Source organism: Canis aureus, chromosome 23, assembly GCF_053574225.1.
Source record: "Canis aureus isolate CA01 chromosome 23, VMU_Caureus_v.1.0, whole genome shotgun sequence".
Classification (NCBI taxonomy): domain Eukaryota; kingdom Metazoa; phylum Chordata; class Mammalia; order Carnivora; family Canidae; genus Canis; species Canis aureus.
In genome coordinates, this window is record NC_135633.1 from 24,733,995 (window position 1) to 25,741,162 (window position 1,007,168).

Here is a 1,007,168-nt window from a genome sequence, read left to right on the forward strand (position 1 = left end):
TGGCCTCAGCACTTTCCCATGATGGATGATTGCCTGGGATATTGAGACAAAGTGAGATTTCTACATAACACTTTTTTTTAGATTTATTTTAGAGACAGTGTGTACAAGCAAGTGAGCAGGTGGGGAGGCAGAGGAGAGAGAGAATCTCAAGTGGACTCCCTGCTGAGCACAAAGCTTGACTTAGGGCTCTATCCCAGGATCATGAGATCATGACCTAGGCAAAATCAAGAGCTGTATGCTTAATCAACTGATGCACACAGACATCACTCTACATTACACCTTTAAATCTGGAGCTTAAATTGGCTAAGCACAGCAAGACTGAAGCAATACAGACTGTATGGAGAGAAATTGACCAAAACCCTAATGTGGCAAAAGTTAGTGTTAGGCAAATTATAGATAAGACAGCTTTGGATTGAGAGAAGGCTAATGATGGAACAAGACACACTGTTGAGTTAGACATGTCATGCTTATAAGAAACAGGACTCTAGAGCCATGGCCAGGGAGGCTGAGATAACATACTTAATGGAGAAGACTATAGTTTACAGTCAGAACACCCAGATAAGAGCCAGATAAAGTAGGCACGATGTGAAGGAGCAAAGTATCTAACTTTGCTTGACTCTGCCCTGCAGGGATAAAAAGCACATGTTGTGCGGAATGACCATAGCTTAGATAACTATTTTAAAAGTAACTGGTAGATTACTAGAATGCTTCAACTCGATTCCATTTGCTTTTCAGTCTTTTGTGCAGTCCATATTCATTTATATTTATTCACATATTTAGTTTTTCTGATGTACTTCAATCCTTCCTACAATTCTGTGTTTTCTATCTGGCTCATTTTCCTTCATCCTGAAGAACTACTTTTAGTTTTGCTTTCAGTGCAGGCCTAATATTGACACATTCCATCAGTTTTTGTTAGCAAGACTCATTCTTTCATCTTTATTGTTGAAGGATATTTTCATTAGCACTAGAATTCTAGAGTGCTAATTCTTTTACCCATTTCAAGATATAACTTGCTGTTTGTGACTAATTCTGGTGGTTCTGACATTAGATGTATTACCTGGCTGTGGGATCTTTATAATATTGGACTTATGATGGAAATAAAACCATTCACTCCTCACTAGGGATAGTTATGATCTCTATAGGCTGGTGACATTCCTTGTGTAAGTCATCAGGAAGATCAGAAGCCCTCTGTTTTGGAAATAGCTTCTTTTGAGGTATGCTACTCTGTTTGTGTTGTTCATATTTGCTGTTTTTAAGCTTTCCACGTGTCTCACCTATGCTCACAAGAAACAAGAGGTTTTTAATCATACAGGAACTAAAAGTAGAATATCACTTCTGTGTGTGTGTGTGTGTGTGTGTGTGTGTATGTTTTGGTATCAGAGGGAATTATAAAAGCAGAGATCAGAAACAAGCATAGGACTCTGGGTTCTTGCTATAGCTTCCCTTCTTTGAAATTTCCAGCTTTCCATACCCCCCCTGGCACTGGCCCAGATTCTTTCAAAGCTAAATAATATGTAGAGACAGAGACAGAAATGGAGTCAGAATAAGATAGAGATATAATTTCTAAACAGTAGTCTGAGGAAATAAGGGAATCACAAAATAAAAGAATGCATTTGTGGAAGATGGTATATGAGGGTTTGTGTGACCACATGAATTCTACTTGTCAGGATTAACATTAAGGGAATTTTCTAGAATGTAACTTTGTATTGGACAGAAGAAAAGAAAGTACAGGTCAATATGCCTATTTCCCATCTGCTTTGCCTATCTATTTCTTTTATGACACTGGGCCTTGGGATAGGCAGGTCAGAGGTCACAACCTATTGTGTTTAGCATTTCCTTCTTTGTCTTAGGACTTAAGTGTAACATGCCCACCCTAACAAAATATGTATTCCCAGAACCTAGCACAGATTTGGTACTCCATGTTTTGGGACTGGATTATTAAGTAAATGAAAAATTCACATTCTTGGTGGAAAATGAGCAAAGAAAGAGTTGCATGATGTATAATGAAATGTCAGAGGACATGTTCTACCAAAGTTTTTAATGAGAGGGATTGGCCATGAGAATATAGAGGTCAAAATAAGTCAACTGAAGAAATAAATTTTAACATGCAAGACTGATTCGGAACCTGTAGTTCTAGAAGATCATGAACTCTCCTAAACTAGTAGTGTTTAGCTAGATACTAGACATCAGTTCCCAAACTGTATAGGTACTGTTGCCTCAGGCGAAATTTTGGTCCTTCCCAAGTCCTGACCCCAATGACTCTGGATAGAAACATTCTCACAGTCTTAGTAAATGAACTTGAAATCATCTTTGTTTCTTTAGATGACCTTACCAAGAGGAGGGTGTGTCAAGCCTTTGTCAAACTTCTTGATAGAGTAGGCTCTTTGAAGAAGACAGCAAAGTCAGCAGTTTGAATCCAAAGGCTACCAAAGGACATAGCCCCATCAATTCTGATCAGACTGGTGACTGAGTTTCAGGATATCATTTAGTTTTTTCATTATACCAGGAAATCATTTAGTTATTTTCATTATACATGGAAACTCTGTCATCCATCCATTTCCTCTCATAACCCTGACCCTACTCCAGAATTCAATCTGTCCCGTTCTTTCTCCACCTTTCCCTCACTCTCCACTTATGCATCCTTTCTTTGGAATAGTCCTAAGACCCGCTCACGAATCTGCTTGGTCTTGACACCATAGATGATGGGATTGATCATGGGCGGGAAGAGCAGATAGAAATTAGCAAAAAGTATGTGGACATGAGGGGCAGCCCGGCGAGCCACACGATGCATGACTGAGGAGATGACCACAGGTGTGTAAAAGGCTAAGATGGCACCTATGTGAGATACACATGTCCCAAAGGCCTTGTAGCGGGCCTCTTGAGAGGCAAGCTGTAAAACTGCCCGAAGGATGAAGATGTAAGACAAGATAACAAACAGCAGGTCCAACACCACTATAAACATGGCCACAGCAATGCCATAGATATTGTTGAAGCGAGTATCTCCACAGGCCAGCCTCACCACAGCCATATGCTCACAGTAGCAGTGGGCAATCATGGTGCCTCGGCAGTAGTGGAAGCGTCTGAGCAGAAAGGGGAGTGGAGTCATTAATGTCACAGCCCGAGCCACAGCTGCCATGCCAATCTTGGTGATCAGGGGCCTAGTCAGGACTGTGGTGTAGTGCAATGGCTTGCAGATGGCCACATAGCGGTCAAAGGCCATGGCCAGCAGCACTGCTGACTCCATGATAGAGAAGGAGTGGAGAAAGAACATCTGGACCAGACAGCCATAGAAGCTGATCTCCCGATCTCTGAACCAAAAAATAGCCAGCATTTTGGGAAGTGTTGTAGAAGAGAGGACCAGGTCAATGGCTGCCAACATGGCCAGAAAGAAGTACATGGGCTCATGGAGGGCTGCATCAGCCTGAATAATGAAGAGAAGGGTGCAGTTGCCTAGCAGGGCCAGAGTATAGGCAAAGCAGAAGGGAATGGAGATCCAGTTATGCAGGTGCTCCAGGCCTGGGATCCCCATCAACATGAAGAGTGCCGGATAGGTTGAGCTGATATTGGAGGCTGACATGGCCATTGGAAATTCTCCCTCTATTGTCTATTTCCACAAGGTTCTTCCAGAGAGTATTCAGTGTCAGAATTATGGCACTCAAGTTGAAACTCTGAACATTCGTGTTGAGGGATTAGCACTTGATCTTCTTTCTAAACCTTAAATTAGAAAATAATCCTAATATACACTTGAAATACACATGATCTCTGCCCTCAAGGAGCTTAAAAATCATTAGGTGATCAGAACATTAAATACCAATTGAGCTAGTATCACAGGGAAATTTTCATTGAGGAATTGAGTGGAAAAAGAGCTTTCTGTGGTCTGTGCGGCCAAGGACCACTTTGTAAAAGATGTAGATCCCTTTTATGTTCAAACCTTACCCAAAACATTCACTGTCTTCCTGTTGCCTCCAAACTCAAGCTGCATCTCTAATTATGAAAGGAGTGTCTCTCTTCTTTAGATGTATAGCTTGGCTGTATGAAAAATAATTAAGCTTAGCATCTTCTAATAATTGACTTTCCTCTGAGTTCTATAAATTTTTCTCTAACATGGATTCCATGGGTCTTTATTTGATACTCAGTAATCTCACCAACTAAAGCCCTACTTCCAGCCAACTTGAGAATATGAAAAGACCTATCATTGTTTTCCTTAACTTTAACTTCCATTTTTACAAGCTTCTACCTTCACCCACTTTCCTTTCTAGCATCCAGACCATTCAGAGGAAGAGATGCTCCATTCTCACCTTTTTGCAAGACTGACCCCTGAGAGACAGAACATGAGAGACTCCTAACTCTGGGAAATGAACAGGGGGTGGTGGAAAGGGAGGTGGGCGGGAGGTGGGGGTGCCTGGGTGACGGGCACTGAGGGGGGCACTTGATGGGATGAGCACTGGGTGTTATGCTATATGTTGCCAAATTGAACTCCAATAAAAAAAATTAAAAATTAAAAATTAAAAAAAAATAAAGACAACTTGGGCAGAAAAAAAAAAAAGACTGACCCCTGAATTTCACATCATTCTTTTTCCTTCTAGGACCCCTTATTTTTTCTATTTCCTTTTTATACCTTTCATCATTCTCTTTGAGAAAACTTAAGCATCTGTTTTCCAGAATTTTTATCAGTGTTTCTTTCTTTTTTCTCAGTTTATATATTAGTTTCTTCTGGGAATTTAGATGTTGTAAAACAATTAGCATAATGGATGAATGGATAAAGAAAATGTGATCCACACAGCAATATTATCCAGCCATACAGAAGGAAATCTTACCATTTGCAGCGGGATAGATGGAATTTGGGAGCATTATGTGAACAAGAGAAATAAGTCAGATAAAAATACTGTATGATCTCACTTTTAAATATAACCTTTAAAAAATGAACTGATAAAAAAAAGGAACCCTCATGTACTGTTGGTAGGAATGCAAACCGGTGCAGCCACTCTGGAAAACAGCATGGAAGATCATCAAAAAATTAAAAATAGAACTACCCTATGATCATGTTAATCACACTATATAAAGAATACAAAAACATTAATTCAAAGGGATACATGCACCTGTTTATTGCACATTATTTATAATAGCTAAATTAGGGAAGCTGCCCATGTGTCCATATAGACAAATGGATAAAGAATATGTGTATATATACAATAGAATATTATTCAACCATAAAAAAGAATGAAATCTTGCCATTTGCAAAACCATGAATGGGTCTAGGCAGTATAATGGTAACTGAAAAAAGCCAATCACAGAAAGACAAACACCAAACAACTTCATTCATTTGTAGAATTTAAGAAACAAAACAAATGAATAAAGGAGAAAAAAGGCAAACCAAAAAAGACTCTTAACTATAGAGCTCAAATGGTTATGGGGACAGAGGAGGTGGAGGATGAACGAAATAAATGAAGGGGATTAGAATTATCTTAGGAGAGCGGGGGGGTGGGGGTGACTGGCAGGCACTGAGGGGGGCACTTGACGGGATGAGCACTGGGTGTTATTCTGTATGTTGGCAAATTGAACACCAATAAAAAATAAATTTATTATTAAAAAATGAACACTGAGTAATATATGAAATTGTTGAATCACTATATTGTATACCTGAAACTAATATAACACTGTGTTAGCTACACAGAAACAAAACAGATTTGTGGCTGCTAGGGGTAGGAAAAATAGGTGAAAGTAGTCAAAAGGTACAAACTTCCAGTTATAAGTTCTTGGGATGTTCTATACAGCATGGTGACTATAGTTAACAACATTAGAGCATATATTTGAAAGTTGCAAAGAAGGCAGCTCTTCAAAGTTCTCATCACCAGAAAAATATTGCAGCCATGTGAGGTGATGAATTGCTAGCTATATTTATTGTGATAACCATTCTGCAATATACATATCAAATCATTATTGAACACTTCAAAAGAATACAATGCTATGTCAATTCCATTTCAAAACTAGAAAAATTAATTTTAAAAATAAAAACCATTAGCACAAATCTAGAATATAAAAATGTGCTCAGTAATTATGAGATAACTAAAGGTTAAGTTACTTACTGACAATCATATTTTTGGAAAATGTTAAATATTAAACTTGAAGTTAGAATTCTGGTTTTCTGCCTTCAAATCTAATGTCTTAAATCACTATATTCTTATGCCTCCCCTCGTTGTTTTACAGACACTTCAATTCCAGCATGTTAGAGTTAAAGAAATAAAACCTTAAATTCTCACTGTGGTTTTAGAATCCAATAACTTGGACTCAGGTAATGATTGTGCCATCAGTCTACCAGCAGAAACTAACATTAACCTCCATTTGCAAAGTTTTAGCTTCTCAACCTATAACTGAAGGCAATAACCATACTTCCCATGACCATCTCATCAAGTTTTATTGTGAGGAAATATGAAATAATATGAGAATAGACCTCATAAACAGTGAAGCATTCTGCACATGCTATTTATCATTACTTTTTGCCCCCCTTTCTACAATGTTTATCTTGATTAACATCAGCGCCATCACATATTCTTTGGCTTTATCTCTTCATCTAAGAGCCCCTTCACTTGATTTCCCTTTGCAGCACAACTTGTTTAAGAACTTGACTGTATTTGATCTCTACTTCCTCATCTCTCATTTAATTCCCAGTCCTTTCCAAGCCAGCTTCTATCTGTACTCCTTCTCTTATACTGATATGGTCATTACTTCTTTCCCCGCACTCTCTCCTTCTCCTTTTCTCTCTTTTATTTCTCCTTTTATTTTCATATTACCTTACTAGATGCTCCCTTTTATTCCTCTTTGATTTTTTTAACCATCTAGGTTTGAGGGATTGCCAAATGTATACCTTCTACTGAGTTCCAGACACTTATATCTACTGTCTATTGGGCCTCTCCACTTAGATATTCCATGCTCATCTCAAACAATATAGCCAAAATAGAAATCTTGTTATTGCTCCACAAACTATTTCCTCCCCATGCATTGTCCATCTCAGCAAAAATTCTGGCCATCTATCCTATAACAAGGTCAGAAACCCAGGGATAATCCTTGATTTATCCCTTCGCCCTTCCTTGGCATCGAATTCATTAGCAAATCCTATCAATCTACAAAATGTATTTCATTCCTTTTTTCTTTTTCCCCTGACAACATTCTCTTTTTAATTTACCATCTTTCTACAGATGCAGTGAAAAAACAGAGACACCTGCACCCCCAATGTTTATAGCAGCAATGTCCACAATAGCCAAACTGGGGAAGGAGCCTTGGCATCCATTGAAAGATGAATGGATAAAGAAGATGTGGTCTATATATACAGTGGAATATTACTCAGCCATCAGAAATAACTAATACCTACCATTTGCTTCAATATGAATGGAACTGGAGGGTATTATGATGAATAAAGTAAGTCAGTCAGAGAAGGACAAACATTATATGGTTTCATTCATTCGGGGAATATAAAAAATAGTGAAAGGGGTTAAAGGGGAAAGGAGAGAAAATGAGTGAGAAAAATCAGAGAGAATGACAGAACATGAGAGACTCCTAACTCTGGGAAATGAACAAGAGGTAAAGGAAGGGGAGGTGGGCGGGGGGTTGGGGTGACTGGGTGACAGGCACTGAGGGGGACACTTGACAGGATGAGCACTGGGTGTTATACTATATGTTGGCAAATTGAACTCCAATAAAATATATACCAAAAAATAATAATGATTTACCATCTTTCATATAGACCACAAGCATCATAACTGGTCTATGTGGTCTGAATCTTGGGCTCTCTATACTCCATTTTCTATTATTTTTTTAATAAATTCATTTTTTATTGGTGTTCAATTTACCAACATACAGAATAACACCCAGTGCTCATCCCATCAAGTGCCCCCCTCAGGGTCCGTCACCCATTCACCCCCACACCCCGCCCTCCTCCCCTTCCACCACCCCTAGTTCATTTCCCAGAGTTAGGAGTCTTTATGTTCTGTCTCCCTTTCTGATATTTCCCACACATTTCTTATCCCTTCCCTTATATTCCCTTTCACTATTATTTATATTCCCCAAATGAATGAGAACATATAATGTTTGTCCTTCTCCGATTGACTTACTTCACTCAGCATAATACCCTCCAGTTCCATCCACATTGAAGCAAATGGTGGGTATTTGTCATTTCTAATGGCTGAGTAATATTCCATTGTATACATAAACCACATCTTCTTTATCCATTCATCTTTCGATGGACACCGAGGCTCCTTCCACAGTTTGGCTATTGTTCCATTTTCTATTCTGTAGCCAAATAATCCATTTAAAAGGCAAATTATACTATGCCAAGGCTTGTCTCAAGACCTCATGGAATTATCATTTGATGAGGATAAAAGCCACACTCCTAATGCTGGTTTACAAGTTCCTGCATGGTCTGGCCCCTACTCACTATTCATCTTTATCCCTTCCCACCTCTCCCCTCATTATGCTCCAGTCACAGAGACTTCTACCAGATGCCAAAGCTTCTAGGAATTTCAGTCAGTGATACTCCCCCACCTTGATCCAGCCCCTAAATTGTCTCTCATGCTGCTTTTCTTCTTTCTATGCCTTTTGTCTTCCCAAATTCACATCATCTCTGGCCTGTATCACTATAATGACCTCCCCTTCAAAGATATTGAAATGACACAAACAGAAAGATATTCTATGCTCATGGATTAGAAGGTGAATTAATTAAAATGTACATACTATCCAAAGCAATCTATAGATTCAATGCAATTGAGGTATCACAATCCTAGATTTCAAGATATATTACAGAGCTGTAGTAATAAAACAGTGTGGTATTGGCACAAAAATAGACACATAGATCAATAGAATAGAATACAATCCAGAAATAAACTCACACTTTTATGGTCAATTAATCTATGACAAAGGAGACAAGAATATGCAATGGGAAAAAGTCTCTTCAACAGGTGGTATTGGAGGGACACCTGGGTGGCTCAGTGGTTGAGCATCTGCCTTTGGCTCAGGGCATGATTCTGGAGTCCCAGGCTTGAGTCCCATATCAGGCTCCCTGTGGGAAGCCTGCTTCTCCCTCTGCCTATGTCTCTGCCTCTCTTTCTGTGTCTCTCATGAATAAAGAGATAAAATCTTTTTTTTAAAAAAATGGTATTGGAAAAACTAGACTACTTTCTTCACCATATGCAAAAATAAACTCAAAATTCATTTGGGGAATATAAATAATAGTGAAAGGGAAAATAAGGGAAGGGAGAAGAAATGTGTGGGAAATATCAGAAAGGGAGACAGAACATAAAGACTGCTAACTCTGGGAAACGAACTAGGGGTGGTAGAAGGGGAGGAGGGCGGGGGGTGGGAGTGAATGGGTGACGGGCACTGGGTGTTATTCTGTATGTTAGTAAATTGAACACCAATAAAAAAAAAAAAAAAAAAAAAAAAAACAAAAGATGAATGGAAAAAAAAAAAAATGGATTACGACCTAAACGTGAGACCTGAAAACATAAAATTCCTAAAAGAAAACAAAGGCAATAATTTAACATCAGCCATAGAAACCTCTTTTTAGACCTGTCTCCTCTGGTAAGGGAAACAAAACCAAAATTAAACTATTGGGACCACACCAAAATGAAAGGCTTTTGTAGTAAAGGAAACTATCAACAAAACAAAAAGGCAACCTACTGAATGGGAGAACATATTTGCAAATGATGTATCCATAAAGGGCTAATATCTAAATGATATATAAAGTATTTATTCAACATCAAAAAAGCAATCTGGTTTAAAAAATGGATAAAGGACCTGAATAGACATTTTTCCAAAGAAGACCTATAAATGATCAACGGACACATGATTAGTGATGTTCAACATCTTTTCACCAGAAGAATCCAAATAAAAACCTCAATGAGATATCATTTTATACCTGTCACCAAAATGTTGGTGAGGATGTGGGAAAAAAGGAAGCCTTGTGCACTGTTGTTGGGAATGCAAATTGGTGCAGGCACTGTGGAAAATTGTATGTAAGTTTCTCAAAAAATTAAAAGTAGAATTACTGTATGACCCAGTAAATCCACTATTAGTTATTCACCCAAAGAAAATGAAAACGTTGGCAAATCAAACTCTAATAAAAATATATATATATACAAAAAAGTAAATAAAATCTTAAAATATAAAAAAAGAAAATGAAAACACTAATTCAAACAGATATACACCCCAATGTTTATTGCAGGATTATTTCAGTAACCAAGACATAGAAGCAACCCAACTGTCCATCATAGATGAATAGACAAAGTGTGATATGTATACACACCACACAGTATGGAATATTACTTAGCCATAAAAAGAATGTGATCTTGCCATTTGCAACACATGGATGGACCTAGAAAGCATAATCCCAAGTGAAATAAATCAGAGAAAGACAAATACCATGTGATTTCACTTATCTGTGGAATTTCAGAAACAAAACAAAAAAAATCTAGAGTCCTAAATGCAGAGAAAAATTGGTGGTTGCTAGAAGGGAGGTGGATGGGAAGATGGGAGAAATAACGGAATTAAGTGTATGTGCATCATGATGAGCACTGAGTAATATATAGAATTGTTGAATCATTCTGTTGTAGACCTGAAACTAACATCAAACTATGTTAATTATATCTGAATAAAAAAACCTCCTCTTTAGTCTTCTACCGCTATTCAACGTACCACTACAATGTGACCAACTACATGTTCTATCCCTACTGAAAACCACTTATGAGACCTTCCTGCTACCAGGAAAATTCAAAACTACTCAACATACTTACAGACTTGTTTCTGCTTAAATTATTAGCCTCACTTCTTACCCATTCCCTTGAACATTCATCCTGGTTTTAGCCACACTGGATTATCTGTCACTTCGTGAAAGGCATGCTTATAGCTTTACTGTTTATCTGGAATGCTTTTCTCAGTGTTGTCAATAAGGACTCATAATGCACTGAATTAAATAACACAAGTAGAGTATGATCCATGTTGCCAGTGCATGTGTCTGTCTGTTCACCAGACTGAGTACTTCTAATATAAGGCCTGTGACTGCCTTCTATATTCACAGACTCTACTAAACATTATTGACGCTCAATAAGTGCCTTTTAAATAAGTATATGAATGATTCTCTGAAGAAATTCTCTCCTCTCCTGCTGGTGTATATTACCATCTAATTCAAACTGAAGCTTACTATCTCCTAATGTTAGGCACATTCACAGATGAAAATTCTATGAAATGAAATTCTTCATCAATTTTAGTTACATAGGGGCATCTGGGTTGCTCAGGTGGTTAAGCCTTTGCCTTTGGCTCAGGTCATGATTTCAGGGTCTTGGAATCGAGCCTCACATTGGGCTCCCTGATCAGTAGGGAGTCTGCTCCTCTCTCTTCCTCTACCTGATGCTCCTCCTGCTTGTTCTCTCTCTGTGTGTCAAATAAAATCTTTCAAACAATTTTAGTTGTGTAGATCAGAGTGAAAGTCCTCTTATTAGAAACTTTTCCAAGTCCAATGTGTATCTGCATTTCCTCTAAAACAGCACTGGGATGGACAGTGTGGAAGCCCAAGACAAAACAGAACTGTGGGGTTTTAAAATATTTACTCCCACTGTCTTTATGGAATTCAGAAAACCATTCCTTCTCAGAATTTGGACACTCAGAGAGGGAGGAAAGGAACTTGCCAAATATTTCCTAAATGAATGAAATAATACCCTCCTTTCTGAGAAAAATGAGTAGGAAATATCAGAAAGGGAAACAGAACACGAGAGACTCCTAACTGTGGGAAATGAACTAGGGGTGGTGGAAGGGGAGGTGGGCGGGGGGTGGGGGTGACTGGGTGACGGGCACTGAGGGGGGCACTTGATGGGATGAGCACTGGGTGTTATTCTATATGTTGGCAAATTGAACACCAGTAAAAAATAAATTTATATAAAAAAAGAATATCCTCCTTTCCATGTTGCTACCCTTATCCTAAGTGAATATGCTTTTCCAATTCCAAACATATCTCTCCTCTTCCCTGAGTGCCTACCTAGAGTATTCAGTCAGTATTATAAACTCCCTGGTAGGCTATACATTTTAACTTTAGAGGGCTTTAGAAAGGTGTAATTGGGAAACTGAGTCCCCAAATGATCATGGAGGAAGTAACTAGCAGAGCTGGGACTAAATTCACAACTTCTGACTCCCCTTCAGGGTTCTGTTTACAGGACCATAATGCAAAGATACAGCTAGTTGTTGCTAAAACCTTTAATAAGCAAGTGTAATTAAACTGTCCCTTATATCTCCCGATTTCAGATTTTTCCTTTTTTTCCTAGGACTATTATAGTAGTTATGACTATGGTGAGGCCAGAATGTGAAGTAGAAGGAAAGCAAGTGGCATCAATAAGGGATTAACTAACCTGGTCTGGGTTACTTAGTTAAGGCTTTCTTGAAGTGGTTCCCAATGCACAACACAGGAGCACAGGCCTGGGAAGCAGAAAAGGGTTTCTTCTAATGGTGGCATGGAAGGATATAAAATTTGTAGAATATAATGCCTTTAGGAGGATAGAAAGCAGGTCCTTTGTTCAATAAACAGACATACAGGTTGAGAAAGCTAGAAGACAAAAGAATCAGGAGGTAAGAAATAATGCCTGAGACAAGGATAAATTGAGCATGAAAGGTACTGAGGAAGGGACACTGCCCATGCCCTCCTGGGCTCACCTCCACACACATACTGTAGCCTATTCCTCTCAAACATTACACACTCTTCTCCTAGTGGCTCTCCACTCAGCCTTCAGGTATTCCCTCTAATCATTACCATTTTCAGTCTGATTTCTCCCATTTTCCTGGCTATTCTAGTTTTGTGAGCCCATAAGTTCCCCACTCTGGTCTTCTTTCCTCTCACCCCATTCGTGCCACGTCCCTGACTGTGCCCTGTGTACGTCTGGTCTTCCCTACCATCATGAGCCTGATGTGTTCTCACCCCCCCAGCCAGAGGCTCAATTCATTTTCTTTTGGTTTTAGGAAAAACTGATGCGGTTTTCCTCTTAGTGAGAGAAGGCTGGGAAAGAGAAAGATGGAAAGGAGAGGTCTGGCTATATCCTCATAATTACCCACTCTTTTCCCAAAAGAAAAAGAAACAGCCAGCCTATCCCTGAGGAACATTCTGAAAGTGACCCAAGATGGGCATGATGCCTTCTCTGGAGGTCACTCTAGAGACCTTTGTCCCACTCTCTGGTCTTCTGGGGTTCCTGCTCCTGGCTTCTTACAGACCATACTCCGCCATTCTGTGGCATTCAGTGCCTCTCTTGAGGCAGAATGTAATCCAGTTTTGGCAATCACTAAGCTTCTTTCCACCCTCACCTTCCTTCCCTGTAGTGCCTGCCTACTGAGAAATAAAGCCTCCTCAGAATGTGAAAATGGATGCCTACTGTGTGTGCTTGGATTGTGACTTAGAAAGCTGAAGTTCAGTGACAATTAGGTCAAAGTCATCTGTTTATTTGGTTTGAAGTTTTGATGTTTTGCTTCATTTTGTAGACAGAGCTGTGAGTTAAAGTTTTATGAGTGGTAGTGGTAGTTAGGTTTAAATCCCAGTTTGTGACCTTGATGAGGCACTTAATCTGTTTCTTGGACTGTTTCCTTATCTCTCATGTGGGGACACTTATCCCAGCCCTGCCTACCTCTCACAATCTGGAGAGGATCCAGTGAGATCATTGAGCTATAATTATCCATGTTATTACTCAATAACTATCAACTGTTAATAACAATGTCAAAAGGAATGCTTTCCTCCTATGACTGGTCTCAGCATCTGCTACTTGTCATAGTCCTGAGAGGGGAAGTTGGTTTTCACAAGGGCTGCTTTGGGGTTGTTTAATCTGAATTAATTCTCCATGATACATCCCAACAGCTCCTACTGAGACTATATACTTCTGGCTTTTCTCTCCTCCCACAGAAACATCAGATTCTGTATTAGAGGTGCTAAGTCTTGTCTTTCAGGAACACTCAGCTCTCTTACTCTTTTCACCTGGGGTCTCCAGAACACATTGGGTTAGATGAGACTTTTACACAAGGCTTATGGTGTTGAAATCTGAGTTAGACTGAGGAGACAGAGACTATGTGGAAGTGGTGATCCTGACTTGAGGTTCACAAGCTGATGCTGGGAGCAGTCAGAAAGGAAGATACCCAGGTTGAATTAGGGAAAGATCATGGTAATTCTACTTTAATTTTTTGTGTGTGTGAGGAACTGCCATACACTTTTCCACACCAGTTGTACCATTTTGCTTTCCCATCAAACAAGGTGCAGGATTCCTGCTTCAACACCTCCTTAACACTTAGTATTGTCTGGCTTGTTGTTTGTGTTTTTTTTTAAATAATAGCCATCCTAGTGGATGGTAGCTCACTATTTTTATTTGCTTTCCCCTAAAGATTAGTGATGAGCATCTTTTCTTGAGCTAATTGGCCATTTGTATATCTTCTTTGGAAAAATGTCTATTGACATCCTTTGCCCATTTTGAATTGCATTGTTTTTTTGTTGAGTTGTAGGAATTCTTTATATATTCTAGATATCAATCCCTTATCAGATATGACTTGTAAACACCTTCTCCCATTCTCTCTTGAGAGTGTCATTTGAACAAAAGGTTCTAATTTTCATGAAGTTCAATTTATTTTCTTGCTTGTTTTTAGATATTCTATTCAAGAAATCATTGCCAAATCCAATGTCATGAATTGGATTTTACCTCTGCTTTATTCTGTGAGTTTACAATTTTTTATAATTTCTTAGATATCTAGTTTTTCCAGCATCACATATTGAAAACACCAATAATCAATGTTCTATCTTTATTGAGGTGTAATTGGCAAAAATTGTATGTTTAAGGTGTACAATTTGATGTTTTGATATACATCAACACTGTGAAATAATCTTCACAATCTAGCAACATTGTTACCTTTTTTATGAAAAAACACAAGAGCTACCATTTAGCAAATTTCAAGGATAGAACACAGTATTATAATAATCAGTAATCATTTTTTTTACAATTGACAATTTTTTTATTCTTCTGACACATAATATTTTATGGTAATAACTGGAATTACTACTGGTAACATTATACTAAGACATATTCGATTACTAGGAACTTCATATAATTTGTAGAATACCTATACAAAATGAATAAGGCTTAATATTACTTTTTGACAGTGCTCCCCATGTAATTTAGTGTATCAAATAAGCCTAATTATTATAATATCCCTTTTAATGAGAAAAAAAATCTTTTTTGTGTGATTTTCTAGGAACCTTTTAGAATATCCTGTTACTAGGGCGGCTGGGTAGCTAAGTGGTTGAGCATCTGCCTTTCGGCTCAGGTTGTGAGCCCAGGGTCCTGGGACTGAGTCCTGCACCAGGCTTACTGCAGGGAGCCTGCTTCTCCCTCTGTCTACATCTCTGCTTCTTTCTGTGTGCCTCTCATGAATAAATAAATAAAATCTTTTTTAAAAAAAGAAAATCCTGAGAGGAGGGACAAGATGGCAGAAGAGTAGGGTCCCCAAATCACCTGTCCCCACCAAATTACCTAGATAACCTTCAAATCATCCTGAAAATCTACGAATTTGGCCTGAGATTTAAAGACAGAACAGCTGGAATGCTACAGTGAGAAGAGTTCGTGCTTCTATCAAGGTAGGAAGATGGGGAAAAAAATAAAGAAACAAAAGGCATCCAAGGGGGAAGGGCCCCGCGAGGAGCCAGGCTAAGGCCGAAGCGAGTGTCCCCAGGACAGGAGAGCCCCGTCCTGGAGAAGCAGGAGCTGCACCAACATTCCCTGGTGGAAAGGGGCCCGCAGGGAGTTAGAGCAGGACCCAGGAGGGCGGAGATGCCCTCAGGCTCCCTGGGACACTAACAGACACCTGCGCGCCCAGGAGAGTGCACCGAGCTCCCTAAAGGGCTGCAGCGCACACCGCTGGACCCGGAGCAGCTCGGAGGGGCTCGGACGGCGGCACAACAGAGAGGGCTGCGCGGCTGGGAGCAGCTGGGAGGGGCTCGGGCAAAGGAAGAGGCTCCGCGGGGAGGGGGCTGCAGCTGCAGGAGCAGCTAAGAGGGGCTCGGGCGGCGGCTCCACGGAGGGGGCTGCAGGGCGGGAGAGCGAATCCAACAGCGCAGGCTCCAGAGCACTGGGCGCCGGGACACAGCACAGGATCCGGCCTCCCCCGGGACAGGCAGAGGCCGGGAGGGTCCAGGACAGCAAGGACGCTCCTGCCCCGAGCTGAGCAGATCAGCGGCCCCGCCCGGGAGCCACCAGGCCCTGCAGACGGAGACCTCCGGAGTTGCTGTGGGAGCTGAATCCAGGGCTCCAGAGCTGCAGCAGCCACGGGGGTTGTTCCTCCTGAGGCCTCACAGGGTAAACAACCCCCACTGAGCCCTGCACCAGGCAGGGGCACAGCAGCTCCCCCAATTGCTAACACCTGAAAATCAGCACAACAGGCCCCTCCCGCAGAAGACCAGCTAGACCGACAAGTTCCAGGGGAAGTCAAGGGACTTAAAGTATACAGAAACAGAAGATACTCCCCCGTGTTTTATTTTTTTCTTTTTGATTTCTGCTTGCTTCCCCAACTTTTTTTTTCCTTTCTTTCTTATTCCTTCTCTTTTTCTTCTTTTTTTCTTTTTTCTTTTTTCTTTTTCCATTTTCTTTCCTTCTTTCTCTCCTCTCTTTTTCTCCTTTTCCCATTACAACTTGCTTTTGGCCACTCTGCACTGAGCAAAATGACTAGAAGAAAAACCTCACCTCAAGAGAAAGAATCAGAAACAGTCCTCTCACCCACAGAGTTACAAAATCTGGATAACAATTCAATGTCAGAAAGCCAATTCAGAAGCACTATTAAACAGCTACTGGTGGCTCTAGAAAAAAGCACAAAGGACTCAAGAGACTTCATGACTTCAATCAGGCAGAAATTAAAAATCAATTGAATGAGATGCAATCCAAACTAGAAGTCCTAACGACGAGGGTTAACGAGGTGAAACAACGAGTGAGTGACATAGAAGACAAGTTGACAGCAAAGAGGGAAACTGAGGAAAAAAGAGACAATAAAAAACCATGGAGACAGATTAAGGGAAATAAAAGACGGCCTGAGGAAGAAAAACCTACGTTTAGAAGATAACACAGGCACCACCCTTTTGAATTTGGCCACAGCAACTTCTTGCAAGATACATCTATGAAGGCAAGGGAAACAAAAGCAAAAATGAACTATTGGGACTTCATCAAGATAAGAAGCTTTTGCACAGCAAAGGATACAGTCAACAAAACTCAAAGACAACCTACAGAATGGGAGAAGATATTTGCAAATGACCTATCAGGTAAAGGGCTAGTTTCCAAGATCTACAAAGAACTTCTTAAACTCAACAGCAAAGAAACAAACAATCCAATCATGAAATGGGCAAAAGACATGAAGAGAAATCTCACAGAGGAAGACATAGACATGGCCAACATGCACATGAGAAAATGCTCTGCATCACTTGCCATCAGGGAAATACAAATCAAAACCACAATGAGATACCACCTCACACCAGGGAGAATGGGGAAAGTTAACAAGGCAGGAAACCACAAATGTTGGAGAGGATGTGGAGAAAAGGGAACCCTCTTACACTGTTCGTGGGAATGTGAACTGGTGCAGCCACTCTGGAAAACTGTGTGGAGGTTCCTCAAAGAGTTAAAAATAGACCTGCCCTACAACCCAGCAATTGCACTGTTGGGGATTTACTCCAAACATTCAGATGCAATGAAACGCTGGGACATCTGCACCCCGATGTTTATAGCAGCAATGTCCACAATAGCCAAACTGTGGAAGGAGCCTCGGTGTCCATCGAAAGATGAATGGATAAAGAAGATGTGGTTTATGTATACAATGGAATATTACTCAGCCATTAGAAATGACAAATACCCACCATTTGCTTCAATGTGGATGGAACTGGAGGGTATTATGCTGAGTGAAGTAAGTCAATCAGAGAAGGACAGTGTATGTTCTCATTCATTTGGGGAATATAAATAATAGTGAAAGGGAATATAAGGGAAGGGAGAAGAAATGTGTGAGAAATATCAGAAAGGGAGACAGAACATAAAGACTCCTAACTCTGGGAATCGAACTAGGGGTGGTAGAAGGGGAGGAGGGTGGGGGTGGGGGTGAGTGGGTGCCGGGCACTGAGGGGGACACATGACAGGATGAGCACTGGGTGTTATTCTGTATGTTGGTAAATTGAACACCAATAAAAAATTAATTTATTAAAAAAAAGAATTTGATTGGAAAAATTTGTAAAAAAAAAATCAGAAAGGTTTTAAAGCACTTGGTCAAATAGAATCATAGATCATTGTGAAAACAGTACTCCATTTCTCAATTTAGCCAAGTGAAAATTAGAAGCTTCATAAGGTAAGGACCAAAAATTATATAGTTATTTTTTTTTGTTTTTTTTTATTTATTTTTTATTGGTGTTCAATTTACCAACATACAGAATAACACCCAGTGCCTGTCACCCATTCACTCCCACCCCCCGCCCTCCTCCCCTTCTACCACCCCTAGTTCGTTTCCCAGAGTTAGCAGTCTTTACGTTCTGTCTCCCTTTCTGATATTTCCCACACATTTCTTCTCCCTTCCCTTATATTCCCTTTCACTATTATTTATATTCCCCAAATGAATGAGAACATATAATGCTTGTCCTTCTCCGACTGGCTTACTTCACTCAGCATAATACCCTCCAGTTCCATCCACGTTGAAGCAAATGGTGGGTATTTGTCATTTCTAATAGCTGAGTAATATTCCATTGTATACATAAACCACATCTTCTTTATCCATTCATCTTTCGTTGGACACCGAGGCTCTTTCCACAGTTTGGCTATCGTGGCCATTGCTGCTATAAACATCGGGGTGCAGGTGTCCCGGCGTTTCACTGCATTTGTATCTTTGGGGTAAATCCCCAACAGTGCAATTGCTGGGTCGTAGGGCAGGTCTATTTTTAACTCTTTGAGGAACCTCCACACAGTTTTCCGTGAACTGGTGCAGCCACTATAGTTATGTTTTTTGAAAAAAACTTGGCTTTTAGTAGAAAATTGGCTTCAAGTAATCAAATACCTGATGAAATCAGTGTGAAGCACAGATGGGAAGACGCAAAATCTTTGTTTGCTAATTAGATCACATAAAATAAAAAGCAAAATTTTATTTTCTTTTTTTTACATTTTTTTATTGGAGTTCAATTAGCCAAGATATAACACCCAGTGGTCACCCTGCCAAGTGCCCCCCTCAGTGCCCATCACCCAGTCACTCCGACCCCTTGCCCACCTCCCCTTCCACTACCCCTTGTTCATTTCCCAGAGCTAGGTGTCTCTCATGTTTTCTCACCCTCACTGATATTTTCACTCATTTTCTCTCCCTTTAATCCCTTTCAATAATATTTATATTCCCCAAATGAAAGAGACAATATAATGTTTGTCCTTCTCTGATTGACTTATTTCACTCAACATAATACCCTCCAGGTCCCTCCACATCGAAGCAAATGGTGGGTATTTGTCGTTTCTAATGGCTCAGTAATATTCCATTGTATACATAGACAACAGCTTCTTTATCCATTCATCTTTTGATGGACACCAAGGCTCCTTCCACAATTTGACTATTGTGGACATTGCTGCTATAAACATTGGGTCTAGGTGTCCCGGTATTTCATTGCATCTGTAACTTTGGGGTAAATCCCCAGAAGTGCAATTGCCACATTATAGGGCAGATCTATTTTTCACTCTTTGAGGAACCTCCACACAATTATCCAGAGTGGCTGCACCAGTTCACATTCCCGCCAACAGTGCAGGAGGGTTCCCCTTTCTCCACATCCTCTCCAACATTTGTGGTTTCCTGCCTTGTTAATTTTCCCCATTCTCACTGGTGTGAGGTGGTATCTCATTGTGGTTTTGATTTGTATTTCCCTGATGGCCAGTGATGCGGAGCATTTTCTCATGTGCATGTTGGCCATGTCTATGTCTTCCTCTGTGAGATTTCTCTTCATGTCTTTTGCCCATTTCATGATTGGATTGTTTGTTTGTTTCTTTGCTGTTGAGTTTAAGAAGGTCTTTGTAGATCTTGGAAACTAGCCCTTTACCTGATAGGTCATTTGCAAATATCTTCTCCCATTCTGTAGGTTGTCTTTTAGTTTTGTTGACTGCTTCTTTGGCTGTGCAGAAGCTTTTTATCTTGATGAAGTCCAAAAAATTCATTTTTTCTTTTGTTTCTCTTGCCTTCATGGATGTATCTTGCAAGAAGTTGCTGTGGCCAAGTTCAAAAAGGGTGTTGCCTGTGTTCTCCTCTAGGATTTTGATGGAATCTTGTCTCACATTTAGATATTTCATCCATTTTGAGTTTGTCTTTGTGTATGGTGAAAGAGAGTGGTCTAGTTTCATTCTTCTGTATGTGGCTGTCCAATTCTCCCAGCACTATTTATTGAAGAGACTGTCTTTTCTGATTCCACACAATCTTAAGATGATTTGTTCCAACTCTCTGAAGACAGTACATGGTATTTTGATAGGGATTGCATGAGATGTGTAAATTGCCCTGGGTAACATTGACATTTTCACAATATTAATTCTTCCAATCCATGAGCATGGGATATTTTTCCATCTCTTTGTGTCTTCCTCAATTTCTTTCAGAAGTGTTCTGTAGTTTTTAGGGTATAGATCCTTTACTTCTTTGGTTAGGTTTATTCCTAGGTATCTTATGCTTTTGGGTACAATTGCAAATGGGATTGACTCCTTAATTTCTCTTTGTTCATTCTCATTGTTAGTGTATAGCAATGCCACTGATTTCTGGGCATTGATTTTGTATCCTGTCACACTGCCGAATTGCTGTATGAGTTCTGATCAAGAATGGATGCTGTATTTTGTCAAATGCTTTTTCTGCATCTATTGAGAGGATCATATGGTTCTTGTTTTTCTCTTGCTGATATAATCAATCACATTGATTGCTTTGCGAGTGTTGAACCAGCCTTGCATCCCGGGGATAAATCCCACTTGGTTATGGTGAATAATCTTCTTAATGTATTGTGGATCCTATTGGCTAGTATCTTGTTGAGAATTTTTGCATCCATATTCATCAGTGATATTGGTCTACAATTCTTTTTGGTGGGTTCATTGTCTGGTTTTGGAATTAAGGTGATGCTAGCCTCATAGAAAGAGTTTGGAGGTACCCCTCTCTTTCTATCTTTCCAAGCAGCTTTAGTAGAATAGGTATGATTTCTTCTTTAAACATTTTATAGAATTCCCCTGGGAAGCCATCTGGCCCTGGACTTTTGTGTCTTGGGAGGTTTTTGATGACTGCTTCAATTTCTCCCTTGTTATTGGCCTTTTGGGTGTTCTATTTCTTCCTGTTCCAGTTTTGGTAGTTTGTGGTTTTCCAGAAATATGTCCATTTCTTCTAGTTTGCCTAATTTATTGGCATATAGCTGCTCATAAGTTTTTGAAATCTTTTGTATTTCCTTGGTATTGGTGGTGGTCTCTCCTTTTTAATTTGTGATTTTATTAATTTGAGTCTTTTCTCTCTTTCTAATAAGGCAAATAGATGGGGTTGCTTTTTTATCCAGTCTGAAACCTGTGCCTTTTGATGGGGTCATTAAGCCCATTCACGTTCAGAGTTACTATTGCAAATATGAATTTAGTGTCATCATAATACCTATTCAGCCCCTGTTTTTGTGGATTGTTTCCTTGGACTTCATCTTTCTTTTACAGAGTCCCCCTTAATAGTTCTTGCAGAGCTGGTTTGGTGGTCACATATTCTTTCAGTTTCTGCCTACCTTGGATGCTCTTTGTCTCTCTTTCTATTCTGAATGAGAGCCTTGCTGGATAAAGTATTCTGGGCTGCAGGTTCTTCTCATTTAGGACCCTGAATATATCCTGCCAGCCCTTTCTGCCCTTCCAGGTCTCTGTGGAGAGGTCTGATGTTAACCTGATACCTCTCCCCATAAAGTTTAGGCATTTCTTGTCTCTTGCTGCTTTAAGGATGTTCTCTTTATCTTGGAATTTGCAAGCTTAACTATAAAATCTCGGGGTGTTGAACGGTTTTTATTGATTTTAGGGGGAGGAATCTCTCTATTTCGTGGATATGAATGCCTGTTTCCCTTCCCAAGTTAAGGAAGTTTTCGGCTATGATTTGTTCAAATACACTTTCTGGTCCTCTGTCCCTTTCAGCGCCCTTGGCAACCCCAATTAAATGTAGGTTTTTCTTCCTCAGGCTGTCATTATATCCCTTAACCTATCCCTATGATCTTTTAATTGTTTTTCTCTTTTTTCCTCTGTGTCCCTCCTTGTCATCAACTTGTCTTCTATGTCACTCACTCATTCTTCTACCTCGTTAACCCTCGTCGTTAGGACCTCCAGTTGGATTGCATCTCATTTAATGGATGTTTAATTTTGACCTGATTAGATCTAAATTCTGCAGTCGTGAAGTCTCTTGCATCCTTTATGCTTTTTTCTAGAGCCACCAGCAGCTTTATAATTGTGCTTCTGAATTGGCTTTCTGACATTGAATTGTAATCCAAATTTTGTAACTCTGTGGGAGGGAGGACTGTTTCTGATTCTTTCTTTTGTGGCGAGTTTTTCCTTCTAGTCATTTTGCTCAGTGCAGAGTGGCCAAAAACAAGTTGTCCTCGATCGAAGCGCAAACTCTTCTCACTGGAGCATTCCAGCTGTTCTTTCTTTAAATCTCAGACCAAATTCATAGATTTCCAAGAGGATTGGAAAGTTATCTAGGGAAGTTGGTGGGGACAGGTGACTTGGGGACCCTACTCTTCCACCATCTTGCCTCTAACTCACACCAATAAAATTTAAAAGACAGTGTCACACAAATAGCATTTGATAAAATGTCATATGGATGAGAGAGAGGATACTCAGCTGTGGCTCAGAGTATCTCTTAAGATTTTATTTATTTATTTGAGAGAGAGAGAGCAATCAAGAGAGAGAGTGAGAGGGGAAAAGAGAATACAAGCAGGGGGAGGAGCAAAAGGAAAGGAGGAAGCAGATTCTTTACAGAGCAGGGAACCTGATGCAAGGCTAGATCCCAGGACCCTGGTATCACAATCTGATCTAAAGGCATATGCTTACTGACTGAGCCACCCAAGTGACCCTCAGAGTATCTTTGATTTGCATTTCCCTAATTAGTGATAGGAGCACATTTCCATGTATCTGGCCATCTATATTTCTTCTTTGAAAAATGCCTATTCAGGTTCTCTGCCCATTTTTAATTGGATTTTTTTCTGTGTTGAGTTGTATAAGTTCTTCATGTATTTTAGATATTAACCCCTTATTGGATATATCATTTGTAGATTTCTTCTATTCAGTAGGTTGTTGTTTGTTTTAGTAATTTCTCTCACAGTACAAAATATTTTTATTTTGTTGTAGTCTCAATGTATTATTTTCGCCTTTGTTTCTCTTGCCTTAGGAGAAATGCTTATAAAAATGTTTCTATAGTCAATGTCAAATTATTGCCTTTGTTCTTTTCTAGGATTTTAATGGTTTCAGGTCTCACATTTAGGTCTTTAATTCATTTTGAGTGTAGTTTTGTGTCTAGAGCTAGAAAGTGGTATAGTTTCATTCTTTTGCATGTAGCTGTCCAGTTTTCTCAGCACCACATATTGAAGAGACTCTCTTTTCTCCATTGTATATTCTTATCTCCTTTGTAGATGTATTATGTAAGCATGAGTTTATTTCTGGACTCTGTTCTTTTGGGTTAGGGGGAGAGGGTAGGCAAAATGGGTGAAGAGAGGGGGAGATTCAGGCTTGAATAAGTTACTATAGTCTCCTATGTTCTGCTTTATACCTGTATTGTAATAGTGTTGTATGGTGACAGATTGTAGCTACACTTGTGGTGAGCATGCCATAATGTATAGAGATGTTGAATCACTATATTGTACACTTGAAATTAATGCAACATTGTGTGTCAACAATAGTCAAATTTTTTAAAATGTTAAATGTCAACTTTGAACTGGGCTTCAATGGTTGCCAAAAAATACCCATTATCCCTTATCTGCTACATTTTACACCTGTTGTATTCTCTCCTTCATGTGTCCCTTCCTCCAACCCTACATTCTATTTCTGAATCTTTGACCAAGTTTTACAGCACTAACTGCTTCTCTGCCAAATGATCCTGTGTCTTTTTTATATCTATAAGTCTTTTATTGAATTATAACTAATTTTTATGTACGCACATCCCAAACCAGACTATGAGCAAAGGTGTGACCCTTCAACTCTATGCCCTAACATCTAGCATAGTTCTTTGAGTATAGTAGATGCTCAGCCAATGATCATTGAATTAGACAAAAATAATAAAAACTTTTTACCAAGTGCTTGGCACATACCAGGCAAAATAATAAATGTCTTACATATATCATCTCATTTAATATTCATTGCTTTCCCATTTACAAGGGGGAAGTTTAAAGGCTAACATTCAGAGAAGCTAAGTAGTTTAACCAAAAGAAACATTGAGAAACATATTTGGGACACATAGAAAGGGCCAGGAGAAAACGCAAAATCAGTACTATTTTCTAAACTGTGTTCTTATGCCAGAAAACCTTTAAGATTATTTGTGTGCAGGGGTCTATCCACCTACCCTTTTCCTATCCACTCTGAGCTCTCAGGGTAGGTCTTCTCTATTATCCTGTTCTTCCCCCCTACCTTACCCAATCAAGGCCCAAATATCATAGCTTCAATTTTCTGCCTCTTTCCAGAATCCCAGAGGTCTTTTTAAATGCCTTCATCCCCAGGGAGTTTTTAGATTAGGGCCTTAATAATAGGATAAATATTCCAGCCTTTTTGCTCCACACACCAATCCCTGCAGGACCTGACGCTTTACTACTGCTCTCTGCCCCAGACCTGGTAAGTCTGTCTGTGCATTCAGCCCTACAATAAGCACACTGCTAACAGACTAGAGATATGGCTGCACTAAGATCATTTTCTCTACTTCAGATAAAAAAGACTTACAAATAAATCATACTTTTTGATCACTGCTATATACCATGTAGTGCTCTTCAGATGAATGACTCCCATAAGAATTCCTTACAGTAGCTTCTGAAGTAGGAATCAACCTCTCCAGCTCACAGATGAAGCAGGTTGACAGAGGTTAGGTGACTTGACTGAGATCACACAGTTGGTGAGGTCATAGAGCTGAGATTTGAAATTGGCTGCTCTTATTCATCCAATAACAAAAGTTGAATCCTTGGTGGGTAGCTTCCCAGATGTTCATGAGCACTTCCAGCAATTGACAACTTATTCCTTTCCTCATGAGATAGCTTTGTTCCTCTACTTGAGCTCCTGTTCTAACACATCTTAGGGCATTTTTTATGCCAAATGCTAACATAATTCAGAACAAAGAGAGGAGAAATAAAGTAGAGTTATTCTGGGTAAGTCATATGGAAAAGGCTGAGAGACTCTCCTTGCCATATCTCTGGAGGTAGATGAATCAGAAGAAAATAACAGTATAGCAGAAGATCATTTACAGGTAGAGAAAAAAGCTGTGAGAGTCTCTAGCCATTCATCTCCACCATGGAGAAGGTTCTGCAGCCATGACATTCATTTCCCAGCCCACAGCCTAGAGATCATTTCATCAAAAAGTGGCAAGAGCTTCTTTGAATGCAGACAATGATAATCCATCTCCTGTCTTGCATTACTTCCCAGTGACCTACAATCTTCTACTACTGGACATTTTTCATGAAATCTAATTCAAATATTTTCAAGGGCAGAAAATGATGATCCCAAAGCCTTCACCTTGATCTCTCTTAGAATCTGGGCATACTATGATCAACATAAGCTTTTCCAACTTTATTTTCTCTATCTGTGCAAATGGGGCTGAGGCAAGGGGAACATGCAGTCATTGTGCTATGTAACTACAAAGATAGAGTGAACATACTTTGAGAGGCAACTCAGAGGCTAAGGAAATTTGATTCAATTATTAAGAGCCTCAGTGGAAGAAAAAAAAGGAAGCAAGGTTGTCCCATTAATGTCTGGATTCTTCCACTCTCAATTTTCTGCACACCAAATAAAGAGCATTGAAGTATGCCCCAAAACAATGTTTTAACTAAATGTATGCACCTGTGTCTTCTGAGTATGGTCTTGTTCATGCATTTTATACAGCAACATATATACATGCTGAACTAAGCACATAGAGTTCCCATTCATAGAAAGAACCATTTTACATATACCATTTTACAAGAACCCAACATCCAGATTTTTCTGCCTCTGACTCTTCAGCCACCACCAATACTGAAATATCCCCCTGGATATACTTGGTCCCAAGCTGAAAAGTAGAAATCCAGGGAGGGGAAACAGCACAAAAGAAAAAAATAAGAAACACATGGAAGAAGGGATGATGAAACATAAAGAAACAAAGATGATTGTCTCAATATCACAGTGACAGCCACAGCTGGCACTGAGATAGTATCCAGTCTGGTGTTTCTTCACCCAGACCACATTAGAAGACCTTACCCTTTCTTTTCTTGCCTCTTTTTTTTTCTGGGTATGGATAGCTGATGCAAGGGATTATAAGGATATTGCAACTTATGTTTAGGGATATAAATGGGCTATCTCCAGAGGGTTAAACTAGTTCCACACTCTGTCCCAGCTAGCAACCAGAGCACAGTCACAGCCCATTATATATTATTATTAGAAATCAGTGTGAGAATGGCACTCTTATCTCTCCTATGTGTATTCCTGGTTTTTGTTCTCAACTTTTCTTTTCATCCTCTTCTCCCTCTCCTGTCCCCTTCCTGACTTTTTTACTTAATCAAATTCTTTCTCAAACTCTCAATTAATAGCTGGCTAGTAGATAAGAGAGTAATGATAAGGTACATGTAGGTAAGGGAAGATCAGAAGATATAGAAAGTGTAAATAATAGACAAATAGGTGCAGTAGATATTGTTAACTTTTGCTTACAGTTAACAGTTGCATTCCTAGTGATTAAAAGTCCATTCTCATACCATCTTTATGTACCTTTGATTTTTATAAGACTATGTTTTCATCCCTCAAGAACTTTATCAGATCACATATTATAGCCAAATTAGCCTGACCTCTACAATTGATTAATTCTGCATGATCCCACTTGTTTCTACCAGTATCCATACAGACACCTACAACAAGCGCAGGATCCTAGTATTAACATAAGGCAGGCAATATAGCCTGCTAAAGCCCTAGAGACTCAGATTCTCACCATATGGTGGTGGTTCTGAGTCAAAAGCCAGGTTCTGAGCCTCATCTATGAGTAATCATGGGTTTTATGGCCTGAAAAACCTATCGAATATCCCCCCACTTTCCTTTCTCTTCTCAGTCCTGATCTTCCCCTCTTGAAAAGTAACCACATTTGAGTCCTCCATCCAATCGTCCTGACCTTTAATCATTACATTACCCCTTTATTGTCATATAGGCAGATGGGTCAGAAAGAAATGAGAGTATAGATGGGATAGAATTCACAGGCAGAGGGAAGACTGGTAAGAGTCTCTAGTCACTTACATTCACCATAAAGAGAGCTCCATAGCCATGCCATTCACCCTACAACCTCAGCCTAGACATCACGGATTCAGACACAAGTGGAAAGGGCTCCTTTTATCCCTGGTAATGATAACTTCACCTCCTGCCTTGCATCACTTCCCAATGCTCTACAACCTTCTTATCCTGGATGTTTCTTATGAGAACTAACTCACATATTTTCTGTTGCCCCATTCTGTTTCAGCCACAGCAAAATAATGAATCCCAATGGTTTCATCTCTCAAGGCTTCCTAGAGTTCATAGCAGGGCAGTAAGGTCTTATCTACCCACCCTACCTGGACCTAACCATGCAGTTCACAAACTACAGCCAGCAGAACCCAAACTCTTTTCTGCTCATGGGAATTCCTGGCCTGGAGGCATCTCACTTTTGGATTGCATTTCCCTTCTGCTCCATGTATGCACTAGCAGTGTTTGGCAACATGGCAGTGCTGCTGGTGGTGCGATCGGAGCCTGCCCTGCACCAGCCCATGTACCTATTCCTATGTATGCTGTCCATCATTGACCTGGTACTCTGCACTTCTACTGTGCCCAAGCTCCTTGCACTTTTTTGGACAAATGATACTGAGATCAACTTTGGGGCCTGTGCTACCCAGATGTTTTTTATCCATGGCTTTTCAGCTGTTGAATCTGGTATCCTGCTAGCAATGGCCTTTGACCGCTACTTGGCCATCTGCCAGCCACTCCACTATGGGTCATTGTTGCCTCCAGAGGCTGTGGGCAAGCTGGCAGCTGCTGCTGTGTTTCGTGGCTTGGGGCTCATGACCCCACTCACCTGCTTACTGGCAAGACTGAGCTACTGTAGCCGAGTGGTGGCCCATTCCTACTGTGAGCATATGGCTGTGGTAAAGCTGGCATGTGGGGGCACACGGCCAAACAACATCTATGGCATCACTGCTGCCACACTAGTTGTGGGCACAGACTCAATTTGCATCGCTGTCTCCTATGCGCTCATCCTCCGGGCTGTGTTAGGCCTCTCCTCCAAAGAAGCAAGGGCTAAGACATTTGGTACTTGTGGCTCCCACCTGGGTGTCATTCTTCTCTTCTATACACCAGGACTCTTCTCATTCTACACACAACGCTTTGGCCAGCATGTTCCCCGGCACATCCACATCCTCCTGGCTGACCTCTACCTTGTTGTACCACCCATGCTCAACCCTATCATCTATGGCATGAAGACCAAACAGATCCGGGTTGGAGCCCTTCGACTGCTGAAGCGGGGCATTGTTCAGTCTTAAGTCTTCAACCCCACCCTGGAGCCCTATCTTCTTCCCTGAGGCTTTGGGCAATTGTTGGAATAGGCCATTGAGAGGATGTGACCATCAGTTAACCTGTGAACTGGTTTGGGGGAATTGGAGGTTGTTATCCCCTCCCCTATCCCTAGGATATACATTCTGCCCATCATTCCCACAGTGAGCACTGTTCCAAATACACAACCTTGAGAGAGTAAGGTGATGTTGAGCCCATCTGGACAGTATACATGACTGAACCCAGTTAAGGCCTCTATATAAACTTTTAATATTTGGCAGGTGAGTACCTGTCCTGTGGCCACCAAAGCAAATCTCATAAGTTCCCTTGCTTTTTAAACCTGCCACCTACCTGTCTGGAGTGGCCTGCCTCTTTCCTTGGTCTCTTCTTTCTGTCTGTGTATGGGCGCTAATTTGTGAACCAATGGTAATATTTAAGAGACCAACATTTCCCATCATGGTGGAAAGAGAGAAACCCGCACTCAATGGTATCCTTACTTTGATAAGGAGATATAGCACAAGTCTGATGGGTTAAGAACCATCAAATATTTCCCACTTGTGATGTAGATATGGTTCCAAAGCCTAGGGATCCCCTGTCTATTGGGAAACATGGCAATCAAGCTGATGATTGCCTCCCAGGGAATTCCACACTGCCTTTCTGACATGGCTGCAACCTTCTAGGAGACCTTGATAAAATGAGAAAGATATGCCTGATGATCCGACAAGGAAAAATAACCCTCATCTACAGTCAGGTGTTCCTACTCTGATACAGACACATGAATACCTCCTCAGTGAACTTCAAGTCTGACAGGAGAAACACCTACACAGAGAAGAGAAGCCAAAAGTTGGAGATGGAGCACTCAGCAATGGGCCACAAGGACAAATGTGTCCATTGTACAGAGGAATAAGCAACAAGGTGTAATGTCAATCTAGGAAGGTTCTCTGAAAAGCGAGAATTTTTGTCTTTTCACTGAGTTTGCACTATGCTAAAATCTAGGGATATGGACTTGATTAGGTAAAAAGTCCTTATGAAGACTGCTCACTTAGAGAACTACAAATATGGAGAAAACAGTGAAACCAAATTAGTGTAATTAGCCAAATTAAGCAAATGTGAATAGGATAAGCATGGGGACCACACTTGCTCAGGAAAAAGAAGTCCCTCGTCCCATTCCACCTCTATATGGGTAAGAAAACCTGCTTTCTTAGAAGACTTCAACTATGCCTAGGTGTAATGTGTGGGGAAAAAGCCTCAGGCTAGATGATATCAAGTCTTCTGTTCCCTGGAAGTGGCCATATGGAGCTCCACCAAGCCTCAAAGCTCCAGAGAAAAGATCAAACCCCTTCTTTGGAGAGAAAATTAGAGAAAGCAGTCTCATTTAACCTTCTGAGCAGGTTTTAAAAATGAAAGTAGTAGCTGTGATTAGAAGACCCATTAGGATCCAGAAGTTCTCAGAGTCTCTGACATCCCTGCTCAGAATCTGCATGCAGATTAGGAGGGAGTTAATAAGTATTTGGCTCAGGCAAAATATTCTAATAATTTAGGGAAGAGCTTGCACAGGAGAAGGCCACTAGCAACTCAGGAAGACCTAGGTCATCAGAACTTTTGGTTACAGCAGTGGATTAGCTTAACGCTGCAGTGCCTCATGAGGATGTGCATTACCTTCTTGTAGTCTTATAACCATCTGATGAGGAGCATATAATTATCCCCACTTTAAGAGCCAGAGGCAGAATATTAGGAAGGTAATGACTTGTCCAAGAAATCAAGTAAATATCAGAGACAGAATTCAGATCTTGTTAACTTTAAATTCTGTGTTGTTTACCCCTTACCAGGTGAGTTCCTATAAATCTATTAGTTGGAACCAAAAATCTAATAAAATTTAATCTAGGAATGAGGAGATAATTATTTTCCTAATATCATTGACATTTCTGAGAATTTGCAACATGCCAAACACCGTTCTAGGGTTTGGAAATTTAATGGTGATTCAGGAAGATCTATCCCTGGTGACAACTTGAATAGGAGACCTCAGCAAACCTCCGCCCCTCACCCATGTACTCTGTGACTCCTGTCTTACCATAATAATTCTTCCTTCACACTAAGGCTCAAAATTAGTATTTTTAATTTGCCCACAAATAGCCTAGGTTGCTAGGTAACTAGAGACCACATATTGGTCAATAAATTCTAGTCCCCAGAATATTCAAATTATGGTAGAAATCAAGAATACCGGCTATACTCTATTTGGGATCATTGGTTACAGTTGGATTTATTTTTCCAAAACTATTTTTAATGAGGTATAATTTACCTAAAATAAAATGCATTTGTTAAATATATAGTTAGATGAGATCTGACAAATGTGTGGATCAGTATAACCACCATCTTAAGATACAGAATATTTTTATAATTCCAGAAAGTTCCCAATGCTCTTTCTAGGTAATACTCTTAGAGGACCCCATGCAGAAAACCACTGTTTGATTTTTGATCACCTTGGATCAAACTTACTGTTCTAGAAGTTCCTTTCCACCCGGGAAGGTCTAATTGGAATGATACAATATATATTTTATGTGTCCAACTTCCTTGGTCCAACATGTTTTTGAGATTCATTTGTATCATTTTGTGCATCAGCTGTTGATTCTTTTTTATTTGCTAATATTTCATTGCATGAATATGCCACACTTTAACTATTTTGGAACACTTGAGTTACTTCCGTTTTTTATTTGGCTATTATAAATAAAGCTGCTATGAATATTTCTTAAACTAAAAGTAGAATTTCTGGGTTCTAAGGTACGTTTACTAGAACCTGCCAAATGGTTTTCCAAAGTAATTGTACCATTTTATACTCTTGCCAGTGATATGACACTTCTGAGTTGTTCTGCATCCTGATCAACACTTGAAACTATTTTTTTTATTTTAACTATTCCAATATGTGTAAAATGGTAATTTGTGGGTTTAATTTGCATTTTCTGATGACTGACAGTAAGCAACCTTTTATGTTTACTGTTCATGCATACATTCTATGAAATGTCTGATAATGTCTTTTGTCCATTTTTAATTGAATTCCTCGCTTATTGATTTGTACTAGCCATTTATATACTCTGAATACAAGTCATTTGTTATATAAAAATAATGAAAATACTGGCTAATTTTGTGACTTGCCTTTTGATTTCTTCTAGGTGTCTTGATAAAAAGAAAATTTTAATTATGATAAACTCAATTAGCAATCCTATTCATAGTTAGTGTTTTGTTTTACAGATTTAACTTTTAATTTTAGCTCTGTGATCCAATGCAAAAAAAATACCCACCATTTGCTTCGACGTGGATAGAACTGGAGGGTATTATGCTGAGTGAAATAAGTCAATCGGAGAAGGACAAACATTATATGGTTTCATTAATTTGGGGAATATATACATATATATATATATATATATATATATATATATATATATATAATGTTGGCAAATTGAACACCAATAAAAAATAAATTTATAAAAAAAATGAGAGACTCCTAACTCTGGGAAACGAACTAGGGGTAGTGGAAGGGGAAGTGGGTGGGAGTGTGGGGGTGACGGGCACTGAGGGGGGCACTTGACGGGATGAGCACTGGGTGTTATTCTGTATGTTGACAAATTGAACACCAATAAAAAATAAATTTATAAAATAAAAAAAGTCAATTAGTACACTCTAACAATAGAATGAAGGAGAAAAATCATGATTACCTAAGTATATAGAAAAAATTATGACCAAATTCAACACCATCTGGATAACTTTCAATCCTGGTAAAGGATACCTATGAAATACCTACAGGCACCCCAAAAACTTTCCTCCTAAGTATCATATTAACTGTAGGTATATATTCCCCAAATGAATGAGACCATATAATGTTTGTCCTTCTCCAATTGACTTATTTCACTCAGCATAATACCCTCCAGTTCCATCCACGTCAAAGCAAATGGTGGGTATTTGTCGTTTCTTTTTTTAAATAAATTTATTTTTTATTGGTGTTCAATTTGACAACATACAAAGTAACACCCAGTGCTCCTCCCATTAAGTGCCCACCTCAGTGCCGCCACCCAGTCACCCCCAGCCCCCGCCCACGTCCCCTTTCACCACCCCTCATTCGTTTCCCAGAGTTAGGAGTCTTTCATGTTCTGTCTCCCTTTCTGATATTTCCGACTCATTTTTTCTCCTTTCCCCTTTATTCCCTTTCACTATTTTTTATATTCCCCAAATGAATGAGACCATATAATGTTTGTCCTTCTCCGATTGACTTATTTCACTCAGCATTATACCCTCCAGTTCCTTCCACGTTGAAGCAAATGGTGGGTATTTGTCGTTTCTAATGGCTGAGGAATATTCCATTGTATACATAAACCACATCTTCTTTATCCATTCATCTTTCGATGGACACCAAGGCTCCTTCCACAGTTTGGCTATTGTGGACATTGCTGCTAGAAACATCAGGGTGCAGGTGTCCCAGTGTTTCATTGCTTCTGTATCTTTGGGGTAAATCCCCAGCAGTGCAATTGCTGGGTCGTAGGGCAGTTCTATTTTTAACTCTTTGAGGAACCTTCACACAGTTTTCCAGAGTGGCTGCACAGGTTCACATTCCCACCAACAGTGCAGGAGGGTTCCCCTTTCTCCACATCCTCTCCAACATTTGTGGTTGCCTTCCTTGTTAATTTTCCCCATTCTCACTGGTATGAGGCGGTATCTCATTGTGGTTTTGATTTGTATTTCCCTGATGGCAAGTGATGCAGAGCATTTTCTCATGTGCATGTTGGCCATGTCTATGTCTTCCTCTGTGAGATTTCTGTTCATGTCTTTTGCCCATTTCATGATTGGATTGTTTGTTTCTTTGGTGTTGAGTTTAAGAAGTTCTTTATAGATCTTGGAAACTAGCCCTTTATCTGATACGCTAATTGAATTTTAAATGTTAAACTCCCCTAATATTCCTGGAATAAGCCCCACTTGGTTATGATATACTATCAAATTTGCATATTGCTGAAATCAGTTTGCTAAGATTTTGATAGGAATCACTGTGTCGATGTTTATGACACATACTGATCTTGTAATATTCCTTCTTATAGTTTCCTTGTCAAGGTCTTATCAGAGTTTTGTTTACCTCCTAAAATGAATTAAAGTATTCCCTATTGCTCTATTTTCTGAAAATGTTCAAATAATATTTATTCCTAAAATATTTGATAGAATTACACAGGAAAGAAATCTGAGTCTGAATTTTCCTTTGTTTTTTATTTTACATTTAATTTTTAATGAATCTAGCTCTATTCAAATTTTCTTTTTTCTTAGAATAACAATTGTCATAATTACCAACATATGTATAAAATCATTCATATATCCCCTTATTACCCTTTAATTTCTGTAGGACATGTCATCTCTTATTATACTGGCTACTCATATTTACTTTGTCCTGTTTTGTCATACTGTAGGGGAGAGAGGTGTGTCAGTTTTATTAATTTTTAGAACCAGACTGTAGCTTTGATTTTTCTGTTTTTCTTTAACTTCTTCTCTTTATTGCCACTCTTCTATTTAGTTTGGGTTTAATTTGCTTTTCTATTTATAGCTTCTTAATGTGGAAACTTAGACCTTTTATTTTTAAACCTTTTTTTCCTAATAAAAAATTCACATGTATAAGCTTCTCTCTCTGTGTTGCTTTAGCTGAGTCCACAAATTTTGATATGTTGTGTTAAAATATTTTGTACTAGTGTTTGATTTTTGTGACCAATTGGTTAAGTGTGTTGTTTGCTCTTCAAGTACTTGGTAAATTTCAATATATATTATCACTATTAACTTATAATTTAATTCCATTATGATTGGAAAACATATACTGTATTTCAGCCCTTCATAATGTGTTCAGACTTGTTTTATGGCACTGATATATTCTATTTGGGTGAATATTCCATGTGCATTTCAAATTAATATCTCTTCATGTTTGAAGTATATTTTATGATTATCACTTAGTCAAAGGTCAGCTATACCATATCTTTAAATCATTTGTATCTGGTTCTTCTATCAGTACCTGACAGGACTGTTAAAATTTCCAATTACAATTGTGGGTTTCTCTAATTTTCCTTTTATTTCTATCCATTTTGTTTTGTGTATTTTGAATATCTGTTATTGGGTGTATACACAATTATAATTTTTATATATTCCTTTTTTAATGTTTTATTTAAGTTAAATTTAACATACACTATATTATTGGTTTCAGGAGTAGAATTTAGTGATTCATTAATTTCATATAATACCCACAGCTCATTACAGCAAGTGCCCTCCTTAATGCCCATCACCCAATTACCCTATCCCCCCCACATCCCCTCTAGCAATCCTGTTTGGTTTTGGTTTTGTTTTGTTGAAATGGTACAAATAGAAAATGGCTTTATTTTCCTTTTTTGTATATTTTTTATTGGAGGTTTGATTTGCCAACATATAGTATAACATGCAGTGCTCATCCTGTCAGGTGCCCCCTCAGTGCCCAGCACCCAGTCACCCCAACCCCCCGCCCACCTCCCTTTCCACCACCCCTTGTTCGTTTCCCAGAGTTAGGAGTCTCTCATATTCTGTCTCCCTCTCTTATCTTTCCCACACATTTTCCCCGTTAATCCCTTTCATTATTTCTTTTTTTTTTTAAGATTTATTTATTTATTTATTTATTTATTTATTTATTTATTTATTTATGATAGACATAGAGAGAGAGGGAGGGAAAGACAGAGAGAGAGAGAGAGAGAGAGAGAGAGGCAGGCAGAGACACAGGCAGAGGGAGAAGCAGGCTCTATGCCCAGAGCCCGACGCGGAACTCGACCCCGGGACTCCAGGATCGCGCCCTGGGCCAAAGGTAGGCGCCAAACCGCTGAGCCACCCAGGGATACCCTCTTTCACTATTTCTTATATTCTCCTGAATGAATGAAACCATATGTTTGTCCTTCTCCAATTGACTTACTTCACTCGGCTTAATACCCTCCAGTTCCATCCACGTTGAAGCAAATGGTGGGTATTTGTCCTTTCTTTTTTATATATATATAATTTTTTTTATTGGTGTTCAATTTGCCAACATATAGAATAACACCCAGTGCTCATCCCGTCAAGTGCCCACTTCAGTGCCCATCACCCAGTCACCCCCTCCCTCCGTCCACCTCCCCTTCCACCACCCCTAGTTCATTTCCCAGAGTTAGGAGTCTTTCATGTTCTGTCTCCCTTTCTGATATTTCCCACTCATTTTTTCTCCTTCCTCTTTATTCCCTTTCACTATTTTTTATATTCCCCAAATGAATGAGACCATATGTTTGTCCTTCTCCTATTGACTTATTTCACTCAGAATAATACCCTCCAGGTCCATCCACATCGAAGTCTAATGGCTGAGTAATATTCCATTGTATACATAGAACACATCTTTATCCATTCATCTTTCGATGGACACCAAGGCTCCTTCCACAGTTTCCGAGAGTTGTCTCTTATGGTTTGCCTCCCTCCCTGTTTTCATCTTATTTGAATTGACACTTTTAGTATTATAAAATGATCCTCTTTATCTTGAGGAGTAATCTGCTTTTTTAAAAAAAGATTTTATTTATTCATGAGAGACAGAGAGAGAGAGGCAGAGACACAGGCAGAGGGAGAAGCAAGCTCCATGCAGGGAGCATGATGGACTCGATCCCAGGACTCCAGGATCATGCCCTGGGCAGAAGGCAGCACTAACCCGCTGAGCCACCCAGGGATCCCCGAGTAATCTGCTTTTAAGTTAATTTTGCCTGATATTATACAATCAACTTTCTTCTTTATAGTACATCATTTTGCATCTTTTTACATTGAAACTATCAATGGGGGATCCCTGGGTGGCGCAGCGGTTTGGCACCTGCCTTTGGCCCAGGGCGCGATCCTGGAGACCCGGGATCGAATCCCACGTTGGGCTCCCGGTGCATGGAGCCTGCTTCTCCCTCTGCCTGTGTCTCTGCCTCTCTCTCTCTCTCTCTCTCTGTGTGTGACTGTCATAAATAAATAAAAAATATATATATATATATATATAAAAAAAAAAGAAACTATCAATGGCTTTACATTTAGTTACCTGTAAAGACCAAAACGTTGAGCCTTACTTAAGTATCTAGTCTGACAAATTCTGTTTAACTGGAATATGTAGTGTGTTTACATTTAAGATTATAATATACTTGGGTTTAAGTCTATCATACTGTTTGTTTTGTATTTGCCTTCTTTGTTCCTTTATTTCTCCTGTATCAAATTTTGGGGGATGGGGTTAATTGGACATACTTTGAAATACTATTCTATTCCTTCTACTTATGTTTAAAATACTTCATGTTCATGTGGGGGAAATATCGGAAAGGGAGACAGAACATAAAGACTCCTAACTCTGGGAAACGAACTAGGGGTGATGGAAGGGGAGGAGGGCGGAGGGTGGGGGTGAATGGGTGATGGGCGCTGAGGGGGGCACTTGACAGGATGAGCACTGGGTGTTATTCTGTATGTTGGTAAATTGAACACCAATAAAAAATAAATTTATTATTAAAAAATAAAAATAAAATAAAATACTTCATGTTCATATAAGTACCTCTAGGATTATATATCCCTAATTTATCACAATCTTTCTTGAATTAATGTTATAATATTCTTCTGTTTTACATCAAGTGACATAACAGTTCAGTTCCATTTACTGTCCTTCATGCTATTTTTACATGTATTTTATTAAAATACATGTACATGTATTTTGTGTGGTTTTTGGGGGGGTTGTGTTTTTTTTATTGGAGTTCAATTTGCCAACATATAGCTTATCACCCAGTGCTCATCCCATCACATTACCCCCTCAGTGCCCATCACCCAGTCACCCCAACCCCCTGCCCACCTCCCTTTCTACCACCCCTTGTTCATTTCCCAGAGTTAGGAGTCTCTCATGTTCTGTCACCCTCACTGATATTTCCCACTCATTTTCTCTCCTTTCCCCTTTACTCCCTTTCACTATTTTTTTATATTCCTCAAAGATACAGATTCAGTGAAAGGCTGGAACACCTGCACCCAATGTTTATAGCAGCAATGTCCACAATAGCCAAACTGGGAGGAGCCTCGGTGTCCATCGAAAGATGAATGGATAAAGAAGCTGTGGTCTATATATACAATGGAATATTACTCAGCCATTAGAAACAACAAATACCCACCATTTGCTTCGAGGTGGATGGAACTGAAGGGTATTATGCTGAGTGAAGTAAGTCAATCCGAGAAGGACAAACATTATATGGTCTCATTCACTTACATATATTTTGTATGCATTATATACTTTGAAAACTATTTTAATTAAACTACTTTATAGAAAAAAAACTAAAGAATTTAATAAAAGAAAACTATTTAATGCACACATTTACTATTTTCAGTGCTCTTCTTTCCTACCTGTAGATCTAAATTTTCATATAATATTTCTCTTCAACATGAAGAGCTTCCTTTAGCATTTTTGTAGTATAAATTTGTTGGAAAGAAATTTTCTCAGCTTTTATCTGAAAATATTCTTACTTAAAATGTATTTTTGATTAAAAAAATTTTGCTAGCTATAGAATTCTAGATTGACAGTATTATTTTTCCTTTTAGCACTTTAAATATATTGACCTTTTATTTTTTGACCCTATTTTTTATGAAAATCAGTCATCATTATTACCATATATGTATCTTTTTCCAGAAACTTTGGTTACATTTATTTCTTTATATTTAGTTTCCATCAGTTTGACTTTGTGTCAATGTATAATTTTCTTTGTATTGATTTTGCTTGTGACTCTGAATATCCTGGGTCTGTGGGTTAATTTTATAATTTTGTGATAAAATTTCAAAAATGTTTTTAATTATTTCACCAAGTATTTTTCTTTCCCATTCTTCTCCTTCTGGGACTTCAATCACCTAAGTGTAAGACTACTTGATAGAGACCCAAATATCATTCCTTTTTTTTTTCATTCCATTTTTTTAAACCCTTTTTTCTCTGTTTCTATTAACTGGTTAATAGAATACTGGATAATTTTTATTGATTTGATCTTCAAGTTCTTGATCCTTCCTTTTGCATTGTCCAGTCTGATGTTATTCCCAACAATGATTTTACTTCAGCTATATTTTCAGATCTAGAATTTAATTCTTTTATGCAATTACTAAATTTCCCCTTAAATCCCCATATCCTCACGAGGTAATCAGGAGAACCACTGGATCTGGGCAATCAGGGGCTCCTCACCTCCTCCCTTGTCCTTGAGATGTATGTTCTGCCTGCCATTCTCAAACTGGGAGCTGTTCCAAGGACATACCCTTGATATGTACAATAATTTTCCAGTGTATAAGTAGACATTGTAAATGATATATTGAAAAATCTCTGGCCCTGTTATCTTGCTTTGAGGAGTTCTTAGTTTTTGTTGAGCAGGTATAGTTAACTTATTGATGGGTCGACCATTTTAAGAGGTTTAACTTTAGGCTTTCAGATTTTATTATTTCATTTTTTCTCTTGTTCCAAGAACAAAGCCCTTAGAATGTGGATGTACTATTAAGGCACAGATTTTCTGAAGGTTTAAAGTCTCAGGTGTTACCAATTGTTCTCAACCTAGGAAGACAGAGTTTGATATTTTAGTTTCACTAACAACAGGAAATTGCTGATATCAGGGATGCTATCCTATTTAACCTATTGTACAGTTACTTTCTTAGTTGCAGTCTCTCTGACCTTGTAATACAGGAAAAATTATACCTGGTGACCAGGATCACTACACACACTCTTCCTTCATTCTTGTCCAGCTGGTTCATCATAACATGTACTGCTCTATTGTCTCATCTTCTCCTTAGGGCCACCTGTCCTCCTCACTCAAGGGTTTACTTTAGTGTGTTTTAGTTTCTTTGTCCTTTCTGATATCCACTATTTAAGCATTCTCCCAGAAGGGTTAGAGGTCCAAGCCTTTCTAATGACACTGCTTTTCTCTATTTTATAACTCCAGTAGGCCTGGGGGCCAACATTCTACCCTATTCAGATGACTGATTATATGGGATTAAGCAAGTTATTGCTATTAAAATGCTTTGAAGCAATGAATAGATGTAAAATAATTGCCTGGACCATCTGAAGAGTCTGAATACATAAAAAAAAAGTCTGAAGACAGACACTAAATGCTTGGTGGCTAGAAACAGGAGAATGTCTATGTGAAGTGGGTCAGGACAATCCATTAAGTTTTTCTAAGAAATAGAGACAGTTGTTGGTCTTAAGATTGGTATGCAGAGCCCGAGCCACCCTAGAATACAAGTCAGAAGAGGAAAAGACAGCAAAGAAGGGAAGCAACTGATGAACTAAGAATCCGTAATTTTATTATGTTAATACAGTATCTCTCAACTGGAACTCAGACTTCCGGGATTCTTGGTAGGGGAAATAAGAGATACACCACATTTATACCTTCTACAATTTTCTTTGCATGTAAGTTATCTCCTTCTAGAAGCAAATATTATATTTCTCCACCTACATTGTTCTAAGGTATACCCTGGTTTGGAAGTGCTGAAATAGATCTTGAAGAGAGCTAGAAACTTCTTGCAAAGCACCAGCATCAAATAAGGTCACATCATGATTCCCAGGAAGAGAAACCGTCCTTTTCTTGCTAGGGGAAAAGAAGTGCTTCTGCCAGCCTGGAAAGTTAAGAAAATATTGAAGATACAGTAGTTTCAGGTTCATTCACTGAAATGCCTCTTTTTGGCTCGTAAGGTCCAATACTTTTTGTATTAGGAAATTTACCTTGGTGTAGATGACTTATTGAAACTCTACATTCAGTCATCTTTATATTTCTGCCAGCCTTAAAATCCAATCCTGGGTCTTATTTTCAGTAGTCTGTATTCTGGCTGCAGGAAATTAGAGTCCCTTTTAAAGCTACCATAGAGGACCTCTGCCTTTTACTGGTCTAGGCCAGAAATAAGATTTTTTTTAACTCCAATTTTCTGCATAGGTGGGACATAGTCTTCTTAGCCTAAAGATTAGGAGCAGGAGCTTTAGATACATGTACAAAGACTTTTTTAAAACTAATGACAAAATCTAAAAACATGTGTGTGTATGTATATATATATATATATATATATATATATATATATATATAAATCTGATAATCTAAACTGGGCAAACTAGTAGCGAAGCTTTCTAGAAGTCACCTTAGGACTCCACCTGTGTCAGGCTCAGATATTTCAGTAGTTACCAGGTCTGCAGAGCAGAGGAAAACATTACTGGTGGAACATGCTGGGATGTCTGTATCCTGAAGGTAAAATAGTAGAGACACAGACTACCCCAGATCTCTTCTAGCTCTTAATGTCAGTGGAGCCATGGAATGTAAAAATGGTTGTGCATAGTGAAAGCAAAAAAAATGAAAGAAGTTTCCAAGTTCAGCATTGCTGTTGAGAAAAGGTAAAAATGACAAAGCCAAGGGACCCCTACAATCATAGATTGGATGTCTAATATCCAAGCTTAATTCTGCTAACCCTCTGAATAGGACTTTTCCAGCTTTGAGGCCTGTATACAACATTTTTTGCTTTAACTGCTTGTGATCCTGAACACTCATGTCAGCTGAGGGTTTCTAATAGAGGGTTTCTTTTTTTTTTTTGAGGGTTTCTTTTTTTAAGATTTTATTTATTTATTCATGAGAGACACACACGGCGGGGGGTGCAGAGACACAGGCAGAGGGAGAAGCAGGCTCCATGCAGGGAGCCCAACGCAGGACTTGATCCCGGGACCCCAGGATCACGCCCTGGGCCAAAGGCAGGCGCTAAACCGCTGAGCCACCCAGGGATCCCCTAATAGAGAGTTTCTAATAGAGATCAGAACCTTCCTATTATTGTTTTAGAGGGTACAAAGGGCAGAGGGGCCTGGATAAGAGTTCTTCAATACAAGATTTGCAGACCTGATGAGAAACTTTGTCATGTAGCACAAGCTATCTTTTTAAACGACCTCTTCTTCAAAAGTAGCCTGTCAAACTAGACTTACTGAAGCCTTTGGTAGCTACTACTAGACACAATATTCCAAAATGATAACTAAACTTGTCGTTTGTTATCCTTGTTTCTTGACCTCTGTGGGCAGGATCTGTGACCTTCAGACATACAGGGTTGGTAGTGGCCTCCTCCTAGTTACTGATAAGCACAGGGAGCTGAGTTCCTTAGAATCTATGCTACAGTGGCCACATAAATACATCTAATAGGGGAAATGACCTTCCAGCTGGAACTGCATGTATTGGTTTCACAGCTCCGCACCCTGCCTCCTGCCTCTGAGTTCCTCATTCTCTCTTAGTTCATGAAAATAATACATAGAAATGACGACAATCATTAAATTACCAATTATCTGAATGGCTATGGATAGAAGCAAGAAGTTCCAAATAGCTCTATTATGGCTTTTTCCATTAAATTTGAGTGGTGGTTTTCCACCAGGAATATCCCTATTTCAGTTCTCCATGAAATGTTTGGTTATTTTAGAGCTGAACAGGCCAAGGGCAATGCTAGTGCTGAAGTGGGACACCCTTCAGTTTATGGGTAAAATTTCTTCTGGAAATTTGCAAACAGCTTTGGGAAAATCTCCACAAAAAACTTAAGCTCCTCTCTGAGCAGTATTCTTGGAAACAACCTTCTTGATCATGGGATATAGAGTCAGACCTTATCTCCAAGGCCTCTGACATCCATCCTCACCTCATTCCATCACAGTTTACTAACTGCTCATTATCCCCCAGAGGCCTGAGACATTCAGATCTTTTAGTCTTTTCTTTTCCTGAGGATTAGCCATCAATTTCTTTTGTCATTTGTCTTCCCTACTCATTTATTCAACAATATATATTAATCATCTATTATATGGTAGGCACTGCTCTTGGACCTAGGGATACATCAGTGAAAAGAATAGTCCCCAAACTTCTGGCTTCATGGAATTTATAATCTAGCAGATCCACCTACCTTGGAAGTGATTGGGCTATTCCACTTTTATGATTTTTGGGGGGTTTTTTTTGTTTGTTTAAATTCAATGAGCCAACATGTAGTACATACTTAGTTTCCTATGTAGTATTCAATAATTCATCAGTTGCTTATAATACCCAGTGTTCATCACGTCACATGCCACCTTTACCATTGGTGCTTGAGAAACCAGTGCTATCCAGAAGTTCTACTGAGCAGCTTTCCTAGGTTTAACAGTACCAAAATTCAAGCTCAAAGCAGAGACAAAAAAAAAAAAAAAAAGCAGAGACGCACCTGAAGAAAATTAAGAGGAAACTATAGCTCCCCAGGCAGCACATTAGTGCTAGATAAATCAGCATATGCAGTATCATCCTGTGTGTTTCCCACTATCCACCCCCACCCTTTGTCTATTTCTTGATTTGTGAGCTGGTTAATATTGATTTTGGGAGAAAGCCAGTGTTAGGGTGAATATAGTTTACTTCTACCTAACAATATATATAATAGGAATATAGTTCTTCCATTTGCTTCAACGTGGATGAAACTGGAGGGTATTATGCTGAGTGAAATAAGTCAATTGGAGAAGGACAAAGATTATATGTTCTCATTCATTTGGGGAATATAAATAATAGTGAAAGGGAATAGAAGGGAAGGGAGAAGAAATGTGTAGGAAATATCAGAAAGGGAGACAGAACATAAAGACTCCTAACTCTGGGAAATGAACTAGGGGTGGTGGAAGGGGAGGAGGGCGAGGCTGGGGTGAGTGGGTGCCGGGCACTGAGGGGGACACATGACGGGATGAGCACTGGGTGATATTATGTATGTTGGCAAATTGAACACCAATAAAAAAATTTATTATTAAAAAATAAAGAATATAGTTCTGCTGTAGGCTTAAAATGAAATGGGGAGAAGGGAATCCAGTGGGGAAAAGGAGAGAGGTGCCTGCACAAATGGGTACACACACATATCCTCTCAGTTGCTATGGCTAAGTCCCCAAAAAGGAGATATCACTGTATTTAAGTCTGAAATAGTTTGGCTCTAATCAGACAGAGCAATAAGTGTTTTATTTATTTATTTTATTTATTTATGATAGTCACAGAGAGAGAGAGAGAGGCAGAGACATAGGCAGAGGGAGAAGCAGGCTCCATGCACCGGGAGCCCGACGTGGGATTCCATCCCAGGTCTCCAGGATCGCGCCCTGGGCCAAAGGCAGGCGCCAAACCTCTGCGCCACCCAAGGATCCCCTATTTTTTGAGATTTTTTTAATAGAATAATTTTTTTATTCATGTTCAATTTACCAACATACAGAATAACACCCAGTGCTCATCCCGTCATGTGTCCCCCTCAGTGCCCGGCACCCACTCACCCCCACCCCCGCCCTCCACCCCTTCCACCACCCCTAGTTCGTTTCCCAGAGTTAGGAGTCTTTATGTTCTGTCTCCTTTTCTGATATTTCCCACACATTTCTTCTCCCTTCCCTTATATTCCCTTTCACTATTATTTCTATTTCCCAAATGAATGAGAACATACACTGTCCTTCTCCGATTGACTTACTTCACTCAGCATAATACTCTCCAGTTCCATCCACGTTGAAGCAAATGGTGGGTATTTCTCGTTTCTAATGGGTGAGTAATATTCCATTGTACACATAAACCACATCTTATTTATCCATTCATCTTTCCATGGACAACGGGGCTCCTTCCACAGTTTGGCTATTGTGGACATTGCTGCTAGAAACATCGGGGTGCAGGTGTCCTGGCGTTTCATTGCATCTGCATCTTTGGGGTAAATCCCCAACAGTGCAATTGCTGGGTCATAGGGCAGGTCTATTTTTAACTCTTTGAGGAACCTCCACACAGTTTTTCAGAGTGGCTGCACCAGTTCACATTCCCACCAACAGTGTAAGAGGGTTCCCTTTTCTCTGCATCCTCTCCAACATTTGTGGTTTCCTGCCTTGTTAATTTTCCCCATTCTCCCTGGTGTGAGGTGGTATCTCATTGTGGTTTTGATTTGTATTTCCCTGATGGCAAGTGATGCAGAGCATTTTCTCATGTGTGTGTTGGCCATGTCTATGTCTTCCTCTGTGAGATTTCTCTTCATGTCTTTTGCCCATTTCATGATTGGATTGTTTGTTTCTTTGGTGTTGAGTTTAAGAAGTTCTTTATAGATCTTGGAAACTAGCCCTTTATCTGATACGTCATCTGCAAATATTTTCTCCCATTCTGTAGGTTGTCTTTTAGTTTTGATGACTGTATCCTTTGCTGTGCAAAAGCTTCTTATCTTGATGAAGTCCCAATAGTTCATTTTTGCTTTTGTTTCTTTTGCCTTCGTGGATGTATCTTGCAAGAAGTTACTATGGCCAAGTTCAAAAAGGGTGTTGCCTGTGTTCTCCTCTAGGATTTTGATGGAATCTTGTCTCACATTTAGATCTTTCATCGATTTTGAGTTTATCTTTGTGTAGGTGCAAGAGAGAGGTCTAGTTTCATTCTTCTGCATGTGGATGTCCAATTTTCCCAGCACCATTTATTGAAGAGACTGTCTTTCTTCCAATGGATAGTCTTTCCTCTTTTATAGAATATTAGTTGACCATAAAGTTCAGGGTCCACTTCTGGGTTCTCTATTCTGTTCCATTGATCTATGTGTCTGCTTTTGTGCCAGTACCACACTGTCTTGATGACCACAGCTTTGTAGTACAACCTGAAATCTGGCATTGTGATGCCCCCAGATATGGTTTTCTTTTGTAAAATTCCCCTGGCTATTCGGGGTCTTTTCTGATTCCACACAAATCTTAAAATAATTTGTTCTAATTCTCTGAAGAAAGTCCATGGTATTTTGTTAGGGATTGCATTAAACGTGTAAACTGCCGTGGGTAACATTGACATTTTCACAATATTAATTCTGCCAATCCATGAGCATGGGATATTGTTCCATCTCTTTGTGTCTTCCTCGATTTCCTTCAGAAGTGTTCTATAGTTTTTAGGGTATAGATCCTTTACCTCTTTGGTTAGGTTTATTCCTAGGTATCTTATGCTTTTGGTGCAATTGTAAATGGGATTGACTCCTTAATTTCTCTTTCTTCAGTCTCAGTGTATAGAAATGCCATTGATTTCTTGGCATTGATTTTGTATCCTGCCACACTACCAAATTGCTGCATGAGTTCTAGCAATCTTGGGGTGGAGGCTTTTGGGTTTTCTATGTAGAGTATCATGTCATCGGCAAAGAGGGAGAGTTTGACTTCTTCTTTGCCAATTTGAATGCCTATAATGTCTTTTTGTTGTATGATTGCTGAGGACTTCCAATACTATGTTGAATAGCAGTGGTGAGTGTGCACTTACCTGTCTTGTTCCTGATCTTAGGGGAAAGGCTCCCAGTGCTTCCCCATTGAGAATGATATTTGCTGTGGGCTTTTCGTAGATGGCTTTTAAGATGTCGAGGAATGTTCCCTCTATCCCTACACTCTGAAGAGTTTTGATCAGGGATGGATGCTGTATTTTGTCAAATGCTTTCTCTACATCTAATGAGAGGATCATATGGTTCTTGGTTTTTCTCTTGCTGATATGATGAATCACATTGATTGTTTTACGAGTGTTGAACCAGCCTTGTGTCCCGGGGATAAATCCTACTTGTCATGGTGAATAATTTTCTTAATTTGCTGTGGGACCCTATTGGCTAGTATCTTGTTGAGAATTTTTGCATCAATGTTCATCAGGGATATTGGTCTGTAATTCTCCCTTTTGGTGGGGTCTTTGTCTGGTTTTGGAATTAAGGTGATGCTGGCCTCATAGAACGAATTTGGAAGTACTCCATCTCTTTCTATCTTTTCAAACAGCTTTAGTAGTATAGGTATGATTTCTTCTTTAAACGTTTGATAAAATTCCCCTGGGAAGCCATCTGGCCCTGGACTCTTGTGTCTTGGGAGGTTTTTGATGGCTGCTTCAATTTCCTCCCTGATTATTGGCCTGTTCAGGTTTTCTATTTCTTCCTGTTCCAGTTTTGGTAGTTTGTGGCTTTCCAGGAATGTGTCCATTTCTTCTAGATTGCCTAATTTATTGGCGTATAGCTGTTCATAATATGTTTTTTAAATCCTTTGTATTTCCTTGGTGTTGGTAGTGATCTCTCCTTTCTTATTCATGATTTTATTAATTTGAGTCTCCTCTCTCTTTTTTTAATAAGGTTGGCTAATGATTTATCTATCTTATTAATTCTTTCAAAGAACCAACTCCTGGTTCTGTTGATCTGTTCCACAGTTCTTCTGGTCTCCATTTCGTTGAGTTCTGCTCGAATTTTAATTAACTCTCTTCTTCTGCTGGGTGTGGGGTCCATCTGCTGTTTTTCTCTAGCTCGTTTATGTGTAAGGTTAGCTTTTGTATTTGAGTTCTTTCCAGTTTTTGAATGGATGCTTGTATTGCAATGTATTTCCCTCTTAGGACTGCTTTTGTGGATCCCAAAGATTTTGAACGGTTGTATCTTCATTCTCATTAGTTTCTGTGAATCTTTTTAATTCTTCCTTAATTTCCTGGTTGACCCTTTCATCTTTTAGCAGGATGGTCCTTAACCTCCACGTGTTTGAGGTCCTTCCAAACTTCTTGTTGTGATTTAGTTCTAATTTCAAGGCATTATTGTCTGAGAATATGCAGGGGATGATCCCAATCTTTTGGTATCGGTTCAGTCCCGATTTGTGACCCAGTATGTGGTCTATTCTGGAGAAAGTTCCTTGTGCACTTGAGAAGAATGTGTATTCAGTTGAGTTTGGATGTAAAGTTCTGTAGATATCTGTGAAATCCATCTGGTCCAGTGTATCATTTAAAGCTCTCGTTTCTTTGGAGATGTTGTGCTTAGAAGACCTATCGAGGGTAGAAAGAGCTAGATTGAAGTCAGCAAGTATAAGTGTATTATTATCTAAGTATTTCTTCACTTTGGTTATTAATTGGTTTAAATATTTGGCAGCTCCCAAATTCGGGGCATATATATTGAGGATTATTAAGTCCTCCTGTTGGATAGATCCTTTAAGTATGGGATAGTGTCCCTCTTCATCTATCACTACAGTCTTTGGGGTAAATTTTAGTTTATCTGATATAAGGATGGCTACCCCTGCTTTCTTTTGAGGACCATTTGAATGGTAAATGGTTCTCCAACCTTTTATTTTCAGGCTGTAGGTGTCCTTCTGTCTAAAATGAGTCTCTTGTAGACAGCAAATAGAGGGGTCCTGCTTTTTTATCCAGTCTGAAACCCTGCACCTTTTGATGGTGTCATTAAGCCCATTCACGTTCAGAGTTACTATTGACAGATATGAGTTTAGTGTCATCATGATATCTATTCAGTCCTTGTTTTTGTGGATTGTTCCACTGAACTTCTTCTTAAAGGGGAATTTTAAGAGTCCTCCTTAAAATTTCTTGCAGAGCTGGTTTGGAGGTCACATATTCTTTCAGTTCCTGCCAGTCTTGGAAGCTCTTTATCTCTCCTTCCATTTTGAATGAGAGCCTTGCTGGATAAAGTATTCTTGGTTGCATGTTCTTCTCATTTAGGACTCTGAATATATCCTGCCAGCCCTTTCTGGCCTGCCAGGTCTCTGTGGAGAGGTCTGCTGTTACCCTAATATTCCTCCCCATAAAAGTCAGGGATTTCTTGTCTCTTGCTGCTTTAAGAATCTTGTCTTTATCTTTGGAATTTGCAAGCTTCACAAGCTTCACTATTAAATGTCGTGGTGTTGAACGGTTTTTATTGATTTTAGGTTGGATCTCTCTATTTCCTGGATCTGAATGCCTGTTTCCCTTCCCAGATTAGGAAAGTTTTCAGCTAGGATTTGTTCAAATACATATTCTGGCCCTCTGTCCCTTTCGGCGTCCTTGGGAACCCCAATTAAACGTAGGTTTTTTCTTCCTCAGGCTGTGTTTATTTCCTTTAATCTGTCTTCATGGTCTTTTAATTGTCTGTCTCTTTTTTCCTCAGTTTCCCTCTTTGCCGTCAACTTGTCTTCTATGTCACTCACTCGTTCTTTCACCTAGTTAACCCTCGTCGTTAGGACTTCTAGTTTGGATTGCATCTCATTCAATTGATTTTTAATTTCTGCCTGATTGGATCTAAATTCTGCAGTCATGAAGTCTCTTGAGTCCTTTATGCTTTTTTCTAGAGCCACCAGTAGCTGTATAATAGTGCTTCTGAATTGGCTTTCTGACATTGAATTGTAATCCAGATTTTGTAACTCTGTGGGAGAGAGGACTGTTTCTGATTCTTTCTTTTGAGGTGAGGTTTTCCTTCTAGTCATTTTGCTCAGTGCAGAGTGGCCAAAAACAAGTTGTATTGGGAAAAGGAGAAAAAGAAAGAGAGAGAAGGAAAGAAAGGAGAAAAAGAAAAAAGAAAAAAGGAAGAAAAAAGGTAAAAAGAGAAATAAAAAGAAAGAACGGTGAAAGAAAGGGTGGGGGAAGCAATCAGAAATCAAAAAGAAAAAAAAAAACATGGGGGAGTATCTTCTGATTCTGTATACTTTAAGTCCCTTGACTTCCCCTGGACCTTGTCCGTCTAGCTGGTCTTCTGGGGGAGGGGCCTGTTGTGCTGATTTTCAGGTGTCAGCACTTGGGGGAGCTGCTCTGCCCGCTGCCTGGTGCAGGGCTCAGTGGGGGTTGTTTACCCCCTGAGGCCCCAGGAGGAACCACCGCAGTGGCGGGGCCAGCTCTGGAGCCCTGGAGTCAGCTCCCGCAGTAACTCCAGAGCTCTCCGTCTGCAGTGCCTGGAGGCTCCGGGGCGGGGCCGCTGATCTGCTCAGCTCGGGGCAGGAGCGTCCTTGCTGTCCTGGGCCCTCCAGGCCTCTGCCTGTCCCGGGGGAGGCCGGATCCTGGGCTGTGTCCCGGCGCCCTGTGCTCCGGGGCCTGCGCTGTTGGATTCGTGCTCCCGCCCCGCAGCCCCCTCCGCGGAGCCGCCCCCGAGCCCTCCGAGCTGCTCCGGGTCCCGCCGTGCGCGCTGCAGCCCTTATGGAGCTCCGCACTCTCCTGCCTGAGCCGCAAGTGTCTGTTAGTGTCCCCGGGAGCCCGAGGGCATCCCCGCCCTCCTGGGTCCTGCTCCACCTCCCTGGAGCCCCTTTCCGCCCGGGAAGGTCGGTGCAGCTCCTGCTTCCCCGGGACGGGGCTCTCCTGTCCTGGGGACACTCGCCCCGGCCTCAGCCCGGCTCCTCACGGCCCCTCCCCCTTGGAGGCCTTTTGTTTCTTTATTTCTTTTTTTCCGGTCTTCCTACCTTTATAGAAGCGCGAACTCTTCTCACTGTAGCATTCCAGCTGTTCTCTCTTTAAATCTCAGGCCGAATTTGTAGATTTTCAGGATGATTTGAAGGTTATCTAGGTAATTTGGTGGGGACAGGTGATTTGGGGACCCTACTCTTCCGCCATCTTGTCCCCCCTCTGCAATGAGTGTTTTTTAAGGTGATACTTAAATATACTTTTCAATGGTCTCAATTCCTCAAAATTATAATTATAGAAGCTGATGGTGCCTCACAAAGGCTCAACAGTAAAACCTGAATCATTCAAACCTTAAGAATTAACTCTCCATCACTAATTCTCCCCAGCTCCAAGAACCAGATTGCCCCCAGAGAAGTCTTTTGCCTCTGGATCCTTCTCTTCTTCTAGGAGACGTCAACCCTCTTCCGTTTGAAGCGCTTTAGGAGGCCCTGACGTATCTGTTTAGACTTGATGCAGTAAACAATAGGGTTCATGAAAGGTGGGACCAAGAAGTGCAGGTTGGCCATGAGCACTGCCAGAGCAGGGTAGTTGTGCTTCTCTACCCGGTGCAACACAGATAGCCCTAGTTTGGGCAAATAAAAGATGAGAACAATGCAGAGATGTGAGACACACGTGTTAAGTGCCTTGAGCCTTTCCCCAGGTGATGCAATGCTCACCACTGTTCGTAGGATCAGGGCATATGAGAGCACAATGAGGAAGGAGTCAAGGCCTAGTGAGAAGAGAATGGAGACTAGGCCAACCAAGCTGTTTATCTGGGTGTCTGAGCAGGCCAGTCCCACAAGGTCACAGTGCAGGCAGTAGCAGTGAGAGAGTACGCTGATCTGGGGAAAAAGCAGACGTCGCAAGAGGATGGGTCCTGGGAGATTGAGCAAGACAGCCCTCACAAGGATGGTAGCCCCCATTCTGGCCATGGCTGAGTGAGTCAGAATTGTGGCATAGTGCAGAGGTTCCCGGATGGCAACAAAACGATCAAAGGCCATAGCCAGTAGCACACCAGATTCCACATAGGTGAAGGCATGGATGAAGAACATTTGTGCTGCACAGATATCAAAGGGAAGCTCACGAGCATTCAGCCAGAAGAGCCACATCATCGTGGGAAAGGTAGAGGCACTGAGTCCCAGATCAGAGGCTGCCAACATAGATAGGAAAAAATACATGGGTTCATGTAAGGCTGGATCTGTACGAATCAGGAGAAGGATGATACTGTTACCCAGGATGGAAACCACACAGGTGAGGTTGACAGGGATGGAAACCCAATGATGAGAGGCTTCCAGGCCTGGAAAGCCAGTGAGGAGAAACGTAGAGTGACCAGAAGTGCTGGTGTTGCAGGAGAACATAGTGATTCCAGGAGGGAGTTGTCCACTCTGCATGTAAGAGAATAGGCAATCCATTCATTTGATCATCACTTATAAAGTCCCTACTAAGTGTGGGATGGAAAGGAAGGCCTGCCCTACAATCCTTTCTTAGGCCATTAAAGAAACCTCATTCCCCTTAGAAGCCCCAATCCCTTCATGGCTAATTTAGGTGACAATGAATACATTTTAAGAGTTGATCTCTGCTTACTACTTTAGCCACTCAGTATCTTTTCTTGGGCCTAAACAACTGTCTTTATTCACTTAACCTATACCCAAAGGCCTATCTCCTGGGTGCCTTCTCAGATTAAATAATGAAGTAAAGAGAATAATTTTCTGTCAAAATTTAGGGTGGTATTATGAATAAGCACTTACAACTCCATTTTTATTTATTCTTAGAGACAAGTTTTCCACAGCCTGGCCTATTAACAAATACACTAGATAGTACATATTCAAACAAAGGATGTATTTTCAAAAACTTCATCTGAGGAAGCAGATTGGTTTTTCTTCTACTGCTGTTATCAAATCAACATTTTCTGTATTTCTTCTCAGGAAATGCCTTTGGGGCCCCAAATAGGTTCTTTTGAATATATGCAATAGTGACAAATTTCTCTCCTGTTGAAGATGGGTTGGCTTAGAGGAAATATCCAAGAGTTCTTCAAGCTAAGTTTGATAAACAAGATGGGAACTCAGATTATCCACTTTTGTTAAATTGCCATCTTCCCCAGCCCCATTTCCATCTCTCTTGCTGCTTGAAGCTTGTACATATTCTTCTGACTCTGCCCTTGAGACGGTCCTGTGGACATGGACTCAATGGGAAGACACTGTGCTCTGAAATATCTTTTTCAGCCCTCCTACCACAAAAAAATATTCTGACAGCCCCAAGTACTTTGAAGTTCTTAGTGTAGACAGAAGGGTGAGGCTGACCTGCCTGACGGTAACCTCCTGGAGTTAGGGCAGCTGAGCTTCCAGAGCCCCAGGATTAATAATGTTAAGCAGGGGCCCAGAGTGTGCTGTGTAAGTTCCTCTAATCCCATAACTTCACATTGTACCTTCAGGCTCTCCAGTTTCCCCAGCTTCTCTCCTCAGCAATAACTCTGCATCTCCATGGGTCTATAAACTACGTTCACAATGGTTTGCATTATAAATTGAGTCTCCCACAGAACATTAAACTGTAATTCTCCTACTTTATCCCCAAAATTCACCCTCTAATATTGTCAGACATTCCTCCCATTCCAGTTATCCATGAAATCGCCAGGAAAAAATAAAACAAAAAACCTAGTACACCTTTTCACCCCATATCCTATTCCCAAAATCAATTTTATTTGACACTCCCCACTTCCAGTGAAACTACAAATTGTCATCATTTCTATAGATATTATAACAACAGCCTCCTATTTTTTTCAGTCTTTCTGTATTGATACATTATCCAAACCTCCATTACAATTCTCAGATACTTAAGAAAAGGCAAGTATGGACATTTAAAGGAATACATACATAGGGAAGAAATGCAACTATCAGTTTTTTATAAGAGGATGTCTCCTATCATAACTTCCTTTAATGATCTCCTAGCCCCTGACTCTGCAGGATCATAAGTAAGATCTTTATACTGGGTGCAGAAGCGGAGAGATTTTGTCCATCCTGCATCTGGAGTTTATTCAATCACCTCTCCCCTAACCATTATAAACACCATTCATAAGACATCTTCCTATTCAGAAAATTTACTATATTAGATCATTCTTAGAATCTTTTTCGTTGAAATATAAAATACACAAGAAAAGGCTACATATCATAAGATTTAATAATTGAATAATTCATAAAGATTGATGAATTTCCTCGAAGTGAACACACCTGTGTAGCAAGCACCCAGATCAAGAAATAGAACAATTGTCAGCGCCCCCCAAGAACCCTCTGGGACCCTTATGGTCACCCCATTCTCTCAATGATAACCACCTTTCTGACTTCTAATACCACAGAATATTTTGCCTGTTAGAACAGAATGTACACGGCATGATTCTATCTGCCTGCCTTCCTTCAATTTTGTCTATTTGTTGAAGGTATGAATAGATTATTTTTCTTACAAGCACTATCTTACTAAATTGGCTTTCTGTTCTATGCCAATCACTGTGCTAGGAAGTGGCCTATAGCAATGAACGCTCACATAAGGCAGACATATCCTAAAGGAATGTGCTTTTTTGTTCCAGTATGAGTGTATACAAATCCACCCATCAGTTTCTGATGATAATAAGAATAGTTGCTATTATTTATTGGCCATGTACCAGACACTGAGTAAGGATGTTCCCTACAATCATCATCATAAGATGAGTCTCAGGTTGACTAACTTGCTGCAAGACAAACAGGAATGTTGTAAAGGAATGATCCTGATCTCAGCTCAGCACTGATTCTCAAGGCCACCTGCTGGTAGATAGCTTATAAAACTCTTCCCAAACTGTAAGGTAAGACATGCATTATCTAAGGACCAGAGCCCAAATGGAAGGGCTTTTCTCTGTAAACAACTTGGTCTCTTCAGCAAAATAGCAGCTTAGAGCCTACCCAAAGCAATGTTTTCACTGGCTGTCTTTCCACATAGTGTTATTCTGTATGAACCTTCTGTACCTAACAGTGAAATGACAACCACATGCCCACAACCACACCTGAAGAAAGGTCAGCATCTGACATCTCAGGTGCTTAGAAGCTTGGACATATCCTTTCTCTGATTCCTAGAAATCCCTACATTAGTGTACTAGAGTTACATCCACTTTGCTCTACCCCATCTTTCCTTTTTTGGCAATGCTCCTTGCTTTCTTCTTTCTCCTTTCTTCATCTTTGGGGTTCTAAGTTTTTCCTTACAATATAATAGTAAAGCCCTATGACCCAGCAATTGCACTGCTGGGGATTTACCCCAAAGATACAGATGCAATGAAATGCCAGGACACTTGCACCCCGATGTTTATAGCAGCAATGTCCACAATAGCCAAACTGTGGAAGGAGCCTCAGTGTCCATCAAAAGGTGAATGGATAAAGAAGATGTGGTCTATGTATACAATGGAATATTACTCAGCCATTAGAAATGACAAATACCCACCATTTGATTCGACGTGGATGGAACTGGAGGGTATTATGCTGAGTGAAATAACTCAATCAGAGAAGGACAAACATTATATGGTCTCATTCATTTTGGGAATATAAAAAATAGTGAAAGGGAATAAAAGGGAAAGGAGAGAAAATGAGTGGGAAATATTAGAGAGGGTGACAGAACATAAAGACTCCTAACTCTGGGAAATGAACAAGGGGTAGTGGAAAGAGAGGTGGGCGGGGGGTTGGGGTGACTGGGTGACGGGCACTGAGGAGGGCACTTGATGGGATGAGCACTGGGTGTTATGCTATATGTTGGCAAATTGAATTCCAATAAAAAGAAATTTTAAAAAATAATAGTATAATATATACAATTATACTATAATATATAATATTATAATAACATAATATAATAGTAAAAGTCAGAAATAATACATTTGCTTTTTATAAATGCTCTATATACATATTGCTTTCTTAATCCTCCAACCCTATGGAATATTTTTCCATTTTCTGATTTAAAAAAAAACTGGGGCTCAGAGAGGCTAGGTGCTTTACCAAGGCCATGAAACTAGGTAGATCTCAGATTTAAATACAAGCTGGAGGGCGGGGGGTGTGGGTGAGTGGGTGACGGGCACTGAGGGGGACACTTGACGGGATGAGCACTGGGTGTTATTCTGTATGTTGGTAAATTGAACACCAATAAAAAATAAATTTATTTAAAAAAATAATAAAAATAAAAAATAAATAAATCCAAGCTGGTCCAAAGACAAAGGCTGTTTGCTTAATTGCTTTATACAAGAAAGAACGGTTCTGGCACTTTATGGTTATTAGATCTTTGGCCCTCGAGACAATTTAAAGGCCAATCTTTCTGTCCCCTTTTTCCAACCACACTTCCTCAAAAGCAGATACAGAAGTGGGAGACTGGAGTGAGATCATCTACTAGAAGTGGTCCTCAGATCAATCTAGCCAGGCATCAATCCATGCTCCAATCCTGCCTAGTTTTTCCATCCTTTCCACAAGGATGGTCCCTGCATCCAGAGATGAGGAGTCACAAAGTCACCTTCCACAGTCCACATGCACCCAAGACCCAAGAATGCTGCAGCATCTGATACAGAGAGTCTACTCCCTCATCCCCCACTCCCATGCTGCAGGGGTGACAAGGAGTTCTCCAAAAAGTTATATTCTTGTCATAGGCAAAGGACAATAATGCCTCACAAAGTGTGAACACATGGTAGGCATTTATTAAAATGTAGTAACAAGCAGATTTCATATTTTATCTCATAAAGTCTCCTAGTGGCATCATCCCCCTTCTGGAGATGGAGAAATTGAGCCTGAAAGGTAAGGAAACTTGTCAAGGACCACATGAAGAGTCAGCAGAAGAGAAGACCAGCTTCAAGTTCCATCCATTTGACTCCAAAGCTCATGCAGCTGTCCATTCCTCAGAATCCTCACCTCTGAAATCTTTGACAGTAATATTTATCCCTTTATATCATTATAAAATAAGAGTACATGCAAAACATTTAGGACACTGCCTGGCACCTAATAAACACTTAAAAATAATAATGGATAATATTTGAGTATTTACCGCTTTGTGGGGTGAGTATAATCATCGTTCCCACTTTGCATATGTGAAAAATGAGCCACCAAAGTGGTTGGAAAACTTACTTAAGATCATGAAGTAAGAAAGTGGATGAGCCTAGATTCAAATCTAAGCAATATGACTCCAGAACCCATATTCTTAAGCACAGCGTTATGCTACTACTTTGTGCTAGCTACGGTGATTATTTGTGCCACAAATGTTCATCCCCAAAGATGAAATAGGACTACAGAAGTATGAGATCTCCTCGTTTACCACCCCTGCATCCTCTCTGACCACTTATAATGTGCATCAATCCTTGAACTTCCCCATAGAAAAGTTCTAAGTTTATAAGGGGCCAATTTTTTTTTTATTTTAACTATCCTATCCCTGTTTTGCATAGTGCATGGGTTTAATTATAGGCTCATGGTTTAGGAAGAGGACTTTTCAAAGTATTAATCTCCTGAGAAAGCAAAGGAGAAACATGATAAAACTATATCTGGAAATAAAAAAACAGGGAGATAAAAAGAGGGAAACAATGCAGAAGAGAACCTTCTGAGGATGGGGGAGGGGCAGAATTAAAGTACACTTTTTGTTCCTTTACAATCTTACTCATTCAGGTTCCAGAAGGCCATGAATAGTACAAAGACTTTGGCTACAGGCCATTTGGGAACAGACTTCCCTGATTAGAGAAAGACAAACTATGAGCCACTGAAAAATAAATGATCAGCTTAGAGAAGGTTAGAGACCCTTTTCCCCCAATCCAAAAGATTTCTATGGCAACCAGGTATCAATCCCCAGCACTCAAGGGGATGTAAGGCCTTAAGCCTCTGGATTTGCCAGTTTTGCCCTGGGACTGAAGAAACCCCCTCCTGGGACCAAGAGGAAGGTAATGGAAAAATGGGCTTTAGTACTGCTGGACCCAAGTTTTCCCCAAGCCCATGATGCTGTTATGCTTCAGCCAAGATTAACTCTGTCCCTGCTCTGCTCAGAAATAAGCTTAGCATAAACCTGCCTGGACCACACACATTACATAGCAGTCACAGACTTTCTGCAGGGTCTCCAGCTCCCCAGAAATAACTCAGGCTCCTTCTGCCTCCAGTTGCTTTCTAGCTGTTTGAAGCTGCTATTCTGATCTATGAATGAATGGGAGATGTATGAGGAGATTTCCTACCCTCCATACATCATTCCTCCTCATACCACATATAAACAGAGATTCTGAGTTAACAGCTTTAATATAGGACTTAGATCCTGAAAGCTGCCAACAAAATTGCAGTGAAATCTGAGTGAAGGAAAAAATTGAAATTCCTCAAAAGGCTTTCATTTATATGTAGATTTAGGATCCATAGAGTAAAAAAAAATCCCTATTAAGTAAATCTGATTCTATCAGTATTAAAAAATATTTAAAGTGATTAAAAAAACAGATCCCCTTCAAATTTAACTACATGTATTGCCTCATTCTGAAAGTTGGCCATCAGAATCCTTGAATAGATTTGACTGATGAAGCCTGGTTATTTACAATGAGATGCCAAGGTCTGGAATGGTGTGGGAGGATCTCTAGTATTAATTTAAATTTTAATGGTATTAAATTTAAAATGATAGAACCATCCTGGTGTATAGGCCTGTTTGTATAAATCAGCACCCATGAATCTGTTAAAACCCAACCTTCTGTGATCTTCCCTCTAGAATCACTACATAAAGCTTAGAAATGTCTGCAAAAGTGATCTCTCCAACTTCCCTGAATGTCTTTACTAGAATAAATAATGTACATTCTATTAAAATCATATATCTCCTCACATTACCATTTCAGAGTTTGGGACAGGCTGGCATCTTACATGTATCTTATCTTGGAAGGGCAGTATGGAGTAGAAGTATATGCAATAGACCAGACTGCCTGGGTTTGACTCTTGTCTTTATACTACTGATTAGCCACATGACTATGGGCAAATGTCTTAACCTCTCTGTCCTAATGTTCTGACCTATAAAACATAATAAAAGTACTACTCTCATTGACTTTTTGGCGAGGTTAAATAAATTCATCAGGAAATCATAATCTTTTCAATGTTAATTTTGATCATCTGTTACATAGCTGACTGCCTTCCTGACTTAGAATGAGATGGAAATTGACCCCTCCATACTGGCTCAAACTAGTCAGAATATGCTGTTTCAAGGGAGGTTTGGTCACACACCTGAACCCCAGGCTGAGGCAGAGTCCATCCCCTGTGCCTGTCTTTGCCCCAAAATCAAAGCTGCACACTAGGATGCAGGAAATCAGTCCAATTCAGCCTGTCCTACCAAGAAGCCTGTGCAGGTGAACCTGGGGATTTACCTATAGTTCATTTTGCCCAGATTTTGGCCAGTTAATTGAACGTTGAGAAGGAGCAAGATTTCCTGTATCATGAGGTAACCATGTTGCTTAGCCCAGAACAGTAAGAAATGATCTAGCTCAAAAGATGGCATTGACTGATGTAAAAGGAACTCATTACAGATGCCCACCCAAGCCTATTATAAGAAAAGGAATCAGCAAAGGCCTTGAAGTAACACTCACCTCTCAGGATTTGGAAAGACCAGAGGGTTGTTGCCTGCCCTAAACGGAGACTGTTCAGTGCCACCCAAAGGCAGAAATGCTGATACAGGCTGACACCACAAGGTTCTGTACTCCACCTCCTCACTCTGGACCCCAGCTTTGACCCTCCAGTGCCAGGACTCACCATTGCTCCAGAGTGTGTGTCTCTTCTCATCTGTTTCTCTGTTTGTAAAAAGCATTTTTTTTTGGCTGTTTCAATAAAGACCAATATTTTTATAATCTTCATGGTAGAAATAGGGGAATAACTGGTCTTCTGGGATCCAAGTGCAAATCCAAGGTATTTTCATAGTTGAACTTTCTGAACCCCTTGAGTGCTGCCAGGCAGCTCTGGGACTTGGAAGGAAACATCAAGCAGTACATCCTGATGATTTTTCTTGGGGGGATCAGAAGAATACTAAGTTGCCCCATACAGAGCACCTGCCATTCCCAAAGAGCCATCCCCATGAATAGCCTGGTGACAGATGGAAGCAAGTGGGGATTAAGAGGATAGTTAGAGACCAGGACACACAACTGTCCTGCTGTAGCACCAGGGACCATGAGGAATGTCTATCTCTGGACAGAATAAGCATGAGTTCTTTCCAAATCCTGCCAAAGAGAAGCCAGATAGTGTAGCCAAAAAGATGTGCATGACTGCTTTATACGTGAGGAGCGTGCTAGAGAGGAAAAAAGTTCTCTAACTTTTTGCCTGTACCTAGGGAATGAAGGTGGTTGAAAATGAAGCTGTAATGATGAAGCGATGTCTTTCCTCATAATACCTTTAGTGGTCATATATCAAGCATGATGTAGCAGAAAAGCTGAGATCTATTTCAAGTATCAATTGTGTGATAATAAGCAAATTAACCCCTTGAGCCTTTTATGCTTCACTTATAAACAAGGAAAAATAGTTATTTTGTGAGATTGTTAGAATTAGGCTAGCCTATAAAGGCACTCAGAAAAGGACTTGGCATATCATATAAGCTCCATATGAGCTCCTTTCCCTTCCAGTAGGAAATCGAGAAGAGGTTTCAGTAATGTCTGGACTCCCTTACCTTGCCCATTTACAGATCACATCTCTCCTACAACTTTGGGTGGGGTGGGGGGGGCAGTTCAAATAAACTTTTTATTTGGGGATACATTTAGATTTACAGAAGATTTACAAAGATAGTGTAGTTTCTATATATCTTTCCCTTAGCTTCCTTAATGTTAACAACTCACATAAACATGGTACATTTGTCAGAACTAAGGAATTAATAATGGTACATTGCTATTAACTAAAGTCTAGATTTTATTTGGATTTTGACAGCTTTTCTATTAGTATCTATTTTTTGGTCCTGCATCCAGTGCAGGGACCCACACTGCAATTAGTCATCCTGTCTCCTTAGTTTCTTCTGGTCTGTGCAGTTTCTCAGTTTTTTTTTCTCTTGGTTTTCATGACCTTGATATTCTTGAAAAATGAGTTATTTTGGTAAAAGTCAGAGGATTTAATTCACTAACTTCAGCCATCACCTCTTCCTTTCTCTCCAGCATGGAGAAGACAATGTAGAGGTAACAGGTTATGCTGCAGGATGTCCTGATTCATCTTTATTCCATTCCAGGTTCCTGCATATTTGAAAACAGGACATTTCAAGGTTGTGTCTGAAGCCATTAGCGGTTCCTAAGGTTTTTCTGATGGGTTTTCCAATTCGGAGGTCAAAATCTGTCCTCCATGGGCTGCACCCCAATACAACGCTTTCCCATACATATCACCCAACTCCTTTTATTCATCCAATGAAATTTTAGAAAATTTTCAAGTTCTTGTGTTTCAGGCTCTAAAAGGCAAAGAGATAATTTTTAATGGATTAACTATGTTGACATATGGACGTCTTTCTGATGAAACTATTTCTTTAGCTTTTCTAGCTTTGCATTCCAGGATGTGTTCTTTGCCTTAAAACTAGAAAATGCCAGATTCTCTCTCAAATCCGGGATGGGAGGGAAGATGATAAATGGAAGTAGATGGATGAAACCTAAGACAAATTCCACCTCTTCGTGAGAGACTGCTACCTGTTCTATCCATTCTAAAATCTACATTATTCCCCAAATGAATGAGACCATATAATGTTTGTCCTTCTCCAGTTGATTTATTTCACTCAGCAGAATACCCTCCAGTTCCATCCACGTCAAAGCAAATGGTGGGTATTTGTCGTTTCTAATGGCTCAGTAATATTCCATTGTATACATAGACCACATCTTTATCCATTCATCTTTCGATGGACACCGAGGCTCCTTCCACAGTTTGGCTATTGTGGACATTGCTGCTAGAAACATCGGGGTGCAGGTGTCCTGCTGTTTCACTGCATCTGTATCTTTGGGGTTAATCCCCAGCAGTGCAATTGCTGGGTCATAGGGCAGGTCTATTTTTAACTCTTCGAGGAACCTCCATACAGTTTTCCAGAGTGGCTGCACCAGTTCACATTCCCACCAACAGTGCAGGAGGGTTCCCCTTTCTCCGCATCCTCTCCAACATTTGTGGTTTCCTGCCTTGTTAATTTTCCCCATTCTCACTGGTGTGAGGTGGTATCTCATTGTGGTTTTGATTTGTATTTCCTGGTCTCATTCATTTGGGGAATATAAAAAACAGTGAAAGGGAATAAGGGGGAAAGGAGAAAAAATGAGTGGGAAATATCAGAAAGGAAGACAGAATATGAAAGACTCCTAACTCTGGGAAACGAACTAGGGGTGGTGGAAGGGGAGGTGGGCGGGGGTGGGGGTGACTGGGTGACGGGCACTGAGGGGGGCACTTGATGGGATGAGCACTGGGTGTTATTCTATATGTTGGCAAATTGAACACCAATAAAAAATAAATTTATAAAAATAAAATAAAATCTACATTACCCAATTGTCTTTAAAATAATTCACAATATTGTGGTTCCTCTATTCACTGTGCTTTACCTAGAGAGTAATCAGACACCAATCGTATTCTGTAGCAATTTATGCCTCTGAAAGAAAGTAAAGCACATGTAAAAACTAAAATGGACTCTAACAAACAAGAGAGGACTAGAAAAGTCTTTATGTAAAGAAGATGGCATTTGAGTTGAGACTAAGAAGAGTTGGCCTTATTTATGTAGAAATAAAGGCTTGCCAGAACTATGGTTAAGATCACTTTATATGGTAACAAACAGGGCTTAAACCCCTTATGACTAAACTAGATACCCTGTGCCAGGTACCTAGACTCTAAATGCATCAATTGTAATTAGTAATAATCCAGGTAAACAAGATGACCCAGCCTGTGGATATTGATCAGTCTCTGCCCCAGTGACCTGTTGCCATTCAGTGGGCTCCCGTACAAAAGTCCATATCAGGAGAAGTACCCTTACTCAGGTAGAGCCTCTACCCCTGCTGCTCTGGACAGATACATAAAAGGCCAACTCTGAGCCTGATTTTTCACTATTTCTAGGAGAATCTAGACAGTCTTCTAGTGGCACATTAGTTGTCTTGAACCAACAGCAGTTTGTCCTCACAAAACATCTGGTAATATTCCAAAGACAGATTCACTTTCCTACACTGCTTCTGCCAGCACCACCATTTCTAGACTTACAACATCAGGACATCCCAACAACATCACCTGCAACCGAGGAACTGATTTTGCAATCAAAGAATTCTGATAATGCGATTGTCCTATGGAATGCATAGATCTCATACTGTATACCATCAGCCAGAAAAAGCCCAATAAGACTATGAAATGCCCTGCTGAAGACACAGGTATGATACCAGTTTGGAAACCCCATCCTATGAGATAGGAAGGTTATCCCACAAATTCTGGTAAGAGATTAAAATGAACTAATATATGGTGGCTTTTTTTTTTTTCATATCCACTATATATACACACACTTCAGAGAATCTAGGGCAGGGAGGTAGAAGTGGCCCCTATCACCATCAGACTAGGAACTCCTTTACAGAACACTTTCTTTCCAACCCTTAACATATGGCTCAGCCCTAAGGTCTGGGAGAAGACCTTCTACCAGAGTAGGTAGCAAACCTGGTTCTAATAAATTGGAATTTACAACTATCCCCCGGCTCCGTGGGGCTTCTGCAGCCACTGATGAAATAGGCAGAGGATGGGGTTTCTATACTGACTGGAGTGACCTATTCCTATTACCAAGGAGAATTTAAGTGGCTGGTACATAATGGGGCAATAACAACTATGCCTAAAACCCAAAATATACATTGGAGATATTCCTAGTAATGACTGCCTGATGACAATGGCTAGTGAATTAAAGACAGGGACATTGATACTGATCCTTCAAGAATGATTTGGATGACTCATCAGGAAAAGAACACTGAAGTACTAACCTACTGGCAGTGAATGAAGGGAATTTGGAATGAGTGGTACCTTTGGTTTCATGGCCAATACCAAGGTGGGAACTGTTGAGCATGGATGTGTTATATTAATCGATTTTGTATGTATATTATTAAACACGTACCAAAGCAACCCTGTGGTGTGTGTATTAATATCTTTAATAGATAAGTAAACTGAAGCTCAGAGAGATGGCATGTGACTGGTAAATAGCAGGGTTAGCCCTGAATCCATGTCTGCCCTATCATGAGGTCTATGTTCTTTTCTACCACACCCACCAGCTGGCTTACTCAGTGCCTATAGGAATGAGCGAGGGCAGTGATGTGAAGCAGACTCATTTTCTGAGTGTCTGCAAATTCATATATAGGTCTCTTCTTCCTTTGATTTTTTTTTTGTACTGTTTCCACTTTGCTTTCTGGGACTATGTTCCTGGAATCAAATCAGTACAGTGATACAATTTGAATATTAGAGGTCACTTGATAACCACCCACTTACAAATTCTCTTAAAAACAGAACTGGAAATTTGAAAGAAAGATGAAGTATCTTTAGGTTTCCTAAATCTATAGAAAACATTAAGCAAAGTTCAACTGATGTTTTTATCTTAAGGTATACAGGGACAAAAATAAATATGTCTGAGTCGGAAGGAATTGAGAATTCTAGTCTCCTCACCCTTCCTTGTTTCTCCTTCCTCCTCACAGTCTCTGCTTGAGTTGACAGGGCAGCCTGTTATCTCTGGGCTGTCACTAAAATGACAGTCTTCCCTGGACCTTTAACTCTCATGCACCTCTTACTATGTCTCAAGTCATTTTACTCCATTCAGACTCAATGCCCTCTCCTGGAATGTGAGTTTAACATCTCCTAAATCACTAAATCGTTATGTGGCTTAAATATGTAACCTGACACAGTAACAGTATTCACAAGAGTCAAAAGATGGAAGTCACCCAAGTGTCCATTCACAGATGAGTGGATAAACAAAATGCATATACAAACACTGGAACATTATCCAGCCTTTAAAAGGAAGGAAACCCTGTCACATGCTTGTACAACATGGATGAACCTTGAGGACCTTTTAAGTGAAATAAGTCACAAAACAACAAATACTATATGATTCCACTTACGTTGGGGGCACCTAAAGAAGTCAAATTCGTAGAGACAGAAAATTGAATGATAGCTGCTGGGTGCTGAGGGAACATACTGTTTAACAGGCAACAGAATTTCAGTTTGGCAAGATGAAACAAGTCGTATGAGTGGTGCGGATGGGGATACAATGATGTGAATGCATTTAATGCCACTGAACTATATACTTAAAAATTGTTACAATGGTAAATTTTGTTACATATGTTTTACCATAATTTAAAAAAAAAAAAAAACCTCAGAAAATCCCTAGCTCAGTGACAAGTACACCGTTGGTGCCTAATAAATGTCAATTCTCTTCTTACCATTCACTGGTATGACACCTGCCTTGGGATCGTGCTGTACATAAATCCCTCACCAGCTGATGTTAAAAGACTATCAAGCCTTTCCTGAAAAGGACTTGTTTCTGGAAGCAGAAGGTGACACGTAAGGGAGAGCCCCAGGCACGTTGTCCCCATCCCACCCTCCCTAACTCCCTGAGAGCAGCTCCCACTCGTGGGCGTCGCCCAGCACGTAGGTGTGGAGCGAGACGACCAGTGTCCGAGGAGGCAGCGTGACCCCTCCACCGTGGATGCGGTATTTTCTTGTTTGACCCCGAGGACCTGGGAGGGGACGCGAAGCAAGGACTTGACCCTGCGGAGCTCGGACTTCCCGCCGCCTGGGGCTCCCGAGCTGCCCCGCCTGCTCCCCCGCCCCTCGCGCCTCCCTCTCCTCCCACTCCCCGCCCCTCGGCCCACCCCCTTCGGACACGCCTCGACGGGAAATCGAAAGTGAAATAGGGAGCCTGCCGCCGGCTGCCGAAAGCCCTGAAAAGGTGAGAGACTCGCCCCGACCCGAGTGCCCCCGCCCTGGCTGGGGGACCTCTCTCCCCTGCCCCATCTAGTCCTCGCCCCTGGGGCCTGCAGACCCGGTTCCCCCAGGGCTAGCCCAGCCCCAGCCCCAGCCCCAACCCCAGCAGTTCCTCCCGGGCTGGCAGCCTGCCTGGGACGGGGCCCCAAATGTGAACGTGACACCCAAGCCCCCGGGGGCGCTGCCCTAAGCGGGGGGCACCGGGGCAGAAACCTAGCCCAGCCCGGAGTGTAGTCCGGGCACTCCCCTCGACACTTCTCCTCTGGGGGTGAGAGGGGGCAGGACAGTTTCAGACGCTAGAAACCTGTGGGTCTGTGCCCCAGAGGCAATGAAGCCAGCTACCAGGTTCCCAGAAGGGAGAGGAGAGCCCAGGGAGTGCTCAAGCACTGTTCATGTGTGCATATAAACATATACAGGTACCCATATGCACACATATACCTGCAGGTATATATACATACAGACAGATATGTAGAAATATATTCTTATGTGTATAATCACAGATATAGAAGTAACTCCTGTGATTATTGTGCAGATAATGAAGATATTTCCAAAGCAGGTAGCACCTTCTCTGGCTTATGGAGTGTACAGAGTACATGGTCCCTGTCATACAGATGAGCTGCTCAGCAGCGGACTGGTGACCTGAGAGGGCAGAGAGTGGACAGGAAAAGCCTGGGACAGAGGATGAAGCAGAGAGGGCCATGATGAAAATAGAGTTATAAACAGCTTTATCTCTGAAGTTCTCAACAACATTCAGTTTCTTTGGGGGACTCAGTTTCCCCTTCTGTCTGACTAGGTAAGTGGATGAGACTAGAGAGGAGAAGCTCTTATTATTCAAGTTAATGTTCTGGTGTTGTTTTCACCCCTTCCACTTCACTGTTCCTTGTGTTTTCCTTTGGATTGTTTTTCTTCTCACACAACCCTTCTCTTCTGCTCATTTCCCTCTCTCCTCTCCCCACCAGGGTACCCCAGGATCTCCACAGTGCTGCTTACTAAGAACATCACCCCTATGGCTGCAGCAATGCCCTTGGCAATGATGTGGGAGGAGGTCACATGCCCTATCTGCCTGGATCCTGTAGTGGAGCCTATGAGCATTGACTGTGGCCACAGCTTCTGCCACAAATGCATCTCTGAGGTGGGGAAAGATGGTGGCGGCGTCTGTCCTGTGTGTCAGCACACCTTCTTGCTCCGAAACCTCCGGCCCAATTGGCCACTGGCTAACGTGGTGGACAACCTTAAACAAATTGGCCAGAATGCCAATGAAGTCACACAGAGGGAATGGTGTCAGGTACATGGAGAGAGACTGCACCTGTTCTGTGAGGAAGATGGGAAGATCCTCTGCTGGGTATGTTCCCAGTCCCAGAACCACCGTAACCACAAAACGGTCCCTGTCGAGGAGGCTGCTCAGGAATACCAGGTAAGGACTTAGCACAGAGGCCTGACCAAGTAGAAGGGAGCTGGGTCCGTGCTTGGGGTTTTGTTCTCCAGAGTGAGGGAGGCAAAGTCACCTGTGGAGTTTCAGGGTTGGGAAAAGGAAGGGGTTTCCCACCTTCCAGGTCTAATTGAAGCAGAGAACTGCAAGCTCAGGACAGCTTTCTCATTCCCCAGGACCAGGGAGTACGCTTGGGAAAACGCTGCAAGGATCACACTTCCTTGTGGCCTTCTGGTTAATTAGGAATGAGGAATGCTCCAACTCCACACCACCACCTCCAACAGCGTGGCTGTGTTTTGAAAGAAACCTCAGGCTCTTGCCAAAGTCTTCCCATCCCCAGAATCTCTATCCCAATCAGACTGTAGTCTTCCCTCTTTCTCTGCACTCAAGTTTTTCAAAGAACCAGCATGTCTTCATGGCGCCTCACCCTACTTCTTGGACTGGTCGGGCGCTAACCTACCTTTCTCTGCAGGAGAAGCTTAAGGTGGCATTAAGGAAACTGAGAAAAGAACAAAAGTTGGCTGAGGAGTTGGAAGTGAATACTGCAATGAAGAGAGCAGCCTGGAAGGCAAGTGTTGTGCTCCAAAGGGAATCTCAGGTCAGAAGCCAGGGCAGAGTCCAGGGCCCCAGACTCAAACCCTAAGCAGAGCTATGCCCATCTGAGGAGTGATAATATATCTCACTCACCATGAACCAGCTGTCCTCTAGGTCTCTTGATAGAGGTGAATAAAAAGGAGAGAGCTCAGATCAGATAGCAAAATCAAGAGTCTTAGGAGAAGGTGCCATACCCTTCGGAGAGGTACAAGCCATACCCTAAAGCTCCTGCTCCTTAAGCCTAGTCTTAAAACATGACGGCACCTTTGCCTCCATGTCTGGTCAGTGGTCTCTCAGGAGAGATGCCCAATGGCTAGGCCTGTCAGGAGGTACAGACTTAAGGGAACAATTCAGGTCAGACATAGGCAACTATCTGGTCATGCTGGTTTTTCTGACTGTGTTCAGATCACTGGTCCAAAGTAGGATGGAGAATAAAGCTTGTTCTGTATCTATAAGGGCATGGAGGGAACTCATGGCCAATAGAGCCCAGAAAGGAAGATTTGGGATCAGAGAAGGGTGAGTCAGGCTGTGGTGGCAAAAGGACTCATCCTGTGCCATCGGTGACCTTCCAGTCACTAACAGAAGAGCAGCCAAGATTATCCCCAAAACTCCTTTTCCTCAGGCCTGGGGAACAGTGTTATGAGCCTGTGTTTGGATGGTTGTTGGGGTGGGGACAGGTGTTACTCTCTCAGGAACTCACTAAGATATGAAGACAGATTTGGGCACATCGAGGTGCAGACTGGGTTTTGAAAGAGGCTGTAGAAAGTCGATAACATAGGTCAATGCAGCTGTGGTTGTAGGACAGCCCCAGTGTGCCCCACCATAATCCCATTTCACTCTTAGCCCAGAAGCCTCACCCACTTCCTGCCCTAGCAAAATAGTGTATGTTTGCTCTCAGACCCAGAGTGGTGAGTCTATGGGGAATAGAAATGGAAATGACCACCTCTGTTCCCCAGGCTTAGGGGATTTTGACAAAATCATCCTCTCTTTCCATGGACACCAAAGAGTCAGGTTGAGAGACACAAACGGAGGATTCACGCAGAATTTGTACAGCAGATAAACTTCCTGGCTGCGGAGGAACAGAGGCAAATGCAGAGGCTAGACATGGAGGAGAGGGAGCAGCTGAGAATCCTAGGGGAGACAGAGGCCATGCTGGCCCAGAAGACCCAAGCCCTGCAGGAGCTGGTTGTGGAGCTGGAGAGGAGGAGCAAGGGCTCACCCCTAGAGCTGCTGCAGGTGAGCCACCCTCTTCTCTGAGGCTCCTGGAGGAACTGAAAAATGGCTAGAGCTCCCTGATGCTGCCAACAGCAAGTAGAAACCCTGTCCCTGGAATTCAGACCCATGAGTAGTTTACATTCAAGCCACAGAATGGTGCAGATTTAGGAGGAAATATTCCTTGCAGCAATTGAAAAGAACGGCATCCCCAGCAAGAACCTGCTCTAACACATACTAGGCCCACAACCTTGAGAAAGTTCCTAACCTTTCGGAGTCAAATTTCTTATATGTTAAATGGATATTAGTACATCTCTCAAAGGATTTTTGTGAGGATTAAATGAGAGAAACCACAAAACCTTCTACGTGAGCCTTTGGCCATGGGAACGTTCTCATACATGTAACTGAAAATACAGCACTAGAAATTAAAAGACAGTAGCCCAGCCCCAGCCCTGCCACCAATCCTTTCCATAATTTTAGGTCAAGTTTGTTCCTTTTCCTAGACCTACTTTCTCCATTTGTGAAACAAGGGGGAGGGAGTGGACTGAATAACAAGGATTCCCCAGACATTAGTCACTGATATATCATCTTCACACTTTCTGCCACTTCTGTGCACTACCCAAATCCTGTTAGCATGTTTTTGTTTTTTTTTTTTTTAAGATTTTATTTATTTATTCATGAGACACAGAGAGAGGTAGAGAGATAGGCAGAGGGAGAAGCAGGCTCCCCGCAGGGAGCCCCATGCGGGACTCCATCCCAGGACCCCAGATCACAACCTGAGCCAAAGGCAGACACTTAACCACTGAATCACCCAGGTGCCCCAGAATGTTGTTTTCTTGACATTGCCTTACACCTTCATTGGAAGAAATTTAGCTTAAAAGGAAATTTGTCCTAAGCAACAGTAGCCAAGAAATCATGTGTTGATATGTTGCTGATTTTTTTTCTATTTTCATGACAACGGCTCTTTCTTAAATAGCACATATGACATGCCTCGGTCTATTCGATCTGTCACAACAATGCAGTGAGATGGGTGCTGTTATCCTCATCTCATAGATGAGAAAACAGAGGGGCAGAGAGGTTGAGAAACTTAGAGACTAAAGCTGAATAACTTGACCAGGTTCACCCAAATAGTAAGAGACAGAGCTAAAATTAAAATAAGCACATAATTATTTTTTAAAAACTCATCGATGTGTGTTCTACTTAAAATTATCTTGCATCCCCTAATATGTTTGCCTTGTTGTGGCAAACTGTTGACCAGAGGGTCTCAAAAGTCCCTTCTGCTTTAACCTTGTACAGTTTTTCTCTTTCAAACCTTTTTGGTGTCTGTGTCGGATGTGGTCATGAAGCCATTGTTTTGTTTTTGTTTTTGCCCTTCTCATTCTCTAAATCTTGCTTCTGCCCAACACTGAGCCATGCTTTCTAACACACTTTTGACTGGGCCTAGGACTCTGCCAGTTCCCAGGTAAGGTCTCCCAAGCCCTACAACAGCATATGCTCAAATGATTTAATTTCACATACATGAGAAAGCAGCATTAACTCCAGCATAAAACAGCCCTTCCTTCCCAAACAACACAAGCCTGTAAATGAGATAGAGCAGTTCCTGTCCATCTTGACTTGGCCATTCTTGCCCTGTGACTATCTCTGGACCTCAGCCAGGCTGGGCTGCTTGTTCCTTTCCACTCTCTTCCCCCTCCTCTACCCATAAAGTCTGAGCTTTCTAATATGTCTTCTGAATCAGAGTCCTTAAACTAGTCATCCTTTCCCTGGCTGTAGGTCACACCCATGCTGGTTACTCTTGTTATTCCACAAACATCCACATTCCTTCTCCTCCAAGCTGGGAGAAATAGTTCAGGTAATGGCCTAGAGGAATAGAGTAGAACAATGTCCCATGGGCCTCAGGGGGAGCATCACCTCACCCACAGAACTGAGATCTCAACGGTAAACCAGTGATCCAGAATTTACACTCTGTTTTTTTCTCTCCTCAGGAGGTGAAAAGTGTCCTGGGAAGGTAAGGAGAGGTTTTCTTTGTAAGAAGAGGGGGAAGCAGGAAGCATATATACCTGTGGAAAAGGTTGTTGCATTAGAAAGACATGCACTGATATTTTCCCCATTCTCCCTATTCTCAAAGACCCAATAGCCCATAAAATATTTTCTGGTCTGAGGCTAATTAGTGAAAACATCAGTTGGTGAGTTATCCAAAGTAATTGGACCATAACAGCTTTATGAAGTGAAGCCCCAACAAAAGGGGAAATTCTGTTCAATCTTGAGTCTGCAGCCTGCTAGGACTCTTTCTTTAAAAAGAATCTAGCTGGTTACAAATCTCCCAGGAAGAGCCATGTGAGACCAGCTGCATGGACAAGACTCCTTGGGGTTCCTTACAGAAGTAATTCCATCTGTATCAGGTGCCTAACCTGTAAAATGAAACAGAATGTGCTTGCTTGCGTCAGGGGGCTTCAGGGGGCCCATGTAACCAGGAGGGCCTGGATAGGAACTATGTCCTATATCTTCTTGCCTCCCACCCCCAAGGATCCTAACACAGGTGCTTATAAATTTGCATTAAATTGTTACCTACAAAGGAGGTTATAGTGTCAGGGCTCAGGAGGGTGGGGCAGGAGATGGAGACAAGGTCTGTAACTGTTTGCCCCAGGACTGAGGCTTGGAACCTGAAGGAGCTGGACATTACCTCCCCGGGTCTGAGGAGTGTGTGCCTCGTGCCAGGGCTAAAGACGATGCTGAGGACGTATGGAGGTGAGACTAGCCCCAGGAGTGTGGGACTGGGGAATGAAGTGGGTGATGAGGGTGGAGAGTGAGTCCCTGGCAGGTCAGGGTAGGTGAGGCAGGGACAGAGAGGTGGTTCCCTCAAAGGTCAGGCCTGAAGGTTATTTTCTCCCACAGTGCAGCTCATGGTCACCCTCATCCTTACCCCCACCACAGGCCCAGGGCTCCTGCTTCCCCTTCCTCTCCCAGCCTGACCGTGGGCTTCTCTCTGCAGTACACATCACCCTGGATCCACACACAGCCAATCCATGGCTCATCCTTTCAGAGGATCGGAGACAAGTGAGGCTTGGAGACAGCCAGCAGGAAGTGCCTGAAAATGAAAGCAGATTTGACATGTATCCCATGGTCCTGGGAGCCCAGTGCTTTGACTCTGGAAAGGCTTACTGGGAGGTGGATGTGAGAGGAAAAGAGGCCTGGGACCTGGGTGTTTGTACAGATTCTGCACAGAGGAAGGGGCACTTTTTGCTCAGCCCTGGGAACGGCTTCTGGACAATTTGGCTGTGGAACAAACAAAAATATGAGGCTGGCACCTGTCCCCAGACTCCCCTCCACCTTCAGGTGCCTCCATGCCAAGTTGGGATCTTCTTGGACTGTGAGGCCCACACAGTCTCCTTCTACAACATCACTGACCATGGCTCCCTCATCTATACCTTCTCTGAATGTGCCTTTGCTGGACCTCTGCGGCCTTTCTTTGGTACTGGTTTTAATGATGCAGGAAGAAACGCAGCACCTCTTGTGCTCTGTCCGCTGGAGGTGGGATCGTAGGGATCCATGGAGCAGTGGTAGCACTCTCTGAACACTGACTGTTGGTGTCTTTCTCAGCCATTGACTCTGCCCCATTTCCCCAGGAACTCTGAACCACTTTGTTTCTGTAGAGGTGTCGGGATACCAGCAAGCAGATTATGGCAGGGAATTCACTGGAAATCTACATAAAATGATTTTCAACATCAGTATTGAATGATTACTGCCCTAGATTACTGCCCTACATTACTTTGACTCCCTCCATGAAACAAACTACTTATGTTGGGCCCAAATCACCTGGATCAACCAAAACATGTCTCTGCCATCTTTATGTGACCCAAGTCTTGTTTTCTCCTCTCCATCTCTAGGCCTTTGGTAAGATCTCTTATACACCTTGCATGGCTTGCAAAGGGGATTCCTAAATGTATTGGGTCTTGATCTATCACATTCAATCCTTGTTCTTGTATACATTTAGGATTACTGTTCCAACATAAACATATCAGAGCATAAGTAGCTCCATACCTATTAAAAAAAAAAAAGAAAGCAGCCATCCTTTAAAAATAAAGCCTGAATGATGCATGCCTTAGATTTCCACATTACATTTCCAGCCCCTGTGCTCCCCCATCCCTACCATGCTCTCCCAACCACGTCCTGTAGATAATGGAGTTGGCCAAAAGGTGTATCAATCTAAATGGAAGGCAGGATGGATTTTTTTATGTCAGTTTGGCTAGGCCATAAGCCCCCAGTTTTTCAATGTTTCTGTGAAGGTATTTTGTAGATGTCATTAAAGTCCATAATTGTTTGATTTTAAGGGAGACTCTCCTGGATAAGGTGGGTAGGCCTAATCCAATCAAGTGAAAGACCTTAAGAGCAGAACTAAAAGTTCACTGAAGATGACCCTCCTACCAATAGCAGCTTCAGCTCCTGCCACAGTTACAGCCTGCCCTTCCTGTTGCCTGGCCCTGTGGATTTAGGACCTGCCTTGCCAAACGCCACAAGTGCATAAGTGAATTCCTTACAATAAATCTCTTCATATTTATCTCCTACCAGTTCTGCTTCTTTGGCGAGCTGATTGGTGTGAATGTCAGAACTGCAGTAACAGTATCACCTGTTGATAGCAAACACTCTTGTGTTTAAGCTTTTACAGTTGGAAGAAGTGCTATACACAGCCCTGAGAGTACAGCTATCCTTCCAGCAACCAGAGTGTCTAAAATAGAATCTCAGGTGAAGAAGCTGGGAAGATGGCAGAGGAGGAAGACCCTAAGCTCACCTCATCCCATGGATACAACTAGATAACACCCACATCAGTGTAAATAACCCAGAAAATGACCCGAAGACTGGCAGAACAAACCACAAGTAAAGATAGAAAAGAGGCCACATTGACAAGGGTAGGGAAGGGTGGAAATATGTCCAGGAGCTAGATGGACCATGGACCACCTGCAGGAGTAAGGGATCTGCGGGAGCAGAGAAGGGCAAGAAGCAAACTATCACACCAGGGAACCTGCACAGGGAAGATCAATCCGCATAACCTTTGACTTCAATAACTAGAAGGGCTGAATTTTGTCAGTTCTTACAACCAGTGGGACTTAAAGCCTAGAATTTTAAAATTCAGGTGACCTGGCCTTGGGAGAGCCCTGAGGTGACAGGAAGCTGAGTGCCAGACCTTACAGAGCCCCACAAACAGCCCTTGGAGATATAGCATAGAAAAAGCCACTTGAAAAACACCTAGGTGAGAGTCTCAGAGCAGGCCACCTCCAGAAGACGACTTTTTAAAGTGCATACCCTGCCCATCACTTTGCAGATCTGCTTTGGCTGGCCTGGTCCCTGCCACTGCAGTGGTGGCAGGTCTCATTTCACAAGCAGACCAGCTTGCACCCTTTTAACACCATATACTCCACGTGGGCTGGCCTGGTCCCAGAAGTGGTGGTAGGTCCCATCTTGCTTGCACACTTTGCAAGCATAGTACACTCCACCTCCTCCAATACACTCTTGGCCAGAGCCTGTTCAAACCAGGGCCATGAGCCTGGCAGTGTACAAATAGCCCCAACAAAAGCCAGCACCATTTCAAAGTGACCCTGCCTTCAGGTGAGGGTAAGATAACCACACATATCAGTCAGATGATCAGTCCCAGCAGCAGGCTATAGGCAGACAGTCAGTCTAATTGCTGGCCCCACCATCTCAGGGCATACCACCAAGAAAGCACAATTTGTAGTTTGGTGCTACTAAATCTCGATTAAATGCATGACCTAACTAAATCGAGGCCCAAGGAGACCCTAGACTGGTTCACTAACACCATAGGGGCCAAACTTTGTCCACAACAGGCAAACAGAGCCATTGCAGGGAACTGGACTGAAAGAAAAAGTGGCCAAGACACAGCAGCAGAGCACACATTTACACAGGAAACACCTCTGAAGTGTCCCAGATTCTAGTAAATGGGACAATGCACTGCAGGGTACTACAGGACCTCTTCTTCATAAGGCCATTACTTTCAGGAGCAGGAGACCTATTTGATGTGCCTAACAGAGAAAGAAGAAAAGGATGATAAAAGGACAAAAAAAAACAAACCATGAAACAAGTAACAAAATGGCAATAAATATGTACCTATCAATAATTAGAATGTAAATAACTAAGTGCTCCAATAAAATGACATAGGGTGACAGAATGGATGAAAAAATAAGACCCACCTATGTGTTGCCTACAAAGGACTCATTTCAGACCTAAGAACACATGCAAATTGAAAATGAGGAGAGGAGATGGAGAAACATCATGCAAATGGATATGAAAAGAAAGCCAGGGTAGCAATACTTACACAAAATAGACTTTAAAACAAAGACTAACAAAAGACAAAGGCATGATATGATAAATGGGATGCTTCAACAAGAAGACAGAACAATTGTAAATATATAGTCACCCAACGTGGGAGTACCCATAAACAGTCCATAAACAGTTAATAACAAACATAAAGAGCTAATCAATCATAATACAATAATAGTTGGGGACTTTAACACTCCACTTACATCAAGGGACATATCACCAAACAAAACAAGGAGACAGTGGCTTTTTTTTAATAATAAATTTATTTTTTTATTGGTGTTCAATTTGCCAATTTGTTCAACTGGAATAACACCCAGTGCTCATCCCATCAAGTGCCCCCGTCAGTGCCCGCCACCCACTCACCCCCACCCCCCGCCCTTCTCCCCTTCCACCACCCCTAGTTCGTTTCCCAGAGTTAGGGGTCTTCCATGTTCCGTCTCCCTTTCTGATATTTCTTACCCATTTCTTCTCCCTTCCCCTCTATTCCCTTTCACTATTATTTATATTCCCCAAATGAATGAGACCATATAATGTTTGTCCTCCGATTGACTTCTTTCACTCAGCATAATACCCTCCAGTTCCATCCACGGGAGACAGTGGCTTTGAATGACATACTAGATTAGATGGATTTAACAGATATATTCAGAACATTCCATCCTAAAATAGAATATATATTCTTTTCAAGAATACATATTGACACATGGACATTCTCCAAAATAGATCACATAGTAGACCATAAAACAAGTCTCAACAAATTAAGATCAAGGTCACACCATGTATCTTCTCTGACCACAACACTATGAAACTAGAAGGCAACCACAAAAAAAAAAAAAAAGTAATTGAACATATACATGAAGGTTAAAGAGCATGCTATTAAACAATGAATGGTCAACCAAAAAATCAAAAAATAAAAAGGTGGATAGAAATGAAAATAAAAGCCTCTCAAAACCTCTAGGATATAGCAAAAGTGGGCTAAGAGGAAAACTTATAGCAATAGAGGCCTATCTCAATAAGCAAGAAAAATCCCAAAAAAGCAACCTAACATTACACCTAAAGGATATAGAAAGAAAAGAGCAGGGATCCCTGGGTGGCGCAGCGGTTTGGCGCCTGCCTTTGGCCCAGGGCGTGATCCTGGAGACCCGGGATCGAATCCCACGTCGGGCTCCCTGCATGAAGCCTGCTTCTCCCTCTGCCTGTGTCTCTGCCTCTCTCTCTCTCTCTCTCTCTCTCTCTGTGACTATGGTAAATAAATAAAGATTTAAAAAAAAAAAGAAAAGAAAGAAAAGAGCAAACAAGAAAACCCAAAACCAGCAGAAGAAAGGAAATGATAAATGATATAGAAACTAAAACAATAAAGGATCAATGAAATCAGGAGGCTGTTGTTGTAAAGATCAACAAAATTAATAAACCTCTAGCCACACTCATTTTAAAAAATGAAGACAGAGGACTCAATCACAAATGAAAGAGGAGAAATAACTGACACCACAGCAATAAAGCATTGCAAGAGAATATTATAAAATGTGCTCACAAATTGGACAACCTAGAAGAAATGGATAAATTGCTGGAAACATATAACCTATCAAAATAGAAGTGGGAAGAAACATAAAATTTGAACAGACTGATTACCAGCAGAAACTGAATCAGTACTCCAAAGACTCCCAACAAAAGCCCAGGTTCAGAAGTCTTCATAGGTGACTTCTACCAAATATTTAAGAACAGTTAATACTGGAGGAAGAGGTATGGTGGCAGAAGAGTAGGGGTCCTTATTTCACCTACTCCTCTGAATTTAGCTAGATAATTATCAAATCATTCTGAACACCTATGAATTCAACTTGAGATGTAAGAAAAGAATGACTGAAATTCTACAAATAGAAAAGTGACCACTTTTTTTGCAAGGTAGGAGTACAGAAAAGAGAAATAGCAGATGGTGGGGTGGGGGGCAGGGCAGGGGGAGGGAACCTACTTTATCCAACTACCAGAAAGTGATTTAGCCCTGGAGCACAAAATCAGGACCTTTAGAAATCCACTCCAGTAAGAGACTTCCCTACCTGAAGGGTTCTCAGGTAAAGTGGGGTAGAATCCTGGACCGGACAGTGGAGTCTCAAGATCTCTGGAGTCACAAAAACAAGCAAACCGGAGTGCCTAAGCCAGCAGAGTTTCCAAGCATTGGAGCGGGGAAACCCATTTAGGTTAGCAAGCCCAGGATGGGGCTGTCAGCCTGGTTTGCCATAAATCCTGAACTGGCTATTCTGGTGACCACCCTCCATGTAGGGTCCCTGCAAAGGAGGAGCAGAGCAGGTGCATACATGACCCAGCCAATACTCTCCCTGCCAGGGCCCTGTAAAGGAGAGAAACAGAACCCTCTATTTCCTCCAAGAGGGACAGGTGGGTGCAAGCACAATCGGGTGAGCACTCTCCCTGCCAGGGCCCTGCAAAGTGCACCTCCTGGTGTATAAATCAGTGTCCTTCTGCCTTCCCCCCAGGGAGGATCAGAGTGGAGGTGTGCACCATAGGAGTCTGATCTTTCAGCTCTGGGGCAGGAGATTGGGGCATGGCCATTTTTATTTTCACCCTCTGAAGAGGCACAGAAAGCCTTCCGGGAACAAAAGCCACACACAGCAAACAGCTTACACTGAGCCTGGCCCCTGGGAAGGGGTGGTACAACTCCACCCAGGCACAGACACCTGACAACCAGTGCAGCAGGCCCCTCCCCTGGAAGGTCAGCTCGAAGAACAGGTGAACCACAAGTTTACTGACCAGTTTCCAAATTCATTTTATAAGCTGGCATTACCCTGATACCAAAACCAGATAAAGACACCACAAGGGGCAGCCCCAGTGGCTGGGCGGTTTAGCACCGCCTTCAGCGCAGGGCCTGATCCTGGAGACCCAGGATTGAGTCCCATGTCGGGCTCCCTGCATGGAGCCTGCTTCTCCCTCTGCCTGTGTCTCTGCCTCTCTCTCTCTCTCTCTCTCTCTCTCTCTCATGAATAAATAAATAAAATCTAAAAAAAAAAAAAGACACCACAAAAGAAGACAACTGCAGGCCAATATCCCTGATTAACATAGATGCAAAACCTCAACAAATTATTACGAAACCAAATCCAACAATACATTTTAAAAAATCACTCAGCATAATCAAGTGGGATTTATTCCCTAGATGCAAGGATAGTTCAGTATTCTCACATTAATCAGCATGATACATCACATCAACAAAAGAAAGGGTAAAAACCAAATGATCATTTCAGCAGATGTCCACTGACCACTTTATTCAGCACAGTACTGGAAGTCTTGTCCAGAACAATCAAATAACAAAAAGAAATAAAAGGCACTCAAATTGATTAGAATTAAAATTTTCACTATTGCAGATGACATGATACTCTATACAGAAAACTCTAAAGACTCTACCAAGAAACGACTGGAACTGATTAATGAATTCAGTGAGGTTAAAGGATACAAAATTGATGTACAGAAATCTGTGCATTTCTATACACCAATAGTGAAGCAGTAGAAAGAAACTAAGGAAACAATCCCATTTACAACAAAAATAAAACATCTAGTAATAAAGAGGTGAAAGACCTGTACTCTGAAAACTATAAAACACTGATGAAAGAAATTGGAGATGACACAAAGAGATTCCATGCCTATGGATTGAAAAAACAAATACTGTTAAAATGTCTGTACTACTCAAAGCAATCTACATATTTAATGTAATCCCTGTCAAAACACAAACAGCATTTTTCATAGAACTATAAGAATCTTAAAATCTATATGGAATAAAAGACCCCAAATAGACAAAGCAATATAAAAAAAGAAAAAACTGGAGGCATCACAATTCCAGACTTCAAGTTATACTACAAAGCTGTGGTGTTCAAAACAGTATAGTACTGGCACAAAAACAGACACATAGATCAGTGGAATAGAATAGAAAGCCCTGAAATAAACCCACAACTATATGGTCAATTAATCTTTGACAAAGTCGGCAAGAATATGCAAGGGGAAAAGGACGATCTCTTCAACAAATGGTGGTGGGAAAACCAGACAGCTACATGCAAAAGAATGAAACATGACCACTTTCTTTCACCATACACAAAACTCAAAATAAATTATTTAAATGTGAGACCTAAAAATGTGATATCATACAAATCCTAGAGGAGAACACAGGCAATAAAGGGATAGTATTCAAAATATATTTTAAATTGGGGTGCATGGGTGGCTCAGTTGGTTAAGCATCTAACTCTTGATTTTTGCTCAGGTCATAATCTCAGAGTTGTGAGACCAAGCTCCACATTGGGCTGGATGCTGAGTGTGGAGCCTGCTTAAAATTCTCTCTCCCTCTGCCTCTGCCCCTCGCAGCCCTGCTTTCACATTCTCTCTCTCTCAAAAAAATATCATATATATAACTTCTACAATTCAACACACACATAAAAAATCTAAAATGGACATAACATATGAACAGATATTTTTCCAAATGTCAGATGCCCAATAGACACAAGAAAATTTCGGGGGGGGAGGAGCAAGATGGCGGAGGAGTAGGGTCTCCAAATCACCTGTCTCCACCAAATTACCTAGAAAACCTTCCAAACATCCTGAAAATCTATGAATTCGGCCTGAGAATTAAAGAGAGAACACCTGGAATGCAACAGTGAGAAGAGTTCGTGCTTCTATCAAGGTAGGAAGACGGGGAAAAAGAAGTAAAGAAACAAAGGCCTCCAAGGGGGAGGGGCCTGCGAGGAGCCGGGCTGAGGCCGGGGCGAGTGTCCCCAGGACAGGAGAGCCCCGTCCCGGAGGAGCAGGAGCTGCACCGACCTTCCCGGGCGGAAAGGGGCTCGCGGGGAGGTGGAGCAGGACCCAGGAGGGCGGGGATGCCCTCGGGTTCCCTGGGACAGTAACAGCAACTGCGCGCCCAGGAGAGTGCGCCGAGCTCCCTAAGGGCTGCAGCGCGCACGGGGGACACGGCGGGACCCGGAGCAGCTCGGAGGGGCTCGGGCGGAGGAAGAGGCTCCACGGAGGGGGCTGCGCGGTTCCAGGAGCAGCTGGGGGGGCTCGGGCGGCGGCTCCGCGGAGGGGGCTGCGGCCCGGGAGCGCGAATCCACCAGCGCAGGCTCCGGACGGAGCACGGGGCGCCGGGACACAGCCCAGGATCCCGCCTCCCCCGGGACAGGCAGAGGCCGGGAGGGCCCAGGACAGCAAGGACGCTCCTGCCCCAGCTGAGCAGATCAGCGGCCCCGCCCCGGAGCCTCCAGGCCCTGCAGACGGAGAGCTCCAGAGTTCCTGCCGGAGCTGAATCCAGGGCTCCAGAGCTGCCCCGCCACTGGGGCTGTTCCTCCTGCGGCCTCACGGGGTAAACAACCCCCACAGAGCCCTGCACCAGGCAGGGGCACAGCAGCTCCCCCAACTGCTAACACCTGAAAACCAGCACAACAGGCCCCTCCCCCAGAAGACCAGCTGGACTGACAACTTCCAGGAGAAGCCAAGGGACTTAAAGTACACAGAATCAGAAGATACTCCCCGGTGGTTCTTTTTTTTTTTTTTTTTTTTGTTTGTTTGTTTGTTTTTTTTTTGTTTTGTTTTGCTTTTTGATTTGTTTCCTTCCCCCACCCCCTTTTTTTTCTCCTTTCTTTTTCTTTCTCTTTTTCTTCTTTTTTTTTTCTTTCCGTTTTTTTTTTTTTCTTCCCCTTTCTTTTCTCTTTCTCTTTTCTTTCCTTCTTTCTCTCCTCTCTTTTTCTCTTTTTCCCAATACAACTTGCTTTTGGCCACTCTGCACTGAGCAAAATGACTAGAAGGAAAACCTCACCTCAAAAGAAAGAATCAGAAACAGTCCTCTCTCCCACAGAGTTACAAAATCTGGATTACAATTCAATGTCAGAAAGCCAATTCAGAAGCACTATTATACAGCTACTGGTGGCTCTAGAAAAAAGTATAAAGGACTCAAGAGACTTCATGACTGCAGAATTTAGAGCTAATCAGGCAGAAATTAAAAATCAATTGAATGAGATGCAATCCAAACTAGAAGTCCTAACGACGAGGGTTAACGAGGTGGAAGAACGAGTGAGTGACATAGAAGACAAGTTGATAGCAAAGAGGGAAACTGAGGAAAAAAAGAGACAAACAATTAAAAGACCATGAAGATAGATTAAGGGAAATAAACGACAGCCTGAGGAAGAAAAACCTACGTTTAATTGGGGTTCCCGGGGGCGCCGAAAGGGACAGAGGGCCAGAATATGTATTTGAACAAATTCTAGCTGAAAACTTTCCTAATCTGGGAAGGGAAACAGGCATTCAGATCCAGGAAATAGAGAGAACCCCCCCTAAAATCAATAAAAACCGTTCAACACCTCGACATTTAATAGTGAAGCTTGCAAATTCCAAAGATAAAGAGAAGATCCTTAAAGCAGCAAGAGACAAGAAATCCCTGACTTTTATGGGGAGGAGTATTAGGGTAACAGCAGACCTCTCCACAGAGACCTGGCAGGCCAGAAAGGGCTGGCAGGATATATTCAGGGTCCTAAAGGAGAAGAACATGCAACCAGGAATACTTTAGCCAGCAAGGCTCTCATTCAAAATGGAAGGAGAGATAAAGAGCTTCCAAGACAGGCAGCAACTAAAAGAATATGTGACCTCCAAACCAGCTCTGCAAGAAATTTTAAGGGGGACTTTAAAATTCCCCTTTAAGAAGAAGTTCAGTGGAACAGTCCACAAAAACAAGGACTGAATAGATATCATGATGACACTAAACTCATATCTCTCAATAGTAACTCTGAATGTGAACGGGCTTAATGACCCCATCAAAAGGCGCAGGGTTTCAGACTGGATAAAAAAGCAGGACCCATCTATTTGCTGTCTACAAGAGACTCATTTTAGACAGAAGGACACCTACAGCCTGAAAATAAAAGGTTGGAGAACCATTTACCATTCAAATGGTCCTCAAAAGAAAGCAGGGGTAGCCATCCTTATATCAGATAAACTAAAATTTACCCCAAAGACTGTAGTGAGAGATGAAGAGGGACACTATATCATACTTAAAGGATCTATCCAACAAGAGGACTTAACAATCCTCAATATATATGCCCCGAATGTGGGAGCTGCCAAATATATCAATCAATTATTAACCAAAGTGAAGAAATACTTAGATAATAATACACTTATACTTGGTGACTTCAATCTAGCTCTTTCTATACTCGATAGGTCTTCTAAGCACAACATCTCCAAAGAAACGAGAGCTTTAAATGATACACTGGACCAGATGGATTTCACAGATATCTACAGAACTTTACATCCAAACTCAACTGAATACACATTCTTCTCAAGCGCACATGGAACTTTCTCCAGAATAGACCACATATTGGGTCACAAATCGGGTCTGAACCGATACCAAAAGATTGGGATTGTCCCCTGCATATTCTCGGACCATAATGCCTTGAAATTAGAACTAAATCACAACAAGAAGTTTGGAAGGACCTCAAACACGTGGAGGTTAAGGACCATCCTGCTAAAAGATAAAAGGGTCAACCAGGAAATTAAGGAAGAATTAAAAAGATTCATGGAAACTAATGAGAATGAAGATACAACCGTTCAAAATCTTTGGGATGCTGCAAAAGCAGTCCTAAGAGGGAAATACATCGCAATACAAGCATCCATTCAAAAACTGGAAAGAACTCAAATACAAAAGCTAACCTTACACATAAAGGAGCTAGAGAAAAAACAGCAAATAGATCCTACACCCAAGAGAAGAAGGGAGTTAATAAAGATTCGAGCAGAACTCAACGAAATCGAGACCAGAAGAACTGTGGAACAGATCAACAGAACCAGGAGTTGGTTCTTTGAAAGAATTAATAAGATAGATAAACCATTAGCCAGCCTTATTAAAAAGAAGAGAGAGAAGACTCAAATTAATAAAATCATGAATGAGAAAGGAGAGATCACTACCAACACCAAGGAAATACAAACGATTTTAAAAACATATTATGAACAGCTATACGCCAATAAATTAGGCAACCTAGGAGAAATGGACGCATTCCTGGAAAGCCACAAACTACCAAAACTGGAACAGGAAGAAATAGAAAACCTGAACAGGCCAATAACCAGGGAGGAAATTGAAGCAGTCATCAAAAACCTCCCAAGACACAAGAGTCCAGGGCCAGATGGCTTCCCAGGGGAATTTTATCAAACGTTTAAAGAAGAAACCATACCTATTCTCCTAAAGCTGTTTGGAAAGATAGAAAGAGATGGAGTACTTCCAAATTCGTTCTATGAGGCCAGCATCACCTTAATTCCAAAACCAGACAAAGACCCCACCAAAAAGGAGAATTACAGACCAATATCCCTGATGAACATGGATGCAAAAATTCTCAACAAGATACTGGCCAATAGGATCCAACAGTACATTAAAAAAATTATTCACCATGACCAAGTAGGATTTATCCCCACACATGGGGATACCTTTTGCTGCCTCCCAAAGATTTTGAACAGTTGTATCTTCATTCTCATTAGTCTTCATGAATCTTTTTAATTCTTCCTTAATTTCCTGGTTGACCCTTTCATCTTTTAGCAGGATGGTCCTTAACCTCCACGTGTTTGGGGTCCTTCCAAACTTCTTGTTGTGATTTAGTTCTAATTTCAAGCCATTACGGTCTGAAAATATGCAGGGGATGATCCCAATCATTTGGTATCGGTTCAGACCCGATTTGTGACCCAGTATGTGGTCTATTCTGGAGAAAGCTCCATGTGCACTTGAGAAGAATGTGTATTCAGTTGAGTTTGGATGTAAAGTTCTTTAGATATCTGTGAAATCCATCCGGTCCAGTGTATCATTTAAAGCTCTCGTTTCTTTGGAGATGTTGTGCTTATAAGACCTATCGAGGATAGAAAGAGCTAGATTGAAGTCACCAAGTATAAGTGTATTATTATCTAAGTATTTCTTCACTTTGGTTATTAATTGGTTTAAATATTTGGCAGCTCCCACATTCGGGGCATATATATTGAGGACTGTTAAGTCCTCTTGTTGGATAGATCCTTTAAGTATGAGATAGTGTCCCTCCTCATCTCTCACTACAGTCTTTGGGGTAAATTTTAGTTTATCTGATATAAGGATGGCTACCCCTGCTTTCTTTTGAGGACTATTTGAATGATAAATGGTTCTCCAAACTTTTATTTTCAGGCTGTAGGTGTCCTTCTGTCTAAAATGAGTCTCTTGTAGACAGCAAATAGATGGGTCCTGCTTTTTTATCCAGTCTGAAACCCTGCGCCTTTTGATGGGGTCATTAAGCCCGTTCACGTTCAGAGTTACTATTGACAGATATGAGTTTAGTGTCATCATGATATCTGTTCAGTCCTTGTTTTTATGGATTGTTCCACTTAACTTCTTCTTAAAGGGGAATTTTAAAGTCCCCCTTAAAATTTCTTGCAGAGATGGTTTGGAGGTCACATATTCTTTCAGTTCCTGCCAGTCTTGGAAGCTCTTTATCTTTCCTTCCATTTTGAATAGAGCCTTGGTGGATAAAGTATTCCTGGTTGCATGTTCTTCTCATTTAGGACCCTGAATATATCCTGCCAGCCCTTTCTGGCCTGCCAGGTCTCTGTGGAGAGGTCTGCTGTTACCCTAATACTCCTCCCCATAAAAGTCAGGGATTTCTTATCTCTTGCTGCTTTAAGGATCTTCTCTTTATCTTTGGAATTTGCAAGCTTCACTATTAAATGTCGTGGTGTTGAACGGTTTTTATTGATTTTAGAAGGGGGGGAATCTATTTCCTGGATCTGAATGCCTGTTTCCCGTCCCAGATTAGGAAAGTTTTCAGCTAGGATTTCTTCAAATACATATTCTGGCCCTCTGGCCCTTTCAGCGCCCTCGGGAACCCCAATTAAAGGTAGGTTTTTCTTCCTCAGGCCGCCGTTTATTTCTCTTAATCTGTCTTCATGGTCTTTTAATTGTCTCTTTTTTCCTCAGTTTCCCTCTTTGCTGTCAACTTGTCTTCTATGTCACTCACTCGTTCTTCCACCTCGTTAACCCTCGTCGTTAGGACTTCTAGTTTGGATTGCATCTCATTCAATTGATTTTTAATTTCTGCCTGATTGGATCTAAATTCTGCAGTCATGAAGTCTCTTGAGTCCTTTATGCTTTTTTCTAGAGCCACCAGTAGCTGTTTAATAGTGCTTCTGAATTGGCTTTCTGACATTGAATTGTAATCCAGATTTTTGTAACTCTGTGGGAGAGAGGACTGTTTCTGATTCTTTCTTTTGAGGTGAGGTTTTCCTTCTAGTCATTTTGCTCAGTGCCGAGTGGCCAAAAACAAGTTGTATTGGGAAAAGGAGAAAAAGAGAGAGAAAGAAGGAAAGAAAAGAGAAAAAGAAAAAAGGAAGAAAAAAGGAAAAAAGAGAAGAAAAAGAGAAAGAAAAAGAAAGAAAGGTGAAAAAAAGGGTGGGGGAAGGAATCAGAAATCAAAAAGAAAAAAAAAAAACACGGGGGAGTATCTTCTGATTCTATATACTTTAAGTCCCTTGACTTACCCTGGAACTTGTCCGTCTAGCTGGTCTTCTGGGGGAGGGGCCTGCTGTGCTGATTTTCAGGTGTTATCACTTGGGGGAGCTGCTCTGCCCCCTGCCTGGTGCAGGGCTCAGTGGGGGTTGTTTACCCCGTGAAGCCCCAGGAGGAACAACCCCCGTGGCTGCCACAGCTCTGGAAACCTGGGTCAGCTCCCGCAGTAACTCCGGAGCTCTCCGTCTGCAGGGCCTGGAGGCTCTGGGCGGGGCCACTGATCTGCTCAGCTCCGGGCAGGAGCGTCCTTGCTGTCCTGGGCCCTCCCGGCCTCTGCCTGTCCCGGGGGAGGCCGGATCCTGGGCTGTGTCCCGGTGCCCAGTGCTCGGGGGCCTGCGCTGTTGGATTCGCGCTCCCGCCCCGCAGCCCCCTCCGCGGAGCCGCAGCTGGAGCCCCCGGAGCTGCTCCGGGTCCCGCCGTGCGCGCAGCAGCCCTTAGGGAGCTCGGCGCACTCTCCTAGGCGCGCAGGTGTCTGTTAGTGTCCCAGGGAGCTCGAGGCACCCCCGCCCTCCTGGGGTCCTGCTCTAACTCCCTGCGGGCACCTTTCCGCCCGGGAAGGTTGGTGCAGCTCCTGCTTCTCCGGGACGGGGCTCTCCTGTCCTGGGGACACTCGCCCCGGCCTCAGCCCAGCTCCTCGCTGGGCCCCTTCCCCTCGGATGCCTTTTGTTTCTTTATGTCTTTTTCCCCGTCTTCCTACCTTGATAGAAGCACGAACTCTTCTCACTGTAGCATTTCAGCTGTTCTCTCTTTAAATCTCAGGCCGAATTTGTAGATTTTCAGGATGATTTGAAGGTTATCTAGGTAATTTGGTGGGGACAGGTGATTTGGTAACCATACTCTTCCGCCATCTTGCCCCTCCCCTATCTCTATGTTTATTGCAGCATTATTTACAGTAGCCAATTTATGGAAGCAGCCCAAGTGTCATCACTATGTGAATGGATAAAGATGTAGGTAAATACATACACAAAAAAATATTATTCATGCATTAAAAAGAATGAAATCTTGGCATTTCCAATAACATGGATGGATCTAGAAAGTATAATGCTTAGTGAAATAAATTAGTCAGGGAAAGACAAATGCTATGTTATTTCATTCATATGGGGAATTTAAGAAACAAACTAAAGAACAAAAGAGAGAGAGAGAGAGAAGCCAAAGAACAGACTCTTAACCACAGAGAACAAACATGGTTACCATAGTGAAGGTGGGTTGGGGCATGGGTAAAATAGATGAACGGGATTAAGAATACACTCATTGTGGAGCACCTTGGTGGCTCAATTGGTTGAGCCTCTGACTCTTGATCTCAGAATTGCGAGTTCAGGCCCCATGTTGGGCTCCACACTGGGCATGGAGCCTACTTTAAAAACTTATAAAAGAAAAATAGACCTGCCCTATGACCCAGCAATTGCACTGTTGAGGATTTACCCCAAAGATACAGATGCAATGAAACACCAGGACACCTGCACCCCGATGTTTCTAGCAACAATGTCCACAATAGCCAAACTGTGGAAGGAGCCTCGGTGTCCATCGAAAGATGAATGGATAAAGAAGATGTGGTTTATGTATACAGTGGAATATTACTCAGCCATTAGAAATGACAAATACCCACCATTTACTTCAATGTGGATGGAATTGGAGGGTATTATGCTGAGTGAAACAAGTCAATCAGAGAAGGACAAACATTATATGTTCTCATTCATTTGGGGAATATAAATAATAGTGAAAGGAAATAGAAGGGAAGGGAGAAGAAATGGTAGGAAATATCAGAAAAGGAGACAGAACATAAAGACTCCTAACTCTGGGAAACGAACTAGGGGTGGTGGAAGGGGAGGAGGGCGGGGAGTGGGGGTGAATGGGTGACAGGCACTGATGGGGGCACTTGATGGGATGAGCACTGGGTGTTATTCTGTATGTTGGCAAATTGAACACCAATAAAAAATAAATTTATATTAAAATAAATAAATAAATAAAAACTTAAAAAAGGGGGTGCCAGGGCAAGATGGCAGAGGAGTAGGATCCCCAAGTCACCTGTCCCCACCAACTTACCTAGATAAATTTCAAATCATCCTGAAAACATACAAATTCAACATGACATTTAAATAGAGAACAGCTGGAACACAACAGAGAGAAGAGTTTGCACTTCTAACAAGTACAACTCGTTTTTACACACTCTGCAATGAGCAAAATGACTAGAAAGAACTCACAACAAAAGAAAGAATCAGGAGGCAGGGTAAGATGGCGGAGGAGTAGGGTCCCCAAGTCACCTGTCCACCAAATTACCTAGATAACTTTCAAATCATCCTGAAAACCTATGAATTCAGCTTGAGATTTAAAGAGAGACCAGCTGGAAGGCTACAGTGAGAAGAGTTAGCGCTTCTATCAAGGTAGGAAGACGGGGAAAAAGACATAAAGAAATAAAAGGCATCCAAGGGGGAGGGGCCCCGCGAGGAGCCGGGCTAAGGCCTGGGCGAGTGTCCCCAGGACAGGAGAGCCCCGTCTCGGAGAAGCAGGAGCTTCACCAATCTTCCCGGGAAGAAAGGCCCTCGCAGGGAGCTCGGGCAGGATCCCAGGAGGGCGGGGATGCCCTCAGGCTCCCAGGGACACTAACAGACACCTGCGCCCCCGGGAGAGCGCCACATCCCGCGGCCGAGCTCTCTAAAGGGCTGCAGCGCATGTCCGGAAAGGCCCCAGGAACAGCTCGGCGGTGGCTCCAGCAGAGGCGCCAAGCAGAGGGGGCTGCGCGGCCCCGGAGTGCGATTCCAGCGGGGCAGGCCGGGAAGCCCAGGGCCCAGGTGACACAGCCCAGGACCCAGCACTCCCCCTGGGACAGGCAGAGGCCGGGAGGACACAGGACAGCGAGGAGGCTCCTGCAGCCTGACCGCCCGAGCTGTGCAGATCGCCCCCCACCACACCGTGCCCCAGGAGCATCCAGGTCCCTGCGGACTGGGAGCTGTGATAGTTACTGTGCGAGCTGACTCCAGGGCTGGAGAGCTGGCCACCGCCACTCTTGTTGTTCCTCCTGGGGCCTCAAAGGATAAACAACTCACACTGAGCCATGCACCAGAGAGGGCGGAGCAACTCACCCAAGTGCTGACACCTGAGAATCAGCACAGCAGGCCCACCCCCACCCCCACCCCCACCCCCCCCCGGAAGACCAGCTAGACGGACAGGGGAAAAACAAATTATTGACCAAGCAGCAACGGAAAGCTCCAGGGGAAGTTGAGGGATTTACAATATATAGAATCAGAGGATTCTCCTTCTTGTTTTTTGTTTTCTGTTTGCTTCCTCCCCCCCCCCCACCTTTTTTCTTTTCTACTCTTATCTCTCTTTTTTGTCCTTCTTTTTTTTTCCTTTTTCTTTTCTTCTTTCTCTTCTCTCTTTTTCTCCTTTTTCCAATACAACTTGTTTTTGGCCACTCTGCACTGAGCAAAATGACTAGAAGGAAAACTTCACCTCAAAAGAAAGAATCAGACACAGTCCTCTCTCCCACAGAGTTACAAATTTTGGATTACAATTCAATGACAGAAAGCCAATTCACAAGCACAATTATAAAGCTACTGGTGTCTCTAGAAAAAAGCATAAAGGACTCAAGAGACTTCATGACTGCAGAATTTACATCTAATCAGGCAGAAGTTAAAAATCAATTAAATGAGATGCAATCCAAACTAGAGGTCCTAACGACAACTAGGGTTAACGAGGTAGAAGAATGAGTGAGTTACGAAGAACACAAGTTGATAGCAAAGAGGGAAACTGAGGAAAAAAGAAAAAAACAATTAAAAGATCATGAGGATAGATTAAAGAAAATAAATGACAGCCTCAGGAAGAAAAATCTACGTTTAATTGTAGTTCCCGAGGGAGCTGAAAGGGACAGAGGACCAGAAAGTATATTTGAACAAATCATAGCTGAAAACTTTCCTAATCTGGGACGGGAAACAGGCATTCAGATCCAGGAAATAGACAGATTCCCCCCTAAAATCAATAAAAACTGCTTAACACCTCGACATTTAATAGTGAAGCTTGCAAATTCCAAAGATAAAGAGAAGATCCTTAAAGCAGCAAGAGACAAGAAATCTCTAAATTTTATGGGGAGAAATATTAGATTAACAGCAGACCTATCCACAGAGACCTGGCAGAGCAGAAAGGGCTGGCAGGATATATTCAGGGTCCTAAATGAAAAGAACCTGCAGCCAAGAATACTTTATCCAGCAAGGCTCTCATTCAGAATGGAAGGAGAGATAAAGAACTTCCAAGATAGGCAGAAACTGAAAGAATATGTGACCACCAAACCAGTTCTCCAAGAAATATTAAGGGGAACTCTATAAAAGAATGAGAAAGTCCAATGGAACAATCCACAAAAATAAGGACTGAATAGGTATCATGATGAAACTAAATTCATATATTTCAATATGAACTCTGAACTTTATTGGACTTAATGAACCCATCAAAAAGTGAGGGTTTCAGACTGCATAAAATGCAAGACTCATCTATTGGCTGTATACAAGAGACTCGTTTTAGACAGAAGGACACCTACAGCCTGAAAATAAAAGGTTGGAGAACCATTTACCATTCAAATGGTCCTCAAAAGAAAGCAGGGGTAGCCATCCTTATATCAGATAAACTAAACTAAATGAAACTAAAATTTACCCCAAAGACTGTAGTGAGAGATAAAGAGGGACACTATATCATACTTAAAGGATCTATCCAACAAGAGGATGTAACAATCCTCAATACATATGCCCCGAATGTGGGAGCTGCCAAGTATATCAATCAATAAATAACCAAAGTTAAGACATACTTAGATAATAATACACTTATACTTGGTGACTTCAATGTCGTGCTTTCTACAATCGACAGGTCTTCTAAGCACAACATATCCAAAGAAACGGGAGCTTTAAATGATACACTGGACCAGATGGATTTCACAGATATTTACAGAACTTTACATCCAAACTCAACTGAATACACATTCTTCTCAAGTGCACATGGAACATTTTCCAGAATAGACCACATACTGGGTCACAAATCAGGTCTGAACCGATACCCAAAGATTGGGATCGTCCCCTGCGTATTTTCAGACCATAATGCTTTGAAATTAGAACTAAATCACAAGAAGACGTTTGGAAGGATTTCAAACATGTGGAAGTTAAGGACCATCCTGCTAAAAGATGAAAGGGTCAAGCAGGAAATTAGAGAAGAATTAAAAAAGATTCATGGAAACTAATGAGAAGGAAGATACATTGTTCAAAATCTTTGGGATACAGCAAAAGCAGTCCTGAGGGGGAAATACATCGCAATAAAGCATCCATCCAAAAACTGTAAAGAAATCAAATACAAAAGCCAACCTTGGACCTAAAGGAGCTGGAGAAAAAACAGCAAATAGATCCTACACCCAGCAGAAGAAGAGTTAATAAGATTCAAGCAGAACTCAATAAAATAGAGACCAGAAGAACTGTGGAACACATCCACAAAACCAGGAGTTGGTTCTTTATAAGAATTAATAAGATAGATAAACCATTAGCCAGCATTATTAAAAAGAAAAGAGAGGATACTCAAATTAATAAATCATGAATGAGAAAGGAGAGATCACCATCAACACTACGGAAATACAAACGATTTTAAAAACATTATGAACAGCTATATGCCAATAAATTAGGCAATCTGGAAGAAATGGACACATTTCTGGAAAACCACAAACTACCAAAACTGGAACAGGAAAAAAATAGAGAACCTAAACAGGCCAAAAACCAGGGAGGAAATTGAAGCAGTCATCAAAAACCTCCCAAGACACAAAAGTTCAGAGCCAGATGGCTTCCCAGGGGAATTCTATCAAATGTTTAAAGAAGAAACCATACCTATTCTCCTAAAGCTGTTTGGAAAGATAGAAAGAGATGGAGTACTTCCAAATTCGTTCCAGCATCACCTAAATTCCAAAACCAGACAAAGACCCCAAAAAGGAGAATTACAGACCAATATCCCTGATGAACATGAATGCAAAAATTCTCAATAAGATACTAGCCAACAGGATCCAACAGTACATTAAGAAAATTATTCACCATGACCAAGTAGGATTTATCCCTGGGACACAAGGCTGGTTCAACACTCGTAAAACAATCAATGTGATTCATCATATCAGCAAGAGAAAAACCAAGAACTATATGATCCTCTCATTAGATGCAGAGAAAGCATTTGACAAAATACAACATCCATTCCTGATCAAAACTCTTCAGAGGGATCCCTGGGTGGCGCAGCGGTTTGGCGCCTGCCTTTGGCCCAGGGCGCGATCCTGGAGACCCAGGATCGAATCCCACATCGGGCTCCCAGTGCATGGAGCCTGCTTCTCCCTCTGCCTGTGTCTCTGCATCTCTCTCTCTCTCTGTGACTATCATAAATAAATAAAAATTAAAAAAAAAACTCTTCAGAGTGTAGGGATAGAGGGAACATTCCTCAACATCTTAAAAGCCATCTACGAAACGCCCACAGCAAATATCATTCTCAATGGGGAAGCAATAGGAGCCTTTCCCCTAAGATCAGGAACAAGACAGGGATGTCCACTCTCACCACTGCTATTCAACATAGTACTGGAAGTCCTAGCCTCAGCAATCAGACCACAAAAAGACATTAAAGGCATTCAAATTGGCAAAGAAGAAGTCAAACTCTCCCTCTTCGCCGATGACATGAGACTCTACATAGAAAACCCAAAAGCCTCCACCCCAAGATTGCTAGAACTCATACAGCAATTTGGTAGCATGGCAGGATACAAAATCAATGCCCAGAAGTCAGTGGCATTTCTATACACTAACAATGAGACTGAAGAAAGAGAAATTAAGGAGTCAATCCCATTTACAATTGCACCCAAAAGCATAAGATACCTAGGAATAAACCTCACCAAAGAGGTAAAGGATCTATACCTTAAAAACTATAGAACACTTCTGAAAGAAATTGAGGAAGACACAAAGAGATGGAAAAATATTCCATGCTCATGGATTGGCAGAATTAATATTGTGAAAATGTCAATGTTACCCAGGGCAATTTACATGTTTAATGCAATCCCTATCAAAATACCATGGACTTTCTTCAGAGAGTTGGAACAAATTATTTTAAGATTTGTGTGGAATCAGAAAAGACCCTGAATAGCCAGGGGAATTTTAAAAAAGAAAACCATATCTGGGGGCATCACAATGCCAGATTTCAGGTTGTTCTACAAAGCTGTGGTCATCAAGACAGTGTGGTACTGGCACAAAAACAGACACATAGATCAATGGAACAGAATAGAGAACCCAGAAGTGGACCCTGGACTTTATGTTCAACTAGTATTCTATAAAGGAGGAAAGACTATCCATTGGAAGAACGACAGACTCTTCAATAAATGGTGCTGGGAAAATTGGACATCCACATGTAGAAGAATGAAACTAGACCACTCTCTTGCACCAAACACAAAGATAAACTCGGATGAAAGATCTAAATGTGAGACAAGATTCCATCAAAATCCTAGAGGAGAACACAGGCAACACCCTTTTTGAACTTGGCCACAGTAACTTCTTGCAAGATACATCCATGAAGGCAAAAGAAACAAAAGCAAAAATGAACTATTGGGACTTCATCAAGATAAGAAGCTTTTGCACAGGGGAGGAGCAAGATGGCGGAGGAGTAGGGTCTCCAAATCACCTGTCTCCACCAAATTACCTAGAAAACCTTCAAATTATCCTGAAAATCTATGAATTCGGCCTGAGATTTAAAGAGAGACCAGCCGGAATGCAACAGTGAGAAGAGTTCGCGCTTCTATCAAGGTAGGAAGACGGGGAAAAAGAAATAAAGGAACAAAGGCCTCCAAGGGGGAGGGCACCGCGAGGAGCCGGGCTGAGGCCGGGGCGAGTGTCCCCAGGACAGGAGAGCCCCGTCCCGGAGGAGCAGGAGCTGCACCGACCTTCCCGGGCGGAAAAGGGCTCGCAGGGAGGTGGAGCAGGACCCAGGAGGGCGGGGATGCCCTCGGGCTCCCGGGGACACTAACAGACACCTGCGCCCCGGGAGAGCCCCACACCCCGCGGCCGAGCTCCCTAAGGGCTGCAGCGAGCACGGCGGGACCCGGAGCAGCTCGGAGGGGCTCGGGCGGCGGCTCCGCGGAGGGGGCTGCGCGGCCCCGGGAGCAGCTCGGCCGGGCTCGGGCAGAGGAAGAGGCTCCGTGCGGAGGGGCCTGCGCGGTTCCAGGAGCAGCTCGGAGGGGCTTGGGCGGCAGCTCCGCGGAAGGGGCTGCGCGGCCCGGGAGCGCGAATCCACCAGCGCAGGCCCCGGAGCACAGGGCGCCGGGACACAGCCCAGGATCCGGCCTCCCCCGGGACAGGCAGAGGCCGGGAGGGCCCAGGACAGCGAGGACGCTCCTGCCCCAGCTGAGCAGATCAGCTGCCCCGCCCGGAGCCTCCAGGCCCTGCAGACGGAGTTCCTGCCGGAGCTGAATCCAGGTTTCCAGAGCTGCCCCGCCACTGGGGCTGTTCCTCCTGCGGCCTCACGGGGTAAACAACCCCCACCGAGCCCTGCACCAGGCAGGAGCACAGCAGCTCCCCCAACTGCTAACACCTGAAAATCAGCACAACAGGCCCCTCCCCCAGAACACCAGCTAGACTGACAACCTCCAGGAGAAGCCAAGGGACTTAAAGAACACAGAATCAGAAGATACTCCCCTGTGGTTCTTTTTTTTTTTTTTTTTTTGGGTTTTTTTTTTTTGTTGTTGTTGTTTTGTTTTGTTTTGTTTTGTTTGTTTTGTTTTGTTTTGCTTTTTGATTTGTTTCCTTCCCCCACCCCCCCTTTTTTTTTCTCCTTTCTTTTTCTTTCTCTTTTTCTTCTTTTTTTTTTCTTTCGTTTTTTTTCTCTTCCCCTTTTTTTTCTCTTTCTCTTTTCTTTCCTTCTTTCTCTCCTCTCTTTTTCTCTTTTTCCCAATACAACTTGCTTTTGGCCACTCTGCACTGAGCAAAATGACTAGAAGGAAAACCTCACCTCAAAAGAAAGAATCAGAAACAGTCCTCTCTCCCACAGAGTTACAAAATCTGGATTACAATTCAATGTCAGAAAGCCAATTCAGAAGCACTATTATACAGCTACTGGTGGCTCTAGAAAAAAGTATAAAGGACTCAAGAGACTTCATGACTGCAGAATTTAGAGCTAATCAGGCAGAAATTAAAAATCAATTGAATGAGATGCAATCCAAACTAGAAGTCCTAACGACGAGGGTTAACGAGGTGGAAGAACGAGTGAGTGACATAGAAGACAAGTTGATAGCAAAGAGGGAAACTGAGGAAAAAAGAGAAAAACAATTAAAAGACCATGAAGATAGATTAAGGGAAATAAACGACAGCCTGAGGAAGAAAAACCTACGTTTAATTGGGGTTCCCGAGGGCGCCGAAAGGGACAGAGGGCCAGAATATGTATTTGAACAAATTCTAGCTGAAAACTTTCCTAATCTGGGAAGGGAAACAGGCATTCAGATCCAGGAAATAGAGAGATCCCCCCCTAAAATCAATAAAAACCGTTCAACACCTCGACATTTAATTGTGAAGCTTGCAAATTCCAAAGATAAGGAGAAGATCCTTAAAGCAGCAAGAGACAAGAAATCCCTGACTTTTATGGGGAGGAGTATTAGGGTAACAGCAGACCTCTCCACAGAGACCTGGCAGGCCAGAAAGGGCTGGCAGGATATATTCAGGGTCCTAAATGAAAAGAACATGCAACCAAGAATACTTTATCCAGCAAGGCTCTCATTCAAAATGGAAGGAGAGATAAAGAGCTTCCAAGACAGGCAGCAACTAAAAGAATATGTGACCTCCAAACCAGCTCTGCAAGAAATTTTAAGGGGGACTCTTAAAATTCCCCTTTAAGAAGAAGTTCAGTGGAACAGTCCACAAAAACAAAGACTGAATAGATATCATGATGACACTAAACTCATATCTCTCAATAGTAACTCTGAATGTGAACGGGCTTAATGACCCCATCAAAAGGCGCAGGGTTTCAGACTGGATAAAAAAGCAGGACCCATCTATTTGCTGTCTACAAGAGACTCATTTTAGACAGAAGGACACCTACAGCCTGAAAATAAAAGGTTGGAGAACCATTTACCATTCGAATGGTCCTCAAAAGAAAGCAGGGGTAGCCATCCTTATATCAGATAAACTAAAATTTACCCCAAAGACTGTAGTGAGAGATGAAGAGGGACACTATATCATACTTAAAGGATCTATTCAACAAGAGGACTTAACAATCCTCAATATATATGCTCCGAATGTGGGAGCTGCCAAATATATAAATCAATTATTAACCAAAGTGAAGAAATACTTAGATAATAATACACTTATACTTGGTGACTTCAATCTAGCTCTTTCTATACTCGATAGGTCTTCTAAGCACAACATCTCCAAAGAAACGAGAGCTTTAAATGATACACTGGACCGGATGGATTTCACAGATATCTACAGAACTTTACATCCAAACTCAACTGAATACACATTCTTCTCAAGCGCACATGGAACTTTCTCCAGAATAGACCACATATTGGGACACAAATCGGGTCTGAACCGATACCAAAAGATTGGGATTGTCCCCTGCATATTCTCGGACCATAATGCCTTGAAATTAGAACTAAATCACAACAAGAAGTTTGGAAGGACCTCAAACACGTGGAGGTTAAGGACCATCCTGCTAAAAGATAAAAGGGTCAACCAGGAAATTAAGGAAGAATTAAAAAGATTCATGGAAACTAATGAGAATGAAGATACAACCGTTCAAAATCTTTGGGATGCAGCAAAAGCAGTCCTAAGGGGGAAATACATCGCAATACAAGCATCCATTCAAAAACTGGAAAGAACTCAAATACAAAAGCTAACCTTACACATAAAGGAGCTAGAGAAAAAACAGCAAATAGATCCTACACCCAAGAGAAGAAGGGAGTTAATAAAGATTCGAGCAGAACTCAACGAAATCGAGACCAGAAGAACTGTGGAACAGATCAACAGAACCAGGAGTTGGTTCTTTGAAAGAATTAATAAGATAGATAAACCATTAGCCAGCCTTATTAAAAAGAAGAGAGAGAAGACTCAAATTAATAAAATCATGAATGAGAAAGGAGAGATCACTACCAACACCAAGGAAATACAAACGATTTTAAAAACATATTATGAACAGCTATACGCCAATAAATTAGGCAATCTAGAAGAAATGGACGCATTCCTGGAAAGCCACAAACTACCAAAACTGGAACAGGAAGAAATAGAAAACCTGAACAGGCCAATAACCAGGGAGGAAATTGAAGCAGTCATCAAAAACCTCCCAAGACACAAGAGTCCAGGGCCAGATGGCTTCCCAGGGGAATTTTATCAAACGTTTAAAGAAGAAACCATACCTATTCTCCTAAAGCTGTTTGGAAAGATAGAAAGAGATGGAGTACTTCCAAATTCGTTCTATGAAGCCAGCATCACCTTAATTCCAAAACCAGACAAAGACCCCACCAAAAAGGAGAATTACAGACCAATATCCCTGATGAACATGGATGCAAAAATTCTCAACAAGATACTGGCCAATAGGATCCAAGAGTACATTAAGAAAATTATTCACCATGACCAAGTAGGATTTATCCCTGGGACACAAGGCTGGTTCAACACCCGTAAAACAATCAATGTGATTCATCATATCAGCAAGAGAAAAACCAAGAACCATATGATCCTCTCATTGGATGCAGAGAAAGCATTTGACAAAATACAGCATCCATTCCTGATCAAAACTCTTCAGAGTGTAGGAATAGAGGGAACATTCCTCGACATCTTAAAAGCCATCTATGAAAAGCCCACAGCAAATATCATTCTCAATGGGGAAGCACTGGGAGCCTTTCCCCTAAGATCAGGAACAAGACAGGGATGTCCACTCTCACCACTGCTGTTCAACATAGTACTGGAAGTCCTAGCCTCAGCAATCAGACAACAAAAAGACATTAAAGGCATTCAAATTGGCAAAGAAGAAGTCAAACTCTCCCTCTTTGCCGATGACATGATACTCTACATAGAAAACCCAAAAGTCTCCACCCCAAGATTGCTAGAACTCATACAACAATTCGGTAGCGTGGCAGGATACAAAATCAATGCCCAGAAGTCAGTGGCATTTCTATACACTAACAATGAGACTGAAGAAAGAGAAATTAAGGAGTCAATCCCATTTACAATTGCACCCAAAAGCATAAGATACCTAGGAATAAACCTAACCAAAGATGTAAAGGATCTATACCCTCAAAACTATAGAACACTTCTGAAAGAAATTGAGGAAGACACAAAGAGATGGAAAAATATTCCATGCTCATGGATTGGCAGAATTAATATTGTGAAAATGTCAATGTTACCGAGGGCAATATACACGTTTAATGCAATCCCTATCAAAATACCATGGACTTTCTTCAGAGAGTTAGAACAAATTATTTTAAGATTTGTGTGGAATCAGAAAAGACCCCGAATAGCCAGGGGAATTTTAAAAAAGAAAACCATATCTGGGGGCATCACAATGCCAGATTTCAGGTTGTACTACAAAGCTGTGGTCATCAAGACAGTGTGGTACTGGCACAAAAACAGACACATAGATCAGTGGAACAGAATAGAGAATCCAGAAGTGAACCCTGAACTTTATGGGCAACTAATATTCGATAAAGGAGGAAAGACTATCCATTGGAAGAAAGACAGTCTCTTCAATAAATGGTGCTGGGAAAATTGGACATCCACATGCAGAAGAATGAAACTAGACCACTCTCTTTCACCATACACAAAGATAAACTCAAAATGGATGAAAGATCTAAATGTGAGACAAGATTCCATCAAAATCCTAGAGGAGAACACAGGCAACACCCTTTTTGAACTCGGCCATAGTAACTTCTTGCAAGATACATCCACGAAGACAAAAGAGACAAAAGCAAAAATGAACTATTGGGACTTCATCAAGATAAGAAGCTTTTGCACAGCAAAGGATACAGTCAACAAAACTCAAAGACAACCTACAGAATGGGAGAAGATATTTGCAAATGACATATCAGATAAAGGGCTAGTTTCCAAGATCTATAAAGAACTTATTAAACTCAACACCAAAGAAACAAACAATCCAATCATGAAATGGGCAAAAGACATGAACAGAAATCTCACAGAGGAAGACATAGACATGGCCAACATGCATATGAGAAAATGCTCTGCATCACTTGCCATCAGGGAAATACAAATCAAAACTACAATGAGATACCACCTCACACCAGTGAGAATGGGGAAAATTAACAAGGCAGGAAACAACAAATGTTGGAGAGGATGCGGAGAAAAGGGAACCCTCTTACACTGTTGGTGGGAATGTGAACTAGTGCAGCCACTCTGGAAAACTGTGTGGAGGTTCCTCAAACAGTTAAAAATATACCTGCCCTATGACCCAGCAATTGCACTGTTGGGGATTTACCCCAAAGATACAAATGCAATGAAACGCTGGGACACCTGCACCCCGATGTTTATAGCAGCAATGGCCACGATAGCCAAACTGTGGAAGGAGCCTCGGTGTCCAACGAAAGATGAATGGATAAAGAAGATGTGGTTTATGTATACAATGGAATATTACTCAGCTATTAGAAATGACAAATACCCACCATTTGCTTCAACGTGGATGGAACTGGAGGGTATTATGCTGAGTGAAGTAAGTCAGTCGGAGAAGGACAAACATTATATGTTCTCATTCATTTGGGGAATATAAATAATAGTGAAAGGGAATATAAGGGAAGGGAGAAGAAATGTGTGGGAAATATCAGAAAGGGAGACAGAACGTAAAGACTGCTAACTCTGGGAAACGAACTAGGGGTGGTAGAAGGGGAGGAGGGCGGGGGGTGGGAGTGAATGGGTGATGGGCACTGGGTGTTATTCTGTATGTTAGTAAATTGAACACCAATAAAAAATAAATTAAAAAAAAATAAAATAAAAAAAAAAGAAGCTTTTGCACAGCAAAGGATACAGTCAACAAAACTAAAAGACAACCTACAGAATGGGAGAAGATATTTGGAAATGACGTATCAGATAAAGGGCTAGTTTCCAAGATCTATAAAGAACTTCTTAAACTCAACACCAAAGAAACAAACAATCCAATTATGAAATGGGCAAAGACATGAACAGAAATCTCACAGAGAAAGACATAGACATGGCCAACATGCACATGAGAAAATGCTCCGCATCACTGGCCATCAGGGAAATACAAATCAAAACCACAATGAGATACCACCTCACACCAGTGAGAATGGGGAAAATTAACAAGGCATGAGACCACAAATGTTGGAGAGGATGTGGAGAAAAGGGAACCCTCTTACACTGTTGGTGGGTTGTGAACTGGTGCAGCCACTCTGGAAAACTGTGTGGAGGTTCCTCAAAGATTAAAAATAGACCTGCCTTACGACCCAGCATTTGCACTGTTGTGGATTTATCCCAAAGATACAGATACAATGTAACGCCGGGACACCTGCACTCCAATGTTTCTAGCAGCAATGTCCACAATAGCCAAACTGTGGAAGGAGCCTCCGTGTCCATCGAAAGATGAATGGATGAAGAAGATGTGGTTTATGTATACAATGGAATATTACTCAGCCATTAGAAACAAGAAATACCCACCATTTGCTTCAACGTGGATGGAACTGGAGGGTATTATGCTGAGTGCAGTAAGTCAATCGGAGAAGCTCGAACATTATATGTTCTCATTCATTTGGGGAATATAAATAATAGTGAAAGGTAATATAAGGGAAGGGAGAAGAAATGTGTGGGAAATATCAGAAAGGGAGACAGAACATAAAGACTCCTAACTCTGGGACACGAACTAGGGGTGGTGGAAGGGGAGGAGGGCGGGGGGCGGGGGTGAATTGGTGACGGGCACTTGACGTGATGAGCACTGGGTGTTATTTTGTATGCTGGTAAATTGAACACCAATAAAAATTATTTTATTAAAAAAAAAAAAGAAACAGCAAGTACCCACCATTTTCTTCCACCTGGAGGGACCTGGAAGGTATTACGCTGAGTGAAGTAAGTCAATTGGAGAAGGACAAACATTATATGGTCTCATTCATTTGGGGAATATAAAAAATAGTGAAAGGGAATAAAGGGGAAATGAGAGAAAAATAAGTTGGAAATATCTTGAGGGTGACAGAACATGAGAGACACCTACATCTGGGAAACAAACAAGGGGTGGTGGAAAGGAAGGTGGACGGCGGTTGGGGTGACTGTATCGGGCACTGAAAGGGGTACTTGACTGAATGAGCACCAGGTGTTATGGTATATTTGCCAATTCGAACTCCAGTTTAAAACATATATACAAAAAAAATAAGTGGGAAATATCAGAAAGGGAGACAGAAAATGAAAGACTCCTAACTCTAGGAAACAATCTAGGGGTGGTGGAAGGGGAGGTGGGTGGGGGGTGGGGTGACTGGGTGGTGGGCACTGAGGTGGGCACTTGACAGGATGAGCACTGGGTGTTATTCTGTATTTTGCAAATTGAACACCAATAAAAAATAAATTTATTATGAAAAAAATAAAATAGAAATAAAAATAAAATATATACAAAAAACATATAAATAAATAAAAATTAAATAAATAAATAAAAACCTTTTCAAAAGTACTCTTATCTTGATGAGCACTTAATACTAATAGATGGGTCTGTTGGATCACTTTATTATATTCCTGCAACTAATATCCCATCGTATGTTAACTACAGTGGAATTAAAAAAGAGAATCTCAGATTGCTCTCAGTACCTCTGGTAAGTATTCATTTCATGAAATTTAGATACTGTACAAAGATCTCAGTGACCTTGAAGTTTATTGATAGAATTATTTTTAAGAATAAATATAGGTCTTTCTTAACACTGGACAGAAGAAGTTACTTTGAAGGAAGGATAAAAAGAACAGAATCCTCAGTAAAGATGACAATATTACAGAGATAAATCAATGTAACTTGGCTAAGTCAATGATGTCTTAGTTGATAAAATGAAGGAAGAAAAGGAGCACTCAGTCCTACGTGAATAGGGGTGTACTGGGGAATGGCATGATTCTGTATGTCAAGTTCACAGAAAAATTTTTTAAGGGTAAATTATAAAATCCACTTTTCTGCTTCTAGGTCTCTGACTTGACCAGTATAAAGATGGTTTGTTCCCTTTATCTATATACTGGTAGGAGAAAACTACCATAATGATATGTACTTAAATATTCTCATTTCTCAAAATCGAAATACTTTGTCATATCAGATTACCACAGTACTTGGAGATGTCCACTACAGAATGACATACTTCCCTCCCCTTAGGCCCCATTGAAAGGAATTAAATAGTAGAGATTTCACACCAAATATTTAAAGATAAAGAAGCTAAGGCAGAAGTTAAAAACTTATCTGCTGTTTACTATCATACATATTCAAGATTCTGTTTATATTTTTTAGTTCTATCACAGCCATATGATAAAGGTATAATCAAGGAATTTAGAAATTATTGTACCCCTCCCTTTTTACAAAACTACATATTCTAAATTTTTTCCAGCATCATTGTAGTGCAATTGACAGAAAAACTGTGTACACCTAAGGTTTACAATATATATGTACATTTTGTGAAATGATTACCACATTCAGCCTGATTGACAGATTCTCACATAGTTATCTTTTGTGTATGTGTAGTGAGAACACTTAATATCAATTCTCAGCAAGTATACAATAATGAATTAACTATAGTCATCATATTGTACATTAGATCTCCGAATTCATAACTGAAAGTGTGTAATCTTCAGCCAACACCTATCCCCTCCCCACCCCAGTCCCTTTGCCCCTGGCAAACCACCATTCTACTCTCTGCTTTCTGTAAGTCTGTCTTTTTTACATTACACATATAAATGATCATATAGTATTTCTTTTTCTGTGTCTGTCTTATTTCATTTAGTATAACATCCTTTAGGTTCATCCTTGTTACAAATGACAGAATTTTCTCCTTTTTATTAGGTTAATAATATTCCACTGTATATATGTACCATTTTTTCCAGCTTTATTAAGATATAATTGATATACAACATTTTATAAGTTTAAGGTATACAACATAATGATTTAATACATCTATATTGCAAAATGATTACCACAGTTAAGGTTAGTTAACTCATGCACCACTTTACATAGTTAAATATTTCTGCATGTGTTAAGAACTTTAAGATCTACTCTCTTAGAGGCCTTCAAACATACAATACATTATTGACTATAGTAGTCACCATGCATGTACATTACATTCCCAGAACTTATTTCTCTTACACCTGGAAGTTGTACACTTTTACTTCCTTCACCAATTTCTCCCATACCCCACTACTCACCTCTAGAAAACATCAATCTGTTCTATGAGTTTGGTTTACTTTTAGATTCCATATATAAGTGAGATCATACAATATTTGTCTTTTTCTGACTTATTTTACTCAACAAAATGCCCTCAAGATTCATCCATGTTGTCACAAATGTTACAAATTTCCTTTTGTGACTGAATAGTATTCCATTGTGTGTGTGTGTGTGTGTGTGTATCACATTTTCTTTATCATTTTCTTTGTGGACAAATAGGTTGTTTCCATGTCTTGGCTATAGTAAATAATGCTCTGATGAACATGAGGGAGTGCAATTATCTCTTTGAGATAGTGATTTCATTTCCTTCATATATATTCCATGCAGAAGTGGAATTTCTGGGTTATATAGCAGTTCTAGTTTTCATTTCTTGAGGAACCCCATGATGTTTTCCTTAATGGCTCTACCAATTTACGTTCTCACAAACAGTGGACAGGGTTCCTTTTCTCCACATCCTTACTCACCAACACATGTTATCTCTTGTCTTTTTTATAGCAGCCATGCTAAAAGGCATGGGGTGATCTCAGTGTGATTTTAATTTGCATTTCTCTGATAATTAGTGATGTTGAGAATTTTTTCATGTACCTATTGGCCATTTGTATGTCTTCTATGGAAAAAAATGTCTTTTCAGGTCATTTGCCCATATTTTAATTGGGTTATTCTTTTGCCATTGAGTTTTGTTATTGAGTTGTGTGGGTTCCTTATATATTCTGAATATTAATCACTTGTCAGATGCATGATTTACAAATATTTTCTCCCATTCCATATGTTGTCTGCTTGTTTCGTTGATTGCTTCCTCTGGTGTGCAGAAGCTTTTTAGTTTGATGTAGTCCCACGTGTATATTTGTTTTTATTGCTTATACTTTTGGTGTTATATTCAAAAAAGCTCATGCTCTTTTCCAAACACTACCCTTCTTAAGGCAACATAGCAATCTATCTTTTAAAGTCATAATATATCACTTTGTTCACAGTCCGTAGAACCCTTAGTTCAAAAGATTTACAAAAGCAGGGAAATAAAATGTGAAACCCTATAATGGTAAACATACCACCTTATCAGTCACACAGACTCAGCATGGTTCCACTGTGAAAAGTACTGACCACACGCTCTCGAATCTGTTTGGTCTTGACCCCATAAATGATAGGGTTCAGCATGGGAGGAGCTAACATGCAGATATTGGCCAGCAGAATGTGAGTGTGGAGGGGAACATGTTGCCCAAACCGCTGGGTAATTATTGTAAAAATGCCAGGCAAGTAGAACATGGAAATGACCCCAAGGTGGCAGCCACAGGTGCCCAGGGCCTTTTGCCGGGCTTCTCGGGAAGGGAGGTGGAAGACTGCATTGAGGATGAGGGTGTAGGAAACCAAGATGAGCAAGGCATCTACCACTACAGTAGAGAGGAGAACAGACAAGCCGTACCAGACATTGACACGAGTATCAGCACAAGCAAACTTGGCAACAGCCATGTGCTCGCAGTAGGTATGTGGTAGCACATTGCTATGGCAGAAAGACAGTCTCTTCACCAGGAACACATCTGGGAGTATCACAGAGAAGCTTCTCAGAACCACAGCCAAGCCAACCCTTATGATTACTGTATGACTGAGCACCATAGTATAGCGCAATGGGTCACAGATGGCCACATAGCGGTCAAATGCCATGGCCAGCAGAATCCCTGATTCAGCAATGAATGTGGCATGGATGAAAAAAATTTGAGTAACACAGCCATCAAGAGAGATCTCCCCTGCATGGAACCAGAATATGGCCAGTGCTTTGGGCACAGTGGTAGTGGACAGGATGAGGTCGGCCACAGCTAGCATGCAGAGGAAGAAGTACATAGGTTCATGGAGACTGCGTTCAGTGATGATGATGAAGACAAGGAGGATATTCCCAAGGACAGCAACCAGGTAGGAAATAAAGAAAGGAAGAGAAATCCATGTGTGCTGGTCTTCCAGGCCAGGGATGCCCAGCAGAATGAAGAATGAGTGGCTGATAATAGTGTGGTTGAGGGTTGCCATTCCCAGGACAAGTCACTGGGTGTTGGTGTATAAGATTTGCAGGGCACCGGGGTAGCTTAGTGGTTAAGCCTCTGCCTTTGGCTCAGGTTATGATCCCGGGGTCCTAGGATCAAGTCCACATCAGGCTCCCTTGCTGGAAGCCTGCATCTCCCTCTGCCTATGTCTCTGCCTTTCTCCCTCTGTCTCTCATAAATAGATTAATAATCTTTTAAAGATTTTATCTAATTAAAAAAAAGATTTGCAGTCACCTCTTCTCTTTTGCCAAAAAAGGTGAATAGAGTTGAAGTAGGGGAGATAGGAATAGATCATTTTTCACTGGATGAGCAGTGCAAAAAATCCTAGACAGAAAGTCAGGGAACATGGGTTAAGATTTTGACATTTTATTCACTATGTGATCTCAGTAAAATTATTGCCCTGCTATGGGTCTCTCTTTATTGCTTTAAATATAATGTTGCAAAGAAGTTGGATTAGCTGGCCTTTAAGAGAATTATTCCAGTTCTAGAATGCCATAGATCTTAATCTCAGATTGTTATAAACAGTTAAGAGCTGTGAAAAACAAATCCTGCAATTTCCACTTTGACCATCAGAATGTGATATGCATCTCAAAAAGAAACTGGTCACTGAATTGACTATAATTTATCAAGTCTCACTGAGCACCTACCATGGCTCCTGGAGGACCTACTTGGGGAAGACAATTAAGTAAAATACCTAAACGATATGGATAATGTAAAGGAAATATTAAACACAAGGAGCTGTGAAAACATGGAGAGCTTCCCAGGAGTTTGGAAAAGGTTTTATAAAGATGCGACCCTAAGTGGAATCTTGAAGACGTAATGTTTTTTCAAAGTCATCTGAGGAGGGAATAACATGAACAAAGTCACAGAGATCCCAAAGAACATAAGAGTCTAGAAGGAAATTACAATGATTCGCAATTACCGTAGCAAAGAAGGCATGGTACCAAATACAAGAAAATAATGTCATGCAGTGAGGTGGGGGCCAAATCACCGAGGACTTTGAGTGCCAGTATAAGGAAGTTAGAATTTATGTTGAAGCAGTAAAAGCCACTGAAGGATTTGTCATGAATGGCATGATGAAGTTAGTATTTTAGGTAGCTCTCTCCAGCAGCATTGTATAAAGTGGGTGCAAAGGAAGGAGACAGGTTGGAAAATGGAGGCGGATCAATTAGGAGGGTCTGTGTGCTAAAGGCTGCATGTATGTTATCTCACACTGTGGTGATTAAGATAACTACAGCCATTTCTCCCATTTTACTGATAGGGGAGCAAATAGAGCTTAGAGAGTTTCAATAGTGCCACCACCCAAGGCCACTGGCTAGTAAATGGTAGAGCTAGAATGTGGCTACCCATAGCATCCTTAGGATCACTTCATATCTGCCCTACTCCACCTTGGTCCCCCTTCATCAGATGATTATGTTTTCCTGACTCCTGGTTCAAGGAGAAAAGCAATAAAAACATCTATTTTTTTCATTCCTTTAACTTTCCCACCCTCAGTCTGCCGTCCACAAATTTATTTATATTTGAATCACCTTTTCCTCCTATTCAGAGCTCAGCTGTCCATCTGTACACTGGACCACAACCTTCTCTTTAAGTACTTCTCCCCACAAATCTGTCACTCCAGTAACTTCAAATTCTCCCTTTCTGTTGGCTCCTCTCCTTCATATGAAAATATGTTCAACTGTCTCTTCCCCCTTCGCCTCAGTTTCACAGAAAAAAGCATGTGCTCTCTCTTTCTATTCTCTTAACACCCCCTAATCTTTGCCAAAGCCACTTTACTTATCACCCTAATATGCTGCTAAGGCTGCCTTCTCTAAAATATCTATTACCTAAACGGTTGCCAAATCTAAAGTTACTTTTAATTTGTTGTTATTATTAGGAATCTCCAATTTCTGTTAATATTTTTATGTGATAATAGCAATCATAAAATACCTACTGCTAGATATATTATTTCTACTCATCACAGCAAACCTATGAAACTGAATGTATCACCAGTTCATGCATGAAGAAATTGACTCTCAGACAAGAAATTGTCCAAAATCAAACAACTTGTTAGTAGATAAGCTGATATTTGAATCCAAGATTGGAATCAAAGCTTCCATTAGCTTTTAAAACTTCCATTTTGTTGTTTTGACTACCTAAGCCACTTTTCTTTGGCTTCCTCTCCAGTCTCTTCTAATTCTCCTACTTATTCCATAATATCTAAGATATGCATGACAATGTGATAAAGAAAAAATAATAGGGGTTTAGAGCCAGACCTACTTGGGTTCAATTCCAGTTCTGAAAAAAAAAATCCAGTTCTGCCTGCTACAAATCCACATACAGACACACAATCTTCCATTCAGGTGCATTTTAACATACACATTTATTTATACAGCCACCACACACATATTCACTTATACAAATTTTGATGAAGATTAACACACTAACACACATTTTCACTAGTCATACAAATAGGTTTTCACTGTGAATACATTCACACAGACACACTTTTAAACTTTTCTTCACGTATATACTCACCCAATTCACACACCATTATTAACCAAACATACTCATTCACAGAAATAAGTTATGACTTATCTATGTCATAAATTTGCCAATCTTCATTCAGTACACTGATTCTCCTCTCATCAAATAAGTTTCTTCAAGGAGGTGGAGCTTCCAGAGGCTACTCCATCCTTACCCCTGTCTCCAGGCTTATAGTCCCCTTACCACTGCCAGAAGACAGGACTTTCATAGAAATGCAACTCATAGGAAAACACTCCTGCTTCACCAATTCCACTCTTGATTTACCCAAATGGGAGTCAGAGATATAAAACATCAATTCTGGTTGGCACTTTATACCAGAGGTCATCAAATTGCAGCCTGTGGGCCAAATCTTGCCCACCACCTATTTTTGTAAATAAGATTTTATTGACATACAGCCATTCCCCACATTTACATATTGTCTAGGGCTGCTTTTATGGGACAGAGTAGTTGTGATGGAGACCATGTTTGAAGGTTAAGACTTTTACTCTTGCTCTTTACAAAAAAGATTTACCAACCTCTGCTTTAGAATCATCCTCTCATAGAACGTTTTACCAAGGGCACAGAAGGAAAGGCAATTTTCCCAAGTTCACAGAGGAAATGAGTCAAGAGGTCTCTTGCCTCTCCTTCCACTAGCATTTCCGCTATGCCACAGGGTGTCTAGAGAAACATTTCGGTCTGTCCTCTCTGCCTCTGCTCTCAGGGGATGGAGAATTCCAAATACAGCCTCTAAAGTGTTACCAAATAGTGAAAACAATCCATCATAATTCCTACGTCTCTCATCAATAAACTGTGTTTTTCACCTCCTGTATCCCCATACTCAGTCAGACCCCACCATTGATGCCCATGAACAGAAGGGCCTAGAGAGGAACCAGGCTATCATGAATCAATACCAACCTACATCTCTCCTCACTCCAAACAGTCCATCACAGCCATCAGGAACAACATACTGGAGCTATGTCCTTGCCTGGATGGCAGAATGTTCCCACAACCAGCAGACTGTGTGCAGTGGCCAAGGGACCAAGCTGGAAGAGGAACTTCAAGGCAAATTATTCTTTCTCTGAGCATCTTTGGAGACCATAGACTTATTCATGTGACTTTCTTCTCCCCTAGGATCTCCTCTACTGCCAGTGACAGTGACAATAAGCTCTTAACCTTTCCTTGTCTGAATGCCAGAAGCCCTCTGTGAAAAGTATCCCTGAGAGGCTATATGAACTTGGGAGAAGAAAAGAGGTGGGTGAGAGGTTTTAGAGGGGAGACAGCAGGGCAGAGACTAGGATTGTGGTTAGGGAACTTCAAGGCCTCACACCTCACTCCAGCTCATCCTCTTCAGCTTTGACTTCCAGAGGTCACACAAGCATATCAGGAGCTAGAATCCTGTAGATTCTTTCAACCATTCATTTATTGCTTCACCATCTATTCAACAAACATATGTTAAGTGCTGTGTTGCCCACACCATGATTAAAGGTTAATAAATAAAATCCACTGAAAATTTATTTATATTATTTTGTATATACAACTAATGCTTTGAGTCCATCATCCAAGGATTTTCAATGGAACATGTTCATTGAAGACCCTCTAAGATTTTTCTTTATTCATGGATTTATATAAGATAAAACTATACACGTGGCACACTTTAATTTCCTAATGTAGGAATTTTCAATTAACAATTGGTAATAAATATTCCCAGTTTTAACAAATGTCCTGTATACCATATAGCTCCTTTAATTCAGCTGCATGTGTCTCTAGTCTGAGGCAGTGCCACATAGTAGTCTATAAATATTTCCTGAAAAATTTGAGTGACTAAATATTCCACCTTGGTGACATACTATAATACTTTTAACCATTTCAATATTATTAATATTTATAAAGCTGCTGTTTTTCTCTGTTAAAAATATTCTGTAATGAACATGTTTATATATAAATTTGCATTTGTGTCCTGAATTTTATTTAAATATTGTTATGGCAATGTTTCTAGTCCCATGTAGTATTTATTATTGATAGAAATTTTTCTTTAATAATTTTGTTCCAGACTAATGTTCATTCACTTTAGTGTAGGATCTAACACTGCTTTGAGACTCAAGTTATCTACCTTTCCTATTCCTCAAGACTGAAGATCCTCTGGATTCTCTCATAAACAAATGCATGCAAATTCTGCACTCATATCAGAGGGACTTCAACGTCCATCTAGAAAACCAATTCTTCACCTTATGCTCTTGAAATCATTTCCTCCTCTGATCTCAATTGCATTTCCCTTCACTCTACTTTAGTTGTGCACTCCTACAATCACATCCTTTCTCAACTTCCAAGTTTACCAATTCAAACATCCCACTGCCTAGCCACAATTACTTGCCCAACCGTATGTGGACTGTATTTGTGTACTAATTTCCCCCAAACTGCTAATCTACTAATACCACAATTGCCCTTCTAAACCTCCACTCTATGATTTTCTTTCTTAATTAACTTTATATTCTATTGCCCTTCATTAATATACATTTCTTTTAAGTATGCTCAAATCCTTCAAATCTTTTTCTCCATTCTATCTGGTCCATCTCAACATTATTATAAAACAAAACAAAAGCCATATTTGGGTGATCACCTGGAGAGCAAAATGGTGCCACTAAAATAATTACCAACCTAGACTGTTAGCAGAGCCCAGCAACTTTACACATTTGCTCAAGTCAGCTCACTCTTTCACTCTACCTAATTAACACTTCATATGTACACCCTATCCAAACTTCCAGCCTTGATTCCAGAATCTAGTTACTTACTTTGGGCAGAAAACCTTGCCTACTAAATCAGAATCAATCAGTTGGAAACTCATACAAATTCAAGACACTGAATATAAAAACATATCTGTATCTGCTCCCACCCACTCCTCCATCCTCCTTATTGGAGGAATTGTCTCCCCTATCAAAGAATAATCCCCCTATTTTTTCTCTGGACACCCAAGGAAGATTACCCTGAATATTCATACCATGGTCCTAGGCCTAAATTTTCAGTACATGCATGCACGGTCTAGGAACACACAATATGAGAAATCTGATATGGAGAATCATCGACATGGCAAATAAATATATGAGAAGATAATCAACACCTTCTACCTCCTCACAAAGTGCAGAAGCAATAACAGCTAGTTAAACATAAAGCATTGTCTCCTCCAACCTAATGCAAGGATCAATTCTTTCTCTATGAATCAAATTACATGTATATTACATTACTTTTACTTTTGGTAATTAGAAATAAAAAGTACCCTGATGATTTCCAGCTATAAGGAAAGTCATTCTAGTCATCTAAAATTGCATGCTGAATTTCAAGGTTAAAGTTTTACCTATTCTCCAGATTCTCTGCTTTAGGCTTGAAGTCTGTAATGGTAAAGGGGCATGGCTGACCTTTTTATATCCCTACCTTGGGCTTCACCTCTAGCATTGGAGCAAGAGGAGGCAAAAGAAGTACAAGACAGGAAAATCCCATTATACTTGGGGAAAAGGCAGGAAATTACTCTGGTAGCAGGGAAAACACCTGGACAAAGGAAATCCCCAAAGCCTAGATGACCAAGACAATGCATCAACCATGGTTGGGTGTGTGTCAACATCTGTCTCATTTTGTTGGATAAATATTGCAATTAACAGACAGGCACTCTGAGACAGGCCAGCTGTAAATCCCCAAACATAAACATGAATCACCAAATGTTAAATATTAACAACTTGAAATTAAGATATTAAACTGAAAAAACAAATAGCTTACAACTGAGAAAAACAGTTGAAGATCACCAGACAAGAATTTAGTAATAAGTAAAACTGACATACTCAGAAATTAGTACATAACATATCTTTTTAAAATAATCAATCAAAGATCTTGGAATTCAGCATATTGATTTTTAAGATTAAAAAGTATAGATGTACTGATTAGGAGAATGGATAGCACTGTAGAGAGAATCACTAAGTGGACGATGAAACTGAAACACAGACTGTAGCCCAGAGGAATCTACTAGAATTCCTTACAAATAACTTTGTTCTTTGCTTTTTCTACCTATTGTTTTGATTTTTAACAATAAAAACATAAATTATATAGAACAAACTGATAGTCACCAGAGGAGAGGTGAATGTGAGGATGGGTAAATGGTGAAAGGGACTAAGAGTACATCTGTCAAGTGAGTAATGTATAGAATTGTTGAATCACTATATTGTACACCAGAAACTAGTATAACACTGTATGTTAATTATGCTGTAAGTAACATTTAAAAATAAAAAATAAAAGTTGATGGAACTGGAGGGTATTATGCTGAGTGAAATAAGTCAATAGGAGAAGGACAAACATTATATGGTCTCATTCATTTGGGGAATATAAATAATAGTGAAAGGGAATGGAGGGGATGGGAGAATAAATGGGTAGGAAATATCAGAAAGGGTGACAGAACATGAGAGACTCCTAACTCTGGGAAACGAACTAGGAGTGGTGGAAGGGGAGGAGGGCGGGGGGTGGGGGTGACTGGGTGGCAGGCACTTAGGGGGGCACTTGATGGGATGAGCACTGGGTGTTATTCTGTATGTTGGCAAATTGAACACCAATAAAAATAAATTTATTATTAAAAATAAATAAATAAATGTTTAAAAAATAATGAAAATATACATACTTTGTGTAATTAAAAATAAAGATAATTTATAACTTAAAAGTAAAAAATAAACAATGTATGCTCATTATAGCATATTTTGGAAATGCAGAAAAGCTAAAAGATTCAGAATATTTTCTAAGAAATTAAAGCCAATAATCATTAAATAAATAAATAAAATTAAAATTAATATTAAAACAACGAGATACCACTATGCCCCTACTAGAATGGCTAAAATTAAACACACTGACAACATCAAATGCTGTTGAGGACCAAGATTCATTCATTGCTGGTGGGAATGCAAAATGGTACAGCCACTTTGGAAAAGAGTTTGGCAGTTCATTACAAAGCTAAGCATACCATATGATCCAGTAATCACACTCATTATTTACCCAAAGGAGTTGAAAACTTATGTCCAGACAAAAACTTGCACACAGATGTTATAGAAGCTTTATAGAAGCGTTTTTATTCATAGTTGCCAAAACTTGGAAGCAACCCAAATATCTCTGAACAGGTGAATTAATAAACTCTAGTACATCCATACAATGGGATGTTACTCAGCAATAAAAGAAATAACCTATCAAGACTCCCCCAAAAATGAAGGAACCTTAAGTACATAACACTAAGTGAAAGAAGGCAGCACGTAAAGGTTACACAGTGTATTATTCCAACCTTATGACATTCTGGAAAAGGCAAAACTATGGAGATAGTTAAAAAAATATTATGCTGAGTGGAATAAGTCAATCGGAGAAGGACAAACAGTGGTCTCATTCATTTGGGGAATATAAAAAATAGTGAAAGGGAATAAAGGGGAAAGGAGAAAAAATGAGTGGGAAATATCAGAAAGGGAGACAGAACATGAAACACTCCTAATTCTGGGAAGCGAACTAGGGATGGTGGAAGGGGAGGTGGCGGGGGTGGGGGTGACTGGGTGACGGGCACTGAGGTGGGCACTTGATGGGATGAGCACTGGGTGTTATTCTATATGTTGGCAAATTGAATACCAATATAAAATAAATTTATAAAAAATATCAGTTGTTTTCAGGAGTTCAAGGAGAGCAAGAGAAGGACAAATAGGGGATGCATAGATACTTTTAGGGCATTAAAAACTGTATGATACTATAACAGTGGATATATGTCATACATTTGTCAAAACCCATTAGAATTGTACAATATGAAGAATATATGCTAAATTAAACTATGAGCTTTTATTAATAATGTATCAGTATTGGTTATTAATTGTAACAAATGTACCACACAAATGCAAGATGCCAATAATAGGAGAAGCTCTCTAAGTAACTGAGGAGAGAAGTATGTATATGGGCACTCTTGACTTTCAATTTTTCTATAAACCTAAAACTGCTCTAAAAAATACTTAATTTTTAATGCAACTCCTGAAATTTAAAAAGAAAAATAAAATCAGTGGGGGCACCCAGGTGGCTCAAGTTGGTTAAGCATCTGCCTTAAGCTTAGGTTATGGTCCCAGGGTATTGGGATCAGGCTCCCTGCTCTGTGGGGAGTCTGGTTCTCCCTCTGCCTCTTCCACTTCCCCTGCTTGTGCTCTCTTGCTTTTTCTCTCTCCTCGCCTCTTTCAAATAAATAAAAATCTTTTTTAAAAAACCTCAATGGATTGGTTAAATAACTTGTTAAATAGAGCTCAAAAGATCGTTAGAAACTTAGAGATAGAAATAGAGACACAAAAGGACAGTCTAAACACTTTGCAGGATAGACACAAATATCATCTTTTAAAAACATTAAACATTATCTTAAACTCATAAGCTATATAACTAAGAGATGCTGAACTCTAGGAAACAAACTGAGGGTTGCTAGAGGGGAGGAGGGTAGGGGGAAAGGATAATTGGGTGATGGGCATTAAGGAGGGCACTTGATGTAATGAGCGCTGGGTGTTATATGCAACTGATCACTAAATTCCACCTTTAAAACTAATTTTAAAAAATCTGAAATAAACTATATCTGGACCATACTTAGCAGTTAAAATTCAAATATTATCAGATATTATAGAAACAAGAAATCCAATTTTACATGGTTTAAAGGACATCAACCTAAATCATGAACACAAAATTCTTGGCAGTAAATGATATAAATTGTTCACTAGAAGAACACCAGTAGAAAAGTTATGCAGCTATAATCATAACCCATTGAACAGTACTAACGATCTCAAGGTTGTGTCTGAAAGATCAGCTGTTTCAGAGAAAAAAAATATAATAATTACAAGAAGCAGGCAAATAATTGCTGTAAGGAATTTAAATCTTTTCCTCAATAATTGTTGAATCATTTTTTAATTGGCATATATGTAGAAGGCTTAAACAGTACGGTTAGCTTATTTTACCTGTTATTTAACTCATAAAACATTAAATTTGAACCACTTTTTATGAGTGACATACATTACAGAAAAAAATTATCATATATGTAGAAAGACAATCATAAAAACTGAAAAATATACTAAAACTTGACAAATATGCTCCAGTTTTCTTATTATAGAACATTGGAGTTTGTTTTCTTTCCTTTGATTAAATATGAAAAAGTATAACATAAAAAACTAGAAGAAATAAGAATAATCATCAAATCATAGGTTGAAGAAAATAAAACAAGAAGACCCACAAAGAAAAAAAATGATGGATTTGAAAATATTTTATATGCTTTCTTTAGGTAAAACAAAAGCCAATCACCAACCAAATAAAATTACAAAATGTATAATTTAAACAACTTGAGAAAATACTTTCAATAAATATTAATACCTTAGGAAAGTTATATATCCTCACTGAGCTTCAAATTACATCTGTAAAGTGAGTAAAATAAAAGCAATAACAAGTTTGATGTAAACATCCAATAAGGTATGAAATAAGCTTTCACAGGTTCAATAAATGATTACTATTACTTCACAAAAAATATACTATCCCATGAACAATTATTCAATGTATCTATTAACTAAATAAATTCAAATTAAAGAATAATGACAAATGGTTTTACTCTGTCATATGGCAGATTTTTAAAAATAGACTTACTTATCAAGTGTTAGTAGGGGATGTAGTAAATTTTGGCACTTTCATGTGTTTCTGATGAATGAAAATTAATAATTTCTCTAGATGCTTTTTTTGAACATGCCAAAGGAGCCTAAAATTTTCCTACCCCTAACCTACAGTTTATTTTTTAAGGCTAGAAACATGCAAAGCTTAGTGCACAAAAAATAGATAAATCTTATGCACAAAAATACCTCCAGCACATCATTTATATTGTTACTGATGAGAAAAACATAAGTATTCAAAAAATAAAAGGATGAACACTACCTTAGCTAGTGTAAAAAATAATTTTTATATAAATTTATTTTTTAATGATAAATTTATTTTTTATTGGTGTTCAATTTCCAACATTGAATAACACCCAGTGCTCATCCCGTCAAGTGCCCCCCTCAGTGCCTGTCACCCATTCACCCCCACCCCCTGCCCTCCTCGCCTTCCACCACCCCTAGTTAGTTTCCAAGAGTTAGGAGTCTTCATGCTCTGTCTCTCTTTCTGATATTTCCTATCCATTTCTTCTCCCTTCCCTTCTATTCCCTACACTATTATTTATATTCCCCAAATGAATGAGACCTCATAATGTTTGTCCTTCTCCGATTGACTTATTTCATTCAGCATAATAACCTCCACTTCCACCACATTGAAGCAAATGGTGGGTATTTGTGTTTCTAATGGCAGAGTAATATTCCATTTATACATAAACCACATCTTCTTTATCCATTCATCTTTTGATGGACACCGAGGCTCCTTCCACAGTTTGGCTATTGTGGACATTGCTGCTAGAAACATCGGGGTGCAGGTGTCCCAGCGTTTCATTGCATCTGCATCTTTGGGGTAAATCCTCAGCAGCTTTTATTGGTGTTCAATTTGTCGACATACATAATAACACCTAGTGATCAACCAGTCAAGTGCCCACCTCAGTGCCCGTCATCCCCACGCCCCGCCCAAATCCCCTTCCACAACCCCTAGTTCATTTCCCAGAGTTAGAAGTCTCTCATATTCTGTATCCCTTTCTGATATTTCCCACTTGTTTTTTCTCCTTTCCCCTTTATTCCCTTTCACTATCTTTTATATTCCCCAAATGAATGAGACCACATGTTTGTCCTTCTCCAATTGACTTATTTTACTCAGCATAATACCCTCCAGTTTCATCCATTCCATTTACAATTGCACCCAAAAGCATAAGATACCTAGGAATAAACCTCACCAAAGAGGTAAAGGATATATACCCTAAAAACTATAGAACACTTCTGAAAGAAATTGACGAAGACACAGAGATGGAAAAATATCCCATGCTCATGGATTGGAAGAACTAATATTGTGAAAATGGCAATGTTACCCAGGGCAATTTACATGTTTAATGCAATCTCTATCAAAATACCATGGACTTCCTTCAGAGAGTTAGAACAAATTATTTTAAGATTTCTGTGGAATAAGAAAAGACCCTGAATAGCAAGGAAAATTTTAAAAAAGAAAACCATATCTGGGGGCATCACAATGCCAGATTTCAGGTTGTACTACAAAGCTGTGGTCATCAAGACAGTGTGGTACTGGCACAAAAACAGACACATAGATCAATGGAACAGAATAGAGAACCCAGAAGTGGACCCTCAACTTTATGGTCAACTAATATTCGATCAAGGAGGAAAGAGTATCCACTGGAAAAAAGACACTCTCTTCAATAAATGGTGCTGCGAAAATTGGACATCCACATGCAGAAGAATGAAACTAGACCACTCTATTGCATCATACACAAAGATAAACTCAAAATGGATGAAAGATCTAAATGTGAGACAAGATTCCATCCAAATCCTAGAGAAGAACACAGGCAACACCCTTTTTGAACTCGGCCATAGTAACTTCTTGCAAGATACATCCACGAAGGCAAAAGAAACAAAAGCAAAAATGAATTATTGGGACTTCATCAAGATAAGAAGCTTTTGCACAGCAAAGGATACAGTCAACAAAACTCAAAGACAACCTACAGAATGGGAGAAGATATTTGCAAATGACATATCAGATAAAAGGCTAGTTTCCAAGATCTATAAAGAACTTCTTAAACTCAACACCAAAGAAAAAAACAATCCAATCATGAAATGGGCAAAAGACATGAACAGAAATCTCACAGAGGAAGACATAGACATGGCCAACATGCATATGAGAAAATGCTCTGCATCACTGGCCATCAGGGAAATACAAATCAAAACCACAATGAGATACCACCTCATACCAGTGAGAATGGGGAAAATTAACAAGGCAGGAAACAACAAATGTTGGAGAGGATGCGGAGAAAAGGGAACCCTCTTACACTGTTGGTGGGAATGTGAACTGGTGCAGCCACTCTGGAAAACTGTGTGGAGGTTCTTCAAACAGTTAAAAAATAGACCTGCCCTACGACCCAGCAATTGCACTGCTGGGGATTTACCCCAAAAATACAGATGCAATGAAACGCCAGGACACCTGCACCCCGATGTTTATAGCAGCAATGGCCACGATAGCCAAACTGTGGAAGGAGCCTCGGTGTCCAACGAAAGATGAATGGATAAAGAAGATGTGGTTTATGTATACAATGGAATATTACTCAGCTATTAGAAATGACAAATACCCACCATTTACTTCAACGTGGATGGAACTGGAGGGTATTATGCTGAGTGAAGTAAGTCAGTCGGTGAAGGACAAACATTATATGTTCTCATTCATTTGGGGAATATAAATAATAGTGAAAGGGAATATAAGGGAAGGGAGAAGAAATGTGTGGGAAATATCAGAAAGGGAGACAGAACGTAAAGACTGCTAACTTTGGGAAACGAACTAGGGGTGGTGGAAGGGGAGAAGGGCGGGGGGTTGGAGTGAATGGGTGACGGGCACTGGGTGTTATTCTGTATGTTAGTAAATTGAACACCAATAAAAAATAAATTGAAAGAAAGAAAAAAAAAGAACTTATTCAACTCAACAGCAAAGAAACAAACAATCCAATCATGAAATGGGCAAAAGACATGAACAGAAATCTCACAGAGGAAGACATAGACATGGCCAACAAGCACATGAGAAAATGCTCTGCATCACTTGCCATCAGGGAAATACAAATCAAAACCACAATGAGATACTGCCTCACACCAGTGAGAATGGGGAAAGTTAACAAGGCAGGAAACCACAAATGTTGGAGAGGATGTGGAGAAAGGGGAAGCCTCCTGCACTGTTGGTGGGAATGTGAACTGGTGCAGCCACTCTGGAAAACTGTGTGGAGGTTTCTCAAAGAGTTAAAAATAGAACTGCCCTACGACCCAGCAATTGCACTGCTGGGGATTTACCCCAAAGATAAAGATGCAATGAAACGCTGGGACACCTGCACCCCGATGTATATAGCAGCAATGTCCACAATCGCCAAACTGTGGAAGGAGCCTCGGTGTCCATGGAAAGATGAATGGATAAAGAAGATGTGTTTTATGTATATGATGAAATATTACTCAGCCATTAGAAAGGACAAATACCCACCATTTGCTTCAACGTGGATGGAACTGGAGGATATTATGCTGAGTGAAATAAGTCAATCAGAGAAGGACAAAAATTTTATGGTCTCATTCATTTGGGGAATATAAAAAATAGTGAAATGGGATAAAGGGAAAAGGAGAAAAAATAAGTGTGAAATATCAGAAAGGGAGACAGAACATGAGAGATTCCTAACTCTGGGAAATGAACTAGGAGTGGTGGAAGGGGAGGTAGGTGGGGGTGGGTGTGATGGAGTGACAGGCACTGAGGAGGGCACTTGACGGGATGAGCACTGTGTGTTATTCTGTATGTTGACAAATTGAACACCAATAAAAAATAAATTTATTAAAAAAAGAAGATTTGTGTGGAATCAGAAAATACCCAAATAGCCAGGGGAATATTAAAAAAGAAAACCATAGCTGGGGTCATCACCATGCCAGATTTCAGGTTGTACTACAAAGCTGTGGTCATCAAGACAGCGTGGTACTGGCACAAAAAACAGACACATAGATCAATGGAACAGAATATAAAATCCAGAATTGGACCCTCAACTCTATGGTCAATTAATATCCGACAAAGCGGAAAGTCTATCCACTGGAAAAAGACAGTCTCTCCAATAAATGGTGCTGGGAAAATTGGACAGCCACATGCAGAAGAATTTAACTAGAGCATTCTCTTACACCATACACAAAGAGAAACTCAAAATGGATGAAAGATCTAAATGTGAGACAAGAATCCATCAAAATCCTAGAGGAGAACACAGGCAACACCCTTTTTCAACTTGGCCACAGGAACTTCTTGCAAGATACATCTATGAAGGCAAGGGAAACAAAAGAAAAAATGAATTAATGGGACTTCATCAAATAAGAAGCTTCTGCACAGCCAAAGAAACAGTCAACAATACTAAAAGACAATCTACAGAATGGGAAAAGATATTTGCAAATGACATATCAGAGAAAGGGGAAGATCTACAAATAACTTATTAAACTCAACACCAAAGAAAAAAACAATCCAATCATGAAATGGGCAAAAGACATGAAAAGAAATCTCACAGAGGAAGACATAGACATGGCCAACAAGCACATGAGAAAATGCTACACATCACTTGCCATCAGGGAAATACAAATCAAAACCACAATGAGATACCACCTCACACCAGTGAGAATGGGGAAAGTTAACAAGGCAGGAAGCCACACATGTTGGAGAGGATGCGGAGAAAGGGGAACCCTCTTGCACTGTCGGTGGGAATGTGAACTGGCGCAGCCACTCTGGAAAACTGTGTGGAGGTTCCTCAAAGAGTGAAAAATAGATCTGCCCTACTACCCAGCAATTGCACTACTGGGGATTTACCCCGAAGATACAGATGTAGTGAAATGTCGGGACACCTGCACCTCCATGTTTCTAGCAGCAATGTCCACAATAGCCAAACTGTGGAAGGAGCCTCGTGTCCATCAAAAGATGAATGGATAAAGATGTGGTTTATGTATATGATGGAATATTACTCAGCCATTAGAAACAACAAATACCCACCATTTGCTTCGATGTGGAGGGACCTGGAGGGTATTATGCTGAGTGAAATAAGTCAATCGGAAAAGGACAAACAGTATATGGTCTCATTCATTTGGGGAATATAAAAATTAGTGAAAGGGAATAAAGGGAAAGGAGAGTAAATGAGTGAAAATATCAGTGAGGGTGACAGAACATGAGAGACACCTAACTCTGGGAAATGAACTAGGGGTGGTAGAAAGGGAGGTGGTAGGGGGGTGAGGGGTGAACTGAGTGACAGGCACTGAGGGGGGCACTTGATGGGATAAGCACTGGGTGTTATTCTATATGTTGGTAAATTGAGCACCAATATAAAATAAATTTATAAAAAAAATAAATGTATAAAAAAGAAAAAAAAGCCATGAGAATCAACCTGAAAGCCAGACAGGTTTTTCACAATGCACCTCACATCCTTTTCTGCCCTCGTGATTTTATTGGTCCCAGGATAGAAGGTGCTCACAATGACACACATGGCACTACATCTACCCGTTAAGAAATCTAGGGCAATGTGACTGTCCATCACTATTCATGCCAATAGGATTTGATGGACTCCCATATTCCATGTAGGATATACATTGTATCATCAGTAATATATGACCAATTACCAAAAGTGAAAGTCATGTTATACAGGCTTTCTGATTTGTGCAATTTCCAGCCATTGGAACAGTTTTCTAATATTTGGAGTAAATTGTAAATCCTCCAAGTACTGTGCCCAAACAACAAAAATGTCCTATTTGGGAACTCACATATAAGTTGGAAATTCCAGCTTTGGTGATTCATTTCATTGGATGAAATCCACTTTTCCCAGAGGGATTTACCATGAGCTTCAGTGATGGATGGCATATCCAGCAGTCAGAAAGACAGGGAGCCATGGAACCTGTTTCGCTATGTTCTGACCTAACAATGATTACAATTAGTATAAAAAGTATAGAAGAAGAAAAGAGGTGAGAGGGGTCATTCTGGGTGAAGAACTACAAGAGTTCTGTGGAAAGCAGGAAGAATTGTTTTTACTGAGTGGATAGAAAATGGAGAAAGATTTAGAGGAGAATCTTGGCCCATTATCTTGAGTGGTAGTTGCACACTATCTATCATCATTTGCCTGTTTTGAAAGAACTAAATCAACTGCCTTTTCCTAAGACTGACTGCTTGCAGAATATCTCTGAGGAGCCTGTTTGAGAGCCTTTTTATTTTGTCCAATTCTGAATTTTTAAAAAATATAATTAAATGTTGAACTTCCTAGAGAAAAAAAAAAACAAGGGGTAGTGGAAAGGGAGGTGGGTGGGGCTTGGGGTGACTGGGTGATGGGCACTGAGGGGGACACTTGATGGGATGAGCACTGGGTGTTATGCTATATGTTGGCAAATTGATCTCCAATTTTTAAAATATTAATTAATTAATTAAATGTCCTGCACAGAAGAGATCATTCCAGGCAAGTAAATCACTTGTACATGTACCAAGGCAGCACAACTGAACATGAAGAAATTAGAGATAATTTCTTGAGACTGAAGCGCAGATTGCATGAAAGTAATATGGAAACTGTTGCTGGAAAGGAAGTATAAATTTACTCTGTACCACTTTGAGGGGAATGATTTTTGAGAAACAGATCCCAAAATGTCAAAAGCCAGGAGTACAGTTCCCTTAAGTCCTCTCAATGCCCATAATTTGAGAAAGCATATGAAGAAATGAAGGTTTTACATAGGTGCTCAGGCACATGGTAAGAGTCTCAGGGTATGACATAGCTCAAGACAGAAAACTCTCACTTCATATAAATGAGACTTAATACTATATTGTATATTCCCAAAGTTGAGTTGAAAATTACAGAGTTAGACATTACAACTAAAGGGAAACCTGTCCCTTCTCCAAATAATGAGCTGTAAGTATCTCAGTCAACCCACAGGCCCTGTTTTCAGATTGATTGAGGTGCAAGTCTCACAGTCTCAGGTAAGTGCTCCAGGGGCCCATAACTCAATGAGCCATTTTTGCTAGGGACTCATTTCTTGTTCTCTGGCTCACTCCTGCAAAAGCACATCTCACAAAGGATCAAAGTTTCTGAGAAAACAGTCTCTGCCATCCTCACCGTCATTTCTGCTTTGGAAACAACACATAAATCACTTGGTCTCGTATCTGTTTTGTTTTGACCCCATAAATGATGGGGTTCAGCATAGGTGGAGCAAGCATGCTGACATTGGCCAACAGGATGTGGACATGTAGCGGGATATGATGGCCAAAGCGCTGAGTGAGAACCGAGAAGATCCCAGGCCCATAAAAAAGAATGATGACACAGACATGGGAACCGCAGGTGTTGAGAGCTTTGTGGCGAGCATCTCGTGAAGGGAAAAGGAAGACAGCATGGAGGATCAGAGCATAGGAAACAAAAATGAGGACAATATCTAGAATCACTGTTGACATTAGGACAAAAAATCCATACCAGATGTTTACTCGGATATCATCACAGGCATACTTGGCCAAGCCAATGTGTTCACAGAATGTATGTGGTAGGATGTTATTTCTGCAAAAAGTCAGCCTCTTCAATAGGAATATCATAGGAAAAATTGTACAATGTGCTCTCAAGAAAACAGCCACACCAATTTTCCCTATCAGAGAGTGAGTGAGTATCATGGTGTACCTTAGTGGGTAACATATTGCAATGTAGCGGTCAAATGCCATAATCAGCAAGATGCCTGACTCAGTAATAAAGGAGGAATGCTGGAAGTAGAGCTGGGCAATGCAGCTATTAAGAGAGATCTTCCTACTATTACACCAGAAAATGGCCAATGCCTTGGGTTCTGTGGTTGTGGCAAAGACAATGTCAACTCCAGCCAGCATGCAGAGAAAAAGATACATAGGTTCATGGAGGCTGCTCTTGGTGAGGATAATGAAGATAAGCAAACCATTTCCAAGGAGGGCAAAGATATAGGAGATGAGGAAGGGAATGGAAATCCATATGTGTAGGTCTTCTCGGCCTGGAATGCCCAGCAGGTAGAAGACTACATGGTTAACACCAGTGTGATTGAAGCTAGCCATATCTGAGGCAGGCCACTGTGGACTTTAATTTCACCTAATAGAGATAAAGAGAAATACTGATTATACACAACTGTTTTGAGTTTTCTGATTAAATATATCTAATTAAATGCCTATATTTACCACTGTTTCTTCCTAAAACCCTATCAAAACATCAGTAAAAATCATCACAAATGTACAAAACAGAAGAGATAGCAGAAGGGACATTTTGAAATCAGATGACTAAGCAAATGGATAAAACTAACAGGTTTGAGTAAAAAACAAAAATCAAGATAACTTTCACTGCAGAACCCAGGTAGTCTCAAAAATTAGAGATATCAGGAACTTTTCTTAATAGGGATAAGGATAGGCTTTTTAAAGAACACCATTGGTGGAAAATCTGAAAGAAGCTAAACTTCTGGGTCCTCTTTCCCAACCTGTCCATCCAGGTACCACTTTCTGTACCCAGCAGAAAACTGGAGGATTATTTTCTGGCGGAGTTAAGACTAAAGACTCTAGACATGGCTGGGGTAGGGATAGTATGCTAAGAGCAGAGGATAAAATTAAAGACTACATACTTTAATTTAAAATGAAACTCCATGAACTTCTGTTTATTTATGCCTGAGTGCTAGCTTACATAAACATATACCCAGAACTTCTAATTCATTTTTATTTAAGAATGAGGCACAAAAAAGTGAATCGAGGTGCTATGTGTAGGTATGAGATTTATTTAAGGAGAGACTTCCTGCCAAATTACTCCATTCCAGAACTTTACACCAAAGTAAATACAAAATTTGTAAGAATAAAAAGCTCTTTAAATTTTTCAAAGATCTCAAAAGACTAACCTCCTTTCACAGGAAGCTACTGGAGGAAAAGAACCATCAGAGTGAAGGAATCAACCAAAAATAGAGAAACATGGGCTCCAAATAGTTGCTAAAACAAAGTGCCACAATGCCAGGGAGGGCATAGGCTATGAGAAAATGAGGGACACCCTCAAATAATGGTGAAGGTCAGCCACTATCGGGATTCCTGGAGTATCATGAGTCTGGATTGAATCAAGGGAGTAGAAACACCTAAAAAAAGTCTCAAAGGGAAAAAGGAAAAACTTATTTTGAAATGTAATTTATATTCCTAGTGGAAAGTAAGCCATGTAAAAATTAAGCAAACAAAAAAACAGACATTTACTCCTGGGAAGAAAATATTTTTGTACAAGAAATGTGACCATATGTCATGTATAATTCAGTTATGTATTTATGTTTACATTATTGTAATTAAGTATAATCTTAAAAATCATGATATACCTCTTAATAAAAGTCAAGAAAGGGAGATTAACGTGAGCCTGAATATGTATGTAGGCATTTGGCTGGGGGGCAGGGATTACATGTAGGAAAGCTAAATGCCCATCTTCCATATACAAAAGTCAGTAGATGACATAAAAATTTTAAAATAGGGGTCAAGAAATATATATATATACTGTTAATATATGGAGGTAAATGATAAATAGTTATGTGTTAAAGTGATTTTCTGAGGAGCAACAGAGGTGAGATGGGATAAGGAAACTAGTTTATTGTAAAGACTCAGAGAACTTTTAGAGGCTTTAAACTAAGTATATGTATAATATTCACAAAAATAAAATTAAAAACAAGTTATCTTAATAAAGTACCCAATTCTTCACCTAAAATAAATTTGTAAGTCATAACAGAAAGTTCTCCTCTCTCTCTCTCCCTCATTCTCTCTTTCTCCCCTCATTTTAATTTCTGAAGCTAAAATATTCCCCTTCTCCTTGGATACCAGATTTACCCTCCCAGAGAACATAGATTGGCTCAACTGAACTGATGAAGCTCTGTCCTGAGAGAAGAGTCTAAGGAAGCTGGCATTTGAGGAGGCAAAGACAGTCTGATGGAGAGGTTGCCTGCAATAGACAATTGCCTTCTGCAAATTGCATGGTCATACAAACGCTGTAAGAAAATACACTTTCCAAGAAATGCCACATTCCTAGGGGAAATAGAAAAGTGATACCCAAAACAATTAGAACTGCATAGAAAATGAGTGGGAAATATCAGAGAGGGTGACAGAACATGAGAGACTCCTAACTCTGGGAAATGAACAAGGGGTAATGGAAGGGGAGGTGGGTGGGGGGATGGGGTGACTGGGTGACAGGCACTGAGGGGAGCATTTGACAGGATGAGCACTGGGTGTTATACTATATGTTGGCAAATCGAAATATAATAAAAAATATACCAAAAAAACTGCATAGACCTAATGAGAAAGAACAGAGCTGGAGATCAAACACAATAAGAAGTTGGGACAGAGAAGTTCTTTCAGAAGCTGATGAAATCTTTGAGAAAAGGAACCACTAAGGGGATTTATTTTGTTTAGAGCCACAGAGAAAAGGCAAGGGGTTGCAGAATGGCCTTTCGAACAGCTACTAGTCCAATTCCAAATTATCTTAAATACTCTTCCTCATGTTTCCTTCTTTTTTTTTTTTACACGTCTTTTAGATGTTTTTAATCTGTGTGACAAAATGTGAAGTGTACAAAAAGCACTGCTACATGGCAAAGTATAAAGGTTGTCTTGAGGGTAAGCATTTTAATTAAATCACTATTTAATTCATGAGTTTTGAACTAGCCCCCTTTTTAACAGAACATTATTTTTACTTGAAAGAATAACTGACAGACAACTGTGGTTATTCAGACTCAGGTTTAGGGCAGACATTCCCTAAAACAGTGAGCCTAAGCACTTTAAGGGAAACAACTGACCATATCTGTTGCCAATGATAAAACTTAGGCTTCCAAGAAAATTAGAATCTCATGTCTCCTTCCAAAAGAAGATTCTCTGAGCCTGCCCCAGGCAAAGCACCCCACTTTGTACTGCTGAGTGCTTTCCCTGTCCTTCTCCCCTGAAATTTCTTAGAATCTGCCAAAGGTAGCAGTGCTTTGCCTACATGATCCATCTCCCCTAAGTCACAATTTTCTAAATATTAGAAAACATATCTCATTAATCAAAAATGGCTTTCTTATCTATCAAGCATCTCTAACAACCTTTGGATTCCTTGATGGATTGGGCATATCCTTTTATTAATGTACCTAAAGCATAGCACAGAAGGAAAGGCAAATAGAACAGTAGGAGAAAAGGAAGACCAGGTAAGAGACAAGATTTCAGATAAGTGACCAAAGCGAGGGTTTCCTTTGAGGACTCAGGTTCTTGAATCCAAACAAGACTTAAAAAGTCCTTTGAGAATCTACCATCTATTTCTGCCCTATCGGCCCAAGTGCTGGCCATTGGTTTCCTCTACAATCTGTTCAAAAGACTCCAAAGATCCTGACATTCCAACATTCCAAATAAGTTCCATTATGTTGGGCCTATAAGGACTTCTAGTATCTACCTCTACTCTCCCCTACTCCTAGAATCTCACCTCACATATGACAAAAATCAGTCATCAGCTTCAGACCAAGTTTTTCAAAGCAGAAATGGAATCAGTAACTGGAGAAAATTTAATGAGTTGCAGATTAGACTACAGAGTGATTATCTTTGTGAAACTCAGGTCACTTTTATTTGAAGATCCAATGCCTTTGGGTTCTGACTCCAACAAAATGACAGTCCCATATGGGCCAAGTCATTATGCTTACTTCCTAGCACCTTTTTCTCTTGACACCTGGTCCTCTGGCACCTTCCCTGTTATTTGATCTCTATCCTCAAATTTTCTGCATACATCTTTGTGGCTTTCCATATTCAGACACTCTCACTCTCAACAATATTTCCAAGAAATCCCTGTACCTCTCTTTCAAGAAACAAACATTACATTCACTATAATCAACACTCTCCATGTTTTTAAATAAGCATCTGGTTAAGAGGCATCTCCTCCCAGAAAATATTTCTTCATAATTAGGACAAAATTCAAAGTTTAATTTATCCAGTGCCATGACAAAATTTGTATTTTAGAATCTTTAATTAAAGGAATATATATGACAGGCAGGACTGTTTGTAGCAACGTATGAATTATAATTGTTATGGAAGCACTATTTCCTTTGGCTGACTAGATCCGCAAAAGCCATTTGATATTTAACATAAAGTAGGCTATCACAAAGATTGATCATTTATAGTCACTTTTCTGCATGTTATTTTCTTCATTTGTTTTTATCATGATTATAAATGTTTGATTATAGAAATACATAAGCATTGTAAAAGAAAAAGCAAGTAACTCAGAACAACATGCAACAGTAAATATTATAATACAAGCTTTTCTTCATATACTGAGTTTCCCTACTTCCATGCCCTCTGTGTGTATTAAATTTGATATCCTCATCTCCACTCTCAGGACAGGAGCTTGGTGCAGAACTCAGGTAGTGGGAAGTTTAGGGATCCAAGATATAGTAAGGTTCACAAACAACCATCAGCATCTCTTCATTCACTCAGTGTCTGACTCAAAACTGAGCACATAGTGAGTATGTGTAAATATAGTCATCTCCCCCTCTGAGTTCTACTCTCCTCATCTCTGCATTTTATTTCTGTAGTAGGAAAATCCCCTCCTCCTTTTATTCCTGTATAACTTTAAGTCATGGTACAACAACTGAAAATAATCCTCATGAAAGAAGTGGCTTTCATGAGAGTAGAGGCTTACACTGGAAAACTGTGTGGAGGTTCCTCAAAGAGTTAAAAATATATCTGCCCTACAACCCAGCAATTGCACTGCTGGGGATTTACCCCAAAGATACAGATGCAATGAAACGCTGGGACACCTGCACCCCGATGTTTCTAGCAGCAATGTCCACAATAGCCAAACTGTGGAAGGAGCCTCGGTGTCCATCGAAAGATGAATGGATAAAGAAGATGTGGCCTATGTATACAATGGAATATTACTCAGCCATTAGAAATGACAAATACCCACAATTTGCTTCGACGTGAATGGAACTGGAGGGTATTATGCTGAGTGAAATAAGTCAACTGGAGAAGGACAAACATTATATGTTCTCATTCATTTGGGGAATATAAAAAAATAGTGAAAGGGAATAAAGGGGAAAGGAGAAAAATGAGTGGGAAATATCAGAAAGGGAGACAGAACATGAAAGTCTCCTAATTCTGGGAAACAAACGAGGGGTGGTGGAAGGGGAGGTGGGCAGGGGTGGGGGTGACTGGGTGACGGGCACTGAGGGGGGCACTTGATGGGATGAGCACTGGGTGTTATTCTATATGTTGGCAAATTGAACGCCAATAAAAAATAAATTTATAAAAATAAAAAAAGAGAGTAGAGGCTTGTAAGGACCTGCCTACTGAGGACAGCTAACAGCAAGTCATTCTGTGGCCACACAACTTTGAGGCCACACAACTTTGAGAAAAACTATCCTCCTGGAGGAGTTAGAAGGGCTAGAACTAGATATGATAATACTTCTGAGGTTCAGTGTCCAGCTGTTTATTCAATGCTCATGAAACAACAGTAGAGAGAGATGAATATGAAGCAAAATAGGATCCTGAAGAGGACCAGCTTACAGACCATGTTACTTTCACTCTAAAAGTATTCAATAAGTACGAGTTTTTCTACTGTAGGAAAGTAGAAGCTAAGAGGCTCAGGAATTGGCATCTGGTGTACAGGTGAAGTTGTATATACTAGAGCAATTGATTATCTACCCCAGGATTGCTCTAGATAATTCACAAATTGCCTCATGAGTCCTTCAGTAGCTCTGATCCAGGTGCTTCCACAATCCTTGACAATTCACAACTGGCTCCCTACTTTTATGCTAGCAGCATATGCAAGTGCTTTTCTTCCTCAATCTTGCCAACAGGGTCTGTTAAGCCCTTGAACATTTGTCAGTCAATGGTTTGTCAAATGTGGTTGACACTCTGCAAGAATGGCTTCCAATAATCCTTTCCTTGGCTACACATACAAGTCAATTCCCCCCATCATGAGATACAATCTATCACATATCCCTTTGAATCTGGGATGGCCTTCTGACTTGCTTTGACTAATAGAATAAAGTGATGTTGTGTGAATTCCAGGAAATCTGGACCTTGCAACTTCTATTAGGCTTTCTTGGAGGCTACTAACTATTTAAGAAGCTTAGGATAAGTTGGTACAGAAACTGTTGAAAAAGGTATGGAGGTTCCTCCAAAAATTAAAAATAAAAGTACTAAATAATCCAGTAATTCTGCTACTCAGTATTCACCCAAAGAAGATAAAAACATTAACTCAAAAAGATACAGGCATCCCTATGTTTATTGCAGCATTACTTACAATAGCAAAATATGGAAGCAATCCAAGTATCCATCAGTAGATGAATGGATTTTAAAAAGATGTGATAGATCAGTCTATCATCTACCTATCTTGAGGAGAATTTATAAGTTTGTGTTCTTCATGAAAAGAATCATGTTGAAGTTTTTTCTAAGTTTCAAATTTCAGAGTCATGAACAATGATGTTTAATTCTGCTAAGGCTATGCAAATGAATATACCTACCAATTAGAAGAAGGCATGTGAGTCTTGATTACCTTAGATATATTTTTAATTTCACTTCCCTGCATCCTTTGGTTGTCTTTCTCTTAATTTTCAGTTTGATTATGATGCATCAAGGCATAGCTTTCTATGAGATCCACTGATATTTCTGAATCTATTATGATTTTTACCTAATTTGTAAAATTTCAGTAATTCTTCTAAAGTTTTTTTCTATCCCATTTCTCTCACTTCATTTTAGGATGCAACTACGGGTTAGAAATTTTGGCATTCTTAGAAACGACAAATACCCACCATTTGCTTCGACGTGGATGGAACTGGAGGGTATTATGCTGAGTGAAATAAGTCAATCGAAGAAGGACAAACATTATATGGTCTCATTCATTTGGGGAATATAAAAATAGTGAAAAGGAATAAAGGGGAAATGAGAAAAAATGAGTGGGAAATATCAGAAAGGGAGACAGAACATGAAAGACTCCTAACTCTGGGAAATGAACTAGGGGTGGTGGAAGGGGAGGTGGGTGGGGGGTGGGGGTGACTGGGTAACAGGCACTGAAGTGGGCACTTGACGGGATGAGCACTGGGTGTTATTCTATATGTTGGGAAATTGAACACCAATAAAAAATAAATTTACAAAATCCTAAAACATCAGACTTAAAAATAAATTAATTAATTAAATAAATAAATAAATAAATAATAAAATAATAAATAAAATAAAATAAAATAAATTTTGGCATTTTTCCAGCAATACCTGAGGATCTCTTATTTTTTCTATTCTTTTACTCTCTCTTCATTTAGATAATTCTATTGATAAATCTTATGGTTAATTAGTAAACTGTATTTACCCTTTGACCGCTGTAGCTACATTTGTATAAGACAGGATCTTATTTTTTTTATAGATGAGTAATATTCCATCGTTTGTGTGTGAAACTTATGAAAACTTCCACAGGCTCATTTTCATTAAAAACACAAGCTTATAAATTATTGTTACATATTAGAAGTATTTATATTCCTGTTGAAAATGAGTTAACATTCATTAAAATAGGCCTCTAGCAAGGCTATATTAGGTGGAAAAGACTTTCCTATCAGAACATCTTGAGAAAAGAAGAGAGAAGAGGATCCGAAGGAAGGGAGGGAGATGGTAAATGGTTTTATTTTTTTTTAATTCTTTTTTACTGGAGTTCAATTTGCCAACATATAGTATAGTATATAGTGTTAACCCAGTGCTCACCCCAGTGGTTTTAGAGACCCAGCCCATTTGGGAAGAAGGCGAGGCTGGTAGAAACTGGCTCTGTCCCTGGAGCCCCAGTGTAAGTGCTCCCTCCAGGGTTCCACAAAAGAGGACAAACAGCCCAACTCCTGACCCACAAAGCTGAATTTTATTACAGTCTCATCATCTGTTCCTGGACACTCAGCCTAAAACTGGTGAGTGAATTAGATATCTGTGGGTTGGGAGGTTTCCAGGTCAAAGTAAGGACTGGGCTAGTGTTCTGTTCTTGACAGGCCAGAAGTGACAGGACCTTTAAAGTCTGTTGATACATGTGGACAAAGAGTGGTAAAGATTAGTCACATAAGTCTGATTGATTCTAGCAGATGTGGAAAGTGAGGTCTGGGAGGGGAGCTGAGGATGCATGGGCCAGATGGAAGCTCCTGAAGAGTGGTAAATTAAGAATCCTATCAAATGGCAGATGCCCTAAATAATTAAACTAGAGAAAACAGAAAATGCATTTACTTCAACTATGGACCCCTCCTGGAAAGCCACGAAAGGAGCCATAAGAATGGCATCAAACTAATCACCTACCCCAAACCAGATGTTGGAGGGGACTCTGGGTAAGGAGCCAGGGCATCTTTGCAGGTGTGAGAACTAGGAACCAAATTTTCCTCCCAAGAAAGAAAAAAAAAATCAAGCCACCAAGAGAGGGAGCTGGACTGGAAGAAATAATGTTAGCAAATGTAAGATTTATCTTAGCTTCTGAGCTAGATATTTTAAGGTACTCCTTCATCTAATATCTCCTTAAACCCCATAAAGAAGGTATTTTATTATTAGCTCCATTTCTTCTTCATTCTGGTGAAAACAGGATTAGACATGACTGTCTTCTCAGGGGGTACCCTCTGAGCCCATTATACCTGGAATATTTTACTGAACCCATCTGTTTCTACACTCATCATTCTCTCCAGTCCATTAGTCTAGTTAGGACAGATACATGAAAAATAGCTCCAAATAGGTATGTTGGATGATTAAGTTAATAAATAAAGGAAAGTATGCTAGGAAGCAAATAGTAAAATTATATGTTAGTTTCTCTCAGAATATTGCACCCTCTTCCCAGAAATAATACCTTTCTTTTTCCACCTTCAATCATTTTTTAAGATTTATTTATTCATTTGAGAGAGAGAGAGAGAGAGAGAGAATGAACATGTGCAAGAACAGGCAAGAGGAGAGGCAGAGAGAGAGAATCCTCAAGCAGACTCCCAACAGAGCTAGGAGCCCAACACAGTCTGGTCTCACAACCCTGAGACCAGGACCTGAGCTGAAACCAAGAGTCAGAGTCAACCAATTGAGCCACTCAGGTACCCGTTAGTCATTTCTAAGCTTAGCTCCCCAAGGTGTGAATATTGAAACACATAAGCCCTGACTATTACCTCTTAAAATTCTCTTGATCATATTCAAAAGTGAGCAAATTGAATGTGGTGAAGTCAAATTTCAAACTCATTTCCATCAATTATTGATTGGGAAATTTGGGAAATGATTCATATTCTCTGAGTCTTTATTTATGGGTGAAATGCAGATAATATCCACTTCCTAGAGTGGATGTCTGCTTCCTACATGAAGAGTATACAAAATTCCATATGCAGTGTGCATACTGCAATCCCTGGCATAAAACAATGCTTAGCAAATATTAATTTAATTCATCTGTGAGTGTTTTATGTTCAGATCCATTCTATTCATGGAACAAAATGTAACTTATAACATCTAGTCTCTTCAATCAATTACTATTGTAATAAACCCTCATAGGTGATCATTCTAAACTAATAGCTTCAAGACATGTGATGGCTGCCCCATGTGTGAAGTTGTGATCAAGGCTATTAATTGCCTATGCACCCCTCCCTGCCTCTCAAGCACTCCTTATGCACCTGTCACCCTAGGTTGAAAATTTTTTATGAACATACTGTGCAGTGATCAGTATATTCACCTTTTATTATGCTGCCTCTCTTCTCTCTTCAGTCTTTATGATAAACTAGTCAATGTCAACGTCAAGTTCAAATATCATCTTGTTACAGCCTCCCAGGGAATGCATAATGATTTTCTCTATAGTCATAATCCTCTGTTTGAAAATGAAATACACACTAATAACTCTTAGATTAGTTGAAAAAGGAGATAAGTATAATTGGCTGTCACTCATTAGGGCTCAGACCATATTCTTCATCTTTGCAAATTTCCTATTTGTATGTTCAGAGAAGATGGAAAGTGTGATTTATGCCAAAAGCTCAGGTGACTTCACAAAGAATGTTAATATATTAATATAAATCCTCTTAACAATATATTAAAAGGTCCCTATCAAAATATCATGGACTTTCTTCAGAGAGTTGGAACAAATAAATAATCTTAAGATTTGTGTGGAATCAGAAAAAGACCCCACATAGCCAGGGGAATATTAAAAAAGAAAACCAGAGGCAGGGGCATCATAATGCCAGATTTCAGGTTGTACTACAAAGCAGTGATCGCCAAGACAGTGGGGTACTGGCACAATTTAAAAAGACATATAGATCAATGGAAAAGAAGAGAGAATCCAGAAATGGCCCCTCAACTCTATGGTTCACTAATATTTGACAAAGCAGAAAAGACTATCCACTGGAAAAAGGACAGTCTCTTCAATAAATGGTGCTGGGAAAATTGGACATCCACATGCAGAAGAATGAAACTAGACCAATCTCTTACACCATGCACAAAGATAAACTCAAAATGGATGAAAGATCTAAATGTGAAACAAGAATGATCAAAATCCAAGAGGAGAATACAGGCAACAACCTTTTTGAACTTGACCGCAGCAACTTCTTGCAAGATACATCTATGAAGGCAAGAGAAACAAAAGCAAAAATGAATTATTGGGACTTCATCAAGATAAGAAGCTCTGCACAGCAAAAGAAAGTCAACAAAACTGAAAGACAACCTACAGAATTGGAGAAGATATTTGCAAAAGACATATCAGAGAAAGAGCTAGTATCCAAGATCTACAAAGAACTTATTAAATTCAACAGCAAAGAAACAAACAATCCAATCATGAAATGGGCAAAAGACATGAAAAGAAATCTCACAGAGGAAGGCATAGACATGGCAACAAGCACATGAGAAAATGCTCTGCATCACTGGCCATCAAGGAAATACAAATCAAAACCACAATGAGATACCACCTCACACCAGTGAGAATGGGGAAAATTAACAAGGTAGGAAACAACAAATGTTGGAGAGGATGCGGAGAAAGGGGAACCCTCCTGCACTGTTGGTGGGAATGTGAACTGGTGCAGCCACTCTGGAAAACTGTGAGGAGGTTCCTCAAAGAGTGAAAAATAGATCTTCCCTATGACCCAGCAATTGCACTGCTGGGGATTTATCCCAAAGATACAGATCCAGTGAAACGCCGGAACACCTGCACCCTGATGTATATAGCAGCAATGTCCACAATAGCCAAACTGTGGAAGGAGCCTTGGTGTCCATCGAAAGATGAATGGATAAAGAAGACGTGGTTTATGTATACAATGGAATATTACTCAGCCATTAGAAACGACAAATACCCACCATTTGCTTTGATGTGGATGGAACTGGAGGGTATTATGCTGAGTGAAATAAGTCAATCAGAGAAGTACAAACATTATATGGTCTCATTCACTTGGGGAATATAAAAAAAATAGTGAAAGGGAATAAAGGGGAAAGGAGAAAAATGAGTGGGAAATATCAGAAAGGGAGACAGAACATGAGAGACTCCTAACTCTGGGAAACGAACAAGGGGTGGTGGAAAGGGAGGTAGGCGGGGGGTGGGGGTGACTGGGTGACGGGCACTGATGGGGGCATTTGATGGGATGAGCACTGGGTGTTATTCTATATGTTGGCAAATTGAACACCAATAAAAAATAAATTTATAAATAAAATAAAATAAAAATATATATGTACACAAAAATAATGAAAATAAACAAAAAATAAAATTTAAATTTAAAAAGAATATATGAAAAGGAATATGTCTTTTCTTCTATGTGACTAGGAGGTGAAGCCCTGAAAGGTCTCCCTAGGTATGACTGCCTTAAACCACACTGCTGTTAGCCACACGGTCTTCCACTTGCTGGGTATCCCTGGGCTAGAAGACCAGCACATGTGGATTTCCATTCCCTTCTTCATTTCCTACGTCATCGCCCTGCTTGGGAACAGCCTGCTCATCTGCATTATCCTCACGAAGCGCAGCCTCCATGAACCCATGTACCTCTTCCTCTGCATGCTGGCTGGAGCAGACATTGTCCTCTCCACCTGCACAGTACCACAGGCCTTGGCCATCTTCTGGTTCCATGCTGGGGAGATCTCCTTGGATCGCTGCATTACTCAGCTCTTCTTCATCCATACAACCTTCATCTCTGAGTCAGGGATCTTGCTGGTGATGGCCTTTGACCGCTACATTGCCATATGCTACCCACTGAGATACACCACTATTCTTACAGGTGCACTGATTGGGAAAATCGGTGTGACCATCTTCCTGAGAAGTTATGGTACAATTTTCCCCATAATATTTCTTTTGAAAAGATTGACCTTCTGCCAAAATAATATTATTCCACATACCTACTGTGAACACATTGGTTTGGCCAAATATGCTTGTAATGACATTTATGCTAACATCTGGTACGGATTTTCCATCCTAATGTTAACAGTAGTTTTAGATGTTGTGCTAATTTTTGTTTCCTATGTGATGATTCTCCGTGCTGTCTTCTGCATCCCTTCTCGAGATGCTCGCCATAAAGCTCTCAACACTTGTGGCTCCCATGTCTGCATTATCATCCTCTTTTATGGGCCTGGAATCTTCACAATCCTTACTCAACGTTTTGGACGCCACATTCCACCTCATACCCACATCTTGTTGGCTAATGTTTGCATGCTTGCCCCACCTATGCTCAATCCCATCATTTATGGGATCAAGACCAAGCAAATCCGGGAGCAGGTGGTTCATGTATTGTTTACAAGGCAGAAATCACTTTGGTTTAGGAACTGAGTTTTCAGACTCCTTAGCCATCTTATGAAGTGGTTGGTGGGAGACAGCTCAATGAGTTCTGTCTCTGGAGCAAGTTCACCAGGGAGATTTCAGGACTTACTCCTTCATCATCAAAACAACCTGAGCACAGCGCCTTGTTGTACTGAGCAAGTCTGCTCCCACAAAGACCCTGGGACAGGATGCATTGATTTTCAGAGATCATATATCCTTAATGACTCTAGCATGGTAGAAATAGATGGACAAAATCTCAGGCCAGAGCACTGATCTCACTTCATCTATTCCTCACTAAGTTCCTCAAGCTCTGAGACGTCTTGTGATGTCTCTCAACAACTATATGCAAAACTCTATTCTTTAATGTCCTTCATTCTGGCTAATGACATTCTTAGAATCAGAGATTCCTACATTTTGCAGTTATTCCTATTATTTATATTCCTATTATTTATATTTATTGTATTATATATTTATATTATTTACATTATTTATATATGCATGTCTGTAACATGAGAATGTAGATGAATGTAACTGAATTATTTGTTTTGTATTTGCAGAACAATCCCTGAGGAAACTGAGGGGACTGAGACTGGTCTCTCCTGTGCTAGGGGGATGCTCAGGAGGAGGATCCCTCCAATCTCAATGTCAGATCATGTTCTTCGGTGATCCCCTCCTCAGTGAGGCATACAAGGCCTTTAATGACCTGACTCCTGACCTCCTTTCCTGCAACACTGCACATGTCACTTCCAAGTGACCTGAACATCAGACTTACCAGGCTATTAATGTTTCATCTTTTCCAGGTCATGCCACACTCTCCATGCCCCTGCTCCACTTCAGTATACACCCTTCATCTGTATCCACTTCTCATCTCATCTCCTCTGTGACACTTTCTCCAACCACAGCTCCTTCCCAGTGTGCTGTTTAGTTTATACTTCCTCTCTAAGATAGTATGTTGTCCATGTTTCTTTTTTAAATATGTGTTTTATTAAAAGTCTATGTTCCATGTAAAAAACATTATAAGTTACGAAAAAAGATAAATTTGACATGGAACTCATAAATCCATAAACTTACAGCTCCCAAGCAATGATATTGTTAAAATTTTATCTCCTGTGGCAATATATCCATATACTTATATATGTACATCTACATCTGTATCCAAATCTGTATTTTTATCGCCATCTGTATCTATAGCTTGACCTACTCCTTTATCTACCTGGAAAATATCATATGATACATATTTTCTGGAAGTACATTATTAACTTTGTTTCTAATATATATGAATTTATATGATCAGTTACTATGCCTGTATACTATTTTACTGCAGGGCTTGCTATAATTTATTTAGCCAAGCACTCTCTTTTAAGCCCTTGTTGCATGGCATTAAGACTATATTTACAAATTAAGGCTCTATTTTAGTTACTGCTTAAGTAAACAGCCAAGATATGTTTACATAAATTATCTGTAAGCATTGTCTTAATATAAGATGTAAATACTCAGTGGGCTATTATGAATAAGGCTGCTACGAACATTCACGTACAGATGTTTGTGTAAATGTAAGTTATTGTTTCTCTGAGATAAATGCTCAAGCGTGCAATTCTCCTTAAATGCCTATTTTAATTTTATAAGAAACCACCAGACTGTTTTCCTGAGTGGCTGTATCATTTTACATTCCCACCAGTATGTATGAGTGATCCAATTTCTCTATAACCTCAAAAACACTTCATTTCAAACATTTGACAGCTACATTTCTCTATGGTTCTATTTATTTTTTTGCACATATAAATAGTCATTTATTCACAAATATCAAGTGCCTTGTGTGTGGCAGGTACCACGCAAGTCACTGGTAAACAAAAAGAGATCTGTTCCCTGAATCCAAGGAGCCTGTGAGCTTTGCAGGGAGACGAACCACATACATAGCTTCTAATTATTCTGGTTGGGGTAGAAAAGGCACGGGCATTTTGAAAACAGAACCAACTTACAGATGTGTATATGTAATATAGCCAGCATTTCACCATGGTATCTAAAGAGAACACATGCACTATGCACTACCAAGTGCTGGGAAGTAGGAGAATACTTAGAGTACCTGCCTTGTGATGAATTGAAGTGTATCTATCTTCTACAAAAAGGCTCTAGGGAGAATTTTAAGAAATTCAATATAGTTATGGAAAGTCATACACCAGAAGACAAATGTGAGACAATGCAAAACCACAGCAAAAGGACTGGGACAAACAGCATCCATTCCTGCCAATTCAAAACTGAGATTGACTAAGCCAAGATCAAGTACAAGTTCTTGAGCAAATAACCATTCTTCCAAGAGCCTGCACTTTTCCCTTTCTGTGCTATGTTTGTGTCTGACAAATAATAATAAACCTCCTGAGATAAGAAATTTCTCATAATTGGGACCAGGCTTAAAAGATTCTGACATTGTAGGATGTCCTTCCACGATTATATTGAGTATGAAGCATTTTGGCAAGAAGACCATGGCAGTGAAGTTATGCCCTTCTTGGTCTCACATTGGGACGTACATGACATAGACATGGCTTATCATTGGGGAGTTTTAACTCTGATCTCTTGGTTGAGGTAGTATGTGAAATTGATGACTCTCATTGCTTTACTGATTTTTGGTACGGAAGTGTAAAAGAAATGAGCATATAATGTCAGAGTCCTTATTTTTTCATTGGAGTTCAATTTGCCAACATATAGCATAACACCCAGTGTGGTTTTAATTTGCATTTCTCTAAATGTTAATGATGTTGTGCATTTTACATGTGCTTCTCATCTGAATATTCTTCTTTAGTGCAGTTTACGTATTTTACCTGTTTTCTGATTGGATTTTTTGTGTGCATTTTTGTTTAGTTGGCTTTTGTTTCTTTTTTACTTTTAACACAAGGCCTTTATCAGGTGTGTGGTTTGCAAATAAGTTTTCCGAGGCTGTAGCTTGTCTTTTCATCTTCTTAATGGGATCTCTCAGAGCAAAGTTTAATTTTTTTCTAACATTTCAAAGTTCAAGTAAATAAGAAGTCAAATTTATCAATTTTTCCTTTTGTGAGTCATGCTGCTTCATTCCTTGGATCTCTGAACTTTTCACTACCTGCATTCTACACCAAGCTCATCTCCTGCAAGTAGATGTAAAGTTCAACAACCAGCCAGAGAGGTTAGGACTTCTTTATGCTTTGTAGGGGGTTGGGGCAATTAGTCCTCTGGCACTAAACCACCTGCTTCTAGAATCTGAAGCAGTTCAACTTTTTTTCTATCTTGTCTACAGACCCTTAGAATTTGGGCCCAATTGTCCTCTTTCCATATTAGCACCTGGCTCTTCATGCCTTGGACAACACTGCCATTTCTTAACTTCTCAGCCCTCAGCTGTCCTGGATGCAATGTACACAATGTTTTTACAGAACTATATAGAATCTTTACAGGTCTTTACAGAAGTTTACCATTGTTGCCTTAAAAGACACTAACGAGGAAGCAAATATCAAAAATGCTAGCGTTTCGACTGTAAAGAATTACAAAACTTTTGTAGAATCGTTTATAATACCAATCTGTGGTGAGGGGATAGAGCATAGCAATCGCTTCAGTGGCTGCCTTTGACTCCTCCCTCAATCCTTCCTACTCCCCCTAAGTCCAGCTAGAAGATCTTGTCAAGTTCATTAATTCAGAAAGGTCTTTCTTTTAACCCATTTTATTTCAAATTTCTATGCAGTTAATTTCAAACCGCATAGTTAGTTAGGAAAGATTCTAATTCCAGCTCCATTCTTTAGGGTGTGAAAAGATTCTTTACCCTCAGTTTATATTTTGGAATAATATTCTGGAATCATACTTACTGCCCTGTGTTGTTTCATCAATGACATCTTTGTATCAATGCCTCATATTGAAAAGATAATTTTTAAAGGTTGCTTTATTGATCCTATTTTACAACAACAAACATCAATCATCAATTTTTCTTACCAGAGAAATGACACAACTGTTTTTGATGGATTCCAGTGCAGTGTTTGCTATGTTTTCCCTTCCTGTCTGTCCTCCATTGAGCTATAGAATATAGCCAAAAGGCTTTCCACTTCCTAATATTTCTCCTGAAAAGTCAGGTTTTATAGATGTAACATCCTGCCATATATGTTGTGAATACATTGCTTTACCTAATTTTTCTGTGATGGTATCCAAGAAAATATCCGATATGGTATCATCCTAATGTCAATGCTCATCTTAGATATTGTGATAACTTATTTCCTGTCTAATTATATGTACTGTCCTCTGCATCCCTTCCGAAGATGCTCACCGCAAAGCTCTCAATATTGTGGACCCCATATCTGTGTCATCATCCTATTTTCTGAGTTTGGGATCTCCACAATCATTACTCAGTAGTTTGGGGTTACATCTCCCCTCACATCCACATCCTGCTTGCCAGTGTCTGTATTTTGGCTCCACCTAGGCTAAATCACATTTTTATGGTGTCAAGACCAAACATCTGTGACCAGGTGGTCACCATGTTCTTTATAAGACAGAAAGGACTGTTGTGATGGAAACGAATATGCTACATTTCTCAGAAAAATTGATCCATGCTTGACATGAGCTTAAGCATCAGTATGTGAAAAGAAACAAATGATAAAAACAGTCAAAAAAGAGTCCATGTGTTTCTAGAGCAATTGCATCAGGTAGGTTTTGGTGAATGTTTCTTCATTCACTTAAGCATTAGATGTTAGTATATTTGAGGGCTTAGTTACCTTCCTTAACCAGAATTGAAAATTTGACTAGTTTACCTCTATAAGTCTCTTATCTAAATAATCCTAAACTAGAGAATTGAATGAGATGGACCTGACACTGGCCTTTTCGGGTAATTGTGGGAACATTATGTTTAAGTGTACTTTATACTTTGAACTGCTTCGATTTTCTTTCAAATTAGAACATTTGTCCAGCCATTCTTCCCTATGTCCTCTGTATCAACTTTTTTCTCCTTACCAGATAATTCTCCTATATACATCACATTTCTGCAGTGTAAAAAAAGAACATTTTAAAATAACCCCTGAATTCACATTTTACTTATATGTATATACTACCTCAGTTGTCTTTTCCATCTGAGGAAATCATCTTGAATTATTTGTCCCCTTGTAGGCTTGAATCATTTTTTAAAATTTTTTATTTAAATTAGTCAAAATAACTCTCTGAAGAAAGTCCATGGTATTTTGATAGGGATTGCATTAAACGTGTATATTGCCCTGGGTAACATTGACATTTTCACAATATTAATTCTGCCAATCCATGAGCATGGAATATTTTTCCATCTCTTTGTGTCTTCCTCAATTTCTTTCAGAAGTGTTCTAGTTTTGAGAGTATAGATCCTTTACATCTTTGGTGAGGTTTATTCCTAGGTATCTTATGCTTTTGGGTGCAATTGTAAATGGGATTGACTCCTTAATTTCTCTTTCTTCAGTCTCATTGTTAGTGTATAGAAATGCCACTGATTTCTGGGCATTGATTTTGTATCCTGCCATGCTACCAAATTGCTGTATGAGTTCTAGCAATCTTGGGGTGGAGGCTTTTGGGTTTTCTATGTAGAGTATCATGTCATCGGCGAAGAGGGAGAGTTTGACTTCTTCTTTGCCAATTTGAATGCCTTTAATGTCTTTTTGTTGTCTGATTGCTGAGGCTAGGACTTCCAGTACTATGTTGAATAGCAGTGGTGAGAGTGGACATCCCTGTCTTGTTCCTGATTTTAGGGGAAAGGCTCCCAGTGCTTCCCCGTTGAGAATGATATTTGCTGTGGGCTTTTCATAGATGGCTTTTAAGATGTCGAGGAATGTTCCCTCTATCCCTACACTCTGAAGAGTTTTGATCAGGAATGGATGCTGTATTTTGTCAAATGCTTTCTCTGCATCTAATGAGAGGATCATATGGTTCTTGGTTTTTCCCTTGCTGATATGATGAATCACATTGATTGTTTTATGGGTGTTGAACCAGCCTTGTGTCCCAGGGATAAATCCTACTTGGTCATGGTGAATAATTTTCTTAATGTACTGTTGGATCCTATTGGCTAGTATCTTGTTGAGAATTTTTGCATCCATGTTCATCAGGGATATTGGTCTGTAATTCTCCTTTTTGGTGGGGTCTTTGTCTGGTTTTGGAATTAAGGTGATGCTGGCCTCATAGAACGAATTTGGAAGTACTCCATCTCTTTCTATCTTTCCAAACAGCTTTAGGAGAATAGGTATGGTTTCTTCTTTAAACGTTTGATAAAATTCCCCTGGGAAGCCATCTGGCCCTGGACTCTTGTGTCTTGGGAGGTTTTTGATGACTTCTTCAATTTCCTCCCTGGTTATTGGCCTGTTCAGGTTTTCTATTTCTTCCTGTTCCAGTTTTGGTAGTTTGTGGCTTTCCAGGAATGCGTCCATTTCTTCTAGATTGCCTAATTTATTGGCGTATAGCTGTTCATAATATGTTTTTAAAATCGTTTGTATTTCCTTGGTGTTGGTAGTGATCTCTCCTTTCTCATTCATGATTTTATTAATTTGAGTCTTCTCTCTCTTCTTTCTAATAAGGCTGGCTAATGGTTTATCTATCTTATTAATTCTTTCAAAGAACCAACTCCTGGTTCTGTTGATCTGTTCCACAGTTCTTCTGGTCTCGATTTCGTTGAGTTCTGCTCGAATCTTTATTAATTCCCTTCTTCTCTTGGGTGTAGGATCTATTTGCTGTTTTTTCTCTAGCTCCTTTATGTGTAAGGTTAGCTTTTGTATTTGAGTTCTTTCCAGTTTTTGAATGGATGCTTGTATTGCTGCTAACTCTGGGAAACGAACTAGGGGTGGTAGAAGGGGAGGAGGGTGGGGGGTGGGAGTGAATGGGTGACGGGCACTGGGGGTTATTCTGTATGTTAGTAAATTGAACACCAATAAAAAATTAAAAAAAATAAATTAGTCAAAATATTGTATAACAGCCAGTCTTCATCCCATCAAGTGGCCTTCTCAGTGCCCATCACCCAGTTACTCCTCCTCATTTCCTCTTGATCCCATTCCACTTGGACTTTTACCCTCATTCATCTCACTTGTCAAGGTCATAATAGTCTCCACACTGCTAAATCAGTAGTCAAAATCCATCCTCACTTTATTTAATGTATTGGCAGCATTTTGAAACATTCGACCATACTTCCTCCCTTGAAAATCTTTAACCATTCCAATTTCTTTGTGTTCTTTTTTTTTTTAAGATTTATTTATTTTTATTTTTTTAATCTTTTTTAAATTTATTTTATGATAGTCACAGAGAGAGAGAGAGAGGCAGAGACATAGGCAGAGGAGAAGCAGGCTCCATGCACTGGGAGCCCGACGTGGGATTCGATCTCGGGTCTCCAGGATCACACCCTGGACCAAAGGCAGGCGCTAAACCGCTGCGCCATCCAGGGATCCCTCTTTGTGTTCTTATAATATTCCTGGCTATACTTGAGAATCTGATGGATTTCTTCATCTTATAGTGTTGTAAATAAGAATTGTCCATATTACCCATTTCATGATTGGATTGTTTGTTTCTTTGCTGTTGAGTTGAATAAGTTCTTTATAGATCTTGGAAACTAGCCCTTTATCTGATACATCATTTGCAAATATCTTCTCCCAACCTGTAGGTTGTCTTTTAGTTTTGTTGATGGTATATTTTGCTGTGCAAAAGCTTCTTATCTTGATGAAGTCCCAATAATTCATTTTTGCTTTTGTTTCTTTTGCCTTCGTGGATGTATCTTGCAAGAAGTTACTGTGGCCGAGTTCAAAAAGGGTGTTGCCTGTGTTCTCCTCTAGGATTTTGATGGAATCTTGTCTCACATTTAGATCTTTCATCCATTTTGAGTTTATCTTTGTGTATGGTGCAAGAGAGTGGTCTAGTTTCATTCTTCTGCATGTGGATGTCCAATTTTCCCAGCACCATTTATTGAAGAGTCTGTCTTTCTTCCAATGGATAGTCTTTCCTCCTTTATAGAATACTAGTTGAACATAAAGTCCAGGGTCCACTTCTGGGTTCTCTATTCTGTTCCATTGATCTATATGTCTGCTTTTGTGCCAGTACCACACTGTCTTGATGACCACAGCTTTGTAGTACAACCTGAAATCTGGCATTGTGATGCCCCCAGATATGGTTTTCTTTTTTAAAATTCCCCTGGCTATTTGGGGTCTTTTCTGATTCCACATAAATCTTAAAATAATTTGTTCTCACTCTCTGAAGATAGTCCATGGTATTTTGATAGAGATTGCATTAAACATGTAAATTGCCCTGGGTAACATTGACATTTTCACAATATTAATTCTGCCAATCCATGAGCATGAAATATTTTTCCATCTCTTTGCATCTTCCTCAATTTCTTTCAGAAGTGTTCTGTAGTTTTAAGGGTAGAGATCCTTTACCTCTTTGGTTAGGTTTATTCCTAGGTATCTTATCCTTTGGGTGCAATTGTAAATGGGATTGATTCCTTAATTTCTCTTTCTTCAGTATTATTGTTAGTTTATAGAAATGCCACTGACTTCTGGGCATGAACAGAAATCTCACAGAGGATGACATATACATGGCCAACAAGCACATGAGAAAATGCTCCACATCACTTGCCATCAGGGAAATACAAATCAAAACCACAATGAGATACCACCTCACACCAGTGAGAATGGGGAAAATTAACAAGGCAGGAAACCACAAATGTTGGAGAGGATGCGGAGAAAAGGGAACCCTCTTGTACTGGGAATGTGAACTGGTGCAGCCACTCTGGAAAACTGTGTGGAGGTTCCTCAAAGAGTTAAAAATAGACCCTACGACCCAGCAATTGCACTGTTGGGGATTTACCCCAAAGATACAGATGCAATGAAATGCCAGGACACCTGCACCTGCACGATGTTTATAGCAGCAATGTCCACAATAGCCACATTGTCCATCGAAAGATGAATGGATAAAGAAGATGTGGTATGTATACAATGGAATATTACTCAGCCATTAGAAATGACAAATACCCACGATTTGCTTCAACGTAGATAGAACTGGAGGGTATTATGCTGAGTGAAGTAAGTCAATTGGAGAAGGACAAACATTATATGTTCTCATTCATTTGGGGAATAGAAATAATGGTGAAAGGGAATATATGGGAAGGGAGAAGAAATGTGTGGGAAATATCAGAAAGGGAGATGAACATGAAGACTCCTAACTCTGGGAAACAAACTAGGAGTGGTGGAAGGGGAGGAGGGCGGGGGGTGGCGGTGAATGGGTGACGGGCACTGGGGGGGGCACTGAGGGGATGAGCACTGGGTGTTATTCTGTATGTTGGTAAATTGAACACCAATAAAATAAATTTATTATTTAAAAAATTGTCCATATTTAAGGTATACAGAGTAAAATACGGTATACAATTTAATACATATAATGAAATTATTATGACAGTCAAGTTAGTAACATATCTCCTCCCATAGTTACCTTCTCATGTGTATGTGTGATGAGAGAACCTGAAATCTACCCTTTTAGCAAATTTCCAGTGTTCAATACAACCTAACTATAGTCATGTTGTACATTAGACACTCAAACTCTTTCTATAACTGCAATTTTATACCCTTTGGCCAACATCTCCTATTTACCATACTTCCTGAGCCCTGGTAGCAACAAGTTCTATTCTCTTCTATGTATTCATCTTTTTTAGATTCCACACATAAGTGAAATCAGAGGGTTTGTTTTCTGTTTTTCCTGTGTCTGGCTTATTTCACTTAGCATAATGTCCTCTAGATTCATCCATGGCAAATAGGATCTCCTTTTAAGGCTGAATTCTATATATTTATATTAGCAGCATCCTCTCCACTTCTAGTTGGGTGACACGAGTTTTCATCTGGCTTCCACAGTTGAATTGTTTTCAAACTCCCATTCTTCTTGCTGGAAGTGGGGTTGTTGGACCTGGTGATTTTATTCCTCTTCATCTACCTTTCACCAGGAGCTGGACTCTTTAATTTCCTCAGGACTGATTGGCTGGCACATTATCTCCACCTTTGTGCTTTCTCTGGAAGAAGACCCGTGTAATCTTTGTAAAGATTTTGGGGAGTAAGGATGTTAAACCAACTCCCACCTTCCTTTTTTTTTTCCTTAAAAAAGGAAAAAGCTAGCACACAGCACACAATTTGAAGCCAGGCATTTTTAGGTCAGAAATGTCGGGAGCGATGCCTATTCAAGGGGTTCCCTCAGAAGAGCCCCCCGGTGTTTGAAAAATGGAAGTATGGAACTGCTTTGCCAGGAGTAGCTCCTCTAACTTCTCTCTTGATGAATTTCTTAAGGCTTAAGACTTTTTTTTTCGGGAGGTAGAGCTCTTTATTGGGCGGCGGGGGCGTCAGCAGTACAGGTAGTCCGCCTGGATGTTGGCGGCAACCTCGGCCCCCCACTTGTCCCCGTTGCTGAGCAGCTTCTCCTTGTTGTACAGCAGCTCCTCGTGCGTCTCGGTGGAGAACTCGAAGTTGGGGCCCTCGACGATGGCGTCCACAGGGCAGGCCTCCTGGCAGAAGCCGCAGTAGATGCACTTCGTCATGTAGATGTCGTAGCGGGTGGTCCGGCGGCTGCCATCGGCCCGCGGCTCGGCCTGGATGGTGATGGCCTGGGCAGGGCAGACAGCTTCATGGAGCTTACAGGCGATGCAGCGCTCCTCCCCTGATGGATAGCGGCGCAGAGCATGCTCCCCCCGAAAGCGAGGGCTCAGAGGGCCCTTCTCGAATGGGTAGTTGATGGTGGCAGGCTCCCGGAACAGGTAGCTCAGGGTCATGCCCAGGCCTCGGATGAGTTCAGTCCACAGCAGGGTCTGAGCTGCCCTATCCGTCACCGACTTCATGTCCATCGAGGGCTCCCGCATGTTCACAAACTTGTAGGTTGCTGCCACTGTGCTGCTGTGGAGGCTCCGGGCAGTGGGGTGCCCTGCTGGTGCAGCCTGGGCCAGGGTCTGGAGCAGAGTGGGCATAGTCAGGCAGCGCATCTTGAAGCACTGCCGCTCCTTCCCTTGCCGAGGGGTAATTTCCAAAACCAGTTGCTGCCTAAGAGTGGTTGCCACTGACGAAAGCTTGAAATAACCTGTATTCACAGTGGGGTATTGGCATTGCTGCATGTCATAATTAGGACCTCTTGCAACAACTCAACAAGGAACAAGGCAGCCCACAAATGCAGAAAATGTGATTCATGAAACATAACTAGCAGGCTGTTCTCTGTATCGTTGCATTATTTGATCATGCATAAACTTCACAAATGCATCATATTGTTCTGCAAGTTTTGTGTTCAATATTTCTTCATACTCTTCTCGAACTTTCTCTTCACGTTCTTTCAACAAACGTTCACAGATCATCCCAACCTGTCGTAGAGTAAATAAGGGTTGTTCTTTTTTTAATGGTGAGGATGTTGCAGATGAAGTCCCTGGTGAAGCTGGTCCACTGAGGAGAAATGCATGTGGTTGTGCCTCAGAAGTACAACATGGATCTGTCTGTTGGAAACTAGTTTCTAAATGTCTTCTCTTCTGCATGCGTTTATACTCTTGTTTTATGTTGTACAGAAGTTGTTCTGATTCAGAGTTGGTATCGCTGTCGGTGTCCAACTCCCGTTCCCTCTTGTGCCTGTTGTTCTGGGCTTCCATGATGCCACTGTGAACCCTCCCTGATGAAGCTTTTCAAGCAAATGAGATTGTACCTACATTTCCCCAACACTCTTTTTTATTATTATTACTTAAGTGTGCTTAAAGATTAAATGAGGTTATCTATGTGAAGCACTTAATGTAGCGCTATTATATATATATATAATTTTATATATAACACATTATATATCACAATTTATCCATTCACCCATTGTCACACATTTAGTCTCAAGATATGGAAACCTATAACAAATAATGCTACAATATTCATAGGAGTGCATATATCTTTTTGATATCCTTCTTTTGTTTCCATAGGGTATATATACAGATATGGTATTACATCTACTAACACTACTAACAAACGAGGTTCTTTATCAAGAAAATAATTTTTTCAGGGTACCTGAGTGGCTGTGATTGAGGGTCTGCCTTTGGCTCAGGTAATGATCCCAGGATCCTGGGATCCAGTTCTGCATCAGACTCCTTGCAGGAAGCCTGCTTCTCCTGCCTGTGTCTCTGCCTCTCTCATGAATAAATGAATAAAATCTTTTAAAAATAATTAGCACAACTTGAAATCTGGCATTGTGATGCCCCTGGCTCTGTTTTCTTTTTCAATATTCGCCTGGCTATTTGAGTCTTTTCTGACTCCACACAAATCTTAAGATGATTTCTTCCACCACTGGAAGATAGACAGTCTCTTCAATTAATGGTGCTGGGAAAATTGGACATCTACATGCAGAAGAATGAAACTAGACCACTCTCTTGCACCATACACAAAGATAAACTCAAAATGGATGAAAGATCTAAATGTGAGACAAGATTCCATCAAAATCCTAGAGGAGAACACAGGCAACACCCTTTTTGAACTCGGCCACAGCAACTTCTTACAAGTTACATCCACGAAAGCAAAAGAAACAAAAGCAAAAATGAACTATTGGGACTTCATCAAGATAAAAAGCTTTTGCACAGCAAAGGATACAGTCAACAAAACTAAAAGACAACCTACAGAATGGGAGAAGATATTTGCAAATGACCTATCAGATAAAGGGCTAATTTCCAAGATCTACAAAGAACTTATTCAACTCAACAGCAAAGAAACAAACAATCCAATCATGAAATGGGCAAAAGACATGAACAGAAATCTCACAGAGGAAGACATAGACATGGACAACACGCACATGAGAAAATGCTCTGCATCACTTGCCATCAGGGAAATACAAATCCAAACCACAATGATATACCACCTCACACCAGTGAGAATGGGGAAAATTAACAAGGCAGGAAACCACAAATGTTGGAGAGGATGCGGAGAAAAGGGAACCCTCTTACACTGTTGGTGGGTTGTGAACTGGTGCAGCCGCTCTGGAAAACTCTGTGGAGGTTCCTCAAAGAGTTAAAAATAGACCTGCCCTATGACCCAGCAATTGCACTGTTGGGGATTTACCCCAAAGATACAGATGCAATGAAACGCCAGGACACCTGCACCCTGATGTTTCTAGCAACAATGTCCATAATAGCCAAACTGTGGAAGGAGCCTCGGTGTCCATCGAAAGATAAAGAATGGATAAAGAAGATGTGGTTTATGTATAAATGGAATATTACTCAGCCATTAGAAATGACAAATACCCACCATTTGCTTCAACGTGGATGGAACTGGAGGGTATTATGCTGAGTGAAATAAGTCGATCGGAGAAGGACAAACATTATATGTTCTCATTCATTTGGGGAATATAAATAATAGTGAAAGGGAATATAAGGGAAGGGAGAAGAAATGTGTGGGAAATATCAGAAAGGGAGACAGAACATAAAGACTCCTAACTCTGGGAAACGAACTAGGGGTGGTGGAAGGGGAGGAGAGCGGGGGGTGGGGGTGAATGGGTGACAGGCACTGAGGGGGGCACTTGACGGGATGAGCACTGGGTGTTATTCTGTATGTTGGCAAATTGAACACCAATAAAAAATTAATTTATTATAAAAAATAATAATAAAATAAAAATATGAGAAGAGGAAAAAAAAAACAGGATCTGCAATAGGACCAGGCATCTGTGCAAGCAGTCCTGCCATTGGGGCCATATGGTCCAGCAAATCGAATGGTGCTTGAAATATCTGTAGCAGCTAGGGATGCTGATTGGGGCATTTGGCAGGCACCTATATGTGAGCTGTAGTGCAGGGCCTCAGGATTTTAGAGCAAAGCCCTGCTATCTTCTGTGACTAACTACTCTCCATTTAAGAAACAGCTCTTAGTCTACTATTGAGCCTTAGTAGAAACTGAATGCTTGGCCTACCATGTGACTGGAGAGGCTCATCATTACCTGACCCACCAAGCCATAGGGTAGAGCTAGAACGGCAGCACTCCAACAAATACAAGTGGTATATATATATATGATCAGGCCCAAGAAGTCCTGGAAGATACAAGTTACATGAAGTGGTCCAAATAACCATGGTCCCCCACCCTTCCTAGCCCTTCTTATACTATGCCCTTCATGGAGAATTCATGAGAAGAGACTTAGGTCCGATATAAAGATGGTTGTATACTATATGCAGGTGCCATCTCAAAGTAGGGATTATAGTGCTTGAAGCAGTCTTTCTGGGACATTCCTGAAGGACAGAGGTCAAGGGAAATCCCCACAGTGGTCAGAACTTTAAGCACTTAGATTTCTTTTTATTGGAAGGAGAAGGGGCCAGAGGCACAATTATATAATGGTTCATGGGCTGTGGACAATGGCTTGGCCGGATGGTCAGGGACTTGAAGAGACAGAACTAGAATAATTTGTAATAAGGAAATATGGGGATGATAGACATTTCTGACTGGGGAAAACAAACAACAACAAACCAAGGTATTTGTGTCCCATGTGAATGTTCACCAAAGGGTGAAATCAGCAAAGGATGATTAAATAATCATGTTCTATGGACATCAGCAAGCCCCTTTTCCCAGCCACCCCCATCATTGCCTAATGGGCTTATGAACAAATTAGCCATGGTGGCAGGAATGCACAGCCTCAGCAATATGGACTTCCATTTGTCAATGCCAACCTGACTGATCACTGCTGAATTCCACATCCTCTAGTAGCAAAGACTAACACTGAGTCCCTAATGTGGCATCATTCTCTGAGGTGACCAGCCAACTACCTGGTAACATTGATTATCCTGGACTGCTTCTATCATGGAAGTAGAGGTTTTTTCTTATTGGAATAAACACTTGAAATCTTTAAAAAGTTAATTATTGGAGAGAGAGAACACAAGCAGAAGGGTTGGACAGAGGGAGAAGTCTCCCTGCTGGGTAGGGAAGCAGACCTGGGGCTTGATCCTACAACCCTGGGATCATGACCTGAGCCAAAGACGGATGCTTAATCGACTGAGCCACACATGTGCCCTTGAAATTGACACTTAACTTTTCATATGGTTTTGCCTTCTGTCCACACAATACTTCCACCAAACTATTATATGTGGACTTAGAATACCTCATTCCCAATCATCGTGATCCACCCAGTATTGCTTCTGATAGGAACTCCATTCATAGCAAATGAAATGTGGCAATAGACCCATTGTTATGAAACCCACTGGTATTGCCATGTTTCCCATTATCCTGAAGCAGCTGGCTTGATAAGCTAGAGGAATGGCTTTTTGAAGACTTAGTTACAGCACCAGCTAAGGGCAATCATTGTAGGGTTGCAAAAAGTTCTCCAGAAGGCTACATGTGCTCTAAAGCAGCATCCAATAGATGGTACTATTTCTCCCCTAGCCACTATTCACAAGGCTAGGAATTAAGAGGTAGAAATGGGAGTGGTACCACTATATCACTAAATGACCCATTAGTTATGATTTCTGTTTCTACAACCATAGGCCCTGATAACCTAGAGGTCTTAGTTCTAAAGAACGGAATGCTTCTACCTGGAGACAATGATTCCATTGAACTGAAAGTTAAGTCTTCCACCTGGCCACGTTGAACTCCTCATGTGTGAATCCAAAGGCAAAGAAGGGAGTTACTGTGTGGGCTGGAGTGATGGAGCATTACTACCAAGGGGGAAATTGTACTTTCTCCAAAATGGAGGTAAGAAAGAATATGTTTGGATATACAGAAGAGTCCTTATGGCATCTCTTGGTACTACCATGCACAATGATTAGAGTCAGTGGAAAGCTAGAATAGCTGAGGCAAGATTATAAAGGACAAAGATCCTTCAGGAGTGTAGGTTTGGGTCACCAGGACTAGCTGACAGGAAGGCAAAGATAATACAGAATCAATTATGGAAGATGGTAGTTGTAAGTTACCTACTTTAACCACACCAAGAAGGTAATCAGAGTAGGGAAGGGCAAAACCAAGGAACTACTGAAACCAGGGGGTATGTAAAGGGATGGTCTCATTTTTGTAGATCAGTATCAGCTTCCTAAAGAACCTTTTCTAAAAGGATTATGAATATCTAGTTTGGGTATTTCAACATTAGCTTTAAACGCTGCAGAGTGAAGAACATGTCTGGGTTGATATAGGACCTATAACTCACTACTGATCAGATGGCTGTACTTGATCCAGATATACTGGAGGTTATTTCTGAGGGGGATAGCCAACCTGGTGGGCTGGATAAAGACCACCATAAAGTGTTTATCCTGAGAAGGAGGACTATGAAACTCCCCCTGTAAATGCCAAGTGAAACACTCGGATGAAGCAACCTATATGCTTCTTATGTAGGCCATCTGGAATTGGCTTTATGAGACTGGGATATTCCCCTTCCTGAATATGCCTGTTACCCAGGATATGGTAAGTTCTGTATTTAAGGTTCCCCCTGCCTTTACATGGGTATCCAATGCGATTCATGGCTACAAAATTGAACGATAACTGCAGAAGCCTTATCTGATTTGCTCTCAGCCTCCCTGTATAGGTCTAATTCCAAGAAAATTAAAGTACTTAAGAAAGAGGGAAGAGCCAAAGGGAAGAGTCAAGGGACCCTACTCAGCAGAGTAGAAGTTTAGATGGTTGAGAAATGGGATGAGTAATGTATTCAATGATGGAATTGTAATAAATGTGTTGATGCGCACTTCTAAGTAGTACAACACATTGATGGGTATCAGATTTCTGGTTTATAACTTCAGTCTATCTTGGGTCCTTGGTATCCTCATACTGGCAGCATGGTCTCTTCACACCATCAATTGACCTATGTGGGAAGCCAGGTTATAATAAGACAGGGTTCCTTGGATGAAGACAAAGCCAAGTCAGCATATTCATGTGAAGGATTAAGATATTTAACAATATCAACCTTGAGGTTTTCTTTTCTGTTGTGGAACCCAGACTGTGATGGTATCTCATCCTTGGGCCAGAATGCTCTCTCCTGGGCAGTACTAAAATGAGCAGGGACCATGTTTATTTCTTTTTTTATATATAAATTTATTTTTTTTGGTGTTCAATTAGCCAACATATAGAATAACACCCAGTGCTCATCCCGTCAAGTGCCCACCTCAGTGCCCACCACCCAGTCACCCCCACTCCCGCCCACCTCCCCTTCCACCACCCCTAGTTCGTTTCCCAGAGTTAGAAGTCTCTCATGTTCTGTCTCCCTTTCTGATATTTCCTACCCATTTCTTCTCCCTTCCCCTCTATTCCCTTTCACTATTATTTATATTCCCCAAATGAATGAGAACATATAATGTTTGTCCTTCTCCGATTGACTTATTTCACTCAGCATAATACCCTCCAGTTCCATCCACGCCAAAACAAATGGTGGGTATTTGTCGTTTCTTTTTTTTTTAATAATAAATTTATTTTTTATCGGTGTTCAATTTGCCAACATACAGAATAACACCCAGTGCTCATCCTATCAAGTGCCCCCCTCAGTGCCCGTCACCCAGTCACTCCCCTTCCACCACCCCTAGTTCGTTTCCCAGAATTAGGAGTCTCTCATGTTCTGTCTCCCTTTCTGATATTTCCTACCCATTTCTTCTCCCTTCCCTTATATTCCCTTTCACTATTATTTATATTCCCCAAATGAATGAGACCATATAATGTTTGTCCTTCTCCGATTGACTTATTTCACTCAGCATAATACCCTCCAATTCCATCCACGTTGAAGCAAATGGTGGGTATTTGTCGTTTCTAATGGCTGAGTAATATTCCATTGTATACATAAACCACATCTTCTTTATCCATTCATCTTTCGATGGACACCGAGGCTCTTTCCACAGTTTGGCTATTGTGGACATTGCTGCTAGAAACATCGGGGTGCAGGTGTCCTGGCGTTTCCCTGCATCTGTATCTTTGGGATAAATCCCCAACAGTGCAACTGCTGGGTCATAGGGAAGATCTATTTTTAACTCTTTGAGGAACCTCCACCGTTTTCCAGAGTGGCTGCACCAGTTCACATTCCCACCAACAGTGCAGGAGGGTTCGCCTTTCTCCACATCCTCTCCAACATTTGTTGTTTCCTGCCTTGTTATTTTTCCCCATTCTCACTGGTGTGAGGTGGTATCTCATTGTGGCTTTGATTTATATTTCCCTGATGGCCAGTGATGCAGAACATTTTTTCATGTGCTTGTTGGCCATGTCTATGTCTTCCTCTGTGAGATTTCTGTTCATGTCTTTGGCCCATTTCATGATTGGATTGTTTGTAAAACTTTAAGCTTAAAGGCAGAGTTCAATTGGAAGTGGCATTTACTGAACCAAGTTTCCAGATATGGATCCCTGTGGAATGACATTCCTACTACTTGACAGAGGGCATTACATATGTACAGGCACAAGAGCAAGAAATAACTCTGCAGAGTGCAGCAAGGACAAGTAGTTTTACACAGAATCTCAAGTTAAGGTTGGGGACCAGAGAGTAAACTTCTAGAGGTTCCTAGCTTTTCGTGATGTGCTGGAAAATAGAGTACTCTGAAACAGGAATAGGAGTAAAAATGAGAGCCTTACTGTATTGATTTTACTGCATTAGCCACTATCCTTACCATATTGGTTCCTGGTCTAAAGGAGACAATTGGGAGATCTCCCAGGCTAATGAGAGATAAGGCTTCCCAAAGACACAAAATAGCAGTAACAGTGATAACAACGCAGTTTATGAAGTACCTGACATGTTTCTTACAAGCCCCTTTCTATACAGTATCTCAATTATGAGGACTACCCAGAGAGCATTATTCCTACTTTACACGTGGAAAAAAAGAAATCTTATTCGAGGTCATACAGTGGGAACATGGATAGACTGGCTTGCAAAAATCATGCCTTTGGAGCCTGCAAGGCCATGTCTTGCCCCATGTTCTAAATCATGTTGCCCAACAATCCATGAGCATCCATTTGGATACACCAAGAGAAACCACTTTCTCAATTTGGCTTCTCTTTTCTGAGGAATGGGATACTAGGTTGAAAAGGTTAGGTTCAGAAAGATATAAAGGAGATGCACTGCTCTACCTACAAGTCCATGGGATCTACTACTCACAATATAAACCAGAGTGGGGAGAAAAACCTCTACAGTTTAATTTTTTGGGAATAGCCATTGTCTTAAGTCAGATTTGTAGTGGATGATAGTGTCTCAAACTAAGAATATCAAACTTCATTAGAGATTTACAGCAGGCTGATCTCTAATTCCAAGGAGATTCTTCATCCCTTCTCTAGAAAGGCCTGATTTCTATTTGGTGTCTTTAGAATACCTGCAGACTCCAGGGAAGTCAACTACAACCAACAAGAGGAGGACTTGAGCCAAAGGGATCAAGACTCAAAGTGTTCTCCCTAGACCTCCTTGGATCAACCCTGACATAGTAGGCATAGCTGTGTTTAAGTTATGTTTTGTATTCCTCTGGGACAAAGCCTGCTATTTTCCTTCTCCACTGAGGGAAGTGGGAAGGTTAACAAGTCCAGATGGAATTCCCCCGACCCCTGAACAGAATGCTTATAAGTACCAGGCCTTATAGATATTTGCAGAGCCCCAGGCTCTTACTCTGACACTACCCAGCCCAGGTAAGAGCATCTTATAAAGAGGAATCTAGACGATTAACAGAGGTCATTAGGAAGGGTTCCAAGCCTTTTAGGATGAATACCCTTAGGACCCTTGGGCATCCTACTTCTGATTGTACTCCTGTAGAAATCTTCAAGACAAGACTCCACGGGAAGGAATTCTCTGAAGGGGACTTGAAGGGTAGGATCCACACAAAGCCACACTCAAAGAGTCTGAAGTGATGTCTAGTTCACTAGTGCCAAAAACCTCTGAAACACCTCCAGGCAATAGGTTATTCTCACTCGACATAGCCAGGCACTGTGCTAGCACAGGGATTACACTAGAAAATAAGTTAGGCTTGCTCCTTACACTTATGAAACAGGTTCTGTTTGGGGAATCATGTATGAGAGCAGGCAGTTCAGAGCACTGTGTGTACAGTATAAAGACAGGCACGGGGCACAGACTGAGGGTTAGAGTAGGTTTAAGGGGATATCTAAGTCATGGCAAGGTGCATATGTAAGGATTAGCTAGGTAAGGAAGAGTACACCATCCCAGCATCAGGAAAGAACATTGGGTAATGCTCAGAGGCAAAAAGAACATGACAGTTGGGAAGCGGAAAAATTCAGTCTTGTTGGAAGGTATGGTAGGAAGGGTGAAGAATAGTAAAAAGCTGTGGTTGGTGTTGGCAGATGTATTTGTATAGAATTCAGGGGTCCATTTGAAATGTTGTGATACCTCATATCCTCACAGCCATTCCAAGCACAAGCTTCAGTAGCCTCCTTCTGTTGTATTTAAAGTGTGAAGATTGCTTCTGACTAGGGAGGCATAAGTTAAGGAAGGTCAGGCTCTTAGGGAAAGGATGGAGGCTGTCAAAGTCAACCAAGGCTCAGCCCAATCCCATTTCATAGTGGAAGTGTAGCTCTCCAGTCATGGATACTCTCTTCGGTCTTATGAGGTGTTCCTGGAGATTGATAGGAAGAGTAAGACATGGAGAGGAAGCTGCCATTTGGAAAATAGCTCTGTATGTTGTCAGGTATAGGAGAGGAAAAAGAAGGGGTAAGAGTCAAATCCACCTCTTCAAGGCATGAGGCCAATCCAGAGGAATGAAGATATGTGGCTTCTCTCTAAGAAGGTCTGTGATATAGCAGAACCCTACTAGCTTTCAAAAGAAACTACTTCTAGTTTCTAGAATTCCCTAGCTATCTTTAACCTTGCATATACCTTGAGCTGTAAAATCCTCCTACAATAGGATTTCTTTGCCCAAATATGGAAGGGAACAGCTGCCCCAAGGTGACTCAGTAGTGATGGAACTCAAATGGCATCAAAAGCAAAGAGACTGTTGAAATCGCTTCACTAACACAGGAGGAGGGTAACTGCTATGAGGGGGAAGAACATGGGAATAGAAGACATTGACTTGGCAAGTCCTGATAATTTTTCCATGCAAGTACTCTTCCTTTTCTAGAACAAACAAGATTATTCTCCACATGATTTGCCTTTGGTTAATATAACATCAGGTTATGAAGGCCAGTTAAGTCTAGAAGTAAAGGTCAATTAACCCTTGACTACCAGGAGATTATCATTCTTTTGACTTTAGAACTCATTCAGTGAAGCTGTCAACTTTCAGATTATGTGTCCTTTTGAGGAAGCAGACAGCTTTACAAGGACAATACTGAGTGAAGATTGTACACTATTGGTATCTGGTCTGACCCATCCAAACCAGTGGCCTGTGAATGGGGCAATTGAAGTGACTATCTGCAGAGGCTTGGGATGGGTTAAGGAAACTGACAAGGGGATCATGAAGCCCCAGGACCAAACTTGCACAGAATTACCTAACTCAGGCCTGACCACAAAAGGGAAGATGCTATTGCCAGAAAACAGGAGGGGGTCACTCTTCAGGAACTGGTACTTTGGTAGAACACCATGGCTATGCCATATGTGCCTGGCAGGAAGGGAACTAGGGAACAAATTCCTAATCTCTAGTCTCACTTTCTTATCTCCTGCTGGTACCTCATATTGGCTGAGCCCACCTAGAAACCACAAGAGAAGGGAATCTGGATGATGCATCCCATGAATGTCAGCTTCTAGGGACCTAAGAGCTCCAGAGGGTAAAATGGAGAATAACTAGCACATGGTGAAAAAACCAGGACAGGTTCCCCTTTACTGAGCTCCCCTGGTCACTTCAATCACAGGCTGGTACCTGTATGCTCTGGTCTTGCCCCAGCCCCACTGATTCAGCCCTCTTATCATCCCTTTTCACTGCAATTTCCAGTACTCTGTTCTCATTTGTAATAATCTAGGAGAACCTTGAGGTAGAGGGGAAATCCAGCTCATGGAGAGGAATTTTATGGGATAAAGTCACTACTGATTGTCATTATCGTAGTACCATGGCTACCTACAGAGATAGGCATTCCAAAGTTTTTTTGAACTTTAGTGGATGTATTTTTAGGTTTGAACATTATTTTCAACAACTAAAAAGAGATAATGCTTAGAGTTAATGTGTGTCAGACATTGCATTCTCCTTTAATCCTTATGCCTCCTCTAGGCCACATGTGTTAAAGTTTGTTGTGAAACGAAGTCATTTGTGTAATTTATAGGATAACTTCATTTGCCTCAGCAACTATGGCCACAATCTGAAGCCAGATCTGGAAAAATCCAAAGGCCAGATTACTAATTACCCTACTATATTCAACCCAACAAGGCATAAAATGTAGAAAACAAAGCTTCCGTGCTTTTTCCACATCCCTTGACATTTCCCTAATACAGATCCACATTCTGGTATGATCCTTTAGATCCTGGAAAAAAAAACACTGTTCCTATGTCTTTTTCAAAATACAAATATCCCTTTTTAATGACTAAGTAAGGCATTTCTTCTCTAGCCAATACTCATCCTCTAGGTTCTTGCCACTCAGAACTGAATGTGTCTTCTTCCTTCCTGGGGATAACCCTCTTTGTCTCTCTTATCTTTTTTTTTATTTGAGTTCAATTTGCCAACATTTAGCATAACACCCAGTGCTCATCCCGTCAAGTGCACCCCTCAGTGCCCATCACCCAGTCACCAAACCCCCTGCCCACCTCCCTTTCCACTACCCCTTGTTCATTTCCCAGAGTTAGGTGTCTCTCATGTTTTGTCACCCTCACTGATATTTTCACTCATTTTCTCTCCTTTCCCTTTATTACCTTTCACTAATTTTCACATTCCCCAAATGAATGAGACCATATAATGTTTGTCTTTCTCCGATTGACTTATTTCACTCAGCATAATACCCTCCAGGTCCCTCCACAAATGGTGAGTATTTGTCATTTCTAATGGCTGAGTAATATTCCATTGTTTACATAGACCACATCTTCTTTATCCATTCATCTTTCAATGGACACCAAGGCTCCTTCCACAGTTTGGCTATTGTGGACATTGCTGCTATAAGCATTGGAGTGCAGGTGTCCCGGCATTTCACTGCATCTGTATCTTTGGGGTAAATCCCCAGTAGTGCAATTGCTGGGTGGTAGGGTCTATTTTTCACTCTTTGAGGAACCTCACACAGTTTTCCGGAGTGGCTGTACCAGTTCACATTCCCACCAACAGTGCAAGAGGGTTCCTCTTTCTCCACATCCTCTCCAACATTTGTTGTTTCCTGCCTTGTTAATTTTCCCCATTCTCACTGGTGTGAGGTGGTATCTCATTGTGGCTTTGATTTGTATTTCCCTGATGGCCAGTGATGCAGAGCATTTTCTCATGTGCTTGTTGGCCATGTCTATGCCTTCCTCTGTGAGATTTCTGTTCATGTCTTTTGCCCATTTCGTGATTGGATTGTTTCTCCAATCTTATCTTCTATTGAGTCTCCATAAAGGAAGAAGGCCCTTGCAAGGACCTGCCTCTGGGCAGACAAAAAAAAAAAAGGAGCTATATTCAGCAGCTTTCATCTTTCAAGAATCCCTTTGTTTCCATCTTCCAAAGTGCTCCTTCTTCACTGGCCCATGTCTCTACTTTGGCCTGTAGATTAAATATTTCAGCTCATCTATTAGCAAATGCTGGCCTCCAGTTTAAACCTTGATTTACCATAGAACCTAGACAGTCTCAGGACTCTATCATTCTAGCTTTCAGCATCAACATGTCGCTTTCGAAGGAGCTCTCATTTTGAGACATTCTAATATAATCCTGGGAGATATTACATAGCCTACCTGCAGAGTTAAATGATTAAATAGGTACCAGTCTGCCTCAGGTCATTTCATTTATGGACACAAGAACATTACTCTGAGTCCTATTACAAAGAGATACTCTTACATTCATTCAAATATGTAGTTAGCATGTGCCTGGCAAATTTTTTCAATACCATGAAAGTAATAACATGACATTTATACTATGACTTTGTTCCATAATTTCCTCTAAGAAACTTTATAGCATCAATGAGCCTATTCCTTATTATAGAACTTAATATTCTTGTTTTTTATTTCTAGAAAAAGTTTCTACTACATTTTGGGGCACAAGTGAGAAGGTTCATTTATGAATCATGCTCACTTCTCATAATGTCTGTTCAGTACCCAGCTCCTTCCAGCTCACTGGCATCCCAGGGCTGGAGTCCCTACATATCTGGCTTTCCATCCCCTTTGGCTCCATGTACCTAGTTGCTGTGGTGGGGAATGTCACCATTCTGGCTGTGGTAAAGGTGGAGCATAGCCTGCATCAGCCCATGTATTTCTTCCTGTGTATGTTGGCTGTCATCGACCTGGTTCTGTCTACTTCTACTATGCCCAAACTGCTGGGAATCTTCTGGTTTGGCGCTGGAGACATTGGCCTGGATGCCTGCCTAGCTCAAATGTTCCTCATCCACTGCTTTGCCACAGTTGAGTCCGGGATCTTCCTTGCCATGGCTTTTGACCGCTATGTAGCCATCTGCAACCCACTCCATCACACTACAGTGCTCACTCATACTGTGGTAGGACGTTTGGGGCTGGCTGCCCTCCTCCGGGGTGTACTCTACATCGGACCCCTGCCTTTGATGATCCGCCTGCGGCTGCCCCTTTACAAATCTCGTGTCATCTCCCACTCCTACTGTGAGCACATGGCTGTGGTCACCTTGACCTGTGGTGACAGCAGGGTCAACAATGTCTATGGGCTGAGCATTGGCTTTCTGGTCCTGATCCTGGACTCAACAGCCATTGCTGCCTCTTATGTGATGATTTTCCGGGCTGTGATGGGGCTGGCCACACCGGAGGCCAGGCTTAAAACCCTGGGAACATGTGGTTCTCACATCTGTGCCATTCTGATCTTTTATGTTCCTATTGCTGTTTCTTCTCTCATTCATCGATTTGGTCACCAGGTGCCTCCTCCAATCCACACTCTACTGGCCAACTTCTACCTCCTCATTCCTCCAATCCTCAATCCCATTGTCTATGCTGTCCGCACCAAGCAGATCCGAGAGCGGCTTCTCCAAATCCTCAAGATAGAAACCAAGATCAAATGACTTAACTTTCTTCTCAAACAAGCACACAGAGAAGGGATTGAAATACGCTGGGCATCTTACGAGATGGGAACTTCAAGCAGTCTGAGATGTTGGGCCCAGTGTTCTCCAGGTTTGTGATTCCAAAGGAATGCTAAAAATGGACAACTCTAAATTCTAAGGGTAGTTTGAGTCTTTTTTTTATGACTAAAGGGTATTTGACCTGTCAAATACTATTTGTATTGCTATAGTAATACAAATAGCAATTTGTGTTCAATCAGCTCTCATGTAATTCTTACAGATGTCCTAACATCTTATGAGGTTGGTAGTATTGTTCACATTTTACACATTATAAAAGGTATTTTGTCCTATTTCCAAACTGCATATAAGGTCTCTAAGGCATGTAGCTCAAATGCTTTAGCATTTATAACATATTGTGTTATAAGATACACAGAAAAGATGCTGAGTAAAATGTATGTGTTAAGTAAATCCTAGAAAACTGGATTTCATTAAAACAGCCTTAGCAATAAGCAAAGCATTTTTTATTTAAACCTTTAAAAAAAGATGTTGCTAAAAAGTACTTGTGCTAAGAAAGCATGGAGTGTTCTAGGAGAACATAGCCTGGAAAAAAATGTCAGCTTAATGAGGCAAGACAACCAGGTCTCAACATGACCCTGTACCTCCCCTGTAGACCCACTCCCATCAGGTAGCTTGAAGCATGTGACAACTCCATGAAGAGAACCTTCCCTTCCCACAGGAGCTCTCCCTGGGCCTAGCTGTAAGACCCCTGATCATGAGGTGTGGTCTTTTGAATAAATCACAGGATAGAACTCATAACTTCACCCTATTAAGTCTAGAAACATTGACTTTTCTTTCCAAATTAAGTATTAGTTAAGTATTTAGAAGTATAAAGCACTTTGCTACTTAAGTATCTGTTGAAATTAATAATTACCAATGTAATTATTATAACCACACTGTATAGGTAGGCATTATTATCCCTGCTTGGAAGATGAGAAAGACTGACATTCCCAGAAGTGATAGAATTGTCCAAGTGACTCAGTTTACAAGAGGTAAAATCAGGAATTCAGCAGTTTAAACCTCCAAAACCGCTAGTCCTTCTGGCCCTCATTTTAGTCAGCCATGGAAAAGCCAGAAAGCCTCTTCCCCAAAGTCTGAATGGTTGTGTATTTCATATTCCTTGTAAAGCAGACACTATACTTCCTTATTCCCACCTGGGAATCCACAGATCAGTCTCCTGTCCCAAGTGTAGAGCTGGATTCAGTCTGAGTTCAATTACAAATCCTTAATTATAACTAGACAGGAAGATATTGAGTCTACTAAGCTTCAGGTGTACAACAAATGATCACAGAGCTTAGCATGAAGAGAAATAGTCAAGTACAAGGGAAAGATCACTACATGACAACCAGAAAAAAAGGAATTATCAATTTGCTTTGTCTATTCCAGTTAATTGCCTCACTTTTGGGATATTTAGGATGTGGGATCATTTCGGGTTCTGATTATATTCATATTTCTTCTAATATCTAACCTCTAATATCTTCTAATATCTTCTAATATCTAATATCTAACCTCTATCCCATTCTAACCCTCCATCATGGTGCTTAGTTTCATTTTCCTGAACATTATGTCTAAATCAAGTATTCTCCATATGAATGGAAAAAGCAATCATAAGCAAAGTCCTATTTTGCCCATCCCCACCATGAATGGGAAGCAAGGGAAGAGGTTTAGAGTTAGTGCTAAGTATGTGCTCACTAGCTCTCAGGGCCATCTTGTTTAAGAGTCCAAGAAAGTTCTAGGTCTTTGGGCTTTGCCCTATCGCTGAAGCTCTAGTATTTAACCACCAGGTTAAAAATTGGAGAATAAACCAGATTTCTAACATTTCTTCAGTGTAGAACATTTAGTTTTCTGAAGGAAAATATGCTCAAGGGAGTTGGACATAAACTTGGACCCAATTTATGGCACCTAACCTTCAGAATTCAGCCTAGCACATGAATTTGCCTTTATACTCCAAAGACCGAATTCAGTCAGACTGGCTATGGAATATTAGAGTCTCTCCCTCAATTCTAAGGTCTTACATATTCAAGATTTTATTTATGGAGAGAGACAGCACACATGTGAGCAGGGAGAGAGGGAGAGAATCTTGAGTAAATTCATTGCTGATCACAGATCCCAATGCAAAGCTCAATCTCATGGCCCTGAAATCATGGCCTGGGGGAGGGTGGGGGGTGGTGGGAATCAAGAGTGGGACACTTAACCTACTGAGCCACCCAGGTGCCTCTGAAATCCTATGTATCTTAATATCATCAAGTCTGGATGTAGCCAAGAAGCATTCAGTTGGCAACCTAACCAGAAAGATTAAGTGGTTTAGACAATATACACAAACCATGGAGATTGTTGTGGCAACTTCTAAATATGCCTCTAACTAGATCTCCCATGGTAGGAGTATGATCAACTGACAGCCTTAGATCTTGCCATCTAAAAATCTAAAATCCATCACCGTATTCTGCCAAAGTCACATTTCCTCACAACCAGCTCCTAGCCAATGACTAGGCATTACAGGGTTGTAAGGTAGACCTATTCCTGCAAGACGCAACCCTTATGACAGGTAGCTATGGTTCCAGGGCTCCTCATTCACCTTGCTGGTGCTTTTATAAATTACAGTGAAGTCTGAGTCCTTTCCTTCCTTAGCCTCCTGCAGTCTTTTACAGAGATCAGACTGGCCTTGTGATCTGATTGCTTGCCCAGCATTTGGCTCCCTCTGCATTTCCCTCATAGGCATAGCTTCTTTTTTTTTTAATTTTTATTTATTTATGATAGTCACACAGAGAGAGAGAGAGATGCAGAGACACAGGCAGAGGGAGAAGCAGGCTCCATGCACTGGGAGCCCGACGTGGGATTCGATCCCGGGTCTCCAGGATCGCGCCCTGGGCCAAAGGCAGGCGCCAAACCGCTGCGCCACCCAGGGATCCCATAGGCATAGCTTCTAATAAATCTCACATGTCTAATCCCATCCCTTAGTTTGCTTCTTGGAGGACCATAAGTGGTCAGAGAAAGCAGTAGGTAAAATGGGGATCTGACTGGCTCACTGACTGCCTTGGTTGAGGATGCCACTCTACTTAGTATGTAGGGTATAGGTAGTCCTATCACACAAGATAGTGGCTCAATTGCTAAATATTTCACTGGTGGCAAATTAAGAAAACATCCCAGTAGAGGGAAACACTGTTGTAGGTATGATGACAAGCATTTGAAAAACATGGTGGTACAGCCTACAAAGACCCTGGTATGTGGTTTTTCTAACTTGCACTGATACCTTGCAAAAGACTAGTAGGATTGAGTGCTGTTAACAAGCAGTTAATAGTTAAGTGTGAGTGCCAGAGTGGCAAATTATGAAGAGATCCATATATCCTGCAATTACATACAGCTGACAGGCAAATCAGAGACCATTGCTAGAGGCACAGAGCACCAGAAGCATTTGAATGCTCAAACAAGATCAGGGTTCTATTTTGGAAAACCTGGGACACCAAAACATGGTATGGAGACATCTGGATGCCTGCCCTTGAAGATATAGGCACTGTAGATACCCCTAAATTCTTCAGCTTTCAGAGGTTATGCACTTTCCCTAGTAAGGGATAACATCTGTGAGGCAACAGGTGTTCCCCTCAGGAGCCACCCCCACCTCTCCTTCTGGCTGCTAATGCTTATAACTACAGTTAAGTAAGCATACCATTTCTGGGGATAGGCAGGGCACATACCTACTTACAAGAGACAAGAATACCCTGGGAATGGTTTGGGGAGAATCAAGGGGTATATAATGGAATCTTAAGACTAGATTTTAGAAAAAGAAAAACTTGGTTTGCACTTTCTTGGGATGTGGGATTATTTATGCTTGCAAGGACCCTAGGAGTTAGTGTAAACTCACTGCTAGAGTGGCTCCTTTAAGCCTGAAAAGATAACTAACAATCAGCAAAGTGAAAAATGCTTAAGGTGCCCTGGAAGAAGGTCAAAATACAGGGAAGTAGTCCTCTTTTAACAGATTCTTATTGTATGGACAGAAGATCAGAAAATTATATTCAGTTGGAGGACACAAAACACAATATTCAAAGCCATTATAACCTGGTGAAATGGGCACCAGCACCACTGAGAAGTTCAATGCTGGTTCTCTGTATACCAGGTCTGATGGCAGCAAAGGTAGTTCCAGGTGTGGGCTTATTAAGATCTATGAGGATAAGGCAGAAAGAGGCCAAGTGAAAACATTGGACCACATGTCAGAAGACTGAAATTACTCTAAGAACTGGTCAATTCGAGGGGGTTTGGCCCCCAGGAAGTTGTAGAACTATCTGAATGTATTGTACCCTAAGGGCCAAAACAGATGGGCAGCCAGCAAGGCTCTGCTTACCATTTAAAGAAAGAAGTAAAATGGATAGAAGGCTGGGGATGGTGACTGCAATAGTCAATCTCTTGTTCAGTTCCCTGTGCCAATTTCTGATCTAGAACTCATTAACCCAAGAGGTACCTAGATCCCTAAGGGGAAGGACTCTGAAAAACCATGATTCTATTCCATGATGCCCTGAGATCTTCCCTAGAGGTAACTATGGCCATTTGTTTAGGCTATTTTGTACGGGGAAGAGAATACCTAGACATTGAAGATTATTAAACAGTTTGACTTGACATTGGTACTGAGAAACTGAAAGCATAATCATGGTCCCTCAATTAGAACTGGGGCTCTACTCTAGGTAGTAGAGTCCCGTTAGTAAGGGGACCTGGTGAAAGTCCAGTTCTCCGTATGTCCTGGTTCCACAAACCCACTTGGTAGTCATTTCTTCAGCCACTTAAGTGACTGATTACAACTACCATACTAGAGTTAGAATAACCACATGTACCTGGCCTGTGAGATAAGAGCAAGCAGAGGGTAAGTCCAAATGAAAATCTCCAAAATTTCTCTCCAAAATTGTTTTTAAAAAATGCTTCCAGGTCCATAGTAGAGAATTCAACAAGTTGGCAGATGTACGGTTTTTCATTCCAGTGATAGGAAAAGATGGAAAACAGTTTCCATTCACATGTGATAGACAATACTCCTGGGTTTCCCTGAGGAGTACGTTAACTCTTCCTTTCTGTACCATAATACAGTCCTAAGAGGACTAGCTATCCATAGAACATCCAATGATCCAACAATGAGGTGTTGATTAGGCAAAAAAAAAAAGAGATGGACAGTGAAAGCCTTAGTAAAACACATGCTCTAGAGGAAGAGACAAACACTAAGAATATTCAGAAACATAGCACTTCAATGAATGTTTTCAGGGGTCCAATGTTAAAGAGTGTTACTAAAGCAAAGATCTTCATCCTACAAATTCTACCACAAAGAGAAAATAATGCATGGTAGGCCATATTGAATTCTGGAGATAATGTATTCCTCACTTAGGAATCCTGCTTAGTCTCATGTACCAGAAGATGTGGAAGGCTTCCCACTTTGAGTGGGCCCAGAGCAGGAAAAGGCTCCATTGCAGGTTCAGGCTGTGGTGCTCACATCACTGCCACTTAGGCCTTAGGACCTGGAAGACTCAGATGTTAAAAGGTATCAGTAATGGGAAGAGAAACAGCATGAAGCTTATAGAATGACTACACATGCCCATAGTATTTGGGTCAGGCCATGTCACCACACAAAGTTAACTTTCAATAATTAACTCCTGCCATTTTACTACACCCTGGTAGAGACAGAGCATTTGGCCATGGGAAAATTGATCATGCATCCAGAACTGCCCATTGTGAGTTGGGTCTGTCAGACCCACCAAGTCAAACTTGGACAGACCAGAGGACATAAGTTGCATAAGCAGGTATCCGAGACTCAGGTCTTCCATGGAATTTGCAACAGTCCTTCTCCTCCAGATCACATCAATGACCTTATGAAGAGGTCTGTTAAGCCAACTGAGAGAGGAAAAAGCCAGAGATTGGTTTATATTATGGTTTGGGAAGGCATGGATTCCACACGAAAGATTTTAATAGCTGTGTTTTGGCTTAGAAAAGGAAAGAAAACTAATTATAGGAACCTACACATAGATCAAGGCAATAGTAGGCAATAAATGAGAATAAGGCAAAGTTACAACAAATCAGATACTTACAATAGCCAACCTCATTAACTGGGGAAGCCCCATGGAAACAGCCAGGCTGGAGTCCTGATTAAGAGTCCTGGGCAGAGAGAGAATCCTCCCCTCAGGAGAGACTTTCAACAGACCATCCCCAAAAGGGCCAGATTTATAGGACAAATAGGTGAACAAATGTTTCATTTCAAACCCTATGTGTAGTTTGGAGCAGCCTGTTAATACCACATTAGCATGTTTCTATATTTTCGAGGAGCCTGGGCTATGTGTGTCTGCCTCCCTTCCCAGATTCCATTCTGGGGTCCCAACACAGCCTGGAGAAGAGGATATAAGACAATATTTATACCTCTTGCCATCAAGAACAAAAGAGCCAGTCCTGACCTGGAGGCCAGATAATATATTTTAAACAATTAGGCTCCAGAAGTTATCCATACAGTATGAGTCTCACAACATTCCTTAGCCTGCATGTGTACATGCAGGTCTGGGAGGTCAGTTATGAAGTACAAATCACAAAAGTATCTATCCATACAGAACAGCATAGCCTGAAATGGATGGCAGAATGTCCCTGAGGCTTTGAAGGAGTAGAGAATCAAAGCCTTCCCAATTGGCACAACTTCAAATGGTACAACTGGTCATTCGTACTCTGTAAAAGGTCAAATGGTCCAAGAGGAGAATCTAAATCTTTAGGCAGGGACTTAGAGATTAAAAGACAGGAGATTTAAGGCAAAGAGGTCTGGGAGGCATAAAGATGGGCATATGGGAGTTGGGCCCAAATTGAAGACTTATCTGTATAAAGCACACACAAGAAGAGGCTCTAAACAACTAAGCCATTGATTTGCCAGTTAGCATTCATCAGTGGTCAGCTCAGAACTGGTATGATGGGTTATTAGAGTGGCAGCAATAACAGCAAAGGAGACTGTGTGGGCCCAACCAAGTAGAGGCCCACTGACCAAGGTTGACTAGATACTGCTGCCTCTGAAGGTCAGCAATAGAGATCAATGCTGAAACCCAGACATACAACTATTATTCCTCAAGGAGGCCATTTAACAGGAAGTCAACTACACTGAAGGTCTGTACTGCTTATGAGATGTACTTATAGGTGTGGCTTTGCCTTTCTTGTCCACAGAGCCTTGGTCAGCACTATTTTGAGGGCTTCATGAATGCCTGATTTACAGGCAGGCAATCCTACAGGACATAGTAACAAGAGTGGACATTCTTCACTGTAGGATATGCAGGAAAGGACTCATGGCCATGGGTACCCAATGGAAGAATTAACATTACTTTACCAACCAGGAACAGGTAGCCTCAGAATCCTGGAGCAGTCTTCTAAAGATAGCTAGAAAAGCAGCTCAGAGGCAACACTTCACAAAAGTAGACTACCATCCTTTAAGATGCCATATTTGCAGGAAGTCATATCTGTCTGGTGCTAAGTCCCCAGCAGCATACAGGAGTCCAGGAACAAGAGGGAGAATGAGGAATATTCTATAGCCTTCGATCTACTAGAGGACTTTCACTTCCTGTCCCAGGAATTCTTGGTTCTGCTGTATTGGAAATCCTGATCCTCCGAAGTTTACAGCAAGAGTTCTATTGAACTATAAGTTACCGTTGTCATCACTCTGTGTTGGACTCTAGTGCTTAGGGACCAACAGGTAAGAAGAGGAATTCCCATACTGACAAGAATAACTGATCTAATTGATAAAGGCAGCTGCATTATGTAATGCATACAGGAGGAAACTAAATGAGAAGCCAGGGGATTCATTTGGGTATTTTCTAGTACCCATGCCATATTATAAGCAGGAATGTACATATGCAATGATCCCCAAATGAGAAGAGTATGATTACCAAGGGTTTAGCCTCCTCAGGGATGAAGAATTGTGTTCTTTCATCAGGTAAGCCAAGATTTGCAGTGGTGAAAGCTGAGGGTAAAAGGAATTCCAAATAGACTGGGAGAAGATGAGGGACAGTTGTGGTTCAGATAGGTTTAGAGACTGGAGCTGCAGTTCTCCCACCAACCTTCTTGTTCTAATTTACCCTCAGCAAGGGCTCATGGGAACAATGGAGGTGTTGCTCTCAAAATCTGAAGGGCAGCTGTACAGTACAAGAATGGATTATGGTGGCCATGAAAATGTGCTGCTCGTATCTGACTGCAGAGAGTTTGACTGAAAGCCTCTATCACTATGCTCAGAAATCCATGGTACTGCCTAGGTTCCACTTTCAGTGGTGGCTTCCAGCCAATGAATGGGCATAGCACTAAAAGGCAGACCCACTCTTGAAAGACACTGGACTCCTCTTATGGATGCCGTTGGCACAAGAATTCGTTGTAGCCTTGCCAAAATGTTCTTAGAAATGCATGAAATCTAAAACCTTCTTACCTCCCTCCCTCCCAGAGATCAGACCTGCACTGTAATCTCATGGTTCAAGTCTCACGATGCCTTTGTATTTTCCTTCACAGGCATTTCCCCCTGAATGAAGCAACCTCTGACACATCTCGTTCCACCTTGGCATCTGTTCTTTGGAGAACCTATTCTAATTCAACTATGGGGAATCTCACTGAAAAATCTTCAATTCATGTTCCCCAGTCAAGTCAGTCCTGTGGGAAGAGTTAATACCTCTAAAGAATTTAAACCCTTCTGTGAAGACTGATTTTCCAAAGACTGCTCAGACATTTGAAAATGAAAGCCACATACCTTTATGATCCTCAGTATGCAGCTCAGCAATGCCTTTCTTTCTCATTATAGAACAGAAGACATGGGGGACCGACTATCTAGTGCATCTATGTAAATCTGAAAGACCTAGCGTCAGATGGGTCTTATACCAACTGAGTTCAAAGTGCAGCCTAAAGGCAGAACCACTCTCTTGATGTTAACATAGGCACTCCTCACAAATCAGTGACGTTTTATGGGAAGGGAGACAGCACAAGCTTAAGACTAGCTTAAGACTGCTCTAGACTAAAGACATGGTTACAACCCAGTTTTCCCAATTTCTCTGTAGCAGCTTGCTTTTATGTGAAGTCTGGTTATGGACAGAGAATTTAGGTTTCTACTCTAAGCTACTTCTCTCTCCCTCCCTCTCAACTCCTGGAATCAGAATAGAAGAGAATATAAGGGATATATTACCAACTGCCTAGCCCTTGCAAGGATAAAATTCTGAACAGCTTTGGGTTCTAAGAGTAAGGATAAAAAGCAATTTTCCTGGAAGAATGGTAGCCACTCAGCTAAGTGTTCATTGTGTGAACCTGAGTTGTTAGGATCTCTTGTGTGGAGGTTCCATTCTCCATCTCTGTTCCCCGAGGCTGTTCTCCCCTCAGTTCTTCTCTAAACTCACTCTTAAAGAATGGCTATTATTTGTTACCTAAAGGGACATTCTCAGACCCAAACCAAGGATTTACTTTTAGAACATTCATAGCTAAGTTTTTCCACAGCCTTTGTGACACACAGTGAGATTTCTGTTTCAAATACAATACAAAATAGCTTCCTACTCAGACTCTACCTCTATCCACAGAGTGCTATTGAAAGCTTTATGTTAAGGTTTCAGCGTGGTTGTAGGTAAATATATACACAAGTGAAAATATTTTTCAAAGTTCTGCAACACAGTATCACATACAAGGACCTCCAACATGAAGTCCTAGAAAAGCCTGTTAGTATCACAAGGGTAATTGTGAAAGACTGTTGAAGATTGAGCCCTGAGCATCTTTAAAGGTCTTTCCAGATGTGAGGCCAACATCGCTCTTAAACTCAAATGGTAGGCAAGTATAACTGCCAGCTGCCTTCCTCAAGATCAATCTCAAAGGTATCCTCTATGGGTACTCAAAGATAGAGATTGAAACTCTGGAGAACATTGGGATGGTAAGTGACCAAAAAGTTTGTGGGGCAGTAGCTTTGGCCTGAGACAGAAAACAGACATCCATGCACTGCTGTGGGAAATGCAATAGATAATGGACTGTAAGATCTTGGGTCTTATTCCTGCCCTGAATTGCCTTGGAATAAGCAGTGCTAGTTAACACTTGTTTGTGTGGACTCAGTTATCCTCAAGCCCCATCACAGTAGCAGAGAAGCTCTATGCTGATGAAATAGGGTACAACTAACCTCAAGTAACAGTATCTCCACCGTCTGACATTCTTAAAACTGTCATGTGACCCAAGGAGATTTCTTCCTAAATTTAAGTCTTCTTCCCAGGGAACAGAGGTCTTAATTTTTGTGGGGAAGGGAAAGACTATATTTGGGCTCTTATTCTGGGTTAGATAGTCCTACAAACAGAAGGCTGATTTCCATAAATAAAGCTAGTTGATCAAGTAGTTCAAGAAAACCCATTTTTTTGTTCAGGCATCCTCTATTTGGAGTATTTCACCTTGTGTGTTAATAATCCATTAGTTTGAAATCCTGGGTAGGGAATCTCATTTTCTTGGCTCTAAAGACCATCCATACTCTTAGGTATTTTTCTGTCAGGCTCAGTTGTTCATTTAATAAACATTTACTGAGCATTTACTAATAAAGAAGTATGCTCAGGTTTGAAAATACAATAAAGGGAAAGCTAAGGTCTCAGGCTTCATGAAGCTTTCATTCCAGAAGTATAAATAGACATTTCACAAGTAAAAAAAAAACACTGAGATAATCAGACTCTGATAAATGTACCACAGACAAGAAGAAAGGTGATTGGATACCATAGAAGACGATTTCATAGATGAATAAAGAACTCTGTCTGGAAAAACATTTCTCAACAATGAAAAGGACTCCTCTGTAAGAAAAGCTGTTTGGAATGAGAGACTCCTAACTCTGGGAAATGAACTAGGGGTGGTAGAAAGGGAGGTGGGTGGGGGGTGGGGGTGACTGGGTGATAGGCACTGAGGGGGGCACTCGATGGGATAAGCACTGGGTATTGTTCTATATGTTGGCAAATTGAACACCAATAAAAAATAAATTTATTTTTAAAAAAAGAAAAGCTGTTTGGAGAACATTTTAGGCTAAGGGAACAGTCTGTACAAAATTTCAGCAGCCAGAGAGGATGAGAATTTCCCAATATGGCTACTGGGTTGCAAAGATCTACTTTGCTGACTCTTTCTCTTCCATTTCACAACCTTGAAAATTTACTAAACCTTTCTAGCTTCAGCATCTCTATCTTCATTGCAGGATATGATTTTTAATAGTGTTATGTAAATTAGACAAAACACCTAGCAGGGTCTCTAGCAAGTAACAAGTGTTTACTAAATGATCACTCATTGTAATAATCATCGCCATTATTAAAAATTAAAAATCTAAAAATAAAATATGGAAGGAAAATAGGTTCTTTCCTTGCCACAAAAGGGTCATCGGTAGCCTGAAATATCTATGACTTAATGCCATTTCAAGAGGCAAGAAACCATACTCTAATTTTCACCCTAAAAGTTTCTTGTTTTAGGATTCCTCCAATGGATTCAAAAACAAGATAGGAGATGGAAAATTCTCTAGGAGATTGCAAACCAAATGCTCATCCCAAGGGTTTGGGTATTGCTCTGCCAGCTCCTAAGGCGAAGAGGTTTGCTGCCCATCAAAAAACCTGCTCAAAATGACTTTGGGTACCTCACTAGGGGAAAAAAATCACCAGTAAGCAAGCATAAGCCTGCTGAATCTTCAGGTAAAATGAATACCACTAGGACATAAAGCAAATCCTGAAGGAATGCCAGGAGCATGCCTGAAGAGAATAAGGGACAGCAATGGAATTTCTGCTACAAAATTATCCGGTATGGTTAATTTTGCCAATGGACACAAATTGAAGCCTAGGTCAGAGACTGGATAAAAAGCTCTGGGACAAAATGAGGTGGGGAGCCAGAGATGGCTGGTTTCTGAAGGCAAGAGAGGCCAGGAGTAGTCACTTCTCACCTAACCCTAACCATGGTCCTGCCATTAGCCCCCCTGAAACACCATCTGCCTGTGGCTGTTTGTCCACTTGAGCTGAGGATATGGGAAAGGAGCAGGAAATGGCTAGTTTATGGATATAGAAGGGTGGGCCTTCTATAGACCAAGGAGTCAATTACTTTGAGAATTGAATTGGGCAGAGTCCATATTTAGTCCTCTTTGAGGAGCTTTGTAAGGCTCTATATTGACAAGATGGCAGAAGAGTAGGGTCCCCAAGTCACCTGTCCCCACCAACTTACATAACTTTCAAATCATCCTGAAAACCTACAAATTTGGCCTGAGACTTAAAGAGAACAGCTGGAACACTACAGAGAGAAGAGTGTGCTTCTAACAAGGTAGGAAGACAGAAAATAAATAAATAAAAAAATAATCCAGTGGGGGAGGGGCCCCTGCGAGAAGCTGGGAGAACCTCCAGGACAGGAAAGCCCAGTCCTGGAGAAGCAAGAACTTTCAAAATCTTCCCGGATGGAAAGGCGCTCGCAGGAAACTCGGGCAGGATCCCAGGAGGGGCAGTGGAGACCCCAGGTTCCCGGGGTCACTAACAGAGGAAGTGCACCCCAGGGGAGAGCGCCCCACACACCATAGGCCGAGGGCTGGAGCACGCGCCCAGCTGGGTCTCGGGAGCAGCTCAGGTGGCGGCTCCGCGCAAAGAGGGCTGCACCATCCGGCTGCAATTCCAGCAGTGCAGGCCCCGGATCCCAGGGCACCGGGGGACACAGTCCAGGATCCTGCTCTCGCCTTGGGACAGGCAGAGGCCAGGAGGGCCCAGGACAGCGAGGACGCTCCTGCCGCCGGGCGCCCCTGAGCTGTGCAAGTCAGCGCCACCCCCACCCCCACCCCCAGAGCATCCAGGCCAGTGCAGCCTGGGAGACTGCGGTAGTTACTGCGGGAGCTGATTCCAGGGCTGGCCGCTGCCACTGTTGTTGTTCCTCCAGGTGTCACCCTGTGCCTGGGAGGGTGGAGCCGCCAGGGAACGAGTCCCCACAGGATAAAACAGCTCCCACAGAGCTGTGCACCTGGCAGGGGGCGGAGCATCTCCCCAGGTGCACATACCTGAGAATCAGCACAGCAGACCCCTCCCCCAGAACCAGCTGGAAGGACAGTGGAAGAGCAAGTTCTTCCAAGCAACACTGGAAAGCTTCAGGGGAAGTCTAGGGATTTACAGTATATAGAACCAGAAGATACCCCTCCTTGTTTGTTTTTTGTTGTTTTTTCTTTGTGGTTTTTTGTTTGCTTCTTCATTTTTTCTTCCCTTTTCCCTTGCAACTTTTTAGCCACTCTGCACTGAGCAAAATGACTAGAAAGAACTCACCACAAACGAAAGAATCAGAAATAGTACTCTCTCCCACAATTACAAAATTGGATTACAATTCAATGTCAGAAAGCCAATTCAGAAAGAAAATTATAAAGCTACTCGTGGCTCTAGAAAAAAGCATAAAGGACTCAAGAGACTTCATGACTGCAGAATTTAGATCTAATCAGGCCGAAATTAAAATTCAATTAAATGAGATGCAATCCAAACTGGAGGTCTAATGACAAGGGTTAATGAGGTAGAAGAACAAGGGAGTGACATAGAAGACAAGTTGATGGCTAGGAAAGAAGCTGAGGAAAAAAAAGAAAAACAATTAAAAGACCATGAGGAAAAGTTAAGGGAAATAAATGACAGCCTTAGAAGGAAAAAAAAATCAACGTATAATTGGGGTTCCAGAAGGTGCCGAAAGGGACAGAGGTCCAGAGTGTGTTTGAATAAATCATAGCTGAGAACCTTCCTAACATGCGGAGGGAAACACTCAGATCCAGGAGATAGAGAGCCCCCCTAAAATAAAAACTGTTCAACACCCCGACATTTAACCGTGAAATTAGCAAATTCCAAAGATAAAGAGAAGATCCTAAAAGCAGCAAGAGACAAGACATCCCTAACTTATACGGGGAAAAGTATTAGATTAACAACACACCTCTCCACAGAGACCTGGCAGGTCAGAATGGCCTGGAAGGATATAATCAGGGTCTTAAATGAGAAGAACATGCAGCCAAGAATAATCTATCCAACAAGGCTCTCATTAATAAATCTTGAATACAAGAGAGTCAACTCCATAGTGGTCTCTTCTTGATTTTGACTTGGTAATTTTTTACTAATTTGTCAGTTCTTTAAATTTTTTTTAACCCATTGATGCTTTTAAGATTTGTAAAATATTTCATTCAACATGATATCCTTGGTGAAAGACTTGGTCTGAAGTATCTAGCTTGCCAAAAATGGAAGCAGAAATTATCAAATTATGTTTTATTTAGAAGTTTGTTTTGATGATTGAAATTATCGATGGTGTATTTTCTAGTTGCATGTGATGTTTACTGAGGTGGGCACTTGACGGGATGAGCACTGGGTGTTATTCTGCATGTTGACAAATTGAACACCAATAAAAAACAAATTTATTAAAATAAAAAACAGAATAGAAGGAGAGATAAAAAGCTTCCAAGATAGGCAGACACTGAAAGGATATGTGACCACCAAACCAGCTCTGCAAGAAATATTAAGGGGGACTCTCTAAAACAAAGAGGAAGTCCAAGAAAACAATCCACAAAAACAGGTACTGATTAGGTATTATGATGACACTAAATTCATATCTTTCAATAGTAACTCTAAATGTGAATGGGCTTAATGATCCCATCAAAAGGCAGAGGGTTTCAGATTGGATAAAAAAGCAAGACCCATCTATTTGCTGTCTACAAGAGACTCATTTAGGACTAAGGACACCTACAGCCTGAAAATAAAAGCTTGGAGAACATTTACCATTCAAATGGCCCTCAAAAGAAAGCAGGGGTAGCCATCTTTATATCAGATAAATAAAAGTTTATCCCAAAGACTGTAGTGAGAGATGAAGAGGGACACTATATCATACTTAAAGGATCTATCCAATAAGAGGATTTAACAATCATGAATATTTATGCCCCGAATGTGGGAGCTGCCAAGTATATCAATCAATTAATAACCAAAGTTAAGACATATTTAGATAATAATACACTTATACTGGGAGACTTCAGCATGGTACTTTCTGTAAATGACAGATCTTCTAAGCACAACATCTCCAAAGAAAAAAGAGTTGTAAATGATACACTGAACCAGAGAGATTTCACAGATATTTACAAAACTTTACATCCAAATGCAACTGAATACACATTCTTCTCAAGTGCACATGGAATTTTCTCCAGAATAGACCACATACTGGGTCACAAATCAGGTCTGAACTGATACCAAAAGATTGGGATTGTTGCCTGCATATTTTCAGACCATAATGCTTTGAAACTAGAACTAAATCACAAGAAGATTGGAAGGATTTCAAACACGTGGAGGTTAAGGACCATCCTGCTAAAAGATGAAAGGGTCAACCAGGAAATTAAAAAGATTCATGGAAACTAATTAGAATGAAGATACAACCATTCAAAAATCTTTGGGATCCAGCAAAAGCAGTCCTAAGGGGGAAATACGTTGCAATACAAGCATCCATTCAAAAACTGGAAAGAACTCAAATACAAAGCTAACCTTGCACCTAAAGGAGCTGGAGAAAAAACAGCAAATAGATCCTACACCCATCAGAAGAAGAGAATTAATAAGGATTTGAGCAGAACTCAATTAAATAGAGACCAGAAGAACTGTGGAACAGATCAACAAAACCAGGAATTTGTTCTTTGAAAGACTTAATAAGATAGATAAACCATTAACGAGCCTTATTAAAGACAACAAAGATTCAAATTAATAATATCACGAATGAAAAAGGAGAGATCACCAATACCAAGGAAATACAAACGATTTTAAAAACATACCATGAGCAGCTAAACACCAATAAATTATGCAATCTAGAAGAAATGGACGCATATCTGGAAAACCACAAACTACCAAAACTGGAACTGGAAGAAATAGAAAACCTGAACAGGCCAATAACCAGTGAGGAAATTGAAGCAGTCATCAAAAAGCTCCCAAGACACAAAAGAACAGAGCCAGATGGCTTCCCAGGGGAATTCTATCTAACGTTTAAAGAAAGAACCACACCTATTATACTAAAGCTGTTCTGCAGGATAGAAAGGGGCAGAATACTTCCAAACTCATTTTATGGGGGCAGCACAACCTTAATTTTAAAACCACACGAAGACCCCGTCAAAAACAAAAATGATACACCAATATCCCTGATGAACATGGATGCAAAAATTCTCAACAAGATACTAGCCAATAGGATACAACAATACATTAAGAAGAATTACTCACCATGACCAATTGGGTTTATCCCCGGGACACAAGGCTGGTTCAACACTAGTAAAATAATCAATGTGATTCATGATATCAGCAAGAGAAAAAACAAGAACCATATGATCCTCTCAATAGATGCAGAGAAAGCATTTGACAAAATACAGCATCCATTCCTGATCAAAACTCCTCGGAGTGTAGGAATAGAGGGAACATTCCTCATCATCTTAAAAGGCATCTATAAAAAGCCCACAGCAAATATCATTCTCAACAGGAAAAAACTGAGGGCTTTTCCCCCAAGCTCAGCAACATGACAGGGATGTCCACTCTCACCACTGCTATTCAACATAGTACTAGAAGTCCTAGCCTCAGCAATCAGACAACAAAAAGAAATAAAAGGCATTCAAATTGGCAAAGTAGTAGTCAAACTCTCCCTCTTCGCCGATGACATGATACTGTGCATAGAAAACCCAAAAGCTTCCACCCCAAGATTGCTAGAACTCATACAGCAATTTGGTAGCGTGGCAGGATACAAAATCAATGCCCAGAAGTCAGTGGCATTTCTATACACTAACAATGAGACTGAAGAAAGAGAAATTAAGGAGTCAATCCCATTTACAATTGCACCCAAGAGCATAAGATACCTAGGAATAAACCTAACCAAAGAGGTAAAGGATCTCTATCCTAAAAACTACAGAACACATCTGAAAGAAATTCAGGAAGACACAAAGAGATGGAAAAATATTCCATGCTCATGGATTGGCAGAATTAATATTGGGAAGATGTCAATGCTACCCAGGGCAATTTACACATTTAATGTAATCCCTATCAAAATACCATGGACTTTCTTCCAAGAGTTGAAACAAATCATCTTAAGATTCATGTGGAATCAGGCAGCCCGGGTGGCTCAGCGGTTTAGGTCTGACTTTGACCCAGGGCGTGATCCTGGAGACCCAGGATGGAGTCCCACATCAGGCTCCCTGCATGGAGCCTGCTTCTCCCTCTGCCTCTGTCTCTGCCTTTCTCACTGTCTCCCTCTCTCTGTCTCCCTCTCTCTGTCTCCCTCTCATGAATAAATTTTTAAAAAAAAAAGATATCTTAAAGATTTGTGTGGAATCAGAAAAAAACTGAATAGCCAGGGGAATACTAAAAAAGAAACCATAGCTGGTGGTATCACAATGCCAGATTTCAGGTTGTACTACAAAGCTGTGATCATCAAGACAGTGTGGTACTAGCAAAACAGACACATAGATTAATGGAACAGAATAGAGAACCCAGAAGTGGACCCTCAACTCTATGATCAACTAATACTTGACAAAGCACGAGAGACTATCCACTGGAGAAAGGACAATCTCTTTAATAAATGGTGCTGGGAAGATTGGATAGCCATGTGAAGAATGAACCTAGACCATTCTCTTGCACCATACATAAATATAAACTCAAAGTGGATAAAAGATCTAAATGTGAAACAAGATTCCATCAAAACCCTAAAGGAGAACACAGGCAACATCCATTTTGAACTTGGCCACAGCAACTTCTTGCAAGATACATCCATAAAGGCAAGGGAAACAAAAGCAAGAATGAACTTTTGGGACTTCATCAAGGTAAGAAGCTTTTGCACAGCAAAAGAAACAGTCAAAATGAAAATATAACATACAGAATGGGAGAGATATTTGCAAATGACCTATCAGAGAAAGGGCTAGTATCCAAGATCTATAAAGAACTTATTAAACTCAACAGCAAAGAAACAAACAATCCAATCCTGAAATGGCAAAAGACATGAACAGAATTTTCACCAAAGAGGACATACATATGGCCAAGAATCACATGAGAAAATTCTCTGCATCACTGGCCATCAGAGAAATACAAATCAAAACCACAATGAGATACCACCTCACACCAGTGAAAGGGCTAGTTTCCAAGATCTATAAAGAACTTATTAAACTCAACACCAAGGAAACAAACAATCCAATCATGAAATGGACAAAAGACATGAAGAGAAATCTCACAGAGGAAGACATAGACATGGCCAACATGCACATGAGAAAATGCTCCACATCACTTGCCATCAGGGAAATACAAATCAAACCACAATGATATACCACCTCACAGCAGTGAAAATGAGGAACATTAACCAGGCAGGAAACCACAAATGTTGGAGAGGATGCGCAGAAAAGGGAACCCTCCTGCACTATTGGTGGGAATGTGAACTGGTGCAGCCACTCTGGAAAACTGTGTGGAGGTTCCTCAAAGAGTTGAAAATAGACCTGCCCTACGACCCAGCAATTGCACTGTTGGGGATTTACCCCAAAGATACAGATGCAATGAAACGCCGGGACACCTGCACCCCGATGTTTCTAGCAGCAATGTCCACAATAGCCAAACTGTGGAAGGAGCCTCGGTGTCCATCGAAAGATGAATGGATAAAGAAGATGCGGTCTATGTATACAATGGAATATTCCTCAGCCATTAGAAATGACAAATACCCACCATTTGCTTCAACGTGGATGGAACTGGAGGGTATTATGCTGAGTGAAGTAAGTCAATCGGAGAAGGACAAACAGTGTATGTTTTCATTCATTTGGAGAATATAAATAATAGTGAAAGGGAATATAAGGGAAGGGAGAAGAAATGGGTAGGAAATATCAGAAAGGGAGACAGAACATAAAGACTGCTAACTCTGGGAAACGAACTAGGGGTGGTGGAAGGGGAGGAGGGCGGGGGGTGAGGGTGAGTGGGTGACAGGCACTGAGGGGGACACTTGACAGGATGAGCAATGGGTGTTATTCTGTATGTTGGTAAACTGAACACCAATAAAAAATTATTTTATTTAAAAAAAGTTAAAATTAGAAATCGTCTTTAATGTACAAAGTTATATACAAATATACTTTAACTGCATAAAAGCCACACATAATTATCACTCCTTCATGAGGATTTGAAATTTTTCATGTAATCCTTTTCTTATCTTCATAAATTTATGTTAAAGATCCTTTCTATGTGCCTATAGTTGTCTGTAATTTTCTTTAAAAATTGTAATTATCTGGGATCCCTGGGTGGCTCAGCAGTTTGGCGCCTGCCTTCAGCCCAAGGCATGATCCCTGAGTCTCGAGATCGGGTCCCGTGTAGGGCTCCCTGCATGGAGCCTGCTTCTCCCTCTGCCTGTGTCTCTGTCTCTGTCTCTCTCTCTCTCTCTCTCTCTCCCCTTGTATCTCTCTCTTTTTTTTGTCTTTTCTACATAATTTTATTTTTTTTATTTTTTTTATAATAAATTTATTTTTTATTGGTGTTCAATTTGCCAACTTACAGAATAACACCCAGTGCTCATCCCATCAAGTGCCCCCCTCAGTGCCCGTCACCCATTCACCCCCACTCCCCGCCCTCCTCCCCTTCCACCACCCCTAGTTCGTTTCCCAGAGTTAGGAGTCTTTATGTTATGTCTCCCTTTCTAATATTTCCCACACCTTGAATAAATTTTAAAAATCTTTTAAAAAATTGTAATTATCAAATTTTTGGGCATTTACTATTAGGCATGGTACGAAATAAAAGTAAGATTTTGTTTGTTCTTTTTAAAAAAAAAAGTTCCTTATATATTTTGGATACTGACCCTTTATCAGCAGGCCCCATGCAGGGAGCCCAACGTGGGACTCAGTGGGACTCCAGGATCATGCCTTGGCCCAAGGCAGGCACTAAACCGCTGAGCCACCCAGGGATCCTTGACAAGGATTTTAAATTCCTCCCTTTCTCTCTTCCCTTCAAGTCTTATCATTTTGACTCCAACATCCTCTCTGACCTGTCCTGTGTTCCACCTATCCACAGCCATCACCGTCCCCAAGCTCCAGTCTTCTCAGATCCACCCGTGCTCCATTCTGCCTACACTCCATGTAAAGGGATTGTTATTGACTAAAATCTACTTTAAAATGTAGCATGTTAACTAATTCAACTATGTTCAACTACCTCTGCTCAGTTATACTCCTAAATCATATGCGGCTTAGTGCCACTGTTAATATTACACTTTTCTTTTTTTTTAAGATTTTAAAAATTATTTGAGAGGTAAAGTAAGAGAGAGAAGGAGAGAGAATACACCAGAGGAGAGGCAAAGGGAAAAGCAAAAGCAGAATCCCTATTGATCAGGAAGCCCAACGTGGGGTTTAATTCCAGGACTCCAGGATCATGAATTGAGCCAAAGGCAGACACTTAAGCAGCTGAACCACCCAAGCACCCCTACCTGGAAGGCTTTTTAAAACACAGACCCTACCCAGAGGATTAAATAATTTTACATATACTACATTTCAGTATGGGAATGCTCAAACAAGCTGTACTTGAAGGAATAAAAAGCAGGCAGAAGCTGACATCAATTCCTGATTTTCCTTGAGAATCATGATTATCAGACTATTAAATGTGGAAAACCCTGTGTTGTAATTCCTAATATACTCTCAGCAGGGATATCGTCCAGAATGTGATTTATTTGCATTGGCAAATGACTTTCTGAATTGTGGGGCAATTCCTATGAAGGTATTCCTATGATTTACACAATTGCATTTCTAGAAAATCCAAATGTATATTAATGGGCAAGGATACTTTTATGTAATTACGGGTAGAATTGAATTACATGTAAGTTCAAAATCTCAAAACAGATTTTCCACCCATATTCATGACCAGGTGTCACTGCACAGCACTGACATGCTTCCAGTCAGCCTGGCTGACCCGCTCACTGTCAGCCTCAGCCCTCATCACCATGTAGGCCAATCCAACCAACTGCAGGTTTCACATCACTGCTATGGGCGGCCACACTCTTATTGAGATTGAGTGGTTTAGTGGATGGAATCACCTCACCATTATCGTGATTAGGTTGTTGGTCTCAGGATCCAATGACACTCCACCCACTGGGCATTCATGGAGGTCCCTGTTTTATTGCAATTTCAATCCTAAGGATCAGGAGAGGGGACAAAAGGAATAAAGGAGCACGGCAAAGAGTTAATTCAGAGATGTGTCATCCACCCAACCCAGTGACCCAGCATCTAAAAGCTCAATCTGCAAAACTAGCCCTTGAGAAACTATAAACATTGTATCTCAGTGCCATCCTTTGACTGAAAGAAAGCATGAAGAAATTTACTCTTTGGCTCAGTTCCCCAAAAGGGCAACTCTTGTGCTTAGTCTGTGCATGGGCCTGGCCCAGAAGATCTGTGGTTGTATCAACAGAGAAATGCCAAAGTGGGAGGTTTGATACCTCTGGAAAGAATAATCAAGAGAAAATTCATTCATGTGTCATATGAACACCCCTTACTTTAGTTCCAAGTAGCACAATTAGGTAAATTAATGGATATCTTAATAATAAAAACTCCTATGTTAAGAATTATTTCATCAGTTGAACTGATAAAGCTTAAAATATGTGGCTTGAAAGCTTGAAGATCGGCCTCCAAATAGAGAAAAAGATACTCTCAAAATTAGGTTATTTCACTTTATTTATTTTCATTTGGGGATGTTTCTCCTTATTTACACTTCTTTTTTTATATTTTATTTATTTATTCATGACAGACACACACACACACACACACACACAGAGAGAGAGAGAGAGAGAGAGGCAGAGACACAGGCAGAGGGAAAAGCAGGCTCCATGCAGGGAGTCCGATGTGGGACTTGATCCCGAGTCTCCAAGATCACACCCCCAGCTGAAGGCGGTGCTAAACCACTGGGCCACCAGGGCTGCCCCTTATTTACAATTCTAAGTCCTTAGCAATAATATAAGATTCATTTATTACTTAAAGTTTTGGTGTCAGCATTAGAAAGGTAAATATAGTCAATAAGGAAAGCCATCAACAAGTCAAAATGCTATTTTTCATTAGAAAAACCCTCTTAATGTGGAGAAAAGGGAACCCTCTTACACTGTTGGTGGGAATGTGAAATGGTGCAGCCACTCTGGAAAACTGTGTGGAGGTTCCTCAAAGAGTTAAAAATAGACCTGCCCTATGACCCAGCAATTGCACTGTTGGGGATTTACCCCAAAGATACAAATGCAATGAAATGCCGGGACACCTGCACCCCGATGTTTCTAGCAGCAATGTCCACAATAGCCAAACTGTGGAAGGAGCCTCGGTGTCCATCGAAAGATGAATGGATAAAGAAGATGTGGTTTATGTATACAATGGAATATTCCTCAGCCATTAGAAATGACAAATACCCACCATTTGCTTCAACGTGGATGGAACTGGAAGGTATTATGCTGAGTGAAATAAGTCAATCAGAGAAGGACAAACATTATATGTTCTCATTCATTTGGGGAATATAAATAATAGTGAAAGGGAATAGAAGGGAAGGGAGAAGAAGTGTGTGGGAAATATCAGACAGAACATAAAGACTCCTAACTCTGGGAAATGAACTAGGGGTGGTGGAAGGGGAGGAGGGCGGGGGGTGGGGGTGAATGGGTGATGGGCACTGAGGGGGGCACTTGACGGGATGAGCACTGGGTGTTATTCTGTATGTTGGCAAATTGAACACCAATAAAAAATTAATTTATTATAAAAAAAGAAAAAACCCTCTATAATTAATATACCACTCAAAATGAGCAAAAGGAGGGCCACCTGGGCGGCTCAGGGGGTTAAGTGTCTGACTCTTGATTTAGGCTCAAGTCATGATCTTGGGTCATGAGACTGAGCCCTGCATTGGGCTCCGTGCTGGGTGTGGAGCCTGCTTGGGATTCTCTTTCTTCTAATGCTCCTCCCCACTGCCCTACCACTCCTGCTCACCTGCTCTCTAAAAAAGTGAGCAAAACAAAATTATTTCTTAAAAAGTGATAGCCTATACCTCTAATTTTATTTTATTTTATTTTTTATACCTCTAATTTTAATATACTTCTTTACTGTGTAATTAATGACGTCCAAGGAGCTCTCAATAATTTATGACAATGAAGAGGAATTCATGCTTACTTAATTGTTTCATTCTATTCTATTTCCAAAAGAACACCCTCAGACATTGCAAGCAGTATACTTTAAAATTAAGTGTACACATAGGATTAAGTTTCCTAATCCATTGTTAAATCACAAAAACTCACATGAGCACATTGTAAAGATATAATTGGCTTTATCAATTCATGAATCAGGCAGCATATCATCCAGAGAGTAGAGGGGAGCTCAGAGGAGTTATACAAAATGCAAGGCTTTTTATAGAAAGGACAATCAAGCAAGAGGTTTTTAGCAAAGAAAATAAGGGACTGTTTCAGGCAAAATCCCCTTCCCTGAATGGAAATGGGAGGAGGTCTTATCAGGGGAATTACCTCACCTTCCTTTGGGAGATGGAGAAGACCTATGTGACTGATTAGCCCATTGGTGCTAAGTAGAAAAGCCCAGATTGATTGCTTTCCAAGTCCACTCCTGGAGAAGTTTGAAACTGCAATTAAGGCTTGGTTTGCAGTTGTGAGGGCGAGTGACTCCACCTTGGGCCTGTGGCTTGCTTTTTAACACCACAGACCTTAAAATTGGGAGATCAACCTGAATTATCTGGGTGAGCCCAATGTAATTACAAGGGTCCTTCAATGTGGAAAAGGGAGGAAGAAGAGGAGGACAGAGTGATGCCATGTGAAAGGACTCAACTTTCCATGGCTGGCTTTGAAGATGGAATAGGAGACCATCAGCCAAGAAACATGGTGCTTTCTAGAAGCTAGGAAAGGCAAGGAAATTAGTTCTCCCCTCGAGTCTCCAAAAGAAGGCTGAGAAAAAATTTGATGGCCTGAAAAATGTTTCCTGGCTGAATATCCTTCACCAAATGGAGTTCCACACTCCATTATAAACTTTTCTTTGCTCATCTGCAAAATGCAGGCTGTGGCAATAACTTCCTTGCAGACCCACGTGAGCACTGAATTACTTCTTGTGCCTAAAGTACCCAGAGCAATGTCCCCCAGTTTGGATTGTTTCCATGACTACCAGCCGTTGTCCTCGGTTTCCCAAGGATTTCCTTTCCTTGCTCTTCTCTCTTCCCCAGTGGGATGCACCTAAAAATCCTACAAACAGAAGTTTGTGGAAAGGGCGTTAAAACCATTTTTTCAAAGAAAATACAGACTAGTCCAACCCCCGCCCCCCCCCAAGTTGTTCCCCGTGCCAATCCCAGCCCTGACCTTCAGTAGAAGAAAGCTCTTTCCAGTTTTCTCCTCCGCAGCCAGCAGCAGCTGACCAAGACTGTCTTCCATGTCGCCTGCCTGCTGGAGGCTCTGGCACAGCCTGTAGATGAGGAAAGCCCCAAGGGTGGCCTCCTCCAAGGTGTCCACAATGTCCACGTTGACCACATGCAGAGGCTGGAAGGTCGCCTGTTCCCTGGCGCATAGGTCTTGCACCACTCGGTCATAGACCCTCTCCTCGCAGGTGAAGATGACATCAAAGGGGTCGCTGCACTCCTGGAACCTTTCTGGGTGCGGCTTGATCCTCTGGTTTCTCCCCAAGAGTTGAAGGATTCCGTTGCTGCTGTAGCATTCCCGGTTTTTCCTCCAGAGGTCCTTATACATCTGCTTGTAGGTCGTGGAGAAGTCATAGAGCACGGGGCAATTGCGTATGACACCCGGGAGCTTCACCTGACGCGCGACTCCAAAAGACCGGACGCAGAACCCCCTTTTCTGGAGGATATCATGGGCTTCCATGCTCCTGTTCATGTTGCTGCTGCACACCACAGCCACCCTGAGCGGGGACGGGGGCACGGTGGCGGCTGCTGGGGGCTGCAGGGCCTGCGGGGATGCTGTGGCCAGGACGCTGGCTACTTGGTCCCGCTCTCCAGACCAGCACAGTGGTGGAGGACGGGCAGCAGGCTTCTATTTGGGCACCTTCACAGAGTCGGCAGAGACTTCCAGGACTTCCTGGTGGATTCTGTTTCAGGGGGTGGAGTGTCATTGGATCCTGAGACCAATAACCTAATCACGATAATGGCGAGGTGATTCCATCCACTAAACCACTCAATCTCAATAAGGGTGTGGCCGCCCATCGCAGTGATGTGAAACCTGCAGTTGGTTGGATTGGCCTACACGGTGATGAGGGCTGAGGCTGACAGTGAGCGGGTCAGCCAGGCTGACTGGAAGCATGTCAGTGCTCTGCAGTGACACCTGGTCATGAATATGGGAGGAAAATCTGTTTTGAGATTTTGATCTTACATCCAATTCAATTCTACCCGTAATTACATAAAAGTATCCTTGCCCATTAATATACATTTGGATTTTCTAGAAATGCAATTGTGTAAATCATAGGAATACCTTCATAGGAATTGCCCCACAATTCAGAAAGTCATTTGCCAATGCAAATAAATCACATTCTGGAGAATATCCCTACTGAGTATATTAGGAATTACAACACAGTGTTTTCCGCATTTAATACTCTTAAAATCATGATTCTCAAGGAAAATCAAGCATGATGGAAACTCTTTCAATTAGCAAAGTGTCCCAGAGCAGGAACCAGGGTGTATTTATATTCAGTCACCTTCAAGGAGTGGGTGGTGACTTCTAGGAATTCTTGACTGATTCAATTTGATCCAATGGAGTGCAATCTAATCATGCTAACTACAATGTAATCATTGGAACAGCCAGGTAATTAAATTACTCATACTTCTAATTTTCTTGACAAGGGTGTTGCTACCGGGAGGGAGCATTTTCAATTTGGGAGTTACCCTGTTGGTTTCCTTTTGTATTTGGCTATAGAGGACAGATAGGTAAAAGAAAGGAAGAAAACTTCAGAAGGAAATGAATATGTTCATGGCACAGATTGTGGAGATCGTTTCCTGGAAGTATATTTATCTCCAAACTCATCAAGTTGTACACCTAAAATATGTACAGCCTTTTGTATGTCAATTATACCTTGGTAAAGTGTTTTATAAGGAAATCTTATTATAGCTATATAAATGTCAACTAAAAGTACTGTATGGTTTTTTTTAATCAGTGCAATCTGGCTAATCAATTAAAGATGTAAAGGAATTGTATTACTCAGCCATTAGAAACGACAAATACCCACCATTTGCTTCGACGTGGATGGAACTGGAGGGTATTATGCTGAGTGAAGTAAGTCAATCAGAGAAGGACAAACATTATATGTTCTCATTCATTTGGGGAATATAAATAATAGTGAAAGGGAATAGAAGGGAAGGGAGAAAAAATGGGTAGGAAATATCAGAAAGGGAGACAGAACATGAAGACTCCTAACTCTGGGAAACGAACTAGGGGTGGTGGAAGGGGAGGAGGGCGGGGGTGAATGGGTAATGGGCACTGAGGGGGGCACTTGACAGGATGAGCACTGGGTGTTATTCTGTATGTTGGTAAATTGAACACCAATAAAAAATTTATTTATTTAAAAAAAAAAAGAAGGAACAGCTAGTTTATCAGCTCTTACCGACTTCAATTTGCCCAAACTTTGACCTTCAAGGTATCGTTCAGACATAACTCATGAATGAGCACCCACATCTCTCCCTAGTGAGCTCCCCACAACCCGCCCCACCACCAACCAGGTAGCTTCTCTAAGCCAAATGTGTCTCCAAGTGGCCTGGTAATGCAAAACCCTGACCTACCAACCTTTTCTCACTGCCCTTCCAGGGTGACCCCAAAGCCGCTGCTCTTGTGAAAGAAGTTCCCTATTGCTTTCAAATCAGGCAAGCAGGGAGCCACAGCAGGCTTCAGATTTCCCTGGCCCCTGGAAGAAGAAGGCTTCAGGCTGCCCTCTGCTACACTGCCAAACACCTGCCCCACTTAGATCCTGAGAAAGCGTTCTCAGACAAATCCCTGTCCCAGGGCCCGAAGGCAGAGTCAGAGTAAATCATTCAGTAATACTGTCCACTCCTGAGCCCTCCACCTCAGAGGTACCATTTGCTCTTTGTGGGGCTCCTGAGCATCTAATGAGATAAAATATGAAAGAGCCCTGGAAACAGTAAAACACCCTGCAAACCCCAGAAGAGTGTAAGGGGGGAAATCCAGGGAAATGACTGGGCACTGTGCTAGTGAGAGAAGCACCCCGCGGGCTCCCAGGAGAACTCCGCGAGGGATGGTGCCCCCCAGGAAGGATTCCACGGGAACGGGGCCTGTGCCAGCAAAGGAAGCAGGCTTGCCTGGCAGGCACCCCACAGGCAGTCTGCTCTGCCAGGGTGGGCTCATTGCCAAGAATGGGCCACAGGGAAGAGATTAGCTGTGGCAGGAACTGGCCAAGGGGAGAAGGGACCCGGCCCGCCAACCGCCCGCAGGGAACAAAGGCAGCACAGCTCCCAGCGTTTGGCAGGCACAGGCTCCCAGCAGGGCTCCTTCCCAGGAATGCAGCATGGGGCTCATGCCAGGTGTGTCCAGATGGGAGGGTAGGTGACTGAGGTCTGCTGTGCCAAATCGATGGCCCATCCTGGGGGAGGAGGTGCCAGAGTCTCTGGGAGGCCCCGGCACTGACTCTGGCACAACCCTCTCCAGCACAGCTGAGGAAGACCACAGGCCCGCCTGGTTTTGCCACTCTATCCCCATAGCCCAGAGACCAGAGGCTCAGAACAGAATTCCTCACTCCTCTGTCCCCTTCCCCTATGCAGGAAGGACTGTCAAAATATTTAACAACCGGTACAGTTCACAGTGGAGGCAAGAGTTCCCCCAAGCTGCCACATGGGAGTGACTGGCACCAACCAGAAGCGACAGTCTGAGGGCCTCATGATGAGTGCCCTCATGAATTGGGAATTCCAGCACTCTACCTGGGGAAGCTGTCTACCCACCTGAGTCCAGCCTCTGATCAAGAGGATACACAGAGACAGAGGTCAGAACCCAGAAACTATAGCAGGTGTATGGACCCCAGGTGTCTGACCCTGACCGTGCTCAGCCAGGGTCTCTGGAGGCCGCGGATACTGGGGGAAGTTAGGGAGTTTGAGGCCTTAGCTGTTTCTACATGGTTCCTTGTGTTTCGATACTTTAGGAACTGGTGCTGCCATATGTGGCACACAAGCAGGATATCAGGCCTGTCCTTCCCAATCTCAAGCTCTTCCTGACACCCACCTGCCCATCTCCCATATGGGGAGCTCCCAGGGCAGAGGGCTGGAGCATGAAGCATCCACCTCCTTCCTGAGCCCACACACTGACATTGCAGCCTTGCCTAGGACAAAGTGGCCTTCCTCCTGCTTCATACTCATTGCCACAATTCCACATGAGCCTCACAAAAAGAGCCAACTTTGGTGCCAGACAGGGATTAGGAAATGGGAAAACTATCCCCTGGCACAGGAGTACATACTACAGCCAACCCACCCGTAGCCCAGCTCTCACCTCTGTAAAACCTTAAAAGAACCTGAAGGTCATCTTCCAGCCCCCACATCATGATCTCTCTGTCTCACCCCCAGGTCTTACTCTGCCTTTCTTACCCAAGACTTCCTCCTTCAGGCCCTGCTGGGAAGGAGCCTATACAATCTACACCAAAACTTCTTCCCTTTTCCTTCCTGTGTCACCCAGGCCTGGCTGTGGAAGGAGAAGACTTGAGAGTGGAAAGATACCATTAGGATTATTCTGCCCAAGACACTGACAAGGATAAAGAACTGACTTATCCAAAGCCCAGTGAGTTAGACACTGAGAGAGAGAGCGAGCCAGTATCTGAATCCTGCCTGATGATTTCTTCCCTGAGGCCCTCCAGAGCCAGGAGGGACCCTCTTTCCTCTGAGCAGGAAAGAAGTCTGTCTTCTCAGCTCCTGTCAATGGGCGGGTCCTTACCAAGCATTAGGCCAGGTGAACCCTCGAGAACAATACAGGCTAAAGAGAGGATCATCTTGGGCAGACCAGAAGGCACAACAGCCTACTGAGGAGAGTTTGTTGGCTTGCTTTGTCTTACTTCATGGGAGGGGATGGGGAAGAGTTGTCAGAAGGACATACCACAGTCACATGAGCGTCCCCTAGCCGCCAGATAGCAACCTGACTTCAGTGCCATCTCTGTACCTTCAGCAACAGTCATGATTGCCACCCAATACCGCCAAGCCGACTTCGTCAAAACTGAGTCAAAGGTCACAATGACGGTTGTAACCTTAGAGGGTAGGCGCAGTGCAGAGAGGAACAGAAGATATATCAAACTGCCTTCCAGTCCCGCTACACAGATCTCTGCCTGGGAGTCACAGAAGTGCACTCATGCCCTCCCCGCACATGGACTGGCCTGGTCCCAGTGCCAGGCTGTCCTAGGAAGTCTCCCATCAGTCACCACTCTCCTCACAAACTCAGGAGGGGTCCTCATCAGCCAGCTCTTATCAGAAATAATAATGTGTTAGAAAGGAATTCAAGGGGATCCCTGGGTGGTTCAGCAGTTTGGCGCCTGCCTTTGGCCCAAGGCATGATCCTGGAGTCCCGGGATCGAGTTCCGCATCGGGCTCCCAGCATGGAGTCTCCCTCTCCCTCTCCCTCTCCCTCGCTCTCTGTGTGTCTCTCATGAATAAATAAATAAAATCTTTTAAAAAAAGAAAAAACAAAGGAATTAAGTTTCTTTGTCATCCAAGTAGCAAGTTAAGGTCAGCCCGCACATGTGAAAGGGAAATAGACAACACTATAAAATACGGGAATTTGAGGAGCCAGATGAGGTCACTTCTTAGCCAAATTTCATTTTTAGCAGAAACTTCTTGGCCTTTTCTGAACCAGCCAACCCCTCCCCATCCCACTGCAGTCACAGGTGACCCCCAGTGCTCAGGACTGGGGGAAAGGGGTGGTGCAGGTAGCAGTGGGGTAGCAGTGTAGTGGTATTACTACAGTTAGGAACCACCTTCAAGTGACATCCTCATGGCTGGTGCAGTCTAACAGTGCAGGCAGCATGGAAGTGAGGTCTGAGGTAGAAGGAAAGATTTGCTATCTGCAGGGTAGCATGATAGCTTTCTGGGCCAAGGGGATGATTGCATGACAAAGAGGGAAGCCAGGCAGCAGCAGGTCCACATTCTGGACACTGGAGGCGAATGGAGCATCCCAGGCATAGCCTTGGTCTATTATGTCAGGAGAACATGGTCCTGCCAGGCTTGGCTGGCCTGGAGGCTCCCTCTGCACACCCTGAGACCCACCCTCCTTTCACTTTTCACTGACGTGCTTAACAAGTGAAGTACATGGGATCCCTGGGGGGCTCAGCAGTTTGGAGCCTGCCTTCGGCTCAGGATGTGATCCTGAAGTCCCGGGATCAAATCCCACATCAGGTTCCCTACATGGGGCCTGCTTCTCCCTCTGCCTGTGTCTCTGCCTCTCTCTGTGTGTCTCTCATAAATAAATAAATAAAATCTTTTTTTTTAAAAAGTGAAAGTGCACACTTTAAGAGGTCACTGAGACATCTCAGGTTGATATCTTTCTTTTTCCTCTAGAAAGGGGAGGAGCGAGATTAACTGAGTTTAAGGCCCAGAACAGACAACAGTCATTGAGCAAAGCAGACTGCTACCAGGTAATAAAGGGGGGCGGGGGGGGATTAAAACTAGGCATCCAAAAATCTGAGGGCAAAGACCATCTGCCACAACTACCAGCCTTGAACCAATGCTTCTGCATTATTTTTAAAACAGCTGAGTGAGCATTCCAGCTGTTCTCTCTCAGGCGGTATTTGTAGGTTTTCAGGATGATTTGAAAGTTATCTAGGTAAGTTGGTGGCTCCGCATCACTGGCCATCAGGAAAATACAAATCAAAACCACAATGAAAAAAAAAAAAAACACAATGAGGACTCATAAAGAGGGTCATTTTATAATACTTAAAGTGTCAATTCAAATAAGATGAAAACAGGGAGGGAGGCAAACCGTAAGAGACCACTCTCGGAAACTGTGGAAGGAGCCTCGGCGTCATTGAAAGATGAATGGATAAAGAAGCTGTGGTCTATGTGTACAATGGAATATTCCTCAGCCATTAGAAAGGACAAATACCCACCATCTGCTTCAACGTGGATGGAACTGGAGGGTATTATGCTGAGTGAAGTAAGTCAATCGGAGAAGGACAAACATTATATGTTCTCATTCATTTGGGGAATATAAATAATAGTGAAAGGGAATAGAAGGGAAGGGAGAAGAAATGTGTGGGAAATATCAGAAAGGGAGACAGAACATAAAGACTCCTAACTCTGGGAAACGAACTAGGGGTGGTGGAAGGGGAGGAGAGCGGGGGGTGGGGGTGAATGGGTGACAGGCACTGAGGGGGGCACTTGACGGGATGAGCACTGGGTATTACGCTATATGTTGGCAAATTGAGCTCCAATAAAATAAATAAAAAATAAAAAGCCAGCTGAGCGAGCAAGAGCCCCCGGGCCGCAGGGCCTCGGTGCTGCCCCGCGCGGCTCTAGGCGGTCGGGCTAACCGTGCCTCGGGCCGCCGCGGCTCATTCCGTGACCTCGGGCGCCCCCGCGCGGTCTCAGCCGGCGGCGCTGCTGCCTCCGGCGCCCCGGGTCCCAGCGGCCGCGCCCCGAGACCCTCGCGGGGCCCGCGCAGCCCCAGCCTCCCGGGGCCTCGTCAGCGCGCGGCGGAGGCGCTGTTTGCGCGCTCGGGGCTCCCGGGGCCGCGGGGCGACTGCCGGCCGAGCAGCGCTAACGAGCCCCCCGGGACCCGCAGAGCTCCGCTCCCAGCGCCCGCCGCCTCCCGCGTCCCCCGCCGCCCGCCGCCCGCCGCCCGCGCGCTTCCACCCGGGCCCGGCCTCCCCCGCCAGGCCGCCCAGGCCCCAGCCCCACCCCCGCACCTCCCCGAATGCTCGGTGACCAGGGGGCTCACCCCCCGCAAAGGAAGACACTGGTCCCCCCAGCCTGCGGGGCGGGGCCCACCTGCCAACCTCACTGGGCCCGGCTGCTCTGCGCGGGGAATCATGGAATCCCCTTCATCGGGGGGCGGTCGCGCGGACACTTAACGTTCGCTCCCCCTTTACCATCTGCCAGGAGTTAGGCCGGGTGCACTGTTACACCGTTTGCCTCACTTCGTCCTCAGGACCGCACTGATAGGACCTGTCATAGGTGTGTGCTATTCCCATTTTACAGATAGGGAAGCTGAGGTGGCATAACTTCACCTGAAAGCTAATGTTTTTTGCTTTAGTGTTTTCATAAATGCCTTCTAGGCCTCACAACCCGCTCAGATGCTCCTCGGAACAAGGGATTCCATGGCCCAATAATTAGAAGAAATTCTGCATTTGTGAAGGCTGACAAATGCATTTTTAGGGAGCTGGAGTCTCTTAGAGAAGAAAACTGCTTATCTTGGTTTCAGTGTTTTCCAAACTTTTTTTTTTTTAAGATTTTATTCATTTATTCATGAGAGACACACGGGGTGGGGGGGCACAGACACAGGCAGAGGGAGAAGCAGGCTCCATGCAGGAAGTCTGAAGTGGGGCTTGATCCCTGGTCTCCAAGGTCACACCCTGGGCTGCAGGTGGCTCTAAACTGCTGAGCCCCCCGGGCTGCCCCCAAGCACTGTTCTAACTGCTTTGTGTGCATTAACTTATACCTTACAACTGCACAGATGTTAGTCCCCCCTAGAAAAAAAAAGAAAAAACAAGATCATGATAATTGAATGAGTAATAAATGCAAAATTCTTGGAAGAAAGCACTTAGAATTACCACAAGCTTTGGCTACTATCATTATTCCTATTTTATAGAGAAAACTGAGGCACAGGAAGATTCCATAGTTTGCTCTAGGTCACACTGCTGGTCAGTGAATTGGAAACCAGGCGGCCTGGGGGCAGGGCCTATGCTGACAACCACTGCACATTCTGCCTCGGCCAGAGTAGAGGGCAAACTCCAGGTCTGGGCCTGACAGCAAAGCCACCATTCCCCATGAGAGCATCTCTTCTCTATGAAGGGCCACCACCCCCTATCCTGCTGACCCCACCTGCACATCATTACCACACTCATTCTGCCTGGGTCAGACTCCGGCCCCACCATTTACTGGCTTGGTGATCTCAGACAAGTAACTTAACAATCAGTTTCCCCGTCAGTAAAAGGACAGCATCATCTAACACACAGGTGTGTGAGGATGGACTGAGATGACAGACATAAAGCACTTAACACAGGACTGCGCCATCTGAAGCATGCAGTACCTGACAGCTCAACACCTGCCTTCACTCCCACTTCCGCTCCTGGTACCTGGCTTACCCCCACCTCCACCTGCCGCACCCCTAGTCTTGAAACTATGGCTTTATGTGTCTGTCTTCCCCACAAGTTTGAGCCCTAAAGGTTAGTCTTGTTCACTACTACATGCCTGGGGACTTACTACACCAAACTCAGCACGCACTAAAACCTAATTCATGTTTACTAAATGAACAACTGAATTATGATAAGGAATAAAGCTATTATTAATTATTGAGAATCCATTGTGCACTAGGCCTGGTTCCAAATATTTTATATGGATTCTTACTTGATACAATCACCATATCAGGTAAGTACTAGAGTTGTCCCATTTGAGGAAACCGAGGCACAGAGATGTGCCTGGTAAAAAGCGGAGACAGGATTTGAACCCAGGAAGTGTGGCTTTTGAGCCTGCAAGCTTAGCCATGATAACCAAGTGAACAGATGGATGCCTACCTACACTCCCAGGGATGCTGAGAAGGCCAAAGGATACTAGAAGCCCTGCCTGTGCACAAAGGTTTATTACTAAGCCCCAGAAAAGGAAGCAAGTCCAGATTTGGGCCTGTTCCTCCCAGGCCTCAGTTTACCTATCTGTGAAGTAAGCGCTGGACTTGATAATATCAGGGCTTTTACACTCATGGTGGAGGGGAGGGAAGGGGGAGGGAGGTTGGGCCAAGAGAAACCTCAGAACAGCAAGGTAGCTAGATACAGTAATCAAGGACAATAATGAGCATTCACAAGTAGCTGGCTCTTTTACAGTTTGTGTGATCACATCTGGCCCTCACACCAACCCTGTGACTACTAGCCCTAGGAACTAAAGCCTGGAGAGGCCTGGGGCTTGCCCAAGGTCACACAGGGGGTCAACATCTGGAACTCACACACACACACACACACATGAGGGGGTCTGTTGATTGACCAGTTGGAACTGCAGCAAGCCTACTCTAGAAATTGCTCTGGCTCTTTAAGGAAGGAGCGAGCAGGACCCAGGTGGCAGACCCAGGTGACAGTCAACTGAGAGAATAGCCATTTACACTCATTAAAAGTTTAGCCAGGCAAGTGAAGTGGGCACCTGGGGGCAGGCAGGGCTCCTTGGGGCTCTGGCCAAAGCTGGACCGGCATCAGGCGTGGGCTGCTGTAATTGGGCCCCAGGCGTCCTGCCGAGCCTCTGTCCCCCAGGGGAGCCTCTCGGTCAACAAGGCCCAGCTCATTATGGCCTAATTGGTGGCAAATCATTCAGCCAGCCTCGGGGACAGAGAGTGATGAGCTCAGAGCGAGAAAAGTTTGAGCAGCCACAACTTTCTCCCACATGGCCACAACTTTCTCCGCAGAGGCCCAAACGATCCTAGTCCTTGGGAGGGTGAGGGGAGCGCCAGGGTCCCTGCTGGTGCCCAGGTTTGTCCAGGTTGCCTAGCTGCACCACTGGTACGCTGCTGTCACCGCTGGGGCTGGCACAACCCTCAGCGGTAGCCTGGCGGTCTGGGTCTGAGGTGCCTCCGCACCCCCCCACAGCCTCCCAGGTGCTCTCAGCCTGTGAGGGGTGCTCTAGCTCCATCCTCCACCCTCCACCCCAGCCCGGGACACCTGGTGGGGCGGCAGCCACCACCACACCCGGAACAGGGCCCGGTCACTCCCTCCCTGAAGGGGAGAAGGTGTCCGGTTGTCCACGTGAGCATGGGCCCTGCATCCCCATCCCCGGGCCAGTGCACGGAGGCTGCTCCCCTCGCTCCCCTCGCTCCCCTCGCTCAGACGAGGATCATAAACAAAAGGCTGCTATTTCAGAGCTAACCAGCTTCTATGCAGCAGCCTGTTGACTCTTCAGAGAAGCCCCATGAGGCGCGAGTCGTATCCCTATTTCACAGATAAGGGAACTGAGGCACAGAGATTTTGAGTTCGCCCACCTCATGCGGCCTTTCCCTGTAGAGACGTGAGATTAATCTGGGCTCACATGACCACCACTGAACCTGCTATGTAAACTGCCCCAATCTAACTTCTCCCAAGCTTTGCTTCTTCCTCTGCAAACTGGGGGTGTTCGCCTATCGATTCCATGAGATTGGGAGGCTAAAGACAGCGCGTTAAAATGCCTATCACAGTCCTGGCCCAGGACACGTTCATTCGGTGGCTGTGGTTAATACTATTTTATAGCACGGTGGAATGGATAAAGCACAGATCTGGAGCCCCAGTTCGCAAAACCCGATTGCTCCCTCCATGCATGCCAGGCTCTGTACCAGCCCTGGCCTTTGCAGTGTCAGCTAGAGGCTCTCCCTGCCCTCCCCGAGCAGGAGACAGAACTGCGCAGGTTACTGTGAGGCCTGAGCATCATCATGTAGGTAATCACGGTCTGCAAATTCTAGAACAGTATAGAAATAGCCCTCCTGTCTCACAGAGGAAGAAGCTGAGGTTTGGGACCTCGAGTCCTTTGCCCAAGGTCACCAAGCTGGTGGTGGCTGAGCCTAGGGCTTTTCTGCCCGGGCAACGCTCAGCACCCTGGCAGGAACGGCAGCGTTCCTCAGCCTTAGGCCCATGTCACACCCGCAGGGCCACTGACACATACTAGGGCGGACCCCCTGGCCAGCGAGCGAGATGCGTGGGGCAGACCCTGCCTCTTCGTAGGAAGCTTACAACCAGGGGTCAATAGACAAGCAGGAGATACTCAAGATACGTGGGAAGGGGAGGCATCCCGAGGGAGTGGGGCTGACAGACGCCTTCCTGCCTCTCCCCGTTCACGTGTAACCTCTGAGCTCCGGGACCCTCTCTCTTCTGCTTCCTTCACCTCCAAAGGAACCCATGGCCTGTGCAGAAATGGCAAGATTGCTGTAGACGTGTCCTGCAGCCCTCATCCCGTCAGAGAACATTCTTAGCTGGTCTCCCCTCTCTGCCCCTGAGGGAAGGTCTGAGCTCCTGACACAATGGAGCCGGCACCAGAACTAGAGAGCTCTGACCTTCATTGCCTGGCAGCCTTTGGCCCTGGGTGGCAGCAGAAGGGAGCTGGGCCTGGGGCCTTCCAAGAGCCCCTGAGTCATTGGTGGCCAACGACTTCCTCTGCCAGAAAGGACCAAACCCTGCAGGAGGAGGCTGAGAAGCTGGATGGGGAAGTTCTGAGGAAGTGACCCAGATTGATCCAAGGTCCCCTGGGGAAGATGTGGAGGGAGCTTAGAGGAGATACACACACACACACACACACACACACACACACACACTAAATGTGGGAACCAGCAGCAAGTAGGGCCTCAAGTCAGACAACCCAAGTTCAAGTCCCAGCTCTGCCACTTACTGTGTGCACAGCTTTAGACAAGTGTGTGACCTTTACCTCTTTCCTGCTCCATAAAATGGGGACAATACTAGGGTTAACCACACAGAGTTGCCATGAGGATTAGAGAGATCGTCTTAGCTCGTTTTTATGGAGTCCATACCATGTATGAGTAACGGTACTAAATAAGGTACAGTCGTTCTCTCCTTTGATGCTCAGGACATTTCTGTAAAGCTTTGCTTGTTCATAGCTTCACGTAGCCTACTGGGTACTCAGTAAACATATGTTGAATAATTGAATGGATTAATGTATTCATGAATGTATGAATGAATGAATAGAGATAGGGTTGGTGTTATTGTTCTGCCCATTTTTCAGAAAAGCACACTGAGGCTCAAAGAGAGACGGCAACTTGCCAGGACCCACACGGAGCTGGGTCTCCTGCCCTGGGCCCTGACACCAGCATGTTCTGATTGACTCAAGGTTTCGGTCTGAGGGGTGGGGTGGGAGGGTGGGAGAGTGGCAGGCCACACCAGGAATGTCCAAGGGGGAGCCATCTCAAACTCTCCCTGCCAGCCACAGACTGCCCCTGCTCCCCAGGCACCAGCCCTGGCAGCCTCTGCCCGATGTGGTGCTTGGGTGCCACCTTGTGGCTTTTCTGGAAAGTGCAGGCTGCACAAGGGCTCGCCAGGAGGCGTCTGGGTGAAGAAAGCCAGCCCCGCAGCCAGAGAGCCGCCGGTCCACAGATCCCGGGCTGGGTACCCAGCCCAGACATGGACAGGGAAGGACAGTCTGCTCCAAAAGCCTTGCTCAGAGACCAAAGGGCCCTCAAAGCAGTGCAGGCACAGGTGGGGGCAGGGGGTGTTCATGTGTCCAACAGGGATCTTGGCCTCTGGGCTCTCTAGAATGCCAACCCCACATGGCTCCTCTCACACAACACAGACACACGCAAGAGCCATACAAGAACACTCCCAGATTTCCCACTCTCCACAGCCTGAAGTCTTTGGATCTGTAGTTTGATTTTTTAGGACGAGGGTGTTCATCCCAAAGGACCTTCATAGTAAAGTTCTCCTTCCTTCCTTACGTACATGAGACCCATAGAGGGATGAGCCCAGGCCAAGTGGGCCCAGCACCAAGGCCCCCAGACTGTCGGTCCGGTGGATTCTCAGTTAGGACCCTTTCTCTTACAAATTAAACAGAAAAGCAAATATGGTGATTCAGTCATGGATTCATGCATCCTGGACAGTCTAGAAAGAACCGCCCCCCTACTTCCCATTCCTGCAGAAATCTGGGGGCTCCTACAGGGCAAGTTCTCTGAGCCTGTTTCTCTATCCGTAAAATGAGTTTAATGATCACTACCTTGCAAAGAGTTGTGAGTTTTAAATGATATCCGGCCTGCACAGCCCAGTGGAGGAACCTGGCCAAGGGCAGGAGCTGGCTAAATGCACCACCCCTTCCTCTAGTGCCTGGCCAGTCAGAGGAGAAGCCAACTGAGGGAGCCTACAGGGGGCTAAAGGCCTCCAGCCACAACTAATAACAGGGCTCATGGCTGGGCATGGCCATGATGCCCATGGCTCTTCAAACTCAGGCCCCAGGCTTGGGCAAATCAGGGAAGACCCTTTCAAATCAGGCAGCTGGTGCCCGGTCCTCGGGCCCTGACATTTCTTCCTTTGGGCTCAAAGATAAATCCACAGGTGAGTCTGCTAGGAACTATGGGGTACCTGGGGCAGGGACACACCCTTGCAGGAGGCAGGGGGCCAGAGGCCAGCCCAGTTCCACCTCACCCCCTGCTGAAAGACCGCTCCTCAGGATCCTCCCTCTAGACAAAAGGAGGGTCCCCAAAGCCTGTGGGGAGGGACCTCTTTCTTCCCTGCATAGTTGATTTGAGAGCTGCCCCACCAGGAAAGGACATTCCCTCATCAGAGCCAGGGCCTACTGGCCAGCTACCCATGGAAGCTTTCCCCAGCCTCCTCCCCAGATGAGGAGCCAGGGGTGGAGAGGCCAAAGGATCTGCCTGAGGAGACAGAGACCCATTTTCAGGACTGGACGCAATAATGTTGATGGGATGTCACGCCGAGGGAGCAGGGGGTACAAAGTAAGGAGGCCTGTTAGCCTATGTCCCATGCCTGCCTCACATGGGGAGAATCACCCCAACATTCTAGTACTGAGGGGCCTTCCGGCACCCCAGCAACCAAAATGGGCCCAGTAGACACTAGGAGCCAAGGGCAGCTCTAGGCCTGATTCTGCTACCAAGTGGCTGGGAGACAGCTGGCGTCACACCTCAGCTTCTTTGACTATAAAGTGGGTGGTGCCTCCACCTCCCAGGTGATGAGGAAATCAAACCAGCTGAGATACTTGAAAGAGAGTAAATCTTACATTCAATGTTTCATCACTAATAATAAATAAATAGGCAGGAGGAGACTTTTGGAGGTGGTGATATGTTCATGGCATAGGTTGTGGTGGTGGTGAAGTGGGTATATATCATCTCCAAACTCATCAGGTTGTATACAATAAATATGGTGTGTCATCAATGCCTCAATAAAGTGGTATTTTTTAAAAAGGAGCTTCCTAAATTATAATCACATGAAGTTTCTTAGAAACATCAGAAGTGATCTAGGAAGGAAAGACCCAGTCCTCCTGGTATGGAAGGAAAAACAGAGGCCCAAGGGCATCTACACCAGAGCCTAGGTCAGACCTCAAACCTCTCAACTTGCTTCTCCGCGCTGCCTCCCACCTGGCACCAGTGGATGCGGTGGGGAAGAAAGAGAGGACAGGTTAGGCATTCCAAGGAGCCCTGCCCAGAGTGGATTATGGCCAGAGACCAATCTCAAGGACTTCAGTGAGACTCCTGCACCCAAAAATTCTCCCCATCTACTCCATGTGCCAGGATATCCACTACCCATCCTCGGGGAGCCAACTGGATCTCATCAGAAAGCACATTTTGAAATAGGGAATCCTGACCACCCTGACTGGGAGAGAAATCTAGAGAGGAGAGTTTAGCACAGCGCAGGTCATGAGAGCCAAAGGGGTGAAGGGAGGGGAGACAGTGGACACATGGGCTGCCCCCAAGTCCTGGGGAGGAGTGGGAAGCTGTCAGGGAGGTCCCAGGGCAGTTGGGCTGCCCGGAGTGCCCCCCACAGTGGGATGCTACCCGAATCCTGAACCCAAAGACTCCTCACAGTGTAGCAACTCAGATCAGCTAGTACAAGAGCAGTCCTGCAGCAGGTGGCCAAAGCCACACTTACTGTTCTCCTCTCATTCTATTGAACCATAGGTATAGAGGGTGTGGGTTGAATGGTGCCCCCCCCCCCCAAAAGGTATGTCTAAGCCCTAACCCCTGGAAGTTGTGATGTGACTTTATTTGGGAAAAGGGTCTTTGCAGATGCTAATTATTTTTTTAAGATTTTTATTTATTTATTCATGAGAGACACAAAGAAAGAGATAGGCAGAGATAGAAGCAGGCTCCAATATGGGACTCGATCCCAGGACTCCAGGATCACACCCTGGGCCGAGGGCAGACGCTCAACCGCTGAGCCAGCCAGGTGTCCCTGCAGATGCTAATCAAAGAATCTTCATAGGAGATCTTCCTAGATTACCCAGGTTGGCCCTAAATTCAGTAACAAATGTCCTTATAAGAGACAGAAGGGGGATGCCTGGAAGGGCAGCCTGGGTAGCTTAACGGTTTAGCGCCTTCCTTCAGCTCAGGGCCTGATCCTGGAGTCCCTGGATCAAGTCCCACATCAGGCTCCCTACATGGAACCTACTTTTTTCTCTGCTTGTGTCTCCCCCACACCCCCCATTCTGTCTCTCATGAATAAATAAATAAAATCTTAAAAAAAAAAAGCCAAGAGATGAAAGAGAAGGCCACATGAAGGAGGCAGATATTTGAGTTTTGCAGCACAAGCCAAGGAGCACATAGCACCACCAGGAGCTGGAAGGGTTCTCCCCCAGAGCCTTCAGAGAAAACACAGCCCCGCCAACACCTCGATTTCAGGCTTCTAGCTCCAGAACTATGGGAGAATAAAGTTGTGTTGTCTTAAGGCACCCAGTTTGTGGTAGTTTGTATGGCAGCCCTAGAAACCATACAGATTTTTTAAAAAAGAAAAGAAAAGAAAACATATAGACTTAAAAACAGCCAGCAAGCAGTTCTCGGAGGTCTGAGCTGGCCACAGTGAGAGCTGACCCAGTGCTGTGTCCAGCAAGAGCCACCATTGCCCTGGGCTTCTGCCTTCAAGCCCGGGTCCCACCCTGAGAGAGGGGCACAGACAAACTGGAGGGAGCCTAGCGAGGGACCCTGTTGCCAGGGCTGCCCCAGGGGATCCAGGGAGTAGGGGACAGGACAGCCCAAATGAGAAGGGGGGTGCTCCTGAGGTATGCCCAGTCTAGTATGAGAACATCTCTTCTCTACACAAACCTCATGCTTGGCCCTGGGGTGTGAGCAGGGTTTGGTGGCTCCTGATGTTACAGGATCTCTGTCCCCTTAGTGCCCATGGCTCTTGGTCACATCACTTTGAAGAATGAAGAGGTAGACCGGACAAAGGGTGGTGGGCACCAAAGTGGTTATTGAGCAATAGTATAAAACTCCCAGAGGGGACGCCTGGGTGGCTCAGTCGGTTAAGGGTCTGCCTTAGGCTCAGATCATGATCCAAGGGTCATGGGATTGAGCCCCACATTGGGTTCCCTGCTCAGCCGGAAGCCTGTTTCTCCCTCTCTGCTGCTCCCCCTGCTTGTCCTGTGTGTGTGCGTGTATGTGTGCACCCGGATGTGCCAAATAAATAAATAAATAAATAAATAAATAAATAAATAAATAAAATCTTAAGAAAAAAGAAATTTTTAATAAAACTCCTGGAGAGGGAGGGGGACCCAAGAGGGCTGTCCTCAGTTTCTAAGTTTAGGGGTTTTCATGAGCTCTTTCGCGGAACTGTCTTAAGCAATCAGGGTGTGCTGAGTCATTCCAATCTGGGCTTTGGTCATGTGTGTGTCTACCTATTAGGTTAATGTCTCTGTGCTGATGGCATTTTTTTGCTGACATCTGGAAGCTTATGTCTTAACTGCCCCTTGCCTGTGATGGTGACAAATGCTTTGTGGTTAACTGTCTTATTTTAGGATGTTTTACAGAAGTCATTTCTGCAAAGGCTGCACAGCTAAATGTTAGTGCCGTCCTGTCTAAGCTGCAGAACAGGATGTCAGTGCTGTTTTATTTTAGCTGTCCTGACTCCATATTTCCTTGTTGGGGCCCTGGCCCTGACTACCTAACTGTTCAACTAACTCCTAACACTGTTTGATGCCTCTGAGACCCTCCAACCCTGACAGCCCACCCACCACCTCAACCCACCAGGGCTAGAGCAAGCCAAGCTAGATGCCCTTACATGGAAGGGATACTCCTGGACTCCAAACCAGAGGGTCTTGACTGGTTCCTGCCTTCACCCCCACACCCAAGGCTTTGGATTCAACCATGCCCACCATCATCACCATTCCTGCCCCTGCTGTCAAGCCTCACCTTAGCCATCTCAGGCCCTCCTTCTCTCTGCCTCTGGCTGGTGCAAATGTCCCCTTGTCCACAAAGCCTTCCCTGACCCCACTGCTCTGGGCCTGGTGGGGGAAAATCTGCCCAGAGCAGTAGTGAGTTAGGAGTGAGGTGGACAGAGCTAGTTTGCCACAGATCTACTGATCTGGGATAAGCCCCCAAAAGTCTCTGACTCTGGGTAACCCACCTCTGAAGTGGGGTGATAACATCCTCACTTTAAGAAGGCCTCCCACAACCTCATTCTCCTGCTTCCCATTCTTCCCTTTCTCTTTTAAACATCACATAAATGTCCCTGTTCCTTCAAAAGTCCCCACATAGCAGATGCTCAATAAAAGTTGCACTTCCTTGGAACTCTTCACTTCTCATTCTTGACATGTACAGCCTGCCCCCTGGGCTGACCAACACCCTGCACTTCATGCCCTGACCTGCTGTAACAGAGCGCCCCCAGGGTAGGCTGCAGCCTGGGCTTGGGGGAGGAGGTCTGAATTCCTCTGTTTGTGTTGAATTATACCCCTTTGGTTCCAGAGCACAGACTTTGGGCAGCCCAGATCAGTAGGAAGGGTCTGGCCTGGGCATCAGGAGACCTGGCTCCAGGCTGGTCCTGGGAAGGTCCTAGGAGATTGAGGAGTTATCATAGGGCCAGACTCCCCAGGGAAGGATGTGGTGTGCATTTAAGTGAACTAAGGGAGCCTCACCGCTTCTCTCCACTACTGCCCGCTGCTGCCCAACTGTGCTTAAGTGAGTATCAGATCAGGGGGTCACTTAGGATGTCAGTGGGGCTAGGGAAGCAATGGCAGGTGTGGGGGTCAAGCAGGGCAGGCACAGGAGGGAGGGCAACTTGGACTCACACCCCTGGCTGTCATCTCTTTTCTCTGGATGATCACACCATAACCCCATCTGCACCAATGCCCCCTCCTCCCCAGCTCTGGTCTCTCAGAAGGAAATCCTCTTTAAGCCTAACCTACATTCCTCCTTTTTTAACTGAGCTCCATCAGTGGTGGGAAATCTCCAAGAGCTTTGTTAATCCTCTCTTTCCCACTCTCCCATCTTGCTTTTCTTACAGTTTTCTTCCATGGGAATTTGGCCAAGTCCAGTGTCTCCCTAGAGATGTGGTAACAGTAAGCAGGACCCTAACTTTGGAGTTCTGATCTCACCTTCACCAATTCTCAGCTTCCATCATTAGACTCAAATCAGACGTCCTCTGCTCTGAGGAGCCTTTCCTGTGCCCAGAGGTTGAATTAGAGGTCTCCCCTGAACTCCTGTAGCACTCTGGGTCTTCCCATTGGAAGCAGTGCGGGCACTGAAGCCCAGGTAATGCACCCATAGAACCCCCAGTGCCTAGCAGAGTGCGTGGTAAAAAAAAAAAAATCTATCTCAAATGAACAAGCAACATTGATTAATATTAGAAACAAGAATTCTAACAAAACTGAGGACAAATAAGTATACTTTTTCTTATCATTATTCTTTAACATTGTCATTGAAGTTCTTTTTTTATGAAATAAGATATATATATATATATATTTTTTTTAAGAGAGAATACAAGTTGGAGCAGGAGGGGAGGGGCAAAGGAAAGGGAGTCAGAAAGAATCTTTTTTAAAAATTTTTTTAAAGATTTTATTTATTTATTTATTTATTTATTTATTTATTTATTTATTTATTTATGAGAGACATAGAGAGAGAGGCAGAGACATAGGCAGAGGGAGAAGCAGGCTCCCTGTGGGAGGACTTGATGCAGGACTTGATCCCAGGAACCTGGGATCACGCCCTGAGCCGAAGGCAGAAGCTCAACCCCTGATCCACCCAGGCGTCCCCAGAGAGAGAGAATCTTAAGCAGGTTTCACACTCAGCATACAGCCCAACATGGGGCTCAGCCCAGGGCTTGATCTCACTAACCTGAGATCATGACCTGAGTTTAAAGCAAGAGTTGGACACTCAACTGACTGAACCACCCAGGCACCCCTGAAATAAGATATAAAGAGAAATAAAAATCTAGTTTAAGAGGCACATGGGTCACTTAGGTCAGTCAGTTAAGTGTCTACCTTTGGCTTGGGTCATGATCCCGGGTCCGGGGTTAAGCTCCTCAGTGGGCTCCCTGGTTGGCAGGGAGTCTGTTTCTCCCTCTCCTTGCCACTCTTCCTGCTTGTGTTCTCTCTCTCTCTGTCAAATAAATAGATTTTTTTTTATCTAGTTTAAAAAAAAAAGAGGATAATTCTCCTTTGAATATCCGATAAAATCAATTGAAAAAGTTTTCAGGGGGATCCCTGGGTGGCTCAGCGGTTTAGCGCCTGCCTTTGGCCCAAGGCGCGATCCTGGAGTCCCCGGATTGAGTCCCGTATCGGGCTCCCGGCATGGAGCCTGCTTCTCCCTCCTCCTGTGTCTCTGCCTCTCTCTCTGTCTATCATAAATCAATCAATCAATCAATCAATCAATCTTTAAAAAAAAAAGAAAGAAAAAGTTTTCAGTTAATAAGGAGAATTTTTAAAGTATAATAAAACATATAAGATAAATGTACAAAATCAATAACTTTCCATATAAAATTTTTGCCAATTCAAAAATACAATAGAAAATTATCATATTCTCAATGGTAACTAGTAGCAAAACACCTACAATGAACTTAATAAGAAATGAAGGAGACCTATTCATTACTCAACAAATACTGAGTATCTGCTATGTGTTCTGTATCTGGTGCCTGGAATATAAATGTGAATGAGTGGATAGACTGCCTGCTACTGTGAACCTATACTAATAAAACTAAGAAACTGGGCAGATCGGGTGGCTCAGCGGTTTAGCGCCGCCTTCAGCCCAGGGTGTGGTCCTGGAGCCCCCGCCCTGTTGGGCTCCTTGCATGGAGCCTGCTTCTCCCTCGGCCTGTGTCTCGGCCTCTCTCCCTCTCTCTGTGTCTCTCATGAATAAATAAATAAAATATTTTTTAAAAAACTAAGAAACTGCTAAGAGATATAAATCAAAACTTTTTTTCAGACACCATACTTTGATACTGAATGGAAAGATTGAATGTTGTCAAGACATCAACCTTCCACAGAATAATTTATAGAACTAGGGAAATCTCAATTTTTAAAAATCACAAAAGGATTGTTTTTGAGAATTGGCAAAATGATTCTAAAGTTTGGAAGAAGGCAGCCCCGGTGACGCAGCAGGTTTAGTGCCACCTGCAGCCCAGGGTGTGGTCCTGGCCACCCGAGGTCGAGTCCCATGTTGGGCTCCCTGCATAGAGCCTGCTTCTCCCTCTGCCTGTGCCTCTGCCAATCTCTCTGTGTCTCTCATGAATAAAAAAATAAATAAATCTTAAAAAATAAAAATAAATAAAGTATGGAAGAATAAAACTTGAGAATTACAAAAATAATTTAAAACAAAAGTACTTATAAAACTGTTTCATTAAAAATCAAAATAAATGATGAAGCTATAGTGATTAAAATAGTACATTACTCTCTTACGACTCAATAATAAAAGACAACTCAGTTTAAAACAAGCAGAGGATTTGAATAGACATTTCTCCAAATAAATATACAAATGGCCATTAAGCACATGATAACATGCACAACATCATTAGCTGTCAGAAAAACACAAATCAAAACACCTTGGATGGCTGGAATTTTTTAAAAGATAATAATAAGTATGGACATGGACATGGAGCAATTGGAACCTTTATACACTGCTGGTTGGAATGTAAAATGATGCAGCTGCTTTGGAAAACAATCTGGCAGTTCCTCAAAAGATTAAACAGAGAATAAACACCGAGCAATTCCATTCCTAGAAATGAAACATATGTTCACACAAAAGCTTGTACATGAGTGTTTAGAGCAGCATTATTCAAAATAGCCAAAAAGTGGAAACAACCCAAATATCCATCAACTGCTGAGTGGATCAATAAAATATGGTATATCCATACAATGGAGTACTCTTCAGCCACTAGAAAGAAACCACATACTCATGGCTACAGCATAGATGAAACTTGAAAACATTATTCTATGTGAGAGAAGCCAGCCATGAAAGACACACTGCATAATTCCATTTATATGAAATGTCCAGAATAATCAAATCCACCAACAAAGAAAGTGGTTGCCTAGGGCTGAGGGGACTAGGGGACGTAGGGAGTGACTACCAGTGGGTCAAGGATTTCTACTTGGGGTGATGAAAATGTTGATTGTGGTAATGGTTATACAACTCTGTGAATTTATTTAAAAACCATTGAATTGTACACCTAAATGGCTAAACTATATAAGTGATTATACCTCAATAAAGCTTTTATTTAAAAAAAAATAGCATGGTATTGGCACAAGAACAATCAGAACATCACTACCTATAAAACAACCCAACCACGTATAAGAACTTAATCCAGGGTAATGATAGTAACACAAAACAACGGAGAAGATGAAACAGGAACAATTGTTTAACTACTTGGGAAGAAATATATCAAGTTAGATTGTCACTTTGTGACAAAAATGAATTTCATGTGGATCAAAATTTAGTATGAAAAAATTAGACCATATTTTAAAGAGGGAAAAAAAAAACATAAGAACAAACTATTTTAATCTTTGAATGAGAAAAGACTTGGTAAGCTTAAAACCAAGAAAAGAACTCACAAAGAGAAATGCCAATAGATTTCATTTTACAAAAAAAAAAAAAAAAAAAAAAGATTTCATTTTACAAATTTAAAACTCTTAGTTTAACATCAGAAGCAAAATAAAAATACTAACAATATTTAGAAATTTTGTTTCAGTAGATAAAAAGGGATAATAATTTTTTTAAAGATGTTATTTATTTATTCATGAGAGACACAGAGAGAGATAGAGACACAGGCAGAGGGAGAAGCAGGCTCCCTGCAGGGAGCCCGATGTGGGACTCGATCCCAGGACCCCGGGATCACAACTTGAGCCAAAGGCAGAAGCTCAACCACTGAGCCACCCAGGTGCCCCAGGGATGATAATTTTAATAATTAAATTCCTAAGGAAAACACTTAGTCCCTTATATACATGGGCAAAATATAATAATGAACAAAAATATCACAAATGAGAACTTGCAAATTAAAATGAGAGAGTATTTTTCAATCATGAAATTACTAAAAATATTCTTTTTTTAAGATTTTATTTATTTATTCATGATAGACACAGAGAGAGAAAGAGAGGCAGAGACACAGGCAGAGGGAGAAGCAGGCTCCATGCCGGGAGCCCGATGCGGAACTCGATCCCGGGGCTCCAGGATCATGCCCCGGGCCAAAGGCAGGCCCCAAACCGCTGAGCCACCCAGGGATCCCCTAAAAATATTCTTAAGTCATAGTAGTTTCATCCTAGTATCAGTGATTCTGCAACAAGTCTCATGGAACTTTCTCAGAAATCTATTCGGCATGTTCAAAAGTGTTCAGATCATTTGACCCAATAATCTTACAACAAAAATTCTACCCTGAGGACTATATTTGAAATGTAAAGATTTATTGAAAGCTGTGTATCTCATTATATCATGACCCTTAAATTCTCCTTTTTTCTTCAGGAATATAGATTCATGAAGACCAAAGCCTGGTGAAGGCAGGGCAGGCCCCGGTGGGGTCAAGGTACAGAAACCAGGCCTCCTGTAACACTTGTCTTCCCAGAGTCACCCACCTCCCCGGGGAAGATGTCAGCGTGGAGCAATGGCAGCTCCAATGTGTCCTATAGCAGCTTCCTGCTGGTGGGCTTCCCGGGGCTGCAGGAGTCCCGCGCCCTCCTGGTGCTGCCCTTCCTCAGCCTCTATCTGGTGATCGTCTCTGCCAATGCGCTGGTCATCCACACAGTGGTGGCCCAGCGGAGCCTGCATCAGCCCATGTACCTGCTCATTGCCCTGCTCCTCGCTGTGAACATCTGTGTTGCCACCACTGTGCTTCCCACCATGATGTTCAGCTTCTCCACCTACTTCAACCACATCTCCCTGCCTCGCTGTCTGTTCCAGATGTTCTGCATCTACTTCCTCATTGTCTTTGACTGCAACATCCTCCTGGTCATGGCCCTAGACCGCTATGTTGCCATCTGCTACCCTCTCCGCTATCCCAAGCTAGTGACAGCCCAGCTGCTGGCTGGCCTGCTGGGCGCGGCAGCTGCCAGGAGCACTTGCATCGTTGCTCCCGTGGTGGGGTTGGCCTCCCAGGTTCGCTTCTGCCGTTCACACATAATCCACCACTTTGCCTGTGAGCACATGGCCCTCATGAAGCTCTCCTGTGGGGACATCTCCCTGAACAAGACTGTGGGGCTCACTGTCCGCATCTTCAACAGAGTCCTGGACATGCTACTACTTGGAGCTTCCTACTCCCGCATCATCCATGCCGCCTTCCGGATTTCATCAGGTAGAGCACGTTCCAAGGCCCTGAACACCTGTGGCTCCCACCTGCTGGTCATCTTCACCGTCTACTCTTCCACCATGTCCTCATCCATCGTCTACCGTGTGGCTCGCACCGCCTCACAGGACGTGCACAACCTGCTCAGTGCCTTCTACCTGCTGCTCCCGTGTCTGGTGAACCCCTTCATCTATGGAGCCAGGACCAAGGAAATCCGGCAACACCTGGCCACTCTGTTCCAAAGGGCACAGCTACCAGCGCCCCCTGAGAAGCCCCAGTCTCTGCCTCCACACGGGGAGCTTCCCACCTGACTCTCCGGGACTTCTGGTCCTACAATCACTCTCACCATCAAGTGGGTAGATGTGCCAGTGAGTCATCCCTGCTGTATTTTGGCTTTGACTCTCTACATTTATCTTTGCAAGTCTTTTATCTGTTTTCTGAAAATAGCTACTAATCCAGAGCTATACAGTAACCAACTGCAAAGTAAGCTTCTGTCTCTACCTTCTAAATATTCTCCCCTTCTTTCTGCATGTGATTTTCATTCATTCATACGTTCATTCATCAAACATATATTTTACCTACATCATGCTAATCTCATGGTTGCAAAGAAAGAAAGAAAAAAAAATCAGTCTCTTCCCTGAAGAAAGCTCCAGTAAGAAAGCTCCAGTCTATAAAGTTTCCAAGGTATAAAGACATGGAATGTTCAGCAATAGGTTTATGTGCAAACTCTGTGGGAATATAGAAGAAGGACAATTACTAAGAACACTTCACAGAGAAGGTGAATTTGAGTTGTGTTTGAAAGATAAGATAAGGTATTTGCTGGAGAGGAAGGAGATAGAAAAGGCATTCCAAGCCAAAGCAGCAGCATGAACAAAGGCACAAAGGCATAGGTAGACGCAGCTGAGTGGGGACTCCCTGCCAGTCCCAGTTTCCCTGGCACCGGGGCAGATGGGGACCAAGTGGGCAAGCAGAGGCCAGGTCATGAAGGGCCTCATCTGTCATGATAAGGAGTTTGTGGTTTATTCTAGGCAGTATGTAACCACTGAAGAGCCCAAAGCAGCAAAGTGGCTGGGTCCTATTTGCATTTTATTTTTTTTAAGATTTTATTTATTTATTCATGATAGACAGAGAGGGTGGGGGGCGGCACAGACACAGGCAGAGGGAGAAGCAGCAGGCTCCATGCAGGGAGCCCAACGTGGGGTGGGACTCAATCCCGGTTCCCCAGGATCACGCCCTGGGCTGAAGGTGTGCTATACCTCTGAGCCACCCAGGGATCCTCCCTATTTGCATTTTAGAATGATGGCTCTTCAGCCCTAGTAGAGCATTGTGGGAAGAAATAAGATGTCTAGAAAGAAAGATACTAAAAGACTTCAGAGCTAGTATACCTTTATGGGTGATGATCTAGAATCTGATCATGTATTTGTGGCCTGGACTGGATGGACAATATGTCACTAGTGTTGAAGGAAGCAAATGATTAAACAAAGATGGTATACAAACCATTGACATGAATGCACTGTACTGTAGTCCAGGAGAATGGCAAGAATTGGGAAGAAAAGGTAGACTGAGACAATGTCCTCTATCATGAGATAGAGGGAAAAGGATCTCGAAGCCGTTAGATAAAAGGATGAGGAAGTAGAACAATGGAACAGAATAGAGAACCCAGAAGTGGACCCTGAACTTTATGGTCAACTAATATTCGATAAAGGAGGAAAGACTATCCATTGGAAGAAAGACAGTCTCTTCAATAAATGGTGCTGGGAAAATTGGACATCCACATGCAGAAGAATGAAACTAGACCATTCTCTTGCACCATACACAAAGATGAACTCAAAATGGATGAAAGATCTAAATGTGAGACAAGATTCCATCAAAATCCTAGAGGAGAACACAGGCAACACCCTTTTTGAACTTGGCCACAGTAACTTCTTGCAAGATACATCCACAGACGCAAAAGAAACAAAAGCAAAAATGAACTATTGGGACTTCATCAAGATAAGAAGCTTTTGCACAGCAAAGGATACAGTCAACAAAACTAAAAGACAACCTACAGAATGCGAGAAGATATTTGCAAATGACGTATCAGATAAAGGGCTAGTTTCCAAGATCTAAAAAGAACTTCTTAAACTCAACACCAAAGAAACAAACAATCCAATCATGAAATGGGCAAAAGACATGAACAGAAATCTCACAGAGGAAGACATAGACATGGCCAACAAGCACATGAGAAAATGCTCTGCATCACTTGCCACCAGGGAAATACAAATCAAAACCACAATGAGATACCACCTCACACCAGTGAGAATGGGGAAAATCAACAAGGCAGGAAACCACAAATGTTGGAGAGGATGTGGAGAAAGGGGAACCCTCTTACACTGTTGGTGGGAATGTGAATTGGTGCAGCCACTCTGGAAAACTGTGTGGAGGTTCCTCAAAGAGTTAAAAATAGACCTGCCCTATGACCCAGCAATTGCACTGTTGGGGATTTACCCCAAAGATTCAGATGCAATGAAACGCCGGGACACCTACACCCCGATGTTTCTAGCAGCAATGGCCACAATAGCCAAAGTGTGGAAGGAGCCTCGGTATCCATCGAAAGATGAATGGATAAAGAAGATGTGGTTTATGTATACAATGGAATATTCCTCAGCCATTAGAAACGACAAATACCCACCATTTGCTTCAACGTGGATGGAACTGGAAGGTATTATGCTGAGTGAAGTAAGTCAATTGGAGAAGGACAAACAGTGTGTGTTCTCATTCATTTGGGGAATATAAATAATAGTGAAAGGGAATATAAGGGAAGGGAGAAGAAATGTGTGGAAAATATCAGAAAGGGAGACAGAACATAAAGACTCCTAACTCTGGGAAACGAACTAGGGGTGGTGGAAGGGGAGGAGGGCGGGGGGTGGGGGTGAGTGGGTGACGGGCACTGAGGGAGACACTTGACGGGATGAGCACTGGGTGTTATTCTGTATGTTGGTAAATTGAACACCAATAAAAAATTATTTTATTAAAAAAAAAGGATGAGGAAGGAAGGGGATATAAAGCTGGAAATTCAGCCCACACTATATTTGCAAAGCCATCAGAGGAGGACACTTTTTGTAATTTGTTTAAGAGTATGATATGTACTAGACATAGCTTTGCTCATAAGACACCAAAGGAAACTAAAAGTAAGCCACAGATTTGGGGAAGATACTTGCAATAAATTTAACCAAGAAGGAACCAGTATGTGCAATATATAAAGAACAACTACAAATCAAAAAAGAAAGAGACCACTTAACAGTAAAATAGGCAAAAGAGGGATCCCTGGGTGGCGCAGCGGTTTGGCGCCTGCCTTTGGCCCAGGGGCGCGATCCTGGAGACCCGGGATCGAATCCCACATCGGGCTCCCGGTGCATGGAGCCTGCTTCTCCCTCTGCCTGTGTCTCTGCCTCTCTCTCTCTCTCTCTCTCTGTGACTATCATAAATAAATAAAAATTAAAAAAAATAAAAAAATAGGCAAAAGACTTAAACAGTCAGTTAAAAAAATAATTAAAAAAGGATTTGACCTTTAGCCTCTCACATATAGATATTCAGATTGTGCACTGTACAACTTCACATATCTATTGTGTAAACATAGCAGATTTGTATATGTATTACAAAATTTCCCAGCAAATGACAATGAAATTCTCATACATTACTAATGAAGTTGTAGATTGGTGAACCATTTTGGAAGACAACTTGTCATTATCTAGTGAAGTTGAAGATATGTACACTCCTTGACCCCATCGATCTCCTCAGATATGTAGGCATTAAAATACATAAAAATATATATATAGGGATCCCTGGGTGGCGCAGTGGTTTAGCGCCTGCCTTTGGCCCAGGGCGCGATCCTGGAGACCCGGAATCGAATCCCACGTTGGGCTCACGGTGCATGGAGCCTGTTTCTCCCTCTGCCTATATCTCTGCCTCTGTGTGTGTGTGTGTGTGTGTGTGTGTGTGTGTGTGACTATCATAAATAAATAAAAATTTAAAATAAAATAAGTTTATTTAAAAAAAAAAAAATATATATATATATATATATATATATATATATATATATTTAAGAATATTCTTAATGGCATTGTTCCTAATTGTGAAAAACTAGAAACAAAATAATGTCCTTCAGCAATAAAATGTGTAAATGGATTACAGTACATTCACACACTAGAATACTATCAACAATAAAATACAGTCACAAGTACAACATCCATTCATGATGAAAATCCCCTGCAAAGTATGCCCTAGAGGTAATATACTTCAATATAATAAAGGCCATATATGAAAAACCCACAGCTAATATCATACTCAATGCTGAAAAACTGAAAGCTTTTCACCTAAGATCAGGAAAAAGACAAGGATGTCCAGTCTTAGCACTTTTATTCAACACAATACTGGCAGTCCTAGCCATAGTAATTAGACAACATAAATAAAAGATGTCCAAATTGTTAAGGAAGAAGTAAATCTCTCACTATTTGCAGATGAATTATACTCTTTATAGAAAACCCTAAAGACTCCACCAAAAAACTACTAAAACTGATAAATGAATTTAGTAAAGTTGCAGGGTACAAAATCAATGTACAGAAATATGCTTTTCTATATACTAATAATGAAGCAGCAGAAAGTGAAATTAAGAAAACAATCCCGTTTACAATTGCACCCCAACCAATAAAGTATCTAGGAATAAATTTAACCATAGAAGTGAAGCACCTGTATTCTGAAAACTATAAAATAATGATGAAAGAAATTTAAGATTGTACAAAGAAATGAAAAGACAATCCATGCTCATGGGTTAGAAAAATAAATATTGTTCAAATGCCTAAACTACCCAAAACAATCTACACATTTAATGCAATCCCTATCAAGATACCAAGAGCGTTTTTCACATAGCTAGAACAAACAATCCTAAATTTTGTTATGGAACCATAAAAGACCTCAAATAGCCAAAGCAATCCTGAAAAAGAAAAAACTAGAGGTATGACAATTCCAGACCTCAAGTTATATTTTAAGCAGTAGTTTAATTAAAACAGTATGATACTGGTGTAAAAATAGATGCATAGATGAATAGAATAGAATAGAATAGAATAGAATAGAATAGAATAGAATAGAATAGAATAGAATAGAATAGAATAGAAACCCCATAAATAAATCTACAGTTATATAATCAATTAACCTTTGACAAAGGAGGAGTGAATATCCAGTGGGGAAAAAAAAGTCTTCCACTAATGGTGTTGGGAAAACTGGACAATAGAATGCAAAAGAATGAAACTGCACCCCTTTTTATACATACACATATTTTTGTGTATGTACATACATACATACACAAAAATAAACTCAAATGGAAAAAGACCTATATGAAAGACCTGAAACTATAAAAATTCTTGAAGAGAGCCCAGGCAGCAATTTCTGTAACATCAGCAAGGAAAATAAAAGCAAAATTAAACTTGGAGCTACATCAAAATAAAAAGCTTTTTGCACAGCAAAGGAAATGATCAATAAAACCAAAAAACAACCTACTGAATGGGAGAAGACACTTGTAAGCGACAAATCTGGTAAAGGGTTAGTATCCAAAATATATAAAGAACTGAAACAATTCAACACCCCAAAAAACCCAAATAATCCAGTTTAAAAATGGTCAAAAGGCATGAACAGATATTTCTCCAAAGAAGTCATACAGATGGCCAAAAAAGACACATGAAAAGATGCTCAACATCACTCACCAGAGGGGAAATTCAAATTAAAACTACAATGAGGTATCACCTCACATCTGCCAGAATGGCTAAAATCAAAAACACAAGAAACAAATGTTGGTGGGGATGTGGAGAAAAAGGAATGCTGATGGGAATGCAAACTGGTGCAGCCACTGTGGGAAATAGTGTGGAAGTTCCTCAAAAAGTCAAAAATAGAACGACCTTAAGATTCAGTAATCACAATACTTGATATTTACCCCAAAAATACAAAAACACTAATACAAAGGGATACATGCAACCCTCTATTTATAGCAGCATTATTTGCAATAGCTGAACTACAGAAGCAGCCTAAGTGGATGAATGGATAAAGAAGAGGTGGTATATACATACAATGGAATACTATTCAGTCATAAAAAATGAAATTTTGCCATGTGCAACAACATAGATGGAGATAGAGAATATAAGGCTAAGTGAAGTAAGTCAGTAAGAGAAAGACAAATACCATATGATTTCACTCATACGTGGAATTTAAGAAACAAATGAACGAATGAAAAAGAGAGAGAGGCAAACCAAGAACCAGACTCTTAACTACAGAGAACAAACTGATGGTTACCAGAGGGGAGGTGGGTGAGCGGATGGGTGAAATAGGTAATGGGGATTAAAGACTCCATTTATCATGATTTAATTATCGATTATTTATTTATTTAAAAATTAAATTTAAAAACAATAAAATACAGTAGCATGCACAGGCGCCTGGGTGGCTCAATTGGCTAAGCATCTGCCTTCGGTTCAGGTCATGATCCTAGAGTCCTGGGATTGAGCCCCACATTGGGCTTTTGCTCAGTGGGCAGTCTGCTTCTCCCTCTCCCTCTGCAGCTCCCCCTGTTTGTGCTCTCTCTGAAATAAATAAGTAACAGGGATCCCTGGGTGGCGCCGCGGTTTGGCGCCTGCCTTTGGCCCAGGGCGCGATCCTGGAGACCCCGGATCGAATCCCATGTCGGGCTCTCGGTGCATGGAGCCTGCTTCTCCCTCTGCCTGTGTCTCTGCCTCTCTCTCTCTCTCCCTCTGTTACTATCATAAATAAATAAAAATTAAAAAAAAAAAAAAAAAATAAATAAATAAATAAATAAATAAGTAACATATTTTTTAAAAAATAGAGTAGCATGCAACATGAATGAATTTTTCAATCATAATATTTTTTCCTATTTTTCTAAATCTCTTTAGGATACAATGGATTGTAGAAAGCCAAAAATATATACAATGTCTTGGGGGGTTCATTTATGAATACTGAATAGTATTCCATTTATTTCTACAATTTACGTAGAAATAAAACATAAGAGTACAGTAACACAAACACTGGGAGAGGGGAAATAGAAGAAGCCCGTTGCTAAGATCTCATACTCTTTGTTGAAGGGGAACAATACAACTTAAAAATAGACTTTGGTAAGTTAAAGATGTGGACCATTAATTAATGCTAAAGCAGCCTCTAAAATGACACAATCGAATCATAAAATATTCAATCCAAAGAAAAGAGGAGCTTTGCAGTTCTGCTATTTCCAAATTCCAGAGGACAAAGTGGCGATGCCTCCCTTGGAGAAGCCAGTCCCCTGCCTGTGTGGGTCTCAGCTATTCACAGAAGAGTCCACACTGAAGTCACCCCTTGCCCCAATTCCTGAGCCACCCACACTCGGCAAGAAAATACCTCAGCAATCTCCTTGTGGGGGACGCACACACAGCGCCTAAATCAGGTCCCTGGCTCTCCCACTGTCACTCAAGTGCCCTTTCCTATCTTCAGGTGACCCTGAGTGCCTAGGTAATCCCCAGACTGCAAGAGCCCCTTCCCCTCAATTGAGACTGAGGTCATCCCTGGGACCCCCTGGGACCCCCTGGGACGGAGCCTGACCTGAACCCGGACTTGTTCTCTCTAAGCCTCTAAAGGGCTCAACTGTAAAATGAGGGAAATCCCTCAGCAGATGTGACTGCTCTCTGAGAAATACCAGGAGCTGTAGAAATGAAGATGTTAGTACACTGTCCCCTCCACCCAGCCTCACTCCCTGGGGTCCTCCCTGAGTTCTGGGTTTCTCATTGTCTCCTCTTTGGACACGACGGCCCCCTGGGAACCTCCTCAGGCTCCTCCCCTGGAGCCACGGGTCTACTTATCCATCCCTCCCCCTCAGCCTTACAGATCAGGACCTTGGAGCCTTTTCAGAGGGGAAGCCAAAGCCACGGCAGGCTGTGCCCCGACAGGAGACCACCACAAGCTTCCACGGTGAGGTTGAGGGTGAGAGGACAGGAGATTGATGGGGATCTGGAGGCAGGAAAACCTGAGGCTGGACTTGAACTCCACCTGTTACTATCAACAACCTAGGTTCATATCCCAACCCTGGCATTTAATACCTATGAAACTTTAAGAAATTTAATTACCTTCTCTAAACCTCAGTGTCCTCATCTATAGATAGGGTTAATAAATAAATATACATCCCTTTGGGTTGCTAAGTATTAAAGAAATACTACATGGAAAAACCCTTGGAATTATGTCTGGCATGTAGTAAGTACTCAATAAATGCTAACTCTTAATATCACTGCTGAAGCTAAGAATTGCTGAACCTGTCCAATTTTGCCTCCCATGTGGGGTGTGAGGGGGCAAGCTGTTGTGTGGATGGAAGATCCTAGAAGACCCAAATTTGAGGTCGGACTCTTCTTGTTAGGGGAGACTAAGCAAATCCCTTGCGATCTCTGAGCCATGATGGGTTTCATTTTTCATTCATTCATTCATTCACTCAAGTTCCAAGGGCTGCTCTAAATTGCAAATGACAATGTTTATTAACATCACTCAGGTGATCCCAGGGTTCTGGGATCAATCCACTCATGGGGCTCCCTGCTCAGCAGGGAGTCTGCTCCTCCCTCTCTCTTTGTCCTCCCACTCATGCTCTGTCTCAAATAAATATATAAAACTTTATAAAAAATAAAGGTGCAGAGAAATATGGAAAGCTCAAGGGTTATATGAAATTAAGGTAGAACTTATTTTCTCTAGAGAGAGACGAACTTTTTCATATACTGACGGGCAAGGGGGAGAAGTAGATGTCCTGAGGACCAAAAAAAAAAAAGAGAGAGAGAGAGACATCTTGGACTGGGAACTGAAGAAAGACAGAGGAACACAATCGCCAGTTTGTGAGGACAGGGCGGTGCTCTGTGTATGATTTTGACTTCTCCAGTGGAGGAGGTGCACCTCTGAGCAGAGAGCACACGGCTGCAGCATCTTCATCAAAGCCGCCTACCCATCCCTCTCCTCTGCTACTCACAATATTAAGTGTTGTAGGGGCACTTGGTTGGGTTGGTCTTTGGCCTCTACTCAGCCTGTAAATCCTTTACCTTAAAGCCTCCAAGAGCAACCAAGCCTCTTCTCTGGCTTCCAGAACTCTTTTTGCTCCTGGCTCTCACACTACTTCTCTCCCCTTTTTTTCTCAGTCTGCTTCACTGCCATCTCCTCCTTAGGATTCTGTTTAATGCCCTCTAATTCTAATCCTCACAGATTCATCTCCAGCCTTAATCCCTCATCTGACCTCTCCGTTTTATTTCTGGTTATCGACTGGGCATCTCTTCATCCAGAGTCCCCACCACATCCAAATGCAATTAATTAATTGTACCTCCTAACACCCCAACCCTGCTCCTACTTTCTCAGGTTTTAGGAGCACCAATGCAGTCATCATAGCTAACAACAACAAAAACCCTTGAAATTACTGTTGATTCCTCTGTCTCTCCCCACTTCAAACTGGTTCTTAAGTCTGATTGAGATGACTCTCAAAACATCTCTTCAATCTCTCTCAAGAATTCATCAGGCAGTTAACTGATCTGCTCATGTCTTAGTCTTTTCATACCTTCTGCCCCTCCTGGAGGAGGCTATTATTCTACATTTCCTTTTTTGACTGTTGTAGTGTCAAGAAGCTCCTTGAGGAACTTACCTGAGCAATCCTAAAATGCAAAACAGGAGAGCAAATTACCCTTCACGTGACAGAGACAGGCCCCTGTCCAAGTTAAAAGGATCATCAGCAGAGGTGCCTGGGTGGCTCAGTTGGTTAAGCATCTGACTCTTGATTTCAGATCAGGTCATGATCTCAAGGTCATGAGATCAAGCTCCAGCATGGAGCCTACTTAAGATTCTCTCTCCCTCTCCATCTGCCCCTCCCCACCACCATGTGCACTCTCTCTCTTAAAAAAAGAAAGAAAGAAAGAAAGAAAGAAAGAAAGAAAGAAAGAAAGAAAGAAAGAAAGAAAGAAAGAAAGAAAGAAAGAAAAGAAAGAAATAGGCTTACTTCCATTGACATTTTGTTCTAACAGCCTCTGATTCCCACTCCTGGGGCCAATTCAGGGCCAAAGCTAATGGGTGAAGATGGAAATACCAGCACCTTCAACATCTCCTACACCAACTTCTTCCTGGTGGGCTTCCCTGGATTCCGAGAGTGGCGACCTCTCCTGGTCCTGCCCCTTACCTTCCTATATGTGACCGTCATCTCAGCCAATGCCCTGGTCATCCACACAGTGGTGGCCCAGCGGAGCCTGCATCAGCCCATGTACATGCTCATCGCCCTGCTCCTGGCTGTCAACATTTGTGCTGCCACTGCCGTGATGCCCAAAATGCTGGAGGGCTTTGTGCATTATGCTAACCCCATATCACTGCACAGCTGCCTAGCCCAGATGTTCTTTATCTACTTCACTCTTCTTCTGGACTACAATCTCCTGCTGGCCATGGCCCTAGACCGCTATGTCGCCATCTGTCACCCACTCCGCTATACTGACCTAATGACCTCTCACCTGCTTGGTGTGCTGGCCATTCTTGCCCTGACACGGAGCCTGGGAGTGGCAGTGCCTTTGGTAGTGCTAACATCACAAGCTCGATTCTGCCGGACAATGGTGATTCCACACTTCACCTGTGAGTACATTGCACTGCTGAGCATAGCTTGTGGAGATTTGACTTTCAACAATAGGTTGGGACTGGCCATGCGGTTGGTCACTGTGACCTTTGATCTTGCCCTGCTAGGGACCTCCTACACCCGCATCATTTATGCTGCCTTTCGGATCTCTTCTGGGGGAGCCCGAGCTAAGGCCTTGCACACATGTGGCTCCCACTTACTAGTCATCCTCACTATCTACCTCTCTGGTCTCTCCACTTCCATTGTTTTCCGGGTAGCCAAGACTGTGTCTCAGGATGTCCAGAACCTGCTCAGTGCCATCTACTTGCTGCTCCCAGGCACCTTGAATCCTGTCATTTATGGGGTGAGGACCAGGGAGATCCGGCAACATGTGGAAAAGATGCTCTTTAGCAAGATATCAGCCCAGGAAGTTGGGGAGAAGCCAGAGAGAATGCAAAATATGAGGGGAAATTGCCAGGGTGAGAGGACTTTATCAACTTGAGAAGTTGGGGCTATGACCTCTGAGAATAAGAAGCAGGCATTACTGAGGGACAGGCTGAAATGATGAGATTATGGGCTCAACAGCAGGTCCACTGTTGGCCAATTACTGCTTTTTAAATTTTTAGAGTGCTAGTTTAATTTCCATTCCAATAATAAAATTTATTTTTTTAAGATTTTATTTATTTGAGAGAGAGAGAGAAAGAGAGCATGAGCACAAAGGCAGAGGGAGAGAAAGAAGCAGATCTCCCAGCTGAGCAGGGAGTCCAACATGGGGCTCGATCTGAGGGCCCTGAAATCATGACTGGAGCTGAAGGCAGATGCTTAACCAACTGAGCAACCCAGGTGCCCCTATCTTTCTTAACTTTTGATAGATTTTTTTACATTTTTATTTTAAAGAAGTGGGGGAAGAGAAAGCACAGGGGGATGGGTAGAGGGAGAGAATCGCAAACAGATTACACACTGAGCCCAATGTGGAGCTCAATTATATTGAGATCTGAGATCATGACCTGGGCTGAAATCAAGAGTCAGAAGCTTAACCAACTGAGCCACCCAAGCGCCTCATTACCTATTTATCTTTCTCCTTAGTTTCGTTCTCCCCTTCCCCCTAAGAAAGCCCCATTAATATCTGGATGTATAGAACCCCACTGGAAGTCAAAGCAAATCATACAGACCATGAACCACTCTGAACATCCAGTCTGGAACAAACAAGCCAGGCCCTTCCCTGGGGCCCAGTCTCTCCCAAATACAGCCCAAGCCCAGTCTAACCAAATATACAGGTCAGCCTTGCAGTTTATAGTCTAACCCAAGCACATGGGTTGGCTTCCAGAACCAAATTCGTCCCAAACACGGGTGAGGCCCCAGCCCTGATATCCCCAATCTGACACAGGCACACAGGTCAGGCCAACCCCAAGTATCCAACTAGCCTACAGAAACAGTTCAGGTGCTGGCTAGGGCCAGTCTGACACTCAGACCAGGTCTTCTGGGACCCAGTCTGATCCAAAGACCAAACTAGATCAATATGGTACCAAACCCATAGGTTAGGCCACTCTTCTTATGGTAGCCAGTGTGAGCTATCTAAAAGTTACTTCCTATTTAAGACTTCCACAACTCTGTCAATAGAATAGAATATCCTTCTGGAACTTCCCAAAAAAGGGCTATCAAGTTTGATAGCCTATGATGCCTGCATACTAAGCAGAACCATGTGTAAACCAGCAGCCCTAGTTTTCTCTTCTTCTGTTTACTGATCATAGGAAGCTCCCCATGAAGCCACAGGTGCAGGCTGGGAGAGGTTTAGTGGGAGTGAGGACCATGGGCATTTGGGGGCACTTCAATAACTTACTTGTACTTCCAGGGCTTCTTGTATATACCACTTCAGTGTGTGTATCATTTGATGATGGAATACTGCTGTGCATGCCTAACTTTATGGCTTGGTGAGTCAAATAGCACCCAGTTCATGATGGGCAGATCAGGTTGCTTAGTGGCCCATGGTTAAGCATTCAGTCTCTATGAAGGCTGAGCAGCAAGCCAAAAGATATTTCTCAAAAAGTGTGTAGTTATCAACAGAGGATGGCAGGGCTTTGCTCAAAATCCTAAGAGCCCAGGGCACCTAGGTGGCTCCATGGTTGAGCATCTGCCTTTAGCTCAAGTCATGATCCCGGAGTCCTGGGATAGAGTCCCACATCACGCTCACCACAGGGAGCCTGCTTCTCCCTCTGCCTGAGTCTCTGCCTGTCTCTGTGTCTCTCATGAATCAATAAATAAAATCTTAAAAAAAAAAAATCCTAAGAGGCTGCAGAGGCTCCAAATAGCATCCCCTATCGCAACTGCCACTTCAGCCCCCTAGACATGCTAGATCGTATAGCCCAAGTGGCAGAGCAGCTTGCATGGCAGCCTAGGCCTGTTCCAGTCTTCTCTGTTTCTGGTCCCACTCAAAACTAATAGCTTTTCGGGTCATTTGGTTAAGCCAGAGTAGCACACCCAAATGAGGAACATGTTGCCATGCTGCCTCCAAAATCCAAAGAGGCCCACTAGGCATTGTGCCTATCTTTTGGTTTTAAGAGGAGCCAGATGCAACAATTTATCTTCCACCAAAGAAGGAATATCTCAACATGTCTTATACCATTGGACTCCTAGAAATTTCACTGAGATAGAAGGCCCCTGAATTTTTGTCAGATTTATTGTCCACTTTCTGACACACAATTATTTTACCAGTAAGTCTAGAGTAGTTGTTACTTCTTAGGTCCAATCAGCAGTAGGCCCAATCAACATGTCATCAATGTACTGGAGCGATGTGATATACTGTGGAAAAGGTGATCAAGTGGATAGAACTGGAGGGTATTATGCTGAGTGAAATAAGTCAATCGGAGAAGGACAAACATTATATGGTCTCATTCATTTGGGGAATATAAAAAATAGTGAAAAGGAATAAAGGGGAAAGGAGAGAAAATGAGTGGGAAATATCAGAGAGGGAGACAGAACATGAGAGACTCCTAACTCTGGGAAACGAACAAGGGGTAGTGGAAAGAGAGGTGGGCGGGGGGTTGGGGTGACTGGGTGACAGGCACTGAGGGGGGCACTTGATGGGATGAGCACTGGATGTTATTCTATATGTTGGCAAATTGAACTCCAACAACAACAACAAAAATAAAAATAAAAGAGTAAACTTCCAAAATCAAAAAAAAAAAAAAAAAAAAGGGCCAAAGGAAAACATGGACAAACAAGTAAAGGGAATCAGAAAAACAATGTATTAAAATCAGAATATTTATAGATATTCTGATAGGAATTGTTCAAGGGAAACAATAGGAATTTTAGAGCTGAAAATGACGAGATAAAAACTTCACTAAAGGGGCTCAAAAGATGTGAGCATGAAGAAGAATCAATGACCATGATTATAGGACAGTTGGAATTACTGAGTCTAAGGAACAGAAAAAGAATCAAGAAAAGTGAATGAACTCTAAGAGACTGTGGGAAACAAGCAGTGGAACAAAAGGTACATTATGGAAGTCCCAGAACGAAAAGAAAGAGAAAGGGGCAAAAAGATTATCTGAAGAAATAATGGCTAAAAACGTCCCAAATTTAATGAAAGGTGTGAAGCTACTGATCCAAGTAGTCCAATGATCAAGGTGGATAAACTCAGGGATCCACACCAAGATACATAAAAATCAAACTGTCAAAAGCCATTAGTTGGCTATTATAAAAAATACAAAAAACTAGCAAGTGTTGGCAAAGATGTGGAGTAACTGGAACTCCCATGCACAACTGGTAGGAATGCCAAATGGTGCAGCTCCAATAGAAAAGTCTGGCAGTTCCTCAAAAAGTTAAACATAGAATTATATAGTCCCACAATTCCACTTCTAGGTACAAACCCCTCAAAATTGAAAACAGTAATCCAAATAGATACTTATGCATCAATGTTCATAGCAGCAGTATTCACAATCGCCAAAAGGTGGGAATAACCCCAATGTCCATTAAAAAATGAATGGGTAGACAAATGTGACATACAGTGGAATATTACTCAGCCTTTAAGAGGAATTAAATTCTGCTATATGCTACATGAACCATGAAAACATGCTTTGTGAAGAAAGCCAGACACAAAAGGTCACATATTATAGTATCCCATTTATATGAGATACCTAGAATAAGTAACTTCAAAGACAAAGTAAAACAGAGGTTACCAGGGATTAAGAGAAGGAGATGAGGAATTACTGCTTTAGTTTATGTTTGGGATGATAAAAAATTTCTGGAAATAGGTAGTAGTGGTATAGTTGTATATTATATATGTACTCAGTGGCACTAAATTATATGCTTTTTAAAGTGGGTAAAACAGTAACATTTATGTTAAGTATATTTTACCACAATAAAAAGAGGAAATAGGCATATGTTAAGATCAGAATTCAACACAGAATCTAAGTAATTTTTTTTTAAATTTCTTCCCTGAACTCTCAAAGAACAGAAATTTTTTTTTCCAAATTTGACCTTTGTATGAAAATAAATGACAAATTTGGTCTCACACAATCACTTAGAAATGTTTATTTCAGAATGACCTATAGGACCTTATCCAGAGAAAGGTCCTATCAGCACTTCTCACAGGTTAGGACTCAGTTTTGCGTCTATGGACTCACCAGTCAAAGCAGCAAAACCATGTCTCCTTATGAAAACTGAGGTCACCAGAAAAGGGGTGCCAGGTGGGCAATGAAACCCTATTCAATCATTCCTTATTTGCAAGGTGACTTGTTTTGCACTCCTAAAACTTCTACTTTGATTCCCAAAATACCAATTTTTAAAATCAATACTTTCACACTATATAGAAACAGTACTTTAAATTGACTGATCCTTTTGCTGCAATGAGATCCAGCAAAGCCTTAGCACTTCAAACAAACCTACAATGCCTATCTATGCTCAAGAAGTAGTTTGTCTGTGAAGAAGTGCTGGTCTCTTCTAAGCCTTTCCTCAGGACCCACACATCAGACACTCCTCTCTATTCTCCAAAGAGCACACCATGGCTGCTGTGTTCCTTTCCTTCTCTTCTTCTTCTTTTGTTGCCTTCTCCTTATCTTTCAGCTTCTCCTTATTTAGAGTGAACTGGATTGGATTTGCTGCTGGTCGTGTCCTTAAGTAATACATCCCAGTCTTCAAACCCTACAAGGAAGCAAATACAACTATCAGAAATTGTAAGAATACAAAACAAAAAAAATTGTAAGAACACTAGACATTCAAGACCAATGTTTAAAATACATTTCCATAAACCACGTCAGAATGTTTTCTAAACTTGAAATTCCAACTCCTCTAGGAAGCCTTCTCAAAAATGCTTAAAGGAAGAGTCAAACAGTATTCCAAAGGCAAGGAAAACAAAGGCAAAAATGAACTATTGAGACTTCATCAGGATAAAAAGCTTTTGCACAGCAAAGAAAACAGTCAACAAAACCAAAAGACAACTAATAGAATGAAAGAAGATATTTGTAAATGTCTTCTCAGATAAAAGGCTATATTATATACCACTTCACACTGGTCAAAATGGCTAAAATTAACAAATCAGGAAACAACAGATTTTAGCAAGGATGAGGAGAAAGTGGAGCCTTCTTATACTTTTGGTGGGAATGCCAGCTTGTGCAGTCACTCTGGAAATAGTATGGAAGTTACTCAAAAAGTTGAAAAGAGCTACCCTACAACCCAGCAATTGCACTACTAGGTATTTTCCCTAAAGATACAAATGGAGTGATCTGAAGGGGCACCTGCACGGCAATGTTTATAGCAGCAATGTCCACAATAGCCAAATTATGAAAAAGCCCATATGTCCATCAACAGATGAATGGATACACACACACACACACACACACACACACTGGAATAGTACTCAGCCATCAAAAAAATATGAAATCCTGCCATTTGCAACAACATGGATGGAACTAGAGTGCATTATGCTAAGTGAAATAAATTAATCAGAGAAAGACAATTATATGACCTGACTCATATATGTGGAATTTAAGAAACAGCACAGAGGATCATAGAAGAAAGGAGGGAAAAATATAACAAGATGAAATCAGAAAAGGAAACAAACCATAAGAGACTCTTCATCACAGGAAACAAACTGAGGTTTGCCAGAGAGGAGGCGGGTGAGAGGATAGGGTTACTAGATGATGGAGGGCATATGATGTAATGAGTGCTGGGTATTATATAAGAGTGATGAATCACTGATCTTTATCTCTGAAATTAATAGTATACTATATGTTAATTAATTGAATTTAAACTTTTTTAAAAGTCCACTCTTCCTTAAAAAAGAAAAAAAAAAGAGACAGTATATTACACTCCTTTTATCCCTAAAAAAGCTTACCTCTTTGGAAATGTCAAATATTTTTGTTCTCTAGGTTTTGTATTATGTGTATGACTTCCAAGTTTGCCTATGACAACATGTCTGCTTTTTAACTATTTAGGGAGCTAGACTGCGTCTCTATAAAGAACAGATGATGACTATTTCAAGGATAAAGATCATCATATCTTCTATTTGGTATCCTCAGTCTTAGTACACAGGATGTATTCAATAAATGTCTCTTAAATTAAAAAAATATATATACATCTATATAAATACCCAGCAGACTGCCAGGTAAAAAAGGATAGAATACAGGATTATAGGACTTTACAGCTGGCAATGCCAAGGTAGGTAACTGGCATTTATACTGTAGATAGTTAAAGTGGGGAAACAATGGATGTTTTTGAATAGTGGGTTGATAGGCATAAAGTTTTACTTTAGAAATGATAGCAGTGCACAAGACAGCCTGGAGCAGATACCAGAAACAGGGAGATCAGTTAAGAAATTAAGAATAATGGCAATGGAACAGGAAGAAAGATATTCAAGAAATAGTAGAAAGGAACAACCACCACAACTTAGTGAGTAATTGTATGGAGAATAAGGGGAGAAGTGTAGGTAACTCCAAGGTTTCAAACCTAAGAATGAAATAATCCCAAAAGAAACAAGGATATCCAAAGTGAGCCCCTGATCTGGTACAAAAACCATGATTTGGTTTTAACATACTGGATTTGAAGTGGAAGAACTGCTAGATGGCAATATTAAGTAGCTAGAATACAAAACTGTTCCAATTCCAAAATATCCCAAGCAGGCAACAAGTCCTCCTTGATTTCCTCTACCAACCTGCTTCCAGCCATAGAAGTGCATACTGGTGAGTTTGCCATAGTTAGGCTCAGCAATGTGGATGTTCAAAGACTGGCTTTGATCAATGAAAGCGCCTCTTTCAGCTGCCATCTTAAGAACGATTTTCTGGGAAATTTCCCACACAGTCTTATAAAGTTGCTTCAGGTCATCAGGGATTTCTGGAATGCTCTGAAGAAGGAAAACCAAATGTTTATCACAGTCTGGCTGAAGAAATCAGTATAATTAACATAATTAACGACACAAGGGTCTGGCCTTAATTCTTCCTGCCAGATCTGACCATACCATTCAGTATCATATAATATGATCCTTATCAAGTTTCCCAAGACTGCTCACCTCTGCCTTGGAATGACCAACAAAACCTCATTTAACCAACAAAGTATCTGGCTGGTGGTAATGATTTAAGATCCATTTCTATTTGGATTATAGTCAAAACATTCATTGTTTTAGAGGTACTTAATAAAAGATGGAGCTAAGCAGCAACAAATGATCCTTGAGTTTTACAGAAAACACAAGTAATCAGGACTGTAACTCACAAGTAGAAAATCAATGGAAGCAATGAAACGAACCTGTTTCGGAGTCAATAGAAATAATGTTTTCTTAGGTCTAGGGTTAATATGCCATCAAAACATACAAACTAGCTAATGCTACAATTTCTGTCAGCAAATATAGAAATGTTAGAGAAATCCTTCTCTGTTTTGCCAAGGAAACAAATGTTTAGACAGAGGGCTCCATCTACATATAAATACTTCTTGATTCTCTGCTGCAAATATTCTATTGTTAAACAATATCTGTGGCTCTGTTTTTCGGACTTTGAGTCTTCAGTCTCCACTTTTGCTTTTTAATTAAGTTTAACTTTCTAATTTCACACTTTATATCAGTGTTCCCCCAAACTTTGATGCATTTTGGAATGACCTAGGGCATCTTTAAAAAATAGTAATGCCTGGCTCCCATTTCCAGACATTCTAATTTAATTGTTTGGGAGTACAACCTAAGCTTCAAAATTTTTAAAGCTCCCACTGATTCTAAAGTACAGAGAAGTTGGAAACTACGCTTTATATTATTGCACAAACAAGACAGTAAAAGCCTAGCTATGTGAAGATGTATATAATCCTAGCACAACAATGCAAAGGTGAACATAGCCTAAATGATCACAGTGAATAACCTTTCTCTCTACTGCATGGGATAAGTGAGAAGGTACCAATGTAGCTTCTAAAGAACACACATGATTTTCATTCTGTACCTGGATAGAACCATTGCATGCAATAATCTGATTTTTCATCTCTTCATTCCACAAGCCCCGCTCAGTAAGATCCTTTAGTAAGTGAGGATTCACAATCTGAATAAAAAACCAAGATGTCAAGGAATAAATAAGAATGACAGGGCCTAAATAGGATCACAGGCTTGGAGCTTAAAGTAAATAAGATCACTGAAGAAGTATTTAACATTAGATTAGTCGGTAAATTCTCTATCTTGTAAGACTGAGAGGCCCATCCTACCAATCAAAAGTTATATTCCTTTAAAATCTTGATCTGTAATTCAAGAAACATAATATTTGCAAAAGTAAAAAGAACTAGCATTGCCTAAAATGGGTAAATCTATGGGGATTAATTCCCCCTCCCCCAAGTAAGGATACAATAAATAGTTAAGAAAAATTAGTAATGTATCCACTCCAAACTTAAAGAAATTTATTTCAGATCTGGAAATTCACAAATAAAAATCTTTTAAATTAGTAGTTCTTAACCCTAGTTGCACATTAGAATTATCTGGGAACATTAAAAAACACTGGTCCTATCCACCAGAAATTCTAATTTGTAAACAAGGCTGAAAACAATTGTCATGGTTCCATATACTTTTTGCTTCTATATACATGTTGAGTTATTATCGACTTAAACATCTGAAGTTACAGTGCATATAATTATGATTACATAATGGTTAAATATGTGAACTCTAATATCAAGAAGTTACTTTTCTACCCAACCTCCAATCATTTATTCTTTTCACAGATATTTATTGAATGTCTATTATCAAATAACACAGAATAATATTGGAGATGAAGATGACTCACTGTATCAAAGCTTTGCACCCATACTAAGCAAAAGAGACATACCAAACATGAGTTGGCATTTACTCCTAACATCACGCTTTTGCAAGATCTCCTGTAGGTCCAGTCGTAATCTTCTCACCTGAAATTCTCCTGATAAGACTCTTCGAGTATAGATGTTGCTGGTATAAGGTTCAATGGACTCATTATTTCCCAGAATCTGAGCAGTTGAAGCAGTAGGCATTGGGGCAATAAGTAAACTGTTTCTTACACCATACCTAAAGAAAAGGAGATTATTAGGTGTTGGTACTAAAGCTATAATCTGCCAGGAAGGTAGCTAGTTAAGTCACTGGGGTAAATGCAGATGCTGTGAGTGACATAATACATGCATTAGACTCACATAATGACTTGAATTTAACCGCTATAGAGACGCAACTTCACAGTATGGATGATATAGCTCACCCGTCTCCTAAACTCCTAAACAAAATTAGCACAATTTTACTGCTGGCGATTCTTATCACACTATGACTTATTAGCACTTGATACACTAGCTTCCCCAAGGAAATAACCAAATGGCTGTTGAAGAGTCCTAATCAGGGTACATTCATTCAATCCTCATTGTTTTCTAAGTGCTCATTTGATCACTGTGCTAAGCCCTTTCAGGAAACATAATGATGTGAAAGTGGTCAGAATCGGACATGTCACCAAAATTCTCCAAAGGGAAAAATTATGCTCAAAGTATATTCCTGACTTCTATTACTTCTTCAATCATAAGTTCCTAGAGAGGAAGGTTAACATCTTTTGACTCTACTCACTGACAAAGAACGTGCTTAGGGAAGAATATACTATCTGAACACTGAGAAATCTTCAAACTGCTCTTAGCTCATCCTTCAAAGCTCAGCCTAAGAGATGACCACTCTAGGAACATCTTCCTGACCAGGTAGACAATATTAAAAATAAGTACTAGTTATAAATATTTCTCCTGCAAACATTTTCTATGACCTGTACCTTTATATATATACTTTACCTATACTTCATGTCTTACCTTACTTAGTCTTAAGTTTCTCAAACATAGAGTTTATCTTTCTTATATTCTATACCTCTGGATTTATACAGTACTTAGCTTAAAGCTTCATATCCTAATGGAATCTATACAACTGAGATCTTAATCTCACTTTCTCACTTTCTAGTTTTGAGGCATCAAGCAAACGATCAACTCACTTCATGTCTTTCTTCCTCAGTAAAATGGACAGTGATTTCCTGTCCAAAGAAAGGAAAATGTTTTGAAAAGTCATCTATACAGGACATACCAAACTATGGAATGCTCTCTAACCATTAAAAGCATTAGGTAGATCTGCATGTACTAGGAAGAAAAGATGGCCAAAATAAATCACTAAAAGTCTTAGAATATGTCAAGTTTGATCACAGTTTTAAAACAAAACTGTGCATCTCTAAATGTACTGAAAAAGGTCTAGAAAATGTTTATTTCTAGGAAAAGGAATAAGTTGGCTTATGTTTTGTAGAACAAGTAGTTGGCACAAGAGGATTAAAAAGAACTTTCACCTTCTGTTTTATTTCCATATTTGAACTTTGTTATTCATGTATTAATTGTGAAATGCTAAAAAGTTATGTATAGAAAAATATCTATACAGTATTTGGAAAAAAAATAAAATACAGGTCTTTTTGTAAAAGTTGAATTTGTATGTAAATATACACATTCAGAAGAAATTCTGAAAAATGAAAGACAAAGATATAAACAGGTTTTTAGGAGGAGGTCGTACTGGGATAATTTTCATTTTTCTCCCTTTCACACATACATTTTCCTAGTTTAAAACATTTTTTTCCTAGTAATAAAACAATTTAAAGGCAAATAAACAAATTTAAGACAAAAAGCAACTGCTTCCTCCTGTACACATCACTTTGGATATGCATTAACCCAGAGAGGATAGGCTCATGAAGAAAGTAAAAACAATTTGTTTTATTATTCACTAAGCAAAACATTTTCCCACCTTTAAACCTTTTATGTTTATTAATTTGAAAAGCCTTAACAACCTCAAGATTTACATTTTTCTACCACACAATTTAATACATTAAACTCCAAAAGCTCTTCCAAAATCCTTAACTTACTCCTAGGACAATCAATTCAGCAAAAGTCATTTAGGAGCCCAGTAGAGTTAAGCAACAAATAAAAGTGAAAAACATATAAAAAGCAAGCACACTTGGAAATATGAAAGTTTAATGAGAAAAAGAATTGCTTCATCCAGGTAGTTAAACCCCTAAAACATAACCAGCTAACAATAGTACCTACCATTTATGAGGGTGGGCGGATGGGGGAACTAGGAGGGCACTTGATGATGAGCACTGGGTGTTACACTGTTTGTTGGCAAATTGAATTTAAATAAAATATTTTTTTAAAAATGCTTTCATTGTACCAAGCAATTTGTAGGTTACTGTTCATACATTTATCTTACAAAGTATTTTTACAGAAATAGTCCTGTAAGACGTGGTCTATGTATACAATGGAATATTACTCAGTCATTAGAAACAAATACCTACCATTTGCTTCGACATGGATGGAATTGGAGGGTATTATGCTGAGTGAAATAAGTCAATCAGAGAAGGACAAACATTATATGGTCTCATTCATTTGGGGAATATAAAAAATAGTGAAAGGGAATAAAGGGGAAAGGAGAAAAAATGAGTGGGAAATATCAGAAAGGGAGACAGAACATGAAAGACTCCTAACTCTGGGAAACGAACTAGGGGTGGTGGAAGGGGAGGTGGGTGGGGGGTGGGGGTGACTGGGTGGCGGGCACTGAGGGGGGCACTTGACGGGATGAGCACTGCATGTTATTCTATATGTTGGCAAATTGAACACCAATAAAAAATAAATTTATAAAAAAAATAGTTCTGTAGATAGGTCATTTTAGCCCCATTTGAAAGAGAAAAAATGAGTTTCAGAAGTTTAAATAACATGCCTAATTTCTGAAAGCCAGAATGAGAACCAACCCTCCTTACTTCAAAGCTACCTTACATCTCTTTGCTTACTTTGCAATCTTTTCCTTGAGAAGTTTCCAGTCCCATAGTTCTGTGGGAGTAACATTCCACATATCATACTGAAGGATCTAGAGAACAAACAATGCAAATTTATGATAAATCACTCTATAACAATTTGAAACCATAACAAAAACCAAATGACTATCTGCCATGCCCCACAACCCAACAAATGTCTTCTAGTAGAACTGTCCAAAGGTCCAAAGATTTCCCTGGACAAACTTTCATGCAGTCATATTGATCAAAAGCAGGCTAAGAAAACTGGTAAAGGCTTAGCTTTTCCCCAAATCCCTGCTGTGAGCCCTCAGAAGATCCGTATTATATCTACAAATCAGGAAATCCCAATATTCATGTAAGTATGTTGTTGAGATGCATTCTCTTTTTGTACAGTAAAAATTCCATCTTTCTTAGTTGCCTTGATTGATTTATTTAGTTATTAAATACCTGTTTTCAAACTACTAGTTATCAGATTTCCTAAATATCAGCAGGAACACCAGGACTAAAAATAACATAATATTTTATTTTATACTGAAGAGACTCATACTACCAATAATGAAGGCAGTGTGGGAAGCAGATTCTAAGACAGTTTCCAAGTTTTGACTCCCTGGTGCCAGGACATGTACAATGTCCTCCTGAGTGTGGACAAGAACTGGGAAATGTGGTGGATGTCACTCACATAATTATGGCAAAGGTGAAAAGTTTATGCAAGTGTAATTAACATTACTTATCAATTAATTTTGATTAAAGAAAAGAAAGATTATCCTGGGTAGACCTCACATATCAGATGAAAACCCTCAGAAGAGCAATTGGGCTGGGGCCTTCCTGAAATGAGAGATTCTCCCTCCTACTGGCTTTGAAGAAGCACAATGTCATGGGTTCTACAAGTACAAATGAATTCTGTCAACAACCAGATGAGCTTCAAAAAGGACTCTGATCTCAAGAGGAGACCATAGTCCTATCAACAGCTTTAGTATAACCTTGTGAGACCCTAAGAAAACCCAGCTAGGCAAGCTTGCATCCTTGACTCAAGAGAATAGAGATAATGTATGTTGTTTTAATCTAACTAAATTTAGCAAAAGAAAACTAATATAGTTAGTATTCTTCTTAAGTCACTTTTACCAATGACTAGTTCTAAATAAAACATTAAAATAAAGGAGTGTCTGGCTGGCTCAGTGGGTGAAGCATGCAACTCTTGATCTCAGAGTTGTAAGTTCAAGCTCCATGTTAGGTGTAGAGATTACTTAAAAATATAATCTTGGGGCAACTGGGTGGCTCAGTCAGTTAAGCATCTGCCTTTGGCTCAGGTCATGATCCTGGGGTCCTGGAATCGAGCCCCACATGGGGCTCTCTGCTCAGAAGGGAGTTTGCTTCTCCCTCTCTCTCTGGCTCTTCCCTCAGCTTGTTCTCTCTTTCTCTCTCAAATAAATAAATAAATCTAAAAATAAATAATACAATAAAATAAAATCTTAAAAAAAAACATTAAAATAGAGTATCCTTTTTACTCTAGAGAGCAAAAGTACCATATTAGTTTCTTATGGCTGGTATAACAAATCACCATAAATTTGGCAGCTTAAAATAACTAAAATTTATTCTCTCATAGTTCTGGAAGCCAGAAGCCCAAAATGAACATGTTGGCAGGGCCACACTCCCTCCACAGGCTCTAGAGGAGATTCTGTTCTTTGGCTCTTTCAGTTCTAGTGGCTACTGGCATTCTTGGGTTCTAGATGCATCACTCCCACCTCTGCCTCCATGGTCATGTTGCCTCCTCCTCTTCTGTCTCTCACAAGGACTACTGTCACTGGATTTATGGCCCACTGGGGTAATCCAGGATAATCTCATTTCAAAATCCTTAATTACATCTGCAAAGACCCTTTTTAAATCCAAAAAAGTAACATTCATAGGTTCCAGAGATTAGGATGCGAATATCTTTTTGAAGACTACCATTCAGCCAACTATAGGAACTCACAGGCAAAAAGAAATTTCATCCATATACTTACTCCTCTGCTGACTGGAGAACCTTCATAGGTTTCATATGGCCCATGCTCCTTGGCCAGGTCACAGCTGGCCTCCAAGGCTCCATAATAAATGGTTTCAAAGATTTGCTTATTCAGTAGCTGGGCTTCTGGACTCTCAAAAGGATACCTCATCAGAATAAAAGCATCTGCCAGACCTTGTACCCCAATTCCAATGGGGCGATGGCGTTTATTTGATAAGCATGCCTTTGTGCCAGGAGATTTAAAGAAGGAGACATTATTGAACAGGAGAGGCAACAATCTGTACCAAATAATAACATGCTCTCTTTTTATCTGTTTTCTCACATCATTCCAATGATAGCCATTTAAATGATGACTGGCAGACCATTATAAACTCCCTCCAACTTAATTTCAATAATTACCAAGAAGCAAAGACCTCTATTCATACCTCTGGGACAGGGTAATAGTTAATATCAATAATTTTATTCAAGTTTCGGACAATGACTTTGGTGACTTCAGCCAGCTTCTTAAAATCGTATGTGTGTTCTGATGTAACATACATATTCAGGGCCAGGGAAGCCAAGTTACAGACTGCAACCTGGAATGCAATGAAAATGGGTCAAGAATCACACAATTTTTATTTCTTCCCCCTGTGTCAATGACATCATGTAAGCCTCTAACACTATAAAATTTTTATCTTTATCTTCAACCTCTTCATAATTCATTTCTAAATCCCAGTACCTATTCACATGTGAGTTGTAACATGGACCAGTGAAATAGATAAGACAGAGAATCTGTGTTCCATAGTCCAGACATACCTCCCATCGTGCTATAATTTCTTACGTGTATCTGTCTGTCAGTAGATGTGTGCTGTCCAATACAGTAGCCACTAGTCATATATAGTTATTTAAAAAAAATTAAAAATTCAGTTTCTCAGTTGCACTAGTCATGTGCTCAGTAACTACCAGATACATTTCCATCACTGTAAAAAGGTCTTCCAAATTATACAATCCTCCCTTACTCTCACTGAGATTCTGATAAGCCCCTAACAACAGGGGATCCAAGTTTGTGAATTTTAAAAAAGCTCTTCAGGTGATTTTCCACTACACTACACTAGGTGGTAAACTTTTTCAGGAAAGAATTGTATTTAATTTACCCTTATATTTTTTAGTACTAGTATCACATCTGGTATATAAAAAATGCTTAATAATGTTAAATGAATACACTTTCTTTTTCATTTTGATTATGACTATCCTAACCCACAATCTCAACTCCTCTCAACTAGACTCTCTCATGCTCATCGTACCTACTCAATTCTGCACGTTATGCATGTTTAAAGCACAGCTCAGACTACACAAGTCTAATGAATGCAAGGGAGAGAAATAAGGCAGGAAAAGACAAAAGGGTTCTAGGAATAAGGACAGAAGGAGTGCCATTTTTAAACAGAGTTGACAAGAAAGACCTCACTGAGAATGAGACATACGAACAATGAAATGGAAAGCTAGGGGCAGCCGGGGTGGCTCAGCGGTTTAGTGCCACCTTCAGCCCAGGGCCTGATCCTGGAGACCGAAGATCAAATCCCATGTCGGGCTTCCGGCATGGAACCTGCTTCTCTCTCTGCCTGTGTCTCTGCCTCTGTGTGTGTGTGTGTGTGTGTGTGTGTGTGTGTGTGTCTCATGAATAAATAAATAAAATCTTTGAAAAGAAAAAAGAAAAGGTTAGACGGCAAGCCATGTGACTATTTGGCGGGGGAGAGCATTTTAACAAAGTAAAAGCATAAATCCTGATGACAGAGTGTACTTGATATATCTGGAAATTATAGGGCGGGAGCACAGTGAGCAAGGAGGAAACTAACAGTAGATGAGATGGGCATACCCAGTTGTGCATGAACTCAGAGCACTGTAGGAATTCCGGATGGAAATGAATAAAATACCAATACATATTACAACACAGATAAGCCTTGAAAACATGCTAAGTGAAATAAGCCTGATAGAACAGACCACCATATCATATTATATGATTCTGTTTATACAGAATGTCCACAAGAAGCAAATCCAGAGGCAGAAAACAGATTAAGAGTTGCCAGAGATGGGGAAGGAAGGCAACTGGCAAGCTACTGCTAATGGATACAAGGTTTCTTTCTGTGTTGATGGAAAGTGTTCTAGAATTAGATATTAATGACGGTTACACAACCTTGTAGATATACTAAAAAACACTGATATGTGCACTTAGAAGGATGAATTTTATGGTATGAGAATTATATTTCAATTTTAAAAAAGAATGAACAAACTCTGCATGGGACGGAAAGTCAAAGAGGAGTGCTGTGTGGAGGAATGATATGGTCTGATTTGTGTTTTAAAAGGGTCTCTATAGCATAACCTATCCTGTACAATAGTTACTTGAGTATGGTATATTTTCTCCAATAATGAATTATAAGTTTCTAAAGGGCAGGGCCTGAGCCATAATCATTTACATCCCAGAGCACCTGGTACAGTGCCTTACCTATAGCTAGTGCTCACTACCTCTGGCTAAATTAAACTGCAGTATGTTTAATTCACTTAATCATTTTCTTCCCCACTTTTCATTTGTCATGTTTTTTAGGTACTAGCAGATGGTATCTGCTCTTTCTTCCTCATCTCCAAAGTTTACATCCAACATCCAAGCAGCCTGTCATCCAAAAACTATAATAATCTCCATAAGCTAACCTCTAACTTCCTTTCACAGCAAGACACTCAATTATTACCAGAAACAAGAACTATCCTTCACATCCCAGCCTTTTGAAGCTATTTTCCTTTTTGGAACTTATGAGGGCTTTCTACTCTGTGACATGCCAGACATTTCACCTACTATCTCCCCTCCCCCAGCCATAGCCTATCTCTCCATATACCAAACCATAATGTATTTGCTCCATCAAAACAAACTTACTTGACATTCTCTGCATAAAACCTATTCCTGTCTCAGATCTGACAGGCTGTTCTTCCCAAATGGAAAATTTTTTCATAAGATTAAACAACAACAACAAAAAAAAACAACTGGTGTGCCTGGGTGGCTCAGTTGGTTAAGCATATGCCTTTGGCTCAGGTCATGATCCCAAGGTCCTGGGATCGAGCCTTGTGTTGAGCTCTCTACTCAGTGGGGAGTCTTCTTCTCCCCTTCCCTCTGCTCCTTAGCTCATGCTCAATCTCAAATAAATAAATACAATATTTTTTAAAAAGCAAACAAAGAAAACAAATCTATGTCCTATTTCTAGCCTTGCCTCTTCTGTGAATTGCTTTAAAGATTTGAGATTAGAATTTTACCTCACCATTTACTGAATGGACTCTCTACCTATTTACATACTTTAATTTGAATGAACATCCTGATATATTCTCTTGTGTTTGTCTTAATCCACCATAACTGAACACTAAGAAAAGATTATTACAACAATGTGTGTGTAAGAAAAAAGTGATAATCTTTTCCACATGGTTTAGACTGTAAGATATTTAAGGGCACAGATCACACGTGTTCTTTCCTTTGTCATCTCTATTTTAGTGCCTTCTACTTACAGCAAACTATGAAAACTCCCTTCCCCCATCTCAAGTGAAATCAAGTGAGGGATTCACAAATAATAACTACCTAAGATTATTCTCTCAGGACTTGGGCAGAAGTTTGTCTACCTACCTCATCTTTGCTGGTATACTCTACTATTTCTGTGCACAGGTTGCTGCATTTGATCGTTCCCAAGTTCTGCTGGTTGCTTTTCCGATTACAGGAATCTTTGTAGAGCATGTACGGGGTACCTGTCTCTGTCTGAGACTCAATGATGGCATACCAAAGCTGTTGAGCTTTTACAACTTTGCGGACACGACCCTGTTTCTCATAACTGAAAGGCAAAGCTAATATTACTTTAAATATTCCCTAAGAAAATCTTTATTGTAGACAACTTGAAGACACTAAGATATAAAATTATGAAAACTCTTAAATGTTTACTATGTTTTGCTAAGAGAGAAGGGGAAAGAAAAGGAATAGGATATTCATTTTACTGTGGCTAAAGCTACAGAGGAAAATCAGGCAGCTTTGGACCCATTTAGAATATACTCAAATCCCACTATATCAACAATACCGTTCTTAAGGAAGGAATAACATCTAAAGTGGTCAAATCTACCACTGTGCTATTATTTAATGAACTACTGACACGTGTCCAAGCTGTTCTTGGTTTCTGTGGGCAATATAAAGCATAACTAATTCAATCAAATGTACTGTATAACAAAACAAAATAACCCTTTACTTTCATTCTTATAAGTATCGATTAAAAACTAAAGCACCAAAGTAAGTCCCAAAGTTTTAAGAAGGAAGATACAAACCAAATTTTGGTGAAGATTCAGGTAGCAAATCTGACCAAAATAAAATTATTAATTACATTCTCTCCTGCATATTTCTGAAGATTCCTAGAAACTGCCTAATGACTGATGTTTTGAAATTTGGATCCCCCAAATAAAAGAAACACATGGTTAAAAATTATTACTTTCATATTTTTACCATACCTTTCATATAGCTTTTCAAATTCCTCTCCCCAAACCTCATCCAATCCAGGACATTCATTTGGACACATCAAAGACCAGTCCTACAAAGGGAAGAACTCATAAGAGACTTCAAATAACCAACTGAGGGCAGCCCGGGTGGCTCAGCGGTTTAGCGCTGCCTCCAGCCCGGGGCGTGATCCTGGAGACCCAGGATCAAGTTGGCTCCCTGCATGGAGACTGCTCCCTGCATGGAGACTGCTTCTCCCTCTGCCTGCGTCTCTGCCTCTCTCTCTCTCTCCTCAATGTGTTTCTCATGAATAAATAAATAAAATCTTAAAAAAAAAAAAAAAAAACAACCAACTGCATAGTCCATTAGGAATACTGCAAGGGATAAGATGGCTTCCATAGACTCTCTTGGGAATCTGCTATAGAATTAATCATTTTGGACTCAGGCTCAAACACCTAGTTCTGCCTATTTATACATGACCCTTTAAGTATTTTAGATCAGATAGCATCTGCTTTAGAGAATAAAAATCCAAGAGGGCAGGAATGCCATATCTTAAATTGTTTTAAAGTGCCTTCCGTAGCATAACACATAGGTGAGCTCTTCCTAAGTTTGATTTAAGATGAAAGCTGATGAAAAAAGAAAGCTGATATGAATCAAGTTGTTCTTACCAAAAGGTACCTATTTCTCACCTGATTAGTCTCCACTCGTTTCATGAACAGATCTGGAATCCAAAGAGCAAAGAAAAGGTCCCTGGCACGCTGTTCTTCCTTTCCCGTGTTCTTCTTTAAATCAAGAAACTCAAAAATGTCTAAATGCCAAGGTTCCAGGTAAATAGCAAATGCCCCAGGTCGCTAAAGGCAAATAAGTTCATCATTCTTTTCAGAAACAGAATCAAAGAAACTTTGTATTTTCCAAAGCACTTCTATATCTCCTTTGATCTTCACAATTAAGGAATTAAATGAGATAATACAAATAAAAATACTACAAATATAAGTAGTAATATTGTTCTTATAATTCTGGGAGTAAAAAAGAGCCAATTGATAAAAACAAGATGAAATAATTTGTTCAAAGTAACACAGTGAACCATAGACGGAACTTCCTTTTCAGCTGCTATATAGTTCACTTTTCATTATATAACAGGTATGCAAAACCCACAGAAAATCACTTTAACCTTGACAATAGTTAAGTTGTGCTCTTATTAAAGATAAAAAAGTGATGTCTTAATAAGGTCTCCAATGATCATTTTTAAAGTCCATCAATGGAAATAAATAAATAAATAAAGTCCATCTATGGAAATATATAAACTAACAGGTGATTAGTGTGCCTACATATCTGTCTGAGGCAGGCTCAAATTGCAAATTATTCTGCTGTTAACACTGGGTAAATGACCTATTTTCTCAACTTTACTTCTCCCTCTGTGAAATAGGCAGAGTTTTGGTTTTGTTTTTTAAAGAGAAAGCTATAAGACTATTACAACCCTTTTTCAAGGTTAGCTATTAATAGAAGTCACAACTTTAGAAATTCTTTGCCAACAAACTGTCATATAAAAAAGCTGACTGGGGGGTGCCTGGCTGGCTCAGTCAGTAGAGCATGTGACTCTTGATCCTCAAGGTCATGAATTCAAGCCCCACATTGGGTATGGAGCCTACTTAAAAAATAAAAAAATAAAAATAAGTAAATAAATAAAAGCTGACTAGACAATTGGCTGCCTGGAACCAGGGATGAAGTATGTACAGGTGGAAGTGATGGGGTAATTAATCAAAGGTGCTTGAAGAAACATTCTGGGGTAATGGATATGTTCTATATCCTTATTGGTATAGTAACTACACAAATATGTTATATTTGTCAAAATCCATCAAACTCTACACTTAAAAGTGTGTACACTTTTAAAATAAGTAAATTATACTTCACTAAATTGATTTTAAAAGTGAAAAAGAGTAGTTAGAAATATACACAATAAATCATCTTATTTGAAGCATACATGATTAAAGATTTTTAGTTCTGATTTCCAGGACTTTCAAGTAACAGAACATACCTTGTTTCCACCTTGATCCACATATCGAGCTGTGTTGTTATATACTCTCAGCATTGGTACAAGGCCATTGGAGTTGCCGTTAGTCTGAAAGAGAGACCAAGAATAAAGCAATCTGGAGGAAAAAAGTGGAACTAAACAAGGAAAAGAACGAAATGGCTCAACAGCGAACAATAACTCTCTCCTAGTCTATACTAAGTTTTCTCCTAGTCTATACTAAGTTTTACTTGCTTTCTATCTCTCCTTTGCTTTGAAAACAGAATACTCAATATAAAATAAACAAAATGGGGGTGCCTGGGTGGCTCAGTCATTAAATGTCTGCCTTCAGCTCAAGTCATGATCCTGGGGTCCTAGGATTAAGCCCCACATCAGGCTCCCTGCTCCAGTCTGCTTCTCCCTCTCACTCGGCCTGCCACTCCCCCTGCTTATACTCTCTCCATCAAACAAATAAAATCTTAAAAAAACAAAAAACAAAAATGTTTTTCTCTAATTGTTGCTGTAATGTTGTTGCATCTCTAATTTACAATGAGATGTAACATTACAAGTAAAAAAAATCTGAAATCAGGGTAGCTAAATTTAAACTCCATACCTTCTAATGGACATTATATAAGGATATACTTTGGGTAGAGTAAAAGCACTACTACAATGTCTTTTTCCCAAAAGAATTCAAGGCAACTCAGAGTAAGAATTATATACAACAGATAAAGACAATAAAGATAAATGGAGATTCTCAACAATAAATGGATTCTAGAATGAAAATAAGAAAATACTCGAGACGCCTGAGTGGCTCAGCAGTTGAGCATCTGCCTTTGGCTCAGGGCATCCTGGGATCAAGGCCCACATGGGGCTCCCTGCATGGAGCCTGCTTCTCCCTCTGCCTCTGTCTCTGCCTTTCTGTTTCTCATGAATAAATAAAATCTTTAAAAAAAAAAAAAAAAAAAAGCAGAAGAACAAAGAAAATACAGAGACTCCTAAAGCTAGAAAGTATCAAAAAAAAAAAAAAAAAAAAAAAAAGAAAGTATCTCATCAATTTAAAAAATAATCCTAACTCCAAAGCAAGCCTAGAAAGATAAGTGAGCAATAGCTCACCCTACTATTATATCTAAGTGCTCTAAAACACTACATAATAAGGGCAGCCCTGGTGGCTCAGTGGTTTAGCACCGCCTTCACTTCAGCCCAGGGCTGATCCTGGAGACCCGGGATCGAGTCCCACGTCAGCCTCCTTGCATGGAGCCTGTGTCTCTGCCTCTCTCTCTCTCTCTCTCTCTCTGTGTGTGTGTGTGTCTCATGAATAAATAAAATCTTTTTAAAAAAATAAAAATAAAAAATAAAACACTACATAATATAATAGTTTCCTTCTAGTCTCTAACTTTATTCTGTAGGGTTAGATCTTTTTTTCACATTACAGGTGAGGAAACAAATTCAGAGATGTAAAATAACTTCTGCTAGGCCGCACTACTAGGAAGTAGCAGAGACAGAATTTAAACCCCGGTTTTATCCAACATCCTTATCTTGACTCCCAATCAATAGTGAACTAGTAAAGGGCTAAATTCACATCATAAGATGCCAATGTTTAAAGCACGAGCCTTAAAGCATTAGAGTCTTAATATGTGGCTCTATCACATATTAAGTGACTGATCTCTTGAAGTAATTTTAATTTTCTCTGCCTCAGTTTCCTCACTCGTAAAATGAAGCCGATATTGCCTCTAACCACAAAGTCATTGTAAGGAGTGAAGTTCCTACTATGTGTCTCTAATGGTACCCATCTCCTACAGTTGTAGCAAGGATTAAATGAGTAACTCAGGTAAAACTTTTGTAACAGATTTAGCGTATAGTAAGCAATCAATAAATGATAGCTGCTACTATTATTGCTAAAATAAATGGGAACTGCAAAATCTAAGCTAAAAAAAATCCTTCAGATCATCTAATATAAACGAGCAGCTAGAAATAAGTAGTGAAATAACTGACTCTAAGTCACACAGCCAGCTAGCACTTATTAGAGACCCAGCAGACATGTTCTCAACCTGAATCCCTCTAGCCTACAATGTTTCAGTCATAAAACAGAAGCTTACCCCAGCAATGTAGCTGCCAGTAGCTCGAATGCAACTCACAGCAACACCAATTCCTCCAGCAGACTTGGAAATCAATGCACACTGCTTTAGAGTGTCATAAATGCCTTCAATACTATCATCTTTCATACTCAGAAGGAAACAGCTACAGGGGAAGAAAAAGTCACAATTCAGCAAGGAAATGAAACAAAGCAGAGAAACAAAATTGACTATGTACCCCAAAAACATTAAATTGGGCAAATAAAGGATTTGAAGTTTACAAAATTCCTAGGTATTTTAGGGAAAAAAAATACTTTTACTGGATATGACACAAGACATATCAACGAATCATATCAATTTAAAAACACCTTGCTGCCCATCCTAGATGCTAAGCCTAGAAGGAAGTCTTACAATCAAGTATAAAATACTAATTTGACATGTTCATGAGGCTGCAGATGTGCTTTATCATATTTTCTCATGCAAATTCCTAAGCATACATCACTAATAGGTCTTTCCAACCTATTAGTAAGGCAAAAAAAATTAAACATTTATGAAATAAGAAACATCTATCCAATGGTCAACCAATTCTTTGATAGACCCTCCGAACTTCAGTTCCTTTTTTTATAATAAATTTATTTTTTATTGGTGTTCAATTTGCCAACATACAGAATAACACCCAGTGCTCATCTTGTCAAATGCCCCCCTCAGTGCCCGTCACCCATTCACCCCCACCCCCCTCCTCCCCTTCCACCAACCCTAGTTCGTTTCCCAGAGTTAGGAGTCTTTATGTTCTGTCTCCCTTTCTGCTATTTCCCACACATTTCTTCTCCCTTCCCTTCTATTCCCTTTCACTATTATTTATATTCCCCAAATGAATGAGAACATATAATGTTTGTCCTTCTCCGACTGACTTATTTCACTCAGCATAATACCCTCCAGTTCCATCCACGTTGAAGCAAATGGTGGGTATTTGTCATTTCTAATGGCTGAGTAATATAAGTTCCTTTAGATCCTTTTTGACAAGCCCTCTGACTTGTGATTTGGATCTCATCCTGCTCCCTACCTTTGGAACCTCACTCTACCAATAATCCTTTCACTATCTTGAATATACATCCACCCAAATGGATTCTATCCATTAACTTTTTCTATTAAATATGCTGGCACTGAGAAATATACAGGGAATAATATGACATATACTTTGTACTTACCATCTACTTCAAGAAAAGACACTACAAATATAGTCTAATTACAATCCCATACCATTCCATGCATTTCTACCTTCTTTTAGCATTTATATATGTTTGACATTTTTACATTTCTGGTTGTATATTTATTTATCCTTTTGCAACTTGCTTTTAATTCAATATTGTGTTAAGAGATTTTTTTTCCTACTGATACATGTCACTCTCAGTTTATTTTCATTGATATAAGCTGTTCCACTGTATGACTATACCAATATTATCTGTCCATTTGCCTGTCGATGGACATTTGGATTATTTCCAATTTGTTTGGTATTCTAAACAATGTTGCTGTGGAAATTCTTGAACATCTTTTGGTGCTTGGGTCTGAGGATTTCTGTAGAATAAAAACCCAGGAGGGGAATTCCTGGGTCAAAAAATATGCATTTTACTAAAGATTCTCCAAAGTGAATGGGTAAGTATAGTCACCTAGCAATGTATGAGAGCTCCCTGTGTTCTGCATGCTTAGCAACACTTGGTATTATCAGCCTTTTAATTTTTATCAGTCTGATAGATATGAAATATCTCATTATGATGTTACTTTCCTAATTACTAACAGTAATTTCCTAATTACTAGGAAATTTCCTACTTTCCTAATTACTAACAGTTTATCATCTCACATGTTATTGACAGTCAAGTTTCTTCTGTGAATTATTTCTTTATATCCTTTGCCCAGGTTCCTATTTATTAGTTTTGTGTTTTTTTCTTATAATCCCTTGACAATTAATACACATTGCCAATATCTTCTCTAGGTCTGAAACTTGATTTTCCACTTTGTTTTTGGTTCACAGAAGTTTTTAATTATAATGTAGTCAATTTTTCCTTAATGCTATTTTGTCTATTATAACTATTTTAAGATATCCTTCGCCACTCTGAGATCATATATATTCTATTAAAATGTAGGCCAAAGTATTAATTTCCTATGTAAAAATCATACCATCTGTGAATCACAGTTTTGTTCCCTCATTTACAAGCCTTTTTTTTTCTTACCTTACAATGCCACCTCAAGCATCTACTACACTGCTGAAAACAGAGGTGTTTTTAGTGGATATTTCTAAAAATTAAGAAAGTTATTTTCTGTATCTATTTTGTTAAAATTTTTTTATGAAAGAGTATTTGATGGAGTATAAAATGTTAGTGCAATGGATTACATTAATGCAGTTTTTGCATTAGCAAAACATTTGACATTAGCATATCTTTGAATTCCTGGATACACTAATGTTGCTAAGGGGTATTTTTTTTTTAAATATTACTAGATTCTGTTTCAGTGTTCCCTTTCTCAGAAAATGGTATCACCATTAATCCTATTACTCGACCCATAAACTTAGGAACCATCCTTGAACCAAATCAAAAACATCACCAAATTCTGTCAATTTTACCTCCTAAATACCTCCTGAATCTGTCCACTCTCTCAATCTCTACTTCACTTCCCTAATCCAAAAGTACAGACTATTTAGAGAGCCCTGTAATTAGTTTTTGGTATTTGTTTTTAAAACAATGTTATTGAGATATAGTTCCATAACACACAATTCCCCACTTAAAGCGTATAATGAACAGCTTTTAGTATATTCAGAGAGTTGTGCAAATATCATCACAGTGAACTTTAGAAAATTTCATTATCAGCATTTGTTTCTCCAATTCATTTATGATACTGCAGATCTTTCCAGGATGCAAATCTCATTTGATAAGAACAGGAGTGATTCAATGTTCATTAAATTAATGTTTATGTGATTAACTGCCTCATTTCTTCAGGTCAAGGTTTATCTCCCTAATCAAAACCATTTCAGAACATTAAAAATGACTAGTGATGAAACATACCTAGAAAGCTGTGGGCGGTTGGTACCAGCATTAAACAGAGTGGGAGAGGCATGGGTAAACCACTTCTCAGAAAGAAGGTTGTATGTTTCAATAGCAGCATCAATATCTTCTTCGTGAATCCCCACAGACACTCTCATCAACATATGTTGTGGTCTTTCTGCCACTAAAAACAAAAGGAGCTTCAAATGATGGGATGTTAGAAAAACTAGGCTGAGACATGCACTTGAGTCAAAAAGGAATACCAAAAGATAATTTAAAAAGCTTTCTACCAATAAGCACCAACAATTATTCATAAGCCAAACCTAAAGTTAAAAATGTTAGCATTTAAATAGAAATGTTAAGGCTAATAACTCAGAGCTCTATATTCAATATAAGGAATAGAAAACATAACAAACATGTTCGTTTCTCACCTTTTCCATTGATCTTCAACAAATAGGACCGCTCCAGTGTCTAGAAAAAGCAAAGCAACCAAAACACTTCCAGAGCATAGTTTTTAAAGACACAATGGATATATCTTTCATAATAAGGCAATCTATTTTTTTTAAAGATTAAATTTATTTATTTGAGAGAAAAAGAGACAGAGCACCTAAGAGGGAGAGTCAACCCGAGCAGGGGGCGGGGAAGGGCAGAGGAGAAGCAGGCTCCTCGCAGGACTTGAGCAGGGAGCCAGACATGGTGCTCGATCCCAGAACCCCAGGATCATGACCTGAGACAAAGCAGATGCTTAATGGACTGAGCCACCCAGGAGCCCCAAGGCAATTTATTTACATATTCTCAGTTTTTATATAATTTTAAATGAAAAGAATAGCCTATTTACTCTTATTGGCTTCAGTCTGGAACATTATCGGTTGGCTGTTTTCTTGGAAAAGACTACATGAAAATTCCTGGAAAAAGCCAGCTCTGTATTAATGTGTATAAATGTTAACTGCAGAAGTTGTGGTATTTATCATCATCATCGTCTTTATGGTTAATACTTACGAAGTGCTATTCTAAGGCTAGGCACCGTTATAAGCAACACAAACACACATACACATACTCATTTAATTCTCAAGAGAATGTGTTATTGTAATTTTATTATTATTATTCCCATTCTAAAGATGAGGAAACTGAAGCACAAAGAGATTGAGTAACTTGCTAATAAGAGCAGAGATTTGAACCAGGATGGTCTGACAACATTCATGTTCTCAACCACACTATACAATATTGTTTATCAACACAAAAGTATCTTAAAAAGTATTCTGCACATAGTAGGGATTGAATATATAATTGTTACATAAACAGAAAAATATGGAATAATTCTAACAAAGTATCTACATAACTTCTCAGTTATGGAGTAGTATTTGGAAAATTCAAAAATCGCAAATGCATCAAGCTATCTTTCCTTAACTGAAACAACCACCACCACCTTAACCTAATCCCTGCCTGAGGTCCATCCAGACTCCCAAACTTACTGCCTTTATGTCACTAAAACATAATAAAAACCTGTATTTCCTGATTTAAGGAGGAATTCCCACTTATTAAAACCCATTATTTACCTTAAATCCAAAGTAATTGTAAGAGAAATCTCGGTCATAGATAATGGCAGAGTTCAGGCGCTGACAGAGGTAAAACAAAACAAAAAAACCCATAGTTAAGATAATTAGATTTATTTTCACAAAATCTGATCTTATAGCCCTGACTCCAGAACTAAAATTGATACAGGATATAAAAGAGATTAACACTACTAGACTAGAAATTTATATCTATCACTAAGGAAAATAAAATAGTACATAAATTAAATTAGGTTTAAAACATTTATATTAAAAGACTAGAAGAGAACATATAAATGTAAGCTGTATATAAGGAAAAATATTAATGTGATTTTCCAAACTTTCCCCATTATGCTTACAGTTCATCTCTAATTAAGGAAGGAAAGAACTAAACACAAGAGGGATCATATTATCCTTAAACATGTCTTTAGACTACCTGTTAATCTAAAGGTATTGGTACCACATATTTATTAATACATATTTTTATTTTAAAATTAGCCCATTTTAAACTGCATGTAACAATAAATATGATAAACAATGACAGAAGGTAGTATTACATTAATTCTAAGGCTCTTCAAAAAAAAAACTTTAACAAGTTTTAAACAAACTAGTGTTATAATGAGATTTATAGCAGAACTGGTCATTGTTACAGAGTTTTTCTTGGCTATAAAGCTGTTTAGAGGAAAACAAAAATAATCTGGTACAAATAAACACTTTGGATAGAAAAAAATGGAGTTAATTTTATTTTTCAAAATACTGACAGTGTTTCTGTGTAATGATCATGGCCAAGGACTAGAAAAGTCTCTATGAAACCCTTCCTTTTCTCTTAAATTTTTAAGGCTATCTTTGTTGCCAAAAGCAGGTAGGTGCCTTGCACAAATAATGGAGAACTGAAATACTTATCAGTATTTCTTTTACAAATATAGGTTTTGCTCTATTCTTTTTGTTTTTAGTTTGTCTTCCAGATCATACATATGAACAATACACAAATAACTTGGTCTTCTTTCAGTCTCTTTAACATCAGATACATATTTTGAGGGACAGTTGACTAATCAATCATTCTACTATCCAAGGTTAAAACTGGTTTCTAATCTGCCCAGATACCCATGGTAAAAAAATCCATGTACAAAAGGGCTGGCTAGACCTACACATCTTTCCCCTTTTCTCATGTGGGATCTAGGTAAGAAAGGGGTTTAAACATAGGTGGGAAAAAAAAAATAGGTGGGTAATTTTTAAGTTGTGGAGCAAGATCTCTCAATATTTTAAGAGTCAGTTTGGCAATGTCTACTAATTTTTTTTTTTTTTTTACAAAATTTTTGAATGCACATACTCTTTGGCTAAGCAACTTCACTGAGTGGAATTATCTTACTGATATACTTATCTATGAGCAAAGCACATACTATACAAGGATATTCACTGCAGCAAAAAATGGAAAACAGATATTCATCAATAGAACAATTCTTATGTATATGTACAATGACAATATAAAGTGGAAGGCCATGCAGCCATTAGAAAGAATAGGGTAAAAAAATAAATAAATAAATAAAATAAAAAAATAAAAAAATAAAAAAAATAAAAAAAAAAGAAAGAATAGGGTAAATTCATAAATGCTGATATATAAAAAATAAAAATAAACGTTGATATAGAACTACCTCTGAGGTAAACTTGTAGGTGAAAAAAGTATTAGCAAAAACAGTAGGCATAGTACACTACCACTAAAAGGAAAAATATACATGTACATATATATAAACACACACACATATTATAGAACAACTCTAGAAAAATACATTTAAATATGATAAAACATTCTTGCCCTAGAAAGAAAAGTAGGATTCAGCAAGGCAGAATTACTTTTTTACCTATACCATTTGTAGTGTTTAAATTTTTTTAAATGTGCTTGTTGCTTAAAAAAAAAAAAAAAAAAAAAAAAGAATCTGTAAAAAAATTTTTCACCAGAAAAGCATTATACATACATCTTTATTGGCCAAAACAATATCCAGTGTTGACTTGGCCACCATGGGAGAATGTCTGCCATTATGTGGATTTATGTAATTGTAGAGATCTTCCATCACATCTAAAAGATTTTTTGAATAAATAAATGTCAGAATCACTTAACAGCAAATTCAATCCTCAGATAATACTCTAAAACCTTTTTTTTCATGCCAACCTATCTCATTACCTACCACAGAAAGTGCTCCATAACCATATACATGTTGAAAAAATACATAATAATGCCTCAGTTAAGGAAACAATCTTCCAGAGTTAAACATAGCCTCTTCTAATTTGAAAAAGATTTCCCAATGATTCTGATGACCAACCCCATTGAGAATTATTGGTTGAAAATAAATAAAAGTAGAAATCATTATCTCAATAGTTTTTTTATCTCAAAGGAATAAAAACTCAACTTTGAATTTATAATCTATCATCCCAAGCATTTTATTTCTATAACCACAGTTAATAAGCCCTCCCTCTCTGTTCTTTTTCAAGACATCATAGCAGAGGTATATGTAAATGTAGGCAGTCCACATTTACATATAACTTATATATGCACACATAATACAGGCATTTTGATTGGGACTGTCTTAAATCTATACATCAATTTTGGGATAACCAATATATCTACAATAAATCCAATGAGGGACGCCTGGGTGACTCAGTCAGTTAAGTTTCTGCCTTCAGCTCAGGTCATGATCCCAACATCATGGGACACAGTCCAGTATTGGGGTGGGGGAGAGGATGTCCCTGCTCAGCAGGAGTCAGCTTCTCCCTCTGACTTTCCCCCTGTTTGTGTTCTCTCTCTCAAAAATAAATAATCTTTTTTAAAAAAGTAATAAATAAATCTAATGAAGAGGGTGATATAATGTTTGAGCCCCCCATAATAGATCTGGAATTGACAGCCAAAAGATTGCTAATCTCAGTCTACCAGTTGACTTTTCATATATCACTTGTTACATAGTGATCAAATTATTTAACTGTCCTTTGCTTGCATTCCCTGAACTGTAAAATTGGAGTGATGGTATGAAGTGCTTGCTAATGATGCCAAAAGACATTTTGTTCAACCCGGAACTTGCCAGTAAATAATACTCATTTTTCCAACCACACTACCACCAACCACCTAAAGATAGGCTTAAAAAAAGAAAAGGATCCACTGACTCATGCAGCAAGTAAGCAGCATAGAGAAACAAGAAGTTCCAGTGCCCCTCTCTGCCACTAACTTGCACATTTTTTTAAAAGATTTTATTTATTTATTCATGAGAGACACAGAGAGAAAGGCAGAGACATGGGCAGAGGGAGAAGCAGGCTCCCTGTGGGGAGCATGATGCGGGACTTGATCCCAGGACCCCAGGATCACACCTGAGCCAAAAGCAGATGCTCAACCACTAAGCCACTCAGGTGCCCCTCATTTGTACATTTTTAAAATAAGATGTTAACTTTTATTTTTTTTTATTTTTTTTAGATGTTAACTTTTCTTTTGATATTTAAGGTTTCATTTGAATAGCCTCATACATTTTCTGAGAATTCTTTTTCCTCCAGACTCACCACTGAACACTTTCTTTGTTTCTTTGTGCAAGTTGGAGACGGCAATCCTTGCTGCCAGGATGGCATAGTCAGGATGCTTAGTCGTCAAGGTTGCAGCTGTCTCAGCAGCCAAAGTATCCAGTTCCACAGTAGTGACCCCACTGTATAAGCCTTGGATTACTTTCATGGTGATCTGAGCCTATAAAAGCAAAACCAAGATAAGTTTGCTTGAGCTTCCCCAAGGACCACTAGCCTCCTTAAGAGATCAATGAAGAAAACAATCAAATTTATTATTAACACAAAACAGACAACTTTCTCTTCTGAAAAATTATCTTGCAGAATGTTGTACTTTGGGAAACTTAGTAATGAGAACTCATAAACCAATAGAGCCACTAGGAAATACATACTACATATGCAATGAAGAGGGGTCATCAAACAAAGGGAAACCGTAGTATAGCTTCCATAAAGAGTAATGGCCTCAGGAAAATAGTTAAAAACAAACCAGTGATTTTCTTAGTATTTCCTCATCTTTCACTCAAATTCTCCCTCTGTGATTAGGGTTTGAGCTACAAACTTACCCATTTTCTGCCAATTCTACCTAAGGACCAGTCTGAGAAAGCAAATGAATCAAACTTTAATCATTCCGATTAAAAGAGATGAAGGTGTAAATCATTTAATGACTACTCTTAGCACTTCACATGATACAAAGTAGCTCAATTTTCACTGACATCTCAGTTGCCATATGAGATGGGTATTATTACCATCACCACTTTACGTGAGAAACCGAAGCTCAGGATACTGGGGCTTGCCCACAGTTACTAAGACTCCTACTCCACGTCCCATTCAACCTCACTACATTTCACTGTTTTCCAGACCATATTGTAAGAGGTTCTTCTTTTTAAAAGACATAATGCATAAATTATTATATACATTTTTAAGAAAAACAAATTTTGGTTTATTTACTGAATCTTTAAAAGACACCATAATTCAACAGAAAAATCAATGCACTTCCCAGGTAACCAAAGCATGCCCCTTTCAAACGTGTGTGTGTGTGTGTGTGTGTGTGTGTGTGTGTATTACTAGTTTATAATCTATTCTACTTATATTATACCTAAGCCCACACTCCTGATCACTTTCTTCTCAGATCCAAGAGATAAGTTATGTTCAGTAAAAGAGTAGAGAAGTCTTCTGAATAGTTTCTGGTGCTACATGGCAAGTAATCAGAACTCAGGGTAAAATAACAAGTCATCTGTGTATGTCACTCCCCTTCTCTTTGAACCTTTATCTCTAAAACAGGAAGATGAAATAGGATGATCTCTCAGATTCATTCCAATTCTACCATTCTACTATTCTAATTATTGTTTAGAATTCCTAAATATAAAAATAAAATATAAATATATTTTATTTATATTCCTAAATATTTATTTATATTATTATTTATATTCCTAAATATAAAAGAGAATTTATAATAAGCATATTTTAAACAACTTTAAAATTATTTCCTTTTGAACACTTTGGTCAATTCAATATTTATCAAGTATCTAATTACATACATGCCAAGCATCGCAGATATTACAAGAATAAGACACCGCCCACTCTTGATTCTAGGTGAGGAGACATATAATTAATTTCCATATCATGTGATTAATGCTGGGAAGCCAGCACAAGTGCCAGAGCAGTACAGATAAAACACCTAAATAAGGCTTGGGCAATATGAACAGGTTTGGAAAAAGGGTTCTTAGAGACTCCACTTCGAAGATCATTTTGGAAGCTAGGTGTAAGATATATCTGAAAAGGGCAAGATTGGAGGAAGACCAGGAGGACACTTTACGGACCACTAGAGACAGCAGTCCAGATTAGAAATGATGAGGGTCTAGAGTAGGGGAGTTACAAAAAATAATGAGAAAAAGAGCAACTTGCTTCTGAATAGTTCTCCTTAATTTAAATGTTGTCAATTAAATCTACTTCATATTATTTAAATGTACTCTTTCTACGTAGATAACAAAAAGGCAAATTTTAAACTTGTTCCTATACAAATGACCACAACTCCAAAACAGCTTTTCTACAGGCTTTTCCACCTATGAATAAGATGAAATGTTAAGTTTTCCTCTTTGCACTCTGATAATTTTTTTTTTGATAATTCTCTGAAATTTTTTTTTTTTTGATAGTTCTCTGAAAAGAACAGGACCAAAAGTTACAAAACAAGTTTTGTTTTGGTTTGTTTTAGAAAATAAGTTTTAAGCAATGAATTCACATTTTATATTCAAGGCTATAACCAAAATACCTAACCTAAATGTCTAGCAAGTGAATGATAAGAGATAAGAGACTAGTAAAAAGAATCACATGAAACGAGGTTTAAATATAAACCATATTAAAAACTAAATGAATGAATGAATGAATGAATGAATGAATGAATACCATATTTACTTACAGGATCAACAAAATCCATATTAAGTCCATAACATAGCTTCTGGATTCGAGATGTAATTTTGTCAAACATAACCCGCTCTTGGCGGCCATCTGAAGAATCAAACCATGCAATTCATGTTAGCACTCATTAAGATAAGAATGTCAAAGAATCAAAGGTAATCAACAGTAATAAACTTTTAAAATTGACTAACATAAGATGCTATTTCACTGATAAAAGATTCAGACCCCAACAGATTCATCAAGAAATTATTTTTATATCAAAAAGTAGGGATTCTATACAGAAAATCTTCCCTTCTTCCCTTACATTATATATAAATCAGTTGGATTCTTGCTTCTAAGTGTCCCACATGGCAGCCAGAGTTACTCTTTAAAACTTCAGTCAAAATCATTTCATTAACCCCTTCAAGTGGTTTATCATCTCCTTCAGAATAAAAGTCAAAATCATTAAATATTCCATAGAATCCTACACAATCTGTCCTGTGTACCCCTTCCCCAACTTTAACTCCTGCTTTCCTACCTTCTTCACTTCCTCTAACCTGGCAACCCTGGCCTCCTGACTATCTATACTCCTTTAGGTCTTTGGTCAGTTATCTTCTCAATGAGCCTTCCCTAATCACCCTATTTTAAACTGCAATGCCCCAAACACAGCTTTGCTCTTCTTATCCTCATCCTTCTTCTGCTTTATTTTTCTCTATAGCACTTAGTATATCATCTGACATACTATATACTTTACTTATGTATTTGTTTACTGTGTGAGTCTCCCTACTCATCCACTAGCATATAACTTCCAGAAGGAAAAAGATTTTTGCATGTTTTATTTACCAATATTCCCCAGTGCCAAGACCAAGAACTAAGTCTTAGCCCACAGTAGGAACTCAAATATTTACAAAATGTTAAATGATTTAAAACCTGTCTCCATTCTAACACCTTCATGATAGATTTGGCTCACATACTCTTCTAGGGCAATTAATGATTTTGAACATACCTCACACCATGTAAAGAAGTATTCTTTTTTACTTTTTAATTTTATTTATTAGAGAGGGGGGATAAGGTAAGGGTGACAGGCACTAAGGAGGGCACTTGATGGGATAAGCACCGGGTGTTATATTACATGTTGGCAAATTGAATTTTAATAAAATATTAAAAATAAATAAATAAATAAAATTTGTATATATTTATTTTAGAGAGACAGAGAGAGCATGAGCAGGGGAGGGGCAGAGAGGGAGAGAGAGAATCCCAAGCAGAATCCATGCTGAGCACAGAGCCTGATGCAAGGCTCAATCCCAGGATCCTGAGATCATGACCTGAGCCAAAATCAAGAGTTGGATGTTTAATCAACTGAACCACTCAGGTGCCCCAAGAAGTACTTCTATATATAATTCAAGACAATTTTCTAGAGACAACGTCTTAGTTTCTGTTCAGTTTCTTTGCAACCTCTTAGTTTTCATATTTTGGGAATATGGTAAGCAAATATATGTTGACCTTATCTAGTTAGTCCTTTTACAGTTCTGTACTTTGAACGTATTCCTCTTTGTCTTTCCAAAGTCCTATTATTCTTAGTTTAACTTCAGTAGTAGCTCATCCAACCTTTATTTATTTACTCCTACCAAGAATAACAAATATAACCAACCAGTAAATAGCTTGTCTTAGGCAAGCTACATAATATGATCAGTCATTACAGATCGTCACTTACAGAATGGGGATAATTATCATATCTCTTCTTCTTCAGTTTACTGTGACAACAAAATGAGATAAGGTAAAAAGTGTTTTTGTCTTAAAAACTTTCATATAATTACAACTATTGTATCTCATTTTTAAAAAGCTGCTCTTATTGGGAAAACATCAAACACGGTATCTGTGATACACAAAAGGCTAAATGTTAGTTTATCGCTTTGTCCCTCCAATCCTTTCTAACTAGTAACCAGAGGACAACATGTTAAATATGTGTTTACACTTGGCTTTCTCATTCACATCTGTATGTTGAAACTTAGCTCAGTGGCTGTCTGAAGAATAAATCAATCCTAAAACATCACTACTAACCTATCATCAATAAAACAAGTTACTTTTTCTTCTGCATGGATATATGACCACTAAAACAGCCCTTCTCTTTCTGATCATTATTGTGATCTCCCCTTCTGACCAGACTCACATATTCAGTGTTACTCTGCAACAGAGTAAATTTACTACTGGCTCTCCCTGGGACTATCCCCTCAACGCTCTACCAACTGACTGACTAAGCTGACAGGTGACCAATAAGGCAATATTAGCAAACAGATTTTGTAGCTGCCACATTAATCAGGAAACTGACAAAAAGTACAACAGCTATTATATTAACTTGCACTGGAAGAGGGAGGCAGACTAGTGGTCTAAGGGACCATTCTCTAGACTATCATTCCATTTGGTGAACTCTGCAACCAAATGGTGATGCTGACTTCATCACATCATTAATCCCTGCCTCCTGCTGCCTACATTATCCTCTTCTCTCAAGCAAAGTCTTCCTTAATTTGGACCCCTATCACCTCTTCACCTGTTCCCTGTGAAATATCAAGTCCCAACAGGGCCTCCCATCCCCATATCCACATCAATGCCTGGACCTTGCTCTGCCTAAAAGTACCTCTTTCACCTTTCCATACATCTAACTCCTACTTAATCTCCAACTCTCATCACATCCACAAGACCTGCCCCAAGCACTCTAACTCAAACTGACCTCTTCCTCTTCTGAAATCCTCCAGAATACTAATTGTCTGATTTCCTCTTATATAAACTGCCTTCTCTAAGTCTCTTCAGCAAGACTTTGCCAATACCGTAAGACCAAGGATATCCCTTTTCTACAAGTTATGAACTTTCCATCCCCTCTACCTGGAAGGTTCAGCCCACAAATCTCCACATAGCTGGCCCCTAATATTATTCAGAGCTCAGCTCAAACGGCAGCTCTAGAGGGTATTCCCTGCCTATCTAATCCTAGATCACTTTCTCAATCACTTTTATTATCAGCTTGTCATCATCTCCCTAATCACTATCTGAAATTAATTGATTCCTAGGTTTACTTTTTTTTTACATTATTTTTTTAAAAATTTTTAATAATAAATTTATTTTTTATTGGTGTTCAATTTGCCAACATACAGAATAACACCCAGTGCTCATCCCGTCAAGTGCTCCCCCCAGTGCCCGTCACTCATTCACCCCCACCCCCCGCCCTCCTCCCCTTCCACCACCCCTGGTTCATTTCCCAGAGTTAGGAGTCTTTATGTTCTGTCTCCCTTTCTGATATTTCCTACCCATTTCTTCTCCCTTCCCTTCTATTCCCTTTCACTATTATTTATATTCCCCAAATGAATGAGACCATATGTTTGTCCTTGGTTTACTTGTTTCTTATGTATACTTACCAGTCTCACCCACATAAGAATGTAAACTCCATGAGAAAAGGGATCTACTTTGCTTTGTTCATTGCTGTAATCTCTAGTACCTAAAACAGTTCCTGGCACAAAGAAGTACTAAATAAACACTTTCTGAATAACTGAATGAATGGCTCCTAGAGCCTTTACTTTAGCTATCAGAATATTTATCATACTTTATTTTTTTTATTTTTTTATCATACTTTATTATATTAGGTTTTCAAATGTGTCTATCTTTCACAATTAAGATCTTTGAAAACAGAACCATGTTTGCCTTCTCGCCATTGTTTCTCAGTGCCAGCAGAATATCCACACAGATTTGTAAAATAATACACTGGGCTACAAAGGGGATTAGGAAAAAAGTAGGGAAGGAGATAAGGGAAAAGAGATGAAGGGCTAGAGAACAGATTTGGAATAGAAGAGAGAATCAAAGTACAAAGAGATGCTTTAAAAGGAATTATTTTGAAAATGGCTGTTTCATTTTATGAAAATTTATACACACACATATACACATACACTGATGTGTTTTCAGTCCTGATGTAAGATGTGATTTTTACTGTGGGTTACAAAATGTGTGCCTGAAATCACAGAAAGTACTAAACCCTATATATACTTTTTTCCCTATACATACATACCTATGATAAAGTTTAATTAATAGATAAATAATAAATAATAAAATAGAACTATTATAACTATATATTATAATAAAAGTTATATAAATGTGGTCTTTCTCTCAAACTATCTTGTGGTACTGTATTCACCCTTCTTGTGATGATGTGAGATGACACAATGTCTATGTGATGACACAAAGTGAGGTGAAAGATGTAGGCACTGTGATGTAGTTAGGCTACCATTGACCTGCTGACAATACTCAAGAGGATCATCTGCTTCCGGATCGCAGTTGTCCAGGTAACTGAAACAGTGGAAAGCAAAACCCTGAGTAAGTGGGGGAAGACTAAGGTACAAGTTAGATTGACCGCCCATTGTCCTCCTGGATAATTACATAAACGTTAACAAAAAATGACAGTAGCTAGTCTGCTACTCACTGGCATGCCAAAAATGAGAAACAGAAAAGTCCTGAGCACATTAAAAATCAAAAATAAGGGGCACCTGGGTGGCTCAGTTGGTTAAGTATCTGCCAGGGTCCTGGGTTGGAGCCCCACTTTGGGCTCCCTGTTCAGCAAGGAGTCTGTTTCTCTCTCTCCCCCTGCCCCTCTTCCCCACTTGTGCTATTTCCCTCACACTTTCTGTCTCAAATAAATAAATAAAATCTTTTAAAACTTTTTTTCAAAAATGAAATAAATTCAAGCACAACTTTGTATATTAACAAGCCGTGCTGAATGCTATTGTCAGAATCCAGCAGAGAATCATCTGGTTCAAATTATGTTCTCTGAAGGAATGAGATACAAAATATGCCTTGCCTTTTAGAGCTTGTTGTAGGCAGTACTTTTTAAACTATGGTATTTCAAAGTGGACCCCAAAATTAAAAGTACAACACAGGGGCGTTACCTACTCCAGTAATTTAAGTTCACAAGTTTTCAATTAATATTTGTTACAGATTTATCATAAGGGAATCCTCATCCTTCCAACTTTTTTCTAAAAAAACTAGATGCTCATCTCAACCACAGGAATGGACCAATAAAAGTGTACTATGTATTCTGGTCTTTTGGTCTCATCAGCTAAAACGGAGGACTAGGGAAATTCAGAGAATGATGTCCTTAAGATACTAAAAACTGGGAAAGGGGCCATCACTGTCCATCTCTCCACCTCTTGGCTCTTATTAAACAACCTGGACAAAACCAAATCAACCACCTGCCTACCCATAGCATTCATTATGTCCTATATTTTAAAATAACTGTTCTTGTTCATTCTTTGAATTCCTATTCAGGGCAAGTCCAATGCTAAGTGTGGGCATAAAGTCCCCACCTTTGAAATACTCACAGCTTAGAGGATGAAACATCCAGTCAGTCAACCAGTACTAAGTGCCCACAATTTTGAAGTAACTTTATTGCTTTAACAGAGGCAAGTAGATTCAAGTCAAAATTTGTTCAGACCTGCCTCATACGGTTCTCTGCCAAATGTATGTTTTGCTCTTGTTTTTCCAATCTGATTAGACCTTTTGCCAAGGCAGGGGCTGTCTCCTCTTATAATTTCCCATTGCCAAGCAAAGGCCTGGCACAAAAAGGAGGAACTCACGAAGACTAATGGGAATCAGCTGTTGAGGAAGAATACAAGTCCTCGGCTCTTCCGAGCTCCCATCCTGTCAGACGTGGTCTGCGCCTCCCCACTGATGATTCTGTATGCGTAGTCCCAGTCCCAAACTCCTCTGGGACCACTCCTGGGGCAGAGGGCAACACATCTCCTACAAAGGGCAAATTCCAGGGATGCCTGGGTCTAAGATCCGTTCTTTTTCACCCTCATAAAAGAGATCAGGAAATTGACAGGGGCCCGCGCAGGGCAGAGTCCCTTCTTTCTGGCTCCTCCCCGACCCAGGACAGGTCAGCAGCCCCAGGCTTTTCCGGTACACTCCGAGGTTAGCCACGGGTTCGAACACCGGCCTCACCATCGACTCACTGGGTGGCCTCGCGTCAGTCACCGAACGTCTCTCTGCACTTCAGCTTCTTCACCTGAGAAGCGGAGCTAATAAATACTGCCGGGAAAGTGCTCGGCGCACTACCGAGTAACTACTCGATAAAGGGCAGGTATTACTCTTTTGAAAGGCGGCAGGATGACCAAGCCGCGGGGGCTCACAGCGAAGGCCGGCTGGGGGGCGGGAGGGTGACACTGACGCAAGCCAGAGGCCGAGCTGGCTTGACAGGGCGGGAAGCCGCGGCGGTCCGAGCGGGAAGCCGAAGCGGCGGCGGGCGCGGCCAACTGCGGGGGCGGCGGCAGCCCCGCGACCCTTTACCTGCTCCCCACTGACCCGCCGCCCCCTCCCCGGCCTCTCACCTCGCTTGATCACGTGCATCGCGGCTAGTGGCTGAGGCGCTGAGGGAATCGAGACGGGGCTGCAATTCGGAGGCGCCGGCGGGATCGAGAAGGTGGTAGGTAGAGTGCGAAGGGTCCGGTTCCCGGGGGTGCTCAGGTGCAAGGACTGATTTGGGGGCCAGAGGGCACTTTCCTCCACCGAGCGGAGGCGCGACAATCCGAATCCCCTTCCCGCTCCCGCCACCCGAGACGCAAAAGCCGCGCAAAAGCGGCGCGACGGAGCTCGAATGACGTTACCCGACGCCGCCAGCGCCTCGGCCCGTGGGCAGGGCTAGCATAGCCCCAAATCGGCCGAACCCCGTAGCCGCCATGTTGAGTATGGGCAGAGCCCTGGAAACTGCCTTTCTCGCGGCCACATTGGGTGTGGGGCACGCCCGGCGGGAACGCGGTTCTCCTGCCTCCATACTTAGTGTGGGCAAAGCCGAATCTGGGTCCTGAAGCCGGCGGGGCGCGCAGAGCCCGCCTGGCTTGGCCCCGCCCCTCTATTTGGCGCGCCCCTGCATAAGTCGACTCGGGTGTTTCTGGAATCAATACCCAGCCATCCAAAACCCTTTCTTGCTTGTCTTGACGACTGTTAAAATGTAATGACCCGACTGCTATCCAGTGTGGGCTGAGGCCTGCGATTCATTAGCTGGAGGCAGCCGGGAGCACCACGCTCCTCCTAAATGGGAGATCTGGCCCTCAGTCCTTGAAAGAGAGCCTTGCTAGGCCAAGGGCGTTGGATTTTATCCTGGCGGATGGGAGCTCTGGGAGAGTTTTGGGCACGGCAGGGCCATGACCCATTTGCTTTTATAACTCTCCGGTGGACGGTTAGCAATTAGGCCTTGTGGACGCAGAATGGAGAGTGCTTGGTGAGTGAATGTGGGGGGTAGGAATAGGTAAAAGACGTAATATGCAAGAGTGATGTAGAAGCTTCTGATCTGGGCTACACAAACTGATTTTTATGAAAGCTCATGTGGTATCTCTCCCTAGGTGTGCCCTCTAGAGCCACCCAAGCTCCCTGTGAAGTAATTCTAAAAGTCATGGGTGACAGGCAAAGCCATAGTAAAGATAGGTTAAGGAAAGCCCAAAGATGGGGCAGCCAGATTGAGCAAACAAAAATAATGTGTCCCAAATGCTGCAGGGACATAATTACACTAAAAAAGTTACTAGTTATGAGAAATTCAAGTTTAACCAGGCAAGCATCCTGCATTTCAATTGGCTGCCCTCTCCAGAGAGCTTTTGGGTGTGTGTGGTAGAGTTTCAATGTTTTCCTTGGCCAGGGAGAAACAGGCTCTTCTTTATCCTGTCTGCTATGCCACAAAGAACACCATGAGAGTCAAAGCCAGCAGAGGTTAAAATCTCCTACATGCTTTATTGGACTTCAAAGAGTCTTATGAAATAACACAGAAAAACCATGTGAGGGTGTCCAGGGGGTACAAGGCAGTCTGCAGCCTAGCACCCTCCTAAGACCAGCCCCAGGTGCCTGCACCCCAGGCCCAAAATAGGATCCCAGAGTAAAGGCATGGGAAGGAGTGGGGCAAAAGGAAAATACCTTTACAGCCATAGCAAAAACAGGTAAGGAAAAGAGTTGTCTAGAGGGTGGAAAGGGTGTGAGGGAAGAGGTCACTGACACCATCTTCCTTAGCCACCCCCTTCCCTAAACCAGCTGTGTCCTTTCTGAGCCTCTGGCCCAAGCTATGCAGTGACATGAAAATGGGGTCTGACAAAGGGAGTAGGTGGTGCAGGCACTTGGGAAATTCAGGAGATTTTTTTTTTTCAATTTAAAAATGTTTTTTGGTTCAAATGCAACAATATCCTGCCCAACAATTCCAGGGCCCCATTAGAGACCTGGATCATTGCTGAGGCTCCCATGGCCAGGGGAACCATTTGTCCTGAGCTCCAGGAGTACTGATGCTTAGGGAGCATTTGGGCAGCACCTCTTAGAGTCAAACCCTCCTGTGGTATGGGGGAACAGGGGTAAGAAAGAGGCAGCTATAGGTGAGAGAAGAGAGAAAAGGGGACTGTCTTGTGGCCCACAACTCTGGCATCTACTCATCCCCTAACTAAGAGGAGTCTCTCCTGACCCACCCCCCTGGACTAGCCTCTCTTCGAAATTCTCTAGTAGCTTGTTCTCTAGGAATGTGTTCCACTCCCCCATGAGCCCCTGGAGGCTCAAGCAAGCTTCAGGCCAAGTTTCCTTCAGGCCCACTAAACTCCCAAAGAACAGACCTCAAATATTAGGCCCTAGGCCCCAGTGTGAGGCAAATGGAACCATCGTAGGTGGGGCGGAACAGATCCGAGGCACGGATGTCAGAAGTTACTCCTCCTATCTTCCCCCCCCCTAGCTGCTAGGGGAAGTTGGGGAGTGGTGGGAGGGAGGAGCCTGAAAGCAGGAAACAGAGAAACAAGAAACCAAACTTCAAAACTGGGACAGCAGAGACAGAAGCTGGACCCCAGAGGCGGAGCTGGGGGCTGAAGGGACAGCAACTAAGACATGCACTGAAGTAGAGAGGGAGTGGCGGCAGCAGCCCACGGCAGGGCAGGCAGGTCATGGTGGTCAGTTAATAAATAATGTTGGAGGACCCCAGGATGAGGGGGGCAGGTATGTACAGTGCCCAGGCCCCTGGGCCAGCCCCTCCCATGCCCTACCCTAGGGGCCAGGTATCTTGGAAGGGGAGGAAGGGGAGGCAGAAGACCAGGGAAGGACAAGCTGTCCCGCCACTGCCACTCTCATCCTGCCTACTTCTTCAGAGGCTTCTTAAAGATTTTGAGGGGAAACTTCTTCCGGCCTGGGCTGGAGTCTGTCTCCTCGCCAATGGAGCCATTATCTTCGTCAGCCACAGCCTTCTTGCCAGCCAGATGGGGAATGCGTGTATTTCGGCTGGCCTGCTGGGCTCGGCTGTCCCCAATCGGAGATGGCATGTCTGGATCTGGGGAACTGGAGCTGTGAGAACGGGAAGAATCCAAAGGTGGAGAGCCACCAGGTGGGGCTGAGGGGCTCAGCTCCATCAGGCTGTGGGCCTTGTCCAGCCCGTGGTTCAGCGCCAGGAGTGCCTTCTTGGCCAGGGCAGGGCTGTCAGGCAGTTTCTCCACCAAAGACCCGGGGTGGACCCCCTCAATCAGCCGGTGGCTGCCATTGGAGGTCATGGCGCTGAGGGCCTCATCTACAGCACGGACCATCTGAGGAGGCTTGGGGACCAGACGCTGGCGGTCACTCATGTGGAGGGAGGACTCCGAATCGGAAAGGGTCAAATCCCTACAAGACAGGGCAGAAAGGAAGAAAGGGACACATAAAGGGGAGGAGGGTGGGAGAGAGGTGGAGAGAGAGAGGAGCAGCATGAGAAGACAAAGTGAGGTGGGAAATGGGCATGGAAAGAGGGGTAGGAGAGAGAAAAGAGGATGAACAGACAGGCAGGCAAGAGAGAAGGATGAGAAACAGAAGGAAGTTGAGAAAAAAAAAAGAAGGAAGTTGAGTAGGCCATAGGTACAGGACAAGAGATGAGGCAGGAATAGGGGATGGAGATGGGTTGGCGAAGAGACAGGGAAAGAGAAAAGTCAGGGAGAGAGAAGGCAAAAGGAGGAGCAAGTAGAAATAAGGAGGACGAAGGGAGAAAAAAAAAAGAAAGGGAAAAGTGATGGAGAAAGAAGAGACAAACAAGAAGCAAAACCAAAAGTCATTACGCCATCATCTGTCTGGCAAAGGGCTTTCTAATGACAACCCCCCACCCTGCTGAGTGGCTAGGCCCTAAACTGGTACAACCAGAGGCTTAAATCCCCCAGGCATCCTCCTTAATAAAATTTCTGCCTTCCCACAGCTGGCTAGATTTCTAGGACTCAACCCGAAGCCAACACAGAACCCACATATTGCTCTGAGTCACCATTTCCTATGCCTTCCTCCACAACTGACTCCTGTCACACTCTGGGACACATCCAGTCTGGGCCAGACCCCAAGGAACAAGGCACATGCAGTAGATGGGCCTGACCCAGGCTGGGGAGAAGGTTAGGACAGCCTTGCAAACAGTCACTTATCCACCCCAAAAAGGTCAGGAAGCTGCCTCTTTCGACCCTCTCACAGGATTCAAAGTGGGTCACAGAGAAGTACTTCCAAGTTCAAACCAAAGTCTGCTGGCAGCTGGGAAAGGGAGGGGGTGTCTTTTTCAGAGCTCTGTGAGAGGGAGAGCGTAGACAGGTGCAGAAAGACAGGAGGTTGATCTTTAAGTAGCAGTGGTTCCGAAGAGCTGCCACTAGAAGTCATAATTTCCATCTCTGCCTGATGCTTGTTGTGTGACCTTAAGACAAGTTATCTAACCTTGCTGGTCCTCAATTTTGGCCAAATGCAGGTAACACCAATTCAATTATCTTACAAGGGTATTTGGAGGATCAAACATGTTGGCAAATCACTTGGAAATGTAGGAAGTTATTATGGGAATGGAGATGATGAGGCCAGTCAAGCTGGAAAATCCATATGTGGGCCAATCACAAGAGGCTTCTTTGCAAGGCTGAGTTATGGGGATGTGGCACAGCACACTGGACATGCACACACAGAGGTTAGTCCAGAGAGCTGAGACTCTGGAAGGGGCTGGCTATTCCTAAGAAGGCCCATGAACCAATTCCAGATGCCTCCTCTCCTGCCTCTACAGGGAGTCCCCTGCCAGTCCCTTAACTCTCCCTCTGCTTTCCCAGAGGAGAACCCACAACAGGGTGGAGGAGAGGATAAGGGAAACATCCAAGTCAGGAAGCAAAGGGAGAAAGTCAGGCGCGGAAGGGGAGTGCCACAGGACCTGGAAAGGAGGAGGCTGTGGGTCAAAAATAAGGGAGGGCACCAGGCCCGGAAAATAAATAAGCAAAAGCAGAAGGTTGACTCATAGCTATTGTAGGGTTAATTCTCAGTAGGAAACAATTAATTGAGCAGCTATCCCATGGGTCAGTATCTTCCTGGAGACAACAGTGGAGAAAAGTCCCAACTCCATTCTATAAATACTGTTTCAGCCACATCCTCTACTGTTTACTCATGTTCACTCTCATGTTTGGTTTCATGTATCTGACACTGTCCTTGCTTCTGTCTAAATGTGGCCGAGTTTCCCTAAGTTCCCAGATGATCCTCTCCATATCCTGCCTTTTCCACACATATATGAACCACTGAGTGGGGTGCCAAGGCAGCTCTGGGGAGCCACCGCACTGGGAAAGGGGCCCTCGATGATGACAAGGCGGGGACCCCAGGAGCTTACTTTTCTAATGCCAACGGAGAGCGGTCAGGGGGTTGGGACCCTCCCAGCCTCACTCCTTGTGGCCCACAGCTTCATTCGGCCATGATTCCCATCCTCCATGCCTTGTCATCAATTAAAAGCTAAGACCTTCCAAAGCCAGAGAAGAGCCTGGAGGAAGCTCAGGTAGATGCAGGAGATAAAAGGCCTGCTGAGGCAAGCTCACTTTCCCTCCCTGAATCTTTGAGACACTCAGGCCAGGGGTGTCCCTCCCCAAAGGCTGGCTGCCTTGGGCTCACATACCAAGCTACTAACCTTACTAGAGAGTCTGTTTGTCTTTAGAGATGATCCTCTGGTGCATGGTGCAAAAGAAAATTAAGCAGTGAACAGGCCAAGTGGGTGCAAGTACCTCCCCACTCTCCCTCCCCACTGCCCTCAGCTTGGGCCTTAGGGCAGGAAATTCACAGCGTCCTCTAGGGCTCAAACCCCAATCCAGTCTTCTGGCCCTCTGTGGGAAGGTGCAGTCTCCCTGCCTAAGCTTTTGGATGACAATGAGGATGAAAATGAAGAGGAGCCACTGTGCTTGGTGAAAGTGAAAGACAAAGAACAGCCCTCAAGGACAACTATCCAGAGTTTCCAGGAGCAGAGTGAGAGACACTGGCATCCAGGGTGAAGCAGGACCAAAAGTCTGCAGCAGCCTGCTGCCCAGCCCAGAGTGCAGGGCTGGGCCATGTCACAACTTCAGAGATGAGAGGTCCCTCCAGAGGAGAGGGACTTTCTGAGGCTCTTGGAAGCTTGTTCCAGGCAAGGTCAAGGCTCTCATCTCTGATCCAAGACGATCTCCTGATGTCTTAGTAGGGAAAGGCTCTGCGGCTGCCAGACCAAGCTGTGGGAGAAAGCCTTTCACCACTTCTTACACAGTTCACTGATTGAGACCTCGTGGAAGGACAAAAATACCCGAAGAGTGTCCTGGAATATAAAGCCAAGTTCTACTCTGTTCTGTTCCTAATTAGCTGTGGGAAAATAACTGGGGAACATTCCATGACCCTTCAGAACCTTAGATTCCTACTCTAAATGAGTACTTTATGCTGGCCCCACCTATATAAACTTTTCTTGTCCAAAACCCCAAACCTGTCTCCCCTCTTCAGTTCCCTAATTCCTGGAAGGGTACCACATCCATTCAGCCGCCCAAGCCAGAAACCTGAGTGTCATCCTAGACTCCTCCCTCTCCTGTACCCCTCCCAGTGAATTGCCAAATTAATACTCTCCTTTCTATGCCTAGACCTCACTACCTCCCCTACTGGTCTCCCACAGCGACTTCCAAATTTCTGTAGTCTCTCCTTCTCTTCTTTATACAGACCACTAAAATGTTATTTCTAAAATGCAATTCTGGGGACCCCTGGGTGGTTCAGTCGGTTGAGAGTCTGCCATCGGCTCAGGTCATGATCCCAGGGTCCTGAAGTCCAGGGCCCCATGTGGTCTGGCACCGTGCTCAACAGAGCGCCTGCTTCTCCTTCTCCCTCTGCCATTCCCCCTGCTTGTGCTCGCTCACTCTCTCTCTGTCAAAAAAATACAGTCTTTAACGTGATCCCGGGGTCAGAGATCGAGTCCCACGCCAGGCTCCCCACAAGGAGTCTGCTTCTCCCTCTGCCTATGTCTCTGCCTCTCTCTGTATGTCTCTCATGAAGAAAGAAAGAAAGAAAGAAAGAAAGAAAGAAAGAAAGAAAGAAAGAAAGAAAGAAAGAAAGAAAGAAAGGAAGGAAGGAAGGAAGGGAGGAAGGAAGAAGAAGAAAGGAAGGAAGGAAGGAAGGAAGGAAGGAAGGAAGGAAGGAAGGAAGGAAGGAAGGAAAGAAGAAAGAGAGAAAGAAAGAAAGAAAGAAAGAAAGAAAGAAAGAAAGAAAGAAAGAAAGAAAGATAGATAGATAGATAGATAGATCCCTGGGTGGCGCAGCGGTTTGGCGCCTGCCTTTGGCCCAGGGCGCGATCCTGGAGACCCGGGATCGAATCCCACGTCGGGCTCCCGGTGCATGGAGCCTGCTTCTCCCTCTGCCTGTGTCTCTGCCTCTCTGTCTCTCTCTGTGTGGCTATCATGAATAAATAAATAAAATCTTTAAAAAAAAAAAAAAAAAAAAAGAAAGAAAGAAAGAAAGAAAGAAAGAGAGAAAGAAAGAGAGAAAGGAAAAAAGAGAAAGAGAAAAAGAAAAAGAAAAAGAAAGAGAAAAAGAAAAAGAAAGAAAAAGAAAAAGAAATAGAAATCCTTTTGCAGTTCTCCATCTCTTGCAGGGTAATGGCCCAAGCCCCCAGCCTCTCAAAGCCCTTCCTCCTCCTAACTTCCTCTGCTACCCCTTCCCAACAACATACACCCAAGGTTCTAACCACAAATACATCCTATTCTCTTGAACCTCCACACCTCTGCACATCAGCCTTCCTCTGCCTAGACTACACTTTCTTCTTTTCCTGCACACAGGGTGTTAGCACAAATGTTGTGTCTTTTGTGAAGTGCTCCACCCAGGGGCACACTATTACTCACTCCCTCCTCAACACCCCCATAGTACTTCTCAAATTGCTCCATAATTATTTCTATATCTTTCCTGGACCAGACTATAATTCCTGATAGCTGGGACTGTATTTTATCATCTATGAATCCCCATACCCAGTAAAGCCTGGCCCAGGGCAGGTATCCATAGCTGTTCTATCAAAGGAGCAAAGGAAATAAGGCCTCCATGGAAACAACGGATGTGAAGGTGCATAGTTTAGGCCAAAGTGTGATAGATAGGCCTGTGAGGGAGGGGCATCGTACTCATTTTTAGAGTCACCAAACCCCAAACAGAGAAGGGCACAAAGTGGTAGGAAGTTAGGCTGACAGGAAGAAGGAGCCCCAGGACTGGGAAAGGACAGGACAAGGAGAAGATGCCCCACTGCACACCCCCCAAAGCTGACCAAGCAGCAGCCAGCACACAGAGGCCAAGGTAAAGGGAGCAGAATGGGAAGGATGGGAAGAAAGAAAGAGAAGAGAGACAGCCGATACCCCAAGCTCTCTGAATGCCCAGGCATCACAGCGCTGCTGTCAGAAGGGGGTGGGTCGGGGTAGGGCTCCATCTGGAGGAAATAGGAAGTGCTGTGGTGGTAATAAACAGGGTGGACATGGACGTTGGTGATGGAGGTGGTGGAGGAGGTGGTGATGGTGGAGGAGGTAGTGAAGGTGGTGGTAGAGGAGCAAGAAGAAGCAGCAGAGGCAGATGGAGAGCTGGTCCCGTGGCCTTCAGAACTGAAAGACTGTCCAGATGAAAGGCTGCGCATTCGCCTCAGAGAGACCCGGCTCGTCAAGAAGTGGCCAGCCTCGCCCTCTACCAACCTCTGAGATCCTAGGCCATGCTGTGGCTCCGTCAGGCGCTGCCGGACACTGCACTGCAGGGTAGGAGCTGCAAGGAGAGTGAACAAAGTATGAGCAAGGGCCAGCCTCCTTTGGGCTGGCAGGCAAGCAGGTTTGCCCCCGGAGAAATGCTTGCTGCAGACCACGCTGGGCTATGGTGCCCAATCTGGAGAACGGGGCACCTCTTCCCCAAAACCTCCCACTAGGGGTCCTAAAAGGAAGGGGAAGTTGACAATGAGGTGCCCAGGGCAGTTTTAGTGGCAGCTGCAGAAGGAGCCTGGGGGCTGCTATTATCGGAAAGGAGGCAGGGCAGTGAGTGGGAGGACACAGGCAGGGCAGGGGAGGAGAGGGGTGTGGGGCAAGGTCCGGGAGAGCACTAAGAACCAGCCTTTTTTACAAAGCCAACCTCACAAAATAATTTGCAGTGTAGACAAGGATTTATACACAAACACCCCTATCACATCAGAATTAGTAATCATACGAAAGGACCCATAAAGTTGGAACAAGGGGAAAATGATAATATATCCAATTGCTGGAAAACTACACTGCTGATAAAAATGCTGCTTAAGATTTGAAAAACATACAAAAGTACCCATTAAAATGCTCAGGAAGGGCAGCCCTGGTGGCTTAGCGGTTCAGTGCCGCCCTCAGCCCAGGGTGTGGTCCTGAAGACCCAGGATCGAGTCCCACATCGGGCTCCCTGCATGGAGCCTGCTTCTCCCTCTGCCTGTGTCTCTGCCTCTCTTTCTGTGTGTGTCTCATGAATAAATAAAATCTTAAAAAATAAATAAATAAAAATAAAAAATAAAATGCTCGGGGAAAACCAAATGATACAAAATTATACGTAAAAGAAATACCTTGAGCTATAGAACACAAAAAACAACTAGATTTTGAAACAAGGCCTTTCTGCTTCTAGCCATGACCCCGTGCAACTTCCCTATTCTAAGTCCTAATCTATAAAATCCTGCAGGGTTATTGTGAGGCTTCAAGAGCGCATATTTAAAGTATCTGATACAGTTCATGGCACTCAATAAATGGTAGTGGTCATTATTACCTTGAGCACTTAAAAAAATTATTAAAAATCTCACAGACAGAAGACTGTAAGAGAAGATGCTCAAATATGGTGGGGCTATGGGTACCTTTTTTTTCATACTCATATTTACACATTTCACCTTCCAAATTTCTTCTACTAATCATGCAGACAAAAAAGAGCCAGCTCTTGGAACAGTGCTACAAATCAGGCTCTTGGAAAATGATGGCCGCCATGCCCAGTGAAGGGTTATTTGGGCACTAGGTAACTTGGGAATGTGCTAGATCATCCCCCTTGGGCTCACTCCAAGCTCCAGCTAAAAACAGAATCTCTACCTTTAGTTTTTCTCTTCTACCCTAAGAGATGGGCCTCCCGGCCTTCTCCCTAAAGATGGGAGAATGAGCCAGGTGACAAGGGTGCCAGAAGCCACAGAGGGGCAGCAAGGGAGAGAACACAATTCCATGGTGATGGAGAGCTAGGGAGGCAGGGCTTCTACGGCTGGCGGCTTTCAAGGCACAAAAGGGAGGCAGAAGAGGAAGAAGCAGCATGGAACAGGAAGAGGCAATGGGAGAAAGAGAGGAAAAGGGAGAAACATGAAAAAGAGAAAAGAGGGGAAGGATCTTTCCTTCTCTCTTTCCATCCAGCCCAGCTGGAAGAAGGGCCACCAGGACTTCTGCCTAGCAGGGCTGAAAAGAGAAGCCCAAGCCTTCCATCACCATGGGTGTTCTCTCTCTAGCCCTCAACTGAGCAGGCTGATTCTTCTCACCCCCGAACCTCTCCCTGCAGTTAGTAGGGACAGTGCTGAGGGAATAGAGGGAGCAGGCAGGGGAGCGAGGCAGGCAGGAGAAGGGGCTTATGGGGTAGGAGTGTTTGTTTAGTCCCAAAAGTTGGAAAAACAAAAGCCCCAGAGGGGCTCCTCAAACCCGGGTATTTCCAGAGGGACTGATCATCCGAGCCGGCGGATGTTGAGCAGAGAGAGCGGTCACTGAACCTACGCCCCATCAGCCAGGCAGCATCTAGGGTCCAACAGCCAGGCCAAAAGGAGAAGAGAATCTGATTTACAGAGGGCTTCAGCCCACCCTTCAGTGGGATAAGGGGACGGCTAGGGGCAAGGGGTGGGTAGCTCAGAGCTAATGAAGGTCCCTCCCAATCCACAGAACATAGGAGTCTTTAGGATCAAGACCTGCCTGCCAGGGATCCTAACCGTATTGGGCCTTTGATTAAAGCCCTGATGGGGGGGATCCCTGGGTAGCTTAGTGGTTTAGCGCCTGCCTTCAGCCCAGGGCCTAATCCTGGAGTCCCGCATCGGGCTCCTGCATGGAGCCTGCTTCTCCCTCTCCCTGTATTTCTGCCTCTCTCTGTGTGTGTGTCTCTCATGAATAAATAAATAAAATCTTAAAAAAAAAAAAAAAAAAAAGCCCTGATAGGGTATCACATCATGGTGACAAAGCGGCTTGGTCAAAGTATTGCTGAACAAATTTATAAACAAATCCTGTCTGGAGCTGGAATCCAGCTTGATGAAAGAATCTGGCTTTCTGAAAGTGAGCCCCTAAGCCAGCTTTGTGGGATACAGGCCTAGGCCAAGGGCTTTTCCTTAAAGGTCAATTCTATTTATCTAAAATAGCCTCTGATCTGGAGAAAATTTCAACTGGGCCACTAAGGGGTAAGTTCCTCATTCACCAAAGATTTCCCACAAAGAGTTGTCTCTTTGACTTTGCTCTACTCAGCTCTGACCACTGGTGGGGAAAGGAGGGGGAGGGAAGGCCCAGGAAAGGTTGCAGAAGTCTGAGAATTCAGGTGGAAAGCCAGACATGCTTATACAGGCGATCCCTCTGGAACAAAAACATCTTCCTGACTTGAAGGATTTAGGGCTATTGTCTCTTTAAAGGACTATTGCTTCAGGAGGCTCACACAAAAAAGGCAGAGAGAAAAAGGTATCATTCCACTTTAGCAATTAAGAATAAAGAATGTCAGGATGCCTGAGTGGCTCAGTGGCTGAGCATCTGCCTTTGGCTCAGGTCATGATCCTGGAGTCCTGGGAACGAGTCCCACAGCAGGCTCCCCAGGAGGGAACCTGCTTCTCCCTCTGCCTATCTCTCTGCCTCTCTCTCTCTCTGTGTGTCTCTCATGAATAAATAAATAAATAATCTTTAAAAAAAAAAGAATAAATAATGCCAAAATGAAAACAAATAAAAGCACCAAAGAGTCCAATGAATACCATTTTTCTATTATGAACCACTCAAGAAGACTGTCTTTATAAAGGCACATGGGGAAGAAAAAGGAGGATGAAGGGATTTTAAAAACATAGAGTGAAGGGAGACATACTTAACACAATAGACCTAGAGGGGCAGACAGAGCATATAGCAAGGAAAAACTACCCAGAGCACAAGTACAGAGGAATATCCTGATATGAACTGTGCTTTATGAACCAAGGAGGCTGTGAACAGAACCACGTTCCTTGGTATCTACCCCACATGCTGTTTAAGTACAGCAGGAGCCAATAACTTCTCAACCTGTGTGTCAAAGGCTCCTTCCCTCATCCCCACCCAAGGGGTCACCTACATTGCATGGACAAGGGTGACACAATCTCCTCATCCATGTCATCCACATCGTCAGTCATGATGAAGTGGGCAGGATTGGGGCGCGTACTGCCCATCCAGCTGGGGTCGATGTTGAGAGCAGCCACCAGTGAGTGGATGCCAGGGTTGTTGACAATCTGGAAGCCACAGAGGATCTCAATCTGCTGCCAGCGGTGCAGGCGCTCCCGCAGTGCTGCCGTCACCTCACTCAGAGCTTGCCTGGAGCACATGGAAGAGAATTGAAGCCATGGGCTGCTGGAGCCCCAACAGGAATGAGGCCTCTTGGAGGAACAAGTTGGGGGAGGATGTGCCAATAAGAGACACAATTAAATCATGCACCTGAGAGTGAGGTAGGAGTCAGAGAAAAGCTGGGGTAGGAGACCAGAGCTGCCCCCTACTAGTGAAGAGGTACAACTCTGAGAATGGAGTGGACACCAGCAGAGCTGGGCAGCAGGAGCTACTTACTTCGCAGTTAGGATTTTGTGATCCACATCATCCAAGGAAGAGCTGTGGGCCACGTGGAAGGTGCCAAAGAGTGTGTTTCTCTTCTTTTTTATCTTCTCAGCCTGCAAAGATGAGGTCCTCAGCTTAAACAGAGCAGGGATTAGAGGCTGGAAAATGAGAAGTGCCTTTCTTTGGCTGGGTCCCCTCCTCTTAGCACAGCTTAGGCTGCACAAGAGAAAGGAAGAGAAGGGAAAGGAAGGGGAGGGGAGGGCAAAGAGTGGGGGAGGAAAGAAGATGGAGACAATGAGGGAAGCAGAGGGACCCCCTGCCAGTCCACTGGCCCCAGGATGGCTCTGCCCCATGGCAGGCGGAGGCTGGCAGAGTCTTCCCTCTACCTGCCTCCACCAGCTTCATCTTTCCAGAAGCAGGTGGGAGCACACCCACACCCTCATTCCCTCCTACAGAAATTTGAGGACATCATCAGGAACTATATATCAGGGAGAGAAACAGAACCTAGTATGGGGTATCTTACTGTTCAAGAGCGAGGCGGAGGGGAGGAAGCAGGGTGGGTGAAGGAAGCAGGCCAGGAGGAAAGGAGGGGACAGCAGGAGGGTATATCTCACCCCCTCCTTGGCCACCAGCAGTTGCTTCTCAGCATTTTGCTTCTTGATGTTATAGTACTGCACCTCCACCTCGTGTGTCAGCTGCAGCCACTTCTGAAGAGCCTCTGGTGCATACCATGAGCTATGTGATTCCAGTTCTTTCTCTGCTTTCCTGAGGGCCTCCCGAACCTGTGCAGCCAAGAAGATATGATCCATTTACTGCTACCAAGTCCCTCTCCAGTACCTCTGTCTGATACCACCCATCTCAGTTCTTATCTGCTACCTCATGTGAGCTTCCAACCCTCTCAAGGGGAAGAAAGGGCAAGGATTATTCTATTTTATATACCACAAGGAGGCAAGCTCAGGGGAAAGTAACCTACTCAAGGTCGCACAGTCAGTAGTGTCAACCAGATCTCAAATTGAGATTTGTTTTGCTGCCAGACCAGAGCAATATTCGCCACACAAATAGCTGCCTCTCCTGGCCAAAAGCCAATCTCGGCAATCCTCCCTGCTCTCTTGAGGGGCAGGTCAGCTTAGTGAATCATCATCTTTCTGAGAGTTGGGGTCTGTGCTTAGACCTCAAGACATCACAGTGTGACAGAAAAAGCACTTTACTGGGAACCTGGAAATCTGGTTCTGGTCCCTGGTCTGTCACTTAGCTGGCCCTGTGACTCTGAGCTGCCGATAGCAGATCTCAACTCAGTGTGAGGAAAGACTTTCTCCCTTGCAAATCCAAACCAGTTAAGGAAGGGGTAATCTCAGGAGGAGGTATGGGAACAGCTCAGTTTCATTAAAAATGATTGCTACTCTGGGAGGGGGTTGGCCTGAATGCTCTCCAGGCTCCTGTAGACCATAGGCTTGGTCTGTGATTCTCCCATTGAGCAGGGTACCCTCTACAAAGTGAGCGGATAATAATCATGCTTACTTTTAACATAGGCATTCCCAAAAGAGGCCAAGACATGAAATAACCAATGTGTAAGCAGAAATCTCCTCAGTGATTTCTCAAGCAAAGAGCATACAACGAAGCAGGCTGACACAAAGCCCTGAACATGGAAGGTCTGAGATTACACACAGATGCTATATACACTGGATACCTTGCCATCTCACCCAGAGCACAAGTACAGAGAAATATCCTGATGTGAACTGTACTTTATGAACCAAGGAGGCTGTGAGTGGAACTATGTTCCTTGTTATCTACCCCATATGCTGTTTAAGCACAGCAGAAGCCAACAACTTCTCAACTTGTATGTCAAAGGCTCTTTCCCTCATCCCCACCCAAGGGGTCACCTACATTGCATGGACAAGGGTGACCCCCAAATTCTCCATCTGGAAACTGACCTTTAGCTGGTCAGAATCCCAGAGAAAAGAGATTGAGAACCCTTATTATGGCCAGCTTCAGCCAACAGGGCAAATAACCCAGAGCAGGCCCCCGAGGTTCTCTCCATGGCCTACCACACCTTTATTCCTTAGAGAGCCAATGAGAGGACCAACCTCATGGTTTTCGTTCCTTGAAAAAGAAACTATCGCATAGCCCACCCCTGGCTTTGTAGATTTAAAATGAAGAAAAGATACCTTAGAGTCTAAAACACCAAGTCTGAAAATGTATGATCAAGCTCTACCTTGAAAAGAATGAAAGGAATGAAAGGAATGAGGAATGCTAAGGGGAAAATGGGAAGAGAAAAGAAAAAAGAGCAGAGAGAAGTGTGACATTGGGAAGGGCTGGCCTAATAGACTCAAAACTATTTATTGAGAGAAATATTTACAAAATAGGGAACAGGAAACAGGGGCAGGGGCAGAGGTTGGGAGGTGGGGGAGAGGATGATTGGAGGCAAGGAGACAGGGACAGATACATCATGCCACACATAAGGAATAAATGCCTGAAGGAGGTAAGAGCTATGGCAAATCAGAGTATTATTTTATTCTGTGGCTATGGTTCTCAACCTGCCACACACTGGAATCACTTGAGGAACTTTACAAATACTGCTATCTGGACCCAAACCCAGATTCTGATTTCAGTGATCTAGGATGCTGGCCTGAGTATCAAAAATTTCTAATGCTCTCCAAATGACTCTAATAAGCAGCAAAGTGAATAACCATTGATCATGTGCTTTACAGTGTCACACCTGACTTCCACTTCCCCATAGGATGCAGTGGGTCATGGCAGAAGAATAATTCGTATCCAACCCAACATCTAGGAAAAGCTAAGTTACAAAAATGATGAAGTTCTTGAAAAACAAAATGATGAATTTGTCTTGAAAGCAAATTATTGTAATTATGAACATTTTTCAAAGACATCAGAGGGCTATAGAAGCAATAAGGACTAGGTCTATAGTTCTCCAAGTAGGATCCAGGGATACTTGAGTGCATCCTTTCAGAGCATCTGTGAGATCAAACTATTTTTATAATAATACTAAGACATTATTTACCTTTTTCACTCCCTTTCTCTCACAACCAAACTGCAGATTTCTCCAGAGGCTACAGGATGAGTAATATCATAACAGATTGAATATAGACACTAATGTAAGAATCCAGCAGTCTATGAAGCCAAATAGTTAAAATATTTGCAAAATTGTAAAAAAAAAATCACTTCTCATTAAATTATTTTTATTTTCAAAAATGCAGTCAGTTTTCAAAAAATATTATTTGTGTCAATACATAAGGAGTTTAATATGAATTAGTAAATTTTTTTAAAGATTTTATTTATTTATTCATGAGAGACAGAGAGGGAGAGAGGCAGAGACATAGGCAGAGGGACAATCAGGCTTCATGCAGGGAACCTGATGCGGGACTTGATCCCAGGACTCCAGGATCACACCCTGAGCCGAAAGCAGACACTCAACCACTGAGCCACTCAGGCATCCCAAAATAGTAAATTTTTAAAGATTATTTGTTTTTTGTTTTTTGTTTTTTTTAGTAGTCTCTACACCCAACATGGAGCTCAAATTCACAACCTCGAGATCAAGAGTCACAATGTTCCTCTGAATGAGCCAGCCAAATGCCCCTGAATTAGTAAATAGTTTTTAAATTTTCAGTTTTAACTTCTAACAAGGTAAATAGCAACATATTTCCCCTTTAAAAATGTTCCTTGAAGTCCTAAATAATTTTTAAGAGTGAAAGAGTCCCGAGACCAAAAAGTTTGAGAACCAGTGGACTAGATGAACTAAAAATCCAGAGAGAGGGGGAAAAGTCTTTCTAGGGGGAGTTCACAATTGTCAGTCATTTTCTTCCATGGAGGCTTTTGATGGTTCTGGGTGAGAGCTGATGCCTGGGTGTGGCCCAGGCAGTGGGACTCCACTGGGGCCCCGAGAAACCAGCCTAGCTTTTGTTGGTATTGTGGTACTAGTATGACAGATTGGAAATTGAGATGTCTCAAACATACATCCAGTTTTCTTCATTGAGCATTTATTGAGTTCTGGGGCTATTCAGGAGAACACTTAGCTAGGCCAAAGGGTGGAATAAAATCTTCAATAACTTTATAATGCTTAGGAAACAAAATACTGCATGAAGTAAGGGACCTTCCTCAAACACACTGATGGTCCTCCCCTTAAGATAGCTGCAAAATTTTGAAGCTGTGAGGAGCAGGGGGTCAAAGAGCTAAATTAAAATCCTCCAAGTGACAGACACGAATCTCTGACAATCTTTCAGGGATCAGGAGAAAGAAACTCACCAGCTCTCAAGAAAAAGGAAGGGACATGCCTGAGAAACTGGGACAAATGAGTGCTGGAGCAAGTCTTACTAAAACTACAACCCAGTTCCAACATGGCTCAATTTCTGATTGGCCTGCAATGATTAAGTCCTCACCCTACATACCTAATAGAAGAAGAGGGGAGAGCCTCTTTTTGATGAAGGATAAAATCACCTGGGGCCTCTATTATTATTTTATATACACTTTCCAGCATTTAATAACAATACAATAAATTACTAGACATGAGAAGAGGCAGGAAAATATAACCAATAATCAAGAGGAAAAATAGGCAGTCCAAAAAGTGATCCAAACGTTAGAGTTACCAGAAAAGGACTTTAAAATAACTATGATTGAAATCTTAAAGAAAATACAGAGAAGATGGACACAACAGATGGAAACATGAAAATTCTGGGCAGGAAACTAGAATCTACAAGAGAGTAAAATGAGCATTCTAGATCTGAAAAATGTAGTATCTGAGAATAGTATCCCACTGGATGGGTTAAACAGAGCAATGCTCACAGCAAGAATACAGGACTGGAGAATCAAAGATAAATCAATAGAAAATAACCAAATCAAAGCACAGACAGAAAAAAAAAAGACATAACTAAGCATAAGAGATGGGTGGACTCCAGTTAAAAGGTCTCATATGACTATTAGATTCCCAGAGGAGAGGAGAGAATGGAGCAGAAGCAATTTGTTAATATGAAAGAGAACGTGAATTCTGCAGCCAGTGGGCAAAATGCTCTGTATGTGTCGATTAGGTCAGATTGACTAATCATGTTTAAATTTTTTACATCCTCACCAATATTTTTGGCTGCTTATTATTGACAGAGTTGTTTAAAACTCTCTAATTTTTATTATAAATGTGTCTATAACCCTTTTAGTTTCTTCAATTTTTGCTTTACGTATTTTAAATCTATATTGTTAGATGTATGCAAATCAAGTCCTGTTATACGTTACTGTTGGATTCACACATTTATCATTCTTGTCTCTAATAATACTTCCTGCTCTAAAGCTTGCTTTGTCTGATATTAATATAGCTACCCTTGCTTTATTTTATTCTGTGTTTGTATCATATACCTTTTCTCATCCTTTTACTTTTACACTTTTTGTATCCCTAAAGTGTGCCTCTTTAAACAGCACATATCTGGGTTTTATTTTTTATCCAATCCAACACTCTTTGCCTTTCAATTGTATTGTCTGGTCTGTTTGCATAAACCAAGTCTCAACACATTTGAAAGAACTAAAAACATTGACTATATGTTCTCTGGCCACAGCAAAATTAAATTAGAAATCAATGAGAAAGATAACCAGAGAAGCCCTCAAGTGTTTAAAAATTAGGCAACACACTTAAAATAACCATGGGCCCCCTCAAAAAAGTGCAATAGAAATTAGAAAATCTTTTACACTGAATGATAATGAAAATATGAAATACCAGAACTTAGTAAATGCAGCAGCTAACGCAGTGCTGAGCTGGAAATTTACAGCTCTAAATCCCAATGTTGGAAAAGATTAAAAATTTAAAATCAATAACCTCTTCTTCTACCTCAAGAAACTAGAAAAATAAGGGGCACCAAGCTGGCTCAGTTGGTGGACCATGCAACTTTTGATCTCAGGGTCATGAATTTGAGTCCCAGGTTGGGTGTAGAGATTGCTTAAAAATAAAATCTTAAAAAAAAAAAAAAGGCTAGAAAAATAAGAGCAAGTTAAAAATTTTTTCAATGGGCATTCCACGTGGCTCAGCAGTTTAGCGTCTCCTCCTCTCCTTCCGATCCTGGAGACCCGGGATGGAGTCCCACGTTGGGCTCCCTGCATGAAGCCTGCTTCTCCCTCTGTCTGTGTCTCTCTGCCTCTCTCTCACTCTCTCTTTCATGAATAAACAAATAATTTTTTAAAATTTTTTTTCAAGGTTAAGATTTCTACACTGAAAACTATAAAACATTGCTGAGAGAAATTTTAAAAGACCTAAATAAGTGACAGGATAAACAATGCTCATGGATTGGAAGAACTGTTTGGTTAAAATGTCGATTTTCCCCCACATTAATCTATAGATTTAATGCAAAAACAATAAAAATCCCAGCAAGGCTTTTTGGCAGGGAATAGAGAAGAACAATAAAATGACAAGCTAATTATAAAAATGCAGGGGATCCCTGGGTGGCTCAGCAGTTTAGCGCTGCCTTCAGCCCAGGGCCTGGTCCTGGAGTCTGGGAATCAAGTCCCACATCTGGCTCCCTGCATGGAGCCTGCTTCTCCCTTTGCCCCTCTCTCTCTCTCTCTCTCTCTCTCTATGTCTCTCATGAATAAATAAATAAAATCTTTAAAAATAAAAATAAATTAAAATGCAAAGAACTTAGAAGAGCCAAGTCCATCTTGAAGAATAAAGCTGGAGAACTTACTAACAATATCAAGCCTTAGTAGAAGACAATGTGGTATATGGATAGACAAATGGACATAATAAAGTCTCTACCCGAAAAAAAAGAACCTTGACTTCTACCTTATATCATACACAAAAACACAAATATATAAAGAACTCTTACAAATCAATTATGAAGACAGACAACAATTTTTAAAATGAGATTCCCAAACAAAATGGTCAATAAATTTATGAAAAGGTGTTTCTTTTCATTAGTCGTTAGGAAAATGAATATTAAAATCACAATGAATACCACTAAATCCCTACCAGAATATGTAAAATTAAAAAGCCTAAATAAAAATACAAAGTTTTTAAGGTTGTAGCTCAACTAGAATGCTCACACATTGCTTGTGCTAGTATAGACTGGTCCAACCATTTTGGAAAACTGGCAGTTTCTAATAAAGCTAAATATTTAAATTCCCCATTATACATCCAATAGAAATAAGTGCTTATGCTCACCAAGAAACATGTGCAAGGAGGTTCATAGCAGTGTCATTCATAAAAGGAAAAAAAAAAAAAGAACTGCAAACAACTCAAATGTCTACCAAAAGGAGAATAAATAGAGTATTCCCATACAATGAATTATTACTTAGCAATACAAATAAACCAACTACCACTACACACAGTAACATGGATGACTCTCACAGACATAATGCAAGTGAAAGAAACCAAGCATAAAGAAAAATACTGTATAATGCCATTTATGGGATCCCTGGGTGGCGCAGCGGTTTGGCGCCTGCCTTTGGCCCAGGGCGCGATCCTGGAGACTCGGGATCGAATCCCACGTCGGGCTCCCGGTGCATGGAGCCCGCTTCTCCCTCTGCCTGTGTCTCTGCCTCTCTCTCTCTCTCTCTCTCTGTGACTATCATGAATAAATAAATAAAATCTTTAAAAAAAAAATGCCATTTATTTGAAGTTCAAAATCTGGTAAAACAAATCTGGTTTAGAGATTATAACCATAGTTCTCTTCAGGTGGAATATTGACAGGGGGCAGAGGGAAGCAAAAGTGAGCCTTCTGGGGTACTTAGAAGATATTCTGGGGGTGCCTGGGTGGCTCAGTCAGTTAAGTATCTGCCTTCAGCTTAGGTCATGATCTCAGGGTTCTGGGATCGAGCCCATGTGGGGCTCCCTGCTCAGCAGGGAGTTTGCTTCTCCCTCTCCCTCTGCCGCATCTCCCCACTCAGACTCTCTCTCTCTCTCTCAAATAAATAAATAAATAAATAATATCTTTTTAAAAAAAGATATTCGGTATCTTGATCTGGATGGTGGTTGTACAGGCACATGCTTATGTGAAAGCTCTCCAGCTGTATATTTATGATTTGTACACGTTATGTAAATACTTCGATAAAAAAGGAACAAAATAACTGTTATCCCCTATTCTTTGAAAATCACAGTGACCATTTTTGGGGCAACTTTTCCACTACTCTTACTGGTAAGAGTTCAGTGACTCTTTCTTTTTTTAAGATTTTATTTATTTATTCATGAGAGACACAGAGAGAGAGACAGAGACATAGGCAGAGGGAAAAGCAGGCTCCCCACAAGGATCCTGATGCAGGACTCGATCCCAGGACACTGGGATCACACCCTGAGCAGATGCTCAACCACTAACCTACCCAGGTACCACTCCAATGACTCTCTCTCTCTTTTTTTTTTTTTTTTTTTTCCCCAGCCTCCAGTTGACTCTTGAAGATATTCTTTGAGCCAGATTTCAAAGTCCTCACTCATGAAACTTCTAGCTAGTCTTCTGGCCCTAGCACTTTTCCCATCCTATCCCCCCCAACCCTGCCCCCTCCCTGGGCATCCAGGAATTTGTATACTCTCCTACCTGCTCCAACTCCTCCTCGGCGTATTTTTGGCGGCTCCTCTCATTCTCAGTGCCTTCTCGCAGCTCTTTCAGCCGCTGGGCTTCCTGCTTGGCAAGGTTGATCTCATCACGCAGCTTCTTCTCCAGATGTACCTTTTCCACCTCTACTGTGCGGTGCTCCTCTTGGGCCTTGTGCAGCCTGGGGGCGATGCAGGCAGGTGGAGAAGACCATACAGGGGGTGCCAGCCAATACACCACGAGTCGTGGCATCAAAGAGGTCAATGAGGGCTCTGGCACTGAGAAATATTCTCCCTGTTTTGTTGGCTGACTCTGAGTTAGCTCAGGGCCAAAAGAAACCACTGTGGCTACCATGTTTCTTATGTTGGCCACCATTTTTGCTGCCAGTATTCAGGCTGTGTTCCTGGGTATCTGAATCCTTCCTCTGAGGTGTCTCATATACTAAGATCCTAACAACTACTATTTTACAGGGTATTTCCATGTGTCCTCCTTGCAGATAATAATATATCATTATCAGCCTAGTAGGACCAATCTGGATTTAAGACTTAGAAAGGGTAGAACTGAGACTAGAATTCCAATCTACAGGACTCTAGAGCCATAGTTATTCCTCATATCTCAAGCTATATGGAAGGTTCAGTAAATGTAGAACACCCTGCTAGCTAGCCCAAAGATCCAGAGAAGGCACAAAGGCTGAGATAGGACTGGGGCGGTAGCAGTGGGATAGTTAGGAAAGACAAAAAAGGAATCATTGAGTAGCAACTCTGAGAGTCCTAAGTACCTGTTCCCAGAAGCATAGAAAAATGAAATTCATGCCAAAAGGGCTGGGCAGGGCTTGGGACAGCCCCCTGCTGCCCCCAAGCCTGAGTTTCCATTCTAAGTATCTTTCATGGTGGGTAAGATATCAAGGGCTCAGTTATAATGAAAGTATACCCTTATACCCACCCACACATTCCCTGTTCACTGACAAAACCACCTAGCCTCCCTCTTTCCTCCCTTCCTTCCTCTACATATCTAGTTAATCAACTCTTTGATTCATCCATTCATTCAACAAGTACTCTTTTGAATGCCAAGCTCTAAGATGAGTGAGAAAACTGTCCCTGCCACTGAGGAGCTCACAGTCTAGTCCAACACAGACAAGTAAACAGATAACTATACACAGTGTGAGAAGTTCTAGAACAGAGAGATATGCAAGATGTTGGATGAGCCCAAAGGAAGAAGTGATCAACTCTGCCTAAAAGGGGTCAGGGAAAGTAAGAGTTTGCTAATCCCTCTGGAAGAAGGGAAGGACTTGGCCACTGACAGGTCTTCCTATCTTAGTAAGAAACACCAAGCAAATAGGGACCAGGGTAGGAGGTGAAAGGATGATGAAGAAAGCAGTGATCTATGGCTTAGACACGAGATGCAGAAGGATACGCTACAGAACACAAGGGATGCCCAGAAAAGAACACTGACCACTGAGCTAAAACAGAAGAGGCCGAACCAAAACTCAGCCTCTAAACCCTGCCAAGTCCAGATCTGTCAGTGGCTGAGGCCTCAGACGAGGTGGTGGGACAGGGAGAGATGAGGGGGAAAGCTCTGGGCTGTAAGTTTCCTGCTGACAATCTGCAGTCTTCCGCCCACTTTGTCCTGGGAGAGAAAGCGAGTCGAGCATCCTCGAGGTACACACCAGGTGGCGCTACAGGCATGGCTAAAACCGAATCAGAGGCGCCATTTCCTGCCCCCACTCCTCCCTCGAATAGTGTTCTTCTGAGACCCAACTGCCTGAAATTACACCATTAGGCATGCAGTTCTTCACTAAACAGCAGCCTCTTCAGGAAAGCCTCTGATCTGTCAGCCTTGTCCAGATAATAAGGAACTCCTTTAAAGTACAATCAAGAAACCTGACCAATGCTTATAGTCCTAACAAGATTTGGTAGAGATGAAGATCAATAAGTACTACTGGGAGCAGAAATGAGCAAACACATGCACAGTCAAGCCTTGCCCCACTCCATCTCCTCCACAGAAGACTGAGAATCGTGAAGGCAGCAGTCAACATGACAAGTAAATAAATGAGGCAGCCTGGCTGCCAGCCCTGGCTCCAAATAGCTGTGTGACTATGGACAAGTCTGTTCCTTATACCAGGCCTGTTTCTTCATTTCTAAATGGGAATCAAAGTCCTTGCCTCAAAGAATTATCTTGAAATCCAATGAAATCCTAACTGGAATGCATATGTAGCATTACATTTATTCACCCAAAGTATCAGGAACTCTGTTTTAAAAAAAAAAAAAAAAAAAAAAAAAAGCTGTGCAGTGGCGGGCAGCACAGACCCATTAGGGTAAGAAGGCCGAGGAGGAATGCATGTGGACTCTGGACATGGTCAGAGGAAGATTTGTGTATGCATGTGTGTGAGCCTGTCTCTGAGTGTGCACACACATTTGTTTCTCTAAGTGCCACAGTGGTCACGAAGCTCTGGAGGCCCTTGGGGAGCAGGGAGGGCCGGGAGCTTAGTTTTATCCCCAAACTTGGAATGTCTCCTGCCTAGATTCTTTGCCTTTGGAATGAAAACAGTACATGCTTTTCAGACAAATGAAGAATGGGGACTGCCCCGACAGCAACATTTAGCCCCATTTGGCAAGGGGCCGAGGAATAAGGAGCCCAGAAAATTAGCTACGAATCAGTTCAGAGATAAAACTCTGCTTGCCCTCTAGAAACTCAACCAATGGAAATGAATCTCATAGGGCTGCCTTTATTGAGACAGCTCCCTGTGGGTATCAAAATTCCTGGCTCACTACTTACTGCTATGTGACCCTAAGCAAAGCACTCACCCTTTCTGAGCCCTCATCTCCTCAACTCTACCCACCTACCTAACACAGTTGTATGATTAAAAAAATAATGCATTTAAGTAGTTAACAATACCTAGCTCACAAGAAATCCTTTCCCCAAAGAAAGAGTATCATTTAAAAGTCACAGAACAGGGATCCCTGGGTGGCGCAGCGGTTTGGCGCCTGCCTTTGGCCCAGGGCGCGATCCTGGAGACCCGGGATCGAATCCCACATCGGGCTTCCAGTGCATGGAGCCTGCTTCTCCCTCTGCCTATGTCTCTGCCTCTCTCTCTTTCTCTCTCTGTGACTATCATAAATAAATAAAAATTAAAAAAAAAAAATAAAAGTCACAGAACAGGGCCAGATGTCATTTCCTTTTTACATAGATTCCTGCAAAGACTTCCCAACTGGAATCCCTAAGCTGCCAGAATAACTTTCTAAAAGACAGTCATGAAGTAGATCCCTCCTCTTCTCAAAAACAAAACAAAGCAACAAACTGATGATCTGCATTAACTCTATACTGCCTTTTGCATCTTACTAAAACTTCTCCATGTGAATCTTAAGGAGCCAGGGATCTGGCCTCATTCTCTATATATGCAACCTTAACTACCAAGAACCCCTTCCCCATCTTTCAAGGCTGCCCTCTGGAGTCTACATCCACTATCTCCTGCCTCTGTGCCTTTCCTGTTCTTAGATTCCTCATCCCATCGGCAGGCACCCAGTCACTGCACTGTTTGCATTCACTGCTCCTTCCTATGTGTGAGCTCCGTTGCCCCAGGAGCAGTCAATTCCTTATAATCCCCAGCACACCCCTGGTTTGTAAACCTCGGGAAGTACTTAGGTTAATTTACTGGCTGACATCTTCTTTTCATGGCTAGATCTATGGTAGTAGTATTTAAGCCAGTATTTAAACAGAATCCAACTATCAGAGCCAGAAGGCCATTAGCATTCTCCTAATTCAACCCCTTCCTGTTACTGATGAGGAAATAAGTCCCAGAAGGGGAAGGGGATTTACCCAAGTCACATAACAAGTGAGTACTTCTGAGATTTAGATTCCATACAATAAAAAATTAAGGACGCCTGGGTGGCTCAGCAGTTAAGCGTCTGCCTTTGGCTCAGGGCATGATCCCAGGATCTGGGATCGAGTCCCATATCAGGCTCCTTGCAGGAATCCTGCTTCTCCCTCTGCCTGTGTCTCTGTCTCTGTCTCTCTCTCTCTTATGCATAAATAAAATCTTTAGAAAAAAAGAAAAAATTAAAAGTATCAGGAAGACAGACTTGTGAGGTTTCCTTGGGGAACAGTGAAAAACAGTTAATTTGTCTATTTCTATGGGAAGGATGACACTTTGGATGCAGGAAGAAGGACAGAACGGGCAAGACATCCAATCAGGGAAGCTCAAGATCTCTGACAGAAAAAAAACTTTTACCCTGGGGAGAAATATTTGACTGTACAACAGCAATGGCAGGAACCTACGCCTGCAAAGCCATTATGGAAGTATGGCATAGCCCAGGCAGCCACTTAGGCCTGGTCTTGGGGGCAAGATGCCCCACAACCTGGGTGGAAACAGGAGGCTCCTGAGACTTGGCAGCACCATGGCTGTGGGGGAAGGGAAGGACCTTACCTTTCCTGGAGGTCATGCAGACTCTGCTCAGCTCGGTGTAACCCCTCCAGATCCTTCATCATCTTCTTCATGTGCTCCTTTGAGTAACGGTTCTGGATATAGGCAAACCAGCAGCCACCCACACCAATAACAATAGACACCACCAGCATGAAGTCCTTGAGGTGATTATGGCGGGTCACTGCCAAAGAGGAAGCCATGGTAAGTCAGGTTGTCCACTGCAAACTTAGCTTTCAGATTCCACTGCATCCCCTCCTGCATGTAGCCTTCCCACTCCAGAGGAATTATTCTCTTCTTAGACACACACTTGCTACATACTAGTATAGTAAGCTCTCTGCCTACTTTGGAAAACATGAGAGGCCTAAGAGTGGTACAGGAAGCTTATTAAATCATACGACCCCAGTAACTTGTGCCTAGTTGGGACATCCTAGCTATCCTAGCCTACAATGAGCCCACGCACCCACATGCAATGGCTTCTGTCTTATGGGCTAAGCAATGCTGGAGTGCTAGAGTACAGAGAAGGGGACAGTTGGTAAGAGTATAAAGCAATATCGCTAGAGCTTGAGGCCTGGTTGTGGGACTGAAGTTTCTGTAGGAGCTGGGTCTCCTGGACAACCTGGCTATTCTAGGTACGAGATGCAGAGCCCAGATCAGGTAAAGGTCTGCAAGTCATATCCGTGGAAAAGCATCTCTAGGTTGTGGCTCAATCCAGAGACCAAGTACAACAAGAGTAACATCAAGAGGTTGGAATATATAAGATACTGTACATGCCAGGAATCGAGGCGCAGATCTACCTCCAGAGAATGCCTGGAGGCAATCTGACAAAGTGTTGGTGGCTGGGGTTCAGAGCAAAACTGAAAAGCTGAACAAGGAACAACACCAGAAGCTAAGTACAAAAGCCATGTCCTGAGAACTAAGCCAACCAGCAGAGGGCCACTCCCAGAGCCTGCCATTGTTCCTCACCTACCAGATCTGGGCTCTGAGCCACAGCACAGGAGACCAGAAGAGACACAATAAGGAGAGTAGGGCCACCACTGGGGCCCCTACCTGGGTTGTATTCAACTTCAGATAGAGAAGCCGTTGGCTCAAAGGAGCCCCAGATGTGGGAGTCAAGGAGGGGAGAAACAGGGAAAGACCTCCTGAGCACAGCAGGTTACCCTCAGGTTGAAGAAGGGGGAAGGGGACGGATGGAGAGAATCCCAGGGCCTGATAAGGACCAGGGGCTGAGGTGAATCCAAAAGGATCCAGGGGGAGCCACCAAGTCAAGGCAGGGCCTAGATGGCAGGAAAAGACACATGTGGCTGGAAACTGCATGAAGCTGAGGCCCAGTTGGACAAAAGGGTTATATTCATAGTTCCTGATTGAAAGCCGAGCAGCAGGACATGGGGACGGGTGTGGGATCAACGACAGATTAGCACATTCTATTTCCATCCAAGGGAGGGGAGTTACGAGCTCCGAGGTGGCAGCCCTGACTTCTCTATGTTCATGCCAAACTCTCACAGAGAAAACTGAGGGTCCCTTGGTGGCTGTCCTCTAGCATCCAGGTAGGCCAACCCTTCCAACCAGAGGCATGTCTTCACTCTCCTGTCCTTCAGGTCCCAAGAAGAGATGTGTCTGCAGCACAGTGAACCACCTTTCTTTCTGGAATACACCGGCCTCCTACACAGCTTCTACCAGAGGCTGGGGTGTTCTTCATCTCCCCTGTTTGTTGTGGTCTTTTAATCTAAGCTTCCCAAGGTTTCGCAACTCCAACACCCCCTTGACATTCCTACCAAAAGTCAGAGGTCTTCCTGTTCAAACAGCACCTGCCCCCTATTATCCCCAATACTCCAAAGTGCTGAAGGTGGGCATGTGGAGTGGGCGTCTATCTGTTCTATTCGCTCTCTATCCTACGTTGTCCAGATCAATGTGGGACAAGAGTCTATTATCTTCTCCAACTTCATATTCTCATCCAAGTCAGAAATACAAATCCTGAATGACCAGGGCCACGGATAGGATTTGATAGTCATCCCCCTCCTCTAAGGCAATACTCTTGCACCTATCAGTACCCTCTGGATCTCTTCAACCAGTTTTAACTCCACTTAAATATACAAGCATCTACTCCACACACCCTTGTCAAATTCATGGCTAGAGCTCAAAGATACTGCCTGTCCCATCTCATGAGCTTCCAAGCTTGGCAGGAAGAAAATGAGCCTAATTTAGCTGATTGATTCTGTGGCCCCTAGTGATCATCACATGTCTGTGTACCAGTGCCTAGCACAGCGCTGGTCAGCTCATGGACAGATTCAGTAAATATTTGTGGAATTCAATCTTTACTGATAAGTATGATTGTCTCCATCTCCTTAACCCACACAGGAAAGGAAAGGAAATACAGAAGATATATTATCTATCAGGCAAGGTGCTTATATCCACCAGTTTGGATTCTCACACCAACTCTAGAAGGCAGGGTATTTGTATTCCCACTCTAGAGACCAGAACACCAAGACTCCATAGGAGCACTGCCTTGCTGGAGTTCATGAAAAGTGACAGAGCTGAGATTCAGATCCAGACTTGCCTGATCACATGGCCTTTCTGCTACACCCCACACTCTCATTACAACTTTCCTACTTGTGTAGACGGACTTCTGCTTTATTACATGCAAACATCACTCACCACAGAGACGATCCCTGTAGCCTGAGTGTGGCTGTAAGAGTTCCAAAACCTGAGTTTTTCTCCCAAAGAACATCCTGGGAGCTGACTGTGGCATTGCCATCAGGACAGTGAATACCTGAAGGCCAAATGCCAGGCCTTTATGGTTAAACAGAAGGCCTCATGTAGACATATTCTTGTGCCATGGAAAGAAGCATCCTGCACTGAGTCTTAGGGAGTCCGGGTTCTATGCTTGTCTCTGCCCCATCCGGATCTCTGCTTCCTCAGCCCTAAAATCCATTGTCACACAATTACTAACGAGATCAAGTGCATAGTTATGAATGAGAGTGCTCTGAGGTGTTCTGGAAATCTTCAGATGGACATTTCCAGTAGGTAATTAAGAGGAGAAGTTTAACACTGGAAGAAGATGTGAGAAATATCAGGTCCCCTCAGTGGAGCCTTGGATTGAACCCCATAGTCCCCAGGGAATCTGCGACGTTAATTTTATGTGTTAACTTGACTGGGCTAAGGGATGCCAAGAGAGCTTTCTGGGTGTGTCTGTGAGGTTTCTTTAATAATAGATTAGTATTTCTATCAGTAGACTGAGTAAAGGAGACTGTCTTCACTAATGTGTGTGTCATTCAATCATCCTCAGGCCACTGAGAGCCTGGATTGAACCAGAAGGTGGAGGAAGGATGAATTTGCTCTCTCAGCTTCAGTTGAGACATCTGTCTTCTTCTGCCCTCTTACATTAGCACTCCTAGTTGTTGAGTCTTTGGACTCACACTGGGACTTATGGCACCAGCCACCTGATTCTCTGGCCTTTGGGCTTGGACTTACATCATCAACTCTCCTGGTTCTCAGGCCTCTATATTCAGACTGAATAGTACCACTGGCTTTCCTAGTTCTCTGGGTACAGATGGCATATCATGGAACTTCCTGGCCTCCATAATCACATGAGCCAATTTCTATAATAAATCTCCTCTTCTCTCTCTCTCTCTCTCTCTCTCTCTCTCTTTTCCAGATTAGGTTTCTCTGGAGAACCTTAACATAGAATCTATAAACTGTTATACCAGAAAAAGAGGGGAAATGGGAGAGTCTAGTCCCTGCTTTACTAATGATGTACTTCTCCCCATTATAATTTCATTCCCATTCTTCACTTCCTACCACCTTCCCAGTCCCATACAGGCTACAGAGATATTTCCATTCCTTCTCTTCTAACTAGGATTCCCTGACCAACCCACTCTTTGGACAGGTAAACATGGGATATCTACTGCTATCTCAAGGACTCCTCTGTGTGTTTTTCAACTTTCATGGTGATCGCCTTCTGATAGTCTGTGAGTTCCTTGGGACCGGGGCACAAGACTTATTTCTCTCCAAAGACTCCTACTTAGCACAGAGCCTGACCAGAGCAGATACTCAGCAAAGGTGGAAAGGAAAGAAAAAGGGAAGAAAGAAGGCAGATTTTAGCAGGAAAGAGGGTATAATAAAAAGTTCATGTGAAAGGACAAGGAGAGTATGACTAGCTGTCCTGCACAGCCTCTACAAGAGCTCAGCTCTCAGAACCCACCCCCTACCCAGCAAGCACAGCCAGGGCAGATGGACCCTGGAGCTTTCATGAGAGCAGGTGTGGCTGGCTAGGTGAGGAGAGCTAACCCAGGGAAGCTGCTAGGACCTGGGGAGCCAGAGGGTGGCAAGATTCCCAGCCTGAGTGCTACAAATAGATTTTAGCAAAATGAGGTCAATTGTTAATACAATCAGGCCTTAGGCAAGGGAGGAGGATATAAACAAATGAGATGCTATCATGTTAAGAGATTCAAGAGTAATCAGGTGAGAATTTTTAGGGTACAGTTAGCGCTGAGAAAGTGAGCCTCCAATCATTATTGCTTTCTAGAATCCCCTCTCCTCATCTATTCCCTACACCTTCTCCACTGTCCACAATACCCTGCCCCTGGCAGATAAACCTATCCATCCTTACTGCCAAACTATGTGCTAGGAATTTCTTTTGTCATTTACATAGCCTACTGTGCTAAGGTCTATGATGAACCTATGAGAACATTCTTAGACCCTCTTGTTTTCTGGTTATAGTCCAAAAAATGCTTTGGCTGACTCACCAGTTCACAGAAGACACTCCATAGTGTTCTTCCCACAACCAAGCTGGGCCAGACTCTTCTCCCATCTCCCCTGTCCTATAGCTCTGTAGAGGCCCAGCCTCCTTCTGTAAAACTTCTAGCATATATTTCCTGACACCTACTCATTGCTGAGCCATATGCTGAGTTATGACAACAGATGAACAAAGCTGTTTCTACGCTCAAGGACTTCCCAGTTTAAAGGGTAACAGGAAAACAGATTATTTCTAAAAAGGGGGAGTGGGGAGTACAAAGGGCTATAGGATCCCAGAAGAAAATAAGAGGGAGGGTTGAACATGCCTGGGAAGAGTCTAGAAGGGCATTCTGGAGAAGGCTTGAAACGTGCATTGAAAAAAAGAAAAAGAGGGTAAGGATAGGGCTGACAGAGAAGAAAACAAGCTTTGCTGGAGAGGAGCCACTCCTGCTTCCAGGAGCCTTCTCCCCATTATCTGAGCTGCTGAAGAAGGAAGACAAGGTGTAGGCTTGCTGTCTTCTCCACAACGCACCCCCCTCTCACCCCAACAACTGCTCTGCAGGCCTCTCTCTACAGTCTTCTCAATATCCCTGTTGAAAGCTCAAAGGCAGCTCTAGCCCCTAGCCCAGGATTAACCACAGTAGGCACAAGCTAAAAACCGTAGTGACCATTTATTTATTTAGGGGAAATTAGGACATAGGGAACCTGAGGAATGTACCCAACGTCACAAAACCATTGAACGATAGAGCGAGTTTTGATTTCAAATTGAAATTCTATCTTGCTAGCTGTACCAGAAGTGGAGGACAGGACAATGTAATACAGAGAGCAATGAAACAGAAGTCACAAACTGGGTCTGAATGACCTCTAAGAACTCACTTCATCGAGCAGCCCCGGTGGCACAGCCGTTTAGCGCCACCTGCAGCCTAGGGCATGATCCTAGAGATCCTGGATTGAGTCCCATGTCAGGCTCCCTGCATGGAGCCTGCTTCTCCCTCTGCCTGTGTCTCTGCCTCTCTCTCTCTCTCTCTCTCTCTCTCTGTATGTCTCTATGAATAAATAATCTTTAAAAAAATAAAAATAAAAAAATTATTTAAAAAAAGAAAGAACTCACTTCATCTCCTGAGCCTCCATTTCTCTGAGAAATTACCTGCAGAGGAGGAAAAGCCCCCTCAATGAATGAGCAGATGCCTCCACTGCAAGCTGCCTTGGGACTTAGCGTGTCAGAGCACACCTAACACCTGCCCCTGGCACTGTTAGGAGAGCCCCAGATAGATACGCAAGCCTAGAGCCAACTCTGCCGGTGGAGAAGACCGTAAAAGGCCAGGTGCTGCTCTGCAGTTCTGGTGGGAGGGCTGAGATGCCTTTGACTGTCAGAAAATAGGCCCTGAGGCGCTCCATTGCCTAGCCAGTCTGATCCTTCTTCCCCATCCCCAAGTTCTGAGGCTGCTGTGGACAGATGGACCCTGATCACTCAGCAGTGATCTGTAGCCTTCCTGGCTACAGCACAACAAACTTTTGATCTGAGATTTCTCAAGCTTTGACTGATGGCAGATTTTCACTAAGGCTGGGCAAGGTAGTCATGGCTGGCAGCTAGCTGAACCTGGTCCAGGTTCTCTGGGGTGTTTATCTACTACCTGCCTTCTGGTGAGCCCAAAGAACCACAGGCTCAAGAACTCATCCTAGGTGTGGAATCAGGTCTGCAGCACCGGCCATCACTCTAAGTCCTGCATGCGTGTTGGGCAGGGAACAGCAGTGAAGTAGGGATTTTAGCCCATGCTCAGCTGGGAAAACAGAGCTGGAGGGACATAGATCAAGGGATTCTTTGCAGTTACCCACCACACTGGGCTCCATCCTTGTAGAAGTCTCCTGGCAAAGAGCTTCCTAGTATTTTCCTCAGATTCCATCTGGCAATTTTCAAAAATTTTCTTTAACAAGCCATCAGGAAAATAGAAAAATAGTATTTGCCATCAGAACAGGTGTGGGATTCCAAAACCTTCACCCCCAGGAGTACACTGAACTCTATCAGTGAATGAGGGAGCCAGTAAGAGCCTTAATGACCAAGCCCATCTTACAAATAAGGAAACCTAAAGCTAGGTAGAACTGAATTGCCAAAGGTTACTCAATAAGGCAAGGGCCAAGCACCGATTCCTAAAAGTACAGATTACAGACAGCAGAAGGAACAGGCTTCTTGTTTTTTATCCTTTTACCAGGACCCTTATCAATCAAAGGGTTTCCTTTCAAAACCTAGGGAATGTTCACCTGAAATGAATCAAAGATCCTTAGCTCAATTGTTTCATTATACAGATCAAAAAACACATCCTGAGAAAAGTGACCTATCCAAGGTCACACAGTGAGTGGAAATTTGGAAGAGACCCAGGTACTTTACTTTCCTAAATTTTATAAGTTCTCTAAATGGAAGTCTAAGAGTTACAAAAACTCAAGCTCCACATGTTTTATTATTATTAAGATATAATTCATCTACCCTAAAATTCACTCTCTTTAAAATGTACAATTTAGGGGTAGCTAAATCATCTGAGTGACTCAGATGATTAAGCACCCGACTCCTGGTTTCACTCAGGTCATGATCTCAAGGTCCTGGGATCAAGCCCAGGTTTGAGCTCCACACTCAGCGTGGAGTCTGCTTGAGATTCTGTATGTCCCTCTGCCCCTCCCCCAACTCATGCATTCTCTCTAAAAATAAAAAATCTTTGAAGAAAATAAAAATTGGTGCATCCAGGTGGCTCAGCTGATTAAGCGTCTGCCTTCAGCTCCAGCCATGATCCTGGGGTACTGGGACTGAGCCCTGCTTTGGGCTCCCTGCTCAGTGGGGAGTGTGATTTTCCCTCTCCCTTTGCCTACTGCCCACCCCCTACCCCACCCCACCCCCGCTTGTGATTGCACTCTCTCTCAAATAAATAAATCTAATTAAAAATAAAATGTACAATTTAGTGGTTTTATATTTACAAGGTTGTGCAACCAGCAGCACGATTTTAAAACATTATCATTACCCCAAAACAAAATCCTATACCCACTAGCAGTCACTCCCCATTTCTCACTTTCTCCAGGCTCTGCCAGCCACCAATCTGAATTCTATCTTTATGGATGTATCTATTCTGGATACTTCATATAAATGGAATCACACAATAGGTAACCTTTTATGTCACTCAGCACACTCTCCAGGTTCTGTAGCATGTATTAGAACTTCATTCCTTTCTGTGGCTGGATAATGGTCCACTATATTTATATATTCACATTTATTTAGTCATTTGTCCACCTATGGACATTTTGGTTATCTCCACCTTTTGACTACAGTGAACGGTGCTGCTATGAATATGTGTACATGTACTTGTTTGAATGCTTGTTTTCAATTCCTTGGGCATACTCCTAGGCCTGGAATTCCTGGGTTATATGGTTACTCTATATGGTAACTTTTTGAGGAACAATCACACTGTTTTCCACAGTAGCTGAATCATCTTACATTATCATTATCATTAGAAACATATGAGGATTCTAATCTGTCCACACCCTTGTCAATACTGGTTATTTTCCATTTTTTGTTGCTTTGTTTTTGTTTTTAAGGTACCTAACCTAGTGGGTGTGAAGTGTCTTCTTAGCTCTAGTACCTCTGTTCGGCCTATCTCAGAAACATTGTTCTCAGCTGACCAGCAGTCAGCTGACCTCTGACTTCCCATAAGTAAGGTCACATATAATCTACAGGATATTTGAAAGGAGCCTAGGAGAAAATACCCCTCCCCATCCTGGTATGAGTCTAACCTACTACATTAGGGCCCCTCTTGCTGACTCTGACGCCCTGGGCCCATCGCTCTGCACCTAGGATTCTGTCTCCCATGTTTTCCAACCCTGGCTGATCTTTCCGGTAGAATCATTGCCTATTTTAACCTACAGTTTCTAATGCACCCTTTCAGATATGATAAATCCTATTTTAATACAGATAACAGTCTGATAGTATGTCTCAGAAGACTTTCAGGCTGCTAAAGGCCTCCTCTTCCTGGCAGGCAAAAGAATAGAGCCTCTGCAGAAGTAGACGAGCTTTGACTGCTGGGTTTGATTCTTCTGATGCACGTGTTCTTGCTGGTGTATACAAAGAGAGGGGCGTAAGCTGTTCATAGGAACAGTCTGATAAAGCTCCTTTCCATCTTTTAAAACTCAGCTCAAGAATGATCTTCTCCATAAAGCTTGCTGGACTCTGAAAATTCATCCCTACTTGGGTGCTCCCAGATGAACTCTGTTAAGACTTCCATGATAGCTAGGACACTGTATTTGTTGGTCATTTACTCTATTGTTGACAGGCCTATCTCCATTTAAATGGAACTTCATGGGATCCCTGGGTGGCGCAGCGGTTTGGCGCCTGCCTTTGTCCCAGGATCGAATCCCACATCAGGCTCCCGGTGCATGGAGCCTGCTTCTCCCTCTGCCTATGTCTCTGCCTCACTCTCTCTCTCTCTCTATCTCTGTGACTATCATAAATAAATAAAAATTTAAAAAAAATTTTAAAAAATATATAATAAATGGAACTTCATGAGAGCAAGGACCCTGTCATTCATATGGGTATACAGTAGTAGCTCAATAAATGTTAGTGAATGAAAGGCCTTTGCTCAGTACAGACAGTGAGCCTCATATAAAGGCTAGAGGCATTCATTGTGTCCTTTATTCAAAATTTGTAAATGAATGGTAAGCAAAAATGTGTCCTAAGACCAAAAAGAAAGAAATAAAAACAAGCAAGCAAGAGAAGAGAAAAGAAAAAGAAAAAGAGTCTTCTCCCATGTTGCTTTGTTTCACATTTTCAAAAGATACAGACCTTCTAGAAAAGGCAAAACTATGGGAAAGGAAAAAAGACCAGTGGATGTCAGGAGTTGAGGAGTAGGGAGGGATACATAAGTAGGACACAGAGGATCTAGAGGGCAGGGAAACAGTCCTATATGATACTGTAATGTTGGTGGATACATGTCATTATACATTTGTACAAACCCACAGACTGCAACACCAACAGTCAACTCCAATGTAAACTGTGGACTCTGAGTGATGATGATGTGTCAGTGTTCATTAATTATTGCAAATGTACCACTCTGATGGGGGCTGCTAACCATGGGGAAGGCTATGCATGTATGGGGGCAAGGGCATATATTAAAAAAAAATTGTGTATCTTCACTCAATTTTATGCAAACCTAGAAATATTCTTAAAGTTTATTAAAATTAGAAAAAAAAAAGTACAGGTCCATCTACTTCTATTGAGACATCAGCTTGGGCACGTGCCAAGTCAAATGCATGGATGGGAAAATGTTCTACAGCCTCTGATCTTGCTGCCAGCTGCTTCTCTGGACTAGTTCTTGGTTCTATAACATTCTGCTGCTGGCATCCTCAACCAATGCCAGTGGCTCCCAACGGGCAGGAAGTGGGCCCAAAGAGCCTGCTTGGTGAAGGCTAATTTTCTAAGAAATCTTACCACTTTTGTTCCCCCTGAGTTCACTTAGAATAAGAGAAAGGATGGCAGGGTTGGCCATTCCCACCTTGGAGATCTCCAGGAATTAAACTACTCTCAAGTAACCCCTGGTGGAAAAAATTACTCCTTCCTTAGGCCTGAGTGTGTCTCTATGATTCCATGGAAGCCCACTCAGTCCTCTCTCTTGACTATCCAAGAACACAAGAATATTCAGCATCAGTTTATACACTCTGCATGTCCACAGTAAAAGCAAAGAACAGCTAAATGGCATTCAGACCCTATGGGTTACCTGTTATCCCTGAGCATACCATTCATATTTTAGCCTTTGTATTCTTGCTCCCATTCTTTCTTCCACCTAAAATGTTCTCGCCTGCCTCCTGCATGGAATAAAGCCCTACCTATCCTTTTTTTTTTTTTTTTTTTTAATTTATGATAGTCACACAGAGAGAGAGAGAGGCAGAGACATAGGCAGAGGGAGAAGCAAGCTCCATGCACTGGGAGCCCGACGTGGGATTCGATCCCGGGTCTCCAGGATCGCGCCCTGGGCCAAAGGCAGGCGCCAAACTGCTGCGCCACCCAGGGATCCCAAGCCCTACCTATCCTTATAGGCAGAGGTCACATGCCCCCTCTTCCATAGGATACCTTCCCTAATCCTCCCTCTGGACCTCAGAAGCAGTGTGTACCCCTCTGGAACATTCACTGTATCCCTTCAGGGCAGAATAGATCTTCATCCAGATCTTCCTATAGGGTCCAGCACAGCACTGGCACAAAGCAGGTATTTTCTTAATGTATCTAATGAATGGACCGTGATATCTGGCTGGATTAAAATATAAAACTATTTGAAATCTCTGATTTTCATTTCTCAGTGGAAAGAGTGGAGATGTTGCCTTGCAGGTAACCCAGGCCCTCGACCTAGCCACCCCAACAGCCTTAGGTTCCATGGCACATCAGCAGCCCTTCTCTCCACAGGACTCACAGAGAGGAGGCCCGAACAGCACTGTGTCCAGGGCCTTCAGCTGCAGCTTCTGCCGATGGCTCCGGTCTGTCATCTTCAGCACAGTCCCTGTCATGGTGGTGTTGGTCACAGCAAGCCTGTTGAAGCAAAGAGTAGGGACTCAAGTTTCCCACCAGTGAAACCAGGTAGGAGATACTGGTAGGATTACCCACCTCCCCCCCAGAACACTTCCATGACTTCTAGCTCTTGGTGATAGCTCCCCTCTGTGCTCTACAACACAGAGTCTATACCAGCGGTTTTCACCACGGAGTAAGGAAGGACACATCACATTTACCGAGAATATGTTCACCCTTATCATCATCATACATCATCTCCTCAGAACCCTACTCTCTGAGGATTATCCCTCTGTGACCATTCCCACACCCAACTGTAAATTTTCTGTTGTGTTTCTCCTGCAAGGGATTATCCACCATATACCTGTCCCCACACTCTCACCATTTGTAAATGCATTCCCCTGCCCAACCCAGGTCAAAACATCATGCCACATGACCCAATGATTCTGAGGGCCTCAATTCCTAAACCACTGCCATTAAGTATAAACCTACCGATGACAAACACTGCATTAGTCTTGTTACCTTGTATTTGAGTGCAATTTACTCCCAGATTATTGTAATTTTTTATGACCTTCAACATACTATTCATGATAACTCTAATAAGAGAGGACTTGTAAACAAGAAAATAACCCAGGAAAAACTGGACTTTGTTTTTTTCCACTAGAACACAGTGGGTATAGGAGGAGATGGGTGTAAGATATGAAAGGTTATCAATCCACTGGTCTGGGTCCCATACATGAGCATTTACCATTATCCTACTCCATAAAGTTAGTGCTCTTTGCTGATGCATAGCTTTGTCTCCTTGGGTAGAAAAGAGGCTTCTGACATAGTGGTGTGCGATTTATACTCCTGCCTGGGCATGCAGGAGCAGCTACTTCCTTCTCTAGCCCTAGGAAGCAACGAAGCCTACCTAATTTAAGAGAAGCAGTGAGACACTGTGATGGGGGATAAGGGGCAGGAGAGCTAACTTCTGGTCCCAAATGAGTCAGCAACTCACTTGTCTGATCTCTCCTCTAGGGCCGCATTTTCCTTCTGTGTAAATTTATGTAAAATCAGACACTTCCTACAAGCCTGAGAGTCCTTGGGGTTCCTCTTTAGAGAGAACATTTCTACCAGGTGTACTGGCCTTCATCTAACTGATCAAAATAAGTGTCATCTTTTCCACAGTCCATTCATCAAAGAAAACTATGAACTGGAATATTATCTATTTCTGAGCAATGAGAGAAATGAGAAAGGAGCTAACATTTACTAAGCAACACCTGTGTATCTTGCACTGTTCTGACACTTCACATACAAAACCTCATTTAGTCCTCTGACTTTAAGAACACAGTTCTCTCATTAGCTTCTTCAGAGATTAAAAAAAACAAAAAACAAAAAAACTGAGACTTAGGGGCACTGGGTGGCTCAGTGGTTGACCGTCTGCCTTTGGCTCAGGTTGTGATCCCAGGGTCCTGGGATCGAGTCCCATATCAGGCTCCCTACAGGGAGCCTGCCTCTCTTTGCCTGTATCTCTGCCTTTCTCTGTGCATCTCTCATGAATAAAATAAATAAATTCTTTTTAAAGAAAGAAAACTGAGACTTAGAGTTGAGTAATTTGCCCAAAGTCACACAGCAAGTAAGCGGCAAAGGCAGGAAATGAATTCAGATCTTCCAGATTCTTCCCATTATACCATGCTGCCTAGTGGTGGGCTGAGAACCATTGCCACTTCATCTCACACTCCATGCACTGAAGGCTCCTGCTGCCACTAAGGTGCCACAGCATGGCTTCCTCTACCCTTCTGCCTGGCCTGGCTGGGTCTGGCCTTGGATCTAATCCTAGCTACAAGAAGGCTAAGTGAGCCCATGACCTGATAACTGACTTCTTATCCTATGTTTTAAGTTTTAATCTAAGCCAGAGCTATCCCTTAAGATGGAAGTGGCCAGGAATCCACAAGGCAATACTGCTATTTCCATGGGTAATGAGAAAGAAACCTAAATCCTGGAGCTTCATGGTCAGTCATCTATTTAATTACCTGTCTCTTTCATTAAACATGGAATTCCTCAAGGTAGCTGGAGTCTAATGCATTTCTTTGTCCTCAAGGCACAGGACAGAACCCTGCCCTGGAATAGGTGACTGGCAAAGTTTTGTTAAAGAGAACTACCCTGAATACTTCCAGGAAGCTTATCTTCAACTACATGGGGCATGAGGAAGATACAGTAGAAAAATCAGGGCACTTAGTACGAGGTAGATCTGGGTTCAAATCCCAGCTCTGCCACTTACCATTTGGATAAGTCAAAATATCTGAAGTTCAGTTTGCTCACCCAAAAGGTGGGGTAGTTAATTCCTTCCTCCCAGAATTGTGAGAAAGGATTCTATAAGAAGATGTACCAACATCAAGATTATTACTCTCTCCAGAATAGGGAGAAGCTGTGAAGAGAAGGCTGCAAGCAGCAGAGGAGGGAAGAGCCAGCAACTAGGCCTGGACAGCAGTGTCTGGTAACTCAGGGGCTGGAGGCTGCAATGTGTGGGCATTCCAACAGCTCCACCTTTCCCCTTTCCCCTTTGCTGAAGCTCACAACCAGATGCACCTACGCAGTAAGATGACAGATTATACATAATCAGCACTTACCAGACAGTGAGCCCTTTGAGGGCAAGGGCAGGCTGTTGTCATCTTTATCCCCAGCACCCAGCACAAGTGCTTGGCACAGAGCAGGTACCCAGTAAATATTTGTCAAATGAATAAGTAAATGGATTAATGACTGAATGACACATGGCACTAGTTTGACATAACAAGAAGCCCACGCAGTCCTCTATCCCTTCCCCTCTCCCACCGCAGGCCCTGGCATACTGTGCCTGTGAAGGAGGCAGAGTCAGGGCACCACAGCCCTTGAAAGAGTCACTCCAGAGAGGAGGCTGGGGCCGAGGGAGTCAGACCCACCTCATACCACTTCTTTAGAGCAGATATACTGCATGTGGATAATTCAGGGGAGGCTAACAGAGCCCTGAGGCTCCTGGGCAATAGAAGAGGCAGCTGCTGGGGGAACAGCAAAGAAGAAAGGCTTTGAAGTCTACCCAGATCGAGGTTCAAATCAGTTTTGCTTCTAACCAGCCAACTTGGAAAAGTTACTTAGCTGTTTCTGCCATCTATATTCAATAATACCTACCTTACAGGATTGATGTAAGAATTAAATGGGATACTGCATACAAAATGTTGAATATGAGTGCCTGCCATGTACTAAGCATTCGATAAATGACAGCTATTAGTACTATTCCCAGGCTCAACAGAAATACTAAATAAGAGAATGGATGTCAAGTGACAGTCATGCTTTATAGCAAGTGCACAACAGATGTGAGAAGAGTAGAAGTCTACAGATTGTCCTGAAAGTAGAACCTCACTTAACTGACCAGAGCAACCTGAAAGTAGGCTAACCCCAGCCTATTCCCTGCCCCCCTCCCCAAGTGAGAGAATCCAGTCTCCTCCTGACCTTGGCATGGCATGGCCACTGAGCTGCAGCTTCCGGAAGGTCTCCTCATATTGAGGCAGCTCCACATACGTGATCAGCCACTGCACCACCTCATCCACGGTCCAATTGTACACTGTGGGAAGAGACAAGCAAAGCCTTGACTCGAGAATGCAAGCACTACTGCAACTTACCATCATAGTCACATTGGCCTTCTCATTGCCTACCTGCTTATGTGTTTACCATCTCCCTCTCTCACAAAATCCTAAGTATGAAAGGAGTACATATTGTACTTTTTATTTGGCCTATAGGGGATGGACTTGCTCTTCCACTATTCCAGTATTTGGGATGAAATAATCCTGAACTATAATATAATAGTGATAATAGGGATGCCTGGGTGGCTCAGCGGTTAAGCATCTGCCTCCAACTCAGAGCGTGATCCTGGAGTCCTGGGATCGAGTCCCACATTGAGCTCCCTGCATGGAGCCGGATTCTCCCTCTGCCTATGTCTCTGCCTTTCTCTCTGTGTCTCTCATGAATAAATAATATCTTTAAAAAAAATAAAGAAATGTTTAATAGCGATAATAATAAATACCATCCTTTACATGGCACTTACTATATAATAGGTACTGTTCTAGGCACCTCATATATATTAACTCATTAATCTTCCTAACTACCAAGTGAAAGATAGGCCCCATTTCATCCGTATTTTACAGATGAAGAAATTGAGGCACAAAAATATTATATAACTTCTCCGGGGATCCCTGGGTGGCGCAGCGGTTTAGCGCCTGCCTTTGGCCCAGGGCGCAATCCTGGAGACCCAGGATCGAATCCCACGTCAGGCTCCTGGTGCATGAAGCCTGCTTCTCCCTCTGCCTATGTCTCTGCCTCTCTCTCTCACTGTGTGCCTATCATAAATAAATAAAATTTAAAAAAAAAAAAAAAAAAAAAAAACTTCTCCGAAGCCGCCCAGCTAGGAATTGGTAAAGCAAATGTCTGGACGCAAGCAGTGTGGCTCCATACCCTTGCTCTAAACCATTATATACTCTTGTGAACTCTCTCTCTCACTCTCTCTCTCTCTCTCTCTTTCTCTATTTGACTGGTGGATGGATGGATGGATGGATGGATGAGTGACATTCAGGATATGTGTATTAGATGACACCCACTCATACCAGCATGCTGAACTTAAAAAGCCCGGGAACAACGGAGTGTCAGCAAAAAGATACCATTTTATTAGATTTGAAACTTGCTTTTATTTAATGTATAAATCCATTTTTGTTTATATTTGTATACAAATTTTATATAGCAACTTAAACCTCATTTTATGTTTATACACATTTAAATAATTATTATAATAAGAACAATTCAAGTCAGCATCATAGGTCCAAGATAAATTATTTCCCTTAAAAGGAATTTGTACATTCCTCAAGTTTGAAAACCACTGCTGTGAGTAGCAAGAAGCCAAAAAGTTCTGGAGCAGAATGAGATGGTGAGATATGTCACTCTCCTCTCTTAAGGTCCATGTCTTTTCCAAAAACTGCCTTTCATCCGAATGCTGTCCAATTTCCTCTAAAAGTCAGACAACATTGAAGACATGGACTATGTCCTATTCATTGTTACCCAGCCCACTATCTCTAAATAGAGCCACTCTGAGGTGTCTGGATGGCTCATTTGGTTAGGCGTCCAACTCTTGATTTCGGCTCAGGTCATGTTCTCAGGGTTCTGAGATCAAGCCCCATGTCACCGGGCTCTGTCGGCCATTGGGAGTTTGCTTGAAGATTCTCACTTTCTCTTTCCTCTGCTCCTCCCCCTCTCCCCTGCACTCTCTTTCTCTCTCTCTAAAATAAACCAATCAATCTTTTGAAAAAATACAATAAAACAGAGCTTCTTATATAGTAGTATCCATAAGAATTTACTCAAAGAATAACTACCCCCACATGAAGAGCTCCAGAAACGTTCTGATTGGGGGCTCCCAAACAAACAACAATCTCCTTAAACAAAGACATTCCTTCAATAAGCACACCTCAGATGTTGGGCTGTTTCTGCCCCTCTCACATAGGCTGAAGAAGTTGGAAGGCTGGACCCACCCCTTCATTCTCCTACTCCCCCTACAGTGAGGCCCAGCAAGGGGTGCAAAGCAGGCACTCAACTCGGACATCCTGCGTGAAACAAGGTCGAAGGTAAATATGCTCCAATCTCATAATGTCCAAGAGGCTACCAGAGCTCAAGAGGGAAGTTCTGAAGCTGGGAGACTTCGCAGGTGCCTTAAACTATCTGCAGAGACACACAGGAGGGTGAAGGGGAAGGGGTCTGGGGAGGAAGTGAGGCAGATCTAGTGTACTTAGACTGCATCCCAGAAGACAAGATCCCAGAGGCTTAGACATTGCTTGGTTAAATTTCTAATTCCCAGACTAGAAAATACTGAAAGAAGAGAGAAATTAATTTCCAACAGCTATGTTCAAATCCTAGGGTTTGGGGAAGGAGGCATGATAGAGCAGGGTTAGAAAAGTAGGACATGTTAACCTTTTATTCCGGAGAAGAAACATATATGCCTTTGTACACATTCGTAGGCTCATTTACCACACTCCGGAATGTCAGGTAATGAAGGTGTAGTAGAGTGACACACAGATAGGATGCAGACAGACAAGTACTAGCCTGTGAAGTGTGGACAACAACACGCTCCCGCCACCGCTGCCAAGGGCACTCAGCCGCCTCTGAGTACAAAGGGGCCTTTCTGCTTGGCATGCAGAGTGGAAAGAAGGCCACTTTTTTGTTGCTAGAAAGGCCTGAGGCTAGCTGTGCTACAAGGGCCTTCTGTCTACTGGGGGGATGCCTTGATAGAAGCCTGAGCATAGACTGCCTGGTATGCAGGATACCCTCTAGTTGTACCGCCACTCCACTGCAGAGGGACAGGCAGGAGGCATTCTAGGCCAGGCTTTCTCAGCTGGCACCACTGACACTTTGGACAGGATGATTATTGTGGGGGCTGTCCTCTGCAGCAGAGGGGATGTTATACAAAATCCCCAGCATCTACCCACTAGATGCAGCATGCTGCCATTCATGACAGTCAAAAATGTCTCCAGGTACTGCCAAATGTTCCCTAGGGGACAAGACTACCCCCACCCCACCCCACAGCTGAGAACCACTGCTCTATGCACTACATTAAGTGAGACAAGAAGGTAAGGGGGCTCCTGCATCCCAATGAGGATAGACTTTGAACATAGCCCTTACAGGGCTAAGCTTTTGGGAAAAGGACAATGGCTTCAGCATGTCAGGATATATCTCAAGGTAGTTGTTGTTTTATGTGTGTGTGTATGTGTGTGTGTGTGAGAGAGAGAGAGAGATGGACAGAGACAGCGCGCACGCGCGTCCTCTCTGCACATCATGTTGTTACCTAGGCAGATGCCCTATCAACGCAGGCTTGGCAGCATTATGTGGCCATCCAGAGTCACTGCAGTCTGAGAGAAGTAAGCCAGGATGTGCTGCATTGTCAGAGAGCAACCCCTGTGTCCCACTCAGTAGCCAAGGCGAGATCTCAGGGCCTCTTGCCCGTAAGGTTCAAGTACCTAAAACTTAAAAGTCTTGTTCTGCTTTCTCATTCCAAAAGAGAAAATGGGAAGAATCTCCAAGACAAAGTGAGTAAGAAGGTAACAGCAAGTACAGAGGGCTGTAGCTGTCAGTAGAAGGACACAGAATTTGGCAAGGAAGGCTTAGGACAGATACAGTCTCCAAATGACTCACATGTCCAAATCCCAGGACATGCAAGCAAGAAAGACTCTTCTTTTCTTTTCTTTAATATTTTATTTATTTATTCATGAGAGACACAGAGAAGGAGGCAGAGACATAGGCAGAGGGAGAAGCAGGCTCCCTGTGGGGAGCCCAACGTGGGATTTGATCCCAGAACCCCAGGATCACACCTTGAGCCGAAAGCAGACACTCAACCACTGAGCCACCCAGGCATCCCAAGAAACATTCTAAGGTCCCGAGCCTCTCATCACCCTGGGACTGTCCACGAGGCCCCTGGAGAGATAAAAAACTAGATCTTTCGGCAAAATGACAGACAATGCTACACAGAGTCAGAGAAGGCCAATCCCCAGAGTTTTCTGTACTAAAGAGTCCTTCATAAGAGACATCTATAAGATGGCTAACTCCATAGCCTCCAACCCTTTTCATGACATACTCTAACTGTATCTTGAGCATAAATTGCCAATATATGACTATCTGTTTATAAATTAGATTCATGTACTGACATTAGGCATATTGTAAAACATACACAAAAATCAAAGAATGAGATAAATGTAATATAAGTACAAGCTATAGTATTTCCTTGTAGCACCCCAGCTGATTGTCTTGTGCAGTTGGAAACCACTGGGCAAACAGTTGAACTCAACTAACATCGATGACCTGAACTTCACAGCTCTGCCCTGGATGCTGCCTCTGCTGTAGCTCTTAACTCGGCAGACCTTATATAGAATCATCATCTTGCACTATTTTCTTATGCATCCTTGGACATTGCTCTCAAATTTCTAGGTCTTTGCTATTTCAAGAAAAGCTCTTTTCCCACTCTGTAGTCTGCTAAACACCAATGAATCCTTAAAACCTAGCTCTAACTGTTCACTTGCAGAAACGCTTTGGAGCCCATTTCAAAATCCTCTCTTCTGAAATCTTCAAAATAAAATAAGTACTAGCTCTCCCTTCTCTGCTTACTTAGTACTTTCTTTATATAGACTTCCTTTTCTAACATGTATGTTATATTGGTATTACTTAGTCACATATCTCTCTTCTCCATTGTGTTCTAAGCAATATGGTGGTAGGGAGCACATCTTTTCTATTTCCACTTTTCCCAATATCCAACAGAGGGCTAGATCATTTGAAATACTCTGTAAAGTTTGCTGGATAAAAGAATCAATATAAATGAATGAATGGGGCAGCCCCGGTGGCGCAGCGGTTTAGCGCCGCCTGCAGCCCGGGGTGTGATCCTAGAGACCCAGGATCGAGTCCCACATCGGGCTTCCTGCATGGAGCCTGCTTCTCCCTCTGCCTGTGTCTCTGCCTCTCTCACGCTCTCTCTGAATGAATAAATAAATCTTTAAAAAAAATAAAAATAAAATAAATAAATGAATGAATGGACCAATGAAAGCAATCTGTAGGTCCTGGATCACTGGTGGCACATCCTGTCAGGATTTCCATTACATTTTCCCACCAACAGCATCACTTTCCCCCACAGACTTCTCATGGAAGTAAAACACTTATCTTATGCATATCAGCAGAGAACTCTAGAAATTGGTGTTCAGATAGGAAAAATCTATCTTAGCCTCCATACTATGTTTTATAGGTAGGTAGGTGGGGCCTTTTCCATTTGAGAAAGATTTTTATATAAAATGAGTAAACTCTACTTTATTCTGAAAAAAAATAAAAACATAAAAAAATAAAAATAAAAACAAAAAACACCAAAAACTGAAGTCATTTGGATTGCCAAATACTGGCCATTTTTTAAAAAGATTTTATTTATTTATTTGAGAGAGAGAGTATGAGCAGGGGGAGGGCAGAGAGAGAAGCAGACTCCCATCAAGTAGGGCATCTGAAGTGGGGCCCAATCCCAGGACCCCATCACAACATGAGCTGAAGGCAGGGGTTTAACTGACTGGGCCACCCAGGTTCCTCTACAATTTTAATGGTAGAATTTATTAGAAAAAAACACTAGATTTAAAGCCGGAAGACACTGATTTCCATGCTATCAGCCATGGATCAACCTGGGTCAGTCACTTAACTCTTCTGAAGTTCAATTTCCCCTCATATAAAATATCCATCCAGTCATTCAAAACATCTATTTTGCACTATTCTGTGCCAGGCACTGGGAACAGAGTAGTGATTGAGACAAATACCCATGTAGCTTATAATCTAGCAATGCCTATCTCTTCAAATTGTTGAATTAACTGAGTTCATATGTTTTAAAATGTCTAGAATTTAATACAAATTCAGTAGTAATTTCTTCTACACATATATGTATGTCTTCTACATATATAGAATGAATGAACGTATTCATTATATATATATATATATATATATATATATATATATATTCATTCAAAAAAGGTTAGATGTTGAAAACTGGTTAGAATCTGGATGGATAGAGCTGTAGGCCCACCAGAGGAAACAAATGTAAGCAAAGACAGAACTATAAAATGTGTGGCCTATTCAGAGAACACTAACTCCAGTTTGTCTAGAGTCCAAGGGTTATATATAGAGACAAGAAGAGTGAGGCATTACTCTTCTTTATCATTACCAAATGATAAAAGTCCTTGAAAACAGGTGGTCTCAAACTCTAAAATCGTTTATTTGCTGGAAAAATAAAAACAAACATCGAACACTTACTACTTGCCCAGGACTGCTTTAGAAGTTAGGGATACAACAGTACACAGCACAGAGCCACAGATCCCTGATGCTTATGTTCTGGTGGAGAGAGACAAACTGAAACACTCTAAACAAATAATCCTATGTTGGATGGTGCTAAGTATAACAAAGAAAAATAAAGCAGGTAGGAGGATAAAGAGTAGCGCTTCCTCAGATCAGATTGGGGAAGGTCTCTCTGATAAGGTGACATCTGAAAAGAAAGAAAGTGAAATGAAAGTGTGAACCATGTGAATACTTTAGGGGAAAGGCATTCCAGAAGCAACAGTAAGTATTAACTCCCTAGCACTTGAGCTATAACAATACCTCCAGGAATATGCCAGAACAGATCCTTGGCCTTGGCCAACACGTTCTCTTGCCAAAGAAAGAATAAGCAGTAAGCTATGGGCCCCTGAATCAGGATCTCTTTTCCTTAATGGACTGGTGGTGCCTCCAGGTGAAGCCCTCATTTAGTTTTGTGGTTTCAAACCCACATCCCCAAAAGAACTACATCTGGCAGCCATGTTGCCAGTCCTTTCTTTGCCTCTCCTTCACACAGCTTAGTCAGTTGATTGCTCAGTCAGCCTTTGCTTAGCCCTTTGATCAGCCAGTCAGCACAGTGGTTACGAATGTGGGCTTTTGGTTGAATTCAGGATGTGCCACTAACTACATGTAGGACCACAGACACATTACTTAATATTTCTGGGCCTCATTTCTGTCACCTATAAGATGGTGAGAATCAGAGTTCTCACATCACAAGAGCAACGTGAAAATATAGGAAGCTCCTAGCATACATAAATGCCAAGGAAATATTAGCCATTATTACCATAACTGTACATTTATTCAGTCATTCACCAAGCATTCCTTGGCTTCCTACTCTGATAGATTCCGGGCAAGTTACTACATACAGACACCAATATGCATAACTTCCATCACAAGAGCTCTCTTCTGGAGAAGGAGAATTATAAGAAAACACATGAGTATAAGACATTGTGACAAGTGCTCCATCACAGGGGTATATGGGGTGCCACGAGGGGCCCAAGAAAGGAATAACTGACTGCAGGAGTGAGACAACAAAGGCATCACAAAGCCTAGCTTCTTACCTGGCTACTCTGGATAGACAGCACTCCAAGACACCTACAGCATCTTACCAAAATGGCCCTCTCCTAAAAGTAATTTGTGGCCTAGGCCTATGGTTTGTCTCTCTTCTGGCTTTCACTAGCAGCTGGCCATCTGCATGTAGAGGAAGGCAGGGGTCTTCATTTTCTAATGTGGTGTCAACCTCAAGCCCTGAATCATCACTGTAAAAAGAATCTGGCCCTTGGGCCAAGGCCGCATGTGATAGGCCCACTAGGGCACCCTGCACAAAGGTCTATATGGCTGCAGAGTAGTAAGAGAACCTAGGTTTTGGAATGTTGAATGAACCAAACCACTTGTTTAAGATCACATAATGGTAGAGCCAAGGATAAACTTCTGTCTTCCACATCCCTACACTAGGCCAACCCTGGGCTAAGTGTTAAGATATAAAATCACATAAGATAATGCCCTCAAGTAGTCTGGTGTGAAAACAGGCAAGGGAGCACATGGTTGCAATCAGTGTGCTAGATGCTATGATGAGATACTGGTAAGGAGCTGTGGGAACACAGTAGGCACTTAACCTAGCCTATGGTTTCCAGGGAAGATTTCCTAAAGAAGGGTATACTTAAGCTGAGTTTTAATTGTCAAATAGGACTTAATCAGATCAACAAGGGGGAAGGACAGAGGGAACAGTATATATGGAAGCATCAAGGGATGAAAAGAAACAACATATCCTAGTAACTGCAGATAAATCAATGCAGCTATAGAAGAAATGTGATGAAGAGTGATAGAAAATAAGGGGCTCATGCAACCCAATGTTTTTTTTTTTTTTTAATTTTTATTTATTTATGATAGTCACATAGAGAAAGAGAGGCAGAGACACAGGCAGAGGGAGAAGCAGGCTCCATGCACCGGGAGCCCGACGTGGGATTCGATCCCGGGTCTCCAGGATCACGCCCTGGGCCAAAGGCAGGCGCCAAACCGCTGCGCCACCCAGGGATCCCGCAACCCAATGTTTATAGCGGCAATGTCCACAATAGCCAAACTATGGAAAGATCCCAGGTGTTCATTGACAGATGAATGGATAAAGAAGATGTGGTATCTATATCAATGGAATATTACTCAGGCATCAAAAAGAATGCAATCGGGATCCCTGGGTGGCACAGCGGTTTAGCGCCTGCCTTTGGCCCAGGGCGTGATCCTGGGGACCCGGGATCGAATCCCACGTCGGGCTCCTGGTGCATGGAGCCTGCTTCTCCCTCTGCCTGTGTCTCTGCCTCTCTCTCTCTCTCTCTCTCTCTCTCTCTGTGACTATCATAAACAAACAAAAAAAAAAAGAATGCAATCTTGCCATTTGCAACAACTAGAGAGTATTATGCTAAGTGAAATAAGTCAATCAAAGAAAAACAAATACCATATGATTTCACTCATGGAACTTACAAAACAAAACAAAAGAACATAGGGGAAGAGAAGGAAAAATAAAATAAGATGAAAACAGAGAGGGAGGCAAACCATAAAAGGCTCTTTAACTATAGGAAACAAACTGAGGGTTGCTGGAGGGGAGGGGCGTTGGGGGACGGGTAACTGAGTGATGGACATTAAGGAGGGCACTTGAAGTAATGAGCATTGGGTGTTATATGCAACTGATTAATGACTAAATTCTACCTCTGATATTTCACTATATTTTAACTAAATTAAATTTAAATTAAAAATAAGAAAAATAAGTAGATCACAGAAATAAGCATGGGCCTGATATGCTAAACTAACCTAGTACAATGCCTGGTACATAGAAGGTACTCAGTTATTTTTTTTAATGTAGGCATGTTTGCAAAAATTGTAGGAAAGAGAGAGTACATTTTGGGACCAATACTACAAAGGTGAATAAGGCTGATGGAGAAACACAGCATTAAAATATGAAGAAACTCTCAGGATATAAAAGATCACTAGATTTTTAATTATATATACATCTTGAACTTTTATTTCCTAACTGAGATAATTCAGTTGAGGTTACAAGTGGACATTTAATTTTAATGCATCTAACATCTCATAAGTAAACATTTAAAAACTCAATGTCATTTTCTATAATAATTTGTTTCATCAACAACTACTGAGCTTTCAAGTACCTTATTTTGCTGAGTTCCAAATGAGACAGCAGTTGTAACCTAAGCTTACTGTTAATTCTACAGGAACTCAAGTATTACCTAACCAATAGAAAAGCCAGTATTTATCTCCTCAAAGTAACAAATGATTATCATATATGATTACACAGGAATTTACTTATACCATCTTTAGCAATACCTTTATTTGTCCAAGTTCCAATTAAGGATATTTCTTCCATCTAGGAATCTGGTGTCCTAGCATGTTTGTTTCATTATTAAAAAAAAAAAAAAAAAAAATTTTTTTTTTTTTTTTTCAATGAGAAGCCACTGAAAAATGTAGGCAGAGACCTGGTCAGATATTTACTTTTGAAAGATCTCTCAGGAACCAACTGAAGGACAAACTGTAGTAGAGTTAGACTGAGCCAAGAAGAAGGGTTTGAAAGCATCCAAGCAAAAGATGATTAAGCTGAGGTTTCGCTTCAGGCTAAGATGAAGTAACTAGAATGGAATTTACCCTCCCTCCTGAAACAAACAAAAAAACAGGGGGGGAAAAAGACAAAATATATGAAACAACAGTATTCAAGACACTGGACATCAACTCACAATGGATAGTGATCTTTGAGAGAGAGTAAACAAATGAGGCAGGTGATACAATTGCCCTAGCTTCTGGCCTTGAAAGAATTTCCAGGCCACAGTGCAGAGAGTGGAACTAACCTTGAAAGGGAAGAAATGGAAGTACACTATTGTGAGGTTTTTACACTGTATGTGTAAGGTATAATTATATTTCTTGAGAGCCCTTATGTATTATCAGTGGGAATGTAAATTGATGCAGACACTATGGAATGCAATATGGAGGTTTCTCAAAAAGTTAAAAATAAAATTACCATATGATTCAGTAATTCTACTTCTAGGTACTTACCCAAAGAAAATGAAAACACTAATTTGAAAAAATATATGCACCCCTGTTTTCCTGCAACATTATTTATAATAGCCAAGATATGAAAGCAACCTAAGTACCTATTGATAGATGAATGGAAAAAGAAGATGTGGTATATATACAATGGAATACTATTCAGCCACAAAGAAAAATGAGAGTTACCGTATGCAACAACACAGACTGACCTGGAGGGTATTATGCAAAGTAAAATAAGTCAGACAGAGAAAAATAAATACCATATCATTTAACTCATATGTGGAATTAAAAAAAAAACAATACAAATGAACAAACATACAAAGCATAAACACACAGAATAAATCTATGGTTGCCATAGGAGGGGGGCTAGGGGAAAGGGCAAAATGGGTGAAGGGGACTGGGATACAAGTTTCCAAACAAAATGAACAGGTCACAGCAATGAAAGATATAGCAAAGGGAATATAATCAATGGTATTGCAACAGCATTGTACAGTGACAGTAGCTACAGCTGTAGTGAGCACAGCATAACATACAGAGTTGTTGAATCATTATATTGTACACCTGAAACAATGCAATATTGTATGTCAATTATATTTCAATAAAAAATAATAATATCCCTAGAAAGTAGACTGTGATAAGTTAGAGATGCATATTTTATCTCCTAAAGCAATCGTTAAAATAATAAAAGAGTTAAACCAACAAAAAAGGTAAAACGGACTCCTAAAAACTACTCATTAACCCAAAAGAAGAAAGAAAAAGAGAAAAAGAAAATTTAAAAAAAAATTGCAGGAAAAAAAACAGAAAACAAATAGCAAGATAGTAGCCTCAAATCTAATCACCTTAATAACCACATTAAATGTAAATGGTCTAAATACCCCAACTAAAAGAGATTCTAGCACTGCAAAAAATATATTTAAGATCCAATTATAAACTATCTATAAGAAATGCATTTAAAGGGCACCTGGGTAGCTCAGTTAGTTAAACATCTGCTATTGGCTCAGGTCAGGATCCAATGGTCCTGGGATTGAGCCCTGCATCAGGCTCCTTGCTCAGCAAGAAGCCTGCTTCTCCCTCTACCTTTGCTACTGCTCTCTCTGCTTGTGCTCTCTCTCTCACTCTCTCTTTCAAGTAAATAAAATCTTTTTAAAAAGAGAGAAACAAATGCATTTAAATATAAAAACACAATGAGGTGCCTGGATGGCTCAATAAGTTAAGCATTCAACTCTTGATTTCAACTCAGGTCATGATCTCAGTGTCATAAAATTGAGCCCCAAGTCAGGTTCCTCACTGGGTGTGGAGCCTGCTGAAGATTCTCTCTCCATCTGCCCTTTCCCTCTCCAAACACACACACATATACACACACATGTATATTAAAAGTAAATAGATGGAAAATATATACAAAACTAATAATACTCAAATGAAAGCTGCATTAATATCAAAGTAGATTTCAGAGCAAAAATATCACCAGAGATAAAGTCATTTCACAATAATGAGATCAATTAATCAAGAAGACATAATAATCCTAAATCTTGGGGCACTTGGCTGGCTCAGTTGGTAAAGAATGCAGCTCTTGATCTTGGGGTCATGAGGTCAAGTCCCACATTCAGTGTAGAGATTACTTAAATAAATAAACTTAAAAAAAAACTAAATCTTTATGCACCTAGTAAGAAACCTTCAAAATACATGAAGTAAAAACTCATAGAATTAATAGCCAAGGAGAAATAGGCAAATCCATAATCATAGTTGGAACTTTAAATATTCCCCCCAATATCGATAGAGTAATAGGCAGAAAATCAGCAAAGATACAGTGGACTTGAACAATACCATCAATCAGTATGGCCTGATTGACATTTATAGAACATTCCACCCAACAACAATCAGGAGCACATGGAACATTTACACCAAGATATATGACGTTCAGGGACATAAAAAAAAGGTCTTAAAAATTTTTAAAGGATTCCTATTCCTGAAACCAATATTGCACTGTATGTTAACTAACTGGAATTGAAAAAAAATTGTTTTAAATATTCAAGCAAAGTATGTTCTCAAACCACAACAGAATTTAACTGGAAATCAGTAACAGAAAAATATCTGGAAAATCCCCCAACATTTGAAAACTAAATACCTTACTTATAAAAAATTCAGGAATCAAACACATCAAAAAGGAAAGAGAGGGGATCCCTGGGTGGCGCAGCGGTTTGGCGCCTGCCTTTGGCCCAGGGCGTGATCCTGGAGACCCGGGATCGAACCCACGTCGGGCTCCCGGTGCATGGAGCCTGCTTTTCCCTCTGCCTGTGTCTCTGCCTCTCTCTCTCACTGTGTGCCTATCATAAATAAATAATAAAAAAAAAATTTAAAAAAAAATTAAAAAAAAAGGAAAGAGAAAGTATTTTGAGCTGAATAAAAATAAAAACAAAAAATATCATCTAACATAGTAAATAACCATTACCAGATAGATCTAAGACAGATTTCAGAGGCATGCATTTCCAGAGCCAAAATAATTCCTCAAATTGGAATACATTATTAAAGGATACAAAGTTACTAGAGACTATATCAGACCAAAAAAAAGAAAAAGTGATAATAAGTATTACCGTCAATTGTGTTTTCATTTTAGGTATTTTTTTATTGTCTACCAATAAACCAATTTAAAAAAAAGTAAACAACTACAACATACCAGAATTTGCAAAATACCACTAAAGCAGTACTTATTGGAAATTTATAGCACTAAATGCCTATATTAGAAAAAAAGAAAGGCCTCAAATCAATGACCTTAGCTTCCACCTTAACAAACTAGAAAAGAACAAATTAAACCCAAAGTAAGCAAAAGAAAGAAAATAATGAAGATCATGTAAAAATCAATGAAATAGCCAACAATAGAGAAAATCCTTGAAACCAAACACTGGTTCTTTGAGCATATCAACATATTAAAAGAATAATAAGAAAATGTTATGAATACATATATGCCAGTAAATTTGACACTTTAATGATATAGACAAACTGAAGACCCAAACTACAAAAGCTCAGTCAAGAAGAAGTAACCTAATAGTCCTATACTTATGAAAGAAATTGACACTGTTATTAAAAACCTGCCCACAGGGGCACTTTTGTGGCTCAGTTGCTGAAGCATCTATGTTCAGCTCAGGTCATGATCTTAGGGTCCTGGGATAGAGCCCCGCATTGGGCTCCCTGCTCAGTGGGGAGCTTACTTCTCCCTCTCCCTCTGTCCCTTGCCCCAGTTCCTGATCTGTCCCTTGTCCTCTCTCTCTCTCAAATAAATAAAATCTTTAAAAAAAAAATCCAGGATCATAAGGCTTTACTGGTGAACTCTACCAAGTAGGTAAAGAAAAATAATGCCAATTCTATATGAAGTCTTCTGAAAAATTGAAGAATATGTCCCAATTAATTCAATGAGGCCAGGGTAATCCCAAAACCTAAAACAAAGGTATTGCATAAAACTATAAACCAATAATCCTCATTAACAAAGATGTAAAAATTTGAAACAAAATTTTAGCAAATAGAATCTGACTATATAGTAAAAGGATAATGACCAAGGGAGTTTACCCCTAGAATGCAGGGTTGGATTAACATTTAAAAATTAATCAATGTGGGGTGTCTAGGTAGTTCCATCAATTAAGCATTCCACTCATGATTTTGACTCAGGTCATGATCTGATGATCTCTTGAAAATAAGCCCCATGTTGGGCTCCATGCTCAATGTGCAGTCTGCTTGGGATTTTCTCTCTCCCTCACTCTCTCTGCTCCTTCTCCTGCTCACATGCTTGCTCTCTCTCTCTCTCTCTCTCAAATAAACAAATCAAAAAATAAACAAACAAACAAATCTTTTTAAAAAATAATCAATGTAATTCACCACCTTAGCAAACAAAAATAGAAAAACCAGGCAATCATCTCAATAGACACAGAAAACTCATTTGATAAAATCCAATACCCATTCCTAATAAAAGCTCTCAGCAAATCTGTAATAAAAAGTCACTTCCTCAATTTGACAAAAAGCTTTTACAAAAACAAAAACAAAAACCCATAGCTAATGTTATTATATTTAATGGTGAAAGACTGAATATTTTCCTCCTGAGATCAGAAATAAGACACAGATTGTACTCTTACCACTTCCCTTCAAGACTGTACTGGAGATACTAACCAGGGCAATAAGACGAGAAGAAGAATTTTTTTTAAAAAAGACTTTACTTACTTAAGTAATATCTACACGAAACATGGGCCCAAACCCACAACCCTGAAATCAAGAGTTGCATACTCTACCAACTGAACCAGTCAGGCATCCCCACAAGAAGAAGAATTTTTTAAAGGCATCTAGATTGGAAAAGAAAATAATAAAACTTTCTTTATGAGAAGACTTGATTATCTCAGTTGAAACTCTGATGGCATCTCACTAATAAGTGAGTTAACAAGGCTGTAGAATAGAAGATCAATATACAAAAATCAATTATATTTCTACATATAAGCAATAGGAATTAAATTTTTAAAAATACTATTTATGTGGTTAAATTTTTACATATTTTATCACAATTTAAAAAATACTATTTACAGGACACCTGGGTCACTCAGTGGTTGAGCGTCTGCCTTCATACCAGGCCCAGGATCAAGTCCTGTATCAGGCTCCCCTCAGGCAAAACCCTCTGCCTACGTCTCTGCCTCTCTCTGTGTGTCTCTCATGAATAAATAAATAGAATATTTTTAATTCATTCATTCATTCATTAAAAATACTGTTTACAATAGCATCAAAATCTATAAAATAGAGATAAATCTGACAAAAGATATGAAAGACTTGTACACTGAAAACTACAAAATACTACTGAGAAAAGGTACGTCTCCTAAATAAATAGAGAGATGTACCTTATTCATGAATCAGAAAGCTCAGTATTATTAAGATGTCAGTTCGCTCAATCTGAGCTACATACTCAATGCAATGCCAGTCAAAATCCGAGCAGGCTTTTTTGTAGAAATTGACAAGTCAATTCAAGAACAAACAGCCAAAACAACTTGGAAAAAGGAAAACAAAGTTGGAAGGCTAACATTATCTGACTAAAAGAGTTATTATAAGACTACAGGAATCAAAATAGCATGTATTGACATAAGGACAGACAAATAGATCAGGGGGTCAGAATACAAAATCCAGAAATAAATCTGTACTTATATGGACAACTGATTTTTAACAAAAGGTACACGGCAATGCAGTGGAGGAAAAACGGAATTTTTCAACAAATGGTTCTAGAACAATTGAGACATCCACGAGCAAAAAAAAGAACTCAGATCCATATTTAACATTAACCTATACAAATTAACACAAAACAGAACAGAGGCCTAAATGTAAAGCTTACAACTATAAAACTTCTAGAGGGGAACATGAGAGAAAATCCTTGTGTGACCTTGGGTTAAGCAAATATTTCTTACATGTGACACCAAAGGATGATCCACAATAGCACAAATTGAAAAACTGGACTTCAAAAAAATTAAAACTTACTGTTTTTCAAAAGATACTGTTAAAAGAATGATAAGCCACAGACTGGGCAAAAATCTTTGCAAAGCATATATCTCACAAAGGATCTCTATTTGTATAGATACATGTGTCAAAACTCAAAAAAATTATACACTTTAAATATTTATACCTGAGTGTATTATCAATTACAACTCAATTAAGTCTTTCAAAAAGATGAAGTTGAGCTAAGGCAGTATCATAGGAGATGCACAAAAAATATATGAGAGAGGTAGAATCTTTAGGATTTGGTAACAGAAATAGGTGAGAGATGCTGTCTTCCTTTATTAAGTGGGGATACAAGACCTATTACACTCAAGTAGCTATTTAATATAAACAGAAAATGACTGCATTGATGCTGGTTGGGGTTTTGCTGTTGTTGTTATTGGGGGGAAAAGTATCTAACAGCATCCAAGAGAAAGAAAAACTCAGTTGCCTCTCTCTCCCCCAATATGTAGCAGCAATGGCTGAGGTATTTAAATTAATGACTTAAAGATTCACTTAGCAAAGTAATTTTTATGTAGCTCAAACAACAGAATAAACATCTCTCTCACTGGGTTTATGTAAAAGCAAAAAGGAGATGCCAACTCTTTTATACTGAACTGACTTCTGAAATGGTTTAGACAGAAGTCCAAGGCCACCTGCCCCTGTTGTGTTCTGTCGATGGAGAAAGGCTAGTTCTGTTGGGTTTCTTTCTAAAACCCTCCTGGCTTCCCAGCACTGCTCTACTGCCTCCTGTGAAAAATCCCATCCTACAAAAGTACAACACAGACAGAATTGGAGATCTGTGAGCTTATTTCCAAATTAATATTTGGAATTATTTCCAAATTATTTCCAGTAGAAAATAAACATTTTCTCAAGGCAAAGTTCAAAGTTACACTAGAATATTGGGTTCTTTTGCTTTTAGCTGGAATCATACCATTTAGTTAGAATCAAAATTCATAGTTTAAGATGTCTTTGATCCATACAAATGGGGGAAAGAAATTATTGCTTTGTTTGGCAGATAGCATCCTTTGAAATTTCATGTCCAGGAAAGGGGAGAAAAAAATAGTAATGATGTACTTTGTTCAGAAGAATGGAAGTCATGCTTTAGAGAATCCTCTAAAGTGCCCTCCACCCCCACCCCTCTAAGGTCACTATTACTGTTTCCACTGTCTCAACTATGCAAACAACAATTCTGCCTCTCAAAGATTCTACAAAATCTATCTGGCATCCCTTCCTTTAAAGAACTGATATCCCCGCCCCAACCCATCCCCCACCCCCCAGCCCCATACATATTCTCTCACTACCACTATCCTACATAATAAGTCTGTGATCCAAACTATGTCAATCTGATTCTCCCTCTGTCATATCTGAGTGTTGAGCAAAGATACTTAGATGAAAAATGAATGAAGCAAGGGGCATCTAAGAGTTGCCAATTAGTAAAGGTCAGTCCCCTTCCTAGTCCAGGCTGTTGGGATCCCTGGAGTTCCCCTTGTTCTTGATCTTTCCTCACCCCTGTTTGTTCAGCTCTTTTCTACTTAATTTTGTATAACAAAGAATTTGGCAGTCTTTGTCTTCAGGTCAATTTCTCTGGTGTTAGGAATGTCTTTGTTATTCATGGTGGGGCCCACACTTGAGTTTGAGCTAATGAGATGACTCCTGATTGGGAGCTAGTCACCAGGAAGACCAACCAGGTGACTCGTGGATTAGTCTTTGGGCCAGGAAATATTAGCCTAGGCCAACCTTCAGAAAGGAAAAGCAGGCTGCAGATTGAGTGCCTCCGTGTAGCCAGTGATTAGATCAATCATGTGTATGTAATAGGACCTCAATAAAAACTTTGGACACAAAGGCTCAAGTGAGCTCCAGACAGCAAACACAACTGTGATTAATGTGCTGGGAGGGTGGTATGTCCTAATTCCATGAGGGGAAGAGACAGAAGCTCCAAATTCAGGACCCTCCCAGACCTCACCCTATTGGTCTCTTGTTTTGGCCCCTTTAATCCATTATAATAAAATCATAATCATAAGTACAACACTTTCCTGAGTTCTGTGAGTCATTTAGCAAATTATCCACCTGAGGGGATAGTGGAAACCCATGATTCGTAGCCAGCAGAGTAGAGCACAAGTAGCTGGGACCACACAGAGTTTATGGCTGATTGGTGTCAGAACTGAGAGCGCTAGGATGCCTGGGCGGCTCAGGGGTTGAGCACCTGCCTTCGGCCTAGGGCATAATCCTGGAGTCCCAGGATTGAGTCCTGCATCAGGCTCCCTGCATGGAGCCTGCTTCTCTCTCTGCCTATGTCTCTGCCTCTCTGTGTCTCTCATGAATAAATAAATAAAATCTTAAAAAAAAAAAAAAAAGAAGTGAGAGCACTCTTCTTGGGGATTATGTCCTTAACATGTGAAGTCTGCACTAGAAAGTCAGTGACAGAATGGCATTGCATTATGTCATTAAACACTCTCTCTGCCCCATATTCCTCATCTGTAAATGGAGACAATCATAGTATTTATACTTCAAAGGACTTTCATGGGAAACAAATGAGTTAATATATATAAATCACTCAGAACAGGGGCTAGCATTTATCAAATACTATATAAATATTAAGAGTTGTTTTTTAGTTCTTGTTGTTTTTATTACTGAAGTCTAGAACTGGCTAATGTAGCAATTATCAGGCTTTTCTGTTAAAATCTAAATAACGCTGAAAAAACACTGGCTCCCAACATCAGGCAGAAAATGTTAACAACACTAATCATGTAAATGGTACTGACATTAGCCAGCTGATGTTCTGCACACAAATGAACACTGCTGCTATCTATCTCATCTAGCTAAACGGGCCAGCCAGTTTGTGCCAGCACCAGAATATTACATGCCTTTTGTAGCTCTGGAAATCATCACTCAGAGATTAGGGGCCTTGTTCTAAATAATGAAGCAAATTGTTGGGAGGAATAGTACATATGAAGATTCTCATTTTTACCTTGTCAAACTACCAGGCATGACATATGGTGAGCAAATTCTAAAATGGTACATACATGTCACCACCTCTCAGCTCAGCTATATGCTACGTCACTGGAGTGCACTGGAATGTTTCTCTGCTCATCAGTAATGGGAACCAACACCTCAAAACTCACTCCATTGTCTTCCATCTTCCTGTCATTTAGAACATACCTGGAAGTATTCCAAATAGTTGCTGAGTCCAGGAATAAAGTTCTTACCAGAAAATTGTCTTGGCTGCTTTTTAGTATTATGATTCTGTCCCTCTGTTTCTGCCCTCTCTTGGTCACTTTCCCTTCCCAGCTACTTCTGTGAAGGCCAGGAATGCTCCCCCTGCCATCTTTCATTCCAAATTCCCACTTTTGAAACCCACTCTTAAAACCCAGGCGCCATGTCCTCATGTTGTTACAGAAAAAAAAAAAAAGAAAACTAAAATTAAATAGTACTAATTAGAGATATTTCCTGGCTGTGCCAGGATATAATTCCAAAGATCATTTCACTGCTTGATCTCACATCAGTAGACAGCCTGAACCGCTCAGGAGCTATTAAACAAAGCCCCCACAAGGAACTTAGCTCCTAAAAATTTCCAGAGAAGGCCAGGAATGCTCCCCCTGCCATCTTTCATTCCAAATTCCCACTTTTGAAACCCACTCTTAAAACCCAGGCGCCATGTCCTCATGTTGTTACAGAAAAAAAAAAAGAAAACTAAAATTAAATAGTACTAATTAGAGATATTTCCTGGCTGTGCCAGGATATAATTCCAAAGATCATTTCACTGCTTGATCTCACATCAGTAGACAGCCTGAACCACTCAGGAGCTATTAAACAAAGCCCCCACAAGGAACTTAGCTCCTAAAAATTTCCAGAAAGCTGTCTGTATAGCTAACTTGTACTTCCTCTAAATTGATAAAAACACAGAGTGAACAAGAAGTATCAGCCTGTCTGTGCTAGAAATAGGATTAGAATCCAGGTCTTCTTGCTTCAAATCTCATGTTCTACACCTACATTATAGATGATCCTTTCCAGATCTAACATTTTATAATCTCAGGTATGATTAAAACAAAAATGAAAACTGCCTCATTTCCTACCAGAACTGGTTTTCTCTACCATCAGACCAGTGCTTTTGACCAAGAAGGCATGAAAAGGTATTGATCAAGCAAGCAGAAGGTCCAGGTCTAAGTCCTGGCTCTCCTATTTACTAAATGCATGATAACAAGTAACTTTACAAATCTAGGAATAAGGCTCCTCATCTACAAAAGCAGGGGCCCTGGCGGTCACTTACATTTAACCCTTCTTAGCATCAAAACCTACCCTATGAGACCCTACAAAGAGATTGTTTCCAACCTTGTTAGTATCAAGATACTCTAGCCACAGATAGAAATGTAGAGGAGGCTAAAGCCCTGTTTTTCCCTTCCCTGTCAAGCTTCCCACAATTAGACATGCCCTTTTACTCAGAGTTCTGAAACAAATGTTCCAGGGGGAAAAAAAAAAAAGTTGTTAGTCATGGTTTAACAGTTTTATACATGAGAAATAATAAAGTTTTATTTATTAAGTTCAACATGACTCTGCAGAATGACATGACTGCTGATGGCTCCAATATCTAATCAGGCTGCATTAACAGATGTACACAGGGTCCAGAATTAAGAAGTTGAAGGCCCTGCTCAACAATAAGCTGGTCAAACCACACCTGGGGGCCTGCGTCCAACTCTAGAAGCTGTCTGTGATCTAAGACATTAACAAAAGTGTTCACAGGCAGGAAGCCAAGACGAGGAGGAGGCTGAGAAATCAAGTTTCCTTCAAAGAATCTGGCTATTTAACCGGAAAAGAGAAGATTCAAGGGAGAATCTATCTTATGTACAGCCAATCTTTGAATAATCCAAGTACGGAGTTGTGGAAGGAAGGAGGCCAGTGAGCTCCTTATCTCTGGAGAAGCAGCAGAAAGTGGGGTAGGTGGTGAGGAGACGGGTAGGGACAGGATGGAATTCAATTAGAATTCTAATGAAGAGCAGCTCCAGCTCTATTTGGAGCATCTTCCCCTCTTCCCAGCATGGTGACTAAATTCAGTCTTATTCAGTGACTATATGTAAAACTATTTTAATAATTTGCTCTTTACAAAGCATGTTATACTTGTGTACTTTTAAGGCCAAGTTGTGCCCATCTTCTTTTGTCTTCTCTAAACCTTCCAGCAACTAGGTTTGACAACCAAGCTGCCTATTACCTTCTGAAGACTTCCAGGCCTTCCACAGGTCCTCCACACTGATGAGCTTATCCTCACCATGGAAGGTGCTGTGTTTCACTGTTGGGTCATGGTAATTGAGGTCTTCCCTCAGGAACTGCAAGGGAAAATGCACACAAGTCACAAGAGATACTAGGAGTCAACCCACCAGGATCTCCATGCAGGCCATCCAGCTTTCCACAGCACATTCCATCCACCCCATGTACAAGCCTATCACATCACTCATCTGTCCTTCCATGTGCACACGGCCTAGTTGGCAACCACGCTGCTTCTTCCTTGTTATATGTTTCACTTGAAAAAAAAAAAAAGGAAAAGAAATTCCTTCCTCATATTTTTATAATTATGGAAAATACTAAATGATAATTAACTGGAATTCAATAAGCTAGAGGAAGAAAGGAGGATAGTGAAAGAGCATTAACAATTTTTGATCACTTGTTTATATACTAAGCAATATTCTAAGAACTTCTACAGTACTTTTTCATCTTATCCTTTACAACCAATGAATTATCACACTTATTTTACAAACAAGAACAGTAATACTGTAAATAATGTAACTTGCCCCAAATCACATTAAATTTAGAGAGATTAAATTACTTGCTACGATGGTTTTCAAATATGTCCACAATTCTATGACAATCCTCCCACAAAAGGTGAATTCCTCTCCCACTGAATATAGGCTGAGATGAATGACTCATCATCTAACAAACAGAATGTGGCAGCAGAGATGTCAAATGACTTCCAAGGCTAGGTTGGAAAAGCAATACAAAGTCCACCTGGTTCTCTCCCTTCTGGGACACATGCCTTGAGAGCCCTGAGCCAACAAAGATGAGGCCTGGCTACCCAAAAGCCACCATTTTAGAGAGATCATGCGGAAAGACTACATAGAAATACAGAGAGATGTCCAAGCATCTCCAACTGTTTGCCTTCCTGGTCCAGGAGTCAGACATGTGAGTGATTGAGACTGCAGGTGATTCCAGCCCCTAGCTTTTGAGTTACTTTATCTGATCCCAAGTAGACATAGATGAGCTGTCCCCGCCTCCATGCCCCAACGGCAGGTAAATGACAAAATAAATGTTGTTGCTGTTTTAAGCCACTGAGTTTTGGGGAAGTTTGTTATATAGCATTAGATAACTCAAACATTTGCTCAAGGTTACAGCTGATAAGTGATGGATTTGTATTCCAATCCAAGATATATGACTTTACAGTCTAAATTTTCCTCTGGTACTACAGATGCTGTCCTTTAATTATCGATATTTCTTTTCATAATATATTCTTGCAAGAAAGAAGAAAAGCAGAAGAAATCAGAGCTTTTGGAAACTTAACTGGTAATTAACTTCACAGATACCCATTCCTCTGATACTTAACCTCATTGGTATGTATAGGATTGAACACTAATCACTGCTTCCCCTAGAGCCTCAAACATCAAAGAAAAGTGCAATTGTGATCACTACCTTGTAAAACAGTTTAGCAAGATTTTCAGGAAATGTTTCTTATCCATCTTTCCTTATCTTTGGGTTCCAGGAAAGGACTTGACCCAGCATAACATCAGTAAATGTTATTGACTAAAGAAATAGATGATTGACAGTATGGACCCAGATTCCCTAGCCCTGTAATCAAGGGGTGATTTCCATCCCTGGGTTTTGCAGACATTAAGACATCTGAGGCTTAATGACTCAGGAGAGAAGTCTGAAGGTAGTCCACACTGGAGCACTCTCAACTTAGAGTACAGGCTACTGAGCACAAAGAACTTGACAATGTCTACAATTATAATGTAGCTCTGTCCAATACAACTTTCTGCAATGATGGAAATGTTCAATATCTGTCCTGTCCAAATAGTTCCCACTAGGTACATGTGGTTACTGAGCATTCATAATGCGGCTAGTATGACAAACTGAGATTTAAAAAAAAATTATTTATTCATTTGAGAAAGAGAGAAAGACAGAGTACAAGCAGGGGGATCGGGAGATGGAGAGGGAGAAGTAGGCTCCCTACCAAGCAGGGAGCCTAATGTGGGGCTCAATCCCAGGACCATAGGATCATGACCTGAGCCAAAGACAGACACTTAACCATCTGAGCTGCCCAGGCAGCCCCAAACTGAGATTAAAAAACAAAATGATGTAGAATTAAATGGCCAGATGTGGCTAATGGCCACATACTAAAGGGCAGCTCTGACACATTCTCCAACCCCAGATATTGGTACAACCTGGCTATACTCCCACGGGGGCCGGAATGGTGTAAGTAAAGACCTCTGATGAGATGAGGAGGTGAAAGCAGCTGAACAGCCCTTCATTCGTGCCTTCTGGCCGCAACTAAATTCAAGTCCTTTTGACGCAGAGGGTTAGGTTCTCCAGCTCTCCAACGTCTCATTTGTAATTGGTAAGAGAATTTATTTTTAATAAGGATTACACAGATGATGTGGTAAAGAGTCTAGAGCAAAAAGATTACGTCAATTCTTAGAAAAACTAGACTGATGAAAGTATTTTTTATTTTTTTTAATAGACAGCCTTTTAGGCCATCCAACATTCAATTCATTTTATGCTATAAGTTGTAAATTTTAACAGTTTTTCCAGGTTGCAACCCTCTTATCCCAAACCCATTCGTTATATTATCTTTTATTCATTTTGAAAAATGTATTTAGTAATAAATTAAGTCCTTGCGGGATCCCTGGGTGGCGCAGTGGTTTAGCGCCTGCCTTTGGCCCAGGGCGCGATCCTGGAGACCCAGGATCGAATCCCACGTTGGGCTCCTGGTGCATGGAGCCTGCTTCTCCCTCTGCCTGTGTCTCTGCCTCTCTCTCTCTCTCTCTCTCTCTGTGACTATCATAAATTAAAAAAAAAAAAAAAAAAGTCTCAACTCTGACTTTTGGGATCCCTGGGTGGCACAGCGGTTTGGCGCCTGCCTTTGGCCCAGGGCGCAATCCTGGAGACCCAGGATCGAATCCCACGTCGGGCTCCCGGTGCATGGAGCCTGCTTCTCTCTCTGCCTGTGTCTCTGCCTCTCTCTCTCTCTCTCTCTCTCTCTGTGTGTGTGACTATCATAAATAAATAATTTTTTTAAAAAAATTAAGTCCTTGCATATTCTCAAGTACATTTTTAGATTCTGCATTCTTTTGCACTAAATGATATTTCTGTTTTTTGTACTATCACTTGATTATCTTATGATGCTTTTCATTTTATTTTATACTTCAGTAATAATTTCTAAAGCCTGGACCCCTTCTTCTCATAGCTCTTATATTTCAGAATATTTCTTGTCAATCCCAGCTGTTTATTTTTCAAAATTAACTTAGAACAATTTTGTTAACTTTAATTTTGTAAACTTATTGAGTCTGATTGCTCTCACTGGAGACGTAAGTGATGAGATCACTAGACCTTAAACAGCAGACACTGGGACATCTCAGGGAAGACACAGTCACAAACAGTCTGACACAGCCAGTCTGGGGACAGAATTCCTTCATTCATTTAGTCAACAGATGTGAGATTTCTAAGTACCAGGCATAGTTCTGGGCACTAGAAATGCAGTAAGTAGTAAACAAAACAGATACAATCAGTGGTATTAGTGGCTTGTCATTTTAGAGGAGTCAAGGAAGGTCTCATTAAGAAGGTAACTTTCAGGGACACCTGGGTGGCTCAGCGGTTGAGTGTCTGCCTTCAGCTCAGGGCGTGATCCCAGTATGGGGATTGAACCCTGCATCAGGCTCCCTGCATGGAGCCTGCTTCTCCCTCTGTCTATGTCTCTGCCTCTCTCTGTGTCTCTCATGAATAAATAAATAGAATCTTTAAAAAAAAAAAAAAAGAAGGTAACTTTCAAGCATCTATCTGAAGGAATGTTGGAGAAAGGCAAGCAGGAAAACTAGAAGAAGAGTATCCAAACCACAGGGAATGACAAATCCAAAGAACATGCTTAGTTCAAGGAATAGCAAGGGGGCCAGTGGGGCTGAAGAGAAATGAGAGGCAATGACTAGTGGGAGATGAATGAGGGAAGTGACAGGGGTCCAGATCATAAACACCCTTGTAGGCCATTATAAGGACTTGGATTTGGACTCTGAGAGGGAAGCTGTTGGATGAATTTGAACACAGATGCAACATGATCATATTTATAAATATTAATATTTATATATATTTTAAGAGTCATTCATTTATTCCAGACAGAGAGAGAGAGAGCATGAGCAGGAAGGGCAGAGGGAGAGGTAGAGAGAATCTCAGGCAGACTCCCTGCTGAGCTCAATTCGGGGCTCAATCTCACAACCACAAGATCACCACTTGAGCAGAAACCAAGAGTCGAACACTTCACCAGTTGTGCTACCCAGGTGCCCCAACATTTACATTTTTTATGAGACTGTTCCAAATGCCGTGATGGAGAGTAGACTATAGGAGGGCAAGGGTGGGTGCAGGGGAACCAGTCAGGTGGCTACTGCAATAATCTAGCTTAAAATGACGTAGTGGTGTGGGCGTAATGAAAAGTTGTCAGGATTTGCAAATATTTTAAAAAGCTCAAATATGTAACCCTCAGATTCCAGATACAGGTATATCCTATGTTAGTCCTCCTAGGCTCTAACCCAGACTCTCTTAATCTAAGACTAGAGAAACACACATCATATGCAGGTGTAGGAGCAGAAATGCCAAAATTTCCAAGAAAGGGAATTTCCTGCCATTCCCAGCTAACTCAAGGAAACTATCTGATGATACGTACCAGGTACTTATCGAGAACCAATAAGATATAGACTGCTTCTTACAGCCAAGTCTGACCACTGAGGCATACAGAGAGCAGAGTAGTCACAGGAAGAAAGTAAAGGAGGACCTGCACGTGGCTCACGCACTCAACCGGTGCTGCAGACCAAGAAAAGAAGGAGTGCAATCAGAAAAGAAGGTCAACAAGAAGACGGTGCCAAATGAGGAACGTGGGCTGACAGAAGCACTACATGAAGGAAGGGCCTGGAGTTGAAGGGAGCTCCTTAGAAAACAAAGAGGAGGGATGCACCAATCAGACCTTTTGAGTAGAAAAGGCAGTATACTATAAATAGAAGGCGTGCACAACCTGTAGAAACAGACCCTTGCCTTCTGGTATGACTTTTGGGCAAGCTATTTGGCCTCTCTGACCCAGTTTCCCCCTCAGAACAAGGACCGGGCGTCCCTCTCACCTAAGAGAAGTAAATGAGACATGCTTGCAGAAATCACAAGCTGCCTTTGTACATATCTTTTAAGGGCCAACAGATCATTTTCTAAACTGAACCCATATTGAAAATCAGATTTCATACCAAGAAAGTCCTGCTTTTCAAGCTATCTTTATTTCTTTAAAAATTTTAAGGACTTTAAATAATCTCTATACCCAACATAGGGCTTGAACTCACAACCCCGAGATCAAGAGTTGCAGGCTACACAGACTAAGCCAGCCAGGCACACCCACACTATGTTTAAAAAAAAAAAAAAAAATCTAAAGATCTAGACACTGAGTTCCTAGGTCTTAAGGGCTACAATTGGATTGGAAGGGGAATGGCGGCTCAGGGACTTGTCATGAGCTGGTGTTGGCATGGCAAGCTCATTATTTTTATATAGATTGTCCATTACAAATTAACTTCAAAATGCAGCATTTTGTGAAGATGTTTTTATTCACATTTTACTTAAAGCTAAGAAAAAGATCAATTGTCCCTATCAAAGGACATGATGTAAACGTTGTAATCCGGAGCAGCTTGGAGGTGGGGGAGTTGGTGCTGAGGGAGATCATGAGTGCTTCAACCCCCACCCCCAGGGCATCTCTCCTGGGTTTGCAAATTGACCTGGCAACAATGTGCCAGAGCTGAGAATCAGCTGCCCCCTTCTGAAGAGGCATGTGCTCTCTAGTCTGAGAGCAGAGAGCTTGTGATTCCTGATGCACACAAAAGCACTCTGTTAAGTTGTAAAGCACCACTCATATTAGTTGTCATTATTATTGGCAGGAGGATGAGATAAGAATATGAAAGTAAGAGAATATGCTTCTTCATCAAAGTTGGCTCTTCTGCTCTGTGTATATACCCTTACCAGTGTTCTTGTTACTGACAAACCATATATGCTTTGATAAAGGTCCTAGTGATCTGGTCATAAACATAGCAAACAAGCTGTAATGAACTCGAACTCCAATGTCTAATGTACCTGAGGTAGGCACTGCCATATATTACTCTGAACACTGTCCCACATCCAGCTAATAGCTAAGGTCTAATTTAAGATATAGTTTAAAGGTAACAAAAAGCAAAAACAAAACCAAACCAAAGAGACAACTTTTGGCTCCCACAACAAAGATTTACTATTTCAGACTCAAAAACAAGTAGCTCTTCTCTCAGGAAGGTCTAAGAAAAAAAAAAAAAAAAATTAAAAAAAAAAATAAAAAAAAAAAAAAAGGAAGGTCTAAGAAGGCTCCCTAAAAGTCTTGCCTTACCATGGTGGATGTAGCACCGGCAGGAGCTGCATGTAGCTCAAAAGCTCTCTGAAGAGCAGGGACCAGCTGTCACTAGGTATATTTAGCTCTATGAGCTCAGAAAAGTGATCTCCCTGGCGGTGGCACAAAGAATGCAACCCCATGCCCACCCCAAGTGAAGCAGTAGTGAGGAGATGTGGGTGAGAATAGATAGGAAGGGAAACATCTATCTAGAATCCCCAACAAAATAGGCCCAGCCAGCTTCCGCAATGAACAGAACACGCTGATTACAAAGCTAGAAGAGGAGCAACGCACCTTTGGGTGCAGGGATCCAGACAGATGTCCTGGGTATTTCCTTAGAATCAATTACTCCTCCCTCCCTATTTCCAACTGTGTTCCTAACTGCTCATCTTCCATGTCTCCCAAACCAAACCACAGCACCTCCACTCCCACTTAGGCCCCTACACACACACACACACACACACACACACACACACACACACACAACTTAGAACCCACAGACACATGCCCCAGATCTAAGATGCTTCCCAACTCTTGTTCACCTCTTTGACATCTACCACGGACCCACATCTTAGCTATAATAGCTGTAAATGCCATTTGTACAAAGTGCTGGGCCTTGGATGTCTCAAGGGCAAAGTTTCTATCCCCAGTGATATCAGAAGCTATTGCCAAGGGCATGGAGATGACAGTCGTTTCTCACTTACCTCTGTACATTTAATCCCACTTCTGCCAATCCACCTACCACATTAGTCACCAGAATGACCTTTGTAAAGTACAAATCTGAAAGTATACCAACTGCACCTACTTAAAATCTCATGGTTCCTCATTACCTACGGAATAATGCCTGAGCTTCTTGGCCTCATATTCAAGGCCTTTTACAATTTGGTCATAAACTAACTTTCCAGGCAGCTATTCTCTCTCCTTACCAGACACTCACACTCCAGACCAGGGGTCAAAAAATTACAGCCAAACCCAGCTTGCTGTTTCTTTTTATAAATAAAGCTTTATTGAAACATAGCCACATTCATTCATTTATGTACTGTCTATAGCTGTTTTCATGTTACAAAGGCAGAGTTGAGCTGTGACAAAGACCATGGCTAACAAAGCTTAAAATACTGACTATATGGCCCTTTATAGAAAATGTTTGCCAACATTTGCTCTAGATACATCAAGCCACTTCAGGCTCCTTGAACAAACCATACTCATCATACCTCTAAGCATTTATACAAGGTGCTCCATTTAAAATGCTTTCTCCTTCTCTTTATCTGCTAGAGAAAAAGTTACTGCCTCTGTGAAGTTTTCCAGACCTCTCTCAAGCAAGTTAATTGCCCTATTCCATTTGTTCTCTTAGTTCTCAGAGTATACATCTATGACAGTGCATATCCCATTACAATATAATTACTATTCAATCACTCCCTTTTACTATCCCTAAGCAACTCAAATATAGAAACTATATTTCACTTGTCATTTATCTCTAACCTGTGTCTTATAAATTCTCTGGAACACCTAAATGAATAATTAATTTAGCTCCAAAGCCCTCCTCCAAGCACAGGGTCTGGCACAGCAGGGAATGTGGTTATTAAATAACTGAATGAACATCACTCACCCTACAACACCTATGGTTGCTTAGCTTACCATAACTAGTCAATGCATTTTATCCCCCCTACACAAAAGGGAGAAAAAGGCCCCAAAAATGTCAGCCTATTTATTTTTTTTTTCAGCCTATTTAAAATAAAGATATTCAGCTAGGAGCCAAAGGGTTACATTGGCTTGGATTCAGTGTAGCATAATGGTTTAGAGCTTGATTTTAGAGCCAGGATGCCTGGGTTTGAACCCTGGTTCTATCACTTATTTCAGTGTATCATGCACACCATTTGTAAAATGGAGATGATACCAGTAAAAAACTTCATAAGACCCTCATGTTGAGGGTATTACAAATGAGTTAATTCACATAAAGTACTTAGAATAGCACCTAACACAAAATAAGCTCTCCTGTGTGTGAATGAAGCTCTCCTAAATATAAATATATTTAATATGTTGTAAGAGGAATGTAAAGGTAATAAGAATGTGCAGTACTGGAGACCACTGTTACAGTGATGCTTCTCTCTCATATACAAAGGAGACCCATAGGGGAGGTAAAAGATGTTTCCTAAGTGTTTGCTATATGAAGACCACATGCCATGAGATTAGCAAGAGATAATTTAAGACAAGGCACTGGTTATCTTCTGATCTTGAAGGTCTGTTCCATCCTCCTCAATGATTCTTACTTTTATAGTATTAACTCCAACTAAAACCAAAATTTCACAACCTTATACAACACCCTACCTGACTTTTTTGCCACATCAACCGCCATTTCCTCTCATCTCCAGTGATAGTGAATTACTTGAAATTTTCTGAGGTTTTTCACCAGTCTAACATCTTTGCATATGCTATTCTCTCACCCAAATACTCTACTTCTTTTCCTGGTTATTCCAGTCATCTCTTCAGACCCAAATTACATGTCAGCAACTCTGTGCATGGGTAAAACTAACAAGTCTTCCTCTTCTGTGACTCTATCACAGCACTCATCATCCTACTATAGTGTCCTCATCGGTTGACATAGCTATTTCCACCACAAGAAGAACTTCCTCCAAGGCAGCAACTATGCCTTTCCTTTTTCTCCTATATACCTACCACCTAGCATCCAGCCCCCAGCACATGTGCAGGTACAGAGAATCCCTCTGAGATCCAGTCCTCATCATGGGATCAACCTTGATGTCCTCAGACTATGACACGGGGCACACGACAAAGATCAAATCCTAAAGGCAGCATCTCAAGTTCCAGCCTTCCCGGCAAAGACTGGGAAACTCTGACATCTCTTGTCTTGCAAACTTTCGGGACCAAAGTATACAAGCTAGCCAAGAACTGCTGGCTGGGGAATCTTTGTCTTATGAAAAGAGGCTAGAAATAGGTCACTAATTTAAAAATATTTCCCCAGAGAGAAGGGAATCATCTTCTTAATTGGGGTCAATACTGCAACATTTTCAGAGAATGAATATGCAGCACTAGAAAGAATGCATGTCAGTAAGGATGCTTCTGAAAATTGATGAATTAGAGGGGACTTCTGGCTTGACAGTATAAGAAGCTCCATGAACCCACTATCCAGTGAAACTGGTGAAAATAATTTTTTTACGGCAACCATTTAAAGTTTCTGGAAATGGCCCTGGAGCATGCAGCCAATGAAGAAACATTTGCTCAAGAATATCTACTAAAGGGGTGCCTGGGTGGCTCAGCTGGTTAAGCGTCTACTCTTGTCTCAGATCATGATCCTGGGGTCCTGGGACCAGAGCTCCCTGCTCAGTGGGGAGCTTCTTCCTCCCTTAGCCCAGTGCTTGTGCTTTCTCTCGCTATCTGTCTCCCAAATAAATAAAATCTTTAAAAAGATTATCTACTAAAACTCAGTAAGAACCTGAATTAACACCTGCTGCCTCTCTCCCTCCCCACTTCCAAGTCAGTAAGACAGGAACTCCACCCCAGACTGGTGCCTCCAAGAACTCAGGGTTCTCTGATTCTAAGCTTCCAGCTACAGGGCTATCTGCCTGAAAGGAGCAGGATATCAGCATTTCTCATCCTGCCTCCAGTTACCTGTTCTACCTAGGCTAAGTTCTAGGTGAGTCCAGTCAAGAAGTGGGCCTCCCTTCTTCCACTCAGCCACCACTTATGAAGCAGGGACTTCACCTTGGACACAAAGCCACAGAGGATCCTGGGGCCCTGATTGCCATTTCCTTGGCTTATAAAACGGCAATTATACTCTGGGAGAGGTAAGTCAAAATAGCCTGAAGCTACTACCACACCTTCACTGAGAGCTCAGCTCCTAAAGTAGGGTATCACCCAAAGAGAAGCACATCATTATCTCACCTCCAGCTCCAGATCCATGGCTCAGAGAGTTTGCTGGAGTGGAAAGCAGACTTCACACACAGTTTCAAACCTCTTCTTAAAGGAAATTATTTTATTTGCTACAGAATGTGAAGGAGTTCAAAGTCAAGGGCATTCTCAAACAGTGAAGGTTGTGGTAAAAGGCATTTAGGAGGAGATTAGTGGATTTGTTAGGGATAGAGGCTAGCTGTAGGCTGGAGAGCTTACTAGTGAGAATTGGGGAAAGAGCTGGGAAAAGCCCTCCTGGAATAAGAACACATCTCAAACACTTATCTCAGGAACTATCCCTTTCAGAGGAGCCCCAAAGTGACTTGACCTATCGGTGGAGCAAATTTATGCCCCAGGGCACTATTGAAAACAACTACCAAAGCTTAACAGCTGAATGTGGCGAGGGAAAGAGTCAATGAGGGCCCTACCCAAACCACTGTCATCCACAGGGTAACTGTGGCCATATCCAAAGCTTCACCATATGAGGAGCAACATGAGAGGCTTCATACTGTAGGGGGTGAGTGGGAATAGACCCCTAATAAGATCTTGTCAGTTACCAAAAAAAAATCAACAAGCAAATAACAAGTCCCAAAGGGAGTTGGACCAGTACCCACAGTTGCTACAATATACTATCAGAAACATCCAGCTCCCAACAAAAATATATGAGATCTACAGATTAAGGGGCAAATGTGACCCATGCCCCAGAAAAAACAAAACAAACAAACAAAAAAAAAAAAACACAAGCAAAGGAAACTGAGAGCAATCAAATTTCAGATTTAACAGAAAAAGACTTAAAAGTAGCCATTATAAATATGTTCAGATACTAAAGGAATGTGTGATGACAATGTTACATCAAATAAAGAATATCAATAAATATAAATCACCAAAAAAGAACCAAATGGATGCTGTGAAGTTGAAAAGTACAATAACTAAGATGAAAATTCTAGGACAGAGGCTTAAACAGGAGAAATGAACCAGCAGAAGACAGAATTGGCAAACCTGAAGACTGAGAGATTGCACAATCCAAAAACTAGAGAGAGAAAAAAAAATGAAGAAAAACGAATCATCTCAGAGAAATGTGGCACACCATTAAACACATATGAATAATGGGGAAATCAATAAAGAGAAAGGAGCAGAAAAAAATATTTGAAGAAAAAATGGCTGGGAAAATCCCAACTTTTTGAAAAACATTATTCAGAAAGCTCAGCAGATTCCAAAGAGAATAAAATAAATGCGAAAGGATCCAGAGGCACATCACAGAAAATACTGAAAGCCAAAAACAAGAAGAAAACCTTGAAAGCAGCGCAAGAGAAAAGTGATTTGTCACATACAAAGTAAGCTCAATAAAATTAACAGCTAATTTCTCATCAAAAACAACAGCTGACAAAGGCAGGGGGATGACAAGTTCAAAGCACTAAAAAACAGATCTGTCAACCAAGCAAAACTATCTTTCAAAGGTGAAGGCAAAATAAAGACATTTCCAGGTAAATAAACACAAAAAATTCATTGCTAGCTGACACATCTTACAAAAAATATTAAACAGAGTTCTCAAGACTAATAAATGACCCCAGTGAGTCATTAGAATCCACATGAAAAAAATAAATCTGCTGCTTTTTAAATAGATTCACGTATTCACTCAACAATATTTACTGAATGCCAACACTGAGCCAGGCACTATTCTAGGTAGCAGGGATTTAGCAGTGAATAAAACAGATCCCTTGTCCTTATAGACCTAACATTCTAGACAATAAATAATAATCAATGATTAAATTAGGTCCTTAAAAATAAAACAAACAAATCAAAAAGAAGTGATATGTAATGAAGATCTGTGCCAGAAATGGGGTAGAGTTAACAGAATTCCATTATTAACTAGTGGTCTGGGAAAAGAAGGCTCATCAATAAGGAGAAACTTGAGAGGAGAAAAAATATTTGGGAACACGAAGGAATTATCCAAGTAGATATCTGGTTAAAGACTATCCCAGGCAGAGGTTAAGAGCTAGAACCAAAGCCCAAAGAGAGAAACAACAAGATGTGTTTGCAGAACAGCAGTGTGACTGGAGTGACAGACCCAGGGAGACAGATATAGATCTATAATCTACAGGGAGATCACAATGATAAGGTAGAGCAGATCACATAGGGCCTTCCTGACTCTTGTGGTGACTCTGGCTTTCACCCTAAACAAAAAAATGAAGCTATTATAGGATTTTGAGCAGAGAAGTGAAATGATTGTTTACATTTTTTTTTTTCCTGTAAAGCTCTCTAGCTACTACACAAAAAGACTGTAGACACAGTGATCTCTTAGGAGGGCTACTACACCTCAGTGCCTGTAGGGGAGTGGTGGTAAGAAATTACTAGATTTGGGACGTGTTTTGAAGGTAGAACTCACTAGATTCATCAGTGGATATGGGGTGTGAGAGGAAATATGGATGATTCAGAGTATTTGGGGCCTATGCAACTGAAACAACAGAGTTGTCTTCAACCAAGATGAGGATGCCTGTGAGTAGAGCAAGTTACAGATGAGGTGATATTTAGAATCCAGTGTAGGGCATGTTAAGCTTCAGATGCCTTTAAAATTCTTAGAGGGCAGCCCTGGGGGCTCAGCGGTTTAGCGCCGCCTTCAGCCTAGGGCATGATCCTGGAGACCCGGGATCGAGTCCCCCGTCGGGCTCCCTGCATGGAGCCTACTTCTCCCTCTGCCTGTGTCTCTGCCTCTCTCTCTCTGTGTGTCTCTCATAAATAAATTTTTTATAAATAAATAATAAAATTCTTAGAAAAGAGGTGCCTGGGTGGCTCAGTGGCTGAGCATCTGCCTTTGGCCCGGGTCATGATCCCGGTCTCCTCGGATTGAGTTCCACATCAGGCTCCTTGCAGGGAGCCTGCTTCTCCCTCTCCTGTGTCTCTGCTGCTGTGTGTCTCTCATGAATAAATAAAATCTTTAAAAAATAAAAATAAAATTCTTAGAAGAAAATACAAGGGTAAATCTCCATGATGTTGGGTTTGACAATGGATTTTTAGGACATCAAAAGCCTGAGTAGCAACAAATATAAATAAATAAACTAGACTTCATCAAAATTAAAAATTTCTATGCTTCAGAGGTCACTCTCAAGAAAGTGAAAGGTGAACCTACAGAATGGGAGAAAATTTTTGCAGATGACATATCTGATAAGGGACTTGTATGTAGGTGATATAAAGAACTTTAACATTCAATAGTAAAAAGAAAAACAGCCCAATTTAAAAAAGGGCAAAGGATATGAATACAGCATTTCTCCAAAGATGATATACAAATGGTTCGATAACCATGTGAAAAGATGTTTGACATCATTAATCATGTAAATCAAAACCATAATGAAATATTATTTCACATCTACAAGGATGGCTGGAATAAAAAAAAAGTCTGATAATAACAAGTGTTTGGGAGGATTTAGAGAAATTGGAATGCTCATGCACTGCTGGCATGAACGCAAAATGGTCCAGCCACTTTGGAAAACGGTCGGGTAGTTCCTCTAACGGGTAAACACAAAGTTACCATGTGACCCAGTAATCACACTCCTAGATATATACCCAAGAGAAATAAAAACATATGTCCACAAAAACTTGTGTGTGTCTATATACAGCATTATTCATAATAACCAAAAGGTAAAAACATACTAAATGTCCATCAACTGATGAAGGAAAAAGCAAAATGCAGTGTGTCCATACAATAGAATATTCTTCAGCCATAAAACAGTGAAGTTCTGGCACATGCTACTATGTGGATGAACCTTGAAAATCCTACACTAGGTAAAATAAGCCAGTCACAAAGGACCACATATTATATGATTCCATTTGCAGGAAATGTCCAGTATAGGCAAATCTATAAATACAGAAAGTAGATTAGCCATTGCTCAGGGCTGAGAGGAATAGGAAGATAGGGAGACAATAGCCAATGTATATGGGGTTTCTCTTTGAGGTGGCAAAAAGTTTCTAAAATTAACTATGGTAATGGCTACACATATCTGTGAATATATTCATAAATATTGAACTGTATACTTTAAATGGGTAAATTATATGGCATGTGCATTTTATCTCAATAAAGCTGTTATAAAAAATTGATGGGTTAGACCAGGGGCCAGGCACATTTTTTTCTGTAAAGGACAAGACTGAATATTTTAGGGTTGGTAGACCATACAATCTCTGTTACAACTACTCAATTGTGTTCTTCTTGTGTGAAAACAGCCACAGACAATATGTAAATGAGTAAGAGTGGCTCTTTATACCATAAAACTTTGTATTTATGGGTGCTGACATTTGAATTGATGGAAATTTCACATTCCACAAAACTCTTCTTTGCATTTCCCCCCAACTATTTAAAAATACAAAAGCTAGTCTTAGTTTATAGACTGTACAAAACACAGGAAGACAGTCATAGTTTGTTAACCCCTTGACTATATATGCCTATTCCTCCCTCTGTTATGGCTTCAAGTATTAAGGAATTCTCTCTTCCTCACAACCCCCATAAACAAGAGTCAACTTTGATTCACCTCTGAGTTTTTTCCCCTACTACCATCCTGACACATGGCTTTCCAAGACTGTGGGACATGCAAATCCAGCCAAGCACTTAATAGCAGGAAAACCTCCTGGACTCCATTTCCAAAATAGAACACTTGGCAGAAGAGTTGAAAGCTCACCATGTGTTCCTTTTAAATGCCACTCACCTTTAGGCAGTGAAGGGAGAGGGGAAAAGGCTTGGGAACAGAGAATATAAAAGAGTAAGACAGGGGCATCTGGCTGGCCCAACTGGTAGAGCATGCAGCTTGATACTGGGGTAGTGATTTCAAGCCTCACACGGGGCAAACAGCTTTAAAAAAATAGTATAACAAACAGTAAGACAAACTCAAGTTCCCTTTTAACAACCTTTTGGCTCCTAATCACGGTAAGAGGGAGAAGTTAGGCTTATGTGTCAAAGAGCAATACTAAAAAATCTTGTCCTTAAGAACAAAATCTATTAGTGTGTCATAGTACCACAAGAGAAGGCAGAGGGAGTGGTGAAAACATTCAGGGTTCTAGAAACCTTTATTAAGAGGCATTTATTCATTTGCCCAACTTAGCCATTTAAATGACCAAGACTATGTGACATGCCCTGTGCTGGGATCCAAGAACACAGAGATTAATGAGACATACTGAAAATACCAAAGTAAGAGAGATATAGAGTCAGCCCTTGAAAGTAAGAACCACTGTTCTATGTGGAGGAAGAGGCTATGGCTCAATCCCAAGGGCAGAGCCCAGAAACCCTCTCTCTAATCCTTCCAAACCCACACTACCTCAGACCCCAGAGTTTTCCACTCTTAACTAATTGGGGAGCTTGCTCACCACCCAGAGGCATCAGGAGCCTTGTGAAATGAGACATAGGACAAATCTCACAGAAACAGTCTCAAATCCCATCTCTGTCACTTACAAGGTCACGGTAAGCCTGCAAAATGCAGACAACCTCACAGTGATGATGTGGAACAAATGAGATCACGTAAGGCGCAGTCCCTCACAGCAGCTACATATAAAAGGGACTTCAAAAATGTTCGATTCTTTTGAGCCCAGATCCCTTGGCAGGAGGGCTCATACTGTGGAGAATGGTGTGTCCTGAGTGAACCAGTACCCTGAGTCCCCGAGACTTCTAATCTTAGCTCCTACTCCTCAAGATGCCAGGTGGCTAGATGAAAGACCAGCGAGTCAGCGCCATGCTGCTGAGCACACGTCTACCTGACTCACACCTGGGAGGGACTGGCATTGCTGGACACGGAGGGGAAAAAAGAAGCTAAATAACAACATTATCAATGACATTTTCATGCAGCATTATGGGTTACAAAGGATTCTTACCATCCATTATCTTATTGGAGCCACAAACCAGCCACCAAAGATGTCCCTGTCTTATAAAGAAACTATTCCCTAAATACTTCCCTACTTGATGTCTCCCAAACTTGCTTTTTTTTCTTTGCTTCCTGCCTTTACTCATGAAGTTCCTCTTTCCTGGGATGCTCCTTCTTATCATCAGTAAACTCTACTCATCATTAAAAAAAAAAAAAAAGTTTCAGTTTCACCCACTCTGCAGAGCCCACTCCTGACACCCTGTCAATCCGAATGAGAGCCATCTCTGTTTACAATCCTTCCGGTCATCATCTTTGGGATAAAATCCAAGTTCCTCAGTATGGCAAGAGTCTGGCTAATGTCTGCCATTCCCACCTCATCTCATATCCAATCTCTCTTTCCCTGTCCCACTCTTACATTCTATGCTCAAGTTAAAAGAACCACTGACTTCACACATCACACTTACTCACAATAGCTATATCCATCTCCTCTCTGTCCCCAGGTTAACTCTTCATCTCCCCCAATTCATCTCTTCAAATGCATCATCTCTTCTGTTTCCTGGGATCCTAGGATGAGTTAAATTCCCTTCTCTTAAAATGCCGGGGGGGAATCCAGCGTATGCAGTGCTAGTCTCTCATCACAACACCTGTTAGGATATGTATGTTCCTCTGCCTCACTAACATGTGAGCTCCTTGAAGGAAGAAAATTTGTCTTCATTATTAGTTTTTGCATAGCCAGCATCCAGTACAGAGTAGACACCAAATATACTTGGAGAAGGAAGAGAGAAAGAGAGAAGGGGAGTGGGGGAATACCTGAAAACAAATAAGGGGAGGGTCACAAATCCTCCAGTGAATCAGCCATTCCATTGAAAACCAATTGTTTCTAATGCCATAGAGTATACTGAATGGGATACACATGCACAGACATGCACAGAGAGGCTTGCATAAATAGACACAAACAACAGTGAGGTCTAAAGACAGGCAAGGCCTTGGGAGCCACCAATTCCTCCTAAGACAGGAAGATTCAGAAGCTTAAGACTTGTAGCGGGCTTTTCTCCCTCCGCTGGCCTGACCATTTCCGCTGGCTGGACCATCTCTGGTTGCTAGATGACCCACCCCTGCTTTCTGCCTACTACCTTGTAGGGTCCAGATCCAGCCTAGTTTAACAGCACCTTTGTATTCCCAATTATACTGCTACCTCTGTTTTCACCTCGAGGCCCTGCATACTGTACTGTCGTCTAACCATTTGCTCCTAACCTTTTCTTTGATCCTTGACCTAGCTTACAGGGTTTCTCTCAACTCCTATTTCCTCGTCTCTGTGTTTCTCCCCTTCTTATCATGCACAAGGACATGTCTAAATACAGAAAGACACATACAAATATAAAAAGGCATAAAATGATGTGTACATGCATGCGAGGAAACAAACACAAAAGTACATAAAACTACATGTATATAGACACACACACACACACACACACACTCACACACACACACACAGAAGTCTTACCAATCTACCTAATCCCTGTCATCAACAGGATTGCAGTCCAGAATAGACAAAGCAGACTCACCAACGGGGGGTTGGGGGGTGGTTTGCAGGAAAACAACAGTCTGCGTAGTAAGAAAGAATTTCTCTGTCTGTCAAAGCAAACCACCGTCTGGATTTTCCTGGAAACAGGAGCAGTACCATCTGGGGGAGCTGCTGCTTCATCCTGTATCTGGCCAAGGCACTGGGACAGATTGCAAAGTAGGCCTACTCCCTCTGATGTGTAGCTCAGCTTGGCTGGCAACTGGTCCCCTGTCCCGGGTGCTGGCTGACAACCCGTCTTCTGCTACACCAGCGCATGTGAGATTACCTCACCCTTATTCCTCTTGCAATTCCCACTGTCCCCCGTGTATGCCACCATTATAGCCCTGAAAATGTGCTACTGTCACTGCCAGTTTATAGGTCTGCCTCTCTCGCTAGCCTGAGGGCTTATCAACGGCAACGAGTATCTTCTTTTCATCTCTATTTGGGAGATGAGGAAAGGGAGGCTCCAAATTACTTGAGTATCTTCTTTTCATCTCTACTTGGGAGATGAGGAAAGGGAGGCTCCAAATTACTTGCCCGTACAGCTCTATGTTGCAAAGTTTGGATTTGAATTCAGGTAAGCCTCCAAAGCTTATGCTTAGATTTTTAAAAAGGCAATGTCCAAATACTTTATTCTAAGAAACTCACAAGAGTTTGGGCCGAATGCAGGAGCAAGGCCACAGAATCTGAACTCAGTGGGAGTTGGTACAGCCACTCTGTAATTAAGTACTTACAAGAAAAAAATGGAGACAGGTCATTCCTTTAGCCTAAGGACTGGGTTTCACCTGAAAAATGATGTCACTCGCAGTATCACTCATCTCTTTTCTATCCAAAAGGCCTGAGCAGACTTCAGTCTGTGCTTTGCCTAGATTAGGAGGGGGTCAGAATGTTCTACAAGGCAGGAGATAAGATAGTGATTGCACCAGGAGACTGGAAGGAAGCTGGAAGGCAAAAAACCAGAGAGATGCCTCCAAACTATAACAATCCTTCAGGTCAAAGAAGAATTTCTACAGTAACAGAAATGTGCACATAGAAACCTATGCTGAGGTTATCTGAAAAACTGTTTGCAATTATTTCTTTTCTGCACTACTTTGCATAGAGTAAACTGGGGGAAAAGGTGGGTGGGGCAAAAACTCCAGGCTGTCAAAGCTGTTCAAAGAGGAAGCAAATAAATCTATGTTCAGGATTGGGCCCAGAAACCAAGGGGAAAGCTCTGCTTCCCATGGGCCAGATGGTAACAGCAGTGGGAATCAGAGGGAGGCCCTGAGCACGAGGTGAATCCAGGAAAAATAAAACCAGAGCTACTTAGCCAGCTGCCTCTGACATCTCCTCTCCTGGAGCTCCATATGGTAAGTGCCAAGAATTTGTTTCAGGTTCCTGGTATGTGGGTGAGAGGGAATTACCACCTGGGTTGTACCATAACTTTCTTGCCATCTTAGCTTTCCTATAAGTGACAGCTATGAAAAAGATGGATGGATGGATGGAAGGAAGGAAGGAAGGAAGGAAGGAAGGAAGAGGGAGGGTGGGAGGGAGGGAGGGGAGGGAAAATAAGGAAAGATTCTTCCAAAGAGAATGTCCCAGGGCTCTTCAGTCTGATATCCTCAAAAATCATCTCTACCTACCCAGAAACAGGCAACCTAGCTCTCAGCTAACCAGGGATCTCTGCTTCCAGGTACCATGGTACTTCAGACTCCGAAGCACCTCTGCATATCCATCAAAGTTAGAGTAGAATACAACACAATTTTCAAAGTGTTTTCTACAGAACGCTATGGGGTCCTATGGGTTGGACTACAGCAAGGCAAGTAGGAAGTGATCATTACCACCAACCAACATTATAGTGTGACACTTTAATTTTTTTAACAACTTTACTGAGATATAATTTATATACCAATTTAGTGTACATCTCAAGTTTTTAGCATGTTCAGAGGTGTGCACTCATCACAAGTTTAGAACATTTTTACCAGCCTAATGCAGATCTGAGTTGCAATAACCCCAAAAATGGATAACTGTGAGCTAATTCAGTCTCAGTTTCCTTATTGGTTATATGGGAAAATTAATACCTATTCCACAGGTTTCTTTTTTTTTTTTTAAGATTTTTATTTATTTATTCATGAGAGACACACGAGAGAGAGACGCAGACACAGGCAGAGGGAGGCAGAGACACAGGCAGAGGGAGAAGCAGACTCCATCCATGCAGGGAGCCCAATGTAGGACTCCATCCTGGGACTCCAGGATCACGCCCCAGGCCAAAGGGCTCTAAACCACTAAGCCACCCAGGGATCCCCACCCACAGGTTTCTTGTAAAGATTCCATGTGAGAAATGGAATATTATTCAGCCATTAGAAATGACAAATACCCACCTTTTGCTTTGACGCGGATGGACCTGGAGGGTATTATGCTGAGTGAAATAAGTCAATTGGAAAAGGACAAACATTATATGGTCTCATTCATTTGGGGAATATAAAAATTAGTGAAAGGGAATAAAGGGAAAGGAGAGAAAATGAGTGAAAATATCAGTGAGGGTGACAAAACATGAGAGACACCTAACTCTGGGAAATGAAGGGGTAGTGGTAGGGGAGGTGGGTGGGGGGTTGGGGTGACTGGGTGATGGGCACTGAGGGGGGCAGTTGGTGGGATGAGCACTGGGTGTTATGCTATATGTTGGCAAATTGATCTCCAATAAAAATAATAATAATAAAATAAATAAAAGCCAAAAAAAAAAAAAAAAGATTCCTTGTGAGAGTGTATATAAAGCACCCAGCATAGGCCTTGCAGGGAGCAGCAGTAAAGGGTAGGGGGGTGGCGAGGAGGACATAGTAGTACCACCGTGAACAAAACCATAGGATGGCACTTTCTACACATGATCTCATTTCATCTTTGCCAGAATCCTTCAGGGCAGAGAATACTGCTCCCATTTCACTATGAGGAAATGAAAACTTGCAGAGATTTAAGAAACTTTCCAAGGTCATGCAACTAATAACTGGTGAAAGTACACCTAAAACCCTCATCTTTCTTGCTCCAAAGCCTGTGCATACTTTTGCTCAGCCACACAGCCTTTCAGCATTTTTTTCTTTTCTTCATCTCTGCCCTCCTTGTACATGTTTTTCTCTAAATCTTTCATATTATTTAAACTACAGCGATTTTACCTCCATCCAGATTCTGTATGTGATTCACAGCGTAGGGTAGAAGGTGGAGAAAGTGTCACAGAGGTTAGACATACACATCATACACTAACGAAGTAATGTCATATCTGGATCCTAGACCCTAGCACTCCTAGACATGGCCCACCACTGACTCGGCCACTATCCTGGCCGGGAACTCACAAATCCAAAGCACCTTGTCCCCAAACCACTGACCAGGCAACCTTGTGCTCTTGCTTTGCCTTAAGGAAACAATTTAAGGGGCACTTAGTGATAAGATCACTGTCTTCACATCAAATTTCAAAAAAACTTAGCTCATCACCTTTATGTATAAGGTCCTGCACTAGGCACTGTGGGAGAAACAGTGATGAATAAGACCTGATTCCTGGCCCTGGAGGCACTCACAGTCCAATAGGACAGACAACTAATTAGAATACAGAGCAGAGCAATATGCCAAAGGAGAGATTAGTGCCAAGTATAGAGCATGAAAGAGGAAAAATTACTTTCTACGGTAGGGAAACAACAAGATTTCTAGGAGAAAACATTTAATCTAGGCCAGTAGTTCTCAACCAGGTGCAATTCTTTTTTTTTTTTTTTTTTAATTTGAGAGAGAGAGCAAGAGTGAATTTGTGCACAAGCATGATGGCAAAGGAGCATGAGGGAGGAAAGGGAGCAGGGGAAGAAGGAGATGTGAACTCCCTACTGAGCAGGGAGCCTGATGTAATGTGGGACTTGATCCCAGGACTCTGAGATCATAACCTGAGCCAAAGGCAGATGCTTAACTGGCTGAGCCACCTAGGCACCCTAACCAGGGGAACTTCTATTTCGCAGGGCAACTGACAATTGGCAGTAAACATTCTGGTTGTCACAACTTTGGGGGACAGGGGTGATGGTGCAGGTTTGCTGCCCATATCCAGTATACAGAGGTTAGAGATGCTGCTAAACCTCCCACAATGTATAAGACAGCTCCCCACAACAAAGGATCATCTAAACCAAAATGTCACTAATGCTGAGGCTGAGATACCTTGATCTAGGCCTTTGTGGACAAGTGGAATTTTACAGGCAAATGGGAGGCAGAGAAATGCTGAGATTAAAATTTATCCAAAGTGAAGGCACAGTGATGGGATATAAAAAACATGTTTGAGATGGTTGCAGCATAAAGTAAGGGAATGCAGTGTAATGTGAACTACTCAGGAAAGCAAAAGGCAGATTGTGGGAGCACTGAAGGGCAGGTTAGAGTTTATATTAGTTTAGTAAGTAAAGGCAAGCCACTCTTAGTTTCATCATCACTAAAACACAGTTAATAACACCAAGCTCATAGAGTGGCTGAACATTAAATGAAACTCTACATGCAATCAGCTAGAACAGGGCTGGGCACACAGTAGGGATGCTCCTTTTTCACTGCACTCCCTTTACAAGGAAGAAGTAATGATCAGAGTTGTGCTTTAGTAATTCCAGTAACAGTGCAAAAAGACAGACTTATAGGCAAGATAATACAATCAAAATCATTAGAGCACAAAGCAAGACATTCTAAATTACCTGCTAGATTGAGTTGATTTGGACTGTGTGCTATGGGAGTTAGTCCTGGGATGAGAGAGAGAGGTCAGTGGGGGGGTGAGAAAGTCAGAGAGAGTTATGAAAAGTGAGTCTCGAACATTCTAGAAGATAACCTAAGACTGACATGGACTGGGCCAAGGGCTAAAAGGAGGGATATAAAAGCTAATTCTGGCTAGGGAGAGCTAGCTGAGCAAAGAAAGGGCACTGCAACAAGCATGGGATGAATGTGAGACGATGAGGGCCAGGGCCAGACCAGAGTGACAGAAGGTGTGGTCCAGAGAGTCTTTAAGAAAGACTAAGGCCAGATGTGGAGGGATGGCGTGCTCAGTACAGGAAGTCAGATGGACTAGGAAGAGAAAATCATGTAGGATACACGAAACTAACATGTAAAGTGGGAAGATCCTTGGCAGCATGTACAACATGGGCTGGTGGAGGGAAAACTAAAGGCCAGGGTACCCTTTGAGGTATCTACAGCCGTCTGGACATAAGGAAATAAGGCCCAAAACCTGAGGAGGGAAAGCACTGACTAGTAACCATGCTAATAACTTCTGGGCATAATTCAGTTACTCACCCTCATCCAAACTAGGCCAGGCTGGCCACAGCACTGGCTATGTGCAGGGAGCACATGAGCCTTCCCTCTCCTTCCCTACAGACCACCTCCTATCAAGTCCAGTGCCTGCTGGCCTCTGCATTTTGCAAGTGGAGCTGCTCCTCTCAAGGCTGAGATCCCCCAGCCCTGATTCCATCCTTTCCCAGTTCACACAGCCTCCCAGGACCCAGTATGACCCTCCGTGGGACACACAAAATGTAGAAAGCAAGTCAGTCTCTCCTACCCTGTTAAAGTCAAAGCAGAACCGATGACAATATTATAATATGGCTCTGTTGCTCAAAAATCCTCTAGCCTTCAGATGGGTGAGGGGAAATGAGAACTTCTCACCTAGACCCTTTTTTAAGCACACAGACATGGGCAGGAGGCGGGGCGGGGGGGTGGGGAGTAAGCGGCCAGAGAAGTTTCAGCACCTGCTCCGTCATGCCCCACCCCCTTCACATGGGCTACTCAGGCGAATATAGAACTGCCTCCTGCAGCGCCCCTGGCCCCTGGTCAAGTCAGCCAAGCTGCTGGAGGTGGCTCCCAGAGCCACATGTTTTGGTGCCGTGGGATGATGAGAGAGCTGATTTGGAATTCTTGCTATATAGGCCAGCCCTCACTATCTGTACCATCACGCTGAAGGAGGAAAAAACGTGGATTTAGCACCTATCATGTGCCAAGCATTTGCATACATTCAGCTTTTACTTTACAACCCTCCAAAGAATTACCCTCCTCAAACAGCTGAATAAATTGAGGCTCGGAGAAGTGAAGTCACTCGCCTATTTGTCACAATAAGGGGCAAAGCTAAGTTTTAAACACAGGCCTTTCTGCATCAAAATGTATGCTCTTTCTGATGAAAACAATAACAATAATAACAGCAAAAACTAACCATTACTGAGCCTCTTCCATACGCCACACCTTGTCCTAAGTACTCTATTTGCACTATTTAAGCTTTGCAACAATTCCATGAGATGCCTACTATTCTTCTACTAATGAAGAAACCAAGGCTGAATGAAACTCAAGAACTTCTCCAAGTTTCCATGGCTGCTAAGGGCTGAGCCAGGTTTAGACCTAGGTCTGTGTGACTCCAGAGCAACACTTCTCAACCCTGTGCTATGCTTCTACACCATACAGCCACAGACACTAACAAAAGCAGAAGTTGATTTTGCAGCTTCCTGGGCTCATACTGCTACCTACCCATCCCCACCATCCAAAATGTGTGATCACACCCTTGCTCAAGCCTCCCTTCTCAGGCAGATGCCATGCTGCTATAGTGATATTAGTCAGTCATTCCACGCTGATTAAATTAAGCACCTGTTCTGTATAGGACTCTGCTGGGCATTGGGGAAACAAAGGCAAACAAATCAAATAAGGTCAGTCCCTGCTCTGAACAATCTCCTAATCTGGTGAGAGAAACACATGAGTGAAGCAAACATTAAAATGCAATCGTCAGATGCAGGGAGCTTTCCTGGGAAAATAGAATAAACACAAAGGGAAAAATAAATAGCATTCACTGAGTTTGAATTGTGTGTCCAGTATGATGCCAACTTTTTCTTAATTAACATATGATCAAATTAACTTTTGGAGAGATAAAGTCCCATGAGTTTTGACACATAATTAGACTCTTGTTAACTGTCCCACAACCCAGATGCAGGAAAATTCTATTACCCCCTCCAAAACTCCTCCATTCTGTCCCTTGGTAATCAAACCCTCTCCACACTCCTAACCCCTAGTAACCACTATCCTAGCTTCCATCCCTCCACTTCTGCCTTTCTCAGAGTGTCACGTAGATGGAATCATATAGCGTCTGGTTTCTTTCACTCAGTATAAGGCCTCTGAGATTCATCTATGTTGTGTTCATCAACAGTTCATTCCTTTTTATTGCTGAGCCATTTTCCATAGTTTGTTTATCCACTCACACACTGAAGAACATTTGATTTGTGTCCAGTTTTAGGCAACTATGAATAAAGCTACTATAAACATTGTGTACTAGTGTGAACATAAATTTTCATTTATCTATAGGGATAAATACATAAAGGTAGTTACTGAGACATATAGTAAATCATGTTTAACTTTCTAAGAAGCCCTATAAGTAAGAGTTCTAGTGGCTCTTCCTTCTCACCTGTCATTTTTTAATTGTAGCCATTCTGATAGATGTGTGGTGGTATCTCACTGTGGTTTTAATGTGTACTTTCCTAACAGCTAGTGATATTGGGCATCTTCTCATGTTTCTTTGTCATCCATATAACTTCTTTGATGAAGTGTCTGTTCAAATATTTTCTCATTCTTTATTGAGTTGTTTGGTTTCTTTCTTTTTTTTTTTTTTTTTTTAAGATTTTATTTATTTATTCATGAGAGGCAGAGACACAGGCAGAAGGAGAAGCAGGCTCCACGCAGGGAGCCCAATGAGGGACTCGATCCCAGGACTCCAGGATCATGCCCTGGGCCGAAGGCAGGCACTAAACCACTGAGCCACCCAGGGACCCCCAGTTGCTTTCTTTAAAAAAAAAAAAAAAAAAAAGAGAGAGATTTTATTTATTTATTCATGAGACACAGAGACACAGGCAGAAGGAGAAGCAGGCTCCCTGCAGGGAGCCCAATATGGGACCGAATCCCAGGATCTCAGGATCACGCCCTGAGCCGAAGGGAGATGCTCAACCACTGAGCCACCCAAACATCCCAAGTTGTTTGGTTTCTGTTGTTGAGTTTTGGGAGTTCTTTGTGCCAGAACCTTTTTTTTTAAGATGTATTTATTTTTATTTTAGAGAGAGAGTGAGCATGGAAGTTGAGAGAGGAACAGGGGGAGAGGAAGAGAATCTCAAGCAGACTCCCCACTGAGCATGGAGCCCAATACGGGGCTCAATCCCAGGAGCCTGAGATCATGACTTAAGCCAAAAATCAAGAGTTGGATGCCTAACCAACTGAGCCACCCAGATACCCCTGTGCTGGAAACTTTTAACAGTACTTTTCTCATTGAATTCTGACAATAGGGGCGCCTGGGTAACTCAGTGGGTGAGCATCTGTCCTTGGCTCAGGGCGTGATCCCAGGGTCCTGGGATCAAATCTCACATTGGGCTCCCCCACAGGGAGCCTGCTGCTCCCTCTGCCTATGTCTCTACCTCTCTCTGTGTCTCTCATGAATAAATAAAATCTTTAAAAAAAAATTCTGATAATAACCCTGTAAGGTTAGGAATCATTTGCCACCATTTTACCTAAGAAAACTAAAGGGGAAGTCACTGAACTACTATTATCACAGTTCTTCCTAATTTCAGAATTGTACTCATCATTCAATCGCCTGTGACATACACACCACTAGAATGCAAGCTCTGGAAAAGCTGAAATCTTATCTGTTTTGTTTGCTATAGAATCCATAGCACTAGAATGATGCCTGACACATACATAATAAGTGCTCATAAAAATTTGCTTAATTGAATAACAGTTCAACAATTTAATTGAATAACAATTGGATAAATGCCCTTGATATCCCGTGTAGGCTCCAGAGAAGAAAATAATAACACTGCCCTTAAAGTGTCAGGGCCAGTTGGAGGGACAGTGGTTTCAGACAGCCTCTATCTACCTCAGACTGTCCAGATCACCTGACAGGACCATCCCACTGCAGCAAATCCTTTGCCCACGGGCAGTTTTCCCATCAGAGGTCTCAGTAGAACACAGATCTGAATTTCCACACTGTTGTGCTGGTCAGACTCCCTCCCACCCTTGCGGGAAGGGCACTGTCACCAGTAGGGCCAACTCGTTCATTTGAAAGGCCATCTACAGGCTCTGCTAATTTGGACAGATGCAGGCAAAGATGGTACTTGAGCAGGCTACTGGCTGCCACACATGCCAATGATCATGTATTGTCTATAAAATGTCTGCTGAGGGGCACCTGGGTGGCTTAACTGGTTAAAGCGTCTGCCTTTGGCTCAGGTCACGATCCTGGGGTCCTGGGATTGAGCCCTGCATCGGGCTCCTGGCTCAGTGGGGAGTCTGCTTCTCCCTCTCCTTCTGCCTGCTGCTCCCCCTGCTTGTGCTCAATCTCTCTCTCTCTGTGTCTGTCAAATGAATAAAAACTTTAAAAAAAAAATGCCTTCTGACTCTCAGTTTGCCATAAGTCTAATTCCAGAGCTCATAACAGAGTAAAGACAGCAATTAGAAATGGGGATGAATCAAAGAAGAGACAGGGAAATTCTAAGAAAACACAACAATGGATATAGAATCTAGGTACTGGGTAATCGTGTAAGAAGAGGCCCTGAAGACATGCTTTGAATGATCCAAATAAAGTCAACACTCTGTTCAAAATAATCTGTGAAAATAAAGACTTACTTCAAAAATGGCTAAAATGTTAAAAGATCTAGAACTGAGGTTATAGTTTAGCTATCTGAAAAACTGATAGGAGGCTGAATAATGAGGCCTTCTAAAGTGTCCCTTCAGACTTGGGCTAATAAGATCCTTAGGGAACCAGCAATGCTTTCTAAGTGGTTGTAAAAAGCTTGGGTCCTTCATGTTTTCATCTCTGAGATCTCAGGGTCTATTAGCCAATATTCTAAGCTCTGAGGTATCCACCAGAGCTCTAGTTCAAACCTGAACTCCAAGGTTGTCATATATGTTTAGGCTGACTTAAGCACACAATTCGGCTACTGTTACTTTCTCTTTCGAAGACAGTTGCTTGTGACTTATCATGAAAACTCGAACTGGCAGGCCCTTCTCACCACCAGGGGCCTGAGATTATAGGGAGAACAGCTGAAGCCAAGGCAAGGCAGAAACTATGCTGAAAAAGAACAGCTCCCCACTGGCACAGAGAGGAGCAGGGTGACAGCTTTTGTGTTATTTTAGAACAGTTTGTGCTGATGAGCTTTTTTGTTGTGGTAACATTCCTCTAAAAAGAACATTTTCTTCCTCCCCTCATTGACAAAGCAATCAGCAAAAGTGAAAAAAGAAGGAGGAGCGGATGACAAAGATATCCAGGAATGTGTGGATCTTGGATCATATCACCTTCTTCACTGGTGTGCCATCCATCCCCAGTGCCATGGCCAGGCCTCTAGAGAGAGATTAGGAAACTTCCACACCTCATGTGCCTCCAGGAACTTGGTTCTCTTATCAGCACAGACAAATAAAATTGGGGTCCGTTGAGGGCCAGTACCACTTCTAGATGCAACCAAAAGTTCAGATACCTTCATTGTGGTGGTTGCCCTTACTCAGGGATCTACAATTGCCAGGTTCAGCAAGCAGACGTCTCTCAGTTGGGTTGCCTGGGTCCCCACTCCTTTCCAGGTTTTTGTCCTGCAGTCTTCCACCACAGCCAGTCTATCCAACCAAACCCCTCACCACGTTTTTACTACCTCCACATCTGTGCTCACGCTCGCTCCCTACTTACTACTCAGGCTGGCCCACTCCTTCCACTCTACTCAAATGTCTACTTTTGCTCCAGGAAATCTATTTTTCTCCTCTTATAAATTCCTTAGACATTATCTAATTTAACCTGATACCTGGATCCCTTCTGCTAACCAATCAGTGGAGTGCTATATTCTAGTGACGGGGAGTTCACTACTTATCTACCCAGGAAGCCTCTTCTATGACCAGATGGTGCTGTTAGATGATTCTTTATTCTAAAATAATATGTCCATATTTCACTCCTGCCACATTGCTCCTGGTTCTGCCCTTAGAATAAGAGAAACAATACACCAGTACCTAATAGCATGAGCTTTGAAACCAGATCTGCACACACATCCAGTGTGTCCTTGAACAAGCCTTTCCAAGGCTCCAGTCCTTGATAATAATACCAACTTCAAAAGGCTGTTAAGAAAGGCTGCAAAAGAGCTATGCCTGGCACAGAATAAGAATTCAATAAATGCTAGCTAGTGCTGTGGTCTTCTTCACCTGCACTGTCATTATTTAATTCAGATTCCTCCACTCCTAATGTATTTGAAGACAGAAATTTTATTACCCAAATCTTTTATTTTCCAGGCTAATCTTTTCTTCACTAGACTGTAAGTGAGGACAGGATATGTAAATGATATGAGACATGTGTGCCATCTTTACTGCCACATCCCCATGTCTACAATAGTGCCTGGCACATACATATTAGACACCTATAAATACTGAATTCTAGTGAACATCTGTCTCCATTTCATAGTTTCCATACTCTTCATCATTCGTGTCACTCCTTCTATATAGGCTCTCACTGTTCCAGACACTTCTGACAACGTGAGATCCAAAACTGAACTCAAAACTTAATAGGTGGGCTGGCAAGAAGGACGAAGAAACTGGGCTTACCTCTCCCTCATGACATACACCATATCACTATTAAAGATTTGACAAAACTTGGCAGCTTCATCAAACTGCTGGCACATGGTGAGCTTTAAATCAACTGAAACCTTTCAATCTTTTCACACACGATGACTTTGTACTCTGGGTTCTGTGGAATTAGAACGGTAGTAGTGCCAAAAGGTGAAACAATAACAGAGCAGAGTTTTTTCCATCTAGAGATTCCTCTCGCTCCTACTATCTGGACCACTCAATCGGCTCCCAGCAACTGTGGCCTGGAATTCAGAATGATCTTTCTAGGAACATGTGTTTCTTCTTCCCCAGAGAGTATAAACTCCCAGAGGGCAAGAAAATGATCATCTTGACTTCTCTCCTACATGCCAACAAGGGGCTGAGCACATAGTAAGTAGAGACCGATGCCCTCCAACTGCAGCAAGATTGCAATAAGGATTTGGGGCAACAGGAGAGACCAACCTTGGGGCTCCCTCTCCCTCTCAAAGAACACAGCTCAGTCAGCATTGTGCTTCTAGCCAGTAGGCAGATGGGAGCCAGTCTAGGCATAGACACATCAGGTCTGCACTCGGACAGGCTGGGTCCTACAGGGCTGTTCTGCTGAGAATCACCTCCCTTGATAGGGAAGAACTCCTAGAGAACAAGCCAACATCAAGAACATCTCTCCACGGGCAAGAGTGTCTAGACAGCTTTCAGGGACTGTCCACACAGGAAGAGGAGAGAGCCACGGCAGGGTGAGAGAGCTCACCTCATCACTTTCTTCCACATCCACATCACCATTGGCATCATCATCCATCAGCTTGTGAATGCTGCGGACTGCATCAAAGCTGAGCTTCTCATCCTCACTGTGGCACAGGGGCTTGTCAATCCGGCAAAACTCTGTATAGGAAAAGCAAGAGACAACATTACTGTGGGCCGCCACCGGCCCCTACCACCCACCTGTCTCAGTGTCCTTAGCTTTCAGCAACTAAATCCTCATGTCATCACGTAACTGGCTATTTGTATGGGGAGAAACATGTTTCATCCAGTCTTCATCTCTCTCCCCAGGGATGTGCTGAGCTCCCCTGTTTAGAGACAATGCTTTATTATCCTAATAGTTTCCTGGCAGGGACATCAAGCAGAAGACTAGGAACAGACTGGGATCTAGACAAAGAACGTGATTAGGTAACTCACAAGAATAAAAATGTAAATGAGAGAAAATACAAATAGCCAACGGACACAGGGAAGAAAGTTTAGCCTTACTAGTAAGCAAAGAAATACATATTCAAATGAAATATCATTTTTAGTCAGTCAACAAACAAACGTACATAAATACAGTCTTTCTAGAAATAGGAACACAGCCCACTCATTGCAATGCCAAGATAATATGCAGTTTTCCTTTTCATTCACTTTGTCATCACTGGTAATAGCACAGTGCCAGCCACAGGCTAAGTGCAGAAATCCTTCACATATTGTGCCTGCCCACGGACAGTTATAGTCAGCAGTATCTACAGACACCTGTGGTCCTGAGCACATCAGGTGCAACAGCTTGGAAGGTATGTGCAGGGCAGCTTCCTCCACCACCAACACAGTCATTTAGCACTATATGCAGCACAAGAGCGAGGCCACCTGATCCTCCCTTAGAACCCTGGCAAACACTAGGCACACAGCAGAAAGAGCCCGGCACTTCATCTTAGCTCTACCACGTGACTATAGGGAGGTCACTTCCCTTCTCCAGGCCTTGAGCTCACTATCTGAAAGAGACATTGTTAAGTAAAGTTCTTAGTATGTCTCCCAATTCTTAGATTTTAAAATTGCTCTTTCCCTTTGCCCCTGATCTTGATAACTTCCCTCCAGCAAAAACACCTCAGATCACTCCCAAGGAAGAAGCTGTCACAGAAGAGAAAGCAAGGACGGGGTAAAAAGACTGCCTCTGTGAAGCCTCCTAGAAGGCACTGTTCGAAGACCTAAAACACTCCAATCTTTTTAATCATTAACCTGTCTGCTAGTCAGACAGTGACAGGACAGGACAAGTTACCTCTCCATCACTTGCTAGTTGCTCAAATCCTTTTCAAAAAGAGAGAGGAATATAAATGTTGAGTGTGTAAAATGTCCCAGATGTAACTCACAGATGTTAACTGATGGGCTCAAAGTCAAAGAAAGCTGAAGAGCCACAGCAAGAGCCCAGGTCTACTGACTCCCAGGCCAGCACCTCATCTCACTGCCTTTATGCCAAGGCGACCAAATTGCTTTAAGTTGGTTTCATCTCCTGGAAGTCACAGATGGTAAGAAGCACACTGAAGAAATCGCTTTATAGAAGACAAAAAGTAAGATAAATAGTATACCTGCCAAAGAAGTATCTCCCTATAACCATACATTCTTCTATATGTATCCTGCCAAGTTGGGGTGGAGAGTAGAGGGTGGGGGGGAAGCAGTGGTGGTTAGTGAGGGAAAGACTAGAATGTAGCCAAAGATTAAGGCATTGTTTCTCAACTTCCTCACCCAGAGCTCTGGCCATGATTGTTTCATTCATGTACTCCTATCCATGAACTATCAAAAAAAAAAAAAAAAATGCAGTCAGTAATGACTGGTTCATAGATGGAAGCACACAGCACTGGGATTAGCATAACCAACATCATACTTTTCCTTCCCTTACTCCTGTTTTTATGTTAATCAAAGGCACATATAATGGCCTATTGGAACAAGAAAAAAATTTTAACTATCGGAGATTTTTGATCAGTACATGATGTGTCCATTTAAACAACATTTCCTGGGGGATGCCTGGGTGGCTCAGTAGTTGGGTGTCTGCCTTCGGCTCAGGGCATGATCCCGCAGTCCCAGGATTGAGCCCCATATCAGGCTCCTTGCATGGAGCCTGTTTCTCCTGTCTCTGCCTCTCTCTGTCATTCTTGAATAAATAAATAAAATCTTTAAAAAAAAAACATTTATTGAGTGTTCTTTATATGTCAAGCTCTGTAATCAGCATTGGACATAAAGAGATGAGTCAGATCTCATCCCTGCTGTCAAGGAGTTTAGTTATAAAAGTGGGGAGAGAGGTGATTAAAACACTGTGTGCTAAGTACCATGATAGAATCAGGATTACCCTAAGGGTCAGTGAACTTTTTCTGTGAAAGGCCAGACAGTAAACAATTTAGGATTTATAAGCCATATATCCCCTGTTACAACTACTTAACTCTATCATAGAGCACAAAAGCAGCCAAAGACAAAACGTAAGTGTGAACAAGCCTAGCTGTGTTCCAACAAACCTTTATTCACAAAAACAGGTGGTGAGCTGAACTTAATCCCTGGGCCATAATGACCCCTGTTTCAGAAAACCATAGGTAGCACACCTGAACTACATTAGGTTGACAGATTTTTGACCCAAAGCAAAGAAATCCAATCTTTTCATTAGCCTGTATTCACACAGAGGTTTATCATAAGTAAAGCACAGCTTCTTTCTTTTTTTTAAGTTTTATTTATTTAAGTAATCTCTATACCCACACGGGGCTCCAATTTACAACTCCAAGATCAAGAATCTAATGCTCTTCCAACTGAGGACAGCCAGGTGCCCCAAAGCACAACTTCTAATAGGCATTTTTTAAATGCTCATATAGTTTACTGAGCTCTAGGGATGAGGGGTCTCCAGGCTGGGCACCACTGGCCTAAGGTCAGCTAGTCTCTTTCCCGAAAGCCTATAGCAGGTTCAAGAAGTTTGGCCTTCAAACACTAGGCTCTGGTTTGTAACCTGATCAGACACACAGGTGACCTTTGCTGCTGGCACCATCTGACATAGAGAAGGATTAAAGGGATTGAGTCTAAAGGAGTATAAAATCTTGATGTCCCATAAGGTCATAGAACCCTGTCCCAAAAAACCATGTTAGCCAAAATTCACAAATGACTCCTTCTACCAAGCATTTCCTATGCTCTCTCTCTCTCCTTCCTGAGAACTTTCTAACTTCTCTTAGACATTCCAATCTGGCAAGGTTTCTCAGACCCATCTGGAAGTACCTTAGAAGATCCAACCATTTATCAACACAGAGCCCTAGACTTGGGAGTCAGAACACATGTGTCAAAATCCCAGCTCCATCAATTACTACTATATGATATTGGAAAAGTTGTTTAACTTCTCTGAACTTCCAATATCTCATTTGCAAAATGAGGAAAATTATATCTGCTTACACGGGTTTTGCAAAAATTAAGACCACATTTGTTCAAACACCTAGCATAGGGCATGCATAAAGGTGACAACCAATACATTTGTAGTTTCCTCCTTTCCTCCTAGAGCAGCAAATGAACAGTTCTCATTCTCTGCTAACCAGCCACTCTCCCCATCAGACTATGAAGAATCAAATATAGGATTTACATTCCAATCAAATCAATCAGCAGATGTTCTAGATGAGCTGCCAAGTGATTATGACAAGAGCCTATATTCCCACAACATTTATGTGTCTATCACTGATAACATTTATCACACTGTGTTGCAGTTCTCTGCCTTTCATCAGACTATGATTTCCAGAAGGGTTTGGGACCATGTTCCCAGCCCCAAGCAAAAGCCAGATTCTTGATAGACAATTAATAAATGTTTTTTTTGAATGAATAATTAAATACCAACTAACAACTATGTGTAGGATTTCTCTAGGCAAAAAAGAGAATTCTAAGGAAAAAGAATAGTACAGGACCACATTTTTAAATTGTTTGGTCTCAGGGCCCCGTTATACACTTAAAAATTGAAAATCCTAAACTGACATTTACCATATTAGAAATTAAAATACAAATTCTAATAGTTAGCAGTTAATTCATTTTAGACCAATAAATCTCCTATACACTAATATAAATAAGATTTTTTTAATGAATAATAATTGTTTTCTGAGAAGGCTTGTTTCATATTTTTGAAAATCTGTTTAACATCTGGCTTAATGCAAGTTGGCTGTAGTCTTATATATCTATTTCCACATTCAATGTATTGTTTTGATCCAAGATCAAAACAGATATGGAGTTGGAAAAGACAGGAGTATTTTTTTTAAAGATTTTATTTATTTATTCATGAGAGACACAGAGAGGGAGAGGCAGAGACAGGCAGAGGGAGAAGCAGGTTCCATGCAGGGAGCCTGACGTGGGATTCGATCCCAGGGCTCCAGGATCACGACCCGAGCCAAAGGCAGATGCTCAACCACTGAGCCACCCAAGCATCCCAAGACAGGAGTATTTTAACAACCTTTCAGATAACTGTAAATATTCTTCTCTAATATTACATCAAAACTCAAGAAGTGGTAGGTTTATTAAAGATTAGTTGCAATGTGAAATTTGAAACTATATGGATGAACTTTTTGAACTCTATTACATCAAAATCTATTGGTCTCGGGGCTCCTGAGTGGCTCAGTGGTTGAGCATCTGCCTTTGGCTCAGGTCATGATCCCAGGGTCCTGATCAAGTCCCGCATCAGGTTCCCTCTGGAGAGCCTGCTTCTCCCTCTGCCTATGTCTCTGCCTATCTCTCTGTGTCTCTTATGAAAAAATAAATAAAACCTTAAAAAAAAATCCATTAGTCTGTCTTGCCACTTTTAATAATCCTTTATGCAGATGTGATTTTGTAACATGATGCACTCACTGGTCACACGAAAGCTAGCGATTCAATGAGTTAGGCAAAGCTTCCGAATTTGACCCATTTCATCTATACAATACCAAAATAATCACAGCTATTAGTATCATCACTAATTTCATCAGAAAACTTGTATTATTTATTTATTTGAGAGAGAATGAAAGAGAGCTCGAGCAGGGGGAGGGGCAGAGGAAGAAAATCTCAAGCAGGCTTTGTGCTAAGTGATCAGGGAGCCTGATGTGGAGCTTGATCTCATGACCCTGAGATCATGAGCTGAGGGGAAACCAAATCAAACACCCAACCTACTGAGCCACCCAGGCACACACACACCCTTTTTTAAAGTAGGCTGCATGCCAAGCATGGAGCTCAACACAGGGCTCAAATTCATGACCCTGAGATGAAGGCCTGAACTGAGAACAAGAGTTGGGTGCTTAATCAATTGAGCACCAAGGTGCCTCCATCAGAAAATCTTTATATTGGGGAAGCCGTCTAGCTCCTAGTGGCAGATACAAGTTCTCCATTCTAAGTTTTAAATAAAAGTGAGAATTCTATCATTGGCAACAATACTACCAGTGGTTTTTCCCTCAGTAGCAGACTCACCTCATTCACTTTCAAGAAAATATCTGCCAAATATTTAGTCTGAGTAACTACAGTCAGTTATTCTTTCAAATAAAAATAGTGTTCCCATGGGATCCCTAGTGGCTCAGCGGTTTAGCACCTGCCCTTCGCCCAGGGCATGATCTTGGAGTCATGGGATCGGATCCCACGTTGGGCTCCCTGAGTGGGGCCTGCTTCTCCTTCTGCCTGTGTCTCTGCCTCTCTCTCTCTCTCTCTATGTCTCTCATGAATAAATAAATAAGTCTTTTTAAAAAAATAGTGGGCCCTGAAAAAGGAGGTAGTTCAACTTGCAACTCGATGGCACACTCTTGCTTGAAATAAACATCAAACTTCTACCTGCAGCAAAAGTGTTTTATGCATACTTCCTGTTTCATCACATAGAATACTAAAGAGACGGGTATTCGTGGGATGCAATTTAATAGAATTAATACATTTTTAATTCTAAATTTAAATTTTTTTTTTTGTTTTAAACAGAGTGCACTGAGGTGAGATGAGGACTATAATGCCTACTGGCACAGTTATGTGACCTCGTTTTAACTCCTGTTAACATACTAGCAGTTTTACCTAATCACTTTTGTGCCCTTACTACAAATATAGAAACAGTGAGGGGGGGGATAGCAAATAATATCTTAGCGTTATTGTTATTAAAATGTCTTTGACCAGGGCACCTGAATGGCTCAGTGGTTGAGCATCTGCTTTTGGCTCAGGTCGTGATCCTGGGGTCCTGGTTACAAGTCCCGCATTGGGCTTCTTTCAGGAGCCTACCTCTCCCTCTGCCTATGAATCTGCCCCTCTCTCTGTGTCTCTCATAAATAAATAAATAAAATCTTTTTAAAAAAAGTATAGAATAAATAAAATGTCTTTGACCGTTTGGACCCTGAAAAGATCTTGGTGACCCCTCAATGGTCTGCAGACCACATTTTATTAATCACTGGCAGGCAAAACCACAAAGTCTTTCCCTCATGTCCAAGTCTCCTCTCTTTCTCCAAGCAGAGCTAAGCATTTACTGTTCCATGCTCCAAAGCACTTTATACATAATTCTGTTATATTAATTCTCATGCTCTGAGTTGTTCGCATGCCACATCCAGAAAAGGGCAAGGACTAGGTTGACTCACTCTTTCCCCCAGGGCCTAGTATGGCACCATCACTAACATCCATCCTGTCAAGTAGGAAATCAGTGAATGCTGGCTGAATGAATGCATGCATACATATATGGATTCATAATAAACCATAACTCCCCCAAAGACAAGAGAATTCCTGAGTACAAACAACCAATTCCCCCTACCAGTATCTACCATCACCTGATGCGTCTTCTCTTCCAGCCAATTTCTCATCACTAAACAGTAATTCATCCTCCTGAGAGCATGTACCCATAGGCATGCAAAACAGAGCCACTGCAGTCAAGTCTGACAATGATTGTCTAGTGTGAGACACAAGCCCGAAGGGAAAGAAGTGAGAGAAACAGCAGTCAAGGAAGAATGTATAGATAAGGGACAGAGAAAGACATAGTCAGATTGTTCCTTACCACCTGGCTGGCACCTGAGGGGAATCTCGAAATTGGTAAATTTTGCCATCATCTGTTGTGAATACTTTCTCTGCTTCACCTTCCACCCCCCAGGCAAGACCAGGAAGCTCTGCAATAACTATTGATGGGATTAGAATCTATCCTTACCCTTAGAAAGGGTTCAAAAACTATTAAGACTGAGAGCACCAGCCCTGGGAAGACTCAGATTCAACCAAGGACCATGGCATTCCAGAGATAAAACAGCATAAAACCTAAAATGAGACTGGGGCAGGGAGTCTGGTTTGGTGAGGTGAGAAGAGAGAAAGTACCCTCTACGTAAAAAATGTAAAGAATAAGAAGGGGAACTGGTTTTGGCAAGAAAGGTCCCCCTCAGAATATGGCACATAGTAGCCCTAGCCATAGAAGAAGAACTGAGTAAAATCCAGCCTCCTGAGGGGTGCTTTTGCCCCTGTAAGAGCATCATGTCCTCATATCTAAGAAGAGGCCCAGCTCTTTTCAGCAGGGGGCAGGAATTCTGAAGAGCTTTCCTTATGGACAAAGCTGGCACTGGTTTCAGCTACCCAAGCAGTACTGACACAAAAGACTTCCCCATGTCTCCCTCATGGAGAACACATCAAAAAATAACCCATACAACATCAAGAATGAACCCTAAGAGAAACTATGAACTTTGGATGATTATGATGTACCCACATAAGCTCATCCTTACATGTAAAATGTAAAAAATGTACCTCTGGTAAAAAAAAAAAAAAAAAAAAATGTACTTCCGGTAAGTAACATTGGTAATGGGGTTGGCTATGCATGTGTGGAGGCAGAGAATACGTGGGAGATTTTTCTGTACCTCCCTTTGAATTTTGGTGTAAACCTATAACTGCTCTAAAAAGAAAAAATCATAGCCCACGATGTGTGTGGTGAGTAAAAGATTTTACAATTCTTACTAGCATACTTTACAAAAATATTATATATGCTTATTATAATGCAAGATACCTCTATCTTCACTCTAACCTGTGATCTGAATACTCCAGTAACAATCTTGGGGGGTTTTGTTCTTGTTTTTGTTTTTTCAGTAACAATTTTTTTAATTCAAATGAAATATAGTTAAAGAAAGCCCTCAGTGAAAAATAAAAATTTTGCAGCCTTGACTATGTATAGAGCTTCAATATGCAACATAATGAGATGTATCTCTGAGTTCTACCAGCATTCCTGTCTTTGACGCTCTTTTGGCCTTACTTCCTACAACCATGGTTATTTGAGGATATGTGAGGGCAGAGATCATATTTTTTCATGTTTTCATAGCACCTACTACCATCTCATCCAGGATACACCTATTTGTTGATTTGTTTATTGCCCATCCCCCTCCACTGGAGGTAAGGCTCACGAGAGCAAGAACTTTTTGTTCCCTGTAGTATCCCCAGGGACTCAGTCAGTGCCTGACACACAGTATGTATTCAATATAGATCTGTTAAATTAATGAACAAATCTTTGTTTTCCTGAATGTGCGAAAAGCAAGTTTCTCCTCCTTTTAAATGTTGAAGGTTTAAAGAATCTGCCTTCAGTCCAAGGCTCTCTTCTTCTCCTACTACTCTCTCTCCTAAAGGAATCTGACCTCTCCTCACAGCCTTGATTACCATTTAAAGAAATTACTGGTTATTGCCAAGTCTCCCCAAAAAGCAAAATGATGTTTCTGCTTCAAGTTTCACTTGTGATCCTCAGAAACCCACAGAAGCCAACTACCTACTAAGTATCTCCACAAGGATGTCTGACAGGAACATGAATGCATAATACCTAAATCTAAACTCATTAGTTCCCCCCAAACTTCCTACTTCTCCAATTGCTTGTGTCAAAAACCTTGACAGCTCACTCTCCCTCACTCCCCACTTCTAAACTAGCACCAGTCTTGGGGCACCCCAGGTGGCTCAGCAGTTTAGCGCCACCTTCAGCCCAGGGTGTGGTCCTGGAGACCCTGGATTGAGTCCCATGTCAGCCTGCTTCTCCCTCTGCCTGTGTCTCTGCCTCTCTCTCTCTCTCTCTCTCTGAGCCTGCTTCTCCCTCTGCCTGTGTCTCTGCCTCTCTCTCTCTGTGTGTGTCTCTCATGAATAAAATCTTCAAAAAATAAAAAATAAAAAATAAAATAAACTAACACCAGTCCTAGTTCAAGACCCCTCAGCTATTCCAAATCTTCTCCTCACAGGGGAGATATTCTGAATACTTAACAAGCAATCCGCAGGAATGCTAACCATAGGCAGCACTAGTACATACCAGCTGATTATCTGTCCAAGTCATCTCCCTACTTAAAACCCTTCAAAAGCTTTTCATTACTCTTAAGACGAAGTTCAAATTTCTTAAAGTGGCCGGCAAGGTCCAGAATGATTTGTCACCTGCCACCTTTCCGGTCTCATGTCCAACAACTCCCTTAGTTTTGTGCAATCATTCTTTGATGTCCCAAGTTTTTTCTGTCCTTTCCATATACAGCATGTTGGTTCTCAACTTGGGCTGCATATTAGACCCACTTAGAAAGCACCTATGTTGCTGATGCTCAAGCCCCATCCCAAACCAATCTCTATGGATGGGACCTAGGCATGGGTTTGGTTTATGGGGGTTTTGTTTTCTTGTTTTGCTTTGAGACATAAACATACAGCAAAGTGTATAAATAAACATATAGACCAACTACATTTTACATATGTGTATATCTAAGTAAGTACCACCAAAATCAAGAAATAAAACATACCCAACACTCTAGGAAGACTTCCTCTCTCTTGTCACTTTCTAATCAATACTACCATGACCACTATCTCACTCACCCCACAGTAGTAACTGCTCTTCTGACTTGCATCACCATTGATGAGTTCTGCCTTTTCTTGACATTTATAAAAACAAATAAAGTGCTATGAACATTGGTGTACTAGTCTTTGTGTGGACATATGTTCCCATTTTTCTTGAGTGAAAATGAGTTTTTCATCCTGAGTTCCAGTAGGAGTGGAACTTCTAGATTATATGACAGGGGTATGTATAACTTTTTAAGTGCCAAGCTGTTTTCCAAAGTAGTTGTACCATTTTATACTCTAACCAGTAAGCACCAGTATGAAGCACCAGGCCAGCTGTTTCATATACTCTCTTATACCTGGTGATGCTAATGTGCAACCCAGGGTTGAGAATAACCTAGAATTCCTATTTACCCAAAGGATGCAAAAATACAGATTTGAAGGGGTACACGCACCCCAATGTTTATAGCAGCATTATAAATAATAGCCAAACTATGGAAAAAGCTCAAATGTCCACCAATTGGTGAGTGGATAAAGAAGATGTGGTATACAATGAAAGAACAGAAGGCAAGCTGACACCCTGCAATTCTCCCCCCAAGGTGGGATATGTGTGACATTCCTCAGACACTCCTGGTTGCCCTAAAACCAAGAGAAGGGAAAACAAATGGTTAACTGACATAGATCACACTCCTGCAGGAAGAGTCTCCAACAGTTGGCAAACGTCTTAGTGATTTACAAGGAAAAAGCATTCTCATCAATAGCCTACGTTTCAGAAGTCCATACTCAATTTCCTGGAGCCCTAACATCACTCTCCCCTCCACAGTGATGAGGTAAACAAAGGTAGAAAGGGATGTAAAAACATAAAATGTCCTTATAAACTGCAGCCCATTGACAAATACTTGAGGCAGGCAGAGTAAGACATTCCTCCAGGAAACTCCCAACTACCTTAACATTAATGCCTTATTAGAAGGAAAAACTATCTTAACTTGACAATAGCCAGGCCTCTAGCATCTTGAGAGTCTTCTTTAGCATATGAAAGTCCTTCTGGACACTTCCTTTTGTCTTTATCTCCCCCTCTCCCAAGTATATATTCAGTCGCCCCTCACAACCCCAGTACAGCAGCTTCTTCTGCCCACAGGGCCTATCCCTGTGCTTTAATAAAATCACCTTTTTGTACCAAAGATGTCTCAAGAATTCTTTCTTGGCCATTGGCTCCAGACCTCACATTCCATAATTATATCAGTATATACAGACACAATGGAATATTAGCCATCAAAAAGAATGAAATCTTGCCATTCACTGTTGGGCTGGTGGGATCAAGGGGGATGGGGAGGCACCAACAAAATGGCAGCAGACCCTCCATCTTGTTACCCTCCCCTCGGAACTTTCCCGCCACCAGCAGACCGCCCAAGGACACGTCATCAGGGGGAGACAGGACCTATGCAGGAAACCTGAACTGCTCCTTACCCAAACCCTATAAAGGACATAAGCCAAAAGCAGATGCTTAACTACTGAGCCACCTAGGCATCCTTCCATATTTTTTATTGATAACACTTTTCACAGTTATAATTATTTGTGTAAGAATTTGCTTAATATCTTTCTTCAAACTGTAACCTCCACAGTGGCAGGAACCATAGCTGCCCCCATGGCTGAATCCTAGCTTCATTCAAGTACCCAGCACCTAACAAAGTACCTAGTACAACAGCTGGGCTACAATGAATATTCACTGAATGAACAAACAAATACCCAGGAGAACTCAGTTGCATGAAAGAACAAATTCAAATAAAGATGAACATAGTCCTTGACCACAAAAAAAGTATGAGAATGAGCTCAATATATGAATCACAAAGATACAAAATAGAATATGGTAAGACACAAGAGACCAGAGCAGCAGGAGATACCATAGTCTGAACAAGTAGCAGAACAGTAGAAGTGGAAGGAAGGGAAGGCATCCCAGCAAAGCAAGCCCAAGAGCAAGGAACACAGCACAGACTCATTTGTAAAAGAACCCAAAGTCAAAGAGTACTTTTTACCAATCTTGCAAAAAAATCTGGCATACAATGAGAATAACAGACATTGAGATATCTATTGTAGATATACTACTAACCCTTACTCTCCAAGACCCACAGATAAGGGCAAGTTCCATTAAGTTCTGCTTGTCTACAGAGGGCCAACACAGAAGGCCTACCTGGTCTTGTGCCACTCCCCAAGCACAGTAAAACAGCACTTCCTGGTTTGCCTTCATTTCTTTAGTGTTCAGCACTGGCCAGAGACCCCTTCCTTATTAAGACTTAGAAACAAAGTCAAAAAGACACTAGAGCCTTTGGCTCAGGTCATGATCCTAGGGTCCTGAGATTGAGTCCCATATCAGGCTCCTCACAGGGAGCCTGCTTCTCCCTCTGCCTATGTCTCTGCCTCTTTCTGTGTGTCCCTTGTGAATAAATAAATAACATCTTTTAAAAAAAAAAAAAACACTATAGAAGTAATACTGAGTCCCTAGTACACTCTGTAAAGAGGAACAAAAAGAGCACAAGAAGATGCTTCTGTTTAATCATATGAAACATAATCACCTACTAGACATGATTAATTCTTCAGGCCTCTCTCCACTCAGCCAGCCCATCATGTCCCATTTCTACCTTCTTCTTCTTCTCACTATTCTTTTCTTCTGGTTTCACAAGAAGCTTCCTTCCCAGAGAAGGTGGCTAATCCCTAAGGTTAGTCCCCTCCAAGCAGGCCAGGAGCTCAGTAGCTCAGGCTTCCAATGCAGGGGGTCTTCTGGCTGTTCTGACTCCTGGTGCCTCTTCCCAAGTCTCCTGCAGGGCTTTGGACTCTCCGTCCATCTGCTTAACAGCCTAACTGCCTGCCCTTTCGTTTTTATGACCTTTCTGACTAAATTACAAGTGGCTGACCATGAGTTCGGTATTCACCTGCCACCACTACAACGTTCATTTCTGACTTTCAAACACCTCATTGCCAACACTGAACTAGTTAGTTGAACTAACCAAAAGCACAGGAATATGAAAAGAAGTTAGATACACTTCTCTGGCCTCCAGGGTCCCCCACATCTCTGCTCCTCAGTTATTAAAATATATATTGAATTACAGAAGTGGTAGCTGCAGGTCTTAAAAGTTTTGACTTTCCCATACTCTGACTGCTCCTAATTAATTTTCTTATCTGAAAAATCAGTAAGGTCCTTTGAAAAACAGTAGTGTTGGTCACTGATTTGTCAGCTATCTATTCTCTTCTTTTCCTGCGAGTCTTATCCTCCCAGCTACCGATGAGTCTGATTTTTCTGGTGTTCCCCCATGTCGAGCAACACAAGATCTGGTCTAGGGACAAGTGAAAGCTGTTTACAGGTTTTGAAGATTTGCTTTCTCGGCTTTGGGGTCTCACATACCACAGGTCTTTACATTCTAAAGGGATCTGAGCCAAGAAGCATGACAACCCCAGAGAAATCAAATCAACACACGCTTATTCAAAAGTTGTCCCAGATTCTCTGACCTGGCACCTGACCCAAACATTCCTGTGTCCTGGCCAGCACTTGTCAGGGGCTGAGGTAGCCAAAAAAATAATTACAAGCAACTCAAAGCAGATTTCTGATGCAAAATATTTTCTAAAAGTGTTGGAGTGGGTACCCAAGAAGTTGCCCAGATAAGGACATTGCATACTGCCCAGGAGAGGTGTCCAATCAACCGGTGGACCCTCTAGGATTATACCCTCTGGCTCCCAGAGTGTTGGCTCCCAACACTCAGTCCTGATCATAGCAGCCCCAAGAGCATGGTGATAAATGCCTGGAAGATCTAAATGCAGGGGAGCCAAGCACACCACAGCCTGGGGTAAAAACAACGTGGATTCCAGGTTCCATCGCAGCAGAAGGTCATCCTCAGCCGACCCCACCCCCCCCCCCCCCCCGCCCCACCGCCACCCTGGCCCACTGCTGGCTGTCCTACCAGAGAACACATTCTTGAGCTCTCAAAGAAACCAGAACCAGGGGAGAGCTTCTGACCATCCTCCTGCCCCACATAAGCCACCACTCAAACAATACAAAAGAGATAACTGGCCTCCTTTCTTTTTTTTTAGAGAAGATAACCAAGAACATCTACTGAAAAACCTTGCAGTCAGGAGGATCATTCCAAAAACTGGGTTTGTGGTCCTTCCTCACCCGATGGTGGGCGTCTCCCCCAAAGCAGGAATGACTATCCAAAACGAAGTGGGCCTGAGCCTCCTGACAGCCCAGTCTTCCTGGCCCTGTTCCCACATGTGAACAAGCCTGCCTGATGTGATTTCTGAGATAAGACCTCTATGGCTGAGCAGGCTCCAACTCACAGAGAACTGAGTTCAGGTCTCTGTGTACTTTGCCTGGGTCACTACAGGTCCTCAGCGATCTTCCTATCTCTGCTCGTTTCTCTCAAACTCATTCTCTACCAAAGTAGTTAGTATAATTTTTCTAAAATTCAAATCTGACTTGACAACTCTTCTGAATAAAATCCTTCACGGGTTCACATAAAAAATCTGTAAACAGGGGCGCCTGGTGGCTCAGGCAATTAAGTGTCCAAGTCTTGTTTCTGGCTCAGGTCATGATCTCAAGGTTGTGAGATCAAGCCCGGCATCAGGAATCCATGCTGAGCAGGAAGTCTGCTTGACATTCTCTCTTTTACTCTCCCTCCCCCAACCCCCTGCTTGCACAGGCTTGCTTGCTCGCTCACTCTCTCTCTCCCAAATAAATAATCATAAACACACACACAAACACACACCTGTATACAAATGTTCATGGAAGCTCTATAGGTAATAGCCCCAAATTGGGATCAGTCCACATGTCTTTCAACAGGTGGCTGATAATATACATTATACACAATGGAATACCACTCAACAATAAAAATAAATAAATAAAGTCATGATACATACAACCACTTGGATGATTTTCCAGGGAATTATCACTGAACAACAACAACAACAATAAAAAGCAAAGTCCAAAAGCTTACAAACTCTATGATTGCATTTACACAACATTTTTAAAAGGTCAAAACCTTAGAAACAGAGGACAGAGGGGTTAGAACAGGGAAGGGGGTAGGAGAGAAAGGTGTGGTTATAAAGAGCCAACATGAAGGATACTTATGGTGTTGGAATAGAACTTACACACACACACACACACGAGTACAAATAAAACTGGGGAAATCTAAACAAAATTGGTGGGTTGTGTTAACATCAGCATTCTGGTTATAATATTATACTACAGTTTCTCAAAATGTTACTGTGGGGAAAACTGCAGTCTCCCAATGATCTCACAGTGTTATTTTTTAAAACTATGTGTAGATCTACAATTATCTCAATAAATATTCTAATTTAATGAGAAATGTCTTTGCAGAGATCCCAAACTCCTACAACAGTGATTCTTGAGGAATTTTTTAGTGAGGAATTCCAAAAGCTCCACATAATAATAGTTAGACTTTTAGTATCCACAGATCGAAAAACAATTGAGAAAATAATATGGATTCACAAGACACCCTTCAAGGACCCCCTTCAGAGTTGCAAATCTTCAAGTTGTGAATCACCGGCCTGTATACTGAATATAATGTAGCAAAGGATATAGGCTTTTCAAGAGGTGGTCTCTGCCAGGTTCTCTAGCCTCATCCCATTCCACTCAATCACACACATCTTACACTCCCACTGCACTAAACCACTTTCAGTTCCATAAATATGCAAGACTCACTTGGTGGCTTTGTACATGATGTTCCTTCTGCCTACAATATCCTTGCCCCATTTTTTACTTGACTAATTTCTACTCAAGTTTCAAGATTCTACTCAGGCTTTTTCTAATTCCTCTAGGAAGTATTCTCTACCCTAATTCCTTGGTTTAAATCTGGAGCTCCTCTTCTGTGCCCTCATGACCTCTGTGTGTCTCTATCACAACACAGACCAATGCAACTCTGTATGCCTCCATTTGATTACCTATAAAATAAGAAGAAAACAGTATCTACCTCTTCATAGAGTTTTAGGAATGAAATGAATTAATACAGGGGCACCTGGTTGAGCATCTGCCTTTGGCTCAGGTCATGATCCCAGGGTCCTGGGATCAAGTTCCCCATCAGGCTCCCCATGGGGAGCCTGCTTTTCCCTCTGCCTATGCTTCTGCCTCTCTCTCTCTCATGAATAAATAAACAAAATCTTAAAAAATAAAATAAATGAGTTAATACATATAAAGTACTTCAAATAGAGCATTCAATTACTACCAAGTTGTTTTTATTATAATTGTTTGTCTAACCATTATACCGAAAAATCCAAGCAGGAACAATATTTGCATCCATCTCTGGTCTGGCCTGTATAGTAGGTACTTGGTACATATTTGGGAAAAGAACCTAAGGTTGGTGCAAGGAGTTCGAATCTAAGTCAATGGCAGAACTGGAGCTCTAGAGAATTGAGAAGTACCACTGAGAGGTAAGTAAACACAGTAGGAGCCAGGAATAAGATAGTCATCTCTAAAAGATAAGCACAAGGGCAGCCGTGGCCCAGCGGTTTAGCGCCGCCTTAAGCCCCGGGCATGATCCTGGAGACCTGGGATTGAGTCCCACATTGGGCTCCTTGCATGGAGCCTGCTTTTCCCTCTGCCTGTGCCTCTGCCTCTCTCTCTCTCTCTCTGTGCCTCTCATGAGTAAATAAAATAAAATCATAAATAAATAAATAAATAAATAAATAAATAAATAAATAAATAAATAAAAAGATAAGCACAAAATGACTGACCATTACAGACTACTAAGAACCTGAGTGAATGAATATAACTGAGAACTGCTGACCTACATATCTTCTAAACTGGCTGAAGCCATACTCAATTATTACACAGAGCTCTTTTGATTTGTCACTATAACCTATTAATCTTGAGATGAAAAAGCAGCTTCACCTTTTGGAGGCACTATTTCTTCAGCTGTAAATGTGGCATAATAACAATTTCCAAAGTATTTAAGATTATGCAAGCAAACTACCTAGCCTTTTGACAAAAGTAAAACTAGTTTGTTCCGAATAAGTGTTATGGCATCCCCTTGCCTTCAAATTTTCTCTCTCTTAAAAATGCTGAAAGAGGGGCTCCTGGGTGGCTCAGTGGTTGAGCATCTGCCTTCGGCCCAGGTCGTGATCCCAGACTCCCAGGATGGAGTCCTGTGTCAGGCTCCCCGCAGGGAGCCTGCTTCTCCCTCTACCTGTGTCTGCCTCTCTGTGTGTGTGTCTCTCATGTATAAATAAATAAAAGCTTTTAAAAAAATGCTGAAAGAGGAGATCCCTGGGTGGCGCAGCGGTTTGGCGCCTGCCTTTGGCCCAGGGCGCGATCCTGGAGACCCGGGATCGAATCCCACATCGGGCTCCTGGTGCATGGAGCCTGCCTCTCCCTCTGCCTGTGTCTCTGCCTCTCTCCCTTTCTCTCTCTGTGACTATCATAAATAAATAAAAAATAAAAAATAAAAAAAGAATGCTGAAAGAAAAAGGATAAGTAAAAAAATAAAAATAAAAATAAAAATAAAAATGGCAGCCCCAGTGGCGCAGCAGTTTAGCACTGCCTACAGCCCAGGGCGTGATCCTGGAGACCCTGAATCGAGTCCCACATCAGGCTCTCTGTATGATGCCTGCTTCTCCCTCTGCCTGTGTCACTGCCTCTCTCTCTCTGTCTCTATGAATAAATAAATAAAAATAAAATCTTTTAAAAATACATTAAAAAAATAAAAAGAAAAAAAAAGAAAAAGAAAAAGGATAAGTCCCTTGAATAATAATAGCCTAGACGGAGAGAGGGAAGAGATGAATGTGAAATGGACCTATGCAAAGCACCAGAGCTTGACGAAAGCTGGCTGGGTACCTAAAGTTACTCTCCCCCCAACTCTTCATGGTCAGGTCAGAACTTGCTGGTCTTTCAAGGCCCAGGGAAAGTCCTATTCCCACCATCTTCTTTAACTATTGCAGGCCCTATAAGTCTCCCCTCTGAGGTCACAGCACTGAGCCCAGCCTGGTTCAGGCACCACTTCATGAGGTCTCTTCCAACCATAATCAGACTCTGTCCCCAGCTGGCCTGTTAGCTTCTCCTCGGTGGGATCTGGGTGTCCTCTTGCTATCTCCTCAAGAACAGAATTAAGTACATTGTTACTGTCTAAGGTAGAAAGGAGGTGTGAATATGTCAGGAACTATGTTGGGACTTGTATTTACATTGTCTCTTTTACAGCTGTGTAAAGTCAATACTTTTACTGTCCCAAATAGAATATGAGGAAACTGAAGCCCAGATATGCTAAGTGACTTACTCCAGTCATACAAATGGTAAAAGAAAGTTTGGAACTGGGATACTGTCTGTCTCCAGAGTCTCAATAAGAATAAATGCATACTGGTGTTTGCCTGGTTACCAACTATACAGCTGATTTATTGGGCAATTTGGTCACATCAGCTCCCCACCTCAACTCTTCTCTGCTCTTCTCTGCTGGGCCTGAGATAGCTATTTGATCTCCTTTATTCCTCTTATTTTGTCCCATACAGGAAATGCAAAGGGAGCTACCATGTGGGTCCCTTCCACTGTGGAGTATGTTGAAGAAACAGGCTAAACCAAGGGCCCTATAAGGAGGGAATAAAAGGGAGGCAAATATTAATATTCTCTAATATCAGAGCTAGTTAAACTCCCCGGTTTTAGAGATGAGGACACGGGACTCTGAGAAAGCAGGTAACTTGCATAAGGTCACACAGGTGAGTGGAGACTGACACCTTATCAACTCCCAAACTCTCAAATTGGTGCTCATTTTGGTCTACCTAGCACAAGGCCACGGAGGAGAACTGGAGTATAACCTGCCAGGCCTGTCACTAAGCAGAAAACCCAAACGCTGTAAACACAGGAAATGGGCTGGGATGAGGTTCAGAGGGAGCAGCAACCTTTGCCAAGTTAGAAGTGTTCAAGGGTTTCCTGTCTACAGCTGTTAACTGTCACAGAAATGCTCCAGAAAGCAATACAAGGCAGAAAGGGAGAGAGAAAAGAAAAGAATGAGAAGAAAATATTTAGGCCCAGAAGTGACTTTATCAATTATTCAGCCCAACCTACTTAGTTTTACAGATGAGGAGGCTAAGAGCCCCCCTGAAAAAGAAAAATGACTTGTCCAAACTCACACTCCGAATTTAAGGACCCTTAGAAACCACTTACTTGGTTGAAATCCTTCATTTTAATGATGAGAACCCTGAGACCCAGAGCAGGAAAGAGCCTGGCCCAACGTCACAGGGCTAGAGAGTGGAGGAGCTAGTAATGGACCCAAGCTCTTCCACCTCACAGGCCTGTTGCGGTTGGAGAGAGCCCAATGAAGTGACTTACCTCAGACACAGCTGTGTTGGCTGTGGAGAAAGTATAACAGGTCAGCAAACTGAAAATAAGCAGGATATACCAACTAATGAAGAATAACAAGGACCAAACCCAGCAGGTTTCTAAGAGCCAAAACAAAAGTGTTCTGGCTACTTAAGACAGTTTGGGAAACTAAGAGGCAGAAAAATATTCAGGCTATTCCAGGAACAGAATCCAAGGAAGAACAAGCAGGGCAGGCAGATAGAAAAGGCCGGAAATGCTAAGGGAAATCCTAAGGTTCTGCTTCCTTCTTCTGTCCTAGAGTTAAATATCCAGAACACATCACCTCAAAAGCAACTCTGGGTTCAGCAGGCCCTTATGGGGGCACTCCTTTATAATAATTAACAGATTATTGGGCCCCCACATACCACATTTGGCAGGTATGGGGCGAAATTATATTTCCATGAGGCCTGGAATTTCAAATAGGTTCAATTCTCACACCAGCCCTGAGACACAAAGATTATGATTCCCACTGAACAGATAAAGGAAACTAGGGCTTAGGGAAGACAAGCCTCTTGGTCAGTCACAAAGTTAGTACTTTTAGTACTGGCAGATCCAGTATTCAAACTTAAACTCTCTTTCAAGAAATCTTTAGCAAGTGGCTGCTATTCCAATTCTGTCCTAAAGGGATAGGGATAAGTTGAGGAAACAGACATGGCCCCTAGCCTATAGGAATTCCAATCAGGGAACTGTGAGTGCCTACCGGGTCACCCACATTATATAATGAAGCATGACTACCTAGAGGCTAGAAAGAACAGAAAGGTCAGAGGAACCAGAGCATCAAGGACTGGGCTACAAGAGTTGACTCCTCCAGAGACATGTAGATTCTGGTGAGAAAAGATGGAAGAGTGACTAGAATCAAAGTCCTTTCTCCTACTCTGGTCAGAGCTTTCTCATCCAACAGGTCTCCAGTTCTCACTACCATCAAGGTAGTCAGGCAAGGCAGTTTCCTGATCTTGCTTGACAAATGATGGAAACGAGACCAACAGAGCAGCAGCAGTTAGTCCTAGGTAGCACAGTAAGTTGGTGGCAAAAGAAAGTCAAGCTTCTTGGCTTCTGTTCTTTCTACTAGACTGCTCTGACTCTAGACCACAAAAGGGGAAATTTAAACATGGGATTGAGGAAGATTTAAAACCCCTAGATTTCTCTAGTCATCCTCTTTTCCTCTCACCATCACTCCCAACCCCACTCTCCCGTCCACCCCTCATCATACTCGCAGAATTCTTAACTTGGCTTACATATACCCACATTCCCTCCCTTGGTGCCTCAAAGTCAGTGATTCAATCAGTGAGTTAATCAACCACAAAGCCTTGGCTGCCATCAGACACCATGTCCTCAGGGAAACATTCCCCTCCACCAGCTCATCCTCAGCATTCAGATCTTTAAATGGCATTCAAAGAAGAGAGGACTGCTGAAAAAGGAAAGGCTAGGGGGAAACACCCTGGGTGTGTGTGTGGGGGGGACATTTCACACAAAGACATCCCATTGTCCCAGCCTGAGGTCCACCCACCAGATCAACCTAGTTGGGGTCCTGAGTTCTCGATAAGAAGGAAAAGTATGAAAAACCTATGATTAACTAATTCATTTTTCACTATTAATGTTTATTCTGTATACAACTTATGTTAAATGCTAGAGCCACATAATAAAAAGAAAAAAAACCAACCTGTCCCTTCAAAAAGCTTACTTTTCAGTTTGTGCTTCTCGTTCTAGATAAAGCCATTTTTTTAATTAATTCATTTGTTTCTATCACTTATGTTGAACCTTGCATATATGTGACCAATTTGTTTTCCTCAAGTCTTTGTAATGTGACTGTGGGAGATACATGGGAAAGAGGAAGGAAGGAAAGTTGTGTTTGTTTTCTGCTATATGCTTCCATCTATTCAGGAAGTTTTATGGAGTTCTTTAGGACCCTGAATTGCCCTGTGGTTCTTTTGGTAAAAGCTGCGTTCAGCAGTAAATAATTTTTTTTAAGCATAATAGCTTTATCAAGGGGTATAAAAGCTTACCTTCTGGTGAAAAAGACAAGTAATCCAGATACAAGGAAAGAGCTACAGTCAAGGGATATATATCAACTTCTGTGGAAGCAAGATGACTAATTCTCTCTTAAAGGTCAGGGAAAGGCTTCCCAAAGAAAACACCATTGGCTTAGTCTTAGGGAATATGGAACATCTGGCTGCTAGACTGCTGAGCCCACATAGACAGGGCTGGAGACGTCTCTGAAGGCAGACTAACGAGTCCCAGGTTCCTAGCAGAAGAATTGACGTGGGGTAAAAGAAATATGCTACATCCCTAGTTGCTTCAATAATAGTATTATCCCTCTGGAGCATGTGCTCCAGGTAAAACCATCAAACTCTTGTCATATACCTAGCTCCACTCCACTCAAACAGACCCAAAGCACTGAGCATAAGCTTGAGACTCCATCTTGTGCATGCACACTTCTGCTTCTTGCCTTACAAACTGGCTCCAGTAGCCAGAGTCACCTTATCTCACAAGGAGCTCTGCTGGTGGATACTACCATTAATGGTCTTAAGATTTAAAACTTAAGCCAGCTAAAATGAGAAATGATCTAGTTCAAATGAAAACCTCTAGTCGTTTAACTTTGAGCTGGCCAAGATGAAGACAAAAATCCTTTAATACAATGCAAATAAAGAGCAATGCAAACAGGTCATAACAAACCACAGTTCATTTAGTGGAAGCCGAAAATCCAGTCGCCCCTGCCACCTTACCCACTCATCACCAAACCCATGTTCCAGCTAGGCCCAGCCTAGGCACAAAGCACAAACAGCACTGGAAGGAAGGGTAGAGGAGCAGGTCCTCAGGCCCTTTCCTGAAGCACTAACCAAATAGAAGATATAGCTTCCCACTCCCCACTCCAATCCCACAGAATACCAGCCCAGCCCAACCCTTGTGGAACTTGCAAATCAGCAAAGAAGTTGGCAATGTGCCATCTAGGCACCACGGACCACTCTTCCCAGGAAATGAGGGCTACTTTTGCAGTCCACATGATAAGATTGCCAGGTGCAATCTAGATATTGTATGGCCACTAAAGGAGTGCTGTTCTGCAGAACTCACTGGAATAGAGAAACTGGATTAAAATTTGGCTACTAACTTAATCATTTTTTTTTTAAGATTTTATTTATTTATTCATGAGAGAGAGAGAGGCAGAGACACAGGCAGAGGGAGAAGAAGCAGGCTCCACGCAGAGAGCCTGATGTGGGACTCGATCCAGGGTCTCCAGGATCATGCCCTGGGCTGCAGGCGGCGCTAAACCGCTGTGCCACCGGGCCTGCCCTAACTTAATCATTCACTAAGTCCATTCTCATCTCCACAAATTTTCCCTGGTGATCAGATCCTGCCCTACTATCAAGCCCTGTCCACATACTGCCTACTCTGAAGGGAAATTTTGACCTCCTAACAGTCCTTAATGACCACTCTATTCTTTTTGAACAACATGTATCCACTCAAAAATGTGATTTAAAAAAATTAAAAAGGGATGCCTGGGTGGCTCAGTGGTTGAGCGTCTGCCTTCGGCCCAGGGTATGATCCTAGAGACCCAGGATCAAGTCCCACGTCGGGCTCCCTGTGAGGAGCCTCCTTCTCCCTCTGCCTGTGTCTCTGTCTCTCTCTATGTCTCTCGTGAATAAAAAAATCTTTAAAAAAAAAATGTGGTGATGCTTCTTCTGTGGCAGCAATGTTTGCTATTGTAGTGCTGCGCCTCCCTGACTGGAACTCAAGTTTTTTGATAGGGCTGCCCAAGACCTACACTTCCATTGTCTAACCCTACCAGGAATCACCTCCAACTGCAACAAATGTCCTCTACTAGATGATTCAGCACGGACACACCCCAACTCGAGGGCCCCCTGCCAGCTGCCCCCCATCCCAATGCATCTTGCACCCTCCAGTCAGATCTTGCTGAACATCACTTCATGCAGGACTCACCTCACTCACCATCTTGGCGACCCCATTACCTCTAGCAGAGGCCTTCAGATTGCAGATGTCAGTTAATGGATCAGCTTTTTTATTTATTCATTCATTCATTCATTCATTCATTCATTCATTTATTTATTTCTGGGAGAGAGAGAGAGCACAAGCAGGGGCAGGAGCAGAGAGAAAATGAGAGAGAGAATCCTCAGACTCCCTGGTGAGCCCAGAACCCAACACAGGACTCAGTACCATGACCCTGAGATCATAACCTGAGCCAAAATCAAGAGTCAGATGCTTAACTGACTGAGCCACCCAGGTGCCCCTGGCTTTTTTTTTTTTTTTTTTAAATTGTTAGAGTTCATCAGTAAAAGCATACATTTTTTATGAACGTTTTATATCGTTTATATTATTATTATAGCAGCTGACATTTATGTAGCACTATGTTCAGGTATTATTCTAAGCATTTAATATTTATCTCATTTACCCTCATGAAAATCCTACAAAGTATCATTATTATCAATTCCATTTTTCAAATCAAGAAATGAAGGCACAGAAGTAAACTAAGTGTAGCACTCAAAGACAAGCATCTTGCTCTAGAGTCCAAGCTCTTAACTACTACACTATGCTTTAGAGTACAATAAGGACCTTTATATACATATATACACATGTGTACAGGGCTTAAATACACCTCATAATAACCCCTTTTTAAGGGCAGCCCAGGTGGCTCAGCGGTTTAGCGCCGCCTTTAGCCCAGGGTGTGATCCTGGAGACCCGGGGTCAAGTCCCACGTCGGGCTCCCCTGCATGGAGCCTGCTTCTCCCTCTGCCTGTGTCTCTGCCTGTGTGTGTGTGTGTGTGTGTGTGTGTGTGTGTGTGTGTCTCTCATGAGTAAATAAATAAAATCTTTAAAAAAAAATAGCCCCTTTTTAAAATTAAGTTCAGGGGCACCTGGGTGGCTCAGTCAGTTTGTCTCAGGTTGTGATCCTGGGGTCCTGGAATCGAGTCCTATATCGGGCTCCCCATGGAGAGCCTGCTTCTCCCTCTGCCTATACCTCTACTTCTTTCTCTGTGCCTCTCATGAATAAATAAAATCTTAAAAATAAAATAAAATTAAGTCCAAACTTCTGCCTCTTTAGCTTTACTCTGTACTGCTTCTTCCCCATGCCCTCCCCTCCCACCGGAATGACACTCACAGGGCCTGCCCATTCATTCCTGGTTTGCCATCAACCTTTCAGGCTTAGCTCCTCTAGGAAAGCTCCTAGAAAAGCAGAGGTGAGGGAGGGAGGGAATCACCACTGGTTTAATGCCTACCATGCATCAGTCACTATGCTGGTGCTTTAGACTTCATTTAATCTTCACACCCCTGTAAGGCTGCTATTACTATATCTGTTTTACAGATAAGGAAAAAGTAGTTCAAGGAGTTAATCTGTCAATGAGCCACAGTTCTAAAGAACACACTCTTTCCACTATACGTTCTAAGCCCTGTATGGCCTACTCTCCACATTTAAATGCTTACATGTATACTATTTGCTTTTGAGCTTTATTTAAAACTGTCTCAAAATATCTTCCTGCTTATGCATGTGTCTTATCTCTCCAACTGGACTCTAAGACCTTCACCCCAAGGGCTTCCTCTAAATATCGACCACATGCCTCGGCACATAGTGGCTACAGAGTTTTACTGAACCAAAGTAATAGGTCTGGGCTCAGTTAGAAGAAAGATCTGTTGTGCTCTGGGTAAAGCTGAATCTTAACATACGCAACTATTGATTAATTCCTTCTAGAGCTAAGAAAAAAGTTCTCTTAACCAAGAAAATCATATAGTGCAGTCTATGAGTCACTCTTGTCGGCAATGATATGAAGATCTCAGAAAACAAGCAACAAAAAAAGAACCACAGTGGGTGGAATGTTTTTTCCCATCCCACTCTGTAGGGAACACAATTGGGCTGATGCTCTCTAAAGAGTGCACACAGCTTCAGCTACAGAATGAGGGAATCCCAAAGGGAAGGTCAGCAAAAATCAGCCAATCCTACAGATGCTCACAGGAAGCCCTTAGAGGGTTCAGAATAATGTGGTAGCAAAATACTGGCCAAGGACAGACAGAATCTGGGCTTCATTTATTCAACAAATAGTTCTCTTTTTTTTAAGATTTACATATTTATTTTAGAGAGAGTGCTCAGCATTGGGGGGCCTGGAGAGGGAGGGGGAGAGAGAGAATCTCAAGAAGACTCCCCACGGAGCGCAGAGTCCAACAGAGGGCTTCATCTCATGATCCTGAGATCATGACTTGAGCTGAAATCAGGAATCAGATGCTTAACCTATGGAGCCACCTAGGCAACCCTCTAAAATAGGTTTTTTTTTTTTTTTTTTTAGATATTTTATTTATTTATTCATGAAAGACACAGAGAGAGAGAGGCAGAGACACAGGCAGAGGGAGAAGCAGGCTCCATGCAGGGAGCCCAACGCGGGACTCGACCTCGGTTCTCCAGGATCATGCCCTGGGCTGAAGGCCGCGCTAAACCGCTTAGCCACCCAGGCTGCCCTCTAAAATAGTTCTTGAGAGCACTGAGGATACCAGTCAATCTAGTGTGTGATCTGGACAGGCAAATTACTTAACTTTTCGGGATCTCAATTTCTTTACCTCTAAAAAGAGCTCAGTAAGTATTTTCTTGCCCATATCACAAGGTCAAATGAGAAAGGACAGATCAACATCATGGACAAAGAATAAGACTATGTTTGTTTGTTTGTTTTAAGTGTGGCCAGACATATATAGTATGCATTTTATTCTGTATTTCTCTGGTCTAAGGGGAGAGCAGTGGTTAGGAGTAAAATGGAAATGAGATCAGTAGTTGACTTTCCTGACCCCCTGTTGGGCCTATAAGATTTCTAGGAATCAGAGTACAAAATCAGTTCTAGAATTTCTAGGATCAAAGGCCTAGAAGAATCACAGAATCTCAGAGCTATAATACCCTTTAGAGGCCAACTCATTCTAACTCCTCATTCATCTTGCTTCCAGCCCATCACCAGATAATCAGGATGGCACTGCTTACGTATTTATATCCTCTGGGTGCCCCAGAGATCAAGCAACATTACATAAGCCAGATTATCTAGTTTCAATAACTATGTTTATTTTCCTATTGCTATCCCTGAGTCTTTAGAAAATTCTTGTCTGATGAATTCTATGCAGGACCTAGTTATATGGTAATAAAGAAAAGTTCCTAGGCCTAACTTGAACCCAAACATAAAAAGAGAGCAGTATCTTGCTAAAGCCACAATGATATAGTGGAGAAAATTTGTAAGAGTCCCCCTATGGGGAAAGGATTTTAAAATCCAGGTTCATACTATATGGTCCAGTTGCCCCTTCTGACATTTTCTGATGCTAACCTTACTCATTCTGGATGGTGATCTTAAGAAAGTCAGCATTTCCTCACAATGGCTCTAGGCAGCTAGTTATAATGTTTAACAGTTATAATGCCAAAGCACTCATATCTCTAGGTGGCCCACTCCAATGGTAGGGAGTTCTAGTAGTTTGAAAAATCTTCCTTGTATAGCAGGGGACCAGATTAAACAATTCAAACTACTTCAGCTATGGAAACTGTCATTTTAAAGTTGTCAGCTCCCTCTGCCTCAGACACATCAAGTCACCTTGGAGCAGATCCCTGTTCTTGAGGGAGTCCCCTTTAACACTGTAAATATAAAACAAAGGAGCACACATTACCCTTGGGGAAAGGAGACAGTATGATCTTTTGTGACTTGGCAAAGACTGTTCCAAATATCTCTTAGTATGCAAGGGAGAAGTGAATACAAATGAATGAACACAAATATGTACAGGATGCAATGCCCTTCCAGGACCAAAGACCGAAATGAAATCTTCACCCCTTTCTTCTGAGGTTCAATGCAATTAGCATTTCTCTGACAGACTGAGATCCTAAGTCAGGATAAAGGTAAAAAGGGACATTAAGTGCCTATAGTAAGTACTCATGCAGAGGAAACAGAAAGTCTGAATGGGTGTTTCAAGCTCAAAATGATTGTGGAAGAAGGCTGGTTCTGGAACTGAAATGTGGCTAAATCTAGAAATACTTCTAGACCCTGCCAATTGGCGATCATAGGGGTTCCCTCCTCCAATGAATGAGCTTATACATATATGAACTGAAGAGCATTCACTCTGAGAGCTCAAGCACAGTGCAGCCTAGGGCAAGTGTGACACCAAAAGGGTGCGGTTATCCTCCCTCAAAAGACCACTGCACCTTGTATGGAAACAAGTCCTCCTGGCTACAGGAGATAAGGGAAGAGCATACTGTGAGAGATTGATTTTTATTTTTTATTTTTATTTTTTTAAGATTTTATTTTTTTATTCATGAGAGACACAGAGAGAGAATGGCGGGGGGGTAGAGACACAGGCAGAGGGAGAAGCAGGCCCCATGCAGGAAGCCCGACGCGGGGCTCAATCCCGGGTCTCCAGGATCAGGCCCTGGGCTGAAGATGGCGCTAAACCGCTGAGCCACCCGGGCTGCCCAAGAGAGATTGATTTTTAAAAGCCACGCTGTGTACCAATGACAGAAGCTGAAAATGGAGTCCACTAACAGACCAATAAGATTCTCTAGTTCTCTTTTTAGAACTAAGCCTGACTCCTTTGGACCAAATAATCCCATGAAGTTCTTAAATACTTCAGAAAGACAAAGAGGAAAAGCCCCAGGAGCAACATACTAAATTCCCACATAATTTCAACCTCATTCAAGAGATCAATCTTACTATTGAAAAGTCTTAACCTTATTTGTACTCTAAGCTGATGACAAGTTGATGAGGTATGTCATATCCATTGTACCTCAATTTTTCCAAAACATGCTATACTGTCCCACCCACAGGGCTCTCTAATTATGCCTTCTAAAGCCACAGAGAAAAACAATTTGATGCTTTCGTCCAAAAAACAGCCTTTCAAGGATATGAAGGCAACGATTACATTTTCTCTTCAGGGCTTCCAAACCCAATTCTCTCAACACCTCTTCAATGGACCAGATTTCCAAGATCTCTCTCCATTTTGCCTCCTTTATATACGCTCTGGCCTGTCCATGTGGCCCTGAGTGTGCCTTGCCCTGAACTGGATGCAGCCTACCACAGATAGCACTCTCAGAGCAAATGAGACTAATCTTCTGTTTCACTCAGTTAGGTAAGCCAAGGTACCAGTCCCTTTTGCAGGTACTACATTACACCCTGTTAGGAGGCTCCCTCCCTAGTCCAGGCATGGAGAAGCAAAGGCTAGACAAAAGGCAAAAAGCTCTACCTGCTTGGGTCCCGGGATTCTAGTACTGAGATTGCCCTGTTTCATTCCTCCCCACTGCCCACCTCAGGAACTTCTGCCCAGGACCCCTTTAATGCTTAGACTTTAAGCCTGAGTCATCTTACTCCTTAATGTCTTGTCCACCAGAGCAAGAAAGGCAATGACTGAACCACAAATGAAGAGATGGAAGGCAACATGGTAGTTAAGAATACCATATTGGGGGCAGCCCAGGTGGCTCAGCAGTTTAGTGCCGCCTTCAGCCCAGGGCGTGATCCTGGAGACCCGGGATCAAGTCCCATGTTGGGCTCCCTGCGTGGAGCCTGCTTCTCCTTCTACCTGTGTCTCTGCCCCTCTCTCTCTCTGTGTCTCTCATAAATAATAAACAAAATCTTAAAAAAAAAAAAAAAAAGAATACCATATTGGGGCACCTAGGTGGCTCAGTGGTTGAGTGTCTGCCTTTGGCTCAGGTCATGATCCTGGGGTCCTGGGATTGAGTCCTGCATCAGGCTCCCCATGGGGAATCTGCTTCTTCATCTGCCTATGTCTCTGCCTCTCTCTCTCTCAGAATAAACAAATAAAATAAAATCTTTAAAAAAAAAAAAAAAAGAATATGGGGCTCAGAAGTTCAAATCCTGGTGCTATCACTTACAAGCCATGAGACCACAGACACCCCTTCAATGTCACTTAACTCCTCTTATATCTCAGTCTTCTGCCCTCTAGAATGAGGATAATAATAGTACCTATTGATGGAAATGTTCTATACCTTGACTGTAGGAGAGAGATTACAAAGGTTGTATATATTTGTCAACACTGAAACCGAACACTTAAAACAAGTGCATTTTACTCTATGTAAATTACATCCCAATAAAGTCTCTTTGAAATGTTTTAAAAAATTAAAGTAACTACTCATGGAGGATTGTAAGGATTAAGAGAATTACAAAATACCTAAAATAGTTCCAGAAATCATGATAAGCACTGGACAAATGTTATCTATTGGTAAAGGAATTTGCAGTGCTGCACACAGTTTCTATGTCCTATGATTGCTGCCGGGGAGCAAAGGAGAGGTCTGAAGACCCAAAGGCCTCTTTGGCTGGCCCAAATGTGGTGTATTCCCAGAAGTTTCATTATGGATCTGGCTTTCACAAGGATAAAACACCAGTGTTACAAACCACACCTCCTTCATGCTCCAGCCAAAGTTGCGTTTAACACTGGGAAAGCCAAACCACAGGAATCATCACCAAGACCAATGATATTTCAGTGGAACTAGGAGGGATCTGCTTTGCCTAGTCTTCTTCAGTGTTAGCTCATGAGGTTTCGTGGAGGTTTCGTGGAGCAACTTGGGTTTTTCCCACAGCTGACACCAGTCTCGTGACCTTGAGCTAATCCCATGCCCACTGTGCACCTCGGTTTCCTCCTCTATTAAAATGAAGGGAGAAGAATATATAATATCACAATCTGTGGCCTGATGATAGTGGAAAACCAAGTATAATCAGACTTGTTTCTCAGGTTCATGGCCATGTGAGAAATCTCAGGGTAAGCCAAGTGAGCAAGGTTAGAAGAATTGATTGTCTCAGATCGAGAATGCAGGAAGGGGAGTGCCTCGTTGCAGCTGCCACCACACTGGTGATAGTCCCTTTCGGCTGCTATTACAGGGAACGGCTCATTTCCATTTTTTCACTTTGCCCTGCCCCAAACCTGAGAGTCAGGGATTTGGGATGCCAAGAGCGGCTTATTTCTGGCATTTCCTCCATCCTCATTCCCTGGGTCAGGCCCAGGGGCTTCGAAGAGCTCTGTGAGGTGAAGGGCAAGGTAAGGCAGAGCCAACAAAGATCCCATGTGTGGGGTACAACACCATTCTCTCTGCAAGTCAACCACTGCAAGGCATGGTTGAAGGGCTACGGAGCCTGGACAGTAAGAAATACACTGAATCATGGAAGAGAGTCCTTTGTAGTTTATGGAGGCACACAAGAGAAGAGAATGGTACACAACCACCTACTCCCAGCTCAGGCATTCATGTAGTTCAAGGCAACAATTATTGATACCCTACTCTCCCCCAGGCCTTGTGCCTCTTCCACAAGAGATGAAATCAACTCTGTTTCCTGCTCCCAAGAGGCTCCATACATAGAGAGGGAGGCAGTTAAGTGAGTAATCACAGCACAAGGGGGCACCTGGGTGGCTCAGTTAGTTAGGTGCCTGACTTCAAATCAGGTCATGATCTCAGGGTCCTGGGATGAGCCCCAAGTTAGGCTCTCTGCTCAGAGGGGAGTCTGCTTCTCCCTCTGTCTCTGTCCCTCCCCTGCCCATGCTCTCTCTCTTTCTCTCTCTAAAATAAATAAATAATATCTAAAAAAAAAAAAAAAACAATAATCACAGCACAACAGAGGCCTGTACAAAGTGCTGTGGAGGCACAAAAGTGGGTGTGCCTATCTCCATGAAGAGAAGAGATCAAGCCAGTGTCACTAAAAAAGGTGACATCTACACTGGGTCTTAAAGGATGAGGGGGTATACATGGGTTAGAGAAAATAGGAAGGATACTCTTAACAGAGGGAACAGAATGTACAAAGACCTGAGAAATGAAAAAGCCTGTCATGCTTCAGGAACTGCAAGCAATCTGGTAGAGCTAGAGCACAAGATAGGCAAGTGCAACAGCCTCGTGTTATTTAGGATCCTACTTCTCAAACAAGACTGAGGCAACAAAGCCTCCATGAGGGCAAAGAGGGGGAAAAAAGAATGTGGAGAAGAGGGTGAGGCGGTGCCTATACATCCCTCCCACTCCCCCTCTCCCCAGACTCTGCCCCATCCCCCTTCCTCTCCACAGCACACATACTCCTACACCCCTGATAGCTTGGGGAAGGAAAAACCCTCTCACACTAAGATCAGTAGCTCCAGGATCCCCACATGAAGAGGCTAGTCCTCCATTAAAAGAAAAAAACAAGAACCATAAGCCCCTGGAAAGGAGACTACTAATTTACAAAAAGTCAACCAAGCCTAGCAGCCGGGACCCTCAGGAAGCCTGAGGGAATCTCATTCCACCACCCATGCCCAGACCGGTGCCTTTTTCACTCAAACTCATCTCCAGTGAGCCATCTCCTAGTTTCTCTCCTACTTACAGTGCTGGGAAGCTAGGGCAAGAAAGGCAGCTCTTACTTTTCAAATCTAACTCTTACTTTTCAAAAGCGACTTTAACTACAGTTATATTCTTGCCTTATACTAAACATGCACAAAAATTTAGATGGGAAAAAAATTTAGATACTCCAGGGTATCTCCCAAGCAGGACACATTCCTGAACCTCGGTCATGCTGAGAATCCATGGGTTACTGACACAGGGAGAACATGCAGATAAGTCCAAGTAGACAAGGCCAAGGAAGCTATGGCAACAAGATGACGGGCAAGACCTAAAGTCTGTAACCACAATGGAAAATAGCTGGGAGCAGGGGAGAGGCATGGACTTTAGTCAGACCAGAGCTCTAACCCCAAGCCACCACTTGCTGGCTTCCATGGACCTTCAGTCTTCTCATCTATAAATGAGGATACTAATAGCATACACTGCAGAGCATTACTGGGACTAGTAAGTGAAGTAAAGAATATAAACCACCTTGCCTCAGGCACACGGTCAGGGTTTAAATAACCTTCCTTCAACCAGAGCCACAATGATGCACTGTAGGGAGGGGTGGCCCCATTCACAACACAGTCCCTAGGAACAGCGCACCCTGTAGTCAGTGCAGAGTCCAAGACAGCCAGCCCCTAAGATGTCTGCCCAGAAGCAGTGCCATAACTCAGAACAGAGATCAATTCAAGAAAATGGAAGGGTCTGATATCACTTGATCCGAATAACAAGTATGAGATCAGTGACAATGAGCTGTGAAAACCAACGCAACTTCATCTCAGCTCAAAGCCCCTATTATGTCCCTACTGGGGTAAAAACCAATCTCTGGGCCTCCATCACCCTCAAGTCTGCAGATGAAGCCCGTCAACCACGGATTTGGTGAGTGTGAAGCCAGGGATAAGAGCAAATGCTGCAAGTTTCCAACTGAGGCCCATGTCCTCTCTGCTTAACAGGTGGGCCAAATGCTCAAGGGCAGGCCACTTCTCTAAAGGTGTTAAGTCCTGTCACATGCGACCCAGGAGACTGAGTCCAAGATCTAGGGTGACCTTAGCATCCTGGTTACCAAGGAGTGATGCCACTGTTCCTGACTGAATTTCTCCAGACTGGAAGCGACCATCTGATTGTTTATGTTGGGAGACCCTAGTATGGTGCATGATACAACCTATCAGCTGTAAATGGCTGTTTAATAAATGAACCAAAATGGCTTTGTCTCTATCACCTGGCCTCCAGGTCTTTGTATATACTCTGCCTGCTGCCTAAAATTTAAGATTTACTTAGCTGATGTTTCTCAATTTTCAGGTCTCACTTAAATGTCATCTCCTCAGGTAATATGAGGTTTTATTATTTTTATTTTTTTTTAAGATTTTATTTATTTATTCATAGAGACAGAGAGAGAGAGGCAGAGACACAGGCAGAGGGAGAAGCAGGCACCATACAGAGAGCCCGACGTGGGACTAGATCCAGGGTCTCCAGGATCACGCCCTGGGCTGCAGGCGGCGCTAAACCACTGCACCACCGGGGCTGCCCAATATGAGGTTTTAATGGACACTTTAAATAATATTAAGTTCCCTTAGCAATATGTACCTTTTCATCACATCCCTTATTTCCACTTCATGACATTCATTAGACTTTACTGTAATTATCTGCTTCATTTTTGCCTTCCCTGCTACACTATAAGCTCCAGGAGAGCCCAAACCATAAATGTCTTTTCATTATATTGATTCCCAGGGCCTCATAAAGTACCTGGAATAGAAGGAGTACATAAGGGCACCTCAGTGGCTCAGCCAGTTAAGTGTCTGCTTTTAGCTCAGGTCATGATCCCCGCTCAGTGGGGAGTCTGCTTCTCTCTCTCCCTGCCCCTCCCCGCTGCACATGCTTGAGTGCTCACGTGCGCGCGTGCGCGCTCTCTCTCTCAAATAAATAAATAAAATCTTTTTAAAAAATAGTGCACAATATGTTAGAATGGCTAAATATATGAAGGAATGAAAGAATGAATGAGAGAGCTCTGGTCCAAAATGACTCTGAGGTAACTAGATATTCAAAACTGCTCAGCCCTAAGTGGGCAACAGCTACTTTTTGACTAGAATCTGAACAGAGCCTATAAATGCCCAAGAATGGAGGATGACAGCAGACTGGATGAATGATAGAACAAACAGCAGTTTGTGGGATAGGAAGTAAGGAGAGATAAAGTATGGGTTTTGAAGCAGAAACCTCATCTCTGAGTGTTTTGAATGCCATATTAAGGAATACAGTTAATAGCCTGCAGGACAGCCACTATCGGACCTGGGTTCACTAAGGTCACATGGGCACTTATAAGTTTTTATTTTTCCTGTTTCTCTTCACAGATATAGTGAGTTTCTTCCAGTACTTTCGAGTATAACTTTCTTGCCTATTTCCCCACAGATTAAGGCATTATTTGTTTGTTTTTGTTTTTATTTTTTGTAGTGTGGTGGCAAGAATAGGTAGTGACCAAGTACCATCCTGCTACAGCTATCCACTCAGCAACCTTTGCTGCCACAGATTGACAAGACTTCCTTCTTCCTGCCCCTTCAGGTTCACCCCTATTCCTCCAAGTTACATGGGATCATTCAATCACACAAGCGGCCCCAAGATAGCCCACTCCAATTATCCTAGTCTAATACTTATTACAGAAAGTCATAAACCAGGAAGCGTCATTTAGAAAGGGCAAAATCAGAAGCCCTGGATGCAAATCATTAGCTGTGTGACAGCAGGTTAGTTAGTAAATCTTTCTGAGTTTTAGTCATCTCTGTTAAATAAGAATAATTAAAAAATCCCACCCAGGGCAGAAGGATATTATTTCCTCCTAAATGCTAAGCACTTCCACTCCATCTGATACAGCAGAGACCCAAGAGGCCAAAGACTACTCATACAGACTCAGGCCTGCACTGCCTCCTAAAAGGGGATGGGCAGATTGCCCTGTTTCCATTCTCTGTCTAGCTGTCTGAGCACTGAAGAAATCACCAACAGGCAGGCTCCTGGGAGCGGGGAGGTGGGGGTAGAGCTGAGGCTCTCTCAGAACTTCGGATCTATTCATAGCCTGGTCACGTGTCCACAGAGGCACAAGACTGTTGTCTGTAAACTTGGTAACCTACGGCCCTAAGCATATAATTTAGGACTAGGGTGTGTTTCAGACCAAACACTGCAGGCGGAGGTCCACTCTAAATAATGAAATGTGGGAACAAACCAAAGCAACTAGAGGTGAGGTGTTGACTATTGACAAGATGTACGAAAGGAAACCACAGAATAAATCCCTCCCCATCCCCAAAGCTAGCTTTATGCTACAGTGGGCCTCTGATGGAGCTTAGCCTTTGCAAGGATATCAATGTGCCCTTGGAAATATCTTCAGATATTCTATTCTTAATTGACTGTATCACCTTAGACAAGTCACTGCTCTCTAGGCTTCTGTTTACACCTGAAATTCAGACGGCTAAGCCAGATGATGCCTATGTCTTTATTAGCATGCTCACAGAACTTCATCTCAAAATCCCAGCCCTGATTTATGAGAACCCAAAGAGAGAAGGATCTCAGGTGTACTGCCCTACACCACCAGCCTCAGTCACTCCACCAAGAAGAGAGGCAAGAACTGGATGAACCAGGAACAAACCATCCCAACTTCTCAAAAATCTAGCACCTCCAGCCTCATAAGGTCATCATCTCATAGCACCCAGGAAGGGGTTACGTAAACATAAGCAAATGACCTCATAGCATCAAAACATGGGTGCTAATTCCCATACAGTTCCTTAAAGGGCAGACCTGAAGCAGAAGTCTGCCTGCTTTAAAACAAAAGAGGAAATAAAGGGCCTGTATTTCCTGTCTTTCCCAATCTTAGAGACAGCATCAGAGGAAAAGCAAAACAGGATATCTGTATAAAACTTACCAATGGTCATAAGTTATTAAGTGGCAAATCTGAGGTTCATATATAGTTCAGTATTTGTGTGTGTGTGCATGCAACTGTCTATGGGTATATGGTCTTTTCTTTATTCCACCAACAAGCTTCATGAGGAAGACTCAAGAAGTGATAGCTTCTGGGCAGCCTGGGTGGCTCAGCGGTTTAAGCGCCTGCCTTCAGCCCAGGGCATGATCCTGAAGTCCCAGGATCAAGTCCCACATCGGACTCCCAGCATTGAGCCTGCTTCTCCCTCTGCCTGTGTCTCTGCCTCTCTCTCTCTCTCTCTCTGTCATAAATAAAAATAAAAATTTAAAAAAAAATCCACAGAGCAGATAAACCAAGTGAGTTTAAAAGATAAAATAGTCCTCAAACCAGGATTACATGTGCATTAACATATCTAAAGAAAAAATGTGTACTTTATCAGGGAGGTTGATCAGCTATGGCAGCTGTGAAAAAGTAAAGTCACAGATACTCACAGATACACATTGGCTAACACACAATTGGATTCACTGACAGAAAAAGCTCATCATTCATTCCTTCCACAAAGGTTTACTGAGCACCTGCTATATGCCAAGCACAATTCTAGGCCCTGGGAATACAGCGGTTCTAACACTCTCAGGGAGAGAGGGAACCAACAAAATTCAACATTCCAGTTGCCTTCCCCTGACCTCGATATCCCTACTGTGAGGTGACTGCATCAGGCTTTTGTAGCCTCTGGATCACCCAGGGTTCCTAGCTGCAAGAATAACTTAGTTTGTAAGTTCAACAACCAAAACCAATTCTGGCTAGTCTAAGCAGAAAAATAACTTCTTAAAAGAGAAGCTCAGGGACGCCTGGGTGGCTCAGTGGTTAAGCATCTGCCTTTGGCTCAGGGCAGGATCCCGGAGTCCCGGGATCAAGTCCCACAATGGGCTCCCTGCATGGAGCCTGCTTCTCCCTCTGCCTGTGTCTCTGCCTCTCTCTCGTGTGTCTCTCATGAATAAATAAATAAAACCTTTTAAAAATATAAATAAATAAATAAATAAATAAATAAATAAATAAATAAATAAAAATAAATAAATAAATAAATAAATAAATAAATGAATGAAAGAGAAGCTCAGGAGCACCTGAGTGGCTCAGTGGTTGACCGTCTGCCTTCGGCTCAGGGTGTGATCCTGAGGTCCTGGGATGGAGTCCCACGTCGGGCTCCCTGCATGCAGCCTGCTTCCGCCTCTCCCTGTGTTTCTGCCTCTCTCTCTGTCTCTCATGAATAAATAAATAAAATCTCAAAAAAAAAGAAGAAAAAAGAGAGAAGCTCAGATTCATCTGGAAAAGTGGAAAACCAGACAGATGCCAAAAACAATGCTTAAAATCAAGTGGCAGAATTAGTCTGTCAGCACACTTCATGATCCACTACTCCACTACTCCACAGAGCACAGATAAGCCAAGTGAGTGCTAACTGCCAATTTCCATACACTCCATTACTGCTAGCCTCCATAACATAACCAGTGTACTACTATTTGCCTCTACTACTGCTACCCTCCATAACACAGCCACTGTAACACCACCACCTCTGCAGCCTGCTGCTTCACCTCACCAGCTCTTCAGAGTCAAAGTCCACAGTGAGTGCATCAGAACTAAAGAACCTATGGCAAGTGACGAAAGAGGCTGAAAGTAGGGCACCCTTGGTGGCTCAGTGGTTTAGCACAGCCTCCAACCCAGGGCCTGATCCTGGAGCTCCAGGATCAAGTCCCACGTCAGGCTCCCTGCATGGACCTGCTTCTCCCGCTGCCTGTGTCTCTCCCCACGTCTCCCTCTCATATGAATAAATAAATAAAATATTTTTTTAAAAAAGAGGCTGAAAGTAAATGTCATTTCAAGTGAAGAAATTCTTAAAAGCGTAGTAAAGATTCATTTTAGCCACTTTAACATTATACACAAAACACTGCATTCATCTAACTAATGCCCCTAATTCAGATTCTATGTTCACCATAACCATTCTGATTAGGATTTGGTGTTCCATGGTGCCACCCAAAGGGAGGCACTGGTCCCACCAAGAGGCAATCCAGTATATGTGATAGTTCTATTTCTCGAAGTAAAATTAAAAATTGGTGTTCTTGTTTTATAGATCAGTCTCATGAATCTTGTTAAGAAAGTCTACTCAGGGGCAGCCCTGGTGGCTCAGTGGTTTAGCGCCGCCTTCAGCCCAGGGTGTGATCCTGGAGACCCGGGATCGAGTCCCACGTCGGGCTCCCTGCATGGAGCCAGCTTCTCCCTCTGTCTGTGTCTCTGCCTCTCTCTCTCTCCCTCTAATGAGTAAATAAATAAAATCTTTAAAAAAAAAAAAAAGAAAGTCTACTCAGAAAAATAAATATTCTCAGAGTACTGACAAAATCTGAACCTTCAAAAAATGAAATACTGACAAATATTCAATTGAGCATTTCACATGTGCTATATACTATTCTAGGCACTTTATAAAGAATAACTGATTTTTCATAACAACCTTACAAACTGGATACTATCCTCTCCATTTAACATAAGAGGAAACTGAGACATAGATTAAAGTAAAATTGTCTAAGAATATTCAGCTAATAAAACAAAAAGTCCAGAATTTGAACCCAGGTAGTATGACTCCATATTTAAACTTTCGTTAACTCCACAAAGTAAATCCCCAATGAATGAAGCCTGCTAGCTGATGGCTTTGCTCACTGCAGTATTTCTGATGGGTTACAGACTAACAAGAAGACATGGTCCTATGTCCTCTATTTTAAGATTAAAATTTTTTTAAGATTTTTTTATTTATTCATTTGAGAGAGAGAGAGAGAGCAAGCACAAGCAGGGGGAGTGGCAGGCCGAGGGAGAAGAAGAAACAGACTCCCCAATGAGCAGGAAGCCCAACATTGGGCTCCATCCCTGGATGCTGGCATCATGACCTGAGCCAAAGGCAGATGCTTAACCACCTGAACAACCCAAGCACCCCTCTAAGGTTAAATTCTTAATAAAATTAGCTGCAGACACAAAATCTTACTGGAAAAGAGGTGCTTGCACATGATAAGAACAGATGAAACATCTCAGTGAGACTCTGCTCGGCTTCCAGATTCTGTAACTGCAGCTGCTGGTAGCACTATCCACACAAGATAGTCTTTACTAAACTTAGAGTTATATTATGGTACAAACTTTTATTTATATTCAGAAATCATGTCTACATTCAGAAAGAATTTATACAAATAATATATATTAAGATAGTCATCCCCAAAATGGGTTGCACAAGACTTTCCAAAGTACAGAAAGAAAAATGAAAACTTTTATATTTGTTTTTAATCTTAAAATAGAATTATTCTTTATCAATATTAACTGTACAAACTAAGGATGATGCCCTCTCTGAGTCTAACAGATGTTTCCATATCACTTACCACATACAAGATGACCTGAGGCTAGAAGGGGAGACTCCGTGGAGTCTGAGGGAGAGCATCAAGTGTTTGCAGTCACTCATTTTTGCTTTTAGGATACTAGGACAGTTAATACAAATCTGATTAAATGAACTTAGGTATTATGGTTTTTATTTTTTTCCCAACCAAACCAACTTTCAACCACATAAATAAATGATTTTTAAGGGACTCTTGCAAATAAGTAAACAAAAATAAAAAACAATACGAGGAGCCTGGGTCGGTCAGTCGGTTAAGCGTCTGCCTTCGGCACAGGTCATGATCCCAGGGTCCTGGGATCAAGCCCCATGTTGGGCTCTCTGCTTGGCAGGGAGCCTGCTTCTCCCTCTCCCACTGCTGCTCCCTCTGCTTATGTTCTCTCTCTGACTTTCTCTCTCAAATAAATAAGTAAAATCTTTATAAATAAATAATAATAAAAATCCTCAGATTAAAGATAATATTAAAATTACAAACAAATAATAGGAAAGTAACAAAGCTCACCCTTCTATTCCTAGTATAACTTTTCTTTTTCTTTTACTTTTTTTTTTTTTTAAGATTTTATTTACTTATTTGACAGAGAGAGAGAGAGAGAGAGAACACAAGTAGAGGAGCAGCAGAGGGAAACAGAGAAGCTGGCTTTCCACCAAGCAGGGAGCCCAATGCAGGGCTCAATCCCAGGACCCTAGGATCATGACCCGAGCCAAAGGCAGACATTTAACCAACCATGCCACCCAGGCACCCCCCTAATATAACTTTTCTATAAGCTGCATTATAGGGTAAAAACAATCTAATTGCTTCAAACAATAAGTTGTTCAAAAAAATTCAAAGTTATCAAGAGACTACTTAAAATATGGATTTACATTTCAAAAAAAAAAATATGGATTTACATTTATTATTAACAATGAACTGTATCCTTAGTGTATACTGTGCCTTGGTATATCAAATCAGAGTTGGTAAATATTTTCTGTGAAGGGCCAGACAGTAAATATTTTAGGCTCAAAGAACACTTTAAAAAAAAAAAAAAAAAGAGTTATTTATTTCTTTGAAAGAGAAAGGAACATGGGTACATGCTTCAGGGAGGGACAGGGAGAGAAAATCTCAGGCAGACTCTTGGTTGAGTGCCTTGAGTGCTGAGCCAGACTATGGGCGGATCTCTTGGCCTGAGATCATGAACTGAGCTTAAATCAAGAGTCCCATGTCTCACAAACTGAGCCATCTAGGCACCCCAGGCCATATATTTTCCATTGTGACTAAATTACTTTGCCATTAGAGTAATAAAAGTAGCCACAGGTAATATGTAAACAAATGAATATGGCTGAATTACAATAAAAATTTATTTATAGAAGTGGCATAACTTGCTGACCCTTGTATTAAATAATGAAATGAAGCTATCATGATTAAAAATATACCTAAAAATAAATCTATAGATAAATCTCTATATATTTTCTGTGATGTTTAAAATTCAAAGATGGGATCCCTGGGTGGCGCAGCGGTTTGGCGCCTGCCTTTGGCCCAGGGTGCGATCCTGGAGACCCGGGATCGAATCCCATGTCGGGCTCCCGGTGCATGGAGCCTGCTTCTCCCTCTGCCTGTGTCTCTGCCTCTCTCTCTCTCTCTCTGTGACTATCATAAATAAAAAAAATAAAAATAAAAATAAATTTAAAAAATTAAAATTCAAATACTCAATCTAGTTAAGAAGTCTCTTTATAGGTTTCCTGCTCAATAGTGAAAAACCAAAGGCACATATCATTGTGAAACACTATCTCCTTCTTGCTGCAGTAAAAAATAAGATTAAATAGCACATGAAAAGCAGTATTTTTCTATTTTTCAAACTGCATTCATTTGTTAGCAAATGCTGTTTGAACAAAGACTTTTAAAAAGCACTACAAATTATGGAGCATAGGAGATTTGCTATATAGGATATAAATTCTCTTTCATGTTCCAGTTAAAGAATTTGTGACATTCTGTTAAACACTAAAATATAAAAGGAACTGCCTTTTAAGGGCCACTAAAGGGAAAATGTGTAAGAGAAAAAATATCCTCTACAGTGTAAGACTTCTTTTATTAAAGTTTTGGGGTGCCTGGGGGCTCAATCAGTTGAGCATCTGTCTTCAGCCGAGGTTGTGATCTCAGGATTCTGAGATTGAGCCAACTCTCTGCTCAACAGGGAGTCTTCTTCTTTTCCCGATGCACCCACACCCACTCATGCTTTCTATCTCAAATAAATCAATAAAATCTTTAAAAACTAAAAATAAAATTTTATTTTAAATTAAAAAATAAGAAAAAAATAAAAAATAAAAAAAAATAAAAAAAGGTTTTTTGAAAAACAACTTAAGTGTATCTACTGATTTAACTAGAAATTTAAAAGGATTCTGGGTAGGGATAAAGAAACAGCACTATGCATGGAATTCTTTCTTCCCTGAGTCATTCTTTTCTTTTTTTTTAATTCTTTTTTTAAGATTTTACTTATTTATTTGAGAGAGAGAGTGTGGGTGCACAAGCAGGGGAAACAGCAGAGGAAGAGGGAAAAGCAGGCTCCCCATTAAGCAGACACTCCCACCCCCATGTCATTCTTAAGCAAGAAATTAAAGATGGAAGTATAAATGCTACAAGATTTCACTGAAATTGTTTACTTTATTTTAAAAAATAGGACTTTGGGGGCACCCAAGTGGCTCAGTCGGCTAAGCATCTGCCTTCAGCTCAGGTCATGATGCCAGGGTCCAAGGATCTAGCCCCATGTCAGGCTCCCTGCTCAGTGAGGAGTATGCTTCTCCCTCTACCTCCTGCTCATGCTCTTTCTCTCTCTCAAGTAAATGAATAAAATCTTTTTTAAAAATTAAAAAAAAATAATAAGACTTTTACATAATCCCAGAGTTGTGAGATCAAGGGGCTCCACACTAGGAGCGGAGCCTGCTTAAGAGTCTCTCTCCCTCTTCCTCTGCCCCTCTCCTCTCTCTAAAAGAAATAATAATAAGACTTCTAAAATTTAGCAGTACCATTTATTATCGTGTCAAAAATAGGCTAAATCCTGGGGGCAGGGGAGAAGGGTATGGAAGGGCCACCAGAAGGAAACTTACAGACTATTATAGAAAAAATAACTTTAAAGACCTAAATAAATGGAAGGACATATCATGTTCATGAATTGGAAGACTATATCTAGCTAAAATGTCAATCCTCCCAAATTAATATACAGATTCAATGCAAACCCAGTGAAGTTTCTAACAGGTTTTTTTTTCTTAGTACAAATTGATAAACTGATTCTAAAATTCATATGGGGCAACTGGGTGGCTCACTCAGTTAAGTGTCTGCCTTCAGCTCAGGTTATGATCTCAGGGTCCTGGGACAGAGCCCAGCATCAGGCTTCCTGCTCAACGGGGAGTCTGCTTTTCCCTCTGCTTCTGCCCTTCCCTCCTACTCATGTGCATGCTCATGAGCTCACGCTGTCTCTCAAATAAAATAAATAAAACCTTTTTAAAAAATAAATAAGTAAAGGGATTCCTGGGTGGCTCAGCGGTTGAGTGTCTGCGTTCAGCTCAGGGCATGATCCCGGAGTTCCAGGAGGATCCAATCCCACATTAGGCTCCCTGCAGGGAGCCTGTTTCTCCCTCTGCCTATTTCTCTGCCTCTCTCTGTCCCTCTTATGAATAAATAAATATTTTTTAAAAATTAAAAAATAAATTTTAAAAATATAAGTAAATAAATAAATAAAATTCATATAGCAACACAAAAGACCAAGTACAGGCAAGGCAGTCCTGAAGAACAAGATGATAGACTTAACTACCAAATATCAAGACCTATTATAATAATAATTAAGACAATGTGGAATTAGTGCAAGGATACAAAATGACCAATGGAATACAACAGAGAATCCAAAAGAGACCCACACATAATTGTCACTTGACTTATAATAAAGGGAACTATAAAACAGAAGGTAAAAATTAATCCTTTTGATAAATGGTGTGAGATCAACTGGATAACTATACTGGGGTGAGGGGCAGGGGGATGTACCTTCACCACCTCACAACATACCTAAAAAAAGTAATTTCATATCACTACAGATCTATATGAAAGTAATGAAAAAATAAAGCTTATGAGTGAGAAAATAGTAGAATAGCTTCCTGATCTTGGAGTAGGCAAAGTTTTCTTTAAAAGAACATAAAATGGGCTAATCATAAAGGAAAAAGTTGATAAACTGAGGAAAGATAGTCATAATACATAGAACTCGTATGTTCCATAACACATAAAGAACTCCAACAAACCAATAAGAAAAGGACAAGCAACACAATAAAAAATGGGTAGAAAACCTAAACACTTCACAAAATAGTAAATCCAGACAGTGTTTATGTGTATGTGCAGATATACTTAAAGACATGATAAATGTGTATATGTATCACACACACATTGTCTGGACTTATCATATAAATCGTATATACATATTTGTCACATGTATATATTATTCATATATTTATTAATAAAAAGATGTCTACTTCATTAGTCACTGGGGAAACACAAAACCACAATGCAGGGACACCTGGGTGGCTCAGCAGTTGAGCATCTGCCTTCAGCTCAGGGCATGATCCTGGAGTCCCAGGATCGAGTTCCGCATCGGGCTCCCTGCATGGAGCCTGCTTCTCCCTCTGCCTGTGTCTCTGCCTCCCTCTCTCTCTGTGTCTCTCATGAATAAATAAATAAAATCTTAAAAAAAAAAAAAAAACACAATGCAGTAATACTATACATTAACCAAAAGGGCTGAAATGAAAAAAATAGGCAAATACTAGCTGTTAAAAAAGGATATCCAACAATTGGAATTCTCATATACAGCTTGCAGGGCTGTGTATAAGTACCTATTGCTGCATAACAAATTACCCCAAAACTACGATGCTTAAAACAGTAAACATTTATTATCTCACACAATTTCTGAGAGTCAGGAACCAGCAACTGCTTTAACCGGTGGTTCTGGCTCAGGTCTCTCATAATGGTTTATGAAGGGCTATGGTCACTGAAGACTGGACTGGGACAAGAGGACTTGTTTCTGAGATGGCTCTCTCATGCTCCTAGCAAATTAGTGCTGGATGTTATCAGGAAGCCTCAGTTCTTCTCCATGTCAGCTTTTCCACAGGCTGTTTGAGTGTCTTCACAATCTATTGGTGTGCTTCTCCCAGAGTGAGGAATCCAAGAGACAGAGAGATAAACTGTAGTACCTCTTATGAGTTGTCGCCGAAGTCATCCACCATCACTTTCATTTCATTCTATTTGCTAGATTCAAGTTACCAGGGTCCAGCTTATTCAAGAGGAGGGGAATTGGGCTCTACCTCTTGATAGGATGAGTATCAAACAATTTGTGGACATATTTTAAAAACAAATACAACTACTTTGGCAAAGAATGTGACATAACACACTATGGAGCACATATATCTTACCAAGGTCTCCAAGTGCTAACCTCATCTTGCTCATAATTATTAAAGCATGATGTCATGAACATAATAGATCAAAGTAATGTTCTATGAAATGGCCAGACGGTCCAGGTTTCTTCTGACTAAATAATGACATGGAGTACAGTAGTGGAAGTGTTTACATAGGAAGGGGCAAAACTATAAAGGGATACTGGTATCTGTTCCACAGAATACAAACTGGTTTTGATCCTTTTTTCTGCCTGAGATAGAAAAAGAATGCATTCACCAAATCAACATGCACATATTAATGTGCTCTAGCAAAGATGCAACATGCACCCCACCAATCATAATTAGGGCTATTCAGTTGAACTGCTGAAGTCTACATTCTCCAGGATCCATCCAGTTTTGTAGGAAGGCAGACAATGAATTAAATGCCAATTTAAGAGGGACCACTAGCCCGGCATTTTTAAGATACTTAAGGGTAGCACTAATCCCCCCCCATTCCTCACAGAATGTGACATTGGTTTTGATTCACTATCCTGGCAGGGACAGGCACCAGTTTCAAAGGCTTCCACTTGGCCTTCCCCACTATGATAGCTCTTGTCTGCAGGTCAATGATCTGAGGTGGATGCTCCTCCAACTGTTAGGTATGTCCATCCCAAGCACACATTTGAGGACAGAAGAAATGACTAGTTGGTAGATCCGTGGGATAATTCTACTTCTAAAAAGCATCATAAGAAAGTAATAAGATAAATATATATTAGTATGGTACTAAATGAAAGAAGCCAGACATGATTCCATTCATATGAAATGTCCAGAACAGGCAAATCCACAGAGACAAAGAGTGGGTTGTCAACGGCTAGAGAATAGGGAGGGACTGCTTAATGGGTAGTGGAGTTTCTTTTGGGGATGATGAAATGTTCTGGAATTAGATAGTGGTGATGGTTTGCACCACATGGTGAAAAGAAAGAAAAAAAAACAAACACTGAACTGTAGGCTTTAAAGTGGCAAATTTTATGTTCAATATATTTTATCTCTAAATTAATTAATTAATTAATTAATAAAACACAAAACAATACTGAACGCCTGTTGGCTGTGTTGAGCTGGCTGACATACGAGGGAAGCTTTACCCTCACTTTACAAAAGAGTCCAGCTCACAGCTCTCTACCCTATAGCACGCATACTGAGCCCTTGCAAAATGCTAAAGATAGGAAGCTATTTCACCACTCACATAACCAATACATAATCAAGTGACTCCTTCCGGCTCTCTGAGTCCCTATTTAAATTTGAAAGCCTTGTGGCTTCTTCAATTAAAGCAGTTTGGTGTCAGACCTAAAAATGGTCTTTGGCATCTTCAGCTCCAAGCAACAACTGGTTCTGTTACTCACCTCACTCTCCCTGATTGGAGGGAAAATACAATCTCTTCTACAGAAGGCCAGAAAGATAGGAAGAAAGGATTCAAGGATTATCCTACTTCAAACAAATATTTATTGGATAAACTGTCCAGAGGTTTTCAAAATCTGTCCTGCATACCTCCCCTCTCACCCAAGTTCCTTGGCAGTATCTACTTCTTCAAGCAGAGCAGCTCAATTTGGTTAAGTTTTAAGTACTGGAAACACATTTCTTTTTTTGTAGTGAATGTCTGTGAATTTTGCTGATTTACCTATCTCCCTGCCTTCCAAGCCCTTCCTCATGTAAATGCAGTTTGCTCTTCCCTTGGGAGACCACTGCTGTCAGCCCACGTGGTTCCAGGGGAGCCTACTCTGACCCCTGGGTTCCAAAGTAGAAAAAATGTAACTCCGTTGGCTGATGAAAGTTCAGCATTCTTCTGTGATTACTGTAGGGTGGACACATGACCCCCACCAAAATCATACCCAGGACTGCCAGCACCATCAGGGAAGAGGTATTATCTTCCAGTAGTGGTTGCTTAGCTAGTAAAATGCACACCCAAAGCTGATATCAATCTTTGCCACTGCATGGGTGTAGCCTGCCTAAGAATGACACCAAAACAAAGAAAAGTAGAGCCAAAGGAAGAGAGATTAGGTCCAAATGACATCATTCGAGTCCCTGCTGTTTCTAAAGGTAAATAGACTTCAAATCTTGAGTTACTTGGGTCAGTAAGTCCCTCACTTGCTTAAGTCAGCCTGAGTTGTATTTCTGGCCCTCATAAAAAGACAGAGTCACAACAAATGTAAAATTATTTTTTAAAAACTGAAAAACATTAAATTTATTTTAAAAACTGAAAAACATGCATCTAGCCAATAAGCCTCAAATCTTTGCTGTAAATCATAGAAAGGGAGAATCTTAAAAAACAAGCAAATAAGAAAAAAAAAAAAACACAACTCCCAGAAGAATTAGTCTCTTCTTGACTCCCCATTATATTCCTAAAGGTACACAGCATTTTACCGTTTCCAAATCACCTTCCCATTGATAATCTCACCTGATCTTCAAAGCCAAAACAACCCTAGGAAGTCAATATTCACACTGTTTATCTGCAGACATTGAAATTCAGAGAGAAGTGACTAACCAAAAGTCATCCAATTTGAAATCAAGGCTTCTGTCTCCAAATTACATCTTTTTGCTACTCATTACTGCTTTACACAGTTCTCAAAAAGACATGTGCAGGGCTAGGAGCCTGACTGGACTCAGTACAGACTTGCTACCTGACAGTATTATTCCCCTGACTCCTGGCAGCTTTGCCTTGTTTTCTTCAGGCTCTGTCTCCCCCTTTCTGCATGGTCTAAGATACAGACAAGCCCATGGCACAGCATCCCACTGCATGTACGAGAGGGTGTGTCAATCAACTGACTGGCAGCCATAAAACAGCAGTGGCCTTACTCTCAATGTAGCCCTACACAAATTAAATGCACATCAGTAAGATAGCATCAGAGAAGGAAGCAATGTGCTCTAAGATTCAGCTATGGTGAAAAGTTGCACTTCAGCCAACAGCAGCTAACACAACTTCTGTATCTACTGGGATATGGAAACCTAAAAATCATTACTGACTGCAAAAATCCCAACAGCATTCAGTCAAGGATTTAAAAGTACATGAGACTCACATCTTTTTTTTTTTTTTTAAGAGATAGAGCATGAGTGGGGAGGGGCAGAGGGAAACGGAGAATCTTAAGCAGACTCCAAGCCCAGCGAAAGCCGACCCTGACATCATGACCTGAGCTGAAATCAAGAGTCAGACATTAAACAGACTGAACCATCCAGGTGCTCCTAGGCTCATATCTTATACAAATATTAACTCAAAATGAATCAACAACCTAAATATAACAGGTAAAACCATAAAACTCTTAGAAGAAAACATAGAGACAGTTTTCATTACCTTAGATTTGGCAATGAATTCTTAGATATGACACTAGAAGTATGAGCAACAAAAGAAAAAATAGATACATGGGACTCCATAATAATTAAAAATGATTGTATGCCAAAGACATTATCAAGAAAGTGAAAAGTCAATCTACAGAATGGGAAGGAAGATTTGCAAATCATATAGCTGATAATGGTCTAGTATTCAGAAATATGAAGAATTTTAACCACTCAACAATAAAAAGACAAACCAATTTTAAATAAACCAACTTGAATAGACATTTCTCCAAAGAAGACATACACATGGCCAATAAGTATATGAAAAGATGCTCAACATCATAATCATTAGGGAAATGCAAACCAAACTACAATGAGGGGTGACTGGCTGGCTCAGTCTGTAGGGCATGCAACTCCTGATCTTGGGGTCATGAGTTCAAGCCCCACATTGGGGAGTAGATTGTACTCAAAATTTTTTTAAATCCTTTAAACACACACACACACACACACACACACCCATAATAAGATACCAGGTCTCACTCACTAGAATAAGTGTAATTAAAACAAATGAATGAAAAATAACTAGTAATGGCAAAGGTATGGCCAAATGGAACACTTACACACTGCTGGTAGGAATGTAAAATGGTGCAGCTTCTGTGGAAAACAGTTTGGGTGGTTCCTAAAACAGTTAAATACAGAATTATACTTTAATCAAAATTCTACTCCTAGGTCCTGTATGTAGCCAAAAGAATTAAAAACTGGTACTCAGGGGTACTCAGCTGGCTCAGCCAGTAGAACACATATCTCTTGATCTCAGGTCATGAGTTTGATCCCCATGTTGGGCATGGAGCCTATTTAAAAAAAAAAAAAAAAGAACTAGTACTCAAATAAGTACATGTACATGCATGTCTATGTCTGCACTACTCCTAAGAGCCAAAAGGTAGAAACAGCCCATGTCTAGTGTCTACCACCAGATGAATGGATAAACAATTGTGGAATATGTGTGTGTGTGTGTGTGTGTGTGTGTGTGTGTGTATTCTAATATCATATAATATAATACTGGCCATAAAGAGGCATGAAGTTTTCTGATACATACCAAGTTCATACCATGGATGAACTTTATGAACATTATGCTAAGTGAAATAAGCCACACACAAAAGGAAAAATACTCTATGATCTTATATAAAACAGAGGAAATATTAAATATCTAGAATAAGCAAACTCATAGAGATAGAAAGTAGATGAGAATTTTTTAAAGATTTTATTTATTTATTCATGAGAAACACAGAGACATAGGTAGAGGGAGAAGCAGGCTCACTGAGGGGAGCCTGATGCGGGACTCAATCTCAGGACCCAGGCAACACACCCTGAGCTGAAGGCAGACACTCAACCACTGAGCCACCCAGGCATCACAAAAGCAGATTAGAATTTAACAGGAGGGATCCCTGGGTGGCGCAGCGGTTTGGCGCCTGCCTTTGGCCCAGGGCGCGATCCTGGAGACCCGGGATAGAATCCCACATCGGGCTCCCGGTACATGGAGCCTGCTTCTCCCTCTGCCTGTGTCTCTGCGCCTTTCTCTCTCTCTCTGTGACTATTATAAATAAATAAATAAATAAATAAATAAATAAATAAATAAATAAATAAATAAATAAATTTAAAAAAAATAAAAGAATTTAACAGGAGCTGAGGGGAAGGGGGTAATGGGGAGTTATTGCTTAATGTGTTGAGTTTCTTTTGGAATGATAAAAAGGTTTTGGCAACAGTGGCAATGGTTGTGTAACACAGTGAATGTAATTATTGCCACAGAATTATATACTTTAAAGTGGTTAAAATGGGATCAATTCCTTAATTTCTCTTTCTTCTGTCTCATTGTTAATATATAGAAATGCAACTGATTTCTGTGCATTGATTTTATATCCTGCCACATTGCTGAATTCCTGTTATGAGTTCTAGCAATTTTGGGGTGGAGTCTTTTGGGTTTTCCACATAAAATATAATGTCATCTGCAAAGAATGAGAGTTTGACTTCTTCTTTGCCAATTTGAACGTCTTTTATTCCTCCCTCTTATCTGATTCTGAGGCTAGGACTTCCAGTACTATGTTGAACAACAGTGGTGAGAGTGGACATCCCTGTCGTGTTCCTGACCTTAGGGGAAAAGCTCACAGTTTTTCCACATTGAGAATGACATTTGCTTTGGGATTTTCATAGACGGCTTTTATGATATTGAGGTATGATCCCTCTATCCCTCACCATGGAAAGTTTTAATAAAGAAAGGATGTGGCATCAGGGAAATTCAGATCAAAACCATAATGAGGTACCAATTAGAATGGCTAAAATTAACAAATCAGTAAACAACAAATGTTGGCAAGGATGGGGAGAAAGGCAGACCCTCTTACACTGTTGGTGAGAAGGCTAGCTGGTACAGCCACTCTGGAAAACAGTATGGAGGTTTCTCAAGAAGTTAAAAATAGAACTACCCTAAACCCAAGAATTGTACTACTAGGTATTTACCCATAGGAAACAAATGTATTGATCTGAAGGGGCACATGCACCCCAATGTTTATAGCAGCAATGTCCACAATAGCCAAGCTGTGGAAAGAGCTGATACACCATCAACAAACGAAAGGATAAAGAAGATGTGGTGTGTGTGTGTGTGTGTGTGTGTGTGTGTGTGTGTGAATATTAGTCATCAGAAAGGATGAAATCTTAAATTGACATGAATGGACCTGGAGGGTATTATGCTGGGTGAAATAAGTCAGAAAAAGACGATTATGGTTTCACATATGGTTTCACTCATGTGGAATATAAGAAACAGCATAGAGAATCATAGGGGAAGGGAGGAAGAAAAACTTTGAGAGACTCTTAACTACATGAAACAAACTGAGGGTCGCTGGAGGAGAGATGAGTGAGGGGATGGGATAACTGGGTGATGGGCATTAAGGAGGGCACATGATGTAATGAGCACTGGGTGTTATATACAATTGATGAATTACTGAACTCTATATCTGAAATGAATGATGTAATTTATGTTGGCTAAGTGAATTTAAATTAAAAAACAGGGCAGCCCCAGTGGCGCAGCGGTTTGGCGCCGCCTGCAGCCTGGGGTGTGATCCTGGGGACCTGGGATAGAGTCCCACATCAGGCTCCCTGCATGGAGCCTGCTTCTCCCTCTGCCTCTCTCTCTGTCTCTATGAATAAATAAGTAAAATCTTTTTAATAAATAAATAAATAAATAAATAAATAAATAAATAAATAAAATGGTTAAAAAGTCAAATTTTATATTATATACTTCTCTATAATAATAATAATTAAAAAAACTTTAAAAAAATGATGTACTGGGATGCCTGGGTGGCTCAGCAGTTGAGTATCTGCCTTTGGCTCAGAGCCTGATCCCGGGGTCCGGGATCAAGTCTTACGTTGGGCTCCTTGCAGGGAGCCTGTTTCTCCCTCTGTCTGTGTCTCTGCCTCTCTCTCTCTCTCTCTCTGTCTGTCATGAATAAATAAATAAAATCTTTTTTAAAAAAAAATGATGTACTGACAAATGCTACACTATGGACAAACCTCCAAAATATTATGCTATATTAAAGAAGTTAGACACAAAAGTCTACATATTGTATGATTCCATGTATATGAAATACCCAGAATAATTAAATCTACAGAAAGAGTGTAGACTGATGGCTGCCAGAGGGAAGGGGAAATGGGAAGAAACTGCTTAACAGGTAAGGTGTTTTACACTGGAGTAATGGAAATGTTTTGCAGCTGGATAGAGGTGGTGGTTACATAAAATTATGAATATACCGAATGCCCCCTGAATTGTTCAATTTACAATGGTTAATTTTATAATGATATGACCTTCACCTCAATAAACTTTTTTAAGTACAGGAGACAACTCAGGGAACCATCTGAGTAACAGGAAATAGAGCTAAGAGGCAAGAAACAGTAAGGAACCCAGTAAATAGGCTAAGAGACATCCAGGAGCAGCAGGAAGGAGCAACCTGAGACTACAGTAGCCCAATGCCTCCCTGTATCAGTGAGGGGGCAGCTAAAGCTGCTGTATCTAAGAGACCCCAATTCAGAGTAGATTACACCAAAGGGAAGTTTATTTCTCTCTCACATTATAGCTTAGCAGTGAGGAGTGTGAGGCAGAGAGTAGAACTTTGCCATCCTCACTCAACATGAAGCTGCCATCTCTGGGACCAAAAAGTGCGGTAGCTCTCATTATACCCCAGCTGACAGGAAAAGAAAAAGAACAAAAGAAACACTCAGCCACTCTTTCTAAGACGACCCCAAAAGTGGTAAATAGACCACTTTCACTTAGATTCCACTGATTCAAAGTTGGGCATGTGGCCACATTTAGTTGTAAAAGAGTTATAAAAGGTTGATATATGCCCACTAAAACTCAAGTGCTCTATCATTAAAAAAAAAGAATGGCAAAGTATTTTGCCAATACTGACAAAGACAAGAGCCTCTGCCATTTACACTCACTTCAGATACTCCTTCCGCCCCTCCGCCCCTCCCCCCCCATGAAACAAAGAACTAATTTCTAAGCCCTGAGTTCTGCAGTTACTGTTCCATGGAACCTGTTGGCTAGGGTGGGAAGAAAAGAAATGCAAGACAGTTACAGATGATGCCTCCCATTAGCATCACTACATAGACCAATACCAACATAGTGTATTATTTGCAGTTTGTGATGGAGTCTTTATGGTGTAGAAATAAGAATGTCTCTAAAGGGGATCCCGGGATCCCTGGGTGGCACAGCGGTTTGGCGCCTGCCTTTGGCCCAGGGCGCGGTCCTGGATATCCGGGATCGAATCCCACGTCAGGCTCCCGGTGCATGGAGCCTGCTTCTCCCTCTGCCTGTGTCTCTGCCTCTCTCTCTCTCTCACTGTGTGCCTATCATAAATAAATAAAAGTTTAAAAAAATAAAAATAAAAAAAATAAAGGGGATCCCTGGGTAGCTCAGCGGTTTGGTGCCTGCCTTTGGCCCAGGGTCCAGGATCGAGTCCCACATCGGGCTCCTTGCATGGAGCCTGCTTTTCCCTCTGCCTGTGTCTCTGCCCCTCTCTCTCTCCCTCTCTCTCTCTCTGTCTCTCATGAATAAATGAATAAAATATAAAGTCTTAAAAAAAAAAAAAAGAATGTCTCTAAAATAATCAGTGAGAACCGTCTTTGTGCAATACTGGGTGAGGGATACACCATTTGCTTCAATGTGGATGGAACTGGAAGGTATTATGCTGAGTGAATTAAGTCAATCGGAGAAGGACAAACATTGTATGTTCTCATTCATTTGGGGAATATAAATAATAGTGAAAGGGAATAGAAGGGAAGGGAGAAGAAATGTGTGGGAAATACCAGAAAGGGAGACAGAACATAAAGACTCCTAACTCTGGGAAACGAACTAGGGGTGGTGGAAGGGGAGGAGGGCGGGGGGTGGGGGTGAATGGGTGACAGGCACTGAGGGGGGTACTTGACGGGATGAGCACTGGGTGTTATTCCGTATGTTGGCAAATTGAACACCAATAAAAAATAAATTTATTATTAAAAAAAAATACTGGGTGAGGGATAAAGGGAAAAAAAAAACAAAGTGGGACCATTATCTTTTAAAAAAATTCCCAATCTGTGTAACAATCATACACAAAGCAATCACAATACAGTGAGATAACTAACAGACATATCAAGTAGAATGAAAGAATAATGGTAAACGGGCTGCCCACCTGTAGGCAAGGAAATGGGCTGCCTACATATGAGCAAGAAAATCAGAGAAGACTTCCAAAAAAGTGGTGACCCTAAAGATGGGTACTGAAGGATGAGGAGTTACTAGACAAGGAAGACATTCAAGCAAAATGGAAAGCAGGAATGGAAACAGATGTTTGCTAAAAAGGCAGTAAGCAAGAGCCAGATCACTGAATGTCATGAACACCAGATTCCATCAAAAGCTTGGATTTTAGAATCTGTGGGGAATGGGAAAGCAACAGACACTTCTGAGCAGAGAAGGGCCATGGTTAGACAGACTTGTTAGATGAGTCTGCCAGCCAACAGGAAGGATGGACAAGAAGAGGACATGCCTTGGGCTCACATCCCTCCTGCTGTGGCTAGTCCCATCCTTGACTCCCCAGTGCTACCACCAATAAGTCAAGCCCTTGCAGAAGAAAGTCAGTCACAGAGGTCAAGAGTCCCCCAGCCAAGTCCTAGAAAGACTGAAGTAGGACAATATCCTTGGTTTTATGTTTTTTAAGCTCTTTTTAATTGAAAAAAAAATACAAATTCACATAACACAAAATTGACCACAAAATAAATTTAGTTATTTATTTTAGAGAGAGTGTGAGTGGGGGAAGGTTAGAGAGAAGTTGAGAGGGTGGGGGAAAGAATCCCAAGGGGACTCTGTGCTGACTGCAGAGCCGATGTGGGGCTCAAACTCATGACCTGAGATCATGACCTAAGCTGAAACCAAGAGTTGGATGCTTACTAAGCTACCCAAGCGCCACCCAAATTGACCATTTTATATATTTATTTTTAAGATTTTATTTATTTATTTGAGAGAGAGCAAGAGAACACAAGTGAAGGAGCAGCAAAGGGAGAGGGAGAAGTGGGCTCCCTGCTCAGTGGGCTCAATCCCAGGACCCTGAGATCATGACCTGAGCTGAAGGCAGAGGTTTAACCGACTGAGCCAACCAGGTGCTCCCAAAAGTGACGATTTTATTTTTATTTTTATTTTTTTAAAAAAAGACCATTTTAAAGTGAACAATTTAGTGGCATTTAGCACATTCTCGATGTTGTGCAACTGCAGAGGTTCTTAGTTTTTTGGTTTTCGTGTTTGTTTGTTTGTTTGTTTGTTTGTTTAAGATTTTATTTATTCATGAGAGAGGCAGAGAGAGGCAGAGACACAGGCAGAGAGAGAAGCAAGCTCCATGCAGGGAGCCGGAACATGGGACTCAATCCCGGGTCTCCAGAATCACACCCTGGGCCGAAGGCAGGGGCCAAACCACTGAGCCACCCAGGCATCCCAGGTTCTTAGTTTTTGACCAAGAAAAGCCTCTGTGATTTCCCTGAGACTCCAACCCCTCCCTCAGGTATCTCAGCACAGACGGATAAGCCAGATGCTTGCGGTTTCCAGCAAACATCTGCCTCAAGTCCTTAGATTGCCATAGTCTGGCCTTTCCTGACCTCAACTCTCCTGGGAACACAGGGCACAGTGACCAGAAGCAAATTTGACCATATCTATCCTTTACTTAAAACTTTTTAAGGATTCTGCATTGCCAAAACAACAAAGTTTCAAATCCTTCACATGACATACGAGGCTCTCTACAATCTGACATCTGCTTGTCTCCCTGGCCTCATCTCCTAAACATGTTACCCTAAAATTCTTCTCTCACTGTGCTTCCTTTGCTACTTCTGCCTGCTCAAACATGCTATTTTCTTTCTCTCACCCTGGGATCAGTACTGTCACCCCATACACTTTTCTCCTAGGCTTACCTTACCCTGGGTAAAGTTCTCATCCTATTTTCATTATTCCCTGCACACCACTCCAATCCCACTCTCATTTTTCTCTGGGGACCGCTCTGATCCGTATTTCACCATTCACTATTCTCTGAACATGTCATTGACTATATCATACCCCAGGATGACTTTTCTCCACTTCCTCCTTTTCTACTCCTGTCATGTCACTAAGGACAGCCTTACCCTGAATACATCTGCTTCTGCTCCCTCTGTCCAAGTCTCTTGTAAGTCCAGGGCTTCACCAGGTCTCTCACCCCAAACTTACCGGCACCTGGGTTTTAAGTCAAAATCACAGAGACAGAAAGTAGAATGGTGACTGCCAGGGCTTGGAGGGTTGGGGTGGGGGGCAGGAAATGGGAGTGAGTATTTAATGGGTATAAGTTTCAGTTTTACAAGATGAAAAGCATTCTGGAGATGGATCCTGGTGGTGGTTTCACAACATTATGAATGTATTTAATATGGAACCACACGTACAAAAATGGTTAAAATGGCAAATTTCATGTTATATGTATTTTATCACATTAAAAAAAAAAAGGGTGGGGTCGGGGGGTATAGTTACAGGTACCTGAGACTTAGGAGAGAGATATATCCCAGTCAGCAGGGGAAAGTGGAGGGGAAGGGATCGTTTGCATCCTGATCTTACTTGCCCTCTCCTTTTCTGATAGTGACATACTTCTATTAGGATCACATTTGAATTCAGCCTCATTTTTACCCTAAAGATGTTTCGGATTCTAGCCTCATCTTACTCTCAGAACAGCTCTAACCTAGGCCTTTCTAATCACCATATCATAGAAAGTCACATTCCAGTGTACCCTGGAGATGGCTGACACTCTGGCTGACATTAAACCTCAGGAAAGAAGAGTAAGGTGAAACAACCAGCCTAAAGTAACTCTAATGTTATTCCAAACTCTGGGAAGAAGGTCTTTCCTGGGGAAGAGGGCAGAAAAATTTCTCAATCATCACAAAACCCTTCTGACTTTCTATGTGTACAAGCCAAAGGTGTGTAAAATGCCACACAGGGAGATCTCACACAGAGGCCTCTTTCCAGGTACATTTTAGATTTCCAGCTGTGGTGGCATCACACAATATAAGTGTGTTCCCACATGAGTCAATGAACAATCCCAATTCAGGACATTCAGACTTTGCCTTTCTTCTGGTATCCAGGTCTATGGTTTACACACTTCATTCATCAGCAAAGCAATAATATTTAGGCTCCATCTTTCTCTCCTATTTTGGGGAGCCTGGCTAAGGCTATGTACTAAGTGGAACAGACCTAGGCTTTACAACTTTCTAGCCATGCAATCTTGGGCAAATAATTTTCCTCTTTTATAATTTTCCTCATTTTGCTGGGATATGAAGAAAGGTAAACAAATATCTATAAAGCATCTAGCAATGTATTCGCCCAAGATTGCATTCAACAAATACTTACTAAGCCTATGCTATGTGCCACTCAGTGCTCTAGGCACTGAGGACATGGCAATGAACAAAAATCCCTGCTCCTGTGGAACTAACAGGGAGTGGAGGGGCGAGGTGGAGGGCTGGAGAGAGGTCTATCAGAGAGTGATAAATGCTATGAAGAAAGACAGAGAAAGAGGTTGCAGTGTGCTATGGGAAAGGAGTTGCTATTTTTAAATGGAATGACTGAAGAAATCCTCACTGAGAAGTTGGCATTTGACCAAACGATCTGAAAGAAATGAGGTAAGGCACCACAAGGAAAGAGGAAAAAGAACAAATGCAAAGGGCTAGCTCAAGGCAGGAGCATGTCTGTCTTGTTCAAAGAACAGTGAGAAGGCCAACAGGCAGGGTGAACAGGTAGAGGGGAAATGAGGGTAAGCCAGGTAAGCTAGGTAACTGAGAGCCCAGGACTGGCTTTTTCTCTGAAAGATATAGTTTTGAACAGAAGATCTATATGATTAGATTTACATTTTGAAAGGATCACTCTGACTGTCCTATTTAAAACAAACAATTGGCAGGCAAGGGCACAAGTGAGAAACCAACTGAGGCTAGCACCTCTCCAAACCAGAAACAATAGTTAAGGTCAAGGTGGTAGTGGCAGAAGTTATGAAGGATGTCTGAATTTCTGATACGTTTTAAAGGTAGAACAAAAAGGATCTGCTAGCAGAATAAATGTTAAGTGTGAACTCGTTAAGTTTAAAATGCTGATTAGACATCCAAAATGTCAATTAAGAGGTTAGATATACAAGTCTAAAGTTCAGAGGAGAAGTCTGAGCTGGAAACACAAATCCAGTAGTTTTCAATGAACAGATGATCACTAAAACAATGGAAATGGCTTCTAAATGTCATTTATTTATTACACAGTAATGAAAAATCTAATGAATAGTAACTGCTTTTATAAACTCTCTGTTTTCTTGAGGTGCTAAAAATACTTGCCAACTCTTAGCATGAATAAAACTTTGATGCCTAATCAAACCCATCACCAATCCCTCACGAAAATTTGACCTTCGACTTTCAATTAAAGTATCAGATAAGTTCAGCGGTTTAGCACTGCCTTCAGCCCAGAGCCTGATCCTGGAGACCTGGGATCGAGTCCCATGTCAGGCTCCCTGCATGGGGCCTGCTTCTCCCTCTGCCTGTGTCTCTGCCTGTGTCTCTGCCTCTCTCTCTCTCTCTCTGTGTCATGAATAAATAAATAAAATCTTAAAAAAAAAAAGTATCAGATAAGTGGGGGTGCCTGGATGCTCAGTCAGAAGAGCATGTGACTCCTGATCTCAGGATCCTGAGTTTGAGCCCTACATTGGGTGCAGAGACTGTTTAAAAAAAAAAAAAATTTTTTTTTAAACATCAGATAAGTGGAGGTGTTGTGGTATTAAGTAGTAAAGGTACTAATTCTAAAGACAGATTTGAATCCTCTTAGCCACATACTAGTTCTATGACCCTTAAACTATAATTTTTTTTTTTTTTGGAAGATGGAGCTAATAGCATCTCTGGTTACAAGATTGTTGTATAATGATAACAAATCCATTAATTCATTTGTTCAACATATACTTACTGAGCATCCATCACATGCTCAGGACTGTGTCTAGCACTAGGGCTACAATGGTAAACAGGCAGAGGTCGTACTGTTCTCATGGTGCTAATAGCCCAAAGGACCAAAATATTTCCAGACAATGAAGACAAAATTTAATTTTTTAAAAAATCATCTGAAAAAAATATGTAAAGAGCATCACACAATGCCTGACAAGAAGTAGGTCCTAAATAAATGAGCACACTTATTATTTTATAAAGTATATAAAAAATAAATAAAAATAATAAATAATAAATAAATAAATAAATAAATAAATAAAGTATATAAATTCTCATAGAACAATACTTTTAGAATTGGGATGACTTTTAGAAATCAAAAGATCCAAATGCTTCATTTAACAGATGAGCAGATTAAGTTACTCCATAATAAACTTACTCAGAACACCTGTTCAATCAGGCTGTGAGCCAGGTATGTGGGATACTGGGATGAGTAAAACACAGTCCCCTCCTTATGTCAAGTAAATATGCAGAGGGAAGTGGCCTGCCTGGGGTAACCTAAGTGTTCACTGAGGCTGGAAATCACATCTTCTAATTTTCAGTGTTTTGCTCTTTTCATTGATCAAAAATTACTCCATTCAAATAAGAATACTTATCAGGAAGAAGCTTACCATGTGCCCTGTGCCAAAGAGTGGCATCCTACAGCTCAGCAAGTCCTCACAGGTAGGCTGTCAGAAAGAATAATTTGGGCTTAGAAAGTGATCCTTTTTGCTCTATAAATTGTCAATAACAGGCAGCAGCCAGGGCCTTGGAGGCATTGGTAGGAAATTATAGAAGGATGGAGAAAAATAAAGTGAAAGCCACTGGACAAGCAGAAAGAAAACAGAGCAAGGCCTCTCTCCTTCACTCCAGAGATTAAGTCACATTCCCTCCAGGGTAAGGCCAATCACAGAACTCTACCTTCTCTCCGAACCATCCGTCCATCCTCACCCCCTTACAAAGCACTCTTTAGAGTCTCGGGATTGAGCTTCTAATGGAAAAAACAGCACAGTGGAGTTAGGAAGAGCACCCCTTGAGGGTTCACAGACCTCAGCTGCAAGGCCGACTCCACCTCTAACTGGCTGAATGTCTCTTACCTTGTCTATTTCCACGAGGAAAAAGTTGACTATACCGTACTTATTCTGTGAGTTGTGGTGAGCATTAGAATTATGTTCAATGTATCTAGAAAAATGTATAGCATGCAGAGGCCACTCAAATATGGTCCTATCATTAATTATTATTAACATCCAGGTCTCTCCCCTATCTACGCCACACTCCTTTTTGACTGTAGGCTTCAACACAGCACCACAATATAGGGCTCCGACAGGAACAGGAATCTCTGAGGGAGGCATGGCACCTCCACTGGCTAGGTTTCTCTCTCTCTTCTTCCTCAACCTAGAACATCTCAGCCCCCCACTCCGCTTTGCTAGCTTTGAGAAACAAAATCTTTGAATCTGCCTTCCCTGGTCTCTCTTCAAAATATCACTCTTGTTTCTTCCTTCCCTTACCACTATGTTTCTCAAAAGGGAAGTCTGTCCTTGCTGCCTCTGTGCCCTCACCTCCTACTCCCTCCCAAAGCCACGGCAGTCTAGCTTCCATCTCCACTCCTCTACTGAAACTGCCGTCACAGGTCACCAATGACTCAACAACAGCTTCATTTCAGGGCTCACCCTACTTGTTCTCTGCTTTGGTAGATACTTACTTTCTTTTACAAACTCTTCCCATTCCTGGCTTCCCAAACAGTATTTTCTCCTACCTCTCTGATTGCTCCTCCTCAGACTCCCTCCCTATCTCTACTGTCTACACATAATCCAAGTTCCCCTGAGCCCTATCCTCAATGTCCTTACTTTCCCCACTTTATGGATTTTACTCAGGTGATTTCACCTATTTCTCATGGTCTCCACTCTCAGAAATCATTCCTATAGCTATGTTCCTACCTCTCTGAGGAGCTCCAAAACTCCTGTCTTCTCCCCCTAAGTAGTGGATGTCATCCATAGGCATCTCAAAATCAGCATTAACTCCCCACAGCAGCTCTCCAGGCTGTATTTCCATGTGTTAATAGCCTCACACTAACATTCAGTCACCTAACACTTCCTCCTTCGCCCTTCACGCACACATCTCAATCAGTGCCCATGATGACTGCCCTTGTCCCAGCCTCCAGCATTTGCAACTGCTCTATTGCCTCTGGTTTACCCATTCTCAGCCTTCTGAGCATAGGTATCATAGAGATCTTTCTAGAACACCATTCTGACCAAGTCACTCTCCACCTTAAATATCTAAAGGAAAGCTCAACTCCAATAGAATGTAAACTCTTTGCCACTGAGAACCCCTTCTCAACAGCCAGTCAGTCCATCACCAGAACCAACTCACCATTCCCCGAACATGGCCATGTACATCCTCACTCACATTGCCAAGTACTCTTCTGGTCATCCTTTTTTCCTTTTTTTTAAAGTATAATCTCAATTCCCTCCACCCCACCCCCATCCCCCACCCCAGAGAACAGTTTTTCTTCAGTCCTTAGCTCCTTACATGGGCTTTGGTGGTCATGGGGCAGAACCCACAGGTCTAAATCGAGATGGGGGTGTTCCTTCCTTCTGTGCTTCATGAGAATGGTTCCTGACTTCCTTACTATGGATGACACAGCTCACATAGTAATACAGCTTGGGAAGCACATAGGCCTTGAACACACTTGCTTCAGAGATGTCCCTGACAATGGTGACCTCTACGTTCCCAATAACAAACTTTCTTTTTTGAAGATTTTTTTATTTATTTGTTTGAGAGAGAGTGAGAGTGAGAGAGATCACAGAGGAAGAGGGAGAAGCAGACTCCTCACTGAACAGGAAGCCCAACGCAGGGCTCGATCCCAGGACCCTTCAGATCATGACCTGAGCCACAGCCAGATGCTTACCCAACTGAGCCACCCAGGGGCCCCCAATAATGAACTTCTTAATGGCCTTGTCCTTGGGCACACAACAGGCACAGCTGGTGTAGCAAACAGGCCACACGCAGCTGCGGCCCTTTTTGACATGACCATTATTTCTTCTCTTCTTGGTCATCTTGGAAGTGAGGATCCAAGAGACACTCTTCTGGTCATCCTTAAAGATCCACCTTAAACATGTCTGAAGCCTTCCCTGACTCCCTCTTGCTAAGCATTCCTTTTTTCCCAATACGTTTTCTATGTTCCTCTACTGTAGCACTTGTGACACTGTATTGAATGTACTTGCTTGTGTGCTTAATCTTCTCCATAGTCTGTGGATTGCTCAAGGACAAGGACTAAGTCTGTCACATCTCTGTAACCCAGTCTCTCAAGATGAGCAGCAAGACAATCAACCATGATGGAGAAACTCCCCCTGTATCAGAAGAGCAGACTCCAATGGCAACAGAAGTCTTAATACTTCCCCTCTTGCAAATACTTCCAAATGCTGCGTGGATTCTGACCCCAGAGGAGGTATTCCTGACCTGATTCCTGGGGTCCTTCTGCCTGGAACAGTCTGTTCAATAGGGATAAGAGAGCTTCCTGCAGATTATAATTCTTTGGAAAATGATTTCTAAAATGGGCTAATTACAAGTAGAGCTGGCCACTGCCAGATCCATCTCAGGAAGTCATGTCAAGACTTTCACATACCTTCAAAAGTAACTGAGGTGAGTACTACAACAACCTATGGCTAGTCTGCACCATATTACTTGCCACAAGTTACTTCACTAGCTAGAAATCTATGATAGCTTCTCACTGGCTAAAACTGCATTGCATGGTGATTAAGAGCAAGAACCCCAGGAATCTATTATCCAGGCCTGAATCCTAATTCCACGACTCATGAACCATGTGAGTTTGAGTAAGTTATTTAAATTCTCTGGGCTTGTTTCCTTACCTGTAGAGTAAGAAAGTAATAGTACCTACCCTCTTAGAATTGGTATAAAGATTAAATACCCTAATAATAAGAATTAAATAATAAAAAATTAAATCAGCTCACCATTATAAATGTTAATGACAATGCCTGGCTCATGGTAAGAACTTAGTAAATTATATGTAAACATTTTCAGCTTTCAAGTTCCTCTGACATCTATAACCTAAGAACTATTGCCCATTTACATCTACATACAACTCACCAGTTCCCAATCCTTTTAACTTCTGACTCCATCGCTTATGATTTTTTGCCTCTACCCACAGTATCAATCCCCATCTACCAGCCCCTCCCTCTGTCCTTAGCTGTAAATTCCTTCTGGCAGTGCTAGCTGCAGCTGCCTGGAAAACACCCCTTCAGTAGAGTACCCCTCGGTGGTGCCATGCCTAAGAGCAATGCAGGATAACACCTTCACCTGAGCACTCCATTCTCCATGCTCTCTCCTACCTGCACACAGGTCATTTTTACAATCCTAATGCCTCCCTGAACTGCAGTAGATAAACCTTAAAATGAGTTTTAGAGACTAGGTCATACCATCTCCAGGAAGCCTGCTAGACTACAACCACTAAAGTCTTAATCTGTAAGATATACTTCTACACTTATATCATATCTAACCATCTCTATTAGATGAAGTTCCATGAGGCAGTATCTGGTTTTCCATCACTATGGCCCTATTATCCTAGAACAGTAATTGGGTCACAGTAAATGTTTAATATTCACTGAATGCAATTATTCTAACCCAACCTCTTTATCTTTAAATAAGAAAATGGGGTGTCTGGGGGGCTCAGTTGGTTGGGCATCCAACTCTTGATTTTGGCTCAGGTCATAATCTCAGGGTCATGAGATGGAGTCCTGCATCAGTTTCTGCACTGGGCGTGGAGACTGCTTGGGATTTTCTTTCTCCCTCCCCTCTGCCATTCCCTCTCCTACTTATGCTCATGCTCTCCTCTAAAAAAATAATAATAATAATAAAATAAATAAATAAGAAAACCAAGATTGAGAAAATAGAAGTATCTCAGTCAAAACAGAGGGAGGACTGAAACCCAGAACTCTACAAGACTGAAATTATGAATGCAATCCACCCCAACCCACTTCTGGGCCAACTACAATTCACAAGAGAGCAGACAGACAGTTCTCTGATTGAACTGAGTGCTGTTCCCTCGAAGCAGGGTATTTTTCTTCTCCTCCAGAAGCAAGACTATGCTAACTATAGATCCTCAATTAGCAAAATCTCCTACCATTGATTCTGGGACATAATCATGGACTGGTGGATTAACCAAGATCTCCAGCTTCTGTAACAACAACCCAGTCTATGAAAGGAAGGAGAACCCTGGAGTTACTTGACAACCAAAGGAGAGGTTGCCATTCTACTTCTCCAAGCCCTACTAACAGAAAAGCAGAAGCCACTTTGTATTTATTTACCTAATTGTGTTCTATGGAACACTAGTGTCTTATGTAATGTTAATAGATGTGTTTGGGGTTTAGGGGAAGGGGGTGGAGATTCCATAATCAAAAAATATAGGAGGGGCACCTGGTTGGTTCAGTCCATAGAGCATGCGACTCTTGATCTCAGGGTCATGAGTTCAAGCTTAAAAAAAAAACAACTGTAGGCAACCCCACATACCTTTCCTTATCATATTAAAGGCTCCCAGCTTTTCCAAACTTGATCTCAGAGGTCTCTCAGAGTAATACCTATTGTATTTTCATATGATAGTGATATTCTGAAGAACACTTATTTTTTTAATTTACTTTAAGAAATTATTTTAAAAGGGTATAGTGTACAAATGTATAAAGGTAGTTACTGGGATGCCTGGGTGGCTCAGTGGTTGAGGTCTGCCTTTGGCTTGGGGTGTGATCCTGGAGTCCTGGGATCGAGTCCCGCATCGGGCTCCCAGCGTGGAGCCTGCTTCTCTCTCTGCCTGTGTCTCTGCCTCTCTCTCCATCTCTCATGAATAAATAAAATCTTTTTTAAAAATTATAAATAAAATTACACTACTTTTTCTAGCACAATAAGTTAGGGAGAAAGTAAACCTGGAGTCAGATCTGTCTGCTAACTTTAAAGCCTGTATATTATTATACTATATTCCTTGACAGTTGTTTATTCCAAAAAATCTTTACTGAGCTGCAGATGCAAGGGATATAAGGAAGTATAAGATATAGTAATCTCAGCCCTTTTGGAACTCATAATTGGTAATGCTCATTGCTATGACAGAGGGAATGATAATATAGGGATAGATAGAAGGGAAGGAGGTAATGGCAGCTTGAGGGGAGCCTTAATCTTTGGTGGTAGGAGAAGTTGCCAGGGAAGGCTTCCCAGAGAAGTGGGTATCTCAGTGCTAGTCTAGTGATAAAGAACATGGTGGGACAGGGGGAATAGGCAGAGAACATGGGCTCTTGGAGGAATAGACCAGTTTCTAAAGGAGGCCAGTTTCTGGCCTATCCAATGAAGAAGTAGGAAAGGAAAGAGGGGTCTTTACCAGATATAGCATTTCTAGGACAAACTAGAGATGCTTTAGAGAGCACATGCCAGGTTGGGTTGCCACCAGATACAAACAGCTACCCTCTTGGAAACAATTAAATGTCAGTTTTGATTCTGATGGAATCTTAGGCCTCAAAAAAATATTTTGAAATTGCTTAAATAAACCCTACTCTACTGATAGTAAGAGAACCTGGCTTCATTTGTCCCAACTTGAGTTGAATACAGGAGAAACACAGGTTAGACAATGATCATTACAATGGTTGACAATTAATGAGAGCTTATTATGTGTCAGGCAATCTGCTAAATGTTCAACATGAATTATCTCATCTTAATCTTCACAACAGCCCTTTGAGGTAGATAATATAATTATCTCCATGTTATAGATAAGACAGTAGGTTCAGAGAGGTGAAGTAACTTGCCCAAAGTATTATAGTAAGTGATGGAACCTACACAGACTGATCCCAGGGCCTATGTTCTTCATCATAGACTAGCTGACTACCTACTTCTCTGGGAAGCCTCCTCTGACAAATCCTCTACCATGAAAGATTAAGGGCCCCTGAGCTCCTACTGCCTCCTATCCTTCTATCAACTTCTTGTCCCCATTCCCTCTAATGTAGCAGTGAGCCATCACCAAAATGATGAGTTCCCTGAGGGCGGAGATTACTGAATCTTAAACTCGTAACTCTTCTACCTAGTATTGCATCTGCAGCTCAATAAGTTTTTGTTTTTTTTTTTTTAGAATAAACAACTGTCAAGGAATATAGTATAATGATAGAAAGACACAGGTTCTAAAGTCAAATAGGCTTTGATCTGAATCTAGGCACTGCCACTTCTTAGCTATAATCTTGGCTAAGTTACTTAACCACTCTGGGGTTCAGAGTGGTAAAATGTTTTGTCATATAACATTGTAAGAAAACTAAGCTAAGCACCTTACACAGTGCCTGGCACATAAAAGTTACCCAATTTTATTTACCATCCTCCTCCTTTCGCTTTGTCTTTCACATATTGGTAAAAAGACCTCTGGTCTCAGGATCCAGAGTATAATTAGCTATAATCTTAATTAAGTACTTCTCCTTTCTGGGCTTAATTTCCTCATCTACAACTCACGGACTATTGGTTCAGAACAAATGAAATAAAACGTGCTTGAGTGGTTAAAAAGCACCGCGCAGATGGAAGGAATTTTTGTCATTCCACCAAACCAGCTTTTAAAATCAGCCTTAGGGACGCCTGGGTGGCTCAGCGGTTGTTTTCTGCTCAGGGTGTGATCCCAGGATTTGAGATCGAGTCCCACATCAAGCTCCTTGTGGGGAGCCTACTTCTCCCTCTGCCTGTGTCTCTGCCTCTCTCTTTCTGTTTCTTTCATGAATAAATAAAATACATTAAAAAGAATAAAATTAAATTAAAATCAGCCTTGAACTGCACTACATAGAAGTGTCTTGAAGCTCACAAAGACCGATCTTTCAGAGACCTAAAAGCTATAAAAGGAGGGAGTATTTGCACTGTCACTAGGAGAAGGAGCCAGTCCCACTGAAGAGCTGAGGTAAGACACTGCCAAATGGCTTGACTCCAGCAGTCCCTAACTAATTAAGGCCTTGCTCCCCTGCCTGTCTGTCTGTGACCTCTGCAAAGGCTAGAGAACACCAAGTGCTCCCAGCAGCTCTTCTCTTGGCCACAGCGGCATAAGGTATTTCCGGCCAAGGATCAGCGAAAGCTACTGCTAAGAGGTTCCTGCCCTTGGCCTTCCTTAGAACAGGGCCCAAAACAAGGAGGCCTCAGGCTGTCCTGAGGTTATCAGTTTAGGATTCCTAAGAGTCCACCTTAAACAGAGCTACCAAGACTCTTCCCTGGAACATGTCAGATGGGACAGACCTGATGCCTAAGCAGGCAGGCCCTTTGGACAGACTGGAAAGTCCCCTTGTGCTGTGGAATAAGGGACAGGTCCTCCCATTCTTAGCTGGAAGTATCTAGTCTTAGATGCTGTCAAGATCACTTTCCAGGCTCTTCTTCAAGCTGCATAGGTCCCAGGGACTTACTCACTTTGTTCATTAAAGCAGAACTCATCCCACCCCTAGGGCTCCATCCCCCAAGCCTGGCTCAAGAGTAAGACAGTCTATCCATTTTGCTCTTTAAGATTAAGACATATGACCCCTTTTTGTTGGAAGGGTTTAACTGTCATGTTGAGAAAGAATGTAGGCCAAAAACAGCACATATGAGGAAGTAAAGAAGGCTTAAGAAGTACTACAAGTTAGTTATGGTCACCGTCCCCACTTAGAGTTCCTGGTTCCTTTCATCATGGGTGCTCTAAGAGAACAGCTACAATCCAATAGTTTCCAAACTTTATTTCTGAACAGTGTAACTCTCTCTTTCAAATGCAGTTCAAATTATATCTAATTAGGAGTCTTAATATCTAATTAGATCTTTAATGAAATAATGGATCTAGGTAGTAAACATTAATGACTCCTAAAATCATCAGGCAAGGGGCAGCCCCGGTGGCCCAGCAGTTTAGCGCCACCTTTAGCCGGGTGTGATCCTGGGGACCCAGGATCGAGTCCCACATCGGGCTCCCTGCACGGAGGCTGCTTCTCCCTCTGCCTGTGTCTCTGACTCTCTCTCTCTCTCTCTCTGTCATGAATAAATAAATAAAATCTTTTTTAAAAAATAAATAAATAAATAAAATCATCAGGCAAAAAACTGAAGGGAAATATTTTAACGAATAGATCAAATGACAATATCTGAACCCACTCTTCAGTCTAAACATAACAAAAAGAGAGGAAACCAGATACAGTTGGTCACCTTTTCAAAAAGAAAGAAAGAAAAAAACAAAAAGAAAGAAAAGCAGAGTGATTGAGTGACTCAGTCAGTTAAGCATTAGCCTTCCACTCAGATCATGATCTCAGGGTCTTGGGATGGAGCCCAGCATCCTTCCTGCTCAGCCAGGAGTCTGCTTTTCCCTCTGTCCCTACACCCTGCTTGTGACTTCTCTCGCTTGCTCACTCTCTCTCTCTTTCAAAACCTGAAAAAAAAAAAAAAAAAAAAAAAACATTAAACCTGAACCTGATCAAGCATCAAGATCCAACTACCAATTTATAGTACCATACAGAGAGTATAGGAACATGTTAAACGCCACCATAGAGAGATACGCAGCAAAATCCAGAAACTAGGAAGCTTCTAGACAAATGACCCAGTTTCTTCAATACAGAATTGCAAAGAAAAGAAAAAAGAGAGGAGGGAAAGCTATGAGTCAAAAGAAACTCAAGATTTATTTTTTTAAAGATTCTAGTTATTTATTCATGAGAGATACAGAGACATAGGCAGAGGGAGAAGCAGGCTCCCAGCGGGTAGCCTGATGTGGGACCCTGGGATCCAGGGTCCCTGGGATCATGACCTGAGCCAAAGGCAGATACTCAACCACTGAGCCACCCACGTGCCTGGAAACTCAAGATTTAGATCAACCAGAAAAAAAGAAAAAAAAGACATCCACATTGGAAAATAAGTAAAACTGTCACTATTTGCAGATGACATAATACTATAGATAGAAAATCCTAAAGACTCTACCAGAAAGCTATTAGAACTAATAAATAAATTCAGTAAGTTGTAGGATATAAAATTAATATATAGAAATCTGCTGCATTTCTATGCACTAATAATGAACTATCAGGAAAAAAATTAAGAAAACAATCCTATTTATAGCTGCATCAAAAGATAAAATATTTAGGAATAATTTTTCCCTAGGAATAATTTATATAAAAATTTAACAAGGAAGTAAAAGATCTGTACTATAAGACACTGATGAAAGAAATTAAAACTGTATGATACTGATAAAAGAAATGGAAAACTGTAAGACACTGATGAAAGAAACTAAAGACACAAATAAATGGAAAGACATACAATACTCATGGATTGTAAGAATAAATATTGTTAAAATGTCCACACTATCCAAAGCAATCTACAGATTCAACGCAACCCCTATCAGAATACCAACAGCATTTTTCACAGAACTAGGACGAATATTCCTAAGATTTGTATGGAACCACAAAAGATCCCAAATAGCTAAATAATCTAGAGAAAGAAGAACAAAACTGGATGCATCATGTTCATCCAATTTTAAACTATTTTCAAACTATTCTACAAAACTATAGTAATCAAAAAAAAAAAAAAAAAAAAAAAAAAAAAAAAAAAAAAAAAAAAAAAACTATAGTAATCAATATCATACTGGCACAAAAACAGACATATAGATTAATGGAATGGAATACACAGTTCAGAATTAAACCTAAGTTTATACAGTCATTTAAACTTCAACAAAGGAGGCAAGGACATACAACAGGGAAAAGTTTCTTCAATAAATGGTGTTGGGAAAACTGGACAACTATGTGGAAAAGAAGGAAACTGGACCACTTTTTTTTTTTTTTTTTTTTTTTTATGATAGTCACACAGAGAGAGAGAGGCAGAGACATAGGCAGAGGGAGAAGCAGGCTCCATGCACTGGGAGCCCGACATGGGATTCGATCCCGGGTCTCCAGGATCGCGCCCTAGGCCAAAGGCAGGCGCTAAACCGCTGCACCCAGGGATCCCCTGGACCACTTTCTTATACCATACACAAAAATAAGCTCACAATGGATTAAAAACTTAAATAAAGACCAGGACCCACAAAACTCCTAGAAGAATACATAGGCAAAAGCTCTTGGTCATTGGTCTGAGCAGTTTTTTTTTTTTTTTTATCTGTCTCCTCAGGCAAGGGCAACATAAGCAAAAATAAACAACTGGAACTACATTAAACTAAAAAAAAAACAAAAAACAAAAACAAGCAAAAGTTTCAGTCAACCAATATACAGAGCTTTGTTGGACACTGATAAGAATAAATAAACTTAACTATTTGATATTAAATGATTATTGTTATATTTTTAACTGTGATAATGATGTTTTCAAATACAGTTCTTTTAGAAATATATAATGTTTGTGAATGAAATAATACACCTAGATTTTGCTCCAAAATAATCCAAACAGGTGGGAGGGTAAAGATGAAACAGGATTAAAAAGACTGGCCTTGGGGATCCCTCAGTGGCTCAGCAGTTTAGTGCCTGCCTTCGGCCCAGGGCGTGATCCTGGCGTCCCTGGATGAGTCCTGCATCGGGCTCCCTGCATGGGGCCTTGCTTCTCCCTCTGCCTGTGTCTCTGCCTCCCTATCTCTCTCTCTCTCTCTCTCTCTCTCTCTCTCTCTGTGTGTCTCTCGTGAATAAAATAAAATAAATAAAATTAAATTAAATTAAATTAAATTAAATTAAATTAAATTAAATTAAATTAAATACTGGCCTTGAATACATAATTGTAGATGGAAAGTAACGGGCACATGAGGGTTCATTATACTGCCCAATCTAGTTTGTTTGTTTGTTTGTTTTTTTAAGATTTTATTTATTTGGGCAGCCCAGGTGGCTCAGCGGTTTAGCACCACCTTCAGCCCAGGACCTGGTCCTGGAGACCTGGGATGGAGTGCCACATCAGGCTCCCTGCATGGAGCCTGCTTCTCCCTCTGCCTGTGTCTCTGACTCTCTCTCTCTCTCTGTATCTCTCATGAATAAATAAATAAAATCTTAAAAAAAAAAAGATTTTATTTATTTATTATATTTGAGAGAGAGAGAGAGGAGCATGAACAGCAGGAGGAGGTGCAGAGGGAGAAGCAGGATCCCTACTGAGCAAGGATCCCAATGCAGGGTTCAATCATGACCTGAGCCAAAGGCAGATGCTTAACCAACTGAGCCACTCAGGTGTCCCTAGTTTTGTTTTGTTTAGTTTTTTAAGATTTATTTATTTATATGAGAGAAAGAGAGAGAGAGAATGTGAGTAGGGGAGGGGCAGAGGGAAAGGGAGAGAATCTCAAGCAGACTCCCTGCTGGACAAGGAAGCAAAAGTCAGGCCCCATCCCATCACCCTGAGATCATAACCTGAACTGTGTTCAACTGACTGAGCCACCCAGAGCCCCTGCCCTCTCTAGTTTTAAATGTTTCAAATTTTCCATAATACATAAGGGGTTTTTTTTGTTTTTTTGGTTTTTTTTTTTTTTTTTTGAGAAAGAGAGCATGGGTTGGGGGAGATTCTCAAGCAGGGTTCAAGCCTAGCACAGAGCTTGATCTCATGACCCTGAAATCATGACCCCAGCCAAAATCAAGAATTGGACACTTAACTGACTAAGCCACTCAGCTACCCCCAAAAGGTTTTTTTAAGTTAAAAAATAAGCTGAATGTGGAGGGGCTATGGTTGAGACATATGAGTAAGTCCTAGAGCTCTTCCCAATGACTCACTTTTCCCACAATGATCCCTGAAGCAGCTTGGGAAGCCATCGGATACCTAGAAAACAGTTTGAAAACCAATGCTGCATTATAAGGAATACAGAGACCTGAGGAAGAGAATTTGTCTTCAAATCTTGCCTCTGTGCCTTGATAGCAGTGTGACACCTTTAAAAAGTTACCCTCTGAGCTTCTTCTTAGCCTTGTGCAAATAGGGCTGCCTCCCAGGATAGCAACAAGGATCAAATCAAATAAGAGATTAAAATCCTTTGTAATCTGAAAGTATATATGATCATCATTAGGATCACTTAGGGAGATGACTTGCCTTTTATTCCTGACACTAAAGTTGCCCAACCCCTATCCCACCCCAACCATCATGCCAATCCCTTCCAATCTTCAGCAAACACACATAAAATTCTGTGAGGATATAAGAGGCAGCAGGAATTAAGATTCAATGCTGTGGGCAACCCCTGTGTGCCTGGCCAGCTAGAGCATGGTGGGGGGAGTGGGGCAGGAGGCAGAGGGCAGTAATGGGAAAGTGCCCTAGAGATGACCAAAAATTTACCCTCAACCCAGGCTCCAAGTCTCTGACTACCAATCCCAAATGACAAAAAAAAAAAAAAAAAAAAGTATAAGGTACTTGTGATGAAGGCCAACTATTAGGGGGGAAAAGCTTCATGTTAATGACAGTTTATCTGGGGAATCCCTGGGTGGCTCAGTGGTTAATCATCTGCCTTTGGCCCAGGGTGTGATCCTGGACTCCCGGGATCGAGTCCCATTGTCGGGCTCCCTGCATGAAGCCTGCTTCTCCCCCTGCCTGTGTCTCTGCCTCTCTCTCTCCCTGTGTCTCTCATAAATAAATAAAATCTTTAAAAAAAAAATGACAGTTATCTATTTCTGACTCAGAAATAATGAAACATATCCTTTTTCAACACTTAGATTCTTGTTTCCTTCCACAGCCCCTCATGTTTTGAATGATTCTGTCAATAAACAAAGTGCACTTATGGAGAAATCAATCCAACATTTTCAGCTGTGTTTACCACTGCTTTTTCTTTTCAAAATGCTGATCCAGATTTCAACCAACCATATACAATTATCAAAGCTTCATAACAATATTTTGAAATTACACACCTCACCATCCTGGCTTTGATACTCATGCACAAGAAAGTGAAAGTAAACATGCAGACATTCAAGCACTGGTTTGTGCTACCAGTGCTTATTTTGGCTGTATACTTGTGTCCAAGGTCATTTACTCACTGAACAGGTTTATGTCCTATGATGCCATCAACTGCCAAAGTACCAATTAGCTTGAGCAAACTAATGTTACCACACAGCACCAACATAATTAAAACCAAAAGCAAAGACACTTTAATTGTAAGTAAATATATAATTTCCATTAGGCTTATTGAAACACTGAAAGCAATTTAAATTCATTTATCTTTCAAAAACAAATATTTACTAAGTGTCCCTGTCCAAGACCCTATGGTAGGCACTAAGGACAAAATGAAGAAGACATAGTCCAATGCCTAAGGATTACACAAATACACCCCTTCACTGCTTTCATGGATCTCAAAGTTACCAGAGACCACAGGCTACCAAAAACTGTGCTGGAAGAAGTAACATTTTTATTCTTTTATGAACACAAGTAACTTGTGGAAAGGCAACCTGCTTCAAGACATACTTCTCAAAAGCACAGGCCTGGGACACCTGAGTGGCTCAGCAGTTGAGCGCCTGCCTTTGGCCCAGGTCATGATCCCAGAGTTCTGGGATTGAGTCCCGCATCAGGCTCCCTGCAGGGAACCTGCTTCTCCCTCTGCCTGTGTCTCTGCTTCTCTCTGTGTGTCTCCATGAATAAACAAATAAAATTTTAAAAAAAAAAGGGATCCCTGGGTGGCGCAGCGGTTTGGCGCCTGCCTTTGGCCCAGGGCGCGATCCTGGAGACCCGGGATCAAATCCCACGTCGGGCTCCCGGTGCATGGAGCCTGCTTCATGCTTGTGTCTGCTTGTGTCTCTGCCTCTCTCTCTCTCTCTCTCTGTGACTATCATAAACAAATAAAAATTAAAAAAATAAAATCTTAAAAAAAAAAAAAAAAAAAGCACAGCCCTAATCTGCAGGTACAAGTTGCTCCACTACTAGAAAAATCAAGAAAATAGTTTCTAAGATCAAGGTCTTTGTCTATAATTCAACAGATTTTATTGAATTTCTGTTTTACCTTTGGGGACTATGCTAGATAAGGGATGTACTTATCTAGTAACTGTGGTCCTCAGGCCAAATCCAGCCCAACAGTCTTTGCAAAGTCTTATTGGAACACAGTCATGGATGTTCATTTATATATAGCCTATGGTTGCTTTCCTGCAACGACTTGCCACTTCAAAAACCATATGGCCCATCAAGCCTAAAACATTTACTGTCTGGTCCATTACAGAAAATGTTTGCAAACTACTACACCAGACCCTGAAGATGCAGAAATGTATCTATAATTGGTCTGGGTGGTAGTTATATAGGTATACACATGTAAAAATTCGTCAAGCATTTCATTCATTCATTTAATCATATTTATGCCATAACTCCATACTTCATTTTTTTAATGAAATAAAGAATAGTCAGTCCTTGCTCTGTAGCAACTCACAATCTGGTAGGAGGCCATAAACATAAGCAGTGGCAGTACAATGATGATAACGATCATAACAAAAAGCTATACTAATTACAGTAATGGCACAAAAAAGAAAACAGGGATCCCTGGGTGGCGCAGCGGTTTGGCGCCTGCCTTTGGCCCAGGGCGCGATCCTGGAGACCCGGGATCGAATCCCACATCAGGCTCCGGGTGCATGGAGCCTGCTTCTCCCTCTGCCTATGTCTCTGCCTCTCTCTCTCTCTCTCTCTCTCTCTCTCTCTCTTGACTATCATAAATAAATAAAAAAAATTTTTAAAAAAAGAAAGAAAACAACCTAGCTAGGTATGCAATACCAACTCTTTATAGAAGATAATTGAGGGGGGAAAAAGGATAATTGAGGTAAATCTCAAAGAATGAGTACGTGTATGACAAGAGGGTGCTAGAGAAAGACGGAGGTGAAAGGGAGACATCATTTCAGGCAGAGATCACAGTATATACAAAGGCTCAGAAATGCAAAAGCAAAACAAACAAACAAAACCCCAAACAATAAAATGTGACATGACTTTGGGAAATGATAAATAGTTCATAGTAACACTTAGGTAAGGGATTAGCAGAGCAATGTCAAAAGATGAGACTGAAGCAATAGGAAGGGGTTAGACCACAGAAGGCCTTATGTGGAAGGTCACCATAAACGAATGGCTGTGTCACTTATGGTCTAAACAGGGTCAGTTCAGGATGTCAGTGGAGTTTCTGCTTTCGGTTCAGGTCATGATCCCAGGGTCCTGGGATCAAGCCCCACATGGGGCTCCCTGCTCAGCGAGGAGTCTGCTTCTCCCTCTCCCTCTGCTCTTCCCCCTGCTTGTGCTCTCAGTCTGTCTGTCTCTCTCTCTCTCAAATAAAGAAATAAGGGCAGCCTTGGTGGCTCAGTGGTTTAGCGCCGCCTTTGGCCCAGGGCGTGATCCTGGGGACCCAGGATCCAATCCCATGTCGGGCTCCCTGTGTGGAGCCTCCTTCTCCCTCTGCCTGTGTCTCTGCCTCTCTCTCTGTCTCTCATGAATAAATAAATAAAATCTTAAAAAAAAAAAGAAAGAAAAACTATTTAATAATAAAAATAGTCACTTTTTTTTTCCAGGTCTTATTTATTTATTTACTTATTTTAGAAACAGAGAGAGAGGGACGCCTGGGTGGCTCAGCGGTTGAGCGTCTGCCTTTGGCCCAGAATGTGATCCTGGAGTCCCGGGATCAAGTACCATGTCGGGCTCCCTGCATGGAGCCTGATTCTCCCTCTGCCTGTGTCTCTGCCCTCTCTCTCTCTCTCTCTCTCTCTCATGAATAAACAAAATCTTTTTAAAAAGAAAAGAAAGAGAGAGAGAGAGAGAGAGACAGCACATGTGTGCAGGAGGAGGGGCAGAAAGCAAGGGAGAGAGTGAATCTCAGGCAGACTCCACACTGAGCATGGAGCCCAAAGCGGGGCTCTATCTCATTTTCCTGAGATCATGACCTGAGCCGAAGTCAAGATGCTCAACCCACTGTGCCACTCAGGTGCCCCAAAACATGGTCACTTCTGAGAGTAAAAGAGAGCCAGAAGAGTAATTGTGAACAAGGACTAGCCTAGGAAGATAGGATCATCCTATTATTTGCCATATTAAAGAACTTGGACTTTAACGGACAAGATAGGACAAGTTAATACAAGATTTTAAAGAGAGGAATACCAAGATTTACGATTTAAAAAGAGTGTACTTCACCTATTTATTTTATTTAACCTATTTATAGACAACTTACTATGTGCCAGGCACTACCCTAAGCACTTTACAAATATTTCTTATTAATCCTCATAACTGCCTTGTGAGACAGACACTATTATTATCCTCATCATTCAGATAAAAGGCACAGGCTAATTAAGTAACTTGCCCAAGTGACAGAATAGTTCGGCTGCAGAGTTTATGCTGTTCCTATTCCACCTCAGGGCCCACCTCTGACATTTACTCAGAACCTCCCGAGCCCTCAAATGGTGTTAGGTCCCTCTGTACTGTGAACCACACCACTCTGCACTTCTTCCCTCCACTCACCCTATTTTTAACCATTTATTTAAAAATAAATAAATAAATAGCAAGATCTATATTCTTCACTAGACTGTGAACTCTGTAAGGACAAGGTGAGATTATCTTGTTTACCACAGTATTCCCACAGTCTGATACATTTATTAGCCCTCAATCTAGAAATAGTATTAATAATAGCTAACACACACACAAAAAAAATAGCTAACACTGGGGCACCTGGGTGGCTCAGTCAGTTAAGCATCCCACGCTTGATCTCAGCTCAGGTCTCGATCTCAGGTCATGAGTTAAGACTCACATTGGGCTCCACCCAGGGAAGGGCCTACTTTTAAAAAACGCACCTACAGGGATGCCTGGGTGGCTCAGTGGTTGAGCATCTGCCTTCAGCTCAGAGCATGATCCCAGATCCTGGGATCGAGTCCTGCAACAGGCTCCCCACAGGGAGCCTGTTTCTCCCTCTGCCTCTCTCTGCGTGTCTCTCATGAATAAATAAAATATTTAAAGATATATTATAAGGATGCCTGAATGGCTCAGTGGTTGAGCATCTGCCTTCAGCTCAGGGCATGCTCTCGGATCCCCGGATTAAGTCCCATATCCAGCTCTCTGTGAGGAGCCTGCTTTTCCCTCTGCCTATGTCTCTGACTCTGTGTCTCTCATGAGTAAAATTTTTAAAAAGTAAAAATAAAAAACATACATCACAATAAATAATAACACATTTATTGAGCATTCACCCTCCACTAGGCACTGTTGTGAAAGCCTTTTTTTTTTTTAAGTTTCTTTTTTTTAAAGATTTTATTTATTTATTCATAAGAGACACACAGAGAGAGAAGCAGAGACAAAGGCAGAGGGAGAAGCAGGCTGCATGCACCGGGAGCCTGACATGGGATTCGATCCCGGGTCTCCAGGATCGCACCCTGGGCCAAAGGCAGGCGCCAAACCGCTGTGCCACCCAGGGATCCCTGAAAGCCTTAAACATATTAATTGATTTAAGAGAAGTTAAGGTCTCAAAGCTAATAAGAAGTGAAGCCAGGATTCTGGATCTAGCTCAATGACCTTTACCTTATGCTATTTTATCTTTTTTATTGAATAAATAAAAATATTACTTAACAAAATTGGTATCCCTGGTTCCTAAACAGTGCCTGGCACTCAGGAGCATTCCAAAAAGAAACGACTCTTTCAGGTACTGAGGAAGAGACAACCTGTTACCACACTGCCTTCCTCCCAAGCAGTCAGCCTGGCCCACAGAAATATAAGCATATACCCAGATCACTGGGGAGGCAGCATAGTGCAGTGGTTAAAAACATAGGCCTTGGAATTAGAACATGAAATTTCTAATTAGGTTGAGTCCCACTTACACTAATTGCTAGATATGTGACCTTAGATTCCTCATTTATAAAAACGAGAATAACAATATCATTGGCTGTTGTGAAGATTAAATAATGTAAATAATTGTACATAACACAGGGCAGCCCGGGTGGCTCAGCGGTTTAGCGCCGCTTGCGGCCCAGGACCTGATTTTAAAGAGACCCGGGATCGAGTCCCAAATTTCACTAATAAATAAAAAAAAATTTTAAAAATTGTACATAACACAAAAGTACTCAATATACATTTATTTTTTTATCACAACAATCAACATTATGATTTTTATTATTAATTGATCAGTTAGTGGTAGACTTAGCTGTAGCTCAGAGTTTCTGCAACATCCTGCTAGGTACCTTCAGTCCTCCACACCAAGTCTTATACCAAAGTTGACTATTTTACAAGTTTAGAGCTCAAGTGGATATTGTACATGAACAGTGTTTTATGGAGCTTTAGGCTTCTGGCCAAGTGCCTGAAAAGGTGAATATCCTAAGGGTGGGGTCCTAATCCCATTACTTGGCCTTGCCTTCCAGAAGCAAAATCCGGAAACCCCTATCTCTAACTGACCTAGCTGACTTTGAAAGACACTATACTAGAAAACATATTTAAATACAATATCTTCTTGAGCTTAAGATTTCAGTCACATCCTTATTGTTGGGCTAGAAACCCAGAATTTTTTTTTTTAAGATTTTATATATTTATTCATGAGAGACACAGAGAGAAGCAGAGACATAGGCAGAGAGAGAAGCAGGCTCCATGGGGAGCCAGGATCCTGGGATCACGACCTGAGGTGAAGGCAGAAACTCAACCACTGAGCCACCCAGGCACCCCTAGAAACTCTAATTTAGTCCAAGAGACTGACCAGGAGAAGCCAAGAGCTTCTGTCACTGCTTCTGGTCTAAAGGTGGTGATGGAGAAAGTTTTAGAATTCTGAGGTGCCATAAAATTCTCTGTAACCTCTGTGACAAACTTAATTCAAAGCCTTATTAGATGCCCAGCCCTATACTAGGACCAGATTGGTCTGATCACAGAAACCACAGAATTGGGAGAAAAAGGTGAATCTCCAGAGATCACCATGTGGATTGGTCTCTGCTTTCAGACTACAATATACCTATTGTCTTTCATTAGCCTCATTTTACAGATAAGGCAGCTGAGGTCCAGAATGGGTAAGTGATCCAAGTCTAAGTGCTGGCAAGAAAAAAATGAGCATCTAGTCTCAAGAAATGACAATTTGGGGGAGCCTGGATGGCTCAGTTGGTTGGGCGTCTGCCTTCAGCTTGGATCATGATCCAGAGGTCCTGGGATCAAGCCCTTCTACTGGGCTCCCTGCTCAGTGGGGAGCCTGCTTCTCCCTCTTCCTGCTGCTTGTGCTTCTCTTGTTCTCTCTCTCTCTCTCTCTCTCTCTCAAATAAGTGAACAAAATCCTTTTAAAAAGAAAAGAAAAGAAGAAAAGAAAAGAAGAAAAGAAAAAAAAAAGAAAAGAAAAGAAAAGAAAAGAAAAGAAAAGAAAAGAAAAGAAAAGAAAAGAAAAGAAATACCAATTTTGATGACAAGGTAAGACTCCTCAAACTGTCAAAATATCAGGCAGTGAGGAAGATTACCATGAGGAGCGGAAGGGATGGAGATGAGCTAAGGTACAGGAAGTCTCACAGTAACAGTTCCTAGCCACCACACCCCTCACAAAGTAAAGGGGCCTAGCCTTGCTTTTCTGGCTCCTTTATACCTAGACCCTATAATATCTATTTACCTATCACCCTTACAAAATGGTACTTCCTCAAGGTTATGCACATTTCATTACCTTATCTGTATTATCAGGACCCTACCTAGGCATACATCTGCACCTCCTGCTGACTTCAAAGATTCAAACTAGTCCAACTCACCTGTGCAACAATTCAAACAAGACACACTTAATCTATTAAGCATCTGCCACATCAAGATGCAGATTCTCAAGAAAGAGTCGAGATAAGGCCAATAGAAAGTGACTCTGGCCAAGTAATTAACCTCTTATTTGTTCATACAAGATACTGATAATAATAATAATCTCAGAATGATGTATGAAAAACTAAATGTCTGTGAAAGCACTTACCACAGTCCCTGGCACATAATTGGCACCCAATGATTGCTGGCTCCCTTCTCACAAGCCTTCTGAGTTCCTGTAAAAACTATTTAATTTTTGGTTTTGTATGTTCTTGTACCAACATTTATTAAACCACAAGTATTTATTAATGTGTAGAGCATTGTGGTAAGCCCTGGGAGAACGGTCATGACCTTGGCCTAGGCATCTCTGATAAAATCTCAGCATCTAGCATGGGGCCCACCAGAGCTGCTACCATAGTTCCCACAACAGGGAACTCCCAAGAAGACTACCAGACGTGGACCACTGGTGGCTCACCTGCCAGGACAGCAAAGCCGAGCTATCTGTTCTACTGGCCCTAGAGACACACAGGCACAGAAGAGATCAAGTTCCTGGCCAGTATCAGGTGTACACATTTAGGGAGCCCCTCTCATAGTAGAGTCTGGCCATCTCAATGACCATAAAAATAAAGGAGCCAGATGAGTTCCAAATGAGGACCCTATGGGAATGCTCCAAACTATACCGCATCTCCATGTAGGACCTGGATTGCAATATTAAAATGGACACCCACCTTCACATGTCCTGCACTCTCCATTGAGAGAAAAGGAAAGCGCTCCTTCCTTTTAGCACCCCTTGTTTGGAAAAGTGGATCTCCCGGAAAACAGCTGGGTCTATATCCTGGCAAATAGGATCCAGCAAAAGCTTGAACCCTACCAAAGCATCTCAATCATTCCACCTTGCTGGGCTCCAGGGCTGAAAATAGCCCCAAATGAAAAACAAGCTGTGCAGACTACTTATCCAGTTTCACAGCAAAAGCAGGCCTTCAGCTGGCCAAAGAGGACAAACCCCTCACTCCTTAACTCAAGAAAGGCTAGAAGCCTCACCTGTTTCCGGCCCCATAGCAACTGGCATAGCTCTGGCACCTCTCAGGCTTCATCTTTCCAAAACAGCAATGGGACAAGTGCAGGACATGGAAGACCTTCTACCACCAGCCCAGCACCGCTCAAAGGAGTGGCAGGGAGAGCCTGTTCCTGGACACACACCCTTTACTCCTCCATCAAATCTAAGGGCAAAACGAAAGGCCCACACCTGACAAAGCAGCATTCTGTACCTCTGCCTTACCATCTACCAATGACCTTAAGAGGTTCCTCCATCAAGGCCCTGTCTCAAGGTCTGCTTAAGGGTAGTCTTACCAGATCCCCAACCATAGCCAGTCTGCAGTCTTACACCCCAAGTCCAGCCCTGTTACACACCCTGACCGATGTCATTAGAGTCAACTATTTCCAGCTCTGTGTACCCCAAAACGTTAACCACTTTGAAAGGCAGGGCCCAAGTCTCATAATGCGCATGTCTCCAGTTTTGTCCAGTACAAGGGCAGCTGTAGAGCAGATGCTCAAAGGTCAGTTTGTTGTAGAGTGAGGAGGAGGTACAGAAACAAGACAAGAAGTATCAGGACAAGAATATATCCTGCCTTACTCTCCCTGTTGTCCCAAGTCTACTGTGGCCTCGGGTTCAGGCTGGCTCTCCCAAGCTTCCTCTCACCATCCAGTGCACAGCCATCTCTCTGATTGTGCATATCCTAGCTGAACTATTCCCTGGACTCCTGGCATCCTAGATGTCTGTTCCACCTCCTAAGTGTGCTTAGGAACTCCTTCAGGAGTTGGTCAATAGAACGTTCTATTGGTCAACAGAACGGCCACATGAAAGTCCACCAATAAATGTTTACAAAGTAAAAAGAAAAAAAAAAACTTCCCTTGAGCTTTCAATAGCTTAACTGTAAGAAAATATTAAAAAAATCTGTCGCTGGTGTCTCTCACCTGGTTTCACCTGGTTGCTCCCACGAGCTTTGATTATCTCTCTTTCTCCCTGTCCTCCACTGGTTCCCAGGGAATTCTCCGTAACGAATTCAGGGCAAATGGTTCAGCACCCATATTTGGATCTACAACTGTGTGATACTCAAGATGTCATCAGAACAGATATGACAGCTCATTCTTCACATCCCACATCCTTCAAACTATAGGGAGTGATTCATCCACCCTTATCCCAGCCAAAGGCAGGAAAAGTCCCCTGAACCAAAGTAGGACACCATTGCATCCTCCACCTACCTACTGGTGTGTCTATGCCTAAATCATGTGCAGGCTGACATCTAAAACTGGGAAGGGGCTCCTAAGTCCTCACCTTTGTGGGAGAGGCTTCCATAGTCCTGGAGGAAGACTTCTAATTAGAAAGAAAATAAATGATAAATTTCTACAACTGTGTTAAAACCAACAGTTTTTAGTAAATCCTAGTTACTTTTGTTTTTATTGAGATATAATTTGCATACCATGTGATTCACCCTTTTAAAGGTACAATTCAGTGGTTTTCAGTATATTCACAAAGTTATACAGACATCACCATGACCTAATTTCAGGACATTTGCACCACCCTAAAAATAAACCCCATACCCATCAGCAGTCACTCCCCATTATCCCTGCAGCCTAACCCCTGGCAACCACTAATCTACTTTCCATCTACACAGATTTGCCTATTCTGGACATTTCAATAAATGGAATCATATAATATGTTGTCTTTTCACTTAGCATAATTTTTCAAGGTTCATCCATGTTGTAGCATTTATCAGCACCTTGTTCCGTTTATGGCTGCATAATATTTCATTATATGGATCTATCACAGTTTGTTTATTCATCAATTGATGGACATTTGGGTTGTCTCCAGTTTTTGGCTACTATTAATAATGCTACTATGAACATTCCCGTACAACACCTTTGGCCTTTCAGGTACTGAAAACATCTGGCTGGCTCCTCTATTGCTCACGCATTTTCCTGACTTAGAAAAGGCAGAGCCAAGCATCATGCTACTCACCATTAAGAAAGCACTTTCAGGGCACCTAGGTGGCTCAGTCAATCAAGACTCATGATCCCATGGTCCTGGAATAGAGCCCCATGTAGGGCTCCCTGCTCAGTGGGGAGTCTGCTTCTCCCTCTGCCTCCCCCTTACTTGTGGATGCACACTCTCTTTCTCAAAATCTTTAAAAAAAAAAAAAAAAAAAGATTTTATGTTTTAGAGATGAGGGAGGTAGAGAGGCAGAGGGAGAGGGAGAAAGGGAATCCCAAGCAGACTCCCCACTGAGTCCGATGCAGGACTCAATCTTATGACCCTGAGATCATGACCTGAGCCAAAATCAAGAGTCGAACACTTATTAAGTGACTGAGCCACCCAGGCACCTCAAAGATCTCGGCATATTTAAAGACAAGTGAGTGATTTGGGGGGTGCCTGGGTGGCTCAGTGGCTGAGTGTCTGCCTGGCTCAGGTCGTGATCCCGAGTTCCAGGACTGAGTCCTGTATTGGGCTCCCCGTGGGAAGCTTGCCTCTACCTATGTCTCTGCCTCTCTCTCTGTGCTCTCTCTCTGTGTCTCTCATGAATAAATAAATAAAGTCTTAAAAATAAATAAAGACAAGTGAGTGATATTTAAGTCTAGGAAGGTTTGTTCCATAAGTATGGTTTTTTTTTTTAAATCAATGTCTAGTATTCAGAATATTTTTTTTTACTTTTTTTTTAATTTTTTATTTATTTATGATAGTCACACAGAGAGAGAGAGAGGCAGAGACATAGGCAGAGGGAGAAGCAGGCTCCATGCACCGGGAACCCGACGTGGGATTCGATCCTGGGTCTCCAGGATCACGCCCTGGGCCAAAGGCAGGCGCTAAACCACTGCGCCACCCAGGGATCCCCAGAATATTTTTTTTAAAAACTCTTATAATTTGTATTAGTCAGGGTTCTCCAGAGAAACATAACCAATGGGCTATTTATACAAAAAGAGAGAAAGACACATACAGATATATAGAGATATCTATATCAGAGAACATTTATTATAGGAATTGACTCACATGGTTATGGAGGCCAAAAAGTCCCACAATCTGCCATCTTCAGAGAATCAGGAAAGCTGGGGTATGGTTCAGACCAAGTCCAGAGGCCTTGGCCAGGTGGTGGGGTGATGGTGTAAGTACCAGTCCAAGTTTAAAAGCCTGAGAACTAGGAGCTCTGATGTACAAAAGTGAGAGAAGATGGATGTCTCAGCTCAAGCAATGAGAACAAGTTCACCCTCCTCCCCTTTTTGTTCTATGCAGGCCCTCAGAAGATTAGATAATGCCCACTGGTATTGGTGAGAGCGGTCTTCTTTACTCAGTCTCTTGATCTACATACTCATCCCTTCTGAAAACATCCTCACAGACACACCCAGAAATAATGTTTTATCGGGTCTCTGGGTATCCCTTAGCCCAGCCCACATAAAATTAACCATCATACAATCCAACAAGAAAAGGAAAAAACCCAATTTAAAAACGGACAAAGAACTTGAAGAGACATTTCTCTAAAACTGATGTACAAATAGCCAAGATGCAGAGGAAAAGACAACATTATTAGTCATCAGACAAATGCAAATCAAAACCACAATGAGATACCGCTTCACACCACTTGGATGGCTATAATAAAAAAAAAAAAAAAAAACAAATGTGAGAATGTGGAGAAATTGGACCCCTTGCATATTGCTGGAAGGAGTATAAAATGGTGCAGCTACTTTGGAAAAGTTTGGCAGTTCTTCAAATACTTAAACATAGAATTACCATTTGACCCAGCAATTCTACTGTTGGTATATACCCCAAAGAACTGAAAACAGGTACTCAAACAAGTACATGTACATACATGTTCATAGCAGCACTATTGACAACTGTGAAAAGATGGAAACAGCTAAGTGTCCTCCAATAGTGGTAAATAAAGTGTGGTATATACATACAATGGAATATTAGCTACCCATAAGAAGAGGACTGGAGTACTGCTTCATTCTACATGCCACATGCTACCACATGAATGAACCTCTAGGATATTATGCTAATCGAAAGAAGCCAGATGCAAAAGGTGACATATATTATGATTCCACTCATATGAAATATCCAGAATAGGTAAATCCTATAGGGAGAATCCACATTGGTGGGCACCAGGTGAAGGAGAGAGGGGGGAGTGGGAGCAACTGCTTAACGAGTACGGGATTCCTTATACAGAGTATAAAAATGGTTTAGAACTAGACAGACATGGTGCTTACACATCATTGTGAATGTACTAAATGCTGCTGAGTTATACATGTGTATGGTTATTTTATGTCATAAATAACATAAATTCAACTCAATTTAAAAAAAAAAAAAGATGAATGGCCCATGGTACCATATTCTATAATGAAAAATTCAAAACCACTGATGTTTTCCCATCCAGCTGCTCCTTCCTGCCTTTCCACAAAGCTTGCCCTCACATCCCAACGCATCCAAACCTGCCATTTTAACATTGAGTTATATTCTCTTGCTCTTGTTTTCTAGTCATTTCCAGTGTCAGGCCTTCTAAAGTCTCCAGTGAGAAAGCAAACTCTTTTTTTGTTGTTTGTTTTTGTTTTTTAAGCAAACTCCTTTTTGAATAGGGTCCATGTGTACTTGTTCTGTTTCACTTACAGCACAGCGTCGGTCACGGGTGTAGTGAAAGGTTCCGAATGACCTCTCTTGAAGCTGCAGTTTGGAGCGGTACTATCTTTGGAAGGGAGCTGGAGGCTCAGTGGCCAGGGAGACCAAAGATACAATCCTCACACAGTGGTCTAAATTTGATTGATTTTCTTTTGGAGAGGGATAGGGTTTGAGGAGAATAGAGAAGTATTTAAAGAACAGCTTTGGAGTAGTATCTGATTTCAGAAATAACTGAAATCTCTCAAATAACAACTGGGTTCTTGATTTTTCAGAAGCAACAATTCTAATGCCAAAGGCCTTCAGAAAAACAACAAGGATTTTATTCCCAATATTTGACTCTGAAGCCATCCCCCAGCTGTCCACAAGCTGTTTTCATTGCCCGCCATGGGCAGTAGAGAGTAGAGACATCAAGCCCCACGTTCAAGCTCGGATCTATCAACCAAAAGGCTCCAATGTAGTATATTATTACAGATGCCTGCAACCCACATCACAGGATTAACCTGCAAGGGCCACAGGCATGTCCTCCTCAGGCTCCTCATGCCTCATACTTCCCATAACATTGACAATAAAACCCACCAATAAATACTTCCCTAATGGGGCCCTTGAATACATTCTCACAATAACCATAAGGCTCATACAGATTCATGACTTCTCCAGAGCCATGTGGCTAATAAACAATAGCAAAGCCAAATTTCATTTTTTCTTAAACATTTTATTTATTTATGCATGAGAGACACAGAGAGAGAGGGGCAGAGACACAGGCAGAAGGAGAAGCAGGCTCCATGCAGGGAGCCCAATGTGGGACTTGGTCCCAGGACAACCTGAGCCCAAGGCAGACGCTCAACTGCTGAGACACCCAGGGATCCCCCAAAGCCAGATTTTAGACTCTAGTCAGCCTGCTCCCAAAGCTCATGCTACTGCCACATCACGAAATGGTCCAGCACCACACATCCTACCCTATTTCCCAGATGTCTATGAGAGAATGCTCTTATCACTCAAAATAAACCAGTGTGGGACACAGGTGGCTCAGAGGTTGAGTGCCTGCCTTCAGCTCAGGGTGTGATCCCAGAATGCCTGGATCAAGTCCCACATCGGGCTCCCTGCATGGAGCCTGCTTCTCCCTCTGCCTGTGTCTCTGCCTCTCTCTGTCCCTCATGAATAAATAAATAAAATCTTTAAAAAATAAAATAAATAAATAAACCGGTTTAACATTAATCCTGGCAGCCACAGGGTCGGAGCGTCTCTTAGGCAGTAGCAACCCAGAGCACTCATACCTCTGAGAAGTACCTGAGACTGCTCTCTGGGATACTCCATCATTCCCCAGGTCACCAATCATGCATCCCAAAAACATAAACGTAGATGTTCTGCCTTAGATGGCCCTTGAAGGGAAATGCCAGGAAAAATACAAACACGGAATGCATGGCAAATAAAACACAAAGCCAGAAATCAGTAGACCTGAGACCTAGTCTCATTTCTGTCCCTAAGTAGGTATATAACCTTGAGAAGTTGCCTGCCTTCTTTGCATTTGTTTTCAATACAGAAATAATAATCCCCTACCATCATATCTCACAGGTTTGCTATGGGTATGATGAACTTGGGTAAGTTCTGATCTTGGGTAAGTCTTGGGTAAGACTGATCTTGAACAGGAGAATGCTTTGTAAAGTGCAAAGCACAAACTAACGGTGTGGTCATTATGATAATGACTATCACCAGTTGGCTGAAGAGAAGATTAATGTCCATGAAACAATTAGAAGGTGAAATAGTACATAATTACGCGCCAAATTATATGATACAGACCTGGAAGATTACAGTTTCGAAAGGGGAAACTCTGGGATCAGTCAGAGAAACTGTATAGAAAAAAATACGCAGGACAAAAGGGTGATGACAGCAGAAGCGTGTAGCCAGGGGAAAGAGGGTGAAGTAGGGTAAGGGTAAGGGTGCAAGATCAGATGTTGTGGGTTGGGAAGGCAGGGAGTGCACAGATAGGATCAGGCTAGACTGTAGAAAGAGAAGGTCAGGCCAAGGGGCTGGGGCAAAACACAGTTGGCAACAGGGAGCAACAGCAGAGAGCAGAGCTCAATTTCTTTTTTTTTTTTCTTTTTTTTTTATTTTTAAAGATTTTATTTATTCATGAGGGACACACGAGAGAGAGGCAGAAACACAGGCAGAGGGATAAGCAGGCTCCATGCAGGGAGCCCAATGTGGGACTTGATCCCGGGTCTCCAGGATCACACCCTGGGCCGAAGGTGGCGCTAAACCACTGAGACACCGGGGCTGCCCCAGAGCTGGATTTCACAGCAATCTTACTGACCACTAACAATGTAATAGACGCTATCATAGGTTAGTGGGATACCAAGACAGATAAAGACATGAACCTTGCTCTCATAACTGCATTTGAATCCTAGCTCTTCTGTCTGCAATGACATGAATATCAAGGAACAAGCTTTACAATCACAAGGTTCTGGATTCAAATCCCTGCACTACTACTGCTACATCAGTGACCTTCATGAAGTAATCAAACTCTCTAATTTCCACTTTCCTCATCTGCAGTACAGAAATAACAATCTTTCATCGACCAGTAGTGAGTACTAAATTATATAAAGCACGCTAAAAAAAGAAACTTGGGAGGTGCCTGAGTGGTTCAGTTGGTTAAGCATCTACCTTAGTTTGGGTCATGATCCTGGGGTCCTGGGATGGAGCACTGAGTCAGGCTCCCTGCTCAGCAGGGAGTCTGCTTCTCCCTCTGCCTCCTCCCCCTCACTTATTCTCTCTCAAATAAAGAAATATAATTGAAAAGAAAGAAAAGAAAAGAAAAGAAAAGAAAAGAAAAGAAAAGAAAAGAGAGAGAGAGAAAGAAAGAAAGAAAGAAAGAAAGAAAGAAAGAAAGAAAGAAAGAAAGAGAGAAAGAAAGAAAAACTTGGGGATCCCTGGGTGGCGCAGCGGTTTAGCGCCTGCCTTTGGCCCAGGGCCCAGGATCGAATCCCACATCGGGCTCCCGGTGCATGGAGCCTGCTTCTCCCTCTGCCTGTGTCTCTGCCTCTCTCTCTCTGTGTGACTATCATAAATAAATAAAAATTAAAAAAAGAAAAACTTGGTGCCTCCTCAACATGAAACAGATGGTAACTATTACCATTATCATTCACCAACCATGACCTTGGGAAAGTTGCTTAACTTCTCTGGGCGTCAGTTTCATAATCGGTAAACTTCAGGAGGTTATTGTGAAGGTGAAAGGAAACAACTGGTCTAAAGCACCTAGCATGAGGCAACAGCTCAGCAAAGTTCTCTTTTCTTTCCTTATCTCCTCCCTTTCCCTTTTCCCACAGTCCACATTTGAGATCTCCCTGTGACAATGCTCAGCCCCCTAACCAAGGGGGGACACTAAGGACATAGCTAGGGCAGTTGCTGACTCTAGAAGTCAGCAGGCCCATTTAACCCCAAACTAACCTACCTGGCACCTGACCAGTCCCATCTAGGAACATGTTCTTTACCCACTTCTTGCCAAGGGGCTTCAACTCACAAGCAAGAAACTCTTTTTATCTAACAGTCTGACAATTCCTCTCACAAAACTAAACCAGAAGAGAAACCCCTGGAGTCTAAAATAATGACAGAAGACAGGAGAGTGGTATTTCCAAGTGTCCTTCCATGGAAGGAAAGGGAGAGGTGCTCGGCACCCTGACGGAGGAGCAGATAGATCCCCAGAGCCCTGTGCACAGATGACAAGGGCAGGCAAACCTGTGGCAACTTCCGATGGTTCCGGGAATGTCTCAGAACAAGGCCCTCAGCCTGCTGGAGTCACTCAGGCATGAGGAAAAAATGAGGTTTTCACTAGTAAAGGTCAACTCATAAATACCTGATTAACCCAAGCAAACACATTCTGCTCCAAGTGCAGGGAGAATTTACAACTGATCCAGAACAGGAGTCAAGCTGAGTACACATTTTCAAAGCTGTAACTAACAATTATTGGGGGGGGGGGGGGGCTGGGGGAAAGGGTGATGACTGGCTATAAAAGCCTAATCCAAATCAGGTGAGTCCAGACTCTCCAGTGGAAGCTGCTTTTTCTGGAACAACCTCTGCCCAAACCTGCAGTGCAAAGTTACCTTGCCTTGAAAGACAAGAGCCGGCCCTCTCACCAAGACTATGGGAAATGCAGAGAAACAAAGCGTATTAATTATAACATCCTTGCTTACTCCCAGGGAATTATTTTGTAACAATACAAATAATTCTAATCTCATACTTTAGGAAGACACAATCAGATCAAACCTGTAAACCTAGGCTAGGCTTCCCCAAGCCTACCACAGATGTGCTTTTCTCTCTGTGCTTCCACCACACTTTACAAATTGGGAAAGGAAAATGATCTTTCAAACAGCACTCACTAGGACTCCTACAGAAGTTGTGAAACTTTTAAGAGTGTGTGTGTGTGTCTGTTTAAGATTTATTTGGGACACCTAGGTGGCTCAGTGATTGAGCGTCTGCCTTTGGCTCAGGTTGTGATCCCGAGGTCCTAGGATCGAGTCCCACATCAGGTTCCCTTCAGAGAGCCTGCTTCTCCCTCTGCCTATGTCTCTGTCTCTTTCTATGTGTCTCTCATGAATAAATAAAAATCTTTTAAAATAAAATAAAATATTTATTTACTTTAGAAAGAGAGAGAAAGGGAGAGGGAGTGCACACAAGCAGGAGGGGCAGAGGGCATGGGAGACAGAAAATTGAGAAAATCCTCAAGTAGACTCTCCACTGAGCATGGAGCCCAGCTCGGGGCTCAATCTGACAACCCTGAGATCATGACCTGAGCGGAAATCAAGAGTCAGACACTCAAACGACTGAGCCACCCAAATGCCCCTAACTTTTAAGTGTTTACAATCCTCCCAGTACCCCTGTATGATAGCTAATTCCAAGTCCCATCTTATAAATGAGGAAACAGGGCTGGAAGGGGCAGAACCCAAACAGGAGCCTCATCTGCCTGATTCCAAAGGCAGGTGCTTTTTTTCACCAGTTATTTATCAAGAGCCTACTTTGTGCCAAGCACTAGTCTAGGATGAATATAGGGTAGTGTATAAGACAGGCAAAAACCCCTGTGGTTATGGAGCCTTCCTTCCCAAACACGACTGCCTCCACACGTCACACAGCACATGTCTAATAAGCAGATGCGGGTACTTCTCTCTCTGCCAGCAGGCAGGACTGAACAAGTACCCACTCACGGACCCAATGCAGTCCTTTCCCTCACCTCACAAGAATTCCTCTCAGAGGCTGCCCAGACAGCGTTCAACTATTCACTCATCAAGTCTGCATCCTTCTTCCCACCTGTGGCATGCTGTACCTTAAACCCAAAGCTTCCCTGTAGTGCTGATAACATGGCTCCAGTCACCCCATAGGCATGACACCAGCAGTATGTCAGAGTTTGCAAAACACTTTACATACGTTATCTTCTTTAATCCTCATAAAATTTAACAAAGTAGGTATTGTTCCCATTTAACATGGAAACAGACGCCAGAAAGTTGTTACTGGTTTCTTGTGTCCTTCTGTACAGTTGAGTCCTGCATCTGAGCTAAAGCGCAGTTCTCCCTGGTCCCGAATATATTCTCCTTCCCTTCTCCTAAGAATATCTCATAATCTGTTCCCAATGCTAGAGAAACCAAAAGGGTATCATGTCACTATCTAGATCATTGTTTGAATAAGATTTTCAAATTTCCTATAGCATCAAAATAGAACAAATAAATAAAACCACAGTGTTTCATCCTATTGTGATATTTACTTTGTTAATATTTTGTTACTTTACCCACTTAAAGGGTTTTAACTGTATTTTTTATGTTCTAATTTATTATTCCCAAAAGAACTTTTGATGTGTAACACTAAACATATATGCTATATGTATAGAAAAAGGCCTGAAAACATTTTTATAATTTTTTCAAGTCAGTGAGAGACACCTGGGTGGCTCAGCAGTTGAGCGTCTGCCTTTAGTTCAGGTGTGAGTGATCCTAGAGTCGGGGATCAAGTCCTACATCGGACTCCTTGCAGGAAGCCTGTTTCTCCCTCTGCCCATGACTCTGCCTCTGTGTGTGTGTGTGTCTCTCATGAATAAATAAATAAAATCTTTTTTAAAAATGTTTTTTTTTCAAGTCAGTGAGAAAGATAAGTCAATTTATGAAAATTCCTTTACAGACTTGCCTTCTTCAGGAAAGACTTTACCTTCTGAAGTGACACCATTAAATAAAGGCTGAAGAAAATATAAGCTTCAAACACAGGTTAATAACTCAGTATGTTCTTTGCAAAATAACCCAACCCCACATTTCCATCCCCCACTCCCACCTCCCCACAGTCAACAGGTATATTCCAGCAACCAAGGCCAGGCTAAGGGCTCTGTCACCACCATTCTACTTACTCCAGGTAGCACTGTTCTAATTTTATTAATTACAAGGAAACTACAAGAAAGAAACAAACTCTAAAGCCATATGCCAAAAAAAAAAAAAAAAAAAAAAAATGACCTAAAGGAGCAGGGTCTGCTCCCCAGGAACCCAAAAGGCACAACTGCCCTATTGTCTCTAGTATAACACAGCACACTCTGAGCAAATCAAGAAGACCTAGGCTTGCCTTGATTCAGAGAGCTAGCCAAGACTGACCAACACATTTCCCTTTACCAGTGTGTCATCATGCCTGAAATTCTAACACTATAACTTCCTGTAGTTCTTTAACAAACACATCTTGAGTGCCACCACACCTTGCAGGAGTGGTAGTAGTCAAATGGGAAGGGAAGTTGGGGGGCGGGGATCCATGCCTCATGAATATCAGCCAGATTACAGAGAGGGGCAGAGGGCTCTGAAAATGCAGGTCAAGAAAATAATTCTGGCTGTAGAAATAGAAGATTTTCTGGGAGTAGGATATCAGCTCAGCGTGGAAGGAGAGGAGGATATGAAATCATTTGTGCTACTTTAGGAAGGTATAACAAGAAGCTTTGAATTCTTGTTTAGTTACTTACAGGCTATAATGACAATCAGGCAAATTATTTTCCTTTCATGTGTATTTCCTCATCTGTAAAATGGACATGAATGCATCTCAAGAGACAGCTGTGTAAAACACTAGCCCCAACCTGGAATATGGTAGGAATAAATAAATATCCTTTCCTTCTCCTTTTTTCTGGTTAGAACAGGAACATACATCAGGGAAGGATGCTCCAAAGCAAGAGAAATTACTTTCCAGCTAACAGAGCAAAGCCCTTTGGGGGTTAAGAGAACAGAGACTCAACCTGAAAGGGCATCTCAGGAGTCTAGAGAGTAGCAAATCCAGGCATATCCAGATCCAGGCCTTAGCCTATATCGCACTCCACTACTTGACATGTGGCACCCCATTCTGGACAAATACCACATCACTGTGCATTTAGTTAGATGACGAAATGGAAACCCACTCCTCAGACCCCCCACAAAGACAGCCCTGTGCCAACTTCTGGTACTACAGGAGGCTAGAACAGGACCTAGTCCAAGGAAAGGTATTGAGTCCAGCTGCCAACATTTTAATTAGTCCAGCCTTAAAAGTCTATAACCACTGGAGATTAAAAGGAGCCCCCAGGGAAAGCCTCTGCCCTTCACACGGTGCAGCCAATTAGACCTGCTCAAGTGCCCTAATTTTCATCACTGAATTCTTGGGGGAATCAGGCCTCACCAAGCTCTAACTCCTGGCTCAGAGTACAGGCACTTGCTCAGCTCAGGAAGAGCAGCTGGGTGTGGGCTGTAAGGGAGGCAGTATCAAGTATGCCCTGAGGCCCTGACACCCTTCCAGCACCAGTAAACTAAGCCTTTCCTCACCAGGATCCATTCCTCCACCCTAGTATCCTACTATGACTCATTTTCCCAGTGGCTATACCCTAGCTGATCCACACCCGAAAAGCTAGCAAATGCTAGTTTTGATTCTCAGTTCTGGGGTAACCTCAACCCAGTAATGCTTGTATTTTAAAGGGAGATTCTCCAAAATGGAAATAACTTCAAGACTCAAAAGAGTAGAGCTACATGGTAAACCAGCAGGCAAATACAAAAACTGAGGCACGAAGGGGTAAAGTGTCTTGTTCAAGTTAATGACAAGATACTACACTCGAAAGCCAAACCTACTTTCCAAAAGCTCAGGCCCTCTCTCTTGCAACTTCTCCTGTTGTCACTGACAGGAAAAAAGCAAGGTTACAAGGAAAAGTGAGAACCCACGAAACATTGGGTAGTAAGGAGAAGGAATGAACCAGGGAATTATATAGAGGGCCAGACAATTCAGAGGAAAACTAATAATAAATTACTCATATTTGTATAAGACATAATACTTGTCACATTATTTCATAAGATCTATACATATCAACCTTGTAAGATAAGTTCTATTACCCCCAAAATACCTAGTATGGGTAAAACAGAGGTCCCAAAAGGTCAAGAATATCACAACTCACGTTAATTATGTCTACTCAATTCCTAGTGTTCTTTTTTTTATTTTTTTAAATTTTTTATTTATTTATTCATGAGAGAGAAGCAGAGACACAGACAGAGGGAGAAGGCTCCCTGCTGGGTGCCCAATGTGGGACTCGATCCCAGGACCCGGGATCAGGACCTGAGCCAAAGGCAGCCGCTCAACCACTGAGCCACCCAGGCATACACTGTTCTTTTTTATTAAAGTACCTATTACATAAAGAAAACTGTGAAGACTCAAGGGAACCAAGCTAGAAAAAGGGAAGAAAAAGGAATAAAGGTTCAAGGGAAGTTAAGTGAAAAGACAATGCTTTAAGACAAAAGCTATAAGGAGCCTGGGTGGCTCAGTGGTTGAACTTTTTAAAAAAAAGATTTTATTTATTTATTCATGAGACACACACAGAGAGAGAGGCAGAGACACAGGCAGAGGGAGAAGCAGGCTCCACGCAGGGAGCCAGATGCAAGACTCAATCCCAGGTCTCCAGGATCACGCCCTGGGCTGAAGATGGTGCTAAACCACTGAGCCACCGGGGCTGCCCCAAATAAATAAAATCTTTAAAAAAAAAAAAAAAAAGGCAAAAGCGGGGATTCCTGGGTGGCTCAGCAGTTTAACACCTGCCTTCGGCCCAGTGCGCGATCCTCCAATCCTGGGGTCTCAGGATCAAGTCCCACATCGGGCTCCCGGTATGGAGCCTGCTTCTCCCCTCTGCCTGTATCTCTGCCTCTCTCTCTCTCTCTATGTTTATCATAAATAAATAAATAAATAAATAAATAAATAAATAAATAAATAAATAAATCTTAAAAAAAAAAAAGACAAAAGCTACAACACAAGAAGCAATTATTTTATTAGTCAGAAAATCTTGCATTCCTCCTCCACTCTCTCAAAGGGTATGTGACTAGACATCAGACAAGATGGCCAGTTTCAGGCCTGCTTTCGTGACAGGCAGCTGTGTAAACCACAGACCTGACAATAAACAAGCAGCCTATTCTTGCTTCTCAAAAGGACTTGGGAACATGTGTACTACACTGAAGAGATGACCACAACAGGACTCCAAGACCAGCTTTGACCAGCAACTACACCCTAGTAGTACTTCTGCTCCAAGCCAGGGCTCACCCTGGTCTAGCAGGAGGCTCTCCCAAAGCACAGCCTAAAATTCAGCTATCACTCTGCCCCAACACCTTGAGCCTGTAGAAGGTTGGCCAAGAACAGCTGATAGGATAGGATCGCTTAGTGCTCCTTCAGCTACTCCATTTCCCACTAGAAAACTAGAGATGTTTAACTATGGAATACCTGGCATGTCCCCAGACCAGAAAGCCACAAATGCAGATGAGTAGTCCAGAAGAGCCTAAGTGAAAGAAGATCATCCATGAAAAACTGCAGATTTAAGTCAGCTCTTATCTGGCCAAAATACTCACTACATACATTGGCTCCAACTCAAGCCATAATCTTGGAATAATGCCCTGACACAGCGCTTAAGAATTTTACAAAGTATATTATCTTCCATTGCCTTCATAAGGTAGAGATTAATATTCCTCTATTTTTTTTTCAAATTTGGAAACTAAGGCTCAGAGAGAAAAAGGAGCCTGTTCAAGATTTTATAAATAGAAAATGGCAAAGCCTAGAGTTGAACCCAGATTTTTCCATCTCCAAGACTGATTTTCCTTCAGTGAAGGCCCAGCTTTGTTAGGAAGCTTAATAGCTAGAAAAACAAGGAACTTGGATTCTCAAACTTGGAATCCACCAAGGAGTTACTGAATGACCGTAGGCAAATCATTTCATTTCTTTAGGCACCAATAAACTCAGCTATAAAATGATGAGATCTGAAATAAGTGTGTAGAGAAGAAAAGTCTTTGGTTCCTGGAGTACTGGTTACTATGTAGCCCCTTGCCCAGCACTTCAAATAAAGTCAACTACCCCTGCATTCATCACCCCCTGGCACTGACCCTCCTTCTGTCTGCCATATATTTTCTATTAATGGCATCACCAGGCTCCTCATTACCCATACTCAAAACATGGGCATACCTCTCTGACTCTTCTCTTTCCTTCCCTCTTACCCTTAAACTGTAAGTCCTGTTGATTGTGCATCCACAATGCAGGCCCTAATCCCTGCAAAGTCTCCTACCTGGGATTCCTACCTCCAACCTCACCCCCACCAATGCATTGTATACATACTCTGAGAGTAATCTCCCTAACACAAAACTCAGGTCATGTCCCTTCCTTGGTCAAAACCTGCAAGAATGACTTATTGCCAACAAAGTAAAGTCTAAATTCATTAGCCTGGCATTGAGGTCTTCCCTGATCTTTTCCCAATCTTTTCTACCTTATTTTATAATACTCTCCTTCATAGATGCTACTCTCCAGCAATCTGGACTAACTAATGTCCCCAGAGGCTACTTTTTTCCACCCCATGCCTTCACTCATACCATTTCCTCTGGCTGGAATGCTTGCCTCAACCTACCTTATATTTCTGCCTGAAGTACCTGAAGAGCCACTAAGCTGCCACCCCTTCCACAGAGCTTCCCTGATCTCATTTTCCAAAAGGACCATCAGCATCACTCATAGAGCACTAAACCTAGATTATCTTTCACAATAAACTATAAAACAGGAGACTCATTGTGAGGATTAAACAAGATTATGTATGTGAAAGTAAATAGCCTGGTCCTAGCAGAGAGTGGGTACTAAACAAATAGGAGCTCTATTATAATAAAGAAAAAAGCCTATGCACATTTTAATTACCCTATTATACACAGTACTTCTACTGGGCAGGAACTATCATATAACATATAACATACACATTAAAAGCTGACTGAAGAAGTAAAGAACACTACAAAGATACAGCCTCTAACCCAAAGCTTATATCCAAAAGAGCTCGATAGGGGCAGCCCAGTGGCTCAGCGGTTTAGTGCCGCCTTCATCCTAAGGCGTGATCCTGGAGACCCGGGATCGAGTCCCAAGTCGGGCTCCCTGCATGGACCCTGTTTCTCCCTCCAGCTGTGTCTCTGCCTCTTTCTCTCTCTCTCTCATGAATAAATAAATAAATAAAATCCTTAAAAAAACAAAACAAAAGAGCTCAATCATAATGCTAGTTTTGGAAGGTACAAACTGAATACACACCACTCTGTAGCTATATATGTCACCAGTGTAATATTCCCATTCAGGATTTATAAGTGAAATACCCCCTCTCATTCCCTCCCCCACCCCAAATTCCTAATATTGTTTCTCCCAAGCCATTTAAGTGACAGAACAAACTAATGCCACTAACAGTCTGATAAGCTGTACACTTTTTAATTCAAACGCATATCTCTACCTAAATTCATATAGCTGTTTCTTTCTCTCCCCACAAGTTATTAAACTAAAATAGAAACATCCCTGGCCTTTGGGCCAGACAAACCTAAATTCAAATCCTGGCTTAATAACCTTGGGAAAATCACTTAAATTCTCAGAGTTACAGTTTCTCCATCCTCAAAATGAGAAAAATATTCACCATTAAGCGTTGTTGTACAGATGTAAAGCACCTAGCCCAGTGCCTACAACATAAGAGGCGCTCAATGAATGGTAGCTACCACCATCATTCCTTTTTTTTTTACCACCATCATTCTTATCATTGAAGTTATTTGAGTTGTCTTAATTACATATTTATCTCTTTAGCAATATGAAGGGTGAGTTCCAGTGAACTTTGCCCTTTTCAGCAAAAGTTACTTGAAACAAGACCTTCATGAATTTGGCTACCTAGCAACACACATGCGTGCACGCACACACACACACACAAGCAGACACACACATACACACACATACTGCTTTCTAACCTGTGTATATATTATACCCGATGGGCACCCATCTCCCCTGGCCACTACATTTTAGATGTTGGCTCTGGGAACTTGGCAAACATGGACACATTTGTTTTAACATACACTGTAGTGATGAGAGTTCTGAGAGCTTCCTGAGAGGCCTGAGATAACCCAGAGAGGCCGAACAGGAGCAGAGCTACTGAATCACCCTGGAGAGAATTAGAAGCATATGAGATCTGGAAGCCTGCCTGCCTGCCAGTGAGATTTCTGGTCATTCCCTAGGCCAGAACTCCACACAAGGCACCCAGGAGCTCCATAGATGTGACCAACAGAAGAAAGGGACAGATCTGTCCTCACTGGGCCATGCTGACAGCACAGCTGACTCCCTTAAACCTTTGCCTCCTCCACCAAGTCTCCCTAGAGGCCCTTTCCCCACCACCCTGGAGGAAAGCCACTGTGATGTCTGCTCAGGCTGGAGTTCCCTGATGTCTGCTCAGGCTGGAGTTCCCTGAGGCCCAGGAAGTTCCAGAATCAGAGATAACATTTTAAAAGCCAGGGATCTTCACAAGCCTATCCTACCTCCCTGCTGCACAACAAGCCCAGCAGGAAAGAAGACTCCCTCCTCCATCCCACAAGCCAGGCTAAGAAAAGCAGTTAAAAGTTTATTCTGTTCATTTGGCTGCCTCAAGTTTGACCTGAGGTAAACCCATGTGGACCGTGGAACCAAAGACGGGGACAGGAAGACCCAAGGAAGCCCTGTCCACAGGTCTCACATTGGCCCTCTCAGCACTGCTGCCCTCCTACTGCAGCCACCTACTGCAGCCACCTGCTCAGGTAGCCAGCCATCACTGTGGCAAATGAAACCTGCTAGCCACAGTCCAGGGCCAAAACATCCCCTAGTGTAAATAACTGCCATGGGGCACAGCTTCAGTAGGTCCTCAACAAATAGGGATAAAGTACCAGCCAGCAGAAAAACAATGCTCACAGAACTCCTCAGAAAACCTACCACATGAATGCTACCCCTAATCTCAGAGCACTCTTGTCTAAGCTTTCCCTAGGCTCTGATGTCAATTTACTCGGCACTCTGCCTTCAAGCATCCTCAATCCAAGGGTCAACGCATTGCTATTCATTCATTTATTCAATAAATATCTATTGAGCACATACTTTCTGGCCAGCACTGTAATCAGTACTAAGGATAGGTACTACAGTTGACAAGACAAACGTAGCCCTTGTCTTCAAAAGAGAGGAAAATAGGCAAAACGAAACAAAAGAAAAAAAATTTTTTTAATGAACTTAAAGTCTATACAACACTTTCAAATAAATCAACTCTCTCTTTTAACCCCATCTTTTGAGCAAGAAAACTGTACTTTGGATCCTAGAGTCAGTAAGGACTTAAGCTAGTGCCCAGTGCTCTGCATCCTCCACCAGGCTAGCTCTTGTTCTAAGAGGCACGAGCAGGGTGTGAAGTGCAGAGTACCACAGATAGCAAGCATTACCAGAGTCTGATCAGAGATGAGAGGGAACTCATTGGCTAGTGATAATGTCAGGGAACACTCCAGAGAGGACTGAGGTTAGGTAGGGAGAAAGGAGGTGAAGGGAGGGCATTCTGGGAGGAGAGTACAATGACATAAGTAAAGGCAAAAGAGAAGCAGTGTGAGGTGTGTTCTGCAGACCAGGATAAAGAAAAAAAAAGTGCAGCTGGGCCAAGATACAGAGAGGGGAACAGCAGAAGATGAAGTAGGCAAAGCAGTCTGGAACCAGAAGCCTGGGCGGGGAAGGAAAGTACTCCCCATCGAGGGATTTGAGCCTGCACCATCTTGATCCCAAGCTCCCCAGCAGAAAACAAAAGTACAGTGCTGCTGGCTCATTTCAGGTTTCTCACTGCATGGCTGCTTGTGAAATAAATCTGTTCTCCAACAAACACGACAGGGCCACAGCCATCCCTGTACAAGTCCCCTTGCACCAGCAAGTTATACCAACATATACAAGGCTTTGTCAAATTCTCAGTGCCCGAAGAGCTTCCCCTTGGCACTTTCCGAGTGGCCACGAGTAACCCCACAAAGCTTTAAATACATTTACCTGGCCTGTGGAGACCCCCGGTCCATACATAATACAAGAGGCTGAGCCAAACAACAAGGAGATATGCAGTACAGTGCTTTGACGCTCCTCCTTCAGGGAGTCTTGCTCTGTACATCCTGAGAGACAGGTTTCTCCTTGCTCTGAACCGAAATGCCAAGGAAGTGGTCCAGAATGCAGATAGGTATTAGTCACCATATGCCACAGATACCAATGGGCTCCCTTTCCTGTGCCTTATACGAAAGCTCTCCAGCTATGTGGGTAACTCCTCAGAGGTGGTGCCTGACACTGACTTTATATACTCCCAATTCTGCCCAGCCCAATTTCTGTGAACATATTACACTACTGTGAACTGCTTTCTAGTTCTCCTCTGTATAGGTCTCAGACTCCCTAACAATCCAAACTGGCTGCATTAGGGTAGAGAGACTCCACCACAGAGTGGAAATAGAATGTGAATGAGAATCAGACAAAATTCGATTCTAGCCCTGGCTAAGAGGCTGGGCAAGTTTCATTACTCTCATATATAAAATGGGGAGTTTGAGAGAGATGGTCCTTAAAAGCCCTTCAGCTTTGACATACTAGGATGTTAAGCCCCAGCACCTAACACCAATGATCTAAAAGGTCAGAGTAAGTTTTTCATCTGTCAATGTGTAAGTCTCAATTTGATGCCAGTTATAAGTCTAGCTCTCCGAGGCCAAGTTGGGGCAGTAAAGGCTCCAAGGTCAGTAGATGTATGATGGGCTTCAGAACTGTACCAAACTGATGAGTTGTGAGACAAGGCTAGAACCTAGGATAAAAAACTACTTTAGGATTGGGCCTTAAGGTACAGGAGGAATACAGAGGGAGGGGCCATGCCAATTGTATGTGTCAAAGCAATGAAGTCATGCATGAACCAAGAGGACACAAGACCCAAAGGAATACAAAGAAGACTCCACAAAACCCTAGGAGGCAAGTAAGGAAGTTAAAGAAAAGCTAAGAGGTCACAGTACTTAGAAGCTATTGTTCCCCATTGTTCCCAAGAGGGCACAGTATCTAGAAGCCATGGCTAGAGTGATACCACAGGCATCCTCTAAGATGGGTCCCAGTGATCCTTGCCTTGCTGGTATTCATGCCCTGGTGTAAGCCCTTCATCTTGAGTATAGGCTAGACTTAATGACTTGTTTCTAACAGAAATGTCCAAAGTTGTGGCATATTAATTGTGATATTAGACAATAAAGACTGTAGTTTGAATACTCCAGCTTGGATCACTTGTCCTAGAGGAAGCCAACTGCCATGTCATGAGGCAGCCCAATGGAGAGGCCCATGTGGCAAGGGACCAAAGCCTGCTAACAACCACATAAATTAACTCTTCCCCCCAAACAAGCCTTCAGCCCCAGCCCAATAGCTTGATGCAACTTCATGAGAGACCTTGAGCCAGAGGCACCCAGCTAAGCAACACCCAGATTTCTAACCCACAGAAATTGTGAGATAATAAATTTTTACTATTTTAAGCCTCTAAGTGTGGGGATAATTTGTTATGCACCATACAGGTGGGGAAGAAGCCCATCTGGTCAGCCATTTCAAGCCTGCAGGTGGGTCTACGGAAGTGGTTATAAAGGTTATAAAGAAAAGGAAGGGGCTATGGGCTGGAAATAAGGTCAAATACTAGCACCAAGATTTTATCAATTGCTTCCCCACAGCCTACAATAAGCCCTGAATAAAAGTCTAGTTCAGCCATATCCAGAGTCTACACACGTTTGACAGATATATCTCAAGTTGAACAACAGAACTGTAGCAGGTTCAGAGAAGCAAGTACTTTCAGAGAGGTGTCACCATAGTAGACACTCGGATTCTGACAGGTTTTTCAGGCCTACAAAAGGTAAGATTGAGAGAGGACCCAACCATCCCTAATTGTGCAGTACTTGAGAGTTTATAAAGCCCTCTCACTATATGTCATCTCATTTGATCCTCACTACAAATCTATCCATTAAGGTTATTGATTCCCTTTCTACAAATAAAAAAACTAAGGCTGAAAGAGATGTGGTGACTTACCCTCCACTAGATTCACAACTAGCAAGGAAGGAGCTGGAATTCTGAAGTCCCCCTAAATCCAGATATTTACTTCTAATGGCTGTGGCCAACTCAGACCCTTCTGCAAAGGCAAGCCAATCATCTCACTCTACTTGGACACTTCTATCCAGCCCCATCCACTCATTTCCCAACCCTCTCCTCCGTGCTTCACATGGGTCCTTGGTGGAACTGCACAATTTCCCAGCTACTCTTAACTGCATTCTCTTGGTAAGGACTGCAATGCAATGGTAAGGATTTCTTTAAAATCCTACACGAAGTTCTTCCAAGTGAAGTGAAGCTCCTGGACCCAAACAGATCTAGATGATTTTTTTTTTTTTTAACAGAGACAAAGAATGAGAAACTGTAAAACAGTGAACTTTCTAAATAAGTGAAGCTTATTTCTTCAACATTACCTAACTTTCCAAGGAAAATTCTTCAGCTTCTAACCAAGTGCTTAGTGAACTACAGGAGAATCAGAACCAGAAAATAAATCCCTTTCAGTTTAGTTCTACAAACTTTATTATATACAAAGTATACTACATGCCAAGCTTTGTGCTAGGAGCTTGCTGTCCTAGACAAGTACACACACAGAAAATTCCAAAAACACAGCATGGTTCCTAAGATAACAGACTCTATCATACTCTGGAGCCCCACTTTGTGATATATGACTATTCAAACACCCTGTTAACACAGCTATTGCCAGACAATTGAGGCTAAAGGCTCTGAGTGCCAGATCTATGAGGAAAACATCAACAAGTAATATGTTCTGATAAAAACAGCAAAGGCAGACAGCCCAGGTGGCTCAGCAGTTTAGCGCCGCCTTCAGCCCAGGCCATGATCCTGGAGACCCGAGTCCCATGTCAGGCTTCCCTGCATGGAGCCTGCTTCTCCCTCTGCCTGTGTCTCTACCTCTCTCTCTCTCTCTCTCTCTCTCTCTCTATCTCTCATGAATAAATAAACAAAATCTTTATTAAAAAAAAAAAAAAAAAAAAAAAAACAGGGCAGCCCGGGTGGCTCAGCGGTTTGGCGCTGCTTTCAGCCCAGGGCGTAATCCTGGAGACCCGGGATTGAGTCCCACATCGGGCTCCATGCATGGGGCCTGCTTGTGTCTCTGCCTCTCTCTCTCTCTCTCAAGAATAAATAAATAAAATCTTTAAAAATAAAAATAAAAATAAAAACAGCAAAGGCTTGGAACATAAATCCCAGAGGGATAGTTCTGATCCTGTTACTTTTTAGCTATGGGACCAAGAACACACATTCTCAGCTACAAATCTGTCACTTTTTTAAGAAGGCCATAATAGTCAAAACAGTCTCACCTAATTTCAAAGTTGAGAATAAAATAAAATAGATTGGGGCACCTTGGTGGCTCAGTGGTTGAGCACCTGCTCAGGTCATGACCCCAGGGTTCAGTCCTGCATCAGGCTCCCTGGAGGGAGCCTGCTTCTCCCTTTGCCTATGTCTCTGCCTCTCTCTCTCTGTCTCTCATGAATAAATATATAAGACTTTTTAAAAATAAAAAAATTAATAAAAAAATAAAATAGATTGAAAAGAATAAACAGTTCTGAGCATAGATGAAGATATCAAGTGCCCTGGGTGAGCAACACCTCCAAAGGTTGAGGAAAAGCCCAGAACACATACCAAGACACATGAGATGGTTTGAAAGGAAGAGAGAAAATATGATCCATTCAAATAGGCCCTGATTCCACCTTTTCTAACAACTTTAACAGAAGTTTTAGGCTGGGCACAATAAAAACAGAGATAAAGTACAACCCCTCTTCCCTTCTTCTAAAGAGCTTACACTTGGGAGAGAGCAAACATATATACAATGTATTGTTATGTGTGTTACACTAGAAATTTATACAAAGTGTCCACGGGTAATAAAGAAAGCTCTGTATTTTTATTTTATTTTATTTTTATTTATTTATTTATTTTTAAAGACTTTACCTATTTTTCATGAAAGACAGAGAGCTAGAGAAGCAGAGTCACAGGCAGAGGGAAAAGCAGGCTCCATGCAGGGAGCCCGATGTGGGACTCGATCCTGGGTCTCCAGGATCACGCCCTGGGCCGAAGGCAGGCACTAAACCACTGAGCCATCCAGGGATCCCCTGTATTTTTATTATTTTATGTCTTAAACTGTGCCCTGGACACATGGAATTCAATATATTATTCTTTAAATTCTGTTTGATATCTTAAATATTGTATTTTTTCATCAGATGTAAAAAAGAGAGAAAGAAAGAGAGAGAGAGAGAGAGAGAGAGAGAAGCGAGCAAGCAAGCTCTGTTGGAAGCCCAGACTTCTCTCCCTAGAAGTCTGACAGCCAGAGCTGCTGTTTCCTGGAGAATCATTTCCCACAAAGAGAAATGTACCACAGCATGCCCATGAAGTCATTAAGCAACGTATCTCAAAGTTACTCAGCAGGAAACGAGGGGCCCCTTAGTGCTCAAACACAAGTCTTATGGAGCCCTAGGAAACCATTTCCCTCAACAAGACCTCATCTCTTCCTCGCCAGAGAACAGGTATTCTTAACATGAAGGCCCCACATTCCTATGGGGCCCACGGAGAGAATTCAGAGGGGCCTGTGAATTTGGATGGGAAAGAAATTACATCTTTATTTCCAAAACTCTTTTACTGAAAGTTCACATTTCCTTCAATTATACTCATGGGCAACCAACCACAGTATTAGTAGCAGTATCTATGACTTTGTCACCAAAAGAAATGACAATTTCACATCACATTATACTGTTGCAGATATCTCAAAATATTATTTACATTCACCATTATTTCAAAATCATGGTAGTTCTTCAACCTGCCCCCCTAGATCACATGACTGCAATCTTCCTGTCTACAGGCTCTCATGCGAGATAGCCAGCCAAGTGTGAAGCAACTCTGCCCAGTTACTGTTAAGCCACCAAACAGTGAGACTCCACGTACTGGAGTTGGTGACAGAGGCATCTACAACACCCCGTTTCTGCCAGCCCTCCCCAAGTCAGACCATCACTCCTTCCTGGTTCCCTTCTGCTGCTACCCAGCTCCTCCTTCCAGGAAGCCCTCTTCAGCCACCTCAGCTCAGCCCAACCTACACACAGCTCTCTCCATCCTTAGCCTACACTGTCTACACTGCCTGGTTCTATGCTTCATTAAGCCTGTGCATTATGCTATATTTAATATTCTCTAAATATATATCCCCACCCCTACCCCCAGACTTAAGACTTTTTCAGTAGCCCTGAGTCTCTTCCATGGTGCAAAGCAAGTACTAAGCACTCTTTATGGACTTGTGGATGGAATAACCAAATAAGTCAGGGTCCTTGACTTGATTGTCTTCATCTAGTTCCACCAATAACCCACTGTGGAACTTCTATTTGATGCTTCTCTGGATGTCAGTTTCCTCATTTACAAAAATAAGTGGGTTGAACAAACTGATGTTTCCACCTCTTAACTTCTGAATTAGGCAACCACTTTTTATCTCCCAAGATCTGAGAAAAAATTATGGGGGAAACCGAAATGCCTCCCCCAGCTCTCCCAGGCAGTGTTAGTCACTTGCTCCTCTGGGCTTCCCACAGCCTTTCGTGTGTATATACAATATCTCTATCAGCATTTATCACAAAGTTGTAAGAGAGTGTATAAACCAAGGGCTGAGCTGGAGGCAGGGAGAAGAGTATGGCTGCCCGGGTTCAAATTCTAACTCTATTCCCTACTCACCATATAACCTTGGGCAAGCTACTTAACCTCTTCAATGATTCCATTTCCCCAAATATAAAACTGGGCTAATACTTAGCACACCGGATGACTGTAAGACTTAAATGAAATAAAATGTTTGGAATAGTGCCTGCCACACACTAAGCACTCACAAATGTTAGTTGCTATTACTGCTGCTGTTATTAATGTCTTACGAGGCACTGAGTTGCTCCTTCAGCTGGATCTCTGTCTTCCTCCCATTCTCCAAACAGCACTCTGTTTATGCTTTCTTCCACAGCACCATCACACAATAATGTATTTATTTATGTATTTATTTCAGATCTCCCCACTAGACTGTAAACTCCTTGAGGGCAGAGAACATGTATGTTTGGTTCATCCTTAAATTCCCACAACCAAACATACTGTGTGTGGCACAGAGCAAACACTCAAATATTTGTTGAATAAACAGCACATGAGCTGGCATTGTTTGAGGTTTGCTGAATAAATTAACCTAGCTAAGAGATGATTGTCAAAGCTGAGGTGTGGGTGGAGATGATGTCCTCACTACTCCAGGACTAGTGTGACCCTCTCTCAGCCCCAATATTAGCCTTGGCCAAGTCCCACCCACCTGCCTTTGGCCCCAGTCCAGTTCTGGGAGCTACCCTCAGCTAAAATTAGCATAGCCACCAAGATGGCCAGGCCATTTATAGCCTTGGAGGCAGCAGCAACTAGCTGGGTGGGCAGGCAGGGCTCTGGCCTCCCACTCCCATCAGGGGCTGATTGAGAAGCCAGCCTGCAGTGCACAAACTGCCTAGATGCCTGTCCTCCAGGGCCCTGTTCTGGGTATAGTGAGTCACCCCCATGGTTCCTGATCAGAGCCCTTAGCCTTCAGTATCTCCAACACTGTCAATCACAACCTGACTCACCTGGGATCCCCCACAAACATTCAGCAGAAAACCTTTTGAGTTTCTGGAAGCAATGAGCCCAGAGCGTATGGGAGGTTCGAAAGCATCAGTTCCAGGCCAGCTTGCAGTCCCCAGGGTAGCACTCTCAGACACTGATCTTTACTGAGAAAGTGACTTAGCAGAGCTGGGTGTGCAGGCATCATAGAGCCAGAAGGTGACAGGAATGGCCTCTCCACTGTCCACTAAGGAGGCCTCTTAGCAAAGCACCTGCCTTCACTGCAGGAACAGGACTTTAAGATGGACATATACATCTAAGGAGAGGAAAAAATAATAATAATAATTCTCTGGCCCCTGCAGAAGACTCTCCAGGGGAGAAAAAGACAGCTCTTTCCTTGGATCTCATCAGCTACAGTTATCAGGGCCTGCCTAAAAAAACTCATCAGGAAGAAAGTAACATTCTCTTGGCCCTGCCTAGCACTCCTTTAATAGGGCAGGGCCTGAAAAGATGGGAGAAATCTAAGTAAGACCTGCTTATAGGACAGCACACAGGAGCCAGTTTCTTCACCTATAAAAAAGGGAATCCTGGGACACTTGGGTGGCTCAGCAGTTGAGTGGCTGCCTGCAGCTCAGGGCATGATCCCAGAATTCTGGGGTGGAGTCCCACATCAGGCTCCCCACGGGGAGGGGAGCCTGCTTTTCGTCTGCCTAGGTCTTTGCCTCTCTCTGTGTCCCTCATGAATAAATAAAGAAAATCTTTTTTTAAAAGGGGGGCTGATCCTATGAGCCTTTTGCAGGAAAAATAGCTGTGTAATTGTAAGATATAAACTGTAAAAAACATATAAGTTGACCAAGTATGCCAAATCTGATTAGAGAAAGGGCAAGTAAAACTCCTGTGTTCTAAGAATACACATGGACTGGAAGGACTACCAGAGTTCCCAGCTGCATAGAAAGCTTCTCCCCAAATCCTTTAGCAGAGCCCAGTCCATGAGCCACCTCTTTGCAAAAAAATGACTCCCTCTCTTTTTTTAAATTTTTTTATTTTTAATAAATTAATTTTTTATTGGTGTTCAATTTACCAACATACAGAATAACACCCAGTGCTCATCCCGTCAAGTGCCCCCCTCAGTGCCCGTCACCCACTCACCCCCACCCCCTGCCCTCCTCCCCTTCCACCACCCCTAGTTCATTTCCCAGAGTTAGGAGTCTTTATGTTCTGTCAAATGAGTCCCTTTCTGAGTCAAAGTCCCAGACAGGCCCAAGGAAACAACCTAGAACAACAGTGCTGGGGCCTCCAGGTTCCTGCAAACTATAATCATGCCCATCACCTATGGTCTCTCTCTGAGACTTCCCTCTCTGGTGTTCAGTATTATTATGACAACAGAAATTAATTTCTGAACCAAGAGGAATAAAAAACCAAACAAGAGGACTAAGTGATATAATCACCATGGCCAGCCCTATGAGATATGTTGTGGGGAAGGCTGTCCCCACAAGCTCAAGTCATGCAGTGGTTCTAAGGGATGTTGGAATATCTCTTACCTTAGGTTCCCGCATGCGGATGTGGACACACACACACACACACATCTTGGGGTGAAAAAAGGACCTTTTATTAGTTATAAACAGGAATGTCATTAAGGCAGCAGAGATGCTACTGGAGTCTACTTCACTGTTAGATCTGCATCTGCCTACTAGTCTTTCCCTTCACAGCCCAATGAAACCCAAGCTTTGAGCTACATTTCAAGGGCCAAGGAAATATCATATGGAGAAACAAGATTACTATCCAAGAAGAACCTATCTTCAAAATAACAGCCTAGGTACTACACTTGTACAAAGGGCAGCCCTACTTAGAACTCAGCCCTCGGGTACCTGGAATCACACCTGGGCCAATCAAGTTAAAAGAGGGGGGTTTTCCGAGAACAGTCAACCATCAAAGCCAGCATCTGGATCCATCCATGAAACTTCCCAGCCTTGGGAAGTTATATTTTAACTTATAATATAGGGGAATATAAGTTCCCTTTTCCTCCTTGTATCAATGGGTATCCACTGAGCAGTCCCCTCAGAAAGAACTCAGCTATAAACTCTCCCTAACCTACAGCCCAATGCTTTGAATAGATCACAGTGACAGGGTGGTAGAAATGGGGAAAGAAAACTGAATTCCTTCTAAGCCTTCTGTAAAACAACTGAACTTTAAAAGTACTTTTTTCTTTTGCATTCTGCAACAGAACTCCAGAGCTCCTGATATTTCACAAGGCTCCAGGAGTGCATAAGGAAAAACAGGACAGATCAAAAAATATCATAGAATTCCTACCCTCATCAGTCAGAAGAAATGGAATAAATCAACAAGTGGTCCCAGAAATTACACCATCCCCATGATTCGAAAAAAGCCATTTAACTCCCTGGTGATAGATAGTATTCGATCTAAAGAACTGCCTCGATATTTCAAACGGGATAGCTAAAAGACAGCAGATTACCTAAGGGAAGGGACGGACTAAGTTTCCCACGCCTGTTGGAACAGAAAGGCACACCTCAACACCAAGCCATAGGACAAGAGTTGGCCCAGCCCTGACTTTCCCTGCCCAACCCAAGTGGCCTCAACCTCCCCTGTGCCGCCAAGTGCTGAAACCCGCCAAAGAGCAATAGACTTATCATCTGCCTAGGCCATTCTTCCAGACAGGTAGTCCTGAGAAGGGGTCCCCGCTCGCTGATCTGAAAGGCCAAGGTGCCCCCAAAAGCCAACCCCTTCTCACTGCTAGCAAAAGACATCCTGGGGAGAGAGGAGGAAAGTTGTTGGAGAGGGCCAGAGGCATCAGCCATGACTCCTGAACAGAAAGAACGCCTTGGACTCCGGAGGGCAGGCAGCGCCATGTGCGGGTCCTCCATCGACCGCACACGTAGTGCCCACCCAGGCACCTAGGTTCCGAGGTCAACTCTCCCAGCCCAGCCCAGCCCAGCCCAGCCCAGCCCGTGGCAAGGCCTTACCCGCTGCAGTGGACTCCTCAGAAGTAGCCCCTGAGCCAGCTCCTGTCGCCTTCTCGCTGTGGCTATGGCTGAAGCTCTGGCCGTGATGCAGGAGGAGCCCCCAGAGGAGCCACAGGGCAACACGGGCGCACACATCCATGACTCCAGGTCTCAGTCAACATGCGCCTGATGTGGACACCTCGGGATCCCAGGGCAAACCCGGGAGCCCAGAAGTGTAGCCGACAGTCCTGGAACCCCAGGCAAGATGCCCTCGAGGCGCCGCAGCTGTCCAGCCACCCGCCGGCCTGCCTCCTCCGACAGCCAAAGGTCAAGCGCTCCAAGTTTGGGCGCGGGAGGAGGGCGGGAGCCTCGGGTCCAACAGCGGGTCCGCGGGAGCTGCGGCGGCCTGAGCGCCGAGTCTGCTCCAGCCGCTTCCGGAGAGTTTGGACAGGGCGGCCGCGGGCCGCTGTCAGCTCCGCAGCGGGCTACACCTCTGCCGGAGGAGCGGGCGGGCGGGATCTCCCGGGTACCGGGGCGGGGGAGGGAGGGCAGAGAGGGGAAGAGGGGGGCACCTGGCCTCGCCCCGCCGAGGAGCCGCCGGCAGCACAGGCTCGGGGAGCGCGTGCGACTCGCAGGTCCCCGCGGGCGCGGGCGCGGGCGGCTCCGGGATCCCAGGCCTCCTAGGCCGAGGTCAGCGCCCCCGCCCGGCCCCGTGCCCAGGCGCTCGGCGGTGCCCAGGTTCAGCAGGCGGACGCGCACTGGCCAGGCCCGGGACAGCGGCTCCGCGGCAGGCGGGCGGCGGGGGGCGGGGGGCGGCGCGGGGCGGCGCGGGGCGGGCCCGGGGCGGGCGGGGGCGTGCTCTCCTGCAGGCCCGCCCCGCGCCGCCCGGCCCCCGGCGAAGCCCGGCCCGCCCCAGCGCCCGGCTCCTCCCGGAATAACCTGTTGGAGGCGGCCGCCGCACGCCCCCGGCCCTGGCCCGCACGGGTCTCCGACAGGACCCGGCTCCGCGCCAAGGGTCGGGGCTCGGCCGCCCCTCCGCCCACGGGAGCCTCTCCCGCTCTCCCCGCCCGCCGGTGGGCGGGCCCCGGACACGCAGTTGCTCAGGTAACCCAGGCCTGCGGCGACGGCGGCAGGAACTGCCCCGCCCGGACCTCCGGGCCTCGGCGCGGCTCCACTCGCCTCAGCTCTAGGGCCGGCTTGGGCACAGGCCCCCGGCACAACGACCGCAGCCCCGGGCTGCGGGAAGCCACCGCCGCCGGGCCGGGCCGGGCCGGGCTGGGCCGGGCTGGGCCGGGCTGGGCCGGGCTGGGCCGGGGGCGCGCTCCCAGCCCCCCACTCCCGGCCGGCGCTCAGGCTCCGCCCTCCCGCCGCGCCGCGCAGCCAATCAGCTTCCTCCTCGCTGCAGTTTCGGAACCTGCGCGCTTAGTCACCCGTGCGCAGCGGCCCCTGGCGGGCAAATCTGGGTGCTGCAGGCGGGACTCGCGCTCCTGGGAGGCCCTGCCCCTTTGCAGAGGGGTTGGGGAGTGAAGCTAGGATCCGCCCCGAGGCAACCCTTTAGGGACTGCAAGTGTTTAGGGAGGAAATGATGCCAGAAAACAAAATGAAACGTCCAAAACACTATAGTTAAAATTGCCCCACACACCACTGAAGTCGGCTAAAGGACTCCATCTGCCTTCCTGACCCCCCCCCCTCCGCCTCATTCAAGGGAAGTCGGATGCCCTCCCTTTAACTGTCACAGCTCATTTTCCTACCTGCCCCTCAAATCCCCTCCCCTTTGAGGTTTTTGTGGGTAGGGCCTTGGCTGGTTCCTCTCGGCCTCTCTCCCAGCTCTCACTGTCGCTTGGAGGAGGTGTTAGCGACTTAGAATGAGTGCCCCAATGAAGAGAGAGCCGCGCCTAGGCCTCCTTCAACAGAGCCTGCATTTCCTGTTCTCTCTCGAGTATGCTGTCAGCAGATCTTTACTAAAAAACCTGCTCTGTGCCCTACCCTGTCCTTGGCATGGGAGGTAGGGGAAGGAATTAGGCCCAGTCTCTCCTCTGGCTGACAGTGCTAAGCTAGCTAGCTACCTGTTCCGAGAGAGCCCTCTGAAGACCAGCAACAGGGATTTGCCCAACAGCTGCCTGGCTTAAGGGCTAGGCTGTTGATATAAAAATACACTCCTCACGTCATCTACTACCACTCTCTCCCCTCTCAAACTCCAGTCACACTGCCTTTTAAGTTCCTCAAACACACTGAAACTTCACCACCACCACCCCGCCTTTGTATCTGCTGTTGCTTCTGCCTGAAACACTCTCCCCTCTACCTCCAGCTCCTCATATAGCTGCCCTTTCCTTCTTCCAGATACAGTTCAAGGTCTCCTCCTCAGAAACTCGCATTTCTGACCAGTGCCTCCAGTCCAGAATTGGACCATACAAAGGTCTAGCTCCCTCCACCTCGTAAGATTGAGTACTCAGAGGCCAGGGGGATGTGCCTTATTCATCTCTGAGAAAGGAGGATCCAGCCATGAGCCCTGCACATAGTACATGCTCAGTAAAAGCTGGTGAACATAAGTTAATTCACTCGACCACTAAAATATTTACTGAATAACGACTCTGTGCTGGGAAATTGGCCAAAAGAGAAGACAAGCCCCTGACCTAGGTTCTACTACACCTATCTCTTAGTCAGGGACCTTAGGCTCAAATGGCAAAGTCCGCAGATAGATAATACAATTGAGAGGAATAGGTGGGTAATAGGGAGTGGTGGGGACTGTGGCACACTGAAGAGCAGGCAGGAAGGTGGACTCCTTATTCCCAGATCATCTTTATTTTTTTTTAGAGATTTTATTTATTTGAAAGAAAGAGAGAGAATGAGTGGGGGGAGGGGCAGTGGGGGGTGGGGGAGAGAAGTAGACTCCCTGCTGAACAGGAAGCCTGATGCGAGGCTCTATCCCAGAACCCAAAGATCATGACCTAAGCTGAAGGCAGCTGTTCAACCAACTGAACCACCCAGGCACCCCCCGGATCATCTGTAAAAGAAAGTGGAAAGCTGGAGTTTCATATGACATAGCCCTTTTTTTAGTACTAGCAATTAATTTTTATTTTTTATTTTTTAAAGACTTTATTTATTTATTCATAGAGACACACACACACACACACACAGAGAGAGGCAGAAGACAGAGAGAACAGGCACTATGCAGAGAGCCTGACATGGGACTCGATCCAGGGTCTCCAGGATCAGCCCTGGGCTGCAGGCGGCGCTAAACCGCTGCGCCACCGGGACTGCCCTAGCAATTAATTTTTAAAGGTAAAAAGCCCTGTATGGACCACATACACACATTTACAGTATAAATTAATCACTCAGACTGCTAGTTTGTCACTTCTGCCTAAGCCAACTTGCCTGTTCACTTATCTAAGAGAACACACAAGAAAAAAGGAAAGTAAAACATGTTTAACTTCCTTGAAACTCGACTGCATTATTTCTCTTAGCTACCACATGATTTTAGGGGTAGTGTGAGTACATAACCCATTTGATACAAAAAGCCTCATCTTGAAGGCAGGAAGTGAGGGCCTGTTACCAATTCACACCAAGAATTTGAACTGTTGGAGCATGTTGCATTTCCTGTGAGGCTGAAATGGTGACTGGGAACTAAAAATAGAATTAGCATATGGGGCATCTGGCTGGCTCACTCAGTAGAAAATGCAACTCTTGATCTTAGGGTCCTGAGTTCAAGCCCTACATTGGGCGTGGGGCCTGTTCAATTTTTTAGAGAAGGAAGGAAGGAAGGAAGGAAGGCAGGCAGGCAGGCAGGAAGGAAGGAATTAGCATATGATCCAGCAATTTCACTTCTGGATATATATACTCAAAAAAATTGAAAGCAGGATTTCAGAGAGATATTTGTACACCCATGTTCACAGCAGCACTATTCACAATAGCCAAAAGGTAGAGTCTGAGTGGACAAAGGAATAAATACAATGTGGTATATACCTACAGTGGAATATTATTCAGCCTTAACGAGGAAGGAAATTCTACATACTACAATATGGATGAGCCCTGAGGACATTATGCTAAGTTAGATAAGCTGCTCACAAAAAACAAATGCTGTATGATTCTACATACGTGAGGTATCTAAAGTAGTGAAATGCAGAGAGACAGAGAGTAGGAGAGTGGTTGCCCAGAGAGGGTAGAAAATTGTTTAACAGATATACTTTAAGTTTTCCAAGATTAGTTGCAAAACAATGTGAATATACCAAACATGACTGAACTGTACACTTAAAAATGATGAAGAAGAGAGGATCACTGAGTGGCTCAGCGGTTTAGTGCCGCCTTTGGCCCAGGGCGTGATCCTGGATACCTGGGATCGATTCCCACATCAGGCTCCTTGAATGGAGCCTACTTCTCACTCTGCCCGTGTCTCTGCCTCTCTCTCTCTCTGTGCCTCTCATGAATAAATAAATAAAATCTTAAAAAAAAATGATGAAGAAGATAAACCTTAGGTTAGGTGTATTTTACCACAATTAAAAACAAAAATAAAAACAAATGGTAAAAATTAAAAAAAAAAAAAATGGTATCTGGGAACCAAAGCCACGGCCTACATAACAGGAGGAACATTTTGGTTTCCTCTCTCTGCCTCCCAAATAATGATGTAACATCAGAAAAGCCAGTTCCTGGGGCACCTGGGTGGTTCAGTGGGTTAAGTGCCTGCCATTGGCTTCAGTCATGATCCCAGGATCCTGAGATCAAGACCCACATTGGGCTCCCTGATGAGCAGGGGAACCTGCTTCTCCCTCTCTCTGCCTCTCCCCTCCACTCATGTGCATGCTATTTCTCTTTCAAATAAGCAAATAAAATCATTTTAAAAACAAGCCAATTCTCTTTTGTGGTTGTTTTTTTAAGATTTTATTTACTTATTCCTGAGAGAGGCAGAGAAAGAGGCAGAGACAGGAGAAATAGGCTCCATGCAAGGAGCCTGATATGGGACTTGATCCCGGAATCCGGGATCACGCCTTGAGCCTAAGGCAGATGCTCAACCGCTGAGCCACCCAAGTGTCCCCCAGTTCTCCTCTTGATCTTAGTCTCCCCAATTATAGGATTTATAAGTACCAGATTATTATTTCAGTTTGGCTTTAATATTTTACAAAACAAGAAAATCCTGAGACCTCATGTATCTTCCTGGATCTGAAGCTGTGACTCTCACTTCAGTAGCTCCTATGTTGGGTCTTAATGTGAGCTGTAGCCTCTGTAAGAACCCCTCCTCGCATTATGAGTCTCAGAGGAAACAAAGATTTTTTCTCATCTGTCTTTTCTAAACCTACACACCAAGCCCTTACCATATACCAGGTGTATCACCCTTGAATTGCTCTTAGGGCCTTTCTCCTGATATTCTGGTTGGTTAAATCAAAATTTTTTTTTCAAAAATTTTTTAAGATTTTTTTTTTTTTTTTTTTTAATGATAGGCACACAGTGAGAGAGAGAGAGAAGCAGAGACATAGGCAGAGGGAGAAGCAGGCTCCATGCACCGGGAGCCCGACATGGGATTCGATCCCGGGTCTCCAGGATCATGCCCTGGGCCAAAGGCAGGTGCTAAACCGCTGCGTCACCCAGGGATCCCAAGATTTTATTTATTTATTCATGAGAGACACAGAGAGTGAGGCAGAGACATAGGCAGAGGGAGAAGCAGTCTCCATGCAGGGAGCCCGGTGTGGGACTCAATCCCAGGACTCCAGGATCACGTCCTAGGCTGAAGGCAGGCACTAAACTGCTGAGCTACCCAGGCATCCCAGTTAAATAAAATTAGATTAACAATTCTCTTGCTTCTCTTCCACTCTTTGCAAGAGCTTTCACATCAAACATCTCTCTCCTTCACAAAAGCTCTACTAGATAAGACAGAAGCTATACTCATTATAGATAAACTAAGGCTGATGCTACCACATCAAGCTCTTCCCTTTGGAATTTTCTCTCTATCCTTCAAGTCTCAGCTGCAGTGAAAGAAAAGCATCCATGCCTTACCAATGGTGACAGCATAGCATGAACCAAAAGTTGTGGTTGGCATAAAATAAAATAAAATATAAAATACCCAGCTCAAAAGCTACTCCTTCCTTCCTTCACCACCTTGCCTGACTTGCCTAACTTGCACTGTGCTTCAGTCCTCTGCTATACCTTAGAGTACTTTTATAACTGGATTATGATTATCTTATAAGTATCTGTCTTCCCCATTAGCTTCTGCATTCATCAGGGACTGAATTTCATTCATCTTCATGCTCTCTCTGGCTAGTACAAAGCTGGTACTCGATAAAAGAACGTGAATGATGTGTGCTCTCTATGAACTGGCTGTCATGTCTCTAGCTTTCATTCCTCCCTACCACAGGGCTTCTGGTTACCAGTAGCTTTCATTCGGAAAGTGACAGTATCTTCAGTAGAAGTGCAATAAGGAGTCCTAAATCTGCTCCCAAAAGTTTAGTTTAAAATCCGAGTTTGGGCTCTGTTAGCAGTAGCGCCCCCTGGTGTTCAAAAATGGAAATTACAGCTATCCCTGAGAAAGGGCCCTAGGTCTGGCTGGGTCGGAATGAGGAGAGAGAGATTTTGATTGGCTTTTAGCAATTCTTCCATGCTAGTTTCACAAAGAAAATCACCTGCTTTTCCAAAATCAGGTGTAGGATCTTAGTACGGAGGTTCATTTATTGATTTGGCATATACCAAGCACCTGTTCATAACAACCCAGTTCCTATTCGTGAAGAGTTTGGTTTTTAGGGGAAATCTGTATATGAATAGTAATTAGCAGTTGTTGTATAATGTCTTGATAGGAATTGGTGAGGGAGCACAGAGGATTAGCAAGTAACTCCCTAAAGCAATCAGAGAAAAAAAAATAAAGCAATCAGAGGATGTGCAGAGGCACACACTTGTGGGGAGTGGGAGGGGTTCTGGAATTAGATTGCCTAGATTCACATCCTGGTACTGTTGGTGACTGCTTAAACTGAATTGCTTCTGGAAAATGCCAGCGCCAAAGAGGGAGGAATTCCCAGGGGGGATTATTCCAAATGATGTGGGTAACACTCAGTTTGGAGAACCTCAAAGATTCAAAGCTGCCCTGCCTGGGAGGATTGACTCTCCTAGGAGATAGGGCAAGCCCCTTCCCCTTCCTCCCCTCATTAGTTAGTTCCTCAGAGGGAATCAGGAACAATGGATCAGAGGACGCAACTCTAGAACTCTGTTGCGTTTGTCACTTCCCCTGTTTGTTCTTTTTGCTATCTCCTGTCTTGCTCATCATCTTCCCATGTCACAAAATAGGACATCAGGCTTGTCTTTGGGGGTAGCAATGAAGAAGAGCAATGAAGGGGAGGGGCAGGCTGAGAGAGGGAGCACCAGGGAATCAAGAGGAGCCCCATCAGAGACAAAGGAAAACTCAGGTTTAGGGTTAGTCTGAAGAGGCTGAGACTGGGACTGAACAGAAAGAAGACCCTTGTGAGCCACTGGTGAGCTATAGGAGATGGTGTTTATGCACACCAGGCTAGGAAGACCTCTTTGGAAGACAGGAGGGCAGAGGTGAAATCATTTCAAGGCTTTTTTTTTTTCCTCCTCCTTTCTGTCTCTGCCCTGCTCTTTTAGGGGCACCAAGTCATGGGCATATGAGAAATTAATGTTGTTGTACCCTAGGCAATCGGCTAGGGCATTCTATTTGCATTCTCTCATTTAATCCTCACAGTCCCACAAAGCCCGTAGTATTATCATTCCCATTTTAAAATGGAACTACATAGCTCCGCTCTGTGATCTTACAGCACATAATCACCTGTTTAAGATCTATCTCCCTTGCTAGTTACATCAGAATAGGGACTTATCTATGTTTTCACTGCTGCGTCATTGGCATGTGACATTATGCCTAGTCCAGAGGTTTTCAATAAATACGGGTTCAGGGAATGAATGAAAGTTCATGTGACTTGCCAAAGGCCACGATGAAAGTGGCACAAATGGGATTTGAATCCTGGACTGTCTGACTTCAGAACCTGTCTGATCTCTCTGTTTTACCCCCCAAAAGTACTTTCATATTTTGTCTCACTTCTAAAGGTCCCAGGGGGTGTTCTTGCTTCTCAGCTGCTTGTAAGCACAGACATACACCACCTACCAAGAGCTCACCTATTCAGAGAAAGTGAGCGAGAGAGTAGGAAGAAGAAACAGCCCTTTGGGTCCTGAGACCTCTTCCTACACTTTTCAGCTAAGCATCTTCCTCCTCTAAGAGGCCTTTGCAGACAGTCCCATCCCACTGCCTGTCTCCCACTCTTCTGTTCTTATTGGCCCATCCTATATCTGGCTCTAAGTCACCCGGCCTCTCGTGGTTCTACACATATCAATGCTTTATTATGGCAATTTTATTCCACAGATGACTCTGAAGACAAATGGATGCTTAGGCCTGCCTGTGCTAGGTCCAGTGGATGAACACAAGGATGAATCAGACACAACCTCAAAGAACTTATAGTCAGTGGGGGAGACAGATACAATTAACTAGAGCACAAAGCAAGATGACCTAAATGGTTTTAAAGAATATGCTATATACATAAACCTTAATTGCCTAATTATTATTCTAAAGAGTGTATCATAGAAAGTCAGAGCTCAAAGGTATTATCTGATTTAACCCTTGTTTTCCAGTGAAGGAGTCTGAAACCCAGATAAGAGTGAGGCCTGGGTAGTTTCAGTAGCCAGTCTGGCTGAGCCAAGACTAGACTTCAGGTCCTCTGAAGCACAGCGCAGGGCTCTTTCTTCCTCCTCTGGTATCTTCACATGTAGCAGGCCCATATCCCACCAGACTATGAAATCCTCGAGGCCAAGTCAGGTTCTCCCACCTAAGCAAGCTGAACTGAGGCCATGCATGCCCAAGACCAAGGGCTTTGGAAATTCAGTCTGACTCCATGCTGCCAATCCAGCATTTTGGTCTACTGTGTATAATGTGCACCCTACTCTTACTCTCCTACTCTACTCTTAGTCTTGTGCAGAGTAAAATCCCAAAGTTGATTTTTAAATTTTTTTTGCAAGAAACTTTTTAAAAATAAGCTCTTGGGGCACCTACGTGGCTCAGTCTGTTGAGCCTCTAACTCTTGGCTGGAGCTGTGATCTCAGGTGATGAGATCAGCCTGTGTAGGGGGGGCTCTATGCTCAGCACAGAGTCTGCTTAGGATTGTCTCTTCCTCTCCCTTTGTTCCTCCCCCTCGTGCACTCTCTCTCTCAAACAAATAAATAAGTCTTAAAAACAAAACAAAAAAAAAGTTCTTTATCCAGAATAGCAGTATATAAATCAGATAAAAGCAAAATCACTCTGGTTGAAGGGAAGGGAGGCCAGAGCCCCACTATTTTCCTCCCTTCAAATCCTGGGAGGGGAACTCTAGGAACTCAGCTCAAAAACCTTTGTTCTGAGACATAATTTTTAATGGCTTCTAGAAGCTGCTTTAGTATGTACTCCTCCACTGAACCCTGTCTTTTATGGAAACGCACAATGCTTTCTTCATCATCAAACGCCAAGCACCAGCCAGCCAGGTGTTCCTAGTAGGGTATAGAGGGGCATCAGATTTTCCTTTTGTCTTTCCTGCTCTCCTCTTCTCCACAGAGAGGAGTTTGTCCCAAGTGCTATGGGGAGGGAGGACAGAGACCCAAACTCCACGTAGGAGGATCAGGACAAGCTTACCCAGAAAGCTCATAGAGAATGAATTCACCTACTCAGTCATCTACCAGCTTGACTCTGACAGAGGCTCTATTTTGTTGTCCTATACCATACCCTCTAGCCATGTGTACTGTTGAGCACTTGAAATATGTCTAGTCAAAATTCAGATGTAGTGTGAGTATAAAACACATAGCAGATTTCAAAGCCTTAGTACAAAAAAAGAATGTAAAATACCCTATTCATTTGTATAGTGAATAATTTTATAGTGGTTACATGTTGAATGATCCCATTTTAGATATAGTGGGCTAAGTAAAACATATCATTAAAATTAATTTTACCTGTTTCTTTTTACTTTTTAAAAAATGTCATCAATAGAATATTTTAAGTTACATGTGTAGCTTACATTATTTTCATTAGACAGCACCGGGAGAGACTATCAACCGCATGGCAGAGGTGGGGTGGGTGTATCTGTGTTGTGGGAGGAAGGGTGATGGCAACCACGCAGGGAGTAGTCCTTTGGGGCCGAATTGTGAAAGTCTGAGTGGATTTCGCCTGGCAATACAGGAAAGAAGGCACGGCAGAGGGAATAGAAGGGGCAAAGACCCAAAGATGTGGGCAGACATGTTGTGTTTAGGAAACTTATTCTTTTTTATTTTTTTTAATAATTTTATTTACTTATTTATTTATTTATGATAGTCATACAGAGAGAGAGAAAGAGGCAGAGACACAGGCAGAGGGAGAAGCAGGCTCCATGCACCGGGAGCCCGACGTGGGATTCTATCCCAGGTCTCCAGGATCGCACCCTGGGCCAAAGGCAGGCGCCAAACCGCTGCGCCACCCAGGGATCCCGGAAACTTATTCTTATAGCATGATTTTTTTTTTTTTTTTAAGGCATTCGTTGAATGTTTACTTTGAGCCGGGCACCAATAGCAGGCCTTTCACATCCATTCTCATGTTATCTCCCCTCTACAGGACGAAGGAGAGGTTATTCTATTTTACCAAAGATAGAACTGAGGCTCAGAAGGTTACGCTATTTATTCTTCCTTTTTATCTGGAAAGCCTCTTGGAGACAGGGAGCCTGTCCTAAACGCCGCACGGAGCTGCAGCTGTCCACGTGGTAGGCGCTCAGAAAGTTTGGGTTGAACGGAGGAAGGCTATCCGCCCCTTCTGGAGCCGTCAGAGCTCCTGAGCAACACCTGGGTGCAGAAGCAGCAGAGGGCGCCCGCGAGCCCGTCCACCCAGCTGTCCCCGGGGCGCCGGCAGGATCTTGGGCCTGGGTGCCGCCCTGCAGCCCTAAGCGGTGGCGCGCCCGGCGGCGAGGAGAGAGAGGGCGAGGGCGAGGGCGAGGGCGAGCGCGAGGGCGAGGGCGAGGGGAGCCCTACGTCCTCCGCCCGCCCCGCCCCGCCCCGCCCCCTCCCCTCCCCAGAGCCCAGCGCACGGAGCAGCCGGTTGCGGAACGACGACACGACATCCTGTTTTTGGGGCCCGCGGCTCGGTCGGCGCCTCTGCTGATCTTGTCTTTCCCCGGGTGCTGACGCCAGCTCCCCTGCCCCCAGTCTCCGCACCCTCCCCAGGGGTCTGGGGCCTTCCCACTGCTGAATCACCACCACCGCGCGCTCCGCTGGGGCTCGGGGCAGGGGTGGGGACTGCCCCAGCCGGACCCACTCCGGCCAACCCGCAGGCTGGGCCAGCGCTCCCTCCCTGGGCTTGACCGAGGCGCCCACCCTGGGGCGCCGGTTCTCAGCATCTTCCCGCGGGGAGTGGGTGGGGCAAGATACGGGGAGGGGGACAAAAGCTTGGGGCCCCGGCTACGGCCTCGACTGGGGTGGGGTGGCACGGAGGAGACGGGCAGGACTGACCTTAGGAGACCTGACTTAGGGGCCTCCGAGGCAGAGGGCCGGGGTTAGGGAGCCCAGGGCCCGACCCCGGACCGCGCCGGGCAGGTGTTGGGGGGGGAGACCCCGGCCGGGGGGCCCGGGCCTCGCGCACTTCCCGGTCCGGCCCGCCCCGCCCCGCGCCCCGCCCCGCGCCCCGCCCCGCCCCGCCCCGCCCCGCCCCGCCCCGGCCGGCCCGCCCCCCCCACTTCCTCCGGCCTCCCGCTCTCACTTCCTTCTCGAGCCCGGAGCCGCTGCCGCCGCCCCCAGCTCCCCCGCGGCGGGGAGGGCACCAGGTGAGGCCCGGCGCGGGCCGGCGGGCCGGGGGGCCGGGGGGCCGGGGGAGGGGGCGGGGGAGGGGGCGGGGGAGCGCGGCCGGCAGGGACTGCGCGCGGGCGCGGGCGCGGGCGCGGGCGCGGCGCGGGCCGGGGAAGTTCGCTTGCGGGAGGCGCGGGCGGGAGCTTCTCGGCTCTCCGCAAGCTGGGCGGGCGCGGCCGGGCGGGCGGGCGGGCGGGGAGCCGGCCCCTGCGAGCCGGCGGCGGTACCGTGACGGTGGGTTTCTGTCCCCGGGGAGGCGGCACCGCGGAGGTGGGAGAGTCCCCGGCTCCGAGAGAAAAGTCTCCGAAGTGGAAGAGCTCGGAGCTGGGCGATGGGATTCAGGGCTGGGGTGACCTCAGAAGGGGAGGGGGGTGTCCCAAATTGCGTGAAGGAAGGGGGCCCCCTGGGCTGCAGAGAAAGTGCTCCCCTCCGCTCGGCAGTTGTGACACTTGCAAGGTTGGAGGTTGGAGGGGGGCGGTGTCTGGGGCCCTCGAAGCCCTGGACTGCGGAGAATAGAGCTCCCTCCCTGCAAGTGCCCATCCGGACCCGCATTCGCAGGCTGCAGTCCAAGGTCCTGTGCACTCAGGGGAGGGCAGGGAGGGGGGAGCCCCGCCAGTCGCAGTCTCGCTCTCTATGCCTGTTTTTCTGACGCCCAACCTCTCCATCCCTGGAATGAAGCAACAGGTATTTAGTTGGCAAACATCTCTGTGCCTGGCTGACCAGGGCCTGGCCTCGCTCTTTGGGGGGTAAACTGAGGAAGAAGAGGGCCTGGTCTTGTGACTAGCGGTGGAAGGACTCTCATTCAGAGGTGCTGATAGGCCCTGACAAGGTGGCATCGCTGAGATGGGGGCTATTTTGAGGGGATGAGAGAACAGACCTTCTGGGTGGCAGTGCCAGCTCTGGCCTTGGGAAATAATTGGGATCATCTCCTATTCCCTCCACCCAATCGTTAGTCCCTAAATTCTATATTCTCATTTCTCTTCCTCCATTCCTTCTTCAGACCCTATCTGCAAACACTCCATCACCCTCTTCTTGCATCCTCTGTAGTCTTTCACCTAAACACACTGTCATGCCCAGGTCCTGTCCTGTCACCTGCCCTGCCCCTCTGTCCACCTCTGTTCCCTGCAGCCTCCCCACCTCCCTTCCTTGCCCCCCTACTGGTTCCCAAACACATATCCACCCTCTTGCTTCTTCCACCTTTCCTCACTTCTCTTAATCTCCCTGTCTCCTTCCCTTTCAGCCACTTATCTCTGGCTTTGGGGTCCAGAACTTTGGTGAGTTTGAGAGCCTTTTCAGATCTCCCGACCTCAGAGAGACAGGCTACAACCTCCCAGTGATAAAGATGATTAAAGGGCTGGAAAACTTTTCTCTATGTGTATTTGCCTGGGATTGTCAATGTGTCTATGTCTTTATCTCTTGGAGACAAAATAACTGCCCTCAGCCTTGAGACGGCCCAGGGCAGGGGAAACCAGCAGAATGAAGGGAACCTGCAGTGGGTGAGGTTGTGGTTAGGCAGGAGGAAGCAGTCTGTAGCAGTAAGGGTAGAGTGACACAGGAATAAGACTGGTGAGCGAGGCCGTGGGAAATCAAATCACCCAAACCCTTGGGTGCTTAACCAAGAGGCCAGGTATAGAGGCTGGGAGAGAGCCTGAAGGCCCCTGATTCCAGTGCTTGCTTGTTCCTACACCACCTGTTAGGGAAAATGGGATGAGGTCAGCTAGGTGTGGTGGAAGGAAAGGGAGAGGACAAAGGCAGGATTCTGGAGGGAAGACTAGATAGCTGGTCTAACTTAAGTCTTTACTGTTTTAGTTAAGGAGAAGGAAGTAAGGCAGAAGTGTCTGCCCCGTCTTCCCTCCTTCCTTCTGGGGCCTGCCCAGCCTGGGAACTCACGTGCCCTGGCTGCATTAGGGTCTCCATGACAAGTCCTCTGCCGACCCCTCTGCCTTCAGGCATTGTTAATTTTCCCCCTCTCATCCAGGACCCTACTCCCTGTGTTTCAGGAGTTCCTCTCGAGTTTAACTTCAGTCCAGCTTGGCTCTACGCGCTCTTGTCCCCATTCTAAAGCTCCTTCCTCAAGTCTTTGGGAAGCATGCTGAGAGATCCTGCCTCTCCACCTCAAGTCTACTGTATTCATTTCTCCCCATTAGAAAAAAAAGAGAAGTGGAGGGGAACTTTTTTGGGATTCCCAAGCACAACTAGATTTAAGAGCTAACCCGGTTCCTCATTCTAGCCTTTCCCCCTTCTTCTCTGAATTGTCCCTTCTTCCACCGTATCGCCTACTGTCACTCTGGGAGGTACAGGTGGTTCCACTCCAGGAGGAAATCCCAGGAACCTGCAAAAAATTCCAGCTCAGAGAAGGATGTGCATGCAAGGCACTTTTTCAGCATCGTGGCTCATTAAAAAACCATCCAGGAGTTCTGACTCCCCACCTGCTAAACCAGTCCTTATTTGGGGAAGAAATGGCTAATGTGAGATTGTCACAGATCCTGGTTGGGAATCTAGGATATGGAGAGTTGTTTCTGGCCAAATGTTAGGTCAGATGAAGTGGCCGAGGTGAGCTTTTAGGAGGTTATAGCAGGAAGATATGAGAAGTTGTAGCTATAATGAGACAGTTGGGAAGATATTAGAATGGGGGTAGCTGGGCAGCTGGGAAGAAGGTGGGGGCCTGGGCCCAGAATGAAGACCTCTCCCTCCATATACAGTGTAGACCCATTAGTAGTGAGGCTTGTAGGGGGTCTGTGAGGAGGGAAACCAAAGACAAAGCCTGGGCCGCCTCCCCAGAACAGATTGGTTTTCCTGTCTAGGGTCTAGCTTCCTCTTTTGTCCTCCTGTCATGGGCGGAGGACATCTCCCCAGGAGCTAGAGCTTATAGAGGGAGCTTCTCAATTGGGGCAGGCTAGGGTGGCTGTCTGTCCACTAGTATCAGTTCTAGATCATGGACAGCCTCATGTTGGCTAGACATGAGAGCCAGGGAACTTGGAAGCAGAATGGGTTTGGGCATCAACCTAATCCCTTTGGCCCATTTCCTGAAGGAATAAAACCATTGTAGGGTCATCCTAAGTGAGGCCAGAAACATGGGCCCATTCCCAGGCCAGAGTAACAGTTCTCAACTTTTCTTTGTGGAAGTGACATCAGGCTGGAGGTTAAGAGACCCAGGTCCTTGTCCTGGATTTGCTCCCAAATCTGTATAACCCTGGTCAACTTTGTCTCTTGTGGCTCAGCTCCAACAATAGGAGTTGCCTGTTAATACCTCTAATGAGCATAGAGAATACTGAGAATTCTAAGTCTCTTTCCCCTAAGGGGCTCCTTGTAGCAGTACCCCCCCCACACACACACACTCTGGGCCCTCCTGTCTCATGCCAGCCTTGATCTGACAGGCCTCAGTAGTCTCTATCTATTCAGCAATGGGACCTGTGGCTCCTTTCCCCCAAAGCACAAGGATTCCTACGGGTTGAAAGAAGAGAATTTGGCAGAATGTCGGGGATTATGCCAGGGGGCAGCAATATGGGGGGAGTACCCTCTGCCCTGTTCCAGCTCTGCCCCACTGACAGTGGAAAATCGATGCCGGAGTTTCCTCCCTGATGTGTTTTTCCCTTGTGGAAACCCCCTCAGAGCTGGGGCGGGGCTGAAGGGACAGGGCGGCCCTGGGTCTCTCTGTGGGTATTTTCAGGTGGGGGAGGCAGGATTGGGAGGATGGCATTTCTGTACAGCATCGTGTGAAATGAGCAAAGGCAAAGGAAGTGCCACCTCACAAGCCTTTCATGGGGCCCCGGGACTGCAGAGCTGCTGTGAAGCCTGTGAAGCGGGGAGGAGGAAGCAAGTGTTGGAGCCTTCCTCTGTGCCGCCTGGTGGGGGAGGGGCAGCCTCCTCAGCTCCCCCACCCAGAGCCGCCCTGGCCCTGGGGCTCACCCTTTGAGGAGCACCCCAGGTGCTAGAATGGGAAGGAAGGGAACTGGGCCTTAGTGAAAGGGTCCCAGCCCCACAGAGCCTTCCCAGCTACAGCTGTCCTGCCCCTACCAGGTAGAGTCAACTCTCTTTGCCTCTTACCCTGCTGCCCTGCAGGATCCTCTGCAGGGGCTAAAGGGTGAAGAATAGCAAGAAGTGGAGAGTTCTTCAGCGTACATTGTTGTTTTCTTTTTAAGGCTGGGAACTAGGCTCTCCTGGGTTCTGTCCCTGCTGATGGGGAGAAGGGGAAGAATGAGAGAGACTCAGCCCTTGGCCTGGTCCCAGCCCCGCATTGACCTCATGTCTCCCCCCAGCTTCCTCCTCCTAGCCCAGCTGCAGCCAGCTGCAGCCCCTGTGAGCCTTTTCATATCACCTCTCCACCTCTCCTTCAAAACCAACAGACTTGAAGAACTTCTGAAGCCATTTCCAATACTAACCCTGACCCTTACGTCATCCTTCTGATGTTACCAGTTCTTAGCTTTATCAGGATCACTTTTCCTGCCCATCTTCCTCATCACCTCTGGGCCCGCTGTGCCTGCATCCCCCACCCCACACCCTCACCCCTCCAGGCTCAATCTAGCCTGTGTGCTCATCACTCTGAATTGTACCCCACAGAGGAAGTCGGAAGTCGGAAGTCAGTTACCCTTGTCTTATGTCTCCTGGGCATGGAGGCTCTTCCTTGTTCCCAGAATCGAAGTCTGGATTGATGGGGGAGGAGATGTGTGTCAGCCTGCAGCTTTTGCTCAGCCCTCTGCTGGGCTTCTGGAAGTAAGCAGGGTGGACTTACCTCCGCATGAGGCATCCAGTTCAGTACCGTGAATAGTTCAGACAGTGCCGGGGACGATAGGGCAGGAGAAGGGGTTGCTTTGGTGCCTCAGAGAAGCTGGGGAACAGAACTGGACCCTGGAAGACCCAGAGGCTCTGAAGTCAGGAAACAGAATTCTAGAAAGAGGAACTCCCATGTGCAAAGACATGAGGGATGCATCAAGTTTATTCATTTATTTACTGATAACCACAGTGTGCTGTGCTCAGCCTAAGGAGACAGATCAACTAGGACCTTGCCCTCTAGACCCTCCCAGTCTAGTGACTAGAGATAAGATTCAGATCAGCCTTCTTGTGATGCAAGATAGTATGTACCTGCGAGAGAAACAGAGACCAGACCTGGGAGGGGATAAGTCATTTGGGATTTGGGTGATTTACAAAAACTTTCCTAAAGGAAGTGGGAAGAGTACTTGGCTCCAGAGGACCAAGGTTAGAGGTACACACAGGAGTGAGGAGGGGGATTGGAGGAATGAAATGGGGGAGAAATGCTAGATTCCCACAGGGACCGGAAGTATTGCTGCTTGATGTGTTTTGGGGAAGAGTTTGTGGAGGCTGCCTGAAGAGGATGGAGGTGCTGTGGCCAGAGCTTAGAACAGAATGCCCACTGACGGATCTTAGTTAGAATGAGTTTCAGGAAGGGGTGTAGAAGGGGAGCCCCGTGTCAGGGACGCAGGTTAGGAGGCTGCAGTAAGTCCCCATTGCCTCTATGCTCCCCCATCTCTTAACAGCCCATTCCTCCCCTCCCCCACTCCCAGTTGGGACACTTCCCCTGCTGTAACGGCCACGGAGATCTGGCAATCAGGCAATCTGCTGCTTCCTTTCCCTCCCCCATTCTGGGCCTGCCTCGGCCACACCCCAAGACCAGGTCCCAGTGGGTGCAAGCTGAGCTCCAGAGACCACATTCAGACAGGATTTACTCCCCATGAGCTGTGCTCCTTGCGGGAGCCAGGTCAAGCTGGTAGTGGGAGGAGAGATTTTTGCCTATCACAGTCAGAGCTTTTGGCTATGGGGTTATTTATGATCCAATTCTGGGCTTGAGGCATCTATCCAGATCTCAGTAATGGGGGCAAAAGCAAGCCCATCAGAAGCCAGTGGCTGCACACTATACTTCCCTCTTCTGTGGGGGCAGTCAGGAGAAGTTCAAGCTGCTGTTTGGAGGGGGAGGGGGCATCCACAAGCTAGGAAACTTACATATGACTCTTGGAGAAAAGTTAGAGCCAGAGAAGGGTTAAAAGAGGTGGCCATGCTATGGACTCCTGAGACTGTCAGACTGAAGCTAGGTCTGGAGGCAGGAAGATGTAAGAGTGGTGAGGGGAGCAGCATACAGAAGGGCAAGAGAAAAAAGCTCAGAGGCAAGAGTGAGCCTGGCTTGTTTACAGAGGACAGTGAAGATCCCTCTGGAGCAGGGAGCCCGACACTCAGGAAAACTCACATTTGCAACTTATCTACTTTGTATTCATCTATTGTATTTAATCCTAACAACCTGGTAAGGTTGGTGCTATTATTTAGGTCCTAAGTGGCAAAACTAGGATTTAAACCCAGATCTATCCAACTCCAAAACCCCTACCAGATTATGAAAAACCCTAAAGGTGAGGGAACAGGCAGGATCTGAATTAAGGTGAGAATATAAAGCCAGAATAAGTCATAATTTGGCTGATACTGTACAGATTTGCAAACATTAACTTATTTACTAAACAGAAATCCTTTAAAAAAAAAAAAAAAGCGTCACCTAGTGAATAAGCCACAGATGATCCCTGACCCAGGTCTGGATGTTTGGCCCCTGTAGCACTGACTGTCCCTTCTTATGTGGCACAGGTTAGACCCTACCTTGTAGCATGTGCCCTCCTTAAGTGACCTGCGGGAACTTACTTGACACAGCTCAGACCATAGGATTTCAGAGAACACAGTTGTCCTGGGAGAGAGGCTAAGAGTCTGAGCTAGACCTGAGTAGAGAAAATTGAACTGATGCCAAAACTCAGACACCTGCATACTCAGTGCTTTCTGCCTCTTGGGATGAACAGCATTGCTTTTGTAACCTCTTGTATGCATAGCACTTACCAGTTTACAAAGCACATTCATTCCCATGTTTGGGGATCCTCACTTCTGCCCTTTGAGGCAGGGAGGGCAAGTACTGTTGTTCCTATTGTACAGATGAAGAAACTGAGACTCCAGGGAGGGAAGTGACTTACTTGCTTAAGGCCTCTATGACAGCTAGTAAGGGATCATTTGGAGGCAGTGGGACACATTAAGAAAAACATGGGACGTAGGATTATAAAACTGGGGTTTATATCCTGGCTTCCAGGCTAATGAGCTGTGTGAATGTGTTGGGTTCCTTTAAGTTTGTTCCCTAATCTACAAATTAGGAATATTACCCATAGGTAGGTAGAAGGATCAAATAACGATATCACATGACCTATAAGAGGTTGTACCATGTGAGTGTTTTTGACCAAGGGGCAGAGTCACCAGGTGAGCGTTAAGAGGTCAAATTCATTTATCTAGTGCTCCTGGCTCTATACCGCACGGCTTCTGCTTTGCCCTGTTTCTGGACACTACCTCACTCATGATCCTTTTCCGGTGTCAGTCCCTGTTCCCTTGCCAGCCCGGAAGCCACCCGGTCCCTCCCAGCTTCTTTGAGGGCTGATTTACCGATTGCTGGTTGATAACCCCTCCCTAGAGAGCTCCCTGGAGCCTGCTACACTTCCAGTCTCTTGGGCCTTGTGACTGCTGGCCAGAGTTCCCTCCTCGTCTTCCTGCCTGGGCCAGCTCAGTGTTGGGCTGGTAGGGGAAGAGTTCCCAATCACACGGCCACACCCACTCCCCTGCTCTGTGTGGAACTGAAGATTTACAAGCCCAAGAGCTCTCAAAATGCCAGTCTCCCAGATAATCTTGTGGACATAAGAAGGCCCTTTTTTCCTACCCTAAAAAACTGATTGCTCCTTTCCCCAGGGAAGGAGTCACAGAATCCTAAGAATGAATGTGCTCTAACTTGCCCCAGTGTGCCCAGGCCTTAGGCATTTCCTGACTCTGCCCTCCCGCCCCCACCCTGTGCTCCTAGGGGGCCTTTCCTACCTCCATCATCCTATCCTCTGCTCCCAGGGCTCTTGACTCATTTCATCTACCTAGTACCCCTGTCACAGGCATCTTTCTCCCCATTTCATGAATTGGGACACTGACGCCCAGAGAGGGTAAGTGCCTCGTGCTTGGTTGCAGTGGGTCAGCAGCAGAACAGAGCTGGGGCACAGACTCAGGTTAGGTCTCTTCACTTCTAGTCTGGGGTTCTCTCCACTGCCCTAGGGGGCCCTTATTTCCTTCCCAGACCCATTCCCAAGGTTCTCTATCCTCTCTCCTGAGATTGAACACATACTTTTTTTTTTTTAAATACATTTTTATTTATTTATGATAGTCACACACAGAGATAGAGAGAGGCAGAGACATAGGCAGAGGGAGAAACAGGCTCCATGCACCGGGAGCCCGACGTGGGATTTGATCCCGGGTCTCCAGGATCGCGCCCTGGGCCAAAGGCAGGTGCCAAACCGCTGCGCCACCCAGGGATCCCGAACACATACTTATTCATGCAAGTAAGACTGAAATATTTTTAATGCCCAGAGAGGATTGTGAAGCCATTTCCCTCCAAGCTGGTCCCAGGGACCATCCCTGGGTCCTATGCAGATCCCATACCACCAGAATTCCTTTTCTGTTTCCCAATGGGAGATTCCTTCCCCCCTCTCCCCATTTAGTTTTTGAGGCTTCTGAACCAATGATCGAGAGGTCCAGCTGGGGGTAAGGGGTTCTCGGACCAGGGTATAGTTTGTATAAAGTGAAATGGGGAAAATGGGCCAGTGGTGATGGTGTTTGGGTGGAACAAGAGATACTTAAGAGATTGGGTGTGTCTAAAACAAGGCAGTCTCCTCCCAGGGAGTAGGGACCTGGTTGTGGGAGAGAGTCAGGGAAAGGAAGTCACATACTAGCCAGAAAAAGTCCCCCATGGCTGAGAGGAAGTAGCCAATGAGAGGAGGAATCTTGCCACAGCAGTATAAATAATCACAGGGTTTCCGGAAGCTCCGCTCTGTTCCAGAACTTAGAAGAGCAGTTCCTCACGCCAAAGCCCTGTGAACTGTAGGGAGGACTAGGGTGATGGCTGGAGCTGGGATTTCTCATACTTAACTCCACCAATAATTATAGCAGCCTATGTATTTGGCATTTCCTATGTGCCATACCTCATGCCAAACACTTTCTTCATGTTCAACCATTTCATTCTCTTGGCAGTTCTAACACAACAGGCAAGATTATTCCCATTTCACAGATGAGAAATTTGAGACTCAGGAAACTTAAATATGTTGCCCAAGATCAAACATGACTGGTTGGTGGAGCTGTAATTAGAATCCCTGGCCAGTCTGATGTCAGCATGTATTTCTCAGTGATAGTGCTTTAATGGCACTATGTTCTCTATCTAAGAGTCTGGAAGCTTCTGAAATTTTTCAGAGGCACATGCCATGATCTCAGGAAAAGGACGTACCATTAACGGAGAAATCAAATGTTTGTTTTCCTCTTCTGTCCAACCCTCTTCTACCTCCACCCCATCAGGGGCCTTGAGAGAAGATGCTGATGTCTGGGAGCCACAGCCTCTGCCTTATTCATCATTACATACCAGATTCCAGACCAAATCCCAACCCTGGCTCAGTCTCCAGGATTCTCCTGCACAGAGTTGCCAGATAGGGTTTACTGTGCTTATAAGAGTTATGAGGTCAGCCCTCCCTCCTTCTCCCCACCCCTCAGGCACCCGGGAATTGAGATAGGGCAGCTGTCTAGAGAATTGTGCTCCTTACTCAGCAGGTTTCTCATTGTGCCTTTTGGTTTGCACTTAGTAGCTAAGATGTCCGGTCTGAACTTAAAACATCAGTGCACTGGGCAGGGTGGGCCCTGAGTTGGTAGAGGCTGCACCCGTGGCTACATCTCAGAGTGACCTGGGACAGCTGCTGTGTGCCAGAACCTCTCTGTAGTCTACTCAGTGGGAGGGGTCCCCATCTGGTAGAGAATCTGGTAGATCCTATACTTATGTACCTCACTTTTTGTGTCTATACTGCTTGGAGAAAAAAAAAAGGCAGCTAATACTTATTTTGACCCAAGGCACTGTTCTAAATGGCATAGATGTGTTAATTTACATAATCCTTATAACAACCCAAAAAGGTGGGTATTATTTTATCCTCATTTTACAGATAAGAAAATGGAGGCTTAGAGGTTAAGTAATTTGTCCAGGGTCACACAGGTAGGAAATAGCAGAACCAGGATTTGACTTTATTCAGTCTGGTACCAGAACTTATTTGCTTCACATAATATATTACACATTATACTGCCATCCTCCATACATCTGAGCATCTTGGCTTGGTCTCAAGGCCTCTCTCATTGTATCATTTCTCTCTTTCTCTCTCTCTGTCTTCATGGGATTGCAGGATGGTGTCAGGTTGAGAGAACAGGAGCTGGTTTCCGTCCATGTGTTTCCATTCTTTCTCCCAGTGGGTAGAGTCCTCCCTAACCATGAGTGTCCCTTTAATCTGTCCATAGGTCACTGCATCCGGAGGGTCCCAGAAGGGGAAGGAGGCGTTGCCTCCACTGTAGCAGCTGCACCCACGATGCAGAGCATCAAGTGTGTGGTGGTGGGCGATGGGGCTGTGGGCAAGACGTGCCTGCTCATCTGCTACACAACTAATGCCTTCCCCAAGGAATACATCCCCACGGTGTTCGACAATTACAGTGCCCAGAGCGCAGTTGATGGGCGTACGGTGAACCTGAACCTGTGGGACACAGCGGGCCAGGAGGAGTACGACCGACTCCGCACACTCTCCTACCCTCAGACCAACGTCTTTGTCATCTGTTTCTCCATTGCCAGTCCGCCCTCCTACGAGAATGTGCGGCACAAGTGGCATCCAGAGGTGTGCCACCACTGCCCTGATGTGCCCATCCTCCTAGTGGGCACCAAGAAGGACCTGAGAGCCCAGCCTGACACCCTACGGCGCCTTAAGGAGCAGGGCCAGGCACCTATCACACCGCAGCAGGGCCAGGCCCTGGCCAAGCAGATCCATGCTGTGCGCTACCTCGAGTGCTCGGCCCTGCAGCAGGACGGCGTCAAGGAAGTGTTTGCTGAGGCTGTCCGGGCTGTGCTCAACCCCACGCCCATCAAGCGTGGGCGGTCCTGTGTCCTCTTGTGACCCTGGCACTCAGCTTGGAGGCTGCCCCTATCCCCCCACCAGTTGTGCCTTGGCGCCTTGTCTGCCCCCAGCTGTGCCTTAAGGACTAATTCTGGCACCCCTTGCCAGGGGGCTCCCTGAATGCCCTTTTCTCTGAATGCCTAATTCTCCCTACTGAAGCCCACAGGGAAGGGGGCTTTGGGCCCTGCCCAACTCTGCTTGGGAGTACCAGGTATCCCTGAGAGCTCACCCAGGCCGAGAGTGGATGACCCCTCTCCAAGAAGCCAACCGAAGTGCCCCTCCCCCATTTCCCCTACTGATCCAGCTTTCCACACAGATGTTGCTGCCTATTGTGGTGCCTTCTTTCAGGTTAGGAGCTCTCAGCTGTCCCTGACTTCTCCCTCGCTGCTCTTTGAATTGCTCCTCCCTCAAGATGCTCTCCCCCTTCCTTCCAAAGGAGCCACAGAATCCTGAGAAGATGAATGTGCCCTAACCTACCCCCATGTGCCCAGGCCTTATGCATTCGCTGACTGACTCAGCCCCCACCCCCTTCCCCAGGCTCCTGGGGGCCTTTCCTACCCCCATCAGCATCAATAAAACCTCCTGTCTCCAGTGGCCCTGGCTCCTCCCTGTGTGCTAGGCATTGGGGGTTGGGCAGGGGATGGGCATGGGCTAGGGCTCCCCAGAGACTGGGAGCCTTTTGTTTCCTGTAAAAGGGGACAGGAGACAATAGGCTTCATTGTGGTCCCCCCACCCCCCAATTTCCCTAACAAAGCTCTGGGCTCCCTTGGAGGGGCCAGTCTTGTGCTGGGCCCCAACCACAGATTCTGTAGTTGACTAGGATACAAAGTCTAAAAATCTCTGATCTAAGGCTCAGAAAGGAAGAGGTTGAGAGCCACCAGCCTGCAGGCAGGTGCTCACAGTCATGCATTTGAGAGCTGTTTGCTTACAGGTCTTTACTGACAGAGACTGGAAAAGCCTGTGCCTCAAACCAAGACTTCCAGTTACCCCAGCTACCAAGCCTAGAGTCATTACAGAGATAGCCCAGTCACTCCTACTCACTGAAATTGGGGCTTAGACCAGCCTTAAGGAGACTCCAGGCCTAAGGTAGGAAGCCACTTGGAACCACACCCTGCCATGGACTTACTCCCTCCATCCTGGAGCCTGTCTCTCACCTCAGTTCCATTAAACAAAGACAAGCAGGCCTAGCCCAGGCTTTTGGCAAAAAAGAAAAAAAAATTTATTTTCCTTCAAAATAAAATGTACAACCAGAAGAGATCAGGGCATGGGGCAGTAGGAGTAGAGGGGGATACCAGAGAGCCCATTTGGGGGCAGGAATCTGCCTCTGACCCCACTCCACACCTTTGCCAAGAAGAAAGAGTTTGTAAGCCAGATATTTCAGAAGGGAAGGAAAAGAGGTGCTGCACCAGTGCTTTTCCTGGAGCAAGTCACCCTTCAGGTACAGAGCACCACCTCCATAAGGCAGTGTCAGAACCGCAGACTGGCCGAGCCCTTAAAAATCATACAGCCCCCCCCTACCCCAAAAAAATCATACAGCCTTCCAACCCTCCATTACCCACATGGACACACTGAGGCTCAGGCAGGGAAAGGTACATGCTAAATTGGAGGTGAGCTCAGGCCTAGAACACCTGAGCAAACCTGGCAGGGGACTGTGGCCTTAGGTATGCCTGGGTGTGTACAGGAGAGGACTAGACACATCAGTTAAGTGAATGACCCTGTGGAGAGAAAAGGCTGTGGTTTTCAGGTAGCAGCCACTGCTAAGTGGTCCCCGACCTCAGCAAGAAGGTGGCTATGTAAAGACCAAGAACCGATGGTGGTTATGAACCTCAGGACTTTTTTTAGCACCAGATGGTGGAGCTCTCCTGCCAGCTCAGCTTCTTGGGGCTTCTCAGATAAGGGTGACGCTGCTGCTTGAAGGTTCCTGTGCCTTCAATTGGGGTGAGGGAAAGGAGCAGGGCTGTCCGAAGCCCTGTCCTGTGCCTTCCTCCTTTCTTCCCGCCCCTCCCCCAGCTTCAGCAGGACCCACAGAGGACACGGGGTGGGGAAGGCCAGAGTAGTTTCTTGTTTCTAGTTTCTGGGCAGTGGACTGCCTCTTTCCTAGCAGGAGAGAAACGGTTTAGAATCGCTTTTCCTCAGGCTGGGAGGTAATGAGCAGTTCCTTGTTCCCGAAGTCCCACCAGGCCGTCATGTGGAATGCCATGTTGGTTAGGACAACAGTATACTCCAGGATGGCAAAAATGGTGTACACTGTTGTGAGGACACAAAAACAGGGCATGGTGAGCCTTCTGCCCCCACCCCACCCTCCCGGGGCCTCCTAAGAAGTCCCCACCACCACATCTCTATACAGGGGACACGATGGCAGCCAGCCCCCAAGACCACTGCCATATCGCACACTACAGAAAACACAACTGTCCCATAGCCACTGTGACAACCTATGGATCCCAGCCTGGCCTCACCTCCAGCCTCACAATACATGTTGTGCCGAAAGTAGACAGCCAGCGCCGTGAAGAAGGAGATGAAGTTGATGATGAAAAGCCGCTGTTTCCAGTTGTAGGACTTGCGGTCCTAGGGGAATGGGCTATTTGATCACTCTGTAGCCTGTTGGATGTGTGTGGGCAGCCTCCCCTCTTGGCCTCAATTCCTAAGGGCTGTGTCTTAGCTCCCTTGGTTATAGAAGGGGATACAGGCAAGGGCAGCAGAAATGATGGGCATGTTCATATCCCTCCCTGCATTTGGGAGTATAATGAGGCCAAGGAGCAGTGGTGTCTCTGCCCCTCCCACTTTAGCAGGATGGAATATAAAAGTTACTTGGAGCCACCCACCCACCTGACACCTCCACATACTGTGGAGAGAAGAAAGGTGTGGGGGACGTAGAGGGCACTGGAGTTATTATAGACCACAGACCCCTGACACCATTCCTAACCCACAGCAGGGTGAGTGCTCTCCCACATTCTATCCCCACTTGGAGCCTCCATCTCTTCTATTGTCCGTCTTCCATCCTACCCGAACACAGCCCTCGATTCTGACCAATTGATCACCCTCCACTTGTCCCCAAGTCCAAGTCCCAGGCCCAGCCCGGATTCCCGTTAGAACTCTGGTTCCCACCTCATCATTACCCACATCCCGAGGATGGGTGTCCTTGACTTTCCTCTGGGCCGCTTGGAGCCCCACTAGGGGTAGACCGTACCTCCTGACTTACTGTGTGCTTCTTGGTCAGCCTCCAGAGAATACAGGTGAGGAGCATGTGACCGAGGGATGAGGCAATGAACACGATGAAAGCATTTTCGTGGATGGCTGGAGGGAGAGAGGGGGCATTGGGAGCATGCACTTCAGGGAGCATCCGAACCCCTCCGTCTGAAGGTCCAAGCGAGGGAGGGTGTGGGGGTGGCCCTCCCCAACCCTTCCCTGCTCCTCCTTCCCTCATCTGGGCACCCACTGAAGTCCTCGGAAGAGGAGACGTAGGTGAGCACTAGCAGCGCAAGGTTCTCCACGACGTTGAGGCCGAAGTTGAGGCGGCAAAGTGGGCGGTAGCCAGGACACGGGGATGCGCAGCTGAGGTAGTGGTTCCAGTAGGCGAAGGCCACCAAGAAGCGGGGCGCCGAGTGCAGGCCGATGCAGAAGCGCCACACGTAGCGCTGGGGCACCTCCCCACCGATGGCCGAGCTCACCGAAGGCAGGTAATTGGGCACCTAGAGAGTTGTGACCCGTCTGGTGGCAGGCCTCCATGGCCCCACCCACTCTCCATCTGCCAGAAATCACCCTGGCTCTCCTAAGGCTCTGCTCCAGCCCCTTCCACTCTAGGAAGGCCTCCTTGGGGCACTCCCCAGAGCTCTCCTGGGAGACGTCCCCTTCCAGGTCCCAGCCCCCACGTAGCCTGATGGAAACTATACATGGCTGGGATGTCCGGGTGGCATGATACTGGAGTCCCAGGATCAAGTCCTACATTGGAATCCCTGCGTGGAGTCTGTTTCTCTCTCTGACTCTATCTGTGTCTCTCATGAATAAATAAATAAAATCTTAAAAAAAAAAAAAAAAGAAAAGAAACTATACATGGCTGTGTGAAGCTGTAGACAGATTCGGATGCTCTCTGAGCCCGTAGCACAGAGATGCGCCTTTGGTAAGGCCTTGTGGGGGTCCGTGAGCCCAGGACCTTAGATACAGTCCTGAGGACAGGGATGAGTCACAGACCACCTGAGCTTCCTTGGGACAGTGCTGGATTCACTCGACAGCTAAGCTGTTCTTCCAACTGCTCCCAGTTCCACTTATTCTTCTGGGTAGGTGTGCCAAGGTGGTAGAGGGTCCTGTGAGATCTTGGGAGAGCTGGGTCAGAAGGGTACCCCCACCCTGATTATGCTTAAGAAAGTGGGTGCTCTTAACCTGGGATAGTCTAAGAAAATGACCCTACTCTTAGGCATCTCTCTCATTCATCTTTCTCAAAGCCTGGAATTCCTCATTCCTTAAGGAATTGGAGTACTATTCTTTAAAGTTGAGGAAGAGGGTGCCTAGATGGCTCAGTGGTTGAGTGTCTGCCTTCGGCTCAGGTCATGATCCCAGGGTCCTGGGATCGAGTCCTGCATGGGGCTCCCCATGGGGAGCCTGCTTCTCCCTCTGCCTCTCTCTGTGTGTCTTGAATGAATGAATGAATGAAGGAAGGAATGAAGGAATAAATAAATAAATAAATAAATAAATAAATAAATAAATAAATAAAGTAGAGGAAGGATGGGCACCTGGGTGGCTCAGTGGTTGAGTGGCTGCCTTTGCTTTGGCTCAGGTCATGATCCCAGGGTCCTGGGATCGAGTCCTGCATCAGGCTCCCTGTAGGGAGCCTGCTTCTCCCTCTGTCTATGTCTCTGCCTCTCTCTCTCTGTCTCATGAATGAATAAATAAAATCTTTTTAAAATTTTTTTAAAGTTGAGGAAGGAGGAAGAGGCACATGTGAGAACTGGTGTGTTGCGTGACAGGGTGAGAGGATGAGGGATGAATGAACAACAGTGTAGATGGAGACAGGACAGCCAGGGATAGGAGGATGACCTCTCAGACTCCAGGGCCTATCTTTAATATGCATGTAACTCACCATGGCTTGTGTGAGAATGTAGCCAGTCTGGAATATGAGGATCTGCATTTCCAAAGGATTCCAGGACTGGAAGCTATCAGTTTGCTGCGCACACTTTCTGTGGACTTTTTTAGACTTTCAAGAAGACCCAGAGCAGTGCCAGAGCCCAGCGACACAGCGAGTGAATGACCCTGCTGTGACTATAGCAGGGCCAGTCTTCAGAGATGGAGTTCTAAGAGATCCCTTTCTTTCTCTAAATGGGGATGTTGACTGGGTCTCCATCAAGGCGGGGCAGGTAGCAATGATGGAGGTAGCTCATGGAGCAGGGTTCGGCCTGGGGGAACACCAGCCAGGGGCTTTGAAGCCTTCACGGGAAAGGAAACAGATTCCCCTCAGCACTCTCAGAGGCAGCTTGGGGACAGGGTGCTGTTCTCAAGGCTAAAGCTTGAGATAATAACACAGCCTGAGACCAGGCTCAGATACTCACTCTGAGTAAAGAGGCAGCATGGAGGCTTCAGAGCCACACAAATCCAGGTCTGCATCCCATCTCTGCCTTTATTAGATGAGTGACCTTGAGCAGGTCACTTCACCTCCCAGAGCTTCAACTTCCTCACTGGCAAAATAGGGATGCTACCACCTACCTTGCAAGATGGTTCCGAATATTAAATATAATGTCTGCAGAGCGTCTGCAATGTTTGGTACACAATGGCTACAAGTGATGGCTTTCAGAAGACCAATTTTTTTGCTGAAAAGCCTGCAAATAGCTGGTGAGCTATGTGGTTCTTGAACATGGCAAGACTGCACATGAGCTAGCGGTGGAAATCCTATCTTCGCCAGAGATTTCTGAGATCTCCAAGTCTCCTCACTTTTCAGCCCCTCTGAGTAGGTCCCGTGAGTAAGGTCAGTAGGGGTGTTGCCTTTACTTCCTAGAATATTCATTCTGAAAACTCCTGCCCCAACCCCAGCAAGTGTAATGGGAGCAGAACCAACAGGAGCTTTTTTTTTTTTTTTTTTTTTTTTTTTTTTTTTTTTTAGCATGAGCTTCTAAAGCTTGGCTGGGAGGGCCTAGAACCCTAACTGGGAAACAGGTAAAGGGTAGAGATGGCAAAGAGCTGGGGGACATCTCAGGAGGAAGGGAGGGCCCTCTGGCTACTCATGCCATCCTCAGAAGTTGCTCTCAGATTAGGGGTTGAGGTAGGATGCTGAGAGCAGGCATTTCTTCTTTCTCTCTTTCACACACACACAATCAGGTATAGATATTCATATCTGTCACCCTATCCCCCACACACAAGTTCCCCACTCACCAATTATGCTAGCAACATCAGGAGCTATCAGAGACCAGGTCCCCAGTTCACTCTAAGTCTCCCCGTGAGCTCAGAACTTAAGGTACTGAGATGGGAACATAACCCCTTTCCCCAAGAACAGAAACCCTTCCACTGGCATGGAAGATGTGGCTCAGTGGATCTATGGCAGGTCAGTAGATAAGAAATTAACATAGTATAAAGGGTGAGAGTCCAAAAAATTCCTTATTATAACACCTCAGATTTCACCATTAGAGATTCATTCATTTGATAAAGTCTCCTGAAGTTATGGATGATTTTTCTATCTACTGCCCCCATCCCTTGCCAACTGGACACAACCTCTTATCCCTATCAATTCAACCAGTTACCCTTCTCTGGACTCCATCCCCACCTCGCCATCCTCATAATCCCCATGTTAGTTCTGGTCTCTCCAGTAGCATGAACTATTATTACACTAGCCTCCTCACTGATCTCCCTATTCTTGCCACCTACCTTTAAATCTGTTCTCCACTCAGGAGCCAGAATGGTCTTCTAAAGCATAAATCTGATTACGTCCCTCCCCTGCTTAAAATCATTCTAAAGCTCACCACTGCCCTCTGGATAAAATCATTAGTCATCAGCCTGGCATTCGCAAAATTCTTCTTTACCTGAATAGCTGCAATGCCCCCTGCTTCAGGAAGGAAGTCTTCCCCACATCCAGGCTAGATGAAGTGCTTCCTTTGGGCCCCCTGATCCCTATGCTCCCCTTTATCAGAGCAGGAGTCCCATCTCACTGGGCCTGGGACTGTCTCTTGCAGGATGAGAGGCTAAGAGCAAGTCCATATTCAGTTCCAGGCCCCTGACAGAACCTCTGGCCCCGAACCCTTGGGAAAGGCCTGGTAGACTGCTCCTAGAGGCAAGAAGTCCATGTAGCTTTCTAACCAGCAGAGCCCTGAGTGGACACAGGTTGTAGGACCTGAGGCTGCCAGAGGGAGAAACCACACTAGAAGATTCCAGGGTACCTACCACCACCTCTGACTTCTCCTGGCTCCAGGCCCCATCTGACTTCTCAGTCCTGGCTTCCTTCCCAGTCTGGTTTTTCATCAGTCTCCTCTTCCCTCTCATGACCTCTCTTGCCTATTTCCCTCCCTTCTCTTTCCCTCTCCCATCCAATCCCTGGGACTCTGTGATCTTCTACTCTCAGAGGACCATGAATCCACTCTTACTCTGTCCCTGCTCATAAATTCCCCCTGCCATCCCTTTAGATCCCCTTCCCCTCTCTCTGAGCCTCCCCCTTTTCTCCTACTCTCTGATTCCAATCTTACCGCCATCTCCCAACCTGGCCCTGACCCAGGAGCGGGGGAGCTTGGCACTCACCCCACAGTCAGTGGCCACCGTGTACTCAAAGTGGAACACCAGGGACCAGATGATGCAGAAGAAGAAGCCGAACATGGGGAAAGTGATGACCCACCAGATCATGGCCGTGAAGCGGAGCCGGAACACAGGTCCATCCGGGTCCAAGGGCTGTGAGGCCGCAGAGAACATCCTGTAGGGAGTGGTGCCCAAGCAGGGCGAGGGACAGGACTTGGGGCCTAGTGGGACACCTGGCCCTTAGGAAGTGGGACCTTTCCCAGAGCTGGCTCCTCTGAGTATTGGGAAGAGCCAGAGTAGAAAGAGCAGAAGGGGAAAAGGAAAGCAGTGCAGAAAATAAGGAGATGCAGAGAGAGATGGGGCGGGAGCTGCTGAGTCAGGCAGGGTCAGCTCTTAGGAACCCTTTTGGCCCAATGGTCATGTAGGTCCACCTCCTGAAGAGTCTGGAGATGACAGGTTCCCAGTGGCCTGAACCAGGCAGTTCTGATGGGCCACCTCATTCTCAAGACTCTCATACCTACTCAGAAGGGTCAGAGGTAGAAAGGTTATTATTTTTGTTCCATACAAGAGGAGAGCTATGCCAGGATCAAACATTAGGACTAAGGCCTCAGCCACCTGACAGCCTAAAGCTCCCAAGTCAAGGCTTTCTTCAGGCCAAATAACCTAGACAAAGGACCCTTGGCTCAGACTGGCCCAAGCCCTCCCACTGACCCTGTCTGACCACATTCCTGCTCTTCACCCAAGTTCAACTAGGAACAGTGGGAGTGCCCAGAACCTATTTCTCTGGGGCCACATGCTGCCAACCAGCACACCCCCAGGCTTAGAATGATCCAAGCCTCAGGCCAGCAGCACTGTCATCTCAAGATACCAGGGTCCCTACAGAAGCCCAGACTTCTACCTCCTTCCTCTCTCAAAAGACTGTCACCCAATCCAAAGTTTATAGGAATCTGAGAGTCACAGGAAACTTCTCCACTCATCTTGAGCCTGTATGCTGGGTTGGATCCAGCAAGGACAAACTCAGACCAAGGGAGCTGAGCTTCTTCCACTAGGCAGAGAACTCCCTCCTCTCACCCCCCACTGCCCCAACCACCATGACTTGCAAGCAGGGTTCCCTTCTGGGGGACAGACAGAAATGGCTTTGTGTTAAAAGGCCTAGGATCAAACCTCCCTTGGGACTCATGCCTCCCTCCGTTAAGGGATCCCCAGTCCACTACTCCAGCTCAGCATCAGAAAAATGGGGCAGGGGCGCGCACTGGGCAACACTCACACTGGGTGCTGACGGATCCGGGGCTTGGCTTGAGGGCTCTAGCCAGACTGAGACTATCCTAGGACTGGAGGGTCCCACCCCTAGCTCCCCAGAGCCTGCCCTCCCGCCCACAGAGACCAGATCTCCACGCCTGCCCAAGCACACAGCCCTCCCAAGGCCAACAAGGCCATATCATAATTCCTGGAACACTCTGCAAAGATAAGAGTGATAGTGGCTAAGGTCAGCCTACAGTAGCTTCTTTGCCAAGGATGGGTGTAGGTACCTTTCTGAGTGCTGTGTCCTGGGATACGGGCAGGTCTCTGGGAAGGGGAAGGGAGAAAGCAGAATAGGATTTCACCCCTTTTTGTTGGAGCAGGATTATGTCTGTTGGGCCTAACTGAAGAGCTAGTTAATCTCAGTCGGTTGAGTATCCGCCTCTGACTCAGGTCATGATCCTGGGGTCCTGAGATTGAGTCCCACATTGGGCTACCCTGCACTGTGGGAAGTCTGCTGCTCCCTCTGCTTATGCTCTCTCTCTCTGTCAAATAAATAAATAAAACCTTTAAAAAACAAAGCATATCTAGATGGGACTGAATATGAGGTTATCAGTGTCCAGCCTGCTGTGCAGAAACAGCTAACATCAGTTCAAGATACCTTAACAGGGGTCTAACAGCCAGTAATAGGAATGCAACAGTACTGCTGTTGACCGTACTGCCCAGGCCATATGAAGTCCTATGCCCAGATCAGGGCCTCATATGGAGGAAACAGTGACCAACTGGGCCAAAACTAGGGGCGCATGTCCTGTGAGGGTTGTCTAAAAGAACTGGAGTTATGCTACCCAATAAGAGTAAACTCAGGGACCCCCCATCACAGCTGTCCCATCTCTGCAGGACTGGCGTAACGTCAGGAGGAGAAAGCAGCTCTTAGGGTCCCGAAGCAGACCCAGTGCAAAACCAGGGATTCACCTGAAAGAGAATGTATCCTCACTACAAGAGTCTGCCAATTGTTAGTTACTCTGCCTCCTTGGAATAGGCTGCCTGGAGAGGAAGGAAGCTCCCCATCACTAGGGATATGCAAGCAAAGGCAAAGTCATCTAATTATAGATGCATTAGACTAAGGTTATTTCTTTTATTCCTAGGGTTGGCAATTCCTGGAATACTCTAGGTGAGAAATTCAGAACATACATCCACCTGGATTGTCCCTAGGTGGCTCCAACATAGTAGTCCCAGGGAGTGGGGACAAATCACCCCCTGGGTCACTAAGCTCAGTCCTGGCCCAGAGTGGCCAGGTACCTGTGCCCCTATGCCCATGCCTTAGCTCTCCAACCAGTATGCCAAGAATGGGTTATACATATATCAGGTATGCTGGGTTATTGATCCCATTAGCCCTTAGGAGCCAGCCATGAGGGGCAGAGCAAATAGCTTACTCCACTTAACTCCATATACCGTACAAATATTATAATTTTCTGGATGGACTATGACAACACGGCACCAGGTACCAGGTACCAATTCCCGAGGCATTGGCGGGGGGGGCGGGAGGGGGTCCTATTTATTTACTCAACAAATTCTGATTCAGATGTAATGCCCACTTTGAAGAAGCTCCTGGTCTGGTGGGGAACAAGACACAAATATGATTTGATAGAGCTGTATGAAAAATAGGGAACTCTCAGAGGAGGGAGTGATTAAGTCTGCCCCCAAGGAGGCTAGGGAAGGCTTTTCAAAGGAAGAGACACTTGAGAAGAGTTTTGCAAGATACAAAGGAGTTGATGGGTGAGAGGAACATCTGAGGCATTAGCTAAGGTGAAAACTAGGTTGGGAAAAGCCATTGGTTGGACCCTTTCTGATCCTTCCCGACCCGCCCCCCGCCCCTCCATCATCTGGTCACCCCTTTTCCTTCCAGTTCTGTTCTTTCTGATAGCTCCCAGCCCGGGGTCTCATCAGACTGGCCACCCACAGCTCAAGGCCAATATCTATCCATTGACAAATCAAGGAGAGGAAAAACTTCAAGTCCTATGAACAAAAGAGGTAGGCCCCATTCCACACCACCAGCCAGACCCCAGTCCTAGTCATAGCCCTATTTTTGGAGCAGATGCTTTTTATAGGAAGGCGGGAAGTTGAGCTGAGTGAGGGCCTTCATAGCTCTCTCTGATGCTACTCCAAGGGTCTATGTCCAGGCCCTGCCTCTTTTCCACCTAGAGCCCCTAAGCTCTTCCTCTCCTCCCTACCTTCCAACCTGACAAACTCCTCTTCCTCCTCTCCCTTCTGCTTCTTGCCCTTCACATTTCCCAAACCACCTGCCTATTCTTCCTCTGTCTAGCTCTACACTAGCCCTGAGAAGGAGGATGGGAATTATCAACTCCATTTTAGACATGAGGAAGCTGAGGCTCAGCCTCTGTGTCTCAGGTAATTCAGAGTCAGTGGATGAACTAGGCATGTAACAGAGGTCAACACAGGTCTCACTCTCTTTACTCTGATATATTACAGAGAAAACTCACATTTTTCTCCTGTCAAAAAACTCATTCCATATTCCCGTCTAGAGGGTACATGGCTACCTATGGGAATGTAGCTCATATACACATATGGAATACATACACACACACATCATCAGGCCTTCCTCCAGACACGCACAGATACGGTCTCTCCCACACACATACAGTCATGTCCTTCACAGCCACACACACGCATACATAATCACAATCCCACAGACACAGGCACAGCCCACAGTGCCATACTGAGAGGCTCCAGCACCCTCAACCTCAGGCCTGTTCTCTCTCTATCCCTCACAAAACCCTGGGGCTCCTGAATCTGCCCCTCTATGAAAGTAAAGATTGGGTTCTGGGGCTGCCCAACTTCAGGCACACTAGGCTCTAGTGACCTTCATTAAAAGTGGCAGAAGGCCAATTCTTGAGACCCCGATTTGCAGGCACCCTAACCCCCAGCAGCCCAATTTGATTGATGGATCCCACTGGAGAGCTCACTAATCCTGTTAAAATAGAACCAGGATCCAGGCAGCCCGGGTGGCTCAGCGGTTTATTTTATTTTATTTATTTATTTATTTATTTATTTATTTATTTACTTACTTATTTATTTTTTGGCTCAGCGGTTTAGTGCCGTCTTCAGCCCAGGGTGTGATCCTGGAGACCCGGGATCAAGTCCCAAGTCAGGCTCCCTGCATGGAGCCTGTTCTCCATCTGCCTGTGTCTCTGCCTCTTTCTCTCTCTCTCTCTCTGTGTTTCTCATGAACAAATAAATAAAATCTTAAAAAAAAAAAAAATAGAACCAGGATCCAAAAAGATCCAACTGGGCCTGAATATGAGATACCATTTCCCGACCCCACTTGGCAAGCCCTACCCCACAGTGTGTGGCCGTAGTCTCCTTGAAGTGGAAGAGCAGGGACCAGAGGATGCAGAAGAGGAAGGCGACAAGTGGACAGCAGACCGTGACCAGGGCCACCAGGGTGAAGCGGAGCCGGACCAGGGTCCCATCCCGGTCCAGTGGCAGTGGGACCTGGTACATCTTGTCACACCTGGGGATGAAGTAATGTGCTGTCAAGACCCAAGGCAGCAAGGCTGGGACTCAGTGGTGAAGCTGGCCCTTGTGCTCAGTCCTCAGCTTTGCTGTGCTATGGGTTGAAGAGTCTGAGAAGAAAGTCAGCTAGCCCCTAAGCTTGGACAGCCCCTGCCCTGAAGACTGACTGGAAATCCCAAGAGAACATTCATCCTCAATTTCAGAGTAAAGACAATAAACCCAATCTATGCTAAAACGAAACCTGAATATATTGGGAGAACTACTTCTCCCTTATAAGCTGGCTTTAGAGGCCTAGGACAACAGGAGCTGGTTTAACTGGTCTTTCTGGTTTCAGGAACCTATCCTAAAGGCTCCCAGTGGACAGGATGGCTCATCTACACCCATAGGCCTTTGAGCCTCCAGGCTTCAGGGCCTCCCTTCAGCTCTCCCTGCTTCACTCACTGGCCCAGCATCTTCTGTACTTCCAGTCCCTTCCCAGGTTCTGTGTGCCTGCACCACAGTGCACGGCAGCAAGGACTCCATGGAAGCCTATAGAACTCTGACCCCCTGCCTGTCCCCGCCTCCTGCCTCACGTGCTCTGAGGGTGAAAGGCTTTGCAGAATCAGGCCTAGTGCTAGCCTAGGCTTGCTTTTTGCTGCAAAGAGCTGCCTTGTCAGCTTCTGGAGGCTTCCCAGTACCCATGGGGGCCTGTCCATCCCCCACCAGAGATGAAGTAAAGGCTCCTGAGGACTATGACCGCCCCCCGCCCCCCGCCCCGCCAGATGGGAATAGGAAAGTTAGGAACTATAATAACCAAGTATACACCAACAGTCCTAGCCCAGCCTCCCTTAGTGCATAGAAGGTGACATTGAGGCCAAGAGAAGAGTGGGAACCTACTCCGGGTTCTACAACAACTTGAAGGAAGACCCAGCAGTGGGGAGATGTAGGGCCCTGATGGTCACAAACTGCAGCTCTTGCCTTCTGTGACCCCTTCCTTGCTGACCCAGAGGTCTGGGCAGAAAGGTCAGGTTAGGTCAAATTAGGAGGGGAGAGTGAAGGGGTGTCTGTCCAGAAGAGAAAGAAGGTAAATCAAATCCTATAGAGATGAGTCAGTGAGCCCTGTCCCCACTGCAGCAGAGAAACCAAGATGCAGAGAGAGAAGATCCTTCCTCAAAGCCAGATGATGAGCCTGAGGGAAAGCCATCCTTGGAACTTGGGCTTCCAGCAGCCAAACTAGGGCTGGCTCCAGATTCATGAAGAACCTGCCCCTCTGGACTCAAAGGTCTCACCAGATCAAGCCCCAACTCTTCCTGGCCCCACCCTGACATTCCAGAACCAGGTGAATACGCCTCTGTGTTCTCCTCCATCTTCTCCTACCCACCTCTGCCAGGCCCGATTAGGCAGCCTGCCCCAGTTGCCCAAAGTCCTTCCTCCCTTTAGGAGCCAGGGATCTCCTAGGGTAGTTGGAAGTGACTCTGGTGACCGCCCAAATCAAACACATTTCTTGGATCATCCCCAAATGGACTAGAAGTCCCTACAGGCCTACAGGGGAGTAACTTCCCCACCCAGTCCAAACCCTGATTCTATACTTTTAGCAGCACTAGTCTCTTCCCTGAAGCCAGTGATTCTAGATCCTTCAGGAGCCACTGGGATGCCCAAACTGAAGGCCAGATCCTCAGTGAATTACTAGGCACTGCCCAAGGCAAGGGGGTGGATAAAGAGATTGGAGAAATGGTCTATTCCACAGCGTGGAGGTGTGCCTGGATTCTCTGTTAGCTGTGTGACCTTGGACAAGTCATCTAATCACTCTGGGCCTTTTTCCACAGCTGTGCAACATGAAGATCATGTGGTTCAGATGACCAATAGGGCCATTCCAACATGGCCATTTTATTCCTCCAGGCCTCAGGACAGGGAGCTCACTACCTGAAGGGCAGCTGTTCAGCCCCAATCAGCTCTTAACCTCTTCATAGGGACTACTTGCTGGACACTGCTTTCTTAGGAGTATCCCAACTTTATTTACAAAGGCCCCAGAGATCTTCTCAGCCTCCAGCAGGAATCCATACTTACCGGGTACCTTTTGAGTATGAGGCACCCTGATTAGCACTTGATACACTTGATATACATTATTTCTTTAATCCTCTCTATAATTCTACACAGGCCCTATAGCTTGTGTATTTCCATTTCACAGTAGAGGCAATTGAGGCTCGGGGAGGTTAAAAACACTTGCCCAAGGTCACAGGCTAGTAACTGGCAGAGGTGAGATTTGAAATTACTGTATGGGGTTCCAGGGCGCACCCGCCCCCCCTCCCACCCCCTACACACACCTCCATCCCTGGCAGCTAAAGAGAAACCAGAAAACTAGCAGTCCCTGCGAAGTGAAGAAGGGAGAGCTCCACCAATGCACACCCAGCACCATGTGGGGGAGCAGGGTTAGTTCAGAAGTCGGGACAGCAGCAGATTCTGGGTGAGCCCCAGCCAGCACCGTCAGAGCTTGGGGCTGGGCCGTGAGGAGCCCGGACCGCGTGGCGGAGCTCCCCCAAGCGGGGTTGCCCGGCAGTCCCGCTCACCCATCCCCATACTCACCCAGGCTGTGGCGGCGAGGAGGCCCCGCCAGCGCAGGCCGGGCGCTGGGGGAACCCGAGGGGAGCCCAGGCCCGGCCGGGGGCCAGCGGCGGGGGGCGGGCCGGTGCGGGAACGGCGGGGGCGGGGCCAGCGCGCTCGGGGAGGAAACTGCGCCCAGATCCTGCGTTGGCCCCTCCCCACTCTGCGGACCTGGACCCTGGGCGCTCCCCCTCGATCCGGCGTCCCCCGGTGCCTGCTCGCCCAGCTCCAGCCCGCCCCACTAATTCCTGCTGCGTGGGGGCAGCCGGAAGAGCCCTGGACCCCTGGGTTGGACACGCGGGATGAGCCACCTTCCACCTTACCTCTCGGCTGCGTTCCATCACCTGTTGAAAGAGCGTAAGATTAATTCAACAGGGCCCCGAATTCTCTCATTTCCTAACCTCGGTCTCTCCAGCCCACGCCCCCAAGTCTAGCCGAGTTACCCGGCCTCGCCCTTCTGAAACATTACAACAGTTTTGCCCCGGCCTTAGCGCCCCTCCCGGTAACTCTGCTCTCCAGAGCCGATTCGGGCATTTCAGGAAAGGGAAGAGCACCTTTTGGGTAGAGAGATCAGGGAGGCCCATCCTCAAAACTCTGGGCCAGAGCTTGTTCCCGCCTTTGATCAGAAGAGGGCGCCCTGTCCTGTCCGACACAACAGTGCCCTGGGTCTCTCCCCACCCCGAAAGGGTTGATCCTTAGCCCCCAGCTGTCCCCTCCACCCCGACTGGCCCACACAGGAACTCGAGGAGGACTGTTGGGGTTGTCAGAACACCTGCAGGGGGTGAAGGATCTCCGAGCTAGACGTGGTTACCATCACATTTTCCTATTTAAATCCCCACAGTAGTAATTAGCACATTTTGAGCATTCTCTGTCTTCCAGGGACTTTTCTACTTCTTATACATTATCCCATTTAATCTTCCTTAACCCCATTAGGTAGATACTATTAATATCCCCATTTTACCGATAGGAAACAGAAAAGCTATGTTACCTATTCACACAGTTATAAATGTCAGAACCTGGATTGGGGTCTGGCACCTGAGGCCATTCTCTTAATCCCCTATATGGTTGACCCTGGAACAACACGAGTTTGAACAGCGCAGGTCCACTTACACAGCACAATATTGTAAATGTATTTTCTCTTCCTTATGATTTTCTTTAAAAAATGTATACAGGGCAGCCCCGGTGGCCCAGAGGTTTAGCGCCGCCTTCAGCCCAGGGCGTGATCCTGGAGTCCCGGGATCGAGTTCCACGTCGGGCTCCCTGCTTCTCCCCGTGCCTGTGTCTCTGCCTCTCTCTCTCTCATTTTTTTTTTAATTTAATTTATTTATGATAGACACACAGTGAGAGAGAGAGAGAGAGAGAGGCAGAGACACAGGCAGAGGGAGAAGCAGGCTCCATGCACCGGGAGCCCGACGTGGGATTCGATCCTTGGTCTCCAGGATCGCGCCCTGGGCCAAAGGCAGGCGCTAAACCGCTGCGCCACCCAGGGATCCCCCTCTCTCTATCTCTCAGTGTGTCTCTCATGAATAAGTAAATAAAATCTTTAAATACATATATATGTTATATAAATATATTTATGTATTATATAAATATATTTATTTTATATATAAACATACAATTTATACAATATAAATACTATATTTTTATATATAATTATATATTATAATTTATATTTTTATATATTTATATAATATATATATATTTAAGTAGGCTCCACACCCAATGTGGGACTCAAACTCAAGACTCCAAGATCAAGAATCACATTCTCTACTGACAGAGCCAGCTGGGCACCCCTCTCTTCCTTATGATTTTCTTTTTTTAAAAAATAGATTTTATTTATTTATTCATGAGACACACAGGGAGAAAGAGAGAGGCAGAGACACAGGTAGAGGGAGAAGCAGGCTCCACGCAGGGAGCCTGACGTGGGACTCAATCCCGGGGTCTCCAGGATCAAACCCCGGGCTAAAGGGGGCGCCAAACCGCTGAGCCACCCGGGCTGCCCTCATGATTTTTTTTTTCTTTTTCTTTCTTTCTTTCTTTTTTTTTTTTAAATTTTATTTATTTATGAGACACACAGAGAGAGAGAGAGAGAGAGAGAGAGAGGCAGAGACACAGGCAGAGGGAGAAGCAGGCTCCATGCAGGGAGCCCGACGCGGGACCGATCCCGGGTCTCCAGGATCACACCCTGGGCTGAAGGCGGCGCTAAACCACTGAGACACCCGGGCTGCCCTGCCCTCATGATTTTCTTAATAACACGTTCTTTTCTCTAGCTTACTTTATTGTAAGAATACAATATATAAAACATATACAAAATATGTATTAATCAACAGTTTGTTATCAACACTACTGTTAACCAAAGTACTACTATTTGTAGTTAAGTTCTATGGGAGTCAAAAGTTATACAAGGATTTTTTTTTAAGATTTTATTTATTCATTCATAATAGATCCAGAGAGAGGCAGAGACATAGGCAGAGGGAGAAGCAGGCTCCCCATGGGGAATTTGATGCCAGACTCCATCCCAGGACCCCAGAACCACAACTTGAACCAAAGGCAGACACTCACCCACTAAACTATCCAGAGACCCTGTGTACATGGATTTTTGACTGTGCCAGAGTTCAGCACCCTAACTCCTGTGTCGTTCAGGAGTCAAATGTATAATGTTAATCCACAAGGTAGCTATAATCACCACTTTGCAGGTGGGGATACAGAGGCTCCAATTTGATTAACTTGCCAGAGCTCTTTTTCATGCATCCATTCTTGTTCATTCACTGAGCCTAGACCCTGTCTGTGGCAGGCCCTAGCCGGGCAATGGTGGGGACCCAGAGATACCTCACTCCTGGGGGACCCATGTCTGGAGAGGTGATACCTTATTTTAAAAGCTACCTTTTTTTTTTTTTTTTTTTTTTTTTTTTTTACCTCGAACTCTCCTCCACTCTGTCCTTTAAGGTCCCAGGACAAATGAACATTTAGTAACACTTAACTGAAAGAAAACCTCCTTTTAGTTTCAAAAATTAGATGTAGGTTTCCTACCTTAGGGCTTTGTGTCATCTTCTTTTTCTAGCTCCAACCCACAGATGCCTACTCTTAGTCTTTATTCCCTATCTTGACAGTTTGTTCCTTTGGCTCTAAATACCATTCCCTGAGGCTGGGTCCCTTCTCTCTGCCTCTATACTACTCCAATGATATATTAATCTTGCCTTTAATTCTTTGGTGATTTGGGCAATTCACCATACTGTCCTGAATCTTGGTTTCTTCATCTGTATGATGGTTTTAGGAATATCCACAGCAGAGGGTTGCTGTGAGAATTAAATGAGGTAGGGGCACCCAGGTGGCTCAGCCACCTTCTCCCTCTGCCTATGTCTTTGCCCTCTCTGTGTCTCTCATGAATAAATAAAATCTGGGGGGAAAAAAGGGGAGTTGAGCAAGCATCTAAGCCTCCAGTCTTGCCTTCGTTCAGTGGGCACTCAGTGTTTGCCAAAGGACATTTGCCCATTGTCTAAGTAGCTGCTGCTGTTGAAGCTTTTCTTTCTTTTCTTTTTTTTTTTCTTTTCTTTCTTTCTTTCTTTCTTTCTTTCTTTCTTTCTTTCTTTCTTTCTTTCTTTCTTTCTCTTTCTTTCTTTCTTTCTTTCTTAGATTTTATTTATTTATTCACGAGAGACACAGAAAGAGAGGCAGAGATATAGGCAGAGGGAGAAGGAGGCTCCCTGTGAGGAGCCCAATGTGGAACTCAATCCCGGGACTCCAGGATCACACCCTAAGTCAAAGGCAGACATTCAACTGCTGAGCCACCCAGGCATCCCCCCTGTTGAAGCCTTTCAATGTCTCCTGTCCTCCTGGTTTCGTTTGCCTGATGCCTGGACATACCCCAAAGAGGCCTGTGCCTGAAACAGCACCACCCGACTTTCCAGCTTTGGCCACAACTCCTGCTCCACTTCCCCTGCCCACACACACATCAGATACCTCAAGCCATTTATTTACAGGGATGTTCCAGCCCCCAGTAGCATGGGGATGGTGTAGAGGTAGGAAGCATAAGAAAAGTGAATGTGGGGGTGCAGTTGTCAAGGAAAGCTTCATGTGGGTCTCCTTCACTGGCCTCCTTGCTCTACTAGCTCTTCATTTATAGGCACATTTGCTCTTCTTAAAACACAGATCTGATCGTGTGCCTCCTTTGCTGCAAACTATTTAATAACTCCCTATGGCTTTTAGGATCAAGAGCAAATTCCTTAGTGGGGTATTCAACATCCTTCATAATCTGGTCATCCTCTACTCTGGCAAGCACATATCTCACAGTCCGGCTACACTTAATTCTTCATGAGCTTTGCTTAACTTCTTCCTCTCTCCCTTGGCACCCTGATTTGCCAACCTCCCCGTTCCCCAGAAAGCATAAAAAGTCCATCACACCTTTATTAGGACTGACCAGTATAGTGAAATCATCTGTTACGTGTCTGTGTCCCCCACTCCACCTGGGAGCTCATTTAAGGATGGAACCCTCACCCATTATATTTATTTCTGAATCTCTCAGCTTAGGCCAGGGCAGACATAGGAGCCCAGAAAATATTTATTGGGCTGATTGACTTGAACTGGGTATTGAAGAATGGGCAGGATTTAGATATATCATGAGGAGATTTAGGAATCGTAAGAAAAGTCTCCAAAGAAACACTGCCGTTGTAGGGGATAGAGGCACAATGAATATGGCCTGGGGTAGGTAAAGAAGCAGGGACACAGTGCTAATGACATCCAGTTTCAGGCCAAACTCTGCCCCTGTCTCCTGGGCCGCCTCAGGAAAGTCTTCCAAGGTTGAGGTAGAATTGTTTTGTTCTTCCTAGAGATCTTTCTCACGGCAGAGATCCTTCCTGGATGGCTTTAAACTACCCACACCAGGCTCTCCCATCTGTTCTAGGCCCATTCTGCCTCAAATTGTAATTAAATCTTCATTGTGTATTTTGTTCTTCGTTTTTCAACTTTCTTTGGCTCCCCTATCATTTCCAGGATGAAGTTCCAGTTTGCAACTCTGGATATACTGAGCTCTTTCCTGGTCCTACATCTTTGTTCTTTGTTCTTTCTGTTCATCTGGCCTGAGATGCCTCTTTTCTTCCATCTCAGCAAACTGCACTTTGCCTATAAGGTATTAATGAATGTCACACTTAGCAATGCATGTGGTAACTTCTAGGGAGATGACTACAATAATATAAAAAGGAGAATTTAATTTCTAAACTGGTACAGGAGGAGAAACTAAGTAATGTAAAAGAATGTTAAGAAAACAGGGATTTACATGAAAACAAGCAGTTGAAAAGAGGGTTATCATCATCAGTTATTAGGGAAATGTTTACAAAAACCTCAATGAGGTGTAACTTTATAGCGCCTAAGATGGCTATAATAATAATAATAAAAGGAAAATAGCAAGTGTTGGCAAGGGTGTGGAAAAGTGTAAACCTCACCCACTGCTAATGATCTGGGATTTCTTTTTGGGTAACGAAAATCTTTTGGAATTAGGTAGTAGTGATAGCTGCACAACTTTGTGAATATAATTGACCCTTGAACAACACAGGTGTTTTAAGGGGTGCTAACCCCCTATAGTCCAAAATCCAAGTAAAACTTTTGACTCCTCAAAACCATAGCTACTAAGAGCCTACTGTTGAGCAGAAACCTTACTGATAACATAAACAGTTGATGAACACATATTTTATATGTGCTATGTATTACATATTGTATTCTTATAATAAAATAAGCTGGAGAAAAGAATATGTTCTTAAGGACATCATAAAGAAGAAAAAATACATTTACAGTGCTGTATTGTATTTATTGAAAAAAATTCTCTTACAAGTGAGCATACCCCAAGGGTGCCTGGATGGCTTAGTGGGTTGAGTGTCTAACTCTTGGTTTTGGCTCAGGTCATAATTTCGGGGTCATGAGTTGAAGTCCTATGTCAGGCTCCCTGATCAGCAGGGAGTCTACTCTAGATTCTCTTCCTCTCCCTCTGCTCCTCCCACTGCTCATGCTCGCTCTAATAAATAAATCTTTAAAAAATAAGTGAACCTGCCCAGTTAAAATCCATGTCATTCAAGGGTCAACTATATTAAATTCTCTGGAATCATATACTTTAAATGGGTAAATATTGGGACGCCTCACTGGCTCAGCAGTTTAGCGCCTGCCTTCAGCCCAGGGCATGATCCTGGAGTCCTGGTATTGAGTCCCACGTCGGGCTCCCTGCATGGAGCCTGCTTCTCCCTCTGCCTATGTCTCTGCCTCTCTCTCTCTCTGTGTCTCTCATGAATTAATAAATAAACTCTTTTAAAAAATGGGTAAATATTATATTATGTGAGTTATATCTCAATTTTTTAAAAATCTGGCAGAACTGAGACTCAAAAGAAAATGGAAGTTATTACTATTACAAAAGAACTAAAATTAAAAAAAAAGAATAAAGGAAAGAAACAGAAATGGAACAGATTGGACAAATTAGAAAATGCTAGATAAAACCCTGAATATACCAGTAAATTCTTTAAATGCAATAGACTAAATGCTCTAGTTCAAAGTCAAATGTATTCACACAAGATTTATGAAAATCTAATTGTATGTTATTTATAAACATTATCCTTATCAAGTTGTAGGAAAAAGAGGAAGGAAATCAACCTTTACTAGGTACTTACTGTGTGTCAAACATGTGCCCAGTTCTTTGCAAATTCCCTTATTTGACCTTTACAACCACCTTACAACATGGGAATTTTTCTGCCCATTTTATAGATAAGGGAAGTGGGTCACAGAACAGTTAAATATTTGTGCGAGGTCTAAAAAGTAGCAAGACATACTTAGCTGTTTAACTCCAAATCTGACACTCTTTCCAATGTACCACTTAAGAAATCTAGACCATCACTCTGAAAGACAATCTCTTGCTCTTCCCTGATTCTGTAGTCTTTATGAGTCCTGTCTCCTCCCTGAGGACCAATGTTTCAAAGCTGCATAGGGTGAGCTCTCACAGCATGTATGTGAGAGACTGGAGGGTTCCTAGCACAGAGCTGGACTTTCCTTTGTTTTGTCTCTCTTGGCCAGAGCAGAGTGTTGAGCTTTGGACATCTCTGGGATCCTGATGCCCAGGAGAGGGCTTGGTTCAGCAAACTTGTGAGCACGCACCAAATTCCTTTTCTTTAGAAGGGAAGAAGGAAGATGATGATAATCAAAAAGGCATTATGAGAATTAGGCAGAGTAAGAGTATATTGTCTACAAAGTCCTTTCTAGGGCAGAAGTACCCAGGAATGATGAACTTAATAACCATATGCCTACCACAGTAAGCATATGCAGAGAAGTCTTTCTGCATAGAAATCATCAGAAGGGATCCCTGGGTGGCGCAGTGGTTTGGCACCTGCCTTTGGCCCAGGGCGCGATCCTGGAGACCCGGGATCGAATCCCACATCGGGCTCCCGGTGCATGGAGCCTGCTTCTCCCTCTGACTATGTCTCTGCCTCTCTCTCTCTTTCTCTGTGACTATCATAAATAAAAATAAAAATTAAAAAAAAAAAAAGAAATCATCAGAATTATAGAACTTTTACCTTGTGGCACCCCTCATCCAATGCCTCTCCCTCCAGTCTTCCTGCAACTATGCACTATTTAATGATCCTAGCTTCTGTATACACACTAGTACTTTGGACTGAATGTATTTACTTACAACATACTTTTGAGCCCCATTTCTGTGTCAGAATCAGTGTCTTAGAATATTTAGAATGGAAATTCCTTGATATTTATTTATTCATTTTGAGAGAGTGTACACACATGCACATGAGCGGGGGAGGGTCGAGGGGGGCAGAGGAAAAGAGAATCTCAAGCAGGTTCAATGCTCAGTGTGGAGCCCTACACAGGACTCAATCTCATGACACTGAGATCATGACTTGAGCTGAAATCAAGAGTCAGATGCTTACCTGGCTGAGTTACCCAAATGCCTCAGGAATTCCTTGACATTTTTAAAGAATAGGAATAATTATTTTACAGACAAGAAAACAGGTTCAGGTGTTAAGAAATTTGCCCAAATTCACACAGGTAATAAATGGTTGGACTCAGATTTAAACCCAGGATTCCCTGACTTAAAAGTCTCACACTTCTAAAAAAAAAAAAAAAAAAGTCTCACACTTCTACTACTATTCTGCTTAAGACAATAATTCACTCATTCATGCATGAAACATTTAATGTGGACCTACACTGTAGGCCTGGCCTTAGGGATACCAGAATAGTTGTGTTTCAGGACTGAAGGATGAGAAATCAAAGTTTCAGTAGGTCTTTGAGGAAGGTACAGTAAACTATCCAGGGAGAACTAATGACTTTCTAATGTAGAACACAGGCAAGGGAGGGTGGAGGAAAGGAAAGGATGTTTGGATGAAGGAGTGGGGGGAAAGTGGCTGGAGTCAGATGTTTAAACTAGCTTTCCTATTTGAACATCTATATATTTATTTTTTCCTTCCTTTGAACACCAACTGAGCACCTACCAGATGTCTCCTATCCATTATCTTATTTCATCTTTACAACCATTCCGCTTCCTGACAAATTAGCCAATTATTTCTAATTCCTTGCTACCATCGAACACTCAGAGGGATTTAAATTCATCTACTTTTGTGCAGAGCCCATTTCAGTCTTGTATTGATGTTCCAGGAGAAGGTGGTGGTGGAGAGTAGTCTGAATAGGTTTTGCTTTCTGAGCACAGTCCCTGCTATTCTGTGTCAGGACTCTCAGTTACTGGGTCTGGTTTCTAGAACATGCTCAACATTTCCCCTTGTAATACTTCTGTTTTGGACTAGGCCAGGGTGGGGAAGGGAAACCTTTATGAATAAAATGCCGCTGTGACCTTAAAGAGCCTGGGCACAGAAGACAGAAAAGTAAATAATAGGATACAAAGTGACAAAGCTGTAACAGAGGCCTGCCCAACCAAGCAGTAGCCCAACACTCTGAGACAGATCTGGGAATGTATCCCAGAGAAGGCGGGAACATTTGAACCAGGCCTTTAAGAATAAATAAGAGCTCCTAAAGTGCAGGTGGTTAAGAAGTTCCAAGAATACTCATTTGTAACATATCCTACCCTGAGCCATTCCCTTAGGGCATGCTCATAGCGTCTATTCTGGGGATTCAGAGAGGAAAAGGTTGTGACGGGGCCGGCATAGGTTGGGAAACCAGGAGGCCAGGTTTTGGGGCCTCAGAGCAGCTGCAGGCGAGCTATGCGGAGAGACAGACCTCCCAGGAGGGCCCTCCAGCTCCGCACGTGGTCTGGCCAGGAAGTACGGGCAGGACTACGGGGAAGCCTTCCCATCACCGCCCGCGGACTGGGGCAACGAAAGGGTAGAATAGTTACCATGCCATCCTGGAGCCTCCCCTCTGATTGGCCCGAGCTTCAGCAGCCTGACTGTCTCGGCTCCAACGCGGGGGGCGGAGCCTCGGCATAGCGTCACCACCCTTCTCCCGCACCCCGCCCAGTGCACACCAACGCAGCCACTCACAAGCCCGCCTCGCGGGGGCCTTGTGTGACGTCACGACTCGCCCCAGCCAATCGCGGCAGAGGGGGCGGGACTCCCTGTCCCTCCCACCGTCCCTCCCCTTTCCCCCCCGTAACTCCTCCCGTTCCTCCTCTTCCCCCTCGCTCCTTCTCCCGAAGACCGCCCTCACGTTCGGTTTCAAAAGACCAGTTGCCCAATGAGTCGCAGGGCGGGCCTAGAGTGGCGGGGGCGTCTGCCAATGCGCAGGCAGCGAGGGCGGAGCGCCCGGGGCGAGCCTGTGACGGTAGGCGGCGTGTGACGCAGTCGGGCCCTCTGCGCGCTGCGCCCGAAGCGGCGGTCGGTGGCGGCGGTGGTATCGGCGGCGACGGTTTCGTGGCGGCCGCGCGCTGCTCCCCGAGCGGCGGGTGGCGGACGGGCCTAGGCCTTCACTCCTGACACTTCCCTTCCCCCACCGCACCGCGGTAAGTGGAGAGCCCGGGCGGTGGCGGCCCCGGACCGACAGGCTCCTCCTCCCCTCTGGGCGGGCGGGTGCGCGGGGCGTCCCAGGCCCTCCGCGCCGAAGTCTCGCGCCCGGGCGCGCACCTTCTGCCCCGAGGGAGGGGGCGGGGCCCGCGACCCCGCGGCCCCGCGGCCCCGAGGCCCCGAGGCCCCGAGGCCCCGAGGCCCGGCTCTGCGGGCGCTGGGAGGGGACCGAGGTCCGGGGAGCCAGGGCCCCGGGGTCTCCCGTGGCAGCCTGCGCTCGGGGAGCGTCCATGTATCTGGTGGTACTCATTCATTTGCCTGGCGGTGATTAGGTGGGCGGGCCCTTTGCGGGGGCCGCGTCTTAGGACCCTGAATAGGATCTCCCCAGCGCTTGCTTGGTTGACGGTCGTTCGGGACGGGCTTTAATTTGCCTTGACGTCTCCACGGGGGAGATGTGCAGCCCGGCGTTTCGGATGGGTGGGTCGGGAGTTTGTTAAGCTTTTTAACACAAGATCTGAGAATTAAGATCGATCTAGTGGAGTAAAAGGTTATTTTCTGCCCTCCCACGTGTTTCGTGTAAAGCTAGAGGAGGAGAAAGGTGGGATTTCTGGATTACTGTAGCTTTGGGGAACCTTAGAAATTAAGCCAATCCCCCTATCGTACATCACGTGCGAGTTTTATAGGTGGAGGAACTGAGGTCCAAAGAAGGGACAGGATTAGGATTAGCCTGTACCAGATCCGCCTCAGTCTAGAAATTTTTCTACTGTATCACTCTCCCTGGGTGTTCCATCCTCCTATTATTGAAGGTTCAATTTGGAACCTTTGGGGGGAGGGGGGTGGGGGCTTCGGTATTTAGAAGCAGCCTTCAACAGCGTTTCTGCGTGGTTACCAGTTCTGTTCGTGTTAAGGCAGAAACTTCATCTGCGGGACCCTAACCTAAACCATGAGAATTAAAAAGTTGGGTAAGGAATGTCGGTGATGTAAATGTATTGGAAACAAATGGATAAGACTCCCATGTCTGGCTAATTTCCTATTCCAAATCTGAAATTATTTGTGTCAGCTGCTGGGGACTCAGGAGACAGAATCCAGTTAGTGACTCATAAGAGTTTTGGAATAGAAAGCAGAAAATACAGACAAGACTTAGATAGGCAGCGGTAATTTTGTAGTTCTTGTACCTTGGAATTTATGGCTCCTTCCTGACAGAATTCAAAGTATTGTAGTGGGAAAAGGTGAGGAAATGAAACCTCTCTTTGGAAGCAGAAACTAACTGGAAGAAAAGAGCAGTGATCATCCCCTGTGACGACAGTCTTAGAAATTCAGCTTGTTAACTGGGAGACAGATGATCTATTCACTTGATGGAAGAAGTTAGGAGATTTAAAAAACAAAACCAGAACTCGGACAATTTGCAGGTACTGGGAAATACTTTGACAGAAAAAAAAAATTTTTTTTTTTGACTCTTCATTAAGATTTGAGGAAATTGAGTTAAAAGTTGCCACTTTGGTCTGTTCACACTGGTTATATCACATGTTCTTGTTTAGATGACAAAGCAAAAACTGAAAACTAGTGTGTAAGAGCAGAAGAGAACGGTAGTCTAAACACAGAAATGTGAAGAGTATATTTTCTGTGACATTTTCTCAGTTCAAGCATCACCTTCTTCTGGGAAGCCTTTCCTGGCATTCTGTCTCCAGCAAGCTTCCATAACACTTATTTGATACTTCTATTTATAGCACACATCATTTTGTATTTTAGCTGTTTGTCTTATTAGACTGTGGTAAAATATTTTTATCTTTTTAAAAAAATTACTTATTTATTTTAGAGAGGTGGAAAGAGAGAGAGAGGGAGAGGGAGAATCCAAGCAGACTCCCTGCTGGTGTGGAGCCTGACTTGGGGCTCAAGCTCACAAACCTGAAATAATGACCTGAGCGAAATCAAGAGTTAGATGCTTAACTAAGTCACCCAGGCACCCATTTCTTCTCTTTGTATTCAGATTGCTTGCCACCTAATAGGCGTTCAGTGTTTACTTGAAGGGATAAATAGGGAGCAGGGAGCAGCTAAACCTAAAAATTGTCTATTAAAAGACTGATTATATGTGTGTTCCTGAAATATGGGGCCTAGATAAGAGGACTTACACCGTTCATATGTTTCGTGGTACTTTGGTACCTGACTTTATTCATGTCTCTACTAGTTCCTAGATAGTTGAAATCAAGCTTTTAGGGAACCAAATTAACAGCTCGGAAGAAATTGAGTATATTATTTTATTGTGATATTTTTATTGTAGTAATTAACCTAGGAAGTAAGGGTTACTACTAATGTTTAATTTCCAACAGAGTGCACATCTGTGATTATGCAGTTTGTTGAAAGGTTAGGGGCGGTCTAAGACATTTTTGGAGATTTAACAATATAGATATTAGAGTTAAGGTACCTAAACATTGTTTCTTAAGAATTTGGTGCGTTTCTTTGGGTTAGGAATTGAACCTAAGTATTTGGCATAGCATGTCTCTACAGAAGATTTTTCAGCCTCTGCACTGTTATCATTTTGGGGCAGGTAATTCCTTTTGTCTCAAAGCTATGTTTTGTATTGTAGGGTGTTTAGCAGCATTCCCCACCTTTACCCATTAAATATCCATAACACCTCCTCCCGGAGTTGTAATAATTTGGAAGGTCTCCAAACATTGTCAGATGTCCACCAGGAGGCAGAATTGCCCTGATTGAGAGATGACTGCTTTTGAGAAAACATTGCCTACCAATCTTTCATTAAATCATACCTTTATCTTGCCTGGTGTATGCTTGTCAAGTCAGCTAATAAATTGTGTCTTGTTAAAGTGTCCTTGAAAAACCCTTAAATTGTAAAAATCTGATATCAGGAAGCTGAAAAGCTGAGAGTCGCTTTCTTTATTTCTGGTAGCCTCCCTTTCTCTGTGATAGAAATCAAGGTTTTGTTTGAAAGGGGATAGGCCATTGGGAAAATCAAGCAATATCTATTTCTCTTTTCGTGGAAGAGGGCAAAAAGAGCTTGTAGTTGAATTGATGTAGTTAAATGTGGTGCTGTGAGATTCCATTATCTTTCCATTTCACTGAGACAGTTGATGTCATATGAATATGCATTGATCGGAAGTCTTGTCCCATTGTACTGTCACTGAGAATTGTCATATTGAAGAGTTTGTACTTAATATAAACTGTAATTCAGTTTGTACATAATTGGAATTTTGTAGTAGAGAAATAAAAATTATTAAGATATAGCTCTAATTAGCTAAGTCTAATACTAAGCCTGTGGGTTATAGGGTAAATTGGAAGATGTGAAACGAGTCCAGCAGATGAATTAGAGGGAGGCTATAGCAACAGTCTAGTATAGCAGTTCTCAACATTTGAAGTTTTGGGATTGCTTTATACTTTTAAAAATTATTGAAGATTCCAGACAGCTTTTGTTTTTTTTTTTGTTTGTTTGTTTGTTTTGTTTTGTTTTTATTTTTTTCTTTAAAAAAAAATTTTTTTTTTTTATTTATGATAATCACACACAGAGAGAGAGGCAGAGACATAGGCAGAGGGAGAAGCAGGCTCCATGCACCAGGAGCCCGACGTGGGATTTGATCCCGGGTCTCCAGGATCGCGCCCTGGGCCAAAGGCAGGCGCTAAACCGCTGCGCCACCCAGGGATCCCGACAGCTTTTGTTAAATGGGTTATATCTACTCATATTTACTATACTAGAGATTAAAGTTTTAAAGATTCATTGTCTTAAAAAAATAAACTCATTTGTTAATGTAACAATTTTATGAAAAATTACTAAAAAAATTTTAGTGACAAGGCTGGTGGTGTTCTACTTGTTTGTAAATCTCTCTGATGTCTGGCTTATGAGAAGACCACTGGATTTGCAGATCTTTTGCATTCAGACAGGTGGTAAGTTGTTTTGGTTGAAGTATGTGAAGAAAATCCAGTTTCATACAGATGAGTAGATGGAAAAGAGGAATGTTTCAGCAACTTTTCCAAATAATTATAGATATTACCCTTGGACACTATAAATTATTCTAAAGATTTGTTGCAATATGGAATCTGAAGCCATATTATTGATCTTAGTACACCGTTATATTAAAATTCATTGGTTTGTCTTGCACTTTTTTTTTTTTAAGATTTTATTTATTAATGAGAGACAGAGAGAGGGCAGAGACACAGGCAGAGAGAGAAGCAGGCTCCATGCAGGGAGCCCCATGTGGAACTCAATCCCGCGACTCCAGGATCACACCCTGAGCTGAAGGCAGGAACTCAACTGCTGAGCCACCCAGGCATCCCTGTCTTGCACTTTGTTTTTTTTTTTTTTTTCCTGTCTTGCACTTTGAATGGATATTTACTCATGCATGATTTTATGATATCATACATTGGTTATTTAGAAATTATTAGTTCACTGGGTTATGTAGTTCTTTGAAATGTTGACAAATTATACAGTTGTTAACATTTCCACCCGTCTTAAGATTTGGGAAGTTGACAAGCTCGTAGTAGCAGACACAATTCTAATTTTCAAATCTGAATAAACTATAGTTTGTCATTTATCCTCTAAAGTAAAAATGTTCCATGAAAAAAATCAGCTGGTTCAGCTTTCTACTAGGGTAATCACAAGGTGTTTGTCTTTGAGATAGCCCTTGTATTTCCATATACAGAAGTGCTTTTGAGTATTTCCCATTTCATTTCAAAGAATAATCACAGAATATTTTTAAAAAATGTGTACTGAAATATCAGGAATACAGTCGGTAATTTTTACTGCTTCATCAAAGACATTCAAGTGAAGGTATATTTTTGCGTATGCTGTGTGTGGCAGTGAAGAATTCAGTGACTGTTTTACAGTTTCGGTCATTGTCCTGATTCATACTCAGGCTCCAGCAGTTTTATACACAATTGCTTTTGCACTCCAGTGCTGAGGTTAGTACAGCTTTAATAAAAAAAGGTAAATAATGTCTTAGTATTATTATGAAAATAGTTTTGACTTCATGGACACCCTGGAAGAGGTCTCAAGGACTTTTAGGGGCCTTCAGGCCTCGCTTTCAGAATCTCTGATCTAGAAAGGACAATGATTTTTCACATTAGTTTGTACAGCTCTAAGCTTTGAAAGCGTTCAGCTAGTAGTTTTCTACTACACCTGTTCCTCTTTACTTCAGCCAGAGCAGCTTCTGCTTATGTCTGTTTTATGTATTTGGTTCCATGACTAAAAATATTTGAAAACCACTAATCAAGGGAAGAAAGAATTGGCTGAATTAGGACTCTTTGTTCAGGAAAGAAACAATTCATCCTTCATGAATGCATGTTGTACTCATCACTTCAAACCTTAGTTGCTTCCACGTGCTCATTTAACATAGAGACTTCTGGTATCTAGACATCTTACCTTTCTTGGTGGTTTAAGCTTCTTAAGAAATAGGTAAATGGATTTGTAGATTAAAGGTGACTTGTTGGGAATGAGACAAGGGGAGTGAGAAACGCGGAAGAAGATGAATGATCAGAGTGACCTCAGTGTGTGTGTGGAGGGGTGTGTGTTTTTGTTTACAGTGGTATTTTATTTTTGTATTAAATGGTCAGTAGAAGACATTGAAGTATCAGGAAATAATCTTATGTATGGTGTTCTAGCTATATTTTGTGCAGTCAAGGCCTAGAGTGAGGGGAAATTAATTTACATTTTTCTAACTAAAAATATTGTAAAAATATTTGTTGAAAAGCTAAACAAAAACCTGCTTTTGGATGTAGAAATTACTTTAAAAAATTAAAAATCTTGAAAAAAAAAACCAACCCACTTTTGAGGAGCTCTAGTTTGAGGCATTTTTGTCCTTCATTGTAGGTGGGATAATCCCTATTGTTCAATTGTAAATGTAGAGGTCTAAGAAGTTGAATATGTGACTAGTACAGCTACACAGTAGCAAATGGCAGAGTTTTTAAAATTCATTTTTAACTTTTTGAGTTAATTTTAGATTTACAGAGAATTGGAAGTGGTGGAGAGTTTTAAATACAGATTTGTCTTACTGGGAAATCTGATGTACTCCTTCCACTAGTTCTGTCAAATGAAGGTTATGTTAAGGGGATGAAAATGTTACTCAGCATCGTGAGGAAAGAAGCTCTATTAGATAATAAAGATTGTTTTTTAGTATATGTGCTGCTGAAGCAAGCACAATATAGATTGTTTTTAATTAATTTACACCCTAATGGAAGAAATTGAGCAAAATCCAGATGCTTTTTACTAGAGTAGTAAGTAAACAGCTCATACACTCAAGTGGCAGGTATGACAACATATTGCATAACTAAAAGCAGCTGGGAGGCATTAGTTTACGTAATTGGGTTTGCAAAGGGGGAGGGGAAGAGGGTGTGTTTTTATACTGATAAGAGTCTGAAGGGTCTGATCTGGGACAGTCTTTGTGAAATAGGTGAGGCTTGAACAGCAGTTTTTATTTTTTATTTTTATTTTTTTTTTATTTTTAAGTAATCTCTGCACCCAGTGTGAGAGGTTCGAACTCACAACCCCGAGATCAAGAATCACACGCTCTACCCACTGAGTCAGGCACCTTAGCAATGTTTATTTATTATTATTTTTTTTAAGATTTTATTTTTTGATGTAATCGGTATACCCACCTTGGGGCTTGAATACAACCCCAAAATCCAAGAGTCACACACTCCACTGACTAAGCCAGCCAGGTGTACCTGAACAGCAATTTTTAGAAAGAAAAACTGGACATAGTTTTTAGAGAGAAAAATGAATGTTTTAACAAAGGGAATTGCTTGATCTGGGATTGATCATAGGAAGGATATTGTAAAATGAGGATAGCAGGTGATTTTGCTGGGCTGTGATATTAGATCATTAAGACTAAGCTAACTTCTCAGAATTCTACCTAACTCTCCTATCCCTCCTCTCTTGGTCAAGGCAAAACTCAATAGTCATTTTTTCCATTCAGTTTAACTATGGGTGATAATTCCTGCCTATTCTAGTATTTTGTGAAAATTAGACAAGAGGATATATAAAAAAGTACTTTGTAAACTGGGAAGTACTAGTTCATTCATCTAACAATTATTTATTGTTTTTGCTCTTTACTGAGTTTGATACAAAGGAACTCAGTGAAGTGGAAAGGAAAAATTGCTTCCCAGTTGTGTAACTTTCTGTTGTCAGAGAGCAGCAGCTTGCTTAGTCATTCAGATAGCACTTAAAATTGGCAATTGCTGGGTTGTTACCATGTTTCAGGGTCTGTCCACCACTTTGCTGGAAGAAAACTGGGTTTTGTCATTGTTCCCAGAGTTCACAAAGCTCACAAAAGTTGTATGTTATATCAGTTTATTAAGCTTCATATGGGGCAGTGGGGTAATACTGGACAATGATGTCTTATTAAGGCTACTTCTTTCTTGTATCTGACAGTCTGTTTTTTGTCTTTTGTGTGTGTGTGTGTGTGTTTTTTTTTTTTTTAAGATTTTATCTATCTAGGGGTGCCTCTGTGGCTCAGTCAGTTGGGAGTCTGCCTTCAGCAGAGGTCATGATCATAGGTTCTTTGGATCGAGCCCTGCTTGGCAAGGGGCCTGCTTCTCCATCTCCCTCTGCCTACCACTCTCCCTGCTTGTACTCTTTCTTTCTCTCAGATAAATAAAACCCTTTAAAAAAAAAAAAGATTTTCTCTTCATTTCAGAGAGCAAAAGTCTGTGTAAGGTCGGGAGGGGCAGAGGGAGACAGAGAAGCAGACTCCCTGCTGAGCAGAAAGCTGGATGGCTCAATCCCAGGACCCTGAGGTTACCACTTGAGCCACAAGTGGACCTTCTTGTTTCTGACAATCTGAATTATTAATTAGAAGATTGAGCACAGGGGCATCTGGGTAGCTCAGTCAGTTATAAGGCCTGACTTGATTTGGTCTCAGCTCAGGTCTTGATCTCAGGGTCATGAGTTCAAGCCCTGTTGGGCTCCACTCTGGATGTGGAGCCCACTTAAAAAAAAGATCAGCACAAAGAATGAAGTACATTTTTTAAGGGCATTGTCTCTTTTTGTATAGGACTATTTCATTTTAATTTTTCTTTCTAAAAATGTCATCAAAAAATTGTGATGAGTAAAGTACATTCATCCATAAAGAAAGTGGTTAATCTTTCCAGGAAAGTTCATCTAGGCCACATAAATTGTCCATAAAGAGCAAGCAATTATCTTTCTGATGACTAGAACTGTCGTGTTTGCCAGAGAAGTGTCTCTTTCCCCTGATAGTGCTGGATTAATATGCCAAATTTTGGTTTTATAGCTTCCTTATTTATAGTGAATGCAAAGTCATTTTTCCCATTAGTTGGCAGTGTTCTTTCTCTAGGAGCTCTAGGTGCTGTACACATAGCTAATAATCAAAAGTAGCTTTATGATCATGCCTCAATTTCACCGTTTGTAAAATAAGGACTAAAAATACCTGCCTCTTTGGATTCTTGGGAGGTTTATATGAGATAATTTGTAAAATGTACTTAGGCATTGCCTGGGACACAGTGAAAGTTAAAATGTTAGCTAGTATTTCAATTTGGGCAAGGTTAATATATTTGAAAGGATAAAGACTTGAATGTGTGCAATCCCTTTAAATTTTTTTTTATTGCCTTTAAACTTGAATGGATTTAGAAGTTCCACACATAGCAATCTCTAGGATTACTTCTCCCCCCATTTTTTTAAGAGAAAGGGAGAGCACAGCTGTGAGTGGGGGAAGGGCAGAGGCAAAGGAAGAGAGAGAATCTTAAGCTCTATGCAAGCAGGCTCCATGCTCAGCATGGAGCCAACTCAGAGCCCAGTCTCACAACCCCAAGATCGTGACCTGAGCCGAAATCAAGAATCACACGCTCTACCAAACTGAGCTAGCCAGGTGCCCATACTTTTTTTTTTTCCCCAATGGAAAAATAGAGTTAATACAGATACCTGCATTCTCTAGATCTTTTGTTGCTGCTGTTAATAGAAGAAATAAACATGATAGAAAAGTTTGGGTCCTCTAAATTCTTTGCCCCATGTTTCATTTACCTTCATTTCTCCAGAGGCAAGCACTTTCATATATTTTTCTAGTCTCCCTCTTTACTCTATGTATATACATATCCATAAATAACAGTGTATTGTCTTTTCTATTTGACATAATCTGCCAAGTGTATCTTTTTGCAGTTTGCTTTTTTTTTTTTTTTTTTTTCATTTTCATTCTTTTGCTTGAAATAACTCTCAAGGGTAACTTTGTCCAAATGTTCTGGTGGTGTCCTCATCTTGATACCATATCCTGGGTATATATGTAGCAGAGTGCTCTAGTTTGCTTGTTTAGCTAGATAATTTAAAGTTAGTGACACCTACCTATGAACTGATAAGTACATTTATGAATGCTTACCATATGAGGGGAGCTGGGCTTTGGTGTTAAAATATTAAGGCCAGATAGGATAGGTATACAAATGCCATTTTTACCTGTGCACTGTATTTATCTGGTGCTCATTTCTTTTTTTTTTTTTTTTTTTTTTTAAGGTTTTATTTATTTATGAGAGACAGAGAGAGGCGCAGAGACACAGGCAGAGGGAGAAGCAGGCTTCATGCAGGGAGCCCAACATGGGACTCGATCCCAGGTCTCCAGGATCAGGCCCTGGGCTGAAGGCGACGCTAAACCGCTGAGCCACCCGGGCTGCCCTGGTGCTCATTTCTTTTCTTGTCTTTCTAGTCCCCCAAGATCCAGTTCACATTCTAAATCTCCACAAATTTTTCCCTATATTTCCTGCTCACATTCTGACCTGATTTTGACTTCCTTTGTGTTTCCTGGCACTTACTGCTCTTTCAGTTTTAAACGTGTGGGTCTTCTGATTATTTCAGAAGTTACAGACTCAATCTGTGGGGCCAGGCAGCTGATGAAAATGAGTGATGCTGGGTCGTGGGTATTGTGGTACATTGGAAATTATGTTTTACCAAGGTGGGGAGGGGCAGTTGCTACTGAACTCCAGACCATTAATGAATAATGACAGCTCCTAGTTTGCTTAATCATTATGTTTCTTATGAGAGGCCCCAAATCTGTTTTTCTGACATAACCTATTTTATTTTTTTTAAGATTTTTTTTTTTTAAGATTTTATTTATTCATGAGAGACACACACACACAGAGGCAGAGACATATGCAGAGGGAGAAGCAGGCTCCATGCAGGAAGCCCAATGTGGGACTCGATCCCAGGATCCTGGGATCATGCCCTGAGCCAAAGGCAGATGCTCAACCATTGAGCCACCCAAGGCGTCCCTTTTTAAAAGACTTTTAAAATTTATTTGATGGGATCCCTGGGTGGCGCAGCGGTTTGGCGCCTGCCTTTGGCCCAGGGCGCGATCCTGGAGACCCGGGATCGAATCCCACATCGGGCTCCCGGTGCATGGGGCCTGCTTCTCCCTCTGCCTGTGTCTCTGCGCCTCTCTCTCTCTCTATGACTATCATAAATAAATAAAAATTAAAAAAAAATTTATTTGATAGAGAACGAGCTGAGAGAGAGAGAAGCAAGCCCCCTGGTGAGCAGGGAGTCTGATGCGGGGGACTGATTCCAGGACCCTGGGACCATGATCCAAGCTGAAGGCAGATGCTTCACCAACTGAACCACCCAGGCACCCCTGACATAGCTCTATTTTAAATGTTATCAGCTAGTTTGAGGTAATATATACACATGCATAAACATTTCTGCATACATGCATACCACATATATGTGAAATATACCATATATATATAACAGGCCAAACAACTGTTTGCTCTTTGTTTTCAGCCATTTTGTGATCTCTTTCTTTTTGTAACATCTTAATTAAATGACAAATTCTATGAAGAATCTTCCCTTTTTTGGTTTCCTTTTTTGTTCTAAGAAGCCATCAAACTTGATTTTAAGTTAGAAGTTACTTCTCAAATAACTTGATCATACAGCCTGTGTTTATTTTTCTTTATTTTTTTTAAAGATTTTATTTATTTATTCATAGAGATGCAGAGAGAGAGGGGGGGGGGGCAGAGATACAGGCAAAGGGAGAAGCAGGCTCCATGCAGAGAGCCTGACGTGGGACTCGATCCTAGGACTCCAGGATCATGCCCTGGGGTGCAGGCGGCGCTAAACTGCTGCGTCACGAGGGCTTCCCAACAGCCTGTGTTTAAAAAACACACTAGTGGAGGTGCCTGGGTGGCTCATTCGGTTAGGCTTCTGCTTTCTGCCTGGGTTATGATCTCGAGGTCCTAGGATCGAGCCCTGCATCAGGCTCTGCTCACTGGGGAGTCTTGTGCTCTCTTTCTCTCTCTCAGATAATACAATCTCTTAAAAAACACACATTAGTGGTAATTGTCATTAATTTAGAAGAGTACACTTGACCCTCAGACAACAAGGATTTGAACTGCACATGTCCACGTACATATGGAATTGTTTCAGTAAATATGGTACAGTACTATAAATGTTTTCTCTTTTTTATGACCTTTCTTTTTTTAATATTTTATTTATTTATTTATGAGAGACACAGAGAGAGAGGCAGAGACACAGGCAGAGGGAGAAGCAGGCTCCATGTAGGGAGCCCGATGTGGGACTCGATCTCGGGTCTTCAGGATCACACCTTGGGCTGAAGGCGGCGCTAAACTGCTGAGCCACCGGGGCTGCCCTAAAAGCCCAATTTGTACACTTTGTGACACCTGTTAAATTGGCAAGGCAGGAAACTTCAGATCTTATTACTAAGAGAAATGGCGATTACATGAAATAGAGCCTCTGGTTCCAAGAAAAGCCTTTCTAAATACAAAAGTTTACACCCCATCCATTTCTAGAATGGGGTCTGAAAGGATTGTGTTTTGAAAAATTTGCTGAACTACTGGTTTCAGTGAGCTTTGTTTAATTGGAATTCTTAAATTCTTGGATGTTGGGAGAAAGAACTGTGTGTTGGAATTTTTTTTCCTAAAGGAGTATAGGGGACAGAATGTTGATTTTTGTAAAATCATTAGGTATTTAGGGACATCTTCATGTTTTCCAAAGTTCCACAAAAAGTTTTGTTTATTAGAATAACTAAGTATTAAAGGGACACCAGGACATTGTGGGGAGCACCTCTCAGTGTTGTATTTAATTCTATTATATGAATGTGAATGAGGTAGGATTTTACTAGAAGAAAAAACTTCCATCATGTGTATATAATAGAAAAATCATCCTACCTGTCACAAAGTCCAGATAAGCATGATTGGCTATTTTCTGAGACTTTAGGTTAAAAATACGTAGTTTACTCAGTATTTTCTTGTCTCCTGGCTGATAAGTGGTAGTGGATATCATAAGTTTAAGGAAAATGTATCAGAGGGACAGTGTTTACTTTTGTTTTTTTTTTTTTAAAGATTTTTATTTATCCATTCATGAAAGACACATACACACAGAGGGGCACAGAGACACAGGCAGAGGGAGAAGCAGGCTCCATCCAGGGATCCTGACATGGGACTCGATCCCAGGTCTCCAGGATCATGCCCTGGGCTGAAGGTGGAGCGAAACCCCTGAGTCACCGGGGCTGTCCCAGTGTTTACTTTTGAATAGACTATACCTTTAACTTGTTTTTTATACAGATCTGGGAGAGGGAAGCCAAACTTCTCTTTTGTACTTGTTGGAACACTTTGGTCCAACTCATTAAGTGCATAGTTTGGATACTGGAACGGAATCATTCATATGAGGTGGGGGATTTTCACCAAAAATTTTCTTTAATGTTCCCAAAGATAGATAAGTAGGGGACAGAAAGATGCTCTTAAGTAGTCTCAGAGAGTGTCAGGGCACCAGCATCTCTGGGATTTGGAGATGGGACGCATAATTTAAAGAACATTTTTTTTTAAAGATGTTATGTATTTATTTGAGAGAGAGAGAGAGCCCAGCCTGCATGAATGAGAGAGGGAGGAGGAGGGAGCAGGAGAAGGGGAGAGGGAGAAGCAGACTCCCACTGAGCAGGGAGCCCCATGCAGGGCTCAGGCTCAGACCCAGGACCCTGGACCCTGATACCATGACCTGAGCTGAAGGCAGACACTTAACCAAGCCACCCAGGCACCACAAAGAACATTTAATATTACAGCATTTTATATTCCAAAAAAAAAAAAAAAAGAGGGCAAAAAAACTTTACAGTGCAAACTACAGAAAATAAAGCCTGATGAAAATTTTAACTTCTCAGGTGGTTGTGATAGGAGAGTATCATGGTAATTTTTAATGGTTATTGTGCATAACCTCCTAGATTGGCATAGTGGACCAGAAATCTTCATTAAAAGAAAGTTCATTAAAAGGGAACTTTTTATTTATTTATTTATTTATTTATTTATTTATTTATTTATTTATTTATTTATGATTTTATTTATTTATTCATAGAGACGCAGAGAGAGAGAGGCAGAGACAGAAGCAGGCACCATGCAGAGAGCCCTACATGGGACTCATCCAGGGTCTCCAGGATCGCGCCGTGGGCTACAGGTGGTGCTAAACCACTGCGCCACCGGGGCTGCCCCAAAGGGAACTTTAAAACAAAAAAAAAGAAAAAAGGTCAAAAAACATTGTTTTTAAAGGGAAGATTGTTGATGGGATCTGAAGTTTAACTTCACATTATTGTACTAATAATTCAGCCCAATTTTATTTATTTATTTTTTTTAAGATATTTAAGAGAGTGTGCACACAAGCAGAGGGAGAGGCATTAGAAGAGGGGGAAGCAGGAGGGAGCCCAATGAATGCAGGGCTGGATCTCAGGACCATGACATGAGCCAAAGGCCAATGCTTAACCCTTAGCTCAATTTTAGAAAATCTTCTATCATACAGAGTTTTAGGATATTAAATGTGAACATTATGCTATAGTTTGGATAAATTTGTAAAGTACATTTTTTTTAAAGAATTATGTTGTATTCTGTGGTCTTTAAAAGGTGATAATTTTTTCTTTCAGCTTTCTGAAGCAAAGACTCATTTTGAAGATGTTTAATAAGTCATTTGGAACACCCTTTGGGGGTGGCACTGGTGGCTTTGGCACAACTTCAACATTTGGACAGAGTAAGTTTTACAAAGAACAAAAGAAGGGAAAAAACTTAAGCTATTCTAATTAAGAACAAATCCATTCTGATGGCTGAAATAAACACAAGGAATATCAAGTGCTGGCAGAGGTGGAGAGAAAAAGGAACCCTTCCTTGCCCACTCTTGGTGGGGATGTAAAATGGTGCAGCCACTGTGAAAAACAGTATGGAAGTTCCACAAAAAATTAAAAATAGAATTGCCCGATGATCCAGCAACTGCACTACTAAGTATTTTACCCAAAGAATACCAAAACACTAACTAGTGTACATAGGAGTGCACTAAGATATGTGCACCCCTATGTTTATTGCAGCATTATTTGCAATAGCCAAGATATGGAAACAATCCGAGTTTTCATAGATTGATGAATTGATAAAGAATATGTGATGCACACACACACACACACACGTAAAGTGGAATATTATTCAGTCACAAAAAAAGAATGAGCTCTTGCCATTTGTAGCAACATGGATGGACCTAGAGGGTATAATGCTAAGTGAAGTAAGTCAGAGAAAGACAAATACCATGATTCCTCTCATGTGGAATTTAAGAAACAAAACAAATGAACAAAGAAAAAAGACTAAAGCACATACTTTTAAATACAGAGTCTGAAACTAATGAAACTGAAATGAATGTAACACCATGTGTTAATTATACTTGGATAAATATTTATTTATTTGTTTTTATTTATTTATTTTTTTTAAGATTTTATTTATTGATTGATGAGAGACACACAGAGAGAGAGAGAGGCAGAGACACAGGCAGAGGGAGAAGCAGGCTCCATGCAGGGAGCCCGATGTGGGACTCGATCCTGGGTCTCCAGGATCACGCCCCTGGCTGAAGGTGGCGCTAAACCTCTGAGCCACTGGGGCTGCCCTTGAATAAATATTTAAAAAAACAAATCATTCTGATTGCTTTAGATAGGAATTTTTTTTTTTTCTTTTTTAGGATTTTATTCATGAGAGACACAGAGAGAGACACAGGCAGAGGGAAAAGCAGGCTCCATGCAGGAAGCCTGACGTGGGACTCAATCCCGAGTCTCCAGGATCACACCCTGGGCTGAAGTCAGTGCTAAACCGCTGAGCCACCTGGGCTGCCCAGGAATTTTATTCATACTTTGGTCTTATAACAAGTTCTCTGATAAATGACCAGATAAGATCTTGTTAGAAATTTCTTTTTTTAATTTTTTTTTTTTATTTATTTATGATAGTCACACACAGAGAGAGAGGCAGAGACACAGGCAGAGGGAGAAGCAGGCTCCATGCACTGGGAGCCCGACGTGGGATTCGATCCCGGGTCTCCAGGATCGCGCCCTGGGCCAAAGGCAGGCGCCAAACCGCTGTGCCACCCAGGGATCCCTTGTTAGAAATTTCTAAGACAATAGAAATAAGTTCTGAGTTTTCATGGTTTTTTGATCATTCATAGAAGGTCCTTGAATTTTTTTTTTTTTTTTTGAGAGCGAGCAAGAGTGAGCATTCATATGAGCCGGGTGGGGGGTTGGTTAAGGAGACTGGCAGAGGGAAAGAGAAAAATTTTTTTTAAAGAATTGATGTATTTGAGAGAGAGCACAAGCTGGAGGTGGGGGTGGGGGGGTAGGACAGTGGGGGGAGGGCAGAGGGAGAGGGAGTAGACTTCTCATTGAGCAGTGAGCCTGACAAGGGGCTCTATCCTAGGACCCTGAGATCATGACCTGAGCTGAAGGCAAATGCTTAACCTATTGAGCCACCCAGGTGCCCCTTCTTGTCCTTTTCTTTTTTTTTTTAAAATAGGCTCCACACCCAATATGGGGCTTGAACTCATGACCCTGAGACCAAGAGTCACATGATCTACCAACTGAGCTAGCTAGGTGCCCCCCCCCAAAATATTTTTATTAATTGGTTCTTGTAGCAAAAAGTTAGTGTGTTAATGATTTTTAGACCAGGAAATAATCTCTTTATATTGTAGTAAAAAAAAATGCAGTTATTGAATAGATTGTGAGATTTGTTCTGAGTAATACATGACATTCAGAAATAAAACTGTTAAAATGCCGAGATCCCTAATACCCACCAGCCCTCCTAAGATCCACTTCCCTTTCTACTCAGTATTGTACATGATACTAGTTGCCTGTAGCAATGCTTATTAATTCACATTTAAACTTGTAGTTTAAAATTTTATACTTAGACAAAAGTAAAAAGAATGGTATAATGAACTCTCATGTACTTATCTCTCAGCTTCAGCAATCACGATTTTCCTAGTCTTGTTTTTATCCTTCTCTCTTTAGGGGAAGAGTATTTGAACAGTTATTTTAATGCAAATCCCCAGAAACTTTTTTTTTTTAAAGATTTTATTTATTTATTCATGAGAGACCCAGAGAGAGAGGCAGAGACATAGGCAAAGGGACATAGGCAGAGGGTCCTTGATCCCAGGACCCTGGGATCACGCCCTGAGCTGAAGGCAGATGCTCAACCTTGGGTGGGGACGCCACCCAAGCGTCCCCAGAAACTTTCTCCTAACTGGTGGGGATTTTTTAAAAGTATAACTTCCAAACTTCCTTAATTATATGTAATAAAAAATACAATAGAGGAAATTTTTTTCTTTTTTTTTTTAATATTTATTCATGAGAGAGAGAGAGAGAGAGGGGCACAGGCACAGGCAGAGGGAGAAGCAGGCTCCATGCAGGGAGCCTGATGTGGGACACCATACCAGGTCTCCAGAATCAGGCCCTGGGCTAAAGGGGGCGCCAAACCGCTGAGCCACCCGGGCTGCCCTTTTTTTTTTTTTCAACTCTCTTCTGACCTTTTTACTTTTAAGGATTTTAAAAAATTATTTATTGGGGGGAGAGAGCACGTACAAGCATGAATGAGGGGAGGGGCAGATTCCCCACTGAGCAGGGAGCCCAGTGCAGGGCCACGCTCTTGACCCGGGGATCATGATCTGAGGTTAAGCAGACACTTAAGCAACTGAGCAACCCAGGCACCCTACCCTGCTTTTGACTTCTTAAAATACTGTGTACATCTAGGTCCTTGGCTTTTTAACAAACAGTGCCCATTATAATTACTCGTGGAATTTTTTTTTTTTTTTTTTTTTTTAAGAACATCTTTTCTTTCATAGAAGTATGGAACTAGCGCATCTTGGTTGGAACCTCAGCATGTATATTTTGAAAAACCTTCCCAAGTCATTCTGATGCGTTCCTCTAAAAAAGAACCATTCATTCCATTGACTATGGAATGCATGATGCCTGGAAAGAACTTAACACTTTCATTGTTTAAAATCTATCTATCTATCTATCTATCTATCTATCTATTTATTTATTTATTTATTTATGAGAGACGCAGAGAGAGAGAGGCAGAGACATAGGCAGAGGGAGAAGCAGGCTCCATGCAGGAAGCCTGATGTGGGACTCAATCCCAGGACCCCAGGATCACGCCTTGAGCCAAAGGCAGACGCTCAACTGCTGAGCCACCTAGGCGTCCCTTTAATTTTTTTTTTTTTTAATTTAAATTCAATTTGCCAACATAGCATAAAACACTCAGTGCTCATCTCAGGTGCCTTTCTAACACTAATTTTGATTACTTTATTTTTGACTGTAGCTCAGATTCACTAGTTATCGTGGCACACTTTTTTTTTTTTTTTTTTTTTTTTTTATAATCCTGTCAACACCTCTTTTTGTTTTTTTCCACCTGGATCAATGAATAAAATGTCTGGCTCAATTTTAACTCTATAATTTGTAGTCTGATGGAATTTTGAGAAAGTCGTTTTCAGATTAGACCCGTGATCCTATTCAAACACAGAATGTTAGGAAATACTAAAATACAAATTCAAAAAAAAAAAAAAAAGGAAATACTAAAATCCTTTTCATCGGGTCATCTGATTTAGATTTTATTTTGACCTTGGATTTTGCTTTTTCAGACACTGGGTTTGGCACTACTAGTGGAGGGGCATTTGGAACATCTGCATTTGGTTCTAGCAACAATACTGGAGGCCTCTTTGGAAATTCACAGACCAAACCAGGTAGGGGTTTTACTCGGATTACAGTTGGTTTGTTCATAGCTGGTATAGGGCTTCAGTTCCAATCCATCTATTTAATTGTTTTTTCCTCTTTCCATCTCCCCAGGAGGATTATTTGGTACTAATTCATTTAGTCAGCCAGCTACTTCCACAAGCACTGGCTTTGGGTTTGGCACATCAACAGGAACATCAAATAGCTTGTTTGGAACTGCAAGTACAGGGACCAGTCTCTTCTCATCCCAAAACAATGCCTTTGCACAAAATAAACCAACTGGCTTTGGAAGTAAGTAGGAGGACATCATTGGACTTCTGCATGCAATAATTTGATTTGCTTATTGAATGCATTCTTTCTTCTTTTCCTGTGTTCCTTTATCTCCTTTTTCTACCAGACGGCAAAAACATTCAAAATGTATTGAAAAGTTTAATGGGCTGGAAAGGAGATTACCTCTCCAAGAGTGGAAATCTGAGAAGCACTAGTATTTTAAGGGGATATGCAGAGGAAGAGGCTCCTGATATAGAATGACCAGAGATTGGGTGAAAAGCCAGGTCACAGTAATGTCTTAAGTGTTAGGAGAATTTCAAGGAGAAATGCATGTGGTCAGCCATATTGTACTTCAAGGGCACCTTCTTGCCTCTGATTCACATTGGGTACAAGACACTTTTAAAGCAGGAATGGAAAAAAAAAAAACAAAATAAAGCAGGAATGACAGATACTGAATGTGACATGGTTACTCTTCCACTCCATATCTATCCTTATCCATGGCAGATGTTTTGTTGTTTTATTTAAGTGGGCTCCACACCTAGTGGAGGGCTTGCACCTATAACCCTGAGATCAAGACCTGAGCTGAAGCCAAGAGTCAGATGCTTAACTAAGTGACCCAGGTGCCCCCATGGCAGATGTTTTTAATTGATGGTTTCTTTCTCTTTAAGTCTAAATGTGGCCTAGGGGTGCTTCTCCAGACAGTACATTGAGATAACCACTACTAGCTAAATAGATAGGCTGTGTGTTTTGAGGCATTCCCAGTGCAAAAGTGTAGCAGAATGAAAAGTCAGCCAGCTATCAATATTTCACAAAGGGAAAGTTGCAGCAGTATTAAAGTATTTTAACCATGACAATTTAAAATGCAATTTAAAGTGCTAATTCAAAAGCACTTGAATTAGTTTACTTGAAACCATACATTAGGACATGTTTTTAGAAAAGAAATAGTTTGTCAGTGAGAAAACACATTCACCTTAAATTGGTAATTAGGGTGTCACTTACTATTAAATATTGGCAGATAACCTTATTTCTTACTGATACTTCTGCACCTATGTATAACTTCTTGAGAACCAGTATTTCTCTTACTTTGAAAAGCATATTCCTTAGATAACAATTAAATTCGCTTTTACATAATTTTTTGAAAATCAGCTTTTTGGAAAAGTAAGACAATCAGGATTTATTCTGTAAAATAGTCAACATGCCTACTAATTTTTCTAAATTATTTTTCTGGGCAAAGTTATGTATTAACCTGTCTGGTTCACCTAATAGGACTTTTGAACTTTTTGGTTTTTTGTACATGTTCATATTAATATATGTAAAGAAAATTTACTGTGACCCCTGTTGAATTCAAGAGACAAGTTCATTCAGCATGTAATCTTATCAAGAAAGGAGAAATGAGATAAAATTTATGATGAAATAGAGTACTATTTCTTTTCACTTATCTTCCATGTTGGCCCAAGAAGAACTTTATAGGCACTTAGCTGACAAAAGGATTCAGATTTTGTTTCATTTCAAAGTTGGGAGCTTAGAATTATGTATGTGTCTTATGAAATACCTGTTTGAACATCCTTGCTAGGGAGACTTTTTTTTTTTCTTTTTTAAAAAGATTTTATTTATTCATGAGAGAGACAGAGAGAGAGAGAGAGGCAGAGACATAGGCAGAGGGAGGAGCAGACTCCTCGTAGGGAGCCTGATGCAGGAATCGATCCCAGCACCCCTGGACCACTACATGGAATGGAAGGCAGGCACTCAACGACTGAACCACCCAGGCATCCTGCTAGGGAGACTTGAAAAATAGAAAAATTGAGGATGTAAAAGTAATGCTGCTATGGCATCATAGCCCAATTCCAAGATAACTTACAGATTCTTAAATTCTTAACTGTTGCCATCTTCTTTTTCTTCCTAATTTACAGATTTTGGAACAAGTACTAGCAGTGGGGGACTTTTTGGTACTACAAATACAACCTCCAATCCTTTTGGTAGCACATCTGGCTCTCTCTTTGGGCCAAGTAGTTTTACAGCTGCTCCTACTGGAACCACTATTAAGTTTAATGTAAGTATTTTCTTCCAGTCTTTGTGGAATATATTACCCTTCCATTTGTATATATCTCTTTGTAGGATGAATTGTAAGATTTCTCTTTTCCAGTTATGCACAGTTTAGTCTCACTCTTCTTGAAAGATACGTTAAGAACAAAATCTGTAAATATTTATATGGTAGGTAGGAAAAGTCATGAAACATAAATCTTGATTATATGTTTTTGAATCATGCTCAACCCAATCAAATTTATATTCATAAGGTTGATTGCAATAGGTAGTATGAGGTTGAACTTGTATTTACTGCATTCATAACTTGCTTCTGAATGATCAACCATTCCTTACATACATAAAGGAATGAGGGGGCAAACTAAAAAAAATATTGAAAATAGGGTCTCTTTAAGGAGATAGAATAACTCATCAGTGTTCCGTTTGCCAATGAAAAATAAAACTTTTGATGAAATGTCAAATGGGGCAATAGAGTTTAATGTTTTCTTTGGCTTTTTTGAGACAACTTGGTAGAGGGTTAGAGTAGAAGATTTGTTAATGAAAATGTATGGAATACTACTTGATGCAAGATACCACTTGATGTGATTGATTGGGAGATGTTTAGAATAGGCTGGAGTTGCAATTAGCCTAAAGAAAACCTGGGAAAAATAGGTCTTGGCTTAACTTCTTGTTAAAACTTATTCTAGGAAATGAAGAATTTCTCAGGTAAGGTGGTGAAGTCCTAATACTAAATTTAGAAACCTAAATTTAAAATAAAATTAAATATAAATGATAGTGAAAAATACGTGTGTTATCTCCTGGAAAGTACAATAATTAAGAAAACTGACAGTACATGGAGAAATCTTTTAGTTATAGATTGTTCCTTTTTCCTCATAAGGTTATAGGGAAAAAATCCAGGCTTCCATATTTTTTTTATTTTATTTTTTTTATTTTTTTTTAATTTTTATTAATTTATGATAGTCACAGAGAGAGAGAGAGGCAGAGACAGAGGCAGAGGGAGAAGCAGGCTCCATGCACCGGGAGCCCGATGTGGGATTCGATCCCAGGTCTCCAGGATCGCGCCCTGGGCCAAAGGCAGGCGCTAAACCGCTGTGCCACCCAGGGATCCCCCATATTTTTTTTTAAAAGGATTTTTACTTATTTGAGAAAGACAGAGCAGAGAGGGAGAGGGAGAAGCAGACTCCCTGCTGAGCGGTGAGCCCACTGTGGGGCTCAATCCCAAGACCCTGAGATCATGACCTGAGCCACCCAGGCCGGAAGTCCCTTAAGTGTATTTTAGCAGATAATTAGATAGCTTAGTTATGGGCTTAATGCCTGTGATAACAATGATTGAGATTGATTTATTTAGATAACCTTGACATAAGGAGAGGAGAGATCAGAAATACAATATATTTAATTAAGTGCCCTTGAAACTATCTTGTTTAGCAGAAGACCTATAAGACTGGTTACTGTAGAGTTCAGTGATTGAAGAATTGTCTTTGAGATTAGGGATTTAACGTTTGGAATTAAACATTTGCTTTAGACTTTCATATTTGCCTTTATCTTCCTTTGCAGCCTCCAACTGGTACAGATACTATGGTTAAAGCTGGAGTTAGCACGAACATCAGTACCAAGCATCAGTGTATTACTGCTATGAAAGAATATGAAAGCAAGTCACTAGAGGTCAGTAAAATGCAATACAGAATATCAGCCTAACCTTTTGATTCTATTGGAAGGCAGCTTTTAAAAATGTTTTATTTTTAAGATTAAGAGGTTCACACTGGGTTTATGTAAAAAAAAACTAGTGACATTTTTAAGTAAGCTCTATGCCCGAGATTAAGAGTCACATGCTTTCCTGACTAAGCCAGCCATGCGCCCCACAACCAAATTCTTTTTTTGAATTAACGTATTGTTTATACATCTCTTGTTTTAGGCAGGGCAATATTTAGCTGTATGTACTGGTATGGTTTTATTAGTCTATTGTGATTTTATGTTGCTTACTCACATTTCACCACCCCCTACCCCCGCAAAGGTAACCAAAGGTAACCACTATTGTGACTGCCCATGTTGTCCTCATTTCAAACTTTATACAGCTGGAATCTTACATTACATACCAAGCTAAGTTTGTTTTTCCACATTGTGAGATTTATCCATGGTATTGCATGAGGTTACAGTTTGTTCATTCTTATTACTAAGTGATAGGTAGTGTGTTGTATATTTTGAGTGTTATGCATGATTGTAGCTTTTGTTTCTTCTACATCCCAAACTGTACTTGCTTTATTGGAGTATATAGAAACGTCCTGACTTGTGAGACAAAACTGTTAATGTTAAATTTTATCCCTTCTTGCCCTAATTTTCTAAGACCTCTTACCCCACCCTAGAATCCTTGGATAATTTTTACATTTGGAGTGGGAGTAGATAAGTTTATTAAATAGCATTCTATTAGAAGAAAGCATTATTGCTTTTAAGAGATAATTAAAATTAAGATATGGTTGGTCCTTTGGCCTGTAGTTTTAGTGATTGTGGTATGGATTTTAATGTCCACTCTACATTATTGACAGTGTTTTTCTGTAATGATATTGTTAATGTTCTGTAGTTTCTGGTTTTTAGTCATGGTTCCTATGTGAACATGGAAATTGAATTCTAAATTTTAGGTATTTAGTTTCCTAAATAATTTTTTGGGCTGCCTTTTAAGGTGGGAAATATGCTTTTCTTTCCTCTAGGAACTTCGTTTAGAGGATTATCAGGCAAACCGGAAAGGCCCGCAGAACCAAGTGGGAGCAGGTACCACAGCTGGCTTGTTTGGGTCTTCTCCAGCCACCTCCAGTGCAACAGGACTCTTCAGCTCCTCTACCACTAATTCAGGCTTTGCATATGGTCAGAACAAAACAGCCTTTGGAACTAGTAAGCACTTGGCATCATATTGAGCCATATTGATGAGGGACAGACAACTATAAAAGTAAAACATAATTGTCATTTTTTTGATAAATGCTATGGAGAAAAATAATTCAGGGGTGGTGGAGGAATAGTGTGTCTGATGTGTGTGTGTCGGGGGGAAAGAAATAGTTTGAGATAAAGGTGGTTAAAAGGTACTCACTTTGATAAGGTGATATTTGAAAAGTGACCTCTCAGAGGAAGGCAAAAGATAAAGCTATACAGATTTCTGTTGGAAGAACATTCCAGCCAAAGGAAGCTATAACTCTAAAAAATAAAAAACCCTGAGGTTTTTCCAAAGTGATAAAGACCAAGGGGAATTATTGAAAGATACAGGGACTCTATTTTATGGAACTTTGTGGACCAGTGTCAAAATTTGAATTTTTGAGTTGGAAAGCCATTAGAAGGTGTAGAAAGAGGAGTCATATAATGATGAATGAAGGATCATCTGAAGGCTGCTGTATTAAGAGTAGATTGTGGTAGGCAGCTCTTTTTGCTCATGAGTCCTGTCCCTATGCTTTAATAAAACTACATTTTACAATGAGGGGGGAAAAAGTGTGGTAGCTACGTTTGTGAGCATAGCATAACCTAGAGACTTGTCAAGTCACTGTGTGGTATACCTGAAACTAATATAGTTGTGTATCAACTTCAAAAAATCCAGAAAAAGGAAAAAGATTGTAGGGAGCAAGGGTAAAAACTAATCAGTTATAAAAGCTGTTGATTCATTCACTTGAGAGATGATGAAGGTGGTAAAAATGTTAGATTCCGGACCCAGTTTGAATATAGAACTGGTAGGATTTGCTGATAGATTGCTTTGATTTAGAATGTGAAAGAGGGAAGTTTATGGTGATGACTAAATTACTTTATACAAATGTTACTTTTCCATAGATGTTATATATATGTGATAAAAAGCTCATGAGACACAATAAAGTCTGTAACCAAAGGTATCTTTTCCTCCTCTAGCTACCATTTTGCTTACATAGAAACAAACAAAAAATAGACTTTTTTTGAGATCTTTTAGAGAGATTTATACACACCCAAATATATAGATATATACATGTTTAAGTGGCATTTAACATTCATTTCAATCTTGGTATTCTGTGGTGTGGTTTAGCCATATATTCATTATCAAGTACAATGTAGCCTATGCTGGATATATAAAGAGAAAGCTTCTGTTCTCAAAAACGTAATCTAACAAGGTTAAAATACACTTAATAGATTTTAAGTGTAGTGTATCTTTTAAAACAGAATAAAGTTTTGGACTTACTAAGGAAAATCACAAAGCCCAGCAAGGGTTCTTGGGATCAGAGTATTGTAGGAATTAAAGTCTGAACCAAATCCTAGTTAGGTGAAAAAAAAGATCGGGAATGAAATGGTTATCCAGTTTGAGTAATGACTGAATGTAGACTAATTTATATATATAATCAAGAGTTTTAAGGCTGTTACAGTAACTGAATAATGTGAGGTTTGAGGAAGGTTTTCTTCATTTATTTTTACTTTATTTCTTTTTTTCTGAAAGGTACCACTGGATTTGGAACAAATCCAGGTGGTCTCTTTGGCCAACAGAATCAGCAGACTACCAGCCTCTTCAGCAAACCGTTTGCCCAGGCCATAACCACCCAGAACACTGGCTTTTCCTTTGGTAATACCAGCACACTAGGACAGCCAAGCACCAACACCATGGTAAGGAACCAGGCCCTTAATTAAACTCCACACCAAAAAAAAAAACTCCACACCATATATTCATAGAGCTAAGTAATGAGACTTCTAATCATGTCAAACTAGCAAGCTCTACTTCTCCTGTAGTTGTTAAGGATTGATGGTATATAGTAGAGGAAAGAGCAAAATATAAATAATTAAAACCTAGATTCTAGTGCAAGCTCTACTTTTTACTCATTGAGAGGCTGTTGTTCAAGTCACTTATTCTTTCTAAGCATATTTCACTAGGAGCTGGTTAGTGTGCTAGAATTGGCCATCCTGAAGGAGGCCATTGGCTCTATCCGTTCTGTAGAGTAATAAGAGAATATACTTATAAATTACCGGCTATATTTCAGAATATTCTTTCACCTTTTTTCCTTAAGTGTGGGGTCAGGCAAAGATGTGTAATTTGTTAAAATAAATAAGGGAGCACTAAAACTCAAAGCCATATTGGATACTTGGTTTCTATCAAAAAGCAAAAGAGAAAGTCCTGAGTCATTACCAGTTTATTTCTAAGGACTTGGGGAGGAATAAAATTCAGGTTAATTAGAGGTATGATTTATTGACTCAAGTTCTTGGAATTTAACTAGCCTTTAAGTTAGAGATACTTTATCTGATTAAAAAACGAGTACAGCCAGACCCCACAGTCTTAAAAATACTGGCAAACAAAATTCAATAATATATGAAAAAGATTGCAACCATGACCAAGTGGGATTCATCTCAGAAAGTTGATTCAGTATAGAAAAACTAATCAATGTCATGAACCAGAGAAATTGAATTTAAAAAGGATGCCTAGGTGACTCAGTTAAATGTCCAACTCTTGATCTCAACTTAGATCTTGGTCTCAGGATTGTGAGTTCAAGCCCTGCATTGGGCTCCATGTGAGGCAAGGTGAGATGTGGAGTGCACTTAAGAAAAAAGAAAAAAGAGAATAAACCACATGATCACCTCAGTACGTGCAGAAAAAGCATTTGACACCCTTTCATGATAAAAACACTCAACAAAGAATAGAAAGGGACCCAGAATAGCTAAAATAATCTTGAGAAAGAGGAAAGCTGGAGGACCCACACTTCTTAATTTTCAAGTTTACTATAAAGTGGTAGTAATCAAGACTGTGGTACTGACATAAGGCTAGACATACAGATCAGTGTAATAGAATTGAGAGTCCAGAAATAAACCCTCACATTTCCTCAGAAATGATTTGTAACAATAAAACCAAAACAGTTCCCAATGGGGAAAGAAGAGTCTTTTCAACAAATGGTGCTAGGACAATTGAATTTTCTTTCTTTCTCTTTCTCTCTCTCTCTTTTTTTTTTTTAAGATTAATTAATTTTAGAGAGTATAAGCAGGGAGGGTAGTGCAGAGAGAGATGGAAAGGGGCAGACTCCCTATTGAGTAAGGAGCCCAATGTGTGGGGCTCAGTCCCACAACCCTGAGATCATGGCCTGAGCTGAAATCAAGAGATTCAACCTAGTGAGCTACCCAGGTTCCCCAAGGACAATTGATTTTTCAATGTATAAAAATGCATTTGGAAAAAATGTGACTGGATTCTTTCTTCCTACCATTGTGGCATCTATACACGTTAACTCAGAATGGATCAAATACTTTTTTTTTTTTTTTTTTAAGATTTATTTAGGGATCCCTGAGTGGCGCAGCGGTTTGGCGCCTGCCTTTGGCCCAGGGCGCGATCCTGGAGACCCGGGATCGAATCCCACGTCGGGCTCCCGGTGCATGGAGCCTGCTTCTCCCTCTGCCTGTGTCTCTGCCTCTCTCTCTCTCTCTCTCTCTCTCTCTCTGACTATCATAAATAAATAAAAATTAAAAAAAAAAAAGATTATTTATTTATTCAGAGAACACAGGCCGAGGGAGAAGCAGGCTCCCTGCAGGAAGCCCGATGTGGGACTCAATCCCGGGACTCCAGGATCACGCCCTGAGCTGAAGGCAGAAGGCAGGTGCTCAACCACTGAGCCACCCAGGCGTCCCTGTATTTCAGCTCTTACATTTAAGTATTTGATCCAGGGGCAGCCCCGGTGGCACAGCAGTTTAGCGTCTCCTGCAGCCTGGGGCCTGATCCTGGAGACCCGGGATCGAATCCCATGTCAGGCTCCCGGTGCATGGAGCCTGTTTCTCCCTCTGCCTATGTCTCTGCCTCTCTCTCTCTCTCTCTGTGTGACTATCATAAATAAATTTTTAAAAATTAAAAAAAAAAACAGGGATCCCTGGGTGGCGCAGCGGTTTGGCGCCTGCCTTTGGCCCAGGGCGCGATCCTGGAGACCCGGGATCGAATCCCACGTCGGGCTCCCGGTGCATGGAGCCTGCTTCTCCCTCTGCCTGTGTCTCTGCCTCTTTCTCTCTCTCTCTGTGACTATCATAAATAAATAAATAAAATTAAAAAAAAAAATTAAAAAAAAAAACAAACCATGATGTTTGGGGCACCTGGGTAGAGGCTCAGTTAGTTAAGCATCTGGCTTTTGGTTTTGATTCAGATCATGATATCGGGTACATCAGATTGAGCCCCACATCAGGCTTCCTGCTCAGCAGGGAGTCTGCTTGAGATTGTCTCTCCCTCCCTCTGCTCCTCTCCATCTACTTTACCCCCTATGTGGGCTTGCTCTGTCTCGAATACATTTTGAAAAACAACCCCAATACTATGTTGAGTTCTCATTTCAGCAGTAATAGTCTATTAGTGCAGTATTTTTCTTTTGTTAACTAATGCATAAATAAAATACATTCTTAAATATTTTCTTATTTGAAATGAGTGTAGTTGCTCATCTCAAATTAAGGCGACTTTTGAACTTTATACTCCTGCCTCTGTCCAGATTGGTTATTTCCTCCGATTGTTTTCAGTTACTTGCTTCAAAGTACATTCCCCAGCTCAGTATTGATTAGTTATTTTGGCATAACTCTTTGAAAATGAAGCATTCTGTCATTTTTTTTTTTTTATAAAGGTGAGGGGCTTTCTTATTCTTACCTCCTTGACCCTTTTTTTTTTTTTTAACATTTGTTTATTCATGAGAGACAGAGACAGAGAGAGAGAGAGAGAGAAGTAGAGACAGAGGCAGAGGGGAAGCAGGCTCCATGCAGGGAGCCTGATGCGGGACTCGATCCTGGCACTCCAGGATCATGTCCTGGGCTGAAGGTGGCACTAAACCACTGAGCCACCTGGGCTGCCCCATATTTTGTTTTCAGTGCTGCAACTCCGCTATTTTGTAGAGCACAAGAGTTAGTATAAAGTCTTACTAGCTGCCCAGGATCTCAGAACTCATTGGGCTTATAGATGTAGATTCTAATTTCTGGTCCTGTCAGTCAGGATCTGTGACATATTGGGCAAGTTTTTAACTGCCCTGAGGTATGTATCTGTTTCTTTGTTTTTTGAAAATGGCCCTCATTAGGGTTGTTGTGAAGAAAGGAACTCTTTGTGTTTAGTATAATATCAAATAAGCTTTTTAAAAATGGCAACTATTATTAACCTAAGACTTAAAACTGATTGTTGTAGGATATCTTTTAATGTACATTACCTTTTGCAGGGTTTATTTGGGGTAACCCAAGCTTCACAACCTGGAGGTCTTTTTGGGACAGCTACAAATACCAGCACTGGGACAGCATTTGGAACAGGAACAGGTCTCTTTGGGCAGCCCAACACTGGATTTGGTGCTGTTGGTTCGGTAAGTTTTTACAGTTGACTCTAATTTGAAGATATGTATACATTTGTTAAAGGGATTTCTAAGAAAGATTTAACTAGCAAGTATTTTTTACTGGATACATAATATGACTTGATACTGGAAATAACTAAAAGCTCTTTGGTGCAAAAAAGAATAACAAGGTAACTTTAGTCAGTTAATTTTCAAGTAGTAAGTTCTTTTTTAAACTTCTTTGCCTCGGTACTAATAAACAGTTTATTTCTGATGGCACACTATCACTCCAGTTGTTTAAATTATTGAGTGTAAATTGAAGTGCTATCATTCTTAAAATCGGGTAATTTTTACTTCCTGTATCTAACCTCTGTTTGGGGTGAAAAGTCAATGTGATACTTGAGAATTAAATTTTTGAACTTGCTAAAATTGTTGGTGGTCTCATGGTTTTCATGTAGTTGGAGGCTTAACTGAATTGTGTTCCTTGTTAAGTCATTTAAGTAAACTACTATTTACGAGTGCACCTGACTTAAAAATATCGGTGAATTCTGTATTGCCACTTACTTAACTATATGAGAATCAGTATGAAACAGCCAATCTGTATTATGTACCCATTTAAAAAAAGCTTTGACACATGTTGTAGATAATGTAAAGGAAAGAAAAATTCCAAAACGTGATTTTCATGGAAATTGAAATCTGTTATTTCTCCTAACTTTTCTTTGGGCAGCTAATTAAGGTGAGAAATTGAGAAAATTAAATAATGCTTCAAAAAGTTTTTAGTAACCACTTTATTGAGATATAATCCATATGCTATACAATTCACCCTTTTAAAGTTTATAATTCAGTGGTTTTTAGTATACCAACAGATTGGAACTATCACCATACTCCATTTTAGAACATACTGATCACCTTAATAAAAAGAAACCTCATACTCAGTCCCTTCTCATTTCCCCTCAATTACTTCAGGCCTTCTGTCTAGATTTATCTATTCTGGTCATTTCATAAACATTGAATCACATAATATATAGACTTTTGTGACTGATTTCTTTTACTTAGCATTAATGTTTTTGAAGATTCTTCCATGGTCTAACATGTTTAAATTTTTTATTGTGACTATTTCTATTTGCAGATTGAATATGATACATTCTGTTACCAGGTCAAAAAATAGTTGATTACTGTATTGTTTTCTTTGACTCACTGAAATACTGTGTTTGCTGAAGGGTTGCCATTGATTTTACAGATTTTATAGAGCATGCTCTATAAAGTGAATCTTACTCAGATTAGTATACTTTTCTGATAATCTTTATTCATCCTATTTCTACTTTTTTCATAAAAGTTATGACATCTTCTCTTGCTTACCTCACATCCAACTCCGTATACCTGAGGTAGCCTCTATTTGCTGTGTGGATGTATCTTTTTACTACTTAAAACTTTTCTGTATTTTGTTCCTTTTAGACCCTGTTTGGCAATAACAAGCTTACTACATTTGGAACCAGCACAACCAGTGCTCCTTCATTTGGTACAACCAGTGGCGGGCTCTTTGGTAACAAACCAACCCTGACTTTAGGAACCAATACAAACACTTCCAATTTTGGTACATATAAAAAGCAGGTTTGGCTCTCTTAAAGTTACACTGACTATACCACACATCATTCTCCTGATTCATATGATTGGGAATATTTAAAAATTCTCAGGTAAGCTGTGGCTAGATATGAGGTACCAGAGGGGGAAAGGTTTAAAATCATGGACTTGGGTTGACATACCTAGAAGAGATGTAAATTCCCTTACCTCATTATTAGTCTCTTAACTCCTTGCTTTGGATAAAATGGGCTTTGGATAAAATGGGCCATTCAACACATGCAGTAGTACCTTGTAGAAAGTTGCTTTTCTAATGGAGATTAATTTTTTCTTGGATTACCTCACCAGTAGTTGAGAAACCATATGAAACACATTCAGTTGAGATAACACATTCTCTTAGGCCAGGTTTCAAACAGGGAAGTAGTGCACAAATGAGATTTGATGAATTTTTTATTTTTTTTATTTTTTTAATTTTTTTTAACTTTTATTTATTTATGATAGTCATACAGAGAGAGAGAGAGGCAGAGACAGAGGCAGAGGGAGAAGCAGGCTCCATGCACTGGGAGCCCAACGTGGGATTCGATCCCGGGTCTCCAGGATCGCGCCCTGGGCCAAAGGCAGGCGCTAAACCGCTGCGCCACCCAGGGATCCCTTGATGAATTTTTTAAAAAATATTTTATTTATTCATGAGAGACATAGAGAGAGGCAGCAACATAGGCAGAGGGAGAAGCTCCCCTGGGGAGCCCGATGTGAGTCTCAATCCCAGGACTCAGATCATAACCTGAGCCTAAAGCAAACACTCAACCATTGAGCCACCCAGGCGTCCCGAGATTTGATGACTTTTTAATGTTTTTTGTTGTTTTTGTTTTGATTATTTTTCTTTTAGAGATTTCATTTTGGGGGGGGGGGGTGATTTGATGATTCTTACTGAAAATTGAAGCTTTCTTTCAGCTATAAAAGTATATTTTATGTTCATTTAAAAATATGAAAAATACAGTTAAGATGGAATAATTTTAAAAATAACCCTAAACTATTTAGAGAAATGTTGGAATCATTAAACTTGCTTAATAGAAACATTTGTCTTCTGTAACTACCTAATTAAGTTCTAAATCAGCTTTTAAACAAATTAACATAATTTGTGTTATAAGTAAGATAAGGAAGTTCATTTCATGACCAAGGGAAATAGTGGTTTAAGTATCTGTTAGGATTTTATGTGTCAGATACATCATTAGACACTGGGAATATTTATTGAGAGATAAATGAAAAGACATGGTTGTTGGAGTGCCCGGCTGACTCAATTGGAAGAGCATGTGACTCCTGATCTTAGGGTCGTGAATTTGAGCCTCCCTTTGGATGGAGGGATTACTTAAAAAAAAAAAAAAAAAAAAAAAAAAAAAAGACATGGTTATTTGCTATAGGTCAGCAGTTATATAATTTTTTGGTGTTTTTGAGAAGTCTTACAGTGTATGGAAAAAGGGACTACATTAAACATGAATTATTACAGAAATATATGTGAAAAATAGGTACCAATTATTAAATTTTTGTGTTTGCTTTTTAAAAAATACTTTAGAGAGTGTTCATGCTTGAGTGCAGGATGGGGGAGGGGCTACGGGAAAGGTAGAGAGAATCCTAAGTGGACTCTGCTGAGCATCCATCCCCAAGATCATGACCTGAACTGAAACCAAGATTCGGACATTTAACTAATTGCACCCCCTGGTGCCCCTTTAGTTTGATTTTTTTTTTACCTCTTGTGTTGGTCACTTACTCCTAGTAATGATTATCATTTCACCTAGAATTCTTTTTTATTATACTCTGTGAAAGAGTGGTTTTGAGGCAGCGGGCTTGGTTAACATGTGTACTTATTTCTTATTTTATAAAATTAAGACGGGAAAGATACTTAAGGGCTAAACCAGTGTTTTTCAGTCTTTTTTCATCACTACCACTCCTTCCCCCAAAAGCTTTGTAAACCATTTTTTTCTTAATAATCTTCTCACCCTGTGAGATTTTAATACCACATGTGTTTCTTTTATCTGTTTATATGATATGGGCTTTGAGGGCTATAAGCCACTGTATAGCTATGATTCATTTAGCCCCTGGAGAACCACTTTTTCCTTTCTTTGAAAATGCACTTTTGGTTTTTTTTTTTTTTTGTAGCATGCTTCATTGTCAGAAAAAAAATTGTTTTTATCTGGATACTTATATAAGCTAAAATTATAAAATGGGCTGGACTTACTGAAATATACTTAATGTTCTTTCATGGTTGCAGATTTCTGATTTGTTTGGAGATTTTTTGTTTTTGTGTAAATCTATTTATACTCATGTTCAATGATTTGAAAGTGAAAGATTTCATTTTTATCTAATATGCCTTATTAGCTTATGTGATGAAACTTAATCGTCCTTATTTTTTTTTCTTTTTTAATCTCCAGTGTTGACCTAGTGCCGGACATAGAATAGATGCTCACTAAAACTTAAATGAATTACTGAGTGAATAAATGGGGCCCTAAGAGGAAGGATTACTTCTAAGTCAGATGAAGGTTGTAGGGTGGGAACTTGGGTGAATTGAACATTCCATTACTACTCTTGAGGGATCTTGTCTGCGTAAAGCTTTCTTTGAAATTCTTGTTTTCTTGAGAAGCTGTCAACTTGGAGTTTGTGGTCGAGAGTCCTCTGTTTGGAAATAAGCCATATAACAATCTGGAAATGGAATACAGTTATACAAAGATTTAGAGCATCATTCTATTATTGTTAGCCACACATTATCCATTACGGGATTTTGTTTCTGCTGCTGATTAATCCACAAAGTTAAAGGTTGGGGTTAGAGTTACTACAGTTGTAGAGTTGCTACAGTTGGTGTTGTGAGATCCTAAAGTCATTCTTTAGAGATACTAGTTCATTTTCTTAGTAAGTAATTACTCCTGGCAGGGACAAGTTTAAGATTAAGTGAATATAAGATAGTGTCTGAATTTCTAAATGAATGGAGAAATAGAATTCTTTTAGGAGAGGAATTACAGACTCGTTGGATGTCAGCATTTGTGAGCAACAATTTAGAAAGGTTGATTCCTTAGGTATTGATGAGATGGTGATGGGCAATAAGTCAGTGGTTTTTCTGTACTATATGATTAGGTGGACAGTTAGGAGCTATTTGTATACTTAAATATCTTTTTTTTAAAGCTCATTTTTCTGAATTGTGATATAATTGAAGTATAACATTTGTTTCAAGTGTAGGACATATTAATTTGCTATTTCTGTAATATTGTGAAGTGATCACCATAGTCTAGTTAACATCTGTCATCATGCATAGTTATACTTGTTGTGATGAGAACTTTTAAGGTCTACTATTTTAGGAACTTCGAAATATGCAAGACAGTATTAACTATAGTCACCATGATACGCATTACATCCCCGTGACTTATTTATTTTATAACTGGAAGTTTGTACTTTTTGATTCCCTTTTACCCATTTCATCCATCCCCCATTTCTGCCTCTGGCAACCTCCAATACATTGTATGTGTGAGACAGATATGGTTTTTTGTTTTACAAGATTACACATATAAATGAGATCATGCAATATTTGTCTTTCTCTGTATGGTTTACTTCAGTTATCACAATGCTTTAAAATCCATCTGTGTTGTCACAAATGGTAAAATTTCATTGTGCTTTATAGTGGAATACTACTCCATTGTATGCATGTACTACATCTTTATCTGTTTATCCACCAATGGCTACTTAGGTTATATCTTGTATCTTGACTATTATAAATAATGCTACAATGAATGTGAGGGTGCATACATCTTCTCGAGTTAGTTTTTTTTTTTCCCCCTTTGAATAAATACCCAGAAGGGGGATTGCTGGATCATATGGTAATTATAGTTTTAATTTTTTGAGGACCCTCCAAACTGTTTCCACAGTGTCTACACCAGTTTACATGCTCATCAACAGTGCACCGTGGGTTCCCTTTTCTCTGTGTTTTCACCAACATTTGTTATTTCTTGTCCTTGGGATAATAGCCATTTTAACAGGTGTGAGGTGATAACTCATTGTGGTTTTGATTTGCATTTCCCTGATAATTAATGATGTTGAGCATCTTTGCATGTGTCTTTTGGCTATCTATATGTCTTCTTTGTAAAGAGGTCTGCAAGGATCTTCTACCTATTTTTTAATTAGATTGTGTTTTTGCTGTTGGATTGTTGATTGGATATTAGCCTCTTACCAGATGTACGATTTGCAAATATTTTCCCTCATTCAGTAGACTGCCTTTTATTTTGTTGATGGTTCCCTTTGCTGTACAGAAGCTTTTGAATTTGATGTAGTCCCAGTTGTTTATTTCTGCTTTTGTTGCCTTTGCTTTTTGCATTACATCTAAAAAATCATTGCCAGGACAGATATTAAGGAGTTTACTGCCAATGTTTTCTTCTAGGAGTTTTATACTTTGAAGTCTTACAGTTTAAGTCTAATTTTTGTGTATTGTGTATGATGGTGGTCCAGTTTCATTCTTTTGCTGTCCAGGTTTCCTGGCATCATTTATTGGGGAGACTATTCTTTCCCATTGTATATTCTTGGCTTCTTTGTTTTAAATTAATTGAACATTAATTAATGGTTCTTAATTTTAATTTAAAAATTGTTTTGAAATAACAGAGTTGATCAACTTTTGTCAGTAAGAATCGGAGGAAATGTGTGGTATAAACAGTGTAAGTTGGGACTTATTTCCCTCGTGTGGGTTTGAGATAGTTCATGAGTATCTTATTTTCTACTGTTAATGGGGCTGGAAGATCCTTTCTGGATATATTTTAACTCGAAAAGGAAAAGAATATCTCCAAGTACATTTTTTCCTGTTTTTTTTTTTTCCTTTAAAAAAATTGATTGTGCTTGAGTAGCAGTACTCCCATTTTGTGGCATAGCTATTAATTAGCATAATTGCAAAGATTTAATGAATGTATGAATTAAATAGATTATGTCAGATTACATGCATTTTTACGTGTATTAGAAACATATTTTCAAACTGTTTACATTCTTTAACTTTTCTTGATCTTTCTCATTGAGATAATAATCCAAATACTGGCATGACTGACTGAGTGTAACATTCTTAGTTGGTGATAATATCCTATATTCCAGATATTCTCTTTACTTTGTTATCTTTTGAACTTGTTTCCCTCCATGATACCCCTTAAAAAAACTTCCAGGTGTTCCAAGAACAAGGTTTGCTGGCCAATGATTGATTTTTCTTTTTTCCTCTTATCAAGAGAGATCAATGATAGGGTTACCTGGCTGATTCAGTAGGTGGAACATGCAGCTCTTTTTCTTGCATGCATTAGTTAGGGGAGGAGCCAGAGTGAGAGAATCCTGAAACAGACTCCCTATCAAGTGTGGAGCCTGATGCAGGGCCCAGTCTCCTGACCCACAAGATCATGACTTGAGCCAACCATAAGAGTCTGATGCTCCACTGACAACCAGGTACCCCTGGAGCATTTAGCTCTTGATCTCAGGGTTGTGAGTTCAAGCTGCACGTTGGGTGTAGAGATTACTTAACAAAATCTTAATTAAAAAAAGATTAATGATATGTTTATTGGCTGTTTTGTTGATACTTAGCTCTAAAAGAGGTGCAGAACTTTTGGACATATCTGAACAGAAGGGAAATGACAGTAATGAATGCAGTATATAGGTATCTTTTGGGGAAACCTGTGGATTTTCCAGGGGAAATCATAGGATTTTATCATAGGATGGTAGGTAATAGTGAAGGAGGATGGTTTGTTTATCTCCATCATCTCTGATAATGAAGTAGTTCAACACAAGAAAAGTTATTTATAGATTATCTTCTCATTTTAATTATCAGCTAGTTGAGTTCTTGAGTACTCCATGAGCTGATTGGTTATGATACCATTAAAGTTGCTCCTGTGTGATCAGCCAGCCACACATTATTGCCCGTACAGGATTCATTTGTTCAAAACCAAACCTACTGTAGAGATTTTTATAGATAAATTCCTATTAACAAGAACCTTTAGCTTCAGTAGTCTTTGTTGATTGTCTCATATATATAGATTAAGTAATCTCTGTACCCAGTTTGGGGCTCAAACTCACAATCCTGAGATCAAAGGCCACATGCTCTACTGATTGAGCCAGCTAGGGGCCCCAATTGTCTTATTTTTAGTGAAAGTTTGAGGAAATGCATTTTTCTTCCATTAATTAAATGTAAAAAATAGGTTTGAGGCTTTGAGTATTAAAAAGGGAATGTATATGCTCAAGCACAATCACTTTGTTTTAATGGATATTATCCTGTATTGAATATTTCAAGTCTGAAACATAAGTAAATAGGAAGATTTTGGGGTCTGTTTATAGGCATCAAAATTAAAAAAAATTTAAAAAGCCTACCATTTAGGATTTCTAAATATCAATAACTGGACAAGATGCAAAGCTTAGGATCATACTGCCTTTTTAAAAATTCCCTTGTATAGGAAATTAAGAGTTGTGTTAAAAGTATAGTCCACTCATTCTTTTCTCCTTCTAGGTTTTGGCACAAATACCAGTGGGAGTAGTATTTTTGGAAGTAAACCGGGACCTGGCACTCTGGGAACTGGGCTTGGTGCAGGATTTGGAACAGGTAAGGAACTGTACCTGAGATTTAGGAAGTGGCACAACATGGCTTTCTATTTGCTAGAAGTTAAGACCACCGTTAAATCATATGCCTGGAAATAGGCAGCCTAGATTTTCATTTTCACAAGTGGACTAATAAAACATTCCCAGCAGTTATATTTTATCAGGTTTTAAAACATTTGCACATTTTATCTTAGAGGTTGTATTCTCCCTTTCTATAAAACGTTTGTCTTCTGATAGTCTAGTCTGTCTGGGATTTTTAGTTTTTAATGTGAGACTTGTCAATATGATGGCATTATTAATTTTCACTTCCCTTGTGCTACCTTTGTAACAGAGATTTGAACTGTTAGTCAAGTAAGCTTTATTACCCTAATGGTAAGAGAGAGCAGTAAGAGCATAAGTTGAAGTAATTTTAGCAAATACCCTGAGGTTTTATAAGGTCGGTGCATACCTCTCAGTTCTTTCCACCTTGATGTAGAGTCTTCACACCTTTATCTCTATTTCTACTATTGATTTAATGCTTTTGAAGACACTGACCTTTTTGCCTGCCCAGCTGTTTTAAGCAGTATGAGAGTGGTAGTGGTCATAAGATGAATAATGCTTCAGCATGTAGAGTTCTAACAAGATTGTTATAGCATATAGTTTTGCCTGTTTCCCAAGTCATCTGACCATGGGTGTGTGGTCATTTAGTTGCAAACCATTTATTTCCATGGTCTCTGTTTCCCTTGTCCAGTTATCTCTTGTTTTTGCTTCTATGCTCTGATCATTTATCTGTCATTTCCTTTTTAATTTTTTTTTTTTTTTAAGATTTTACTTTTAAGCAATTTCTATACCCATTGTAGGGCTTGAACCCACAACCCCAAGATCAAGAGTCTCATGATTAAATGACTGAGCCAGTGGGGCACTTCATCCTCTCCTTTTTATTTATTTATTTATTTAAAAAAATTTTTTTTTATTATTATTCATTTATTATAGTCACACAGAGAGAGAGGGAGAGGCAGAGACACAGGCAGAGGGAGAAGCAGGCTCCATGCACCGGGAGCCTGATGTGGGATTCGATCCCGAGTCTCCAGGATCACGCCCTCGGCCAAAGGCAGGCGCTAAACCGCTGCGCCACCCAGGGATCCCCATCCTCTCCTTTTTAATAGAACCTTATTTTGTACTCTATGAGCTATTTCCTTCCATTTTTCTTTTTTTCCTTTTTTTTAAGATTTTATTTATTCATGATAGACACAGAGAGAGAGGCACAGAGACATAGGCAGAGGGAGAAGCAGACTCCATGCAGGAAGCCCGATGTGGGACTCAATCCCAGGACCCCAGGATCATGCCCTGAGCCGGAAGGCAGATGCTTCACCGCTGAGCCACCCGGGATCCCTCTATTTTTCTTTTTAAAATAAAAGATCTAGGTGCTTTTTTTAAAAAAATTCAGCAATACAGAAGTTTCATGATAAGTCAACATCATTCAGCTGTGAAGTAACAGTATTGAAAGTTTGGTGTTCTTGTCAGACTCCTTTACATCTTATACAGTTTTTTCATTTATTACATTTTTCAAATGTGTACACACACAAAGTTGTGTGTGTGTGATATATATGTATATTTTTATTATATTCTTAAATAGAAACCATATCCTTAACCAAAGACTGAGATACATACATTAGTGGGATATAATACTCATAGAGTGGGCTACAAACAGCATTTAAGGGGAAAAAAAATTAGAATGAAAAAATCATTGTACAAAGCAAATTAAGTATCATTTAATTTTTGTTTTATTTATATATATGTTTATGAATCTCCAGGTATTTCATATTGTGTGCTACAGTAAAATGTTTCAATCTGAAAGCAACTGCCTTATGTGGTATTCTGTATTTCATTTTTTCACTTCCCATGACATTTTGGGCATGTTATTTTTTTCTTTTGATCCATATATATAGGTCTAATTAATGCTTTAAAAATAACTGTTTAGTATTCCATTATGTATATGTGTGCATATATGCACATAACACATAATTATACATGTTATAATTCAGTTTCCCCCTATTAGACATTTGAGTTATATTAATAGCAATGCAATAATGAAGATCTTTTTTACATAATTTTGTATGTGTTAGTATTACTATAAGATTGAGACTTGGGGGCAGCCCGGGTGGCTCAGCGGTTTAGTGCTGCCTTCGGCCCAGAGCCTGATCCTGGAGACCTGGGATCGAGTCCCACATCTGGCTCCCTGCAAGGAGCCTGCTTCTCCCTCTGCCTCTCTCTCTCTGTGTGTTTGTCTCTCGTGAATAAATAAATAAATCTTAAAAAAAAAAAAGATTGAGATTTGGAATTGGATCAGAAGATAAACATTTTGAAGTTTGGTCAGTCTTGTTAATTTGTCTTCCAAAAAAAAAAAAATGCCGTTTTGAAGTTTTGTTCTCATTGTATAAAAGTGCTAATTTTTCCCATACCTTTCCATATATTTTTTTCTTTTCCACTCCCCCCCCATATTGTTGACTTTTTCATCTTTACATGCATGATAGTGGAAATTGGTATGTTCTAACTTGCATTTCACTGATTACTGGTGAAGGATAGTCTCAATGTATTTTACTGGCCATTTGAATCTTTCAGTTCCTTGTTCATAATATTTGATCATTGTTAATCTATTTTTGAGAGTGCTTTTATATTGTGGATATTAACTCTTTTGGGTTGTATGATAGAGTTTTATCTGAACTTTTTAATTTATCCGAATTCTATCACATATATTTTGCAAGAAATAAAAATTAAAAAGCTCTAGTTTTTTGTTCAGTGTGATCTCTAAGCAAAATATATCATCTGACATCAGTGTTCTCTTCTAATCCTGGTGGAAAAATTAGCTTTGGTATGGGCAAATTACAAGCTTTTTCAAGGGTAGTTTTGACCCTACACAATTTGTGAACCATAAACACAAAGTGCAGGTAAGATGCTACTCTAATGTCTGTTAAAAATATTTCCACCAGGGATCCCTGGGTGGCGCAGCAGTTTAGCGCCTGCCTTTGGCTCAGGGTGTGATCCTGGAGACCCGGGATCGAATCCCACATCGGGCTCCCGGTGCATAGAGCCTGCTTCTCCCTCTGCCTGTGTCTCTGCCTCTCTCTCTCTCTCTCTCTCTCTCTCTCTGTGACTATCATAAATTAAAAAAAAAAATATATATATTTCCACCAAATCTTTATAAGTTTTACCATGTAATTTTTTTTATTATTATTTTTTATTGCCATGTAATTTTATGGTATCTTCACGTATAAGTTTTATTTTTATGTGGTTAAAGTTGTCATTCTTTCCTCTTTGGCTTTTAGGTCTTGCAGGTTATTAGCAGTGCCTTCTCCTGCAGTCCAAATTGTATAGTATTGTATAACTTTTTCTGATGCTATCATCTTCTTTTCCACAATAATGTATTAACTCCCTTTTTTTATTTGGATATATTCAATTTTTTTTCTTAAGATTTTATATATTCATGAGAGACAGAGAGAGAGGCAGAGACATAGGTAGAGAGAGAAGCAGGCTCCATGCAGAGAGCCCAGTGTGGGACTCAGTCCCAGGACCCTCTCTGATCACTCCCTGGGCCGAAGGCAGATGCTCAACTGTTGAGCCGCCCAGACGTCCCTGAATATATTCAGTTTTCCTTAAACAGCTCTACCTCACGGTCAACAGATCCCATTTTTTTTACTGCTGTTATATATCCCTCATTCATGCTTTGCATAAACTGAAATACAATCAGTAAAGAATTTTACATTCCCAACCTTAGCAGAAATAGATGATATAGAGAAATGAGAGTTCTGAGAATCACTGAGCATACACTATTGGAATTCTTTGATGTTCACATCTGCTAAAGCAGACTTTAGGCTTTGAGAGCAGTGTCTGGAGACAATTGTATGTAAATACCCATGTTCATGAACCCTATGTGTCATGGTATCATGAATAGAATAGCACAGTATAGGTTGGGATGATGTATTTTTGGGGCATTAGCTGAGTGGGTATTCCTATGCACCTTTTGTATTGAGTGATGGAGATTCATACTCTTACCTCAGCTAACAAATTTTCTTGTAAAACATTTTATATTATTTATTGGTGTGTGATATTTTTACCCCCTTATGTGCTCAGCTAAGGAATACTCATTAAATCATGGGTGTATAAGTTTCTGATTTAATTTGACAGTAATATTAACTATCATTGGCACTATCAGTATGGCATTTTCTTGGTAGTTATTTAGTAATATTAAGAAATTTTAGTTTTTTTTTTTTTTTAATTTTTATTTATTATAGTCACACACAGAGAGAGAGAGAGGCAGAGACACAGGCAGAGGGAGAAGCCGGCCCCATGCACCAGGAGCCCGACGTGGGATTCGATCCTGGGTCTCCAGGATCGCGCCCTGGGCCAAAGGCAGGCGCCAAATCGCTGCGCCACCCAGGGATCCCAGAGATTTTAGTTCTTAAAAGTTTCCGTGAAGTAGTAAGTTTAAGGGTACATCTAGTAAAGTTTATTGTTACACTAAGAAAAATATACCCAAAGCTAATAGATACCATAAATAAAATTAAATTTTAATGTTTATTAGAAGATCTCAAAAGGAATATGACCATTTTCACATTTTTCTTGAGTATCCCTGGAGTTTCCAGGGCCACTACTACTATGGTGCCCTGTATATATCTACTTTATGATTCCTACAGCTAATTATAAATACACTACATTTCATGAATTGACATTATCTTCCATCAGAATGTCCCTTAGCTTATGGACTATTAGTAAATCCTTTCATTAAGTGTAAAGATCCATTTGTGTAATATAAGATAGGTCTGGGTAAAATGCGTATTTTTTCATTAATAAATTGTAACAGTAGCAGGCAGGTCAATTTTTGATGGTCTCTTTCTAGATCACCGCTCAATGCCTTTTTTATTCTTTTTTGGGTTATTGAAATACAGTGGTTTTTAGACTGTTTCATGGTTCTTCATCCAGGACTGCTACAAAGGTGAAGGAAATATGCATCTAGATGAGAAATTTTTGTCCATTTTATATATTTGGGTTTTTTCTAAGTTTTTGTTTAGGGGATAAGGAGGGATTTGCTACCGGGAAAAATAAAGAATTCTGAAATTTGTATAAACTATATCTTTCAAGGCAGTAGTTTCAGTTTTTCTTGGAATTTTCACCAATTTCTAGTGGTTTGGGACTTTAAAAGAAGTCTTATTTCCTGTTCCAGAGCTAGGGTTTATAAGGAGAAATAATTCCTTTGCTACCTTGTTATCTTCTTGTTATTGATGAAGTTGGACAATTAAGGAGTGTTTTGTCCATTTAATAGTTACCCTGACTAATTTATATTGTATGGATTTTCTGAGCATAGACTTATCTTTGCTATTGCAATCTCAGAGCAGTTTGTATTCAATATATTTTATTTACTTATTTTAGAGAGAGTGCGAGAGACCTTGAGCGGGGGTGGAGGGAGAGGGAGAAAATCTCAACCAGGCTCCACACTGAATGCAGAGCCCAGTGCAGGGCTCGATCTCAAGACCCTGAGATCTTGACCTGAGCTGAAATCAAGAGTTGGAAGCTTAACTGACTGAGCCACCCAGGCGCCCTTTTATATTTTTGACCTCTAAGTATAACTTGAAGTGACTTTACAGTTCTCTCATGGAACTGTAGATCTTCCAAACTGCTAGTAACTTTTTGAGGAGGACGGGACGGAAATTTTTAAAAAATTTTATGCCAGTAATTTATTCTAAATAAATTCTCCCCATTTTCACAGCCAACAGTATCCATAAGCAAGATTCATTAGGCTTTAAAACATAAGTTTCTGCAGTGGGTTTCCCCTCTGAAAATAAGTTTTTATTCCATCCAGTCTGATTCATAATGAAACTCGAATCTGTTTAGTAAGCTCATCACAGGGCATTTCGCTTTTCTTTTTTTTTTTTTTTTTTAAGTTTTATTTATTTAAGTAATCTCTATACACCAAGTGGGGTTTCAGATCATGACCCCAAGATCAAGAGTGGCATGCTCTTTGAACCAGCCAGGCGCCCCCACTTACCTTTTTATAAAACAAAACGTTTGTCTTGGTGTAAAGTAGTATGCATAAGATGGTATATTTGAAAGTGTTACTTTTGCTATTCAAAGAAGATGTATTGGATTCGGTTTTCTGTAGGTTAGCTTCTATGTTAATCAAAATGATAACATTGTGATTGGTTCAGCTGCATATTTTAATTTGCAAATATTGAAATTTAAGGAGACTTATTTTTTTAATTCTTTCAAACTCTGTATTACTATAGTGTAGCAGTTAACCCTGATGCACCAAGGGTTTGAACCTCAGTTTAACCTTTTACTACATTGATGACGTTGAGCTGATTCCTAAACCCTCAATTTTCTCATCTATAAAATGTGGATAATATTTCCTACTTCAGGGTTATGAAGAATGAAACAGTAGCTTATGAATGTTAGTGTCTACTAGTCCTCTTGTAAATGCTTAATATGTGTTTTTTCACTTTAATCTTAGGGACAAATACCTAAGCTATATATTACTATCACATGTTATAGTTGAAACAAGCACAGAGAGGTTAAATATTTTGCCTCTGATGTATAGAATGTACTCAACACAGTGCCTGGCATATAATTAACATTTACTGTATTACCTCTTTTGTTGAAATGAATGGTCATTATGAAGTTTCCAAATGTATTATATTTTTAAGTATCTGACCTCTGGCACAACATTCAAAGGATCTCCTGTGGCACTTTTTCTTTCCTCTTGTCTCCATAGCTCTTGGTGCTGGACAGGCATCTTTGTTTGGGAACAACCAACCTAAGATCGGAGGGCCTCTTGGTACAGGAGCCTTTGGGGCCCCTGGATTTAATACTACGACAGCCACTTTGGGCTTTGGAGCCCCCCAGGCCCCAGTAGGTAAGTGTCAGTCACTTTAGAAGGCTTTACTCAGTTTATTTCTTGCTAATACTTAACTTGTTAACCTGATTTTCCTCCCACTCCATCCCACCCTTAAGCAGTACAAAAGTGCATATCACTAAACAGTCATGTAGTACAGAAGGGCTTGTGATGGATCCTGGCCTTCTCCACTTCCTGACTCCCAGGCCTAGTCCCCCAAAGAGACTGCTTTGTTATGGCCACTTTGTTTCCTGGTATATAATTAAATGATGTGCTTATGTTGCTGTGTTTTGCTTTATTAAGTCTTAAGTAAATTTAACTTGTTAATGGTAGGTGAGAAATATAGTTCACTTAACCACCCACCTCTATGTTCTTTATTCACTTCTCCTAATATAGCTATGTTACTAAATTCCCTGAGTCATTTTATCTATTGAAGTGTTTTTCATACTTCAATCGTTTGAATACTTTTTCCCAGTTATTGCCCTCTCTGTCTACTATCTTTATTATTATTATTTTTAACTTAAAATTAACTTCTTAGTGTAAATATCTTTTTAAAAGAAATCTGCTCTATTGGAGCTTAAAAAAAACCCTGATATCAGCTGGCATAAATGGAGTAACTGAGAGAATGAGAGAGAGCAAGAGAAAGTTAAGTTAGTCTCTGTACCATGAAGTTCATCTCTCATCATGATCCGTGTACCACGTTTGGATAAGTTTTTTGCAAATTTAAACCATGTCCCTACATTTTCTTATTCTGTCAACTGCAAGAGAGTATTTCTTGAATCTCCTTGGTCAAGTAAGGATATTACTGCCCTTTCTTACTTTCTTTTTCCTCATTTCTTCTTTTGCCATCTTTATATTTTTGTATTGATAATGTATTCTGTCCTATAATTATTACCTTCATCATTTCTTTGATTAAAGAATAATTTAAAAGTTGTAAATGTGAACACAGCATTTATTACAACTATAAAAATATTGCTGCCCAGCCATGTACATCTTTTTTGTACAGCTTTTTCCTTCCCCTAGAATTTGATTTCTTTTTTCTCCTTGCATTACCAGCCTTTATCACCCTCCTAAACTGGTCCAAATTCTTAAGGACGGTATCAGAATTCTTTCACTCTGGATATATCATTCATTGATCCCTCTATCCTCCAGTAGTATGAACTCTGATTATTCCCTAGGCCTTCAACATGCTCCCGATACTCACTTCAAGTCTATTCAGTGGGAACTGCTCTGTCCTAGGTGTTGGTTTTTCCTCTACTTCCTGAATTGCCTAGAATGTATTTTTAAATTAAGTGTACATATAAGGTAAACTTTGATCACTTACAGGTCTGAAAATACCTTTTTTTGTTCCTCATGCTTTAATGTTATGGAATTCTAGTGTGAAAATAATTTATCCTCAGAACCTGGACTGTATTTATTGCATTAACCATTATTATTTGTTGAAAAGTCTGATGCCTTTCTAATTCTTGAGACTTTTCAGCCACTACTTCCATAAGTATTTAGGATTGTTCCCTTGTCCTGAAATTATACTGAATTACTTATATCCTTTTTTTTTTTTAAGATTCTTTTCTTTTCGTTTTTTAGAGTGGGGGGGACGGGCAGACAGGGAAAGAGACTCAAGCAGACTCCATGCCCAATGCAAAGCCCAACTCGAAGCTTGATGTCACAACCCTGAGATCATGACCTGAACCAAAAATCAAGAATTGGATGCTTAACCAATTAAGCCACTCAGGCACCCATTTTTTATTTTAATGCTTGATTCTTAAGCTGTTTCTATTTTTTAGGAGATTTTTTATTGTCTTCTAAGTCATCTTTTTGAATTTTTGTTTTCAGCTTGTAAGAATTCCTTCTCCTTTGAAAATTTCCTTTCTCAGGCATCCAGTTTGTAGATGCAATTTTCTCTTGAAACTGGCATTTAAAAAATATTTTTAGGTCTTTTTGTGCCTTAATAAATCTTGAGGATTATTTTTGCTTTGGTCCTACTCTTTAATACTCTGTGATCTTTACCATTCATATTCAAGAATAAAATAATAAAAAGCTCACTGGCAACTTATGTTTATGGGTAGAACTTGTTTACCAGTAAGTTTCACTTTAAGGTAAGTAGTCCAGGAACCAGTTATTGTTGAAGGGTCCTCTGTCAGAATGCTACATTCTTACCTCTGGGATGATGCAAGTACTGAAACTTGTTGCCCTTGTTCTTTCCATATGTTAACTTGGTTTCATCAGAGGCACACTCTCTTGATGTTTGGCTTATCTGTTGAGTACACTTCTCCTGCTTTCAGTCTCAGTTCATCAAACTTGCTTATTTGAATCCCTAATCTTTGTGGGATTCTACAGGGCAGATATGCTCCACTTTGGGCTGTAATCCCTTGTGAATGTATTCTAAGCTATAATTTGCACTATGCTGCTTTGTCACTCCTCTGTCTACTTCTTTCCCCCTAGAAATTTGTTCTATTTTCTCATCTCTTCATTTGTTATTTCCCGTTCTTTGTCATTATGGGTTACATAGATATATTTTAATTTGACTAAACACAGATTTTACTTAGGGGTGCTTGGGTGGCTCAGTTAGTTAAGCGTCTGCCTTTGGTTCAGGTCAAGATTTTAGGGTTCTGAGATCAAGTTCCACATCAAGCTCTCCACTTACGGAGTTCTCGTCTCCCTCTGTTCCTTCCCCTCACTTATTTTCTCTCTCTCTCATAAATAATAATAAATAAAATCTTCATGAAAAACATTTTATTTAGATCTTTGGTGTGGAGGTGAATTAGAATTCTACTTGATCTCTGTGTGAACATTAGAATCAGTTTTATCATTAAAGGTGATATTTTCACTTTTATTTCTTTTCCTTAGTTTTAGTTGTTTTCAGTAGAAGGGACATACCATAAAATACCGTAACCTGCCATTTTTACCTGGATAGTGTTTTGACTAGTTGAGGTTTAAAAAAAAATTTTTTTAAGTTTTCCTTATTTATATAATCTCTACACCAATGTGGAGCTTGAACTCAGCCCCGAGCCACGATTAAGAGTCACGTGCTCTTCTGACTGAGCCAGCTGAGCACCCTTTGAATGGTTTTTGTTAATCCCTCTTTTTCTAAAGTCAAAGTTCCTTTTTTTTTTTTTTTTTTTTTTTAAATTTTTATTTATTTATGATAGTTACAGAGAGAGAGAGAGGCAGAGACACAGGCAGAGGGAGAAGCAGGCTCCATGCACTGGGAGCCCGATGTGGGATTCGATCCTGGGTCTCCAGGATGGCGCCCTGGGCCAAAGGCAGGCGCCAAACCGCTGCGCCACCCAGGGATCCCATACATCATAGGATGTTAGTTGAAAGATGCTTTATAGAGCTTATGTGAGTCCTCTTTTACCATGGTGTTCCTTTGTTACAGTTTTCCAAGTCAGTCTAGTCTATTGTTTTGTTCAGGTTGTTTAGAAACCAAAACATGCTTCCATAGAACTTCCACTTTGTGGTTCTACTTTTACCTCCTAAGCTAAGCAAACCAGTCTGTCAGTTTCTTTGCAGTAACCCTATTGTCTTTGTTCTAGATAAAATATCATCAGTGTTCTAGACTTTTTTTTTTTAATACTTTTTCCTGTCCCTTTTTTGTCATGATGTGGCTTTTCAACATATTTTTCATATTTTTGTTTTCTTCTTTTGTGTATGTGTGTTTTCAAATTATTTTGAGCAGAATTGAATATAACACAAATGGCAGTTTAGTGCTTATGCTTGCTTGTTCACTTATTTTTGCTAACATCAGCTCTCTTGTCTCTATTTTTAAACAGTTAGCTTAGAAAATATTCCATATTTAAACATACCAAAGAAAAAAAATCCTCACACTTTCCTAATTACATTTGGATTTGTTAAAGGAGTAAAGGAGTTCTTTTTCTTTTGAGTAAGCTCAGGTGGGATGATCTATTATACTAATTAATGATCGGATCAGATGGTGCAGGTCAGTGTTTTTTTTTTTTTTTTTTAAGATTTTTATTTACTCATTCATGTGAGAGAGATGCAGAGATAGGCAGAGGGAGAAACAGGCTCCATGCAGGGAGCCGGACATGGGACTTTATCCAGGGTCACGCCCTGGGCTGAAGGCGGCACTGAACCGTTGAGCCACCTGGGCTCCCCCAAGTCAGTGTTACTTTTAATGCATAATTGCCTGTCAAGTAATGGACGACTAGCATTCTTAAAAAACATCCAGGTTTTCTTGAGTCTCCTTGAATAGTCCACAGAATAACATTATGCAGTTACTGTGTGGTACTTACTCTGTAACAGAAACTACTTTTCTTACGTTTTTTTTTTTTTTAAGATTTTATTTATTATTCATGAAAGACACACAGAGAGAGAGAGGAGAGACACTGGCAGAGGGAGAAGCAGGCTCCACACAGGGAGCCCAACGTGGGACTCGATCCTGGGTCTCCTGGATCACACCCTGGGCTAAAGGTGGTGCTAAACCGCTGAGCCACCCGAGCTGCCCACTCACTGATAGTCTTAAATTGGTTTAGGAACTTTCTGAATACAGATGATTTGCTATATGCTCTTTAAATCAACATCTCTGATTTTCACCATCTTGAGCAAACTTGCACTTTCTCCTTATATATTAGCATCCATTGTTTTAGTATTAGTATGTCTAATTTTAAGAAAGCATAATTTGAAAAGAGTGGATTTATCCCTTTTTTATTGATTTAGCTTTAGGTGTGTGTGTTCTTGTTTTGTTATTACTGCTGCTGTTACGTTTTTTTCCCCCCTTATGAGTATTAAAATTTTCTAAATGTTTTGTTTGTGGGACTCCTTTAACGTGGATTATCTTATTTATATTTTGGTGTTATCCTTATTTTAAACACTTATAAAGGAAAAGTATTTATCTCTGAAATAACAAGTATGATCTGATTTTTTTTTATCATTATTTTTGGAAATATTTTCCAAAGAAGTTTCTTCAAGGTACAATGTAGGTGGTTGTGTGGGTTTTCTTGTTTTCTTTTTATTGAATGTAATTACAGACCATCATCATTCCTTGTCTGTTCCCTAAATTCTCTGTGACTAATGACATGTTTTTAAATTTAAAAGAAAATTAGACTAATCAGGGTTTATTTTTTCTTTCAATTTTTACTTGAATGTAATAAGAATATTAAATATAAATAGTAAACATATAAGGAAACCTTAACAGCCATTTTTATTTTTTGTATGCCACTTTCTTCTTTGATTATTCTTTGATTATCTTTGAATATTTTTTATTCTGGAATTTTTACTTATTATTTTTAAAGGTTTTATTTATTTATTCATGAGAGACATAGAGGCAGAGATATAGGCATAGAGAGAAGAAGCAGGCTCCCCACGGGGAGCCCAATGCGGGACTCGATCCCTGGACCCTGGGATCTCGACCTGAGCCAAAGGCAGGCACTCAACTACTTAGCCACCCAGGCGCCCCTGGAATTTTTACTTATTAAATTAAATCAATGATATTTCCTGATTTCTACAGAGAAACACATTGTTATTTTTAATAACCACTTAACTCACCATGTTGATGTATCATGATTTTTACAACTGTTAATGTTGGATATGGTTGTTTCCAAGTCGTAACAATTACAAATAGTATTTATTGAATACTTAACAAACTTCTCTTTGTTTCTATTTTAAACCCTTGGGTTAAATTTCCATGATTGAAATGAGTATGTTAAAAAATACAGAAACAGAACTTGTTTTATGTACTGTCATATTATTTCTGTTGAGTAAAAACCAATTTATAATGTTTCTAGAAGTCCAAGACTATAATTCTTTTCATACAGCTGTGGCACTGATAATGAGATATGCATAAAATACTTCTTCCAGGTTGTTTTAAATTACATTTTATTGATTATTCGTGACAGAGAACACCTAAGTAAAAATCTTTGTGTGTTGGCTCTTACGAAATGAAGTGCCTCTTCATATCTTTGAGCCATTAGTTTATTTGATTGTTGATTTCTTTCACAGTTTGCTCTTGTACTCCCCACCAATAATGCCATGTAGTGAGTCTGAACATTTTAAAAACCTTTCCCAAATGATTCTATGTTTTCTTGCTGTAATTGCATTGGATCCTTGGACTGACATCTTGCTTTCTCTTTTCTTTTTTTCAAAAAGCTTTGACAGATCCTAATGCTTCTGCTGCCCAGCAAGCTGTTCTGCAACAGCACATCAATAGTCTAACATACTCACCTTTCGGAGACTCTCCTCTGTTCCGGAATCCCATGTCAGACCCTAAGAAGAAAGAAGAGGTAAACTTAAAGAACTTTACTTTTGTAACGTTTATTTTTCAGATCAGGAGAAACAAAATGAGCAGTATGTAACTTCTTAAATAGCCTAAGCAAAGTTAGTTGTAATTAAGTTTTTAAGACACATTACTTATCTTTTCAATGGGCCAGGAGGTAAGTTATGTTTGCTGTATCTAGAAGGCAGCATGACAAACAGTGAAATAAACACTAGACTGGAGGTGAGGGCTGGCTTTTCAACAGCCCTGAAATAAGGCATATATTATTATTCCAATTTTATAGTTGAGCCAATCTAAGGCTCAGAGAGGCTAATTTTCCTAAAATCATAATGCTCTTAAGTGGCACATCAATATCGTTTCTTCTGGTTTCTATAGTTAACCTTTTCTTAATCTTTTATGCACTAATGTCAAAGAAACGATTTTCTACTCACAGTGGTGTGGGTTAAAAGTAGTCTTTGGTGTGTTTAATCCTCATGTTGCCGTGTATAGTCTGAGACCTTGAGCATATATTTTTGCCTCTGAATGTGTTTCTTCATCTGTAAAATGGGAATAGTAATACTCTTTAGTGTTGAGAATTAAATGAGATAATGCATACCTAGTTCATAGTAAGGCCATCTATAGATGTTACTATTGAGTTATTCATGTCATCGCATTTCTCCTTCAGCTGGTATTTGAATTAACTCTATAACTAGATATAATGAGAAGTAAGATAGGAATTAAGTGCTTTATAACATGCTTTTATTTATTTATTCTTTTTTTGAAGAAAATGAAACTATTTACTAAAATGTTTAAAATTTGAGTATATGACACACAATGTTATCTTAGTTTTATTTATTTATTTTTTTAAATAAATTTTTTATTGGTGTTCAATTTACCAACATACAGAATAACACCCAGTGCTCATCCTGTCAAGTGCCCCTATAACATGCTTTTAAATGTAAGTTGTGCTTAAATGAAAATTATGTGTGTGGCATCTGAGTGGCTTGGTCAGTTAAACATCTGACTCTTGATCTCAGGGTTGTGAGTTCAAGTCCCATGTTGGGCTCCATGCTGGGTGTGGAGCCTACTTAAAAAAAAAAAAAGAAAAGAAAATTATGTGTTACTTGTATAGTATAATTAGAGGCCTGAGTATGTGCTAGTCACTGTGTTCAGTACCAAGGATACAAAGTGAAAACAAGAATTTATCTTCTAAGTGTTTGCTATTTATTTAGTGAGGAAGATTAGATCTCTTAAGGTGTTCAAATTTACCCAATTTCAATACAGTAAATACAGTAATAAAATAGCCCATCAGCTGATAATCGATAAACAAAATGTTGTATATCTATACGATGAGATATTCAGATATCATTCAGTCGTAAAAAGGAAATAAGTACTGATACATGCTACATACAATGTGAGTGAACCTTGGAAACATTATGCTGGGTGAAAGAAGTCAGACATAGGAGGCCACATAACTCCATTTATATAAAATGCCCAGAATAGGCAAATTTTTTGAGACAAAGTATATTTGTGTGTGTGCCTGCTGGTAAGGAGTGGAATTGGGAGGCACAATATTTCTTTTTTTGAAGTGAGGGGAATGTTCTGGACTTAGAACATGGTGATTCTTGCCCAACTTAGTAAATACACTAAAATTCCCTGTATTGTATGAGTTAAAATGTTGAATATAATGTTAAGGAAGAGTGTAGATTCTTGGATGAGTGTGATAAGGCTTTTGCAAAAGAGGTAACATTTAACTTTTTTTGAGTATGTGAGGCGAAGTTGGTAGTTCTAGGTCAAGACATTCCAAGCAATGGCACACGATTGTGAAGGATCACAAAAAAGATCTAGAAAGGTTCATTGTTGCTAAAGTCTAAACAGTCTGCACTGTAAAGAGAAACATAAACTATGTCAGGGTTTATGTGTTAGACATTGTTGTTTCAAGTGGTTATATGATCCCATGTATAATGTTTAGGAAAACAAATGTGTAACATCCTGCAGATGCTATAGAATCATACTAAAGGTGCCATCAAAATCCACCTGAAGTTTTCTTTTCTTTTTTTTTAATTAATTTATTCATGAGAGACACAGAGAGGGAGAGGCAGAGACATAGGCAGAGGGAGAAGCAGGCTCCATGCAGGGAGCCCAGCGTGGGACTTGATCCCAGGTCTCCAGGATCAGGCCCTGGGCTGAAGGCGGCGCTAAACCGCTGAGCTGAGCCACCCGGGCTGCCTCCCACCTGAAGTTTTCATTAGTTGTGTCTCTCTTCTACTAACTTGTAATTTCCTCAAATACCAGGGAAAGTGATTTTATTATTTTTATTGCCAGTACTTAGTTTTTGACTCATGGCAGTTATCAACGTTTAACTAATGCTGAATAAATGCAAGCTAATATCATTTTTTCAGCATGATTTAGATTGCACAGAAGTTGAATACAAATTCAAAGGTAGATTTCAGTTTATATTGAAGCATAAGATTTTTGGTTGAGTTGAAAAATAAACAGTATCTACCTGGGTAAATGGCAGAGATATTTGAACTCTGTTCTTAATGTGTTTTTGTTTGTTTTTTTTTTTAAGGCCGAATAATGCATATGAGTTAAATGAGAACTTTCCTTGATGCTTTTGTTTTTCAGAGATTGAAACCAACAAATCCAGCAGCCCAGAAGGCTCTCACTACACCCACTCATTATAAACTAACACCCCGCCCTGCCACCAGAGTTCGACCAAAGGCTTTACAAACAACAGGCACAGCCAAGTCACATCTCTTTGATGGGCTGGATGATGATGAGCCATCCTTAGCCAATGGAGCATTCATGCCCAAGTGAGTTTATTTTTGTTAACATAAGTTAAATATAAATATTAATTTAAATATAGTATGAATGTTGTAAGTTTAGTTTTATTTGTTTTTTGTTTTTTTAAAGATTTATCTATTAGCGCAACTCACACAAGTGAGAAAGGGGGCAGAGGGGGAGAGAATCTTTTTGTTTTTTTAAAGATTTTATTTATTTGAGAGCATACAAGCAGCATAGAGGGGTTAAGGGAGAGGGGGAAGCAGACTCCCCACAGAGGAGGGAGCCCAATGTGGGACTTGATTCCAGGGTGCTGGGATTATGACCTGAGCCAAAGGCAGATGCCACCCAGGTGCCCCCAGAGGAAGAGAATCTTCAAGCAGACTCTCCACTGAGTAGTACATTGCCCAACTCTTCTGAGGGGCTTGACACAAGGCTCAGTCCTGGTGACCCATGAGGTCATGACCTGAGCCAAAACCAAAAGTCAGACACTTAACTGAGCCACCCAGGCACCCCGTTTTTAATTTGAAAAATAGAGAATATTACAAATAATAAAAGTGGCCTGATTATTCACCAGGTATTAACCATGGTTAACATAAAAATATTTTGATTCATATGTTTTTGTTTTATTTTAAGATTTTAGGGCTTACATAATTTTAAGTAGGAGACACTTTTTTCTTAAAACTTAAATTGGCCAAACCAATTAAGAAGAATCCCTCTACATATTTTTATATTCCCGTACATGCAGGTATTGAACCAATAATAATTACACAGGAAAAAGTACACAAAGTATGTAGAAGAGTTGGTAAACATTTGAAATTACACTTAAATTATGCACTAGAGCAAATATGCCCTATACTCTTAATATATACACAGGGGGGAATGAAGAAAAATATACACCAAACTGTTAACAATAATTAACATTTGGAGATATAATTTCAGAGCATTCATTTCTGCGTTATTTTTCTAGATACATAGCTAGACCTACAGACATAGGCTTTTTAAACAGCAGATACTTTCTAATCAGAAAAGCTTGGCCTTAGCGAGTCTTGGTAGCTCAGTCAAACATCTGTCTTCCACTCAGGTTGTAATCCCAGGCTTTGGGATCAAGCCCCGTATCAGGCTTCCTGCTCAGGAAGGAGCCTGCTTCTCCCTCTCCCTCTGCTCTTCCCTCCCACTATGCCCTCGTGTTTGTTCTGCACTCTCTCTCTCTCTCAAATAAATAAGTAAATTAAAAAAAAAAAAAAAAAAAAAGTGTGGTTTTGTTTTCTTTCTTTCTTTCTTTCTTTCTTTCTTTCTTTTTTTTTTTTTTTTTTAAGTTGTGGGGGAAAAATGGTGATTCATCCTTTACAGCTCTTTATTTCTGAATGTTACTAAGTTAAAAAATCATGACTCTTTTTCTTTCCTTAAAAATATGGTGGGGGCACCTGGGTGGTCAGTTAGGCAGCTGACTCTTGGTTTCAGCTCAGGTCATGATCTCTCAGTCGTGGGATTCAGCCCCATATTGGGCTCTACACAGTCTACTTCAGAGTGTTCTCCAGCTCACTCCTGCACTCTTTCTCCCTCCCTCCAATAAGTAAATAAAATCTTTAAAAATACATATATATACGGTGGACTGCTGGTTCAGAAAAAACAAAGTCCAATTTTATACATTTCTTAGCACATAATTGGATTATTTTAAAGGGAGGGACAGTGTATTATTTATGTTTACGTCCTAGCATTTAGCAGTTTGTTTGGCACAGAAAGGATTAGGTTGGGGAGGTATACATTTTGCCGATAATACCACCTATATCCCCTTCTTGGCGTCCACTTCTGTTTTTTTGCCATTGATCAGAAATATTTTGGAGTTCATCTCTCCTTCTTGGATTCTTTAATTGGCTTCCAGGAACCCCATACTTTCCTAGTTTTCTTCCTACCTTACTGGTTGTTCCTTCTGTCTCCTTTGCTGGTTCCTCTTCTTCCCAGCCTCTTAAAATTGGAATGCCCTGAGTTGATCACATTTTCTTTACTGTCTCCCAGAGTGATTTAATTTAGTTTCATAGCTCTATATGTTATTTATAGTCTGATGATTCCCAACCTTTTATCTCCACCCCAGATTTCTCTCCCAAACTCCAGATTTTTATATCCAGCCCTACTCAACATTTCCACTTAGATGTCTAAAAGATACTTAATTCAAAATTAATATGGCCAACACTGAACTCATTGTCTACCTCAGACCTGTTCCATTCAAAGCCTTCCCTATCTCAGATAACTGCATTTCCATCATTCTAGTTATTTAGGCCAAAAACTTTGAAATCATCCTTGACTTCTTTCATATGTCCCACATCTAAACCATCAGTGAAATCTTTGTTAAACCTTCAAAATTTACCTAACATCTGACCAGTTTACCACTTTTAACTACTACTGACCACCCTGATCCAAGCCATCATTGTTTTTTTTGTTGTTGTTTTTCTAAGATTTTATTTTATTTTAAGGTTTTATTTATTCATGAGAGATACAGGGAGAGGGGCAGAGACATAGACAGAGGGAGAAACGGGCTCCTCTCAGGGAGCCTGATGTGTGTGACTCGATCCCCAGATGCAGGAAGCCTGAGCCTTGAGCGGAAGACAGACATCCAGCAGCTGAGCTACCCAGATGTCCCCTAAATTTCATTTTTAAGTAATCTCTACACATGAGGCCCAGACTCACAACCCTGAGATCAAAAGTTGCATGCTTCATCAGCTAAACCAGCCAGGTGCCCCACAAAGGCATCATCATCTCTTGAATGAATTATTATAATAGCCTCCTGATCTTTCAGCTTTACTCTTACCCTTTTGTGTTCTATTCTGAATATAGGTACAGTAATCTGTTTGAAGTGGAAATCATATCATATCATCTGTCCAAAACTCTGCAGTGGTTCATATTTTACTCAGACTAAAAGCCAAATTCCTTACAATGGTGTGTAAGGTGCTGTAAGATCTGACGTTCCTTTACCTCACGAAGATATCTAGTACTCTCTCTGATGTTTACTCCACTTTAATGTTACTACTTTCTTGGCACTGTTAGCACAGTAAAGGCATGCTGTTGCCTTTTAATCTTTGCCATACTTGTTCTCTTTGCCTGAAACACTTCTCCCCATAAATCCATATAGGTAATCCTCACTATTTACTCACGTGTTCCCTCAACAAAGACTATTCTGACCAGTCTATTTAAAATTGCACTCATCTTTTTTCTCGTCTGCATTCCCCACGTTCTTATTATCCTTCTTTTCTTTGTTTTCTCATACCTTCTAATGTATAATTTATTTTTTTGTATTTTTCCCTCTAGAATATAAGCTCTATATAAGTAGGTACCCTTGTTTTTTCTGTTATGTAAAGTGCCTGAAATAGTTCCTGTTACATAATAAGTAATCAATAAATGTTGAACATCTGAATGCATCTGGAACCATAAGAGGAGCTAAATAGTAGTATAGAATCCCAGTTACAGGAGGGAGGGCCTTGGAGATGGAGATCAAGATCATCTAAGCCAAGGGATAAGAGGGGATGGAGATTGTAAAGGTCTTTCCAGTTTATGCTGTCAGCTTTCCATGATTGAGTTGTTAGAATCTAGAATTTAATCTTAACTTATTTAAATCTAAAGGAAATGGCAGGCAGCCCAGGTGGCTCAGAGGTTTAGCACTGCCTTCAGTCCAGGGCCGGAATGGAGTCCCAGAATTGAGTCCCACATCAGGCTCCCTGCGTGGAGTCTGCTTCTCTCTTTGCCTGTGTCTCTGCCCCTTTCTCTCTCTCTCTCTCTCTCTCTCTCTCTGTCTCTCATGAATAGATAAATAAAATCTTAAAAAAAAAAGTTTTAATTAAAAAAAAAAAGAAATGGCTACCACTTTATAGCTCTGTAAACAGATGCCATATAATACCACAGAGGGTAAAGGATTCATGAAGGACTTTATAAGTATGGCTACCACTAGAACAGTGTACTCTGTCTGCCCTGAAAGATGAATTTGGTAGATTGACAGTGTGAGAACCTTATCGATGCTATAACTTTTTCCTTTTGCCTGTTCATACCAGTTGGAGGAAAGTGACTATAGAGCAGGACAGTAATTTTATTTATTCTGAATGGCAGATTTGAAAATCTTTAATTCATCTATTCATCCCTTCATTTAACAAACATTTATCAAGTAACTGCTAAATGCCAGGTGTGGCAGCCACTGAGAATGCAGCTAGGAACAAGATACATCCTCCATCACTGAATTCACAGTCTATGAGGGAAGAGAGATGTTGACAGTAATCATGAGTGAGACAAGTGACAAAAAGGAGTAGTAGAGATTGCCGCTGTAGGGGAAACTAATAGAGAATGAGGAAGGAAAGCTGCTCTGAGGGTGTGTAATTTAAACTGAAGACGGGGGGCACCTGACTGGCTCAGTCAGTAGAGCATGCTACTCTATGTCTCTGGGTTGTGAGTTTGAGCCCCCCACATTGGGCATAGAGATTACTTTAAAAATAAGTATATGAATAAACTGAAGAGGGATAGGGAGGACTGTTATAGGGAATATTTTGCTGTGTCTCTGGTTTTAAATATGCCTATTTTTTTTAGGTGAATAAAATTTTATTTTCCAGTTTTCTTTTGGATGTTTGTTTCAAACATGACTTACTTGACTGAATGCATTTACAAAATTAGGGTTTTTTTTTTCCCCCCACTTACATAAAATATTAGAAAATGCAAAAGTCATTGTCTGGCAATGGTAGAAAGGAGATCTATTTTTGAAGGTTCATACCAAGGAGTATGAGGAAACTTTTCAGTATAATGGCTATGTTGATTTTTTGGTTTGTGATCATGGTTTCACTGGTGTATACAGATGTCAGAGCTTATCAAATTGTACAATTTAGTATGTGCAATTTACTGTATGTCAGTTATGAACTAATGTAGCAAGGTTTGTGAGATACAAGTTCAATATATAAAAGTCAATTCTATTCCTGTATACCTTTATGGCTATATTCCTATAAGCCAGTTGAGGATATTGATACAACTATGGCAAAGTACACTTGATTCTGTTATTTATTTTTACATGATGAGGTATTCATTGTTGAAATAAATCTAGTCTTTGAGGTCTTATAGTTTTGCTTTCCCACATTAGTGTTGCTATATTTCTGTTTCTTGTAACTGTCTAACTTGGTATTTCTGATCGTAATCCTGTTTACTTTTGCCTGGCACAGTTTTTGTTTTGTTCCTTGTCTTATAGTTGGAAGTATATTCTTCATGTGAAAAATTTAATCAATCCCCCACTCTGATCTCTGTGCTTCAGTCTGTTGGAACTCGTGTTTTTTATGATTGCCAAGTTGTCCCATCTCTGGCTGGCAGAGGCCCTTTTAAGTTGCTCCTAAGTTCTTTTTTTTTCCCCCTAAGTTCTTTCCACACAGGCTCTGTTAGTGTTTGGTTATGGTAACTTCCTACCTTGTTAGGATTCACTGTGTAAGATTTTGTTCAGGATTTTCTGCCATTCTGTTCATAACTTAGATTGGCCGGAATGTTCCTTTCTTGTGTGGCTTTGGTATAAAGTTTAAAACTGCTGACCTTATAAACAAATTGGGGAGTATTTTCTTTTTCTGTTTTCTGGAAGATTTTATGTAAGATAGGCCTTTTTTTTTTTTTTTTTTTTTTGATTTTGGTTTTTGGTTTTTGGTTTTCATTAAATGTAGGGTGCCAGTGAAGATATATGAGTGTGAAGTCATATTTGTAATAAAGCTTAAATCTGTTTTTGTTTTTTTTCTTACTAATTTATATAGAAGTTATAAGGCTAGTGAGCTTTTTTATTTTTTTGAGTAACTTTTGGTAAGTCATATTTTTATAAATTTGTCCAGCTAACTAAAATTTTAAATTTATTGGCATAAAGTTGTTAAAAAGTATCCTGTTTCATTTCAGTAGAATCTGTGGAGATGCCCCATTTTCATTTGTGACAAGGGTTTGTTTTTTTTTTTTTTTTTTGCCTATTTTCTCAATCTGGTTAGGAATCTACCATTTTATTGGTGATTTCAAAGAACTAACATCTGGCTTTTATTGATGCTCCTGATTCTGTGATTGTTTTCTGTTCTACTAATTTTTAATTTTATTTATATTTTCACTAGCATTTATTTTGTTTTTAGTTCTTCCTCTTCCACCTCCCCTTTTCTTGGTGTTTACTTTTCTGTCCTTTGTCTAAGTGGATGCTCAGTTTTTTGATATTTCAACTTTCCTTCTTTCCAGGTAATGCATTTAAAGATATAAATTTTCCTTTAGTGCAACTGTATTTGTATTTTCTAAGTTTTGATATGGAGTACCCTTATTATTCAGATGATAATTATATATGATAGTAAAAATGCTTTCTGATTTTTATGGCAGTGCCTTGGGTTATATGAGAGTGTAAATTCTTAACATGGAGATTTTTTAAGTGATCATTTTGTTCATGATTTCCTGCTTATGTGCAAAAAAGATACTCCAGGTGATTTTGATTCTTAGAAACTTAGGGCTTTTAATGGTTCAACGTATGGCTAGTTTTCATAAATATTCCATATATGTACTTGAAAAAAGTATGTATTTTACAATTGTTGGGTATGGTGATCTTGAATTAGAACAAGCTTGCTAATCATTTAAGTCTTCTATATTCATACTGATTTTTTCCTCTTTTGTGTTTATGTTTGGATATTTTGATTACTTTATTTCCTTCCAATATCATAAAAAATGAATGCATCTACAGTTTTCCTAAATTTATCCATTTTAATATTTAACAGTCTTTACATATCTATGACTGAATCACTTGTATTTTACCTAAGGGTTTTTAAAACTTAATAATTCTTATTGTGATGAAATGTACATAAAAATGATTAAAATCAGGGGCACCTAGGTGGCTCAGTTCGTTAAGCATCTGCCTTTGGCTCAGGTCATGATCCCAGTCCTGGGATTGAGCCCCAAGTCAGGCTACCTTCTCTGCAGGGAGTCTGCTTCTCCCTTTCTCTCTGTCCACCTGTGCCTACGTGAGTACACACTCTCTGTCTCTCAAATAAATAAATGAAATCTTAAAAAAACAAAAACTTCACTTTTTGAGCTTGAATAATACTCTATTTTATGGATAATACATTTTGTTTATCTATTCATCTGTTGGTGGATGTTTGGATTGTTTCTACCTTTTAGCTACCTGGATAGTGCCATCATGAACATCGATGTACGAGTTTTTTTTTTTTTTTTTTTTAAGATTTTATTTATTCATGAGAGACACAGAGGGGGCGGGCAGAGACACAGGCAGAGGGCGAAGCAGGCTCCATATAGGGCCTGATGTGGGACTTGATCCCGGGACTCCAGGATCATGCGCTGGTCTGAAGACAGGCACTAAACCGCTGAACCATCCAGGGATCCCATGATGTACGAGTATCTGTTTGACTCCCTATTTTCAGTTATTTTGGGTATATATCTATGATTAGAATTGTTTGGTCATACATAAATCCTATGTTTAACCTTTGAGGAACTGTCAACTGTTTTCCTGTAACAGTTGCACCATTTTACATTCCCAACAGTAATGCATGTTTCCATGTTCTCCATTTTCTTGTCAGCATCTAGTATTTTTTCTTTTGTTTGCTTATAACAGCCACCCTAGTGGGTGTGAAGTGGTATCTCATGCTTTATGAGATATCTCTTTCTATGAGGTATTTCTTTCCTTTATGACTAATAATGTTGAACATCTTATCATTTGCTTATTGGCCATTTATCTTCTTTGAAGAAATATTTTGTGTCTCTGTGTCTTTTTAAAAATTATTTTATGTCTGTTAATATATTCTCAAAACTGTGGCAATAGAGGTCAAAGATGATACTGACTTTTAAGAGAATTTTTGCTTTTTTATGATAGGTGCTTGATGATAGAATCAAAGCTAAACTTGTGATTTTATGTTTTTTACTTTTAGTTCTCTCTAAACTTGAGGAGTAGAGTTTTTCCAGGTCCCAACACAGAGCAAGTGGCATTCACTAGTGCCCTTAACCTCTTGGTGGCTCTAGGCTCCAGTGTCTGTCTCTCTAGTCCATGAAGACTGTCAAGCATACCATCAACTTCATAACCTTCCTCTTATTTTTTTTTAAAGGTTTTGTGTATTTATTTGAAAAAGAGAAAGTATGAGCGGGGGAAAAGGGCAGATGCAGAAGCAGTCTCCCCACTGAGCAGGGAGTCAGAGGTAGGGCTCAATTCCAGGACCATGGGATCATGACTTGAGCCAAATGCAGACACTTAACCGATGAAGCCACCTAGGCGCCCCTTAACCTTCCTCTTAGAATCAGAAAAGCCCCCAGGAGAAAAGCAACCCTAAATAACAGACATGCCCCTGTGCCAGTGCCCCTTAGTGCTGGCTCAATCTTTTTTTACTATTTTGTTTGCTTTATAGAGAGCTCTGGCTCTCCTAGTTTGAGAGCTCTGGCTCCTCCTAGTCCTAGGAGGATCGGTTTGCATTACCCAGTCCATCATTGATAGGAAAGCAAGTTTTAATTTTCACAGAAATACTAATTCCTTACTGTCAAGTGCTATTTCATTGGCTAATTTAATAAATATTACATGATTATAATGAGTATAACTAGCATATGTGTGTTTGTAACAAACGCTACTGATGATTAACCATAACTCAGTTGTTGAGATTAGAAATAAATATACAAGAGTGGTCTACTACTTGTTAATTAACTAATTAATTAATTATTTTAAAAGATGTATCTATTTATTTGAGAGAGAAGGAGCACATGCAGCAGAGAGGGGCAGAGGGAGAGGGAGAGAGAGTCCCAGGCAGACTCCAAGCTGGGTGGAGAGCTTGACACAGGGCTCAATCTCAAGACCTTGATATCAGGACCCAAGCCAAAATCAAAAGTCAGATGCTTAACTGACTTCATCACCCATTGTAGTTTGTTTATGAAAGAAGGATTGGGCACATGAATTAATCCAGGGGGTTTTTAAGTGGAGGTTGAGTAAGATAAGATGATCTCTGTTTCTTCTGTTTGAAGCTTATATACGATAGAGGTTCTTGTCTTAAATAAATCTGCTGTATGCACACCTGAAATTTTAAGGTATTTGCAATTATTTGTATTATTGGCTCTCAGGGTTTTTCGGTCCTGTTTTGTTTTTTTTGTTTTTTTTTGTCATCTTTATTATTTTTTTTTAAGATTTTATTTATTTATTCATGAGAGACAGAGAGAGAGAGGCAGAGACACAGGCAGAGGGAGAAGCAGGCTCCATGCAGCGAGCCTGACCTGGGACTAGATCCTGGGTCTCCAGGATCATGCCCTGGGCTGAAGGCAGCGCTAAACCGCTGAGCCACCCGGGCTGCCCCTCTTTTTGTCATCTTTAAAAAGAAATCTTATTTAGTCAGCAAATGTATCTTTCCTATTTTCTTCAAGGCAGCATGTCAGGTTCTGTGAGGAGACAGTCGTGAATCCTTACTGTCAAAAAAGGAAGAAAATGTTTAAAGAGAGAAGACATACACAGAAATAATTGAAATACAAGACATAGTGTGATGGGTTAAATAAGTATTTGGATAAAGTGCTCAGGGTTCAGAGAAGAATGTCCTCAAGGAGATTTCCCACTTTATTTTAAATGTGTTTAGCTTATTCTTTCAAATGCCATAGTATAATATATTTGAGACCTTAGGTTCTGGTTATGTATTAAACATTGTGAATTGACTTGTTAGGTAATTTTTAGATATGTAAGAGCTGAACAAGAATGTTCTTTTTGACTCTAGTTTTTAAGATAATGCTTGTGATGTAATTATGTGTACCTGAAATTTTTTTTTTCCTCTTTTGGTCTCTATTTATAGGAAGAGCATTAAGAAGTTGGTTTTGAAAAACCTTAACAATAGCAATCTCTTCTCTCCTGTTAATCGTGACTCAGAAGATCTAGCTTCACCATCTGATTATCCGGAAAATGGGGAGAGGTAAACCAAATTTTGTTTCGAGTTGTTTCTGGTAGAGAGCCCTGTTCTCACTTTGAAGGGATTTCGAGCACCTAGAATGGTGCCAATCACTCAGTAAAGATTTAGTGAGGGTTGGCTGTTATCATTGTTATAAAGGACTGAGATACTGTTTCTTTTCTACCTTTTCAGATTCAGCTTCCTGAGCAAACCTGTCGAAGACAACCATCAGCAGGATGGAGATGATGATTCTCTTGTGTCACGTTTTTATACTAACCCTATTGCCAAACCCATTCCTCAAACCCCAGAGAGTGCTGGAAATAAACACAACAGCAGTAGCAGTGTGGATGATACTATTGTTGCATTAAACATGCGTGCTGCTTTGCGAAATGGGCTGGAAGGAAGCAGTGAAGAGACCTCTTTTCATGAGGAGTCACTTCAGGATGACCGAGAAGAAATAGAAAATAATACTTACCATATGCATCCAGCAGGTCAGATTCAGATTGGTACATGGGTAATCTTTTACCAGTCATTTGACACCTCTTATTTGTCACAGATACTCAATTTAGTGGAAGTCAGCTACCAGAGATCTTAAATGATTTTATTATGTTTATAGATGGTAACATTTAAACACTATTCACTTACGCTTTGATTCCTAATTCACATACTTTTTCTGCCTTTGGAGTGGTTAAAATTCATGTCATTAGTTATCCTGGTATAAAGATCCCAAATTTTATAGCCAGAGAGACTATCGTTATACTTTACCTAGCTTTATAAACTCAGATAGATTGCTTATTAGCTTTTTAATTAAAATAATACTGATAATTATCATATAAGGTTTTTGAGGTTTCAATTAGATTAGTATATAAACCATAATGCCTGAAATGTATAGGCATTCAAATGGTATCAGTTGCTCTGGTTAATTATTATTACCTCAGTTCTGTGCTTTGCTTTTTTTCTCCTCAACAGTGAACTGCTTAGTTTTTTTCCCAATGAATCCATGAAACACATAATATAAACTACAAGATTATAGTATGTCGATTGGTCACTTAAAACTTGCATTTTTAAATTTATTCATTCATTCATTCACTCATTCATTCATTCTCAAGTAATCTCTACACCCAGTGTGAGGCCCAAACTTAACCCTGAGATCAAGAGTTACATTTTCCACCACCTGAGCTGGTCAGGCACTTGGCTTGTCTTTTTCTGTGTTGACATATCTCATTTGGGTTTTCATGAATGTAATCACATTCTTTTTTTTTTTTTTTTTAACCAAGATATAATGTATATGTAGTGAAGGACACAGGTCTTAAGTTTATTTCAATGAATTATGAGAGACAGAGAGAGACATAGGCAGAGGGAGAGGCAGGCTCCCTTCAGGGAGACCAATGTGGGACTCGATCCAAAGACCCTAGGATCATGCCCCCAACCAAAGGCAGTCACTCAACCACTGAGCCACCCAGATGTCCTGGTTCATTCATTCTTATTGCTGAATAATAGTCCATTATAAATGTATGCCATACTTGGTTTATCTAATCTCTGTTAGTGAACATTTGGGTTGTTTTATAGTTACTCTTGAAGTGTCTGAAGTTTTTCTGTAATTATCTTGTTGCCTTCATATATATCTTCTGGCCACTTAGTGCCCTAAGGGAACAAATTTATATTTTCATGTTAAGAATCCAAGTATCTATATTTGTGTGTGTGTATCTACACAAATTTATTATGATACTACATCTATTTTCAAATACCCAGTCTAAATTTTTTTATTATTCTTAGTTTTCTCATTGACCTTATTTGTCACTTTTCAATTTAAAATTCCATTGCCAGGGTGCCTGGGTGGCTTAGCTGGTTAAGCATCCAACTATTGATTTCAGATCAGGTCATGATCTCAGGGTCATAGGATTGAGCCCCGAGTTAGGTTCTGTGTTCAATGGGGAGTCTGCTTGGGATTCTGTCTCTCCCTTTGCCCTTCTTACACTCATACTTTCTTTCTTTCTCTAAAATAAATAAATCTTTAAAAAACAAAAAAGAAAGATAATGAGTTTGGAGTTACAGCTTTGCCTCTATCACTGAATTACTTTGTAATCAAGGCAGGTTCTTTCCATGTTGGGTTTTGTATAGAATAAAAGAAAAATGCATTAAATAAGCCTTTCCTCAGAATACATTTTATGGAATGCCTTTCGTAATGAAGTATGTTAACGAGTGCTGTATGAAAAGAAGGTTCTGGGCAGCCCCAGTGGCTCATTGGTTTAGCGCCACCTTCAGCCCAGGGCAGGATCCTGGAGACCTGGGATCGAGTCCCACGTTGCGTTCCCTGCATGGAGCCTGCTTCTCCCTCTACCTGTGTCTCTGCCTTTCTCTCTCTCTTTGTATGTCTCTCATGAATAAATAACATTTAAAAGAAGAAAAAAAGGTTCTGTGGTTAAGTTTGGATTAAGATTTGATTATTCGACTTAATTATTTTGCAAGTTCTTAGAGCCTGTGACATACAATCGTGTGTATTTCTCAAACCTAACTTGACTAGGAACCTTTCTTTAGAAAACAGTTTCAGGGATCCCTGGGTGGCGCAGCGGTTTGGCACCTGCCTTTGGCCCAGGGCGCGATCCTGGAGACCCGGGATCGAATCCCACATCGGGCTCCCTGCATGGAGCCTGCTTCTCCCTCTGCCTATGTCTCTCCCTCTCTCTCTGTGTGACTGTCATGAATAAATAAATAAAATCTTAAAAAAAAAAAAAAAAGAAAACAGTTTCAGGAGCACCTGGGTCGCTCAGTGGTGCCTTTGGCTCAGGTTGTGGTCCTGGAGTCCTGGGATCAAGTCCCATGTCAGGTTCCCCACAGGGAGCCTGCTTCTCCCTCTGCCTATGTCTCTGCCCCTCTCTCTGTGTCTCTCATGAATAAATAAATAAAATTAAAAAAAAAAAAAAAAAGAAAACTCGGTTTCTCCTAGGAATAATGTTTCTTAGAAAACCAGTTTGGAGAAATGCCTTATTTCTATATATTTCCTCTTTATTTAATTTAGTTATTGATTATTTCAGATTATTTTGACAGTTACTCTTTTTAAAAATGAAAAAGTGAAATAGATACTATGAAAATTCTTATTATGTAAGGACAATTACAATACATAGTACATTTTCTGTTTCTTTTGTCCTAGGCATTGTTCTCACCAAGGTCGGTTACTATACTATTCCATCGATGGATGACCTTGCTAAAATTACCAATGAAAAAGGAGAGTGCATTGTCTCTGACTTCACTATTGGTCGTAAAGGTAAGTGTGAGCTTAGGAGTTTGTAGTGTTTAAGCCAAAGGTCTGCACCTTATTTTTGTAATTAAGTAAAAGAAGCCTTTGATAGTTGAATCCTTTTGTTTTGTTTTTTTCTGTTTGGATCCACCTTGATCTGGATAGTAGACACTTGGATTGACAAGTAACAAGATGAGACTAGGACCACATAACATTCTTTGGTAACTATTTGCAGTTTTCTACAATTAAACAAAACACTATAAATGACAAAAAAATGCTAAGAGAAAATTGAGTAGTAAGAGATGAATAATATTTAGGTTCAACTTCATATTATTATGTTCATACAGATACAGTTTTCTTGGGGAAAAAATCTCATCTTGCTATACTGTATTTTAAAAAGGGTTCTCAGGTATTGTAACTCATTCTGCAAACTTAGGTACTAAGTAAGGATTATATATGTAGCAGTAGTACAGATACTTGGAAGAGCTTTTAAAAGACTGTTTTAAGATTAAGTGCTGTAAAAAAAAAAAAAAGATTAAGTGCTGTAGAAGTGTTAAACCTGGTAACTGTATTTGCTGTCACCCCCTGATACATACTATGGATGATATAACCCATTGATGGTAGTACTCAGTAATTTAAAATACTGATTAATGTTTAGGGGCACCTGACTGACTCAGTTTGTAGGGCATATGATTATTTCTTTTTTGAGATTGTGAGTTCAAGCCTCATGTTAGATGTAGAGATTACTTACAAAAAGGAAATCTTCAGAGGCAGCTGGGTGGCTCAGTTGGTTAAAAGTTTGCCTCAGCTCAGGTCATGTTCCCAGGGTCCTGGGATTGAGACCTGCATTGGGCTCCCTGCTCTGTGGGGAGCCTGCTGCTTCTTCTCCCTTTGCCTGATGCTCCCCGTGCTTGTGCTTTTTCTCTGTGTCAAATAAGTAAATAAAATCTTTTTAAAAAATGAAATCTTTAAACAAATTTTTTAAATAAAAATACTGATTAATGTTTAAAGTTGCTTGCTTCTTCTGAGTATTTAGTCATTGGAGGTTTAAAAGAGGTTATTTGCCCTCTGTACAGGAAGAGTTGTTAACTATTTGCTTTGACTTACAGGTTATGGTTCAATCTATTTTGAAGGAGATGTGAATTTGACAAATCTAAATTTGGATGATATTGTGCATATTCGAAGGAAAGAAGTGATTGTCTACTTAGATGATAACCAAAAACCGCCTGTGGGTGAAGGGCTAAATAGGTATGGATTTACTTACATATTTAGAAAATAATCTAATCACAAAATTCTTTTCACATTATGTATATTTTTCTTCAACTTGCTTTTTGATTTATGTGATGATTATTTCTCTAATTTAAATGTATAAATTATAAGTGCTACACTAGGACTTTTTGACTTCTTTTCAATAATATCAGGTCCAACTGTTATTTTCCAAAAACACATTTTAATAGTACTTTTTTCCTTATATTTGCTATGACCATTTTTAATTCTTTCCCTGTACTTTAGTTTGAGAAACTAGCTTCTGATACCTATTTGGAAAAAATAATTAATTTATGTTCACAACCTACCAAGATTGAATCATGAACAAATAAAAATTCAGAATACCCCTACAATAAGGAAATTGAATTATAATTTAAAAAATCAACCCCCCAAATCAAAAGCCTTTGACCAGATGACTTCACTGTTGAAGTCTACCAAACATTTAAAGAATTATTATCAGTTCTGAAATGCGTTCAAAAAAGAGAGCGCATTACCCTGTTTCTAAAGCTAGACGACAAAACTACGATAAAATTATAGATCAATGTCCTTGATGAATACGGACGTAAATATCTTCAAAATACATTTGAGGGCAGCCCAGGTGGCTCAGCAGTTTGGTGCCTGCCTTCGGCCCGGGGCCTGATCCTGGAGTCCCAGGATCGAGTCCCACATCGGGCTCCCTGCATGAAGCCTGCTTCTCCATCTCTGCCTGTGTCTCTGCACCTCTCTCTCTCTCTGTGTGTGTCTCTCATGAATAAATAAATAAAATCTTAAAAAAAAAAAAAAAACATTTGATCTTTGAACCACACAGGTTTGAACTGTGGTTCACATGTGTAGATTTTTTTTATAGTACTTTAAGTATATTTTTCTTAGAATTTTCTTTTTTTCTAGCTTAACTTTACTGTAAATACAATATATAGTGCATATAACATACCAAATATGTGTTAGTTGACTTCTAGATTATCAGTAAGGTTTCGGTCAATGGTAGGCTATTAGTAGTTAAATTTTGTGGGTTTCAAAAATACACAGATTTTCAACTGTGTAGGGACTTGGTGCCCCTGACCCCGGTATTGTTCAAGGGCCAACTGTATTAGCAAAAAGATTGTAACAGTATATTGAAAGGATTATATGCCATGGCCAAGTAGGATTTATTCCGGGAACATAAGGATGGTTTAATGTATGAAAATTGATTGATGTAATACATCACATTTGCAGAATTAAGGAAGAAATCACATGATTACCTCACCTGGTGCAGAAAAAACATCTGACAAAATACAGCATCCTTTAATGATAAAGACATGCAACAAACTAGAGATAGAAGGAAACTACCTCAGAGTACCTGATTGGCTCAGTTGGTAAAGTGTACGACTCTGGATCTCAGGGTTGTTAAGTTCAAGCCCCATCCACATTTGGTGTAGAGGTTACTTAAAAATAAATCTTAAAATAATAGTGATAATTAAAAAACAAAAGGGACACTACCTCAACTTAATAGAAGCCATATTTTCTTTTTTTTTTTTTTAATTTTTATTATGATAGTCACACAGAGAGAGAGAGAGAGAGGCAGAGACCTAGGCAGAGGGAGAAGCAGGCTCCATGCACCAGGAGCCCGACGTGGGATTCGATCCCGAGTCTCCAGGATCGCGCCCCAGGCCAAAGGCAGGCGCTAAACCGCTGCACCACCCAGGGATCCCAGAAGCCATATTTTCAAAAGAATATCAGACTCAGTGGTAAAAGAATGAAAACTTTTCCTCTAAGATGAGGAATAAGACAAGGATGCCCACTATGCCACTTTTATTCAACATAATACTAAAAACACTAGTCATGGGGCAGCCCTAGTGGCATAGCAGTTTAGCGCCGCCTGCAGCCCAAGGCATGATCCTGGAGTCCCGGGATTGAGTCCCACATCAGGCTCTCTGCATGGAGCCTGCTTCTCCCTCTGCCTGTGTCTCTGCCTCTCTCTCTCTCTCTCTCTCTCTGCATCTCTATGAATAAATAAATCTTTAAAAAAATTATTTAAAAAATAAAAATAAAAAAATAAAAACACTAGTCAGAGCAATTAAGCATGGAAAATAAATAAAAGGTATTGTCTACATTGAAAAGGAAGAAGTAAAATATCTCCGTTCAGAGATAAAATGATTTGTGCAGAAAAACCTAAAGATTCCACAAAAAATAATTATAAATTCGGTAAGACAGCAGGATACAAAATAAGCACACCAAAATCAATTGAGTTTCTATATACCAACAACGAGAAATCCAAAAAGGAAGTTAAGAAAAAAATTCTATTTACAATGGCATCAGAAAGAATAAAATACTTACTAATTAACTTAACCAGGGAAGCAAAAGCTGAAAGAATTGAAAAAAGACAAATAAATGGAAAGTTATCCCATATTCATGGATTGGAAGACTTTAAATTATATTTATTTATTTAATTATTTATTTTTTAAAGATTTATTTATTAATGAGAGACACAGAGAGAGGCAGAGGCAGATGGACGGAAAAGCAGGCTCCATACAGGGAGCCTGATGCGGGACTTGATCCTGGATCCCAGGATCATGCTCTGAGCCGAAGGCAGACGCTCAACTGCTGAGCCACCCAGGCATCCCAAGACTTTAAATTATTATTAAGATGTGCATAGTAACCAAAGCAATATACAGATTTAATATAATTCCTATCAAGATGCCGGCAGCATTTTTTTTACAGAAATAGAAAAATCTATCCTAAAATCCTGGAATCTCAAGAAACCTCATATACATATTCAGTAGATTTTTGACAAGGCTATCAAGACCAGTGGGGAGAGAACAATATCTTTATCAAATGATTCTGGGAAACCTTATATCCCACATACAGAATAATGAAGTTGTACTCTTATATCATAGAAAAATGAACTCAAAATGAACCAAAGACTAAACATAAGACCTAAAGCTTATAAAATTCTTAGAGTAGGGACGCCTGGGTGGCTCAGCAGTTTAGCACCTGCCTTCAGCTCAGGGCATGATCCTGGAGTCTGGGGATCAAGTCCCACGTTGGGCTCCCTGCATGGAGCCTACTTCTTCCTCTGCTTGTGTCTTTGTGTGCCTCTCTCTCTCTTTTTCTCTCTCTCTCTCTCATAAATAAAATCCTAAAAAAGAAATCTTAGAGTAAAACATAGAATTTCCATGACATTATATCTATATTTTTAAGTTTTTATATATATATATATATATATATATATAGTGTAATTTTAGTTTTGGTTATACAGTATAGTGATTAAACACTTCCATACATCACCCAGTGTTCATCACAAATACACTCCTTAATCCCCGTCACCTATTTCACTCATCCACCTCCACCTCCCTTCTGGTGACTATCAGTTTGTTCTCTATAGTTAAGAGTCTGTTTCTTGGTCCCCCCCCCCCTTGCTTGTTTTGTTTCTTAAATTCCACATGAGTGAAATCATACAGTACTTTTCTTTCTCCGACTGATTTTGCTTAGCAGTAGACTCTCTAGTACCATCTATATTGTTGTAGATGGCAAGATTTCATTCTTTTTTATAGCTGAGTAATGTTCCATGGCGTGTGTGTGTGTGCGTGCGCGCGCGTGCCACATCATCTTTATCAATTTATCAACTGATGGATACTGGAGTTATTTCCATAATTTGGGTATTGTAGATAATGCTGCTACAAATATCGGCATGCGTGTATCCCTTTGAATTAGTATTTTTGGGTAAATACTGGTAGTGTGATTTCTGAAATGTAGGATAGTTCTCTATTTTTAACTTTTTGAGGAATCTCTGTACTGTTTTCTATAGTGCTGTACCACTTTGTATTCCCACCAGCTGTGCAGGAGGTTTCCACTTTCTCCACATCCTCACCAACACCTGTTTCTTGTGTTGTTGATTTTAGCCATTCTGACAGATATGAGATGATACCTTATTATAGTTTTGATTGGCATTTCCCTGATGATCAATGATGTTGAGCATGTCTTTTAGCCGTTTATATGTCTTCTTTGGAAAAATGTCTATTCATGCCTATTTCCTTCTGCCTATTTCCTAACTGGATTGTTTGGTTTTTTGGGTGTTTAATAAATTCTTTGTAGATTTGGATACTAACCCTTTATCAGATGCATCTTTGCAAATATCTCCTTCCATCTCATAGGTTGGTTGCCTTTTAGTGTTATTGTTTCCTTCGTTGTTGAGAAACTTTTTATTCTGATGTAGTCCCAATAGTTTATTTTTTATTTTGTTTGCACTGTGTCTGGAGACACATCTATAAAGAAGTTGCTATGGCTGATGTCAAAGAAATTACTGCCTGTGTTCTCTTCTAGGGTTTTTATAGTTTCATTTCTCACATTTAGTTCTTTAATCCATTTTGAATTTTTGTGTATGGTATAAGAAAGTGGGCCAGCTTCATTTTTTTTATTTTTTTTAATTTATTTTTTATTGGTGTTCAATATAACAACATACAGAATAACCCCCAGTGCCCGTCACCCATTCACTCCCACCCCCCGCCCTCCTCCCCTTCTACCACCCCTAGTTCGTTTCCCAGAGTTAGCAGTCTTTACGTTCTGTCTCCCTTTCTGATATTTCCCACACATTTCTTCTCCCTTCCCTTCTATTCCCTTTCACTATTATTTATATTCCCCAAATGAATGAGAACATACAATGTTTGTCCTTCTCCGACTGACTTAAGCTTCATTTTTTTGCATGTGGCTGTCTAATTTTCCCAACACCATTTGTTGAAGACATTCTTTCTCCCATGTCGTTGTATTTTGACAAGGATTTCCTGGGTGAAACACTAAAAGTATAAGCAACAATAGTAAAAATGAACAAATTAGACTATATTTTTTTTAATTTTTTTTAAATTTTTTTATTTATTTATTATAGTCACAGAGAGAGAAAGAGAGAGAGGCAGAGACATAGGCAGAGGGAGAAGCAGGCTCCATGCACCGGAAGCCCGATGTGGGATTCGATCCCGGGTCTCTAGGATCGCGCCCTGGGCCAAAGGCAGGCGCCAAACCTCTGCGCCACCCAGGGATCCCAGACTATATTAAAATACAAGACTTCTTGGGACGCAGGGTGGCTCAGCGGTTGGATGTCTGCCTTTGGCTTAGATCGTGATCCTAGGGTCATGGAATCAAGTCCCACATCGGATTCCCCGAAGGGAGCCTGCTTCTCCCTCTGCCTATGTCTCTGCCTTTCTCTCTCTCTGTGTCTCTCATGAAAAAATAAATAAAATAAAATAAAATAAAATAAAACAAGACTTCTGTACATCTAAGAACATAGTCAACAGAATGAAAAGCCAACCTACAGAATGGGAGAAAATATTGACAAATCATATTTCTGATAAGGGTTTAATATGAAGAACTACAACTCGGCAACAACCAAAATACAAAACACTCAATTAAAAATGGGCAAAGGACTTCAATACACATTTCTCCAGACATACAGATGGCCAACAAGCGTTTATGAAAAGATACTTGTGACACCTGAGTGGCTCAGTTGGTTAAGTGGCCAGTTCGATTTTGGCTCAGGTCATGATCTCAGGGTCCTGGAGTCTGACTCTGCTCAGCAGGGAGTCTTCTTGTGGATATTTTCTCTCCCTCTGCCCCTCCCCTTGCTGGTGCTTGCTTATTCACTCTCTCTCTCTCTAAAATAATTTCTTTATGGCAGCCTAGGTGACAGTTGGTTAAGCGTCTGCCTTTAGCTCTCAGGTCATGATGCTGGGGTGCTGGGATTGAATTCTGCAATGGACTCCCTGTTCAGTAGGGAATCTGCTTCTCCCTTTTCCTCTCCATGTATGTGCTCACTCATGCATTCTCTCTCTCTCCCCCCCTCAAATAAGTAAAGAAATCTTTAAATCTTAAAAAAAGAAGGAAAAATAAGAAGGAAAGACACTCAGCATTACTAATTAGGAAATCCAAATCAGAACCACAGTGAGCTATCACACTCGTTAGAATGGTTACTAAATTTCAAAAAAGAGTAAGTTTTTGCAAGAGTGTGGAGAAATTGGAACCACTGTTTATATTTTTGGTAGGAACGTAAAATGGTGCAATTACTATGAAAAAGAGTATGGTGATTCTTCAGAAAACTAAGAATGATTCATCAATTCCAAAAGAATAAAAAGCAGGAATGGATCTATATATCTCATAGATATAGATATAGACATAGATATACTGAGTGTGTGTGTATATATATATATATATATATATATATATATATATACACACAAGAGAATTGAAAACAGGATCTCAAAGAAGTGTGTATACATCCATGTACATAATAGGAGGTAGAAGCAACCCAGATATCTATCCATTGACAGATGAATGGACAAACAAGATACGGTTTTATACACATACACAGCCTTAAAAAGGAAGGGAGTTCTGACCTCTTCTAAATCATAAATGAATCTTGAGTACATGCTAAGTGAAATAAGCTGGTTGTAAAAAGTCAATACTGTATGATTCCACTTACTTAAGCCCATCTGCAGAGTCAGAGTCCCAGCAACAAACAGTAGAATCCTGCTTACCAGTAGCTGGAAGTATGAGGCGTTGTTTTTTCATGGGCATAGAATTTTAGTTTTGAAATATTTAATAACTTTTGGAGACTGGTTGTACAACAGTAGGAACATATTTAACACTACTGAATGGTATTAGCTAGAAATGGTTAAGATAGTAAATTTTGTGGTATACCTTTTATCCCAATAAAAAAATGTTTTAAAAGTCACATTAAAAAAAAAGTCACATTAAACATTGTGTTTTAATTATATTAAATTCTTTTTTTAAAGATTTTTATTTATTTATTCATGAGAGGCAGAGACATAGGCAGAGGAAGCAGGCTCCTCCCAGGGAGCCGGATATGGGACTTGATCCCCGAACTGGGGATCACGCCTTGAGCCAAAGGCAGTCGTTCAACTGCTCAGCCATCCAGGTGTCCTAATTATACTTAATTTTTTAAAAAGTCATCTAGGGGCACCTGGCTGACTCATTTGGTGGAGCCTGTGACTCTTGATCTCAGGGTCATGAGTTCAGGTCTCACAGAGGGGGTAAAGATTACTTAATAAATAAAAGTTAGGAAAAAAGTCGTTATTATGTGCTAATCACTATACTAGGTTTGAGGCATACAAAATGAATAGATCGCAGTCCTTGATCTCACATACTGCTGTTACAGTCCTCTTCACACTCATTACTTTATGGTTAACATATGGTGTTCCTGATATCTCATTCTGCAAGCATTTGTTAATATGTGGTAGTTGCGGGGTGCCTGGGGGGCTCAACAGTTGAGCATCTGCCTTTGGCTCAGGTCGTGATCCCTGAGTCCCAGGATCGAGTCCCACATCGGGCTTCCTGCATGGAGCCTGCTTTTCCCTCTGCCTCTCTCTCTGTAGATCTCTCATGAATAAATAAATAATCTTTAAAAAAAAAATCAGTGGTAGTTGCTATTATTAATTTTTTTTTTTTTTTAACAAAAATAGCACTTTAAGACCTTCATTAAGACTTAGATCTTAGGAACACCTAGGTGGCTCAGCAGTTGAGCGTCTACCTTTGGCTCAGGGCGTGATCCCAGAGTCCCTGGATTGAGTCCCACATCGGGCTTCCTGCATGGAGCCTGCTTCTACCTCTGCCTGTGTCTCTGCCTCTGTGTGTGTTCCTCATGAATAAATAAATAAAACCTTAAAAAAAAAGACTTCGATCATAGTACTGGACTATTAGCAGTGAATTTGGTCAAGGCTGTATAGTTTATTTATTTTTAAAGATTTTATTTATTCATGAGAGACACAGAGACAGAGAAAGGCAGAGACACAGGCAGAGGGGAGAAACAGGCCCCATGCAGGGAGCCCAACACGGGACTCTATCCCGGGTCTCCAGGTTCACACCCTGGGCTGAAGGAGGTGCTAAACCGCTGAGCCACCAGGGCTGCCCAAGGCTGTATAGTTTAAGTGTTAATTAAAATTTAATTGGAAATCATTGATATGCTGTGGTAGTTTAAAATAAATGGAGTTTGACTCTTAAACCAGATACTAAATTGATGGTGCAGGTAATTCCTTGCTTTAAGCTTATCCACTCTACCCTGGGAGGCAAGACTCAAGGTTATGGAACACCTGCAGAATAATTCCAAAGTAACATAGGTACCTTTATTTGTTTTTGATAGAGGTGCTACTTGGCTTTCTGATCTTAAATATGGAATATTTTATGCTTCATGTGGTTGTACATTACAGGAAGGCTGAAGTTACACTGGATGGAGTTTGGCCAACAGATAAAACATCTCGTTGTTTAATAAAGAGCCCAGATCGACTTGCTGATATCAACTATGAGGGCAGATTGGAAGCAGTTTCAAGGAAACAGGGAGCTCAATTCAAAGAGTACCGTCCTGAAACGGGTTCTTGGGTGTTTAAGGTATAATAGTCACTTAGTTCTTATAAAGAGTGACAAAATGTGTTAGAAGAGATCCTCTCTTAAATTCTTTTTATTTTTACAAATTAGGAAAGAGATGAAGAGATGCATCATGAATTTCTCCAAGTTGCACATCTTAGTTAAACCCTAGCACAATAAGGAGCTATTAAAAACTTTATGCTCCCACATCTCTGCCTCTTTCTGTGAGCATTTAGATATACTTCTAAGGAATGTTTTTTAGTGTGTGGCATCATTAGAGACATGAGGCAGAATTTTTGTCTCTTGATATCAACTCTTCCTAGAGTTGATTTACAGCTTTCTGGTGAGGAAGCTGTTGACTTCCTCCCTCCCTTAATTTTTTTAACCTCATGATTTCTTTCTCTTTTAAGCCAGTTGGATTATTTAACTAGTTGAAGGCCTGACACAAGTCTGTAGCAAACGACTAGGCAGTATATCAATGTGCATTTGCGGCACATCGATGCATTGTGCACTAAAAAAGTAATGGCTTTTTTAGATTTGGTTTTCTGTATTAATAAGTTAGTGTTTATATACGAGCAACTAGTACTTTTACTAAACATCTAAGTCTAAGGACAGGTATGTGTGATAGATAACATTTCATTATGCCTTAAATATTTTGATAGCTCTCTTGTATTTTCTTAAAGCTAATTCTGCATGATTGCAAGGACAGTACTATGGAAGCTCTGAAGAATATAAGTGTTAAAATTGATTTTGTTGGATTCTGGGGCACACCTGGCTGGTTGAGTCGGTAGAGTGTGTCTCTTGATCTCAGGGTTATGAGTTTGAGTTGCGAGTTTGAGTTCGATCTTGGGGTTGTGAGTTGGATGTAGAGATTACTTAAAAATAAAATCTTGAAAAAAGTAATTTTGTTGGATTTTTCTTTTCCTTAGGTCTCTCATTTTTCCAAGTATGGCCTTCAGGATTCTGATGAAGAGGAGGAGGAACGACCGTCTAAAACTAGTACAAAGAAGTTGAAGACTGCTCCTTTGCCTCCTGCAGGCCAGGCCACCCCATTCCAGATGGCTCTTAATGGCAAGCCAGCACCTCCACCCCAGGTAGAGACAGGACAGTGAATTTGAATGGAATCCATGATACAGAAGTTGAAACCAAGTCATTCAGCTAGTACAAAGCTGTTTATGACCCCTGGAACTTTGAAGAGTACAAATGTATTGGCAATCACGTTGAGACAAGTACAAGGGAGGGCATGAGGTGGTTCTGGCATCCGTTTTTAAATTGAGAGATTTAAAGAATTCTCATACTGTGTGGATCATTCCTTCTACAGATTGTCATTCTTAAACACCTCCCTCTCTTTCATTTGGACTTGCTGAATTCTCTGCTTAGTTATCAACTTAAGGTAGCATTTTGCTTGTGTGGGTTGATACAAAGTAAATCCTAATTTCCTTGACTACCTGATGTGCAGTTTAATCTTGTTCTTTACCTCCGTGGTTTTTTAAAAGTTCGATTAGCTTTCTGCAAGGGTTTTTTAACTCCATTTTTCTCAAATTGTTTGCTTATATACTTCAGGTAACCTCTTGATATTTGTATTTTAACAATACATAATCTTTCTGAAAATAGGTCAGGTTTTAGAATATAAATGAATTATTTGGCGTGGGGAGGGAAGGGCTGCATTGTTTATTGCAATTACTTGTGTCATACTCTTTCAGTATTGTTAAGCCAGTATAAACCTTTTGTCCATGCAGGGAAAGGGTTGTAATTTAAATATCAAGTAGTTTCTTTGCCAATTCATAAAGAGTTTTACTTTTCTTTGGATGTTGTTTATATTCAATCAAGTTACAAAAAATTTTTTTCTTTGCTGCCATACTCCCTCAAAGAGGAGAACTTAATACAGAGTTTCTTTGTAAAGCATCCTCTACCTCTCAGCTGCTAAAAGCAGGACCTTTGGAATTTTTTGTGCTATAATTCTTATGGCTGCTGAAATGTGCGTTTTTTATGATTTATTAAATAATTTCTTGGGAGGCATTTTCTGGAGATTGTTGTGTATGTATGTTCATATTTGCGCGTGTAAGGTGAGGGGAGGGTATGATAAAAGTGGGGAGTGGAAAATACATTGGCTTCTATGTTCATAATCTTTGTAGCATAAAGTCCCTAAGAAATCTCTTCTGACCTAAAGAAATGCTGTAAATGGACTTGGTTTTCCAGTTTTCCACGTTCATTTTTTTCCTGAATCATGCCTTGTATAATCCCTTTCTCTCCAAAGTGTTTTTTTGATCTTTCATTATATGTATTTATCAAGATAAGTCAGATAGCTTTATTTCTGCTAATAAAATAATTCTAAGATCCTAAAGATGCAGCTGTGAAAGAAAAGCTTTATCTGTGGATAGAGCAAATTTATGTCATGTGTCTTGACAACCAGTGATTTTTTTTTTAGGCTGTTTAATTTCCAGAATACAAACAGTAAGAGTTAACTGTACATTTCTGTGATGACACGTCAGTAGGTGAGGACTCTTTAATAAGAGCACCAAAAAATTTCAGAAGAACCAGGTTATAGGAAAAAGAGACGTGGTAAGGATGCAAACGGGCAATGAGAATACAGCAAGTGGGATCTTTTTCAGATATCCCCTTTGAAGAAGTGGGTGGTCTTTGGATGGAGAAAGCAGAAATGGGAGAAACGGATAGAGTTGTTTAGGTATTAGGCTAACATATTAGAATAGTAAAGAAGGACTCTTCCTTTATATTACCCAGAGACCTAAGTGAGACAGGTAGAAAATGTTAGTAGTTGCATAGCTTTCATTAGCACCAAAGATCTACATTTTATTTAGCATGAGGAAAGTACTTGAGCCATCTGAATGAACCAGGAACAGAGAGCAGAGAGCACAGTCTTTTCATCTTAGTGTCAAGATGACTGTCTTCACAATGTCACCCCTGGGGAGCTTGATTTCAGGGACATTGTGTTCCCTCAGTCCGCTCTAGCTTTTTTTTTTTTTTCCCCTTCTCCTGTGCACAATCTCAAGTTCTCAGAGTTGAGAGTAGAGGGTTTTTTAGGTATTAGGAAGATCTATATTTTTGTTTAATGGTCACTTTATCCCACTCCCTTTTATGTAATATCCCTATTCCCCTCTTTGTAGTTTGTTCTTAATTTTGATTTGCTCCTAAAGAGGTAAATCTACGCAGCCAGAAAACATTGAGGTAACTAAATCTTCACATAATCTTTTTTTTTTTTTAAGATTTTATTCATTTATTCATGAGACACAGAGAGAGAGAGAGAGGGGCAGAGACACAGGCAGAGGGAGAAGCAGGCTCCATGCAGGGAGCCCAATGTGGGACTCGATCCGGGGTCTCCAGGATCATGTCCTGGTCTGAAGGCGGCGCTAAACCGCTGAGCCACCCGGGCTGCCCCACATAATCTCTTCTATGCCTTTGAAGTTAGAGAAAATGTTGATAGAAAGACTTTCATCACACAAATGATTCAGGGCAGTTGCAGAAACATTTGATAGAACATTTCCAAAATGCTGATCTGAGATCCAGTTTTCAGTTGACTGCGTCACTACTTTGGTGACCTTTAATTCCATATTTATGGCATGGGGTTCAGGGAGAATTCTATTTTAAATGCTTTCCCCCAGGTGATTGAAATATGTGGTCAGGCTTTAGAACCATTTGTTGAAAGACCTCAAACGGCATTTAGGCAGAGAGACATATTCGCTTTTTACTTTCACATTTTACTGCACTGTATCTTGTGTTCAGTATGATCAGGACAGAATAGTTGACTTGCTTCAGAAACTCACTATTGCTTACTTGATGAGTACATTAAAATGAATTAGAAATTTGTTTAGAGGGAAGAAGTGATTAGGATTTAGAAGAATTTCTAAATTTCTAAAATAGATACTAGAAGCCTTTTTGTTTTAGATATTAATGTTGCACTGTCCTACACTTCTTGTTGTAATATCCCTGAATATATGTTTAGAAATATACACACTTTGGTGGCCCTTGAAACCCTGACATGAAATTCCTCCTGAGAACACTGTAATGTTGATAGGGTTGATTTTCCAGCCAAATGAATATGAAACATTTTTTGCAGTTAGGAAACCAGTTATTTTGGTAGCAGGCAACAGTAATAGTTATACTAGATAAAACTGAGGGGAAGGACAGTATGAATTATTTAAATATCTGTTTGACCATGGATTGGTTTTTCACCCTTTTTTGAATAAAGGATGTCATGATTTACTTTACCTACTTGAATTACTTTATGTTCTAGATTAAGAGGTGCTTTATTTTCAGGGTTTGGCAGCTTTGTATGAGGAATATTCTCTTGAGGTGGAAAGTGAAGGTTCCTAAAATCATTGAAGGTTTTCTTTTTTTTTTTTTTTAAGATTTTATTTATTCATGAGAGACACAGAGAGAGAGGCAGAGACATAGACAGAGGGAGAATCAGGCTCCATGCAGGGAGCTCGATGTGGGACTCAATCCTGGGACTCCAGGATCACACACTGAGCCGAATGCAGATGCTTAACTGCTGAGCCACCCAGGTGTCCCTCATGGAAGGTTTCATTCATGAAACTTCACCCTCCATATATCTAAAGAGACGGTCATTTTACAGATAGTACCTTTGTATGTAGGAATTGTAATATACTGTGCTGGTATTTAGACATAAGTAAGATCAACTTTCAGAGATTATAATATATGAAAGAGATATTCTGTTTGTCTGCTTTTCCCAGTATTTTATTTGCTCTTTTCCATAGATTTCCTAAGGGCTTCCTTTAAAAACAAAACCAAAAAAAACTTCCTTGATCCCTTTTGAGCCATCTTTCTATTATTATTATTATTAGTCTATTTTTCTTTTCAGGACTGGCTTTGAAGAAGCACCTGATCTCCCAAGATTTCTCTGAAAATAAGTACACAGACATCTTTTGGGGGAGTTTATTGCAATTGCTTAGATATACTTTAACAAAATTCACTAATGGGGGTCCTAGGAGCTTACTAGTTCCTCATAGTTTCATAGTTTCCCCCTTATCCAGTTATTACATGATACCTCATAGCTTCAAAATCTATGCATGAGGGTGGAGCAAATAAAACCTTGATACTTCTTAAAAATACTCTGGGTCCCTTAGGTCTCTAAGTCGTTTAAGGCAAAATGGGTAGATTTCATCAAATTGTTCTAAGTGAACATCTCTTGCTGCTGTTATTTCTTTGTTGAGTAGTGTAAGTTGAAACCATCCTCCCCTTTTTTCCTTTCCTCCCACCCATCTTCACTCCTTGTTCTTTCATATTATCAATTGCTTTTGCTACTGTGTGCCAGGGACCACACTAGGCAGTAGAATTGATGAAGAGAATATCCGATGAATGTTGACTTTAACAATATGCTTGATAATAGATACAGAGAATAAAAGTAGGCTATAATCTGTTTCCAAGCCTTGACAATGTGGTGGGACAAATAAATACTGCATATGTGAGAAATCATAATATATCATGATAAATTATTAAAAACAGTTTAGACGGGGTATTATAGGAGCCCAACAGACAGAGAGTATCCTCACTGATAGGCTGACACAGAGGATGTGAAGTAGTTTAATAACTTTTCCTAAAAGTGAATTGGTTAAAAACTAACTTGTGAAGGAACCTTTGGAGTTAGAGTGTTCCCACAGTTCTTGTAAGTAAAATAGGAACATTGTGACCAAGTCTACTTTTTTATTTTTTTAAAGTTGAAAAAGTTACATTAATGGCTATTTCTTTGTCCACAGTAACCATGAAATTATTTTTTTAAACTACCTGTTAACATAATAGCATCAATTTGAAGGTCTCTGTGAAATAGGCCACTTATGAAGATAAGCCTCAAACTTTGGAATATTAATAATCTACAGATGATACCATGATAAAAATAATTAGTAAAACTTTTTGATTTTGAGAATGTTTCATAAATTGGTTTAGCCACTTGATACCATTTTATCAGATGTACTATGCAGGTTTAGGATATACTTAATGAATTTGTGCTGAACCAGTTATTTTACAGTGTCCTACAGATTGATGAGTTATTACCTTTCCAGATCATAAACTGTTAGTCATGAGTATATCTTGAAAACTGCTTAATAAATGTAAATCTAATTCTAAGCACTTGAACAAAAGGATTATTCCAAGATTCTATTGTTCCTAGGGGCACCTGGCTGGCTCAGTCAGTAAAGCATGGGACTCTTGATCTTAGGATCAGCAGTTCAAGCCCCCACCTTAGGCATAGAGCTTATTTTAAAAAACAAAACGAAAAAGAAAAACACCAAACAGTTCTTAATATTACTTTGTTTTTCCTTTTGGGAAAATAAACATTGTATCTTATATGGTACTACATATATAGAGCCCAGCTGACTTTTAGGATTCGGTTACCCAAAAAGTAAACTCCAGGCCCCAAATTATGTTCACTGGAAATTTATTTCTAATTGTTTTCATTTTAAAAATGCCAAGTTGTTGGAGACCTTTTAATCTCTTTTCCCAAAGGCTTCTGGCTACAAGGCAGTGTAAGGGCAGGGTTATCCTGTGTATATCAGAAAATTATATTTGCTAGCTAAATCAGGTAAGGCATAATCTTTGTCTAAAGACCACTATTTAAAAAAATAATAATAATAATAAAGACCACTATTTGCTCAGTATGGGGCTTCGGATCCAGACACCAGACCTGCATATATTACAAAAGGGTGATTTCAGGAATCTGTATTTGGACTCCCAAGTACATATAGAGGGGATTTAGGATAATTATTGTTGAAGCCTTTTTAGCAAACATGCTATCTTGCATTGTCACAGGATCAGCAGAATCTAGTCCTGCTATATCATGTTCTGAATGAACTAAATGTGGTCTAAAAGCTGTCTGTCTGGTGTAATTTAATGCTGCTTCCCTGATCTTTCTGCTGTCTACAGAGCCAGAGCCCAGAGGTGGAGCAGTTAGGGAGGGTTGTGGAGCTGGACAGTGACATGGTAGATATCACCCAGGAGCCAGTTTTGGATTCCATGTTAGAAGAGAGCGTGCCTGAGGATCAGGAGCCCGTGTCTGCCTCAACACACATTGCGTCTTCACTGGGAATTAATCCACATGTCTTACAGGTGAAGTCTTAACCCACCCTTCCTACAACAGGAAGCCAAACTGCTCTTTACCTCCCGTGCATAACCTTGGGCTGCTTCTTTAATTATTGACTGAAGAGCATTGACTGGTCATTGGAATGAGAAAAAAAAAAACAAGAATATGGCCCATGTTTGGGCCTCATTTTTCCATTCTGGGAGGGAAGGGGAACGTTATATTGAAATTCAGAAGACCTGGATTCCAACCTCGGTTTTGTAACTATTACCATGTGACTTTAGACAAGTCCTTTAACATCTATGAGCACTGATTTTTCTCTATAAAATATACTTTGTTTCCTTCCTAGGGTGGTTTTGAGGCTCTAGAAAGTGCTCCATAAAAGTTTTCTTAATAAGCTGGTAGATACTGGTTTCTTTAAACTCTATCTCAACTTCCCCCTACCTGTGCCTTTTGGCATGCTATAAGTTTAGCCTTTGTCTTATATTTGAAGTTAATCATTCAGCAAACAGATGGGCAATTGCTGTGTGCCAGGCTTTGGCAAGACTCTAGATACAAAAAGTATTCTATAATTTCTACCCTTCAGGTACATACAGTATAACAGAGTCAGCCACACAAATATACTAGCTCTGGACAGAGCCTGTAGGAAGAGCAGTTTATTGATTATTGGAAACTGCATTTTTCTTTTTTGGCCTTTGGATTTCAGGGAACACATTCATTCTATAGATATTGCCTTTTTAGATCATGAAAGCATCATTGCTTGCTGATGAAGAAGATGTAGATATGGTTCTGGATCAACGCTTCAGTCACCTTCCTTCTAAAGCAGATACTTCTCAAGAAATCTGTTCTCCCAGACTCCCCATTTCAGCATCCCACTCATCAAAATCCCGTTCTTTAGGTACTGTAAATGATGCTATTTTACAAGAAAGCTGTAAAGTCCTGCTTTTCACCTGTCTTCTAAGTTGAGTCAGCTTCTCTAGCGAATATCCCCCTAAAGACATATGATAATAAGAATGTCAAGAGGAGATGTACTCTTAGAAATTTGTTAGGTGGGCCAGTTTTGGGTTTCTTTTTTTCTTTTTTTTTTTTTTTAGATTTTATTTATTCATGGGGGTGGGGGGGGCAGACACGCAGGCAGAGGGAGAAGCAGGCTCCATGCAGGGAGCATGATGTGGGCCTCAATCCTGGGTCCCCAGGACCATGCCCTTGGCCAAAGGTGGTGCTAAACCGCTGAGCCACCCAGGCTGCCCAGTGGGCCAGTTTTTAAAAGCCATAATCAGCTTTATTGGTGTAGATGAAGAAGTTTTGTGGAACACAAAGCATTTGTGTTTTGTTTGGGTTATGTCTTTATTTGCCTATGAATGTGGATTAGGTAGTAAGCTCAGATTTCCTCATTTTTATCATATTTTAGAGGAATAAGCAAATTGTCCTGCACTGTACTCTTTTTGGGCAATCCTCATGCTATCCTTATTTTATTGCCTTCTGGGGGCAAATGTTGCTTCTTAAAATGCACAGTAACTTGTCAGATTTCTACCTTTTCCTAAATCTCCCTAAATTCCTAGGGAAGTAATATTTGACTTTAAAGCTTTCCCTTTTCGTGGGCTTCTAACTATGTGGAACTGAGGATAGAGGGACTTAAGTACATTTGGATTGGGGGTTTAAGGGATTTAAGTACATTTGGATTGGTTCCTTAAGCCAAGGAAACTACCAGGAAGAGATTTGTCTATGTTGTCTGAAAAACTGTTTAGTTTTCAATTCTTTCAAGTGTTAATTTCCATTTTAAAAATATTGTAACTAATAAACTACCAGTTAAACATTCATTACAACCTTTTCCATAATGGGCACTACATGAAAATCTTATACTTCAATAACTAACTCATTGCTTTAGACAGGATTAGAAAACAGGCAGTAGTAATAAGAACTGTCCTCCAAAACGTGTAAGATGTCTCGGTGGGTTTTTCTTTCATTGAGTCTAGCATTGAGTATTAGAGTGGTAGCAGTTTGAATTTAGATCTTATTAAGCTTTTTCTGTTGACTAAGAAATGGTTACATTTGACATTCTAACAAGGGTATGAACATTGGTGTTAGACTTCCCTGGGCTTCTGTCAGTGCTGCCACTTAATAGCTTTGTGGATTTGGACTAAACACTATTCTGAGCCCAATTTTTCCACCTATTAAATGAGGATAATATTGGTGTCCGTCTGAAGTTATTGAAAGGTGAAATGAAACCGTATATACAAATGGCCTACACAGAGTCACAGATAAGAGCTAAATAATTTTTTAAAATAGTAGTAGTAAAAAAACAAAATAGTAGTAGTAGTGTTTTTGATGTCAATAATTGTTGTTGGGCTCGTTGTCACTAAAATTCCTGCCTTGATTTCTTGGTTGAAAGAGCATTACACACACTGACTTGCTGCTTGTCACCAATATCTGATTTAGTTGGTTTGATAAAGCTGTAATTTCATCCTCACTGATTATTGCTGTTCGAGAAGCAATAGAGACTGTATTTTCTAATAGTCTTTTTTTCCCCCTGTTTCAGTTGGTGGGTTACTACAATCAAAGTTCACTAGTGGATCTTTTCTTTCACCAAGTGCCTCTGTACAAGAATGTCGTACTCCCAGAGCAGCATCTTTGATGAATATCCCATCCACGTCCCCTTGGTCTGTCCCTCCACCCCTGACCTCTTTGTTTACAGTGCCCAGCCCAGCCCCTGAAATTCAATTGAAAACCGTGGGTACACGCAGACAACCAGGCCTAGTTCCTCTTGAAAAGTCTGTTACCTATGGCAAGGGGAAACTCTTGATGGACATGGCCCTATTTATGGGACGCTCATTTCGAGTTGGTTGGGGACCCAATTGGACTCTTGCTAATAGTGGAGAACAGCTGAGTGGCTCACATGAACTGGAAAATCATCAGATTGCCGATTCTATGGAATATGGATTCCTGCCTAATCCAGTAGCTGTTAAATCGTGAGTCACATTTTCCTTATGCTTTTTAAGAAAGGCAACTTAGTTGGTAAGACAAAAACATTTCATTATGAAGTGACCCAAGGTCAAGGCTCTGCTTTGGTGATCTTTCTAGAAATGTTCTTAGTACAGTTTTAGATAGCAGAAGATCTTTGTATAACTAAAAACTAAACTGACAAAACATGAGAGACACCTAACTCTGGGAAATGAAAAAGGAGTAGTGGAAGGGGGAGGTGGGCGGGGGGTTAGGGTGACTGGGTAATGGGCACTGAGGGGGCACTTGGCGGGATGAGCACTGGGTGTTATGCTATATGTTGGCAAATTGAACTCCAATAAAAAAAATAAAAAAAATTAACTAAAACTGATTAATAAGATGATTCCATTGTACCATCAGGGTATGAAGAGTATATAATACTTCCTTAATGGTTAAACTTTAGTTGAAAATGTAACAGACCCAAAGCTGATACTGCAGCATTCCTTGTTTTTTTTTTTTTCATCCTTTTTATTGTAAGTCTTTTTTTTTCTTTTTTTTTTTAAATATATATATATAAGGTATCTTCTTAATTAGGCACAATTCCTATATCTTGGATCTGATAAGGTGAATGTATAAACTGTATAATCTGTACATAAGTATTTGGAAATAAGATGACATCTAATAGGGGCTCCTGGCTGGCTCAGTTGGTAGAGCATACAAACTCTTGATCTCGGCTTTCTGAGTTCAAGCCCCCCCCCCCCACATTTGGTGTAGAGCTTACTTTAAAAAAAAAAAAAAAGATGATCATCTGATAACTGTATTATGTTATATATTACTACATAATCCTTATCATTAACATGTGTGTTTATAGTTCTATATACTTTGTCTATGTGTATGAGTGTGCATGTATATGGATCTATATATATCATGCCTATTATGTATAGTTTCTGGTAGTAATTAGGCAGTATGCATACAGTTTTGTGCAAAATATATAACATTTTCGTATTTACTTTTTATAATAAATTGTGCTGTCCTTTTTTTTAAGATTTTATTTAAAAAAAAGATTTTATTTATTTATTCATGTGAGACACAGAGAGAGAGAGGCAGAGACATAGGCAGAAGGATAAGCAGGCTTCATGCAGGAAGCCCGATGTGGGACTCGACCCCGGGACTCCGGGATCATGCCCTGAGTCAAAGTTAGACTCCCAACTGCTGAGCCACCCAGGCATCCCAAATTGTGCTTTGTTACAGATTAAATGACTATGATTACCTATTCTTAATTTTTAAAGTTGACTTTGAAGAAACACAGAACAACAGTATCTCTTGAACCTCACAGTCAGGAATGTTGATTCTAAACCTAGGTTATGCATGATGTCATGATATTTTATAGGTTTTTAAGTTTGTTTTCTTTTTAAGATTTTATTTATTTGAGAGAGAGAGAGCACAAGCGAGGAGTTGGTGGTGAGAGGGGCAGAGGGAGAGGGAGAAGCAGACTCCCTGCTGAGCAGGAAGCCAACGCAGGGCTCGATCCTGACTCCAGCCCCAAGATCATGACTCCAGCCTAAGGCAGACACCTAACTGAGCCACCCAGGTGCTCCAATGTCATATTTTGAAAATTGTTAATATCAATCTTAGATCAGAGCCAGATTGATTATATGTTCATCTTAATTTAGAATCAGTTCTACAGTGTGTGTGTGTGTGTGTGTGTGTGTGTGTATATATATATATATATATATATATATATGCTTAGCCTCACAACTTTTGATACCTCATGAAGTATAACTTGAGAAATCAGTATCCCACAATGCCCTTTGGTCCTTGGATTTCATAATATCTAGATACATACTGAAACCAGTTCCAAGTGGAACTCTTTTTTTTTTTTTTTTTTTTTTAGATTTTATTTATTTATTCATGATAGACACAGAGAGAGAGAGAGAGAGAGAGAGAGGCAGAGACACAGGCAGAGGGAGAAGCAGACTCCATGCAGGGAGCCTGACGTGGGACTCCATCCTGGGTCTCCAGGGTCACACCCTGGACTGAAGGCGGCGCTAAACCGCTGAGCCACTCGGGCTGCCCCAAGTGGAACTATATTGATTTCCATTCTTGTTATGACCTGACCTAAAGAATAAATTTAAGCCTTTGGATTCTGAATGCATGGGCCAGACAATTTGTTTACTTAGTATATGGCAAATAAGTTCATTATAGTTTGACATTACAAAATACAATTTCTGTAAAATCATTGGGACGTGTTTTGCATTCTCTTTGTAATCATAAAAAGATATAAAGATTTATAGGAAAATTCTAAAATCTGTTTTATCTTTATTTTCTGTCTTATCATTTGTTCTTATAGCCTAACTGAGTCTCCATTCAAAGTTCATTTGGAAAAACTCAGTTTGAGACAAAAGAAGCCAGATGAAGACCTACAATTATATCAGATACCTCTGGAGCTCAAATTAAAACATAGTACCGTCCATGTGGATGAACTGTGTCCTCTCATTGTCCCTAATCCAGGAGTTGCTGTCATTCATGACTATGCAAATTGGGTTAAGAAAGCATCAGGAGATTTTTTGGAAGCACAAAGTAAGTTGGACTGTTCTAACCTTTGGTGTTTCAGGAACTAGAGTAGGAGCATGTGTTCATAGGAGGACAAATTTCCTTATGCAAATGTAGTCAGCGGATGCCCAAGCTCCCACTTGTTTATAGTTGAGTTGGAATGAGCAAAATCTCAAGGAAGAAGAAATGATGATAACCTTTTTACAATTATTCTTATGGCTTTTAACATGCAAGTCCTTGTTCACAGGAACTATTGCCAGATTCCTTGGATTTTTGAAGTTGCATTCCTTCCTCCACCCAGAGAACATAGGAAGAAAAAGCCATTCCTTCTTGCTTTTCTACATCCTACCCATTCTTCTTCTATGTCCATCTTAAGTACCACTTGTTCTTCCCAACAGTTTTAGCGGTCATAACTTGCCTTCCTAACCTCCCTATTACCTTTCTATAACTATTGTGACCATGGTTTTCTAAACCATACTTTGAAAAAGATTTTCCTAATTTGGGAACTTACTATTTCAAATAGTAGAAAATCATACTTAATTAGATGTTTCATAACATTTCAACATTATTGAAGAATGGTGACTATTTTAGACTGTTTCCATACCACACATTTTGGGAATTGTTTATATTCATTTCTTTGTGTTTGCTTTAGTTATCTTCTTTTCAAACATGTGAGTCATCTTACCATTGTATATTTGTATTTGGCTTAGTGGTAAACAATTCTTCCGTTTTGTTGTCCTTCCTGAGGAGCAACAGTAGTTAAGAATATAGAGGTGGACTCAGATTACTTGGGTTCAAAGCTTGGCTCTGCTGCATGTTGCCTATAACTTTAAGCAAGTCACATAATGCTCTGTACTTTAGTTTCCTCATCTATAACATAAAGATGGTAACTACTGTATAGTTACATGGTATAGTTTAGAGTTGGCTTTACTCTTAAGTGCTTTAAACTGTCACTCAGGCTCACTATATGCTAGGCTATACCTGCTGCAGGAGAGAAGACTCCCCGACAAGTTTTTAGAGCACTTCATGTTTTATAAAGCATTTTGTAAACAGAATTTAATCAAATTAGAGGACTTTTCTCTGTCATTTGAGATTATATTAGCCATAATTCAGATAGAAGAATCTGTTTAAAGGAACATAGAGTTAGATTTGTTATAGAAGTATCACAGGAACGTAGAGTGAACAAGCAGTTATACTACACACTGGAACTTGTAAGACACAGCAGAGTGAGCTGGAGACAAATTTAGGGAAATTAACTTGAGTGGTTTGAGGTATTTATTAATTTATGTATTTTAATGCCACAATTATAGTGATGTCCTCTGTACGTACTTTGACTTCATATCAGTACTGTTTTCCTGTCCCTTCTTTAGTTGTGAAGCACTGGAGCCTAACATGGACATTATGTGAAGCCTTATGGGGCCACCTGAAGGAGCCTGACAGCCAGCTGGATGAGCCCAGTGAATACATTCAGATTCTGGAGCGAAGAAGAACTTTCTCTCGCTGGTTATCCCATACTGCCGCACCTCTAATAGAGGAGGAAGTCTCCTTAACCCGAAAAGACAAGCCTGTGGAGGCTGTCTTCAGCTACCTCACGGGCAAGAGGATCAGTGAGGCCTGTTCTCTGGCCCAGCAGTCAGGTATGGTCCTTCTGTACACCTTTATCTACATCCTACTCCCTAGTGGTCCCTGCCCCTTAATTATAGATTTGTCTTTGTCTTCTAACCTGAATTAAGTAATTATAGACTTCCCAGGAAGTTTGCTGATTCTCCAGAATAGGGACTGGTTTCTAGTTTTCTTTCTAGTACTTTAAACATTAAGTTTACTTAGTTAAAATTATTTCAGTTTTGTATGTTACCTGTACATTTGTAGTAAAACTAGAAAATGCAGATAAGCAAAAAGCAATAAACCCAAATCACCTAAGTCCTTTAGCATTTACTATATACATTTCACTGTACAGCTTGTACTTGGACTGTTTACTTTGGAATATATAAGGTATATTAAAATTCGTGTAGGTAAGGGTTCGGACACCAGGGTGGCTCAGTGGTTGAGCATCTGCCTTTAGCTCAGATCATGATCCTCTGGTCCTGGGATCGAGTCTTCCCTCAGGGAGCCTGCTTCTTCCTCTGCCTATGCTCTGCCTCTCTCTGTGTCTCTCGTGAATAAATAAAATCTTTAAAAAAAAAATTGTGCACACAAAGTAAATGCACGCAAAGTAAATATGCATGTAAATTTTTCAAAGATGGTATCCTACTGTGTGTATCATGTGTTCTTTTCATGTTCTATGATATAAATATTATAGTCAAATGGTTCTTAGTATTTTTTTAATCTACAAATGTACCATGTTACTGAATTCCTTTTTTGACATTTAGGCCCCCCCACCCTCCACTATAAGTAACACTCCAAACCTATTAAACATAGGTATTTTACATTAATTCACTTACTTCATTCAAGTAAATAAATATGTAAATTTAACTTCTGGGTTAAGATATTTACTTTTTTTTTTTTAAGACTTCCCATTATATATTAATGCTTTTTTTAGTTTCCCTTCCACTAATGAGAGGCATTCAGCAAGTACTTAATAATTATCCAGACACAAATCTTGTTAAGAATAAAAAATGGCAGGCAGCCCGGGTGGCTCAGCGGTTTAGCGCTGCCTTCAGCCCAGGGTGTGATCCTGGAGACCTGGGATCGAGTCCCGTGTCGGGCTGCCTGCATGGAGCCTGCTTCTCCCTCTACCTGTGTCTCTGACTCTCTGTGTGTCTTTCATGAGTAAATAAATACAATCTTAAAAAATAATAATAATAATAATAAATGGCATAGTCCAGTTTAATCTATGTGTATAATAAGATCCCTCATCAAACATTTTTACTGAAACCTAACTCATCTGAAACCAACTAATTGGAGCCTTGAACTGGATTTATTTTTGGAGGACTTGGCCAGTTTGGAACAAGGAACAAATCATAGAAAAAGCTAGAATCAAGAACTTACATACATGACTTACATACATACTTACATACATTACTTACATACATGACTAGTTGCATTCCACTATCACTACATGTTTAGCTCAATGCCTTTTGTGGTCTTCATATATTTTTGTACTGAAAATTTGTCTTTAGGATTGGCCTTTTTTATAAAGTTATGCTCACCAACACATATATGTACAGCATAAGAGGATCTTAAGGAAGTCTGGTCCTTAGATTTATTTGTTCACAAACTCTTTTTCCTTCTTTTTTTCTTTTCTTTATGGTTAGGCTTTTGGCGAGGCACTACCTTTCACCATATCAAAAACTTTTGCTTCACTACCTCCACTTTTAAAAATTGATAGAACAACTCAATAGAGTATCAAGAATGTAAAATACTTGAATACTGTCAGTGTTACCTGATACCTACCCAACAAGAAGACCTCAAATCAATAACTTAAGCTTCTACCTTAAGAAACTAACAAAATAAGAACTAAACCAAAAGGCAGAAGAGAAGAAACAGTAAAGATTAGAACAGAAATCCATGAAAATGACACCATTAAAAACAGTAATCAGTAACACCAAACATTAGGTCTTTGAAAAGATTAAGGAAGTTTGCAAACCTTTGACTACACTGATAATGGGAAAGACAAATTACCAAAAAATAGAAATGAAAGAACATCACTACTAACCCTACAGAAAAGGAAATATAAGAAATTCTGTGTTAACAAGTTCAACAACTTAGATAAAATTGACAAATTCCTAAGAAAATATAAATTACCAAAACTGACTCAAGAAAAAGTAGATAATCCAAATTGATCTATAACAAGAAATTGAATAATTAAAAATCTTCACTCAGAAAAGCCAAATTCCATATATCTTCACTAGTAAACGCTATTTTTATTTATTTATTTTTAATATTTTTTATTTATTCATGAGAGACAGAGAGAGGCAGCGACTTAGGCAGAGGGAGGAGCAGGCTCCATGCAGGGAGCCTGATGTGGGACTCAATCACGGGACCGCAGGATCACGCCCTGAGCCAAAGTCAGACGCTCAAAACTGAGCCACCCAGGCGTCCCAGTAAACACTGTTTTTAAAGAAACAATACCAATCCTCTGTAGCTCTTTCAGAAAATAGAGGGAACACTTTCCACCTTGTTCTATGATGGCATTATTACCCTAATATCAAACCAGATGTACAAAAAACCTACAGTTAAAATCATACTTGAAAGTTGAAAGACGGGATCCCTGGGTGGTGCAGGGGTTTGGCGCCTGCCTTTGGCCCAGGGTGCGATCCTGGAGACCCGGGATCGAATCCCACATCGGGCTTCCGGTGCATGGAGCCTGCTTCTTCCTCTGCCTGTGTCTCTGCCTCTCTCTCTTTCTCTCTCTGTGACTATCATAAATAAATAAACGTTTAAAAAAAATTTTTTTTTAAAAAAAATAAAAGAAAGTTGAAAGACTGATTTCACCGTAAGTTGGGGAATACCATCTCTATACAACATTGTAATGGATGTTGTAGACAGTGTAATCAGATAAGGAAAAGAAGCAAAAGTCATACAGATTAAGAAGGAAGAGGTAAAACTGTCTTTTTTCAAAGATGACATGATTCTGTATGTAGATATATCAGCTCCAAGGAATGCACAGAAAAGGCAGTGGGACTAAATAGTTCCACAAGGTCTCAGGATTCAAGATTAGAATACGAAATTCAGTTGTGTTTCTATTTATTATTAACAGGCAATCCAAAAATGAAATTAGAAAAACAATTGAATTCGCAATAACATCAGAAAGAATAAAATACCTAAAGAATAAATGTAACAAAAATGAGACTTGTACTATAACTATAAAGCAGTGCTGAGGAAATAAAGATCTACATAAATGAAGAAATATATTTTACATTTGCGGAATACACTTCAGCTACAGAACCATTGTCATTTTTTTTTTATTTAATTTATTTTTTTTTCCATTGTCATTTTTGGCTGGTAATTTTTTGTTGAGGCTGTCTTGGGCATTGCAAGATACCTAACAGCATCCCTGCCCCCTGCCTTTAAAAGTCCTTTACCCTCAGCTGTGACAACCAGAAAATACCTCTTAGACATTGCCAAATGTTCCCTTGGGAACAAAACCACTCAAAATGAGAAGCACTGATGCATTATGAACCTCAGGTTGTTAATTTGTATATTTAGTGCATTTTCTCTCAAAGTCTACAGCAGGCATTTTTGCAGAAATTAATAGGCTGATCATTATTTAGAAATGTAAAAAATAAAAAAAAATGTAAAAAATCTTTAAACAGCTTTGGAAAAGAACAAAGTCATGCAACACAACACCTATCTGATTTCAAAACCTCTATAAGACTGCAGCAGTCAAGACAGTGTGGTACTGGCATAAGAATGAGCATAGAAAAATATGATGGAAATGGGATTTCAAATATAAAATCCTTCCACTTTTATTCAGTTGATTTTTTTGACAAAAGTGCCAAGGTAATTTAAATATGAATAGTCTTTTAGTTGGATATTCATATGCAGATTAGTATATATTCTTACCTGTACCATACATTAAAATTAATTTGAGAGAGTACCCTAGAATGCTATACCATTTGCTCAGTATATGTCCTCATCAATGAGAAAGTCTCTGAAAAGTCAAGGATGCCTAGCAGAAGCAGTTTGGTTGGTTAACTGTGTAATTAAAGCTAAGACAGGCTCTTAATGAATGATTGTATTAAGCTCTGAACTCAGCCATCTCTAGTGACCAAGATATTTATACATCTTGGTCAATAAATCCTCTCTTTTGGGTTCTCTAGATACACTTAAATATCTTTTCTTTTTTCCTTTAGTATTGTCACCTAGAATACCAGCAGCTCATGGTCAAGTGGGCTACAGCACTTACTGCATGAATCATAGTCCAGTCATGCTTTGATTACATATATGCAGAGAGACCACTTGGCCTCACATTTCCAGATGTGTTCCCGATGGCATGATTTCTGTCCTCTAGGCCTCTCTTGTTTGTGAAGGAAACTTTTGTGGCAGGATGGTACTTTATATAGACATGTAAGCGCTGACCCATATACAAAAACAAAAGGACTTGACTTCTAGGAGGTTTGTTGTAAGGGCTGAAACTAAACATTTTTCTCTTAATGTACAGCTTAACTGGAAGTTTCATTAACTGGAATTTCTATCCCCTCACTTTCTGGTTAATGAGAATCTATTTATTTGTTTATTTAAAAGATTTTATTTATTTATTCATGAGAAGCACAGAGAGTTGTGGAGACGTAGGCAGAGGGAGAAGCAGGCTCCCTGCGGGGACCCTGATGCAAGACTTGATCTGGGGACCCGGGATCACACCCTGAGCCAAAGGCAGATGCTGAACCACTGAGCCATCCACGTGCCCCAAGAATCTTTTTATTGCTTCAGCCTTTGTAATTAAAAATTTGTAGTAAAAGATTATTGGACCTGGGAGAGTGAAAGAGTCAGTGATTCTCTTTATACTGCACACATAGACTTTTCCTCTAGATTTCAGTTTGCCATTTCTCAGTACCATATAGTTGGATATGTTTTCTTTTTGTTTTGTTTTCTTTTTTTTTTTTTTTAAGATTTTATTTATTCGTAGAGGCAGAGAGAGAGAGAGAGAGAGAGGCAGAGACACAGGCAGAGGGAGAAGCGGGTTCCACACAGGGAGCCCGACGTGGGACTCGATCCTGGGTCTCCAGGATCACACCCAGGCTGAAGGCAGGATCCCACCCAGGCTGAAGGCGGCGCTAAACCGCTGCGCCACTGGGGCTGCCCTTTTTCTTTCTTTTTTTTTTTTTTTAAGGCAAAAATTCTCATCTGTTCGTACTTTTCATGTTTTATACATCAGGAATGCCTGGGTTTCTCAGTAATTTTAGGGAGCAGACAGATTTTTTTCTGGTAATTCAAGAGGATGACTGAGCAGAAGTTCACACAAGGAAAACCTTCTTGAAAAAGATCATACCCTTCAAAAGGTCCACTTGCTGAAAGTCCAGTAACTGGTATACTGTCCTTCAGCTGAGATCCAATTCCTCTGGCATTCATCTTCACTTGCGCTGTGAATAGCTTTTTCTAATTGGGCAGGTTTTCAGTTATGTCATCTCAGCTTTCACCATATAAACCTTTGAATCAGATAATACTTTGCTCCATTTTACAGATGACGTACTTTATCTAGAGTCGCAGAAGTAACAGATCTATCATTGAACTCTGTATACTATACAGTCTATATGTAATTTAGGTTAATCTACTTTGAATATTTTCTACCCAAGCAGAAAATGGTAAGCTCTCCATCAGTATTTTGGCACTACTGCAGAAAGTAGTCACAGTGTAAGGTTCTTCCTCCTGAGGACTAGAAGAAAGAAGATAATTCCCCCAGGTATTTCCCCAAGTCTGTTAGTCCTCAGTGATCACCAGAGAACTTCTGTTTCTCTTGTAGGTGATCATCGTCTTGCCCTTCTTTTATCCCAGTTGGTGGGTAGCCAGTCAATCCGGGAGCTGCTTACCATGCAGCTGGTGGACTGGCAACAGCTCCAAGCTAACTGTTTCATCCAGGATGAGAGACTGCGGATCTTTGCGTTGTTGGCTGGAAAACCGGTACTTTCTTCTTTTCCCATAAACTTGCATAAAGTTTTCTTATAAATTCAAGATGGCTTGAGGTTAAGGGAAAGTGCTATCTTTTTAAATGGTATACCGTGACACATAACTAACTAACTTGTTTTTAAGTTTTAGTGGAAGTGTTTTCAAATTACAAAGATATAACATGTACATTCTAAAAAAAAGAACTGGTTACATAGAAATAAAACATTAAAATTCACTATGTCCCTTACGATAGTGGTAATTTGTAGTTTCTTTCCAGACATTTTTAAGTCTATATCAACATATATGTGTGCATATTTATACATGTGTGTATATTGCAATAAAATCAGTTATACATAGAAGTTCTGCAAGTTAACTGACTATTTATGGACATTTTTTCATGTCATGTAGCATCATTCTTTTTAATAGCCACTTCTGTTCATTTTATGGGTAATATACCATAATTATCATAAGCAGGCTTTCTTTTGCTGCCTACGTGATTGACTTCTCGATGTTACTTTCCAAAAATGAAATAGCTGGTCAGAATTTATGCATAAATTTAAAGTTTTATAAGATGGCAACTCTGGCCAGTAAAAAAACCTCCTCTTCACTCTGTGGTTCTCGTCTCTTCTCAGAGCACCAGTTGTCCAAATACACCCTCTCACCTGCCACTAAGGAACTGTGTATTTTATGTTTGGATTGTTAACACTGCCAACCTAGTTCATGCAAAATGTTAACAGGAGCACCTGGCTGGCTCAGTAGAGCATACAACTCTTGATCTTGGGATCATGAGTTTGAACCCCATGTTGGGTTTAAAAAAAAAAATGTTACTTGAATAATAAGTGAGTAACTTGCAGATTTGGGCAGTAACAAGGTAATGTGTAACACATAGCTTGATGATGATTTTATCTTTTCCAGGTATGGCAGCTCACAGAGCACAGACAGATCAATGTGTGCTCATTTTTGGATTGGAAACGTGCCTTGGCTGTCCATCTTTGGTATTTGCTTCCACCAACAGCCTCCATTTCCAGGGCACTCAGCATGTATGAAGAAGCATTTCAGGTATCTTTGTCCAGTAGAGCCAACCAATAGTCATGGGGGAAGTCCTGTTTTTGCCAGAAAAGTACTGCAGAGAAAAAACCATCCAAGTCACACCTCATAATACTTTTTCCTAACTGCTTTTTTTGAAAGTACCATAAAATTGAAATGGACCCTGGAGTGGTGTCTGGGTGGCTCAGTTGGTTAGGTGTCTGCCTTCGGCTCAAGTCATGATCTCAGGATCCTGGGATCAAGCCTCGCATCAGGCTCTCCGCTCAGTGGGGAGTCTACTCCATTTTCCTCGCCCTCTGTGCTTGCGCTCTCTCTCTCTCTCTCTCTCTCAAACAAACGAACAAATAAATAAATAAATAAATAATATTTTTAAAAAAATGAACCCAGGAAATCTGATGGGAAACTTTCCTTTTCTCCTGCCTCTGGATAGGGCTACTCTTAAAATTGTCTAAGTGACTGCTTCTATTTCATTTAATATGACGTTTCCACAGTTGACTTTCCTGAAGCTGTTTTCCTGCCCCCAAATGAGAGGAATTTTCTTTATTCCTAATGCTGTCTTATTCCTTTGGGAATTCCTTGAGATAATAGCCCAACCTCAAGATTGGTATAGCCCGGGATCCCTGGGTGGCGCAGCGGTTTGGCGCCTGCCTTTGGCCCAGGGCGTGATCCTGGAGACCCGGGATCGAGTCCCACATCGGGCTCCCAGTGAATGGAGCCTACTTCTCCCTCTGCCTATGTCTCTGCCTCTCTTTCTCTCTCTCTTTGTGTGACTATCATAAATTAAAAAAAAGATTGGTATAGCCCCAAATTAGCAGGCTTGAAAAAGTTACCTCTAAATATCACATTTCATATGCCTTGACAGTGTTGAGGTTTAAGTATTATTAATGTGAGGGGTGTCTGAGTGGCCAAGTTAGTTGAGCATCCAAGTCTTGTTTTCAGCTCAGGTCATGTTCTCAGGGTTATAAGATTGAGCCCCGCATTGGACTCTGTGCTCAATAGGAAGTCTACTTGAGATTTGCTCTCCTCTCCCTCCACTTCTCTGCTCCCCCCTCCCTCATGCTCTCTCTCTAAAATAAGCAAAATCTTTTAAAAATATAATTAATATGGGTTTTTTAAATATATTTTTTTCTTTAGAGATAGAGTGCAAGGAGTAGGGGGAGGGACAGAGGGAGGTGGAGAATCCCAAGCAGACTCCACAGCAGCCCAGAGCCTAACGCAGGCCTCAGTTCCACAACTCTGAAACCATGACCTGACCTGAAACCCAGAGTCAAACACTTAACTAGCTGAGCCACTGAGGTACCACTATTAGTGTTTTCAAAGCCATCATTTCTTCAGTTCTTTTCTTCCTGTCAATAGTTACTGTCTCTGATATCATTTGTCAGGAGAAAGAGAACACTAAAGAAACTGAGTGTAGTAAGAATTATGACAAGAGAGATATGAGGATTGATGACAGCTATCCAAAATCTTTGATAGTCCCTTGAAGACAGGTAGGCCATGTCATCTTTTAAAATAAGCTGAAGATCTTGACACATTCCATTAGGGTGTCATCATTCTTAATACATGTGCCTAAGTAATTGATACATGATCACATCTAGTGAAATACACTCACGACTGATGTATTGTTTTATCAAATTCTTCCCCTCAAGAGTTCCTCTGAAGCTGACAGATATGCCTGCTCCCCACTTCCTTCATACCTGGAGGGCTCTGGCTATGTGATAGAGGAGGAGCAAAATTCACAGAGACCACTTCAAGATGTCTGCTTTCACCTTCTAAAACTCTATAGTGACAGGTAAGTCAGAGCCATGCATGATAGTCGTTTGAGAGCTTAATCAGCCCTAGGGAGTCCTTTCCTGAGTTTTTTCCCTTTAATGTGAGGCCAGATTGCCAAAAGTTTGTATAAATTAAAGTATAATTTATAGTAGTTGAATACGAAGAATATTGGAATTAGAGTTAGAAATCTAAGAATTGATCGATTTTAATTAAGATACAATTTATAAATAATGAAGTGTGCATTTCATTATAATGTAACTGTCATGATCAAGATAACAATTATATTACCCCCCAAAAGTTCCCTCATTCCCTTTTGCAATCAGTCCCCACCCCAAGACAACTAAGTTTTTTTTACTATAGAATAATTTTGCTCTTCTAGATTTTTACATAATTAGGATCATTCTGTTAACTTTTGCGCCTGGCTTGTTTTACTCGCATAATGATTTTAAGGTTTATCCATATTAATATGTGTATTAACAGAAGGATTTTTATTGCATAATTTATTCATTTGTTGATGGATAGTTTTTCTTGATTTGGGTTGTTATGAATAAATGTGTCCTGATCATTTATATCCAAAGTATTCATATTGTATTACATTCCCACCTAGATCTCTAGGTGTTCCATATCCTCTTCAAAATTTGGTATTGTCATTTTTTTTTAATTTTTAAATTTTTGGGATCCCTGGGTGGCGCAGCGGTTTGGCGCCTGCCTTTGGCCTGGGGCGTGATCCTGGAGACCCGGGATCGAATCCCACATCGGGCTCCCGGTGCATGGAGCCTGCTTCTCCCTCTGCCTGTGTCTCTGCCTCTCTGTCTCTCTCTGTGTGACTATCATGAATAAATAAATAAAATCTTTAAAAAAAAAAAATTATAAAAAAAATTTTTTTAATTTTTAAATTTTAATTTGTCATTTTTTAAAATTTTGCCATTTTAATGAGCATATAGTGGCATCTTATTATATTCAGTTATTTAAAACAATTTCAGCAGAACTCTTGCATATATCAGAAACTGAGGGATTTTTTTCAGTCATAACTAATTCCTATTTCAGTTCTTTAAATACTTTTTAAGTATTAAATATGTAGCTGTGTTAAAGGATAATACACTTTTTTGTTTGTTTTTAAGATTTTATTTATTAGAAAGCATGAGGTGGGGAGAAGCAAAGGGAGAGGGACAAGCAGACTCCCTGCTAAACAGGGAGCCCTGTATGAGGCTCCATCCTAGAACCCTGAGATCATAACTTGAGCTGAAGTCAGGTGCTGAACCGAGTGAGCCACCCAGGTGCTCCCAGATAGTATAGTTTTATATTGTGGAAACATATAAATAACTAAAGTTATTTATTTATTTATTTTTAAAGATTTTATTTATTTATTTATTTATGACAGAGAGAGAGGCAGTGGGAGAAGCCGGCTCCGTGCAGGGAGCCCAACATGGGACTCAATCCTGGGTCTCCAGGATCACACCCCGGGCTGTGGCGCTAAACCGCTGGGCCACTGTGGCTGCCCTAAAGTAGTGCTTTAATTTGCATTTCCTGGGTGCCTGGGTGGCTCAGTGGTTGAGCTTCCGCCTTTGGCTCAGGGTGTGATCCCAGGGTCCCACTTTGGGCTTTCCACAGGGAGCCTGCTTCTCCCCTCTGCCTATATCTCTGCCTATTTCTCTACCTCTCTTTCTGTCTCTCATGAATAAGTAAATAAAATCTTTAAAAAAAATTTTTTTTTGCATTTCCCTAATGTCTGATGATGTTGAGGCATTTTTTTCACATGCTTATTTACCATCATCTATATATCTTCCTTGTGAAAGTATAATTCACATTTTTTTTGCCCATTTTTTAATAGAGTTGTCTTGTGTTTCAATATCTCTTTATATATTCTGGATATTACTCCTTTATTATAAATGTGTTTTTGCAATTATACTTGTATAAGGGCTTGTTTTTTCATTTTCTTAAAAAAGAAAATGAAGAGAAGTTTAAACTGTAAATTTATTTTCCTGAAGTCACCAAATTTATTGGCATAAAATTATTCATAACATTTTCCTTATTATCTTTTTTAAATGTCTGTATGTATGATCTGTAACTGTATCTCTCTTTTTTTTTTTTTTAATTTTTTTTTTTTTTTTTATTTATGATAGTCACACAGAGAGAAACAGAGAGAGGCAGAGACACAGGCAGAGGGAGAAGCAGGCTCCCTGCACCAGGAGCCCGATGTGGGATTCGATCCCGGGTCTCCAGGATCGCGCCCTGGGCCAAAGGCAGGCGCCAAACCGCTGCGCCACCCAGGGATCCCTGTATCTCTCTCTTGATATTGTTAATATGTTTCCTTTCTCTCTCTTTTTTTTTTTTTTTCCTTGATTAGTCTGGTCTACCTCCAGTTTTTGGTTTTATTGCTTACCTCTACTATCTGTCTAGTTCAAAATAGATCAGAAATCTAAATTTCAAACTTAAACCATAAAGCAAACAGAAGAAACCAAACCAGAAAGTCTTTGCAACTGTAAGTTAGGCAAACATTTTTTTGACACCAAATAAATAATTTGTAGAAGAAAAAATTGGTGAACTAGACCAAAAAAATTAGAAGCTGCTAGTCATTGAAAAACTGTTAGGAGAATGAAAAGACAAGCCACAGATTAGGGGAATATATTTGTAATTTGTGGAACTGATAAAGAACTTGTATCAAAACATATAAAGAACTTTTTTCTTTTTCTTTTTAATTTTTTTTAAATTTTTATTGATTTATGATAGTCACAGAGAGAGAGAGAGAGAGACAGAGAGACAGAGAGGCAGAGACACAGGCAGAGGGAGAAGCAGGCTCCATGCACCGGGAGCCCGATGTGGGATTCAATCCCGGGTCTCCAGGATTGCACCCTGGGCCAAAGGCAGGCGCCAAACCGCTGCGCCACCTAGGGATCCCACTTTTTTTTCTTTTTTAAGATTTTATTTATTTGAGAGAGCGAGCATGCACAAGTGGGTGGGGTGGGAGAGGAACAAGCAGACTTCATGCTAAATGTGGAGCTTGGAGGCTGACATGGGGCTCAATCTCTCGACCCTGAAGTCATAAACTAAGCTGAAATGAAGAGTCAGACACCTGACTGAGCCACCCAGGCATCCCCAGAATATATAAATAACTCTTAATACTCAATAATAAAAAAAAAAAACAAAACCCAATTTTATTATTTTTACAACCCAATTTTTAAATGGGAAAAATACTTATATAGTTGCTTTACCAAAGAAGACTTAGATGTCAATCACAAGAGAAAGTGTTCAGCATCAATAGGCAAAAGGAAAATGCAAATTAAAACCATCATGCGATACCACCTATTAGAATGCCTAGACATTAAAAAGCCCTAGGGGCACCTGCGTGGCTCAGTCAGGTAAGCCTCTCTTGATCTCAGCTCAGGTGTTGATCTCAAAGTCTTGAGTGCAAGCTCCTCCCAGCGTGGAGCTTACTTTAAAAAACCTAAAATAAAAAGACCTATACCAAGTGTTGTCATAGATGTGGAACAACTGGAATTCTCATACAGTGCTGGTGAAAAAATGTAAAATGTTATTTTTTTAAAATTTTTATTTATTTATTTATGATAGTCACACAGAGAGAGAGAGGCAGAGACACAGGCAGAGGGAGAAGCAGGCTCCATGCACCGGGAGCCCGACGTGGGATTCGATCCCGGGTCTCCAGGATCGCGCCCTGGGCCAAAGGCAGGCGCCAAACTGCTGCGCCACCCAGGGATCCCTGTAAAATGTTATTGGCACTCTGATAAACAATTTGGCAGCTTAGAATGTTAGCCATACACATGCATGCATATGATCCAGCTATGCCCTCTAAGGTATTTACCCAAAAGGAATGAAAACATGTCTGTGTACAAATGTTTGTAACACCTTTGTTTGTAATGGTCCAAAAGTGGGAATCAAGCCAAATTCCCATCACTATGTAAATGGCTAAACAAACTGTGGTATATCTGTGTAGTGGAATACTACTCAGCAATAAAAGAGAATGAACTATTGATATACAAGATAACATAGTGAATCACAAGATAATTTTATTTGGTTTTGAAAGAAGTAAGACAAAAAAGTACCAGAAACATACCTACTATATGATTCCAATCTACATAAAATTCTGGAAAACAAACTGATGAATCACAGAAAGCAGATCAGTGGTTGCCTGGGAAGGGTGGGTGCAAGGAGGGCAGGAAGAGAAGGCTCACAGAGAGACATAAAGAAACTTTTGAAGGTGATGAGTATGTTTGTTATCTTCACCTTGGTTGGTAATTTCAGTTTTGTACATATGTTAAAGCTTAATGAAAAAACTGTACATTCTAAATATGTTTTGTTTACTGTATGTCAGTTTTTTTAATGTCAAAAAAGAAGAAAAAGTATCTCAAGGTACTAGAAATAGAGAAACTGGAGCCAGGAGATAGTAAAAACCTTGTTCTCAAGAAAGGTAGAATTGCTATGACTAAAACCTTACATAGGGGGATCCCTGGGTGGCTCAGCAGTTTGGCGCCTGCCTTTGGCCCAGAGCGCGATCCTGGAGTCCCGGGATCGAGTCCTGTGATGGGCTCCCGGCATGGAGCCTGCTTCTCCCTCTGCCTGTGTCTCTGCCTCTCTCTGTCTCTCTATCATGAATAAATAAATAAAAATCGGTATTTATTTATTTATTTTTTAATACAAATCTTTAAAAAAAATTTTTTTAAATAAAACTTTGCATAAAATCCACACTCTGTCCCAATCACATAGTCTAGAATTTTCACTTCCAACATAATGGCTGCTATTCACATATGACTCTTTTAGTAAACTTTAAAATTTAGTTACTCATTCACAATAGCCACATTTCAAGTGTCTAATAGCCACATGTAGCTATTGGCTGTCATTGGTCAGGGCAGATTATAGTTCATTTCCATCATCCCACAAAAGTTCAATTTGGCAACACTGATCATGAAAACTTTTGTTCTTTACTTAGGGAAGTGTTAGGAAGTTATAAAAAGTCTGGGATCTTAGGTGAAAAGAAAAAGTTATTGATTGGTAATCTAAGCCCTAAAATTTGCAGGTGTGAGATCTGAGTTTATATTAATTACAATCTGGGAATTACAAGCTAAGAACTTTACACAGAAACTGATCCAGGACCATTAAAATCTTTGGGCTCCCAGTAGAAGAAAGACCAAAAGTCTGGATAGGGACACTTTAAAAATTCAGGGTACCTGAGTTTCCTTATATAAAGAAAACCCCACTGGAGACAAAATCAGAGATAGAAATTACAAGCCTTAGAAGGAAATAACGAGGACAGACCAGGTGGCTCAGCGGTTTAGTGCCGCCTTCAGCCCAGGGCGTGATCCTGGAGACCCAGAATCGAGTCCCATGTTGGGCTCCCTGAATGGAGCCTGCTTCTCCCTCTGCCTGTGTCTCTGCCTCTCTCTCTCTCTCTCTCTCTCTTTCTCTGTCTCTCATGAATAAATAAATAAAATCTTAAAAAAAAAAAAAAGGAAATAACCATTGTGAAGAATAGTTAGCTGCTTAAACAAAGAGGAAAATTAGCCATTTCATATAATACAACAGTATGAAAGATTGTAAGATACCTATGTGTTTTAAATGATTAAGAAAAGTATCGGTGTACCTGGGTGGCTCACTCGGTTAACCATCCATCTTCAGCTCAGGTCATGATCTCAGGGTCCAGGGATCAAGACCTGTATCAGACTTCCGTGCTCAGCAGGAAGTCTGCTTCTCCCTCCCCACTGCCCCCCCCCCCCACTCATGCATTCTTTCGCTCTCTTTCTCTCTCTCTCAAATAAATAACATCTTAAAAATACACAAATGGTTAAAAATGAAGACTTAAGAGTTGTGAAGACTCCATGTACCGGGATGGTAAATATCTAAGCCAAACAAATACCAGCAAGCCTGTCCAATCACACAACCACAAAAGAGGAGGTGCCTTCATTTTTAGTAGGATCTGTAATCTTGCTGAACCTACAAGTAGATTGATACAGTACAGTCTCAGAGGGAGATCATCTAGTAATGCTTCTGTTGTCATATGCTTGCCTTTATTATCTTCTAAACCATAGCCAGAATAGTTGACCTGTTCAGTGCAGGTGGTCTGCTTCCTTGATATGATAACTCTCAGCACATTTTCCTTTGCAGACATTATGATCTCAACCAGCTGCTGGAGCCTCGAAGTGTAACAGCAGATCCTTTGGACTACCGCCTAAGCTGGCACTTGTGGGAGGTGCTGCGGGCTCTTAATTATACTCATCTCTCAGAACAATGTGAGGGTGTACTACAGACCAGTTATGCTGGCCAACTGGAAAGTGAGGGGCTCTGGGAGTGGGCCGTCTTTGTCCTCCTACACATTGACAACTCAAGGTGAGTAAGAATGTATGAACCCACTATACATCTAGTGCTACCAGGCAATGCCAGTCGCATCAGTCTCCTAGCATTTAATTCAGCAAGTAAGCATCTAGAGTGTATTCTGGGTTCAGCCTTGTGATAAACCTCAAGAGAGTTCAGCCTGCAGTTATCTCTATATTCATGTGAACAAGTTAGAAGTGAGACTGCCTTGAGATAAGTGCAAATTCTGTTTATCATAAGATCTCTCAGTAGTCGGAGAAGTGAGAAGAGATCTCTGGGAACTGCAGTAATCAGGGAAAACCTTAGACAGGAACAGGAATAATTACAGGAAAGGGAAGGACATGTCCACATAGGGCTACTCCATTAACTTAGACACAGATTCATTGGAATGTGGCATGCTTAGGAATTATGCAGAAATAATGCTGCTGAGCTGCCTCAGAGGATCTGTTGAGTGATGAAATGAGTTGGCAGGGAGGGCCCCTGCTTCTTCTGTCTGCTGGCTTTCTCCCTCTCTGGCCTTCCCTTGTCATCCACCCACACCTACCTTTCAACTTTAGTAGTATCATATTTATAAGTATATCCTTGCTTACTTGCCTAATGTTTTCCTAAAAGAACCTTATCTCCATGGTATGACTGGGATAAAGTTAGAAACTTTTCCATTTTGTTAATGATAGTAGCATGGCATTACACTAATAACAAAAATGTTTATATAGTACTTTGTCATATAGTACTTTTAAATGTATTTATACTCTGTTGTAAATACTTTACATATATCAACTCAGTTAATGCTCATAAGGAATCTATAAGCACTCTTATAATCACTATTTTACAGATGGGCAGCCTGCAGCCCAGAGAGATTAAGTAATTTTTGCTCAAGTCACATAGCTAGTAAATGCCAAAGTCTTCCAACTCAAGACACCCAGAGTCTGTGCTCTTAATCAGTATACTCCATTCGTTGTCATATTATATAGTCTGGAAAGGAGTTGAGTTTTACAGATGGATCTTAATTCTAGATCCATCATATACTTGCTTATCTGTAAAATCATAATATTAATCTCTGCCTAAAAAAAAAAAAATTAATCTCTGCCTAGTCAAAGGCTGGTTGTGGGATTAAAGGAGGAAAAGTAGGAGTGCCTGACTGGCTTAGTTGGTGGAGTGTGTGATTCTTGATGTTGGAGTCATAAGTATAAGCCCCATATTGGGTATTGAGATTACTTAATAAAAAACAAGTTTTAAGGGGCTCCTGGGTGGCTCAGTAACTGGTTAAGCATCTGACTCTTGGTTCCAGCCCTGGTCATGATCTCAGGATCATGAGATGAAGCCCTATGTGGGGCTCCATCCTCAGGACAGAATCTACTTGAGATTCTTTCCCTCTCCTTCTTCTTCCCCCTCTATCTCTCTCCCAGCTCTCCTCTCTCAAATAAATAAATAAAATATTTAAAAAACATTTTTTTTCTTTTAAAGGGAATGAAAATATAAAGCATCTAGCACAGTCTTCTCTTTAAGAAATTTCTCCTCAAAAAAAAAAAAAATTTCTCCTCCCTTACCAGGAAGAAAAAGGCCTTCATACTTTCCTTTGAATTTATTTAAACAAATTAATAGGAATATCACATGGTAAAAGACTGGCTAAAAGAATAACTGATGGGGATCCCTGGGTGGCTTAGTGGTTTGGCACCTGCCTTTGGCCCAGGGTGTGATCCTGGAGTTCCGGGATCGAGTCCTGCGTAGGGCTCCCTGTGTGGAGACTGCTTCATCCTCTGCCTGTGTCTCTGCCTCTCTCTCTCTCTCTCTCTCTCTCTCTCTCTCTCTCTTTTTCTCATGAGTAAATGAATAAAATCCTTAAAAAAAAAAAAATAATGGTGTTTCAGAGTAGGATCTAGGGAGGCAAATCCTATTTCCTGATGAAGGATTTTTTTAAATGAATTTTTCAATTTAGTGTATGTTTGTCATCTCTATACTCAACATGGGGCTCAAACTCAGGACTCTGAGATGAAGAGTTGGCGTGCCCTTCTTACTGACCCAGCTAGGCACCCCTTGATAAAGAATCTTAGAAATGAAGAAGTTGAGAATGGATTCAATGGAAAGCCTTGAAAAGGTCCTTGAAAAAAATGTTCAGAAAAGATTCTAAGATGAGACTAGTTTTGATTTGATATTTAAATCTGGTCCTTTGGGGGGTACCTGGGTGGCTCAGTTGGTTAAGCATCTGCCTTCAACTCAGGTCATGATCCCAGAGTTCTGGGAACATGATCCCAGGGTCCTGGGATTGAACCTCACATCCAGCTTCCTGCTCAGCAAGGAGCCTGCTTCTCCCTCTCTGTCTGCTGATCCCCCTGCTTGTCCTGTCTCATGCTTTCTCTCTCACTCTCTCTAAAATAAATAAAATCTTTAAAATAAAAAAATCTGGTCCTTTGTGGCACCTGGGTGGCTCAGTTCATTGAACATCTGTCTGATTCTTGATTTCAGCTCAGGTCATGATCCTCAGTGCTGTGGGGTTGAGCCTTGAGTTGGGCTTCACGCTGGGTGTGGAGTCTACTTGAGGCTCTCTCTCTTTCTCTCCCTCCCTCCCACTACTACCCCTGCCATGCCCCCACTCTCTCTCAAATAAAATCTTTAAAAAGAAAAAGAAATAAATCAACAGCTGGTCCTCTGGCCCAGATATAAACGGGCTCTCTTTAAGGGACCTTGAGACCAAAAAGAGTGAGGGTAGCCTAAATCTAGAGGCAGAGAGAAAATGAATTAGGAAAGCTGATGGTTTTGAAGGGAAAAAAAAAAAACAAGGACCTGGAAGATACCTTACCTTTAAAAACTACTTTGTTTACCTATACTGACCATATGGGAGAAAAGGAAGGGAGAAGGTTAAGAATGAACTACAAAGAACGACTTTGTGGAGAATAGGATTCTCCTATCCTGGTCCTTGATCTCCTGTTACTAAAAAGAAAAAGAAAAAAGAGAGAAAGCGTTTCCTTAGCACTGGACAACCTTCCCTAGAGTATTAGTTTTCAGTATTTTTTTATCATGAAAATATAATGTGTTTAGATACTTCTATTTCGGGATCCCTGGGTGGCGCAGCGGTTTGGTGCCTGCCTTTTGGCCCAGGGCGCGATCCTGGAGACCCGGGATCGAATCCCACGTCGGGCTCCCGGTGCATGGAGCCTGCTTCTCTCTCTGCCTGTGCCTCTGCCTCTCTGTCTCTCTCTGTGTGACTATCATGAATAAATAAAATCTTTAAAAAAAAAAAAAAAAGGATACTTCTATTTCATTTAAGAAATAAATGATGATATGATGGCTTTGTGTGTGTGTGTGTTAAGTGAAGTTTGAAGTGCTCCACTAAGCATTAAGACCTGCAGTTTAAGAGACTATCTCAGGGGTCACTCTATGCTGTCTGAGGGAGCCTTCTCCATCAATGAAGATAGGATTTATTCAACATTGTCTTTCTTCCTACAGCATGCGTGAGAAGGCTGTTCGAGAGCTGCTTACCCGGCACTGCCAACTAGTAGAGACCCCTGAGTCTTGGGCTAAGGAGACTTTCCTGACTCAAAAGCTTTGTGTGCCTGCTGAGTGGATTAATGAGGCCAAAGCAGTGCGAGCACACATGGAATCTGACAAGCACTTGGAGGCCCTCTATTTATTTAAAGCTGGACATTGGAACCGCTGCCACAAATTCATCATCAAGCACTTAGCTTCTGGTAAGTGCCTCAGACCAGGGCCCATGTCTCCTGGAATCACCCCAAATTCTTCCAACCTCTGAACCCCATGATTAATCAGGCCAAAGATTATTTCTATATAGAATTTTGCAGTCTTGAATCAGATTACACTTTGCAAAAGTTCTCTGTGCAGAAGAAACTTGGCCAGGATGAAGGGCTAGAGGGGCAGGGATTGACAGTAATATTATGTTACCATTTGCCAAGGATATGCTTAATGTGCATGAATTATGTTAAATTTTGTGTGGCTTTAGGAAATTTTATTTGCCAAAATGAAAAAAAGAGACATTATAACTGGTACCGTAGAAATGCAAAGGATCATTAGAGATTACTGTGAGTAATTATATACCAACAAATTGGACAACCTGGAAGAATTAGAGAAATTCGTAGAAACATACAAAGCCTTCTAAGATTGAATCATAAAGAAATAGAAAATCTGAACAGACCAGTTAGTAGTAAAGCAGATTAAATCCGTAATCAAAAAACTCCCTACAAAGAAGACTCCAGGACCAGATGGCTTCACTAGTGAATTCTACCAAACATTCAAAGAATTAATACCAATCCTTCTCAAACCCTTACAAAAAATAGAAGAGGGGGAGAACATTTCCAAACTCATTTTATAAGGCCAGCATTACCCTAATGTCAAAACCAGATAAGGATACCATTATAAGAGGAAAGTACAGACTAATATCCATGGTAAACATAGATGCAAAAATTCCCAGCAAATTATTAGCAAACCAAATTATAAACCATTCAAAGGATTATATACCATGATCAAGTGGGATTTATAACCAGGGTGGTTTAACATTTACAAATCAGCTCAGGTCATGATCTCAGGGCTGTTATGTTAATACATCACATTAACATAATGAAAGATAAAAATCATACGATCATCTCAATAGATGCAGAAAAAGCATTTGATAAACTCAACATCCATTTATGATGAGAACTAATTGGTATAGAAGGAACATACCTCAATAATAAAAGCCATATATGACAACCATATAGCTAACATCATACTTAATGATGAAAAGCTTTCATGGGCAGCCCGGGTGGCTCAGCGGTTTAGCACCGCTTTCCGCCAGGGTGTGATCCTGGAGTCCTGGGATCAAGTCCCACATCTGGCTCCCTGCATGGAGCCTGCTTCTCCCTCTGCCTGTGTCTCTGCCTCTCTCTCTCTCTCTCTCTCTCTCTCTCTCTCTCTGTCTCTCATAAATAAGTAAATAAAAATTTTAAAAATGATGAAAAGCTTTCAGCTTTTCCTCTAAGATCAAGAAGACAAAGGTTCCCAGTTTCACCACTTTTATTCAACATAGTATTGGAAGTCCTAACCAGAGCAGTTAGGCAACAAAAAGAAGTCAGAGGGACACCTGGATGGCTCAGCGGTTGAGCGTCTGCCTTTGGCTCAAGGCATGATCCTGGAGTCCCGGGATTGAGTCCCACATTGGGCTTCCTGCATGGAGCCTGCTTCTCTCTCTGCCTGTGTCTCTGCCTTTCTGTGTGTCTCTCATGAGTAAATAAATAAAATCTTTAAAAGAAAGAAAAAAGAAACAGAAAGAGACACCCAAACAAGAAAGGTAGAAATAAAACTGTCACTATTTGCAGATGACAAGATACAATATACAGAAAACTCTGAAGGCTCTACCAAAAAACTGTTAAAATTAATAAATGGATTCAGTAAATTGCTGGATACAAAATCAATATGTAGAAATCTGTTGCATTCCTGTACACTAATCATGAATTATCAGAGGAATCAATCCCATTTGCAATTGCATCAAAAGAATAACATATCCAGGAAGAAGTTTAACCAAGGAGGTCAAAGACCTATATCCTTAAAACTATGACATTGATGAAAGAAATTAGGGATCCCTGGGTGGTGCAGAGGTTTGGCGCTTGCCTTTGGCCCAGGGTGCAATCCTGGAGACCCGGGATCGAATCCCACGTCGGGCTCCCGGTGCATGGAGCCTGCTTCTCCCTCTGCCTGTGTCTCTGCCTCTCTCTCTCTCCCTCTCTCTCTCTCTGACTATCATAAATAAATAAAAATTAAAAAAAAAAAAAAAGAAATTAAAGACACAAAGAAATGTAAAGATACTCCTTGCCTGTGGATTAGAAGAATTAACATTGTTAAAATATCCTTACTACCTAAAACAATCTACAGATACAGTATAACCCTTCAAAATTTCAGTTGCATTTTTCACAGAACTAGAACAAACCGCTAAAATTTGTGTGGAACCACAAAAGACCTCCAATAGCCAAAGTGATCTTAAGAAAGAAGAATAAAGCTGAAGACATCACACTCTCTGATTTCAAACTCAATTATATAGCTATAGTAAATCAAAACACCATGATACAGGCCTGAAAACAGATACCATAAATCATTGAAACAGATTAGAGAGCCCAGAAATAAACCCATACATATGTGGTCAATTAGTTTATAACAAAGTAGCCAAGAATATACAGTCTTTTCTTTTTTTTTTTTTTTTTAAGATTTTTATTTATTTATTCATGAGAGAGAGAGAGAGAGGCAGAAACAGAGAAGCAGAGACATAGGCAGAGAGAGAAGCAGGCTCCATGCAGGGAGCCTGACATGGGACTGGATCCCGGGACTTCAGGACCACGCCCTGGGCTGAAGGCAGTCACTAAACCGCTGAGCCATCCAAGGATCCCCAATATACAATCTTTTCAATAAATAGTGTTGAGAAGACTGGACAGCCACATGCAAAAGAATGAAACTGGATCACTAACTATCTAATTCCAGGTACAAAAATTAACTCAAAATGGGCAAAGACTTAAACTATAAGACCTGAAAGTATTGAACTGGAAAAGAAACATAGGCATAGGCAGTAAGCTCCTTGACAACCATCTGGGTGGTGATTTTTTTTTTTTTTTTTTTTTTGGTTGTGACACCAGAGTCAAAGGCAGCAAAAGCAGAAATAAACAAATGGGACTACATCAAACTAAAAAGTTTCTGCACAGCAAAGGAAACCATCTGCAAAATGAAAAGGTAACATAGGAATGATAAAGGGTTACCATCCAAAATAAAGAACTCATAAAAAGAGCAAAAAACAAAATCTTTAAAAAAATAGAGGATCTGAGCATTTTTCTAAAGACATATACAGATGGCTTCCAGTTACATGAAATGACGTTCTATGTCACTAATCAGAAGTGCAAATCAAAGTCACAGTGAGATCATCTCATCCCTGTTAGAATTGCTATTGTCAAAGATAAATAATAAGGTCGGTGAGGATGTGGACAAAAGGGAGCCTTTGTACACTATTGGTGGGCCTGTAAATTGGCACAGCCACTATGAAAAACAATATGGAAGTTCCTCAAAAATTTAAAGTATAACTACCATATGATCTAGCCATTCCATTTTTGGGTAATTATCCAAAGAAAACGAAAACACAACTCATAAAGAAATGTGCACCAGCATGTTAATTGCAATATTATTTACAATACCCAAGATAGGGAAACAAAATCAGTGGATGAATGGATAAAGGAAAAGTGGTGTGTATGTATATGTATATATATATATTTGTATTGTATACATATACAACAATATTATTCGGCTATAAAGAAGAATGAAATGAAAGAATGAAATCTTACTATTTGCAACAATATGGATGACCCTCACAGTATTAAGGGAAATAAATCAGTGAAAGACAAACACTGTGTGATCTCACTTTATATGTAGAATCTTTAAAAAAAAAAAATGACTCATAGAAAAGATTGGTGGTTGCCAGAGGAGGTTGGAGATTGGCAAAATGAATGAATGAAGTCTAAGGGTACAAACATCCTGTTATGAAATAAATAAGTCATGAGGATGAAATATACATTATACATATATTATACATCTATATATGTGGGTGTATATTTACAAATATACATTACCAAAGTTAATAGCACTGTATTACACCAAGAGCATGCAACTCTTGGTCGTGGGTTGAGTTCAAGCCCCACATTGGATGTAGAGATTACTTAAAATCTTTATGGAATCCCTGAGTGGCGCAGCGGTTTGGCACCTGCCTTTGGCCCAGGGCGCGATCCTGGAGACCCAGGATCGAATCCCACGTCGGGCTCCCGGTGCATGGAGCCTGCTTCTCCCTCTGCCTATGTCTCTGCCTTTCTCTCTCTCTCTCTCTCTGTAACTATCATAAATAAATAAAAATTAAAAATAATAATAATAAAATCTTTAAACAGGAAGTTGCTAATAGAGTAAATCTTAGAAGTTCTTATCAAATGAAAAAAAAATTCTATAACTATTGTAACATATTAACTAGACATTGTGGTGGTCATTTTGCAACATATGCAAGTTTTGAATTGTTATTTTGTATACCCGAAACTAACATCATATTACAGGTCAATTATGTCTTAATTTTAAGAAAAGAAAACAAAACACACCAGAAATCTCTGTTTAAGGAAATGAAGCAAGAAATTTTCCACATTTTTCTTTGGAGAATTTGAAGATATCTACTTGTAATTCTCTAGTAGGACCCTACATTATTTCCCCTTCCTTCCTGTTTTGGATTTCTGCCATGTCCTCTGTGTACTTTTGAGAACCACATATTTGTGTAGACATAGTGCTTAATATTTTGTTTCTTCAGATGCCATCATTAATGAGAACTATGACTACCTGAAGGGGTTCTTGGAAGACCTGGCACCTCCAGAGCGTAGTAGCCTAATCCAGGACTGGGAAACATCTGGGCTTGTTTACTTGGACTATATTCGGATCATTGAGATGCTTCACCAGATACAGCAGGTACCTGTGTTCCTTAAACTACTACTTAGTTTTCATTTTCCCTGTCCCTTAAAGCCACAGAGACCTCAAAAGGCCTGAGCAACTACTTGAAAACCTCATTGGCAGAAATAGAACTGTCCGTGCAGGCAGGACATTTTGATGAGTCTAATTTGCGCTAGCCACTTTGACAGCTGTATCAAAACTTAAAAAAATTATTTGTTTTGTGCTTATTACCGAGTGGTATGTACGGTAGACATTCCTCAGATTTGTTTATCCATAGTCCCATCTTCTGTCCTTGTCCATGCCTTGTTTGAGTGAAAAGCTCAGGGATGAGAGAGATAGTAAGGTCAGAGATTTGGTGAGAATGGTAATTGTTTCACATATCATTTGGCATGTTTTAAAATTACAAGTATTGGGGATCCCTGGGTGGCTCAGCGCTTTAGCGCCTGCCTTTGGCCCAGGGCGTGATCCTGGAGTTCCGGGATCGAGTCCCACGTCAGGCTCCCTGCATGGAGCCTGCTTCTCCCTCTGCCTGTCTCTCTCTCTTTCTCATGAATAAATAAATAAAATATTAAAAAAAAAATAAAGTAAAATAAAATTACAAGTATTACAGTTTTTAATTTTTTTTTTTTAAGATTTTATTTATTTATTTATTCATGAGACACAGAGAGAGGCAGAGACACAGGCAGAGGGAGAAGCAGGCTCCATGCAGGGAGCCCAATGCGGCACTCGGTCCCGGGACTCCAGGATCACACTCTGGGCCAAAGACAGGCGCTAAACTGCTGAGCCACCTCGGGATCCCCCAGTTTTTTAAGTCTTCATTAAAATGTATTGGGGTTGGGCAGCCCCGGTGGCTCAGCAGTTTAGCACCGCCTGCAGCCCAGGACGTGATCCTGGAGACCCTGGATCGCGTCCCACGTCAGGCTCTCGAGTCCCACTTCAGGCTCTTTGTATGATGTCTGCTTCTCCCTCTGCCTGTGTCTCTGCCTCTCTCTCTCTGTCTCTATGAATAAATAAATAAAATCTAAATGAATGAATGAATGAATGAATGAATGAATGAATGAATGAATTGGGGGTCAGTCTTTGTAGTTATAAGATAGGCCTCTATTGCTTATCACAAAGACCAGCCCCTTAAACATAGAATTCAAGCCCACATAGAGGCTTTTACCTTTAACCCCTGCCTTATTTCTACTAGTGTTACCCCACATTCCAATTGCCAACCTACTCTGCTCTGATCACACTAGTCATGGTGTTTCCAACAAAGCTTGTTTTATATCAGTCTTTAGCACACACACTCATCCTTTAAGATCTGCATTGCTGTAAGCTCAACTTCGTTCTCCTTTTCCCCTAAGAAATGTTAATTGCACTTTCCTTTTTACTGCCAAAGGATTTGGTACATTTGTCTACTGACTGTATTATAATTACTTATCCACATCTGTTTTTAGGTTATCATAAACTCCTTTTGGGGATATCTTCTTTAAGATTAAAGGCAATAGAGTAGAGAGGGTAAGAATCAAGTTCTGGAGCCAAACTGTTAGGTTCAATTCATGGTTCCCTCACTCGCTCGTTATGTAACCTTAAGCAAATAGATTAACCTCTGTCTCTTCTGAAAAGGGTGGGGGGAGGGGTGGCACAGATTATTGTAGCTATCTGACAGAGTTGTCCAACAATTAAAATATACTTAAAGTGTTTTAGCAGACTAGTTTACATATATTAAGTGCCTAGTAATTGTTATCTATTGTCCTTATCAAATTCCCAACTACTAGCACTATGCCTGGCATATAACGTACATAATTTATTATTTGCTACACTTTTAGGATAGATTAAGAGCATCACCCCTAAATTATTATTGAGGAAAACGGTTTTCTAGTTGAATATTAATACATTTACACAACCTAGTTATTGAGAACTTACTATGTCCCAAGCACTAGTGGATTTGGGGAATATAAAGGTAAGCAGTAATATATGTTTGCCCTTACCAGTGACAATATTGGTGAGGAAGGTGTGTGTGTGTGTGTGTGTGTGTGTGTGTGTAAAACAGCAACTGCTATACAAAGGTAAGTGTAAGGATTAAACAGAGTGTTCTGTAGTAGCACATAAACATGAGTACTTAACCCCGTCTGAGGGAGTCTAAAAGGCCTTTTAGAAGTGGCATCTAAGCTCCTAAGGAAGAAAAAGGATAGTTGGGACAATGCTTCAGCAGAGGGCATAGCATAAGTCTAGAGATCAGAGAGATCATAGGGCTTCTGGGGGGCTTTTGTGTGTGTGTGTGTGTGTGTGTGTGTGTGTTTTGTTTTTGTTTTTGTTTTTTTTTAAGATTTTAATTAATTAGACCGTGAATGAGCAGAGGAAGGGGAAAGGGAGAGAAAGAATTTTCGGCCAACTCCGAACCATTGCAACCCTAGAGATCATGAACTGAACCGAAATCAGGAGTTGGCCGCTCAACCAGCTAAAGCCACCCAGGTGTCCCTCCAGGGAGCTTTAAATAAAGTAGTAGTGGATTATAGGGTGGAAAGGGGAGCCATGTAGGTTTAGTAAAGCCACAAAATCTCTCACCTGGACTGCAGTACCGGACACTTAATTGGTCTCCCTGCTTCTGCACTTACTCCTTTACAATCTATTTCCACATAGTAGCCAGAGTGATCTTTCTAAAATGTAAATCATATCATCTCACTCTCTTCTCAAAAATCTTCCAGTGGCTTCTCATTTCACTTAGAATAAAGTATTCCTTAGCAAGTCTTATAAAAGTCTGCCTCAATAATTGGTTTTTGGCTGGTGAACCCCATGGATAGCTGTCTAATGTGTTTTAATGCATAAAAATTAAATTCGTGGGATTACAAAGAAAACCAATTATGTTAAAATAGTTATCAAGGGATCCCTGAGTGGCGCAGCGGTTTAGCGCCTGCCTTTGGCCCAGGGCGCGATCCTGGAGACCCGGGATCGAATCCCACGTCAGGCTCCCGGTGCATGGAGCCTGCTTCTCCCTCTGCCTATGTCTCTGCCTCTCTCTCTCTCTGTGTGACTATCATAAATAAATGAAAAAAAAATTAAAAAAAAATAAAATAAAATAAAATAAAATAGTTATCAAAATACCAAGAACTTAATGGTAAGTAGTAGGTGATTTATTTAACATCCTAAATAACAAGCCCAGCAGTGGCTCTCCTAACTATTCTTAATTTTGAAGTACTATATTTAAAAATCACTAACAACTGTAAAGTAATATGAAAATAGCCATGATTTCTGTTGATGACAAAGTCACAATTATTGCGTGGCATCTAAATTAATAATTCTGATTTTTAATAAAAAGTTAATAAAAATAAAGATTTTATTCTCAGTCCAAGTTTACACTCTGAATTCTGAGGATCCCCAGTTATGATCTTCTGGCATATAAAACCTCTCCAGTTTTCTCTTCTTCTATTCTCCTCTTTAAACTCTGCATTTTATCCACATATGCTTTCTTTGCATTCCTGTCTTGTAGTTTTAGCTGTTTTCTTTGGCTAGAAAACCTGACCCTTTTGTTGTTATTCAGGTCTCCACTAAGATACGACCTCCCTCAGGGAAGCCTTTCCTCATCTGAAGTTGCCATCCAGTTTTTCTGCCACTTCATGTTTGAATGATCTCCATAGCTTGTGGTTCTTCAAGGTTTACCTCTGTCTGATAGTTTTTTTTATTTTCTATGAGTTTCTTCAGAGCAAAGACCTCATCATATTTACCACCTTTAAATGTCCAGTTAAAGACTGGATTCTTGGGGCAGTCCCGGTGGCTCAGCGGTTTAGCGCCACATTCAGCCAGGGCCTGATCCTGGAGACCCTGGATCGAGTCCCACATCGGGCTCCCTGCATGGAGCCTGCTTCTCCCTCTGCCTGTGTCTCTGCCCCCTCTCTCTCTCTCTCTCTCTCTCTCTCTCTCTGTCTGTTATGAATAAATAAATAAAATCTTAAATAAATAAATAAATACATACATACATACATACTGGATTCTTGTGGATAAAAAATACTTGCAGAGGCATTAAATGGTAGATTCTACAAAGCACTCCAAAAGTAGATTCAATAAGAGAGATGCTTCATGGAAGGGCTGGGTGAGCATTTGGAGAAGGAGGAGGTGATAGGACATTTAGCAAGTAGGGCGGTTTAATGTAAGTTTGAAGAGGGTGTGGGCAACCAAGAGACATATGTGAGGCAAACAGGAATAAGATGCTGCTGGAAAGTGTTGAGAATACAAGTAAAGAATAAAAATAGTGTTCCTGACTGGCTCAGTCAGAAGAGTATATGACTCTTGATCTTGGGGTTGGGAGTTTGAGCCCCATGTTGGGGGTAGGGATTACTTAAATAAACTTTTTAAAAATTGAGAAAATAAAAATACAGACTTGCTTTTTAGGAAAGTCACTCTGACTACCAGATGTGATGTAATGGGGATGACACTGAAGATAGTGATCAACCTCTTAAGATATTTCAAGTAAGAAATAATGATAATCCAAGCTAAGGCAGTGGCCCTGGGAAGGGGAATGCAAGGTTGGAATATTAGGCTAAAGATTTAGGAATCATCAGCACATTGATCATAATTGGAGCCATAGGTGGGGTGCCTGGGTGCCTCACTTGATTAAGCATCCAACTCTTGGTTTCATCTCAGGTTGTGGTCTCGGGATTGTGGGATCAAGCCTCGCATCAGTTTCTACACTCAGTTCAGCACACAGTCTGCTTGGTATTCTCTGCCTTTCCCTCTCTCTCTCTGCTGCTCCTCCTGCTTGCTCACTCTCTCTCTAATAAATTAATTTCAAATAACAATTAGAGCCATAGGAGTGGATTGCAGCACATAGGGAGAGGACATAGGGCCCCACAGTATTTTAGAAAGAGTTGTGAACTTGGAGTTAGGATACCTAAATTAAATGCTAGTTTGGACTCTACTTCTTACTTACTATGCACTCTTAAGAACTCATACAATCTCTCTGAGCCCAGTTTTTTTTTTTTTTTTTTTTAAGAATTTATTTATTCATGAGAGACACACAGAGGCAGAGACATAGGCAGAGGGAGAAGCAGGCTCCCTGCAGGACATCTGATGTGGGACTTGATCCTAGGACCCCGGGATCATGACCCGAGCCAAAGGCAGACGTCCAACCACCGAGCCACCCATGTGTCCCTCTGAGCCCAGATTTATCTAGATTTTAGGTGTCATTTGGTTCATTAATGCTCATCTCAAGACTTGCCCAATTCAGAGCTTTGATACTATGTTACTTTGCTCTTGTGGATTATTGCTGAGGTTGGGTTTTGTCCACTGTGGTTAGGATAGTAGATAGTGGTGACATGACACTGCAAGCCAGCTCTGTGGGTTTTTTCTGTCGCTTCAGAGCTTCACATAGTCCATGGACAGAATTGGGGTAAGGGGAAGTCTTCTTGACCTAATTGGTTTCTCTGCTTTTTTGTAGGTGGATTGCTCAGTTTATGAGCTGGAACAGTTACATGCCAAAGTGATCTCCCTGTGCAATCGCATACAGCAGATGCAGTGTTACAATGCAAAGGATCTCCTGGCCCAGTCAGGTAATTCTCCAGCCTCTCCCTGCTTCCTGCCTGCTTGCTTCCAGTCTTAAGTATTATACCTATACCCCGATGCCCACCCTTACCACCCCTCATCCATGGTGCCCACTTCATTTTTTCTCTCTAGACATGGCCAAACGAGCAGCCAACCTGCTACGGGTGGTATGGAGCCTTCAGCGTGCCCCTGATACAACTTCTGACTCAACACCAGACCCTCAGCGAGTCCCTTTGGGCCTCTTGGCTCCCCACATTGGCCAGCTCCCCATGCCTGAGGACTATGCCTTGGAGGAACTACGTGGCCTCACACAGTCCTACCTGCGAGAATTGACTGTTGGGAGCCAGTGAACTCCCAAGTTCCTCCCACCACACTCACATGCTCATTCACACTCACCACACTGAAATCCCCTGCATTGAGTTAATTGGCACTGTTTGCCATTCTCTTGAGTGGCTGTGGAATCCATCCTCTTTTCCTGCTGCCCCAAGCAGCATCCTCCATTTATTCAGGGCTTTTCTTAATACTTAACAAAGCATAAGGGCTTTTAGAACCCAAAAAAAAGGAGCCAAGTCTCTTTTTACTTTCCTTAAGATCATTCTTTTTTTCTCCCCCGTTTTAAAAAAAATGGTCAATAAAATACCTTTGGCAAAATTCCCTCCAGAGAACCAGGGAATCCTTTTCCACCTTCAGCTGTTCTGGATCTTGTGACCCTCCATGCCAACCTGCTACCCTAGTCCTACCTCAACCCTTTTATACTAGGACAAATATGTTAATCAAGGATTGTCCTTCCTTAACAGATAAACTATCCACAGAAGAAAGGAGAATTTGTCTCTTAAGTAGATTGAGGAGTTAACACTGTTTTAGAGTCAAAAGAGGGTGGGACTAAGTTAAGAAACAGAACAGGGTCTTTCTGACTCATTTTAGGGTAGAAGTGAGTACCTGCCACAGAGGGATGAATCTTCAAGGCTTCTTTGTTCCTGCCTTGAATGTCCCATGAACACCAAACTTTTCCTACTATCATGTGCAGGAACTCTTGGTCATAGACCCCATGTCTCTCAGAGGCTCCAGAATTCAGTTTGATCCCTGGTTTTCAGCCCTCTTGCTAGGCTTCCTGTCTGGATTTGCCTGAAGAGTTTGGATAAAACACGGCATGTTGGGTAGCCCTCCCTGTCCTTTTTTTTTTTTTCCCCCCCTCCCTGTCCTTCTTATTCTAACCCAAGGCATTTCCTACCCATTGTCTACAGTCCCAGAAGTAAATCCATTACTGAGGCAGGCAAGGAGCCGGGCTTTTAAGGGCAAGTGGAGGGCCTTTGCCACACTGCTGCCAACTATGGGGAGTCCCAGATAAAGGCCTGCGACAGCTGGTATGAGAGCTGTCACAGACAACATGGCCACCTCTGGGTCTTTATGCATGAAGATTATGTAAAGGTTTTTATTAAAAAGTATATATATATATATAAATAAATGATCTAGATTATTTTCCTCTTTTTCTGAAGCTACTTTCTTAAAAAAATAAATAAAATGTTTATAGCATTCCTGCTATTGGCTTTCCCTTTGTATTTTTTGAGCCTTCTTAACTCCAAAGATCTTTACAGTGGCCTCAGTCTAACAGGAGATGGGCCATGGGTTAAAGAAAGAACAATCAAAGGCTAAATTTATTAGGGCAAATTTAGGGATGAGATTATTAATTAACACTGACTTCTTATATTGATATAAATATATTTAAAAGCATGTATTTCTGTGCTTGGCTTCCCAGTAGGGGATGGGGAAGAGTTTCATTGCCCAGTGGAATAAACTTAAGATTCAAAGCCTGGCTCTTCTGCTCTGGGGGTTTTGTTTATAAATCTTGGGTGATAACTTCACTCTTTTATTTTTTATTTTCATTTAAGATTTTATATATTTATTCATGAGAAACAGAGAGAGGCAGAGACACAGACAGGAGAGGCAGGCTCCCTGTGGGGAGGCTGATGCAGGACTCGATCCCAGGAATCCAGGTTCATGGCTTGAGCCAGAGAGAGAAAGAAGCTCAACCACTGAGCCACCCAGGCACCCCACACTTCACTCTTTTAATTTCATTTTCCATTGTGTAAGGTGGATGATGATCTTGGATGTTGCTGCTAAACACAGCTATTTTCCAGAGGGAGCAAATAAATCTGAGGAGTACTATTTGGATTTTTTTTTTTTTTTCCTGTTAAACTGAAGGTGTGAGCAAATTCCATATAGGCTTAGGTCTAAGACACTGGGCCTTGGAGGAATTTGGAGATAAAGCAGAGTGGATCTGGGGCTTTAATTTAGACCCCCAAAGATTAAGGATAACTCCTGGGAATCTCCCGCCATTACTAACTATGAACCTGAGTCACAGAGCATTACTGGGCTTATAGCAAATAATTCCTGTTGTGGTTTCCTCGTGAGAAGTGTTTTGTGAAAAGCGAGTGTGCTATAGAAATGGTTAGCCTTTTTTTTTTTTTTGGTTAGCCTTTTTAGACGTATTAAGAATTGTGAATATGGGCAGTATTTCCTCTTGTGACAAGTATTTCATATATATTCTTTAAAGGCTCTAAGTCAAATGTTTATCGTAGCTGTGTTACATCACAGACAGATTTATAGTTCAAAGTTAATGATAAAGGGATCCCTGGGTGGCTCAGCGGTTTAGTGCCTGCGTTTGGCCCAAGGCATGATCCTGGAGTCCTAGGATCCAGTCCCACATCAGGCTCCCTGCATGGAGCCTGCTTCTCCCTCTGCCTGTGTGTGTGTGTGTGTGTGTGTGTGTGTGTGTGTGTGTCTCCGTCTCTCATGAATAAATAAAATCTTAAAAAAATAATTTTAAAAAAGTTAAGATGACAAGCTCCTCTTCTACATTACAAAATTCCATTGAAATAAAATTTTAAGTTTCTCAAAAATTAAAAACAGGAATCTGTTTTCTCAAAACTCAACAGACTTGTAAAATCTACAACCTCATAGAACATCCAAAGTAAATGTATTCCTTGTCAAAGTGCTGGAATGATGCCAAAATCAAAGTCCGGAAAGGTCTGGAGATTAAATTTTGAATTAGCTAAACCAAGGCCTGCAGAGTAGCTGCTTTTTTCAGATGTTTTACTCTTTGACTCAGGTGCTACTTTGTATTAACAGAAAATTACTCCAAATTTGTTGTTTTTCAAAGAACCAGTCTTTGACTTATTGACCAATTTTTACCAGAGTTCTATATTGTAATGTATTGATTTCTGCTTTAAACATTCATTCCTTATGTTTTCTTGAGGGCTTTTTTTTTTTAACCTTTTACTGTAGAGATTTTCATCTATGCAAAAGTAAAATGATGTAATGAATCCACATTCAACATTTGTGAAATTCCTCCAATCTTATTTCATCTCTACCTCCACTGTTATTTTACCTACCCCACAATGGTATTTCTAAAGCAGATCATCATTTCATCAATACCTAAGCATTTCTAACAGGTAATTTTTGTTTTGTTCTGTTTTATTTTTTTTTATTTTTTTTTTTTATTTCTTTTTTTTTTTAGAGAGGGAGCTCATGAGTGGGGGAAAGGGCAGAGTGATTGGGAAGGAGAGAATCTTTAAGCAGGCTCCATGCCCAGTTCAGAGCCTGATGCAGGGTTCAATCAAATGACCCTGAGATCATGACCTAGTTGAAATGAAATCAAGAGTCAGATGCTTACCAACCCAGTCACCCACCTGGGTGGGTTACCGACCCAGGTGCCCCACCAACAGGTAAAACATAATCACAGCAGCATTGTCACACCTAACAAAATTAACAGTAATCCCAAGATAGCAGCTAATACCCTCTGCATTTTCAAATTTCCCCAGTTGTCTCAAACTATATTTTTATGGTTGAATTGTTGGGAGATTTATTTTTGAGAGAACATGCATGAACATGGTGAGGAAGGAGAAAGGGAGAAAAAAAATCTCAAGCAGACTCCCTGCTGAGCATGGAGCCCAATGCAGGGCTCAAACTTACAACCCTGAGATCACAACCTGAGCTGAAATCAAGACTTATTCAATCAACTGAGCCATCCAGGCACCTCATGGTTGAATTGTTTGAATTAGGATCTCAACAGAGTCCACACTTTGCATTTGGTTGGTGAGTCTCAAGTGTCAGTCTATTACCAGTGCACTTCCCCCCCCCCCCTTTTTTAAATGTCCTTTATTTGTTAAAGTAACTAGGTCATTTGTCCTTTAGGATTGAGGACCAGGACCTTCTAGGTTCGGCTGGTTGTGCCTCTACATCCTTAATACTGGTCCTTCCTATCTATATACTCCCCCTTACTTCCTATATACTGCTGGTTAGATCTAGAGGCTTGATTAGATTGTTTCCTTCTCTCAGCTGCCCCCCTACTCCCAGGTAATGAATGGATGGTGGTGTGTTACCACTTCAGAAGACACATGTTTAGGTTGTTCCACTTTTAGTGTTGTTAACATTGATTCAGGTGTTGTCAGCCTTATTCGCCCTTTATATAACTTCCCATCAACCTTCTGTCTGATGATAATCATGGCAAAGGGTCATTATTTCATTATTGTATATCCCTTACCTTTTTATATGTAGTAATTTGTTCTTTTCAAAATAGAGGCTTAAATCATACTGCTATTGTGCAGTTAATTTTTTTACTTTGTTCCCTGCCCCCCCCCCCCCCAGCTTCTTAAAACTCACCCACCAACTTCTGGATTTTTTTTTTTATGTATATTAACAATATAACATTTTCACCCCAAATCACAGTAAATAGATTATGAGAAACATTTTACCTTTTTTTTTTTTCAGGTAAACACCAATTTACACATTAGTCTTTAGTCAAAGATTATACTATGTAAATGAGACAAGGAAACCAAAGAGGAGAGAAAGAGCTGGTGGTTGTTTTTTTTTCCTTTGCTGCTTTTCTGGTTTCTAGTCTTGCTAGGACCCCACTTTACCCATGCCTTGTAATGCAAATAGACTGTGTCCTCCTTGTGAGGGACAAAGAGTTCATGATTCTCTAGAATAAATAACATCTAAGGAAGGACCAGGTGAAGATGACCTGAAAAAGCTATCATATATGTATATGCATTCCAGACCTTTGGAGCTAAACATCTCAGAGCCAAGAACCCCTGGCTCCAAGGAATAACACCTGGACCTTCATCTTCTAACGAATTCCTGGATGCCTAAGAGGACACATAAACTAGACCACCATCCTCAATAAAACCACAAGTCCCTGAACAGAGATATGTTCTTTTCCTTTTTAAGTCTCCCGGATACTCTCTCTCTCTCTCCATATATATATCTTTAGTAAACTACTTTCACCTCCTGCTGGTTCACACTTGATTTTCATCCTGTGTGAAGCCAAGGACTCTTGGCTGGTCCTGAGGGACATCCCCACCACCCTGTCCTCCCCAGCCTGCTGGAATCAGCAAGAAGTTGGGTTTTTTTGTCTTTTTAAGTTTTATTTGAGAGGGGGAGGGGCAGAAGGAGAAGGAGAAGCAGGCTCTCACCAGGGAGGTCAATGTGGGGCTTGATCCCAGGACCCTGGGATAATGATCATTAGCAGAAGGCAGATGTTTAACCAACTGAATCACCCGGTGCCCCAAGAATTTGAATCGTGTGCCACGTTAGATGAATCCCAAATGTGTTTTGTAAATTGAAGCTTCTTTAACTCTTTGGTCTATTCTATATGTGCACTCCATTCTTGCTGTTTTGAAGCACAATTTTTTTTTTTTTTTTTTTTTAAGTAACCTCTGCCCCTAACATGAGACTCAAACTTAGGACTCTGAGATCAAGAGTTGCATGCTTGAGGGATGCCTGGGTGGCTCAGCGGTTTAGTGCCTGCCTTCAGCCCAAGGTGTAATCCTGGAGCCCAAAGGATCAAGTCCCACACCGGGCTCCCTGCATGGAGCCTGCCTCTCCCTATGCCTATGTCTCTGTCTCTCTCTGTGTGTCTTTCATGAATAAATAAATAAAATCTTTAAAAAAAAAAAAAAAAGGGGATCCCTGGGTGGCGCAGCGGTTTGGTGCCTGCCTTTGGCCCAGGGCGCGATCCTGGAGACCCGGGATCGAATCCCACATCGGGCTCCCGGTGCATGGAGCCTGCTTCTCCCTCTGCCTGTGTCTCTGCCTCTCTCTCTCTCACTGTGTGCCTATCATAAAAAAAAAAAATTAAAAAAAAAAAAAGTTGCATGCTTGGGACACTTGGGTGGCTCAGCAGTTAAACATGTGCCTTCGGCTCAGGGTGTGATCCCAGAGTCCTGAGATCGAGTCCCACATTGGGCTCCCTGCCTAGAGCCTGCTTCTCCCTTTATAGGATATTGTGAGACTAATGAATTAATATATCTTACCTTTTTAGCAATACACAATACACAAAATAGTCAAATTACTATTATTTAATATGTCCAGTATCTGTGATCTTTCTTGTTTCTGTGATTGTTTTCTTGTTTCAGCTAATTCTCACTCATGATATGGAGTATGATATTTTTGGTAACAGCTTTATTGAGATCTAATTCACATTACCATACAATTACCTAAAGACTTTATTTTAAGTAATTTCTACACCCAGTGTGAAGCTCAAATTTACAAACCCAAGATCAAGAGTCTTATGCTCTACCTACAGAGCCATCCAGGCACCCCTACCTTTAATTACCCATTTAATGTATACAAGTACCCTTATACCAAAGCTAAACGAAGACACTACAAAAAAACTACAGAGAAATATCTTTTATGAACATTGATGCATAAATCCTCAACAGAATACCAGCAAATTGAATTCAGCATATCAGAAGGGTTACACACCAGGACGAAGTGGAATTTATTTCTGAAATGCAGGGATGGTTCAACATATGAAAATAATGTAATACACCACATTAACAGAATGGGGAGAAAAGCGTATGACCATTTCACTTGATACAGAAAAAACATTTGACAGAATTCAATACTCTTTCATGATAAAGACACTCAACAAACTAGTAATAGGAAGCCAACTCAACATAATAAAAGCCATATATGGGGGTGCTTGGGTAGCTCAGTCCATTAGGTGCCCAACTCTTGGTTTCAGCTCAGGTCATGATCCCAGGGTCCTGCGATTAAGTCTTGTCTTGAGCTCTGCATTCAGTAGGAATCTGCTTGAGAATTCTCTCTCTCTAAAGTAAATCTTGAGATGCCTGGGTGGCTGAGTGTTTAAGCACCTGCTTTCGGCTCAGAGCATGATCCTGGAGTCCCAGGATCGAGTCCCACATTGCTCCCTGCATGGAGCCTGCTTCTCCCTCTGCCTGTGTCTCTGCCTCTCTCTGTCTTTCATAAATAAGTAAAATCTTTAAAAAAAAAAAAAAAAAAGCATATCTTTAAAAATAAATAAAAGCCATATCTGAAAAACACACAATAAACATCGTACTCCATGGTGAAAGAGTGAAAGCTTTTACTCCAAGATCAAGTAAGAAAGCAAGGACATCTGCTTTCACCACTTCTATTCAACATTATGCTGTAAGTTCTAGCCAGACCAATTAGGGAAGAAAGACAAAAGACCTCCAAATTGGAAAGGAAGAAGTAAAATATGTAGATGATATAATCTTATATGTAGAAAACCCTAAATATTACTAAACCAATGACAGCAACAATGACACAGTTCAGCAACACTGTTAGAACTAACAGATGAAAAAAAAAAAAAAAGAACAGATGAATTCAAAGTAGCAGTATAAAGTCAACATGCAAAAATCAATTGCATTCTATACACTAACAATGAACAATCCAAAAGAAAATTACAGAAACAATTCCATTTTTAATACCATCAAAAAGAATAAAATCATTAGGAATGAACATAACCAAGGAGACAAAAGACATATACACTGAAAACTAAAAACACTGCTTAAAGAAATTAAGACATAAATGGAAAGATACCCACACTCCCTCTCAAAATCTCAGTGGTTTTTTTGTTTTTGTTTTTTGCAGAAATAGAAAAATCCACCCTAAAATTCATATGGAATCTCAAGGGAATCTGAATAACCAAATACAATCTTTTTTTTTTTTTTTTTTTTTTTTTTTTAAGAATGTGCTTGGGGAGTAGTTTATTTTTATTTTTTTTTTTATTTTTTAATTTTTATTTACTTATTATAGTCAGAGAGAGAGAGAGAGGCAGAGACACAGGCAGAGGGAGAAGCAGGCTCCATGCACCGGGAGCCCGACGTGGGACTCGATCCTGGGTCTCCAGGATCATACCCTGGGCCAAAGGCAGGCGCCAAACCGCTGCGCCACCCAGGGATCCCACCAAATACAATCTTGAAAAAGAACAAAGTTGGAGGACTCCTAATTTCCTAATTTCCTAATTTCAAAACTCACTACAAAGCTATAGTAATCAAAACAGTGTGGTACGGCACAAAGATAAATAGGCTAGGGAGCCCAGGGATAATCTCTCACATATATGGTCAAATGATTTTTGACAAGGCTGCCAAGACTATTCACTGGGAGAAAGGACAATCTTAACAAATGGTTCTGGGAGGGGTGACTGGGTGGCTCGGTTAAGCGCCTGCCTTTGGCTCAGGTCATGACCCCTTCTCCCTCTGTGCATTCTCTGATTCTTCCTCAAATAAATAAAATCTTTATTTTAAAAAATGGTGCTGGGGAAACTGGATATACACATACAAAGAAATGAAGTTGGATCTTTATCTAAACACCATATACTGGGCACCTCGGTGGCTCAGTGGTTGAGTGTCTGCCTTTGGGGAGGGTTGTGATCCCAGTGTCCTGGGATCAAGTCTCATGTCAGGCTCCCCAGGGAGACTGCTTCTCCCTCTGCCTATGTTTCTGCCTCTCTCTGTGTCTATCATGAATAAATAAATACAATATTAAAAAAAATAAAAAATAAACACCATACACAATTAACTACAGATGGGTCAAAGACTTAAATGTAAGAACCAAAACTAAATCTCTTAGAAGATAGGGCAAAAGCTTCACAGCATTGGATTTGGCAATGATTTACTGGATCTGACTTTAAAGTGCAGACAAAAAGAATATATAGACAAAATGGGATTCATAAAATATTTAAAATTTTGTTCACCAAAAGGATACATCAACTGAGTTAAAAAGCAACCCAGAAAATGGGACAAAATATTTGCAAATTATATACCTCAAAAGGAATTAATATCCAGAATATAAAGAGAACTAAAATGCAACAACACAACCCAATTAAAAAAAAAATAGACAAAGGACTAGAATAGACATTTCTCCAAAGAAGATATACAAATGGCCAATAAACATATGAAACAATGCTCAACTACTAATTATTAGGGAAATGCAAATCAAAACTACAGTGAGATACCACCTTACACCCATTAAGATAGCTAGTATTGAAAACAACAACAAAACCACTGTTGGTGAGGATGTAGAGAAGCGGGAACTTTTGTATCCTGTTGGTGGGAATATAGCCACTGTAGAAAGTAGTATGACGATTCCTCAAAAAATAAAAAATAGAATCACCATATGACCTAGCAATTTCATTTCTGGGTATATAGTCCAAAAGAACCGAAAGCTAAGTCTTGAGGAAATATTTCTACTTCCATACACAGCAGTATTATTCACACTAGCTAAAATGTGGATGCAACCAAAGTATTCCTCTAGGAATGAATGGATAAGCAAAAGGTAGTATATCCATACAATAAAATATATACAGGCTTAAAATAAAGACATTCCAACATATGTAACAAAATGGATGAATTTTGAGGATATTCTGTGAAGTGAAATCAGCTGATTTCAAAACGACAAATGCGTGATTTAGGGGTGCCTAAGTGGCTCAGTTGGTTAAGTATCTGCCTTGGGCTCAGGTGATCATCATCCCAGGGTCCTGGTATCGAACCCCACTTTGGGCTCCCCGCTCAGTGGGGAATCTGCTTGCCTCTCTGCCTCTGACCCTCCCCCGCACTTGTGCTCTCTCTCGCTCTTTAAATAAAATCTTAAAAAAAAAAAAAAAAAGACATGTGATTGCTCATACATGAGTAAGTCAAAATCATGGAGATAGAAAGTGGAATGGTGGTTGCTGGGGGCCGGGGACTTGTGAATCTAAGTGTGCGTTCCTGAAGGTAGAATGGTCTAACTAATCCACTGGGATTATGGTATATCTACTTTTGGTTGACTGCTGTGCATCAAGCAATATGCGAGGTACTTGCCTTGTCTCATTCAATCCTCATAACTTCTGAAGTGAGGACTGTTAATCCCATTATCCCGTATGAAAACATAAACCAGAGAGTCTCGGTATCTTGCCCAGATTAGACAGCTCATACGACAGAGCTGAGAGTGACTGTAAAGCCTATATTTTCCCTGCTACCCAATGTCAGTGTTTAGGCTTGGGGAGAACACAGGCTCAGATGGGGATGGCTGTAGGCAGTTGGAGGTAAAGATTGTGAGCTCCATTTCCTGCTTTGTGGGACCACCCAGAGCAGCCTGAGGCTCAGCCCCCTTCCCACCAGGCAGAGCGTGCTTGGCACCAAGTGCCTAGCCTGAACAGATGTGCTCCATCTCTCACTTGAGGCAGAACTGACTGTCTAAAGGGAGCCTCAGGGTGGGTGGGGGGATAGGTTAACTGGGTGATGGGCAATTCAGAAGGGCATGTGATGTAATGAGCACTGGGTGTTGTTATTTGCAACTGATTAATCACTGAATTCTATCTCTGAAACTAATAATACACCGTATGTTAATCAAGTGAATTTAAATACAATAAAAAAAAGAGCCTCAAGAATTCAACAATGGTGGCAGAGGTAGGAGGACAACACCATACACAGGTCTGGCCCCTCACACCCTTAAGCCCAGTCTTTTGCAGCTCCTGACCCCAGTACCTCTGTGTCTTCCAACACCCCAGCCTGGGCTTGAGCTGAGTCTGGGTGCTGTGTTACAATTTGAATAATTTAGGTCCCAGTGACCTGAGGTGTCAATTTCAGTTGCTCTGTTCCCATGGGCACAAGTGTCCCAACCCTGTAATTAAGCTAAGGAAAAGGGCAGATGAGAGGGGCCTGCAGCCCGGAGCCCTCTGAGTCCCTGCCCCTGTTGTGCTGAGAATGAGCCAGGCTCATCCGGAGTCCAGGTATGGGGAATAGAGAAAGGAAGTTAGGGGGCTAAAGCAGAAGGAGGAAGGAGAAAGGAAGAGAGTGTTGGAGGAAGACCAAAGTCAAAAAGGGCAGAAAGCAAAAAAAAGAGTTCCAGAGGAAAAGACACAAGGAAATGGAGACAGGCTGAGTTGAGACAAGGTAAAGGGGGCGGGGGTGGGGGGGTGGGGCAGAGACAAGCACGGGGAAGAGGCCTGAAGAGGCAAGGGCCAACCAGTGGAGGAGAAAGAGCAGATGCCCCAATGCAAGCACTAAAATCCGAGGGCAGGTACAAACAGGAGGGTCAGAGAACTGGAAGGGCCGCCGGACTCCCCGGCAGAGACCTCAGACTTCCTTCTGACTTCCAGGTATCGTCCACATCATCCTTGCCAGCAGGGCCTGATGCTGCCCTCCATCTGACCAGGAGGCTCACCCCCAGAGACCCGCCCTACCTCTTGCTGTGGCAGAGCCATGGGGCCCAGGAGCCACCGCCTCAGCCTCGGCTTCTCTGTCTCCAGCCTGGGCCTTCTGTTTCTGTTCTCACCACTTCCAGGTGTGAAGTGCAGCAAACCAGCCCTGCCTCTCTGGGCACTGCTGCTGTTCCCTTCCTCCCCAGATCTCTCTCCACATCCCATTTCTCTTCACTACTGTGCTGGGAATAAGCGCTCTATCTGGGTGGCAGGGAGGACGGAGGTGCTGAAGAGGATGACAGGAGATCTGCCTGGCTGTGGTGGGAGCAGTGATGGAAAAGCCAGGGGCGGGGTGGGGAGCAGATCACGAAGGACATTGAATGCCAGGCAGAGTTTGGACTTTATCCAGCAGGCAATGGGGGGCCATTGAATAGTGTTAAGCAGCTACTGGCCTGGTCAGACTTGAGTGTCTAAAACCCTCATCTCAGAAACGTGGAGGATGGTTAGAGAGACCGAACCGGCAGCAGGAGCAGTGGGGAGGCTGCTGCTGGGATCCACTCAAGCTTCAGGGGCGACTAAATGTTCAAAAGATGCCCAGCAGCATGGCTGGCAGGACTTGGGCACTGGCTGGATTGCAGGGGGAGGCAGCAGATAGGAAGGATAATGCACAGATTTCTGGCTGAGGTCACCCGGAGTGGGTGCTGTTTGCTGAGATGGGGAACACAGAACAAGGAACAGGTTTCAGAACAGGAGGGGAGGAAATGAGTTCATATTTTGGACCTACAGAGTAGGACATTCAGGAGTGAACTGCATTTATGGGTCTCGAGCTCAGAAGAAAAATCTGGGCTGAAAAAAAAAAAAAAGAAAAGCCCAACACCCAGGATTCTGGGGAACAGTACTTGAGTCAGGGGCTGAAAGTGTGGCCACAAAAGCCTAGGGAAAGCAGTGTTTTCAGGAGGGAATGGCCTATAGCATCAGAAGCAGGTGACGGGACGCCAGCCTTGTGGGAGTGGAGGGTGTGAGGAGATGCCCCTGGACAAGGGCCTCAAATGGACAATGCTTCTTCCTGGTCCTTCAGGGTGCTTGGGAGCCGAGGGCAGGCTGGCTCACAAGCTGTTCCGTGACCTCTTCGCCAACTACACAAGTGCTCTGAGACCTGTGGCGGACACAGACCAGGCTCTGAACGTGACCCTGGAGGTGACATTGTCCCAGATCATTGACATGGTGTGTGGTGGTGGTAGTACAAGTGTGGACCATGCCTGCGGCAGTGTCATGGAATGGGGTTGGGGCTTAGTGAGAGACTGGGATTATTCTCCAAACAATTATTTTCTGTGAATGTTAATATTACCAACAATAATAAGAGCTACTAACTGTTGGATACTAACTGCTGGGCAGGTACCCACAGTGTGCCCAACACTTTGCGCACTTGCATTGCTGCCTAGCAGGGATTATAGCCCACGTAACTACTAAGGAAACGGAAGCCTAAAGAAGAAAAGAATCTGCCAAGACCACATAGCAAGGTCAGGCCTGGGTAGGAACTGGACTGTGAGCCAGCTGGGTTTATGGCTGCTGTCCAGAGCGCTGTAGGTGAGTGCGTACACACAGGGAAGGGTGTGCATATATGCGCCCACATCTGTGCCCACTCCCTGCCTCCCACTAGGATGAGCGGAACCAGGTGCTGACCCTGTACCTGTGGATCCGACAGGAGTGGACAGATGCCTACCTACGATGGGACCCTGATGCCTATGGTGGCCTGGATGCTATCCGCATCCCCAGCAGTCTCGTGTGGCGACCAGACATCGTACTCTATAACAAGTACTGCCTGCCTGGGCCCCTCCCCTCCCCTCCCCCGCCCTACAGTTGCCCTTGGCTCTGGGTATGCAGTGATTCCCCAACTCCCCAACCTAACCTGGTTGCTATGCTGCCCTGGAAGCTTTCCCCCCAGGACCCTTGTAAGCTGCCGGCAGTTCAGAGCCCCTCCATGACACCCCCACTTTAGTCTGTCCCCAGCCAACCCAGGCTGAGTGTCTCCTGGGGACGCACTGTGTGGTCCGGGGCCAGTTCTGTATGTAGTACGGAAAGGGTTCTGGGGCACAAGTGCCTTTAGATGGCATATTCCAGCCTTCGGGGCCGCTCCAAGTCTCCCAGGTCTCCCTGAGGACCTGCCTAGGGGCTTCCTCCAGGGCCTAACCCTCTGGAGCATTCCTTTATGCCTCGGAAACCAGTTGTGTGGTTCCCAGACAACGTAGGGCTCTGCACATTTCCCCGGTGGGCGGGGGGGTGGGGGGGGCTCGAGGAGATTCACGGGTGACGCTGCAGCGGGGGGCCGACCGGGACAGGTGTGTTTTCCCACGGCCCTGGCCTAGATGTGGGTCAGCTCCCAGGGCGTGTGGGCCACCCCTCCACCATCTGGGCGCGGGCGCGGCGGGAGAGGCCCTGCAGGGTGCCGGCCCCGCCCCCGGCCCCTGGCCCCGCCCCCGGCCCCTGGCCCCGCCCCCGGCCCGCCCGCGCAGCCCCGCCCCCTCTGCCCGCAGGCGGACGCCCCGCCCTCGGCCCCGCCCCCGGCCCCGGCCCGCCCGCGCAGCCCCGCCCCCTCTGCCCGCAGGGCGGACGCCCCGCCCCCGGCCCTTGGCCCCGCCCCGGCCCCGCCCCGCCCGCGCAGCCCCGCCCCCTCTACCCGCAGGGCGGACGTCCCACCCTCGGCCCCGCCCCCGCAGCCCGCCCCCTCTGCCCGCAGGGCGGACGCCCCGCCCTCGGCCCCGCCCCGCCCGCGCAGCCCCGCCCCCTCTGCCCGCAGGGCGGACGCCCAGCCGCCGGCCTCCGCCAGCACCAACGTGGTTCTGCGGCACGACGGCGCCGTGCGCTGGGACGCGCCGGCCATCACGCGCAGCTCGTGCCGCGTGGACGTGTCCGCCTTCCCGTTCGACGCGCAGCGCTGCGGCCTGACGTTCGGCTCCTGGACGCACGGGGGGCACCAGCTGGACGTGCGGCCGCGCGGCGCCGCCGCCGGCCTGGCCGACTTCGTGGAGAACGTGGAGTGGCGCGTGCTGGGCATGCCGGCGCGGCGGCGCGTGCTCACCTACGGCTGCTGCTCCGAGCCCTACCCCGACGTGACCTTCACGCTGCTGCTGCGCCGCCGCGCCGCCGCCTACGTGTGCAACCTGCTGCTGCCCTGCGTGCTCATCTCGCTGCTCGCGCCGCTCGCCTTCCACCTGCCCGCAGACTCGGGCGAGAAGGTGTCGCTGGGCGTCACGGTGCTGCTGGCGCTCACCGTCTTCCAGCTGCTGCTGGCAGAGAGCATGCCGCCGGCGGAGAGCGTGCCGCTCATCGGTGAGCCGGGCCGGGCCGGGCCGGGCCGGGCGCGGCGCCCCCACCCCACCCCCACACCTGGGGGGCTGCGGACGCCCGTGGGGGCCTCCACCGGGGCGGGGCGGCGAGCGGGACGGGCGCCCCACCCCCCGCAGAGCAGCGCCAAGTCCGTGCGGGAAGGGGAGGGCAGGAGGAGAAGGCCCCTTCCGGGAAGGACACCCCACCCCACCCCACCCCACCCCACGGTCCGGTCCGCAGGCAAAATGCGCTGGGTTTTGGCAGTGTGCCAGGCACTCTCCTAAACACTTGATTATTATTTTTTTTTTTTGTACTAATTCACTGAGGCATCACCACCAACCTGAGATAGGCTCTGTTATCCCAGTTGTGCCAAAAGGATCGCTAACTTGCCCCAGGTGGTGCTTGTGCTATTTGAGACCGTGACTTTCACGGATTGGGGGTGAGGGTGCAGCGTCCAGCAGTGGGGAGAACAACTAGGGAGCGGGGAGCTTCTGAGAACCCACTCGCAAGAACTAGGAACGAGGAGACCTTAGCCCTTACCTGCCGCCGCCTCCACTGGGACTGGGACAGGGAGGGCCTTGAGAGCCTCGTGGTGGGGGAGCTGGTGCCTCCCTGTGTTGAGGCGGTGGGCAAGCTGTTCTCGCTCTGGGCCCCAGCTCACTCTCTCTTGCAGGGAAGTACTACATGGCCACCATGACCATGGTCACATTCTCCACGGCACTCACCATCCTTATCATGAACCTGCATTACTGTGGTCCCAGCGCCCGACCAGTGCCAGCCTGGGCCCGGACCCTCCTGCTTGGACGCCTGGCACGGGGCTTGTGCGTGCGGGAACGAGGGGAGCCCTGTGGGCAGGCTAGACCACCGGAATCACCCCCCAGTCCCCGACCTCCTGACGGAGGGGCTCGCCCTCCAGCAGTTCCTTGCCGTGAGCCCCGGTGTCTGTGCCGGCAGGAAGCCCTGCTGCACCACGTGGCTACCATTGCTAACGCCTTCCACAGCCACCGGGCTGCGCAGCGCCGCCATGAGGACTGGAAGCGGCTGGCCCGTGTGATGGATCGCTTCTTCCTGGGCATCTTCTTCTCCATGGCCCTGGTCATGAGCCTCCTGGTGCTAGTGCAGGCCCTGTGAATCCCAGGGGTCTGGTGCAGCCACGGCACCTCCAGAGACGGATGGAGAAGCCCGGTGGTTGTTGGCTCTCGGACGGGCCACCCGGTCTCTCCCCACTGTGCTTAAGAGCCTGGGACACCCTCTCTTCAGGATCAGCGAGGCTGACCTCACAAACTACAGGGACCGCTTGTCTGTGTACCCTAAACTCTAAGGGAAACCCAGAGCTCACCACTCCCCTAATTCCTCCAGAAGAGGAACTCTAAGAAGGGTCATGATCAGAACGCAGTCCTGGAGGGACAGAATTGAATTTTGATGCTGCGTGTTAGAGCTTTTGGTGGCAAGAATGCAGGTTATATAAGAAACAGAACTACCATGGGTCCTTGTCTTCTCTTCCTTCCTCGGCAGCTCTTGTGTTAGGGACTTGAGCTTGCCCAACATCCCTCCCTAGGGACTCAGTGAAGGGGATCCAGGATTCATTCTCTAGTTTCCAGAGCAGGAGGCCACACAGGATTTGGTCCCAAAGCCCCAACTCATAATAAAGAAAGTGTGTGCCTAGCACCTCTTTGATGTCCTGTTTTACCCTTGGGGTCTGTGGTAGTGGGAGTTGGGGATCCAGCTTCCTTCCTCTCTAGAGACAGGAACCTTAGGATGCATAGAACAGGGCAGGGATTATGTCTTTGCTGACAAGAAATCAGCTGAGACCCTGGCTGAGGACCTGATGCTCTCTTTGCTGTCAGTCGTGCTCTCTACCCTGTGGAGCTGGAGCCAGTCCACATCATTCCCACACACCGACATTCAGAGAGCTTCAAAGTGTCCTCAGTGGGGGCGTGCAGAGATGAGCTGTTCACAGAGTATTTGTTCCTTTCTGACTTTCTGTATTTCTGACTTTCACATGTTTTCTGGCGCTGCCTCTGTGCTTTAGACCCATTCCCTGCCCTCAAGAGCTCACAGTCTGACATGGAAGACTTACATGGGCACCTGGTATAGAGAACCCCCCTCCCCGAGACCTATGGGAGCAAAGAGGCAGGGCCCCTTTCTCAGCCAGGAGGGAGAGGTCAGAGTGGGCTTCCTAGAAGACTGAACAGGAACTTTCCAGGGGCACGTGTGAGGCATTTGAGTAACACCAGCAAATACCATGGCCAAGGGCTTTCCTCCCCAGGCCCTCCCCAAACTAGTTTAATCTTCAGTCTCCAAGTGAGTTGTTGCCTGCCCTAGAGACCCCTGCCTCTATTCAGTGTCTCACTCTCAGAGTTTTGGGTAAGGCTCAGTCCCCGAAGTCCTTTGTTTCTTCATTAGCAAACCTGGCAGCTGCCAGAGGAAGTCCCAGTGTTCCCTGCAGAGGGAGTAACCATGGATCCTGGCTGTCCTTAAAGCACACAGGAGGCTGGCATCGCCATGTTCGATGATCAAGGCAGCGTGTTGGGAAGGCAGAGCTGTTCAGTGCTGGATGGATCATGGGAGGCTGGTCTCTATGGAAAGGTTCCCCAGGCAAGAAACCAGAGCGGCAGTAGGAGGGACCAGACTGCAGAAGGGGGGCCTTGACCCATGGCTGCAGGAAAAACAGAGCCAGAGAGAGAGGTTTCGGGCTAAAATCCGGTACACAAAGGAACAGGATGAAGAGGAATGAGCAGAGTGAGCTGCAAACACTGACAAACAATGGGAGCCAGAGATGAGGAGCAAGAATTCAGGGAGGAGGGCAGGCAGATGAAAGCCCCCTGTTCGCCTTCCAGAGGTTACTAGGAGGGTCTGTGCCCCTGCCTCCGCTGACACAAAGGAGGCATTGCAGGGTGGGGTGAACAATGAGAGGAGATGTGAGTGGGCTCTAGTGATGCTCATCGTTGCCCCTCTGCCCAACCCCTGATTGCTGGTTGTCCAGGGGTAGGGGTGGATCCTAAACGTGTCCAGTGCTTGAAATTACATTACCAGAACTCAGGCTGGTTGGAGGCTGGAGATCTGGATTCTGACACTGGCTCTGCCACTGACTCATTCTGTCACCTTAGGCAAGTCACTTCTGTCTCTGGGTCTCCCTTTCCTGTATAATGAGGATAATACTCCCTGTTCTTCCCCCTTCCAATAGTTTATTGTACAATGAGGACAAAACAAGATGGTGTCTGGGGAGTGGTGGGGACCAGGTAGTGTGGTGGTTCAGAATTTGGCTGTTTGGACCCTACCCCTTACTAGCTGTGTGTGTAGGGTGGTTGCTTTACCTCTCTGGGTCTTGGTTCCCTCATCTGTAGAATAGGGGTGATGACAGTACCCACACTCCTGGATCATGGTGAGGATTCATGGTATCATGTGCCTGGAACTCTGAGTGGTACTATGTCATGGAGAATGGTGGGAGCTAAGTGGAGGCCAGGGCGCCTGCCTGCCCACTGTTCACAGAGCCCTGGGGCAAGGAGGAGGGGCCTAAGGGGGAGGAGTGGAGAAAGCCATTATTCCCTGAGAATGGCCCTATTCCAGTTGGTTCCCCTGGAAAAGCCTGTCCCCACCTGGAGAAGTGTGGCCCAGAAAGGCCCAGATAAGTAGGATATTCAAGGAAAGAAAAGAGTCACAGCTGAAAGGCACCTGGGGCTCATCTAGTCTAATATGCTTATTATACAGATAGGAAAACTGAGGCCAGAGAGGGATTGACTTGGTCACAGAGAGAGTTGGTAGAGTCTGGATGAGAGCGCAGGTCTCCAGCACCCAAGGCCTGACCTTGACCTTGGAAGGTGGTCTAAGGAGCCCTGAGGGCAGTAATAGAGACAGTGGGTTCTGCAGCTGAAAAAGACCCAGGGAGGACTGTGGGAGTGACCCTTCCCTCTGTCCCCCCAGGATACCCTGGATCTCTCTAGGGCCTGATTAGTGGCCTCCTGTGAGGGAGGGGGCAGCCCCAGACTGGCAGGCAGGTGTGTCAGCTTGCATGACCACTGCCCCATACACACACATATGTCCTATAGAGGTTCTGCTTCAGACGATTTACTTGTTTTGATGAAAAGGGGGTTGTTTTCCTTTCAAGGGGAACATGCATCCAGGAGAGGAGTCCAACCCAAGGGCAGCCTACTTATCCTTCAGCTGAGTCCCACATAGACTTGCAGCTCTTACCTGAGTTATCCAGACGGCAGGGCCTAGACTTACACTGCTTGTCTGTAGGGAAGAAACAGAAAAGAATCAAAGGGTCAGTAGCTCTCAGGACAGGAAGGAGCCCCAGAACCCTGTGGTCCATCCCCGGCTTACTCTAGGACAAGCTGGTACATTTTCTCCTAACTCTGCTTCCTTATGGTAGGACCTCCCTTACCTGCATTTGACTTGACCCATGAGCTGCAGAGCTAGAAGGGAGCCAGCCCTCTCCCTCTCCTATGCCTTGTCACAGCCAAGGAGGCACTAGTTGATGTACTTTGCATGTCTTCTTGCCTTCTGCCAATTCCTGCACACTCATGATGCTGTCCAAGTGGGAATGGAAGCCACACTGGACCATCTCCCATTTTAGATGCAGTCCACAGTTCCAGCCAACAACCTGCCTCTAATTGTGCAAAATGGACCTCGCAAGCCCCTGGGAGTCACTCAGCCAGGACCAGCGGGCCACAGCCCTTTCAGAGATTAAGAACCTGGGCCTGTCTTCAGGATTCCACCTCTGGCCGGTCCTGGGGGATAGACAGGAAGAGTATCTGAAGCCTGTGACTGCCTGAAGTGGAACTTTGGGGCACAACACCCAACTGCTGTCTTCCCACCCCCCTGACACCCCCAGTCAGTATACACGGCAGCACAGGATTTCCATTCAGCCAGATACACGTGTTCCTCTTGGAAACTGAGTTTGGGGCTCTTACTCGTACCTGGCAACAATGGTCTGGATGTCAGTGCTGTGGCCATAAATTAGTTGCCTTCTAGCTTCCAGCTGGGAGAAAAGCCTGACCAATTCTGTTTGGCCCTCAAATGGCCACCTGCTTCAGTCAGGAAACCCTCTTCGGCCTCCCGGCAGGTAAGTGGCCAGCCCTGGCTTAGGGACCTCCAAGGACAAGGGTCCTGCTACCTCAGAAGATTGTCTCCTCTTAGATGCAAAGGGTAGAGGGGCAGAGGATAGGACTGGGTCCCCCTCACTGTTCATCTGTTTGTCGAATTTGTATATGGATCTGCTGGAAATGCGGGGAAGCCTGTCTTCTGCGTGGGGCACACTCCATGCTCACCTTTAATGTATTCACAGTTGTACGTGCTGCGCTTGCCCAGGGCCCGGAGGTAGATGCGGGTGGGGCCCTGGGCTGGTCTACTGGCATTGATCACCTGGAAGGTCTCGAAGGGGGGGATCAGCACCTCCTCCTCCCCGGGGAAGAAGGAATAGCCCTTGATAGGTGCCCCAAGGCAAGTCCAGATGCCGAAGAAGGTATCCTCCCCAAACTGCTGGGCTGCGACGTTCTGCAGGGATGCAGATGCAAACCCCCCCAGCCTTACGGTGGCCCCGGGTCCGGCTGGCCGGAAGCGCAGGCCATGCACCCCTCGGAACACCTGGTGGCACTGGGGTGAACGCTGGCCCCTGCCCAGCAGCTGTAGGGCCTCCGTCAGCAGGAAATGGAGTGTCTTGAAGGAGAAGTGGTTGAGGTAGTGGGCTCTGGAGCGGCCCGCCTCGCGCACGGCCGCGTTGAACTCCTTGTGCAGGGGGCTGTGGGCTGTGTAGGCCAGGAGGGCCACCCCGTGCTCGTCGCGGAAGCCGGGGGGCCGTGCGGGCAGCCGGGTGGGCCTCGGGCCCCACTCCGGGCCCCAGGCCTGGCGGTGCCGCCACTGGCTGCTTGCCAGCGCCCAGCTGTCGGCGTACACCTTGTTGGCCTGGAACTCCGTTTGGTTGAGGTCGGGGAGAGCGGCCGTCATGGCTGCCGCGCAGCCAGCGTACTGGTCATCGAAGGAGGCTGGGGCCATGTCCAGGGGCATTTCCTGAGCGAACAGGTCTCGACGGGTGATGGGGTGGCCCTGGGCCTGAGGGAGACGGGGCAGTCAGGACTGAGGGATTGAGCCTCGGGAGAGTGGGAGCCTGTAATCAAACTTGTCCAACTAGATGAGGACCCCGAGGGTCCCAGACACACCTGGCGGGGGAGGGGATCGGGACCACTAGTGGGTCTGGGGCTGGCCCCTCTGCTGGGCGAGCGGCAGTGGAGACAGTCGCCCTCTACTCCCGCGGCTCCTCCTCCCAGTGTTCAGAAGAAGCCAACAAAGCAGCTCCCTGCTGGCGTGGGCACGGTGGAGGGTGACCATACCTGAAGGGCTTCCATGAGGCCCACAGACACAAGCAGCAGAGACATCAGGGGAGGAGTCTGCATGTTGGAGGTAGCCCTGGACAAGTCACTGTCTCTCTGTGGGTCTCAGTTTCTTCATCTAGAAAATGGGAATGTTACCTGTACAATTTAAAACATTAATTAGTTAGGGATCCCTGGGTGGTGCAGCGGTTTAGCGCCTGCCTTTGGCCCAGGGCGCGATCCTGGAGACCCAGGATCAAATCCCACGTTGGGCTCCCGGTGCATGGAGCCTGCTTCTCCCTCTGCCTATGTCTCTGCCTCTCTCTCTCTCTCTCTCTGTGACTATCATAAATAAATTTAAAAAATTAAAAAAAATAAAATAAAACATTAATTGACACCTGGTCTGTGCCACTCCCAGTGCCTGGCACAGAGTCACAGCATAAAAATGAAGGCTCACGGCACCTGGGTGGCTCAGTCGGTTGTACATCTGCTTTTGGCTCAGGTCATGATCCCAGAGTCCTGGGATTGAGCCCTGCATCAGGCTCCCTGCTCAGCAGGGAGTCTGCTACTTCTCCCTGTCCCCCTGCCTCCTCCTCCGCGCTCATGCTCTCTCTCTCTCTCTCACAAATAAATAATCCTTAAAAAAGAAAGAAAGAAGGAAAGAAAGAAATGAATGACCGGGAGAGGACCTTTCTTGCCAGAAGGATCTTGGGAGACTTCCTGGAGGAGGTGTTATCTGAATAGGATCTTTCAGGATGAATAGGAAAATAAGGCTTCGATTAGTGGAGATTGGGAGAGGAGTGGGATTTGGGGTAGGAAAGAGCCTACCTAGAACAGCAGAAATAAGAGGAGCAAATGTATTGGATGTAAAAAGTGAAAGACCTTGTGTCCAGCATGGCAGAGCTTGCAGTGTGGGAATGTTGGAAAGACTGGGGCCAGTCTTGAAAGGTCTCGACTGTCATGGTGAGAGGTTTGGGCTTCACCCAATGGGGGATGTGAGGCTGGAACAGATCCAGGACTGGCCAGCTGGTGGGGCCATGGCAGTTCTCCAGGGACAGGATCCAGCCATCCTCTCCTCCCGAAGTCCTGCTGAGAACTGAGCCCTCCTCTCCTAAGCCCTCAACTGTGTCCAGGACAGTGATAGTATAGACTCCCAGGTGGTGAGGGAGAGGGCCTGGGAGATAGGGGAGGATGGGGTAGGGAGTGATGCTCCAAGAAGGCGAAGTCCCAGCTTTGGGTCAGGATTGGAACAGATGGTTGGTAAATCAGCACTGCTTCTTATTTTTTTCTGTTTCTTTTATTACCAAGTAATGCATATGCTTATAGTGGAAAAAAAAATGAATCATAGAGTCCAAGTCCCTGTCTTCTTTCTCCCTCCGAGCCCTCCCTCTCTCATACTTGTGCTGCTATTACCATAATAATAGTATCCTGTAGGACCATTTTAGGTGCACGTGCAAATAATTTAATATGTAAATATGCATGCACCCAGATTTTTTTCCTAATTTTTTTACATAAAAAAAAAAAGATTTTATTTATTCATGAAACACACACACAGAGAGAGGCAGAGACCCAGGCAGAGGGAGAAGCAGGCTTCCTGCTGGGAGCCTGATATGGGACTCGATCCCCAGACCCTGGGATCATGACCTGAGCCAAAGGCAGATGCTCAATCACTGAGCCACCCACGTGCCCATTTTTTGACATTTTTAATATTACACATAATACTTCACTGAACATCCTGGTATAGAAATCTTTGTCTATTTGTGTGCATATTTTTATAGGAAAGATATCCAGAAGTTATATGATGTTTAAAGGCTATAATAATTGTTTATTTGGCACTGCCAAACTGCCACCCAGGGGCACTGGTTTGCCCTTCCACAATAGTGAATGAGAGGGCCCTTTCCTCTACATCTTTGCCAGTGCTGGCTATCATGGTCTGTTTTTAACTTTCACTTACCTGGTGGGCACAGATGGTATCTATTTTTTAATTCACATCTCTGCTCACTAATAAGATCAACCTTAACTTTAATCTTTACCATTTTAAAGTTTTAATTTTCTACAGGTAAATACATTTTCATTGTTCAAAATGTAAATAGTCCGAAAGGCATGCAGTGAAACACCTTTCTCTCTCTATGTCCTTTCCTTGTCTCCCCAGAGGCAACTAACATTCCCATTTTCTGTGTATCCTTCTAAAGATACCCTATGCACATATAAGCAGAATCACAGGTATTTCCAATTTCCTTTCACAAATGGCAAAACAGCGGTTCTTTATCTTCGGAAATCTGATGAAAGCTGAAGCTTCTCCTCAGAAAATGGATATATGCACTTTCACACCGTGTTATAGGAGTTTCAGGTGCTTGTGTCTCTGCCCCCAGTCGTTCTCAGGCTAAGTGTCCCTGCTCCATAATCCCCTCTGGTTCTTTTCTTTTTTTCAATTTTTAAAAATATATATATGAGGGAAGAGATGAGAACACATCTAGAAAGGGAAAAAAAAAAACACAACAAAACACAACTTTCCTCCGTGGCCTCAGGACAGAGCCTCCTCAAGTTGGCATTGGAGGTGCTCTGTGACCTAGCCCTCCATGATCTTTGCAGCCCTGTGCCCTCCCCCCTGCCCCACGCTTGGCTTCTTCAAGACAGAACAAAGCTCCCAGGTGAGGCATCACTGCTTCCTTCCCTGTGGCTCTGCACGCATTGCCATCTGCTGGGGATGCCCTCATCCTACTACCCACTTTTCAAGACTGAGCTCAGGGGTCACCTTCTCCAGGGAGCCGTCCAACTTCTCTGTGGTCTTACATCACCCAGTGCTTTCCTCTGTCACTGTCCTCATCATACTGTGTTGCCCTTCTGTGTCTATCTCCTGTCCTGGCTTGTGAGTTCCTTCAGGGCTGGGACACAGAATGGGTCACTTTGAACAAAAGATAGCCCCCAAAAAACACAGAGCTGAGCCCCAGCCAGGCACAAATGAGGCCTCCTGGAATGTTTGCTGAGAGTCTGAGAGACTTTCTGGGTACAGCTGACAGTGTAGGCCACTGCAGAGCAAGTTGATGGATGACTTTGGTGAGCAGCGTTGAGGGGGAATAGGGTGGGACCTGAGCGATGAGGACATTACGGGAGGTGAGGAGATGGAGGCACTGGGCAGCCACTTCTATCCTACCTGCCCTCTGTTTTTTTCCTCATCCTGTCGGGACACCTGTCAGTTTCTCCTCATCCAGACCCTCACTGAACATTCCCTTCTGGGGTTTTGACTCCAGGAACCCCCAAATTTCCCAATGCCCCCAAACCTTCCAGATATCCTAAATATCTCCATCAAAGATGCTATGGTCTGTATGTTGGTGTCCACCCAAAATTCATATGTTGAAATCCTAATGCCTGCTCTGATGGCTTCAGAAGGTGGGGCCTTTAGGACATAATTAGTTCATGAGGGCAGAGCCCTCGTGAATGAGATTACTGTTCTTATAAAAGAGACCCCACAAAATTCCCTAGCCCCTGCCCCCACGTGAGGACATTGTGAAAAGGTATTGGCTATGAGCCAGAAAGAGGGCCTTCACCCAACCATGCTGGCACCCCAACCTCAGACTTTCAGCCTCCAGAACTATGATAAATAAATGTCTGTTGTTTATAAGTTATTCAGTCTGTGGTGGTTTATAGCAGCCTGAACAGACTAAGATAAAAGTTTCCCTGAAACTGTTCCTATCGACTCCTAGAATTCCACCAATACTCCAGATTTCAGGTGCCTGGGTGGCCTTCAGCTCAGATCATGATCCTGGGGTGTCAGGCTCCCTGCTCAGCAGGGAGTCTGCTTCTCCCTCTACCCCTCCCTCTGCTCAGGCTCTCTCTCTTTCTCAAATGAATAAATAAAATCTTTCTTAAAAAAATACCCCAAAATTCCCCTTTAAAAAAGTCTTTCCCTGCCCTGTACCCAGGAGGAGGGTGGTGTGCCCCTTACCTAGGCTTTCTCCAGGGAAGCTGGTGTTGGTCTCCAGTGATGACCACCAGGGGAGGGGGAAGGCAGGTTTCTCCTTTATACTGTCAGTTCTCCCACCCCTTGTATCCACACAGCTGCTCAGAAATGTGACACTCCCCCATCTATTTCTGGATGTCTCCTGAAGGCTTGGGAACGCTAGCCTCTGCCCAGTCTGCCCTGGGCCCGTGTACCTCCCATAAAAAAGGGAAGCCCTGAAGCCAGAGAGAAGGTGGGCTGAGACATCGAGGATCCAGGCTAGAACAACTGCCTCCCCACTGGGTCTGGTCCTTTGTGCAGCAGCCCTGTCCTCAGTATCTTTGCACTTTGTGTTTGTCTTATGTGAGCATGGAGACTCTCCTAACGTGCAAGGAGAAAATTCCAGATTAAGGAGGCTGGGTCTGGCCAGCACTGATTTGCTATGTGATCTTGGAGGACTTTCTGCCTCGCTCAAGGCCCCGGCTCAATGACTAAATGTGACTCCATCTCCTGGGGCCTTTCTTGGATTTCCGCATTTCGGTTGGGAGAAGCACTTCCATGTGGGGAGAGGACAAACCCTGATCCCGGTAGACTTGTTTCAGCAGGCCTAGCTGTCCCAGACAGTATCTTCTGTTCCAGCAACTGCGAGTGCTCAGGGTCCTCCATGGAGACAGGCAGTCAGGATAAATAGGCAAGATTTGGTTTTTCACAGTAATGGGGAACAGTAGAGAAACTGATGTTTCTAACCTAGGTGAACTTCGGGATGGTCCATCTCACTGGAGGGGGACAAGAGTACTTGTCTAGAAGCTGTGTGTCTGCCTGACAAACGCTCTGGTTTTTTGGGAAGACACTTTTCCCACCTGCCTTGCTGCATTTCTCCAAGCCCAGACACACAGTTTGTCTTTTTTGGTATATAGGAAGGATTTTTGGAGAAAGGATTTTAGAAGAAGGAAATTCTTCATTTGACTGGCAACCTGCGGGAATGGGGCGGTGCAGATGGGGCTAAACGAATGAGCCAGATCAGGATGGAGGCCCTGAGGAAAGTCTAGCCTTCTACGCCCACCTCAGCCCCAGCAAGCAGCAAGAAGCATCTCTTTTTGGGACCCCCCAAATCCCTGACCATTTTGGGAATAACCCTCAGGCTCAGGCTGCCAGAAAGCTGTCCCCAGAGCTGCTTACTGATTTCTCAGCTGGCCCCTTCTCCCATTACCTCTGATTAGCATCCAAAACTCAGAGCCAGGTTATTTATAGACAGGCCCGCAGCAGGGGAGGGGAAAGGCTAGTGTTTATAAACATGGGGTCACCTGGGTCTAAGAGATCCAGAGAGAGAGGGTCTGGGGAGGGAGCGGGGCTGGCCCCTGAGGATGAGACAGCTCTGCATCTGGTCCAGCCCTACAGAAGGGAAGGGGACGGGTGGGTGCCGCCCAGATGCTGGACCACACGCGCCCCAAGAGTGGGCCTTATGCAAATTTCATGCAAATCGGCGAGTGCCCCAGCGGAGAGTTCTTGGTGGGGGGGACCCTCGTGGAACTCCCCGGCCTAGTGGTCTGAGAGCTGGGGCACGGCCAGGTCGGGGCCGCTAGAGGGAGAGGCCGAGCGTCACGAGTCCCTCCTCTAAGCCTGGTCCCGCTCCGAGCCACAGCGGATTCTGCAGAGAGGTGGCAGTAGGGCAGGGGAGGTGCGCCCCTCGGCCCCTTCCCGCGCCGCTCGCGTTCCCCTACCCCGTGTCCGTTGTTGCAGAAGAGAGGTGTCGGGTTACCGCCGCGGGGGCTATAGTTAGCCGCGGGACTTTGTGGATCGGCTGCACTCCCGGGACAGCGCAGCGCCCGCCGGGACTTAGCCCCCCGCCGCCCGTGCCCTCAGTGCTCCTTCCCGCTGTCACCCCAGCAACTTCCAGGTGGGTCCCTGGCTCCCGCCCCCTCCCCTCTCCGGGCCGAGCCAAGCTAGTGCTCCACCTTTACCATCGCAAGACGGTCCCGGAGCAGAAGGCGCAGCATGGGGGCTAGTGGGAAACCTGGGGAGCCGAGCCCTGGGGTTGGGGGGGTACGATAAAATCTAAAATCCCGCCCACTCCCTTAGGCCCGCCCTTGGCCCCGCCCACACCTGCTTGGGCCGCGTCCCGGACTGGGACCCTTCACACCCCAGAGGAAGGGACCCTGATCTCTGTCCCCCAGCCCATCGCCGCTGGTGCCCTCTTCATCTGGACCTCGCCCTCCTGAGTCTCCCCCAGGAATGATGCTGGCGGCTCTGCTGATGGCTCTTAGCTACCTCGGCTTCCATGCCCTCTGGCAGGTAACTGGGAGAACCTTCTGCCACAAAGGGAACAGGTCAGGTGCAGACCCAAAAGAGGTGGACTGGGGGGCTGACTCCTCAAAAATTTCTCCCAGGGACCCTCTTCTAGGATACCAGTCCTCTTAATCCTCTTCTTCTCTCCCCTGCAGGGAGCCCCAAGTTCCCATTCTCTCTCCCAGAACCTCTGCCTCCATCCACTGGTCCCCTTAGGGTCCTCCTTCCTTCATATTGTTCCTCCTCACTCCCTGTCTGCCACCACAGGCTCAGCCCAGGGAAACCGGCTCTGGCTACCTGTGTGCTGCCCTCCTGCAGGCCCTCCCAGACCAGAGCTTGACCTCCTCCACAGCCCCACCCCATGCTTGGGAGTATGGGCTGCGAAAGCAGGAGAGAGGACTCAGGAGTCTCAGAGCTGACACTGTCTGGGTGTGGTGGCATGAAGGGGCAAGTGAACCTAAGGATGGAGACCTGGTCAGGTCACTGGACGTTGGCTGTAGATTTGTGTATCACCTGCATACTGAGTCTTAGAGCCAGAACAGTGTTTGGAAGTCAGCTAACCCCACTTCCTACCAGGTGTAGGAACTCTCTAAGGACAAAATGACCCCTTCACGTTGTACATGCTGCCCTCGCAATATTCCTGTGAGGTTGGAAGTATCCTCAGTTTATACATGGAGAACCTCAAGCTCAGAAAAGTTAAGAGACTTGCCTGAGATCCCATAGCTAGTAGGTGGAGAAGTCATGATTTGAATCCACGGCTGTCTGACTCCGGCAGCTGTGCTATTTAAGCTCTTGAGCTCTTGCCAAATGACATACACTGGATATTTGGTCATGGAAACGAGATACTGTGTTTCTGGATTGATCTGCCACCAGTCCAGTGTTCTCTGTCCAGTGCTCTGAACTTCTGCCCTTTCCTATGTGGCTCCTCTCTTTCCTACATCCATAGGCCCAGGCTGTTCCCATCCTGCCCCTGGGCCTGGCTCCAGACACTTTCGATGATGCTTATGTGGGCTGCACAGAGGAGATGGAAGAGAAAGCAGGCCCTCTGCTGAAGGAGGAGATGGCCCGCCATGCCCTGCTGCGAGAGTCCTGGGAGGCAGCCCGGGGGGCCTGGGAGCACAAGCGCCAAGGGCTCACCCTGCCCCCTGGCTTCAAAGCCCAGCATGGAATCGCCATCATGGTCTATACCAACTCATCTAACACTTTGTACTGGGAGCTGAACCAGGCTGTGCGGACAGGTGGTGGCTCCCGGGAGTCCTACATGAGGCACTTTCCCTTCAAGGCTCTGCATTTCTACCTCACCCGGGCCCTGCAGCTGCTGCAGGGCAGTGGAGGCTGCAGCCGGGGACCTGGGGAGGTGGTGTTCCGAGGTGTGGGCACTCTTCACTTTGAACCCAAGAGGCTTGGGGACTCTGTCCGCTTGGGCCAGTTTGCTTCCAGCTCCCTGGATGAGGCAGTGGCCCGCAGATTTGGCAACGCCACCTTCTTCTCTCTAAGGACTTGCTTTGGGGCCCCTATCCAGGCCTTGTCTGTCTTTCCTGAGGAGCGCGAGGTGCTGATCCCTCCACATGAAGTCTTCTTGGTCACCAGGTTCTCCCAGGATGGAGCCCGGAGCCTGGTGACCCTCTGGAGCTATAATCAGACCTGCAGTCACTTTAACTGCGCCTATCTGGGTGGTGAGCCATGCATGAGGGAAGCAGGACCAGCAGGGTGGGAGAGACCAGGAGACCCACGTGGTCAGTGGGGAAGTTGGGATGACTGTTCTCTATGACTTGGGTTCTCAACTCTTAGGAGGCCTTTTTTTTTTTTTTTTTAAGATTTTATTTATTTATTGAAAGAAAGAGAGCATGAGCTAGGGGAAGGAGAAGGAGAAGGAGAAGCAGACTCTCCGCGCTGAGCAGGGAGCCTTATGTGGGCCTCAATCCCAGGACCCTGAGATCATGACCGGAGCCAAAGACAGACGCTTAACCGTCTGAAACACCCAGGAGCCCCTCGTAGAAGGTCTTATAAGTGTTTTCTGGCTCTATGAACACCCTCAGGTGATTCTGTTAATGTTCTCAAAAGGTTCTATCTGCTGAACAGTCTAATTGACCAAAAGAACCTGGTTAAGAAGGTTGAAAAGCAGAGGAAAGTAATAGGGGAGCTGCTTCAGGTCTCAGGAGGCCTTGGACTAAGTGGGCTTGACACAACATATATACACCATACCCAAGTGCTGAGGCAGGGACAGGCTGCAGGAGCCGCTGGGGCTGGGGTGGGAGTAGGGATGGATAGGGAATCTGCGGGAGATTTCCCAGGGGAGAGAGAAGAAGGAAAGTTAGAGCCAGAAGGGAAAGCTGGATTGAGAAGGGGAATGGCCCACGCCAGGGCCTGGAGGGAAGGGAAGCTTGGAGTGTGAGGAGCTATCTACCCCAAGGCCTCACCGTGCTGTCTGTTGCAGGGGAGAAGAGGCGGAGGTGTGTGTCTGTACCAAGTGAGTATCTTGCTGCCCCTTCCTCACCTGCTTCAACTCCCCCTGGCTCAGCTGACCCTTCACCTTCTTTTTTCTCTCCAGCAGGAGGGCACCCGGACTCCACCTCCAAGAAGGACTTCTCTCTGCTTTCCTGGAAGACCCTGCTCTTGGCCCCCGGGGGCTTCCAGCTCTCAGGAGCTGGGCCCTGAAAGCCCAGTGTCTGTCACTTAGGAGTCCTAGGAACTCGTGACCTTCATATGAAGAAGAAGGCCTAGAACGGCCTCAAAGTGGGAACGTGGTTTCGGACCCAGCCCTAGCAGCCATTTCCCCAGGGATGGGGACCTACCCAGTCATCTCTCTATCCAATCAGGATATGGGGGGATCTGAGGCCATGGCAGGGTGGAGGGAGTTCTGCTATGTGGTAGGGACTCCCTGGGACAAGCAAGGGTGGTACTATGATGGCCACTCAATTAAACAGTATTGCAGTGTGGTGACATCAAATTTCATTGGTTTGATTGGTTTATTCCATGAGACTAGACCATTTACCCTGCTTTGGCTTTGGGAGACTCAGAGACAGAAGGACTAAAAGGATGACTTCTTGATCACTCCTAGACATGGTCTCCTGTGCAGACCCCTGTCACATACCACAACTTGCAAACCCAGAAGCTTTAACAGCCAGAGATTCCTCACAAACTCCCCAAAGGAAGGAAGGAAGGAAGGAAAGAGGACAGATGGATTCATCAGCCCATTTCTCAGAAGAGGAATGCAAAGCTAAGGAGGGAAGCAACTTGCTTAGGGTCAAAGAGTTAGTATTGAAACCAGGCTCCCTGCCTCCCAGTCCAGAACTCTTTTGACTAAAGATTCGAACTCAAAGTAGGAGCCTAAGCCTGAGATACCTGGGACCCCAGAGCAAGACCTTTCTCTCTGTCCTGCTCTCACAAGAGTCCATTTTAGGGGTGAGGGAAGGGGAACCTCAAAACATGGAGAGACAGAGATTCTCACACATTCTGGAGGCATCTGACATCCAGAACAGAAACTTTATTGAGGCAAGTAAAGCAGCATAGGCTTCTACTGAGTGACACCTATCCTCACCCACCTAGGCTGCTCTACCAAGCAACAGAAGGGACCCTCCCACTGCATCAGGACCCCTCCTTGATTCCCAAATCTTCCTTCTGGGGCAGGTCCCCAGCCGCCTCTGATTCCTGCTCCCTGTGCACTAACACGTGAGCTGGGGAGGAAGGGCCAGACTCTCCAGAAGCTGGAGTCTCCACGATCCCTGGCACTGTCAGCTCTGGGGTTTCCGGGATGGGAGGGCCCAGGTTCTGGAAGCTGTTACGCACTCGGGTGATGTAGCGACTGAGGATGCTGGCACCTTCAGGTGGCCAGGACGTCCCTCCCTCTGCCAGGGTCCTCCGCACACCAGCCACATCACTTTGCAGGCGAGACACTGTCTTCGTCAGCTCTGTGAGTCTGTTGCCAAGGTCTGGGGTGGGGAACAAAATGCTGATGGGGTGGTCCCTCAGAAGATGAGCCAGCCCTGAACCACTTCCCTCAACAGAATCCCAGGGGACATCCTGCCTGCAGGCCAGAGGGAGTGAGAGACTGGCTCATGGGCTGGGGGTCAGGATAGGCAGAGTCTGGAGCAGACGAATCTGAGTGGGACTGGGGTGGTCGTGAGTTTAGGAGATATCAAGAAGGAAAGTCTTGTGGGCCAGAGAAGGGATCAGGAATCACAGGGATGGGAACATTTTTAATGGGTAGAGATTTGTGTCTCTGTCCTTGTCAGCCCTATTCCCATCTACCCATGCTCAGGGCCCAGTTTGAATTACACCTCTGCTTTCTCCAACTCTGGTCCTCTCTCCTTCTACCTTCCCATGAGCCTCTCAAAACAATAGGCTCTCCATCTCCCTGGGGCTCCCATTGCAATCTGGGTCTCTCCTAAGTACTATCTGCTTACAAAGATGGTTTCTCTTTCTCACCAGACGGAAAACTTCCCCCGAGTCTCTGCTCTACCCAGTGCCCCCTCCCTCCAAAATGAGGCTGGAACAAAGGGGATGTGGCAATGAATGTAGATTGAATGAGTGAATTAGTGAATGAGCAAATGAATGAGTAATGAGTTAAGAGAGTGAGCCAATGGATGAGTTAACGAACACACGAAGGAAGGAGTGAATGAAATGAGTGGAATAAATGTCAGAATGGCTCAGAGAGTCATTGAGTAGGAGGGCCACACTGCAGGGTGTGAGCCTGGGTATTTATTCCCGCAATGCACGGGGAAGGCTTGGGGGTGAGCCACTAACCTTTCCGTCGGGTCTCCTCAAACTCCCGCTGGGCAGTCTCTATGTAGCGCTGTACCAGGGCCTTGATGACTCGGAGGCGGTAGGATCTGTGCTCTCCCTCCCCAGGCCCTGCCCCTGCCCCGGGATTGGCCTGAGATGGGAAGACCAGAGGGTGAGAAGGACTCTATCCCTTCAGTCATTTTGTAATCACTACACTCTCTCCCCAGATGATAAAGGATGGAGGCTAAGTCTCTCCCTGAAGGCCACATAGCTAGAAACTGGTGCAGTCCTGGAAGGCAGAAGGAGGCAGAAGCTGAGCAAAGGCTGAGTATAAAAGAACTGGGGGTGTGGTGTGTGTGGGGGTGCAGAGCAGAAAGGTGGGGGCAGAGACAAAAATGTTGAGTCTGGCACTATTGAGTTCTCTCTCCTGCCACCAACCCCACCTTGGTTTTCTTGAGTTGGTCCAGGTTAACCTTGCCCTTCAAAGGCTGCAGAGGGGGAAACTAGAGGATGTGGAGAGGTGTCTACTTGGAAATCATTAGGCAAATTGGAATGATTGATTTGGGGTCCGGCCGTAGACCCCAGGACAGTACCAAGAGGGCAAGCAGGGCCCATGTAGATGGGGCAGACTGTGGGAGAGAACAGAGGTGTAGTAGGCAAAGCACAAGACTGGGAAGATAGAGGCTCAAATTCTAGCTCAGTCACTTAACAGCTGTGCGCCTCAGGTAAGTTAATTCCTTCAGGCCTGAGGGTATCCAAATTTAATACAGAAATAGTAGCAATGCCTACTTCCCAGGTTAGTACTTCCCTGGCATAGAGTAGGGGCTCTCTAAATGCCTAGGAAATAATTATTTGTATATAGTTTTGTCTTCTCTTTAAATATATTTTTTAAGATTTTATTTATTTATTCATGAGAGACAGAGAGAGAGAGAGAGAGAGAGAGAGAGAGAGGCAGAGACATAGGCAGAGGGAGAAGCAGGCTCCATGCAGGGAGCCCGATGTGGGACTCGATCCCGGGTCTCCAGGATCAGGCCCTGGGCTGAAGGCGGTGCTAAACCGAGCCACCTGGGCTGCCCTCTTCTCTCTAAATATTTTATAGTTAGCATATTTACTCATAAAAAAAAGCAAGGTATTTTATTAAATATTTTCAGGGGAAAGATGGGATTGACCAAGCTGGGGCAGGCAGAAATATGAGAGAGAATTATAGGCCTCTTACAATTACAGAGTCTATAAAGCATTTTCCTTGTATAAAATAAGGAATAAGAACATAGGGAGGCCATTTCCTGAGGATGCAGGGTAGGTGGGCAGGGACATCCGACTGGGTCACCAAAGAACAGGCTAGTGAGGTGGGGGCAGCTGGGAGGAGGGTGGGACTCCAGTGGGGGACATCCTAGCTGGCTAGTGTCGGGGGATCCAGCAGGACACAGTAGCTCTGCCCCTCTAGGACTGGGCACAGGCCCAGAGAATTGGGTACAGCCTCAGGTGGAGAAGTAGAGTCTCACCCTAGAGTGGAGCCTCCCTGACAGATGGTCTGTGAAGAGGCACCAGGCAGCCTGGACAGGAATAGGAAGTGACCAAGGGAAAAGGTGATAGTTCCAGAATTTGGAGTCAGAGGTCCATGACGGTGAAGGAGGCATCCACATAGGATCGCCCGGAGCCAGGGAGTGGTAGGAACTGGGAACTCTGGGCGTTTAGTTGATTATAAGCCTCCTGTTTGCCCCATGCTGAGTACATGCAGGTTTTTGTGCCTAGAACTCCCATCTCCACTGTATCTGCCCATCAGCCTCCTGTATACCCTGCAGGGTTCTGTTCTGTTCTCAAGGGCTCTGGGAAGCTCCCTGACTCCTGAGTCTGGATCTGGGGCTTGTCCCCTGTGCTCCCTGTGCTTCTCTCATTCATGGGCTTGTCCTGTGGTGCAATTACTATCCATTTCCTTCTGCTACTCTAGACAGGCAGCACCTTCAGAGACCACTGCTATGCAGATCTTTATTGCCAGTATGGGTGTGCTCGGTAAGGGTTTGTTGAACAAACTATCGACCAATCAGGGAAGGCCTTCCTTACCTGGGGATCCAGGGACCTCAGAGCTCCAGAGTTGACCTGGGGCCCCCTCAGTCTGGCCTGGAGTCTCTGGCTTGGAGAGATTCTCAGATAGCAAGTGTTGTATTTTGTTTTGTTTTGTTTTGTTTTTCAAAATATTTTATCTATTTATTTGAGAGAGAGAGAGGGCATGAGCAAGAGAGAGAGCGCAAGCAGAGGGGGAAGGCCAGAGGGAGAAGGGGAAGCCTATTCCCCACTGAACAGGAAGCCTGACTCGGGGCCCAATCCTAGGACCCTGTGATCATGACCTGAGCCGAAGGCAGACACTTAACAGTCTGAACTACCCAGGTGCCCCCAGATAACAAGTTTTAAAGGGAATGGAGAGAACTTCCTACAGACTTGGCCATAACACTGGCCTGAAATAGGATGGGGCTCCCATGCCTAGCCTGGGTCAGGGAGCAGATACCAAGAGGTAAGGAAGCTCAGCCTCCTCTCTCCTCTCGTCTCTATCAGCTGTTTAACTTCCCAGTTTGTGATGGCATTCTTCCCTTGGATTCTTAACATTTTTAAAATTAATTAATTTATTTATAAAGATTGTATTTATTCATGAGAGACACAGAGAGAGGCAGAGACACAGGCAGAGGGACTCGATCTTAGGACCACAGGATCATGCCCTGAGCTGAAGGCAGATGCTCAACCACTGAGCCATCAGGTGTCTAACATTAAAAAAAGAAACCAAAAACATTCAACTGTGTCTTGGCTCAGTTTAAGGCAAAGAGGTTTGTCTGAAATCTGGAGCTTTTTTCTTTTTGATGGCAAAAAGATTGTGTAAAAATAGTAATAAAAATGCAATACTGAAAATGATTGGTAGGGGAGAGTAGGGGTTTCCAGATCCTTCTCTGGCTCAGCAGGTGCTCAAGCAGCTGCTTAAGGCTGCAGGACAGGTCTGAGCCAAATAGGGTGCCTGTGGCTTGGGAGCAGCACAGTATGGATTTCTGTTGAAGCTGGGTGACCCATGATTGGAAATCTAGGAAATGGCAAGAGCCAGGAACAGGGAAAGGCAGCCAGAAGCGAGAGGAGGACTTGGGAAATGGCTTTCTGAGGAACATACTGGCAAGACAGACTAGGGGTGTGCAGACAAACAGGTGGTATAGACAAGACAGTTGAAGTCCTGGTGTGACAAGACCCAGGACTAGCAAATGAATTACTCACAAAGGTGGGGATTGGTGGATAGTCCAGCTTCTTGCTTTTGCAGCAGGAGCAGCAACAGCAGATGAGGCGGAAAATTTTCCTGAGAGATTCGGAGGGGCCAGCAAGGGTTAGTCAGGGGCCAGGGCCTAGGAAGTGGCGGCGGTGGGGGGTGGAGGTAGAGTGGTGGGGGGGTGGGAACAAGACCAGTGGAGCTCCACAGTGGAGTGCGGGGTGCGTGGGAGGTGGGGGGTGAGTGCTCTGAGTCATCACCTGAGGAGGTAGAAGAGGGCTTTGGGGGAGGGCAGGATGTTGAAGGGCACAGGCAGCGTCAGGCCCTCCCGGAAGTAGGACAGGTAGAGCTTGGAGCGAGCAAACTTCCACTCTACATCGGCGTCGTCCTGGGGCGGAGGCAGGGGCTGAGCAAGGGCCACTTTGGTAGCCAGCCCTCAGCCCTCCTGCCAGCCCTGTCTGCCTCAAGCTCCCCAGGCTCCACATCTCTCCTTCTGCAGTGTGCCCACCACCTTCTTCTCCCCTTTTCCGTCTACCACCCACACTGCCCCTGCCTGGCACACCTTTTCCTCTCTTCCTCCCCACTAGCTTTCATCCTCTGCCATCCAGTTCCTGCCCAGGCTGTTCTCCAGCCACAACCCCTACCCCACCCATCTTCCCTCTGCCTTCTCATGTTCCCACCTACTTTTCCACAGCGCACACTTCCTCACAACCAGGAAGTGGAAAGAGCACCAGACTTGGGTCTGGAGAAACTGATAGCATTACTAAGACTCATCCCTGTGTCCCTTCTTCTCCCTGGCCTTGAGCTGGCCTCAGCTCACCTCAATCTTCTGGAAGGAGTTGGTAATCATAGCGATGAGCATGTTGAGCAGCACAATGACCATGACAATGGTAAAGATGCCATAGAGGACCCGGCCCACGAATTCAGGCACCAGAAACTGAGGCATGTCTACAACGCTGTGCTCCTCCATGCCAAACATAGTCCAGAACAGAAACTGGAATGTCTCGTTGAAACTGGCACGCAGAGCCGAGCAAAGGATAGGATGTGAGGGGTGGGAGGAGAGCCTAAGTGCTGCCCCCACACACTCCTCCTCATCCTCCAGGACCCAGCCAAGGGTGTTCTGCTTCCGTGAAGCTCTTGGACTACCCAGGCCCAGTTCGTACTGACTCTTGTCATTTCTCAGCTCTCACTCATTCTTTCAGTAAGCCAACATTTATTGAGCATATAGTAGCACCAAAGGTGCTAAAAGAAAAGGTAGAGGGCATATTGCAGATTAAAGGAGACTAATATGACAACAGAATGTAACACATGACCCAGACTGGATCTCAGATTTTTAAAAAGCTAGAAAGACTTTTTGGCAGGGGCAACTGGGAAATTTGAATAAGAACTGTGAAGTAAATAATAATTTGGGATTCATTTCAAATTATTTACTTATTTAATTTTTTTTTCAGAAGTAAGCTCTATGCCCAATGTGGGGTTTGAACTCATGACCCCAGGATCATGATATTAACTTTTTAAGTGTGGAGGCATCTGGCTGGCTCAGTTGGTAGCACATGGATTGTGAGTTCAAGCCCCACGTGGGGTGTAGCACCTATTTAAAAAAAAAAGAAAAGAAAAGAAAAGAAAAGAAAAGAAAAGAAAGAAAGAAAGAAGAAAGCTTTTGAGTGTGATAATGGTTTTGTGGTTATGCTGTAAATCTCCTGAAATATTTAGGGATGAAATGTCATGATGTTTGCAACCTATTTTTAAATGTTTCAAGGAAAAAAAAAAAAGAATAAGGAGAGCAAAAAATTGAGCAAAATGTGGCAAAACATTTTCAATTGATAGGGCTAGGTGAAGGGTATATAGGTGTCCAATGTGCTTTGAATTATTTCATAGGACTGACATTATTAAAATAATAAGTTTGAGAAGAAAGTGAGTAAATGAATGAGTTAACAAATGAATGAATGTGAATCGAGAGAGTGAATTAATTTTTGCCCAAACAAGAGATTAATTATGAGTGAATAGATGAAGAAGCAGGGGAAGGCAGAGGTGATCCCTAAGCTCCAGACTTCCACCTGCCCATGCTGCCTCTGCCCCAGCATACTTGCCCAGCCTCTCCGTTTCCTGGTAGGGCACATAGATGTTGTTGAGACCACAGAGGAAGGCAGTCAAGATGATTATGAGGATGAACATGAACCTGGCAGGGGGTGGGATGGGGAAGAGTCAGAGAAGGTCTCCACCTTGGGAGAAGTCATGCTCTGGGAAGAGGGATCGGATGACACCCTTCAGACTCAGTATCTCTTGACAAGTGTTCAATTTGGTGACTATTAAGAATAGAGAAAGTAGGGATGGGAAAGGAGAAGCCATTTAAAATGGTGCCAGGATAGGGGTGTGCTTGGGGGCTCATGATCTCAGGGTCCTGGGATTGAGCCCCTAGTTGGGCTCTGTGCTCAGCAGGGAGTCTGCTCAAGGATTCTCTCTCCCTCTCTCTCTGCCTCTCTTCCTCTGCCTACCTTCCCAACCCACTCCACACTCACCTCTACTCACATGCGCACACTCTGTCTCTATAAATGCATAAATCTTTAAAAATCATAAAATAAAATGGTGCCTAAGCAGGAGCTCTTCCCTGAGAATGAAGGGTACTGAGTTGAAGCAATCAAATCTGGGGATGGGACTGTCTCCCAGGGAGGGACTGAAATACTGAGATGTGGTTCAAGGATGAGTGAGTATGTCAGAGAGTCCTACTGGACAAGATTTATCATCAGCAGAGTTAAAGCCTTGGATGAGAATGGATTAGCCAGCAGGGGCTGGGGGCTGGGGGTTGGGGGCATAGGGCTAGGGAATTTTACAAGGAGATCAAGCAGAGTCTATCACAGGGGAGGATGCTCTGAGCAGGGACACTACACACCGAATCATGTCGTCAATCATCTTGCCGATGGAAATCTGCAGAGTCCCCAGTGACTCGTGGGCCGGCAGGATGTAGGCCAGGCGGGTGAAGCTGAGCATGCTGGTGACAGCAAACAGTACCTCCGCCAAGAACTGGGGGTCCTCAGTGTGCCACTCACTTCGCTCTGTGCAGGGTTGGAATGGAGGCCGAGGCTGAGAGGCCAGGGAGAGAAGGGACTGGGGGATCCAAACCGAGTTGGGGGGCACTCACCAGCTGTGGTGAAATAGTGGCAGGTGGCTCCATCAGGGGCATCCCGGCAGTGCACGTGGGCAAGCCCAGCCAGAAGGAGGCGCAGCGCGAAGGCTGCCAGGTACAGGGACAGGATGACCATGTCCAGAAAGTTCCACCAGTCCAGGAGGTAACTGCGCAGGCCCTCGATCCACACTTCCTTGCACTCAAACCACAGGAAACCTGGAGGAGGTGGTAGGGGGAGAGCTAGGTTATGGTGGGGGGCACCTACCCCTGGCAGGGTAGGGGGAGAGCTAAGATACCATAAGGACAAAGTTGGTAAAACGTAAACATGCAATCTACGTAAGTACAAAATGATCTTCTGTGAAAATAAAAAAGACTCCCAGGGTGCCTGAGTGGCTCAGTCAGTTGAGCCTTGGACTTTTAATTTTAGCTCAGGTCATGATCTCAGGGTCTGTGCTGGGTATGGTGACTGCTTAAATTCTCTCTCTCCCTCTCCCTCTGCCCCTCCCCACCTCACTGGTGCGCTCTCTCTCTAAATGAATGAATGAATGAATGAGTGAATGAATGAATGAATGCCTCCTAGCTGATGCAGACTCATTTGTGGTGTGGCCTGCACTGATGATCCCAGGCAGTTGATATGCATAAACTAACACCTGGGAGAGGCTGGTACTAGGAGGCAATGATTTAAATCTGTTGTCTCCCTTCCTTCCACCAAATAAATACTGGACAAATATTTCGAGAATATTGATTTGAAGGGGCTCCAAATTATCCATCTGCTCTGAGTGCTCTGTGCCTCAGTGGGGAAAAGTTCCAGACCTGGGGATTGGGGGGGTCATAGAAGCTAGACCGCATTAGCCAGGCAATCCTGCTGCATTGTACCCTTCTCCATTCTCTGGATACACAAGCGTGTGCTTTCTCTGTTTGCCTAGAAGGCCCTTCCACACCTGCTTGAAGCCAGGCTCACCATGATGGCCCAGGTCAAAAACTACCTCCTCTGTGAAGCCTTCCCTAAGCAGAGAGAGTGAGTTGCACCCTGAACTCTGCTCTCACAGCTTCCTTCAGATTTCTGTGATGCCATCAACCACGGGGCACCATAGGATATCTCTTCCTGGGTCTATCTCCCCTCACTTCCCCTAAACTTTGAACTCCTTAAGGGGAGGGACTGTGTCTGATTCATCTCCTTGTCCACAGTGCCCAGAACAAAGCCTAGGAGTCACAATTAGGCCAACATTTATTAAGCTACTACATGTGTCAGGGGGGCCCTGTGGTGAATAAGACAAATACAGTCTCTGGACTCCCAGATTCTAGCGAGGAAGACAGGCAAGTAGCCAAGTAGTTACAAGCCAGTGTGATAAATGCTAAGATTGAAGAGCAAGGAATAGAGAGGCTGCCTTGGGAATGTTTAGGAACAGATCCTCACCCTGATTTGGGGGCCAGGCAAAGTTTCTCAAAAAAGGAACCTTTAAGCTGAGATTTGAGCCAGCCAGGTGGCTAAGCAGCATGGGCAGGCATCAGTGCTGGGAAAAGAGGATGAACACAGGCCAGGGGACAAGCGGGAGCAAGGTGAGTTCAGGAACTACATCAGTTCTCCCAGCCGGAGACTATCTCGTGAGCCTGGTGGGAATGTTCAGTCCTTTATGTTTCACAGGTGGATGAAACCATATTTAACTTATCTGTGCATTATTGGGGCTCCACTCACAGTAGGGTAGCAGTGAGCACAGTACATGAAGAAATGCAGAGTTTTGTTGCTTAAGATGTTTCTTTCCCCATGGGCTGGAACAGAATTGGTTTCATCTGCACTTAGCATAGGTCCACAGTGTTTAGTAAATCATTGGATGAAAATTTTTTCCTGTTGGACTGTTGTTTTCTTCCCCAGAGTTTTTTGGCCAAATTTCCTTTTGGGCATCATTGACTGGCTTGGTACAGGGTGGAGGAGTGGACTTGGTCTACTGGTAGCTTGGGGGTTTGCTAACTAAGCTAGAGCTAAATGAGGGGAGGACGGCTGAGGATGGGGCCAACAGCCCAGCCCGTTGAGCTGGCCAGCCAGAGGCTAGGTAGTGCTCTGGGGATTCTTGTATTGGCTTTTGCTGAATTGTTAAGGAATACTTGATTCTGCTATAGAGAAAACTGATGGAATGGATGAAACTTATACACTGAGCACAGATAAGTTAGTTATTTGGGTGACATGTTGAACAAATAAATTGAGTAGAGCATATGTGTGTGAACATATATAGAAAGGGATGGGTAGACTAAATATTTGTTATGTACTGAATATACATATGGCAGATGAAGCTCTCAGGATTCATCAGCTTTTAAGTCTGCTACCATTAGTAATACCCATTCTGGCCCTATGTGTCCTTTGCACAAGGATTGCAAAGGCAATTCATAGCTGATCCTCAGGATGATTAGCAAGCTTCAGCTGTGGCCAGACATACTTGCCCCTACGTCTCTCCCATAGATGAAGTGTTGGGGCCAAGCAACTTCTGGCTGTTGTCGCCTCTGCTCGAACCTCAACTCTGGTTCCCCTGACACCACCAGCATAAGTATACCATTTGTGGATTTAATAAACTATATGATTTAGGCATCTCGATTTGATCTGTGAGACTTCTTGTTCCCTGACTTTTGGGAATAGATTGCTTGGTGGTATATTGGCAGGCTATCATGACACCAAGCTAATTTCCCACCTGCCACGATGGATCAGTGTCTTATTTGTGAGAGGATAGGAACATCCAGAGTGGGGGAAATATGGGGCCCTTTCTCAGGGAGTCTTATCACAGGGCTAACTCCCTAACTGGGAGCAAATGAAGAACATCTCTTGGTGTGTTGGAGCCCAGAGGGGTTAGGTTACAGGTTCAGGCTGCATCCACAGGGAGAGCTGCCTCCCTCCCCCGCCCCGTTGGAGTACTTATTTTGAAGAGCAGTAGGGAGCCCATAAAAGGGGACTGCTACTGCTACAAATAAAATGCCCCACACATGTACCTGTGACCCAAACCATGTGTAGGGAGGTCTCCCAGACGGTCTGGCTGCGGCCGTGGAAGGTACTCAGTTGTGACTCCATGGCCAGGGATTCACCCAGCAGGAAGATAAGGAACCACAGATACGAGGCCGAGTGCAGCAGGAACTTCAGCACTGGGATCTTTAGCAGACGGCCCAGCTTGGGGGGAAGGAAGGAAAGCATGGCTCTCTGGGGTCTGTCACAGCTCTCCCCTTCCTGGGAGGAACTTCCAGACTCTTCCTTTCACTCATGCCCTTGTTTGGACATTTATTGAGAAGTCCTATATTTCATGTCTATTTCCTTCACAACCATATGAGTATTCTCAGTTTTTTCAGCTAAGAACTGAGGACCACAGAAGTAAAGTGACTTCCCCCAGGAGGTCCCTCAGGGTCCTTGAGTTCAGTCACAAGCAAGTTAAAAAAAATAAATTCATCATCTTCTATCCCAAACTCGTTCTTTCACCTCCTCCTGTGTCTTCATCTTAGACAATGACCATCTCCCGAACTCCTGCCCTCCCTCACCCCATCCATCCTCATGCCTCTAGTAGAGAGAACTTTCTAAAACCCACAACTAATGGGATCACTCACTTCCTTACAATCCTACAATGACTTCCATCACTGCTTCTGAGGCTCTGCTAGATCTGGCCCCTGCCTGCTTCCCACCACTTGCTATTTCTACTTAGGCTTTAGCAACACAGAAATTCTTCCAGTTTCACTAATCCTTCACGTTCTTTGTCCCCTGGGCCTTCGGATATGCTCCCGTTCCCTGGAACACTGCTCTCCCTGTTCCTCACCTGGTTGACATTGCTTGCTCTTTGTGATATCCCCAGGGCCAGGCCTAACACTTGGCTCACAATAGGCTTTCAAGGAAATACTTGTGGAAATGAAAGAATAAAAATATCTGGGCCCATAAAGACTCAAATAATTTGTAGGCTGGGGTGGGGGTCTCTTTAGGAGAGTATAGGGTTGTATATAAGATCAGGCTTTGGAGGCAGAGACCTCAGTTTAAATCCTGACTGCAGGGACACCTGGGTGGCTCAGTGGTTGAGCGGCTGCCTTTGGCTCAGGTCATGACCCTGGGTCCTGGGATCAAGTCCCACATTAGGCTCCCCGCAGGAAGCCTGCTTCTCCCTCTGCCTGTCTCTGCCTCTCCGTGTGTGTCTCTCATGAATAAATAAATAAAATCTTAATTAATCAATCCCAACTGAGCTATTTCCTGTCACCTCTGGACAAAAAGAGCACTTCCATCCTCTGTGTCTCCTCTCTCTCTATATTTTTAAAGATTTATTTATTCATGAGAGACACAGTGAGAGGCAGAGACATAGGTGGAGGGAGAAGCAGACTCCATGCAGGGAGCCCCACACAGGACTTTATCCTGGGACTCCAGGACCACGCCCCAGGCCAAAGGCAGGCGCCAAACTGCTGAGCCACCCAGGCATCCCGATATGCCTCCTCTATAAATAAGTGTCATACCTACTTCCTAGCACCCCTTCAGGTGACTTAATGGGCACATTAGCAAAGTGCTTGGTAAATGGCAGTTCTTATTATTCTTAGTACCCGGGACTTGGGTGCCAGCCAGTAGCCAAGGCAGAGGAAGGGCATGGTGAGGAAGATAAGGAAAGCAATGAAGAGCTTCCAGATGGTGGTGCTTCCACGCCAGCCAGCCAGGTTCCCACACCAGATGGAGGACAGGACTTGCTGGCAGATGGGGTGTGCTACAAACTAAGCAGAGATGGCGCGTGAGTAGAGTGGGTGGTTACCAGGCAGGGAAGAGAGAGGGGAAGCCAACTGGGTACGTAGTCCTTACTTCCCTGCCGCAAAGATTGAGCTGTATTTCTTTTCTTCTCAGGCCACCCAGCTCCAGAGAGGAAACTCGTTTGCCATGTGACCTTGGGCTGACCCCAGACCCCATCCCTCTTTGGGCCTTGGTTTCCTAGTCTATGAAGGAGAAGTTGAACTCAAAGATTTTTCTGGACTCTCTGGATCCCACATTCTCTCTCTCTCTCTCTCTCTCTCTCTCTCTCTTTCTGTCATCTCTTTACCCAATGGGTGGCTCAAACTCACAACCCAAGAGTCAGATGCTCTATTGAGTGAGCCAGCCAGGTGCCCTCAGATCCTACATTCTTGAATCTAAGTCAGGCAGTGATGGATGGGACTAGGTACCCAAGTTGCAGAATCCTTAGGGGTTCTTGTCTTGTTAGAGATGTGGGGCACCAGTCTTGAGGATGACAGGAGCAGGGAAAGTAGGGTTTGGTGTCTTGGGGGACAGGGCCAGAGAAACTATTATGAAAGGAGGTTTTTGGTTAAGCTCCTGGTGGGATAGGATATCTGAGGGTGGGTGAGAGGGAGAAGTAAGGGATGGGGAGGCTAAAAGTCTTTAGCTTATAGGAACAGGCATCTAATGAGGTGGGGAATAATGGAAACACTTGATATCTGAGCCCTCAGAGATCTAGTCTAATCTTGCTGTATAGGGAGAGATACTGAAGTCTAACATCAGAATAAGACTGGACCAAACTTACTATATAGGCCAGAGGCAGAGCTGAGTGAAACCCAGATGTCTGAGCTGAAGGTAGGGTCCTGGTGGGTAATGGGACTTGCCAGGGCTGGGGAGAGGTTAGGGGCTTAGACTAAAGGTAAGGAGGAAGGTGAGGAGACCCACAGGGCCAAGGGCCTAGATGGAAGGGTGCTTGGGATCATGATCTAGGAAGGCAAGGAGAGAACTTATTTGGGCTGTACCAGGGGCTGCCCAGCCACAGCAGGGCAGGGATGGGGGCGGGGGTGAGGGTTGGGGCAGGGCCCAGCTGACCCGCTTCTGGTTGTAGTTGATGGCCAGTCGCAGCCTCGCCAGGTTGGGGATGCCTTCCTCAAAGGCCTGGCCCAGGCCATCAGCCTCAGGTTCAGTCTCGTTGTCCTCGCCCCAATCATTGAGCACCGCAGTGACCTCGCTCTGGTTTCGGCACATGCCCAGCAGTTCAAAGCCATAGTCCTGGCTCAGCAACTCCAGGGCAATGTACTCGGGCTGTAGGGAAACAGGTCCGTGTGTGCCTGCCCCCACTGCAGCCCCCGCCCCGTGAAGCCGGCCCTCAACCCCCCAACAGTGAGCCTGGGCCACCTCTGTCCTGCCTCAGGCCATCACTTCCCCACATGGGATGTCACCCTGAGTCAGATGTCCTTTCTTTGCCACCTCAGCTCTTCTCCTTGCTGTGAGATGCCTCTTGCATCAATTTTGCTTCTCTGGTGCTCCACTCACCTCATCTCTAAGTCATTACAACCCCCCTTGCCTGTCCTTTGTATCTCCCCTTTCTAGTCCATTTCCTGTCCCACTTCTCGTCCTGTTCCTCATGCCTTCCTTGTGTTCATTTCATTAATTTTTCTGAGCACCTACTTTGCACAAGAAGCTGGCAGTTTTAGAAGCAGACACGGGTAAGGCAGTTCTTGCCTCCACTTTCCCCATCCTAGCCTCAGTTTTACTCAGGGCCCCAATCCCAGAGAGAACACAGGTGAGAACTACAGGAGGCTGGGCCCAAGCCCTCCACTGGCCCTCAGGTGGTGTCACACTGGTGACACGTTGGGGCACGGGGCTGACAATCCCTGCTGCCTCCTTCTGTGGGCTGCTGTGAGCGCAGAAGAAAAGTCCTTTGGAAGGACCCCACTTTCCTGCTACTTGTGAAATGGGGGCTCTGATTCTCCCACAACTCTGGTGAAGCAGCGTGCTCTTTCTCCAGCTCATTGGGCAAGAGCCACATCCTTCCTTAGGCCTCTGTTCCGATACCCTGGGGACCGAGTCCCCCTGGCACGGAGGAGATGTCGGTGGATGAGTGAGGGATGGAACTGGGCTGGTGGAATTCATGGCTCCTGATGAGTGCCTGCCACCAGGCCTCCCTGTTCCCCCTCACACATTCTCTGTCCCGTGCTTGCAGGCCCCTGCTCTCATCACCGTGAGATGATCTACTCTCATCTACTTTTTCAACGTGGCAGCCTTTGCTTGGACTGCACCCCTACTGCAAATATGCTCCCTCCTCCTCTTCACTTGTATTAAACTGCTTGGCTGTGTAGCGGAGATTCATTCTGCTTCTTCCAAAGAGTCTGCCCTGAACACAACAGCTGTAGCCTCCTGAGCTCTCTTTTCTGGGTTTTGGAAGCCAGGGAGCCTTCTCCACTGAGGCACGTAGTGAAGCTGAGCGGCTTCACTAGGAGGGCCTTGGCCACCTCACTCTGCTCTTCCCTGCTTCTGAGCACAAGCTTGAGGCCTCAACACACAATGGTTGATGTGGGACCTCACGGAGGATTTCAGAAAGGGCGGGTTTCACTAATGTCATCTCTAAGTCTAGCTGCTTTTCTATCTGTGCCCTCCCGCCTCCCTTAGACTCGGGCATCCCTAGGGTAGGGCGTGTGCCGCCCCCACAGCTAGGCGCCCCTAAAGCGATGGCTCTCTGCCCTTGGAAGGAGATCTTCCTTCAGGGTGGGGTTCCGCAACTCCCCCATTAAAATGAAGGGCTACTGAGAACAGAACAAGGCCTCCTCATCTTCCTGAACCCCCACCTCGGAATACCCACCGCAAGCCTACCGGGCCGTGTGGAAGGATGGCTCTGGGGACCCGGGGCGGGAGGTCTGAGAGTCCCACCTTGAACTCCGGTTCCTTGCGCGCGAGGCGCCTGAGCTCCCGGCTGAGCTGGAAGGCGGCCAGCACGGCGTCCTCGCTGGCCAGGGAGAGGTGGGCCCTGCTGGCCATGCCGCGGTACGTGTTGATGCGGGACAGGGAGAACTTGAGCAGGTCGTAGCGGCGGGCGTTGCTGCACTCGAGGCAGGCGCAGGAGACCGGGTGCGGCCGGGCAATGGTGTGGCCCTGCTCCATGAGCAGCTGCGCGATCTCGTACAAGTCCTTCTGGCAGGCCAGGGTCAGTGGGGTGACCCCGGGGCCAAAGCGCGAGCCGTCGATGGACGAGTCAAAGAAAGCCAGCGAGGAAGACCTTGTGTCCACCTTGCGGCCCTTCTCTCGTTCCAGCCGGGCCAGCAGGCGCCGCACGGCTGCTGGCTGGTTTGTGTCCACGGCCACCAGCAGGGCCTCGTGAATCTGCCGGAAGTCAAACTTGACATTGGCCAGCAGCACGTCAGTGATGGCCTCATGGCCCAGCCGGATGGCCAGATTGAGAGCTTCCCTCCAGGAGCGATCCTCGGCCTCCTCCACGTTCCTCAGGGGCCCTCCTGGCCCGCTGCCCGCTGCCTCGACCCCCGACTCCAGCAACTGCTGCACGAGGCCCAGGCGCCCCTCCTGGATGGCAGCCAGCAGCGGAGGTGGGAATCTCAGCTTCTTGTTCAGGATCTCCATCCAGGTGGGCTGCGGCTGGAGGAAGGATGGAGAGGGGGACCCCTCAGTCCTTTGCTTTTGGCGGCTCCCTCACGCTTCTTCCCTTAGGCCTCAACCCCAACCACCATACTATTTTGCTTTAGCCCGAACACCTACTAGTGTTGTTTTCAAAGTACACTTTATGCAGTACTTCTATATGCTACTTTTCTGAGTGCTTTTCAAGTACAGTAACTCACTCACTCCTTTCAATAACTCTGTGAGGTAGAGGCAGTCACCCCACCCTTCAACAGGAGAGGAAACTGGGGTACAGATATGCAAAGCCACTTAGATGAGATGGGGACCCAGGCAGCCTGGCTGAGGAGCTGGTGTTTTTTTTTTTTTTTTTTTTAGATTTTATTTATTTATTCATAGACACAGAGAGACAAAGACACAGGCAGAGGGAGAAGCAGGCTCCATGCAGGGAGCCTGATATGGGACTCGATCCCGAGTCTCCAGGATCACACCCCAGGCTGCAGGTGGCGCCAAACCGCTGCGCCACTGGGGCTGCCCCGAGCTGGTGTTCTTAACTACACTTTTTATGCTACTTCTCAACTCAAACAGGAATTACTGTTACTAGTTTTGGATTTCTGAAATATTTGCTAGTTCAAAACATCCAAAATGTGTGATATGAAAATGTAAAAAAATAAATATATCATTTCTTTTAAGAAGGAAAGTAATGTTACCAACTTTATCTATGTATTACTCTGAAATTAAATTCTACATCAAATATACACCCTATACTCTAGTATATATGGTATATCTAATGTAATCATCTTAATTATAATACGAATGTTCCCCCCAAAATTGTGTCTGTATAGGGGATACATTTCATGTCCATATTTTCTAGGAATCATTTTGGAAATACCCTTTCATAACATAGTAATAATAGCTTCTTGTATAGATTTGTTATGCTGTTAATAAATACCCCTTTTACTGAAATACTGACGTTTAAAAAATTGGTCTTGGTTGGAAAAGCATCTTTTTCTTTAAAAAAAATAGCTTAAAATGATACAAATTTATTATTACAGTCCTAGAGATTAGAATTCAGAAGTCAGTACCATTGGGCTAAAAACTCAAGGTGTCAGGGTGGCTCTAAGGGAGAATCCTATTCCAGCTTCTAGAGCTATGTTAGTTTATGGTCACCTCCACCATCTTAAAAACGAGCAGCACCGAAGATTACAAACATTTCCTTAGTCAACATTTTCTTGTGTAGATTCCTACGTGAGGAAGTACCAGGCCTGGGTCTGCCTGGGGGCCCCTTCCTCAGCACAGCTTCTACCCTCATAGGAACCCACACAAGCATGGTAGTGTGGGCACCCCGAGAAAGGGCAGGTTAAAGCAGGTAGGCAGGGGAGTCTAACATAGGATCTGCCCAGGACTCAGCTATCTTGTTGACTTCACCTCCCAGCTGCTCATCCCTCTGAGAATCCCAGAGCCTCCAACGGACAGGTCCAGACACGTCCACGCAGGGGTCTTTGAACTGGGCTTTTCCGCAGCCTCTCAGCTCTGTCCAGGCCTCCTAGCAGATCCTAATGCTCCTCCCCCACCAACCTTCCCTGGCTCTGTCCTCTCCTACTTGGAGTGGCATTTCTCCATCAGTGCTGCCTTGCCCCTCTCTTGTACCAAGCCTAGCCCATCCTTACTGTTTTCTCTGGGCTCAGGCTTGGAGCACCAAGGGCTCTCCTCCACCAACATGGCAATATCCGTCATCTGCATGGCAGCTAGGATGTCCTTACCACCCCTGAGGCTCAATCTATTGTTTAACTATGGCCAGAAATGGGACCAGGATGAGGAAAAGTAGGAGAGCAGGCCTCTTACCGTGAGGAGGTCCATGGCTGCACCCACTTATGCTGGTAGGGAGCGAAAGATTTAACTCCTGCTCTCCTGCTCCTTGGCTCCCCTGACTGTGCCCAGCTTCCTCTTTCCTACTCTTGAGTTCAAAACCCCGCCCTGAGCCATCCCTTTGCCAGGACCAGCTGCGCCCCTTCTGCCCTGTACCCTGGAGACCAGAGGAACTTGTGAGCAACACACAGTGAAAACTTTGGCGAAAGGGGAGAGGATGTAGTTGCTCCAGAAAGGCGGGAATAGAATTGAGAATGTCACAGGTGGAGGGGACCTTAGAGACCCTCTAGTCCAACTGCCTCATTGTACAGATGGGAATGGGGACTGGGATTTGCGCAAGGTTCCGCAGCCAAGCTGAGATCCATTCCTTAGTCATCAACCCATCTGATCCCTAGAAGGGCTCTGCAAGCAGGATGACAGGGGTTTTCTGTTACTGAGGGTTAATTCTGGGTCCAAGATAAAGAACTTGCTTCAAGTTCTTCAAGCAACACTGTTACTTGATTGTATCTAGGGAGGGAATCCACACATGATACTGGGGGTTAAGGTCATGGGATGCTAAAGGTTAGTCTCATGCTCAAAAATCACCCTCAACTTCCAAGTATACCACAAGATCTTATTTGCTAGGCAGTCCTTTTGTTTCACTGGGTCTCAGTTTTCCTTTCAGGAAAACGAACATGAGGGTGTGCATCACTCACTGAGAGGAAGGCATTCTGGATTGTGTCCCGAAGCCCTAGAGAGATCACCAGTTCTAACCCAGAAGTTACAAAGGGGAAAAGGATGGAGTGGTCTTGGGAGAATAGGGTGCCATAGCGACAGAAGCCTTGACAATTGGGAGTGGAGACCAGGTTGGGCCCAGATGTGCCCTCAGGCAGAGTCCTGAGGGAACCAGTGGAGAGAAGAGAGGGCAGCTTGGCATTATCAGCTCTTCTCAGTTGTTGTGAGGTCCACGCCCCAGTGTCAGTCATAGAGGGTGGGGAGGCCAAAACCATAGGACTTCCTGGCTCATGTCTGTGGGACCTCCCCACATGTGCTGGCATGTTCTTCTATTTCTCCTGCTAAGAACCACAACTGGCATATAGGGCACTGGACCCAGGAAGCGGATGGTGAGCTCTCTGGGGAGGACACCCATAGCACGGACTGCGATGAAGATGGTGATGAGGAGGGCGAGGCTGGGAGAGGCAGGGAGGTCTCTCCACAAGTGGCAGCATGCCAGGGAAGAACCTCGGTGCTGAAGGAGCCTAAGGGGGAAGAGAAAGAGGTTAGCGAAGTTGGGCCCACTTCCAGGCAGGATGCCACCCCCATGTGATTGTTTTTGCGGGAAATTTATTCTGGCTGGATATTCTACACCTGACAGCAAACATTCATCAAGGGTTTACTGTAGGCCCTACACTGTGCCCGGAGCTGGGGGGGCAGAGACCTAGGCAAGTCCTTCTGCACTGCAGAGTTCAGGGGTAAAGAGAAGCTACGGCCACAGGCGGCTGTGAAACAAAGCAGAGGTGAGATGTGCTAAGTGCAAGGTAATCTGAGAATGCTGCAGGGGCTCAGCTGGGAAAGATGATCTGAAAAGATCAGACAAGATTTGGCAGATAAGCACCATTTGAACGGGGACTTAGAGAATTGGGACCCGGAGGAAACAGTTGGGAAGGAAATGCTAGGCTCTCTCTGATAGTATTTCATATTGTTTTGTTTCATGTTTCCTCTGGGGATAGGGCCTGAGTCCTTTCTTCAGCTTGGCCAACACAATGTGAGCATGTGTTCAATGCGGACTTGTATGTAACCGTGGAGAAGACCAGGAGTCCAAGCTCGAATGTTCCCTGGCAACATTCCCAGGTCTCCTAGTCTTCCCTCAAGGGAGGCCTCGTAGTCCCACAATAACCCCCTGGGCCCCAGCAGCTCACCTGCACAAACGGGGCACTGTGCACTGTCCTGGACCTCACTGCTTTGAGCCTGGGGTCGGTGATGTTCTCTCTGACCTGCCTTTGCTGTCCTCCTCTGGTTGGGCCTCGAGTTCGAGCTGGATAAAGGCCTGTGAGAAAGAAGAAAGACCAGCTATTAGTAAGAGGCCACAGGGGCTGAAGGAGCCTCAGGTTAGGACACAAGAGTGTGGACTCCTAGATGTAGAAGCAGAAGCTTAATGGACCCAAATTGAGGGAAGTCATGTAGCCTTGAACATCTGAGTCCAGAAGTTCTCTTATTGCTTTCAGGTTTTAAAAATTATTCTTTTATTGAGATATAATGCACATCCAATAAAATTCATCCTATTAAAGTATACTTTAATATACAGCTTTGGGATATTCACAAGGCTATATAACCACCACGACTACCTATTCTAGAACATTTTTATCACCCCAAAAGGAAACCCTAAACCCACTAGTAGTCACTAAACACCCCCTGCCCCCCTGCCAGGCCCTAGCAACTACTAATTTACCTTCTGTCTCTGTGGATTTGTCTATTTTGGACATTTCATATACATGCAATTATATACTGTGTGGTCTTTTTTGACTGACTTCTGTCACTTAGCATGTTTCAAGATTCATCCATATTGTAGCTTGCATCAGTACTTTATTCTTCTTTCATGGTTGAACAATATTCTATGGTATCAATATACCACATCCTGTTTATCTGATCATCAGTTGATGGACATTTGGGCTGTTTCTACTTTTTGACGATCATAAATAATGTTGCTATGAGCCTTTGTCTATATGTTTTAGTGTGAACACCTGTTATCAATTTTTTTTTTAAGATTTTATTTATTCATGAGAGACACAGAGAGAGAGGCAGAGACACAGGTAGAGGGGGAAGCAGGCTCCATGCAGGGAGCCCGACAGGGGACTCAATCCCGGGACTCCAGGATCGCGCCCCGGGCCAAAGGTGGGCGCCAAACCGCTGAGCCACCCAGGAATCCCCTCAATTATTTTTTTTTTAAAAGATTTTATTTATTTGAGAGAGAGAGAGAGAGAGAGAGAGAGAGAGAGAGAAGCACTAGTGTGTGGGGGGGAGGGCAGAGAGAGAGGGAGAAGCAGGCTCCCTGCTCACCTGAGCAGGGAGCCAGATGCAGGGCTTGATCCCCTGAGATCATGAGCTGAGCCAAAGGCAGACTCTTTAACTGACTGAGACACCCAGTCGCCCCTGTTGTCCATTCTTTGGGGTCTATTCCTAGAAGTGGAATTGTTGGGTCATATGATAATTCTATATTTAGCCTTTTGAAGAACTGCCAGATTTTATCAGAGTGGGTGCACCATTTTACATTTTCACTAGCAGTGTATGACAGTTCCAATTTCTCCACATCTTTGCCAACATTTGTTATTGTCTTTTAAAAAATTTACTTTTAAAGTAAGTTCTATACCCTATGTGGGACTCCAACTCAGGACCCTGCGATCAAGGGTTGCATGCTTTACTGACTGAGCAAGCCAGGAGCCTCTGCTACTGTCTTTTTGATTACTGTTAACCTAGTGGGTTGATCACTGTGGTTTTGATTTGCTTTTCTCTGATGGCTAATGATATTAAGCATCTTTTCATGTGCTTGTTGGCCATTTGCATATCTTCTCTGGAGAAAAGTCTATTCAGATCTTTTGTCCCTAAAAAATTAGGTTATCTTTTTATTGTTAAGTTGTAAGCATTCTCTATGTATTCTAGAAAAAAAGTCCCTTATGAATATGATATGCAAATATTTTCTCACATATTCTGTGTGTTCTTTTTATTTTTATTTTCTTGACAGTATTCTTTGAAACAGAAAAAGATTTCATTTTAACAAAGTCCATGAGACACAGTGTATGTTCATCTTCAGATTCTAATTCACTATAGAGCTACCTCCTTGCCTAACTAGCAACATGTAGACAAGGACATCTTTTCTCTACTTACCTTCTAGGTCTGGACACGGAGATCAAGAAACAAGTAGGAAAAAAAAAAAAAAAAAAAAAAAAAAAGAAACAAGTAGGAGAAAAAAAAAAAAAGAAACAAGTAGGAGTAACAATGGTACTCTCTGACCCCACTAAGACACAAGTAGGAAAAGAAGGACAGGTGTAGAAGGGCAATAAGATTTGGGGAGGTGATGTGGGTCTTTCAGGTTGACCTACTCACCTGTGGGCTTGTACCTTCCGTCTCTTTGTCCTGCCCACATCATTCACGGAGTTTTGCTCCTCTGGTCTGAGCTCTGTGTTAGAAATACTCATTAAATCTAGTACACGAACAAAAAGGCCTTCACATATGATATTTCTTCTTCTTTTTTAAAGATTTGATTTATTTATTTGGGAGAAAGAGAGTAGAGTGCGGGGAGGGGCAGAGGGAGAGTAACAAGCAGACTCCCCACTGAGCAAGGAGCCTGAAGTGGGGCTCAATCCCAGGACCCCGAGATCATGATCTGAGCCAAAGGCATATGCTTAACCGACTGAGCCACCCAGGCACCCTGATGTTCCTTCTTTTAAGAATATTCTTTCTATCTTTTTTGCCTGGCTAATTCTTTCTCACTCTTCAAGTCTTTGATGAGATGCTAATTCGTGTGAGGCACTTTCCCTGGATTCTCTAATCTAAATCTGATCATCCTATTATGCTTTGCTTCTGAGGTACTTATCACAGTCTGACGTTTCAGACTTACTTGTATGACATGGAGCTGTCTCTCCATTTGGGTAGCAGCACTACTATTTTATTTACTGTGGTATTCCTGACACCCAGCACAGAGCCTTGCACATAGAGATACTCAATAAATATCTATCCAATGAGTGGCAACAAAACCCAGCAACAACCATTTGTCCAGCTATTTGGAACTTAAGAAACATTTTATATAGTATTTAGTATTTTCCAAGGTAGTTTCATAGCTCCAGTGCCTAGCTGATCTGGTATCCCCAAAAGATTAGTTCCTTCCTATTTTCTGTCTCTTAAAATAATAAACTATATCCTTCCTTATGGCATACCGCTTCTGAAATGAGTCCTATTGATTCCTGTCTCCTGGTACTCATGCTTCCTGCTTAATTTAGCCAAAACCTAGTAATTTGCTTCGAATAAACAGATTATGGCAAAAAGTGATAGGATGCCAGTCCTGTGATTAGGTTATAAAAGACTGACTTTTTTCTTTTCATAAAAGTTTATTTATATTTTAGTAATCTCTATATCCATCATGGGGCTCGACCTTAGAACCTCGAGATTAAGAGTCTCATGGTCTTCCGACTTGGCCAGCCAGGCACCCCACTGACCTCTTTCTTGCTGCCTGCCCCCTTGCTCTGTAGCTTGCTTACTGTGATGAAGCAAGCTTCTACACTATGAGATGCTCTAGGCTCTCATGGTGAAGGAAGTGAGGGAAGTCTGACAGCCCAGGAGGAATTGAATCCTACCAACAACCAAGAGAGTGAGCTAGGGCTCAGATCACTGAGCCACCCAGGTGCCCAAACTGTTTCCTTTTTATTTTTTTATTTTATTTTATTATTTTTTTTCTGTTTCCTTTTTAAAAATGTTTTCAATGAAGGTGCTTGGGTGGCTCAGTTGGTTAAACATCTGCCTTCAGCTCAGGTCATGACCCCAGAGTCCTGGGACTGAGTCCCGCATCGGGCTCCCTGCTCAGCAGAGAGCCTGCTTTTCTCTCTCCCTCTGCCTGCAACTCCTCCTGCTTGTCTGTTCTTTCTCTTTGTCAGATTAAAAAAAAAAAAAAAAATTGAGCCACCTGGGTGGCTCAGTGGTTGAGTGTCTGCCTTTGGCTCAGGATGTGGAATCCTGGGATCGAACCCACATCAGGCTCCCTGCAGGGAGCCTGCTTCTCCCTCTGCCTAGGTCTCTGCCTCTTTCTGTGTCTCATGAATAAATAAAATCTTAAAAAAAAAATTCCCAATGAAGCAATGAGTGAAACTAAAGGTTTTCAATGAAACTCTACTTATTTTCTCTCTTGCTGTCTAGAACAGTAAAAACCAAGAACTCTGGGGTTCAAATTCTGGTTTTGCCACTTATTAACTATATGATTCAGAACCTTTCTGAACCTTAGGTTCTTTTGTAAAATGAATATAACAGTAACAGTATCTACCTCATAGGTTTGTTATGAACATTAAATACTTAAGTTAGTAAAAGTGCCCTTGCATTGTCTGGTGCAAAGTAGGAGCTACGACATTTTTAATCCTCTCTTCCTCTGTGATAAAATCATGCTATTCCCTTACTTTACTCAATATGCTCCATACACCACTACTCTGACTTAACTGTCCTTCTGAAGGGATCACAAGACATTAATGGTGCAAGAGGCCTCTATTCATATGCTTTAATTCCTTCACTTTGAAGATGTGGGAGTTGGGGCCCAAAGGGATATGGATTCCTGACTTCCAGGCCAGTGTTATTTCAATTATTACTATACAGTATCTGATTTCTCTTCTGGTAACAAGATACTGACAACTGTATTTTTCCCACATGAAGTCTCATTGGTAAGGCATCCTTGGATAGTAGCAGTGGATTCAGGGAGGAAGGATGGGGCTAGGGAGAGTGAGGAGCCAAAGGCAGGTTGTGGGGACTCACCTGCGCTGGCTGGGTGACTGGGACCTGGTTCCACGTGGCTGGTTTTTGTGTTTGCCACACTCGCAGGGGGTACCCTGCGGGCAGCTGAAAGCACCATACGGGCTGAACGTCCCAAAGACCCTGGCTGCAGGTGCTTTAGGATATCCCTAAGCTCTGAATTGTCCTTGGTGCTCCTGCAGAGAAAACAGAGACTTGGTTTCATTCAGAACAGAGACTCTCATTCTGCTCACCCAAGTCGGTAGCATCTAACCAAGAAAGCCACTTTGATATACAGAGTTAGGTCTAGAGGATGTGATTAAGTGGGGGGAAACCAGGCAGTTAGTGCCTGTGAATGATTTGGTAGGCTTTCCTTTTTTTAGGAGAAAAAAATGAAAAGTGGACAAGCAAACTCGATTCTGGTAGCTACATACATCTGATGATCTGGGAAGAATGTCCTCCGAATGGAAGGATTAGTAAGCCAGGGACTGGGACCAGACTCCTGAGCATCAGAACCCTGAGAAGAAAATGGAGAACACACATTCACCACCAGGGGGCACTGCCACCAAGTATCAGGGTAGTCCCAAACCTGAGGACTTCACCTTAATGAGTAAGTATATTTATTATAACTTTATGTGGTACTTTTGCTTGTGCGCACACTCTCTTCCGGCTCTAGGGTATGAGATCCAGTAGTTTTGTATACTTAGTTTCCCAATGCTAAGGGTTTTGTCATTATTCAGAAAGATCAAAGAATATATGCTTTTGGGAAAAACAGGGCCAGAGGACTGACAATCATGTGCAAACTTTGGAAAGCATATATATATATATATATATATATATATATATGCTACATATAAACTACATATATACATATGTAGTTTCAATCTGTATGTACATAAAATTGATTCGTGTAGGTACAAAACTCAAATCACTTCTCTCTCTTTATACACCTAGGAGAGAAAGAAATATACCCATGTTTCTCTGTATTTAAAAATAGTTCAAAAGAGAACATTCTTATAATTTTTCTCTTCTAAATATTATTTAATAATATTGTTTAATTTCCAGTATGATTTCTTTTGTGTACAATTTTGTTCACCTGCAACTAAAAACCTATCAATTTTAGCCATCATTTCTACCTATTGATAGAAAGAGATGTGTATGTACATATGTATATATAGATACCACAAGTATTAGCCTAGCCACTAGCAGTAGCCACTATATGTAACTATCATAGGTATTTTATAAACCTCTTTACTTCTAACTCTAGAAATGTCTGCATATGATAATCATGCAATAGATCATTTCCATATAGATTTTATGTGGCATGTGCTACAGTTTCTATTTTTCAAAATTCAATTTATCCATGTCAATTCATTTGTACCTATTTCCTTTTTTATTTTTCCAAATTTCCTTTTTCCCTTGAATTTAAAAGAAGTAAAAAATTTTGTCCTTAATTTGCAGCTCTGATTCTTCTATCACACTCTTCTTTTTAATATGTATGCATGTAGGCTCTGTGCCCAACATGGGGCTTGAACTCATGACCTTGAGATCAAGACCTGAGCTGAAATCAAGACCTGAGCTGAAATCAAGAGTCCAATACTCTACCAACTAAGCCACTCAGGCGCCCTTATCACAGATTCTATTAGAGATAAACATCTTTCTTGTGAAGCATGACCTTGGCTTCATTCTGCAAATATGAGAAGTAGTATTTTTGTTCACATTCACAGCTTGTTATATTTATTTAAGTAATCGCATTCATGGTTTAATACTTTATAAGTGCCATCATAGTTTCATCTTGGACCTATCACTAATTTTGAAATATTTTAATTTTCCAGGGATTTTATTTTTTCTTTGCCTTGTCTCATAAATTTTACAGTGAATGTTACTAGAAAAGATAACTGGATGGGTTTATTTAACTCTAAATGAGATTAGGAATTGGGCTCCTATGCACAAATTAAGTGTAGTCAGGTCGCTTGGCTTATTTGGTCACATGACCTGGGGCATCTCACTAAATTTCTCTGTGCTTCTGTTTCCTAACTGGAAAAACCAGTGCCACAAAAGATCTTATTTCATAGGGCTAAAAAGCCCTTATGTTTTGCTTTCACTATAATATACCACTAGAATGACACATTAGGGAAAAAAAACCTATGGAATTTTAGATATCTTAAATTATAAAACCAAGTGCCATCAACCTATTTCCATGCACCAAGCCTTAGGAGTAGAAATGTTTCGGGATCTCTTTCCCCGTGGTTTCACTGAGGTGTGTGCAGTATGTTTCACTCTGCTACTAATGTTCAACACCTTTGACATTATGGCTCTGGGGCTGCTGAGTCCCTCTGCTATCCCACCTGGGTCTTAAAGGTACAGGGTAATTTTTAAAAAATTTTTTAAAATTTATTTATTCATGAGAGAAACAGGGAGAGACACAGGCAGAAGGAGAAGCAGGCTCCACGCAGGGAGTCCGATGCGGAACTCGATCCCAGGACCCCAGGATCACACCCTGGGCCGAAGGCAGGCACCAAACCGCTGAGCCACCCAGGGATCCCCAGTGCAGGGTAATTTAGATGGCCAAAATGGAAAAGGTTCTAAGAAACTCTTATTTAGCCTATAATTAGGGAGACCACATGTCCTGATTCGCCTGGGATGATACTGTTGTCTTGATATAATTAATGGCACTCTTTTTTGCACTTTAAATGTCTCTCAGTTTGGTTGGTAAATTTTATGGTGTTCCTATCTGCAATTTGCCCCTGGATGATCAGTTATTGTAAAAACCCACTTGCATGCTCTGTTCTAGCTGCCAAGAACCAGTATGGAGTAAGACAAACAGGTCCCTAATTTCGCAGAGCTTCCGTTTAATTGGAGCCGGGGCCACGGGGCTGTAGCTCCATTCGTATCAGCCCCTGGGCACTGCACTTCCACCAGAATCTGGCTGGAACTGGAACTGTTTCCACTGGTCCTGCTGCATTTTTTAGCCCTTCCAAAGAAGGAGGAGTAAATCTCAGGCTAGGCTCTACTTTGTCTCAGTTCCCTGGGTCTCTCCCAAGGCTATACTACAAAAGCATCTCCTCTTCTCTTCTCCACGCCCAGTCTCTTGTTTTTCTCAGTAACTTTAACAGCAATGACACCTGTGACATTGACTCCTGGGGCTGAGCTTCTTTTGGTGATGTCAGATGTTTGGAGCTTCTAGAGCTATACTGTGTGCATAGGAAGGCCTGTGGTACAATGGCAGGAGAACTGATCTCTAGTCCCTCCTCTGCTCTGAGTCACTATGTGAATCTGAATATGGAGGTTCTCCTAGCTGAGATGGAGAATGAGGTGCAGAATGAGGCCTGATGATCTCTAAGTATTTTTTCACCTCTAGAATTCTATGACTCTAGCTGTATGTGATTCTGTCTTTGTACTTGTTTGTGAGTGAATTATGATGGAGGGTATCAGAAAGATTAATGAAGACACCAGTGGCAAGAAAGCAGGGGGAGTCAGAATAGGCTTAGGAGGAAAAAAATAACTAGAAGACTGGCTGAGACAAGGGGAGAGAAACTGACCAGATACCTATCCATTGTCTCTTAGCAGTATTTGTGTGCTGTGAGGGGAGAGAAGGCAGGAAAACAGATGAAATTGCAGAACACGTATCTAAGATTATAACTTGTTCTCCTGGCAGGTGGGTCAGGTGAGAATGATGATGGACAGACAGTAAGTGAGCCCCAGGACTTGCAGGTGCCGGAAGGAAAAGTCTGATGAAAGCTATAGCCCACAGGAACCTAAGCCTAAAGGATGAGATTAAGTTTGAATCCAGAAAGAAACTTCACTCTTGATAAAGAATGAGTGGTCTAATAGCTTCACTGTACTGAAGGCTCACTCCCTTGAGTCTCCCACGGATCAATGGGGAGGAGAGGTGTTAACTGGCACCTGTAAGAAAGGGTAGCAAGCCCATTTATGTTTTTATTTGAGTGTGTATGTGTACGTGCACACGTGTTTATCCCTCAATCAAGCACCAGCTTTCTACCCAGAAATTGAAAAAAAAGGTAGGAAAATACGAAGTCCTTGTTCTAGTATCGTACATACCTGGCTCAGCCTAGAGCTCTCGGGGGCTGAGGGAGCCCTCACAGGGTCATCTAAGGAGTCCAGGGAGGAACACACCCGGAGGAAGGCCAGGCCAAAAGACTGCTGACGTGTGAATGGTTGGGAGCAGGTCAGGCGAAGTCGATCCCATGACTCACCTGAGGCTGGAGCCAGGAAATCACCTCAAAGGAAAAAGAAAGAAAATGAGAGGGAAAGGAAATGTGTGAATGGAAGGGAGAAAGGATGAGAAGGTCAGTATTGAGGAGAGGGAAGAAGAGACGGACTGCATAGGGTAAACTCCAACAAAAGGAAGAATGGAGGTCATCAGTAACTGGCCCTTCATGCCTTGGTGCTTGGCATGCAGCACCATGCAGACCCATCAAGGTGCACTCAGACTCAGGGCCTTGCCTTCCCACCATCCCTCCTCAGCGTCCCACACCATGCCCGGCATGAGCACATCTTCATGCTACAACTTTCTGGGGACCTTCTCATTATCTTATTTTACAGGATGTACCTGTAGCTCTGGGGTCTGAGGTGACCACCTGCCTGGTAGGGAGCTGTATCTACTCTTCCTGGACCACGAGACCTCTGCCTCCCTCAGCACTCCATGGCCTTCACACTATGACATACCAATACTGCAAACCCTTTCCACCTTTAGCTCCCAGCACTATCCTATCTGGTAGTACCTCAGCTCCTGCACCTCCTGTGCTCCTCCCATATCACTCTTCCTTTGAGACATTACAAACACCTGAATTTCAACATAGATAAATCCTTGCTAGACTGTAAATCCCCAGAGGCCAGGAATCAGATCTTATATTTCTTCTGCAGAGTGTAGTGAACACAGAGATTTGCATAGATTGGCACTCAGGAATTACCGTATAGTACCTCAATATAGCCATCCTATAGTTTTCTATCACTTACAGAAACATTCTCTACTAACACGTGTATAGTTGTCCATCCTTATCTGTAGGGCACATGTTCCAAGACTCCTAGTGGATGCTTGAAACTACAGATACAAACTGCTTTTTCCTATATGTGCATACCTATGATAAAGTTGAACTTATAAATAAGGCACAGGGAGAGATTAACAACAATAACTAATAATAAAATAGAGCAATTATAGTAATATATTATAATTAAAGTTATATGAATGTGGTCTCCCTCTCTCAAAACATCGTAATCTACTCACCCTTTTTCTTGTGATGCTATGAGATGATAAAATGCCTACGTGATGAAATGAAGTGAGGTGACTGATGCAGGCACTACTACTTGACCTTTTGACATTATGTCAGAGGGAGCATCATCTGCTTCTGGGCTGTGGTTGACTGCAGGGGGACTACTGTACTCACACTAATGTACATTTGTACAAATAAAAACACCACTCACAAATAAGAGTTCTATAGCCACCTCCACCCAATCATGTTATGTGTAAATACAAATCATAGCTTATCAATATTCCCGGCTATCATCTATTCTCATCACAGAGAACTCATACACAAACACACCACACAGCTGTTCGCTCCCTACCTACCCCAGATATAACTGAGCACCTGCACAGGCCCCTCCTCCAAGCCCACCAACCAGCTCAGCTCCATGGCCCTCTATAGCAGGTCATCTAGCTTCACAGCACAGCATCTCTTTTTTATAATCTTTCTTGCTCAGACTCTCTCATTTCTGCTTTTCGCCTTCCTTACCATTTTTATTTTTTAATAAAATTTTTTTTTTTTTTTTTTAGGTTCGAGAGTGCTTTAATAGGGAACGCTCCTGGGCGAGGTTCCCTGACCCGGAGAGGTGGCCTGAGTCAGGGAAGTCGCCTAATTAAATTTTTTTTTAATTTTTCAAGATTTTATTAATTTATGAGAGAGAGAGAGACTGTGCAAGATGAGTACAAGCAGGGGGAGGGGCAGAGGGAGATGAAGAAGCAGATTCCTCGCTGAAAGCGGAGCCTGACATGGGGCTCAATCCCAGGACCCTGGGATCATGACCTGAGCCAAAGGCAGACGCTTAACTGAGCCACGGAGGTGCCCTTCCTTACCATCCTTAAACATGCGGACACTTGAGCGGTTTTTCCCCTGCTTTGAATCAGCTAAGGACATGAGCATGGTTGCAGGGAGCAGGGTAACAAAAGGTCTGTCCAGGGACCAGGAAGAACGGCCCACATCAATTTGCAGGAAAGCACAGCCACAGTTACCTGGGGACAAAAGGTTGAGAGGATTTAAAGGTGACGGGAAGACAGATGCTCCCCCTACTGTGCACAAAGAATTGGGTAGGAAAAGGACATTCTTCTATTCTGGGGCTATTTGGAAGCCTAGAAAGATCAAGGAACATAGTGAGCCAGCACTTGAAGTGGACGAGATCTCAGTCCACAAAATAACAATATGAAGGTTCACAGTGGTCCTACCAGCTGGAAACCTTCCCTGACTCAGTAGACTTTCTGTTTCCTCACCCTCTGGCTCTGGCAGGCAATGCTAATATTTCTCTATTAACCCCTGCTAAGGAGCCTGACACCTCTCCGTCCTGACAGAGCTGAGACCAATGGTATATGTCAATTCTCTACTCCAGAGAATTCTAAGGCCAACCTTCTCAGCCCATAAACTCCTATGGAGCCTTCTTAGATTAGTATGCAGAGCTCAGCCCCAGCCTGCTCTTGACAATGATATTTAGAGGTGTATACAGGTTCTACATCTTGGCATTTATAATTATGTCAGTGTCCTCAGGCTTTACCCAGTCTGCTCAGATCAAAGCAGGGCAGGTATATTGCATAATTCAGGGAATGCTATCCCTGTTGCATTCTATGTGAACAGAATCCTCAGAGTTTGCCAACACCATACACCTGTCCCCAGGGCAAGGGCCATATCTCACGTTCACACCATGGAAGGTGCTCAGTTCGACTGAATAGATACATTTTGGTGGCACATTTGGAGGGGAATGTTACTCCTGTGTCTCACACAGAGGTTTCCAGAGCTCGGAGAACTCACTCACCCACATCAATGTAGCCAATGGGCACTACCCTCTCCAGCTGGAGTTCTACTTTCAGTTGCCCACTCTTGTCCTGAGGGCAGCTGAGCCAAGGTCCCCTTGGACTGTCTGGGTTCAGCAAGTTCTCCACAGGATACTTGGGATCCTATGTCAGAGAGAGACGGAGCAAATCAGAAAACTCACTGAACCAAAGCCAAGAAGGATGCCCGCAAAGGAGGGACCCCTACATTCTCAAACCTTTCCAGGCATTTTAACATGGTAGAAGGAACACTACATGGTCCATAAAAATACAGTTATCACATGACAAGGGATTTACAGACCGTTTACCCCTCCTTTATTTACAAAACTACCTCATTTCATCCTCCTAACACTTTTTTTTTTTAAAAAGATTTTATTTATTTATCCACACACACACACAGAGGCAGAGGGAGAAGCAGGCTCCATGCAGGGAGCCTGATGTGGAACTCGATCCCAGGTCTCCGGGATCACATCCTGAGCCAAAGGCAGACGCTCAACCATTGAGCCACCCAGGCATCCCTCCTTGTAACACTTTAGTTTACTATTTAGTTTATTTAACAGTTTCTTAGTTAACAGATCGATAAGCTGAGCTTAGGTTCAGAAACTTACCCAAGGCCACAAAGCCAAATAACCAAAGTTAGAACACCTGTTTCTGAATCCAGAGCTCTTAACCACCACACTGCACTATTTCTTTCTTTTCATTTATAAAGCGCTTTCACAGACATCTATTTATCTTTAACCCTATGAGAAAAGAAAGGCAAGGATTTTTATTCTAAGTTTACAACTGATGGTTGGAAATAAAGTAATTCTTGGTTTGAATTCAAAATTAGTATTTTTTTGTGGAAAGGCCCTGAGCAAACTACTTTCTCTCTCTGCATCTAAGTTTCTTCATCCATAAGTAAAGGGGAGGGAGATTATATTCATGGTTTTCAATTTTGTTTTAGCAATAAAATCCATCCTCTTAACTGAAAAAATACCCTAAAATGTGTGTGTGTGTGTGTGTGTGTGTGTGTGTGTGTGTGTATTTTCCACAAATAAAAACAAAGCTCTGGTTAAAACACAGGTTGGGGGGCCTAAAGACTGTCTGCATTTCCAGAACTGGGTGCCCACAGAGTATAGTTTGAAAACCTCAGTATTAGGTGGTAAGAAATGATCGCTAGCATTTTATAAGGCTCAGTGTATAAAGAAAACCATTCCGGCTGATTATGTTGGTAAGAAGAACATGGGTAATATTTATTTTATTTCACTTAGGAGTTGATATAGTAGTTCTTAAAGACTCTCTTAAAGGTCTTTCCAAAATAAGTGGGGATGTTTTTGATTGTCATAATGATCCTGCTATAAATGCAGACTTATGTCACCCAAAATGCCAAGGTACCCTCTGAGAAACAGAAGGTAATAGAAGGTGAGGAGTGGGAAGAAAGTGTAAATGGATAGAAATGACAACAGAGGAAAGGGTGGGAAAGGGTGGGAAGTCCCTAAGAATCACCACATTGGATCAATCCTGGGCCCAGGGCCCAGCATCTAGATCTAATTGGGATAATCGGGATTTCCAGAAAGTGAACTTCTAGGTAGGAGGCTGAGATCACCTTTGATGGTGGGGATGATATCCTCACAGGTCAGAGATGACTTTGAGTGTTCTGGCCTGCTCTCAATGAGAGAGTAACTACCCTGGTACAGACTGTAGACCTACAGTTTTAGCAATTTCCTTCCAACTAAGGGTGGAATCCTGAGGTTGTTTCCTTCTTTACCTTTTAATTCCTGGGAATGCTTCTTTTACCCATCCTGCATTGCTCTGGGAACAATCTGAGCACAAGACCTATGTGTCTTCCTTTGACTTTGGATCTCCAAAGAAGGGGCAATGTCTCTTCGATTAAACTGGGAGTTTCCTGAAAGTGCAGCCAAGTCTCCTTTTCTTGTCACTCCTTTCAGTCACCAAGAAAAAACTATGCCTGCTAATTAACATTACCTGAGAGGAAAATGATACCACGTGGCTAATCTTTACAGGAGCCATGGTAGGTCCAGCAGTTCTCCCAAGTACAAGGCAAAAATACTTTCTCCTAAGATTTCTTCCGTCACCACTTTGGCACTGCCTATGTTTTGGTCCTGTCTGCTTCCAGAAGAGAAAGAATCCTCACGTTACTCCTGAAGAAAAAAACATAAGAAAAACAAACTAGCCATGGCTGGTTCTCTGGTAATTTCTGCAGCAGTGAGTAAGACTGTTTTTGGTGCCCATGATGGGCAATGGGCAGGGAACAGATCTGGCTCGGAGGGGAGATTCCAACAAACATGAAACAACTGGAATGCATTCACAGGGCAACAGAGTGGCAAGTACAAAATATGTTACTATGAGTATAGTGGGTTAATATGTAGGTCAACTCCCAAAGGCATGAGTTGTGCCTTTAATCATTCACCTATATTATGCCACTAGAACCTAGTACATAGCAGAGATGTGACAAATGTTCAATTACATCTTAATTTTTTCTTCCCTTTAAAATCAACCTTCTTTTAAAAAGTAAAAAATAAAACAAAATTAATCTTAACTTTGTTTTTCATTGTTACTCCCCTATTAGGAATCTTCAAGGGCTTGTTGATGTATGCAAATCCCTTTTTACATGGTAGGTACTTAATAAATATTAATGCAGCTTTGCCCCTCAAGGTATCTATAATGTAGAGCTCTACATTTTCTGCTTCATCTGCTCCTACTCCTTTCATCAGAGGATGTATTTTACCTCTCATTGTTTTATTTAATATTGAAAGCTCATTATGGACATCTGCACTTTGTCTTTTGCCAAACTTCTTTATGGAACATTTTAAATATATGCAAAAACATACATATTAGTATAATGGACTTTTACTCATCCATCACCTGGCTTCAACAATTCCTTGGGTAGAGGTGTTTTAAAGTTGCCTGAATGCCTTTAAGTGTGATCTCTCCCCAAATATTTATACCCTGCCTTTTTACCCTTGTTTGCTACCCATCTGGCCCCTAAGAATGAGTCCATGATTCCTAATACATTTCTGGCCATAATGTTTGGTCTTCTTGCCTCCTTCCCTACTCCCTCAATCTCCAATTTCTTCCCCTCATCTCCAAGACTTTCTTCATTCCATTGTCTTTGCTTGAAATGTTCTTTCTCTTTTGCACTCGTCAAATCAAATGCATCTCTGATGCTCAAATATCATCTCCATCTCAACCAGCTCAATTGATATTTCCATCCTCTTGATTCTGTGTTACAATTATCTAGGTATATGTCTTTTTTTAAAGATTTTACTTATTCATGAGAGACACACAGAGAGAGGCAGAGAAATAGGCAGAGAGAGAAGCAGGTTCCATGTAGGAAGCCTGATGTGGGACTCGATCCTTGGACTCCAGATCACTTCCTGGGCCAAAGGCAGGCATTTAACCGCTGAGCCAACCAGGCATCCCATTTTTTTTTTTTAAAGATTTATTTATTTATGAGAGAGAGAGAGAGAGAGAGAGAGAGAAAGAGAGAGAGAACAAGAGACCACAAGTAGGGGGAGTGGCAGAGGGAGAGGGAGAAGTAGGCTCTCTGCTGAGCAGGGAGCCCAATGTAGGGCCCAATCTCAGGACCCTGAGATTATGATCTGAGCCAAAGGCAGAAGTTTAATTGACTGAGCCACCCAGGTGCCCTATCTGAATATATGTCTTATGTCCCTTGACCAACTGTAAGCTCTTAGAGGACAAGCTTCATGTCTAATTCATTTCTGTATCTTCAATATAAGAGGGAGAAACATATAGTTCCAGATTAGCAAATGTCTTCTGAATGAATGACCATAAAAATTGAGCTCCAAAGGGCCAGCAGTCATGGAGTGCTCATAGTGGGGTACATTGCTATGCCAGTGGAAACAGTGAAGGTCATCCAAAAGTCAAGCACTCTTCATAGGTCACATTCAATACGGTGCCACGGCTTCAAAGTGGGAAGAATGCAGAATGAGTTTCTAGGCCTTCAGATTAATTAGAGTTGATTATTCCCACTATAGGCACTCATTGAACTTCAACATTTTTTCTTACTCTCGGCACAAAAAAGATGTATTGGATATATAAAAATAATAAATAAGATATGGTCTCTATTTTGGAGAAACTCCCAGCATATGTTTGTGATTTTTTTTTCTAAGATTTCATTTATTTATTCATGAGAAACACAGAGAGGAGAGAGAGGCAGAGACACAGGCAGAGGGAGAAGCAGGCTCCATGCAGGGAGCCCAACGTGGGACTTGATCCCAGGTCTCCAGGATCAGGCCCTGGGCTGAAGGCGGCACTAAACCACTGAGCCACCTGGGATGCCCGTTGTTTATTTTTTTTTCTTCTACATTTGTGATTTGATGTGAAAACTCCATCTCTCATCACTAACACAGAGGACTGACTTGGCCAGCCCCCAAACTACACTCTAGGCTTGGGGACCCTGAAGCTGTCAATCTTGGATATTTTATTTAGTTAATATTTTAGTAGGTACCAGGCAGTGCATTGGTATAGAATACACAATGAGGAGTAAGATATATACAATCTTTTTCATGAAGATCACAGTCTATCAAACTGCTTGCAGTTCTCCAAGATAAGTGCTTTCCAACCTCCTCATGCTTGTACATGCTGTAGTTCTTATTTTTTGGCAATGGCCTGTTTACCTCACTATGTAGAGAGCACTTTTAGGATGCAGATTTTTGTCATGTTCATCACCTCTCACACCTCAGGGAGATGCTGAAACACAGTAGGTACAAAAAGCCATTGAAAAAAGTAGTTTATTGGGATCCCTGGGTGGCGCAGCGGTTTGGCGCCTGCCTTTGGCCCAGGGCGCGATCCTAGAGACCCGGGATCGAATCCCACATCGGGCTCCCTGGTGCATGGAGCCTGCTTCTCCCTCTGCCTGTGTCTCTGCCTCTCTCTCTCTCTCTCTGTGACTATCATAAATAAATAAAAAAATTAAAAAAAAAAATCTAAGAAAAAAGTAGTTTATTAAGTCAATATACTTCCAATCAGAATTTCAGCAGAAGATTCTGACAAACTCATCAACAAATAAACGGCCACAAATTCTAAAAAGACAGACAAACAGATCCCAGAAACAGATGCATATAAATGGGACTTTACCTGTTGATTGTAAGATAGAACAGAGTCATGAGGCTGTCAAAAAAAAGATGAGGTAGGGCAGCCCGTGTGGCTCAGTGGTTTACTGCCGCCTTCAGCCCAGGGCCTGATCCTGGAGACCTAGGATCGAGTCCCACGACGGGCTCCCTGCATGGAGCCTGCTTCTCCCTCTGCCTGTGTCTCTGCCTCTCTCTCTCTCTCTGTGTCTCTCATGAATAAATAAATAAAATATTAAGAAAGAAGATGAGGTAATAAATGGTGTTCAAAAACTTGGTCCAGGGACGCCTGGGTGGCTCAGCAGTTATTTATTTATTTATTTATTTATTTATTTATTTATTTATCTATCTATCTATTTATTTATTTAATTTATTTAATTTATGATAGTCACACACACAGAGAGAGAGAGAGGCAGAGACACAGGCAGAGGGAGAAGCAGGCTCCATGCACCGGGAGCCCGATGTGGGATTCAATCCCGGGTCTCCAGGATCGCCCCTGGGCCAAAGGCAGGTGCCAAACCGCTGCGCCACCCACGGATCCCGGCTCAGCAGTTTAGTGTCTACCTTCAGCTCAGGGCGTGATCTGGGGGTCCCGGGATCGAGTCCCACATCGGGCTCCCTGCATTGGCGCCTGCTTCTCCCTCTGCCTGTGTCTCTCCCTCTCTCTCTCTCTCTCTCATGAATAAATAAATAAAAATCTTTAAACAACAACAACAAAAAAAACCCCAAAACTTGGTCTACTTGTGAAGAAAAATACAAGTAGATCCCTACCTCATAACATATTTGAAAAATTATCCTCAAATGAATCAAAGATGGAAACATGAAAAATACTTTAAGGTAACAAAAACAAGATTAAAGTAGAAATGACTGGAAGAAGATATCCACAACTCATAAAAACTTGGACAGTATTCAGAATGTATATTTTCAAATATTACAAATCAGTAAGAAAGGACAAAAGTCCAATAGAAAACTGGAAAGAAGATAGAAATACAAGTCACATAAGATCTGAATGACCAAGAATCCGTATTTAAAAGAATCCTTATACTCCCTGGTAATAAAGAAACTGCAACTCCTTCTTCCTCTAAGACCATGTGTACAGACATATAAAATATTTCTAATAGCAAAAAACCATAAAATTCTAATGCCCATTAGTTGAAGAATGGATAAATGGGAATACGGGAACTACTATATATATTATATAATGGAATATTATCTGTTAAAAGACATGAATTAGATGTAAATATTACATAAACATGGACAGTCTTCAAAAAATACAGCGAAAGGGTAAGTTACAGAGTGATATAGAAAACAGCTCTTATAAAAAAAAAAAGAAAACAGCACTTATGTTCATCAAAAAACAAAATGAATACACTTACACTGTGAATACACAGAATTTTTCCCCATAGACTGGAAACATATCCAGCTAATTGTGACAATAGTTGTGTCTCGGAAAGATGAAAGGGTACTGGGTCTGAGAATTGAAGACACAGAGAAGTTCAACCTTATATAATATCTGTATTATTTTATCTTTTTAAAAAATGAGGACGCAAAAAAAAATGAGGACGCAAATTGATCATGATGTCAATAGTCAATTTGGGGTGATTGGGTATAAGGTGATTACAATATTCTCTGCATTGTTTCACATAATAACAATTCCCATTTTAAGTAAATAAGATGCTTGTAGATGGTGTAAATATTACCCTGTAACTTCTGGTTGGTCCTAAAACAAAGTTGACAGGCACCCTAGTGGGAGTCCACTGCTCATCCCTGGCACTATTCTCCCCCATAGATCCAGCTGGGATGCTCAGGGGTTAAGTGTGCAGGGGCCACAGGTTGTAAGTTGTAAGAAGTAAGGCTAACAAGGGGTTGGAAATGAGTTAGCAAGTTTAAGTTGGGGCGCAGCACAGAGAATACAGATGGGAGCTGGGGATGCAGGACGCGTAGTCGGAAAGAGTATCGAGATGTGTGAAGTGATCCTAAGGCGTGAGAGGCCAAGAAGCAGTTTGGGGCAGTGGAGGTCGCGCGAGGCTCTTCTAAGCCGCGCAGCACCCCCCCCCCCCCCAAAAAAAAAACCTTGGAACACGCTGTTTTGTGTATTCCTGCTCCGCCACCCATTCTCGGCAACTTCCCTCCGCATCAACAGCCTCCCAAAGCCCCTCACCCGGGACAACGGACCTCGAAGAGCCACCGCAGCCTCAGACCGTGGACCACGAACCCATTCTCCCGCCAATTCGGCCCTCTGACCTCCGCCGTCTGACCTGGATCACGCCTCTGACGCCTCTCCAGGTCCGGGAAATTGCTCTGTGGCCTCAAGAAGCCGCTGTTTCTGAAAAATGACTCCCATCGAGGCAAGAAGACATTCGCTAACAGCAAGAAAAATACATTTCGTGTGTATCTATGTATGCTTTACGTCTATTTTTAAATGTATATTTTTAGGCATATATTATGCAAATTTTCACTCGCTACAAGTCTTTCAGAGCTCGGAACTTAAACTTCCGGGTCAGATTCAATGCATTCTGGGAAATGTAGTCCTTGGCCTCCACGCTTCACTTCTTGGAGCTCAGAGTGAGGGAGCGTCGCGAAAGTTGACGATTTAGAGACCCTTCTCTTTGGCTGTCTAAAAGGGAGAATTGGTGAAATATTTGCACTGAGAATAATACAAACCCAATTTCTCATTTTCCAAGAACCCTCCTTCACGGAAGCTTGGAAGTGCACGGAAACCTTCCCTCCCTGACCTTTACGGAGTAGCAGGTAGACGGTCTCTTAGTCCCTCTCGGAGCTCCGCCTGTCTTGATGCCCCGCCCCCCTGCTGGAGCTCGAGCCGCCGATTGGCTAGGAGCACTTGAGCGGCGGAAGCAGCTGGCTAGCGGGGGGACGAAGGGAGGGGGAGAGTTGTGAAGATGGCGGCAGTGGTGGAGGTGGAGGTTGGAGGAGGTGCTGCCGGGGAACGGGAGCTAGATGAGGTAAGAAGAGTTCAGAGTCAAGGAGGGAAGAGGCTCAGCCTGAAATTGAAGGGAGGGGAGGAGAGTAAGGTCCTGGGGGAGGCGGGACCCTGAAAGGGAAGGAGCCAACTGGGGGGCGGGTGCGAGGAGAGTGAAATCAGAGGTACCCTGGGCTCGGGGACTCAGAGGCGGTCACGGGGGTAGGAGACTTGCAGTAACCTCAAGGGTGGAGGTGGAGGACAGGGAGAGAAGCCAGGGAGGGTGGGGGGGTTAAGATTTGAGATTATTAGCTGGGGGTCCTAGGGTGTGACTGAAGGGCTCAGAGGGAGCTTGAGTTGGAGGGGCGTGGACTTCTGTAAGGGAAGGCCGGGCTTTCGCCGTGGGAGAGTCGAGTCTGGATTTGGGGTGGGGGTTGGGGACGCGGACCGCGGGAGAGTGCTAGTCTACTAGTGATATAGCGTTATTTTTATGTAAGAACTATTTTATCTATCCTTACACTCTAGGACTTTGTACATAATGTGCAGTAAAGTTTTGGGCACTGAATGGATGAATGAATGATTATATACCGGAATTCATTCACTCAGTTGACAAACATTACATGCTGTCTTTGTGCTGAGTCCTGGACTAAGTGCTAGGGATATAGGGGCCCTCCCATGGAACAGCCCATAGCCTAGCGGTGGGAGACCCACAAGGCAGACAAGTCATTGCATCAGCGGTATAATGGTGGCACTGAAAAGAGGGGACCAATTCATTTGGGGCTAGAGAAGGCTTCCCAGAGGAACTGAATCTTATGGGATAAATGATTCTCTATTTCTGGCGCCTTCTGGACGTATTAGTTCTTTGAAGGTGAGCTCCTTGAGGATGTATGTCCCCTTTTCCTGTTTAATAGGCGTTGAACAACTGATGTATTAAATTGCCAGTGGCCCTTGAATCACTGGGAGGGAAAGGGACCCTGAGTTTGAAAGGAATGAAGGGATGGCGCTGAGAAGTAAAGAGAAGGTGACAAAGGAAAGGGAGATGATTCTGAGGCCAAAGGTATATTCAGAACAAGGGGTGCTTGTGACTTTGCACAGGACAGTAGATGGACAGCACAGAGGGATGGGAGGAAAGGGATTGATTGCCAGGAGTGGAATCGAGGGGATCGCTGAGAGATCAGAATATTACAGGTCTTGGTTTTGGGGATGGGAGCCTGGGGAAGACTGGGGGTGAGGCTCAAAGAAAGGGAGTAGAAGTGGACTGGAGAAGTCAAGACTGTTGCTTCGTGGTGGGATGACTTAGTGGATTCGGTTTACCTGAGTGGGATGATTAAGGTGGCAGGATGAGACTGAGTAAGTGACAGGTGGTTAGAGCAGGGGGAGGTTTTTAAAGAAGCACTTTAGACCCATACCTGCTAACCACTCGAGGTATTTGATATCGCTCAGTTGGTGACAACGGGTGGTGGCTGTGGACATGACCTCTAAGGCCCCTTCCAGCTTTAAGTTTCTGTGATTACAGTTGGCTGTGGTTCAGTGAGGTGTGTTTGAAAGTGCCCTGGAAAAAGTAAATATGGTATTAAAGTTATTACGTATGGTTTGTTAGTCATGAGCTTTCCTTTGAGGGCGGCTTATTTCAGTTATGTATATCAGGGACTATTGGGATAGAGAGCAAAAGTACTGGGAGAGGAGAAAAGAAAAAGTCTTCAAGTGATCTAAGACACTTTTGATTTTTGCTTCTTAGCTTTTCTTATGTTTTAAGAACTTAAGAGCTTCTAGTTGTGTAATATACTTACTATGAGTATGTTATAGACTTATTAGAGTGTCATGCCTAGAAATCAGCTTTATATGTCACCACCAGCATCCGTCCCAGAAACTTCTATTAACTTGTTTTACTTACTGAGAAAGAATATAATCTGTCTGGAAATTCTATATGGACTAGTTCTATCTTTTGTGTGTCTGAGAAAATAACTCTGACAAGCAGGAACAGCCAGTTATCCCTTCAAGTTCCCTTCCCCCAAACAAACGAACAAACAAAAAACCAGGGGTCTGGTCTGGCGGACCTTAGTTTATGTGAGTTTCTATTAAAGTCTACCCAGCTGTTTCTTAGCAGCCTTAATTAGTGAAGAAGGTGAAATTCATCCTTATAATTTGTAATTATGGAGGTCTACTGTGTGTTATGCACTGGCAATTCAAAAGTAAGACAGGATCTTTACCCTAAGTTACAATGTGGGGAAGAGACACGCAAATAGCTCTATAGTGCTAGATAATTGTTATAATGGAACTGTGTAAAAAATTCAGTGGGGGCAAGCACTTAAGTCTGCTAGGGGGAGTCAGTGAAATCTTTCTGACAGAGGTGGGTTTTGAGCTGAAAAAATAAAGATTGGGTTTACAAAGAAGTGATTTGCATGTGGTGATAGAGTTGTCTTCCGGTAGCCCTTTTCTGTTTGATGGGGAGACTACCTTAAGGCACCGGATAAGGGTAGCGGGTAGCCTAACTAAGAGGCAGTTGGTACTTTTTGCCACTTCTTTGGAAAGATGGCACATGCTGTGGTTTTGTCTTCAGGATATTGTACTTGTGTTTTCCAATATCAGATGCCGTTAGCATGATAAGTGGTCTGGAATAGCAGCCATCAGTTCATTCATTCCTTTCCTCTTTTGTCTTTTCATTATTTGCTTCTCTAGTAATTGAGGTGACAAAGGCTTTGCTAAAATGCCTCTCTTGTTTTGGAGAGGTGTTTGGAAAAGAGGGTTTAGGAAAGGTTACAGTTTATTGAGTCCTTACCATAAACCAGCCCCTGTTTAAAATCATCTACTTGCATTATCTCATTCATTACTAATAGCAGCAGCCCTGTGAGTTAGATGGTATTAACTGCATTTTATACCTGAGAAGACTGAGGTTGCATAACTTTTCTAGGATTCTACTGTTTGTGAGTGGGGAGGTTCACATTCTAACCCAGGTCTGCCTGTGCTATCCTGAGCTTAGCCTGTGCTGTACTGAGCACCTTCGTTCCATTTCTCTATTATTTGTGCTGTGGGTAGGTAATTTTTTAAAAATTTATTATTCATGAGAGACACAGAGAGGCAGAGACATAGGCAGAAGGGGAAAGCAGGCTCCCTACAGGGAGTCCGATGCAGGACTTGATCCCAGGACCTGGGGATCATGACCTGAGCCAAAGGCAAACGCTCAACCACTGAGCCACCCAGGCGTCCCCTCTGGGTAGGTAATTTAAAACTGTATAGTCTTATGATCTCATGTGAAAATTGATACAGTACATTTCATAAGTGACTATGATTCAAAAGAGCATTTTGAGTCTCACATTTGTGACAGTGATTTTGTTAATATTCCCTAATTATAATCAGGGAAGTTGAGGTTCAGAGTATTTGAGAATGCTGAGGATCTTGCAACTACTAAGTGGTTTAAACCCATATATTTTTCCAGATTCCAAAGTATTTGTTTCCCCTCAGTTTAAAGGCCTAAACTGCAGACTCATCTTACCAAAGTAAACTACCCCTTTCTTTATATACAGAAGTTTCTCTTTAAAAAAAAAAAAAAAAAAGATTTTATTTACTTATTCATGAAAGACAGAGAGAGAGAGAGAGAGGCAGAGACATAAGCAGAGGGAGAAGCAGGCTTCCTGCAGGAAGCCTGATGTGGGACTTGATCCCACGACTCTGGGATCACACCCTGAGCCAAAGGCAGATGCTCAACCGCTGAGCCACCCAGGCGTCCCAATATATACAGAAGTTTCATCTCCAAAACATGAAGTAGCATTTCATTCCTGAGAGATATAAAGTAGGGATTGACAAAAGGAATGTTGTTTTTTCTATACAGGTCCTTTAATTTACTGATAACTTGATTCTGCTAACCCTCCTGAATGGGAGGAGTGATTAGTTTAGGGGTAGTTAGGGAGATGAGAGATGGGTCTAGCCAGCCTAGGCTAGGTATTAAACAGGATGTAATAACTGGTTAAACTCAGTTCTTGGTCTCAACTTGCCAAACCACATGGCCCTGGAGGACGTTAGTAGGATAAAGCATTGTTATGAGATAGGTGGCCCAGAAGCAGACCCACTCCTGGAGCCAGTTAGCTCCTCCTGGAAGGTGTAGCTGGCCAACCTCAGAGAGGAATTGGAGACCTCATTTTGGCACGGAGAGCTGGCTTGGGATCTAAGGTAGAAAAAGCATGTCAACATCCAATCAGGGCCAGCTAGCCTGCCTGCCTGGCCAGTGCCTGTGAATTCTGGATGTGTCTACTCCCAGTGCTTGTTCATCTGCCAGAATGATGTTATATCATGCAGATCAGTGAGTAGTTTCAGCTCAAGTTCAAAGCAAGAATACCAGTCTACAACTAACTTGAGGTATTGTTGCCTCAAGTATGTAATTTACCTCATCTGGGCCCTATTTTATTCTTGTTAAAAGAGGAGATTGGACTAGATTGGTGGCTTTTAAACCTTTATTTAGCCATACCTATTTTCTTTTTTAAGATTTTATTTATTTATTCATGATAGTCACACAGAGAGAGAGAGAGAGAGAGAGAGGCAGAGACACAGGCAGAGGGAGAAGCAGGCTCCATGCAGGGAGCCCGACGTGGGATTCGATCCCGAGTCTCCAGGATCGCGCCCTGGGCCACAGGCAGGCGCCAAACCGCTGCACCACCCAGGGATCCCAGCCATACCTATTTTCAAGAAGAATCTTGATTTGAAGCCTTGGGGTCCTTGAAGAGACTCAGAACCCCTTGTATATCTTAGGACACACTTTGATAATCAAGGTGCTATCTGTGACTGCCCCTGATTGGATGACCCTACCGTTTGTTCCTTCAGCTGCCTTCCCCCATACTCCTAGCCCAGGCCTACCAAGGATTATTTTGTCTGTCTTCCCCACCAAACTCTTAGATGAGAGAGGAAAGCCCAAGTCTATCTTGCTCATTGTTGTAGTTCTTTCCCTCAGCATGCTGCCTGCCATACAACAGGCACCCACTAAGTGTTGTATAATTATTATTTTTAAGTAATAGTAATAATAGCTACCAGTTAGTATTTGTAATATGCCAGCTCCTCTGCTCAGTAGTACATGGTTTTTTATTGAATGTTTACAACATCTCTATGAGAATTGAACTGTTGGACTGAATCATGGTGGTTTGTTTTTTTTTGAGATTCAATGTTTTTTAATTTAATTTTTATTTTTTTTAAAGATTTTTTTTTTTAATTTTCTATTTATTTATGATAGTCACAGAGAGAGAGAGAGAGAGAGGCAGAGACACAGGCAGAGGGAGAAGCAGGCTCCATGCACCGGGAGCCCGATGTGGGACTCGATCCCGGGTCTCCGGGATCGCGCCCTGGGCCAAAGGCAGGCGCCAAACCGCTGCGCCACCCAGGGATCCCTTTTTTTTAAAGATTTTATTTATTTATTCATGACAGACACAGAGAGAGACAGAGAGACAGAGACCCAGGCAGAGGGAGAAGCAGGCTCCATGCAGGGAGCCTGATGTGGGACTCTGTGGGACTCGATCTGGGTCTCCAGGATCAGGCCCCGGGCTAAAGGCGGTGCTAAACTGCTGAGCCACTTGGGCTGCCCAAGATTCAATTTATTTTTATTTATGTATTTATTTATTTTTAAAGATTTATTTATTTATGATATATATATATATATACGTGTGTGTATATATATACATATATATATATGTATATATATATATAGAAAGAGAGAGAGAGAGAGGCAGAGACAGAGGAGGGGGGAGAAGCAGGCTCCATGTGGGGAACCTGATGCGGAACTCGATCCTGGGACTCCAGGATTGCGCCCTGGGCCAAAGGCAGGCGCCAAACCGCTGAGCCACCCAGGGATCCCCAAGATTCAATTTATTTGAGAGTAAACATAAGTAGGGAGGGAGAGGGGCAGATGGAGAGGGAAAGACAGACTCCCTGCTGAGTAGGGAGCCCTATGCAGGCTCTATCCCAGGATCCGGGAGATCGTGACCTGAGCTGAAGGCAAACACTTAACGACTGAGCCACATGGGGGCCCCTGGACTAAATCATGTTTAAAACTCTTTCTGGTTCTAACATACTGTGCACCATGTTTCTGGTTACTGCCAGGTCTTTGTTGGTGGTGCTGTCCTGTCTGCCTAGAATGCCTTTCCTTTCTCTCTGTGTGTTTCCAAATCCACCTGTACTTAAGGTTCTAGCCCAAGGCTGATGACTTGACTTCTAGAAGTATTCTGATCTACACTGATGTCTTCTTTCCTTGCCTTTGATGGTTTTTTTTCTGTGTTCATTTATAAATTTATCAACTTTTTCGGAAACACCTTTTGTGTGCCAGGCACTATGCTATGCTTGAGGATACCAAGATGGAGAAGGCGTGATAATTGCCTTCACGGAGTTCATGGACTAGCATGAGAAGAGAAAGACTGATAAAAAAACATGTCACAGGTGCTGTGCTAGGCAGTAGGTGTGGTAGGTAAATCAACGAGGAAGTGGCAATTCATGTCCTATCTCCTCTTCCCTGCTAGACTGGTAAACCCTTAGCAGCATGGCAGTAGAAATCCCTTGCTTCCTTAAAGTAGTAATCATAGCTTTGTTTTGTTGTGTTTTTTTTTTCTCCCCCTCCTGTGGGTCTCTCCCTATAGACACTTGATATATGTTTCTTGTTTCCAGGGGTTTTCTTCTCTAGAGATTTTTGGCCAAAACCAAGATCTTATTGAGGGATTGAGGCATGTGTGACTGAAGTTTAATCTTGGATGTCTGACCATTTATCTTTGGACTATGTTTAAGGCATATAAAATGAATAATAGCATAGTGTAGTAGGAAAAAAGCATAGTAAACAATACACTTGGGTTCTAGACTAGGAGTAGCAGATTTGTTTTACCTCACACACAGCTGAATGATAATAGATGCTTAGAAGGCTGTGTTGAGGAAGATTCTGAGACCAGGGCTCAGCAGGTGGGTGTCAAAGGCAAAATAAGATACTTAGTGTTAGGTCCTGTGCCAACTGTTTAAGTACATTATCTAATTTAACATCAAAACCTTACTGTAGCTACTATTATGGTTATCCCCATCCTACAGATGCAGAAACTGAGGTATAGAGAATTTAAGTAACTTGTCCAGTGTTATACAGCTAGGTATGTGACAGAGCTAGTGTTCAAATCCAAGATGACTCCAGCACCTGTGCTCTTAACCACTCTGGGTGGTGTGAGTACTGTATACTTCTAATATTGTCCTACATTGGATATTTCTACTACTTAAGTATGTGACGTCATTTACAGAGATAATTTGGGGTCATGTATTTGTCTGTCTCCCATGAGATTAGGTTCTCCTTGAAAGCCCTGTCCATCCTTATATCCATGGTGCCTGGCAAAGAGTATGATTCAATAAATGCATGAAGATATGAATTCATAAAAGATTTCAACCTCTCTGTACCTCACTTCTCCATCTGTAAAATGACAGGTTTGGACTTAGATGATGTTTTAGAGATCTCTTGCAACTTTGCAAGTCCTGGATCCCAGTATTTTACCTGGCCTGTTTCCTATAGTTCCTATCAGGTATTCAGGTACTATTTTATTTCTATCAGGTAAATACTAGTGAATGACAGAGTGAGTGAAAGTATAATTATTGTGTTTTTGGTTTTGTTTCAAGATTATTTATAATAAATTAAGATTATTTATAGTGAGCATGTGTGTGAGCGTGAGCATACAAGCAGTAGGGGAACAGGGAGAAGCTGACTCCCTTCCCTGCTGAGCAGGGAGCCCAATGCAGGGCTTGATTCCAGGACCCCAGGATCATGGCCCATGTGAAAGGCAGATGCCAAACCTACTGAGCCATCCTGGCACCCCATATATAATTATTGTTAATAATCTATGCTAATAATATTAAGTTGAGAGAAGAAAAAAAATGGTAATAGGGAAGTTGTAGACAAAAAGGCCCACATTTAACCCTTGACTTTTTAATGCAGAGAGTCTCATACTTGGGCAGATACCCTGTCTGCAGACAGTGTATCCCATTTGGTTTCCCATTCACCTATCCCCAGCTCACTCTTGCTTTTTGCAAGTCACTTCTTGATTAGGCTTATATCTTAATAACTCATCTATTTTCAGAAGGAATTTAAATTGTCATCTGGTCAATAAAATGGGATAGGAGAGAGAGAGGAAAAGATGAAGAGGAATGTTCTAACTCCTTGAATGCAGAGACTGTTTTTCTCTTTACATTCCTCAGTGACTTACCTACCCACTGCTTGGCACATAGCAGACATCAATATATTTATTAAATAAATGATACGGGCACCTGGGTGACTCTTGATCTCAGTTCAGGTCTTATTCTCAGGGTTATGAGTTCAAGCCCTGTGTTGGGCTCCATGTTGGACTTGGGGCCTACTTAAAAAAAAAAAAAAATGTCATAATTAAGAATGTTTGTAGGTGTGGGTTATGTTCAGGAAAAGGTAAGTATTGACTTGATAGCAAAGGTTACCTGATGTGGGGATCCCACATCAGTGGTTTAGGGCCTGCCTTCAGCCCAGGGCTTGATCCTGGAGTTCCAGGATCGAGTCCTGCATCAGGCTCCCTGCATGGAGCCTGCTTCTCCCTCTGCCTGTGTCTCTGCCTCTCTCTCTCTCTCTGTCTTTCATGAATAAATAAATAAAATCTTAAAAAAAAAAAAGAAGGTTAATTGACGCTTAACCGTCTGTTCTGGAAATAACACAATAGCACCTGATAGCATTTGCTTACAAACTGCTTATGAAGCATTTCCATTTGTAATTAATGCCATATTGCTCCTTACCAGTGAGTCACAGACACAGAATCTGAGGACTTGCTCTCTGCCCCATAGTACCGGATATAGATTTCTGTCGGCACTTACCACGTTGTATTGTTTGTCTCCCCCATTGGGCAATGAACTTCTGGAAGGGACAGCTATATTATTTTTCATCTCTATATTCCTAGCACCTAATCTCTCACAGTGGCTAGCATAGAGTAGATATTCAAATGTTTTCTGAGTTTGAATCTTAAATCTAGTCCATCATCCTTGTCGAATATCTTCAGCAAGTGATCAATCCCAGTCTATGTTTAAAACCCTCTAATAGTAGGGAGCTTTTCTCCTGTTTTTTTTTTTTTTTTTTAAGATTTTATTTATTCATGAAAGACACAGAAAGAAAGAGAAGCAGAGACACAGGCAGAGGGAGGAGCAAGCTCCATGCAGAGAGCCCGACGCAGGACTCGGTTCCGGGACCCCAGGACCATGCCCTGGGCTGAAGACAGGCACCAAACTGCTGAGCCACCCACGGATCCCCTTTTCTCCTGTTTTCATCCTGTTCCCTCTTTGAATACCTCTGTTGCAGTATTCTTCAAATTGGGCTAGAATTTTTATTTCTGTAGCTTCAACTTTTTAGTACTTGTTCCTTTTCCCAGATCCTGCTTCTCTGCATCTTTGACTCATGGAAGCACATACAAGCACAGGCACTGCCAGAGAATGCCTCTGGGGTGTGTAGGTTCAATCTGGGGTGGGGGTGGGGCTATTTGTCCTGAAAGCCTACTCCATGAAAGCCAACCCAAGATAATCCATCTGGTGTCATTCCTTATCTCCACTTTATTTGTATTTTCCCTTCTTGGAGTAGTTTGTTATCTTTTTGCTCCTCAGAGGAAAATCTGTAGGTAAACATAAACTCATTAGTTCTCTCTAAAGTACAGCTTTCCCAAGGGGATGCTGAGTTATGGCCATGGGGCTTTTGTCCCTGAGCAACTAGGGAGAAACGGTGGGGAAAGAAGCAGGGAACTGGAGGCAGAGAGCATAAAGCATAAGCCTGCCAAGGTTTGTGTTCCCTCTGTTCTCCTTCCCCTTTTCCAATAGGATATTCTCAATAACTTAATGTGTCTGTTACTTAAGAGGACTCTAATGACATTTTACTCCTCATTGCCCATAGGCTTGAGCCTCAGCTTTTCTTGAATCTGTCAGCACCCAGCAGAAACAGTTTTTCTCCTTCTATTCTAATGATAACAATAGCTAACTTTTTTAGTGCATACTATGTACCAGGCACTATAGTAAGCATTTTACATGGCGTTAGCTCTTTTAATTCTTTTTAATGCTATTATGTTAATTTCTAGGTGAGAAAAACCAAGGCACAGCTAAGTAATTTTAATTTACTCAAGATTGCATAGGTTGTAAGTGGAGGTAGGATTTGAACCTGGCTATAGGACTCTATGATCTCTATTACTGGTGTCTCTATAACATGGACTCACTATTTTTGAACTTCACTACATCTTTATTGAGTGTTTAATTATGCCAGATACTTTGTTTGGTCTCGGGAATTCATAAATGGATAATGAGACTATCTGCTCCAAAAGAGTTAATGGTCTAGTGGGAAAAGGAACCCATCAACTGATAATGACAGTATGTGTTATGAGTAGAGTTATACAAGGTGCCACAGGTACATGGATGGAGTGCCTACATATATTTGGGAGAGTTAGGGAAGACTTCAGAGAGGATATGACGTTGGGCTAATTCTTAAAGGAGAGGTAAAAGTTTACCATATGAATAGGAGGCCAGTTGACACCAAGGTGAGTAAAAATCATATATGTGAAGAGATGGAGGCAAAGAATCTCTAATCCTTTTTTTTTTTTAAACTGTTGAGCCTTTCTTTTTTTTTTTAATTTTTATTTATTTATGATAGTCACAGAGAGAGAGAGAGAGAGAGAGAGGCAGAGACATAGGCGGAGGGAGAAGCAGGCTCCATGCACCGGGAGCCCGACGTGGGATTCGATCCCGGGTCTCCAGGATCACACCCTGGGCCAAAGGCAGGCGCTAAACCACTGCGCCACCCAGGGATCCCAGAATCTCTAATCCTTGAGCAACTATTCTTCACTACTAAAACATTTATTGATAACTGCTTGTTTTGTACAAGGCGCTGTGTTAGGCACTTGGGTTGAGAGAAAGGATGCTAGATCATGTTTGTAGCTTTCAAGGAGCTTACAGTTCTGTTAGAAAATAGGACATAGGAGCTTACAGTTCTGTTAGAAAATAGGACATAGGGCGTTTAGCACCGCCTTCAGCCCAGGGCCTGGTCCTGGAGACCCGGGATCAAGTCCCACGTTGAGCTCCCTGCATGGAGCCTGCTTCTCCCTCTGCCTGTGTCTCTGCCTCTTTCTCTCTCCTCTCTGTGTTTCTCATGAATAAATAAATAAAATCTTAGAAAAAAAAAAAAAAGAAAATAGGACATGTAGTTCAGTTACAAAGGTAGTGGCTATAATTATAAAATAAGAGGTCCTAATTACCTTAACAGTAGAAAAAGCAAAGTACTATTGGGGAAGTAAATCCCTTCTCATTGATAGAATTAGGGAAGACTTCATGGAGAGGGAGACTTCTGAGCTGGACCTTAATGGATGATTTAAATATCACTAGAGAGAGAACATTAGGAATAAAGCTCCCAAGTAAATGTGAAAAAGAAGGATGTATTTGGAGATCATCAAGTAAGGGAGGACTAAGTGCTAGATCTAGAAACATAGGTTGGGACCAACATGAGGTTGATTTTGAATGCCACGCTGAGGAGTTAAGATTTGTTTACTCATTGCTTCAGTCATCAGTTATTGAGTGCTTATATATGCTGCAGATACTGTGCAGGGAGCACAAAGATGAAAACCTGGCTCCTACTCTCAGGGGGCTAATAGTCATGTAAGGGAAGATAGACATGGAAACAAATAATTATGGTATAGTGTAAATGGGTGTCATACCGTGGTGACCCAAAGGAGGGACTGATTAACTAACTCTGCTTAGGGGAATCATTAAAGACTTAGCAGAGAAGGTTCTTAGTTCTTAAGAATTAAATTTGAGTCCAATAGATAAAGTCTATGAGATAGGAATAGTGGTCCAGCAAAATGAAAAGCTATACAAAGGCTTCCAGGCATTAAACAACATAGAATATTCTAGGAACTGAAATAATTTGTATATAACTGAAGTATAGGCTAAATGTAGGGGGATAGCAGTGATAAACGATCTGAACACGTTAGATCAATGTTAGATCATTCTAAGGAATGTTGAAGTCTGATAGAAATGTAGAAGTTATTTTTGGAGGGATCAGGTTGAGAAAAGAAGAAATTAGTTGGGAGTACTTGAGTAGCTAAAACATAATGAGGGTCTGAGCAAAAGCAAAGGCAGTGAAGGTGAGAAAAAGTGAGCAGCTATAAAAAATACTAGTGCTTCCACTTATTCTTTGTGCTTTCTGTACCTCTCCTTTAATCCACTCACATATTCATCAAGCGTTTATTAAATATGTAATCTGTATTGCTCGTTCAATCTTTCTTTCTTCAAATACTGTGCGTACAATAGACAGGCATTTTTCTTGGTCCCAGTAACTCTGCAATGAACAAAACAACCAAGGTCGTTGCTCTTGTGAAGTTTACTTTCTAATGGGTGCATGCAGAACAAAATAACTGCAAATGATGATAAGTCCTCTGAAGAAGGTAGGGTGATATGATGGAGAACAACTAGGAAAGGTTATGAAAAGCCTCTAAGGTGATATTTGAACCAACACCTGAATGAAGAAGACCTAGGAATTTGAAGATTTGGAAACAGACATGTGTCACATGGAGGGAGAAGTACAAATCAGTGGGAATGAGTTAGACACATCTGGGGACCAAAGTGAAAGCCAGTGTGTCTGAATCAAGGAAAATAGTACCAATGAGGTCAGGGAATTTTGGCAGAGCCAGATCTGTTAAGGTCTCATAGATGCCACTAAACCTGTTGAATTTTATTGAGTGTACAATGAATAGATTTTGGATGGTTTGAAAGATGAAAGTGAGGTGAGCTGGTGTGCATTTTTTTTTAAGATTTATTTATTTATCTTAGACTACATGAGTGAACGCAGAGGAGGAGCAGAGAGGGAGAGGAAGAGAATCTCAAGCAGAGCCCAAGACTGGACTGGATCTCTAGACCCTGAGATCCTAACCTGAGACCAGTGCTTAACCAACTGAGCCACCTAGACTTCCCTGCTGGTTTGCGTTAAAAAATACCTTTCTGGCTGCTTTGAGAAGAATGAATTGTAGAAGGACATTCAAGGAGAACAGTTAGGAGACTTGCAGTAGTTCACGTGAGAGATGATAGCATTGGAGGTAGGATAGCAGAGATGATGGGGAAAGTGGATGAATTTAGAATATGTTTTGAAGTAGAGCCTACAGAACTTGCTTGTGGATTGGATACTAGGTATAAGGGAGATACTCAAGCTTGACTTTCAGATTTTGGGGACTTTTGCTTTGACTTGACTAATTGGCGATACCATGCAAATAGAAGGGATCAGGGGAGAAGTTTTAGGGGGAGGGGAGAGGAAATATGAAAAATTGTTTGGCCATTCTATGTGACTTCATCTCCACTGTTTGTTCAAAGGAGAATTAGTATCTATTTCCAAAGCATGTGCTTTATTTCTAGTGCTAGGTGTGAAGTATGGAGGGGATGCTGAATGAGTAAGGCATTATCCTTGTCGTCAAAGCTGTAAAATGTTAAGTAACATCCATCTAACATTTATTGAACACATATGGTGTACCAGATTACAGGCCAGTTCTTTGGGCCTGTAATTTTTTTTTAAGATTTTATGTATTTATTTGAGAGAACACACATAAGAGCATGAGCAGAGAGGGGGCAAAGGGAGAGAGAATCCCAAGCAGACTTCGTGCAGACCCTGAGATCATGATCTTAGCCAAAATCGAGTAAGATGCTCAACTCTTCAACTGACTGAGCCAGTCAGGCACTCCCAGGCTAGTTCTTTGAAACACAAAAGTGAATAAGATTCAGATGATCCTCGGACCCACTTCACATCCAGTAAGATTGCTGAATGGGGGAAGATATTTGCAAATTATATATCTGATGAGGAACTTTCATTCAGAATATATAAAGAACTCTTACAGCTCAGCAAGAGAAAGATAAATAATCCAGTAAAGACTGGACAGATGATCTGAATTTGACTTTTTTTCCCAAGAAAATATACAAATGGCTAGTAAGCGCATGAAAATATTTTAAACTTTATTAGCCATCAGAGAAATGCAAATCAAAACCACAGTGAGATACCACTTCATACCCACTATGATACTATAATAACAAAATAAGTGTTGCCAAGGAGGTGGAGAAAATGGAACCCTCATAGGCTGGTAGTGGAAATGTAAAGTGATGGAGCTGCTGTGGGAAATGATTTGGTGATTCCTCAAAAGGTTAAACATAGAGGTACCATATGACCCAGTAATTTCACTCCTAAGATAGATAACTTGAGAAATAAAAACATGTGTACACACAAAAGCTTATGCATAAATGTTCACAGCAATATTATTCATAATAGCCCCAAAGTAGAAACAACGCAAATGTCTATCAACTGATAAATGAATAAATAAAACATATAGCCACACAATGGAACATTACTTGGCAAGAAAAAAGAGTGACCTACTGATACATGTTAGAACATGGATGATCCTTGAAAAAACATAGTGTCTGAAAGAAGCCAGTCAAAAAAAACTGCAGTTTGTATTTCATGTATTTGAAAGGTCCATGAGACACCTGGGTGGCTCAGCAGTTAAGCATCTGCCTTCAGCTCAGGGTGTGATCCTGGAGTCCTGGGATCGAGGCCCACATTGGGCTCCCTGCATGGAGCCTGCTTCTCCTTTTACCTATGTCTCTGCCTCTCTCTCTGTGTGTCTCTTATGAATAAATAAATGAAATCTTAAAATAAAGAAAAAGAAAAAAAAAAAGGTCCAGAAAAGACAAATCTGTAGAGATATAAAGTAGACTAGTAGTTGATCAGGTCTGAGGGTATGAATGGGGTGTTGGCAAATGAGAATGAGGTTTGTTTTTAAAGTGATGGAAATTATTTAAGATAAGATGATTGTACAACTCTGTAAATATGTGAACAATCATTCAGTGGTCCACCTAAAATAGATGCTGTGCCTCAAGAAAACTTTTTAAAAAAGATTCTTGACCTCAAGATGATTAGAATCTAGTTATGGAAATAGACTCAGAGACAAGTATAAAAACTAATAAATGTAACTTTGGAGATATGTGTAAATTGCAAATTTCTGCAGAAGAGAGAAGAATCACTCCACCTGAGGAGATCTACCAGAGCCTAAGCATCTTGAGAGTGAGAGCTGTTATTTATCATTGTATCCCCAGTCTAGAACTTACCATATGTTTGTTCATCTAACAGTTGTTGAATAGATGTGTGAATGAGTAACAGTGGAGAATGTCTGTCTCATAAAGGAGGTGATAGAAATGAACTAGGTGATGAAGGGGAGGAAAGAATTCTAGGGAGAGAAGATGGCACGGGACAAAGCACTAAGCGATAAAAGGAAGGGCATGTTAGAATGATAGGTGGTTCTCTGTGGCTGGAGTGTAGGCCATTTGGTGGAGAGTAGTGAGGTAAGTATCTGGTTGAACCAGATTATGAAGTACCTTGTGTATCATACAAAGAAGTTTGGGCTTTAACCCAAAGGCAATAGAAAGTTATCAAAGTCTAAGTAGAGGGGGATCCCTATGTGGCTCAGCGGTTTAGCACTTGCCTTCGGCCCAGAGCATGCTCCTGGAGTCCTGGGATCAAGTCCCACATCGGGCTCCCTGCATGGAGCCTGCTTCTCCCTCTGCCTGTGTCTCTGCCTCTCTCTCTCTTTCTCTCTCTCTCTCTCTCTCTCTGTGTCTCTCATGAATGAATGAATAAATAAAATAAAATAAAATAAAATAAAATAAAATAAAATAAAAAGTATTATGTATGGCAGATTTGAATACTAAAAAAAATTCATTATTTAAAAAAGAAAAAACAAAGTCTAAGTAGAGGGTGATGAGGTCAATTTTGTGTCTGATAAAGAGAACTGTGGCTGCTGTCATATATGAATCTGTTCTGGCAAGATTAGATTCAGGGAGATCACCTGGGATGTCACTGCAGTACTCTAGTAAGAGAGAGCAAGGGATAAAGTCTGAACTAAAGAGGTGTGGCAATGAAAAATTCAAGGAAGATTCCATAGGTGGGTAGATGCGATTAGCAGATGAATAGTCCAAACTCTAAAGGAGTTCATACAAAGGATCGTTTTTTGCTCTGAAAGGGTTTCTGTAAGAGGTGGCACCTGGATTGGATCTTATTGGTAAAAAGGTATAGAGTGCATGGGAGGCTGGAGTGCACGTAGGAGAAAGTAAGAGAGGGCCAGGTGGGGAAGAAGCTAGTCTGAAAAGTAGGAATTTGATGGGAAAGGACTTGAAGAATCAAAGAATGTTAGGCGCCCCCAAATTTGATAATTGTTGAGTGGGGAAAAGGTCATTAAATTATTCCTTCTACTTTTATATATATTTGAAACTTTTCATTAAAATGCTTCCCAACTCAGCTGACCTAGAGAATAAGCTGGCCTGGAGGACGGGTTGGCCTTGCCAACTCAGCTGGCCTGGCTTTCTGATGATGGTAGGAGAGGTGGTGTGATGGACAGGCAGCAGCCATAGCAGTTGTTACCACTAGCATCTACTTTCACTTTCCTGCTCAAAGTGTGCTGTCTATATCAGGTCTCCTTACAGTTTGGCCAAGCAGATCCAACGTCTGCGTGATTCCCAGCTGATTCATGAAGTCTTTTTTTAAAAGCGAGGTGGTTGCACTTTGATTTATTGGCCTTGAAATCTTGGCAAGGCTACGGAGTTGAAGAAGCATGTGAATGAGAGGAGAATGGAGAGCTACAAATATGGAGAGCCTGTGAACCTTTGTACTTGTTATCCTAATCACCCAGTGGACCAGAGCATCTGTCCCCACAGGATAGAAGAGGCAGCCAGCCTGGTGTGCTGTATTCCTACCAGGTCCAGGAACTAGCTAATCTCTTTCTTTGGGCTTACATAGTATTTTGTTTTAATGTCATACTATTTTATGTTTAATAGTTTGTTGTGTCCTGTTTCCTCCCCTTCCCTGCCCCCTACCAACGTGAATACCTCACCACAAAGGTTGGGTTTATTCATCTCTAATTTTTGTGAAAGAATGAAGTCTCTAGCTGCATGGTTGATCAGTCCCTGATTTGGAAGGATCAGTTGGGACCTCTGAAATTCCAGTTTGCCTGGTAGATGGGGTTCAGGAGTTTAGGACCCTTTGTAGTTAGCAGGTACTTGAAGCTAGTACAAGAGGCCATCCCCTGACTGATTAATATTCCTGATGCATGCCTGTGGTAGTCACTTGGTGAAGTTTCATTGATTTAATTTGGTAGCATCCTGTTAAATCACACCTTACCATATTGAAGGCATTTTGTTTTTAATTCTATGGTAACTAAGGAAACTGGCAGTTTGGAAAGCCATGGTATTACAGTTGACTCCAAAGCTTTGGAGTTAGACAGATTTGGTGTGAATTATTACAGTATTTTAGCTTTAAAGGACATTGAAAATTACTTAAGCCACCCCCTCATTTTATATATGGGGAAATTGAGGCATAGAGGAAATTCCCTGTTCATTGATATATAACAATTAAATAGCTATGCTAGATTACTAGGACCTCAACTGCTCTTTTCTTCACTGAGAAAGATAATCTTTGCCCTAAAGCCATTTTTGGGGGTGAAAAGTGGGAATGAGATAAAACCCAAGGAAACAAGACATACCTTATGGGGTATGTTCTACTGGCTATCTCACCCAGCATGTTCTCCTGTTGTTGGAAATCTTTTGGGGAAATGAGTGTCTACAGTGTAGCAACAAAATAATCTGCCTTTTCTTTATTCTTTTTATTTTTTTTTATTTTATTTTTTTATTCTTTTTATTTTTTTAAGATTTTATTTATTCGTGAGAAACACGGGGAGAGAGAGAGAGGGGCAGAGACACAGGCAGAGGGAGAAGCAGGCTCCATGCAGGGAGCCCGACGTGGGACTCGATCCCGGGTCTCCGGGATCAGACCCTGGGCTGAAGGCGGCACTCAACCGCTGAGCCACCCGGGCTGCCCAATCTGCCTTTTTCTTTTCTTTTCTTACGTGTTTTATTTTCCTTCGTAACACTACCAGAATTTATTTCATATATAAATATATGTTTATTTACATGTTTATTATCCGTTTTCTTATTAGAAGGTAAATTTTATAAGGGAATAGACTTTGTTTTATGCTTGTCTTGTGACTGAATGAGTGAACAAACAAATACTAATTGGCTACTTTCAAGATGCCAGGTATATGCTTCTCATGCCTTTGGTGTTTGCAGGTCAGTGACATGTCTGTTTATTACTTTGGGTGTGATCATTCATTAATGTATCTAAACCTTTCTAGAACACAGAATACACATTATTGTCAAGTGATTTTTCCAATGACATTATAGTGCTCATATGAATAGAGTGAGGCTACCTTTTTTTTTTTTTTTTAATATTTATTTATTCATGAGCGACAGAGAGGGAGAGAGAGAGACAGAGACACAGACCGAGGAAGAAGCAGGCTCCACGCAGGGAGCCTGATGTGGGACTCGATCCTGGGTCTCTAGGATCACGCCCTGGGCAGAAGGCAGCGCTAAACCACCGAGCCACCCGAGGCTACCTTTTATGGTGGATTTAGGCTGTGAGATTTAGTGTGAACTTAAACCTCATGCCGTTTGGTCAAATAGGCCCAGGAGAGAATAGAATCTTAGAAGCTGTAGAGCAAAGTGACTTGGCATCTGGGGAGAGAACACTTGGTTCATAGCTGTGGGGAGACAGCAGGACCCAGAGCTGACTTATCCATTAGACAGTGCCCAGGGACCCACAAAAATGTCTTAATTTCCTTTAAGAAGAAAAATGTGAATACAGTCTAGCTTGGATTATACATCTTTATAGCAATATAGTCATAAAATATATTTTTGTGTGTCATCCTTGCAGAAGGGCCATGCTGATCTTCTCTGTATGATTCCAATTTTAGTGTATGTGCTGCCCAACTGAGCACTGTATTTAAAAATATATATGTATGTATTTTTTTTTTAATGGAGTAAGGGGCCCACAAAGGCAGAAGTACCTGGGCCCCATGAAAATCATAATGTGACTCTAGGAGGATTTTGTGACTAGCCATTGATTTGGTCGTTTAAGGCCCTAAGCCCTGTCTTTGATTTTACCCATAAGTTCTGTGACCCTTTTGCCATCACTCTTTGCAACTGTGATTTTGAATGAGTCATTTCTCTCCTTCATATATCATCTGTGCCTTCTGTAAAGTAGAAACAATTGTGCTCCGGGCTGAGTAAATTCATACTTTTAAAACAGTCTAATCTTTTTTTTTTTAAGATTTTGTTTATTTATTCATGAGAGACCCAGAGAGACAGGCGGAGACATAGGGAGAAGCAGGCTTCCTGTGGGGAGCCTGATGCAGGACTTGACCCCAGGACCCAGGGATTGTGACCCGAGCCAAAGGCAGATGCTCAACCACTGAGTCACCCAGATGACCCAATACAGCTTAATTATTTTATTTTTTATCTTTCTCCTCAAGAGCAAGAAAAAAACTTTCGTTCATCTGTGCATCCCCATGCCTAGCCCTGGACCTGCACATTTAGAACAACAGTACCTTTTTTTTTTTTTTTAGAACAACAGTACCTTAAGTGAGAATTGAGTAAATGTATAAATATATCAAACATCATAGATAGTTTTGAGGTCTAATTTATATGTTTGCTTTATGTTTATGTGCTTATATTTATAGTACAGATACAAAAATCTTCCATGCCAAAAAACTACACCTAGACATATCATTTTTCAAACTGTAGAAAATCAAAGATAGAAAATCCTGAAAGAAGCCGGAGGAAAAATCACTGTACCTACAGAGGAGCAAGGATAAGAATTAAATCCAACTTTTCCTCAGAAACAATGCAAGTAAGAAGAAGTAGAATGAAATGTTTAAAGTGTTGAGAAAAGGGGCACCCAGGTGGCTCAGTTGGTTAAGCATCCAACTCTTGACTTTGGCTCAGGTCATGATCTCAGGCTTGTGAGATCGAGCCCCGAGTTGGGCTGAGGGCTAGGTGTGGTGCTTGCTTAAGATTCTCTCTTCTCCCTCTGCCCATCCCCTCTCCACCCTCCCCCTCCCTCATATATTTTCTTAAAAGAAATGTTACTTAGAGAGAAGGAAAATGATAGAAGTCAGAAACTCAGACCTACATAAGGGAAGGAAATACCAGAAAAGGAATATGTGAATATAGAATAGAACATTTAGTTGTTCTTTTTTTATGAATGATTATGAATTTTATATTTTTAATTTCAGTGTTTCTGTGTTCATTACTAATACATAGAAATATATATTTGGAGTGTGTTTATATTGTATTCTACCATGTTACTGAATTCTTATTCTCAGATTTTTTTCTTTTTATAGATTCTTTGGGATTTTTTTTTTTTTTTGGAAGGTTAAACTTTTATTCAGCAAGGCTCAAACAATTGTATGCTAATTTCCACAGCTAGGTTGCACCAAAAATGACTTGAAAATTCCCTTTTGGTATCCCTGAAGAACTGGATTCCTGTTATATAGGCCTTGTTCTTTCTTTAGACCTTGTTCTTTCTTTAGACCTGCAAAAATATATGTACAATTGACTTCAACAAGTGATTTATTCCCCTTTCTCATATTTAGAAATCCCTTACGATCCCTCAGACAGTTCCTTCTGGAGCAAGATTCCTTGGGATTTTCTATGTAGAACATCATTCATCTGCAAATAGGGGCAGTTTTAATTCTCTCCAATTTGTGTGCCTTTTATCTCCCCTTATTGCCTTATTATGCTGGCTAAAAACTTCAGTATTATATTGAATAGTAGTGGTGAGGGTGGACATACTGACATTGTTTCTGATTTTAAAGGGAAAGCATTTAGTTTTTTAGTATTGAATATAATTTTAGGGCAGCCCCGGTGGCTCAGTGGTTTAATGCCACCTTCAGCCCAGGGCATGATCTTGGGGACCCGGGATCGGGTCCCATGTCGGGCTCCCTGCATGGAGCCTGCTTCTCCCTCTGCCTGTGTCTCTGTCTCTCTCACTCTCTGTGTCTCTCATGAATAAATAATAAAATCTATAAAAAATATTTTAAAAAGAATATAATTTTAAGCTATAGGATTTTTGTAGATGTTCTTTTTAAACTTTTAATTGATCTAACAGTAGTTTTTCAAAATAATAATACCAACACTGTATTTGATTATGTATGCATTTATGTGTCTATGTATAGTGTGTGTATGTAGATATGCTTATGAAAAAGTGAAATAAATGGCAGCAATGAAACAAAGGATGAGAGGGAGGAACTAGGATTATTTTGTTATAAGGTACTCATATTGCCCATGAAGTGGTATAGTATTATTTGAAAATGGACTTAATTAGTTGTTTATGTATACTGCAAACCCTAGGGCAACCACTGAAATAAAAACAGAAGTAAAAGTGATAAGCTAAGAAATGGGAGAAAATATAATTATATAAAATTCTGCATTAAAATCACAAAATCTTGGGAATGCCTGCGTGCTTCCAACTCTTGATTTTAGCTCAGATCTTCATCTCAGTTGTGAGTTCAAGCCCCATGTTGGGTTCCACCCAGGGCATGGAGCCTACTTAAAAATCATAAAAGCTTGGAAGACAAAAACAGGAGCCAAGAATAAGGACAACAAACAAAATATTAACAAATATAGTAGATATTAATCCAACTATATCAGTAGTTACTTTGAACATCAGTGATCCAAATGCACCAATTAAAGATTGTCAGAGTGAATAAAAAACAAGATCCACTATATATTGCCTATAAGAACCCCATTTTAAGCAAAAGGACACATATAAATTAGAAGTAAATGAATGGAGAAAGATATACCATACTATATTAATCAAAAGAAAGCAAGACTAGCTGTATTTCAGAAAGAGCAGACTTCAAAATTTATTTATTTTAGAGGGAGCATGTGAGGTCGGGGAGGGGGCAGAGGGAGAGGGAGAAAAGCTCAAGCAGACTCCCCACTGAGTGTGCAGCCTGGTGGAGGGCTGGATCTCATGACCCTGAGATCATTACCCAAACCAAAATGAAGAGTCAAGTGCTTAACCAACTGAGCCATCCAGGTGTCCCAACAGAGCACATTTCAGAGAAGGAAAGTTAATTAGGGATCAAGAGGGGCATATGTAGTGATGAAAGAGTCAATCCTTCAAGAAGACATAGCAATCCTTACTATGTATGTGCCTAACAAAAGGTATCAAAATATGTAAGGCAAAAACTGATAGAATTGAAAGGAGAAATAGAAAAATCACAAATATTCTAGTTGGAGAGTTTAACATTCCTGTGTCAGAAGCAAACAGATTCAGGAGGCAGAAAGTAAATACGTAGCTGTATTCAGTAACACCATCAACCAAGTGGATATAATGGACATTTGTATGCTGCTTTATCTGACAACAGCAAAATAGAGACATTCTTCTCAAGTTTATATGGAACATTCACCAAGATAGATGACCAAGTGGGCCATAGAACACAATTTAACAAATTTAAAAGAATAGGAATCATACATTGTCTCCTGTCAGAGCATAATGGAATTCAGGTAGAAATCAATAACAAAGACAAAAAATCCGCAAATACTTAAAGACCAAACAAAATACTTTTCAATAACACATGGATCAAAGAAGAAATCTCAAGAGAAATTTAAATATATTTGAGCTAAATGAAGATGAAAACACAGCTTACCAAAATTTGTGGGATACAGCAAAAGCCACGCTTAGAAGATAGGACAATCATTTGGGTTGGGGCCCATGCCTGCCAAATTAGACTGTTCCTGGGGCAGCTTTGGCTCGTTGAGGCAACAGACCTCTACTAGCCCCAGTGACAGTGGCTGTGTTTCATGATGAGGTGGAGATCAAGGACTTGCAATATGACAAAGTCTTGGAGACATTTCTACCCCTGCCCATGTGGGTATAACTTGTGCATTACCAAAGAAGATTTGGAGCGTGGGAAACACATGACCATGTGTCCTAGTTGCTTTCTCATTATAAAAGTGATTTATGACAAGGATCAGTTTATGTGTGGATAAACAGTCCCAGCCCCTTCCACTCACAAAGAATTAGTTAAATACTGGAGATTTTAGGATCCAAATCCTGAACATTTGGGAATGAGCCAAGCAGGAAAAATAAAATGCAAGTTACTGGTTTCTTCAAGAGAACAACCATTCTGTAGTTGGCTCTTCCATTAGAGTGTGGATCCTTGCCATTGGGTGCTGAGTTCATCTCCAATTAAAGAAGCAAGTCCACTACTTGAAAAAATAAAAACATTAAAAAAAGTAAAATCAATCACTTAAGGATCCACATTTGGAAACTAGAAAAAGAACACATTAAAACCAAAGTAAGCAGGAGAAAAGAAATAATGAAAAACAGAGCAGAAATCAATGAATTAAAAAAAAGAGAAAATAAAAATCTAATCCTTTGAAAGATTGATAGGGGCACTTGGGTGGCTCAGTGGTTGAGCATCTACCTTTGGCTCAGGTCATGATCCTGGGGTTGTAGGATTGAATCCTGCATCAGGCTCCCTGTCGGGAGCCTGCTTCTCCCTCTGCCTATGTCTCTGCCTCTCTCTGTGTGTCTCTCATAAATAAAATCTTAAAAAAAAAAAAATTGATAAAGCTAGTAGATTGGCAGCCAGGCTAACTAAGAAAAAAAAGAGGACACAAATTACTAATAAGTGAAAGAAGGGACTTGTTGAGAAAAATACAAATTAGTGTCTTTCATGAACATCAATGTAAAAATCATCAGTAAGATATTAACAAATTGAATCTGACAGTGTATAAAAAGCATCATACACCATGACCAAGTGGGATTTATCCCAGGTGTGCAAGTTGGTCCAACATTTGAAAATCAGTTAATGTAATCCATCACATCAACAGGTTAAAGAAGAAAAATTACATAAATGTATGAATAGAAATAGGAAAACCTTTTTTTTTTTTTTTTTTTTTTTTTTTATGATAGGTACACAAGTGAGAGAGAGAGAGAGAGAGGCAGAGACACAGGCAGAGGGAGAAGCAGGCTCCATACACCGGGAGCCCGACGTGGGATTCGATCCCGGGTCTCCAGGATCACGCCCTGGGCCAAAGGCAGGCGCTAAACCGCTGCGCCACCCAGGGATCCCTTGATAAAATCCCATACTATTTAAAATAAAAATTCTCAGAAAACTAGGAATAGAGAGGAACTTCCTCAACTTGATAAAGAATACAAAAAAAGTTACAGCTAACATCATACTTGATGGTGAGAAGATTAAAGCTTTCCCATAAGCTTAGGAACAAAGTAATGATGTCCCCTCTCCATGCTTTTCAAAATCATTAGTCCTAACTAATGTAATAAGAAAAGAGAATAAAATCTATACAGATTTAGAAGGAAGAAATAACATCTTTATTCACAGATGACATAATTGTCTGTGTAGAAAATCCAAAAGAAAAAAAAAAAAAAAAACCCTCCTGGAACTAACTATTTGATTATAGCAGGGTTTCAGGATAATATAAATCTAGCAAGGTTAATAAAAAAAAAAAAGCCGGTTGCATTCCTATGTTTCAGCAATGAACAAGTGTAATTTGAAATTAAAAACACAGTACAATTTAGCTCTATAGATACTAACAACTCTAGCAAAATGTTTATCAGACCTATGTGAGGAAAACTGTAAAGCTCTGATCAAAATATTAAAGAAGAACTAGGATACCTGTGTGGCTCAGTCAGTTAAGCATGACACTCTTGGCTTTGGCTCAAGTCATGATCTCAGGGTTGTAAGATTGAGCCCCGCACTGGGCTCTGTACTCAGACTGGAGTCGGCTTGGGATTCTCTCTCTCTCCCTTTCCCTGCCTCTCTGCCTGCTCTTGCTTGTTTGCTCTCTTTCAAATAAATGAATTAAGCATTTAAAAAATAAAGAAGAACTAAAGAAATGGAGTGATATTCTATGTTCAGGTATAGGAAGACTCAATGTTATCAAGATATCCGTTCTTCCCAACTTGATTTATGCCAACTTGACAATGCCTGTCAGAATCCCAGCAAGTTCTCTTGTGGATATTGACAAACTGATTCTAAACTTTATATGGAGAGGCCCATATAGAGAGACCCAGAATAGCGAATACAGTATTGAAGGAGAAGAAAACTAAACATTCTATTATAATGCAATCCAGTAATTGTGCTCCATAGTGTTTCCCCGTAAGAGTTAAAAATCTGTGTCCATCCAGAGACCTGCACACAGATGTTTATAGCAGCTTTATTCATAGTTGCCAAATATTGGAAGCAAGCAAGATGTCCTTCAGTAGGTGAGTGGATAAATAAACTGTGGTACATCCAGATGGTGGAATATCTTTGTGAATATTATTCACTAAGAAGAAATGAACAATCAAACCATGAAAAGAGACAGGATTTTTAGGACTGTGAAACTATTCTGTATGATAATTGAGTGTTGCATACATCTCTTTATACATTATACATTTGCCCAAACCAGTAGAATATATAACCGTAATGAGCTTTAAGGTAAACTATGAACTTTGGGTAAAATTATGTGTCAGTGTAGGTTCATCAGTTGGAACAAATGTACTACTCTGGTGGGGGGATATTGTTAATGGGGGAGACTCTGCATATTTGGGTGCAGGGGACATGTGGGCAATCTCTATTTTCCATTCAGTTTTGCTATGAGCTTAAAATTGATCTCAATAGTTTACTTTTTAGAAGTGGACAAAGGATCTGAATAAACTTTTTCTCCAGACTCCTCTGGAGTCATATATAAATGACCAATAAACATAAAGAAAGGTGCTCAGCATCATTATCCTTCAGAGAAATGTAAAATTGGAAATACATTGTGATACTATTTCCCACTAACTAGAATGCTTTTATCCAGAAGAGAATAACAAATGTTGAGGATGTGGAGATATTGGAACTTTCATACAATGCTGATGGAAATGTAAAATGGTGCATCTGCTATGGAAAACAATTTGGCAGTTTCTCAAAAGGTTAAGCATAGAATTACTATATGACCCAATGATTTTACTCTTAGATATATATGCTCAAGAGAAGTGAAAACATGTCTACACAAAGACTTGTAGATGAATGTTCATAGTAACATTATTTGTAATAGCCAGAAAATATAAACAACCCAAATATTCAGTAACTGAAGAGTGGATAGATAAATGTGGTATGTCCATACAGTGCAGTATTGTTTGGCAACAAAAAAGGGAATATGTGCTATAACCTGATGATCATTGAAAACAGTAAGCCAAGTGAAAGAAGCCAATCACAGAAGACCACCTATTGTATGATCCTATTTATATGAAACATCTAGAATAGGCAATTTATAGATAAAGTCAGAAAGTCAATTAGTGGTTCCTTGGGCTAGGGAAGGACGGAGAGGGAGTGCTAACTGGTATGTGGTTTCTTTTTGGGGTGGTAAAATGTTCTAAACTGAAAAGTGGTGATGGCAGCACTACTCCATATACTAAGAATCACTGAGTAATACACTGAATGGGTGAATTTTATGGTATGTGAATTAGATCTCAGTAAAGCTGTTAATAAAATAATCAGGTGCATAGAAGTATATGACAAGGACAAGTTGTCAGTGTGAGTGCTGGGGTGCAATAGCAGTGCTTCTCAAACTTTATATGAATTACCTGCTTGTCTTATTTAGTGTGGCTTCTGATTTAGAAAGTCTGGAATAGAGTAACATTCTCTTGTTCTAAATAAGCTCTCAGGGTACTGATGATGCTGGGCTGTGGCCCATGCTTAGCAAGGTGGTAAAGGATGTTTGTTTCTTCAGTAAATGGGGTCAGTCTAAAGAGCCTTTGAGGTTTTAGATTTTGTAGGAAGGCATAATGTGGTTTGGTGGAAGAGAGGGGCTTAATGGACAAGGTAACCAACCTGTGTAAAGACGTAGAGACCACAGGGACGCCTGGGTGGTTCAGTGGTTGAGCGTCTGACTTTGGCTCAGGTCATGATCTCGGAGTTCTGGGATCGAGTCTCACATCAGGCTTCCCTTGAGGAACCTGCTTCTCCCTCTGCCTGTGTCTCTCATGAATAAATAAATACAATCTTAAAAAAAAAAAAAAAAAGACTTAGAGACCACAGAGTGTCTGATATTTGTGGGGGACAAGAGGCTTGTTTGTGGCATTATAAGGGTGAGTCCCTGAGTCTTGCACCTGAGCATTTTGTTTTTTTAATGACGTTTTCTCTTATTCTCTGCCTGATATGTTTGGTTTAACTTCTTTCAAATCTGGATTTAGGTAGATTGGCACTACTAGGGGCCTTGTGAGCTTCTATGAGGGGAGTGATTGGTTGGCAAGAAAACATTCTATGTGTGGGTCTTGGGAGTGGAATGTGGGCCCATCAATCAGTAACTGTGCCCAGAGAGCCTCCCTAATTAGCTGCCTGAGCTCTGGACAAGGCACAATCAGACTGACTTACTACTTGGGCCCAGATGAATAAACTCATTAATGAGGGAGCAAATAAAGATGTATTTCCAGATGGTACAGGTTAATTATAGCTATAGTTGACAGCTTTCCTTGTTTTTTTCCACTTGCGCTGAGAGACCAGTATGGATGTTAAATAATCATTTGGTTCGGTGGCAAATATTAAAGCCAAATCATGTCTCTACTCCTTGCATCCGTAGTACTCCATGAAGTTCTAAACAGTCTTCTAAGCCCAGGTCTAGTCTCAGCCTTAGTATTTGCCCTACTGAGGTGTTTTCCCTGAGGCTCCAAAAGCAGCCCTGTACTACGTTTCATCAACATTTGGTTCCCCAGCCTTTCCTGGTACTTTATAAAGTGTTTCCACTCTCAAGAAGAAAAGGCAATGAAATCACTTGGTCACCTTGAATCTTCTTACTGTCAGAACTCCACAGTGAAGTCAGAAGTCTTATTCTCTGTTTTCTAGACAGAGAGACTAAGGTATGTATAGATAGTAGCACGCTTGACCACACTCTCATGAAGAAGCATTCCGTGGCTGGCTCAGTTCTTTGGATCTTAGTTTTCCCTTCAGAGGAGGGATGGAAATGTAAAATGGTGCTTGTCTTGCTTCTTTGAAGATGTAGTTGTGTTGTTTCTTTTTGTTCTGACATGTAGTTTTTAAATGTGGTTTTCTGGGTGCCTCCTGCTGTCAAATGAATACTTCTTTCCCAGATGCTTGTTGAGTGTTTTTCAAGTGTTTGTGTACACTCCCATTTAAGCATCTCCATCTCCAGGTGGGGTGCTGATTTGTCATCATACTTACTGTATTGGAGAGAATTCTGTTCAATTCCTGTAGTACTCACTGAGTGCTTAGTCTAAGTTCAGCTCTGTTCTATTTTCCTTGAAAGATACAACACAGTGTATTCTCCTTGGCTCTGTGGGATCTTCCAGGTTTATGGGTTGGGAGTAAGATAGACAGAAGCAGGCCAGGACTAGGGTGAAGCAAACAAGGCACTTTCAAGGTCATGTATATGGAGAATCAGTACCTGACAATGAGTGCCACCTTAAATTTTGAGCCTTAGGTCCCTTGCTTATCTCCACCTTAATCTTTAATCCTGGTCCTGGCCTTAAGAAGCAGTTACATTGGGGCACCTGGGTGGCTCAGTCAGTTAGGTGTCTAACTCTTGGTTTTGGCTCAAGTCATGATCTCTGGGTCCTGGAATCAGGCCCCACATTGTGCTCTCTGCTCAGCAGGGAGTATGCTTATCCCTCCCTCCCTTCCTCCCTCCCCCTTGCCCTACCTGTGCAAGCATGCACGCTCTCTCTCAAATAAATAAATCTTTAAAAGAAAGAAAGAAATGTGGTCCTTAATTGTCTGCTTAGATACTGCCCAGATGGGCATTTTCATTCCTTTTTTTTTTTTTTTTAAGATTTTATTTATTCATGAGAGACACAAAGAGAGAGGTAGAGACATAGGCAGAGGGAGAAGCAGGCTCCTCGCAGGGAGCCTGATATGGGACTGCAGCCTGATGTGGGACTCAATCCGGGGACCAGTATCACGCCCTGAGCAGAAGGCAGACACTCCACTGCTGAGCCACCCAGGTGTTCCAGCGTTTTCATTTCTTATATCCACTTGTCCTGAGATATTCTGGGACTTCTGTCATTCTAGGAAGATGAAGGCCTGAGTTTGGACACATGAATACATTCTATGAGGCATTGTGTAAAGTAGGAAAAGGGAGGAGGTGGTTGACTTCATTATCCTGATTGGCTGGGTGAAGGCTTGAGATACCCCCCCTCCCTTTTTTTTTTTTTTTTTTCCATGAGAGACACATATAGGCAGAAGGAGAAGCAGGCTCCCTACAAGGAGACTGTTGTGGGACTCATTCCCAGGACTCTGGGATCATGACCTGAGCCAAAGGCAGATGTTCAACCACTGAGCCACCCAGGTGCCCCTCCCCCCCTTTTAATTAACTTGGCTGGGACATATAAAAATCAAAAAGTCCTCCTTAAATAGTGATGGGAGTACACAGTATACACACATAAAGGGTGCTTGGTAAATATGTGCTGATTTGACTCAGTAGGAGAGTTCTGCCCATTTTACTTCAAACATTCTGTGTAAAGTACTTTTCTGAACTTATCATAGGAACATTGGGAAATTGGGCCTTGAACATCATAAGTACTAAAGGAATATTTGTTAGTTGATTCGTTTGACTGAGGCCTTGTCTCTTTTCTCTACATCAAGAAACATTTTCAGCTCAGGTCAATGTGATGTTTTTGACTTATGTACTGACACTTGGTTATGCTTTTGTATGGCTATAAGGAAGTAGAAGACTTGAGTCCTGAACTCAAAGAGTTTAGTATAGAGCAGTTTAGTACAGAGTAGTTTTCAGTTGGAGGCAATTTTCATCCCACAGGGGAGATTTTACAATGTCTGTAGACTTTGTTGCTTCTGTGGAGATAGATGCTTTTGGCATCTAGTGGGTAGAGGCCAGGGATGCTGCTAAAATATCCTACAATGTACAGAGAGCTCCTCATCCCAGCAAAAAATTATCCAGCCCCAAATATCCCTAGTGCCAAGATTGAGCAGCCCTGCTCTAAAGGACAAGACTAACAGAACCAGAACTTTGAAATTGGAAGATCATACTGCTAGTAGCAGAGCAGGGACTAAAACTTAGTTTTCCCTAGCCTAATGTTCTGCCTGTTGCCAGGGGGCCATTTAGAGTCAAAGACATATGATAGAATATTTTATCTAGCTTCATCTCCCACTAATCCTAATTCATACTTTTTGCTCTAGCCATACTCACTTATTCGTATGTGGTACAACTTTATTCCTTTGATGTTAGTCCCTTTGCATGGAACACATTTCTCTCATTTCTTCATCTGGATAATATTTCACATCTCCTCCAGGAAGTCTTTGCCAGTCTATAACACTGCAAATTGGATCAGAAGCCACTTCTTTATTTTTCCATAGCTAGTCCTCAGTATATAACAAAGACATTTTATGTATGTATGTGTGATTTCCCAACTAGGCTGTGAACATCTTAGGAGTTAGGTTTACTCTCCTGTCCTTATTGCTTAGCACAGATATGCAATATACTGTCAGTCATAGACTTGAGACTAAGTGGTTAGAGAACAGAGAGATCGGTAGGAAGTAGAGTATCGGGGAAGGCTTCAATAAAGATTGTGACAGTTGAAGATTCTCTTTTTTTTTTTTTTGAAGATTCTCATAATTCCTTGAAGATAATGATGAATATATGAGCACCTTCTGTTGGGCAGGCACAGTTCTAAGACATTGATCGATTTTTTTGGTGTTTTTTTTTCTACAGGTTGATATGTCAGACCTCTCCCCAGAGGAGCAATGGAGGTAAGTATGACAGTGTGGGCACCTCAGGCTGGGAGCTGTAAATTAATCCTTCTAAAAGAGTTGTATATCTACCCTTTTGCTTCCTTGTCTGTGGGGAGGCAGTGACTCTTGACCAGTAGGAGAGGTCATTTGGGATCTTTTCCAGTACTTGGGTCACTCCTGGGTGGCTCCTTCAGTTCTGGGGAGTAAGTAGGTAATTGCACCAAACTATTTATCTGAATTTGAATACTACTAGTTCTGCCATTTCCTATTTATGCTATCTTGGGCAAGTTACTTGATTGCTTACTACCTTAGTTTCCCCAGTTTGCACAATGAAGGTTACAGTAGTACCTACACCTTATAGAGTTGTGAGGATTAATATACGTGAAATTCTTGGAACAATACCTGACATGTGGTAAGCTCCCAGTAAGTGTTACTTGCTTTGCATATGACTATCATCATTATTAACATCATCATTATGCATGAAACAGAGCAGAGAACTCTGGCTGGAAAATGGGAATAGCATCTTCTGATCTCAACTCTACTACTAACTTGCTTTGTAACTAGAGTGAGTCAACAGATACCTTATTATCCTGATTACTTATTGTAGAGCTTTCAGAGTGCTTCAGCTCCACAAGCTTCACAGAGTAGCTGACCAATGAGTTGAAATCAGCCACGTAAACTTTATTAGTAGTCCAAAACCCCCTTCTATTAGATTATAAAAATAGAGAATGGCAAAGATACCAACTTATATGACAAACCCAGCAAGATTTTAGAAAACTTTAAGTTTAATATGCACCAGTTGTGTACTTCAGCTATCAAAACTTTCCAAAATTTGGAAGATGTTCATAGAAATATGCTATCTGCTTAGGGAGATACGGTGCCACTGTCCTCTGCTTCACTGAGTCCATACTGATTTTGTTGTAAATGCTGCATATTAAGAAGATCTTCAGCTAGATAACATCTAGAAGAAGGCAACCAGGATTAATGGTTTTCATATTATGTTATACGAATGGCATTTAAAAGATCTAGAACTGTTAGCTTAAAAGGGCACAGAAGAGTGATGGTAGGAAGAGGATTATTTTTGGTTTTGTTTTTTAAAAATAAGATCATGATAAATCTTTGAAAGAGCAACAGTGGGAAAGAAGAGTGAATATGTCCTTTGTCGTTCCAGAGCATAAGGTTAGGTCCAGGAGATTAAAGCTATAGAAAGATAGGTTTTGTTTTGTCATTAGAGACATCATTAATAATTGTAGTATACTGAGATGTAGTGAGCTCCTACCCTTAAAGTGCTGGAATTTTATTCCTTCATAAGCACACTTGAGTACCTACATTGTGCCAGACACATGGTTCTCTAATTACTTTAAGAGGTGTATGTTCTGGGATGTCTGGGCAGCTCAGTGGTTAAAGCGCCTGCCTTCAGCTCAGGGCATGATCCCAGAGTCCTGAGATCGAGTCCCACGTTGGGCTCCCTGCATGGAGCCTGCTTCTCCCTCTGTCTGTGTCTCTGCCTCTCTCTGTGTCTCTCATGAATAAATAAATAAAATCTTAAAAAAAAAAAGAGGCATATGTTCTTAGCCAGTGGAAGTATTCAAACAAAGATTGTAAAAACAAAAAAACAAAAAAATAAAGATTGTAAAGATGTTTGCATTGGGTGGGAACCTGAACTAGGAGTTGTTCTCTGGTCTTTTCTCCATATTTCTTTGATTTTTTTTTTTTTTTTATTGTATACATCCATTCAGTCACATGCTGTCTAAGAATAAGAAATTTATCTGTTATCTTTATAACTCCCCACAGTCATTAGGCTTTTAAAGTGTCCTTTGCCCTTTTAGTTTAGTTTATCCTTACAACAACCCTCTGAGGGAGGCAGCCAAGATATGGACTACTTGTGACAGATGAGGAAATTGTGGTGTAGAGATGTGAATTTTCTTGGCCAAGGTCACATGGATGTCTGAACCTAAGTTTCTGACTCCTACATATTATCTTTTTGTAATATTCTCCCACCCTGGATGAGTTTATATAAAATGAATCCTTAGGTGCTGTGGCTGCCTGCTGATATTTGGCTGCCAATCCCCGCCACCATGTTTCCTCCCTAATATTTTATTGTAAAAAAATCTCAGAAAAATTGAAAAAATTATAAACACCTTTATGTCCACTACCTAGATTCTACAATTAGCTTTTTCTATATTTGCTTTATCATTAATCTGTAATTCATCCCACTGGGCTCTTCTTGCATAGTCTGTCATTGCTATTGGGTATTCTACGAAGATAGCATTTATGTTGTCCTTTCCTTCTCTCCCTAATACCCCCGTGTATAGAGAATTTCCATAAAAGATCCTGACTACAGGCTATATTTATATTTAGTTTTCTAACTTCTTCCTCGTTTCTCTCTGTTAGCTAACTCTGACTCTATTCTTAGAGGCAGATATTGGCCAAGGAAATCATTTGTTGCCAGTCCTCTGGACCAGAGAATGCCAACCTTAGGTTAAATAAGAGTTTCCAGCTGTACTCTTCCTTAAGCCCTTGAGGAGACTATTTACCTGTGGATGCTGATGGCAAAGACACTGTTGGATTAGTATAAGGTTAAAGCAGTCTAGATTTTTCAGGCTTTAGTCTTCAGGATCCCTGGTCCTGACAGGATAGGACAAACAAAGCAAGATTTTAACCTTTGATTAGTACACGTCTGCTAGTACTTCTTTATTGGTGTCATAAATATTATTGACTAAGAGTATGAGACTTTATGGTTATCCCCTTCTCTCTGGGTTACTTTTTCTTCTAGTGACAGGTTGAAATAGGGCTGAAATGGGCAATGACAGCAGGCTTCTCCTGGGTCCTGTTTCCTATAGGACAAGTGTCAGCTGTTTTTGCTCTTGAGGATGGGCAGCAAACAACCCATCTTTAATAGCTGAGCTCCTGACTGGGGCCCACAGAGTCCCTGTTATGTCCCCAAATGCCTGTTCTCCCAGATGAGTGTTTTCCTCACCCCTAATTTGTACAGTACCCTGCAGCTGCAAAGCATAAGAATATGTTCTGAGTTATGGACTGGTAGGATATCTCTGGAAAGCACTGCCCTTTTATCAGCACTTCTTTCCTGACCTGCCTCACCTCATCTGTTTGGCTTTCAGGGTTGAACACGCACGCATGCATGCCAAGCACCGCGGCCACGAAGCCATGCACGCTGAAATGGTCCTCATCCTCATCGCTACTTTGGTGGTGGCCCAGCTACTCCTGGTGCAGTGGAAACAGAGGCACCCCCGCTCCTACAATGTAAGCCACTGCTTCTCACTTCTTTTTCTGACAGTTATCAAAAGAGACCCTTCCTAAGTATTCTAGGGTCCAGCCTAACCCAGGCTGCCTATAGGCAGGGAACAGACAATGATAAACATTATGTATGAATAGTGAATAGTGTATGGTGGGCATGTGTTTAAGAGACACATAATTCATTTGGTGAAAATACAGATAGAACCTGAGACTACTTTCATGGCCAGAAAAGTAGATCTTCCCTTTTAAACATTTTGGGACCGATCCATGAAGGAGATGTTCTATGTGAAACAAAAATTGACAGAATTGAAGAGGAATAGACAGTTCTTTAATAATGGTTGCAGAGTTCAGTACTTGACTTTCACTAATGGATAGAACAACCAGATAGGATATCAATAGTTAGTAAAGGACTTGAGCAACATTATAAGCCAGTTAGAACTAACAGACACCCAGGACATATACTACCCCCAATAATAGCAGAATACATAGTTTTCTCCAGTGTACATGGACCATTTTCCAGAAAAGAACATATGTTAGGCCAAAAAACAAGTGTTATTGATTTGAGAAGATTAAAATCATAGATTCAAGCATTCTGGATTAAGACATGACAGGTGTAGTATACTGGATTTTTTTTGTGACTATTTTCTTAGAAGTTTTTAACCTTTACAAAAATAACAACCCTTTAACATAAACTTGGCAAACTTCTATGTGATAATACTTTGTATAGAATATACAAGCATATATATAATAGTAACAGTAGCTAACATTTATTAAATTCTCACTCTGCCAGTCACTGTTCTAAGTACCTCACAAGTGTGGACTTAGCTAATCCTTGTAATAATTCAGTAAGGTAATGTTTTCTCCAATTATAAATGAGGAACTGAGACAGGAAAACTAATTTGCTCCAGTGATAAAACTATTATTTGAACCCAGACAGTTGTACTCCAGAGTTTTTAATCTTGATCCCTAAGTGGTTCTTTTTCTCTAGTATATGCTTTTTCAAACCTCTGGTAATATGGTCAGACATGCCCAGGGGTCTGTAGCCCACATGATGTGAACTGCTGCATTATTTCATTTAATCCTCCTGATTACCAGTGAGGTAAATACCAGGAACAAACAGGCCCAGGGAGTTGGAGTCGTGAAGGAAATACTAATAGAGCCAGAATTTGAACCCAGGTCTTCTGTTACATATTTCATAATTTCTATTGTGCATATATTGCTCCTGGAAAGGGTTTTCCATCAAGGGAACTGAGAGATAACCTGGAGCATAGGAGGAAGACAGGATAATCTTTGCCCTTGAGCAGATACAAGTTCTGAACATAACTGGCTTATAGCCAGCTCAAGTGTTGCTATGCACCACAAATAGAGACATCTGAACCTTCAGGTCACAGTGCACTGATGGACCACATTACACCAAGACTTTTTTTTTTTTTTAATTTTATTTATTTATTCATAGAGACACAGAGAGAGAATGAGAGGCAAAGACACAGGCAGAGGGAGAAGCAGGCTCCATGCAGAGAGCCTGGCCTGGGACTCAATCCAGGGTCTCCAGGATCACGCCCTGGGCTGTAGGCGGTACTAAACCGCTGCACCACTGGGGCTGTCCTACACCAATACTTTTTGAACTGGAGACCATACAGCAGGCTAAGCCACCTGAGGTGGGGCTTCACGTCTGGACCCTGGTCATGCTTTGCCCTGTTATCTGAGATAAGTCACTTGTTTGTCAGTGTGTTAATATAGTGCATAGAATGGGGATAACCAAGAATGTTGAATAGAGCCTGGAAAAATAGAATGGGGATAACCAAGAATGTTGAATAGAGCCTGGAAAAATAAGACCACTCATAAACCAAGTGTAGAGTGAGAGCCCCCTTGGTATTTCTATGCTGGTATTTAGAGATAATCTTAATACATAATGTTGAGTAATCTGTAAAGATTCATAAAAACCTCTAAAGGAAGTAAGGCTACATGTATGTACTACAGTGGTTTTCAATAAGTATTTTTAAAGAAACTGTGGAATCCTTTCTTCAAATAATATCTTAAGGAAAAGCCCAGTATGGAAAATAATTAAAGAGACTGCTTTGATTGATAGAGAGCTGGGTAACCCTAACTCCTCTGCTTCTCAGGAACATATAGGAGTTATCAGAATGTTAGAAAACCCAATGATAATGTCATTCATTTGTTAATCCTTAATAGGAAATGTGACTAACTTAATGCAGTCAGTTATATAAGGAACACGCACAATTATCTCATTACTTTACTGCCATACCCTGTAAACATTATGTTGAACTTCGCTGGTGAGCAGACATGCTAACATTATAAAATATCTTGTACTGAGAAACTTAAACCCTTATCTTGCAAAAATTGAAAAAGAAAATCTATAATATCCGCTTTATGCTGCTGTTATACAGTAATGATCTAGATTGGTTTTTTAAAAACTTTTATTAATTTGTGTACAATGAATATTTTTACTGCTTTAATTTAAATACTAACTTTGGAAGAAGAAAAGCTGCCCAAGATGCACAGACACAGTAACCTCTCCTACCCTTTTTCAAGCTTATCAGAAGTTGGAGCTGTTTGCCTTGTAAACAGTATAATACGATGGAGCCAGCCCAATCTGACTTGATTAGTCAGCTGTCTCACTTTGTAGCTATATGACTCTCTGAGCCTGTTTTTCTTATCTCTAGGTTGGGGTGGTATCTACCTCATGAGTTGTGAAGATTATGTAAGATTCTATGGCAAAGTGTTTTGTAAACTCTAAAACTCCTTTTGGTAACCACTGTTGCTCACTCTCCTGAGAGAAAAAGCTCAAGACATAAAAATGTTTTTAGATACTATGTAGAAGAAGAATAGAACTTTATTTTTTATTGAGAACAATTTCACATAAAGAAATTCACTATTCTGTGGGTCACCTGAATGGTGGAGTTGGTTAAGCGGCCAATTCTCCCGTTTCAGCTCAGGTCATGATCCTGAGGTACTGAGATCAAGCCCCACGTCAGGCTCTGTTCTTCAGCACAGAGTCTGTTTTAGATTCTCTCTCCTTCTCCTTCTGCCCCTCCCGCTCATGCTCTCTTTCTCTCAAGTAAAAAAAAAAAAAAAAAAAAACTTAAAAAAAATTCACTATTCTAACCATTTATTTTATTTTATTTTTTTAATTTATTTATGATAGTCACAGAGAGAGAGAGAGAGAGAGAGAGTGAGACATAGGCAGAGGGAGAAGCAGGCTCCATGCACCGGGAGCCCGACGTGGGATTCGATCCAGGGTCTCCAGGATCACACCCTGGGCCAAAGGCAGGCGCCACACCGCTGCGCCACCCAGGGATCCCCTCTAACCATTTTAATGTATATAATTCAGTGGCTTTTAGCACACCCAGTGTTTTGCAGCCATCACCACTATTTAGTTCTAGAACATTTTCATTACCCCAAAAGGAGACCCTATACCCATTAAGCAGTCATTCCCTATTTCCCCCTCCCACCAGGCCCTGGTAATATCTGATCTGTTTTCTATGTATTTGCCTATTCTGGATATTCATATAAATGAAATTATACAATATGTAGCCTTTTGTCTGACTTCTTTCACATAGCATGAGGTTTTCAAGGTTCAACAGTATTGTACTATCAGTACTTTATTTTATTCCTTTTTGTGGCTGAATATTTTGTTGTATAGATTTGCCACATTTTGTTCATCCTTTCATCAGTTGATGGACATTTGGGTTGTTTCCTCCCTTTGGCTATTGTGAATAGTGCTGCTGTGAACATTCATTATAAACTTTTATATGAACACCTGTATTCAGTTCTTGGGTATGTCCTGGAGCAGAACTGTTTAACTTTTTGAGAACAATCTTCTATAGTAGCTGTTCCATTTAACATAGTAACCCTCAATGCTTTGGGTTCCAGTTTCTCCACATTCTCACCAACACTTGTTCTTTTTGTTTTCTTTCCTTTTTCTTCTTCTCTCTCTCTCTCTCGCTCTCTCTCTCTCTCTTTTTAAATATAGTCACCCTCGTGGGCATGAAGTAGTATCTCATTGTGGTTTGGTTTGTATTTCCCTAATGACTCATGATGTTGAGGATCTTTTAATATGTTTATTGGCCACATGTATATCTTCCATGGAGAAATCTCTGGTCTATTTTTTAATTGTTTTTGTTTGTTTTTTCTCTTTTTTGTTGTTGTAAGAGTTCTTTATATAGTCTGGATACTGGACCATTATTAGATATGTAATTTATAAATATTTTCTCCCATTCTGTGGGTTGCCTTTTTACCTTCTTGATAGTGTCCTTTGGTGCATAAACATTTTAATGGATCAGTTATTTAATTAATTAGGTTCTTTGTAAGAAATTTAGAATACCAATTTGTGAGGATAAACTCCATTTATGAGAGAAAACACAGAGCAGAGGTAGCCCTGAAGCTGAGGAACCACTTTGATTTTTGGCAGAATTTTCGAGTCCACAGCTTTCTGATCAACCTTGTGCTGCTCTTTAATCTCATATTTCTCCTCTGTGTCAAAGATCTCACTTTCCTGGTGTCTGGGTTTATGCAACTGCTGACTTCTTGAAGTAAGCATCAGTGAGATGTTTTGGGATATTCACACTGCTGATAGCAATTTTGGTGAAGGTGGCAATGGCAGATTTTTTTTTTTAAGATTTTATTTATTTGTTCATGAGAGACACACAGAGACAGAGAGAGAGGGGCAGGTTCCATGCAAGGAGCCTGACATGGGACTCGATCCCAAGGTCTTCAGGATCAGGCCCTGGGCTGAAGATGGTGCTAAACCGCTGAGCCACCCGGGCTGCCCGCAATGGCAGATTTTTGGTGTGTTCTATGCAGAGGAACTCTGAAGGCCAGAGAAGTGGTTTACAAGTAGCAAACCACTGCTCAGCTGCTTCAGGAACACTACCCTCATACCCCTGCGGTGCCCAGTAAGGGTGATCAGAATGGTCTCAGGTGTGATACTAGCTCACAGTTTTCATATGCTGACTGAAAGGTTTTTTGCCATGTCTCAACAGCTTTTAAGGCACATCTTCACTAGGATAATACCTAAGCACGTGTGAAGTTTAACCACTCAAGTACCACATTCTTGTCACCACCAGCTGATTTTGTGACAGTAGCAAGAACCTTTTTTTCAACTCTGGATTTAGCGGCTGAATACTTCCTCTTGTACATGGCCTTTTTTGGGATACATAGCTCATCAGGTATAGCTACCAGTTCCTCTGACTAGGACATGGTTTTGACTGCAGCGAGGCTTCTTAATCTTGCCACCAGCATCAGCCTTCTTGGCTTCACATTTCTTCTCCTTAGTACCTGGCTTCTCAGATTTTTTACTCATCTTGCAAGATAGTGTACATGTTAACTGATACATTTATCTATTGCATTATGATTGCCATTATAACATCACACCTCCATCACATCATATAATTATCCTTTTTTAGTGGTTAGAATAATTAAGGTCTAGTCTCTTAGCAAGTTTGATGATTAGACTACAGTATTGTCCATATGCATTATACTTTGCAATAGATCTCTATGGTTTATTTACTACTTGTTTCAAGTTTGCACCCTTAAACCTATTATTCTTTTGTTCTTTGTGCTTTCAGTGTTATATCTAAGAATCTGTTGCCAAATCCAAGACTATTAAGCTTTATCTCTGTGTGTTCTTTGAAGGGTTTTATATTTTTAGCTCTTACTTACATGTCTTTGGTCTATTTTGAGTTACTTATTGTAAATGGTGTGAAGTAAGGGTCTAACTTCATTTTTTGGATGTGACTATTGAGTTACCTTAGCACCATTTTTGAAGAGAATGCTTTTTCCATTGAATGGTCTTGTTACTTTTATTAAAAAAAAAAAGTAATTGACCATAGATGGATGCATTTATTTTTGTACTCTCAGTTCTATTCTATTTAACGATATGTCTATGTTTATGTCTATACCACACTTTTTAAAAAATTTATTTTGTAAAAAAATTTTTTTTATTTTGATTTTATTTTATTTCCAGTATAGCTAATATACAATGTTACATTAGTTTCAGGTGTAAAATATAATGATTCAGCAATTCTATACATTACTCAGGGCTTATCGCAGTAAGTATACTATCAATCCCCTTCACCTATTTCACTCATTGCCCCTACCCACCTCCCCTCTGGTAACCATCAGTTTATTCTCTAAAATTAAGAGTCTATTTTTGGTTTGTCTCTTTTTTTTCTTGTTCATTTGTTTTGTTTCTTAAAGTATACATGAAGGAAATCATATAGTGTTTGTCTTTCTCAGACTGACATATTTCACTTAGCATTACACACTAGATCCATCCATGTTATTACAAATGGCAAGATCCCATTCTTTTTTTTATTATTTTTTTAAATTATTTTTTTCCATTCTTTTTTTATGATTGAATAATATTCCTGTGTGTGTGTGTGTGTGTGTGTGTGTGTGTGTACCACATCATCATTATTCATTCATTGATTAAAACTTGGGCTGCTTGCATAATTTGGCTATTGTAAATAATACTGCAATAAACAGAGGTGTATATATCTTTCCATTTAAGGTTTTTATGTTCTTTGGGTAAATTACCCAGGAATGGAATTACTGGATCATACAGTAATTTTATTTTTAATTTTTTGAGGAACTTCCGTATTATTTTCCGCAGTGACTATACCATTTTGCATTCCCATAGTACACAAGGGTTCCTTTTTTCCCCACATCCTGACCATTTGTTGTTTCTTGTGTTTTTGATTTTAGCCATTCTGACAGGTATAAAGTCATACCTCATCATAGTTTTGATTTGCATTTCCCTGATGGTGAGTGATGTTGAGCATCTTTTCATGTGTCTGTTGCCATCAGTATGTCTTTGGAGAAATATCTATTCATGTCTTCTGCCCACTTTTAATTGGATTAATTGGGGTTTTTTGGTGTTGAGTTGTATAAATTCGTTATGTGCTTTGGATACTGACCCTTTATTGGATATGTTATTAGCAAACATCTTCTCCCATATCTTCCCATTCAGGAGGTTGTCTTTTAGTTTTGTTGATTATTTCCTTTGCTGTGCAGAAGCTTTTTATTTTGTTATAATCCCAGTAGTTTAATTTTGCTCTCATTTCTCTTGCCTCAGGAGACAGACATATCTAGAAAATGCTTCTATGACTGATGTCAGAGAAATTATTGCTTGTGCTCTCTTTTAGGATTTTTATGGTTTTAGGTCTCACATTTAGATCCTTAATCCATTTTGAGTTTATTTTGAATTTGTTGAGATGTGTCTTGTGGCCTAATGGGTGGTCTCTCCTGGAGAGACTATTCTGAATATATCTGTTTGATTCATGTCGTCCATTTTGTCATTCAAAGCCACTGTTTCCTTGTTTCCTTGTTGATTTTCTGTTTGGATGATCTATCCATTGATGTAAGTGGAGTGTTAAATTCTCTTACTATTATTGTATCACTGTCAGTTACTTCCTTTAAGTGTGTTATTAGCTGTTTTATGTATTTAGGTACTCCCAGTTGGGTGTATAAATATTTACAATTGTTACAGCTTCTTGTTGGATTGTCTCCTTTATGATTATATATAGTGTCCTTCTTTATCTCTTGTTACAGTCTTTGCTTTAAAGTCTACTTTGTCTGGTATAAGTATTGCTATGCTGGCTTTCTTTTCACTACCATTTGCCATCCCCTCACTTTCATTTTGTATGTGTCTTTAGGTCTGAAATGTGTCTCTTATAGGCAGCATATAGATGAATCTTGCTTTTTTTTATCCATTTTGTCACCCATTATGTCTTTTGAATGGAGTGTTTAACCCATTTACATTCAAAGTAATTGTTGATAGGGGTTGCCTATCCATCTGGCTCAGTTGGAGGAGTGTGCGACTCTTGATCTCAGGGTTGTAAATTTAAGCCCCATGTTGGGTACAGATATTGCTTACATAAAACTTATTTTAAAATGTCTGATAAGGGCAGCCCCGGTGGCACAGTGGTTTAGTGCCGCCTGCAGCCCGGGGTGTGATCCTGGAGATTGAGGATCGAGTCCCACGTCGGGCTTCCTGCATGGAGCCTGCTTCTCCCTCTGCCTCTCTCTCTCTCTCTCTCTCTCTCTCTCTGAATAAATAAATAAATAAACAAATAAATCTTAAAAAAAAATAAAATGTCTTATAAAAATACCCCAAAGTAATCACTAATTGATATGTACTTATTTCCATTTGTTACTCGTTTTATGGTTGTTTTTTATAGTTCCTCTGTTCCTTTCTTCTCTTGCTTTTTGTCAATCTAATAGAGTAAACATATCTAAATTATTAACTACCTTTTTTAATTACTAGATTAGTGATTGAGCATGTTTTCATGCTTTCTAGGCATTTGGTTTCTTCTATCGGTTGTTTATATTGTTGACTAGTTTTTATATTTGATATGTCAATTTCCTTAAAATTTTTATTTAAGTATGGTTGATACAGAATGTTATATAATTTTCAGGTGTTCAACATAGTGATTCAACAATTCCATACATTATACAGTGCTCACTATAAGTCTATTTATCATCTGTCGCCATACATTATTATAGTCTTATTAACTGTATTCCCTGTGCTGTAGTTTTTAGTCTCCTGACTGAAAGTTTGTATCTCTTAATTCCTTTCACCTGTTTTCTCCTGAAAGTTTGTATCTCTTAATTCCCTTCACCTATTTTCTCCTGAAAGTTTGTATCTCTTAATTCCCTTCATCTATTTTGCCCATTCCCCTATCCTTCTCCCCTCTGGCCAACTACCTGTTTATCTCTGTATTTATGAATCTGTTTTTTTTGTTTGTTCATTTGTTTTGATGTTATTGTTGTTTTAATTCCACATACAAGTGAAGTTATATGGTATTTGTCTTTCTCTACCTGACTTACTTCACTTAGCATGATACCCTCTAGGTTCATCCATGTTGTCACAAATGGCAAGATCTCATTGTTTTTTATGGCTGCATAATATCACACACACATACCACATCTTCATTCATCTATCACTAGACATTTAGGTTCCCTCCATGTCTTAACTATTGTAAATAATGCTGCAATAAACATAGAGATTGCACATATCTTTTCAAATTACTGGTTTCTTTTGGCAGGGGGTGGTAAATTAATCAATAGTGGAATTACCAAATCATATGGTATTTCTATTTTAAATTTTTTGAGGAACTTCCACCATATTTTCCACAGCAGCTGTACCAACTTACAGTACGTGAGGCTTCCCTTTTCTTCACATCCTAGCCAATAGTTGTTACTTCTTTTTTTTGATACTAGCCATTCTATGTGAGGTCATAACTCACCATAGTTTTGATTTGCATTTCCCTGATGGCCATTGGTTGAGCATCTTTTCATGTACTTGTTGGCCATCTGTAGGTCTTCTTTGGAATATTGTCTATTCAGGTCCTCTGCCCTTTTTTTTAAATTTTTTTTTTTTTTTAAGATTTATTTGAGAGAGAGAGACTGTGTAAATGTGCAAGAGCAGGGCGAGGGGCAGAGGGAAGGGAAGCAGACTTCCAGAAGTGCAGGAAGCCCTGCACAGTGCTCAGTCCCAGGACTCTGAGATCACAACTGGAACCAAAACCAAGAGTCAGATGCTCAACTTACTGAGCCACCCAGGCACCCCTCCTCTGCCCGTTTTTATTCAGATTCCTTCGTTATTGTTTTTTGGTGTTGAACTATATAGGTTCTTTATATATCTTGAATTAACCCCTTATCAGACACATCATTTGCAGTATCTTCCCCATTCAGTTTCAGTTTGATCTTGGAGTTTTGCATATGCATCCTAGGAGAATGTACCAGAATTTCCATAACAGCATTATTTGTAATAGCAAAAACTTAAAAATGACTCAATACTGAAATACAGGTGAATGGATAAGTTAATTGTGATGTATTCATGCAATGGAATATTACAGAACTTATAAAACCATACATATTACATGAAATATATAAAATAACACAAAAAATAATTAACTGTAGTTACAAGTAATGGTAAGGATGAATCTTAGCAAATTAATATTAAGTGTAAAAGATTCAGAAGATTTCTCATAACTTGATGCCTTTCATAGAAAGTTAAAAACAAAACTGGAAAATGAAAAAAAAAACCAAAACTGATATATTTTAAAAGTATGTATATGTGTAATGCAACTGTATTCTAAGCAGCAAGGAATGATAAAATCAAGGGTGATAGGTGGATGGAAGTGTGATGTTGGATGGAAGATTGGAGGATAGAATAGAGAAGAGCACATAGGTAGATTGAAGTAGTTTTAGATGTTCCACTTTTATGTTTGGTGGTAAGTTCAGTAGTTATCATATTATTAAAGAATAATTAACTTAAAAAGGAAGGAATTTTGTCATATGTTTCAACATGACGATCCTTTAGGACATGATGCTAAATGAAATAAGCCAGTCACAAAATGACCAATGCTTCTATTTGTCTTCCACTCGTAAGAGGTACCTACCATGTAGTCACATTCATAGAGGCAGAGAATAGAATGGTGGTTCTAGGAGCTGGGGCAGAGCAGGAAATAGGGAGTTGTGGTTTAATGATCATAGAATTTTCTCAGTTTTGTATGATGAAAAGGTTCTGGAGATCTATTACAAAACAATGGGAATACTACTTAGCACTACTGAAGCATACATTTAAAAGTGATTAAGATGGTAAATTTTATGAGTTTTTACCAGAATCAAAAGTAATTTTTAAAAATTAAAAGTTGCCCATGCATGACTAATGATGAGAATATTCATTACAGATTTTGATTAACTCATTTTCCCCCTCTACTTGAAGTTCAAAAATAAAAGCAAGAAAGAAAGCAATTCCCAAGACACTGACTTACCTTTCCAAATAGTAAAACTTACCATAAGAATAGACAAATATACCAGTAGAACAGACTAAAGATCTCAGAGACAGATCCCTGTATAATGGGAACTTAATATGTAATAAAAGTGTAGGGGAGCCTGGGTGGCTCAGTCAGTTATCTGATTCTTGGTTTCGGCTCAGGTTATGATCTCAGGGTTGTGAGATTGAGACCTGTGTCAGGCTCCAGGCTCCGTGCAGAGTCTGAGACTCTCTCTTTCACCCTCCCACTTTTTTTTTTCTCTCTCTCAAATAAATAAAACAATCCTTTTTAAAAAAGACAATAAGGGGTGCCTTGGTGGCTTAGTTGGTTAAGCATCTACCTTCAGTTCAAGTGGGATAAAGCCCCACATCTAGCTCCCTACTCATCAGGGAGCCTGCTTCTCCCTCACTCTCTGCTATTCCCCCTGCTTGTGCTCTCTGGCGTCTCTCTCTCTCTCTCTTAAATAAATAATCTTTTTAAAAAGACAGTAAAGTGTAACCACCAATAAGTGAAGAAAATACTCATTGTTAAGTAGATTGTATTGAGAAAACTCAGAAATTTATGGAGAAATTTAAAGCTAGATTTCTATATCACACTGCATACAAAGGGGACTAAGGATAGATTAAAGATCTAATTACAAAAAGCAAAACTATATAGTTAGTAAAAATTATGTGGACAAATAAAAATTTTTGAATTTGATGAATTTGATTATATTAACATTAAGGGGATGGGATTGGGTGGCTCAGTCAGTTAAGTGTCTGACTTAAGTTTGGCTTGAGTTATGGTCTCAGGGTTGTAGGATCAAGCCCCGTATCAGACTCCATGCTGGGCGTGGAGTCTACTTGTGATTCTTTCTCTCCTTCTCTGCCCTTCCCAATCCCTTCTGTCCCTTGCTGGATGGATAGATAGATAGATAGATAGATAGATAGATAGATAGATAGATAGATAAAGGGGGTTTACTCTATAAAGGGTATCATAGGCAAAGTTAACTGATAGCATAATAGGAGATTAGTAATGATTAAAACTGGTAATAATTGGTATCTAGACACTAGATATGTCCAACTGCTGGCAGAGATCAGGGGCTTTGGGAACTTTTGTGTGTTTTTGGTAGGTACGAAGATGGGGCAGGTATTATGGAGAGCAACATGGCACTATTCAGTCAGATGGAATATATACATATCTTGTGACATATCCTAAAGGGATATGTGAGAAGGTGTTGATTTAAATGTTAATTACAGCAGTTAATTGAAGCGATGGAGGCAGTCTGGGTATTTGTCTCTGAATAAATAGGTAAAATGTGGTGGATGCATATTGTGATTCTGTACTCCAGTTAAAAGCAAACCATTAGGTTTACCCATAACAACTTGTGAATCTTCCAAGCAGAGTACTGAGTGGGAAAAGTAACAAACAGAAAGACACAGTGCCAGCTGATAAATCAAAATACATGCACAGGGATCCCTGAGTGGCTCAGCAGTTCAGAGCCTGCCTTTAGCCCAGGGCTTGATCCTGGAGTTCCGAGATCGAGTTCCGCGTTGGGCTCCCGTCATGGAGCCTGCTTCTCCCTCTGCCTGTGTTTCTGCCTCTCTCTCTCTCTCTCTCATGAATAAATAAATAAATAAAATCTTTAAAAAAACAAAATACATGAACAAAAAAAATACAGTTTGTAAGAACAAACACAAAAGAAAATATACATATTAACACATTAAATTTCTATGGAGTGAAGAATGGGAATAAAAAAGAATCAAAGCAAAACAACTTCCCAGAGAATGTTGTGTAAAGGAGAGACACTGGGGTTATTGTCAAGTAGTAGAAACATGAACTGTTTGAGATTCGCTATCAGAGCTTTCAAAAAAATGCTTCTTATGGGCATGCTGAGAAGTGATGGAATTAATTGATAAGGCTCTGTTTCTTTCAAACTGAATGAAATTTTCTGTTCTTCACTAGGGCAAGTTGGCAACCCAGCCTTTCAGTGGGCACACATGACCCCTGAGTGGAAAAACACAAGCTCTATTCTCCTAGACTAGGTCTTTTGACTAGGGAGACTATTCACATTTTGGGTCAGATGATTCTTTATTTTCATGAGGGACTGTCATGTACGTTGTACAATGTTTTAGCAGCATGCCTGGCTTCTACCTACTAGCATCTTGTCTCCTGATCATGACATACCAAAAACGTCTCCAGACTTCATCAAATGTCCCCTGGGGAAGAAATTCACCCCTTATGAGAAGCACTGCCATGGAGCAGCATGGATGTTGCCAGTCATTAGACTGATTGTGGTTTCACTGTGAAAAGTATCAAATATTTTTTTTCGTGGTTTAGGAATTCAAGTCCATCCTTCACATTAGAAGAAGAACTTTATCTAAATTAATTGCTATTTAAAAGGTCCTACTGTTTTCTGTATTTAAATTTTAGGGTACTGTTCTATTCAGGAACAGCAACAGTAGTAATACTACCTTAAGCTGCTTATAGTTGGATTTCATTGATATTTTAAAAGGTACTTTTCTCATCTGATATTTTGGAATCTCACAACAGCTTTATATGATAGGATAAGAATATACCTCCACTTTTCAGGTTAGTAAACCAAAGTGCAAAATCTTGAAGAAATTTGCTGGGAGCACATGACCATTAAATTAGGGAGCTGGACATAAAACCAAAATCTGATTTTTTTTTAAAAGATTTTATTTATTTATTCATGAGAGACAGAGACTGAGAGAGAGAGGCAGAGACGCAGGCAGAGGGAGACGCAGGCTCCACGGAGGGAGCCTGATGCGGGACTCAATCCCGGGACTCCAGGATTACGCCCTGGGCCGAAGGCAGGAACTAACCCACTGAGCCACCCAGGGATCCCCCTCAAAATCTGATTCTTGATTAAGTACTTTTCTCATATGAGTACTCAGCCATTTTCCTAGAGCCAAAAGATCTAGGAAATTGTCAGTTTCTGCCATGGTCATTTATTTCTGTTTTTAATTCCCCTGATTTTTCCTTTTTTTTTAGATTTTTATTCATCCATTTGACAGAGAAAGAGAGAGAGAAAACAAGAAGGGGGAGAGGCAGAGGGAGAGGGAGAAAGCAGACTCCTGGCTGAGCAGGGAGCCCAGTGCAGGGCTCGATCCCAGGACCTTGGGCTCACGACCTGAGCCGAAGTCAGACGTTTAACCAACTGAGCCAGCCTGAGTTTTCCTTCTTTAGTGACTTTTGCCCAGGTCCATCCTTCTCCACCCCTTGAATGTCTGCATCATATTGCCACCTCAGCCTTTCCAGGGTTATCACAAACTCAAAAGTGAATGGTGCCAGGGAGGCAGGACCTGGGAGACAGATCTGGATTGGAAACCTAAGCCCAGCCTCAGCTTGCTTTTTGCTTTCTCTGTCACTCAGTTTTCATCACCTGTTTTTGAGTCTAATATTACTTACTCCCTAGCTCCCGCAGGGATGTCAGGGGAAGGAGTAAGTTTTTGCCTGGAAAAGTATCTATACTATTTTTAAAGATCTCCAAGGAGAAGCTTTCATCATCCCTGTTACCAAAAACAGTATCTTAAAAAAAAAAAAAAAAAAAAAAAAAAAAACAGTATCTTTTCAAACTCCTATCCCCTGAACTGCTGTTCCCTCCTGGGATGGATAAGTGGCAAAGTCTCCTAACTAGAAATCTTTAAAGTACTATAGATTATTCTTAGACCAACACATTAAGAGAGTCACTGGAATGTGACTAGAGGATATGGACTAAGGTGGTAAAGGTAAGGTGGTAAAGGGTGGCAGTCCACTTTCTATGTGAAAGACAAACTTTTTCCCCCAGACTATAATATAAACTTCTCTACATGTAATGCATACATCAGCTTTCTCTGAGCCTTGCCTGCTCTTTAGGCTCATTTCTCACTGCTCCTTCCTTATTTGTACTTTCTCAGACATACCATGTTCCCTCATCCTGGAACACTCATTAGATGCCTGTCTTTCCTTAGATCTACTAGGGCATCTGGACAGAGATCAAGGGTTCCTTTCTTCAGGAAGCCTTGGTTCTCCCACATTGAGTGAAAGCCTCTCCTACTATCTTGGCCACCAGGGCCTACTTAGCACTTATCATACTGCATTATAGTTGCTGTTTTTCTCCTTAGTAGACGTAAGTTCTTGAGGTTTAGTTTTTTATCTCTGGATTCTGCAGTCCTTAGCTCAGTAAGTGTTTGTTAAATTATTACTTGACTGACTCTTGCCTGGAGACAAGATGACATGGAGAAAAAGACAAAATTTTAGGTATTAGAAGAGTAGTCATTAGAAACAGGTAGTAAATGTACTGTGTGCCTCTCTGAAGGATAAGGGTTGGACTCAAAGGTACACAGAGGCAGATTTTTCAGGTTGGCATCAGGGAAGAACTACCTAGCACATCTGTTAGCAATGGAATGGTCTGCCTCATGTGATAAGGTTGACTGTTTGCCAGGGATATGGTAGGAGGGAATTGACAGCCAAGTTTCTGCCTTGTAGAGTATTCTAGTAATGTGTAGAGTCATACTTGGTCACAGGAACTACACTGCATATATCTCCTTACTGAGCCTCTGGAGAATCTCCAGGTAATTGAAGGTAACAGCTATGTCTTCCTGTAGTTCTCCAGGTCTTTTGTCTTAGTGCCTTTAGCTGTTCAATATGTAATTTGGTTTCTTTTTTTTTTTTTTTTTTTTATTATTTTTTTTTATTGGTGTTCAATTTACTAACATACAGAATAACACCCAGTGCCCGTCACCCATTCACTCCCACCCCCCGCCCTCCTCCCCTTCTACCACCCCTAGTTCGTTTCCCAGAGTTAGCAGTCTTTATGTTCTGTCTCCCTTTCTGATATTTCCCACACATTTCTTCTCCCTTCCCTTATTTTCCCTTTCACTATTATTTATATTCCCCAAATGAATGAGAACATATAATGTTTGTCCTTCTCCGACTGACTTACTTCACTCAGCATAATACCCTCCAGTTCCATCCACGTTGAAGCAAATGGTGGGTATTTGTCATTTCTAATAGCTGAGTAATATTCCATTGTATACATAAACCACATCTTCTTTATCCATTCATCTTTCGTTGGACACCGAGGCTCCTTCCACAGTTTGGCTATCGTGGCCATTGCTGCTAGAAACATCGGGGTGCAGGTGTCCCAGCGTTTCATTGCATTTGTATCTTTGGGGTAAATCCCCAACAGTGCAATTGCTGGGTCGTAGGGCAGGTATATTTTTAACTGTTTGAGGAACCTCCACACAGTTTTCCACAGTGGCTGCACCAGTTCACATTCCCACCAACAGTGTAAGAGGGTTCCCTTTTCTCCACATCCTCTCCAACATTTGTTGTTTCCTGCCTTGTTAATTTTTCCCATTCTCACTGGTGTGAGGTGGTATCTCATTGTGGTTTTGATTTGTATTTCCCTGATGGCAAGTGATGCAGAGCATTTTCTCATGTGCATGTTGGCCATGTCTATGTCTTCTTCTGTGAGATTTCTGTTCATGTCTTTTGCCCATTTCATGATTGGATTGTTTGTTTCTTTGGTGTTGAGTTTAATAAGTTCTTTATAGATCTTGGAAACTAGCCCTTTATCTGATATGTCATTTGCAAATATCTTCTCCCATTCTGTAGGTTGTCTTTGAGTTTTGTTGACTGTATCCTTTGCTGTGCAAAAGCTTCTTATCTTGATGAAGTCCCAATAGTTCATTTTTGCTTTTGTTTCTTTTGCCTTCGTGGATGTATCTTGCAAGAAGTTACATTTCTATACACTAACAATGAGACTGAAGAAAGAGAAATTAAGGAGTCAATCCCATTTACAATTGCACCCAAAAGCATAAGATACCTAGGAATAAACCTCACCAAAGATGTAAAGGATCTATACCCTCAAAACTATAGAACACTTCTGAAAGAAATTGAGGAAGACACAAAGAGATGGAAAAATATTCCATGCTCATGGATTGGCAGAATTAATATTGTGAAAATGTCAATGTTACCCAGGGCAATATACACGTTTAATGCAATCCCTATCAAAATACCATGGACTTTCTTCAGAGAGTTAGAACAAATTATTTTAAGATTTGTGTGGAATCAGAAAAGACCCCGAATAGCCAGGGGAATTTTAAAAAAGAAAACCTTAGCTGGGGGCATCACAATGCCAGATTTCAGGTTGTACTACAAAGCTGTGGTCATCAAGACAGTGTGGTACTGGCACAAAAACAGACACATAGATCAGTGGAACAGAATAGAGAATCCAGAAGTGGACCCTGAACTTTATGGGCAACTAATATTCGATAAAGGAGGAAAGACTATCCATTGGAAGAAAGACAGTCTCTTCAATAAATGGTGCTGGGAAAATTGGACATCCACATGCAGAAGAATGAAACTAGACCACTCTCTTTCACCATACACAAAGATAAACTCAAAATGGATGAAAGATCTAAATGTGAGACAAGATTCCATCAAAATCCTAGAGAAGAACACAGGCAACACCCTTTTTGAACTCGGCCATGTAATTTGGTTTCTAGACCCTTCGTAATCCTGGCTCCTCCCTTATCGCCATGTCTTTGTCAATGTTCTTTGTACAGTGTAGTCCCAAGACTTAACTGTAGGGCCCTACAATTTTTTTTTTAATTATTTATTTATGATAGTCACACACAGAGAGAGAGAGAGAGAGAGGCAGAGACATAGGCAGAGGGAGAAGCAGGCTCCATGCACCGGGAGCCCGATGTGGGATTCAATCCCGGGTCTCCAGGATCCTGCCCTGGGCCAAAGGCAGGCGCTAAACCGCTGCGCCACCCAGGGATCCCCGGGCCCTACAATTTGGTGGGCTGCTCAGCCAGTTGAGCATCTACCTTCTACTTGGGTCATGATCCTGCAGTCCTGGGATCAGGCCCCACCCTGCCCGGCAGGGAGCCTGCTTCTCCCTCTCCTTCTGCCACTTCCCCCGCTTGTACTGTCTCACGCTCGCTCTTTCTCAAATAAATAAATGGATAAAATCTTTAAAAAAAGAAAAAAAGAAAAAAGAATGCTTTGACAGAGCAGAACAGTAGAGCTGCTGCCTCTTTCATTCTGGCATATTCCTAGTTAAGCAGCATAAGATGGCCTTGGCTTTTTTGGTAGTGGCTCTGTTGGCATATATTCCCTGGCAATTTGTGGTCAACTGAGACCCCTAGATCTGTTTCACAGGGACTGCTATTAAAGCCACTCATTTTCCATCCTATATTTGGGTAGTTGATTGGGTTTCATCATATGGTTTTGGTTCTTCATTTAAGCATACTAGCTCATAGAATGTTAGAGCTTTAAAAAAAAAAAACTCTAGAAACAAGCTTTATTCATTTTGGATCTTGCTTCTTCTGTCTTCCATGTTCCCTGCTTTGTTGTCTCCTAGCTGCTAAACGTTTTGCTGTCCACAGTTTGGTAAGCAGATCATTTGCGTTTTCAACCCAATTATTCATGAAAATATTGACCAGAGCTGTGAAGCATACCCCAGACCTTCCTCCAGTTGACTTCTGTCCATTTATCAGCATTTTTTTCCGAGCTGATTATTCTGCTAGCTGCAAGCCTCTTACTTTGCTCTACTAGCTGGACGTGCAGTTTTCAATTCATCCTTACTATACCTTTTCAGCTAAGCATGGTGGGTGATCACTACTCCCACATTGTGCAATACAGAAGTGATGAGAATCCTAAAGACCAAAGTACTGAGCATGAGCAGACCGGCAAGGCAGCTGATGCCAGAGAAGGATGTGATATGAGAGCTCTTTTCTGGTTTTTCATGAATTATAGTTTCTGAGGTGAAAAAAAATCTAAAAGACAGTCCATTTAAATACAATTGCGGTCTTATTGTTAGCATCTAACACCATCACTTCAATTGTGTAGTCTTGTGGAGAGATAGGTGGGATATAGCTGTTCCTAATTTTCCAGATCAGAGAAGCTGGGATTGTCCCTCAGTATATGTTTGCAGAATGAATCAGTGAATAGGTTTCAGGCTAGTCTTCACTTCAGCTTTATATTTGTAGATTCAGCAAAAGAAAGGTGAATGGCTTTCAGTTTTCCCCTCTAGCTGGCCACATGGAAGCCCCTTCAGAGCCAGCCAGAGTTCTTCCTCTTTCAGACAGTCTTCCCTGATGGCTCCTGCCCACACTGCTACGTCTTTCTTCTGAACTCTCATGTCAGTACTTGATGCTTTGGTGTTTGTACTTGATCACTCTCAATTAACGTATGTCTCATCATCTCAAATCCTGGGAGTGAAGTTAGGGGCAAAGCTTCCCATTACTTTGTGCCAGCATCAGGCATAAGCACTTGAGCAAAAATTATTAAAGCTAATGTTTTTGAGTAAAGTGTTGCCAGCAGATGGCACCAAAATCCTTGACATTGTTCTGAAAATCTTGGATGACTTGCAGCAATTTACATATCACCAAGCTTGCCACTAAAAATGCCTTCCTTAATGAAGAAGCTTCAATCTACGTATTAAGAAAAATGTTAATAAATACTACAGTAGAAATAAATTAACCAGACAAGGTTGTAACTTAACCAGTTTTCTCCTGGGAGGCTATTCTCTTCACTCGCCCCTCTGCTTTGTCCTTTGTCAGGCAGTGCTTTCTAGGCCCTAAACATAATCTGGCTTTCAAGCCTACCTAATAGATTGTGTCCAGGTATCTGAAAGTGACCTCAAATCCTTGGTTTGTGTTTTCTTGGAAAGGACAAATTAAACATAAAGAAATTGCTATACCTCTCCCACCCCCCGCCGGAGGTTTTGGTGATTTTTTAAAAAAATTCACACAATATTACATCAGTTTTAGGTGTACAACATAGTGATTCAACAAGTCTGTGTGTTATGACATGCTCACCACAAGTGTGAGCGTAGCATCCATCTATCAGCATACAGTATTACAATACCATTTACTATATTCCCTATGGTGTACCTTTTATCCCCATGACTTACTCATTTTCTAACTGGAATTCTGTATCTACTACTCACCTTCATCCATTTGCCCATCCCCCTTCCTCCTTCCCCTCTGGCAGCCTTCAGTTGGTTCTGTTTGTGGGTCTGTTTCTGCTTTTTGTTTGTTCATTTATTTTTTTAAAATTCCACATATAAGTAAGATCATGTGGTATTTGTCTTTCTCTTAATTCACTTAGCATAATACCTTCTAGGTCTGTCCATATTGTCACAAATGGCAAGATCTCCCCTTTTTATGGCTGAGTAATATTCCATTGTATATATAAACCACATCTTTATTATTCATTCATCTACCATTGGACACTTGGGTTGCTTCCATATCTTGCTACCGTAAATAATGCTGCAGGAAACATAGAGGTTCACATATCTTTTCAAATCAGTGTTTTGGTTTCCTTTGGGTATATACCTAATAGTAGAATTACTGATATTTCTATTTTTAATTTTTTGAGGAAACTTTATACTGTTTTCTGCAGTGGCTGCACCAATTTACATTTTACCAACAGTGCACAAGGGTTCCTTTTTCTTTATATCCTTGCCAACACTTCTCATTTCTCTCATCTTTGATTTTAGCCATTCTGACAGGCATGTGGTACTGTCTCATTGTGGTTTTGACTTGTATTTATGATTAGTGCGAGCATCTTTTCGTGTATTTCTTTGGAAAAATGTTCATGTCTTCTGTCCTTTTTTTTTTTTTTAAGATTTTATTTATTTATACATGAGAGAGAGAGAGAGAGAGAGAGAGAGAGAGGCAGGCAGAGACACAGGCAGAGAGAGAAGCAGGCTCCATGCAGGGAGCCTGATGTGGGACTTGATTCCGGGTCTCCAGGATCAGGCCCTGGGCTGAAGACAGAGCTAAACCACTGAGCCACCCAGGCTGCCCTCTTCTGTCCATTTTTAATCAGATTATTTGTTTTTTTGGTGTTGGACTGTAGAAATGCTTTATGTATTTTGAATATTACCCCCCCTTATTGGGTATATCATTTGTAAATATCTTCTCCCATTCAGTAGGTTGCCTTTTTTATTTTGTTGATGGTTTTATTTGCTCTACAGAAGCTTTTTTTTTTTTTTTTTTTAGATTTCATTTACTTATTTTATTTTCTTTTTAAGATTTTATTTATTTATTAGAGACAGAGAGAGAGAGAGAGAGAGAGGCAGAGGGAGAAGCAGGCTCAATGCAGGGAGCCTGACATGGGACTCGATCCCAGGTCTCCAGGATCATGCCCTGGGCTGAAGGCAGTGCTAAACCGCTGACCCACCTGGGCTGTCCTTCATTTACTTATTTTAGAGAGAGAGAGAAAGAGAACAAGCAAGGAAAGGAAGGGAGGAAGGGAGAGAGAGAGAATCTCCAGCAGATTCCATGCTGAGTGCAGAGCCTGATGTGGGGCTTTATCCTAGGATCTTGAGATCATGACCTGAGCTAAAACCAAGAGTTAGATGCTTAACCAACTGAGCCACCTGGGTGCCCCTCTACAGATGCTTTTTAATTTGGTGTAGTCCAAATAGTTTAATTTTGCTTTTGTTTCCTTTGGCTGAGGAGGCATATCTAGAAAAATGGTACGAAAGCCAATGTCAAAGAAATTACTGTCTGTTTTCCTTTGGGAGTTTTATGGTTTTAGTTCTCACATGTAGGTCTTTAATCCATTTTGAGTTAATTTTTGTGTATAGTTTATGAAAGTGGTTCAGTTTCATTTTTTTGTGTGTAGCTGTCCAGTTTTCCCAGTGCCAGTTATTAAAGAGACTGTCTTCACCCCATTGTATATCTTGCCTCCTTTGTTGTAGATTAATTGGCCATATAAACATGGGTTTGTTTCTGAACTCTTTGTTATACTCTGTTGATTTATGTGTCTGCTGTGCTTACTTTGGCAGCATGTGTACTAAAGTTGGAATAATTTGTGTCTGTTTTTATGCCGTACCATACTATAGCTTTGTGTGGTACATCTTGAAACCTGGCATTGTGAACCCTCCAGCTTTGCTTTCCTTTCTCAGGATGGTTTGGCTCTTTGGAGTCCTTGTGGTTCCATACAAATTTTAGTAGTTTTGTGAGAAATGCTGTTGGTATTTTGATAGGGATTACATTGAATCTGTAGATTGCTTTGAGTGATATGGACATTTTAGGAATATTCATTCTTCCAATCCATGAGCATGGGATATCTTTCCACTTGTGTCATCTGTTTCTTTCATCAGTGTCTTACAGTTTTTATTTTTTATTTGTTTAAATTTTTATTTATTTATGATAGTCACACAGAGAGAGAGAGAGAGGCAGAGACACAGGCAGAGGGAGAAGCAGGCTCCATGCACCGGAAGCCCGACGTGGGATTCGATCCCGGGCCTCCAGGATTGCGCCCTGGGCCAAAGGCAGGCGCTAAACCGCTGCGCCACCCAGGGATCCCCTGTCTTACAGTTTTTAGAGTGTAGGTCTTTCACCTCGATTAAGTTTACTCCTAGGTATTTTATTCTTTTTTGTACAATTGCAGGTAGAATTTTTTCTTTTTTTTCCTTTCTGCTATTTCATTATTAGAGTACAGATATTCAACAGATTTCTGAGACGCCTGGGTGGCTCAGTGGTTGAGCGTCTGCCTTCGGCTCAGGGCGTGATCCTGGAGTCCTGGGATCGAGTCCCACATCAGGCTCCTTGCATAGAGCCTGCTTTTCTGATCTGTGCCCCCCCACCCCCTGCTGCTTTTCCGATCTCTGCCCCCCCCCGCTTCTGTCTGTGTCACTCATGAATAAGTAAAATCTTTTAAAAAAAAAACAGATTTCTATGTATTAATTTGTATTCTGAAACTTTACTAAATGTATATATTATTTCTAATAAATTTTTGGTGGAATCTTCAGGGTTTTCTATGCATACTGGTATGTCATCTGCAAATAGTAATAGTTAAACTTCTTCCTTACGAATTTAAATGGCTTCTATTTCTTTTTCTTGCCTGATTGCTGTGGCTGGGACTTATAGTACTATGTTGAATAAAAGTGGCAGAAATGGGCATTCTTGTCTTATCGTAGAGGAAAAGCTTTTGGTTTTTCACCATTGAGTATGGTATTGGCTGTGGGTTTTTCATATATGGCCTTTATTATGTTGAGGTATATTTTCTCTACCCCCACTTTATCAAGTTTGTATCATGAATGAATATTGAATTTTCTCAAATGCTTTTTCTACATATATTGAGATAATGATATGATTTTTATCCTTCATTTTGTTAATGTGAAGTATGATTTGTGAATATTGAATCATCCTTGCTTTCCCAGAATAAGTCCCACTGGATCATGGTGCATTATCCTTTTAATGTTCGTGGAATGTGGTTTGCTGATATTTTGTTGAGGGCTTTAGCATCTATGTGCATTCTGAATGTTAGCCTGTAGGTGTTTTGTTTGGTTGGTTTTTGTTTGTTTTTTGTAGTGTCTTGTGTGGTTTTGTATCAGAGTAATGCTGGCCTTATAGAATGTATTTGGAAGCTTTCTTTTCTTTTCACATAGTTTGAGAATAGGTATTAACTCTTCTCTTCTTTAAATGGTAGATTCACCTGTAAAGCCATCTGGTCCTGGACTTTTGTTTGTTGGGAGGTTTTTCATTTATTTATTTATTTATTTTTTTATTACTGATTCAATTTCATTACTAGTAATTTGTCTGCTCAGATTTTCTGTTTCTGCCAGATCCAGTTTTGAAAGATTGAATGTTTCTAGGAATTTATCTAATTCTTCTATAGATGAATTTTTTAATATAATTTTTTGTAGTGGTTTCTTTTAGTTCTTTGTATTTCTGTGGTGTTGGTTGTTACTTCTTTTTTGTTTGTTTCTAATTTTACTTCGGTCCTCTCTCTTGTTGTGTCTGGCTACAGATTTATCAACCTTGTTTATCTTTTCAAACAATCAGCTCTTGGTTTCACTGATCTTTTATATATATATATATATATATTTGTCTCTTTCATTATAACTCAGCACTTTCAACATGTTATTGGTCGCCTCATTGCATTCTTTGCCTCATTACATTTGACTTTATGCAGTTTTGAACACGTGAAGACGTAATAAGAGCTATCATTTACTGAATGCTTACTATGAATTATGCACTTTGCTTGTTATTTTATATAAAAGGGCTACTATATTGAATACATTATATTTATTACATTACTTACATTAAATGCTTACCTTGTTAGGCATTGTTCCAAGAGCTTTCCATGCATTAATTACTTATTCTATACAATTTTTTGAGAGTAGATGCTCTTAACCCCATTTTACAGTTCAGAAAATTTAGGCTTATCAGGAGTAAATGACTTACCTAAGGTAATACAGTAAATAGCTATATTGGGATTCATTTCTAGATCTCTTTAATTCTAAAATCTCCATTTCACTATGTCATTCTACTTTGTTTATTCATTCTTTAATGATTTCTATTTAAATTTCTTTTTTAAGATTTTATTTATTTATTTATTTGTTTATTTTAATTTTTATTTATTTATGATAGTCACAGAGAGAGAGAGAGAGAGGCAGAGACACAGGCAGAGGGAGAAGGAGGCTCTATGCACTGGGAGCCTGACGTGGGACTCGATCCCGGGTCTCCAGGATCGCGCCCTGGGCCAAAGGCAGGCACCAAACCGCTGCACCACCCAGGGATCCCAAGATTCTATCTATTTATTCATGAGAGACAGAGAGAGAGAGAGAAAGGCCAGAGACAAACAGAGGGAGAAGCAGGCTCCATGCAGGGAGTCCGACGTGGGACTCTATCCTGGATCTCCAGGATCACACCCTGAGCTGCAGGTGGCGCTAAACCGCTGCGCCACTGGGGCTGGCCTCCATTTGGATTTCTAAAAAGTGTCTAAAGAGGCGCACATGGATGGCTCATTCAATGGAGCATGTAACTCTCAGTCATGGGGTTATGGGTTTGAGCCCCACAGTGGATGTAGAAATTACTTAAAAATCTTTAGAGGTGCCTGGATGGCTTAATAGGTTAAGCGTCTGACTCTTGATCTCAGCTCAGGTCTTGATCTTAGGGTCATGAGGTCAACCCCATATTGGGCTCCATGCTGGGCTTGGAGCCAACCTAAAAAAAAAATCTTTAAAACAAAACAGTGTTTTAAAAAGCATCTAAAGATTAATAGAATCGTTAAATTAAAGGTTTGGTGTATATTTTTCTCCTGATGCTTGTCTGTTAGGTTCTTGAGGACAAGGACTAAGGGTCATGTTTATTTTGCATTCTTTTTTCTATTAGTTGCAAAATAAATACTTGATGTATGAGTGAATGAACACTGCCTTCACTCTCCCCAGAAATCTGAGATACAAGGCTACTTAATAGAACTTTGGTATGTTAGAACTTGAAGGGCTTGAAAAATCAAGCCAAACCTTTCCCTCAAGGAGGAAGGACCTCCTCAGGGTGATCCAGTGAGTTGGAAGCAGACAGAATTAGAACCCAAGTGTTTGGGGCATCTACTTGGCTGTCTGGTTTAAAAAAACCTAATTCTTATGGGGATCCCTGGATGGCTCAGTGGTTTTGCACCTGCCTTTGGCCTAGGGCGTGATCCTGTAGTCTCGGGATCGAGTCCTGCATCAGGCTCCCGTCATGGAGTCTGCTTCTCCCTCTGCCTGTGTCTCTGCCTCTCTCTCTGTGTCTATCATGAATAAATAAAAATTAAAAAAAAAACAAAACCTAATTCTGTCCCTAAATTGCTCCCTCTTCCCTTTCCTTCTTCCTTTCCTTTTTTTTCTCTCTTTCTTTCATGATGTGAGTTGAGTAGCTTTACCACCCTTAAGGTTTTAAGCCTCAGAGTTACAAAGTAAGGCAAAATTTTTTCATTCCTATTACACTGATGCCTAGACTTATTCCCAATTATGCCTTTGTTCAACCCAGAATAGAATCCAGGTCCTTTGCCTCTTTCTGCATCCAAAATAGGCAGAGCTACAGCTCATGTAGAGAAAATTATCTTTACTAGATTCCCCCTCAGAACATGCCATTGATGATTGGTGAGGAATGGGGAAAACGCTGGTAGGGGACAGGCTCGATTTTTTGCAACAGCCAAGTTTTTGGAAAAGCTGGAAGAAGACCAGAAATTCCTGTTTGTTTGTTTGTTTGTTTTTCTCAGAGAAGACAAATGTAACCACATTCTGTAATTCAATTCTTCTCTAGTCTCTGGGCCTCCTGTTTTGTAAATATCCCTATGAGCCTGTTAAAGCAAACAATATGAAGGCTAAAGACCCTGCAGCTCTTTTCTCTACATCCTACCACCATTTATTTACTCCCTTTGAATATCAGGATTCTGGTTGTCTTATTCCCTAGTTTACAGTATTATTTTTATTTTTATTTTTTAAGATTTTATTTATATATTTGTAAGAGAGACACACAGAGAGGCAGAGACGTAGGCAGAGGGACAAGCAGGCTCCATGCAGGGAGCCTGATGTGGGACTCAATCCTGGGACTCCAGGATCATGCCCTGAGCCAAAGGCAGATGGTTAACTGCTGAGCCACCCAGGTGTCCCTACAGTATTTTTTTAAAGATTTTGAAAAAAAAATTATTTATTGAGAGAGAGAGAGAGAGAGAAAATCTCAGACTCCCCACTGAGCACGGTGCTGACATGAGGGCTTGATCTCACAACCCTGAGATCCTGACCTGAGCTGAAATCAAGAGTTGGGCACTTAACCAACTGAGCCACCCAGGCATCACTCTTATCCCCTAGTTTAATGTGTGGTTTGATGTGATGTCCTTTCCTGGTCTCCTCCCATCTCGTAGAATGTGCCCTGGAATGTTCTTTGGGTATAGACATTGTTAGTACATCCTGGTGGTTCCACACTTTTCATATAAGGCCAGAATACTGGAGTGTATTATGCTGAGTGAAGTAAGTCAGAGAAGGACAAACATTATATGTTCTCATTCATGTGGGGAATATAAATAATAGTGAAAGGGAATATAAGGGAAGGGAGAAGAAATGTGTGGGAAATATCAGAAAGGAAGACATAACGTAAAGACTGCTAACTCTGGGAAACGAACTAGGGGTGGTAGAAGGGGAGGAGGGCGGGGGGTGGGAGTGATTGGGTGACGGGCACTGGGGGTTATTCTGTATGTTGGTAAATTGAACACAAAAAAAAATTTTTTAAAAATAAATAAAAATAATAAACAAACAAACAAATAAATAAATGAATGAATGAATTCCAAGGTTAAAAAAAAAAAAAGGCCAGAATATTTTAGGGTGTTTCATTCAGAGAGTCACTTGAAGGTTCCTGTACAGTAGAGTGGGTACTGAGACTACATTGTTAACTGACCATTAGCCAGTACCAGAGGGCACACAGATTTGCTTTTGTTGTTGTTGTTGTTTTGGAGTTCAGTTTGCCAACATATAGCATAACACCCGGTGCTCACTCCCGCCAAGAGGCACATAGATTTGTAAGCTCTCAAGCAAAGTAGAATCTTGTCACCATTCTCCTCTCATATCTCTTTTTTTTTTTTCTCTTACACAAAATAACACTAAAACACTAAGGTTTTTTCTTGCCACAGAGCAGTCTGTTAGAAGCCTCAGGAGACAACTAAATGCTAAAAAGATGCTCTAGCTGCACTGTCCCAATATGGGAGTCACTATTACCATATGGCTATTGAACACTTAAAATGTAACTAGTCAAAAAAAAAAAAATAACTAGTCTTTCTTAACATATGCCATAAAGTACACATCAGATTTCAAAGCCGAAGTAAAATATTTCAAAACCAAAGTAAAATAATTCATAAATAATTTTAATAATGAGAAAATGTTAGAATGATATTATTTTGGATATATTGGTAAAATAAAAAATATTATTAAAATTAAATTAATTTTAATTTAATTAAAATTTTAAATTAAAATAATAACATATTATTAAAATTAGTCTTATCTGGGGGTGCCTTCGTGGCTCAGTTGGTTGAGCATCTGACTCTTGATTTCAGCTCAGATCACAATCTGAGGGTTGTGAGCTCAAGTCCCACATTGAGGTTCATGCTCAGCATGGAGTCTACTTGTCCCTGTCCCTTTGTTTCACCCCATGCTTGCATGTATGCTCTCTCTCCCACCCCCTCACTCCCTCAAATAAATAAAATCTTTAAAAAAATAATTTCAGGGCACCTGGGTGGCTTAGTCGGTTATGTGTCTGCCTTCTGCTTGAGTCATGATCCTAGCGTCCTAGGATCGAGTTCTGTGTTAGTCTCCTAGTCAGCAGAGACTCTGCTTCTCCCTTTCCCTTTGCCCCTCCCCCTGCTCATGCTCTCTCTTGCTGTCTCTCTCTCAAATATATAAAATCTTTTAAAAAATTCATATCAACTTTTTTATATATATATATTTTAAAATTTTTATTTTATTTATGATAGTCACAGAGAGAGAGAGAGAGAGAGAGGCAGAGACACAGGCAGAGGGAGAAGCAGGCTCCATGTACCGGGAGCCCGATGTGGGATTCGATCCTGGTTCTCCAGGATCGCGCCCTGGGCCAAAGGCAGGCGCCAAACCGCTGCGCCACCCAGGGATCCCCAACGTTTCTTTTTACTTTTTTAAATGTCACTACTAGAAAACTTAAAATTACATATGTGACTTCCATTATATTTTGTTTAGGTAGCACTGGTTTAGAAATCCCGAAGTAAATACTTTCTCAAAAGCTTTCTCCACTATGGAACTTCAGAAAACTAGCTGCTGTTTTCCTCTCTATAACTCGTCCCCATGCCCAGCCCCTTTTAAATGTCTTTCATTTCATTTGATGACATCAGGAAGAAAGCTTCCATTAAGTGCTACTTTTTTTTTTTTTTTACACCTGCTCCTCACCCATACAGAGTGACATCTAGTTAAAGTGGGATGGCTGGTGGAGGGAGTTAGGAGGCACCAGGGAGTAGAGGACTGGTGGTTAGCCCAAACTTCTGACAGAATCATTTTGTACATTTGGAACTCTTCAGCTGAGTCTGAAGTCTGAGTTCTGAGACACTCTTTACAGTGGAAACAGGCCTCCCTTTGGGGTTCTAGTTTTACTTTCTTCTCACATATCTAAGTTTACTGAGGACCTGTCATCTGCTAGACCATTTCCTAGCACATAGGAAATGGCCTAGTCACTGCTCTCAAGGAGCTTACATTCAGAATGAGAATGAATCTGAATTATGCTTAGATAAGCACTGTAATGATGATAGAAAAGAAAGTGCTTTTGGAGCACTAGAAAGTCACGACTCATTCTGCCTGGAAAGGAAATTGAAGGCTTCATGTGTCTTGGTTATGATATTATCAGGCAGAAAGGCAGGTGGTGAAAAAGATGTTTTAGCCTGAGGGGGACAGCCTGACTAGCATGGAGAGTAGCAGAAAGTTACTCTTGAAACAGTAGTTTGGGGCCACATTGTAGGGGATTTGACTGCCTGTATGCTGGGGACCACTGGAGGGTTGTAAGCGGGGGAATGACATGTTCAAGACTCTGTGTTAGAGATACCATTCTACATTCTAGTGCTTTTGGGAAGGATAGATTGGAGAGGGAGACTTAACAAAGAGGTCATTGTAGTTAGCCAGGCAAGGGATAGCAAGGGCTCACATGGAAAGGGAAGAATATATACAACAGATAGGTAAGGAATGAAAGGGAGGTGTCAGGCATGGTTCTAGGTTTCTAAGATCACTAGGAGGTGCCTCTGTCCAAAATTGGAAATTGAGGAGAAGATCAGGCACAAGATACACTTTGGACTTGTGGATAGAACGTGGAGGGAGCTGGCTAGAGCTGAAGTGCTTGTGTTTGTGTTTCAGATGGTGACCCTCTTTCAGATGTGGGTTGTTCCCCTCTATTTCACAGTGAAGCTGCACTGGTGGAGGTTCCTAGTGATCTGGATCTTCTTCTCTGCTGTCACAGCTTTTGTCACCTTCCGAGCCACGCGAAAACCACTAGTACAGACAACCCCAAGGTGAGAGTTTAGGTAGTGGGGAAGAGCTAGGTTTCCTGAAGCAAATGGGTTGGAATGTATGGGATTGGGGTGGGTTTAGGTTGAAAAAATTGTAATTGTAATAATTTGTAAAACAAAAAACAAAATATGTTTGCCAAGATTATTTGGCATGGGGCCCCACCAAAACAAGCTGATTGGGAGAACTCCCCACTCACCTTCACAGATTAAAACCCCCAAAATATTTCCTTATAGCTTGCCTTAGAGTTTGTATCAAGGTCTGTATTAAAAGTAAGCAAATTCTGGTGATCATTGTGGCCTCATTTTAAGTGTTATTTTCTTTTATGAACCCTTCTCTGATCTCTAAATTAGATTTTCTGTTATATTCTTTCACAGGCCCTATAGTTTTCCAACACAGAACATATCACAAAGTCTTTTTTTTTTAAGATTTTATTATTTATTTATTTATTTGTTTGTTTGTTTATTTATTTATTTATAAAGATTTTATTTATTTATTCATGAGACACACACACACACACACACACACACACAGAGGTAGAGAGACACAGGCAGAGGGAGAAGCAGGTTCCATGCAGGGAGCCCAATGTGGGACTTGATCCTGGAACTCCGGGATCACACCTTGGGCTGAAGGCAGGCGCTAAACTGCTGAGCCACCCAGGCATCCCTATATCACAAAATCTTGAGTATCTATCTCCCCCACTAAACTATAACTGTGAGATCGGGAACCACATGTATTTTGTTTGTCCCTGTATATCCAGGCCCTACCACAGGGCCTGGCACATAGTAGTCTACTCTGTGAATTTTTGTTGAATGAATGAATCTCAGTAAATTTGCAATTTTTCAACAAATAATATTTCCTTCTTTGGTCACAGAGCAGCCCCTGCCTGTATTATTCTTTGTGTTTTATCCAAATGCATTTCTAGTTTGATCCTCCCAACCAGCTTGTGAGGTCATTTAATATCTGTACTTGACAGAAAGAGAGATTTTCTCATTCATTCATTCATTCAACAAGCACCTGCTATGTGTCAGGCCCTGTGCTGAGCGCTGGGGATACAGAACTGGATAAGACATGGTCCCTGCCCTCAAGGAATGCTCGGTTTAATGGAGGAGATGGACAAGAAAGCAGCTGTTTCAGTGCAGTTGGTAAGTGCTGTGAGAGACATATGTACAGGTCCAGGAGAGCCTAGCAGAAGAACTAGCCAGCCTCAAAGTTGTACCTACCAGAACCAAAGTCTTCCAAGTTGCAAGTTGCTCTTTTCCCCATGCATTTTATGCCATTTCACTGCAAACCTTATTTTGGCCTTGTGAGTTTCCTTGTACACAGTAAAATTTATCTTCAAGGTGAAGTTGGTGATCCAAAGTCTCTTTCTGGCTGTGGTAATTTACATTAAGGGCTATGACAGAAGACGGAGACTCTGGAACCAGGTGGATGTGGATTGGAAACAGCCCTGCCAGTTGTAAATTATATGACCTGTATGGCTTCACCTTTCTGAGCCTTGAATTTTTTATCCCTAGAAATGTGACAATAATTGGTACCTCATAAAGGGTACTATGAAGAAAAGGTGTAAAAATATACTTTAAGAGTTAGTAAGTAACAATATCAACTTGTAGGTAAAATGACTGAAAATATGTCTATGACATGGGAAGTTTTTGATGATAATAACTAACATTTGATAATGCTTTATAATTTCAAAGCACTTTCTTAAAACATCCATCCTGAGTCATGCAGCATTTATTGAGCATGTGTTATATACACCAGGAATGGGCTCTGTACAATCCATTGAGGAAGGTATCATGGTTTCCCCATTTTACAAATAAGTAAACTTACCTTAAGAGTGGTGATTTGATTTACCTGGAATTACCCAGCTAATAAAACTCACTTAATCCAGATACTGCCTAAAATTCCACATCCTTTCCACCATCTCACTCATATCTGATGAGTACAAACTCTGGATAATGGAGCATTGTGTGGTTTCTGAGGGCAGGCACTACAAAATGTTTGGGGCCTTTCCCTTGCCTGAGAACTCATCACTGCTTGCTTAGCCACAACGGGACTCATAGGTAGGGACCTTGAGCTTCCTTCCTGCAGCCCAGCAAGGTTGGTGGTAATGTGGTCTCAGGAGCCAGACAGGCTTGAGCTGTTTATTCAAGTGAATTTCTCATTTGCTTTCACCACAAATAGAGTAGTCGTTGCTGATATCAAGGACCTGCATAGCATTTAAAAGGCTCTGATACATTCAGGGAACCATCTTTCCTCTCTGAACCTGGCTGGGGTCAACCAGCCAGATTTCACATTGCTTTTCTTTGGATTCTGGAGAGCATTGCTCCTCCTTCAAGAGCTTTGTATGACCCTACTACCACCACCATCACACAAATCCATTCAAAGGTATTCTTTGAGTGTCTCCTTTCTTATCCCTTCTTCTCCAGAAAGAAAATCATTTCGGAAGCAAATTCATTAGACACTAATTCATTATTGGCCTGTAGATGGGAGCAAAGCAGTATTCAGGTTAACCATGCCCAGTAGGAAAAGCCTGGGGCACCTGGCTGGCTCAGTCGGAAGAACGTGAAATTCTTGATCTCAGGGTCAAGAGTTTGAGCCTCATGTCAGGTGTAGAGATTACTTAAATAAATAATTTTTTTTTTAAAGTAGGGGGAAAGCCTATAGCTGATTTTACCTCTTTTTCATCTTCCCTTGAATTCTCTTTCCTAATGAGCAGCTGACCTTCACCATCTGTTCCCATCTAAGCATAGCTGTAGTTACTAATTTTCACTTCTTTATCCAGCTGATCTGAATTTGAGAGGACATAGCTGTCTGTGGTCAGCTATGCTTTTTTTTGTTTGAGGCTAAAACCTTCTTTTAAGGCTCTCTTTTCTTTCCTTGGTCTGGGACTGGGAAAATATAAAGCATTAGCTCCCTGGTATGGAGAGGTATTTCTGCAATTAAGGGAGTGACCAGCTCTGGACAGTAACTAAAGTTGCTCAGTAAGTCCTAAGCAAATAACCTGATGTCCCCAGTAATGTAAGAGTAAGAGATTCTGGTAATCCAGAGGCTCCTAGGCCAGAGTTGCCATGTCAGCTTTGCTAATTTTCTCTCCTTTCTCCAGGTTGGTTTATAAGTGGTTCCTGTTGATCTATAAAATCAGCTATGCCACTGGCATTGTTGGCTACATGGCTGTCATGTTTACCCTCTTTGGTCTCAATTTATTATTCAAGTAAGTACTCTTTGCTTTTGTTTTCACTTGTGTTTGGGGAGGAGGGGCTGATGTGATATACTTTTCTTCCTAGAGCCAAGTCCTGATTATTAACAAGGGGGACATGGCATCCAGGATAGTAGGAGACTTGGACTTTGGGGAATGGGAAGGTTGGCCCTCCATGATTTGTGCTGGCAAAGAGAAAGGAATGTCTGGATATATAGAGTTAGAGTCCCAAATCATTGGTTATATTTTCCAAGAACCTATATTTTAATGGAAAAGTATCACAAAGGTAAGTGTAATAATGATTATAGCCAGTTACTTATAACTCCATCATCCTAACAGAGTCATTTTCCTTGTCCATGAAAGTACTGTTTATTGGAATGTCCACTCTACCTGAGTGGTCTTATGTTCAGGGAGTCTAGGAGTTGGTAAGCTGTCCTGTGGACCAAATTGGCCTACTTCCTATTTTTATAAAATAAAGAAAGTTTTTTACTGGAACACAGTCACACTCATTTGTTTATGTATATACTGTTTCTGCAGTATAACAATAATAGAGTTGAATATTTGTGGCAGAGACTATTTGGGCCACAAAACTCAAAATCCTTACTACCTGGTCCTTTCCATAAAAAGTTTGTCAACCCCTGGACTAGACCGTCAAACTCATGTGATACAGTTGGCCACACCTGCTAACAAGTTCATCTAGAAGTATACAGGGCAGGAAACAGCAGAGTGGTATCTGTAGGAGTCCTCACAGTAGTTCCAGGGCTGAGATGTGAGAGAATGAGACCAAACAGATGGATGGCCCAGAAACTTCTCCACCTTTCCAGGAAGACATCCAGTTTTAAGAATCTCACAGTCCAGATGCAGTGTAATAAGCATCGGTTATATTTAACACATTGTTGCTTTGTCACATAGCTGAAATTCCCCTTTTATCAGATTTCTAAGAAAATCGTTTTTTAGAAAATTAACCTGTGAACATTTAACTCTTACCGCATTGTTGGACACTTACGGTGTTTTTCAATATTGTGCTGTCACAGATAACATTGCTCTGTTGCTTCTAAGGATACATTATCAGGAGTCAGATTCTGGCTATTGCTTCATATTGTCATATGATTTCAAAAAGATTCATACCAGCATACAGGTTCCCCCACTCCCAGTTGAGGCAGAAACCAAGAAATCCTAGACTCTGAGACTGTAGGGTATAGTGATCAAGCAGGGCAGATGAGAGTGGAAATGTGGTCTCCTGACTGAGTTGATGGGGATTGTGGGCTGTGGATCATGAGGAATCCTAAGCCTAAGGCTGGGCACTCGAAGCTAGAGATTGAGGATTCAGATTGGCCTCTTTCCCAAATCTAGTACACTGTAGGTAGAGTCTCTTTGAAACTGAAAGGAGTGGGCAGCCCGGGTGGTTCAGCGGTTTATCACCGCCTTCAGCTCAGGTCATGATCCTGGAGACCCGGGATCGAGTCCCTAATCAGGCTCCCTGTGTGGAGCCTGCTTCTCCCTCTGCCTGTGTCTCTGCCTCTCTCTCTGTCTCTGTGTCTTTCATGAATAAATAAATAAAATCTAAAAAAAAAAAAAAAAAAACTGAAAAGAGTAAGTCCTTACTTTATAAAGTGAGAGAATACCCATGGAATTCTTTCTTCTAGAAGTAGTATAGGCTAAAAGCATAAACAGGTTTCACAGAGGTTTATCGGAATTCATCAGTGTAGAGTCCAACAAGCCCCATCAAAGAAAACCAAGATATTTCCAGATATCTTCCTAATCTGTGTGGTTAAAAAGATTTCTGCATTGTAGGGTGCCTGGGTAGCTCAGTCGGTTAAGCATTTGACTCTCAATATCAGCTCAGGTCTTTTCTTTCGTTCTTTTCTTTTCTTTTCTTTTTTTCTTTCTCTTTTCTTTCTCTTTTCTTTTATTTTATTTTCTTTTCCTTTCTTTCCTTTCTTTCCTTTTTTTAAAGATTTTATTTATTCATGAGACACACAGAGAGGCAGAGACATAGACAGAGGGAGAAACAAACAGGCTCCTCACAGGGAGCCTGATGCGGGACTTGATCCCCGGAGCCCGGGATCATGCCCTGAGCCAAAGGCAGACAGATGCTCAACTGCTAAGCCACCCAGACATCCCTCAGCTCAGGTCTTGATCTCAGAGTCGTGAGTTCAGGCCCTGCAGTATCCAGCATGGAGCCTATTTTATTTTATTTTATTTTAATTTTTATTTATTTATGATAGTCACAAAGAGAGAGAGAAAGAGAGGCAGAGACATAGGCAGAGGGAGAAGCAGGCTCCATGCACCGAGAGCCCGATGTGGGATTCGATCCCGGGTCTCCAGGATCGCGCCCTGGGCCAAAGGCAGGAGCTAAACCACTGCGCCACCCAGGGATCCCCGGAGCCTATTTTAAAAAAAGAAAAAGGAAGAAAAAAAGATGCTACATTGTATTGAAGATAGTTATTCTGTTATTATAGTTTGTTTTTACTTACATAAACTATACAAGAAAAAAAATATACAAGAAAAACAGAATTGAGAATCATGACCATTTTTATGCTACTAATCAGGTTAATTGGTATAAGATCATGATGTCTAGTGGGTTAAATATTACAAGATTGATAATAAACTCAACTTATTAAGATAAATATAAGTTACAACTTTAAGTGAACTTATACAGTTCCTGGTACAGATTTTTAACAAAGGTTGTTTTCTGTAATGAACATTCAGAGACTGAAGGTCGCAAATTATTGGTCCTTGGAATTATTAAAACAAGCCTGCTAATGTATAGGCAAGATCTCTGTCCTTAGTAGACTTGGACCCCCAATTTTAAAAAATATTTTATTTATTTATTTAAGAGAGCATAAGCATGAGTGGGAGGGAGAGGGAGAGGCAGACTCCCTGCTGAGAAGGGAGCCCCATGTGGGGCTCAATCCCAGGACCCTGAGATCATGACCTGAGCTGAAATCAAGAGCCAGCCGCTTAACTGCCTGAGCCACCCAGGCGCCTCTTGAACCAAAATTTAACTTTGATGACATGATACAGAATATGTATAGATACAACTTAAAATTTTATAGTAACTGGTATGTGTAGATTTACTAATTTTATCTTTATCTTCTAAAGCTGTGGTTGGTGAACTTTTTCTGTAAAGGGCCAAATAATATTTAGGCTTTGTGAACAAAAGGCAAAGTCTAGGATGATATAGAGTATAACAAGAGGGGAAACTCTTCCCTTGCCTTACCTTGTTTGATGGATAGGCTCTCTCAGATCTGGGGCATACTTTGTGCCCACTTGCCATCAAATGAGACATTCTCAGGAGGAGTCTGACAAGGGTTTATGTGACCACTGGGATTATTTTCACTTACTATTCAGTGACAGCTCAGATCCTGGTGTGCCCTTGCCCAGCCATTTCAACTTGGGCAGCTGGCTGGAGGTGAGTTTCCACTTCCAGACTGAAATTCTACTGGTTGGTGTACAGTGATTTCCAGCAGTGGAGTCTCAACACTTAGGTGCCAACCAGAGTGGGCCCTAGACAGCTACAAGGTGTGGTTGCCAGTTGGAGGAGGTAGGCACTGGGGACGGAGTGGGGAAGAGGAGCAATAGGCCATACCCTGGCTTGGTTTTGTAGCTCACGGTGCTAACCTGTTCAAACGGTACCGACAGGCCATATAAAACACAGGCAGCAGGCTGGAATTGGTCTTGTTTTGCCTACACTTGCTTTAGCCTTTAAAGCTTCTGACTTTAGGTGCCTCACTATGTGTTCTGGAGTAGTGATCCAAAGCAGTTGTGTCTTAGGGCAGGCCTTACAAGCCATGCTGCTTCCCTTACAGGATCAAACCAGAAGATGCCATGGACTTTGGTATTTCTCTCCTCTTCTATGGCCTCTACTATGGGGTTCTTGAGCGAGACTTTGCAGAAATGTGTGCAGACTACATGGCGTCTACCATAGGGGTAAGTTCACCTGGGCTTTTCATATTGCCTCCCACCACTTCCAAAGAGGTCAGCATAGCATTACTTGTTTGATGGAAGAGATAAACCTTAAAAAATCCTTCAAGATATCAGTAGTGTGTTTGGAGATTTCTTCCTTAAAATTTGGAAAACCAGATATCAGATGTACCCTGAAATTATTAACTTTAGGGCCACTTGTAGGAAAAGAACTGCTTGACCATTCAGGAAGTTGACATTCATTCAATAGATATTTATTGAACGCCTCCTATGTGCCTGGACACTGGGCTTGTGCTGGAATTACAAAGGAGTACATGGTCCTTGCCCAGATGGAGTTTATGCCCTAGTGGCAGAGATGAGAATTAAAGTAATGAACATACCAATATAAAATTATAACTTTAATAAATACTTTGAAGGAAAGGTTCACAATGCTGTGAACAAATGCAGTAATGGCATTTGGACCTAGTCTTGGGGCTCAGAGATGGCTTCCCTAAAGAAGTGACGGGGGAGCTGACATGTAGGAGTTAACTAGATGAAATGGGAAGTGATGTGGGCGTCAGAGAGAGCAAACAGCGTGTGTAGATAGGAGTTCTGTAGTGAGAAAAAGGGTAGCCATTTGGAGGAACTAAGGCCAGTGTGGTTATATGGCTGAGAATGTACTGGAAGTATCTAGAGAAATAGAAGCTAAACTAGAAAGAGCCTTGAAGGCCAAACGAAAGATTGTGGTTTTTATGCTAAAAGCCCTGGGAGGCTAAGATAGAAAATGACATCTTCAGATTTGCACTTTGAAAAGATCATTCTGGCTGCTGGGTTGAGAAGGGATTGGAGAGGGGTCCACAGCTTAGGGTGGACTAAGAGATAGTCGCAGTAATCTGGGCAAGATGAAGGTAGCTTGGGTTAGGGAAGAAGTGGTGCAAAGGGAGAGATCCAGGCCATTTGAGAAGTATTTTGGAAGTGCGTTTGCTAGGACTTGGCTAGGATTAATCTTGGATATAGATTAGTTCTGGAGATTGAAGGAAAGTATATATCAAAGCTGACATGTCTAACGCGAGCCACTCCTTGGCTGGTATACTTGCACTGATCTAGGAAATGCTACAAGGTGGAGACCAGGGAGAGAGTCTTCAAGCTTAAATGTGAGTAAAGTAACAGGCAGTCTTAGGAAACCCAAGTCAATATTCTTATTTCTTTTTTTCAAAATGGAAATGTGTCTTTGTTGTTTTGCTGCTTGTAAAAGTAATGCATTCTCTTTATAATTACGTGAACAAAGAAGTACTCCTCATCTCAGTGTCAGCTCATTAGAAGGCCCCACCCAAAAAGGAATATTTCCAAGTTTAATGAACATTTCTCCAGTTCTGTGCTAAAATGCGTGTGGTTCTGTCTGACACAGGAGATCTGAAAGGCCTTCAGAAGTTCTTGCAACATAAGGTTTGGCAGTTTAGAAAGAAACCTTAGGAGAATGTCAGGGTTTTCTTGGGGCAGCAGATACCAATGAAGACCAACTGAGAAGCACAGTAAAGGATTGGCGCCTTTGTATGAGGACTTCAGGAAATCTTCGAAAGTTTGAGGCAGTTTTGTAGGTGGGAGGATATTTGCTGTGCACATTTTATATCAGAGCTGTTGCAGTCTCACTTGTGCCATGGACTGGTAGGCTTTGGGCAGTTCAGGTTAAGCAGAATACGCAGCCATCACCTTGGGTAACTTTCATCAAGTACAGTTTTAGATATAGGATTTTGTTTCTCAGGGTCATGGGACTATTTTTGTTTCTTCTATAATAGATTAAAAGGAAACAAAGTGTATTGGGTCACTTATAGACAGCCCATTAGATTCTTGTTTGAACAACTGTCTTGTGTTTTAGCTACGTTTCATGGTCTCTCATCTATTGGTGTAGACTTCAGCTCTTCCTCTAACTACTTCACTGTCCAGAAGAGATTTCCAGACATTCAGTTGTCTACTTTCAACAACTTTTCTTGAAGTCTGCTTCTTTGGCACACTCAGCTTTTCAAAGTGACTCTTGCCAGTATCCTGCCCTGTACCCTCTTGTGATTTCTTTTTCTTCTCATTCTTTTTTTTTATGGGCCAATTCTCTGTTTTTCCCAGGTTGTTGCCAATTTTATCTCAAGATTATTATCAGCTGCCAGTTTAAGCATAGCCTTAATTCCCTCAGGTGGGTCACTAATAACCAGTGTACAAAACCCTCTTCAGTCCAAATGGAACTGAGCTCAGAATTGATCCACTAGTTAGCTTCTCCTATAGGAGATGGAATCATTACATTGGCTTCCCAAAAATAGAATTTGAGCTGGACTTCTTTCCATGCTTTTGGGAAGGATTATTGTATGTTCCATTGATTACAAATGATAATCCTTATTAAGGTAATTATTCCCTAATAATGATAAATTCCAGCATCACTGAGAGACCTGGTGGGAGAATTATTCATTAGGGTGGAGAGTGCCTCAAGCACCAGCTCTTGACTCTTCATATTCTCCTTCCTTCTGTGAGTTCTCCGTGCTTACCCCCAATACCTGATGCTCATTCTTTAATAGTCTGGCCCAAGGATGAATCCAAATACCTCTCTATACCTCCTAATAGCACAAGAACACAAGGATCAAACAATCACACTGTACTTTATTAGAGGAAAATAAGCATGAGTACTTGAATGAAGTTAATCTGACATAGCAGGGTACCTGCTTTCCCAGGCTTTCAGACCCTGTCTCATCCAACTCTCCACTTACCTCTATGTAGCAGGTGCCATCTTAGCACATGCCACCTGGAATCCATATCTAGACAACCACTGTCCTCTAAATGTCTAGATCTAGAATCTGTGTTCTGATAAAAATTTGTCTGTACCTCAGGCCAGCCTTCTGAATCCTAGTATCTCTGAAGATCTACCTTTTCTCTAGGTCCTTGACATTGAGAATGTCTATCTCTTTCAGAGAAGCTGCTCAATCCAGCTCCTGTCCAATAGAATGTGACCTTGTTGACCCTAAATCTAACAGTTTTCTGTTTCCCAAGCCCCCATTTCCAGGGGAAGGGAGTGGGTCATAGGAAGAAGACTAGAATGGCTTGTGACAGTACAGGGTGAATTGCGAGGAGTTGATTCGTTCATTGTTTTCCATAGCTAATGTGGAGATTTAGTAGCAGGTTTTCTGCTAGTGCTCAGGATGCCCACAGATAAGACTAGGCAGGAATAGGGAGGAAGAAACTCAACTCCCAGTTTGGGATAAAGGGATAGACTACACTACCTTTACAGTTCTTTCAAACCTGAGAATTCCAGGACTCCCCTATTTCTGCCCTGGTCTTTGGTCAAGTGGGGTGTGGTCTACTTAGGAACGAACGCCTGGGGCTGTGAACCACAGCAACCTAAATTTCAAGAACATCCCTGGTCTTGAAGCCACAACCTATCAGTGGTTTGGTCATGGCAGTTTGAGGAAGCTAGGACATTCCAGCCTTCCATGCACTTGTTAGCCAACTTATTCTTTCTCATTTATTTAAGCAACTGTTATTTATCAAACTTTCACAATGTGCTAGGTATGACCAAGTGCAGCCTTTACTAGCTCTACCACTGCTCACTTCTAAGTAGGAGCCTTAGTCATTTAATTTAATTTAATTTAATTTTTATTTATTTATTTTTTAAAGATTTTTATTTATTTATTCATGAGAGACTCACAGAGAGAGAGGCAGAGACACAGGCAGAGGGAGAAGCAGGCTCCATGCAGGGAGCTCAATGTGGGACTCGATCCTGGGTCTCTAGGATCACACCCTGGGCCGAAGGTGGCGCTAAACCATTGGGCCACCGGGGCTGCCCAAGCCTTAGTCATTTTATTTTATTTTTTTATTTTTTTATTTTTTTGCCTTAGTCATTTAAAAAAAATTATGGTAAACTACACATAAAATTTGCTATCTTAACCATTTTTTAAGTCTATAATTCAGTGGCATTAAGTCATTTACATGCTCTGCAACCATCACCACATCCATCCATAGAACTCATCATTTTGCAAAATTGAAGCTCTGTACCCTTTAAATAATATCTCCATACTCCTCTTTCCCCACAGCCTCTGGAAAGAACCATTCTGCTTCTGCCTCTAAAAATTTGACCACTCTAGGGACACCTGGGTGGCTCAGTGGTTGAGCATCTGCCTTTGGCTCAGGGCATGGTACTGGAGTCCTGGGATTGAGTCCTGCATCAGGCTCCCTACAGGGAGCCTGCTTCTCCTCCCTCTTCCTATGTCTCTGCCTCTCTCTGTGTGTCTCTCATGAATAAATAAGTACAATCTTTTATTTTTTATTTATTTTTTAAAAGATTTTATTTATTCATAGAGACAGAGAGAGAGAGAGAGAGAGAGAGAGAGAGGCAGAGACACAGGCAGAGGGAAAAGCAGGCTCCATGCAGATAGCTGGACGTGGGACTTGATCCAGGGTCTCCAGGATCACACCCTGGGCTGCAGGCGGCGCTAAACCACTGCGCCACCGGGGCTGCCCAAGTACAATATTTTAAAAATAAAATTTGACCACTCTAGGTAGGTACCTTGTGTAAATGAACTTACACAATATTTGTCTCTTGTGACTAGCTTATTTGACTCAGTGTAATGTTTCAAGGTCCACCCATGGCGTAGCAGAGTCAGAATTTCCTTTTTTCGGACTGAATAATATTTCATTGTATAACTCAATTTTAAAAGAGCCATAAATCGCAGCACCTGGGTGGCTCTGTTGGTTGACTGATTCTTGATCTCAGGGTTGTAAGTTTGAGCCCTGCCCTGGTCTCTACTCTAGGCATAGAGCCTACTTTAAAAAGGGGAGGTTGCTAAATAAATAATCTCCTTGTGTGTGTGTGTGTGTGTGTGTGTGTGTGTGTGTGCGCGCGCATGTAGCCTCTTAGAAAAAAGAATTCCATTGTGTGTATATGCCACATTTTCAGTCCTAGGTGTTTTTCATAGAATTTTGTACATTCTGTGGTCATAGCTCCAAACCCAGAGAGTTATGGTTCATTTTGGAGTGTTCTACCTACCTGGTGGGGAACTAGATCTCATTCATCTTTTGATCCCCCTCTGAGTGGTTTGACCTACAAAGATCTGTGATTAATATAAAAAAAATTTTTTTATTGATTGGAGTTCAATTTGCCCACAGATCTGTGATTAATTAATTTCAGGGTTCCTAGAAATGAAATGATGGGGTTTACAATTGTATCAATATACATTCTCAATTCCTTTTCATTATTCTACACTACTCTGGTAATTCTACACTATAGCTGCTTTGTCTTACATGGAGAAATTATAATATGAACTATAGTAACTCTTTGGTTAAAGGAACCTTAGATGATGTTTGTTTTTTTTTTTCAGCCAGTCACTGGGAGGTCATAAGCTTGTGACAGCCAGTCATTATAGTTTCCATTCACATCCAAAAGTCATGTTGGGGCGGGGGTGGAGGACAGAGGATTGTGAAATAAGCTTGTTTTATGGGGCTCTTCCTTCAAAGAGACCTGTTGGGCAGACAGAGTAGTGACGCATAGTTTGTGCTCCATTGGGCCACATGTCCTGCCTCACACTTTTTTTTCTTCTGAGTTTCTGCACCCCAGATAACATTAGGACATAACTAGCTGCCCATTCATCTGCTCTGAAGTAGCAGCAAAAGCCAGAGGTTAGAGTCAGATGGACCTGGTTTCAAATTCTAATCAATTTTTAATTAGCTGTGTACTCTGGAGCAAGTTACTTTACTTCTCTGATCTCGTTTTCTCGGATGTAATAACATTACCAGACATAAAGTGTTGTAAGGAGTAAATGCATCACGTAAAGATCTCTGCAGAGTAGCCTGGCTCATGGCACTTAAGGAGAGGATAATGACGGTAGCTAACATTTATCAAGTATACCTATTGTACAATACTGCTCTTCTAGAAAGCTATATATTTTATATTTATAGTCACCTGGAGCACAGAGACCCTATAGGATTTCTTTGTATCTTCATCATACCCAACACACGGAGCAAGACACAGAACAGACAAATCCTTAATCGCCAGCATATGCCACTTCTCTCTTGGAGGCTGTCTGTTGTCTGAAGTCATCTCAGACCACTCTGTGACCTGGAATCTTGTGTCTTAGAACCCTGAGAAATGGGTATTTTATTCTGTTTTTCAACAAGTTTTTTCAAAATCATCTGTTTGAGCCTGACGAGGCCCCAACTCAGCTCTGCCACCAGTTCTCTCTGACTTCAGGTGAGGCTGTCCTGCTCCTCCTCTGTCCTCTCCTGTTGAGGGAGGGGCTGACTGGAAGAGCTCACAGGGCTCTCATGGTGCACACATTCTCTGATATTCAGTGGTGTGGAAGGCAACTCCTATTTATTTCCTGAGTACCTATGTGCAGGCTCCTGTGCTGGGGTTTTCTACTCACATATTAGTACCCATCATCTGCTTCCTTCCAGTTACACTGTAGAAAAGGTCCTTTCTTCCATCACAAGCCCACCTTGCCCTAGCTGTGGACTCCATACCTTCTTCCTTCTCCGGGACCCATTATGCTATATACTTAACTTTCTTATCTGTGCCTTCATCTTCTCCCTCTTTGCTGGGCTCTTCCCATTAACCTGTTAAGCATTCTTTTTCAAAAAACTTTTTTTGACCCACTTTCTTCTCTAGCTACTGAGTCATTTCCTGTGCTTCACAGCTAAACTTAGAGAAAGTCCAGTCTCCTTTTGATTACCATTCACCTACTCTTTAGCCTATTCTAAATTGGTGTGGCTCAAACCTTCTTCTGAAATGGCTTTTACTCAGGTCACCAGTGACTCTGTGTCACTCATTCTGACTTCAGCAGTTGTCATTGGCTTTTGCAATGTTTCTGTATCCTGCTTTTCCTTCTGTCTCTACTAACTCTTCCTCCCCGTGAATGCTACTGTTCCTCTGAGCTCAGACCTAAAGCACCTTCTCTGCACTTCACCTAGGCATTCCCTTTTCTTTTTCTATGACTTTTTCTATGACTTTCTATGACCTCTAATCCAGAACTTTTCTACCAGATCTTTAGTTTTCAGCTGTTTAGCATCACCAGTCTGTCTACACCTTTCTATTTTTATTACCATTAAATTAGCCCAGACTGCCACCTTGGCCTAGATCTCCAGCATCTCTTGCTTTTAAAGAATTAAAAAACAGAGACTTTAGCTGCTCTCTGAATCCATGTTGGCCCCCCTCTGCAGCCCATTTTTCACACAGACCGAGTGATCTTCTAAAAATTTGAGTCTGTTCAGATGCCTCCAGTGACTTTCCATTTCTAGTCCAAAATTCTTCATGTGGCCAATAAGGTGTTACTGTTTTCCTCTTTGTCACAACTCTAGCCACATGAGGTTCCGTTCAGTTTCTCAAGCCCACCAGGCTCCTTTCTGCTTTGTGGCCTCTTCCTTCTTCCTGCTGACTTTCTTCCTCTCGCTAACTCCCACTGCCCTTTACCTCTCAGCCTCAAATGTCACGCCCTCAAAGAAGCCTCTTCATAGCACCTAGGCTTAGTTAGCAACCCCTTTCTTAGCCCTTTACTGTCATTCTCCTGTAGTTGTAGGTTCCATAGGAGAGAGGCCGAGTCTCTCTTCTTCCAGCATTATATCCCACTGGACTCCCCTAGTCCAGTGCCTGCTACTGCTTAGTAGGTAGGTACCCAGTACATATTTGTAGGTATATATATACCTATGCCTACCTTAGTAGGTAGGTACCCAGTATATATTAGTAGGTACCCAGTGTATATTAGTAGGTACCCAGTATATATTTGATGGAAGGAAGGAAGGATCTGGATGGTTTGCTCAAGTTCATCAAGCTAGTAAGTGACAGAAGACTGCAGTTAGGTCTGCCCGATGCAGGTAAACCATAGGTCCCCCTTGAGCTTATTCTGTGGAGGGGTCCGGCCTCCCTGTATCTTCCCCAGTTTGGCCTCAGTATCTTCTGATACAGTCTCTTCCTGTGTGATTTCTGTGAGCCCTGGGGGTGCGAGGCCTTCATGATTTGACAGCTTACCCAATGGCTCTGTTGAAACACTGTGGGATTTGACCCTGCCTGCCTGTTGCCATGTTTTAGCCTCATGGGGAGAACTCCAGAAACTAGGAGCCTAACAGACACTTTCCTAGACCACAGTTCTTAAGGCAAAGGAAAGGAAAAAACAGTAGGTCTTAGAAAATGTCAACAAATAAATTTCAAGTCTTTTTCTCCTTGGAGTAAGGGGGAAATGCTATTTAACTATGTAACAATAAACCACAAGGAAATTATGCAAAACTTGTAATTTCTTTTTGGAGCATGGAATTGGTTATCTGTTATAATTAAGTATGGTAATAAATAATCTTTAAAAGTAATATATATTCATTAAAGAAAATTTGAGTACAGAAAAGTAGGCACAAAAACCACATCACCTATGATCCTACTGCCAAAACATCACTGGCGTAAACATACTGATATTTCTTTCTGATCTTTTCTCTTGTATAGATTTGGGCTTGTCTTTACATACAACACCAATCATGTTGTGCCTCCAGTTTTGTCCCTACTTTTTGCCACTTATTGTTACATCTCAGCCTTCAATGAACTCACCAGTTAAGTCCCTTGAGTGTGTACCAAATTTATTTAGACATTCTCCTATTCTGGGTCATGCATGGTTATTTCCATTTCTTTGCCTGTTTTTTATTATTTTATGGGTTTTTCTATTATGTAACCTAAAACCCACTGTTTTAGCCATTTTTAAAAGTACAGTTCAGTGCTTAGTTACATTCACAATATTGTGCAGCTATCACCGTTTCCAAAGTTTTTCATCATCCCAAGCAATAACTGTGCCCATTAAGCAATAACTCCCCATTCCCTTCTCCTAGCCTCTGGCCACCTCTAGCTTGCTTTTTGTCTCTATGAATTTGCCTGATTCTATATATTTCATCATATCAATGGAATCATATAATATTTGTCCTGTGGCGTCTGACATTTTACTTAGCCTAATGTTTTCAAGGTTCATGCATTGTAGCATGCATCAGAACTTCATGATTTTTTTTTTTTAAGATTTTTATTTATTTATTCATGAGAGACACACACACACACCCAGAGAGGCAGAGACAGCAGAGGGAGAAGCAGGCTCCATGCTGGGAGCCTGATGCAGGGCTCGATCCCGGGTCTCCAGGATCAGGCCCTGGGCTGGAGGCGATGCTAAACCACTGAGCCACCCAGGCTGCCCAGAATTTCATGATTTTTATGACTAAAATGTAAGGTGTAATAATTGTTGTGTCATACAATCATTCTGTTTAAGTTATTGAGGAATTGCTAAACTCTTCTTTAATGATAAATAATACTTAAATAAATATCTGTATACCTGAAGTTTTTTTATATTTTTACTTCTTTAAATTACTTGAAATGACATTAATGAATGGTCAAAGTGTGTGGCAGTTTGAGACATCATGCCAGATGCTATTCAAAAGGATCAAACTTCTTTTGTTGCTGTGGCAGATGTTTGGGAATGCCCTTGTCACCAAACCAACATTGCACTGGATATCTGACTGTTTTGAATCTTAGAGAAGAGATGTTGTCCATCTCCGATGGAAACATAGTGTGGCCACAGAGTGGCTTATCTGACAAAGGTCCTGATCACCAGCCCTGAGTCCTTCTACCTCCTGGTCTCCTTGTTCCTGGTGCTGACCATCCCAGTGCTCAAGTCCTATTAGATCTGACCTCCCAACCCATCACTGGTCTGTCCTTTTCTCCCTATCCACCCAGCAGATGAGGTGATTGGGCCTATAAAAGATGTTCTATAGTTGTGGGGCCTCCTCCCCCTGCTGCTTGGCCTCCTCTTCAGAAGACCCAAAGGCCTTTGTGGTACCGTCCTACTTGGGCTGATTCTCACACTTTTCCTGTCTTTTCCTCCTGTTCTTCTCTCCCAGTTCTACAGCGAGTCGGGCATGCCTACCAAACACCTCTCGGACAGTGTGTGTGCCGTGTGTGGGCAGCAGATCTTTGTGGATGTCAGTGAAGAGGGCATCATCGAGAACACATATAGGCTATCTTGCAATCACGTGTATCCTGCCTGGAACCCCCTGGGCCACATCTCCTGCCACATGTGCATTCCGGTCAGGGAGGGGAGTGGGTGATCATTACCCTGGCATGCTGTCCAGACCTTTAAGCGTGGGAGAGTCACACAAGGGCAGATATTTGGGGGAAGTTCTCTGCTAGAGAAGCTGACACCCTGGAGTGGGAACTGTGTTCTCCCTCCTTCTTCCCCACAGCTGGGAGCCATTCTTATGTAAACAGAGTTTATAGCCTGGCTGGATCAGAAAGGAGCCTAAAGCCTCTAGCTGGATCCCTCAGTTTCAGAATCCAGTCACCCTGAGTAACAGTTGCAGTATTTATCATGTGCTCGCTCAGCTCCCGTTCTGTGCTGTGTATTGTCTCCATTTTGCCCCGTAAAAACCCTGTAAAGTGGAGATCATTATCCTCACTTCACATGTGAGGAAGTAGGGTCAGAGAGAGAAGGTATGTGCCCAAGATTATACAGCTAATAAGAGGTGAAGCTAGAATTTGAACCTTTCTCCAGAGCTGGTGCCTGGGCACCTTGACGACGGGCACGGAGCTCAAGTGCCATCCTGTCTGCCCACCATTTCCTTGACCAGTGGTGCTCAGATTCCACGAGTTCTGCATCCGCGGCTGGTGCATTGTGGGAAAGAAGCAGACGTGTCCCTACTGCAAAGAGAAGGTAGACCTCAAAAGGATGTTCAGCAACCCGTATCCTTTGTTTGTATTCTTGTTGAGATTGGGCAATGGGAAAAAGTCCTGGCCAGTGCCATTCTGCATTTGAGTCCTCCCAGGGCCCTTTCTCCTTCCCCCAGTCTGGTACGTAACGGGTAACATACCATTCCATTTGGCCTGTGGACTAGGGAAGTTGGGGGTGGAACATGGGGCAGGACTGACAGCTCAGATTCTCATCGTAGTTCTAGATCTCTCAAGGGTAAATCAATAACAATAGAAACTCATTTACTGTTTCTTACTGTATGCCTTACACTGTGTTTAAGCACCTTGCCCATATTATCTCATTTGATGACCTTGGTGATATTATCCTCATTTTACAAATGAAATGATTTAGAGGTTGAAAAACCTGTTTAGGGTCACATAGCTAATGAGTCGATGCCTTACCTATGATGTGGGGCTAGAGACTGGCTCTGTGCCTGTGCAGGGCCTGCAGGGTTCAAGGAGGCCTGAGGGACTCCCTGTCCCCATCCACTTGCAACACGACCCCACTGCTCCTCCAGGCTACTACTCCGTACCCTGCTGGCCCTCCATAGTTGGCCTTCCTGCACCCTCCTCTTCCTCCTCACCACTGGTCCTGTAGAAATTGCTCAGCCACTACTCCGATTCCCCCTTCACTTCCCTTGGGATCCAGGGGGCAATCTTTGCCCTCCTTGTCCCAGCTGCCCTGTTTGCCAGGGTTCCCTGTCCCCTGGACATTAGCTGGGCTGGGCAGGGGCACTGCATTCTCAGCACATTCCCACAGCCCCTGAACAGGAGGCTCTGGCCTCTCCCCTTAAGATTCCTTGCTTGGTTCTTCTAGGGTCTAATTTAGGAACAGTTAAGTAGTAACTCCATGGTGAAGCTGAGGCTTGGGGCTTCCCTGCAGCTCCCAGAGACTGGGCCAGGCTGCACTTTCTGAGGCTTTTGGAGGGGTTCCCCCAGTGTCATGAGGTTTAATCTGTGTTTTCCCCAGAGCTGGATTCCCGGGCTCCCTCCCTAAATGTCTTGCCTAGCATTTAAATTAAAAGAAGAGAACTCCTCTCTGGGGCCCCTTCTCCTCAGTAGGGCCTGATGTTTAGTGGTGTGTGGGGATTCCTTAGAACCTCTGCCAAGGGTTACCCCCTGTGACTAGCCTCTTCACTGTTCCCTTCTGCCTCAGTCCCTGGACTGAACCCCTTCCTTGACCTAGAAAACCTTCCATTTGGGATATTACAAGAACTTCTGGGGTTACCTTATCCCACTGTCCACCTCCCTGCAGCCATTGGCAGAGATGCATTTATAGCAGTCTCAGACTGTGTATTCATGCCAACGGGCCCATCTTTGAGAAGGTATTATGTGGGAGGCCCTCTCCACATGTCAGTCTTAGCTTAGTCTCGCCTCTCCAAACTCCTCCTGTGTCTGTCCTGTCTTCTGCGCTGGCCCCCTCTCCTCACCTCCCCCCGATTCTCTAGGTTCAGTCCTTCCTGCTAACATGGAGAGGCTGGTGAGGGCTTGCTCTCCCTGTAGGCAGGCTGATTTCTGTGGAGTGTCGACAACTGTGGGCAGACCCTCTCACCTGTCCCCTAGCCCGGCCTTAGCAGCTCTGACACATAGCCTCTTTAACGCACTGACAGCTGGGAGAGGCCTCACGTCATGTACGGGCAACTGCTGGATTGGCTTCGATACTTGGTAGCCTGGCAGCCTGTCATCATTGGCCTGGTACAAGGCATCAACTACATCCTGGGCCTGGAATAGTCAGGAAGAAGAGCATCCACCCACTATGGACCTCAGGGCACTCTCCTGCCTGCCTTCCAAGACCTCCTGGGTGGGAAAGACTCAAAAGGGGCACTTGGGCCACTCAGGAACCTTCCGGCTGTGCCCGGGCTGGGGAGGGAGTTGATGGAGAGCCAGCCAGTGGGGCTGTCAGCAGTGGGAGCTTTTTAAAAGAAAACTATTTTGATGAATATATTTAAAAACCTTTTTTATTGTGGAGCATAGGAATTGCCCAACTCTTCCATGCCTCACCCTCCTTGCCTGAGCAGGGCTGGAACAGAGCCACGACATTTTTGGTTTAAAGGAGCCTTCTCATCTCTGGCTGAAAGCCTCAGCCCTTCCTGCAACCCCCCCCGCCCCCCCCCCCCCCCCGCCCTTTCTTCCGCCTGTTGAGCTCCACCCTGGTTCACTCAGTGTGGAAGAGCTCCCGGACTCGGCCTGACGCCGCAGATGCACAGTGAGGGCAGGGTGAAGTGTTGTCCCTCCTCCCCATCTGGGCCCCAGGACCAGTGTTGTATCTTACTCTGTCTTCCTTGTCCAAGACCTGTAGACCGATTGAGGCCAGTGGAACCTTGTCCTGACTTTTCCAGGGAGGGAAGCCCTGGGACCTCATGTTTCAATGAGAATTTGGGGGCAACCGAAACAGCAGCAGCTTGGGTAACCTGCCCCTAGCCAAGAGCAGAGTCTATGTGTAGTTGAGCCCTGGGGACTACCGTTGGTGGCAGTGATTGGAGGCCTCTTGTGCAAGCAGACCGTCCAGCCCGGAAGCAGTGACAAGTGCCAAAGGACGCTCTCCCGCATCACTTCCTTCCCTTAAAGCCTGAGTGAGAGTGCATGTGTGTTCATCCGTTTGTGACAGTGGGACTATGACAGATATGACTCCTCCTTGTCGTCAGTGTTCCTTGAAGCTGCCAGGGAATTCCCAGCCCAGGGAATATCCCTCAGTCAGCATCCATGTTCCTGGGTCCTGCCCAGACCTGGCAACAGGGGTGGTGGTGGGTGGAAAGAAAACAGGGCAAGGCCCCAGGAAGTGTGGGTTTTAAAAAGAGGTTCCAGGTAGGCCCCAGCTCTGGCCCTCTGGGTTTTGAAGGAAGTGGGAGGACAAACATGGACCTTCAGCACTGGGTTCCTGGGGAATATGACCCAGCTGACCCTGCCCCTTCAAGTGTAGCAAGAGCCAAGCAGGATCTTGTCACTCCATTCTGAATAAAGCTCTATGAGCTGGGTTGGAAAGCTGGACATCCATTTTGCTTTATTCTTCCCTGGGGTCCCTGGGAATGCCTTGCCTTTGCTACCTTTTACTGTTCCCATTTGAAAGCTGAATCCAAGGGGTGGTTGGCCCTGCCCCTTACCCATGGGAATGGTGGGATGCCAGGCTTCTGTCCCGTGGCAGAAGGGCACTGGAGCATCACTGGGTGACTCTCTCCTCACCGCCTGAGGTCATTGCCCTTCTATGGCACCCCTTCTCATGGGCCACTCTCAACTTCGGCTTCTCATATCCAGCTATGGCTTCTCATGGTCCCCCACTGCTTATACCAGTGGGCCCATGCTCAGAGAATGGAATGAGGACCAGTTGTAGGGTCCAGGATCATCCTTTCACTCTTGTCCCCCAATCCCTACGCATCAGACTCACATGAAAAGCCGAGACCCAGCTGTCCAAGGCTCTCTTTTCATACTTCATCAAGCCTGAGTCCCATGACCTCCCAGCAGCCCAACTCTTATCTTGGTTCCACTCTGAGGTAGAGTCCTGTCTCCTCTCCCTCCCATCTCCTAATCCCATTTCCCAAAAGACTGTGTCTCAGAAGCCCCAAGCAGCCTTACCTCCTGACCCAAGAGCTGCAGATACTGGCACTCCCATGGGGGAGCTTCATGACTCATCCTCCAAACCTAGTTCCATCTTCCTGGCTCCTCCCTGGAGGAGATGGGAGAGGGCTCCCCATCTCCTCCCTGGCTCCCTGGCTTTGTCCCCAGCAATTCCATCCCTCTGATTCCAGAGACCACAGACCTCGGACACTTGGTCTTGTTCTTCATGTTTGATCGGTGTGTGGACTGGGTCACCAGTGCTGGTCTTTCTGCCTCCATAGACACTGGTACGACCCTGATAGTGAGTGCATGCCTCCTCCGGCTTTGCATCCCAGGTGCCTTACTGCCTTCCCCTAGTGCTGGCCCTGCCGCAGCCCCAGCTCCATTTGTCCCATCATCTACCAGACTGGTGCATTTGTATAGCTCTGTTGTTGTCGGGGCCAGTGCTAGGCTGCTTGCTCCCTCTCCTCCCTGGGAAGTGCCCTCTCCTCTTTTAGGGCCAGTGCTCCAGCTGGTGTTCAAGTCCTCAGCCTGGTTCTGAGACGTTTCTGCACACAAGGCCGGAGGGTGCTGTCAGCATAGTTCCTGAGGCATGGCTTACGCGGGGCTGAACACAGCCGGACTGAGTGGAGCTTCAAGAACGGGGATTCTGAAAAAGAGGGCTCCTCAGGGCTTCTTGAGAGCCAGGTAGGGAGAGGTCTAGACTTCCTAGTGAACCTAGACCTATAGCTCTGGCCAAGGGGCTGGGATGAGATAAGCGAGAAGGCTGTGCAGGGGTGATGGGTGGGTGGGGGTTGGAGGGAGTAGCAAGCCAGAGAAAGGCCAGGATGATAGACTGATGTGACCCTGAAATGGTCAAAGTGATCCAACTTGGGGTCTCCAGTAACTAGGAGAGTTGACCCCTTGAATATCGGTGTGAATGTGAAAGAACATGAGGCCTGCTCATGTAGAAGCAAGGGCTGGTTCTGAAGAGCAAAGGTGGACGCCAAAGTTCTGACCCTTGGCTGGGACAGAAGAATCCACCTGTGAGAGACTCTTCATGAGTTCATACCATCTGTATCCCTGGGAGGGTAAAGCCAAGGGGGCAGGAAGATTCCAGGCCACCATGAATTTTGGTTCCAGAAGTGCAGTGTACAGGCTGGCATCTTGCTTGTGTAACTTGTTACTCAGAGCCTGCTTTAGATTTCCCAGTTAAAAAAAAGCGAAAGTGAAATAGGGGGGCGGGCAGTGCTTTCCCAGCAGGACTTCACTAATCCTGCCCTTCCCAGAACCAGCTCCAGCAAAGAGGGCTTTGCCTCTCTTTGTAGTAGTGTCCCTGGCCCCTCTCTGGGTCCCTTTCTTCATCCCTGTAATGAAGGGGTTAGTTAGGGTGGACTCATAATCAGCATGTTAATGGTACTAAGAGCTAGTAGGATGGGGAAAGACTGTCACTAGATGGTCTTTAGCTTTGTTGCTAAGTGCGGAAAGCCCCAGCCTTTGCTGGATGCCTGGAGCAAAGTAGCAGTGCCTGGCAGCCCATTCAGAGGTCAGACCCAGGAAGAGCTGTGGAATATACAGGAAGGACAGGCCCATACAAATGGCTGGGATCCAGGCAAGCCAGAGATGTGAGATAAATGGTTGATTTACATTCTCTTCCGCCCCCAGCTCGAGAGAGGAGGAAGTGGTCACAGATAAATAGAGCCAGGCACGCCAGCTCTTGACACATCCGTCAAGACCATGAGACAGAACTGGACACCAGGTGGGACCTGGGGCTGGCATGGGCGGGGGGTCGGGGGTGGGGGGTGGGATTTGAGAACAGAAGGGAGCCGTGCAGGCGGCCCTGAGCCTTCCCCCCGAGGGAACTCCATTCTGCTGTTACGGCTTTCAGCCTGTGTCCAGATGCTGTGGTTCTGGCTCCAGTCCCTAAGTCTCCCTGCGCTCCATTCCAACATGCGGGGCCTGAGGAACCCTTCTGCTCCTCTGACCCCCTGTGCAGAGCCCAGGTATCTCTGCGCCAGAGTGTGTCCAGGCCAGGATGTTGAGCATTCCTAGCAGACAGCCCTGGCCTTTGTGTCCTGCTCTCAGATCCCAGCCCTTTGCGGGTCCTGCTTTTGTGTGTGCACATGTTCTGTCACCTGGCTGGAGCCACACCTGTACCTCAGGCCACTGCTGCTGCCTCAGCTGGGATCACAAAGGACTCCTGCCTCTCCTGGCTCCTGACAGCTAAGCAGTGCCCAGCACTGGAGGTGACCGGGCCAGAAGTGGAAGTCCCGCTGAGTAAGGAGCAATTCTGATGGAAGCCCCAAAGGACATAGTGGGCAGGGGTGGGTTTGGGGCACAGAGAGTCCAAGGGTGGGGTTGATTCCCGAGCTTCCCACCCTACCCCACCTACTGCCATGTAGCCCCACCAGCCAGGCCAGCCTGCTAGAGCACTCGGCATGTTCCCTCCGAGTGAGTGTGGGTACAGGGCCCAGCTCCTGAGATGCTCCCTATCCGGTGGGATGGAAAGAGTTCAGACACAAGGATGGTCAGAGGGCCCCAGGGCCTTGACTGCAATACGTTACAAGGCCCGCCTGCCCACCCCGACTCCAGTCTCCAGCCCCCTCACTCGCTGGCCACCTCAGAAGAGCAGTGGCCTCCTGCTGCCGCCTCCTTGGCCAGGGCTCTTAGTCACCAATAGTGAGCACTAGAAAAGGCCATCCTGAAGAAACAGGCTCAGGAGTCCTCACCTGAACCAAGGACCCATCCCCAGATCCCTTTTGTTCAGCCTTGGGCCTCCCTTGTAAACAAGTACACTTCCCAGTTAACGGACTTCCCCACCTGGGTGGTGCGTACAACAGCACTCTGGGTTCCTGAATTGTGGGGACTGGGGGACTTGGGGGCAGGGCAGCACGGCAGAGGGGAGCTAACAGCCACACGTGTCTTTAGATGGAATGCTGACCTTGTCCTGTACTGCCTGCAGCCGCTCTCCCTTCAACATCCTCTTCTGGATGGGCAATGGCTCCTTCATCGAGCACCTCCCAGGTCGGCTGAGGGAGGGCAGCACCAGGTGAGGAGTGCGGTGGGGAGGTCAGCCAACATGGTTGGAGGGGGGCGGGGAGAGGGGCTTCTTCTGCCATCCTCTCATGGCCTTCACTCCTCTTTAGCAGGGAGTCCAGGGGTGAACACACCCAGCTGCGGAGGACTCTGGTGCTAGAGGAGCTGAGCCCCACCCTGCGCAACACCGACTTCTCTTGTGTCTTTGCTGATCCCTCGCACACTACCCAGCAGCATGTTGTCCTGGCCCAGCTCTGGGTGAGAAAACTGAGGGAAGGTTTCCACGGACAGCAGGAGCAGTATGGGGAGGAAAGGGTGGGCTCTGCCCAGAGTGGCCTCCAGCTAATGTCCACCGTGGAGTTCAGGACTCGGGCAGGGGAGGCATGGCTTGGAGGAAGGTGACGAGAGGTCAGCCACCCTTGGCGCTGACCCTTGTCTGCCTTCTCTTCCCCAGGCTGGGCTGGAGACTGTGGCGCCTTCTACCCAAGAAGCCCCACCCTCCAGCAGCCCCCTCTCCCGCCTCATCACGACGGAGAAATTCTGAAGCCTAATTGAGTCGTCACATCTTCACTGAGGTCTCCATGCTCTCACAACTCAGGCCTCCTCCGGCATTGCCTTCATGTTGTATTCTTCCTTTTTCCTTCTAATGCACTGTCCCCACTAAGGGACAGGGGTGAACGCTGTGTCTGGTCCCCAGCTGTGTCTCTGTCACACCCAGCAGGGCCCACAGGGACATGCATAAATGGTTTGTCAATGAAGGCATCTGCTCTGTCATTTAAGCCATCATTCCACTTACAGAACTTGGCTCCTTCTAGGAGGGAGTGTGGGAAGAGGGACTGTTATTCAGAAGCTAAAGGCCAAAACCAGGGGATACCAGCCTTCAAAAGAGGAGAAAGTGTGGAAAGATCCTGGTGCCCCAGAAAGACCAGGAGAAAGGATTGGAGAGAAGGTAGGTAGTCTGGAAAACTTGTGCTCTAAAGAGCCTACATTTCCCCTTCCCCCACAGACCCAGACCGCACTTAAGGGAGAAAAATAGACTTTATTTACAAGTAATAACATTTAGAAAAGATCCATCCCTGGCCCTTAAAAACCTTCCCATCACTCCAAATCCCACCCCAGTAGAAGTCTGGGGAAGGTGGGAAATAAGCGGCAGCTGAGGCGGCCCCCCGACCCCACCCTGCTGCCCCTGCTGCCACACACAGGCATGGGACCCATCTGTTCTGGAAAAGAGCATCTCTGGGCATCTGAGCCTTTTGGTGGATGGGAGAACCTCTGGGTGCACCCACTAGGTCAATGCCAAGTCCTGGACTTCAAAAAGCAAAGGGCCCTGCTAGATTCGGGAACCAGGAGCAGCAGGGACTGGGGCCTGCTCCTCCAATGGTCCCTTGTGAATCCAGAGGCTGAGGAGGACTGACTCAGCCCTCAGGCCCAGCCGCTCAAAGCCGGCCTCAAGTCTGGTTGTGATGGACAAGCGACTTTGCTTTATGAAAACATGAGGCAAGGTAGGGAGAAGACCTAGACTCTCCAGGCCTCCGGGGCCAACTCTGAGGACACATCTGTTCACCTAGTGAAGGCTCCAATGAAGATCGAGGTACCAGGCCGGGGTGTGGGCAGACATCACTGTCTCTACGGGTTTGGCCACTTTTGGCCTGGGAGCTGAGAGAAGGCACTGAAAGGGACAGCAGAAGGAAAAGGACCAGGCGAGGTCGGCATTGAGGACACAGGTGGGGCCTCTCACTGGTCCTGGCCCTTTAGTGCTTTGCCTAAAAGAGAGAAATACAATCACTTGGCTGACAACTCGTGATACCAGCCTGTACCGGATGGCTGCAGGAGGCCTCCTTTAGCTCCTGAAGCCCCCTGACTACCTTCCCTTCCATGGGGTGACCTGGACACATCTACTTGCAGATTATTGGATCCCGGCTGTGCCTAAACAGCCTTGGGTCTCCTCTCTTCCATGAGCAGGTAACCAAGACAGGAAGTGCCCACATTTAGCCCACCTCCAGCAGCCTAGCTGGGCCCTGCCTTGGAAACCTCCCGAGGGGTGGCCTGGGGGTGTGCCATACTTCTACCCACTTCCCTTCCCCATCAGTGCCTCCACCTTGCCCTTGGCCCGAGGGGTGGCAGTGGCAGCAGCGATGGCAGCCGCCGTGGCAGCGCTGGCTGCAGTGGTGGCGATGCGTGGAGAGCGGCGGGTCCCGCCACGGGTGTTGGGGGAGGCCTTGGACAGGGCTTTCTTTGAGGCTCCCCTCCGCAGCAGGCTGTTTCCGAGCTTCTTGGGTGTATTGAGGATGCTGAAAGCCATTGACTGGCGGCGGTCAGCCTGTTGGGGAGGGAGGGGCTGTCAGACTGGGCTGCGTTCATGCCCTGCCACCAAGGTCCCTCCAGGGGCTCCCTCCAGCCTCCCGCACTGACCTATTTTTCTTTTTTTTTTTAATTCATGAGAGAGACCTAGACCTAAGGAGAGGGAGAAGCAGGCTCCATGCAAGGAACCTGATGTGGGACTTGATCCCAGGGCAGAAGGCAGGCACTCAATGGCTGAGCCACCCAGGCGTCTGTGTCATATCCACCCCCCCACCCCCACATTGACCTGCTTAACAACCGGAGCGGCTTTCTTCTGGGCCTCAGTAGTGCTCTGTTTGCGCCCTTCGTGTCGGTCCCGGGGAGTCATGGGGCGTGGGAAACAGCTGGTGGCCTTCTTAGACTATGGGGAAGAGAGGTTCATATCCAGAGCCAGGCGTGTCTCTCAGAGCCAAGGGGGCCTGTAAGTCAACACCGCCTCCCTTCCCAACCGTCCCTGCATTGAGCCCCTGGAGAGTGAAGACTCTCTATTAATCCACTTTTCAAACTTGGGTAGCGGGGCTTGGCCTGGGCAAGCTATACATGGAATAAAGAAGGAGCCAGGGCCACCTACCTCGGGGGTACCAGGGCCCTGGTGGGGCTCTGAGGAGACCCGTTTGCGCTGCTGCCGGGTGGTGATGCCCGTGCCCTCGGCTATCTGGGCCGGCTGCATGCTGGCTCGGCGCAGGGTCTCCCGGGGGTCGCCAGTTTTCATCTCCTCATCTGTGATGGTAGCCAGGCTCAGGGAAGGCTGTGTGGGGTGGAAGGAGTGGTCAGTGGGGCACAACTGCCCCAGAACAACTCATGGGCCTGGCACGTACAGTAGCTCAGCAGCTCAAGCCTTCCCGTGGGCCGCAGGCCTCCCTTCCTGTTGTCTTCTCTCCTGCCCTACACAATGGCCACAGGAGGAGACCGGAACAGACCTCCTCCACACACTCAGGCCTGCCCACGGGGACTTCACCCCGAGCCCCTCTGCAGCAGGCCAGAGACCCAGGGCACTAGGGCCAGTGGGTAGTATTGGGGTGGTGTGCCAAGGGAGGAGGAGGAGGGGAGCCAGCATGGGGACCGAGCTCACCCTGGACTCCAGGGGGTAGCAGGTCTTCAAGTGTGGGGGGCACACCCGGTTGCGCTGCTGCAACTCCGCGATGCGGTTCCAGTCATCCAGCTGCTCTGGTTCATCCTGGCAAGTGCCCATGTAGAAGCTGTTCCTTCCTGTGGAGAGAGAGCAGGGAGATGGGAGCAGGGGGGCTGGAAGGCCAGGAAGAGTGAGGAGAGTGGCAGCGGGTCATTCCCTGGTCCTGGTGCCGTGCCAACCGTTGCATCCGCCACTCCTGTCCCTGTGTGTGGACCTACTTCAAGCCTAGGGCCCCAGAGTCCTGCTCTGCTCAGTGCTGCAGATCCAGGAGTGGGGCTCACGGGCCATTTTTACCACCAGGGCTGGCTCACTGCTCTCCCCCTGGGGAGGTTCAAAGAGCTCATCTGCAGAGGCTGTGACATCTTAGAGGCACTAATTAAGGACAAGGAATTGAGATCTAGGGGTCCTGAGGGCAAAAGCCTTCAACAAGAATCTAAGAACACTGGCCCAGCAAGGCTCTTCTGGCACCCCTTACCACGAGATGGGGTAACAGGAGCTGAGTGTCGCTGTCACACTGGCAATCCCACCCCCTGTGAGCAGTTCCCATTCACCCTGGCTGAGATGAACACCTGCCCTCTGCCCAGCGGAGCCCCTGGACCAACAGGCAAGGCCCTGAGACGGCAAGGAAGAGGGGCAGGTGAGGAGCCGGAAGGCAACCAGCCTCGGGGTTTTGAAAGCTTGTCTCTTTCCTGTGCCAGGATCTCCTCCCCGTCTCACCTTTCATCTTTGTGTGTGTAAAACCCCTCTGGTCCCCTCACCTGGAGGGGCCCCACTGGACACCCCAGCCTGGGAGCGGCGAGCAGAGCTGCGAGTGGTGGGCCGGTAGCCAGGAAGGCTGAGCAGAGCCGAGTTGCCGTCATCAGGGGAGCCTAGGCGAGCTAGAGACTGGGTAGAAGAGGTGGCGCGTGGGCCGGCCTGGGAGGCAGGGGCCGACTGTGTGCTGTAGAAGGAGGAATTGGCACTATCCGGCTCTTCCACGTCTAGCTTCTGGAAGAGAGAATGAAAGTGGTGGGGCGGAGTCCTGACAACCCATGAACCCATGCCGAGGCTGCCTGTTCCCCTCCCCCGAGCGCCTCACATCCCAGCACCACACTGTGTGTCATGTCCCGTCCCGTGCCCTGCCCCCCGCCCCGGATCCTTAGCTGCACATGTGTAAGAACTCGGCTTGGGGACTAAGATTCCTACACTAGGTGCTGAGGTGACCTCATTTTCTCTTGCCTACTGACAGTGCATAGTAGTAGCAGAAGGCAGAGTATGTAGCAGATCATTTTAGAATCCAAGTGCAAGGAAATAAGTGATCAACCTCCAGGCCACAGCTAGCAAGGGCTGAGCTGGGGCTGCAATGCTTGCTTGTCCCCTGCTTGTCTCTCGGGGCCATCAGGCTCCTCCCACAGCTTCTGCCGTCCTTCAACCCAAGCCTGCCAGCGCCCTGCCCATTGTGTAGTTCTCCAGCTTCCTGGTAGCAAGGGCAACCCACACACAAGAGGGGACCTCTGCCGTACCCCCCAACCTCCTCAGGATACGGAGACAAGGGCCAGTCAGAGCCCGCAGCCTGGCGAGCAGCCCTCTGCGGGGGCCACAGTGCACGGCAGCTACCTCGGAGGCGTGGAGGCCCGGGGTGAGGCTACGACTTCCCTCTCCCTCTGGCTTGCACAGGATCAGTGCCTCCAAGCCAGGAGGCATCCAGGTCTAACCCTGCCCCTTCCTACAAAAGAGGCCTCACCTATCCTTGTACTGCTTGGGGTCTTAGCTTTTCCATCTGTAAGATATGGACTAGTCAGCCCTGCCCGTCTCTGGAGGGTGTTGTGAGGGCCCAATGGGAAAGACGCCCTTACGAGCAAGGAAGGGCACTGTCCTGCAGCCCCACTCCCAGCGGCCTGACCTTGGTCATGGTGATGTTGATGATTTGTGTGGTGCGCCGACGAGCAGAGCGTGTCTTCCGGCCTGAGTCCAGGAAGCCGTCCCCCAGGGAGTCCAGGCTGCTCTCCAGTGGGGCCTGACCCCGAGCAGGGATGGGGGTGAAGTAGAGAGACTCCAGGGATTCTACCTTGGGGGGCAAGCGCTGGGAGATGGGCGAGGCTGGCTCTCCGGGGATGCTGGTACCATCTGGCTGGGTTCGGGGCAGCTTGCTGTGGAAAAAACATTTTGTTCATTCCTTTGATCCAAAGTGGCCAATTCCTACATTTATAAGCAGACCAGGTCAAGCACCCCACTCTCACTCTGACTTTTGAGAGGCACCAGGGAAGAGTCTTTGCCCTGGGCCCTCCCTTCACCCCATTCTCCATTCCTGGTGAGCCCATCTACTCCAGTGGCTCTCTCAGCTCCTGAACACTGGCAACTCCTGGACTCCACTGTCCCAGACATCCCCATCCACCCCGCCCCGGACACTCAGCTCCGCAGTGAACATCTCCAAACGAAGTCCATCCATCTGTTCCTCCTGCATCTCCTACTTCAGTGAATGGGAGCAGCCTCCAGCTGGACACCTCCAGCCATCCATGAACATGGGCAAAAACCTACCACTTCCCTCCTGCCCACCTACACAAGTCACCTAACCACACCCCAGTCTGCTCTGGTGTCCTTGGCCTGGTCCACCTCATCTCCCCTCACCTAGACTTAGTGGCACCTGAGAGGAGGCACTAGCTCAGTGATAAGCAAGGACTCAAGCCAGCCTGGCCCGGTTCAAGCCTACCTCTGCCACCGTGGGACCTTGGGCAAATGACTGCCCCTCTGCCCCAGTATCATCTGTTAAAGAGATAATCAGTCCTCACAGAGGACTGTGCGGGCTAAATAAATGCACTGATGTTTTTAAAGTGTTCTCCTAAGAGTACCGACAGTTTCTCAGTTTCTACGCTGGCTGTCAAAATAATCTTTCTAAGATGCCAACTGGTCCACATAGTCCTTAATTTCAGACCCCTCCCAGGTCCTTCACTGATGCCTTTAGGATCAAGTCTAAACTTCATTGGGGATCCCAGCCAGGTTCTTTCTTGGCCTCTGCCCTCTATTCCCCAGGCACATAGGCCTTCAGCAACTCTGCAGGCTGCAGGCAGGAGTGACAGCCTTCTGACCGCTTGGGTTTCTTTTCACTCCCATTGTACCCTGTACAAACATCTGGCCTAACACCTGTGACCATTTCTCCTTTTTCTTCTCTACAGATAAGCTCCCAGAGGGCAAAGAGACTACATCTTTGCCTCATTAGACCCAGGACACAGCCTGACAAACAGCAGGCAGTCCATGGACAGGAAGGAGGGAGGGTGCCGCCTCACCTGGTGACACTGAGGGGAGTCCCCTCCTCGCAGCTCAAATCCAGGCTGTCAATACTTAAGTCCAGCTGAGGCTTAGCCTGGGGATCTCGGCTCTTTAGGGCATCAGTTGCCACCTGGAACTTGCCCAGGTCTCGAAGCTGCTGGTCAGCGTGAGCAACCTGAGAAGGGGAGGGCAAAGCAGCATGAAGATAAGCCCCAGTCAGCGGCAGCCTGGGAGAGGGGGGCACAGGGCTCCGTCCCAGCAGATGCTTACCTGTGCCTCTAGGCTGCGCACCTGGGCGCTAAGGTGACGGCAGGTCTGCTCAGCCTCCTTGGTCTTCAGCCCGGCCTGCTGGAGCTCCCGGCCCAGCCGCTCAGCCTCAGCCCGAAGCTCCTTGTTCTCCTTCTGCAGCTGCTCCAGGCCCCGGAGCTGCTCCTGCAGCTCTTGGTTCTGCTGCTTCTTGGCATCATAGTGGGTCTTGGCTTTCTCCATCTACATGGGCAGACAGGGCGGGAGGGGTGGTGGTGAGGGGCGGGGACTGGGGAAGCAATGGGCAGGCAGTAGCATGGCTGGGGGGGGGGGCTCACCTGTAGCTTGTAGTGCTCCGCTGCCTGTTCCTTCTGGTTCAGCTGGGCCTGCAGCTCACTCAGCTGAGCCTGGAGGCGCTGGGCCTCTTGCTGGCTCTCACCTCCCTGGGCCTAGAAAGCAAGACAAATGCCGATTGGGGTGGCTGATCTGGCCGCCCTACCCAAATCATGAACTTGCCCTAGCCTCCTGGGCCCCATGGGTGTTTTGAGACTCTTACATATTCTCTCAGGACAGGCACAAAAAATCCTTTTACCTCTGCCCCCAACTCCCACCTAATGACACACCACACACCTCTCGAGGTCCATACTCTGTAAGAACTTTCGCTATCCAGCTACTGCCCTTTCTGGCAGAGTTCTGACAACCCTATCTTTGCCTTCTTTGCTACCAGGCCCAAACTGTCTCATTCTCTCTCCTCCAACATCACCATGACCCAGGGAGACTCCCCCACTCCCCAGCAAACTGAGCCTCAGGAACACCTGGGTGGAGAGCACAGAACTAGGCACTTGGCATATGAACTCTCTCAGGACCTGTGAACTCTCTCTCCTTAAAACTACTGTGGGAAGTAACTTTGTCTCCATTTGATGGATGAAGAAACTGAGCTCAGAGATTTAAACATACTGATCAGGGTCACAGCAGAGTATGATTTGAACCTTAGTCCACCTGACTCCAAACCTGTGTGGGCTCATTTATGATGGCGCACGGCCTCCTGTCCAGACCACAGACTCCTCAGGAGCAGGGCCCACATCCAGTTCTCGGTCCCTCTGCAATGCCAGTGAGTGCTTGGCTTGCAGTGGGCACTGTACTAGCTGGCCTTAGCTCTCCTACATCTCCGAGCCCCAGGAAAATGGAGAATAGGCATCGGAGTTTTTTGTTTTTAAGGTTTATGTATTTTAGAGATAATATGAGCGGAAGGGGCAGAGGGAGAAGGAGAATCTCGAGTGGACTCCTCACTGAGCGCAGAGCCCAATGTGGGGCTTGCTCTCACAAGCCTGGGATCACAACCTGAGCTGAAACCAAGATTCAGATGCTTAACCGACTGCGCCACCCAGGCAGCCCAATAAGCATCTATTCATCACAATTTTGGCATGGATGGGAGCTGAGGGAAATGAAGCTCTGAGCTCCCCGCCAATTTCTGTGTCCCACCAGGGCTTTAGTGAGTCCCATGGCCCATGGTGCCTGATTCCTCTGCCCTTGTTAAAAGCTGTGAAGCGTGAACTTCGAAAAAGCAGAGGGTGACGTTGCTGAAAGAATTAAAAGTTGCACTGTAATATTCAATGTTGCTGACACTTCTCGAGGCTATGCTGTCTAGAGCAGTGCTAGCCAAAGAACTTTCTATAGCTATGGAAATATACTAGACTGTCCAACATGGTAGCTCTAGTCACATGTAACTACTAACTAAGCAAGGGAAATGCAACTAGCATGATTGAGGAACGGATTTTTTTTTTTTTTTGTAAGACTTTATTTATTCATGAGAGACACACAGAGAGAGAGGCAGAGACACAGGCAGAGAGAGAAGCGGGCCCCATGCAGGGAGCCAGATGTGGAACTCCATCCCGGGTCTCCAGGATCACGCCCTGGGCCGAAGGCAGCGCTAAACTACTGGGCCACTGGGGCTGCCCAGAATTGAATTTTTTACTTAATTTAACCACAAATAACTAGGGGCTACTGTAGTGGACACTGAAGGTCTGAGGGACGGGACCCATTCTCATTTTCCCTCAAGAAAGCACATGCAAGGGCTCCTAAGCCACAGGCAGGTCTAAGGCTGCCAGGCCCTCCTCTGCAACCCCTTTGAGGGCTTCCAGAGCACCTTCCCTCCCCCCATTCCCGCTCTGAGCCTGATGGAGGATGCCCCATCCTCCACCATATCCTACCTTCAGCTTCTGTTGCTGCACCTTGCTGGCTTGGTCATGGTCAGCTAACTTCTTACTCAGTTCTTCCACCTGGAGCAGGGGAGGAAGAGGAGAAGACTCAAAAGGCCTTCCTCTGGATGTCCAGAGAGATTATGAGCTTTCCTCAGATCCCCAGTGTTCCTAGAAGAAACTGGTCCTTTCTTTGGCCTCCAGTTAAGGAACAGCCTGCTGCTTAGGTTGGTTGGCAGGACCCAATACGCAAGGGCTGCCAGAACCATCTGCCCACACTCGCCTGTCCCCAGCCTGCAGACACAAGAGGCCTGCCAGAGTCCTGCAGCCTCCAAATCTAGCAGAATTGAATCTGAGAAGCTGACATCCCACTACCACCCTACTACTGCCACTATTCCCAGCCCCGACCTTCCCAGTTGGGGACAGCAACAGGGACCAAGTCTATAACTCTAGCAGACGATAATGAATACCCAACACTCCTCCTCACAATTGCCAAAGCCCACAGATGCTCAGACCTCTTCCCAATATCCACAAGCTGTTAAGGCTGGTGTTAGCAATGTGGCTGGTGGCGTTAGCACCGGGAGGCCAACTGCTGGACAAGAGTAGGGGTAGCCCTTCTATCCAAAGCCCACCCCACTCCCAGAGAGAAGAGGAGCAGAGGGAGAGAGGGATTGAAAAGGAGCATAACAGCCATAAGCACTGCTGGCTCCTCCAGGCATTCTGGGAGCTCAAGCAGGAGCAGCAAGGACGAGAGGCAAGAGCTCCATTGTTGACTGTTTGCTATTCGGTTTGACTGCCTCCATCATCTCAGGCTCCCTGGAGGTGATGGAAGGAGAGGAGGGCCCAATTCCTCAGTAGGCCTGATGGAACTCAGTAGGAGGGGTGGTAGAGAAAGGGTGCTCCCACTAAATGCCAGTCCAATAGCCCTAACATCTAGGGCACCACAGGGAAATCCTTATGAGAGCCCAGCAGCCAGGCCATGCCACCTCCCGTCTCCGGTCAAGCTTGGCTCTCCTGCTCCCAGACAGCTCTACTGGATGCTCAGGGTTGAAGCCCCAGAGGGCCAGGCAGGTGTCCTGAGCTCACGACCCTCCCTGACCTGTGAGGGCTGCTTTCCTATCATCCTTGTGGGCTTCTGCAGAAATGAAGGGGGGCTGTGTTAAACGAGCCTCATGCTCCCTCTGCTGTTCCTCCCAGTTTGGCACCCACACTCGGAATAGAACTTGGGAGATGTGGGAATCCAAGGAATGCCAGTCACTGGTCTGGACACGGGAAAGATAAAGCCTACCCTATCCCTCATCCCTGACACGCAGATGAGAGAAAGGACAGAAGGATGGGGAAGCCGACCTGGGCTGGGTGGGATGAGGCCCACATTGCACTCCTGGGCAGCCCGGGCCCGGACTCCAGGGCTCGACCCTGCCCCCTTGGCAAACAGTTCACAACGGGAGCAGGCGGAGGCAAGCCACGGCCGGGATCATGCACGGAGACGGGTCACCGCTTAAGCAGCCAGCATTTAGCGGGGACCCCAGGCATTACCTGCTTAGTTTGCTCTTTCTGAAATACCTCTAGCTGTTCCACCTGTGCATGGGGGAGGAGCAATGGAGACAGTGAAATGAGGGCCCAAGGGGCACCAGCCCTGCTGCCAGGCTGAGCTCACTGAAGCTGAGACTTTCCTCCAAGGAATGAGACTGCTAGTAGTTTTAAAGAAATGCCACTTTGGCTCACTCTTGCCCCCAGTGCCTCCTAGGGTCTCCACTGCAGGTATACCTGCCTAGCACCATGTGTGCCTCTAGGACGGGCTGATGGCCTTCACAGGTCCACTCTCCAGGGACAGAGCCTTCAGGAGAAGAGGAAGCTACTGGTATTTTCTTTAGGACAGTAGGGGGCAACATACGAGAGTTCTTTCTACCAGCCACCCAGCGAGTGAGGGGACAGAAGACAGGAGGAAACAACGTCCCTCCCCTCAGGTCCAACCTTTGGGGGCATCGTACCTGGGCAGTGAGCTTCTGCCTCTCATCCTGGAACCGCTGCCTCTCCTCCAGGACCTTGACCTTGGCACCCTCGTACTTGGCAGTCATCACCTCCAGCTCCCGGGCAGCGTTCTGCGCTTCCCGCTGCATCTCAGCCAGACGGGTCTCAGCATCAGCACGCACAGCTGCCAGCTCTTGGCCATACTTCTCCCTGGCTTGGTCCAGCTCCACTTCCAGAAATTGCCGGCCAAGGCTGGCCCGCTCACCCAGCCCCCGGTTCTCCTCTGCCAGCAGGCCATGAGCCTTCTTCAGTATGCTCAGCTGCTCTGCATAGCTGGCCTTCTCAGCCCGCAGCTGCTGCATTGCTCGCTCTTGCTCTGCCACCTTTTGCCGCAGGGGCACCAGCTCCCCAAGCTCCCGTTGCACCCGCATCAGCTCTGCCCGCAGCCCCCCAGCTGCCTGCTTGCTTTGCTCCAACTCCTCACGATGGCGTTTCTCGGCAGCTGCCTGCTCGGCCTGTAGCTGCTGGCACAGGTGCTTAGCAGGCAGCAGCTCGCTCACTAGGGCCTGCGTGCTGGTATGCTCCAGCTGTAGGGCCGAGAGGGCCTGCTCCTTCTGGAAGAATTTCTCCTGCCATGCCTTTAACTCCTGGCCCAGCTCTTCCGCTCGTTCTGCCTGCGAGGCCAGCTCCTGCCGCAGGCTCTCCGAAGCCACCCGCTGTTTCTCTGCCTCCTCCCGGAGGGTCTGGACCTCCTCCCGCAGAGCAGAGCTGCGTTCGGCGGCCCTGGCGCTGTTGCTGGCAGTCTCTGCCTGGAGCAGCCGCAGCCTCTCCTCCAGCTTCTGGCTCTTCTCCGACTCAGCTACGACAAGCCGCTTCAACTCCTTGCTCTCACCCTCTTTCTCCAGGACCTGGCGGTTCAGGATGGACACCTCCTCCTCCAAGCTGCTGATGAGGCTGTTCTTCCTCTCAGCCTCCTGCTGGCCCCGGGCCACTTGGGTCTTCCACTCGTCCTCAGCCTTGCTATGGTCTTGGGCCTTGGCACGGAGGGTAGCCAGCTCCCTCTGGATTGTGGCTAAGGCATCCTGACTGCGCCCCAGTTCCTGGGCCTTCTCCTCTAAGCGACCCTGCAAAGCCTCCAGAGCAGCAGCCTGCTCCGTGCGAGAGGCGCGCTCACACTCCAGGTTGCGCTCCAGGCCAGAGGCCTTCTCCTGGTGCTCCCGGCACTGCTGCTCCAGCTTGCTCACCTCTGCCCGGAGAGCCTCAAGCTCAGGGGTTTTTCGCTCGCTCTTTCCAGTAGCCTCGCACTGCACTCCCAACCCAGAAGAGTCTTCTCCACTGGCCGGCCCTAGAGACTGTTGGTGCTCCTCCTCTTTCTTGGCCAGCTGTTCCTTCAGTCGCTGCACAGTTTGCTGAAGCTCCCCCAGCTCTGTTCTCTGGGCCGCCTCCTGCCCACGAAGCTTGGCCAGCTCCTGGTCCTTCCCTTCCTTTTCCATCAGGGCATGGGCCAGGGCTTCCTGCAGGGTCGCAAACTCCACACGCTGCTCATTGAGAGCATTCTGCAGCCTCATCTCCAGCTCTGCCTTGGCGGCCTTCTCCAGGGCAAGATCAGCTTGGGCCCGGCCCCGCTCCTGGGTCAGGCGAGCCACCTCTCTCTCCTGCTGCCCACGTTCCTCCTGCTGCTGGCCCTGGCTCTCTATCAGGGCAGCCCGGAGCCTCTCCAGTTCACTGCCCATCTGCTCGGCCTCCCGCTCCATGGCCTTCAGTGCAGCCTGTGTGCTGCAGAACGGGCGTCCCTGCTGCTCTTCCTGCCACTCTGGCTCTCTGTCTCCGGGCCTCGGGGGCTCCTTGAGCAGCTCATGGGAGGCCGTTTCCTGCCGCTCTCCTGCCTTCCGCACCAATGCCTCCAGGCGGGCCACCTCCTTGCTGGTGGCTGCCATCTTCTCCTGCAGAGCAGAGAGGTCATCGGCAAGCTTCTGGGCCCTGACCTCCTTCTCCTGGACCTGCTGGAGGGCTCTGGCCAGGTTGGCATGCAGCTGAGCTAGTTCACTCTGCTGCCGGGTGATCTGGAGCTCGCTGTGGGCCTCTATCCCTGCCACCTTCTCCTTGGCCTCCTGTAGTTCCTGGCGGGCCTTCTCGCATTCCTCCTTCAGGGTCATCAGCTGTTCCTGGAACAGGGCACCGTACTGTGCCTCCTCTTGCTGGCTATCCTCGTACCGCTCGCGCCACGTGGCCACCTCCTTGGCAAGCTGTTCACACTCACCCTCAGCCTCACGCTGGGAGGCTATGGCCTCCGCCAGCTCCCGCTGCAGGGCTTCCCGCTCGGTCTGATGGGCCTCCCCAAGCTGCCGTAACCGGGCCTCCAGCCCCTTGCGCCCAGACCTCTCTTCTTCTAGCTCCTTCCGTTCCTGCTTATGTTGTTCCATCAGACACCGGGTCTCTGCCTCCAGCTTAGAGATATGACGCTGCTGCTCTTCCAGGGCGTCTGAGGCCCTGCGCTTCTCCTCTTCCAGGCTGCCCTTGGTGACCTTCAAGGACTCCTCAAGAGCCCGGACCTGCTCCTGGAACTGGCCATTCTCCTGGGCCACCCTTTCTCTCTCAGTTGCTTTCTGCTGCTCAGACCTCAGCTGGGCCTTCAGCTCGGCCACTTGGGCCTGGGTCTCACACTGCTCCTGGCGGGCTGCCTCAACACAGGCATGGAGTTCCTCTACCTTTTGGCTCAGCTCTGCCTTCTCCCGTTGGGCCTGAGTCACCGAGGCCTGGGCGCTGTCCCGGGCTTCATTAGCAGCCTGAAGTTGCTGTTGCAGGACCTCTAGCTTGGCTGTCTTCTCCTTCTCCAGAGCCTCCAGCTGCTGGAGGGCAGAATCCCTCTCCTTTAAAGCGGCCTGCCGCTCCTCGGCAGCAGTGGCCAATCGCTGGGCATGGTCTTGCCTGGCTACCTCCTGCTCCTGGGCAGCTTCCTCTAACTGCTGCTCCTTTTGCTTCAGGCTGCTGCTCAGTTGCTCCACCTGTTGCCGAAGGCCCTGGGAGGCCTGTTCTTGCTGCTGGAGGGTCTGTGCTAGCTGGGCCTGGTCCTTTTTGGCCTGCTGTTTCAGGCTGGCCAGTTCCTGATCCTGCTGCTGGAGAGTGGCATTGAGGGCGGTGAGTTCAGAAGTCAGAGTGGCTACCTGGGCAGACATCCGGGCCCCCTGAGCCTGAGAGGCCTGCTCCAGCTCTTCCTTTGCCTGGCCGAGGCTGGACAGGGAGCCCTGCAGCTCAGCAACAAGGCCAGCCAGCTGCTGCTTTTCTTCCTCAAAGCGGCCCTGCTCGGCCAGCAGCTTGTTCTCCCACTGTGCCTGCTCAGTCTCCAGCACCTCCACCCTGGCTTGAAGCCGGGTGTTGTCTGCAGCGAGAGAGGCCGCCTCTTGCTTCAGGGTTTCCAGCTGATGAGATAGAGACAAATGAGGATCAGCACGACTCCTCAATCACCACAGACCCCGTGAGAATGAAGGAAGGAATGTACCAAACACAGGCCCACACCAACCTTGGGACACAGGTCTCAACCTCTGCTCCTGTGTGTTCCTACCTGCAAGACATCCCCCAACACTTCGCCCTTCTCCCGGGGTGGGTTGTCCCGTAGCTGGGCCAAATGTTCCTCCAGCTGCGAGAGTTTTCCCTGAAGGATTTCGTTCTTCTCTTCAAGGCATTTCTAAGAGTAAACAAGAGCCTCACGTGAACAGAAATGGAACAGGCACCAGGTTACCAACAACCTATGGAGCTCTAACACCCTGTTACCAAGATTGCCTTGGAAAAAACCCAGAAACCGTGGACCTGGGATCATGAGGTACCTGATTTTCTAGCCCTAGTTTCAGGGCTGAATTAAACCATATGACTTGCTAATTTCTTCTCCCAGGCTACTTAATTTACTTCAGATTTCCTTACTTTTTAAAGTAGTAAATCTTAGTTTACTTCAGATACCCTTACTACATACCCTTCCCTCAGACAAGTCTTGGCTCCCAGATTATCCAAACACTCACCAGCTTAAAAACATCCCCATTATTTTTAAGGGGTGGCTCAAGCAGTTAAGCGTCTAACTCTTGATTTCAGCTTAGGTCATGATCTCAGGGTCGTGAGATCAATCCCTGCATCAGGCTCCCCATTTAGTGGGGAGTCTAAGATTCTGTCTGTCCCTCTGCCCTTCTCTCCCTACTTGTGCACTCACGCTTCTCTCTCTCAAATAAATAATCTTAAAAAAAATTTATATATAAATTTACATATAAATCTCCCCAGCCTGCCTGGGAACAGCAACCATAGCACCTCCTACCCGTCCTTCAGCCCCACCTCCACTGTTCACGAAGCCAGAGCCAAGACTGTGCTGGGTCCTCTCTGAATTCCTAATCCACCAGACAGATATGAGAGGCAGCTATTACTATCCTCCTTTTGCAGAGCAAGATCTGAAGCTCAGATGTTAAATGTCTTGCCCTAGGACTAATTAGTAAGTGGTAGAGTTGGGTTCTTAAAAACAGTAATAAAAATAATAGCTTGGGGGGGGCACCACCGGAGTGGCTCAGTTGGTTACATGCCTTCAGCTCAGGTCATGATTCCAGGGTCCTAGGATCAAGCCCTGCATTGAGCCCCTGCTCTTCCCTGTCCCTCTGCCCTTCCACTTGCTCATGCTCCATCCCTCTTGAATAAATAAAATCTTTAAAAATGAAATAATAGTGGGGGCACCTAGCTGGCTCAGTCAGTGGAGCACACAACTCTTGATCTCAAGATTATAGGTTTGAGCCCCACACTAGGTGTAGAGATTACTTTAAAAAAGATTTTTTAATTTTTGGGCAGCCCCGGTGGCCCAGCGATTTAGCGCTGCCTTCAGCCCAGGACATGATCCTGGAGACCCCGGATCGAGTCCCACATCGGGTTTCCTGTATGAAGCCTGCTTCTCCTTCTGCCTGGGTCTCTGCCTCTCTCTCTCTGTCTCTCATGAGTAAATAAATAAAATCTTAAACAAACAAATAAATAAACAAATAAAATTAATAAAAAATAAAAGATTTATTTTAAAAAATTATTCATGTATTTAAGAATGAGAGCATGAATGGTAAGGGCAGGGAGGAAGGAAGGAGAATCTTAATCAGACTGCGCTGAGCAAGGAGCCCAATGCAGGGCTTGATTTCACAACCCTGAGATCACAACCTGTGTGGAAACCCAGAGTCAGAAGCTTAACTGACTGAGCCACCCAGGCACCCCTATAAGTAAAACCTTAAAAAAAAAAAAAAAAAAAAAATGAATTCACTGAAAGCTAACTTTGCACCATACAATGTGTCAAGCTCTACAGTGGGCGATGAGGCAGCTACTCATTAATTTTCCCACTTTAAACAAAGCATGCTTAGACAGAAAGAGGTCAAATAATTCAACCAAGATCCCACCTTAAAAACAGCAAAGACAAGATTCAAAGGTGTACTGGACTTCAGCCCACAATCTTTCCATTACAGCACACTATTAAAATTTGAAGAGGAGTCAGCTTACTTCCCAAAGGCCCCACAGAATAGTGGTAAATGGAATTCAGCTTTGAACAGGTGGTCAAGACTGTGGTCCTGACTCCCCGAAGCAGATGGGTCACCTTGTCGTGCATGGCTGTGCTGAGCTCCTTCTCGAGATGGGCCTGTTTCTCCACCCACTCTCGACTGGCCTTGCTGTGTTCTTCCGTCAGGTCATTGAGGGCACCCTGGAGCTGCTGCAGGTGGCTGGCAAACTCCCGGAGCTGAGGCAGATAAGAGGGAGTCCCCATCACCCAAGATGGAAACCAGCACCACCACTGCTGTGTGTTTCCCCAACTCCAGGGGCTGCAGGCATCTGACCACTCTTCTAACCAGCCTCAAACTAATGATATTTAGTCACATCTTTAACTCGGAAATAAAAATTCAGGGCCACAATCCAATCCCTGGCAGGAGCCAATTATGGGACAAGGAAAAGGCCCAACTATGCAGGTCTCTGGAAAGGCTAAAGCACAGGACAGGTGCCAGGACATTCTTCTCAGCCCTCTCTCTTGGGAATCCTCCAGACCAACTCGCCCCAACAGGCCTCCAGCTGGGGACAGACCCCCGCCTCCCAAACATTCACCTTAAAGGAAAGGTCCCCATTCTCCTCAGAAAGCTGGTTAATTTTGCGATCCATCTGGCTCTTCTCTGTCTTCAGGTCCTGGCACTGCTTCAGAGTCTCATGGAGACGCACAGTGAGGCTGTGAGGGAAGGGGAGCAGTTAGAAAAGACAGCAGCACCCCCCAATACACAAGTGTGGATGGGGAGCTGGGAAAAAAGCAGGGAGAGTCCTACCTCTCATTCTTGCCACGGAGCTCCTCAAGCTCCCTGGGCTCCAGTGGGCTGGCCGCCTGCTTCTCATTCAGCAGAGCCAGGCGGTCAATGCGCTGCTGCATCACAGCTATCTGTGCATCTGCCCCGGGGGAGGGGAAGGGAGGGGAGGGGAGGGTCAGCACAGAACTATGGGGAAGTGAAGAGGAAGGGGAGGCATCCAATCTCAGGGAAAGGAGGATGATGGCAAGGGCAGAACCAACTTCCAGGAGGTCAGCCAGACTGGTCCAAGGCTGAGCACTAAGCTCCGGGGCCAGCAGAACAGACAACAATGGAACAGAGGGGTCTTCCTCACATAAGCCCAGCACTTCCCTGGATGAAAATCCCAAATGCTGCTCATTCACAGAACATCTGCCAGCATACTAGACGCCTACCCTTCTCGGTGAGGAGCTTGCGGTTCTCAGCCAGCTCCAGCTCCAATTCATCTCTGTTATTTCTCTCATCCGCAAGCTGCTTCTTCAGCCGTCTGATCTGGAATTGTGGGGTCTGCAGGATGTCACCCATGGGGGAGGCTGGAGAACCTGAGAGGAAGCTGAAGAAAGAGATGGCCCAGATGCCATGGTCAGAGCCCGAAATGGGAGGGTGGGAGGGAAGAGCACCAGGCAGGGATGGGTGAGCAGGGCTCTAGGGCTGTGAGCACTGGCTGGGAGGCCAAGCACCTCAGCTCTGTTTGTAGGGCTATCTCCCACCTCATGACAGGACCTTGAGAAAACTGTTCTTCTCCCTCCTCCAAGCCTTAACTTCTTTGTCAAAAAAAATCTTGCCTCTGCAGAGCTGCACTGAGAGAAGAGACTTTAGCAGAGTCTCCATGGAAGAAAGGAATTCCATAAACAGGGAACAGCCTTTGAGGGAGGCCTTCCGCCAAAAATAGATCCCAACCAATTCCCCTAATTGGTACTGGGCCAGGTGAGAACATCTACAGGATACTCCAAGCACTGTCTGATGATGTAACAGGCTGGTGAACAGGGTCAGCCTCTAGAATGCAGGGATTTGAGCACTGGATGTTGAGGCCCTGTCCCATGAGAGGAGGCCCAGCACATACTTGTTCCCACTGGAAGAGGCAACCTTCTGTAGCTCTAGGAAGCGAACCTCCCTTTTGGCCTGGTGGCTGGGTGGTGACAGCTCTTCAGAGATGGTGCTGGAACAGGTAGAAGGGACAGGAGCTGGGGGAAAAAAGCAAGCCAATCATATAAAGATTAGTAAGAAGATGAACATCTTGCATCTTTCTAGAAATTGAGAACTTGCCTTAGTGGAAGTGAATCCAGACACTTATGTGTAAGCTGCAGAGGGAGGCCATTGGGCAGAACCTGAACCCCAATGTCGATTATCCAAGAGATCAGTGGCACTAAACTCCGTCAAACAAGGGGCTTCTGTTTCCACGGGTCATCAAATGCTCATGCTTTTCCCCGGATCCGACACTGCAGAGGCAGCTTGAGAACTGCTCGGAGCAGGATCTCCTCTCAGCCCAACAACTTCTCAGGTCAGAGCCACTGGCCTCCTTCCTGAACTCCTCCACTCTGAAATCTTACACTGCCAACACAACCTCTTTCTCAAAACCTTTGCCTCCCCTGGCTCCCACGACCACCTTCACACGGCTCTCCTACCCCTAAATACCCATTTCTGGTCTTCCTATCTGCCCCTCCTCTCCTCTACACACCCTCTAAGATCCCTGATGGGATGTGATGGGGTCCCACTGCTCTTCCCACAGTGCCCATGGCTTCAGTGGCCATCTACACACTGACCTGCAAACCCATAACCTGGGCCCACAGCCCTAGCCTACATTCTAGACTCACTTTTCCAACATCTCCATTTGAAGAGCCAAATAGAGGGACACCTGGATGGCTCAGTGGTTGAGCATCTGCCTTCGGCTCAGGGCATGATCCCAGGGTGCCACAGGCTCCCCAGAGGGAGCCTGCTTTTCCCTCAGCCTGTGCATCATCAAATTCAGCAGCTGGCAGAGAACCTGCCTAGAACCACATCTTACAACCTATCCTCACTAGACAGCCTCTTCATCAGAAGACCTGTGGAGCTCTCACTCTTTCTCCTGTACTTCCAGCAACACATTTGGTATATTAGGTACTTTCTGTTTTAGCACTTATTCTTATCCTTACTGAACATAAGCTTCATGTGGGGAAAAGGCACTACTCCCAGCTTTTAAGCCTAAAGTAGCAATCACTTAAAGAAAAAAAAAAAAGGTACCCTACCAACAGACATCATCACTTATCATGTCCTGCTTCAGCACTGCCAGGCAGCAAGGAAGAGCTCCACAGGAACTGGGATGAGGGCAACAAGGCCGAGAAGTCAACCTTTTCCATGACATACACTTTTCCGGAGCACACACTCTGTGCCTGGTGTTGGGAGCCAAACAAACCCCCCACTGTGTTTCTCAATACTTCAGGATCCTAGCAGTCCCCAGCTCAGACAGGGCAGCATCCTCAGGAGTAGGCCCTACGTACCTTTCTGCAGGAAGTTCTCTATGTCCTCATTTAGATTTAGCCCATCCTCATGGTCCAGCACAAACTTGAGAATGACTGCTAACTCAGCCTGGGCCAGAGGGAGAGAAAAAGGAGGATCAAAGAATGTCAGAGAGGCCTGAAGAGATGGTGGACACCATACTGGCAATGCCAGCCCCAGGAGCCTGCAGGAGCCCAGTCTTCCTCTCAAAGCCTAGAGCCCCACAGTTCAGCTGAGAAAATTCTACCAGAGACATGCTGACACTGCTTGCCCTCGCCCCCTCAGTTCCCCTAAAAATGCACTCAGGTTTAGAAGGAGTTCCTATTGGACTTCACTCCTGACCACAGAAAAAAAATAGGCAAAGAAAGTAGTGCAGTCAGAAAGCTTTTATATTTAACTATGTTGCCGTCTTCCAAATGACCCTCACCATTGTTCTCTGAGAACCCTCCAGGGCTCATTCAAAGCTTATCCACCAACTCAGCTGTAAAAATCTGCCCTCCTCTGTCTGAATTTCAGTTACAAAGTTGATCTAATTTTTCTGGCCAACCCTGCTACAGTTCCTTATTCCTTTAGAATTTCTATTTCTAGGCCTATGACCAGCTTAGAGCAGAGGAAAGGCTGAAAGAGGACCCACCCATTCCTCCCATGCCACTACAACTACAACCTCAGAGAGGAGCCATGAGCTAAAGGAGTATGAAAAGGGATGATTCAACATTTTTACCACTATGTGAAAGGCCACAGTTCCCTGGACACTGCCCCTGCAGTCACCTACATTACCCACTGTGGCATCCCAGTTCCTCCTGCTCTGGGAAATAAAGGACAGCTGCAGGACACAAAGCCAACACCAGGACCCACATGACAAGTAGTTCCTGGAAACCAGGTCAATTCCCTTTATAATGAAACAGATGCACCAACTCCTCTTCACTTAGCGACTGAGCAGAGGAGGGGGGAAAGAAGGTAACCATTCTGAGCTAGACTGTCACAATGGTCAAAGACATGGTCTCTCACTAATCCTTCAGAGGAAAGGAGGAGACAAAAGGAGTGACCATTTGTGTAAAAAATATGCACATTCACATGGGAACACACACAAGGAGAAAACAATTTCTGCATATTATTCCATCATAGCACAGTTATGACTACAGTTAAATGTATGTTAAAAACAAACAAACAAACAAACATCTGTATGTAAGAAAGGACTTGGAAGTATATCCCTTAAAAGTTAACAGTGATCTCTGGGGATGAGATTACTGGCAACTGTTATTTCCTTCTTTTGTACTTTTATTTTCCAGACTTTCTATAATGAATGGTTAGAATTACAGTATAATTTTTGAAAACACTATATGCTGTTTAAAGAAAAGCAATGAAGTACAGGCTAGGCCCACTAGCTTGAGGTGGAGGCACAGGACTTACCTGAATCTTATATTCGAATTGTTCCCAGTCCCTGGGACTTTTGGAGCTCATGGTGGAGTGGTATAAGAGCAGCATAGTCATCTAGAAGCCAAATAGGAGAAATAGTCACTGAGCAAGGCTGCCTCTCTTCTCTGTACTCTCCTCTCTAGGCTGTTCTGGGGACCTTGAACTATTCTGGAGGCTCTTCTGAAGCTTCGAGATTTCAGCCCTAGGTCTCTGCCCTTAACTGGACCCAGAAACACCTGACTGAGGACCCACTGTCAATTGTGCAAAAAGCATGGTGCGCAGCTGAATTTTTGAACTCATGGAACCTAAATATGAAGCTTAAGCTACCCTCTCTCTACAGGCCAGCACCCAGAAACGGGAGTGGGAATGAGGGAGACTGAGCTAAAAGACTATGACAGCTGGGTGAAACCTGATTCCTGTCAGGTCTTTATTGAGGCCCACAGCAACAGTCTAGCAAACCTCTCTGTCATATGGCATGGACTTCTAGAATTATTGGGGTGAATTAGCCTCTGCCTCAGCTAAGTGGCTGACCTCCAACTTCCATGAGCCCCAGAAATAAAGCACTGATACTTCCCCTGGGTTAATAGAAGGCCCAGCAGGTCCCTCTGGTGCCACCCTCCACCCCTCACATCTGGTATTCCATATGTACCTTGGCCAATTCCAGCTCTGACCCCTCTATTGCCTTCTGCACGGACACTAGGCATTCCGGAGAAGAGGGATGTTTTCGGTTTTCTGGAATGATGACAATGTAGAACGGTTAACTTCCTGGACACCATCCCTGAGATTATCAGAACACCTCAGAGTAGAACAAAATTGCGGTCTCTGGTGGGGCTAGGGGACAAAAGTCTCTTTACTTCTTTCCTCCTTACTCCTATATTGTCCTCTCTCCCCCAACATATACATTTCCATCTGAAGTTAGTTCTATCCTAGATCAGTCCAAGGGCTACAGGAAAAGTTCAAGAAAAAAGCAGGCTAGGAATTCAGAGCAGCTCTGGGCCATGACCTTGCTTGCACTCACCCACTCAATGCTTCAACTCCTGCTCAGCACCACAGAGGAGGAGCCCAGAGATTCCAGGTCACTCTAGAGTCTTGTTCCAAGTAAGGTCACAGAAGAAGACTGAAGCCGAGTGAGACCAGGAGAACTTGGAACACCTGGTCCTTATGCTCTTAAGCCCATTATCAACTCTCTGCTTTATCTAAACCTACTAACATCTTTCCTATAATTCTGAGGGGGAGATGGCAGACAGCTCCCGGGTCAAAGATGAGGATTCTTGTGTATGACTGCACGAGGGAGGGGACTGACAAGCACTGTGCTAGCTTTTCATCTGTTCCTACTACCCATCAGCCTTAGGAGCAGTTATGATTAGCTCCATTTTATAGACAAGGAACCTATGTCCAGAAAGGTCACACAAGCTGTGAATAGAAGGGCCAAGACTTCAACCTAAATGCCTCTGCTCCACATCCATTGCCTAGGCAATTAATTCAGTTATCCAGGGTAAATATTTTTCTTGCAAGGGAAAGAGGGTAACACAGATCCATCCCTTGCCTCCAACTTCTTGCAGTGGGGCGGGGGCCAGGGTGAGAGGGAACAGGAGCCCACGGTGATAAGTCCCAAAAACTGAGCCTTTGGCTCTATCTAGATCTCAGAGATGGGCTAGGGACTAAAGGAACACTCTTCCTCCCTGACTGGCATCAGCATCACCAGACCCAGAAGAAACAGTTGTACTCATTCCTGTAGTACAGTCAGCAGCCTTGAGCCTTTGCTCCTCCAGACACCTGTGAGCTGGCTCCTCCGGACTTCCAAAGTCCCAGGAGTTGAGGAAGCAGCTCCTTCTTAGCTAGATAAAGAAAGGTGCTTACTTTGCAAAAAACTGCACACAAATTCCAGTCTCTCTGGCACCGGCTGTTGCAGGATCTGCTGCCCCTCTTCAGTGCCGTGGCTAGAAAAAGAACAAATATCAGGACTCGAGTACTCGGCAATCCTTCCCTCCTCACTACCCTATTACCTACTACCTTCCCATTCCTCCAGGCCTGGTCCGCACTGGATCTGGGCAAGAACCAGAGCAGATGCTGGAGGCAAGGGAGATTACCAAAACATCATTTGGTCAGAAAGAACTGTGTGGTGGGTAAGAAGTGGGAACTTGAGGCGTGCAGTCCTGAAAAAGATGCCACTCTGCCACCCTGGCAGTAAACATGAAGAAGCTCTATGGCAGCACAGATGAAGGGGAAGCTAGGCTCAACAGTCTGGAATAGCTCCACTGTAGAAGGTCAGGAAGCCTGGGAAACCAGGAAGAGTCAGGCAGATGATGCAGAGGGTAAAACAGGCCCAAGAATGGAAAGAACAGGAGGAAATTCCCAAGGCTCTAAAGTGCTGAGGCAAAGTCCAACACACAGCGGACAGAAGGCTGGATGGCTAAAGCCGAGGGATAACACTTTTTTTTTTTAAGATTTCATTTATGTATTTGAGAAAGACAAAGAGCAGGAGCAAGTAGGGGGAGGGGCACAGAAAGAATCTCAAGTAGACTCCCTGCTGAGCACAGACGACCCCGAGGTCACAATCTGAGCCAAAATCAAGAGTGGGACGCTGAAGCTGAACAGACTTGAGACCCAGGGGCACCCCCCCCCCCCCCCCTCCCCGGGGCCAACACTCTTGATCTCCAGCTAAAGGCAAGCTACATGCTGGAGAGCAAAGAGGGCAGGGAGGCAGCAGGGGGAGCTCTCACACAGCCCCAACAGTGGTTTCAATTTCAGGGGTGAAGAGCTCCATTTCAAGTTACAAAGTGGATTTTTCTTCTTGGGCTATTACAGCTGGAGATAACTGATTAAGGGAGCCTCTTATTCCTCAATATCCAGGTTCTACGGAATCTCCAGGTTTCAGCCAAACCCTCCAGGTTTCTGGAGGGCAGGGCAGGCTCTGGAATCAGAGAACTTGCACTGCCAGATATCCTGCAAAGCATCAGCAATATCTAAGCCAAGGCCATGAACGTACCTCCTTCTCTCTCTCTCTGTCTCTCTCTGTCTCTCTCAAGATCACGAAGGCTTCTTCCAAATGAACCCCCATTTTCTGGATAGCTGTTTGGGATTAGGGACGCCTACAAAGCCTTCAGGAGGTGCTAACCTCCTCCCAGACTCCTAAAAGAGCCACCTTCCCTACTCACCCACACCCTAAAATGCTGTGACTCCTTGCCTCAGCACACAGCAGTAATTTCCTTAAGTGTATTCCATTAGATAAAAATAAAGAGGGTTCTCAGGTTAAATGTCTGGGAAATGCTAGATTAAACCAAACTGAACATTTTCTAAAGAAAAAGATACAACCTGCATTATTTCCCAAACCTATTTGATCACAAAACCTCTTTTTTCCCTACTAAGCCCCTGGAATAAGTCAAGCTGCACAGAACATGGTTTAAAAATGCTGGACCTGGAGCCATCCGGGCCATCCTTTAAAACCGAATTCAAGTCTTATCTCTGGCAGGAAGCCATCCAGAACCACTGCCAGGCATGCCTCCGCACTCCCTCTCAGGAATTCCCACAGCACTGACTGATACAATGGCATCATTTACAATTGACCACTCTTAACTGCGTAACCTGAAAGCTAGGGTACAGGAGGTACTCCTATACATACGGGCTGACCCACAGATGGAGGCTCTGTTACAGGAAGAGCACAGGTCAAGGTCAGTGACACCTTGTCAGGGCTTTAGGTTTTCTGGCAAAATGACTTTATTAAACTTTACTATTCAAGCCTCACAGATATCCAAGAGAGGAGACTGCCTTTTTGCTCCAGGCTATTCATATACACAACAGAAAGGAAACTTGTTAAGAGAGGTTGATGTCAATGTATTTTCCCAGAGAAAGGCCAAGTGGCAAGGAACAAGCCCTGTTTAGTTCCCACAGCTGCTACCTGCCACCAACCCTGCCATCCTCCACCGTCTTCCCCTGAGAACTAGCGTCCGATTTAGGTAACAGTAACACCATCTACAGTGATAAAGCCAGAACATATTCACCAAGAACATCTGTTTTCCCAAAGGAAGTTGGTCTGCACTGTCCTGAATCAAAGACAGAGATTAAGGGTAACCTGGAATTTCAATAGCCCCTCTCCTCCTCCCCCCCCCCCCTCTCTCTCACACACACACACACACACACACACACACACACACACATTCCTGTTCTCTCTCCCTCTCTCTCCATCCACCTCCACTCCTCCTAATCTAAGGCTCAGGCAGTGCATCAGAAGACAACTTGGAAAATGTGCATCTTCAATTTGTAACCCTCCCTAGGAAAATTTCCCACCAGGTTATAAAAACTACAGTGGCTAAACCAAGGACATCCTTACCCCCAGACCGATCTATTGCTCTTGTCATTAGGTCAAGGGAATTTATCTCCTCAAAAGCAAAAGCTCCTTGGAAAAAATTTTTTTTCTTTTTAAGATTTTATTTTTTTAAGTAATCTCTATCCCCAACGAGGGGCTTGAACTCACAACCCTAAAATCAGGAGTCATGTACTCCACTGACTGGGCCGGCTAGGCACCCCACCTTGATCTATTCTTAAAAAAACAAAACAGCATGCTGCACCCTTGTATGTTACAACACGAGGGCAATGCGCCTCTTCCAGTGATGTTCAAAATAAATAGGTTAGGTATTGTCAGCCTAATGGTTTTACCAGCCACTGATGTTAATGATCTAGACTTACCACTTCATTAGGGTTTGAAAAATAATCATTTTTATGAGAAATTGCAAAATGCTGACTTATAGGTGGTACACAATTTCACTTACGAAGTATCCTTGCAAAAAAACCAGAAAACAGCAACAAGAAAACCTTAAGCTAATCAATCTTAGATCTCATCACCAGTTTACAGGCCACAAGGGGATGAGAAGAATAAACTGAGGAGCACTGTGATAATACAGTTAATAAAATCCAAAACTTGGGAAATTCTGTAAGATTGGAAAAAAAGAAAACGGGTATGGTATGAAGGTAGGAATGAGTAGGAAAGAAGTGGGAGGAGATGAGCCCCTGATGAAAGCTCTTCAAAACCAAAGCTGAAGATTTTCAATTTCAACCTCCTGGCAATGAAGAGTCACCGAGGGCCACCAGCTGTGGGGTGCCACAATGTGAGCAAGACTGAAGGAAGGTTCCAGAGATCACATGAATAGGGATGCCCTGGAATATGCACAGATTAGAGAAGGACAAGGTCACCAGGGCCTGCTATCCACACTGAGGCAGAGCCAGGGATGTGAGAAATCGTTCAAAAAACAAATTGAGAGGATGGTGACCAAGCAGAATCACTGCCAAAGAGAGGGAGGAATTCAAGATGCTGCTGAAAGGTCCTGTCTGAGTAACTGGGAGAGTAAATGGTACTCTCTGTACCAAAATAAGAAAACAGTCACTTCACTAAGGCAGGTGCTGGTTAGAGCCACAGGGACTTTAAAAACCTCTGACAAGACATCTCACCACCAACATACATTTCAAAAAATATATTTAAAAGATTAAAAATAAACAGTGAATCCATCTATTCCAGGCTACTCAACCCCACTAGATTTGGTGATGAAAAGTTATCAACAACTACATTTTCGTTCATTTACTTACTCAATGAATATTAACCAATGTACTGGGTTAAGCCAGGTGCAGAAGACGCCAAGGGGAATCAGACCCAGCATCCCCCCCACCGCCCCACCCCCTGCCTTTGACAAGCTCAGTTCTACATTCTTTCCCTATGAATGGGGTGGCCAAGCTGCTTCACAGAGATGCTGATTCCCTGACACCATCCTAACTGCTGTGTGTGTAGAACAGAAAGCCTCAACACCTCAGTAGTATGTCCCTGACCTGGGGGCTCAGAGTTGACTGCACTTTCCTTTAAAAGGGGAGGGTCCTCTCCGCTGTCCCTGCAATCCTTGATATTGTGGCCAAACTCTACTTTTGCCCATAGTACAGAGAAGTGAAAACAAGGTCAGTTCTGCCCTCCATAATCCCTGAAAGTTGATGAGAGGAAAAAGGATGAGCTATATGATCCTAGAATAATAGCTTGACCCATCTTTGCTTAGTCCCAGAGAGGTAAGATATAAGGCGGAAGCCCCACTACTCTAATTTCCCAGATAACTGGGATGTTCAAAGGTAAGGTGCTAAAGACAGATATAAAACAAAGCTCACTAGATCCTGGCTACATGACAACAAGCAGCTTATCAATGCTAACTGATCTCACAAAGCAAGTTAACGTGGCAGCTGAAAAACCCCAGAAATGCTACAATGATTTAAAAAGGAGCATATCTGTGCTGTGCTAACAGGTTAGAGATAAGATTTTCATGTGCTGCTTATTTCCCTCAAGTGCAAGAGCTTCCCCTTTCTTCTTCCTGGCCCTACAGGTTGCCAGAAGGGCTTCTGAGAAAAGGGCAAGCCCCAAGGAGAGGTTATGGAAGACTCATTGAGACAAGAAGAGAGTGAGCTCCATCCAAGCAGGCTCCTGAAACACTGTGGAGGCACAGAAACTCCCCCGCACAAGCGTGAGGAAGCCTCAGAGTGGGACAAGAGCGAGACCTCGCCCGCAGACACAATGACAGGAGGATGAGGCCCTTGGTGCCCTCAAGGCAAGGTGCCCTTGCCTCTGGTTCCACACTAGCAGTCCTGCCCATGCTTTCTGGTCACAGATGCCAGCAAGGAAAGGGAGTAAATGTGGTCTCCGGCCAGACACAGCTTCACCTGCAAGGCTGGAGAGGGTGTGGCATATACTCACATGCTGTCGATGATCTTGATGAAGATGCTGCAGTCCTGGAGCTGCAGCACGGCCTCCACAGGGCTAGCCACATGCAGACTGTTCACCTGCGAAACACAAGGAAGAGCCCACTGCCAGAGCCAGAAGTGCCAGAAGCTCTGTGGCTCAATCTGCTCCTCAGACGCCAGCTGGCTGGGAGAGCCCACAGCTGCAGGCTGCAGGCACGGGGGCAGAAGAGCCCAGCTTTCATTTCAGCCAAGGACAGCTGCTGCCCCCACTCGGCCAGAAGCAGCCACCTGAATGCTGCCATCAGAGTCCTTCCTCCCACATCAACTAAACGAGAGCTTATATTCTCCTACGATGTTCCTGCTGGAACTAGGGATCCATACTTTAAATATAACTAGGCATAGAATGATTTTCTGGAAGGACACATGAGAAACTACTGTCACTGCCTCTGAAAACAGGAACTGGATGGCTAAAAGTCAGAGGTGGGAAAAAGAAAGGCTTTTTATATTATCCTTCTTGTATCTCTTGCATGTGTACGTTATAACCCTCTGTAGCTCAAATTTTCATACTATAGCCCTTTCTATCTCTAGAATTTTGAAGTATCTACGCAAAACTTATATTAAATACTATGTTTTATACACTCCCACACAGATAGAAACTCTGGTTATTAATGCATTTAAAAAATTCTTTCCTTGGGACACCTAGGTAGCTCAGCAGTTAAGCATCTGCCTTGGGCTCAGGCATGATCCCAGGTCGTGGGATCAAGTCCCACACTGGGCTCTCTGCATGGAGCCTGCTTATCCCTCTGTGTCTCTGTCTCTCACGAATGAACAAATATTAAAAAATTAAAATATTCTTCTCAGACATGAAAATTTTTGGCTGACACAGGAAGAAATGGAGGCAACAAGACTTAAAGAAAAAAAGGGGGGGGGGGGGGTCCCTGGATGGTGCAGCAGTTTAGCGCCTGCCTTTGGCCCAGGGTGTGATCCTGGAGACCAGGGATCGAATCCCACGTCCGGCTCCCGGTGCATGGAGCCTGCTTCTCCCTCTGCCTATGTCTCTGCCTCTCTCTCTCTCTGTGTGACTATCATAAATAAATAAAAATTAAAAAAAATAATTTAAAAAAATAAAAAAATAAAAAAAAGAGGGAGGAAAAGAGCTGGGAGCCCCAAGGAAAAACTTGTCCATTCCAATTCAATCGCCTGCTTCTCTTCTCTGCCTTCGGGCTGGCACCCCTCTAACTCAGTCTCTACACCTAGGAAATTCACCAACAGTCACCTGCAAATGAGTCGGGTACACAGGTTATTCAATAAGCATATATGGTCAACTTCTACAGAAAAACCTCATGAATTCCAAAGCTACCGAGTTTAGAAAAAGCCTGGGCTGAACTTCACCTTTGTTAAAAAGGGTTTGCTAGGTCAATCAATCCCATGTGCAAGACTGAGGAAGGAGGGAAGAACTCAGGCTGCCTGACAAGGTATCTGTGAGAACTTCAGCACAGTGGACATGTACAATGAGGAGATTCTACTGTTTATAAATGTGCTCTTTAACAGGTACTAGGCTACAGGACACCTGGCTGGTTCAGGCGGAAGCACATGCTATTCTTGATCTCAGGGTCACGAGTTAGAGCCCCATGCTGGGTGTAGAGATTACAAAAAAGAAATAAATAAACTGGGCTGGAAGTTCCCAGATGAAGATTTTGTCTCCAGCTCCTCCACTAACTAGCCAGGAACCTTTGTTATCAACATATTTCTCTCTGTGCCTACTTTCTCACTTGCCAAATGGACGGAATCCCCACATTGTTCACTTGAGAGGACCAGCATGGGTTCAAACAGGATTATGGATGCAAGAACACACTACAAAATACAAGCGCTAACTGCAAAAGCACTATTATGATTAATAAAATAATGAAGTACATGCAGCAAAACCTCTACTTCTCAGTAAAGCAGCCAACTGCACTAGGGAATCAAGAGTATTTTTTTAAAGATTTTATTTATTTATTTGAGAGAGAGCGCGAGCAGAGCAAGTGAAAGCATAAGCAGGAGGGAGGGGCAGAGGGAGAGGGAGAAGCAGGCTCCCCGCTGAGCAGGAAGCCAGACCCAGATTTGATCCTAGGACCCTGGGATCATGACCTGAGCCTAAGTCAGATGTTTAACTGACTGAGTCACCCAGATGCTCCTAAATACGTTTAAGTTAAAAACAACTTCCAGATGGATCTAAATGAAAATAGGTTAAAAGTTAAAAAAAGGGATCCCTGGGTGGCGCAGCGGTTTGGCGCCTGCCTTTGGCCCAGGGCGCGATCCTGGAGACCCGGGATCGAATCCCACGTCGGGCTCCTGGTGCATGGAGCCTGCTTCTCCCTCTGCCTATGTCTCTGCCTCTCTCTCTCTCTCTCTGTGTGTGTGTGTGTGTGTGTGTGTGTGTGACTATCATAAATAAATAAATAATTTTTAAAAAATAAATAAAAGTTAAAAAAAAAATAGAGCATAAAATGTGATCAATCATTGCAGCCCTAAATACATATTTATGCCATCTTTTAGGGATAAAAGCCTAAACTAATTCATCAGGAGAGGCCAGTGTAAATTTTCAAGGAAGATTCTGAATATTCCGGGCCAAGATTCTTTTCCACCAGCTGAAAATGAGGAGAGTGCCAAGACTGAAGCATCCAAAACCACCTCCTCTTAATACCTGTTATTGAAGGAAAACATTCAAGGACTACAAATGCTTGTTCACTAACAAGACTGAGAAATCACACCAGTTAGCTAATTTAAAGTCACTTAAGGAATCTAGATTCATCTTATATCAATTAAGTAATAATCTAGCAATAGTTTCTTTCATGGATTCAAACATGTATTTTCGGGCAGCCAGGGTGGCTCAGCAGTTTAGCGCCGCCTTTAAGCCCAGGGCCTGATCCTGGAGACCTGGGATCGAGTCCCACATCAGGATCCCTGCATGGAGCCTGCTTCTCCCTCTGCCTTGTCTCTGCCTCTGTGTGTGTGTGTGTGTGTGTGTGTGTGTGTGTGTCTCTCATGAATAGAGAAATAAAATCTTTAAAAAAAATAAAAATAAAAATAAAAATAAAAATAAACATGTATTTTCTTCCTGTTCATCATTTTGCTCTCAAATGACAAATCATTGGAAAGCTGAGGAAGTACAGAAACTGTCTCATCTTTAGTCAGGATTTAAAACATGAGAATGAGGGCAGCCCTGGTAGCTCAGTGGTTTAGCGCTGCCTTCAGCCCGGGGCGTGATCCTGAGGACCCGGGATCGGTCTCGCATAGGGCTCCCTGCACAGAGCCTGCTTCTCCCTCTGCTTGTGTCTCTGTCTCTCTCTCGGTCTCTCATGAATAAATAAAAATAATCTTTAAAAAACAAAAACATGAGAATGAAAAAAATAAAATAAAAATAAAACATGAGAATGAGGGCCAAGCTCAATGCAGAACCCAAGAGCTGCCTGTAAGGTTTTCAGGGTTCCTTAAGGCTGTCAAATCTTAAAAAGTCCCCTATTCCCTGTAACAATACATTCACCTTAACTGCTGGGTACAGAACAATTTCAAGCTACATTTCAAGTAAAACATAAATTTGTTTTTACACTGTTATATAAAAAAAATTACTGATGGGATGTCTGGGTGGCTCAGCATCTGCCTTCGGCTCAGGGCTCAGGCCGTGTTCCCAGATCCGAGCATCAGAGTCTGCACTAGGCTCCCTGTGGGAAGCCTGCTTCTCCCTCTGCCCATGTCTCTGTTTCTCTCTGTCTCTCACAAATAAATAAAATCTTTTAAAAAATTACTGAAGATTTTTGGGGGAAAAAAACACTCAATTCTAGTATTTTAATACATGCACCTTTAGCATTTTGATGTATTTCTTTCTAGTCCTTTTTTTCCTACATTTTTTTTTCCTAAACCTCAACTATAATTGTCACATGTGTTTATTCTACTCACACTCTTCCCACTAACACAGCAAGCATTACTGGACATTGCTACAGTATTAGGAAATCCACCTTAGCTGCCTAACTTTTTAAATTGAAAAATCTCTAAAAGAAAAATTCTATTTAACTATATACTAATATTTTAATGTATGTTCATTCTGACTTTCAAAAAAAGTATACAAATATCTGTTGTTAACTAAAACTAGACCTGTATCTGTTCTCTGTAACAGTAGTACTCACCATCAACACAAGTGTAGGACCTACATAAATAAATAAACTGATCAACTTAAAACAGTGCAGCTAAATGATCCCACAATATTCAGTTAATCCACTGAACTGGAGACAAAGCTCACAGTCCCCAAACTCAACCAGCCCCTTCTTAGGGGTGAATGGAGGAAAAGGAAGAGATGGTGTTTCTAACATAGATCTTATTTTTATTTATTTTATATTTTATTTTATTTTATTTTATTTTACTTTACTTTTTACTTTACTTTACTTTATTTTATTTTATTTTATTTATAATAGGCACACAGTGAGAGAGAGAGAGAGAGAGGCAGAGACACAGGCAGAGGGAGAAGCAGGCTCCATGCACCGGGAGCCCGACGTGGGATTCGATCCCAGGTCTCCAGGATCACGCCCTGGGCCAAAGGCAGGCGCTAAACCGCTGTGCCACCCAGGGATCCCTAACATAGATCTTAAACACTAAAATGTAATGTAAATATAAAATATGTAAAATAGAAATATAAAAATACCAATTTTAAACTGTACTAGAATTTACATTTCAGAAACTGAAGACAAAGAATGCACATTTTGTATATTTAAACATATTTCCTATCTAGAGATCTAACAGCAATTAAAGACAATGTCTTATTAAAGCCACCCTACAGGGGCACCTGGGTGGCTCAGTGGTTGCATCTGCCTTTGGCTCAGAGCGTGGTCCCAGAGTCCTGGTCCATGGCCCAAGCTTGTCATAACTACACTCTGTGTCCTCTTCTGCTTCCTTGCAGCTTTTTGTTCCCCAAGCTTGGTATTACTCTTTCATTTGCCGTTGTTCATCTTAGACAGAAGATATACGAAAAGATCTAGCATAAGGATTTAGGTAATCAAGAAGGCAACAAGAGGACAATGGAAGCAGAAAGAAACACAGTAAAGAAAGCAAGGGGAACCCTGCCCTACAATAAAATGCCTTTCAAGACCAAAGTCCCTGCATGTCACTGAAGTTCAGGATAAACTCTTTTAGTCAGGAAAATGCACAGGAAAACAAATGAAGATGGGTCTCTGTGCTGCCCTGCAGCCAACCTTCCCATGACCAAAAGGAAATACAAACCTCTCCTAAGAAGTATACAGAAGCTGGGGGTACCTGGGTGGCTCACTGGTTGAGCATCTGCCTTTGCCTCAGGTCATGATCCCAGGTTCCTGGGATGGAGTCCCACATTGGGCTCCCTGCAGGGAACCTGCTTCTCTCTCGGCTCTGCCTCTCTCTCTCTCTCTCTCTCTTTCTCTTCCTGTCTCTCATGAATAAATAAAATCTTAAAAAAAAAAAAGTATACAGAAGCTTTGAAGGGAGTCTCTTCTAAGCTCTACAAGTGGCATCATGGATCACTGTTAGGAACAATGCCACCAGAAATAATGAAAGTTAAAAACTAAGAGGCAGGGACATCTGGGTGACTCAGTGGTTGAGTGTCTGTCTTGGGCTCAGGGCATGATCCTGGACACCCCCAGCATCAGGCTCCCACTGGGAGCCTGTTTCTCCCTCTGCCTGTGTCTCTGCCTCTCTCATGAATAAATAAATAAAATCTTTAAAAGAATAAAAACAAAAAACTAAGGGGCAAGGCAAGGGAAAACTGTATTTCTTTCATCTGGAGATGAGAAGACTTTACATAACCCTGGCTCCTAATATACTCCTCTCCTACCCCTGCAAACTTCCTGGAGAACTTCACATAAAAGAGAGGAAGACTACTCACCCAAGAGAGGAGTGCAGCTGCCCGGGTGGCATGGAGCGTCATCTTGGTGACACCGAACAGACACCCCAATGCACCTGGAAACCAAGAAAAAAAGAGAGAGAAAGAGAGAGAGAGAGAGAAAAGAGCAGTTAATCATATCATATATCCATGATGAAGGACAAGGGGGGAAAGCGGTTCAATTACTGGCTTTGAACACTTAAAGAAATCTCTCTTCACTCAGCACTTAATCCACCAAGACACCATGAGAATTTTCAGAAAGCTCAAAGTACACATTAAAATTACTATAAAACTTATCATAACAGTAAAGAGTCCTGCATTTAATTCAATGTCCACAAGCTCTGCACACAATCATTCTGATCCACAGAAAAGGGTACATTCAAGGCTGTTTTCCAACCCTGCTCTTTGAGACAAAGTTGCCCTTAAAACATGGAACAAACATGCTTTCTCAGACAGCTGTGGGTCCAATGGTGATTCCATTTGACCTTGGAGAAGTAGTCTAACTTCTTTTAGTCTGTTTCCTCATCTGCTGGATTCAAAAACACCTCTCTGGGTTACTGTGAGGCTTCAAGACAAAGCAGGTAACGCAAATAGCACAGAGCCTGGCACATGGTAGGTATACAATTAAAAGACCAAAAAAAAAATAAAATAAAAAAAAAAAAAGACCACTGATCTTAAGCAGAAAAGGTTGACTTCAGGTTCTTTCTGCTGGTACTCAAATTCTACCTAACAATAACAAGTCCTTGAGGGAAACCTCTCCAAATTCTGGATTTTTGTATCTTCCACAGAAATGTCAAAGACATGGTTCAAATGAGGGACTGGATGACGCCACATCTAATTCTAGGAGAAATCTCACGGGACATGTAATGAAAGATTACATTTCCTGTCCTGGTATTCCTACTCCCAATTTCCCTTCCCACTGGGAATCAGCCACCTGCCTGCCAACCTGCCCAAGAGACTACAGACCTGGTGACTAAATATTCAACATCTCCTAGCAGCCCCCACAATTCCTACAGATCATGGGAACAATCAACGCCACCCTACCTTCTGTCACAGGTTTTCAGTCTATCACTATTCCATGAAGAACACAAGTGGTTAAGAGTCACATCACCTATAACTTTCCTCATATATTAGCATCTCCAAGGTGTGGGTTCTATGGACCCAACATTTGCTAAAACACCTCTTTTTTTATTTTAAGATTCTGAGAGAGCGAGCAGCATGTGTGAGCTTGCATATATGAGCCAGGGGAAGGAGGAAGAGCAGGCGGAGAGGGAGCAGCAGACTCCTCCAACTTGGAGCTTGATCCCAGGACACCAAGATCACGACCTGAGCCAAAGTTAGATGCTTAACCGACTGAGCCACCCCAATGACCCACATTTGCCGATAAGCACCTTCTGTACACAATGTGTTGGGGATAAGAAAGATACCATTCTTGTCCATAACGTGCTCACTATCTACTAGGAGAAAGATATACATAAATCTGATGATAATCCACTCCCCATCATTTCTTAGTCCTTCCTATGTAAGTGTACTGTGTTTATCAACCAAGCAAAAAGGTTATTTTCTTAGTCCTTACATCTGTTCATCCTGTGCTGGAAGCTTCATGGGAAATGGGAGACAGCGACATGGTCCCTGCCTGAGGAGCTTACAGCAGGGTAAGAAGTGAAATTAAACATACATGAAGCTTTAAATAATAGAAAATAATTAAATGCTAAATATAACTAAATGCTAATTATAATTAAATGCTTCCTGACCCCACAAACCCCAACAAGATTCCACCTGTCATACCAACGTCACAGTCTTGAAAATGAGCCAATTCACCTGGGCTTTGGCAAGAGCAAGGGAAGTGGTTAAGGGAGTTCTCAGGAGGGCAGAGAATCTAAAGGGCTTATGTGTTCCTCAGTCTTGGATGATTTTGATCCAGCATGGCCTATCCATCAGCACTGAATGCCCAGCTCCCTGGGCCAGGTAAGGGTGAAGACAGATGGTCTCAACTACTGCACAGCAGGGGCACCTGGGTGGCTCAGTGGTTGAGTGTCTGCCTTTGAGCTCGGGTCATGATCTCAGGGTCCTGGGATGGAGTCCCGCATCAGGCTTCCCACAGGGAGCCTGCTTCTTCCTCTGCCTCTCTCTGTGTCTCTCATGAATAAATAAATGAAATCTTCAATGGGGGGGGGGTGGAGGGGGGGGTGGCTTCTTAAAAAAAAAAAAGTCTGGGGATCCCTGGGTGGCTCAGCGGTTTAGACCCTGCCTTCGGCCCAGGGCATGATCCTGGAGACCTGGGATCGAGTCCCATGTTGGGCTCCCTGCATGGGGCCTGCTTCTTTCTGCCTGTGTCTCTGCCTCTCTCTCTCTCTCTCTCTCTCTCTCTCTCTCTCTGTCTCTTGTGACTAAATAAATAAAATCTTAAAAAAAAAAAAAAAAGTCTAAGCTATTCAGGAACAAGGGAAATGAGACCCAGATCACCTCTCCCTCATTCCCACTGTTGTCTCTAGACTTGCTATCCTTTTAAAGAGGTCCAAAATTTCAGTCAGAAATTTTATTTGCAACCGGAGGTAGATCTTGCCCCCTCAGAGAGATTCCACAGCTGCGCTGCTAAAAATGACCTGAGGTTTAACCAACCTCTTCCCTTCATCTCAGAGGCAAAACATACAACACTTATACCCTCCCTAGGGGAGCCTGTCTAAAACTAGTTCCATTGCTCAGGAAAACTGGTGTCAAGGCCAAATGCTTTCTTCCATGCTCCCCAGGCACAGAAACAGGAGGAATTCAATACTCAACATGAGGAACTCCAGAATGACCTTGTCAGATCAAAGCCCATAAAGAAGCATTTTCCCAGACACAGGACACTGGGGTGGGAGGTGTTAGGGCAGCCAGCCATTCACTTCTCTGGGTAATGAATGACTGAAGCCAGCGGCACAGCTAGTCCTCCAACTGGGACTATAGCTTTAAGCAGGCCTTGGCTTGGAACCCAAGGGCTCTCAGCCAAAGCACCATACTCCCCACCCTCCCCCTGAAATCTGAGGCAAGCCCCACCCAGAAGACTGGGTGATGGTCATGGTGATGGAAAAACAGATCCCCGCGATTGTAGCTCAGAACCATTTCGCAGAAGGATCTGCTAAGATCCACCCCAACTTGATCAGGTGCCACCCACCCACATCCTCCAATCAATAAGTCAATCAATCAGTCAACAAACTGAAGCCCAAGAATGCAAACCTGATTCTCAAGGCACCTTCAGAATTCCCACCTGCCCGTTTCTTTGAAAAGAAGTGCCCCCAGAATCCCAGAGGCTTCACAGAGCTGATAAGGTGTCCTCTCTTCCTCGAGCTCAAGAAGGAACCAAGACACAGATGCAGCTGCCTTATAAACTAAAGGCCCTGCATCCTTTATGTTTTCAAAACTGATATAATGTAAATTCCTATATCAAGATCAATTCCCACATTTACAGTAACCCCTCTATGTTTCTAGAGAAGATATATCAGGACAAGGAAAGTAACACTCAAAAGATGCACAGCCACCTGGCCCACACCCTCTCTGGGTCTTTAAGAGTTAAAACTTAGCCCTGGTTTCCTACCAGGGCTGAAGCTAATGCAAACCACCTGCTCCAATGCAAGGACCAGGACGTGAGGGTCGGGTTGCTAAGCTCTGGGGTCTGGTCTATTCTAGAAGTTTCAGTTCTAAGGTTAACCAAGGGACAGGCTAAGGGCCAGAGGGTCTGAGTTGTGGCAGCACAGCTCTCCTCACCCCACCACCCCAGCCTGGGTGCCAGCTCCCTGTGAGACCATCTCTTAGCCACTTACTGCCTGTATACCAGCCCTTCCTCAAGATAACACCAAAGTGACCTTTGGTCCCAGAAAGCTACAAAACTGTACTGATCACTCCACTCAGGAGCCCTTGCCTCCACTGAACTGCCATTCTCTTAAGTGACAGCTCTCACTCTCAGAACTTCTGGGCCCAAAGCCCACACAAACTCCCACCTCAAAGTGTCCTTCCCCAAGCCCCACCCCCTCTCAAGCCCACAGCTCCAAAGGCTCAGAGAGAAAATGTCTGTCCTATCTCTAAGACCACACTCAATGGCAAGATTTCCCACTACTTACCCTGACAGCCTGCCTGCCTGTAGCCCTAAGAATTCCATGCTCTTTACACCTTTCTAGAAGAGATATCCTACCATCTGAGCAAACCCCATATCCAAAGGGTAAATCTGATCTTGAGGGTGTTCCTGCTCTGACTCTGGGAGGGGGTAGGTCAGGAGGCACCGGCAAACAAGCACCCAGACCTCATCTGGTAGATTACCCCAGAGGGGCCCAGCAAAAGCCAAGCTATGTCACCATAGGCTAATTCATCATAAAGAATGGTGCGCCTCTCTAGGCTTGGAGGAGGTAGAAGGCCCAAGGACCAGCAGCTCCAACAGAAGCTGAAGAGGGAAACATATAATCCTTTTCAACTACTGGAGAGTCCAGTATAGGCTATTTCATATAAGTCCAAAGGGTTTCTCTGCACTCCTGACGTCGGGGCAGAGCAGCTTTCTGGACGATGCGTTCCCTGGGCCCCCTGAAGGGGCTTAGTCTGGATTCAGGCCTCCCCCTCTTCACAAAGACCAACCTTTCTGTGTAGCCTAGAATGTGGCCCAGAGCATGGTGAGGAACAACAGAAGGACTGCAAAGGAAACCAAGATTTCCCTTGTTTCTTCAAAAGTGGCTTTACTAATATCTGCGTCTCCCCCTCCTCCCAATGCTCTGCAGGGTCCAGATCAGAAAAGTGTGGGCAGAAGGGTTGCCGTCACGAAACAGACCCGGGGCCTACAGCCATATACTGCACATACACACCCAAGCACACTCCAGCAGTTCATCAGCACCTGACCCCACGGCTATATTCACACATCCTGGTCGCTACCAGCTGACAAAATGAATCTTTCTCACTCGGCACCACTGCGTACACACCCAGGCCTCACTCAGGAATGGAGAAGCTCTCTTGAGCTGTCTCTACAGCTCAATGTGCAGCCGCACGCTTTCCCCCTTCTGAACAAAAACACGCTGACATCTACGCGAGGGGGAAAGAAAGCAACCCTTTGCTCTCAAAGGCGCCAACTCCCGGATGTTGGCAAGCTCTGCTCCCAGCGCCTGTTTCTGAGTGTTTACTTGCGCTCCCTCTCCTCTCCCTCCCCTTTAAGGATGGCGCAGGAAAAGGAGGTGGGGGGGGGGACTGCACCGCACCCCCTCGTCCATGTTTGAACAAAAACCCAGAGAAAGAGGGAGGGAGAAAAAGTCTCAGTGCAGGGGGGGCCTTACCAGACTCCTAAAGCCAAACGTATCTACAGGTTTTAATCCGCCATTAGCATTTAAATCTTGAAAGGAGAGGAGAAAGGGGGGGCTAGTGGAAAGTAACCCCACACACAAAAGAAAAGTTGTTGGTTTTCTTCTCAGTCAGCCTGGCAGGAGCGATCTTCCTGGCTGACAGCCAGAAGTGCGTCACGGCCGGGAGTCTGCTTTCTTTAAAGGCACAGCGAGCTTCCGCGATCGGGAGCGCGGCGAAAGCAGGGAACGCTCGGCGAGGGGGGAGGGGCGGCGGCCGGGCCCGGGGCGAGCGCCGCAGAGGAGGGGCCGCGAGGGCTGAGCCCGAGAACAAGAGAACAGGACGCATGGAGCGGGGAGGAGGGGAGCCGGCAGACAAAAAAGATCCTGAGCCGCAACAGCGGCAAGAGCCAAGGCAAACTGTGGCATAAAAACACAAAACGCATCTCACAGTGGCCTGCCTGACAAACCTGGTAGCACCCGGACACTCCCCCTCCGCTCTCCTAACACGGCGGTGACAGCCTGTCCTCTCGGGCCAGCAACCGACCGCCCTGACGACTCGGTCAGCCCCTGCCCGGCGGCGCGCGGGCCGCGGACGAGGCGCCGGCCGCAGAGGCTTTGGGGAGCGAGCAGGACGCGGGCCCCTCCGGGGGCAGCTTCCTGCCGGCCGCGGGGCGGGGCGGGGCGGCCGTGTCTCGAAGCACACACACGCCGCTCGCACAAAGCGCCGGCCTCCTTGCGCGGGCGCCGCCTGCCCTGGGACAAGGCCACCCCCCGAGCCCGGTCCCTGAGGGAATCTCTGCAGCCCGTACCTTCTGCGTGGCAAGGCCAGGAGCCGCTGGGCCCGCTCCTCCCCCTCGGCCACCCAAACAAGCAGCCCGGGCGGACGGCGGCCTTGGAGCGCAGGCCTGCGCTGTCCTGTCCGGGTGGCTGCGTGCTATTGTCGACTGTGGAATGGCCGCCAAAATCCCAGCTGTGCTGCCAGAACCTAATCCCCTGTTCCGCCGAGCATTTGTGGGGAGGGGCCGAGGGGCCAAGGCACGGGGACCGGTGCGGCAGGCACTGGCGGGAGCCGCTGCACAGGCACCGGCACTGGGCCCACAGGCAGCGGAGCCTACAGGCTCTGCCTCTCCTCCATGGCCGGAAAGTAAAGATGTCGGCCCCTCAGAAAACAAAACCGCAGCGTTTCCACCCACCGGAGAGTGACTCTCCCAAGGACTGGGAGAGAAACCCACCAGTCGTCAGGAGCACCCCACCCCTCCTCTTTTACTTACACCACCGATATTTATTAAGCACCTACTATGTGCAAGGCACTAATACAGGGCATTGATGGCAGTATACAAAGACGGATTAAACCCAGCCTCTACACTGAGCCAGGTTATAATTACACAGGAGGTAAGAAATGTGCCTTGAAAATTATATTTCAAGACGTTCAGTAGGTGCTAACTCCCACAAAAGGATATAAAAATTCCAACTAACTCAGAGTAGGTAAAAAGACTAAGAAAATAAAGTGATGTTTTAATGTGGATCTTAAAACACGTAGGTAAAATCTACTCCAACAGAAATTGGAGTGGAGGGGCGCCTGGGTGGCTGAGTCCCTCAAACACCTGCCTTTGGCTAAGGTCATGATCTCAGGGCCTTGGAGTCAAACCCCCACATAGGTCTCCCGGTTCAGTGGGGAATTTGCTTCTCCCTCTTCCTCTCCCTCTGCCCCTAACTCCACGTTCTCTCTCTCAAATAAACAAATAAAATCTATTAAAAAAAAAAAAAGAAAGAAAAGAAAGCAAAGCAAAGAAATACAGTGGGGAAGAAGGGAAAGCAGAGAGAACTGTGGAAGTAGTCTGGAAACAGACTTTTAAGTTATAAGGGGGTCCGAGCTGGAGAATCTTGGACTTGAAACTAAGAAATCAAAGATTTGAATGCTTATTTTGTTTTTAACACAGAGATGTGGTACACTGAGAACCATACTTTCAGAAATTATTCTGGTATATAAAAGAATGAGACTAACAGCAGGGAGGCAGGTCAGAAGACTGCCACAACAGGGCACAGGTAATGAGGACAAGAAATAGGGAGAAATGAAAGGGAATGGGAAGATGAAGAACAAGACATGGTAGAAGCAGCCCCGGTGGCTCAGTGGTTTAGCACCGCCTTCAGCCCAGGCCATGATCCTGGGGACCCACGTCGGGCTCCTGGCATGGAGCCTGCTTCTCCTTCTGCCTGTGTCTCTGTGTCTCTCATGAATACATAAATAAAATCTTAAAAAAAAAAAAAAAAAAAAGACATGGTAGAGACCGGATAAAGACAAGGGAATGGCTTGGGAATCCCTCTATCCAAGGGAAGAGGAAGAAACTGTAAAGGAGAGGAAAGAGTGGGGGATGGCTGGGTGGACAAAAAGGCCATATATAGAAGTGGGGAGATGATACAGATCATGTTAGAATAAGAGAAAAAACAAGGTAAAAGAAATAGCAGCTATTGCTTACCGAATGCATACTATGTGCCACTCATGCCTTGTTCTGCTGGCCTCATGTGTTTTAACTCACTAATCTGAAAAGCTCCCTTGGTGAATTAGGTACCATTACCACACAACTTCACAGATGAGAAAACTGAGCCACAGAGATGAAATAATCTGCTCAAGATTACACAATTAGTGAATGGAAGAACTCTATACCACTTGCTGCTGTGTGACCCTGGCAGGTAACCTCTGAGCCTCAGTATCCCTATTTGTAAAACAAAAATAAAGGCATCTATTTTATAAGGTTATAATGAGGATTAATCCAATGATATCTATAAGGGGCCCAACACATTGGCTAGCATATAAGGCACAAAGTGGTGCTTAACAAAGGTTAATTCCATCTGAGCATTTTGGTGCCTAGTCACCAAGATATCCAAGCAGAAGCGGGCTGTCAGAGAAGCCAGTGGGGGACCCCGCTGCTCCCTGGAGTGGCAGCTTGGATCCTCAGGATGCTTGCTTTCCTTCCATCATTAGTCTGCCTCTCTGGATCTTACTATAAGGTCCAGCCCAAATTTCAACTCCTCAAATATTTCTTAATAGGTATCAGTGATTATCTAAGGGAAGAGTTAGACTGTCGGGGAGTTTCTTTTTTTTTTTTTTTTTTTTTTTTGAGTTTCTACAGTCTATAGAAACACTATATGTTTCTTTTCTATTTGAATTTATTCTTCTTAATAAATGTTATTACACTGGTAATCAGAAAAATTGTGTCTACATTCTGCATTTGGCACTTGTGCTGCCTTAACTATATAAGCATAGAAGTCTTGTGTTCACATCTAGAATGTAAATGTTAAGGGCATAATCAGTTCCATCTCTCTCTCTATAATCCCCCATGGTATCTATCACAATAGGGCTCTTTGAATCCGATCCACTGAAATACATCTGGATGGCAGGTTTCCAAATTTAACTTTCTGGGCACCAGATAATGACTGAGGTGAGTGATGGGGGTCAGAGCAAGGCCCATTGCTGTGGAGAACCCCATCACCCTGCTTCTTCTCCCAGGCCCTTAGCTTTCCCACAGTATCACTTGCAGTCTGTGGTTAGCAATTGCTATTGGTAGATAGGGAAGTTCTTTATTCAAAAAAGGACCAGAAAAGCCAAGCCAAAGCAAAAAACAAAACAAAACAAAACAAACACAAAGCTTTTATAGAAAAGCAAAGTGGGAAACATAATTTAATGACTGGCATAATCAACACTCCAAAAAATATATGAGGTGAAAATAGGAGACAGGCCTGTTCAAACTGTCCTGGCCACACTGGCACCTGGTTCAGCCCTGAAGCTTCCTAGCACCTGAAAGAGTGGATACTGTGTCTCAAAAGAATACAAGAGATTCCCACTCTCCTCCCAGACTCTAAACTCCAGGCAACAGCTTCCAGCTATGCAGCCTCAGAGGGCTGAACTCTCCTCTGGAACCTCTCCACAGAAATTGCCAAGCTTCTGGGCCTGCTCTTCTGGACAGCCCAAGGAGCCAGGCCAGTTTCTCCAGCCTCTCCCTCCCCCACCACAGTGCCACCACTCCCCTCCAGTGGCAGCAGCAGAACTTCCCCAGCCTCCTCCCAGCCTAGCTAGGGAACAGGCAGGCCACATGGCTCCTGCCTGATTCCACACTCCCTGCTCCTGTCCCCAGAAGACCAGGATAGGTAAAACCATTTTTAAAAGAAAGGAAAAACATTTTTAAAAATAAAAAATAAATAAAAGAAAGGAGAGGGATCCCTGGGTGGCTCAGTGGTTTAGCGCCTGCCTTTGGCCTGGGGTGTGATCCTGGAGTCTCCGGATCGAGTCCCGCATTGGGCTCCCTGCATGTAGCCTGCTTCCCCCTCTGCCCATGTCTCTGCCTCTCTCTGTGTCTCTCATGAATAAATAAAATCTTAAAAAAAAAAAAAAAAAAAATTATATATATATATATATATATATATGAAAGGAGGAAGGAAGGAAAACAATAAATGACTAACACAAGATTCAGGATAGCACTCAGATAGAGGTTGGAAGGAGTTGGTGATGCATGTGGAGCACACACAGGGTGTTTTCAAAAGGTCTAGTGATATTACATCTCCTGGGGTGCCTGAGTGGCTCAGTTGGTAAAGAGGCTGCCTTCAGCTGAGGTCATGATCCCAGGGTTCTAGGATCAGCCTTGCTGAGCAGGGAGCCTGCTTCTCCCTCTCCCGCTCCCCCCTGCTGTGCTCTGTCAAATAAATAAATAAATTTTTTTTTTTTAAAATTACATCTCCTGAGCTGGATGGCAGGTGTATGGGGGTTTGTTTTACTATTTTTATTTAAAATGTAAACGAGGGATCCCTGGGTGGCGCAGCGGTTTGGCGCCTGCCTTTGGCCCAGGGCGCGATCCTGGAGACCCAGGATCGAATCCCACGTCGGGCTCCCGGTGCATGGAGCCTGCTTCTTCCTCTGCCTGTGTCTCTGCCTCTCTCTCTCTCTCTGTGACTATCATGAATAAATAAATAAATAAAATCTTTTAAAAAAAAAAAAAAATAAAAAAAATAAAATGTAAACGATACAGTTTTTATCATATATTGCTATTTAAAAAAATAATGTATATTACCATTTTAAAAAGTATAAGGGAATGATGGAAAGGGAGCAATTTCCACGGAGATGGCCCAGGGTAGGGTAATTCTAATACAAAGAAAAGACTGGCACTCAAGGCCCTCCAGGACTGGGCCTGTTTTACCTTCTGGAGTTATTTTTGCCCTTACCCAAACCCTCTACCCTGCCAGACTGGTCTTCTCACTGTCCTCTGAAGGCCCTTTGAACCTCCTACCTCAGCCTACTAGCCTGGAAGGGAAGCCTTTGCTGCAGGAAGCTGTAGGCCCAATGAGAGCCTCTCATTCCCTACAGGCCCCCTCATGAGGAAAACTGGCAGGGAAAAATCCTCTGATAGATCCACTGCCCTATGCCTTCTAGTCTTTCCTCTGCCACCCGATGTCCTAGCATCATAAAAACCTACAGACTATTGCTGTTACTGTTGTAATTAATAGCTAACATTTAATGAGTATTTATGGCACAAACACTGTGCTAAACATTTCCCTTCTTTATTTTGCTTAATCCTCACAATAGTTCAATAATACAATAACAATATGATTACCTATCTTTATTTTACAGAAAAAGAAACTGAGAAAGATTAAATAACTTGCCTCAGGCCAACAGCTAATAAATTTTGGAGCCAAAATTGGGAGTCCAGCTGGGTCTCCCCAGAGCCCATTCTCTTACATATTTACCTCATTTAGTCCTCTCAACAGTCTATAAGATAGGTTTTATTTCTGTCTTAAAGATGAGGAAATCTGAGTCTCAGGCATTAAGTGACTTAGTCACATAGGTAGTGACTTGTCTATGTGGTTTCTACATTATTCTCACTGCTCTTAACTAAACAACCATCAAATGAATAAATAAAAGCTTGCACACTCTCAGTGACTCAAAAAAACCCTGTATCTCTGTAGGTCCTCATAAGAATCAACCTTTTTAATCAAAACAAACTGTTCTATTTTTTTTTAAGATTTTATTTATTTATTCATGAGACACACAGAGAGAAAGAGAGGCAGAGACACAGGCAGAGGGAGAGGCAGGCTCCATGCAGGGAGCCTGATGCAAGACTCGATCCCGGGACCCAGGATCACATGCCCTGGGCCAAAGGCAGGCGCTAGACCACCGAGCCACCCAGGGATCCCAAACAGTTCTAATTTTAAAAGTAACCATTAAAGAACTTTTTTCTGAAGATGCAACAGCTTTACAAACATTAAAGGACCAAAACTACTCTGAAGACTGAGTGTAGAAGAATTTTCTACTGGAAGGGATGGGGGATATATGTCAAGGGGGAGAAGCCATGGAGAAGGAAGGCTGGAGGGAAGGACTACTGTCTCAGAACCCTGACCTCCAGCTTATTTACCAGGCCTCATTCTCCCTTCTCCAGAGGGTAGTGCTAAGTAATGAGGCAGTGTTGGTAAGCCTGCAGCTTCCTGGGGAGAAAAGCAGAGGGCAAATCAAAACCCAGAGAGGATTCATTATAACATCCAAGAGGACCTATTCAGTTTTCCCTCAAGAAGGTCTTTCTACAAAACACCTAAGAACCTGTTCACCCTGTTTCATGGTCACAGAGGAGTAAACGGATCTGTCCCTACAGGCAATACATCTAGCACAATGTTTGCACACAAACACAGAACTGATGGTGGAAAAGGTAAAAGAAACTGATGGAAGAATAGTTTTAGTGTAAAGATTTGCAACTACTCCTGGAGACAGCCATACCAATGGTAGAAAGAAAGAGAAAAACAGCTAGATTTGGTGTTAGAAGCCCCTGGAGGGAAGTTCTGGATCTACCATCCCCTCTTTATGGCTTTAGGCAAGTTACTTGCCCTAGCTTGGGTCTCAGTAAAAGAAGGGTATTGGTACTGGGGAGATCACATCTAAAGCACTTCCAAAAATTTCCCGTGATTCTTTCTCCAGGACACCATTCTCAATAATAACAACAATAAAAGTCTTTGCCGCAGAACTAATCTCCTCAGAATATGGTCGTAACTTCACCAGTTAGGGCTTCCTTTCCAGGAGGGAAAAAAAAAAAAAAAAAGCAAATCCCTTAGAAACAAGCACTTTGTTACCCTACTGGATCCCATCCCCAAAGCAAGGCATATGTGGATGCTTCAATTATTCTGATGTGGTCTTTGGAAACTGGTAGTACCAACTTTGCATGGGGCACAATAAAAGGTGATTGGAACTATACTTGAGGCATTTACAAGGTTTCATAAATAAAAGCCACAGAGAAAAGTGCAATTTATAATTACATTGGTCTTAGAAGCCTAAATAAAAATAGCTTATTTTTTTTAAGATTTTATTTATTTATGAGTGAGAGAAAAAAGGAGCATGAGCAACGAGGGGGGGGAGGGGCAGAGAGAGAAGGAAAAGCACACTCCTCGCTGAGCAGGGAGCCTGATGCAGGGCTCAGGGCTTCATCCCAGGAACTGGGGATCATGACCTGAGCCGGAGGCAGATGCATAACTGACTGAGCCACCCAGGCGCCCCCAAAGCAGCTTTCTATGCCTGGTAAACAATCACAGATCTTAAAGTTGAAAGAGACCTTAATGGTCATCTAGTCACCCAGCCTACATTCATGCTGGAATACATGTGACAACTAGACTGAAGATTTGGTATCTCCTGGCTGAGATGGAAATTTTACAATTTATTTGTATGTCTGAGCAAAGTCTGATTTGAGACAAACTGTGATTTCAGAATATAAGCTTTACAGAATAAGAACTCTGCCCAGGATCTGGTTTATTTCAAATAGGCTTTAAGTAGCTAAAAAAACCTCAGATGACACTTCTCTCCTTTCTCATCCTCTCCTCTCTCCCTCTCCCCCCACCCTCCCCTGCTTTATCTTCTGTATCTACCTCCTACACAGCACTGAATCCCCTGTCTTTCCGGTTCCAAATCCACTTCTCCAATCACACTGCAATGCCTTTAACCACAGAAAGAAATTAACAAACACAATATTCATAAGGGTTGGATTTCTAAATAGGATGCTAGACTGCCTCAAAAACCAAAGTTGTTAATATGCTATTAATAAAATAAATGGGAATGGCATCTAACATGGCCATAACTTAAAAAAAAAAAATCAAACATCAAACCTAACATTTTAACAGACTTCAAGAATTTAAGGAAGGCTATTTCTCACATTTCAATTAAATCCTTCCTAAAAGGGACACCTGGGTGGCTCAGTGGTTGAGCATCGGCCTTCAGCTCAGGGTGTGATCCTGGAGACCCAGGATCGAGTCCTGAGTCGGGCTCCCTGCATGGAGCCTGCTTCTCCCTCTGCTTGTGTCTCTGCCTCTCTCTGTGACTCTCATGAATAAATAAATAAAATATTAAAAAAATAAAATAAAATAAATCCTTCCTAAAGAACCCTAAGAGCCAAGCATGCTCATTTCAACTTTATAGACTAGAAGACTTGAAGAAAATACCTGCTTCAAGGTCAACCTACAAGGATTGCAAAGCCAGAACCCAAGTCTTCTAAATCCAGTGTTTTTGGGGCACCCAGGTGGCTCAGTGGTTGAGCCCCTGCCTTTGGCTCAAGTCTTGGTCCTGGGGTCCTGAGGATGGAGTCCCACATCAGGCTTCCCACAGGGAGCCTGCCTCTCCCTCTACCTATGTCTCTGCCTCTGTGTGTCTCTCATGAATAAATAAATAAAATCTTAAAAAAAAAAAAAAATTCAGTGCTCTCTCTAGCATGTCTCAACTACAACCTATACCTGTCTTATTGATATGGTCCTTTATGCGTACAAAGCACTTACATATTCTTTGTTCAAATGGTTTCTGCTATAACTAACTTGTGGTGTGGGCAAGGCAGGAGTCATTTTCTCCATTTTTAAATATGCTAAGTAACTTGAACAGATTTAGACAAAATAACATCCCATGTATCTGGCATCATTGAGAAGTATGAGGAGTTAGTTCCTCACAAGCAATTTTCCTAAAAGTGAAATTTTCCTTCCTTTAGGACCAAATCTTTATTTTAAAAAAACAAAACAAAAAACACCAACACTATTTCCAACAGATTCTTCAAAATATATACCACGGTTCAGTGGTTTGAGTGTCTGCCTTCCACTCAGGGTGTGATCCCAGAGTCCCAAGATCGGGTCCCACATCGGTCTCCCTGCATGGAGCCTGCTTCTCCTCCCTCTGCCTATGCTCTGCCTCTCTCTCTCTGTCTCTTGTGAATAAATAAATAAAATCTTAAAAAAAATATATATATATATAATATACATACATACCATGGATTACTCTTTACTCGGAATTAATGAAATTTAATCAGGGACATTCAACCATAAACCTGAAATAAACACCTGTAGAGACAATGGTGGAGACTCAAACATGAACTAGACAGGCTTACAACCCTGTAGAGAAAGAAATATACCTATAACTCACCTTAATACAAGGCCAAAGAACACAGATGGGATGGTGCTAAAAGTAAGGTGAGAGAACACTGAGAAGTAGAAACCAACACTGACTTGTTGGAGGCACCTGAGAAAGGCAATGTCCTGAGCAGGAGAATGGCTTACATGTGTGTGCTTTTTCAAAAAAATGAATCTGGCACAACATCAAGTCCAGAGGCAGAACAGAGTGAGGTGGTAATTGCAGTGGCAGTAGGGCTGAAAAAGAACAGTGTTATTTGAAAGGCACTGTGGAGGTAGACCCAGAGTTCTTAGGTACAGGGTGTGGGAAGGGAAAGACCTAGGATTCCTGCTTGGATGAAAAGACTTCAGAAGAGGAACACAGAAGTTACTGTTTAAAGGACATGTGAGGGTCTGATTAACTCAGGATGGATGATTAGGAAAGCTGTACCAAGGAAGTAACATTTAAGCTAAGTACTTGAAGTGTGAGTAGGAGGAGTAAGGTTTCACCAAAAGAGAAGTAAAAAAGAGCATTCTAGGCAGAGAGAACAGCATATGCAAAGACAGAGCTTGTTACATGTGAGCAATGGCATGCATTTTTAGGAAGGTGTAGCAGATGATGAGGATAAGTAGTACTAAATTGTAAGGCACTTACATCATACTAAGGAATTCAGATTTTATCCTGTAGGTGATAGGAAACAATCAAGGTTTCTAAAGGGAGGGAGTAAAGGGGAGAAACATAGATCAGATCTATGTTCCAGTCTGTATGACGTACAGGCTAGAATGGTAAGAAACAAGAGGAAGGTAATATAGCTGCCTAAGAGCATAGAATCTGGAGTTAGACTGCCTAATTAAAATCCTGGCACTATAGCTTACTAGCTGTGCAACCTTGAGCAGATTATTTAGCCTCTTTGGGTTCCCCAGTTTCCCCACCTGTAAAATGTGAGTAGTTAACAGTACTTTTTCAAAGGGTCATTGTAAAGATTTAATAAGACAGGGGGTGCCTGGCTGGCTCAGTGGTTGAGCCTCTGCCTTTGGCTCAGGTTGTGATCCTGGGGTCCTGGGATAAAATCCTGTGTCAGGCTCCCCGCAGGGAGCCTGCTTCTCCCTCTAAGTCTCTGCTTCTCTGTGTCCCTCATGAATAAATAAAATCTTTAAAAAAAAAAAAAAAAACATTTAATAAGACAGTATGTGTAAAGTGCTTATCACAATACCTAGCACAAAGAAAAAATGCTAGCTGCTATTAGGGGCTGAAAGCTCATTAGTACAAAGTTATATCTGCATGTGGTTTAGTGTTGTCCATGCTCTTCCTTCTACCCAAAGCTTTCTTTTCCTACCTCTTCATCTAGTTAATTCTAACTTACCCATCACATCTTAGCTCAACAAATGTTACTTCCTCATGTAAACCCTCCCTAATTGCCTAGTTCCCAGTTCCATACTAGGTCAAGTTCCTACTATGCATAGCACCAGAGCCCTTTCCTTCACAGCTCTCATAGTTTCTAATTGTACTTCATTAATTTTCTCATGTTCCATGAAATCACAGATCACATGCTCACCACTGAATTCTTAGAATTCAGCACAACACCTGCCACATAGAAGGTACTTGATAAGCATTTCTTAGATGAATGAAAGATTTCAGAATATATTTGAAAAGTGAACCCTCTTCAGATTCAATCTTCATATAGAACCCAAGATACAGAAAAAAGTAGATGGTGCGAAGTAAAGGTTGTTTGGAGCCTGGTTCCCCTGCTACTTCCACTGATTCCTGAGTCTGTTCTGTAATTTTTTTTCTAATTTATTTATTTTTTTGTCCTGTAATTATATTAAGCTTTACAGAATGCAGTGTAAAACCACTGCTTGTTCCAAGCAAGTAGGGGATATATGTCTGAAATAAAGCAGGGATTTATAAAAGAGGAAGAAATAGTTTGAGAACCACTTATGACAGACTCTGATAATCAATTGTAAGTGAAGAATGAGAAAAGGGAAATTCTAAAAGCACCTCTAATTTCCTAGCTTGAAAGTAGATGATCATGTGTGCCAAAAACAAACAAGAAGAATGTAAAAGTAATAACTTCATTCATTGAGCACTAGTACCAACTCACTCTATCAGGCAAGTGCCATTAATATACCCTTTCAAAGAAGTTTCAAGATGTTGAACCACCTGTCCAAAATCATGAGGTTAACAAGTAGCAGAATTAAGATTCAAACCCAGGTCCCTCTCACTCCAAAGTTCATAATCTTTTTTTTTTTTTAAGATTTTATTTGGGCAGCCTGAGTGGCTCAGCGGTTGAGCAACACCTTCGGCCCAGGGCGTGATCCTGGAGACCCGGAATCGGAGTCCCACATCGAGCTCCCAGCATGGAGCCTGCTTCTCCCTCTGACTGTATCTCCACCTCTCTCTTTCTGTGTCTCTCATGAATAAATAAATAAAAATCTTAAAAAAATAAAATAAATAAAAATCTAAAGATTTTATTTTTATTTTTTTAAAGATTTTTATTTTTTTATTTTTTTAAGATTTTTATTTTTTTATTTTTTTAAAGATTTTTACTTTTTTATTTTTTTTTTAAAGATTTTTATTTATTTATTCATGAGAGAGACAGAAAGAGAGAGGTGGAGATACAGTCAGAGGGAGAAGCAGGCTCCATGCTGGGAGCTCGATGTGGGACTCGATCCCCAGACCCCAGGATCACACCCTGGGCGGAAGGCAGGTGCTCAACCGCTGAGCCACAGAGGCATCCCCAGAAGTTCATAATCTAAATCATCAGGCCTAATGGCAAATGGTTGAAAGTTTGGTTTTAGATATGAGGGGTCTATTGGACATAGAATCAGAAAAATCCAGCAGATGGTGAAAAATATGATTTAGGGTAGAGATACAGATTTGGGTCACTTTTGGAACAGTGTGATTATAATCAGAAAAGGGTCTACAGTAGGATCATGCTCGCTTAGGAGGCCTATAAAGAGGTGGTTTACACATTTGCTCTTTAAATTTGTTAATCTGCCTCAGCCTCTGCCTTGCACAGCTCCAGGGACACCCATATTGAGAAGTGACGGGCTCTGGGTGAAATTCCAAATCTCTGCAGGTTCCTTTTATTAGGACCTTTATATTATTTTCATTTGGGGAAATTTTAACAGAAAGCCAGTGACTACACCAATGTCAATCTAAAAGAAAGGTAGCTAAGAGACTGGATTTGGGGATCAAATGTCTTCATTTTCTCTCCTTACATCAGGTTCACATCATTTCCTGCTTGGGATTCTACCTCCCTCACTAAAAATGACTAGCATTTGTGTGTATGGCTTTAACACTGATGTGTTTCCCATCTACGAAGCATTTCACATAATCCTCACAACAGCTCTCCAAGGTAGACATTGTTTTCATTTTATCAAAGAGGAATGAAGTTCAGAAAAGCACTTTGCCTAAGGTCACACAACTACAAAACATTAGGACCACAATGCAAGACCGATCTACTGGCTCCAAATTTGAAGCTCTTTCCAGCAGATTCACCCCAAGATAACCATGAGCCACCCACCCACCTAGGAACCAACAGTCACCATCCCTACTGTATTTAGAAAGAAAACAAAAGGACCACTAAAGCAAAAAACAAATTTTAAAACAAAGTAGTAAAATATAAAAGGCCAAAAACTCCAAAAAATAAGAAAAAAGAAAAAGAAAAAAAAAGTAAAGAGGAAAAAGAGAAAAAATAAAAAAAAAAAAAGTGGGGGGGAGGGGACTAGAGGATGGTAGTGGTGAAAAAGTGGTAGTGGAGAGAGAATGTAGTCTACCTGAGGGGTCCTAGAGGGTGATCCTCTTGGTTCTGAGTGTATTTTGTTCTGTATGTTAGAAGATGCTCAACCCCAAATTTATATAAACCAGCAATACTAGAAGGCCCCAACATTGACCACCAAAACATAAACAAGATAAAAGAGGGGGGCAGAATGGAAATGAAGAGAGAATATCATCTCACAGAATGAACCAGCACGGTATTCCACTTGGTTCTGGGTGTATGCCGGGACCCCTGCACCCCAATGTTTATAGCAGCAATGTCCACAAGAGTCAAGCTGTTGAAGGAGCCTTGTTGTCCTTTGACAGATGAATGGATAAAGAATATGTGGTCTATGTATACAATGGAATATTACCCAGCCATTAGAAGGGACGAATACCCACCATTTGCTTCAACGTGGATGGAACTGTAGGGTATTACACTGAGTGAAGTAAGTCAATCAAAGAAGGACAACCATATGGTTTCACTCATACGGGGAATATAAGAAATAGTGAAAGGGATTATAAGGGAAAGGAGGGGAAATGTGTGGGAAAAATTAGAGAGGGTGACAAAACATGAGAGACTCTTAACTCTGGGAAATGAACAAAGGGTAGTGGAAGGGAAGGCGGGCAGGGGGATGAGGTAACTGGGTGATGGACACTGAGGAGGGCACTTGATGGGATGAGCACTGGGTATACTATATGTTGGCAAATTGAACTTCAATAAAATAAATAAATAAATAAAATGAAAAAAGGAAGCTGGGGGATAATGACTGGAAAGGGATAACGGAATGCTGGTTCTGGAATGTTCTGTTTCTTGAAACAGCTGTAATGACACAGGTGTGCTCACCTTGTGACAAGTCATGAGCTACATTATGCATTTTTCTGTATGCACATTACACTTTCATTAAAAAGCAAACATTAGGCAAAATTAAGATAGACTAATCAAAATTTGGGAGCAAAATTGGATGTCTCAGGGCTACATATATACTTACTTGACTTCTCAAGCAGCAGGTACATATAGGGCACCTACCAGTTAAGTAAGGATGCACAAAATCCTTGTACATACAAATAATGTATTCACCCATTTGTCCCTATCCATAATGTCTAAGTGATGACAGTGAATCTGATGGGATCAGAAGTAAGGGAAGCCCAGGAAGGGGCCAAGATTATAGTTAATGAAAAAAAAAATGGCCTTTGAAAAGTGCAACTATCCTGTACTATCAGTACAATAGTAAGATATTTCAATTTCAGAGATAATAAAAATGTGAAAAAAATAGCCAATGACAATTGAAAGATGCCACCAATTATAAATGCATCCTAATTTCAGAGTGTTAAAATGTAAAAACAACAACAAAGCATTTAAAAATAAATAAAAGACAATGTTCTAATCTCAAGAGGTAGTTCAATTGTGGGATCATAGATCCTGGAGCATTAGGACTAGAAATTCTAGGACTTTGGAGATCTGTGTCTCTGGTACAAACTCCTCATTTTAGAGATGCAGAGAGTGGGGCCCTGTTTTAACAGTTAAGTAACCTTATTAAATGGAAGCTCACACATCAGAAAGTTAAGAACTCTAACTACAAAGTTGGTTCCCTGACTCCTAGGACTCTTTCCACTACCCAGATACCTCCCCTAAACTCAGAAGAAGATTTACATGTTAACTATTTTCACTTTCATAATTCTCTGCTTCATTAACTCACTAAAAAAATTAAAAGCACCTCTTAAAATCAATTAAGGTGAAAAAATAGGAGACTCTTGAACAAGTTTGTTTTCCTTATTCTCTAAAATCAATGAAGCAATACAAAGTGAGATTAAAAAACAGAATTTGTAATCTCTCAGCACCTTTTCGTTCCTCTCTGGGCCCTCCCACAAGATAAGATAGGTTAATAGATTTTTCCATGCCCCCAAGAACATAAGTACAAATATATTTTTATATTTAAGGGGATTTTTAATTATTCTCTATTTTTAAAAAACTAGGCTTACACTTCAACATTGCTCTGCAACTTGTTTTTCTCATTTAATAATTTATCATGAACACCCCCCAAGTGTCAGTGAATAAAATTTCAACTCATACTTTTAAAAGACTGTATAATAACAGTCCACATAAAAAAATACAGTGTGTTCAGGTATTTTCCAACTGATGGTCATGGCTATTTTCAATCTGTTACCGTTTCAAACAATGCCATAATGCATATCCTTGTACAGATTTCCTTTTATTTTTTTATTTTTTTTAAAGATTTTATTTATTTATTCATAGACACAGAGCGAAAGGCAGAGACACCGGCAGAGGGAGAGGGAGAAGCAGGCTCCATACATGGAGCCCGATGTGGGACTCGATCCCAGGTCTCCAAGATCACACCCCAGGCTGCAGGCAGCGCCAAACCACTGCGTCACCGGGGCTGCCCCAGATTTCCTTTTAAACGAAAGAAAAAAATTTCTATTTACACACATTCTTGTCCACTGTTTTCATTGCTTCCTTTCTTGTCATCATCCCTGCCTTACTTGCTCATAGAATTTTCCTCAGGGTCCAATGTGATGATAAAGGAGGGCAAAACAACTTGGAGAATGTCAAGGCATGACATGTGATGCTTACTGTTGGTAAATTAGAATTGGTCTGTCTTGGCTGCCTCTCCCAGCCACCTGCGCACAGCCCCCCCTCACCCCTAACCAATACATGTGTTCCTTGTTCTGGTCTCAGCAGCTGCTTCCCACTCAACTGATGTGGGCAGAGCTGGCTTGTGGAATTCATCCTACTTTGTCACACTCCTGACCCTGGCAAGTGCAGATGGGCCCACCAGCCATCCAAACAAGTAGGAAGGAAAAAGAATACATTATCACTATGAAATATTATAATAGAGAATATATAGAGTAAAATGTAGGGGCACCAGAGTGGCTCAGTCAGTTAAGGGTCTGCCTTTGGCTCAGGTCATGATCCCAGTGTCCTGGGCTCCAGTCCCACATCCAGCTCTCTGCTCAGTGGGGAGCCTGCTTCTCCCTCTCCCTGTGCCTGCCACTCCCTCTGCTCGTACTCTTTCTGTCAAATAAATAAACTCTTTAAAAAAAAGACATACATAGAGAGAGACAGAGAGTAAAATGTAAAACTCCCCATTTGCCCACATTCACCAACACTCCCCTCCTCAGAGTGACCACTGTTACAAGTTTGTTGTAACCTTTCCTAAGCATGTACAAACATACACATGTATGTACGTGTACAGAGATACATATATGTGTATGTGTGTGTGTATACATGCAGGTGTGTAAATAAAGACACAAGGAGTGCATGTTTGGTCTACATATCTGTAATCATATTGTATGCTGTTTTGCAACTTGCCTTTTTCACTTAAAAATTTCTCTGAGGGCAGCTCGGGTGGCTCAGCGGTTTAGCACCACCTTCGGCCCAGGGCCTGACCCTGGAGACCCAGGATCGAGTCCCACGTCGGACTCCATGTATGGAGCCTGCTCTCCCTCTGCCTGTGTTCTCTGCCTCTCTGTGTGTGTGTGTCTGTCTCTCGTGAATAAATAAAATCTTTAAAAAATAAAAAAATAAAAATAAAAATTTCTTTGACATGTTTCCATATTAGTATATAATGGACTCCTCAAATTTAAAAAACTTGAGTAAAATGCTGTAGTTTTTGAACAGTTAGGGCTTCTGACTAATATATTCTAATATATTTCCCACTATCTGAAGGTCAACAAACTATGACCTGCAGAGGTGAATAAAGAAAACCCTGAACAATGCAAAAGTTAGGGGTACCAAATCACTTGACATCCCCACTACCCTGTGCAGCTGAAAATCAATGCAGAACTTCTGATACCCCAAATACTGAAGTATCAATAACCACTACTGACTGGAAACCTTACTAATAACATAAACAACTAATTAAAACCTATCTTGTAAAAGTTATATGTATTAATACTGTAACCAAACAATAAAGTTGGAGAAAAGAAAATGTTACCAGGAAAATTATAAGGAGAAGAAATACATTTACAGTACTGTATTTATCCAAAAAATCCCTCTATAAGTGGACTCAAGTAGTTCAAACCTATGTCATTCAAGGGTAAACTGTAGTTGTAACTACACAGCCTGCAAAGCCTCAAATATTTATTACCTGGCTTTAAACAAAATAATAACTTACATTGAATATCTAAAGAATAGTTTTTTTTTTTTGTAAAGATTGTATTTATTTATTCATGAGACACAGAGAGAGAGAGAGAGAGAGAGAGAGAGAGAGGGAGAGACACAGGCAGAGGAAGAAGCAGGCTCCATGCAGGGAGCCCAATGTGGGACCCGATCCCAGGTCTCCAGGATCACACCCTAGGCTGAAGACGGCACGAAACTGCTGAGCCACCAGGGCTGCCTTAAAGAACAGTTTCTTTAAAAAAATTAAAAAGATTTTATTTATTTATTCATGACAGACACAGAGAGAGACAGAGACATAGGCAGAGGGAGAAGCAGTCTCTCTGCGAGATGCCCAATGCAGGACTAGATCCCAGGACCCCAGGATCATGCCCTGAGCCGAAGGTAGATGCTCAACCACTGAGCCACACAGGTGCCCATAAAGAACAGTTTCTTGGGGCAGCCCCGGTGGCGCAGCGGTTTGGCGCCGCCTGCAGCCCAGGGCGTGATCCTGGAGACCCGGGATCGGGTCCCACGTCGGGCTCCCTGCCTGGAGCCTGCTTCTCCCTCTGCCTCTGTCTCTGTGTCTTTCTCTCTCTCTCTGTGTCTCTATAAATAAATAAATAAAATCTTTAAAAAAAAAAAAAAAAGAACAGTTTCTTTATGGAGATTAGTTGTTGTCCAACTCAATAGTGTGTGGCTATTTTAGACAGTGAGGCTCATCTTAAATGGAATTTATATGGGCACATAAGTGGCTAGTTGGTTAAGTGTCCAACTCTTGACCTCAGCTCAGGTAATGATCTCAGGGTCATGAGACTGAGCCCTGTGTCATAGGGCTCCACACTCAGCAAGGAGTCTGCTTAAGAGCCTCTCCCTCTGCCCCCCCCCCCACCCCACACGTGTGCAGGCTCTGTCTCTCACTCAAATGAATAAATAAATCTTTAAACAAAATTTATATGCAACTATAGGTCTGGTTTTTAATACTGAAAAAAGTCTAAAACACTCAAATAAGTCCAAAGATATCCCTCTACTTCTGGGTTGAGACACTAATGAGTTTCCAATGAACTATTTATTCTTCATCTTCTTGTCTAATTTCAACTAATGGGAAACAGGCCTGGTTCCTGATGTCCTTCAGTGACACTGACGAACAATGTAGCTCCCACTCACACACTACAATGATAATGAAATCAAAGTAAGCTACATTATCTCTGCTGCTAAACATCCCCACCATAGCCCCCCAACACAGCACAACATAGATGTCTATCCTCTTCTGGTTGTAGAAAGAAGATTCACTAGGAAGCAGCTCAACACTTCTAGCATGTCTAGCCAATTGCTAAGAGCTAGAGCTCTAACCTTTGTGGGAAAGGTAGGCTGATCCTCCCCTGCAAAGCCTACTATTCTGAATATCCAGGACATGAAATTAAATCATTTCTACCAGGAATTTTAGGTCATTCGATTTTTGTAGCAAGGGAAGATGCCATCATCCCAATTTTACAAATGGGGACTTGAGGGTACCTTATCTCCTTTCCATTCCCAAAAATGTTAGCAAATGAGGCTACCTAACAGTGACCCCCACATACACACTTTCTTTCTCCTTCCATCCTCTCTCAAATTTTGATTTTATATGATAATGGCAAGGAAGCTATCATACCCTCCAGGAAAGTTAACTTAAACTAATACTTGGAATGAAAATTTGTCAAAGAAATACTCCATTTTCTAATTCAAGTAAGAAGCCCTTTTTTAAGTGGTTCTCTGAAAAGAAATTTGGCAATATATATTAAGAACCTGACAGGCAGCCCCGGTAGCACAGCAGTTTAGTGCCGCCTGCAGCCCGGGGTGTGATCCTGGAGACCCGGAATCGAGTCCCATGTCAGGCTTCCTGCATGGAGCCTGCTTCTCCCTCTGCCTGTGTCTCTGCCTCTCTCTCTCTCTCTCTCTCTCTGAATAAATAAATCTTAAAAAAAAAAAAAAAAAAGATCCTGAAAAGAGGAACACAGAGGTGGCTCAGCAGTTTGGTGCCTGCCTTTGGCCCAGGGCATGATCCTGGAGACCCAGGATCGAGTCCCACATCGTGCTCCCTTCATGGAGCCTGCTTCTCTCTCTGCCTCTCCGTGTGTCTCTCAGGAAGAAATAAAATCTTAAAAAAAAAAAAAAGAACCTGAAAGATGTTCATATTCGAACATTATGCTAAGTGAAGTAAGCAGGACAGAAAAGAACACCAATTGTATGTCCAATTTAGGAGGTAGCTGGAATGGGCAAATACATAATAATGGAAGGTAAAAGAGTGGCATTAGGGGCTGGAGAAGGATGGAATGGGAGTTATTGTTTAATGGGCACAGTTTCTGTCTGGGATGATGAAAATGGATAGTGGTGATGGCTGTACAACATTGTGAATATGACTTAATGTCACTGAATTGTACACTTAATTGTGAATTGAAATTAAATCATGAATTTAAAGTTAAAATGGTAAATTTTGTTATGCTCATTTTACCCAAAATTTTACCCTCTCTCTCTTTCTGTGTGTGACTATCATAAAATAAAAATTTTAAAAAATATTTTTTAAGATTTTATTTATTTATTCATGAGAGACACAGAGAGAGAGACAGAGAGGCAGAGACACAGGCAGAGGGAGAAGCAGGCTCCATGCAGGGAGCCTGACGTGGGACTTGATCCTGGGTCTCCAGGATCACGCCCTGGGCCAAAGGCAGGTGCCAAACCGCTGCGCCACCCAAGGATCCCAAAAACTCACGTTCTTTGAACAAATAATTCCATTCACAGAAATAAAACTAATCTAAAATATAAACAAAGATATAATATATTAATCATTATGAAAAACTGGACAAAATTAAGTAATAAATTATGATACATCCATGATGAAACCTATACAGTCACTAAAAATATTTAAAATTTAAAAAATAAAAAACAATAAAAATATTTAAAATTTTAATGACATAGAGAAATACTCAATGTTAGAATTTAAAAAGACATAAAATTTGATATGGTATGATCCAAATTTATTTTTTAAACTACATATACAAATGTGTATCATACATACATATATACCTGTATACTTGTGTGAATCTGTGTATATAAATTTATAAGGATATATAGCAAATAATGTTTATTTCTGAGTTGTGGAATTACAGGTCATTTTTACTTTTGTCCTTAAAACCTTATTTTTTGTGTTTTGCAGCATATAGCATAAGAAAATAATCAGGGACACCTGGGTGGCTCAGTTGGTTAAGCATCTACCTTCGGCTTAGGTCACTACCAAGGTCCTGGGATTGAGCCCTGCATCCAGCTCTCTACTCAGTGGAAGGTCTGCCTCTCTCTCTCCCTCTGCCTGCCATTCTGCCTACTTGTGCTCTGTCAAATAAATAAATACAATCTTTAAAAAATATATACATATAGGGACCCCTGGGTGGCTCAGCAATTGAGCATCTGCCTTTGGCTCAGGTCATGATCCCAGGGTCCAGGGATCGAGAACCACATTGGCTCCTTGCAAGGAGCCGGCTTCTCCCTCTGCCGATGTCTCTGCCTCTCTCTGTTTCTCTCATGAATAAATAAAATCTTAAAAAAAAATAGACACAAACTTACACCAGGAACTAATAATAATAAAGGGACACCTGGGTGGCTCAGTAGGTTGAGCATGAGATTGATCTTGAGTTTGGCTCAGTCATGATCTTGGGGTTATGAGATCAAGTCCTGCATTGGGCTCCACACTCTCCATAGAATCTGCCTAATATTCTCTGTCTCACCCTCTTTCTGCCCTCCTCACCTTGTTCCTGAGCAGTCTCTCTCAAAAAAAAAAAGATAATATAGGGCAGCCTGGGTGGCTCAGCAGTTTGGCGCAGCCTTCAGCCTAGGTCACGATCCTGGAGACCCGGGATCGAGTTCCACATCAGGCTCCCTGCATGGAGCCTGCTTCTCCTTCTGCCTGTGTCTCTGCCCCCCTCTCTCTCTCTGTGTGTCTCTCATGAATAAATAAATAAAATCTTTTTCAAAAAAATTTTTAAAAAGGTAATATAAAAACTATTAGTAAATAAAAATGGTTATCTCTGCAGAGTAGAATTAGGATAAAGGGTTAAGTGTAGGGGACTTATTTGTTACATTACTTCTATAATTTGTATAAAAGTATCACAGTACTGTTTAAAATAGAAAAACTGAGGGATGCCTGGGTGGCTCAGAGGTTGGGCGACTCAGATCATGATCCCACATCTGGGATCGAGTCCTGCATCAGGCTGCCTGCAAGGAGCCTGCTTCTCCCTCTGCCTAGGTCTCTGCGCCTCTCTCTCTCTCTCTCTCTGTGTCTCTCATGACTAAATAAATCAATCTCTAAAAAAATAAAATAAAATAGAAAAACTGAAAGCACTATATAAAAATCCTCTATGATGAACTATTACATAGCCATTAGAAATCCTTATAGTAAAAAAAAAAAAAAAAAGAAATCCTTATAGTTTCAGCAACATTTTAAATTTATATGAGTTTATACAATGAAAACAATGGTAACTGGGAAGCAGAATACAAAATTATTATAGGTAATATGACTTCGGACTATGCAAAACAGAAATATGTAGAGGTACAAAACACTGAAATACTAAAATGGGAATAAGTGATTTTCTACAGATGGTGGGGTTATGGATAATTTTAGTTTTCTTCTTTATACTTTCCTGTATTTTTCCTATTTCCTACAATGAATATATACTATTTTTCAATCAGATTCAAAAAACATCTTTGGTTTCCACTGTATAATCAAAAGTCCATTCTTTGTGAGAAATCTGTATAGGATTGTATACAGGATTAGCAGAAATAAGCAACCCACTAGCAAGAAGACTACAGAAGGCATATGTCTAAGAAAACTTTCATCTTTGGGGTGTAGAGAAGCTCAGTTTAGAGGGACAATGTTGATCATTTTCTGCCTTCTTGCTTTTGGAGCTGCTTTCATAAATGTGACTGAGGAATCAAGTTATACTGAGACACCTGACAAACTTTTTACTCAAGACCCAGGATCAGCACCTTCTCAACCCTTAAATCTAGGACCTTATACTTAAAGAAAACAGATGGTGACACCTAGGTGGCATAGTCAGTTAAGTGTTTGACTCTTGGTTTCAGCTCAGGTCCTGATCTTAGGGTCTTGGGATCAAGCCCCATGATGAGCCCAAGCTCAGTGCAGAGTCTGCTTAAGATTCTTTCTCCCTCTGCCCCTCCCATCCTGCTCTCACTCTCTCAAATAAATAAATACATCGTTTGTTTTTTTCTTTAAAGAAAAAAAAAGTCTAATCCTTAAGTAACATGGATTGGATTATGATATTCCTCACATCAAAAACATTGGGGGCCAGGCACGTGGGTGACTCAGTTAAGTATCTGACTCTTGATCTCAACTCAGGTCTTGATCTCAGGGTTGTGACTTTAACTCCTGAACACTGGGCCTGGAGCCTACTTTAAAAAAAAAAAAAAAAACAACAAGAAGAAAGTCAACAGGGATCCTGGGTGCCTTCCACTTGGGTCATGATCCCAGGGTCCTGGAATGGAGCCCAGGGTAGGGCTCCCTGCTCAGCAGGGACTCTGCTTCTCCCTCCCCTTTGGCCCTCCCCCAGCTCATGTGTGCTCTCGCTCTCCTCTCTCTAAAAATAAATCTTAAAAAAATATTTTTTTTTCAGGGTGCTCCTGGCTAGCTCAGCCAGAAGAGCTTGTGATTCTTGATCTCTAGGCTGTGAGTTCGAGCACTGTGTTGAGTGTAGAGGTTACTAAAAAAAATAAACAAAAAAATTTCAACAGCTAACTCCATGCAGAATAAAATCCAAATTCCTTAACATGACATTTAAAGTTCTTTAAGATCCAACCATCAAACTTCCTTTCCAGCCTATCTCCAGCTCATTCCTCTAAAATATCTTCTATCTCAGGAATACTTTTCCCCAACAAGCTCTGTGCCTCTGCCCATGCTGTGACCTCCTCCAAAATGCTCTTTCTTCTAAACCTACTGAACACCTAATTCACATTTTATAACCTGGTTCAAACGCCTTCTCTCTTCAGAAGCTCTCCTTGTTTTCCCAATTCAAAAACAACTGTCCTCTCCTTTATGTGTTCCTACTATTGCTTGTTCCTCTATACACTTTATTCCATTCCTCTCTGGGTCTCCTTTAGCTGCAAATGTTTCACTTGACGAAGCTTCTGGAAAGCAGAAACACTCTCATTCACTTACCAGCTCCATTTCAGCACAATGCTTGCACACAGTGGGTGCTAAACAATGTTGCCTGACTGAATGACAGCAAACTGGCCCTAATCTAATGAATTCTTTCGGCGAGGCAGCCAGGGAAGCCAAATTGTCAAAGAGGGCAAGTCCTCTAATTTAAAGTCACATATGGGGAAGCCTGGGTGGCTCAGGGCGTGATCCTGGAGTCCTGGGATTTAGTCCCACATCGGGCCTGCTTCTTCCTCTGCCTGTGTCTCTGCCCCCCCACCCCCACCCCTCTCTCTGTCTCTCATGAATAAATAAAATCTTTAAAATAAATAAATAGGGATCCCTGAGTGGCGCAGCGGTTTGGCGCCTGCCTTTGGCCCAGGGCGCGATCCTGGAGACCCGGGATCGAATCCCACGTCGGGCTCCCGGTGCATGGAGCCTGCTTCTCCCTCCTCCTGTGTCTCTGCCTCTCTCTCTCTCTCACTCTCTGTGTGACTATCATAAATAAATAAAATTTTAAAAAAATAAAAAATAAAAAAATAAATAAAATAAAATAAATAAATAAAGTCACCTCCATAGCATGAGTGACCAACAGAAAATGTCATAGACCTGCCACTTTAAGGGGACTGGCAAGCTATGTTTACACAATCCTAATTAAAACTAAAGGGCACTGAGGGAAAGAAGAGGAATAGGGCGATTAAGAGGTGTGGATTCTACAGATCCTCCTACTCTGTTTGGAGCCCAAATCTCCCAGCCTAGTGAGCTCACCAAGCAGCCTATTCTCTCCTTGAGGTTACTATAGGACCTAAAGTATGGAAAAGCAACTAAGAAGGCCACTTTCTCTCTAGCTCTGCTCTTGGCCATTTAACCTCTAATTGTGGTTACCTGGGGCTTTTTCTCTAAATGAAGCCCACTGCACCGATCATTAAAAGAATCCCTTTAGAGAAAGACTTGAAATTAACCACAGCAGGGAACAAAGTCTCTAAATCTCCTAAATCACAATATCCACACTGTCCATTTGGATGAAATTTACCCCCAACTCCTTCAAACAATAGGTCCTACCAGGGAATGACTTCTCTCAGGACCAGCATGTCCTGTGATTGTTTTTCAGCAGAAAGCTCCTAGTGCCCGCTTCCCATTAAATAGCTACTTCACGTTTGATCACTCAGCCTTGACTGCACGTAGAAAGCAAAATCACTATAACTGAAGGGCTAAAAAGGAATTCAAAATTCTTTTGAATTTTGAACTGATCTAATAGTCAAGGAACTTAGAACAAGTAGGTACTTTCCCACCTCAAATCTCCTTAGGCCTACCTGTTCTCAGATCTAGAACTCTTAGTATGTAACTCTTTCAATATCAAAATGAGGAAAATGAGGCCTAAATAATTTCAAATGATCATATAGTGACTTAGTGACAATCTTCTGACCACACAGCCGAACACCTTATTTTACTGACTAGTTATCAACAAGAACGGAACGGATTCCAGGGTACTCCAGTCAGTCTATTTCAAATGCATTCAAGATAGGCAGTCTGCTTTCCCCCCTCTTTCCATCCCCCTGACTATCCTCGTTTCTCAAACCAAACTGCTGACCAAAAATATTAAATTTAATAAAAAAAATCAATGAAGTAACTTGATATATCATTTTTTCCCACGAAAAGACTGGAACTATCAAACTATCTGCTCGAGCCATGCCCTCTGAATGGGCTCTGGCATGCTGGTGCACAGTGGGTGCTGCAGTCGAAGGACTTGTGATTGAGTCTTCTGGAGATGGGACTGCAAACACCCTGTCAGCTAGTGTCCTATGCCAGCATGTTCCAATCCCTTTCAGCCCTCAAATCCCATTTGTGATTTGGGAGGACTACCATGAGAAAGGTGAATTTTCTCAAACTATCTAGTCACCTTGGCCGAGAAGCAGCATTTATACCACTGAGTATAAAGGAAGTGACACCATTTTTTTTTTTAATTTATTCATGAGAGACACAGAGTGAGGCAAGACACAGGCAGAGGGAGAAGCAGGCTCCACGCAGGAAGCCTGATGCGAGACTCGATCCCGGGCCTGGGATCACGCCCTGAGCCAAAGGCAGACGCACAACCACTGAGCCACCCAGGCATCCCGAAGTGACACCTTTTTAAACAAACATTTCCAAGCTTATTAAATCAAATGAAAACTGCAGTCAAAATAGTCTCTGTAGGAAGTTATTTACTTATTCTAACAATATTACCATCGCTCAAAATATTTGTGAAAACACTCCTTTAGAAATGGCCTTTAAAGTCTACTCCATGTGAGACACACACAAAAATTAAGTCTTACTGTTTACAACTGATTCTTCACCAAAAAATGTACTGCCTTGCTTGACTCTTTGGCTCACCATATCTTTTGGCTGTTTCCAAAAACTGAATCCACCAAGCAAAAGTGATGATTTGCTACTTCTGAGGATATTCAAAAGATTGGCTTAGAAGCCAAAAATATTCTGAGCATTGGCAGCATCGCCAGAGTAAATTTTAAAAAAAGGCTGAGAACACAATTACCTTGAGGAGAACAAATTTACAAATATTATTAAGTGTCCCACAACTATAAGTAAGGGAACAAGATATGTGCAATATACATCACATGTTAATTATAGTTTTACAGTCATACATTATATAACCATAAATTTTGACCCTGAAAGAAATCTTCCAGATCATATAATCCACACTGTTCATTTTTACATTAAGAGAACTTCGGTCCATCCAGATTAGGCAATTTATCTCTAGTCACATAGCTGGTTACCAACAGTCAGGACTAGAAATCCAGTCACCCTGACTTCTAGCATAATCCACAAACCTATTCTAATCCATACTCCTCCCTCTTCTGTGCTCCTCACTGATGTCTTTCAAAGGGAAAGGAAGTAACTTGGGACACTAAAGCACACCACATGGTTCTGAAACCCAGTAGCTGAGAAATGATGGTTTAAGACCAGGATACCTCTCTGTAATCACCCCTACGGGTATGAGCCATTATAGTACGTAGCTCACAAGAGTTCTGGATAATAATCCACCTCAGAGCAGGGGTCAGTGAAACCTCTGGACACCTCCCCCTCACACACACACACACACACACACACACACACACACACTAAGAATATATGTCTATTAAACCTCTCTTCCAACCTCCTGCAATAACCCCTGTGCTTCAAATAACTGAAAGGAGGTTACTATGAAGAACATGAATCAGGGAAAGGAAAAGAGTAAAGCTTCTGTTCAGGAAAAAGCTGATCTACGAAAAACCAGAGAGGACAGGAACCATCTTGAACTTACCTCCTGGTGGACAGCTTCTTCAAACCCAGACAAAGAGATCCCTGGTCTGGCTTAGAATTAGCATCTACCCAGGGAATGGGTAAAGGGGCAGAAATGCTTGTTCATTCTCCCACCCCACCCACTGTTGGTCAGCTCAGCCTCATATCATCCTAGGCAGCCCCATCGTTCTGTAGATCAGACAGCAACCGGAAGGGAAGCTACGCAGCCTAGGTCAACGGGGTGAGTCAGTCGCAGAGCAGGAAGAGTCACTGGGGCAGAAATTCTGGCCTCCTGTGGTAAGATTGCCAAACCAAACCACACCACACCACACCCCCACCTCTCCTCGGTCAGCACTGGGAAGGCCCTGCCCTATTAGGATTCTGGTCTCCAAACCAGGAAAGGTTCTTCCTCAGGAGGCTCCATTCTACTCTCATTTCCAAGTGTTTCTCCTATTCAAAACTCTTCCATGGCTTTCTTCTCCCTAAAGCATCATACCTAAATTATCTGGCCTAATTTTTGAGTCCTCCATTATATGGCCTTAAGTCATTTATTCAACCTATTTCCCATTATCTCAGTGTACACTCTACACTAATCAAGCCAGTCTTCCCACTTCTCTCTGCACGAGCCTCTCTCATTTCCATGCCTTCAGTTATTTTGCAGTGGTAAATTTAAATACCTTCAGGAGTCAGGCACGTAAAAGAAATGGATTCTCCAGTGGAGCAATTGGCAGAACCCAGAACGCTGTCCCCACCTAAAGGCATTCAAATATTTTAATTCAAATATGTATGCAATACTACACTTTGGGCATCACAATAACCTCTTAAATAGTTATTAATATTCTTTCTAAAAAAAAAAAATATTCTTTCTAGTTTGCAAGTGAAGAAACTTCCTCAAGGTTAGGCAGGGACAAAATGCTGGGCCCTGAAGCCAAAGACAGAGCTCTAAAATATTAGGATTCCCAGGGGCGCCAGGGTGGCTCAGTGGTTGAGCATCTGCCTTTGGCTCAGGTCATGATCCTGGGGTCCTGGGACTGGGTCCTGCATTGGGATCCTGGCAGATAGACTGCTTCTCCCTCTGCCTATGTCTCTGCCACTCTCTCTGTGTCTCTCATGAATAAATAAATAAAATAAACAAAAAAAAAAATTAGGATTCCCAGTAGTACAAACACCACAGAAGATACAGAGCTCTAAACTCTCAAGAGGAGGGGCACCTAGGTGGCTCAACTGGTTAAGCGTCTGACTCTTGATTTTGGCTCAGGTCATGATCTCAAGGTACTGAGACAGAGTCCCAAATCAGGCTCCATCTCAGGGTCATGAGATCGAGCCCTGCATCAGGCTCCATGCCCAGCACAGAGTTGGCTTGGGATTCTCTCTCTCCCTCTACCCCTTCCCCTCCCCCTACTCATATTCTCAATCTCTCTAAAATAAATAAAATTTTTTATTTATTTATTTTTTGGTTAAAGATTTTATTTATTTATTTGAGAGACAGAGAGAGCGCACAAGCAGGGGGAGTGGCAGGCAGAGGGAGAGGGAGTCTGATGTGGGGCTCAATCCTAGGACCCTGAGTCATGACCTAAGTGGAAAGCAGATGCTTAACCCACTGAGCCACCCAGGCACCCCCACAAAATCTTTTAAAAATAAGCTCTGAAGAATAAATTCATTTTTCATAATATACAATCTTAATAGTGGGATAGGAAACCCAAAAGCAGCTTATCTAACCATACTCCAACTACCTCAAATTCCATCCATCTTCCTGTGAAAGTCTTTCCTACTTATTCCCAGTCCTACTGAGTTCCCTCTTCTCTCAATTTCTATTAGGCTTACATACTAGACAACAAAATCATATGCTCAATTATATATGGTCATGAAAAACTGAATATTGAGTCCATGTGTGTAATACAGGATTTTTCACTAATCACACTACTCTATTAACCTATATAGCTCTACTTAAAATGTTTTTTTTAAAGACTTTATTTATTTATTAATGAGAGAGAGAGGTAGACACACAGGCAGAGGGAGAAGCAGGATCCATGCAGGGAGCCTGACGTGGGACTTGATCCTGGGTCTCCAGGATCAGGCCCTGGGCTGAAGGCAGCGCTAAACCGCTGAGCCACCCAGGCTGCCTGCTCTACTTAAAATGTTTAACCTGAATCTAATCAAGAGAAAACAATCATACAAATCCTAATTAAGAAAAAAGAAAGAAATATTCTGGGGGCACCTGGGTGGCTCAGTCGGTTAAGCTTTGAACTATTGGTTTCGGCTCAAGTCATGATCTGGCAGTTGTGGGACCAACCTACTCATCAGGTTCTGCACTTCTGCTTCAGATTCTGTCTCTCAAATAAATAAGCAAATAAAATCTTAAAAAAAAAAAAGAAAGAAAGAAAAATATTCTGCAATAACCTAACCTAAACTCTAAGGATCTCAATACTATGGTAGAAAAAAAAATTCACTTAAGAGACTAGAGAATTGTTCAAGGGGCATGATAACAAGAAAATCATGGCAACTAAATGTAAGCATGATCCTTCTTAGGAAGGCTGATTTGAAAAAGTCTATGAGGGACGCCTAGGTGGCTCCGTGGTTGAGCATCTGCCTTCGGCTCAGGGAGTGATCCCAGGGTCCTGGAATCAAGTCCCCACATTGGGCTTCCCATAGGGAGCCTGCCTCTCCATCTGTGTCTCTCATGAATAATTAAAATCTTAAAAAAAAAAAAGGAAAAAAGTCTATGAAAGACATCACTGGAAAGATTTGAGAAGTCTGAACAAGTACTATACATTGGATCTATTGAATCAAAATTAAATTTCCTGAGTGCTAACTGTATTGTGGCTATACAGGAAAATAGTCTTGTTTTTAGGAAACATGCTGAAATATTTAGGATGAAGTATATGATGTTCACGTCTAACAGTCAAAAGTTTCAGAAAAATAAAGGATAGAGAGCAAATGCAGCAAAATGTTCACAACTGGTGAATCTAAGCGAAGCATATAATTTGTTCTATTTTTCTCATAAAGTATCAATAGGTTTGTAAATAAAACCTTTAAAAAAAAAAAAAAGGGGACACCCAAGTGGCTCAGTGGTTAAGTGCTTGCCTTTGGCCCAGGGCGTGATCCTGGAGTCCCAGGATCGAGTCCCACATCAGGCTCCTTGCGTGGAGTCTGCTTCTCCCTCTGCCTGTGTTTCTGCCTCTGTGTGTGTGTGTGTCTCATGAATAATTAAATAAAATCTTTAAAAAAAAAAGTATCAATAGGTTTGAACTTATATATTTATTATTCCTGTAATGTATCTGTAGGTTTAAACAGTTGGTGAGGAGGAAAATCCTGTATCACACACTTCTTTATATACTCAGCTCTTTAAGAGATAAAACAAGAGATAAACTTGGTCAGCCCAGGTGGCTTAGGGGTTTAGTGCCGCCTTCAGCCCAGGACCTGATCCTGGACACCTGGGATCGAGTCCCACATCGGGCTCCCTGCATGGAAACTGCTTCTCCCTCTGCCTGTGTTTCTGCCTCTCTTTCTGTCTCTCTCATGAATAAATAAATAAAATCTTAAAAAAAAAAAAAAAGAGAGATAAACTCCTTACTTATTTGTTCACTGCCGAAAGAAACTGGGCTTCAGAGGTCAGCAACAAGACAGAATCCACTTTGCAGCAGTTCATGAGGGGTTCAGTGGCAAACTCTCAGCAAGCCAGAGATTTCCCTCAAACTCAGACCATCACACCACAGGAAGAATAGAAAAGTAGGTAAAAGCTTTTACTACCTTGCCCCTCACAGGCCATCCAGAAGTCAGACACTTGACAAATGCCCACCTACAGGGCAGAATACAGTTGCTACCCATGCAAAGGACCCAGAGCTGGGGTCACGCTGCATCCACCGTGCCCCAGGGTACCAAAAACTTGACAACCTGCAAAACAAGGGTGTCTGGCCAGTCACAGGAAGGCACTCAAGTGATCAAATAAACATGCCTGAAGTACACAGTCTTTACTCATCATACAAACCAGTCCTCAGCTGCAGTAAGGCAGAGAAATCTGCAAGGCTGAATCACTGGCATTTCCTGCACTGGCTTCAGAGAAATCGGCCCTTAAATAGGACAGAAAGGGCAGCTGACACAGCTGTCAACAGAGGCCTCAACCCAGAAGCGTGCTGTGCGATATGCGCTCTTTCCCTTCTACAGCCACCAGATCATTTTACTTCAGCCAAGTGGTCCCTTATTAGGGTGACTGACTGCCCAATGGCCAACCCTTAACCTTGACGCTCTCCTCCCCTCACTGACAGCCAAGATAGTGCCCTTTCCAGATAGCTCCTCCACCCATTTAGCAGAAAGAATAACCAAAACTCTTCACCCCAAACTTCCACCGACCAAATATCTATAGTGGTGTAACACAGAGCCTGCTTCTCAAACCTAACATTTTTAGCATTTTTACCAAAGACAGAATGAAAACATACAAAGACTGCTTGTCAACCTTTGGAATTACAAACTGTGAAGGACAGAAAATACAACGTTTTTAGATCTGATCTGGCAAAAAAAAAGATCTCAACAGTTACCAAAAGCAACACGATACAATTTAATAGGATTAAATATGAAGGCTTGCATTCACAATAAAAGAAGTCAATCAAATTATACAAGATGGTAGAGAGCTGGTACAGCGGTTCATATTTAAAAGGCTGTTTTGGGATAGGCGAGGGAGCCGGCTGCCTATATTGGGAGATGAAGGGAGAGGCTGTTCCGCTCTCAATGAACCATGAATGTAACAGAGCTATCCAAAATATCAATACAGGCTCAGGTTGTGTGACAACTCTGTGCCCCACCTTTAAAGAGCAAAGTCAGAGTATATGCAGCTGACAAATGACAACTACAGTGAAAGGTCTAAAAGTTGTGTCACGGCAAATATGAGGGAAGAACTACAGATACTTAGCAGGGAGAACATGAAAACGTTTTTCAAATATATGCATGCTTGTCACGCAGGTGAAGAGAAAAACAGGTGTTCTCCTGCAAAAAGACAAAAACAGAACTATTGAGTAGAAATTACAGGAAGAGAGATTTTGGTTGGACATAGGGAAAAACTTTCAGCATAATAAAGAAATTAAGAATGTGGGTTATGGAACCCAGAATGCTTGGATTAGAACACTAACTCCACCACTTACAAACTGTATGGCTTTGAGTGGATTATTTATTTGTGGCTCAGTTTCCTTGCTTGTTAAAGGGAATAGTAATGATGACAGTATTCACCTTATACAACTTTAAGAAGCAGTTCATGTAAAGTGCTTAAATTAGTGCCTGGCTCACAGTATACACTGAGAAAAAAAAATAAAAAGAACGTTAGCTATTGCTAGGATTGTTGATATGATAAATCAGATAACCTGAAAATCTTCCTACTAAATACATCTGGATATTTGGGAAAATATAATAAACATCTTTAGATTGTGCCAATTTATTGTCTGTCAGCTCCACACCTGCCCTGTTTTACCCGGCTCTGTGACATTGGGGCTTGGACTCCGCCAACCCCATTTCACCTTTACCAGCCAGCTCCCTGTTAGGATCTGTCAACAGGAGGTGCTAAAGGGAAAATGGAAGGCAGGAACTTCCTCTTTCCTATGGCTTGCTCCTTCTTGACCACAGCAGTTGTTTCCTTCCCACTTCTTTCTAAACTGCCAGAACCAGCCTCATTGCACTCCCTGAGAGGCACCAGCACCAGGTGCCGAGCAGAGTTCAACCAAACCTGGCTCCTCCAGGCCCTTCCTGGGAGCACCTGAGAAACCAGCAGCACCAGGCAACACCCTCTCCTCAGAGAATCAGGGCATAGTTCCTCCAGATCCCTCCAGACTTCTTAGGCTCTGATAACTCCAACTGTTCCTCCCTTTGTTTTTCAGTCCTAGATGAGGTAGCTGTTTAATGCAGTTATTACATCAAAATTACTTTAAGATTCCCATTTTGCGCATTTAGCCCTCCAACAAGGATTTAAACTAATTCCATTTATTGAGTTCACTCTTAAAATACTTATGTGTGGTTTCTACTTTCCTGATTGGATCCTGACTGATACATAGGTAAACTGAGCTCACAAGAAAGTAAGGGAAATCCCAGGAACAGTGTGACCTGACAGCATAGCTGTCCCAGCTACATAAAGAATTTATAACCTCCTCCTTGTCCAGGAGACAGATTTTGGGCCTACAAAGAGCAACTGAGATCCTTGTATAAAGGCTGAGACAGTCAATAAAAAGATCAGGAAAAGAAAAAAATCTGTCCACAGGGAAATAAGGAAGCTTATCTTGTTCACCTAGTGAAGTAGGAGGAAAAACTCTCCTAGTAACTCAAAACCATAGTTGTTTTGTGGCCTAAGCTTGTGACCTGGAAATCTGTGAGTAGAGATAACTTGCATATGTTTAGGTCCCAGGTTGGGAATAGCCTTGAGTGCTCAATATAAGCAAACACAAAGTTCTCCAGGAGATATATGAATGGTCAGTTAATATGTGAAAAGATGCTCAACATCATCAGTCATCAGGAAAATGCAAATTAAAACCATGATGAGATAATATTATACCTCCATGAGAATGGCTAATATTAAAAAAGGCCAACAATACCAAGGATTGGTAAGAATATGAAGCAAGAGGCATCTGGATGGCTCAGTCTGTTAAGCATCTGACTCTTGATTTTGGCACAGGTCATGATCTCAGGGTCATGAGATGGAGCCCTGCACTCCAGGAGATGCTAGAGATTCTTTTTCCCCTCTCCCTTTGCCCCTTCCCTCCACCAAGCCCCCCCCCCCAATAAATAAATAAATAAATAAACAAATAAATAATTTCTTTTTTAAAAAAAGAATATGAAGCAAATGGAACTCTCACATATTGCCAAAATGGTACCACCACTTTGGAAAACTGGTAATTTCTTAAAAAGTTAAACATGCAACTGCCATACAACTTAGCCAATCCACTCTGAAAATAAAGGAAATTACACAAACGCTCAAAGATTTGTACATGAATGCTCATAGCAATTTTATTCATAAAAGCCAAAAACTGGAAACAAACCAAATGTCCACTAACCCTGAATAATAAACATTACATGATATAATCATACAACAGAATATTACATAACAGAAAGCAACAAATTACTGATATATGCAACTAAATGGATAAATCTCACAATGCATTATGCTATGTGAAAGAAACTAGGCCTAAGAATACACACTCTATGATCTGACTTACGTGAAATTTTAGAAAACGCAAATTCATCTACAATAGTTCCTGAGCCAAGGTGAAGGGAAACACGAACTGTAAAGAAGCATACAGAAACTTTTGAGAGTGCTCTATATTTTGATTGTGGCAACTTTTTATAGGTGTATACATCTATCAAAACACTTTTTACTTAAATAGTTTACATAAATTATTTCAAAGAAAGTTTACTTAAAAGAAAACTGGAAAAAAAAAAAGAACTGTTCTTGGAGAACTGACCTCAACCCAAGCTATATAAGTCTACCATAGATGATGATCTTTTGAATATGAGCTTACAATCCAAAACTACTAAATACTTGAAGACACAATTCATCATAGGCAAGAGTCAGTTAAAACAAATGGCAGGATTATACTCCTAAAAACTTCAGAAAATTCTGCATGATAGAGACTACAAGTTTATTTAATTATTATATAAATTGAAAACATGAGACAAAAATGATACCATGGAAAACAAAGACGCAGATTTGAAAATGAACCAAAGAGTACTTCTAAAAACGAAAAACCTAATGGAAATAAGAACTCAGGACACCTAGGTGGCTCAGTCAATTGAGAACCTACTCTTGATCTCAGCTCAGGTCTTGATCTCAGGGGTGTGAGTTCAATCTCCGTGTTCAGCTCCAAGCTGGGCATGGAGCCTACTTAAAAAAATTTTTTTTAATTAAAAAAAAAAAAAAAAAAAAAAGAACTCAAAAAGTAAATCAGGGGGCGCCTGGGTGGCTCAGGCAGTTAAACATCCAACTCTTGATTTCAGCTCAGGTCATGATCTCAGAATCATGAGATTGAGCTCTGCATCAGGCTTCTCACTGGGCGTGGAGCCTGCTTAAGATTCTTTCTCTCTCTCTCCCTCCCTTTAAAAAACACAAAAAAAAAAGTTCTAGCTGAAGAGTAAGTTAGTATCCTAGGAGATGGATTTAAAGAAATTACCCAGAGGTAACAGAGACAGAAATCATGAAAGATAAGAGATGTAGAGGACAGAATAAAAAAGTCCAACATAAGTTAAATATGGGATCTGGGAGAAGCACTATTTAAAAAGGGAATGAGTGAATTTTTTACAAAAGTCATGAAAGAAGGGCAGCCCGCGTGGCTCAGCAGTTTAGCGCCACCTTCAGCCCAGGGCGTGATCCTAGAGACCCAGGATCCTAGAGACCCGGGATCGAGTCCCACATCAGGCTCCCTGCATGGAGCCTGCTTCTCAGTCGGCCTGTGTCTCTGCCTCTCTCTCTCTCTCTCTGTCGCTTATGAATAAATAAATAAAATATTTAAAAAAACAAAAAAAAGTCATGCAAGGTATGAAAATTCAGATTGAGCAATCACTGTTAAGCCCCCAGTAGGACACAATTAAATCCACACCATGTAATGAAACTGCAAAACACAAACAAGATCTTTAAACCAAAGGAAAAAAGCAGGTTACCTACAACAACATGATAGTTAAACTGTGAACACAGTTCTCAAAAGTAACAACAAAAACGCAAAATTTCAGTAAAATAACATTTTCGAAATGCTGAGCAAAAATAATGGAAGCCCAGTACCCAGCTAAACTGTCAAGACTGAAGAGGCAATAAAGATGTTTCCACAAAGAGTGTTTACCACCAATTGACCCTCACTGAAGAAAACATCTGAAGGATATATTTGTCTAATACGAAAGGAATAAAATTCAAGAAAGAATGGTGAAAAAAAACGGCATATAAGGGTAAAATGAAGTAACCACTGACCGCACAAAACAATACTATCACAATAACAATTATTGCTACTTAGGATTGTTCGATATTGAATAGGCTGTTTGGGGGAGTGGTCTCATCATTGTAAGTGCTCATTTTGATTTTTGAATTCAGACAACACCTTTTGATATGTTTAGCATAACACTGAGTAAGAGGCTGAAATAAATGACCCCCAACACACTTAATGACCATAGGGTGTTATTAGACACAGCTGTCAAAACATTCTCAGACCAGCTCTGTTTAGCCACCTGTGGCAGGGCTTTCCCTCATCCTAACAGTTCTAGAACTCAAGTACTACTCAAGGCATTCTTCTCACTTTAATATTCCATAAATAAAAAAGAACATTCTAAATAGAAGTGTTTTTCATATGAGCTTTCAGGTAAGATCTTCTAGCTTTGGGGGAGTATAGTTTTGGCATTAGATGAAGAATCAGGCAGTACAGGGCAGCCGGGTGGCTCAGCGGTTTAGCGCCGCCTTCAGCCCAGGCTGTGATCCTGGAGACCTAGGATCGAGTCCCACGTCAGGCTCCCTGCATGGAGCCTGCTTCTCCCTCTGCCTGTGTCTCTGCGTCTCTCTCTCATAAATAAATAAAATCTTAAAAAAAAAAAAAAAAGAACCAGGCATTACAATTAGTCATTTACTTGAACTTAGGCCAAGAAAAGAGTACTTTGGAAGCTTTTACAGAGGAGTATGTGCTTCTTCTTCTACAGGAGAACCATACAGGAACAGAGAGGGAGGGAACACATACATGCATCCCTACTGATGGAAAGAATATTCCCTCTGGATTTCCAAATGTTCATAGCAGTAAAGATCTCCACAAGGTAACCCAATTCCTTTACCACCAAGGTTTCTGACCACCACAAAGTACCGCACTTGTCATTCCAGAACTTTGGGAATACAGGACCAGGCAACAAACCAAGAGAGGGAAACATGGATTAAAGCAAGTAAATATCACATTTTTAGAAGGCAGTGCCATTCCAGGCAAAAAGATAGCATACAGAGGTTCAAAAGCCACTAAATGAAGATGGGAAGGCCAGGCTATTTATTTCCTTTCGGAACATTAAAGCTCATTTCAAAGTGTATGTTAATGGCCAAGGCAGGCTTCACTCACACCTGCCTAGGCATCAGGATACGGGGACAAAAGACACTGTCTCCACCTAGAAGGACAGACATGCAGACACTCTTCCAATACCAAGTGAGAAGCACTTCCGGGCGGGCCGGGTAAGCAAGAGAGGGCACCCAGAAGAGGCAGCATCAAGCCAGTTAGGCTCTTTCCCACCCACAACCTTCACAAAGTCACTTACAGTCACAGATTTGTGCATTTCAAGATGCTTCCATGAAACAACTTACCTGATTTGACCCTCAGAACAACCCCAAGAAATAAGGTAAGGCAGGTTAAGTTCGTTGTTTATGTATGAGAAGTGAGGCTCAAAATAGGTGTCTCGTCCAAGACGAGGCGCACCCCCACATAGCCCCTTACCCTCTACTCCTTATTGAAGACAACCATGCACTAGCTATGTAATCCTGGCCAAGTAAGCATTATAAAATACTTCCGCTTCCCCGTCTGTAATAAAGGATAATAGGACAATCAGGAATATATTTTTAAACGATCCACGTAAAGGGAGTGTCTGAAACGTAGTCGGTGCTCGGAAAATGTTTACTACTAGTATTACTACTACTATTGTTAACAATAATAGGCGGAGACTGCCCTGGGACCTCTGGGTCACAAGCCTTTCAGGAACACGCACTACTCGCACCCCCCCCCCCCCCGGTCGTAGACAGAATTCCACCGACACGCCCCCAAACAGACCCTCCCCCCTCAGGCACGCCGGCACCTCCCCCCGGACATGCCCCCCTCCTCACAAACCTTACCCCCAATAGATTCTCCCCAGTCAGAGTAGGTTATGAAGGAGGCCTTCCGCTCGCACCCGCCTCTCCAGCACCCCCTTTAGGCCCGGGCATCCCTGCGGGTGCCCAGACCGAACGCCAGCCGCGGGCCCGCGCCGGTTACCTGGCCGCGCGCTCCCGCTCCGCCTCACGCTTCCACGGGATCGTTTTTGCCGCGGGCTCGCGCCAGCGCTGTGAGCGCACAATTAGTTTAAACCATGGCCCCGCCCCCTCGCGCCACCCTCTGATTGGCCCCAGTCGGCTGGAGTTTCACGCAAGGGCACGCTTGAGGACCCGGGAAAAGGAAGTGTGAGGACCACTGGGAAGAGAGAAGGGGGTGTCACTATTTCCGGACCCCGGCCTGGACTTGAGAGCAAAGAAAACTACAAGCCCCAGCACGTCCCGCGGCTTTGGAGCCCCGCCCCTGGCGAACTACAGCTCCCGGTAGGTATCGCGGCAGCGCTTACGGCGGGTCGCCGGGTCGAGGTAGTTACTATGGAGTTGACGCTGAGTAAGCCTGAGGTAGTGGGACGCCGAGGCTGGAGGGAAAACAACTGCGGGTGAGTCAGGCGGGAACACAGGAAATTCGTTCTAAGAGAGATTAAGGAATTTTCTTTCTCGGGGACCTGAGAACCCCTCCCCCCCGCACACATCCCTTACCCCCCTTTGACAACGAACAAGACACAACATCCATATGGAATAGACCGAGGGAGGGGAGGGAAGGGCAACGAGATACATACCCGTACAGACCTGGGGGCGCTTAAGAACATCCGTATCACAAACCTGAGACCCCCCTAATACAGATGCCTCAAATCCCTGACGGAGGGAATTCTGAAACGCCCTCAGAAAATGGTTGGGTTTTCCTCTGATGAACTGAGACCCTTCAAGACATGGGAGTAAAATTAGACTAAATCACAGGCCTTCACACTGCAGACGTATGGGGCTTGCACTGTCTCTTTCCTTTACAAGCAGCAAGGTCCCAGGGTACAGCCTCTTCCTCAGAGTCAGGAGCATCTGCCCACACACACTCATTTGGGGTCCTGTCCCTAAATTCCCTCTTCTCCCTACAACTCTGTGGTCTGCTTCTCAAAGCTCTATGGTTAGCATTTGATTCCTTTTACAGTCTTCATGACAGATTACATTTGGCACCTTACCCAGCACCTTCATCTTCAGTCTCTCTTTGGAGTTTTGTGAGTCAAGGATATTTCTCCCCATTTTACAAATTGGAACACTGAAATCCAAAGAGGAAAGCGACTTACCCAAGGCCACACACCAAATCAGTGACAATTTAGGACTAGACCCCAGGTCACCAATTTCAATCTAAGTCACTAGCTTGAGTGTACAACCTGTCTAGCTTTAAGATTTGTTCCAAGGAGTAAACTGCCCCAGGGCATGAGCTAGTTTGTATCTTGGGCTTCCTTGTGGCATCTGAAAATATAACCTCCCAGAATACACTAGATTATGTGGCCGACATGTGACATTCTTTTTCTTCCACCTGTAGCCCATAAACAGAAGCCCTCTCTAGGCCAGGCCATTCAGTCTCCTATTAGATCTCATCTGATTATTTCTCAAAGCTTCCTGTGCCATCATGTTGCTACTTACCTGAGAGAGGGAAGAGATAGCTAACGACAAATCAAATTCTAATTGTTAGTAATCTCCAAAAACTGCAAACAAATTTTTACCACCCTGGATTGGCTAAAGTAAGTAAGTAAAGTAGGGTACAGGGACAGCTGAGTGGCTCAGTGGTTTAGCATCTGCCTTCGGCTCAGGGCATGATCCCTGGGTCCCGGGATGGAGTTCCGCATCCGGCTTCCTGCATGGAGCCTGCTTCTCCCTCTGCCTGTGTCTCTGCCTCTCTCTCTCTGTGTGTATCTCATGAATAAATAAATAAAATCTTTTAAAAATAATTAAAAAATAAAGTAGGATACATATGAATTCTATTTAAAAAGGGTGAGTAGGGGCACCTGAGTGGCTCAGTTAAGCATTTGCCTTCAGTTTAGGTCATAATCTCAGGGTTCTGGGATTGAGCCCTGTGTCTGGCTCTCTGCTCACTGGGGAATCTCCTCCCTCTCCTTCTGCCCCCACCCTCACTCATTCTGTCACATAATCTTTAAAAATATTTTTTTAAAAGAGTACAAAAATTTTTAAAAATACATTCTTAGCTAACACTACAATGGCAACCATATTTCATGTCAGTTATCCCAGTTATAAAGTAGAATTTATTTATTTATTTTTAAGATTTTATTTATTCATGAGAGACAGAGAGAGAGAGAGAGGCAGAGACACAGGCAGAGGGAGAAGCAGGCTCCATGCAGGGAGCCTGACGTGGGACTGGATCCCAGGACCCCAGGATCATGCCCTGGGCCGAAGGCAGGTGCTAAACCACTGAGCCACCCAGGGATTCCCCCATATAAAGTAGAATTTTAAAAATACATTTACAAAGACATTATGTGTTCATTTAAAGATATACACAATTTTGTATATATCCTTCTGAGGTTATATTCCCAAATGTTAATCATGATTGTTCTTGGTGAGATAGAGACTCAGACTTTTAGTTTCTATTTAATGTATTCCACTATGTTGTTTGACTTTGTTCAGCTATTGTGTTAACTCTTATAATTTAAAAAAAAAAAAAACAGTAAAACATCTTTCCAATTTGGAAAAGAAAAATTCCAAAACAAGACAAATATGCCTATAAACTTTTTGTTCGTCAATCAGCTTGGACAGATGAAGAAGGCACTGGGATCTGACTGGTCATGAGGCAGAACAGCAGCTGGAAAAGGCTGACTCCAAAAACACAGCCACTGAAGTGAGCAAAGCAATCCAGATCTGCCCAGCAGCAGCCAGGTAGAGCAGGTGACACCTGAAGACACTATTCATTTCTTCTTTTTTCCATTATCCATTTGTTCATCAAGCCTTTAGTGAAGATCATTCTTTGCCAGGCTCAGTGCAGAGTAATGGTGGGAAGAGAGAAAGAAGTCTGACTTCTGACCCTGGCCTCAAGCTTACAGGGAAAGAATAGGAAGTAGTTTATAAAGAAATGAGAAACGAACTAGGGGTGGTAGAAGGGGAGGAGGGCGGGGGGTGGGAGTGAATGGGTGACGGGCACTGGGGGTTATTCTGTATGTTAGTAAATTGAACACCAATAAAAAATAAATTAAAAAAAAAAAAAAAAAGAAATGAGTACAGGGGCACCTAGCTGGCTCAGTCAGTAGAGCATGCAGTTCTTGATCTCAGGGTCATGAGTTCAAGCCCCACACTGGGCATGGAGCCTACTTTTAAAAAAGGAGTGGGAGGTGCCTGGTAGCTCAGTTGGTTAAAGCAAACAACTCTTGATTTCAGCTCAGGTTATGATCTCGGGGTCATGGGATTGAAACCTGGGTCAGCCTCCCCACTCAATGGGGATTCTGCTTGATATTCTTTCCCTCTGCCCCTCCCCACATTCACTTGTGCTTTCTCTCTCTCTCTCTCAAATAAATAAATCTTTAAAAAAAAAAAAAAGGAAAGAAAAAAGAAATGAGTATGAGAATACAGCTGCTTCAGTGTATTAATATTAGCACCTACTGCAAGACATACAATAACTCTCAAGAGAGGTTTGTCTCCATTTTACAGATGAGGAAATGGTCTGTGATGAAATTTTGTTCAAAGTACAGTGGGGGCATGTATCAGTTAGCTATTGCAATGTAATAAACCATCCAAAACCATAGTGACTTAAAACAATCATTATTGCTTCCAAGTCTATAAGTCAGCCATCTTTCTTCTGGTCATGGCTGGGCTCATTTATGTATCTGCAGGCACCTGTAATTATCCTGAACTTGACTTGGTGTAGGCTGGCTATTGGCTAGGCTGGGATGGCCTCAACTGGAAACACTAGCTCTCTGCACATAGCTCGCCTGCGCATGTCTCTCCCATCCCTCCAGTAGGGTAGTCATTTTCTCTTGGCACAAGCAAAGAGCAAGAGGGCAAGCCCTGTCTTTAAACTTTCTGTTTGCTTCAGGTTTACCAACGTCCCATTGCCCAAAGCAAGTCACATGGCTGAGCTCAGCATCAGAATGGATAGAACTACAGAGTTCTAGGGCAGAAGAGATGATACAAGGGAGACCATGAATAGGAATAATCAAGGCAATCAATCTGCTACAGGACACATTGATCAATTTTATCTGGAAAGATGGGCTTCATCAGAGAGGGTATACTAGGCCTGAGTATTGAAATCATGAGAATATTCACTAAGTAGGCAGCTATTTCTTAGAACTGGATGCAGGCTGGTTTGCCACAATGGAAACCTAGCAGACTTCTGTGCTCATGACAGACACGGTTCTATTATTTGTTATCTTGGCTTCATTCCTTCTGGTCAGGCACAGGGCAATGGGCACTCCATAAATGTTTACAGAATTGAATTTTCTTACTGTGAATGAGGTGTGGACTGAAATAACTGAACCTGGGAGCCAATTGTTAGAATGAGCAGCTTACCATCAACACTAGCAAAACAGAAATCCTTGTATTTGGCCGTTTCTCATTCATTCCTCCCACAGACATTTCTTGAGTGCCTATTGTAAGCCAGGTTCTGTGTCAGATGATGAATAAGACAGTGCTAGCTCACAGCCTGGGCTACTATTTAAATGGAGAATAATAATAACCCTTTCCAGCTGGCAAATTTATCTAACTACTGGGGGCTCCATTTTTAATACCAACTCAGAAAAAAACATCAGGAGCTGGTGTGACACAAAGTCAGAAGTTAGGAATTGCACTGAGTTAGGTTCTCTGATGGTCAAGGAAACTAAGGGTAAAACTCTGCCCTTAAATATTTTTTTTTAAATTTTATTTATTTATGATAGTCACAGAGAGAGAGAGAGAGAGGCAGAGACATAGGCAGAGGGAGAAGCAGGCTCCATGCACCGGGAGCCCGACGTGGGATTCGATCCCGGGTCTCCAGGATCGCACCCTGAACCAAAGGCAGGCGCCAAACCGCTGCGCCACCCAGGGATCCCTGCCCTTAAATATTTTAATCGAAAGTCCATGTCCAGCCGAGATGGAGTCCCACATCAGGCTCCCAGCATGAAGCCTGCTTCTCCCTCTGCCTGTGTCTCTGCCTCTCTCTCTCTCTCATGAATAAATAAATAAAATATTTTTTAAAAAATAAAAAATAATGAAATCCTTGTCCAGTAGTGTGGAACTCTGGGGTCCCAACTCAGGACTCAGAGTATCTAATCTCACTGCAACATATAAAAGCTGTTGTTTGTGCTCTGGTGGAATGGGCTTCTCTATCTAGGTGAGAACACAAGCCAAGTTCCTCTATTTCTGGAAAAGCCTTTGTTCTTTGTTGTCTGTCTGTAGATTTGACACCTAAGAGATGCAGGTCTCCTTCAACAGTCTGTGCCCCACCAGGTCAGTCCCGATTTGACAGAGAATTCAGCTGCGAAGTGACTTAGGGCAGCATTTCCTCAAAGCTCAGATGAGACTGCTGCTTTTTGAGAGGAAGACATTCACTTTCCATTCCTCTATACCTGTTAAATCACCCAAAAAGGAATTTACTTGAACTGTATTTAGCTTAGGATCAATTATAAACTATCAGGTCCATGGTTTTTAAGAGAATTTCATTTTAAGAAAATGTGTGGATTTCATTTTCTGCATACAATCTGTTTGCTTTTTTTTTTTTTTTTTTTCTGTTTGCTTCTTTTAATCAAATGACGAGAACTGCATATCCTAAGGTTTCCCTTTTTACTTTGGATGCCAGGAATTTTGGAGATAACATAGGCCAGTTCCTAATTCCATCTCTTTCTCTTCCTTTAATCTGCCTTCTGATCTTTCTCTTTCATATTTCCATTTCCTACATCATCTGTCCTGTCCAGTCTCAGTAGCCACTAGTCACCTGTAGCTGTTGAACACTTGACAGGCACCTTGTCCAAATTGGGATGTGTAAAGTATCTGTTATTAATAGCAATTATATGTTGAATGTTATTTTGAATATATTCGGTTAAATAAAATATATTAAGCTTTTAACCCTTCTTTTGACTTTTCTTTGTGTGGCTACTAGAAAATTTTAAATTGCATACGTGAAAAAATTATATGTGTGGCTTGCATTTGCAGTGTTCATTATATTTCAGTTGGACAGCTCCGTTCTATAAATCATCCTGCTTTATGAATCTTACTGTAAACTACCTCAAATCCTTTTGGAAAGCAGGTGAAGTAGTGAGCAAAGAAGGTGACGGCGGTGGATGAAGTGAGGAAGGGGAGGTTAACCAGGACATGTCCTTGTCAGTCTATGTGTCTTGTTTGTATGTGTCACATACAAAACCCCTTGGTAAAATATGTTTTCAGCTTTTTTCTTCCCAGGTGAGTAGTATTCTCATGGCTTTCCTCATCTCTTGAAAATTTCTCTCCTTTACTTGAGCTAACAAACTGGAAAGGATCTGATAAGACAGTTCACACTACATTGTAAATTATTAACATTGTATTCACCCCTCTTAGGGGGTATTTCCATTTTAACAGGGAATGATCACTGAACCCAAAGGAATGAATCCCTAATGGTGGAGTTTCAGGCATTGGTAACAGGTGAGTGAAGGAGACTCTGGTTTTATGTGTATGTGCTTATATACATATGACTACATTCAGATGTGGCAAGAAGTAGGGTCCTTGGATGGAAAGGAAATGGGGCTGACAGACAAGCTGAGCAGAGAAGGTAGCAAAATCCCCAGCTGGGTCAGACTGCAAAGGGCAGTCAGACACCAGATCCAATGCAGGCCCTCAAGGGTTTGTTAAGCAATAGAATAGACCAGTTGATGTCACTGGAGTGTAGGTACCAAGAAAGCCTCCATGGTAACTACTATGGAGTAGCACAAAGGGCCTCAGAGTAGGATTTAGGAGGCTATGATTACAGTCCACACTGACTCATTGGCTTAACTTGGGGCAGGTGCTTTCACCTTGGGGGTCTTAGTTTCTTTGTGTGGAAAGTAGAAATGGGTGCTACTACTATCCATGAGCTCTAAGGCATATAAAGGTGCTCTAAGAAGTAGGAGTGCTCTACAAATGCAAGGAATGGTGATTACTATCTTAAAATAGAAATACAGCCAGGCAAACCTGAAGTAGTGGAGAGTAGAAAGCAAGGGTGCAGGGCTCTGGAGATACCTAAGGGGAATCTGGAGATACCCCTTGTACCTGGAACACCAGTCCTTCTCTGTCCCCTCAGGCTGAACCCGGACTCCCAGGGCCAATGCTTACATCTGACAAATGATGGCCTGAGCTATGAGCAAACAGGACTATATGAACACTTCGGTGCAAGAGCCCCCTCTTGACTACTCCTTCCGAAGCATCCACGGGATCCAAGGTCAGCCCATAGAGTACTGCACTCCACTCACCATGGCAACAGGCCGGGTATGGTCCCTAGGGAGAGACCAGTCTTTAAGAGCCTAAAGAGAGTCTTCCTGTATGCTTGCAGATTCTTTTTTTGTTTTGGGAAGAACAGGGAATAAGGAGGTGGTAGGAGTGGAAGGGGTAACTGATCATCTTCAAAACAATCCAGGCTACAGGTGTAAAGTCAGGTAGAAGAAAACTGTGAAACCAGTCTATCATTGAAACCAGCCAATGGTTTTATTATCCTGTTTTTACCTGAAGAGAGGAAGAAATGAATGAAAACAGAGGCAGAACCCTATCTCTTCTGAGGACACAAGCCTATTCTGATGACTGGTAAAATGTGTAGGGTCTCGTTATTAACTGGCATGTTTCCAGTTTAAATATTTATTAATAAAAAAAATTATTGATAAATATATTTATTCCAGTCCTATCCAAGTTTACTCTGTCATCACCCACACTTATTGCAGGTTCCAGCACTGCCCATGCTCATTCCCATTTTTATTGTTCAGTGTCTGTAAATCAGTGGCTAATACTCTTCAGAAAAAGACAAAGGGAGGCTCTTAGCAATGTCATATTCTCAGAGGAGTATGTTTCTTCCCAAGGAAGTTCTGTCCCTGGCTTCTGCTATCTGACTTCTTATACATGCACAGTACATCTGCTCTCACAGAACACATGCTGGTCCTCACATATCCTAGACCCAGTATCTGGCTTTGATTTTCTCTCATAGGCAATTGATGGCTAGTTTTACGCTCAAGAAGAAGGCAAATAGTTATCCAAGAGGTATTAGACCTGCCTTAGAGTTTGGGATACTACTGGGTTTGCAATAGCCACAGTGGTAACTCATGTTCTCTCAGGAGCATACACCTACCTACCATGATCTTTATTTACTGGGCACAGCATCACTTCTGATTGATGTTGTCCATGTTCCATAGGGGTTTTAGCTGTAATGGTCCTGTACAAGAAAGCTGAGATGACAGATGAGGGAATTATGGCTCCTGCCTACCGTGGGAATTCCCAGCTCTGAGCGGGGAGATGGAGCTTTGCCCTCTGTGGAACCCTCAAAATGAAGGGAGAAACCATCTACTACAACCACAGATAACTCCATAGCACAAACCGTAGTCTGTAAAGATGCCCTGTTCTTCATTCAGGAGTTGAATATTTACTGAGCGCCTACTATTTAGCAAGCACTTGTGTATACATGTGTGCCAGACATTGTGCTCCTTGCTGTGTCTTATAAAGAGGGGGAAAGGAGAGGCATATCCAAGTCCCTAAAGGCCAGCCAGTTTCCCCAGAGCTTTTGGAAAGAGTCTGGGGGTACTTGATAGACCATTTGCTAAAGTAACCAATAGATGGATTAGATTCTGAAATGACAGGGACTTCAAACTACATCCAACCCATTATCCTCTAACTTCTGCTCATGAGCCTATAGCATTAAGGGAGTCCCCTACGAGACACATTTACCAACCCCTTCCACTGTGGGGTGAGGGATAATGCAAGGAAGTTCTTATGAAACTAACTCCCACCTTCTAGGGACACATGGAAAAGTTGCATGGCAACCCTTCAGAGATACGAAGACAGGATCACTTTTTCCCAGGTCTTTCTGGGGCTAAACTCTCCCCAGTTCTGTGGGCACTGATATTTGTGGCCCATTTTCCAGACCTGCCCTGGCCTGAACAAGCAAGCTTCAACACATCCTCAAGCAATGCAGATTCCTCATGGAATCTGAAGGAAACAAACCTGTAACAATGGGATACCCTCTTCCACCCTCAATATGGCAGCCCCAATGGGAACCTCACGTTTTAGGCAACACAATCCCACCAGTGGCTACTTCTGAGCTGGAGATCGCCCATGCTTAGTAGCATTGCCTAAGCTGCTGCCTCATCAGGCTGGATGCTAATCTCTACGTGGGTTTATTTTAACCCTAACTTTTATTCAGCTGTGTCATTTCATTGGGGATTCTCAGGACATGTTGGTGGGGCAGGGGGCAGGATTGGGAGTTTATTCATTAGCTGGAGTACTCTGCTCCAATGCCCTCCTGCCGCCTCCCCCCCAACCTCAGGCTCCTGCTGTGGCTCCTGCTCACTCCAGCACTAAGGTGGAGAGCCATCTGGTGGATGCTGCCGGATCTGCAGCCAAGGAGAGGAAGTTAACACTTGGGTAGATATAGAAGCGAGGAAGTGTCCACTAAGAGCTGAGGGGGAGTAAGGACAGCTGGCCAGGTTCAGCAAATCCTAAATACTTCCTTCTCCGGAAGCAGCTTTAGACAAGTAGTGAGATGCTTAGGGGCAAGTGGAAAAATAGAGTCCCCTCAGCCACAGCTGGTATCTGCTTCTGGATCTGTCACTGGTGGGGGCAGGGCCCATCCTCTCTCTGGACCTCATTTGTCAAAAAGTGCGTGGGGGTCTACACAGATGGTTTGTAACGTCTGTTTTCCCTATTCTCTCTCCTCCTTGGCCAAACTTTCTGAGGGGGGTGTTTACACTACCTGCTTAGATTTCCTTAACCTTCACTCTTGAACTCCATCCAATCTAGCTTCTGTCCCCAGGCCCTTGTCATTTCAGGGTCAGCAGGGGCTTGAGTTGCCAAAATTACTTTTCAGTCCTTATCTTCCTGAAATTCACTCCTATAAACTATGGACTTCCTGAGCATCTTTAAAATTACCTTCTTGTGGTTCTCCCTCCCTGTTCTTCTGTCATTGTTCATTACTATTCAGTAGACTCCGCTTCCTCCTTGTCCCTCTCTACCCTCAATCTCCACGTGGAATCTCTATTTTCTCTGACTTGTACACCTTCTATGATAATGATCCTTGTCCGTCTCCTGAACTTCAGACCTTAATATTGGGTTATAGGAACACACCAAGGCCAAGCCTGAACTCCTCACCTTGTCAATCTTGGTTTCTCTTTTTCTAGTTCCTTATCAGTCCCCTAAACAAGAAACTGGGCACCACCCTTGATTATTCTTTCACTCTTACATCCAGTCAGCCATGAAGTCAGGCTGATTTTCTCTCCCTCTTATCTCTTGGTTGGAGACTAAAAGAGCCACATTGATCTTCCAGTCCCACCCGCTCCCTTTAATCCATCTCCACACTAAAGCTTCAGAATGGTCTTTCTGCAATGAAAGATCTGGATCATCTCCTTTGCCTAAACCCTCCAGTGGCTTCCCATCACCTACAGAATAAAGTCCAAAATACTCTGCCTGGCGTTCAAGGCTCCTACGGTTTTTCCTTCTCGCCTCTCCCCCTCGTGCAGCACATACATACATCACACCTCTATGCCTCTGCTTGTGTCATGCTACAAGAATGTCCTTTCCACCCTTTGCTTGGTTAATGTCTCCTAATCCACTGAGTTCCATCTCTGGTTCAACTTCCTTGAGTTCCCAGACTAAGTTAGGAGTCCTTCTTCATGATTCTATTGCTATCATATTGCTAGTTTGTTTTTATCCTGCTTCTGTTAGCTCCTCCAAGGCACAAACATCTGCTTCATCCCTGCCCTGTTACTGATCCAGAGCTTGGCGCAGACCATCTCTCATTTTGTTTACCACTATACATCCACTATCTGGCACACACAGTTGCTCAGCAGTAATGCAGAAAGTACATCAAAGGCTATTGTACTGAAGTGAATGCTATAGGCTCTACCAGTGGATACTCTTAGATTTTGTGCTATCATCATCTTGGTTCAAGCCTGACAATTCTAGTTCTTAGTTTCCATAAAGTGGGAGTGATTTTGCCTCCCCCACCCCCAACAGGAGTGGTATATAGAGGACCCAATAATGAGACAGACATGAGAAGACCAGGTGACCCAAACCAAGAACTTGGGATGTAAGTCTTTGAACTAAGTAACTTAGTCCAAGTTTACTCAGACTCCTGGGGCCTATGGGACAGGGTCCTGAATTTACAGTGGTTAGAGTCATACGAGACTCTATGGTCCTGCAGCCCCTCCAGCTATAGCTTAGGCTATATATCCTCCCAGCTCTGTCCCTTCCCACCCTGAAGACAGAAAAGCAAAGATGATAACCCACATCTCACTTTGTCCCCACAGATCTGACAAGCGAGGAGCCACGGTCAGGGCTACGACCACTAAGGCACTCAAAGTCAGGGAAGTCACTGACCCAGTCCCTGTGGCTGAACAACAATGTCCTCAATGACCTGAGAGACTTCAACCATGTGGTTTCACTGCTTCTGGAGCATCCAGAGAACCTGGCCTGGATCGACCTGTCCTTCAACGACCTGACTTCCATTGACCCTGTGAGTACCCAGCCTTGAGTGTCCACAAGTGTCCAAGGGTGGGCCTGACACTTGTCCAGCTTCCAGCCTCTCTACTTCCCACATATTATCAAATAAGTAGTGAGGCAGCACAGTGCTGTGCAAAGGGCATGGCTGTGGGCTCAGACAGATGTATGTTCAAATCCTAGATCTCTTACTGTGTGACTTGGGGCAAAATAACCTTTCAAATCTTAGCCTCCCTGTCTGAAAAATGGGGAGCATATGCCAGCATCATAAAGGTTTTATGGAGTGACCCCTGGGTGCTCAGAGGTTGAGCATCTGCCTTCAACTCACGTCACGATCCCAGGGTCCAGGGTTTGAGTCCCACATCAGGCTCCCCACAGGGAGCCTGCTTCTCCCTCTGCCTGGGTTTCTACCTCTCTCTGTCTCTCCTGAATAAATAAATCTTTTAAAAAATAAAGGTTTTGTGGGGCTTAAATGAGAATTACGAAAGCCAACTGGCACGTGGCAGGCTGCAATAAAATAACAGCTCTTGTCCTGAGTTCTTCTGTGGAAGAGGTAGGTAAAGTACAGCACTTATTTGCCATGAACTCAGACGCAAATTTTAAGCTCTAAACACAACTGGCTCTTTCTTGTCCTGGATTCTTGTCAGAGGAAAAGCAGCAAGAGCATGAGTTGGAGACTACTTGCCAGGTTGGTTGTAGTTATCTCAATTTAGTTACTATTTTTGAAAGCTTCTCTTATGTACCTAGCATGATGCTCTATATCCCTGTCCCCTGTTGTGAAAGAATCTTAGGTCACCACTGCTAAAAAGGTCTTCAGTGTAGGGGCACCTACAGGGGGAAGCAGGCGAGTCCAGTCACCTGGCAAGTCAGCGGCTGTGCTAGGCCTCAGGCCCACACCTCCTGCCCCTCAGATCACAGCTCTGTGTCAATGTGATACCTCTGAATCCTCAACATTAAATGAAAAGGTCAGAGTTATCCAGAATGGCTGCAGGAAGGTGGCATAGACTAGAAAGCAAATTGTTTCCCAAACTCTTCTTTCTTTGCCCACAAGTCAGTCCTGAGCACAGATCCAGGGCCCTTTCTATCCAGGCTTTTGGTTTCCTTCCCCAACAGGTTCTGACAACTTTCTTCAACCTCAGTGTACTCTATCTCCACGGCAACAGCATCCAGCGGCTGGGAGAGGTCAACAAGCTGGCTGTCCTCCCGAGGCTCCGGAGCCTGACACTCCATGGGAACCCCATAGAGGAAGAGAAGGGGTATAGGTAAGTGCCCTGCCTGCCCCTGAAGCTGGGCTCCCCAGAGGGAAAGGAGTTGGGGGAAAAAAAAAAAAAGGAAAGGAGTTGGGAAAAGAAGAAATCCAACACCATCATTCTGCCATGCTGGGACAGGGAAGGGAGTAGAGACCTTCAGGCATTTCTATCAGTCAGGGGAAGCTCTGTCTCCCCCGAACTATACTTCAGTGCCTCCATTCCTCGTAGTTAGGGGAGATAGCAGCAACTGGTGGAGGGGAAAGGAGGTTGTGGTAGGGGACTGGCCCCCAGCCCAAGTCTTCCCCACAGGCAATATGTGCTGTGCACCCTGCCCCGTATCACCACATTCGACTTCAGTGGGGTCACCAAAGCAGACCGTGCCACAGCTGAAGTGTGGAAACACATGAACATCAAGCCTAAGAAGGTCCGGATCAAGCAGAATGCACTCTGAGGATCCCAGGGCCCGACCAGTCCTAAAGGCCTGAGGATGGTCAGTTTGGTTTAACAATAAAGGATTTGAGCAGTTGAGCAGATGTGAAGTCATCTGTGCGGTGTAAAAACGTCCTCCAACTCAGGCAGTTGTCAGAAGCTTCAGTCTTGCTTCGCTGAAAGATGGAGCCAGTGGAGGGAAAGGCCTGTTGGCCTGGGATGCAGGAGACCTGGGTTTACTGCTTGGCCTTGAGAAACTTACCTAATCTCGCTGGGCCCTTTTTTTGCTCTGCAGTTCAGGTATCTTGGGGTTAGAGCTGCTTCACAGAGCGCCAAGTTTCTTGGAGATGCCTCAGAGAAGATGGTAGGCTGTGATCTCTGAACCCCTCTTCCACTTCAATCAGATCTGAGTACTTCTAACTCTGTTTTATATGTGTGCATTCTGCCTAAGATTTCATTTGATAAAAAGAATCTTCTGCTTGAAAACAGTGGCTTGCTGGCTCTGTATCAAGTATCCTTTCTCTGCCTTTACCCTCTAACCCTGGGCTTATTGGTAATTCCACTGAACCTGAGACAGAGCCCCCAACGGTGACAACTGCCTCAGATTCAGGTTTTTTTCAGCTCTGATAGTAGTCCCATCACCAGAGAAGGGACAGGCAGTCTTATCCAACCTGAGGCTAGCCCAAGCCAAGTTCCAGCTAAAACCTGGGAACCCTGTACCCTTATCTCCTGGATTCCTCTTTGTGCCCCTAGAAGACGTAGCCCCTCCTCCCCCAAATCTCACTGCTCACAGACCACAAATAGTACTATAGGGTGGTGGGCAGGACAGAGGGGCTGCAACCAGCACACAGATGAATACACTTCCTTTATCGAGGGCGACAAACCAAAACGAAACCCCAAAACCCCAAACATGTAAAAACCCAGGGTGCTAGAAATACAAACTCAATTCATTCAAATTCAAGCTCGTCCAGACCCTGGTCACAAACCCTAGTGAGGTGCATGTGAGCACCAGGTCAGGGAGAGGGAGAAGGAGTGAGGCCAAGAGAAAGGGTGGGAAGGGGGCCCCTATAGGCCCCCTAGGGATCACCCTCACACTGGTATCTTCACCTTCCCAGTGACAGTGAAGACCTACCAGGCCCTAATCTTTTGACCCCCACCCCATCCCTGGCCAGGGCTTTGAACACCAGTCCCAAATGGTTCTGCCCTCCCTTGCTCTGTCCTCATTTGCTCAGGCTTCCAGCCTCACTCTTCTCCTCCTCCACACTCTTCTCTGTGATTAGTAGCAGGTTAGGGTACTGTGTGAGCCGCAGTGAGGCTGGGGGCCCAGGGGAGGCAGGGTGGAGACGGGGTGAAGAGAGGAGAAGAGCTGTCCAAGGATCCCTCTCTTCATGGGATCCCAAACTGTACAACCAGCTCCTCTTTTGCGTCCACTCGGATCTGAGAAAGTGCACTGTAGGCATAAGCAGCTATCCTGGAGACCTGAGAGGGACCAGGGACGAGAGCAACAGAGAGACACAGTGAGAAGAGAGATCCGGAAAGCCGGGGAAGGGGGATCGGGTAGCAAGAGAGGAGGGGGTGGTGGGGGACAGGAAGCCAAAGAAAAAGGTAATGACGGGAAAGACAGAAAAGTACAAAGCAGAGAAAGAGAATAAAGGTAGAGAGGGGAAGATACAAAGTAAGGTGAGAGTGAGTGGGGCATTCGAGCTACCAGGCTCCCTAACTCCACTTCCCTACCGCCTCTGAGACAGAGAGGGTGAGCCCTCTGCCACAGCCCAGCTATAAGGGAAGGGTAGGCGCGGGCGGGCTCAGGGGTGGCTCACCTGCTGCAAATCGGAGAAGGGGATGGGCTCGCTGGCCAGCACTTGGTGGGGCTGGCTGGTGAGAGATGGCAGCGGTGGCAGCTTCTTCCAGTGGGTCAGGCTGCTGCTCAGCACAGCCAAGCGGGTGCTGGCCAAGAGGGAGGACGGCGGGGAGCGGTCAGGCCAGTCTGCTCTGCCCAGCCCAGCCCAGCCCAGGCAAGCTTCAGTCCCTTGGGCCAGAGGAACAGGGTGACAGGCACCTCTGCTCACCACAAACTCACTTCAGGCCCACCTCCCTTGGCCTCCGCACCCTTGAGGGCCACGGGGCAAACAGGGCTGACACGAACATCTGCTGAGGTAGCGGAGAGATCTGTCGTCCATCTCCTGGGCTTCACCCAAACCAGAAGCCTGGCCTGGGGCCCAGGCTCCAAAGCTGGATAAGGGGCAGGGAGGAGCCCAAGGAGCCTGAAGGGGGGACCCAAGCTGGCCAGGTCTCACCTGTACTGCCTTGCCCGATCCATGTACTCATGCTGCTCCATGCCCTGGGAGTCCGCAGCAGACACGTCAATGATGTTGCTTTGGGGAGAGGAGGCAGAGGGAACATGACAGGTGCTTCAAGAGGGACACACGGGATTCACTGCCAAGTGCCAACTCCAGGGCTATCTGACACCACTGGCCCTGCCCGCCCAGTGGAGTAGGACTGGGCCCAGAAGCACCTCTTGCCACTGACTTTGTCCCATCCCCCATGTCCTGGGCCCTTTCCCTCTGTCCATCCTTTAACATGGATAGAGAAGCTCTGCCCAGGCTTGGTCCTGTGGTGCTCACCTGGCTGTTTTAGCAAGGATGGAGGAGAGCAGGGCCTGCTCATCTGTGCGGGTGGGAGGCAGGCTGTGGTAGTTGGGCTCAGCTCCATTGAGGGCTTTGGTAGGGGGACTGCTAGGGTCCAGCAGCAGCTTCCGTTCCTCTCGGTCCTAGGTGAGGTGATAGGAGAGAAGTCAGCCCTGGACCCTTTAGTCCAACCTGCCTTTCCTGGGCTCTTCTCTCAGCCCAGCTCTGACCCTGAAGCACCAAAAAATACCCTAAGTGCCCAAGTGTATGGCATGTCAGCTAAGACTCAGTCCTGCCTGCCCTCAGGAGCTCAGCTGAGTTGGTGGTCTAGAATGAATCAAAGTGGAACCAAGCAGTCCTAGAGGCCCTGAAAAGATGGACACAGGCACAAAGCATATATTCAGTAACAGGTCTAGAGCTTCAGAAAACAGTCCAGCACCTGACAGACAAAGGATACTGGAAGCTGGAAGCCAGAGGAATGAGGTCTAGAAACTGCTGCAGGTCAGGAGCCTAAGAATGGCACTCCTGATCCCCAGGCCAGGCCCTCCCCAGCTAGCTGGCTGCTCCCACGACAGACGCCCTGAGAACCCAGACAGTTCTATTCCTCGTATAATGTCAGGGCAGGAGTCCCAGTCTCTGGGTCACACAGTCCCAAGTGTGCCCCCTTCTTGAGGGCAGGTCCCTTCTACTCACAGGTATTCACTCTCTTCTGATGTCCTCTTTGTATATGACTCCCAGGACTATACTTGGTGCCCCTGGTGAAGCCTGGCCTGACACTGGAGCTGTTCCCTCCCTTGCCAATCCACCACACCTCTGTTATTGTGGTTTTGCTGATTTTCCGTAGTCCGTGTTACTGCTAGCCTATGCTGATAATCAAACCCCCAGAATTAACCTGGGGCCAAACCAGGTCTCCCTGGTCCTTCACAATTCTGTGTATATTTCCCCTCGTTCTTTCAGTCCCTCGTTCTCATCTACCACAATGTCTCCGGGTACCACCCTGCTTTGAGCCCATTAGCAGCAAATCCCTGCTGGCTTTGTGTCAGCTTCAAATTGGATAAGCAGACTTGCTGGTTATCTATCCAAGCCATAAAGGGCAAGGGTGCCCAGGACAAAGCCAAGGACAAGGGGCCTATCCTGCCTAATGCTGACTCACCGACCCTTAGTGCCAGACCACCAGTGCTCCACTCCAGGCCGCTCTCAGTTCCTACCACAGCCCTTCCCGTGGAGGGCTCCTGACTCCACAACCCTCCTTACACAGGGCCACTTCCTCCCGCCCCACCCTAGGCAGGCCCAGCGTTTTCACAACACTCTTCCTCAAGCCCAGGGTGCCCAAGTGTCCCCAGTTCCCCACAACAGGAGACAAAAGCTGTAGGACTCTGCCCTATCCCCTTAAAAACACGGCCCCTCCCCCTTAAAAACACAGGCTAAGTATTAAAGAGCTAGAAAGACAAAAGGCTTGCCACAGACCGAGCTATCTCACAGAAAAGCTAGCTCCATCACGAACCCTGAGTTTGCTTCCTGGGTGTCATCCTTCCCCCAGCCCTACTCGAGACAGATCTGCCTGCAAGACGGAGCATAAGCTTCCCATCGGGTTGCTCAAGAACAAAGTTGTTTTCTGGAGACCTAGACTCCCAGAGGAGGCTGGGCTACTCCCATCAGAGTGGACAAATAACGTCATCCCACCCTCAACAGGCAACTGCAGCAGGGAAGAGGTTTTCCATACCAAGGGCTGTCCCTGAGTCAGTGTCAACCCAGGAGTCAGGGCTTCACTGTCTGCCCTAGACACATAGATGTGGCTTGCCCATGACTAGCCACCTGGTCTACGGGCACAGGTTTGAAAGAGACAGCTTGGTCCAATGTATAAAGCACATGGCTTGGTATCAAGACACCGTGACTATGGCACTATTCGGCTCTCTGTCCTTGGCTAAATCACTTAGTCTCTCTAAACTTTTTCCTTGCCTTTATTTTTTTTTTTTTTCCTTGCCTTTAAATACAGGACCTGTACCTATACGACAAACGTTTGGCAAAAATCAAATGAAAGAACTATAAAAGGCCTTTGAAAAATGTGTAATAGGTTTCTTTTTATTATAATAAAGGAGTAGAGATGAAAGTGGGAGAGGGACTCTGAGATAGTGAATGGTATGGTATAGACCTTTGCCACACGAAGCCTCAAATCACCCAGCACTGATCAAGCACCTCTCTGGGGGGTTAGAAACAGAAGTGAGAGCCTGTCAAGAAGAAGATGAAATTCAGGAAAGCAGCAAGCCTAGTTCTCCCAACTAGAAGCCAATATTCTTTATTAGAAGACACTAATTCTTCTTGACTCTTTCCTTGCAAGAGTCTGTATTATCCTGCGGGGATGATTTCCCACTACCCTTGTTTTCCCAGTAGACGGGAATACTGTCTCCTCTAAGAGACTGAGGTGAACTGAGGAGTAGTAGGCATTAAGTATGCCTAACATGGGATCCCTGGGTGGTGCAGCGGTTTAGCGCCTGCCTTTGGCCCGGGGCCCGATCCTGGAGACCCGGGATCGAATCCCACATCGGGCTCCCGGTGCATGGAGCCTGCTTCTCCCTCTGCCTGTGTCTGCCTCTCTCTCTCTCTGTGATGACTATCATAAATAAATAAATAAATTTTTTAAAAAAAGTATGCCTAACATAAGGCATAGGAAATAAGATGTGTTCATTGAGTGTTTGGAAAATTAATGAGGCCCAGGAGCTACCCATGCCTCTCAAACAAATGACATTTCCTAGCCTTAAGTCCTTAATCCAAAATAGGTTCATGTGAGTGACTGAGGAAAGACCTACTTCGCAAATACTAGTAATATAGTCCATTTCTGTGACCATCTTCCCCACCAGACTCTGAGCTACTTGCAGAAATCTTTCTATCGTCTCTGCGTCTAGAATGTGTTGAAATGCAGAATCCAGGCTTAGAGGCAATCAAAAAGGTGATGGCAAAGAGCTTGAGACTTCATTCTTGGGAAGGTCTCCCCACTCCTAAAAAGAGATAGGCAGGCAGGGCAGGGTTTAAGGTGTGAGAAGTGAGAATGCACCAAGTGGAAGAGGGAGAATGAAAAACTGCACAAGTTTTCCAGCTTAATCTCTTGTGCAAAGGCATCAGATCTACAAATTCCCAGGACAACTACTCGTCTAGCTGAAGGAACCCTCAGGCCCCAGGCAAAAACTGCACGAGGCAGGCAAAACTGTGCTCCCCATCCCATCTCTCTCATTTAATCCAGCCAGAGCAGAAACCCACTTTGTAACTTCCCAACTTCCCACATATCTCGATGTCATTGTCTCTATTAAATTCTTCACTGGTCAATTCAAATGCCACCTACTTCCAGACGCCTTCTCTGACCCCAAATCAGCAGTGACCTTCCTTCTCCAACCCCAGGGGCTGAGAGCAGACACAGATTCCTGATTCATGCAGGACAAACTAATTCTGAGCCTCAGTTTACCCATCCCTAGAATGGATTCACAAAGCCCGCTCCTACAAGCACAGAAAAAGCACAGAAAACTGGTGAGACCATGTTTCCCAGAGACCTAGGCTGAGGATCCTGAAGGCTATAAAGGTTTAAGGGTAGGATAAGATGAAAGGGGTGGGAGCGAGCGGGACAAGCACCTGCCTGCACACCCCAGTGCGGAGACTGTAGAGAAAGCTGGGGCTTTAACAGGGGTAGGAGCCCGGCCGGGCGTCCCCTCTGTAATCTGTCCCCTCCCGGCCGCCGTACTATATGAGCCCCGCAGTCCTGCTCCCGCTCTTCTGCAGGTTTTCTTCTGAGCCCGACGCCCCAGTCTCGCAACCCTCATTCCCGAGCCTCGCCCGCCGCGGCCGCACCTGGTCCGAGTCCTCGTTCTCGCTGCTGTAGCAGCACCCCATGGCCGGGGTCGGGCCGGGCGCTCAGGCCGAGCCGAGGAGGGACGGCGTCCGTCGGGAGCCCTTCCGGTCACATGACCCGTGGCTACAGCCAGCAGGCAGCCACCCTCCTCCTCGCCTATCCCTTCCCAGAGCCGCGCCGCGGCCGCCGCCACCCCGGCTTCCGGCCCCGCCTCCACCGCGTGATCATCGCCAACCAATGGGAAGGCTCGCTTCGCTTGACAAGACTCGAGGCACATGATGCGAGAAAGGGAGGGGCGGATCACATGACTTCAGCCTCTGCCCAGTTTCAGAGATCGAGGCTTCGTCCACCGGCTCTGGGGGCTCTTCTCTGCGGCCGGCCCTCGTGCTATGTGGTTGCGTGGCTGCCAAGCTACCTCTCTGGGCCAGTGAGTGAACTTTTACCAAAAGCTATTATGATTTGGTCTCCTAAATGCCATGCGAGGGGCGATTGGAATTGACGCCCTACGCTTCTAGAGCACACAAGTCTCTGTGTACATTGGATCCAGATGCCTAGCGTCCAGTTGGGGGACACATAGAGTGTGGCACCCAATGGAGTTCTCACCCTGGACTAAGGATCGACAACTTACTGGAAGAAGAGCCCTTACTCCTACACAAACCAAGGCAGAGCAGAGCTCAAACCTGGAAGAGATAGAGGCCACCTCGCCGTCTTTGCCCTTAGGCACGTCTCTTCAATCTTGCTTGGTTTTCTTAAGCAACCATAGTAATCTAACACACAATGCTCTTTTCTTAGAACCATCCTATATTTTCCCTTGGACGCTGAACACAGGTCCACGTCTGTCATTCAAGATCTTGCAGAGCCTCTTACCTGCCTCCCATTCCAGCATCTGAGTCACGGGGGCTGGTGGTGGTGCAGGAATCGGAGTAATGCCTCGCCAGCCAGCCGTAAGAAAGAAAATATTTGCAGTTTCCTGACAGACCCTCTGGACTTTCCACACGAGGCCTTGTACACTGTCTCCCTACTAGGTGTCTCTTCTGTCTTCAAGCCTCACTACAAACAGTAACCTCCTGATTGCCATCTCCAATCCCATTATTTGGGCATCCTCAGCTCCCTGTGCTTAATCCCTATCCCATACGGATTTCTTCATTTATTGAATCAAGTAATTATCTGTAATGTGCCACACAATGTTCTGTCTAGATATACAGAGGTTCACAAAAAAGCCTAAAGTGTATCAGTGGAGTACTGGATTATGTTTTATTCTCCTTTTCTGGATCAGTCTCTTCCTCCAAACTTGGGAGTTCCTGGAGGAAAGGAACAAGATCTGACCCCTCTCTGCTACCCACACCCCGGCATTTGCTTAGACAAAATGTCAATTGAATTTTGAATTGAGTAAATTACAGCCTCCCATTACCTTGGGTCACACCATGTCCCCTGTCCTGGGAGGGGACATACAAGGAGTTAGAGGAGAGGTCACTGAACCCAGTAGCTCTTAATACCCCTCAGATCAAGACCCTGAAATTCTGTAAATTCTTACATGGCTTGAGAAGGGTAAGAGTCAGACCCACCTTGTTCCTGCAGCTAGTAACTTGAACTGCAGGTCTCAGGTGACAGCAGCAGCTTCTGCATCAATAATTGAGAGCAGGTCCAGCCTGCCTCAGGGTTCTCTAGCCCCAAGGACTCCCCCTCCTGTCCTATGCTCTGATCTTCCCCCAGCCGGAGCCTCCAGCCCAGGTAAGCAGGGCTCTTGAGTGTGGGTTCCCAAGCATACCAGTTCAAACTCACTATCACTCACCTACTCACATCCACTTTTACACTCTTGCTTTCAATTTTAGTCCCCACCATCACCAGAGGCCTCACAAGGGGCAGATGTGGAGGAAAGGGAGGATCATCCAGGGTATGCAAGAGGAAAGAGCACTTATCCCCCATCGGGGCCCTGGAAGAAGAGGCTCGAGCTTGGGGGGACAGTGGGTGCTGTATGTGTACACGCTTGTAAAAAGAATTCTGAAAGAGAACAGAAAAGGCAAATGCAGGGGAGGAGGCATGAAAGGACTGGAGAAGAGACAGAGACTCAGGGACTCCTCCCAACCTCAGGAAAGAACAGATGGAGGGGTGGGAAGGAATTGCATCCTAACACCCTATGGAGTGTTTTGATTGCCTTTTACTGAGGCAGCACACAAGGCCCGAAGGGGTTTCTGACTACAAAGTTGTGCTCTTTTGCTCCACATTAATGGGTCAGAGGAGACAAGGCAGAGGGGAGGCTGGGTGGGGGATATCTCAGGGGACTATGGAAAGTGGTCCAGAAGAGGTGACTAAAGAGATGAGGGGAAACGGATGGAAGAAGCACGGTGAAGATAGGACCAAGGGGCAGAAGTGGGAAGAGGTGGTTTGGGGATGGATGCAGAACACAGACTAGCATGAAGTCCTTGAAAGTAAGTACATGGTTTTGGCATTGAACCAATTCAGATTCAAATCCCCATTTTGCTGTGTGACTATGGGCAAAAGACAGCCTTTCTGAGCTATGGTTTGTAAAACATAGGGACAATTAATACAAATGACAAATGGTGGATGTGGGTTTCCCTCCCTGCCTCTTCTCACCTCAGAGCCCTGGTGGGGACCATGTCCCCCGCCATCGCACTGGCCTTCCTGCCACTGGTGGTGACATTGCTGGTGCGGTACCGGCACTACTTCCGACTGCTGGTGCGCATGGTCTTGCTGCGGAGCCTCCGAGACTGCCTGTCAGGGCTACGGGCTGAGGAGCGGGCCTTCAGCTATGTGCTCACCCACGCCCTGCCTGGGGACCCCAGTCATATCCTCACCACCCTGGACCACTGGAGCAGCCACTGCGAGTACCTGGGCCACATGGGGCCTGTCAAAGGTCAGTGTTCCTTACCCTTCTGCTCCAGGCAGCACCCCTAAGATGGTAAGGAAGGTCTGGGACCTACCACTGCCTACTGGGTGCATTGGGCAGGTTCCTGATCCTCTGAGTCTCTCTTTTCTCCTCCACAAATGAGGGGGCTGGGCAAAGCTATTCATTCATCTAACAGTTATTGCCACCACTTTTGTACTAGGCCTGTACTAAGTGCTGGGTTGGAAAAGGAGGCAGAGGCCACACAGATGAATCAACCACAAATGTTGGCCTCAAAGGGGACAGTACAAAGGGGACAACCATCTCAGCATATAACTCATAACTTTGTAATTATCTGTGCTAAGTATTTCTCCCCCAATCACGGAGGCTCCTACATCCCATTCAGAGTAATGCCTGGCTTTGTTGGAGTCCCAGGTCCTGGCACAAGTGATTTTACTTTATTTCAATTTTTATTCTATTATTTTATTTTTATTTTTATTTTTTATTTATTTATTTATTTATTTATGATAGGCAACAGTGAGAGAGAGAGACGCAGAGACACAGGCAGAGGGAGAAGCAGGCTCCATGCACCGGGAGCCCGATGTGGGATTTGATCCCGGGTCTCCAGGATCGCGCCCTGGGCCAAAGGCAGGCGCCAAACCGCTGCGCCACCCAGGGATCCCTATTATTTTATTTTTAGATTTTATTTGAGAGTGTGCACAAGTCAGGGAGAGGGGCAGAAGCAGAGAGGGAAGCAGACTCCTTGCTGAGCGGGGAGTCCAACTTGGGGCTCGATCCTAGGACCCCAAGATCATGACCTGAGCTAAAGGCAGACACTAAACCGACTGAGCTGCCTGGGCACCCAGCACAAGTGCTTTTAGAGTCTGAAGAAATTTTTCCAATTCCAAGGTTAGAAAGATATTCAATGAACAAAATAAGAGGAAATGAAACTGGATGTTCTAGCAACAGTCTCTCAGAAGCCTGTGGCTCTTTCTGTTTGAGCCCTCCTGGAGGAAGCAGACCCTAGAATTGCTTTCAGCTTGGCCAAGTAGATAAGGACAGGGGAGGGGAAGGGCAGAGCCAGCCACATACACTGGTGCAGCATGAAAAAATGAGCCAGCGCTGCCTTGGTTGACTTTGGGCACACTGTTTGGGAGGGCTGTGGTAGAGGCTACAGATGGAAGAATGGAAAAGTTGGATAGGATCAGGTCCAGGAAGGTCCTGAATGTCAGGCTAAGGATCTCAAGTTAAATCTCAAAGGCCTTGAGGATCACAGGAACTAAGGAGCAACAGGGTCAGATTTGTTTGTTGGAAAGATGCCTAATGGCTGGTATGAAGTGAAACTGAAAGAGGGGAAGGGAGAACCAGTGGGGCAGCTAGAGCTGTAGTCCGAGAGGAGACCCCAGCTGGTTGGGGCTGCAGTGAGGCAAGTGGGCATTCGAGATCCTTTTCTATCAGGGACCCCAAATCCATCTCCCATGTCTGCTGTAACAGCCATCTTCCCCTCAGGTCAGATCCTGACGCGACTGGTGGAGGAGAAGACCCCTGCGTGTGTGCTGGAGCTGGGCACCCACTTCGGGTATTCCACACTGCTTCTTGCCCGTGCTCTGCCCCCTGGGGGCCGCCTTCTCACCGTGGAATGGGACCCACGCATGGCAGCAGTGGCTGAAAAACTCATCCGCCTGGCTGGCTTTGACGAGCGCATGGTCAGCACCCACCTCCTTTCCACCCCCAGCCTTGCCCTAGCCAAGCCTCCCCAGTAAAGGAATCCCACCCAGGGGAAAGCAGCAGCTCCATTCCACATAGGGGACTGGGACCTTGGATGATGTGTGAACTCCTGTCCCCCTGTTCCAAGTCATTTGTCATATTTGCTGCTGGATGACAAAGGAGCAGTTAAGAGGAAGGTCTCTGGAGCCTAGCAAACCTGGGTCTGAACCCTTAGTCTAGTCTACCTCTTGTGACCTTTATGACCTAATTTCCTGAATCTCAGCTTCATCACTGCCAGAATGGAAATCACAATACTGATCCTGACCTCTTGGGTCTGTTCTGAAAACAGAGGAAATCTGAGAACACTCATGGGGACTTAGGCCAGGACCTGGCATAAAGTAAGCCAGATCCTGGGGGAGGTGGTCTGGTTTGGGAGACAGTCCCTCCCACCCTCACCTCCAGCTCCTCCCACCCCTACAGGTGGAGCTCATTGTGAGTAGCTCAGAGGAGGTGATCCCATGTCTACGAACCCAGTACCAGCTGAGTCGGGCAGACTTGGTGCTCCTGGCACACCGGCCCCGATGTTACCTGCGAGACCTGCAGCTGCTGGAGGCCCATGCCCTGCTGCCAGCTGGTGCTACTGTGTTGGCTGACCACGTGCTCTTCCCTGGTGCACCTCGCTTCCTGCAGTATGCCAAGAACTGTGGCCGCTACCGCTGTCGCCTCCACCACACTGGCCTCCCAGACTTCCCTGCCATCAAGGATGGCATAGCCCAGCTCACCTATGCAGGGCCTGGCTGAGGTCCAGGCCCAGGGGTACTTACTGCTGCCCCTCCACCCCCATCCAAACAAGGACCTCAGGACATCTCCTCCCCTCTCTGCTTGTGGCCTGACACATGCTGGGCTCAGGGATGGGGAGGCTGTCCTCCCACCTTTGCCCTACTCCAGTTCCACACTGACGAGGCGTCAAGTTAGGTCAGACTGCTTGGTCTCACTGGCCCCTACCTATCCTTCCAGAGAGACCTATGGATTAACAGGCAAGAGTCCTGAGCTCCCAACCCAACTCTATCACTGATTTTCTGGATGACTCCAAGGGAATCCCTGGGCTGCTCTGAGATTTAATCTGCTCTCCTAATACCAAGGAAGCTGTCTGGAAGAGCTCCAGGGGCCCCCCATCTCTGAGACTCAGAAAGCCTGCCCTCCCCAGCCCATGCAGTTCCAGGTGGGATCAGAGGAAACAGAGAAGCTCTGAAGGAATGTATGGATACAAGCTGGGCCAGAGGAAACGGACATGAAGCCTGGGCCCATGGCTAGGGCCACCCTGGCCTTGCTTAGCCCTGGACCACATGGTCAGGTAGGCTTGCCTGAAGTCCCTTGTGTGCCCTCTTCCTAAAGCTCAAGAGAAGATGCTGGATTCCTCTGCACCCCACCAACAAATAGGGAATAGACACGGGGGGAAAAAATCAGTCCTGTGTCTTTATTCAAGAGAGTTAGAAAGAGATTATACCTGGCAACCAAAGGGTGAGGTACTAGGCAGAAAGGTGGGTTGGGCTCAGGCCCTGGGGAATCACGGGCAAACTGATGGCCTGGGAGGAGCCAAGGAGACCAGTTCCTGGCAGCAGCTGAAGAGATACCCAAGGGTGAGCTTTCAGGCACTGGGGCAATCAGCTGGTTCTGCAGAGGATGCAGGGTAAGTTGGGCTGGCCTGGAATTTACCTGAGGCCACCCTGCCTTGTCTACCTAGATCATCCACTGGTCCTGATCCTGTTCGTTGCCTTCCATGTCCACCTGGAGAGAAGGCTGGGTGTGGGTGGGGAGGGGCCTCAGCCACCCAGCCAGCCCCAGTCCCAGATCTTGCCCGTCTGGCACCAGAGTCTCTGTACCTCTTGGCCACCAATTAGTTAGGTCAGGGGCAGGGGCCCTCCCCCACACCTCTACCTACCTCATTGACCTCTCCATCATCTGGTGACTCATTGTAGTCATTCATCTCATCCATGTCCTGCATATCCTCATCATCCTCTGAGTCCTCTTCACTATCCTCGTCGTCATCTTCATCCTCTTCTTCTTCATCATCATAGTGCTGGTGAGACAGGGGAAAGACTATAGGCCCTATAAGAGTGCCTGGACCAGCTCAAGGTCCACTTGGAGCCAGTCTTTGGGGCCAGTGCATGACCCTCCATTCCCCAACCTTTCTCTGCTCCTTTGAGTCTAGCAGGCTGATGCATGTTCTATAGGACCTTAGTGCTGGGTTCAATGGCCACCACTCTACACCCTCTTTATAGCCTCCATCCAGAGCTGAACACCACAACCGCTCTGAGGTCAGAGGCAGGACCTTCAGAAGTAGAGCAGAGCTTTAGTCCACCTGGGCTCCACACAAGCCCTACCTGCTGGAACCACTCACCTCTGAGGCCGGCTTGCCAATAGGTACCAGGTTGTTGTCTTTCTCTGCAATACTCTGGAGCTGTAGCCAAATCAGGTGGAGAGCAGAGTCAGAGCCTGAGCAGGACAGGTCAGGGACATGAGACTGGCCTACTCTGCCCCTAAGAAGTCCCCTCAAGGGTGAAGCTTCCTTCCAGTTGCCAGAAAGAGCCAATCTCTTTGTCTCTTATCATCTGCCACTTACTTATAAACTCGATCCAACTACGTCAACTCTCTTAGGAGGAAACTGTGGCCTCCTAAGATGATGGTGAGGGTAAAGTGAGAGACTATCAGTCTAGAATAAGGCACCTACTAGGACCTCAATAAAGTCAAAATTATTATTTCTTATGTTTCAGAGGAAAGAGCCTTGGCCTCCAATCTGGCTCAGAAGTCTCACGGGCCCACAGTAAGTCAGGGTAATACAAAGATGTGAATCTAGGCCTCCTGCCTCCCAGTTTGATTGTTCCCAGTTCAGGGCAAAAAGCTCCTCCAAGAGGCTCCACCACTGTGCTAGGTCCTTACTCACCCAGGCCTGATGCTGTTGTTCTTGCTGCTGCAGCTCTGTCTCCTCCACACAGGGTCGATCCAGATTAAACCACAATGTCTCAGTCACACGGGGGAAGAGTGAGGGAAACAAGGTGGACATGGCTCCTAGACTGAGGTAAAGGGCCAGGTGAATCCAGCTGTCAGATGTGTTTGGTTTTGGGTTTTATTTGGTTATAGTTTGATTTGGGGATGGGGTGGAGTAGAAGGTAGCAGGGAAATAGCTCTTCTCTGTGGGAATCAAACAGACCTGGGTTTGAGTCCTGGCTCCACCACTTACTAGCTGTTTGACCTTGGCCAAGTCACTTAACCTCTATGAGCCTCAGTTTCCTCATCTGTAAAATGGGGGGAATAATAACAATTATACCACCCTCATACTTATTCTGATAAATTACTTTATGGAGAAGTAAAGTAGTTCAAGGGGAGGCGGGGAGGGGAATGGAAGCCAAATGTAGAGCTATGAATCCAGAATGCAGACTGGCATTACAAAATCAGAGGCAGCAGGGCTCCTCTGGTCCTATCGTTACCTCCTCCAAACACTAAGACCTACTTTTTGCCCCTCTATGATGATCCATACCATACTTACCCAGTGTCAGAAATTTAGGACACTAACCACCTCTCTCATGAACCAGCTAAACTGGGGTGGGGTGCAGCAGGGTTCAGGAAGACATTCTAAAGGCATGAGTAAATGAATGAATAAGTAAATGGAAAGCTGAATGAACTAACGTGAATGGATAATGTAAATTCGGCACGGATTAAAAGCAGCTGAGGGGGACCGGAAAGGTCCCAGAGAATTTGAATTAAAACCTTTCAGCTCACAGGAAAATTGAGGCCCTGCGACAGGCAACGACTGACTCTAGGTCACAAGTGAGCTGGGGCATCATATTCCGCGGGGAAGAAATCGAGGCCAGGCACTAGAGGAGATGAGCAGGAGAAATAGACCGACGTCTACTTCTGCTTTTGCCCTAAACTCATTTAGCCGATCCCGGGCCCGCCGCTGCCCTTCCGTGAACCTCAGCTTCCCGGGCCGTGTCAGCAGCACAACAAGCCACCCTCACTCCCGGCCGGTCGTAGGAGAGGCCAGACCCCGAGGCTCCGAAAGCCCCCTCCTCGCCGCAAAGCCCCCGCCCACTCTTTGCTCATTATGATAATGACCGCGGGGTGGACCAACACGAAGAATGCAGGGGCGGGATTCGAGCAGGCATTTACCCTTATAGGGCTGCTAATCGCGAAAGGAGCGGGGCCTGAATGGGGCCAATTAACTGGGAGGAATGGTGGGTGACAGAAACGGACACCAATGAGGGACGGATCTCGGGCGACTGGGTGGGGCTTAGCCTCGAGGAAGCGGCCAATGAACTGGAGCTCTTTAATGTGGAAAGGAGTCGGAACGTGGAGCCCCTGAGAAGCCGGGTCAGGACCGCGGGGGTCCTCCGGGAGAGGGAGACGAGAAGGGGCAAGGAGACAGAGGCCGCAGCCTGGCTTCCGTACTTACCGCGCCAGGAGGCGGCAGCCGGCGGCGACCCGGAAGCACTTCTCTCTGCCCGAGCGGAAGAACCCACCAGAGCCCGGGAACCACCAACGCATGCGCCTTTGCTCTCCTTTTGTTTCCCGCTCCCGCCCACCCCACCGGATGTGACGTTACACATCTCAGCACGTAGTTGAGGTTGGAAATTTGCATACTCCGTTGGCCCCTCCTTGAGCCTCCGCCCTTCGGCTTCCCCTGCTGCCCGCCCCCCCGCCAACGGCCCCATCGAACCCCGCCCATTCGTCCCTAGCCAGGATCTGCTTGCCAAGCCCTGCTGGAAAATAGCTGGCAGCAGCTACCTGCTTTAGCACTGGAACTCTTTGTCCTGCCGCGCGTCCCAAGAAAATTCGTTTGCTTCTACCCCCAAATCGCGGGGCGATATTATGCCCCTTCTGTCTGTCTTTTCTCACCCTCAGCTTCTTGGTTGGTGCATGTATGTATGACTTCAGCAGAAATAGTTGAGTCGCTACTGTATTCCAGGCTCTGCTAGAAGCTGGGGATGAATCTAGATCACGGTCCCTGCCCCCGTAGACCTCACAGTCCAGGGGAGAAGCCAGGCTCCACAGACCCACAGTGGACTCAGCGGTTTCTTACGACTGCCTGTCCAGCTCTGCATCTGAGTTCATGTACGGGTTTCAGTGACCAGTCAGCCTCAGGACACCACTTTTGGGGAATTCAGTTGCCCTTTCCGGGACTGGTTTAAATACCTTTAGTGGTCAGCCTCGTCATCTCTCCCAGTCCTTTGTTGATGAGTCTGTTCTGGCAACCGCTGAGTCAGCCTCCCCTTCAGAGATCATGCCTTCTGTCAAACGGCAGTTCTTCGAACCCAACCCCCCATTAAGCTCCATCACCCACCAGCCTCTTCTAGAGCTAGCAATCATCCCTGATTCCGCTCCTGACCACTCCAGATGTGTGAGCTTTAACAAGTCCTTTTTCCACCCCGGTCTGGATTCAGTTTCCTCTTCAACCATAAACTTCATAAACTGCGCATCCTTCCTCTTATCCTGGACTGATGGGAGGATTTGGTGAGACTACATGTTTAAGTGGTAGTGTACTGTGTATGTTAACGTGATTGTGTTTCCAAGCAGTTCTGGTAGTCATGAAGCTTTTCATTAAAGAATAAAATTTGGGGCAGCCCCGGGTGGCTCAGCGGTTTGGCGCCGCCTTCAGCCCAGGACCTGGTCCTGGAGACCTAGGATCGAGTCCCAGGATCGAGTCCCACGTCGGGCTCCCTGCATGGAGCCTGCTTCTCCCTCTGCCTGTGTCTCTGCCTCTCTTTCTGTGTCTCTCATGAATAAATAAACAAAATCTTTCTTAAAAGTGAAGAGTAAAATTTGCCTCTTGGAAATGTCCACCTTTTTCATTCATTCATTCTACAAGTACGTACTTAGTGCCTTACTATATGCCTGTCACTAGTCTAAGTAGTGGGTATACAATAGGGAACAAAACAGATGCCCCCCAACAATCTCCATGCAGCTTCCATTCTAATAGGAGAGATAAACAACAAAGAAGATAAACAAAATACAGTTTTAAGATTGGGATTGCAGGATTGCAGTAAATAACCTAGGAGAGGGGCACCTGGGTGGCTCAGTGGTTGAGCATCTGCTCCCAGGAGGGTCCTGGGATCAAGTCTCACATCAGGCTCCCACATCAGGCTCCCTGGGATCAAGTCTCACATCAGGCTCCCTGCAGGGGGCCTGCTTCTCCTTCTGCTTATGTCTCAGGCTCTCTCTGTGTGTCTTTTATGAATAAATTAGCAAAATCCTTAAAAAAAAAAAAACTAGAAAAAAAAACATAAATCAGAGAAGCAGGGAGGGGAGGGGTTTTATTTTAGATAGGGGGGCCAAGGAAAACCTTACTAGGAAGGTGACTTTTGAGCAAAGGTCTAAAGAAAAAGCCGGGGGTGCAGGGGTGGCGAGCACTGTTCTGATATTTAGGGAAGAGCATTTCAGAGAGAGAACAAGTGCAAAGGGTCTAGAATGGCTGAAGCATAGTGTACTACGGTGAGAGCTGCAGATGAGGACGGAGAAGTAGCAGGAGCCAGATAGTACAGCCTTGTGAGTCACAATAATGACTTTAGCTTCTACTCCATGTTGAGAATCCTGTGAAGGGTTTTGAGCAGAGGATCCACACAATCTGATTTACATTTTAACAGAGTTAACTCTGGCTGTTCTATGAAGAATAGATTCAGGAGGGAGAGTGGCAGAAGCAGGGAGACCAACTGGGAGCCTATTACAATAATCCAGAGGTGGGGGATAAAAAGTGGTTGAATGTTGAATATATTTAGAGGGTAGGGACAAGAGAGCTTGCTGACAGATTGGATGCAGAATATCAGAGGAAGAAAGGAGCCAAGATTTTTGAACTGAACAACTGGGAGACCAGCGTTACCATTTCTTGAGATGGGAAAGACAAGGGAGATGTTGTTTTATGTAGGGAACTATCTGGAGCTCATTTTTGGGTGTGTGCAGAGTTTAAAATGCTCATTAGAGTACAGATGGTGAGAGGGCAGGAGGAACAGGGGGCAAGAAGTCTGAGGTCAGGGGAGAGATCTAGACTGCAGATATCAATTTGGGAGTTATCAGCACATAGATGGCATTTAAAGCCATGAGATGATATGAGATCATCAAAGGAATGAGTGTAGATGGAAAATAGTTTCCTTCAACATTCATCATTTAAGGAAACTAGGAGAAGCATCAGATCAGACTGAGGGGGTCCAAAAATATAAGTAGAAACGCAGGCAAGCTGGGTGGTATCCTGTAAGCCGAGTACAGAAGAGGTATGAGGAAGGAGGTGATGCTCCCCTACAGCCTTGTTCTGTACAAATTGATTCTATTGTATCCCTAGCAGACCAGAAATTCTTGAGGGCACAGACTTGAGTGGTTTCTATGTCCCCAGGACTCAGACTGATGTCTCCCTTCTCCTGGATCCCTTACCTGTTCTTCCTGTGGCCTATGTCCCCATGAGTCCTCCTGCTTCTTTTCCTTATAGACTCCCTACCTCCAGCACCCTTTGCCTCCCATGCTTCCTGACAGCTCTGGCCTAATGGAAATCCTCCTGTAACCTAGAGTTTCTTACCAAGGTCCAGCCAGGTTCAACATGCCACAGTGACTGGTTAGCTTGGGGGAGGGAAAAAAGAAATGGGAGAAGTGGAAATATTGTGTGATTTCCTATTTTGGGCTTGGGCAATTCAGTCAATGATGGTGACATTTGTCTTACATTCCTTATCCATCATTTAACCTTGCTGAATGTTTAAGTTGCTTTCATTTCAAGGATAATAAAACTAAGACTGAGAGATTAAGAAATTTGCTTCATATTCCTTCATTTGTTCCACTGTTTGGTCAACATTTATTGAGTGCCAAGCAAATGCCAGACACATGCTAGGTCCTAGGGACAGAAGCAGACATAATCCCTGTCCTAGAGAAAAATACAGTCCAGTGAGGACTAAAACAATTATACACAATTATAGGAGAGGGTAGTAAATGTTAAAAATCAATGTATGTAAAAAAAGAAAAAATAAATAAGTGTATGTTGGGACGCCTGGGTGACTCAGCGGTTTAGTGCCTGCCTTCGGCCTAGGGCATGATCCTGGACTCCCAGGACTGAGTCCCACATCGGTCTCCCTGTGTGGAGCCTGCTTCTCCCTCTGCCTATGTCTCTCCTTCCCTCTCTCTGTGTCTCTCATGAGTAAATAAATTAAAAATCTTAAAAAAAAAAAATCAATGTATGTGGAGACCATATGAGAGCACAGAGGAAGGAGAGATGAATGGGTTCTGGAGAAAAGTTTAGACTTTTGTTCCAGGGAAGCATTAGAGAGGGCCTTGAGGGATGAGTAGGAGTTTACTGGTAGACAAGAGGGAGAAGGCAATGTATAAAGAGGCATGATTACCTTCAAGGACATGGAGTTGAAAGGTGATGATGTGTTTGAAGAACACTGAAAGAACTAGGAATTTGGGGCAGAACTGGGGATAGAGAAAGAAAGATGAGAAAGAATGCTAGGGAGACTCAGATGGGATGGGCTTTGGTAGCTCTGAGATGATGTGGACAGGATGGTAGTCAGGATCCAGAAAGAGTGAGAGCTGAGCGATGTGAATGCAATACCTCCTTGCTACCTGTTCCTGAAATGCACTGAGTACATTCCTGCTCCACAGCCTTTGGGCTTACGATTCCCCCAGCCTGGAACATATCCTTCTGGCAGTGTAAACTGACAGTTGGTTTCTTTTCTCTTATGTAAAGTAAGTGCCTGACTTAAGCTTTAATTACTGAAGCATCCAATGCACAGCTATCTCTAATAAACCAAGAGCCAGGTCACTTCCCCTCCACCAAGGCACTTTTGTTTTTGGGATCTTTGCTGATTTTGATAACTGTACCATTTGGGCCACTTATTTGTTCCCTATCCTCACTTTAAATTATCCCTCTTTTTTTTAGTTTTTTAAGATTTTGTTTATGTATTTATGTATTTATTTATTTATTTGAGTGAGGAGGAAGAGGGAAGTGGGAAGGTAGAGGCCCCTAGGGCCCCCGATATTCATACCAGGACCCTTCCTGTCCTCACTTCGATATTTACTGCCTCGCTCCATGCTCATCCTTCCATCACAGTCATCACTGCTAAGGCTTACAGTGAATGGAAAACCAAGATGAAACCCATCTCCTGCTATATACAAAATCAGCATGGTCCATTGGGTTTATCATTTTCATGACCATAATGACCCAAATGATCCCTCTTCATTTCCATTCCTGAAGAGGTCGCATTTGACCCTGAGTCCAGAGAATTATTTTTACCAGGTGCTCCCCTAATTGGAGGTCAATGCTACTATATTTTATAGGGACGATCAAACCATCCAAAAGGCACTAAAACTCCAAGGAGAAAACTTACATTCTTTCTCTGTCCCTTGAAGATGTAAACACCCAAGGAAGTAATTTAAGATTATTTGTCATGCATAAATACAAATCTCTTTTTTTTTTTTTAAGATTTTATTTATCTATCCATGAGAGACACAGAGAAAGAGGCAGAGACACAGGCAGAGGGAGAAGCAGGCTCCCTGCAGGGAGTCCGATGTGGGATTCAATCCCGGGACTCCAGGATCATGCCCTGAGCCAAAGGCAGCTGCTCAACCGGTGAGCCACCCATGCGCCCACACAAATACAAATCTTAAGAAGTCTTCACAAACATTAGTAAAAAGCTTTAGCCATTGGAGCAGGCAACCTTAACTTGTTCCATCTGTCAATTTGGACTCAACTGTTATTTATAAACTAGTGAGTTTTATATTAATGTACCTGATTCGTGGTGAAAATTTTGAAACAGAAGCTATAGGGTCTCTGTTATCTCTGCATGTTTATAAATGTCGATGGATGTATGATATGTATGTACATGTGGTTTTCTCTCTCTCTCTACCACCAGATGGTATTGCCAAAATTAGTTGGTAAAAGAGCTCTATTTAATTGGCTTAAAAATGAGCACTTTTGAATTAAATATTCCTAAAACTCAGATATACAGAAACTAACCCAAATGTTTTTCAAGTTCTTATGATCTGGGATAACCTTTGGTAAATAAAAGCTAGTTTAGGGACGCCTGGGCTCAGTGGTTGAGCAAATTCATGTTATCTCTAATACACATTTTGTCAGGAAGAAAAGTCTCTTGGGATGATGACTGACTTTGTCTAGTGTCTAATAAAGTTTTTGAGTAATCTAAACATAGTTGTTGGGAGCAAGTAATGTAGATAGAGGTAAGTGGGATAAGAGATTTTAGAGGCACCTGGGTGGCTCAGTTGTTGAGCATCTGCCTTTGGCTCAGATGGTGGGTCCTGGGATTAAGTCCTGCATCAGGCTTACCATAGGGAGCCTGCTTCTCCCTCTGCCTATGTCTCTGCCTCTCTCTGTGTCTCTCATGAATAAATAAACAAAATATTTTAAATTTTTTTTTTTTTTTTTTTTATTTATGATAGTCACAGAGAGAGAGAGAGAGAGAGGCAGAGACACAGGCAGAGGGAGAAGCAGGCTCCATGCATCGGGCTCGGGAGCCCGACGTGGGATTCAATCCTGGGTCTCCAGGATCGCGCCCTGGGCCAAAGGCAGGCGCCAAACCGCTGCGCCACCCAGGGATCCCTAAACAAAATATTTTAAAAGAGAAAGAGAGAGATTTTAGGTGAACTGAGATCACTAGCCTGTTTTCATGGATAGACCTTTCAAGTTGAGGACAATGGCTATGGACTGGATTTCAGACTATTGTCTGTATAATCACTACATTTGCAACTATAATCCTATTTAGATGTGCGTATTCTGGGTTACAAAGTGCCCTACCCCTGACTTTTAACAGATTGGCTACCCTGCCAGTTAATCTCCTTACCATTGGGTCTGATACCTCAGAATCACAGGGTAGATTATAGTGTAAACCTTGAGATCCAGTTGTTCTTTCTTGCAACCCAAATGCCTGACTTAAGTTTGATTACTGACACATCTGCTTCAAGGACAGCCACTTCCTTTTTTTTTTTTTTTTTTTTTAAGATATTTTATTTATTTATTCATGAGAGACACAGAGAGAAAAAGGCAGAGGAAGAAGCAGGCTCCATGCAGGGAGCCCAATGTGGGACTCGACCCTGGGTCTCCAGGATCACGCCCGGGGCCAAAGGCGGGGCCAAAGGCGGTGCTAAACCTCTGAGCCACCCAGGGATCCCCAAGGACAACCACTTCCAATAAACACTTTGCCAACACCACGGGCTAGATAAAGAGCCAGGCTACTTCCACCTCCAACTGAGGCTCTTTTGTTTTAAATATCTTGGCTGATTTCCATTGGACCATTAGGGTCACTTGTTTTGTCTCTTTTTGCACTTTGATTCCCACTCTTATTTTGTTGTTGTTTTTTACCTTAAATTGGCTCTGCACCCAACATGGGGCTTGAACTCCACCAGCCTACAAACCTGAGATTAAGAGTCACATGCTCTGCTAACTGAGCCAACCAGGCACCCCCCTGCTCTTATGTTTAAAATTCACCAATACAGAGGGAGCCTGTACTCACACTCTCTCTCTCTCTCTCAAAAAAATAAAACCTAAACCAACAAATAAATAGAAGGGGTGCCTGGGTGGCCCAGTTAGTTAAGCATCTACCTTCAGCTCTGGTCATGATTTCAGGATCTTGGAATGGAGCCCCCACATCAGGCTCCCTAATCAGTAGAGAGCCTGCTTCTCCCTCTCCCTCTGCCTCTGTCCCTGCTCATGCCCTCTCTCTCTCTCAAATAAATAAAGTCTTAAAATAAATGAATAAGTAAATACAAGAGTGAGCCCGTGAAACCCTAGGCGCCCACCCTTGACCCCAATAAAAGCAGAACCCCAGGCCCATGTGCGGTCTATGCCGGTGGAGACCTTGCTGTGTAATTTCCAGGTTCTGTAAGTAATAAATCTTTATTTTTTTCAAAGCTTCCTGAACGTTATTGCTGAAAGGCATCTTACATTCATAATATGAACCACAAGGGCCAGGCCAGTCCAACCACAACATTGCTTATTGATAGGCTGAGACCTGTAAGTATAAAACACCCCTCCATATCCATGGGGATCCTTTCCTTACTTCACTGTGGCCTCTGCCCAAATATCACCTTGTAGATCTTTCCTATACAAAATAGCCCCTCTTCTGGGTGGCTGGGTGGCTCAGTCAGCTAAGCATCTGACTTCGATTCAGGTCATGATCCCGGGAGTCCTGGGATCAAGCACCACATCGGGCTCCCTGCTCAGAGTGGAGTCTGCTTCTTCCTCTGCCTCTGCCCCTCCCCCTGCTCATGCTCTCTTTCTCTCAAATAAATAAATAAAATCTTAAAAAATAAAAATAAAAATAATAAATAAAATAAAAATAAATAAATAAATAAATAAATAAATAAAATCTTAAAAAAAAAGTCCCTCCTCTATCTTTCTATTCCCTTACCCTACTTTATTTCTCCAGAGGAGATCCTTCCAGGGGATCATGATCTGAACTAAAGGCAGACACTTAACTGAATGAGCCCCCAGGTGCCCCTCTCCATTTATTTTCTCTTATTTCCCTTCCCTCCCTGGAATGTCAGCCTCCATGAGAGCAGGGACTTCGTCTGGTTCACTGCTGTAGCCCAAGCACCTACAACAGCTTAGCACATAGTAGGCACGCAGTGGATCTCAAACTGATTAATTGACAGCATCCCCACTTCCATCCTGCTGGTCCAAGGAGCCATCATTCCAGGCCTGGACTCCTGAGGCCTACCTGATCCACCTGCCCTGTCCACATGCAATCCATCTGCACACACCAGCTGGATCTTTCAAAATCGCCCAATGAATCATGTCACTTCCAGATTAAAACTCGTCAATGATCAAATAACTTGATCATCCCCTGCAGTGATGAGGAATTCTGTGAAATACTTTGTTAATTCTGTAGATGTAACTGTTACATGGCTGTATTAAGGTGATAAGCCAAATTGTTTCTCAGAGCCTGAAAAAAAGATGACACTGACTCTCACGGTGTTAGCAGTTAGCTATCGCTGCACCATCCCCTGGCTTTGTGGTTTACTGTTCCAGGCAGGATTGGATGTTAAAATAAGTGAAGGACAGGGTGATGAGGATGTGTGCATAGTGTCCAAGCATCTTCCCACAAAATGCTGATTACTCACGAAGGGAAAACTAATACCTATATGGAGAGAAACCACCTTAACCAAATGATTGCTAGCAGTAAGACATTGTGCACATCATATATCCCTTGATATGATACACTCTGAAAGGGCCATAACTTCCCTGATTTTCTGGCCAAAATGTACTTTGGTTATGTAAGATGTCAACATTTGGGGAACATGGATGAAAAGTATATGGGAACTCTCTTCACTACTCTTGCAACTTTTCTAGAACTCAAAGATTATGCCAAAATTCAAAGTTAAAAAAATCAAATAGACACAGTGGTTTAATAGCTATCTTGTTATATTTCATGATTTTATGAGTCTGGAGTTTGGGCAAGACTCAGCTGGATACTCTTTTTGCTCCATGTGGCAATGACTAGGGTTACTTGGTAGTGTTGAGCTTATGTCTGGGATGCTCCTGAACATCCAAGATGGTTTTACTCACGTGGTTGGCCCTTGGGCAGGGTTTGCTGGAAGGCTGGCCTCAGCTAGGCCCCCTCTTCTCCATGTATCCCATGGGCTTCTTGACATGGCAGTCAGTCCTCTCACATGGTGGCTCAGGGGCCTAAGAGCCAATATTCTAAGAAACAGGAAGTAGAAGCTGCTAGTCCTTGTCTTGGTCAGTTTGGGCTGCTATAACAGAATACCATAGAGACAGGGGGTTTAAATAACAAAAGTTTATTCCTCACAGTTCTGAAGCCTGAAAGTCCAAGATCAGGGTATGGGCATGGTAAGTTCTGGTGACACCCTCCCCGCTCCCCACACCCCCCACCCCCTTCCAAGTTGCAGACTGCCCATTCCTTGTATCTTGATATGGTGGAGAGCAGAGAGGGGAAGCAAGCTCTCTCGTGACATTTTAAAAAATTTTTTTTAAAGATTTAATTTATTCATGAGAGACACAGAAAGAAAGGTACAGGCATAGGCAGAAGGAGAAACATCTCATGATCTTTATAAGAGCACTAATTCCAACTCTAATCATTTCTCAAAGGCCCCACCTTCTAATACCATCATACAGTAGGGGGCAGGTAAGAGTTCAACATACAGATGTTGGAAAGACACATTCAGTCCATAATCATCCCTTAAGGTCTGGAGCTAGAAATTGTCAAAGGATCAGTTTTACCAAACTCTATTGGTCGGAGCAGTCACAGAACCTGTTGAGCACAAACAGGCTCTGTGACCGCTCACCTCAAGGGGAGGTGACATAGACTTCACTTCACAACAGTCAAAGACTGTTCCCTTCTCTAACCCCCACATAGGAAAGGGCTTTTTCCCCTCAACTGCACAGAATGAGATTAATTATAAGCCTTGGGTCTGGGCATGCTCTCAGCATTGCTCCAGGCATGACTGCCTTTATAGATTTATTTGTGTCTTTCCTTAGCTTTTTTCAAAAAAGCAATGGAAACCTTGTGTTTTTCTTTTTTACATCATTTATGATTTGTATACCTGCTTAATCACATGGCTAGGAAGAACTTCTAATGAAAAATCTAAGCTTATCTCTGGTTGAAATGGTGTCACATGATACTCTTATTTCTAAAATATTATATTTCCTTTATTTGCATTCATTGGCAAAACTTAGCAGAAGTGGAAAAAGAATTTTACAGACTAAGAGATTTCTGGGGAGAGAAGCTCTGAAGGCTATTCTCAAAAGTCAACGTAGCATGTGGTTTCCCAGCTAAATTTCTTAGAGGTAAGGCAAGAAAATGAGACCATGTATCTGGAGATAGCATTACAGTGAAAAAATCATGGGCTTTGCAGTTAAATCAGCTTGGGTTAAATCCTGACTCCTCTGCTTTTTAGCTATTTGGGAATTCACCTAACTCCCAAGGCCTCAGTTTCCTCATGAGTATGTTGGAAATAATAATGTCATTAGTGCAGTGAGTCGTGAGAGTTATAAGACACAACAAAGTAAAGCATCCATTATTCTACTTGGCGTAGAGAGGTTCTCAGTATGTGAGGACTAGTGTGATTATGTAATAAGTGTTTAGTAGGCTACAAAAGACTTTCATTTACACTTCCAAACTACTCCTAAAGAAGGAAAACAGATACATATCCCAATGTAGGGAACGAAGGTATTAAGACCAGCAACACGATGAAGATCACAGGCTGGTTCAACAGGAGGAGGGCAGAGCACTGCTGACTGGGGTCTGGTTCTCAGTGGTGATGGATTTCCAGCAGGCAGAGGGGGCTAGGTGAGCACCTCATAACCACACCCTGACCTTGTCACCTTATGTGTACCTGCGGCAGGACTGTGCTGAGAACAGACTGAAACCACAGACCGTGCCCCAGGAGAGGCATTCTACTAGTCAAATAAGTGATGACAGGATTTGGAGGTTTTCCCAAAATCATAATGGGAAGACATCAATATACATTATTAAAAAAACAGGAACAATACCATCTGTCTGCCTAGGCTAACAGCAACTTTACTGTCTGCAATAATGTTTGAGAAACAGACTAAGGATCAAGCAATTTAACTTGAAAAAAATGAACTTTTCTTCCTTCACTTTTTTTTTAAGATTTTATTTTTAAGTAATCTCTCTACACTCAACGTAGGGCTCAAATTTAAACCCCTAAGATAAAAATAAAATAAAATAAAAATAAAAAAAAATAAACCCCTAAGATCAAGAGTTGCACACTCCTCGGACAGAGCCAGCCAGGTACCTACTTTCTTAACTTGTTTATAATGGTTAATGAAAGGGTTCTTGCTATAGAGAGCATTTTCATCTATTTCAGACTATACAAAGCATAAAGAAGTAACTTGAAAGTTACATTATCAGATGTGCTATCAAATATGTAAATGTGGATGACTTGGCTTTATGAAGTTTTTGTATAATGAAACTATCCCCAAAAAGGCAAAGTGTAGGGATCCCTGGGTGGTGCAGCGGTTTGGCGCCTGCCTTTGGCCCAGGGCGTGATCCTGGAGACCCGGGATCGAATTCCACGTCGGGCTCCCGGTGCATGGAGCCTGCTTCTCCCTCTGCCTATGTCTCTGCCTCTCTCTCTCTCTCTCTCTCTCTGTATGACTATCATAAATAAATAAAAATTTAAAAAATAAAAAAAAAAATAAAAAAAAAAGGCAAAGTGTAGAACAGTATGCTATCATTTGTATATACAAATGGAATATACAGTTGACCTTGAACAATGCAGGTTAGAGGTTAGTTACTTCTGACTCCCCAAAACCCTAACTTCTAATAGTCAACTGTTGACTGGAAGCCTTATCAGTAACATAAACAGTAGATCAACACACATTTTGTACATTATGTGTATTATACACTATATTTTTTTGGAAACTTTTTTTTAAAGATTTATTTATTTATTTACTTATTTATTTATTTATGATAGAGAGAGAGAGAGAGAGAGGCAGAGACACAGGAGGAGGGAGAAGCAGGCTCCATGCCGGGAGCCCGACGTGGGACTCGATCCTGGAACCCCAGGATCGCGCCCTGGGCCAAAGGCAGGCGCCAAACCGCCGAGCCACCCAGGGCCCCCCCTGTAAACCTTTATTTATTTATGTTAGAAAGAGAGAGTGAGCAGGGAAGGGCACAGAAGGAGGGAGAGATGCAGACTCCCTGCTGAGCACAGAACCCAGCAATGCTGATGTGAGGATCCATCCCAACACCCTGAGATTACGACCTGAGCCAAAACTGAGAGTTGGATGCTCAACTGACTGAGCCACCCAGGTGTCCCTATATACTGTATTCTTTCTTTTTTAGGGTGATTTTTTTTTTTAAGATTTTCTTTATTTTAGACAGAGACAGAGAGCGCACACAATCAGGGGGAGCTGCAGGGGGAGAGGGAGAAGCAGACTCCTCGCTGAGCGGGGAGCCAGACCTGAGCCCAAGCAGACACCGAACAGACCAAGCCACTCAAGTGCCCCCTGTATTCTTACAATAAAGTAAGCTAGAGAAAAGAAAATACATTTACAGTATTGTACTATATTTTTCCAAAAATATTTTTCCACGTGTAAGTGGACCCGTGCAGTTCAAACCCATGTTGTCCAAGGGTTAACTGTATCAGATGTGTATACACATATATGTGTATGTGGCACAAATGCACAGAATTTCTCTGGCAGTACACCCAAGGACCTAGGACTACCAGCGGCCTGGTGTTCATATTTCTGCAAACAGTTCTACAGTATCAATAACTAATATGTAGCATTATTTTATGAACAGCCTTGTTATTGAAATTTACGTAATGATATCAAATCAGGTGCATCATTCTGTATCTCATTTTCCCATTCAACATTTTGTATATTTATACTCACACATATATACAAACATATGTTGTATTTAAATAAGGTATACAGTCACATGGTTCAAATCAAAACGGCATAGAAAGGTTTATAGAAGAAAGTGTTGGGCCATCTGGCTGACTCAGTCAGAAGAGCATGAAACTCTTGATCTGAGGGTCATGAGCTCAAGCCCCAAGTTGGGTATAAAGATTACTAAAAAAATTAAAAATTAAAATTAAAAAACAGAAGTCTCATCTCTATCCCATATCCTCCCACCAAGCAACTACTTGAAAAAGTTTTTGTACCTTTCTGGAATTTTTTTTTTTTAAGATTTTATTTATTTATTCATGAGAGACACAGAGAGAGAGAGGCAGAGACACAGGCAGAAGGAGAAGCAGGTTCCACGCAGGGAGCCTGACGTGGGACTCAATCCCAATCCCGGGTCTCCAGGACCATGCCCCAGGCCCAAGGCAGGCGCCAAACCGCTGAGCCACCCAGGGATCCCCTGGAATTTTCTTTTAAATTTTTATTTATTTATTTTTGAGAGAGAGACAGAGACAGAGACAGAGAGAAAGAGAGTGATCACTTGAGCACAGCATGAAGGGAGGGGTAGGGTAAAGTGCAGATGGTGAGAGAGGACCTTAAGCTGACTCCCTGCTGAGTGCGGTGCCTGACAAAGGGCTCAACTCACAACCCCAAGATCATGACCTGAGCCAAACCCAAGAGTCAGATGCTTAACTGACTAAGCCACCCAGGTACCCCTCAGAATTTTCTTATGCAAAGACATACATTCTCCCTCCTTGTTTACACAAAAGAGTGCATTCTATTGACACATTTCTGCACCTTTCCTCTTTCCCTTAATAATATACTTGGAGGTTTTTCAACATTTGTATACCAAGAGCTTTCTCATTCTTTTATACCAGGTTAAATCCCATTGGATGAACCATGATTTATTTAACTGGTCTCTCACTGAAAGGCAGTTGGGTTGTTTGCTAGAAAAATCCTGCCTGTCTCACCTGACAGAAAGGCTCAACAGGCAGTCAAGGTAGGTTTCTAAAAAGAGTGAGGAGGAGGAAGGAGATACTGTACTTCCAGGTGGGCTGAGGGCAGGCCTTGAGGGAAAGTGGGGAGGGAGGTGGGAGCAAAGGTGAAGTCTTCCCCAGTTCTCTTGGGGTCTGGGTTTTCTGCTGAATTTTCCTCTAGTGCTCCTACCACTCAATGCTCTGGCTCAGGTCCCTCGCCCAAGTACCTTACTGTTGGCCTTCCCATAGCTCTAAGCCTGACTCGGCCAGGGTAACTTCCCGAGACCCCTTTGTATAGGGGGAAGGATTGTTGAGGTGTGAGAAACTGGGGTCTGGCTCTCTGGACCTACACCCTCATTGGCTCTCCACATTGCACCCCCAACACCAACTCCCATGGCACCTGGTCCAGGACCATGAGCAGTGACTGAAGGGCTCAGTGGCCTTCAGCTGGCCCTAGGTCAGCATCCATGTCTGCCCCCTGGCAGTCTCTGGGGCCTGAACCTAGGCTGCCTTGGATGGGTGGGGGATGAGCTGAGGCTGGCAGGTACTCCTTCTCTCACTTTCCACCCTCATCAGTAGACCACATCCTGTGGTTCCTGTTGTGCAGATCTGAGAGGACTTGCTAAACTGGTAGGGCCCTCAAACTGTGGATGAAATACCGCCTGTGAAATCCAGGAGGACAGGTGCAGGTGGCTCCCCAGTGACCAATGTCACAGAGCAAGCTAGTGTTGGAGTGCCCTTGGGAAGGGGTGAGAGGGTCTTGCCTCTGGCGCAGACCTCTACACTTGCCCTGTTGCTTAGCTCAGGTGCCCTCAGGGATACGCTGGGTGAGGAGGACAGAAGATCTGGGCTTGGCAAGGAGACAAGAAACCCAGTGGAGAGTCTTGTAACTGCTGCCTCTCTCAGGCTGTGTCCACCTCGGACTGCAGCTTTCTGGTAGGAAATGGATGGACATGGCCTGGCCAGTGATACAATGCTTCTGGCTTGGGTGGCTGCTTTGTGGGGTGCCCAGTCCAGGATTCCAGGGCCCAGGATGGACCTACTCAACATCTGCATGGACACCAAGCACCATAAGACAAAGCCATGCCCTGAAGACTAGCTACATGACCAGGTGAGGATGGAGTCGGGTCAAGAGTTGGGAAGAGAGCTGGCCCTAAAAATGGAAGAAGTCAGGGAATGGGAAGATCAGCTGTGGGAAGCAATAAAGTCAGGAGGGTGACTGAGGTGATCCTTATGAGGCCACCAAATATACTATTGTGGGGGGACCATTTCTCTGGCACCCACTGTGTTCTAAGAGCTCTCCTCATACCTTGTCCATGAATATTCCACCTACTTGGTAGGTGGATGGTGGACTCTACTCAAACAGATGAGGAAATAGGAGATGAGGCCCACAGAGGGCATAGGTATAGTGTACATATGTGTGCATATAGACATACTCACATACCTTGGTAATCGAGAGGCTCGTCCTTAGCACGGGCTAGGACAGGATCAGGCAGTGCCTTTTCCAGCCTTAAATATGCCCGGCCCATGGAGCTCAAAGACAATGTACAGGGGAGACAGGCCCCTCAAGATCATGATGCAGCAAACACAGAGGAACAGTCCAGGTCCTCCGCCCCCATCATGTCCTGAAGAGACAGTGACAAATCAGATAACTCTGGGAAGACTTCCCAGGAAAGGTGCCATCAGCCTTGGCCTTGGAAGATGAGTAAGAGTTTTCCAGGAAGACGAAGCAGGAAAGGGCAGCCTAGCAGAGAACAGTTTGTACACAGAGGGTGAAAGCACAAGCAGTGGCCAGCGGAGTGTGACTGGAGCCAAGGATGCTGCTGCCCACAGAGAGGGGCCCTATTTCATAGGAAAAGCCCCTGAAGCAGCTCAAAACCTAGGCTTCCAGTTGAACTCCAGGCTTCTGACAGATGCCCGTCCTTCATTCCCTCTCATATGCTCCTCGGCTCCCCATGAGGTCTCATGTTGCTAGAAGGTTGGGGGGGGTGGCTGGAGGTGTCCCCAGGGAAAGCTGCCATGGACTGATCCAGGGACTGGAAGTGAAAAGCGGGAAGCCCAGAGCCCCATGACTTCTGAGTCATTTCTGACGTCTCATTTGTGGTGTGGTGGTGTGTGTGTGTGTGTGTGTGTGTGTGCATGCGCGCACACGTGCACACATGCTAAAATACACATAATATAAAATTTGCCATTTTAAGCATTTCCAAGTTCCCGGTTTGGCGCCATGAAGTCCATTCACATTGTTTTGCAAACATCACCAGGATCTATCACCAGAACTGCTTCTCTTCAAAAACTGAAAGTCTGCATCCACTTCTTCATTTTCAGAACTTTTTAAGATCTAGAGGGTACTTTTCACAACCCTCTGGAGCACTTCTTCTTGGCCAAGAAATGGTACACAGACTTTTGAGGGAGCCAGATGACTAGAATTCTGAGGGACAGGGGCTATAATGGGAATGCTTATCTATATAGGAGCCCCTACTCTAGGCCAGCAAGTGCCTTTCATTATAATAATTCACCCTTTTGGAGGCAGAAACCACTGATTGGTTGGCAGGTCCAGGATTAGGTACATGAGGTCTTGCAGAGCCACCAGGAGTTGGGGAATCTGAGGAAGAGCATGCATGAAGTCAGGGGGGCCTGGAAGCATGTTCTATGCCAGCTGGGCTGGAGATGAGTTAGGTTGTTGGAGATAGGTGGGTTTGGTTCACCCTCCTGGATTTTCCTTGTTTCTCCTTTATTGCCCAGAGTTGTCACGTCTCCCCGGTAGCTTGGTTCTGGGTGCTAGAATTCATCTCTGAGATTTTAAGCAATTGGCTGAAAAATCACTCAGCTCTGGAGTCCCACCTTGGAACTATTTCTACAGAGAAATCATCACCATTTCCACTGTCTTGTCTGCCTTGAATTGACCTCTCTTGGGACGGCCTCCAGCATTGTGTCAGGTCCACCTTGGGGTTCACGTGCAAAACATTGCCCCCTCTGTTCCCTACTTTCTGGACCTATCTGGAGTCCCCAACCTGGGAGTCCAGACCCTAGGAGACTCAGATCAGCCCCCTCCATCTCCGTCCTCACCATAGCTTGGGGCCAGGCTCTCCTCCTCCCTGCCCTGAGTTCAAAACTGGATCCCACCATTTACCAGGGGTACAGCTTACATAAACTTTGTAAAAATTAAATGAACGATGCTTTTGCTAGAATGTCAAGGGCATAAAGTGCAAAAGCCTCGGGAACTTTGCACTTGCCCTTTTCTGCACCTACAATGTTCTTTGTCTTCTTCCTCTGCTCCTGACTAAAGCCATAAGCCCCATAAAGGCAGAAATTTGAAAAAAAAAAAAAAAAAAGGGCAGAGATTTGATATGTTTTGTTCACTCACTGTTGTATTCTCAGCACCTAGCACAATGCGGGATTGATAATAAGTACTCAGTTAATATTGGCTGGATGCAAAATGAGTAATATAAATAACCCGAAACACGTGGAGTAACTTGTAAGTCATTTAGAGCTGCGGAAATGATTGCTTCCCCAGAGAGTGGTTCCCAGGACTCCCACATTTTAAAAACTTTCTTTTAAAAACTCTGTTATAGGGGTGCCTGAGTGGCTCAGTCTATTAAGCATCTGCCTTCAGCTCAGGTCATGATCCTGGAGTCAGACCAAGCCCTGCATTGGCCTCCCTGCTCAGTGGAGAGCCTGCTTCTCCCTCTCCCTCTAACTCTTCCCCAACCCCTCATGCTCTCTCTCTTTCAAATAAATATATAATTTTTTAAACAAAACTCTATTATAATTGCCTCTACCCCAAGGGCCAGGCATAGTGGCGCCCTCCCCAGCAAGTATTCCTCTGGACACCCTACCTGGGGCTGAGTAGCCAGAATTTGAAGGAGATGGCTGTGGGGAGCGGGGCAGTTAAGTCTGAGTCTCCCCCACGCAGTGCACTCCCTGGAGGAAGAAGGCCTGCTGCACCGTCAGCACCAGCCAGGAGCTGCACAAGGACACCTCCCGCCTGTATAACTTCACCTGGGACCACTGCGGCAAGATGGAGCCCGCCTGCAAGCGCCACTTCATCCAGGACAACTGTCTCTATGAGTGCTCCCCCAACCTGGGGCCCTGGATCCAGGAGGTACGGGACTGCCCCTCACCCCCACCCAGCAGGCTGCCATCCAGCTTGGGCAAGGCCATGGCTGCCCCCACCCCTGGCTGAAGGGAGCCCTCCCTCTTGGCCTCCCACGCAGGTGAACCAGAGCTGGCGCAAGGAGCGCATCCTGCACGTGCCCCTGTGCAGAGAGGACTGTGAGCAATGGTGGCAGGACTGCCGCACCTCCTACACCTGCAAGAGCAACTGGCACAGGGGCTGGAACTGGACCTCAGGTGAGGGCTTGGGGGTGGGGAGACGGAGGGGGGCTTTGAGGATCTGGGATTGGGTGAGGATTTCTGGGGGTGGCCAGAAATGAGCTTTGGGCCCGGGGTGGGGGGTGGGGTGAATGTGCCTGCCCTCTCTCCCCTGCAGGAGTGAACAAGTGTCCAGCTAGGACCACCTGCCGCACATTTGAGGCCTACTTTCCCACGCCTGCAGCCCTGTGTGAGGGCATCTGGGATCACTCCTACAAGGCCACCAACTACAGCCGGGGGAGTGGTCAAACCAGATATAGTTTGACCCGGCCCAGGGTAACCCCAACGAGGAGGTGGTGAGGTTCTATGCAGGGGCCAGGAACGCTGGGGTTATGCCCTAAGGGATTGAGAGTCTCCTGCTCAGCCTGGCCCCCATGCTGTACCTCTGGCTCTTGGGCTGAGCCCCTCCCACTGCCAACGCCTGCACATCTTCCTTGTCTGCACCCAGGCCTGGTGACCTGGGTTCAGCCCAGCTCAGCACTCTCATATAAAGGGGGCCTCACAATGTCCTGGTCATTGGTTCTTGTTCCAAGATGGGTCATATGGGGTTCCTCTGACACCCTATTTTAATAGATCCATGTGTATCTTGTGTCTTGCAAATAATGTGGCCATGAGTGGCTTGGGGGGACATGCCTCACTGCTTTATCATTCCTATTGAGAAGGCCAAAGAGGGACTGGGACTAGCTTGAAGTTCACCAGCAAGTAGGGGGAAGAATCTGACCCCTTAGTCTGAGGCTCTTACCTCTGTTTCAGGCTTACCCCTCATGCCAAGTTTGTCAGTCCCACACTACAAGGGGATAAGGGGATGGGTGCAGAAAAAGTGGGAAGAGACTGATAGAGGAGTTCTCAGGGCCTGGTGAGAAAGAAAGTTTCTTTCCCCTTCCTTCCCTTACTAGATGTGGATTAGGGTGGAGATATTGGTGTTGGTAGTGGGTGAGGAATCCCAATGATGAACAACTGCATTGCTTTCCTTTTTAAAAAGGACAGTTGCTGGGCAGAGGGAAAGTTTCAAGCAGACTCCACGCTAAGCATGGAGCCCGATATGGGGTTCAGTCTCAGAACCCTGAGATGATGACCTGAGCCGAAACCAGGAGTTAGGTGCTCAACAGACTGAGCCACCTAGGCGCCCCTGCAGTGAATACTCTTACACGTAGTAGGATGTCATACTTGAATTCCAGAAAAGGGATTGCTGGGTCAAGAAATATATGGATTTATAATTTTGATAGTTACAACTTCACAGGGGTTGTATCAGTGTGGCTCCTCCACCAGCGATATATGAGTGCCTGTTTCCCCACAACCTTGTCAAACTTTTGATTTCCTACTAAGCTGATTTTTTGCTAAACTAATGAGTGGGAAAAGGCCAGCTTGGTGTAGATTTCATTTGCCATGTGTCTTATCATGAGAACACAGTTTTTGAGATCTTCCTTATAGATCTATTGAGATTTGGCTCATTCTTTTCAATTGTTGGGCAATATTCCAGTCTACGTAGTACATGTCACATTTAACTCAGCTTCCTACTGATGGATATTTGAGGGAGAGGTTTTTTTTTTTTAAGCTTCTATTTATTTATTCATGAGAGACACACAAAGAGAAACAGAGACACAGGCAGAAGGAGAAGCAGGCTCCCCATGGGGAACCTGATGTGGGACTTGACCTGAGCCAAAGGCAGACACTCAACCACTGAGAGCCACCCAGGTTCCCCGGGAGGGGGTTCTTTTATAATCTTGACATTATTAAAAGGCACAGGCCAGTTATGTTGTAGAATATCCCTTATTTGGGGTTTATCGGTTTCTTTCTCATTAGATTGAGGTTATACACTTTGGCCACAAATACGCCCAAAGCAATACCATGTCCTTCTCAGTGTATCATAACAGAAGGCATAGGGTGGTGAGTTCACCCATTTGAACTAACCATCTGGTTAAGACTGGGTCCATCAGGTTTCTCCACTACTTTTTTCCTCTTTGTAATTTGTAAGTATAATAAAGGCAGATATTTGAGAACTGGAGCTATCCTATTCATATCAAACTGGCTCCCATGAGTTTCATTAACTGACGGACATTCTTTAAAAAGTAAAACACACACCAAAAATGTCTTATTATGTGACAGCCCCTCTCCTCCAACCCTTTAATGCTTTCTCATGGTATCTGTTGGAAAAAAAACTTCAGTGGCATAGAAAGCCCTGCTCTCCACCCCTATAGACGACTTAGAGCTCATTTCCAATCGTTCCCCTTGCACACCGCAGAGGTGAGCTCCATTCACTTTTCACTTTGCACCTTTATTCCAGCAATTCTCTGTGTTCCTGGAATGTTCTTTTGTCCCCTGCAGGCTGGCTCCTTGTAGCCACTTAAATTTCAACCTACGACTACCCACTAACATGACTTCAGACCACCCAACCAAAAGAGGTCATCCAGGCACTTTCTTATCACATCGCTCTTGTCCCTTTGTACAAATATCTACTGTGTTTATCATATGCTATTTATTACCTAACAAAACATACACTCACGAGAAGTCTATAAGAGCCAGGGAGGTTAGAGTAGGCTTCCAGAAGAGTCGTTTGCAAAGCAGAAATTGGTAGGAGGAAGAGCATTCCAAGGAGAGGGCTCAGCAAGGACAAAGTCTTCCCGGGATGGAAGTAGAAGCAGAAATTTCTAGGTGGCTGAACTAGAAGTTAAGAGGGCAAGGGCAGGAACTAAGGCCAGAGGAGAAACAATGGATTTGCAATCCTTAGGCTGATGCCCTGAGGGCCTCTCACAGAGCTTTTCTTTCTTCCTGGAAGAAATCTGGCCTCCCCTGGCTGTCTGGGAGCTGCAGTTTCCACAGTTAAGAAAATAGGTGACGGGCTAGCAGGACTCTGGAAAAGCTCCAGTTTTGCCCACCGCCACTCCCCGCAGCCTGGGACCTCCACCTGCGCAGATCAAACACCTTCCTATTATCTTTGTCTGGTCACAGCCTACAGATTGGGGTCTACAGGATGCCGATGGCTCACCTTGCTGATATTAAAAGTCCGGTCCAGGCGGGTAATTCTCAGGATGGGCTCAAAGGTGGCTGCTTCACCCTGCCCCACCCTGCTGGTCAGATAGCCTCCACACTGATCCCAGAGTCAGAGGAAGGCTTGAAGCTCATCAAAGACAGAGACTCCCCACAGATCAGAACTCCACCTTCAAGGGGCGCCTGGGTGGCTCAGTGGTTGACCGGCTACCACCTTTGGCTCAGGGCGAGATCCCAGGGTCCTAGGACGAGTCCTGCATCTGGTTCCCTGCAGCCTGCTTCCCCCTCTGCCAGTGTTTCTGCCTCTCTCTGTGTTTCTCATGAATAAAAAAAAAAAAAAAAAAAAAAAAAAAAAACCTCCACCCTCATTTTCATCTCCCATTAGCTGGTGACTTTTAAAGCACTCGGGGGCCCACACCTTTACTCCCTGAGGGCGGGGGGGGGGGGGGGGGGGGGGGGCTCCAGCCCAGTTAATGATCAGTCCCCAGGGCAGGGGTGGAGGATGCTGGGTAGGTGCAAATTCCTTCTGGAGGAGTTCCCACCTTCGGGCATTCTTAGGTCTCTGGTCTTTCTCCAATCCACAGTAGGCTCCCTGGTTTTATAAAGCCTGAAGAGAGACGTGAGGGGTCCGATGGCCCTTCACCTGCTGAGGTCTTCTGAGGTTGTAACCCTTCCTGCTTGTCACAGGATTCAAGTAAGGATGGCTCTGAGGAAGAGGAAAAGCAGGGTGGGCATGAGTCCGGGGTCTCCTAGGAATCCATTTCTTTGCAGGCCCTTCAGGGCTTGGCTGCTTCTCCAGCAAGCCCATTCCCCTTCCTGTTCCATGGTCCCAGGGTGCTAAGGCCCCATCTTCCTTAAACTCTTATCTTCCTTAAACTCTTATAGGCTGATGGCTCCCACATCTGTATCCAACTTGTTCCCCTCCCCTGGGCTTTCACCTCTACAACAACTTCTCCCTGGGTTGCACACAGGAATGGGGACAAAACGCATTCCCTCTTGCTCAAGTGTGCTCCTCCCCTTTTTCCCTTTCCCTACCCAGTGGGGCTGCCACGGTAAAAATGGTACCACCGCAGTAAAAGGAAGGTTTGTGCTTGGAGTGGGAGTGGTGGGAGGGGTCTAACAGGAGACCAGATTCTCAGATGCTGTAGAAGCGATACCCGTGTGGGTGGGTGCAGGGGGGGAAGGCAGGGGGTCTGGGGCCCCCAGAGCAATTGAACCTCTAGGCTTCTGCACCTCTGATTTTACTGCTGGAGGTGGGTGATGCCTGGGGCTGATGAGGTTGGAGGACTTGGTGGATCTATACATTGGGGACTGTGGAGGTCTGTACTCTCTACAGCTGCCTGGGAGCTTAGAAGCTTACACTCCAGCCCTTGCCCTGCAATTGGTTCTGTCCTGATTCTCTGGATCTCATTCTCATCTGTATAAGGACAGGGGGTTGGAAGTGGACAGATTAGTTTAAAGAATCCCAGCAACTCAGGCTGCAAGATTTTATCAGACCTGAGTTTGGGGGAGAAAATGGGATAAGCGGGGCCGGGGGACTGGCTTTAGGCCTGCACTATTAATCCACTCCCTCCCACCGACCCATGTCCCATGGAGGTCTGGCTAGTGCCCACAATAATTAAGGTGCAATAATTAACTGCTGAGAGGCCTTCGTCCAGTGCCAGGCTCTGCTCCTGGGCCACATTCCCTACTGCCTGTCTCCTAGGCCACTAAACCTCAGCTGTGCCCCGGAGGAGGACAAGGGGAACTGTAGAGTGGAGCAGAAGCCTGAGCCAGACCAGGAACCACTTCCTCTCCCAGGTATGCCACTCCCTACCCCTTCAGTAGAGGCAGCACACCCCAAGGTGCTCCCAGCATGTGTTAAAGAATTTGCTGAACCAGGAGGATCCACCTTGCCCAAATCCCAGACAACCCAAAAGTAGAGGCTGAGGGCAGAGCAGGGGCTGCCCAAGGTTAAATTAACCAAGTCCACCCCTGAAACTAGAACCAGCGGGCTCTTGCCTTTTAGCACAGTGCTGAGTTTTTAGTTTCCTTCAAGTCTGGGGTTCTAGGGTGTGTGTCTTCTGGGTGATGAGGATGATGGTGGTTGGGGGGGAGAGTTGCACTGAGATCTGAAGCTGAGACTAGGAAGGAATGTGGGGAGTGGCTTGCAGAGTGGCATAGCTTGCTGGGAGAAGAGAGCTCTGCCTCTAGAAAGCAAGTGCAGGGAGGTAAACCACCCACCAACCAGGTGGGCCCACGGAGCCCTCACCCCAGGCATCCCCCGGTACTCCACATCAGCTGCTGCATAAGAATCTCAGCGCAGTGAGGGTGCAGAGGACAAAGCTGAAGGAGCTCTGGACTCGGACTCGAGGGGCTTGAATCAGGCTTGGGTGTTCCCTACTGCATGACAGGGCGCTCATCCTTTAACCTCTGCCAACTGATGGCACAATCTGTACCCAGCTGACTCTCCTTTGTTGGGGATTTCTCCCCACATTTAACCTTTAGATGAGGATACTAAAGCCCAAGATTAATTTGAGTTATTTTCTCCCAAGGTCAAGGGAGAGATGGAGTGTTAGGGCTGAGATGGTGGGCTGGTTGATCTGGACCCCTGTGCTCTCAACTGCTAGGCTGTTTCCCCCAAGAACCTGATCCAAAGAGTCACCTGGTGCACCAGAGAGTACAGATTGGTCCTATGCTTTCGCCCATCAGTGAGTGATTGGGTCATGAGAAGGATAATTGGATCCTGGAAGGAACGGATTAGCGAGTGAAAGAATGAGCGAACACTGGAATAGAGTAGCAGGATGTTGGATGGCAGGAAGGTGAGGGGCGAGGGGGGTGAGGCGGGAATTTAGTCCCTGGTTCCATGAGCCCTGGTGGGCAGTCAGCCCAGAGGTGGCCGTCAGCTCAGGCCCTGCCCAGGAAGAAGCTAGAGTTCCACAGGACGTGGGGCACTGGGGAGACAAGGCAACTTTGAGCAGAAGGGCGCATATGCTTTTGGGAGCTGTGGGAAACAAATGCCAAATTTTAGGAGAGCCCAGGAGCCCGGTGACCTGCATGGTGAGGGAACAGTGGGGCACCTCCCAAGGTTCAGTGTCTCAGCTCAGAGGGCTGAGGGCCTGCATGGGTGGAAGGGAGGCTGGCTCTGGGGCAGGGGGAGGGGGAGGCAAGGAACCTCCCAAGGCCTGGAAGCTGTCCAGCTGGCTGCCCACACCCACCCCCAGCCCTCTGTGCCCTGTGACATTCCCCAGGTCACAGGACCTCTGGGAGAAACCAAATGATGAGGCTGCAAAGGGCTGGAACCAAGGCTGGAAGTTTTTGTTTTGTTTTTGTTTTTTCCAGACCCAGGGGGAGGGGCAGAGAGAGAGAAAATCCCAAGCAGGTTCCCATCCACTGCGGATCCTAACTCAGGGCTCCATCTCATGATCCTGAGATCACAATCTGAGCTGAAATCAGGAGTCAGTCGCTTAAGTGCCTGAGCCTCGTAGGTGCCCCTTGTTTTATTTTGTTTTGTTTAAATAAATAGCTTATCTGGAGCTCCAAAACTAAGATTAATATCAAAGTTTGTACAAAGTCATTTGGTTAAAATCTGACCTGAAAATTAATGTGAGGTTATTATAGTTTTTATTTATCCTACCAGTGTAACTTTTACCACCAGAATGTGCTTGATTGTTGAGTGAGTGTAAATTGTATTACCTTTTACAAAATCCCAAATATTTTAAATTCTGAAACATCTGCCTCCAAGGATTTCAAACAAGGGACTGTGGACCTACGTCAATCTCCTGGCTATTTTGCCCAAATCCCATCTCTTAGTTTCAACACTTGATCTCATCCACCTGAAGAAGTCAGTAACTTGAGTGACACAAGCACCTGGGGGGTTGGGGGGGTGGGAGGGTGGTGTCTCATCCCACCCTTCACTGAGGCTGGGAAGACTCAGGGGTAGGGATGGGGCGGGACCAGGCCCCGGCTTTCTGGAGACTCCACCCACCGGGGCTGTTTCTACTCACCTGAAGGCCCCACCTCTGTTTTCCTTGGTGCCACAGACCACAGCTCTTCCTTCAGAGACATGGCCCAGCTGGTGACAACGCAGGTGCTGTTCCTTCTGGTGGGGGTGGCCGCAGTATGGACAGCGCGGCCCAGAACTGAGCTTCTCAATGTCTGTATGGACGCCAAGCACCACAAGGAAAAGCCAAGCCCGGAGGACGGGCTGCATAAGCAGGTGAGTGGAGGGCCTGGCTGGAGTGGGGAGAGCTGACTCAGGAAGAGGAAAGTGGAAGATAGAAGCATCAAAGCCCTTCCGTGGTGGAGGCAGGGAGACCACCTGAGAGGCCTTGGGTGTACTACTGTGGGGACTATCTGCTTACCGCTCACCATGTGCCCAATGTTGTCAGTACAATGCCAACAGATCAGCTCTTGGTAGTTGGGTTTCACATTACACAAACCAGGAAGCATGTCCAGAGTGGAACCTGAGAAACGGACACTGGAGAAACCCATCCCAGGTTGATTTTGATTTCAGAGTTCAGACCGGAACTGACCCCTCTTGAGAATCTTGAGAAAGTGCACACAGCACCTCGTGGCTTCTTTTCTGCCAGCCCCAAACAGCTCAAGAAAAATGGATTTCTCACAGGCACGAGGCTGGGTGTGAGGCACCAAGATTCACACATCTAGCAAACATTTCTCCTGACCTTTTTATTGGAATGAGGTCTCCTTTCAATGCCAATTATTTTACCACAACCCCTTTAATATCCTGAACCTGTTTATGTGTTTAAAAAAAATCAATATCATGCCATAACTGTAAAGAAAACACAAAAGGGAAGCTGCTTGCAAAATGCATTCCAATATATAAATGTTCATTTTGACCTCGTTGGCAGATAATGATCGCACAGCTTTGAATCAGTGAGCCTGCAGCTAAGTGATGATGTAACTTAACTAACTTCTTCAGCCTATTATATTGTTTTTATTTTATTTTTAAGGATTTTATTTATTCATGAGAGACACAGAGAGAGGCAGAAACATAGGCAAAGGGAGACGCAGCCTCCCTGGGAGGAACCTGATGAGGGACTCAATCCCAGGACCCTGGGATCACAACCTGAGCCCAAAGGCAGATGCTCAACCACTGAGCCCTCTATACATTGTTTTTAAAATGCACATTTTAGGGGCACCCTGATGACTCAGTTGAGGCTCCGACTCTTGATTTCAGTTGGGGTCATTATATCAGAGTCTGAGATCCAGCCCTGGGTGGAACTTGGCTCTTGAGTGTGGAGCCTGCCTGGGGCTCTCTCTCTCCTTCCTCTGCCCTCTAGTCGGCCTGCACCTTTTGTGCATGTGTGTGAGCATTCTGCTCTGAAAAAAATAAATAAAATGCACCGTTTTAATATTTTGTTTTTATTTTTTATTTTATTTATTTATTCATAAGAGACAGAGAGAGAGAGAGGCAGAGACACAGGCAGAGGGAGAAGCAGGCTTCATGCAGGGAGCCAGACATGGGACCCGATTCTGAGACTACAGGACCACACCCTGGACGGAAGGCAGCACTATACCACTGAGCCACCCGGGCTGCCCAATATTTTGTTTTTATACTGAGTTCTAAGCTACAGGTTTATATTCGTTCAGTGTTTTGGATCTGTTCTGAGGTTCCAGTTTATTTGACTTGCTACTGACCCCCAGGTCTTTTGTTACCTTCTTAGTGAGGCTTCTCTGACCATTCTAGAAAACTGCAATTCCCCATCCCTCTCTCCTGCTTAATCTCTTTTCAAAGCAGTTATGCTGTGATAAGTAAGTATTCGTCGTCATGTCTCCAGTTTCTGGGTTAGAGTAAGTAGGAGCTCAACAAAGATTTGAATTAATGAATTTTGTAATGCCTGCACTTCCCCCAAAGAGCATGCATTTCCCCCGATGGCAAGCATTTCCCTGAAAGACTGACTGTGTTGGGGGATCAAAGACTAAAACGGGAGAGAGAGACTGGAGATCCCTGGGTGGCTCAGTGGTTAAGCACCTGCCTTCTGCCCAGGGCATGATCCTGGAGTATCGGGATCAAGTCCCACGTCGGGCTCCCTGCATGGAGCCTGCCCATCCCTCTGCCTGTGTCTCTGCTTCTCTCTGTGTGTCTCTCATGAATAAATAAATAAAATCTTTAAGTAAAATAAAAAGGGAGAGACTGTATGTGGGGACATTATGGCTGTGCTGGGCGTGGGAGTTAGTTCTGTGTCTTCCCCACCCAGTGCAGCCCCTGGAAGAAGAATTCCTGCTGCTTTGCCAACACCAGCCGGGAAGCCCATAAGGATATTTCCTACCTGTACAGATTTAACTGGAACCATTGCGGATCTATGACACCTGCCTGCAAAAAGCACTTCATCCAGGACACCTGCCTATATGAGTGTTCCCCCAACCTGGGGCCCTGGATTCAGGAGGTATGAGTGTCCCTCCTGGACCCCTCAACTTTATAGAGTAATTGAGCTTCCCAGACACCTCCTCAGGCTGCTTCTCCAGCTCTGGGTCTCTTCTGAGCTGCTGAGAATCCTGAGCCCTTTTCCCCTCCTGACCTCTCCCAGGTAAATCAGAGCTGGCGCAAGGAGCGCATCCTGCATGTGCCCCTGTGCAAAGAGGATTGTGAGCAATGGTGGCAGGACTGCCGCACCTCCTACACCTGCAAGAGCAACTGGCACAAGGGCTGGAACTGGACCTCAGGTGAGGGCCAGGGCCAGGCAGGGAGGGAGAGATCTGGAGGTGTGGGGTGTGGAGCTGGTATATGAATATTTGAGGCTGTGGGCTTGGGGGAAGTGAAGCTAGTTCTGGGCCTAGTGGCTGAAAGTTCTCATCTTCCCTACAGGGTATAACCAGTGTCCAGAGGGAGCTGCCTGCCACCCCTTCCATTTCTACTTCCCCACATCTGCTGCTCTGTGCAGTGAAATCTGGAGTCACTCCTACAAAGTCAGCAACTACAGCCGAGGGAGCGGCCGCTGCATCCAGATGTGGTTTGACCCGGCCCAGGGCAACCCCAACGAGGAGGTGGCGAGGTTCTATGCCAGGGCCATGAGTGAGGCTACGCACTGTGTCCTTGGGCCTCCCTTGCTCAGCCTGGCCCTGATGCTGCTCTGGCTACTTAGCTGAGCTCCTTTTATCTCCTGATACCTGCACAGCCCTGCTCTGTTTGGGCCCCACAGCTCCTAGCTATTTACTTCCTGTTTGTTGGCCAAGGAATAAACCAGGCAACCACCGTGTATCACATGAATTATTTGGGTGTGGGTGGGAATGTGACTTTTGCTTCCCAATTGCCATTGATTGAAGCCAGTGAGACTTGGTCAGTTTCCAGTTCTGATACTCTGAACTATATAGACGTTTAACTGTTCTGGTAACCTAGGACGTATTCATAGCTCTCAATTTCATTTTTTTTTTTTTTTACTACAGCTTTAATCCAGAGCCAGGCCCAGAGTTTTATCATTTGAATTGGACCCAAGTGTTCCAGGGCTGTTTTTGCCCAGTGCTCAGCTCTCTCATAGGAAAGGGGGGAATGGGAGAGCCCAGAATGTTCTGGATGGATGGCTGGGTAGAGGTGAAGAGGGGCCAGTAAGAGCCATTCTTCACTAACACCTAATACACAAAGCACTATCTACCAAGCACTGTCCTAAATGATTTATATTTATTGCTCTAGGCTATAGATACATGTTGCACATGTGTGGAAACAGCCACATAAGGTAAAAAATATGGCTAAAACTTCTGCATAAAAGCTGAGATTCCACCTCAGGCTATCTGGTTCTTGAGAACAAGCCCTTTGCCCCATGGAGTGGGAAAATGCGTGTATCTTGAAGGGATAATGGACCTCATACTTGACCAGAGAAGCTGGGCCTGAGCTGGTCTGGCAGAACCAAGAACGGAACCCAAACCTAGACTCCAAGAGCAGGTTACAAACCAACAATCTGACAGATTTTTAGGCAGTGCTTTCACAGTAAGTCTAGTTTTTAGCAGTTATAACAAGCTAAGTTATGTTATAGTAACACCTCAAATATTTCCAAAACAACCAAAGCTTATTCAAGCTGCAGTGCTTACTGTGGGGAATCCAGGATACCCTACATGTCACAAAGGGACCAAGGCCTTGGGAGCCTCCACCTGGTGGCACATTTCTGTGAGACAGGAATAGGAAACTTGGTGAATTCCATATAGACTTTTAAAAGTTCCACCCAACACTAATTTTGATGGCCAAATCAGTTCATGACCATGAGGAACTTCAAGGAAACCAGGAAAACAATGCTAACAAGTTCTTGAAAGGAGAGAAGAATCAGAACAGTTTGTCAAAAGACCTAACATGTTATGCTATTATGGTCAGTTTGTTTCTGGCATGGCTGTGTTACAAATTTAATTTTTCAAAAAAAAATTTTTTTTAATTTTTCAGTTAGGTTCAGGTAAGAAAGAGAACCAGCTCTTTGAATCTCTGCAAAGAAATATATTGACATGAAAAGTGGGAAATTCCACTGGCCGCCATCCTACGTACATAGTCTTGTAAACAAGGCCAACTGATGTATTGCATTTTCTACAGAACCAGTGATACTATTTACTTACAAATGTGACTTATTTATAGATGTGTTAGGATTACTGAAATTTAAGATTATTATCACCTTGGGCCTGGGTGGATCAGTTGGCTGAGCGCTGGTCTCTTGGTTTCAGCTCAGGTCATGAGATTGAGCCTTGGGTTCGGTTCCTAGCACAGCTCAAAATCTTGACATTTCTCTTCCTCTCCCTCCCCCTCTGCCCCTACCCTCTCTCTCTCTCTCTTAAATAAAAAAATAAAATCTTAAAAAAAAGATTAGTATCAACTCAAGCCAACATACATTTTTTTTTAAAGATTTTATTTATTCAGGAGAGACCCAAAAAGAGAGGCAGAGACATAGGCAGAGGGAGGAGAAGCAGGCTCCATGCAGGGAGCCCAATGTGGGACTCGATTCTGGGTCTCCAGGACCATGCCCTGAGTGAAAGGCAGACACTCAACCACTGAGCCACCCAGGCATCCCTCAAGCCAACATACTTTATTAAAAACCTAGTGTGTTGTTTCTGAGCCGTATGTGAGAATACTAGTCTAAGTCCTACTTTTTGGAGTTGGTCATCCTCAAATTCTCTAGGAGTCATTAGCTTGCCGAATATATTAAGAATTTTCCATATTAAGATCTCAGCAGTAGTACTGGCATAAGGATAGACATAGAGATTAATGGATCAGAACTGAGTCCTGAAATAAATCCTTATATTTATATTTCATTGATTTTTGACAAAGGTGCTAAGGCAATTCATTGGAGGGAAAGAATAGTCTGTTCAACAAATGTGCTGGGATAACTGATTAATCCATATACAAAATAGGTGAACTTATCCCTTTAACTTCTATAGAAAATTAACTCAAGGGACATCTGGGTGCCTCAGTGGTTGAGCGTCTGCCTTCAGCTCAGGGCGTGAGCCCAGAGTCCTGGAATTGGAATCGAGTCCCACAACAGGTTCCCTGGAGGGAGTCTGCTTCTCCCTCTGCCTATGTCTATGACTCTCTCTGTGTGTCTCTCATGAATAAATAAATAAAATCTTTTTTTTTTTAAGAAAAATAACTCAAAAGGATCATAGACTTGGGACACCTGGGTGGCTCAGCCATTGAGCATCTATCTGCCTTTGGCTCAGGTCGTGATCCTAGGGTCCTGGGATCGAGTTCTGCACCAGGCTCCTCGCCAGGAGCCTGCTTCTCCCACTGCCTATGTCTTTGCCTCTTTGTTTGTCTCTCATGAGTAAATAAAATCTTAAAAAAAATATCAGAGGATTAAATATAACACTAAAACAATAAAATTAAGAAAACAACGGGCAAAAGAAACACATTTCTTTTTTTTTTTAATTTTTTTTTTTTATTTATGATAGTCAGAGAGAGAGGCAGACACAGGCAGAGGGAGAAGCAGGCTCCATGCACCGGGAGCCCGACGTGGGATTCGATCCCGGGTCTCCAGGATCGCGCCCTGGGCCAAAGGCAGGCGCTAAACCGCTGCGCCACCCAGGGATCCAAGAAACACATTTCATCAAAGAAGTTATACAAAATGGCTAACAAGAATGTGAAAAGATGCTTAACACCATTAGTCATTAGGAAAATTCAATTCATTCCCCGCCCACTAGAATGTCTTTAATAAATAGGGCAGCCGATAACAAATGTTGGCAAGGCTGTGGAGAAATTGGAACCCTGATATACTGCTGACAAAAATGTAAAATAGTACTGCCCTTTGGAAAACACTGCAGCTGTTTCAAAAACAGTTAAATGTAAAACTGCCTTACGACCCAGCAATTCCACTTCTAAGCATCTAATCAAGAGAAATGAAAATATATATCCACATAAAAACTTGTATGAATGTTCATAGAAGCATTATTCAGAATAGCTCAAGGCTTGAAATAACCTGAAGTGTTGATCAATCGGAGAATGGATAGATAAAATGTGTTGTATCCATACAACAGAATGTTACTCAGCAATAAAAAGTAACTATTGACACAAACTAATGTCATGGATGGACCTTAAAAATACTATGCTAAGTGAAAGTCTATTTTTTTAAAGACTATTTATTTGAGGAAGAGCAAGAAAGAGCAAACAGGAGCTTGAGGGGGTGGGGGCAGAGGGAGAGAGAGAAGCAGACTCTCCACGGAGTAGGGAGCCCAATGAGGGGGCTCCATCCCAGGACTCTGAGATCATGACCTGAGTTGAAGGCAGATGCTCAAAGGACTGAGCCATTCAGGTGCCCCTAAAAGTCAGTTTTATGAAAATTCCAGAAAAGGCAAATTTATACAGTCAAAGTAGATCAGTGGTTGCCTGGGGCTGGAATAGGAAATGCAGATTAATTATAAACAGGTATGAGGGGGCATGAAAATGTTCTAAAGTCATTTATGGTGAGGTTTTTCCATTTGGCAAAATATCTGTAAACTTTAAATGGGTACTTTTTATGATATGTACAGTGAGTGAATGAATGATTACCTATATGATACTCTCGCTTGCAATGGTAGCATACAGAGAATCTATGATTCTGAATTTCTGTGGGGTGTGTTCAGGAGGGGACATATTCTAAGGAATTCATCATCTGGCTTCATAAAAATCTGTCTGAGCCAAACTCTATCCCATCATAAACTTTGAGAGATTAGTTGGAACAATGAAGCAATAAAGGAGGGAGCATGTGCTTGGTGTGATATGGACAATACCAGCAGAGATGTTTAGGAGAGTGGCCCATTGAACAAGGATTTTTTTAGAGAGAGTGTTTATTCCAGTTGGCACAAGAATGGTCTACTAAATTGAGGGTTAGAAACCAGAGCCAAGGGAAAGAAAAAGGGCTACATCATATGACTACTCAAAAAAAGATCATGAAGCACATTACCAAAAATACCAGCACAATAACCACAACCATATCTCCTTCATCAACTTCACTAACTCCTTTTATTTAAAACTCATTTTATTTAAATTATTTAAAATTATACCTGTTACCTGTTTGTGGGTTAGCATCTCCCTCCATTGAAGTCTTCCATTTTAGGGCTGGAATTTTTCTGGAAATCTCAAGTCTCAGAGCTCTGACAGGTTGAATCACCCAAGGGTTAGTTATGGTGGTGATGTCAGACCCCTGAGTCTGTTCTATCAATTATGGCAGGATCTTTAGGAAAATAGAAAAAGAGAATAGGGACTCCTTGTTGACCAGACCAAATGGTCTAGAAACCTATTAATGTCCAATATCAAAGTGAAAGAGAGAAGTTTCTTTGAGGTATAATGCAACAGAGCATGAATCTACTGGTGACTGTTGCATTTTATGAGGTCTCAGTTGATGGCTACTTTATTTTTATTTTTTTTTAAAGATTTTATTTATTTATTCATGAGCGACAGAGAGAGAGAGAGAGAGAGGGGCAGAGACACAGGCAGAGGGAGAAGCAGGCTCCAAGCAGGGAGCCTGACGTGGGACTCGATCCCAGGTCTCCAGGATCACACCCTGGGCTGCAGACGGTGCTAAACTGCTACACCACCGGGGCTACCCGATGGCTACTTTAAAGAGGACATATGATCAGAACCAGGGAAAAGAGAGCTAGCCTTCCCCAAAGTAAGTGTATTTTTTATAATTCTATTTGTCCTCTCTCACTGTCTTGAGCTCTGGATATATGGACAGTGGATGTATTTAGAAATCTCAAAGGGTTAACAGTCTACTTTGTAAAATGTGCACCAAAATTACTATTGATAATAAAAAGTTATTTTATTATTATTATTATTATTAAAGATTTTATTTGTTTGAGAGAGAGCAAGTGAACATGGGGTGGGGGAGGGACAAAGGGGGAGGGAGAGAGAGAGAGTTTCAAACAGACCCCTGCTGATAATGGAGGCTGACTCCGGGCTTGATTTCATAACCCTGAGATCATGACCTGAGCCAAAATCAAGAATCAGATGCTTAACTGACTGAGTCAGCGGTTTAGTGCCTGCCTTCAGCCCAGGGCATGATCCTGGGGTCCTAGGATCAAATCCCACATTGGGCTCCCTGCATGGAGCCTGCTTCTCCCTCTGCCTGTGTCTCTGCCTCTCTCTCTCTCTGTGTCTCTCATGAATAAATAAGTAAAATCTTAAAAAAAAAAAAAAAAAAAAAAAAAGTTGGGCAGCCCAAGTGGCACAGATTTTTAAAAATCTTAAAAAAAAAAAAAAAAGTCATCGACAAAGGATGAGCTCCTCTCTTTGCTTTGACATCTTTCCCTACATTGTGGACATGATGAACAGGACAGTTCTTTACAATACTGATATGCTAATTTTAAAAACATGGAGCATACCAACTATACCTAATTATTTTTAGCATCGTTCCTTGTATCCTTCTTCACTTATGAGTGCCATGCAGTGGAAGAGCAAAGTTTTTGTGTATTTTAGCAACTGCCTGGGAAGTGCCAAGATGATTTTGATTTAAAAGATGCCTTGAGGAGTGCCTGGGTGGCTTAGTTGGTTAAGCATCTGGCTTCAGCTCAGGTCATGATCTCGGGGTCCTGGGATTGAGTCCCGCACTGGGCTCCCTGCTCAGCAGGGAGTCTGCTTTTCTTTCTGCCCCTCCCGCCCCCACTTGTGCTCCCTCTCTCAAATAAATAAATCAAATCTTTAAAAAGGTGGGGGGCGTCTGGGTGGCTCAGTCTGTTGAGCATCTGCCTTTGGCTCAGGTCATGATCCTGGGGTCCTGGGATAGAGCTCCACATCAGACTCTGTGCTCAGCAGAGTCTGTTTATCTCTCTTCCTCTGCCTCTTCCCCTGTTTTGTGCTCTCTCTTAAATAAATAAGTAAAATCTTTAAAAAAAATAAAAGATGCCTTGATAATTTTGTTATCCTGAACTTAAGGCCTGATCTTAGAGAAAGAAAACAGAAAAAAGTATTGTCTGGAAATAGCCTTAGCCTTCGTTGTGTTATTAATAAGAAAATTATATTATATATATATACACACATATATATATATAAATTTATTTATTCATGAGAGACACAGAGAGAGGCAGAAACATAGGCAGAGGGAGAAGCAGGCTCCTCGCAGGGAGCCCGATGTGGGACTCAATCCCTGGACCCCGGGATCATGCCCTGAGCTGAAGGCAGACGCTCAACCACTGAGCCACCCAGGCACCCCAAGAAAATTATATTTTGTAACAAATTTCATCATTAAAAATTTTAATTTCTTTGGAAGAGAGGAAGCCTATTGTTTTATATCTTGACCCCAGAGGATGATATGAGTTAGCACAAAGCCCCAAAATCAACACACTTTCTAAGAAGTGAAAGTTCACATTCACATTATGTAAGAACCAAAACTCTACTGTAAGGGGAAAACACACAGGAAACCAAAATAACTTTTCTTTTTTTTTTTTAGGTTTATTTTATTTACTTATTTTTAAATATTTTATTTGTTTATTCATGAGAGACACAGAGAGGCAGAGACACAGGCAGAGGGAGAAGCAGGCTCCACGCAGGGAGCCCGATGTGGGACTCGATCCTGGGTCTCCAGGAGCACACCCTGAGCAGAAGGCACTCAACCACTGAGCCATCCAGGAGTCCCAAATAACTTTTATTTCTCCATGTTAAGGGTAGACTATATACTCAAAGATCATTTCTCTTACGAGTGGCCATAGTATTTAAAGCCTTGTACTTTTTTTTTTAATATTTTATTTATTTATTCAGGAGAGACACAGAGATAGAGAGAGGCAGAGACACAGGCAGAGGGAGAAGCAGGCCCCATGCAGGGAGCCTGACATGGGACTAGATCCCGGGTCTCCAGGATCACACCCCAGGCTGAAGGCAGCACTAAACTGCTAAGCCACCAGGGCTGCCCAAAGCCTTGTACTTCTTAAAATAGAAGTCTGAAGATCACTTCTGGAATGGCAGAGTAAGGACATCTAAAAATGTGCTCCTCCATAAAAGCAACAACACTGGCAAAAATTGTCAAAAGTCAACTTTTTAGAAGTCCAGAAAACAAAGCTTTCAAAACTCAAAGGAGAATTTATTCAAGAAAAATGGTCAAATGCCAGTAGGAATAGTGAATTTGGTGGTGTTTTGACCAGGTTTTTTCCCATCCTCCTCTCCCCAACCCTATGGTATTTTCCCAAATGCACAGCTCACACCTACCCTAGCTTTGAAAATCAGTGACCTAAAAAAAAAAAAAAAGAAAATCAGTGACCTAGCAGCAGCCACTAGAGGGGGCAGCGTGGGTGTGGAAGTCCCCAAACATTCCTGTCCCAAGAGGATTGTCACTATCTGATCAGTCTGGAAGCTCCCCTTAAGAGTCCCAGTCATAGGGCTAGTCTTTATTTGACCTGATTCAGAGCTCGCTTAACCGAGAAACTCTGTTTTGTTTGTCTAAACAATTAGAAGCAAATTATTTGACATCCTGGCTGCTTGAGGCAGGAACACCTGTTGAGGCAAACAGAAGGCTGGCTAAAAAACTCAGGAGGAATATTGGGGGATGAACTGTCAATAGGAGGCTCTGAAAATCTCTGACCTGACCTGGGGACCTGGAAATCCACATAGGTTAACAGAACTGTGGGTTTATCCAGGACATGCCTGAGAAGGCCCCAATCTCTCAGTGCTGGTGAACTTGAGGTCCTGCTCAAGCAGGAAGTGAGGGATAAGGCAGAGGAAACTACCAGAGCACTAAAGGCTTGCCTGAACCCTTGGCAAAAAGTAGGAGAGCACCAAGCAAACCAGGTAGAAACGTCAGTGACCACATATGACAAGGAAAAAAAGACTTTACAGAATTAACCCATGAAATTTGATAAACAAACAAGCAGCAACAACAGGAAGCCATGGTTGGAGAGATCTGATTTCCAGAGTTGTATTTAAAATACCCAGTTTGGGGGCACTTGGGTGGCTCAGTTGGTTGAGTGTCCGACTCTTGATTTCAGCTGAGGTCATGATCCTGGGGTCCTGGGATCAAGCCCCGAATCAGGCTCCCTGCTCATTGGAGTGTCTGCCTCTCCCTCCCCCTTTGCCTCTCCCCCTGCTCATGCTCTCTCTGCTCTTTTTCAAATACATAAATAAAATCTTAAAAAAAAAATCTTTTAAAAAATTACCCAGTTTTCAACAAAAAATGTGAGACATGTAAAGAAATAGGGAAGTGTGAGTATACACAGGGTGAAAATAGCAGTCAAGAAAGATTGTCCCTGAGCAAGCCCAGATGTTGGACTTATTAGACAAAGACTTTAGAGATACCTAAGTGGCTCAGTTGGTTGTGCATCTGCCTTTGGCTCAGGTCACGATCCCAGAGTTCTAGATTGAACCCCATGTTGGGCTCCCTGTTCAATGGGGAGTCTGTTTCTTTCTTTCCCTTTATCCCTCTCCCAGCTTGTGCTTTCTTTCTCTTTCTTAAATAAATAAATAAATACATAAATAAATAAGATCTTTACAAAAAAAAAGACAAAGACTTTAAATCAGCTATTATAAGTAAGAACTAGGGGAGTTGGCTGGCTCAGTCAGTAGAGTATGTGACTCTTGATGTCAAGATCATGAAGAATAGAGGAAATTAGGTCTAAAGAATTCAAGGAAATATGAAAATGATGTTTCACCAAATAGAGAATACCAATAAGGCATAAAAATTACTATTTTTTTTTTAGAAAAGTGTTATTTATTTACCTGACACACAGAGAGAGAGAGAGAGAGAGAGAGTACAAGCAGGGGGAGCAGGAGGCAGAGGGAGCAGGGAGCATGATGCGGGGCTGGGATCATGACCTGAGCCAAAGTCAGACACTTAACCAACTGAGCCACCCAGGTGCCCCATAAAGGATTATTTTCTAGAATATAGAAAGGAATCTTAAAATTCGACAATAAGAAAATAAACAACCTGATTTAAAAATAAGCCAAAGACCTTAATTAACAGACACCTCAGCAAAGAAGATATGTACCTGGCAAATAAACATATGCAAACATGCTCCACATCAGACATCATTAGGGAAATGCAAATTAAAAGCACAATGAGATACCACTATACACCTATTAGAATGGCCAGAATCTGGAACACTGACAACACCAAATGCTGGTGAGGATGCAGAGCAACAAGAACTCTCACTCATTGTTGGTAAAAATGCAAAATGAGATAGTCACTTTGAAAGACTGTCTGACAGTTTCTTAAGAAAATTAAACATATTCTTACCATATAATCTGATATTTCCCCCAAAGGAGTTGAAAACTTATGTCCACATAAAAATCTGTACAAAGGGCTGGGGAGCTCAGTGGTTAAGTGTCTGCCTTTGGCTCAGGTTATGATCTCAGTGTCCTGGAATGGAGTCCTGCCCGCATTGAGCTCCCTGCAGAGCCTGATGCTACCTCTGCCTATGTCTCTGCCTCTCTCTCTCTCTGTGTCTCTCATGAATAAATAAAATCTTAAAAAATAAAATAAAAATACATACATGGATATTTATATCAGCTTAATTATAACTGCCAAATGTTGAATCAACCAAGATGTCTTTTAGTAGGTGAATGGATAAATGAGCTGTGGTACATACAAACTATGGAATATTATTCAGCACTATAAAGAAATGAGCCATCAAACTATGAAAAGAAATGGAGGAAGCTTTTTTTTTTAAATTTAAATTTTGTGTATTTATTGCAGAGAGAGAAAGCGTGAGCTGGAGAGAAAGGGAGAGGGAATCTGAAGCAGACTCTGCACTGAGCACAGAGTCTGATGTGGGGCTCAATCTCATTAACTGTGAGATCATGACCTGAGCTGAAACCAAGAGTCATCTGCTTAACCAACTGAGCCACCCAGGCACCCCAAGAGGTGGAGGAACCTTAAATGCATATTACTAAGTGAAAGATGCAAACATGGAAAGACTATATACTGTATGATTCCAACTATATGAATTTCTAGAAAAGGCAGAAACTGTGGAGACATTATAAAGGTTGCTGGGGCCTGGGGAGAAGGACGGATAAATGGGCAAAGCAGACAGTATCTTCTTTTTAAAGATTTTATTTTTTAAAGTAATCTCTATGCCCAATGTGGGGCTTGAACTTACAACCCTCAGATCAAGAGTTGCATGCTCTACTGACTGAGTCAGCTGGGTACCCCTGAGGAGAGGGTATTTTTAGGGCAATGAAAATACTCTATATGATAATGACACATGTCATACATTTGCCCAAACCCAAAGAATGTATAACACCAAGAGTGAACCAAAATGTAAACTATGGACTTCTGGGGTGCCTGAGTGGCTCAGTTGGTTAAGTATCCATCTTCCCGGGGAAGGTCATGATCCCGGGGTCCTGGGATTGAGCCCTGCCTTGGGCTCCCTGCTTAGTGGGGAGTCTGTGTCTCCCTCTCCCTCTGGCGCTCCCCACTGCTTGTGCGTGCTCTCTCTCTCTGTTAAACAAACAAACAAATAAATAAATCCTTAAAAAAAAACAAAAAACAAAAACTATGGACTCCAAGGGATTAAGATGTATCAGTGTAGGTTTGTCATTTATAACAAATGTACTACTCTGGTTTGAGATGTTATAATGGAGGAAGCTTTGCATGTTTAGAGGTAGGGGGTATATAGGAAATCCCTATACCTTCCCCTCAACTTTTTAGGAACCTTAAGCTGCTTTTTTTTTTTTTTTTTTAAGATTTTATTTATTCATGAGAGACACACAGAAGGAGAGGCAGAGACATAGGCAGAGAGAGAAGCAGGCTCCACACAGGGAGCCCGCTGCGGGACCCGATCCCGGGTCTCGATCCTGGGTCTCGATCCCAGGTCTCCAGGATCACACCTTGGGCTGAAGGCAGGCTGGGTGGTGGTTTAGCGCCGCCTTCAGCCCAGGGCGTGATCCTAGAGACCCGGGATGGGATGAGTCCCACGTTGGGCTCCCTGCATGGAGCCTGCTTCTCCCTCTACCTGTGTCGTCTCTGCCTCTCTCTCTCTCTCTCTCTGTCTCCCATGAATAAATGAATAAAATCTTAAACAGAAAAAGAAAAAAGAAAGTCTGAATTTAAAAACTATTTTATTTATTTATCTGACAGAGAGAGAGAGCACACAGCAGGCAGAGTGGCAGGCAGAGGGAGAGGGAGAGGCAGACTCCCCTCTGAGCAGAGTCCACTGTGGGGCTGGATGCCAGGACCTGAGGATCATGACCTGAGCTGAAGGGAGATGCTTAACAGACTGTGCCACCCCAGGCGCTCCTAAAGTCGGAATTTCAATATTTTTTACTAGAGGTACTCAGCCTCAGATCTGAAGTGAGAGAAGAAAAGAATCTACAAACTTGAAAATAGAAACTGTCCGTTCTTAAGAACAAACAGAATAAAGGGGTGCCTTCACTGGCTCAATTGGTGGAGCATAAGACTCTCAATCTCAGGGTTGTGAGTTTGAGCCCCATATTGGATGGAGAGTTTTCTTAAGAAAATAAAATCTTGGGGCACCTGAGTGGCTCAGTTGGTTAAGTGTATGCCTTTGGTTCAGGTCATGATTCCGGCATGAAGAGAGAAGCACGATCCCAGCATGATCCCGTCTTTCCCGGAGAAGCCTGCTTCTCCGTCTCCCTGCTCTTGCTCTCTCTGACACTATCCCTGTGTCTCTCTCTCAAATAAATGCATAAGGAAGAAAGAAAGAAAGAAAAAGAAAGAAAGAAAGAAAGAAAGAAAGAAAGAAAGAAAGAAAGAAAGAAAGAAAGATCTTTAAAAAATTAAAAGGAAAAACTTAGGGTTTATATTGCTTTTTTTTTTTTTTTTTTTTTAGGTAGTCGGTTAGGTTATTGATTTAAAATCTTCCTTCCAGGCACCTCAGTGGCTTAGCCGGTTAAGTGTCTGCCTTGGGCTCAGGTCATGGTTCCAGGGTCCTAGGACAGAGCTGAGCTGGCATCAGGCTTCCTGGTCAGTAGGGAAGCCTCTGCCTGCCACTCCCCCTGCTTGTGCTCTCTGTGTCCAAAAAAAAAAAAAAAAAAAATCTTAAAAATATAAAATAAAATAAAGTCTTTCTTCCTTGAGTACCTGGGTGGCTTAGTCAGTTAAGCATCTGCCTTCTGCTCAAGTCATGAACCCAGAGTCCTGGTATTGAGCCCTGCATTGGGCTTTCTGCTTAGCAGGGAGTCTGCTTCTCTTCTCCCTCTGCCTGATGCTCCCCTTGCTTGTTTTCTCTCTCTCAATCTCCATCAAATAAATAAAATCTTAAAAAAAAAAGCCTTTCTCCCCCCCCCCTTTTATGATAGTCACAGAGAGAGAGAGGCAGAGACATAGGCAGAGGGAGAAGCAGGCTCCATGCATCGGGAGCCCGACGTGGGATTCGATTCCGGGTCTCCAGGATCGCGCCCTGGGCCAAAGGCAGGCGCCAAACCGCTGCGCCACCCAGGGATCCCTCCTCCCCTTTTTTTTCTTTTTAAGATTTTTATTTATTCATGAGACACACACACACACACACACACACACACACACACACACACACCCAGAGGGGCAGAGACACAGGCAGAGGGAGAAGCAGGCTCCAAGCAGGCTCCATGCTCCATGCACCCAACATGGGACTCGATCCTGGGATTCCAGGATCATGCCCTGGGCCGAAGGCAGGTGCCTAACCGCTGAGCCACCCAGGGATCCCCTCCTTTTTCTTTTTCTTTTCTTTTTTTTTTTTTTTAATTTATGATAGTCACACAGAAAGAGAGAGAGAGAGGCAGAGACACAGGCAGAGGGAGAAGCAGGCTCCATGCACCGGGAGCCCGACGTGGGATTCGATTCCGGGTCTACAGGATCGCGCCCTGGGCCAAAGGCAGGCGCTAAACCGCTGCGCCACCCAGGGATCCCCTCCCTTTTCAATATAGCCATTGCTAGCTCTAAATTTTCTTCAAAGCAGTACTTTAGTTGCATCCATAAGTTTTGGTATTTTTCATTTTCATTTCATTCATCTTCTTTTCTAATATCTCATTTATTTCATTCGTTATTTAGGAGCGTGTTTATACACATTTGAATTTTCTCTTTTTTTTAAGATTTTATTTATTCATTCATGAGAGACACAGAGAGAGAGAGAGAGAGAGAGAGAGAGAGAGAGAGGCAGAGGGAGAATAGGGCTCCATGCAGGGAGCCCGACGTGGGACTCAATCCTGGGTCTCCAGGATCATGCCCCAGGCTGAAGGCGGCACCTAACTACTGAGCCACTGGGGCTGCCCACATTTGAAAATTTTCTAAGATTTTCTCTTACTGATTTTTTTTTCTCTCTTACTGATTTTTAATTTTGTTCCTCTGTGGTCAGTCAACATACTTTTTTTTTTTTTTTTTTGTAGTCAACATACTTTTAATTTCAGTTTTCTTAAATGTATTGGTGCCTTTTTATGGCCCAACACAGGATATCCCATATGCACTTGAGAAGAATGTATACTCTCTGTCATTTGCTGGTGTGTTCTATAGGTCTCTGCTAGATCTAGCTGGTTTCTAAGGTTGTATGAGTCTTCTACTTCCCTATTGGTCTTCTGCCTACTTACTCTATTCATGATTGGTAGAGGTCATTGAAATTTCCAACTACTATTTTTTTTTCCAGTAATCTTATGATCCTTTGTAAGATTGAGTAATATGCTCTACTGACTGAGGCAGCCAGACACTCCTTCCAACTGCTGTTTTTGAATTATATATTTCTCTATCCAATTCTGATAGTTTTTACTTTATGTATTTTGGAATTCTGTTATTAGGTGCATTTATGGTTATAATTGTTATGTTCCTGATGGATTGACCCTTTATCTTCATAAAATTCTTATCTTTGCCTCTTAATTTTTGTCTTAAATTCTATTTGATATCATTATAGACACTCCAACTAACCTTTAGATTTTTTTAAAAAGATTTTATTATTTTGAGAGAGTGTGTGTATGCACATGCAGGGGAAGGGCAGAGGGAGAGGGAGAAACAGATTCCCCACTGAGCAAAAACCCTGACGCAGCTAGATCCCAGGACCCTGGGATCATGACCTGAGCCAAGGCAGACACTTACTTGACTGAGCCACCAGGCACCTGGAAGATTTTATTTATTTATTTATTTATTTATTTATTTATTTATTTATTTATTTATTCATTCATTCATTCAAAGATTTTATTTATTTATTTATGAGGGACACACAGAGAGAGGCAGAGGCATAGGCAGAGGGTGAAGTAGGCTCTTCACGGGGAGCCTGATGTGGGACTCAATTCTGGATCCCGAAATCATGCCCTGAGGCAAAGGCAGATGCTCAACCGCTGAGCCACCCAGGCATCCCCAGAAGAAAGATTTTAAATCAATAACCTAACCTACTACCTTAAAAACAAAAAAAGAGGGACGTTTGGGTGGCTCAGTGGTTTAGTGCCTGCCTTTGGCCCAGAACGTGATCCTGGAGTCCCAGAATTGAGTCCCACATCAAGCTCTCTGCATAGAATCTGCTTCTCCCTCTGCCTATATCTCTGCCTCTCTCTCTCTCTCTCTCTCTGTGTGTGTGTGTTTCTAACAAATAAAATCTTTAGGAAAAAAAAAAAAAAGCAAACAAGCCTAAAATGAGCAAAAGGAAAGAAATAATATAAAGGAAAGCAAAAATAAATGGAATAGGGGATAGAAAAACAATGGAGAGGGACGCCTGGGTGGCTTAGTCAGTTAAGCGTCTGCCTTCAACTCAGGTCATGATCCTAGCTAGGGTCCTGGAATCGAGCCCCACATTGGGCTCCCTGCTTCACAGAGTCTGCTTCTCCCTCTCCCTCTGCCTGCCACTCCCCTTGCTTGTGCTTGCTCTCTCTCTCTGTCAAATAAATAATAATGAAATCTTTAAAAAGAAAAGAAAAGCAATAGAGAAAATCCATGAAACCAAATATCGATTCTTTGGGGATTGATTGATTGATTTATAAGTGGACTCTGTGCTCATGAACTCATGACCCCCAAATCAAGAGTCGTATGCTCTACTGACTGAGCCAGCCAGACATCCCCAAAATTGGTTCTTTGAGAAGATCGATAAAACTGATAAACAATTATCTAAACTGACCAAGAGGGGCAGCCCTGGTGGCCCAGTGGTTTAGCGCCGCCTTCAGCCCAGGGTGTGATCCTGGAGACCCGGGATCGAGTCCCACGTCGGGCTCACTGTATGGAGCCTGCTTCTCCCTCTGCCTGTGTCTCTGCCTCTCTCTCTCTGTGTCTGTCATGAATAAATAAATAAAATTAAAAAAAATAAACTGACCAAGAAAAAAGAGATAAGAATCAAATTACTAATATTAGGAATAAAAGAGGAGACAACACTACTACCCTTACATAAATAAAAAGCATTGTAAGAGAATACTATGAACACTTGTATGCTAATAAATTAGATGTCATAAATGAAATGGTCAAATTTCTAGAAAGACACAAACTACCAAAGATAACATAAGAAGAAGTAAAAAAATATAAATATGCCCACAACAAGCAAAGAAATTTAATTCATAACTTAAAACTTCCCACAAATAAAAGTTCAGGCTACTACTACTTTAGTGGTGCATTCTACCAAATGTTTAAAGAATCATTAATGCCAATCTGTCACAAAAAAAAAGAAGAGGAAGAAACACTTTCCAATGCACGTTTTAAAAATATTTTATTTGGCAGAGAGAGAGAGAATAGAAGAAGAAGAAGAAGAAGAAGAAGAAGAAGAAGAAGAAGAAGAAGAAAAGAAGAAGAAGAAGAAGAAAAGAAGAAGAAGAAGAAGAAGAAGAAGAAGAAGAAGAAGAAGAAAGAAGAAGAAGAAGAAGAAGAAGAAGAAGAAGAAGAAGAAGAAAAGAAGAAGAAGAAGGAAGAAGAAGAAGAAGGAGAAGAAGGAGAAGAAGGAGAAGAAAGAAGAAGAAAGAAGAAGAAAGAGAAGAAGAGGAGGAGCAGCCCGAGTGGCCCAGGGGTTTAGAGCCGCCTTCAGCCCAGGGCGTGATCCTGGAGACCTGGGATCAAGTCCCACATCAGGCTTCCTGCATGGAGCCTGCTTCTCCCTCTGCCTGTGTCTCTGCCTCTCTCTCTCTGTGTCTCTCATGAATAAATAAATAAAATATTTTAAAAAAAGAAGAAGAAGAAGGAAGAAGGAAGAAGGAAGAAGGAAGAAGAAGAAGAAGAAGAAGAAGAAGAGAAGAAGAAGAAGAAGAAAGGGGAGTGGCAGGCAGAGGGAGAGGGAGAAGCAGGCAGGGCTAGATCTGAGGACTTTGAGAACATGACCTTAGCCAAAGGCAGCTGCTTAACCAACTAAGACTTCCAGGTGCCTCTTTCCAACTCATTCTATGAGACCAATACTCCTTTGATAAAAAATCAGAGAAAGACATCACAAGAAAACTACAGAGCAATATCCCTTGTGGATAAAAATGTAAATCTTCTCAACAAAATACTAGCAAACCAAATCCAGCCCATTATAAAATGGATTATACATCCTGACCAAGTAGGATTAATCCCAGAATGCAAGTTGGTTTAATATCCAAATATCAATTGATTTAAAATATCCTATTACTAGAATAGAGGACAAAACCCACATGATGGCCTAAGTTGAAACATCATTTGACAAAATCCAATATCCTTTCATGATTCAAAACAAAACCCAACACAGAACTAAGAATAGAAGGGAATTCCCACAACCTGATAAAGGACATCTATGAAAAACTCACAGAAAACATCATAGTCAGTGCCAAAAGGCTTTCCCTCTAATATCAGTAACAAACAAGTATATCCATGCGCATCATGTCTATTCAACATTGTATAAAAGTTGTAGCTAGGGGGCGCCTGGCTGACTCAGTCTGTGGAGCTTGCAACTCCTGATTTTGGGGTGAGAGTTTGAACTCAACTTTAGACATAGAGATTACTTTTTAAAAAGTTGTAGTTAAGACTAAAAAGTTTTAGTCAATAAAAAAGAATAAAGGCATCCAGATTGGAAAGCAAGAAATAAAACTATTGTTTCTTCTCTTCCTCCCTCCTTCTCTCTCTTTCTCCCTTCCTTCCTTCATTCCTTCATTCCTTCCTTCCCTTCTTCCCCTGCTGCAAAAAGTTTTTTTTTTTGTTTGTTTGTTTGTTTGTTTCCATTTGGTCCACAGTTGGTTAAAAAGCTGCATAGTGGCTGTAGGGAGAAGCTCCAGCAAAAGCCCTGGCATGAGAGGGATCCCAGAGGGGCCCCTCAAAGGCTGTTCATTTAGTTAGTGGTTCTCCAGGAAGCAGTAAAACTTTGTAGTCACAGATGATATGATACTGTATGTAGAAAATCCTAAGGAATCCACAAAACATTGTTATTACTAATAAGTGAGTTTAGCAAGTTTGTAGGATACTAGATCAATATACAAAAATCAGTTGTATTTCTATACACTAGCAATGAACAAAATAAAAATGAATTTAAGAATATAATTCCATTCACAGTAGCATAAGAAATAATAAGATACATAGAAGTGAATTTAACAAAGTAAAAGACTTGTATACTGAAAACTGTAAAACATGTTTTTTTTATTTTTCTATTTATTTATGATAGTCACACAGAGAGAGAGAGGCAGAGACACAGGCAGAGGGAGAAACAGGCTCCATGCACCGGGAGCCTGACATGGGATTCAATCCCAGGTCTCCAGGATTGCGCCCTGGGCCAAAGTCAGGTGCCAAACCGCTGCGCCACCCAGGGATCCCTGTAAAACATGTTTTAAAGAACTTTAAGACCTAACTAAATGGAAAGACCTCCCATGTTCATCAATCAGGAGACTTAATACTCTTAAGAGGGTATTACTCCCAAACTGATCTACAGATTCAATTCAATCCTTATCTAAAATCCCAGCTGGCTTTTTTGACAATCTGATCCTAAAATCCATATGGACACACAAGAAGACCATTATGGTCTTGAAAAAGAACAAAATTGGGCAGCCTGGGTGGCTCAGCGGGTTTAGCTCCGCCTTCAGCCCAAGGCCTGATCTTGGGATCCCGGGATGAGTCCCACATCCAGCTCCCTGAATGAAACCTGTTTCTCCCTCTGCCTGTGTCACTGCTCTCTCTCTATGTCTCTCATGAATAAATAAATAAAATCTTTTTTAAAAAAAGAACAAAATTAGAGGACTCTCACATTTTGGTTTCAAAACCTATTACAAAGCTACAACAATCAATACAGTGTGACAGTAGCATAAAGGAAGATATGTAGGTCAATGAATTAGAACTGAGAATCCAGAGTTTTGACAAATTGAATTGTGCCAAGACAGTTCATTGGGGGAAAAGAATAATCTTTTCAATATATGGGGCTGGGTTACAACTGGATAGTCACTTGCAAAAAAATAAAGTTGGGCCCTCGTTTTATGCCTTACATAAAAATTAACTAAAAATGGATTAAAGACCCAAATGTAAAAGCTAAAACTATAGAACTCCTTTAAAAAACAGGGGAAGAGTTTCATGACATTGTATGAGGCAATGATTTCCTGGATATGATGGCCAAGGCAAGGCAACAAAAGAAAAAAATAGATAAACTGGGCAGCATCAAAATGGAAACTGTGCACCCAAAGACAGTTAACAGAGTGAAAAGGCAGCCTAGAGAATGGGAGAAATAATTTGCAACTCATACATCCGACAAGAGGTTAGTCCAGAATACAGAGAGAACTAGAGAGCTCCCACAATAATAAGATGTATAATACAATTTAAAAGTGGCAAACAACTTGAATAGACATTTCTCCATAGGTCTACAAATAATCAACAAGACTATGAGAAGATACTCAGCTCACCCATCATCAGGGAAATGCAAATCAAAACCACAATGAGATATCACCTGACACCCACTAGGATGGCTTTTATTAAAAAACAAAAAGCCAACAGGAAATAACAAGGGTTGGTGAGGATGTGAAGAAATTGGAACCCTTGTACACTGTTGGTGGGAATGTAAACTTGTGTAATTATTACGGCAAATATGATGGCAATTCCTCAAAAATAGAATTACCATATGATTCAGCTATTCCACATCTGAATATATACTCAAAAGAATTGAAGGCAGCGTCCTCGAAAGAGAATTGTACACCTGTGTTTATAATAGCATTCTTCACAATAGCCAAGAAGTGGAAGCAACCCAGGATCTATCAGTGGATGAATGGATAAACAAAATGTAGCACATGCATATAATGAGATATTACTCAGTTATTAAAAAGAAATGAAGTTCTGGCACATGGATGAACCTTGAGGACATTATGCTAAGTGAAATAAGCAAGTGACAAAAAGACAAATACAGTGTGATTCCCACTTATATGAAATATCTAGAGTGGTCCATTTATACAGACAGAAAGTTGAATGATGGTTGCCAGGGACCGGGGAGAGGAGGAAATGGTATCTTGTGGCTTAATGAGAATAGGGTATCAGTTTTACAAGATGCAAAGGCTCTGGAGATTGATTGCACAACATAAATACACTTAACATTACTGAACTGTACACTTAAAAATAATTAAGATGGTAAGTTTTTTTATAAATTTATTTTTTATTGGTGTTCAATTTGCCAACATATAGAATAACACCCAGTGCTCATCCCGTCAAGTGCCCCCCTCAGTGCCCGTCATCCATTCACCCCCACCCCCTGCCCTCCTCGCCTTCCACCACTCCTAGTTCGTTTCCAAGAGTTAGGAGTCTTCATGCTCTGTCTCCCTTTCTGATATTTCCCACTCATTTTTTCTTCTTTCCCCTTTATTCCCTTTCACTATTTTTTATATTCCCCAAATGAATGAGACCATATAATGTTTGTCCTTCTCTGATTGACTTATTTCACTCAGCATAATACCCTCCAGTTCCATCCACGTCGAAGCAAATGGTAGGTATTTGTCATTTCTAATGGCTGAGTAATATTCCATTGTATACATAGACCACATCTTCTTTATCCATTCAAGATGGTAAGTTTTATATAATGTATGCTTCTCCACAATTTTTTAAAAGGCTATCAAAAAATGCTTATTTATGTTTCCAGAAATGTGAGGTGGTGAGATATTACATAATTTATCAGATTTGAGACAATTTTTCTCTGTGAACCTTGACTTCTGTACTTCAACCTCTAACTGTGTCTACCTGGTTACTCAAAAATTAGCCTGACAGCTATCATTTGAGCCTACTGCCAGGCTTTTCCTTTTTTTTTTTTTTTTTTAAGATTTTATTATTGATTGATGAGAGACACACAGAGAGAGAAAGAGGCAGAGACACAGGCAGAGGGAGAAGCAGGCTCCACGCAGGAAGCCCGATGTGGGACTCGATCCCGGGTCTCCAGGATCACGCCCCTGGCTGAAGGTGGCGCTAAACCTCTGAGCCACCGGGGCTGCCCTCTTTTTTTTTTTTTTTTTTTTTTTTAAGAGTTTATTTATTTATTCATGAGAATACACAGAGAGGAGAGAGAGAGGCAGAGACAGGCAGAGGGAGAAGCAGGCTTCACGCGGGGAGCCTGATGTGGGACTTAATCCAGGGTCCCCAGGATCACACCCCGGGCTGCAGGTGGTGCTAAACCGCTGAGCCACCGGGGCTGCCCTGCCAGGCTTTTCCATATATACTTCTCAACAACCCTCTGGTGAGCAAATTAAAGCTCAGAAAGGCTCAGTGACATTTTCTAAGATGGTATGAGGGACGGTGCTGTCATTGGGACCCATGGCCTGACCCTAAAGCCTGGGTTCTCCTCCTACTGCACCTCATGCCCCTCAAGCTAGCTTCATCCTAACAACGACTTGGGATGCCTCAAAAATTCAGATTCCCCCTTAAAGATGAACTTCTCTAGGAGTTGATGAATGTTGAAGCTATGATCCCGTAATGAAGAAATTAATAAAGAGATGAATGAGGCCAGGAGTGAGTACAGGGACGGGCTAAGGGAGCCTTGAATGGGTGGGGTCTGGAAAAGAAGGAAGACCAGAGCGGAAAGCAGAAATCACACTCTGTGGTAATCAGAGCCCTTACAGTCAGTCTAGCCTGGCTGAGTTCAGAGACCATTGGGGAAAGTCCAAGGCCTGTAGCCATCGCCAGGCTGAAAAGAGGCCAGTCCAGACACAGCTGTGTGTGCTCCCAGCCGCAAAGGAGGCTCAGGCAAGATGCCCTAAGGAGGGAAGGGTGACAGGGACACTGGGTAGGGGAGGAGCAGATCTTTCTCTAGAAAGATCGCTCTGGATGGGGGTGGGGGAGCGGCGGTGGGGGGCACCTGAGTGATTCAGTCCATTAAGCATCTGCCTTTGGCTCAGGTCCTGATCCCAGGGTTGTGAGAAGGAGCCCCGCATCCGCTTCCGGCTCCCTGCTCAGCGAGGAGTCTGCTTCTCCCTCCAGCGTTTTTCTCCTCCTGCTCCACCCCCCCCCCCCCCGCCCGCCTGCCGCTTTCTCTCCTCTCTCTCCCGAATAAATAAACAAAATTTAACAAAAGAAAGAAAGAAAGAAAGAAAGAAAGAAAGAAAGAAAGAAAGAAAGAGAAAGAAAGAATCACTCCAGCTCCTGCGGGGAAGGTGACTTTAAGGGGAAGAAGAACCCGGGAGGAGGGAAGACCTGATCCCAAACAGAGAGCCAAGGGAAATGAATTCCATTAAGGTTTTGGAAGGACCCTTGGCCAGGGCTTTGTGGGGATGTGGGGTTGGTGAGAGAGAGGAAGCATTCTGTGTTATCTATTCAAGTACTTCAGCAACAGTCCAAAAAAACAGATCTTTACCAGATGGAAGTGGGGGCGGGGGATGGGCAAGGGTCAGTCAGGAAGAGAGAAGTGGGCTGTCACTTTTGTTGGGTGACTCCCAGGACTCTAAGCACTTGTCTAGTTGGCTGTTCCGCATGGGGTGCTTTTATTTTATATAATTAATTCATTGACTGATTTTTTGGTGGGGGGAGAGGGAGAGAGAGAGAGACAGGGTTGGGGGAGGGGGGCAGGGAGGAGCAGAGGGAGGGGGAGAAGAAGACTCTTTTTTTAAAATTTTTTGGAAGGAGACTCTTAAGTAGACTTCATTCCCAGTGCAGAAGCCTACATGGGGCTTGATCTCACAACCCAGAGATCATGACCTGAGCTGAAATCTAGAGTCGGGCACTTAACCGAATGAGCCACCCCGGCACCCCCATGGGTACTTTCATATTGTATCTAGTGTTCAGGGATCACTGCCCTTGTTTTCTGAAGGGTAGGATAGGGATCTGGTGCATTAGTCTAGAAAGAGCCAAGGAGACCAGTATTATGACAAGGTGGAGGAAGGAAATGGCTTTAGAGAACAGAGAAGGAAAAAGTCTGAGGAAGCAAAAGTCAGAAGCCACTACTCTTTCTATTTCTGCATTATTTAACCAAATGCCACCTGTGTGTTACACCCCTTGACCCCAGGGCTGATTGGGAGAACTCAGCAGAGCTGGGTCACTGCCTTCCCCCAGCTTGCTGGTTTCCAAACTGGCATGGGAACCCAGGTGAGCCAGGGTGTAATGGAGAGCACTTGCTGGACATGGCGTGAGGGCACTGTGTGTCCCTGGCCCTTTTCAGGGGAGCAGGGCATGGTTCTGAACTATTTAATTACCTTTCTTTTTTTCTTTTTTTTAAAGATTTTTAAATTTATTTACTCATGAGAGACAGAGAGAGACAGAGAGAGAGAGAGAGAGGCAGAGACACAGGCAGAGGGAGAAGCAGGCTCCATGCTGGGAGCCTGATGTGGGACTTGATCCCAGGTCTCCAGGATCATGCCCTGGGCCCAAGGCAGGTGCTAAACTGATGAGCCACCCAGGGATCCCCTTTAATTACCTTTCTTAAGTAAATTTGAGAGAAGATGAGGGCACAAAGACATGTCCTCCAATTTAGGAAAACTCTCCCAGGGTTGATCCACTCATCCCAGGTGGATGAATGAGCCTGGCAAGCCTGGGATGAGAAAGCCCCCTTTTGCCAAGCTTCTCTTCTTCAGGTTTGGGGAGCCTCGGCAGCCCAGCACTGAAGGAACAGGGTCTGACCCCATCCTTCACTGGACACAGAGGGCCGAGGGGAGCCCTGCATGAGGCTCTCTTGGCTCAGGCCCTGACCTCCCTGACCTCCGCTTGCAGGGACAGAAAGACATGGCCTGGAGACTGATAGCGCTTGTGCTGCTGTTGGCCTGGACAGCCCCCACGTGCAGGGCCCGGGTCAGGACAGACCTGCTCAACGTCTGCATGGATGCCAAGCACCACAAGGCAAAGCCAGGCCCAGAGGATAAACTGCATGCCCAGGTGAGGCAGAAGGGTGGTTCAAGTTGAGGAGGGGGGCGGTTCTAACGTGGGAACAAGTCAGGGTGGTAGGGGAAGGACCAACAGCTCAGAAACCCCCACATCCCAGGTTATTGCTATGGGAGCAGATGAAGGTAAGGTGGCGTGTATGGGTGGAGGTGGTTTTAGAGGTGGCCTCCTCAGAGAATTCCATGGCTGTGATGATATGATCTAATCACTGTTGAGTACTTATCAGGTGTTGTGTTTACTGCACATGATTTCATATTCCCTTTGTCGGTCCTTTGAGGTAGGAGACAACATTCTCCCCTACATAACACAAATGAGAAAACTGAGGCCCAGAGAAGCCAAGGACACAGAGGGCTGAGACGTAAGCAGCCAGTGGTGGCGTAGGGCGAGGACTCGGGTGGGCACTCTCAGTGGTTTGGAGGGTGAGAGATTGTTGGGGAAGACGGTTCTTCCTACCTTCACTGTGAGCCAGTCCATGGAGTGTCAAGGGTAGAGGAGGTCTCTTAGGGCTGTGATACAGGGTAACAGGTGCGGTACATTCACACATTCTGTAAAAGTGGATGCCAGTCGGTTGCAACTCTATTGAGATTCCACGTCTTCTTTTTATGATAAATACTCTTTAGACTCTGTTTTCTATCCTGGAATAAAATTCAAAGCCAATAGAACTTATTTGCATATTTAACTTAAAAAAATAACACGAGGGGCAGCTAGGTGGCTCAGTTGGTTAAGCATCTGTCTTCAACTCAAGTCATGATCTCGGGGTCCTGGGATTGAGTCCCTCATGGGCTCCCTGCCTGGTGGGGAGTCTGCTTCTCCCTCTCCCTCTGTCTTCTGCCCCCTGCTCATGCTCTCTTTCTCTCAAATAAATAAAATCCTTAAAAAATATATATCAAAAAAAAAATATATATATATATCAACATAATTCTCTATCTGTAATACAAAGGAGAAGCACAAAGGAAGTAACTTATAATAAAATAAAATATATTTCAATATTTTAATTCTCTGGCATGACTACGTTAGAAATCACTATCAAATAGCATTTTTGTTTTTGTTCACCAAATCGCTATGAATGGGACAGTTACAGCTGTACAGCTGTAGATCAATAACAGGTGTATTCTATTGGCAACTTAAATGCTGTAAAATATGCTAAGCTATGTTGCCACTGATGACATAATTTTCTATAACAGTGAATAATTCCGGTAAAACAAAGCACATAGCAAGGCCTTTCTTTTTCAGAGTATTTGCAGTCCTGAAAAAGCCCATCTATATTAAACACTTGCTAAAATATGGTGTGTCTATATGTAAGATGGAGTTCAGTTGAGATTTAGGGAAATCATAACTAGGTCTTTCGTTTACTTCTTTCAGCAAATATTTTTATGGGTCTGCCATGGCACTGGCCTCACCTCTGGGGAAACAGACCCTATTACTTGCTGAGAAGTTACTCAGCATACATTACCACGTAGGTCATTCCCTTCTTCCTTTGCTCAAAATGTCACCTCCCGGTGAAGCTTTTCACAACCACCTTAGTTAAAATTTCAAAGATTATCTCATATTCCACATTCCTATTCCCTGCTATAATTCTGTCCATATAATTGATCAGATCCTGACACTAGACTTTTTTTTTTCTCTTAGTTTCTTACTGTGTGTCCCCACTGATCAGGATAGGATGTAAGTTCCATGAACACATATTGCTGTCTGGTTTGTTCTCTATCATATTCTCGGCATCTAGAACGTGACTGGAATAGAAATGGGTGCTCAGTAATTATTATTATTTTTAAAAGATTTTGTTTATTTATTTGAGAGAGAGACAGAGATAGCGACAGAGATAGTGGCGGGGAGAGCAGAGAGGAGAGGGAAAGGAGGCTCCTCGCTGAGCAGGGAGCCCAATGTGGGGCTCCAGCCCAGGACCCTAAGACCATGACCTGAGCTGAAGGCAGACACTTAACTGACTGAGCCACCCAGGTGCCCCTCAGTAATTATTTTTCAATGAATAAATAAATCAAAGAATTTTCTATATAAAATGTGAAGGGGGGATCCCTGAATGGCTCAGCGGTTTGGGGCCTGGCTTCAGCCCAGGGCCTGATCCTGGAGTCCTGGGATCGAGTCCCACATCGGGCTCCCTGCATGGAGCCTGCTTCTCTCTCTGCCTGTGTCTCTGCCTCTTTCTCTCTGTGTCTCTCATGAATAAGTAAATAAAATCTTTAAAAAAAAAAAAGTGTGAAGGGGTGCATAAATGACAGCTATTGTCCCCTGAGGACAGGGTTTCTCTCCAGCTCCCTCAAGCCCTGATCAGCCCTGTTGTGACTGAGTCTCCCCTCAGATGGGTGTTCCTGGACATCAAGAACAGAGGGGTCCTCACAGTAAACTTTCCTGGGATAACCCACTTGAGGCAGGAGAACGAGAACCAAACAGAAAAGGCTGGAGGTGGCAGAAGGTTGTGGGGAAGGGGGCAGTTAGTCCGGGTCTCCCCCACGCAGTGCACTCCCTGGAGGAAGAAGGCCTGCTGCACCGTCAGCACCAGCCAGGAGCTGCACAAGGACACCTCCCGCCTGTATAACTTCACCTGGGACCACTGCGGCAAGATGGAGCCCGCCTGCAAGCGCCACTTCATCCAGGACAACTGTCTCTATGAGTGCTCCCCCAACCTGGGGCCCTGGATCCAGGAGGTACGGGACTGCCCCTCACCCCCACCCAGCAGGCTGCCATCCAGCTTGGGCAAGGCCATGGCTGCCCCCACCCCTGGCTGAAGGGAGCCCTCCCTCTTGGCCTCCCACGCAGGTGAACCAGAGCTGGCGCAAGGAGCGCATCCTGCACGTGCCCCTGTGCAGAGAGGACTGTGAGCAATGGTGGCAGGACTGCCGCACCTCCTACACCTGCAAGAGCAACTGGCACAGGGGCTGGAACTGGACCTCAGGTGAGGGCTTGGGGGTGGGGAGACGGAGGGGGGCTTTGAGGATCTGGGATTGGGTGAGGATTTCTGGGGGTGGCCAGAAATGAGCTTTGGGCCCGGGGTGGGGGGTGGGGTGAATGTGCCTGCCCTCTCTCCCCTGCAGGAGTGAACAAGTGTCCAGCTAGGACCACCTGCCGCACATTTGAGGCCTACTTTCCCACGCCTGCAGCCCTGTGTGAGGGCATCTGGGATCACTCCTACAAGGCCACCAACTACAGGCGGGGGAGTGGCCGCTGCATCCAGATGTGGTTTGACCCGGCCCAGGGTAACCCCAATGAGGAGGTGGCGAGGTTCTACGCAGGGGCCAGGAACGCTGGGGTTATGCCCCAAGGGATTGAGCATCTCCTGCTCAGCCTGGCCCCCATGCTGTACCTCTGGCTCCTTGGCCGGGTCTAGCCCGACCCAGATGTCCACTCCGCATGTCCCGGGTTCTGATGACCAAGTTGGGTTCAGCTCAGCTCTCACAAATGTGGGTACCCTAAGTGAGCCTCCATCTATTATCCATCCTTCCCTTTTGTCATCCAGTTTCTGCTCCATGGTGGGCCTTGGGGTTTCTCTGGCAATCAGTTCAAATAAAGAGACAGACATATCTGTGTCAGATGAATCATTCTGGTTCCAGTAGGTAGAATCCACAGTTGTTGGATTCTTTCAGATCAGAGAAATAAGACCTGGGTTTGAATCTCAGCTCTGCTACTGCCTATGCCAAAGTGAAGCAGTTGCCTGTCTATTCTAAAGCTTAGTTTCCTCCCCAATAAAATAAGGATAATGATCCTTCCTTCCCTCTGGGTTGTGAAATACAAAGGAGCTGTTGCCTAGAAAGCATGTAAGTCCAGTGCCTGCACTTAATAATCCTCAGGGATCCTGTTGCTCCTATAGCCACAAATGAGAGCCAGGTCCAGAACTTTGTTACTTATGCTGCTCCCAAATATCCCCCTTTCTGCCAGGTGCTGTCTGCCTGGCTCTGTGCTCGGCTGTGCAATGGGAAAGCTGGGGATGGGAGTCCAGAGAAGACTCTGAATTCCCAGTGGGGGTGAAAAAAATTTGCCGGTTATGTGGATTGAAGGGACAGAGTTGAGGCTTGGACCCTCAGAGGAGGAAGAGAGAGCACTGGGGAGGGCAGTCTGGGACTGGAAGAGGAAATGCTTAAGAGCCTTGAATTGGTTTACCCCTGCTGAGTCCGAGGGGCTTGGGTGGGAAAAGGTTGGAAACTCTTAGGAGCTTCCTGGGGCAGGAGCCTGGCCTCTCCTCTGGCATCTTTGTCCCCTCCAGGAATTGCTAGATATGCCTGTCTGGTCTTTGCACCGCCCCCAGGAACTCGGTCTGAGTTGATCTCTGGGTCTCCTCCCTCTTACCCTTTCCCCCTGGGGAAGCCTTTGTCTCTACATCTCCCTCACGGTTACCCCCAGAGGCACAGGTACCTGTCTGAGAACACCAGGCAGGTGGGTGATCAGGCTAGGACTAGAACTCAGGTGTGAAGACTCCTGGTCCAGGTCTCCCCCCTCCACCGCACCAGGGTGCCCCCTTCATGGCTCTCCCCTCCCCTCCCACCTAAAGCTGAGGGACGAGGAAGTTGGGCGGTTTGTGGAGGATGGCTTATGGGGCTCCTGGAGGGGTCTAGAGACCCTGGGCTGTATGGGGGTGTCTGTTAGCCACTGTATCTAGTCTGGAAGGCCCCGACAGAGCCCATCCCGTGTCATTCAGGCTTTGTTCCAGGCAAGTTAAGCCAATGCATATTTGAAACGGAGGAAGGAGCTTGTCGGGACGGACCCAGACACGGGTTCGATCGAGCAAAGTGAAAGTTCGCTCCCAGGTTAAAGGGGATCGGCCGACAGAGGCCCAGGAGTAGGCGCGGCGGGCGCCGGGCTGGGAGCCTGCGCCTTTAAGGAGCCAAGGGGCGGAGGGGCGGGGCAGGAAGCGGGCTCCCGGGAGACGCCGCCACGGGCTAGGTCTTTTTTGGGGGGAAGGGGCGGGCCAGACCCTCCTCGGGCCCCGCCCCCTTTCCGGCGCCCGGGCCCCCTCCCGCCAAGGGCGCCCGGGGCGTCGGAGCGTGCCCGCCCTGGGGAGCTCCGGGCCCGGCGTCCCGCCCACCGAGGCTCAAGTTTGTCGTCTTGGAGGGAGTAGCTGGGGCGGGGGCGGGCGCTAATAATACCCGTGCGCTCGGGCGCCGCGCTTTACAGTTTACACAGCTGTCACCTTCGTTGCTCCTTAATTAATAATAAAAATAGCCGCTGTTTGGAGGCTCACGGGATGCCGGGCCCTGGGCCGGGAGCTTTACAGGCACGGTCCCGCCGAGTCGGCCCTCGCAGCGGGCGCCCCCCTTGCGGAGCGCGAAGGCGAGGCGCGGAGGGGAGCCGTGACTGGCCCGAGGTCACTCGGCGGGGTCAGCGGCCCCGGGGCGAGACCCGGGCCCGGGGAAGGCGGGGCGCGGGGTGCTACCCCCGGCTCCGCCGAGAGCCGCGGGGGCGGAGCGGCGGGCGGGGCGGAAGACGAGGGGGTGCGGCGGCGGCGGATGGCCATCTTAAGTGGCCGCGGAGAGTCAGGGGCCGCTTCCCCCGGGGAGGGGGCACCGCGGCGGCCCGGGAGGTGAGGGTCCGCGCGCCGCGGCGGCTGTGCGGAGAAGTCGGGGGCCCGGGGGCCCGAGGGAACTTTCCTCTAGGGCAGTGGGGGGTGCCGGTCTCGGGCTGCTGAACCCCTCGCGGCCCGGGCCTCCGGGGATGGGGGATGGTGCCAGGGAACTTGGCCGGGAGGGGGGAAGGGCCCTGCCCGGGCTGCGAGGGGTTGCCGGGGACGGTGCTTGGGGATTCGAGGACACCGGACCGTGCCTGAGCGCTTGTGGGAGATCGGGGCGCCCCGGAGGGGGATCCCCCCGCGGGAATGGTCGGGGACCGGACCCGGCGGAGTTTGGGGGCTCGGGTCTAGGAGGGGCCTGGATTTCACGGGAGTTGGGAGTCCGGGCCACTCGGGTACCGAGGACAGGGGTGGGAAGAGGTTCGTCTTCGATCCCTCGCGGGTTTTGAGAACTCGACCCGGCCCTTTGAGGCTGCGGGGGAGGTGGGTGCTGAATAGAAAGGATTTGGGGTGCAATTAGACGTTTATGGGAGTTGGAGATCTTGTCCTTGCGATTATTGGAGGGGGCTAACTCTCCGGAGAGGGGGCTGGGACCGCCTAGTGCCCCGGAGCCGGGTGGGGGAACTTGACCTTCGTGGGGGGGCCGGGTCCCTGGTCTCCTAGGGGTGGTGATGGCGGGGCGGATCCCCGTGGGTGTGGGGGTCCCGCGTCGTGCGGGAACGCAGGGGCCGTGGCCCCGCCGGGAAGGGGTGGGGGTAGGGGCGCTCGGGCGGCGGGCCGAGCGGAGGGGCGGGGGCGGGGCGGGGGCCGGGGCGGGGGCGGGGGCCGGGGCCGGGGCCGGGGCCGGCCGCCCGGCTCTGCGCTGCGCTCCCGCCCCTCCCCCGCCGCCTCTGAACAAACTTTTCTTTCTCTTCAAGTTGAGGCCGGCGCTGCGGGCGGCGGCGGCGGCGGCGGCGGCGCGGCGCGGCGGACGGGGCGGCCTGCGCGGCGGGGCGCGGAGCCCCCGACCACGGGCTCGGTCCCGGCCGTGGATCCTCAGGCCCCGGGCCCGACCCCGAGCGACCCCGGGCGGATGGCGCGGGGCGGTGGGCGCCGGCGGCGCTGAGCCCTGCGCGCCATGGCCTCGGCTTGCGGGGCGCCGGGCCCGGGGGGTGCGGGGCCCGGGGGCGCGCTGGGCAGCCCGGCCCCCGCCTGGTACCACCGCGACCTGAGCCGCGCGGCTGCGGAGGAGCTGCTGGCCCGGGCAGGCCGCGATGGCAGCTTCCTGGTCCGAGACAGCGAGAGCGTGGCGGGAGCCTTCGCGCTCTGTGTCCTGTGAGTGGGGCTGGGGCTCCCGGCGGGCGGGGCGCAGCCCCGGGGCCCTCGGTGGGTGCGGAGGGCCTGGGACAGTGGGACGCCAGCGCCCCCAGCAGTGGGGACTTGGCGTCCAGCCGGGCTTGAGGAAGGATGCAGGGGGTACTTCCTTCCTGCTCTGTGTCTGGGGACACTTTCTGGGGCCTGGAGGGCAGAGTGGGTAGGGTCCAGCTAGCCAGGGTGGAAGCCTCTGGCAGACCCCCAGGCACCCTCCAGGCACACGGCCGGGGGGGGGGGGGGGTGAGGACGTGTGGCTGTGCATTCCAGGGCTGCCTGTAGCTCTGTTTATACGGGATCGAGTGAGATGCGGTAGGCATAGACGGAGTTGGGGCCAGAGAGACCAGTGCGTGAGTGAGGATGCCCGGCAGCTTCCTTAGGGATCCTTGCTATGCCCCCAGGCCTGAGGTTGGGACCGGTGTGGCTATAGATGTCAGGGGCTGAGGGCAGAGTGGTGTTGAGAAGAAGGGAGGGGTTGAGGAGGCTCTATGGGGCCGTGTTATTATTTCACAAATCAATGAGCATGTGCGTGTGCCCCGGCCCTGGGTATCCCGGCAGCCCTAGCCCCACCTATGGGTGCGGAATGAGGGGCTAGACTTGGCAGCTCTCGGAGTGGGTCTCGTCCTGTGCCTGTACCCATCGGCTGTGTGTGGTAGTGGTTCTGGGTGAGTTGGTGGGTTTGGAGTCTCTCCCTGAGCTGTCTCCTGTGTCCCAGGGTCTAATACTAGGTGGGCTCCTGTGAGTGTTGTTAGGATCGAGTTATAGTCCACCATAGCCCTGTGAACCCTTCCAAACCCCCATCTTTCTGTCCCTTACCCCGTCTGTTCTACTCACTTCTTGGAGGGTTCGTTGACCTAGGCCAGTAGTTCTCATTTAGGGGTTGGTTTTACCCCTCAGGAACATTTGGCAATGTTTGGAGACATTTTTCGTTGTCACAGCTGGGATAGTGCTACTGGCATCTAGTGGGTAAAAGCCAGTGATGCCGCCAAACATCCTGCAATACGAAGGATGGCCCCTCACAGCAAAGAACTGTGCAGTCCAAAATGTTAGTGGTGTTGGGGTTGAGGACCCCTGACCTGGGTATCTGAAGAGGAAGGGCTCCCTAAGTCTCAGCTTATGCCCCAAGTCTGATGCCCAGGAGAGACTAACAAGGGACAGCTTCGCCAGATGCTCCCAGCCCCCTCGGAGGCATACCCCCTAATTAGGGAGGGGAGGGAGGCAGGTGCTGGGTCAGCTGTTGAGTGGGAGGGGGACAGCTGGGCCTGTGTCTGGGGGAGGAACATTATTGTCCCAGGAGGGGAGAGTCCTGGCTCCACTGCCAGGGGAGGAAATGGGTGGAATGAGGGTCTGTCTGTGTTGGGGGCTTCAGCTTTGCCAGCTGACTCTGGCTACTTGCATCTCAAGAGCCCAGGGATGGGGGGAGGGTCAGAAATGGGGTAGAAGCCTGGGGGTAGGTGATCAGAAATACACTTGCTTACCTGTATACGTACCCACAGGTACATGGGTGACATTTCAGGACACACCCCTGCTCGCACAAGCACAGGCAATCTGACCAGCCGGCCACGATACAGGCACGGGCCTCTGCCCTGGCTTTAGGTCCCAGCTCTTGTCTTTCACTTACTCTGTGACCTTAGTCAAATTGCTTTTCTGTTGGAGCCTATTTCCTCTTCTGGAGAATGGGGATGATACTAATATCTGTATCAAAATGCAAGGATTAAATGGGATCACATCTAGGGGGGGTGCCTGGGTGGCTCAGTGGTTGAGTGTCTGCCTTTGGCTCAGGTTGCAATCCCAGGGTCCTGGGATCAAGTCCTTCATCGGTCTCCCTGCAAGGAGCCTGCTTCCCTCTCTGCCTGTGTCTCTGTCTCTCTGTGTCTCTCATGAATAAATAAATAAAATCTTTTAAAAAAAAATGAGATCATATCTGTAGGGTGTCACAAAGACAGGGCTCAGTAAATAGGATGCTATTATTGTTGTAAATACAGTCCACAAAGAGGTACACACATAGACACCTGCACAGAATGTTCCCCATCAGCAGCCAGGAGAGTTCCTGAGGGGGGCCTAATTGAGTGGAGGGGATGGACTGTGGGTCTCCTCAAATGGGCATTTGGTCCTGTCTGGCGCCAATACCCCCCTCCTGTCCAGCTCACACGTGGGCCCCGGGTGGCTCCCCTGAGTTAGCCTACCTGAGGGCTGGCTGCAGAGGGAGCCTTCCGTCCCTACTGAGTGAGGCCTTTGCTGCCCAGGCCTGGCTCAGCTGTCACCTGCTCAGCTGTTGCGGCCATCTGTCAGCACCCCTCTTGCCCCTCCTCAATTTGGGGGCTCTTAGAGGCCTGGGTCTCCCACAGGGGGCCCCCTTGGGTCATCCCAGTTTCCTGCTGTCTGGGGAAGGGGGGATAATTCAGGGATACCCGCCTACTTCCTAGCAAAATGGCCCCCAATACACCCAGCTCCAGCAGAGCCAGACACCAACGTAAACACAGACAGCAGGCGCACACGTGTGTTAGCACATCTCCTATGTGTGCAAACAGAGGTTAACCAGGCTTCTGAGGACTCTTACTCTGGCGGGGGGCCAGAGCTGGTACCACAGTCCAGAGGGGCTGTTTAGACAGCTGTGGAGGCCACAAAAGAGCTGCCTGTTGCTTCCCGGGCCCTGTGGTGGGTGTGGAGTCCATGTAGGTCTGGGTGGAGAGGTGGCCAGGAGGGGGGCGGGAGTGGTGGTGGGGGGAGGCTGGTCATTCCTGCTCTTGTTGGCAACACTAGCAGGATAGAAGTGGACTGGCCTCATCATTAACCCGTGAGCAGCCTGAGCAAAGGGTTTTAGGAAAACCAAGCTGAGGGAGCTGGGTCCTGAGCCTGGTAGCAGGAGGAAGGCATGCCTTGGGGCTTAGCCCTAGCCAGGGGCGACAGGTTCTGATCCTCGCTTTGTCACTAGGTATCAGAAGCACGTGCACACATACCGAATCCTACCTGATGGAGAAGACTTCCTGGCTGTGCAGGTAGGAGTCTGGCCCCTGACCCTGATTCCACCCTGTAACTTGGGGTCAGCTGGCTGACACTTCTCCCACTCCTGCTGATTGGCAGACCTCACAGGGCGTGCCCGTGCGCCGTTTCCAGACCCTGGGCGAGCTCATTGGCCTGTACGCCCAGCCCAACCAGGGCCTCGTGTGTGCCCTGCTGCTGCCTGTGGAGCGGGAGCGAGAGCCAGACCCACCCGACGACCGTGATGTCTCAGGTGGTGCTGCACGCTCTGCCACGTGCAGATGCCTTCCCTGCCCCTTCCCCAGGCGCTGCCTGCTTCTTCCCCTCCCATTTTCTCAGTCCCCCTCCCCTAAAGCCCCCTTGCTCCTACCCATGATGCTGGGGCCCTTTACCCCACTTCCATGGAAGCATCTGAAGACACAGCATCCCCCATACTTCACTGACTCCTGTTCACAGATGGGGAGGATGAGAAGCCTCCGCTGCCCCCACGTTCTGGCTCTACCAGTATTTCTGCCCCCGTGGGGCCTGGCAGCCCCCCAGCAGCCCCTGAGACTCCCACAACTCCAGCTGCTGAGAGGTAAGACCAGAAGCCTCCACAGGGAACAGGAATTCCCCTTTCTCCTCTGAGAACCTTGTCCGCTTGGGGGCAGGGGCTTCTAAGCCCCCACTCCACCCCCAGGGGCCCTCATCCCACCTCAGCCCCAGGGGCAGACACCCTGATCCATGGTGCTCTGATCACTGCCAGTACCACCTCTAGGGACAGGGTGGGAGGGCCGGGACAGGGTCAGCAGGTTCTTCACCGACTTCTCCACCCCTCCCTGAAGTGCTCCCAATGGGCTGAGCACTGTCTCGCACGAGTATCTGAAGGGCAGCTACGGACTGGACCTGGAGGCCGTGCGAGGCGGAGCCAGCAACCTGCCCCACCTCACCCGCACCCTTGCCACCTCGTGCCGGAGGCTGCACAGGTACCTGGCACGCGCAACACCGCGCATGCAGCCTCTCCTCTGACCCGTGCTCACCTGCCCCCTGCCCCCTGCACAGATGTCCTGACCTCTGCTCTCTGGCCCGGAACGGGGACTCAGCTGTCGTTTCCTGAATTTTCCTCACCTGTGCACCCTTGGATCCTTATGGTGGAGGCTGAAGCTACACACTCAGCCATCCTTCCCTGTCCTTGGGTCGGGGCGGGGAGTTCTGACCGGTCGTCTCCCCTAGCGAGGTGGACAAGGTCCTGGCGGGTCTGGAGATCCTGTCCAAGGTGTTCGACCAGCAGAGCTCTCCCATGGTCACTCGCCTCTTGCAGCAGCAGGTGGGATTATGGGGGGGGCCTGTGGGGAGTGGGTTGATGTCTGGGGCCGGGGGGACCCTCCTGTTCAGCGGCCTCAGGGACCAGTCTTACCCTTCCTCTGTGCAGAATCCAGCACAGACCGGGGAGCAGGAGCTGGAGAGCCTGGTGTTGAAGCTGTCGGTGTTAAAGGACTTCTTGTCGGGCATCCAGAAGAAGGTAGCCTGGCTCCTGACCTCTGACCTGACCCACCAGACCCCAACTATTTGCAATGACCTAAGTGATCTCCACCCCCAGTCTACACCTCAGCATCGACCCCACTGTCAGCCGTCTCCCTCCCAGTCCCAGCTCTCTGCACATCCCCTGACCTTGCCTGCCCTTACTCGCCCCAGGCACTGAAGGTCCTGCAGGACATGAGCTCTACGGCCCCACCAGCCCCGCCGCAGCCGGCTATACGTAAGGCCAAGACTGTGCCTGTGCAGGCCTTTGAGGTACGCAAGGAAGTGTTGGGGGGACCCCTGGGGCAAAGGGCGGTGGAGGGTGGAGGGGGTGGTACTTGCCCGGGGTCTTTTCAGCAGCCCCCCATCTCGTGACCTGCAGGTGAAGTTAGATGTGACCCTGGGTGACCTGACCAAGATCGGGAAGTCACAGAAGTTCACGCTCAGCGTGGATGTGGAGGGTGGGCGGCTGGTGCTGCTGCGGAGGCAGCGGGACTCACAGGAGGACTGGACGACCTTCACACATGACCGCAGTGAGCCAGGGCCCGACCTTGGGCGGGGGGGGGCGGGGGGCGGGCAGGGCAGCCTCCGGGCCTCAGTGCACGGGCCAGTGTGACCGGCCTCCATCCCCTAGTCCGCCAGCTCATTAAGTCCCAGCGTGTCCAGAACAAGCTAGGCGTCGTGTTTGAGAAGGAGAAGGATCGGACACAGCGCAAGGACTTCATCTTTGTCAGCGCCCGGGTGAGCAGCGTGTTGGGCTGGCCCCCTGCAGGGGTTCCTGGGGGCCGGAAGGAGAGGAAATGTGTGATGCAGGTGACCCGTCCCTCCTGACAGGGCAGACAGTGTATGTATGGAGATGGGTGGCCCGAGGGTAGAGGCAGATAGATGTTCATTTGGTGAACATTTCCTGAGAGGTGTCCTCTGCTTGAGTAGTGGGTGTACAGTGGTGGACCAGACAGGCGTGTCCCTCCCCTCATGGGACCTGCCACCTACCAGGGACCCCCCCTAACTGGCTGTTGTCCCCCCAGAAGCGGGAGGCCTTCTGCCAGCTACTGCAGCTCATGAAGAACAAGCACTCCAAGCAAGATGAGCCGGACATGATCTCTGTCTTCATAGGCAGTTGGAACATGGGTCAGGCCCGGGTAGGGCTGGGGTGGGAGAGAGGACAGGGGTCAGGGTCAGGGGCCTGACCATCACCCCATCCCCTTCACCTCCAGGAAGCGTGCCACCTCCAAAAAATGTGACATCTTGGTTCACATCAAAGGGTCTAGGGAAGACCCTGGATGAGGTCACGGTGACCATACCCCATGACATCTATGTCTTCGGGACCCAGGAGAACTCGGTGGGTGACCGCGAGTGGCTGGACCTGCTACGCGGGGGCCTCAAGGAGCTCACAGATCTGGATTACCGCCCGGTGAGAGAGGGTCATCCTGTCCAGTCTCCCCTCCTCAGACCCCAACCCAAACGATCCTGCTTGACCCCACAGGCCACCCGGGGAGCACAACTTGCCTGCCTTTCCCTCTGGCCCCTGGGGTATCCTTTTCGAAATCTAATGAGTGCTTCATGCTGTAGGAATGTGCTCTGTTTCTCTCTGGCCCTTCAGGAGAAAGGGGTGGCAGCCCTTCCTATCCTGTGACTGACGGTGCCCTCTCCAGTATAGACAGGGTGGGGTGGGGGGCATGGAATGCGGCAGTGCCCCAGCCCCAGGCAGGGATAACCGCGAGCCTTCTACCCAGATTGCCATGCAGTCGCTGTGGAACATCAAGGTAGCCGTGCTGGTCAAGCCAGAGCATGAGAACCGAATCAGCCATGTCAGTACGTCCAGCGTGAAGACCGGCATCGCCAACACCCTGGGTGAGCGGGTGGCCAGGATCCCTCTGTCCACACCTCCTGCTTCCTCTCCAGCTCATAGTCTCCCCCTTTCAGGTGGTCTCAGTTTTCTCCTATATAGAGCCCTTTGAACTCTGTAAAGCATGTTCATATTCTAAATGTTTTCCAGCACCACCAGGAAGGCAGGGCCAGGATGGTTATCTCCATCTCATAGATGATAAAACTCAACCTCCCCAAAACTCTCAAGCCCAGGGTTGCCAAGTGACTTGACCAAGGTGACACAGCTAGTATGTAGTGGAGCTATCTTAGTGCCCAGGCCTCTTGGTTGGTGGTCCAGTGCTCCCTCGGCAGAGATTCTGCTCAGAATCTGCAGGTCTTTTCAGCTTCACCCTTGGGGTCCCCTGTGATCACTAGGGGCTTTGTTCACACATGCAGAGAGACTCAGGCCGTCCAGGTGAACTGCGCGAGCCCTGTGTGGCCCCCAGGAAGGGGGGATGTGTTTAGAGACCTGTCTGCCTTGTAGCCTCTGGGAGGGTGGGGAGGATCTTCCCACTGCTGCTTCGGGGGATGGGGGCAGAGGGGAGAGTTGGGAGCCCTCCAAAGGTGACGCAGGCCATCCTCTTTTGCTTGCTTGGACAGGAAACAAGGGAGCCGTGGGAGTCTCTTTCATGTTCAATGGCACCTCATTTGGCTTTGTGAATTGCCACCTCACTTCAGGAAATGAGAAAACTGCCCGGTAAGGGGGTACCTTTCTAAGTCTTTACCCTCATTCCCTATTCACCTGAGACCTAGTCCCTCTCCCACATCCCAGTCTATGGCCCTCCTGCATCCCTGTCCCCAAGACCGCCCTCTCCCTTGTCCCAACTCAAGAGTCCTCTACTGCCCCTCATCTTGATCTTGTTCCCAGCTCTTTCCTCTGTCCCCAGGGACCCTGATCTGTACCCCATCCCTGACCCCAGAGACTTCTTCCCTTCCTGCCGGTCCCTGGCCCCTGACCCTGGAGACATCCCCTCACCCCCCATAGGCGGAACCAGAACTACCTGGACATCCTGCGGCTGCTCTCGCTGGGCGACCGGCAGCTCAGTGCCTTTGACATCTCTCTACGTTTCACTCACCTCTTCTGGTTTGGGGACCTCAACTACCGCCTGGACATGGACATCCAGGTGCAAAGAGGGCTGCCAGGTGGCTGGGAGGGAAGCTGGGCTGGGGGCCAGCTGGGCTCCCACCTCTGGCTCTGGCTTAAGAGGGAGTTGCCAGCCCTTGTGTCTTCACCACAGGAGATCCTCAACTACATCAGCAGGAAGGAGTTTGAGCCACTGCTCAGGGTGGACCAGCTGAACTTGGAACGCGAGAAGCACAAAGTCTTCCTTCGATTCAGTGAGTGTGGGCCTGGCAGGTCTCTGAGGGCTAGGGCCCGTATGGTCTCCCTGTGTCTTTAGGGCCCTGACCCCTACCCGTTCCCTGCCTTCCCTAGGTGAGGAAGAGATCTCCTTCCCACCCACCTACCGCTATGAGCGGGGTTCCCGGGACACGTATGCCTGGCACAAGCAGAAGCCAACTGGGGTGAGCCAAGGGAACAGGGGTAGGGGGGCCTTGGGAGACTCCTGGGCTGCAGTGAATCAGGAGTGCATGTCTGGTCAAGATCTGGGCAGTTACTCCTGTAGCTCCTTGGGCCCTCTAAGGCCTTAGGGTGGACGATCCTGGGTGTTATGAGGACCCAAGAAGGGAGGTGGGTGCTGGGGCCTGGTGTGGTAAGAGTGTTGGGCCTCATCAGTCCTGCAGCTGTGTGGTGGCCCTCATGCTGAGCCACCCCAGCTGTTTGCCCTGACCATGCTGACATCCCCTGCCCCAGGTCCGGACCAATGTGCCTTCATGGTGTGACCGGATTCTCTGGAAATCCTACCCCGAGACACACATCATCTGCAATTCCTATGGTCAGAGTCTCCTGGACAGGGGGATGGGGTATCCTGGGTGGTCCTCGTGCCGGTGCTGTCCTAGCTTTGGGAAGCGGGAGCAGAGAGGAAAGAGCTTGCCTCTGAGCTCCCATTCTAATCCCAGGTTGCACTGATGACATCGTCACCAGCGACCACTCCCCCGTGTTCGGGACATTTGAGGTTGGGGTTACCTCTCAGTTCATCTCCAAGAAAGGTGACTGTTGTGAATGTGCTGGTGGGTGGGTGGGCACACTGCTCTGGGGATGTGAAAGAGTTTGACTATCTCTGTGTGTATGTGTGTGTTTGGGTATATGTACGTACGAGAATGTTTCTGAATATGTACTGTGTGAGGGTGTCTGTGTACCCAGGGCACTGTGAAAGGTGCCTGCCCATGAGTGAGTGTATTCATATGAATGTAAACGCATATGTATGTGTCTTTATTTGCCTGGAGCCATGTGTGGTCCCCTGAGTGTGCCTAGTAGTGTGGGGGATTGTGGGCAGGCAGTCCCTGCAGGTATTCTGGTCCCCAGCTCCCTTCTTAGATGGTCTCTCATCCTTGGGCTCTCTGTCTGGGCCAGGATCTGGGCTTTGGGGCCTCCCCATTGGTTGCTTGGCATGGGGGAGGTACCTCCCTCCCGGCCTTCCTGCCTCCTTTGCCAGGGCCCCTGATTTCCTGTCCCAGGGCTCAGTGTCTGTCCTGTTCCTTGTGTCACCCTCTCAGCCCTCCTCACTGCCTTCCTCCCTTTGCCCCTCAGGGCTCTCAAAGACTTCAGACCAGGCCTACATTGAGTTTGAGAGCATTGAGGCCATCGTGAAGACAGCCAGCCGCACCAAGTTCTTCATTGAGTTCTACTCCACCTGCCTGGAGGGTCAGAGGCAGGACCAGGGCTGAGTGTGGGCCAAGAGGGATGGGGAGGCCCGGGGGCCCAGAGCGGTCAGCCCCCTAGATGGCAGAAGGGAATCCAGGAGGTGGCACTCAGTTGGGTATCCCCCACCCTCACCCCAGAGTACAAGAAGAGCTTCGAGAATGATGCTCAGAGCAGTGACAACATCAACTTCCTCAAGGTGCAGTGGTCTTCACGCCAGCTGCCCACGGTGAGGCTTTTGGCAGGGTCTGAGCTTGTAGGTGAGGGCACAGGGAGAGGTGTGAAAGAGCACATATGGGGCATGCGTGTGTGTGTGTGTGTGTGTGTGTGTGTGTGTGTGTTGTGTGGTGGGGCTGGGCATGAGTAAGGGTGAAGGCATTTGCTTTATTTGGGAGGTGTGGGACCAAGTTACAGATTCATCCATTCATTCATAAACACTTTTCGAGCCTTTGCTCAATGTCAGGTCCTGTGTTGGCCATTGAGGATGTAGAAAATTAACTACATGAATGTTAGGAAAGGCCCATGCAGGGCCATGTCTTCTACATTAAGGATTTGGGATCTTTCCTTAATAGTTGAGTGGGAGTGAGCTTGGACGAGTCTGAGGGTTGGGGTGAGCAGTGTCATGGGCAGGAGGGGCTCGTTGGGGCTTTGTCCTTCACTAGGCCTCTCTGCTCCCCAGCTCAAGCCAATTCTGGCTGATATTGAGTACCTGCAGGACCAGCACCTCCTGCTCACGGTCAAGTCCATGGATGGCTACGAATCCTATGGTGAGGGGGGGAAGTGGAGGGGGAGCAGGGAGGGGTCCCAAGAGGCACAGAAAGCCAAGCAGAGCTCTAGAAAGGTTCGACAGTCTGCCCGTCTGCCCCATCTGCCCTTCAGGGGAGTGCGTGGTGGCGCTCAAGTCCATGATTGGCAGCACAGCCCAGCAGTTCCTGACCTTCCTGTCCCACCGAGGCGAGGAGACAGGCAACATCCGTGGCTCCATGAAGGTGCGGGTGCCCACAGAGCGCCTGGGCACCCGTGAGCGACTCTACGGTGGGGGCTCCATTGGGAGGGATATGGGGCATGAGATGGGGTGGTGTGGGCAGGTCTAGGAGGGGGGACTGCGGGTAGAGGGAGGGCACGTTAGAATCCCTGGAATCTTTGGAAGTTCTGTAGCAACGCCTGAAAGTGGGCCTGCCTTCAGGAGTAGCTGGAAAGGGGCTGCTGGTAGGCCCAGGGGGTGTCTAGGGTCCAGGATCCCAGGTCCCCTCTGAGTCTTCTTTCTCTTCCTTCCCCAGAGTGGATCAGCATTGATAAGGATGAGGCAGGAGCAAAGAGCAAAGCCCCCTCTGTGTCTCGAGGCAGCCAGGATCCCAGGTGAACTGGGACTGTGCTGGGTGTCCCATGAAGAGATGCCTGGGGGCTTTGGGTCAGTCTCTACCTCATCTCACCCTTGTACACCCCTGGCAGGTCAGGGAACCGCAAGCCAGCCCCTGCAGAGGCCTCCTGCCCACTGTCTAAGTTATTTGAAGAACCAGAGAAACCACCACCCACTGGGAGGCCCCCAGCCCCACCTCGAGCTGCTTCCCGGGAGGAGCCCTTGACGCCCAGGTGAGAGAAGGAACCTGTTATCCACCCCCACTTCATCTACTGCTATGCTTGGCTCTCAGGGCCAGCCCGGGGACCGTTCGATGCCTGAGTGAGATGATGCCCCATGGCTGGGGGTGCTGGGGCTCTGCTCCTTTGGCCACTCAGGCCTCCCCGAGGCGTGGCTGTCTGAGTCCAAGGAAGCAGTCAGCCTTTCTTCCCGGCTCTGCCTTAAAAAAATAGAACTAGAAGTTGTTTCTGCAACAGTTCCCTCCAAATTTAGCTTGGGTTTTCTGTTTGGTCTCAGCATGGCATTTCCTTCGGTGCATACTTTGGAACACTGTCCTACAAGATGCCCCATCGGAAACGGGTTGGTGGTCAAATGAGTTTGGGGAATGGTTCTGACTAGATTCTTTTCTTAGGTAGTCCCAGTGCACATTAGTTTTGCAGAAGCTCTGAGCATGTGGACAGGAAGGAAACCCCCTTTTCAACGCTGTTGAGTATAGTTTCCCAAACTTAACCGGCCAGGAAACTTCTTTTCCACACAGTGACTATTAATACCCTGGGGAACTAGTGTTCTGTGGATCATACTCGAGGAAAGTGAGGCTTCCTAATTATATCCGATTGTTGCTTGAACTTAAATAAAAGTTCCTAGCCACGGTTTGGTGCTTTTTCACTCACCTTCACCTGTTATCGGTCACCTTGGTTTTATCCTCAGGCTTGAGTAAAACTAACCTGAATCCCTGGGTAAAATTCCTCAGTAGATTGGCCTCAGGCGCCTTCACAGGATTTCAAGCCCTAGCCGGCCATTCCAACCAAAGGCCTTTGTTGCCCTGCCTTCTGGCACCTGTTTTCACTGATGTAAGCTCAGGACTTTCACAAAGTCATGAAAGAAGGATCTGAGAATCTTAGCAAGGAAGGCAAGAAAGTTCAAGGATTATCTATTCAACCACTGAGTCTCCTGCATCTTAGAGGTGAAGACACCAAGGGCCAGAGAGAGAAAGTGATGTGCTCAAGGTCACGTGCAATCCTAGGACCAGGGGCCCACAGTCCTGACCCCCAGTCCAGTTCTCCTTCCACTGTATCCATTGCCTTCCTGACTTGATTATCCTGCTCCCAAACCCAGGTTGAAGGCAGAGGGGGCTCCAGAGCCGGAAGGGGTGGCAGCCCCACCACCCAAGAACAGCTTCAATAACCCTGCCTACTACGTCCTTGAAGGGGTCCCCCACCAACTGCTGCCCCCGGAGCCACCCTCGCCTGCCAGGGCCCCTGTCCCACCGGCCACCAAGAACAAAGTGGCCATCACAGTGCCTGCTCCACAGCTCGGGCGCCACCGGCCCCCCCGTGTGGGAGAGGGGAGCTCATCAGATGAGGAGTCTGGGGGCACACTGCCCCCTCCAGACTTTCCACCCCCACCCCTGCCAGACTCGGCCATCTTCCTGCCCCCCAGCCTGGATCCTTTGCCAGGGCCGGTGGTCCGGGGCCGCAGTGGGGGTGAGGCCCGTGGCCCACCACCTCCCAAGGCCCATCCAAGACCTCCACTGCCCCCAGGCCCCTCACCTACCAGCACTTTCCTGGGGGAGGTAGCCAGTGGGGACGATCGCTCCTGCTCCGTGCTGCAGATGGCCAAGACTCTGAGTGAGGTGGACTATGCTCCAGCTGGGCCTGGCCGCTCAGTGCTTCTGCCAGGCCCCCTGGAGCTGCAGCCGCCCCGGGGACTGCCCTCGGACTATGGCCGGCCTCTCAGCTTCCCTCCACCTCGAATCCGAGAGAGCATCCAGGAGGACCTGGCAGAGGAGGTGTGTGGACCAGGGGTGGCTATCTGTGTGTACCTGAGGTGTGTGCTTGCCCATGGACAGTGGGATCCCTTTATGGCACCATTTCAACACTCAACGGGGTCCCTTCTGCCCTGAGCTGGGTACTGGGGAGTTGGGAGGTGGGGGGCGGGGAACATGAATCAGCCCGTTTTTGCCTCTTCCCCTAGAGCCTGTAGTAGGATGTGGCTGCAGGGGCTTCTTCCCTGGGTGGGTGCTCTCGGTGCTCCCCCTGACATGCGCTATTCCCTCAGGCTCCGTGCCCGCAGGGCGGGCGGGCCGGCGGGCTGGGCGAGGCAGGCATGGGCGCCTGGCTGCGGGCCATCGGCTTGGAGCGCTATGAGGAGGGCCTGGTGCACAATGGCTGGGACGACCTGGAGTTTCTCAGGTGGGGGCGGGGCTGGAGGCGGATGGGGTGGGGCTGGCCCCGGGGCGGAGCTACGGGCCCTCTAGACCTCTTCGCCCACCTCCCAGCCTCTCTTACCCCTACAGCGACATCACGGAGGAGGACCTGGAGGAGGCTGGGGTGCAGGACCCGGCTCACAAGCGCCTCCTTTTGGACACCCTGCAGCTCAGCAAGTGATAGCGGTGGCGCTGCGAAGCTGCGGACTCGGCACCCCTGCTCCCACCCTCCAACTAAGGCCCAGCCATAGCCCCAAAGTTGAAAAGCTGTGAGGGGTGGGGCAGTACCTCTCCGCCTATTTATTGGGGATCTGCGTTCCCCACTGCCCAATCGTTTGGAATGCCCTAATTAGGACATCCTGCCCCTCCCCCGCCCCAGGGTTCCGGAGGTCAATTGCCGAGATTACCGAGGACTTTGGTTATTCTGGTGCTGACCTCCCTTTCTGAATCCCTACTCCCAGCCTCAGGGGTGCCCGTAGGGTCCACTTGGGTACGTCTGGGCCCCCACTTTCACCGCTGTTTCTGCTGCCCTCCACCTGGCCTGAACCACGGGGGGCAGGGGAAGCTCAGCTAGGACCCTTCCCAACCCCCATTCTGGGGGTGTCCGTCCGGAAATGAAGGAATAGCCCAAGGACCGGGCTGGGGTTTATTTAAGCTTTTCTGCGTGGGTTTAGGGAGGGCGGGCACCTTAATATTATCGGGGCTGGTTAGGGTGGGGAGAAGGATCTGGGCCATAAAGTGGTAGTTTGCTTAGTTCTCACTGTCTCCCTGTCTATACCACCCCGGGCTGCGGATTTGTGGCAGCAGTGGGTTCCTTGCTGGTTGCAAGCGGGGACGGGCTCTTGCAGGCAGCTTATCCCCCATCCTGGGTACTCAGAAGGGTTGCCAGCGTTACGTCTTCAATAAATTAAGTTTTATTTGGATTGAGCAAAACTCACCTCAATAAATTACAAGTTTTTCAAAGGAAAAGAACGACAACAACCAAAAACAAACAAACAAAAAATTCAGGAAAGAGGAAACCCCTCTGTCCCAGTGCCCTGGCAGCCAGGCCCTCTTCTCTGAACAGGCCTAACCTCTGCGCCAGACCGGCTGGAAACGGGAGGGGATAAATTGGCAGTGAGACCCTTCGGGCGTCTTATTATCCCAACGGTGACCAGTGCGGGTGGACTGGAGGGCTGGGGCAGCGGGCTGGTGGCCAGGGTGAAGAGTGAGCCAGCCAGCTGCAGAGCCAGGGAGGGAGCCAGGCTGCTGCTCTGCTTGAGGACCCTCAAGTTCCAGCGGGGTTATTTGATCCCGGTTTCAAAGAAAGCCAAGCTGGAAGGGGGGGCTCCCCGGTGAAAGTACCCCATTCTGCTGGGGGCGGTAGGTGAGGACGAGAGGCCCTGACTCGGTCTCCGAAGCTGGGGAGGGCACACTTAGGAGCGGGACACGGTAGGGGGTGGGGCAGGTGGGCACTTCCAGGCGGGCGCCCGGATGGGGAGGGACCCTGTCAGGTCCTGAGGGGCAGGGGCATCTCTGGGGGGCAGGCCCGGCACCTCCAGAGTCCGGCGGCTAGAAGAGATTGGTCTTCAGGGCCGGGCCAGGCTTCCGGTGGAAGGAGGACAGAACCCCGGAGAAGGGCCCGGGCCCGGGTTCCGCCGGCTGCCAGGCCTTGAGCAGCTCCGCCGCGCCCGCGCCCGGCCCGCCGCCCCCGCCGCCCGCCACGCCCGCCCACAGCGGGCCCTTGAGCGGCTGCGGCCCGGGGCCAGGGCCGGGCCCGGAGCCCAGGGCGGCAGGCAGCGGGCTGGGGCTCAGACGCGGGCTGGCCAGGCCGGGGGCGGGCGGCGGGGGCAGCGACGCGGTGCTGTCGGGCGTGGGGCTGCACGTGGACTCCTTGGAGTCGTCGTCCTCGGACGAGCAGCGCGCCTCGCCCTTTTTGGCGCCCGCCGCGCCCGCCGCACCCTTGGCGCTGGCCGCACGCTCCTGTTTGCGGAACTTGGCCCGGCGGTTCTGGAACCAGACCTGCGGGCACAGGGGCCGGTCAGGCCGAGGCCGCGAGACGCGCGGGAGCCCTCGGTCTGGAAGGGGTCGGATCAGGATTACTACCAGATTCCTGAGCGTGCGCCCGTCGGCCCTCCGCTACCTGGCTCCTGGCCCTCCTCTCTCTGCTCGAGGCCTCTCCAGCATTTGCCCCTCCCTCCTGGTCTTCCCCTGGGGGATCTGATCACCCGCCACCGGCAGGCTCCAGTGTTCCAGGTCTCCGGGCGGGGACTCCGCCTTCGCTCCCTTATCACCCAAAGCCCTGCCCCCAATTCCTTCCTACTAGAAGCTCCAGGGATTTCCACCTGGAGTGTCCCACGGCGGTGGAGAAGGGGTCGGGTACTAGGGGAAACCGTTCGTCCAGGGTCTCCAGTAGGGGCGGACCAGCTGGACATCTCCACTTGGATTTGTAAGACAGACAACAGAGTCCACCTGGGCGGCCGCTCCTCGGCCCTGCGCCTGCCCAGAGCCCTGGGTTTTCAGGCTCAGAGATCTCACAGCTGCAGAGCTGGGGAGGGGACATGGAGGCACTCGCTGGCTTTCTGGGATTCGCCTGCCTTGGCACTGAGGCCGCCCGGGGCTCCCACTCTACCCACTTGGGAAGCTTCCAGGCTTCCCAAGCATCCTTCTACATGCCTGGCCGTACTAAGGGAACAGAGGGGAAATCCTGGGGGCTGAAGAGCTCAGTTCTCCAGAGGGCCTCAGGTCTGCCAAGTCTTGGCCCGCTGTCTCCTCCCGCTGCCCATCCTCTCCTGCCCAACCACCCCCGGACTGTGCCCTGGTCCCTGGCCCCAGCTCTCCGCCTCCAAGCTGCCCCTGCCTGCCACCCCAGAGAGCCAGGGCCCTCTTTCCCGAGGCCCCCAGGTGTCGGGCACTAACCTCCCATCCCTCCCCCCCCCCAACACGTACACTTCCGCACACACGCAAACACACACCTGCACGCGAGCCTCAGTCAGGTCGATCTTGAGCGCCAGCTCCTCGCGTGTGTAAATGTCGGGGTAGTGAGTCTCTGCGAAGACGCGCTCCAGCTCCTTGAGCTGTGCGCTGGTGAACGTGGTACGGATGCGCCGCTGCTTGCGCTTCTCATGCAGGCCCGACGGCTCCGGGAAGAACTTGTAGGGCACTAGGGGTGTGTGCAGGAGGGGGGAGCAACGAGGGTGGGGGCATGAGGGGCCGAGCTCAGCCTGCTGTGTCCTGCCCCTGCGATCGCTCGCCGTTCCCCGCGCCTGACTCAGCCCCTCGGCTTCCTCCCCTCGGTCTCGGTTCCGAACGGAGCGTCTGCCCCATCTCTCAGTGGAGCCGGCAGGAGTGAAGGCGGACAGGGCGCAGGCGGACCTGGAGCCCCAGAGCCGCAGCGAGGCAATCAAGATCTGATCCTTAGGTCAGGACGGCTGACCTGTCCTTGGTACTCTGCTGTGTTCCCTCCCCTCTCTCCAGCCCACCTGCTCCTCCGACCTCCCCTGTGGTGTGCTTCCGCCTTGGTCAGTCTGCCCTGCTTGGGTTCAGGTCCTGCTCTGTCCACCTAAGCCTTGATTGCCAGGTCTCATCAGCATCGTGGGCCTTCCCAGTAGCCAGTTCTGGAGCTGGGTGACTGAGACTCCCTGGCCTAGGTCTACTTTGAGCCCTGGCACATACTTTCTGCCATGTAGGGAATTGGCTCCCTCTCCCCTGTCATCTCTCTCCCTCCCAGGCCTCATTTCTTCAGCCCCATCTCACATCCCATTCTCCTCCAGTGTCCTCTCCTCTTCCTCATCTTTCTCCATCCACATCTCTCTTCAGCTTTCCCCTTTGGGACCATTCTTTTCTTTGTGCCCACTGAAAAGGGTCCTTATTTTTCCCCATCCAGACCCAGGTTCCTTCACCTTCTCATTGCCCTTCTTCCTCCCAGGCACCTCTGTGTCTCAACTGCCCCACAGCCAGCCCCACCCCTCTCCCTCACTCTTCCCATCCTTGTTTCCCTTTTACCCCATGCCAGGCCCCACTGCCCCCACAGACAGTGTTTCTGACAGTATCTCCTCATCCTTGTCTCCAACCCCGCTTAGGTCTCCATATTCTTCAGGAGTCCCCAGTATCTTACATCTTTGTCCTATATCCCTAGTTCTCGATCTCCCCCTGATCCTTGTCTCCAACACCCCATTCCTAGTCCCATCTTCCTCATCTCTGTTGCCAGTCTTCCTTGGTCCCCATCTCCCACAGTTCCTGTCCGCATCACCTCTAGTTCTTATCACCATCTCCCCAACCCTGGGTCCCCATTTCTCCCAGGGTCCCCAGTCTTCCCACTTTTGCTCATACCTCTCTATACCTGTTCTCCTCTCCCCATCTCAGTGGGGCCCATAACCCCATTTCCTGACCCTATACCCCCAATCCCCATCCTCATCTGGCCCAGAGTACCAATCTCCCCATCCCTGTTCCAGTTTTTGGATCCATCTTGCTGGTTCTCATTTCTCCAAATCTGGGTCCCTATCTCACCATCCCTTCCCACCCCTCAGGCTCCAATCTTCTACTTGGGTCCCAGTGGTCTTCCCCGGAAGGAAGGAGATAAGGAGATTGGGTGGGGCAGCCTGGACTCTAACCGGAGAGATCGGGATGGCTGCAAGGCTCTGTGAGGTTGAGGGTTCAGATGGGGACTTGGATCAAGAGGCTTGGAGGTAGTGGGGGGCTGCTTCTGGGTTCTGCAGGACTCTAGCTAGGAGAGTCTCCAGGGGGAAGGGGGGAATGAAAATGGCTTAATGACCTGGGCACGCTTTTCTTCCAGCAAGCGATGGTTGGGGTTTCAGTGGAGCAAGAGGGTCTAAACACAGGCAGGATGGGTTCAAAACCAGGCAGGAGGGGCTTGATGGTGCTGGGGCTCTAGGAAGGTTTCCATCTGGGCAGCTCAGCCGCTGCAGAAGCTCTTGCTGGGGGTCAGACATGAAGTGGGGTGGGGATAGGGATGGGGATCTGATTGGACTGAGCCGGGGGCATCTTCCAAGGATACGGGGATGGAGAGGTTTGGTGGTCAGACTTTGCAGGCGGGGAGGGGAGGATCCGGTGAGGGGCCTGGGGCTGGACCAGGGATCTATTTCCCTGACCCGAAGAGCACAGGACAGGGATCTGGCAGTGAGAAAGAGGAAGGGGATGAGAGGGTGGGGCTGAACTCTGCCAAGGGGAACCCCGTCTTACAGAGGGGCTGGGGATCCCGCGGGTGTTGGAGGGCAAGGATGGGGGCGGCTGTGGGGGACAGTCGCAATCACTTGCCAAATAGGGCAGGGGCTGGGGCTTCCGCAGGATTCGGAGGGAGGCTTGGGCCGGGGCTGGGCTCACCTGCCGAGTAAGGCGCAGGCTGGTGGTCGCGTAGAGCGCCGAGCGCGCAGTTAGAGGAGCCGAGCGCGGGGCAGGGCGGCCCAGCCGCGGGGAAGGCGGGTCGCAGGGGGCTGTATTGGAAGCCGCCGGGCTGGCTGCAGGCGCCGAAGTCGCCGTAGGCGGACGCCTCCATGGCCGCCACGCACGAGTCGTACGAATTGAGGTAGGAGTAGTCCATCGGCCCGGGGGTCGGGGGCGGGGGCCGGGCCGGGCCGGGTCAGGGTCGGGGTTCCCGGCCGGGTGGGGGTCGGGATGAGGGTTGGAGCGCCTGGCGCCGAGGACCCGAGGCCGACTCTGAGCGCCCGCGAGTCCGCCCGCCCCGTCGCGGCCGCGCTCCGCCCGGGTGCAATGCAAGTGCAGCCCGGCCCGGCCCGCGCGCCTTTTAACGCTCAGGACCCCGCGGAGGGGGCGGGGCGGGCGGGCTCCGCGGGGCGGGGCCTGGGCGGCTCAGGCCCCGCCCCCGGCTACCCCAGACCCCCGCTCCGAGGGGTCCCCGCCGCCCTCCCTGGGCTCCCGAGGCGCAGGGCGGGGCAGTGCGGGGCCCCATCCCGAGAGTCCCCATCGCGTCTCAATCCCGACCAGACAGACCTTCACTCTCCACCACAGTGCCGGGCTGGAGGGTCCCAACCCCTTTCCTCGGCCTCCCCACCTGCGGCCCCGCAGAAGGGAGGGGAGACAGGCCTGGCGGCGCTCCTGTGAAGAAGTTAATTCAATTCGTCTTGATAACCGAGTTATTCTGATCCAGCCCCTCGGCCCCGCCCCCAGCGAGGTCCCATCCCGGCGGGGACCACAGAGGCGGCCCAGGAGGGGGATGGAGACACGGACGAGGAAGAGACGGAGCCTGGGATGGGGACGTGGGTGAAGAGAGGAAGCAGGGAGAAAAGGGGACAGAAATAGTGCTGGAAAAAGGGACAAGAGAGATACAGGTACACAGATGGAGACAGGGATGAGACATGGAGGAGGGAGAGAGAGATTGGAGACGAGGGCAAGCGGGTCCCCACAGGGACAGAGATGGAGACAAAGCTGAAGCGCGTGCAAGAGAAAAGCAGGGATGGAGATGGGGACAAGGCAGGGACAGAGGAGACAGGATAAGAGAGAGACAGAGAGCGGATGGAGAAAGAGAGTGAGGCTGGCGTGGAGACAGAGAAGGCCCGGGGTGAGACATGGATGGGAACAAGGATTGAGATGGAGATCGGGAGAGAGATGAGACAAAACAGGGCAGGGACAGGGACACACACACACACACACACACACACACACACACACACACGGAGGGGCGGTCTCAGAGAGACAGGCCCGGGGAGAGACAGAGGAGGAACAGAGCTGAGAGAAAGAGCATTCTGAGAGCTGAGACCCACAGCTGGAGCGCCTAGGGGCGGTAGGATGGTGGTGGAGGCCAGGCGAGGCTGCCCGAGGGGACAAGGGGACGGTCGCTGCTGCCCAGATTCCCCTAACCTGACCTGGCCACACACCCCTACTCTGTACCTTCGAGGCCTGGCCTGCCTCTCTCCTGCGCCAGTTCCCCAGCTCAGTCCCCCTGCCCACCACCACCCAGTGTGATACTTTGGTCCCCAGCAACCTTGGCACAGAGTGTGTGTATGTGATGAATGTCAGGATCAAGAGTAATGGGTGACCTCAAGACTCTCCCTCAGCCTCCCTCTGCATATTCTGCCTCTGGCTTTCACGCTGTGGGAAAACCAACACAGAATCTTTTCCAGAACGGAAGAGGGAAGCTGCAGTTCACCTGAGGTGGATTGGACAGCTTTCCTACCCAGCCCCCAGCGTCCTCCACCCAAATCTTGGTAGGTCCTACAGATGGAAGAGAAGACCCAAAAGAAAGCCCGGGAGGGTGACCCCTTATTACCAAAGCCCTTGCCTGCAAGAGAAATTTCTTGGGAAGGTCTTTCCCCAATTTCCCACTATGGGGAACATGCCCACCATCAGGTCATCCACTTCAAGGGCCACTAGTTCTTTGCTTCACACAAGGACCATGTCTCCCCATTTTCTGTAACTCCATGCCAGGGGTTTTCTTTGAATTGTTTTCTCTAATTACTTTTTGGGTATAGACTTCTAAAGCGAAGGCAAAACTGCTTCACAAGTTCTCTCCACTGGTGTGTGAAGTGTACCTCTCACCTTTGACACCTCCTCTGCAGGGAGCCCAAGGGACCTCAGAATTGAGAAATCAGAAGTGCTCTCCTTAGACCTACTGTGGCTCTCCATTGTCCTTAGGATCAAATCCAAGCCCTCATTCTGGTCACAATGTCCCCTTGTGTCAGTGCTCCAGCCACCTCCCCCTCACCTTGGCTTTCTTTGAAGCCCTCACACGTTGATTGATTTTTTTAGTTTAGAGCTGTTCTTTCTGGCTGGAATGGTCATTCCACTCCCCAACCCACCCCACCTCTCCCCACCTCCCCCAAACTCCCAAACCTGGTTGACTCTTGTTTATCCATCTGGTCTCAATTTGGACATTATTGCTTCATGGAAGCCTTCCCTGATGCCCCTAGACTATGTTGAGCGTCCCATAGTACCTCTCTCTCTTTTGGTTATTCATGTCACCAGTATTCGCAATAAAGTGCAAGGTCTCAGGATAGAACAACTCTTCCCAGCCCTACCGCAGTGTCTAGTACATCATTCTGTACATCACAGGTCTTCCCATATCTGCTTGTTGAGTTAATGAAAGGTGAGCTGAAATCTTTGTGTTGGGGAATCCCTGCCCTTGTTTCTGGGGAACAAATCCTCATACCCTGATTTCCGCTCCCCACTCTCCTTTCTTCATTCCCTCATTCCCCAGGGGCAGAAAACTTCCTTCCTCTGAGCCAACCTTCTGCTTGGAAGAAAGTCCTCCCTCATCTGAGGAATTTGTAGGGGGCTTTATCTCTTCCCCAGTGACAAAACTGAAGCAAAGGAGCAACTGAAGCTTGTAGGCAGGGACAAGTAGAGATATGAGGGGAGGCAAAAAAGCCATGATTCCAGTTGTCTCAGACCATGATCTATTCCTGTCATTTCTATGGTTTGGTCATTGAACCATTAGATTCTGTCTAAACTTGGGCTTCTGACACTGGTAACCAAAATTTCTGACCAAGATAATTTGTGAATGCTTGACACCTTTACAGGTAATCAAATTATGGTAGTGGTGATTAGAAATTTTATTTTAACATGCATGTTACAGGGTTAGCAGGGCAGGAGCTGACCTTCCCATGCTTGGGGCTGTGGAGTTGGAGGTTCCTTTCTCTTCAGGCAGCTATTTGTACCTGCTGATTGGCACAGAAGCAGACACAGCCCCCAAAGATGCTTTGAACCTTGTTCACTACTGGGCTCAGGTCTTCCAGATGGAGGGACTTTGGAGACTAGGCTGTATGGTGTGTATGAATGAGTGTGTGTCTGTGTCTGTGAGAGAGAGAGAGAGAGAGAGAGAGAGAGAGAAGAGGGTTCCCTGAACTCACCATAAAAGAAGAAGGAAAGAGGCAGAGTGGTCTTCTCCAAGGACCTCACACTCAAGAGGCCAGTGCTGAGATCTGTTGTGGGAAGCTCATCCTCTTCTCACCTGTAAACTGGTTTATTTTATGATTAGATGGGTTAAAATACATAAAGTGTTTGAATAGTACCTGGCACATAGTAAATATTAAGTGTTTTTTAAATCTATCACTGCTGGGATGCCTGAGTGGCTCAGCGGTTAAGCGTCTGCCTTCAGCTCAGGGCGTAATCCAGGATTGCTGGGATCGAGTCCCTGCATGGAGCCTGCTTCTCCCTCTGCCTGTATCTCTGCCTCTCTCTCTCTGTGTGTCTCTTATGAATAAATAAAATCTTAAAAAAAATAATATACCACTGCTGCCACCGCCATCACCAACATCACACACACATACCCCCTTCTCCCTCTCACTAACTGACTGAACCCTATGTGACTCACAGACCCAGACCACTCTCTGTTCAAGCTTCTCTGATTTGTTATACCTGATACCTGGATATAGATTCTGGACATAAACTCCTATCTTCATCGGACTCCCTGCGTGGAGCCTGCTTCTCCTTCTGCCTGTGTCTCTGCCTCTCCCTCTCTCTGTGTTTCTCATGAATAAATAAATATATATGTTTAAAAAAATTAATTAATAAAAAAAAGGGAGATCCCTGGATGGCTCAACGGTTTAGTGCCTGTCTTTGGCCCGGGTGTGGTCCTGGAGTCCCAGGATCAAGTCCCATATCGGGCTTCCTGCATGGAGCCTGCTTCTCCCTCTACCTGTGTCTCTGCCTCTCCCTTTCTCTGTGTCTCTCATGAATAAATAAATAAAAATCTTTATAAATAAATAAATAAATAAACAAATAAACAAACAGATTTATTTAAACTCCTATCTTTGCACCACAGCATCACTTTTGCCCTCAAGTTTTCAGAAGGTACCAGGGCCTAGCAGATTACCCAGCCTGACCTCTTAGTTTTTGCAGATGAAGATGGTGAGGCCCAGGGAGTGGTCCTGTAGAGTCAAGCTAAAAACACTGGAAGTGTGTCACGGTGGGAGGACTCCCCTGACAGGGAGCAGCATGCAAAAAAGAACCAGGGAAGGGACTTTTTTCTTCTGCTCTGACACTAACTTACTCTGTAAGCCTAGACAGTAGAAATCCCATGAGAATGGATGAGGAAGGACCATGTTTTGGAGAACTTTTCCCGCCTGTGGTCACTTGGAGAATGTTACCCTGGGAATTTCTAGGTACCACCACCTTATTCCCACTTCCATGAGTAGTCTCTGACCTTAGCCTCCTCTCAGAACTTTGAGCAAGGCTTGCCTAGATTCAGAATGTGTCCGCCATGATGATTTATTAAGCCAGTGCACTCCTGGTCAACACTTCTGTCCTATGGGGAAGAGCATGGAAGAGCAGCCGTTCCTCCCTACCATAGAAACTTACCTTCTCACTCTCTGAAGCAGTGTCCTCAGTGTCATCATTGTCTAACCATGACTGGAAGCCAACTGTTTAGTGCCTGCCTTCGGCCCAGGCCGTGATCCTGGAGTCCTGGGATCGAGTCCTGCATCGGGCTCCCTGCATGGAGCCTGCTTCTCCCTCTGCCTGTGTCTCTGCCTCTCTCTCTCTCTCTACTTCTCACGAATAAATAATAAAATAAAATATTTTAAAAAAAGAATCTCCTAGTCTGATGGATACATGGACACTTGTCTATGGGGAAATTCTCCCTAGAATGTTTTAGTTGTCTGGACAAGAGAATGGCACATAGATGGTGAGGTGAGTTGACTCTTCTTTTAAAAAGGGAAGAAGGAAAAAAAAAAAAAACGGAAGAAGGGATGCCTGGGTGGCTCAGCGATTTAGCACCTGTTTTTGGCCCAGGGCTTGATCCTGGAGTCCCAGAATTGAGTCCTGTTTCGGGCTTCCTGGATGGAGCCTGCTTCTCCTCTGTGTCTCTGCCTCTCTCTCTCTCTCTCTCTCTCTCTCTCTCTCTGTCTCTCATGAATAAATAAAATCTTAAAAAAAAAAAAAAAAAGGGAAGAAGAGGGGTGCCTGGGTAGCTCACTTAGTTAAACCGCTGCCTTCATCTCAGGTCATGATCCCAGGATCCTGGGACTGAGACCTGCATCAAGCTCCCTGCTCAGCGGGGAGCCTGTTCCCCCCTCATCTCCCTCTGTCTCCTCCCCTTGCTCATGCTTTGTCTCCCTCTCTCTCAAATAAATAAATACAATCTTTAAATAAAATAAAATAAAATAAAATAAAATAAAATAAAATAAAATAAAAAGGAAAGAAGATGGGGCACCTGGGGTTAGTCAGGTGTGCCTGCCTTTGGGTTGGGTCATGATCTCGGGGTTCTGGGATCAAGCCCCCCATTAGGCTCCCTGCTCAGCAGGGGTCTGCATCTCCTTCTTCCTCTGCCCCTCCCCCTGCTTGTGCTCTCTCTCTCTCTCTCTGTCTCTCTCTCACTCAAATAAATGAATAAATAAAATCTTTAAAAAAATAAAAAGGGAAGAGGAAAAAAAAGCTTTGATCCTAACAACCATACTATACATTGACAAACTTATCCAAGTTTTTGTGCTTGGGAAGGGACCTGCTTAAGGGCTGCTGCCATAGTGGACATCTATAGTGTGGTCAGCCCAGCACAACTCTTCTCTTGGGAACTGTCTTCTCCATCCACATGGTCACCTAAGGGATCATTGTTCTCATATAATCCTACCCTCAGCTATAATTGGTTCAGGTGTATGTACTTGTTCAAAGATGGGTCAACAAACCACTCCTCATCATTTCTTCTTGAGAAACAAATCATTCTCTTTCGAATGGTGAAAGCTATATATATATAAATCTCAGGAAAATGTTTGCAGCCATTTTCTCTATCATAAAAAGAAAAGATGGTCTGCTGTGAAGAAAAAAATAAATAAAAGTTGAGGAAAAGATATAGAGTCTCCTGTTAGAATTTAGGAGCCTCATTCTAGCAATTCTTGAGAATCCTTACTCTCTTTGCAAATTAGTTGGTTGTTCAGTCTTTCATTGGATTTTTTTTTATCCAATATATTCTTTTTTATGTTTAATCTAGTTCAGGTTGGATTTCTGTCACTTCCAAATAAAGATATTCAAATAAAAAATTGGTATAAGGTATGTAATGATTCAAACAGTAGACCCTAAAATATAGAACTGGCCCTGTTGATGTAGGGTGGGATGCAGTGAGAATGTCTCCATTCTGAGCCTGGAAATGGCATGACCTTGTTAGGTGATAATAAAGTAGCTGGAAAAACTACTGTATGTGTCTATTAGAACTTGATGTCTATTTATCCCTTTGCCCTATGGTTGGAATGCCAAAGGATTAAATAGAAAAAGGTAAAATAAAAAAAAGAAAAGAAAAGGTAAAATATTGGTGTATCCTGCCCACATTTACAACCTCAGGAAGGTGCATCAAGAGGGAATAGGTAGGGGGATCCCTGGGTGGCACAGCGGTTTAGCGCCTGCCTTTGGCCCAGGGCACGATCCTGGAGACCCGGGATCGAATCCCATGTCAGGCTTCCGGTGCATGGAGCCTGCTTCTCCCTCTGCCTATGTCTCTGCCTTTCTCTCTCTCTCTCTGTGTGACTATCATAAATAAATAAAAATTAAAAAAAAAAAAAAGAGGGAATAGGTAGGGCAGCCATGGTGGCTCAGCGGTTTAGCGCGCCTTCAGCCCAGGGTGTGATCCTGGAGTCACAGGATCGAGTCCCACGTCGGGCTCCCTGCATGGAACCTGCTTCTCCCTCTGCTTATGTCTCTGCCTCTTTCTCTTTCTCTGGGTCTCTCATGAACAAATAAATAAAATCTTTTTTTTTTTTTTTTAAAGAGGGAACATGTAGATGAGGAACGGCATGATAATTTGTAACTCTCATAAGGAAACCTCTGCCTATGGCCAGCAATCTGAGGCTACAGCAGTAGGATAATCATGTACTTGGCAGATTGTCCATAGTCAAGTTTTCTACCACCCCCTTAAGTGAATGTATTGATTAGGAAACAGTGACTGTCTTCCAGGTGAAATGGAGATATTTGGGAAGATCCAGAGAAATTAGGAAAGTGTGATTCTCCCAGTCCTTTTTGGCACTCTGGCCTAACAGAAAGAAAGAGTTGACATTCATTATTCTTTTTTTGGCATCTAGCATCTGAAACCAATCTCTAAGTTAAGGGAACTCCCCATCTAACAGATGCCAGATACTTGCTTTCTAAACTTCCCCTACAATCAAGATGCAGACACTTGACTTAGTCTCAGACAATCATGTACACTCATCACAGACTAAGCTAAGGAATCTATAGTAGTGAGGATTCCTGAACCATAAGAATTCTCTATAGGGGCAAAGGGTTTCAGGAGATCTAGTTCTACGTACAGCACAGAACTTGTTCTTGATAGCATTAAGAGTTCAGTGCCAACCACGTCAGCTGTGCAAGGGGCAATGGTGGCAAAGCTGTCTTCATGGAGAAAACAATACAGCTCAATTAGGGCAGTATTTCTAGTTCTATGGCTCTATATTTGGTCCTCCAGTCATTCCAGTAAGTCTCTGAGATATCTAGTATCTTTTATAAATGTAATATATCTAATAATTTAAAAAAGATTTTTTTTATTTGTTTAAGAGAGAAAGAGACTGAGTGGGGGACAGAGGGAGAAGGAGAAGCAGGCTCCCTGCTGAGCAGGGATACCAGTTTGGGGCTTAATCCCAGGACCCCAAGATCATGACCTGAACCCAAAAGCAGATGCTTAACGGATTGAGCCACCCAGGTGTCTGTAATAAAAAAAAATATTTTTTTGCTTAAATAAGATGAAGTTAGTTTCTGTTGCTTGTAAACAACTTGTAAATGACTCTGACTGATATAGAAATTGGTACGAGATTGGCTGAGAGGATCACTCTCAGAACTGTTGGAACCTTGGAATAATTATGATTCCTGGTTGGAACCAAAAGTAGTAAAAGTCTAGAGATGGAGTGTCATTCAATGGCAAAACAGTTCATCAATTTATTACACCAGTGGCCACCTGGAATTAAGTATACATAAAGAGCATAGACTTGGGAGACTGTCAAGGATGAATATAAAGGAAATGAGGAATTCAAGGATTGTGAGGAGGTGTGGAAAGCTTAGAGAGAGAATGAAAGAGGGTAAAAATCAAACTCAAGATTTTCTCCTATGTGAGAGAGCGAATGGTTTGGAAGAGGGACATATGAGATGGGAATGGTGATAAAAGGATTTGGACAGCTAAGAGGGGCCCAAGCCCAATATGATTTAGGATTGGGTTGGGTGCAGATAAGGGAAAATCCAAAATAACAATAATGTAAGCAAAATAATATGATATTTATTTCTTCTTCATTTAAGTCTATAAGTAAGGAGTCCAGTGCTTGTGTGGCTGCTCCCTGGGCATTAAGGACGCATATTCCTTCCTTCTTTTTGTTTCCTAAAGTGTGGCTTCTAACTTAAAGGTTCTTATGTCCTTGATAACTGCTGGAGTTCCAACCATCACATCCACATTCTAGGCCATAAGAATGTCAAAGAAGGAAAAGAAAAAGTGCACTTCTCAGTAAGACACCTCCTATAAGGAATCTTCTAGAAGTTCCATACAACATTTCCACTTACTTTGCCTGAACTTAGTCATATAGTTACATCAAACTTGATGGGAGACTAGGAAAGGCAAGTCTTTTTTTTTTTTTTTTTAATATTTTATTTATTTGACACACACACACACACACAGTGCATAAGTAGGTGGAGCAGCAGGCAGAGGAAGAGGGAGAAGTAGGCTTCCCACCAAGCAAGGAGCCCAATGTGGGACTCAATTCCAGGACCTTGGGATCATGGCCTGAGCCAAAGGGAGAAGTTTAATGACTGAGCCACCCAGGCGCCCCAGAAAGGCAAGATTTTAACTGAGCACATTAATATTCCCCTGACCCCAGTAGAGTCTATGTTGCTGAAGGGAGAATTGATATTAGGCAGGTGTATTGTTATCCATTGCTGCATAACAAATTACCCCTAAACTTATTAGTTTAAAACAATATACATTAATTATCTCATGATTTCTGTGAATCAAGAATCTTTTTTTAAAGATTTTATTTATTTATTCATGAGAGAAACAGAGAGAGAGAGAGAGAGAGAGAGGCAGAGACACAGGCAGAGGGAGAAGCAGGCTCCATGCAGGAAGCCTGACATGGGACTTGATCCCAGGTCTCAGTTCTCCAGGATCACACCCTGGGCTGAAGGCAGCGCTAAACCACTGAGCCACCTGGGCTGCCCCATGGATCAGGAATCTTGATGTAACTTACCTGAGTATTCTGCTTCAGGGCCTCTCATAAGGTTGCAATCAAGGTGCGAAACCTCCAGTCTAAATGAAGGCTTAACCAAGGAAAGATTGGTTCCAACCTCACTCACGTGGTTGTTACCAGGACTCAGTTCCTCCAGGGTTGTTGGATTGAAGGGCTCAGTCCTTACCAGATGTTGGCTAAAGGTTACCCTCAGTTCTTTGCCATATGGGCCTCTCCAACAGGGAAAACACATAAGAAGAGCCAGACAAAGTGCCAGCAAGACAAAAATCAGTCTTTCATAAACTAATCTTGGAAATGACATCATATCAACTTTTGCCATATTCCTCTCCTTAGAAGAAAGTTACTAGGTCCTGCCCACACTCAAGGAGAGAGGATTATACAAGGGCATGAGAATCAGAAGACAAGGATCACTGAGAGCCATGTCAGAAGCTATCTACCACTGCAGGCAACTGTCACAACACCAACCTCCCACTGAGAGTAGCCAGCTTCTATAGCACCCCATACCTGTCTAATGGGATAACTTCTCTCTTGTTTGAAGACCATGTAAAGATATCCCTATGGGAATTATCCGGTAAGAGGGAACTAAGTTTCCTTATGACCCATCCCATTGACTTCATTATCTCCATACTCATAACCAGAATCAGATCCCAATATGTCTCATGATCAAATAGGAAGTCAAATTCACAAGAAAACATTCCCACTAAAAGAATTAAAATATTTTTGGGGGGCGCCTGGGTGGCTTAGTTGGTTAAGCATCTGCCTTCAGCTCAATTCATGATCCTAGGGTCCTGAGATTGAGCTCCGCATAGGGCTCCTGCTCAGCAGGGAGTTTGCTTCTTCCTCTGGCCCTCCCCCTGCTCCTTCTCTCTCTTTCTCAAATAAATAAATAAAATCTTAAAAAAATAAAAGATTTTTCAAATTATATCAATAAAATCTGGAAAATACGTGTGGGAATGGATTTTGAGGGTGCTGGACCAGGGGGAGGAACATAATTTTAAATTAGGCTAAATTGATCAATATGAGTGCACTTACCAGAGAGGCTGGCATCCCTGTGGTAGTTCTAATAACTAGGAGTTCTGACTCCTGTTTTTTTTTTTTTTTATGTTGCCTGTTCTTTAATTCCTTTGAGTACTTTGTGTAAGCCTTCTTTTATTCAGCATTAAGTTTCTGATATTCATCTGTTGTGTGCATCAATAGTTCATTACTTTTTAAAATTGCTGAGTAGTATTTCAATTGAATGAATATACTTGTGCAGGCAGAATTCTAAGAGCTCTCCTAAAATTCCCACCCCTTGGTGTACATGCCCTGTATAATTACCAGTATTATGAATATGATGAGATACCACTTCCGTAATTAGGTTATATCATATGATACTACTGACTATTAAAAAAGGGAATTATCTGGGTGGAACTGACCTAATGACAATTAAGCCTTTATATTTGGGTTAAGAGGTCAGAAAACGGTGAAGTCAGAGAGATTTGAAGCATCACTCAGCAGGAGGAATATTCTTCATCATAGCCAAATGGAGGGGTCAAGTGGTAAAAAATGTAGGTGACCGCTAGAAGCTGAGAGTGACTTCCAGCTGACAGCCAGTAAGAAGGTAGAACGTCAGTCCTACAACTACAAGGAGTTGAATTCTTCTAAGAACCTGAATAAACTCAGAAGGGGATCTTTTCCTTAAAGCCTCCAGAAAGGAATGCATCCTGGCTGACACCCTGAGATCCTGAGCAGATGAGAACCCAGCCGCATTCTGAGGAGGTGAGAACTGTGCTCAACTTTCAATTATGAGGTAATGAGTGAATTGTGAGCTAATGAGTGGATGTTGTTTAAAGTTGCTAAGTTAGTGGATCCCTGGGTGGCTCAGCGGTTTAGCACCTGCCTTTGGCCCAGGGTGCGATCCTGGAGTCCCAGGATCGAGTCCCACATCGGGCTCTTGGCATGGAGCCTGCTTCTCCTTCCTCCTGTGTCTTTGTCTCTCTGTCTATCATAAATAAATAAATCTTAAAAAAAAAAAAAAAAAACAGAGCTCAGCAGGAAAATACGAATTGGGCTCCAACAAAATTAAAAAAAAAAAATAAGGGATCCCTAGGTGGCGCAGCGGTTTGGCGCCTGCCTTTGGCCCAGGGCGTGATCCTGGAGAATCAGGATCGAATCCCACGTCGGGCTCCCGGTGCATGGAGCCTGCTTCTCCCTCTGCCTGTGTCTCTGCCTCTCTCTCTCTCTCTCTGTGTGACTATCATAAATGAATAATAATAAAAAAAAAAAAATTAAAAAAAAAAAGTTGTTAAGTTTTGGGTTTGTTACACAGTAATGTAAAACTAATTTAAGGGCAGCCCTGGTGGCGCAGCGGTTTAGTGCCGCCTGCAACCCAGGGCGTGATCCTGGAGACCCTGGATCGAGTCCCATGTCGGGCTCTCTGCATGGAGCCTGCTTCTACCTCTGCCTGTCTCTGCCTCTCATTCTCTCTGAGACCCTGGATCGAGTCCCACGTCGGGCTCTCTGCATGGAGCCTGCTTCTACCTCTGCCTGTCTCTGCCTCTCATTCTCTCTGTGTCTCTATGAATAAATAAATAATCTTAAAAAAACTAATTTAATATGCAATTTGGTTAGCCATTCTCTTTTGATGGACATACGGGGTTTTTCTAGTTTTATTCTAGTATGAATAGTGTTGATATAAGCATTTATGTGCAAGTCTTTTTTTGTGGATGTGTATTTTCATCTCTCTTGAAAAGGAATTGTTGGGTCATAGAGTATATGTATGTCTCCTTTTGTAAGACACTACCAGAATTTTTCCTAAAGTGTTTGTGCCATTTTACACTCCCACTAATACGTATATGAATTCTGGTTGCTCCACATCCTCTTCAATGTCAAACAGTCTTTTCAATTTTATTCACCCTTGTGGGTGTATAGTAGATTTGACTGCTTTCTTCCAGTTGGTTGACTGAAACCTGGATTTATTGATTAAGTTAAATGAAGAATCCTTTGGTATAACGTAGCAGAAAAAATCCAAACATTTATGGAGATGGGAATGTTGGTTTATAAGTCTTTCCTTCTAGGAAAGTGTGATTCGTTCACAATGAACACAATCCCTGAAATGGTCCAGTTGACATTCTCTTCACTAAGCCACTGAGAAATATATTTGTGAGAGGGATGCCTGGCTTAGTGGTTGAGCATCTGCCTTCGGCTCAGGGCGTGATCCCAGGGTCTGGTGACTGAGCCCCACATTGGGCTCCCTGTGTGGAGGCTGCTTCTCCTCCCTCTGCCTGGTCTCTGCCTCCTCTCTCTGTCTCTCATGAATAAATAAATAAATAAATATTTTTTTTAAAAAAGAAATATATTTGTGAAAGAGTAAAAACATCTTTGGAAAGTACATAGTAACTGGTTTCTTCTGTAGGCCAGGGATGTTGGGGGAAGACACAGCAGATGGGACTAAGAATATGGGCATTTCACTAAGATCCTAACTGATTCATAAAACCAAAAATCCTCTGGAGTCGATGAACAGAAGGCCAACTTAAGACAAGATAAAGAGTTATGGTCTTTCACCCAATTTCCAGGCCGGAGTTGATTCCCTGAATGAAGTGAAGGTAGGTACACTTAAGGAAGATGTATAAATATCTGTCTATATATTCCTGATAGGCTTCCTCAAAGGGACCTATAGTTATTTCCCAGGATGACTGTTACAGTTGAATTGTGTGCTCCAAAAAGGTATGTCGAGTCCTTGCTTCAGGTACCTGTAAAATAGGTGACCTTATTTGGAAATGGGTTCTTTGCAGATGTAATCAAGTTAAGATGAGGTCATACTGGATTGGTGTGGGTCTTAATCTAATGACTGATGTCCTTACAAAAAGACATTTGGACATACAGACAAACAACAAGAACACCATTGTGAGGAACACCATCAGAGGTTGGCATGAACCACTGTAAGCCAGGGAATGCCAAGGATTATTGATAATCACCAGAGCCTAAGAGAGAGGCATGGAACAGATTCTCTCTCAGAGCCTCCAGAAGGAACCAACTCTGCCAACACCTTGACTTTGGACTTCTGTCTTCCAGAACCACAAGAGAATAAATTTCTGTTGTTTTAACTCACTCAGTTTATGGTACTTTGTTATGGCACCCTAGGAAACTAATAGAATAACTGTGCCCTTGGGAATTGTTGACACTGGCTGTAAAGCTAATTGGAGTTGTAGTTGGCCCAGCGATCCACCACTCAGAGTGAAGGCTTATGGAGTCAAGTGATGAATTGACTTTTGATTCTAATCTACCTCACTGTCAGTCCTGTCCTTAAGCTCATTTTTAAACCCATGATTTTTCTAGTTCTATAGTGTGTAGTTCGGCTGGGCATATTCAACAAGTGGCAGGATATGTGTCTCTAACCCATAGAATATGGCTATTTTGATTGAGAGGGCTAGCTAGAGTGGAGGCCCTGCAGCTTCCTTCTTATCAAAATTATAAACAAAAACCAATACTGTATTGCTGGGGGAAATGCAAGACTAAGGTAACCACCAAAGACCTGAAAATTCAGAAGTGGTGATTGCTGTTACTTACCCTCTTAACTCACCTGTCTGGCTCATGCAGAAGTCAGAAGGTACTTGGAGAATGGTGATGGATTATTGAAAGGTTAAGACAGGTGATGACTCCAATTGTACTGTGTTCCAAATATGGTTTCCTTACCAGAGCAAAACAACAGGATCTCTGCCACCTGTAATAAAGTTATTAACTTGAAAATGTTTTTTCTCGGGATCCCTGGGTGGCGCAGCGGTTTGGCGCCTGCCTTTAGGCCAGGGCGCGATCCTGGAGACCCGGGATCGAATCCCACGTCGGGCTCCCGGTGCATGGAGCCTGTGTCTCTGCCTCTCTCTCTCTCTCTCTCTCTCTGTGTGACTATCATAAAAAAAAAAAAAAAAAGAAAATGTTTTTTCTCTATTTCAATGAGCAAAGAAGACTAAAGGTAGTTTTGCTTAATCTCACAAGGGCAAAAATACACCTTCACCGTTTTGCTTCATGACCATGTTAACCCTCTGCCTTTGTGCCACAACTTAGTCCACAGGGATTTTGAATATCATCTTAGCATCATATAAGACATCACACAAGTCCACTATACTTATGACAAAATGCTGATAAAACCTAAATAGCAGGAAGTATCAGGTACCCCAGATGTCTTAATGAGTTGGTGTTTTCAGTGTCATTCTAGGACGGTGTAGTGGTACCTCGTTGTTCTTTAGTTTACGATTTACAATTCCCCGATTCTAGGATAACATATGATGTGGAGCATCTTTTTGTTTCCTTATTTGCTATCTATTTTCTTTGGTGAAGTGTTTGTTCAGATCTCCCTCCCTCCCTTCCTCTATTCCTCCCTTCCTCCCTACCTCCCTTCCTTCCTCCCTCCTTTCCTTCTTTCTTTTCTTCCTTCCTTCCCTTCTTTCTTTCTCTCTCCCTCCCACTCTCCCACTCTCCTGCCCTCCTGCTCTCCCTCCCTCCCTTCCATCTTCAAACATATGCTTTATTTTGCAGAAGTGTTAGCTGTGGGATGAGACCCCCCAGGAGGGCAAGGGCAGCTGGGGAGCCACCAGGCCCTTTGGGCAGGTGGGGGGAAGCAGCAGAGAGAGGTGATGCCTCTGCAGCTCCTCCCAAGGCCAGCCTCTTCCCAGGGCGGGGAGGGGCTCAGGAGCCAGGATTTTTGCCTATTTTTAAATCAGGTTGTTCTCTTATGGTTGAGTTTTAAGGATTCTTTGTATATTTTGGATACTGGTCCTTTATCAGATATGTGTTTTGCAAATATTTTCTCCCAGGTTTTGTGTCTTGTCCTTTCGTTCTTTTAACAGTGTCTTTTTCAGAATAGAAGTTTCTAATTTTAATAAGGTCCAACTTAGAACTGGAGGGTATTATGCTGAGTGAAGTGAGTCAATCAGAGAAGGGCAAACATTATATGGTTTCATTCATTTGGGGAATATAAAAAACAGTGAAAGGGATTAAAGGGGAAAGGAGAGAAAATGAGTGGAAAATATCAGAGAGGGTGACAGAACATGAGAGACTCCTAACTCTGGGAAACGAACAAGGGGTGGTGGAAGGGGAGGTGGGCGGGGGATGGGGGGTGGTGGGGTGACTGGGTGATGGGCACTGAGGGGGGCACTTGACGGGTTGAGCATTGGGTGGGTTTGTTTGTTTTTAAGATTTTATTTATTTATTAATGAGAGCCGGGGGTGGAGTGGGGGTGGAGACACAGGCAGAGGGAGAAGCAGCCTCTATGCAGGGAGCCTGATGCAGGACTCAATCTGGGACTCCAGGACCACACCCTGGGCGGAAGGCAGGCACCAAACCGCCTCGCCACCCAGGGATCCCCATAGCACTGAGTGTTATACTGTATGTTGGCAAATCGAACTCCAATTTAAAAATATCCAAAAGTATCCCATCCTCGTCGAAAAAAAAAAAAAAATCCAAAAAAAAAAAAAAAAAAACGAACAAAACAAAACAACAGAAAAGGTCCAATTTATCCATTGTTTCTTTCATGGATTGTGCTTTTGGTGTTGCTTCTGAACAGTCACTGCCAAAACCAAGGTCACTTAGATTTTCTTCTAGGAGTTTTATAGCTTTGCATTTTACATTTAGGCCTAGGATCCACTTACATGTATATTTTAAATAATTCTCTAATTAAAATGCACATAATTAAAACATCAAGACATAATGAAAAACCTCAGTCCTCTTCTCTACCTCTTTCTTTTTAAAATTAAAAAAAAAGATTTATTTATTTAATTTCACAGACAGAGAGAGAACACAAGCAAGGGGAGTAGCAGGCAGAGGGAGTTGGAGAAGCAGACTCCCCGCTGAGTGGAAACCTGACCAGGTCCCTGGAATCATGACCTGAGCCGAAGGCAAATGCTTAAGTGATTGAGCCACCCAGGCACCCTTTCTCTACCCCTTTCTATTCTCAGAACCCAGATCCCACTCTCCAAACCATTTCAACGGTTTCTTTTGGTATTGACTTCCATATATTTAGATAGATAACAATTTCAGTTAACATTTATTGAATGTTACAATGTGTCAGGCTCTAAAGTACTTACCATGCATTGTTTTGTCTTTATAATTACCTTATATTGTAGGTACTATTTCTATTCCCATTTTAGAGATGAGAAAAAATGAGTCACGGAAGGCTTAGGTAATTATGTAAGGTCACATGGTTAGCAAACCGCAGTTGGGATTTAATCCTTGGCAGTGTGTTCTTTCAGTATAATGTTTTCCTTGTGATCTCTTGATTTATTAATTTTAGACTATTGGTATGAATATTTATTGCTCACACCACCCAAGTCCCCCATGTGTCTCCCTTTATTAACCCAATATGATGTATTTCACTGAATCTAAGACATCACTGACTGTAAGATATACCTTTATATATCACTAAAAAGAAAAAATTGCCAAAATAACAATACTTTCTTATCACTTAGAATTTTCATTTTATATTTACTGAAAGAGACTCTTTGGACTTCAGATGCATAATTTACTATATATTTTTGTGCATGCATGCAATAAAAAGAAAAATACAAGCAAAATAAATTGGTTAAAATATTTCTAAAATTTCATTCAGAGGCTCATTCTTTTGAATCATTTTTTACCTCAAAGATGTCAATGCCTGCATTTTATTTATTTTTTAATACAAATCATACTCCACACTTTCAAGAGTATTGGTGACATAGTATTTTTTAGAAGAGAGATCCACTATCATCAGTGGGATTTCCTTCCAACTATTGATATTCATTCTGCAAATTGTGATACTGGCACTTTTTATATTTTTCCAGAAGATATAAATGAAAAGTTCTTAGACAAAACCTGGACTTATATTCTTTCCTCAAATGGCCCTTAAATGGATTATGGACTGAAATGTCCAGGAATGGCATATCCTGTCATGGCCATAGGAATAATAGTCATGTTCGCAGATGGCAAGAACATCTATGTCATGATCATTGCCTGGCTGATAGGAATTGTGACAGATTTTGATTTCAGATTTTCCGATTTCAGTTTTTATAACTTTTACATCTTGGAATCCATGAAAAACAGTAGTTATATACAAATTTTAGTTATGTCATTTAATTGGACTTTATGTCTGAATCATGTATGTAACATTTATGTATCATGATTCATTTCCTTGTATGAAGTTTTGCTTTCCCTAGAATCAATAATAGACTGTTTTTCATTTGTTTACTTTTCTATATTCTCTGTCATTGTCTCTCTCCTAAGGAATTGTAAAACTCTTGGAAATATTTTTTCCACACAGACATGTCAAGTCTTCTATCGGTCCCATTATTTTTTCCCTGGAGACATTTCTCCTGGAGCCTTATGGGTTAGATTTGGACTATTGTTACCAATTCTTTACTTCCTTCCTGTTATTGAATTATACACCCATACTTTTTGCCATGTGACTTTGCAGTATCTTCCACTAGAATAGGGGGAGTATATTTTCCTAGTCCATTGATGTTGAGCTTAGCCTTATGACTTGCTTTGGCTCAAGAACGTTTGCGTGTGTTTTTTTGTTTGTTTTTGTTTTGTTTTAGAGAGCATGAGCAGGGGTGGGGGTGGAGATGGGGTAGGGAGAGAGGCAGAGAGAGAATCTTAAGCAGGCTCCACACCCAGTGAAGAGCCCAACACAGGACTCAATATCATGACTCTGAGATCATGACCTGAGCTAAAGTCAGACACTTAACTGAGTCACCTAGGCACCCCCTTGGCTCAAGAATGTTAATAGACATGGGGGAAGCAGAAGGTTTCAATGTGCTTGTGTCATTTGGCTTGCTTTTTGAGTTTTTCTGCAATTTGCCACAAAAATAATGTGGCTTAGGTAGCTGCTAGTTCAAGAAGAGAAAACATGGGGCAGCCCGGGTGGCTCAGCGGTTTAGCGCCTCCTTCAGCCCAGGGACTGATCCTGGAGACTTGGGATCAAGTCCCATGTCGGGCTCCCTGCATGGGGCCTGTGTCTCTGCCTCTCTCTCTCTCTCTCTCTCTCTCTCTCTCTCTCCCATTCTGTGTGTGTGTGTGTGTGTGTGTGTGTGTCTCATGAATAAATAAATAAAATCTTTAAAAAAACAGAAAACATGGGGAGATTTGAACTCAAACTTCAGTCTAGAGCTGAGCCCAGCTATATTGATTGAACCCTACTCAATATGTAGACCCACGAACCTGAAAAATATTTGTTTTTGTTATCCACTGAGACTTTGAGGTTTTCTTTTATTATATACAAAAAACTGACTAAATGTCTTCTGTCTCCCTGCACAAATCTGGACTAGTTGTTACTCTGCAAAGCTATTGTCCTAGGATATTCCTTTGCTTAAGTATTAAGCTGGATACCCCATTTACTGATTTCTGTGATTTCCTTTTCTTGTTCCTTTTCCTTGTTTTAATGGAGTATACATATCCTCAAGTAGCTTCCTGAGAATAGGTGCATAATAGGCATACTTCTTGAAACCTCCTCATCTGATGAGCGTGTTGATTAGCCCATCACATTTCATTAATAATCTGGCCAGGTTTGGATTTCCAGGTGAAATAATTTTCTCTCTGAATTTGAAGGCATTTCACCATTGTTTTTCAGATTTCTATGTTGTTTTTAAGGAAGGTAATTATAATTCCCTATTTTTTTTTAATTTTTTATTTATTTATGATAGTCACAGAGAGAGAGAGAGGCAGAGACACCACAGGCAGAGAGACAAGCAGGCTCCATGCACCGGGAGCCTGATGTGGGATTCGATCCCGGGTCTCCAGGATCGTGCCCTGGGCCAAAGGCAGGCGCCAAACCGCTGCGCCACCCAGGGATCCAATTCCCTATTCTTTATTTATAACTTGTTTATTTTTCCTTTGGAAGCTTTTAAAGATTTTATTTATTTATTTATTTATTTATTTATTTATTTATTTATTTATTTATGAGAGAAAGTTTCTATGAGCAGGGGAAGGGCTAGAGGGAGAGAATCTGAAGTAGACTTCCCAGAGGAGTGTGGAGGCCAACAGGGGTGGGGGCGGGGCACCTCGATTTCACAATTCCACACCCCGAGATCATGAGTCAAAATCAAGAGTCAGACGTTTAACACCTGAGCCACTTAGGCACCCCTGGAAGCTGTTAGAATCTTCTTTATGGGGGCGTCTGGGTGGCTAAGTCAGTTAGGTGTCTGCCTTTGGCTTTGCTCATGATCTTGGGAACCTGGGATCTGCAGTGTGGGGCTCCCTGCTCAGTAGGGAGTCTGTTTTTCCCCTCTTCTCCCTCTGCTCCTCCTCATCTTTGCTCATGCTTGTGCTCTCTCTCAAATAAATAAATAATCTTTAAAAAAATAATCTTCTTTATGTTCTGAGACTTCTAATATGTCATGATGATATGTTTGGGTGGGAATCTGTTTTCAACCACTGGATATTTGGTGGGCCCTTTCAGTCTGAAAACTCATATCCTTTAGTGATGGAAAAGTTTCTTAAAATGCTATTTATTTGATAATATTCTTTCATTTACTTTCTTCTTTGTTTTTGAAGTTCCTAGTAGGTGGAGGTTGAGCACTCTCAATTGCTTTTTCTAACTTTATTTGTTCTCTCTCTCACATTTTCCATTTCTTTTTGTTCTACTTTTTGAGAGATTTTCTCAAGTTTATCTTTCAATTATTTTATGGAGTAAAAAATTAGCCAATATATCTTAAAATTCCAAAGATACCTCTGTTCTGTTATGTTTACCTTTACAAAAAGAATCTGGGGTGCCTGGGTGACTCAGTTGGTGAAGCATCTGCCTTTGGCTCAGGTCAAAGTCCTAGGATAGATCCAGAAGTCCTGGAATTGAGCCCTGTATCAGGTTCCCTGCCCAGTGGGGAGTCTGCTTCTCCCTCTCCCTCTGCCTTCTGGCTCCTATTCTCTCACCCTCACTATCTCAAATAAATAATAAAACAATTAAAAAAATAATCTTATTTTTATTTCATGGTTATATTATTTTCTCTCTGAATTTTTTTTTCTCTAGATTTTTGGGGCAGTTTTCTTCTATTGTTTTCTGTATTTTCTTCCTTCTAGTTTCCTTCTTTTTGATTGTACTTTTGGCTTTTATGCTCAAGCTTTCCTCACATGTCTGGTGACTCTTGTTTCCTTTCATATTTAAGAGTGAGGTATCAAAAAGTTGGTTAGGAGCTCTCTCTGTGTGTCAGACCTTGTGAAATGTGGTTTCACTGTATGGTGATTGGATAAGGACTCTTTTTTTTAATGCAAAATGTTATGTCTATAGATCTTTTCTCTAGGGTCATTTAATATATTTTTTAAAAGATTTTATTTATTCATGAGAGACATAGAGAGAGAGAGAGAGAGAGAGAGAGAGAGAGGCAGAGACACAGGCAGAGGGGAAAAGCAGGCTCCATACAGGGAGCCTGACATGGGACTTGACCCTGGGTCTCCAGGATCACACCCCAGGCAGAAGGTGGCGCTAAACCGCTGAGCCACCTGGGCTGCCCTCATTTAATATTTTCATTTAGTATCTCTAGAGACAGCACCTTCAAGGTTCTGCCCAAGAAGGAAATGTGCTTATCTACCATTGTTCTTAAAGCTACATGGCAGAAGGGACAGGGGTATGTTTTGGGCACAGCATTAATTCCTCACTTTTTGCTGTTCCTGGTTGTTCTGAACCTGAAGGCTCTCTGGTTGGCTTCTTCCACAAGCTACACTTCAGTCTCCTCTATCTTTGAGGAAGGGGTAATCAGCTGGCCAGGATGGAGGAGGAGACCTGGAAGTCATATTGCATTTTAAAATAAATTATATTTACAGTTTTGAACTTTTCTGGGGTCCTATGGTATAAATTTGATTCCTCTATTTTTGACATCCACTCTGTAGCTATTGAGTGTTTACTTTTCTTAGTTCTGCTATTCATTTTTCTCAGTTCTGCTTCCTTTATTTAGTTTCCATTTGTAATGGAGTACAGAAATGTATTGAGAAAAAGCTTTAAAATTTCACTAACTCAAAATAAAAATACATTAGGCCAGAGTTAGTGAAATTATAAAGCTTTTTTTTCAATAAATTTCTGTCTTCCTCCTTTCTTCCCCTAGTCCTTCTCTCAAAAGATAACCTTTGTGAATACTTTGATTTTTCCTAGAAATAAAAGACCCAAGCCTGTGTGTGTGTGTGTGTGTGTGTGTGTGTGTGTGTGAAAGTGTACACACACAAAGGGGATAAAACCATCTAGTACATGGGCTAGACCTTTTCCCATAATATTCCTGGAGATATTTCACTATTGGCACATGCAGATTCATTTTGTTCTTTATATATATATTTTTTTAATTTTTATTTATGATAGTCACAGAGAGAGAAAGAGAGAGAGGCAGAGACATAGGCAGAGGGAGAAGCAGGCTCCATGCACCAGAAGCCCGATGTGGGATTCGATCCCGGGTCTCCAGGATCGCGCCCTGGGCCAAAGGCAGGCGCCAAACCGCTGCGCCACCCAGGGATCCCGCATTTTGTTCTTTATAATTTGTTGTGGTGGACATACTGGTTTTGAAACAATTTTTCTAGAGCACCATTCAAACTATAAAGGATCCTGTCTAGTAAGTTCTTTTGGTAAAACAATTATTTCAGGGTAATTAATACTTATCCATTAATTTTTCAGGTATGTACACTTATATTTTGTTTTTTTATGTTTATTTACTTAAGTAATCTCTACACCCAATGTGGGGCTTGAACTCATGACCCTGAGATCAAGAGCCAGCCAGGAGCCCTTAAAAGGGGTAAGATTTCAGTGTTGCCATCATTCAAAGAAAATCCAAGCCCTTGGTGAAGGTTCCAGAGGTTCCCTAAGTCACAGAGAAGGCTCTACCCAAAGATGCGTTTATCAGTTTGGAGCCCACCAACACACCCCTTTCTGAGCCTCCAAAGCTCTGTGATCCTTCCAAGCAAAAGTGGAAAGCAGTAGACATTACTGACCCCTCAAGGCCAGGGTCAGAGTATTAATTTTAACCATTTATAGAGACCTATATTTCTTTATGTAGATCAAAGTTTCTCTCTAATATCATATTCCATCTTCCTGAAGAACTTCCTTTAATATTTCTTGTAATGCAGGTCTGATAGTTTCACTTTTATTTTTGAAATATTTTCAAATACTTGACAGTTTGTTCCTTCAGACTTTAAAGATGTTACCCTATTGTCTCCCGGCTTGCAGAGTTTCTGGTGGGAGGTATCTTTGTTCCTCTGTATAATGTATCTTTTTTCATTGGTTGCTTTTAAGATTTTCTCTTTATTTTTGTTTTTTGGAATTTTGAATACATGATGTGTTCAGGCATGTGTAGTTGATATATATACACACACACAAATTCTTTGATGCTTTAAAACATGGAGTTTAATTCTTCTCCTCTTGAGGTTGGGATGGACTAGAGACTTCCTGCTGCCCCAGGTATTTTATTTTATTTATTATTTTTAAAAAGATTTATTTATTTGAGAGAGAGAGAGAGAGAGAGAGAACAAGTGGGGGAGGGGCAGAGGGAGAGGGAGAGAATCCCAAGCTGACTACCCACTGAGTGTGGAGCCCAATTGGGGCTCAGTTTCATGACCCTGAGATCATGACCTGAGCTGAAATCAAGAATCAGATGCTTAACCTATTGAGCCACCCATGTGCCCCACAGGCATTTAAATTTTTTGGGGGGTATTGAGGTATAATTAACATATAACATTATGTTAGTTTCAGACATATGGCATATGGATTTGATATTTGTACACATCACAAAATGACATACATCATTATAGTCACAATTTTTTTCTTTACATTAGATATCCATGGCTCATTGATTATATAACTGAGGTTTGTACCTTTTGATTGCCTTCAGCCATTTTGCCCAGCCCCCACCAAACTGTTCTCTGCATCTATAAGGTTTTTCTTTCTTTTTTTAAGATTCCACATAGAAATGAGATCATATAGTATTTGTCTTTCTCGGACTTGTTTAACCTATTATAATACCCACAAAGTCCATCTGTATTTTCATAAATGAGAAGATTTCATTGTTTTTATGGCTGAATAATATTTCATATCTTGGCTATTGTAATAATGCCACAATGAACATGGGGGTACATATGTCTTTCCAAGTTAGTGTTTTTCTTCGGGTAATATCCAGAAGTGGAATTGCTAGATCATATGGTAGTTGTATTTTTGATTTTTTGAGGAACCTCTATATTGTTCTCCAGGGGAGACTAACTTCTTTTTTTTTTTTAAAGCTCATTTAAAATGTTTTTTTATTTTTACTTGTCTTATGTTCATATCCTTGTTCTTCTTTACTGGTACATATCAGGCATGTATTTCCCATAAACACTTCTAATGTTTTTGTATAGCTCTGTGTATTAATGGCTACTAACACATGCAAATATGCATGCATACAAATATAATGTACTATCTATTGTCATTTAAAACTTTTTATTTAAATTCAGTTAATTAACATATAATGTATTATTGGTTTCAGAGATAGAGGTCAGTGATTTATCAGTCTTATATAATTCCTAGTGCTCATTATATCACATGCTCTCTTTAATGGTCATCATCCAGTTATTCCATCCCCCCAACTCTCTCCCCTCCGGTGACCCTCAGTTTGTTTCCTAAGATGAAGAGTCTCTTATGGTTTTCTCCCTCTCTGATTTTGTCTTCTTTTTTTTTTTCCTTTCTATTATGATCCTCTGTTTTGTTTCTTAAATTCCACATACGAGTGAGATCATACAATAATTGTCTTTCTTGGATTGACTTATTTCACTTAGCATAATATCCTCTAGTTTTATCCATGTTGTTGCAAATGGAAAGATTTCATTTTTTTAAAGAAGATTTATCCATTTATTCATGAAAGACACAGAGAGAGAGAGGGGCAGAGACATAGGCAGAGGGAGAAGCAGGCTCCATGCAGGAAGCCCAGTGCGAGGCTCAATCCTGGGATTCCAGGATCATGCCCCAAGCAAAAGGCAGACGCTCAACTGCTGAGCCACCCAGGTGTCCCAAGATTTCATTTTTTTGTTGGCTGAGTAGTAGTCCATTTTATATATATACCACATCTTCTTTATCCATTCATCTGTCAGTGGACATCTGGGCTCTTTCCATGGTTTGGCTATTGTGAACATTGCTGCTATAAACAGTGGGGTGCAGGTCCCCCTTTGGATCACTACATTTGTATCTTTGGGATAAATAGCCAGTAGTGCATTTGCTAGGTGGTAGGGTAGCTCTATTTTCAACTCTTTATTTTATTTATTTTATTTTATTTTATTTTATTATTTTATTTTATTTTATTTTATTTTATTTTATTTTATTTTTTTATTTTCAACTTTTTGAGGAAACTCCATACTGTTCTCCAGAGTGGCTGTACCAGCTTGCATTCCCACCAATAGTTGACAAGGGTTCCTCTTTCTCCTCATCCTCACCAATATCTGTCATTTCCTGACTTGTTCATTTTAGTCATTCTGACTAGAATAAGGTAGTATCTCATTGTGGGTTTTTGTTTTGTTTTGTTTTGTTTGTTTGTTTTGTTTTTTGCAAATCATTGTGGTTTTGATTTGTATTTCCCTAATGCCAAATGATATGGAGCAGTTTTTCATGAGTGTGTTTTGGCCATTTGTATATCTTCTTTAGAGAAATGTCTGTTCATGTCTTCTGCTCATTTTTCATTGGATTATTTGTTCTTTGGGTGTTGAGTTTGTTAAGTTCTTTATTTTCTTTTTTAAAGATTTTATTTATTTATTCATGACAGATGCACAGAGAGAGAGAGGCAGAGACACAGGCAGAGGGAGAAGCAGGCCCCATGCAGGGAGCCTGACGTGGGACTTGATCCTGGGACTCCAGGATCACACCTGGGCTGAAGGCAGGTGCTAAACCGCTGAGCCACCCAGGGATCCCCTTTTTTTTTCTTTTAAAGATTTTATTTATTTATTCATGAGAGACATGGGGTTGGGGGGAGTGCAGAGACACAGGCAGAGGGAGAAGCAGGCTCCATGCAGGGAGCCCAATGCAGGACTCAATCCCTGGACTCCAGGATCACGACCTGGACCGAAGGCAGGTGCTAAACCGCTGAGCCACCCAGGGATCCCTGAGTTTGTTAAGTTCTTTATAGATTTTGGATACTAGCCCTATATCTGATATGTTATTTGCAAATATCTTTTCCCATTCTGTAGGTTGCCTTTTGGTTTTGTCAACTGTTTCCTTCACTGTGCAAAAGCTTTTTATTTTGATGATGTCCCAATAGGTCATTGTTGCCTTTGTTTCCCTTGCCTTTGGGGATGTGTCTAGCAAGAAGTTGCTGTGGCTGAGGTCAAAGAGGTTGCTGCTTCTGTTCTCCTCTAGGATTTTGATGGATTCCTGTTTCACATTTAGGTCTTTCAACCATTTCGACTCTATTTTTGTGTATGGTGTGAGGAAATGATCCAGTTTCATTCTTCTCCATGTGGCTGTCCAATTTTTCCAACACCATTTATTGAAGATACTGTCTTTTTTCCATTGGATATTCTTTCCCGCTTTGTCAAAGATTAGTTGACCATGGAGCTGATGGTCCATTTCTGGGTTCTCTATTCTGTTCCATTGATCTATATGCTTGTTTTTGTACCAGTACCACACTTTCTTGATGATTTCAACTTTGTAATAGAGCTTGAAGTCCAGAATTGTGATGTCACCAGTTTTGGTTTTCTTTTTCAACAATCCTTTGACTATTTGGGGTCTTTTCTGGTTCCCAATAAATTTTAGAATTTTTTTCCCCAACTCTGTGAAGAAAGTCCATGGTATTTGGATAGGGATTGTATTGAATGTATGGATTGCTCTAGGTAGCATAGACATTTTAACAATATTTTTATTCCAGTCCATGAACATGGAACATTTTTCCATTTCTTTGTGTCTTCCTCAATTTCTTTCATGAGTATTTTATAGTTTTCTAAGTACAGATCCTTTGCCTCTTTGGTTTATTCCTAGGTATCTTATGGTTTTGGATGCAAATGTAAGTGGGATTGACTCCGTAATTTCTCTTTTTGCTGTCTCATTGTTAGTGTATAGAAATGCAATTGATTTCTGTACATTGACTTTATATCCTGCCACTTTGCTGATTCCTGTATGAGTTCTAGCAATTTTGGGGCCAAGTCTTTTCGGTTTTCATATAGAGTATCATGTCATCCGCAAAGAGTGAGAGTTTGACTTCTTTGCTGATTTGGATGCCTTTTACTTATTTTTAATTTTTTGTCTGATTGCTAAGGCTCGGACTTCAAGTACTATGTTGAACAACAGTGGTGATAGTGGACATTCCTGCCATGTTCTAGGCCTTAAGGGAAAAGCTCTGTTTTCCCCCATTGAGAATGACATTTGCTGTGGGCTTTTTGTATATAGATTTTATGATATTGAGGTATGTTCCCTCTATCCCTACACTGTGAAGAGTTTTAATCAAGAAAGGATGCTGTACTTTGTCAAATACTTTTTCTGCATCTACTGAGAGGATCATATGGTTCATATGGTTAATGTAGTGTATCACATTGATGGATTTGTGGATGTTGAGCCACCCTTGCAGCCCAGGAATAAATCCCACTTGGTCATGGTGAATAATTCTTTTAATGTATTGTTGGATCCTATTGGCTAGTATTTTTTTTTTTAAGATTTTATTTATTTATTCATGAGAGACACAGAGAGAGAGAGAGGCAGAGACACAGGCAGAGAGAGGGAGAAGCAGGCTTCATGCAAGAAGCCCGACATGGGACTCAATCCCGGGCCTCCAGGATCATGACCTGGACTGAAGGTGGAGCTAAACCGCTGAGCCACCCGGGCTGCCCTGGCTAGTATTTTGGTGAGAATATTTATATCCATGCTCTTCGGGGCTATTGGTCTGTAATTCTCCTTTTTGGTGGGGTCTTTGTCTGATTTTGGGATCAAGGTAATTCTGGCCTCATAGAAAGAGTTTGGAAGTTTTCCTTCCATTTTTATTTTTTGAAACAGCTTGAGAAGACTAGTTATTAATTCTTCTTTAAATATTTGGTAGAATTCCTCTGGGAAGTCATCCAGTCCTGGACTCTTGCTTATTGGGAGGTTTTTGATGATTGCTTCAATTTCCTTCCTGGTTTTGGGTCTGTTCAGATTTTCTATTTCAATCTGTTTCAGTTTTGGTAGCTTATACATCCCTAGGAATGCATCCATTTCTTCCAGATGGCCTAATTTGTTGGCATACAGTTGCTCATAATATGTTCTTAAAATTGTTGTATTTCTTCAATGTTGGCTGTGATCTCTCCTCTTTCATTCATGATTTCACTTATTTGGGTCTTTTTTCTTTTTGATAAGTTTGGCCAGGGGTTATCAATCTTATAATCCAGGGGTTATTAATTCCTTCAAAGAACCAGATATTAGTTTCATTGGTCTGTTCTATTGTTCTTTTTATTTCTATTTCATCGATATTTTGCTCTAATCTTTATTATTTCTCTGTTCCTGCTGGGTTTAGGTTTTATTTGCTATTCTTTCTCCAGATCCTTTAGGTGTAGAGTTAGGTTGTGTATTTGAGAACTTTCTTGTTTTTTGAGAAATGCTTGTATTGATATATACTTCCCTCTTAGGACCACTTAGCTACATTCCAAAGGTTTTGAACAGTTGTGCTTTCATTTTCATTTGTTTCCATGAATTTTTAAAATTATTCTTTAATTTTTCAGTTGACCCATTCATTCTTTAGTAAGATGCTTTTTAGCCTCTCTGTATTTGAGTTCTTTCCAAATTTCCTCTTGTGATTGAGTTCCAGTTTCAAAGCATTTTCGTCCAAAGATATGCAGGGAATGGTCCCAATATTTTGGTATTGGTTGAGACCTGATTTGTGAGCCAGCATATGATATATTCTGGAGTGTGTCCCATGTGCACTTGAGAAGAATGTGTATTCTGTTGCTTTAGGATGGAATGTTTTGAATATATCTGAGAAGTCCATCTGGTCCAGTGTGTCATTCAAAGCCCTTGTTTCCTTGTTGATATCCTGCTTAGATAATCTGTCCATTGCAGTGAGTGGGGTATTAAAGTACTCTACTATTACTGTATTATTATCAATGTGCTTCTTTAATTTTGTTATTAATTGGCTTATATAACTGACTGCTCCCACGTTAGGGGCAGAAATATTTACAATTGTTGGATCTTCTTGTTGGATAGATGCTTTAATTATGATATAGTGTCCTTCCTCATCTCTTATCACAGTCTTTGGTTTAAAATCTAATTTGTCTGATATAAGGATTGCCACCCCAGCTTTCTTTTGATGTTCATTAGCATGATAAATGGTTTTCCACCTCTCACTTTAAATCTGGAGGTATCTTTGTGTATAAAATGAGTCTCTTGCAGACAGGATTTCTATGGGTCTTGGTTTTTTATCCAATCTGATACCCTGTGTCTTTTTATTGAGGCATTTAGCCCATTTACATTCAGAGTAATTATTGAAAGATATGAATGTAGTGCCATTGTATTATCTTTAAAGTCACTGTTTCTGTATATTGTCTCTGTTCTTTTCTGGTCTATGCCACTTTTGGGCTCTCTTTTTGCTTAAAGGATCTCTTTTAATATTCCTTGTAGGGCTGGTTTGGCAATCACAAATTATCTTTGTTTGTCCTGGAAGCTTTTCATCTCTCCTATTTTAACAAGAGCCTAGCTGGATAAAGTATTCTTGGCTGCAGATTTTTCTCACTTAGCACCCTGGATATATCATGCCAGTCCTTTCTGGTCTGCCAGGTCTCTGTGGATAGGTCTGCTGCCAGTCTAATGTTTCTACCCTTGTAGGTTACAGACTGCTTGTCCCAATCTGGTTTCAGGGTTTTCTCTTTGTCTCTGAGATATGCAAGTTTCAGTATTATATGTTGGGATATTCACCTATTTTTAATGATTTTGAGGGGGGCTCTCTGTGCCTCCAGACTTGGATGCCTGTTTCCTTACCCAGATTAGAGAAGTTCTTTGCTATAATTTGTGCCAATAACCTTCTGCACCCCTCTCTCTTTCCTCTTCTTTTGGGATTCCAGTTATTCTAATATTGTTTTACTTTATGATTTATCTCTCAAATTCTCCCCTGGTGATCCAGTAGTTATCTTTTTCTCAGCTTCTTTATTCTCCATCATTTTGTTTTCTAGATCACCAATTCTCTTTTTTCTGCCTCATTTACCCTAGCAGTTAGAGCCTCCATTTTTTATTGCATCTCATTAATAGCCTTTTTGATTTTGACTTGATTAAATTTTCATTCTTATTTCTCCAGAAAGGGATTCCCTAGTGTCTTCTATGCTTTTTGCAAGCCCCACTAGTATCTTTATAATAGTTATTATGAACTCTAGTCTGACATCTTACTTATGTCCATACTGATTAGGTCACTGGAAGTCAGTACTGCCTCTTATTCTCTTTGATAAGGTGAGTTTTTCAGTCTTGTCATTCTACCCAGAGAGGAATAGATGGATGAGGGAACAAAATACTATGGCAACAACAACCCACGAGAAATATACACTAAAAAAAGCAGAGAGACCCAAAACCAAAAAAGAAAAAAGAGAGACACAGAGAGAGTACAATCAAACAGGTAAACAGAATAGAGCAATATACTGTGTCCTATGTGTATTTTGGTCCACTTGCTAGAAAACTGGATCTCAAAACTGTAACAAAAGAAAAACTTATATGTACAAAAAAAATACAATGAAAGGATAGAATGTAATTGTAAGAATGAAAAATAAAAGACAAAAAAAGAGAAGGAATATAAACAGAAAGATGAACAGAACAGAGCAATACCACTATATCCTGAGTGTATTTAGGTCGGTTTGTTAGAAGAAACTACCTCTCAAAATTGTAAAGAAAGAAAAACATATATATATATGTGTGTGTACATTGAAAGTATGGAATGTAACTGTAAAGATGAAAGTTAAAAGTTTAAAAAAGAAAGAAGAAAAAAAAAAGCGAATATAATCAGACTGTGAAGAGAATAGAGCCATGCACTAGATTCTGGATGTATTTTGGTTTGTTAGAAGAAACTGCATTCTAAAATTGTAAAGGAAAAGATATAATATAGAGGGGAGGGGCCTGTTGCATTGATTCTCAAGTTTCTTTGTCCCAGGAGGAACTGCACTGCCCTTGCCAGGGGACTAGACTAAGTAATTTGTTCTGGATTGCTCTATGTGGCTTTTGTTCTCTGAAGCCTTTCCACACTACTTGAGAGGATGAGAGTGAAACAGGAGGCCTCTCAATCTCCAGCCTGGAGCTGAAAGCTTGTACCCCCTACTCCTCAGTGAGCCCCCAGGGAAAAGCAGTCAATCATTTCTGAACTCCATGCTCACCTGGCCTGTGAACCAGCGTTTCTATCTCAGGTATGACCTATTTCCAATCCTCAAACCCTGCAGACTCATGCGGCACACATGTATGGGCTGCTCGTCCTGGGGAGGAAGCCAGGCAGGGGTTCAGGAGGTGGGGAATCTCACAAGTTCTGCCACTTACTGGGCCCTGCTCAGAGAGCAGTTGCACCAACTATGCCTTGCTTCATGGTTTGTAGCAATATTGAGCTGAAAGCCCACTCCTGAGCTGAGTGAATGCAGCCAGTTTCCCCACTCCGATGCCTGGGAACTCTGCTGGCTCAGGCACCCCTGTTCTTCCTGTGACCCCAAGGATTCTGAGACCACACTGTCCCACCAAGGGTTCTGCCCCCACTTCACCGCCTGAGCACACCTTTCAGGCAGGAACGTCCCTCACCAGAGCAGACTTCTAAAAGTTCTGATTTAGTGCTCTGCTGCTCTACCACTTTCTGTAGCCAGCTTAAGGAGGATCCCTCCCTCCACAGTTTAACTTCCCATATATCACCTCGGATTCACTTCTCTGCACCTCCTACCTTGCAGAAAGTGGTCACTTTTCTATTTGTAGAGTTGCAGCTATTCTTTTCTTAGGTGTCTGGTTGAGTTCACAGGGGTTCAGAACGATTCAATAGCTATCTAGCTGCATTCCTGGGAGCAGAGGTAACTAAGGACTCCTACTCCTCCACCATCTTGGACTCTCCCTCATGAGACTCACTTCTAATGAATAGGATATGGTGAGAATTAATGGTGTGCTACTTCTGAGACCTACATTGTACAAGACAGTGTTGCTTCTGCTTGACTCTAAGATTGCTCTAGGGATGCTAACTGCCACACTGAGGATTTTAAGCTGGTATGCTTTAGTGATCAGGAAATTATAATTATTTTATATATTTAATTGTCAGAATAAGCCAGCTGGATGAGGAGTTACTGTAATGGGAAGAAACTATCAAAGATAAAATCCCAAATGATGATGGGAAGCCTGGGTGGCTCAGCGGTTTAGCACTTGCCTTCAGCCCAGGGCATGGTCCTGGAGACCCGGGATCGAGTCCCACGTTGGACTCTCTGCATGGGGCCTGCTTCTCCCTCTGCCTGTGTCTCTGCCTGTCTCCCTCTGTGTCTCTCATGAATAAATAAAATTAAAAAAAAAAACTCAAATGATATTATGCCACAGAAAGCTTATTGAGTGATTTACTTTTTCAGCAAGTACTTGGTAAGCATCCATACTGTGTCTATGTCCAGATAAGCCACAGAAATCAAACAGAAGAAGACCCTAAAATTTTAACCTGCTAGAATATGAACATTGACTTTTTTGATATAGCTCTATTAAAATGCAGTTCATATAACTTTTTAAAATTAATAGACTTGGTGCACAGTCAGTTGAACTTCTGACTCTTGTTTTTGGCTCAGGTCATGATCTTGGGGTCATGGAATTGAGCCCCAAGTTGGGCTCCATATGCAGTGGGGAGTCTGCTTGGGATTCTCTCCCTCTTCCTCTGTCCCTCACTCCTCTGTAAAAAAAATAAATCTTAAAAAAAAATAGACTTTATTTTTCAGAGCAGCTTTAGGTTCATAGCAAAATTGAGTGAAAGTATAGAGTTCCCATATACGTCCCTGCCCTTGGAAAGCCCCCCTACATCAGTATCAGAGTGGTACTTTTGTTACAATTAATGAACCAATATTGATTATCATAAACTAAAGTCCATAATTTATATCAGTGTCTACACCGTGTGTTGTACATTCCATGGGTTTTGACAAATGTATAATGACATGCACTCAACATTATCTATTATACAGAATAGTTCCACTGCCTTAAAAATCCTCTGTGCTCCACTTCTTCTCTGTCCCATTCAAGCTCCTGGCAAACATTGATGTTTTTTTCCTGTCTCTATAGCTTTGCCTTTTCCAGAATGGCACATAGTTGGGATCATATAGTATGTAGCCTTTTTGCATTGCCTTCTTTCACTAGTAACATGAATTTATGGTTTCTCCATGTCTTTTCGAGGCTTAATAGTCCGTTTCATTTTAGCACTGAATTATATTCCATTGTATAAATGTACCATAGTTTGATTATCCACTTGGCTATTTAAAGAATATCTTGGTTACAGATCTCTGGGTGGTGCAGTTGGTTAAACCTTCGACTCTTGGTTGTGGCTCAGGTCATGATCTCAGGCTTGTGAGATGGAGCCCCCCCCCCCCCACATTGGGGTCCATGCTCAGCATAGAGTCTGCTTGGATTTTCTCTCTCTCTGCCCCATCCCCCACACCGTGTGTGCAAAAGAACATCTTGGTTCTTTTCAAGTTTTGACAATTATGAATAAGGCTGCTATAAATTTTGTGTGTAGGTTTTCGTGCAGATTTAAGTTTTCAGCACATTTCAGTAAATACCAAAGAAGCATGACTGCAGGATCCTGTGGTAAAAGTATGTTTGTGTTTTGTAAGAAACAAACTGTATTCCAAAGCGGCTGTATCATTTTGCATTCCTATCAGCAATGAATGAGAGTTCCTGTTGCTCCACACCCTCATCAGCATTGGTGTTGTCAGTGTTATGGACTTCCACTTTTCTTATGTGTGTGTAGTGGGATCTTATTATTGTTTTCATATGCAATTCATTAATGAAGTATAATGTTGCACATCTTTTCATATGTTTTTTTGCCCTCTATCTTTATTGGAGAGGTGTCTGCTCAGATCTTTGCAATATTTTGTAATCTGGTTGTTCATTTTTTTTTTAAGGTTTTATTTATTCATGGGAGACACAGAGAGAGGCAGAGACACAGGCAGAGGGAGAAGCAGGCTCCATGCAGGGAGCCCGACGAGGGACCCGATCCCCGGTCCCCAGGATCATGCCCTGGGCCAAAGGCGGCGCTAAACCGCTGGGCCACCCGGGCATCCCGGAAGCAGCATTTTAGGGGACAAAGTAAACAATGCCTTTAGGGCACAATTAAGGTGAAGTGATAAAGCAAACATTCCAATTAGAAGGTTCTTATATAGAATTTGATTATAGAAGGGAAGTACTGGAGGGCATAGTAGATGGGTTGGGAAGGGGAGCAGTATGTGATGCAGTGGTGGATGAACACCCAGGTTCAGACTCTTGGGATTACTGTAACAAACCTGTGAGGCATGGTGGGATTAGACTTGAATGACTCTTAGAGGATAGTGAGCAAATAGTTCCAGGACTGTGGTTAAGATTACATCCTTATTTCTGCAACTGATCATGGCTTGGAGGTAGGAATGCATGGGGTGGCACTGGTGACTTTCCCCCTCTCCTACACATTCCATATTCCCCTTGCTTTATGTCATCTCCTTAGATCATTAGTGTTCTTTGCCCAGTGGGTGACCCAAATCTTTGTTCTTTAAGAACCGGAGTGATCCTAGTAATCGAATAACCTATATTAATTAGGACCACAATATAGAAAATTGTTTAAATATAAAAAACCCAGAAATAAATGTGAGGAAATCACCTGGAGTGAAGGTTTTTTCAAATTCACCTATTCTTTTTTTGTACTGTCCTTTGTTGCATTATGGTTTCTAGTCTTCCTTTTATTTCTCCGAATATTTTATATATACTTTTAAATTAAGATTTTTAAAAAAGATTTTATTTATTCATGAGACAAAGAGAGAGAGAGAGAGAGAGGCAGAGACACAGGCAGAGGGAGAAGCAGGCTCCATGCAGGGAGCCTGACGTGGGACTCGATCCTGGGTCTCCAGTATCAGGCCCTGGGCTGAAGGTGGCGCTAAACCGCTGAGCCACCTGGGCTGCCCTAAATTCAGATAAAAAAAAATATATATATATATATATTTTATTTATTTATTCATGAAAGACACACACAGAGAGAGGCAGAGACATAGGCAGAGGGAGAAGCAGGCTCCACGCAGGAAGCCTGATGTGGGACTCCACCCCCGGACTCCAGGATCATGCCCTGAGCCAAAGGCAGACACTCAACCACTGAGCCACCCAGGCGTCTCTAAATTCAGATTTTTAAAAAAGATTTTAGGTAATCTCTATACCCATTGTGGGGCTCAAACTCACAACCCCAAGATCAAGAGTTGCACGCTCCACCAACTGAACCAGTCCAGTACTCCTCATTCTTTTATATAACAATTCTTGGAGTGCAAATTCTCTCATTTGCTCCTCTCTTTGGTTTGTTTCTTCTCCTTTCTTTTTGGGTAATTTCCTCCTGTAAGCTCATTTTAAATAGGACTTGTTTTTCCATAGGTTCCTTTGTGAAACGTTGATTATGGAACTATCCTTACAGAACAGTTTTGTTTGCTTCACTGATCAGGGCCAACTTTTTGTCAGTTTTTCATTGTGACATCCCACTAACATTTGGGTATTGTGAATTTGGACCACATTTATACAAACAGCAAAGGTATTAGTTTCTTTGTAGATTCTTCTCACATCCCTGAGTTATGGTAGATTTTCTTATATTTATCTACTGATTACCAGGTCAGTGAGTGGTGTTTTTCTAGTTATTTCACAAGGAAGTGGTCCTTTGAGACTCCTGTTTTGTTGAAGCCCTAGCACTGAGCTAGAAGGCCTATATCTTGGTCCCAAGTTTCTATGAAACTCTTTAACTTCCACTTCACACATCCTTTGACTTTTGGGTTCCTATTCATTTCTGGCACCTTGGGATCTCCCATTTTTAGTTTCAAGCCCAGTTGTTGTGTTGAACTTGTTGTTATATATTATTACTAACATGTTTGAAGGTGGGAAGGGGGTTTGCCTGGAACTATTCCATCTGTTGCATATTGGTCAGAAGTCACCCCAAAAACAAAGGGTCTTTTTGAAAACACAAATATGGTCATTTCATTCTCTTAGCATGGCATTCAAGGCTCTATGAAAGCAGCAAGTTGCCTCTCTAGTTTCATTTTCCACTGCTTTTCTTTACTTCTCTACACCTTGTCACCATACTCCAGTCATAGATGACAACTCTTCTCTTTCTTTTCTAATTTTACTTAGGGTGTGTGTTGATGGGAGTGAAATTGACTTATCCTCTAGTTTGTAAACTATTAAGTAGCTACTGACAGTAGCAGGAGCCTATAACTTCTAAAAGCCTAGATCCAGAAAATAGCAACTCCATGTAGCTTCACCTCTGGACATTGTAGTGTAACATGACTTTAGCTAACTTTATTCAATTAAAAATGCTGTTGAGTCAAGTTAGGTTTGCACTGAATTATATATTGAGTCATCCTTTCCAAGAACTTGATATGTCTTTTTGTCAGATTGTTTTTAAAAAAAGATTTTATTTATTTATTCATGAGAGACAGAGAGAGAGAGAGAGAGAGAGAGAGAGAGAGAGGCAGACACACAGGCAGAGGGAGAAGCAGGCTCCATGCAGGGAGCACAATGTGGGACTCGATCCTGTGACTCCAGGATTACACCCTGGGCCAAAGGCAGGCGCTAAACCACTGAGCCACCCAGGGATCCCCTCATTAGTCAGATCTTATTTTATGTCCTTCAATAGGAAGGACATAAAATAAGTTAAGTTTATTTTTAAACTTGTTTCTTGTTAAGTTTATTTTTAAATATTTTATAATTTTGAATGTTTTATAATGTAGTTTACCTTTGAATAGATAACACATTAATATGGTTCAAAACTTAACTTAAAAGTATAAAAATGAATATAGTGAATTTTCCATTTCTACTGCTATCCCCTCTACCCACTTCTTCTTTCAGAGGTATTTTTGTATATATGAGCAAATATATATACTCATTTGTTGCAACTGTGAATGAAATACTTGTTATTGTTTTCTAGCTGACTACTGCTAGAACAGAAAAAAGCTATTGATTTTTATACATTTATCTTCTAGTCACACATGTACCGAATTTCCTTATTAATGCTACTAGGTTTTAGGATAGCCTCTTGGATTTCTTAAATATACAGTCATACTTCACCAAAACAAGATAACTTATATTTTCCAATATTTATATCAATTATTTCGTTTTCTTGCTTAATTGCTTTCAGCTGCATTTTCTTTCTTTCTTTTTTTTTTTTTTTAAAGATTTTAGGGGATCCCTGGGTGGCGCAGTGGTTTGGCGCCTGCCTTTGGCCCAGGGCGCGATCCTGGAGACCCGGGATCGAGTCCCACGTCGTGCTCCTGGTGCATGGAGCCTGCTTCTCCCTCTGCCTGTGTCTCTGCCGCTCTCTCTCTCTCTCTCTCTCTCTCTCTCTGTGTGACTATCGTAAATAAAATTAAAATAAATAAATAAAGATTTTATTTATTTATTAATGAGAGACACAGAGAGAGAGGCAGAGACACAAGCAGGGGGAGATGCAGGCTCCATGCAGGAAGCCCGATGTGGGACTCAATCCTGGGACTCCGAGACCATGCCTTGAGCCGAAGGTAGATGCTCATCCACTGAGCCACCCAGGCGTCCCTCAGCTGGATTTTCAAAGAAATGTTGAATCCTGTCTTATTTCAGACTTTAACAAAATAACTTTAGTATTTACTATTAGAGATGTTTGCTAATGTTTTGTTTTTTTTTGCTAATGTTTTTTGATGAATAATCTTTTCCTTTTATATAGAGCTTTGCTGTATTTTAAATTAAAAAAAATTTTTTTAAGTCATGTCCTTGCTTAATGTGGGGCTCAAACTCATGACTCTGAGATCAAAAGTTGCATAGTCTACCCACTGACCCAGGGATCCCAGGACATTCTCTTAATCATATGTTATCAAAATAAGAAAATTAACATTAATATTAATCTTATGGACATTTAAATAATTTTAAAACTTTTTTTTAAAAAGTAAACTCTAGGGATCTCTGGGTGGCGCAGCAGTTTAGCGCCTGCCTTTGGCCCAGGGCGCGATCCTGGAGACCCGGGATCGAATCCCACGTCGGGCTCCTGGTGCATGGGGCCTGCTTCTCCCTCTGCCTATGTCTCTGCCTCTCTCTCTCTGTGACTATCATAAATAAATGAAAATTAAAAAAAAAAAAAAGTAAGCTCTACACCCAAAGTGGGGCTTAGAACCTGAGATTAAGAGTTGCGTGCTTGGGACGCCTTGGTCTCTCTCTGCCTAAGCTTCTTCCTCTGCCTGTGTCTCTGCTTCTCTCTGTCTCTCATGAAATAAATAAATAAAATATTTAAAAAAAAAAAAAGAAAAGAGTTGTATGCTCTACCGACTGAGCCAGCCAGGTACCCTCTTCAAGTTCTTGATGTAGTGAATTTTATTACTAAATTTCCTGATACCGAGGCTCGTATCACTGAAATAAATGTAATGTGATGATAGTGTACAATTCAACTTTATTTTTATTTTTTTTTAAATTTTTTATTTATTTATGATAGTCACACACAGAGAGAAAGAGAGGCAGAGACACAGGCAGAGGGAGAAGCAGGCTCCATGCACCGGGAGCCCGACGTGGGATTCGATTCCAGGTCTCCAGGATCGCGCCCTGGGCCAAAGGCAGGCGCTAAACCACTGTGCCACCCAGGGATCCCAACTTTATTTTATTTGGAACTTTTTAACTATGGTCATAGGTGAGATTAGGCTAGGACATTCTTTCTGCCACGGTTTGAGTATTAATCTTATGCTGGCCTTTAAAATTTAACTGAGCATCTTTTCATCTTATCCCATGGTCTGAAGCAGCTGATATAATAATTAAAAAATTATTTGTTGGGCTGAATGTGACAGCTACAAATAGTGTTCAGCTTGTGACCATCCAGTGAACTGTATATTTGTGATTTGTGCATTTTTTTCCATGTATATTTCAATTTAAAAAGTTTAAATAAAAGAACATGACTTTTTAAAAGGATAAATGTTTAATCACCTTTCCAATTTCTTCCTTGGTAATTAACTGGTCTATTCAAAGTATGTTTTGAGTGTCTGCTGGGAAATTATCTGCTGTTTCTTAATTTATTAAAATAATTATTTAAAACTTTTCCATACCTACATGGTTTCTCATTCCTAATCTTGCATTTTTTTTCCTCTTTCTTTTTATCAGGCTGAGTTTTATCTATTTTATTGGTGTTTCCACAGAGTGATTTTTCTACTTATCCTTTCTCCTTTTTAACCTCAGATTTTATCTTTAGTGGTCCATTTTCTATTTTCTTATGGTTTAAATGCTTTTTTTTAATCCCCTATATATATATATATATATATTTTTTTTTTTTTTTTGAGAGGGAGGGGGTGCAGGGGCAGAGGGAAAGAGAATTGTCAGCATGCTAGGCATGGAGCCTGACACGGGGCTTGATCTCACAACCCTGAGATCATGATCTGAGCTGAAATCAAGAGTCAGATGCTTAACCAACTGAACCACTCAGGTACCCCTTCCCTAAATTTCTAAAACAATCACTATACATCTTTGAATTTTTCTTTTTGAATAATAAAGGTGTTACATTTTTATTTTCAAGCCCAGTCTTATGCATTCCAGGATACTCAATACAGGATCTGGGTCTTACTTTGCCCCATTTGCTCAGGGTCTAATCCTGACAGGTCCTACTGGCTGGCCATAAGAACATGACAAATATATGTGTGCTCAGTGAAAAAATGATACTGTTCTGACTCACTGTGGAGATTTGTGCTTGCTGCAGGGCCCACCCATCCATCCAAATACCTGGAGCATTTGTCATATGCTGGCAGTCAGGTCCTGTGAATAGGACAGTGAGCTGGACAACTGAGTATCTGCTCTCTGGGTGCTTACATTCTAGTGACAAGGACAGATATAGAACAAACAATGCAGGTGAGCTGAGTACTGCCTAGAATGCTATGGAAGCACAACAAGAGGCCAACATCAATTAGGAGGTATAGCTAAGAATCTGTAGAAGTGATAATCAAGTTCCTCAAAATCTGAGGGCCTACCGTATCTTCTTTTTTCCATTTCCCAAAGGTGGCCATTGGGTTTTCTAATACAGTTATCTGGTCTTGAGTTATATGCCTGCTGCTCCTAGCCACAGCTAACTGAACCAAAGACTGACAACCAGGCATAAGAACTTTATCTAATAGGAATGTTCCATATAGGATGGTCACTAACTGACTGCATTAGAGTTTTTAAGGGAAGTCTGAACACCAAACAGAATGAAAGGAGAAGAAACAGAGATAGCAGAAGAGAAAAAGAACAGTAGAGTATAATAACAGCAGTCACAAATCCTATGGTATTGGATTGGAACTATAGGTTTCAATGTAAACTCATGATTTTTAATAATATACATATAGATACAATGATAAATTCAACAGTGTGTGTTAACAGGAATACACCTATTTCCTAGATCTGTGTGCTGAAAGAGCCTAGAAGTAATGACACTTTAGTAGCAATTAATACACCTAGTGCCCATTCTCGAGTGCAAGGAACCAGGAACTACCTGGGAAATTAGCTGATGCCAGGGCTGGAACAGGAAAAATATAAATGAGCTTGGAACATTGTGTGGTGCTAGAGAGTAAGGAAGGGCTAAAAAAATGATGAGGGCAGAGCTGAAACAACACAGAAGTCAACCCGAAGAGTTCCCAGTGGCCAGATCTGGGCCAGTATGAGCAACAGATAAACTAGTATTAGATTAGAGCCCACAGGATAAAAAAGAAAATCCATCAGTTTATACTGATATAAATAAATTAAAGAATAAATATATGGGAGAAAAGAGATAGTTCTTCCTACAACAGAATACCAATTAATAAATACAGATGAAATAAGTAAATACAAAGTCATCATTAGGCCAACACAGCATTAATACTCATAAGCAAAAACCATCGGTGGATGCTAAAATTGGTAACAAAAGTTTAAGGATAAATAAGACATTTGCATAGCTTAAAAGTATCTTCCCACCAGATTCCTATTAATTTCAAAGAGGAAATAAGTAATTTTATAGTGGAGAAACCTGATACACACCACCTCAGTCATGTGATCAAAGTTAACATCACCCCTTGCTAGAAGGCACTAAAAGGGCACACCATCACTTCTGGAGGAAGTTTTGCCAAAACTGCAGACTCAATCTAATCACGTGAAAACAGGAGACGAACCCAAACTGAGGAACAATCTACAAAATAACGGTCTGGACACTTCAAAAAGTGTTAAGGTCATGAAGGGCAAAGAGATGGCGGAACTGTCACAGGCTGAAGGAGACAAAGGAAACATTCAACGAAATGTAACATGGAAAAAAAAAAAAGAAATGTAACATGGGATCCTGGATTGGACCCTGGACCAGAAAAAGGACATCAGTGGGAAAAATGGCAAAATCTGAATATCTACAGATTAGTTAGTACTGTGTCAATGTTAATTTCCTACTTTTAATAATTATACTATAACTTTATAAGATGTTAATACTAAGACACGAGAGGTGAAGGGTATGTGGGAACTACTATTTTTGCAATTTTCTGTAAGTCTAAAATGATTTCAAAACAAGTAGTAGTAGTAGTAGTAGTAGTAGCAGCAGCAGTAGTAAAAAGAACGGCAGTCACTGAGGTAGGAAGCAGCAGATAGCTCTTTGAGGGACTGGACAGTGATTGCTGGAGCATTTGCTGGAGCCCGTTTCCTGACTTCTGACTGCCTCATACCTACCACTTTGTTGGGGCATTCTTCCATCACCCAAGGGACTTTAATTCCTGCCTCTATTTTCTGCTTCCTAAAAGAGATTAGCTGACACCAAGGAGGGAGCCAAAAAGGCCCTGCAGGTGATGGGCTACTGCTGATGGTACCCAAGGATGCACCAGGCTTTGTTGTGTCCTGCTAAGCTGGGACCGAAACATGGCTGGTTTGTGGTATGCCCTTGGGGGATGGTGTGCAGACCCTCTGCTTAGTGACTAACATGCAGACTGCGTGGCCACCTGGAACAACCTGACTTCATTATCACTCTCCCTACAGCTAGCTCCCCAATGTTTGTGTTAGTCTCCTGAAGGAGGCCCTATAGAAGTGAGCTTGCTTGGTCATTTGGTACTATTGTCCAGTCCCAGAGCAAGAGTAGGGTAGTGACCCACTCAACCTTCCTCCTAGAGGTGCCTTACGCTGGCTTAGTTCCAAAGCTGGAGAAGCATGGTCTGGCCTGATACCAGAATGTGTGGTGAGGGGGAATGGCCACCATATGGCAGTGGAGAGGGGAAGGGTTTAATGGGTCCCTTCTTCTTGGAATTTTTGGGGTATGGGCAAGAGGAAGCTACAGCCTACACTGTACAACCTCTGTGCCTGGGCCTCTGTACTTTCTCCACAAACTATGCAGACATTCTGGGGACTCATTCCATAAAGGCCAGCAAAGGATGGCAGATCAT

General features: G+C 43.2%; 32 protein-coding genes, 5 long non-coding RNA genes, 1 other non-coding gene and 3 pseudogenes across 110 annotated transcripts; 20 read left to right on the plus strand and 21 right to left on the minus strand.

The window, feature by feature from the left end:
• Positions 1-2,632: 2,632 nt before the first annotated feature.
• Positions 2,633-3,583, minus strand: LOC144295464 (olfactory receptor 52K1-like). The gene has a single exon (XM_077867862.1). The coding sequence runs from the start codon at positions 3,581-3,583 to the stop codon at positions 2,633-2,635; it is 951 nt and encodes a 316-aa protein (XP_077723988.1).
• A 24,122-nt stretch (positions 3,584-27,705) lies between these two features.
• Positions 27,706-31,867, plus strand: LOC144295465 (olfactory receptor 52P1-like). Its single transcript, XM_077867863.1, has one exon. The coding sequence runs from the start codon at positions 27,797-27,799 to the stop codon at positions 28,742-28,744; it is 948 nt and encodes a 315-aa protein (XP_077723989.1). The 5' UTR covers positions 27,706-27,796; the 3' UTR covers positions 28,745-31,867.
• An 18,416-nt stretch (positions 31,868-50,283) lies between these two features.
• Positions 50,284-51,237, minus strand: LOC144295466 (olfactory receptor 51G2-like). The gene has a single exon (XM_077867865.1). The coding sequence runs from the start codon at positions 51,235-51,237 to the stop codon at positions 50,284-50,286; it is 954 nt and encodes a 317-aa protein (XP_077723991.1).
• Positions 51,238-64,612: 13,375 nt separating this feature from the next.
• On the plus strand, positions 64,613-72,583 carry TRIM21 (tripartite motif containing 21). The gene is made up of 7 exons (XM_077866781.1): positions 64,613-64,750; positions 65,745-66,199; positions 66,687-66,812; positions 67,814-68,044; positions 70,006-70,028; positions 70,668-70,768; positions 71,013-72,583. The coding sequence occupies exons 2-7, from the start codon at positions 65,792-65,794 to the stop codon at positions 71,561-71,563; spliced, it is 1,440 nt and encodes a 479-aa protein (XP_077722907.1). The 5' UTR covers positions 64,613-64,750; positions 65,745-65,791; the 3' UTR covers positions 71,564-72,583.
• A 30,730-nt stretch (positions 72,584-103,313) lies between these two features.
• Positions 103,314-104,273, minus strand: LOC144295177 (olfactory receptor 52B4-like). Its single transcript, XM_077867625.1, has one exon. It carries the CDS (start codon positions 104,271-104,273, stop codon positions 103,314-103,316), a length of 960 nt encoding a protein of 319 aa, XP_077723751.1.
• Positions 104,274-121,573: 17,300 nt separating this feature from the next.
• On the minus strand, positions 121,574-122,518 carry LOC144295467 (olfactory receptor 52B4-like). Its single transcript, XM_077867866.1, has one exon. The coding sequence runs from the start codon at positions 122,516-122,518 to the stop codon at positions 121,574-121,576; it is 945 nt and encodes a 314-aa protein (XP_077723992.1).
• Positions 122,519-134,222: 11,704 nt separating this feature from the next.
• On the plus strand, positions 134,223-135,185 carry LOC144295179 (olfactory receptor 52B4-like). The gene has a single exon (XM_077867626.1). The coding sequence runs from the start codon at positions 134,223-134,225 to the stop codon at positions 135,183-135,185; it is 963 nt and encodes a 320-aa protein (XP_077723752.1).
• A 10,268-nt stretch (positions 135,186-145,453) lies between these two features.
• LOC144294815 (NADH dehydrogenase [ubiquinone] iron-sulfur protein 8, mitochondrial pseudogene) lies at positions 145,454-146,702 on the minus strand (annotated as a pseudogene).
• Positions 146,703-159,184: 12,482 nt separating this feature from the next.
• LOC144295468 (olfactory receptor 52M1) lies at positions 159,185-160,236 on the plus strand. The gene has a single exon (XM_077867867.1). It carries the CDS (start codon positions 159,185-159,187, stop codon positions 160,136-160,138), a length of 954 nt encoding a protein of 317 aa, XP_077723993.1. The 3' UTR covers positions 160,139-160,236.
• A 23,201-nt stretch (positions 160,237-183,437) lies between these two features.
• On the minus strand, positions 183,438-192,122 carry LOC144295469 (RNA polymerase II subunit A C-terminal domain phosphatase SSU72 like protein 2-like). Its single transcript, XM_077867868.1, has 3 exons — positions 192,070-192,122; positions 184,463-185,434; positions 183,438-184,348 (listed from the first exon to the last, which is right to left on the minus strand). The coding sequence occupies exons 2-3, from the start codon at positions 184,988-184,990 to the stop codon at positions 184,340-184,342; spliced, it is 537 nt and encodes a 178-aa protein (XP_077723994.1). The 5' UTR covers positions 184,991-185,434; positions 192,070-192,122; the 3' UTR covers positions 183,438-184,339.
• A 15,635-nt stretch (positions 192,123-207,757) lies between these two features.
• Positions 207,758-208,762, plus strand: LOC144295180 (olfactory receptor 52K1-like). The gene has a single exon (XM_077867627.1). The coding sequence runs from the start codon at positions 207,758-207,760 to the stop codon at positions 208,760-208,762; it is 1,005 nt and encodes a 334-aa protein (XP_077723753.1).
• Positions 208,763-218,539: 9,777 nt separating this feature from the next.
• LOC144294818 (olfactory receptor 52Z1P-like) lies at positions 218,540-219,571 on the plus strand. The gene has a single exon (XM_077866787.1). It carries the CDS (start codon positions 218,540-218,542, stop codon positions 219,569-219,571), a length of 1,032 nt encoding a protein of 343 aa, XP_077722913.1.
• A 4,012-nt stretch (positions 219,572-223,583) lies between these two features.
• On the minus strand, positions 223,584-259,085 carry RRM1 (ribonucleotide reductase catalytic subunit M1). The gene is made up of 19 exons (XM_077866782.1): positions 258,773-259,085; positions 252,430-252,518; positions 250,020-250,197; positions 248,453-248,553; positions 246,486-246,545; positions 245,361-245,400; positions 244,951-245,113; positions 241,919-242,060; positions 239,850-239,933; positions 238,504-238,665; positions 237,829-237,908; positions 236,966-237,167; positions 233,754-233,903; positions 233,330-233,551; positions 231,327-231,403; positions 228,421-228,556; positions 227,478-227,573; positions 226,217-226,405; positions 223,584-224,208 (listed from the first exon to the last, which is right to left on the minus strand). Exons 1-19 carry the CDS (start codon positions 258,789-258,791, stop codon positions 224,020-224,022), a joined length of 2,379 nt encoding a protein of 792 aa, XP_077722908.1. The 5' UTR covers positions 258,792-259,085; the 3' UTR covers positions 223,584-224,019.
• On the minus strand, positions 252,540-258,764 carry LOC144294819 (uncharacterized). The gene is made up of 3 exons (XR_013362181.1): positions 257,765-258,764; positions 256,585-256,736; positions 252,540-252,849 (listed from the first exon to the last, which is right to left on the minus strand). It is a non-coding gene; the product is annotated as an uncharacterized LOC144294819 (long non-coding RNA).
• Positions 259,086-260,145: 1,060 nt separating the features above from the next.
• On the minus strand, positions 260,146-459,106 carry STIM1 (stromal interaction molecule 1). 4 transcript variants are annotated; one of them, XM_077866785.1, is made up of 14 exons: positions 458,378-459,106; positions 350,288-350,418; positions 320,245-320,359; positions 299,091-299,202; positions 295,534-295,649; positions 284,369-284,546; positions 279,949-280,126; positions 272,047-272,214; positions 271,445-271,545; positions 270,963-271,198; positions 269,324-269,416; positions 267,353-267,419; positions 264,313-264,349; positions 261,866-262,049 (listed from the first exon to the last, which is right to left on the minus strand). In XM_077866785.1, exons 1-14 carry the CDS (start codon positions 458,514-458,516, stop codon positions 262,005-262,007), a joined length of 1,716 nt encoding a protein of 571 aa, XP_077722911.1. In that variant the 5' UTR covers positions 458,517-459,106; the 3' UTR covers positions 261,866-262,004. The 4 variants fall into 4 exon arrangements, with proteins under 4 accessions (XP_077722909.1, XP_077722910.1, XP_077722911.1 ...); XM_077866783.1 differs by lacking the exon at positions 264,313-264,349 and having other exon boundaries at positions 260,146-262,049; positions 458,378-459,102; XM_077866786.1 differs by lacking the exon at positions 269,324-269,416 and having other exon boundaries at positions 458,378-459,102.
• A 9,889-nt stretch (positions 459,107-468,995) lies between these two features.
• LOC144295470 (uncharacterized) lies at positions 468,996-469,983 on the minus strand. The gene is made up of 2 exons (XR_013362617.1): positions 469,838-469,983; positions 468,996-469,174 (listed from the first exon to the last, which is right to left on the minus strand). It is a non-coding gene; the product is annotated as an uncharacterized LOC144295470 (long non-coding RNA).
• A 62-nt stretch (positions 469,984-470,045) lies between these two features.
• Positions 470,046-481,737, plus strand: RHOG (ras homolog family member G). The gene is made up of 2 exons (XM_077866870.1): positions 470,046-470,148; positions 480,500-481,737. Exon 2 carries the CDS (start codon positions 480,568-480,570, stop codon positions 481,141-481,143), a length of 576 nt encoding a protein of 191 aa, XP_077722996.1. The 5' UTR covers positions 470,046-470,148; positions 480,500-480,567; the 3' UTR covers positions 481,144-481,737.
• Positions 481,738-482,338: 601 nt separating this feature from the next.
• PGAP2 (post-GPI attachment to proteins 2) lies at positions 482,339-505,645 on the minus strand. Of its 15 annotated transcripts, none has more exons than XM_077866822.1 (9): positions 505,529-505,642; positions 503,223-503,340; positions 496,524-496,543; positions 493,444-493,618; positions 488,854-489,000; positions 484,580-484,832; positions 484,331-484,437; positions 483,600-483,708; positions 482,339-483,390 (listed from the first exon to the last, which is right to left on the minus strand). In XM_077866822.1, the coding sequence occupies exons 4-9, from the start codon at positions 493,606-493,608 to the stop codon at positions 483,260-483,262; spliced, it is 912 nt and encodes a 303-aa protein (XP_077722948.1). In that variant the 5' UTR covers positions 493,609-493,618; positions 496,524-496,543; positions 503,223-503,340; positions 505,529-505,642; the 3' UTR covers positions 482,339-483,259. The 15 variants fall into 15 exon arrangements, with proteins under 15 accessions (XP_077722948.1, XP_077722951.1, XP_077722945.1 ...); XM_077866825.1 differs by having other exon boundaries at positions 488,854-489,022; XM_077866819.1 differs by lacking the exon at positions 503,223-503,340 and having other exon boundaries at positions 496,524-496,544; positions 505,529-505,645.
• On the minus strand, positions 500,326-503,214 carry LOC144294841 (uncharacterized). The gene is made up of 2 exons (XR_013362182.1): positions 503,007-503,214; positions 500,326-501,318 (listed from the first exon to the last, which is right to left on the minus strand). It is a non-coding gene; the product is annotated as an uncharacterized LOC144294841 (long non-coding RNA).
• A 112-nt stretch (positions 505,646-505,757) lies between the features above and the next one.
• NUP98 (nucleoporin 98 and 96 precursor) lies at positions 505,758-626,139 on the plus strand. Of its 8 annotated transcripts, none has more exons than XM_077866796.1 (33): positions 505,762-506,131; positions 519,992-520,095; positions 524,002-524,103; positions 524,207-524,383; positions 526,273-526,412; positions 527,957-528,064; positions 529,105-529,285; positions 530,835-530,998; positions 534,541-534,678; positions 536,101-536,239; positions 542,726-542,818; positions 549,560-549,700; positions 555,785-555,918; positions 558,519-558,706; positions 568,463-568,579; positions 568,748-569,046; positions 571,707-571,820; positions 572,903-573,041; positions 581,249-581,426; positions 582,332-582,496; positions 588,300-588,482; positions 589,195-589,351; positions 590,993-591,422; positions 593,744-593,973; positions 595,317-595,583; positions 601,349-601,506; positions 602,407-602,550; positions 604,185-604,327; positions 610,426-610,647; positions 614,077-614,318; positions 618,938-619,092; positions 624,494-624,605; positions 624,730-626,139. In XM_077866796.1, the coding sequence occupies exons 2-33, from the start codon at positions 520,020-520,022 to the stop codon at positions 624,945-624,947; spliced, it is 5,454 nt and encodes a 1,817-aa protein (XP_077722922.1). In that variant the 5' UTR covers positions 505,762-506,131; positions 519,992-520,019; the 3' UTR covers positions 624,948-626,139. The 8 variants fall into 8 exon arrangements, with proteins under 8 accessions (XP_077722930.1, XP_077722922.1, XP_077722924.1 ...); XM_077866798.1 differs by having other exon boundaries at positions 536,101-536,188; XM_077866799.1 differs by having other exon boundaries at positions 536,101-536,164.
• Positions 626,140-626,293: 154 nt separating this feature from the next.
• On the plus strand, positions 626,294-641,041 carry CHRNA10 (cholinergic receptor nicotinic alpha 10 subunit). The gene is made up of 6 exons (XM_077866805.1): positions 626,294-628,049; positions 636,005-636,189; positions 637,125-637,270; positions 637,707-637,861; positions 638,844-639,376; positions 640,047-641,041. The coding sequence occupies exons 2-6, from the start codon at positions 636,108-636,110 to the stop codon at positions 640,502-640,504; spliced, it is 1,374 nt and encodes a 457-aa protein (XP_077722931.1). The 5' UTR covers positions 626,294-628,049; positions 636,005-636,107; the 3' UTR covers positions 640,505-641,041.
• A 296-nt stretch (positions 641,042-641,337) lies between these two features.
• On the minus strand, positions 641,338-649,758 carry ART1 (ADP-ribosyltransferase 1). Of its 2 annotated transcripts, none has more exons than XM_077866833.1 (5): positions 649,631-649,758; positions 645,706-645,843; positions 644,647-645,427; positions 643,568-643,609; positions 641,338-642,032 (listed from the first exon to the last, which is right to left on the minus strand). In XM_077866833.1, exons 2-5 carry the CDS (start codon positions 645,766-645,768, stop codon positions 641,953-641,955), a joined length of 966 nt encoding a protein of 321 aa, XP_077722959.1. In that variant the 5' UTR covers positions 645,769-645,843; positions 649,631-649,758; the 3' UTR covers positions 641,338-641,952. The 2 variants fall into 2 exon arrangements, with proteins under 2 accessions (XP_077722959.1, XP_077722960.1); XM_077866834.1 differs by having other exon boundaries at positions 645,706-645,823; positions 649,631-649,751.
• On the plus strand, positions 649,735-654,860 carry ART5 (ADP-ribosyltransferase 5). 3 transcript variants are annotated; one of them, XM_077866838.1, is made up of 5 exons: positions 649,735-651,521; positions 651,799-651,916; positions 652,857-653,586; positions 654,348-654,380; positions 654,462-654,860. In XM_077866838.1, the coding sequence occupies exons 2-5, from the start codon at positions 651,857-651,859 to the stop codon at positions 654,566-654,568; spliced, it is 930 nt and encodes a 309-aa protein (XP_077722964.1). In that variant the 5' UTR covers positions 649,735-651,521; positions 651,799-651,856; the 3' UTR covers positions 654,569-654,860. The 3 variants fall into 3 exon arrangements, with proteins under 3 accessions (XP_077722964.1, XP_077722963.1, XP_077722965.1); XM_077866837.1 differs by having other exon boundaries at positions 649,737-651,521; positions 651,704-651,916; XM_077866839.1 differs by having other exon boundaries at positions 649,737-651,521; positions 651,704-651,916; positions 654,465-654,860.
• Positions 654,861-655,382: 522 nt separating this feature from the next.
• On the minus strand, positions 655,383-694,535 carry XNDC1N (XRCC1 N-terminal domain containing 1, N-terminal like). Of its 9 annotated transcripts, XM_077866814.1 has the most exons (24): positions 693,965-694,535; positions 688,662-688,837; positions 686,681-686,822; positions 685,734-685,889; positions 683,702-683,880; positions 680,074-680,156; positions 679,664-679,836; positions 677,258-677,330; positions 675,076-675,203; positions 674,303-674,415; positions 673,711-673,732; positions 673,334-673,350; positions 670,613-671,332; positions 668,795-669,007; positions 667,546-667,710; positions 665,974-666,148; positions 663,013-663,213; positions 662,764-662,926; positions 661,960-662,052; positions 660,694-660,886; positions 660,134-660,261; positions 659,885-659,963; positions 656,657-656,786; positions 655,383-655,842 (listed from the first exon to the last, which is right to left on the minus strand). In XM_077866814.1, exons 2-24 carry the CDS (start codon positions 688,704-688,706, stop codon positions 655,499-655,501), a joined length of 3,735 nt encoding a protein of 1,244 aa, XP_077722940.1. In that variant the 5' UTR covers positions 688,707-688,837; positions 693,965-694,535; the 3' UTR covers positions 655,383-655,498. The 9 variants fall into 9 exon arrangements, with proteins under 9 accessions (XP_077722940.1, XP_077722934.1, XP_077722932.1 ...); XM_077866808.1 differs by lacking the exons at positions 655,383-655,842; positions 656,657-656,786; positions 659,885-659,963; ... (7 more) ...; positions 668,795-669,007; positions 670,613-671,332 and adding an exon at positions 693,166-693,260 and having other exon boundaries at positions 672,332-674,415; positions 694,048-694,310; XM_077866806.1 differs by lacking the exons at positions 655,383-655,842; positions 656,657-656,786; positions 659,885-659,963; ... (7 more) ...; positions 668,795-669,007; positions 670,613-671,332 and adding an exon at positions 693,166-693,260 and having other exon boundaries at positions 672,332-674,415; positions 693,965-694,310.
• Positions 694,536-694,635: 100 nt separating this feature from the next.
• RNF121 (ring finger protein 121) lies at positions 694,636-778,983 on the plus strand. Its single transcript, XM_077866831.1, has 9 exons — positions 694,636-694,752; positions 725,292-725,329; positions 728,434-728,575; positions 758,015-758,169; positions 761,271-761,378; positions 765,176-765,296; positions 775,158-775,291; positions 775,894-775,995; positions 777,612-778,983. The coding sequence occupies exons 1-9, from the start codon at positions 694,690-694,692 to the stop codon at positions 777,730-777,732; spliced, it is 984 nt and encodes a 327-aa protein (XP_077722957.1). The 5' UTR covers positions 694,636-694,689; the 3' UTR covers positions 777,733-778,983.
• Positions 713,441-713,548, minus strand: LOC144295607 (U6 spliceosomal RNA). Its single transcript, XR_013362690.1, has one exon. It is a non-coding gene; the product is annotated as a U6 spliceosomal RNA (small nuclear RNA).
• On the plus strand, positions 717,112-717,816 carry LOC144295536 (diphthamide biosynthesis protein 3-like; annotated as a pseudogene).
• Positions 732,825-733,892, minus strand: LOC144295537 (large ribosomal subunit protein eL6 pseudogene; annotated as a pseudogene).
• Positions 778,984-779,138: 155 nt separating the features above from the next.
• IL18BP (interleukin 18 binding protein) lies at positions 779,139-783,326 on the plus strand. Of its 4 annotated transcripts, none has more exons than XM_077866871.1 (6): positions 779,139-780,240; positions 781,198-781,291; positions 781,618-781,809; positions 782,461-782,581; positions 782,679-782,826; positions 783,023-783,326. In XM_077866871.1, the coding sequence occupies exons 2-6, from the start codon at positions 781,270-781,272 to the stop codon at positions 783,110-783,112; spliced, it is 573 nt and encodes a 190-aa protein (XP_077722997.1). In that variant the 5' UTR covers positions 779,139-780,240; positions 781,198-781,269; the 3' UTR covers positions 783,113-783,326. The 4 variants fall into 4 exon arrangements, with proteins under 4 accessions (XP_077722997.1, XP_077722999.1, XP_077722998.1 ...); XM_077866873.1 differs by having other exon boundaries at positions 782,682-782,826; XM_077866872.1 differs by lacking the exon at positions 779,139-780,240 and adding an exon at positions 781,060-781,078.
• A 261-nt stretch (positions 783,327-783,587) lies between these two features.
• On the minus strand, positions 783,588-859,577 carry NUMA1 (nuclear mitotic apparatus protein 1). Of its 7 annotated transcripts, none has more exons than XM_077866790.1 (26): positions 859,475-859,577; positions 816,514-816,587; positions 810,637-810,722; positions 805,776-805,855; positions 804,565-804,647; positions 803,910-803,990; positions 802,502-802,589; positions 801,088-801,208; positions 800,420-800,577; positions 800,010-800,127; positions 799,798-799,915; positions 799,298-799,438; positions 797,264-797,386; positions 793,722-797,120; positions 793,267-793,308; positions 791,743-791,811; positions 789,871-789,981; positions 789,557-789,775; positions 789,304-789,461; positions 787,923-788,169; positions 786,799-787,027; positions 785,981-786,117; positions 785,480-785,656; positions 785,156-785,269; positions 784,667-784,888; positions 783,588-784,331 (listed from the first exon to the last, which is right to left on the minus strand). In XM_077866790.1, exons 2-26 carry the CDS (start codon positions 816,553-816,555, stop codon positions 784,320-784,322), a joined length of 6,375 nt encoding a protein of 2,124 aa, XP_077722916.1. In that variant the 5' UTR covers positions 816,556-816,587; positions 859,475-859,577; the 3' UTR covers positions 783,588-784,319. The 7 variants fall into 7 exon arrangements, with proteins under 7 accessions (XP_077722916.1, XP_077722915.1, XP_077722917.1 ...); XM_077866789.1 differs by having other exon boundaries at positions 859,336-859,475; XM_077866791.1 differs by lacking the exon at positions 859,475-859,577 and adding an exon at positions 848,551-848,731.
• Positions 791,655-811,267, plus strand: LOC144294842 (uncharacterized). The gene is made up of 2 exons (XR_013362183.1): positions 791,655-797,521; positions 810,269-811,267. It is a non-coding gene; the product is annotated as an uncharacterized LOC144294842 (long non-coding RNA).
• Positions 859,578-859,579: 2 nt separating the features above from the next.
• On the plus strand, positions 859,580-872,705 carry LRRC51 (leucine rich repeat containing 51). Of its 11 annotated transcripts, none has more exons than XM_077866860.1 (7): positions 859,592-859,794; positions 862,069-862,197; positions 865,819-865,902; positions 866,537-866,674; positions 870,738-870,943; positions 872,041-872,189; positions 872,487-872,705. In XM_077866860.1, exons 4-7 carry the CDS (start codon positions 866,593-866,595, stop codon positions 872,626-872,628), a joined length of 579 nt encoding a protein of 192 aa, XP_077722986.1. In that variant the 5' UTR covers positions 859,592-859,794; positions 862,069-862,197; positions 865,819-865,902; positions 866,537-866,592; the 3' UTR covers positions 872,629-872,705. The 11 variants fall into 11 exon arrangements, with proteins under 11 accessions (XP_077722994.1, XP_077722986.1, XP_077722987.1 ...); XM_077866861.1 differs by having other exon boundaries at positions 859,786-859,910; positions 862,069-862,206; XM_077866859.1 differs by having other exon boundaries at positions 859,786-859,910.
• Positions 872,706-873,454: 749 nt separating this feature from the next.
• Positions 873,455-879,256, minus strand: LAMTOR1 (late endosomal/lysosomal adaptor, MAPK and MTOR activator 1). Its single transcript, XM_077866875.1, has 5 exons — positions 879,071-879,256; positions 875,231-875,376; positions 874,904-874,981; positions 874,427-874,553; positions 873,455-874,085 (listed from the first exon to the last, which is right to left on the minus strand). The coding sequence occupies exons 1-5, from the start codon at positions 879,110-879,112 to the stop codon at positions 873,993-873,995; spliced, it is 486 nt and encodes a 161-aa protein (XP_077723001.1). The 5' UTR covers positions 879,113-879,256; the 3' UTR covers positions 873,455-873,992.
• On the plus strand, positions 879,058-887,596 carry LOC144294832 (transmembrane O-methyltransferase). Of its 3 annotated transcripts, none has more exons than XM_077866843.1 (4): positions 879,058-880,230; positions 881,672-881,946; positions 883,426-883,622; positions 884,104-887,596. In XM_077866843.1, exons 2-4 carry the CDS (start codon positions 881,688-881,690, stop codon positions 884,422-884,424), a joined length of 777 nt encoding a protein of 258 aa, XP_077722969.1. In that variant the 5' UTR covers positions 879,058-880,230; positions 881,672-881,687; the 3' UTR covers positions 884,425-887,596. The 3 variants fall into 3 exon arrangements, with proteins under 3 accessions (XP_077722969.1, XP_077722966.1, XP_077722968.1); XM_077866840.1 differs by having other exon boundaries at positions 879,058-879,498; XM_077866842.1 differs by having other exon boundaries at positions 879,060-880,802.
• Positions 885,080-888,959, minus strand: ANAPC15 (anaphase promoting complex subunit 15). 11 transcript variants are annotated; one of them, XM_077866855.1, is made up of 6 exons: positions 888,077-888,190; positions 886,835-886,919; positions 886,568-886,692; positions 886,025-886,084; positions 885,566-885,703; positions 885,080-885,423 (listed from the first exon to the last, which is right to left on the minus strand). In XM_077866855.1, the coding sequence occupies exons 3-6, from the start codon at positions 886,685-886,687 to the stop codon at positions 885,364-885,366; spliced, it is 378 nt and encodes a 125-aa protein (XP_077722981.1). In that variant the 5' UTR covers positions 886,688-886,692; positions 886,835-886,919; positions 888,077-888,190; the 3' UTR covers positions 885,080-885,363. The 11 variants fall into 11 exon arrangements, with proteins under 11 accessions (XP_077722981.1, XP_077722982.1, XP_077722978.1 ...); XM_077866856.1 differs by having other exon boundaries at positions 886,568-886,697; positions 886,865-886,919; positions 888,077-888,189; XM_077866852.1 differs by having other exon boundaries at positions 886,568-886,697; positions 888,077-888,189.
• Positions 888,376-909,682, plus strand: LOC144294830 (folate receptor gamma-like). 2 transcript variants are annotated; one of them, XM_077866835.1, is made up of 6 exons: positions 888,376-889,134; positions 895,520-895,621; positions 905,894-906,082; positions 906,195-906,330; positions 906,470-906,647; positions 909,301-909,682. In XM_077866835.1, the coding sequence occupies exons 2-6, from the start codon at positions 895,562-895,564 to the stop codon at positions 909,665-909,667; spliced, it is 930 nt and encodes a 309-aa protein (XP_077722961.1). In that variant the 5' UTR covers positions 888,376-889,134; positions 895,520-895,561; the 3' UTR covers positions 909,668-909,682. The 2 variants fall into 2 exon arrangements, with proteins under 2 accessions (XP_077722961.1, XP_077722962.1); XM_077866836.1 differs by lacking the exons at positions 888,376-889,134; positions 895,520-895,621 and adding an exon at positions 901,882-902,003.
• Positions 909,683-909,851: 169 nt separating this feature from the next.
• Positions 909,852-916,538, plus strand: LOC144294833 (folate receptor alpha-like). Of its 3 annotated transcripts, none has more exons than XM_077866845.1 (6): positions 909,852-910,033; positions 911,045-911,139; positions 913,332-913,537; positions 915,540-915,728; positions 915,870-916,005; positions 916,148-916,538. In XM_077866845.1, exons 3-6 carry the CDS (start codon positions 913,385-913,387, stop codon positions 916,426-916,428), a joined length of 759 nt encoding a protein of 252 aa, XP_077722971.1. In that variant the 5' UTR covers positions 909,852-910,033; positions 911,045-911,139; positions 913,332-913,384; the 3' UTR covers positions 916,429-916,538. The 3 variants fall into 3 exon arrangements, with proteins under 3 accessions (XP_077722971.1, XP_077722970.1, XP_077722972.1); XM_077866844.1 differs by having other exon boundaries at positions 909,853-910,033; positions 913,362-913,537; XM_077866846.1 differs by lacking the exon at positions 911,045-911,139 and having other exon boundaries at positions 909,854-910,033; positions 913,362-913,537.
• A 21,045-nt stretch (positions 916,539-937,583) lies between these two features.
• On the plus strand, positions 937,584-943,402 carry LOC144294845 (folate receptor beta-like). 3 transcript variants are annotated; one of them, XM_077866880.1, is made up of 5 exons: positions 937,584-937,742; positions 939,699-939,860; positions 942,341-942,529; positions 942,642-942,777; positions 942,917-943,402. In XM_077866880.1, the coding sequence occupies exons 2-5, from the start codon at positions 939,711-939,713 to the stop codon at positions 943,207-943,209; spliced, it is 768 nt and encodes a 255-aa protein (XP_077723006.1). In that variant the 5' UTR covers positions 937,584-937,742; positions 939,699-939,710; the 3' UTR covers positions 943,210-943,402. The 3 variants fall into 3 exon arrangements, with proteins under 3 accessions (XP_077723006.1, XP_077723007.1, XP_077723005.1); XM_077866881.1 differs by lacking the exon at positions 937,584-937,742 and adding an exon at positions 938,092-938,149; XM_077866879.1 differs by lacking the exon at positions 937,584-937,742 and adding an exon at positions 939,051-939,077.
• Positions 943,403-946,483: 3,081 nt separating this feature from the next.
• On the plus strand, positions 946,484-960,561 carry INPPL1 (inositol polyphosphate phosphatase like 1). Its single transcript, XM_077866876.1, has 28 exons — positions 946,484-946,695; positions 949,667-949,730; positions 949,816-949,966; positions 950,170-950,290; positions 950,538-950,678; positions 950,926-951,019; positions 951,125-951,214; positions 951,388-951,486; positions 951,596-951,746; positions 951,848-951,954; positions 952,242-952,344; positions 952,431-952,627; positions 952,950-953,067; positions 953,683-953,779; positions 954,068-954,206; positions 954,321-954,420; positions 954,518-954,606; positions 954,896-954,977; positions 955,102-955,191; positions 955,733-955,846; positions 955,984-956,072; positions 956,523-956,610; positions 956,723-956,878; positions 957,124-957,202; positions 957,296-957,436; positions 958,539-959,211; positions 959,481-959,614; positions 959,719-960,561. The coding sequence occupies exons 1-28, from the start codon at positions 946,499-946,501 to the stop codon at positions 959,807-959,809; spliced, it is 3,795 nt and encodes a 1,264-aa protein (XP_077723002.1). The 5' UTR covers positions 946,484-946,498; the 3' UTR covers positions 959,810-960,561.
• Positions 960,527-965,270, minus strand: PHOX2A (paired like homeobox 2A). Its single transcript, XM_077866878.1, has 3 exons — positions 964,951-965,270; positions 962,583-962,770; positions 960,527-961,629 (listed from the first exon to the last, which is right to left on the minus strand). The coding sequence occupies exons 1-3, from the start codon at positions 965,165-965,167 to the stop codon at positions 961,180-961,182; spliced, it is 855 nt and encodes a 284-aa protein (XP_077723004.1). The 5' UTR covers positions 965,168-965,270; the 3' UTR covers positions 960,527-961,179.
• A 189-nt stretch (positions 965,271-965,459) lies between these two features.
• Positions 965,460-976,668, minus strand: LOC144294846 (uncharacterized). Of its 2 annotated transcripts, none has more exons than XR_013362184.1 (3): positions 974,727-976,668; positions 968,433-968,540; positions 965,460-965,682 (listed from the first exon to the last, which is right to left on the minus strand). It is a non-coding gene; the product is annotated as an uncharacterized LOC144294846 (long non-coding RNA). The 2 variants fall into 2 exon arrangements; XR_013362185.1 differs by lacking the exon at positions 974,727-976,668 and adding an exon at positions 969,883-970,680.
• Positions 976,669-1,007,168: the final 30,500 nt, after the last annotated feature.

Bases quoted from the DNA above. Each gene is read 5' to 3' on its own strand.
- LOC144295464 (XM_077867862.1), bottom strand. From the start codon at position 3,583: ATGGCCATGTCAGCCTCCAATATCAGCTCAACCTATCCGGCACTCTTC.
- LOC144295465 (XM_077867863.1), top strand. From the start codon at position 27,797: ATGCAGTTCACAAACTACAGCCAGCAGAACCCAAACTCTTTTCTGCTC.
- LOC144295466 (XM_077867865.1), bottom strand. From the start codon at position 51,237: ATGTTCTCCTGCAACACCAGCACTTCTGGTCACTCTACGTTTCTCCTC.
- TRIM21 (XM_077866781.1), top strand. From the start codon at position 65,792: ATGGCTGCAGCAATGCCCTTGGCAATGATGTGGGAGGAGGTCACATGC. The intron at 66,813-67,813 runs GTCAGAAGCCAG...TGGACACCAAAG, and splicing joins TGCTCCAAAGGGAATCTCAG to AGTCAGGTTGAGAGACACAA. The intron at 70,029-70,667 runs GTAAGGAGAGGT...TGTTTGCCCCAG, and splicing joins GTGAAAAGTGTCCTGGGAAG to GACTGAGGCTTGGAACCTGA.
- LOC144295177 (XM_077867625.1), bottom strand. From the start codon at position 104,273: ATGGCAACCCTCAACCACACTATTATCAGCCACTCATTCTTCATTCTG.
- LOC144295467 (XM_077867866.1), bottom strand. From the start codon at position 122,518: ATGGCTAGCTTCAATCACACTGGTGTTAACCATGTAGTCTTCTACCTG.
- LOC144295179 (XM_077867626.1), top strand. From the start codon at position 134,223: ATGACTGCCTTAAACCACACTGCTGTTAGCCACACGGTCTTCCACTTG.
- LOC144295468 (XM_077867867.1), top strand. From the start codon at position 159,185: ATGCTCACTTCTCATAATGTCTGTTCAGTACCCAGCTCCTTCCAGCTC.
- LOC144295469 (XM_077867868.1), bottom strand. From the start codon at position 184,990: ATGAACAGGAGCATGGAAGCCCATGATATCCTCCAGAAAAGGGGGTTC.
- LOC144295180 (XM_077867627.1), top strand. From the start codon at position 207,758: ATGTCAGCGTGGAGCAATGGCAGCTCCAATGTGTCCTATAGCAGCTTC.
- LOC144294818 (XM_077866787.1), top strand. From the start codon at position 218,540: ATGGGTGAAGATGGAAATACCAGCACCTTCAACATCTCCTACACCAAC.
- RRM1 (XM_077866782.1), bottom strand. The intron at 250,198-252,429 runs GTAAGTAAATAT...TTGCTTTTATAG, and splicing joins ATATGGATTTTGTTGATCCT to GCTCAGATCACCATGAAAGT. The intron at 248,554-250,019 runs GTGAGTCTGGAG...AAAATCTTTTAG, and splicing joins AACAAAGAAAGTGTTCAGTG to ATGTGATGGAAGATCTCTAC.
- STIM1 (XM_077866783.1), bottom strand. From the start codon at position 458,516: ATGGATGTGTGCGCCCGTGTTGCCCTGTGGCTCCTCTGGGGGCTCCTC. The intron at 271,199-271,444 runs GTAAGTAGCTCC...CATGTGCTCCAG, and splicing joins CACAAAATCCTAACTGCGAA to GCAAGCTCTGAGTGAGGTGA. The intron at 262,050-267,352 runs GTTGGTAGAGGG...CCTGTCTTGTAG, and splicing joins CATGGCCTAGGATCTCAGAG to GGATTTGACCCTTTCCGATT.
- RHOG (XM_077866870.1), top strand. From the start codon at position 480,568: ATGCAGAGCATCAAGTGTGTGGTGGTGGGCGATGGGGCTGTGGGCAAG.
- PGAP2 (XM_077866815.1), bottom strand. From the start codon at position 505,617: ATGCCGAGGCTCCGCCCCCCGCGTTGGAGCCGAGACAGTCAGGCTGCT. The intron at 493,619-505,528 runs GTAACTATTCTA...CTTCATCCCCAG, and splicing joins GGAGGCTCCAGGATGGCATG to GTGTGACAAGATGTACCAGG. The intron at 483,391-483,599 runs GTGAGGCCAGGC...TCCTCACAACAG, and splicing joins CATGTATTGTGAGGCTGGAG to TGTACACCATTTTTGCCATC.
- NUP98 (XM_077866796.1), top strand. From the start codon at position 520,020: ATGTTTAATAAGTCATTTGGAACACCCTTTGGGGGTGGCACTGGTGGC. The intron at 568,580-568,747 runs GTAAACCAAATT...CTACCTTTTCAG, and splicing joins TATCCGGAAAATGGGGAGAG to ATTCAGCTTCCTGAGCAAAC. The intron at 591,423-593,743 runs GTGAGTCACATT...TTGTTCTTATAG, and splicing joins AATCCAGTAGCTGTTAAATC to CCTAACTGAGTCTCCATTCA.
- CHRNA10 (XM_077866805.1), top strand. From the start codon at position 636,108: ATGGGGCCCAGGAGCCACCGCCTCAGCCTCGGCTTCTCTGTCTCCAGC. The intron at 637,271-637,706 runs GTGTGTGGTGGT...GCCTCCCACTAG, and splicing joins TGTCCCAGATCATTGACATG to GATGAGCGGAACCAGGTGCT. The intron at 639,377-640,046 runs GTGAGCCGGGCC...TCTCTCTTGCAG, and splicing joins GGAGAGCGTGCCGCTCATCG to GGAAGTACTACATGGCCACC.
- ART1 (XM_077866833.1), bottom strand. From the start codon at position 645,768: ATGCAGACTCCTCCCCTGATGTCTCTGCTGCTTGTGTCTGTGGGCCTC. The intron at 645,428-645,705 runs GTATGGTCACCC...CGTCTCCCTCAG, and splicing joins GCCTCATGGAAGCCCTTCAG to GCCCAGGGCCACCCCATCAC. The intron at 642,033-643,567 runs GTAAGAGCTGCA...TTTTTCCTGCAG, and splicing joins CTGCCGTCTGGATAACTCAG to CCATGGGTCAAGGCCCCCCT.
- ART5 (XM_077866838.1), top strand. From the start codon at position 651,857: ATGATGCTGGCGGCTCTGCTGATGGCTCTTAGCTACCTCGGCTTCCAT. The intron at 651,917-652,856 runs GTAACTGGGAGA...CTACATCCATAG, and splicing joins GCTTCCATGCCCTCTGGCAG to GCCCAGGCTGTTCCCATCCT. The intron at 653,587-654,347 runs GTGAGCCATGCA...TGTCTGTTGCAG, and splicing joins TAACTGCGCCTATCTGGGTG to GGGAGAAGAGGCGGAGGTGT.
- XNDC1N (XM_077866814.1), bottom strand. From the start codon at position 688,706: ATGGCTCCTGTAAAGATTAGCCACGTGGTATCATTTTCCTCTCAG. The intron at 674,416-675,075 runs GTGAGCTGCTGG...CTTCCCCCTTAG, and splicing joins ACAGTGCCCCGTTTGTGCAG to GCTCCTTCAGCACCGAGGTT. The intron at 673,733-674,302 runs GTGTCCTCCCCA...ACTAACCTTTAG, and splicing joins CATCGCAGTCCGTGCTATGG to CATCCCATGACCTTAACCCC.
- RNF121 (XM_077866831.1), top strand. From the start codon at position 694,690: ATGGCGGCAGTGGTGGAGGTGGAGGTTGGAGGAGGTGCTGCCGGGGAA. The intron at 765,297-775,157 runs GTAAGTTCACCT...CTTCTCTCCCAG, and splicing joins ACATGGCGTCTACCATAGGG to TTCTACAGCGAGTCGGGCAT. The intron at 775,996-777,611 runs GTATCCTTTGTT...ACGCACTGACAG, and splicing joins AAAAGGATGTTCAGCAACCC to CTGGGAGAGGCCTCACGTCA.
- IL18BP (XM_077866871.1), top strand. From the start codon at position 781,270: ATGAGACAGAACTGGACACCAG. The intron at 781,292-781,617 runs GTGGGACCTGGG...TCCTGCTCTCAG, and splicing joins GAGACAGAACTGGACACCAG to ATCCCAGCCCTTTGCGGGTC. The intron at 782,827-783,022 runs GTGAGAAAACTG...TCTCTTCCCCAG, and splicing joins TTGTCCTGGCCCAGCTCTGG to GCTGGGCTGGAGACTGTGGC.
- NUMA1 (XM_077866790.1), bottom strand. From the start codon at position 816,555: ATGACGCTCCATGCCACCCGGGCAGCTGCACTCCTCTCTTGG. The intron at 804,648-805,775 runs GTAAGCACCTTT...TCATCATTCCAG, and splicing joins TGTGTGCAGTTTTTTGCAAA to AAAACCGAAAACATCCCTCT. The intron at 801,209-802,501 runs GTACGTAGGGCC...TTTTTCCCCCAG, and splicing joins AGAGAACTTCCTGCAGAAAG to CTCCTGTCCCTTCTACCTGT.
- LRRC51 (XM_077866860.1), top strand. From the start codon at position 866,593: ATGAGCAAACAGGACTATATGAACACTTCGGTGCAAGAGCCCCCTCTT. The intron at 866,675-870,737 runs GTCAGCCCATAG...TTGTCCCCACAG, and splicing joins AAGCATCCACGGGATCCAAG to ATCTGACAAGCGAGGAGCCA. The intron at 870,944-872,040 runs GTGAGTACCCAG...CTTCCCCAACAG, and splicing joins ACCTGACTTCCATTGACCCT to GTTCTGACAACTTTCTTCAA.
- LAMTOR1 (XM_077866875.1), bottom strand. From the start codon at position 879,112: ATGGGGTGCTGCTACAGCAGCGAGAACGAGGACTCGGACCAG. The intron at 875,377-879,070 runs GTGCGGCCGCGG...CACCTCACCTAG, and splicing joins AGAACGAGGACTCGGACCAG to GACCGAGAGGAACGGAAGCT. The intron at 874,554-874,903 runs GTGAGACCTGGC...CCTCTTGGCCAG, and splicing joins GATCGGGCAAGGCAGTACAG to CACCCGCTTGGCTGTGCTGA.
- LOC144294832 (XM_077866840.1), top strand. From the start codon at position 879,461: ATGTGGTTGCGTGGCTGCCAAGCTACCTCTCTGGGCCA. The intron at 879,499-881,671 runs GTGAGTGAACTT...TTCTCACCTCAG, and splicing joins CAAGCTACCTCTCTGGGCCA to AGCCCTGGTGGGGACCATGT. The intron at 883,623-884,103 runs GTCAGCACCCAC...CCACCCCTACAG, and splicing joins CTGGCTTTGACGAGCGCATG to GTGGAGCTCATTGTGAGTAG.
- ANAPC15 (XM_077866849.1), bottom strand. From the start codon at position 888,168: ATGCGTTGGTGGTTCCCGGGCTCTGGTGGGTTCTTCCGCTCGGGCAGA. The intron at 886,698-888,076 runs GTAAGTACGGAA...CCTTTACCTCAG, and splicing joins GGCTGCCGCCTCCTGGCGCG to TCTAGGAGCCATGTCCACCT. The intron at 886,085-886,567 runs GTGAGTAAGGAC...ATTTGGCTACAG, and splicing joins AACAACAGCATCAGGCCTGG to CTCCAGAGTATTGCAGAGAA.
- LOC144294830 (XM_077866835.1), top strand. From the start codon at position 895,562: ATGAACCACAAGGGCCAGGCCAGTCCAACCACAACATTGCTTATTGAT. The intron at 906,083-906,194 runs GTACGGGACTGC...CCTCCCACGCAG, and splicing joins TGGGGCCCTGGATCCAGGAG to GTGAACCAGAGCTGGCGCAA. The intron at 906,648-909,300 runs GTGAGGTTCTAT...GTCTGGTCACAG, and splicing joins GTAACCCCAACGAGGAGGTG to CCTACAGATTGGGGTCTACA.
- LOC144294833 (XM_077866845.1), top strand. From the start codon at position 913,385: ATGGCCCAGCTGGTGACAACGCAGGTGCTGTTCCTTCTGGTGGGGGTG. The intron at 913,538-915,539 runs GTGAGTGGAGGG...TTCCCCACCCAG, and splicing joins AGGACGGGCTGCATAAGCAG to TGCAGCCCCTGGAAGAAGAA. The intron at 916,006-916,147 runs GTGAGGGCCAGG...TCTTCCCTACAG, and splicing joins GGGCTGGAACTGGACCTCAG to GGTATAACCAGTGTCCAGAG.
- LOC144294845 (XM_077866879.1), top strand. The intron at 939,861-942,340 runs GTGAGGCAGAAG...TCCCCCACGCAG, and splicing joins AGGATAAACTGCATGCCCAG to TGCACTCCCTGGAGGAAGAA. The intron at 942,530-942,641 runs GTACGGGACTGC...CCTCCCACGCAG, and splicing joins TGGGGCCCTGGATCCAGGAG to GTGAACCAGAGCTGGCGCAA.
- INPPL1 (XM_077866876.1), top strand. From the start codon at position 946,499: ATGGCCTCGGCTTGCGGGGCGCCGGGCCCGGGGGGTGCGGGGCCCGGG. The intron at 950,291-950,537 runs GTAAGACCAGAA...CCCTCCCTGAAG, and splicing joins ACAACTCCAGCTGCTGAGAG to TGCTCCCAATGGGCTGAGCA. The intron at 954,207-954,320 runs GTGCAAAGAGGG...TCTTCACCACAG, and splicing joins GCCTGGACATGGACATCCAG to GAGATCCTCAACTACATCAG.
- PHOX2A (XM_077866878.1), bottom strand. From the start codon at position 965,167: ATGGACTACTCCTACCTCAATTCGTACGACTCGTGCGTGGCGGCCATG. The intron at 962,771-964,950 runs GTGAGCCCAGCC...ACACACCCCTAG, and splicing joins GCCTGCGCCTTACTCGGCAG to TGCCCTACAAGTTCTTCCCG. The intron at 961,630-962,582 runs GTGTGTGTTTGC...CTGTGCCCGCAG, and splicing joins TGACTGAGGCTCGCGTGCAG to GTCTGGTTCCAGAACCGCCG.